Raw genomic sequence first — 917,639 nt, forward strand, 5'->3', positions numbered from 1 at the left:
GTCCCCACATATTTGGGAGGTAAGAGTGGTATAATTGGAAGCCAATGTCAGGTTCGAGCCTCGCGGGATCCAGAAGCGTTGAGCAATGGTCCACCTCCTGATATCACCAACACCCCGGTATATACCGGAAGGCACGGGGTGTTCGAGGGATCAGGCGAGGGAAGGGAAAGAGGGAAGGAACTGCGCGGGATTTGATAGGCTCTGAAATGACAAGGAACACAGCATAAACAAGGAGCATCAACAAATGGCTACTCTCATTAAGTCTCACTAACGGTGCCGTGTACCTGTACTGATGGATACGAATTCCTCAAGCCCCTCAAACCCTTGAGTACTGCAAGGTCACCATCTATAAGACAGAACTCAGTGATTACCAATTCCTCCACATAAGTCAGACAACCGTCAACCTCACTTGCCACATACGTACCCTTAGTTCTACTAGCCTTCACTGCCTTCTAATGCGAAGCCAGGAAACAATCCCCAGAGTCTCATGAGCGTCCTTCCCCCACTCCCTAGTGCAACGAATAAAGAACGGATCCAAAGCAAAAAGTGAAACGGTGGTAAGATCCCAGCCGGAATCTCGTGGTGAAGGATGTTCCTGCACACCCACTCACGTAAACAGTAATAGTAGTACTTTCCCTGAGGAGGTTAGTCTAGGGCGCCTAAGCGTGGTTAGAATCACCACGATACTTAGGCTACAATAGTGTTTAGGAGCAATCAAGCACGGCAACAAGCGGAGGACTTCCCCCGCGTTCCGCTATTTGCCCTGTTACCTCTCCGGCTCGTTCCTTCACGAGCTGTGCACAAATGCTGGCCTCGAACCCCGGAAATGGTAAGGCGCAGCTCCCACAATTACGCCGCTGCCTTCCACTCAAGGGGAACAGGCTTAAGCCTCTAAGTCACTCGCTTCCCTGCCGGTACTTAGCGGAGTCCAGCGTCGGGTTCTGCTCCTCTCCGTGGCTAGATATCCCGGCCGCGAACGAAGCATCCAAGTACGCTGGGGGGAATCCTCTCACCCAGCCGCACGGGACCAAACACAAACGGGAATTCGGAATTACGCACGCCGACGCCCTCGCGCCGGGGTCTGAAGTACTGCCCTCGCCCATGGGCTTCTGGAAAGTGTAGTTCGGGCTGCGTAGGCGCCGCTACGCCGGGATCCTGACAGGAGGTCCTCCCCCCCTAGTGCCTCCTAGGGCCAGGCTTAGCGGGGTGTCTTTGATGGAAAGCCCTAACAACAGCAGGTGCATGTACGTGTCGCCAGGGTTCCCATGAGTCGTCCTCCGCTGTATACCCCTTCCAGGAGACCAGGTACCATAGAACGCCTCTCCTCCATTTGGAGTCCTTGATGCTCTTCACCTCGTATTCCAGATTTCCGTCGTGCCACACCGGGGGAGGTGTACGACGTCGGGCAGCGAGGGCTGGCTTTAAAAGATTGCTATGGAATACTGGATGTATCCGAAGGGAGATCGGCAACCTTAGTTTATATGCCACCGGATTTATTTGCATCACCACCGTATAGGGTCCTATGTACCGGGGGTGAAACACACTGCGTAGCTTGAACCTGATGTTTTTGGTGGAGAGCCACACTCTGTCCCCTACTTGATATGTAGGTCCGTCCATTCTGTGCCGATCCTCCCACTTCTTGTAGGTCTGTTTGGCCTTATTCAGCTGTTCCCGCACCTTTCTGTGTACTCCCCGTAGCAACCTGACGTGTTCCAGAACTGCGGGTTGGGAGGCCACCTCCTCTGGGATGTCAATGGGCAGGATGCAGGCATCATAACCGTACGTAGCCCTAAACGGATTAACACCCACAGAACTATGCCAGGCGTTGTTATACGCTATTTCAGCCATCCACAACAAAGATACCCATGAGTCCTGAGCCTCTTTCGCATAGCATCAGAGATATTTTTTGAGAGACTGGTTTAGCCTTTCGGTCTGTCCATCGGTTTGGGGATGGAAGCTGGTGGATATCGAGGACTCGATGTGCAGGGCCTGGCACCAGGTTTTCCAAAATCTCGCTACGAACTGGGGCCCTCTGTCAGATATGATGACTTCCGGAACTCCATGCAAGCGGATGACATTACTCAACAGCAACTGAGCTGTCTGTCCAGCTGAGGGAGAGTAGAGCAGGGGATGAAGTGCCCCATTTTCGTTAGGCTGTCCACCACCACCAGTATAGCTGAGTATCCGTTTTCCCTCGGGAGCCCTGTGACGAAATCCAGGCTGATACTCTTCCAGGGTCTTTGCGGAGTGGGCATGGTCATGAGTTTTCCTTTGGCTCGTGAGGTAATATTTTTGGCTCTGGCACAGTTTTCACACCTGAGCACCCATAACTTGACATCGGCAAGCAGAGTGCGCCACCAGAAGTGCCGTCGTACCAGATGAGTGGTCTTCTGTACTCCCGGATGACCAGCTAGTGGAGACACATGGCACCATGTGAAAGCCTTTTTCTGTAGTGCTTTAGTAGGTAAGTAGAGTTTATCGTTAAAGAACGGAAGTCCCTGCTTCACGGTTCTCTTGTCCTCTTGCTTAGCCCACTCCTCCCAAGTGGCTCCTGTTCTGCATTGCCTTACTTGGTCCAGGAAGTCTTCCGCTCTGATGGCGCATATCACCTTAGACGGTTCGATGACGGCTTCCATGGCCTGTTGTTTGTCCCCCTCCTCCCTCGCCCCCAGCCAGGACATGGAGTCGGCCTTGCGATTGTCGATCCCTGGACGAAAGGTGATGATGAAGTCGTACTCGCCAAAAAAGAGCATCCATCTCATTTGGCGTTGAGAGAGGTGCCGAGCGGTCCTCATGTATTGCAGGTTCCTATGGTCTGAATAGACCGTGACCGGATGACCTGCCCCCCATAGGTAATGTCTCCATTCCTGAAACGCCTTTTTTATCGCCAGTAGTTCCTTCTCCGCAACGGTGTAGTTCTTCTCTGCGGGAGTTAACTTGTTGGACAGATAGGCGACCGGATGGAGCTGGCCAGTGGAGGAATCCCTCTGCGATAGAATAGCCCCAATCGCTTCATCTGAGGCGTCTGCTTCCACCACAAAAGGGTGCTCTGTCTTTGGATGGGCGAGTACCGGAGCCGTGGTGAACGCTCTCTTTAAATACGAAAAGGCGCTGTCGGCCTCACGAGACCAGTCAAATGGTACTCCCTTTCTGAGTAGTCGGGACAGGGGAACAGCCACTTGTGAAAAGCGAAGGATAAACCTGCGATAGTAATTCGCAAAGCCTAGGAAACACTGTACCTCCCTTACGTTTTTTGGGATCGGCCAATCCTGTACTGCCTTCACCTTTCGCTCGGACATCTGTAATCCTGTTGGACTGAGCATGACTCCCAGGAACTCCACCTCTCTCACCCCAAACTCGCACTTACTCAGTTTACAAAACAGGTTGTGCTCACGCAGCCTTTGTAATACAGTGGAAACATGTGTCCTGTGTGTTGTGACGGTGTCTGAATAAATCAATATGTCATCTATATACACTACCACATATAGATCCACAAAGTTCTTCAAGACATCGTTAAGGAAATACTGACATGCCGCCGGGGCGTTGCACAGCCCGAACGGCATCACAGTATACTCATATAACCCGTAACGAGTCTTGAAGGCCGTTTTCCACTCATCCCCCGATCGGAGACCCGCACCAAGTGGTACGCCCCTCTCAGATCTAACCTGGTGTAGATTTGGGCGTCTCGCACTTGGTCAAGCAACACTGAGATGAGGGGTAGAGGGTATCTATTTCTCACCGTGTTCTTATTCAGCATGCGGTAGTCCACACAGGCCCGTAAGTCCCCATTCGCCTTTGATATGAAAAAAAGGGGAGAAGTTGCCGGGGACCGGGATGGTCGGATAAATCCTATGGCCAAGTAGTGATCTAGATAGGCCCTCAAGTGCGCGGTTTCTGAAGTAGACAAGGCATAGACTCTGCAGGCCGGTATAGTGGCCCCCTCCACCAAGTCGATGCGACAATCGTACTCCCGGTGAGGGGGCAACTGCTCAGCCTTAACCTCACTGAATACGTCTTCGTACTCCTGGTACTCTATGGGCAATTCCACTGCCTTTTCTGCTGCCGTAGCTACAGCAAACGGGCACGACGGAGTGGCCGCCTGGGAGGGTTTATCCTGATCGAAATGTTTCTCACATTCCTCTGAAGGGAATCGTATTGTCTTGGTTCTCCAGTCAATGGAAGGGTTATGGTAACTCAGCCATGGCATTCCCAAAATTACTTCATACTGGGGAGCGTCTATGATGTTTAATCGCAGCTCCTCCACATGCCTGCCTTGGGTTACCATCACGGACAAGCCTAGCATCTCTGTCTGTTCCGTAATGAGACCGGATTTAAGTGGTTTACCGTCTACGGCTACCACTTCCTCGGGTGTCTCCCTCATCACTCGTGTTAGTGCCAGATGGGTCACCAACCCGCTATCTATAAAATTACCGGTCGCTCCGGAGTCAATCATTGCCAACATGAGTGGCTGTGGCGGTTGCAGTCAATGCTCATAGGGAGCACGATGTGAGACTCTGTGTCACGTGCCTCGGTGGTGGCTAGTGAGGGTATTCTCCAAGCCGCCTCTGTCTCCACCCTACCGGGCTCGTTTGGGAAACGGCCACTTGTTTGTTTCTCCCCCAGCTTCCGGGTCCCTTTGGTTTCAAGGGGCATTCCCTAACGTAATGGCCCTTCTTCCCGCAGTACATACATCAGCCTTGTATCCTACGGGTTTCCCTCTCCTCTCTACTTAAGGGTGCCCTCACCGCCCCGATTTCCATGGGTTCCACTCCGGTCTCCGAAGTCCCCATACGAGGCGTTTTCTCCACACGGAAGGTACTTCCCCCTCTCCTCTTCTCTCCCCCTCTCTCCGACATTCTGCCATCCAATCGTAGAGTAATATTAATCATGTCGGCACAGGTTGTGGGTTGGGGGTCTATCTGAGCCACCACGTCCTTAATTTCCTCCCTTAGTCCCTGATAGTATAAAGACATCCTTTTTTCTTCAGGCCAGGCGGTTTCCGCCACCAACCTGTTGAATGTAGTCAGGTAGGTCACTAAATCCGCTCTACCCTGTTTTAATTCCAACAATTCCTTGTCGGCGCTAAACGTAGTGGCCCTGCGATCGAACACCCTCTCGAACTCGGCCCTGAAGACCGGCCAGTCCGATATCACTGCGTCTTTATTCCTCACTAGAGGAACTGCCCAGCTAGCGGCGTCCCTTATCATGTAGGATATAGCGAACGCCACCCGGGAGTGGTGGTTGGGGAACGAAGCGGGTTTACAGGAGAAATGCAACATAATTTGCGTCAGAAAAACCTGCACTTTCTGCGGATCCCCTGCACATCTTTCGGGGCTTGCCAGCGGGATGGGGGGCGGCACAGTGACCTGTATTTGTGAAGCCACCGGTGCGACATCAAAGGGGCTTCGGGACATTTTTTCCACCTTGTCTCTCAGGGCCGCTGTCTCGGCCTTAGAGGCCGCCAGTTCCTGTTGAACTGCCATTAAGGCCTGTAGGACGTCCTCCATGGAGGCCATGGCTCAAGACAACCGGACCGGGCGAGGCACTATTTCGTGGGTGCATAATTCTGTCAGGTTCGAGCCTCGCGGGATCCAGAAGCGTTGAGCCATGGTCCACCTCCTGATATCACCAACACCCCGGTATATACCGGAAGGCACGGGGTGTTCGAGGGATCAGGCGAGGGAAGGGAAAGAGGGTAGGAACTGCGCGGGATTTGATAGGCTCTGAAATGACAAGGAACACAGCATAAACAAGGAGCATCAACAAATGGCTACTCTCATTAAGTCTCACTAACGGTGCCGTGTACCTGTACTGATGGATACGAATTCCTCAAGCCCCTCAAACCCTTGAGTACTGCAAGGTCACCATCTATAAGACAGAACTCCGTGATTACCAATTCCTCCACATAAGTCAGACAACCGTCAACCTCACTTGCCACATACGTACCCTTAGTTCTACTAGCCTTCACTGCCTTCTAATGCGAAGCCAGGAAACAATCCCCAGAGTCTCATGAGCGTCCTTCCCCCACTCCCTAGTGCAACGAATAAAGAACGGATCCAAAGCAAAAAGTGAAACGGTGGTAAGATCCCAGCCGGAATCTCGTGGTGAAGGATGTTCCTGCACACCCACTCACGTAAACAGTAATAGTAGTACTTTCCCTGAGGAGGTTAGTCTAGGGCGCCTAAGCGTGGTTAGAATCACCACGATACTTAGGCTACAATAGTGTTTAGGAGCAATCAAGCACGGCAACAAGCGGAGGACTTCCCCCGCGTTCCGCTATTTGCCCTGTTACCTCTCCGGCTCGTTCCTTCACGAGCTGTGCACAAATGCTGGCCTCGAACCCCGGAAATGGTAAGGCGCAGCTCCCACAATTACGCCGCTGCCTTCCACTCAAGGGGAACAGGCTTAAGCCTCTAAGTCACTCGCTTCCCTGCCGGTACTTAGCGGAGTCCAGCGTCGGGTTCTGCTCCTCTCCGTGGCTAGATATCCCGGCCGCGAACGAAGCATCCAAGTACGCTGGGGGGAATCCTCTCACCCAGTTGCATGGGACCAAACACAAACGGGAATTCGGAACTACGCACGCCGACACCCTCGCGCCGGCGTCTGAAGTACTGCCCTCGCCCACGGGCTTCTGGGAAGTGTAGTTCGGGTTGCGTAGGCACCTCTACGCCGGGATCCTGACAGCCAAGGTCTTAGGGAGAGCCCAGACCAGCTTAATACCCAAGTAGGGTTTGAAGTCTGTTGCCCACTCGAACGGAAACATGGAGCACAAGATATTATCATGAGGGGGAGTGACAGAGAGGTTCAGAATCTGGGATTTCTGCACATTCACTTTAAATCCTGAGACCTCCCCGAAGGTCTGGAGCTCTACGACTAGAGCGAAAAGCGAGGACATTGGGTCAGTGATGGATCAAATGGCATCATCAGCGTAAAGGCTGACGAGGTGGTGATCCCCTCCAAAGGAGATCCAAGCAATGGCATGATTGTCTCTCAGCTATTGTGCCAAAGGCTCCATAAATAGAGCAAAAAGGAGAGGGAACAAGGGGCACCCCTGACGTGTGCCCCATTGTATAGGAAATGGACGGTAAGGGACGGGAGACCATTTACTCTCAGTAAAGCTCAGGGGGCTCTATAGACGCATCCAACCAATCTGCAAAACATCTCACCAAGGCCAAATTTCTGCAGTGTCTCAAAAAAGTAAGGCCTTCTCGGCATTGATAGAGAGAAGCAGTGCCTCTTTCCGTGACCTATGGATTTTGTCTAGGAGGTGCAGAAGGCTTTTGGTGTTCTCGCTGCACTGGTGCCCTGCTATGAATCCCGCCTGGTCAGGCTCTATCAGGCACAGCATGAGTGGGTTCAGATTGTGTTAAGATACCGGTGAACAGCTTTGTGTCTATTTTCAAGACAGAGATGGGCCTATATGACCCACAGAGGACTGGGTCCTTGCCTGGCTTCAGAATGACCGAACATAGCGACCTCTAACATGGAGTCAGTGAGGGAGCCAGAGTCGGCAAATGAGTTATAAAGATGGGTAAGCAGGGGGGCTAGCTCATTGTAGAAAACTATGTAAAATTGTGCACTTAAACCATCTGCCCCTGGCAACGTCATTGGTTTTAAGAGAGCAAATGCTGAAATTGCCTCTTTTATTCATATGGATTGTTCCAGAGCCTTAGCCTCCATACCTGGAAAGGAGGTAAAAGCGACATCATGGAGCTAGCCGGAGAGGTCCTTGCTGGAGCCATCAAAGGTAGAGTACAGAAAACCACAAAAGACCTGGAAGGCTGATGCTTGTTCCGTGTCTGAGCTGACCTCTGTAAAGGGTCCGGTGCAAATCGCCTTCACAGCTCCAGAATGGATTTTACTACAGAGGCTATGCACCAGCATGTGCCCGCAGCAGTTACTCCCTAGGTAAAATTTATGTTTAAGGAGTATCATAGCGTATTCCACCCTATCAAGATCTAGGCGTTTAAGAAGGAGCTGTGCTTTTTCAAGTTCCCTCCATACTCTAGGGGCACCCGTTTGGTTGTGGATAGCCTAGAAGTTCTGCAAATTATTTCTCTAAGAACTGCACTTTGTCTCGGCGACAGCAGTTCTCTGCCATGGAGACAGCTATAAGTTCCCCCCTCACAACCAGTTGCAAAGCTTCTCAGATAGATGCCAGAGATGTCTCCTCAGTGTTGTTAGTTTGAAGATAGTCTGTAATCACCTTTCGGAGAGAATCAATCATAGCTGGGGACTGTAGCAAGAAAGTCTCTAAGGCACTCCACGAAATCTTGGTTGGGTGACATCCAGTCTTAGAGATAAGAAAAGGGGGGGCATGGTCAGAGAGTGACTGAAGGGCACTATCTGCTTCTGATGTTAAAGGAGAAATGGTCAATACGTGCATACGTTTTGTGCACCATCAACTAAAATGTATAGCCCCTGGTAGAAGGGTGCAGCGTTCACCATACATCCTGCAGCACACAATCTGCAAGTCACAGTAGCCCTGCTGCAGAGAAGGCTGTTGTTTGGTTGGAGCACTGATCCAGATCAGTATCCAGCATCAGGAGATCTAAGCACAGACGCCAGGAAAATGGTAATAAAAGATTTTTGGTGCTCGCTAGGAGGCGTCCCTTAACATCCGTGACTGTGGATAGTATTTCTCCTTTAAAGTCCAGTGAAAAGAGAATTGCCCCTCCCTTCTTAGTGGGACATGAAGACCAAAGTTGGTGTGGGAACCAGAGGTACTGCATTCTGGGGACATCTTTAGAGATTAAGGGCCTCATGTAGGTAGCCAAATACCGGTCGGTAACGGCCGATTTTCGGTAATTATACCGTTACCGACCGGTATTTTGGCTTTTGAGATGTAGGGGGAGAATTTCTGTATTCGGAATTTACCGAATCGGTAAAATTACCGATTCGGTAAAATTACCGATTTGGTAATTTTACCGATTCGGTAAAATCCGAATACAGAAATGAGATGTAGGGGGACTGTGTGGTGTGTGTGGGGATTCGTTATTTACCACCAACTAATAGTTGGTGGTAAATGACGAATATGTGTGTAAATGCAATATTTTGCCCGTAGATGTGTGCAATGTGGCAGACACACATGCCCTCAGGGCATGTATGTGTGCCACATGTGCACACATGGCCGAATCAGGGGTGCAACAGGGTGTCAATGTGACACCCTGCCACCCTTGCATGTGCTCCCCCATTACCGAATCGGTATTTACCGATTCGGTAATGAGGCATACCTTCCCATCAATGGGAAGGTATGCCTCATTACCGATTCGGTAATTACCGAATTTTTCCGAATCGGTAATATTTACCGACCAATTACCTACATAGCATTTACCACTTCATAAATACCGAATCGGTATGATTCGGTATTTATGAAGTGGTAAATGCCAGCCCACCTACATAAGGCCCTAGATGAGTTTCCTCCAAAAGCCATAGGTCACTACCTAATTGTTCTAAAAGTGAGAGAACTGCGGATCGTTTAGTTGGATTGTTCATTCCTCATACATTGAGGCTGGTGACATTAAGGTCCTGAAAAACAGGGCGGTAGGCAGAAAGCTGTGAAGACTCCCTCACCAGACTGTCAAGGCATGCAGCAATGAAATCTTTCCACCATAGGTTAACCCAAAAAGGGCGTATTGAAGCGCTAAAGATCAACCAGGTATGGAGAAGGAGTAAAAACCTACAAAAAAACCTGAAAAACAATTAGAATAATATAAAACCTACAACCAATAACCATAGAAGTCCATCATGGAAGGGAGCAGGTCATGGAGCATGGACCAGGCAGACGGTGATATTAGCAGCAAAAATCTCAAAGTAGGGAAATGTCACTAAGACGAAGGAACTACGGCTCTAGGACATGTCGTAAAGTCCTCTTACACATGTCTCCACCTCCTTCACACCACACTGCTGCAGGAAGTTTCAGTGTTGTAAGAGTCTCCTTGGCTTTAAGGTGCATCGGCTTTGTCAGCATTGCCCGTCAGAGTTTTTAGCACCAATTGCCTCTCCAAAGCCATAGACTCTGGGTCAGGCCGCGTGCCAACAGGCATGCTTTTAGACTGTTGCCAGTAGGGACGCCTACGTGCTGAACGACTGTCATCCGTCTGCAGAAGGTTCAGCAATACATAGCACTCAGCAGGCCTCTGTGAAAGATCAGATTTGGTGGCACTTGCTCTAATATAGGAAGATGATCCAGAAAGGGTGGCCCCAGGAGTACGATATACCAGCATTCCTTAGGTGAGCGGTGATAGGGCGTAAATCTGTATGCTTCTGAAGGTTAATGGAAGCAATGTCTTGTTACAACACAAGTGTGTGCCCTCTGAACTGAATTGGGTGGGTCTCTTGTGCCTTGCGTAGTGTACTCTCCTTCTGTCGAAAATCGTAGACACACACTAGGTTGTCTGCAGGAGGGGATTTCTCTTGTTTCGGTTTTCCCAACCGGTGAACTCGGTCTAGTTTTATGTTTTTGTCTGCCGAGGCCACCAGGACGTGCCAATAGAGTGCCCCAACATATTCTCCTAGGTCGTCACCTTCAGCATTTGTCGGGACCCCCTTAGTGCATACATTATTACATTGTGAGCAGTTCACTAATTCTTCGGTCAAGTTATTGTTCCCTGAGTCGGAGCACTTCTTGCTGCAGCCACTCACTTTCTTTAATTCGCCCAAACTCTTGTTCCTCCAGAGCAGAGACCCTGTCTCCAACCTCCTCTAGATTCCAGCTGATTCCGCACAGATTCGCCAAAAGGTCCTTTTGAACTGCTTGTAAGTCATTTCGCAGTGATGCGAATGAGGCCTCCATGAAGGACCGAGTCACCGGCCCATCTGTGTCATCAGTCTCTGTTAGATGATCCACACCAGCCGCAGACATTTTGTCACCCGAAGGCCCTCCAGTGGGCTTAGTCAACATGTCTGACAAATAGCAATCTATTTTTGTCCTGTCTGATGATAGTAGTATCACTTTGTAATGGAGAAGTCAGAGATAGTCGTCTGGTCAGCGATGACCTATCCGAAGGGGAACGTGGATCAGGCACTTCCACGAGAACTTCAGGTCTGGCCAGCACAAGGTCCAGCGGGCCAAGAGTCTCTTCTTCTCCCCTCGGAGACTGCGCTGAAGTGGAGCACCCACAGACGACGAACCAGACGCGTGCACAGTAGACGGACTGTAGACCACTCCAGCTAAACCCCCCGTAATATCAGGGTTTGCTGCCAGATGAGGGGCTTTCTGGATGTGTTGGTGGTTGCCCCCCTGGAGAGCAGAGCCCAGAAGCTACAAAGGGACAGACCAGGCCCTCGACTAGGCAAGGGGGTGGGAAGCAAATGTCACCATATCGAGGGGGATAAGAGGACCCACTTTCCACCCCACTTTGGGGACCCAAGGCCAAGCACCTTAGAGCCACTTCGTTCCCTCTGATCTGGCACCCTGAGTTGCCGTTTCTGATGGAGTCAGGCCCCTGCTCTCTATTGAGGAAACTTCAGCTTACCAAATTTTATTGAGCTGCATCTGATGCGGGAGGGTGGTGACCTGACAGCACTGGAACAGATGACATATTACCAGCTGCGACCCACATTGCGCGCCTATCTCCCTTCCTTCCCAGCTGTGCTGTCCACGTTCCACACACTTGAGCATTTTCTGGGGAATCCCTCACCATGCAAGTTGATCACACAATTATACTCTAATATGCAGCGCACAGCACCCCTATGCACCCCACGGGCTTGACAAGAGTGGGAGACTTTGCTTGGCATCCCAATCACGCAGGAGCAGTGAATATTTTGCTGCGTGCAAGCGAGGGCCCTTTCCCCCAACTACTGGCTGCATCTCATCCATTTCGAATTTCTACATAGACTGTACAGGACACCCGTATGGCTCCACAAAACAGGACTGACGGATGAGGCTCGCTGCTAGCGATGCTGCTTACCCGGGGCATCCTTGCTCCACCTGGCCTGGCCTGGTTCTGCCCCAGTGTCCAACATTACTGGGAGTCTATTTTTGATGCAGTGGCTGAGATGCTTGACCTGCGCATGGAGCTTTCCCCCTAACTGCACTGCTTGGGTATGTAAAAGACCTGCCAACGGAAGGCCGAAAACTTGCAGCCATTACTCCTTTTGCTGGCAAAGCAGCGCATTGCGATGAACTGGGGTAGAAGTCTGGCTCTACATAGAGAGAAGTGGCTCAGGGATATGTTTCTTTGTCAGGAGCAGCTCTCAGCTTATAGGGACATTCGGCCCCCTCTGACCGGACCGCTGCAACTATATTTGCGATCACGCGCAGAGAATGGGGGGGCCTCGAAAATCCCTCTTACCGGGTGATAAGGTGTAGCTTGGAGTTCACTGTCCAAACAAACCTACAAGCGCTCGTACTACCCCTCCCGAACCAAGAGCTTGAGACCGGTCGCCCCTCCCCCCTCTCCTTCCCTGCATTGCCCCCCCCCTTTCATGGTATGCTGCGACACGTATACAAAAATTTGCTAGCATTCGTGCCAAGAATTTTCAATTCTATTAAGGACACAGAAGCGAAGATTATGCTTTCTCTCTCTTTACTGCAAACAAAACAGCAGCCAATAAGAACATTTTAAACATATTGAAAGTAATACATTCCCAGAATGCTTAGCGTCACACTATCAACAACCATAGAGACTAGCCCTATAAATGACTCTCCACACCGGAACACTTCCTCTTTCTTTGCCCAACGAATATAATCCAATTTGAACAGAATTATGCATCATAATATGTACATTGGGCAGGATAATCTTCGCCTCCGTGTCCTTAATAGAATTGAAAATTCTTGGCGCGAATGCTAGCAAATATTTTATTCTATTACAGGACCGTAGGCTTCAGATTATGCTAGTTTAACGCTTATCCACAACAACAGAAGCAACATCGCCCACAGGTTTATAATAGAATTGTTTGAAAGTAGAACTGGAAGACCAATCAGCCGCTTTCATGATATCATGTATACTAATACCCAACGTAAAAGATTTTGAGGCCATAGCGCCTCTGACTGAATGCGCTCCAAATAAATCAGTGTCAATACCCGCCTCTGACATTACATATCTAAGCCACCTGGCAATCGTAGCAGGGTTAATAGGTTTTAAAGGTTTCTGCAAAGCAATTAGTAACCTTGAACAACCGGCTGGTCTAAGAGACCGTGTACAGTCTTCATACACCTTGAGACATTTTACAACACAAAGTTTCTCATTTAATGGAAAGGAATTGTAACCAATAGATTTGGAGAAAGTTTTAGTGTGAGCTGTTATCACAAAGGACACACCCTCAGGAGAAAAAATCCTACCCTTCAAGTCTAACACTCTAACATCAGAAACCCTGCAGCATGCAGACAAACACAGCAACATGGCCAACTTAGCTGACAATTGTTTCCTGGACAGTAATTCATTATTATGCCATTGTTCAATACCTTAAAAACATCCCATAAAGAGGTATAATTTGTCAGGGTCCTGGAATCCTCTGAGTCATATGATGCTCAAGTGGGTTCCACCCTTTGATAGCCCCAAGGTCTGGGTGAATTGACAGACTCGTTGGAGGGATCAAGTGAGGGAAGGAAAGGATGGGGACAGCGGGGAGGGAGACCTGCAACGAGAGCAAAGCACTATGAAATTCACCATACAATTACAGTACCAGGAAACAGTAATACAAGGAAACTTGTGCTACGCCTTGCGCTATACCTGTAAAGGAAAATAAGCAGCGTATATATTCACTCCGGAATACCAGCGGGAAATGCAGCTTCTAGCCACCAGTGTGTCTGTCGGGTAGCCAATAGCAGGAAGGAGGAGCTAAGCGACTCACGGTACTTGCTGCGCCATTCCCCCTATCTATATATATAGGAAAAAATGCAATAGAGACACTACCGCTACAGAGACATCTTACTTTCTGTTGAACACAATTGTTTTGATGTGCCTCTGGAGCAACGGGTTTCAAATCCTGGTTTACCCCCACACCTCAATGTGGTTTCAAAGACAAACACTTGGTGCATACAACAAAAACAACATTTTCAATATAACAGGGTAACGGCAATTGAAGGCGCTCGCCTCATGAACGTAATCGTTGTCTCTACCCCAATGAGCCCAAAGTCCACCCGCCCTTTCCTTACTTCGTATTGAATGGAGTCGGGGGTTCGTTCCCAGCAGCCGCTGGGTATCTTTGTGCCAAGGACTTGGGAGCAGAGAGAAAGGTCTGTGGATTTAGGCGCTGTGCAAATCAAGTCACTGAAAGTGCGCAGGGAAATAGGCACGCCCCGCAAGAGCCGATCGGCTCGTCCAACAGGGTGCCATACGTAAGTGCACAGTGTCACGGAGTTTCAGAAAGAAGGCAGTCTCAGGGGATCAGGGTTAGATCAAAGGATTGGTGCTCAGGGCACCCCTACCAGCCTTCCGTGGTTTTGCCTGGAGCGTGCAAACGGGACTTCATCCTGGAATCAACGGCATCGCCCGATGCCCTGGAACTTCTCTTATCGGCTTCCGGCAGCATTATGACGTCACGCACGTCTGAGACTGGCGTTTCATGGGAAGTGTAGTTCTTCCCGGTGCCGGTGTCACGGCAACGCCGACGAGCCTGCAGTGTTCCTGCGGCCGCCGCGGTGAGCCGTAACATACTTAGCCTTAGGAGGGTTCGCTATTCGTATCCCTTTGAGAAGTTTACACACTATCGGATGCATACCTAAGGGTCTGCCATCGAGATGTGCATGGCCCGCAGAGATAGCTGAACAGAAATTGTTCACTGATCTATAGGATAAACCATCAGCGGCTTTTTGGGAGAGAAAATTCACAATTTAAGAGATATCTGCTTCCACGGGATCCAGATGTTTCTCCAAGCACCAACCCAACCAAGCCTTCCATGTGGAACCATATCGCTTCCTGGTAGAAGGGGCCCAGGCTTGCTGGATAAAACTGGAAGCCTGCTCAGAAATTCCTGGCAATGACCATTGTTGCCGGAAAGCCTCCAGGCCATCAGGGACAGCTGCCCCGCAAGGACTAACGGGTGGAGCTCTCCCTGAGGGCCCCGAAGCATCAATGGAAAACACGGGAGACGAATTGGAGAGTTGCACGCCATCTCCAGCACGACTGGAAACCATGGCTGAGGTGACCAATACAGTCTCCGCTTCCTGCAGAATCACTTGATTCGCTACCCTGGGTATCAGGACAAATGTGGGAAGTGCATACTGGATATTCTGAGACCAAACCTGTGTGAATGCATCAGTTGCTCTCCCCAGGAGATCTGGTCTCCAACTGAAAAAGGACTCCAGCTGATGATTCAGTCTGGAGGCAAAAAGATCTATGTAGAATGGACCCCACAGTGACTGAAGCTGGAGAAACAGGGACGGGTGAAGCTTCCAGTCGCTGTAATCCTTCAGGTGGTGGAACTGCCAGTCTGCTACTGCATTGTCTCGACCCGGAAGGTATTCCGCAATCATTGTGATCTGATGTGCTAGGCAGTAATGCCAGAAGTCTTTGGCGATCTCCGCCAACATCGGGGATCTGATTCCCCCCCAGCTTGTTTATATACCTCACAGCTGAAATATTGTCCATCTGTAACAGAATACAACACAATACCTTCCTGGGTGAGAGTGTGCGAATCGCAAATGACCCCGCCAGGAGTTTGAGACAATTGATATGCAACTCCAACTCCTGGAGAGACCATCTGCCTCCCGTGGTCACTTCCCCGCAGAGGGCTCCCCAACCCGACCTGCTGGCATTGGACTCTATGATCACTTCTGGGTGAGATCCGAAGATCGCTCGACCATTCCATGCATCTACGTTTGTTAACCACCACTTCGTCCGTAAGAGGGACTTGATCCGAATAAGACAGGCCCTTCTGGAGATGTCTGGTCTTGAGCCGCTGATGGGCTCGGTAGTGCAACAGCCCCGGGAATATAGCCTGTATGGAAGAAGCTAACAGGCTCACCAAACGTGCGATCGCCCGTAAGGACATCAACTGTGTGTCTAAAGTTTTCCTCAATTCCTTCTTCAGGTCCCTCAGCTTCTGCTTTGGCACCTGAAGCTGGGCTGACTGGAAGTTGATCAAAACTCCCAAGAACTCCAAGGACTGTGTTGGAACCAGAATCGACTTTGACTTGTTTATGACAAACCCCAAACTCTCTAATACTGTCATCGTTATCTGCAGATGGAGAGTTGCTAGAGAAGCCGAAGGAGCCATTATCAGGATGTCGTTGAGGTAAACTATTAAGCGTATACCTTGCTCCCGAAGATGCGCAATCACCGGCTTCAATAACTTGGTGAAACACCAAGGAGCTGAGGAAAGACCGAAAGGCAGGACCAAATATTCCAGGCACCGGCTGCAACATTGGAATTGCAGGAACCTGCGATGAGGAGGAAAAATGGGAACTCTCAGATATGCGTCCTTGAGATCGAGACGGACCAACCAATCCGCTTGTCTCAGAATGTCCTTGAGGAGATGGATCCCCTCCATCTTGAAGTGACGGTAGAGTACAAAGTAATTGAAATCTTTCAGGTTTAGCGCTAGCCTGTAACCGTTGTCCCTCTTTTGTACCAGAAAAACATTGCTGCAGAAGCCCACAGGCCCCTCTGCGCAATAGGCAACCGCGTGCTTCTCCAGCAAGTCTTCTATTTCGCAATCTATAAAAAGTTCGTCTTGTTGGGAAAAATACAGAAGCAGAGAAAACTCCTGTGTGGGAGTTTGAAAGAAATCTATTTGAGATATCTGTACTGTCTGGAGAACCCAGGCGTCCTGAGTAATGGTACGCCAATTGTGAAGAAAATGGCGAATCCAACCTCCCAAAGGGTAGAGAGACAGAGGTCTTGCCTGCTGTAATTTGAAGCTGGGAGTTCCATCGTTGGCCCCCTCGATGGAAGCCGTGACAGTTGAAGCACCTTGTGGGATAAAACGTGCCGCATCTGGTGGGATCTTGGTAGTCTCCGCAACCGCGGCCGTAACCCTTCCTGGGAGGGCGTTGCTGGTACTGTCGGCCTGGCGAGCGACCCCCTGCCTCGCCCGGCTCATCCAGAAAGGCTCGCGTGGAACACCCTCTTAATATTTGCTTGGGCTTTGTCCAACAAAGTGAAAGTCCCCACATATATGGAGAAGTTTTTAACAAATCGCTCACCGAATAATAAACCGTCCACCAAGGGGCCTGGTTCAGCCGCCGCTAGTTTGGTTAAATTAGTATCCATACGCATCAGGAGTGACTTTTTGCGTTCGGTGGAAATGGCGCAATTTGCGTTGCCCAAAAAGCAGATGGCATGCTGCGTCCACCCAGCGAGAATATCTGGGTCAATCGGGTCGCCGGACTCTTTGGCTAATAGAGCCAACTCTAGGATCTTGGACAAGGGACTGATGGTGTCCAACAATTTTTCCTGGCACCCCCGCCAGGCCCAATCAATGCCTTTCTTAGGATCTTTCTGAAATTTCTTCAGGAAAGCCAACATATTCGGGTCGATATCGGGTGTCTCGTTGACTTTGTCTGGTACATTTGGATGAGGGCATTCCAACCGCAGTCGGCTCCTGACCTCCCTGTCGGAACTGTGCCTCACATTCTGATGGATGTAATCCGCCACTTTCGGAGGCGGTGCCCAATCAGATGACCTTGGGTGTATTATATCTTGTGGGTTGTAATCGAATGGGGTAGTGGGTTGGTAGACTGGGGGGGATTGGGCACGGATAGAGGCCCTCTTAACCTTCTTCTTCTTAGGGGACGCGGTGTGTCCAGTGGAGTCCGTGTCCGTACCAGTATCGGTAACCACCTTGGAAAACGAGGGCAAGGATGTCGAAGCCCCAGAATAAGGGTGGTCCCGGGCAGAAGGGGGCGGCAGCTTAGAAAGGGCCTGCGCATGCGGCCAACTGGACGTCTTGGCAGTAGCGGTTTTACCCCCAGCAGGAGACGTGGAAGGATTCACAGCGTCTTGTTGAAGCATGCCATGTCGTTTAGCGTAATTTTCTAATTGCGTCGTAATAGGCTCCAATGCGGCCGCAAGTGCCTTATTAACAGTCTTAGGGACCGCTACCTCCACCACCTTGTTGACGGAATCTTGAACTGATGCATCAAGGGCATTCATGAGGTTGTCCTCCAGGAGAGGCCCATGCTCCTCCTCATAGTACCCATACTCATCCTCCTCGAAGAAGGCCCAGTCTTCTATCGCTAAACGTAAAGTTTGAGACTCTTGTGACAATGAGTAAGATCCCAGTGGAATCCGTCAAGGGGAAGCAGCCCTGGTGCAAGAATCACAAGTGAAATAATCGAATAAATTAAATGCTCCTCAGCAAAGCTGTAATCAGTAAATCAGCCCAAAGGGCGTCAAGAGCCAGTATTCAGATATAGAAAAGCCTGCATCCGGCTTGGGGCCTGCCTTGTTCTTCAGCCCAGGAGAGGTGTCACCAAAGGGTACAGCAGGACAACCTCTGCTCCAATCCACATTGGAAATACGCGAGGAGGAATGGTAATGGGTGGCGCGTAGCCCAAAAGGAGCCCAAAACAAGCCCAATTGGGCTACGCGACGCAAGGTTCAAATACAATGTGGGTCCGTATGAGGGAAGACACCGCGCACCGCTTGAATGACATGCGGTAAGTTTTGGTGAGGACAAAGGCAACGGAAGGTGGGGAACATGTGAGAAGGCAACCGTCACCTTCCGAGAGCCCGTTACAAGCAGCAGCGCAACGCACTAAAAAATATGCAAAAACTGTGTGTTACATTCAGACAACAGCAGAATACATTAGCGTTGCATACATGAAATAAACAGCAAGCAATATAAACACGATTTATGGCAAGAAACAATATCGAGCACTTAACTCTGAGCAAGCTGTGGTGTAGCGGTCTAGTCTGCGGACGCACACTGCGTGTGACGTCAGCGGACTTCCGAGCGGCCATTTTGGAATCGGCAGTAGCGCGCCAGATACGAAACGGTACGGAGCTCCACTCCGGTGCTCCTGCCACGTGCATAAATAAAGAAACGTGTATTACAGAGAAGCGTGAGAGTAGTCCTTGTCATCAGGCTCACCCACACCCACTACAACATTACAATGGCGACGAAGTGGTGACGGTGGGACAGGCACTCTGGTCCCAACCCACGTGGGGAGCAGTGAGCCCAGCAGGACACACCAAGTGCACGACGACGGGAGCACGGCAGAGAAGCGGGAATGCGCCCTGGAGCAGCGACTGGAAGACACAGCGCGCCAGGTACATCAGACGCTGGTCACTCGACAGGGAGGACTCGTGGCAACAGTACCCACGCCGCCTGGAGGGAGCAGTAGGTACCGGCTGTAATCCCCGAGAAGGGAGGGGCCCAGCACCCTGGAGGAGGTCAGTGGAAGTCACACGGAGAGCGGGGAGTCCAGCCAGGAAGATGACGAGAGGGGAAGGGACGCCTAGAAGAAGGCGCGCCAGCGGCAGAGAGAGGATGAGCTTGCAGACCTTCTCGCTGACGAACCCAGTTCCCTTCTTGGCAAAAGCTGGGGAACCTGAGAAGCCGTGGGAGGACTGGAAAAGGTATTTCCTAAACTACCTCTCAGCTCTAGAAGAAGAGGGCGAGGCACCATTCGCGAGTACACAGCGGAAGACAATTCTTCTCCATCATTTGGGCCCGGCGGGACAAAGAGTATACCAAGACCTGGTGGAAGAGGCTAGACCGGCAGCAGACGATGATGTGTTCCGACACGCAATAGAAGACCTAGACGCCCATTACCGCCCGGTGGTATGCACAGCAATAGATCGATATAACTTCTACCACAGGAAGCAAAATAAAGGGGAGTCGGTCGACGAATATGTGGCAGCCCTACAGAAATTGGCTCTAACATGTAAATTTGGAACCTTACAAGAGGATCTGATAAGAGACCAAATCATCATGCATACGGTGAATTCCTCCATTCAAGAGAAGCTGTGGACAAACGGCGACGCACCGTTGAAGACAGTCGTGGCCTTAGTAAAAAAGGCAGAATTGACCAGGAGGTGTGCTGAGGCGGCCAAACACGAAAGCCACCCAGAGCAAGCGGTGTGCAAGGTGGAAGACCGGAAGACTACGGACAGCAAGCAACTGGCAGGACAGCAAGGAACACGGAACTACAAAAGGTTCAATTCCAGGACAACAAGACCACAAGGGCAACGGCAGTGGAGCAAGAACGCCTGCTACAGGTGCGGCAGCGGCACGCATACGGCCAATGACAAGGGATGTCCGGTATTTGGTGCCAAATGCGCATACTGTGGGCTAGTGGGCCACTATGAAAAGGTGTGCCGAAGGAAGACGCTGAGGCAGGAAATAAAGTACGTGGCACAAGGCACACGCAACGAGGACGAAGAAGAGAACGAAGAGGAGGAAGACGAGATCCTGATAGTGGAAGAACAAGTACTGGGCATAGAGAGCTCAGCTGACAAGAAACCAAAGTGCGAAATGATGATCGGCGGGGTAAGAGTCACCATGGTAGCGGACTCGGGGTCGCCCTACACGATTATACAAAGGAAGATATGGGAGGAAGATTTTGTAACAAGAACGAAGTATCACTTGAGGCCCACTGACATCTATCCAGTGACGTTCACTGGGGAACCCATACCCATGGTGGGGTATTGCCCTTTATCTTTTGAGTTCAGGGGCAGAACATGCGAAGGGAAATTGTACGTGGCAGAAAAGGGACCATCGGTACTGGGCTGGAGAGACCAGGGAGCTTTAGGAATGAAGCTGAACCCCGGAGGGCTCACGCAAGTCCTCATGACCGAAGATGGACCAGAATATGAAGCTCGGCGATGGAAGGAAGAATTCCCGGAAGTTTTCAAGGACTCCATCGGCCGCATGGCAAAGTTCACACATAGAATCCATCTCAGAGAGGGGTCTCAGCCGGTGTCCCACAAAGTGCGCAACATTCCATTCCGAACCAGGGCGGCAGTACAGGAAGAGTTGCAGAGATTGGAAGACAACGGTGTGATAGAGGCGATCGACAACGCGGAGTGGTTGGCTCCCTTAGTGGTAGCGCAGAAACCCAATGGGAAGGTGAGGTTATGTGTTGATCTAAGGGAACTTAACAAGAGCATTGTGGTGGACAAGTTCCCGCTTCCCCGAATCAACAAAATGTTAGCCAAGACCCAAGGGGCACAGTGGTTCTCCACCATAGACTTGACGTCCGCCTACCATCAGATTGCCTTACATCGATCATGCAACCATCTGACGTCGTTCATCACGCCGTTTGGGTGCTACAAGTTCCTGAGGATGCCGTTTGGACTTGCCTCGGCGGCAGCAGTTTTTCAAAAACTGATGCAAAGGTTGTTCCACAAGAAAATAGGTATCCAATATTTCCAGGATGATATATTGGTGATGGGTACCTCCAAAGCAGATCACAACAGGAAACTGGAAGCAGTTTTTTTTTTTTGTTAAACTTTTTATTAGAAACCGTTGATACACAATAAAATACAGACAAGGGCCTACAACCACCAGGGCCGGCCGCTATAGAGCCCGAGGGCCCGCAGTGCAACGCCACACATTCAAATGATCCAGAGGAAAAGCTCCCGGCAGTTCGTGAGCACATGTAACAGGCCGTGGCCATAGGCCAGGAGCATTCGGAATAAACAGTTTCATTTTATATTAAATATAAAACACACTCAAGGCAATGAGAGTCTGAAATAGCAGCGTGCTCTTCCCAGGAGGGGGAATAACGTACAGTGTCCAAAGCAGGTCTTGTCTGGAAGCGGTAGGGGGGGGTAACGGGAGAACAAAGCATGGAACACATCTCACACCATCCCGCGGAATGCGTGGCTAGGGGGACAAAGCAATATCGATCTCTAATGGCAGAGGCGGGGTGCAGATACGTCCTCGATATAAATTCCATGGACCCCATACCTTAGCCCACTTCCCTGGCTTGCCTCTCGCCACATACACCGTCTTTTCCCTAAACATACACCAGTCCATATTCTCCTTCCATACCTCGATCGTGGGCGGCCTCGGGGAGCCCCACAGCTGTGCAATGTTACGCTTAGCCACCATGTACCCCAAGGTCACCCACTGCGTCTGTGCCGCATTACAATCATTCGGTTCCCAGACATTCAACAAGCACCTCCTAGCCCCTGGCAACAGAGCAACGTGCGTGACCTCCTCCATTACGGTGTGGATACCGTTCCAAAATCGCACAACCTCCGAACATTCCCATAAGATATGGAGAAAGGTACCCGACAGGCCACATCCACGCTTACACTGTCCATCCAGCGAGTAACCCATACGCAGCAAACCGGGCCCGGTGACATACACTCTATGAAGGATCTTCAGCTGTACGAATCGTAAGCGGGCCGGGATCGCCACCTCTTTCGGGGAGGCCACCACCGATACCCAGTCCTCGTCGTCCAATTCCAAGCCATCGCCTGTCCAAGCGTCCCGCAGACGGAGCAGCAAGTCCGCGCGATCATTAATGAGTTTCTTATAAATCAGAGAAATAGTGCTGTCGGGCACGTAGCCATCCAACACTCTATCCTCCAGTGGGGAGTACTCGGGGATAGCAGCAACGTCTGGAAAAACCGAACACAGCGCATGGTAGACTTGAGCATACCGGAAGTACTCTCTATCGTTTAATTTATATTCAGTTTTAAGCATTTCAAACGTTTTGAAAGACCCCTTCGCCCAAAGATCACCCACCTTACATATACCAATCATATCCCATTTCTCAAAGCCTTTCGATCTCCACAAACAGCCCAACCGCTCAGAGGCATACAACGGCGGCGCCCGAGTCAAGCGATCCCTCCACCCCATCGCAGCATTTGCCGCGTGCCACACACGTACCGCAACCTGCGTGGGCCCTGTCAACCGCGTGCCCGGAGTCACCGAGTACAGCGCCCTATTATAGTCCCCACCCGGGAGCAGAAATTTATCCATCTCGAAGGCCGGATTCAAGGCAGGACCGTATATCCCGTGGTTCACCACCGCCAACTGAGACGCCCAATAGTATCGTTTAATATCGGGGAGGGCGACCCCCCCATCGTACCAAGGGAGCGTCAACTTGGCGAGAGCAATCCACGGCCGCCCGTCCCAAAACAGTTGGCGCTGAAGACCCTCCACCTCCCGGAAATAACGGGCTGGCACGACATCTAGAGTATTTTGCAAAGCGTACAAGAAGCGAGGTAGTGACATCATTTTAAACAATGCCGCCCGTCCAAGTGGCGAGAGCGGAAGCCGTCGCTACCTCGCGACGTCGGCCTTCAATCGCTGGAGGGGAGGGAGAAGGTTTCGCTCATAGCGGACCGCGGGATCCAGTGAGATAAAGATTCCCAAATATTTGAACCCCAGGGTAGCAATCTGGATAGGGCAATCCCGTGGCAGGAGGGGGGCCTCACCCGAGAGGACGTAAACACACGACTTGGCCCAGTTGATGACCAGGCCGGAGTTGCGACCAAAGGAATTCAGTACGTCCACCAATACAATCAGCGACTGTCGGGGAGAGGTGAGATACAGAAGGATGTCATCCGCGTAAAGGGAGACACGGTCTTCAGACTCCGGCGTCCATCTAATGCCTCGCAACGACGGCTCCCAACGCAACCAGGCGGCGAGAGGCTCCAAAGAAAGTGCAAAGAGAAGGGGTGATAATGGACATCCCTGCCGCGTACCTCTCCCCAGTGCGAAGGGAGCCGACACCCTACCATTCACCACCACCTGAGCCAGAGGGTCAGCATATAGTAATTTTACCCAACCAATAAATTCAGGGCCGAACCCAAATTTCGCCAACACGGCCCAAATATATGGCCACTCCAAAGTGTCGAACGCCATAGTAGCATCTAAAGATGCCAAGATGGCCGGCTCACGTATAAATTCCGCTCTAGCCAGCACGCCGTGCAACCGCCTCAAATTTAGAGCGGTGTTCCGGTGAGGTATGAAACCGGACTGATCCTGATGAATCAAGTCGCCCACGACCCGAGCCAGTCGATTAGCCAATACCTTAGCCAGAATTTTGGGTTCTGCGTTCAGTAGCGAAATGGGCCTATAAGAGGCGCAGCGATCTCGCGGCTTCCCCTCTTTGTGTATCACAACTATGTTGGCGAGGCGTTGGTCAGGGGGGAGGAAGCCCGCCGCACGTGCCGCGAAAAACATGTCCCGAAGATGCGGCGCTATCTTATCGGGACGCAACTTATATAGTTCGATGGGAAGACCATTAGGACCCACCGCTTTACCCGATGCGATCGAGCAAGTGGCCAGAGCGATCTCATCTGACGACAACTTCGCCTCCATCAATACTGCATCAGCCTCCGATAGGGTTGGCAATGCAATGTCTCTAAGCAACAGATGAGAATCCTCCTCCGAACGCACAGATACCGGAGAGTATACCCCGCGGAAATGAGCCGCGAAGCAGTCAACGATCTTCACCGGGTCAGTCACACGCACTCCATCCATTCTCTCCACAACGGGCACCACCCTGCTCGCTCTCTCCTTCTTATCCAACCAAGCAATCAACTTTCTGGCCTTGTCCCCCACATCATACAGTCGTCCTTGCTGCTCTCTACTCATCCCTTTAGCGGCTTCCGTGACTAGCGCTCTATAATCTGATTGTTTGAGGCTGAGAACATGCACTTTCTCATCAGTAACTCCCCGCTCCAAGTCCTCCTCCATTTCAGCTATTTCAGTTTCCAGGCGAACCACCTCCGCTCTCTCACACCTCTTAGCATGGGAGATAAGGGACAGGGCCTGCCCCCTGATCACCACTTTATAAGCCTCCCATAGGGAGACGGCCGACGGCACCGACCCCACATTATCATTGAAGTAGTGATCAGTGGACTTGACCAGCTCCGCGCGGATCTTAGGGTTACGTAGATACCAGGGGCTAATGGGTGCCACTCTCCCCTCTGCCCCAGGGACAACCTTCAGTTGCAACCATATAGGGGAATGATCAGAAATACCTTGGGCTAAATGACGCACCTCCCCAATCATCCCAGCCTGGATCGCTGGCATAAGCATGTGATCAAGTCTCGAGAGACTCCCATGGGCCCCCGAGTGAAAGGTATACTGCGCCTGACCCGGGTGCATCAATCTCCAGCAATCTACAAGTCCCAAAGTGTCCAAAAAGCCACCCAACCAGGCCTGAGCCCTAGGGAGATCCCTGGGGGGGTGACGGTCCTCCAACCCGGAGACAACGGCATTAAAGTCACCCCCCAACACCAAAACCCCCCCAGGGAGTCCCAGGACCAAACGCCCCAAATCAGCAAATATAGCCGTCTGCAACCCCGGAGGCACATACACAGCGACGAGCGAGATAGTCCTACCCTCCCATCTCCCCACCAGTGCCACATAGCGCCCCCTATCATCGTGAAGCACCTCATCAACTTCCAATGGGAGAGAGGCCCTAACCAAAATGCCCACTCCCCTAGAGCCAGAAGTGAAACCAGAGTGAGCGGCAAGGCGGTAGCCCCTCCTATTTAGGGCATGGAAGGAGTTCCCAATCAAATGTGTCTCCTGCAGGAAAACAATGTCGGGCGAAATCCGCTTCAAGAACTGCAACACCACCCCGCGCTTGATCCTGTCCCCAAGTCCATTCACATTCCACGAAAGGATTCTCAATCCCCTTCCCCTCATCCCACTCCCGTGCATGATACCCACATCCCGGAAAGCACAACCCGGATAAGTCAGCAGAGAACTTCACATTGCCTTGCGAAACAAACAAACAATGCCCAACAACCCCCCTCCCCCACAATCCCCAAACCACAACTCCCCCCTCCCCGCACCCCTGCTTGAGCCCAAACAGCCCCCCCAACTCGCAGTGTGCCTGTTGCCCTAACACATACCACAAAAAGAACCCCAGAAGGAGGAAAGGACCCCAATAAGCTCCCCACAACCCCCGGGCATTTGGAGGGCATATTGTGCCAATTTAGGGTCCAGTTGAGCCAAGGTACAAAACGTCACCAGTTCAGTCCATCACCAGGAACCAAGTTCTAATCCTGCTCCACCAAATCCCGTCCGCTCTCCGCCATCCGACTGTCTCGATCCTCTCCCCGAGGCAGGGCATCCAACCAGTCTCCAACCGCCTCCGGCCGGTCGAAAAAGTGGGAACGACCCTTGAACTCAACCCGCAGCCTTGCCGGGAATAACATCGCATATTTCAGCTCCATGTCCCTCAAGCGCCGTTTGACACCCAAAAAACCCAGCCGTTGTTTCTGGACCGCTTGCGTGAAGTCCGGGTAAAAGCTGACATTGGAGTTCTCAAACTTCAGCGGCCCGGCAACCCTCGACGCCTGAAGGATAGCATCCCTATCCCGAAAGTTAAAGAGTCGGGCGATTATAGGCCGCGGGGGAGCACCCACCTTGGGCGCACCACCCGGAATCCTGTGGGCCCGCTCCACCGCAAAGAACTTGCTCAGTCCCTTAGGCGCGAGACGATTGGTCACCAGGTCCTCAACAAAGAGATCCGCAGCAGATTCCTCCGATCTTTCCGGCACTCCAATGATACGAACATTGTTCTGTCTAGCCCTGCTTTCAGAGTCCTCAAGTCGACGGTCCGGCAGATCACTGGCTAGCCGCAACCTACGGACCTCCGTCTGCAGGGCGGCCACATCCACAGTTAGACTCGACGCCGCTTGACTCAAGGAGTCGACCCGCTCGTTAGTTTTGGACAGGTCTGCCCTGACCAAATTCACATCGATCAGGACCGCGTCCAGTTTATGAGCCAGGGTATCAAACTGCTGACCCACAGCGGTCTTCATCTCCTCAATGGCGCCCATGACGTCAAGCAGGGTCAACTCCGACGATGGGCCGGAGACCTCCTTAGACCTCTCAGGCGATTTAAGCGAGCCACCAGGGGATCCCTTTGCCTGCGCATATCGATCCATGTTATTGACCTGGGTATAGGCACCCCTCCGGGTTGACTTGGGTTTCGACTTGTCTCCGTCTAGTCTCGCCGCCATCGTCCGGAGGCCACCAAGGCCGGCACCCGCACGCACCAGGAAAAAAAGGGGGACCAGGTAGCTAATTCAATTGAGCACAGCCGTCGCCGACAGTCAGCCCATGTAGAATCCGAGAGTCAGGCCAGACACTTCGCCGTCCGCGCCCCTCTGAAACACCAGAGTCTCTCGGCCGATATCAGAGAGCAAGCTTGAAAACGAAAGTGAAAGTGCAGGGTCCGTGGCAGGGCAAGCCCAGCCAGCCGCTGTTGTTCACTTCGTACCCGGGCACTTCACCAGCTCGAGATCGGGACCAAGGCAAGAGCAGGCCGCAAACTTCGGAGTGCAACCATTCCGGGTCCCGGCGTCCGATCTGAATTCGGAAAACGGGTGACACCTCAGCGCAAGTTCATCTGCAAAAGCCCGTCAAATAAACCAGGATTAAGTCAGGATAGACGTGGGAGGTTGCGGAGGCCCTCGGGAGCCGTAAGCCTACGCGGCCATCTTGGTTGCGCGCTAGGCTCCTCCCCCTGGAAGAAGTTTTGACTGTGCTAAGGCAAAATGGACTCACCGCCCAATGGGACAAATGCAAGTTTGGGATGAACAAAGTCACGTATTTAGGGCACGAGATAAGTCAACACGGTATCGAACCTAAGGCATCCAACGTGGCAGCAATAAAAGATGCCTCTACGCCCACGAACAAGGAAGATGTCCGAACCTTCCTAGGGATGGCGGAGTTTTATAGTAAGTTTGTACCACACTTCGCCTCCAAGACCCACCATTTAAGGTTGCTTCTCAAGGACAAATCCATGTTCCAATGGACTGAAGAACAACAACAGGAATTCGAGGACGTGAAAACACACATCAGTGAGGCCGTGCCCATACACGGATTCGACCCTAATGCACAAACCATGTTAACCACGGATGCCAGTGACCGAGGCCTAGGGGCGGTGCTCACGCAAAGGACCGCAGATGGTGTGATCAACACGATAAGTTTTGCGTCCCGAGCGCTAGCTCCCAACGAGAGTAAATTCAGTGTCATTGAGAAGGAGATGCTTGCAGCAGTATGGGCAATGGAGAGATTCCGGCAATTCCTGTGGGGCGGAATGTTCCTGTTGCGCACGGACCACAAGCCGTTGGTGAAGGTCCTCACGTCCTGCGGGCATGAACATGCCACTCCACGAATTGCAAAGATGACGCTGAGGCTACTGGACTATGTATACAATGTGGAGTATCTACCAGGACACAAGAACAAAGTGGCCGACTTCTTGAGTAGAGCAGCATCTAAAGAAGTCACGGGAGTCCAGGATGAAGGAGGATGGGAGGACTATGCGGTGGCGTTCACAGGAGATCATGAGAGAGCAATAAGTGCCCAGGAATGGGAGACTGAATACGGACAGGACGAGAAAATAAATGCTGTAAAGGCGTATGTAACTAATGGATGGCCGGATAAGAGATTGCTGGAGGAAGAATTGAAGCAGTATTGGGAAGTCCGGGAAGAATTGTCTGTTGGAGACAAACCATGGTTCTTGCTACGAGGCAGTAAGGTGGTCCCTCCGCACTCGTTGAGGCATCGCATTATGGCCATCACACACGAGGGCCACCTAGGTATAGTGAAGACTAAATGGAGAGCAAAGGAAGACTACTGGTGGCCGGGGATGGACATAGCAGTAGAACGCCATGTAAGGGCATGTGAGCAATGTAGCAATGCGGACAAGACCCAAAAAGTGTTACGGCCACCCCTGGGGCGATACGAATGTCCGGAAAATCCATGGAAAGAGATTTCCATCGACATCCTGGTACCAATACAGGACACTAATGACATCCAGAAATACATCACAGTGGTAATTGACCGTTACTCCAATTGGCCGGAAGTCCATGTAGCGGATAACGCGGAAACAGAGACAATCCTAGAATTCCTGACGGAGGTCTTCATAAGAGAAGGGATCCCCAAAGGGATCCTGAGTGACAATGGCCCGCAATTCACATCAAGTAAGTGGGAAACTTTCATGGACAGGAACGGCATCGCCATACGACATACACCAATATACCACCCTGCAGGGAATGGAGCGGCGGAAAGATTTAACCGGGTGATCATGGGGTCAGTGCAGGCAGCGATCAGCCAAGGTGGCAATTGGGAGAAGGAGTTGAAACGGCTGATGTGGGCCTATCGGATAACGCCCACCACCACGGGGTACAGCCCATTCCGAGTGTTGAGAGGAAGAGAACCCTTCACAAAGGACAATGTGGCCTGGAAACGCCTCACGGTGCAAAGCCACTTGTCCCCAGAGGTGGTACGAAAGAACTTGGAGAGAGCGCAGACAGTGTAAACGGCGCATTATGATAAGAAGCATAATACCAAAGAAGTCGCACTCGAGAAGGGCGAATGGGTGCGAGTCAAACTACCTACTCAAAGGAAGAAAGGAGACAGTAAGTTCACCCCCCCGTTCCAAGTGATGGAACCATATTCAAGGTCAGCTCTTCTCAGTGACGGGAAGATATGGTCCCAAGACCGCATGGCGAGATGAACACCTACAGACGGGTGGAAGGCAAGTACGGAGTCAGACCACACAGGAGCAGCCAGCGCCAGGAGGAGCCCGGGGGCAGAACGGGAGAGTCCCAAGGAAGAAGGAAGCAGTCCACGGGTAGAAACCGGACACCGAGAGAGTGAGGAAACGAGAGGAACGGCAGCCAACACCCAGGAGGAGACGGAGCAGGAAGAGTGGAGAGACGCAGGACTTAGGAGCTGTGAAGAAGCACCCAGCCTGGGAGGTGTTACCACCACTCCGAAAACCGGCGAGAGCAGTAGGTGGACACGGTGTGGCAGGAGAATCATGCTGCTCAGGAGGTTCGGAGAGTTCAGCATGGACAGCAAGTAAGACTGTATAAGTTCAGGGGGGATTGTTAGGTTATGTGTTGTTATAAAGGGGGAGATGTGGTGTAGCAGTCTAGTCTGCGGACGCACACTGCGTGTGACGTCAGCGGACTTCCGAGCGGCCATTTTGGAATCGGCAGTAGCGCGCCAGATACGAAACGGTACGGAGCTCCGCTGCGGTGCTCCTGCAACGTGCATAAATAAAGAAACGTGTATTACAGAGAAGCGTGAGAGTAGTCCTTGTCATCAGGCTCACCCACACCCACTACAACTTTACATAAGCAGCAAAGAAAGAGGAAGTGTTCCGGTGTGGAGAGTCATTTACAGGGCTAGTCTCTATGGTTGTTGATAGTGTGACGCTAAGCATTCTGGGAATGTATTACTTTCAATATGTTTAAAATGTTCTTATTGGCTGCTGTTTTGTTTGCAGTAAAGAGAGAGAAAGCATAATCTGAAGCCTCTGGTCCTGTAATAGAATTAGGCTTTAGCCACGCACCTTGTAATCTTGCACAATAATATCCGGTGGCACAATAAGGCCTTTGGCCTTGGAACGTGAGTAAGACTGTATGACATATGACTATTTTGCATGATTACTGTCTCCGGTTCTGAGAATTTGCTGGACACTAATTGTGCATGATAAGTGTACTCACCATACTGTATACATGAAAATAATCAATAAACAAAGTTAAAAAAAAACAAACGTTTATGTGATCTTTGTAAATGAGGCCCAGCTGAGGATGTGCATTGTCCTCGGGCCAGGAGGCAAAGCCATGACATGTTAAGAACAGTCACATTGTCCATATCCACTCTGCCCTGGTTGATAATCGAATGTATGGGTGTCCTATAAATTACTGAGATTTAAATGATGTAATAACATGCCAGTGCATAGTAAAATTGTCTGTTTTATAAGCATGTTTACTGTGGCAAAATACTTACTCAGACACGCATGTTGTATTGTCCATTGACATTTCCATGTTGCATGGTGAGATGTGCTCTTAAACCACCGTTTCAGGTCCATTACTCAGTGCATATAATTTCCAATTTTCAACAAACAAACTTTCCTTCCCATTACAGTTTGCCCTGGGCATGGTCGTCGGGGGTTGGGGCTGGAACAAAGTTTAATTTGCTGTGCTTGCTGTGCTTAGTGGCTAGCATTTTACCAATCCATCAGGGTGGGGTTAGTGCATGAAGTGGTAATTGTTTTATGTGGGCGTATTCATTATCACTGCATCAGGACATCATCTAGCAAGTTGGTTGCTTTCAATAACATGAAAGGTGCAGATTATTGAAGGTCAGTTCTTCACATAATGCATTCTGTAGATGCCGAGACACACAAAATATGAATGCTTTTCTTTCCTTACTGACCAACACCTTAGTACCCCTTTTGGCATTTAGGAGACTGCGATATTGCTGCGTTCTTTTGTGATTTCTTTTCCTGTATTACAGGATGTATATTGGCATCATGGCTGTCCTAATATTCAGTTACCATTTTCTTCTGATAGCTTTTATATATTGAGACTGACAGACACTAGCACAGTTAATTTCACTGCATTAATGGCCACTACAGTGAAGTAAGGGCTTTCAGAGGGTTATTACAGTCTTCAAGATTATTGTAGTTTAAATTGTTTAGCAATACATTACTCAAATGCATGTCTATTGTCAGAGGCTGAAATGTTATTTTTTTCGTTTTGTTATTGGTTTCCTATAAGCAGGCCTCTGAAATATAATAACAGTATCTGCAATGAAAGCGTCCAACCCCTGCTCACGAGTAGTGCAGACTGCAATGATTAGAGATGGTGACGTGGATCAATAGCATCTCAGTTAGATAGTGAGCCATCGCTGGAGTAGTACACCAGTGGATGGTGATAAATGATAACCAGATTTACATTAGATTAGTAACTCGGTCCAACAGGGGTTAACACCCCAAATTGCCGTGGTGTCAAGAGCTGTGCCAAATGGTATTATCGGAAGCATCGGAGCGGGCGGTAGTGTGTCAGTGTAGTCAAATTCCAATTGGCCTGTTTGGGTGTGTACATCTTTGACAGGCAACCACAGGGGCAGTCTGGGTATGAGAAATATAGGTGGGGTCTGGATTCCCTGGTCTTTTGAAAGAGGTAGGTGTCAGAGTGTGAAAGTCTCAGACAGGTTGTCGTCCTCCCTCATTGTCTCTATCATATTCTCCCAGGCCCTTCGCCGGAATCAACAAAGCTCTCCTTCGCAAACTATAAACCATCCAGAACGCCGCAGCCAGACTTGTCCTCAGCATCCCATGACACATCCACATCACCCAGCACCTCCGCCACCTCCACTGGCTCCCCGTCGAAAACAGAATAACCTTCAAACTGCTCACAAACGCCTACAAAGCGCTCCACAACACCGGACCCCAATACCTCAACAAAAGAATCTCCTTCCATGCCCTCAAGAGAAACCTCTGCTCCGCTGACCTAGCCCTAGCCACAGTCCCCCGCATCTACAAGGCCAAAACGGATGGCAGATCCTTCTCCTTTATCACTGCCAAGACCTGGAACAAACTCCCCCTCAGCATCAGACAAAGCCCGACACTGCACCTATTCAGAAAGGACCTCAAGACATAGCTCTTCGGATGACCACGGAGCTGCCCACATCCCCCACCCCCCAGCACCTTGAGACCCTCACGGGTATGTAATGGGCTCTTTAAATCCCTGATTCATTAATTGACTGATTGATTGATTTACATTACTCTACGTGTGTTCCCTGTGAAACAGAGGAGCTGGCAGGCAGGTGTGTCGGGGTTCTTAATCTCTTCTTCCCCAATGTTTCTTAATAGTTGCTATCACTGGGCCATGGAGGAGGAGTTGTCCTGCTGGGATGCCTTGTTTCTCCCTTAATTCCTCAAAAGAGAGCAATTCACCACTGTGGAAAAGGGAGTCAACGGTTTTAATCTTCAAGTTCACCCACCCAAAGCTCCCTCCTATTGCCGCCAAGCAGGAGTGCAGCTAAGAATAGAAGGAGTGTTCATGAGTACGAAGTGACCATTTGTGTCCTCTTCAGGGCTCAAATCCAGCAGTGTCGGACCACCCTCATAGTGCCGTTGCCCCCCACAGTGGTTAATTTTGGGTCAAATAGAAGGGGTCTCAGAAGGCCATGTGTTGGCACTCCAGGGTTATCATCCGCCGTTTTTGGCCATCCCTCTCCGCAGCCATCGCAGGAACTACTGCAACTGGGCCGTCAAATAATATGTCTCAAAGTCTGGGCCTCCCAGCTGCCATCAGTCACCTGGTATTGCAGTTTAGATAGTGCCACAGGTCATCTGCTTCAACCCCGCCACCCCCAAATCAGATCCACCAGAATAGAGTTTTGGTCTCGAACCTTGCTTTACGGACAACCACTGGCAGTGTCGTAAAATAATTAAGTAGGTGCGGTAAGGCCACTGTGAGAAGGTGGCCTGGTATATGCTGTCCACTAATTAAAGTGGGCACCCTGTACCAGTCCACATGACCCATATGATGTATGAGGTCAAAGATAACCTTTAGAAAAGCTATCCTAGTGGTAGCTGTTGAGAGCAGCCTTCAGGTATAATCTTGAAGGAATATAAAGCAGCTTGTTTTACCAGAACATTACCTCCTGAATGACTAAATGAAAGGAGAACCACAGAGTAGTTGTATAAAAATATGTATTTATTAATATAAAATTCTCTACTAGTCGCTATACAAGACGAGGGCACAAAGCACACAATACTGATTCAATAGAACATTCGTAAGTAGCAAATTACACAGCAGGCTCCAGGGGGAGAGCAAACCATATACTAAACAAGCATTAAAAATGCAATAGGTCTCGCCTTTCATTAAGTTAAAGCCATTTGCTTTGCTATACAATACCATTAGCAAAGCAAATAGCTTTAACTTAATCGAAAGCGAGACCTATTGCATTTTCAATGCTTGTTAAAAGTGTAGTGTGTTGTTGTCTTTAACAATGGGGGATGATGGAGGTGCAGGTGGGAGGGTCCAAGTTCATTCATGGGGGGGATGGGCCTCGGCAATATCTAGCCGTAGGGTTTTATCAATGACGGACTGGGATGCTATGACCCTTATGACAGCTTTGGCTAGCGGAATGGGATGCAGGTTGAAGTGTTAATGGCAGAGGTCAAATCGTTTGCAGGATTGTGGGGCGTTAGAAGGAATGCGTGCCAGTCCAAGGCTAGCTCTGGGTGGGCTAGACTTTTCTGCAAAAGGAAGTTACTATGGTGCAAGATTTAGAAAATTTACTAGATACATATTCAGTATTCCAGCACAGGACAAAAAACCTGTCTCCTCTTAAAGTAAATCATTTGTGTCACTTATTTATTATTCATTATTCAGTTAATTAAAAACCATTACATGATATAAAACAGCATACTATATAACTTGTACGCTCTCTGTTAAAAGTGTAAGCATTTTCTTAAAGTTAAAAAAGTTAAATAAATATTCCAGCTATACATTTTTAAAATGCTAAGCTCCCTTACCAATTCAATTCAGCTATAAAACATGAGAGTGGTCTAACTAAGATGGCTACTCAGGGAGCCCTAATTGTTCGTTTGACTCATGTTATAAAGTGCGAATGCTTGAAGTCATGAATAAATGTAATGCACTTTAACTTCTTTAAATTGATATGACTATGAATTTTTTTTAGCAGGCAAATGTTGAATAGGGAGCCCACAAGATCAATACAATGGCAGAAAACATTCTGGCGCTGGTGCGTGTACTCTTCACGAGTTAGTTATGAAGTTTTTAAGTAAATCGTCGTCGAAGATTAAAAGATATGCGCATCCCAGAAAGAGTTATTTGTCTTCAAGAAAAAATTTCACTTGCTGATTCCCGTTTCACCACGAATGAAGGACGCGTCTCTCGGTAAATATATTCCTGTCAGATAATAAAAGGCTGGTTGCTCGGTGATTATTATTATCAAAAAACAAAGTTCTTTCAATCACAGAATAACATACGGCTTTCTTAAAGCTATTTGTGTGAGAGACAAGTATACTAATTTCTCGGTGCTGTTCACCTCTGGCAGTTAGTTAGTCATGCCATGGAATAAAAGATCAATTTCTCGGTTGAGTTGTCCCTCTCCTTCAAGAAAGGACTCGTCGCAATATCCCTACCCTACAAGAAATTAATCAACAACACCCCAGATCCGCTGGGGCGGCTGCGAGAGGGCTGGGAGAGGGATGGTTTAGAATTTGACGACGAGGAATGGCGGGAAGCGGTGGCCTCGCCCAGGGAGGTTGCCATCCCGGCGTGCTTGCGACTGATCCAACTTAAAATTCTTCATCGTACCTACATCACGGGACTACAACTAGTCCACATGGGGAGGGGGGATGGGGGCAATTGCAGACGACGTTGTAGGCACATGGGTACCTTCATTCACATACTTTGGAAATGCGACCAGATACAACGGTATTGGCGGGAGATACATGATGTAATGCAGGAAGTGTTGCACAAAGACATTCGTCCGGAGGCAAAGCGATGCCTCTTGAACATGTGGGGTCCCACTGATCTGACAAGCAGGGAGAGGGTGTGGGCTGCACTGGGGGCAATGGTGGCCAAGCGGGAGATAGCCCGTCTATGGGGAGCGGAGGCATCACCCACCCTGGCCGATTGGGAAAGGAGTCTCGACTGGTGCATGTTTAGAGAGAAGACTGTATACGTAGCACGTGGATGCCCCAAAAAGTGGTCAGTGGTGTGGTCCGGGTGGAATGCTTATAGAGGAGGGATCTGTGTGGCACCTGTACACACCCCTGAGGAAGAGTCATTCTCCCCTTGACCCAGCTCAAGGTTACACAATCGTTAATTATGTAATGTGTATTATTTTGGTGAATGTCACCACTGTGTTTATGGCATCTGATTTTTTCTATCTGTTCAACATCTGTCAAACCGGTCGAACTATTTAATTTTGTTTTTCCTTTCTGCCTAAAACAATAAAAAGATATTTAAAAAAAAAAAAAAGAAAGGACTCGTCATGGTTGGTCCATGGAAGTTAATATCTGCATTTCCGAGGGATGCCTCGTTTAAAACTACGCTGCTCTGAGGCCAGAGATGTTTCTATCTGGCCAAGCCGCCCTGGGGGTCCGATTAAAGAGGAGCCCTTGATCTGGGGAGTGACCACTCATCTAGGCCCGTTAGCTGTAAGGAGGGGGAGGAATGTGGACTTTGTTTGAGCAAAGTTTTGTGCTCGGAGGATTTAATCATGGGTCTCAATGGCTGGTGCTCAGCAGGTGGTTGGGAGGGGACAGTGGCGTAACAAAACTTGAGGGCCCCTGCAAAGTACATGGAGGGGGCCCCCCTATTCTCCATGCCGGTCAAGAGCTCTCAGGCTAGCGACCCGCCATACTGCAGGGGCTGCAGGGCTTTTGTTACGCCACTGTTACCAATACAGCCGTTATAAGTAACCCTGGATGGTGGGGTTAATAGTTGTGCTTAGTTTGCTGGCAGTCTATCATAGGTGGTGGTATATCCACTACAGGGTCCCTGCCATCAGTATGTCCGGAAAGTGTGCCCTATTTTAGATGGGTTTCCTGATGGAGACTTCTTTCATGATATACATCGGGCCCACTCATTGTTCAGTTTTGCCAAAAGTGCATCCACTGCTCGTTCTCTTTCACACTTCCTTCCTCCCTCTTGCTTTCTGTCTCTTCCTTTACTGTTATTTCTGAGCATCCTATCTTTTCTTCATTCTCATCCCAGCCTTTTTCTTTCTATTCTGTTACTTTTATCTCCAACTTTTTCTCTCCCATCCCGTCGAAATAATTCCACTATGCTTTTCCGATCTCCTGTGCAGTATTTCTCTCCCTTTTTCTGCTCTTTTTATGCTATCTGCTTTGTATTTCCTTTGTCCATTTTCTCATCCTCTCCAATCCTACCTCCCTTTTCTCTTTTCCTCTTTTATACCCCACCCTTTCTTCATTATCAGCTTTCTAGCTGACCTTGTCCTTATAGCACCTCATGATTTCTTTCCTGCGTACTTTCTCACAGTGGCCCTTGATTAGCGCTTCCAGTGCTTTCTTATCTATCACTATGCTCTTCATCAATCCCGTACAGACCTGGAGCCTGGATCTCTCATCTTGAGCTCTTATTGCCCTTCTTCTTCATCATACTCTTCCAGAACCCCTAGCCTCAAAGGTTGTATTTGTTTACTCCAGAGTCTTCACTGGTGTCTCTAGAGAGGCCAGATGGTGCCAGTCCTCCAGTGCTATTTGTCCTGGCTCCCGTAGTGCCCACCACCACAGCTGCTCAATGTATTGGGTGACGACACAGAGAAAACAGACACTGCACCTTGCCACACACATCAAATTGTCCAACTACCTTTTGCCTCCTTCTTCTGTTCTCCCATTGTAATGTCCCACTGTTTGGATTTAGGTAAGAGTATTTGTTCCTGGATAAATTGATAAAAAGATCTGAACCATAAAAGATCAATGGGTTTGCAAAATATAAAATTGTTAATATAATATTCCATCAACACAAGTAAAATTCAAAGTGGTGAACGTCAATAAGAAGCACTATTTACAAGGAGAATACAGCGAATTAAAACGTTTTTGGGAAAAAGCCAAGGCCTAATTATATCAAGCAAAATAGGATATGCCACCAAATACCTAGATATTTTATAAACAAAGATATTTTAGCTGCACCAAGATTGAAGAAAAGTACATTCAGGTTGATTTGTGTGATGGTAAATGTGAGCCTTAAATGTCAAACAATCAATGTATTAAGAGTTATCAGCTTGGGAAGTTTAATCCCTCACACAGAGTTGGATTTTAATTATGGAAAATGCAGAAGTGGTCCATGAACCTTAATGAATGAACCTCGTTCCCGCTGAGCAGTCTGAGAAGGAAGCACTGTCGGGGGATACGACAGTGGCTGATCAGACTAGTGTGAGCTATTTACACTTAATTAGAGAGTTTCAAACTCTGCGCTTGCAATCCAGCAAATCACACATGCACTGAACACTGACAACCAACTCACGTAAAGGGAATACTGTTGTCCTCTCCCTTTGGTGTTTCCTTTATCTAATTTTCATCCTGTCTGTCTCCTTTACCCATCGTTTCAGGGCATTTCTCTTTCTACATTATTTCTCTCTCTTTTGCAAAGTCTCAATACTTTTCAGAAGCCTTCTCTCCTTTCCCTTTGTCTTTCAATGGCTCTCTCTTTTATCTTTTCACTCTGTTTGTGGGTTCCCAGTCGCTTCCACCCATTTTCCTATTTGGGATCTTTTTACCATACATTTATGGAGCTCTTTGTTTCAACAATTTTTATCACCTCCCTCTGGGCTTGTTTCTTTCACCCTTTCTGTCTCCCTGGCGCCTATACTATTGCTCCCTGAGGCCCTACTTCATCCATCTTCGCCCCATCTCTCGATCTATTTGAAGGGATTTCTTTCACTCTCTCCTAGATTGTCTAACATTACCTTTCTCTCTTTGCTCATCTTCTCTTTATCTATCCCCTAACATCAGTCCACGCAACACAATCTACCATCTCTGACTTCTTTAATTTTCTCTGCACAACATATTTTGATGATGTTCAACAGAAATAGAAATTATTGTTTTTCAGTGATCCTTACAAAACAAAAAATTCATATGCTCTCTCTCTCGTGGCTTAGCTGCCTTTCTCCCTCATTCTCAAGGGTGTCTCGTTTGCTCTTGTGGGTCTCTTTCACTCTTTATGTGACTCTCTGGGTTTTTCAGGCTACTTTTATACTTTCTCTTTGGGGCTTTCTTTCACCTTTTGATCTTATGTTCTTTCATATGCCAGAGTGTTTTTTTTCCTAAGTGCAAATTAATACATTTTCCATAGCTCTAATCCTGTTTTCTTTCTTACATGCACACATTTGTGCTCTTTAAAGATTGCTTTTTTCCTCTCAGGTTATATATTCACATCTCGGGGTGCTTTAAGGTTTCTTAGATTTGTGGTCTTATATTTTCGCTGTTACTCTCAAACACTGTAAACTTATTTCACTCTCCTTTGGTCTGCGGAAGTCTCTGATAACCCTCTTAGCCTCAAGGCACCTCTTATCATAAAGTGTTTCTTTGTTCTGTATTTCTACAGTCTCAAAAGCATTAATGTGCATATTTACCAACCTCAAAAAGATGAAACTAGGACTTGGCCTGATTGAGATTAAAATTAATGAACAACAGATCACAAAAGATGCCTTTTCTTTTGATCTCACTGTATCTACTCTCTCACTTTCTCCCTATCTCAAAGTCTTCATCTTCTCTTCTTACGTCTCTCACCCTTCGTCTCTCTTTCTCTCTCTGCCTCACTTACTCTCATTCTTTCCATTTATCTCCTTCTCGTTATTTTGCTCCTCCTCTGTTTTACGTTCTGTTTTACCTCCCTCTCTCGTTCTTCACCCCTTATGCTCTGCTTCTTCTGTCACCTAATTATTTCTCTGGCTCGTCACATTTGTTTCCCCTCATATTGTTACACTTCTCAATCACGTTTCCCTTCTCTCATTTTCTTGCTCTGATGGATGCGCTCTCAGCTCTAATTTCATCTTCCACTCTGTCCCTTATATTTCTCTCTGGGTTCAGTCTTCTTTATGTGTAGACGTCTCACTTTGCACTTTAGAATGAAACTATAAAATAAGGCTATAATCCCATACCAGAGTAATATGTTAAATAACTCCAAGGGCTGCATCACCTCATGGATAGGCAGCATTCTTATATAACACTGAATATAGGTTTTAACAACATAATGCCATCTGAAAAATTCAAATTGCAGCATTTTTGCCCCTACGTTCAAATATGCACTAGCCGGCGCTTTGTGTTCTTGGGTCCTTTGCAGTGTTCACCATGGTGAAAGGAACCTTTCTCCAGCACAAGTGCCGTCCCTAAATGGACTGCTGTGAATCTCTAGCACATTTATAACATTGTGTTTATGAGCTCTGGCATCCCCCAAAAAATGGAAAAGACTTTGCACCCCAGGAGAGACTGTATGTACAAACAACAAACTTTAGTTTAATGTCAAGTAAGTGTCTAAGTTTCGAGAACAAGAACAGAAGCACTCACCTTCGTTCACCCTGGAAAATCACTTTGTCTTCGTAGATGTGTTTATTTCAAATTTCCACTACTGGTTCATTTTTATAAGTTCTTCTAGCTTTTAGGGGAAAATATGCATATAAAAATTGAGCGTAGGAGTGGGGAGCAGGGCCCGCTTTAGGGCAGTGCGAGTGATGCAGCCGCACTTGGCGCTGACCTGGAGAGGGGCAGTACTCAGGAGGGGCGCTGTGCTTAGCAGCTTCTTACGATTTAAAAACACCTGCTGCAAAGTTCCTTGTGCATCCAGCTTTCGGGCAGCAATAAAAATGTCAAGATAACTCTTGTGATTAATGTTCCTGCTAGAGAGAAAGAGATTGAGTTTTGTCTAGTCAGTGGCAATTTTGACTTGTCATAAAGTAATAGAGGGTTAATATGTCTGCTGCAAAGAACAGATCTGTATTTTATTAGGCTAGATGAGTGGATTAGTAAAACCAGCCTTTAACAGGGCTTTAAAACAAATGAAATGTTTGTGAGAGAGGGGCTATGGAGAGATGAGGGATACTTTTGCTAAATGGTAGGGAGGGCATCCGAGGAGGAGGTCATTGGAGGAGGGGCACCAAAAAAGACTGTAGCACCGGGCACCACCAGAGCTAAAGCCAACCCTGGTGGTGAGTGACGAACTGAAAGCATTGCATGTCCCAAAAGTGCTTATCCTGCCTTCTCAGCACCTCCTCTAAATTGTCTTGATTATGAACTGCTCTGTCATTGAATGGCTGATGCTGCGCCACTCACTTATAAAGCATCACAAGCAGCCAGGGCACCATCGCGATACAGCTCTCAGAAATAATCTACAAATTAATCCACTGATCATCTCTGATGCCTAGCTGTGGCCGGTCTGTTTTTTTTCTACCTGCCCTTCCAGTTTCTTTCTACCAGCAAGTGGAAACAGAGAGGTTGGTGCAGGGCAGATACGAGGAAAACACATATCTGAGGAGCCAACCAGTAAAATAAAGGCAGTCTACACAGGCAAGATGCCCCCCCCTCGCTCCTGAACCCCGGTGCCACTGCACTTGTTGTACTACTGATAGCTCTGCCCCTGATTTTGTACCGTCCCAGCAGAGTCCTGCAACTGGAGCTGCAAACCTTCTCCTGCCCCAGTCAGCACTTTTTGTTTTCAGAAGTTTTATGTAGTGTGAACTTGACTGAAGGTATCGGGTATCAGAGTGCTTTACATGAGCACCAGTTACATTTACATAAGGACACATTCATTTTTGTTAGGCACTGGTAGATTAAGTGATTTGCCCAGAACCACAGAATGTTGAGCGTCGTTGCCAGGACTCGAACCCAGTTCCCCAGATTTGAGGTCGACTGCCCTAGCCCTTAAACCACATCCTCTCGTATTTATCTGTGATGAATCATCGATTCTGTGTCGGGATGGCCTACCCTGATTATCATTGATATATGGTTGTCAGCCTGGGTTCCAATCTGTGGTGTATTATGTTTTTCCAGTAACTATTGTATTGTCCTCTTCAGAAGAATTCAACAGCATTCTCAAATTTACCGATCTTTCAGGCAGACATTTGTCAGTTTTTACTTGTAGGAGAGTGTCCCAGGCTGTGGGTCCACCCCTTTAGGTATTTTAAATAGTGTGTAATGTTCAGCGTTCGCCCATTTCTTTAAATCCATGAGCAATAATTCTGTGGAGAGGGCTTCTGAAGCTTTCCACGCCATGGCCATCCTTCTTTTTGCTAGCATAATGGCCACATAAATGAATTTGCTTATGTTTTTAATTTTTTTTACCTTACATGGGGCAAATGTCACCTTATGTCAACATGCAAGCAGAACGAAAATCACGATAATTTAAAGGGTATTAACAGAGTATACATGCCTTTTGTCCCTTTGTCAGTTGTTTGGATGATGAATAAATAAAAAACACAACACATTTCTTTTGCAAACTGCAGCGAAGAGTGTCTGTATTCCTTACAACCACTGTCCAAATTGATATGCTAATCAATGTAGAACAGCAGCAAGTGTGAGTTCCTGTGAGAGGAGGAGAAAAAGAATGGAGGATGGATGTACAAAAAAAAACAGAGGAATGATAACCCAAGTTCTTGAAAGCTTTTGTACCATCTTGTGCTGTCAAACATCCAGGCAGCAGTGCGGGGGTGTTTGTTACGCCCCTGGGAGGGGAGGCTGGCTCCAAGCTCCCCGACCAAGAGTCTACAAACACAATCAGGCCGCTGGGGCCCTGTCATCGGGACATGGAGCTGACTGACCCTCGTAATCGCGGGAGTGGCTCCCCCGCCAGAAAATGAGGTTCTGTTTCTCACTGCACGTCACTGGCTAGACCTCGATTGGACATGTGTGGAGGTCGGAACTGGACAACGGAGGCTGACTGCTGGAAGACACTGCTGCATAAGGACCTACCTCTTACACTGATATCATATCCTTTTGCTAAAATATGTTGCGGCGATGTGTGTATACATTCTTCCCAAGCCCGGGGTTCCATTCTGACCGAGCTCTGTAGTATATTGGAGTGCGGTACTGCACCCCATGGATGGCGTTGGCGATGTTCCCCAATCTGCAAATGCCATTTTTGTACAAGGCATAGTTTTGTTTGCCATGTTTAGTTGCATGGTCCGGTATAGTTCCTCGACCGGACCGAGCATTGGGAGTTTTGGGGAGGGATACATTCCTATTCACTCGATTAATGTGAAGCGGCTTAACACTAGCACATATACGACACAGCCTGTCATCAGGACCAACTTAGTATTGCAATGTATACACCCAGTATGTATAACATAATAACGTAGAACGTTCGGGGATTGGGTTCAGTGCAGAAACGTCATAGAATACACGCTCAATTGCTGAGACGCAAAGCACAAATAGTGTATTTACAAGAATCCCACGTGTTGGAAAAGGAGGCAGTTAAGCGTCATAGGAAATGGAGGGGGCAGGTTTTCTCTACTAGCTACTCTGGATATGCACGTGGTGTCATGATATGGATAAGGCATGGAGTGCCCTTTAAATCCTTAGAACAAAGAGTTGATAAACAGGGACGTTATACTTTTGTACGATGGTCACTTGATGGTCAACAAGTTGTACTGGGTAGCACATATGAGCCGAATGTTGAGCAAGACCAGTTTTTAATTACCCTGAATCTAGCATTAGCAGGAGATGCATCCCTGGATTATAGGCAGGAATTGTAACATAATAATGGACATTGCATTAGACAGATCCCATCCCCCTCTGAATGGTACAGGCGTGATTTTTTTTTTTGTGAAAACTTTATTTTTCAGTTTAATACAATCAATCAGAGTTCTCCCCCCTCCCCCCGACATCAGCAATAAGCAGTTCCTACAGATCCAATCATTAAACATATACAGGTGTAATACCTGGGATTGAGGCAGGCCCCCGGCTATAAAGGGGGGAGTATCCGGGCCAGCCCCGCTCAGTGTCGCACAGGATCAGCCACATCGTCATCCCCTCCCCCCCCCCCTCCGAAACTAACGGGGAGTACAGCTCCCCACTCGTACCCTCCGACTCACTCTGTGGCGACTGCCCCTCCTCCGCCAACCCCTCCATACACAGGACTCGCCACGCCACGCCACGCCACGCCAGAAGGTCCTCCTGCAACCTCTCATCCCTCCTAGAGCACTGCATGTGTGTTTCTTCCGCCAGCGACCATTCCCTCACATCCCTGAGCCACGTATCGAGCTCCGGGGCCTTCCGACCCATCCAGGTAATCGCGACCCGACGCCGCGCCAAAACCAACATTAACTGCAGCAATTTATAGGCCAGTCTCCGTTTCCTAGGTTTGGGCACCAGGGCTAACAGGCAGTGTCGGGGTGTCCGTTGGAGGCGTAGGCCAGTAACGGCCGCCATGCGGTCCACCACCCCTACCCAAAACCTCTCTACCAGCGGGCAGTCCCAAGCCAGGTGTAAAAACCCCGCCCCTGCGTCGCCGCACCGAGGGCAGTCGTCCCCCCTGCCCGTACCAAATCTATGCAGCGCCTTCGGGGTAAGATAAGTGCGATGCATGAAATTTAAATGGGTGAGCTTAAACCGCGCATTACAGGACACTTTCCTCGTCAAGGCTCCGATTTGCGTTCGTTGCTCTTGCTCTAAAGGCTCTCCCAAATCCGCTTCCCAGGCCGCCCATGCCGGGGGCACCGGGGGGGCCAAATCTCGCCTCATTGCCGCGTATAACAATGCAATTAGTCGACGGCCCCGGCCGCACGTCAGGATCACATTAAGGGTCTGCGTCATCGGGGGCATCTCCGGGCACTGCGGCCAAACTGAACGCACCACCACACGCAGCCCTTGGTAGTGTAGATATTGTCCCCCCCGAAGACCATAAAAATCCTCCGCTTGCTCAAATGACAGGAAGGTCTCCGAGGGGTACAGGTCTGCCAACACTTCACAACCCCCCTCCCTCCAGTCCCGGTATGACACCTGGCGCTCTAGTTCCACCATGGGGGCCAGGATCCAAATGGGTAAATCCCTATGAAAGGGTGCCGCACCCAAGACCCGCTCGACAAACCGCTGCATTACCCGTGCCGTATGTGTCACCACGTAGGGCAGCGTCACGTCCGCCCCCGACCCCCGCATCAAGGCCAAGTGAAGGTCCGCCGCTGTGGCCCTGCCCGCCAGCAATCGCGTCTCCCAGACATCCGCGTCTGCAAACCATCTGGCTGCAGGGAGGAGCTGCGCCACATAATAATATAAATCGAAACGTGGGGCCTCTAATCCCCCCTCTTCATAGGTGCGCATGACCGTCTTAAGGGCCACTCTACTGCGTCCCCCCGCCCAAAGCAAGGAGGTCAGCAGTGAATTGAGGGTCCGGAAAACCCTAGTAGGGAGCGGGCATAGCGTGTTCTGCAGGATGTATAATGTCCGTGGCAGCATCACCATCTTGGCCACCGAGAGGCGCCCCATGAGGGACAGTGGCAGGGTGTTCCAAAACGTCACCGACTGCCGTAGTGAGGCCAGTACCCGGTCCATGTTCCGTGTGAGCGCCAAGCCCACCGTGGCAGCCACCTGAATACCCAAATACCGGAAACCCTCCCGCTCCCAGCGCAACCCTAGCTCCGGCAGGTCCTCGCCGGGCTCTGTATCAAAGCCCGAAAGTGGGAATATAAGAGATTTACTGCGGTTAATTTTCAGGCTCGACGCCTCCCCGAACCGGTCCAGGTGGCGCAACAAGACCGGAAGTGCCTCCGTCGGTGCCCTCAGGTAAAACAAGGCGTCATCCGCATAGAGCGATATCACATTCCGCGTATCCCCCACCTGGATTCCCCATTGCTCCATTGCCGCCCTAATCGTGACAGCAAACGGCTCAATCGCCAGCGCAAAAAGTAGCGGTGAGAGGGGGCATCCCTGTCTCGTGCCCCGTCCCAGCCGCCACTCCTCCAATCGCGCCGCACCCAGGCGTACCCGTGCCCTCGGGGCGCTGTATAAAATCCGTATCCACCGACGAAAGTTGGGACCAAGTCCCACCCTCCGAAGGACCTCCTGTAAGTACGCCCAGTCCACGGTGTCAAACGCCTTAGCTAGATCAATAGAGACCAACACCGTCCGATCTTCCCGACCCCTCACTTCATGCTGTATGTGGTTTAGGTGTCGGAGATTCATCGCCGTATTCCTCCCTGGGATGAATCCACATTGGTCCTGATGCACTAAGTGTGCCATATGGGGAGCCAGCCTGGTGGCCAACAATTTCGTTAGGATTTTCACGTCCATATTCAACATGGTGATCGGGCGGTAGGACGACGGGTCATGCTTATCACCCCCTGGTTTAAGAATCATACAGATTTCGCCCTTGTCCATGGTGCGTGGGAGTTCCCCCCTCTCCAATGCCGCCTGGAACACCTGCAGCAGGAGCGGCGCCAGCTCCTCCGCGAACTCGTGGTAAAACTCTGATGGAAAACCATCACTGCCGGGTGATTTAGCCGGTGATTTTAGAGGTCCTCCTCCTTTTGCAGGTCCCGGAGAAGCTGTTTCCGGACCCCATAGGTAAGCCCCAGACATGCGCCCCTCACCACTGCCTTTAGGGCCTCCCACTTCGTGGCTACTGCCAGGTCTCCTGCTCCCCAATTAAGGGCCACATAGTCCCCTATGGCCTCCAAGTTCGGAGACGGACCACCGGAGGTCCCCACTGGGCCACGCATGCCACCGGCGAGTGATCCGATAAGTAGCGAGCCAGGTGTGTGACCTCCACCGACATCCCCTGCCGCTCCTCCGCCACCAAAACCCGATCCAACCGACTATGCGTGTTGTGCGTGGGAGAAAAGCAGGTGAACACCTTCTGTGTGGGGTTCTTTTGGCGCCAAACATCCACCGCCCCTATGTTGGCCATCACCCTTCTGAGTTGGTCAGTCATTCACGGTTTTGTCCCCTCCCGAGGGGGCGCCCTGTCCAGTACCGGATCCAGGACACAATTAAAATCACCACACCAGAGTATCGGGGTCCCCAGATTATAAGTCAAAACGTCCTGCAAAGCCCCAAAAAATGCGGGGTCATCTATATTGGGCGCGTAGGAATTCATGATGACTATGTCCCTGCCATCCACTCACGCCCGAAGGAGCAGGTATCGGCCTTCGACGTCCGCCTCCACATATTGGATGGCGAACGGCACCCCTGGCGCCACCCAGATCAGGACCCCTCTGGCATACGTAGAGAAGGATGAATGAAACAGTTGTCCCCGCCATTTTTTCCCCAACTTCTGCGCCCCTTCGTCCACCAAGTGGGTCTCCTGTAGGCACGCTATCGATACCTTGTGCCGCCGGAGGAAGGAGAGGACCCTATATCTCTTTGTGCACGTGCCGAGCCCCCTCACATTCCAGCTCAAAAACTTATATCCCATGACCTCGCAATCACTCCACCCCGTCTCGGCCACTCCCTCCCAACGTGGCCCCACTCTGGATCCTGACCTGCAATGCAACTGATGTCATCAACTTTCCCCATCAACATCCCCCCCAACAATACCCCCCCCACCCACGAGCACTATGCCAGCAACAACGAAACATGCCCATATGCCCTTACCCCGCTGGTGCCAGGACGTGCACAGCCACCCCATTCACACACCGTAACTCTACCCCCGCACTCAGACCACCACTCCCCCCCACCCCGACCCCCGTACTGACCCCGTTACCAACCATACATACCAGGCGCCACCCGACCGAATCTCCCCCCAACACCCAGTCCCCCCCGCCCAGCACCCTACCGCCCCCTTGCTCAAATTCCACATGCACGGCCTCCTCCTCCCGGGTCAATGTCTCAGCCCCCACACCGCCTAGTACTGGCCCCTCAACCCAGGGTGACGTCCCATCCCTTCCTAGACTCCTCCATCCGATGCAACATGTCGCTTCAAGAGGGTTCCCCCTGGCCCGAAGTCTCAACCCCCGCAGTTTCCGGGATCACCAGGGTAGCGGCCACAACCTCCCTCTCCGAGGCCAGCAGCGTGTCCGGGACCAAAATGTCTTCGGGGCCCGCCAGGCGTCCTGCGGAAGGCTCCGGCCCCTCCTCTGCTCCCTCCTGCCCCAGCAGCAGTGCTCCGTCTGCTCCCACAGTCACTCTGCCCCCATCTCGGACTGCCACCGGCCCCGCTGAATATCTGCGCCTGTTAGGACGTTTCCGCTGTGGCCTCATGCTCCATGCCTCACGGGGGCCTCTCCCCGCTCCCGACGGGACCTCCTCTCCCCGAGCTTCCAACCATTCCCAAGCCTCTCCCGGAGACTCGAAGAAATGAGCCTTCCCCTGACACAGTACCTTGAGCTTGGCGGGATAGAGCAGCATGTATTGCAGGTTCATCACCCGCAACTTCTGTTTAACCCCCAGGAATGACTTTCGTTGCTCCTGCACCTGCTGCGTATAGTCCGGGTAGATGGAGATCCTGCTATTCTCATACATAAGATTCGCCGCCTCCCTCGCTGCCTTTAGAATACAGTCCCTGTCGCGGTAATTAAGGATTTTGGCGATGATGGCCCGTGGAGGGGCCCCCGGTCGTGGCGGCGGCACCAGCGCCCTGTGTGCCCTCTCGATAACTAAAACGTCCGACAGCCCCCTTGGGCACAGGCTCGTCCGAATCCAGCGTTCCAGGAACCGTTCCGCGTTGCCTTCCTCCACCCGTTCCGGCACACCAACGACCCTAATGTTACTGCGGCGGGCCCTCCCTTCCGCATCCTCCGCTCTCCGCTCCAGGGCCGCTGTCGTCGCCCTGAGCTGCACGACTGTCTGTGTGAGGGTCTTCACCTCACCCTGTAGGTGCTCTATGTTCCCTTCCGCATCGGCCACTTTCTCCGCCACATTGCGGAGGTCCGTCCTGAGCAGATTCACATCAATGGAGACCGTTTCGATTTGCCGCTCCAGCGCCGAATGGGACCCCTGTATCGCTTTTAACAATTCCGTACGGGAGGGCTCCGCCGGGTCGTCCTCCGCCCCGCTGAGGCCCGCCTGCCGCGTAAGCCGCTGGGATGGCAGTCGCTGCGTGGTATATTGCGTGATCGTGTTCGGTTGCGACGATCGCGACATCTTCCCCCTCGTCATCCCCGAGGCCTCCCTAGGCGCAGGGGCCCAGCTTCGGCACTATCGCCCAACCACGGGAAGTGCTCAGGCGAGGATAGATGTCCGGGGGCTCCGGGGGCTGCACTGACCCCCCCGGCCACCACTCCCTGGAGTCGCCGCCTCAGTCCAGTGTCCGCTCACGCGTCAGCAGCGGCACCCAGGCAGCCAGCCAAGCCTCCAGAGCAGGCCGCCCACAGTTAGGCCTCACCTCATCCCTCAGCGGCCAATACTCTCTCCTCCGATGCTGGCCAGGTGCTGCCGGTCGGTCCCCACCTGGTCTTTCGGGCCCGGGGCTGTCGTAAGGGTCTGCAGGGTAGTCCGGCTCAGGAATACCTTCAGCGACTCCCTCGTGAGGCCAATCACAGTCCCCCTCACCACTCCGTGCCTCCGGGCCTCACGGCGCCACCTGTCCGGTCCCCCGCCGCCAAGCAGACACGCCAGGCCCTCCCCCGCAGGGCCGGGACCGTCCTCACCTCTTCTCCAGTCGGGCCCCTCGACTCCGTCCCCCGCCACTCTCACTAGCTCCGATTCGTAAGGCGGCAGCGTCGTCTCCACAGGATCACCGCTCGGGGGCGATCTCGCTCTCCCCGGCGTCCGGTAATTAGGCCGCAGTCCTCGGCCGCGCGTCGTCCGCGCTCAGGGCAGGGGGTGCAGGGTCCGTTTTCCGGCCTCCCCGCCGGGCACTCGCGTGGGCTCCTGACCTCGAGGCCCCCCCGCCACTCCAGGATGTCGCTCACACCAAGGGGGGTAGTCCGGGGCAGATCCGCCAGCCACTCCGCCACCTTCCGGTTCGTCCACCCGGCGACCGGAGGCCCCCAGTGCACCCGTCTTGGGCACCCGATGCGGTTCAAGGAGATTCTGTCCGCTGGGCAAGTGGCCTGCCTCCCCACCTCCGGAGCTCCGCCGTGCACCACGCTCCGGCCGTCCGCAGCGTCCGGGAGTAGGCCCCAAGCCCCGGCCTCTCGTGGACTCGTATCCGGGCTGGCCCCTGCAGGCGCCGTACCACCGCTGCACCTCCGGATTCCCGCTCCTGCTCGCACCGGAGCGATCCCCAGGGCCTAGGGGGTCGATACACTCTCCATTGGTCGGTGCAGGAGCCCTGGCAGGATCATAACTACAGGATTTAGGGGTCTAGGTCGCGGGAGCCGGCGGGGCTCACGTCCTGTCGGCCATGCTGCGTGGCCACGCCCCGGTACAGGCGTGATTAAACAGGCAAAGCCACTCTGCAGTTGGGCGGAGGGTTGGGCATTATGCGATGTGTGGAGGATGCAGCATCCAACACATAGGGAACATTCGTCCTACTCCCCGGTCCACATGCTTCATACAAGAATAGATAGAATATACTGCTCAAACACGATTGCGATGCAGGTCACGCACGCTACGTATCTAGCCAAAAACCTTCTCGGACCATAACCCACTACAGATAACAGTCACATGGGGCAGGATACCTACACCGATGCCTACCAGAAGACTATAGCCACAGTTGCTAGAAGATACAGTGCTCCGAGCCACCATAGCTGACACTATTGTTCATTATTTTACGGAAAATAGCAATACAGCTTCTAATGGTTTAATTGAATGGGACGCCTTTAAGGCGGTCATACGCGGTAGGGCTATCAGCGCGACAGTGGGTGCTAGGCAGGAAGTCCATTAGTCCCTTACAGAAGCAGAACGCAAGATGGATAGGTTGGAACAGAAAGCTGCACACGACAGGGAGAAACAGGCACAACTCCAGGAAGTACGCATTCAGCACGCAGAATACTTAGAATCTCTCCGAATCATAGATCACCAACGGTACACGCAGATGCATCATTCTGAGGCGGACTAATCGGGGACATTATTAGCTAAATTACTACGTGATGATCCCCCTGCCATCGTAATTAACAAAATCACTACCCTGGCGGGTGTAAAAGCATATACCCAAAACAACATTAATGCGGCTTTTTGCCAATACTATGCTACATTATACAGCAAACCTACAGACAGTGCGGGCAGGCGAATAGACGATTTCTTACATGCACTGCCATACCCACAACCGACTGCAGCAGCTCTGAAAGAACTGTTAGGCCCCGTTACCAAAGCTGAAATCAAGATAGCAATTAAAGGGCTCCCACGTAATAACACTCCTGGGCTGGATGGTTTACCTGCAGAATTTTATGATATTTACATGGACTCTCTCCTGCCCAGCCTAGAGCTCTTATACAATACACCGATGGCTGAGGGAGCACTGCCCCTCACCACGGCACAGGCATTGGTGGTCTCGCTCCCGAAACCGGGAAGAGACCCCACTGACATGGCAAGTTACCGCCCACTATCGTTGCTGGCAACGGAATACAAAATACTCAGTAAAGTACTGGTAAATAGGCTCTTGCTCATCCTGAATAAGCTGATACACATAGATCAAACTGGCTTTCTGCTGGCTCGAAGCACGTCCTTGAATACCAGGAGATTACACTACCTCATGTCGGCCGCCCTAGAACACTACATGCTGTATATCGCTGGATTTACGCCAAGCGTTTGATATGCTAAATTGGGAGTACATGTTCAAGGCACTGGCGAAAATTGGGTTGCCGGATGATTATATTAGATGGCTCCGTCTGCTGTATGATGCCCCCACTGCCCGTGTTCGTACCCGAGGTCATATATCACCTGAATACCCGATATTTAGAGGGACGAGGCAAGGATGCCCACTCTCACCACTCCTATTCATAATGGCACTAGAACCTCTGGCTCTCAAGTTGCGTGCAGACGCACAGGAGATGGGCATTCCGATAGGGCCCACCATGCATCTCTTCTCTGCCTATGCAGACGACATTATTCTTTACATTAGGGACCTTCGGTCTAATTTAGCACCTCTATCTGAGATATTTGACATGTTCAAGCACATATCGGGCCTAGCTATTTACCCGACAAAGTCACATGCCTTTTTCTTTCGTGAGCTTGCCTCGCCCACGGGAATTTTATTTGGGCCCACAGTGCTACAGGTATCTCCGCACACGTTTAAATATCTGGGTATCCAAGTATACCGGACTCCCACCGATATGTTGGACGGCAACCTCAATAGAGCAATCAGAGCCATACGATCTAGCATTGCCTTTTGGACTACTTTACCACTGTCAGTAATGGGAAGAGTAGCTATAACAAAAATGGTGGTCCTCCCACGATTGATTTACTATTTCACAAACCTACCTATGCTGCTCCCACAGAACACCTTTAAACTCTTAAATACCATGCTTATTGACCTCATCTGGGGGTCCGGCAGACGGAGGATACGCCTCAAAAAGCTCCAGCTTGGTACTTATAGAGGAGGTCTGGGAGTGCCGGACCTCAGAGCATATTACAATGCCTGCCAATTACAGTGGCTGTCCTTCTGGACGGCTGGGCGTAACTTGCACGAAATAGGGTATACTGAGCGTGATATCACAAGAGGAGCCCTGCACTCACTGTTATTGCCATGCTGTAAACTCCCCCAGCACCTTCCTCCCCTACTACACACAGCGCTACAGTGTTGGAAAGCGGCGCTACAATACACATGCCCACACCCTGCCTACGCAGGTAACATCCCCTTATTGGGAATACCACTGGTGGCTGGAAGAATAATGGAGCATTCTATCGCTCCCTGGCTAGAAGTAGGGGTGAGCACGGTGTCGGACTTTTTCCACGATGGACAGCTACTGGATCATGGTAATTTCGTTAGAGCGACATGGGTGCCAGACCACTTGTATATATTGCATGCAGCGATAATACAATAAGTAAAAACACATTGGACTCCACACCGGCAGGAGCCTTCTACGCACAAATTGCTTAAAGCACTTTATTTTATGGGCTGGGGTAGGCACTTAATTAAATGGTTGTATGTAGGGATCCGTGCCCATGCGGGGATTGCCCTCCTTACGTTACGCAACACATGGTCGGATGACATAGGGCGGGCTCTAGAAGTCATGGAATGGAAGAAAATCATAGAACACCCTAGGAAAACAACAAGAAACGCAAAATTCAAATACATCCAAACCATGATATTTCACAGGGCCTATTTTACCCCCCATAGACTGGACAAAATGTTCCCGCATACGCAACACCACTGCCTAAGATGTCACAGGGAGGGAGCTGACCTAGTCCACATGATATGGTCCTGCCCACACCTAAGGGGGTTTGGGACTCTGTCAGACGATACACACATGCAGCCACACAAAGAGATATAGCCAATAACATGGAAGAATGCATCCTGGGCCTTCATAAATCCTCCTCTAAGCCCAAAGTGCAATATAGGTTAGTGAACCTGTCGCTGATCCTAGCGATAAGGGCCATCACCATGCGGTGGAAATCCAAGAAACCACCCTCTGCACACACGTGGCAAAGCAAACTGATTTGCTGGGGTACTGCAGAAAGTGGGCCATACGGCGGGAGGAGGCCAAGGGATTACGTAAAACACCGATAGCACTGGAATGGGATGTCATGCTAGAAACCCTTAAAGCGCAAGACTCAGACTTTGTCAACACCCAGAACAACTCACAATAAAGAATAGAATTCCAAAACCACCTCGAACTTAACAATCACAAATGCAAGATCGAGATCCAATTATCAGGTGTCGTTGTCAATGTAATTCAAATGCAGATAGGTTGTTTTTATATTGCTGATGTATGCCAAGCCTTGGACAACAGGTGTGTCCATAAGCTTCTTTTCGACAATAGAAGGACTGGAGGGAGGGGGAAGGGGATAAGTTGGGGATCTTTTGTTTTATTGCAGACTGAGATGTGATGTGATGAGGTTACCTACCTGGCTTGGAGGTTGTGAGTATTAGCAAAGCGATACGCGACATTTACCAGTGACTTTGCGGATTATGTGTGGTGAGAACAGAATGTATGAAATGGCATTACCTGGCTTCCTTTCCTCCATGCAGCAAAACTTATTGTAGTAATGATAATTACTGTACCACCCCGCATGTCTATTGTACTGCATCAGTTCTATTATGAAAAATGAAAACTATTAATAAAATTTGTTTAAAAAAAAAAGAACAACTGGACAACGGTGTCCAGTTCTGCGGGGCTCATGTAAGTTATGTGTCCTGTTATGGAGGACATATTGTGTCCACGTTTTGAGATATATATATATATATTACCTACTGGCGGTCGCCAGTAGGTAGTTATAGTTAGGACCACGTTTCCATAGGAAATCCGCAACATTCTATTTTGAACAACTTTGGCGCCGGTCGACGAATCCTCGCGAATTTTTCAAAATAGGTGGGGCGCTACGCTCCGCTCCTACCCTGAAAGTCTGGGGGGATTCGTCAAGCGGGGGCTGAGATAAAAGGGGGGTCCCAAAACGCGTTTTTCCCATGCATTTTTCCATAGGACCTTTAGACACAGCTACAGCCCGAACGGCTGAACAGAGTTACTTGAAATTTGGCAGAGAGGTAGCCATAAGGTCAAGGAAGTGCCTTTTGCAGGTCTGGTGTAAATCTGTTCAGTATTTCCTGAGAAAATAGCATTTAAAAGCATATATATATGTGGGCGGAGCCTAACCACACATCTCATCCTGAGATCTGATTGGCTGTCAGCACTTCATCCAAGAAGTGTTGGCAGCCATCTTGGGACCAATATACATGATAGCACCTCATTAAAAAGCATTGCAGTTAATAGAAGGTTTTAAGACTTTAGTTACATTATAAATCATTTGTTGATGGTACCATACTCATTTTAGGAATTGTGGTATGTTCTAAGGTGATTTCACCATGTGAAAAAGCCTTCTGCTGGGATATCATGATTGAGAGAAAAATATTTTCTCATGCTTTTACCACAGAGGTTTGGAAGGTGATCTATAAGCTAAACTGAGAGCTTATTTTCTGTAAATTCACATAATCTTTCTCAGTCATGTGAGAATGAAGTCTGACATTCTCAGTAAAACATGTACATCCAACAAGGGCAGAGACTGTCAGTTGATTCCTTTGTGTTCTACTGCAGCTTCCCAGAGTGTTCCAAAGAACTACTAGAGCGCTAACAGTCCTACTTATGATAAACGTATGGCACACCTGAAGCCATCTTGCTTGGATTAAAGTGGTAACTCTTAAAACATTTAATTTAAAAAGGAACAAAATGAGGGGGTTCATTTTTCCATAAAAAGTATGATTAGTGCTGCAGAAAGAAAAATTAGGGCACATTTTGAGTGACTTCTCAAATCCTCTTCTATTTCATTAAAAAATTCTGAAATGCAGACTGAAACATGCACTTTCAATACCAGCAGCAGTTTTCCCTGGTGAGCAGTAGCTTTACTACAGTGATCTAATGAGCAAAAAGAGTGCTAACATTCTGAATTTATGGCAAATATGTGACACATCTGAATGCCTTCTTGATGGAATCAAAGTCAAAAACTGAAAGTATTTCCTACTGAGGAGACTGCAGTAAATGAGGAAATTAGGAAACTTCATAACAAATAAGTCTCCCAAGATGGCCACCAGAGACAAAAGAGCCCAAATGTAGCCCAAATATCACCCAGGTGTAGCCCAAGTATAGCCCAATGACAGAATGTCCCAGAATGTTCTTAAAAACAACTAGAGCGCTTACTGTCTTCATTATGACAAAAGTATGGCACACCTGAAGCCATCTTGATTGGAATAAACTGGTAACACTTAAAACATTTAATTTAAAAAGAAACACAATGAGGGGGTTCATTTTGCCATAGAAATTATGATTAATGCTGAAGAAAGAAAATGAGGGCACATTTTGAGTGATTTCTCAAATCCTCTTCTATTACATTAAAATATTCTGACATGCAAACTGAAACATGCACTTTTAATACCAGGAGCAGACTTCCATGGTGAACAGTAGTTTTACTACAGTGATCTAATGAGCAACTAGAGTGCTAACATTCAGAATTTATGGCAAATATGTGACATATCTGAATACCTTCATGAGGGAATCAAAGTAAAAAACTGAAAGCATTTCCTACTGAGGAGACTGCAGTACATGAGGAAATTAGGAAACTTCATAACAAATAAATCTCCCAAGATGGCCACCGGAGACAAAAGAGCCCAAATGTAGCCCAAAATCACCCAGATGTAGCCCAAATATAGCCCAATGACAGAAGTGTGCAAAACACTTATTATTTTGTGTTTTTGCAGTGTTATATAGTGCAGACTTGTCAGGTATTGGAGTGCTTTACATGAGCATTGGTTACATCACACAAGAACAAATTCATTTTGGTTGTAGACATGGGGAGACTAAGTGATTTGACCAGAATCACAGAATGTCGAGCTGAAGCAGAAACTTCAACCTGGTTCTCCAGTTGCAAAGTCTGCAGTTCTGGAAGTAACACCACATCCTCTCCCCTAAGTGCAACATTTAATCAAGTGGTCAACTGGATAAAAAAACATAAAGATAACAAATAATTTAACAGTGCTTTGTCGCTATTTGAAAACTCAGAAAATATGTCCTTATTTTAGTCTTTTAGAGCACTAACCATAATTTTGATGCCAATAAGACCCTCTCATATATGTAATTTCTAAAGGAAATGCTCTAGGTATTACAGTTTTGATTACATCAAGATGACGTCAGGCGTTCCACACTTTTGTAATAAATATAGAATGTTAGCAATCTAGTTGTTCATTAGGATACTGTTGAGAGGCAGAGGCCAGGGGCACGGACTCTGAAAATTGAAGGCAGGTAGGAGGGTGCAAAGGCAACAATTTAACCACACTGAGCAGGCAGGAAGGGCCGTGGAAGCACAACAGACTATGGAGGGCAGTGGAAAGGGGGGCAGGGGCAACAAACCAACAATACAGGACTTGCAGACTGAGGAGCCTAGCGCGCAACCAAGATGGCCGCGTAGGTGCGAAGCTCCCGAGGACCTCCGCGACCTCCTGAATTAATCCTGATTATATCCTGTCTTTGATGAGGGGACTGTGTCTGTGTACCCGAGCTGAGGCGGCACCCGTTTTCCGTTTTCGAATCGGACCCCGGACACTGGTGGGAGCACCGATCGAAGATTGCGGCCTTCTCCGCGCCGGCCCCCCGGATTGGAGTTGTGGGGCGATCCGGGGACAAAGCGAACAACAGCGGCGGGCAGGGCTGGGCGACTCGCGTATCCCGCGCTTTCGCTTTCGCTTTTGCGCCCTCCTTGCCCTCAAGCGAGGTAGGGTTGCGGAGCGGGGTGCGGTGGTGTGGCCTTGTCCCGGCGCCTGGCTGACCCGCCGGCTGTGAGTTGTCCTGCGGTCCAGTGGTCACCCCCCCCGGAACCCGTGAACTGGTTTATCGGCCCTTTCGAGGAGATTGGCACGACTTTGGGAGTGCGACATGTCCACAAAGCAAGATGGCGACCGGGCAAAGGTGAAATCGACCCGCCGCGGCCCGGCACATCAGTCAAACAGTATGGACCGCTACACCCTCCAGAAGGGATCCCCAGAGGCACAGCGTACATCCCCCGCGGGCCCGGCTGAGGCGTCTGCTCAGCCCGCGGATCTGACCCTCCGGGACGTCATGGGCGCCATTGCCGAGATGAAGGCCTCGGTGGACCAGCGCTTTGATACTCTTGCGCAGAAGATAGACTCGGCCCTGGTGGATGTGGGCCTGGTGAGAGCCGACTTGTCTAAAACAAATGACCGGGTCGATTCCCTGGCCCACACCACCTCGAGTCTCACTACAGACGTGGCGGCCCTTCAAAAGGAGGTGAACCGGCTTGGCCAGGCGAGCGCCATGATGGACCATCGATTGGAGGACGCCGAGGGTCGGGCCCGGAGGAACAACGTTCGTATTGTCGGGGTGCCGGAGGGACGGGAGGAGGAGGCGGCGGATTTGTTTGTGGAAGACCTGATCCTCACCCATCTCCAGCCCCGGGGTCTGAGTAAACTTTTTGCGGTGGAACGGGCTCACAGGGTCCCCGGAGGAAGACCTAAGGTCGGAGCCCCGCCGCGGCCTCTCATTGCCCGGATTTTTAACTTTCGGGACAGAGACGCTATCCTGCAGACTTCCAGGCTACAGGGACCGGTCAAGCTCGATAATATGGACGTGAATTTCTACCCTGACTTTACTCCGACGGTCCAAAAGCAGAGACTGAGTTTTCTCGGAGTTAAACGTCACCTACGGGACCTGAACCTTAAGTACTCAATGCTTTTTCCAGCTAAGCTGAGGGTGGAGGTGGATGGTCGCACGCACTTTTTTGACCGTCCCGAGGCGGCTGGGGACTGGTTGGATACTCTGCCTGGGGATCGGGGCCGGGGGGGTGGGGGGGGTGCGGTTGGCGGGGAGGGCTCGCCGGATCAGAACTGAGGGGTGAATAGTAGGCCTTGCTCTGGACAACATTTTGGTTACCATTCACTGATCGTGTGTGTTCCCCTCCTATGGAGGTCGTACGGGGTCCATTGGGGGCTTTCCCTCCTCCTCTGGGGGACTAGTTAGTTTTTCATCTATGGGGCGACAGGCACACTGCACTTTGGGGGGGCTGTCTGGGCTCATGCAGGGGTGCAGGGAGGGGGGAGTTCTGTTGGGATGGGTGGGTGGGGGTGGAGTGTTGTTTGTTTGCACCGCAAGGCGAACCCTTTACTGTATTGTTGTTTTTGAGATGCTCTTTGGGGGACGATTGATGGCTTCCATGTATGATGGGGGGTAGGGATCTGACTGTGTTATCATGGAACGTTAACGGACTGGGGGATAGGATTAAGCGTGGTGTGGTCCTGCAGTATCTGAAACGAATTTCACCAGATGTGATCTTCCTGCAGGAGACACACCTTATAGGTAATTCCTTTCATGCCATGAATCGGAGAGGCTATCGCTTGGTGGCCCATTCGGGCTTCACCTCGGGCTCGCGGGGGGTGGGCATCATGATTAAGAACTCGCTCCCATTGGAGATTGATGAGGTGCGCCATGATGAGAGGGGACGTTACACTGTCTTGGTGGGTAGAATGGAGGGCAGAGTGGTCGTTTTTGTATCAGTGTACGTTCCGCCGGGGTTGCAATCTACCACATTTGCGGACCTGGGGCGCCTCCTCCTTGACCTCCCGGGTGGGCTTCTGGTAGTTGGGGGGGACTTCAACGCGGTGGCCTCTGGGTCTATGGATCGTCATCCCCCTAGGGACCTCCCCCGGGCACAGGCGTGGCTGTCCGGCCTTTTAGATACACTAGGATTGGTGGATTGCTGGCGACTAAAGCATCCCGCGCAGCTGCAATACACCTTCCACTCGGGTGCCCATGGTAGCCTCTCGCGGCTTGATTATATCCTTGTTCCTGCGGCCTATGCTGGGAGAGTGGGAGAGGTGCACCATTTGGCGCGGGGTATTTCAGATCACTCCCCACTACTGCTGCACTTTGATGTCTTCCCGAGGGGGGAGGGCAGGGTAGCCCCAATCAATGCCTGGTACCTGCGCGACCCCACTATTCGAGCCGAATTGATCAAATCCTTGCAGCGGTACTTTGAGGAGAATGTGGGGTCTGTCCCTTCGGCTATCTCCCTTTGGGAGGCTTTTAAGGTAGTTCTCAGGGGGGAGGCCCTCTCCTTTATCTCCCATGCCCGGAGGCGCGAGTGGGAGGAGGTAACCCGGGTGGAGGCCGAAATTACTGAACTAGAGGGTGACCTGGGGAGCGGGGTGACGGATGCCACATTGCATGTCCTACACCTCAAGCAGGCGGCCTATAGGGCCCTCGTCACGGAGGCGGCCAGGGGCCTCAGTAGAGAGCAGCAGGGGCGACTGTATGGTGTGGGTGATAAGGCTGGTAAATTGATAGCGTGGTTGGATAAAAAGGAGAGAGCGAGTCGTGTGGTTCCGTTGATCGAGAGGATGGATGGTGTATGTGTCACCGAGCCGGACGCCATTGTCTCCTGCTTCGCGGATTATTTCCGCGAGGTGTATTCCCCGGTTTCTCCCTGCTCGGAGGAGGATTCCCATGCCCTGCTTCGGGACATCGCGCTGCCCTCCCTTTCGGTGGAGGACAGGGATTCGCTGGACGCTCCTCCCACCTCGGACGAAATTGCTCTTGCTATCCGCTCGGTCGCATCTGGCAAGGCCATGGGCCCCAATGGCATTCCTATCGAGCTGTACAAGCTGCGACCAGATGTGCTGGCGCCCCACCTGCGCGCGATGTTCCTGGCGGCCCGCTCGCGGGGTTCCCTTCCGCCGGACCAGCGTCTGGCCACGATCGTGGTGATCCACAAGGAGGGGAGACCCCGTGAGCGGGTCACATCCTATAGGCCTATCTCGCTCTTGAACGCGGAGCCCAAAATCCTCGCCAAGGTGCTGGCCAACCGGCTGGTCGGCGTGGTGGGCGACTTGGTCCACCAAGACCAGTCCGGCTTCATACCCCATCGTAACACGGCCCTTAATCTGCGACGCTTGCACGGGGTGCTCGCGCGTGTCCCGTTCGTGCGGGAACCGGCCATCTTGGCGTCCTTGGACGCCACCATGGCATTTGATACGCTTGAGTGGCCATACATTTGGGCGATGCTGGCGAAGTTTGGCTTTGGACCAGGCTTCATCGGCTGGGTCAAGTTGTTGTATTCCGGCCCATTGGCGCAGGTGGTGGTGAATGGACGAGTTTCGGCCCCATTCGCACTGGGACGGGGCACGCGACAGGGTTGCCCCCTGTCGCCTCTCCTGTTTGCACTGGCCCTGGAGCCCCTGGCGGAGTGGCTGCGGTGGCACCCTTCCATCCGTGGTCTCCGCTGGACCCCCGAGCATGAGGACCGTGTGTCCCTCTACGCTGATGATATCCTTCTATATCTCGCCTCCCCGCGTAAATCACTGATCGTCCTAGTTGATGTTTTGCGCTCATTCGGTCGCAACTCAGGCCTCGTCATCAACTGGGCGAAATCCTGTGTATATGTGCTTGCCGGGGGGGCTCCGGTCCTACCACGGGACTGTCCGATCCAGATTGCCTCCCAGGGGTTTCGGTACCTGGGTATATATATTACTCTGGACCCGGAGGCCCGCTACGAGCGGAATTTGCTGCCCCCCCTCCAGCGCTTGAAGGAGGACGTGGTGCGTTGGCGACGTCTGCCGCTTTCGCCGCTCGGCCGAGCGGCCTTGTTTAAGATGATGTCGTTGCCGCGCTTTCTGTACGCTCTCCAGAACACTATGGATTTGGTTCCGGCGCGCTACTTCCGAGAGGTGGAGAGTTTGCAGCGTCGCCTGTTCTGGGACGGGAGGCCACGTATTGCCTTGGCTAAATTGACGCTCCCGTGGTACGATGGGGGGGTTGCCCTCCCGGATATTAAACGGTATTACTGGGCCTCCCAACTAGCTGCGATTAATCATGGCCTTTACGGGCCCGCCCTGAACCCGGCATTTGAAATGGACAAGATGCTCCTGCCCGGTGGCGACTACAATCGAGCGCTCTACTCTGGCGCGCCGGACCCTCGCCTGACGGGACCGACGCGTGTCATGGTGCGTGTATGGCACGCGGCTAACGCAGCTATGGGGTGGAAGGACCGTTTGACCCGGGCGTCACCGCTATATGCGTCGGCGAGGTTGGGCTCCCTGTGGACCTCGAAGGGCTTCGAGAAATGGGACACGATCGGCATCAGCACAGTGGGAGATCTCTGGACGAGGGGGGGATTCCAAACTTTCGAGACGCTGCAGACGGAGTTTCAGTTGCAAGGCAGTGAGTACTTCCGGTACTTACAAGTCCGCCACGCGCTGGGCTCCGTCTTCCCGGATGTCGCGTCCATTCCGGAGTCTTCCCCCCTGGAGGACAGAGTGCTGGATGGCCATGTCCCAGACAGCACGATCTCCCTTATATATAAAAACCTGATCAACGACCGATCGGGCCTGCTGACTGGCCTCCGCGAGGCCTGGGTTGCCGATGGGCTGGAGTTGGACGACGAGGACTGGATGTCCGCGGTGGCCTCTCCGAAGGAGGTGGCCATCCCGGCTCGCCTTCGCTTCGTCCAGCTTAAGATCCTCCACCGGGTTTACGTGACGGGGCCAAGGCTTCTACGTATGGGCTCTGCTGAGGATGGACTGTGTAAGCGTGGCTGTGGTGCTTTGGCAACTTTCTTGCATATTCTGTGGGAATGCCCAAAGGTGGAGCGATTCTGGCGAGGTGTGCACGAGGTCCTGCGAGTGGTTACGCGTGTCGTGCTGTTGCCTGAAGCGAGGAGATGCTTGCTGAATGTGTGGGAGCCAACTGGAGAGGTGTACCAAACTGACCCTGCAGGGCAGACATCAGGGTTTGCAGCAGCACAATACACCACACAGGGCATGCAGGACGGGAGTGCAGCACAACAATCCATAGAAAGCAAGAGGGAGGGGACAGGACCATGCACCTGGACAACAGAGAACAGAGGGGCAAGAGGCAATGGTAGCTAGCTGACCATAATGGACAGACAGGAGAGAAAGCTGCTGCATAACAGACCATAAAGGGCAGCAGGGACGGATCAGGGGCATTACAATGGTACTGACAAGCCAGGAGGGAGGGAGTAGGGGTCTGCACATGTAAACAGAGGGCTGGGGGCAAGGGGGCAGGGCAGGAGCAGCAAGATAGCCATGGAGGTCAGGCAGGATGGGCACTAGAAGCAAGACTCACCATGAAGAGCAACAGTGAGACTGTGATGGCATACACACAGACCATGGAGGGAAGGTGGGAGGGGGTCAGGGGCAGCTAACTGACCACACAGGGAAGGTGGGAGGGGCTGTGACAGCACAGAAGACCATGCATGGCAAGTGGGAGGGTTAGTGGCAGCACTATGGCTATGATGGGCAAGAAGGAGGGTGCAGGGGCATGCACAAAGGACGATGGAGGATAGAAGGGAGGGTCAGGACCTGTGCACAGACAAGAAAGTTCAGGGGAAGGGGCCTCACAACAGACCACACGGGGCAGGCAGGAGGAGTAGTTGCAGCACAACAGACCAGGGAGGGCAGAAGGGTGTGGCAGTACAATGGACCATGTAGGACAGGAGGAAGAAGATAGGGGCATGGCATGTGGACAGGCAGGGTGGAGGTGGCAGGGACAGGTTACAGTCATCTGACAATGCTAGGCAGGTGGGAGGGGAGTGGCAGCTCAACAGAACACTCAGAGTAGATAGGAGTGGCAGGTCCATGGGACATGGTGGGCAAAAAGGATGGAGCAGGGGCATGCACAAAGACATCGGAGGGCAGGGGGAAGGAGAATAGGGGCAGTAAGCTAAGCACTGAGTTTAAGCAGGAGGTCAATGATGGGGCATAGAATTGGGCAATGGAGGGCAGGAGGAGTGGACTGGTACATCATACTAAATTGAGGGCAGTGGCAGCACATCAGACCATGCATGGCAGGAGGGAGGAGGCTAGTCCATGGATTCACACAACAGAGGATAGGGAGGAGGGGGATGGGGCAGCAAGCTAACTGTTCAGAGAAGGCAGGTATTAGGAACTTTATTGTTTTTAAAACATTGTGTCTGTGCGAACTACTTAAAATATGAACAAGTATGCAGCATAATCTCACTTTTATTCAGGAAGAAGAGGACGTTTGTGACTGTGACTCCGGGCTCACTTGGCAGAAACACCCCCTGACCCTCCACCCCGTATCGCAAAATGTAATGCCCGTGAAAAGGGTAGGTGAACACAGTGTTATATAGAACATAGTCCTGAGAGCACGATTGAAAATGAAAACTAGATATAGTGTATGGTATAAACTATGCACCAAAAAGCGTGATATAAGATGAACCGGGCGTGAAATATAATATGCAATACATTGTGCGCAATGACAGATTCATTGGAGAGCGCGAGATAGCACAGGCACTAGCGCGTGCTATGCGATATGCGCCTTGGAGTGTAATATGCACAGGGCAGTGTTGTGTAACCTAACTAGTCTCTAAAGTTGTAATATAAAATATGTGCTGGGGAGTGTAACGTTGCATATGCACTGTGACAAAGATATGGATCCCAGATTGTAATATGTATGGCATAGCACTGTGCGTTATAACATAGGTATCGAGGAAGGCACGTTAGATGGGGCAATATAACCCGTGCGAAGACAAGTGTGGCATGACATATTCACGGGGTGGTGTTACAGTGCACATGGGCTAAAGAGTGTCATAGCATATGCACTAGCTAGTGGAATACAACACAGAGGTGTGTGGCACTCGGAAGGCAATGGTGGGTGTAACACAGCATTGGGCTCTGTCAGGAGCGCGCTGTGACTCTCAAGTGATGTTCGTCCCCTTTCCAGAGAGTAAAATAAAAAGTATTACACATCCGGCAGTGGATGTGTGTTGTATTAACCGTGAGGGGGGTTTCTTGCATAGTTTTGGTCGAATTTTTGTCGAATCCCCTTTGAATGGCTTGGTGTGCATGTGTATTAAATGTGCCCGTCAATAGCTACCCATGTTTGTATAAATAAACGACAAGGGTGTCTACCGGGAATAGGCACGGTAGGGCATCAGACATGTCAGAGCTTCACTAGTGGTGTAAATACATTCCACGTGGATTCATTGCATGCATAGTCGCCTTTTAATGAATATCACGCAAATCGTCATGGTGATAGGTACGTACGGTTTGTCCAGCATGTCCTAGGTGTGTCTATAAATATATATTTTTTAAAAATAATAAAAAACAGTGGCCGGCCCTGGGGATTGGGGTCAAAAAAATATAATTAGGAGACAGGCCCTGGGGGATGGGGTCATCAGGGCCAATAAATTAGAATAAGAAGGGGAACCACACAGCCCCCCTTCTTAAAAAATTAAAATAAATAAAAGACTGGCATCGTGCCGGAGGTATTTAAAATTCTAATTCCTAACTATAACGTGCCTGAAACCTATGGTTTTTCAGTGAATATATATATATATATATATATATTACCTACTGGCGGTCGCCAGTAGGTAGTTATAGTTAGGACCACGTTTCCATAGGAAATCCGCAACATTCTATTTTGAATAACTTTGGCGCCGGTCGACGAATCCTCGCGAATTTTTCAAAATAGGTGGGGCGCTACGCTCCGCTCCTACCCTGAAAGTCTCGGGGGGATTCGTCAAGCGGGGGCTGAGATAAAAGGGGGGTCCCAAAATGCGTTTTTCCCATGCATTTTTCCATAGGACCTTTAGACACAGCTACAGCCCGAACGGCTGAACAGAATTACTTGAAATTTGGCAGAGAGGTAGCCATAAGGTCAAGGAAGTGCCTTTTGCAGGTCTGGTGTAAATCTGTTCAGTATTTCCTGAGAAAATAGCATTTAAAAGCATATATATATGTGGGCGGAGCCTACCCACACATCTCATCCTGAGATCTGATTGGCTGTCAGCACTTCATCCAAGAAGTGTTGGCAGCCATCTTGGGACCAATATACATGATAGCACCTCATTGCAGTTAATAGAAGGTTTTAAGACTTTAGTTACATTATAAATCATTTGTTGATGGTACCATACTCATTTTAGGAATTGTGGTTTGTTCTAAGGTGATTTCACCATGTGAAAAAGCCTTCTGCTGGGATATCATGATTGAGAGAAAAATATTTTCTCATGCTTTTACCACAGAGGTTTGGAAGGTGATCTATAAGCTAAACTGAGAGCTTATTTTCTGTAAATTCACATAATCTTTCTCAGTCATGTGAGAATGAAGTCTGACATTCTCAGTAAAACATGTACATCCAACAAGGGCAGAGACTGTCAGTTGATTCCTTTGTGTTCTACTGCAGCTTCCCAGAGTGTTCCAAAGAACTACTAGAGCGCTAACAGTCCTACTTATGATAAACGTATGGCACACCTGAAGCCATCTTGCTTGGATTAAAGTGGTAACTCTTAAAACATTTAATTTAAAAAGGAACAAAATGAGGGGGTTCATTTTTCCATAAAAAGTATGATTAGTGCTGCAGAAAGAAAAATTAGGGCACATTTTGAGTGACTTCTCAAATCCTCTTCTATTTCATTAAAAAATTCTGAAATGCAGACTGAAACATGCACTTTCAATACCAGCAGCAGTTTTCCCTGGTGAGCAGTAGCTTTACTACAGTGATCTAATGAGGAAAAAGAGTGCTAACATTCTGAATTTATGGCAAATATGTGACACATCTGAATGCCTTCTTGATGGAATCAAAGTCAAAAACTGAAAGTATTTCCTACTGAGGAGACTGCAGTAAATGAGGAAATTAGGAAACTTCATAACAAATAAGTCTCCCAAGATGGCCACCAGAGACAAAAGAGCCCAAATGTAGCCCAAATATCACCCAGGTGTAGCCCAAGTATAGCCCAATGACAGAATGTCCCAGAATGTTCTTAAAAACAACTAGAGCGCTTACTGTCTTCATTATGACAAAAGTATGGCACACCTGAAGCCATCTTGATTGGAATAAACTGGTAACACTTAAAACATTTAATTTAAAAAGGAACACAATGAGGGGGTTCATTTTGCCATAGAAATTATGATTAATGCTGAAGAAAGAAAATGAGGGCACATTTTGAGTGACTTCTCAAATCCTCTTCTATTACATTAAAATATTCTGACATGCAAACTGAAACATGCACTTTTAATACCAGGAGCAGACTTCCATGGTGAACAGTAGTTTTACTACAGTGATCTAATGAGCAACTAGAGTGCTAACATTCAGAATTTATGGCAAATATGTGACATATCTGAATACCTTCATGAGGGAATCAAAGTAAAAAACTGAAAGCATTTCCTACTGAGGAGACTGCAGTACATGAGGAAATTAGGAAACTTCATAACAAATAAATCTCCCAAGATGGCCACCGGAGACAAAAGAGCCCAAATGTAGCCCAAAATCCCCCAGATGTAGCCCAAATATAGCCCAATGACAGAAGTGTGCAAAACACTTATTATTTTGTGTTTTTGCAGTGTTATATAGTGCAGACTTGTCAGGTATTGGAGTGCTTTACATGAGCATTGGTTACATCACACAAGAACAAATTCATTTTGGTTGTAGACATGGGGAGACTAAGTGATTTGACCAGAATCACAGAATGTCGAGCTGAAGCAGAAACTTCAACCTGGTTCCCCAGTTGCAAAGTCTGCAGTTCTGGAAGTAACACCACATCCTCTCCCCTAAGTGCAACATTTAATCAAGTGGTCAACTGGATAAAAAAACATAAAGATAACAAATAATTTAACAGTGCTTTGTCGCTATTTGAAAACTCAGAAAATATGTCCTTATTTTAGTCTTTTAGAGCACTAACCATAATTTTGATGCCAATAAGACCCTCTCATATATGTAATTTCTAAAGGAAATGCTCTAGGTATTACAGTTTTGATTACATCAAGATGATGTCAGGCGTTCCACACTTTTGTAATAAATATAGAATGTTAGCAATCTAGTTGTTCATTAGGATACTGTTGAGAGGCAGAGGCCAGGGGCACGGACTCTGAAAATTGAAGGCAGGTAGGAGGGTGCAAAGGCAACAATTTAACCACACTGAGCAGGCAGGAAGGGCCGTGGAAGCACAACAGACTATGGAGGGCAGTGGAAAGGGGGGCAGGGGCAACAAACCAACAATACAGGACTTGCAAGAGAGGCTGTGGCAATGTAATAGACCATTGTGGGCAGAAGGAAGAGGCAATGGTAGTACAACCATACATGCCAACAGACCCGATTCAGCCAGGAAACGTCCAATGTTTTTAAGCTCAAATGGGCTTTATTTGATCTGTCTCCTGTCTACAATCTCCTCTTTTTCAATGTAACTCAAAGGGGAAAATCAATACCCCAGTTTTTTTTCAAAATCTCTCTCTTACCAAGTTCAAAATGTTCGCAAGTATGGTACATTAGATCATGGAAGGAAATGGGATAGGGACATGGACTTGGATAACAGAGGACAGGAGGGACATGGAGAGGTGTACCAAACTGACCCTGCAGGGCAGACATCAGGGTTTGCAGCAGCACAATACACCACACAGGGCATGCAGGACGGGAGTGCAGCACAACAATCCATAGAAAGCAAGAGGGAGGGGACAGGACCATGCACATGAACAACAGAGAACAGAGGGGCAAGAGGCAATGGTAGCTAGCTGACCATAATGGACAGACAGGAGAGAAAGCTGCTGCATAACAGACCATAAAGGGCAGGAGGGACGGATCAGGGGCATTACAATGGTACAGACAAGCCAGGAGGGAGGGAGTAGGGGTCTGCACATGTAAACAGAGGGCTGGGGGCAAGGGGGCAGGGCAGGAGCAGCAAGATAGCCATGGAGGTCAGGCAGGATGGGCACTAGAAGCAAGACTCACCATGAAGAGCAACAGTGAGACTGTGATGGCATACACACAGACCATGGAGGGAAGGTGGGAGGGGGTCAGGGGCAGCTAACTGACCACACAGGGAAGGTGGGAGGGGCCATGACAGCACAGAAGACCATGCATGGCAAGTGGGAGGGTTAGTGGCAGCACAATGGCTATGATGGGCAAGAAGGACGGTGCAGGGGCATGCACAAAGGACGATGGAGGATAGAAGGGAGGGTCAGGACCTGTGCACAGACAAGAAAGTTCAGGGGAAGGGGCCTCACAACAGACCACACGGGGCAGGCAGGAGGAGCAGTTGCAGCACAACAGACCAGGGAGGGCAGAAGGGTGTGGCAGTACAATGGACCATGTAGGACAGGAGGAAGAGGATAGGGGCATGGCATGTGGACAGGCAGGGTGGAGGTGGCAGGGACAGGTTACAGTCATCTGACAATGCTAGGCAGGTGGGAGGGGAGTGGCAGCTCAACAGAACACTCAGAGTAGATAGGAGTGGCAGGTCCATGGGACATGGTGGGCAAAAAGGATGGAGCAGGGGCATGCACAAAGACATCGGAGGGCAGGGGGAAGGAGAATAGGGGCAGCAAGCTAAGCACTGAGTTTAAGCTGGAGGTCAATGATGGGGCATAGAATTGGGCAATGGAGGGCAGGAGGAGTGGACTGGTACATCATACTAAATTGAGGGCAGTGGCAGCACATCAGACCATGCATGGCAGGACGGAGGAGGCTAGTCCATGGATTCACACAACAGAGGATAGGGAGGAGGGGGATGGGGCAGCAAGCTAACTGTTCAGAGAAGGCAGGTATTAGGAACTTTGTGTCTGTGCGAACTACTTAAAATATGAACAAGTATGCAGCATAATCTCACTTTTATTCAGGAAGAAGAGGACGTTTGTGACTGTGACTCCGGGCTCACTTGGCAGAAACACCCCCTGACCCTCCACCCCGTATCGCAAAATGTAATGCCCGTGAAAAGGGTAGGTGAACACAGTGTTATATAGAACATAGTCCTAAGAGCACGATTGAAAATGAAAACTAGATATAGTGTATGGTATAAACTATGCACCAAAAAGCGTGATATAAGATGAACCGGGCGTGAAATATAATATGCAATACATTGTGCGCAATGACAGATTCATTGGAGAGCGCGAGATAGCACAGGCACTAGCGCGTGCTATGCGATATGCGCCTTGGAGTGTAATATGCACAGGGCAGTGTTGTGTAACCTAACTAGTCTCTAAAGTTGTAATATAAAATATGTGCTGGGGAGTGTAACGTTGCATATGCACTGTGACAAAGATATGGATCCCAGATTGTAATATGTATGGCATAGCACTGTGCGTTATAACATAGGTATCGAGGAAGGCACGTTAGATGGGGCAATATAACCCGTGCGAAGACAAGTGTGGCATGACATATTCACGGGGTGGTGTTACAGTGCACATGGGATAAAGAGTGTCATAGCATATGCACTAGCTAGTGGAATACAACACAGAGGTGTGTGGCACTCGGAAGGCAATGGTGGGTGTAACACAGCATTGGGCTCTGTCAGGAGCGCGCTGTGACTCTCAAGTGATGTTCGTCCCCTTTCCAGAGAGTAAAATAAAAAGTATTACACATCCGGCAGTGGATGTGTGTTTTATTAACCGTGAGGGGGGTTTCTTGCATAGTTTTGGTCGAATTTTTGTCGAATCCCCTTTGAATGGCTTGGTGTGCATGTGTATTAAATGTGCCCGTCAATAGCTACCCATGTTTGTATAAATAAACGACAAGGGTGTCTACCGGGAATAGGCACGGTAGGGCATCAGACATGTCAGAGCTTCACTAGTGGTGTAAATACATTCCACGTGGATTCATTGCATGCATAGTCGCCTTTTAATGAATATCACGCAAATCGTCATGGTGATGAATATCACGCAAATCGTCATGGTGATAGGTACGTACGGTTTGTCCAGCATGTCCTAGGTGTGTCTATAAATATATATTTTTTAAAAATAATAAAAAACAGTGGCCGGCCCTGGGGATTGGGGTCAAAAAAATATAATTAGGAGACAGGCCTTGGGGGATGGGGTCATCAGGGCCAATAAATTAGAATAAGAAGGGGAACCACACAGCCCCCCTTCTTAAAAAATTAAAATAAATAAAAGACTGGCATCGTGCCGGAGGTATTTAAAATTCTAATTCCTAACTATAACGTGCCTGAAACCTATGGTTTTTCAGTGAATTTCTAAGGTTTTTTAAATGCTAATTTCTAACTATGCCTACAGAGATAGGACATGTGAAGAAAGAAGAAAAAACGCACAGAAAGAAAAAAAAGAAATGCAGAAAGAAGCAACAGAAGTCCTCAAAGACGAAGAAAAGTGCAGGAAGAAGGATAACGTGCAGAAAAAACAAACAGAAGAGCAGAAAGAAGCCTTGTTGCAAAATCATCCTGTACCCTCAACTTTTTCAGATGGATACTGGTGGTAACTGAGTCTGACTAACTAGTCCTAGAGCCAGTGCTATGTTAACAGACACTCAGAATACAGTGAAAACACCTACATACACTAGGGAATACTATGCGTTGCGGTCCCCCTGTGATTAGCATGACCTCCTCTGTAAGCCCCTAGTATATAAGAGGGCAGGGGATTAAAACTACCTCTTAAAACGTGCCACAGGGCGTGTTTGCACCTCAGGCCCCGTCCCCTCCCTTCCCCACTGTGTAAACATGCCCTGTGGCCGTTTTAAGTTGGGAGATTAAGTCCCCTTGAATCCTGAGGGTCCCTAGGGTCCAACTAGACCACTAGGTACCTTCAGTAAGCGCCACAGAGCTGCGTTGCAGAGAGATGTAAAAAGGGGCACGGCCTAGACCACCTCTCTGCAACGCAGCGCATTGGCGCTTACTGGAAGCACCTGGTGGGCTAGTTGGCCCCCAGGGTCCCTCAGGATTGAAGGGGAATTATTTCCCCAACTTAAAACGCGCCACAGGGCTTGTTTGCACACGTTAACTCAGGCCCCGTCCCCTCCCTTCACCACTGTGTAAACATGCCCTGTGGCCGTTTTTAGTTGGGAGGTTAAGTTCATTTGAATCCTGAGGGTCCCTAGGGTCCAACTAGCCCACTAGGTATATCCAGTAAGCGCCACAGAGCTGCGTTGCAGAGAGGTGTAAAAGTGGCACGGCCTGGACCACCTCTCTGCAACGCAGCGCAGTGGCGCTTACTGGAAGCACCTGGTGGGCTAGTTGACCCCCAGGGTCCCTCAGGATTGAAGGGGAATTATTTCCCCAACTTAAAACGAGCCACAGGGCGTGTTTGCACACGTCACCTCAGGCCCCGTCCCCTCCCTTCACCACTGTGTAAACACGCCCTGTGGCCGTTTTTAGTTGGGAGGTTAAGTTCATTTGAATCCTGAGGGTCCCTAGGGGCAAAATAGCCTACTAGGTACATCCAGTAAGCGCCATTGCAGAGAGTTGTAAAAAGGGGCACGGCCTGCACCATCTCTCTGCAACGGAGAGCAGTGGTGCTTACTGGAAGCACCTGGTGGGCTAGTTGGCCCCCAGGGTCCCTCAGGATTGAAAGGGAATTATTTCCCCAACTTAAAACGAGCCACAGGGCGTGTTTGCACACGTCACCTCAGGCCCCGTCCCCTCCCTTCACCACTGTGTAAACACGCTCTGTGGCCGTTTTTAGTTGGGAGGTTAAGTTCATTTGAATCCTGAGGGTCCCTAGGGTCCAACTAGCCCACTAGGTATCTCCAGCAAGCGCCACAGAGCTGCGTTTCAGAGAGGTGTAAAAAGTGGCACGGCCTGGACCACCTCTCTGCTACGCAGCTCAGTGGCGCTTACTGGAAGCACCTGGTGGGCTAGTTAGCCCCCAGGGGCTCTCAGGATTGAAGGGGAATTATTTCCCCAACTTAAAACGCGCCACAGGGCTTGTTTGCACACGTTAACTCAGGCCCGTCCCCTCCCTTCACCACTGTGTAAACACGCCCTGTGGCCGTTTTTAGTTGGGAGGTTAAGTTCATTTGAATCCTGAGGGTCCCTAGGGGCAAAATAGCCTACTAGGTACATCCAGTAAGCGCCATTGCAGAGAGTTGTAAAAAGGGGCACGGCCTGCACCACCTCTCTGCAATGGAGAGCAGTGGTGCTTACTGGAAGCACCTGGTGGGCTAGTTGGCCCCCAGGGTCCCTCAGGATTGAAAGGGAATTATTTCCCCAACTTAAAACGAGCCACAGGGCGTGTTTGCACACGTCACCTCAGGCCCGTCCCCTCCCTTCACCACTGTGTAAACACGCTCTGTGGCCGTTTTTAGTTGGGAGGTTAAGTTCATTTGAATCCTGAGGGTCCCTAGGGTCCAACTAGCCCACTAGGTATCTCCAGCAAGCGCCACAGAGCTGCGTTTCAGAGAGGTGTAAAAAGTGGCACGGCCTGGACCACCTCTCTGCTACGCAGCTCAGTGGCGCTTACTGGAAGCACCTGGTGGGCTAGTTAGCCCCCAGGGGCTCTCAGGATTGAAGGGGAATTATTTCCCCAACTTAAAACGCACCACAGGGCTTATTTGCACACGTTAACTCAGGCCCGTCCCCTCCCTTCACCACTGTGTAAACACGCCCTGTGGCCGTTTTTAGTTGGGAGGTTAAGTTCATTTGAATCCTGAGGGTCCCTAGGGGCAAAATAGCCTACTAGGTACATCCAGTAAGCGCCATTGCAGAGAGTTGTAAAAAGGGGCACAGCCTGCACCACCTCTCTGCAACGGAGAGCAGTGGTGCTCACTGGAAGCACCTGGTGGGCTAGTTGGCCCCCAGGGTCCCTCAGGATTGAAAGGGAATTATTTCCCCAACTTAAAACGAGCCACAGGGCGTGTTTGCACACGTCACCTCAGGCCCCGTCCCCTCCCTTCACCACTGTGTAAACACGCCCTGTGGCCGTTTTTAGTTGGGAGGTTAAGTTCATTTGAATCCTGAGGGTCCCTAGGGGCAAAATAGCCTACTAGGTACATCCAGTAAGCGCCATTGCAGAGAGTTGTAAAAAGGGGCACGGCCTGCACCACCTCTCTGCAATGGAGAGCAGTGGTGCTTACTGGAAGCACCTGGTGGGCTAGTTAGCCCCCAGGGGCTCTCAGGATTGAAGGGGAATTATTTCCCCAACTTAAAACGCGCCACAGGGCTTGTTTGCACACGTTAACTCAGGCCCGTCCCCTCCCTTCACCACTGTGTAAACACGCCCTGTGGCCGATTTTAGTTGGGAGGTTAAGTTCATTTGAATCCTGAGGGTCCCTAGGGGCAAAATAGCCTACTAGGTACATCCAGTAAGCGCCATTGCAGAGAGTTGTAAAAAGGGGCACGGCCTGCACCACCTCTGCAACGGAGAGCAGTGGTGCTCACTGGAAGCACCTGGTGGGCTAGTTGGCCCCCAGGGTCCCTCAGGATTGAAAGGGAATTATTTCCCCAACTTAAAACGAGCCACAGGGCGTGTTTGCACACGTCACCTCAGGCCCCGTCCCCTCCCTTCACCACTGTGTAAACACGCCCTGTGGCCGTTTTTAGTTGGGAGGTTAAGTTCATTTGAATCCTGAGGGTCCCTAGGGGCAAAATAGCCTACTAGGTACATCCAGTAAGCGCCATTGCAGAGAGTTGTAAAAAGGGGCACGGCCTGCACCACCTCTCTGCAATGGAGAGCAGTGGTGCTTACTGGAAGCACCTGGTGGGCTAGTTGGCCCCCAGGGTCCCTCAGGATTGAAAGGGAATTATTTCCCCAACTTAAAACGAGCCACAGGGCGTGTTTGCACACGTCACCTCAGGCCCCGTCCCCTCCCTTCACCACTGTGTAAACACGCTCTGTGGCCGTTTTTAGTTGGGAGGTTAAGTTCATTTGAATCCTGAGGGTCCCTAGGGTCCAACTAGCCCACTAGGTATCTCCAGCAAGCGCCACAGAGCTGCGTTTCAGAGAGGTGTAAAAAGTGGCACGGCCTGGACCACCTCTCTGCTACGCAGCTCAGTGGCACTTACTGGAAGCACCTGGTGGGCTAGTTAGCCCCCAGGGGCTCTCAGGATTGAAGGGGAATTATTTCCCCAACTTAAAACGCGCCACAGGGCTTATTTGCACACGTTAACTCAGGCCCGTCCCCTCCCTTCACCACTGTGTAAACACGCCCTGTGGCCGTTTTTAGTTGGGAGGTTAAGTTCATTTGAATCCTGAGGGTCCCTAGGGGCAAAATAGCCTACTAGGTACATCCAGTAAGCGCCATTGCAGAGAGTTGTAAAAAGGAGCACGGCCTGCACCACCTCTCTGCAACGGAGAGCAGTGGTGCTCACTGGAAGCACCTGGTGGGCTAGTTGGCCCCCAGGGTCCCTCAGGATTGAAAGGGAATTATTTCCCCAACTTAAAACGAGCCACAGGGCGTGTTTGCACACGTCACCTCAGGCCCCGTCCCCTCCCTTCACCACTGTGTAAACACGCCCTGTGGCCGTTTTTAGTTGGGAGGTTAAGTTAATTTGAATCCTGAGGGTCCCTAGGGGCAAAATAGCCTACTAGGTACATCCAGTAAGCGCCATTGCAGAGAGTTGTAAAAAGGGGCACGGCCTGCACCACCTCTCTGCAATGGAGAGCAGTGGTGCTTACTGGAAGCACCTGGTGGGCTAGTTGGCCCCCAGGGTCCCTCAGGATTGAAAGGGAATTATTTCCCCAACTTAAAACGAGCCACAGGGCATGTTTGCACACGTCACCTCAGGCCCCGTCCCCTCCCTTCACCACTGTGTAAACACGCTCTGTGGCCGTTTTTAGTTGGGAGGTTAAGTTCATTTGAATCCTGAGGGTCCCTAGGGTCCAACTAGCCCACTAGGTATCTCCAGCAAGCGCCACAGAGCTGCGTTTCAGAGAGGTGTAAAAAGTGGCACGGCCTGGACCACCTCTCTGCTAGGCAGCTCAGTGGCGCTTACTGGAAGCACCTGGTGGGCTAGTTAGCCGCCAGGGGCTCTCAGGATTGAAGGGGAATTATTTCCCCAACTTAAAACGCGCCACAGGGCTTGTTTGCACACGTTAACTCAGGCCCCGTCCCCTCCCTTCACCACTGTGTAAACATGCCCTGTGGCCGTTTTTAGTTGGGAGGTTAAGTTCATTTGAATCCTGAGGGTCCCTAGGGTCCAACTAGCCCACTAGGTATCTCCAGTAAGCGCCACAGAGCTGCGTTGCAGAGAGGTGTAAAAGTGACACGGCCTGGACCACCTCTCTGCAACGCAGCACAGTGGCGCTTACTGGAAGCACCTGGTGGGCTAGTTGACCCCCAGGGTCCCTCAGGATTGAAGGGGAATTATTTCCCCAACTTAAAATGCGCCACAGTGCTTGGTTGCACACGTTAACTCAGGCCCGTCCCCTCCCTTCACCACTGTGTAAACACGCCATGTGGCCGTTTTTAGTTGGGAGGTTAAGTTCATTTGAATCCTGAGGGTCCCTAGGGGCAAAATAGCCTACTAGGTACATCCAGTAAGCGCCATTGCAGAGAGTTGTAAAAAGGGGCACGGCCTGCACCACCTCTCTGCAACGGAGAGCAGTGGTGCTTACTGGAAGCACCTGGTGGGCTAGTTGGCCCCCAGGGTCCCTCAGGATTGAAAGGGAATTATTTCCCCAACTTAAAACGAGCCACAGGGCGTGTTTGCACACGTCACCTCAGGCCCCGTCCCCTCCCTTCACCACTGTGTAAACACGCCCTGTGGCCGTTTTTAGTTGGGAGGTTAAGTTCATTTGAATCCTGAGGGTCCCTAGGGTCCAACTAGCCCACTAGGTATCTCCAGCAAGCGCCACAGAGCTGCGTTTCAGAGAGGTGTAAAAAGTGGCACGGCCTGGACCACCTCTCTGCTACGCAGCTCAGTGGCGCTTACTGGAAGCACCTGGTGGGCTAGTTAGCCCCCAGGGGCTCTCAGGATTGAAGGGGAATTATTTCCCCAACTTAAAACGCGCAATAGGGTGTGTTTGCACACGTCACCTCAGGCCCCGTCCCCTCCTTTCCCCACTGTGTAAACACGCCCTGTGGCCGTTTTTTAAGTTGGGAGATTAAGTCCCCTTGAATCCTGAGGGTCACTAGGGGCAAAATAGCCCACTAGGTATGTCCAGTAAGCGCCATTGCAGAGAGGTGTAAAAAGGGGCACGGCCTGCACCACCTCTCTGCAACGCAGAGCAGTGGCGCTTACTGGAAGCACCTGGTGGGCTAGTTGGCCCCCAGGGTCCCTCAGGATTGAAAGGGAATTATTTCCCCAACTTAAAACGCGCCACAGGGCGTGTTTGCACACGTCACCTCAGGCCCCGTCCTCTCCCTTCACCACTGTGTAAACACACCCTGTGGCCGTTTTTAGTTGGGAGGTTACGTTCATTTGAATCCTGAGGGTCCGTAGGGGCAAAATAGCCCACTAGGTACGTCCAGTAAGCGCCATTGCAGAGAGTTGTAAAAAGGGTCATGGCCTGCACCACCTCTCTGCAACGCAGAGCAGTGGCGCTTACTGGAAGCACCTGGTGTGCTAGTTGGCCCCCAGGGTCCGTTAGGATTGAAAGGGAATTATTTCCCCAAATTAAAACACGCCACAGGGCGTGTTTGCACACGTCACCTCAGGCCCCGTCCCCTCCCTTCACCACTGTGTAAACACGCTCTGTGGCCGTTTTTAGTTGGGAGGTTAAGTCTCCTTGAATCCTGAGGGTCCCTAGGGTCCCTAGGGTCCAACTAGCCCACTAGGTATCTCCAGTAAGCGCCACAGAGCTGGGTTGCAGAGAGGTGTAAAAAGTGCCACGGCCTGGACCACCTCTCTGCCTCGCAGCTCAGTGGCTCTTACTGGAAGCACCTGGTGGGCTAGTTAGCCCCCAGGGGCCCTCAGGATTGAAGGGGAATTATTTCCCCAGCTTAAAACGCGCAATAGGGTGTGTTTGCACACGTCACCTCAGGCCCCGTCCCCTCCCTTCCCCACTGTGTAAACACGCCCTGTGGCCGTTTTTTAAGTTGGGAGATTAAGTCCCCTTGAATCCTGAGGGTCCCTAGGGCAAATTAGCCCACTAGGTACGTCCAGTAAGCGCCATTGCAGAGAGGTGTAAAAAGGGGCACGACCTGCACCACCTCTCTGCAACGCAGCGCAGTGGCGCTTACTGGAAGCACCTGGTGGGCTTGTTGGCCCCCAGGGTCCCTCAGGATTGAAAGGGAATTATTTCCCCAACTTAAAACGCGCCACAGGGCGTGTTTGCACAGAGCAGAGCTGTGTTGCATAGAGGTGTAAAAAAGGGCGTGGCCTTAGAACACCTGTCTGCAACGCAGCTCCCTGGCGCATACTGGAGATACCTGTTGGGCTAGTTGGCCCTCAGAGACCCTCAGGATCGAAGGGGAATTAATTCCCCAACTTACAACTGGCCAGGGGGCGCATTTGCAGAGTGCTGCAAGGAGGGGGAGTGGCCTCTGGCGCGATGCCGGTCTTTTATTTATTTTATTTTTTTAAGAAGGAGGGCTGTGTGGCCCCCCATCTTTTTCTAATTTATTGGCCCTGGGGACCCCATCCCCCAGGGCCTGCACCCTAATTTTTTTTGTTGAAAAAAATTAATTTGGCCCTCCTTAGGCCATAATCGGCCCCTGGGACCCCAACCCCCGGGTCATGGCCTTTTGTTTTTTTCAATTCTTTAGGCGGGGGGCTGCGTTGCCCCCCTCCTCAGGCCACTTATGGCCCCGGGGACCCCATTCCCCGGGGCCGGCCTTTGTTTTTTATTATTTTTAAAAAATATATATTTATAGAAACACCTAGGACATGCTGGACAAACCGTATGTACCTATCACCATGACGATTTGCGTGATATTCATTAAAAGGCGACTATGCATACAATGAATGCACGTGGAATGTATTTACACCGCTAGTGAAGCTCTGACGTGTCTGACGCCCTACTGTGCCTAATCCCGGCGCCCCCGCCGGTGGGTACTCTCCAAGTAGACACCCTTGTCATTTATTTATACAGACATGGGTAGCTATTGACGGGCACATTTAATACACACACACACCAAGCCATTCAAAGGGGATTCAACAAAAATTCGACCAAACTATGCAAGAAACCCCGCTCACGGTTAATAAGAAAAACACATCCACCGCCGGATGTGTAATACTTTTTATTTTACTCTCTGGAAAGGAGACGAACCTCACTTGAAAGTCACAGCGTGCTCCTGGCTGAGCCCAATGCTGTGTTACACCCACCAGTGCCTGCCGAGTGCCACACACCTCTGTGTTGTATTCCACTAGCTATTGCGTATGCTATGAAACTCTCTAGCCCATGTGCACTGTAACACCACCCCGTTAATATGTCATGCCACACTTGCCTTCGCACGGGTTATATTGCCCCATCTAACGTGCCTTCCTCAATGCCAATGTTATAACGCACAGCGCTATGCCATACATATTACAATCTGGGATCCATATCTTTGTCACAGTGCATATGCAAGGCTACACTCCCCAACACATATTTTATATTACAACTTTAGAGACTTGTTAGGTTACACAACACTGCCCTGTTCATATTACACTCCAAGGCGCATATCACATAGCACGCGCTAGTGCCTGTGCTATCTCGCGCTCTCCAATGAATCTGTCATTGCGCACAATGTATTGCATATTATGTTTCACACCCCAGTTCATCTTATATCACACTTTTTGGTGCATAGTTTATATCATATACTATATCTAGTTTTCATTTTCAATCGTGCTCTCAGGACTATGTTCTATAAAACACTGTGTCCACCTACCCTTTTCACGGGAATTACATTTTGCGATGGGGGTGGAGAGTCAGGGGGTGTTTCTGCCAAGTGAGCCCGGAGTCACAGTCACAAACGTCCTCTTCTTCCTGAATAAAAGTGAGATTATGCTGCATACTTGTTCATATTTTAAGTAGTTCGCACAGACACACATTTTAAAAACAATAAAGTTCCTAAAACCTACCTTCTCTGAACAGTTAGCTTGCTGCCCCATCCACCTCCTCCCTATCCTCTGTTGTCTGAATCCATGGACTAGCCTCCTTCCTCCTGCCATGCATGGTCTGATGTGCTGCCACTGCCCTTCATTTAGCATGATGTACCAGTCCACTCCTCCTGCCCTCCATTGCCCAATTCTATGGCCCATCATTGACCTCTTGCTTAGCCTCTGTGCTTAGCTAGCTGCCCCAATTCTCCTCCCCCCTGCCCTCCAATGTCTTTGTGCATGCCCCTGCTCCATCCTTTTTGCCCACTATGTTCCATGGACCTGCCACTCCTATCTACTCTGAGTGTTCTGTTGAGCTGCCACTCCCCTCCCACCTGTCTAGCATTGTCAGATGACTGTAACCTGTCCCTGCCACCTCCACCCTGCCTGTCCACATGCCATGCCCCTATCCCCTTCCTCCTGTCCTCCATGGTCCATTTTACTGCCACACACTTATGTCCTCCCTGGTCTGTTGTGCTGCAACTGCTCCTCCTGCCTGTCCCGTGGGTCTGTTGTGAGGCCCCTTCCCCTGAACTCTCTTGTCTGTGCCCAGGTCCTGACCCTCCCATCTATCCTCCATGGTCCTTTGTGCAAGCCCCTGCATCCTCCTTCTTGCCCATCATAGCCATTGTGCTGCCACTAACCCTCCCGCTTGCCATGCATGGTCTTCTGTGCTGCCATGGCCCCTCCCACCTTCCCTGTGTGGTCAGCTAGCTGCCCCTGACCCCCTCCCACCGTCCCTCCATGGTCTGTGTGTATGCCATCATAGTCTCATTGTTGCTCTCCATGCTGTGTCTTGTTTCTAGTGCCCATCGTGCCTGACCTCCATCGTCATCTTGCTGCTCCTGCCCTGCCCCCTTGCCCCCAGCCCTCTGTTTCCATGTGCAGGCCCCTATTCCCTCCCTCCTGGCTTGTCTGTTATATTGTAATGCCCCTGATCCGTCCCTCCTGACCTTTATGGTCTGTTATGCTGCAGCTTTCTCTCCTGTCTGTCCATTATGGTCAGCTAGCTACCATTGCCTCTTTCCCCTCTGTTCTCTGTTGTCCATGTGCATGGTCCTGTCCCCACCTATTGCTTTCTATGGATTGTTGTGCTGCACTCCCGTCCCGCATGCCCTGTGTGGTGTATTGTGCTGCTGCAAACCCTGATGCCTGCCCTTTAGGGTCAGTTTGGTGCACCTCTCCATGTCCCTCCTGTCCTCTGTTATCTGAGTTCATGTCCCTACCCCAATGTCTCCTGCCCACCATGATCCAATGTACCATACTTGCGAACATTTTGAACTTGGTAAGAGGGAGATTTTGATTTTCCCCTTTGAGTTACATTGAAAAAGAGGATATTGTAGACAGGAGACAGATCAAATAAAGCCCATTTGAGCTTAAAAACATTGGACGTTTCCTGGCTGAAACGGGTCTGTTGGCATGTATGGTTGTACTACCACTGCCTCTTCCTTCTGCCCACAATGGTCTATTATATTGCCACAGTCTCTCTTGCCAGTCCTGTATTGTTGGTTTGTTGCCCCTGCCCCCCTTTCCACTGCCCTCCATAGTCTGTTGTGTTGCCACTGCCCTTCCTGCCTGCTCAGTGTGGTCAAATTGTTGCCTCTGCACTCTCCTACCTGCCTTCAATTTTCAGAGTCCGTGCCCCTGGCCTCTGCCTCTCAACAGTATCCCACTGAACAAACTAGATTGCTAACATTCTATATTTATTACAAAAGTGTGGAACACCTGACGTCATCTTGATGTAATCAAAACTGTAATACCTAGAGCATTTCCTTTAGAAATTACTTATATAAGAGAGGGTCTTATTTGCATCAAAATTATGGTTAGTGCTTTAAAAAACTAAAATGAGGACATATTTTCTGAGTTTTCAAATAGCGACAAAGAACTTTTAAATTATTTGTAATCTTTATGTTTTTTTATCCAGTTGACCACTTGATTAAATGTTGCACCTAGGGGAGAGGATGTGATGTTTCTTCCAGAGCTGCAGACTTTGTAACTGGGGAACCAGGTTGGAGTTTCTGCTTCAGCTCAACATTCTGTGATTCTGGTCAAATCACTTAATCTCCCCATGTCTACAACCAAAATGAATTTTATCTTGTGTGATGTAACCAATGCTCATGTAAAGCACTCCAATACCTGACAAGTCTGCACTATATAAAACTGCAAATACACAGAAAATAAGTGTTTTGCACACTTCTGTCATTGGGCTACATGTGGGCTACATCTGGGTGATATTTGTGCTACATTTGGGCTCTTTTGTCTCTGGTGGCCATTTTGGGAGACTTATTTGTTATGAAGTTTCCTAATTTCCTCATTTACTACAGTCTCCTCAGTAGGAAATACTTTCAGTTTTTTACTTTGATTCCATCAAGAAGGCATTCAGATGTTTCACACATTTGCCATAAATTCAGAATGTTAGCACTCTAGTTGCTTATTAGATCACTGTAGTAAAGCTACTGCTCACCAGGGAAGTCGGCTGCTAATATTGAAAGGGCATGTTTCAGTCTGCATGTCAGAATTTTTTAATGAAATAGAAGAGGATTTGAGAAGTCACTCAAAATGTGCCCTAATTTTTCTTTCTGCAGCACTAATCATACTTTCTATGGCAAAATGAACCCCCTCGTTTTTTTCCTTTTTAAATTAAATGTTTTAAGAGTTACCACTTTATTCCAATCAAGATGGCTTCAGGTGTGCAATGCGTTTGTCATAAGTAGGACTGTTAGCGCTCTAGTTGTTCTTTAGAACACTTTGGGAAGCTGCAGTAGAACACAAAGATATCAACTGACAGTCTCTGCCCTTGTTGGATGTAAATGTTTTACTGAGAATGTCAGACTTCATTCTCACATGACTGAGAAAGATAATGTGAATTTACAGAAAATATGCTCTCAGTTTAGCTTATAGATCACCTTCTAAACCTCTGTGGGAAAAGCATGAGAAAATAGTTTTCTCTCACACATTATTAATGATATCACAGCAGAAGACTTTTTCACATGGTAAAATCACCTTAGAACACACCACAATTCCTAAAATGAGTATGGTACCATCAACAAATGATTTATAATGTAACTAAAGTCTTAAAACCTTAAAACCTTCTGTTAACTGCAATGCTTTTTAATGAGGTACTATCATGTATATTGGTCCCAAGGTCACCTATCATTTGAGATGTCATCAGTGATGTCATGAGTGATGTCACTGACCATGTCATGAGTGATGTAATATGTGACATCATCAGCAGTGCATTGCGGGCGCGCGAGTTATAGTTAGCTGAACTAACTATAACGGGGGAATTTCAATGGATTTGTACGAGTGAAAAGTCCAGCTAACTATAACGCCCCTGAAACCTATGGTTTTTTCAGTGAATATATATATATATATATATATATATTTGTGTATATATATATATATATATATATATATATATATATATATATATATATATATGTATATATATATTATCTACTGGCGGTCGCGAGTAGATAGTTATAGTTAGGACCGAGTTTCCATAGGAAATCTCAAAATTCTATTTTGAATAACTTTAGCGCCGATTGACGAATCCTCGCGAAATTTTCCAAACTAATGGGGCGCTCCACTCCGCTCCTACCCTGAAAGTCTCGGGGTGATTCATCAAGCGGGGGCCGAGAAAAAGGGGGGTCCCAAAACGCGTTTTCCCCATGGATTTTTCCATAGGGACTTTAGTCGCAGCTACAGCCCGAACGGCTGAACAGAATTACGTGAAATTTGGCAGAGAGGTAGCCATAAGGTCCATGAAGTGCCTTTTGCAGGTTTGGTGTAAATCTGTTTAGTATTTCCAGAGAAAATAGCATTTAAATCAATATATATATCTGTACGCGCTCAGCGTGCGCGCTGGGTGCGCGCACCTTGCCGTGCGCGAGCGCAATTCTGATTGGTTGTTAGATCTTAGTAAACATTCGAATCGGTCGAAACCAGGAAGTGTCGGCCGCCATTTTGTCTCTCGCACTCTGAGGGGGTGAAAAACAAATGTGGAGAACGTGAAAAGGGGGCAGGGTGGACAGTTCCTGACCCCCTAGCCGTGGTCAGGGGGTCCCAGAAGGACCCCCAAGGGCCAAAAAACAGTTTATTTTTTTTTCGAAAAAACGCCGAGTGCGCGCACCCTGCACGCACCACCCAAACGGAAAAAATGAAGCGAAGTTCGCGCAGCGTACGCGCACTCCGCGATTTATCAAAAAAAAATGTATTTGGCCCTTGGGGGCGAAGTGCTTCGTGCGAGCACGGCACGAACTTTGTAAAGTGGCTTTGCGGCGAGCGAAGTGCACTGGCACGAACTGCGTAAAGTGGGCGCGCACGGTGCGCGAAGCGCACCGTGCACGCGCCGTGAAAAAGTTTTGTTTAAAAAAAATATATTAATAAATACATAACTTAGCATTTAAAAAAACGTACAAATTCACTGAAAAAACCATAGGTTTCACACACGTTATAGTTAGGAATTAGCATTTAAAAAACCTTGCAAATTCACTTAAAAAACCATAGGTTTCACACATGTTATAGTTAGCTGGGCATTTCCCTCGTAAAAAAACAATGAAATTCCCCCGTTATAGTTAGTGCAGGCAACTATAACTCACGCGACCGCAATCCTCTGCTGATGACGTCAGATATTACATCACTGATGACATATGTGTCATTCTGAAAAATAAAATGTAATATATGTATATCTAAAGATGAATGGAAGAAGACATGGGTAAATAAGTGTCTAAATACAGTGATGTAATATCTGACGTCATCAGCAGAGGATTGCGGTCACGTGAGTTATAGTTGCCTGCACTAACTACAACGGGGGAATTTCATTGGTTTTTTACGAGGGAAATGCCCAGCTAACTATAACATGCGTGAAACCTATGGTTTTTTAGGTGAATATATATATATATATATATATATATATATATATATATATATATATATATATATATATATATATATATATATATATATATATATATATATTATCTACTGGCGGTTGCCAGTAGATAGTTATAGTTAGGACCGAGTTCCCATAGGAAATCTGAAAATTCTATTTTAAATAACTTTGGCGCCGGTTGACGGGCGCTCCGCTCAGCTCCTACCCTGAAAGTCTCGGGGTGATTCGTCAAGCGGGGGCTGAGAAAAAAGGGGGGTCCCAAAATGCGTTTTCCCCATGCATTTTCCCGTAGGACCTTTAGTCGAAGGTACAGCCCGAACGGCTGAACAGAATTACTTGAAATTTGGCAAAGAGGTAGTCCTCAGGTCAGGCATGTGCCTTTTGCATATATGGTGTCAATCTGTTCATTAGTTCCTGAGAAAATTGCAGTTAAAAGTACATAAATATCTATATGCGCGCACCATAACATGCGCGAGCGTAATTCTGATTGGTGGTTAGATGTCAGTCAACATTCGAATCGGTCGAAATCAGGAAGTGTCGGACGCCATTTTGTGTGTGGCAGTGAAAAAGAAAGGTGGAGAATGTGAAAAGGGGGCAGGGTAGAGAGTTCCTGACCCCCTAGCCTTTGTCAGGGGGTCCCTGAAGGACCCCGAAGGGTGAAAAAAACATTTTATTGTTTTTCAAAAAATCGCGGGGTGCGCGCACCCCCCAGCTGCCATTTTGAGTTTTAGAGGCACAAGAGAGCTAAAAACATAAGTGGAGAACATGAAAAGGGGGCAGGGTAGAGAGTCCCTGACTCACTAGGTCTTCTCAGGGGGACCATGAAAGACTCCTAAGGTCCCCAAAAAAAAAAAAAAGAATTTATAAATATTGCACAGTGCGCACGGCGGCAAACAATTCATTAAAAAAATAGAATTAAAAATTAAGTTTAAGTGTTTAGATGTTGGTTGGAAAAGAGTCGGTGTGTTCATTGAGTGTTTTTTGTACCTACAAGTAAGTACCGATGCAGAGTCTAAAGTTCAAGAGGAAGACTCTGTTCCCTTCATCTGTGAAATGTACACCATCTCCTCTATAAATGCCACTCAGAAGCATTGGTTCATAGTAGTTTCTGTTCCAGAATCTTCAAACACCACACCCACTCCCCTCACTATTTCTTCTTATTTCCTAGGACAAGGAGCTGAACAGCTATCAATTTTACTTGAAAATGGCAGAACAGCAGTCTACTTCAGGGAGTGAGGAGGAGACCTGGATGCACTCTGAAGCATTGGTTCATAGTAGTTTCTGTTCCAGAATCTTCAAACACCACACCCACTCCCCTCACTATTTCTTCTTATTTCCTGGTACAAGGAGCTGAACAGCTATCAATTTTACTTGAGAATGGCAGAACAGCAGTCTACTTCAGGGAGTGAGGAGGAGACCTGGATGCACTCAGAAGGTGTCTTTCAGTAGAATGGCAATATGAAAAGAAAGATAGTTGTAAAATGGAGGCTTACATACTTTTTTTTTAATAAAAAGAACTCATTGGCTGTTTCAGACTATTTAACACTAAAAACTAGGCTGTATGTTTACATTTTTAAAAGCATGTTTTGTATTGGTTCAGAAAAATGTGTTCCCACAGAACATTACTTTGGATTTGCTGTTAGGTTTGAAAAGTCAAGCACTCTTGCTCTTTGGATTAGAAACATTGTGTGCTGAACTTCTGACCTCTCTGCTCACACTAGTGTTCCATGATCTGTTGCTATGGTAGCAGGCCGAAGTCATGTTGGGGTTAGGAATCATTTGGAAAGGGTTGAAATTTGCAACCAATAGAAATGTGTGTTTCCATTTTAAAGAAAGGTGGAGAACGTGAAAAGGGGGCAGAGTAGAGAGTTCCTGACCCCCTAGCCTTTGTCAGGCGGTCCCTGAAGGATCCCGAAGGGTGAAAAAAACATTTTATTTTTTTTCAATAAATCGCGGGGTGCGCGCACGGTGTGCGCACGGCGGCAAAAAATTCCTTAAAAAATAGAATTAAAAATCAAGTTTAAGTGTTTAGATGTTGGTTGGCTCTAAAAAGAGCTGTTGTGTTCATTGAGTGTTTTTTGTACCTACAAGTAAGTACCGATGCAGAGTCTAAAGTTCAAGAGGAAGACTCTGTTCCCTTCATCTGTGAAATGTACACCGTCTCCTCTATAAATGCCTTGCATGTTGTAACGCAAGTTGTTGTGGTATATAGAACCCATACCATAGTCTCTGAGGAAAGCAGGAACAGACTTATTGACGTGCTTTCTTGCTTTCTCAATCTGCGGACAATATTGGTTGGACCAGTTCCACTTTTGCCTTTGGCATATATTAGAATATACAAAGGTAGTTTGTGGAAAAAGTGACATCAATTGCACAAAGGTGTCCTTAACAAGCATTTCCAGACCTACCCCAGTTAAAGTGCCTAGGTCATTTCCACCACAGTGCACAATTATAAGGTTAGGCTGTGGGAGATGTAGAAAGGATTTCACTAAAGGCATTAATTGGTGCCACTTTAACCCTCTCTGACCAATCCATTTAATGTCTACATTTGGCAAAGCAAGGTCTTTCACAATACCTCTTTTTTCTGCATACTTTTCACTCCAGTAGACATAGCTATGACCTACAATCCACACTGTGAACATCTTTCAAGGAGATCTGGATGCAGTCAGAAGGTGTCTTTCAGTAGAAAGGCAATATGAAAAGAAAGATAGTTGTAAAATGGAGGCTTACATAATTTTTTTTAATAAAAAGAACTCATTGGCTGTTTCAGACCATTCAACACTAAAAACTAGGCTGTATGTTTACATTTTTAAAAGCATGTTATGTATTGGTTAAGAAAAATGTGTTCCCACAGAACATTACTTTGGATATGCTGTTAGGTTTGAAAAGTCAAGCACTCTTGCTCTTTGGATTAGAAACATTGTGTGCTGAACTTCTGACCTCTCTGCTCACACCAGTCTTCCATGATCTGTTGCTATGCTAGCAGGCAGAAGTCATGTTGGGGGTAGGAATCATTTGGAAAGGGTGGAAATTTGCAACCAATAGAAATGTGTGTTTCCATCTAAAAAAATGTGGTAAGCAATGCAATTTGAAGTTAACATGTATATGTGTGAAAAAAGAGAGGGAAAGTTTGCCATTTAGTGGTTCTGGTGAGAGGAGTACAGCTCAGAGATTCTGGCTCTGATAATCTGCTGTGTGAGTGGCACATTTCTTTCTCAACTAACTACTTTTAAAGGTGAGTTATGAATTTGATAGGGGATGTATGTGGTGTATTTTGATATAAATAATAGAAATGTGTTTCTTCTTTTAAAGTTGTGTTTTACATTTTATGTTTTGGAAGATATTTAACTGCCTTGAACTTGTAAGATATTATGGAGTATGTCTTCACCATAAGTTAAGGTGTACTGGTATCACCCAGGAATACTGTTTTGTGCCTAGAATCACACCATGAGTCTGTGTGCACACAGGAATTGTTGTCAGAGATTTAATTTGTGTTGTTCTTGTTCTGTAAGACTTGCACTCGTAGGAAAGGGGCAGCTTGTTTTCTAGAACTGTGATGGTTAGCATTCAGCACAAATCACTATCTCACAGATGAGAGGCAAATGCTAACACATTTGAAAACAACAGGGTAGATTTTCCTTCCACTCCTGCAATGGGTGAGGTAGTTCCAGAAACACACGCTTAGCACACAGGCAGCTGCTTCTCCTGCACCCCCATGCTTACTATTCAGCACTGTGTGGTATTTCAGATAGCAGTGTGTAACGCTAACACATTCAACATCACCAAGGCTCATTTCCTTTGCTGTAGTCTAATCACTCACCCAGGTTCCACATGCTCATGATCTCAAGTAGCTGTTAGGACATATGCTCTTTTCTGCCTCTCTAAACTATAAGGAAAATGTGTCAGGCTGTTACAGTAATTATCACTTGCTCTACCACAGTAGTAAATGTGCTTTGAATTTGCCAATCAAATATTGTTTTCTGCCTAGAATCACACCATGAGTCTGTGTGCACACAGGGATTGTTGTCAGAGATTTAATTTGTGTTGCTCTGGTTCTGTAAGACTTGCACTCGTAGGAAAGGGGCAGCTTGTTTTCTTGAACTGTGATGGTTAGCATTCAGCAGAAATCACTATCTCACAGATGCGAGGCAAATGCTAACACATTTGAAAACAACAGGGTAGATTTTCCTTCCACTCCTGCAATGGGTGAGGTAGTTCCTACATGTTCAAAACTCCAATTAACCCTTAGCACAGGTGATCTTACATACATCTATGCAGTCTTCATGCAGTTGTGCAAGTATCCATGCAGATCTCTCTTGCACCTGACAATACACAGTCTCCAGAAACACACTCTTAGCACACAGCCAGCTGCTTCTCCTGCACTCCCATGCTTACTATTCAGCACTGTGTGGTATTTCAGATAGCAGTGTGTAACGCTAACACATTCAACATCACCAAGGCTCATTTCCTTTGCTCTAGTCTAATCACTCACCCAGGTTCCACATGCTCATGGTCTCAAGTAGCTGTTAGGACATGTGCTCTTTTCTGCCTTTCTAAACTATAAGGAAAATGTGTCAGGCTGTTACAGTAATTATCACTTGCTCTACCACAGTAGGAAATGTGCTTTGAAATTGCCAATCAAATATCGTTTTCTGCCTAGAATCACACCATGAGTCTGTGTGCACACAGGAATTGTTGTCACAGATTTAATTTGTGTTGCTCTGGTTCTGTAAAACTTGCAGTCCTAGGAAAGGGGCATCTCATATGATAGGATTTGAAAAGCTCAAAAAAAATATAGTGATATATTTAAATTACATAAAGGTTTGTTTTTTTTGTTTCCTTTAGGTATTGCTGAACAACACTGAAATAAATTAAACATGCCTATAAAATCAAGAAAGAGAAAAGAACAGCAAAAACATCTATATTTGAAGACAACTGGACAACAAAAATTAGTTGAAGATCCTGATGTTGGAAAAAAGAAAAAGTCTTCTGGTAAGCAGACTAAGGATTTTTTCTAAAATATCCTCAAACATAGAAAAAATGTAGAAAGTATATCCTCTGCAAATAGTGTTTCAAGAAGAAAACAACAAGACAATAGAAAGGAAATACTAAATGCTAATGGACAATCAGAAGCAAGAAAGAATGACTTAAAAAGAAAAACAGAATTTCAAAACATTCGTAAAAAAATGTTTCAGAGAAGAGTGGTGTTCAATTTGTTAAAGGATGTGAAAAAAAATAGGAAGAAAGCAATATTTTATAAGAAAAAGAAACATATTGAATCAATTGTTGCAAAGGCTTTGGATTTAATAAGAAAACTATTCATTTTAATTTTGAACAGGATCCGTACATTAGATAAAATAGTCAATGTAATGAAGTCAAAAAGCAAAAGGAAAAAAGTAGTGAAAAAAAATAACTTTTGTAATGTTTTCTTAGGAGAATGGAAGCATAGTTCAAGTACTGAACCATTTTTTAATGAAGAGAGATATCTTCCAAGTAATAGTTTGCTGTATGCAGTTGACACCAGTGGTCGAACTTATGAAGTTAAAGATGGCTGTGTAATGGAAAAGGAGAAAATGGTTCCAAGAAATGAGGAAGAAGTGTTAGCTGATGAGGTTATGGGGAAACGTCCTGAAGCCCCAGTGTACACTTGGAATTGTAGTAGCATTTGTACTGTACGACAAGAATCTATTGATAAATTGCGTGACTTTCTAGGAGAATATAGGAAAAAAAGTGTTAAACAGAAGATTAAGGTGCTTCAAAAACTAGATCCATGCAGAGTGAGAAAGAATACTGGTTTGCAAGGACATTCTTTGGCTTGTCTTTCTAGGACAGTTTGTCAAAGTCTTTTTCACCATTTTAGGATGCTGGCAGTACATCATACTGAAATGAGAAAGCTTGTGAGAAGATTGTATTTTGCTAAAAGTCCAGCACTAAAGTTAAATGAGTTGAATAGTGCTCTGTTGCGTGGATCTGTATCAGATGTAGAGAAGGTTACTGATGATATTCAGTTTTGTTACTTTGGTCCAGAACAAGAAAGTGCAGGAAATGACACAGTTATTGAAGAAAATGTGGAAGAGAATGTAGAACCCACTGTTAGTAAAAATTTTGAAGATCAAATGACAAAATTTACTATCATCTCTAATGAAAGACCAAATATTACTTGTATTTGTTGCCGGAGAAGCCATTATAAAAGTCAAACAAGGAATGTTGATCTCTATAAAAAAAGTGAAAAAGAAAATAATTATGTGTGGAAGGATTTTGGTACATATTTGTTTCTGGAAAATTGTTTTGATTTGGGTGAAGATCAGCGTATTTGTAAAAACTGTTATAACAAGTTAGAAGAAAATAAAATGCCAGCTAGAGCTGTACATAATAATTTAGAATTGGTTGATATTCCTGCAGAACTTAGTGAGTTAAATACGTATGAGTCTATACTCATTCAATGTGTCCATCTGTTTCAGACTATAGTTCGTATGGAGCCCAAAACAGGTAAATTACCTCCTTCAGATTTACAAAGAGGTTTAAAAGGAAGAGTTGTCTATTTGCCATTAGATTTGAAAAAAAATATTGAAACAATTGATGCAGATAGTTTGGAAACTGAACCATTAGTTATTCTGGTTAATGGTGTACCTACAAAGAATAAGAAAATATGGCAGGAGCTAGTAGATGTACAAAAAGTACAAAGAGCAAATTTCTATTTGAAAAGAAATAATAAGTACTATGAATCAATTTATATGGATGAAGATGAAAAAGTAGATAAGTCAAAAGAAGAAGAAATTTATGAACATTTCAGCATACATCCTCTTCATTCTAAAGAAGTTATGGGAAACACTATTGATCTGTTTCAGATGAAAAAAGCTAAAGGAACTCCCGTGAGTGTATGGGAGGAGAGCTTGGAAGCTCGTTGTTTTCCCCAGCTGTTTCCTACAGGAAAAGGTGGACGATATGATGAACGTCCAGTACAGATTCCTGCTTCTGAGTATCGGACTACAAGATTATATGCAGAAGATCCAAGATTTCGTCAAAGTATTCCTTATTTGTTCCATCTTTTATTTGAAAGTAACTTGTCTGCACTATCTTATGCAGTAAATCACATTTTAAAAACTGGAGTACATCTACATAATGTGTCTGCAAAGGATTTTATGAACAAAGTGCAACAGCGAGATGATCATTTGGAATCTCAATTGATTAATCTGATGGCTTGTCAGCGTGGAACTAATGAATATTGGTACCAACGCCATGGAGAATTGAAATGTATGTTACGGAATTTAGGAACTCCTACATGGTTCCTTACCCTAAGCTGTGCTGAGTACGCTTGGGATGATTTACTGGATTTTCTTTGAGAGGCAAATTCAAATATTGAAAACATCCAATACAAGACAGCAGGAGAATTGTGCTCATTGGATCCGGTTAATGTTTGCAGATATTTCAATCATAGATTTGAGGCTATGATGTCCTTCATCTGCAATAAAAAAAATCCACCTCTTGGAGAAAATGTTGTGGATTTCTTTTGGAGAAAAGAGTACCAAGCAAGAGGTGCTCCTCATATTCATATGCTGTTGTGGATCAAGGATGCCCCAAAATTTGGAACAGATTCTGATGATGCAGTTTTATCTTTCATTGAAGAATATGCAACATGTGCTATACCTAAAAGCACAGAAGAAAAAAACTTAAAAGAGCAAGTTTTACGTTTCCAAAGTCATCGGTGTGGAAAATACTGTCGACGAAAGTACAAGAGTAAAGATAAATTCTACACAAAATGTCGATTTGGATTTCCACGACCTGTTCTTTCAAAAGGAAGAGTAAACAGTTTTATGTCAGCTGTGCGACATACCATTACAAGAAAATCTCCGAAAAATACCTATAACCTAAGAAGAAAAGAAGAGTCAAAATATATAAATGACTACAACCCAGTCATTTTACCCATGTGGAATGCTAACATGGATATTCAGTATGTAGCTGACAATTCTATTGCTGTTGCTCGGTATGTCACATCTTACATCACTAAATCTGAGAAAACGGAATTGAAAGAAATGTGGGAAGCGATTTCTCACGAGAAGACTGTCAGTAAAAAGCTATACAGTTTCAGTTTAAAGATGTTATCGCATCGAGAAATTGGGTCATACGAATGCTCAGATAGGTTATCATCTGCAAGTCTGTACTCCAAATCCAGAAGAATAATTTGGGTAAGTTTAGGCCTTGCAAGAATGCGAAATCGGGTACTGAAATCTATTCGAGAAATTGAATATTTAGCAGAGAACGAACCAGAAAGTACAGACATTTTGAAAACAAAAATGTTGGACACATATTACCCAAACAGAAGTCATCATCTTGAGAACATGTGTCTCTATGAAGTGCTGCAGAACTACATTTTTACACAGAATGCCACAGAAGACATCAACAATGGAAAATATAAAGTCATTGGTGAGGAAGGATGTTTGGTGAAACAAACAAAAGGAAGTTTGATTAATCACAGGAAGCTGAGTTGCGACACTACTGACAAAAAGGAATTTTACTACCTAGCACTTTTACAGCTGTTTAAACCATGGCGTTCAGAGGATGAATTACTTGGAGATTTTCAGAGCTATGAAGATTCCTTTAATGCATGTAAAGATAGCATAGAATGCAGTACTTTCACAAATTATGTACAAATGTTAAATGAAGAAAATGAACAAGAAGCTACAATTGCAGCTGAAGTAGCTAGAGACAGTTCTCAAGACAGTCAAAGTTCTGTTACGCACAGTCAAGATCCCCTAGGACAACCAATCGTATAAAATGAAGCTGCAATAGCCATGCCTGAAGTGGAAACAGCTATGAATCAAGCTCAGGAAGATTTAATAGACTTACCAAATTTGGAACAACAACTGAATGATGAACAACAACAAAATTATGAAGAAGTCCCAAAACAAATTGATCATGGATTACTACATGAAAATAAAGAGTGCTCATGCACATCATTTGAACCAATCAGAATGTATGTGAGTGGACAAGCTGGAACTGGAAAAAGTTTCTTAATTAAAGTAATTAGAAGCTACCTACAGAAAAAAAACTGATTCAACTTTGTCTTGTGTTGTTACTGCTCCAACTGGGTTAGCAGCATATAACATAAAAGGAATTACCTTACATCGTTTGCTAATGTTACCAGTAGAGCATGAGAACAAAATAGAATACCACAAGCTAACAGGAGAAGCATTTTTTGAAGTTTCAAGAGTGTTGAAGAAAATGAAAGTTCTCATTATTGATGAGGTAAGCATGGTATCAAACTTAATGCTTGCCTTTGTGCATTTAAGAATGCAGCAAATTCTAAAGACAGACTATGACGTGTTATTTGGAGGAAAACATGTTATAGTTTTTGGGGATCTACTGCAGCTCACTCCAGTTAAAGGACAGCCAGTATTTAATACTCTTGCACATGAAGACACGAAAAAATCATTAGGAAGTATAGGTAATGTGAATATTTGGTCATACTTTGAGTACAAAGAACTCATTACCAATATGCGGCAAGCAAATGATGATGATTATGCAAGTATTCTCAAAGATATCAGAATTGGACTACTCACAGAAAATGGCAGAAAAGCTTTACAGAGTCGATTGCTATGTAATTTGTTTCCAACAGAACAAATAGTTCCAGAGAAAATATACAAGAAAATTGCAGAAAAAAATACTGTGATCTGCTTAATGCCAACACTACATGAATGCTCTATATTCAATGAAGAACTTTTGAAATTGGAAAATGAAGAGATTATGAAAATGGAAGCCGTGGATAAAATAAAGCATGAAGGAATAACTATTACATTGACAGGCAAATTGAAAACTAAATTGGATTCTCTAGAGAAAAACATATCGAAAACAGCTGGTTTAGAAAATAATCTTTATGTATGTATGAACTGTCGAGTAATTTTAAGACGTAATTTGAATGTAGAAAAAGGTTTAGTGAATGGAGCTATGGGTAAAGTTGTGGGTTTTGTTAACTACCAGAAAAAAGATGGAATTGAATTTTTAAAAATAAAATTTGATCAGATTGAAGAGGTTAAAGGCATTAGTCGTTGTTCAGTTCGTTTTTTGCTTGTGAAAGACTTATATGTACGTAGGAAGCAGTTTCCGTTTTCTCTAGCATATGCTGTAACTATTCACAAATCTCAAGGATTAACTGTAGATAGTGCTTTTGTAAACATTGGATCTAGTGTGTTTAAAGAAGGTATAGCATATGTTGCTTTGTCACGAGTGAAAAAAGTATCTGGTTTATTCATGATAGACTTTGATGACTCAAAAGTTATTGCTGATGGAAATTGTGTAAAGGAGTATAATAGATTAAGAAGAAGCTATGCTCCTCATTTAGGTCAGTATCCTGTGTTTGAAAAACGTGTTGTTTGTCGGAAAAGGAGAATTGAGAATATCTGTAATGAGGATGTACAGAAGAGAAAACAAAAGGAGAGTGATGTGATTCCAAGCAAAAAGAAAAAGGACAATGTTGAAGAGGTTGTTGGTTGTCATTTTGAAAATAGCTCTGGTGTCAACTGCTACGCTAATGTAGTGCTGAATGTTGTATTTTATCTTGAAAGTTTGCAAGAGCAGATAATACTAAATCATGAAAAAAGATTTTGTTCTCTGCTGAGTTTCCTTTATGAGAAGTTGAGTAATGATAAAACTAAAATAGAAAGTGCTTCTGATGTTAGAAATCTTTTAGATGTATGTTCTGGATGTACACAGTTTACTGAAAATGTCCAGCAAGATGCACAGGAATTCTTAATGTATATGCTTATGGTACTGGAAGATGAAGGGGTAGAAATAGAAAATATGTTTGGTCTCTCTTATAAATGGGAACATTGTTGTGAAAACTGTATGAACACATGCAGCACTAATGTTGATTCTGAAAGGTTCATACATTTAACATTACCAGAGAGTAAATCAGTGACTTTTAGTAAATTAGTTAAAGATGCAAATCACAACATGGAATGTTCTCAATGTAAATCAGAAATGTTATCAACGTTATTTTTAAAGAAATATGGACAGTATATAATTTTAATGATGCAACGTTGTAGAGCTGATGGAACAAAATTGGACACTTTTATAAAGAAGTTTGTAGGAAATCAATTATCAAAATCAGGAAAGACTTTTGTTGCAGTTGCAATAATTTTCCATGATGGACCTTCTATAACTTCTGGTCATTACACAGTTTATCTAAAATGTGAAAAAGGCTGGACACTGTGTAATGATTCTCAATTGATTTTCAAGCAACGTTTGCCTGCAGAATTACCAAATTCCTACTTAATTTTTCTAAAACCAAAATTTTAGATACAAATTGCAGCATCTGAAGAAACCATTATTTTGATTTTATAGGATTATCATTGGATATTTCACCAAAAAAGGGTTTAAAAATTACCATTTGTCCTCATGGAAAGGTAAATGTTTCTATTGTGGACTTCTTTGACAGATATTATTTTGGTGTATGTGCTTAAACAACAAGATTTACAGACGTTATTTATTGCAAATAGTTATTGTTCTTAGAAGATATTTTTAATATATATGTTACATTTCTATCAAGGTATGTTTTACTGAGGATAGATTCAGGGCTTTTTTAAACAATCTTTCAGATTGTTTATTTTTTTGCCCGCTGTTAACCCCTTCGCTGCGGCGCGATTACGCCGCGGCGCTGGGCGGGTGCGGGGTGAGCGCGGCGCCGCCATGCTCGTGACGGAACCACGCCATCATGAGTCATGGGCGAGCTGTGCTCATGACGGCGTGGTTCCGTCACGACTCCGCCCACTCTCTATTTCGCCCGCACAGGCGAGGAATCAGTGCCGCCTGGAAGGAGCGGCCACAGCATGACGGAACCACGCCGTCATGAGCACACGCCGCCCGTGGCTCATGACGGCGTGGTTCCGTCATGAGCACGCAAGGGGTTAAGTGATGAATGCAATTGATATCACTATTTTCAGTGAAATTCAATATATTCTGAAAACAGCAAATAAAGGGCAAAAAATTACTTTGTTAAATATGAAAATATGTGTACTGTATTCTAAAATGTATTGTTAAATATTACTACTTTTTTTCTTTTTTTTCAGATTGAGAAAGAAAATGTAAGAAATTGAATCCATTTTTCTTGTAATTAAAAAAAACATTTATTTCTAATTAAGTTATTTTGTTGGTCAGGTAAGTTTAAAATATCTGTATTTCTCACCCCTTCACTTTCATGCTCCCTTTTCTTCACTTCTCCTCACTCTGCTTTTCTCATTCCCCTTACCTCTCTCTTCTTCCTTTACTGCTCTTTCGTAACTCCCTCACTCCTTCTCTACTACTCCCCTAGGTTTACTGCCTCCATCACTATTTTTTCAACCATGTTTCTCTCCCTGTCACCATATGTCTCAGTCATTCAAACTGCCTTACTCCTTCTCAGTTCCTTGCTCTCTGTCTCTGTTTCTGTCTCTCTCCCTTTGTCTGTCTTACCCTTAATTTCCTTAACATCTCTGGGGCAGATTTATGTTTCCTGGCGCATCCCTGCAAATCAGCAGGGATGCGCCAGGAAAGATGCGTCGCGCAAGTTTATCCTTGCGCCACCACAGACGCACCGCATTTACAATGCAGCGCATCGTGGCGCAAGGATAAACGGATGCGTGACGCATCTGATGGCGTAAGGGCGGCGCATTGCTGGAGTCGTGTCACAAGCACAACGCAACTCCAGCAATGTTTAGGGGCTGCCCATACCTAACATGCTTCGTCATGCCTTATGCCTGCTTCAAGCAGGCGCAAGGTTTTGACGCAGCAGCGTCGGAAAAGTGACTGAGTGAAATCTTGTAGATTTCACCACGTCACTTTTCTGAGGCTTTTTCCGCTGGAACGCCCACCCTACATACATTAAACCTGACGCAGGTTTAATGTGGCGCAGGGCTTTACACTGTGACGCATCTCCATAGATGCGTCACGATGTAAATAGGGCGCAACGTGGCGCAGGGTTTACGCCGCCGCTGCGTCACAAAAGTGACGCAACGGCGACGTAAAAGTGGCGCAAGTCTAACATAAATCTGCCCCTTTGTTTCTACCACTCCTCCTCTCTCCATCACTCATTTTCTATCTATGTTAATTTTTTAACCTTCTCCGTCATTCTCCTTCCCTCACCTTCCCTAACTGTCACTATCCTTTACTCATAGTCACTCCTATTCTCCTACTTCACTTCCTCCTGTCTGTATCTCACACCCCTTCATCTATTCGCATTCTTTCCTTCACTCTCCCTCACTCTCCTTTGCTCATTGAAATCCTGACTCCCTTTCTCTCACTCCAGTTTTCTAAATCCCTCCATCCCCTCACTCCCCATCTCTCACTTTCCCTTACCCCCTTTTCTGATCCTCATACCCCTTATCTCACCATCACTCCACTTCTCTTACTTTCAATCCCTTTACCCTGCTGTACTTTATCCTCTTCATCTGTTACTCCCTTTTCCTATCTCCGTCCCTTACTCCCCTTTTCTCACTCCCCCTCCATCACTCTCCATTACTCACTGCCATTCCCTTACTCATTCACTCTTCTTACCTGTATCCTCTACCCTTAGTCCTTTTGTTGCAGTCAGTCTTTCACTTCCCTTTCATGACTGATCATACTTTCCTTTTCTCACTCATTCTGTCTGTTCTTTCCTCCTCTTCACTCAGTCATTTAAATCATTTCAATCATTCATGTATACACTACACATTCATTCAATAAAATTACAACACAGTATATTAGGAATATAGCTCTTCTTGGAGAAGTGAAGTGAGTTCTGAAAAGAACAGTTTTTTTGTATTTTTTGCTTTGTATTTTTTTTAGTTTTTTAACAATTTTGTATTTTTTTGTATTTTTTTAGCACACCAAAAAAAAAAACTGGGAATGAAAAACTGTTCAACAGGAACAAAAGCAATAAATGAAAAAAATTATGGGGTGGAGCATGTGTGCTGCTGGATTTTGTTCTCAATCAAATTAATGCTGCTCTCTCCATAACAAAGAACAGCATTGCACAGATTGCAATGTATGTGCACCTTTTTGAAAAGGGGCCGAATGTCCAGTTGCCTGGTGCACGGTGAATCTGCGGCCGCAGATGATGTGCTCGGCTGAGCAGCTGGAGGGTTGTCCCTTAGGGCTCTAGTTGTTTCTCAAGCATAGCGGATAGTATGCACTGTTCTGAAGTGCCTCAGCATGGAATAAATACTGAAGGAGTATTTTTTGCTCGGATCTCCTCTAGACAGGACACTTCCTCAAATAGTGCATGTCACCTTCAGCGCATTCACCTTCTTCTGGCCCTCTGGAAATGTGAAATAATTCCAGATGTAAGAGTGTTTTTGCTTGCTCTTCCTTGGTGGTTCCACAAAGGTCTCCTCCTCACTCCCTGAAGTTGACTGCTGTTCTGCCATTTTCAAGTAAGATTTCACTCGAGTACCTGTTCAGCAACCTTCTCCCAGGAAATAAGAAGAAATAGTGAGGGGAGTGGGTGTGGTGTTTGAAGATTCTGGAACAGAAACTACTATGAACCAATGAAAAGTGTTGTTTCGTAATTACATGACTTGCCGTGCGCACACCGTGCGCGCACCGACGCACGGAGCGCACGGAGCGTGCACGGTGCCCGCACGCATGCACGCATGCACGCACAAAGCACGCACGGAGCACGCACGCATGCCCGCACGGAGCATGCACCCCCGCGGCAGAAGATAGCCAAAGAGAAAAGTTAAGAACGTGTAAACAAGTAACGGAAGACACTTCCTAACATCCTAGGCCTTTTATTTTATTTTATTTTATTTAAATCGCGGGGTGCGCGCATGGTGAAAAACACTTAAAAAAAACAAACATTTTAAACTGTTTATAAGTTTATAGAAGATATTAACTATGCTGTTCAACTTTAGCCAAATAAAAAAAAAAAGAGCTGAGCCATTCCATATTACAGGATACAGTCAATCTATAACTATATACATAGGTAGTTTATTGTAAAATATATATATAAAAAATATAATAATACATACATAAATTAGCATTTAAAATACCTTACAAATTCACTAAAAAAAACATAGGTTTCACACACATTATAGTTAGGAATTAGCATTTAAAACACCTTGCAAATTCACTTAAAAAACCATAGGTTTCACACATGTTATAGTTAGCTGGACATTTCACTCATAAAAAACCATTGAAATTCCCCCGTTATAGTTAGTTCAGCTAACTATAACTCGCGCGCCCGCAATACACTGCTGATGACGTCACATATTAGCCAGAAACGACACTCCTGAGGCGATCAGCCGGGAGGAATCGCGCTTTTTTTAAATTTAATTGAATTGTTGAAATTGATTTTACTTGTGTACTGCACCTTCCCCTGGGCACTCCCCCCTCGCCAACCAGTCCAGTTCTCCCCACGCAGCCGATTGAAGCGCTGCTTCGGGTTAGAGAACCAAACTTGCCGCCATTTCCTCGGAAACGAGGTCACGCCCCCTCACTCTGCTATATAAGACGCGCTGAACGCGATAGCCCGCATTAGCCAGAAACGACACTCCTGAGGCGATCAGCCGGGAGGAAACTCGCTTTTTTAAAATGTTATTGAATTGTTGAAATTGATTTTACTTGTGTACTGCACCTTCCCCTGGGTACTCCCCCCTCGCCAACCAGTCCAGTTCTCCCCGCGCAGCCGATTGAAGCGCTGCTTCGGGTTAGAGAACCAAACTTGCCGCCATTTCATCGGAAACGAGGTCACGCCCCCTCACTCTGCTATATAAGACGCGCTGAACGCGATAGCCCGCATTAGCCAAAAATGACACTCCTGAGGCGATCAGCCGGGAGGAAACACGCTTTTTTAAAATGTAATTGAATTGTTGAAATTGATTTTACTTGTGTACTGCACCTTCCCCTGGGCACTCCCCCCTCGCCAACCAGTCCAGTTCTCCCCGCGCAGCCGATTGAAGCGCTGCTTCGGGTTAGAGAACCAATCAGGTCACGCCACTGCCTAGGCCACGCCCCTCTCCCCTGCACAAAATGTGCCTTCTCGGACGCGCAGTGGACGCGCCGCCAGCGCGCCGAAGGTGCACCAAAGGCAAGCCTGTCTGCGGCCGTCCGTGCCAGATCGGGCCACGGGCCCAGCCCCCCTGCACCCCCGATCACAACACTCATCACATACTCTGCATGTGATTTACGGCAACTCAGGACTAGTACCCCTGACCATTGTCTCCACTCAATAACACCCGAGCAGAGTCAACGCATATGCAGACATTGCTCATACAGACTCACTCCCCACGCTACTCCCAAACCTCGCACATTAAAATGGCCCTGCTCAACTGCAGATCCCTTCCAAAACACAGGACCGAGATTAATCTTCTCATACTGTACAATGACATCGAGGTACTGTTCCTCACGGAAACCTGGACCAACTCAGCCTCCGACCCAGACAAAGTCCAAGCTCTACCCCCGGGCTACCTTATCAAACATCATGATAGACCATCAGGGCCAGGAGGCGGCATAGAAATCATCACCAAAGCACCCATCTCATGCCAGATCTTGGACAGCCCAATCTTTGATTGTGAAAACATCCACTTCTCCATTCACCTCTCCCCGGAGAAAACCTAGTCTGGACTGCTGGTCTATCGTCCCCCGGGCCCTCTGGGACAATTCCCCAACTCCCTAACGGACACAGTTACCTCACTAGCATGCCTCTCCTCCAACTTCACCGTGCTGGGAGATCTTAATATGCATTTCGATGATCCAGGGAACAAAGCAGCGGTAGATCTTAAAGAAGACCGCACTCAGCCTCTCCCTGAAAAATCATCACCCCACCCATAACAAGGGCCATCTCCTGGACACAATCGTCTCCAATATCCTGGAACTCTCCACAACTACTCCCCTACCCATTCCCTGGTCTGATCACCACCTGATTCGTCTAAACTATCCGTTTAGCACCAAAACCACACACAGCCCCCCGCCTCAGGCCCCCTCGCGCCCGTGGCACATGCTAGACACAGCTGTCTGGAGCAACCTACTGACAGCTTCCACTCCTATGTTGGACCCGGATCCCTCTCTGGCGGACATCCAAATTCGTTCATGGATAGAAACATCCCTAGACCCAATCCTCCCATACAAATACCTACCTAGCAAAAGGGGATCTTTCAAATCACCCTGGTTCACTCCAGAACTGCGCGAACTACGAAAACAATGCAAAAAACAAGAACGCCTCTGGAGGAAAGACTGGGTCCCCAGTAGTAGAGAAAAATATAAATCAACCATGAAACAGTACAAAACCTGTATTAAAAACACACAAGCCGCTTACTTCGAAAACAAAATGCTTGCAGCTGCCAACTCCTCTAAAGAGACCTATCTCATCGTACGGTCACTCATGAAAATCCCCGAACCTCAGCCCATCGCAGACCCCACCGGCGCAAGATGCACCAAACTCACCGAGTTCTTCTCCTCCAAAATCCTAAAAATCCTAAAAACCTTCTCCCCTTACCCCCCCGGCTAGATTCACCAGCCCAGTCAACTGTCCCAGACGTCCCCTGCCTGGACGCCTTCTTCCCCATCTCTATTGGGAGGATGACGGCCACCCTGACCCAAGTGAAGAGCGGGTCACCAGCAGATCCAGCGCCCATGGGCAAATTGAAACTAGTCTCCCACATTATATCCCCTGTCCTCACTAAGCTGATCAACGCCTCCCTCTCCCAAGGGATAGTTCCTACCAACTGGAAAAACGCGATGGTACGCACCCTCCCCAAAAAACCCCATCTGGACCCTACGGATCGCTCCAACTTTAGACCAATCTCCCTTCTCCCAGGCTTCAGCAAAACGGCAGAAAAAATAGTGAATGAACAACTTTCCACCTTCCTAGAAACCCACAACCTCCTCCGACAATCCCAGACAGGGTTTAGACCTGGACAAGGGACTGACACCGCCCTCCTGGCCGTGATAGAAGAGACGAGATCCATCTTGGACACAGGGGGATCAGTGGCAGTGATCCTCCTGGACCTTAGCGCCGCCTTTGACACGGTGGACCACACCATCCCCCTCCACCGTTTGCACAATAGCGGAATCACTGGGACCGCTCTAGCTTGGTTAAAATCGTTCCTAGAGCACAGGACCTTCCAAGTGACCGATACCTACGGTCGCTCCAACGCACTTCCCCTTCAGTGTGGGGTCCCACAGGGATCCTCCCTGAGCCCCACCCTTTTTAATGTATACATGGCCCCTCTTGACGACATAGTCTCACCATTTGGCATAAAAGTGGTCATGTACGCTGACGACACCCAACTAGTCGTCTCCATCAATCAGGCTGACCAGTCCATGGAGAATCTGGTCTCCTGCCTGCAGAGCGTTTCCAAATGGATGGTAGACTCCCGCCTTAAACTCAACGGCGAGAAGTCAGAGATTATGCTTCTAGGCAACCGCGACAAACTCCCCAAGTCGCTCGCTTGGCCGCCCAGGATGGGCGTTCCCCCTACACCAAAAAACGAAATCAAGAGTCTAGGCATATGGCTTGACCAAGACCTCAGCTTTAGAACCCAAGCGAGAAAGACAGCCGGTACATGCCTTGGCCTCTTACGATCAGCCCGGAAGATCCTCCCCCTGATTCCCCCCCAGTCCAGAAAAATTCTCATCCAAGGCCTTATCATATCCAGACTTGATTACAGGAACGTCCTATACCTGGGCGCCCCAGCAACTGTGATCAACAAACTTCAGCACATGCAGAACGCGGCAGCAAGACTCCTCACGGGGACAAAATACAGATGTTCTGCCAAACCTTCTCTAAAGGCTCTGCACTGGCTCCCCATTCAGGAGCGCATCACCTTTAAAACCCTGTGTATCTCTCATAAAATCCTCCAGGGTAAAGGCCCCCCCTAGTCTCAAACCCCTTATCAAACCCCACACCTCCACCAGACAGCTAAGATCGGACTCCCTCTCATTGGCCAGCATACCCAGAATAAAAAGAACACGTACGGGTGGGCGCCGTTTCGCCTACAATGCCCCAGAGCCCTGGAACAGTCTCCCCATCAGCATCCGTAAAGAAACCAACCTGCTGCCCTTCCGCAGGCTTCTGAAGACCTGGCTCTTCCCCCGATAACTCCGTCCCAGGATCATTTCCTAGCTGACACTATAGCGCTGGGACGCCCTCGGGTAGCTACGCGCTTTACAAAACCAAATCCAAATCCAAATCCAAATCCCAATCACTCATGACATGGTCAGTGACATCACTCATGACATCACTGATGACATCTCATACTTAATTATTTTAACCCGTATGGCACACCACATGAAACTACTAGTCTGTTGTCCAGTTTTATTGTTGTAGTTCACCATGTGACTTGTTCACATTCACAGTTAAAAAAGCCATGGAAACTTTATTGAATTGCTAGTGAACAAGCCTGCAGGACAGGCGAAACGCGTCTAGCACTTTCAGCTGGCATTAAATAACTTTTTGCGCACAGACACGGCGTCGATTGCTTTTGCTGAGAAAGTTTGGCGAATTACTTATGACTGTGTTTGGGAGGTCTTTACTTCGACGAGCCCTTTGGTTTGGAGGCAACGGGTGGTCCCATCCATCTGTGGAGTGTGTTAAAATACCGCTGCCCCCCTTGTGCCGTTAACTCAGGAGTGCGGGACCGCAACCTGAAGGATTTCAAACAGCGACTCAGCTGAGGACCATCACGCTGACACGAGTCAGTGGACCCGAGGCGTGTTGGAAGACAAGCTGAGGTGAGCGTTTGTTTATACGGACGGGGAAAAGGGAAAGCCAGTGAATTCTACGTTAAAGTCACACGCATTGTAGCGATTGTGAACATTGGCGGTTCTGTGGATTGCTCTGCAAAAATAACTGTGTTTAAACATGTCAGCTGTAGAAATCAAAGAGCGGGAGGAAGCCGCGTTATCAATCTTCTGTCACAATATACCAACGAGCAATAAGTCTACAACAGTGGTTGCAGAAGTTAAGATTACGGATTTAATGGCACGAATAAAATGATTACAAAAACTAAAACGTACAGAACTATCCAAGTGGTGGGAAGCTAAATCGTTACACCGCTATTTGGAAGTTAAAAGAATACCGAGAGGGCTACGAATATTGGTAGCCCCCACGTATGAGGATCCCAATCCAAACATGTTGAGAGAGTGGTCTGACAATAGCCAGGAATCCTCCAGCAGAATGCTCGCAATCCTCATTAAGTATGCTGAAATAGATCGTGCCAAAATCCTTGATGAAATTGACCAAATTTTGGATATGTTAAGTAAGGAGGCAGACCAAGAAACGGTTCTCAAATTCATGACAGAAATGAAGGAGCGATTGATGAAATTGGAAGTATCCATTAAGGAAAGAAAGGCGCAAAAGTTTTTGCGTGACAAGAACGATTATGACCGGGGACAAATCTACACATTTGCCAAAAAGTTCGAAAGTATGAGGAATCTAAGAATGAATGCTGCTATGTCAACAGGCCAAGTGTATCATCCTGAGCAAAGCAGTATCCCTAGTTCTGAACTCGACACAGATGTAGAGGAAGGGCCAAGTAACCCGACAGGAACAGCTATTCCATCTGTAGTCGATGAATTTGATTTTTTAAGGGAGGAGAGACGCTTCAACCTTCGTCCGAGACCCCCTATAAATATCAGACCACAAAGAGCAAGAGGCAGAGGAGGAAGAGGCGCTAAGGCTCTAAACTTTGCCAACGACAAAGAGAAGCCCAAATCCAAACTGAAGAGGTAAATGACACTAACGAAACAACGATAATCAATCTTACCAATATTGTGCTCTCAGAAAAAGAAAAGAATATACTGAAACTTGGCCTATCATACTGTCCTCAAATTGACATGGATTATGTCAAAACGAGAGTGGACTTATTCAAATTTATTAGGTCCTTAAAACTCAAGAAATTTTTTGCAGTAGCCCCAACAAAATCAACAACACCCGTTCATTCGTCTGTACAAGTGCAATTTGAAAATTTGTGTGTTGACGACATGAACTTAATGCTTGAATTGCATCAACTTGGACACTTGGATGATTCTAATATACAATCTAGCGGATCTCCCGATGTGATGAGTACCAGTGATCAGATGGCGACATTGGCTTATAAGGAAGGAATTGATATGAGCATTGAAACATTAACCAACTTCAAACCAACTTCCAGATTTACTCCTATGACAGCGAGAGACTCTGTATATGTATTCAATGAACTGGTAATCAATGAAGTTAAAAATCTATGTAAATCATTAAATGGAAAGAAGAAGTCAATTACCCAACAGTCTAAAGATTATTACAATCTGGTAGATAAATTGAGCAATAATAATGATTGTATCGTCCGCAATGCGGACAAGGGTGGTAATGTGGTGCTTTGGGGCAGACAGCAGTACCTGACGGAGGCATATAAACAACTTAACAACAGGTTGAACTATGTCAAGGTAAAAGATAATGTTATGCAAGAGTGTTATTCTTCTTTCAATATCTTATTGGAGGATTGGAATCGGCAAGGCCTGATAAGTAAAGATGAAATGTCCTTTTTAAAAATCAACTGCCCCACCACTCCGGTCTTATACCTTATCCCTAAGGTTCACAAAGATATCACAAATCCCCCTGGCCGTCCCATCATCTCGGCCATAGGGAGTGCTTTCGAACACACTTCTAAATTTGTTGATTCCTTTTTATGCCCTCTTGTTAAACTTCTACCATCGTTTATCTTGAATACGAGTGACTTCTTACGTAAAGTATATGATGTTCCTTGGGAAGCTGACTTTCTATTGATGACCATAGACGCTACCACTCTGTACACTAGTATTCGCCACAAGGATGGCATAAATGCATGTAAATATTTTTTAGGAACTCGTCCAGCAAAGTTTTGGCACCATACACAAATGTTACTCAAAATGATTACCATCTGTCTTGAGAACAATTTCTTTTTGTTTAATGGTGAGTTATATCACCAAATATGCGGAACGGCGATGGGCACCTGCTTCGCCCTCAGCTATGCTAATTTGCATATGGGCTGGTGGGAGGAGCAGGTGGTCCAGACGCTATGGCATGCTGAGTGGCAGAACAATGTAATACACTGGAGTTGTTATATTGACGACCTTTTTATTATTTGGAAAGGCACTATGAAAAGGGCCCAGGAATTTGTTAAAAAACTCCAAACAAATGATTTGAACTTAAAACTGACCAGTGTAATCAGTGCTTCTGAAATTAACTTTTTAGATCTTACAGTGTATGTGAGTGATGGTAAATTACAGACTAAATTGTATCGGAAGTCTACGGATGGAAACACGTTATTGCATGCTACGAGTTTCCATCCAGCTAAACTAGTTAAAAGTATCCCCTACGGGGAATGCCTCAGAGCTATGCGCAATTGCAGCAATGAGCGGGATTTAGACAAGGAACTATCATGCCTTAAATCCCGCTTTCGAGCAAGAGGCTACTCTGAAACATGCCTGAATCAAGCTGTCTTTAAAGTAAAAAAGACAAATAGAGATCAGATACTCTTTATTAAAGACAGCAAATCAGCCAAAACCTTACAATCAGATACGAACCAATGTAGGTTTATCACCACTTACAACAAACAACAAAATGAACTAAGAAGTATCATCTACAGACACTGGCACATTATCCGTAATGATCCTGTGCTAGGCAAACTTATGCAAAGGAGACCTCAGTTCACCTTCAGGAAAGCTAGATCCCTCCATCAAGCTCTGGTCAGCAACATGCTACCCAGTAACATTCAAAAGAGACCGATAAGCTCATGGTTGAGTAGAAGGGATGGTTTTATCAAATGCCTCAAGTGCAAGGCATGTCATCATCAAAACCTTTATTTCGATTGTTTAAAATCATAAAAGTACATAAGTAAAACAATTCATTGTAATATATTCGATAAATACAATAGCCATGATAAGAATGAAAATAACATACTGTTTTATCAACAAGCAGGGCCCCCAATTTTGTTTAAAACAAACAATCAATCTGTATTAGTGCGAATTAATTTCCTACGAATTATCCACATCGCAAGTAAAAATTTGGAAACTGCTACCACGACAAGTGGATTAAGATCACTTCGCAGAATCCTGAAGAAATCGAGGTAGCTCCTAATACCTAGATTCAAGCATAGCTGAATAATCCATTTCTTCCGAATACCGGTGTATGCTGGGCAAAAAAGCACAACATGTATCATAGTTTCCTGTTCAGATAAACACCCCGGACAATTGTGCTCAAGGGCACCCACCCATTTGTCAGTAAAGGAATAAAGGGGGAGTGTCCCATATCTGAACTGTAGAAACAGCTTCTTTGCTAAGGAGGGCTGGATAACATCGAGGTCGGGTACAAAGGCGTAATAACACTTAACATCCAAAAACAGATCGGTCAGGCTAGAAGGCCTGACTAAACGATAAGCTTTTGTTAGAAAGTATCCTTTAAGGGTAAGGGCAAGAGTTTTTTTGGAGATGCCTAAGATAGAATTCTCTGGATTCGTCCAGAGATGGGCAAGGCCAATGTTGGTTAGTGTCTGCCTAACATACTGGAGCCAGGGAATCTCCTCAGCCCCAAGTAAGCCCAGGATTACTTTCAATTCGTCTCTGTAACATGCCAACTCTGGTGTACTCCAAAGCCTTTTCCAGTACATCACCGGACGTGTGGCAATAACCTCAGCAATAGGACGGATATTAAGATCCATCCTCAATGGCATAAGCGGAGTATTTATTGGAAGTGATAGGAGTTTTCGCAAAAAATTATTTTAGGTAATGGTCAAATCGTTTGCGCTAGTGAAACCCCATAACTCAGCCCCATACAGTGTAGAGGATCTAGATTGAACACAGTAGATTTCTAGAGGGGCGCTTATAACTTTTGAGCAACAGTTCTTATGGACTTTGAGGATGCCCCCCACCGCCTGGTTGAGTTTTAAATTGGCTTTAGAAATTTGTGGGGACCAACCCATCTTGTCATTTAGGGTCAAGCCTAAATACTCGAAAATAGAAACCCGATCCAAGGCAACTCCTTCCATTTTAGGGTGTGGATAGTTAGAGGATTTTACATTAAAAGCCATGTACTTGGTTTTGCCTATGTTGACCACCAGATTCCTTTTTTTACAAAAGGTTGTAAACTGGTCCAACACCCGCTGCATGCCCATTGGGGATTTGGACAGCAGCAGGGTGTCGTCAGCAAACATAAGGGCAGGGAATTTTCTGGAGGCCAATTTCGGCGCATCTATGTCAATGGCATCAAAAAGATCAGAAATAAGGCCATTAAGGAAGAGGGAAAACAAGGTTGGGGCAAGAACACAGCCCTGCCGAACTCCCTTAGCAACAGGGAAGGGTCCGGTCAAATTGCCATGTTTTCCATAACGGACTCTAGCATAGGTCCCGTCATGGAGAATCTTCAATTGATGACATAAATAAGGCGGGGCACCCATGTCCAGCAGTAGGTGCCATAGCTGGTTACGATCCACCATATCAAAAGCGGATTTCAAATCCACAAAGGTCATATATAGGCTACCCCCATCCAATATGACATGTTTCCAATGGAGCAACTGGAGCCTGAATAGTTGGTCCATAGTAGACGTTTTGGCCCTGAATCCAGCTTGAAGTGGGGTTAGTATATTATTCTCTTCTATCCAACTCTGTAGGCGTTGGAGAAGAAGCCTAGAATAGATTTTTTGGCTCACATCAATTAGGCTTATAGGCCTATAATTACCTGGATCAAGGGGGGATCCCTTTTTAAAAATGGGAATAATTTCCGCACCCATCCAGGTAGAAGGAATCGGTGAGCCTTGTAGGATGGTATTGAAGAGAATTTGGAAATAGGGGGCCCAAACCTTTGGTTCATCTTTGTAGAGGTCCCCTGGAATGCGATCTAACCCCGGAGCTTTATTGGCTTGGAGCTGGTCCAACGCCAAGTCCACTTCTGATAGGGTCCAGGGGGGAGCCAGCCAGGAAGGATCCTTGGACATTATGATAGCTGGGGGATCGATGCACCTACTTGTGTTAATCGAGTACAGTTTTTCAAAATGGGATGCCCAAGCGTCTTCAGAAACATTTGGGTCGATCATGGTATTGCCCTCAGAGTTCCCAGAGTGGACAAGATTCCAGAATGTTCTTGGATCTTTTGCCACGAGAGCTTGTCTCAAGGTGACCCATCTTTCCTCTTCCCACTCAGACTTAGCTATAATGATTAACTTTTTGTAAGCTCGCCTAGCTTCCCTAATAAATAGGGGATTGCCTCCTCTGATGGCCTGAAGTAGTTCCTGTTTGGCTAACCTACAGTTCTTGGTAAACCAGGAATTAGACTTGCCTGGCTTCTTTATATTGAGCGGGCCTGAGATGTAGAAGGAACCGCCCAATATAGCTACTAGATCTTTGTGGATTTTCTCCATATCTAAGGTTTTATCAACTGTACTGTTATTAGTCTCTCCCTTAAACACCTTGTCAAGTAGGGGGAGAATATCAGAGTACAAGCTGGCTATTGCTGTTTCAGACTGTTTTATAGTTTGCCAGCGAATCCTCTTCCCCCCTTGTATAACTCTTAAATTACCCACTGGAGGAGTGGCTTTATCTAACCCTGTGTTCAATAGATAAAAGTTTAAAACAGCTGTCAGGGGGTCATGATCACTTTCAGTGCGTCTAGTTATTTTAAAGTCCAGGACGTTGGACCATAAGTCTAAGCTCACCAAAACATAGTCAATCACAGATTCATGTCCCATTCCCTTATAGGTTGGCTGTCCCCGTGTATCACCGCTAAATCGACCGTTACATGCTCTCATAGAGAAGGCGTAGGTAAGGGAAGTTAGCTGGAGGGCCTTCGGGGTCCAGTTTTTAACTGGATACATATTAATAGGAGGTATAAGTCTAGCCTCGTCTTCTTCGAGTGTGAGTGGGATCACTCCCGACAAAGGCTCAAAGTGACAATTAAAATCCCCACCTATCATCAACACTACCTCGCCTGGGAGTGATTCCAGAAGTAATGACAGGGAGTCTAGAGTGGAGGAACGACCACCTCCTTGAGTACCTCGCGAATAGATATTAATAAGTGCAATCTTTGGGGTCTTTTTATGTGATAAAAGAATGCATAATATATCGGTACTTGTCGTATCAACCCTCTTGATATTAAAGCCAAGATGGGTGCCTACCCAGACGCACAAACCCCCCGAGGGCCTCCCTCGATGTCCCTTTACAGCAGGAAGCATATATGTGATATAACCCGATCGATGGATGGGTTCAGTTGACCAGGTTTCCTGGAAAAGACAGATTCCAAAAGGGTCAATGAAAGAACACCACTCTGGATTACCAATGTTAGTAGCAAGACCCGCAATGTTCCAGCTAAGAACTTTTAACTGACTTTCAATATTTGGAAGAGATTCTACATGATTAAGATAGACAGGTGGGGGAGCTATAGGAAGCGGTTGAGTCTCAGAGACACCCCTCGAAACTGAGAGTTCAATGCAGGCATCCCGCATAGAACCGTTGGAATTGGCAGGGTTGGCTTCCACTGCCGAGGATACTAGACCCTCAATGGGCATCACCGGCAGTTCACCATGGTCTCTCTTAACAACAATATTATCTGTGATGAGAGTATAGGGAGGCGTGCAGATGACTTGTGACTCCAGTCATTCCACATCATCCAGCAGGCTATACCTGTTAGAGGTTGAAATGGCTGGGGCATCGTCAATAGGATACCATTTTTAGGATACTCCCAGACGGCAGTGTATTTGGACTGAAGGAAAGGTCTAGGACATAAAAGAAGGGGTTTGGAGAGTGGAGGATAAAAATAGCCTAGAGGAAACGTTTTAATGTTGGAAAAGACATTATCAAAGGTGGAGCTACAAATGTAGTCAACCACCTCAGGGTTTTGAAAATTGACTATAACGCAATCACCTCCTTCGTTTTTTCGTGTATGTCTCTTCTGACAAATAGGATAGGGGATCGTATATTTGTTGGCAGGGGTCTATAAGTGTTCAGCCAGAACATTACTTTGTTTTTAAGTTCCTGAAAGGATTCTGTGCTCTTAGTGGAGAGTTTAGGAACTTTTGTTAAAATAACCACATAAGATGCACTTTCGGGAGGAAGGTCAATACATGGTAATTCCAACAAGTGAGAGGCCTTAGCAGGGGTTTCAGAACAATGGTTAGTTGTAGGAGAAGTAATAACAGGGATGTTGTTAGCAGGGGGAATAGTTGTAATGGGCCCCTGGCTAGATCTCGGGCAATGGTTACAAGCCACTCCCTGTTGTTGGGTCGACTGAGGGTTAGGAGGGTCTAGCAAAGTTAAGGGGGTCTCAGAAATATTAGGCTGTCTTTGGCATGAGTGTGGACGAAGTATAGAACATTTAATATTTTCATCAAGTTTAGCTAGCGCAGACTCAAATGTGGTCAGCCTATTTTCTATGGCAATCAGTCTATGCTCAATAGGTTGGATGGCTAACTCCAATACAGAGGACATTTTTCCTAGCAACAAATCCAAATCAAATGGAGGTGTTGCTACATCGGGGGGGGGGTACACTCAGAACGAATTAGACTGTTAGTATTTGTAGATACAGTCACAAGAGAATCAGAAGTGTCAAGGTTTCGTTTCTGAATTTTGTTCCTCCTACATTTTGGTGATATCCCAGTTCGTTTCCTTTTAGGGATGGTGCCAACTTCCCGAACTGGAGATACAGGCTTGTTAACGGGGTCCAAGACAGGGGCAGAAACAATGGTGGCCGTATCCATTACTGGATCAAGAGGGGCGTTGTAGGAAATTGGTGGGCGAGGTTGGCCATTATCGGTGAGCGTGGACGCCATATGTCAAGAATTCCTGTCATACAAGGGAAACACGCCCTTATGTAAACAGGAGAGCTGTTACATAACTCAAGGAAAACACGCCCTTATGTAAACAGGAGAGCTGTTACATAACTCAAGGGAAACACGCCCTTATGTAAACAGGAGAGCTGTTACATAACTCAAGGAAAACACGCCCTATAAAGGGAGGAACCGGGAGGTACAACGCTGTCGGATATTGTGTTCACACCGACGTACCTGCTTCGTGAAGAGCAGTGTTCCGGAGTGGTGCTCCAGTAAGGCAAGAACGGAGGTAGGTCGAGTCGTTACTCCCTGGGCCGTGTCTTGCCCCATCGTCACCTGTGAAGGACCCGGAAGCTCTACCGGTCAACCATTGAGCTTCGCTTTTTGACTCGGCTGAGTCCAAGCGCAGTGGCGCTTTTGCTGGTTGGAGTCGTAACTCCCAGCCCGACCAGAGACACAGGGACTGCCAGCTGTAACGCACACCAGGAGGTGTTTGCCGCGTTACAGACTCGGAAGTCCACAGGATCGATCGAGCGGCTTCTCTCGGTTCAGTCTTCTTGCTTGTGATTGGGGTATCGGTGACGCATCACCAGGAGGTGACTCCGCGTCCCGGTGCAGTCTGAGGAAGAGGTTGAGCGGCTGCTCCCTTCAGGTAGAGACCCCGGCTGGGTGTTTCCCTGACTCCTCGATTCTCCCCAACACTCTTCGTGCCCCTCACAGCCTACCGATTGGCATTGTCGGCCATTTCATTTCTGCCCTCTGTTGGCATACGCCGGGACCGGCGTATATGCAGAGGACGGTTAGGACCATCCGTGCTGTGGGCTGGTAACGTACTTAGCCTGGAGGATTCCAGTGACTATAACTTTTGTTTATTCTTTGTATTATATTTGCCTTCATTAAAACAACTAACCCTTCACTAGTGGTTGCGTCCTCATTGTCGTGTCTGTTAAACGATCCTGAGACGTTCAGGGCGTTACAAAATATCCGACCTTAATAACACTAACTGTCTCCCGGTCGATAACAGACATGGCAACACTTGATGATGTGCTGGCTGCTTTAGCGGCCATGCAAGTTGAAGTGGCTGCCTCTAGGCAAGAAACAGCCGATGTAAAAGCCAGACTGGATGCTATCCAATTGGACCCGCTCACGCCCAGCACCTCCCTCACGAATCAGACCCCTGCGGTAGTAGTGGAAATGCCGGTAGCCATCCCCTTGGCGACACCAGAGAGGTACAGTGGGGATCCTAACACAGTGCAGGTATTCCTCACACAAGTGGCGCTACAGTTATCGTGCAAACCAAAGGCGTTCCCCACGAGTCAGGCTCGTGTGGCTTTCCTTATATCCTATTTGGCTGGAAACGCGGCACAATGGGCCGTACCTCTGGTGAGCAGGGACGACCCCCTCTTATGTGATTGGGGTGCTTTTCGCGAGGAATTCCTGAAGGTATTCGACAGAAGGGCTGACTCGTACACGGCGGACCGTGAAATGCTTGAGTTGAGACAGGGATCCAACGACCTGGTGCAGTATCTCAACGCGTTCCGAAGGCTGGTTGCGGAAACCAAGTGGCCTGTTGCTAAACAGACGGCGCTCTTCCATCAAGGGCTGTGCGATGAGCTCAAGGACGCCGTGGCTCATATTGACCCTCAACCCAAGACATGTGAGGGCCTTATCAACCTGGTATTACGGCTGGAACATAGGCTAAGTGAAAGAAAGAGGGATCATGGGAGTAAAGGAAAATCCCTTCCATCCTATGTGACGGTGGGAAGTCCTGAAACTTCCACCGCATCCAAGGGAGAACCCATGGACATCGGCGCAATACGAGCGAGCCTCACAGCCACGGAGAAAGAGTCACGCCGTAAACAAGGATTGTGCCTATATTGTGGCAAAAAAGGCCACTACGTACGTGAATGCCCTGCCAAACCGAAGACGTCACGTTATCGGGCCAACCGGTCGGTAACAGCCGTGGTGGACATACCGGCGGAAAACTAGAGGACTCCAAGACCAGAGAAGGGGCATCTCGGAGTCACTCATCCATCCCTTCACTTTCCAACTCGGTCACTAAGGGACAACGACACCTGTTTATCACGGTGCACGTGGGAGTGCATGACCAGTGGATACCCGTTGTGGCCATGGTGGATTCAGGGGCCACTGGCATGTTTATGGACCACAACGAGGCATGCAGGCTAGGGCTAGTGCTTCTTCCCAAAGCTGTACCCGAAGACGTCTATGCTGTAGACGGAAGGCGATTGGTGACGGGGCCCATCGGGCAGCACACGGGGTCCTTCCGATGAGATATGGGTGGAACCATTTGGAACAAATCGATTTTAACATCATCCGAGCGCCCCAATATGGCGTCATATTGGGATTGCCGTGGCTACAGAAACACAACCCCTTTGTGGATTGGCCAACACATCGCATCGAAATGACGTCACCGTATTGCATCCTGCATTGTGGAATAAGAACGGAATCCCTTGACGCAGATGAGAGCGGGAGTCAGACGGTGGCTACAGCGGCAGAAAAAGATGTGGCTCTCCCCCAGGCTTATCACAGTTTTGAGGATGTATTTGATGAGGTGAAGGCGGAAGTGCTACCACCACATAGACAGTTTGACTGCCAGATCGACCTGGTGCCAGGGGCCAGCGTTCCCAGCGGCAGGCTGTATGCCCTGACGGAGCCTGAAAACGTGCATCTCCGGGGGTACCTGGATAAACTCCTCAAGCTAGGATTCATCCGCCCGTCCAAGTCTCCGGCCGCCTCGCCACTCTTCTTCATCCCGAAGGCTAATGGGGAGCTGAGAGCCTGTGTGGACTTTAGGGCATTGAATGCGATAACCGTAAAGAATCGGTACCCCTTGCCTCTCATCAGTGTACTTCTGGAACAGGTCAAGAAAGCTCGTATCTACACCAAGTTGGATTTGAAAGGGGCATACCATCTGGTGCGCATGAGGGACGGAGACGAGTGGAAGACCGCCTTTAAGACCAGGTTCGGCCTTTTTGAGTACCTCGTCATGCCGTTCGGTCTGTGCAACGCCCCGGCAGCCTTTCAGTACTTTTTGAATGAGGTATTCAGAGAGGAGTTGGATATCTACGTGGTCGTATATATCGACGACATCCTCATCTATTCGTCCAGTGTGGAGGAGCACGTACACCACGTCAAAGCTGTGCTCCAAAAGCTGAGGGAAAACATGCTGTTTTGTAAACTCAGCAAGTGTGACTTCCACGTCACATCCGTGGAATTCCTCGGAGTGATGCTGAATCCAGAGGGACAGGAGATGGCAGAACGAAAGATCAAGGCGGTGAAAGAATGGCCGGTGCCCCAAAGCGTGAAGGACGTCCAAAGTTTCATTGGCTTCGCCAACTTTTACAGGCGGTTTATAGATGGATTTTCAGGATTGGTGGCCCCAATCACACAGCTACTGAGGAAGTCCAAGGAGTTTATCTGGTCCCCTGAAGCGAACAAAGCCTTTGAGGCCCTGAAAAGCGCCTTTGGTAAGGCGCCGGTGTTGGCTCACCCCGATCCGGATCTCCCCTATGTGGTGGAAGCGGACGCATCGGATGTGGCGCTGGGGGCTATCTTGTCCCAACGCAACCACGACACAGGGGTGCTTCATCCCGTTGCGTACATGTCCCGCAAACTCAACGACGCCGAACGCAACTACCATATTGCGGAGAAGGAGCTTCTCGCAATCAAGGACGCCTTCACCGAATGGAGGCATTGGTTGATGGGGGCAAGACATGTGGTATCGGTGTACACGGACCATCGGAACCTACAGTTCATGACGGCCACAAGACACCTTTCTCCCAGACAGCTGCGGTGGATGATCTTCTTTGCGGGGTTCAACTTCCGCATCACATATCGGCCGGGGACGGAAAACCGGAAGGCGGACGCCCTGTCCCGTCAATCTGCAGTTAAGGAACCATTGCCTGCGACCGAGCATTCCATCATTTCCCCGAGGATGGTATTGGGGGTTATCCAACCGGATACTTTCCTGAGGGGAATAAAGAGAGGGATCAGGTCATTCGCATGGCGGAGGTGGCTCCTCAGTCACAGAGAATGGCAGCTGAAGGACGGGATACCCCTGAAGGGCAGGTGCCTATTGATACCCACGCCTAGGCTAAGGAAACAAGCATTCATCTGGTGCCATGACTCTCCATGCGCAGGTCATTTGGGCTTTGAAAAAACGGTGGCTAGCATGGGACGGCATTTCTGGTGGCCAACCATGAGAGTGGATGTCAGGAGGTGGGGACAGGAGTGTCCTACGTGTGCTACCATGAAGGCCGACCATGGCCGAACCCAAGGGCTATTACATCCACTTCCGACCCCGGATAGACCATGGGATAGCATATCACTGGACTTCGTGGTGGGCCTACCGGTAGACCAGGGGATGACGGCAATACTGGTGGTGGTGGATTACTTGACGAAAATGGGGCACTTCATCCCCTGCAAGAGAGTCCCTACGGCCGGGCAATTGGCGTCACTACTCCTAAAGAATGTGGTACGACTGCATGGATTACCTGGGGTGATCGTGTCGGACCGGGGGTCGCAGTTTACTGCGCAATTCTGGAAGACTTGGTGCACTGCGCTGCATGTTAAGACCGCCCTGTCCACCAGCTACCACCCTCAAACGGACGGCCAAACCGAGCGCCTGAACCAAACGCTCAAACAGTATCTGCGATGTTTTGTGGACCAGGGCAGGGAAGAATGGGTCGACTTGCTATGGGTTGCAGAGATCGCCTATAACAACGCCACTCACAGCTCCACACAGTCATCTCCGTTCTATAGCAACTATGGCCAACATCCCAGGTTCTTGCCATTTTTACATCCGTTCAGAGAGGACAGGATTCCCGCCACAGCGGACAGGGTGGCACACATAAAAGACACGTTGATGCGCTCAAGGGCTGTCCTAATAGAGGCCAAGAGAAGATACAAGGCTGCGGCAGATAGGAAGAGAAGGCCCGGGCCACTGTACCGCACTGGAGACTACGTCTGGATATCCACAAGAAACATGAGGTTTCGAAAGAACAGTGTGTTCCATCCCAAGTACATGGGCCCCTATCGAATTACCAAGTGTATGGGTCCCGTGAACGTGAAGGTGTGCTTGCCCCAGTCATTGCGGATAAACCCTGTCTTTCATGTATCATTGCTCAAACCAGCACCCTCCAAGCCGTCTGGGACACCTCGGCCGGTATGCGTGGAGTCGGAGGTGGAGTATGAAGTGTCGGGCATACGGGCGTCCAAATGGCGCAGGGGGAAGCTGTGGTACCTGGTTGCGTGGAAAGGCTATGGCCCGGAGGAGCATTCATGGGAACCGGCTAAAGGGGTTCATGCTCCGCGCTTGGTCTCCTTGTTCCATCGGCGTTTTCCTGCCAGCGCTGGACCCGTGGGGAGCCGCTGAGAGGGAGGATGTACTGTCAAGAATTCCTGTCATACAAGGGAAACACGCCCTTATGTAAACAGGAGAGCTGTTACATAACTCAAGGAAAACACGCCCTTATGTAAACAGGAGAGCTGTTACATAACTCAAGGGAAACACGCCCTTATGTAAACAGGAGAGCTGTTACATAACTCAAGGAAAACACGCCCTATAAAGGGAGGAACCGGGAGGTACAACGCTGTCGGATATTGTGTTCACACCGACGTACCTGCTTCGTGAAGAGCAGTGTTCCGGAGTGGTGCTCCAGTAAGGCAAGAACGGAGGTAGGTCGAGTCGTTACTCCCTGGGCCGTGTCTTGCCCCATCGTCACCTGTGAAGGACCCGGAAGCTCTACCGGTCAACCATTGAGCTTCGCTTTTTGACTCGGCTGAGTCCAAGCGCAGTGGCGCTTTTGCTGGTTGGAGTCGTAACTCCCAGCCCGACCAGAGACACAGGGACTGCCAGCTGTAACGCACACCAGGAGGTGTTTGCCGCGTTACAGACTCGGAAGTCCACAGGATCGATCGAGCGGCTGCTCTCGGTTCAGTCTTCTTGCTTGTGATTGGGGTATCGGTGACGCATCACCAGGAGGTGACTCCGTGTCCCGGTGCAGTCTGAGGAAGAGGTTGAGCGGCTGCTCCCTTCAGGTAGAGACCCCGGCTGGGTGTTTCCCTGACTCCTCGATTCTCCCCAACACTCTTCGTGCCCCTCACAGCCTACCGATTGGCATTGTCGGCCATTTCATTTCTGCCCTCTGTTGGCATACGCCGGGACCGGCGTATATGCAGAGGACGGTTACGACCATCCGTGCTGTGGGCTGGTAACGTACTTAGCCTGGAGGATTCCAGTGACTATAACTTTTGTTTATTCTTTGTATTATATTTGCCTTCATTAAAACAACTAACCCTTCACTAGTGGTTGCGTCCTCATTGTCGTGTCTGTTAAACGATCCTGAGACGTTCAGGGCGTTACACCATATTTACAGTGGAGGCGACAGGAGAGCGACAGGAGGCAATGGTACCCAATGAGGAGCGTTTTGAAGATAGGGGTTCCATTGACAACCTGCGCTTTGTAATAGCAATTTCATGCTCCAGAATGGAAGATGCTCTAACAATGAATTTGTCCAGCGAACCAGCAACATGATCAATAGAGCTTGGCTTTAGGCCCCGTTTGCTTACCATATTTGCCCTGGGTTTCAATCAGCTGTAGAAGTGTTCGCTTTGTTGAAACAGTCAAGGGGTGTGGCCGGACCGGACACGCTCGGACACGAACGGGCACAAACGGGCCCGCCCTTGGCCCGGGCTTCGCCCGCGCTGCGATCCGCGCTGCGGAAATACGTAGGCGGAATTAAAAGGGTAATGAGGGGGCAGGGCGTTAGGAAGAAGAATCAACGGGAAGAGGAACAGGTGAGCACTGTTAGTGTAGCGCAATGCTCCGTGGTCCTAGGCAGTCCCGTGGGTGTGAAGATCAGCGGCCAGCCCCCACCAACAGCGTAGCGTCCAAAAGTCTCAGGGAGCAACAAGGAATCCCACACCAGAGTGCCTCAGCCGGGGTTTTAAACAGCTGGAGCCAGCGAACGGCTCCCGCGCAGCGGGGGCCGCGAGGCGCGGCGTTTGAGCAGGAATCAACAGGAAGAGGAACAGGTGAGCACTGTTAGTGTAGCGCAATGCTCCGTGGTCCTCGCAGTCCCGTGGGTGTGAAGATCAGCGGCCAGCCCCCACCAACAGCGTAGCGTCCAAAAGTCTCAGGGAGCAACAAGGAATCCCACACCAGAGTGCCTCAGCCGGGGTTTTATACAGCTGGAGCCAGCGAACGGCTCCCGCGCAGCGGGGGCCGTGAGGCGCGGCGTTTGAGCAGGAATCAACGGGAAGAGGAACAGGTGAGCACTGTTAGTGTAGCGCAATCCTCCGTGGTCCTCGCAGTCCCGTGGGTGTGAAGATCAGCGGCCAGCCCCCACCAACAGCGTAGCGTCCAAAAGTCTCAGGGAGCAACAAGGAATCCCACACCAGAGTGCCTCAGCCGGGGTTTTATACAGCTGGAGCCAGCGAACGGCTCCCGCGCAGCGGGGGCCGTGAGGCGCGGAGTTTGAGCAGGAATCAACGGGAAGAGGAACAGGTGAGCACTGTTAGTGTAGCGCAATGCTCCGTGGTCCTCGCAGTCCCGTGGGTGTGAAGATCAGCGGCCAGCCCCCACCAACAGCGTAGCGTCCAAAAGTCTCAGGGAGCAACAAGGAATCACAGAATGGCAGCGCGCCACAATCTACTCGGTATGTGGCCCGTAGCCCAGCGCTCCAGTAGCAGGGGGCCTCCCCGTCCACCTCCAGAAAGATTTCGCGATCCGCCTGGGGGGGCGCTTCGCAGCAATCCACTAGCAGTGACCTGCAGAGGGTTGCCCAGGGTCCTAAGATAACAGTCAGTGCCCACTATCCATCCGCCGTGTAGATAGAGAGTGGCATGCGTGCTGTTTGGTGTCTCGCCGCACCTCTGCCAGACAATGGTGTGAGCGTGATGTATTTCGGCGCTGATCAGCCTCCTCCCATGGTGTTAGTAGGGCACTCAGCATAAAATTACGGCCTTCTTGCGGTCTGCAGGAGCCAGCAGGGGTTGATGAGGCAGTGTTTGGCTTCACCCCCACAGGCACACTCCAAGTAGGTTGTGGGCAACACCCAGGTGTAGAAAGGGCCAAGACCACAGAGCAGTTCCCAGTCGGAAGGCCCGCAAAGTCCAGCAGCCCAAGGGGGGGTGGGGGTCTTCACACACAGGACCGCTGCGTTGGGAAATCAGCAGAAACCCCTAGAGGGCCTCGATGTCAGCTGGGGCGCACTCACCACCAGCATACCGGGAGTCTGGGAGGGATTCGAGATAGCGCGGCCTCCGCTCCCTCTTCAGCACCGGGTTGCTGTAGGGCCGCCTCCGCCACTCCCTCCAAGCGGCCGGCCCTGCGCGTCACAATCGTTGGGAGCGCAGAGAGTCAGCAAGCACGGGCACAGACAGCAAGGCCTCCGTATCGTCAGGCCGGTCCTGGAGCAGCAGGTCTTCCACAGCGGCTCCTCCGCAAGAGCTACACGTCACCTCCCCGGCCAGGGAGGGGAGATCGCCGCACCACGTCAGGCTCCACGCAGCTCCAGCGTCCAGAGCCCGGTCAGCCCGGCACCAGCAAGGCATGTATGTTTGGAAAAAATACTACCAGTTTCCCAGTAGGCTTTGCTCAGAAGTCTGAACAGCAAATTAAGGGACAATTCTCTTGTAAAACAGATTATGCTGTCTACGTGCTCCAATGCCCGTGTGGCTTGAAATACGTAGGCTCTACCATCCTTCCTGTACACAAGAGAGTGCTGCAACATTTGCGTGCCATTAAAAATGGGGATAAATCTTACCCCGTGGCCCGACATTTTGAACAGTACCACACCAAAAATGCTGAGGGTCTCTTTTACTTTGTTATTGACGCTATTCCAGTCAATAGCAGGGGAAGCAACCGGGAGAAAAAATTGCGCAAGTTAGAATCTTGCTACATTATTAGACTTAACACTAAGATCCCACATGGTCTAAATATGGAGGAAGATCTACATACTCATCTGTAGGTTCCTCCCGTCTTTGTTCAACCTTTTTTAGGTTTTTTACTATAATTTTTTATTTTGGCACCTATTGGACAATGTGAAACTACAGACGAAATGTGGTGCATATGGGTTTTCAATTTAATTTGTGTTGTACATCTTGCCCACTGGGGCAGAATTATATGCATTGCTTATTTGGCGAACTATCGTATTGGGTAATTGACTATTTGGCCAAACCAATATAATGTTTATGTCAATTTATGTCGATCTAATATTGATTTTGCAAACAATTTTTGAATGCAAAAAGTACATGCTGAGAATGGACCACCATGGTCAAAAACTTTGGTCAGCCTTGTTCTTCCAACAAGTGTACGATAATAACTAATTGTACAAATCAAATTGAATTTCAAAATATAGTGTAAGGAATTTATGTTGTTTTATTTTGCAACAATTCTGATTAATTATGTTTGTCAATTTGGTATTCACCTTTAATTATTTTAACCCGTATGACACACCACATGAAACTACTAGTCTGTTGTCCAGTTTTATTGTTGTAGTTCACCATGTGACTTGTTCACATTCACAGTTTAAAAAGCCATGGAAACTTTATTGAATTGCTAGTGCTAGTGAACAAGCCTGCAGGACAGGCAAAACGCGTCTAGCACTTTCAGCTGGCATTAAATAACTTTTTGCGCACAGACAAGGCGTCGATTGCTTTTGCTGAGAAAGTTTGGCGAATTACTTATGACTGTGTTTGGGAGGTCTTTACTTCGACGAGCCCTTTGGTTTGGAGGCAACGGGTGTTCCCATCCATCTGTGGAGTGTGTTAAAATACCGCTGCCCCCCTTGTGCCGTTAACTCAGGAGAGCGGGACCGCAACCTGAAGGATTTCAAACAGCGACTCAGCTGAGGACCATCACGCCGACATGAGTCAGTGGACCCGAGGCGTGTTGGAAGACAAGCTGAGGTGAGCGTTTGTTTATACGGACGGGGAAAAGGGAAAGCCAGTGAATTCTACGTTAAAGTCACACGCATTGTAGCGATTGTGAACATTGGCAGTTCTGTGCGTGTGGATTGCTCTGCAAAAATAACCGTGTTTAAACATGTCAGCTGTAGAAATCAAAGAGCGGGAGGAAGCCGCGTTATCAATCTTCTGTGACAATATACCAACGAGCAATAAGTCTACAACAGTGGTTGCAGGAGTTAAGATTACGGATTTAACGGCACGAATAAAATGATTACTAAAACTAAAACGTACAGAACTATCCAAGTGGTGGGAAGCTAAATCGTTACACCGCTATTTGGAAGTTAAAAGAATACCGAGAGGGCTACGAATATTGGTAGCCCCCACGTATGAGGATCCCAATCTAAACATGTTGAGAGAGTGGTCTGACAATAGCCAGGAATCCTCCAGCAGAATGCTCGCAATCCTCATTAAGTATGCTGAAATAGATCGTGCCAAAATCCTTGATGAAATTGACCAAATTTTGGATATGTTAAGTAAGGAGGCAGACCAAGAAACGGTTCTCAAATTCATGACAGAAATGAAGGAGCGATTGATGAAATTGGAAGTATCCATTAAGGAAAGAAAGGCGCAAAAGTTTTTGCGTGACAAGAACGATTATGACCGGGGACAAATCTACACATTTGCCAAAAAGTTCGAAAGTATGAGGAATCTAAGAATGAATGCTGCTATGTCAACAGGCCAAGTGTATCATCCTGAGCAAAGCAGTATCCCTAGTTCTGAACTCGACACAGATGTAGAGGAAGGGCCAAGTAACCCGACAGGAACAGCTATTCCATCTGTAGTCGATGAATTTGATTTTTTAAGGGAGGAGAGACGCTTCAACCTTCGTCTGAGACCCCCTATAAATATCAGACCACAAAGAGCAAGAGGCAGAGGAGGAAGAGGCGCTAAGGCTCTAAACTTTGCCAACGACAAAGAGAAGCCCAAATCCAAACTGAAGAGGTAAATGACACTAACGAAACAACGATAATCAATCTTACCAATATTGTGCTCTCAGAAAAAGAAAAGAATATACTGAAACTTGGCCTATCATACTGTCCTCAAATTGACATGGATTATGTCAAAACGAGAGTGGACTTATTCAAATTTATTAGGTCCTTAAAACTCAAGAAATTTTTTGCAGTAGCCCCGACAAAATCAACAACACCCGTTCATTCGTCTGTACAAGTGCAATTTGAAAATTTGGGTGTTGACGACATGAACTTAATGCTTGAATTGCATCAACTTGGACACTTGGATGATTCTAATATACAATCTAGCGGATCTCCCGATGTGATGAGTACCAGTGATCAGATGGCGACATTGGCTTATAAGGAAGGAATTGATATGAGCATTGAAACATTAACCAACTTCAAACCAACTTCCAGATTTACTCCTATGACAGCGAGAGACTCTGTAGATGTATTCAATGAACTGGTAATCAATGAAGTTAAAAATCTATGTAAATCATTAAATGGAAAGAAAAAGTCAATTACCCAACAGTCTAAAGATTATTACAATCTGGTAGATAAATTGAGCAATAATAATGATTGTATCGTCCGCAATGCGGACAAGGGTGGTAATGTGGTGCTTTGCCGCAGACAGCAGTACCTGACGGAGGCATATAAACAACTTAACAACAGGTTGAACTATGTCAAGGTAAAAGATAATGTTATGCAAGAGTGTTATTCTTCTTTCAATATCTTATTGGTGGATTGGAATCGGCAAGGCCTGATAAGTAAAGATGAAATGTCCTTTTTAAAAATCAACTGCCCCACCACTCCGGTCTTATACCTTATCCCTAAGGTTCACAAAGATATCACAAATCCCCCTGGCCGTCCCATCATCTCGGCCATAGGGAGTGCTTTCGAACACACTTCTAAATTTGTTGATTCCTTTTTATGCCCTCTTGTTAACCCCTTCCATGCTCATGACGGAACGGTTCCGTCATGAGCGTCGGTTGAGCTGTGCTCATGACGGAACCGTTCCGTCATGAGCCCGCCCGCGCAAGAAACGGTCAGCACCGCGGCGGAATTCGCGCCGCATGGAAGGGGTTAAACTTCTACCATCGTTTATCTTGAATACGAGTGACTTCTTACGTAAAGTATATGATGTTCCTTGGGAAGCTGACTTTCTATTGATGACCATAGACGCTACCACTCTGTACACTAGTATTCGCCACAAGGATGGCATAAATGCATGTAAATATTTTTTAGGAACTCGTCCAGCAAAGTTTTGGCACCATACACAAATGTTACTCAAAATGATTACCATCTGTCTTGAGAACAATTTCTTTTTGTTTAATGGTGAGTTATATCACCAAATATGCGGAACGGCGATGGGCACCTGCTTCGCCCTCAGCTATGCTAATTTGCATATGGGCTGGTGGGAGGAGCAGGTGGTCCAGACGCTATGGCATGCTGAGTGGCAGAACAATGTAATACACTGGAGTTGTTATATTGACGACCTTTTTATTATTTGGAAAGGCACTATGAAAAGGGCCCAGGAATTTGTTAAAAAACTCCAAACAAATGATTTGAACTTAAAACTGACCAGTGTAATCAGTGCTTCTGAAATTACCTTTTTAGATCTTACAGTGTATGTGAGTGATGGTAAATTACAGACTAAATTGTATCGGAAGTCTACGGATGGAAACACATTATTGCATGCTACGAGTTTCCATCCAGCTAAACTAGTTAAAAGTATCCCCTACGGGGAAAGCCTCAGAGCTATGCGCAATTGCAGCAATGAGCGGGATTTAGACAAGGAACTATCATGCCTTAAATTCCGCTTTCGAGCAAGAGGCTACTCTGAAACATGCCTGAATCAAGCTGTCTTTAAAGTAAAAAAGACAAATAGAGAACAGATACTCTTTATTAAAGACAGCAAATCAGCCAAAACCTTACAATCAGATACGAACCAATGTAGGTTTATCACCACTTACAACAAACAACAAAATGAACTAAGAACTATCATCTACAGACACTGGCACATTATCCGTAATGATCCTGTGCTAGGCAAACTTATGCAAAGGAGACCTCAGTTCACCTTCAGGAAAGCTAGATCCCTCCATCAAGCTCTGGTCAGCAACATGCTACCCAGTAACATTCAAAAGAGACCGATAAGCTCATGGTTGAGTAGAAGGGATGGTTTTATCAAATGCCTCAAGTGCAAGGCATGTATGTTTGGAAAAATTACTACCAGTTTCCCAGTAGGCTTTGCTCAGAAGTCTGAACAGCAAATTAAGGGACAATTCTCTTGTAAAACAGATTATGCTGTCTACGTGCTCCAATGCCCGTGTGGCTTGAAATACGTAGGCTCTACCATCCTTCCTGTACACAAGAGAGTGCTGCAACATTTGCGTACCATTAAAAATGGGGATAAATCTTACCCCGTGGCCCGACATTTTGAACAGCACCACACCAAAAATGCTGAGGGTCTCTTTTACTTTGTTATTGACGCTATTCCAGTCAATAGCAGGGGAAGCAACCGGGAGAAAAAATTGCGCAAGTTAGAATCTTGCTACATTATTAGACTTAACACTAAGATCCCACATGGTCTAAATATGGAGGAAGATCTACATACTCATCTGTAGGTTCCTCCCGTCTTTGTTCAACCTTTTTTAGGTTTTTTACTATAATTTTTTATTTTGGCACCTATTGGACAATGTGAAACTACAGACGAAATGTTGTGCATATGGGTTTTCAATTTAATTCGTGTTGTACATCTTGCCCACTGGGGCAGAATTATATGCATTGCTTATTTGGCGAACTATCGTATTGGGTAATTGACTGTTTGGCCAAACCAATATAATGTTTATGTCAATTTATGTCGATCTAATATTGATTTTGCAAACAATTTTTGAATGCAAAAAGTACATGCTGAGAATGGACCACCATGGTCAAAAACTTTGGTCAGCCTTGTTCTACCAACAAGTGTACGATAATAACTAATTGTACAAATCAAATTGAATTTCAAAATATAGTGTAAGGAATTTATGTTGTTTTATTTTGCAACAATTCTGATTAATTATGTTTGTCAATTTGGTATTCACCTTTAATTATTTTAACCCGTATGACACACCACACGAAACTACTAGTCTGTTGTCCAGTTTTATTGTTGTAGTTCACCATGTGACTTGTTCACATTCACAGTTTAAAAAGCCATGGAAACTTTATTGAATTGCTAGTGAACAAGCCTGCAGGACAGGCGAAACGCATCTAGCACTTTCAGCTGGCATTAAATAATTTTTTGCGCACAGACACAGCGTTGATTGCTTTTGTTGAGAAAGTTTGGCGAATTACTTATGACCGTGTTTGGGAGGTCTTTACTTCGACGCGCCCTTTGGTTTGGAGGCAACGGGTGTTCCCATCCATCTGTGGAGTGTATATATATATATATATTAAAAATTGTGATTTTTGCACATAAGAAGGCACTAGCACTTTGTTGAGCAATGTTTGCACGTTATGTATTGCGATTGTTGCACTGAATAAAGCACTAGCACTTTATGAAAGCGAGATTTGCACATTGTTAAGCAGGATAAATATCAACTGTCTTAATAAGCATGTGACCTAATGAGATTTTAATACATGTCTCTCCTTTTGATTTTTTGACAAGGGTCTATTGGCAGATTGACTGGATATAATTTCTGTAATGTGCCCGATTGAGACAAAAATAAATAATCGGATTCGTGGCAGGGGCACTTGCCCAGGAGACCCACTATGTAGTACAATTGGTGTGACAAATATAAACACAGAATGTACAAAGGAATAATGAGAGCGATATTGTATTGCTGCAAAACATTTAATGCACTTGTGATTGAAAAAGTGTTCCTGTTCTCTCTTTCTCCTATTAATCTGTTGGACAATTCAAAATTTATAAAATGCCTTTTTAAATTTTAAATTATGAATGAAATACACAGGATTTAAGTAAAATAAGAGAAATGAGAGTAAGAAAACAAGCAACAACATCAATGTTTGTATTTCCTGACAGCAGTACATGAAGCGCTTACTAGTCTGTTTTCCTTGTTTATTTGGAAAGTGATCAAGTGACCTTGTGACTTCTGTTTAAAAGTAATTGATTTTTTGCGACTACCCATGTGAACAAGGCAGGTGTGCCGAAACGCGTCAGCATAAGAAGAATAAGACCTAAGCTGGATGGCTAAAGCATCTCCTGTGTCGGTGTCCGATTGTATCTAAGTCGGGTTTGGTTGTAATATGTATATATATATATATATATATATATATATATATATATATATATATATATATATATATATATATATATATAAAACTGCATTTGCTTCTGGAATTCACAGTTTTTGTTGAGCACTACAGATTTACATTTTAACCTTAGATTTTCTCTGTGCTTTATTTGTCTTATACAGGTTGAATCATGACACACTCCGTATAACAGGAGCACCTTGTAATTAAGCCTTGGAACCTGTGACTTGTTTGTCATAATAGACTCGGACAGAAGGTTCTTTGTAACTGTAGTATATATTCATATAGGCGGATTTGGACTTTGGGCAATATATGAGTTAAATGTGCCAATATTCAATTTGCCTAATACATTAGGCATTTGTCCAGCATTTGAAATGTGATATAGATGACTTAGGTTGTCACACATATGATTTAGACTTATGGCCGTTGGCAGGTACATGCCCACTAGGGCAAAATTGCAGAAAGTGAACGTTAATTAAAATTGATATATGTCTCAGATTCTTTGGAGTGATCATATTGATTAACCCATAGGGGCAATTAGAATACATCATGATACTATCAGATGTTAATAATCAATATTGAGGACAAGGCCTGGAAGACCATGTGTATATAATCGTAATTGATGAATTGCTGCAAAAATGTTTCAATTACATGAATCTAGAGTATGTGTCTTTGTAATTATATCTCGCCAGCCATTCACAATGAACTATTATATGAGATTAATGCTTTTCTAACACATGTCATTTCGAGTGTGGAAAGATTATGAATTTGATAATTATAATAAATGTATTATGTATTATTTTCTTACTGTTCATATTGAGCTTATATGATTTCTCTCTATGTAGTATACATTGTTTCATTTGTATTAATGGGGTATTGGCCCACTGACCTCATTATAAATGTGGAATGTTGCAATACATGTTAAAAGATGGCCACCATTTAGACATACTGAGCAACTGAGAGTCCACTTTTATATTTAAATATGCACTTGTATTTAAGTCTGGCCAACATCTCTGTTGATTACCCGTGATCAAGGCGTGTAGACGCCAAAACGTGTTAGGCTAGTTTGGCCAAAAGAGTAAATTTACTCTGGAACTTTAATTGAAGTTTTTATTTTTCCTGTCTGGAAGTAGTGTATGCTGTGCAGCTTCTGCAATGTGGGAGTTGGTGGAAAAAAAAAAATATATATATATATATATATATTACCTACTGGCGGTCGCCAGTAGGTAGTTATAGTTAGGACCACGTTTCCATAGGAAATCCGCAACATTCTATTTTGAATAACTTTGGCGCCGGTCGACGAATCCTCGCGAATTTTTCAAAATAGGTGGGGCGCTACGCTCCGCTCCTACCCTGAAAGTCTCGGGGGGATTCGTCAAGCGGGGGCTGAGATAAAAGGGGGGTCCCAAAACGCGTTTTTCCCATACATTTTTCCATAGGACCTTTAGACACAGCTACAGCCCGAACGGCTGAACAGAATTACTAGAAATTTGGCAGAGAGGTAGTCCTCAGGTCAAGGAAGTGCCTTTTGTAGGTTTGGTGTAAATCTGTTCAGTAGATTTTGAGAAAATAGCCTTTAAATCAATATATATATCTGAGCCAGCTTACGGTGCGCTTACGGTACGCTTACCGTACGCGTACGGTGGCGTGCGCGAGCGCGATTCTGATTGGCTCTTAGATCTTAGTAAACATTCGAATCGGCCGAAACCAGGAAGCGGCGGCCGCCATTTTCTCTCTCGCACTGAGAGTGTGGATTAAAATACAAAGCACAAAAACATGTAAAGGGGCTGTTTGGACAGCTCCAAAACACCTAGCCATGTTGAGGGAGTCCCCAAAGATACCCCAAGGCCAAAAACGGAATTTTAATTTTTTCGCTAATTTTGCCGATTACGCTTACCGTACGCGTACGGTAAAAAAATAATTTAAAAAAAAATTATCCACACTCTCCCCACCCCGTGTGCAAATGGTGCCAGAGGTGTGAAAAATTTAAATATTACCTTTCAAAACGAAGTGCATCATATGTCCTCCATGTGCGCACGGTGCGCGAAGCGCATCGTGCGTACATGGCCCATCTAGCGTAACGTGGGCACGCGGTGCGCGTAGCGCACTGCGAAGCGCACCGTGCGCGCACGGAACGAACTGCGTTAAGTGGGCGCGCACGCCACGAATGGCGTAAAGTAACTTAGCATTTAAAAAAACGTACAAATTCACTGAAAAAACCATAGGTTTCACACACGTTATAGTTAGGAATTAGCATTTAAAAAACCTTGCAAATTCACTGAAAAAACCATAGGTTTCACACATGTTATAGTTAGCGGAAATTTTACTGATAAAAAACCAATGAAATTCCCCCGTTATAGTTAGTGCAGGCAACTATAACTCACGCGACCGCAATCTTCTGCTGATGACATATGTGTCTTTATGAAAAAAAAATATTTGTAATATATGTATAGCTAAAAATTTATGGAAGAAGACATGGGCAAATAAGTGTCTAAATACAGTATTAGCATCAGCAGAAGATTGCGGTTGCGTGAGTTATAGTTGCCTGCACTAACTATAACGGGGGAATTTCATTGGTTTTTTATCAGTAAAATTTACGCTAACTATAACATGTGTGAAACCTATGGTTTTTTCAGTGAATTTGCAAGGTTTTTTAAATGCTAATTCCTAACTATAACGTGTGTGAAACCTATGGTTTTTTCAGTGAATATATATATATATATATACGCACAAAATCCTGACCCTCCAATGCCACAGAGAGATTCTTTAACAGGTACGGACCACAGTCAATGTTGCATGCCAGACAATACACCACAAGCGATTTCAAGGTTCCAAAAATCCTTCTTTAATTCATCAGATGAGTGTCCGCCTCAGACGTGTTTCGATCGCCTCCGCGATCTTGATCACATGACGCGCTGATGCCGGACCTCCCATTAAAAAGTCAAATTCACCCAATCAGAGAGTAATTCATTCATAGACATTGAAAACATACTAACACAAGGAAGTATAACATCATAAAGGCTAAGAAAGATGTAATTTAACCATTTACATTTAATCCAAAATAATGATTAAAGATGTTAGCCAAAACAAACCCATATGTAATTTGTAGAGATCAAGGTAAGTGAAAACAGCAGCAAAAATCATGGCAAGTGCCCTATAGAGTTGAAGATAGTGTGTGTCCACTTGTTCATATAGAAATATATGTCTAAAAGCTCAAAACAAATCAATTGACACTACACATTGATCAAAAGGACTAATAGGTTTGAAAGATAAATCCTAGGTTAATTAATATCCTCTGATGGATAAACTTGATGATGCTCCCTAAGGGTTATGTTTATAGAGTTCAATGTAAAACATTATAGTATCATTGAATACATATAATAAAAAAGAGAAAAAATAGGGGGGGAGGGAAGAAAGGGAGAGGGTGAAGCTGGAGTCAGAGGTAAAGATAACCGTTCAAAAGTGAACAAAGCTGACTAAAGTGCTAATGCTGTAATGTGAGGCTGCCAGTGATAAAGACAAACATGGATGTTAGTATATTGGTAACAAACTGCAGAATCGACAGAATAACATAAATGATGTTATAAACAATTATGGAGGTCTTCACTCGTGCTCATTCCATTGGGAATTCTAGTGTCTAGTAATAGAATGAAGGAAAACTCCAACTGACGTAGTTGTTTTTCTCTGTTCCCCCCACGAATTGAAGGGGGAACTGCCCCAATGACAAAGTATTTAAGGTCACAGATTTTGTTGGAATTAATAGCTTTAAAATGTCGGGCAACAGGGTACGTAGAATCCGAGTTAACAATCGCACGTAGATGTTGCAATATGCGGTTAAAAACGGGCAATTTTGTGCTGCCAATGTACTTGAGGTGACATGTACACTCAAGTACATAAACTGCAAAAATCAGTTCGGCACGTAAAATGGTTTTTAATTGGGACTGGAATATTGCTGAATGCTGTGTGGTACTCAGAAGTATTAGTTCCAAATTTACAGGCACGACAGGACGAACATTTCAAAAAGCCAGGACGTGACAACCAAGTAGTTTTGGCCATAAGTTCAGGACTAGTTTAATTAGAGCATCCCTCATAGAGGGAGCTCTCCTGAAAGTGATGTTAGGTAAAGTGGGCAGTAAGAATTTCAAAGTAATGTCAGTTAGAATGATAGGCCAATGTCTGTAGATTATTTTGCGAACAGTCTTGTTTTGTTTACAATATGTGGTGATTAATCTAATGGGTTGCATATCCTCACTGGTCAATTCACCTGTGTTAGGTGTAACTTGTTGTAGTTTAGTTGCAAGGCATATTTCACGAGGACATAGGTTGGCTTTGTTGAGAGCTTTCTTTAAGTTGGATAGTTTGTAGCCCGAGCTAAAAAGCGATCTAGCGCTTCTTTTTGACAATGTTCTAGGTCAGATTCACGGCTACAAATCCGCCATAAGCGGAGGAATTCCCCATAGGGTATGCTGGGTATGAGATGGGGTGGATGGGCACTACTAGCATGTAATATGGGATTTCCAGCAGTGGTTTTCCTATGCAGTTTGGTTTCTATATGGTTTTCCAAAATGAAAACTTCCACATCCAAAAATTCAACCCTCTCAGTACTGATGGTAGCAGTGAAACATAGGTTCATAGCATTAGCATTTATAGCTGTTACAAACAAAGCTGCCTCGTGTTCAGTTCCTTCCCAGACGATAAAATATCGTCAATATATCTGCCGTAATAGCGGATATGTGTATCCCAAATTGTCTTGTGGGTGGCCATGAGGACATGCTCCTCCCACCAACCAACCAAAAGACAGGCATAGGTTGGAGAAAAGCAAGCCCCCATAGCCACCCCCCCTCAACTGTCTATATAATGTTTTGTCAAAAATAAACACATTGTTGTTGAGGCAAAGATCAATCATTTGCAGAAGCAGGGAGTTGTGGTCATTGAGATTGATCAAACGAGAATCCAAGAAATGTTTAACCGATACCAACCCTTGAGAATATATAATACTGGTATATAGGGAGGCTATGTCAAGCGTTATTAATGCAAAACCAGATTTCCATTGTACTGTTTGTATTTTCTTTAGCAAATCGCCTGTATCCTTTATAAAGGATGGCAAAGCGGTCATGTGGGGCTGAAGAAAATAATCAACATATTTGGACATAGCTTCCAAAAGATTATTCCTTGCAGAGATGATAGGTCTGCCAGGTATAGGTAGGGTACCCAGAGGAAAATCATTTTTTTAAAACAAATACTCATTCTTGGAAAGAAGACCCATTCTTTTCCACTGTGCCAAGTGGGTGGATACAGATTTCTTAACTTGTGTCAAATAGTCACGGCCTACTTTGAAATAGCAGTTAGTATCAGACAAATGTCGTTGAGCCTCCTGGAGGTATTCTTTTTTTTGGCCATAAGACTATGTTACCACCCTTATCAGCACCCATATATATATCTTCACTGAAGAATCCATAGGTTTCAGACATGTTATAGTTAGGAATTAGCATTTAAAAAACCTTAGAAATTCACTGAAAAAACCATAGGTTTCAGGGGTGTTATAGTTAGCTGGACATTTCACTCGTACAAAACCATAGAAATTCCTCCGTTATAGTTAGTTCAACTAACTATAACTCGCACGCCCGCAATCCACTGCTGATGATGTCCCATATTACTTCATTCATGACATGGTCAGTGACAAGCGCCACAGAGCTGCATTGCAGAGAGGTGTAAAAAGGGGCGTAGCCTCTGAACACCTCTCTGCAACGCAGCTCCCTGGCGCATACTGGAGGTACCTGGTGGACTAGTTCGCCCCCAGGGACCCTCAAGATTGAAGAGAAATTAATTCCTCAACTTAAAACGCACCACAGGGCGCGTTTGCACAATGGTGAAAGAAGGGGGCGGGGCCTGAGGTGACATGTCTGGAAACACGCCCTGTGGCGCATTTTAAGTTGGGGGAATTAATTCCTCTTCAATCCTGAGGTCCCCTGGGGGCCAACTAGCCCACCATGTACCTCCAGTAAGCACCACAGAGCTGTCATTCATGTTTTAAAGCCCCGGGGGTGGTGGTCCCCGGGGCTGGGGGGGCCTGAGAGCCCCCTGCAACTAATTTTAAGATTAAGCCTAAGGGGGGTGGCGGTCCCCGGGGCAGTGTGGGGGGTATTGGCCTCCCCCACACTTTTTTTGATCGTGCCCCCGGGACTTGGCCCCCCGGGGGCTAATTAACAAAGAAGCACGGGAGACCGTGCTTCTTTGTTGTTTTTCCATCGCGCACCCAGCGCGGATTATGCCGATTTAAAAATGTTTTTTTTTAAATGTGGGCCTTGGGGGTCAGCAGGCCTAGGGGGTCAGGGTGTTTCTACCCTGCCCCCTTTTTGCGTTCTGCGCGTTTTTTCTTCTGTTTTGTTGTGCCTCGGTTCTACCGAGGCACAAGATGGCTGCCAACACTTCCTGGTTTGGAGTGTTGACAGCCAATTACCATACAGGTCGTGCTCAGCAGGGTGCGCTGATCCACCGTGCCCATGGATATATCTATGATTTTACTATTGATTTTCTCATGAACTACTGAATGGATTTACACCATTTAAGCAAAAGCCACGAGTGTGAACCAAGGACTATCTTTTTGCCAAATTTGGTGTAATTCCATTCAGCAGTTCGGGCTGTAGCTGCGATTAACGGTTCCTATGGAAAATTGCATGGGGAAAACATGTTTTGGTATCCCCTTTTTTCTCTGCCCCTTCTTGACGAATCACCCCGAGACTTTCAGGATAGGCGCAGACCGGAGCGCCCCACCAGTTTTGAAAATTTCACGAAGATTTGTCAACCGGCACCAAAGTTATTCCAAATAGAATGTTGCGGATTTCCTATGGATAATAGGTCCTAACTATAACTACCTACTGGTGACTGCCAGTAAGTAAGATATATATATATATATATATATATATATATATATATATATATATATATATATATATATATATATATATATATATATATATATATATATATATATATATATATATAATATATACATATATATATATATATATATATATATATATTCACTTAAAAAACCATAGGTTTCACACATGTTATAGTTAGCTGGGCATTTTCCTCATGAAAAACCAATGAAATTCCCCCGTTATAGTTAGTGCAGGCAACTATAACTCACGCGACCATAATCCGCTGCTGATGACGTCAGATATTACATCACTGTATTTACACATTTATATACCCATGTCTTCTTCCTTTTTTTTAGCTATACATATATATATTTTTTTTTTCAGAAAGAGACATATGTCATCAGTGATGTAATATCTGACGTCATCAGCAGCGGATTCCTGTCGCGTGAGTTATGGTTGCTTGCAATAACTATAACGGGGGAATTTCATTGGTTTTTCATGAGGAAAATGCCCAGCTAACTATAACATGTGTGAAACCTATGGTTTTTTAAGTGAATTTGCAAGGTTTTTTAAATGCTAATTCCTAACTATAACGTGTGTGAAACCTATGGTTTTTTCAGTGAATTTGTACGGTTTTTTAAATGCTAAGTTACTTTACGCCGTTCGTGCCGTGCACACGGTGCGCGCACGGTGGGCACGCGGTGCGCTTTGCGCACCGCGCGCCCACTTCACGCAGTTCGTTCCGTGCGCGCACGGTGAGCACGCGGTGCGCTTTGCGCACCTCGCGCCCACTTTACGCAGTTAGTGCCGTGCACGCACGGTGCACTTTGCGCACCGTGCACGCACGGTGGGCACGCAGGGCGCTACGCGCACCGCGCGCCCACGTTACGCTTAATGGGCCATGTACGCACGGTGCGCTTCGCGCACCGTCCGCACAAGGACACATGATACGCTTTGTTGTTAAGGGTTTTGCCATAAGTTTTTGTCATTTTATAAGCCATGCACGCACGCTGCGCTGCACGCTGTGTGCGCACACGGGGGATTGACATTGCCATTTTATTTTAAAGCATTTAAGCCGTGCGCGCACGCTGCGCGTACCGCGCCAAATTATTTTCATTTCTATAGTGCGCGCACGCTTCGCGCACTCGGCGATTTACCCAAAAAAATTAAATTTTTTTAATTGCCCTTGGGGGACCTCCTGGGACCCCTTGACCCCTGCTAGGGGGTCAGGAACTGTCCAGCGTGCCCCCTTTACATGTTTTTCTCCTTTGTGTTTCACCCCCCTCTCAGTGCGAGAGACAAAATGGCGGCCGACACTTCCTGGTTTCGACCGATTCAAATGTTTACTAAGATGTAACAACCAATCAGAAGTGCGCTCGCGGACGGCCGAGTGTGCGCACCCTGCGCGCGTATAGATATATATTGATTTAAATGCTATTTTCTCAGAAAATACTTAACAGATTTACACCAAACCTGCAAAAGGCACCAAACGGACCTTATGGCTACCTCTCTGCCAAATTTCACGTAATTCTGTTCAGCCCTTCGGGCTGTAGCTGCGACTAAAGTCCCTATGGAAAAATCCATGGGGAAAATGTGTTTTGGGACCCCCCCTTTTTCTCGGCCCCCGCTTGACGAATCACCCCAAGACTTTCAGGGTAGGAGCGGAGCGGAGCGCCCCATTAGTTTTGACAATTTCGCGAAGATTCGTCAATCGGCGCCAAAGTTATTCAAAATAGAATTTTGAGATTTCCTATGGAAACTCGGTCCTAACTATAACTATCTACTGGCGACCGCCAGTAGATAATATATATATATATATATATACATATATATATATATATATATATATATATATATATATATATATATAGGAAATAATCCCCAACCAAATCCGATCAAGGAAAAGCACTCTTTTCATGGGGGTTCTCTCGTTTATTTGCGCAGGTTACATCGGGCTCAGGATAAAACAGGAACGCGTTTCGGCAGACAAGCTGCCTTTCTCAACCTGAAATGCGCCATATTGGTGTTTCTATTTAAAACAAATATTCACTAAAACAGAAGATGCACTTAATTGCGCTGCGATTGGGTACAGGTAAGCATGTGGGCTGATGACCATACATTCTATAAACAAAGCATAATCACGATTATTTCGGCAATTGCAACAGTGAAAAAACTAAATTAATTTCTTTCTGAGTTATTTTCAACTGTGTCATTTTTCGTGTTTTATGCCCTTCAGTTCATATTGTTTACAGAAAACTCCCAACATGCCTTCTTTTACTCTCTGCAAAACCCGGACTGGAATTCATACACGTCCTTCAGCTGCAGCAAAAGGCATCTTGATAATAGCTTTAAAATCCACAAACTCGCATTTGCCAAGTTCAAGTTATTTCACTTCACGCACAGTTGCCCACCTTCTTCAATCATTACCTCCTTAATGATGCATGCGTCTTCGAGGATAGTCAGCTTTTTACTCGGAGACGCTTCGCTAAAAAAACAATTGTTTTCATCGCTTGGGGAAAGATTTATGGCGGCAACTTCTTAAAGTGTCAAATCCAAGTGTCCAATGTAACCAGCCTCGATAAGCAGCAGTACGGACCCACGAGACCACCGCTCTCTTGGCCAGTGCCATCAGCTTCTCTACCTTATTGCACATCCTCACCCTGGTATTACCGCCCCTACTATGGAGCTGGACACCGCTGATGGCACTGGCCAAGAGAGCGGTGGTCTCGTGGGTCCGTACTGCTGCTTATCGAGGCTGGTTACATTGGACACTTGGATTTGACACTTTAAGAAGTTGCCGCCATAAATCTTTCCCCAAGCGATGAAAACAATTGTTTTTTAGCGAAGTGTCTCCGAGTAAAAAGCTGACTATCCTCGAAGACGCATGCATCATTAAGGAGGTAATGATTGAAGAAGGTGGGCAACTGTGCTTGAAGTGAAATTTGAATTGAATTCTGGTCTTTGTATTTTCAATCCGTAGTGGTTTGCTGCTGTACCCCCAAGTGGCTTAAAAGCTATAGTAGGTCACTGTTCCAGCTGAAAATACAAAGACCAGAATTCAATTGTGAGACACGCCCACTGGGGCTGGATTTACTTCAAATCGCTCCAAGTGCGGCGGAAAAACCTTCGCTGCTCTCTCTCCCTACCGGATGCCAGTGAACAAGGGTGACTATCCCGAAACACGTTTGGTCATGAACTTTCACTGCAAAGATGGTGCTGTTGTTTCCCCGCCACCCTGCCAATGAAAAAGGTGAACAAACATACCGTGTGTGGCGCCTCAATTGTGGTGTGCTTTCATGTGGATATATAGCGGTCGGCTCCAGATCGCGAGACGCCCCGCTGCTGATGTGCGGCTCCAGCGCGTCGATGATGACGAGCTACAGAGGAACGGTATGACCATGTTGGTGGGGCCAACAAAAGCGGGGACCCAGCCCCAGCTGGAACAGTGACCTACTATAGGTTTTAAGCCTCTTGGGGGTACAGCAGCAAACCACTACGGATTGAAAATACAAAGACAAGAATTCAATTGTGAGACACGCCCACTGGGGCTGGACTTACTTCAAATCGCTGCAAGTGCGGCGGAAAAACCTTCGCTGCTCTCTCTCCCTACCGGATGCCAGTGAACAAGGGTGACTATCCCGAAACGCGTTTGGCCATGAACTTTCACTGCAAAGATGGTGCTGTTGTTTCCCCGCCACCCTGCCAATAAAAAGGTGAACAAACATACCGTGTGTGGCGCCTCAATTGTGGTGTGCTTTCATGTGGATATATAGCGGTCGGCTCCAGTTCGCGAGACGCCCCGCTGCGGATGTGCGGCTCCAGTGCGTCGATGATGACGAGCTACAGAGGAACGGTATGACCATGTTGGTGGGGCCAACAAAAGCGGGGACCCAGCCCCAGCTGGAACAGTGACCTACTATAGGTTTTAAGCCACTTGGGGGTACAGCAGAAAACCACTACGGATTGAAAATACAAAGACCAGAATTCAATTGTGAGACACGCCCACTGGGGCTGGACTTACTTCAAATCACTGCAAGTGCGGCGGAAAAACCTTCGCTGCTCTCTCTCCCTACCGGATGCCAGTGAACAAGGGTGACTATCCCGAAACGCGCTTGGCCATGAACTTTCACTGCAAAGATGGTGCTGTTGTTTCCCCGCCACCCTGCCAATAAAAAGGTGAACAAACATACCATGTGTGGCGCCTCAACTGTGGTGTGCTTTCATGTGGATATATATATATATATATATATTCACTGAAAAAACCATAGGCTTCACACATGTTATAGTTAGCGGAAATTTTACTGATAAAAAACCAATGAAATTCCCCCGTTATAGTTAGTGCAGGCAACTATAACTCACGCGACCGCAATCCTCTGCTGATGCTAATACTGTATTTAGACACTTATTTGCCCATGTCTTCTTCCATACATTTTTAGCTATACATATATTACAAATATTTTTTTTTCATAAAGACACATATGTCATCAGCAGAAGATTGCGGTCGCGTGAGTTATAGTTGCCTGCACTAACTATAACGGGGGAATTTCATTGGTTTTTTATCAGTAAAATTTCCGCTAACTATAACATGTGTGAAACCTATGGTTTTTTCAGTGAATTTGCAAGGTTTTTTAAATGCTAATTCCTAACTATAACGTGTGTGAAACCTATGGTTTTTTCAGTGAATTTGTACGTTTTTTTAAATGCTAAGTTACTTTACGCCATTCGTGGCGTGCGCGCCCACTTAACGCAGTTCGTTCCGTGCGCGCTTCGCGCACCGCGCGCCCACTTTACGCAGTTAGTGCCGTGCACGCACGGTGGGCACGCGGTGCGCTACGCGCACCGCGTGCCCACGTTACACTAGATGGGCCATGTGCGCACGATGCGCTTCGCGCACCGTGCGCACATGGAGGACATATGATGCACTTCGTTTTGAAAGGTAATATTTTAATTTTTCGTAATTTTTATAAGCCATGCACAAATGGTGCCCTTCGGGCACCATTTGCACACGGGGTGGACAGAGTGTGGATAATTTTTTTTTTTATTTTTTTTTTAAAAAATATTATAGTTTATCTCATCTGTGATAAGCCATGCACAATTGGTCGCCTGTGGCCACCAATTGCACACGGGGTGGGGAGAGTGTGGATAATTTTTTTTTTAATATAATTTTTTACCGTACGCGTACGGTAAGCGTAATCGGCGAAATTAGCGAAAAAAAAAAATTCCGTTTTTGGCCTTGGGGGATCTTTGGGGACTCCCTCAACATGGCTATGTGTGTGGGAGCTGTCTAAACAGCCCCTTTACATGTTTTTGTGCTTTGTATTTTCATCATCACTCTCAGTGCGAGAGAGAAAATGGCGGCCGCCGCTTCCTGGTTTCGGCCGATTCGAATGTTTACTAAGATCTAAGAGCCAATCAGAATCGCGCTCGCGCACGCCACCGTACGCGTACGGTAAGCGTACCGTAAGCGCACCGTAAGCTGGCTCAGATATATATATTGATTTAAAGGCTATTTTCTCAGAATCTACTGAACAGATTTACACCAAACCTACAAAAGGCACTTCCTTGACCTGAGGACTACCTCTCTGCCAAATTTCAAGTAATTCTGTTCAGCCGTTCGGGCTGTAGCCCTGTCTAAAGGTCCTATGGAAAAATGCATGGGAAAAACGCGTTTTGGGACCCCCCTTTTATCTCAGCCCCCGCTTGACGAATCCCCCCGAGACTTTCAGGGCCCCACCTATTTTGAAAAATTCGCGAGGATTCGTCGACCGGCGCCAAAGTTATTCAAAATAGAATGTTGCGGATTTCCTATGGAAACGTGGTCCTAACTATAACTACCTACTGGCGACCGCCAGTAGGTAATATATATATATATATATATATATGCGGATTTCCCTAAACTTGCGACAATGTATTTTCTCCCGAAAATACACAAAGACTGTAAGACACCACCAGGCAGACCAATTTTGTCAGCGAAAGGGTCCCTATTTGAACCCATGGCCAATTACATCGACCACTTCTTAATCCCACATGTAGTGAAATTAGAATCTTACATTCGAGATACTACTGATCTTCTAAACAATCTGCGTGATGTGACCTGGCAAAACAGTTTTCTGTTAATAACGATGGATGTAATTGCTTTGTACACGAACATCGATAATGATTTAGGTTTGAAAGCCATCAAATTCTTCCTACAAGAAAGAAACATTCATTTCAAAGACCATAACAACATGTTATGTGATATGATTCTGTCCTGCCTCACTTGCAATATTTTTCTCTTCGGAGATAACCTTTACCGTCAAAAGAACGGGGCGGCTATGGGCTTTTCTTTTAGCCCAAGCTATGCTTGCCTAGTGATGGGCTGGTGGGAGCAAGAGGTGGCCTGGAACAAACAACATGCACGACACACAAACAAAATTATCAAATGGGCAAGATTTATTGATGATTTATTGATAATTTGGAACGGAAATGAGAAGGAATTCAGTGAATATTTTGAAATTCTCAATAACAGTGTCGCGAGTTTGAAATTCACATATAAAACCAATAAGACTAAGATCAACTTTTTGGATGCCACAATATATGTGAAAAATGGCCGTTTGGAATCAACATTGTTCCGTAAAAGTACAGCAACCAATGCCACCCTTGAAGCAACGAGCTTCCACCAACCCTCCCTAGTGTCAAGCATACCCTATGGAGAATTTCTCTGACTTCGTAGACTGTGCAGTGAGGAGGAGGAATGGAAGAAACAAAGTGCAGGCTCAATCAACAGATTCCTCAAGAGAAAATATAACAAAAACACTGTGAATCAGTGTTGGAACAGAGCTAATCAGAAAACCCGGGAAGATTGCTTGACACAAACCAAAGAGCCAGAGACCAAGGATGAACCAATAAGATTAATCTTGGATTACACTCTGGAATCTAAAGAAATTGTGAATGTGATTCAAAAAAATTGGAAAATACTACAACTGGACGGGACTGTGGGAAAAATAATGGGACCGCACCCTGTAATAACTTACAGAAGAGCTCCAAACTTAAAAGACAGATTGGTGCACAGTCATTTTAAATCGAACAAAGCACAAACAACATGGCTAAAGAAGACTGGCTTCATTAAGTGTCAAAACTGTAAGGTGTGCCAAATTGCTAAACCCTCAAGTGAGATCACAATGGCTAACAAAAAAACTTGGAAAATCAAACAACTAATATCGTGTAAAAGCCAATACACGGTTTACATCATTGAATGTCCCTGTAATTTAAAATATGTGGGAAGCACCATCTGTGAGTTGAAGAAAAGAATTTTGGAACATACGAGGGCCACCAAAAACAAGGACAAAAATAATGCGGTAGCAAGGCACATGGAGACACACCACAACAGCAATTGGAAGTCCCTTAAGTTTTACGGAATTGAAACTGTACCAATCAACATACGAGGAGGAAATCGGGAGAGATTATTGAGGCAAAAGGAATCTCGACACATTATTAACTTTAGAAGCATGACACCGTTTGGTCTGAACCAGTCTGAAGAACTATACATATATCTGTAGACAGTAACACAAAATCACATTGACTTTTTTTCATTTAATACGGTTTTATATTTGAACAAAATGGTTACATTGTGCTAATAAGTTCTTGTAATTCACTATGAATATGAATTTCTAAATTTAGTACTGTCTTTAAGATATAGGCCCACCGGAGGACATATTGCAATGTCGATCCACGAGAGGATATTCATTTACAATGTGGTTTGGAAATTGACAATACAGCAATGACGACCCACTAGAGGGTTTTTATTTTCGATACAATGTTGAAATTGATAACATTTGGTTTTGGGTTTAACCATGAAATTTGTTTCATTTTTGATCCTTAATGGCATTGCATTTAATCTCATTTGTGACATTCAGCCTCGCGTTAACAAATCCATATGAACATATAAACAAATGTGAGTTAATGAATGGGACTACATTTCCCAGAAATCCGGGGAACTCCAAACCACCCCGCACATGACAGGAAAGGTGTGTCAATTTCCTGTCTTTTTGTTTAAAAAAACTTGATTTGAAAGTTGTAAATTAACCGTGAGCAAGTCAGCGGACGCTGACGAAATGCGTTGGTTTCCTTTGTGCATCTCGGAACCTGTGGATTTGTGAATAAAAACCAAGGATTATTACAACTCGCTGGAGTGCGACCCTATTTTTTCTTTTTAAACGGAGAAAAATTGTTGGCATATTAGCGGCGGTCCAAGCCGCAAGGATCCCGCACCTTCAAAAAGAGCGCCATTTAATCCGGAACCGTTGGACGCCTTTGTTAATCAATATATATATATATATATATATATATATATATATATATATATATATTACCTACTGGCGGTCGCCAGTAGGTAGTTATAGTTAGGACCGTGTTTCCATAGGAAATCTTAAAATTCTATTTTGAATAACTTTGGCGCCGGTTGACGAATCCTCGCAAAATTTTCAAAACTAATGGGGCGCTCCGCTCCGCTCCTACCCTGAAAGTCTCGGGGTGATTCGTAAAGCGGGGGCTGAGAAAAAGGGGGGGTCCCAAAACACGTTTTCCCCATGGATTTTCCCATAGGGACTTTAGTCGCAGCTACAGCCCGAACGGCTGAACAGAATTATGTGAAATTTGGCAGAGAGGTAGCCATAAGGTCCATGAAGTGCCTTTTGCAGGTTTGGTGTAAATCTGTTCAGTATTTCCAGAGAAAATAGCATTTAAATCAATATATGTATCTATATGCGCGCAGCGTGCGCGCACTGAGCAAGTCCTGTGCGCGCACCCTGCTGTGCGCAAGCGCACTTCTGATTGGTTGTTAGATGTCAGTAAACATTCGAATCGGTGGAAATCAGGAAGCGGCGGCATAAAGAGGGGGTAAGAAACAAAGGGGGAGAACGTGAAAAGGGGGCAGAGCGGGGAGATATTGACCCACTAGGCATTGTAAGGGGGTCACAGTAGGACCTTGTAGGGCAAAAAAAAAGGTTTATATTTTGAAAAAAAATATCGTCGTGTGTGCGCACCCAGTGCGCACCGGAAAAAAAACTTTTTTAAAAAAAAGAATAAAAAATCGCATTTAAGTGTTTAGATATAAGGTGGCTCTAAAAAGAGCCCTTGTGTTTATTGTGTGTTTTTTGGTACCTACAAGTAAGTACCGATGCAGAGTCTAAAGTTCAAGAGGAAGACTCTGTTGCCTTCATCAGTGAAGTGTACACCATCTCCTCTATAAATGTCTTGCATGTTGTAACGCAAGTTGTTGTGGTATGTAGAACCCATACCATAGTCTCTGAGGAAAGCAGAAATAGATTTGTTGACGTGCTTCCTTGCTTTGTCAATCTGTGGACAAAATTGGTTGGACCAGTTCCACTTTTGCCTTTGGCATATATTAGAATATACAAAGGCAGTTTGTGGAAAAAGCGACATCAATTGCACAAAGGTGTCCTTAATAAGCATTTCCAGACCTACCCCAGTTAGAGTGCCTAGGTCATTACCACCACAGTGCACAATAAAAAGGTTAGGCTGTGGGAGATGTAGAAAGGTTTTCACCAAAGGCATTAATTGGTGCCACTTTAACCCTCTCTGACCAATCCATTTAATGTCTACATTTGGCAAAGCAAGGTCTCTCACCATACCTCTTTTTTCTGCAAACTTTTCACTCCAGAAGACATAGCTGTGACCTACAATCCACACTGTGAACATCTTCCAAGGAGATCTGGATGCACTCAGGAGGTGTCTTTCAGTAGAAAGGCAATATGACATGAAAGACAGTTGAAATATGGAGGCACACATACTTTTTTTTATGAAAAGAACTCATTGGCAGATTCAAACCATTTTACAGTTAAAACTAGGCTGTATGTTTAAATTTTTAAAAGCATGTTTTGTATTGGTTCAGAAAAATGTGTTACCACAGAACATTACTATGGATTTGCTGTTAGGTTTGAAAAGTCAAGCACTCTTGCTCTTTGGATTAAAAACATTGTGTGCTGAACTTCTGACCTCTCTCCTCACAGCAGTGTTCCATGAGCTGTTGCTATGGAAGCAGGCAGAAGTCAAGTTGGGGGAAGGGTACATTTGGAAAGGGGTTGAAGTTTTCAACCAATAGAAATGTGTGATTTCATTTGAAAAAAAGTGGGAAGCACTGAGATTTGAAATTAACATGTATATGTGTGAAAAAAGAGAGGGAAACATTGCCATTTACTGGTTCTGGAGAGAGGAGAGAGGTGTAGAGCTCTGATATTCTGACTCTGATAGTCTGCTGTTTGAGTGCCACATTTCTTAAACAACTAACTAATTTTAAAGGTGAGTTATGAGTTTGAGAGGGAAAGTATGTGGTGATTTTTGAGATAAATATTAGAATTGTGAATCTTCTTCAAAAGTTATGTTTTACATTTTGAGGTTTGGGAGATATTTAACTGTTTTGAACTTGTAAGATATTATGGAGTATGTTTTCACCATAAGTTAATGTGTACTGGTAACAATGAGGAATACTGTTTTGTGCCTACCATCAAACCATGAGTCTGTGTGCAGAGAAGAATTGTTGACAGAGATTTAATTTGTGTTGCTGTTGAAAAGTAAGACTTGCAGTTGAAAGAAAAGGACAGCTTCTTTTTAATTGTGATGGTTAGGATTTAGCAGAAATCACTTTGAAAGAAAAGAGAGGAAAATGGCAACACATTTGAAATTAGCATTAGTTCTGTAAGAATTGCAGTCCCAGGTAAGGGGCAGCCTGTGTTTTGTGCCTACCAACACAGCATGAGTCTGTGTGCCCATAGGAATTGTTGTCTGAGATGTAATTTGTGTTGCAGTTGTTCTGTAAAACATGCACTTGCAGGAAAGGGACAGCTTGTTTTCTTTAAATGTGGTGGTTAGCACTCAGCAGAAAACACTAAAACGCAAATGAGAGGTAAAAGCTAAAACATTTGAAACCAACAGGGTAGATTTCCCTTTCAAAATAGCAAAGGCACAGGTAGTTGCCATATGTTCAAAAGTGAAAATAACCCTTAGCACACATGCACTGTTACATACATCCCAGCAGTCTTCATGCAGTTTTGGAAGTCTCTTTGCTCATCTGTCTTGCACCAGACAATACACAGTCTCCACAAACACACTCTTGGCACACACGCAGCAGCTTCTCCAACACTCCCATGCGTAGTACTCAGCTCTGTGTGCTGTTTCAGATAGCACTGTGTAACGCAAACACATTCAACGTCACCAAGGCTCATTTCCTTTGCTCTAGTGTAGTCACTCACCCAGGTTGCACATGCTCATGGTATGAAAAAGCAGTAAGGACATGTGCTCTTTTCTGCCTCTGTAATCTACAAGGAAAATGTGTCAGGCTGTAACAGTAATTATCACTTGCTCTACCACAGTAGTAAATGTGCTTTGAAATTGCCAATCAAATTCTGTTTTCTGGTTAGAATCACACCATAAGGCTGTGTGCGCACAGGAATTGTGGCCAGAGATGTAGTTTGTGTTGCAGTTGTTCTGTAAAACATGCACTTGCAGGAAAGGGACAGCTTGTTTTCTTTAAATGTGGTGGTTAGCACTCAGCAGAAAACACTAAAACGCAAATGAGAGGCAAAAGCTAAAACATTTGAAACCAACAGGGTAGATTTCCCTTTCAAAATAGCAAAGGCACAGGTAGTTGCCATATGTTCTGGTAACAATGAGAAATACTGTTTTGTGCCTACCATCAAACCATGAGTCTGTGTGCAGAGAAGAATTGTTGACAGAGATTTAATTTGTGTTGCTGTTGAAAAGTAAGACTTGCAGTTGAAAGAAAAGGACAACTTCTTTTTAATTGTGATGGTTAGGATTTAGCAGAAATCACTTTGAAAGAAAAGAGAGGAAAATGGCAACACATTTGAAATTAGCATTAGTTCTGTAAGAATTGCAGTCCCAGGAAAGGGGCAGCCTGTGTTTTGTGCTTACCAACACAGCAGGAGTCTGTGTGCATATAGGAATTGTTGTCTGAGATGTAATTTGTTTTGCAGTTGTTTTGTAAAACATGCACTTGCAGGAAAGGGACAGCTTGTTTTCTTTAAATGTGGTGGTTAGCACTCAGCAGAAAACACTAAAACGCAAATGAGAGGTAAAAGCTAAAACATTTGAAACCAACTGGGTAGATTTCCCTTTCAAAATAGCAAAGGCACAGGTAGTTGCCATATGTTCAAAAGTGAAAATAACCCTTAGCACACATGCACTGTTACATACATCCCAGCAGTCTTCATGCAGTTTTGGAAGTCTCTTTGCTCATCTGTCTTGCACCAGACAATACACAGTCAACACAAACACACTCTTGGCACACACGCAGCAGCTTCTCCAACACTCCCATGCGTAGTACTCAGCTCTGTGTGCTGTTTCAGATAGCACTGTGTAACGCAAACACATTCAACGTCACCAAGGCTCATTTCCTTTGCTCTAGTGTAGTCACTCACCCAGGTTGCACATGCTCATGGTATGAAAAAGCAGTAAGGACATGTGCTCTTTTCTGCCTCTGTAATCTACAAGGAAAATGTGTCAGGCTGTAACAGTAATTATCACTTGCTCTACCACAGTAGTAAATGTGCTTTGAAATTGCTAATCAAATTCTGTTTTCTGCTTAGAATCACACCATAAGGCTGTGTGCGCACAGGAATTGTGGCCAGAGATGTAGTTTGTGTTGCAGTTGTTCTGTAAAACATGCACTTGCAGGAAAGGGACAGCTTGTTTTCTTCAAATGTGGTGGTTAGCACTCAGCAGAAAACACTAAAACGCAAATGAGAGGCAAAAGCTAAAACATTTGAAACCAACAGGGTAGATTTCCCTCTCAAAATAGCAAAGGCACAGGTAGTTGCCATATGTTCAAAAGTGAAAATAGCCCTTAGCACACATGCACTGTTACATACATCCCAGCAGTCTTCATGCAGTTTTGGAAGTCTCTTTGCTCATCTGTCTTGCACCAGACAATACACAGTCAACACAAACACACTCTTGGCACACACGCAGCAGCTTCTCCAACACTCCCATGCGTAGTACTCAGCTCTGTGTGCTGTTTCAGATAGCACTGTGTAACGCAAACGCATTCAACGTCACCAAGGCTCATTTCCTTTGCTCTAGTGTAGTCACTCACCCAGGTTGCACATGCTCATGGTATGAAAAAGCAGTAAGGACATGTGCTCTTTTCTGCCTCTGTAATCTACAAGGAAAATGTGTCAGGCTGTAACAGTAATTATCACTTGCTCTACCACAGTAGTAAATGTGCTTTGAAATTGCCAATCAAATTCTGTTTTCTGCTTAGAATCACACCATAAGGCTGTGTGCGCACAGGAATTGTGGCCAGAGATGTAATTTGTGTTGCAGTTGTTCTGTAAAACATGCACTTGCAGGAAAGGGACAGCTTGTTTTCTTCAAATGTGGTGGTTAGCACTCAGCAGAAAACACTAAAACGCAAATGAGAGGCAAAAGCTAAAACATTTGAAACCAACAGGGTAGATTTCCCTCTCAAAATAGCAAAGGCACAGGTAGTTGCCATATGTTCAAAAGTGAAAATAGCCCTTAGCACACATGCACTGTTACATACATCCCAGCAGTCTTCATGCAGTTTTGGAAGTCTCTTTGCTCATCTGTCTTGCACCAGACAATACACAGTCAACACAAACACACTCTTGGCACACATGCAGCAGCTTCTCCAACACTCCCATGCGTAGTACTCAGCTCTGTGTGCTGTTTCAGATAGCACTGTGTAACGCAAACGCATTCAACGTCACCAAGGCTCATTTCCTTTGCTCTAGTGTAGTCACTCACCCAGGTTGCACATGCTCATGGTATGAAAAAGCAGTAAGGACATGTGCTCTTTTCTGCCTCTGTAATCTACAAGGAAAATGTGTCAGGCTGTAACAGTAATTATCACTTGCTCTACCACAGTAGTAAATGTGCTTTGAAATTGCCAATCAAATTCTGTTTTCTGCTTAGAATCACACCATAAGGCTGTGTGCGCACAGGAATTGTGGCCAGAGATGTAATTTGTGTTGCAGTTGTTCTGTAAAACATGCACTTGCAGGAAAGGGACAGCTTGTTTTCTTCAAATGTGGTGGTTAGCACTCAGCAGAAAACACTAAAACGCAAATGAGAGGCAAAAGCTAAAACATTTGAAACCAACAGGGTAGATTTCCCTCTCAAAATAGCAAAGGCACAGGTAGTTGCCATATGTTCAAAAGTGAAAATAACCCTTAGCACACATGCACTGTTACATACATCCCTGCAGTCTTCATGCAGTTTAGGAAGTCTCTTTGCTCATCTGTCTTGCACCAGACAATACACAGTCTCCACAAACACACTCTTGGCACACACGCAGCAGCTTCTCCAACACTCCCATGCGTAGTACTCAGCTCTGTGTGCTGTTTCAGATAGCACTGTGTAACGCAAACACATTCAACGTCACCAAGGCTCATTTTCTTTGCTCTAGTGTAGTCACTCACCCAGGTTGCACATGCTCATGGTATGAAAAAGCAGTAAGGACATGTGCTCTTTTCTGCCTCTGTAATCTACAAGGAAAATGTGTCAGGCTGTAACAGTAATTATCACTTGCTCTACCACAGTAGTAAATGTGCTTTGAAATTGCCAATCAAATTCTGTTTTCTGCTTAGAATCACACCATAAGGCTGTGTGCGCACAGGAATTGTGGCCAGAGATGTAATTTGTGTTGCAGTTGTTCTGTAAAACATGCACTTGCAGGAAAGGGACAGCTTGTTTTCTTCAAATGTGGTGGTTAGCACTCTGCTGAAAACACTAAAACGCAAATGAGAGGCAAAAGCTAAAAAATTTTAAATTATTGAAAAGCTAAAAAAAAATGGAAATGAATTATAATTACAAAAAGGTATTTTTTTTTACAGTTTCTTGCAGGTATTGCTGAGCAACAGTGAAAAAATAAAAAAATGCCTTTAAGGACAAGAAAGAGGAAAGAAAAGCAACAACAACTATATCTGGACAAAACTTGAAAAAAAAAATAGGAGGAAAAGCTGGTGATGGCAAAAAGAAAAAGTCTACTGGTAAGCAGAGTAGAGATTTCTTAAAAAAGATCTTCAAAAAACAAAAAAAATGAAAAAATAAATGTAAAACAAACAGTGTTTTAGGTACTAAGCAACAACAGAGTCAACAGCAAAAAACAAAAGCTAATTTACAATCAGAAGTAAGTAAAAGTGATTTAACACGAAAATTAGATTTTAAAAACATTCGTCGAAAAATGTTTCAGAGAAGAGTGATGTTAAATTTGCTAAAGGATGTGAAAAAATATAAGAAAAAAACAACATTTATTAAGAATTTTTTAGAAAATATTGTAAGTAAGGCTTTGGAAATAAAAAGAAAACTTTTTATTTTAATTTTGAATAGGATGCGTAGATTAGATAAATTAGTCAATGCAATGAAGTCGCACAGCAAAAGGAAAAGAGAAGTGAAAAAAAGTAACTTTTGTAAAGTGTTCTTGGGAGAATGGAAGCACAGATCAAGTACTGAACCATTTTTTAATGAAGAGAATTATCTTCAAAGTAATAGCTTGTTGCATGCAGTTGACACCAATGGTAGAGCATATGAAGTTAGAGATGGTTGTGTGATGGAAAAGGAGAAAATGGTTCCAAGAAATGAGGAAGAAGTGATGGCTGCTGAGGCTATGGGGAGACGTCCAAAAGCCCCAGTGTACACTTGGAATTGTAGTAGTATTTGTACTGTGCATCAGGAATCTATTGATAAATTACGTGAGTTTCTAAGAGAATTTAGTAAAAAGAGTGTAAAACAGAAGATTAAGGTGCTTCAAAGACTAGATCCATGCAGAGTGAGAGAGAATACTGGTTTGCAAGGACATTCTCTGGCTTGTCTATCTAGGAAAGTGTGTCAAAGTGTTTTTCACCATTTTAGGATGCTGGCTGTTCATCATACTGAAATGAGAAAGTTTGTGAGAACGTTGTATTTTGCTAAAAGTCCAGCAGTAAAGTTAAATGAGTTAAATAATGCTCTGTTCCTTGGATCTGTATCAGATGTAGTGAAGGTTACTGATGAGATTCAGTTTTGTTACTTCGGTCCAGAACAAGAAAGTGCAGAAAAGGACACAGTTAATGAGGAAAATGTGGAAGAGAATGTAGAACTCACCGTTACTAAAAATTTTGAGGATGAAATGACAAAATTTACAATCATCTCCAATGAAAGACCAAATATTACTTGTATTTGTTGCCGGAGAAGCCATTACAAAATTCAAACAAGGAATGTTGATCTGTATAAAAAAAGTGAAAATGAAGATAATTATAAGTGGAAGGATTTTGCAACATATATATTTCTGGAAAATTGTTATGAATTGGGTGAAGATCAGCGTATTTGTAAATACTGTTATAATAAGTTAGAAGAAAATAGAATGCCGACCAGAGCTGTACATAATAATTTAGAATTGGATGCTATTCCTGCCGAACTTTCTGATTTAAATACATATGAGTCTATACTCATTCAATGTGTTCATCCGTTCCAGACCATAGTACGTATGGAGCCCAAAACTGGTAAATTACCTCCTTCAGATTTACTGAGAGGTTTAAAAGGAAGAGTGGTGTATTTGCCATTGGATTTGAAAAAAAATATGGAAACTATTGATGCAGATACTTTGGAAACTGAACCATTAGTTATTCTGGTTAATGGTGTACCTACAAAGAATAAGAAGATTTGGCAGGAGCTGGTAGATGTACGGAAAGTACAAAGAGCAAATTTATATTTGAAAAGGAATAATAAATGGTATGAATCAATTTATATAGATGAAGAAGAAGAAGATTTACAAGAAGACACAGAAACACCAACAGGGCAAATTGTAAAAATGGGCAAGTCAAAAGAAGTAGAAATTTATGAACATTTTAGCATACATCCTCTTCACTCAAAAGAAGTTATGGGAAACGCTATTGATCTGTTTCAGATGAAGAAAGCAAAAGGAACTCCCGTGAGTGTATGGGAGGAGAGCTTGGAAGCTTGATGTTTTCCCCAGCTGTTTCCTACAGGAAAAGGAGGACGATACGATGATCGTCCAGAACAGATTCCAGCTTCTGAGTATCGGACTACAAGACTATATGCAGAAGATCCGAGATTTCGTCAAAGTATTCCTTATTTGTTCCATCTTTTATTTGAAAGCGACTTGTCTGCACTATCTTATGCAGTAAATCACATTTTAAAAAGTGGAGTACATCTACATAATGTGTCTGCTAAGGATTTTATGGACAAAGTGCAACAGCGAGATGATCATTTGGAATCTCAATTGATCAATCTCATGGCTTGTCAGCGTGGGACGAATGAATATTGGTACTGACGCCATGGAGAACTGAAATGTATGTTACGGAATTTAGGAACTCCTACATGGTTCGTAACCCTAAGCTGTGCCGAGTACGCTTGGGATGATTTATTGGATTTTCTACGAGAGGCAAATTCAAACATTAAAAACATCGAATACAAGACAGCAGGAGAACTGTGCTCATTGGATCCGGTTAATGTTTGCAGATATTTCAATCATAGATTTGAGGCTATGATGTCCTTCATCTGCAATAAAAAAAAAACACCTCTTGGAGAAGTTGTGGATTTCTTTTGGAGAAAAGAGTACCAGGCAAGAGGTGCTCCTCATATTCATATGCTGTTGTGGATCAAGGATGCTCCAAAATTTGGAACAGATGCTGATGAAGCAGTGTTATCTTTCATTGAAGAATATGCAACATGTGCTATACCTAAAAGCACAGAAGAGAAAAAGTTAAAAGAGCAAGTTTTACGTTTCCAAAGTCATCGGTGTGGAAAATACTGTCGACGGAAGTACAAGACCAAAGATAAATTCTACACAAAGTGTCGATTTGGATTTCCTAGACCTGTTCTTTCAAAAGGAAGAGTCAACAGTTTTATGTCAGCTGTGCGACATACTATAACAAGAAAATCTCCCAAAAATACATACAACCTTAGAAGAAAAGAAGAGTCAAAATTTATAAATGATTACAACCCAGTCATTTTAACCATGTGGAATGCTAACATGGATATTCAGTATGTGGCAGACAATTCTATTGCTGTTGCTCGGTATGTCACATCTTACATCACTAAATCTGAGAAAACAGAATTGAAGGAAATGTGGGAAGAGATTTCTCACGAGAAGACTGTCAGTAAGAAGCTGTACAGTTTCAGTTTAAAGATGTTATCGCATCGTGAAATTGGATCCTACGAATGTTCAGATAGGTTATCATCTGCAAGTCTGTACTCAAAATCAAGAAGAATAATTTGGGTCAGTTTAGGCCTTGCAGGAATGCGAAATCGGGTACTGAAATCTGTTGGAGAAATTGAATATTTGGCCGAGAATGACCCAGAAAGTACAGATATTTTGAAAACAAACATGTTGGACACATATTACCCAAAAAGAAGTCATCATTTGAGAACATGTGTCTCTATGAAGTGCTGCAGAACTACATTTTTTCACGGAAAGCCACAGAAGACATCAACAATGGAAAATATAAAGTCATTGGTGAGGAAGGATGTTTGGTGAAGTAAACAAAAGGAAGTTTGATAAATCACAGGAAGCTGAGTTGCGACACTACTAACAAAAAGGAATTTTACTACTTGGCACTTTTACAGCTGTTTAAACCATGGCGTTCAGAGGACGAACTACTTGGAGAATTTCAAAGCTATGAAGATTCTTTTAATGCTACCAAAGACAGCATAGAATGCAGTACTTTCACAACTTATGTCCAAATGTTAAATGAAGAAAATGAACAGGAAGCAAAAATTGCAGCTGAAGTAGCTAGAGACAGTTCTCAAGATAGCCAAAGTTCTGGAACACTCAGTCAAGATCCCCTAGGACAACCAATCGTAGAAAATGAAGCTGCAGTAGCCATGACTGAAGTAGAAACGGCTATGAATCAAGCACAGGAAGATTCAATAGACTTACTAAATCTGGAACAACAACTGAATGAAGAACAAAAACAAATTTATGAAGAAGTCACCAAAAAAATTGATCCTGGATTACTACATGAAAAAAACAGTGCTCATGCACATCATTTGAACCAATCAGGATGTATGTGAGTGGACAAGCTGGAACTGGTAAAAGTTTCTTAATAAAAGTCCTCAGAAGCTACCTACAGCAAACAACAGCTTCAAATTTGTCTTGTGTGGTAACTGCTCCAACTGGGTTAGCAGCCTATAACATAAAAGGAATTACCTTACATCGCTTGCTAATGTTACCAGTGGAGCATGAGAACAAAATAGAATACCACAAGCTAACTGGAGAAGCATGCTTCGAAGTTTCAAGAGTGTTGAAGAAGATGCAAGTTCTCATTATTGATGAGGTGAGCATGGTATCAAACTTAATGCTTGCCTTTGTGCATTTAAGAATGCAACAAATTCTTAAGAGAGACTATGACGTGTTATTTGGAGGAAAACACGTCATAGTTTTTGGGGATCTTTTACAGCTCACTCCAGTTAAAGGACAACCCGTGTTTAATACTGTCACACATGAAGACACGAAGAAGTCATTAGGAAGCATTGGTAATGCGAGTATTTGGTCGTTCTTTGAGTACAAAGAACTCACTACCAATATGAGGCAAGCAAACGATGAAGATTATGCAAGTATTCTGAAAGATATCAGAATTGGACTACTCACAGAAGTTGGCAAAAAAGCATTACAGAGTAGGATGCTACATAATTTATTTCCAAATGAAGAAATAGTTGCAGAGAAAATATACAAGAACATTGCTGAAAAAAATACTGTAATCTGCTTAATGCCAACACTACGTGAGTGCTCAATATTCAATGAGGAACTTTTGAAATTGGAAAAGGAAGAGATTAAGAAAATGGAAGCAGAGGACAAAATTCAGCATGAAAGAATTACTATTACATTAACAGGCAAACTGAAAAATAAATTGGATTCACTAGAGAAGAACATTTCCAAAACAGCTGGATTAGAAAAAATCTATATGTTTGCATGAATTGTCGAGTGATTTTAAGGAGAAATTTGGATGTAGAAAAAGGTTTAGTGAATGGAGCTTTGGGAAGAGTTGTGGGTTTTATTAATTACCAGAAAAAAGATGGAATTGAATGTTTAAAAATAAAATTTGATCAGATAGAAAAAGTTAAAGACATTTGTCGTTGTTCAGTTCGTTTCATGCTTGTGAAAGACTTATATGTGCGTAGAAAGCAGTTTCCATTTTCTCTAACATATGCTGTAACTATTCACAAGTCTCAAGGATTGACTGTAGATAGTGCTTTTGTAAACATTAGTTCTACTGTGTTCAAAGAAGGTATGGCATATGTTGCTCTGTCACGAGTAAAAACATTATCTGGTTTACTTATGATAGACTTTGATGACTCAAAAGTTAGTGCTGATACAAACTGTTTAAAGGAGTATAATAGATTAAGAAGAACCTATGCTCCTCATTTAGGTCAGTATCCTGTGATTGAAAAACATGTTGTTTCTCGGAAAAGGAGAATTGAAAATATCTGTAATGTGGATGAACAGAACAAAAAAAAAAAGGACAGTGATGTGATAGCAAGGAAAAAGAAAAAGGACAGTGTTGAAGAGGTTGTTGGTTGCGATTTTGAAAATAGCTCTGGTGTCAACTGCTATGCAAATGTAGTGCTGAATGTTGTATTTTATCTTGAAAAGTTGCAAGAACAGATAATAGTAAATCATGGAAAAAGATTGTGTTCTCTGCTGAGTCTCCTTTATGAGAAGCTAAGTAATGATAAAACTAAAATAGAAAGTGCTTCTGATGTAAGAACTCTTTTAGATGTATGTTCTGGATCTACACAGTTTAAAGAAAATGTCCAGCAAGATGCACAGGAATTCTTAATATATATACTGAGCGTACTTGAAGATGAAGGAGTAGAAGTAGAAAACTTATTTGGTGTCTCTTACAAATGGGAACATTGCTATGAAAACTGTATGAACACATGCAGTAGTAATGTTGATTCAGAAAGGTTCATATTTTTACCATTACCACAAAGTAAATCAGTGACTTTTAGTAAATTAGTGTAACGTCCTGGCTTTCTCGGGGTTGGGACAAACAGACGACGGACCAGAGAAATGGAGGTTTAAGGATGATTTAATAAACAGATAAACAACAACAGACAACAAAGAATACCGGTACTGGAATCACCAGTTAAAGTACGATACCCATTCACAGCTCGTCTAACCGTCCTCCGCATGCACACCGGACCCGGTATGCTCCAACGGAGGGCACAGTGCTAAGCAGTGGCCGACAATGCCACTCGACCGCTGTGAAGGGTAGTTCCAAGGTTGTGAAATCTACGGGGGGCACGTGGGAGTCACCCGGCCGGGCTCTCTACCACCTGGGAACAGCCGCTCTACCAGTATCCCCCAGAGTGCTGCCACAACACAAAGACGCTGGGAACACCTCCTGGTGTGCGTCTCTTGTATCCGGGTTTAAGTGATGATACCCAAGGTGGCGCAGAGAATGGATGGGAGCAGCCGCTCTACCTATCCCAGTTCTCCTACGAGTGTCGATGGCTAAGACGCGGAAACACCTCCTGGATAGCGTCTTAGCTCTAAGCGTGTGTTTACCCAAGGAACGAGGGTTGGGAGCTTCGGCTCGCACCAACCTCGTTTTCTCCAATTTGTCAGGCTGTTGGGAGCTTCGGCTCTACCAACGGGACTTGTGCCCAATGACGTTGAATACGGCTCTCAGAACGGGACAGGACACGGGCAGGAAGCACACGCCAGCACCTCTCCTCCGCTCCTTAGAATGTTCCTTCCGCCGCTCAACTCACCAAAGGGTCCGTGTACCTCAACCAGGTACTCCGGCAAAGATCAGAATATCCGACGCCGAGTCCCAGTGATCTTCTCCTTAAGTAGTACTCTCGGCGTTGTATAACCATGACTTTTGAGTTGCATAACAGGAAAACTAGGCGTTACCCTTGGTGTTATGTAACCAGAACTCTTGAGTTGTATAACATGAAAACTAGGCGTTCCCCTTGGTGTTATGCAACCAGAACTCTTGAGTTGCATAACATGAAAACTAGGCGTTTCCCTTGGTGTTATGTAACCAGAACTCTTGAGTGGCAAAAGGCAATTGTTGCCGGAGGGAATTCTGGGAGTTGTAGTCCGCTCTCCTCCAAGCGCACCAGGTTCACGGAAGTGGCATCGTGGGAGGGAATCCATGTGCGGGAGGGGATTCCTGACAGTACATCCCCCTCCCATCAGCGCCCCCCATCAGGACCAGCACAGGAAGGATATCGACGATGGAACGACGATACCAGACGAGGAGCGTGAACCCCCGCCGCAGGTTCCCATGACTGCTCCTCGGGTCCGTACCCCTTCCATGCCACCAGATACCATAGTTTGCCCCTGCGCCACTTGGAATCCAAGATACCAGCCACTTCGTACTCCACCTCCGAATCCACAGTCACCGACACCGGCGTACGAGGCCTCACCGCGTTCGCGGGTTTCAAGAGGGAAACGTGGAACACGGGATGGATCCGCAGGGACTGGGGCAGGCACACTTTCACATTCACCGGGCTGATGCATCGAAGGATCCTATATGGGCCCATGAAGCGGGGATGGAACACGCTACTTTTCTTGAATCTCATGTGCCGTGTAGAGACCCAGACGTAATCTCCAGGTTTGTAGACCGGTCCAGGCCTTCTCCTCCTATCAGAAAAGGCTTTATATGTGGCCTTAGCCCCCTCCAGGGCAACTCGAGAACTCATCAAGGCCTCCTTGATGCGGGCCACCCTCTTGGCTGTTGTCGGCAATCTGTCTTCCCTGACCGGGTGCAGAAACGGCAAGAACCGGGGATGATGGCCGTAGTTACTATAAAAAGGGGAAGCCTTGGTGGAACAATGTGTGGCGTTGTTGTACGCGATTTCCGCGATCCAAAGTAGGTCCACCCACTCATCCTTCCCTTGCTCTACAAAACAACGTAGATATTGTTTGAGCGACTGGTTCAGGCGCTCCGTCTGGCCGTCCGTCTGCGGGTGATAACTCGTGGACATGGCAGACTTGACGTGTAACGCCGAACACCAAGTTTTCCAGAAGTGCGACGTGAACTGAGACCCCCTGTCCGACACGATCTCGTTGGGTAGGCCATGTAGTCTCACTACATTCTTCAATAACAATGACGCCAGCTCTCCTGCCGAAGGTACCTGTTTGCAAGCGAGGAAGTGCCCCATCTTCGTGAGATAGTCCACCACCACCAGTATGGCCGTCTTTCCTTGATCCTTTGGTAGCCCGACAATGAAGTCTAAGGATATGTTTTCCCAGGGTTTGGTCGGTGTAGGAAGGGGTTGGAGGAGTCCTTGCGATCTTCTGTGGTCCGATTTCATGGATGCGCAAACGGTACATGATGAACACCAATTCCGGACGTATGTTCTCATGGCAGGCCACCAGAACTGCCGTCCTAGGCTCGCTACCGTCTTTTCGACACCCAGATGGCCGGCACAGGGAGACACGTGGCACCAGGTGAAGGCCTGTTTTCGAAGCCTAGGTGTGGGTAACAACATACATCGTCCTTTCACCGGAATCCCGTCCTTCATCTGGCATTCCTTGTGACTGCGAAGCCACCTCCGCCACATGAAGGTATGGGTCCCCTTCTGGACCCCCCTGAGGAACGTCTGTGGTTGAATCACCCCTATCACAACTCCTGAAGGGATGATGGAATGTTCGGCAACCGGCTGCGGATCCCTGCCATTCGATTGCCTCGAAAGCGCGTCCGCTTTCCTGTTCTCCGTACCGGGTCGGTATGTGATGTGGAAATTGTGCCTGCCCCAGTCCCTGCGGATCCATCCCGTGTTCCACGTTTCCCTCTTGAAACCCGCGAACGCGGTGAGGCCTCGTACGCCGGTGTCGGTGACTGTGGATTCGGAGGTGGAGTACGAAGTGGCTGGTATCTTGGATTCCAAGTGGCGCAGGGGCAAACTATGGTATCTGGTGGCATGGAAGGGGTACGGACCCGAGGAGCAGTCATGGGAACCTGCGGCGGGGGTTCACGCTCCTCGTCTGGTATCGTCGTTCCATCGTCGATATCCTTCCTGTGCTGGTCCTGATGGGGGGCGCTGATGGGAGGGGGATATACTGTCAGGAATCCCCTCCCGCACATGGATTCCCTCCCACAATGCCACTTCCGTGAACCTGGTGCGCTTGGAGGAGAGCGGACTACAACTCCCAGAATTCCCTCTGCTCGGATTTCATCGAAGACGTCCCCGAAACTGTGATACACTCTGGGCAGCTTTACGTCCTTTTCTGCTGCCGTGGCGACCGTGTGACCTTCGCCTACCTCACCTTCGTGGGGGTCCTGCCGCATGCCGCACCATTGTTCACAAAACGGGGAAGTCATCTCAATGTGATGCGTAGGCCAATCCACCGTTGGGTTATGTTTTTGGAGCCAGGGTAGACCCAATATGACCCCGTACTGCGGGGCTCTGATTATGCTAAAATCGATACGTTCGTTATGCAGTTTTCCGAACCTCACCGGTATTTCTCCTGTTTGCTGTCCGATAGGTCCGGTCACCAGACTTCTCCCATCCACTGCATACACCTCCTCTGGTATCTGTTTGGGAAGGAGAGTGAGACCCAGTCTCCGTGCTTCATTGTAGTCCATGAACATGCCCGTGGCTCCTGAATCAATCATGGCTACCACAGGTATCCACTGGTCCTGCACTCCTACGTGTAAGGTAATAAACAAATGTCTTTGCCCTTTTTGATTCGGTCTCAACATGGAAGGGATGTGGGTGTGACTCCAAGATGCCCCTTCCCTAGACCCGGAGTCCCTCAGTTTTCCGCCGGTGCTTCCACCACTGCTGTCACCGTTTTGTTCGCTCGGTATCGTGAGGTTTTTGGCTTGGCTGGACACTCGCGTACATAGTGCCCCTTTTTCCCGCAGTAAAGGCAAAGGCCTTGCTTGCGGCGTGATTCTTTTTCAGTGGCTGTAAGGCTCGCCCTTATAGCTCCTATGTCCATGGGTTCCGTCCTGGTGGAGGAGTTGGTCTCAGGGCCACCCATCGAAACATACGATGGCAGCGCTTTCCCTTTCCTCTTGTGATCGCCCTTTCTTTCGTTCAATCTATGGTCCAGCCGTAGCACCAGGTTGATCAAGCCTTCACATGTCTTGGGTTGGGGGTCGATTTGTGCTACCACATCTTTGAGCTCTTCGCTCAAGCCCTGGTGAAACAGCGCGGTTTGTTTGGCTATGGGCCACTTGGTTTCGGCCACTAACCTTCGAAAAGCATTAAGGTACTGCACCAGATCATTGTTGCCTTGCCTCAGCTCCAACATCTCTCGATCGGCAGTATACGAGTCCGCCCTTCGATCAAACACCTTCAAGAATTCCTCGCGGAAGGCACCCCAATCACATAGGATAGGGTCGTTCCTGCTCACCAGTGGGACTGCCCATTGCGCCGCATTCCCAGCAAGATACGAGATCAGAAAGGCCACTCTGGCTTGGCTGGTAGGAAAGGCCTTTGGTTTGCAGGACAGATGCAGTGCTACTTGAGTGAGGAATACCTGCACTGTGTTGGGGTCTCCGCTGTACCTCTCTGGTGTCGCCAAAGGAATGGCTACGGGCATCTCTACCACAACCGCAGGAGCCGTGGCCGTGTGAGAGGCACCTGCCTGTAGCGGATCGTTCTGCCGAGCGTCCATTCTAGCCTTAACGTCTGCTGTTTCCTGTCTGGAAGCGGTGAGCTCGATTTGCATCGCGGCTAAGACGGCCAACACATCCTCAATCGTGGCCATGTCGTTCGCCCAAGCAGGAGATAGTTATGGAAGAGGTCGGATATTATGTAACGTCCTGGCTTTCTCGGGGTTGGGACAAACAGACGACGGACCAGAGAAATGGAGGTTTAAGGATGATTTAATAAACAGATAAACAACTACAGACAACAAAGAATACCGGTACTGGAATCACCAGTTAAAGTACGATACCCATTCACAGCTCGTCTAACCGTCCTCCGCATGCACACCGGACCCGGTATGCTCCAACGGAGGGCACAGTGCTAAGCAGTGGCCGACAATGCCACTCGACCGCTGTGAAGGGTAGTTCCAAGGTTGTGAAATCTACGGGGGGCACGTGGGAGTCACCCGGCCGGGCTCTCTACCACCTGGGAACAGCCGCTCTACCAGTATCCCCCAGAGTGCTGCCACAACACAAAGACGCTGGGAACACCTCCTGGTGTGCGTCTCTTGTATCCGGGTTTAAGTGATGATACCCAAGGTGGCGCAGAGAATGGATGGGAGCAGCCGCTCTACCTATCCCAGTTCTCCTACGAGTGTCGATGGCTAAGACGCGGAAACACCTCCTGGATAGCGTCTTAGCTCTAAGCGTGTGTTTACCCAAGGAACGAGGGTTGGGAGCTTCGGCTCGCACCAACCTCGTTTTCTCCAATTTGTCAGGCTGTTGGGAGCTTCGGCTCTACCAACGGGACTTGTGCCCAATGACGTTGAATACGGCTCTCAGAACGGGACAGGACACGGGCAGGAAGCACACGCCAGCACCTCTCCTCCGCTCCTTAGAATGTTCCTTCCGCCGCTCAACTCACCAAAGGGTCCGTGTACCTCAACCAGGTACTCCGGCAAAGATCAGAATATCCGACGGCGAGTCCCAGTGATCTTCTCCTTAAGTAGTACTCTCGGCGTTGTATAACCATGACTTTTGAGTTGCATAACAGGAAAACTAGGCGTTACCCTTGGTGTTATGTAACCAGAACTCTTGAGTTGCATAACATGAAAACTAGGCGTTCCCCTTGGTGTTATGCAACCAGAACTCTTGAGTTGCATAACATGAAAACTAGGCGTTTCCCTTGGTGTTATGTAACCAGAACTCTTGAGTGGCAAAAGGCAATTGTTGCCGGAGGGAATTCTGGGAGTTGTAGTCCGCTCTCCTCCAAGCGCACCAGGTTCACGGAAGTGGCATCGTGGGAGGGAATCCATGTGCGGGAGGGGATTCCTGACAATTAGTTAAAGATGCCAATCACAACATGGAATGTTCTGAATGTAAATCTGACATGTTTTCCACGTTATTTTTACAGAAATATGGTCAGTATGTAATTTTAATGATGCAACGTTGTAGAGCTGATGGTTCAAAATTGGATACTTTAATAAAGAAGTTTATAGGACAACAATTATCAATTTCTGGAAAAACTTTTGCTACAGTTGCAATAATTTTTCATGAAGGACCTACTGTAACTTCTGGACATTACACAGTTTATCTTAAATGTTAAAAAGGCTGGACACTGTGTAATGATTCCCAATTGATTTTCAAGCAACGTTTGCCTTATGATTTACCCAATTCTTACTTAATTTTTCTGAAACCTAAATTTTGAAAACTAAAAAGTGCATCTGAAGAAAGCATTTTTTGTAATTTTAAAGGATTATAATTGAAGATATCACTTAAAAAGGATTTTGAAATTACTATTTGGCCTAAAGGAAAAGTAATAAAAACAATTGTGGACTCATTTGACAGAAATTATTTTGGCATGTGTGCATTTGCAACAAGGTTTAAAGACGGTTTATCTAGAAAAATTGTATCCATCTAGAAAAGTATTTGTAATATATATGTAATATTTTTAACAAGGTATATTTTAGTGAGGATAGTTTTGGGGCTTTTTTTAAACAATCTTTCAGATTGTTTTTTTTTTGCCCGCTGTTAAATGATGAATACAATTGTTTTCACTATTTTAAGTGAAAATTAAAAAATTCTGAAAACAGCAAAAAAAGGGCAAAAAATTGCTTTGTTAAATATGTAAAAACATGTAATGCTTTTTTAAATGTATTATTGAATAATAATACTTTTTCTCTTTTTTTGCAGAACTAGAAAGAAAAAGAAAAAAAAGAAAATCTGTTCCCTTTCAAATTACTAAAAATATTTATTTTCAAAATAAGTTATTTTTTAAAAAAAATAAGTGAAAAATATTTGTATTTCTCAATCCTCCCTTTTCATGCTTCCATTTCTTCACCTCTCTTTGTACATTAAATTTAAAAAAAAAAAAAAAAATTTTTAAAAACATCCTAGGGTGCGCGCAGGGTGCGCGCACCCAAAAAAATAAATAAAAAATAAATACCCCCCAAATTTTTGGGGGTTTAGTTTTTAAGTGGCTCTTAAAAGAGCCCTTGAGTTAATATAGGGAAACAGGAAGAGAAAAACGAACAAAAAGAAAAAACATCTATGGCCTACTGCACTCATGCGCATCAAATTTTCTCTGAATGAGATCAAGACTGGTCTCACCCACAGAAATAAGTCGGCCGCAAACAGTGCAGCGTGTGGACAACCTCGCCAAACAAGGTGGTCCAACAAGAGGTGTGGAAGAAGGCGAAGGCACCATTGCAGAAGAAGTGCTCGCCTGAGCTGCCGAAGATGTGCTCGGCTGAGCTGCTGCAGATGTCGTCGGCTGAGCAGGTGGAGGGTTTGCTCCAGAAGCTCGACGAAAAGTCACTGGATGCATTGCCTCAACATGCCTCATCATAGTATGAATACTAAAAGAAGACTTCTTGTTAGCATTCCCACGTGATAAGACTTTTTGACACAATGTACAAGTAACTTTCGGTGCATCCACCTTTTTTTGTCCCTCTGGGAAAGTAAAAAACTGCCATATAAAGCTGTCTTTCTGCTTCCTGTTCCTCTGCCTCTCAAGAGTGTCCTGGTCACTGTCTGAAGATGGTTGCTGTTCAGCCATTGTCTCTCAACAACAGAATAGCTCCTTCTCCAAGGGAATCAGAACTAATAATGAGAGGAGTATGTGTGGTTTGGGAAGAATCGGGAACTGAAAGTACTTCAAACCAATCAAAAGTGATGATTTATGATCACATGACTTGCCATGAGGGGATTGGGTGTGGTGTTGAAACAATCAGAAACTGAAAGTAATGAAAACCAATTAGAAGTGTTGTTTTATTAAGCACATAACCCGAGGTGCGCGCACTGTGCAAGCTCCGAGCGCGCACCTTGTGATTACGCATGCGCGAACGCGTAGGAGCGCATGCGCATACGTCATATGCGCGTACGTAACGTGCATACGTAGAACGCGCATATACGCGAACGTAAACGCGCGTAATTTAAGCGTATGCGGAAGTGAGCCGCGTGGAGCGCGTACGACGCACGCACGCATGCGTACGTACGCACGCATGCGTACTGGGTGCGCGCTCCCAGCGCGCACTAAAACGTATGTATGCATACGTAAATAACGTACGACGGTATTCATAAAAAACTTACGAAAATGTACTAGGTGCGCGCTCTGAGCACGCACCCCAAGAATTTATATATAAAAAAAAAAAGTGGAGAAAAATTAATAGAAAAAATTAAATATACTGTTCAACTTTATCCTAATTGAAAGTTAAAAAATAAATAAAAAAATAAAAGGGTACAGATAATATATAAATGAATACATAGGATTTTTATTTTTTTTAAAATATATATATAATTTAATAATTCAAAAATTAGCATTTAAAAAACCATACAAATTCACTGAAAAAACCATAGGTTTCACACACGTTATAGTTAGGAATTAGCATTTAAAAAACCTTGCAAATTCACTTAAAAAACCATAGGTTTCACACACGTTATAGTTAGCTGGACATTTCTCTCGTAAAAAACCATTGAAATTCCCCCGTTATAGTTAGTACAGCTAACTATAACTTGCGCGACCGCAATCCACTGCTGATGACGTCACATATTACATCACTCATGACATGGTCAGTGACATCACTCATGACATCACTGAAGAGAATGATTTCATTTCCACATTTGATTCCACCTTAACCATACATGGATCTTGCAATTGTTCAATTACATGTTTTTGCAGGATACAGTTAGTCTTTGTGATTGTGATTCATTACTTACGGCAACCATTATGCAATGTTTTTTTCATGGTTTTTACTTGCCGTAAGTAATGAATGTAAAGAAATAAATAACTGCGTGAATTGTCACTTTGGGAGTGCGGCCCGTTTTTCTTTCTGGCTAGGAAGATTGTGTGCAAATATATATATATTCACTGAAAAACCATAGGTTTCAGGCACGTTATAGTTAGGAATTAGAATTTTAAATACCTCCGGCACGATGCCAGTCTTTTATTTATTTTAATTTTTTAAGAAGGGGGGCTGTGTGGTTCCCCTTCTTATTCTAATTTATTGGCCCTGATGACCCCATCCCCCAGGGCCTGTCTCCTAATTATATTTTTTTGACCCCAATCCCCAGGGCCGGCCACTGTTTTTTATTATTTTAAAAAAATATATATTTATAGACACACCTAGGACATGCTGGACAAACCGTACGTACCTATCACCATGACGATTTGCGTGATATTCATTAAAAGGCGACTATGCATGCAATGAATCCACGTGGAATGTATTTACACCACTAGTGAAGCTCTGACATGTCTGATGCCCTACCGTGCCTATTCCCGGTAGACACCCTTGTCGTTTATTTATACAAACATGGGTAGCTATTGACGGGCACATTTAATACACATGCACACCAAGCCATTCAAAGGGGATTCGACAAAAATTCGACCAAAACTATGCAAGAAACCCCCCTCACGGTTAATAAAACACACATCCACTGCCGGATGTGTAATACTTTTTATTTTACTCTCTGGAAAGGGGACGAACATCACTTGAGAGTCACAGCGCGCTCCTGACAGAGCCCAATGCTGTGTTACACCCACCATTGCCTTCCGAGTGCCACACACCTCTGTGTTGTATTCCACTAGCTAGTGCATATGCTATGACACTCTTTAGCCCATGTGCACTGTAACACCACCCCGTGAATATGTCATGCCACACTTGTCTTCGCACGGGTTATATTGCCCCATCTAACGTGCCTTCCTCGATACCTATGTTATAACGCACAGTGCTATGCCATACATATTACAATCTGGGATCCATATCTTTGTCACAGTGCATATGCAACGTTACACTCCCCAGCACATATTTTATATTACAACTTTAGAGACTAGTTAGGTTACACAACACTGCCCTGTGCATATTACACTCCAAGGCGCATATCGCATAGCACGCGCTAGTGCCTGTGCTATCTCGCGCTCTCCAATGAATCTGTCATTGCGCACAATGTATTGCATATTATATTTCACGCCCGGTTCATCTTATATCACGCTTTTTGGTGCATAGTTTATACCATACACTATATCTAGTTTTCATTTTCAATCGTGCTCTCAGGACTATGTTCTATATAACACTGTGTTCACCTACCCTTTTCACGGGCATTACATTTTGCGATACGGGGTGGAGGGTCAGGGGGTGTTTCTGCCAAGTGAGCCCGGAGTCACAGTCACAAACGTCCTCTTCTTCCTGAATAAAAGTGAGATTATGCTGCATACTTGTTCATATTTTAAGTAGTTCGCACAGACACAATGTTTTAAAAACAATAAAGTTCCTAATACCTGCCTTCTCTTAACAGTTAGCTTGCTGCCCCATCCCCCTCCTCCCTATCCTCTGTCGTGTGAATCCATGGACTAGCCTCCTCCCTCCTGCCATGCATGGTCTGATGTGCTGCCACTGCCCTCAATTTAGTATGATGTACCAGTCCACTCTTCCTGCCCTCCATTGCCCAATTCTATGCCCCATCATTGACCTCCTGCTTAAACTCAGTGCTTAGCTTGCTGCCCCTATTCTCCTTCCCCCTGCCCTCCGATGTCTTTGTGCATGCCCCTGCTCCATCCTTTTTGCCCACCATGTCCCATGGACCTGCCACTCCTATCTACTCTGAGTGTTCTGTTGAGCTGCCACTCCCCTCCCACCTGCCTAGCATTGTCAGATGACTGTAACCTGTCCCTGCCACCTCCACCCTGCCTGTCCACATGCCATGCCCCTATCCTCTTCCTCCTGTCCTACATGGTCCATTGTACTGCCACACCCTTCTGCCCTCCCTGGTCTGTTGTGCTGCAACTGCTCCTCCTGCCTGCCCCGTGTGGTCTGTTGTGAGGCCCCTTCCCCTGAACTTTCTTGTCTGTGCACAGGTCCTGACCCTCCCTTCTATCCTCCATCGTCCTTTGTGCATGCCCCTGCACCCTCCTTCTTGCCCATCATAGCCATTGTGCTGCCACTAACCCTCCCACTTGCCATGCATGGTCTTCTGTGCTGTCACGGCCCCTCCCACCTTCCCTGTGTGGTCAGTTAGCTGCCCCTGACCCCCTCCCACCTTCCCTCCATGGTCTGTGTGTATGCCATCACAGTCTCACTGTTGCTCTTCATGGTGAGTCTTGCTTCTAGTGCCCATCCTGCCTGACCTCCATGGCTATCTTGCTGCTCCTGCCCTGCCCCCTTGCCCCCAGCCCTCTGTTTACATGTGCAGACCCCTACTCCCTCCCTCCTGGCTTGTCTATACCATTGTAATGCCCCTGATCCGTCCCTGCTGCCCTTTATGGTCTGTTATGCAGCAGCTTTCTCTCCTGTCTGTCCATTATGGTCAGCTAGCTACCATTGCCTCTTGCCCCTCTGTTCTCTGTTGTCCATGTGCATGGTCCTGTCCCCTCCCTCTTGCTTTCTATGGATTGTTGTGCTGCACTCCCGTCCTGCATGCCCTGTGTGGTGTATTGTGCTGCTGCAAACCCTGATGTCTGCCCTGCAGGGTCAGTTTGGTACACCTCTCCATGTCCCTCCTGTCCTCTGTTATCCAAGTCCATGTCCCTATCCCATTTCCTTCCATGATCTAATGTACCATACTTGCGAACATTTTGAACTTGGTAAGAGAGAGATTTTGAAAAAAAACTGGGGTATTGATTTTCCCCTTTGAGTTACATTGAAAAAGAGGAGATTGTAGACAGGAGACAGATCAAATAAAGCCCTTTGAGCTTAAAAACATTGGACGTTTCCTGGCTGAATCGGGTCTGTTGGCATGTATGGTTGTACTACCATTGCCTCTTCCTTCTGCCCACAATGGTCTATTACATTGCCACAGCCTCTCTTGCAAGTCCTGTATTGTTGGTTTGTTGCCCCTGCCCCCCTTTCCACTGCCCTCCATAGTCTGTTGTGCTTCCACGGCCCTTCCTGCCTGCTCAGTGTGGTTAAATTGTTGCCTTTGCACCCTCCTACCTGCCTTCAATTTTCAGAGTCCGTGCCCCTGGCTTCTGCCTCTCAACAGTATCCTAATGAACAACTAGATTGCTAACATTCTATATTTATTACAAAAGTGTGGAACGCCTGACATCATCTTGATGTAATCAAAACTGTAATACCTAGAGCATTTCCTTTAGAAATTACATATATGAGAGGGTCTTATTGGCATCAAAATTATGGTTAGTGCTCTAAAAGACTAAAATAAGGACATATTTTCTGAGTTTTCAAATAGCGACAAAGCACTGTTAAATTATTTGTTATCTTTATGTTTTTTTATCCAGTTGACCACTTGATTAAATGTTGCACTTAGGGGAGAGGATGTGGTGTTACTTCCAGAACTGCAGACTTTGCAACTGGAGAACCAGGTTGAAGTTTCTGCTTCAGCTCGACATTCTGTGATTCTGGTCAAATCACTTAGTCTCCCCATGTCTACAACCAAAATGAATTTGTTCTTGTGTGATGTAACCAATGCTCATGTAAAGCACTCCAATACCTGACAAGTCTGCACTATATAACACTGCAAAAACACAAAATAATAAGTGTTTTGCACACTTCTGTCATTGGGCTATATTTGGGCTACATCTGGGTGATTTTGGGCTACATTTGGGCTCTTTTGTCTCCGGTGGCCATCTTGGGAGATTTATTTGTTATGAAGTTTCCTAATTTCCTCATGTACTGCAGTCTCCTCAGTAGGAAATGCTTTCAGTTTTTTACTTTGATTCCCTCATGAAGGTATTCAGATATGTCACATATTTGCCATAAATTCTGAATGTTAGCACTCTAGTTGCTCATTAGATCACTGTAGTAAAACTACTGTTCACCATGGAAGTCTGCTCCTGGTATTAAAAGTGCATGTTTCAGTTTGCATGTCAGAATATTTTAATGTAATAGAAGAGGATTTGGGAAATCACTCAAAATGTGCCCTCATTTTCTTTCTTCAGCATTAATCATAATTTCTATGGCAAAATGAACCCCCTCATTGTGTTCCTTTTTAAATTAAATGTTTTAAGTGTTACCAGTTTATTCCAATCAAGATGGCTTCAGGTGTGCCATACTTTTGTCATAATGAAGACAGTAAGCGCTCTAGTTGTTTTTAAGAACATTCTGGGACATTCTGTCATTGGGCTATACTTGGGCTACACCTGGGTGATATTTGGGCTACATTTGGGCTCTTTTGTCTCTGGTGGCCATCTTGGGAGACTTATTTGTTATGAAGTTTCCTAATTTCCTCATTTACTGCAGTCTCCTCAGTAGGAAATACTTTCAGTTTTTGACTTTGATTCCATCAAGAAGGCATTCAGATGTGTCACATATTTGCCATAAATTCAGAATGTTAGCACTCTTTTTGCTCATTAGATCACTGTAGTAAAGCTACTGCTCACCAGGGAAAACTGCTGCTGGTATTGAAAGTGCATGTTTCAGTCTGCATTTCAGAATTTTTTAATGAAATAGAAGAGGATTTGAGAAGTCACTCAAAATGTGCCCTAATTTTTCTTTCTGCAGCACTAATCATACTTTTTATGGAAAAATGAACCCCCTCATTTTGTTCCTTTTTAAATTAAATGTTTTAAGAGTTACCACTTTAATCCAAGCAAGATGGCTTCAGGTGTGCCATACGTTTATCATAAGTAGGACTGTTAGCGCTCTAGTAGTTCTTTGGAACACTCTGGGAAGCTGCAGTAGAACACAAAGGAATCAACTGACAGTCTCTGCCCTTGTTGGATGTACATGTTTTACTGAGAATGTCAGACTTCATTCTCACATGACTGAGAAAGATTATGTGAATTTACAGAAAATAAGCTCTCAGTTTAGCTTATAGATCACCTTCCAAACCTCTGTGGTAAAAGCATGAGAAAATATTTTTCTCTCAATCATGATATCCCAGCAGAAGGCTTTTTCACATGGTGAAATCACCTTAGAACATACCACAATTCCTAAAATGAGTATGGTACCATCAACAAATGATTTATAATGTAACTAAAGTCTTAAAACCTTCTATTAACTGCAATGCTTTTTAATGAGGTGCTATCATGTATATTGGTCCCAAGATGGCTGCCAACACTTTGTGGTAAATATTTCATTACCGGTACTATTTTTTATGCGGTAAAGTCTATTAAGAATAACTCAGTAAATATAAGAGGCAGAATCCGTGGTATTAGAGGTTTAAAAAGGCTTTATTCCTATACAAAGGAATGCAATTCGAATTGCAGGCTTCTATTCCATCACCACGAAAGTTCAGGAAGGAAGGGATACATTATTGACAGATAAGCAGTTTTATAGAAAATGCATTACAGTGAAACAGATGCAAGAGGCGTAACAGCTGATAGTACAGATAAAATGTGCATACGTAACTAATAAAGGCGGTCATATGGGTGTAATTTAATAAACGTCATTATACATGATGTCACAAGTGGGTGGATCCATAAAAGAATCCTGCAATGTCAGCAGAAATATTTGGCAGAGATGCGCGCGCAGCCGCATGACGTGTGATTGACGTGCAACTAGAGGGTGAAGGGGACTTGACATTTAGCTCTACATGTGGGGACAGAAGTCTGGGGGTCATGTCAACCTAATCCCAAATCATATCTAATATCCTATGTTTAAAGAACTGTGTTATCCAAAAGAAAAGGTCTCTAGGATAGAATCTACTCTATACTGACTGTTAGTGCGTGTACAAGCGTCTAAGTGTCTACATGAGATGCGAGGGGGTAGGAATATTCCATGGTAACGGGGGCTATGAATTACTTACATGAGGACAGCGAGGCCTGGCCCTTTGCACGGTAGCTGGAGGAATGTTTATCTAAACTACTAGACAGGAATGCATCGGATGAGGAGCGAAGCAGATAATCTTGAAGGTGAAATACAGTTTTTGGCAGGCAACAGGCTGGATCAGGCACCGTTAGCCGCGCAGGGAGTAGGGCAAAGTTCATGGATACAGATGCAGGCTCAAGTTCTGATGGGTTGTCAAGGCAAGATTAGTGTATTCTGATTCTTGGAGGAAAAAATTCCAATTCAAAGCAAGTTGATTTAAACGTGAGCTAGTCCTTTATTTGCACTCATACATAGGGGTGGGTATGAGAAAAAACCAAGGGGTGGCACAGCCAACACGTGTTTCGCCCCCTACATGGCCAACTCTGACATCGACTCACCTGCACCGGCATCGGAAAGTGAAAATCCAAGATGCAAGGTCAATTTTTTAGAGGAAGTACTACGTTACCGACTCGGTATGAAAGCCTCAAACACCACAAATACTACAACCATGGGAGGTTCCCAACAATTTGGACGCCAACAGACACCAACAATCGGCGTAACTACGAGATCCAGAAAAAAGGAGATGGAAAGAAGAACATAATGTCCAGCAACCTAATAAAAAATCTATCCCACATCCAACTGTCCGAAAACGAAACCAGCATACTCAACAAAGGACTCTCATTCTGCCCAACTGCCCAATGGTATTTGACCAAAACACAAATAGATCTCTTCAAATTCATTCGCAAACTAAAACTCAAGGTTTTCTTTGCAGATAGGGACATAAGACAGGAAGCGCCACTCATAGCTACCACTTCGGAACTATCAATCCAAGAACTAGAAAATGTGGATTTACTAACTCACCTGAGCGAGGAAGAAAATGACTCAGATACACTGACCACAACTGCGCTGGAACTAGGAATTGAAACCAACATTTCCATAGACAGCAAATTAACCAAGAAATCTACCTTCCTACCACAACTACCGGCAGGGAACAACATAGATGCCTTTCACTTAGCAGTTACACGTGATCTGGAAAAAGAATACACTAAACACCAACGAAAATTAAAATACCTCCCACATAACATCACTCCAGAAGAGAGGAGAGCGATAAAACAACTAAAAGACAGGAAAGACCTGATTGTGAAAGAGGCTGACAAAGGAGGAAACCCGGTCACAATACACATTGATGACTACATACTAGAAGCAAATCGACAACTTGGGGATAACACCTGTTACGAACTTCTCACGAATGATCCAACCGCAGACATCCTCAAATCCATTAAAACCAGACTTGACAAATGGTATACCTTGGGACTTATATCCCAATCAGAAAAATCATTCCTGTACATACCGTACCCCACCATGCCAACCCTCTACCTCCTTCCCAAAATACATAAAGGCACCTACCCTCCACCAGGAAGACCCATCATAGCAGGAATTAATTCGCCCTGCTCACGAATAGGAGAGTACGTGGACAGAAAACTACAGGGACTAATGAAAGAAATACCGTCTTTCATCCAAGACACAAAAGACATTCTGAACAAACTCCAAGATATAACGTGGGAACCAGATTTCATACTAGTCTCTATTGACATTGTCAGCCTGTACACATCCATCGAACACCGCGATGGACTAACTGCAGCACAACTCTCATTATGGACACAATCAGCCAACTTACTGGAATGCAACAAAATGACTCTTGAAATGCTGAACTTCTGCTTGGAAAACAATGTCTTCAGCTTCAATGGGAAGATATACAGACAGAGACGCGGGACAGCTATGGGAGCCAAATTCGCGCCGCCGTACGCATGTATCTTCATGAGCCACGTGGAAAAATTCTGGCTGTGGGACCATAACTTCGCCGATTTTACCTCACACATAATACTCTGGCGACGATACATCGATGACATTTTATGCATCTGGCAAGGAGATGAAACACTTCTAAAAAGATTTCTGGAAAAACTCGACCAAAACCCCTGGGGAATCAAAACGACTCACACTTTCTCCAAAAAGGAGGTCAATTTCCTGGACGTTACTCTTTATGTCAAAGACAATACGTTACAAAGCAAACTTTACAGAAAGGACACTGCAGCTAATTCCATCCTGCGAGCTGACAGCTTCCACCCACGTCACAACATCAAAAATATCCCTAAAGGAGAACTTCTGAGGACCCGCAGAAACTGTAGCGAGGATGAAGTCTTCGAAACCAAAGGGAATGAGATCATATCAAGACTATCCGAAAGAGGATATGAGAAGTCCACACTTAAAAACACCATGACAACAGTATCAAAGTTAGATCGCAAACAGATGTTTACAACTGATGGTAAAAGAAAAAATAAGAATGACTCAGCAATAAGATTTATTACAGACTACAGCATTGGTCATCACCAAATCAGGCAAAGCCTGAAAAGACACTGGCACCTGCTACAACACACTCCAAATCTAGCTGATGAAATCAAAACCTATCCGGAGATAACCTTCAGACGTGCCCCGAACCTAAAAGACATACTGTGCAAATCAGAATTTGAGGATAAACGCAAACAAGTTACCACCTTTCTAGACAGACCGCCAGGATACCATACCTGCAAGAACTGTAGTGTCTGTAAACTGAGCCGCGACAAAACCAAAAAGATACCAATGACACAAGGAAAAGAATTCACAATAAAAGAATGGATTGATTGCAATAGCAAATTTTGCATTTATGTGATCCTTTGTCCATGCAACCTACCATACATCGGGAGTACAATCCGACCCCTACGTATCCGGATACAAGAACATTACCGTAATATCCACAAACACACATCCGGTCACCCCCTGACGGAACATTTTGCAGACAAACATCAACACAAAAAGGATTTCATCTTCTATGGACTGGAAATTGTACACCAGACCAAAAGAGGAGGAAACCGAGAACTGAGACTTCGCAGACGCGAAAGCGAGCTGATCATGAACTTCAAAACAACTGAACTAGGACTCAACAAAGATGCAGAAATGCATGTATGGCTGGGAGATGACTAATTGTATTAACTGAATGTCCACCTTTTCTGATTGTTTTTTCTCCCTAGGGTGTGAAACCATTATGATTAACATCCCTATCTTAAAACCTAGAATTTCCTCTCATTCCCCTGGAAATGTGTCTGAATAGTATTTTGTACAAAATCTACACTATATATCCAGAACCATTCCACAGTCCGACCCTTGGTATCCCCTAGAATTTCGCTTTATATTTCTACGCACCTTCTTGAATGGCCAATGATCCATTGGCCCCTTTCAACTCAACTAAATCCTTATAATTTTTCTTACTAGAAACTTTATTTGTCCTTGACTACTAACATGACATCTAAACGGCCAATCTACCTCCCCCGTCCCCTTCCCTATCCAAAATGGCGCTCCCGCACGAACCAGGCCACTTCCGGGTCCCGACCCGGATGTCCTTCCATGAGCCCCGCTATTTACGCTGCCTCCGCTAAGCGCACAAACAGAACTGAATGAAACAGAACACTCGTACCGGGCATTAGCCAAGATTTGAGGTAAGCATTGCAACGAAGCAGTTACTCCCGTCGGCTTTACCTCCTTCTTTGAACTAAGGATTTCTTTTCTCCTTTTTGATCCCCTCCCCTTAGAATCCGACTATATCTTTCTAGCACATCGTGGAAACGTCCATTTTCAGTAATACCCGGTAAGCTCTACTCTGCCCTTCCTTGCCTCTAACGCTTAAATACCTCACTCGTCACGAATACCATCACTGTAAAATATAAATCTGCACGACCACAATACTCGTATTTTGTTATACTTTTAAATTTAAAATTAAACACGCACAGTGAAAACGCCTCTCTGATCACGTCTTGCTGTAATCACGTCAAGTCTTGTCACCACTGTATTATCAGTTTCTACTTAACTTCATCATTCAAGAGCACGCTAAACCTTTTACATATGCCCTCACAATACCGCGCCACGTAAATATAAATACGTCTATCCCGTTTGGGACCACAATTTGCCGTGCTGCCGACCTCGACTTTTTGACGGCCGATTTATAAGTTCACGCATGAAATACCTAGTGCACGTTAATGAACTCTTTCGAATGATTCAGACGCCTGTAAATTCCCTCCTTGATTACCCTATTCACGATCTCGCGTACAACCAACCAAGATACTCACCTCGAGCATTTTATTACACAACAACCACGCCACCTGATTTTACCTGATCACTGAATCACGACCACTTGGCTTTAAGCCTTCTCACTTTTCTCGTCTATAATTGAGATATCACCATACTCGCCTTGCATGCGCTACGACCAGTTCCATTATAAAGACTAATTTAAATCCTCTCTCTCGTGACAAACCCTACCGACGCAATATCAACTCATCACCCTGATGCCCATGACCCGGTACAAACCTGTAAATATATAACTTTTACTTATTTACACACCAAACTTTAATGTTTTGTTGGCCCACAATGTGTCATATATACGTTTCGTCATTGCCGTTCTTCACCAATGTATACTTTTTTGGCACTGTTATTTATTCACTCTCGTGTTCCATACTCTATGACTTGTCGAAAATTTCATACCGTTACGCGTATGTGGATCACATTACATTTACCCTGTAAATTGATACAAATAACGTATTTTTCTCGATATATGACAATGTTTCTGTTTATACACTCGAATGATCTGTGGCATATGGAACCTTTGACTTCTTTGGTCTTGATGACCTCCATTACGTCCTGTGATTCTTCTTTCTCTAATATGGACATGCACAATATTGTATTGTATCCTATAATATGTCACACACTGTACCTTTAACTTACTTATTCTTGATACCTACTGTACCGTCCACACTAACCCTCACGTGACCTCTCCAAATAATTAAAACAAACCCCCCTTCTTTTTTTCTTTGGCTTTCTTCTATAAAACGCACTATCCTTTTCCCTACTAATTCTCCGCTGTTAAACATTACTCCTAAATGTGTATCTTATTGTTCTTTCTGTTTTCTTCTCCCATTAACGTTCTTACATTTTGACTCACTGGCCTGTTTTCTCTTTAACTCTTGTGCTTAACATGTCATATGCATTCGCATATCCCAAATGTTTTTTACCTACCCTTAAAATGAACAGCCCTGAAGAAGCCCCAGGCCTATAGGCCATGTAGGGGGCGAAACACGTGTTGGCTGTGCCACCCCTTGGTTTTTTCTCATACCCACCCCTATGTATGAGTGCAAATAAAGGACTAGCTCACGTTTAAATCAACTTGCTTTGAATTGGAATTTTTTCCTCCAAGAATCAGAATACACTAATCTTGCCTTGACAACCCATCAGAACTTTTGCTAAAACTAGGGGGATAGGGGTTTCCCCCTGTCATTGGGCAAGAACCAGTACCTCTCGACTAACGCTTATTACCTGGCGAGTAAGGGATAGGGGCCTTTCTCCCCTCTTCCGAAGAAAAACAGATGCAGGCTCAGACTGGAGCTTTCAGAGGCAGAAGGCAGGAAAAGGCTTGATGACAGAATTCAGGGCCTACTCGCCTGAATCTGTAAAATGTGGAAAGTGAACCACATAAAGTCGGTGGCCTTTCATACTTAGGAATGGAATATTTGACCCATTCATGGCGGATCTGAAAGAGGACATGTTGACGGTGGACGCTCATGTATTTGCGTCTTCAAAACTGGAACTGGAGGGAACATACATGTACTTATAGCATGCACATGGAGCCGTTGGGGTCTACGATAGGGGACATAACTGATCACAAAATTCATATTTCCTCATTCCCTCCTTGTCCCCTACGGACCCTCAGGAGATATCGATCTTCATCAATCCATCGATCTGTTCATATAGCATCATTTGTTCTTCTTTCTTCTTCCGGGATCTTGAACGAAAACTTGGATGTGGGATACACGATGTGGCACACAGACCACAAATCGCTGGCCCACATTGTAGACATAAGCAGCAACTGAATAGTATGAGAAAGCCAATACCTAGGAAGGATAGGATTCTCCATCCCCAGGCTGACAACACGCCCCAGAACCAACCGGACCAAGTCCAGGTGCCTGGACTCTGGTGTATCTGGCTTATAATCTTATGAAGGCGGGTTATGGCTTTATATACTGACGGCGAATTTTCTGGTATGAAAATGCAGCAACTTGATCCGATGACCCTACAAGCTCCGCCCCTATCGGCCAGGATGACGTCAAGGACAAGACGATTTTGAAGCACAACAATCCGCATAGCAGACTGCTCTTCTGTTAAATTGCCTAAGGCGGAAGTAGTCTCGTTCACTACTGCTTCAAGGGTTCTGGTTAATCTACGTATCAGCTTACTATTAGTGACTGTACCTATATAGGGAAAGAAACCTTTATTGAAATCTGTGTATTGTTCCCATGCCGTTTCAGTGTAATCGACAATCGGGAGATCTCTCTGCTGTCTATCGTGTACTAAATGGGTATTTCTATGATAATCAGGAGGAGCTAGGAAAACAGGTGGTAGAAGGAATGCTATGTAACAGGTACCATCCCAGTCTAGAGGTAGACGTATATATGCGATCTGGCCACATATGAAGTAGGAATGACGGGAAGCTCTAAATGTAGACTTGCCTTGATCACTGAATTTTATTACAGTGGTGCATTTACTATGGCCCATGTGTATGGAACCATTCTTTCTTACACATAATTCCCCTTTTACTGGGAATACTGACATGGCGGGCAAGATTGGTGTAGCTTCAGATTCAACGTTCAGGATCATGAGGTTAAGTGTAAAATTACCTAATCCATATACTTCATTTTCTAGATCAGTTCCTGTTCTTTTGGGAAGTCCCTCCTTGTTAGGGTAGCAGACTTTAAGCAAAACTAGGTTCAGGTTTCCCCATACCCAATTGTCTTGATAAACTGCGGAATTTGAATCTAGGGAATTAATCAAACTAAACCATGCTCCACAGGAGCCATTGTGTGTGAATGGATAGGGAAAGAGGGGCAAAACTCCCTTATAGTTCTGATAGGGAGGGAGTCGGCCACATATCCAACAATTTGTGGCATTGCTGGTCTGATGAGAATGATGTAACATACTAATGAATGTGTTGTTGCGCAGCGCAAATCTATAGGACAACTCATGCAGAGGTAATTCGCTAAAAGAATGTTCGGCAGTTACATTGTAAACACGCTTAAAAATAGGGTAATATATGTGCAATAGTATGCTGGAAATAATGATCAGAAGACTTAGAAAAAACAAAATTAATAATGTTACTGTGCAGTGACTACGAAGTGATTTACAATACGCATGCTTTTTAAGCTGCATCTGTTGATTTCTTTCTCTATTCCGGTCTAGAGGATACATGTCAGAGACACATTCAACCGATTCACCTTGGAGAGGACTTAAACAATCAAATTGTCTGACTTGCTAGACCTTAATTTTAGTTTGTAAAGTTCTGGTTTTGACTGCTCAACCAAGGGGAGCTTTGAGTCTGTCTGTGAGGGAATACAGGGTTGAGTATTCACACTGGATGGTAGTCCATAAAATTTCTTGATATGACTCGAGTGCAACCACCCTTTCCGTCCCTCGATCTTCACGGCTGTCCTTGTAGTTAGTAGAACCAACTTTGGCGACTTCCACCTAGGCTCCAGTTGGGTCTTTCGGTCAAAATTCCTGACCAGAACCAGGTCACCAGGAACCACGTCATGGGGCTTCACCTCAGTATTATCGGGAAAAGCTGCGGTTACCTGTGAACGACAAGATTGTAGTGCAGACATCAAGGAAGCCAGGTAATTTGTCAGCATATTACAGTCAACATCAGTGATTTTGCGAGGTATAGGCGTCCCCCACATATTTGGTGGTCTACCAAAGATCACCTCGTACGGGGATAGCCCTGTTCGAGAATGTGCTACCATTCTCATGTAAAAGAGCGCAACTGGTAAGGCTACTATCCAATCGACACCTTTTTCTCTACATATTTTGGACAATCTAATTTTCAGAGTTTGATTATGGCGTTCCACGAGACCTGCTGCCTCGGGATGTCGGACACAGTGAAATTTCCATTGGTAGCCTAACAAAAGGGAAACGTGTTTCATTAGTTCGGATGAGAACGGCTGGCCGTTATCTGAGTAGACAACACGTGGTAAACCGTATCGTGGGAAGAATTCTCGAACTAACTGTTTGGCAGTAGTCGGGGCAGTGTAATCTGAAACCGGGTAGGCTTCTGTCCAACGGGAAAGAGCACAGACAACTACGAGGACATATTTGAATCCTCGACATCGTTCCATCTGGATATAATCCATCTGGAGGACTTCAAAAGCATGATCGGGAGGTTGAAATCCACCCTGCTCTACGGGGATGCTTTTACCTGGATTAAACTGACAACATATCATACAGGTACGAACTTTTTGTTTAGCTGCTGCTCGCAAGTGTTTGTTGAACCAAATGTGTTGAATGCTGTCTAGCATAGCTTTTTCTCCTAGGTGCGCTGGACTATGTATTGTGTTAATGATGACTTGAACCATGGAGTCGGGAAGAAACCATATAGATTTTTCCTTCGTCATCCATCCTTGACCCGTTTGGATCCCTCCTAATTCAGTCCATTTCTTTATTTCTTCTGGTGTAGCATGTGTCTGTATGTCAATTACATCAAGGGCGGGATCCTTAACTGTCATACAATGTGTTGGTGTCGTAACTATTGTCTTTGTCATGTCAGTTGTGTGAATCTGATTCTGAGCAGTCTGTTTAGCTGTTCTGTCAGCTAGGTCATTACCCTGAGAAATGATATCGGTAACTTTGGTATGGGCTTTGCATTTCATAATCGATATTGCAGTAGGCAGATGAATCGCGTCTAATAGGGCTTGAATGAGGGGTCCGTGTTGGATGTGGGCACCGTGAGAAGTTAAATAACCTCTCTCTCGCCACAGTACGCCGAAGTCATGGACGACTCCGAATGCATAACGTGAATCTGTGTATATGTTGACTTTCTTATTCTTGGCTTGAATACAGGCTTTTGTCAGAGCGATGAGCTCTGCTGCTTGAGCTGACAAAGTGTTAATACAATTTGTTTCAATGACTTCAGTGTCTGTTGTGACTGCGTAAGCGGCCACTAACTCTCCTGTACTTGTTCTCATACATGACCCATCTACATACAATGTCAAGTCTGGATCTGACAAAGGGATATCTGTCAAGTCTTGTCTGGGTTTCGTCGTGATAGTAATGACTTCGACACAATCATGTGCCAATGGATCTGTTCCGCCTACTGGTAACAGTGTGGCAGGATTTAACGTATTACAACGTCTGATTTCTATGTGTGGCTGAAACAATGTTAATTCGTAACCCGTGAGTCTCGCTATAGTCAAGTGTTGTGTTTGAGTGCGGTTCAAGAGAACCTCTACTGCGTGTGGTACTTGTACTGTCAATTGGTGTCCTAACACTATGGCATCGCTTTGTCTGATTGCTAAAGCTGTTGCTGCCACCGATTTCAGGCACGCAGGAAGAGCCTGAGCTACTGGATCTAATGTACTAGAGAAATAAGCACATGGTTTGTGTGATCCTGCTTGTTCCTGAGTGAGTACTGACAAGGCAGTACCTTCGCGTTCTGTAACAAAGAGTGTAAACTGTTTACTGTAACATGGTGTTGCTAAAACAGGTGCTTGGCATAAAGCTTTCTTTAAGCTTTCAAAGGCGTATGTATGTTCTTGAGTCCAAGGGAGGACAGTCGATGTGGCTGCCTCCTGTGTTGTCAACTGGATGAGTGGCTTTGCTAGAAATGCATATTGAGGGATCCACTGCCTACAGTATGAGGTGAGGCCTATAAAAGCCCGCACCTCCTTTTGTGTCTTGGGTGGTGACATGTTAGCAATTAACTGGATGCGGTCGGATGTAAGCTGCCTTCCCTCCTTGGACAGCGAGTGCCCAAGGTAAACAACTCGCTGGACACAGAATTGCAGCTTAGAAGGGGACACCTTGTGCCCCTTGTCGGCTAGAAATTTTAAAACCGTCAGTGACACTGTTTCACATTCAGGTTCGCTTCGGGCGGTGATCAACAGATCATCGACATATTGAAGCAAGGCAGTGTTAACTGGCATGTGGATACTGTCAAGTTCTCGTTTCAGTGCTTGGCTATAGATGCTGGGGCTTTCTGTGGGGCGTGGCTAAGCGAGCCACGATGGCGGTCAGGCTTTGCTGAGGCTCCGCGTCTGGGCGCCTCTCGACAGCTCTACGGAGTATACCAGTGGGAGCAGATCGATGCACGAGGCATCGGAAAGTGGCAGCATCACAGCGGGGGAGACGGCGGACACCTGGGCACATCCTTAACCCTCCGGACGAGACATGGTCCGGCAACTGCCGCCAGCGCCGCCCCCGAACCGCAAGATGGTGGCGGAGCGCATCTGTGAGATGCGGGAGTTGCCGTGAGAGGAGCCGGAGAAACTGACAACGCGTCTCGCCCTGATCGCGCCGACACTCGGAGGGTGTGGGCGGGAGGCAGACCCCCGGAGAAAGACGCGGAGCACCGGAGAGCGGAGGGGCATTGCTGGCCCGGACGCACCTGCCATTTTGTGACTGCTGAGCCCGCCGAGACCTGGAGTCGGACCCCTGGGCGGCCCCTATGCACCCAAGGTACTCCGTATGACTGGCGCTGCAGGAGGCTAAGAGGGAGCTGGAGCTGGATGTGGATGGCAGGACCTGGAGGCACTCAATCGACCCGACCAGCGCTTGCCTGACCCTAACATGGCCGCCTGCGGGACATCGCATCCCTCTCAACACAGCCGGTGAGGCCTTGCTCCTTGGACCTGCCGGGGTGACGGCCTTCTGGGCGTAACCCGCGGGAACTGCTGTACCCTTGCCAGACCTGCTGACCACCTACCTGCCGCGAGACGTGGATGGCCTCGCCTCGACGGTAGGCCCTGGGAGGGACTTGGGCTTGCACGGGGGCCACAGGGTCGGTGCTTCCGCTCCCCCCCTTGACCTTGGGGCGGCCACAGAGGATCCCCAGTGGCACCAGCCGTCGGTGGAGACCCCGTGGGGGGTGGACTGGTATTAGGGGCGCCCTGAGTCTAGTGCCTGGTGGCTGGTGCGGACGATTCCTGTGCTCGGTCCACGGAGAGGACCTTGGTGGACCGGCTCGGGCAGCGGCATCCCTGAGCGACTCCATCCGAGAGACGACACGGCTGCGCCCTCCGCCCTTCCGTGGATCCCTTGCATCGCTGGGGCTACTACGACCCGGCGGACGCTGCCGACTCGCCCGGACCACGTGGACTCACAATGGGGAGGTCAAAACCCGCGCAGCATCCGGTGATCCCGGAGACGGCCCCGGAGAACATGCCTCAGACCTCGACGTGGTCCCCCAACACGGTGGCCTCCACAGACTTATCGATCTCGGACAAGTTGGATAAGGTCCTCGCCGCCATTGAACTATCCCGTCTGTCCATGGAGGAACGCCTTGGTACCCTGGCGACGGATGTAAATCTCCTTCGCGATGACCACCGGAAGCTGGCGGATCGGGTACGTACGGAGGAGCGGACACTTACGGAAATACAACCCATATTAGAAGAGCAACAACAGACGCTCCAGAGGGTCCTTACTCGTCTAACTGCGGTGGAAGAACACGCGCAGGATTTGGAGGGCCGCTCGAGACGCTGCAATATCCGAGTGCTGGGGCTACCGGAGGGAATCGAGGGCGCCGACCCCATTGCCTACATGGACACATGGCTGAAATCATTTACCCCGCCTGCAGACCGCTCACCATTCTTTTCCATAGAACGGGCTCACCGTGTGCCGGCCCGAAAGCCCCCGCCGGGCACGTCTCCTCGACCATTCCTCGCTAAGTTCCTGCATTTCCGGGATAGAGATGCGGTGCTTCGAGCGGCGCGACTAGCTGCACCGTTGCGACTGGAAAACAACCACATTATGATCTTCCCGGACTATGCTCGAGCGGTGCAACAACAGAGATCTTCCTTTCTGGACGTAAAGCGGAGGCTACGGGACAATAAGATCCAATACGCGTTGCTCTTCCCGGCCCGCCTCAAGATTATCTATAAAGGATCCTCCCTCTTCTTTGCATCTGCGGAGGCCGCGCAAGATTGGACAGACCAACACTGCTCGCGGGCATCCGATCCTCGCCCCCAGAGGAGCTCCCCTCTCAAAACTTTCCACGCCCGGAAGCGACCCAAGAAGCTCCGTAACATCGAGTCCCGATCGGTGCAAGGCACCCACGACTCGCCGGATCTCGAACAGATTATGCGAGAGAGACGAGAGGTTCTACAAGCGGTGATTGACCTACGCACCACACAACCTTCAGACTCTATAGATCATCCTCCACACCTGTTCTCATCCGATGGCGACAACGACAGCGACAGCACCATCTCGGGGGTGGACCGAGCGGCACCCCCCTGCGCCACTCCGCAAACAGCAGATGGACTATTGGATGGATCGGCCTCCTCTCCTCAATCCTGAGGCAACTCAGACATACGGACTCTTGGTATCCTTCTATGTGACGCACACCTAACACCCATGATATTGCACCCACAAAGACAGTCACTCAGCTCCTGATACACTGTGATCCTACTACATGCCCACTCAGCGTGTGGCCTCGCATTAGCACATCGCCACCCCCTATCACATAAAGCAGTTCTCCCCCTACAGTGTTACGGGAGGTAGTTTGGACACATCGTCACCCATACGATGAGTCCCCAGTATTGGGACAGTTTCCCGCATCCCCATATGTTGTTCACACCCCGGTTTGCCTATGTCCCACTTCGCCATGGAGTTTCACACCACAACACACCCCTTTCCCAGGCTTCCAGTCCGCCTGCCCCCCTCCAACGCAGCACGTCCCTGAGGGTCTATTATGCGATCTCTCTAAGGGGCATCACACCCCGCCCCCACACAGAACCGACCATCTATGGCACGATTGACAACTAGCGCAGACATTAATATACTCACACTCAACACACGAGGTCTACATACCCCACGTAAGCGCTACGCAATATATGCCTACGCGAAACGACAGAAGGCATCTATCCTCTGCTTACAAGAAACCCACCTTAATGCAACCGAAGTCGGCAAACTGCGAGTAAAATGGCGCGGACTTATCTGCGCCACGACCTACTCCTCGTTTGCCAGAGGGGCACTGATATGGATTCGCCCGGGAATCCCCTTTAGGGAACTAAGGCGGGTGGTGGACGACGAAGGCAGATACGTCTTGCTAGAGGGTCTCTTAGACGGGAGGGCTGTCCTCTTAGGCAGTATATACGCCCCAAATGTCGACCAGGATAAATTCTGGGACCGACTCACAATCGCGTTGGCTCAATTTACACAGGTGCCTTGGCTATTAGGAGGGGACTACAACTGTATCCTGGACCCGGTGCTGGACCGCTCACACCCTCCACTCCCACACTCTCCCACCTATAGACAAATAGACCGCTTTAAAGCGTGGGCCGCACACTGGTCCCTCACGGACGCATGGAGGCTGCACCATCCCCAGACCCGCATTTACTCATTTCACTCCATCCCTCATAATTTACGAGTCCGGCTGGACCGATTCTTATGCACGGCGGCGCTTCTTCCGCAGATATGTCACTCGGATTATCTGGGTAGGGTCGTTTCCGACCATGACGCGCACTTCCTCGGCCTTCAGTGGCGACCCCCGCACCCCCCTGTTCCTACGTGGCGGCTGTCACGGGAGTGTCTCACAGACCAGACCTTTACACATGACCACCAACGTAGCATCCAAGACTACTTTACACATAACGCGGGGACCGCGTCGTCCACCCTGATCGAGTGGGATGGTTTCAAGGTAGTGGCCAGGGGAGAATGCATCCGGTACAGAGCCGGGGTGCGACACACCCTGGAACGTGCCCTAGAGAGGGCGGAGCAGCAACTGGCTGCGGCCACTAAGGCCGCAGATCAATCGGTGGCGACAGTAACTCAGGTCGCCCATGCCAAATCAGAATACCAGGTGACGTGCGTGGACTTGCGTCGTCACAATTTTCGAGCCTACGCAAACCGAATGCATCGGGAACGTGATAGGTCGGGCACACTCCTGGCATGGCTCGCTAAGCAAGATACCGAAATTCGGCCTATCACTGCAATCATAAACCCCCAGGGTACTCTGGTGCAATCTCAGGATGAGATCCTCCAGGCGTTTTATCATCATTACTCGGCAGTTTACACCGCTCCCACGTCTCTCGATCCTAGGGCCATCGACCACTTCCTTGACCCCCTTCTCCTTCCCCGAATTGCCTCTGCAGACCGGAAGGGGTTGGACACACGGATAAAAACAACTGAGATTACAAGTGCGATACGAGCATTGGCCCGCGGCAAAGCCCCGGGCCTTGACGGGCTCCCACTTGAATATTACGCCATTTTTGCCCCACAGTTGACCTCTCGTCTATCGGCAGTATTAGACTCGGCGCTCAGACTTGGCGAGCTGCCCGGCTCTATGAGAGCGTCGGTGATCGTGACATTTCCGAAACCCGACCGTGACCCTCAACTCCTCGCCTCTTACCGCCCCATCACGCTGCTCACAGCTGATTGTAAAATCCTGGGAAAAATCTTGGCGGACAGATACTCTCAAATCATATGCCCGTTAGTACACCCGGACCAGTGTGGTTTTGTCCCAGGGAGGAATACCTCTCATAACATTCGGCGACTCTTTCACATTCAGGATCAGTTCGGGGATCGTTTCCCGCACGCGGCGTGTCTGATCTTGGACCTTGAAAAAGCGTTCGACACCCTCACATGGCAATTCCTTTTTTCAGTTCTGGGACGAGCGGGTCTCGGCCCCACACTCATAGCCTATACTCGCCTACTCTACACCAATCTTACGTCCCGGATCCGCCTTGGTCGCTATATCTCCCCGGAATTCGCGATACACCGGGGCACGCGACAGGGGTGCCCCCTCTCGCCCCTCTTATTCGCACTTGCGGTAGAACCCTTGGCCATCCGGCTCCGTGGAGATGGGCAGAACTGGGGTATTCCACTAGCGGATATTACGCACTGTGTATCCATGTACGCGGACGATCTTCTCATATATATACGGGATGTGACGGCGGATCTCACCACCGTTGCGACCGCCCTATCGGAGTTTGCGGAGGCCTCGGGGTTGAAGGTGAACTGGGACAAATCAATGGTTTATCCCCTCCACCCGGACGCCCCCTCTCGGGAGGTCTGGATCGGTGACCGGAAACTGCACTGGGCGACGGAAGGTCCCCGATACCTTGGGATCCGACTATATCACTCCCCAATCGACATTTTCGAGGGGAATCATCGGAGGGCACTAGCAGGGATACGATCCTCCATCGGGTTCTGGCGGAGTCTACCGCTGGCCCCGATTGGCCGGGTAGCCCTGGCAAAGATGATATTGGTCCCGCGGCTTTTGTACTACTTCACCAATCTCCCAGTGATTCCCCCCCGCTCCTTCTTCAAAGATTTAGATACACTCCTCAGCTCTCTGATATGGGGGCAAGGACGGCACAGAATCGCGTTGGCCAAGCTAAGACTGCCCACGATGCAGGGGGGGCTGGGGGCGCCCTCATTCGAAGCCTACTTCCTGGCGTCGCAGCTCCAATGGCTCTCACATTGGACGGCGGAGCGATACCTACTTGAGACATGCACTACCACGGGACTTGTGCCTCTGCCCGAATTGCGACGCCTGCTTCTGCCGGGTTCCCGTCCCACACGAACCTACCCCCTGCAGGTGGACGTTGCCCGGAAATGCGTGCAACGTATCCATCGCATGGCACCGCGCTGCCCTCCATACACGCCATCGTTACCGCTGGTCGGCTGGCCCAGAAATGACGGATTCTACACGCCCGCCATGCTTCGGGAATGGACGGCGAGGGACATTGTCGAAGCAGAAATGCTATTTGACGAGGGACAGCTCAGGCCATACCGACAGCTCATGGAGGAATACGATTTACCCCCTGGCCAGTTCCTGCTTCACCACCAACTCCTCAGCCACTTTCGGCCATATGCTGACCTCACGCAAGGGGAACCTCCCACACACCCAGTCCTACACACACTCTTACAACTGGGTAGGGGTCGACACCTTATTACCTGGTTGTATAAATCAATCGGGAACCTAACACCCCCACTGCTAGTGCATCTCCGAGCCCTATGGGAGGAGGAGACGGGACGACCATTTCACGACAGCGAATGGGACAGGGCAATCGAATTCCCCAAAAAAGTATCCAGGAATGCCCGCTTTAAGAATATACAGTTTCACATTCTCCATAGGGCCTATTTGACGCCAGCGCGCCTTCAACGTTTTTATCCCGACACTACATTTCTATGCCCTCGTTGTCAGGCGCAGGATGCTGCCTTCTTCCACATGTTCTGGACCTGTCCGGGCATCCAGAACTATTGGACCTCTATCCACTCAACACTCAGAGACCTCACTGGGCTGACCCATTTGACTACCTGGGAGGGATGCGCGCTGGGTATCCTAGGGCGGAGAAAACGACACAAGGTATCGATGCGCTTCGTCTCCCTGGCCCACCTATTGGCTAAACGCTGTATAGCAATGCACTGGCGGTCCCCTACTGGTCCCCCGCTTGCAGCTTGGGTAGGGGCGGTTCTTAAATGGGCTGCTGCGGAGGAGGACGCAATACGAGAGGAGGAGGCTAAGGGTACCCGTAAAACCCCAATCTCTTTAGAGTGGGCGCTCCTACTACACCAATTCCGACAATCCCAGACCCCAACAACACTGGTAGCCGACATTAATACCCCCAACGCCGCACCGCCTCCCGCGATCCGAGTTTTCGCGGCGGGGGACCCCCCCAGCACCCCCCCACAGCACCCCCGGGCCGACTGAGTTCCCCCCTCTACTCACCTGATACACCCCACGGCTCCTCTTCCCGGACTTTGCACGCACCCACCCCCCCCTAGATGGTTGGCAGCTATATAGCCGAACAGGCAATGGCAGACTTGGGACACAGCCTAGAACTAGTCACTCAGAACTCCATGGCATTCCCCAGTTTGGTTCTCCTCCCCAGTTTTTCTATACAGGCTATGCTCGGTAATCATGCAGACCACTTCCACACGAAACAAGACACGTACGTGCTCTCTATATTGATGTTGGTCTATTTACCCGCTAATGTAAAGTATCCATTTTCACGACGAGTGATGTATGTATGCTCATATTATAAAATGCCAATAAAAAGAATTTTCAAAAAAAGATGCTGGGGCTTTCTGTAAATCCTTGAGGTGCGCGTGTGAATTTAAAACTTCGTCCATTTAAACTGAATCCGAACAGATATTGACTTTCCGGATCTATTGGGACGCTAAAAAACGCATTCTTGAGATCAATTACAGTGAAGAACGTTGCTTCTGAGTCAATAGCTGTTAATAATGAAGAGATATCTGGGACCACAGGGTATTGTGGTACAATACATTTATTTAATTCGCGCAGATCAATAACTAATCGATATACTGGTGGTGCTTTTGGATCCGTTCTTTTAAGAATCGGAATTATCGGGGAATTACATACATTGTAGTCGGTTTCGACAACCACTCCTTGTGCAATGAGCTCGTCAATTATTTGCAGTAAAGCCACAACAGCATCTGGTGGTAACTTGTATTATCGCATTCGTGGTAGTACTACTCCTGTTTTTAGTGTGACACGATATGGTGTAATATTCATGCAACCAACATCAGTGGGGCCTTGTGCCCATAAATGTGTAGGTAAATTCTGTAACCGGTGATCCATGTCTCTTGACACGTAGTGACCTTTAAAGTCACGTAAAAATAGTCGTACTCCTTCCGGAGAACAACATATTATAGCTCCTAGAGCTTTCAATGTTTTTATACCTAACAAGTTTTCCGGACATGATTTAGTAAGCAATAAATCTGTAGTACGTGTCAATGGACCAACCGTGAGTGGAAGAGGTTGTGTTACGTCATTAATTATAGGTTTTCCTGAGAATCCAAGGGAAATATTCTGTGAGCCTGAGAGGGGTGCCCCTGGAACTTCACTGCGTCTTATAGTCGTTCTGCTTGCCCCTGTATCAAGTAAAAACTTTCTGTCTTCCCCTAATAGTTCACTATGTACATAAGGTCCCTCTTGGTCTATAGGAACCTCAATAAGGGGTAAGCCAACTTCCCTCTCTAGGCTACTTCATGTATATCGCTGATAATCGGGATAGTCTGCTTGTGCATACTGATACATCTGTTGTGTTGTTGCTTGTGTTGCAGCAATAGGCTGCGCTTGTGGTGGCGCTACGGTCTGTTGTGGAGCTCCCTGTTGCGGAGCTAGTTGTTGCGGAGCTAACCTAGGTTGTGCATGCTGAGGGATTTGTTGTTGATTCTGATCCTGTCTAGGTGGACGTGGTCTCTCCTGTGTTCTACCTGTAGCAATATTATGTTTCAGGACTGGACAATCGTGTATATAATGACCTTGTTGTTTACAATAGTTGCATGTCCCTTTCGTTGGACCTGCGGAATCACCCTTTTGATGACCATCAACTGGAACTGACTGTGCAACAAGCATTTTCATTTTCGTATCTTTCATACGTCTTTGTTCATGTTCTTGTTCTTCTCTAATTCTATTGTGGTGATATTGTAACATCTGTAACATCTGTGATGGGGTATTACCTTGCCAGGTACTTTCGAATTTCAATACTCTATTCTTGACTTGTAGCAGAGAATTTTCAACTAATTTTGTCACAAACAGATGTGGATATGACTCGCTACTTGCTTTTATGCCACTATTTATACCAAAACATTTTTCAAATCGGGAATAGAAATCACTAGTGTCTTCATCTGGTTTTTGTTTACAGGCTGATATTGCACCCCAGTCTTCCTTTTTCGTAGTTAATAAACGTGGCAGTACCTGCACTAGTAGCCCTGCTAGTGCTGTAGTCTTTTCCCCAAGCCCTGCTCCTGCAGCTCGGGCCCTTTCTTCGTTTTCTAATGCTGTCCAATCTATCTTTTGGTCTCCCACCTCCCATTCCTTTTCTTTGAGTTTCTCATAAACACCGGCGGGTAATAGGACTTTTAATATTTTCATAATGTCGGGGTAGGTATACTCTCCCATGAGTAACATGTCTTTTATTTCACGGTGGAAACCTGCTGGGTCCTTGTCATGGCTGGGTACTACTTTCTTCATTTCTAATAATTCCAGTTTAGTTATAGGCGTGTACACAAACACGCGTGTAAAGTTATTACCGTCACCTCTGATTGGGTGTACTTCGCGTAACGGGTTCTGTCTATCTATGTGATACATTTTTCTTCCCATGATGGGAACTGGAACGTGTTCTGGGCATACGAAAGCTATATACTGGTTTCGGAATTCTAGAATTTCATTCATTAAATCAGTACCTGACCCTCTCCATTTATTCGTGAGTAGTTCTGTCAATATGTCAGGTAAGGGTCCTGGATCGGAGTGTTGGCTTTTATATAATATAAGGAGGTGTTGAATCATGTATATACTAGCTAAACGCTGTTCGTAGGGGTCAAGATTCAGAAACGTGTGTGCTAGTGCACCATCATTGTATTCGCTGGGACTATCAGCCCATTGTACTGCTGACCTGGCTAATTCTTGTTCGTCCATGGAATCGAGCATATGGTACCCCCTTCGATCTCGGAGTAACTTATCAACGGCTTGGAATAGGTGTTCAGGGGATCTTGTATTTAACATAGGGTTTGGAAAATGTCTATTATATTCTGGACGTATTGGACGTATCGGGTCATTAAAGCCTCTAGTATTATTATGGGGTCTTCCTCTACCTACGTAAGCTATCGTTTCTAATTGTTCTGAGTCTTGCTCCTCCTCTTCTTCTGATTCTACTCTGTCTGTTTCTCGTCTTTCTTTATGTACTCGTTCTACTTCCTTGCGGATCTTTCGACACATGGCGATTATACACGCCTGTCTATCATGTTTCTCTTCTGATATGTTCTGACCCCATTTGGCAAGTCTTTGCATGGTATCGTGATCTGCCCCAGGCCTATCTTGATTCCTGATCACGCAATTTATGAAAAAACGTAGTAGTTGTCTTTGGACATCCACTTTCTGGTATTCCATAGCTTCGTTAATACTTTCTGGACCTCTCCCTGTTTGGACGAAGCGATATATATTGTCTAGGTGTTCAACCATTCCTGGTATCGTCATTAAATACAATGTAGCTCGTCGTATACGTAGTGATGATGTGAGCAATTTGTCCTGTCTACCTGGCACGGGATCGTATCTACAATCCACCAGCTGTTCTTTAAACATGTCTGATGTCGCTAATTGGGGTGTACGTTGGAGTGCTAAATCTCTAAGGGTCTGTTTATTTCGCGGCGGTGTGGCAAACATGTCTGTCGTACCTCCTGTAGCACCATCTGAGGTGCTGGGCAAGAAAGGATTCGTTGGGCGTAGGATAGATATTGTAGATGCTGGAAAAACTGTAGAAACGGACGGACCTGTGGGAACTTGTGTAGGAGTTGGTAGTTGCGGGGATACAGACGGATGCTCTTGGTGTTGAACACCATCGGCAAGCGGTGTGTGTGGTATGGCATAAGCATACTCGGGAGCTACGTCATCTAAATAGGAGGAAAGGAAAACGTCCTTTGCTGTTTTGGGATGTGTTTTGGGATGTGCTTTTATCGGGAGCAATGGAGGAGTTAAATCTTTTGGTATTTCCGGGGTAGCCTTAGGTAACCCTTCGGCCAGAAGAGGATACATACCATTCATAAGAGTGTTTCTTTGTCTATCTACTTGTTCTGATTTTACTCGGGTACCTTCCTCAAGTAATAGATTTTCTCGAGTTTTATTTGAATTCTCTCTACCTTTCTCTTCCTGTCTGAGCGCTTTTTCTGTACGTCTATATGATTCTTTACGCCATAATTCAATGGCATCTTTCTGTGATTGTCTGGCTTTCTTTTTCCATAATTCTTCTTCTACTCTCATGATGCAATCTGCATCCCAGGTCCCCGCTGCGGGCCATCTCTGATTTTCTGGCAAATCCTTGGTGTCGTCCACCCATAAATCAAGAAATAATACGGCATCTAGGCCATGCTTATGATACATAAAATATCCTGGAGTGTCCCTAGGTGGGATGGGAACAGCTTCTTCGAGTACACCTTTTCTAGTTTTGATCTGTCTTAGTTTCGAAAAGAGCGGCATTTTTAGACCTATATTACTAGAACACACTTTATACAATGAACACAATAATGAACAATCATTCACACCACAATATATATATAAAACGTATTAAAACATTGAACACTTAACAGTTCTACGAAAGATGATAACTAATAGAAAACTAGTTACTGACATAATACTGATATTTAGATAATACTTATTTATATGCAAGACATACTATATATACTGCTAAACAGTACAGATACACTGCTAAAACAGTGCAGACCGGATTTGTGTACCCAAACCCGTCTTGACCGGCACAGACTAAGTGCACGTAAAATGCCTCCCCGGTAATGGTACTCACCGGGTAGCTCGGAACGGAAGGCCTCGGAACGGAACTGAAACTGGACCGGACTGGACTCGACTTGATTGGACTCGGAACTTCGGAACCTGGTGGGCCTCTGTATACCTCGGATCTTGCTCTCTCAGCTAGGCTCTGGTCGGGATACTTCGCACTTCTCACCGCCTCGTCTGGGTGTTGATCGCAGCCTCAGTCGCCCCCGCTTGGCCGGAGGGAGATACAGGAAATCCTGCAGGTACGCGTTTTTGTCCGTTCAGCTGTGGCAGGAGACCGGGCCTGCAACGCACCTCCGGCGCGTGAGATGATAAAGTGTCCCTATTCGGGCGCCAATTTATGTGGTAAATATTTCATTACCGGTACTATTTTTTATGCGGTAAAGTCTATTAAGAATAACTCAGTAAATATAAGAGGCAGAATCCGTGGTATTAGAGGTTTAAAAAGGCTTTATTCCTATACAAAGGAATGCAATTCGAATTGCAGGCTTCTATTCCATCACCACGAAAGTTCAGGAAGGAAGGGGATACATTATTGACAGATAAGCAGTTTTATAGAAAATGCATTACAGTGAAACAGATGCAAGAGGCGTAACAGCTGATAGTACAGATAAAATGTGCATACGTAACTAATAAAGGCGGTCATATGGGTGTAATTTAATAAACGTCATTATACATGATGTCACAAGTGGGTGGATCCATAAAAGAATCCTGCAATGTCAGCAGAAATATTTGGCAGAGATGCGCGCGCAGCCGCATGACGTGTGATTGACGTGCAACTAGAGGGTGAAGGGGACTTGACATTTAGCTCTACATGTGGGGACAGAAGTCTGGGGGTCATGTCAACCTAATCCCAAATCATATCTAATATCCTATGTTTAAAGAACTGTGTTATCCAAAAGAAAAGGTCTCTAGGATAGAATCTACTCTATACTGACTGTTAGTGCGTGTACAAGCGTCTAAGTGTCTACATGAGATGCGAGGGGGTAGGAATATTCCATGGTAACGGGGGCTATGAATTACTTGCATGAGGACAGCGAGGCCTGGCCCTTTGCACGGTAGCTGGAGGAATGTTTACCTAAACTACTAGACAGGAATGCATCGGATGAGGAGCGAAGCAGATAATCTTGAAGGTGAAATACAGTTTTTGGCAGGCAACAGGCTGGATCAGGCACCGTTAGCCGCGCAGGGAGTAGGGCAAAGTTCATGGATACAGATGCAGGCTCAGACTGGAGCTTTCAGAGGCAGAAGGCAGGAAAAGGCTTGATGACAGAATTCAGGGCCTACTCGCCTGAATCTGTAAAATGTGGAAAGTGAACCACATAAAGTCGGTGGCCTTTCATACTTAGGAATGGAATATTTGACCCATTCATGGCGGATCTGAAAGAGGACATGTTGACGGTGGACGCTCATGTATTTGCGTCTTCAAAACTGGAACTGGAGGGAACATACATGTACTTATAGCATGCACATGGAGCCGTTGGGGTCTACGATAGGGGACATAACTGATCACAAAATTCATATTTCCTCAACTTCTTGGATGAAGTGCTGACAGCCAATCAGATCTCAGGATGAGATGTGTGGTTAGGCTCCGCCCACATATATATATGCTTTTAAATGCTATTTTCTCAGGAAATACTGAACAGATTTACACCAGACCTGCAAAAGGCACTTCCTTGACCTTATGGCTACCTCTCTGCCAAATTTCAAGTAATTCTGTTCAGCCGTTCGGGCTGTAGCTGTGTCTAAAGGTCCTATGGAAAAATGCATGGGAAAAACGCGTTTTGGGACCCCCCTTTTATCTCAGCCCCCGCTTGACGAATCCCCCCGAGACTTTCAGGGTAGGAGCGGAGCGTAGCGCCCCACCTATTTTGAAAAATTCGCAAAGGATTCGTCGACCGGCGCCAAAGTTATTCAAAATAGAATGTTGCGGATTTCCTATGGAAACGTGGTCCTAACTATAACTACCTACTGGCGACCGCCAGTAGGTAATATATATATATATATATATATATTCACTGAAAAACCATAGGTTTCAGGCACGTTATAGTTAGGAATTAGAATTTTAAATACCTCCGGCACGATGCCAGTCTTTTATTTATTTTAATTTTTTAAGAAGGGGGGCTGTGTGGTTCCCCTTCTTATTCTAATTTATTGGCCCTGATGACCCCATCCCCCAGGGCCTGTCTCCTAATTATATTTTTTTGACCCCAATCCCCAGGGCCGGCCACTGTTTTTTATTATTTTTAAAAAATATATATTTATAGACAGACCTAGGACATGCTGGACAAACCGTACGTACCTATCACCATGACGATTTGCGTGATATTCATTAAAAGGCGACTATGCATGCAATGAATCCACGTGGAATGTATTTACACCACTAGTGAAGCTCTGACATGTCTGATGCCCTACCGTGCCTATTCCCGGTAGACACCCTTGTCGTTTATTTATACAAACATGGGTAGCTATTGACGGGCACATTTAATACACATGCACACCAAGCCATTCAAAGGGGATTCGACAAAAATTAGACCAAAACTATGCAAGAAACCCCCCTCACGGTTAATAAAACACACATCCACTGCCGGATGTGTAATACTTTTTATTTTACTCTCTGGAAAGGGGACGAACATCACTTGAGAGTCACAGCGCGCTCCTGACAGAGCCCAATGCTGTGTTACACCCACCATTGCCTTCCGAGTGCCACACACCTCTGTGTTGTATTCCACTAGCTAGTGCATATGCTATGACACTCTTTAGCCCATGTGCACTGTAACACCACCCCGTGAATATGTCATGCCACAGTTGCCCCATCTAACGTGCCTTCCTCGATACCTATGTTATAACGCACAGTGCTATGCCATACATATTACAATCTGGGATCCATATCTTTGTCACAGTGCATATGCAACGTTACACTCCCCAGCACATATTTTATATTACAACTTTAGAGACTAGTTAGGTTACACAACACTGCCCTGTGCATATTACACTCCAAGGCGCATATCGCATAGCACGCGCTAGTGCCTGTGCTATCTCGCGCTCTCCAATGAATCTGTCATTGCGCACAATGTATTGCATATTATATTTCACGCCCGGTTCATCTTATATCACGCTTTTTGGTGCATAGTTTATACCATACACTATATCTAGTTTTCATTTTCAATCGTGCTCTCAGGACTATGTTCTATATAACACTGTGTTCACCTACCCTTTTCACAGGCATTACATTTTGCGATACGGGGTGGAGGGTCAGGGGGTGTTTCTGCCAAGTGAGCCCGGAGTCACAGTCACAAACGTCCTCTTCTTCCTGAATAAAAGTGAGATTATGCTGCATACTTGTTCATATTTTAAGTAGTTCGCACAGACACAATGTTTTAAAAACAATAAAGTTCCTAATACCTGCCTTCTCTGAACAGTTAGCTTGCTGCCCCATCCCCCTCCTCCCTATCCTCTGTTGTGTGAATCCATGGACTAGCCTCCTCCCTCCTGCCATGCATGGTCTGATGTGCTGCCACTGCCCTCAATTTAGTATGATGTACCAGTCCACTCCTCCTGCCCTCCATTGCCCAATTCTATGCCCCATCATTGACCTCCTGCTTAAACTCAGTGCTTAGCTTGCTGCCCCTATTCTCCTTCCCCCTGCCCTCCGATGTCTTTGTGCATGCCCCTGCTCCATCCTTTTTGCCCACCATGTCCCATGGACCTGCCACTCCTATCTACTCTGAGTGTTCTGTTGAGCTGCCACTCCCCTCCCACCTGCCTAGCATTGTCAGATGACTGTAACCTGTGCCTGCCACCTCCACCCTGCCTGTCCACATGCCATGCCCCTATCCTCTTCCTCCTGTCCTACATGGTCCATTGTACTGCCACACCCTTCTGCCCTCCCTGGTCTGTTGTGCTGCAACTGCTCCTCCTGCCTGCCCCGTGTGGTCTGTTGTGAGGCCCCTTCCCCTGAACTTTCTTGTCTGTGCACAGGTCCTGACCCTCCCTTCTATCCTCCATCGTCCTTTGTGCATGCCCCTGCACCCTCCTTCTTGCCCATCATAGCCATTGTGCTGCCACTAACCCTCCCACTTGCCATGCATGGTCTTCTGTGCTGTCACGGCCCCTCCCACCTTCCCTGTGTGGTCAGTTAGCTGCCCCTGACCCCCTCCCACCTTCCCTCCATGGTCTGTGTGTATGCCATCACAGTCTCACTGTTGCTCTTCATGGTGAGTCTTGCTTCTAGTGCCCATCCTGCCTGACCTCCATGGCTATCTTGCTGCTCCTGCCCTGCCCCCTTGCCCCCAGCCCTCTGTTTACATGTGCAGACCCCTACTCCCTCCCTCCTGGCTTGTCTGTACCATTGTAATGCCCCTGATCCGTCCCTGCTGCCCTTTATGGTCTGTTATGCAGCAGCTTTCTCTCCTGTCTGTCCATTATGGTCAGCTAGCTACCATTGCCTCTTGCCCCTCTGTTCTCTGTTGTCCATGTGCATGGTCCTGTCCCCTCCCTCTTGCTTTCTATGGATTGTTGTGCTGCACTCCCGTCCTGCATGCCCTGTGTGGTGTATTGTGCTGCTGCAAACCCCGATGTCTGCCCTGCAGGGTCAGTTTGGTACACCTCTCCATGTCCCTCCTGTCCTCTGTTATCCAAGTCCATGTCCCTATCCCATTTCCTTCCATGATCTAATGTACCATACTTGCGAACATTTTGAACTTGGTAAGAGAGAGATTTTGAAAAAAAACTGGGGTATTGATTTTCCCCTTTGAGTTACATTGAAAAAGAGGAGATTGTAGACAGGAGACAGATCAAATAAAGCCCATTTGAGCTTAAAAACATTGGACGTTTCCTGGCTGAATCGGGTCTGTTGGCATGTATGGTTGTACTACCATTGCCTCTTCCTTCTGCCCACAATGGTCTATTACATTGCCACAGCCTCTCTTGCAAGTCCTGTATTGTTGGTTTGTTGCCCCTGCCCCCCTTTCCACTGCCCTCCATAGTCTGTTGTGCTTCCACGGCCCTTCCTGCCTGCTCAGTGTGGTTAAATTGTTGCCTTTGCACCCTCCTACCTGCCTTCAATTTTCAGAGTCCGTGCCCCTGGCCTCTGCCTCTCAACAGTATCCTAATGAACAACTAGATTGCTAACATTCTATATTTATTACAAAAGTGTGGAACGCCTGACATCATCTTGATGTAATCAAAACTGTAATACCTAGAGCATTTCCTTTAGAAATTACATATATGAGAGGGTCTTATTGGCATCAAAATTATGGTTAGTGCTCTAAAAGACTAAAATAAGGACATATTTTCTGAGTTTTCAAATAGTGACAAAGCACTGTTAAATTATTTGTTATCTTTATGTTTTTTTATCCAGTTGACCACTTGATTAAATGTTGCACTTAGGGGAGAGGATGTGGTGTTACTTCCAGAACTGCAGACTTTGCAACTGGAGAACCAGGTTGAAGTTTCTGCTTCAGCTCGACATTCTGTGATTCTGGTCAAATCACTTAGTCTCCCCATGTCTACAACCAAAATGAATTTGTTCTTGTGTGATGTAACCAATGCTCATGTAAAGCACTCCAATACCTGACAAGTCTGCACTATATAACACTGCAAAAACACAAAATAATAAGTGTTTTGCACACTTCTGTCATTGGGCTATATTTGGGCTACATCTGGGTGATTTTGGGCTACATTTGGGCTCTTTTGTCTCCGGTGGCCATCTTGGGAGATTTATTTGTTATGAAGTTTCCTAATTTCCTCATGTACTGCAGTCTCCTCAGTAGGAAATGCTTTCAGTTTTTTACTTTGATTCCCTCATGAAGGTATTCAGATATGTCACATATTTGCCATAAATTCTGAATGTTAGCACTCTAGTTGCTCATTAGATCACTGTAGTAAAACTACTGTTCACCATGGAAGTCTGCTCCTGGTATTAAAAGTGCATGTTTCAGTTTGCATGTCAGAATATTTTAATGTAATAGAAGAGGATTTGAGAAGTCACTCAAAATGTGCCCTCATTTTCTTTCTTCAGCATTAATCATAATTTCTATGGCAAAATGAACCCCCTCATTGTGTTCCTTTTTAAATTAAATGTTTTAAGTGTTACCAGTTTATTCCAATCAAGATGGCTTCAGGTGTGCCATACTTTTGTCATAATGAAGACAGTAAGCGCTCTAGTTGTTTTTAAGAACATTCTGGGACATTCTGTCATTGGGCTATACTTGGGCTACACCTGGGTGATATTTGGGCTACATTTGGGCTCTTTTGTCTCTGGTGGCCATCTTGGGAGACTTATTTGTTATGAAGTTTCCTAATTTCCTCATTTACTGCAGTCTCCTCAGTAGGAAATACTTTCAGTTTTTGACTTTGATTCCATCAAGAAGGCATTCAGATGTGTCACATATTTGCCATAAATTCAGAATGTTAGCACTCTTTTTGCTCATTAGATCACTGTAGTAAAGCTACTGCTCACCAGGGAAAACTGCTGCTGGTATTGAAAGTGCATGTTTCAGTCTGCATTTCAGAATTTTTTAATGAAATAGAAGAGGATTTGAGAAGTCACTCAAAATGTGGCCTAATTTTTCTTTCTGCAGCACTAATCATACTTTTTATGGAAAAATGAACCCCCTCATTTTGTTCCTTTTTAAATTAAATGTTTTAAGAGTTACCACTTTAATCCAAGCAAGATGGCTTCAGGTGTGCCATACGTTTATCATAAGTAGGACTGTTAGCGCTCTAGTAGTCCTTTGGAACACTCTGGGAAGCTGCAGTAGAACACAAAGGAATCAACTGACAGTCTCTGCCCTTGTTGGATGTACATGTTTTACTGAGAATGTCAGACTTCATTCTCACATGACTGAGAAAGATTATGTGAATTTACAGAAAATAAGCTCTCAGTTTAGCTTATAGATCACCTTCCAAACCTCTGTGGTAAAAGCATGAGAAAATATTTTTCTCTCAATCATGATATCCCAGCAGAAGGCTTTTTCACATGGTGAAATCACCTTAGAACATACCACAATTCCTAAAATGAGTATGGTACCATCAACAAATGATTTATAATGTAACTAAAGTCTTAAAACCTTCTATTAACTGCAATGCTTTTTAATGAGGTGCTATCATTTATATTGGTCCCAAGATGGCTGCAAACACTTCTTGGATGAAGTGCTGACAGCCAATCAGATCTCAGGATGAGATGTGTGGTTAGGCTCCGCCCACATATATATATGCTTTTAAATGCTATTTTCTCAGGAAATACTGAACAGATTTACACCAGACCTGCAAAAGGCACTTCCTTGACCTTATGGCTACCTCTCTGCCAAATTTCAAGTAATTCTGTTCAGCCGTTCGGGCTGTAGCTGTGTCTAAAGGTCCTATGGAAAAATGCATGGGAAAAACGTGTTTTGGGACCCCCCTTTTATCTCAGCCCCCGCTTGACGAATCCCCCCGAGACTTTCAGGGTAGGAGCGGAGCGTAGCGCCCCACCTATTTTGAAAAATTTGCGAGGATTCGTCGACCGGCGCCAAAGTTATTCAAAATAGAATGTTGCGGATTTCCTATGGAAACGTGGTCCTAACTATAACTACCTACTGGCGACCGCCAGTAGGTAATATATATATATATATATATATATTCACTGAAAAACCATAGGTTTCAGGCACGTTATAGTTAGGAATTAGAATTTTAAATACCTCCGGCACGATGCCAGTCTTTTATTTATTTGAATTTTTTAAGAAGGGGGGCTGTGTGGTTCCCCTTCTTATTCTAATTTATTGGCCCTGATGACCCCATCCCCCAGGGCCTGTCTCCTAATTATATTTTTTTGACCCCAATCCCCAGGGCCGGCCACTGTTTTTTATTATTTTTAAAAAATATATATTTATAGACACACCTAGGACATGCTGGACAAACCGTACGTACCTATCACCATGACGATTTGCGTGATATTCATTAAAAGGCGACTATGCATGCAATGAATCCACGTGGAATGTATTTACACCACTAGTGAAGCTCTGACATGTCTGATGCCCTACCGTGCCTATTCCCGGTAGACACCCTTGTCGTTTATTTATACAAACATGGGTAGCTATTGACGGGCACATTTAATACACATGCACACCAAGCCATTCAAAGGGGATTCGACAAAAATTCGACCAAAACTATGCAAGAAACCCCCCTCACGGTTAATAAAACACACATCCACTGCCGGATGTGTAATACTTTTTATTTTACTCTCTGGAAAGGGGACGAACATCACTTGAGAGTCACAGCGCGCTCCTGACAGAGCCCAATGCTGTGTTACACCCACCATTGCCTTCCGAGTGCCACACACCTCTGTGTTGTATTCCACTAGCTAGTGCATATGCTATGACACTCTTTAGCCCATGTGCACTGTAACACCACCCCGTGAATATGTCATGCCACAGTTGCCCCATCTAACGTGCCTTCCTCGATACCTATGTTATAACGCACAGTGCTATGCCATACATATTACAATCTGGGATCCATATCTTTGTCACAGTGCATATGCAACGTTACACTCCCCAGCACATATTTTATATTACAACTTTAGAGACTAGTTAGGTTACACAACACTGCCCTGTGCATATTACACTCCAAGGCGCATATCGCATAGCACGCGCTAGTGCCTGTGCTATCTCGCGCTCTCCAATGAATCTGTCATTGCGCACAATGTATTGCATATTATATTTCACGCCCGGTTCATCTTATATCACGCTTTTTGGTGCATAGTTTATACCATACACTATATCTAGTTTTCATTTTCAATCGTGCTCTCAGGACTATGTTCTATATAACACTGTGTTCACCTACCCTTTTCACAGGCATTACATTTTGCGATACGGGGTGGAGGGTCAGGGGGTGTTTCTGCCAAGTGAGCCCGGAGTCACAGTCACAAACGTCCTCTTCTTCCTGAATAAAAGTGAGATTATGCTGCATACTTGTTCATATTTTAAGTAGTTCGCACAGACACAATGTTTTAAAAACAATAAAGTTCCTAATACCTGCCTTCTCTGAACAGTTAGCTTGCTGCCCCATCCCCCTCCTCCCTATCCTCTGTTGTGTGAATCCATGGACTAGCCTCCTCCCTCCTGCCATGCATGGTCTGATGTGCTGCCACTGCCCTCAATTTAGTATGATGTACCAGTCCACTCCTCCTGCCCTCCATTGCCCAATTCTATGCCCCATCATTGACCTCCTGCTTAAACTCAGTGCTTAGCTTGCTGCCCCTATTCTCCTTCCCCCTGCCCTCCGATGTCTTTGTGCATGCCCCTGCTCCATCCTTTTTGCCCACCATGTCCCATGGACCTGCCACTCCTATCTACTCTGAGTGTTCTGTTGAGCTGCCACTCCCCTCCCACCTGCCTAGCATTGTCAGATGACTGTAACCTGTGCCTGCCACCTCCACCCTGCCTGTCCACATGCCATGCCCCTATCCTCTTCCTCCTGTCCTACATGGTCCATTGTACTGCCACACCCTTCTGCCCTCCCTGGTCTGTTGTGCTGCAACTGCTCCTCCTGCCTGCCCCGTGTGGTCTGTTGTGAGGCCCCTTCCCCTGAACTTTCTTGTCTGTGCACAGGTCCTGACCCTCCCTTCTATCCTCCATCGTCCTTTGTGCATGCCCCTGCACCCTCCTTCTTGCCCATCATAGCCATTGTGCTGCCACTAACCCTCCCACTTGCCATGCATGGTCTTCTGTGCTGTCACGGCCCCTCCCACCTTCCCTGTGTGGTCAGTTAGCTGCCCCTGACCCCCTCCCACCTTCCCTCCATGGTCTGTGTGTATGCCATCACAGTCTCACTGTTGCTCTTCATGGTGAGTCTTGCTTCTAGTGCCCATCCTGCCTGACCTCCATGGCTATCTTGCTGCTCCTGCCCTGCCCCCTTGACCCCAGCCCTCTGTTTACATGTGCAGACCCCTACTCCCTCCCTCCTGGCTTGTCTGTACCATTGTAATGCCCCTGATCCATCCCTGCTGCCCTTTATGGTCTGTTATGCAGCAGCTTTCTCTCCTGTCTGTCCATTATGGTCAGCTAGCTACCATTGCCTCTTGCCCCTCTGTTCTCTGTTGTCCATGTGCATGGTCCTGTCCCCTCCCTCTTGCTTTCTATGGATTGTTGTGCTGCACTCCCGTCCTGCATGCCCTGTGTGGTGTATTGTGCTGCTGCAAACCCTGATGTCTGCCCTGCAGGGTCAGTTTGGTACACCTCTCCATGTCCCTCCTGTCCTCTGTTATCCAAGTCCATGTCCCTATCCCATTTCCTTCCATGATCTAATGTACCATACTTGCGAACATTTTGAACTTGGTAAGAGAGAGATTTTGAAAAAAAACTGGGGTATTGATTTTCCCCTTTGAGTTACATTGAAAAAGAGGAGATTGTAGACAGGAGACAGATCAAATAAAGCCCATTTGAGCTTAAAAACATTGGACGTTTCCTGGCTGAATCGGGTCTGCTAGCATGTATGGTTGTACTACCATTGCCTCTTCCTTCTGCCCACAATGGTCTATTACATTGCCACAGCCTCTCTTGCAAGTCCTGTATTGTTGGTTTGTTGCCCCTGCCCCCCTTTCCACTGCCCTCCATAGTCTGTTGTGCTTCCACGGCCCTTCCTGCCTGCTCAGTGTGGTTAAATTGTTGCCTTTGCACCCTCCTACCTGCCTTCAATTTTCAGAGTCCGTGCCCCTGGCCTCTGCCTCTCAACAGTATCCTAATGAACAACTAGATTGCTAACATTCTATATTTATTACAAAAGTGTGGAACGCCTGACATCATCTTGATGTAATCAAAACTGTAATACCTAGAGCATTTCCTTTAGAAATTACATATATGAGAGGGTCTTATTGGCATCAAAATTATGGTTAGTGCTCTAAAAGACTAAAATAAGGACATATTTTCTGAGTTTTCAAATAGCGACAAAGCACTGTTAAATTATTTGTTATCTTTATGTTTTTTTATCCAGTTGACCACTTGATTAAATGTTGCACTTAGGGGAGAGGATGTGGTGTTACTTCCAGAACCGCAGACTTTGCAACTGGAGAACCAGGTTGAAGTTTCTGCTTCAGCTCGACATTCTGTGATTCTGGTCAAATCACTTAGTCTCCCCATGTCTACAACCAAAATGAATTTGTTCTTGTGTGATGTAACCAATGCTCATGTAAAGCACTCCAATACCTGACAAGTCTGCACTATATAACACTGCAAAAACACAAAATAATAAGTGTTTTGCACACTTCTGTCATTGGGCTATATTTGGGCTACATCTGGGTGATTTTGGGCTACATTTGGGCTCTTTTGTCTCCGGTGGCCATCTTGGGAGATTTATTTGTTATGAAGTTTCCTAATTTCCTCATGTACTGCAGTCTCCTCAGTAGGAAATGCTTTCAGTTTTTTACTTTGATTCCCTCATGAAGGTATTCAGATATGTCACATATTTGCCATAAATTCTGAATGTTAGCACTCTAGTTGCTCATTAGATCACTGTAGTAAAACTACTGTTCACCATGGAAGTCTGCTCCTGGTATTAAAAGTGCATTTTTCAGTTTGCATGTCAGAATATTTTAATGTAATAGAAGAGGATTTGAGAAGTCACTCAAAATGTGCCCTCATTTTCTTTCTTCAGCATTAATCATAATTTCTATGGCAAAATGAACCCCCTCATTGTGTTCCTTTTTAAATTAAATGTTTTAAGTGTTACCAGTTTATTCCAATCAAGATGGCTTCAGGTGTGCCATACGTTTGTCATAATGAAGACAGTAAGCGCTCTAGTTGTTTTTAAGAACATTCTGGGACATTCTGTCATTGGGCTATACTTGGGCTACACCTGGGTGATATTTGGGCTAAATTTGGGCTCTTTTGTCTCTGGTGGCCATCTTGGGAGACTTATTTGTTATGAAGTTTCCTAATTTCCTCATTTACTGCAGTCTCCTCAGTAGGAAATACTTTCAGTTTTTGACTTTGATTCCATCAAGAAGGCATTCAGATGTGTCACATATTTGCCATAAATTCAGAATGTTAGCACTCTTTTTGCTCATTAGATCACTGTAGTAAAGCTACTGCTCACCAGGGAAAACTGCTGCTGGTATTGAAAGTGCATGTTTCAGTCTGCATTTCAGAATTTTTTAATGAAATAGAAGAGGATTTGAGAAGTCACTCAAAATGTGCCCTAATTTTTCTTTCTGCAGCACTAATCATACTTTTTATGGAAAAATGAACCCCCTCATTTTGTTCCTTTTTAAATTAAATGTTTTAAGAGTTACCACTTTAATCCAAGCAAGATGGCTTCAGGTGTGCCATACGTTTATCATAAGTAGGACTGTTAGCGCTCTAGTAGTTCTTTGGAACACTCTGGGAAGCTGCAGTAGAACACAAAGGAATCAACTGACAGTCTCTGCCCTTGTTGGATGTACATGTTTTACTGAGAATGTCAGACTTCATTCTCACATGACTGAGAAAGATTATGTGAATTTACAGAAAATAAGCTCTCAGTTTAGCTTATAGATCACCTTCCAAACCTCTGTGGTAAAAGCATGAGAAAATATTTTTCTCTCAATCATGATATCCCAGCAGAAGGCTTTTTCACATGGTGAAATCACCTTAGAACATACCACAATTCCTAAAATGAGTATGGTACCATCAACAAATGATTTATAATGTAACTAAAGTCTTAAAACCTTCTATTAACTGCAATGCTTTTTAATGAGGTGCTATCATGTATATTGGTCCCAAGATGGCTGCCAACACTTCTTGGATGAAGTGCTGACAGCCAATCAGATCTCAGGATGAGATGTGTGGTTAGGCTCCGCCCACATATATATATGCTTTTAAATGCTATTTTCTCAGGAAATACTGAACAGATTTACACCAGACCTGCAAAAGGCACTTCCTTGACCTTATGGCTACCTCTCTGCCAAATTTCAAGTAATTCTGTTCAGCCGTTCGGGCTGTAGCTGTGTCTAAAGGTCCTATGGAAAAATGCATGGGAAAAACGCGTTTTGGGACCCCCCTTTTATCTCAGCCCCCGCTAGACGAATCCCCCCGAGACTTTCAGGGTAGGAGCGGAGCGTAGCGCCCCACCTATTTTGAAAAATTTGCGAGGATTCGTCGACCGGCGCCAAAGTTATTCAAAATAGAATGTTGCGGATTTCCTATGGAAACTTGGTCCTAACTATAACTACCTACTGGCGACCGCCAGTAGGTAATATATATATATATATATATATATTCACTGAAAAACCATAGGTTTCAGGCACGTTATAGTTAGGAATTAGAATTTTAAATACCTCCGGCACGATGCCAGTCTTTTATTTATTTTAATTTTTTAAGAAGGGGGGCTGTGTGGTTCCCCTTCTTATTCTAATTTATTGGCCCTGATGACCCCATCCCCCAGGGCCTGTCTCCTAATTATATTTTTTTGACCCCAATCCCCAGGGCCGGCCACTGTTTTTTATTATTTTTAAAAAATATATATTTATAGACACACCTAGGACATGCTGGACAAACCGTACGTACCTATCACCATGACGATTTGCGTGATATTCATTAAAAGGCGACTATGCATGCAATGAATCCACGTGGAATGTATTTACACCACTAGTAAAGCTCTGACATGTCTGATGCCCTACCGTGCCTATTCCCGGTAGACACCCTTGTCGTTTATTTATACAAACATGGGTAGCTATTGACGGGCACATTTAATACACATGCACACCAAGCCATTCAAAGGGGATTCAACAAAAATTCGACCAAAACTATGCAAGAAACCCCCCTCACGGTTAATAAAACACACATCCACTGCCGGATGTGTAATACTTTTTATTTTACTCTCTGGAAAGGGGACGAACATCACTTGAGAGTCACAGCGCGCTCCTGACAGAGCCCAATGCTGTGTTACACCCACCATTGCCTTCCGAGTGCCACACACCTCTGTGTTGTATTCCACTAGCTAGTGCATATGCTATGACACTCTTTAGCCCATGTGCACTGTAACACCACCCCGTGAATATGTCATGCCACAGTTGCCCCATCTAACGTGCCTTCCTCGATACCTATGTTATAACGCACAGTGCTATGCCATACATATTACAATCTGGGATCCATATCTTTGTCACAGTGCATATGCAACGTTACACTCCCCAGCACATATTTTATATTACAACTTTAGAGACTAGTTAGGTTACACAACACTGCCCTGTGCATATTACACTCCAAGGCGCATATCGCATAGCACGCGCTAGTGCCTGTGCTATCTCGCGCTCTCCAATGAATCTGTCATTGCGCACAATGTATTGCATATTATATTTCACGCCCGGTTCAACTTATATCACGCTTTTTGGTGCATAGTTTATACCATACACTATATCTAGTTTTCATTTTCAATCGTGCTCTCAGGACTATGTTCTATATAACACTGTGTTCACCTACCCTTTTCACGGGCATTACATTTTGCGATACGGGGTGGAGGGTCAGGGGGTGTTTCTGCCAAGTGAGCCCGGAGTCACAGTCACAAACGTCCTCTTCTTCCTGAATAAAAGTGAGATTATGCTGCATACTTGTTCATATTTTAAGTAGTTCGCACAGACACAATGTTTTAAAAACAATAAAGTTCCTAATACCTGCCTTCTCTGAACAGTTAGCTTGCTGCCCCATCCCCCTCCTCCCTATCCTCTGTTGTGTGAATCCATGGACTAGCCTCCTCCCTCCTGCCATGCATGGTCTGATGTGCTGCCACTGCCCTCAATTTAGTATGATGTACCAGTCCACTCCTCCTGCCCTCCATTGCCCAATTCTATGCCCCATCATTGACCTCCTGCTTAAACTCAGTGCTTAGCTTGCTGCCCCTATTCTCCTTCCCCCTGCCCTCCGATGTCTTTGTGCATGCCCCTGCTCCATCCTTTTTGCCCACCATGTCCCATGGACCTGCCACTCCTATCTACTCTGAGTGTTCTGTTGAGCTGCCACTCCCCTCCCACCTGCCTAGCATTGTCAGATGACTGTAACCTGTCCCTGCCACCTCCACCCTGCCTGTCCACATGCCATGCCCCTATCCTCTTCCTCCTGTCCTACATGGTCCATTGTACTGCCACACCCTTCTGCCCTCCCTGGTCTGTTGTGCTGCAACTGCTCCTCCTGCCTGCCCCGTGTGGTCTGTTGTGAGGCCCCTTCCCCTGAACTTTCTTGTCTGTGCACAGGTCCTGACCCTCCCTTCTATCCTCCATCGTCCTTTGTGCATGCCCCTGCACCCTCCTTCTTGCCCATCATAGCCATTGTGCTGCCACTAACCCTCCCACTTGCCATGCATGGTCTTCTGTGCTGTCACGGCCCCTCCCACCTTCCCTGTGTGGTCAGTTAGCTGCCCCTGACCCCCTCCCACCTTCCCTCCATGGTCTGTGTGTATGCCATCACAGTCTCACTGTTGCTCTTCATGGTGAGTCTTGCTTCTAGTGCCCATCCTGCCTGACCTCCATGGCTATCTTGCTGCTCCTGCCCTGCCCCCTTGCCCCCAGCCCTCTGTTTACATGTGCAGACCCCTACTCCCTCCCTCCTGGCTTGTCTGTACCATTGTAATGCCCCTGATCCGTCCCTGCTGCCCTTTATGGTCTGTTATGCAGCAGCTTTCTCTCCTGTCTGTCCATTATGGTCAGCTAGCTACCATTGCCTCTTGCCCCTCTGTTCTCTGTTGTCCATGTGCATGGTCCTGTCCCCTCCCTCTTGCTTTCTATGGATTGTTGTGCTGCACTCCCGTCCTGCATGCCCTGTGTGGTGTATTGTGCTGCTGCAAACCCTGATGTCTGCCCTGCAGGGTCAGTTTGGTACACCTCTCCATGTCCCTCCTGTCCTCTGTTATCCAAGTCCATGTCCCTATCCCATTTCCTTCCATGATCTAATGTACCATACTTGCGAACATTTTGAACTTGGTAAGAGAGAGATTTTGAAAAAAAACTGGGGTATTGATTTTCCCCTTTGAGTTACATTGAAAAAGAGGAGATTGTAGACAGGAGACAGATCAAATAAAGCCCATTTGAGCTTAAAAACATTGGACGTTTCCTGGCTGAATCGGGTCTGTTGGCATGTATGGTTGTACTACCATTGCCTCTTCCTTCTGCCCACAATGGTCTATTACATTGCCACAGCCTCTCTTGCAAGTCCTGTATTGTTGGTTTGTTGCCCCTGCCCCCCTTTCCACTGCCCTCCATAGTCTGTTGTGCTTCCACGGCCCTTCCTGCCTGCTCAGTGTGGTTAAATTGTTGCCTTTGCACCCTCCTACCTGCCTTCAATTTTCAGAGTCTGTGCCCCTGGCCTCTGCCTCTCAACAGTATCCTAATGAACAACTAGATTGCTAACATTCTATATTTATTACAAAAGTGTGGAACGCCTGACATCATCTTGATGTAATCAAAACTGTAATACCTAGATCATTTCCTTTAGAAATTACATATATGAGAGGGTCTTATTGGCATCAAAATTATGGTTAGTGCTCTAAAAGACTAAAATAAGGACATATTTTCTGAGTTTTCAAATAGCGACAAAGCACTGTTAAATTATTTGTTATCTTTATGTTTTTTTATCCAGTTGACCACTTGATTAAATGTTGCACTTAGGGGAGAGGATGTGGTGTTACTTCCAGAACTGCAGACTTTGCAACTGGAGAACCAGGTTGAAGTTTCTGCTTCAGCTCGACATTCTGTGATTCTGGTCAAATCACTTAGTCTCCCCATGTCTACAACCAAAATGAATTTGTTCGTGTGTGATGTAACCAATGCTCATGTAAAGCACTCCAATACCTGACAAGTCTGCACTATATAACACTGCAAAAACACAAAATAATAAGTGTTTTGCACACTTCTGTCATTGGGCTATATTTGGGCTACATCTGGGTGATTTTGGGCTACATTTGGGCTCTTTTGTCTCCGGTGGCCATCTTGGGAGATTTATTTGTTATGAAGTTTCCTAATTTCCTCATGTACTGCAGTCTCCTCAGTAGGAAATGCTTTCAGTTTTTTACTTTGATTCCCTCATGAAGGTATTCAGATATGTCACATATTTGCCATAAATTCTGAATGTTAGCACTCTAGTTGCTCATTAGATCACTGTAGTAAAACTACTGTTCACCATGGAAGTCTGCTCCTGGTATTAAAAGTGCATGTTTCAGTTTGCATGTCAGAATATTTTAATGTAATAGAAGAGGATTTGAGAAATCACTCAAAATGTGCCCTCATTTTCTTTCTTCAGCATTAATCATAATTTCTATGGCAAAATGAACCCCCTCATTGTGTTCCTTTTTAAATTAAATGTTTTAAGTGTTACCAGTTTATTCCAATCAAGATGGCTTCAGGTGTGCCATACTTTTGTCATAATGAAGACAGTAAGCGCTCTAGTTGTTTTTAAGAACATTCTGGGACATTCTGTCATTGGGCTATACTTGGGCTACACCTGGGTGATATTTGGGCTACATTTGGGCTCTTTTGTCTCTGGTGGCCATCTTGGGAGACTTATTTGTTATGAAGTTTCCTAATTTCCTCATTTACTGCAGTCTCCTCAGTAGGAAATACTTTCAGTTTTTGACTTTGATTCCATCAAGTAGGCATTCAGATGTGTCACATATTTGCCATAAATTCTGAATGTTAGCACTCTTTTTGCTCATTAGATCACTGTAGTAAAGCTACTGCTCACCAGGGAAAACTGCTGCTGGTATTGAAAGTGCATGTTTCAGTCTGCATTTCAGAATTTTTTAATGAAATAGAAGAGGATTTGAGAAGTCACTCAAAATGTGCCCTAATTTTTCTTTCTGCAGCACTAATCATACTTTTTATGGAAAAATGAACCCCCTCATTTTGTTCCTTTTTAAATTAAATGTTTTAAGAGTTACCACTTTAATCCAAGCAAGATGGCTTCAGGTGTGCCATACGTTTATCATAAGTAGGACTGTTAGCGCTCTAGTAGTTCCTTGGAACACTCTGGGAAGCTGCAGTAGAACACAAAGGAATCAACTGACAGTCTCTGCCCTTGTGGGATGTACATGTTTTACTGAGAATGTCAGACTTCATTCTCACATGACTGAGAAAGATTATGTGAATTTACAGAAAATAAGCTCTCAGTTTAGCTTATAGATCACCTTCCAAACCTCTGTGGTAAAAGCATGAGAAAATATTTTTCTCTCAATCATGATATCCCAGCAGAAGGCTTTTTCACATGGTGAAATCACCTTAGAACATACCACAATTCCTAAAATGAGTATGGTACCATCAACAAATGATTTATAATGTAACTAAAGTCTTAAAACCTTCTATTAACTGCAATGCTTTTTAATGAGGTGCTATCATGTATATTGGTCCCAAGATGGCTGCCAACACTTCTTGGATGAAGTGCTGACAGCCAATCAGATCTCAGGATGAGATGTGTGGTTAGGCTCCGCCCACATATATATATGCTTTTAAATGCTATTTTCTCAGGAAATACTGAACAGATTTACACCAGACCTGCAAAAGGCACTTCCTTGACCTTATGGCTACCTCTCTGCCAAATTTCAAGTAATTCTGTTCAGCCGTTCGGGCTGTAGCTGTGTCTAAAGGTCCTATGGAAAAATGCATGGGAAAAACGCGTTTTGGGACCCCCCTTTTATCTCAGCCCCCGCTTGACGAATCCCCCCGAGACTTTCAGGGTAGGAGCGGAGCGTAGCGCCCCACCTATTTTGAAAAATTTGCGAGGATTCGTCGACCGGCGCCAAAGTTATTCAAAAAAGAATGTTGCGGATTTCCTATGGAAACGTGGTCCTAACTATAACTACCTACTGGCGACCGCCAGTAGGTAATATATATATATATATATATATTACTTCCTCACAGTCGGGTCATTCAAAGACCGAGCCCCTTGCCAAGTGGTGCATGTCCGAAAACCGGCAATTTCCATCAATCCAATTTCTTCGAATAAATGCACACTTGGAGTCTCAGGTATGCTATAGCAGCCGTTTATTGCTCGTTACGCGTTTCGTCCATAGACTTGATCACACGTGTGATCAAGTCTATGGACGAAACGTGTAATGGGCAATAATCGGCTGCTATAGCATAACTGAGACTCCAAGTGTGCATTTATTCGAAGAAATTGGATTGATATATAAATATATATATAAACAATTCCAGAAGCAAATGCAGTAATACATATATATATCTATAGTTAGAGTTAGGCGATATTTGCACTTCCATTTTTTAATGTCTTGCTCTCTATTTACTTTTATCTACTTTTATCAAAACTGTAATTATAGTTTTTATAAGTATTTACATGTGTGATGAATGTTATTTATACATATCTATTTATCTATTTATTTATGTATTTATTAAGATTTATCAAATGCTCGTTCAAGATTTAACAGTATTGTTTTGCCCAACAACCAGGAAATCAATTTCTGCATGTATATATATACTGCATTGCATTAATGGTCTCTAAAATTGTGGCAGTGGTATTTTACCGAGATGTAACAATACAAAACTAACCCCTTACGAAATAGGCAATTGGACACTTTATGCACTGTCACTTTAAACACAGACCGGAAGGTGGGAAAAAAACACAGAGAATGTGAAAAAAAATAGTAAAAAATGTATGTAAATAATCAGGTGACTTCATGGCGTGTCATGTGATCAAGGCTCTACGGAGTCGAAACGCGTCATGGCTGACATACCTTGAGAGAATAAACCATTTGTTTGCACTGAATTGCGGTCCATGCTCCTTTCTTTTCGACACGACAAAAACGCTTTCCAAGGCGAAGGAGTGTTTTCGATATTTCAAACCGGTTTTTGCCTTCCCCGGTTTTACACGGACCCCCCCTCGATTTTGGGCTGACAGCACACAAGGAAGACGCCGTCTGGTAACGGACAAGAAGAATCAAATCCAGGAGGATTATCGTCAGCTCAGCCCCCCCAGTCACGGATATTAATCGGTCAGCACAACCTACGAAGCCAGGCGAAGCAAGACAGCACTGACTCGAGCCGGAGGACCCGAGGAGTGCCGACAGCAGCCGGAGGTAGGAGCTGTATCCCATAACGTCATACTGGGTAGAGGGGTGTGCTTGTGACTCAGACTGTGAAGCTATCACTTAATATCTAATAAGATAAAAGTCTCACGGTACAAAAGTCCATTTACAAAATACATATTCAATTCAACTCAAGGAGATGTCAGCCGACACGCTCAGAGATCGTGAGGCTGCGGCTTCGGCGATGTTTGACGATTCAAACACGCCAAACACAAACTACATAGCCCAGAATGCATCACCAACTACCAAGAATGCAAGTCTCCGTGATAAATACCAGAGCTTAGAGAAGCTCATAAAAGTCGAACAAAGCAAGTGGTGGGAGGGTCGCTCCCTACAGCGTTATCTGGATGTTGGAAGGATCCCCCGGGGTCTACGCATACTAATTGCCCCCAGCTATGAGACACCAGATCCACAGATGCTTAAAGAGTGGGCAGAAACTAATTTGGAATCTTCAAAAAGATTGGTGATGTTGCTAGTTAAGTATGCGGAGTCAGACCGCCTTAAAATACAAGGACAAATAGACATTCTGAATGCCGAAATAGAAAGTATGGACCAAAAAGAGGAATCAAAAAAACTAAAAGAGGAAATGCTACTACGGCTAAAAAAAGAGGAAGACAAAATTAGAGAGCGCAAAACATATAAATATCATCGCGACAAAGCGGATTATGAATGCGGACGTATTTTCACTTTCGCAAAGAGATATGAAAACATGAAAATATCCAAATTCAATGCAAGTTCTCAAATGGGACCCCACAACAACAAGGGATCAAAACACGCTAACTCGTCTACCTCCGACCTAAGTTCAGCAATTGAAAGCGAAACAGAGGCAGACAATCGAGATAAAAGAATCCCAGTGGCAATTTCTCCCGCTGAAGAACTTGATTTTTTAGTCGAAGAGAGAAAACAACCACTTCGACCAAAAAAAACGCAACAACAAACATCAATAAAAAAACAGTCACACGAAGAGAAAGGAGAAGGGCACAACAAAGGAGAACCAACCAGGCGGTATCAGACACGCCGGTGGAACCGAAAATAGATGACAAACAAACAAACAGCAACAACATCACGGTGACTAATTTAACATCCTTGGCCCTAAACACCGCTGAATTGCAACTATTGCCACTAGGATTGTCTTTCTGCCCGGAAAGTTCATTCAATTATGCTGCAACTAGGATCGACGTATACAAAGCCATTCGCAAATTAAAACTCCGAAAATATCACCTATTAAAAGGGACAAATCCCAAAGACACGGTAGCATTATCACCTCCTCTCAGTGGATCCCCTCCAATATATGGCCTAACAAAGGAGGACATGCCACTTCTATAAGACTTACAATCACTGGTATTATCCACAAAGGCCCAAGACGAATCAGCGGCATCAACGACATCCAATACTGAACATTCAAAGTTAACATCAAAGTTCAAACCACGTTCAGTTTTTGTACCCATTATGCCAAGAGATGCCATAGATGTATACCACGAACAAATAATCATGGGACTAAAAAATTTTAATTTAAAAATCAATAAAACAAATAAAGAAACCCAAAAAACAAAAATGAAAAAACACAACATAAAGTATCACCATCTCATGAAGAAGTTGTCAAGCAATCCGGATATTATCATAAGAAATGCCGACAAGGGCAGGAATCTAGTAATCTGGTCGAAGGAAGATTATAATGCAGAAGCCCTTAGTCAACTCACGGATACACAATGTTACCGGAGAAGCGATTCTGTAAGATTAAAATCGATATACGACAGCTATTATAGCAAACTCATGGCATGGAGAAGTTTGGGGCTTTTAAACAAAGATGAATATGGCTTCCTGCGAACAACCCCAGAAATCTATTTCATACCCAAACTGCACAAAAATCATATCAAACCACCTGGGCGCCCCATTATTTCGGCAAGGAATAGTCTGACTGAGAATACGTCCCAATACATAGACTATTTCCTCCAGGAGTTTGTACAGACACTCCCTTCATATTTAAGAGACACTGGGGATTTTTTAACAAAAATTCATGATTTTGAGTGGAAAAAAGGATATCTACTAATAACTATGGACATCACAGCATTGTACACGAGCATCAATCACAATGATGGCCTTAAAGCAGTGCAATATTATTTGGGTAAAAGATCACCTATCCATAAAGCCCATAACAAGATGCTCATTGATATGATTGACTTCTGTCTTCACAATAATCTATTTTTATTTCAGAATAATGTTTACCAACAATTACGAGGCGTGGCGATGGGGGCCAGTTTCTCACCAAGTTACGCCTGCCTCCACATGGGGTGGTGGGAGGAACTGGTCCTACACAGAAACTTTCTAGACACTTTGGAAAACAAAGTAAAATGTTGGTGGCGTTATATAGACGGCCTGTTTTTGATATGGGATGGCAATGAGTTTGAGGCTAAAACATTCATTGATAAACTTAACATAAATGACATCAATTTGAATTTCACATATGAGATTAGTGCTTCAAAAGTCACTTTTTTAGATGTTGAAATTTATATACATAATGAGAGTATTGAAACTAGAGTCCACAGAAAGCCCACGGCAGTAAACTCAGTGCTTCACGCAACTAGTCTACATCCCAAACACTTGATACAGAGTATCCCTTATGGAGAAATGATCCGGCTTAAGAGAATTTGTAGTAACAATGATGAACTACTTAAAGCCCAACATAACAGCCGGATAAGATTCCTCCAACGCGGGTATTCCAAAAAATGCATTGAAGCAGCTATTTCAAAGTGTGCCATGATAGACAGAGATACTCTCTTAAAAACACACATTAAGGAATCGTCTGGCCAAATATCCAACATAACATCTAGCCCCATAAAAGATGAATTCCGGATGATATTGGGTCTTAGTAAACAAAGCCTTGAAATAAATCAGATTATACAGAGAAGCTGGCGTTTGATAAAAAACGACCCTATCTTAGGACCCACTCTACCTGTCAAACCTTCCATAACCAACAGAAGAGCGCCCAATATGCGCGAGAAATTGGTACAAAATAATCCGATTGTGAAACCAAAAGGAAACTGGCTAAGTCAGAGAAAGGGCTTTTTCAACTGCAGTAGCTGTAAAGCTTGCCAGTGTAGTATAAATACATTGACATACAAAACTGCATTTAGCGACCAGGATCAAATAATCAACAAAGCCCTTTCCTGCAAAACAGAATTTGTAGTGTATGTTCACGAGTGCCCTTGCAGGCTCAGATACGTGGGAAGTACCAATCTGCAGGGGCACAAAAGGATATTACAACACATTCGAGCAATATCCAATAAAGACCCAACTTATCCGGTGGCTCGACATTTCGCTGAACACCACCAATCCGATCCCAAACTTCTCAAATATTTTATCATTGATAGTGTGCCATTCAACAAACGTAGTGGCAACAGAGATAGGATTTTGAGACAGTTGGAGACCCGCTTTATCTTAGAACTAGATTCTAAAAGTCCTAATGGCCTAAACGCAACTGAAGACATGTACACTTATTTGTAATCTAGTTACAATTATTTGAAACTATTTTTATTACCCCAATACCGCATGCTTTTACCACCTTTCAGGAATCTTTCTATGACAAATAAGCATTGGCTAAGTAACAGATACATCCTGTTAATTTCTTCTATCTTATTCTTGCTACATATAGATACAATGTTGGGAGAATTAAACCAAGTCAATGTAGCAATCAAAAGCCTCACAGTCCAAAGAAGTCTCCTTTAATTAAGGATTTTAACAAAAACAATTTTTTTTACCACATACACAAGCTTTATGGTCTCATTAGGTGTCCCTTAGAAATCAAAAGATTATTGATAAAGGCTTTTTTCAAAAATCTAGATGATTTGCACGAGTTTGCACGTATTTTAAACACTATTTATCAACCATAACAACTTTTCATCAGGGGTTTTATATGTTGTCACAAGGACACAACATACGAGCATTATTCATTACCATCCAGCTAATACATGCAGAGACAAAATGACACAGATGTGATATTTACATCAGAATTGTGAGTTAGGCGATATTTGCACTTCCATTTTTTAATGTCTTGCTCTCTATTTACTTTTATCTACTTTTATCAAAACTGTAATTATAGTTTTTATAAGTATTTACATGTGTGATGAATGTTATTTATACATATCTATTTATCTATTTATTTATGTATTTATTAAGATTTATCAAATGCTTGTTCAAGATTTAACAGTATTGTTTTGCCCAACAACCAGGAAATCAATTTCTGCATGTATATATATACTGCATTGCATTAATGGTCTCTAAAATTGTGGCAGTGGTATTTTACCGAGATGTAACAATACAAAACTAAACCCTTACGAAATAGACAATTGGACACTTTATGCACTGTCATTTTAAACACAGACCGGAAGGTGGGAAAAAAACACCAAGAATGTGAAAAAAAGTTGTAAAAAATGTATTTAAATAATCAGGTGACTTCATGGCGTGTCATGTGATCAAGGCTCTACGGAGTCGAAACGCGTCATGGCTGACATACCTTGAGAGAATAAACAATTTTTTTGCACTGAATTGCGGTCCGTGCTCCTTTCTTTTCGACACGACAAAAACGCTTTCCAAGGCGAAGGAGTGTTTCCGATATATATATAAATATATATATTACCTACTGGCGGTCGCCAGTAGGTAGTTATAGTTAGGACCACGTTTCCATAGGAAATCCGCAACATTCTATTTTGAATAACTTTGGCGCCGGTCGACGAATCCTCGCGAATTTTTCAAAATAGGTGGGGCGCTACGCTCCGCTCCTACCCTGAAAGTCTCGGGGGGATTCGTCAAGCGGGGGCTGAGATAAAAGGGGGGTCCCAAAACGCGTTTTTCCCATGCATTTTTCCATAGGACCTTTAGACACAGCTACAGCCCGAACGGCTGAACAGAATTACTTGAAATTTGGCAGAGAGGTAGCCATAAGGTCAAGGAAGTGCCTTTTGCAGGTCTGGTGTAAATCTGTTCAGTATTTCCTGAGAAAATAGCATTTAAAAGCATATATATATGTGGGCGGAGCCTAACCACACATCTCATCCTGAGATCTGATTGGCTGTCAGCACTTCATCCAAGAAGTGTTGGCAGCCATCTTGGGACCAATATACATGATAGCACCTCATTAAAAAGCATTGCAGTTAATAGAAGGTTTTAAGACTTTAGTTACATTATAAATCATTTGTTGATGGTACCATACTCATTTTAGGAATTGTGGTATGTTCTAAGGTGATTTCACCATGTGAAAAAGCCTTCTGCTGGGATATCATGATTGAGAGAAAAATATTTTCTCATGCTTTTACCACAGAGGTTTGGAAGGTGATCTATAAGCTAAACTGAGAGCTTATTTTCTGTAAATTCACATAATCTTTCTCAGTCATGTGAGAATGAAGTCTGACATTCTCAGTAAAACATGTACATCCAACAAGGGCAGAGACTGTCAGTTGATTCCTTTGTGTTCTACTGCAGCTTCCCAGAGTGTTCCAAAGAACTACTAGAGCGCTAACAGTCCTACTTATGATAAACGTATGGCACACCTGAAGCCATCTTGCTTGGATTAAAGTGGTAACTCTTAAAACATTTAATTTAAAAAGGAACAAAATGAGGGGGTTCATTTTTCCATAAAAAGTATGATTAGTGCTGCAGAAAGAAAAATTAGGGCACATTTTGAGTGACTTCTCAAATCCTCTTCTATTTCATTAAAAAATTCTGAAATGCAGACTGAAACATGCACTTTCAATACCAGCAGCAGTTTTCCCTGGTGAGCAGTAGCTTTACTACAGTGATCTAATGAGCAAAAAGAGTGCTAACATTCTGAATTTATGGCAAATATGTGACACATCTGAATGCCTTCTTGATGGAATCAAAGTCAAAAACTGAAAGTATTTCCTACTGAGGAGACTGCAGTAAATGAGGAAATTAGGAAACTTCATAACAAATAAGTCTCCCAAGATGGCCACCAGAGACAAAAGAGCCCAAATGTAGCCCAAATATCACCCAGGTGTAGCCCAAGTATAGCCCAATGACAGAATGTCCCAGAATGTTCTTAAAAACAACTAGAGCGCTTACTGTCTTCATTATGACAAAAGTATGGCACACCTGAAGCCATCTTGATTGGAATAAACTGGTAACACTTAAAACATTTAATTTAAAAAGGAACACAATGAGGGGGTTCATTTTGCCATAGAAATTATGATTAATGCTGAAGAAAGAAAATGAGGGCACATTTTGAGTGACTTCTCAAATCCTCTTCTATTACATTAAAATATTCTGACATGCAAACTGAAACATGCACTTTTAATACCAGGAGCAGACTTCCATGGTGAACAGTAGTTTTACTGCAGTGATCTAATGAGCAACTAGAGTGCTAACATTCAGAATTTATGGCAAATATGTGACATATCTGAATACCTTCATGAGGGAATCAAAGTAAAAAACTGAAAGCATTTCCTACTGAGGAGACTGCAGTACATGAGGAAATTAGGAAACTTCATAACAAATAAATCTCCCAAGATGGCCACCGGAGACAAAAGAGCCCAAATGTAGCCCAAAATCACCCAGATGTAGCCCAAATATAGCCCAATGACAGAAGTGTGCAAAACACTTATTATTTTGTGTTTTTGCAGTGTTATATAGTGCAGACTTGTCAGGTATTGGAGTGCTTTACATGAGCATTGGTTACATCACACAAGAACAAATTCATTTTGGTTGTAGACATGGGGAGACTAAGTGATTTGACCAGAATCACAGAATGTCGAGCTGAAGCAGAAACTTCAACCTGGTTCCCCAGTTGCAAAGTCTGCAGTTCTGGAAGTAACACCACATCCTCTCCCCTAAGTGCAACATTTAATCAAGTGGTCAACTGGATAAAAAAACATAAAGATAACAAATAATTTAACAGTGCTTTGTCGCTATTTGAAAACTCAGAAAATATGTCCTTATTTTAGTCTTTTAGAGCACTAACCATAATTTTGATGCCAATAAGACCCTCTCATATATGTAATTTCTAAAGGAAATGCTCTAGGTATTACAGTTTTGATTACATCAAGATGATGTCAGGCGTTCCACACTTTTGTAATAAATATAGAATGTTAGCAATCTAGTTGTTCATTAGGATACTGTTGAGAGGCAGAGGCCAGGGGCACGGACTCTGAAAATTGAAGGCAGGTAGGAGGGTGCAAAGGCAACAATTTAACCACACTGAGCAGGCAGGAAGGGCCGTGGAAGCACAACAGACTATGGAGAGCAGTGGAAAGGGGGGCAGGGGCAACAAACCAACAATACAGGACTTGCAAGAGAGGCTGTGGCAATGTAATAGACCATTGTGGGCAGAAGGAAGAGGCAATGGTAGTACAACCATACATGCCAACAGACCCGATTCAGCCAGGAAACGTCCAATGTTTTTAAGCTCAAATGGGCTTTATTTGATCTGTCTCCTGTCTACAATCTCCTCTTTTTCAATGTAACTCAAAGGGGAAAATCAATACCCCAGTTTTTTTTCAAAATCTCTCTCTTACCAAGTTCAAAATGTTCGCAAGTATGGTACATTAGATCATGGAAGGAAATGGGATAGGGACATGGACTTGGATAACAGAGGACAGGAGGGACATGGAGAGGTGTACCAAACTGACCCTGCAGGGCAGACATCAGGGTTTGCAGCAGCACAATACACCACACAGGGCATGCAGGACGGTAGTGCAGCACAACAATCCATAGAAAGCAAGAGGGAGGGGACAGGACCATGCACATGGACAACAGAGAACAGAGGGGCAAGAGGCAATGGTAGCTAGCTGACCATAATGGACAGACAGGAGAGAAAGCTGCTGCATAACAGACCATAAAGGGCAGGAGGGACGGATCAGGGGCATTACAATGGTACAGACAAGCCAGGAGGGAGGGAGTAGGGGTCTGCACATGTAAACAGAGGGCTGGGGGCAAGGGGGCAGGGCAGGAGCAGCAAGATAGCCATGGAGGTCAGGCAGGATGGGCACTAGAAGCAAGACTCACCATGAAGAGCAACAGTGAGACTGTGATGGCATACACACAGACCATGGAGGGAAGGTGGGAGGGGGTCAGTGGCAGATAACTGACCACACAGGGAAGGTGGGAGGGGCCGTGACAGCACAGAAGACCATGCATGGCAAGTGGGAGGGTTAGTGGCAGCACAATGGCTATGATGGGCAAGAAGGAGGGTGCAGGGGCATGCACAAAGGACGATGGAGGATAGAAGGGAGGGTCAGGACCTGTGCACAGACAAGAAAGTTCAGGGGAAGGGGCCTCACAACAGACCACACGGGGCAGGCAGGAGGAGCAGTTGCAGCACAACAGACCAGGGAGGGCAGAAGGGTGTGGCAGTACAATGGACCATGTAGGACAGGAGGAAGAGGATAGGGGCATGGCATGTGGACAGGCAGGGTGGAGGTGGCAGGGACAGGTTACAGTCATCTGACAATGCTAGGCAGGTGGGAGGGGAGTGGCAGCTCAACAGAACACTCAGAGTAGATAGGAGTGGCAGGTCCATGGGACATGGTGGGCAAAAAGGATGGAGCAGGGGCATGCACAAAGACATCGGAGGGCAGGGGGAAGGAGAATAGGGGCAGCAAGCTAAGCACTGAGTTTAAGCAGGAGGCCAATGATGGGGCATAGAATTGGGCAATGGAGGGCAGGAGGAGTGGACTGGTACATCATACTAAATTAAGGGCAGTGGCAGCACATCAGACCATGCATGGCAGGAGGGAGGAGGCTAGTCCATGGATTCACACAACAGAGGATAGGGAGGAGGGGGAGGGGGATGGGGCAGCAAGCTAACTGTTCAGAGAAGGCAGGTATTAGGAACTTTATTGTTTTTAAAACATTGTGTCTGTGCGAACTACTTAAAATATGAACAAGTATGCAGCAGAATCTCACTTTTATTCAGGAAGAAGAGGACGTTTGTGACTGTGACTCCGGGCTCACTTGGCAGAAACACCCCCTGACCCTCCACCCCGTATCGCAAAATGTAATGCCCGTGAAAAGGGTAGGTGAACACAGTGTTATATAGAACATAGTCCTAAGAGCACGATTGAAAATGAAAACTAGATATAGTGTATGGTATAAACTATGCACCAAAAAGCGTGATATAAGATGAACCGGGCGTGAAATATAATATGCAATACATTGTGCGCAATGACAGATTCATTGGAGAGCGCGAGATAGCACAGGCACTAGCGCGTGCTATGCGATATGCGCCTTGGAGTGTAATATGCACAGGGCAGTGTTGTGTAACCTAACTAGTCTCTAAAGTTGTAATATAAAATATGTGCTGGGGAGTGTAACGTTGCATATGCACTGTGACAAAGATATGGATCCCAGATTGTAATATGTATGGCATAGCACTGTGCGTTATAACATAGGTATCGAGGAAGGCACGTTAGATGGGGCAATATAACCCGTGCGAAGACAAGTGTGGCATGACATATTCACGGGGTGGTGTTACAGTGCACATGGGATAAAGAGTGTCATAGCATATGCACTAGCTAGTGGAATACAACACAGAGGTGTGTGGCACTCGGAAGGCAATGGTGGGTGTAACACAGCATTGGGCTCTGTCAGGAGCGCGCTGTGACTCTCAAGTGATGTTCGTCCCCTTTCCAGAGAGTAAAATAAAAAGTATTACACATCCGGCAGTGGATGTGTGTTTCATTAACAGTGAGGGGGGTTTCTTGCATAGTTTTGGTCGAATTTTTGTCGAATCCCCTTTGAATGGCTTGGTGTGCATGTGTATTAAATGTGCCCGTCAATAGCTACCCATGTTTGTATAAATAAACGACAAGGGTGTCTACCGGGAATAGGCACGGTAGGGCATCAGACATGTCAGAGCTTCACTAGTGGTGTAAATACATTCCACGTGGATTCATTGCATGCATAGTCGCCTTTTAATGAATATCACGCAAATCGTCATGGTGATAGGTACGTACGGTTTGTCCAGCATGTCCTAGGTGTGTCTATAAATATATATTTTTTTAAAATAATAAAAAACAGTGGCCGGCCCTGGGGATTGGGGTCAAAAAAATATAATTAGGAGACAGGCCCTGGGGGATGGGGTCATCAGGGCCAATAAATTAGAATAAGAAGGGGAACCACACAGCCCCCCTTCTTAAAAAATTAAAATAAATAAAAGACTGGCATCGTGCCGGAGGTATTTAAAATTCTAATTCCTAACTATAACGTGCCTGAAACCTATGGTTTTTCAGTGAATATATATATATATTTGCACACAATCTTCCTAGCCAGAAAGAAAAACGGGCCGCACTCCCAAAGTGACAATTCACGCAGTTATTTATTTCTTTACATTTGGGCTTAGCAGAGCTTAATCTACGCGTTTCGATGCCTCCTGACACCTTGCTCACGATCAACTCGCTCACTGACAGAGTCTCGTTAAAAGGCAATCAAGTTGCTGTGATGTCATTTCCTGTCTTGTTACTGGCCCTTTGCCTTATGGTCAATGTAGTTGTCAGCGATGTTTTTGAAGAGAATGATTTCATTTCCACATTTGATTCCACCTTAACCATACATGGATCTTGCAATTGTTCAATTACATGTTTTTGCAGGATACAGTTAGTCTTTGTGATTGTGATTCATTACTTACGGCAAGTAAAAACCATGAAAAAAACATTGCATAATGGTTGCCGTAAGTAATGAATCACAATCACAAAGACTAACTGTATCCTGCAAAAACATGTAATTGAACAATTGCAAGATCCATGTATGGTTAAGGTGGAATCAAATGTGGAAATGAAATCATTCTCTTCAAAAACATCGCTGACAACTACATTGACCATAAGGCAAAGGGCCAGTAACAAGACAGGAAATAACATCACATCAACTTGATTGCCTTTTAACGAGACTCTGTCAGTGAGCGAGTTGATTGTGAGCAAGGTGTCAGGAGGCATCGAAACGCGTAGATCAAGCTCTGCTAAGCCCAAATGTAAAGAAATAAATAACTGCGTGAATTGTCACTTTGGGAGTGCGGCCCGTTTTTCTTCCTGGCTAGGAAGATTGTGTGCAAATTAAGGAGCGGTGTGGTTCAACCGCAGGGGAACGCACCCACAATGAGCGCTGCACAAACCGGCTAACAGGAACCAGTTTGGAGGACATATTCAGCCCGGTTGCAGTGAACGCTGGTGTAAAACGACGAAGTTTTGAAAAACGACACGCCGCTTGAAATCACGGTAAGCGGACGTCTACAAAAGTATTTATTGAATACATTTGCCGCATGAAAGCGTGTTTACCAGTTAAGTACCGGGGAGCCTAGCAATTACAGCAATTAAACCGCAACATTGTTTCAATGAGGGAACGAGCGGGTGAAAAGCTATTGGATTGATTGCACAAAGGAATACCGGTCAAAGCACATTACGCAAAGACTGAAAAGGATCATTTTAAATTCGAATAGGGCTAGCTACAGCAGTAGCATGGAACGAAGGGAAGCAAAGAGAAATGAACTCCTGAGTGACATGTTTGATAAAGGCCAAGGAACTAAAGAGACAAGCACTACCTCTACAACTGCGAAAACGCATGTCAAAAGCAAATTAAGACAGTGGGAAAAACAAAGCCGTAAGGAAATCAATAAAGCATGGGAACTTATTACCCTTAAAAAATATCTGGAGGTACAACGTGTGCCCAGGGGTCTTAGAATTATGCTTATGCCCAATAACCAAGACACAACGAATGAACTATTACAGGAATGGGGAGAGTTCATATTAAAATCGTCATTGGGTTTAATTGAAATTTTGGTCAAACATATTGAGATAGGTCTAGAAAAGATCAAATCACAACTTCAAGAAACAGAAAAAGAAATATCGCAATTGAAGCTAACAACTGAGATGAACAAATTTAAAGATGAGTTGGAGATCCAAATTGAAAGACATGAGGACACAGTAAGGGAAAGGAAACATTCTAAATTTATACGAGATTCAAATGACTACGCGGAAGGCCGAATATTTACTTTTGCAAGAAAGTTTGACGGGCTAAAAGAACAAATCTCTTGGAACAGCAGCAGCAGTTTATCGAGTAACGTCTCCTCATTAGCCTCTGCGGATTTAAATGAAGGGGAACCTATATTAATACGTGACACAGTGAAAATGTCTTTTTTAGGGGACACGCACCTCGTGCTGCAGCAAAGACAGTGGGAACAAAATCGCCCCATGCAGCAACAGCAACAAAGAGGAAGAGGTCGGCAATGGCCGGAAAGAAACCGCAGAGAAGAGGAAAAAGGTGCAAGCGGTGGTGCGGAAAAAATTGGCACGGAGACGAGGAGCATGCGCCAGAGACAGAAACGATAAACGATGAATTGCAAATAGTAAATCTGTCCAGAAGATCCATAAATGAAACAGAGACACGTTTACTAAAGAGGGGCATTAACTTTTTCCCAAAAAGCCGAATAGATCTGGCACAAATACGGATAGATCTTTATCTATACATCAGAAAAATCAAACTTGCCAAAGTATTCAAAGAAGCGACATGGAAAAAACAGAATCAAACTACACGAGTGGAAACAACTGGAGGCCTTCAAGCGAAAGATTCAGATGGGTTTTTAACTCTAATAAATTTGGACATTACAGAGAGTGAAGAGATGCCCCTGGAAGAAGCCTGCAGACAAACAGGGAGAGGCCTCAGTGGAAAGAAGCCCAAATCGAAATTTTATCCCCAACTAGATCATGGAAATAAAATGGATCTATTCCAAGAGGCAGTAATTCAAGACCTGTACAAACTAAAACATCCCAAATATGACGACAATCTAACGAAAGAAGAAAGAGAAGCCCTGAAAACATTATCAACAGATGACCAAATCGAGATCAAAATGGCCGATAAGGGCGGTAATATAGTAATATGGGAACGAGCGGCATACATCACAGAGGCACACCGCCAATTAAGAGAAACCCAATACTATGAAAAACTAACAAATAATCCTACCGTAGCAATTAAAAAAATGGTGGATGAGAAACTTTCGGAATGGGTACTAAGTGGTTTAATTGATGAAGAGGAGAGAAAATTCCTTACGGTGACACATCCAATAATATCAACAATTTACTTCCTGCCTAAATTGCATAAAGATCAGAGGAAACCTCCGGGAAGACCAATATTATCAGCAAAGGGATCTTTGTTGGAGCCTTTGGCGAATTTCATAGATCATTTTTTGAGGCCATATGTGACGCAATTAAGCTCATACACACAAGACACTACGGATCTTCTGAGATCGCTACAAAATACACCATGGCAAGCATCGTACCAACTGGTAACGATGGACGTCATAGCCCTGTATACCAATATAGGGAATGACATGGGCATGAAAGCATGCAACTTCTTCCTTCAGGACAGAAACATCATGTACAGCAACCACAACAAGATGCTGTTGGAAATGATATCCATCTGCCTTAATCAAAACATCTTCGTGTTTGGTGAAGAAATATTCCGTCAAAACAGCGGGACCGCCATGGGATTTTCCTTTAGTCCGAGTAATGCCTGCCTAGCCATGGGATGGTGGGAACCAGAACATGCGTGGAACACAATGAACGATCAAGCAGTAAACAAAATCGTCAGTTGGAAAAGATATATTGACGATTTGTTAATAATCTGGGATGGCACAGCGACTGAAATCCAGGAATATTTCAATGTGATCAACAACTGCACAAAAGATTTGAAATTTACTTATACCATAAGTAAGGAAAGGGTTATTTTCCTGGATACGGAAATTTATATCAAGAGCAATGAGATCCATACGACGCTACACAGAAAAACAACAGCAACAAATGCCACCCTGGAAGCGACCAGCTTTCATCAAAGTTCCCTAATTTCCAGCATCCCATACGGAGAATTTCTAAGGATCCGCAGGATTTGCAGTGAGGAAACAGAATGGCAAATTCATAGCGAGAGAACAGCTAAACGCTTCATGAGGAGGCAATATAAACCAGGTATAATAACCCAATGCTTGAAAAGAACTAATGAAAGAACTCGAGAGGATTGCCTGGCGGTGAAACAAATTAATGACAATGAAAAAACGGAACCGATACGGATGATCATGGATTATGCACAAGAAAGTAACCAAATCACAAAAATATTGAGAAAAAATTGGAAGATTCTGCAATTGGACAACACGGTCAAAGACATAGTGGGCAGCCATCCCACGGTGACTTACAGAAGAGCAAAAAACCTGAAGGATCATTTGATTCACAGTCATTTCAGAGCCAAAAAAAAGGAAGACACATGGTTGAAAACAAAAGGGTTTGTAAAATGCCATTCATGCAAGATGTGCCAAATAGCCAAACCAATCAAAGAAGTGAAATTGGCCAACAACAAAGTCTGGGAAATTCGTCAATTAATTACCTGTAAGACGCAATACACAGTATATGTGATGGAATGCCCATGCCCACTCAGGTACGTGGGAAGTACCATTTGTGAACTAAAGAAAAGAATAATGGAGCATGTGAGGGCAACCATCCACAAAGATCGAACCAATGCGGTATCAAAACACATGGAGCAGGTTCACCAAGGAGATTGGAAGAAATTAAGATTTTTTGGAATAGAGACAATTCCAAAAAGAGAACGCGGTAGAGACCGGGAGAAGTTGTTGCGCCAGAAGGAATCGCGCTACATCATAAACCTGAGAACTCTTAGTCCCCACGGCCTGAATCAATCAGAGGAGCTATACATTCATCTATAAACCATCTACAGTAAAACATAAATAATGTGGGATACAATGAAGGAAACACGGCCTGGAAATAAATAGGGAAAAAGAAAAAAAACGACCATGAAGCATGAGAGGATAACAACAAAGGAACAGCAAAGGGAATAATGAAAAAAGAAGAAGACGTAACTTTATTGACAAACTTAAAAACGACATTTCAAAGAAGTACCAAAGTAAAAACCATGAAAAAAACATCGCATAATGGTTGCCGTAAGTAATGAATCACAATCACAAAGACTAACTGTATCCTGCAAAAACATGTAATTGAACAATTGCAAGATCCATGTATGGTTAAGGTGGAATCAAATGTGGAAATGAAATCATTCTCTTCAAAACATCGCTGACAACTACATTGACCATAAGGCAAAGGGCCAGTAACAAGACAGGAAATGACATCACAGCAACTTGATTGCCTTTTAACGAGACTCTGTCAGTGAGCGAGTTGATCGTGAGCAAGGTGTCAGGAGGCATCGAAATGCGTAGATCAAGCTCTGCTAAGCCCAAATGTAAAGAAATAAATAACTGCGTGAATTGTCACTTTGGGAGTGCGGCCCGTTTTTCTTCCTGGCTAGGAAGATTGTGTGCAAATTAAGGAGCGGTGTGGTTCAACCGCAGGGGGACGCACCCACAATGAGCGCTGCACAAACTGGCTAACAGGAACCAGTTTGGAGGATATATATATATATATATATATATATATTCACTGAAAAAACCATAGGTTTCACACACGTTATAGTTAGGAATTAGCATTTAAAAAACCTTGCAAATTCACTTAAAAAACCATAGGTTTCACACACGTTATAGTTAGCTGGACATTTCTCTCATAAAAAACCATTGAAATTCCCCCGTTATAGTTAGTACAGCTAACTATAACTTGCGCGACCGCAATCCACTGCTGATGACGTCACATATTACATCACTCATGACATGGTCAGTGACATCACTGATGACATCTCAAATGACATCACTGATGACGTCACTGATGATGTCATCCAGTGAATATTTAATTTGCAAAAATTTTTATAAATATAGGGAAAGGCCTGTTAAAGAATGAGTGGGTGTACAAGTGTGTAAAGGGATGATTTTCTGTGTTGCGTAACTGACTCGACAAGTGAGTCCTTTCACTGCATCTTACTTCAGACTAGTGCATAAACTGTATAAATGTTTTGTATGTGTCTGTGTGTTGGTGTATAAGTGGTGGCATGGTTTTGTAAATAGCTTTATAAGTGTCTATACGGATTATTGATTGCTTGTCTCAGTATCTGTATGAGTTCCTGCGTGTTTGTGTGGGTAAAGTGTGTGTGAGTGTGCATAGATGAGTGAGTGTGTGATTCTATGAATGGATGTTATTTAAAGTGCATCTCTGAAGGACTGTATGGTTGAGTGAGTGTATGTATGGGTGTGTTATGGTTTGAATGTATATCTCAGTGGTACATTTGGGACTATCTAAATATGTAAAAGGCATTATATATGTGTGTAAGAGTATATAAGTGGCTAGATGTGAGAGTGTGTGATTGTGACAGTGACTGTATGGATGAATATGTGCTTGTGTCAATGATTCTAATAGAGCATAAGAATATGATACTATTTTTGTGAGTGAGTGAGTGAACTTGAGTGTGTATAACTGCATAGGTGAGTAAATGGCAGTGTGATTATTTGTATGAATGACTAGGTGTGACAGTACCTCTATGGATGATTGTTAGTGTGTGAGTGTCTATATAGTTGTATGTATAAATTCATATGATCACTTTTTTATGGTCTGAATGTAACTATGAGTGACTGTACAGGTGAGTGTGTGGAGGTGAATGAAGACCAAAAAGTTATTTTTTGGGTATGCAGTTATTAGTATTGCATTATTTATGGATTTGACAATGGAACTGTGTAATTTTCAGTTGGTATATCAAAGGTTTTATAAGGGTGTGAGAAGATATGGTAATTTATCACATTGATGTCTTCAACAGTGACATCATCAGTGATGTCATTTGAGATGTCATCAGTGATGTCATGAGTGATGTCACTGACCATGTCATGAGTGATGTAATATGTGACGTCATCAGCAGTGGATTGCGGTCGCGCAAGTTATAGTTAGCTGTACTAACTATAACGGGGGAATTTCAATGGTTTTTTACGAGAGAAATGTCCAGCTAACTATAACGTGTGTGAAACCTATGGTTTTTTAAGTGAATATATATATATATATATATATATATATATATATATATATATATATATATATATAACCAAAAATTGTCAGGTCAGTAAAAAGCTATGAACTCTCATGTGTTTATTCTCCTAAAAAGCAAGCTAACATCGGAGTTCAAACCTTTTGGCATCTTTGTGTCAAGTTCAAGTATATACTTACACTCCAGCTGTCTTAATCTACAAATTCTGTCTCCCCCTCTCAGTGTCAGGGGGACGTATTCTATTACATAAAAGCTAAGCATATAATATATATATTCACTCAAAAAACTATAGGTTTCAGGGACGTTATAGTTAGAAATTATTATTTAAAAAACCTTTGAAATTCATTGAAAAAAATATAGGTTTCAAGGTGCCAATCATTGAACAATCAGTGATGTCATCAGTGATGTCACTGACTATGTCATGAGTGATGTAATATGTGATGTCATCAGCAGTGCATTGCGGGTGCTTAAGTTATACTTAGCTTAACTAAGTATAACGGCTGAATTTCTCTGGTTTTGTATGAGTGAACTGTCCAACTAACTATAATGTCCCTGAAACCTGCGTTTTTTTCAGTGAATTTCAAAGGTTTTTTTTAAATGCTAATTTATAACTATAACGTCCCTGAAACCTATGGTTTTTTCAATGAATATGTATATATATATATATTCACTGAAAAAACCATAGGTTTCAGGCACGTTATAGTTAGGAATTAGCATTTAAAAAACCTTAGAAATTCACTGAAAAAAAACATAAGTTTCAGGGGCGTTATAGTTAGCTGGACTTTTCACTCGTACAAAACCATTGAAATTCCCCTGTTATAGTTAGTTCAGCTAACTATAACTCACGCGCGCGCAATGCACTGCTGATGACGTCACATATTACATCACTCATGACATGGGCAGTGACCTCACTCATGACATCACTGATGACATCTCAAATGACATCACTGATGACATCATCCAGTGAATGTGTATTTTTCTGAAAATTACATATGTTTTATATATGTATATCTCAAGGTCGATGGAAGAATAAATGGGTATATAAGTGTCTAAATGGATGATTTGTTTTTGAAAAATTGATTGTATAACTGACTGATTAAGTGTATCTTAGTGAATACATGGCTTAGTGAGTAATGTTTAAATGTGTAAATATCTGTATCAGTCTCTCACTTTGTGTATAAGTGGCTGCATGGGTTGGTGAGTAGCTACATGAGTGTCTATATAGGTTATTAGTTGGTTTTTTGAGTATCAGTCTGAGTGTCTGAGTGTATGTATGGTTCAGTGGGGGGTATTACGTAGTGCATAGGTGCATGAATGAGTGACTCACTGTTTGTATGTGTTGAAGACAGCATGTGTGCAGAACTGTATGGGTGGATGAGTGTGTGCATGTGTGTGTTAGTGAGTGATAGACTGTCTTAATAGTGTCTTTATGAGTAACTACATATGTTTTAAACTAGTATATGTGACTATTGGTGTATATAAGTGAGTATATGTGAGAGTGAGAGATTGAAAGAGTTCCTGTATGAATAAGTATGTGTTTCTATAAGTGATTGTTTAAAAGACTAAGTATGTGTAAGTTTCTGTAGAAGTAAGTGTGGTGGTGTGTGTATAACTGTATATGCAAGTAAATGGATGTTTGATTCTTTATTAGCATGAGTGACTATGTGTGTGAGTAACTCTATGGATGAGTGGCGTTGTGTAACAGGATGTATAGGTGTGTGAGTACATATGATGAGTGAGTACATGTATGAGTGACTGTATAGGACTGTTGGTGAATGAGTGGATGTGGATGTGGATCTTAGAATTACTGAATAGGTTGTTGTAACTGGTATTGGTATGTCCATTGTTTTGAACATTGTAGTTTCTATTTTTGAATGTGTGTATCAAAGGTTATATTTGGGGAAGAGGAGGTCTGCCACTCTTATCACAAGGATGATGTAATCAGTGATGTCATTAGTGATGTCATTTGAGATGTCATCAGTGATGTCATGAGTGATGTCACTGACCATGTCATGAGTGATGTAATATGTGACGTCATCAGCAGTGCATTGCGGGCGCGCGAGTTATAGTTAGCTGAACTAACTATAACGGGGGAATTTCAATGGTTTTGTACGAGTGAAAAGTCCAGCTAACTATAACGCCCCTGAAACCGATGGTTTTTTCAGTGAATTTCTAAGGTTTTTTAAATGCTAGTTCCTAACTATAACGTGCCTGAAACCTATGGTTTTTTCAGTGAATTTCAAAGGTTTTTTAAATGCTAATTTCTAACTATGCCTACAGAAATAGGACATGTGAAGAAAGAAGAAAAAACGCACAGAAAGAAAAAAAAAGAAATGCAGAAAGAAGCAACAGAAGTCCTCAAAGCCAAAGAAAAGTGCAGGAAGAAGGATAACGTGCAGAAAGAACAAACAGAAGAGCAGAAAGAAGCCTTGCTGCAAAATCATCCTGTACCCTCAACTTTTTCAGACGGATACTGGTGGTAACTGAGTCTGACTAACCAGTCCTAGAGCCAGTGCTATGTTAAAAGACACTCAGAATACAGTGAAAACACCTACATACACTAGGGAACCCTATGCGTTGGTGTGCCCCTGTGATCAGCATGACCTCCTCTGTAAGCCCCTAGTATATAATAGGGCAGGGGATTAAAACTACCTCATAAAACGCACCACAGGGCGTGTTTGCACACGTCACCTCAGGCCCCGTCCCCTCACTTCCCCACTGTGTAAACACGCCCTGTGGCCGTTTTAAGTTGGGAGATTAAGTCCCCTTGAATCCTGAGGGTCCCTAGGGTCCAACTAGCCCACTAGGTACCTCCAATATGCGCCACAGAGCTGCATTGCAGAGAGCTGTAAAAAGTGGCACGGCCTGGACCACCTCTCTGCAACGCAGCTCAGTGGCGCTTACTGGAAGCACCTGGTGGGCTAGTTAGCCCCCAGGGGCCCTCAGGATTGAAGGGAAATTATTTCCCCAACTTAAAACGCGCCACAGGGCTTGTTTGCACACGTTAACTTAGGCCCCGTCCCCTCCCTTCACCACTGTGTAAACATGCCCTGTGGCCGTTTTTAGTTGGGAGATTAAGTTAATTTGAATCCTGAGGGTCCCTAGGGTCCAACAAGCCCACTAGGTACCTCCAGTGTGCGCCACAGAGCTGCGTTGCAGAGAGGTGTAAAAAGTGGCACGGCCTGGACCACCTCTCTGCAACGCAGCTCAGTGGCTCTTACTGGAAGCACCTGGTGGGCTAGTTAGCCCCCAGGGGCCCTCAGGATTGAAGGGGAATTATTTCCCCAACTTAAAACGCGCCATAGGGCGTGTTTGCACACGTCACCTCAGGCCCCGTCCCCTTCCTTCCCCACTGTGTAAACATGCCCTGTGGCCGTTTTTTAAGTTGGGAGATTAAGTCCCCTTGAATCCTGAGGATCCCTAGGGGCAAAATAGCCCACTAGGTACGTCCAGTAAGCGCGATTGCAGAGAGGTATAAAAAAGGGCACGGCCTGCACCACCTCTCTGCAACGCAGAGCAGTGGCACTTACTGGAAGCACCTGGTGGGCTAGTTGGCCCCCAGGGTCCCTCAGGATTTAAAGGGAATTATTTCCCCAACTTAGAACGGGCCACAGGGCGTGTTTGCACACGTCACCTCAGACCCCGTCCCCTCCCTTCACCACTGTGTAAATGCGCCCTGTGGCCGTTCTAAGTTGAGAGATTAAGTCCCCTTGAATCCTAAGGGTCCCTAGGGTCAAACTAGCCCACTAGGTACCTCCAGTAAGCGCCACAGAGCTGCGTTGCATAGAGGTGTAAAAAGGGGCGTGGCCTCAGAACACCTGTCTGCAACGCAGCTCCCTGGCGCACACTGGAGATACCTGTTGGGCTAGTTGGCCCTCAGGCACCCTCAGTATTGAAGGGGAATTAATTCCCCAACTTACAACTGGCCAGGGGGCGCGTTTGCAGAGTGCTGCAAGGAGGGGGCGTGGCCTCCAGCGAGATGCCGGTCTTTTATTTATTTAAATTTTTTAAGAAGGAGGGCTGTGTGGCCCCCCTTCTTTTTCTAATTTACTGGCCCTGGGGACCCCATCCCCCAGGGCCTGCACCCTAATTTGTTTTGTTGAAAAAAATACATTTGGCCCTCCCAAGGCCTTAATCGGCCCCGGGGACCCCAACTCCCGGGTCATGGCCTTTTTTTAATTTAAATTCTTGAGGAGGAGGCTGCATTGCCCCCCTCCTCAGGCCACTTATGGCTCCAGGGACCCCATCCCCCGGGGCCGGCCTTTGTTTTTTAATATTTTAAAAATATATATATTTATAGAAACACCTAGGACATGCTGGACAAACTGTATGTACCTATCACCATGACGATTTGCGTGATATTCATTAAAAGGCGACTATGCATAGAATAAATCCACATGGAATGTATTTACACCGCCAGTGAAGCTCTGACGTGTCTGACGCCCTACCGTGCCTAAACCCGGCGCCCCCGCTGGTGGGTACTCTCCAAGTAGACACCCTTGTCTTTTATTTATACAAACATGGGTAGCTATTGACGGGCACATTTAATATTCACGCACACCAAGCCATTCAAAGGGGATTCGACAAAAATTCGACCAAACTATGCAAGAAACCCCCCTCACGGTTAATAAAAAACACATCCACCGCCGGATGTGTAATACTTTTTATTTTACTCTCTGGAAAGGAGACAAACCTCACTTGAGAGTCACAGCGTGCTCCTGGCTGAGCCCAATGCTGTGTTACACCCACCAGTGCCCGCCGATTGCCTCACACCTCTGTGTTGTATTCCACCAGCTAGTGTGTATGCTATGACACTCTCTAGCCCATGTACACTGTAACACCACCCCGTGAATATTTCATGCCACACTTGCCTTCGCACGGGTTATATTGCCCCATCTAACGTGCCTTCCTCGATGTGTATGTTATAACGCACAGCGCTATGCCATACATATTACAATCTGGGATCCATATCTTTGTCACAGTGCATATGCAACGTTACACTCCCCAGCACATATTTTATATTACAACTTTAGAGACTAGTTAGGTTACACAACACTGCCCTGTGCATATTACACTCCAAGGCGCATATCGCATAGCACGCGCTAGTGCCTGTGCTATCTCGCGCTCTCCAATAAATCTGTCATTGCGCGCAATGTATTGCATATTATATTTCACGCCCCGGTTCATCTTATATCACACTTTATGGTGCATAGTTTATACCATATACTACATCTAGTTTTCATTTTCAATCGTGCTCTCAGGACTATGTTCTATATAACACTGCGTCCACCTACCCTTTTCACGGGCATTACATTTTGCGATGGGGGTGGAGGGTCAGGGGGTGTTTCTGCCAAGTGAGCCCGGAGTCACAGTCACAAACGTCCTCTTCTTCCTGAATAAAAGTGAGATTATGCTGCATACTTGTTCATATTTTAAGTAGTTCGCACAGACACACATTTTAAAAACAATAAAGTTCCTAATACCTACCTTCTCTGAACAGTTAGCTTGCTGCCCCATCCACCTCCTCCCTATCCTCTGTTGTCTGAATCCATGGACTAGCCTCCTCCCTCCTGCCATGCATTGTCTGATGTGCTGCCACTGCCCTCCATTTAGCATGATGTACCAGTCCACTCCTCCTGCCCTCCATTGCCCAATTCTATGGCCCATCATTGACCTCCTGCTTAGCCTCTGTGCTTAGCTTGCTGCCCCTATTCTCCTTCCCCCTGCCCTCCGATGTCTTTTTGCATGCCCCTGCTCCATCCTTTTTGCCCACTATGTTCCATGGACCTGCCACTCCTATCTACTCTGAGTGTTCTGTTGAGCTGCCACTCCCCTCCTACCTGCCTAGCATTGTCAGATGACTGTAACCTGTGCCTGCCACCTCCACCCTGCCTGTCCACATGCCATGCCCCTATCCCCTTCCTCCTGTCCTCCATGGTCCATTTTACTGCCACACCCTTCTGCCCTCCCTGATCTGTTGTGCTGCAACTGCTCCTCCTGCCTGCCCCGCGCGGTCTGTTGTGAGGCCCCTTCCCCTGAACTCTATTGTCTGTGCCCAGGTCCTGACCCTCCCTTCTATCCTCCATGGTCCTTTGTGCATGCCCCTGCACCCTCCTTCTTGCCCATCATAGCCATTGTGCTGCCACTAACCCTCCCGCTTGCCATGCATGGTCTTCTGTGCTGCCATGGCCCCTCCCACCTTCCCTGTGTGGTCAGCTAGCTGCCCCTGACCCCCTCCCACCTTCCCTCCATGGTCTGTGTGTATGCCACCATAGTCTCATTGTTGCTCTCCATGGTGTGCCTTGTTTCTAGTGCCCATCCTGCCTGGCCTCCATGGTCATCTTGCTGCTCCTGCCCTGCCACCTTGCCCCCAGCCCTCTGTTTCCATGTGCAGACCCCCTATTCCCTCCCTCCTGGCTTTTCTGTTCCATTGTAATGCCCCTGATCTGTCCCTCCTGCCCTTTATGGTCTGTTATGCTGCAGCTTTCTCTCCTGTCTGTCCATTATGGTCAGCTAGCTACCATTGCCTCTTTCCCATCTGTTCTCTGTTGTCTATGTGTATGGTCCGGTCCCCTCCCTATTGCTTTCTATGGATTGTTGTGCTGCACTCCCTTCCCGCATGCGCTGTGTGGTGTATTGTGCTGCTGCAAACCCTGATGCCTGCCCTGTAGGATCAGTTTGGTGCACCTCTCCATGTCCCTCCTGTCCTCTGTTATCCGAGTCCATGTCCCTACCCCAATTCCTCCTGCCTACCATGATTCAATGTATCATACTTGCGAACATTTTGAACTTGGTAAGAGGGAGATTTTGAACAAAAACTGGGGTATTAGTTTTCCCCTTTGAGCTACATTGAAAAAGAGGAGATTGTAGACAGGAGACAGATCAAATAAAGCCCATTTGAGCTTAAAAACATTGGACGTTTCCTGGCTGAAACGGGTCTGTTGGCATGGATGGTTGTACTACCACTGCCTCTTCCTTCTGCCCACAATGGTCTATTATATTGCCACAGCCTCTCTTGCCAGTCCTGTATTGTTGGTTTGTTGCCCCTGCCCCCCCTTTCCACTGCCCTCCATAGTCTGTTGTGCTGCCACTGCCCATCCTGCCTGCCCAGTGTGGTCAAATTGTTGCCTCTGCACTCTCCTACCTGCCTTCAATTTTCAGAGTCCGTGCCCCTGGCCTCTGCCTCTCAACAGTATCCCAATGAACAACTAGATTGCTGACATTCTATATTTATTACAAAAGTGTGGAACTCCTGACGTCATCTTGATGTAATCAAAACTGTAATACCTAGAGTATTTCCTTTAGAAATTACATATATGAGAGGGTCTTATTTGCATCAAAATTATGGTTAGTGCTCTAAAAAACTAAAATGAGGACATATTTTCTGAGTTTTCAAATAGCGACAAAGAACTTTTAAATTATTTGTAATCTTTATGTTTTTTTATCCAGTTGACCACTTGATTAAATGTTGCACCTTGGCGAGAGGATGTGGTGTTACTTCCAGGGCTGCAGACTTTGCAACTGGGGAACCAGGTTGGAGTTTCTGCTTCAGCTCAACATTCTGTGATTTTGGTCAAATCACTTAATCTCCCCATGTCTACAACCAAAATGAATTTGATCTTGTGTGATGTAACCAATGCTCATGTAAAGCATTCCAATACCTGACAAGTCTGCACTATATAAAACTGCAAATACACAAAAAATAAGTGTTTTGCACACTTCTGTCATTGGGCTACATGTGGGCTACATCTGGGTGATATTTGTGCTGCATTTAGGCTCTTTTGTGTCTGGTGGCCATCTTGGGAGATTTATTTGTTATGAAGTTTCCTAATTTCCTCATTTACTGCAGTCTCCTCAGTAGGAAATGCTTTCAGTTTTTTACTTTGATTCCATCAAGAAGGTATTCAGATATGTCACACATTTGCCATAAATTCTGAATGTTAGCACTCTAGTTGCTCATTAGATCACTGTAGTAAAGCTACTGCTCACCACGGAAGTCTGCTGCTGGTATTAAAAGTGCATGTTTCAGTCTGCATATCAGATTTTTTTATGAAATAGAAGAGGATTTGAGAAGTCACTCAAAATGTGCCCAAATTTTTCTTTCTGCAGAACTAATCATAATTTCTATGGCAAAATGAACCCCCTCATTTTGTTCCTTTTTAAATTAAATGTTTTAAGTGTTACCACTTTATTCCAATCAAGATGGCTTCAGGTGTGCCATACTTTTGTCATAAGTAAGACTGTTAGCGCTCTAGTTGTTCGTTAGAACACTCTGGGACATTCTGTCATTGGGCTATACTTGGGCTACATCTGGGTGATATTTGGGCTGCATTTGGGCTCTTTTGTCTCTGGTGGCCATCTTGGGAGATTTATTTGTTATGAAGTTTCCTAATTTCCTCATTTACTGCAGTCTCCTCAGTAGGAAATACTTTCAGTTTTTTACTTGGTTCCATCAAGAAGGCATTCAGATGTGTCACACATTTGCCATAAATTCTTAATGTTAGCACTCTAGTTGCTCATTATATCACTGTAGTAAAGCTACTGCTCACCAGGGAAGTCTGCTGCTGGTACTCAAAGTGCATGTTTCAGTCTGCATGTCAGAATTTTTTTATGACATAGAAGAGGATTTGAGAAGTCAAAATGTGCCCTAATTTTTCTTTCTGCAGCACTAATCATAATTTCTATGGCAAAATGAATCCCCTCATTGTGTTCCTTTGTAAATTAAATGTTTTAAGTGTTACCACTTTATTCCATTCAAGATGGCTTCAGGTGTGCCATACATTTGTCATAAGTAAGACTGTTAGCGCTCTAGTTGTTCGTTAGAACACTCTGGGACATTCTGTCATTGGGCTACATCTGGGTGATATTTGGGCTGCATTTGGGCTCTTTTGTCTCTGGTGGCCATTTTGGGAGACTTATTTGTTATGATGTTTCCTAATTTCCTCATTTACTACCAATGTTGCCAGATTGGGCTATTTCCCGCACAATTGGGCGACTTTTTTCCCAGTTGTGCGGGAAAAAACCATGCCTGGCGGGGTGCTACTTTTTGGGCTAGTTTTGGATGGTTGTGCGCAATTTTGTGGCCTGGGCGGGCGCCGACCACGAGGAGTCCGTCGCGTGAGTGCGCGGGCCAATGTGGGGGTCCCCCAGGGCAGTCAATCCAGTAGCGCGCGAAAACGCTACCAATGACGGCCCTGTGAATCATTTTTTGGCCAGCCCCTGCGTGCGTGCGTCGCGGTGCGTGACCTCAGCCTGACGGAGCTCTTACTTTCGGCTCAATGGTGAACGCCACGCCAGCCGAGCCTGTAACCGGTCCCAGCCCACAGCAGCAGGCACGCATGGAGTGAGCGTGGATGCTAATCTAGAGGCCCTGTCTCCCTCTCTTTAAATGCTGGGGGCTGAGCGCTCCCCGCCTGGAGGCAGCAGCTTCAGCCGGATGTGTGAATTCCTCGCTCAGTGCTGGTGAGGCAGCCGGCCGGGCTGCTGCTTGAGTTACGCGGTAGACATGAGTCGCTCACCTCGGCAAGTCCCACTTCCGGACTCAGGCAGGTCCGAGATCACCTCACCTCCGTGAGGGAACGACACTACCTCTGGAGCCCCCTCTGACGAAGCCCTGTGTCCCGGGGCGGAGAGCTGGTCTTCCCCAGAACGGTGAGTGCAATGTTCATGCTCAGTGCACGGAGCTCATCTGCGGAGAGTTCAGTGGCGGGGGCGGAGGGTTCAAACTTAGCTCTCCTTTCTCTCGCTTTTGGGAGTGGGGCAGACTAGGGTCTAGTGAATGCTGGCGAGTTCAGGGCCAGCCGGTGTCGAGTCTGTGCGGCGGTGTCAAGTGTGGGGATCGGGGCTGACACCATGGCATTGAATGACTTTGGCAGACCTGCGCTACCAGGCATCAGCCGTCACTTGTAAATAAGTACTTTTACAAGTACATCCAGGGTCCTGTGCGTGCACCTACAGGAGGCCATACTACATATTAGAGCAGCCCATGCCTACGTTTTATGCATATCACGACGCTGGCAGGTAAAACCCCAGCAGTGCGGTGCACCCTGAGCCCTCCCCGCAGACTTATCTGGACAGGTGGATGGATGGATGAGTGAAAGGGTGGCTGATCGTGAGTGAATGGGTGGATGGATGAGTGAATGGATGGATGAGTGATAGGGTCAATGGATGGATTCATGAGTGGATGAGTTGAAGTATGGGTGGATCGAAGAAAGGAAGGATGGCTAAGTGAAAGGGTCAAAGAAGAGAGAAAGGGAGGATGAATGGATGAATGGATGACTGAAAAGGGGACTGGGTGGTAGAATGAGTAACTGGGTGGATGGATGAGTAAGTGAAAGGATGGCTGGATGGGTGAGTGGATAAATGGCTGGATGGATGAGTAGATGGTTGGGTGGAAGAGTGGATGGATGAGTGTACAGATGGATAGGGTGAAAGGGTGGATGAATGGATGAGTGAAATGATGGATGGAAAGATACGTACGTTTTCAAGTGGATGAATGTTTGGATATAGATAGAATTACTACAATTACAACATCGGTTGTTCGTAGGCCAGCCCAGCTTCGAAAACGGTCGTGCAGAGGCCACCCAACCTCGCACGCACCTGCAGGCAGCACCGCGTATGTCTGTTTACCACTGTCCTGGCATGGATCTGACACTCCGTGCTTCACCACGTTGCTGATGCAAAGGCGCGCACTGACGCGCCTGGATACCCGTAGGGTCGCAGTCTTTTTGCGCTTTATAAATATCTATACAATACAATACAATACGACGCACACTGTTTGCCGCTCGAACTGGAGCTGATTCCAGGGTGGGGGGGCTGAATCTTTAAGCAATAGGCAGAGTGGAGCTGCAGGGGCTCTTAGAAGTCGCAGTGAGAACTGGTCTTAAAAATTAATAGCATTAAGGCAGGTGCCCAGTTAACACCCTCCCACCATCTGTATATTGAATAGAATGTATATTTGTCGTTAAAATTGTTTCTGATGACAATTTGTGCATAATTGGGGACTTGCTAATTCGGGCTGGTTTTTGGGCTGGAACTGGTCTGATTGGGCTTATTTTGGGCTTATATTTGAGCGGCTTTGGGCTTGGGACGGGTCTAAAAATCTGGCAACACTGTTTACTACAGTTTCCTCAGTAGGAAATACTTTCAGTTTTTTACTTTGATTCCATCAAGAAGGCATTCAGATGTGTCACAAATTTGCCATAAATTCAGAATGTTAGCACATTAGTTGCTTATTAGATCACTGTAGTAAAGCTACTGCTTACCAGGGAAGTCTGCTGCTGGTATTGAAAGTGCATGTTTCAGTCTGCATGTCAGAATTTTTTTATGAAATAGAAGAGGATTTGAGAAGTCACTCAAAATGTGCCCTAATTTTTCTTTCTGCAGCACAAATCATACTTTCTATGGCAAAATGAACCCCCTCATTTTGTTCCTTTTTAAATTAAATGTTTTAAGAATTACCACTTTATTCCAACCAAGATGGCTTCAGGTGTGCCATACGTTTGTCATAAGTAGGACTGTTAGCGCTCTAGTTGTTCTTTAGAACACTCTGGGAAGCTGCAATAGAACACAAAGGAATCAACTGACAGTCTCTGCCCTTGTTGGATGTACATGTTTTACTGAGAATGTCAGACTTCATTCTCACATGACTGAGAAAGATAATGTGAATTTACAGAAAATATGCTCTCAGTTAGCTTATAGATCACCTTCCAAACCTCTGTGGGAAAAGCATGAGAAAATAGTTTTCTCTCAAACATGATTCATGATATCACACCATAAGGCTTTTTCACATTGTAAAATCACCTTAGAACACACCACAATTCCTAAAATGAGTATGGTACCATCAACAAATGATTTATAATGTAACTAAAGTCTTAAAACCTTCTATTAACTGCAATGCTTTTTAATGAGGTGCTATCATGTATATTGGTTCCAAGATGGCTGCCAACACTTCTTGCATGAAGTGCTGACAGCCAATCAGATCTCACGATGAGATGTGTGGTTAGGCTCCGCCCAGATATATATGTGATTTTACTTTTGATTTTCTCAGGAACTACTGAACGGATTTACACCATTTAAGCAAAAGGCACATGCCTGACCTGAGGACTACCTCTTTGCCAAATTTCAAGTAATTCTGTTCAGCCGTTCGGGCTGTACCTTCGACTAAAGGTCCTATGGGAAAATGCATGGGGAAAACGTGTTTTGGGACCCCCCTTTTTTCTCAGCCCCCGCTTGACGAATCACCCCGAGACATTCAGGGTAGGTGCTGAGCGGAGCGCCCCATTAGTTTTGAAAATTTCACGAAGATAAGTCAACCGGCGCCAAAGTTATTCAAAATAGAATTTTCAGATTTCCTATGGGAACTCGGTCCGAACTATAACTATCTACTGGCGACCGCCAGTAGATAATATATGTGCCTTTATCACTGAGAGCATACGTTATTACTGGGATTTTCTGAAACTTTGACTTTGCCGGTGAGCTTCGCCGGCGTGTATGCCACCCTCCATGGGTCCCAGCACCCCAGAAGAAGCGATGTTTGATTTTGCAATATATATATATATATATATAATCCAACAAAGTCGCTCCTTCCGACGGTCGCAGACCCAAGGAAGGTGGCGCACACACCGGCGGAGCACGCCGGTATTAAAATCCAGTCACAAGAATTGCTAGTTGTGTGCTCTCAGTAATACGAATCACTGACACTTCAGAGATTCAAGGGTGTTTAATTACAACGCGTTTCAGCTTGCAGAGAAGCCTTGTTCACGTAATCAGACAGTGCACCACAAACCATGACTAATAAAGCTTCTAGCTGTAAGCATAAACAAAGGACAACCATTGTCGTTCTGTAACTTTGACGGCAGACATCTTAGAATGGTATGTTTCCACAGTAAGGTAACATGCAAAATGATTAGCATAATGTAATAACGTTTTCAGAATAAACTTTAAATGACTGTGAATCATAACAGATACAAACAATATTGTTATGCATGTAAAAGTGAAAATACATTGTGTCTGCATTAATCAAAGAGTGATAAAACTCAAATGATGCCGGGCACATTGTGATTGTCAGTGAAAATGTTGCGACCTGCTAACTGGTTCCATGTCGATAAACACAATTGAGCGACAAAACGCTAAAATAGCATTCGTCATAATGTAAATGAATCGGTATTTGCACAGAGTGAATAATTAGCACTCGTGTTACTATAGCAAGAGATGGGCAAGTGCCCCTATAACGAAGTCTTACTAGCTCTGATGAACAAGTGTTCAGAGTTCTTGCAATCTAAAGAGCTAAATTAGCCCACTATGCACATGCTTGCGCCTCTAGTGGATGCAACTAACATGTGCAGGTCATATGCGACTTGATAACCAACGTCAAAATAGATGGCCAGTGCCCATAATGTAATCATTTGTGATCTACAAGTCCAAAACCATACGTGCTCACAGAAGCCGACCAGTCATGGTGCTAAGTGAAGATCAGGGGAAAAGGGTAGGTTGCCCGTGATGTGTATGTGCCAGTGTCTGGGCCCCTTCCTTTCCTCCAGGAAATAAAAGAAAAGAAAAAATATAAGACATGTGCAACTAAGAACAAGTTGAAGTCATTGCACAAAATCACAACTGCACAGATCTACCAAATAAGGAGAGGAAGAATCATACATCGCACGTTAAAACATACATGTATCACAAATTATCATAAAACCATTTTCCAACTAGGAGACTGTAAATGAGGAGAGAGATCAAGTGACAACTAACATTCTCTGAGATGGATTACCAATTCCTCATCCTGATTCAAACCACCTGGCACCTTGGTCTGGAAGTCCACGATGTATTTGGACTCCCTTTGTCTCAATTTGAGCACTCTATTTCCACCCCTGGGATTGGTAGTGATCTGTTCAAGAATAAAAAATCTCATAAGGGCTGGATTGGAGAAATGTTTGTCCCTAAAGTGACGTGCCACTGGATACTTCTCATCATTATGTGTGATAGCCCGATAATGTTCTAAAACTCGTTTCTTAGCCAAAAGTGTGGTACTTCCTATATACCAGAGTTTGCATGGGCATTCAATTACATAAATGACGAAGGTGGTACTGCAGGTGAGGAATTGTCCAATTTCTTTAGTGACACCATTGTATAAGATACTTTTGATAAAAATGCTGTTTTTGCATGCTTTGCAATGACCGCAGGGAAAAAATCCCTTCAGACCATGTTCATGTCTGTGCGGATAGATGGTAACATCACTGCGGACCAACATGTCCCTGATGTTTCTACCTTTCCTGTAAGTTATACTGGGCCTATCCGAAATGAGCTCACCAATCGTGTTATCGCATTTAAGAATGTCCCAATTTTTTGCAAAGATTTTATGAATGCTGTTGGAATCTGCATTATAGGTCAAGATCAATCGGGTATTGTCATCATTGTTGTCAGGGGATTCAATTACTTTGTCGGTTATAGTGAGGGATCTGGGCACCGCATCTGCTCTCTTTTTGGCTTTGTGTAATACCCAATTGGGATACCCTCTGATTTTGAATCGAGCCAACATTTCATTACTCTCCAGTTGGTAGGCCTCCTCAGTATTGCAGTTCCTCCTTGCCCTCAGCAGCTCCCCGTAGGGTATACTCCATTTGAGTGTCTCGGGGTGGCTGCTGAGGGCATGCAGGACACTGTTCCCAGCTGTGCTTTTCCTAAAGAGAGTGGTTTGTATTTTATTGTTCATAATGTCCAAACTGACATCAAGATATTCAGCATGTACTTTGCTAATATTGCTGGTTAGGACAATGTTTTTGTTGTTGATATTGAGCCTGTCAATGAACCGGATCGCCTCCTGTTCACCGCCTTTCCACACAATGAACAGGTCGTCAATATACCGCATCCAGATGATGACATGCTCAAGATCAGCTTTCCAGTCCGGGTTGGTGAAAATGTCTTCCTCCCAGTGCCCCATAAAGAGGTTCGCAAAACTGGGAGCGAAGCACGAACCCATTGCAGTACCGACAATCTGTCGGTACAGGACACCATTAAAAAGAACACCATTAAAAAGAAAGATGTTATTGGAAAGACAATACTTAATCATCTCCAATATCATCTTATTGTGTTCTCTAAAACGAGCAGGTCTAGTTTTGAGGAAATGTTCACAGGCTTCTAATCCTTGTTGGTGATCAATAATAGTGTACAAAGATTGTACATCTAAAGTGATCAGAAGGAACTCATCATCCCATTCTAGACCGTCAATTTTGTTGAGAAAATCTTTGGTGTCCCTGATGTAACTGGGAAGACGGATGACATTATCCCTGAGGAAATGATCCACATACTTGGATATATGTTCAGATACACTCCCTCTGGAAGAGACTATGGGACGTCCAGGAGGATCAATGGGATCCTTATGGAGTTTGGGGAGCAGATACAGAGCAGGTAAAATGGGGTGATCATTTCTTAAAAAGCAAAATTCTTCCCATTCAAGGATACCTTTGTCTTTCCAGGTGGTAAGTTTTTCCCAAAGTTCAGTGATGCTGTTATTGTATCCCTCACTACTGATGGATTCATAGTACCTGATGTCATTGAGTTGCCTATGTGCTTCTGCAATGTATTAGTCCCTGTCCATGATCACGACATTGCCACCCTTGTCTGCTGGACGGATGACAATGCCAGTGTCTTCCATGAGTGATTTGAGTGCCTGTCTTTGAAGATACAAGAGGTTGTTGTTGGTGGACATGCGACTCTTATTCCTGTTTCTAAAAGTGCACAAAGCCTTGCCCACACTTTCGTGAAAAGTATCTATGGTGTCATGAGGTAGTGTGGGATAGAATGTGGACTTAGGTCTAAAGCCTGAAGAAGCATTGCTGTCAGTGATGATGCCAAGGTGTTCACAATTCTGAGTTAGTAGCCCTGTGATGTTATTATTCTCAGACTCTTCCCGATTGAGTTGCATCATATCAATGAGGGTGTCAATATCACCCACATTAATATTATCCTGATCACTGGGAATATATGTCTTCGTTTTTCTTGTCTCCCCTAGTCTTTTCATTTTGTGCCATTTTTTAAGTTTAAGTTTTCTAATGAACTTAAATAAATTTATTCTGGCATTAGTGTAACTAAATGACGTAGAGGGACAAAAGGAGAGACCTAAACAAAGAGTCATCTTCTCAGGCAATTTTGTGCTGCCAATGTACTTGAGGTGACATGTACACTCAAGTACATAAACTGCAAAATCCGTTCGGCACGTAAAATGGTTTTTAATTGGGACTGGAATATTGCTGAATGCTGTGTGGTACTCAGAAGTATTAGTTCCAAATTTACAGGCACGACAGGACGAACATTTAAAAAAGCCAGGACGTGAAAACCAAGTAGTTTTGGCCATAAGTTCAGGACTAGATTTAATTAGAGCATCCCTCATAGAGGGAGCTCTCCTGAAAGTGATGTTAGGTAAAGTGGGCAGTAAGAATTTCAAAGTAATGTCAGTTAGAATGATAGGCCAATGTCTGTAGATTATTTTGCGAACAGTCTTGTTTTGTTTACAATATGTGGTGATTAATCTAATGGGTTGCATATTCTCACTGGTCAATTCACCTGTGTTAGGTGTAACTTGTTGTAGTTTAGTTGCAAGGCATATTTCACGAGGACATAGGTTGGCTTTGTTGAGAGCTTTCTTTAAGTTGGATAGTTTGTAGCCCGAGCTAAAAAGCGATCTAGCGCTTCTTTCTGACAATGTTCTAGGTCAGATTTACGGCTATAAATCCGCCATAAGCGGAGGAATTCCCCATAGGGTATGCTGTGTATGAGATGGGGTGGATGGGCACTACTAGCATGTAATATGGGATTTCCAGCAGTGGTTTTCCTATACAGTTTGGTTTCTATATGGTTTTCCAAAATGAAAACTTCCACATCCAAAAATTCAACCCTCTCAGTACTGATGGTAGCAGTGAAACATAGGTTCATAGCATTAGCATTTATAGCTGTTACAAACAAAGCTGCCTCGTGTTCAGTTCCTTCCCAGACGATAAAATATCGTCAATATATCTGCCGTAATAGCGGATATGTGTATCCCAAATTGTCTTGTGGGTGGCCATGAGGACATGTTCCTCCCACCAACCAACTAAAAGACAGGCATAGGTTGGAGAAAAGCAAGCCCCCATAGCCACCCCCCTCAACTGTCTATATAATGTTTTGTCAAAAAGAAACACATTGTTGTTGAGGCAAAGATCAATCAATGCAGAAGCATGGAGTTGTGGTCACTGAGATTGATTGAACGAGAATCCAAGAAATGTTGAACCGCTACCAACCCTTGAGAATGTATAATATTGGTATATAGGGAGGCTATGTCAAGCGTTATTAATGCAAAACCAGATTTCCATTGTACTGTTTGTATTTTCTTTAGCAAATCGCCTGTATCCTTTATAAAGGATGGCAAAGCGGTCATGTGGGGCTGAAGAAAATAATCAACATATTTGGACATAGCTTCCAAAAGATTATTCCTTGCAGAGATGATAGGTCTGCCAGGTATAGGATGGGTACCCTGAGGAAAATCATTTTTTTAAAACAAATACTCATTCTTGGAAAGAAGACCCATTCTTTTCCACTGTGCCAAGTGGGTGGATACAGATTTCTTAACTTGTGTCAAATAGTCACGGCCTACTTTGAAATAGCAGTTAGTATCAGACAAATGTCGTTGAGCCTCCTGGAGGTATTCTTTTTTTGGCCATAAGACTATGTTACCACCCTTATCAGCACCCATATATATATATTCACTGAAGAATCCCTAGGTTTCAGACATGTTATAGTTAGGAATTAGCATTTAAAAAATCTTAGAAATTCACTGAAAAAAACATAGGTTTCAGGGGTGTTATAGTTAGCTGGACATTTCACTCGTACAAAACCATAGAAATTCCTCCTTTATAGTTAGTTCAACTAACTATAACTCGCACGCCCGCAATCCACTGCTGATGATGTCCCATATTACTTAATTCATGACATGGTCAGTGACAAGTGCCACAGAGCTGCATTGCAGAGAGGTGTAAAAAGGGGCGTAGCCTCTGAACACCTCTCTGCAACGCAGCTCCCTGGCGCATACTGGAGGTACCTGGAGGACTAGTTCGCCCCCAGGGACCCTCAAGATTGAAGAGAAATTAATTCCTCAACTTAAAACGCACCACAGGGCGCGTTTGCACAGTGGTGAAAGAAGGGGGCGGGGCCTGAGGTGACATGTCTGCAAACACGCCCTGTGGCGCATTTTAAGTTGGGGAATTAATTCCTCTTCAATCCTGAGGTCCCCTGGGGGCCAACTAGCCCACCATGTACCTCCAGTAAGCACCACAGAGCTGCCATTCATGTTTTAAAGCCCCGGGGGTGGTGGTCCCCGGGGCTGGGAGGGCCTGAGTGCCCCCCCGCAACTAATTTTAAGATTAAGCCCCGGGGGGTGGCGGTCCCCGGGGCAGTGTGGGGGGTATTGGCCTCCCCCACACTTTTTTTGATCGTGCCCCCGGGACTTGTCCCCCCCGGGGGCTAATTAACAAAGAAGCGCGGAAGACCGCGCTTCTTTGTTTTTTGTCCATCGCTCAACCAGCACGGATTTTGGCGATTTACATTTTTTTTTAAAATGTGGGCCTTGGGAGTCCTTGTAGGACCCCCTGAGCAGGCCTAGGGGGTCAGGGTGTTTCTACCCTGCCCCCTTTTTGCGTTAGGCGCGTTTTTTCTTCTGTTTTGTTGTGCCTCGGTTCTACCGAGGCACAAGATGGCTGCCAACACTTCCTGGTTTGGAGTGTTGACAGCCAATTACCATACAGGTCGTGCTCAGCAGGGTGCGCGGATCCACCGCGCCCATGGATATATCTATTATTTTACTTTTGATTTTCTCATGAACTACTGAATGGATTTACACCATTTAAGCAAAAGGCATGAGTGTGAACCAAGGACTACCTTTTTGCCAAATTTGGTGTAATTCCGTTCAGCAGTTCGGGCTGTAGCTGCGATTAACGGTTCCGATGGAAAATTGCATGGGGAAAACATGTTTTGGGATCCCCTTTTTTCTCTGCCCCTTCTTGACGAATCACCCCGAGACTTTCAGGATAGGAGCAGACCGGAGCGCCACACCAGTTTTGAAAATTTCGCGAAAATTTGTCAACCAGCACCAAAGTTATTTCAAATAGAATGTTGCGGATCTCCTATGGATAATAGGTCCTAACTATAACTACCTACTGGTGACTGCCAGTAGGTAATATATATATATATATATATATATATTCACAGAAAAAACCATAGATTTCAGGCACGTTATAGTTAGGAATTAGCATTTAAAAAACCTCAGAAATTCACTGAAAAAACCATAGGTTTCAGGGGTGTTATAGTTAGCTGGACTTTTCACTTGTACAAAACCATTCAAATTCCCCCGTTATAGTTAGTTCAGCTAACTATAACTCGCGCGCCCGCAATGCACTGCTGATGACGTCACATATTACATCACTCATGACATGGTCAGTGACATCACTCATGACATCACTGATGACATCTCAAATGACATCACTGATGACATCATCCAGTGAATGTGTGTTTTTCTGAAAATTAAATATGTTTTATATATGTATATCTCAAGGTTGATGGAAGAATAAATGGGTATATAAGTGTCTAAATGGATGATTTGTTTTTGAAAAATTGATTTTGTAACTGACTGATTAAGTGTATCATAGTGAATACATGGCTTAGTGAGTAATGTTTAAATATGTAAATATCTGTACCAGTCTCTCACTTTGTGTATAAGTGGCTGCATGGGTTGGTGAGTAGCTACGTGGGTGTCTATATAGGTTATTAGTTGGTTTTTTGAGTATCAGTCTGAGTGTCTGCACTGTTCGGTGGGGGTATTACGTAGTGCATAGGTGCATGAATGAGTGACTCACTCTTTGTATGTGTTGAAGACAGCATGTGTGCAGGACTGTATGGGTGGATGAGTGTGTGTATGGGTGTGTTAGTGAGTGAATGACTGTCTCAATAGTGTCGTTATGAGTAACTACATATGTTTTAAACTAGTATATGTGACTATTGGTGTATATAAGTGAGTATATGTGAGAGTGAGAGATTGAAAGAGTTCCTGTATGAATAAGTATGTGTTTCTATAAGTGATTGTTTAAAAGACTAAGTATGTGTAAGTTTCCGTAGAAGTAAGTGTGGTGGTGTGTGTATAACTGTATATGCAAATAAATGTATGTTTGATTCTTTATTAGCATGAGTAACTATGTGTGTGAGTAACTCTATGGATGAGTGGCATTGTGTAACAGGATGTATAGGTGTATGAGTACATATGATGAGTGAATACATGCATGAGTGACTGTATAGGACTGTTGGTGAATGAGTGGATGTGTATGTGGATCTTAGAATTACTGAAGAGGTTGTTGTAACTGGTATTGGTATGTCCATTGTTTTGAAAAGTTTAGTCTCTATTTTTGAATGTGTGTATCAAAGGTTATATTAGGGTGAGAGGAGGTCTGCCACTCTATCACAAGGATGATGTCATCGGTGATGTCATCAGTGATGTCATTTGAGATGTCATCAGTGATGTCATGAGTGATGTCACTGACCATGTCATGAGTGATGTAATATGTGACGTCATCAGCAGTGCATTGCGGCGCGCGAGTTATAGTTAGCTGAACTAACTATAACGGGGGAATTTGAATGGTTTTGTACAAGTGAAAAGTCCAGCTAACTATAACACCCCTGAAACCTATGGTTTTTTCAGTGAATTTCTGAGGTTTATTAAATGCTAATTCCTAACTATAACGTGCCTGAAACCTATGGTTATTTCTGTGAATTTCAAAGGTTTTTTAAATGCTAATTTCTAACTATGCCTACAGAGATAGGACATGTGAAGAAAGAAGAAAAAATGCACAGAAAGAAAAAAAGAAGTGCAGAAAGAAGCAACAGAAGTCCTCAAAGACGAAGAAAAGTGCAGGAAGAAGGATAACGTGCAGAAAGAACAAAAAGAAGAGCAGAAAGAAGCCTTGTTGCAAAATCATCCTGTACCCTCAACTTTTTCAGACGGATACTGGTGGTAACTGAGTCTGACTAACCAGTCCTAGAGCCAGTGCTATGTTAAAAGACACTTAGAATACAGTGAAAACACCTACATACACTAGGGAACATTATGCGTTGGGGTCCCCCTGTGATTAGCATGACTCCTCTGTAAGCCCCTAGTATATAATAGGGCAGGGGGATTAAAACTACCTCTTAAAACAGGCCACAGGGCGTTTTTGCACACGTTAACTCAGGCCCCGTCCCCTCCCTTCACCACTGTGTAAACACGCCCTGTGTCCATTTTTAGTTGGGAGATTAAGTTCATTTGAATCCTGAGGGTCCCTAGGGTCCAACTAGCCCACTAGGTACCTCCAGTAAGTGCCACAGAGCTGCGTTGCAGAGAGGTGTAAAAAGTGGAACGGCCTGGACCACATCTCTGCAATGCAGCTCAGTGGCGCTTACTGGAAGCACTTGGTGGGCTAGTTAGCCCCCAGGGGCCCTCAGTATTGAAGGAAAATTATATCCCCAATTTAAAACGTGCCATAGTGCGTGTTTGCACACGTCACCTCAGGCCCCGTCCCCTCCCTTCACCACTGTGTAAACGCGCCCTGTGGCTGTTCTAAGTTGAGAGATTAAGTCCCCTTGAATCCTAAGGGTCCCTAGGGTCAAACTAGACCACTAGGTACCTCCAGTAAGCGCCACAGAGCTGCGTTGCAGAGAGGTGTAAAAAGGGGCTTGGCCTCAGAACACCTGTCTGCAGCGCAGCTCCCTGGCGCATACTGGAGATGCCTGTTGGGCTAGTTGGCCCTCAGGGAACCTCAGTATTGAAGAGGAATTAATTCCCCAACTTACAACTCGCCAGGGGGCGCGTTTGCAGAGTGCTGCAAGGAGGGGGCGTGGCCACCGGCACGATGCCAGTCTTTTATTTATTTTAATTTTTTTAGAAGGGGGTCTGTGTGGTTCCCCTTCTTATTCTAATTTATTGGCCCTGATGACCCCATCCCCCAGGGCCTGTCTCCTAATTATATTTTTTTGACCCCAATCCCCAGGGCCGGCCACTGTTTTTTATTATTTTAAAAAAATATATATTTATAGACACACCTAGGACATGCTGGACAAACCGTACGTACCTATCACCATGACGATTTGCGTGATATTAATTAAAAGGCGACTATGCATACAATGAATCCACGTGGAATGTATTTACACCACTAGTGAAGCTCTGACATGTCTGATGCCCTACCGTGCCTAATCCCGGTAGACACCCTTGTCGTTTATTTATACAAACATGGGTAGCTATTGACGGGCACATTTAATACACATGCACACCAAGCCATTCAAAGGGGATTCGTTAAAAATTCGACCAAAACTATGCAAGAAACCCCCCTCATGGTTAATAAAACACACATCCACTGCCGGATGTGTAATACTTTTTATTTTACTCTCTGGAAAGGGGACGAACATCACTTGAGAGTCACAGCGTGCTCCTGGCAGAGCCCAATGCTGTGTTACACCCACCATTGCCTGCTGAGTGCCACACACCTCTGTGTTGTATTCCACTAGCTAGTGCATATGCTATGACACTCTCTAGCCCATGTGCACTGTAACACCACCCCGTGAATATGTCATGCCACACTTGTCTTCGCACGGGTTATATTGCCCCATCTATATCTAGTTTTCATTTTCAATCGTGCTCTCAGGACTATGTTCTATATAACACTGTGTTCACCTACCCTTTTCACGGGCATTACATTTTGCGATAAGGGGTGGAGGGTCAGGGGGTGTTTCTGCCAAGTGAGCCCGGAGTCATAGTCACAAACGTCCTCATCTTCCTGAATAAAAGTGAGATTATGCTGCATACTTGTTCATATTTTAAGTAGTTCGCACAGACACACGTTTTAAAAACAATAAAGTTCCTAATACCCGCCTTCTCTGAACAGTTACCTTGCTGCCCCGTCCCCCTCCTCCCTATCCTCTGTTGTGTGAATCCATGAACTAGCCTCCTCCCTCCTGCCATGCATGGTCTGATGTGCTGCCACTGCCCTCAATTTAGTATGATGTACCAGTCCACTCCTCCTGCCCTCCATTGCCCAATTCTATGCCCCATCATTGACCTCCTGCTTAAACTCTGTGCTTAGCTTGCTGCCCCTATTCTCCTTCCACCTGCCCTCCGATGTCTTTCTGCATGCCCCTGCTCCATCCTTTTTGCCCACCATGTTCCATGGACCTGCCAATCCTATCTACTCTGAGTGTTCTGTTGAGCTGCCACTCCCCTCCCACCTGCCTAGCATTGTCAGATGACTGTAACCTCTCCCTGCCACCTCCACCCTGCCTGTCCACATGCCATGCCCCTATCCTCTTCCTCCTGTCCTACATGGTCCATTGTACTGCCACACCCTTCTGCCCTCCCTGGTCTGTTGTGCTGCAACTGCTCCTCCTGCCTGCCCCGTGCGGTCTGCTGTGAGGCCCCTTCCCCTGAACTTTCTTGTCTGTGCACAGGTCCTGACCCTCCCTTCTATCCTCCATCGTCCTTTGTGCATGCCCCTGCACCCTCCTTCTTGCCCATTATAGCCATTGTGCTACCACTAACCCTCCCACTTGCCATGCATGGTCTTCTGTGCTGCCATGGCCCCTCCCACCTTCCCTGTGTGGTCAGTTAGCTGCCCCTGAACCCCTCCCACCTTCCCCCCATGGTCTGCGTGTATGCCATCACAGTCTCACTGTTGCTCTTCATGGTGTGTCTTGCTTCTAGTGCCCATCCTGCCTGACCTCCATGGCTTTCTTGCTGCTCCTGCCCTGCCCCCTTGCCCCCAGCCCTCTGTTTACATGTGCAGACCCCTACTCCCTCCCTCCTGGCTTCTCTGTTCTATTGTAATGCCCCTGATCCATCCCTCCTGCCCTTTATGGTCTGTTATGCTGCAGCTTTCTCTCCTGTCTGTCCATTATGGTCCTGCCTCTTGTCCCTCTGTTCTCTGTTGTCCATGTGCATGGTCCTGTCCCCTCCTTCTTGCTTTCTATGGATTGTTGTGCTGCACTCCCATCCCGCATGCCCTGTGTGGTGTATTGTGCTGCTGCAAACCCTGATGCCTGCCCTGCAGGGTCAGTGAGGTGCACCTCTCCATGTCCCTCCTGTCCTCAGTTATCCAAGTCCATGTCCCTACCCCATTTCCTTCCATGATCCAATGTACCATACTTGCGAACATTTTTAACTTGGAAAGAGGGAGATTTTGAAAAAAAACTGGGGTATTGATTTTCCCCTTTGAGTTACATTGAAAAAGAGGAGATTGTAGACAGGAGACAGATAAAATAAAGCCCATTTGAGCTTAAAAACATTGGACGTTTCCTGGCTGAATCGGGTCTGTTGGCATGTATGGTTGTACTACCATTGCCTCTTCCTTCTGCCCACAATGGTCTATTACATTGCCACAGCCTCTCTTGCAAGTCCTGTATTGTTGGTTTGTTGCCCCTGCCCCCCTTTCCACTGCCCTCCATAGTCTGTTGTGCTGCCACGGCCCTTCCTGCCTGCTCAGTGTGGTTAAATTGTTGCCTTTGCACCCTCCTACCTGCCTTCAATTTTCAGAGTCCGTGCCCCTGGCATCTGCCTCTCAACAGTATCCTAATGAACAACTAGATTGCTAACATTCTATATTTATTACAAAAGTGTGGAACGCCTGACGTCATCTTGATGTAATCAAAACTGTAATACCTAGAGCATTTCCTTTAGAAATTACATATATGAGAGGGTCTTATTGGCATCAAAATTATGATTAGTGCTCTAAAAAACTAAAATAAGGACATATTTTCTGAGTTTTCAAATAGCGAGAAAGCACTTTTAAATTATTTGTTACCTTTATGTTTTTTTATCCAGTTGACCACTTGATTAAATGTTGCACTTAGGGGAGAGGATGTGGTGTTACTTCCAGAACTGCAGACTTTGCAACTGGGGAACCAGGTTGGAGTTTCTGCTTCAGCTCGCCATTCTGTGATTCTGGTCAAATCACTTAGTCTCCCCATGTCTACAACCAAAATGAATTTGTTCTTGTGTGATGTAACCAATGCTCATGTAAAGCACTCCAATACCTGACAAGTCTGCACTATATAACACTGCAAAAACACAAAATAATAAGTGTTTTGCACACTTCTGTCATTGGGCTATATTTGGGCTACATCTGGGTGATTTTGGGCTACATTTGGGCTCTTTTGTCTCCGGTGGCCATCTTGGGAGATTTATTTGTTATGAAGTTTCCTAATTTCCTCATGTACTGCAGTCTCCTCAGTAGGAAATGCTTTCAGTTTTTTACTTTGATTCCATCATGAAGGTATTCAGATATGTCACACATTTGCCATAAATTCTGAATGTTAGCACTCTAGTTTCTCATTAGATCACTGTAGTAAAACTACTGTTCACCATGGAAGTCTGCTCCTGGTATTAAAAGTGCATGTTTCAGTCTGCATGTCAGAATTTTTTAATGAAATAGAAGAGGATTTGAGAAGTCACTCAAAATGTGCCCTCATTTTCTTTCTTCAGCATTAATCATAATTTCTATGGCAAAATGAACCCCCTCATTGTGTTCCTTTTTAAATTAAATGTTTTAAGTGTTACCAGTTTATTCCAATCAAGATGGCTTCAGGTGTGCCATACTTTTGTCATGATGAAGACAGTAAGCGCTCTAGTTGTTTTTAAGAACACTCTGGGACATTCTGTCATTGGGCTATACTTGGGCTACATCTGGGTGATATTTGGGCTACATTTGGGCTCTTTTGTCTCTGGTGGCCATCTTGGCAGACTTATTTGTTATGAAGTTTCCTAATTTCCTCATTTACTGCAGTCTCCTCAGTAGGAAATACTTTCAGTTTTTTACTTTGATTCCAAAGGCATTCAGATGTGTCACACATTTGCCATAAATTCAGAATGTTAGCACTCTTTTTGCTCATTAGATCACTGTAGTAAAGCTACTGCTCACCAGGGAAAACTGCTGCTGGTATTGAAAGTGCATGTTTCAGTCTGCATGTCAGAATTTTTTTATGAAATAGAAGAGGATTTGAGAAGTCACTCAAAATGTGCCCTAATTTTTCTTTCTGCAGCACTAATCATATTTTTTATGGAAAAATGAACCCCCTCATTTTGTTCCTTTTTAAATTAAATGTTTTAAGAGTTACCACTTTAATCCAAGCAAGATGGCTTCAGGTGTGCCATATGTTTATCATAAGTAGGACTGTTAGCGCTCTAGTTGTTCTTTGGAACACTCTGGGAAGCTGCAGTAGAACACAAAGGAATCAACTGACAGTCTCTGCCCTTGTTGGATGTACATGTTTTACTGAGAATGTCAGACTTCATTCTCACATGACTGAGAAAGATAATGTGAATTTACAGAAAATAAGCTCTCAATTTAGCTTATAGATCACCTTCCAAACCTCTGTGGGAAAAGCATGAGAAAATATTTTTCTCTCAATCATGATATCCCAGCAGAAGGCTTTTTCACATGGTGAAATCACCTTAGAACATACCACAATTCCTAAAATGAGTATGGTACCATCAACAAATGATTTATAATGTAACTAAAGTCTTAAAACCTTCTATTAACTGCAATGCTTTTTAATGAGGTGCTATCATGTATATTGGTCCCAAGATGGCTGCCAACACTTCTTGGATGAAGTGCTGACAGCCAATCAGATCTCACGATGAGATGTGTGGTTAGGCTCCGCCCACATATATATATGATTTTACTTTTGATTTTCTCAGGAACTACTGAACAGATTGACACCAGACCTGCAAAAGGCACATCCCTGACCTGAGGACTACCTCTCTGCCAAATTTCAAGTAATTCTGTTCAGCAGTTCGGGCTGTATCTTGGACTAAAGGTCCCTATGGAAAATTGCATGGGGAAAACGCATTTTGGGACCCACCTTTTTTCTCAGCCCCCGCTTGACGAATCCCCCCGAGACTTTCAGGGTAGGAGCGGAGCAGAGCGCCCCACCTATTTTGAAAATTTCACGAGGATTCGTCAACCGGCGCCAAAGTTATTCCAAATAGAATGTTGCGGATTTCCTATGGAAACACGGTCCTAACTATAACTATCTACTGGCGACCGCCAGTAGATAATATATATATATATATATATATATATATATAATCTATATATATATATATATATATATATATATATATATATATATATATATATATATATATATATATATATATATATATATATATATATATATATATCCCTTCCTCACAGTCGGGCCATTCAAAGACCGAACCCCTTGCCAAGTGGTGCATGACCGAAAACCGGCAATTTCCATCAATCCCATTTCTTTGAATAAATGCACACTTGGAGTCTCAGGTATGCTATAGCAGCCGTTTATTGCTCGTTACGCGTTTCGTCCATAGACTTGATCACATGTGTGATCAAGTCTATGGACGAAACGCGTAATGAGCAATAATTGGCTGCTATAGCATACCTGAGACCCCGAGTGTGCATTTATTCGAAGAATTTGGATTGATATATATATATATAAACAATTCCAGAAGCAAATGCAGTAATACATATATATATCTATACCAGTAGTGCACACCCCCACCACACCATTAAGAGTATACCTCTAGGGGAGCTAACACGCCTAAAACGTATCTGTAGTACAACAGAGGACTACGAAATATGTAAACAAGAGGCATTGTGTAGATTCCGTACCAGAGGTTATAAAGAATCCATCCTCAATGAGGCAATTTCAAAAGTAGACTCAAAACCCAGGACAACACTTCTATCTTCCAACAACCGTTTGGTAGCTAATGATAATCTGAATAATACTCCTAGACTCATCACAGCCTATAATAGGCAGGAAAGACAGATTAGGTCGATTGTCAAGCGCAATTGGCCAATCGTTATGACAGATGGGGTTTTAGCTCCCATGTTACCCTCACAACCCACGATTACTCATAGGAAGGGCCCTTCCATGAAAACACAGATCGTGAAACCTTTTCCTGAACTGGCCGCTGCAAGACAATGGTTACAACCCAAGCAGGGGTTTGTTAAATGTTCCTCCTGTAGAGCATGTAAATTTGGAGTGAACACTGACACATATGTTACCCCCTTCAGTCCCAATGCGGTTAAAATTCAGGGTAGGTTCAACTGCAAAACAGATTTTGGAGTGTATGTCCTGACGTGCACCTGTGGCCTTAGATATGTGGGAAGTACCAAGCTGCAGGTGCACGTCAGAATATAACAACACTTACGTGCCATAGTCAACAGTGATTCTTCTTATCCAGTGGCTAGGCATTTTAAGTTGATGCACAACAATGATCTGAATTGCTTAAAATACTTTGTAGTATGTATGTATGTGTGTTCTTATATAGCGCTCGACTTACCCTTGGGCATCTCGGCGCTTGCATTGGGAACCCGTCCTGGCTTTTTCCCTGGAGATAACCTGTACTGGGCATCCCCAAGGTGAAAGCCAGGCATCCCCCCGCGGGGGGGGCCGCAGTGGAGATTAAGCAAGCTATTGCCCAGAGTTGCAGAGTGTGAACCCATGATTCGAGTAGGCACCGAAGTGAGAATTATCGAGTCCGTGGACACTTGGGCTCAGACCCTGCCGCGTCGGGAATTGAACCCTGGTCCCGGGTCTGACCTCTGCTTCAGGGTATGCCTCCTCTAACCAGTGAGCCACACTTCTCCACACTAGTAGCCAATGTACCCAAACTAAGACGTGGGGGGAACAGGGAAAAGAGATTAAGGCAATTGGAATCTAAAATGATTGTAGAACTAGATAGTAAGACGCCCAATGGTTTAAATAACACAGATGAGATGTATCATTTTTTGTAAAAAATGTAGTATTTTACATTAGGTCTTACTCAGGACATAAGATGATTTCGGATTAGTAATTTTTTATCAATTTTTTAGCAATCTGTATGAACTTTCATTACACGGTTTGTTGTTTCTTGTTTTTTGATCATGTAGCAAAAGTGACTGTATTTCCTCTTCTCTTTCCCACATATAAATGAAAGCATCAGAAGGTTTTAGTTAGGTTGTAGCCCGAATTTTAACTTTGTTGAATGTGGGTTTTTGCCTTCTTTTACCTTTTTCTTGATGTTTTTAGTTGTTTATATGCATACACTTATAGTTGTTATTGCACTAGCACTTTAAGGCGATCTGTGTATGGATCAGATAATTAGCACTTTTATTCGGGTGTGTAACACTGCATAGATTTGTCTGTTAATATAAGATTCGGATGAACAGTACAGCATTTAAGCTGACATAGGAAACATGTTTGGACAGTAGTACGATCATAACAGCAATATCCTTTTTACCAAATGAATTGTTGGATTGATTTTTGTCTTTTATAAACAAGAAAATTTTGTTGCTTAGATAATTTAGCTTACAATAATGATAAAACGTTTTTTTTAAATACAAATTTCTATTTATTAGCATAATATCCCTTCCTCACAGTCGGGCCATTCAAAGACCGAACCCCTTGCCAAGTGGTGCATGACCGAAAACCGGCAATTTCCATCAATCCAATTTCTTCGAATAAATGCACACTTGGAGTCTCAGGTATGCTATAGCAGCCGTTTATTGCTCGTTACGCGTTTCGTCCATAGACTTGATCACACGTGTGATCAAGTCTATGGATGAAACGCGTAATGAGCAATAATTGGCTGCTATAGCATACCTGAGACTCCGAGTGTGCATTTATTCGAAGAATTTGGATTGATATATATATATATATATATATATATATATATATATATATATATATATATATATATATATATATATATATAAACAATTCCAGAAGCAAATGCAGTAATACATATATATATCTATACCAGTAGTGCACACCCCACCACACCATTAAGAGTATACCTCTAGGGGAGCTAACACGCCTAAAACGTATCTGTAGTACAACAGAGGACTACGAAATATGTAAACAAGAGGCATTGTGTAGATTCCGTACCAGAGGTTATAAAGAATCCATCCTCAATGAGGCAATTTCAAAAGTAGACTCAAAACCCAGGACAACACTTCTATTTTTCTATCTTTCAACAACCGTTTGGTAGCTAATAGAATTGCTACCTATTTATTAGCATATTTATTAGCTTTTAGATCAATTTTAGGTAATACTATCTCTGTTTGGTGGTTTTATGCAATGCATCTGTCACTTTACAAGCATTTAAGCAGTAATGAATAAGTACATGTTGTGAAAACAGACTTATCGTAACATCAACTTTTTGCAGTGTTTTACCTACTTTCTATGTCTATGCACCATGTGGTATCAACACCCCAATCACTGTAAAGCATTTAAAGACAATGACGAAAGTGTTTCAAGCTGACTTGTGAGCAAGGGCTTTTGAAGCCCGAAACGCGTCAGGTTCGAGGTCTAGAAGAAATAAAGAACTCCATCTAACCTCATTCGTTGGGTTCGCGTCTCTGTTCGCCATTGCAGTGGAGGTGCAGAGAAATCTTCGTTTTTATATATATATATATCTATATATTATCTACTGGCGGTCGCCAGTGCACAGTTATAGTTAGGATCGTGTTTCCATAGGAAATCCGCAACATTCTATTTGGAATAACTTTGGCGCCGATTGACGAATCCTTGCAAAATTTTCAAAATAGGTGGGGCGCTCCGCTCCGCTCCTACCCTGAAAGTCTAGGGGGGATTCGTCAAGCGGGGGCTGATAAAAAGGGGGGGTCCCAAAACGCGTTTTCCCCATGCATTTTTCCATAGGACCTTTAGTCCAAGCTACAGCCCGAACGGCTGAACAGAATTACTTGAAATTTGGCAGAGAGGTAGTCCTCAGGTCAGGGATGTGCCTTTTGCAGGTCTGGTGTCAATCTGTTCAGTAGTTCCTGAGAAACTCAAAAGTAAAATCATATACATATGTGGGCGGAGCCTAACCACACATCTCATCCTGAGATCTGATTGGCTGTCAGCACTTCATCCAAGAAGTGTTGGCAGCCATCTTGGGACCAATATACATGATAGCACCTCATTAAAAAGCATTGCAGTTAATAGAAGGTTTTAAGACTTTAGTTACATTATAAATCATTTGTTGATGGTACCATACTCATTTTTGGAATTGTGGTATGGTCTAAGGTGTTTTCACCATGTGAAAAAGCCTTCTGCTGGGATATCATGATTGAGAGAAAAATATTTTCTCATACTTTTCCCACAGAGGTTTGGAAGGTGATCTATAAGCTAAACTGAGAGCTTATTTTCTGTAAATTCACATTATCTTTCTCAGTCATGTGAGAATGAAGTCTGACATTCTCAGTAAAACATGTACATCCAACAAGGGCAGAGACTGTCAGTTGATTCCTTTGTGTTCTACTGCAGCTTCCCAGAGTGTTCCAAAGAACAACTAGAGCGCTAACAGTCCTACTTATGATAAACGTATGGCACACCTGAAGCCATCTTGCTTGGATTAAAGTGGTAACTCTTAAAACATTTAATTTAAAAAGGAACAAAATGAGGGGGTTCATTTTTCCATAAAAAGTATTATTAGTGCTGCAGAAAGAAAAATTAGGGCACATTTTGAGTGACTTCTCAAATCCTCTTCTATTTCATTAAAAAATTCAAACATGCAGACTTAAACATTCACTTTCAATACCAGCAGCAGTTTTCCCTGGTGAGCAGTAGCTTTACTACAGTGATCTAATGAGCAAAAAGAGTGCTAACATTCTGAATTTATGGCAAATGTGTGACACATCTGAATGCCTTCTTGATGGAATCAAAGTAAAAAACTGAAAGTATTTCCTACTGAGGAGACTGCAGTAAATGAGGAAATTAGGAAACTTCATAACAAATAAGTCTCCCAAGATGGCCACCAGAGACAAAAGCGCCCAAATGTAGCCCAAATATCACCCAGATGTAGCCCAAGTATAGCCCAATGACAGAATGTCCCAGAGTGTTCTTAAAAACAACTAGAGCGCGTACTGTCTTCATTATGACAAAAGTATGGCACACCTGAAGCCATCTTGATTGGAATAAACTGGTAACATTTAAAACATTTAATTTAAAAAGGAACACAATGAGGGGGTTCATTTTGCCATAGAAATTATGATTAATGCTGAAGAAAGAAAATGAGGGCACATTTTGAGTGACTTCTCAAATCCTCTTCTATTTCATTAAAAAATTCTGACATGCAGACTGAAACATGCACTTTTAATACCAGGAGCAGACTTCCATGGTGAACAGTAGTTTTACTACAGTTATCTAATGAGCAACTAGAGTGCTAACATTCAGAATTTATGGCAAATGTGTGACATATCTGAATACCTTCATGATGGAATCAAAGTAAAAAACTGAAAGCATTTCCTACTGAGGAGACTGCAGTACATGAGGAAATTAGGAAACTTCATAACAAATAAATCTCCCAAGATGGCCACCGGAGACAAAAGAGCCCAAATGTAGCCCAAAATCACCCAGATGTAGCCCAAATATAGCCCAATGACAGAAGTGTGCAAAACACTTATTATTTTGTGTTTTTGCAGTGTTATATAGTGCAGACTTGTCAGGTATTGGAGTGCTTTACCTGAGCATTGGTTACATCACACAAGAACAAATTCATTTTGGTTGTAGACATGGGGAGACTAAGTGATTTGACCAGAATCACAGAATGTCGAGCTGAAGCAGAAACTCCAACCTGGTTCCCCAGTTGCAAAGTCTGCAGTTCTGGAAGTAACACCACATCATCTCCCCTAAGTGCAACATTTAATCAAGTGGTCAACTGATTAAAAAAACATAAAGGTAACAAATAATTTAAAAGTGCTTTGTCGCTATTTGAAAACTCAGAAAATATGTCCTTATTTTAGTCTTTTAGAGCACTAACCATAATTTTGATGCCAATAAGACCCTCTCATATATGTAATTTCTGAAGGAAATGCTCTAGGTATTACAGTTTTGATTACATAAAGATGACGTCAGGCGTTCCACACTTTTGTAATAAATATAGAATGTTAGCAATCTAGTTGTTCATTAGGATACTGTTGAGAGGCAGAGGCCAGGGGCACGGACTCTGAAAATTGAAGGCAGGTAGGAGGGTGCAAAGGCAACAATTTAACCACACTGAGCAGGCAGGAAGGGCCGTGGCAGCACAACAGACTATGGAGGGCAGTGGAAAGGGGGCAGGGGCAACAAACCAACAATACAGGACTTGCAAGAGAGGCTGTGGCAGTGTAATAGACCATTGTGGGCAGAAGGAAGAGGCAATGGTAGTACAACCATTCATGCCAACAGTCCCGATTCAGCCAGGAAACGTCCAATGTTTTTAAGCTCAAATGGGCTTTATTTGATCTGTCTCCTGTCTACAATCTCCTCTTTTTCAATGTAACTCAAAGGGTGAAGGACTGGGTTTTTCTAAGACCCAGCGGTGCCAGGGAACAACACCTGAAACCTTCGTGGGTTACCTGTTCTGGCGTACCAAACACAGAGACACGGGACACTTCCAGCGGCGTCAGAGATCAGCGTTTATTTTACTGCAGGGATACAGAGGTCACAAGAAGTACACAGCGTGTAGGTTCTCGGAGACTGCTTCAATTTGCAAAAAGTGGATCGCTCCTTTTATACACGTTTTTCCCATAGCCCAATATAGTGAACAAAGATTACAACTCAGTTCCCACAATAAACTTCAAAAGGGTCGCGTTCAGGTTTCAGGAGGCCGGAACATGATTACCACGGTATTGCCAATTCCCAACTGTAAAAGCATATCTTCTCTGCAATAAAACACACTCCATCCTGATCGTAAACACATTAGGAGAAGGGACAAAAACAGATGCAAAGAAAGAACAAGGATGCACAACAGGTTAAAGAAGAGTGTTAGGAGTAATAAAGGAAACTTGATAACGGGATCAGAGACACCGTGTCTAATGTATGCATGGCTGAAACAATAGACCAGCACGGCAAGATGAGCCTCGAGCGGGGCCATCTGCCTTCGTCGTGTCGTTTCCCTCATCATAAAAGTCATACTCAAAGGAACACGTGTCTCTCGTGTAAGCTTGAGAGTCCCAGGGTCACGAAGCGGACAAAAGTCCGTTCGCTGGCTACTTGAGGGCAAGAAACAAAATGGATGCCGTATCTAAAATGGAACCCAAGGGTTCAGATGAATAAACCCAAAAATAAGACGAACCAAACGTGGTTGCGTAGCGAAACTGCGTACACCCACTATACTCGTCATTTGCGGTTCGTAGATACCCAACTCATCCATATTCGTCACCACTCAAAAGTGTCGTTCCGTCCCACACGGAACCTCAGACGCTCCTTTTGCCCTCATGTAGGCAAGCACTAGTCAAGATCAGAATCTACTTCAATATTCATCAGGTCGTTGTTTTGCTGTGTGTTTTTTGTTTACAGGGCGAGGTACTGATTTTTGTCCACATCTGGGAACTGTGCTGCAGGCTGGGGGACCCTTGATCTATTGGGGGGGATGGGGGGGGACGGGTTGAGGCTTATGTCATGGAACGTCAATGGGTTGGGGGACCGTATCAAGCGGGGTGTAGTACTGCAATATTTGCGTCGTTTGACTCCTGATGTGGTGTTTCTCCAGGAGACGCATCTGGTTGGCAATGTTTGTCATGCAATGAACAGGGGGGGATACCGCCTCGTGGCCCATTCTGGTTTCACAACTGGTTCCAGGGGGGTGGGCATTCTCCTGCGAACCTCACTTCCGGTGGAGATCACTAAGGTAGTCTCGGATGACAGAGGGCGCTATGTGTGTTTGATTGGGAGGTGGGAGGGGCAGCCCCTTACCCTGGTTTCAGTTTACGTCCCCCCGGGCCTCCAGAACTCCACCTTCACTGACTTGGGTCGAATGCTGCTTGACCTTCCGGACAGCCTCCTGCTCATGGGCGGGGACTTTAATTCTGTGGTTTCGGGTGAACTGGATCGTCACCCACCAAGGACCCTCCCCGCTGCCCAGGCATGGCTGGGTGGGATGCTGGAGACCTTCGGCCTGGTGGATAGTTGGAGATTAATGCATCCGACCCAATGTCAGTTCACCTTTCACTCGGGGGCGCATGGGAGTCTCTCTAGGTTAGACTACTTCCTTATGCCCGCGGCGCAGACTGGTCGGATTCGAGAGGTCAGGCACCTGGCGCGGGGTATCTCCGACCATTCTCCGCTGTGGCTTCTTTTTGACACCGGGTCGCGGTCTGCAGGGCGGATCGCTCCCATTAACCCATGGTACCTGCGAGACCCTACGACTCGTGACAGCCTGGTTAAGGCTATGGACCAATACTTCCTTGATAACGAGGGGTCGGTGTCGTCTGCAATGTCCCTGTGGGAAGCCTTTAAAACCGTGATCCGCGGACACGCCCTCTCCCAGATAGTGGTGGCTAAGAGGGTCAAGAGTGAGGCAGTGGTGAGGCTGGAGACTGACATCTCGGGGCTGGAGTCGGCCTTGGAGGCGAATGTCACTCCGGACGGGCTCCATGCCCTCAGCCTGAAACAGTTTGAATATAGGTCCCTGGTCACTGACGCGGCCAAAACTATGTATAGGGAGCAGCAGGGCCGACTGTACGACGCCGGGGACAAGGCGGGAAGGTTGATCGCGTGGCTTGACAAGAAGGAGAGAGTGAATCGTGTGGTCCCGGAGTTGCGTGCTGCGGATGGTGTGTGTGTGACTGAGCCGGATGAGATTGTGGAATGTTTCGCCGACCACCTCCGGACTGTGTACTCCCCAGTGACTGACAGGGATGAGGACGACTCTCGCCTTCTACTGAGGGATATTGCCTTGCCCGGCCTGTCCGTTGAGGACCGTGAGCGGCTGGACGCCCCCTTGTCTGCGGATGAAATAGCGACCGCGATCCGCTCCCTTCGCTCGGGCAAGGCTATGGGTCCCAACGGTCTGCCCATTGAGCTATATAAATTGCGCCCTGATAAGCTTGCGCCCTTCCTCAGTCGCATGTTCCGTGAGTCTCTTACGGCGGGTTCCCTTCCGGCCGACCAGCGTTTGGCCACGATAGTCGTGATCCCCAAGGAGGGCAAGCCGCGAGACCGCTGTACTTCTTACCGGCCTATTTCACTGCTAAATGCAGAGCCTAAGATCCTGGCGAAAGTCCTTGCCAATCGTTTGTTGAGCGTCGTGTGCGATCTTATTTATCCGGACCAATGCGGCTTCATCCCGCATCGCAACACAGCTCTTAACTTGCGGCGTCTTCACGGCGCCCTTGCCAGGGCGGAGCTCCTCTCCGAACCGGCCGTGCTGGTTTCTTTGGATGCCACGATGGCTTTTGACACCATCGAGTGGCCATTCCTCTGGGCTGTCTTGGCTAAATTTGGCTTTGGGGAAGGATTTATTGGCTGGGTGAAGCTTCTTTACACGGGACCCATGGCTCAGGTGGTGGTGAATGGGCGGGTCTCTCTGCCCTTTGCCCTCGGCAGGGGCACGAGGCAGGGATGCCCGTTGTCCCCTTTGCTCTTTGCTCTCGCCCTGGAGCCACTCGCTGCTTGGCTCCGCTGGGAGCCCTCGCTTAGAGGGATCCGGTGGGCCCCGGGCTTCGAAGATCGGGTCTCGCTGTATGCGGACGATATTCTCCTGTATCTCACCTCACCGCGGCAGTCGCTCAACGTCCTCTTTGACGTTCTGACTTCCTTTGGGAACAATTCGGGTCTCACGATCAATTGGTCTAACTCCTGCGTCTATCCGATCTCCGGTGGTCCTCCTCTCCTGCCGCCTCGGCTTCCGATCCAAGTATCTCTGAGCGGCTTTAAGTATCTGGGGATATACGTTTCGCTGGACCCGGTGGCTCGCTATGAGCAGAATCTCCTGCGTCCACTTCGGCGATTGCGAGAGGACACGGCCCGGTGGTGCAGGCTGCCCCTGTCCCCGCTGGGTCGGGCCGCGCTGTTCAAAATGATGTCCCTTCCCAGGTTCCTCTATGCACTCCAGAACTCCTTCGACGTCATCCCAGTGGCCTACTTTCGGGAGGTGGAGAGCCTGCAGAGGAGACTGGTGTGGGACGGGCGGGCGCGTATTGCTCTTGCTAAGCTTACTCTCCCCTGGTACGACGGGGGCATCGCGCTTCCCGACATTCGCAGGTATTATTGGGCCTCGCAGCTTTCGGCCATTAACCATGCCACGTATGCGCCTGGCTTGACTCCGGCGTATGAGATGGACAAGTTCCTGCTTCCCGGCGGGAACTATAACAGGGCACTTTACTCTCGCTCGGCTGGCCGGACCCTTACGGGTCCTACTAAGATTGCGGTGCGGACCTGGAGGGCTGCCACTGCGGCCACGGGCTGGAGTGAGCGACTAACATGTGCTACTCCTTTGTTTGCCTCCGATCGCCTGGGCAGCCTCTGGACTACGAAGGGGTTTGACCAGTGGGACACGATTGGTATCAGCAAAGTGGGAGACCTGTGGCATAAGGGCGCGGTTAAGACTTTCGCGGTGCTTCAGGCCGAATACGAGCTTACGGACAGGGAGTTCTTCCGCTATGCCCAGGTTCGACACGCCCTGCTCTCGGTCTTTGGGAAGGGGACCAAGATCCCGGTTTCCTCGCCCCTCGAGGACCGTATACTTGACGGACATGTCCCTGACAGTACTATTTCTTTAATTTATAAAAAACTGATCAATCATCGGGCTGACCTCTTTGTGCGCCTTCGGGAGGCTTGGACGGGGGATGGGGTGGAATTGGACGACGAGGACTGGCAGTCTGCACTGTCGTCCCCCAAGGAGGTCGCCATTCCAGCCCGTCTCCGGTTGGTACAGCTTAAGATTCTTCACCGGGTGTATGTGACGGGTCCTCGCTTGGTCTCGATGGGATTTTCCGACGACGGGCTCTGTAAGCGGGGTTGTGGGCTCAGCGCCACCTTTCTCCATATCCTGTGGGAGTGCCGCGAGGTGGCGGACTACTGGCGCCGGGTCCATACGGTTATGGGACAGGTCACTGGGGTTGTGCTGCTGCCGGAGGTGCGTCGCTGTGTCCTGAATGTGTGGGAGCCCAATGATTACAGCGCGGCTCAGACTCGGTGGGCGGCCCTGGGGAACATGATTGCCAAGAGAGATATAGCGCAGCTTTGGGGCGCCCAGCGGCCGCCCACCGTGTCAGTATGGAAGGAGAATATGGACTGGTGTATGTTCAGGGAGAAGACTGTGTATGTGGCCCGTGGTAAGCCGGGGGCATGGGGCAGAATCTGGGGGCAATGGAATGCGTATCGCGGGGGTATCTGTACGCCCCCCCTGGTGGACACCGATATCGCCATGTCCCCCTGACCCTTGACGGTTCCTGGCACCTTTTGGAATAACTACATATGGACGTTCATTTCCCTTGGCCCCCCCCCCGTCCCCAGCCTCCCGGTACTCCTTCCTTTTGCAGGCTGCTTAATGGTCTGAACTGGAGTTCCCCGGAGGAAGCCTGACCTGCGCTGTTTGTCTTTATGCCTCGCCTTTTGTTTTTCTTTTAGTTTTTGTGTCTGTTGGACTTAAGTCTCCTGTTCTTTTAGAACTATCCGGAGCCACTACGGGGCCGAGCCCCGGGAACCGACTGCAGCCTTGATAAATGCATATTTCATTCTGTACTTAGCGGCCGGCCCTGGTGGTTGTAGGCCCGTGCTTGTAATCGAATTATTGTTCAATAAAAATTTTAAAAAAAAAAAAAAAAAAAAAATATTCATCAGGTCATTCAGTTGCTGCTGGAACATCATTCTATTCATCAACGTCTCCTTGGTAACAGATGGTCGTCTTATACACGTTGTAGCACATAGGCCACATAAGGCAGGACCACACTGTACACAAAGACAACACGTGAACAGAAACGTTACAACAACCCCTACGATCATCAGAATCTTCCAACCCCAAGTTGACATCAGGCCCCAAAACCATCCTAGGATCGTCCAATTACCTTCGTCCACGTGTATGGACTCGGAGATCTTGTGCAACTTCGAGATGGCTTGGTAAACAGTTGGAGCATTGTCAGGAATATAAATGCAACAACTCGAATGGATAACTTTACACACACCACCTCTATCTGCGAGAACAACATCTAGAACCATACGGTTCTGTAACGTCATGAGTCTATCCGCCTGTAGTTCAGCTGTGAGATTACCAAGGGCACTTGCAGTAATATTAGCAGTCGACTCTACTACACGTGTCAGTTGTCTTAAGTTCCTACTATTAACCATAGGTCCCCAAAACGGCAAGAAACCCTTAAAGAAGTCTCCTGCTTCTTGACCGGCAGTATCCTCTTTGCTAATAACACCTCTCACAACTCTAGTTTTGTGATAATCTGAGGCAACTGTGAAAGTCGGTGGTAGAAGATTCGCAATATAACAGGTACCCGAAAAATCACGGGGTAACCATGTATATGCGCGTTCATAACATACAAAATAAGTGCCCTTAGCGGTCAGAAAAACAGGGGAAGAGAGCATCGGCAAAACATACGTCTCAGTGCAAGCACTGTTCCCAAGTTGTGCTCTCGGATTTCGACCCAAACCTTTCAAGCAGAAATTACCGAGGTGTGGTACAATCCATATTGGGGACGAGCTCTTAAGCTGTCTATCACCCACTGACGTACTATACTCAGCCTCGCTCAGATCCTTGTAAGCCTGTACCTCCTCACTTGGGATAAGCGATGCATCAAAAACATCTCTATCTAAATCTGCTATCGCTATCGCCAAAGGTTTGTGATACGGCCCAGGACCAAAAGTAGCAGAACGTGGCTCTCGACTGGGGTAGGAATCTAGTGCACTACGGAACATAGTTTGGAATGCTCGAGCCGAACCCTGGGAGCTGTAGGGAAGAACCAAATACGGAATACCCCTATCCATGGTATGTGGCATTAACCCACACACCCAACAATTGGTAGTGTTCATCACCAACTGATGCTGATGTAGAAGTTGAACAAAGGAGTTGTTCATGAACTCCGCACGTCTAACCTGTTCATGTTGAGGCAGAGGATGAAAAGAATGTGGGGAAACAGTGATGAGGGAGCTTAGTTTAGGAGAAAGGGTAGGTGAAACAGAAGGTAATAACAACTGTACTCCGAAATATACTCCACCCACCAATAACATAGATACGGTCAGGAACAGTAGGAACACCTGAAACAAAAAACATTTTGTACATACAATTTTTCTTAATTCTGATCTCTGCGCCGACATCCTTTCTACTTCCAACAGCTTAGAGAATGCCATCCTCTACAAACCGTCCGTGACGTACTTGACGCACTTCGTTCTGAGAAGCAATTATCAATCCCCAGGAGTTCCCAGGAATCGACAAAAGTAACCGACCTAGCGTCAGAAACCTGCTAAACAGAAAGGAGTACCCGCACGGCCCTACGGTGACCCGGATGGAGAGGTTTCCTCGAAAAAGCTCAAATCACAAATCTCTTAGCCGCGGGACAGCACATAAAAACTCAAAAAGAAAGGATATAATTGTCCATAATGTTCATAACATCAAAAAAAACAAATATACAACTAATTTTTATTAGTCCTTGAACGAAGAAAATATCGGCTTCTTCCAGGTTGAGTTTGCTCTACAAACAATTGTTCAGCTGGCGCAACAGTGTTCGATGAAATGGACAACGAGTCAGACCTTTGGTTCTCTGCTACCGATGACTCTTCATGTGGGTTTGGCAGTGACAAATCACTCCCCACCGGTTGAGCGTCGCTAAACGGCACAAAGTGCAAAGGAGTCTCAGTTTCTGTTGCCGAAATCCCAGTCCTCACCCAACCATCCGTTGGTAAGGGGATCGGCACCTTCTTCGTGTGACTGGCGTGTACCCAATTTTTCCTGCCCTCCAGTCGAACCGCAGTCCTCGTCGTCAATAAGACTTGGAAGGGTCCTACAAATCTTGGCTCCAAGTTACGCTTTCGACCAAAATTTCGGGTAACGACCCAGTCCCCTGGCCGGAGCTGGTGTCCAGGACCCTCTGTCTGCGCCGGTAGAGCTTCAAAGACCTGTTGATGGATTAACCGTAGTTTAGTGGTCAAATCATGCAAGTAATCAATTAACATTGGATACTCAAGACTATCAAAGGCCCTTGGTCTCGGAACCCCCCAAATATTCGCAGGGCGGCCGAACACAATCTCATATGGGCTAAGCCCTACTCGAGAGTGTACGGTCGCTCTGGTCGATAGGAGAGCCAGAGGCAAGGCATCAGGCCACGATAAACCAGTCGTAGCCTGAATCTTGGCGAGTTTCAGTTTCAGGGTACCATTGTACCCTTCAACCAAACCCGCTGCCTGAGGATGATTAGCACTATGGAATTTCTGACAAATTCCAAGGCCCTTACACACACTCTGCATTACACTTCCCACAAACTCACTCCCATTATCCGACCATACAATCCGTGGCATTCCGTACCGAGGAAAGTATTCCTTCAGCAGGATTTTTGCTGTGGACAGGGCAGTGTAATCCTTAAGAGGATAGGCCTCAATCCATCTGGAGAACGCACAAACCACAACCAAAACATACTTTAGGTTATTGCATCTCTCCATATGGATAAAGTCCAGCTGGATAACCTCAAAGGGACAAACAGGAGGAGCAAAATGACCAGGTGGAGTGGGGGTACCCTTGCCAGGATTGTGCATCAAACACACCATACAATTCTTAACCACTCTCTCGGCACATTTAGCAATACCCTCATTTCTCCATACAGGGGACAAGAACCTACATATTCCTTTCGCACTGATATGTGCCAACCCATGAGCCATCGTCACAACAGCTAATACATACGCATCTGGTAACATCCACCTCTGACATTCCGTCAGGTCAACCCAACATCCATACATATCCAACTTTCCCGTACTTTCTTTCCACTTAGTCTTCTCAGCTTTGGTAGCCTCGTTCTGAATTGCTTTCACACTCTCAATAGTATTTTCACACATACCAGTCTCTGTCGGCCACCTTACTGAACTTGTGACATACATTCGGGTCGCAAGATCCTTAGCCGTTTCCTTAGCAATCTCATCCGCAAATGCATTACCACGACCGACATCGTCCGTCACTTTCCGATGTGCACTACATTTAACAATTGCCACTTGTTTAGGCAGTGTAAGTGCATCCAAAAGGTCATTCACGAGCTGTCCATGCTGGATCTTCGTACCATGCGATGTCATAAATCCTCTTTCTCTCCACAATCTTCCAAAGTTATGCGCAACACCGAATGCATACTGACTGTCGGTAAACACATTCACTCGCTTTCCTTTAGACAAAACGCACGCTCTTGTCAATGCGATCAACTCTGCAGCTTGTGCTGAATTCTGATTCAATCTCGCAGTTTCCACAACCGTGCTCAACGTTACTACAGCATACGCAGTCGTCACATCACCATTCGGCAATTTAAAGCACGACCCATCCACATACAAGGTACCATCGGGATCTGTCAAGGGAGTGTTTTTCAGGTCCACACGACCTTTTGTTTCCTCCTCAGTTCGTAAATAACAATCATGTGGTGGCACATCATCTGATTCCATATTAATCGGCAACAATGTCGCTGGATTCAGTACATTACAACGTTTGATCTGTATATGACTTGCCGAAAGGGTCAGCTCGTACCCAGACAACCTTGCACTCGTCAGATGTTGAGTCTTTGTCCGATTCAAGAGAGTATCAACTGCATGCGGAACCATCACCGTGAGCATATTATCCATAACAAGACCTGCGGACTGTCGAATAGACGCCGCTGCTGCCGCTGTCGCCCTCAAGCAACTTGGCAACGCTCTAGCTACCGGGTCTAAGGTCGAGGAAAAATATGCACACGGGCGCTGCTTGTCGCCAAATTGTTGCGTTAAAACACTCAACGCACAACCTTCCCTCTCGTGAACGTATAATGTGAATGGCTTACTATAATCAGGAGTACCTAACACGGGAGCCGAACACAGCGCATCACGTAGTTCAGAAAAACTTTTCTGACATTCCTCCGTCCACGGCAAAGGAGTCGAAACATCCTTGCACGTGAGAGCTATCAATGGCTTCGCTAACAGTGAAAAATTCGGAATCCACTGTCTGCAGTACGACGTGATACCCAAAAAGGCACGCACATCTCTCTGAGTTGTTGGCACAGTCATTCGAGCAATCGCTGCAATTCTTTCAGGGGTCAACCTTCTTCCCGCCTTTGACAATAAGTGACCTAAGTAGGTAACTTCTTGACAACAATATTGCAATTTAGAAGGTGACACTTTGTGGTGTAAGTCACAGAGATGCTGTAACAGTGACACAGTAACAAGCTTGCAAATGTGTTCAGTGTCTGCAGCTACCAACAGATCGTCAACGTACTGAATCAAAGCCGCACCAGTCGGCAGCACAAATGCATCTAGTTGACTTTTAAGAGCTTGGCTGTAGATCGATGGGCTCTCACAGTAGCCTTGAGGTGCGCGTTTGAACCGGAAACTGCGACCTCCTAACGAAAATCCGAACAAATCACGACTTTCCTCAGCAATCGGAATGCTAAAGAACGCATTCTTCAGATCGATTACCGAGAACCATGATGCAGAGGCTGGAATCAGAGTCAGTAAAGCTGTAATGTCTGGAACCACAGGAAACTGAGGGACAACAATTTTATTGACTTCCCGTAAGTCAATAACTAGACGGTACACGGGAGGCTTGGACGGATCAGTTCGTTTCAGAATAGGCAACACGGGACTATTACACACGTTACCTCGTGTCTCCTCGATAACATCTTTACCGATCAGATCGTAAATGATCGCTAATAGTGCCCGTTCACCATCAAGAGAAATACGATACTGTGGTATGCGTGGTAAGCGCGCATCAACTTTCAATTGAACAACATAAGGTGGGATATCCAACAGGCCCACATCATTGGGACCTGTTGCCCACAAAGAAGCTGGAAGAGAACTCAATTCCGGTGGGAGCTTATCGATCGATAGATACATAGGGGAAATCACATTCTCACCCAACGTAAGCTCCACACCCGTAGGAGAGCAGTACAAAGTCGCATGTAACCTCTTCAACAAATCCAAACCCAAAAGATTTTCACCACAACCAGTAGTCAAAATCAAAGGAGCTTCTAACTCATGAGACCCAATCGTAAGTGGCAAGGGGCTAGAAACTGGATTGCTAACGGGGGCGCCAGAGAATCCAACGGAAACATTCGTTAAGCCAGACAAAGGCGCGCCAGGGAGTTTCGAATGCATAATGGAACTTTTCGCTGCACCAGTGTCCAATAGAAAAGGCTCAACGATACCCAATGTAGCTACTTCAACATAAGGCCCTCTCTGATCAACCGGAACTGACACTTCTCCCTTCCTTCGTCTATGGCTGTCCTAGTAGATACCATCCATATCAACATCACGCTCAACGTAACAGTCATCCACATGATACTGAGCAGATCTACCGGACGATGGTTCACGTCGATCGAAACAATTCTGCGAGTCTGAGGAAGTGGCAAAACGCTCGGCCTGATTCTGAGTAACTCCACGACCTCTACCACGTGACGCTTGTTGAGGACCACCACGTCCTCCTCGAGCTGACACACCATTATTCCTATCACGGAGAACCGGACAATTAAACTTCAAATGGCCCTCCCCTCGACAGTACGCACATTGATTATATCCCAACACAAAACGAGGTGCAGGAGAGTCATTTCGCGTCTGCGATCTAGAGAACTGTGATTGTGATCTATTTGGCTGTTGCGAATCATTAAAATTCGAGCGCGGAGGATACGCTTGCTGCAATAAGACCTTAGTTTTAAGATCCTTTGTTTTCTTATCTGCACGTTCACTTTCCTCCTTTTCCCTATTTTCGTAATATTGGGCCGTAGCCAATATTTGAGCAGTGGTAGAAACAGCCCATGAACTCTCAGAATTTTTCAACTTATTGCTAAGTTCGGGCAACAAGTTCGACACAAACTTATCAACAAACAGCCGCTGACCACCCTCTGAGCCCATGTCCTGGCCACTATGATCGACAAATGCTTCCTCAAATCTCGTAAAGAAGTCGGATATGCTTTCATCCCTCTTTTGCTTGCACGCGGACAGCTTGTCCCAATTAACGCGCATCGCCGGCATAAGCGTTTTCATAAGAGTAATAATCCTCTGGGGCAACGCCACAATAAGCTGCTCAGGCTTAGCCCCACCGACTTGCTGAGCGTCTGCCGCTGTAAGGGCAGCCCAGTCACCGCCTAACTCAGCCGCGTGATTCTCGTGACGAATTTTCGCCCAAATCGGCTGAGGCACTACATTGCCAAACAACATATCAATATCAGCTAGATTCATAACAGTAGCATCCACGAATTGGGACAACTCCTTATAATAACCTGCTGGATTTTTACGGGGATCAGGCAAAGTTTGCTTCACCTGTAAGACTTCCGATCGTTTCCAAGGGAGGTGTATCCACACTCTCTGAAAACGGCCTGGGACAGCAGGGTTAGCATTAGGATCACCTGGCATCCATACTGGGGGAACTTCCCGCATCGGATATTGACCAGGTTGTGCCATCCATGCTGCCGTCTCCTCCTTAAACAATGCTCGGGGTTGCACTGTACATTGAAAGGATAACAAACGTTCTAGAGCTTCTCGAACCTTGTCACCTACAATCACACCAGTTGTGAACCGATGCTGGAGCTCAGAAACCTCTGACGGTACAGTATCTACCACATCATAATCCCACTCCTCCTTCAATGATTTACACAACTCCTCAAACACGAATCGTTGAGTGGGCACATTAAACTGAGAAAATGTGTCGAACACTACACGCGAAGGATATTTAACAGGATTACGAATCCATTTACGTGCCATTTTTACCAGTGATTCGCGTTCTCTATCGTCAGGAAGCTGGCTGCGCCTCTGAGCGACATCTGAAAGAGTCGAGCCGAGTATTGGCCCAAAAAGCGGAGAATAAAGAGAAGCAACAGCAGTCAAGAGACGACTACGAACAGAAGGAGAAGAGGAAGAAGATCCAGGCGCGGCGACAGTAGGGGTGGAGACAATAGCAGTAGACGCGGCACCAGGAGTAGCAGGAACAACAGACTGAGGAGGGACTTGAAAAGGCGCAGTAGGAAGAGAAACCGGTAAAAGAGGAGGAACGATCTGTGGCACAAGGGGATTCGGGAGAGCGGGAGGAACAGCGGGCTGACCAGCAGCCGCCAAAACAGCAGGTGGAGGAAGAGGTAGAATCACAGGACCCAGAGTATCGGGAGCATAGGGGGGTGGTGATTTCAACAGATAAGACAATAGCGAATCCTCTACCGCTTCTTCTCCTGACTTATCATTGTTAGGCGGTAGCACCGGATAACACCTATCCACCGCCATATGATGAAGTCGAGCACTAACTTCCTGCTCTTTCTCATCTTTGTCTCGCTGATACTGTTCAGCATCTCGCATCACCGCGATAACGCCTTCTCTTTTACTTTTCTTACTCTGCTTGATTTCTTTCTGCTTGGCCTCTTTCCGCCACAACCGGAAGGAATCAAACATGGCCGGCCTAGCCTTCTTTTTAAACAGTTTAGATTCTAAATTATCTAAAACGGCAGTTTCGAAACTACCATAAGATGGCCAACTAAGAACGCCATCATTTTTAGTGTAGCGGACCCAATATTCATTATACACGATAGGACCTACGCCATGGCGACTATAGAGCTCATAAATCGGAGTTCCAACCGGAGGTATCGGACATGAATCCTCCAGCCGGGAATCCATTCTGCAACATTGAAGAAACCCAAACAAAGTACTACGGCTAGGCATCGCGCACACTAACCGAGTTTACAAACTTCAAGGGCTATCGAATTTACGATATCCTCGCAAAAAGTTTGCGAGACCCTCGGTTTTTGGCAATTGCAATCGTCAAATAAAACCCAACAACTAAGAACCACAAATGCTATGGTACCATGTAAACAACAAAGGAACACAGGGAGCGACCCACAAATACTTAACTGAAAGAACAATGGCGTCACCAGGAAGGCCCGTCTATCGTCTCGCCGTACAAAGGACTACGCCAGGCGCCAAAAACAGGTCGACAGTCAGGGCAGCAGTCCGTCGCAGCCGTCAGGAGGCGGGGATCTTCGCGGGAAAAGACGTCGGGCCACTTATTTCGACAACTGGATCGATGAAACGGGGTGCACCTTCCCTCGGAGATTTCACACGAAGTTCCTCACGATCGTCGGGCTTTGGACCGGTATCGCTGATGTCGCCCAACGTTGGGCGCCAACTGAAGGACTGGGTTTTTCTAAGACCCAGCGGTGCCAGGGAACAACACCTGAAACCTTCGTGGGTTACCTGTTCTGGCGTACCAAACACAGAGACACGGGACACTTCCAGCGGCGTCAGAGATCAGCGTTTATTTTACTGCAGGGATACAGAGGTCACAAGAAGTACACAGCGTGTAGGTTCTCGGAGACTGCTTCAATTTGCAAAAAGTGGATCGCTCCTTTTATACACGTTTTTCCCATAGCCCAATATAGTGAACAAAGATTACAACTCAGTTCCCACAATAAACTTCAAAAGGGTCGCGTTCAGGTTTCAGGAGGCCGGAACATGATTACTACGGTATTGCCAATTCCCAACTGTAAAAGCATATCTTCTCTGCAATAAAACACACTCCATCCTGATCGTAAACACATTAGGAGAAGGGACAAAAACAGATGCAAAGAAAGAACAAGGATGCACAACAGGTTAAAGAAGAGTGTTAGGAGTAATAAAGGAAACTTGATAACGGGATCAGAGACACCGTGTCTAATGTATGCATGGCTGAAACAATAGACCAGCACGGCAAGATGAGCCTCGAGCGGGGCCATCTGCCTTCGTCGTGTCGTTTCGCTCATCATAAAAGTCATACTCAAAGGAACACGTGTCTCTCGTGTAAGCTTGAGAGTCCCAGGGTCACGAAGCGGACAAAAGTCCGTTCGCTGGCTACTTGAGGGCAAGAAACAAAATGGATGCCGTATCTAAAATGGAACCCAAGGGTTCAGATGAATAAACCCAAAAATAAGACGAACCATACGTGGTTGCGTAGCGAAACTGCGTACACCCACTATACTCGTCATTTGCGGTTCGTAGATACCCAACTCATCCATATTCGTCACCACTCAAAAGTGTCGTTCCGTCCCACACGGAACCTCAAGGGGAAAATCATTACCCCAGTTTTTTTTCAAAATCTCCCTCTTACCAAGTTCAAAATGTTCGCAAGTATGGTACATTGGATCATTGAAGGAAATGGGGTAGGGACATGGACTTGGATAACAGAGGACAGGAGGGACATGGAGAGGTGCACCAAACTGACCCTGCAGGCAGGCATCAGGGTTTGCAGCAGCACAATACACCACACAGAGCATGCGGGACGGGAGTGCAGCACAACAATCCATAGAAAGCAAGAGGGAGGGGACAGGACCATGCACATGGACAACAGAGAACAGAGGGGCAAGAGGTAATGGTAGCTAGCTGACCATAATGGACAGACAGGAGAGAAAGCTGCAGCATAACAGACCATAAAGGGCAGGAGGGACGGATCAGGGGCATTACAATGGAACAGACAAGCCAGGAGGGAGGGAGTAGGGGTCTGCACATGTAAACAGAGGGCTGGGGGCAAGGGGGCAGGGCAGGAGCAGCAAGATAGCCTTGGAGGTCAGGCAGGATGGGCACTAGAAGCAGGACACACCATGAAGAGCAACAGTGAGACTGTGATGGCATACACACAGACCATGGAGGGAAGGTGAGAGGGGTTCAGGGGCAGCTAACTGACCACACAGGGAAGGTGGGAGGGGCCATGGCAGCACAGAAGACCATGCATGGCAAGTGGGAGGGTTAGTGGCAGCACAATGGCTATGATGGGCAAGAAGGAGGGTGCAGGGGCATGCACAAAGGACGATGGAGGATAGAAGGGAGGGTCAGGACCTGTGCACAGACAAGAAAGTTCAGGGGAAGGGGCCTCACAACAGACCGCACAGGGCAGGCAGGAGGAGCAGTTGCAGCACAACAGACCAGGGATGGCAGAAGGGTGTGGCAGTACAATGGACCATGTAGGACAGGAGTAAGAGGATAGGGGCATGGCATGTGGACAGGCAGGGTGGAGGTGGCAGGGACAGGTTACAGTCATCTGACAATGCAAGGCAGGTGGGAGGGGAGTGGCAGCTCAACAGAACACTCAGAGTAGATAGGAGTGGCAGGTCCATGGTACATGGTGGGCAAAAAGGATGGAGCAGGGGCATGCACAAAGACATCGGAGGGCAGGGGGAAGGAGAATAGGAGCAGCAAGCTAAGCACAGAGTTTAAGCAGGAGGTCAATGATGGGGCATAGAATTGGGCAATGGAGGGCAGGAGGAGTGGACTGGTACATCATACTAAATTGAGGGCAGTGGCAGCACATCAGACCATGCATGGCAGGAGGGAGGAGGCTAGTCCATGGATTCACACAACAGAGGATAGGGAGGAGGGGGATGGGGCAGCAAGCTAACTGTTCAGAGAAGGCGAGTATTAGGAACTTTATTGTTTTTAAAACGTGTGTCTGTGCGAACTACTTAAAATATGAACAAGTATGCAGCATAATCTCACTTTTATTCAGGAAGAAGAGGACGTTTGTGACTGTGACTCCGGGCTCACTTGGCAGAAACACCCCCTGACCCTCCACCCCCTATCGCAAAATGTAATGCCCGTGAAAAGGGTAGGTGAACACAGTGTTATATAGAACATAGTCCTGAGAGCACGATTGAAAATGAAAACTAGATATAGTGTATGGTATAAACTATGCACCAAAAAGTGTGATATAAGATGAACCGGACGTGAAATATAATATGCAATACATTGTGCGCAATGAGAGATTCATTGGAGAGCGCGCGATAGCACAGGCACTAGCGCGTGCTATGCGATATGCGCCTTGGAGTGTAATATGCACCGGGCAGTGTTGTGTAACCTAACTAGTCTCTAAAGTTGTAATATAAAATATGTGCTGGGGAGTGTAACGTTGCATATGCACTGTGACAAAGATATGGATCCCAGATTGTAATATGTATGGCATAGCACTGTGCGTTATAACATAGGCATCGAAGAAGGCACGTTAGATGGGGCAATATAACCCGTGCGAAGGCAAGTGTGGCATGACATATTCACGGGGTGGTGTTACAGTGCACATGGGCTAGAGAGTGTCATAGCATATGCACTAGCTAGTGGAATACAACACAGAGGTGTGTGGCACTCAGCAGGCAATGGTGGGTGTAACACAGCATCGGGCTCTGCCAGGAGCGCGCTGTGACTCTCAAGTGATGTTCGTCCCCTTTCCAGAGAGTAAAATAAAAAGTATTACACATCCGGCAGTGGATGTGTGTTTTATTAACCATGAGGGGGGTTTCTTGCATAGTTTTGGTTGAATTTTTGTCGAATCCCCTTTGAATGGCTTGGTGTGCATGTGTATTAAATGTGCCCGTCAATAGCTACCCATGTTTGCATAAATAAACGACAAGGGTGTCTACCGGGATTAGGCACGGTAGGGCATCAGACATGTCAGAGCTTCACTAGTGGTGTAAATACATTCCACGTGGATTCATTGTATGCATAGTCGCCTTTTAATGAATATCACGCAAATCGTCATGGTGATAGGTACGTACGGTTTGTCCAGCATGTCCTAGGTGTGTCTATAAATATATATTTTTTAAAAATAACAGTGGCCGGCCCTGGGGATTGGGGTCAAAAAAATATAATTAGGAGACAGGCCCTGCGGGATGGGGTCATCAGGGCCAAGAAATTAGAATAAGAAGGGGAACCCCACAGCCCACCTTCTTAAAAAAGTTAAATAAATAAAAGACTGGCATCGGGCCGGAGGCCACGCCCCCTCCTTGCAGCACTCTGCAAACGCGCCCCTTGGCGAGTTGTAAGTTGGGGAATTAATTCCTCTTCAATACTGAGGGTCCCTGAGGGCCAACTAGCCCAACAGGCATCTCCAGTATGCGCCAGGGAGCTGCGCTGCAGACAGGTGTTCTGAGGCCAAGCCCCTTTTTACACCTCTCTGCAACGCAGCTCTGTGGCGCTTACTGGAGGTACCTAGTGGTCTAGTTTGACCCTAGGGACCCTTAGGATTCAAGGGGACTTAATCTCTCAACTTAGAACAGCCACAGGGCGCGTTTACACAGTGGTGAAGGGAGGGGACGGGGCCTGAGGTGACGTGTGCAAACATGCACTATGGCACGTTTTAAATTGGGGATATAATTTTCCTTCAATACTGAGGGCCCCTGGGGGCTAACTAGCCCACCAAGTGCTTCCAGTAAGCGCCACTGAGCTGCATTGCAGAGAGGTGGTCCAGGCCGTGCCACTTTTTACACCTCTCTGCAACGCAGCTCTGTGGCACTTACTGGAGGTATCTAGTGGGCTAGTTGGACCCTAGGGACCCTCAGGATTCAAATGAACTTAATCTCCCAACTAAAAACGGACACAGTGTGTGTTTACACAGTGGTGAAGGGAGGGGACAGGGCCTGAGTTAACGTGTGCAAAAACACCCTGTGGCCTGTTTTAAGAGGTAGTTTTAATCCCCCTGCCCTATTATATACTAGGGGCTTACAGAGGAGGTCATGCTAATCACAGGCGGACCCCAACGCATAATGTTCCCTAGTGTATGTAGGTGTTTTCACTGTATTCTAAGTGTCTTTTAACATAGCACTGGCTCTAGGACTGGTTAGTCAGACTCAGTTACCACCAGTATCCGTCTGAAAAAGTTGAGGGTACAGGATGATTTTGCAACAAGGCTTCTTTCTGCTCTTCTTTTTGTTCTTTCTGCACGTTATCCTTCTTCCTGCACTTTTCTTCGTCTTTGAGGACTTCTGTTGCTTCTTTCTGCACTTCATTTTTTTCTTTCTGTGCATTTTTTCTTCTTTCTTCACATGTCCTATCTCTGTAGGCATAGTTAGAAATTAGCATTTAAAAAACCTTTGAAATTCACAGAAAAAACCATAGGTTTCAGGGGTGTTATAGTTAGCTGGACTTTTCACTTGTACAAAACCATTGAAATTCCCCCGTTATAGTTAGTTCAGCTAACTATAACTCGCGCGCCCGCAATGCACTGCTGATGATGTCACATATTACATCACTCATGACATGGTCAGTGACATCACTCATGACATCACTGATGACATCTCAAATGACATCACTGATGACATCACTGATGACATCATCCTTGTGAGAGAGTGGCAGACCTCCTCTCACCCTAATATAACCTTTGATACACACATTCAAAAATAGAGACTAAACTTTTCAAAACAATTGACATACCAATACCAGTTACAACAACCTCTTTAGTAATTCTAAGATCCACATATACATCCACTCATTCACCAACAGTCCTATACAGTCACTCATACATGTACTCACTCATCATATGTACTCATACACCTATACATCCTGTTACACAATGCCACTCATCCATAGAGTTACTCACACACATAGTCACTCATGCTAATAAAGAATCAAACATACATTTACTTGCATATACAGTTATACACACACCACCACACTTACTTCTACGGAAACTTACACATACTTAGGGCCCGATTCACAGAACTAACTTAAGACAAAATCCTAAACTTACTACCATTTTGGTATTCACAGAAGGCACTTACTCATTTTGGTATTCACAGAAGGCACTTACTCATTTCGGTATTCACAGAAGTTAGGAGTCCTAACTTTAGGACTCCTAAATGCCTTCTGTGAATACCGAAAGTCTTAAAATTAGGATTTTTCTCAGTTTAGTAGTAGTATAGTTAGGACTCCTAACTTTAGGACTCCTAAATGCCTTCTGTGAATACCGAAAGTCTTAAAATTAGGATTTTTCTCAATTTAGTAGTCCTAAATTTAGGACTCCTAACTTTAGGACTCCTAAATGCCTTCTGTGAATACCGAAAGCCTTAAAATTAGGATTTTTCTCAGTTTAGTAGTAGTATAGTTAGGACTCCTAACTTTAGGACTCCTAAATGCCTTCTGTGAATACCGAAAGTCTTAAAATTAGGATTTTTCTCGATTTAGTAGTCCTAAGTTTAGACTTAGGACAACTAAATTGAGAAAAATCCTAATTTTAAGACTTTCGGTATTCACAGAAGGCATTTAGGAGTCCTAAAGTTAGGAGTCCTAACTATACTACTACTAAACTGAGAAAAATCCTAATTTTAAGACTTTCGGTATTCACAGAAGGCATTTAGGAGTCCTAAAGTTAGGACTCCTAACTTCTGTGAATACCGAAATGAGTAAGTGCCTTCTGTGAATACCAAAATGAGTAAGTGCCTTCTGTGAATACCAAAATGGTAGTAAGTTTAGGATTTTGTCTTAAGTTAGTTCTGTGAATCGGGCCCTTAGTCTTTTAAACAATCACTTATAGAAACACATACTTATCCATACAGGAACTCTTTCAATCTCTCACTCTCACATATACTCACTTATATACACCAAAAGTCACATATATTAGTTAAAAACATATGTAGTTACTCATAAAGACACTATTGAGACAGTCATTCACTCACTAACACACCCATACACACACTCATCCACCCATACAGACCTGCACACATGCTGTCTTCAACACATACAAAGAGTGAGTCACTCATTCATGCACCTATGCACTACGTAATACCCCCACCGAACCATGCAGACACTCAGACTGATACTCAAAAAACCAACTAATAACCTATATAGACACCCATGTAGCTACTCACCAACCCATGCAGCCACTTATACACAAAGTGAGAGACTGATACAGATATTTACATATTTAAACATTACTCACTAAGCCTTGCATTCACTATGATACACTTAATCAGTCAGTTACACAATCAATTTTTCAAAAACAAATCATCCATTTAGACACTTATATACCCATTTATTCTTCCATCGACCTTGAGATATACATATATAAAACATATTTAATTTTCAGAAAAACACACATTCACTGGATGATGTCATCAGTGATGTCATTTGAGATGTCATCAGTGATGTCACTGACCATGTCATGAGTGATGTAATATGTGACATCATCAGCAGTGCATTGCGGGCGCGCGAGTTATAGTTAGCTGAACTAACTATAACGGGGGAATTTCAATGGTTTTGTACAAGTGAAAAGTCCAGCTAACTATAACACCCCTGAAACCTATGGTTTTTTCTGTGAATATATATATATATATATATATTATCTACTGGCGGTCGCCAGTAGATAGTTATAGTTAGGACCGAGTTCCCATAGGAAATCTGAAAATTCTATTTTGAATAACTTTGGCGCCGGTTGACTTATGTTCGTGAAATTTTCAAAACTAATGGGGCGCTCCGCTCAGCTCCTACCCTGAAAGTCTCGGGGTGATTCGTCAAGCGGGGGCTGAGGAAAAAGGGGGGTCCCAAAACGTGTTTTCCCCATGCATTTTCCCATAAGACCTTTAGTGGAAGGTACAGCCCGAACGGCTGAACAGAATTACTTGAAATTTGGCAAAGAGGTAGTCCTCAGGTCAGGCATGTGCCTTTTGCATATATGGTGTAAATCCGTTCAGTAGTTCCTGAGAAAATCAAAAGTAAAATCATATACATATCTGGGCGGAGCCTAACCACACATCTCATTGTGAGATCTGATTGGCTGTCAGCACTTCATCCAAGAAGTGTTGGCAGCCATCTTGGGACCAATATACATGATAGCACCTCATTAAAAAGCAAAGTTAAAAATGAAGTTCTTGGCAAAAAAAAAAAAAAATGCGTTGCTTTTATTTTTTGCTACTTGGTCAAATGTTGGAGATAAACGTGGTCTTTGTGCTGAATTATCTGGTGAATACTGATGATGGTATTGATTGTTTAAAGCTACATTAGACAAAGGGGAAAAATGCGTGTTCTGGGTTCCAAGTTTGGGCCCTCATTATGACTAAAATAAAGCTGGAAATTATTTCTTTTAATGTGAATGGTCTAAATAATAAAAAGAAGATGCGGGCAATAGAGACATGGATTCTGTCTGAAAATCCAGCAGTTATACTTTTGCAAGAAACTCATATTCCTATCTCAAAATCTGATCATTTTTCCATGTTTAAGGGGTAGGCCTCTTATCGGGGATTTTCCTTTTTCTCGGAGTCAGCGAGAGGAGTCGCACTCTTTCTTAGTAGGAGATTAGAGGCGGAGTTGATTCAATCTGATGCAGATTCCCAGGGTAGGTGGTGTTGGGCCACGTGTAAATTAAAGAATAGACCACTGCATATTACCTTCGTAAGCTTTTATGCCCCCTTGAATGATTGCCCTGCAATATATGACGAAATGTTTCAGTCCTTACTAATGGTTGGGGGAGATATTGTGATCGGAGGGGACTTTAATATTCTTATGAAACCAAACTTGGATTCTACCACTGGCGGGAAAAAGCAGTTGAAACCTAAATCATTTCAGATAATTATGAATAACGTAAGGATTTTCAATTTCGTTGATCCATGGCGTTCTTTAAATCCCTATAAAAGAGAATATACTTGCTGGTCGGGAAGGCATAAGTCATTTTCTCGTATCGATTTTTTTCTGATTTCCTCAAAATTTAAAATTCAGCATTATCAGATGTTACATAATGGCTTCTCCGACCATGCAATGTTAGTGGCTGAGTTTGTGTTGGAAGAAAGCATGAATAGTCAGAAGCGATGGTTTTTCAATAAGTCTTATCTCTCTGATGAAACATGGGTATCTTTTCTCAAAAAGGAGATTGGGGAATATATTGAACGAAATATGGGAACAGCCCCCATACATGTTGTATGGGACTCACTGAAGGCATTTATTCGGGGGGTAGTTATAGGAAGGGACGCTAAGGAATCAGCCATTTATAGGGATACAAAGAATCAATTGCAGCAAAACATACAGGTCCTAGTAAATCAAATGTATCACAATCCCTCTCTTAAGATACAAAATCAATTGAATGCCGCAAAACGGGAGTTGAATGCACATTACTACACTAGAAGTGAGGAAATCTTTTGCAGACAAGCTCAAAAAATTTACGAGCATAGTAATTTTACGGGTAAATTCTTGGCATGGCAGGTTAAAGAACGTGCCGCAGCTAATGTGATTCGATCTCTTAAATCTCCAATTAGTGGCGTGGATACCTCAGATCAGGGAGAGATTGGAACAATTATGCTGTCCCATTATGAGAACATCTATACCTCATATCACACTACGGATCAGGGGAGATTAAACGATTTTTTAGATAAATATGGTCTTCCTACTCTTTCTCAACTGGACCAAGAAGTAATGGCGTCATCATTTTCATCTGATGACTTAGAGTCTGTTGTTAAAAGCCTTCCTTATGGTAAGGCCTGTGGTCCAGATGGACTTCCCGCGGAATTTTTTGTTACGTTCTTTAGTTCCTTTTCTGCACTTCTTCTTTCACTAGTCAATTCTATGCTGGGAGGTGGCCCAATCCCCGCGTCCTTTTACGATGGAACGGTGGTCAGTTTCTTGAAAAAAGGGAAACAAGCCCTAGATCCCAACTCTTACCGGCCTATAACATTACTGAACTCAGATTACAAAATTATTACAAAATTACTTTCTATTCGTTTTAACCACGTTTCTTCGCAATTGATTCACGCAGACCAGAATGGCTTTATTGCTGGCCGTCAATTAATTACTAACACACATTATCTGATTGAGGCATTAGATTATTTTGAAACACGTAGAGTTCCGGCCTTAGTTCTCCTTTTAGATGCAGAAAAGGCTTTTGATTTGGTGGTTTGGGATACACTTTTTTTTATATTAGAGCACTTTGGTATTCCTTCTCAAATCATTACCCTAATTAGGAATTTATATCAGGGGGCAAAAGCTCATATCCTTGTTAATTCAGCTATAGTAGGCTCGATTTCAGTGCAAAGAGGGACGAGGCAAGGATGTCCACTATCTCCTGCTCTCTTTGCTTTCTTTATTGAGCCTCTAGCAGTAGCAATTAGAAAAAGTAAGGATATTCTCCCACCTGTTGCTTGTATGGACAAAATTAAACTATACGCAGACGATATTATGTTGCTGCTGAAACCTGAGATATATACGCAAACACTGGTTTTTTCGGTCTTTACAGAATTTGAAGCACTGGGGGGGTATCGAATCAATAAGAAGAAAACTGAAATTTTAATCTGTGGTAGGAATAATCCTGATTTACACCCAGATATTCAGAGCTGTGTTAATAATAGACCCAAAAAGTATTTGGGTGTTCTTTTCACACCTCTAGTACGGGATTTGTACACACTGAATTTCGAGCCGCTGATTCAAAAAGTTCGTGATATGTTTTCACGTTGGAATCTATTGCCTTTATCCATTCTGGGCCGGGTGGCATTAATTAAAATGTCAGTACTTCCCTTATTCAACTTTTTGTTTTCTACTATCTCTTGTTCTCTCCCAGGCTCTTTTTTTTCAAAAGTGGAATCTTTATTTTCAGTTTTTGTCTGGGCGGGAAAAAAACCTCGAATAGCTATTAACGCCTTATATGCAGATAAAGAACAAGGAGGTCTTGGTCTGCCAAATTTGAAAGACTACTACTACGCTTATTTTGCACAGTATCTCTCAAGATTTAAACACTCAATACCTAGAGTTGCTTTATTTATAAACTTTTTTTTCGACTTAATTTGTAAAGAGACCCAAATTCCTTCTCCTCTTTCGATACTTAAATCACCTAAATTAGTCAGATATAAGGTCCTGAGCTGGTTTTTTAAAAAACGTGAAGTCATGCTAAAAAGGTACTCTCTTCCTCTTCTGAGCTTAATAACTCCACTGAGGGACGCTGTTCTGGGATTCGGGATTAATATCGGGTTAGAAATTATACATAATTGGGCCAGAGCTGGGTTTACGACTTTGTCGAGTTTTGTGAAAGATGGAGCATGGTTGACTATTGATGAGATGTTCACTTTAATTCGTGGAAACTTTCTTCTTATGGGTTCATATGCTCTATTGTATAAATCTTTGGCTCAACTCGATTTAGCACAAAATAGTCAACTGTCACATTTAACAAATGACCTTTTTTGGTCCCCACTTTTTAAAAATCCTGGAAAATGGAGGAAAAGTTTAGCACAAAGTAGGGAGGAGGATTTAAGCGTCAAAGCAATAAAAAAATGGGAAAAGCAGGAAAACATTAAAATAACTGATAACTTTTGGAAAACCTTAAATAAATTTAATTTTACGGTTTTGAGAGGTGCCAATTGGCGACGAATGCTTTTCTTTAGTAAGTGGCTTTTATATTACACTCCTGCAATTTTGGCTAAAATGTATAGCACTTCGTCGTCTATTTGTTTTAGATGCACACAACCGGACCTGGCTAACTGGTCTCATATAATGGCTTTTTGCCCTAAAGTTAAGTCATTTTGGAAAGGAATGTTCTCTTTGCTTTCTCTTCATTTACATTTTACGATCACTAGATATGAAAATTTAATTATATTCGGATTGGACCTTGAGTTAAATTTGCCTGACTCTATGGCGAAACTTTTGTATATTTTGGTAGCAGTGGCCAGATCACTGATTCTTCAATATTGGAAGACAGAAACTGTCCCAACTGTGGATGAATGGTATCAAAAAATTAAGAAAGTCAGGAAATCCGAATTTATATTCGCACAGAGGATCGGGGCACTGCGTAAATTTACCCAGATTTGGGAATCTTATTTTGACTAAAGTTATCCTTTGAATGAGACAGATATATTTCGATATTCGTTATTATAATTTAAATTGCTGAACTCTTTTTATATATGGTTTGTGGGGGTCTCTTGCTCTTTCTTTCTTGTTGATGTACTATGTTTTGATCCAGCATTTTGTCTGTGTAACAAACTGTTTTATTTGCTCTAATGGATTGCCAAGAACCCAATAAAAAAAAAAATAAAAAAAAAAAAAAAAAGCATTGCAGTTAATAAAAGGTTTTAAGACTTTAGTTACATTATAAATAATTTGTTGATGGTACCATACTCATTTTAGGAATTGTGGTATGTTCTAAGGTGATTTTACCATGTGAAAAAGCCTTCTGCTGGGATATCATGAATCATCTTTGAGAGAAAACTATTTTCACATGCTTTTCCCACAGAGGTTTGGAAGGTGATCTATAAGCTAAACTGAGAGCATATTTTCTGTAAATTCACATTATCTTTCTCAGTCATGTGAGAATGAAGTCTGACATTATCAGTAAAACATGTACATCCAACAAGGGCAGAGACTGTCAGTTGATTCCTTTATGTTCTACTGCAGCTTCCCAGAGTGTTCCAAAAAACAGCTAGAGCGCTAACAGTCTTACTTATGACAAAGGTATGGCACACCTGAAGCCATCTTGATTGAAATAAAGTGGTAACATTTAAAACATTTAATTTAAAAAGGAACAAAATGAGAGGGTTCATTTTGCCATAGAATGTATGATTAGTGCTGCAGAAAGAAAAATTAGGGCACATTTTGAGTGACTTCTCAATCCTCTTCTATTTCATTAAAGAATTCTGACATGCAGACTGAAACATGCACTTTCAATACCAGCAGCAGAATTCCCTGGTGAGCAGTAGCTTTACTACAGTGATCTAATGAGCAACTAGAGTGCTAACATTCTGAATTTATGGCAAATGTGTGACACATCTGAATGCCTTCTTGATGGAATCAAAGTAAACAAGCATTGAAAATGCAATAGGTCTCGCCCTCGTTTAAGTTAAAGCAATTCTGTTTGTAATTAGGTGGCTTTTTAGCTTTGCTTGTATTAGAGTTTTTCAAACTTTCATATACATACCATGCATATGTATGCATATATGTATATGTTTGCATGGATTTATATTTATATAGATATGCAGATTATATTTATATGTTTATATATGTATATATATATATATAATACACATAAACAACTATGAGTCTAATACAGTTGAATACATGTCCTTGCTCACTCAAATATGTAGGGATGACCACCCGAAAAATTAAAGTGAGAATCAGTGAACATAAGAGCACTATCAGGCGCAAAAAACAAGCGACCAGAATGACTAACCATTTCCTGACACAAAACCATAAACCAGAAGATATCAAATGGCTCATTCTGGAACAACCGTTTATTCCACCACATATAACAGATGTCACTAGTTTCCTCTTTCAGAAGGAACAGAAATGGGTTTTTAAACTCCAAAGTGATAGCCACGGGCTGAATGACGATATCCCATGGTCCTCGCTTTAAAAACAGATATGATCTAACACCATACATTTTGGTTTGGCAAGAATGATATACTATACGCCTTTACATTGAGCATATCCTTCACCATCCGCAATCAAATAAGAACGGAATGATCGTACCATCTCTGATCGTTTATTGCATTATGACATGAAATTCTGGCTTTAATATTGATAAAATTCAATTGCATTTTTCTGACATTATGAGGCTAAGAGTAATTGAATGGTTATTCGACACAGAAAGACTACACCAACCCGTTTCTCGATCAAAGCAGGGTTGTAAGACTACATTTCCCAGGCACTCCAATGTAACGGGATGACGCATTCAACAGCGCCCTACTGCCGCCGTGACCTCGGTTGCCTGAGCAACCAAGACCGGCATTCTCTACTTTAACCGATAACTCACACTCCGCAGGTTGCCTCCCCTTCGAGCTCAGCTCCGACAAGAGGTACCGACGGATAGGTGAGTAGTAACATTCTTTTAGTTTTATAGTAAGCAAGTGCAGATGCACTCCTTCCTGTGCTCATATTTTAACGGAGCAGAGGGACGGACCCGCTTAAACACTTTTGATTGCTCTTATAATTGGGTTTGGAGTCAGTAGACACTTTGGCTTCCCTAAAAATTGTCATTTACTTCCTTGAGCTCTCATCTATTATATTTCATTCGAACGGCAGACTGTGTGTTTCTGGCGGTTCTTGACTCAGCGCGGAGTAGGCTATAGCGGTTTTAAATAACCCAATACATGGGTTTTAATTTTGTTGAACCCTCTGATTTTTCTACAGAGCGGGGCCTCCTAAACCTGAGCAGTTGCCAGGTGAGGTGAGGTGCACACCCACCACTAATTGGGTAAGTGCCAAAAAGTTTTTCTACCTTACTAAATTAGACAGACTTATCACAGTCTTAATACATTTATGAGTATTTGCATACTTGATATTTTTCTGGATGCTATATGTTGACCTTGAAAATAACACGATGTGACTGGTTTTTGCTACGTTGTGTTTTCTTTCCTCTTCTCTCTCTACCCGTGCAGGTCAGTGAAGTAAAACTACTTCCCATGGAGCTTCTTGGCCCCCACTTGGGTCCAGGTTGTATATATCACTTTTTTAGTCACTTTGACACTATTGATCTTTGCAGTAGCTTTATTGGTCCTGATGAAAGCTGGGATGAATTTCATCCGATAGCAGAAACATGTAGACCTTCTCCAACACAGTTATTATATTTTTGAAACTGTTACAGCACTGTTTTTAGATATTGTCAATAAGGTAGCGATTTAATAAAGTTCTCCTAGTGCCTTGTTAGACAATTTTTAAACAGCACTCACACACTAGCACCCTTCACAAGCACTGCAGCCATCTCACCCTATCTTCATCAAACAACAACATTATACCATTGAACGGTTTGGGACATTCATGAGACCAAGATCTACAATTTTTAAGTAGAAGATGGTTCTCAAAAAAAGTCCCTAGTTTCCCAGATGATGAAGCTAACCACCTCGGGTGGATGATGGGAATCATACATACATGTATACACACACATATGCATACATGATTTTGCAGTTTCACTACCTTTAGCATTACCTTTACTACTGTGTCAAGGTTTTCAACTGTATTAGACTCATAGTTGTTTATGTGTATTATTTCGTTGACTTGGGGATTTTACAACTATTAGAGTCTTTAAACTTTATCCCTTTGACCCCTACTCGTTATCGAGATATCATAAGATAGTTCTTGGAGCAGTTTTGGCTGCGGGTCTTGTTCATTTCGGTACTCACGCAATCTAGCGAACTACGAGTACATTCACACCGCTCCTTACTCCGCGTTTTGTTTTTAAGATGGCCGAGCTCACTGGACTGTCGTTTGATGACAATGTGCTACAAACGATTCTGAGCACCAACCCTAGTATAATAGATAGTCTACCATCAGTCTCTAACAACACTATAGACGAATGGCAAACCTTGCTCAATCTAAAGAAATCACACTCGCGCACCTTTATACATGGTGCGATAATGACAGAATATTTGAGAAACAATAGTGCTCCCATGGGTCTGATAGTAACGAATACACCACGACTTTTTTTGACAGATAAAACTTTTCTTAAAGATTGGTCGCTTATCGCCTGGCGCTGCACCCGTGATTGGCTGATTTTAATTATCAGTACAGCTAAAAAAGCAGCCGATCTTATTCTTGTGGAAATACAAACTCTGGAGGGTCAAATAAAAGCCACGATCACGAGTGCCCTTTTTAAAAGAAATCTTGAGGACACCAACAAATCGAACAAAGAGCACAAAGACACTATTTTACTGACGAAAACTGAAAAATTTAAAAAAGATCTGGCTCGTTTCTCTTTTGAGAAAGTCTACCCATATACAAGCGACACCTATATCCCGCCAGAATACAATAAAAAGGGCAAGAAATACGGCTCAAATTACTCTTCGTCAGGGACAGACACCCTCTCATCAGATTCAGAAGGTTCCACTACATCGGTACCGTCATATAGACAAAATAATAAACGTTCGCGTGCCAGTAGGAGACGAGGTACACAGAATCACTATGATCAACCAAGCCCTTGGTGGCCCCCAGCACCTTGGGGTTATCAGCCCTCACCATACACTCCACCGATGCCACCCTTTCCTTGCCAGCCGCCCCCACCCAATTTCTTCGGGCAGCAACCTTTTTTAGGGCAAGGCCGTGGACGCAGCAGAGGCAGGAGAAGAGGAGGGCCACAAGTACACTGGCAAACAGATCAGCCACCACAGAACACTTAGAACATAAGGAACACACAACGACAATGACTGAAGGTGAACGTGATGAACTAGTGGTTAATTTAAGCCAAAGACAACTGACATCAACTGAACTTGAGGTCCTAAACAAAGGTTTAGGTTTTGTCCCAACCTATGTAGGCGACCTTTTTCAATTGAGGTGCGAAATGGGAAAGTTCTTTCGCAAAGTCCGTCTACATTTCTTTTTCAAGAATAAAGAAACAATTGGCCTAGATGACCAATCTCTAGAATCTAATACAGGCTTAAAACCACCTTCCAAATTCAACCCGCCAGCACATCTGGTACCAGATCAAGTCAAAGTTTTCGAACAAGCAGTAATTCAGGATGTAACCTCTCTCTGTTCTAGGACTAACAGTGGCTACTGCAATTTCCCTTTCTTGCAGAAACAAGCCATGACAACATTATCCAATGACGATACTATCACCATTAAGCCCGCTGACAAGGGTGGTGCCATTGTCATTATGGACTCAACAGCCTATCGGAATGAATGTCTAAGACAACTGAACGATGGCAAATCTTATCGGGTTTTGCCCGAAGATCCAACTGTGAGACTGTCCAAGGAGATACACGACCTAGTTTATGAAGCAAAAGAATCAGGCTGGATTACACCGCAAGAGTCTGAGTTCTTAATTACCAAACATCCGGTCATGCCCTACTTTTACGTCCTCCCTAAAATACATAAAGCCACTAGACCACCACCAGGACGTCCCATTATATCAGGGATAGGGTCACTGTTAGAACCCTTGTCCACTTTTGTGGACTTTTTTCTACGGCCATTGGTTAAAGAAATGCCAACATTTCTACAGGACACCAAAGATGTCCTACGATTATTACCGGAGACCCCTTTCGACATCGAGACAGACCTGTTGGTAAGTTTCGATGTCGAATCACTCTACACCTGCATTCCCCAAGATGAAACATTAGAAGCTATCAGGGGTTTACTGGACACAAAAGATCTTGTCACGATCACCCCGATCAACTTTATCATGGAATGTGCCAGGCTGGCAATGAAGGAGAATTTCTTCAGGTTCGAAGATACTATCTACCTCCAAACTTCAGGAACATTGATGGGCAGCATTTTTGCGCCCAGCCTGGCGAATCTCTATGTTCATCTTTTTGAACAGAATAGCGTGCTGAATGACATCAATCCCTTCCGTGACAGGATTGTCATTTGGAAGAGGTATATTGACGACATCCTTGTAATTTGGCATGGGAACGTTACTACTCTTCTTGATTTCCATGCCTGGCTAAATACTCAAAATAATTTCTTGAGGTTTACAGTGACACATGATAAATCCAGGTTGCCATTCTTAGATATCGTCATCTACCCCACACAAGGGACTCTTGGGAGTGAACTGTACAAGAAACCCCAAGCGAAAAACTCTCTTCTGAGCTTCCAGAGTCACCATCCCAAGTCATTAAGACAAAATCTACCTGTCGGACAGTTTCTGCGTATTCGCAGGAACTGCTCTACCAGAGAGACCTTTGATAGACACGCAAAAGATCTATCTCAACAACTGAAAGTGAAGAAATATCCCACACCTCTGGTAAGACAAGCTAGAAAAAGAGCGGCAAATAATAACAGAGAGGCTCTCATCGCGCCTTCTATACCTAAACCACCACTCACGAGACTGACATTTGTCAATACTTTTAGCACACTATCGAATGATGTGCAAAAAGTGGTGCGTAAACATTGGCGCATTTTGAATTTGAATTCGAGCAACGATAAGATTCCCCCTCCACTGTTCTCTTTCAAGAGAGGGACGAGCCTTAGGGATAATCTTGTACACACACGACCTAAAGTCAATAGCAACTCCACTACATCCACACTTTGGGATTTGCCACCGGTACAAGGCCATTATCCTTGTGGCTCCTGTTCAGTGTGCTCACAGACAGAACCCACTAAATCGGTAGATATTGGTACCCCAAAACCCTGGGTTCTTCGTAAACATACCAACTGTAATTCAGAGAAAGTCATCTAACTGATTACATGTCCTTGCTCACTCAAATATGTAGGGATGACCACCCGAAAAATTAAAGTGAGAATCAGTGAACATAAGAGCACTATCAGGCGCAAAAAACAAGCGACCAGAATGACTAACCATTTCCTGACACAAAACCATAAACCAGAAGATATCAAATGGCTCATTCTGGAACAACCGTTTATTCCACCACATATAACAGATGTCACTAGTTTCCTCTTTCAGAAGGAACAGAAATGGGTTTTTAAACTCCAAAGTGATAGCCACGGGCTGAATGACGATATCCCATGGTCCTCGCTTTAAAAACAGATATGATCTAACACCATACATTTTGGTTTGGCAAGAATGATATACTATACGCCTTTACATTGAGCATATCCTTCACCATCCGCAATCAAATAAGAACGGAATGATCGTACCATCTCTGATCGTTTATTGCATTATGACATGAAATTCTGGCTTTAATATTGATAAAATTCAATTGCATTTTTCTGACATTATGAGGCTAAGAGTAATTGAATGGTTATTCGACACAGAAAGACTACACCAACCCGTTTCTCGATCAAAGCAGGGTTGTAAGACTACATTTCCCAGGCACTCCAACGTAACGGGATGACGCATTCAACAGCGCCCTACTGCCGCCGTGACCTCGGTTGCCTGAGCAACCAAGACCGGCATTCTCTACTTTAACCGATAACTCACACTCCGCAGGTTGCCTCCCCTTCGAGCTCAGCTCCGACAAGAGGTACCGACGGATAGGTGAGTAGTAACATTCTTTTAGTTTTATAGTAAGCAAGTGCAGATGCACTCCTTCCTGTGCTCATATTGTAACGGAGCAGAGGGACGGACCCGCTTCAACACTTTTGATTGCTCTTATAATTGGGTTTGGAGTCAGTAGACACTTTGGCTTCCCTAAAAATTGTCATTTACTTCCTTGAGCTCTCATCTATTATATTTCATTCGAACGGCAGACTGTGTGTTTCTGGCGGTTCTTGACTCAGCGCGGAGTGGGCTATAGCGGTTTTAAATAACCCAATACATGGGTTTTAATTTTGTTGAACCCTCTGATTTTTCTACAGAGCGGGGCCTCCTAAACCTGAGCAGTTGCCGGGTGAGGTGAGGTGCACACCCACCACTAATTGGGTAAGTGCCAAAAAGTTTTTCTACCTTACTAAATTAGACAGACTTATCACAGTCTTAATACATTTATGAGTATTTGCATACTTGATATTTTTCTGGATGCTATATGTTGACCTTGAAAATAACACGATGTGACTGGTTTTTGCTATGTTGTGTTTTCTTTCCTCTTCTCTCTCTACCCGTGCAGGTCAGTGAAGTAAAACTACTTCCCACGGAGCTTCTTGGCCCCCACTTGGGTCCAGGTTGTATATACCACTTTTTTAGTCACTTTGACGCTATTGATCTTTGCAGTAGCTTTATTGGTCCTGATGAAAGCTGGGATGAATTTCATCCGATAGCAGAAACATGTAGACCTTCTCCAACACAGTTATTATATATTCGAAACTGTTACAGCACTGTTTTTAGATATTGTCAATAAGGTAGCGATTTAATAAAGTTCTCTTAGTGCCTTGTTAGACAATTTTTAAACAGCACTCACACACTAGCACCCTTCACAAGCACTGCAGCCATCTCACCCTATCTTCATCAAACAACAACATTATACCATTGAACGGTTTGGGACATTCATGAGACCAAGATCTACAATTTTCAAGTAGAAGATGGTTCTCAAAAAAAGTCCCTAGTTTCCCAGATGATGAAGCTAACCACCTCGGGTGGATGATGGGAATCATACATACATGTATACACACACATATGCATACATGATTTCGCAGTTTCACTACCTTTAGCATTACCTTTACTACTGTGTCAAGGTTTTCAACTGTATTAGACTCATAGTTGTTTAAGTGTATTATTTCGTTGACTTGGGGATTTTACAACTATTAGAGTCTTTAAACTTTATCCCTTTGACCCCTACTCGTTATCGAGATATCATAAGATAGTATATATATATATACACATACATATATATAAATGAATATGCATATATATATGTGCATATGTGTGCATGTACAGAGAGGTAGAGAGTTAGAGGTGTATAGGTAGAGGTGTAGAGGTAGAGAGGTAGAGGTAGAGAGGTAGAGAGTAGTAGAGAGAGAGGTAGAGAGGTAGAGAGTAGAGAGCGAGTAATAGAGAGTAGAGAGTGAGTAGTAGAGAGTAGTAGAGAAAGTATCAGAGTGAGTAGTAGAGAGTAGTAGAGTGAGTAGTAGAGAGTGAGTAGTAGAGAGTGAGTATTAGAGAGTGAGTAGTTGAGAGTAGTAGAGAGTGAGTAGTAGAGTGAGTAGTAGTAAGTAGTAGAGAGTAGTAGAGAGTGAGTAGTAGAGAGTAGTAGAGAGTGAGTAGTAGCGAGTGAGTAGTAGAGAGTAGTAGAGAGTGAGTAGCAGAGAGAGTAGTAGAGAGTGAGTGGTAGAGAGTGAGTAGTAGTGAGTGGTAGAGAGAGTAGTAGAGAGTGAGTAGTAGAGAGTGAGTAATAGAGAGTAGTAGAGTAGTAGAGCGTGAGTAGTAGAGAGTGAGTAGTAGAGAGTAGTGGAGTAGTAGAGAGTGAGTAGTAGAGCGTAGTAGAGAGTGAGTATTAGAGTGAGTACTAGAGAGTAGTAGAGAGCGAGTAGCAGAGAGCAAGTAGTAGAGAGTGTGTAGTAGAGAGTGAGTAGTAGAGAGTGAGTAGTAGAGAGAGTAGTAGAGAGTGAGAAGTAGAGAGAGTAGTAGAGAGTGAGTAGTAGAGTGAGTAGTAGAGAATCAGTAGTGGAGAGTGAGCAGTAGAGAGTGAGTAGTACAGAGTGAGTAGTACAGAGTGAGTAGTATAGAGTAGTAGAGTGAGTAGTAGAGAGTGAGTAGTAGAGAGAGAGTAGTAGAGAGTGAGTAGCAGAGTAGTAGAGAGTGAGTTTGAGTGGTAGAGAGTAGGAGAGAGTAGTAGAGTGAGTAGTAGAGAATAGTAGAGAGTGAGTAGTAGAGCGAGTAGTAGAGAGTAGTAGAGTAGTAGAGAGTGAGTAGTAGAGAGTGAGTAGCAGAGAGAGTAGTAGAGAGAAGTAGAGAGTGAGTAGTAGAGAGTGAGTAGTAGAGAGTAGTAGAGAGCGAGTAGTACAGAGTGAGTAGTGGAGAGTGAGTAGTAGAGAGCGAGTAGTAGAGAGTGAGTAGTAGAGAGTGAATAGTAGAGAGTGAGTAGTAGAGAGAGAGTAGTAGAGAGTGAGTAGTAGAGTGAGTAGTAGAGAGTGAGTAGTAGAGAGTAGTAGAGAGTAGTAGAGAGAGTAGTAGAGAGTAAGTAGTAGAGAGAGAGTAGTAGAGTAGTAGAGAGTGAGTGCTAGAGAGCAGCAGAGAGTAGTAGAGTGAGTAGTAGAGAGTGAGTAGTAGAGAGAGAGCAGTAGAGAGTGTAGTAGAGAGTGAGTAGTAGAGAGTAGTAGCGAGTGAGTAGTAGAGAGTAGTAGAGAGTGAGTAGTAGAGTACTACAGAGTGAGTGGTAGAGAGTAGTAGAAAGTAGTAGAGTGAGTAGTAGAGAGTGAGTAGTAGAGAGTGAATAGTAGAGAGTAGTAGAGAGTGAGTAGTAGAGAGTAGTAGAGTGTGAGTAGTAGAGAGTGAGTAGTAGAGAGTGAGTAGTAGAGAGTAGTAGCGAGTGAGTAGTAGAGAGTAAGTAGTAGAGTAGTAGAGGAGTAGTGGAGAGTGAGTAGTAGAGCGTAGTAGAGAGTGAGTATTAGAGTGAGTACTAGAGAGTAGTAGAGAGCGAGTAGCAGAGAGCAAGTAGTAGAGAGTGTGTAGTAGAGAGTGAGTAGTAGAGAGTGAGTAGTAGAGAGAGTAGTAGAGAGTGAGAAGCAGAGAGAGTAGTAGAGAGTGAGTGGTAGAGAGTGAGTAGTAGTGAGTGGTAGAGAGAGTAGTAGAGAGTGAGTAGTAGAGAGTGAGTAATAGAGAGTAGTAGAGTAGTAGAGCATGAGTAGTAGAGAGTGAGTAGTAGAGAGTAGTGGAGTAGTAGAGAGTGAGTAGTAGAGCGTAGTAGAGAGTGAGTATTAGAGTGAGTACTAGAGAGTAGTAGAGAGCGAGTAGCAGAGAGCAAGTAGTAGAGAGTGTGTAGTAGAGAGTGAGTAGTAGAGAGTGAGTAGTAGAGAGAGTAGTAGAGAGTGAGAAGTAGAGAGAGTAGTAGAGAGTGAGTAGTAGAGTGAGTAGTAGAGAATCAGTAGTGGAGAGTGAGCAGTAGAGAGTGAGTAGTACAGAGTGAGTAGTACAGAGTGAGTAGTAGAGAGTAGTACAGAGTGAGTAGTATAGAGTAGTAGAGTGAGTAGTAGAGAGTGAGTAGTAGAGAGAGAGTAGTAGAGAGTGAGTAGCAGAGTAGTAGAGAGTGAGTTTGAGTGGTAGAGAGTAGGAGAGAGTAGTAGAGTGAGTAGTAGAGAATAGTAGAGAGTGAGTAGTAGAGCGAGTAGTAGAGAGTAGTAGAGTAGTAGAGAGTGAGTAGTAGAGAGTGAGTAGCAGAGAGAGTAGTAGAGAGAAGTAGAGAGTGAGTAGTTGTGGTAAATAATTTAATTACCGGTACTTAATTTGATGCGGAAAATTAATAAGAATAGCTCAGTAAAATAAGAGGCAGAATCCGTGGTATTAGAGATTCGGAACGGGCTTTATTCCAATAACAATTCGAATTGTGGGCTTCATATTCCATCACCACAGAGGTTCAGGAAGTGAAGAACAATACATTATTGACAGGTAATCATTTTTATAGAAGAGGCATTACAGTGAAACAGATGCATTCTTTCTTACACACAATTCACCTTTAACTGGAAATACTGACATAGCGGGCAAAATTGGTGCAGCTTCGGATTCAACATTCAGGATCATGAGATTAAGCGTGAAATTCCCTAATCCATATACTTCATTTTCTAGATCAGTTCCTGTTCTTTTGGGAAGTCCCTCCTTGTCAGGGTAACAGACTTTGAGTAAAACTAGGTTCAGGTTTCCCCATACCCAATTGTCTTGATAAGCTACTGAGTTTGAATCTAAGGAATTAATTAAACTAAACCATGCTCCACAGGAGCCATTGTGTGTGAACGGATATGGAAAGAGAGGCAGAATTCCCTTATAGTTCTGATAGGGAGGGAGTCGGCCACATATCCAACAATTTGTAGCATTGCTAGTCTGATGGGAATGATGTAACATACTAATAAAAGTGTTATTGCGCAGCGCAAATCTATAGGACAACTCATGCGGGGGTAATTCACTAAAAGAATGTATTGCATCTAATAAGGCATGAATGAGGGGTCCGTGCTGAATGTGGGCACCGTGAGAAGTTAAATAACCTCTCTCTCGCCACAGCACGCCGAAGTCATGTACAACTCCGAATGCATAACGTGAATCAGTGTATATGTTGACTTTCTTATTTGTGGCTTGAATACAGGCTTGTGTCAGAGCGATGAGCTCTGCTGCTTGAGCTGACAAGGTATTTATGCAATTTGTTTCAATGACTTCAGTGTCTGTTGTGACTGCATACGCGGCCACTAGCTCTCCTGTACTTGTTCTCATACATGAACCATCTACATACAACGTCAGGTCTGGATCTGACAATGGGACGTCTGTCAAGTCTTGTCTAGGTTTCGTCGTGATAGTAATAACTTCAATACAATCATGTGCTAGTGGGTCTGTTCCGTTTACTGGCAAAAGTGTGGCAGGATTCAATGTACTACAACGTCTGATTTCTATGTGTGGCTGAAACAATGTCAATTCATAACCGGTAAGCCTTGCTATAGTCAAGTGTTGTGTTTGCGTTCGGTTCACAAGAACCTCTACTGCGTGTGGTACTTGTACTGTCAATGGATGTCCTAACACTATGGCATCGCTTTGTCTGATTGCTAAAGCTGTCGCTGCCACTGATTTCAGGCACGCAGGCAGAGCCTGAGCTACGGGATCTAATGTACTAGAAAAATAAGCACATGGTTTGTGTGATCCTGCTTGTTCCTGTGTGAGTACTGACAAGGCAGTACCTTCGCGTTCTGTAACAAAGAGCGTAAAATGTTTATTGTAACATGGTGTTGCTAAAACAGGTGCTTGACATAAAGCTTTCTTTAGGCTTTCAAAAGCTTGTGTATGTTCCTGAGTCCAAGGGAGGACAGTCGATGTGGCTGCCTCCTGTGTTGTCAACTGAATGAGTGGTTTTGCTAGAAATGCATACTGAGGGATCCACTGCCTACAATATGAAGTGAGGCCTATAAAAGCCCGTACCTCCTTTTGTGTCTTGGGTATTGGCATGTTAGCAATTAACTGGATGCGATCTGACGTAAGCTGTCTTCCCTCCTTGGACAGCGAGTGCCCAAGGTAAACAACTCGCTGGACACAGAATTGCAGCTTAGAAGGGGACACCTTGTGCCCCTTTTCGGCCAAAAATTGTAAAACCGTCAGTGAGGCTTTTTCACATTCAGGTTCGCTTCTAGCGGTGATCAGCAGATCATCGACATATTGAAGCAGGGCAGTGTTGACTGGCATGTGGATACTGTCAAGTTCTCGTTTCAGTGCTTGGCTATAGATGCTGGGGCTTTCTGTGAATCCTTGAGGTGCGCGTGTGAATTTAAAGCTTCGTCCATTTAAACTAAATCCGAACAAGTATTGGCTTTCCGGATCTATTGGGACGCTGAAAAAGGCATTCTTGAGATCAATTACAGTAAAGAATGTTGCTTCGGAATCAATGGCTGTCAGTAATGAAGAAATATCTGGGACTACGGGGTATTGTGGTACAATGCATTTATTTAATTCGCGCAGATCAATAACCAATCGATATACTGGCGGGGCTTTTGGATCAGTTCGTTTAAGAATCGGAATTATCGGGGAATTACATACATTGGAGTCGGTTTCCACAACCACTCCTTGGGTAATAAGCTCGTCAATGATTTGCAGTAAAGCCACTACAGCATCTGGGGGTAACTTGTATTGTCGCATTCGTGGTAGTACCACTCCTGTCTTTAGTGTGACTCGATATGGTGTAATGTTCATGCAACCAACATCTGTAGGGCCTTGTGCCCATAAATGTGTGGGTAAAGTCTGCAGTCGGTGATCCATGTCTCGGGACACATAGTGCCCTTTGAAATCACGTAAAAACAATCTTACTCCTTCCGGAGAACAACATATTATAGCTCCTAGAGCTTTCAATGTTTTTATACCTAACAGGTTTTCTGGACATGATTTAGTAAGCAATAAATCTGTAGTTCGTGTCAAGGGACCAATCGTAAGTGGAAGAGGCTGTGATACTTCGTTAATGATAGGTTTTCCTGAAAAACCAAGGGAAATATTCTGTGAGCCTGAGAGGGGTGCCCCTGGAACTTCACTACGTTTTATGGTTGTTCGGCTTGCCCCTGTATCAAGTAAAAATTTTCTATCTTGGCCTAATAGTTCACTGTGTACATAGGGTCCTTCTTGATCTACAGGGACCTCGATAAGGGGTAAGCCAACTTCCCTCTCTAGGCTGTTTCATGAGTATCGTTGATAATCAGGATAGTCATACTGTGCGGTCTGGTACATCTGTCGTGTCGTTGTTTGTGTGGCAGCAATAGGCTGCGGTGGTGGAGCTGGCATAGACTGTTGCGGAGCTGGCATGGACTGTGCATGCTGCGGGGCTCCTTGTTGGTTCTGATCCTGTCTAAGTGGCCGTGGTCTTTCTTTTGTAATACCTATGGCGATATTATGTTTTAAGACTGGACAATTGTGTATATAATGACCTGGCTGTTTACAATAGTTGCATGTCCCTTTTACAGACCCTGCTGAATCACTGGACTGTGTCATACCCTTTTTATGACCGTCAGCTGGAACTGTCTGGGAAACTAGCATTTTCATTTTCGTGTCTTTCATGCGTCTTTGTTCATGTTCTTGTTCCTCTCTAATTCTATTGTGATGGTACTGTAGCATTTGTAACATTTGTGACGGAGTGTTACCTTGCCAGGTACTCTCGAATTTCAATACTCTATTCTTAACTTGGGGCAAGGAATTTTCAACTAATTTTGTCACAAACAGATGTGGATACGATTCGCTACTTGCTTTTATTCCACTATTTATACCAAAACATTTTTCGAATCGGGCATAGAAATCACTAGTGTCTTCATCTTGCTTTTGTTTACAGGCTGAGATTGCACCCCAGTCTTCCTTTTTCGTAGTTAATAAACGTGGCAGTACCTGTACTAATAAACCTGGTAGTATTTTGGTCTTTTCCCCAAGCCCTAAACCTGGACCTCGAGCTGTTTCTTCGTTTTCTAATGCTGTCCAATCTATCTTTTGGTCTCCCACCTCCCAATCCTTTTCTTTGAGTTTTTCGTAAATGCCCGCAGGCATTAATACCTTTAATATTTTCATAATGTCGGGATAGGTATACTCTCCCATGAGCAACATGTCTTTAATTTCACGGTGGAAACCCGCTGGGTCTTTGTCATGACTGGGTACCACTTTCTTCATTTCTAATAGTTCCATTTTAGATATGGGTGTGTAGACAAACACACGTTTAAACTGATTGTCATCACCTTTTATCGGGTGCACTTCGCGTAAGGGATTCTGTCTATCCATATAATACGTCGTTCTTTCCTTGATGGGCAGTGAGACATGTTCGGGGCAAACAAAAAGAATGTACTGCTTTCTGGATTCTAGTATTTCTCTAATTAACTCAGTACCTGAACCTCTCCATTTATTCGTGAGTAATTCAGTCAATATATCAGGTAAGGGACCAGGATCGGAGTGTTGGCTTTTATATAATATAAGGAGTTGTTGAATCATGTAGATACCAGCTAAACGCTGTTCATCTGGGGTGAAGTTCAAAAAAGTGTGCGCTAGTGTATCATCACTATATTTTCTGGGACTGTCAACCCAGTGAACGGCTGACCTGGCTAATTCTTGTTCGTCCATAGAATCGAGTATATGATAACCCCTTCGTTCTCGGAGTAATTTGTCAGCGGCTTGGAACGAATGTTCGGGGGACCTTATATTTATTTTAGGGGTTTGGAAATTTCTGTTATTATCTGGACGTATCGGACGTATCGGATCAGTAAAGCATCTAGTATTATTACAAGATCTTCCTCTACCTACATAGGCCATGGTTTCTAACTGTCCTGTGGGCAGTTCTAATTCTTCCTCCTCCTCGTTTTGTTCAGGCTGGTCTACCGCTAATCTTTCTTCGTGTATTCGTTCTACTTCTTTGCGGATCTTTCGGCACATAGCTACTATACTTAATAGTTTATCATGTCTCCCCTCTGATATATTCCGACTCCATGTGGTAAGAATTCGCATTTCTTCCGGATTTACCCCTGGTCGGTCTTGATTTCTGATCACACAATTTATGAGGAAACGTAACAGTTCCCCCTGTATCTCCACTTTCTGGTACTCCATGGCTCTATTAATACTCTCAGAATCTCGCCCTGACTGGACAAAGTGATATATATTTTCTAAATGTGTAGTCATTCCTGGTAGCCTCCCTAAATATATTGCAGCTCGTCGGATACGTAATGATGCCAGCAGCATTTCGTCCTCTTTGCCAGGCACAGGGTCATATCTACAATCTACTAGAAGTTCCTGAAGCATGTCGGGAGTTACTAGTTTGGGCGTACGTTGGTGGGCTAATTCTTGAAAGGAAAGTTTATTTACTCTGGGTGGCGTGGAAAAAATGTTTGTTGTACCTCCTGTAGCACCGCCTGGGGTGCTGGATGTGAAAGGATTCGTTGAACGTGATATAGCAACCATAGGTGTGGGTACAGCTGTAGAAACAGATGTGCTTGCCGGAACTTGTGTCGGAGTTTGTTGTTGCGGAGGTACAGACGGAGGGTCTTGGCGTTGAACCCCCTCGGCAGGCGGTCTATGTGGTGCAGTATTAGCATACTCGGGAGCTGCGTCGTCTAAATAAGAGGAAAGGAAAACATCTTCTGCGGTTCTGGGATGCCCTTTGGGATGTGCTTTTATCGGAAACAATGGAGGTGGCAAGTCTTTTGGTATCTCCGGAGTAGCCTTAGGTAACCCTTCGGCCAGAAGAGGATACATACCATTCATAAGGGCATTTCTTTGTCTGTCTACTTGTTCTGATTTTGCTCGGGTACCTTCTTCAATTAATAGATTTTCTCGGACTTTATTTGAATTCTCCTTACTTTTCTCTTCCTGTCTGAGTGCTTTTTCTGTACGTCTATATGATTCTTTACGCCATAATTCAATGGCATCTTTCTGTGATTGTCTAGCTTTCTTTTTCCATAATTCTTCCTCTACTTTCATGATGCAATCTGCATCCCAGGTCCCAGCTGCGGGCCACCTCTGACTTTCTGGTAATTCCTTGGTGTAGTCTACCCATAAATCAAGAAATAATATGGCGTCTAGGCCATGTTTATGATACATGAAGTACCCTGGAGTGTCCCTAGGAGGAATGGGAACAGCTTCTTCGAGTACCCCTTTTCTAGTTTTGATCTGTCTTAATTTCGAGAAGAGCGGCATATTGAGGACTGATCTGATACCTAATTTTGAACACGTTTAATACAACAAAACACAATAATGAACAGTCATTCACACCACAATATGCAGAACGTATTTAAAACATTTAACATTTAACATTTAATGAACAAAAATGATGGCCATTTAGGGAACTAGTCACTAAGCATAATACTCGGCACTAACTAGGTAATTCTGAATTATATACTAGACATACTAGATATACTGCTAAACAGTACAGATACACTGCTAAAACAGTGCAGACCGGATTTGTGTACCCAAACCCGTCTTGACCGGCACAACCTATGTGCACGTCAGAACGCCTCCCCGGCAATGGTACTCACCGGGTAGCTCGGAACGGAAGGCCTCGGAACTGAACTGAACTGTACTTGGACCGGACTGGACTCGACTCGAAACTTCGGAACTTCGGAACCTGGTGGGCCTCTGTATACCTCGGATCTTGCTCTCTCAGCGAGGCTCTGGTCGGGATACTTCGCACTTCTCACCGCCTCGTCTGGGTGTTGATCGCAGCCTCAGTTACCCCCGCTCGGCAGGAGGGAGATACAGGAAATCCTGTGGGTACGCGTTGTTGTCCGTCCAGCTGTGGCAGGAGACCGGGCCTGCAACGCACCTCCGGCGCGTGAGATGAGAAAGTGTCCCTGTTTGGGCGCCATATATGTGGTAAATAATTTAATTACCGGTACTTAATTTGATGCGGAAAATTAATAAGAATAGCTCAGTAAAATAAGAGGCAGAATCCGTGGTATTAGAGATTCGGAACGGGCTTTATTCCAATAACAATTCGAATTGTGGGCTTCATATTCCATCACCACGGAGGTTCAGGAAGTGAAGGACAATACATTATTGACAGGTAATCATTTTTATAGAAGAGGCATTACAGTGAAACAGATGCAGGAGGCGTAACGGTTGATAACAGAGATAAAGACATACATGCGTAACTAAAATGGGTGTAACTGGGCGTAACTAAAGAACGTCATTAGGTATGATGTCACAAATGGGTGGTTCCATGAAAGAATTTCGCAATGTCAGCAAAAATACTTGGCAGAGATGCGCGCGCAGCAGCATGACGTGTGATTTGACGTGCAACTAGGGGGTGAAGGGGACTTGACATTTAGCTCTACTTGTGGAAAAAGTCTGGGGGGTCAAGTCAACCTAATCCCAAATCATATCTAACATCCTATGTTTAAAGAACTATGTTATCCAAAAGGAAAGGTCTCTCGAACAAAATCTATTCTATACTGACTGTGAGTGCGTGTACAAGCGTCTAAGTGTCTACATGAGATGCAAGGGCAGAAATCTTCCATAGTAACAGGGCTATGAATTACTTGCATAAAGACAGAGAAGCCGGGCCCTTTGCTCGGTAGCTGGAAGAATGTTTACTTAAGTTACTAGACAGGAATGCATTGGATGAGGGGCGAAGCAGATAATCTTGAAGGTGAAATACAGTTTTTGGCAGGCAGACAGGCCGAGTCAGGCACCGTTAGCCGCGCAGGGAGTAGGACAAAGTTCATGGATACAGATGCGAGCTCAGACTGGAGCTTTCAGAGGCAGAAGGCAGGAAAAGGCTTAATGGCAGAATCAGGGCCTACTCGCCTGGACTGTAAAATGGGATAAATGAACCATATAAAGCCGGTGGCCTTTCATACTTAGGAATAGAATATCCGGCCCATTCATGGCGGATCTGAAAGAGGACATGTTGACGGTGGACGCACATGTGTTTGCGTCTCCATAACTGGAACTGGAGGGAACATACATGTACTTGTGACTTATACATGAAACCGTTGGGGTCCAAGATAGGGGACATAACTGATCATAAAAATCCATATTTCCACATAGTAGAGAGTGAGTAGTAGAGAGTAGTAGAGAGCGAGTAGTACAGAGTGAGTATTGGAGAGTGAGTAGTAGAGAGCGAGTAGTAGAGAGTGAGTAGTAGAGAGTGAATAGTAGAGAGTGAGTAGTAGAGAGAGAGTAGTAGAGAGTGAGTAGTAGAGTGAGTAGTAGAGAGTGAGTAGTAGAGAGTAGTAGAGAGTAGTAGAGAGAGTAGTAGAGAGTGAGTAGTAGAGAGAGAGTAGTAGAGTAGTAGAGAGTGAGTGCTAGAGAGCAGCAGAGAGTAGTAGAGTGAGTAGTAGAGAGTGAGTAGTAGAGAGAGAGCAGTAGAGAGTGTAGTAGAGAGTGAGTAGTAGAGAGTAGTAGCGAGTGAGTAGTAGAGAGTAGTAGAGAGTGAGTAGTAGAGTAGTACAGAGTGAGTGGTAGAGAGTAGTAGAAAGTAGTAGAGTGAGTAGTAGAGAGTGAGTAGTAGAGAGTGAATAGTAGAGAGTAGTAGAGAGTGAGTAGTAGAGAGTAGTAGAGTGTGAGTAGTAGAGAGTGAGTAGTAGAGAGTGAGTAGTAGAGAGTAGTAGCGAGTGAGTAGTAGAGAGTGAGTAGTAGAGTAGTAGAGAGTGAGTAGTTGAGAGTGAGTAGTAGAGAGTGAGTAGTAGAGAGTAGTAGAGTAGTAGAGAGTGAGTAGTAGAGAGTAGTAGAGAGTGAGTAGTAGAGAGAGAGTAGTAGAGTAGTAGAGAGTCAGTAGTAGAGTAGTAGAGAGTAGTCAGTCAGTGTCAGTCAATGTCAGTCAATGTCAGTCAGTCAGTGTTAGTCAGTCTGTCAGTGTCAGTCAATCAGTGTCAGTCAGTGTCAGTCAATCAGTGTCAGTCAGTCAGTGTCAGTCAATCAGTGTCAGTCAGTCAGTGTCAGTCAGTGTCAATCAGTCAGTGTCAGTCAGTCAGTGTCAATCAGTCAGTGTCAGCTAGAGCAGCTCTACTGACCTGGTTCTCTGGCTCTAAAGCAGCTCTGCTGACCTGGTTCTCTCTCTCTAAAGCAGCTCTGCTGACCTGGTTTCTCTGGCTCTACAGCAGGTCTGCTGACCTGGTTCTCTGGCTCTAGATCAGTTCTTATGCTACAGAGCAGCTCTGCTGATCTAGTTCTCTGGCTCTACAACAGCTCTGCAGACCTGGTTCTCTGGCTCTAAAGCAGCTCCGTTGACCCAGTTCTATGGCTCTGAAGCAGTTCTGCTGACATGGTTCACTGGCTCTATAGAAGCTCTGCTGACCTGGTTCTCTCCCTCTAAAGCAGCTCTACTGACCTGGTTTATCTGGCTCTGCAGCAGCTCTGCTGACCTGGTTCTCTGGCTCTAGAGCAGCTCTGTTGACCTGGTTCTTAGGCTCTAGACCAGCTCTACTGACCTGGTTCTCTGGCTCTAAAGCAGCTCTGCTGACCTGGTTCTATGGCTCTAAAGCAGCTCTGCTGATTTGGTTCTCTGGCTCTAGAGTAGCTCTGCTGACCTGGTTCTCTGGCTCTAAAGCAGATCTGCTAACCTGGTTCTCTGGCTCTAAAGCAGCTCTGCTGACCTGGTTCTCTCCCTCTAAAGCAGCTCTACTGACCTGGTTTCTCTGGCTCTGCAGCAGCTCTGCTGGCCTGGTTCTCTGGCTCTGGAGCAGCTCTGTTGACCTGGTTCTTAGGCTCTAGACCAGCTCTACTGACCTGGTTCTCTGGCTCTAAAGCAGCTCTGCTGACCTGGTTCTATGGCTCTAAAGCAGCTCTGCTGATTTGGTTCTCTGGCTCTAGAGTAGCTCTGCTGACCTGGTTCTCTGGCTCTAAAGCAGCTCTGCTAACCTGGTTCTCTGGCTCTAAAGCAGCTCTGCTGGCCTGGTTCTCTGGTTCTAAGGCTGCTCTGCTGACCTGGTTCTCTCCCTCTAAAGCAGCTCTGTTGACCTGGTTTCTCTGGCTCTACAGCAGCTCTGCTGACCTGGTTCTCTGACTCTAGAGCAGCTCTGCTGACCTAGTTGTTAGGCTCTAGAGCAGCTCTGCTGACATGGTTCTCTGGCTCTACAGCAGCTCTTCTGACCTGGTTTTCTGCACTCACGACGCACGCACCCGACTTCGCGAAAATATATTTAAAAATAATATAAGTTTCTTATAAGTACAAATATATTATTTTGATGAATATCTTACATAATCTCTTGCCTTAATATGTATATTAAAGACACATACATATCATTTTGGAACATAATTTTTTTTTGCGGGAGCCGCGCACCCAGCGCGCCCCAGCACGTATATGATGTCACGCGGGACCCGCAAGCGTGCAAACATCTCGTACCGTAATGCGCATGTGTCGCGAATGCGCGGGAGCAGGAGTCCCAAACTGGTCGCATACCAATCGCGCATATCACGTGATATTAAATGTATATGATGTAACTGAAAAGCCGCAGCCGTCGCACACCATACACGGATCCTTCATGACTTTTCTAAAATGGTGGCTAGAATGCGCGCACCCACCGTGATGTGTACACTTTGAGTGCGCGACTGCGAAAAAAATTGGATTTTTTTTTTTAAGAAAATGATATAAATATATTAAAATAAAACATGAAAACAAGAAAATTAATCAATATTTCAGTTTTAATTAAAAAATGTTTTTTTTGCAATTTTCAGAAAAATATATAATGTTATTTAATGAATAAAATAGTTATAAATAAACAGTTAAAAAACTGTAGAAAATCAGTACAAAAAATAGATATAACTACTATCACACTTAAAAGTTAACATTTAAAAAACCTTTGAAATTCACTGAAAAAAAACATAGGTTTTAGAGACGTTATAGTTAGAAATTAGCATTCAAAAAACCTTAGAAATTCACAGAAAAAACCATAGGTTTCAGGGGTGTTATAGTTAGCTGCCCATTTCACTCGTACAAAACCATAGAAATTCCTCCGTTATAGTTAGTTCTGCTAACTATAACTCACGCGCCCGCAATGCACTGCTGATGATGTCACATTTTGCATCATTCATGACATGGTCAGTGACATCACTGATGAAATCACTGATGACATCTCAAATGACATCACTGATGACATCATCCACTTGACAATACGATACACCACATCATACACTAGTATAACCTTTCATCACTCACTGTAAAATACAGAGTACCATATTTGAAACCATTGACACACCAATACCAGTTACTACATACTCACTCACTGATTCCTAAGTCTACACACACAACTACCCATTCAACAACAGAATCATCTATACATGCAGTCATTAATTAATAGAACACTATCAAATGCACTTATACACATATATAGACATTGACACATCAGCAGTCATCTTAGTCGGTTATGCAGTCATCCTACTCACTCATGAAAAAAATGTATCGCACTTAAATTTACTCACTTACACAATTATCCAACGACACCTCATTTATTCAAACACATAGTAACTTATCGTTAATATGTTAAAAAAGCACCATTACAATTATACACTCATTCATATATTTACTCTCACAATCACTGACTCTTACACAAACTTATTTATATACACCAACTCTCACATACAATGCCTTTTATTTTTTTACTTTGTTGAAGATGTACAACTAAAACATATATTCGCTCACCAACACACAAATAAATACACTCAGTCACCCAAACAACTGTTTCCACATGCACTCTTAAACCCATACACCTAGTCAATCAACCATTCACACATCTATGCATAGAGTTACACACACCCCATCCAACCACACACAAACTCAGTGTCCCATACAAATACTCACCCAACTAATCAATAACTAATATACACACTCATGTAGTTAGTGACCAACTGAGGCAGCATGTTATACAACAACAGAGACAGTGCTGCACACATTCACATAGTTTAGTTACTAATCCATGTATTAAGTGAGACACTTTTAATTACTCACTTAAAAAGACAGTCAGACAGCTACTAAATCCTCCATCCAGTCAGTTATATATCCACTCAATCTTCAATACAGATTGGTATATATATAATACATATTTAAATGTCAAACTAAACCCCATTCAGTGGATGATGTCATCAGTGATGTCATCAGTGATGTCATTTGAGATGTCATCAGTGATGTCATCAGTGATGTCACTGACCATGTCATGAATGATGCAATATGTGACATCATCAGCAGTGCATTGCGGGCGCGTGAGTTATAGTTAGCAGAACTAACTATAACGGAGGAATTTCTATGGTTTTGTACGAGTGAAATGGGCAGCTAACTATAACACCCCTGAAACCTATGGTTTTTTCTGTGAATATATATATATATATATATCACGGTTTCCAGTTCTTAACTCTTAAGTGCGTGCCCTGGGTTATAAAACCAGTGAAGGAGAGAAACTTGTGAGGGAAGGAGGGTGTAAGAGTCATGTAAATAAGGCAGTATTCTACGTAGTAGTAGCAGATAGGACAGACGCAACTACACCTCGGGGGGTATACGTAAATTAATGTAGGTGGAAAGGTGGTGTGAAAGACTGTTCCCAGTGGACGGGTAGTAAATGTATCAAAACGTCTTTCAGGCAATAGACACTTGTGATTATTTGTAGAGTTAGAGTAAAGGCAGAGCTGGAGTCCCGTATAGAATCGATGGGAAATGTTCAGGAACAGCCGTCCTTTTTTACTGTCAGGGTGTATGTATGTGCGCACCCTTGTTTGGGTGCCCCCGAAAACAGTTTATATTTCATTCCTTGTTGTAGAGCACATGCTCTGTTTTCTCCCCCGTCCTATGCTCATTAGTATAAACTGAGAAATACAGAAATCTGTAAATACATAGTTCCTACTTCACGGGAACGCCGCCTAATAGTACCAGTGCTAAAGAGGTAAATCTTCCCCGCGAGGCCAGTCCTGCGCTGGCCCCCGGCGCTGTAAGGCTCGGCTCGTGGGTATGTGAGGGGACCCGGTGCAGAGATGGGGATTATGCAGGGCTGGGAGGATTAAGGGCTGGGGGAGGTGTCAGTAGAGAGGGTCACTGCCTTCCCCTCTTCGTGGCTCTATTGTTGGTGAGGCACATGGACAGAAGGCTGGAGGTGGGGAGGGACCTCGGGAGGGGGTGACCCGGGAGCTCCCTTAGGCGTGCTCTGAGAGAGCCCGGGAAAGAAACCATGAAACGCAAGACAGGGCAGCAGCTCACCCCGAGGAATGTGTGAAGAGTAACTTGTCTCACACCGGAGGAGCGCGCAGGACCAACCATGTACCCACGAGGAGAGGGAAAGACGGGCATAAGACTACTGAGGGGCAGGAACTGCACTGAGGGCACCAGACCAGCCACTGACATCAGTGCCTGAGGATTGGAAAGGGGCAGGAGTGCACCACTCGCCCCCGGGGTGTGCTGAGAGGGCACAGGGCGACCTCTGTTTGTATCTTGAAGGAGTGTGCGGGGCATCCGGACCAGTCTCCATCCCTGCGGATTTACCACCAGGACACCCTCCACTCGCCCCGAGGATTGAGAGGAACGGGGGTTCCACGGCACACAGGGGGTGTGCAGGGAGTACTGGACAGGCTGCTCTCCCCTCCCCTAGCAGCCCCCTCCAGGTAGCGAGGAGCCCCACCAGAAATGCGCATGCACGCAGGACTACCCAGCTTGGATGCACTGGGTGTGTCGAGCACTTGAGCGCACCCGAAATTCGGTGGAGGCTGTTTTTTGTTGGGTCATTGCGCTTTCCACCCAAAGTCTCTGGACACTAGGGTGTGGAGGGCCCAGAGGAGTCGAACACCAGAGGAGCCCCCCTTGGAGAGGTGAAGTAACGGTGTCCAGGGAATGGAGAAATATAATGGAGAGAGGTAGTGGCGATGTTGGGTGTGTGTGTGAGGGGGGCATGAACAGGTTGGTGAGACTAGTTGCGGGGTGGGGGTATAGGACTGGAGGTAAAAGAAGGGGCTGGGATGAAACTCGGGGTAGCAGACTCGAGGCGCACACTGCCCTCCCGGCTCCTTAAGGTGCATGGCCTGGACTGAGTCTGTGAAGCATGGGGCAGAGAGAGAGACACTCTCGAGGCTTGGAGAGAGGCACAGTACATAAATCAAGAGGCGTGCAAAACTGAAGGAATAGAGGAACTAACTTAGAATAGAGAAGCATCCTACACAAGTGAAGCATATCCAAAACAGACATGGAGCAAAAAAACTGAGAAAATAACACAGAGGACAAACGAAACTGTGAAATAAACCCAGAGAGAGAACACTGACCGTAGCCAGATGCATAAGAGGGAGGGAGATGTGTCCATAACATAGTAACAGACCAGCACCTAGACTCATGCACAGAACAGAAAGATAGACCAGAAAAGACAAAAATATCCTGCAACGTGACACAGAAGACAGAAACGGGCTGTGAATGGAGAAAAGGGCGCAGCGTAGAGGAGCAACCCCTAGAGCAGGCAGATAAGAGACAAGGACACAGCGCAGAGAGATGGACACGTAATAGGAGCAAAAAAAAGAGAACTGCATACCTGAGCCACTGTAGATAAATTGCACACAAAGCAGACTGGGACAGGCACAGAGAACATATAAAAACACAGAAGACAGAGACCAGAGCAGCCAAGCATTCCTAGAACAGAGAAACAGGCTGCAGCAGATGAGAAAAAATAACAAGCCGCTACGCAAGACATGCACACCTTGGAAAGATGCGCCCAAACATGTGGGAGTCCTACCAAAAGAAGCCTCTTAAGACAGCACGAGCGTTCTCAGAGCGCCCAATAAGAGAGCCAGACTGGCGGGTGCAAGACAGCGTGACAAAGCTTCTGATAAGAAACTTCGTCACGACAGCCGTAATGCAGGCGACCGAGTCCTTTGGGGCCGTCCAAAAAGGTGAAAGGGCGGCAACCGAAAACCCTCCTTTTCAAAGGGAAGCCACCATTTAACATAAACGCTGATGCTACCCAATAAAAATGAGGGGCGGGGCTTCGAGTCCCCTTCTTGAAACTTGCTTGATGACTATAGCTCTCACAGGCGAGGAGCGCATGCGCGCTCCAGCGCCAGGTGAGACCTAAAAAATGGTATAACAATCATGACTTGAATAGACACAGTACCTAGAGCACGTAGAATCACTGGGACCCCAAGGAACCACCCAGAGGAGTGACACAGGAAGCCCACGGAGGACGGGTGCAGTGAGGAAACACGACTGCATGCTCCGTACAACTCTATGGGAAAGTCGCGGTTGCAAAGTTACAGTTTAAGGACACTTCTACGATGACTTCGGGCAAACCCTTTGGAGCATAGAAGGTTCTAAGGCCAACCCACCAGTGAGTACCGAGGTACCCGTGTTACCTATCCCAGAGGAGCCGGGTGCATAGGGGTCAAGTGGTGTCGGAAACCTTTGTCGTTTTCAGTGGAGAGTTGCAAAGAAGTACTAGTGCCAGGAAGGTGAAGAGTGTCCGGTGGAATCCAAGCCTGGATTCTAAGTGAGAAGAGCCTGAAAGCAGAGGGGACAGAGTCTGGGTCACTTCAGGTGACCAGGGGCTCGGCAGTCGAATGCCCACCGATGTCGAATGCTTCAAGTGTGAAAAAGGGTTGCTTGACTCTGCAGCCACGGGGACCAGGAGATGTTGAGGATGACCAGGATCCGAAGGTGAGCTGCCCCCAAAGGATATTGAGTGCTGGGGGGTCGGTGTCCGACTGGAGCACCAACAAGTCTTGGCAAATGCAACCCACGAGGTTAGAGTAAACAGGTTACGGTGTAGACCAGCAAGGTCCAGGGGACTCCCCAAGCAATGGAGAGTCAGGGCACGTCTGGTGCAACCAGGTAAGCCCATAAACAAACAAGGTGACCCTCGCCAGGACCCACAGGCCAATGGACCAGGGATCACGATGAGACCTCAAGCTAGTTTGCAAAGTACCAGCCAACAGGACACTCAGTGAGTGGAGGCCGGAACTCTTCGGTGCAATCATTGCTCGGAGTCAGGACTACACGGAGTTCAATGCACAAGCTCGGGAATCGTCAACAGGCCTATGCAATTGCAAATGTACGCGGTGCACAGGGGTTCGGGTTGCACGGCACCACGAGTAATACTGGTGTCAGAATCGCTGAGAGGTCAGATCTACCTCCGGGACCTTCAGGAACCCACCTCCTGTGTTGCTGAAATCTTCAGAGTCCTCAGGAGCTCGGGAGAAGCAAACTGGTCAGATGCGTTTAGGTGCCTGTTTTGCATGGGAGTAACTCCTTTACTCCAAGGGAGATTCTTCAGTTGTCCAGCGTCAATCAGGCAGTCGAAGTACTTGGTTTCTTCTTAGCAGAATCTTGTCCAGGTAAAATCTAAAGTCCTGTAGCCAGGTAACCCACTTTATACCCATGGGAAGGGGTTGGAAAGATTCTAAGGACCCTCTTAGGGGAGAGGCAGGACAGAAGGGTGGCTACACCCATGTCCTTTGTCCAGTTTCGCGCCAGAGCAGGAGCCAATGGCTCCCAGAACTGGTTTGAGCTGGACTATGCACAGGGACACCAAATGTGCCCCCAGTGCAGACTTTCTGGTACTTTCAGAGTGCACCCACCCAGCCCCAGTACACTAAACCCTGTCTGGGAGGTGGTCACACTTCCCTGTGACAGGATGCCTATTGTCATGCCTTCCTCTGCTCGAGCTTGGCTCAGCAGCAGGAGAGCAGAATTGTGTCTGTGGCTGGCAGCGTCCATTTTGTGCTGCCCAGGTCAAGAAAGCTGGTACCGGGTAGACCGGTGACCCACACATGTCCCTTTGGAAGGGTAGAATCATACCTCCCACACCTGTTACAGGTGTGGAGGTATGATTCCAAGGTCTTTGACACCAAACACGACTTGTTTCTAAGCAGCCGTTTTAAAGTTAGCATTTACCGCGAGGTTATAATGCACTTAAAAATATATGTCTTGCTGCATCACAGACAACCCGGAGAATGGTCTCCGAAGGCTGCAGAGGGGCTCTGCTCATGCAGGGGCATTCTCTCACGTAAAACCACTACCCTGCCTTCAGGATTGATAAAGCCTGCCATAGGGGTGACTGATAGTTTTTTAAGTGTAGTGCTTTAGATAGATATAGTGAACCCATATCTTAAGTGGTGTAAACACCAGCTTACACAGTCTGCTGTAGCAGGCTTGTCATGTCAATTTGAATGGCCTCTCATGGGTGGCATAATACATGCTTCAGCCCATGGGAGGCCTCTGGGGTACCTATGCCCTGGGTACATGGTGTACCATATACCCATAACTGATAAGGGTACCCCAGTATCAAATCTGGAGTGTACCTTAAGTACATACATAGCAATTTAAGGGAGAAAGCAGATAGACTGGGGTCCTGAATAGCAGGATCCCAGTCAGACTAGTCCACAAACAGTGTGACATCAGCAAAAAGTGGGGGTAACCATAAGAAGCACATACTACTTTCTTACAGCCATCATTTTAGTGATCGCTACCCTACCCATGCTGAAAGAGGGAGGGTGTACCAAAAGGTCACACTAGCCCACTGAGCCACAATGCCACGTCAATATTCCATTCAAGAATGTCAGAGCCTTTTCTGTAAATGCAAACCCCCTGGTATTTTATATACATTGGCTCCTAACGCATACCATGTGTGTTGGGGACAACCTCAGTAGAGGCCCGGACAGGGCACAGGCTGGCTTTGAGTCTGTTAATGCGCAACTCGAATTCCGAATACGTTAAGCAGTCACACCTCTTTCTCGGGGTCCGCTCCCTTTTAATTAAGAAAGAGTACTATGTCTTCGGTGTACAGGGAGACGTAATGTGTGATACCGCAGGTGCTTATACCTGTACAGTGGGCCCCCTACTAAGCCCAACACGCCAACGGCTCAACCACTGGAGCGAACCACAACGGTGATGGGACACACCTCTGTCTAGTGACCCTCTTCACCAGGCACTGTACAGAGATCTCTCGCCCTGTCCAAACTCTTGCGGTGGGAGTCATGTATAGCATCCTTGCCATTCAAATGAACCCCGGTCCCAGTCCCAATCAGCATAAAAGAAATCCCAATCAAATGGACATCATCAAGGCCTCTGCATTAACGGGTGGGGCATCTGCCAAGATAGCCACAGCTTGAAAATCTTCATTGCTGTATTACAACCCGTAATGAACCCGGACTGATCAGGGTGAATGAATCTCTACATAAGGGGCAGGAGCCTTGTTTCCAGGATAGCACTGAGTATCATGTATTTGACGTTCAACATCGAAAGTGGACGGCCTTTTGTCACATCTGTGGGGGGTTTCCTGGGTTTAAGTAGGGGAATTATCAGTGCTTCTGTCATCAATCGTGGGAGGTACCCCTCATTTCGTGCCACTCGGTAAAGTGTGGCAGGCCGGGGGGGGGGCAATCGTCTCTATAAACACTGCAAAAAAACTAGACCAGGAGTCTATCGGTTTCTGGCACCTTTCCAGGGGCCATTCTTTTCACCTCTGTGCTCATTTCTCCCTTTTTTCTCAGCACCTAGGTCATCTGACCAGCGCTGTGTGTACTTTTGTGTTTTGCTGTGTTGTGTTTTACTTCCACAGGTCTCTGCTTCTAATCCTTAGCGCATCGCGCATCGTGCCTCCCGCCCTCAAGCACCGACGCCCTCTCCACTTAGCCCCGCCACCAGACCCTCCGACACCATTAACTGCATCCTTCTCAACATACAATCCCTTCACCGGCACGCCATAGAGATATGGGACATGCTCGACACACTCGCTCCAGACGTCGCCTTTTTCACTGAGACCTGGACTAACGCCACCTCCGGACCAGACATCGCCTCGGCTATACCGGACGGCTACAAGCTCCAGAGAAAAGACTGCCCAAACCGCCCGGTGGGAGGCCTCGCCACCGCACACAAAACCTCATTTCAACTCTCCACCTCCAGCCCGAGCAGCACTCTTCCCAACAAAGAACACCTCCACTTCCAGATCCATACCAACCCCAGGACAACGCTACGGGGCACGCTCATCTACAGACCACCAGGACCTCGCGCCCAGCCCACTAACACAATCACAGAACTAATCCCACGCCATCACCTCCAGGGACTACATCCTGCTCGGAGACCTAAATTTCCGCCTCGAGAACCGCCTGGACCCCGACTCCAACGCATTCCTCGAGAATCTCGCCAACCTGGGACTAAATCAACTGGTAAGCACACCCACCCACATTGCAGGACACACTCTGGACCCCATCTTTGTGGAAGGGTCAAACATCCAGTTCACCCGCACCACCCGGCCCTCTTGGACAGATCACCACTGCATCCACTTCACTTTCACATCCAGCACCGCACCCAAACCAGCCCCGCGCCCGCCTCGACGGAACTGGAGTAAGATCACCGAAGAACTTCTTACTGCCACCCTCCTCCACGACCCCCCCTCAGCCACCACCGACACCAACGCCGCAGCCAAGGAACTCCACCGGTGGATCGCCAACTGCGCCGACAAACTAGCACCTCTCCGGCAGACATCCACTAAGCGCCCTCCTAAGGCTGCCTGGTTCACCACCGAACTCCTAGAGGCCAGACGCACCTGCAGACGCCTCAAAAAAAGGTGGAGGAACCAGAAGACCACTGAAGCCCACACCGACCACAAGATCGCCATTAAGAACTACCAACAGCTGATAAGGGACACCAAAAGAACCTTCATTAGGGAAAAAATCAACACCAACTCATCCAACACAAGGGAACTTTTCAACGTCGTCAAGCAGCTCACCAAACCCTCATGCGAAGCCACTGACATCACACCCTACCAAGATCTCTGCAACAAGCTCAGCGCCTACTTCCACCAGAAGATCATGACCCTTTACGACAACTTCAGTGAGCCAACTATTGCCTTCACCCCTCCACCCACCACCACCGACTCGCCAACCATTACCACCTGGAACCCCGCATCCATCGAACTTATCACCACCACCATGAGAAAACTCACTCAGGAGCCCCTACGGACCCGAGCCCCTGGCACATCTTCCACAGAGCCTCCACGGCCATTGCCCCCGAGCTAGCCCACACCATCAACTCCTCCCTTGCCCGATGGACTGGAAATGCGCGGAAGTGAAGCCCCTCCTCAAAAAACCATCGGCTGACCCAACTGACCTCAAGAACTACCGACCCATCTCCCTCCTCCCCTTCGCTGCCAAAGTCACAGAAAGGCTCGTGAACGCCCAACTGACCACCTTCATCAAAGATAACTGCATCCTGGACCCCTCCCAATCCAGTTTCCACAGCAACCACAGCACCGAGACAGCCCTGCTCGCCGCCACCAACGACATACGCATGCTGCTCGACCAGGGCCACACCGCAGCCCTCATCCTCCTGGACCTCTCCGCAGCCTTCGACACCGTCTAACACCGCACACTAACCACCTCGCTCCACAAAGCGGGAATTCAGGGGGACGTCCTCAACTGGATCCGATCCTTCCTCTCTGGCAGAACACAGAGGGTCATGCTCCCCCCTTTCCTCTCCAAACCCACCAACATCATCTGAGGAGTTCCCCAAGAATCTTCTCTGAGCCCGACTCTATTCAACATCTACATGGCCCTCATGGCCGCCATCGTCAGGCAGCAAGGGCTCAGCATCATATCCTACGCCAATGACACCCAGCTCATCCTCTCCCTCACCAAGAACACAGAAGACACTAGACTCAGCTTCCAGGAAGGAATGAGAAACGTGGCCACCTGGATGAAGGACAGCTGCCTCAAACTCAACTCCGAAAAGACCGAGGTTCTCATCTTCGGACCCTGCCCCTTCGCCTGGAGCAACTCCTGGTGGCCTCCTGCCCTCGGGCCCCACCCACCCCGACAGACCACGCTCGGAACCTCGCCATAATCCTCGACTCCTCCCTCTCCATGAACCTCCAAATCAACGCTATCTCCTCCGCCAGTTTCAACTGCCTCCAGATCCTACGAAAAACCTTCAAGTGGATCCCCCCCAGACTGCAGAAGGACCATCATCCACGCACCCATCACCAGCAGGCTCGACTACGGCAACGCCCTCTATGCCGGAAACAACAAATCCCTACAACGCAAGCTCCAAACCATCCAAAACGCGGCCGCTAGGCTCACCCTAGGGATACCGTGCCAAGAACATATGACTCCGCACCTGCGAGAACTCCACTGGCTCCTTGTCGATAAGAGGGTCACCTACAAACTACTCACACATGCCTACAAATCCCTCAACAACATCGGACCCAAATACCTGAACAACCAAATGAGTTTCCACGCACCCAAGAGGAACCTCCGCTCAGCCGACCTCGCCCTGGCAGAGGTCCTCCGCATCCACAGAAGCAGAGCTGGAGGGAGAGCTTTCTCCTACACCGCAGCCATAGCATGGAACACACTCCCAGTAGAACTGAGACGCTCTCCAACCCTGAACACCTTCAGACGGGCTCTCAAGACCGGGCTTTACGACTGACCGGAGCAGCCCCGCTTTTCCTCCCCCAGCACCTTGAGACCCTCACGGGTGAGTAGCGCGCTTTACCAACCCCTGATTGATTGATTGGTTGATCTGCTTCTTCGGCTGTAAGGCCACCAGATATTGCTGAGCGGGTCCGCCCTATCTCCACGTGTGCTGGTGTACAGCTGGGTGTAGTACCTGATAAAGGCCTTATTGATCTCATCCTGTTTGGGAACAATGTCCTCTCGATCTGTTTCAATTACCAGGATTTGGGAACCTCGCTATGCAGGATTAGCCAACCAGAGTTCTAGCCTAATCCTGTTCCGTGTGAGCATATATCATGTACTACTTATAATCAAAACAGCAGAAGCGTTCAATGCTTTCCGCCAATTCTTCTTTGACATATAATAGCGCTTGTTGCAGCTCTGACTTTAGGGGCCTGTCGAGTACACGTCTGCAAAGTGTCCTCTCTTTTGAGGCTATCTCTGTCAACGGCGTTAAGCGGACTCCTACCGATTCTGCTATACAATGCCCCTTTATAACTACTTTGAATGCTTCCTATTCAGATAGTACCGACGAGGCTTTGGCGTCATTTTTAAGGAAATATTACCGGACCCTTTTCCCTATGATCTCCTGAAAAGTGGGATCGTCTAAGCTATCTATTTTCAATTTTCAATTGGATTCAGTATCTGAGTCTTATCCCAGGACACGGTCATGAGTATCGGGGTATGGTCAGAGATGGTTCTTCGAAAGATATTCCATGTCCAGCATGGAGCCAGTATGTCAGGTGTGCATAAGAATGTAACCAGTCTAACATGGAGCTCACACAGTGTGGAGAAATGTGAATGGCCTTGATCGCCCAGGTGGGGCAATCTCCACACATCTCTGAGGTCCAGTCTGGCATGGAGCTCACTCAGTGTGGAGAAATGTGAATAGTTTTGGTCGCCCAGTTGAGACAGTCTCCACACATCTCTGAGGTCCCATCTGTCTTGCCAATCACTAAACTGCCTTGCTAGACGAGCAGCAGGAGATTCCTGCTGTAGGGGGTACTAATAAGCAAGTTAGAAAAAATAATTATAATCATAATTAAAACATTTGTTTTTTAAAAAGGTAACATGTCAATATTGAAAAGGTAGTCAAATTAAGGTATGTCAAATGTATCCATGATGTTTCTCAGAGGTTCAAAAGCTAGTGAATCCAGAACAGATTCTGTCTCCACAGACGATGACAGTTCAACAGCCCAGTCTACTAACTCCTGAAAACAAACATGATCTTTTGTCTCAGTTGATGCTGAGAAAGTAACAGTGTTACTGGCATCTGTGATGTTAGAGCCAGCTGTTAGTGATTTCCGTGCTGAACCACTAATTTCTGCTGAAAGAAGTGGTTTAAAGCTTGCATTCTGAAGAAGCACTAGGCCCAAGAGAAAACTTCGAAAATGGGTCGCTAAGTGACTCATCAACAGGTCTATGTCCACAGGAGCCAGCATTGGCAGAGCCAAGCAAATATCCAGTGCCCATTCGAAGGGGCACCAGAGGCAGTGAAACATCGGTTGTAAGCAGGTAAACCAGGCAGGTCGTAATGACAACGACCAATAAAGGTCCAGTTCCTGGAGGAAGAGGATTCCAAAGATTCGAAGCAGGCGCTCACGCACAGCTGGAGGTGTGGTAGTTCCAGTGGGCTTGCAAACTAAACATCCATTGCGGAGGAGCACAAATAGCATAAAAATACCACATATGAGGAATACCAGCAGTGGGAAGCCCCCGAACACACTGGAATAAAGGGAATAAATAAAAGCTTGCATTACTCTAAAGATTTTTAGGAAGTTATTAACTAAGCCAGAACAGATAACTTTAAAAAAGTGGACGAGGCCGGCAGTATTCAATTTATAAAAAAAAAATTGGTGAGCTAATTCGCAGAAATGTAATGGGAAGTTGGTATTCAATAAGGACTGCATTTCAATGGATGGCCTGGCAACATGTAATTCAAAGGTTTCTTCAGCAGGTGTTAGTGCTACATTTTTTCAAAATAATAGTGCTTTGAGTCTGCTTAACGTATTGAAACCTGCCATGAAAGTTGGAATGTAAGGCCACAGCAAGCCATTTATACCTCCTTGAGTAGGAGAGAAAAGGATGTTGTTACAGCAGGTCACTATCTGGAAAACCGATAAAATGTATAGGATCCCACTTTTCACTCCGCAAAAGTCCTGATCCCTTGACATTAAATAACTTCAATTTGAAAGGACCGTAATTAGTGGGAGTACTGCAGGGGTTGATATTCCTTTTAGATAACAGGCCAAATTCATTACAGACACATTACATGCGCTTTGTATGGTCACATGCTTACAAACAAGTGAATGTTCAACATAAGAGTCACATTCCTTTCCAGTTAAGAAGGCCTCCTTGTTGGCACATTCACAATGATACGAAAATGGGAGGGACCATAATTCATGAATGAAGTTGCCTCTTAGAGGTTCATATCTACAGACAGGGAAATATTTCATGCAAGCTGTGAACTGAAATGTTGAAATCGGCAAAGATATTACACCATGTATTAACCAGACAGCAGAAAGTGTTTCTGCTATTGTGAATGGGAGCTGTTCTAACTTCTCAAGATGTAACATTGGGTATGTGGCGTCTTTCTTAGCTATGAATTGTTGTTTATGTGTCAGATTGAAAGGGAGGAAGATGTGGCTGGAATTAAGATAACACCAAGGGACCAACCCATTCTTAAGAGTTTGAAGTGTCCAGCTAAACTGCATGATAGAGCTAAGCTGACTTTCCCATGGTACAATGTAGACATGTCACTTTGCATGATACACATTTTAGATGACACAATGTTATTCAAATTGTAAATGCTAGAATATAGCATATTAATACTGTTATCAACCACAGCAAGCACTTCATCCAAATTATCTTAATCAATTTGTCTTAAACATGCAGCAGCTTCCGTTTGCGACAATTTCCAAATTTTATTATATGCAGCATAAATATATCTTTTTGAACATGGAAGCTTAGAACCTAATAGGAAGTCTGAAAAGTCCATGTCTTCTAGCAAGGGAGAAAGATGCTGTTTTACTGCAGATAGTGTGGAATATTCCAACCATTGTTGACACAATGTGCCCTCCGAATAGGTGGTAACAATTCCTTAATATTGGGCGTGGCTTGGCGCGCCAAGATGGTGGTCGCACTCTAGGGTTGCTCCGGACCCCTCTGCCATCTGACATCATCCTGAGTCTCCTCCAGTAAAAATTACCCAGTCGAGGCTACTCTATCCTAGGGATGCCACTACCTGCTTGAATCCTGACCCCGAAACACGCACCAGCCAGGAGTGAGTCTCTTTTTAGCTTATGTGAAGAAGAGTGAAGCGCCAGCACCCTTTCAACCAGTTCTGTAGCAGAGCATTCTGGTAGATATTGGTCATTAATCAGCAAGAAAAACAGTAATAAATCCAATCCCCAGGAATATAAAAACCAAGGAAAGTAAACATATTTCCAAGGCGTGACCAGATAAGTGCATTTCAGCCATGAAATGAAAACACAGATCAGTGCAGGAGGAGAGTCTAAAATGGAAGAATCATCAAAAGAATCCAAAGAAAAATCATCTTGACCCACATAATATCCAGAAGCACTCTGTCGAAAAACTGGTGCCTCAGGTACCGCAAAAGGACAGGAAAAGAGGGGGTCTGTTTAAACGACATCAGCTGCAGAAGAAGCAGTAATAAAAACAGTACTCACTTCAGTTGGTTTGTTGGAAGTTGTAGCAGATGCAGGAATTCACTGCAGTGCATTCTCCACCCTGGGGAGAAACAGCTTCAGTGGTGCTCAGCAGCTGTAGAAGAATTTCCTTTATGATAGGAGAGGAGTTAGGGAACTACCAAGGACTCCTTGGGGCCTACTGTTGAGAATCGGCCATATGATGTGACTAGATGTGATCAGTAGATACACAAGATTACAGTTCTTGTACCTTGAATGTCAAGGACTGGCACCAGTGCACAGCATGATGGGCCAAACTCCTTTTTCATCGCCACCTTCTCTCGTACGAGATCCCCAACTCTTGGAATCCAACCGGAATGTTATGGTTTCTCCTTAATTTCTGCAGAGGCAGACGTCTTCAACTGCTCGTTGGATTGGGTGTCACAAATGTTTTGTAGATCCTGTAAGACAGCACAACGGTCATTTACATCAAAGGGCATGGCTTTCGCCACAATGTCTAGACTGTCAAGGACAAGAACGTACATACTGATGCCTAAAAGGACCAGGTATGGTGTCCGGCCACCCAGAGATCTTTTAGGGAGATTATTAAGTACTTGCTGCACCCCAAATAGCTGGGGGATCTAACTATGCCCTGTGCTAATACTCTAGCTGTTAAGGACTACTTTAAGTCACAGTTCATCCTCTCTACAACAGAACTGCCCTGTGGCCGATATGCAGAAGAAAAATGCACCTGTACACCCTGGGAAGATGTAGTGTCCCGGTATGCTTTAGAAGGGAAACTCGGCCCTGGTTAGAGTGCAATGTACTGCATGCATGTGTCCCAATAAAGACTAGCAGGTCTTTAATAACAGTGCTAGCATCAGAGGAACCTGGTGCAAGAATTAACTGCAACTAGGATAAATTTAAACACAGTATTCAAAATCATTGGACCACAATGGTCCAGATAAATGCAGCCAAAAGGTTTGTTGGAAATTAAGTGGTGTGTCTGTGGCGGACAGGCCACAGTGGAAGCTTTAATTTGTTGACAAATGTCACAACATAGAACATATTTCTTGGCCTGTTGATATAAGCCGTGCCACCCATAACGTTGATGTAGCAGTGAAATTGTGGCCGTCACACCAGCATGTGCAGAAGCAACACTTTCATGTGCCGCTGTCACTAAAGCAAGTCTTCGGTCTTGGTTGGGAATTAAATGATCACCAACTCCTAGGATAGTTACAAAAGGAATGTTTTGTTCACTTAAGTGATATGTATATTTAGATGGAAAGCCCTTAGATAAAGGGGTGCCTTTTCTATTAGCATTAACAGCAGCCAAGGTGGCATAATATTTTCCAGTTTTAGAACACGTAATTGCAGCAACAGTAGCAGTAGCAACTGCAGGCTTGGCCACTTCATCAGCCAGAGAATTCCCTAGAATGTGTGCTCCCACACACCAATGACTCAAAGTTTGAATAACATGAGCCTGTGGCAACCTGTCTTTGAGGTCTGCCAATTTAACCCAAAACTGTTTATGCTTGATTGTGTTGCCTTTAGAATCTTTAGATTCATTCTGCAACCAATAATGTAAATTATCATTAAAAGCATTGTACACAGTAAGAGGAATCACACACAATAGGTGTGGGAAATTCAGGATCCATATGTTCTAGTGCAAGAAGCAACACTTTCAGTTCAGCCAACTGCGCAATGCAGTCCCCTAAGGACTGGGTGCAAGTTTTTTGTTGTTGGAAGTTTCCGTCCAACATAACACCAACAATGGTGGGTCATGCTGCTGAATATTGCTGTTTAGAACCTTTAGCTGGCTGGGCTGAACCATCAGTGTAAACAATATTGTTATACTGTTCAAGAGTTAAGACAGAACTGGGCATGTGGTAGACATGTGCATACTGAAGTAAATCTTGTGTCTTTAAAGACGGGTCAAAGATGAAGTCTACAGTAACAGCTGTTAAGTATGTTGCCTACTGTACTATCTAAGATGGAAGGCTTTAGCGTTAGGAACGCTAGCTTTTGTGACTGTCTCTAAGGTTGGCATGGGAGTAACAGCAATTATGCGTTTCCCTTGTACAAAAGGTCACTCTCTAAGAATTTTCTTCTGCACTGCAGTCAGTATTATTTCAGTAGAAGCAAAACACATATCTGCTCTGGAATATAAATGCGATTTATATGCCATCGGCACTGTTTCACCTATGTTAAAAGTGATATAGGTAAATCCAAGTGCACCCGGTAAGTCCAAGATGACTAGGTTCATGGTATTCATAAATGTATGTAAGTGATGTTTTACAAGCAAGTCAGATTGTAAAGATTTGAGTGTATCTGTGTCTTCTGATGTCCAATGTGAACTGGAAAAAAACAGAATGAATTAATTCATCAGGTGGTTTAATGGTAAAAATTAATGAATCTCAACAAGGATTGTAGTTTCTTTAAAATATTTGGAGGTTGCAATTGTGCACACTTCTCCCAAAATGTGTGAGTTCATATCCCAAGAAAAGGAAAGTTAAAAGTGCATTTTGAGATTTTTTAAGTTGAATTAATAGCCACATGCAGTGAATCCTAAAATTATGCGCTCCACCTTGGCCAAGTGTGTGTTTAATTCATCGTCCGTAAGGTAGATTTCATGTATGTAGGATGAATCGTATGTGTCAATATCATGTAGAATTGACACTGTGCGGGCAGCAAGCAGTCCTGGACTGTTCATATAGCCCACTGCTAAACGGGTGAAGCGATGCTGAATTCTGAGGGCCGAAAAGGCTGTTCATCTCCGATTTTGGGTTGCTAGATTCTGGCTGAACATTTTGGGGGAAATATCCAAAGTTGTTTTGTATTCTTTATGGACTCTATCGTTAATCAATGCCGTACTGTGTGTATTTTGTAGAGCAAGTGTGTGTATGACTATTGAAATTTCTGAAGTCTAAGACTATGCAATATGAATGATCCGGTTTCAAAACAGGGAAAACTGGATTAATCATCTAAGAGACACACAGTTCAATTACTCCCAGGTACTCTAATTGTTATGTTATGGGTTTTGTAAAGCGCGCAGCTGCCCCAGCTAAGGGGCGTCCCAGCGCTGGCAACTGCAGCGGTTGAAGAGGTGACTGAGAGAGAGAACACTGGGCCTATAGTGTCAGAAAGAGATGAGTTTTAATTGCTTTACTGAATGCAGTGTGATTGTTGATACTTCTGATACAGACAGGAAGAGAGTTCCAGAGTTTTGCAGCGAGGACACGAAAAGAGCGCCCTACCGCACGCACTTAATTGGGAGAGTATATCTTGAACATGTGCCATAGCATCACATTTAATAGAGTATTGTTGTTGCACCTGCGGGCTGGCCAGTATAGGTATTACATGATAAGAAGAGTCCTTATCCCAGCTGATATGATTGCAGAATAAAGTTGGGGTTTGTGCAACAGCCCTTTCTGTTGCATAAGCTTGTTTGACTTCATCAAGGACAAGAGTAGAAAATGAAGGCAGTATTACATCCTCACACTGGGAGTGTGTTTGCACAAAGAGTGGGGGCCAATCAACCTCTGCTAACAGGATGTCATAAGACAAAGTTATATTTTCCCAGAAAATTGCTATAATGGTGTACTGTATGTCACCCTCAATTTATATATCCAAGTCATATAACCTATCTGGCGGGCATACACTTCTATCTGGGGTTTCAACTGTAACATGGGTATCAGTGGCTCTTGCTGCCAGAAACTCCTGGTGATTCTAGCACACTATGGTGACTATAGAGAGGAGAGTCACCACCCAACTCCTGTTCTGAAGGAGGGTTCTCAGTGTCTGTGGCATATTTGGTGGTTATAGCCGCAACTTTCTTTTTCTGAAAAGGGGCTTCATACTGATGAGATTAATCCTGCTTTTTTTACCTTCACATCACGGTGTATCTCAATTTTCGGTTTGACATGCTCTTCTTGACTGCGCTCAGATTGCCCCCCTCTCTCTTATAGCTTGTCAGATGAGTCCTACGAGGAGAACATGTATTAGGAAGCGGACACCTGTCTGGAGCCTTCTTTTTAGTGTGATTACAAAAATCGTAGCGCTTCTCAGAGGGCTCCAGGGGTGGCGAACCTGCACTATGTTTAGCTTTTGGTGTTTGTTTAGATTTATCCCATGTTTTTTTAACTAACTCACAAATCTGCTTGGCTTCCTTGTCAGTACTAGGTTTGCCAAGAGATGGTCTAGTAGGACTGGTCCCAAATTATTGCCTCTTAAAGATGTGTACACATCAGCAATAAAAATAGGCAGCTTGCATTCATAGTCAGCTTGTGCAACTGTTGTGAGCTGCTGGCCTATAGCCTCAGATGCCGCTTCGCCTTTAATCCCATTAGTTTTATCCCCAAATTCAGGGCAGCAGCTGCCCTGTGTTCCTTCTGTATTTGTTTTAACATGTCAGGCAAGACTGACATGGACGGCGTGATATGATTGATAGTATATGCAAAAGAAACAATTGATGGACGGAATGCTGGACAATGCAAACATTCACCCCCAGTCACAAGGATCTGGTTTAATCCATTATTCTTTTGCTTTGATTGATGGTATAGACACGGGCAAATACTGTTCCGCAAGTGTTGCTGTCTCCTAAAGTGACAGTGGGGTAAGCACATAGTCAACGTCCTGTGCTTTTCTTATTTTCCCGTAAGTGGAAACACAGCTTCGATTAGAGGGAATATGCCCAAAACTGAATGAACAATTACAGGACTTATTGTAGGCACTGCAGACAACTGGGCTTTCCCTGGCAGGCCAACACTTGCTGTTTGTGCCAACAGGATGCACAATACATATTGAGTCAAGCATCTCTGTACTGTAACTAGAGCAATGTAGAAGATTCATGTTTGCAAAAGGTTAAGATTCGCCATGTCAGGTTATGGCATATATACAGCTAATGCTGGCCAGACCGCCCCATCTTTATGAAGGGGACATAAGCGTACAGGTGTGGGTACATGTGGGAGAGAGCCTGGGAACCAAGTTTGATGTTTCCAATAAGATAAAGGTATTTCCATGAGTACATATGCTTAGTAGTGTGTAGGAGTTGTATATGTTTGAAATGTGTTTGAGTTAGCATCCACAGCTGGAAAATGGAACAAGAGTAAAAAAACATCAAAGCGATAAGCATCGTCTGCTTCCACTATGAAGATAAAAAGCACCACATGCATTAGTAAGTCCATGATGCGTTCGTTACATGTGCATGGACAGCAGGTCTGCAATTAAGAGGATTAGCAATAGGATCTGGCACTTATGAGAGAAAACAGAAACAGAACAAAGTGCAGCCCAAAAATGTGTTCTCCTTTTAAACTTTCAAGCTTGAAAAACCAACAGAATTAGGTGCTTCCTAAACACTGTAAAGGATTAATCCCCAACACTATGAACGTCTCCGGAGGTAGGTTTAAGGGTATTATGGACAGGCGCAATCACTACTCAGGAAACCAGTGAATAAGTATCAGACTAAATGTTGGAGGTGCCATGTTGCAGTGATTCTGTTTTGAAAACAGAACTATGCCTGGGATCACAGAATGTCAGTAAGTAGGGGCTGAGTGACCATACCACATCAGTACCTTTGGGCCCAAATCCTGACTAGCTCATAGTGCCTTACCTGCTCTCCTAACGTTCCCAGAGTAACAGGAAATTTCGCCGCCCAGAAAATAACACCCTAGTCCTCTCAAGGAACCACAGTAACAGGTCATCACCTTTCGCTCTCTCGCTCATACATGTCCATAATAAACAACTAAAAGAAAGTTTACAATATTTATTGAAGCTAGCGTACTCTATCATGTAATAACTCTGCTGCAATTAGAAAACATATGCAATTAAGTAGAGTGATTAGCATTATCAGTAGATTGTACACAATGAAAAGCCCTACCATGGCAAATTATATATTTGCTTAAGCCTGACCTCACTACGTGAGCACAATGATATATCACAGATTAGAGCCAGGCCCCATACCTGGCATTTGGCGTTAGCTGATCTGCATCTGGGAATGTGCAAGGCTAGTGCGCTCATCCCAAGGTCTTTCCTCTGCAAGAAATTCTCCTCTCTATTTTTAAAACGGCAAGTCTCAGCTTAAATGATAGGAAATGCTGTTCTAGAAAACAGCAGCTAGGTCCCTTTGTTATGTATTTGTGTTAGATGAGTTAGTCGACGACCACAAGGAAAGAAAACAGGGCACAGTGTTTGACCTTGTATGAAATGTTCAGACTGAATCCCAGCAGAGGAGATAATGTGGCACAAAAACAAATGTGTTACTTGGTAACGTGTGCAAAGCAAAAGTGGCCTACAACCAACAGTTAGGCTAACATAGGGGAGCACTACAGTGGGTCCTATAGAACTCACAACTGTCTAACGCAGCATTAACCACCCAGTTAAAGTCTCTCCCAATGATTACAGAACGGGGTACAAACTGGGCTATTGTGTGGGAGACTGCGTCAAGGAAGCCACCCTGATCTGTGTTAGGTTGATAATCGAAATGGCTCATGCCGCCAGGTGTCCACTAAGGACATTGGGTTTCTGTAAGGTCAACCCTTCACTTCTGTTAGAGTATGCTTCTTGATGCTTTTAATGCCATGTATAAGTCAGCATTCGCTACGCCATTTTCTTTTCCAGGTACCATTTTATGTACTGTTCGAAACTAATCCTATTTGATTCCTTGCTAAGTTTCGTTTCTGTAACGAGGAACTGTTTGTGCCAGTGCATAGCTTTTCCTTGATAAAGGACCTCTCCCACTTGTCTGGCAGTTTGATGGCAGCCCAGGGTGGAACGTCCTTGAAAGTGTTCTGAGCTGTGCAAGATACGATAGTAGAAATCTATTTTTGTCTTTACACTGTTCACCCACATCTGTTGGGAAAATTCTACTGTGGGCGTGTTATTAGTTGACCATGCAATCCATATAATATATCCTTATGCTTTCTGTTCCTCAGTTTCCTCTGTAGTACTCTCTACTGTGACTGTGCAGACGGAGCCTCGCTCTGAGTGTATATAATAAATGATTACTGGTGTATATTCTCCACTGTTTCTCTAACTTTTCATTTAGCATAGAAGGCTAAGAGCTGGTCCGAGGTGAACCGGGTGGCCCCACGTGGGTCACTTCCTTCACGTCTGCTGAGGTTGGTTTCTTGCAATAGAGAAAAGTGTACTCCCCTCCTTTTAAGATAAGCCTGGACCTTGTAGTGTTTAGTCATAAAACTTAGCCCCCTGATGTTCTAGGATACAATCCTGAACCTAGAGTATGCAACAGCCACTTAAGTAATATACTAGTTCCGCCCACCCTCAAATCTGGGCAATGGCCAGTGTGGCTACCCATTCCTCACTATCCCAGCAGAGTGTAAAGAGTAGTGACAACCACAATAAACAAAACCTTAAAACCTCACGACAGAAAGGTAATACCCCCCATCCAAACATTAGAAAAGTTCACAAACAGTTCAATAAGCAGCAGACCCCAAATATGGTGGGGTAAGGGGCAATTCACGCCTGCAGAGCTGTCGGGCTCTGCCATGCACCTTCCGCCATATCAAGTAATTGCTGTATCCATCCATTAGGCAGCCACTAGCCCCCCAGAGCCGGAAGAGACGTTTGCTGCCATCGCATATCAGGGCACACTCCTGCTTCTGCATGTTCCCCCTAAAAACCTGATGAAGATGAAAGGTCGCAGCTGAGGTCATCTGTCATCTGAGGGATGATATGGGGTAAGGAGTGGAGTCAGTGTCAGGGCCAGAGTCGGTGTTCATAGGCACACTAGCCGGCGAGGCTGGAGCCCTTTCAGAATCCGTAGCGGCTCCTCCGCTGAAGCGGTGGAGCGTCAACCCACTACATTTCAGCAGTAAAAAAATTAAAAATAAAATTATAATATCAGAGGTTATTAGCATTTTACTTTTCCTCGCTCACTTCCTGCAGCCGAGCCGAGGGTGGGGCGGGGCCATCCATTCTGACATGACACAGCTGCAGGAAGGAGGAGGCAGTGATGTCACTCCTTCAAGTGCGCATGACAGTTTGGTTGGCTGTCTAACGCCAGCTAAACCATCATGCGCACTCCGATTTCTCCACCCGAGCTGTGCTGTTATCCCAGGTAGAGAGCAAGCACAGGGTCATAGTCCCTTAGTGAGTGTCTAACTAAGGTGCTCACACCAACCGCAGCGCTGCTCTCATGCTGGGTAATACCAGCATGAGACCAGCATCTGGATTGGCGTAGGGGAGCCTGTGGTATACTGGGAGTTGAGGAGCAGAGGCCAGAAGAGCACAGACACTGCAGATGGCAGGTAATCATTAACAAAAATCTTTTACCCATGCTGCCCCCTCCTGTGCTGCCTCCCCGCGTTGCCCCACCACTTTAATGCCCCTGCAGCCGTCACAGTACAGAATCAGGGATTGTCAGTTTCGCCGTGGTCTCCGATGCATTTTGTTGGTCATGTTGGGATTGAGCCACAGATGGGAAGCACCTCAAGTGAGCCAAGTTTGAGGGCAGGTGCGTCCAGCAGACTGTGGCTGAATGTGCTTTGGGCCCCCAGAGTGTGGCTGTGTGGAAAGCTGGGTTTCTGTTGCAGTAAACCCCTCAGCACCACCACCACTTTTTGCCATATTTATGATGCACTTTGACTTGATGTGCCCTGGGTCCCTGTCAATCAGGTTTCCAGAGCCTGTGTTCTTTCCCAAAACTGTACATTGGTACTCACAATTGGCAACTCTCTAGCCACATGAAAGTCCCTTGTCAAAGGTCCCATGGGTACCAAGGGCACTGTGACCAGGGAAGGCTTCTAAGGACTGCAGCACCTATTGTGCCATCCTTAGAGGTCCTGTACCTTAACACACACACACACTGCCATTGCAGGCTGCGTGTTTTGATGCAGAGAAAAGTGAAGAGTCAACATGGCACACATATTTGTGTGCAATGCCTGAAACCCACTGCCTATGGTATAGGTAAGACACCCCTCTAGCTGGGTGCACTATAAACTGGTGAGGGTATAGTTGCATGAGCACTATACACCCTACAAGTCCATTCTTAGACTTTCTAAGTGCAGTCAAGCCATAAAAGAGTATATGGTCTGGGAGTTTGTCAGTACGAACTCCACAGCACCATAATGGCCATACTGAATTCTAGGAAGATATGTCAAAATCTGTAAAATAGGTGAATTTTTTCAAAAACGTTTTAGAGCTGCCTCCCAAAGGAGCCAGTCAATGTGCCATTGTGTGTAGTTAAAAACATTTCTAAATGTGTTAGCTTTATGCAGATAACGATGACCATAGTGCTGATAGCAAAACAAATCGGCATAATTTGCAGTATTCAAATACACATCTTCAGCATTTAAGGCAGCATAATATTTCAAATCTGATAACAAGGATTGGACGGCTTGTACGTCCCATTCATCTGATCCTATGTTATGTTTCACTACATCACACATTGAAACACGAAGTACATTTGGGACATTAATGATCTCTGTAGGGCCATGGATTTGAAAATCTACAGCATCCCAAACTATGCCGCCGACAACTGGCCAGGCAGTGATGTTGACAAAAGTCTGGTCTCTTTTCATGATGTGAGAAGAAGAGTGCGGAGCCAAAGTTCCATCAACCAGTTTAACAGCAAAGCGTTCCGGGACATAGTGATCAGAAGGAAAAAAAATGTTACAAAACCAATGGACATGAACAAAAAAATTGCGATAAGCACCAACCAGATGTAAGTCCAAGGTGGAACCAAATAAGTGCGTTTAAACCAGGCGACAAAAATGGAAAATTTGGAAGGGGCCTTTGATGATGTGGGATGTGAATCAAAGGAAAAATGTGATTCATTAATGGCCTCAGGTCGCAAGCCAGGCAATGACATTGTAGTGGGATATGCATATTCAGTTTCTTCATTAATAGTGGAAGGTGGCGGTAACAGCAAAGGATTGTTAACAGAATCCATCTCAATGGCGGTATCATCCTGCGTGGTGTTAGAAGCGGGCAAACCTGGATCTCTAGATGCAGTTGTTGTAGACACCGCTGGTGTGATGCTATTCAGGATCGGCCAGATGTTGTAGCTTGACATTGTCAACTGAGATGTATCGGTTGTCTTCTCGACCAGGAAGTGGTAGTAAAATGACGGGGAACAACCTTTACAACGCAACTTTTACAACGCACTACCTTTACAACGCATTTTTTACAACGCACAATCCATTACAACGCATGACATTACAACGCAGGACACTACAACGCATTTCTAAATACTACCTTTACAACGCATTCCATTACAACGCATACTACCATTACAACGCATACCATTACAACGCATAATATAGTAATATACTATCCAACACTTACCCTACTGTTGCACCCCCTGGAGTTAGAATAGTAATTTTTACCCCTATACTATCCAACACTTACCCTACTGTTGCACCCCCTGGAGTTAGAATAGTAATTTTTACCCCTATACTATCCAACACTTTCCCTACTGTTGCACCCCCTGGAGTTAGAATAGTAATTTTTACCCCTATACTATCCAACACTTTCCCTACTGTTGCACCCCCTGGAGTTAGAATAGTAATTTTTACCCCTATACTATCCAACACTTACCCTACTGTTGCACCCCCTGGAGTTAGAATAGTAATTTTTACCCCTATACTATCCAACACTTTCCCTACTGTTGCACCCCCTGGAGTTAGAATAGTAATTTTTACCCCTATACTATCCAACACTTACCCTACTGTTGCACCCCCTGGAGTTAGAATAGTAATTTTTACCCCTATACTATCCAACACTTACCCTACTGTTGCACCCCCTGGAGTTAGAATAGTAATTTTTACCCCTATACTATCCAACACTTTCCCTACTGTTGCACCCCCTGGAGTTAGAATAGTAATTTTTACCCCTATACTATCCAACACTTACCCTACTGTTGCACCCCCTGGAGTTAGAATAGTAATTTTTACCCCTATACTATCCAACACTTACCCTACTGTTGCACCCCCTGGAGTTAGAATAGTAATTTTTACCCCTATACTATCCAACACTTTCCCTACTGTTGCACCCCCTGGAGTTAGAATAGTAATTTTTACCCCTATACTATCCAACACTTACCCTACTGTTGCACCCCCTGGAGTTAGAATAGTAATTTTTACCCCTATACTATCCAACACTTACCCTACTGTTGCACCCCCTGGAGTTAGAATAGTAATTTTTAACCCTATACTATCTAATACTTACCTTAAATGCAATTAATATTATGCGTTGTAATGGTATGCGTTGTAAAGGTAGTATGCGTTGTAATGGATATGCGTTGTAAAGGTAGTTTTTAAAAATGCGTTGTAGTGTACTGCGTTGTAATGTCATGCGTTGTAATGGATTGTGCGTTGTAAAAAATGCGTTGTAAAGGTATGCGTTGTAATAGTATGCGTTGTAACGTCATACATCCTAAAATGACTGTACGAGTACCCTGCACTCCAAGCACTGGGACCGGTGCTCGATAAGAGGGGCCAAACTCTTTCTTGTTCTCCACTTTCTCCCGGACCAGGTCTCCGATTTTTTGTAGCCAGCCGACTACCGGAATCTGCAGCGTAGCATCAGTGGGTGAGGGTAAGTGCTCCTTTGCAAGACTGTCACAGGTCTCTTGTAGTTTCTGTACTACAGCAGAATGATTATCTACGTCAAAGGATGCAGCAGACGCCGCTATGTCTAGACCATCAAGGTCTGGCACAAACATTTTCATGCCGAAGAGCATTTCGCATGGGGTCCGCCCACCCACAGATCATCTAGGGAGATTATTTAGTGCACGCTGCACGCTATACAAATGGGCGAACCAGTTCCTGCCAGACCCTATGACTCTAGCTGTCAAGGATTGCTTTAAGTCATGGTTCATTCGTTCCACAACCGAATTGCCCTCAGGTCTGTATGGAGACGAACATTTGACCTGCACCCCCAAAGACCGCATGGTATCCTTGTACGCCTTAGAAGCGAACGTGGGACCTTGGTCCGAATGGAAGGTGCCACATGCAAAAATTCCCACAAAGACATGCAAATCCCTGATGACTGTTCGGGCATCAGCACTGCATTGTGGCCAAACCCAAAGAAAGCGTGTACACAAATCAACTGCAACTTATAGGCAGTATCTGAAGAAAAAGGACCGCAGTGATCTAGATAAACACAATCGAAAGGTTTATTAAAAATGAATAGCTGTGTTTGTGGTGGACGCGTTGCCGTAGACGGTTTAATCTGCTGACAAAATTCACAAGAAAGTACGTAATTATGGGTTTGTTTATATAAGCCGCGCCACCAGTAACGCTGCTGCAAGATAGAAACAGTCGCAGACAGTCCAGCATGCGCCGAGGCCATTCCTTCGTGTGTGGCTGTTATCAGTGCAGGCCTGCAGTCCGCGTTGGGAATCAACCTGTCACCAACGTCGTTAATTCTCACGTAAAGAACATTATCAGGACTTAAATGATAGGAGTATTTGGAAGGGAAACCCTGCGTAATAATTATCACCCTTCTCTGTAGCAGCTATTGCTGCCAAAATGTCATTATCAATCTTATTCATGGATCTTGTAACTGCTGCAACTGAACACGTGGCTACAGCTGATTTGGCAGCTTCATCTGCCAAAATTTTGCCAACTGCATGTACTCCTACACGCTGATGACCTAGAGTATGAATTACTTGTGTGAGAGGCAGACGGTCTTTAAGATCTGCAACTCGAACCCAAAGCTTTTTATGTTTAATTGCGCTGCCCTTAGAATCACAATAGTCATTTTGAGACTAAAAGAATAAGTTGTCATTGAAAGTCTGAACACAGTAGTAAGAATCGCTTACAATTAAAGTAGTCACTTTGGGGGGCGTGGCCAGCCAGCCAACATGGCGGACGCGAGTTGCTGAAGCTCTGTCCGATACCCCCGGATTATCCTGGGATTTCTCCTGTGGAGGTGCAATTTGTGCCCACCTGGTGCGGGACTGGTGTGGGGAAGCAGTGGGGAGCCTGTACAGCCTGGCGGACTGTGAGTCGCAGAGCGCCGAGCAGGGCGCTGCGGCCTGGGAGAGCAGCGTGGCCTGGGAGGAGAGGACGCACAAAGTGTCCCGCGCGGCAACGGCCGCTGCCAGAGCCTGAGGCCACACTGTGAGGCAGCTAGAGACGTGCTGCAAGTGCGGCCCGGTACTGCCCCTGTGAGCGAGGCGTCCTGGGTGTTGAGGCCCGCCAAGGACCGGATGTGCTGACCAGCTGGCGCAGCTGCTGGGCTCTGCGGCGTGAAGTGAGGCCCGGGCAAGGTGCGGACCCACAAAGGAGGTGAGGCGCGAGCAGAGGTGGCCTGGTCTGCGCCCCGAGGGCTCGCTGCGGGCTGGGGATCTGCTGGCGGCTGGGTAGCGGAGAGGAGCTGAGGCCTTGGAGAGCAGCGTGGCCCAGGAGGGACAACGAGCTTACTGCCCCGAGTGGTGGTGGCTGCCGCCGCCGTCTGAGCTGTGGCGTGGAGCAGCGGGAGGTGAGCTGGGGTTCTGGCCCTGTACAGGCCCTGTGGGAAGCGTGAGCCCTGAAGTGACTGTGTGGGTGATGGGCTGCTGAAGACTGCAGTGACCCGGAAGCCTGTACATGCTGGCAACGTGGAGAGAACTGAGGACTGGGAGTGTTGCGGGCCCCCATACATGGTGAGGTGCGGGCGGCAGAGGTCGGACCTGTGCCCCTAGAGGGATTGCAGTGTACCCTAGGGGCTAGCGCACATTGCGCGGGGGGCACGGGACAGAACGGTCGGTTGCACCCCCGCTGGGCGACAAGCAGCGACTGGTAATACAACCCAGGAACAGCCACCTAGTGTGCAGGAACTGGGAGACGGTGTACCTGGAGTGTCCAGAGGAATAGGAGGCCGCGGAGGAGCTGGAGGGGGCTGTTTGTTGCCAGGCCTGGAGATACTGCTAGCCTGCAGACTGGTGAGGCAGGGAGCGGGCGCCATTTTAAAGGACTAGTGTGGTGCACTCTCGACGCCAGCGGTGAACCTGAAAGCGGAGGGCACGCCCAGTGATAGTGAGTGGGGCGCTAGTGGGTCCTTAGTGAGACTCAGAGCCGGGGACCTGTGAGGAGCAGCCAGGAGAGCGCGGCCCCTGCTCGGGCACTGACTAGTCGCACTGCCACGGATGGACCAACCAGAACTTTAATAGGTGCAGTTTTGACGTGGTGGTGCTGCACGCAGTTGTGGTGCCATAGAGCGGGCGCGCCCAGGGACTCAGTGGTCATCCGGCGGGCACCTATCGGATGTACCTTGTGGGGTCGAGACATTCCTGTACTGGTCCCATCGAGTACCATCAGTGAGAGACACAGGAGGTCCTGCCGGGCAGTGCACCAGAGACGCAAGGACAGTGGTGCGGTGTCCCAGAACAAGCGAGGAGTAGCAAGGGAACCCACGTGCTGATCAGGAGAAATTGCTGGTGGGTTGAACACCCCCTGGTGCCTGTTGCTGGCACAAACTGGATGGTTTCTCTTTCCCCAACTCTTGCGACCGGACATCGGGTCCCTGAGGATCGGGCGGAACTCCAGACGTCGCTCGGGGGGGGGGGAGCCCGCAGGATGCACTGTTAGCCACGCGGCACGCCAAATTTTCACCTCGACAACAGGAGTGGACCCTGACCCGGGGGACCTGCAACTGGTTGTGCCCTCATAACCTGTGGACAGCTTGTGGATGCCAACTGCTCAACAACTCGCGATGGGCCGGCTGCGGGACAAGTCGCAGCACGGACAGACGCGCACGGGGAGCCTGGACCCCCCGCAAGGGCGCCAAAATGGAGACACGGAGCTGCCAGCGGCAGCCTTCCTGCCAAAATGGACTCTGTACTTGCGGTGGTCGAGAGGATTGGCACTACCCTGGAGCAGATCAAGGAGTCCCTAGAAACGCGGATCGACAAGGTCACGTCGGATTTCACCCTCCTTCACGCTGATCACCGTAAGCTGGCCGAGAGAGTTGCGGCACACAGTCAAATGCTTCAAGAGCTTCAGCCCATTACCCACAGCCACAGCGCAGCACTACAAGATGTGATTGACCGGGTCCATGCGCTTGAAGACCGGATAGACGATGCGGAAGGGCGCTCCCGACGCAACAATATCCGCGTGGTGGGTCTTCCAGAGGGAAAGGAGGGAAGAAACCCGGAGTAATATGTTGAGCGCTGGTTGCGTGATCTCCTGCCCCAGGGGGTGTTATCCCAACAATTTGTCGTGGAAAGAGCGCACAGAGTGCTGGTGCAGAAACCCAGGCCGGGGGCCAGGCCCCACCCGTTCCTCTTCAAACTCCACAATTATCGGGACAGGGACGTGGTCCTGCGTGAAACTTGGAAATTAGGCGACCTGAACGTGGGCAGCAGTCGAGTTATGTTTTTCCCGGACTATACCGCTGCTGTGCAGAGGCGACTGAGGAACTACATGGTGGTGAAGCGTCAACTTAGGGAGCTGGAGCTGCCTTACTCCCTGCTGTTCCCGGCCCGGCTGAGAGTGGTCACGAAGGAGGGGACTCGCTGCTTCGACTCCCTGACGGACGTGTGCAACTGGCTGGAGGAGTCGGGGCAGTGGACAGGAACGAGATCTTCAGGTTCAGATGTCGGCAGCCGCCCTTAGAGAAGATCCAGAAGGCGTAGGCGCCGAGGGGCGCACCAATCTGCAAGACCGGGCGCAGTAGCGCCTAGCTCGGAGAGAATCAGAATGGAGCGACAGGAGGTACTTGAGGCGGTGGCGACCCTTGGGACAACGCATAGCAGTGACCGCAGGGAGGCCTACACGTGCAGTGCTCTGGGAACCAGTGGCGCGTCGTCTCCATCCACTGTGATCTCGGAAGACTTGAATTTGCCAGTGGTGACCCCACAGACTGCTGACCAGATTGTGTGATATTATGTCAGTGTGCTAAGTTCGGACAGGGTCTGCACACACTAGCTGAAACTTGCTATTCCCTTTTATATGTCTGCACACATGTCATTGAACTGCACTGTGTACTGGGGGTCCTCGGAGCTTAACGGGGTGCATGTGTAACGCCAGGGGACAGCCTGCTGCGCGGGGGCGGGACACACACGGCGTTAGATTCCACACTCGTCTACACTCGCAGGCCCCTGCCGCTGCGACTCGCACCAGACCTGTGTGTTAGCTTAATTCACGACACGCTACTGAACCTCCTGTACCCGGAGGAGGCATGGGAGGGGGAATAGTGCAGACAAGTCACCGTTATCGCACGAACCCCACCAGGCAATACACTGAAATAGCTCACCATTGACTGGAGTTTCTGAGGTTTGGACGGATGCCCATTCGGGGATACGCCCCATTTGTTACACTGTTTGCAGTTGTTATATTGTTCACATGGCAGCGCATCAACATGCTCCCCTTAGACCATAGCTCAAACCCCCTGGTGCGGTCACTCCGCCCCACGCCACGCCTGACTACCCATATTTACGATGACACACACTAATATCGTGACCTGGAACATACGTGGCATGCACACACCGTCGAAGCGTTACTTCATCCTTTCCTACCTACAGCGGCACTCTGTGGGGATTGCCCTCCTACAGGAAACGCACATGACCCGGACAGAGCTTGACAGGCTTTGCAGGCGTTGGAGAGGGCAAATATACGGCACCACCTTTTCAGCGCACGCATGGGGTACACTGATCTGGGTGCGGGCAGGCATTCCCTTCAATTGTGAGGAGGTGGAGGTGGATCGGGAGGGCAGGTACACGCTAGTGCGGGGGAAACTGAATGGTCAAGAGATGTTATTGGGATCGTTATATGCACCTAATGTGGATCAGTCGTCCTTTCTAACGCGGCTGACGCAGCTCCTGCACCCCTATGCTGGCCTCCCTTGGCTGCTAGGAGGAGACTTCAATATGGTACTGGATGTCCAGTTAGACAGATCTTTTCCCCCCCTCCGTGCCACTGTGGCGGAGTCTAACGCGCAGGCACTTAGGGACTGGCTCATGCACTGGGCACTGCAGGACCTGTGGCGCATACTCCACCCGATGGATAGGATCTACTCCTACTACTCAGCAGTACATGATTTGCATGTCCGGTTGGACAGGAAGTGGGTTCCCAATCATTGCTCCCGCTTATTGCACAGTCAGAATACCTGGGGCGGACGCACTCTGATCATAACCCCCTGTGGTTTCGGATCAGCTGGGAGGCGGATCGCTCGCCGGTGCCCACTTGGCGACTTCAACCAAGCGCGCTGGAGGACTCGGAGTTTCGCTCTTCCCTAGGTACGGCTATCTTAGCATATTTTGACATTAATGAGGGGACGGCAAGCAACGCATTAGTGGAGTGGGACGCCCACAAAGTGCCTGTCCGGGGCCACTACTTGGGGGCCACGTGGAACATACGTAGGACGATTTCAGATTCCCTGGCGCGCTTAGAGGACGAGCTATTAAAGTATGAGCGGGAGGGAGAAGGAGGAGGTAGACATTCGCACAGGTTGGAGGATCTCCGCGCCCAACATGCGGAGCTTCTGGAGCGGCTCCGATGTCACAACTATGTGGCGCACACGGCCAGAACACACGCTCGGGCGGATAGAGCGGGCCACCTACTGGCTTGGTTGATACGGCAGGAGGAACGCCGTGCCCCGATAGGAGCAATTTGCAGGGTGGACGGGATTCTGGTATATAGACAGCGCGAAATCCACCGGGCCTTCACTGATCACTATAAGCAGTTGTACAAGGCCAAAGGAATAGGACCCAGGCACCTTTTAGAGGGGTTTTTGGACTCTATCCAACTGCTCACAGCCTCAGAGAAGCATAAGGAAGCACTCAATGAACCTCTCTCCCTAGAGGAAATCGGGGAGGCGATCCAGTCAATGGCATCCGGAAAACGCTGGGGCCGAACGGTTTGCCTGCTGAGTACTATAAAGCATATCGTGAGACCCTGGCGCCGTTACTTTGCATGCTCTACAACACAGCAATAGTGGAAGGATCATTGCCCCCTTCAAGGCTGGAGGCGTTCCTGGTCTCCCTGCCTAAACCAGACAGAGACCCCATGGCATTAGGATCATACAGACCCATGGCGATGCTTAACGTGGATTATAAAATCCTCGCAAAAGTACTGGCGGAACGGTTGGCACCAGTGGTCCCCCACTTAGTACACGCAGACCAGAACGGGTTTGTCCCTGCGAGGTCCACGTCGTTAAATCTCAGGAGGTATTTCAGGGTGGCAGCCGAGGCCACACATGAGTGGCCCAGAGCGGGATGCCTTATCCTAGATCTGGAGAAGGCGTTTGATTGCCTAGAATGGGGTTACCTGTCGGTGGTGCTGTTGCGATATGGGTTGGACAGGGGGTCCCTCCAGATGGTCGGCCTGCTCTACAAGAATCCCACAGTCTGTGTGCGGCTGGGCCCCTACGTCTCTGAAGCGGTACCGGTGGGCTGGGGCCCTCTGTCCCCGTTGCTGTTCGCACTGGCGATTGAGCCCCTAGCGGTGGCTATACGGGTGACTTTGGGGGATGGTATACCACTGGGGGACACGGTTCATCAAGTGTCGCTCTATGCTGATGACCTGTTGGTGTATGTGAGGGACGTGGGGCGCATGCCGGAGCGGCTGGCCCAGCTGCTGCAGACCTTTGCCACTATCTCGAGACTTTGAGTGAATGCAGGTAAATCCTTTCTTTATGCTTTTAGCGCAGGGACCGCGGACCCAGGATACTGCCTTGAAGGTATGCAGGTGAAGTGGAAAGAGGGCACCTTCCGATACCTGGGGATACAAATCTACCGTCGCCCAGCTGATTTATTTGATGGGAACCTGGGAAGGGCGGTCATGGCGCTTAAATCGCAGGTGCGCTTTTGGAGTACACTTCCACTGACGACTACAGGTAGGGTGGCGCTCGCCAAAATGGTCATGCTTCCCCGCCTCCTGTACTACTTTGTTAATTTACCGCTATTTATTCCAGCCCCCTTCTTTAGCATGCTCAATAGGATGTTGCGGGACTTTGTCTGGGGCACTGCGAGACATAGGCTGGCACTTGCGAAATTATTCCTGCCGACGGATCGGGGTGGCCTGGCTGCTCCTTGTTTCGAACACTACTATCTGGCCGCTCAACTGCAATGGGTTGCTCGCTGGCTGGTGGATAGGGGCAGGGATGATACAGCCACAACAATGCCGCCTTACTCGCTAGAACAAATAACCAGACCATTCCACCCTCTTGCTACAGTTACGCGGCTCACACCGCCCCTCTTGGCTGTGGCATACAAGTGCTACCGAAGGGCCCTATATCTCACCCGCAATGTGGCCCCTTACGCGCCAGCCATACCCCTGGAGGGTTCCCCTAGTGGTGGAGGGGTGCTTACGGCCCCTGCGCTTGTGGAATGGTGGGAGGCTGATGTACGTATGCTAGGAGATCTATACCGGGATGGTGAGCTCATGACATACGAGACCCTAGTGGCAGAGGAGGGGCTCCCGCCCGGGGGGTTCTTGGCGCACCGCTCCCTGATGGCGAGATTGACTGCCAAATGGGGGGACATGACCACGGAGCCCAGCCAGCATCTAACCATGCAATACCTGCACGTCATGGGGAGAGGCAGGCACCTGGTTCGCTGGTTTCGCGGCATCGCTAAGGGAACATGCGGCAGTCAGCTTGGGCCCGCTTCGATGCAAATGGGAACTGGACCTGGGGCGGCCACTAGTGGATAAGGAGTGGGAAAGGATACTTAAAAGTCCTGTGCGTATCCCAGAAACATGCGGTTCCGCCAAATCCAGTTATTCATTGTCCACAGGGCTTATCTCACACCAGAGCTGATCAACAGGTATTTTCACCGTAACGATGCACTGTGCCCTAGGTGTAATGAGCTGGGGGCGGGGTTCTTGCACATGCTGTGGAGCTGTCCTGGGTTGGGCACCTATTGGCGCGTGATTAGTGGGCTGCTGCAGGGTAGCGTGGGTCGTACCATACCCTTTGACTGGCCCGAATACATCTTGCACCACTTTAAGAGGTCCCCTAAAGACAAGGTAACGTCCCGATTCTTGGATCTGGGACCCGTGGTAGCAAAGCGCCTCCTTACAAGGAGATGGAAGGCACACGACCCGCCGCACACACAGGCATGGAGTTCCTCATTTCAGGCATGGGCTAGGGCAGAGAGGACTGCCATCCGAAGGGAGGAAACCCTAGGGTTGCGGAAGGAGCCTATAGCGGCCTGCTGGGAGCAGATGCTCTGTGCATTACGGCGGCTGGAAAGGGAGGGCCACATGAGACAAGAGGGGGAAGCTGGCATTGTCCGCGCGGGTGGAGGCATGCCACAGGCTGCTGTACTGATGGGATAGTATGGTCCCACTTTCTCCTACCCAAGTGCAACTACACTAATGCGGTTTCGGCTGAGGAGTGCACACAAGTGACCCCGGGGGGCAAGGGGTGGGGGACAAAGGTAAGGGGGGAGGGAGTTACGCATGTACAAATGGTTTACGCTGCCATTGTTATGGTTTCTTTGCTTTGTAAGTAATTCATCTGTTTCATTGCTTGAGCTGAATGATCAGCATGGGACCACACGAGTAACCGAGAGGTTGATACACTGCTTTTCTACTACGCCTTAGAGACTGCATCAGAACTGGCAAAATGTAGTACAGCTAGCCCCTGGGTGAGCATTAACTGTTTCATTTGCAGTAAAGTTTGAACGCATGTTAAACTAAAGTGGTCACATGCTCATGTACTGATTAACAATTTATGCATGTTTGCAAACTTCTGTATGCAATGCCTGTTATCACTGTGTGTATTCTTACAATAATAAAAACAGATTTGAAAAAAAAATTCTTTTTTAAATTCAAGTAGTCACTTTTGGATCTGCAAACTCCAGAGCCAGTACCAAAGCGTGCAATTGGGCTAATTGGGCAGTACAGTCACCTAGTGTCTGTGTATGGACAACATTGAACTTGAACTCTCCTTTCAATATGGCGCCTGCCACTATAGCACAGGCCGCCGAGTAAGAATGTTGAGGCCTGGTTGCTGGTTGTGCTGAACCATCAGTGTAAATGATACATTGGTACTGCTCGAGTGGGCGCATTGACAGAGGAGGAGGATGAACAAATTCATACTGCAAAAACCTCTACGTTCGCAATGAAGAGTCAAAAATAAACATGACATCCGGAGAGGTCAACGATATGGCCCATTGTATCCAACGGGGATGTAAAGCCTTTGCGTTCAGTACACTTGCCTTTGTCACCGCTTCAAGAGCAAGACATGGTGTTTCAACCAAAATCCGTTTCCCTTGTGCCAGTGCGCACGCCATTAGGATCGCCGTCTGGACAGCTGTCAAAACGTTTTCAATAGAGGAAACCTCAATTCTGCTGAAGTGTACAAATGTGACTTGTTATCAATAGACATTGTGTCTCCTTCATTAAACGTCAAGTATGTGAAACCCACATGGCCTGGGACGATTCTTATCACCAGGTTAATATGGTTATCACGAGTGAACAAGAATTTTGATTCAATAAGATCAGACTGCAAAGATTGCAGTATAGTGGAATGTTCCGGAAGCCAGCAGGACTTTCAAAAAGAGGGTTGTATCAAAGCATACAAACGCTTGATACGCTGGGCATAATCGGGGATGTAAGTCCTACCGAAATTCAAAAAACCCAGTAAAGACTGTAATTTTTTAAGTGTAGACGTAGGGTGCAAACGTGCGCATTTTTCCAAGAAGTGAGGCGCCAAGCCTCTTCCTTCATTATTAAGCTAGTAGCCCAAAAACAACACTGTGTACTCTGCAATGTGTGATTTCGCAAAGTTAAACTTGTAACCGTAGTCCGCAAACAATACTATGATGCGATCGACGCGACAAAGATGCGGCCATAACTCGTCGTCTGTTAGATAGATGTCATCAACGTACGAGTAAGCGTCTTCGTCTATGCTGTCTAACAAAGAGACACTACGGTCGGCGAAAACACCAGGGCTATTTTTGTAGCACATTGCCAAACGCATACATTTTTTCTGTTTTCCGTCCGCTGTGAAGGCGGTCCATTGACTGCTTTCAGGGGATAGATTGTGCATGTAAAAGCCGCTGGAAATGTCAAGTGTCGTTTTTTAATTTTTTATGAACAAGACTGTCGACTAAAACTGAACTATGGGTATTCTGCACCGCACAAGTCCGACAATGTGAGTTCAAATGTTGGTAATCCACAACTAAGCGGTACGACCCATCGGGTTTTGATACTGTAAATAGAGGGTTATTCATTGGTGACACATGCCTTTGCCTCCCGCCGGAGGGGATATTGGGTTGTGGCTGTGGCATAGACCGTAATGGTATCTCATGCGGGGAAGAATGTTTATCCCAGCCCACCTGATTCCGGTACACAGCAGGTGAAAGCACCAAAGCCCACTCTTCTGCAAAAGCCTTTGCTTGCTCCTTGGATACGTCATGTAAAAAACTGGGGAGTATAACCTCCTCCCCCTGGGGAGCTGCTAGAAAAAAAGGCGGAGGCCAATCTTTCTCCGACCAAAGTATGTCATACGACGAAGTCAGATTTTCCCAAAAAATCTCTTTTATTACACGTTTTTTATCACCTTCAATGAGAAGAACTATGTTATATAGTCTGTCAGGGGGAGCCACTCGGGTGTCAGCTGTCTCAACTGTGATGTAAGTTTCAGTTGCTGTCGCCTCCAGAAATGGACGCAGTGCTTGCCGCACTATGGTAACTTCTGCTGTGCTGTCTAGCAGCGTTACTGCCCATGTTAAGTTCCGGAGCCAGGTTCTCACCGTCTGTGGCATATCTCGCTGTTAAAGCAGCAACCTTCTTTTTCTGAAAAGGCGGGCGCTGACGAGGAAAATCATCAGGAGACCTAATTCTCGCGCAGTCGCGCAAATCATAAGTGCGCTCAGAAGGTTCGGGAACCGGTGACGCTGCACGCGACCCTTGTGTCTTGTGCTGCTTCCCCTGTTTCTTATTTTTCCAATTCTTTTTAGAAAAATTGAGACTGGCGTCTTTAGCAGACTGAGCCATCTGTGTCTGCTATTGTGCTGGTATTCTAGCGAAAGGCTTAACACCCAAACTATTGCGCCCAATTGTTCTATAAGCTTCTGCAATAATTTTTCGTAATTCGCAGGGTTTCTCCTCATCCCAGACAAGGCACAAAGCATTAGACACTTGAAAGTTAACTGCATCTCCCTTGACATTTGCAAGGATCAGATCAGCAACTACGTCAAACACTCCAACCAACCTCACCCCTAACTCCACAGCCGCCTCCGGTCTGCGTTCATCCTGAACACTCTTAATCACGGAGGGGAGCACAGTCATAGATGGCGTGCCGAAACATTTCGCATACACCGCCGCAAACACTTTACCCCAATTTTCACAATCAGTTACTTCGGGTATTAAGTCTTTCTGCAAATTAATAGTAAGAATCCTGTGTTTCTCCACAGGAGTTGTATTTGGAAATACTGCTTCCAGCCGGTCAAATTTCTCTGCAAGCCAATAGGGTAAATCTTCCTTATTCTGTGGACGCTTGCACATAACCGAATTAACCATAACCGGACTAATAGTTAGTCCTACAGGTCCACCTGGTTGCGCAGCAACCCCAGGTGCTTCCACCTGAAGATTGCGTGAGACGTATTGCACTAGAGCCCCGTGCACCTTAATTAAGGAGGTTTGTAAGACGCGTAACTCATCTACAGTGACCGCTAGATAACGTGGCTGTGGTGTGTACCTTGCCAAAACTGGCCAAGTGGCCCCCGGAATAGACAAAGGGCCTAACCGGACCGGGGTCACAGTGTGGGGTAGGGCGCCATTAAACCAAATACGGCATTGCCATGCTGAAATCGGAACCTCTAGAGTTGTGTATGGCCGATACGCTATAGGGGTTGCAGTGGGAGAGTATTTATGGAACAAGTTATCATCTCCATCCACTGCCAGAAACGTAAGCCAAGAATAAAACACCTCAAAGTGGGGAGCCGGATCAGCTCCTACCACAAAAATGAGTGAGTCACCCGCGTTGGGCACTCCATAAGCAGTCAAATGACGATGGAGCGCCCCGCGACTATGTGCCTCAATATCTACCGCAGCCATATTGAGTAAAAAAGAACAACCTAATGTATGGCAGCGCAATGGTGAAGTAACTCAAAAGAACTGGAAAACCATTCAATGTATCAAGCTTGAATATAAACCCATGAAAACATCAATATAAGTAGGTTATGCCTTCACAGCTGTTTACCGGAAAACAGAAGCGAGGGTATCATGGACAAGCACAAGTACTACTGAAGCGTCTTGTAACTAAGAACCCAACCAAACGTTAGGGGTGCCATGTTGCAGGGATTCTGCACATATACAGAACTATGCGCAGGAAACCAGGACCTCAGTGTGTAGTGGTGTACCAAAATACCCACCTCGGTACCCAGATCCCCTATCCGACTAGCTATAGTGTCTCATTCATTCTCCGTGCTACAGCGAAGCTACCAACGATTAGACATCCTAGAACATGCTTCTCCATTCCTATTAGGATATGTGGGAACAAGAACACTCTTTCGTTCAACCTCTTGTACTCGTCCACAACATGAGTAAATAGAGTCGAAGTATAGTTTAAAATGTTTATTTTAACTAACGTGCTCTATAAAGCAGTACACGAGCCAATACTAGCAGCAAAATGCATAAGATCAAACAAATCAGCATAGTTACAATTCCATATAGAACAAAAGGGGAAATCATATTATAATGATAGTGGAAACAGGACTATAGCGCCTTGCCCGCCCTCCCCGTGCTAGAAGCTAGTTTATTATAATTATAGAAGACCTCCAGGCTTTGTCAGGTGGACCCCATACCTCTGAGTTCAGATGCAGGAATTTATAAAGCATTTTCTCCAAGTGTCATAAAATGCATGCAAGGCAATATTAAAAGCACCAGATTTCCAGGGTTGCAGCTGTGTTCTATGTTATGGCTAGGGACGTGAGACAGACCAAAGCAATTCAACAGAGCTCATTGTTTTTTGACCTTGAATACTCCGTGCAGACGAGGAGCAGAGTGTTCAACTAAATATATGAAATACAGACAGTTCTCATGTGAAAGCAAGTGGGCAAAGTGTTTACTAGAAATGTGCCATGTAGTAACGTGAGCAAAAGCGGCAAAATGGCGGCCAAGCATATACTAACTTAGCAAGGTCCGCTGGTGTGTCCATGTCCTCCCTACACTGCAGGGTGTAGTCCCTGGGTTGGGAGGCCAGGTTCAGGAGGTTATGCCTGACCTGGAGGGAAGGACATCTGTAAGTAGTGTCCCTACCGTTTTGTCTTCTGGGGGTACCACTCCAGGTGGGAGGGTGCAGAACTCTGGAAGGGGGTGCAGAGGGAGAGAGTCCTTGCCTCTGGCCCCTGTTTAACCTGAGGGTTTGGTCCCTAGGTTGGGAGACAGGTTGCAGGGCCAAGGTCCTGAACGGGTGGGAGAATTATGTGGGAGGGCTGATTCCAGTGCCCTGACAGTTTTATGTTCTGAGTGTGCCTCTCCTAGGAGGAGAGTACGGAACCCCAGAAGGAGAGGCAGGGGGAGGAGTGCATCATCTGTGACCTCTGGTCAGCCTGAGGGTGCAGACCCTGGGTTGAGGGATCAGTGGGAGTATAGGACTGCATTGATGAGAGATACAGTGGAGAATGTATACTATGTACCTGGGGTTACTGCCCCCCACTCTGTGAAATGACAAGGACCAGAGACATCTGGATGGCCTAGGGCCTGGTCCTGGCCGTGGGCAACTAAGGAGTCCCAGTGGGGTAGCTTAATTGGTCCTGGGAGCTTAGACAGCGGGAACCACATGGGTTCAGATTGGCGTAGAACTGGAGTGTGCTTCTGCAATTGCAGGCCCGCGTCCGTGTTCTATCGCCCCAAGCAGGGAAGTCCATCAAGGTATTGATTAGTCTACCCTGGCTTTAGGCTGGAAGGGGTTATGTTAGACTTGGCTCTTTTTGCAGAGTCATCCCAGAACTTTTTGCCTTCTGCGGTTCAGTGTTAAAGTGCATGTGCTCTCTATGGTAAACTTGGTAAGATTGGTCTACACCTGTTTGGCGTATTTAATTTACCTATCAGTCCCTTGTAAACTGGTATCTCATATACCCAGGGACAGTAAATTAAGTGCTACTGGTGGGCTTGCAGCGCTGCTTGCTCCACCTACCAAAGTAGCCTTTCAAACCTGCTCAGGCCTCTGCCATTGCAGGGACTACATGCGCAGTTTACTGCCGCTGTGACGTGGCACATAAAGTGGTTTACACGTCTGTGACTCCCCTTTTACTACATATCAGTCACTCCTAAGTAGGCCGTAGTTAGCCCTATGGGCAGGATGCGGTGTAGGTAAAAGGTTGGACATGTGCCTTAACTGTGTGGCATGCCCTGGTAGTGACAAACAGCCTATTTGGTTTCTCACTGCTGTGAGGCTACCCTCTCATAGGAAGGCACTGGGTATTCCCTGATCAGTGTTTCAGTGGTAATTCCTGATATGAGACGGGTGGTGTGATCATGTTTGGTAAGTTTGGAATAGTGCAATAAATGTTGCGTAATGGTGTTAGCAGATTTATTATCACTATTTTAGAAATGCCACTTTTAGAAGTGGGAATTTCTGTGTGTCTGACTCACCCAGAGGGCCTGGGTGAGTCAGCGTATTATGTCTTCTTTTCTTGCCTTTATTTGAATAGCAACCAAGCAAAAATTACAGTTCCCAAAGTATTCAGAGAATGAACTATTGAATGAGGTCATAGTGGCATCAACCAATCATATATAAGAAACATTAAGGGCCTGATTTAGATCTTGGCAGATGGGTTACTCCGTCACAACAGTAACGGATTCCCGTCCGCCGAAATATACATCCTATAGAATATAATAGGATTTATATTTCGGTAGATGGGATCTCTGTTACCGCTGTGACAGAGTAACCCATCCCCCAAGATCTAGATCAGGCCCTAAATCCCTTGACTGGCAGCAACATGTCCTCTTTTCTTGCTTTTCACAGTCAAGTTAAGTACTATTTGTACTTTTTCTCTTAAATATTTATGTGTTGATAAAAGTACACTTTTTGTTGTTATTAATTGTGTTTATACTTAAAAACAGATTTGTTTCTACATCATGCGCTTGTTTCAGAGTTCGTTTTTTCACCCTTCGGTATGGGCTTTCAGAGCACGAATAGCAAGTTTCATGCCTTTTCTGAGGGGGCGCACAGTGGCTTATGCTCCTTCATACATCATCACTACACGCTGCAAACAAAAGAAACTAGACCACACCCTCCTGAAGGCATCTCTGCTTTGAAGCCAGTATTCCTCAACAGAGTCTCTGCCTGACTCATATGCTGAGGGTGTAGTCTGCCCCCCCCACCCCCCAGCCACAACTTTAGTTTTTGTGTTAGCCACTCCCTCAGGATGCATTTCAAAGCCATTTCTTGACAGCAATCGGTTGGAGCCTGCTGTTGAATTTGTTCTCAGATCATTATTGAATTATTCTTAAAATACTATTAATTGATTTAAAGTGAATTGGTTGGTGCGTGGACAAGATGGCAGTGGAATAGGATGTGCCGATCGCATTACCCCCACCCATACCACCATTTGGTGCAGATGAAGCAGTCCCATGGAATATTGCTGCATTTCTTCCCACACCAGATGGTGCTGGGATAGCAGTGCTGCAGACGGGGAGGCTTATCTCTGCTACAGAAGCAAATCGACCACGAATTGGAGGCCGGGGAGACGCACACTACGGCCCTGGCAAGATGGCAAGCTCGAGGACCCCTGCCCGCCCCCTCTCGCTTCTACTTGGAGCGGTGGGTGCCAGCTGACATTGGCACAACTGAAACCCCTGGATTCCACTGGGGGTCGCCTCGTCACAGGAGGTACCCCGCCAGTGTACACTGGCTAATTGGTGTGCCCTGGAAGGGATAAAATGGAGGCCTCCAGCCTCCCCGGCCAGTCTATCTAACGATTAAAATCCCTGCAGCATCAGTGCCCCGCTTCTGCATCGGAGGACAGAATGAAAGCGGAGGAACGACGCAGTGGAGCTTGGGGGCCCATATCAATCTAGCACAGCATGCTTCGGGTCCTGTGCCTACGGCCTCTCCAGACCCTTATAGAAGGCTTGTCCTCTGCACCTAGACCTGGGGGGCCATGGCTCGCTCCCTGAAATTCCACAAGTTTTGGGCCTCAGGCAGAGTCCTCAAGCAAGACCTGTCATCTGAAGAGGCCTTAGCACCCCGGTTGACCCCATGCTGTCTGGCCAGCCTACCACTATGCAAGTGCACCCTCTGCAGGAAGAGAATCCCCCTCTGCCAGAAGAGTAATGCCAGCGACTACTGGAGCTGACCGGTGGTTCCACTCCATTCCTCCACAGCAGACTGCAGCTCGATGCCCAGGGCGCAGTGATTACCAGGATGGGGTTGGTGGTGCGGCGTACCAGGGGCTGCACATATCTGACGCTAACCCAGCGAGTCCTTGAGGGTGTCTGGTGGCACGCCCGCCCCTCAGCACCCACCAGTTGTGCATCCACAAGCCGGTCTGCCTATCTAAGGCAGGGAAATACTCCGTCTGTGACGCTTCCCTTGAACTCTCCACCTGTGGGTGCACCCAGTGATTTCGGGAATCTACGGGGTACTGACCCGAGCGGGCTTTGCTGTGTTGAAGTCAGAATCCACTATCTACACTTACCTCAAATCCAACATGGCGACAGCAAAAGGCAAGGGCCAACATTCAGTGCATGACATGCTCAGCCGCTCTACCCCAGCAGCCTCTAAGGATTCTGTGCCGGGCTCAAAATGACCTCCCCAGGCCCACCAAGAAGGTGTAACGCCCTGAACGTCTCAGGATCGTTTAACAGACACGATAATGAGAACGCAACCACTTGTGAAGGTTTAGTTATTTTAATGAAGGCAAAAATAATACATGGAATAAACAAAGGTTATAGTCACTGGAATCCTCCAGGCTAAGTACGTTACCAGCCCACAGCACGGATGGTCCTAACCGTCCTCTGCATATACGCCGATCCCGGCGTATGCCAACAGAGGGCAGAAATGAAATGGCCGACAATGCCAATCGGTAGGCTGTGAGGGGCACGAAGAGTGTTGGGGAGAATCGAGGAGTCAGGGAAACACCCAGCCGGGGTCTCTACCTGAAGGGAGCAGCCGCTCAACCTCTTCCTCAGACTGCACCGGGACGCGGAGTCACCTCCTGGTGATACGTCACCGATACCCCAATCACAAGCAAAGAAGACTGAACCGAGAGCAGCCGCTCGATCGATCCCGGGGACTTCCGAGTCTGTAACGCGGCAAACACCTCCTGGTGTGCGTTACAGCTGGCAGTCCCTGTATCTCTGGTCGGGCTGGGAGTTACGACTCCAACCAGCAAAAGCGCCTCTGCGCTTTAACTCAGCCGAGTCAAAAAGCGAAGCTCAATGGTTATCCGGTAGAGCTTCCGGGTCCTTCACAGGTGACGATGGGGCAAGACACGGCCCAGGGAGTAACGACTCGACCTACCTCCGTTCTTGCCTTACTGGAGCACCACTCCGGAACACTGCTCTTCACTAAGCAGGTACGTCGGTGTAAACACAATATCCGACAGCGTTGTACCTCCCGGTTCCTCCCTTTATAGGGCGTGTTTTCCTTGAGTTATGTAACAGCTCTCCTGTTTACATAAGGGCGTGTTTTCCTTGAGTTATGTAACAGCTCTCCTGTTTACATAAGGGCGTGTTTTCCTTGAGTTATGTAACAGCTCTCCTGTTTACATAAGGGCGTGTTTTCCTTGAGTTATGTAACAGCTCTCCTGTTTACATAACCTCTCAACCGCTAAGCATCCTGGGAGATGTAGTCCGTTTTCGCTGGTTACCGTTTTCCTCCCCTCGCATGACAGGAATTCTTGACAGTACATCCTCCCTCTCAGCGGCTCCCCACGGGTCCAGCGCTGGCAGGAAAACGCCGATGGAACAAGGAGACCAAGCGCGGAGCATGAACCCCTTCAGCCGGTTCCCATGACTGCTCCTCCGGGCCATAGCCTTTCCACGCAACCAGGTACCACAGCTTCCCCCTGCGCCATTTGGACGCCCGTATGCCCGACACTTCATACTCCACCTCCGACTCCACGCATACCGGCCTAGGTGTCCCAGACGGCTTGGAGGGTGCTGGTTTGAGCAATGATACATGAAAGACAGGGTGTATCCGCAATGACTGGGGCAAGCACACCTTCACGTTCACGGGACCCATACACTTGGTAATTCGATAGGGGCCCATGTACTTGGGATGGAACACACTGTTCTTTCGAAACCTCATGTTTCTTGTGGATATCCAGACGTAGTCTCCAGTGCGGTACAGTGGCCCGGGCCTTCTCTTCCTGTCTGCCGCAGCCTTGTATCTTCTCTTGGCCTCTATTAGGACAGCCCTTGAGCGCATCAACGTGTCTTTTATGTGTGCCACCCTGTCCGCTGTGGCGGGAATCCTGTCCTCTCTGAACGGATGCAGAAATGGCAAGAACCTGGGATGTTGGCCATAGTTGCTATAGAACGGAGATGACTGTGTGGAGCTGTGAGTGGCGTTGTTATAGGCTATCTCTGCAACCCATAGCAAGTCGACCCATTCTTCCCTGCCCTGGTCCACAAAACATCGCAGATACTGTTTGAGCGTTTGGTTCAGGCGCTCGGTTTGGCCGTCCGTTTGAGGGTGGTAGCTGGTGGACAGGGCGGTCTTAACATGCAGCGCAGTGCACCAAGTCTTCCAGAATTGCGCAGTAAACTGCGACCCCCGGTCCGACACGATCACCCCAGGTAATCCATGCAGTCGTACCACATTCTTTAGGAGTAGTGACGCCAATTCCCCGGCCGTAGGGACTCTCTTGCAGGGGATGAAGTGCCCCATTTTCGTCAAGTAATCCACCACCACCAGTATTGCCGTCATCCCCTGGTCTACCGGTAGACCCACCACGAAGTCCAGTGATATGCTATCCCATGGTCTATCCGGGGTGGATGTAAGAGCCCTTGGGTTCGGCCATGGTCGGCCTTCATGGTAGCACACGTAGGACACTCCTGTCCCCACCTCCTGACATCCACTCTCATGGTCGGCCACCAGAAATGCCGTCCCATGCTAGCCACCGTTTTTTCAAAGCCCAAATGACCTGCGCATGGAGAGTCATGGCACCAGATGAATGCTTGTTTCCTTAGCCTAGGCGTGGGTATCAATAGGCACCTGCCCTTCAGGGGTATCCCGTCCTTCAGCTGCCATTCTCTGTGACTGAGGAGCCACCTCCGCCATGCGAATGACCTGATCCCTCTCTTTATTCCCCTCAGGAAAGTATCCGGTTGGATAACCCCCAATACCATCCTCGGGGAAATGATGGAATGCTTGGTCGCAGGCAATGGTTCCTTAACTGCAGATTGACGGGACAGGGCGTCCGCCTTCCGGTTTTCCGTCCCCGGCCGATATGTGATGCGGAAGTTGAACCCCGCAAAGAAGATCATCCACCGCAGCTGTCTGGGAGAAAGGTGTCTTGTGGCCGTCATGAACTGTAGGTTCCGATGGTCCGTGTACACCGATACCACATGTCTTGCCCCCATCAACCAATGCCTCCATTCGGTGAAGGCGTCCTTGATTGCGAGAAGCTCCTTCTCCGCAATATGGTAGTTGCGTTCGGCGTCGTTGAGTTTGCGGGACATGTACGCAACGGGATGAAGCACCCCTGTGTCGTGGTTGCGTTGGGACAAGATAGCCCCCAGCGCCACATCCGATGCGTCCGCTTCCACCACGTAGGGGAGATCCGGATCGGGGTGAGCCAACACCGGCGCCTTACCAAAGGCGCTTTTCAGGGCCTCAAAGGCTGTGTTCGCTTCAGGGGACCAGACAAACTCCTTGGACTTCCTCAGTAGCTGTGTGATTGGGGCCACCAATCCTGAAAATCCATCTATAAACCGCCTGTAAAAGTTGGCGAAGCCAATGAAACTTTGGACGTCCTGCACGCTTTGGGGCACCGGCCATTCTTTCACCGCCTTGATCTTTCGTTCTGCCATCTCCTGTCCCTCTGGACTCAGCATCACTCCGAGGAATTCCACGGATGTGACGTGGAAGTCACACTTGCTGAGTTTACAAAACAGCATGTTTTCCCTCAGCTTTTGGAGCACAGCTTTGACGTGGTGTACGTGCTCCTCCACACTGGACGAATAGATGAGGATGTCGTCGATATATACGACCACGTAGATATCCAACTCCTCTCTGAATACCTCATTCAAAAAGTACTGAAAGGCTGCCGGGGCGTTGCACAGACCGAACGGCATGACGAGGTACTCAAAAAGGCCGAACCTGGTCTTAAAGGCGGTCTTCCACTCGTCTCCGTCCCTCATGCGCACCAGATGGTATGCCCCTTTCAAATCCAACTTGATGTAGATACGAGCTTTCTTGACCTGTTCCAGAAGTACACTGATGAGAGGCAAGGGGTACCGATTCTTTACGGTTATCGCATTCAATGCCCTAAAGTCCACACAGGCTCTCAGCTCCCCATTAGCCTTCGGGATGAAGAAGAGTGGCGAGGCGGCCGGAGACTTGGACGGGCGGATGAATCCTAGCTTGAGGAGTTTATCCAGGTACCCCCGGAGATGCACGTTTTCAGGCTCCGTCAGGGCATACAGCCTGCCGCTGGGAACGCTGGCCCCTGGCACCAGGTCGATCTGGCAGTCAAACTGTCTATGTGGTGGTAGCACTTCCGCCTTCACCTCATCAAATACATCCTCAAAACTGTGATAAGCCTGGGGGAGAGCCACATCTTTTTCTGCCGCTGTAGCCACCGTCTGACTCCCGCTCTCATCTGCGTCAAGGGATTCCGTTCTTATTCCACAATGCAGGATGCAATACGGTGACGTCAGTTCGATGCGATGTGTTGGCCAATCCACAGAGGGGTTGTGTTTCTGTAGCCACGGCAATCCCATTATGACGCCATATTGGGGCGCTCGGATGATGTTAAAATCGATTTGTTCCAAATGGTTCCTCCCACATCTCATCGGAAGGACCCCCGTGTGCTGCCCGATGGGCCCCGTCACCAATCGCCTTCCGTCTACAGCATAGACGTCTTCGGGTACAGCTTTGGGAAGAAGCACTAGCCCTAGCCTGCATGCCTCGTTGTGGTCCATAAACATGCCAGTGGCCCCTGAATCCACCATGGCCACAACGGGTATCCACTGGTCATGCACTCCCACGTGCACCGTGAGAAACAGGTGTCGTTGTCCCTTAGTGACCGAGTTGGAAAGTGAAGGGATGGATGAGTGACTCCGAGATGCCCCTTCTTTGGTCTGGGAGTCCTCTAGTTTTCCGCCGGTACGTCCACCACGGCTGTTACCGACCGGTTGGCCCGATAACGTGACGTCTTCGGTTTGGCAGGGCATTCACGTACGTAGTGGCCTTTTTTGCCACAATATAGGCACAATCCTTGTTTACGGCGTGACTCTTTCTCCGTGGCTGTGAGGCTCGCTCGTATTGCGCCGATGTCCATGGGTTCTCCCTTGGATGCGGTGGCAGTTTCAGGACTTCCCACTGTCACATAGGATGGAAGGGATTTTCCTTTTCTCCCATGATCCCCCTTTCTTTCACTTAGCCTATGTTCCAGCCGTAATACCAGGTTGATAAGGCCCTCACATGTCTTGGGTTGTGGGTCAATATGAGCCACGGCGTCCTTGAGCTCATCGCACAGCCCGTGATGGAAGAGCGCCGTCTGTTTAGCAACAGGCCACTTGGTTTCCGCAACCAGCCTTCGGAACGCGTTGAGATACTGCACCAGGTCGTTGGATCCCTGTCTCAACTCAAGCATTTCACGGTCCGCCGTGTACGAGTCAGCCCTTCTGTCGAAGACCTTCAGGAATTCCTCGCGAAAAGCACCCCAATCACATAAGATGGGGTCGTCCCTGCTCACCAGAGGTACGGCCCATTGTGCCGCGTTTCCAGCCAAATAGGATATAAGGAAAGCCACACGAGCCTGACTCGTGGGGAACGCCCTTGGTTTGCACGATAAATGTAGCGCCACTTGTGTGAGGAATACCTGCACTGTGTTAGGATCCCCACTGTACCTCTCTGGTGTTGCCAAGGGGACGGCTACCGGCATTTCCACTACTACCGCAGGGGTCTGGTTCGTGAGGGAGGTGCTGGGCGTGAGCGGGTCCAATTGGATAGCATCCAGTCTGGCTTTTACATCGGCTGTTTCTTGCCTGGAGGCAGCCAATTCAATGTGCACGGTCGCTAAAGCAGCCAGCACATCATCAAGTGTTGCCATGTCTGTTATCGACCGGGAGACAGTTAGTGTTATTAAGGTCGGATATTTTGTAACGCCCTGAACGTCTCAGGATCGTTTAACAGACACGATAATGAGAACGCAACCACTTGTGAAGGTTTAGTTATTTTAATGAAGGCAAAAATAATACAAGGAATAAACAAAGGTTATAGTCACTGGAATCCTCCAGGCTAAGTACGTTACCAGCCCACAGCACGGATGGCCCTAACCGTCCTCTGCATATACGCCGATCCCGGCGTATGCCAACAGAGGGCAGAAATGAAATGGCCGACAATGCCAATCGGTAGGCTGTGAGGGGCACGAAGAGTGTTGGGGAGAATCGAGGAGTCAGGGAAACACCCAGCCGGGGTCTCTACCTGAAGGGAGCAGCCGCTCAACCTCTTCCTCAGACTGCACCGGGACGCGGAGTCACCTCCTGGTGATACGTCACCGATACCCCAATCACAAGCAAAGAAGACTGAACCGAGAGCAGCCGCTCGATCGATCCCGGGGACTTCCGAGTCTGTAACGCGGCAAACACCTCCTGGTGTGCGTTACAGCTGGCAGTCCCTGTATCTCTGGTCGGGCTGGGAGTTACGACTCCAACCAGCAAAAGCGCCTCTGCGCTTTGACTCAGCCGAGTCAAAAAGCGAAGCTCAATGGTTATCCGGTAGAGCTTCCGGGTCCTTCACAGGTGACGATGGGGCAAGACACGGCCCAGGGAGTAACGACTCGACCTACCTCCGTTCTTGCCTTACTGGAGCACCACTCCGGAACACTGCTCTTCACTAAGCAGGTACGTCGGTGTAAACACAATATCCGACAGCGTTGTACCTCCCGGTTCCTCCCTTTATAGGGCGTGTTTTCCTTGAGTTATGTAACAGCTCTCCTGTTTACATAAGGGCGTGTTTTCCTTGAGTTATGTAACAGCTCTCCTGTTTACATAAGGGCGTGTTTTCCTTGAGTTATGTAACAGCTCTCCTGTTTACATAAGGGCGTGTTTTCCTTGAGTTATGTAACAGCTCTCCTGTTTACATAACCTCTCAACCGCTAAGCATCCTGGGAGATGTAGTCCGTTTTCGCTGGTTACCGTTTTCCTCCCCTCGCATGACAGGAATTCTTGACAGAAGGATCCCGACCAGCATCTGACATCAGTGACCCGGACAATTCTGGCATCTTTGTACGATTCCATTAAGGCAGATATTTAAGACCTTGAGCGGGACTTCTACCAAGAGCTGCGTGATGTGAAACAGAACCCTGAATGCCGTGGGAGAGCGGGTGTCCTCCCTGGAAGACAATGAACTGGCATGGGGCGAGGAGGTTGAGATGCTGCGACAAGAAGTTTTCTGGTTGCACAAACAACACAACAAGCTTTGGGTCAGGCAGAGGACTTGGAGAATTGATCCCGCCACAACAACGTCCGTCTCTGGGGTGTGCCAGTGGTCTCCGAGGGTTCCGACATCCCGGGGATTGCAGGACCAATGTGAGAGCTTCCACAATAAAGTCCTCCTGAGGGTCATTGAATCCATATAGGGAGGCAAGCGTGATGTGGAGGTGGCCCAATTGAAGGCGGTAGGCATGCAGCTGTCCTTTAATCTCTGCCACTTTAGTCAAGACCTTGCCCTGAAAGCCCTAGAGAGAAGGTTTGCCATCCCACCCCACCTTTTTTTGCAGCCCCTGTGGACCAATACTTGCGCTGGAACCAGCAGGATTTAATCATATGCTCCTCCTTAGGCAGAAGGTGGGTCTCTGAAGGAGGCAGATACCGCCTACAAAATGTATTTTAAAAAAAACATGGCATTCACCCTCTCTTAATTGGCTCTGTACTGCTGCTGAGCCTGTAAAGAGAGGGTGAACAGCAGGCCATCAGGCAGCAGAGATGTTAACTTCCTCTGTTGCCTACCTTTGAAATGCAGAGCCTCCTCCTGTGAAATTGGCCTGCAGCCGCCTCAAACGTTTGTGTGTCCCTTGCAGACTCTGCAGAACATTGAAAGGCTCTCCTACCCCTCACTCTCCACTGCACTCCTCACCCTCAACCCCCCTCTTTTCTCCTATTAAACCCTAACCTTCCTCCCATGTCTCTTTTTTTATATATCCTCAACACCCGCTGCCCCCCCACCTCCTTCCCTGCACACACAGGTTGGCAGGTGCCAAAAAGAGAAGGTGGTTTCACATTGTATTCTATTCTCTTTAGCATCAGGCACCCTCCAGTTCCAGGCACTGTGCTGCTGGAGACTCTGCAACATTACAGACTGTGAGATAGCACTGTCTTTAAAACCACAGTCTCCAGCAATGACAGAACACAGTCCATCAGTATTTTTGTGGCAGGCACATTTTTTGCCCACTGAAAAAAAAGGCAAATTTTGAGGTTTTGGGCCACGAATGTAGCTGTTTTTGGCCGCAAATGTTGCCACCCAAAGCTGCAAGATCCTGAGGGTCTGTCCATTTGGCCTTCTCACTGGAGGCTTCAGGATAGCCACTTGCAGTTAGAGTTCCCAGTTGTCACGATCCGAGAAGTAATCCCGGGTGTCCTCCAAATGACACCCGGGAGATGTCAGTGGCCTCACTTTGGGAGACCTTGAAGCTGGTAATCAGGGGGGAACTGATTGCTATCTCTGCGGCAGACAACCGGGCAGGCATGAAAAGTGGCAGGGTCTGTAGCAAAAGGTTCTTGAGCTAGAAGACATCCACAAATGCATGGGAGCCCCAAGGGTTTGAAGGGAGTTGGAAAAAGAGTGCCTACAACTTAAACGTCTGGATCTTGACAAAGCGGAACACGCGCTGTCCCATCTGATATATAAATGTTACCTCGAGAGTAACTGTTGCAGACAAATGTTTGCCCACCAGCTCAGGGCTAATATGCCTAGGGATACTGTTAAAATGATATACAATAATCAAGGATCAGAGGTTCAGGGAGCTACGCAAATCGCAGACCTCTTTCGAGACTTCTACAGAACACTACACACAGCAGATGACTGCCCTGTTGATAAAATCTCCTCCTATCTAGAGGCGACATCGATCTCTCCCTCACACCTTATGACTCTGAAAACTTGGAGAAACCTATCCTGACTGAAGAAGTGATATCGGCTATTGCGTGTTTGAAGCTGCTGAAAGCTCCTGGGCCCACCGTCAGTGGGAAATGTTTTGTCATGCTTTGGCCGCCTTGCTTACCCGGCCTCTTAACTCCTTTGCCGACATGGCTATCATTCCCAACACTATGCTTGAGGCATCGATCTCAGTCATCCCTAAATCTGGCTAAGAAAGTGCGCCTTGCGTGCCCTATCAACCTATCTCCCTTCTTAAGGTCGATGCCAAGCTGTTTACCAGTATCCTCATTCAGTCCATTAACCCTCTCCTGCATGGCCTGGTTGACCCTGACCAGGCTGGGTTTATCCCCAATCGCCAATGCGTGGACAACACCAAGTGTGTCCTCCACCCTGTAGACAAGACCCACAGGTCTCAGAGGAAGGCTCTCCTCCTTTCATTCGACTCCGAAAAGGCCTCCGTCAGGGTACATTGGTCCTATCTCTTCACGACAATTTGGTTTTGGAGGGAGATTCCTAAGATGGGTCCGGAGCGTCTACAGCTCGCCACAGGATTAAATGTGAGAGTCAATGGAGTTTTGTCTCAACCCTTTCCAAGCCAAAGGGGTACTCGGCAAGTGAGTCCGCTCTCCCTCCTGCTTTTTGCTTTATACATGGAAGCCCAAGCTCAATGGGTGAGGGTGAACTCAACTGTTAAAACTGGGGGTCTCTAGTTGGCTGAGGTAGGTACCTTAGTCCAAATAGGGACCCTTCCTTCCAAGTCAGGGAAAGGAATGACACCTTCTCAGATAGCCCCTGCTCACCCCCTCGGTAGCTTGGCACGAGCAGCCAGGCTTATCTCCAAGGCAAATGTGTGAAGTAATTGCAACCACGCTCACAGTAACACAGTGATAACGCCACAAATGGACACCACACGAGTCTCATAAAAACAATTATATATTTATAAAGAAAAGATACGATGAGACCAAACGATAAAAATCCAACATATGAGTATTTGTAATATTTCACCTTGCCGGTTATTAGGCCAGCAAGCACTTGTAGGTTCTTGCAGTATTAATGAGCAATTCTCGATGATCTAATGCGGTCCTGATGCAAAGCTATGCAGTTCGTAATGCAAGAATCAGGCAATTGGTAATGCACCAATTAGGCAGTTCGTCATGCAAAAATAATGCACTTTGTAATGCAACAATCCGGCAGTCCATAAAGTAAAAATAATGCAATTCGTAATGCAACAATCAGGCAGTTTGTAATGCAAAAATAATGCTCTTCTGGTCACGCTGTCGATCGAAGCAGAGAACAAGACTACTCCGGGACACACAGTCACAGGGCAATCCTCACGAAGGTCTCAGGCTGCACGTAACACATGCACACAGCGTCGCTGAGACTCACTTGGACTCTGGGTGCACACAATCACAGGGCAATCCTCACGAAGGTCTCAGGCTGCACGAAGCACACACAAACAGCATCGCTGAGACACACTTGGAAACTTTTATGTTCCTGAGTTTCCACAACAGGGAGACAGCTCTCCTCGGGCCCTTGGAGACACGTTACTTTGGGACACAGCAAAGTCCTTTCAAGCAGGGGGACACAGCACAGAGCAAAGTTCCTTAGCCTCTTTTTAGTTAAATCAGCAAACTGCAGGCCAGTCTCAGAACACACAGCAAGGGTCAGTCCTTCTCTTCAGTCTTTTCAGCTGTTCTTCCTTGGCAGAGGTTCCTCTTGACAGCGAAGTAGTTTCAATTATTTTCAGTCTTGATCAGTCTAAAGTTCAGGGGTTTCAGCTCTCATAGTTATACCCCTAAATGTCTTTGAAGTCTTTGTGTTCAGGGGGCACTGACCCCTGTTCAAACCAGTTCTGGGTGTCTCCCTGCCAGTGACACCTTCTTCCTTTGATAGTGGGGGTCTGGGTCCTAAATCACTCAGCAGGAGATGGAGCCATTGTTTTATGGCAGCAGCCCAGGCCTCTTCACCTCCAGGGGCTACTCCTCCCCCCTATACTCCAGATGCAGGTCAGCCGTGGCTCTCACCTACTCGTCCCCTGGGTCAAGACATTCCCCAGATCCTATCACATTCAAATCCAGACAGTCAATCCACAACCAGGCAGAGACACACAGAATTGTTAGAACAAAGAACCAGCCACTTCTAAAAGTGTGGTTTCTAAACACACAATTCAAAAACCACGTTCACAAAAAGGATGTGTTATTAAATTGTGAGTTCGGTCACACTAAACTTCACCTCTCCATCTTAAACCAATGGGAAGATAGGCTGGAAACATATTGCACAGCCTCCCCCATTCTGTCCTATGGGCAAGATGGCCTTGCAACAGTGAAAAACGAAATGGAGAATATTTCACTGTCAGGACATGGTACACACCTTAGTACATGTCGTACCTTTCACATACACTGCACCCTGCCCAGGGTACCTTGGGCCTACCATAGGGGTGTCTGATGTGCATAAAAAGGAAAGGGTAAGGCCTGGCAAGTGGGTACACTTGCTAGAACAACAAGGCAGTTAGCAAACTGCGCGCAGGCACTGCAGTGGCAGGCCTGAGTTCTCTTTTGAGGGCTACTTATATGGGTGGCACAATTAGTGCTGCAGGCCCACGAGTAGCATTTATATTACTAGCCCTGGCACACATAGTGCACTTTACTAGTAAAACAAATATACCAATCATGGACAACCAATTACCATAACAATTTACACAGAGAGCATATGCACTTTAGCACTGATCAGCAGTAGTAAAGTGCCCATAGTCCTAAAACCAACAAAAACAGGTCAGAAATAATACAGCAGGAAGGCAAAATGTTCTGGGATGACCTTGTAAAAAGGGCCAAGTCCAACACCAACCATCACAGGGATCCTCGTTGGAGGCGATCGTCACATCATTAAACTCTACGCAGATGACATTACTATTGCCCTTTCTGATCCGATGTCGTCCCTTCCTGCCCTGGTGAGGGAACTTTCCTCATTCGGGGACATTTCCGGATTCAAGGTTAATGTACAAAAGTTACAAATGCTGAACCTGTCTCTTTCACTGCAGAGAGAAGCATGTCACCGCTTTGTGCTTCGGTTTGTATGGGCGGGTGAGTTTATACCTTACCTCTGCATCAAGCTGGCCCGATCAGTCACAAAAACATTGACACTTAACTAGATTACCTTCACCTCCCAGGTCTTGTCCGACTTAGCAAACTGGCGCCAGTTGCAGGTGTCCTGGCTAGGATGGACAGCAGCTGCAAAATAACAGCACTCCAGTGGATTATTTATGTCTTCTAAGCCCTGTCTCTTACACCACCAAAACACACCTTCACGACCTTACAGCTGGGGACCAAAAAATGTATTTGGGTTGGGAAGAAACCCCGGCTTCACAGGCACCTTCTTTCCCACATGACTCTGGAGGTGAGGATTAGCCGTCCCCTTGATAGCCAGATATTTCCAAGCCTCCCAACTTCGCTTCCTGGTGGAGTGGAATCACCCTGTCTCCAGGAAACACTGGTGGTTTATGCACCAGTCGGTGGCGGGGTCCCATATCTGGAACGAGCCATGGCTACCCCTCAGACATAGAGCGTGGAGTCTGTAATTGTCATCTGTGACCAGCATCACCTTCAGGGTTTTGGATACCGTGGAGCAACAGGATGGATTGGCTTCTTTCCCCTCCCCATGACTCATACTAGATAATCCTGACTTCCCACCAGGCATGCAACAGGAGAGGTTTAAACTTTAGTGGGAGGGAGGTTGCAAGCGCATAGGTTGCATGTTGGACACCAAAGGGATCATCTCATTTGACTGCCTGAAAACAGACTATGGCTTATAGGAGGCCGACCGCCTCCAATAGTTACAAATTCGGCATTGGGTGATGCAGCCGGACACCAGGCAGTACGGGGAGCATCACCTGATGTCCTTTAAGAGATGGGTCTTCCTCTAGAGGGATGACAGACCTCTGATCATTGAGCTCCACGCACTCTTGGGAGGGCCACAGCACTAAGCAAGACACCAGGTCAAAGGATTGGGCAGGGCACTTACCTTTAAAGAATGGCAAGCCTGACACACTTCACATAACATAGCGAGCGTGGAGACAGCATACAAAATAGTTTCCTACTGGTAACATACTCCTGCACGTCTTCACGCATGGTCATCAGGGCTTCCGAAAGAATGCTGGAGGGGTTGCATTGGTACAGGCACCTTAGCACACCTCCTCTGGCACTGTTGAAACTGGTCCGTTACTGAGAAGGAATCCTAGACGATATAGATGAGGCCTTCCATGCTACTATCCCAAGGTACCCTACTTACAGTAAGTATCCTGGGGCTCCCTAACCCTCTGACATATCCATTACACTATCGGAGGGGAAGACAAATGGTCCTGACCCTAGGGGCCGCCCACCAGGTCATATTTTCTGCCTGGGGTACCGACAGATTACCCGATTACACATCGTGGCTACACAAATTATGGTATATCCTCAGAAGGGAAAAGTTGTCCCTAGAGGTAGATCCAAAGTACGACTCCCACCCTTAACTGTGGGCCCCGTTTAGTGATAAACGGGGCCCACAGTTAAGGGTGGGAGTCGAATTCAAGGAACTTACTTGCCTGAACCACCTTAAAATAAAACACCTGCTCCCCGCGGTGCAGACGCCCACTGAAACAGTCTTGCCCTAAAGACGGGGTGCTTGCCCACGCACACACAGGTCCGCATCCCACACCACCATACAGCAGATGTGATCACCAAAGCTATATTATTGGAAGGAGGAAGGGGTTGAGGATGGAAGGAACTTTGGGGACTGGGGGCTCTATGAGTTATAACTTTGATTTTGCATTGATGATGCAGCCAGCCCCAGGGTTGCAGGCAGACATCTATGTATTTTGACTGATTTGCTTTTGCTCTAAACAATAAAGAGAATTGATCCATAAAATGAATTGGTTACATTTCACAATAATTTCTTTCTTCACTAGAGAACATAAATCTGACTGCTTTTAATTCTTCCTGGTAGATAGATTATTATTCTGGAGTCCTTTGATAAGGAAGAAGAAGCACAGGTCTTTCAAAACAATCGGAATGCCTTTATTAAGAATTTAGTACAACAAGCACTCTCTGAATCCATGACGTCTTTTGAGCCTCCTATACATAAAATGATGCCACGTGACTCCTCCAATAAAGAGGTTAATACGGTAAAATGGGGAAAAAATGAGGGTCTGAGCAAGTATTAATTCAAATTATTCTTCAGAACTGAACCATCCTATTCAGGTATTCCCATACATGTACAAAAGCTACATGACACTGAGAGTGGTTTAGGAGACACAGACAATCAAGATAATGATGTTCCAGATATAATGATCTGGTTGGGGCCTCCAGAAAAGAGGTGTAAAAGTTCTCCAACTGAGTTGGGAGAGTCGTCATGTTCAGGAAATGCTACACTTCTTGATTTTGCAGACCAACCGATGTTTGACCCAACTCTTAGTAGACACACAGGGCCCGATTCACAGAACAAACTTAAGACAAAATCCTAAACTTAGTACCATTTTGGTATTCACAGAATGCACTTACTACTTCTGGTATTCACAGAATGAACTTACTATTTTTGCGATTCACAGAATAAACTTACTACTTTTGCTATTCACAGAATGGATTTACGACTCCTAACTTTACGTCCGCACTCGGGCCGGAAATTCTGGCCCGGAGGCGGGGCTTCCGGGCCGGAGGCGGGGCTTCCGGGCCGGAGGCGGGGCTTCTGGGCCGGAGGCGGGGCTTCCGGGCCGGAGGTGGGGATTCCGGCCAGTGGCAGATCTCCACCACTGGCCGGAATCCCCACCTTTGGGCCGGAAGCTCCGCCTCCGGCCCGGAAGCCCCGCCTCCGGGCCGGAAGCTCCGCCTCCGGGCCGGAATTTCCGGCCCGAGTGCGGACGTAAAGTTAGGAGTCGTAAATCCATTCTGTGAATAGCAAAAGTAGTAAGTTTATTCTGTGAATCGCAAAAGTAGTAAGTTCATTCTGTGAATACCAGAAGTAGTAAGTGCATTCTGTGAATACCAAAATGGTACTAAGTTTAGGATTTTGTCTTAAGTTTGTTCTGTGAATCGGGCCCACAAGCTCTACAGGGTGTGTAGGAGAGTAGGGTCTGCAATCCTATGATCACCCAGATTTTTTTGCTTTTGCTTCATTGGTTTATGACTTTCCCCGGCTGTGGGCCTGCCAATCAGACCCACAGCCTAGCTGTTCTCTCTCGAAATTACACACATGTACATTAGGTGCATCCACCAATTGGAACTGGGCCGCCTTGTCAGTCCCTGTCTCAGCATACCACAGGTATCCAGGGCATCGGTGTACCCAGGGCCTACCAGGGGCTGCAGCATGTATTATGCCACCCCTGGAATGGCTGCCCAAATCTGACACAACTGGCTGCACGACAGCTGGGGCAACGTGGTGTAATCACCCGTTGCTGTAGGTGTAGTATTCCTACACCTAACCCTAAAATGGACACATGGATTCCTATCAGTCACTCCTATGGCAGGCCTTATCAATCCTGAAGGCAGAATGCAGGGAATCATGTGGGACGGTGCTCTGGCGCGAGCTGAGCCCGTCGACGGCTTGCGGAACCAAGTCCTAATAGCCGTTTCATGGTGACGCGGGCCAACTACTTTTAAATGCATTATAATCCTCGCGGTTATTTGCTAACTTGGGCATCGCATCACCTACACATGTCGAGTAAGGTGTCATACGAATGGGAATACGAACCCCTCGCCAGTTCTGGCGACGGGGTTAGCATTCCCCCCTTTTAGAGGGGCACGACATGGAAGTAACCTTGAACCCCGGTTAAAGTTGACTCAAGCCTCAGCATCACAAAATGGATGCTGCCACCAGACACAAGTCTGACCTCCTGCTGCTGGGAGACCTTCCAGCGAGGGGAGCTTGGACAAAGGGTTTCCTGTCGAGGGCGGTGTTAGCACCATCCCAGACAGGGTTTGTGTATCCCAGGTAGGCAGGGCTGAAAGGAAGGTGATTGCCAGTGGCACCCCGGTGCTCACTGTGCATAGCCCGGCTCAAACCAGTTTCGGGGGCACACCAGCCCCTGAGCTGGGGCGAAGCCGGACAAAGGATAGGGGTGTAACCACCCCCCTCCTGGCTCCACCCATAGGTAGAACCTAGTCACGGGCCAGCCCCTTTTCGTAGAATAAAGGTAGGAGCGAGTCCCCTTCCCAAATTGGATAATTCTGAATCTTGAACTACTTTCCACGAAAGGGACTCTTGGCTATTTCTGAAGACTCTCCCTTGTGGCTAAGGAGTAGCCACCCTGCACCAGCAGGCACCACCTAAGCGCTTGCGGTTTGCTGTAAGTCTCTCCTACGGATCAAGACTGCCCAGCTCGACGAGACCCGAGTTCCCTGCCATCTCTGACCTTTTACCTCCCTCATCAGCTCAGCTGAGAGTCGTAGGTGTGACGAGACCTGCGGGACCGGCTATCTTCAGAACCTGCACGACGCTTATCTAGCACGCCCACCGAGGGACCCTCGAGTGAGTGCACCTAGGGTTTGAGAAGCCCTAACCCTGAGCAGCTCCAGCACCGAAGTCTGCCTCCCCAGCATCCCCGAGATCTGCGTGGGGGCCCTTCCGCTCCTTGCTGTTCACCGCGTTGTTCGACCACTTGCCGACCGGCTTGTGACCCTCTTCACGACGCACCACGTTTGTTTCATCACTAGTCTGGTTGCTCCAGACTGGCTCTTGCTCCCCTTCAACAGAGGAGTACCACGGACCCTCCTGGTCCACTCCAGACGCCATCTTGACTCCACCACGCGGGCTTGCCACTGCCAAGATCCGCTGCCCCATTCCTGGGCCCAGCATCATCGACAGCAGACACCTGCGTGGGACAGCTCGCCCTCCATCCTGGTCGCCGCCGCGCCTCTTGGTCCGAGGAACAGCCGAGTCCGACGTCATCCACTCACCTGGTCGAGGTGGCTTCAGCCGGTACCCTCCTGGTGCCCACACGATCGCTGGCTAGCGGTTGAGAACTGAGTCCCCTCTGCTTTCAGGTTTCCTTCATCACCGATCCAGGTTTGGATCTCGCTGAACATCGACACTGGTCGCCTGCCAGCAACTCTTCTTTCAGGCTCCTGAGACTACAACGAGGACTTCCGACATCTTGCCGAACCTTCCACAGCCGCAGCCTCTGGGCTAGGTAACTCGAGCATTTCGGTGCTCCATCGCAGGTTCGCTTTACAAGTGTCCAGTTCCTTTTACGTTTAGTCCCACTGATCGGATCACTCCGGAATCAGTCACTTTAGACTTTCTAAAACTTCTCCCCTTCCACTGGTAGTGTAATGGTTTCGTGCCCTCGGGCATTTGTGTAAATTGTGCAACCAGAAGTATTTTCCTAAGAGTTTTGTATTGTGCTTAGCTCCCTGACTCATAAAGAGCCAGGGTAGTCTTGTTATAAATAAATATCCTTTATTTTCATAACAACTTGTGTGGTGTCCTTTCACTTGGTGTTCAAGGGGTATATGTGATGGTAAACAGCTGGCTTAACACGCCCTCTAGAGTTTAGCCTAAGACTGCTCGTATCCACGCTACTAGGATAGCTGGTCTATAAGGTTGACTTACAACCAATCATCAATAAGGGTTGTTTGGAATGATACACAGTGATCACTAGAATAGTGAGCACTACATATCAGGCCAACTTCTCACATTGGTGAGCAGCGGTTGGAATTTGAGCTTGCTGTTGTTTTACCACACACGTATCCTAAGAATATCGAAGTGAAAGATCACATAAGTACCCAGGTACATATAACTTAACTTAGAATACTCCGAGTTCTACTGAACCGGCTGTTGTAGTGTAACAGGGCTTAGCACACCCTGACTACAACTCTTAGCAAGGGATCAGTAGGTAAACCCATAGTGTAGGTAGGTGCAACACTTACACCTCACTAGAAAAGCATGTCGGTCCACGGAGAGTCTGCAGGGACTCCCTTAGTGGTCAGTGACCCTCCACAGGTCGTGTCACGATATGCAACTCTTAGCTTCAAGGAGATGAGACAACTGTGTGCCTCCCGGAAGCTAAACCAGGGTTCTAACCCTACCATCGCAATACTGATAGGTCTCTTAGAGGCGTACGATGCTAGGAGGTCCTCTAACACAGGTCCCCCCAGTGCTGATGGGAACATGCCTCCCTTAGAGGGAACCCTTGGTGACCCAGACCTCGACCTCCACACAGAGGAGGAGGACGAGGAGGAGTTATCAGGAGACGAGGCAGACAAAGGTCCAGTGGTAGTCGGCAGGCTTACGTGGACCAACTTAAGCAGGCATGAGAGTGGAACTGGGGGAGCCCCGGGCCCACGCTCAAGCAGGCCTAACCTTGGGAACGGACGAGCTAGGTCTCTCTCCAGAGGCTCTGGCAGATCGGTTCATACACATGTCTCTCAGGCATCTTCTCCGAGAGGAATGATGTCCCCTCAGAGAAGGGAGCATGAAGCGAAGATGAGGGAAGTCAATCTGAGGATCGAGCGGGAAGAACTTGCCCTCGCCAAAGAAAGACTTGCCCTGGCCCGAGAGCAGAAATTAAGTGGGTTAGATCCCACTGGTGGCAGCATTCTCAATAGAGAGAAAGACAGGGGTATAGACACTAGACACCTGAGTAAAATAGTGCCCCCCTTTAAACAAGGGGACGACATCCACAAGTGGATAACTGCCTTGGAGAGGGCCTGCACTGTCCAGTGCGTCCCCCCAAGTCAGTGGGCAGCTATACTGTGGCTTTCCTTCGAAGGTAAAGGAAGGGACAAGCTCCTCACTACTAGAGCTGAGGATGCTAACAACTACCAAGTCCTGAAGAACACACTGATTGATGGGTTCGGCTTAACCACGGAACAGTACCGGGTGCTGTTCCGGGACACCCAGAAAATTCAGTCTCAGGATTGGACTGACTTTGTCGATTGTGCCACTAAGGCTTTGGAAGGCTGGTTGCTGGGTAGCAAGGTTACTGATTACACAGGATTGTACAATCTTATCATGCGAGAACAGATTTTAAACAACTGTCAGAACCAATTGTTGCATCAGCACCTTGTCGACTCGGATCTGACCTCTCCCCAAGAATTGGGAAAGAAGGCAGACAGATGGGTCAGAACAAGGGTCAAGCAGAACCAGAACCAGAACCAGGGTGGTCAGAAGAAAGCAGACCAGAAGGGTAGTAACAAGAATGAACAAAATGACCAGAAGTCTTCGACAGGTCCCCAACAAACCAAAGAGGGTGGGGGTCAGGCTTCACAGAAGAAGAAGACTCAAGAAGGCCAGTCAAAAAGGTGGTGCCAATACTGTAAAAGTAAGACTCACTGGTTTAGTGAGTGCACCAAGAAAGGAGGGCAAACTCCTGCCACTGCAGCCCCTAAGGCACCTGCACCCCCTAGTACAGTCAGCAGTGGTAGTGCGCCTCCCAAGGCATTAGTTGGGTTAACCTTGGGAACCGAGGGGAGTGACGACTTAGTCGGCACACTCACTCAGGCCGTCCTTGTCTGTACAGGGGATATGGATATGTCCCCTGATGCCAGTCCCAATACTTTGGGCAAATACAGACAGACACCTTTGATTAATGGAAAAATGGCTCAGGCCTACAGGGACACTTGTGCCAGTGTCACCATGGTGACGCCTAACTTTGTGGACCCTGGACAGATCATGCTAGGTACCAGTTACCTAGTGACCAATGCCAGCAACGTCACTACCAACCACAGTATGGCAGTTGTTGATTTCTCCTGGGGAGGGGTAAGTGGCCCGAAAAAGGTTGTGGTTAGTTCAGACCTCCCCGTAGAATGTCTGTTGGGCAATGATTTGGAAACGTCACAATGGTCAGAAGTGGAGCAGAGGACTCACATGGAGATGTTAGGCTTGCCAGCACATGTCCTTGCTGTGACCAGGTCACAGGCCAAAAGATGCCCCACTGAACAGGTGCTGGATCCTGGAAGAACGGACCAGACACCTTCCAAGAAAAGGAGCAGTAAGGGTAAGGCTTCGCCTTCCCCCTTGCCCCAGGTCGTGGATCAAGTCTCCGAGGAGGCTGACCTTAAAGAACTGAGGGAAACTGAGCCGCAAGAGCTTGAACCTGGTCAGGTTGAGTTTCTGGGCTCAGGGGGACCCTCCAGGGAAGACCTGGGGAAGGCACAGTTAGACTGCCCCTCACTTGAACCCCTCAGACAGCAGGCTGCTGCTGAGGCTGCAGGGAACGCCACAGGTACCCACAAAGTGTACTGGGATGATGGACTCCTGTACTCCGAGGCAAGAGACCCCAAACCTGGCGCAACCAGGAGGCTGGTCATCCCCTTGTCTCTGAGAGGTTTCCTTCTTACCTTGGTCCACGAGATTCCCCTTGCAGGTCACTTAGGCCAGAATAAGACTTGGGACAGAATTGTTCCACACTTTCACTGGCCCCACATGTCCGAAGATACGAAGGAGTTTTGCCGCTCCTGTGTCACTTGCCAAGCCAGCGGTAAGTCAGGTGGCACGACAAAGGCCCCCCTCATACCACTACCGGTGGTGGGGGTACCCTTTAAACGAGTGGGGATCGACATTGTCGGACCAATGGAACCCCAGACAGCATCAGGGCACAAGTTTATACTGGTGGTGGTGGACCACGCCACTAGGTATCCTGAAGCTATTCCACTTAGGACCACTACAGCACCTGTGGTGGCACGGGCCCTACTTGGAGTGTTCTCCAGAGTGGGCTTCCCTAAGGAGGTCGTCTCAGACAGAGGTGTAAACTTCATGTCGGGATATCTGACTGCAATGTGGAAGGAGTGTGGTGTCAACTACAAGTTCACCACACCCTATCACCCACAATGCAATGGGCTTGTTGAGAGATTCAACAGGACCCTAAAAGGGATGATTCACGGACTACCTGAAAAGCTTTGGCGGAGATGGGATGTCCTGATACCCTGCCTCTTGTTCGCCTACAGAGAGGTCCCGCAGAAGGGGGTTGGCTACAGCCCTTTTGAGCTTCTGTTCGGACATCCTGTAAGGGGACCCCTTTGTTTGGTAAAGGAAGGATGGGAGAGACCTCTCAGAAAGCCGGCATCAAACATTGTGGACTATGTGCTCGGTCTCCGCTCGCGGATGGCAGAGTACATGGAAAAGGCATCTAAAAACCTTGAGGCGAGCCAAGAATTACAGAAAGCTTGGCACGACCAAAAGGCTGTCCTGACTGTGTACCAGCCTGGACAGAAGGTGTGGGTGCTGGAGCCAGTGGCCCCGGCAGCACTCAAAGACAAATGGTCTGGGCCCCACACGATCATTGAGCAAAAGGGAGAGGTCACCTACTTGGTAGACCTGGGAACTCCTCGGAGCCCCCACAGGGTGCTCCATGTAAACAGGCTCAAGGCATATGTCGACAGGGAGGGCATGGGCTTTCTCATGGCCACAGACGAGGGACAGGAGGAGGAGAGTGACCCTCTCCCGGACCTGCTCTCTCAGAACCCTGACGATGGGTCAGTAAATGGTGTTGTCTTTTGTGGCAGCCTCTCTGGACATCAACAAAAGGATTGTAAACAGGTTCTTCAATCCTTTCGACATATGTTCTCTCTGACGCCCAGTCAGACCAATTGGTGTACCCATGAGGTCGACACTGGGGACAGTCTGCCCGTAAAGAGTAAAATCTATCGGCAACCTGATCATGTCAGAGACTGCATCAAGACGGAGGTGCAGAAAATGTTGGAGCTGGGAGTCATTGAACCCTCGGACAGCCCCTGGGCTAGTCCCGTAGTTCTCGTGCCGAAACCTCACACCCAGGGCGGTAAGAAAGAGATGAGGTTTTGCGTGGACTACAGAGGTCTCAATGCAGTCACTAAGACTGACGCCCACCCAATACCAAGAGCAGACAAACTTATCGACCGGTTGGCTTCGGCCAGCTACTTAAGTACGTTTGACCTGACAGCTGGGTATTGGCAAATCAGGTTAGCTGAGGAGGCCAAGCCCAAAACAGCATTTTCTACCCCAGGTGGGCATTATCAGTTCGTGGTAATGCCCTTTGGTTTGAAAAATGCACCTGCCACCTTCCAAAGGCTGGTGAATCGAGTTCTCACTGGGCTGGACGACTTCTGTGCGGCGTATCTGGACGATATCGCTGTCTTTAGCTCCACCTGGGAGGATCACCTGGTCCACCTGAGGAAAGTGTTAGAGGCCCTGCAAAAGGCAGGCCTCACTATCAAGGCCACCAAGTGCCAGATAGGGCAGACACAGGTTGTATACCTGGGCCACCTTGTAGGTGGAGGCCAGGTTCAACCATTGGAGAGCAAAATACAGGCCATCCAGGACTGGGCTCCTCCAACCACCCAGACTCAGGTTCGAGCTTTCTTGGGCCTGACTGGTTATTACCGGAAATTTGTCAGAAATTATGGATCCATTGTGACCCCGCTAAACGACCTGACAAGTAAAAAGATGCCAAAAAACGTTCAGTGGACAGCAAGCTGTCAGAAGGCATTCGATGACCTAAAGCAGGCCATGTGCACAGCACCTATCCTAAAGAGTCCAGACTACTCCAAACCATTCATTGTCCAAACAGACGCTTCGGAACTGGGTGTGGGAGCTGTTCTATCTCAACTGAATTTTGATGGTCATGACCAGCCCATAGCTTTTATTAGTAGGAGGCTGACCCCTAGAGAGAAGAATTGGTCAGCCATTGAGAGGGAGGCCTTTGCTGTGGTTTGGGCCCTGAAGAAGTTGAGGCCATACTTGTTTGGAACTCACTTCAAGATTCAGACCGACCATAAGCCCCTCTTGTGGCTAAATCAAATGAAGGGTGAAAACCCCAAACTACTTAGGTGGTCCATTTCCCTACAGGGGATGGACTTCACAGTGGAGCATAGACCTGGCACTGATCATGGCAATGCAGATGGGCTCTCCAGGTATTTCCACTTAGAGCAAGAAGACTCACCTGGTCAAGGTTAGCTTATTGTCCCAAAGTTTGGGGGGGGGTCATGTAGGAGAGTAGGGTCTGCAATCCTATGATCACCCAGATTTTTTTGCTTTTGCTTCATTGGTTTATGACTTTCCCCGGCTGTGGGCCTGCCAATCAGACCCACAGCCTAGCTGTTCTCTCTCGAAATTACACACATGTACATTAGGTGCATCCACCAATTGGAACTGGGCCGCCTTGTCAGTCCCTGTCTCAGCATACCACAGGTTTCCAGGGCATCGGTGTACCCAGGGCCTACCAGGGGCTGCAGCATGTATTATGCCACCCCTGGAATGGCCGCCCAAATCTGACACAACTGGCTGCACGACAGCTGGGGCAACGTGGTGTAATCACCCGTTGCTGTAGGTGTAGTATTCCTACACCTAACCCTAAAATGGACACATGGATTCCTATCAGTCACTCCTATGGCAGGCCTTATCAATCCTGAAGGCAGAGTGCAGGGAATCATGTGGGACGGTGCTCTGGCGCGAGCTGAGCCCGTCGACGGCTTGCGGAACCAAGTCCTAATAGCCGTTCCATGGTGACGCGGGCCAACTACTTTTAAATGCATTATAATCCTCGTGGTTATTTGCTAACTTGGGCATCGCATCACCTACACATGTCGAGTAAGGTGTCATACGAATGGGAATACGAACCCCTCGCCAGTTCTGGCGACGGGGTTAGCATTCCCCCCTTTTAGAGGGGCACGACATGGAAGTAACCTTGAACCCCGGTTAAAGTTGACTCAAGCCTCAGCATCACATAATGGATGCTGCCACCAGACACAAGTCTGACCTCCTGCTGCTGGGAGACCTTCCAGCGAGGGGAGCTTGGACAAAGGGTTTCCTGTCGAGGGCGGTGTTAGCACCATCCCAGACAGGGTTTGTGTATCCCAGGTAGGCAGGGCTGAAAGGAAGGTGATTGCCAGTGGCACCCCGGTGCTCACTGTGCATAGCCCGGCTCAAACCAGTTTCGGGGGCACACCAGCCCCTGAGCTGGGGCGAAGCCGGACAAAGGCTAGGGGTGTAACCACCCCCCTCCTGGCTCCACCCATAGGTAGAACCTAGTCACGGGCCAGCCCCTTTTCGTAGAATAAAGGTAGGAGCGAGTCCCCTTCCCAAATTGGATAATTCTGAATCTTGAACTACTTTCCACGAAAGGAACTCTTGACTATTTCTGAAGACTCTCCCTTGTGGCTAAGGAGTAGCCACCCTGCACCAGCAGGCACCACCTAAGCGCTTGCGGTTTGCTGTAAGTCTCTCCTACGGATCAAGACTGCCCAGCTCGACGAGACCCGAGTTCCCTGCCATCTCTGACCTTTTACCTCCCTCATCAGCTCAGCTGAGAGTCGTAGGTGTGACGAGACCTGCGGGACCGGCTATCTTCAGAACCTGCACGACGCTTATCTAGCACGCCCACCGAGGGACCCTCGAGTGAGTGCACCTAGGGTTTGAGAAGCCCTAACCCTGAGCAGCTCCAGCACCGAAGTCTGCCTCCCCAGCATCCCCGAGATCTGCGTGGGGGCCCTTCCGCTCCTTGCTGTTCACCGCGTTGTTCGACCACTTGCCGACCGGCTTGTGACCCTCTTCACGACGCACCACGTTTGTTTCATCACTAGTCTGGTTGCTCCAGACTGGCTCTTGCTCCCCTTCAACAGAGGAGTACCACGGACCCTCCTGGTCCACTCCAGACGCCATCTTGACTCCACCACGCGGGCTTGCCACTGCCAAGATCCGCTGCCCCATTCCTGGGCCCAGCATCATCGACAGCAGACACCTGCGTGGGACAGCTCGCCCTCCATCCTGGTCGCCGCCGCGCCTCCTGGTCCGAGGAACAGCCGAGTCCGACGTCATCCACTCACCTGGTCGAGGTGGCTTCAGCCGGTACCCTCCTGGTGCCCACACGATCGCTGGCTAGCGGTTGAGAACTGAGTCCCCTCTGCTTTCAGGTTTCCTTCATCACCGATCCAGGTTTGGATCTCGCTGAACATCGACACTGGTCGCCTGCCAACAACTCTTCTTTCAGGCTCCTGAGACTACAACGAGGACTTCCGACATCTTGCCGAACCTTCCACAGCCGCAGCCTCTGGGCTAGGTAACTCGAGCATTTCGGTGCTCCATCGCAGGTACGCTTTACAAGTGTCCAGTTCCTTTTACGTTTAGTCCCACTGATCGGATCACTCCGGAATCAGTCACTTTAGACTTTCTAAAACTTCTCCCCTTCCACTGGTAGTGTAATGGTTTCGTGCCCTCGGGCATTTGTGTAAATTGTGCAACCAGAAGTATTTTCCTAAGAGTTTTGTATTGTGCTTAGCTCCCTGACTCATAAAGAGCCAGGGTAGTCTTGTTATAAATAAATATCCTTTAAACAACTTGTGTGGTGTCCTTTCACTTGGTGTTCAAGGGGTATATGTGATGGTAAACAGCTGGCTTAACACGCCCTCTAGAGTTTAGCCTAAGACTGCTCGTATCCACGCTACTAGGATAGCTGGTCTATAAGGTTGACTTACAACCAATCATCAATAAGGGTTGTTTGGAATGATACACAGTGATCACTCGAATAGTGAGCACTACATATCAGGCCAACTTCTCACAGGGTGTACTCCCTATCTCCTCAAAATAGTTCAATATGTGACAAATAAATCGAGACAATCTTTGGATAAATTATCACAGAGTAGACTCTGTTCTGAATGTCCGTGCCCTTCTTTGCCAAATAATATTGCTGCTACCCCATCAACAGACCTAAACATGATACTATTCTTTACTAAATTTGGCAAAGGTCCCAAGAAAGGTGTAGATAGGACGTGGACTAATTGCCTAAGTAGACTATTAAATAGTCGCAGCCGGCATGATTAGCGAATGGGGGGATGGGGGGTCGTGGGGGGATGGGGGTTGTGGATGGATGGGGGTCGTGCAGGGAGGGAGTCGCGCGGGGAGTTTTAATAAAAAAATGTTTAAATGTAACTTACCTTTGCAGCCTGCTCCGGTCTGGTCCCTGTTGTCCTCTGTCCTCTCCTCCACACAGGAAGCAGCCAATCAGGCAGCCTCCCTTTCCTCCCCTAAGCCAATCACAATGCTGCAATGGCAGCGTTGTGATTGGCTGGGACGCCGACCGAACTGGCGTCTAGGGAGAGGCCATTTTCTCCATGCAGGCTGCATGCAGCCTCCATGGAGAAAATAGAGAGTGTGCATGACTGGTTTGGTCATCTCTTGGGCAGACAAAACAGTCAGCGTCCACAAAAGTGGGCAAGCTACTCCTCCCCTGCCTGTAGCTGGACTGCCCACCCGCACTGCCCCAACCAAACCCTTCTGCTTTCTCGAAGTGCCGAGAAGCAGAAACATAAAATGGTATTCATAATACCATTTTATGTTTCTGCTTCTCGCACTTCGAGAAAGCAGTGGGGTGACGCTCCTCCGCCCACGTGGAGGAGCTGCCCCTGCTATTAAATGTAACTGGTCCTCTTACTAGAATGTTGGACCTGGCAGAGGAAGCAAGAATTTAGTACAAACAAGTTGATTAAACAAATATATATAATTGGGCTTAGAGAGAAATATGCCTCTTAGGAAATACCAATTTAGCTATGGCTCAATAACAACGCAGGCCCTTACTGTTGAAAATTGATCCTAAACTAGGTACCTTGGCAACCAAAGTTGCAGCTCAGGAGGCTAACGGTCTCCTATTTGGTGATGTGTTCATATGAACATCAGTATATATACCACCACCTGTGCCTCTATCGATAAGGCTCAACTATTCTTAAGAACATTTTCAGCCCTTGTATTTTTGACATGGCTGGCAAAGACAGAAGTTTGGAGAAGGGCAGGGGGGCACTGGGTGGGGAGAAGGGTGGGGGCATAGGGTGGAAAGAAGGGCAGGGGGCATAGGGTGGAGGTCCTGCCATAGATAATGTTAAATGTTAAGTAAATGTAGCCTTGTAAATGTATGCCTGAGTGTATATATAAGTATATTGTGTGTGTGTGTGTGTGTGTGCGCACATGTTTAATAGCCTGCCATATATATATATATATATATTTATTTCCATCCTGACAGTCTTTCAACAAACAGGCACCAACTCCGTGCATAATTTTGGCACAGAAGGCGATTTATTCAAACAAGGTCAGACGCGTTTCGGTGGCAGGACCGCCTTGTTCACTTCATAAAAAGTTCTGTGAGTGAAAAACTTAAATACACAACCACCATTATCCCCTGGTTACCATGGCAACCAGAACATTTCATAGACATAGAAGCTCCTCAGCAACTATGGAACATGACAGTGCATAAATTGAAACACAGTGAGAAAAAAATACACAAACAGCAAAATAATACATAAGACATTTATGTTCCCCTAATATTACAGTATGAGTTGAAATAATCACTCATGTGTAAGTTAAAAGAGGTATATCTATTCTACCTACGTCCTTACATCTCAGGTAGACGTAACATCATGTGTAACAGTCATGGGCATAGAAGTGACACAGGTAGTTCATGTGTAGCCTCACTTCTCTATTTATATAAATATTATATTATCCATCATTTGAGCTACGCACATACTCGGGAAACTGTAAATAACAATTGCTACATCAGGGATTTACAAAAGGGTCTGCTACTGTAATAACGCGCAAATGTCATTCCTGATGCAGGAACTCCCCCCTTACTCCTGGTTGTAACTCTTAATTAATATCTTAGGGTTCCGCCTGCCTGCTCCTAGAATGGGAGTGAGAGGCCATAGGAGGAAGGCGGGTTCTACCCTGAGATGTGCGGATACTGGATGAGAAGGTGGAATGGAGGGGGAAGGCACTCTCATACCGCAGGGACTGTCCGGCCCAAGTGGGCTTGCGGTACCAAATAGATGTCTATGATAGGGAAACATAAAAACTATATCAAAACTGAACCCAGCCGGACTTATGAGTGTATCGTAGTGTAAGAGGGAAAGGTAAAATGAAATGAAAAAATAAAATAAAAAAGGGGTTGGGATATTGATGCGATAGAAACTCTGAATAAAGTGTAAGAACTTTTACGTTCGGAGGAATGGATAGCAGAGGAGAGGCGTGAGTCCCTGGCTGAGGGGTCACAGGTGAACATTCAGCGCTTCATCGGCATTCATCCCTTGCGGGATTTTGGAGTTGAAGAGAATTATATATCTCGATTCCAATCTCCGTAATGCCAGTTGTCGGTTTCCTCCCCTTGGATTTTTTGGGACATTGTCAATGACAAAGTAGGAGAGGTCCTGGGACTTACTTCCATGGCACGAATTAATGTGGCGTGCCACTGGGTATGTCTGGTCATCATTCGCAATGGCCCTTAGGTGCTGTAGGATGCGAACGTGAACCTGATGAATAGTGCTGCCTACATAGATCTTAGAGCACGTGCATTGCAAAATATATACAGCAAAATCTGTTTTGCAATTGTAGCTACCGCGGATTAAGTGCGGTGTTTGTCTAAAAGGCATGATGACAGATTTCATGTTAGTACCATGTCTGCAGGCCTTGCATCTACTGCACTTGGTAAAGCCTTTGGGTGACTGTAACCAATTATGGCTTTATACTACTTAAGGTGCATTGCATACCAATTCCTGGTGCATAGACTTTGCTCTTCTAAAGCTAATAGCTGGAACTTTGGGGCAGGTGGGTCCCAATACTGGGACACTACGAACAGTGTTCCAATGCCTGTAGAATATTTTTCAAACTGTGGTGTGGTAGGTATTGAACCCTGTAATGAGTCTAGGTGTACCTGCTGCATTACTTTTAGTTTGTTCTTTGTCTTTAAACAAGAGGTCTTCTCTTGTTACTAGCTCACTTCTAATTTTTGCTTTGTCTAGAGTTTCAGTTTTGTACCCCCTCCTCTGTAGTCTGCTAAAGAGCTCATTGGTGGATTTCCTTAAGCCTTCTTCTGTGCTACAGTTACGTCTCATTCTGAGACACTCTGCGTAGGGGATACCTTCCTTGACACTATTATGGTGGAAACTGTGAGCGTGTAATATTGCATTCCCTGCTGTGCTTTTTCTGTATGTTCTGGTCTGTACACAACTATTTTCTATATACATTTCTATATCTAGAAACTGAATACTGGTTTTGCTGGTGTGACTAGTGAATGACAGGTTTAGTTTGTTGTTATTAAGTTCTTTGGCAAATTTTTCGGCACTATCTATTGTTCCATGACATAGGATGAATATATCATCTATGTAACGGACATAAATGTCCACATTTTCAGTCATAGCCGTTTTTTGTGTCATCATGAGTACCTGCTCCTCCCACCAGCCCATATGCAAATTAGCATAGCTGGGGGCGAAGCAAGTACCCATGGCTGTGCCCTGTAGCTGTTTGTAAAACAATTTGTCAAAGATAAATACATTGTTCTCAAGGCACCATTCCGCCATATGCAACAACATTAGAGAGTGTTCTTTTCAGTTGATTGGTCTCTTATTCAAATAATATTGTAGGGCATTAAGCCCATCCCTGTGTCTAATACTCGTGTATAGCGAGTTGACGTCAAGGGCCATTAACACACAGTCATCATTCCAATTAACATCATACATTTTAGTCAGGAAATCGCTAGTATCCTTAATGTGTGATGGAAGTTCACAGACTAATGGCTGTAGGAAAAAGTCAATAAATTGTGATGTACTTTCAAACAGGCCCCCAATAGCTGCGATGATAGGCCTCCCTGGTGGAATTGTGGCGTTCTTGTGGATTTTTGGAATTAGATATAGTTGGGGTGTCACTGGGTAATCAGTTTTTATATATTCAAATTCCGATTTGGTAATCAAAGTGGCACTTCTCCATTCATAGAGTGATTTATGATATTTCTCCTTTATACTTACAATGATGGTTGGAGCTATGCGGCAATAACAATCATTGTCGCTGAGTTGTTTCATTACCTCCGCCTTGTAGTCATCCAGGGGCCAAAGGACCACATTTCCCCCTTTGTCCAACCATCTGACCACAACATCCTGGCGTTCTTTAATTTTGCTCATAACATTGTTGTACTTTGTCCTGTTAATGTTGTGTGTCTTGGTAAATTCTTTGTCACTTTTGAGGGCCAGGTTTTTTAGATCTTTGGCCACATTTTCGGCGAAAATGCCCAGTCCATCTGTGGGCATCATCGGAGTAAATGCTGACTTTGGCTTTAAAGGAGTGCGTATAAGGCCCCGTGTCTCCTGCCTTGTGTTTGACATCCCATATTCAAAGGTATCTTGGTTTTCATGTTCCATTTTAATAGATCCTGTAGTAGTCTCATCTGCTACTGTCAATCCATTATTTGTGTCTTCGTACGTAGACTGAATAGTGTCTGTATTCGTTTTATTAAAAAAGTATTTTTGCAATTTCAATTTCCTCACAAATTGAAAGTGATCTATTCGTGTTTGTGAGTATTCAAAGTTTGTTTTTTAACAAAAAGAAAGGCCTATGGTGAGTGTTTTTCGTTCATTTTCCGTTAAATCCATCTTTGTTAGATTGATTACTGTGTTTTCAATTTCTCTGTTTTCTTTTCTCTGCGCTTGTTTCTCCTGTATGGCTGTTTGTTTGTTTCTTGTTGTTGTGTTTGTGCACTGCTTGCCCCAGCGTCTGTCTTTTCTCTTTCGTCCCTTTGTTGCGCCCGGTTTGCACCTTTTTGTTGTTTTTGGCGTGGTGGCCGCAGGCGTAGTCTCATAAGTTTTTCCAAGCGTAAAAAACCCAATTCTTGGATCACTGTCGGCGGTTTGAGTCTTTGCACCGTATTGCTTGTTAATTCTGTTTAAGATTCAACTTCTGAGCTTAATTCCGAAGCGCTCGGGTCTGTTTCCTTTGGTTGCATTTCAGCAGTGGCTGACAGTTGTTTCCTTCGGATATTTTCGAATTTCTTTGAAAACGTGTAGACTCTGCCTTGCATGTAGTCATTCCTATCTCGTTGGAATTTTGTGGCCTTTCTTTCTTTAATCGAGTCTTCGTGTCATTTCCCCCAGTTTCTCTTTGATTTCTTCTTGATTTTCACATTTTTCAAGGTCTTTAAGTAATGCCTCTATTTTCATTAGCATTGTCTTGCGGTCACTCTCGGCGTATTTAATCAAGATCTGAAGCATCATTCTGGAGGACTCGGCGCTGTTGTCAGCCCAGTCCTTAAGCATTTCAGGATCGGGATTTTCATATGTGGGCGCCACAAGAATCCGGAGGCCACTGGGGATTCTACCCACGTCCATATATCTCTGTAGAGACTTACATTCCCACCATTTCGCTATTTCGTTTTTTCTGAGTTTTTCTAACTCGTGGAGCATTTTGGCGCTATTATTTATTGCCGTTTGCTCTGTGTCTTTGTTGGCAGACGGAGCTTGCTCTGTACCATTGTCCACATCATTAAAGACATGAAGAGCTGCCTCTTCACGCTCTTTTATCCATTCCTCGGCCATTGTTTTGAATATGCAATTACCTTCTGTGTCATTCACTGCCCGGTTTCTTTGCTATACGGGACTACCTCTCCCAGCAGGTACCACTCGATTCTCACTCTGCATCAAAAAACTCCCGCTCAAAGGAGCTTACCTGATAATGTGAATGCCCTCCAGCTCCCACACCGATCAGTCACTCTCCCCTTCCGCGGAGCTTCGGGTGTCTGAAGTCGTGAATACGATCTCTTCCTGTTCACTGCTGTGGGGCGCTGAGTTTTCCTTTCGCTAGGAACTGTTACAAATGGGTCTGTGTACTCAGTGCTCCAGATCGAGGAGGGTCGGTGTCCAGGTTCCGGCGAACCTCTTCAATATATTTCCATCCTGACAGTCTTTCAACAAACAGACACCAACTCCGTGAATAATTCTGGCACAGAAGGCGATTTATTCAAACAAGGTCATACGCGTTTTGGCGGTAGGACCGCCTTGTTCACTGCATAAAAAGTTCTGTGAGTGAAAAACTCAAATACACAACCACCATTATCTCTTGGTTACCATGGCAACCAGAACATTTCATAGACATAGAAGCTCCTCAGCGACTATGGAACATGACAGTGCATAAATTGAAACACAGTGAGAAAAAAATACACAAACAGCAAAATAATACATAAGACATTTATGTTCCCCTAATATTACAGTATGAGTTGAAATAATCACTCTTGTGTAATTTAAAAGAGGTATATCTATTCTACCTATGTCCTTACATCTCAAGTAGACGTAACATCGTGTGTGATGTAGAGAAAATACCAGTCATGGACATAGAAGTGACACAGGTAGTTCATGTGTAGCCTCCCTTCTCTATTTAGATAAATATTATATTATCCATCATTTGAGCTACGCACATACTCGGTAAACTGTAAATAACAATTGCTACATCAGGGATTTACAAAAGGGTCTGCTACTGTAATAACGCGCAAATGTCGTTCCTGATGCAGGTGTGGCAAAACTCCCCCCTATATATATATATCAAATCCAAGGTTTTCGCGTTACCTCTGCCAACAAATGGCGGCGGGCTACCGGCAAGGAAGCGATCCTTTTTACTTCAAACACCAATCCTTCTCTTCAGAGTCAAAGATTGCGCCGAGTCCAAAATCCAGGCCGTGAAAAAGGAACGGCTGTTCCGAAATGCGTCGGGCATTTGTATGTCTTATGCTGATGCAATAAACCACGTTTGAACTGGATTTTGGGCTCGGCGCAATCTTTGGCTCTGAAGAGAAGGATTGGTGTTTGAGATATATATATATATATATATATATATATATATATATATATATTTTTTTTTTTTTTTTTTTTCCAGGTAGCCTTTTTCCATTTGATTAGTTTGCGACATGAATCTGAAAGCAGAAACGGACACCTCTTCTTTTGTGCAGGTTATTTTATTTTATATTTTTGCGCTATACCGCTATGACGCCATTAATTTGTTTGGGGACTCCGGTTGTGGTAAAAGGAGCAGATAGCAGCGCCCACTGGAGGGTTAAAATTATGTGGTCTACAGCGCACTACATGACCCAGCATGCCTAAAATCAGCTTAACGAGGCGCCCACCTGGGGAAAGACAATGTCCGTTTAAAAGGCAAGCTTCGTGTTGGTGTACTGTTTTGACCTCAAGTTGCTGGCTCCCCTCTGACGAAGGTCAAGTTGTGACCGAAATGCATCAGGTAATGCCACCCTTGAAATGAAATAAAATCCTTCATTATCGGATGGAGTGCGGCTCGTTCCTTTCTCAGGCAGAGAGGTTTGTTTGATATATATATATATATATATTTTTTTTTTTCCAGGTAGCCTTTTTCCATTTGATTAGTTTGCGACATGAATCTGAAAGCAGAAACGGACACCTCTTCTTTTGTGCAGGTTATTTTATTTTATATTTTTGCGCTATTCCGCTATGACGCGTTTCGGTCCACAAGGACCTTGGTCACATGATATATATATATTTACAAGGCTACACAAGAACAGGGACAGGCCAGATGTAGAAGTAAGACTAAAGACTTTAGTCCTACTTTTATTTCTGGCGTGTCCCTGTCTTTAGTTCTCAAAATCTGGTCACCCTATCTCTTGGCAGGTGCATCTGGTCTCTCTGCAAGAGCAGCTGCTGGAGAGGGGAAAGACTTCTTGTAAGCGCCCACGTGACCATATTGTCATGCCTTACACATTTTGCCTATGCTGTTTTATAGTACTTTAATTATGCATATCAATAATTTCCCGTGACATTGTCACAATGCAGCTAAAAAAATTGAAATGTTAAATATCCGTTTTTTGTTGTTACAGTCTTAGCAAGTATGCTAAAACACTGTGGGAATTTTAGCCATTTGTTTCAATGAGCCAATTGGACAAAACACCTGAAAACAATTATTTGCAAAATAGGACGCTAGCCGGCTTTTGGAATATTATGACTATGATAACTCAGAATCATTTGGGAACCTTACCCACGTACAATCTAGTACCCTATCCTGATTTCTGTATTCTGTCACTTTGTCTCTGACAACAAACAGCGCCTCCATTTATTTAAGTCACATGAGGGTCATAAAACAACAGTTCCCTTCATCTTTAAACGTCCGGAGATGCTAAGAGAATACGTAGCTACAGTGTACATTGACTTTCCTGTTATATAGAGATCTCGCGAGAACAACGATGCAGACTCTGCCTGTTCTTTCACTTCGAAGAGTAATATAACGGAGTCCAGCTGGCCCACGCGCCTGGTGATTGGCCAATAGGACTCCTATGAAATGGAAACGTTTCACTACAAATACAAATGAGCGGCCACACCCCGCGGCGCCCCGCCCCGCCCACTGTTAAAAGTGTCAAGTTTACATTGTGCATCCTGTTCAGCAGCAAGTCGAACTGAGGGTTACAGTCTAATGGTAGCAGCATGTCCTCCAGGTAAGTCGCTTATTATTCAGCAGTCTTCAAAAACTGCATGGATAGTTGTCTGAGAGAGAGTTCGTTTTATCGAGCTTTTACATTGTTGCACGCACACAGTTAATGCGTGCACCCGCGGGCACTGGGTAAACAGATGCTACGCTTTTAAAGAGCGCTGTCGTGCGTGGGTAGATTCAGTGCAGCAGGCGAGGTTTCCCCTGACTAAACCTTGTGTGGTGGTGGGGTGGTGGGGGGGGGCGGTTCTTGCAGGGCGGAGGTTTAGGTCAGTTCTCTTCTCTCGCTCCTTCCAGTTGAGGTGCCCCGGTTTAAATTAGCAGCTCCCCTCACAATGTGATCTCCGCAGCCAGGGCAGACACCACATCCATTATATACGAACCTCGACCTCAATTATCAGTGTCGGGAGCTGTCTAAACGTGAATGTAAAACCAGGATTTACATTCCGGAACTAAATCTCGCGCTCATAAATATTTGTTGTCTTCGATTTCCCTGCGCAGAGGGCCTTACGGATGTGTGGCTACACACAGTAACACGCACATCAGTCAAACAACCCCATCAGGGCTTTGTAAATGTGTTTTAGGGCTATTGGGAAGTCCTTTTTTTTTTTGCACACCATCTACAAAGTGTGTGCGAACTTCTCTTGCAATGTCACGTGCACTTGAATAGGGAGAGCGGGCAGATTAACTTTGTTTGCATATTTTATGTTCACAAATGAACACCCGATAAAGGAGTCTTTTAACATCTTAAAATCCTACGTTTTGTTGCTACGACAGAGCGTAATGGCAGATGTTTGTTGTGTGCACTATGATGGTGCTATTCTGTCTAAGGAATTGTGTGACGTGGAGTGGATCTGTGAAATGGAATTGTGGCATGGTTTACAGCCAAATTATGTGGATAGTAATTATGTGGTATTGAATGTACTGGAATTATGTTTAGTGGGATTGTGTCATATCGAGTGTAATTATGTGGAATGGTATGTTGTGTTGCGGAGTGGTATGTAGTGGAGTTTTGCTGATTGGAAATATGTGGCGTGGACTGGAATGTATTTATGCAGATTGTTGCTTTGTGACATAGAGTGGTTTTATATGGGGTGTATGTATGTGGTATTCAGTGGAGTATAATTATGTGGAGTTGAATCGTGTTGCGTTGAGTGTTATTATGTGGGGTGTAATTATGTTGGGTGGTGTTGAATTGTGATGTCGAATTGTGTGGTGTTGTGTTGCACACTAAACATCCAGGTATGCTGCACAGAATGGGAAGCTTTGGTTCAACCTACGGAAAAAGGGTTATTAAACAATCATTGAGAATTAAAAAAATAAAATTAAGATCTGGCCGTTCTAGGGTGACCAGATTTTCAGAATAAAAAACCGGGACGGGCACGTATATAGAAATAGGACTAAATGTCCTATTAGGTCTCAGGGATATATATATATATATATATACACCAATTCACAGCTCATTAAATCCTGCTGTGCTGCTTAATAGAGGCGAAGCAGCACAGCCGGCGAGTTTAAAGAATTGAACCCTGTCCCCTTTTCTAATAGAGCCGGTCAAAATGTGAGCCTGCACAACACTGTGATTAACATGCAGGTTCACCCGACCCTCCCTTAAAAACCGGGACATAACCCAGGCACTACCCAAAAACCGGGACATTTGTACAATTTGGAGAGAAGTGTCGGGACACCGGGACACTTCTCCAAAAACGGGGACCATCCGGGGAAATCCGGGACGTCTGGTCACCCTAGGCTGTTCCCTAAAACAAACAGGTTAGCTGTCCCATGTTATTAGGGCTCATGAGATGTGGTGAATTTATTTGGAACTCCTAATCGTTAAACAAGGCATTTTTCAATATGAATTAAACCCACAGATGGCGAGGTGACGAGATGAAACTGAAGTGTAAAATTTTACCTGCGAAAGTCTTCTTCTATGCTCATCTTGTTGTTTCTGAAAAGCCCCCCCCCCCCCCTTGAAATTGACTTAACCATCATGTGCAATTGATTTTCCAAGATGCTGCAAGAGTGGTTTGCACTCCTTTTAGGAGACAAACTTCTTTGTATCAGTCAGTCTACCCCCACTGGTAGGGGAAGGAGATAAGTGCTGCTGCTTCTGAGAACGCTTTCCCAACGTTTATCCTGGTACAAATCAGTTCTCCTAGTTAACCTTAAAAAGAGAACGCTTTGTTTTAGGAAACATTAAAAATCTTCATCGCTTTACTTATATATACAGTCTAAGATAATGAGACTTCACACAAATAGTTGAAATAAGAGGAACCAGGAGCTCCTAGTTTCTCTAATTTAAACTATTCGTATGCACGGCGGGTCGGCCGTGGGACCTATAATTGTTAATTGGAGATAATCAGTCGACTCCTCCAGCGGCTTTAGTGATCAACAACACCTCAGCTAGTTCATCTCCTCCCCCCACCCCCTCGGGTGCTCCACCTGGCACCATGGAGATTAAACAAGGTCTAAATTTCGAGGACGCGCTGGTAACAGAAATCCTGAGAAAACTATTGATCCTGGATACAGATGGCTTGGCTGCAGTAACGCAGGAGATTGAGGAGATTGGAATTCCATCCTATCCATGAAAAAACAGCTGGTATAGATCATAATACACGGCGCGATTATGACAGAGTACCTTAAGGCAAATATAACTCTAATGAGAATGATTGTGACTAGTGTCCCCCACATCTTCCTGGAAGATGCACAGTTCAAGGAAGAATGGTCCCTGGTGGTGTGGAAATGCACCAGGGACTGGTTTGTCTTAATAATCAAGATGGCCAAACGACTAGTAGACGATCTAACAATAAAGATTACCGTGGCAGAGAGTGCATTGAAAACCAGCATTATGATTTCAACCTTTAAAATTAGGTTGGCTGAAATAAATAACGAAATATCAGAAAACGGGGAGTGCCTTATGAAACGAAAGATAACAAAACTACAAAAAGATATGAAGAAGTTCAGTAAGGAGAAAGTTTATCCTTATCAGAAAGATGACTTCAAACGAAGATCCATGGGGAGATGGATTTCCCATTGACATCAACTTTAAAATCCTAGTTTTTGACTATTTGGCCAAACTTAAAATCCTAGAGGTCCTCACAAATGCCAACCTTCATTACGTCTGTTTTATATGGATTCAACTTCAGCCAATTGGTGCCCTTTCACATCCAGCAACAGTTTTCTAACAGGGCACTCCTGGCTAGTTAACAATTCAATCAATCAATCAGGGGTTGGTGAAGGGTGCTACTCACCCGCGAGGGTCTCAAGGCACTGGGGGAGGGGTAGGTCTAGCAGCTCCGATAAGTTGAAAAGCCAGGTCTTGAGTGCCCGTCTGAAGGTGAGTAGGGTAGTCGAGCGTCTTATTTCAACTGGGAGAGCGTTCCATGCTGTGGCGGCGGTGTAGGAGAAGGCTCTCGATCCGGCTCTGCTTCGGTGGATGCGGGGTACCTTTGCTTGGGGGAGGTCGGAAGAGCGAAGGTTCCTCTTGGGTTTGTGGAAACTCATTCAGTCGTTGAGGTATTTGGGTCCTATGTTGTTCAGGGATTTGTACGCGTGCGTGAGTAGTTTGTAGGTGACCCTCTTCCCAATGGGGAGCCAGTGGAGCTCTCGTAGGTGCGGCGTCATGTGTTCCCGGCGTGGTAGTCCTAGGACGAGCCTGGCGGCGGCGTTTTGGATGGTTTGAAGTTTGCGAAGTAGTGATTTGTTGATTCTGGCGTAGAGGGAGTTGCCGTAGTCGAGCCTGCTGGTGATGAGTGCGTGTGTGACGGTCTTTCGGCAGTCTGAGGGGATCCATTTGAAAGTCTTTCTTAGGGTTCGGAGGCAGTTGAAACTGGCGGAGGCAATAGCGTTGATTTGGCAGTTCATGGAGAGTGAGGAGTCGAGGATTATGCAGAGCTTCCGAGCATGGTTTGTTGGGGTCGGAGGGAGGCCGAGGGCGGGAGGCCACCAGGAATCGTCCCAGGCTGAGGGGCTGGGTCCAAACCTGAGAACCTCTGTCTTTTCGGAGTTGAGTTTGAGGCAACTGTCCTTCATCCAGGTGGCTACTCCACTCATTCCCTCCTGGAAGCTAATTCTGGTGTCTTCGGGGTTGCTTGATATACTCTAAAACATTGGTGGTGTTGCGGTAGTATTTAAAGAAAAGCAAATGCTTTTTGGTCTAAACGGGATTTCTAATCTACATCTGAAAAAGCTCTTAGATTTATGTACCATTACAATTCTTTACATTTGTTATAGAAACTGAGTTTATCTCAAAGAAATAGTGATCTTGAATGCTCACTTTCACAAACACATGACCTGCTTGATGCTCAGCCTGCAAAGCTTCTTTAGCTGTATTTTTTACATTTTAGTACTGCAACATTATGTGAGTGGACTTCTGCTTCCTGAATCCTGTACTGCTGTTGATGGTAGGACCGTTCTGGGTGGTGCCTGTGTTGCTCACTGGGCCTGCACTGGCCACCAAGCGCTGATGAAGAGTAGTCACAGTCCCAATGGCCCCCTAATGCTGAGTGCAGCGTGAGCCCCCAACCCTGTGAGGGGATAAGGATACGGCTGTAAGAATCACTCCCTGGTCCGATACTCCTCAGGATTCGGGCGACGCTATATGGGGTCCACCTCTCGACGTCACCAACTTCCTGCACTAAAGGCACGGAAGACTGGAGCAATCAAGTGAGGGAAGGGAAGGATGGGAACAGCGGGGAGTAGAACCTGTAAAGAAAGAATTAACATACAAACAAATAACATAGATACATTGCCAAATCAGTTAACTACTCTCAATAATTCTCGCTACCAATTCAGCAGTTCTATTAAAGTATTTCCTTGAGTCATCCTAAACACGCACACCAACACTTGTTTGCACGACACTCTCACTTGAGCCTGTTGACCCAAAACAAACAGTATCCCCCCGTATATTTGGGGTATTTTGTTGAAACTATATATATAGGTAGGACATGTAAAGAGGATCTGTCGTCTCCTCCTCTGATCCTGAAGTGTAGAGAATTATCAGGGTGCTGTGGCTGGGTACCTCCAAAGCGTACTGAACACACCCCTCTGGGAGCCCCCCCCTATCAGAAAACCTATATGGTCTGTCTGTTCTACTGTTCCTGTAGGAGATTGCCTGATGGCTGCCAAAAAGGTCCCTTCAGCACTGGTCGTTATACTAATTGTACATGACCCCCAGCCAGGATAGAAACAACGAACAGGTCCTAAACTAAGTACTGTACATGGCGGTTACCCCACCGCCTTATTTCAGACACCCACACTGGTGAAATAATATCCAGAACTTTCAGATGAAGTAATTTCAGGGATTCTGTCTTTTACTCCTTATCCCCCTCAATTGCGACCCTGTGACGAAATGCTAGAGAGATATCAACTCTCGGGATCCAAACACAAACTCCTCTGGGGTGAACACCTGTCACCCCTGGTACTTGCAGTTATTGGATACTCCGGATTCCGTCTGACTCCTACACGCTACCTTCGCGTGTAACGCGGACTCCAGCGGCACCACTTCTTGCCGAAATGAATCGAAAATAGCCTCCGGTCCGGCCTCGTAACCGCAAGCCAGTACCGTCGGTAATGCCGCCTCCAGGGATTGCGGACTCCGCCGCCTGTGACTCCGATGCCGATCTCTTCGGCCGACGCGATCAAAATGCGGGCAAAACAACCGAAAACAGCTCCCGCTCTACCAGTCTTCAGATACGATAATTACGCACAACGTCGTGCGTGCGTTCAGGGCGTTTTATGCCCGTGGCTCCTCCCACTCATGCATATGGCATTCTGGGAATTGTAGTCGTGGCAGGCGCTCTGAGCCCAGATCCTGACAGTAGGTCCCCCGCCAGGCGCCTCCTAGAACCCGGTGTCTCTGGGTGTTTCCGATAGAAAGCCCGGAGTTTGGCTGGTGCGTGAACGTTGGCGCTGGGCACCCACGAATCCTCCTCAGCTGAGAACCCCTTCCAGGAGAGCAGGTACCACAGGTTTCCTCCCCTGTACTTGGAGTCCACCACACGTCGTACCTCATACTCCTGACCGACATCCGTGGTGACTGCAGGTGGAGGTTTACGCACTTCTCCCTTTGCTGGTTTTAGTAGACTACAGTGGAACACCGGCTGTATACGCAAGGAGCCCGGAAGCCTTAGTTTATAAGCTACCGGGTTCACCTGTTTCATCACTCGATAAGGGCCAATGTATTGTGGGTGGAAAACGCTCGGTAGCTTAAACCGAAAATTCTTCGTGGACAACCACACCCGGTCCCCTTTTTTGTACTGCGGGCCCTCCTTTCTATGCTTATCCGCCCAGTCTTTATACCGTAGCTTGGCCTTCATCAAATGTATCTGTACTCTCAAGTGTCCTTGGCGCAACTCTCTCAGGTGATCTTGAATCGAAGGCTGATTCATGACCCGGCCTGGCATGACAAACTGCAAAATCCGAGCGTCATATCCAAAATTGGCCATGAAGGGCGAGACACCAATGGAGCTGTGGGAGGCGTTATTATACGCCAGCTCTGCCATCCATAACATGGCCACCCATGATTCGTGAGCGCATTCTGCTTAACATCTTAGATACTTTTTTACCGTTTGGTTTAACCTTTCGGTTTGTCCGTCCGTCTGTGGGTGGAAACTGGAGGACAACGCCGAGTCAATATGCAGAGCCTTACACCACCCTTTCCAGAAACGTGCCACGAATTGAGGGCCTCTGTCGGACACGATAACCTGCGGAATTCCATGCAGCTTCACTATGTGTTGTAACAACAGTAGCGCTGTCTGTCCAGCGGTAGGCAGTGTCTTGCAAGGAACAAAGTGGCCCATCTTGGTGAGGCTGTCGATAACTACCAAAATGGCAGTATGCCTTTGGTCCACCGGGAGGCCTGTTATAAAATCCAGGCTGATGTTCTGCCATGGCGCCCGGGGGGTAGGTAAGGGGACCAGTTTGCCTCTGTGGGTGGATGTGTCCGTCTTCCCCCTTGCGCACTCTTCACACCTCGACACCCACTTCTTAACGTCCTGGATTAGGGATTTCCAATAAAAATATCTTTGCACCAACAGCGTGGTCTTTAGAATGCCCGGATGCCTTTCCAACGGGGAGTCGTGGCACCACTCATAAGCTCGTTTTCGAAGGGCCTGTGTGGGCAGGAACAATTTCTTGTTCTGGAACGGTAGCCCCCCCTGGATCTTGCGTTCTTGGCATTTGTCCGCCCAACTGCTCCAAGCCTCCTGGTTCCTGTTTTTTCGTATGCAGTCCAGATACTCTTCTGCACGTATGGCACAAATTACCTTGGACGGCGGTATAATAGCCTCTTTGGTATCATCCTCTGTTCCTTCGACCGCCATCACTCGGGACAAAGAATCGGCCTTTCGGTTGTCGGCCCCGGGACGGAAGGTGATGATGAAATTATACTCTTCAAAGAAAAGCATCCACCTCATCTGTCTTAGTGATAGACGCCTGGCCGTTCGCAGATACTGTAGATTCCGATGATCGGAATAAACAGTTACCGGGAACCTAGCTCCCCATAGATACGGGCGCCATTCCTGAAACGCCTTTTTAATCGAGAGGAGTTCTTTTTCCGCAATGTTATAATTCCTCTCGGCCGGCAACAATTTCTGTGAAAGATATGCCACCGGGTGAAGCTGCCCTGTGTTTTTGTCCCTTTGTGACAGGATGGCCCCTATAGCTTCGTTAGACGCATCTGCCTCGACTATGAAAGGTACATCCAATTGTGGGTGTCGCAAGACCGGTGCAGAGGTAAACGCCTCTTTTAGATATTCAAAGGCTTGATGGTCCATGCGAATGCAACTCCCTTTCTGAGCAACCGGGTGATTGGAATGGCCCTTCTGTGAAAACCCTTGTATAAATCTCCGGTAGTAATTAGAAAACCCCAGGAAGCACTGTACGTCCCTCACGTTTTGGGGAACCGGCCAATCCTGGACTGCCTGCACCTTTCGCTCTGACATACTCATACCATCAGGACGGAGTATCACTCCCAAAAATTCCACTTCTGTCACCCCAAACTCACACTTGCTTAATTTGCAAAATAGGCTGTGCTTTCTCAACTCCTTCAATACCTGTGACACATGTTCCTGATGATGGTTGACAGTCTCAGAATAAATCAATATGTCGTCTATGTATACGACCACTGTTCTGTCCACGAAATCTTTAAGGACATCATTCAAAAAGTACTGGAATGCCTCCGGGGCGTTACACAACCCGAACGGCATTACCAGATACTCAAAAAGACCATAGCGAGTCTTAAACGCCGTCTTCCACTCATCCCCTTTTCGAATGCGCACCAGATGATACGCCCCTCGGAGATCCAACCTCGTGTAAATCTTAGCTTCCCTAACTTGATCCAAAAGGACCGGGATGAGGGGTAGAGCATACAGATTACGTACTGTATTCTTGTTTAGCATGCGATAGTCGCAGCATGCCCTCAAATCCCCATTAGCCTTTGTAATAAAAAACAAAGGAGAGGCCGCCGGTGACCGGGACGGGCGAATGAACCCTATCTCCAAAAAATGGTCTAAGTATTCTCGGAGATGTTTCGTTTCTGGTTCGGAGAGCGCATAGACCCTACACGTAGGAGTCGTAGCACCTTCTACTAGATCTATTTGGCAGTCATACGGACGGTGTGGCGGAAGCGACTCGGCCTGTTCTTTGCTAAACACATCGGCATATATCCTATACTCTTTGGGTAGGATAACGTCCTTTTCTGCTGCCGTGGCTGCGACCCACGTGTTAGCCAACACTGTGGCCCCTGAACTCCCCCCTAGCATCATATGTTCTTGACAATCCTCAGATAAGAACTGAACGGTTCGACGTCTCCAATCGATGGTGGGATTGTGAAGGCTAAACCAAGGCATTCCCAGGATTACCTCATACTGCGGAGCATCGATGATATTCAATGCCAAAGAGTCTATGTGACGCATCTCGCCTACTCTACACGTTAGCTTGACGGTCTCGGTCTGTTCTATGAGAAGTCCCGAGGTGAGAGGTTTGCCATCAACCGCTAACACTTCTTCGGGAATTTCGCGCTTTGTCTTTCCTATCGCTAATTTTTCCACCAGTCCTTGATGGATAAAATTACCCGTCGCCCTGGAATCCAACATAGCGTTGATCTGAAAGGTTTGTAGTCTGGTTTCCAACCACATGATCAATTCTAAATGTCTTTCTGTCTCACCCTGTGGTTGGGTGTCCAGGGATGGAATCATCCACCGGGGAACCTCGCATTCGTCTGATGATTCACCCCCCCTTACTGGAACTTCTACTCCCGCCACAGTGGCTACAGCTTTTTTATTCCTGTACGTGCCCCCTGGTTTTTTGGGCCGAGCTGGACACTCACGGACATAGTGCCCCTTCTTTCCGCAGTACATACACAAGCCTTGTGTTCGTCTGCTCTCTCTTTCAGTCCTTGACAATTGAGCACGGACCGCTCCCACTTCCATGGGCTCTGCGGCCGCCTCACTTCCCGTAGCCTCCTTCCTACTTCTCTCTCCCCGAAACCGCTCACCTCCTCGGTCGGTAATTCGACCGTCCAAACGTAATGCCAGACTAATGAGAGCCTCGCAGGTCCTGGGCTGAGGATCAATCCGAGCGATAACGTCCTTTAATTCGTTACATAATCCCTGATAGAAAAGAGACATTCTCTTCTCTTCTGGCCACGCCGCTTCCGCTACCAACCGATTAAACGTGGTTAAGTAAGTTACTAATTCTGTTCTCCCTTGTTTTAACTCCAATAGCTCCCTGTCATGGCTAAACGTGGTAGTTCTCCTGTCAAACACCCCCTCCAGTGCTACGCGGAACTCATCCCAGTCTGATAAGACCGGATCGTTATGGCGTACTAAAGGCACCGCCCAATTGGCTGCATCACCAGCCAAGTAGGAGATAGCAAACGCCACCCTAGAATGGTTAGTAGGGAATGAGGAAGGTCTACAGGAAAAGTGCATCAATATCTGAGTTAGGAACGCCTGTATCTTATGAGGGTCTCCAGAATATCTCTCAGGCGTGGCTAAAGGAATGGGTGGAGGAACATTAACCTGAATGGGATGCATACCTGATCCTACATCAAAAGGATTCCTGGACAACCTATCCACCTTGTCCCGCAAATCCGCTGTTTCGGCCCTAGAGGCCGCCAACTCCCGCTGTACTGCGGCTAGTGCTGCTAAGGCCTCTTCCATACTGCGTCTTTACCCACCCCCCGAACCGGGAGGAGTCTCAATACTTGGGTGCGTAATTCTGTAAGAATCAGTCCCTGGTCCGATACTCCTCAGGATTCGGGCGACACTATATGGGGTCCACCTCTCGACGTCACCAACTTCCTGCACTAAAGGCACGGAAGACTGGAGCAATCAAGTGAGGGAAGGGAAGGATGGGAACAGCGGGGAGTAGAACCTGTAAAGAAAGAATTAACATACAAACAAATAACATAGATACATTGCCAAATCAGTTAACTACTCTCAATAATTCTCGCTACCAATTCAGCAGTTCTATTAAAGTATTTCCTTGAGTCATCCTAAACACGCACACCAACACTTGTTTGCACGACACTCTCACTTGAGCCTGTTGACCCAAAACAAACAGTATCCCCCCGTATATTTGGGGTATTTTGTTGAAACTATATATATAGGTAGGACATGTAAAGAGGATCTGTCGTCTCCTCCTCTGATCCTGAAGTGTAGAGAATTTTCAGGGTGCTGTGGCTGGGTACCTCCAAAGCGTACTGAACACACCCCTCTGGGAGCCCCCCCTATCAGAGAACCTATATTGTCTGTTCTACTGTTCCTGTAGGAGATTGCCTGATGGCTGCCAAAAAGGTCCCTTCAGCACTGGCCCTTATACTAATTGTACATGACCCCCAGCCAGGATAGAAACAACGAACAGGTCCTAAACTAAGTACTGTACATGGCGGTTACCCCACCGCCTTATTTCAGACACCCACACTGGTGAAATAATATCCAGAACTTTCAGGTGAAGTAATTTCAGGGATTCTGTCTTTTACTCCTTATCCCCCTCAATTGCGACCCTGTGACGAGATGCTAGAGAGATATCAACTCTCGGGATCCAAACACAAACTCCTCTGAGGTGAACACCTGTCACCCCTGGTACTTGCAGTTATTGGATACTCCGGATTCCGTCTGACTCCTACACGCTACCTTCGCGTGTAACGCGGACTCCAGCGGCACCACTTCTTCGGTGCCGAAATGAATCGAAAATAGCCTCCGGTTCGGCCTCGTAACCGCAAGCCAGTACCGTCGGTAATGCCGCCTCCAGGGATTGCGGACTCCGCCGCCTGTGACTCCGATGCCGATCTCTTCGGCCGACGCGATCAAAATGCGGGCAAAACAACCGAAAACAGCTCCCGCTCTACCAGTCTTCAGATACGATAATTACGCACAACGTCGTGCGTGCGTTCAGGGCGTTTTATGCCCGTGGCTCCTCCCACTCATGCATATGGCATTCTGGGAATTGTAGTCGTGGCAGGCGCTCTGAGCCCAGATCCTGACAACGGCATGGTTCCTAGAGATCCTGTGGTTGGTTCTACCCTATGTAAAGCCAGGCATTTTTGTAAAATGTGCACATGTGATATGAAGAAATGAAAGGGACGCCATGCAGTTTTAGCCGCTGGGGACTACCCTGACCAGAAGTCTCTGCTTCCTGTGTCCTCCCAGGAGGGAGGAGCTCTGCCTGCTGTCCGCGCTTAAAAGAGCCTGTCACCTCCGCGGCGTGGGACGCCATGCAGTTTTAGCCGCTGGAGACTACCCTGACCAGAAGTCTCTGCTTCCTGTGTCCTGCCAGGAGGGAGGAGCTCTGCCTGCTGTCCGTGCTTAAAAGCGCCTATCACCTCCGCGGCGCTCGACGCGCATGGGCCGTGCCTGGGTAAAGCCCGGGCCAAGCCAGCCCGTCCCGGCAGGGCAGGGCCACCCCTCTAACATTGAACGTAGACCAGGGCTGCTAATAAGGTACTGTCACGCTCATCAGGTCAGCCTGGGCTAGCCAACTGTGTCCTTCTACGGCTAGGTCACTATCAGTAACTGAGTTTTGTCCTGTGGGGTAGATTATGTTTAATCAAAGTCTGTGCATACATTTGGTTGGGCACGAACCCCTCCCCACTGTGTCCAATTTGATGTTATAAATCTCTAGTAACTATTTGTTATTTGCTACACATCATAGCCAGGCATGGGCAAAAGGAAGGTGATGGAGGCTACTGGGGGAGGAGTAGTGGGGAAGCGTAAGAAAATCAAAAGTATGGCAACACAATCTATGCCTGTGAACAGCAATTGTGTCATGACACGTCTTGACAGTATTATCAGCGATTGCGAGGAGATTCTTTCTAACCCTGTGGGCACTAAGCGTGGTTTACTGGTAGCACACTTGATTGGGCCCTCTGAGTCAACTAAATCTCTCCCAGAAATGTTCAAGAAACACACACATAAAAAACCCTTACCCCAAACCCAGGTGCGGGAGACCCCGATAGAGCACACTGCTATACCATCATTGCTAATGCTCCCAAATGATTCCAACACGGTTGACACTAATGAGGCATTTGTGATCGAGTGTAGCAATCGATTTGCTCCGCTGACGGCCACAGTTGAGCCAACTCGGCTTTTCGAACCTACAACACAAAAAGATCTTATAGATGTAATTGAGTTTTCCAATATGGTGCCGTAGATAATGCTTACAGCATGTGAGGCACTGCAGATCAGTTATAAGAGAGGACATATATTCTGCAACAAGATATGTGATACATGGCTCAAGCACCGAACATGTGAGACTTGGGCTAAATACCACTGTTCTTGCAGATACCCTAGTATCTTATCTTGACCTTAGAACATCTCATTTGGCCTCTTCCAATATAAGAATAAAGTATAGCCCCCCCCCCCCCCCCCCCCCCCATATCTCAAAGCAGAACTGATATACAGTCTAAAGTCCCCACAATCAAAGAGGGCTCTATCCTGGTGAGGGTACATTGATGCATAAAGAAGGGTCCTATAACATTACAGTACGAAACAGTGTTAGATACAGGGGGGGAATATAATGACCACCAAAATGTGCAGGTTTAGAGGATTTCAGTACTATCACCAATCCCAACACAAGTTGGTCGCACACTGCTCGTCACACCAGCAAGTTGCCCCAAAGGACTGTGGTGAATGTAGTGGCGACGGCGGGTACGCCTATGCCACGATGTGTAAAAAGAAAACAGTATGTGTTGCATTTAGCCATCCCTGGACACGTGTTTCGAGGTAGTTGCCTCTCGTCAGCAGGGAGCAGGACAGTGTAACGGGGTGCCGAGTGGACTGCCAAAATGTAATTAAAACAGGTCAAATACCTCTCATGGCGCGCAGGTGCAGAACCAGGGCTCGTCAGCCCGTTAGCTCACGGGAGCCGTAATAATTTGAACACAAGTTGGTCGCACACTGCTCGTCACACCAGCAAGTTGCCCCAAAGGACTGTGGTGAATGTAGTGGCGACGGCGGGTACGCCTATGCCACGATGTGTAAAAAGAAAACAGTATGTGTTGCATTTAGCCATCCCTGGACACTTGTTTCGAGGTAGTTGCCTCTCGTCAGCAGGGAGCAGGACAGTGTAACGGGGTGCCGAGTGGACTGCCAAAATGTAATTAAAACAGGTCAAATACCTCTCATGGCGCGCAGGTGCAGAACCAGGGCTCGTCAGCCCGTTAGCTCACGGGAGCCGTAATAATTTGAACACAAGTTGGTCGCACACTGTTCGTCACACCAGCAAGTTGCCCCAAAGGACTGTGGTGAATGTAGTGGCGACGGCGGGTACGCCTATGCCACGATGTGTAAAAAGAAAACAGTATGTGTTGCATTTAGCCATCCCTGGACACGTGTTTCGAGGTAGTTGCCTCTCGTCAGCAGGGAGCAGGACAGTGTAACGGGGTGCCGAGTGGACTGCCAAAATGTAATTAAAACAGGTCAAATACCTCTCATGGCGCGCAGGTGCAGAACCAGGGCTCGTCAGCCCGTTAGCTCACGGGAGCCGTAATAATTTGAACACAAGTTGGTCGCACACTGCTCGTCACACCAGCAAGTTGCCCCAAAGGACTGTGGTGAATGTAGTGGCGACGGCGGGTACGCCTATGCCAGGATGTGTAAAAAGAAAACAGTATGTGTTGCATTTAGCCATCCCTGGACACGTGTTTCGAGGTAGTTGCCTCTCGTCAGCAGGGAGCAGGACAGTGTAACGGGGTGCCGAGTGGACTGCCAAAATGTAATTAAAACAGGTCAAATACCTCTCATGGCGCGCAGGTGCAGAACCAGGGCTCGTCAGCCCGTTAGCTCACGGGAGCCGTAATAATTTGAACACAAGTTGGTCGCACACTGCTCGTCACACCAGCAAGTTGCCCCAAAGGACTGTGGTGAATGTAGTGGCGACGGCGGGTACGCCTATGCCACGATGTGTAAAAAGAAAACAGTATGTGTTGCATTTAGCCATCCCTGGACACGTGTTTCGAGGTAGTTGCCTCTCGTCAGCAGGGAGCAGGACAGTGTAACGGGGTGCCGAGGGGACTGCCAAAATGTAATTAAAACAGGTCAAATACCTCTCATGGCGCGCAGGTGCAGAACCAGGGCTCGTCAGCCCGTTAGCTCATGGGAGCCGTAATAATTTGAACACAAGTTGGTCGCACACTGCTCGTCACACCAGCAAGTTGCCCCAAAGGACTGTGGTGAATGTAGTGGCGACGGCGGGTACGCCTATGCCACGATGTGTAAAAAGAAAACAGTATGTGTTGCATTTAGCCATCCCTGGCTAATTACATTTGGCAGTCCACGCGGCACCCCTTTACACTGACCTGCTCCCTGCTGACGAGAGGCAACTACCTCGAAACACGTGTCCAGGGATGGCTAACGCATACACATACTGTTCTATTTACATTTTGTGGCATAGGCGTACCCGCCGTCGCCACTACATTTCCCACAGTCCTTTGGGGCAACTTGCTGGTGTGACGAGCGGTGTGCGACCTACTTTTCCTCTATCACCAATCCCAGTTTAACTAACCAGACGTTATCTCTAGCTTCCTGGAATATAGCTGGTCTGAATTCTAAGATAGCATCAACCGACTGGTCAACATTCATTGAGGAGCAGGATATCTGGACTTTTCAGGAAACCTGGACAACAGATTTTCGTCCTGGGTACTTAAACTTTTTCAAACCAGCAATTGCCAGCCATAAGGGAAGGCCCTCAGGTGGTCTTACCACATGGTTTAGGCAACATCCAGGCTACAGGGCCGAGGAGATCTACATTGATACTCCCGACATTCTTGCCATCATTATACACCCTAACCAAGGATTTGGTTTGTTAGTTGTTACTATTTATGCTAGAGGGATGGCTGGAGGGAAACACGGTTTCCCTGTTAGAGACTTTTTTAGAAGAACAGAGAGGAGACTACAACATGGTGATAATGGGTAATTTCAACTGTACCTTCGAGCCCCTAACCCACGAAGATGGTGATAATGGTAACGAAGAGGATGTACAGTGGGATATCCCATCTTTAACCCTCCCGCTAATAAAGAAGTGGACCGAGGCAGTCCTCCAAATTAATAGCCTGTGTCTGGTGAAGGGCTTAAGGGCAGTAAATGGCAGGTATTTATCTGATTGCAGAGGATCCCATACATACTGCAATGGCATAAGAAGTAGTCGGATTGACTGTATTCTTATCAATATGGAGATGTGGTCATGTGTTATAGATATGGAGGTCTCAAAAAGAAGCGAGAGTGATCATGATCCACTTTTGCTAAAACTACAGGTTCCGGGGATAGGCTTACAGCCCCAGATAATTGAAAAGGTGACAGCAGATGTCTTCCTCGAGAATAATATGAGAAGGGTGAAGTGGGCAACAATATTAGAGAACGATAAATCCCTAGAGCACATGAAGAACTCAGTGGAGCACACTCTCAAGACTCTTTCTGCTTTTGAAAATCAGGTCGATATTAATGCAGCGATTACGAAGGCGCATGAAGAATTATTTATAGAGCTCATGAGTTTTTTTTATCAAGGCACATAAACCCAGTAACACGGCCATTGCAAAACCTGCCAACTGGTACAATAAGGACTGCAGAGTGGGGGGGGGGGGGGTGGGGGGGGCGCTAGAGGGCGCACAGCGGAATGGCTGGCTCCTGATACAGCTCCGCTGGTCAGGGACACGCATTGGCGAAAACGGCCGGCATACGGGGCTGTAACTGACTAAAAACAGCAGATGCCGACATCAGAAGAACTCGTGTATACGATGCGAGGGTTCAGAGACTGGAGACACACCGCTTGTCCACAATAAAGCTCTTCGGTGGTTTTCCTGCGGAGTGGAGAGCGGACGACACAAGTTGGCGGCGCCCGGCAATACGTCCGCTCCGATGCAGATCCCGCTCCCGGCTGAATAGTGGAGTGTCCGATACTTGCTTCTGGTTCCTGGAGGGTTTATCCGCGGGGGAGAAGCTGACTGTCTGCCAAACAATATTGTGCAGTGAGTATGGATACCAGGCGAGTCAGATTACTGCGTGAAAGACAAATCGGTGCACCAGCACAAAATGGCGGCCCACGATTGCAATCTGCCCAGATCGGCTAATCTCCGATATCACTAAGAATAGTCTGCCGCTCTCCCAGATAGTGGTGGCTAAGAAGGTCAAGAGTGAGGCAGTGGTGAGGCTGGAGACTGACATCTCGGGGCTGGAGTCGGCCTTGGAGGCGAATGTCACTCCGGACGGGCTCCATGCCCTCAGCCTGAAACAGTTTGAATATAGGTCCCTGGTCACTGACGCGGCCAAAACTATGTATAGGGAGCAGCAGGGTCGACTGTACGACGCCGGGGACAAGGCGGGAAAGTTGATTGCGTGGCTGGACAAGAAGGAGAGAGTGAATCGTGTGGTCCCGGAGTTGCGTGCTGCGGATGGTGTGTGTGTGACTGAGCCGGATGAGATTGTGGAATGTTTCGCCGACCACCTCCGGGCTGTGTACTCCCCAGTGACTGACAGGGATGAGGACGACTCTCGCCTTCTACTGAGGGATATTGCCTTGCCCGGCCTGTCCGTTGAGGACCGTGAGCGGCTGGACGCCCCCTTGTCGGCGGATGAAATAGCGACCGCGATCCGCTCCCTTCGCTCGGGCAAGGCTATGGGTCCCAACGGTCTGCCCATTGAGCTATATAAATTGCGCCCTGATAAGCTTGCGCCCTTCCTCAGTCGTATGTTCCGTGAGTCTCTTGCGGCGGGTTCCCTTCCGGCCGATCAGCGTTTGGCCACGATAGTCGTGATCCCCAAGGAGGGCAAGCCGCGAGACCGCTGTACTTCTTACCGGCCTATTTCACTGCTAAATGCAGAGCCTAAGATCCTGGCGAAAGTCCTTGCCAATCGTTTGTTGAGCGTCGTGTGCGATCTTATTCATCCGGACCAATGCGGCTTCATCCCGCATCGCAACACCGCTCTTAACTTGCGGCGTCTTCACGGCGCCCTTGCCAGGGCGGAGCTCCTCTCCGAACCGGCCGTGCTGGTTTCTTTGGATGCCACGATGGCTTTTGACACCATCGAGTGGCCATTCCTCTGGGCTGTCTTGGCTAAATTTGGCTTTGGGGAAGGATTTATTGGCTGGGTGAAGCTTCTTTACACGGGACCCATGGCTCAGGTGGTGGTGAATGGGCGGGTCTCTCGGCCCTTTGCCCTCGGCAGGGGCACGAGGCAGGGATGCCCGTTGTCCCCTTTGCTCTTTGCTCTCGCCCTGGAGCCACTCGCTGCTTGGCTCCGCTGGGAGCCCTCGCTTAGAGGGATCCGGTGGGCCCCGGGCTTCGAAGATCGGGTCTCGCTGTATGCGGACGATATTCTCCTGTATCTCACCTCACCGCGGCAGTCGCTCAACGTCCTCTTTGACGTTCTGACTTCCTTTGGGAACAATTCGGGTCTCACGATCAATTGGTCTAAATCCTGCGTCTATCCGATCTCCGGTGGTCCTCCTCTCCTGCCGCCTCGGCTTCCGATCCAAGTATCTCTGAGCGGCTTTAAGTACCTGGGGATATACGTTTCGCTGGACCCGGTGGCTCGCTATGAGCAGAATCTCCTGCGTCCACTTCGGCGATTGCGCGAGGACACGGCCCGGTGGTGCAGGCTGCCCCTGTCCCCGCTGGGTCGGGCCGCGCTGTTCAAAATGATGTCCCTTCCCAGCTTCCTCTATGCACTCCAGAACTCCTTCGACGTCATCCCAGTGGCCTACTTTCGGGAGGTGGAGAGCCTGCAGAGGAGACTGGTGTGGGACGGGCGGGCGCGTATTGCTCTTGCTAAGCTTACTCTCCCCTGGTACGACGGGGGCATCGCGCTTCCCGACATTCGCAGGTATTATTGGGCCTCGCAGCTTTCGGCCATTAACCATGCCACGTATGCGCCTGGCTTGAATCCGGCGTATGAGATGGACAAGTTCCTGCTTCCCGGCGGGAACTATAACAGGGCACTTTACTCCCGCTCGGCTGGCCGGACCCTTACGGGTCCTACTAAGATTGCGGTGCGGACCTGGAGGGCTGCCACTGCGGCCACGGGCTGGAGTGAGCGACTAACATGTGCTACTCCTTTGTTTGCCTCCGATCGCCTGGGCAGCCTCTGGACTACAAAGGGGTTTGACCAGTGGGACACGATTGGTATCAGCAAAGTGGGAGACCTGTGGCATAAGGGCGCGGTTAAGACTTTCGCGGTGCTTCAGGCCGAATACGAGCTTACGGACAGGGAGTTCTTCCGCTATGCCCAGGTTCGACACGCCCTGCTCTCGGTCTTTGGGGAGGGGACCAAGATCCCGGTTTCCTCGCCCCTCGAGGACCGCATACTTGACGGACATGTCCCTGACAGTACTATTTCTTTAATTTATAAAAAACTGATCAATCATCGGGCTGACCTCTTTGTGCGCCTTCGGGAGGCTTGGACGGGGGATGGGGTGGAATTGGACGACGAGGACTGGCAGTCTGCACTGTCGTCCCCCAAGGAGGTCGCCATTCCAGCCCGTCTCCGGTTGGTACAGCTTAAGATTCTTCACCGGGTGTATGTGACGGGTCCTCGCTTGGTCTCGATGGGATTTTCCGACGACGGGCTCTGTAAGCGGGGTTGTGGGCTCAGCGCCACCTTTCTCCATATCCTGTGGGAGTGCCGCGAGGTGGCGGACTACTGGCGCCGGGTCCATACGGTTATGGGACAGGTCACTGGGGTTGTGCTGCTGCCGGAGGTGCGTCGCTGTGTCCTGAATGTGTGGGAGCCCAATGATTACAGCGCGGCTCAGACTCGGTGGGCGGCCCTGGGGAACATGATTGCCAAGAGAGATATAGCGCAGCTGTGGGGCGCCCAGCGGCCGCCCACCGTGTCAGTATGGAAGGAGAACATGGACTGGTGTATGTTTAGGGAGAAGACTGTGTATGTGGCCCGTGGTAAGCCGGGGGCATGGGGTAGAATCTGGGGGCAATGGAATGCGTATCGCGGGGGTATCTGTACGCCCCCCCTGGTGGACACCGATATCGCCATGTCCCCCTGACCCTTGACGGTTCCTGGCACCTTTTGGAGTAACTACATATGGACGTTCATCTCCCTTGACCCCCCCCCCCATCCCCAGCCTCCCGGTACTCCTTCCTTTTGCCGGCTGCTTAATGGTCTGAACTGGAGTTCCCCGGAGGAAGCCTGACCCGCACTGTTTGCCCTTATGCCTCGCCTTTTGTTTTTCTTTTAGTTTTTGTGTCTGTTGGACTTAAGTCTCCTGTTCCTTTAGAACTATCCGGAGCCACTACGGGGCTGAGCCCCGGGAATTGACTGCAGCCTTGATAAATGTATATTTCATTCTGTACCTAGCGGCCGGCCCTGGTGGTTGTAGGCCCGTGCTTGTAACCGAATTATTGTTCAATAAAAATTTAAAAAAAAAAAAAAAAAAGAATAGTCTGCCGGTGTGGGGCGACGCGGAGGCCCGTGGTAATACCTGCTGAGATGCTTTTGAGTAGCTTAGCCTAATCTAACAAGCAGGTCAGCATCACACATACCAGGGGCGCCTGCTTTGCTGTGCGTGGCAACTAGCGTGTTGCTGGGAGATCCCTGACGGAGCTTGCAAAGACCACACAGTTGAGCAGCAGGGCGTCCTAGAGACTCCCGCTCGCTGTAAAACATCGGCCCTGTGAAAATTGAAGGGTGCTGGATCAACAGAGACTGCGTGGTAGCTGACACTGGATACATTCATGTTACGTGGGGACAGTGGACTCCAGGATGGCGAAGTGGCTGCGCAGCGCCTGGCGGAGTGTGTCCTGAGTCCTGGCGATACTAGCTCATGTCGAAGCGCATGAAGCAGTGGGGCATGACGGCGCACGGTGATACTGTGACTTCCAAATAGTGTGCTATGATTGCTACTGAATGCCTGATATAACTGCGAGGCTGATTTGCGCAAGTGGCACTACGATACCGGCTGCACCTACCATTTGTTCTCCACTGGTGAAAATATTGCGTGGCACATCTGAATGCTAGATTTAATTGGGCTGTGAGGAAGGCTGAGGGCCCAGGAAGCTACCAGGTGACGTGCAGTCCACACTACCTCCCCGTAGGTGGTGATAAAGTGCAGGGGGTACCGCCATCTTTGGGGCTTGTTACTGACAACATGGGGAAGCCGGACCGGCAGCAACCCAAACTCTCATTTGAAACAAAACGACAAACCAAAGGTGCCACGACTCTCTCGGATACAGAATTGGAAGGGGGGAATGAGACGAAAAACGCAATGGAACATGTCCTCAAGGCAATACAGCAAAGCTTACACGACATCAACGGCAAACTGGATTCCCTTACAAATAGGGTTGACAATATGTCGGCAAAACTGGATAAGCAAGGGGAACGACTGGATGAAGCTGAGAGGCGTATAACAACTGTAGAGGATGAATCGCAAACCACAACTCGTAAGTGCAAGGACATGGAGAAGGTGGTGGAAGGCCTTAAACACAAGGTGGAGGACTAGGAAGCGAGGTCCCGTCGCAATAATATCAGAATCGTGGGAATTCCAGAATCCACAAATACGAGACGGTTGGAGACCTATGTAGAGGACATGCTCCGTGAGGTGTTTGGTGCTAGTCATTTTTCGACTGTCCTTTATAGTGGAGTGCGCGCATAGGTCTTTGGCGCCCAGACCTCCGCCAGGTATCACTCCAAGACCTATAGTTGCTAAGATTCTAAATTATAGGGATCGGGATGCCATATAACGCATGGCATGAGAAAAACAGCAGGTAACCTACCAGGGTAATACTCTGGCATTCTATCCGGATTTCACCATGACAGTACAACTAGCACGGAAGGAATTCAATCCGGTAAAACAGAAATTGCAAGACGTGGGAGTGGAGTATGCGATGCTCTGCCCGGCTGAAGGTGACTCACGATGGCCACTCCACGGTCCTCCATTCTCCGAAAGCAGTGCAAGACTTTATTAAAAAATTGCTTGGTCAGCGCTGGGAGCGTAAGAAGGCTGAACAGAACCTTGAATCTGAATGAGAGCAGTCTTCCTATCAATCACAACAGGGTGAGAAATGGAAGTGTGCTGTATGCCCTACGACCCACTGGTGTCATGGATATGTTGTGTAGATAGACATGTACACTGCGATGACGCCTACTAAAAGGTCCATATGGCTCTGCTTCTCACCAAGCAGATCTCCAGGATATTGAAGTAATAGAATAATCAATGGTAGAGTGGTAAGAGTCGAGACACTATCTTCCTGATTGTGCACAAAAGACGATGTAGATAACAGAGGGAGATACACATATTGTGCACATGTGAAAATGAGCATGGTGGTATTGATGGATAGGATTGTTTTTATATCACAGGATACTCTGCTATGTTCTTAAACCTAGGCGAGGATAGGGTGGGTGTCCCTATAGAGAACTGATCAGTAAAAGCTACGATCCGTATCAATCGCAGCAGAGGGTGAGGAATATTTGCTCTATAACATGTGACGTTCAGATATATATAGAGGTGTGGTGTTATCACGTTTATAGATAGCCTACTGGTTAGAAGCAGACCTGTGTATATAACGTTTACCTGACCGCATCCACTCTTGGTGGATGGAGTTGTGTGCACTTGGCGGTACCCCCAAACGGGTGATCCCCACAAAGTTGTTTTTGTTATGATGTTTACTATATTAGGGGTTTGTCTTTGGCATGGTTGGGATGCTGAAGTGGGTGGGGGGGAGGGCGGGGTGGGACAATGTTATGCAGACTGTTGTACTTGAGAAACATTGCGGATATCCAACTATATTGTTCCATGCCTGACGTTGCCAGATTTCCACTCAGTCACATAAGATGTACAAGAAGGGGTAATGCGGTACGTTCCAAGGAGCATATTTTTCTCTAACAATGTTTGAAGATATGCTACGGCCAGCACATTTAAATATGATAACTTGGAATGTCAAGGGGCTCAATAACCCGAAAAAATCAGACAAATATTTGCTTATCTCGACACACATTGCTCCTAGGTCTACGAATCATATTGGGCGCAAATGGGCAGAAGCAGTATATGGTTCATCATACTCCTCTTACTCCAGAGGGGTCCTCATCTTGGTCAAAAAAGGGACGCAACTGCAAGTAGACAGGATGAACTAGGGCGATACGTCATCATCAAGGGGAAACTACGGGGTCAGAGAATAGCTTTTATCAACACCTATGGTCCGATCGTGGACGACCCGGAATTTTATAATGAAATTTGGCGTAAAATAAACGATCGGTCGGGCATGGCTATATGCTGGGGAGGAGATTTCAATGTTGCACTGTGTGATGACTCAGATAGATCAACACCATCTAGAGAGCCGCATGGGAGGGCAGTGGAGGTGGTGCATAATATTATGAGCGAGGCGCATCTCCACGATATCTGGAGAACTCGTAATCCAAGTAGAAGGGAGGCCACACACACCACAGCGGCACACAATAGCTGGTCTCGCATAGACTACTGGTTGGGTACTAGTGAGGTACTGTTATGGACGCGTGAAGTGAGCCACATGCCTAGAACGTTCTCGGACCACAACCCAGTGTTGCTATCTATTACCATACCACACTATACACCGCCCCCACAAACTTGGAGATTTAATTCGAAAGCGCTATTGGATTCAGTGTATACCGATACTATCAGTCAGGCTATCACTGAATATTTTGATTTGAATAAACCCAGTACAGAAGACCCTGGTTTACTTTGGGAAGCTTTTAAAGCGACAATCAGAGGGGTTTGTATTAGTACTAGCGCTGGTATATTAAAGGACATACGCCAACAGCTTAGCAAACGGGAGAGCATACTAAAAACACTAGAGCGGGAGTATGTGAAACGCAAAATGTGAAGACCTTAGGTGACATTCGGATGGTGCTGTTGGAATATCAATCATACGCAGAGGATGAACTGAAGTATGTGTCGAAACGTCAGGTAGCGCGATCGTACGGGGAAGGGGGTCGGCAAGGAAAGGTATTGGCATCCAAGATCTGCACAGGTCGTCTGCCACAGACAGTCCTAACGATCAGAGATACACAGGGGGAGTTACACCACAATGCAAAGGGGATATTGCGCGAATTTATGAGAACATATGGTGAATTATATGCTGCGCGAAACACGGCCACACCGTCTGAGGTCATGGACTACTTGGAAGATGTGGCGATTGCTTGGTTATCTGACACACATAGGGATTACTTGTCCTTGCCCATCACGGTAGAGGAGGTCACCGGAATTATTAAGTCACTGCCTAATGGAAAAGCGCCTGGCACTGACTGGTTCACCTGTGAATTCTATAAGTGTTTTGTAGATCAATTGGCGCCACATCTGGTTGAGATGTACGACGATGCACACGATAAGCAATTACTACCTCCCACGCTGAGAGAAGCTGTGCTTTTTGCACTCTTGAAACCACACAAAGATCCTGAATGTTGTGAATCTTATAGGCCGCTGTCTCTCATAAATGTGGATACCAAGATATTAGCCAAACTTTTGGCCACCAGATTACAACCCCTAATGACCAGGCTGGTATTGCCAGATCAAGCTGGGTTTATCCCAACTAGAACAACGTCTCGCAACACCAGAACGTTATTTGCATTATCACATTACTTAATTCCTAGTACCAAAGCTGCTGCGTTCCTATTGGATGCTGCAAAAGCTTTCGATTCTATTGAATGGCCATATCTCCACACCGTGCTGAAGCGTATGGGATTTCCACCGATCTTTTTACGTTGGGTGCAAACATTATATACCGCCCCTACGGCTCGTATTAAAGTTAACAACTATATATCAGAGACCATTCCGATAGCAAGGGGGACGAGGCAAGGTTGCCCGTTGTCCCCTTGCTCTTCGCGTTTGTACTTGAGCCGCTTGCCTGTAAAATAAGGCAGGGTCATCATTATTCGGCACTCCAATTTCCACAACGTCCATTGCATATATCTCTATATGCGGACGACATGATGCTATGTGCGTGACCCGGAGCAACATCTGGCCCCACTGCTCAGGGAATATATTTGCTTTGGTCATCACTCAGGGCTACAAATCAACGGGTCCAAATCCCTCATAATACCGCTAACGGACTCAACAATCCCACACCAAACTGAATTCCCTCTGGACTGGCAATCCGACCCGGTCAAGTATCTGGGAGTCTGGTATCACGGGACCCGGAGGTTGTGATTCGTACCAACTATGGCAAAGCGCTGGATTCCATGGAGGGCAAAATAGGACGATGGATACAATTACCGTTGTCATTGGCCGATCGGCTAGCGATTGTAAAAATGGTAGTCCTGCCTAAATTCCTATATCTTTTTAATAACATACCGATCACTCCCCCCTCAGTGATTTTTAAGCGATTAGCTGCAATAGTGACGAGACTGATATGGGCTGGCAAACAGGCCCGTATTAAACTGTACACACTTACGTTACCATACCCACGTGGGGGATTTACGGTCCCAGATTTCTTACTTTACTTCTTATGTGCCCAGGCGCAATTCGCGCACTATTGGTACCATACGATCCCCTATGTTACACATGTAGCTATAGAGGAAGGTGATGCGCTCCCTATACCACTATCAGCTATCATTACTCATCGTAGGCCCCCTCTTCATGATCGTGATATAAATACTATAGACATGACAAATGCGGCCTGGCTCAAAATGGGGAAATTAGCGGGCAAAGTACCGCTATATGCTCCGGCATTACCATTATCACATCACCCAGAACTATCAGTCACTCAAGAAAAAGTGGGCCTGGACCAGTTGAAACTTGTGGGTATAGCTAAAATGGGGGACTTGTATCACAATGGTAAATTTAGGGCACCCAGCGACCTTACATACATTAGTAACCAAACACTACTGTTTCGTTTCACATATTATAGACTACAGCACGCGATTAAAAAGCTCTATCCCTCCTATCCTGCAGAACCACCTCAACTGTCTGCCTTACAGTGGATGCTTACTACACCTAGCAACGCACACATGGTATCTAAATTATACGTTAAATTGCAGGAGGATATAGCTTCCACGACGGCACATGTGATGGAAAAGTGGAATGCGGTACTAGAGACTCCGCTTACGGAGGAGGAATGGGTCATGACATGTACACTCACTGGCATGCTTACGCCAAACGGCAATTTGCGTATGGTGCACTAAATACTTACACCAAACACATTATACCCCAGCAAGCTTATGTGCATATGGCCTAAGAACAGATGCGCAATGCAATGTAAGCGCTGTAAGGAGGATGCAGCCGATTTCCGACATCTTGCATGGTCCTGCGATGAGTACTGGACAAACGTTACGAGAGAATTGGGGAAAATGGTGGAAACACATATTGAATGTAACATTCGAACCTGCTTGTTGGGTCTGGTTCAGGGTGTGCGCTCCAGGAAACGCAAGTTCTGTGTAATTGCTTTGATGCTAGCAAAACGTAGAATTTCGCTGTGCTGGGATAGTAAAGTTTCTCCAAAGATTAGACAATGGCTACAGGTTCTGACATATTGTCGAGAGGCTTTGCACACATACGTGGAGGAATTGTCCACTGGCGCCAAGCCAAGAGACTATTGGTCCTATCTGATTGACTAGTTACAAGCAAATCCAATGGATTAGTTGTGCATCATAATATACCCGTCGTAAATGTTACCTACTGGTAACTTGTAAACTAAGCGATCACTAGATGATGTATGTTGTGCGACAGTCTGGGGGGTTTTGTCTTCTTGGTTTCTACATTGTATAATTTTGAAATGACAATAAAAAAAGACTGCAGAGTGGCATATATGAAACTATCCCAAGCCATTAAAACAAAATCAATGGAAAAGGTAAAACTTGCCAGGGTAAACTACAAGAAAATACACCACAGAGCCAAGAAGGAGTTTGATGAAAAACGATGGGAGGAACTTCTGCTCGCAAGTAGAGAACAAGCATTTACAATGCAATGGTCTCGGCATTGTTAAAGTTAGAGCTATTGGCATTGCTCATAACCCCCACCACAAATCTTCAACACAACACTTAACCAGCACTCTTAACCCCCTTTATTCTCCCGATGTAGGCAGCAGTAGAACGAAAGCACCAGCTGGCAGAGTTATATATTTATATGGTGCGAACTAGCCCGGAAGTTATTGGAGCGCTTTACATAACCCCGTATTTACATTACACATTCAGGCACGGGAGATTTGGAGCGCCCCGCATGAGTGCCGGCTACATTACACATTCAAGCACGGGGAAGGATGTGGACGCGACCCAGAGGGACGAACTCTGGCTTCCAGCACAAAAGTCGGCAGTCTAGGCGACGGACAAAGTAATGATATAGCGTGAACCCGTCCGGAAGGTATTGGAGCGCTTTACATGGCCCCGTATTTACATTACACATTCAGGCACGGGGAGATTTGGAGCGCCTTACATGAGTGCCGGTTACGTTACACATTCGGGGAAGGATGTGGACGCGATCCTCAACACAACACTTAACCAGCACTCTTAACCCCCTTTATTCTCCCGATGTAGGCAGCAGTAGAACGAAAGCACCAGCTGGCAGAGTTATATATTTATATGGCGCAAACTCGCCCAGAAGTTATTGGAGCGCTTTACATAACCCCGTATTTACATTACACATTCAGGCACGGGGAGATTTGGAGCGCCCCGCACGAGTGCCGGCTACGTTACACATTCAAGCACTGGGAAGGATGTGGACGCGACCCCGAGGGACAAACTCTGGCTTCCAGCACAAAAGTCGGCAGTGTAGCCGACAGACAAAGTAATGATATAGCGTGAACTCGCCCGGAAGGTATTGGAGCGCGCCACATAGCACCGTTTTTTCATTACACATCTCGGCACGGGGAGATTAGTAGCGCCTTACATGAGCGCCGGTTACGTCACCCATTCAGGCACGGGGAAGGATGTGGACTCGACCCCGAGGGACGAACTCTGGATTCCAGCACACGGCGAGGCAGAAAACAGGCACACAGGCAGCATCTGAATACAGAGAGGCTTACTACCCAGAAGAAAACAAGCACACCACTGCCTTTCTCCGAGGTGAAAGCAGATATGCCTCGGAGAAAGGCAGCGGCGTTTTCGGATTCGGGGACGTGTTTTTCTCAAACAACACGCCCAGAGAAAAATCAACAAAAAACACGCCCCCGAATCCGAAAAGGACGGGGCTCGTTTTGCGAGACAAACCTCTTCTCCAATGGCTGGCCAGCATTTAAGAGGCCAGCCAATGGAGAAGAGGAGAGAAGAGGGGCGGGTTCAAGCCCCTCTTCTCCAAGTCATTAAATCTCGCGAGCGAGACTGCGCAAGCGCAGCCTTCGCTAGCCGAGACCTAAAAAAGGATGCAGAATTTTTGGCTAACAGTGAAATGGGGTAGTGGTGAGTATAGACCAGTCCTTGTCAATTACGTAGCGCCAGATCAGTGGATTTCACATTATCAAGCTCAATTTGCTGCTGCAACTGATAGTACCACTCAATGTCCAATTCTAAGATCTGATAAAATTGTAACCTTTGATCTAGGGGAGGTAGGAAGAGCTCTAGACGCGATACCCAAAGGTCGAGCACCAGGCCTGGACTGTATCCCGGCCGACTTGTTTCGGCATGACAGAGATAACTGGCTAAAATACATTCACATTCTTGCTAATGCAATTGCCAGTGGGGCTCCGATCCCAGAATCTTTGCGTGGGGCAGAAATGTTACCAATTTACAAAAAGGGGGATTGCACGTGCCCGAGTAATTATAGGCCAATAAGTTTAATCGATTCCTTGCAGAAGATTATGGCCAGGCTAGTGTTGAGTAGGATTCAGTCATGGGAAGGTGAAAACGATGTTTTATCCCCACTCAAGGCTGGATTTCGCCAAAAAGTGAGCACAATAGATCAGGTCTTTAGGTTTATGATGGTGTACTGGCTCACGGTAGTGATTGCGGGGGGTACCCTCTTTGCAGCTTTTATAGATCTTAAATCCGCGTTTGACTTGGTGCCGCGTAACAAATTATGGGGAGTACTTAAAGATCTTGGGATGCCAGTTGAACTTCTTGCATTGATCGTCAAGCTTCATGAGTCTAACTTTGCGCAGGTACGCTGGGGGTCGCAGGGCAAGGTTACAGATAGGTTTGACATATCAAAAGGTGTTCGGCAAGTGTGCCTTATGGCCCCTACACTATTTTCCTTGTTCATTGATAGGGTTGTACACTACTTCTTGTCACATCCAACGGATGCCCCGTACTTATGTTTGCCGACGATACCCTTATCCTATCTAAGACACAAGTTGGGTTGCAGTATGCTCTGAATAGATTTAAGACCTTCTGTAGTGACCATGAGCTGGTGGTCAATGTTGATAAAACTAAATGTATGACTTTTCACAAACACAAAATGGTACAAGGGAGAGTATTCATGAAAAAAGTTCAGCTGGAACAAACAGATGTGTTTATTTACCTGGGGTGACCCTGGCCAAGAAGTTAAGTTGGAAACCTCAGCTAGATCTAATGATTCTTAAGCATGTTCAACTAGCAGGGGCCTTATTAAAAGAACATAGACTGAACCAAACGAAGCCGGTAAGTCCAGCACTAACAATTTACAACGCAAAGGTTAGGGCCTCTATGCTATTTGGAGTGGAACTATGGGGTTTAAAAAATGTTTCCTCTCTAACTGTAGCGCAGAATACGTTTTTGAGAACTCTAACAGGCCTCCCCCAATCTACCCCCCTCAAAACCCTGTATCAAGATCTAGGTTGTTGTTCTCTTTAGGACATAGCTCGATTCAGGCCACTAGCATACTGGAGAAGGATCTAGACCACTCCGGAGCTGGCTCATTATGCTGATGCTCTGAAAGATGTAAGAGGAGCGGATACTTCAAACAGTATTACATGGCTACAAAAAATAAAGTGCACCTTGGTGGAAATGGGGTATAGACATCTGTGGGAGAATCCTGAAAGTAATCTTTTTCCATCTAAACAATTATTTAAGGAAGCCTATTGGGCAATGGTAAAAACAAAGTCCATGTTATGTACCAACAACTCCTCTCTTTCCGGTGTTGTTTTGGAACATAAACACAACACTAAGTTTGAGAGTTATTGGGACCTCATACTAAAGCCCCTAGAAAGAAAACTGTACCACCAATTTAGGGTTGGCTCTCTTCCATTAAAATCATTTATGCTAAAATGGCAAAGTCCATCGTCCACCAGATGTGATTCTTGTCTAAAGCAGGATGAAACAGTTCTCCACATCCCGTTTGTTTGTCCAGCCTACAAGCGCCCCAGGAATAAATGGCTCAGGCCCATTTGCATTAATATGGGCACAAGATCAAGCATCGTTGCATATCGTATACTGAAAACCAACACACATGAACCCATAGTAGTGGCAACAGACAAATTCCTGAGCTGGATGTGGGGAATCAAAGCTAAGTGTCTGAGGAAATAAAGGAACATCGAGAGGCTCTTCAGGAGCCAAATGAGTGGTTGAGCCCACACCATTGCTTGCCCACTAGGCCTAGTGTTTACCGGCATATGTAGATAGCTCTAACACTGTTTGATTTAATAAGTGTTTTTATGACCAAGCACATACGAGATAGCTAGATCATGAGATGTGAAATTGACTGTTGCATTTTATAGTTTTATTGTTTTTTAAAATATTAACTTATCCAACAATCTCTTATGGAATTTTTCCTTTACCAGTTAGTTTTTATGAAACTGATGTATTTTTGTATGAAGTTTTTAATTGTTGTGTTATTATATGTGTCTTTAATGATTGTATGAATCGAAATAAAGACTAAATGAAATTAAAAATTGAGTGGACTTTAGAGGCCCCATTGTTGGGGCTGACTGACAAGTCATTATCTATAATGATTTTTACAGATGCATCTCCCCATGCTAATGGACTGCAGCTTGCTTTATGGCATGACCAAACTGAAGTTATAATAATAATAAACTTCTTTATTCGGTTTTTACAAAATGTAAAACCATAAAAGGTACATTTCACAAGAAAAAATACAAATATACAATAAAAATGATAATCATGGCAAAAAGTTACACAGGTCCAAAGTCAGGTGTTTTACAGAAGGCAATTCTTATGATTCCGGTAACATTTTGTCTTACAGATTTTTCCTGTGTTTTACAATGCATTTTAGGAAATTGAGAACACAATAACAGACCAGTTCAGATTCTAGCCGTTGAAGACGTAACATGGCTGGACGACATTGTCTAAATCCCCACTGCTTTAATAAAGGAAGTAGCCAGACCCTCCTGTGTGGGTGATGGAATTTACAGAACAATATTGTGTGTAAATTTGACTGTATTGATTTTTCATCACAGGGACAGGTGGAGAGAATTAAATCCCACTTTTTTCTGTCAGGGAATGCTACTAATCTGTGAAACAGATCTAGTCTGAATCTTGTTAATAGCATTCTGTCATAGGTACTAATCTGTAATGTAAGATAGGGCTGGATGAAAAACGTGAGCTGGATCATATTGGCATGGAGAACCGAGGGTTTTGACCACTCAGATGCCAGCCTCAATGATTCTAAATGTGTCAGAGCCAGTTGTTTCAATGATCGTTTTGATACTTCGATAACATTTTTTGGTTCAAAATAATATTTCTCCAATCCAAGATCTTTGAAGAAATTTCTAATGTGTCGAAGCCAATTAATTTTTAATGATTGGTCAAGGATCATTGAGTCTGCAACAATTTCCTGAGTTATACTATTTTTATCAGAGGTCCATATGCGCCGCCAAAGCAATAGTGGTTGGATCTTTACTAGATCCTCTAAATAGGGGATTCCGAGTTCTAAATGAGAAGCGTAGATCGAGGTACTACGTGGTGTTGCTAGCAGGAAACTGAGACAGGTGTTTTCGACCACCTGTAGGGCACTAACATCTACGTGTCCCCAGAGTCCCGCCCCATATAGTGCAATGGCCTGGCATTTGGCTATATATATTCTTAGTAGTTCCACTGGGGGCCTTTTCCCCAATCTCTGAGAGAAACTCATCAAGGAAATTATTGCTCTTTTGAGAAGATGACATCTGGTCTCTACTGCTGGTCTCCAATTAAGTTTCTCATCAATCATGATACCCAGGTAGCAGTACTGAGTGGTTAGCTCCAATTTTTGATCATTAAGATAAATATTCTTTAAACGTTTTTTCCCACTACCTGCTACCATGATAAACGTTTTTTTGACATTTACTTGTAGATCCAGCCCACCCATAAAATTGACATATCTGTTCAGGGAACTTTGCAGTTCTCGCGGTGTACGTGCCAAAATGACAGCATCGTCTGCATGGAGCAAGGCGGGAATCAGGCGTTGTTTTACTCGTGGTAGGTCCTGCGCCCCCCTCAACATCGCTTCCTCTAATCCATTTGTGTATAAGGAGAAGAGGAAGGGAGCCAGGACACATCCCTGCCTGACTCCACGCTCTACTGCAAAAGGTGCTGTCAGCTCCCCTCTTGTGCCAAAGCGAACCCTTGCTGTTGCATTTGAGTACAGTTCTCTTAAAAAGTCTAAAATGGGGGAATCCACTCCCATGTGGGCCAAAATCGTCCAAAGTTTTTGCGTGTGAGACGCAGTCGAACGCAGCGGACAGGTCCACATAAACCATGTAAACTGTGTCATTCTTTGCTTGGAGATATTTGGCCACTATCATGCTAAGATTAAGAGCCTGCTCCACGGTTCCGAAGCCCTCCCGAAAACCGAATTGAAGATCTGAGACAATATCTTTCTCTTCAGCCCAGTTCCGGAGTCGCTCAAGCACGACTCTGCCAACAACCTTTCCCAAGGAGTCTAATAGGGAGATCGGACGGTAACATTTCACGTCTTGACGGTCTCCCTTTTTAAAGATAGGGACCATAATCGATTTTGTCCAAGATTTTAACAGGCCCAACTTCACTGATGCAGTGCATACTCTCGTAAGGATGGGGGACCAGAGATCTAAGTTAAATTTAAAAAGATCCACTGGAACCCCATCTGGGCCTGGGGCTTTCCCGCTTTTACTCGCTACCAAAGCCACTATAACTTCGGAAATATCGAAGTACAGGAAAATTGGATATACGACTGTAGGAAGTAGCAATTGTGCCCCTGTCGATGTAGCTGTATTATTAAAGATATTAGAGAAATGAGACACCCAGATATCTTCCTCTATTGCGACTTCTATCTTTGGGCCGTCTTTATACTGTAGGTAAGGAGTTTTAACAATTCTCCAGAAGGCAGCGCTATTATTGGAAACGGCGCTAGAATGTAAATCACTCCAAAGTTTCTCTTTTAAGTCTTTGGTTCTTTGCTTACGTGCCCGTCGATATTGATGTCTCAAGAATTGGATCTGAACCTGATCTCTATCGGTTTTGTTTAACGCCTCCTTTAATTTAGTTAGAGCCACAGTACAGCTATGATTAAACCATCCTTTTGTAGTTGGATTTGAGTTGTTTAAAGTTACTGTGAGAAGTTCCTTAATTTTCTCTAAAATATGTGCAAAATTATTTAGGACTTCTACATCTGTTACTCCTAAATCCAAACACTTGATTATATTTTCATATGCCTCGTTAACCAACTTGCCTGTAAATTCTTCCGGATTCACATTTCCCCATTTTAATGTATAACCATTTTGTCTTCCCATCTCAAGGTTATTTTGTGCGAGGGTCTTCGCTATAGCAGCAGTTGGAGATTGACAATCGGTTACATGACATTCCATCCTTAGGGCAGAATGATCACTTAAATCGTTTGTCAAAACCTCAAACAGCCTGACTCGTGGCAACAATCCTGTTGATACGAGGATATAATCTACTGTGGTTTTATGGCCCCGCCCCACGTATGTTGGTTGCAAGGAATTTGTACCTGGACTTGGTTCGTTAACGATTACAAGTTCCAGGTCTGTTAGAACATTATTGAATGCATTTCCCCCCTGCTATGAAAAAAATGCGTCAGGGGAATGTCATTTTCGTCCACAATCCCGCAACGATTTTTCCCGACATGTGGGCATGGGTGTAGATTCAAGTCTCCTCCCCATAGAAGATGGGCTGCCCCTTTTCCCATCCTTAGTTTGTGGATTAGCCTTTCTTTAATATTAGCGAGAACAGACAAAAATTTATCCTCTTCCAAGTTGTTGTAAAAATTGAGCAATAGGATCGTCTCTTTGTTATTTTTCAGGAGGGAGAGTAACTGAAAGTTTGGTTCATACACAACTACAGAGACTTTCAAAAAGTTAACTGTGTTTGCTATGTATGTGATCAGACCTCCCTTGGGTCTACCTACATTGGTACTCTGGGCGGGAGTAAAAAATGTTTTATAGCCCTGTAGATGGAGTTCGGTCATAGACCATGTCTCCTGGAGACATATGATTTTCCCAGACTCCAGGAAAGTAACAGCCGTCCCATTGTTAATTTTGGAGCGGAGACCCGCTACGTTCCAAAAGAGGATAGGTAAGTGCTGCGATTCTGTATTTACCGGGGCTTTATTTGTTATATAGGTCATTTTTTCTTTAGGTTCTGGGTAACATGTCTTGGAGTTAGTAATTTCCGGGTTGGTCACAAGCTCGTTTGTTAGACAGATTGTTTTTACCTTGGACTTTAGTTGGCATGTTGTTGTTTCTGTCATGTCTAGTAGTCCATAAACTGATTCGAAGACGCTATACCTATTTGTCGTCGGAATACTAGACCAAAAATCACTTTGGGGTGGCTCTCTGTATTCCATTCGAGGACCCCAATCCTCCCGCCCTCCTCTCCAGTGTTGTGGTCCCGATGCATACCAGGGGCCATCGTGGTCATAGTGGCGGGAACCCACTACTTGCCAATGGTTAGGTTGTTTCCCCTGAGGTGGAACTATTGCTTCCCAGGGGCGAACGGCATGATTTGGGATCCCTTTAACAAGACCAGAAGGGTAGAAAAAGGAGAGTCTCCTAGTTGCTATTTCCTCATTTACATTCGAGAACTCGCAAATATAATTTACCACTCTTGGGTCCTCAAATGTGATCAAAATACAATCTCCTGGTATAGTTTTTCTACTGTTTCCCACCCATGGGGTCCTGCGTACCATCAGAATCCTACAAGTCCAATTTACTGGTACAGGACGATTAATATTAAGCCAGTATTGGACTTTATTTTTTAATGACCACGTAGGTTCTGTATTTGGGTTATCTATTTCAGGGACGCCTGTCATTACAACCACGAAAGGAGTTGCTTCTGGGGGCAAATCCACAGCCAATCTAGGTTCGGGAGGCTTCCTCAACTCGCCACTGTTACTATCAGGCACCACAGTTTTTTTGGGGGCTCTGTTTGTGGGCGGTATTTTTATGTTAGGCATGAGTTTTTTAGGTGCCAAGATTATCGGAGCTGATATTTTTTCTATCGGGGTGTTGTTCTGAGGCGAAGTTGTCACGATATTTAGGGTGGATTCCACTACTCTGTTGCCGTTACGCACTTTAGAAGGAGGTAATTTTGGTGTTACTTTTACAGATAGATTTTCTAAAACTTTATGTTGTCTGTTTGCTGGCTTTTGAGGGGGCAACTTAGTTCTTTCCTTTCTACAGTCCCCTGGGCCTTGCTTAAGTTTTATATCATCTATCAGGTTCACTAGCTGTTGCTCTATCCGCGTTAGTCTTGATTCAAGTGGAGCGAGGGAAGATTTTAGGAGGGCCGTAAAATTGTTAATCAATTGTGAATTATCAATCTCATTTCTTGTTTTACTGTGGGGTGAATGCAAGGGAATTTCTTCGCTTGTTAATTCTAGAATGTCTTGCGTAGACTGATTTATCGTTATTAGATCAGATCGATGTTCTTCATTGTGAGGTTCTATCTCTTCCCCGCTACACTGATCAGCATTTTGTCGAAGACTAGAATTTTTTGAGGTATTTTTTCGTTTCCGTATGGCACCCTCTATCCTCCCTCTTGATTGTCTCTCTTCTTCCGGTGTTAATTGAGGAATCATGTCTGGGGTCCTCTCTAAATCTAGGCTTGTCTGGAACTCAGATAATTGGGAGGCCGATAGATCAACGTTATTTGGCAGGCTACGCCTACCCTCGCAGGGTGGCCTGCTCCCATCAATACTAAGAGTTTCCGGGCTTTTTGCATTCCTTAGGTTTCCAATGGACGATCTTTTGGCCAAAGCTAAATCCAGAGAGACCCTATCTTCTATTAGGCTGATACTCTGGTCAATGAATGTATTTGCCTTGGCTATAAAGTCGTCCATGGGGCCTAGGCATTTCCCTCCACCCTATAGTAAATTATCTCTAAAAAAGAGTGGGGGTCCAAGGGATGTAGTTTAGCGACTCAAACAGTTCTCAATCCCTAATCCAGCACATGTATACACAGTAGAAGAACTGAGAGTCCAAAGAATGTTTAGCAACAATAGTGTAACCACTCTACAAATATCGAACAAGGTGTTTGCTGGTGTCAACAAAGTACACAATGTGTCCATGAGTGTATGTACACGTAAACAAAGTTCCCATCACCCACGACAAGTGGCTTGCTTCATCATTTGGGAACCGGGGAACTTGACCAAGGAACCATCTTCTACCAGATTGATGTAGATATTGGTTCGATGGATGTCCCAAATGTGTAACTGGATCAAAGGGGCCACAAGCGTAATGATAGAGGGTGATGTATGCAGTGCAAGTGATAAAGAAAAAGTGATTTAAAATTGGTTGTCAAGATACAATTATGTGTTTATTCTAGTGCTACCTTGATACCAAGTTAAAACTAAACAGTGCTATACAGTTCAAACAAATAACTGTGTTCTTAAAGACTGGTCTACATGTTTCAGCTCTTGGATATACTCTATCCCAGCTTTCGTCAGGACCAGAAAGCTACTGCATATTAACGGTGTAGTGAATACAAAAAAACTCAAAGACATACAACCTGGACCATGATCTTGGTACAGGTAAATACCTGTAAAAGCAACAACAGTGGTCAATGCAAACAGAGTGGTGACATGTTACAAAAACCGCATCCACAATGAAATGTCGATTTTAGTTCAGAATTACCAAATAGTGTAATAAATAATTCTACGTCCATCACCGCAAGTGAAACGTTAGAATTGTAACTCACCCGAATTACACTGGGTATGTGCCTCACCCCACCCGGCAACTGCTCAGGTATAGGAGGCACCGCTCTAAGGAAAAAGTACTAGCGTAAAACATTACATAACAAATGCTAGTGAAACATTTAAAACATTAGTACATTGCGCGCAACCCTTAAAAACAGACAAGGCAGGAGATTCACGGTCGACTGAGCGTCGAAAGACGGTTGTCAGCAAACATGTCTCTGTTATAAACAGACGAAGTGCCCATGCAGTTGGTTAAAGCACTATCATTTCTCTACCCCAAAGTCTACTACTATACTGCGTTATTTAAAAGCCAGTGACTGATGTGTGTGGTACCGGAGAGTGAACAGTGAAAAATCCACAATACGGCATTTCCTTAGTCAAAGGTTTCCTGTTCGGTATTCTAAGGAAGACCCCAGAACTAAGCCAAGAAATTGACCAGGGACTCAAGGCACCGTTATCATATTAACAGATGTTGATTAATAAAGTTACGGGTACTGCACCAGACCTAGTCAGTTTATATCTGTCCACCTACCTCTCCGTCGGTACCTCTCGCGGTGTATGAGCGAGAAGGGGAGGTGTACCACACCAGTAGGGAATCCCATTTGAAGAGTCGCCGCGCGTCACTACTGACATGCGCGGTCGGCGGCTCCAAGCTGTCCCTCGCTGATGACGGCGCGGCATTGTGGCATAGACGCAATGCGCATCGGGAAATGTAGTTTATTATGATTTATAAGGAGATTGCTTCCCGAAACAATGATAACTTAGTGCCATATGCTCATAGATGATTGTGCTTTTTGATCTATGTGCAAAGGCTACGTGGTTAGCGTGTATTATATCTAACTTAAATGTGGTGGATGTTATCGTATTCCACAAATAAATCACGTAGTCAAATTACAAATAGGCATTCTAAAAGTGTAACTCATGATCTCAACCCGGGTGTTTAAGCAAATTCTTATAAACGACCCGTCAGTTTAAAGCGAGGTCCATGGTATTTGGTCATTCAGACCTACACAGTCGCTATGCATTTTGAACACCCATTTCTGTTCCCTCATGAAGAGGAACTTGTGGATATCTGTAACGTGAGGTGGAATAAAGGGTTGTTCTAAGATTACCCAGCGCAGATCTTCTGGTCTGTGATTGTGGGACAGAAAATGGCTAGTTAATCTGGTCGCTTGTTTTTTACACCTGATGGTGCTTTTATGTTCACTGATACGGACCTTTATCTTACGTGTGGTCATCCCTATGTATCTAAGTGAACAGGGGCACGTGATTTGGTAAATTACCCGATCAGAGTTACAATTGGTGTGCCGTCGTAGGATCCAGGGTTTCTCTAACCCTAAATCAACAGATTTGGTTAACTGTGTCTGTGGGCAGGCTGTGCAAGAGCCACATGGATAGTGGCCTTGTACTGGTGGTAAGTCCCATAAGGTAGATGTTGTCCCTTTGTCTTTGGCCCTCGGTCTTGTGTGTACCAAATTGTCGCGCAGATTCGTACCTCTCTTGAAAGAGAACAAAGGTAGTGGTATCTCTGTGTTTCCCACATTGAGGATGCGCCAGTGTTTCCGCACCGACTTCTGGACACTATTTGATAGTGTACTAAAGGTGGTGACAAAAGTCATTCTTGTAAGTGGTGCCTTAACTACCGGGGGCTCTAAGAGAGCGTCCCTGTTATTGTTTGACGCCCGTTTCCAGGCTTGTTTGACTAAATGTGTAGGGTATTTCCTGACTTGCAGTTGCCTTGAGAGTGCCTCAGCATGATGCTGGAAATTGCCCAAATCTGAACAGTTCCTACGGATCCGCAGGAACTGCCCTACTGGAAGATTGTGTCGTAGGGACTTGGGATGATGACTTTGGAAACTAAGCAATGAGTTTTTTGTCTGAGGTTTTTTGTATAGTTCACTTCCCAGCACTCCTAATGTCGGATAGATCATGATATCCAAAAAGGGGAGTCTTGCTTTGTCATGGGTTACTGTGAATCTCAAAAAATTGTTTTGAGCATTAAGCCAAGAGTGGAAATCTAGCAAAGTGGCTACTGACCCATGCCATACCACTAGGATATCGTCTATGTATCTCTTCCAGCATGCAATCTGTGCCTGAAAGGGATTCTGGCTGGTTAGCACACAATTCTGTTCAAAAAGATGGACATAGAGATTAGCCAGACTGGGAGCGAAAATACTCCCCATAGATGTTCCGGAGATTTGAAGGAACACCGTTTCTTCAAATTGAAAAAAGTTTTCCATCATCGCCAGTCTGGCGCATTCCATAATGAAGTGTGTGGGTGTGGTGGTGTCACGATCTCTATTGTCTAGAAGGATCCTGATTGCTTCAAGTGTCTCTTCTTGTGGAATGCAGGTATAAAGGGATTCCACATCAAAGCTGACCAGAAGGTCAGTCTCGGTGTTAAATGCAATCTCTGGTAAGAGGCGCAAGACATCTTTCGTGTCTTGGAGAAAAGTAGGCATTTCTCTGACCATCGGCCGTAGGAAAAAGTCAACAAACGTGGACAATGGTTCTAGAAGAGACCCGATCCCTGATATGATAGGGCGGCCAGGAGGAGGTCTTGTCGGTTTATGTATTTTTGGCAAAACATAAAAATACGGCATGACTGGAAACTTAGTAATCAGGAATTCTGATTCCTGTGTACTGATCCATCCTGACTCCCTTGCTTCACTGACCAAGTCGTGAATTTCAACAGATAATCTTGGAGTTGGGTCTACTGGAAGAGGTCGGTATGACTTGGTGTCACTGAGTTGTCTAAGACATTCCTGTCGGTACGCGGAGGTGTCCATAATGACTATGGCACCGCCTTTATCAGCGGGCTTGATGGTAATCTGTTCATCGTTCTGTAATTCTTTCAGAGCCCGTTTTTCGGCACCCGAAAGGTTTTGATAAGTTCTGTTGTTTTTTGGATCAAGCGAGTCAATATCATGTATGACAGCTTTTTCAAACACCTTCACCTGGTCTGGTGTAAGGTGAGCAGGTGGATTGAAGGTCGAGGGAGGTTTTAAACCCGTGTTGTGACAATTCATGTCGTCAGAAGCATTAGTGGCTGCAAGATCTTTATCTTTGAAGAAAAAATGTAGCCGTATTTTCCTAAAGAACTTTTCAAGTTCATGTCTCAGCTGAAACGGGTTCCCACTGTTTGTCGGTACAAACCCTAATCCCTTATTAAGGACTTGCAATTCTGTTGTGGTGAGTGTTCTCTGACTTAGATTGACTACTAAGTCATCATATCCATGTTCCGTTCTGGTGGTACACCCCCCCTCCTGTTGCGGTTGTCCTGTGCTGTTTGATCTAACTGCCAGTGTACCTGAGGTGTTGTCATTCCTCTTCTTCTGCCTCTGTTGCGTCCCCGGCCCGGCCCTGTCCTAAAAAACCCCCATGGGGAGAACTTACAATCCTCAATCCCGCCCAAATCGGAGACGAGGAACACAAAATTTCTATGCACAACAGGGTTCGTGGTGGCCTCCATCCCCATGGGGTTTCCAACCCACACCCTTTGCACAACCTATGCCTCCTTTTCCATACCAACCATCTTTACCCTTTGCCCAGCCACCTTTTTTAGGACAGGGCCGGGGACGCAACAGAGGCAGAAGAAGAGGAATGACAACACCTCAGGTACACTGGCAGTTAGATCAAACAGCACAGGACAACCGCAACAGGAGGGGGGGTGTACCACCAGAACGGAACATGGATATGATGACTTAGTAGTCAATCTAAGTCAGAGAACACTCACCACAACAGAATTGCAAGTCCTTAATAAGGGATTAGGGTTTGTACCGACAAACAGTGGGAACCCGTTTCAGCTGAGACATGAACTTGAAAAGTTCTTTAGGAAAATACGGCTACATTTTTTCTTCAAAGATAAAGATCTTGCAGCCACTAATGCTTCTGACGACATGAATTGTCACAACACGGGTTTAAAACCTCCCTCGACCTTCAATCCACCTGCTCACCTTACACCAGACCAGGTGAAGGTGTTTGAAAAAGCTGTCATACATGATATTGACTCGCTTGATCCAAAAAACAACAGAACTTATCAAAACCTTTCGGGTGCCGAAAAACGGGCTCTGAAAGAATTACAGAACGATGAACAGATTACCATCAAGCCCGCTGATAAAGGCGGTGCCATAGTCATTATGGACACCTCCGCGTACCGACAGGAATGTCTTAGACAACTCAGTGACACCAAGTCATACCGACCTCTTCCAGTAGACCCAACTCCAAGATTATCTGTTGAAATTCACGACTTGGTCAGTGAAGCAAGGGAGTCAGGATGGATCAGTACACAGGAATCAGAATTCCTGATTACTAAGTTTCCAGTCATGCCGTATTTTTATGTTTTGCCAAAAATACATAAACCGACAAGACCTCCTCCTGGCCGCCCTATCATATCAGGGATCGGGTCTCTTCTAGAACCATTGTCCACGTTTGTTGACTTTTTCCTACGGCCGATGGTCAGAGAAATGCCTACTTTTCTCCAAGACACGAAAGATGTCTTGCGCCTCTTACCAGAGATTGCATTTAACACCGAGACTGACCTTCTGGTCAGCTTTGATGTGGAATCCCTTTATACCTGCATTCCACAAGAAGAGACACTTGAAGCAATCAGGATCCTTCTAGACAATAGAGATCGTGACACCACCACACCCACACACTTCATTATGGAATGCGCCAGACTGGCGATGATGGAAAACTTTTTTCAATTTGAAGAAACGGTGTTCCTTCAAATCTCCGGAACATCTATGGGGAGTATTTTCGCTCCCAGTCTGGCTAATCTCTATGTCCATCTTTTTGAACAGAATTGTGTGCTAACCAGCCAGAATCCCTTTCAGGCACAGATTGCATGCTGGAAGAGATACATAGACGATATCCTAGTGGTATGGCATGGGTCAGTAGCCACTTTGCTAGATTTCCACTCTTGGCTTAATGCTCAAAACAATTTTTTGAGATTCACAGTAACCCATGACAAAGCAAGACTCCCCTTTTTGGATATCATGATCTATCCGACATTAGGAGTGCTGGGAAGTGAACTATACAAAAAACCTCAGACAAAAAACTCATTGCTTAGTTTCCAAAGTCATCATCCCAAGTCCCTACGACACAATCTTCCAGTAGGGCAGTTCCTGCGGATCCGTAGGAACTGTTCAGATTTGGGCAATTTCCAGCATCATGCTGAGGCACTCTCAAGGCAACTGCAAGTCAGGAAATACCCTACACATTTAGTCAAACAAGCCTGGAAACGGGCGTCAAACAATAACAGGGACGCTCTCTTAGAGCCCCCGGTAGTTAAGGCACCACTTACAAGAATGACTTTTGTCACCACCTTTAGTACACTATCAAATAGTGTCCAGAAGTCGGTGCGGAAACACTGGCGCATCCTCAATGTGGGAAACACAGAGATACCACTACCTTTGTTCTCTTTCAAGAGAGGTACGAATCTGCGCGACAATTTGGTACACACAAGACCGAGGGCCAAAGACAAAGGGACAACATCTACCTTATGGGACTTACCACCAGTACAAGGCCACTATCCATGTGGCTCTTGCACAGCCTGCCCACAGACACAGTTAACCAAATCTGTTGATTTAGGGTTAGAGAAACCCTGGATCCTACGACGGCACACCAATTGTAACTCTGATCGGGTAATTTACCAAATCACGTGCCCCTGTTCACTTAGATACATAGGGATGACCACACGTAAGATAAAGGTCCGTATCAGTGAACATAAAAGCACCATCAGGTGTAAAAAACAAGCGACCAGATTAACTAGCCATTTTCTGTCCCACAATCACAGACCAGAAGATCTGCGCTGGGTAATCTTAGAACAACCCTTTATTCCACCTCACGTTACAGATATCCACAAGTTCCTCTTCATGAGGGAACAGAAATGGGTGTTCAAAATGCATAGCGACTGTGTAGGTCTGAATGACCAAATACCATGGACCTCGCTTTAAACTGACGGGTCGTTTATAAGAATTTGCTTAAACACCCGGGTTGAGATCATGAGTTACACTTTTAGAATGCCTATTTGTAATTTGACTACGTGATTTATTTGTGGAATACGATAACATCCACCACATTTAAGTTAGATATAATACACGCTAACCACGTAGCCTTTGCACATAGATCAAAAAGCACAATCATCTATGAGCATATGGCACTAAGTTATCATTGTTTCGGGAAGCAATCTCCTTATAAATCATAATAAACTACATTTCCCGATGCGCATTGCGTCTATGCCACAATGCCGCGCCGTCATCAGCGAGGGACAGCTTGGAGCCGCCGACCGCGCATGTCAGTAGTGACGCGCGGCGACTCTTCAAATGGGATTCCCTACTGGTGTGGTACACCTCCCCTTCTCGCTCATACACCGCGAGAGGTACCGACGGAGAGGTAGGTGGACAGATATAAACTGACTAGGTCTGGTGCAGTACCCGTAACTTTATTAATCAACATCTGTTAATATGATAACGGTGCCTTGAGTCCCTGGTCAATTTCTTGGCTTAGTTCTGGGGTCTTCCTTAGAATACCGAACAGGAAACCTTTGACTAAGGAAATGCCGTATTGTGGATTTTTCACTGTTCACTCTCCGGTACCACACACATCAGTCACTGGCTTTTAAATAACGCAGTATAGTAGTAGACTTTGGGGTAGAGAAATGATAGTGCTTTAACCAACTGCATGGGCACTTCGTCTGTTTATAACAGAGACATGTTTGCTGACAACCGTCTTTCGACGCTCAGTCGACCGTGAATCTCCTGCCTTGTCTGTTTTTAAGGGTTGCGCGCAATGTACTAATGTTTTAAATGTTTCACTAGCATTTGTTATGTAATGTTTTACGCTAGTACTTTTTCCTTAGAGCGGTGCCTCCTATACCTGAGCAGTTGCCGGGTGGGGTGAGGCACATACCCAGTGTAATTCGGGTGAGTTACAATTCTAACGTTTCACTTGCGGTGATGGACGTAGAATTATTTATTACACTATTTGGTAATTCTGAACTAAAATCGACATTTCATTGTGGATGCGGTTTTTGTAACATGTCACCACTCTGTTTGCATTGACCACTGTTGTTGCTTTTACAGGTATTTACCTGTACCAAGATCATGGTCCAGGTTGTATGTCTTTGAGTTTTTTTGTATTCACTACACCGTTAATATGCAGTAGCTTTCTGGTCCTGACGAAAGCTGGGATAGAGTATATCCAAGAGCTGAAACATGTAGACCAGTCTTTAAGAACACAGTTATTTGTTTGAACTGTATAGCACTGTTTAGTTTTAACTTGGTATCAAGGTAGCACTAGAATAAACACATAATTGTATCTTGACAACCAATTTTAAATCACTTTTTCTTTATCACTTGCACTGCATACATCACCCTCTATCATTACGCTTGTGGCCCCTTTGATCCAGTTACACATTTGGGACATCCATCGAACCAATATCTACATCAATCTGGTAGAAGATGGTTCCTTGGTCAAGTTCCCCGGTTCCCAAATGATGAAGCAAGCCACTTGTCGTGGGTGATGGGAACTTTGTTTACGTGTACATACACTCATGGACACATTGTGTACTTTGTTGACACCAGCAAACACCTTGTTCGATATTTGTAGAGTGGTTACACTATTGTTGCTAAACATTCTTTGGACTCTCAGTTCTTCTACTGTGTATACATTTCCCTCCACCCCCCTTCACTTTAGTTTTTTTCCCTCTCGTTAATACCATATTTCCTAGATACCAGTGGAAAGTGGGTGAGGGTTTAAGTGTACGTCTTCAATAAAGGTCACACTTTTAAAACATAAATATACTCTAAAAATATAATATAATAAAATTACATAAAGTAGTACGTACACAAATCGCACAGAGTTAGGGGCGTTAGGGGGATGGCCCGGTCCGGTCTCTTCCGTTCTCTAACGGCCTCAAACGGCCCGCTCTTTGCCCGGTCTTAGCCCCGTGCTAAGACCCGCGCGCGTCCCGCTAGCGCGTGAAGGCAAAATTGAGTTCTTGAGGATGTAGGAAACGATATTGGGGGAGGAGTCGGGAAGAGGACCAGGTGCAGCTGATCAGGGACTCCAGAGATGTGGAAAGCAGAGTCTTAGTCCCTCGAGCGGCGCCCGCGCAGCGGGGGCCGCGAGACGTGGAGGCAAGTTCCAAACAGTTAACGGGTAAAATCCAGATAGTCACCAGGATAGGAGATAGTAGACTTCCAACCTTTCAGAAATGTAGCCCAAGGAACAAGAGCAACGATGGTTGTTAAATATGTTGGGGGAGGAGTCGGGAAGAGGACCAGGTGCAGCTGATCAGCGCCACGCGCAGCACCCTGGTCCTCGCAGTCCCGATAGCACCGGCCGCTCACAGTGAACAGAGTGACCGGGTACGCTCCCTCACCGATCTTAGGCGAAATTCAACGATCCGGGCAGCGTTGAGCAAAGACACCGGTGGGACTCCAGAGATGTGGAAAGCAGAGTCTTAGTCCCTCGAGCGGCGCCCGCGCAGCGGGGGCCGCGAGGCGTGGAGGCAAGTTCCAAACAGTTAACGGGTAAAATCCAGATAGTCACCAGGATAGGAGATAGTAGACTTCCAACCTTTCAGAAATGTAAACTGAAGTTAATTATTCAAAAGCTTTTATAGTTCATTGGTAGTTTTGAGATGAATAATAAGGCCAGTTTTTCCAGTAAAAAAAAGATCGTTTATTTAAGCATTGTTGCAAAACAATTTTTGTCAGTTCATGGTAACTAAATAAAATTCGAACCCTAATGTTTTTGCACAGGTACATAAAATGTAGAGTAGGGGGTAAGTGGGTTTTTTCACAGGACATATAGCTTTTTTGTTGCATTTTGTCCCTTTAACAAGTAAAATAGTTTTAAAAAATGCAACACTCCTGTACCTCAAGTAAAATAGTGAAAAAAAAAAAATCCACACTTGTGTTCCTTCTTGTTTATGTGCGTTTATAAACTGTATAATTAATTGACTCGTCATCTTTTGCTGTGTTGGTCCAGGAAAGCACCCAAACTGGATCCCACTGGTTTGGTCAAATATACACATACATTAAAATGGGAACCTGCCAACAGTACCACATGCATACACACATTCACTCTGGGTGTAATTTCAGGGTCTTGGCATTACATTCAAGTGGAACTTTACGTGAGTGACGCTAGTATGCACCACCCTCTTCCTAAACATGGAAACTCTGTGGTATGCTGCCACCACTGCTTAATCTATTTGTCACCGGACAGAGACAGCAGTCTCCTGCCAGCTCAATGGTATGCTTGGTGAACCACTCAAGTCAACAAAACCATGCTCTGGGTCTCAACTTACGGGATAGCCTAGGCGCTAGCATGCACGTATGATTTCCGTAGGTGCTGGGCCAAAAAAAAGTGCCAGTATCAGATATCATGCAGCTGGTTTACTCAGGGTAGTGGTTGCATGTCTGTGTTACCATGCAGTGGATATTATTGTCCCAACTTCTCGAAGATCAAACATTTTGCTCAAAACTTCGAAACTAGGAAGTAAAATATTCCTACTTCACATCTTATTTGGATTCATGGGCCCCTCTCAGCAATTGTCACTATAGGCAATGTATTATGTACCATATATTTAGAGACAGACCTGTTACTGTTACTCCCCAGCCTCAGATGTTCACTCAAACTGGCCTTCTTAGATAACCCATTGCTTAAAACACTCAGTGTAAGCATGATGATAGGACCCCACCGCTTCCGCCCTGCCCCATTTAAGAGTATTGGTGGTTAAATCCTGATTTTTACATCACAAAATCTAATTGAGCTAGTGCAGCACCAAGTTAGTTGAGGCTTTGGGTGTTAAGACCCCTAATCAAATCCCTGCATTTGATCCCCTCCTCCTAATGGCTTCATGTGCAAACAGGGCCTGCATTTAAGTTTAGGGATTCCCAATGTTTTTTTGTAAATCCTATCCTTAGTACATCTGGGCAATAGTTATTGCATATCCTTCTTTTTTTGTAACTATATTGATAAGTGCTTTCTTGAAAAGGGCACTCTACGTTCTTGTTTATATATGAGGCCGTGGACCAAGGTATAGATATTACATGTCCTTAAATATTTAACCATCATATATATAAATGCCAGTTAGAAATGCTTTTGGAAAACAGTTGGAACCAGTGGTTAAATAAGGAGATTGGCTATCTGAACAGGCAGCAATGTGAGTGAGTGACGAGATTCTATGAAGTGCAAATCAATTTTCGCTAGTCTAGCATTGATTTCAACAGAATGGCTCCTTGCCAAAACGGGTTAGATGGTTTATCGTAGAGGTCTATAGAAGCCGAGATTTCCTGTACCTTGTTGGCCTGACAATTGTCGACCGGTCACTGGTTTAGGATGGCCACTGTCTTGCTCCATTATAGTGGCGTCCAGTCCAAGGGTGCATCAGGGCGCTGCTAATCTCCTCAACCAGTGAAGGACTAGTAGTCACTAACTATCCTGCCGAACTGAAAGGACAGAAATGAGTATAGGCCTTTCTGGAGAGAAAATCTAAATGTAGATTTAAGTCACTACCGTGTAGATCTTTTTCATGGGGAATACCAGTCTCGATGTCTCGTTCACAAAACAAAGCAGGTGAGCGAAGAATGAATGAAAGCTTCTGTTAAAAGATTTTACCTGCTCGAGGAGTAAATTCTGAAAAACATCCAGAGGTGAGTAGCATACTTTAGGAAGAAGGGCTGGTCTGACCACTGCCTTTGATCTGCAGGGATACAGTGGTGAATTAAACTAACATTGAATTTGTACTTCCCTGTAGTGTTACATCCCACCAAAGAGGCCAGTATTGCCCATTGCAAACCACTCCAGCACTTTGGGCCTTGAACAAGGCAACTCGAGTATTATGATCACACCTCTCAGGGGATTGAAACTCCCTGTGGCTCTGAGCAACCCCCTTCTCCTGCAGCTCCCATTGACAGTGAATGACAGCTGTGGCCAGAGTTGTGCAGCTGCTTTGAATGATTCCTGCAGCAACTGTCACTCAGTGAGAGCAGTAACTACAGAAGGCGGGCGAGCGACACCCACAGTCCCTTTCTCTCTCTTTGCCCAGCCAAACGTCTTAGCCCCTTTAGTTTGGCAGGAGAACAATAGAGGCAGGGGCTGTGGAAGCCTCCCACTGCATAACAGTAATGACGAAAACCAAGGCACAATGGGAGGAGGACGTTTTCCCTCACTTCACACTACCACAATCTCCATTTCTCCAACTCCCCTGTAAAACTCCACAGATGCTGAGAAGAGGGAGAAACGGATACTTTAGGTTATGCATTGGAGTGTGGACTGCATGAGTATATACTAGAGTTTATAGTTTGCCAAGGGGACTATTGTTTTTAGGAGTGCCCAGTAGTCTGATGTTATACTTCAATTCAACTAAGATTCTTAATACAGCGTGCCTAAGGAAGTCCGATCCTTCATATTTAGAGCTCTAATCTGTAGATAACACAACACGGGAGGTTAGTGCATCTCCTGAGACAGATTAATGTCAATCTTGTATTTTACAGTCCGATTGTGCTTCACAGAATAACACACTATGTGCTTCAAAACCTATCACAACCAGACATCTTTTGAACTTGTTGGGTATCAATTTGTACAGTTGAGGTGATTGGGCTTACAACATATTGGGGTCATTTGCGGAATACATCCCAATATAATTTTTGCGGACTTCAACGGATCATTACTGCTGTATGGTATAATCAACAATCAGACATGACGTAAGTATTAACTGATGAGATTGTAATTTCAATGCATCTTCCTTTCCATGTCAGAGGCTGAAATAAGTGTTCATTCTATAGGGGCTGAATAGGAAATCTTTTTCTTCACTTCTCATCCATACTTCTCACCCCTGTGAGTTAGTGCATCTAAGTGAAATATCGTAAGCTTTTCCACCGTGCTGTAACCCATTCATCTGATGTCATAAACAAAGGAGTCTGAAATGACAGCATATCCTTGGCCGGAGGACACCGCATAAGCAAGAGCCAGCCAGACCCATAAGCTGCATGTCCTTGAGTACACAAAACGTGCAGTGCGTGATAGTGGGAAGAGTAGTTTTTAATTGCTGCTTAAACACCAAACCAAAAAAGTTACTTTTTAATTAACCTCCTAAAGGATCTATTCTGTAAAACAATTTACTTTAGTAATTGAAAATTTCCAATCAGTCTCTGAAAACCAGACCTGAATTTAGAGGGTCAAAATTGATCTCCAGCTTTCTTCAAAATAATTTGCCTGCATATTCAGCCATAAACAAGAATTCCTCACTTCTCTCCCTGTGTTGTTGATACACACTAGGAATCCAGGGGAGAGGCCCTGTAGGGGAGACCGTACTACTTCCTGTCTGAATATAAACTCACTAAAAGTGCGTCTCAAATGGCGAAGAAGGGGGAAGAAATTAAAATCCCCGGATGTGATGTTGTGTAGGTACTGGGCACAGAGTGTGCTCTGTTCATGGGAGGAGACTTCTTTTAGGAGAAGAACCCTCACTCACCCAAAGGTCACATGCTTCATGTTATGTTAAGTTAGCAAGAATTTCTATGGCGCACGTACACCGAGAGGTTTCATGGCGCTTGCTTTGGGCAGTGTCAAGGCAGAGATGGAATTACGCATGAGCCTGCTCAAACAGCCATGTCTTGAGCATTTTTCTGAACCCCAGGAGGTTGTTGCAGGACTGGATTACAAGTGGTAGGGAGTTCCATAATTTAGGGGCCAGATAGGAGAACCTACACCCTCCCTAGCGTTTGAGCTTGAAGGCAGGGGTAGATAGTAGCTGGAGGTGGGCTGAACGCAGATTGCAGGGGAATGGGGGGACATGCCTCAATATCATGCAGCTGATGAATTTATGGCTCTGACAATGCAGGGCCTTAAAGATTAGGCACCCTGTCTTGAAGGCTGCGCGTTGGGCGATAGGAGCCAGTGAAGTTTTGATAGTAAAGGTCTGGTAGATTGCCATCTAGGTTGTTTGTGGATTAGTCTGGCAGCTTGGTTCTGTACCAGCTGGAGACGTTTGAGTAATAACAATGGCAGGCCGAGGTAGATAGAATTAGAAAAGTCAAGATGAGAGTACCAGGGCAATCACTGCCTGTATGAGAGCGGTGTGAGTGAGCAGGTGGCTAATCTTCCTGATTTTGCGCAGCTGGAAAAAGCAGGTTGAGACCACTGCCCCTACTTGGCCTCTGAGTGAGAGATCTGCATTTATGGTGACCCCTAGGCTTTTTACGGAAGGGGACGGGGTGAGGGGAGGACCCAGTTCAATCAGCCAATAGTGTGGGCCCCAGAAGATCTGGCCTTTCCTGGGCAGGACTAATTCGGTCTTGCCCGGATTAAGTTTAAGATGGTACAGGTCCATCCAACGCTGGATATGGAGCATGATGGCTTGAAATTCCTGGATTGAGTCAGGGGAATTGTCAATAGTAAAAACAAGCTGAAGATCGTCAGCGTAATTGAATGTGGTAACCTTCCTGTTTCTTAGAGATTGAATCCAGGGCAGAATGTAAAGATTGAACAGGTGGGGAGACAGCGACGATCCTTGAGGGACCCCATACGTGATAGTGATCTTGGGGGCAGTGAAAGGGGCAGGGTGTACTGCTTGGGTGTGGCCCTCGAGAAAGGACTTGATCCAGTTGAAGGCTGAACCCTGTATGCCGGCCTGTCTGACATGGTCCGTCAGGATTTTATGGTTGACCGTGTCAAAAGCGGCCGACAGATCCAGAAGCACCAGGGCCTGAGGGGTGCCCTTGTCCGCATTTGCCCGTAAGGTGTCCAAAACCACAAGAATTATTGTCTCAGTGGAGTGAGCGGGCCGGAAGCCTGCTTGGTGAGGATCTAGGTGTTCAGAGTGTTCAATGAAGTTGGATAAACTCCTAGCGACATGGGCCTCTAAGATCTTAGCCAAGAAGGGGAGCAGGGAGATGGGGCGATAGTTCGATGGATTCAGGGGATTGCCCCCTGGTTTCTTTAGGAGAGGGACCACTATCGCATTCTTGAACGCGTTCGGGACCCTGCCCTGTGAGAGAGACTCATTGAAGAAGGACAACACGGTATGTGGCAGGGCAGAGAAGGTGTCCTTTAGAATGTGAGGGGGGCAGCAGTCTTTAGGGGAGCCTGATTTGACTCGGGACAGAAAGTCTAAAAAGGCCTGTGGGCATATGGCAGGGAAGTGGTCTATGGTGGCTGTATTGGTTATCATGGTGTCGGGGTGCTCCATGTGTCTGGAAGTGGGAATGCTGGCTTTAATGTTGGAGATTTTGTCCACAAAATAGTCGTTCAGGGAGTTGCAAAGATCTTCTGTAGGCGTCTGTTTAGGGAGAATTCTCTCAGCATTACATAGGTCGTTGACTATCGTAAAAATTTCCTTCGACCTGTTATGGGAGCTCAGGATTCTGGCAGAGAAATAGGCGGCCTTGGCTGCGGTTATGGCGTTTTTATACTCTTTGCGAGCCTTTGAGTACCGGAGTTTTTCTTTTTTTGGCGGAGTGCTAGTTTTTGCTTTTGTAGCTCAGCAGAAAACCATTTGAGCGTCGGCTCGGCGAGCACGGTTGAGTTTTGTAAGCGGGGCATGTGTTGCAGGTCGCTAGTAGCCAGGCAGAAATATTCTCTTCCGTGGAGTTAATATCGGGGTTGGGGGGCGGGCACTGAGCTGGCCAAGGTGTCAATGAATTCCTTCTTAGGTCTTTCTGGCGGTGCAGCGCGAAGCGCTGTTGCCAACGAGAACTATTGTTGCCATGATGCCTCTCAAGGGAGACAGACCGGGACACGCGCAGCGATCGACGTCTGTGGACGCACTGCTGAGACGCGCTCGCGCAGACGCACACGCCCACAAGCGCGCGCGCGCCACGCTCCGCCGGGCTTGTCTCTAATAATGCATGCTCTGTAGTAAGCGGCCCATGGAGTGAGTACACCCCCTTCAGCACTCAAACCACTGTAATTAATTTCCTCTGTGGGTTTCTACTTTGCTCCGCCCAGATTACACCCCCTCGTGTGGTACTCCCCTCTCATGCGCAAACCTCCTTTGTAATACTGCCAACCCTCCAGCACTCACATTTTCATCTCTCCGCTCTGCTTCACTTTCCCGTTTCCAGCGGTAGCTCCTGTACCGGACATGATGAGACACGGGACCGGAAGTAGTTGTCCTCAGGCCGGCGCCCGGTTTCCTTGGCAACGGCGAGAAGTGCTGCGGCCTAGAGCGTGATCGAGCCGAACCAGAAGTAGCTTGAGAGGGTCAGTCCCGCTCTTAAACACGCGCTTTAACTTCCCTGAGAAAACAACACCAGTCCAACCCATGTTTCTGAACACAACTCGATCTGCGACACGCTCCCCAGAAAATTGTCCTACTTAGCGGATTCGCCAATAGCCCCTCGGAATCACGTTTGCCATCTTCAGCCAACCTGGCTTCTAAGTTGACAGTAGTTTGCATTATGGAGCAAGCAAGTTCGCTTTTAACTTTAAAAGTATGGGCTCAAATTAAATCACTAGAGTGCACGATGTGCCGGCAGTGTAAGACACAACCTACTTGAGGTAGGCGACTTGGCGCTTTTTTTATTTTTTGCATATTTATATAGCACAAACTCGACCCGAAGGTATCAGAGCGCTTTACATAGCACCGTATTTACATTACACATTCAGGCACGGGGAGATTATTTACATTACACATTCAGGCACGGGGAGATTATTTACATTACACATTCAGGCACGGGGAGATTAAGTGATTTGCCCAGAATCACAGGATGTGGACGCGACCTCGAGGCTCGAACCCTGGTTTCCTGCACCAGAGGCGGCAGCGCAGCCGACGGACCACATCGTTTTTTTGCAGTTTTATGTAGCGCTAACTCGACTGAAGGTATCTGAAGGTTTTAAATGAGCACCAGTTTCGTTACACAAGGACACATTCATTTTTTTTGTAGTCGCTGGGAGATTAAATGATCTGGCCAGAATCACAGGATGTTTGGGTCAACACCGCTACTTGAACCGGGATCCCCAGCTCGAAAGTCGGCAGCTCTGGTCGTTATGCCACATCCATCCATCCATTCTTTTTTTTTTTTTTTCCTTTTTAGGTCTCGCCTGGCTATCGCGTAACTTATGTAGGGGCTTCAGAAAATGCTCCCAAAGGCACAACCAAGCGCATTCCATTTGCCACCAGCTACTTCCTGCGCGTGCGCCGCCTCACGCATTCAGAGATTTAGTAAGGGGCACAAGACCTTAGGAATGCTGTGATTGGCCAGTGCATGTGAGGCATTCAAGCGCGAAGCTGGCATCTGGCATCGGACTTGAAAGCAGCAGACTGCTTTCGCCAGCGCGCGCTCGGCCTCACTTCCTGCATCCCCTCTTACAACAATTAACTTTCGTTATAACTCACACCCCATATGCTCGTTCCCTCCCACCCTTCCTTTGATGTCCCCTTTTCTTGTTGTTTACAAACCACGCCGCACACTGCTGCACGCCGCACACTGCTGCACGCCGCACACTACCGCACGCCACCCGCACGCCACACACTGCTGCGCACACTACTGCATTACACACTGCTGCATTACACACTGCTGCACGCCTCGCACTGCTGCACGCCTCGCACTGCTGCACGCCTCGCACTGCTGCACGCCGCACACTGCTGCACGCCGCACACTGCTGCACGCCGCACACTGCTGCACGCCACACACTGCTGCACACTGCTACACGAAACACTGCTGCATGCCACACACTGCTGCATGCCACACACTGTTGCACGCCACACACTGCTGCACGCCGCACAATGCTACATGAAACACTCTTGCACACTGCTGCACGCCACACACTGCTGCACGCCACACACTGCTGCACGCCACACACTGCTGCACGCCGCACACTGCTGCACGCCACACACTGCTGCATGCCGCTGCACGCCACACACTGCTGCACGCCGCACACTGCTGCACGCCGCACACTGCTGCACGCCACACACTGCTGCACGCCACACACTGCTGCACGCCACACACTGCTGCACGCCACACACTGCTGCACGCCACACACTGCTGCACGCTACACACTGCTGCACGCCACACACTGCTGCACGCCGCACAATGCTACATGAAACACTCCTGCACGCCGCACACTGCTGCACGCCGCACACTGCTGCACGCCACACACTGCTGCACTACTCACTGCTGCACGCGGCATGACACTGCTGCACGCAGCACACTGCTGCACGCAGCACACTGCTGTACACCGCACACTGCTGCACGCCGCTGCACGCCACACAGTGCTGCACGCCACACAGTGCTGCACGCCACACAGTGCTGCACGCCACACACTGCTGCACGCCGCACACTGCTGCACGCGGCACACTGCTACACGCCACACACTGCTGCATGCCGCTGCACGCCACACACTGATGCACGCCGCGCACTGCTGCACGCCGCGCACTGCTGCACGCCGCGCACTGCTGCATGCAGCGCACTGCTGCACGCCGCACACTGCTGCACGCCACACACTGCTGCACGCCACACACTGCTGCACGCTGCTGCATTACTCACTGCTGCATGCCGCACACTGCTGCATGCCGCACACTGCTGCACGCCGCACACTGCTGCACGCCGCACACTGCTGCACGCCGCACACTGCTGCACGCCGCACACTGCTGCATGCCTCACACTGCTGCATGCCTTCCACTGCTGCACGCCGCACACTGCTGCACTCCACACACTGCTTTTATGCGAGTTTATGCTACTGACATTGTAAATGACAATGCCTTTTATTTGTTTTAAAACCAAAACATAAATAAAAGGCATTGTAATTTTACAATGCCAATAGCTCAAACTCTTATAAATGCGAGACCTATTACAAATGCATTACAAATGCTTGTTATTGAGAGCCCTCCATTTTCTTATCATGCCACCCTCAGCCGTGGGGGTCTTAATGTTGAGGGGGTTCCCTCCTCACACCAGGGCTGTAAGGTCACGGAGGTGGGCTACAACTCTTCTGGACTTGAAGCTGAGGTGTTTTAAGGAAGGGACCAAACAAAGGGGTTGGTGAGGGGCAGAGTGCAAAGGAAGAAAGTTAAAACTGTTTACAGGAGACCAACGATCTTTTATTCAGCAGTCTCCTATCCTGGGATAAGATTAAAAAGAGAGAGGACTAGGGGTTATCAGCAAATATACCCCTACAGTAGGTCAACATGTTTCTGCCCTTTAGCACCCCAGTAAGGGTTTAGGGGCATTTTTCAGGACCAGATGGTAAGTCACTCTTCATCAAAATCATATACATAAGTGTGTAAGTAAATATACTGGCCACCACGTTTTGGTAGCCTGTACGAGTGAGTGATGGCCCGGGAATTGCAAGAGAATGGGGTCCACCATCTCGTCTAATGGGTTATGTTTAATAACTCTCCTTCACTACATCACATCCGAGGATTTTTCTTTCTTACCCATTTTGAGGTGTACTTTTAGTGAGTTTATATTATCTCCCTGTGTGTCGCGTATTAAGATTTATTTCAGAATTCCTTGTTAATTCAAGTTGCATTTAGTATGTCACCTTAATGATTGTACAAAGTGATCAATTTTCACGTAAAGTACCCTGCTTTTATGTGTTTTTTTATTTGTAGAATGTTTTTTATACATCAGTTTACATAGCGAGGAAATGAAGAGAGCAGCAAGAAGACAAACGTACCACACATGGATCTTATCCAAATGGCAGGCATTGGGGAACATTTAGACTTTTTTACAAATCCGAGAGGAGACGTTTAATTAATGAAAGTAACATCATGTTTTTGTATTTATAATGGTGGTCATGCCAGTGTAGAAGTGCAGAACAATGCTGCAGGAATAACTGCAATGTTAATCCATGTTTGTGAGCTGAAAGTACTTTCATGGTTTTCTGACGGAATGTCATTTCTGCGAAATTGAATCGAGTAAAGAGAAAAGCTTTCATGGCGCATATTAAGCATAGTACAGATCTAATTTGCACTGTGCGTCTCCGTTTTGAGCGCCGCACGTTATTATGTAAACCTAGGGATTACGTGCTTTTTTTGGAATTTGAATAAAATGCATTTATTTGCCTTTCTGAATGTTTTCACAGGAATAACCTGCAAATAATTGGTTACAGACTCGAGCACCATGGTATGGCATGTACCTGGAGTCTCTGTGGCCCCCACCCTTGCAGCCCAGCTGGAACGCAAGCATAAGCGCATATGTTTTCCCATTTAACACAGACTGTACTCGGGGCAACTCGCTTTCTACAATTTTATTTAAGATTCTGATAGCGTCTCTCTACTTCTTTGCCGTTAGAACATTGAATATCTTCTGTTAGTCCATGAGTGCCACTTGATATCACCCAACTGTCTCAGTGGCGTAACGAAACTTGAGGGGGCTTCCCTGCAAAGCACATGGAGGGGGCCCCCCCTCCCCCGGCGGTACGGTCCACCATCTACCACTTTGCCCTACCACCCAGAAACCTAGCATATTTTGAATTGAAACCTCCAACATTTAAATGAAATGCCTCTATTGTCTTTCTCCAAGTTCCAATGAGAAAGTGGGAAACACTCTTAACATGCAAGCTATGCCATTTGTATCAATACTGTCAAAAGCAGATTATTTAACTGAGGCAGCAATCAGAACAATGCCAAGGAGTGATCCGATCCTATTTTCTCAGGAACTGCCTATGGCTGAAGAACAAAGAGCAACTATGAAGGGCCTGAAATAGAATTGACAATACATTGAAACTTTGAAAGACCAACCCAAACCTGCAATTCCATAAAAACTCGACTGACAATATACATGAGAAGTACACAAGCTATAACTCAGTATCCTGAAAGTCAAGAGAAATAGACTGGTGAATTATCTGCATGCCACACACTAGCGACTGTCAAGGGTTGTGCATGATGATAACGTGAACTGAGGAAGCAATTTCAATCATAATGTCTTTATTAGTAAGCACTGCAAAACAGGCACGCAAACAATGCTGAGGAAGAAAACTGTTTGGATGCTTCAGAACATTGATGCAGATGTTTGTCTGTTTTAATTCATCATTTCTGTAGTGTAAACAATGCTAAATACAAGATTTAAGGTACACGTATTACAGATAAGTGCAAGCAACACCATAAATAACACTGCATGTAGAATAAAAACCATATCAGCAAGTACCTAATGACAATCTATACAAACTGTAGTTGGTAAAGCAAAAGAAAAAGTTCAAAATAAAGCAATCACCAGTCCAGCAATATACAAAAATCAAGCATGTTTTGTAAAACAATCCAATTTTCTTCTTGCATCAAGGTGAAAATACTTTCAAAGTGCATGGTAAAAACAAGCCCAGCAGCTTCCCTCACAAGGACTGACCTGAACCACCAGACTGGGCCTTACTTCATAACAAACAGAGGCCTCAGACCTCAGTGTGTCAACACTGGCGGTATTTACAATTTACTAAGAGTATAGACACGCCTGCTAAATTACAGATTCACCATTGCCTCCAAACGGCTCTATCGTCATGTGTGACACCGCCAGCCAGGCCTGGATTTTAAGCCAATAGCGCCTTGCATTCTGGGAGTTGTGCTGTGACCATCTAAGTAAGGGGTTAAACATTCCAGCATGCAAAGTGTTGTTGGATAAAAGCTACGAATGGACACAACATGGTGCCAATGCCATTTGGCAGCTATGTTTTATACAAGCACAAGGTCATGTTTAATTTCCTCAAAAAAAGCTGCAGAAGTCTGGCGTCAAATAGCAAACACGTTGTGCGGAGAACCCAGAAACGTGCTGTGTGTAGTCCCCGTGTAAGGACCTGAGGTGTCATTCTCTAGGAGACCCAGTGGTAAAAGCCCACAGTTGTCTCTAATGCATGTTAGTGTCAGGCAATGGTCAAAGTGGGGGAATAAAAGTCGGGAAACTGTGGGAGGAGAATCAGAGGGCGGGAATAACCAATGGATTGGGTCAGTGGGCGGAGTGAGAGGTGTGGCACAAAGAGCAAAATATCCCAATTTTTAGTATTCGTTTCCCATTTCACTAACCGGTTACAGCCTATTACATTATTTAATTTAACCAATAGATGCACATGTTTATTTAAGGTTAAATATGTGTTATTGACATTAAAATACATTCACAAAGTGGGATACGTTTCCAATCACAGAATGTCCCCAAATATCCTTAGAAGTGGAATCGCAAGCCATTTGTCTCCCAGCCATGGAGTTTCTATCATCTGCACTTCTCCTTTTTTCCACAAGAGCAGTTCAAACATGAATGGCAAAATATCCTAGTTTGCAAATGTTTTCCACATAACTATGGCTTTGCCATATTTGCCACATAATACATCATCTGCTGCATAATCTGACGATTTTAACCAATAAATTGTTTATAGCTCAAACACATCAAAAGTTACTAAAAATGTGACTTGTGCTGCTGTGAAGTGGAGGGCCCTTTGCAAAGGTTGACTGGTCACCGTTCTCATTGCTGCAGTTGTATGTTCCACTAGTACTAATAAGGAAAAATCTCTGCAGAGACTGTTAGCATGTGTACAAATTTCAAAATAATAAAGTATCAGAAAATTTACAGCACCACTAATACCAGTGTAGGGTGTCAGAGCACTTTACATCACACATATTACACAGAGACAATCATTCATATGTGTGTAAATCACTGTGTAGGAAGTGTTACATAAGACAAAGGACTACAAGGTGTAGGCGTCACATGACAACCATGGTAGTAGGCAGCATAGTTTAATAGTGATTGGTCTGCAGAAACACAAACTCCGAATTAAAATCATAATACCATGGTTGGTTGTCTTTAATAATCAGAATTGATTTCTACACACATTAACCCTTTTTTGCAACATTAGGATAGTCGAAGACTGGGGGGAAAAAAACATAACGCTCTAATTTATACCTTGGAGTTTGCATGCAGCTCTTAAATAACAGTTAATAGCTCACTGTTCTATGTTAGGATTTTAACTTATTAACTGCTAGTAACAATGGGTCTCTCTGACAAAAGCAGTAACCCACTGACCTATTCACATTATGTGCACTTTGTGATCTGCATGGCACATGTTCTTAGCAGCAGGCACATAAACCCTCTGTGCTACCTTTACGTCCACTAGAGAACACCATCTCTCTCTACTAAGAACATTAATCTCTGGAATTATCAAGACATTTTTATTGTTGCACAAAAATGTTGGAGGCCAGGAAGGAGGCAGCAAGTGCTTTTAAAACCATATTATACTTACAAACATGACGCCCCCACCTGAATTTAGTTTGCGGTGCGGTCGCACTGCCCTAGAGCCACCCTGCTCAAGGGTCCTGTGACCTCAGTGACAGTCACTGCCACTCTATGGTGTGCTGCTTCATAGGTCTGTCCCCAAGACTGGTGGTGCACGTCATGGATAGTGGTGGACAGGCCTTCAAGGTTAATACACACTTGCCACCGCTAGGGTCCACCTGCTGGTGCTAAGACACCAGGGCTTTTAAGATCTTGGAGCGCCTTCTAAGGTGTAGCACAGGAATGTGCTCCCTCAGTAGAGTGGTCTGGGAGCCTGGTCATTAAGGCTGAACCTGGTTCACCAGTTCCACTTCAGCAGCTCTGAACACAGCACCACATCCTCTCCCCCACTGAACACCATACTGCCCCACTTAGAGAAACTTGCACTGCACTGACCCGCTATAAACACCTGGATGTGACTCAATTCTAATTACGCACTAGACAAGAGCAATATGCTGCCTAAAAAAAATTAACATCCTAATAAAAGCAAACACTCATAGGGAATGCAAGATTAAGTAAAGCATGTGAAATGTAAGCAGGAACAACATGGTTACCTTTTTCCTTTTACACTCATTATTCTGGAATTAATGAGTGCTTTTGCATGAAAAGGTAAGGCCATGATTACAGGGCCTGGAAGCGACCTGTTTCAGTGCCCATTGCTTATATCCTTTCAAAACATAGGCAGTATGGTTTAAAAAGACCACATTCGGTAACAAACAGTCGCTGTACACATTTTGGGGCATATTATCAAGGGCAATATCGCCGCTTTAGCGGCACTATTTTTATCGCCCTATTAGCAAGCTGTCGCTAACAGATGTTAGTGACAGTTTACTGGCAATTGCGTTCGTTTTTTTTGCCACTTTGCATGTCAGCGATTTTTATCGCTAATGACATGCAAAGTAGGCGTTCCTCACTAAAACTAAATGGAAACAGTCCTAATCACCTCTTCCCCCTATTATCAATGCCCGCATTGCGATAAAAAAAGTCGCGCTAACCACGATTATTGCTGATTCGTAATGCCGGATTGAAACCTGACTTAGACTTCTTTTCAATGGGAGGTGGATTGTCCGGCTGAGACCACCTTAGCTTATTACCAAGGATTTCACTATCGCAGTAATTTCATCCCTGGATGTCCAGCGCTGATCAGTCATTTCGCCGCTATCGATGGTTTTTTTTATCGCCTTCGAGATACGTGTTGCTAATAATGCGCTATCTCCGCGATAAAAACCAGCGTTAGCCAGCGGTAAACTAATCAATGCTAAACGCGTTGCTAATATGCCCCTTTGTTTTCCAATTCACCCATCAAGCAGGTATTTCAGTACCTCCAGGCAGGGTGCACTTTCTCACACAGGGAAAACAATGTTGTTCAAAGAGAGGAGAAAGGAAAAAGTATCACTTCACTGGCAAACACTGTAAAGTAGCGCTAATGTGTTTAGGTGTAAATAAATCAATCTGGCCACCTTGCAACCACTCTGTCTTCCTTTAATTAGTTATTTATTTTTCACAATTCGAATGTTTTATTTCTCTCCACCCTGAGGCTGCACTTGAGTCAGAAAAAGACAACGTTTCCAGCAAAAATATTTTTCTTTTGTGGATCCATTTCACAGGGGAGCAAATAAACGAAAGGAGGAAAGAGCGGGTAATACCCGTTTCTTGAAGTCTCGGTTTTCACTAGCTGAGGAGCGAGACGGAGAGCGAGGGAAGACTCGGAGGCCTACAGTGTGTGCACAGTTTAATTTATGGGGATTTTAGGAGGCCGTGCGCGCAGGAGCACTATTTAATTTGTGAAGACTGAAGAGGCTTGCTTGCAGGCGTAGCTGTCTCCCTCGCTGTCTCCCTGGAGCGTGGCACCGCGGGGGCTGCGGGGGCCTGTGTTACGCCCCTGAACTGTCTATTCTGTGTAACAGCAAATGGCTTCATCATGTATTGTTAATTTGTAGATTCGTTTTTGGAGTTATGTCTTCCTCATGGTCCGAAGTTTAGCGTGAAAGAGGAAAAACGAATGCACTGCCCTTTATTGCTGCACAATGAATACAGAAGTCATTTATCTAGAAACTAGTGCTATATTTAGGAAGTGAAACCGAGGCCTACACGCAGCTGTCTGAGATAAAAAAAAAAATAATTAAAAAAACGCATGAAGAAGTGAGACTGCAGCATGCAAAGCAGCTGCACTTGTGAGAATGAGGTTATAAGGCATTTCTGGTATCCTTAACCCTTAACACTTCAGGAGCCGAGTACAAAGCACCACGATTGCCCAAATTGATTGGCAGTCTGTTCCCAATTCCATTGCCTCTTTGGCAATGCCTAAACTCAAAATAAAAGCAGTGCCTCTTCTAAGAAAATTGGTAACTTGGTAAAATTGCTGCAATGACATAATAAGGACAGTTGTGCTACTTTTGGTGTTGGTGAGGTATAACTAAAATTCAAAGTCTGTCCTATTTAATACTCATTCCACATTATGTCTTGCGAAAAGTTGGTTGCTTTGCTTGGGCTGAGATGTCCTTGAGCAGAGACGCATTGTTTAAGAACTTTTTGTTTATAGTTTGGTCCTTCCATAAGCCATTGTACATCTAGTCCCTACCAAGATAGAATTTAAGGTTATACCACCCAGAAATGTTTTAGCCTTTTGAGGGGTAAGGGTATTTAAGACAGGTAACTCATGTTTTGACAGATGCTGCTATCGGTACCAACTTAAGGTGATTAACTTCCTAAGTTGTGTTATTACGAATATTAAAAATATAGTACTGACTTGTCTTCACTTATGTTCAAAGTAACATTACAGACCTCTCCAATCCCTAGAATACCTCTGTGCTGTAACATAATGTTTTTCATAAGGCTTTGGAAAAACATCAACACTGATGCAGGTGATACATCTCCATGGGTGGGATTAAACTTCTTAATGCCCCTACCCCCTGAAAAAGATCTACGACATCTTAATTTAAAATTTTGCATCGGCAGCATCCAGCTTAATTTATTGTCGGTAGTGCTTCCCAAGTAATCCTACTGTGATACACAATCGATAGTGCCACCTGCAGTGTGTCAGCTGAATTAATTTTTATCCTTATCAAACATCATGATTTAAATTTTACTGAGGTGTACAGTCAACAAATGAGTTTAGTCAAACACATCTAGTTTATTCCAAAGGTGTTGATGCTTCATAGAAGTAGAATAAAAAAAATCACTAGATAGGTGCCACAAGCTAACATTTGTATACGCATTCTACACAGCTGAGGTGGGAAAAGGTTGAGTCGTATCCTAAATAATAGGGCGGTCACTCATGTATAGACCAAGTAAGCAAGGGGCCACAATACAGCCTTGCCAATGGACATTACCTGTTGTAATTGCATCTGTGTAAGACCCATCATGATCAAGCTGTCCCATTATCCATGCATTGCAATGTAGCTGTCTGTCTTCAATACCCAAGTTACGAAGTTTCTTTCATGAGATGTCTCTGCCTATCTTATCAAAGGCATGAAACAGCACCTAAGATATAAGCTTGACAAGTGCCTTTATGTTGTCAGTTGTATGCATGCCTGGGCGACAACTGGACTTAGATCAGTGCAATATTCGTTTTTTCTTTATACGGTCATACAGATTTGCTAAAGGCAATGAGGGATTTGGTGAAGTGTAAAATTTAAAACTGTTTCCAGTGGAGTGCCCACAAAGTCACAGGGTGAACAGTTAGTGGTGGTCAAAACGTTGTAAAATCATCATTTTCCATTGAAGCTCGGTTCTATTTGTGTTAGAAACTCTCTTAGAATACATTTAGATTTGCCTATAATGGCCCAAAACCCTTTTGTTTACTCCTATAAGTTTGCCCATTCTCTTTCACGGTACTGCTGCTTTGCTTTTACCATTGTTTTATGAGCTTTCAGAGCTGCATAAAGATTCTTGTAAATAAAACATTTGGTGAATCAATCTGTATATACTATTGGCAAGCATTTATTTAATACCTTAGTCCTACAAGCACTAGTAAACCATGATTGGCAAACTGTACTGTAAAGGTTCTTCTTACGATTGAACAAATCCTATTTTGTTCAGAAGGAGAAACAAATTGCTAACGAAGAAATAAAAGAGGGCATTCCATGCTACTAATTGAGCAACCTTCCTTAGCATTGGAGGATTATTATCACACCAAAGATTTTGGAGTCAGATTAGTTACTGTCCAACTGATTGTTTCCCATGTAGTCCTTAACGATTTTAGTTTACAGGCATATCTTCCCCCTCCCCAATTGATGTTTTCTATTGCCATTAACGATTTTATCTTACAGGCATGACTAGGGGACAGCAGATGTATTTGGACCATCTGTGGCAAGTGATCACTTGATAGAAAATGTAGAGATTTAACATAATCCACAACATGGAAGGATGAAATATTAATCAATGAATATTCATTAACCAAGTTATGAACTTTAGACAAATAATTGGCCACCAGGAAAACTGCAGTTGAAAAACCTATATTCCAGAAAGCATTTAATTATGAGGCCAAATTAGACAAACTATCAACAGGTTTGTACTTTAGTAGTGCTCCTATATGAGTAGACTACCCTTTTCTCTCTTGCATGTTATTGACTGCCTTGATTTCATAGGCTTACAGAAGTGGTAATTTATCCTTTTCAACTAAACATCTTTTCAAATGAGCAATACTCCAGTGAAGTATTGCTAGCATCATACTTTGGCCATTGGACTGGCTTCACTTTTGGCAGTCTTTCTACCAAGAAGAAGCATTTACCTGAATAGTGTATATTTTTTTCTTTTTGAGAAAATCACTAACCCAGCTCTAAATTTCCTTACCATTTTTTTTAAGTTTCACTCGCTCAGCGCTTGGCAAATGTATTGTATGTAATATAAATCTTAAAAGGGGTTTGCATCCAGCCTTGACTTTTCATTGTTTTGTGTGCTTGCCACTTAACTTTTCCTCCATTTCTATTGGCTGTAGTTACTATTTCCTGTTCTTCTTATCAACGTCCCAACTACTGTTTTCATCTGCTTTGTGGATATTTTGATTTTCGCTTTTGCTTGCACAGCGCTTTCCTTGTGCTTGATTTGTTTGCCTTCTGCCCTTTACCTAATCTCCTCGCAGCATTTAATGAACAATCATGTTTCCCAACCTTCTCCTGCTGTTCGTTCTTTTATTTGATCAATTTAAGATAGTGCAAAGGTGTTGGAGTGCTTTACATGAGCACCAGTTAAATTAAGTAATTTGCCCAGAATAACAGGATGTTGAGTTTCCACTGAAACTCGAACCCTGTTCCCCAGCTTCAAGGTCGATGCTTTTGCCCTTACTCTTCATTCTCTCTGCTCGAATCGAGAAGATAAGCATATAAGATGGCTGGCACTTCTTTGGGGCGCACACTTAAAATGCATTCCCATTAAACATTCCAAAGCATCACCAGCCATCTATTTTTTTTTTTTTTTTTTTTTTTGTATCACGCCTGTTTTATATCTGGTCACCCTACCTCAGCTCAACCAGCCAGCGGTACCTTAGTAAGCTACGCTTGCGGAAATAAGTTATTTCAATTGCACTAGTTTGAAGTAAGCTGTTACAAGAAAATGCTTCCACTTTATACTGGTTTTCAGCAGCTTTGTTTATTCGTAGTTTGTTCTGAGTAGCAAAGCAATGAAGTCCATAAACCACCTTCCGACACCTTCTCGGTCCTTTGCTAGTTAATCAACTGCCGGCTATCGAACCTTGCCAACTTTTCACCCTTCAACCCTCTTGTGCCAATACAGTCTCATGCCCATACTACATTAAATAAACACCCTATGACGTAAATGAAACACACCAGGTGTCAGGGTCCGGCCTCCAAACGGGAGGTATCCAAATCCTCGGGAGCGAAGAACTATCTCTACTCTCCCCCCAGGGCACCACCGAACTTCGAATGGCACTCGAAATTCTGTCGACTACCCTGATGGGAGGGACGAGACTGTGGAGGACCACTAGGCGATGACTAGCCACGGAGATGTACAGGACTGTCAGGATGTGAGAGGTTCCTATAAAAAAAGAAGAGGGACAACAGAGAAACAAGGTTACCCCTAATGTCAGGTATGTGATCCCCAATTATAGATGCATTTTGACTCAGCCCCAGAGGCCTCCCCCTACGCCACTACCACTACTCGGTTGTGTGCTCTCCCAGACTCACCGTCGGATTCTTTACATCCAGGCCTGAACGAAATAACAGCGAGAGAGTCAGGAAGTAAAAAATGCTGCACCACTGAAGTCTATGGCTGCTTCAAAGATCACTGAGGCTGGAGTGACGGTCAGCCTAAACGTGCAGCGAGAAACCCTGCAGGGAGTCCTCAACACGTAGTCTCGAAGGGGAGGGATGCTGCCTGAAAGTGAGGACAATCGAAATGCTCAGCAGGAGTAAAGTCACGCAGCCCAAACGTACTTAGATTTGTCCCAAATTCAAGAAAAGGAAAAAAAAATAACGAGCGTCGGATGTCCGGCGTTCCAAGGCTCGTAACTAGTAAGGATAAAGGTGCGGGGGCGCCACCTGCTAGATGCGAGCGGAAGGATCTTCAGCACTCCCCGTCACCCGCCATGAATCCGCGGAAAGCTCGAAAGTTCATGAAGGCGATTTTGAAAGCCGCCGGCGTTATACTAATGCGCACTTCTCGCGCCATTGAATGCAGGCCAAATTCCAGGAAGCCGCGAGGTAGCGGCACAAAAACTCAGGGAAGCAGCGGTCGAGCGTCTCTCCAGAGACCGGGGAAACTGGAAACAAAGTAGGAAGGGAGCAACAAGCTCCTCGAGGTATTTCCCAAATGCCAGTAATCAATGGTATACTCGGGAAGGCGTGGTCCGAATGGCACTCCCTTCTTTAACAGTCTGGTGATGGATGTAATGAGGTCCGAAACATGGTCAATAAAACGACTGTAAAAGTTGGTGAATCCCAGGAAAGATTGTACTTCTTTAACCGAAGTAGGACTGGCCCATTGGGTGATAGCTGATGTTTTAGCAGGGTCCATATGTATGCCTTGAGGAGGGATCACAAACCCCAAAAAGTCTACTTTTACTGCATGAAAGAGGCATTTCTCTAGTTTGGCAAAGAGAGGATTGTCATGGAGCTTCTGGAGTACCTTTTTAACATGGGTCATGTGTTCGTCTTGTGAATACACCAATATATCGTCAATGTAGACAATAACGAACACGTCGAGGTATTCTCTCAGGATTTCATTAATGAAAAATTGGAACGCCTCCGGGGCGTTGCAAAGCCCAAACGGCATTACACAATACTCATAGAGTCCGAATTTTGTGCGAAATGCCGTCTTCCATTCATCTCCTTCTTTAACCCGAATGAGATGATATGCTCCTCTTAAATCAAGTTTGGTGAAGATTCGCGCCTTGCGGACTTGGTCCAAGAGACCGGAAATTAAGGGGAGAGGATACTTGTTACCTTATTGAGGGCTCTATAGTCTAAGCAGGCTCTCAAACCCCCTTCACGTTTTTGTATTAAGAACAGCGGGGAGGAGACCGTAGAAGTCGAGTGACGTATGAAGCCTTTCTGCAACATATCCTGCAAATAGTCTTATAGATACTGACTTTCGGGTTCTGTTAACGCATAGACTCTACTCACTGGTAAGTCGGCGCCAGGGATATGGTCAATGCGGCAGTCAAACGGTCTATGTGGAGGAAGGGCTACTGCCTTAACCTCATCAAATACCGCTGCAAATTCCTGATATTCTGTAGGTAAAGCGTTGAGACCAGAATCCGTAAGGGCACAGCTCACAGAAGGAGTTGTGGGAGTGACTTCCGCATAACAGTGCTGCATACAATAGGAAGACCGAAGAGTAACTCTTCTTGTAACCAAATCGATGTGGGGGTTATGTTTCTGGAGCCAAGGTATACCTACAATAGCACCGAAATTGGGTGCTGCTATTAAATTGAACCTTACGTCCTCTGTATGGCCATTGGAGCACACCATGGCAAGCGTAGGGGTTTGATAGGCTATTCTACCTGACGACAAGTCTGTTCCGTCCACAGCCTTTACTGTCTCAGGATGTGACTTGGGAACGAATTCTATTCCCAGGGTCTTAGCTAGTGTAATGTCCAAAAAGTTCCCAGTGGCCCCTGAATCCAACATTAGTGACAGCGAGGTTTTATCATGGGGTGACAGAATGAATGTCACGGACATAGTCCAGTGTCGGGGCGTTAAAACAGACGTGTTGGCCAAAAACATGGAGACCTGAGACGTCTTAAGACTTGAAGAACTGGTCTCTCTTTTCTTCAAGTCTGTTAGTTTTCCGAGTGAACCGCCAAGCTCATTTTGCCCTCAACCGGTCTAGGACTGCCTTTAAGTTTGGCCATACAATCTTTGGCATAATGTCCCCCTTTGCCACAATAAAGGCAAAGATCAAGTCTCCTGCGCTTATCCTTTTCCTCCTTGCTCAGTGGACCTCGGATTCCCCCAATCTGCATAGGCTCTACCCCTTCTTTCCCCTCCTTCCTGTCACTACGAGTCACCAGAAGGCGAGGGAAAACCCCTTTTATGCGTTCTCCCTTCCTATCACTGAGGCGGTGATCTACTTTGACTACGAGGTCTATGAAAGAAGGGCAGACTTCAGGGGGGTCTACTATCTGTGAAATGATATCTTTCAGGTCATCCCGTAACCCTCTATAATACAGGGAAGTACGCTTCTCTTCGGGCCATTGCGTTTCGGCTACAAGCCGATTCAATGTAGTAATATATGTTACCAGGTCTTTGGTTCCTTGCTTTAGCCCTAACAGCTCATTGTCGCTTGCCTGCATATAGGCATGACGAGCAAATAGACTCTTCATGCGGTCCTTAAAGCGTGACAGATCGTACAGGATAGGATCGTTGTTTTCCACTAAAGGGACTGCCCATAAGGCAGCATTGCCTCATCTGGAAAATAAGCGGCTCGGCATAGGAACTGTAAGTGGCATTGATACATGAATACTGCATATCTGTGCTTTCCCCATTGAACCTTTCGGGCATGGCCAAAGGGGTTTGCGGAGGGGTAATAACCGTGACATTCACCGGTGCTGGGGCTACGCCTGTAGAGGGGTCAGTGGACAAGGAGGGCATGTGGAACCATGCAGGCTGAATATACGGTTTCTGTGGTTTAACCAAGCTGTCGGGGATGCTACTGGCTGGCTGTCTTAGTTCTCTCAGGGTGTTCACTTCTAATGTTAGTCGCAAGTTCTCGGTCTTTACTGCCTGAAGCTCATGTTGCAAACTGGTGACTACAGCTGCCAACTCGTTTATAGTGACTCCTGGAGCTTGGTCTGCCATAGCCCCGCTCATAAGGGTGTCTAATGTCCCGTTCTTATCCATCTCCGCTCAGGGGAAAAGGAGAAAGCGTGGGCTTGACAATCTGTCAGGGATAGGCCTCCAAACGGGAGGTATCCAAATTCTCGGGAGCGAAGAACTATCTCTACTTCCTCCCCCCCAGGGCACCACCGAACTTCGAATGGCACTCGAAATTCTGTCGACTACCCTGATGGGAGGGACGAGACTGTGGAGGACCACTAGGCGATGACTAGCCACGGAGATGTACAGGACTGTCAGGATGTGAGAGGTTCCTATAAAAAAAGAAGAGGGACAACAGAGAAACAAGGTTACCCCTAATGTCCGGTATGTGATCCCCAATTATAGATGCATTTTGAATCCGCCCCAGAGTGCTCCCCCTACGCCACTACCACTACTCGGTTGTGTGCTCTCCCAGACTCACCGTCGGATTCTTTACATCCAGGCCTGAACGAAATAACAGCGAGAGAATCAGGAAGTAAAAAATGCTGCACCACTGAAGTCTATGGCTGCTTCAAAGATCACTGAGGCTGGAGTGACAGTCAGCCTAAACGTGCAGCGAGAAACCCTGCAGGGAGTCCTGGTAATGTCATCAACACGTAGTCTCGAAGGGGAGGGATGCTGCCTGAATGTGAGGACAATCAAAATGCTCAGCAGGAGTAAAAAGAAGTCACGCAGCCCAAATGTACTTAGATGTGTCCCAAATTCAAGAAAAGTAGAAAAAAATAACGAGCGTCGGATGTCCGGCGTTCCAAGGCTCGTAACTAGTAAGGATAAAGGTGCGGGGCGCCACCTGCTGGATGCGAGCGGAAGGATCTTCAGCACTCCCACGTCACCCGCCATGAATCCGCGGAAACATGCGTCCCTAGTCCCCATCCTCAAGAAGCCTGACCTTGACCCAGGTACCCCTAATAACTACAGGCCCATCTCTCTCCTGCCTGCCCCAGCTAAGATTCTGGAAAAACTGGTGCACTCCCAGCTTGCCAACTACATCGAATCTCATGGGCTCCTGCACGCCTCTCAGCACGGCTTTCGGTCAGGCCACAGCACAGAGTCGGCCCTTGTCGAAATGGCCGACTCTGTGAGATGGACGATGGATCGAGGATCGAGGGCGGTGTTAGTGCTGCTGGATCTCTCAGCAGCTTTTGACACCGTCTCTCACAAGATCCTGCTGAGAAGGCTGAGAGATCTTGGCTTCGGCGGCACAGTGTTGAGATGGCTCTCTTCCTACCTGGGTGACCGCACTCAGCAGGTATACACCCCTCCCTACACCTCCACCGCTAGACCACTAAAATGGGGAGTCCCTCAGGGCTCCTCGCTGAGCCCGCTTTTGTTCAATATTTACTTCTCCCCCCTGGCTAAACTGATCGCGCAAACTGGGATTAAATCCACCTCCTACGCTGATGACATTCAGTTACTTTTTACCTTTGATACCCCCACTGCCTCCGCCTTTGACCCACTGAAAAACTGCCTTAGAGACATCTCTAACTGGATGGACGCCAATTCCCTCCGACTTAACGCAGGAAAGACAGAGATCCTGTTTTTTAATTCTACATCCCCCCTTGATTCCAATCTATGGTGGCCAACCGATCTCAGCCATGCCCCCACGCCTAAAGACTCGGTGAGGAACCTGGGAGTGCGCTGGGATAATCATCTCAGTTTTAACGCCCAGGTTCAAACAGTAGCGTCATCCTGCTTTGCCAAGATCAAGACAATTAGACGGCTCATCAATTACCTACCCATGGATTGCCGTAAGACTGTGGTACAGGCCCTGATAATTTCTCATCTGGACTACGCTAACGCTCTATACCTTGGCATCACAGCAGGTCTATGCCACAAGCTACAGACTGTCCAGAACGCTGCTGCCCGGCTGGTGGAGAGAATCCCTGCCAGACATCACATCTCCCCAACCCTCCGTAAACTCCACTGGCTCCCCATTTCCAAGAGATGCATTTTTAAGGCCATGACCCTGGCATTCCGGGCCTCCAAGGGCAAAGGCTCGGCCCATCTTAGAAGCACCCTGAAACCGTATGTCAACATCAGGACACTACGCTCAAATTCCCTACTTCTGCTAGAAACCCCTAGATTTAAACGCACCCGCGCCGGAGGGAAAACATTCGAGGTATGTGCCACCAGGTGTTGGAATAACCTTCCGGTTGCATTACGAGCCTGCCAAACAGAATTAGCATTCCGAAAGTCTTTGAAAACACATCTTTTCCCCATATAATGCTCCTCGGATTCTAGCCTCTAGTTCCACGAGTTATCAGCGCCGGGACGCCCCGTTGGGGCAGCTGTTGCGCTCTACAAAATACACAAATAAAAATAAATAAAATAAAAAGCTCGAAAGTTCGTGAAGGTGATTTTGAAAGCCGCCGGCGTTATACTAATGCGCACTACTCGCGCCTTTGAATGCAGGCCAAATTCCAGGAAGCCGCGAGGTAGCGGCACATAAACTCAGGGAAGCAGCGGTCGAGCGTCTCTCCAGAGACCGGGGAAACTGGAAACAAGGTAGGAAGGGAGCAACAAGCTCCTCGAGGTATTTCCCAAATGCCAGTAATCAATGGTATACTCAGGAAGGCGTGGTCCATCCAGAAGGAAGGTTGTCAAACACCTGTGCTTGCTTGAGGGAGGCTTATATGCTCCTCCCATGACACGTGATCACTGTGAGCGCACACAACCACTCCTCCCTGTACTGCTGCATTCTGAGTAATGTAGTGTGCCCACAAAACAGGTTCTAATTCTGAAGTGTAACACCAGCTGCTAGAGAAGTAGCAGCGCGTATGCTTTTGTGTGTGGAAAATAACCCTTTCAGGCAGTGGGAGGCTCTGGAAGATTTTAGCCCCCAGCAGTGAAATGGACGACCAGAAAGCTTTTTTAAGCTTCGTCATATTCTTTCATTCGATCTAGTAGAACAGGATTATGACCTCACCTTGACGGGAGGTTCTCGTTTGATTACATTTTTATCTTCGAGACCGACATTGAATATTCTTTTATGTGGGATTTGGTCCACGGTCGAACCGACAACATATGAAAGTTGATTTGCTTTCAGTTGGATTTTATAAAAATTGGCAATATTGTGAGAGAGAACCTTTTTTGTCTTGAAGGAGGTGGTTATAGATTGTAATTACCCACCGAAACGCACCAACACTTATGCTGTGCTAAGATACAGACAAGCACATTAGAAGGAGGAGTTGTCCATTATCATGTGCTGCTGGGGTTGATTCCGACTAATTAGCACTATTCAGTGAATTTAAAGAAAATTAAAAAGCAGGTATTGTGAGAGCTGGAGGAACGAGTGTGGAGCGGGTGGCTCTGCAACAGTGTGCAGCTGCCGATTACATGAAGCCACCTGGCTGCCTCCACCTATATGCCTCAATTTCCACTCTGCTTACGAGGATGATGCAGCACCTTTTCTGTTCATAGTGGGTCCTCACGCTCCCTGTTCCTTGACCTGGTGTCTCGCTCTTGGAGTTGCAGTCCCTGTTGTCTGTTGTTCTTTCGGGCCCATTGCAGCATTCTCTTGTTTCCACTAGCTTCAGTAACAGTTCCTTAATGTGAAACGGGTATCTTTAAAAAAAGAAAAAAAGCAAGAAAAAAGCAGCCATGTTGGAACAGACAGTGGGGTGAAAGTACAGTGAAAGAAACTCCTGCTTCTCTCATTTTTTTTGTAAACAGACTTTTATTGATTTTCATGACAATATACATTCAATCTCGCTACCCACTGAATGCTCAATGGAGGAAACCAGCATGAAATACAACGGACACCATAACAAACTGACTACAGAGTCTCATCTATCGTCCCACAAGACGTCCATGATACAGTGCAGTCCATCTGCATGCATGATCCAGTCCAATGATGTGGAGCAATAAGAAGAACCCCTTACTCCCTTCCACCCCTCTCACTTCTGAAACTCCCCCCAACAGAAACCCCCGACCCCAACCACCCTCCCAAGCATGTCGCTGGACTCTAAGATATTCAAGAAGGCAGATATGACTCCTGTACCACCTATCTGTCTCCCCACCCCGCGTGGCGCGGCAGTGAGTGGAGCAAGAACACAGGGGGAAGCTGCCTATCATGGTCCCAGTGCAGTGGCCTCCTCTCGCACCGTACTCCCACAAGCAGGAAGGGTCACTCAAGGGCCCCGTGCCATGTCCCTCTCGTCGAGGGGATCCTCGCCTTCCACAGTCGGGTGCTTAACCAGCTCCAGGAGATCCACCCCGGGCCATTTCCTGTGACTTCTCGCTCCCATTACGCTGAGCCATACGTAATCTATAGTTCCCTTCACTTTCTGCCCACTTCACCAGCTCCCTGTTCCAGCGCACTAGACTAGGCCCCTGCCTTGCCTTCCAGTGGGAAGTAATTTCTCTCTTAGCCAAGACCAACCCTAGGTCAATGAACCTGCTGGTGACCTTAGTCTTGGCAGTGTGTGGGAACCAATGCAACAAACAGATCCCTTGCGTCACCGTTAACTCCCTCTCCGTCACTGTCAGCAAAGCAGTCGTCACCTCCCGCCAGAAGTCTCCGAAACTCCTGCTTCTCTCATTCCATTATTTTTCAATTGGCGCCTTGATTGCCATTATTCACAAGCATAACATTGAATTTTAATATCATTAATGTTAACAGGCTCTGCGCACTGTCTTTTGAGTTCATAAACTATAGCAGATAGAAAAAACTTAAAACTATATTGACAAAAGTGGAAGATAAAGCAGCCTATTATTTATTACCCTGTTTATACGGACACTCCGACCCTAATTGGCTGAAGAAGACTTGGATATTGTGCCTGAAATTACAGAAGGTCCACCCACTGAGGCAGTGCAAACAAGCATTGACACTTGCTCATATTTTGGCTTTGCCAATTCTGCATTTCAACAAGCATTGGCAAAGCAAAAACACAAGCAATACAGTGCTAGAGTGTGCAGCGGCGGGGGTGCAGTGGGGCCACATTCTGCAGTAGGGATGTGGGGAAAGTGAGAGCTCACTTTTATGGTTTAAATCTTTTTTATTGAGTATACTGCAATCTTAACATTACGCCCACCTACAACCACTGGCCGGCGGGGAAACGTCTTAATCAGAAGTAAACTTTATTAAAGCGAAAAGGAAAGAGACAAAAGGGAAGTGAAAGAAGCAAAGAGAAGACTGAGATAGACGGAGAGGGTAGAGGACAGGTATCCATCCCCAGCGTATGATGTGAGTCGGTGGGGATCTAGGGCTGAGTGACCTTTGGAGAAGGTGCCGGGTCCATTATGTGTGTTGTGGGGAATCTCAGGACACGTAGGAAGCAAGGGCAGGTAAGCTCTATGAACTCTGAGGATAGGTAAGCTACCGTGGACCCCCAAGTTTTATCGAATTTGGGCATTGTGTGGTTGTTTCCCACTGTAATCCATTCCATCCCCACAACCTCCCACATTTTATGTAGCCAATCTAACTTGGTCAGGACGGCGGTCGTACACCATTTTGCCAGGAGAACCTGCTTGGCTGCCCCTAGTGCTAAAGTGATCGCTCTGCCCCTACAAGACCGGAGAGGATATGTGAGAGGATTGGGTAGCCCCAACAAGATATAACTAGGGAATCTGGGGAGTTCTGTCTGGTATACCTGATCAACTATGGGCAGAATAGCCTCCCAGAACGCCTGTATCTTGGGCCAACACCATAGGATATGGGAAGGGGTACTCTCCTGCCCACAGTCACGCCAACAGAGGTTACTGTACCTGGGCTTCCAATGAGCTACCCTCACCGGAGTGTAATACCAATAATGTGCAATTTTCATGAGCATTTCCTTCCCTGAGGTGCTGCATGAGGATGCCCGGGCCCTGTGAATAATAGCCGCCTACTCCTTGGGGGAGAACACCAGACTCCGTTACGCCTCCCACCTACCCTGCGCCGGGGACTTGGCTTGGTTCCTGCCTTATTGAGAAAGCCATGAATGTCCGACAGAAGACGTTTGTTGGAGGTGCGGGTGATGAACCAAATCTCAAATTTTGTGAGGAGCCCGCTAGCATGCAAATGGACCTGGGGTTGTGTGACCCAGTGGCTCAGCACCAAGTAATGCCAGTGCACGTCCTTTGGGATCCCATAGCGAGCCACTAACCTGGGGAACTCCAGGAATCCTCGCTCATCAAAAAGGTCGCCGATATGCGTACAGTTTGCTTCTTGCCATTTCAAGTAGGCTTTTCCACTAGGGCCAGGGGGAAAATCTGGGTTCCCAATAAAAGGGGTCGAGGGTGAGATAGCCGAGGACAGCCAACACTTCTCTTGGACCCTGTCCCACACCTGCATAGTGGCCCGAAGGACTGGGGAGAGGTACGCGCCCGGCAGTCGATAACGTCTGGGTAGCCATGGGACCTTCCAAATGTGGATTCCTGTGACCCCCTGCCCATAAAACACCGGGGTTTTTCCGACTCTAGTTGATACCATTCGATCATCCATCGCAATTGCGCTGCTTCATAGTAGCGCCTTAGATGCGGAAGTCCACCCTCATCCTGTCGCAAATACGTGAGATGTCGAGCCATGCACGGTTTCTTTCCCCCCCCAAATGAAGCTGTTCATAAGTTGCTGCATTTGAGCTAGCGTCGTGGACGGCAGGCCTAGGGGAAGCGTCTGCATGATGTACAGCAGACGGGGCAAAATCGTAATTTTGACGACTGCAATCTTGCCCAACCAGGAGAGGGCGTGTTGTTTCCAACTATTCAGTTTGTGGCGCAGTTTGCTCAGAGCCTCCGTATAATTCACCTGAGCAGTCTTCGCGGTGGTGGAGAAAACCCGGAGCACCAGATATGTGATATCGGTAGCTGCACAAATAAATGGGAAGTGAAGTGATAGTTGGTGTCGATCCACCGCTGGAAGCGTGAGGCTAAAAGCCGGAGTCTTTTTCAAATAAATTTTAAATCCAGACGCTGCGCTAAAAGCCTCGACCTCTGCCAGGGGGAAGAGAGCAACGGTTCGATAAGAAAAAAAGCACGTCGTCCGCGTATAGGAAGATCTTATGTTCCCTGCCCCCCCCCCATCCGGATCCCAGTGACTGTAGGGAGTTGGCGGACCCTTTCGGCGAATGGCTCCATATAGAGCGTGAAAAGGAGAGGGGAAAGGGGGCATCTGTACCATGTCCAACCCCGAATGGGCGAGAGACCACCCCATTGACCCGGATGCGGGACTGTGGACCGTTGTACACGCAATTCACCCAGCTCCGGAAACTGTCCCTGAGTCCGAATCGGTAGAGGACCTGTTGCAAATAAGTCCAGTGGGCTCAGTCAAATGCCTTTTCGGCATCCACTGAGAGAAGTAGCGCCAGGATCTGGGTATGTTGCGTCTTGTACAGTAAATGACAAAGTCTTCGAGTCCCATCTCCGCAATTGCGGTCCGGGATGAAGCCGGATTGGTCGGGGTTCACCAGGCCCTGCATATGGGGAGTGAGTCTGGATGCCAAGATACTGGTGAAAATCTTCAGATCCACGTTGAGCAGGGAGATGAGGCGGTATGAAGCACACTCGCGCGGGTCCTTTCCCGGTTTGGGGAGAACCACTTTCTCCACCATGTACACAGACGGGGCGAGTTTCCCAGAGGCGCTAAAGGTGTACAACCGCGCCAAGAGGAGGGAGAGGTCCAATGCAAAAATTTTATAAAAATCAACTGAGAAGCCATCCAAGCCTACCGGGAGGCCCTGGATGGGCCGCAAAACCTAGTCGGGGCTAATGTCCACGTCCAAACTGGTCGCAACCGAGTCTACAAGCAGGGTCACCAGCGCCTCTTGCGCGTATTCCTTGGCCACAGTGGGGTCCAGGTTGTCGGCCGTGTAGAGAGCCTTATAGTAGGCCTCGGATGCTATTTCTCCATCTGCTTGCAGGGTATCGCCCTGTTCGGTCATGAGTTCTGCGATTCGACGCGTTGCCGTCTCAGCCCGCAGGGCGTGTGCAAGGAGTCTCCCTGCCTTATTCCCACCCTCGTAATAGCGCTGTTTGCTGCGGAGCAGCGCGTATTCGGTGTGGTCGAGATCTAGTGCCCGCAGTTGCTCCCTCGCCTGTGTGAGTAGGCGCCGAGTCTGGACCATCCATGTACGGCGATGCACCCCTTCCATTTCCCGGATTTCGTCCTACAATTCCCCCCCTCTTGACCTTGCGGTCCTTGTTCAGGCCCGCAGCAATAGGGGTGCAGCGTTGCGGATGACCGCCTTCAGGGCATCACAGAGCACATCGATCCCCACCGAGCCCACGTCGTTTACTTCCAGGTATGTATTGATAGTGCTGTGGAGCTCAGTAATATTAGCGGCGTAGGTAAGTAGTTTGCAGTTTAAGCGCTACGAGCTCTGCCGCGAGGTACAACCAGGGAGAAGCAATGTCAATATGACCAGCGAATGGTCCGAAAGTGCTGCCACCAAGATACATCTTCAGCGTACGCCGTAACTTGAGGCGAAGTCCAAAAAAGGTCGATGCAGGAGTACGTGTGATGGGCCGCAGAGAAAAAAGGTGTACTCCCGAGCTGTCGGGAAGCGATGGCGCCAGGCGTCTGTGAGACCCGCAGTCTCTGAAGCATTGTGTCAGAGATTGAGCCAGTGTGCCCCATCCGTAGCGTCGATCTATCCTGTTCCGCAACAGGGACCAGATTAAAATCCCCTCCGTTTACGAGGTCCTCATCGGGAGACTCCAGAACTTAGCTTATAGTGTCTCGTAAGAAAGCCTCTTGGTGTTCGTTGGGGCTATAGACCGGGGCAATCGTGTGTACCCTCTCACCCATTAGCATCCTCAAGGCCAGGAGGCAGCCTGCGACCTCCGTGTGAGTTCCCACCTCTTTCCCCTGAAAGTGCGTAGCGAAAAGAATAGTCACTCGTGCCTTCTTTCCCGGCCTGATGAAAAATATTGCCTGTAAAACCACTGGGATCGGAGCCGCTTCCAGTCCGCCCGCATGAGGTGGGTCTCCTGCAATAGGCAAATATCGCACCTGGTTTCCTTCATCAAGGCAAGAAGCCCACGCCGTTTTGAAGGCGAATTAAGGCCTTGCACATTGAAGCTCATGATAACTACTTTAAGACCTGTCATGAGGGAGTGAGATAGGGCCCAATCGCACACGGATCTAACCTGCCATTAAGGAATCCAGTGGTAGTGGGGCGTCTGCTCCCACCCCTGCATGCCCTGCTATGAGATCCCAGCGCTGGCCGTATCCCCCCTCCCGCAGCATCTCTACAATGGCGGCCCCTACATGGGGAAGGAGAGGCAGGGACCGGACATCGAGTCAAGCAGCCAGGACAGCTCACCAGAGGAAGAACAAGTACAACACACAGACAATCTTCCCTCGATATGCATAGCAGGTCCATCCTTCTACCTAAAGTGGCGCCTGCCTCCCGTTTCCTCCCGCCGCACCAAGCCGCCAAAGTTGTTGTCATCCTACCTGTCCGTGGGATGGCACCAGCTCCCTGTCTGCGGGAGGGCTGCAGCTCTCTCGTGGGTAGAAAGGGGAAAAAGGAAGAAAGGGAAGAGAGGCGGAAGAAAAGGAAAAGAAAACATAAATAGACGACAAAGTTGTCTTTCAACGGGAACAAATCGCACCAACTTGCAGGGGTCCATGAGTCCGGCCATCGGTCATCACCATTCCGAGGGTGGGGCTCCCCACCTCTTCTGTTGGACGGTCACGTTTGGCTGCCATAATTACCTCCTTCTGCCTGTAGGAGTGTAGACAGGTTAAAATGTCCTGTTGCTGGCCGGGGCCCGAGTCAGGGCGTCCGGCGCAGTGCGTGCGGTCCAGCGTGACCTCCTGGTCCCTCAGTTCCGGAGCCATGTGCTTAAAGAGGCGGAGAACCCAGTCCTTGAGCTTGCCGCTGTCCGCTTGGAGTGGTATGCCTTTGATGAGGATGTTGGAGCACCTTGAGCGGTTTTCTAAATCTTCCATCTTGAGGTATAGCTCCTCTTGCTGCTCCCAGAGGTCAATGGCCTGGCTTGTTCAGCAAGGTCTTCCTCTCGTCTGTCCCCATTGTGCTCCAGAGTGTCCACCCTATCTTCTACCTCGCTGAGATGTGCTCGGAGCTGTTTAATGTCAGCGGCCAGGTCTCGTCGAAGCCCGGTGAAGTCATCTTGCAGCGAGCCAAAGAGCTGCTCCATGAACTCCTTCGTGACAGGCTCGGCAACATGCCCCTGGCCTTGCAATCTCAGGTCCTGCCCCCCCGGCACCCAGCGCCCTGCCTCCAAATTATCCCTCGGGGGCAGCGCCTTACCGTCGCTCTGCTCCGGAACACTCCTGGTAGGCCGCGGTCCCCGGGGCCAAGGATCAAGACTGCCCGCCCAGCGGAGGCCACGCCTCGCCGTTCAGCACAGTCACCAGGCCTCACTGCTGTTCCTCCTCTGACTCATGGGCGTGGGCTCCGGCGTGGATCCTCTGGAAGCCGGGGCTCGGCGGCCCCGTGCCCTTCCAAAGTGCTGTTCCTCACTTGGGGCTCACCGCCGCTCCGCAAACGTGGGATCGCGGATCAGCGTGTGGGCTCCATGCCCCTCCCCCAACAGCTCGCCTTCCGTCGCAGGCCTCCTCCACCGGCCCAGTTCCGCGGCCTCCCGGAGACTCTCCTGCCGCATTGAGCTAATGACGCGCCCGCCTTAAACACTGGGCTGCCCGTCTGTGTTGCGGACACGGTAGGTGCTCCTTGTAGCGCGTCTGTGTTGCGGACACGGTAGGTGCTCCTTGCAGCATTGCACAGGTGCCAAAACCGCTAATGGATGCCGAATTGTCGGCCTCGGCGAGCGGAGCCCCTGAGAAACTGTGCTACTCCGTCACCATCTTGGCCAAGCCCCCCGTGAGCTCACTTTTAAATAAACAAATAAATACATTTTGAAAAAGGAATTCAAGCCAAAGGTGCGTGGACTAATTTTTTAAGCATTCACTTCCACAAAATGCAGGGGGTTCATACCACTGTTGATGGACAGCTGTTATTCAAAAATCAATATGGAGGGAGAAAGAAGGGCTTAGATCCACTCAGCTTCCTTGTCTCAATATCAAAAAAATCAATTGTAGAGTGGATCACTGGTCCTGGGAAACCAGGGTATTGCATGGACAGTACATTGTACCGTATAAGAAACCCTCATTCACGTTTAGTTGGGATCGAGATTAGCGGTATATCTTGATTCTCCGCTGAATGTGGTCTTCAACGTGATCGCATAATCATTGGGTCAATCCAATGCTTCCTCCACCCGGAGGCTTTAACCACTGGTTATCACAGTAGTGACCGTGAATCAAAAAAAGAGTGAGGTGATCGTGATAAAGAAAAAATGTGTATTAAAATTCTCGTAAAGCCAGTAGATATTTTTATTGGTACTGGGTTCGAGACCAAGATAAAAATGTATTCTCGTTGTGCACGTATCTGACTGATTATGGTCAAGTGCACTGGTTAAAAGCTGTGTCCAAAAAAGGTCGACATGTTTCAGCCCTCGTCAGCCCAAACGGGTCTAGCGGGCTTTCTTCAGGACCTGGTGCAAAACAGAGGCCCGTACTATGGGCTCCCTTGTGGATGTGCGGGAAACTTTTCCTTTTGAATGCACATTCAATCTTAGACCAATGGATTGAAAATGTTTGTGGGAGGAAGGAAAGAAAGAAAGAAAAGAGAAAACATAAAATCATTGCGAATTCGTTCTGCATGCAATCATAAAATGGCAAAGCTTTGTTTGTAGGAGACCCCCAGTGGGGAACCCCTGGTATGGCAAAGTTCGTCCCTCCTTTACTTGTAAGAAGTAGATCTCGTACACAATCCATTTTGTCATATTCCCAAAGCAATGATAACCAAATCTCCGACCAACACCTCATTGTCACAAACGATGTGTATGCTCTGTACACCCCTATGCGCAAAGTGAGGCTGAGGGGTTCGAGAGAACAGCACCTACGAACGTTTTATGAGGGTGGCTGGGATCTTTGTCATCACTTGGGATCAAATCATTAATCAAAAATTGAGTATGGCCTCATTCAATAGTATACGGTCTATGGATTTGGTTCAGACAGATTATGCTAGGCGGTATATTCATGTTAACTCTAAACGGAAGCAGCTCTCCAGTGGAAGCGAGAAAATAGACTTATTGACCAGTGCAGTGCAATTATTCTGTTATTGTCAAATGGCTACTAGTCGCGAAAAAGCATAGAGATACACAGGACAAGGTGAAAAGATGCCGTGATTACCTTGTCTCCTTTGTTTCAGGCCACAACGGGTACTCTAGGGGAGTCGCCTCACGCTCTAGTGGTGTTTAAAGAAAGAGTAATGCTTGAAAAGAAAGTTATTTGGGCAATACGTTACGTTTTTGTTCTGTGTTCTCGATTTGTGCTCTCGGCGCTCTCGATCTCCTGCCATTACCTCTTTGGCGTCGGTCTGGGACCTGTGCTGACTCTGCCTCCTAGGACCCGGTGAAGACATAGAATCCGGGTCTGCTGGTTCTTAAATAGGCGGAGTGGTCATAGATATGGAGAAAAGACTTGGAGTAGAATTTCGACTAGGAGAAGAAATTCGTTCGTTTACTGATATAAAGTCGAACTCTATTTTTAGGTCGCCAATTTATGATCATATTATTTAATTTGTAAGTTTTCTGGCATACAGCTTATGTCAAGAATATTCAGTACCTGCTGAGCTTAAAGGAGCCGTAAAACTTCTATACAGTTGTCGTATGTTATCATGTGACATTCTTTTGACAGTGGTGAGTGGTGGGGAATTACTCAGTTAGATACGATCCTTTCTTTTCCAGGCATATCGTGACTCGGTGGGTCATATGCGCAATTGACTATTAATTTGGTCAGTCCCAGTTCATAGGTATAACGTCTCTGTGCGACCAGGCATTGCGGTCTCTCTACTGTTGTCCCAGGACGAATAACAGAGAACCACTTCCAATACAACAAAACAATTTACAAACAGTGCCACGGAACATCTATGGGGAGCACCTTTGCTCCTAGTGTGGCAGGGCTGTATGTCAGTGACTTTGAGACAAACCATATCTTTGACATTTCGAACCCTTTTCGAAACAGAATAGTTTTTTGGAAACGCTACATCGACGATGTGCTCCTTATATGGGAAGGGGATAGAGATTCCCTAACTGAATTTCACCATTGGCTGAACGCAAGAGATATGTGGTTAAAATTCACATATACAGCAAGTCCAAACAGTCTGGACTTTCTTGATGTCACTATCTTCATCGAGAATAACACAATACACACAAAGACGTTCTTTAAGCCAACCGCCAAGAATAGTCTCTTGTCCTACAAAAGTTTCCACCCACGTCTATGCTTTTTCGCGACTAGTAGCCATTTGACAATAACAGAATAATTGCACTGCACTGGTCAATAAGTCTATTTTCTCGCTTCCACTGGAGAGCTGCTTCCGTTTAGAGTTAACATGAATATACCGCCTAGCATAATCTGTCTGAACCAAATCCATAGACCGTATACTATTGAATGAGGCCATACTCAATTTTTGATTAATGATTTGATCCCAAGTGATGACAAAGATCCCAGCCACCCTCATAAAACGTTCGTAGGTGCTGTTCTCTCGAACCCCTCAGCCTCACTTTGCGCATAGGGGTGTACAGAGCATACACATCGTTTGTGACAATGAGGTGTTGGTCGGAGATTTGGTTATCATTGCTTTGGGAATATGACAAAATGGATTGTGTACGAGATCTACTTCTTACAAGTAAAGGAGGGACAAACTTTGCCATACCAGGGGTTCCCCACTGGGGGTCTCCTACAAACAAAGCTTTGCCCTTTTATGATTGCATGCAGAACGAATTCGCAATGATTTTATGTTTTCTCTTTTCTTTCTTTCTTTCCTTCCTCCCACAAACATTTTCAATCCATTGGTCTAAGATTGAATGTGCATTCAAAAGGAAAAGTTTCCCGCACATCCACAAGGGAGCCCATAGTACGGGCCTCTGTTTTGCACCAGGTCCTGAAGAAAGCCCGCTAGACCCGTTTGGGCTGACGAGGGCTGAAACATGTCGACCTTTTTTGGACACAGCTTTTAACCAGTGCACTTGACCATAATCAGTCAGATACGTGCACAACGAGAATACATTTTTATCTTGGTCTCGAACCCAGTACCAATAAAAATATCTACTGGCTTTACGAGAATTTTAATACACATTTTTTCTTTATCACGATCACCTCACTCTTTTTTTGATTCACGATCACTACTGTGATAACCAGTGGTTAAAGCCTCCGGGTGGAGGAAGCATTGGATTGACCCAATGATTATGCGATCACGTTGAAGACCACATTCAGCGGAGAATCAAGATATACCGCTAATCTCGATCCCAACTAAACGTGAATGAGGGTTTCTTATACGGTACAATGTACTGTCCATGCAATACCCTGGTTTCCCAGGACCAGTGATCCACTCTACAATTGATTTTTTTGGACAGCTCTGTTAGCCAATGCCGAAAGCCAGCTGAACAACTCTAGCCAATGGCTAAAAAGGGTTGTGCAAACCTCCTTTTGTATATGTATGCGTAAGCGTGTATGTTGTCTGTGTGTGAAATGACATGAGCTTTAGCCAGACAACAGAAGCTGTCTGTAGGCAAGACCTAATGATCGGTTTTTGTTATATTTTAAATGTTTCAGGTAAATTCTAGATGCCCCATTCTATTTATTTTTTCTTCTTTTGCTTCGCTGTTCTTGTATTGGAAGTTGGGTGGTCGGAAAGAGGGAAAAGGTCCGGTTGTTTGCATTGATCCTGGCTTGAGATAACATGTAGCCTATTTTCCATCCCCACCTCCATCTTTCTGGCTGCTTCTTTATGACTAACAAGTTCCCTGCGCCTACTCCCTGTCTCCTAATGTGGGCCAGTGTACCTTTGTTTACTATGTCACCTACTGTATTTTGCTACACCTCATAAGAGTGCACCTGTGCTCCTTACAACTATAATCAGAGTTCAGGTCCTGTTCCTTACTTCACACTGCTCATTCTGCTGCTTCTCTGATGTGCTTCATTCCACCTGTGCCTCACTTCTGCATGTTGCATACATTTCTTCCATTTTCCATTCTCACACGGTGTAGCAGATCAAAGATTGGGTGAGGTTGGCGCACTATATCAATCTTCAGACCTCCATGCTTCTGTTGTGCTTTGAAGGAAAGATGTTTTATTTAAATTTCATTTTTTGATTGGGGTGTTGGGTGTGGTCACAGAGAAATGAAGCATAAAGGGAGGGATCGCACTTCCCCACCAACCCACTTACCAATTCTCCAAATTGTACCAAAATCCTCTTATAGCATAGCTTTGCGCAAATCAGCTGGCAGACACCTAACATTTCTACCCCTAGCCCTTGGTGGATGGGAGGACCCTTGAAAACGTACACCAACAACACTCTGCTCCACTGGCCTCCTACTCACACACATTCACAGAACCAGATCAGGAGGGTGGATGTTAAATTACATTGCTCCTAAACGTGGATCGGCCACATCGGTGTCTCCTCCTCTCTTCTTGAATTTTGTAAGAAGCTGAGGACCTGGCTTTTCAATTACCCATCTTTCCAGAGGTAGGGCCAGGCACACACAATGCTTAGCACCAAAATATCCTTACGGGTGATAGTGTGCTTTACAAATACACATAGTACCATAACTGTAGCACAATAAATGACACTGACATTATTTGTGCATGAAATATGTTGCGTAATTTGGGTTAGCTTATGGGCTATCCATGTGTTGGTGGGTAATTCATTGAACAGCGACACCTATCCTAAGAAAGCTAGAGTTGTCCTGTTGGTGGCCTCATCATCAGTGCACTGCATGCGCTGTGTCTGCAAGACCTGCTATAATCGATCTATGGGCTTTCATCCCGCCTATTGACTTTTTATTGGTTACTTGCATTGTCCTTTAGAAAGCTTTGCTTTCTATTGGATAATCTTTAGATGAGAGCTGGTCTTTTTATTTGCTCTGCATGCGAGACAGACCCTGCGAAGTGTCTCACATCGGCTGTGAGACTGCCCCAACCACCCAGGAGGGGGCCTCGCCATCGCCCACAAGAGCACCCTCCGCCTCACCACCTCCAGCGAAAACTTCTTCTCCGCCGAACACCTGCACTTCCAGATCCAGACCACCCCCAAAGCCACACTCTGGCCCCCGAACACCCTTAGCCTCCACCATCACCAACTTCATAGTACCCCACCTCATCGCCTCAACAAACTATATACTCATTGGAGACCTGAACTTCCACCTCGACAACCCCAGCGAGCCCCAACTCCACTATCCTTTGTGACAACCTCGCCAGCATCGGACTTAAACAACTCGTCAACACACCGATCAACATAGCAGGACACATCCTCAAACCCATCTCCGCGGCAGGAAACAACGTCCAATTCAGCCACACAACGCAGCCGCCATGGACCCACCACCACTTGTGTACACTTCGCCATCAACAAACCCAAGGCACCCAAACCAGCCACATGCCCAGCACAAAGGAACTGGAGCAAGATTACCGACGAGCAACTTAACTCCACCCTCACCCGAGACAACCACACCTGGGCACCAGACGCAAATGATGCAGCCGGAAAACTCCACACCTGGCTTTCCAACTGCGCAGACGAGTTCACCCCTCTACGCAACCCCAACAGACAACGCCCCAGGATAGCCTCCTGGTTCACCACCGCTCTCCAAGAAGCCGGACGCACCTGCAGACGCCTGGAGAAACAACAAGAAAACCAAAAACGACACCACCTACAAGGAAGCCACGACGGACTACCACAGCCAGATCAGAGCTACCAAGAGGAACTTCATCCACAATAAAATCCTGGCCAACTCCACCAACTCCAAGGAACTTTTCAGTGTCATTCAAGAATTCACCAACCCACGCAGCAAAGCCACTGACATCACCCCATCCCAAGACCTCTGTGATAAGCTTGGAACCTATTTCCACCTCAAGATCAAAAACCTCTATGACCACTTCATCTACCATCCACCAGGCGCCACAGTCGGCCCCACAACCCCCAGAAACACCAGCCAGCCCACCATCTCCAACTGGATACCAATCACGGCCGAAGACACCGCCTCGACCATGAAAAGCATCCACTCGGCGGGGAGGGAGGGAGGGCACCGACCCCTGCCCCCCTCACATCTACCACAGAGCCACGGCCGCCATCGCACCCGAACTACAACGTACCATCAACACCACCTTCAAAACCGGCACCTTCCCAGACGTCTGGAAGCGCGCAGAAGTCAGACCCCTGCTCAAGAAGCCCACAGCTGACCCCACCAACCCCGAGAACTATCGGCCCATCTCGCTCCTACCCTTTGCAGCCAAAGTTGCAGAGAAAACAGTCAACAGGAAACTGACATGATTCATTGACGAGAACGCCATCCTCGACCTGTCCCTATCCGGATTCCGAAGCAACCACAGCACAGAGACCGCCCGCCCTACTCGCCGCCACAGACAACATCCACACCCTCCTGGACCAAGGCCACTCTGATGATGATGATGATAAAAGATTTATACTGCGCAAGACAATAACCCGCAGGTATCAAGGCGCCTATCAAAAGAGAATAGAGATATAAATATACAGCCTTACACATAGGCTCGCAGGAAGAGGCGAGTTTTAAGGGCACTTCGGAATCTCTGTAGGGAAGGTAACGACCTGAGGTCCAGAGGAAGATCATTCCACCACTTAGGAGCCAGAGTGGAGAAAGCCCTGCCACCCCACCTGGCTCTTCGTATACGGGGAACTGTCAGGAGCAATTTCCTGGAGGAACGCAAGTCCCTTCCAGGAATATAGTGGGAGATGATAGAGCCAACTCCCATGTCGTTTTTCCTTGCAATGGCTCTGTAGGTCATACATAAAACTTTAAACCGTACTCTATATTCTACCGGTAGCCAATGCAGTGTTTTCCTGGCCAGAGTGGCCGAGGAGCGTCTAGGAACATCCAGAACAAATCTAGCAGCGGCATTCTGGACTACCTGTAAGCGCTGTAATAGGCTCCTATTTAGCCCCGCATACAGCGCATTACAGTAGTCCAGTCGTGAGCCGATGAGAGCAACAGCTATTTGCTTTCTGGACTGTAGGGAAAGATATTTCCTGATTCTTCGCAGGGTGTGAATTAAGCCCCAGCAGGTAGAGATGGTTCTACTAACCTGTGCGCCCATATCCAGGGCAGGATCTATGATCACCCCAAGATTCCTAGCATATATCGTGGGGGAAGGGCATACTCCCAGCGAATCAGGCCACCAACTGGCTGACCAGATGTTCTGATTTCCTCCAAACACCATCACCTCAGTCTTCTCCCCATTCAGTTTGAGCGAATTTTGAACCATCCACTGACCGACTGCCTCCATACAAGATCTAAAATTGGAGGCAGTTGGTACATCTGAATGGGAAAGAGAGACGAGGATCTGGGTGTCATCTGCATAAGAGACCACCTCCATCCCGAAAGTTCTTATTAATCTGGCCAGTGGGGTCACGTAGATGTTGAATAGGGTCGGACTAAGGGCCGACCCCTGCGGGACCCCACATAGCACCGGTCGGGATGGAGATAGGAACTCTCCCAGCTTGACTCTTTGTTCCCTTCCTTTAAGGAAGGAGGTCAACAGATCTAGAGCTGCGTCCCTCACCCCCACCTCCCTCAGACGATGTATAAGTATTGAGGGGGAGAGGATGTCAAAGGCCGCAGTTAGATCTAACAGGACCAGGAGGGTGGTCCGGCCCCCATCCACTCTAGTGCGGATCTTATCAAGCACGATAGTGAGGGCCGACTCGGTACTGTGTTCCCTCCTGAATCCGTGCTGGGAAAAGTCCAAACAGCCCGAGCCTTCCACAAAGGCAGCGAGATGCTTGTTTAGATGTGCCTCAAGCATCTTCGCAGGGGCTGGAAGCAGAGAGATCGGACGGAAGTTCTTTCGGACCTCCGGATCAAGGGAAGCTTTCTTTAGCAGAGGTTTAACTACTGCACTCTTCCACTCCAGTGGGAAGATACCATCTCTCATACATAGATTTATGATTTCTAGTAGAGGCGGTAAGAGATTCCCTACACTGCTTGATGATCTTCAAGGGGCAGATATCTAGGGGGGAGCCAGAATTGGTTTTATTGAGCAAGATCTCCAGATCTTGTAAGATCAGCGGGGGGAAAGAGTCGAGAATACTCAATGGGGAGATGTCAGACGTGGTCCTATCCATCTTAGCCGGGGCAGAGAGCCCACTGATCGAAGCCTTTTGTATCTCAAGAGCCAGGTGGATATCTTGTATTTTGGTGTGAAAGAAGGACGCAATTTTATCACACAGATCTTGCGAAGGTACGACCGTATCAGATGTTTGTAGGTTGATCAAAGAGTCAACGATTCTGAAAAGCTCCTTCGGCGAGGAGAGGGAAGTTGTCGTGGCCACAAAGTAGTCTTGTTTGGCCTGCACAATCTCAGCCTTGTATTTCCTGACCAGGAGTCTATGAGCTTCCTTATTCTTGAGGTCCCAGCTAGCATGCCAGAGCCTCTCCATCCTCCTCACTTCTTGCCTGAGAAGTCTAAGGGATTCTGAATACCATGGGGCAGAGGGATGTTCTGCCTTTCTCTCAGGAAGTTCCCCCTCTGCAGCCCTCATCCTACTCGACCTATCGGCAGCCTTTCGACACCATCTCCGACCGCACACTAGTCACCAGACTACATGACGCAGACATACAAGAAACAGCCCTGGACTGGATCCGATCATTCCTCACCAGAAGAAGCCAAAGGTTCAGACTCCCATCCTTCCTCTCCGACCCCACGAAAATCACCTGTGGAGTCCCACGGGGTTCATCCCTGAGTCCCCCCCCCCCCCTCTTCAACATCTACATGGCCCCCCGCACAGCCATTGTTCGACAACACGGCCTCAACATCGTATCCTAGGCTGACACCCAGCTCATCCTCTCCCTCACGAAAGACCACTACCAAACACAACATCCAGAAAGGAATATAAGACGTCGCAGTCTGGGTGACCAACAGCTGCCTGAAGCTCAACGCCGAGAAGACAGAACTCCTCGTCCTCGGTACCACACCTTCTGCATGGGACAGCACCTGGTGGGCGACCGCCCTCGGAAGCCTACTACTCCCTCAGACACGTCAAGAAGCTCGGCATCGTACCTGACTCATCACTCACCATGAACCGACCGGTCAACGCCATCACGTCCAGCTGCTTCAACACCCTCCGCATCCTCCTCAAGACCTTCAAGTGGATCCCCCCCGCCCCCCGAGTCAAGGAAGACACTTACCCACGCACTCCTCACCAGCAGACTGGACTATGGAAACGCACTCTACGCCGGCATCAACCAGTCCCTACTCCGCAAACTCCAGACAATACAGAACACCGCCGCCAGACTCGTCCTCTGCATCCCCCGACACAAACACATCAGCCAACACCTACGAAGTCTCCACTGGCTCCCCGTGGAGAAAAGGTCCCTTTCAAAATCCTCACTCATGCCTACACAACAACGGACCCAAATACCTCAACGACAGAATCAACTTCCACATACCCAAAAGAAACCTCCGATCTTCCAACCTTGCACTGGTCGAAACCTCGCGCATCCACAGAGTCAGAGCAGGCGGAAGATCCTTCTCTCACATTGCAGTCAAGACCTGGAACGAGCTACCGGCAGACATCAGACGCGCCCCCTCCCTGAACACCTTCAGGAAGACCCTCAAGACCTGGATCTTGGGCTAAACAGATATGCGGACCACCCCCCTCAGCGCCTTGAGACCCTCACGGGTGAGTAGCGTGCAATTCCCTGATTGATTGATTGTGTACCGATAAGGAAACATTGTGTGCCCTGCTGAGAACATATGTTTAGGGCATTTAAAACATTGCTGCTTCTTGTTTTTGTTTTTTTGCGAGATGTCCATACAGATATTTATAGCACAGTAGCAATTAACTGTTTGGAAATATTAAGCTGCAGTTCTGTGTTGTATCACGGGGCGTACTGTAGGAGTTCTGGCTCGTTTTGCATCGTACATAGAAACTAATTGCTGTAGTATATGATGTGCCCATGTTCTGCCTTTCTCTCAGGAAGTTCCCCCTCCTAGAGTGACTTGGGAAAATATATGGGCATAGGTGTAGATTATGTAGAGTGGCCGATCACACAACTACCACAAATGTTAGCTTGTAGGTCAGTTAAATATTCTTTAGGCCCATCACGTTCGTAGTAGAACGATTAGCGCTGTAGCTGTAAACTTCCTTTCTGTTCTTATGCCCAGTCTCTCGTTTTGTGCAAGCAGTGATTCATGTTATAATGTGGTAAATCAGTGGTGTGGTTGGTACAGTCAGCAGATTTGCACTCTGTGATTCTGCATTGGTGACGTAGGATGCTGGCTTTGTGCCTCCATGAACCACAGAGGGTTAACAGTGTGCTTTTTTAAATGTCGTTTTCTTGCTGTCCTTAAGCATGTTGCGATGGACTATTCCTGCTGTTTAATCATGTAATTTTCTTTATAGTGAACAGAATAAATAAAATAAATTTAGAAAAAAGTCCTGGCTCTCACAGTATGTAGCAATGGAGCTGGCTCCAAACAGGAGTATCCAAAACAAGGGTGCGATAGAATGTGCAATCACTGCACCCAGCTGTCTTGCGCCTTACTAAAGCGGTAATGAAGGACCGACAGAAGAGCATGCCTGCCTAGAAATGTCTACACCTTGAACAATCAAAATTGCAGTCCCACCTCTCACCCCTACCATCTACCAAGTGGCAGAGCTCATGAAGAACTAATCAGCAGCCTCATGACAACAAAGCCCTGATTGAATTTTACAGGCAGCACTGTCTCCATTCTCAGTCGCGTCAGTGAATGGATCTCCAGCTACAGGAATGCATCCAATACTCTCACTGACTGGGGTATTCTTGGTCTTGTTCACTTCTAAACCTGGAGCCATCCGAAATGGATCACACAGGTCCCAGTGCTCAGACTCACGAAGCACCATCCTACGTCCATGCACTTGACTTGAATAACTCCACCACTGCTTTATGGGCAGGGCATTAGTACTTGGCCTGTACCCACTATGAAGCGTTTTGGAACCGGTTCTGGACCTTGAATTACGAAAGACAGGCTTAAGTCTCTGTGTGCATGCAAGATTAAAGTAACCGACAAAAGAAAAAGCCAAGATACCCATTTTAAATGCACTAGGGACCTCAGAGCAGGGGCACTGGCCCGTTCACAAAGCAGGGGCATTCCTGTCCCAACACGTTTTCTGTTTTATTTTCAGATAAGACTAATGGAATGTAAAAGAGAACCCAGTTGTCTCCCTATAATTATAGGTTACGTCATTGGCAGGCGTCATCCAAAGAATAAATCTACAAAGGACGTTTAGGGTGCAACTATCTTTTTAATTTTACTTTTACAAAACATGTAATGGCTTTAGTGCCTGACCTCTGGCAGCTTCTTCAGTTAATAATTCTTCGTTCCCTGTGGAAAAGTAGGGGTACCGATAACAATCAGACGGTAATACAATGTGCATGAAGTGAGCCCTCTCTATGAATATTTCCCAGTGGCATGTTACAAGGTCATGGGAAACTTGAGCTTTTCCCAACATAAACTGAACCAATAAGCCCAGGCTCAACAAAGTCAAAGGAAGGACACAGAAGATGGTGGAAGGGAGGCCTGAACTCGTTACTGTAGTGTAGCAAACATAAACATGTTGTATGACTGGAAGAAGAGGACACCAACTGCTTTTACCCCAGTCCTACCGGCCTGTCCCGACTCTGACCTGCCTACAGTGGAATCCCCGGTGTGTCCAGCAGCTCCCAAGAACCCGGAGGACCTGCCCTGCAGTCACCTCAACGGGTCATGTGTCCTGTGAGCACTGGATTTGCTCAACTCAAGACTCCAACACAGAACCTGGATCCCGGCGGCTCCGCAGTTCTGCATCACTCTACACCCGATGCCCCTGATCCAAGTGTGAGCGGCCCAACACTACGAGGAGGTCCCCCTATCGATCCTGACCTGGAATCTGGTGATCTCCGACCTACCCTGCGCTTCAAGCCGATGCCTGAGGGGTTCCCCCAACCGGGACCAGAGCTGGTAAGAAGATCTGACGTCAAAAGACACCCCTACACCCGACGCCCCATGGCCTTGGGTGGCCCAACCGATGGTGTCAAGACATCCCCCAAGAACCCAACTTGCCTCTCCTGCGGGTGGTCTCCCTCAGGAACCGCCCTTGACCAAGCCTGCAGCCTTTACTTTGAACCGGAGATCTTCATTGCAAACCACAGGGCTCCCGACGTCTTCTTGGCACTCTGCACCTGGCAGCCTCCATACTGCTGGTGGTGCAGCTCCTATGCTGATTGTTGACCCCTGCAGTGCTGATCCCAACCCCAAAAGCTCTGCTCCCACACCCGAGTGGCCTGCTTATAAGCAGCACCTGATCAAAGGCCCCCTTAGACCGTTTGGCTAACATTGGACCCCTCTGGATTAGATGAGTGAAATTTAATCATTATATTCTAGTTTGGATTTAACTGGTTTTATGTAGCCGAGCAGAGGTTGATGTTTTAAACCTGCGAGTCTGCACTATAGAAATTAACAGGTCTGGAAAGGCAAGGGCTGTTGCAGAAAGGACCTGAATGCACTGAAAAATGAGGACACACATCAAAGAACGCAGAATCGGAGGCTCCTGAAGAGTAATCTAGAGGCCTTTTGGCACAGCGAACCTCCACCTCCTGGTTTATATAGCTTTACAGCAGCGGCAAGCGTATATGGCACTTTACAACGTACGTATTACAATGCGTGTCATTACAACACATTTTTTACATCGCAAAATCCATTACAACGCATGGGGTTACATCGCAAAATCCATTACAAACCGCTCAGAGATCCCGAAATGCTCAGTACGTTAAACAAGGCATTGTTTACTTTTCTTAAAGTTAGATTTGAGCAGTCCCACTTGTCATCTTGTTTTACATGAGCTTATCCATTTATCTACGTTTTTCAAATTTGGTCTCCTTAGACCAAAAATATGCTAGTTCGAAACCCCTTTAACGACAGACTCCATAAAAATCCAGTAATCTAAATGTAATGTTCTGAATAATGAAGGCACAATGGACATTCACAAAAATAAAAATCGAACGTATTCTATACTCAAAACAAATGTCCTAGTATATTTTTTATTAGAAAGAGTGCAAGGGAAACCACCCTTTGGTGTGGTTTTAATTCTCATTGCAGACCAGGTAAGTATCCTCTTTACCCATAAAATAACTGTGAATAAAAAGCATGTACCTCTAAGATAACAGGTTTCAGTTGTATAGATATTTAAAATAATGCACATCAAGATGTAACGCTAAAATTGGTAACAGGAAAAACTTCATTGAGATGTTTAAATATATGTTATCACTATTGTCGTCATTCAGGGTTCTTTTGAAAGTTAGTTCTTGCATCATCTACAGTAAAAGCATAAAACGCAAATCCATAGTAACAGAATCTAAATTACCAACATTGGGCAAAATACTGAGCAGTGCACCACAGTTCTCTGTACTAGGCTGTAAGCCTATAAACGACTCCTCAGAAAATTCTGTTTGCTTATTACACTTCTGACCACTTCCAGCAGTTGCAACCCCAAAATTACTGTACCACCCCCAAACCTCTCTGCAACTCCTCTATGTTCACTTTCTCCTTGATTCATGCATGCTGTCACTGGATTATCCTCTTCCCTGAACAATCCACCACTCCCTTCTACACCTGAGCAGCAGTCCGTAGTTGCCTCCCCTCTCCAACACCAAACACCCCAATGTTGCATGCACTGCAGGCATTTACATAACTCCTGCTCCGTAATGCATGTTTGATGTAACTATAAATGGAAATGTCTAAATTATCACCCTCTTGAGCATGTTTTTGTGGTGGTTTCAACCCACTGTTAAGTTGTTTTTATATAGTATAACGTAACCTCTAAAACATTTTGCATTGAGGTGAAATAGCTTTTTGTTAATTTTTTCCAAAATCATTAAGATTTGTTCCAGGGCACTTAAAGTGTCCAAACACATTTTCCCATAGACACAGATTGGGTAAAACCCTTTGATACATCTGGCCCTTACTTCTAAACTATAGACTGCAAAGGATTGCATGAAATTGGGCCTAGAGTCTTCCCTTCTGTAGGCCGGAGAAGATATCCATGCTGGCCAATAAATGTTATAGAGGTGTAACCTTTCCATTGAAATGAGTAAAAAATTTAAGAATCTACTTGCAAACACTCCTTATTGATGAGCTCTTAATTTAATGGTAATAACATTTCTTTCCTGCATAGGCAGAATTTAAATCATGAACTATCCAAACTTTTCAATAAGCTTTGGGATGCTGATGTCAATCGATTTACACCAGGAAAAGATTACAGGATCTCTCTACAGGTAATTTCTTTTCTGTTCTGTGATTTGAGAATGGATAACTGATGGAAATTTGTGTTTTATTAATGGATTCAGTATTAGACTTGCGGAGGTGTTTAGGGTTTTTCATTTTTTTTGTTAGGTTTTTTATTTTTGGTTTCCTATTAATTGAGCAATATATTGTGCTTTCACTGTTGAACTAAACTATGCTTAATTTGTGTGTCTGTGTGGAAATGCTCCAATAAAATATTGTTTGGAACAAGTATTCTAATTCTCTTACATTTGAACATTTATTGTCACAATGAAATAGTTAAATATCACCCAACTGTATATAGCCTAACTGATTTGAGAAACCCGTAATTGCTTCACATATTCCATGCTACAATATTCAATCACCTCACTGAGTAAAACTGCGAGCCATTAATCACTAGGCCTATGCAAGAAGATATTATTTTGTTAACACTTAAAAAAAAATAAAAAATAAAAAATATTTCCTTTAATAACATTACAGGCGTTTACATCACATCATTTCAGATCACATGTTAACATGCAGTGTCTCCATTACATTACACTTGACAACCATGACATTGCGGCAATATCAGTAGGAGTTCCTGGTTCAGCCTGTTTAACTGGCAGAATACCAAAAGGAAAAACACATTCAAACCAACTAAACCATGCGGTGACAGCTCCTCAGTCATTAATAGCCAATTGTAGCAATAACATAGTGCACTCTTCCCATTGCATATTAAGGGGGGGCTCCAAGGAGTGCAGTAAAACAATCTAGGCAACTAAGTATGACTTGATAAAGCAACACGGCGCCTGCAGAGCAATTACTGGGGTTTGTAGCATAGCCCAATAGACATATATGCAGCGGCAACAGAACAGCTGACATGGAGGCTCAGGTACCTGAAGCAGGTGTAGATACTAGGACGAAATCCCGGATGTCTCGAGTGTGCCAGGAGCAGTCCACATTGAGCAAAACAGTAGTGACACTAGTCAGCCACACCTGTGGAATGTCAGGTAGGCTCAGTTCCCCTGTAAGGCAGCCAGCCAGCAAGTAGGCCACTGCAACTGCGCTGCCAGATAATGTTCAAAGTTAGGGGCACCCAAACCCCCACCCCCCGCTCCACAGGTGACGGTAATTTGCATAGCGCAATGCGCCTCCTTCCTTTGTTCCAGATAAATCTGTTCAGCACGGAGTGTAGTGTGCGAAAGGTGGAATAAGGGATGTGAACTGGGAGGTTATGAAAAAAGTATAGCAGCATCATCAATTTAGGCAAGAAGACTCGGCCCTGCACTGTGAGTGGTAGCATATCTCAGAATGCCATATGAGGCCGTAGCGAGGCTATAGCTCTTGTGAGATTGCAATTGATTTATGTCTGTCTCATAGTATATGTTGATCCTGGGGTAGCAGAATATGCAGGGATCCCAACGCACTAGATAAGGTTCAATCCACCACATAATACTGTCGGGGGCAATCCGGATGTAAGGGACCCAAATAAGACTTGGCCCAGTTCACAGCTAGTCCTGAAGCAGCTCGAAATTCCTGCAACACAGCCTGTACTCCTTCTATGCCTCCTTAAATATTCAATTTGTAGACTGATCAGATGGTGGTCAGATCACCACAGGACTGTCTCGTAGCCATTGTGCCAAGGACTCCATATACAGAGCGAAGAGAAGTTGCGATAATGAGCAACCCTGGCAAGTACCCTGACCAAAATAAAAATGGCAGGACTTAGCTCCTTTAAACTTATCCGAGACTCTGGTGTGTTATAAATACTTTGAATCCATTTTTAGAATCTCTCACCAATTCCGAACAGCTTCAGCGTATCAAAGGTAGGGCCAATGTACCCCCTTGAAAGCCTTTTCGGCATCTATTGCTACCAGTAAGTCTTCTCCGCATTACTGGTGTACTTTGTCTATAAAGTGGCATATATGCTTAGTGTTGTCCCCACACTGGCGAGTGGGAATGAAACCGGATTGATCGGGGTCAATAAGACCTGGCATGAGGGTACTGAGACGGTATGCGAAAACACTTGCAAGAGTTTCTCGTCCATGTTTACAACAATATGGGCCGGTACAACTCAAGTGGGTCGTATCATTGCCAGGCTTGGGAATTACCGATATGGAGACTTCCAGCATTGAATCTGTTAAAGTGCCCATCTCAGAGAAAGAGTTGAAGAGTCGCATGAGTAGAGGAGCCAGGTCTGAGCAAAAGGTTTTATGGAACAGAGCACTGAGGCCATCCGGATCGGGGAACTTAAGAGGTTTCAGGTGGGCAATCACAGAGATCACTTCCTCTATGCGGATAGACTGATCCAAAATGTGCGCCTCTTCTGGAGGTAGAGTAGTGAGGCCAACATCCCCTAGATATCCCGCTGGTTCTACAGCCGAGCCCACCGCCGGCGAATATAGCAAAGCATAATATTTCTGAAAAGTCCCGCCAATGCCTTCGGCATCTCCCGCCTCAATGTTGAAGTCCATGCGGATGATTTTCACTGAACCAGCACACACTGCTGCGAAGCCTATGAGCTTACATCCCACCCCCTACATTTCACCTGCTCAAGATCTAACCTTTTGAGCTGCAACCGGGCCTTTTCCAGTTCCCTCCAAATCCTGGTCAAACCATTCCTCTTGTTGATAGCCTCCAGTTCCCAGACCTTCCTCTCAAAGTCCGCACACTTGTCTCGACGCCTATGAGAGAACAATAAGCTCTCCTCAGACTACCAGTTTTAGGGTTTCCCATATGGAGGAAAAGGCGGAGTCCACGTTGTCATTTAAGGATGGGTAATCCGCAAGTACCACCCTAACCTTATCTACCATGGGCTGGGACTGCAGCATGGTATCGCGGAGTCACCAGTGCGGGCTCTAGGCGGGTGATGCGGGTATCTGCATTGTCATAGTAATGGTTGCGTGATCTGAAAGAGAGCACGGTTCAATGGTGGCATTAGTGACGCAATACAGCACAGGGGTAGCTAACGAAGTGGTCAATACATGCATACATCTTGTATGCAACAGAGAAAAATGTGTAATCCCAGACATGGGGATGTGTTTGTTGCCACGTAACATGCAGTCAGCGAGCCACCGGAGGACGTCCGATGAAAAGGCCCCAGTTTGAACAGATTGCTGTCCAGAACGGTCTTACTCCGAGTTCATCACCAGGTTCAAGTAACCCCCTACCACTATGGATGCGTCCGGGGCTTGAAGGCCAGTGGCCAGTGAGTGTATCAGAAATCTCTCTAGCTGTTCATTAGGCGCATAAACATTTGATAGTGTAAAATAAAGAGCCTAACTGTAGACGTAGTGCCAGAAGGCGGCCCATGATCTCCGCAATCGTATTCAGCACCCCCTAGTGAAGAGCCCGGAAAGAAGAATACAAATACCACCCCTATTAGCAGGACCAGAGGACCAGTTTTGCTGTGGGAACCATCTGGACTGCACTCTGAGTATATTTTGAGACTAGGTGGGTCTTTTGGAGAGGACAAAGGTGTTCGAGCAGCTACAGGATAGCCCTTCTCTTGGTGGAGTTGTTAAGGCCTCAAACATTGAGGCTAACTAATTTAAGCCTCAGGAAGCCTTAATGAGGAATAGAAGCTCTGGGAAGGCCCTTCTCTGGTGTACAAGGGATTATGATTAGCCGGTGACCAGCCGGTAAGGGAGGTCTAGTCCCAGCATGCAAAGTGATCTGATATACATCGCGTATTGGGAAGGAAAAGAAAAACACCTAAAAATGCAAAAAACATAAATGTAGAGAGGTCTGAACAACCAGAATCAGTCCAGCAAACATGGAAACTTCTGCAGAGAGGTGGCATCTGTGGGAATTTTATTCTCAAGGCGTCCATTAAGCTTCCCTTTCTGTCCTCACCGCCCAAGACCCACTCACCAAAGTGGAGTGAGTGACTCACGGTTCAATCCATGGTTCAGGGATCGGCCGTTCTGCCCCTCTCCGTATAGGGAGCGAAGTATGGCCTCTTTCTTTCACATTAGGGTCTGCGGGTCAGGACGTAAGCCCTCTGGGACCGATCTATGTTGGCTCCTGCTCCGTCTACATATCCCACTTTGATCTCCTACTTATCGAGGAGGAGGAGCGTCTTGTGGTGGATAGTCTATACCCCGGACTCTGCAGGCTTTGGCGAGAGACCTCATCTGCTAAACTTTGCCATTAACCCAGAAAATTAGACTAAACGGGTTGCCCCAGGAATAGGAAATTCGGTGTTCCGCAAATGGGTCGTGTCGTAGTCTCGCCATTTTTGCAAGGTGATCGCCGCCAGGTCTTGCTATAGCTGAGGGGTGTGACCCTTAAACTGAAGTGGATGAGCCTGTCTGTCTTTGCGTAAGTTAGCCTCTTTAGTTTGGAAGTAGTGAACGCACGCCAAGATATCTGCAGGAGGTTGCTTTCTTTAAAACATCTATCCAGTTTTATCACTTCCTCGGTTTGGGGCCCAAAAAAAAGTGGAACATGGCCTGCAAGTACTCCTACAGAATGGCCCCCACTGCAGCTGTCTGGAAACCCCGAATTCTGATATTGTTTCTTCTCAATCTATTTTCGATGTCTTCGTCGTGCACCTGCAAGTCGATTTGTTCTTAAAGACAAATCACTTCTTGTTGCAGGCACTCCACTTCCTCGTTTCGTAGCCCCATCCTCCAGGGCGGCCACCCTTCCCCCACACCTCATCAAGGTCTCTACATACCTCTTGCAGGTCAGAGGATAGATCCCTCTTGATCGCTTGCAAGTCCTCACAAAGAGGCGAAGAGGGATTTTTATAAATATGCGGATAATAGGGCTGTCAAGACATTCAGCATCGCTCACGAGGTCTGCAGCTTCTGCTGTGGCTTTATCACATAAGGCTCCTCCAGGCTGTCTAGTGAGCATGTCATGGACTGAACGTTTTTTTTTGTGGAGGCCATGAGTGTGCCCGTCCAACAGTTCTGGGTAAAGGCGTGGCCTCCTGTTGTAGAGGTGGCATTAGAGGTCGCTGAAGTCACAATTCTTGGTCGCCCTGTTTGGGTGAGTAGCAAGAGTTCAAGGAGAGCCTTTTTGAACAGAGCGATTGAAAGCGTCCCGCTCCCATGAAAAGGCACCATGCGGATAAAGGCCCTCTCCAGACAAAGCCCCTAGGAGGCCACCTCAATAACCCAGAGGGTAAAGATACATTTCCCAAAGTTAAGGCCCTACGCCAGGCCTTCCCTCTCCTTGACAGCCCTCTAAAAAGGGCCGGTGGGGTGAGCGAAGAAATCTACAGCCAAAACACCCCAAGTTGGTCAGACGTCCGAGCAGAATAGTGAGGGGGTAGACCCCTGCGAAAGGTGAGAGAGGTCCAGCACAGGGCCTGCCAAGACAGTTCACTCACTGGAGTCCAGGGCAGGTAGGCGCAGAACCTGCCAGTCCTGCCTCACTATTGCAGCTCCACCCTGTAAATCAGCACTGCAGCTCGGTTCGGCTGCCTTGCAGAGCAGACGTTTCACCACCAGTGGGTTGCGCTGCTGAGTTGAAAGGCCCATGGTCTGCCACTGGCGCCCCCCCAGACTGGGCATAGCAACAATATGAAGGGCGGGGTCCACCCTTCAATCTCTGTTTCTCAGCCCCTGCGGAGTAGGTTACTCTGAGGAGCTCCAGTTCAGGACACCCTCATTCCATGCACCCAATGGGGCGTGGGGTAGGGCAGTAAAGCAGGCCCACCGCTCCACCACAGCTCTGCTGAGATCGTCACCACTGCAGCCCGGGTAGCTGTCTCAGTGCTCAGCGGGCCCACCGCTAAAGAGTCTCGCTGCCAGGCTAGATGATCAACTACGGGCACCTGGAGGCCCTGGCCAAGCCATGCTAAAATAGGGAGTGTGGGGATCTGCACTCTACTCGCTTTCATCCTTTCTCGCACTGACCGCTTTCACGGGCCTTTCCCTGGCTCAGCAGCAGGCCTCCTCGTGGCCACACTGCAACTGCAGGGCTCTCTTGCAGCAGGGTCGGTGGGGACATCAGTGCCTCTGGCTAGCCCGCCCCTTCACTTCCAATGCGGCCCCAGGAACCGACAGGTAGGGATCGCCCGACTGGGCTGTGCAGCAGGTCAGGGAGCACCACTGCACCACCCCACTCCGGTTCCCTCTGGCTCACCCCCCGCATGTGTGTGCCTCAGAAATGCCAAAGATGCCTATTTTGGGGCCGCTGCTCTCTGTCCGTGGTGCCCCGGGAGTCAAGCTGCCCCGAGCATGTGTCCGGAGTGTAGTTTTCAAAGTGCTGGGGCTTAAATTGGTTCTTTATGGGCAGTGAGGACAAACTCAGTCTGGCACGTCTCAGCCCACTGCCATCTTGGCCACGCCCCTTCCCTGGTGTTTAGAGACCCAAACCAAATTTGGAATTTTTCTCACTTTCCTGGTGGTTAATCTAGTATTATTTCTCATTGCTGGTTGTTGTTGATGTGATGCTCATTTGTGATTATTCTTGGTCACTCAGCTTTATTAATTTTCTTCCTCCTCTTTGTAATGGTGGTGATACGAACGGAGACTAAGTTTTCGTTTTTTTAAAAAATCTGGATGCTCTCAAATGGTCAGTTTTAGTAGTCATTTGAACAACAGAAGTGGGAGTTGGTGGGAAAAGTGATTTCAGCACAAGAATTGCAGCAATGCTTCTTAATTGTGTTGCATTCATTTTAATAATATTTATATCTAAAATATGGATCATGAACCGCTAGCTCCCCGTCGTTCTCTGAGCAACTCCCTACAGATACACTATGTAAATTAGAAGGATTGTGGTGCAAGTGTAAGGATCACAAATTCCTCTCACAGGTGTACTTTTCAAGAAATATCTATAAGCATAAGGTTATCTTGGACAAATTGTTTTTACTCTAAAACACTGAATGCTATAGTTCCATTGTTAGACCTGGCAGCCTTGGGGTGGTCTTCCCCTAGCCCTTTTGCCTGCTTACCTCTTCTTTTTGCTGATTCTTTTTGTATGATTTGGGACTCTGAGCGCTTTACCACTTCTGACCAGTGCTAAAGTGCATGCACTCCCCCCCCCCCCCCTAAACATGGTAACATTGGTTTATCCACAATTGGGATATTTAATTTACTTGTAAGTCCCTTGTAGAGTGGTATATCATGTACCCCGGACCTGTAAATTAAATGCTAGTAGAGGGCCTGCAGCTACTGATGGTGGCACCTACACAAGTAGCCCTTCAAACATGTGTCAGACCTGCCACTATAGTGCCTGTGTGTGTGCAGTTTTATTGCAATTTCAACTTGCCATTTAAAACCCCTTGCCATCCCTTAAACTGACCTTCATTATACTTGGATTACCCTTGGGGTAGGCCCTAGGTATCCCATAGGGCAGGGTGCTGTGTAAGTAAAAGTAGGGCAACCTCTAAGTTTTGCTTGTCCTGGTAGTGAAAAACACCTACATTTGTTGTTCACTACTGGGAGGTCTAGCCCTCTCGCAGGTTAACATTGGGAATTCCTTATTACACTGTTAAGCTGTAATATCTGTTTGAGAAGGAATATTAATCTCATGTTTTATATGCTTGGAATGGTGATGATGAATCCTCATTGGTAAAGTTGGATTTAAAATTACTATTTTAGAAATTCCACTTTTAGAAAGTTGCCATTTCACTGCTCTTGGAGTGCTGTGTGCCTGTAACCGGTCTTAAATACACGTCCGAGTTGGGTGATCGCTTGACTTTGTGCATTCCCTCTAGACAGCCACACACAAGAAGTTTAAGTGTGTCTGAGTGCCCATCTGGATCCTGATGGCTCATCCTGGGCAGGATGGGAGGGAGGAGTTGACACACCTGAATAGGCAGTGTCCTGTCCCCACACAAAGGGTTGATTACCCCATACAAATAGCCTGGAGCCAGGGCTGGAGGAAGGACATCTGTGCACTTCAAAGAGCCTTCTTTAAATTCAACCCCCACTTCAGAGGCACAATTGGGTATAAGTGCTGTGACTCTGACCCGCTCAAATCGGACACTTCTGGATCTGTAAAGAACCACTGTCAGAAAAACTGGCTGGTGCTACAAGGACTGACACTCTGCTGGCCTGCTGATCTGGAAAACCTGCTTCTCTGCTGTGCTGCCCTGCTGCTCTCTGACCCTGCTGAGAGGGAGCTGGACTCTGCCCAGCAACTAAAGTAATCCACAAGGGTTTGCCTCCTGTTTCTTGAGATTCAGAGCTATCAAAGTATCTATCCCTGATTATTGTGGCTGGTTCACTGGAAGTGGGCCCACATACTTGCACCAGAGAAATCAGTGCATCTCCAGTCTGCTTGGAGCAAAACCGTCACATCGACCCTGTTGCGATAGTAGAATCAACGCAGTGCATCGTCTCCAGAACTCAATGCATCGGAACCTCGTATTGACACCGCAGCAGTGTGGAGAGATTGACGCATCCTCTCGACTGCGTGGAGAAACCCCGCACATCACATAGGAAACGACGCCTCTCGGCTTCAGAACTTCATCTACGGAACCAACTTATCGCCATCACTGCGGAATAGATATCTTTGCATCACTTGACTGTGCCCCACATCTCACTGTTGCCACCAAGATCAAGGTACTCTGTTCACCGGTCCAGCATGGCTCCTGCACCCGGCATGCGCTCCACTGTGGTCGGCTTGGACTGTTGACATCCAGCGTGACCGGATAACCCCCATAGGCGCTTATTGCTTCTAAGCTCAAACATTTCTTTTCTTTAAAAATTAATTTCTCGACTACTACTTACTGGATTTTTGCGGTTTTTGGTGTTGATTTATTTATAGAATTATTTTCTTTTTTTCAAACCTGGTGTAGTCTTTTTGTGTTGCACAAATAGTTTACAAATTGCCTCTTTAGACAATCCTGACAGCTCTGTGCCAAGCTACCAGAGGGTTAACTTTTAGTTTGCATCTTAATTACCCTGATTAGGATTGTGGTCCGTACTTGGACAGGGTGCATACCTCTGCCAACTAGCGACCCAATTTCTAGCTTCCATCATCCTTTTCCAAGTAAGCAAGTGTTACTTTAGACCCAGACAACAATCCACTACATGCATCCCCTAAACTTTACCTTATGTTTCTCTAATTTTCAATTACAAACCTTCCTAAATCAATCCCGTGCCAGCTCACCTGCTGTAGGGCTAAAGTGAATAGAAAATTGTCTGGTCTGATTAGCCACTGGTCTCCAAAGCTGATCTTTATGAAAGAGTAAGGTATTGCAAATCTAACAGCTGTTATTTTGATCCTCCTCTAGCCACAATTGTCAAGCCATGTTTCAGTTGCCTTAGCAACTCCTGGAAGACATTATGAATGCTGGCATATCTCAAGATCCTTTCCTAAATTACTTCAAAATTAGAACTCTTACACTCTTTCTCAGGAAATTCTTTCTTTACCTTGAAGAGATACTCCTTTGTTATACAAGATGGAGGGAAAGCTCCTTCTATACAAATCTTAGAAATAGGATGTGGGCATTCACCTCAGAAAACACATGGCTTGAGAGGCCCTCCTTAAATTCTTTGTTTAGTTCTTCCAATACTGCAGCATATATACCACAACCGTGAAGTTCCTGAATCGCATCTACCGCATATTCGGCAGGGGAAGGAGGAGTTCATTTAATCCTTCACAACATCTCTTCAGCCTTCCGTATGATTGGCAGTGCATGGCTTTTGCAAGCTGCGACTAAGATTTGAATTTCCAGGACACGGTTGCAGACGTATTTGCCTCTTTCCTGTACACAGTGGTATACAGTCAAGGAACCTGTAAAATAACGTGCAATTTGCCAAAGGGCAGTGTCCTTTGTTCATCACTCTGTAATTTATGCAGCATTTATTCATTTCAGTGGGTTGAGAGGTCACCTTGCTTGAGTATGACCATAATACAAAAATGAGGACCTATTTTTATCAATAATACAACCTTCTAGATCCTGCCTGGAGAATTATGAATCCTGTTCTTACTAAATCTTTCTTGTGGTGTACACTAAACTCTTCAACTCCTTGATGCCTTTCACAAAAGGGCAAATCAGTTGAATCACTCGTTGGATCGAGCTCTCAGTACATGGCTTTTCCCTCGTCTCAATCCAAGCTAAAGCTCTGTGATTTATTCTCACTTCTAACCTTGCCATAGTTCTGTGTGTCACTCGTTCTGTAACATCTGCAAAGTAAAATGAAGACTACTCATGAAAAAAAAGTATCCCTCAGAATGGCTTTGACTCTCTTTTTCATGTACCATCTTTGGAAATGTAGTCCATGCCCATTTCCCTCCGTCTTCTTTACTTACACTAAAAGCTGGCCTATTGCACCCGACTTGCGGCTTAAGAAAATGTGGCATCGTGCTAGTCGTAAAGGAGCTGCGCAGGATTAGTCCAAGCCCTAATTTTCATAGAGCAGTACACATGGCAAGCCTTCTCAAGCTCTCCGGAGGACCGAGCAGTCTCAGCAGTGAATTCTGACTTAGGTTAGAAATGTCTACATTTTGGACAGCCACCCTCTCTAACAACTCTTCTAACGCTGCACACATCCACTGGGAGAAAGTTTCCTTAAACCTTGAAAATCTTCCCATTTTGATCCTAACCTAGTATTGGATTAACCCATCTCAATTCCCCTCCCCCCCCACCCGCTTTTTTCTGCCGAAAAAGGTTTTCTTCATAGAAATTGTTATTCCATTATTCCATACAGTCGTTCTTCAGTCTGATATTTGTTGCAAGTCATGCTATATAAATAATAGAAATTAACAAAATATAAAGAGCAAGAACTTTTGCATTTTAAAATTGAAAAGGTACATGATTTGTACACCAGAAAAACGTAATAAATAAGTTGTTTATATCCACCTCCTTGTCTAAGTTGAGAGTGAAATGGCAAGTGAAACGGTATGTGGAGTGGTTATTATAATGTATGTACCGTTACATTAAGAAAGGGATTGAAACTTGCTTGACTTCACAGCTGTGGCCAGACAAAAATGTGATAATCGTCGGACCTTGATGTGATATTCACCTGGAGAAGCAGGGCTTTGGCTTCGCCCACATGCTAGGAAGCTACTTTACACAATTTGAGTTGGCCAGAAGTCTTGGGATTCCTCTGAAAGAGTCCCTGTTTATTCAGTATTTTCTAAGCTATGTACGCAATTTTAGCCACTCAGCGCATTCTGCTTCATAAACTCCCATCCGTCTCCATCCCCCCCAACTCATCGTTTTGGAGTTGCAAGGGCGTAGTCTGCCGTGGAACTTTAGTATCTACGAGATGCCCACTGTTGTACTCTGTAAGCGAATATCAGGCCTTATGAAACCTGCAGCGTGTTATCAAGGTAAAAAAATGCCTAGTTTGTGCTGCTGCTTATCTGATTGTATCTGCCTTAGTGGTCCGAGATCATCTCTAATTCTTTCAAGTTTACCCACGTCTTTAGGTTATTCACATAGATCATGGACTGCTGAAGCTTTTCTTTTGAGTCTTGATTCCTGCTGTGAGTAAAGTTAGCGAGCAGGAGAAGGGCTTTTCAAGAACCATTTGCTGCAATGCTGCACCTTCACAAAGTGGTGTAGTATTTCCCCTTGATTTCCCCTTCTGGGCCCACTTTGATTCTCCCTTGGTTGCTCGTAATACCTGCTTTAGGCTGCCTTTGCTTTGCACAGCCACACATAATACATTTGTTTTTGTGACGTGATATTATTTTAGAAATACGCTGAGCCTATTATTTCTTATTTAGTGACTACTTTTTTTAATTCAGTCTGAGCATTTCATACAAGGACAAACCGCATGGTGTACTGTTTTCTTTTGACCGGTCAGCAACATCGCCTAACGTTTTTAGACACAACACAGTAGCACAGCTTCAAACACAATAGTTCTTATCCTTTAAAACATTTCTCAGCCCCTTGGAAAGCAGAGGGGAGAATTCCAGCAGAGAGACCGGTCTTGGGATGAAGAAAGCAGCTTTGCGTACACTGAGTGAAGCGGAATACATAATACACACACCAGGTATTGGGTCCGGTGCTAATCCCAGAAATTACTAATATTTTCATGTGCTCACATAGTGAGAGTAGGCCTAAATAGATATATTAGTTGCCATGGCCAAGTTGTTCATTGTTAACAGCCTGTTAGTAATGTTGATTATGTTGCTTTGTTTTATTTGTTTACTAATCGCACCACACCTACTTAAAAATAGACTACAATAGTTTCAATAAATATATGGAAACTTCTTTTGTGCCTTTCTTCTGTTTACTATGGACATACATGAGGTTTGTAAAAATCACCTGTTACTCTGGAATAGTTAGTAGTTCAGGTGAGTCACTGTGAGCGTCTCGGATTTGGTACTGACGTGGGGGAGAGAATCAGTCTCTACATCCTCATGTCCTTTTCTCTCAAGGCACAGTTTTGTTACCAAACTGAATCCTGGCAACAGTGGAGGCCTGGATCCTTACTTTAAAAAAAAAAAAAGATTTTTTATTGATTAAAAGAAAAACATAAAGCAGCAATAAGACAACATAGTCCATAGCATGTATGTACACTTTGCAATACAGTTGGAATCTGGGAGACACAGTACAAAGCCTTCCACTTAGTCATAGTAATACTTTCCAGCATACACATCAAACAATTCACACATAGGAGGACCAGATCATGAGACAAAAATGTACAGCATTTAGCACTTGGCTAGCCTTATTCAGTACCATGTAACGATACGTCATCAAGACTAGGGAATTCCAGTAGTCTATTTCGTTCACATTGTAGCTCTACTGTAGGGGACAAGTAAATGGTTCCCCTATATCTACTCCACCTCCCCCATTTAGAGTCCCATTTCCTGGGGCAGCCCCTGTGTTTGAAGACATCTTTCTCGGCAATCATTGCCCTATCCATGTCAATTGCCCAATTGCGCAGGGCCAGGCCCACCCCCCATTTTTGGGCAATATTACGTTTGGCAATGGCCCACCCGAGTGAGGCCCACGTTTGCTCGGTTTGCGTTAAGTCAGCGGCTTCCTAGATATTTAGAAGGCATAATTGAGAGGAGGCCTTCAGTGTCTTACCACCTGCTCGCTCCAATTGTTTTGTGACTTTATTCCAATATTGTTGTACCATAGGGCAATCCCAAAGGATATGAAAAAGTTCACGTTTGGTGGCATTGCCGTAGGCACATAGGGTCATCCCTCCTTCCTATCTTGACCAAGAGCCCTGCGTCGAGATTCACGCGATGAAGGATCTTCAATTGGACCAGGCGTAACCTCATTGGGATAGCCACCTCTCTGGGGGAGGCCAGGTCATCGCGCCAATCGTCATCCTCCAAGTCTCCCAGATCTACTTCCCAGTATTGTCTCAAGCCCATTAAAGGGTCTGGGCGATTGTTCAACAGCTTTTTGTATGTGAGAGATATGGCCTTTTTGTGCATGGGGTCAAGTATCAGTCGGTCCTCCAATGGAGAGGCCTCAGGTAGAGGGGTGTCCTTGGGTAAGACTGCCTTAACTGCATAACTAATTTGCATATATCGGAATGCCTCGGTCTGTGCTAGCTTGCATTTTATCTGCAGGTCTGAGAATGTGGCCAATTTTCCCCCACCCACACGTCACCCACTGTCGTGATACTATCATATCCCACTTGTCAAAGCCTGGGCATTTGCTGATCTGCCCCAAGAAATCCGGCTCCCATAGAGGTGTGGCCTTTGTGAGTTTATAGTTCAAACCTCACTTTTTTTATTCACTCTGTGCCAAACCTCCACTGTCCATGCTGTGGGTCCCGTGAGATTGAGCTTGCGAGGGTTAGCGTAGAGTGCCCTGGCGTAACCCCCCTGCTCCCCACCCGTCCCAGGAGCCACCGGTCCGTGCGGAAATTTGGGTCATCGTACTCTCCATGTACCCATTTGTTGATTGGAGCCAGTTTGGACGCTTGATAGTAGTCTCATGCTGGTCAGTGTAATACCACCACATTGTCAACCTAGTTATAGCTATGCGTGGGGCCTGGCCGTCCCACAGTAGTCCCCGTACAATGCCGTCGATGCTAGCGAAGTAAGTGTCAGGAATCCTATAAGGGGTGTTCTGCAGTACATAGAGAACGTGACCATGATAGCATCTTAAAGAGGGCTGCACGCCCCAGAAGTGTAAGCGGGAGGGATCGCCAGTGTTTGGCGTCAGACCTAAGACGTGTCAGGGGTGCAAGCAGGTTGGACTCATAGAATAAATTTGGATCCGGTGTAATATAGATACAGAGATACCTAAAGCCCTCTGTTGCCACCTGTATGTATGGCTGTGCACCCCACAACACGTAGAGTTGGGACTTAGTCCAGTTGATGGTATGCACCAAAGATATGGAAAATATGGAGGACCCGGCGGGGAGACTGCGAGGGCAAGGCCAAATAGAGGAGAATATCATCTACATATAGGGAGATACGGTCTTCGTGGTCCTCCGTCCACTTCAGTCTCCTAATCCATATTGCAAGTGGCTTGAGAACTAGGGCAAATAATAAGGGTGACAGGGGGCACCCCTGTCTAGTCCCCTCCCCAGCAGGAATTGTGTCGATGTGGTTGTTGACTACCACCTGCGCGGTAGGAAGGGCATAGAGCAAACGGATCCACCTTATCAAGTTTGTGCCAAAACCCATCTTATCAAGACTGCAAACAGAAAGTCCCACTCGATAGTATAGAATGCCATGGAGGCTTTCAGTGATAGTAACGCAGCGTCTTCCCTAATCGTTTCACGTCTACCCAGGACCCCATGCAATTGCCGTAGGTTTAAAGCTGTATTCCTCCCTGGCATAAACCCGGATTGATCAGGGTGTCCTAATTCTGTAATGTAGGGGATAAGTCTGTTGGCCAACAGTTTAGCTAATATTTTTGCCTCAACAGTGAATAGTGATATAGGGTGATAGGCCCTACATTCATCTGGCGGTTTGCCCTGTTTGTGGACGATCACAATGGAGGCCGTTCGGACATCAGCAGGGAGTGCCCCTTTATCAAGACTCCCCATATACATTTGCAGCAAATGGGGGGGGAGAGCTTGGAAGCCAGTGGCTTCAGGAATTCGATCGGGAGCCCATTGGGGCTTTACCCGAGCGGACATCCTGTATCGCTTTTTGGATTTCAGCCTCTGTGATCGTGCCCTCTAGGGAATCTCGGTCCTGCGCAGACAAACAGGCGACTTTCATGGTCGAGAGAAGGTTCACAGCCGCGTATGACTGGGACGTCTCAGAGGTAGTGTAAACCGACGAGAGGTAGGAAGCAAACGTATCGGCTGTCTGCTGGGGATCAGTGAGTACATCCCCATTGACCCCACGCACTGAGTGGACCCACCATGCTAGTTGTTCTTTTTTTTCTCCAGCCAGGCAAGAAGTTTACCCGTTCGTTCACCATGTTCGTATATCTTATGGCATGTAGAGGTATATCGTGCTTTGGCTGCTTCCGTCAAAAGCTGTCGGTAATCAAGACGCACCATCAAGAGTGAATGTAGTTTCTCAGGATCAGGGGTGAGTGCTAGGGCTTTTTTCCCTAGCTAGGATATCCTCCTCAAGTTCAGTGACACGCTTGGTGAGCCTCTTTTATGGCCAAACATCAAAGATAAGCCTCTGCCTTTCATAACAGCACCGAATGCTCCCCACAGGACTTGTGCTAAGGTGACTGACCCCCACATTTTCCTTAAAATAGCAGTCCGCTTCCTTAAGTAGTGTGTCCTTGATGTGAGGCACCTTGAGCGCCCAGGGATTTATAGTAAGGGTGGTGCGTAGCCTGGGCAGGTCGAGCGTGAGCGTTGTGAGGAGGGGGAATGATCAGATACTCTGCGTGCCAGTATTCAGTAAACATATGTATATCCTGAGCGTGAGTAAACATGGTCAAGACGCGATTGACTCTGATGGGCTCCAGAATGAAATTTGAACTGTACGGCGGGTTAAGTCGCCACCAGATATCTATCAGGCCCATGGCTGACAGGAACTCTGCCAATGAGAACCCCCCTAGGGGGTCTCTACAAGGCGGGAGGCGATCTTTGGCACCGTCTACAGCCAGATTAAAGTCTCTCCCCCCCCAGCACCAGCAGCCCCAGGGGCAAGTCATGCAAGAGTGCTCCAAGGTCGTGCAGTGTAGGACGTTGCAGCCCAGGTGGGATATACAGGGATACAACATTTAGAGTCTGTCCCTCTCTGGTACCAGAGAGCACCACGTATCGACCCTGCTCATCCGACCAGACCCTGTTTATTAAGTACGGACAGCCTCTGTGTATGAGCACCCCAGCACCACGAGAACCTGTTGTAAAGCCAGAGTGAGCTGATAAGCCTTCTCCCCATCTATTCAATGGACCACAGGAATTACCACTTAAATGTGAGAAGAGCAATGACTGGCACCTGTCGCTTCAGGTACTGGAGGACTATTCCCCGCTTGATTTTATCTCCCAAGCCATTAACGTTCCACGTAAGGAACTTGAGTGCTAAGTGTGGCACCATGTAGGAATAGATAGATGAACAATGTAGGGCTGAGAAGTAGAGGCAGTGCGAGTTTGCGGACATCAAGGGTGAGAAACGCCCTACAGTTGCTGCTAGAGCGCGTGGTGAGGCCTGCCCTCCTTTCTATTATTTTAATTCAAAAAACGATAATCAGAATACAGCTACATTTGCACATTGCTATTTTGCACTTATGGTCGCTTAACGCTCTGTTTTAATTGGTGAAATAATATCTTTTAAATCAACGTTGGCACTCTATGCATTCAATTGTGCTTGTTTTCATCTTGCTCTGCCTTACCGGGTAGTCGTGTGTTTTGTTGGTAGGTCACAGTCCCCGGTCCGTCGCGGCAATCAAGTGCCGATTGTGCGGAGGGACGCTTTGCGACTCCACCCACTACTGACCTCAGTTCCGGTCACGAGGTACATTAGGGCGATGACCTGCCGGACGCGCAGCGGACGCGCGCTGCGGGCGCGCCAAAGGCAAGCCCGTCTGCGCCCGTCCGCGCCCAGACCGCGACCGGCGCCGGCCATACTGCAACTCCAGACCAGTCCCATCCATTGTACTGGTCTCGTGAGGCACTGCTAAGTCTTAGCTGCCCTCCTTGCGCCTGCACGCAACGGATCGACTTTGCTAAAGTCCCAGTCCTTCCGAGCTGCAACACATGTGGTTACTTACCACTATGCGGCCGGGGGCCACGGAAGCAATCTCAGACCAACTTCAATGCCTGCCTCATTAATTGCAGATCCCTAGTTAAGCATGCCACGGAAATTTTGTCCCTCCTAAGTGACGGGTCCTGGGATGCCATGTTTCTTACTGAGACCTGGCTTTCCCCGGACACAGTGACATCTATCGCTCTTGCCATTCCATCCGGTTTTAAGATGTGCCACGTTAACCGTGAGGGGGGCAAGAGGGGGGGCGGTGTGGCCATTATCCTGAGAGATACTTGGGATTTGGTGTCCTCCTCCCCTTCATTTGGGGACGGCATTGAAGGTCTTTTTTTCTGCATTCAGTTAAATCCCTCTTTCTCGCTGGCGGGCACCCTTATTTACAGACCTCCTGACTGCTCGGCAATGACGCTCCAGAATTTATGTAGCCTTATTGTTCAACTGTCTGTCAAATACACAAACTTTATGGTATTAGGTGATTTCAATTTACATGTGGATTACGGTAGCTGCTCACAAGCCGCTCACTTGGTATCCTCCTTAGAAGGTGCCAACCTTATTCAACTGGTGCCTGCTCCCACACATACAGCAGGTCACACGTTGGACCTTGTTTTCACCACCCTTGCCGATGTTGCTTTAGCGCCTCCCTCCCCTCTAATCTGGTCCGATCATTATCTGATCTCTCTTAGTTTTCCACTGCCTGTCCTTAAACAAACTAAAGGCCCCCGCTTTATTTATAAGAGAAATTTGAAAAATTTAAACGTTGCAGAATTATGCGACACCATTCAGGCTACCCCTCCCAGCCTGTCTTCAAACCCAAATGCCGATGCTATTTCCGTGCATAAATGGATTGCAACGGCAGTGGACTCCGTTGCCCCGGCAAGAATTGTTAAATCCGCAAGACTATCTTCCACGCGGCCCCCTGGTTCTCACTCTCCCTCAAAAAGTCTTTTTTCAATCCCACGGCAATAGAGTTCAAGCTGTCTCCCTCTCCCACCCTATGTAATTCTATCGCTCACCACTTTGACAGCAAAATTCTAAAGGTCTATGACTCTTTTGTCCCGCAGACATCAACCGTAAAATCAGATTCTCCCCTTTCAAAGTCCATGGTTCCAGCCTTTAGTCATTTTTCACCTATAACCGCCAAGGAAGCATTAACAACGATTCAGAATTGCCATTCTGGAGCTCCAGACGACCCGTGCCCGCCCATATAATGGAAAAGTCTCTCTGCTCCCCTAACGGACACGCTTCTCCAGCTATGGAATTCCTCGCTGTCTTCAGGCATTTTCCCCGACCTATGGAAACATGCCACACTTCTTCCTCTAAAAAAGAAACCTAATGGGGACCCGGACGACCTTAACAACCTCAGACCCATCTCCCTTCTCCCGGCTCCGGGTAAAATGCTTGAGAAATTAGTTCAGCGACAAATGACCACTTTTATCGAGCATAGCGGAGCTCTTCATGACACACAATCAGGCTTTAGGGCAGGCTTCAGCACAGAGACTGCCCTTCTTGAAGTAGCTGAGTCAATAAGATGGTCGCTGGATTCAGGAGACTCTTCTTTACTTGTGCTCCTGGATCTGTCAGCGACCTTCAATACGGTGGATCACTCCATTATGGTCAAGAGATTACAGGGTGCTGGATTTGATGGTAAGGCGCTAGCCTTTGTCTCTTCCTTCCTGAGTGGTCACACGCAGAAGGTCGCACTCAGGCCTTTCGAGTCGTCAACCCTGCCGCTGTGGTGCGGAGTTCCTCAGGGCTCTGCCCTGAGCCCACTACTTTTTAATCTCTATTTGGCCCCACTCTTCTCACTAATCAACAACTGGGGTGTGAAGGCGATCTCCTACGCTGATGACACCCAGCTGTTCTTCTCTTTTAACCCCTTCGCCGCGGCAGGAATTCCGCCGCGGTGCTGGGGGGGTTTGGGGGCAGTTGTGGTGCCGCTGTGCTCGTGACGGAACCACTCCGTCACGAGTCACGGGTGAGCTGTGCTCATGACGGAGTGGTTCCGTCATGTCTCCGTCCACTGCGCTAATCGCCCGCACAGGCGGGGAATTAGGGCCGCGTGGGCGGAGCGGCCGCCAACGGCCGCAGCATGACGGAACCACTCCGTCATGAGCACACGGCACCCGTGGCTCATGACTGAGTGGTTCCGTTATGAGCACGGAAAGGGTTAAGGAGCAGTCTGTTGAGGCTTTCAAAAATTTCAAAGGCTGCCTGCGTGATATAGCCATCTGGATGAACACCAACAAATTAAATCTTAACGCAGGAAAGACCGAAGTTATGTTCTTCGGTGCGGGCTATACACCTGATGCGGACCTATGGTGGCCGTAGGAGATGGGTCCGCCTCCCTACCCGCCAATTGCATTCGTAATTTGGGTGTAAGATGGGAGCCGGATCTTTCTCTCCTGGCTCAAATTCAGCAGGTTTCCGCTACCTGTTTTAGATATCTAAAAAACTTACGGAAAATTTTGCACCTCCTCCCGGAGGACTGTAGGAAAATAGTTGTCCATGCCACAGTCACGTCCAGATTGGACTATGCAAATGGCCTCTACTTGGGCCTCCCTAAATATGCTATCCAAAGCCTGCAGTCGGTTCAGAATGCGGCTGCGAGACTGGTCCGTCGGATTCCTTTCCGACAACATGTCTCTCCGCACCTCCGACTGCTCCATTGGCTGCCGGTGGAAAAAAGAATCCTCTTCAAGGCACTGACCTTGGCCTACAGGGCCCTGCATGGAAACTGTCCACGTTATCTGAAGGACAGATTATGTCCCTACAAGCAGGAGCGGTCATTACGCTCCAACTCGCTCAACTTACTTCATCAATCCCGGTTTAGAAAATCACGACGGGGTGGAAGATCTTTCACGGTCAATACGACCTCACTCTGGAACCACCTGCCCAGCCATCTACGACTGGCCACTTCAGAAGCTGGTTTTCGGGAAGCTCTGAAAACTTGGCTCTTTGGCTCAGTTTAACTGGTTTTCCTTGGGGGCCGGTCATCTCACCTTTGTATGCTATCTAGCTCCCTCTACTGTCCGCGCCGGGACACCCCTGTTTGGGGTAGCTGTCGCGCTCTAGAAGCTCCAATATTATTATTATTATTATTATTATTATTATTATTATTATTATTAACGGAAGGGGGCTCACAATGTGGCCACGAGGCAAACCACGTGTGAATAATCTGTGTGGATGATCTAGCACTTGCAGCCCCATGGACCTCCTGAGCTCCCCGTGGTGACGTGGTAGGAGCATGACTGTGGACATAGAAAACAATGAATACAAACATTTGCTGCAAAAAATAACAAAACCCAACAACAAAAGGAAAACCAAACGGAATCATCCTAGAAAAACTCAAATCAAAGCAGCTAAACCCACCCTGCCTCCCTGCACAGCGGGCACAAAACCAACCGCCACCCCAAACTTGCAGAGTGCCTGTCGCCTACCCTCAACAGTATTGGGAACTTGATCCAACCCCACTCCCTGAAGCAGGAATTCGTAAGAGTACTTGCATCCCCAGCATTCAAACCCACAATATGGTAAATCAGACATGGTGAACCTTAGTCAAAAAACAATATCAAAGGCAGCAATGTCAACACCATTGGAACAAACAACATCGTCAAGCTAGACATTTAGAATTTTCACTATGTTAAAGGTCAAGTGAGGGGCGGTTGACACCAGAACAGTCTGCGCCCAACAGTCCTTTGTTCAAGGAGTCCCTATTACCAAGGTACAGCTTATTACATTTTCAAACCACCTCTCTCTTTAGTGGAACCAATAAGAGGCTTTCCGCCGAACAACAAGAGCAATTGCCCGACTCCCATCTGAGGGTGATGTAAATGCCAAATTGGAGGATAGAAGACCTTGAACTTCACAGGATATGTATTACGTGTCAGATTGCCAATGGGGCACCGGGCGCCCACTGAGCCTCAACACGGCAAGACCCAATGATCAAAAACCAACCTCTTATAATAATAATAATAATCCACATTTTTAAAGCGCGAACAATCACCCGTAAGAGTCTCTAGGCACTGGGGGCCGTCGGGAAGATTAAGCAAGCTATTGCCCAGAGTCACATGGTGCTGGGCTAATCTGGTGCTGGGGACCGAACCCTGATCCCCCAGATTCCGGAGTCAGTCCCCTGGCCGCGGTGCCATACCACTTGAATATCAAACCCCCAAACCCTACCCTGTTGGGCTCTGGGTTGTGGAATTGCCAGCCGGCAGGGACTCTGTCAGCGGGCTCAACCTGTCATCACCGCTTCTGTCACCAGCTGGTTTACGATGGCGTTGTCAACAGTCCTCCAGGCCTCAAGCCAGTCCCAAGCATCCTCGGGCCTGGCAAAAAAAACCACACCTTCCCCTCCAATTCCACCCGTAGTTTGGCTGGGAAGAGCATGGCGTATTTAATGCTTTGGTCCCGCAGCGCCCGCTTCACGTCCAGGAAGCTACGACGTTGTTTCTGGACCCTTAGAGTAAAGTCTGGAAAGATGGTGACCTTACTATTGTCGATAGTCAGTGGCGGTGCCGCTCTTGCTGTTTGCAGGATAACATCTCCATTACGAAAGTTGAAGACTCTTGCCAAAAGAGGTCGGGGCGGCACACCAGGCCTGGCTCTTCCCCCTGGCACTCTGTGTGCGCGTTCAATGGAGAAAATTTGGGAGAGTCATGTCGGTTGCAGACGTTTAAGGATTAGGTCTTCGACAAAGAGATCCGCCGCAGGCCCTTAGGCCCATTCCAGTACGCCCAAAGTACAGATGTTATTGTGCCGCATGCGGCCTTCATAGTCATCCAGTTACAGCGCCATGGCTTCCTGGGTAGTCTGGAGATCGGCCACTTGGCGCTTGAGGAGGTCAGTGTCTGTGGTCCTTGGTCTCACATTCAACTTCATGTACTCTTTCCGCCATTTTCTTCCTGTCCGCTCTGATCAACGAGCCCTCCGAGGCAACAGTGTCTATAGGGCTTTCCATAGAGGCACGCACCGACGTTATAGCGGCAAGTATGTCCTGCAGCGTGGGGTCCTGTTATTTTCCGCCAGCGTCGGGCCCTGGTTGCTTCTCATCCCGGCCCTTCTGCCACTCGTATTTTTTAGGTCTCGCTGAGCCCCAGCGCTTGCGCTGGCTCGGAGAGACATTTTATAGTTGGGAATTTCAAAGTGCTGCCGTGGCCTAAAGCTTCAGTGCACGTGAACGTGCACGCGCGCAGCGCCATGTGTCTTTCCTCGGCAGCGCGATCACTTTCACTTTCGTGGCTGAGGAAAGTGGCGAAAGCTTGTTCTCTCTCTGCCCCCCTCGCATCCTGAAGCTCATGTCCTTCTTCGTTTTATTGCATTCACCCCTACTATTGGCGGCGATGCCTACATATGAAGGAAAAAAACAGCCCATGCTGTTGGGGCACGCGGTCTGATGCTTACGTTTTCGTAGTGTGAAAGTCAGACACCTTAGTTAAGAATCCATGCAGCTCCAATTGCACAAACTGTGTGGCCCTGGCAAAGTAGTAATAAATCACCCACCATCCTCCCCGCTGAAATTCGGAACACCTCAGAAATACACCGAAACTTTTTTACACGGAGAGTTACTTGATCTATTGGCGGCGATGCCTACATATGAAGGAAAAAAACAGCCCATGCTGTTGGGGCACGCGGTCTGATGCTTACGTTTTCGTAGTGTGAAAGTCAGACACCTTAGTTAAGAATCCATGCAGCTCCAATTGCACAAACTGTGTGGCTCTGGCAAAGTAGTAATAAATCACCCACCATCCTCCCCGCTGAAATTCGGAACACCTCAGAAATACACCAAAACTTTTTTACACGGAGAGTTACTTGATCTATTGGCGGCGATGCCTACATATGAAGGAAAAAAACAGCCCATGCTGTTGGGGCACGCGGTCTGATGCTTACGTTTTCGTAGTGTGAAAGTCAGACACCTTAGTTAAGAATCCATGCAGCTCCAATTGCACAAACTGTGTGGCCCTGGCAAAGTAGTAATAAATCACCCACCATCCTCCCCGCTGAAATTCGGAACACCTCAGAAATACACCGAAACTTTTTTACACGGAGAGTTACTTGATATAAAAAAAAAAACGGCATAGTTACACGAGCACCGCGCACTTTGTACACTCACAGCTACGGTATCTCATTGTACTGGTTCCGGGGCCAACTGAAATTCACGCGTTAAGATAAACGTGGCTATTGTGTAAAAGACCTCATCTCATCAAGCTGTTATATAATGGACGGGGGTTGGGGTGGCGTTACTGACATGGACTGACAGGAGACTGTTTGCAGCAGGCTGTTGGCCCTTTGGTGAGTAATGTGCTAGGCTGGACCCCTGCCAGGATGCTAGACGCCACATATCTTTTAATGGACCACCTCACTCTCCATGGGACTACCTCAATTGCCCAACAAGGCAGGTGTCCCGTGGACCTGAATGGGCTACCTCACCCTCCTTGGAACCACGTACGTCACTGACCCACCGGTGTCCCGTGGACTTAAATTCTACTACCTCGCCCTCCTTCCATCACCTCATTGACCCGTCAAGTGAGGGGTCCCCAAATACCTCCACTGGTAGCACTTTGCCCACTGCGGTGCTACCTCACCTTCCCTGAATTTTCTCATCCTCCCAAGAAGCTGACTTACCCATTAAAGTTCACTTAGCCATGATGGTGAAGTCACCTAAGGGGTTAAGTGGCATCCCTGCTCGCACCATATATTGAGGGGGCGTGTATTATTAAGAAGCATCTTAAGGGAGAGTGTAAATTGTGTTGACCTTTAAAGGTGAGAGGTCGAGTCAGCCTGTTGAGATAAAAACTTGTGAGTTGTAGGTCACACACATACACAGACATTTGCTGCTAGTGCACAATCCTCTGAGCTAGAAATGTCAATAAAATGGTGGCGAAGTGAAAGTGCGGGTGTTCGCTCAGCTGCAATAGGATGAGATATGCCTTCTATATCCTGACCAAACTTCCCTAAAAAACACGGAGCGACAGTGCCTAGACAGTCCATTTTAAAGTGGCCACACACTGAATTTCGATGAACCTCTCGCACGCTGAATGAAACTCGACGGATGTTGCCAGAGGCCACCTTCATTGGACTATTCCTCACTCGAAGAAAAATTGTCAGAGCGGCACCCACTGCCTCAGTTTTTCCGCTTATTAGGTCTCGCTGAGCCCCAGCGCTTGCGCTGGCTCGGAGAGACATCTTATAGTTGGGAATTTCAAAGTGCTGCCGTGGCCTAAAGCTTCAGTGCACGTGAACGTGCACGCGCGCAGCGCCATGTGTCTTTCCTCGGCAGCGCGATCACTTTCACTTTCGTGGCCGAGGAAAGTGGCGAAAGCTTGTTCTCTCTCTGCCCCCCTCGCATCCTGAAGCTCATGTCCTTCTTCGTTTTATTGCATTCACCCCTACTTCTTTCCTATCTCTGCTTACCTCTTAGGCACTACCTTTCCTTACCGCCCTTCCCCTGCTCTCACTCGCCTGCCCTTCCTTCTTCGTCTTCCTCCTCTTCTCTCTCTTGTTTTCTTGCACTTTCATTTCTTCCCCTCTCTTCCTCCCTTTCACGTCCCCCTTTCCCTGCCTGTGCGTACATTCACCTCTCCTTGCCCTGACTGCTCCCTCTCTCCACATCTGCCTCCTCCCCCACGCCCTCGCCTTACATCTCCCCTCCGTGTCTTCATACTCCCTCTCCCACGCCCTCCGCTTCTCCTGCCCCTGACCCGGGCTGCTCTCCTCCCGCCGACCACAGACAGGATCCTCGGCGCCGCTTCCCCCGGCCTTACCTGCGGGAGGGGGTCGGGACAGTCCGCCAGCCTCAAGCTATCCAGTGGTCCCGGGTGTTGTTCCTCATGTGGGACGGAGAGGGGGGTTCCCGGCCGCACAGCCTCCCCCTGTGTGGATGCAGCGATTGATCAGTCCCAGACACGAAAACGCGAATAAATGGCAGATCGCTGGGGGCATTTGGTGCAGATGCAGCCCTGAGTAGCCCCTGGCCAGTGCAGGCCCAGTTTTACTGCTGGCTGAATGCCACATCAACACCCAGCAGCACTCACGGACAGCGGAATGGCACACGCCATATCGCCCCCTTCTCTTAACAGCACTGCACAGCCCAGAGCAAGCAGGTAAGTGATGACGAGGGCACGGATGTGTCCATGGTGGCATGGCTGTCCCAGAGTTTCTTCATTTTCAGGCTCCTCAAGCCGAGGTCTCCACTCTGGGCCTCCTCCCAACCCAATTGCGCTACGCTTTATTAACAGTACTTTGGGCCACACCGGGGGTGTGCTACAGACTAACAGGCAGCGTGCTTTCTATCCACTTCCACTTACCACGCTGGTGTGCCCTTAGCCTGCTTCACTATCGGTGCCATCCTTTTACCTACCCACGTGGGCACTTCATGTACGGGGGAGGACTCTCGCCTCTTGCAGGAGGGTCAGCATAGGCTGCAGGGCCTTAACTTGCGGGCACCATCAGTCATGCTTCTCTCCCGCCGCATTCTCCTTTCTTTAACCTTCCTAGCCACAACGCATCGGCGCCCGGCCTTTGTGCGGGCTATCTTGCGATCCCTTCTTCCTGCTTGTAGGCGTCACCAGGGGGTGCGTGATTCCCTTTCGCCGAGCTTTCACTCCAGCAGTGCTTCCCCCACACTCAACCAGGCATTGTACTGTGTTTTTGTCTGTGTGGGCACTTTAGGTACATGTGTGTCACGCTTCATGCTGTGTGGGTTTCTTTTGTCTGCTGCTGCACTCCACCCCCTCACCCCTTTCAAATACCATCCCGGCTTCGGTCAGTTGGACCCATGGGCTCACCTTATGCCCTAGAATCTGCATGTTATGCCGCATTTTGCAGGGTTAAACTTGTAATAGGCAATAATTATTGCAGACCATATATTCTGATCTCTGGAGTATCGAATCTTATGTGCTGAGTTAATGTAAGTATCCAGTGATGTGAGAGGCCTGTTGTACCCCTGGTTTGTTGCTGGGTGCTGAGTGTGCATTGTGTCTTCATGTTTTTGAGGGGATTGTTAGTCATGAGTGGTGTTGATGTGCAAATGTTGTGCTTTAGTGTCTGGCATTGAGATGCATCACTTGTAATCCCCAAGGACTGTTCAAGAGATGCTCCTCCTTGCCCCCTGAATGGCTCTGTTGTAGGCGTCAAAAGTGCAGGGATGCTCTGTAAGCTTCTCCTTAGCACCTCCATACTATGTAGCACTGTGGTGCATTGGGTGATACCCTCATAGCTGCCAAGTTTCTCAGGTCCATGCGCGATGTGCTGCACCAGTCCATGTTTTCTGGCTTGGAATTCTGGGACTTGTAGTTCTGTTTTATAATGGAATAAACAATACTACAAGTCCCACAATTCAAAGCCAAAAGACATCACTCATGCATGGACCTGGGAGACTTGGCAAGGAATTTACCCTTCAATATTGGATGGAATCATGACTTGTTGAGTGCCACCCCTTGCTCATTTAATAGGCCCTATGGGATCTTTGAGTGCCACCTTTTGCTCATTTAACAGGCCCTATGGGATCTTTGAGTGGCACCCCTGGCAAATTTTGCAGCACCTTAGTGCTAGTGTCACTGTGGTGATGAGCACAACCTTGGGGTATTTAGCCACACCCTGGCACAACGTGACAGCAATAGTTTTATTTTAGGTATTTGCGACAGATCAGACATTGCACCTAGAAGCAGCCAAGAACTTTAAAGCGTACATTTTTATTGCAGCAGGAACAGCATCTCAGACATGAGGTCTTGTACCAACAACAGTAGCACAATAGATTGTATAAACCAGGATGTAGTGTGAGGGACATTCGGAAGCAGTCAGTGCAGTGCGCTAACTAGTGCTGAGACTATTTCGTGTTATGTTAGTTTTTTACGAGGCATAGTTGTACAGTTTTCTTTATTTTGTTTTACTTTTTATGAAATTCCAGACATTAGTCCAACTTGAGGCACAGAAAGATACAGTGAGCTGCCCACAAATACATAGCTGTTGGTTCAGTGGAAGAAGGCAGGATTTGAACCCTCCAGTCAAGGTTCAAGTTAGGCCTGGGCGGAGTTTGCTGAATCGCACTATGCAGAGCTCTGCGAAGTGTCGAAAAACTCTGCCTCGCTACGCGGAGTTCTGCGAGCAGCGGAGTGTGCTACGTCGTGCTATTTGCGCTGATTTTTAGCACCAGGAGTTTCTCCTGCGTTGTAAAATAGCATGAACAGCATCATGCGTAGCATCAGAGGGTACTGCTTCTATCTGAATCTTGAGTAGATTTTCTACACGAATTACAGCTTCCTCAACACGAGCGGCAGCTTTCTCCACGCGAGCGGTAGCAACCTGCCGCGACCGCCCGCGTTTAGAAATCTCTCCAGGAGGTGGTCTAGCATGCAATTTCTCTCTCTTTTGCGCGAGAAAAAAACGGCAAAACTCCGCTTGCGGAACATAATTGTTTGCCCACCCCTAGTTCAAGTGCAGAATGTTACGGAAATTTCTCCCAGTGGGTGTTCACTTGCTTTGTTTATTCACTACAATATAGCACAGCTCAGAGGCGTGTGGTTGAGATGCAGGGGCCAATTTGGTCTGAGGTTGCAACAGACTAAGATAAGAGCAAGAGAAAGAACAAGCATTGGCATAGCCAATAGGTCTCGCCTTTGAGACATTATAAGTGTTTAGCCATGCAACAGTTAATGTTGTTGCAGTAAGGATATTGTGCTGCATAACTAAATACTTATAAGGTGAAGAGCTCGGTTCAGTCACAAAGCTCTCTGCCTGCAGCTTCCAGACAGTCTGCTTGTTGCGTCCACCCTGCCCGTCCTCCTCCCATTCCCTCTCCCAGCAGCTTGTTCTTTGATCTTCTGATATCGCTCCTACTCTCCATGACCCCCATTGCTCTGGGTCTCTGACAGTCCGTAGTCCGCGAGTATGATCTGTGCCCCCAGCCCCCACAGGCACTACTGCAAACAGTTTTATAGCAAACGAATTTCGGAGGAAAAAAAGTAAGATATTTAATTTACTGGATCGAGTTGGTTGTTGCATTTGGTGGATATTTTATTTGCACAGGATTTAAAGGCTAGAGCGTTTCTTCTGTCCATTCATTTACAGCGCTTCATGGCTGCCGCGGTGCTGTTAGACACTGGGCGCTGCAGCAGGGGCTGTGACGCCGTCAGACTTCAGATTTAAGATCAGGATAGGCCCCCCTCTGACACATGCGGTCGAGGGTTCCAGTATTGTCCTGCTATATCTTAATTGCATGATATAGCACTTAGTACCCCTGACGAGGATTCAGCTGTGTCCTCATTTTCCGGGCTCACAGAAGAGGTTTGTTGCCTGCATCTCGGATATCAGATATGCCCTTTTCAGGTGCTCGTCTTATCAAGCATTTGCAATGCAATAGGTCTCGCATTTACGCGAGTTTGAGCTATTAACAATGGAAATAACAATGCTTTTTATTTTTGTTTTTAAAACATAAATAAAAGGCGGAGTCATTTACAATGCCAATAGCTTAAACTTGCGTAATTGCGAGACCTATTGCATTGCAAATGCTTGTTTAGTTTAGTCTGGAGTGCTCCACGTCCGCTGCGGCAGCACACTCACCAGGGCAAACACTGCAGGGAACAATCACCACCCGGCCCCTCAGGCATCCAGCTGGGCCTCTGATCCTTGTTGCCGCCGCGGCATCAATTGGGCACGCACGGGCAAAACGAACGGCGGCGTGCCCAGTGTCTCTGAGCCCTGCACCTCTCCCACGGCCGTCCCAACGCCGCCAATCAGGCCGATTTTCAGTCCGATGAAGGAGAATAGCTCCATGGGCAATTGCGCTTCTCAGCCTGCAGTTGTGGCTGCGGCAACTCGTAGTTTGGCGGATGTATCGGGAGTGGCGTGACGGAGCGAAGCTATCGTGTGGCCATTTTCGTGTGCAGTTCCCTGGTTCCTTAACTAAGAGCATTAAGTAAGTGCAGACACAGCAGCTGGTAACATAAGAATAGCAAGTAGCTGACTGCGAGGGCCTAATGCTTTGGCTATTACACGGGTATTGATGCAGCATGCAGTTCCAAATTTATTTTCACACCGTGCATCCGGGCTACCTTTTGTCATTAGCGAGCTGGGCGGGGGCCAGTTTGAAAGTCTTCAGAGTGAATTAAGGAGCAGTCTACAAAACCCGCACACTAGGCCCATTCCAACCTAAATATGCATATCATATCTTGCATACATTCAGAATAAAGTTTACACCAGATGTGTCAGAATTCTTGGTTGCAACTTTATTTTAACATATATATTATATATATATATATATATATAATATTCCTTACATTCTGCTTTTATAACTCACAGTACCTGGCCATAATTCAATGTCAGGGCCATAAATCAAAATAAAGTGTCATAAATCACTTCTAACAGTATTGTAAATCATATGCGTGGTGGGCCATAAATCAAAGGCATGACAGGGCGTAAACCATTTTTGACAGGGTCATAAATCATATGTGTGACAGGCCACAAATCACTGCCTTAATTCTGGCCTTTGGCATCCCGTGTTGTGTGACAGTCATTGCTGCCCCTAACCTGAAAGAGTGCACTCCAGATGAGGAGGATGGGAGGCCGGCTTGCCCAGGGCTTTGGTCATGACTGTTTAGAACTGAAACTTGCTCAACAGGTCCCTGTTTCTGTGCTTGAATAATGGGCTCAGTATCTGGGGTCTTCTTTGTATATAGTGCCAGCCCATGTTTCGTTGGGGCCACAAGCTCGCTAACCTTGAACATACCAAACAATGCCGTTGAAAAGGCTGCTTTAGACAGGGACACCTCCAAAAGGGCCCTTTGCAACCCTCTACAGTGCATCCATTAACTGGGTCAGTTTCCTGAACTTTACCGTTCGCCGAGGGGTCCTGTTTTTTCCTTTCCACGCACTTACAGCCCTTCATGGCTGCCCTGATATAGTCAGAGGCTGTGGGGTCCTTTCCTGGGATTATCTTTGAGAAATGGGCTACTGCTGTCAGGTGGGCCTGGGCCCATGGATTTTGATCTTCTCTCTAGGTATGCCTATTCAGTGAAGCGCTCCACTGCCCTTGCTGTGGCTCCTGGGTCTGCCAGTGATTGTACCCCCCCTCCCCCCCAACACCTGCATCACGGTGCCCAAGTATTTTACTCGGGGAAAGGAGTCTTCCTCTGTTTTTGTGCTAGCCTTATAAACTTGCTCATCTGAGAAAGAGAGCGCACCTGCTAGCTTGTTCTCCTCCCCGGGTAAGTATTGTGCTTTCATTTCCAGTGGTGGTTGATGGCTAATCACATTGGAGGGGCACAAAAAATATACGCATAACAAATGCACATAATAGGCACAATAATATAAATATACACATAAAAAAATCACTTACCTTACACTGCCGCTCGACACTCTGCAGCACTTCCTTTGTGTGTGAAGACCACAGCCAACTCTCTCAAATAAGATGCTGTTCTCATGCTTTTAAGCAGCATAAGGGAAGCGTCTTGCTTGGCTGGAGCGGGCTAGCTCCATGTTCCAAAAGGCACTGTAGGCCTGTGCCTTCTCTCCAACCCAGCTGTCCAAGACAGCCGGGTTAGAAAGGTTTGAATTGTACATGTCAGTTTTGCAGGGTAGCTAGCCAAACCAGCATGCGCACTTCAAACTTGAGTGGCCACTGCTCACTGCTCTCAATCATTGGCCGTGGTGGCACACTGGCTCCCCCTGCATCGTACTCCGTTTGCTGGCAAAAAGCATCAAAAATAAAATGATAATAAAATCATCTTATTACAATTTTATTTTTGACACTTTCTGCCCAGCTGTGTGTGTGTGTGTGTGTGTGTGTGTGTGTGGGGGGGGGGAGGACCCGCAGCTGTTAATTTCTAGGTTTACCTCTAGCTGCAATTTCTCCATGCGTGCATTACCCTTAATACATCTGGGTACCTTGCTTCACTGCTAATAATAACCTGGACTACCCCTTGGTTTTCTGACCATAGCGTCCATTTCATGTACCTCAAGCTGTCCTTACAAACAGTCAGGGCCGTGGGAACTATGGGAAAAAGCTCAAGGAAGGTGTTCTTGGTGATGCCCAACTCCTGCCATCTACTGGGCCATAGCTCTGCGCACCACTCCCTTCCTAGTATTGCTTCGAGTTCTTGGCTATCTCTTTGGCTGTCACCCATCCTTCTCTCCATATCAGGAGCCCATTAAATTCTGCGAGAAACAAGTCCTACATGATCAGTGTTATACCTGACATCCTTGGCATGGTTTCCCCTGTCTCTTTGCCTCTACCTCCTGTATTTTAGATGTTATGCTGGACTTCATTTTTGCTGGTTTATATACTTGGGGCACTTTACCACTACTGACCACTGCTAAACTGCAAGTGCTCCCTTTATAAATTGTGATTCTGATTGGTCCTCCATGATTGTCACATTTGATTTATTGGTAAGTTCCTAGTAAATTGCGCTAGGTGTTCCCAGGGCCTGTAAATTAAATGCTAGTTCTGTGCCTGCAGCACTGGTTGTGCCACCCACATGATTAGCCCTGTAAACTTGTCTCAAGCCTGCCATTGCAGTGTCTGAGAGTACAGTTTTTTTCTTTTTTACATTACATTGGTAGCAAATCAGACACGTTATTTACGCACATTGCAATCAATAAGGAACGACAGACTCATAAAGCATTCATGGGATGAGTATAACACCAGCTTATAAATAACCATATACAGGATGAACACTAACTCCTCAGACCCGCAGTAAGTTGAACCATTTGCCCCAAATTTTGCCAAAGAGTTCAGGGCATCCCCGGGCTTCGAAGAGAGGCTCCTTCTGGGTACCACACCAATCCACTCCCCTTCTCCATCTCCGTATTGTGGGGGATTTAGTTTGGGACCAAAGTGCTGCAATGTCGCACTTTGCTACCGCCAATGCCGTTCCCTAGAAGCGCTTATCAGCCCAGGAGCCATCAAGGCCGTCGAACACCCCCAGGAGCAGGTGCAACGGGTCATGAGGCACCTCCCACCCAGAGTCTGCGTGAGCTCAAGCTCCACCCCTGCCCAGAATGGTGTGAGGGCGGGACACTGCCACACCATGTGATTAAAAATCAGATGAAGCCTGATGACAGCACGTGCAGGATGGGGAGGGTCTCAGGCGGGCGCGGTACAGGCGAGCGGGGGTGAGGTATGCCGCGTGGAGATAATAGAGTTGGACTAGACTCAGCTTGGAGGAGGTCGTCAGCGTTTTGGGGCCATAAGGGCGTCCCTCCAATCTGCGTCCTCTAGGGGACCCAGCCACCTCTCCCAGGGGGTACGAAGCAGGTTTAGGACTGTAGGGCCGTTGTTCACGAGGGAGCGATAGATCTGCGACACCCCCCCTCTACCCTAGTTCCCCATCACTTGGGCCTCCAGGGGGCTGAATTCTGGGAAGGATGTGGGGGATGGGACGTGGAATTTGAGGGCATGCCTCAGTTGTAAATATTTGCAGAATTGGGAGGAGTGGAGGGAGTAACGGTGTTGTAGGTCTGCAAATGATCTGAGATGGTCCCCCACCCAAACGTCTCCCAATAGCGAGATCCCTATGAGGTCCCACCTGCGAAAGTCCTGGAGAGAGGAGACCTCCGCCAGCCACGTCCCACTCAGCAGAGGCGTCTGCCTGGTGAGTTTCTGGTTCCACTTTACCTGTCTAGGCGTGGCACGCCAGGCCACAAGCACCGCCCTGGTGACGGGGGGGAGAGCCTGCGGCACAGGGCTCCCATGCAGGTAGGCTTGGAGCTGCGAAAAGTCTAATGTCCTGAGTTCCACCCTGTATGCCGGGTCGGACCAGCCGCCCGCGAACCAATCGTGGATCACGATAAGCCGTCTGGCCAGGTAATAGGTAAAGATTAGTCGCCCCCGTCGTAAGGGGGTATGTGGCAGTGCGCCAGGGACATTCGCGGCCTCTTTCCTCCCCACAAAAAGCGGGTAAGGACCCCGTCCAGTTCCCGAAACCAACTCCCCGGAAGATAAGTGGTAATGTTTTGTAATATGTACAGGAAGCGGGGGAGGACCATCATTTTGAAGAGGGCACTTCTGCCAAGGGGGTTGAGAGGAAGAGATTGCCATTTCTTAAGGTCTGCCTTTGCCCTGGTAACCAGAGGGGTGATGTTCAGGGCCTACTCAAGCTCCGGGAGCAGGGCAATCCACACCCCCAGGTACTTAAATGATTGCTTACGCAGGGGATGGATGTTTGCCAATCGAAGCACGCCCGTGAGGGGTGCAGGGGGACCAGCGTGGATTTCGCCGAGTTGAGCCTGAGCCCGTAAATCTGCTCAAAGGCAGAGAGAGCATCCAGGCATCTCGGGCCAGAGCACTCTGGATCTGCCAGAAAGAGGAGAACGTCATCTGTGTATAAGGCTATCTTGTCGATCTGGTTCAGGTCCCAGGCCCAACCTCGGATGAGGGGGTCTTGGCGGATGAGGGAAGCCAGGGGTTCCATCGTTAGGGCAAATAAAAGCGGTGAGAGCAGGCAGCCCTGGCGAGTGCCCCTCTGGATAGGAAATGTTTCCGAGAACACTCCATTGAGAAGGACCCTGGCCTTAGGAGCAGAATAGAGGACCCGAATGAGACGGCGGAACGCGGGACCGAGACCCATCCTCTCCAACACGTCCTCGAGGTAACCCCAGTCAACCGTATCAAAGGCCTTCTCGAAGTCTAAGAAGAGCAAGGCCAGATATGGAGTGAGGTGGTGGCGATGTGCCAGAGCAAGGTGGAGGCGGCGTATGCGATGTCTGGTACCCCGGGCAGGCATGAAGCCGCATTGATCAGGGTGGACCTGCAAGTGGGGACGAAGTCTCTGTGCCACCACAGTGGCGAAGAGTTTGATCTCCATATTAAAAGGGGAAATGGGGCGGTAATCCACACAGGCAAGGGAGGGCGGCTGTGATTTCGGGAGGACTACAATAGTGGCCACATCCGTCTCTATTACATGGTTGAACAACTCCAACAAGTGCGGCACCAACGTGTCCCGGTAGGTCGCATAATATTCTTGGGGGTAACTGTCGGGCTTTTTGCCGGAGCGCAACAGTGAAATAGCCCCGTGTATCTCTTCTGTTGTGAAAGGGCGGTCAAGAGTTTCCGACTCCGTCTGGGAAAGGCAGGGCAGCTGAGTCCCGGTTTCAGCCAATAAGGTCGCCAAGGAAGACCAGGGGGTTCGGGCTGCGTAGAGTGTCGCGTAATAGCCGGCAAATGTTTGAGCGATGGCCTGGGAAGTGACGTGGTGGGCCCCGTCCTCACCCCGAATCTCGGGAATGATGCGGTTGGCCCAGAGATAGGACACTAGGTTATGCAACAGTTCGCCATTTTTGTCGCCCCAACCATACACGTGCACGACTGAGGAGCGCCAGAGCGTTTTAGCGCACTCCAGCGAGATCTGACAGATCTCTTCTCGGATCAGTGTGAGCTGTCGAGTGGAGTAGTCATCATCATTGAGCGCTTGGGCGCCTTCCAGCCGCGCCGCCTGGGCCTCTAGCTATGTAAGCCGGGCGGATTGTTCCTTACGCTTCGCCTGGACCAGACCTCTACCCACCCCACGCATCACAGCCTTGCCGGCTTCCCACAGGGTCCCCGGCAAGGAGACTGAGCCCACGTTGGTGGAGAATTAATGTTTCAACTCCTGCCCGAGGGATTCGACAAAGTTCGCATCCTGCAGAAACCAGGCGTTAATCCGCCATGCCGTACGGGTACCATTGGGAGGGTTGGAGATGGGGGAGTTGTCGGAGAGTTGGAGACGGAGGGAGATGGAGGAGTGATCGGAGATGCCCCTGGGTAAGATCGCGGCCCCGGACATCAACTGACAGTCTGTGGCAGGTAACAGGAGTAGGTCGATACGAGAGTGTGTGTGGTGGGCTGCTGAAGTGTGTTTGTACTGTTCCTTACGGGGGTTCCACACTCTCCAGGCGTCGCAGAGGCCCAGGGCGGAGGACCAGTCAGATAGTCGCTTTGCAGATGTTAGACGGGAAGCCGATGGGGCGCCCGTCGTGTCACGTGAGGGATGCAGGACCGCATTAAAGTCGCCCCTAACAACCGTCAGACCCTGTGGAAAGGAGGCAAGAACCAGCGTAAGTTGGTGAAGGGCAGAGGCCATGTTGGCGGGAGGAATGTAAGTACACAGAAGATTGAGGGTGTGCCCCTCGATCGTGCCCGTCAGGGCCACGTAGCGGCCCAGTAAGTCTGTTTCGGCCTGTGTCAGGGTGAAGGGAAGCCCTTCCTGGAGCAGTATGACCACCCCCCGGGAGCCCAGCGCAAAACCAGAGTGTCAAACCCATAACGGGCGAGGAAATTACATCCGGAGCCCAGGAGGTGTGTTTCCTGCAGGAGCAGGATATCTGGCGCATGTTGCTGGGCGCTGCGAAGAACAGCTATACGTTTGATCCGCTTCAGTAGACCATAAACGTTTCCAGGAGAGGATGTGTAGGGCCTTATGTAGAGTTGACGCCATCCTGCTGGGTAGTGTGTAGAAGACGGGACACCTGCCCGGGTAATCCCGGGTCCCAAGGGAGACCATGATCCATGCCCGGTGCCTCTGCGCAAACGGCGCGCGGACTGGTGAGTCCCGTGTCGTCGTCAAAGGCATTTGTGCGTGTGTGTCTACCAATAAAAACAACAGCGGCCCGTGGGCGGCTAAAAACAACAAACATTCGGAAGACAACGGTCCTCCCCCTCTCCCTCTCCCCCGAACTCCCCCCACCCTACACTTCTGAAAATGAAGCATCTGTCGCCCTGAGAAGGAAAACAGTTCAAAACAACAACCCTACAATCGGACTAGGTGCTAAGCTAAAACGGTTAGCGAAACATGAACATGGCGGAGATGGACCCCCCTCCCTGTGTTCGGATAAAGATTCAACAACTGCTGCCATTGCACATAGGACTTCATACATCAGGAACTGCAGGTAAGTCCAGGGAGTGAAGGAGGAAGCGAGTCACATAGCATGGGGAATCCCCGAGATCAGGACACTTTCCCCCTCCCCCCCCCCTCCCTCGGACCAATACAATTGGGACTAGTGTGCGACGAGAACTGCCAGCGGGTCCGTTGACTGAGTTAGAGAACTGGTCCCAAAACCAATAGCAATCCTAAGGCCATGTTGCCTCCATTTTAGGGATTAAGAGAGCGGTTTTGTCGCATGAGTTTGAGAGGTGAATCGTGAATTGTTCGATGCCGGTCTCTTTCAAGCGTCTTCATCGTCACCGGATCCGTGGAGCGCCGGGCTCCTAGACAGGTCGGAGTCGGACACTGCCTGACGTAGGGCCTCGGTTTACTGCTCAAGTCTATCAGCGAGGTACTCGGGCCGGGCCAGCCGGATCCCCGAGTCAAAGCCTGAGGGAGGGCACCGGGATGATATACCTGGTGATTGGGATGCCCCCCCCCAACGGTCGTTTTTCTTACGGGACCTGGTCCGGCCTCTCTGAGGCTTAGGCATAGTCGGGAGTGGCTGTGAAGGGGCACGATGCACGGGGAAGGAGGCCGACCGATCCATGAGGGGCCGCTCCTCCGTGAGCCAGGTCCAGGCCGCTTGAGGGGTATCCAAGAAGATGGTTTGATTTTGAAAGATAACCTTGAGCCGGGCCGGGAAGAGAAGGCCATAGCGGAGACCCATGTTACGGAGCTTCTGTTTAACCTCGTCGTAGGTCGCCTCTGAGACTGCACCTCCCTGGTGTAATCCGTGAAGACCATGATTCTGGCGTTCTGAAACTGCAACGGGCCCTTTGCCCTGGCCGCTCCAAGGATGGCGTCTCTGTCCCGGAAGTCAGGATTATGGGTCGGGCAGGGGCTCCGGGCGGAGGCTTGGGAGCCAAGGAGCGGTGAGCCCGTTCAACGGCGAACCAGGGCGAGAGGGGGTCCTTAGGCATTCAGGAACGCACCCAGGTTTCCACTAATGTGTCAACACGACCCTGCTCCACCTCAGGAAACCCCACAAGGCGCAGGTTGTTACGCCGCGACCTATTTTCGGCATCCTCAGCCCTGCGGTGGAGCTCCGAGGTCTGGGTCTGAAGACGCGCCACCTGGGTCTTAAGGTGGCCAATGGCGTCTTCCGCTGTGGAGATACGGGCCTCCGCCTCCGTGACTCGAGCCGTTGCGTTGCACAGGTCTTGACGAATGAGAGCCATGTCGACTCCTACTTCTCCGATCTTATTTTCGACCGAGGTCTGCGACGCGCCGATCGCTTGAAGGATGGTGGTGAGGTCCCCCCGGGGGCGCCCGGCCCGTTGGATGCCCCACCGCCAGGGTCCCTATCCGGCGTGGTGTATTGGTCCATTCACGTGTGGGTTTGAGGGGCCGGAGTCTGCAGGGTGCGGCAATCAACACAGGCCGGGCGAGCAATCAGCCCGCGGAGGAGGAGGGGGAACCATCAACACCCAGACCGCCAATGCTCAGGTCCGGGCGCCCGAAAAACCCCCTCCCCAGCCCCAAGGAAGGCAAGATCAGCTTGATGATTCAATCCCAGCGGCAGACCCGGGCGAAATGTTCCAGCGGAGAGCGGCTGTCCCCACGGCAGCTGTCTCCAAGTCCAGTCCCCCAGTCCAGCTGAAGCGGCCTCACCCACAGGGGAGCAGATTAGAGGGTTGACACGAACAAGCAGCCCAGGGAGAGCCGAGGCCCGTGGTCCAGTGCTAAAGGGCCTCCCCAGATTCCCACCATCTGGTCCGAGGATGCACCCCTCGACAGGGAGCACAGTGTGGAGGGGAGCGAGACCTGTGAACCCAACATGGGGGGGCTGAAGGCGCTGTCTCGCCGCCACCCGACGCGGTGGCCGAATCCCACCCCAACTCCCCTCCCTGGAGGCTTCCACCAGCCGAGAGTCAAGGGAGACACCCCCAACACCGGGCTCCAGATGACCCGGCAGCGACAAAGGCGGTACTCTTACAGGAATATCCGCAGTGTAGGGAAGCAGACTCGGGCCATCCCTGATGGTAGGTGGAAGGAGCCGGCCCCGGGTTGTAGGGAGGGTGGAAGAGTAGAGTGACAGTGGAGGGAGGGGGGGTGCGAGGACACCGGGTCACCCCTCCGCCCTGCCTCCCGACTTAGTGGCCGATCCCCAGCCTCACTCACCAGGGACACCCATGACGTGGTCAGCAGGATTACGGCCTCTCCACCACCTCTGCCAGCGCCCCGGGGGGCCCGACCAGGGCCTCCAGCCAGGCCCAGGGCCCGCCCTCCGCTACCAGCTCCGGAAGCCGAAATCAATGCACCACCGGGCCTCCTGATCCCACCTGCGGGACGGGGGGCGCCGAAAGAACAAGTCAGGGGGCCAGCAGCGAAGACCAAGCCACGGCCCTTCACCGGCCAAAAGTCCTCCTGGGGCATTGCAGTATCACGCAGGGGGGCTGACCCCCTCAGGGGAGCAGCGACGGTGCCGGTACGATCTGTAATGGGAGCCTGTAGGCCGCACTCCCCCCTCAGTCCAGGCGCCACCACGAGGGAGAGAATTCAGGCAGGTCTTCCCGAGCAGTGCTCTGAGGGCCCGCAGGGCAAGGCATGCTCCAGGCACGGTCGGGTCACAGTTACACTCCTCCCCCCGCGCCGCTGCCCGACAATGGGAGCCGAGCTCCCGCTCGCCCCAGGTCCTGCAAATCACTGCATGCAATCTATGGCAGGCTGGTCTGTTCAGTTATGAGCACCCGCGCTCCAACGCCTATGAAGCGGCTTCTCCTCTCGGCCCCAAGTCGTGGCGGGTCCGGATCCCTCTGTGAGCTCCCGCCAGTTATCGCCGCTACCCCGGCCGCTGGGAGAGTCAGCGGCGCCCAAGCCCTGCAGCGCCAGAATGGGCCGCCGGCGGGGCCGCCATTTTGTATCCGCAGCGGCCGGCCAGGCAGACAGAAACCGGCCGATGGAGGCTCTATTCGCGAGACCTGAACATGCCGGAGCTCAGCAAAAGTTGCGGAGAGTCCCAAGCAGCGATGAACAGAGGCAGACTGCAGCAGATGGTGGCGGATGCAAGGTGGATGATGGAGGGGGTCCGGAGCACTCTCAAAGTGCGACCGCCATCTTGACGCCTCAGGCCACGTCCCCTGAGAGTGCAGTTTTAAACTGCCTTGTCGCACTGGCAGGTGCACTCACTTACCAGCCCCAAACCATCCCTTTTACTACATGTAAGGTAGGTCCAAGGTACCCCCATGGGCAGGGTGCAGTGTATGTGAAAGATAGGAGATGTACTGGTGTGTTTTACATGTCCTTTTAGTGAAATCCTGTCAACTTCGTTTTTCACTATTGATGGGACTAGCTGCCCCATAGGATCATTGGAACTTCCTTGCAACATTTTACAAGTGTAAGTTTCATTTGGGACAGCTAGAGGTTTGGAGTTTGGGCTCTTGAGTTCAGAATTTAAAAAACATCTTTTAGTGAAGGTCGTTTTTAATTTTGTGTTTAAAAATTTCTATTTTAGAAAGTGGGCATATTCTTGTTTAACCACCCTGTGCCTCTACCTGCCTGTGCAATCAACGTCTGGTTTAGACCAGCAGGGGTCTGTTTGTGCATTCACTTTAGACAGTCACACAAAAGTAGTTGAGGTGTGCCATGCATATCCTGGTAGCCCATCACCAGGCTGATGGACCTTCCTGAGCTGGAGTGCCATCTTGAGCTCGAGAGAGGTGGGAGGCATTGTCATATAGACCTGAATAGGGCTGTTCCTGGCCTCTTGCAATGCTGTTCCCACCCCCTGCATTGTGTCTGGAGCGAACATCTGGCAGGACAAGAACTTGTGCACTACAAAGACAATCCTTTGAAGAATGCCTACTTCAAAGGCCTAAAGGGGTATAAGTATTGGACCTAAAACCCCAGACTTTTAGAACATCTCTGGATCAAGAGGGGACTCTGCCAAGGGGAAGAGCTGATGAGCTGTAAGGAGGAGTACTGCCCCTTTTCTGTGTGTTGCTTAGCTTGGTTGGCCTCCGTTGCTGCTTCTGCTTTGGAGAGGAAAAGGACTGGACTTTGCTGTGTACCCTGCGTGTGCAGTTTCTCCAAGGCCCTGTGTGTGCTTGCCTCCTGTTAAGTCTCAAGGTTATCAAAGTCTTCACCTGCAGCATCCCTGAACTCCACTGCTGGGAGTTCTGACCTGCCAATTGGTGCCAATTCCAATTCTGGACCCTTGAAGGTTGTTTCTGCTACATAAAGCTGCAACAGACCTAAAAACCAGCGCATCGCCCTTCTAGTGCCTGTTTTTCTGACGCAGCACCGCTGAGCGGGAAAAGTTTCCACACACAACTATCGTGCGGCCAAGGAAACCCCTGCACCCCGAGTTCATCGTACAGTGTCCGAGACCACCGCACTGACTCTGATGCAGGCCCTGCCATGTGGCTGAAAGAGCTGATGCATCGTGGGACTGAGGCTGAAGAAACCAGCGCAGTGCCTGTGTGCCGCTGCCGTATCGCTCTCCAGCATGTCTGGATTTCCACGTATCACACCTGTGCGCCAGGTTTTCCAACGCATCACTCGCAGACAAGATCTTGGCGCATCGCTTCCCCTTACAGTCCAGATTCGATGTAACACTTCTGCCTGCCTGCAACAAAACTGATGCTTTGTCTCTCCGAACACTCAGGAATCCATGCATCCCTGTGCTTTCCGATGCTTCCCTCCTCTTCAGTTGTTTTCCTTTTGGGATTATGATGTATCTAAGCTACTTTGTGTAAAATCACCACTTCTGTGAGGACAGAATTGCTTGAAATCTTTAAAAAGTCATATTTTCAGTTTTGTATGTTGGATTGTTTTCCTTTCAGTCATGTTTGGTTTAGATAAATATACTTTATTTTTCTAAACTGGTGTGGTGTCCATTTGTATAGTTTTAACAGTTACTGTGTGTGTTATGTATAAATACTTTACACGTTGCCTCTAAGATAGGCCTGACTGTTCGTGCCAAGCTACCAAGGGGATGTGAAGGGGTTATCTTGGGTGTGTAACCCCCTTATGGACAGGGTGCATACCACTGTCTACTAGAGGCCACCATTTCTAACAATAAGGCCCCCCTTCGCTCCTGCCCCCAGCCTAGCATGGGTGTGCTTTTCTCTTAAACCTGCCGTCTGCGTGTCAAGCGCCTGGCAACGACTCGCCTTGCTTGGATTACTTTTGTAGTGAAATTGAGCTGGTCAATTAGCTTTTGTAGCTCACAGAGTGTTGCTTTCTTCTTGCTGCACGTTGCCCTTATCTCTTCTCCTATTTAAGTTACCTTGTCCTCTGGCAACCTGTATGTCCCTGCCACGGAGTCTAGCGCTAGTCCGAGGAATACCAGCCTTGTTGCTGCGCCCTCTGTTTTTCTGACACTCGAGGCACACCCAGGTCCCTGGCTAGGCCTTAAAAGTCCTTGGTGTGTCCTTGCACTCCCCTGTCCCTGCGTGCCCCCGAACAAGAAATCATATAGATAATGTAGTTTGCCTCCCTGTGGGTGTCAGTAGTGCAAGGCCCATTCCTGCACTACACACAGGGCTGAGATCACCAGCCCTTTGAGAAGTGGGGGTGACCTCTATACTCCCCAAATCTGTCTCCTTGATTTTTTGCCGCACTATCTCTGGGTGTTCCTGGGCAGATTTTAGATTCTTCGCCTTGCCCATGGGGATGGAACCCTCAAATGGAATTACAAAACCCTCCACAAAGCCTTTTTCAGTAAGGCAGCGTCTTTCCTCTTAGACCTGTTGCCTAGTCTCATGAGCTGATGGGTGTTAATGGTGGGTCTGGCTAGCTGAAATCTCTTTGATCATCACACAGTTTGTAGTACTTATGAAGCCTCACAGGACTTAGGCTGTGCATCTCTCAGACCTGGGAATCCAGGCCTTGAAAGATATGTTCAGTTATCACAGGGGTTAGGGCTTTACCCCTCAGTGAGAGAGCACGCTAACATAAACCTAGAATAGTTTACTTTGAATAAAACCCTTTTCAGCAATTCTTTAAATTAGGAGTGCAGGACAACATGGTGCAGTTCAGAATCCAAAATCTCCCCCTGCTTCCACGGACGGAATGATTTCACAGTCACACACACATACACACATCACACGCTGGTGGGGCCCATAACACCACCATTCATTCTCATCAAAACTATCCGTGCCTACAGAGGGATCTCCGAAATATATCCCGAACTACAGTTCTCTTAACTTGGATAGAGGAAAACCACATCTATATTACCCTAACAGTTCCTCCATCCGGAGGTCGACTAGATCATTTAGTTGATTCGGAATTTGATGGAAAACACTTCAATTCTTGTATTAATCAATATAAAAAAACATTACAAGAAATAACCACCCGACATAGTTCTTCAAACAATGATTTTTCTTTATCTAATTAAACTTGCAGGTTAAATCCTAACAATGCAATATTATCTTTTGTCATAATTACCTATTCTGGCTAATTGTCGTTCTCTAAGTCAGAAACTGGTCCTCAGAAATTCATCAGAGTTCTATCGTCCCGTCCTCTGCTGTCAGCATGGAGTGCTACATAGAGTAGTATCGATCAGGGTGCGTCTCAAGCTCTTTGGGTGGTAAACCTAATGTCTCTCTCTAGACTACTAATATTTATACTAAAATTTACATATTACAGTATCATTTTCTTTATTTCCAGGCCGCTGATTGGCTGAATTCAGCCTCGTCCCAATACATTAAGAAACATTCTCCAAATTTCACATACGGATGATGAATAAACTAGGCGCATGGGAAAAGCTGTTCCCAGGTCAGGAAAGTATCAGTCTATTGTGAATAGGTGGCTTTTGGTTCCCAGATGGCAACATTTCTTCCATGTTCAGGGACATTGGCATCTCGCCCAGAGTATTCTTCATGGACCTGGTTCAATAGTTCAAGGAAAGGACGTGATGAAATCAGTCCAGGCCCTTTTCTCCATTGCTCAAATTATGAAGTCATGTACTTTAGTAAGGATTCAGTCGGCAGCCATCTTTTAGTAGGCCGAAATGGTCAACTTAAGTAAAAGAAACACAAAATCGTAATTAATACATGGAAATGATTTAAACAGTGTTATTCCCTTAATAATACCCTTATGTGTATGCATTTATCTAGCCATATGCAACATTTAAAGCCGTTAATGCTGGTTTATTTAAGCGCAAATCACATTAACATTACCAAACACTCATTAATTTTAATATGAATACAAACTTAGTTCACTTATTATTTTAGCCATGCAGATGCTTTCCCCGTGTATTCTCTTGGTTAATAGGGTTGTTTAATTCATTACAGCACTCTGTTAATCATTAAAATTAGTCGTTTAGTCCTTTTAATATAAACTTATACAAATGGCTTGGGTATATAAAAACAAAACATTTTACCCGCTCCATCAATCCCCCTTTTGGTGATTTTATCACCACAAAAACCCACAAAAATTTCAATTTTTCCCCTTTTACAGAAATTTGAAATGTCTTCTTGCTTAAAATTCTGTTTCCCTTTCATCTTCTCTTTTTGTTTTGTCATACATGCTCTCCTTCCATTCTTCCAGTTCTATTTCATTGAGATCTTTTTCTGGTTTCCTTTCCCTCTTTTTCTAAATTTCTCGTTTGACTTTCTTTTTATTTCCTCTATATCTACAACACATACATCCTAATCTAAGTAGTAATAATACGAAAATCACACAGGTTAATGGAAATAATATTTTCCCTATTTTAGTACTACCTAATTTACCCAAGAAAGCTTTTATAGCAGCCATCTTATTACTAATTCTAGTCCAGATACTTTCAACCTCCAGTGGTTTTATTTCATCATGCAATTCTGTAATATTCTTTATATATACTTTTAGATCTCTGCTTTCGTCAGGAATGTAAGTGCAACAATGTTGAACTTTCAGCATACCACAGACTCCACCCTCTTTTGCCAATAAGATATCAAGGGCTAGTCGATTTTGCATAATCATAGCACGCATGGCAACTAATTCAGTGTTTACCAAAAGAAATCCTCCAGCTGTGCTTGTTGACAAGCGATCCACTATGGTGGACAGCTTCCGAATATTATTTGCATTCAAAGATATTCCCACTGCTGGTATCAAGGCTCCAAAAATATCACCTACAATTTCTAACCAAGTTTCTCTTCTGCTACGCATTAGTAGGTTATTTGGTCCACTATTTTCTACTCTATCCATGTGAAAGATCTTTGGAAAGACCAGGCCTACATAACATGTGCCATACCAATGGTCAGGCAACCTGTAATAAGCCTTGTTCCCACAAATATAATACAATCCAGGAAAAACTGGGTCTTCTCCACCTCTAAATCCCCATCCGGATGCAATGAAATATGTATCATGACACTCACTTGTCCCTAGATATATATAATCATCTTGGGATCTTTCTCTCATAATGCATAATTTTCCTTTCTGTGGTGAATCTATAGCTATTGTTGGTCTAACATCACCCTTCGTTTCCTTGTTCCCATCTATTGCCCAAATGTTTTCCCCTTCTTTATGTCCATCTGCATTCTTGTGTATTTTCAACCTCCTCTCCTCAACCATATCCAAGAATGTTTTCTCTTCTGGTTTCAAACTGCAAGTTAAATTGTTCTTAAAAATGTATTCTAGAGTTAGTCCTTTAGTTTCTATAAAAATTTCTCCTAATACATTAGCATTTTTAGCTGGATTTAATTATTTATTCATGGGCAATCGTCCAAGAATATTATCTATATTAGACAAATTATACTCTCATTTTCCTACCTGATAAAATATACTAGTTAAAACACTACATGTTATTCCATAAGTTGCTGGGAGGTGATGATAAGTCACCCCTTCTGAAACAGAGGCAGGTAATTGCATGCAGACATAGCAATCCCTTATGTCCATTGTTTTTACATATTCATACAATAATTTTGAAAACACATTGCTAGAAAAATCAGTTATAGACCTATCTTGATGCACATGCTCAGTGCTGGTTCTAACTGGTATTACTTTTTGCGAACCTTTTACTATGTTAGTCATGCTCCCAGTATGTCCTGCTAATGTATCTAAGGTTACTTTGAAAGAGATCAAAAGAGCGAGTACACTCCAAAGAAGCATTAATAATCCTGTACAACAACAACATACTCGCACCATCTTCTCATGAAGGTACATCTACTCTTGTTATCATCTATGTTAGCCATCTTGTTAGATCTAACCGTGTCTTTTGACTTAGCCTCTTCTACTCTGCCTCTTATAGCTTTCCTACAAGAGCTAAAACTTATCAGGTAGTCCAAATACTTCGATTTTCTTATTCAATCCTGTGTATTCCTACAAGGATCAATATAAATTACTCAGCTTGGCTTTTGGTCGTTTTTCACTTCCTTCTCGTCATCCACATGCAGGATTTTCTGATCTTCCGCTTCTTCTCCAATGTCGGATAAGATAACTCTCAGGATTTCCCCTGTTTCTTCTTCTTTTATCAATTTCAGCCAAGTCTCCTCTGGATTTCCTTGACTATCTGCCTCTTCTCTTTGTTCAGGCAGTGCCACGTACGTCCATTCAGGTGACTTATATTTCAGATTTGGTTTTCTTGCACGCTTGTTTGCTTCTGACACTTCTGTTTCTCCCTCTTTCTCTGGATGTTGACTGGTTACTTCATTCACTTGTTCAGCCTCTGAGGGTTTAGCTCGTGTCAATCTGTATCTCAGTTTCTTAATTTTGTTTGGCCAAATATCTCCTTTAGCATTCCTTCTTGCTTTGCCGTCTTTGCTGTTTCTTTCCTCGATCCAAGTTCTCTTTCTCAGAACTCGACCTTCTGGTATTTAAGTTTCACTGTCTTCAGATTCTGTCTCGTTTGTTTTTTCTGTATCAGTAATCTCCTTTTCCACTTCTGGTGATGGCCCTACTTCTGTCCCTCCCTGCACGCAACCTCCCTGCTGATTACTTGTCCCTTCACCTAGCTGTGTGTTGCAGTTCCCTACACCTCCTCGGGGTTTTTCCGCAATCTGTCCCTCTTTCTGTGACTGTCCCTTCTTCTTCCAGTATTTTCTCAGGTGGAATTTCTCCTACTCTCTCATTTGGGGTGAATGTTACTTCTGACTGGACGTTCTTTTCTTTTCTTTTTTCCGTGCTCACCATTAGCATTCTGTTCGCCTCCAGAATCTGAATCATCTGGTTCGAGGCATGTGGGCTGCTGAATTCATATCTGTGCATAGATCGCCGCCTAGTGTTGGGTCCGGATGTTTGCACGTTGTTGTCCTGGAAGAGTCTTCGAAGTATCCTTGGATAGGTGACTCCTCCCCTGGACTACAGTGCGCATGGGCATCCCCTCCATCCTCAGATTGTTTTTTTCCGCCATTGGGTTCGGATGTGCTATCTTAGCTCAAGTTAGGAAAACATTTTGTCGAGGCCAAAAGGCCTTTAGTTCGCGTCGGTACTGTTTATCGATCGGTTTTCGATACCACCTTGTTAGTTTACTAACTTTCAGGACCGACTTTTTTCGCATTTACCTGTCCATCGACTACTTCGACGATGGAATCGAGGACGCCATTCAAGAGGTGTCCGGTGTGCAATGCGAAGTACCCCCACATCGACGTCCATCCGGTGTGCAACAAATGCCTTTCGCCGGACCACGACGAATCGACATGCATGGCCTGTGCCCGGTTCCGTTCCAAAAAGACTCTACGGAATCGACGAGCGGCGAGACTCGAAGCGCAGCACGCGGCACCGGCACCAGGGGACATCTTCAACGAGGCCGAAGATGTCGAAGAATTGGAAGTCCTACCCTCCAGTCCCGTTTCTGAACACGACTCCGGATCGGACGAAGTCGACGAATCACTCTTCCACAGAGGTGAAGACGACACCGAGGTAGGAGACGACGAGGAGGCCTTAGGGGCCGAAGAGAGTAGCTCCAATGATGAACAAGGCCTCCTGTTCAGACCGAAGAAAGCCCAGTGCCACAGTCTATGGCTCCGGTCGAGGGATCGCCTTCGGGCCTTACCCGAGACCCATCCCGCAGTTCTTCGGCCCCGCCCTCGGGCCCGGCCTCGGACATTAAGCAGCAGCCATTACTGCCTAAACCGGCTGGTTTCATTTCTACAAAACCGAAACCGAAAGCTGCACCGGTTCAAACGAAACCGAAACCGAAAGTGGCGCTAGTCGGATCGAGGCCTCCCAAGCCTTCGACGCCAGTGAAACGCGTCGGCACCGAGCGCACCAAGAGAGACTTCGGTGCCGAACTTGAAGCGGGCGACGTCGGAGTCGACGTACGGAAAAAGGCCTTCGGCGCCAACAAACCTGCTCAACTCCCGACGCCACCGACACCGAGGACCGCACTGCCTGCTACGTCTCGCATCGCTCCCTCGACAACACCAAAGCCTCACGCATCGAAAACGTCGACGGTCATTTCCACACCTCGACTCGATGAACCACCGGCGCCGAAAAAGTCCTCGGCCGCCTCTACGAACCTGGTCGGTGCAAAAGCCTCAAAGGCGCTCCAAACGCGACCCTTTGCGGCACAAAGCAGCAAAACCAAGACTGCCCTCCAGGACCCGTCGGGTTCCGGACCGATCGACGCTCCGGCAGCCTCTTCGGTGCCAGCCAACATTACCTTTGGCTTGCCTCCGTCCACAATCCCGAAAATATTCCAACTCAGGACACGGGTCACCCAGTCCACGATTACACCTGCCGAGACGTCTCCGGCACATGTCATCGACGCCAACACTGGCAGAATGATTCTCCACGAACGGAGAATAACTTCGGAACCACCGTTGGACCCTTTCAGGATCCCACTAAAAAGGAAGCTGCCTGTAGAATCAGAACCTGTCCTTTATGAACCTTTCCACTCATCCTACCAGGAACCACAATTATTCTCTCCCACACACTCCGACACGGATGCGTTGGAGGACTACATGGAGGACCAAATCCCCTACCGTGGAGACATAGACCCTGATGACCAGCAGGACCCTGATCACACTTGGGGCGACCCTGTAGACCCAGGTGCACCTCTCGATGCACAGGACCCACAACTCTATGGCGCAAAAACATCTCCCACAGAGGATACTGCAGCCTTCAACGCTCTTATTGAACATGCTGCGAATAACCATGGGGTGCAGCTTCACTCTGACACCATTGAAGATGACTTTCTTATGGACACTTTCGCATCCTCAGAACGGCATGTAAAGACTCTGCCCATGTTGAAAGGAGTCCTCAAACCAGCCAAGGACATTTTCAAGGAACCCACCAGGGCACGAGTGATAAACCCCAGGATTGATAAGAAATACCGATCAGCACCTGGGGACCCTACTTACATCAGAGGCCAATTACCACTAGACTCCATTGTCGTAGCGAATGCTCGCAAGAGGGCACACTCGCAAACGACAGGTGACGCTCCTCCCCCGGACAAAGAGTCCAAGGTGTTAGAGACCTCTGGCAAGCGAGTTGCCGCCCAAGCTGCCAACATATGGCGCATAGCCAACACTCAAGCGCTCCTTGCTCGCTATGATAGAGCGCACTATGACACACTGGAGCAACTATTCCAACATCTCCCTGACCAGTTCAAAGAAGGCGCAGAAATTCTCATCAGAGAAGGACAGCTACTCACGAATGCTTCCATCAAGTGTGCACTAGATGCCGCTGACACAGCTGCCAGGGCCATAAACACAAGCGTCATGCTGCGACGACATGCCTGGTTACGAATCTCTGGATTCAAGCCTGAGGTACAAAATAATATACTCAACCAGCCTGTCAACCCCGACTATTTATTCGGGCCGGAGGTTGACACCACCCTCGAAAAGATCAAAAAGGACACGGACACTGCAAAGTCCATGGGCGCCCTCCAAACTCAGTCCTTTCGGAGCGGCTCCTTTCGTCGCCCCGGAAACAAGGGAGCAGGTAGAGGACAGGGGTCACAACAAACGTATAACAAAGGCAATACACAGACCACCTACGATAAAACACCCGAGGTGGATATCGTGGCTCCAGTACAAAGGGCAGAGGACGCGGCTACGGCAACACCAGGTCCTCCCCCAAAAACAAGCAGTGACGCCCTCTCCCTTCCTCCCGACCACATAACACCTGTCGGGGGAAGGCTACAAAGGTTCCTGTCCACGTGGAACTCCATCACCACGGACAGGTGGGTCAAAGATATTGTCAAATACGGTTACTGTCTAGAGTTAACCTCCACTCCACCCATAATACCGCCAAGAAACCGTCCTATGTCCTCAGAGCACTTAACGCTCTTACAGCAGGAGGTGCAAAGTATGCTTCTAAAAGGCGCTATAGAGGTCGTACCCGTCCACGAGCAGGGTACGGGAGTGTACTCCCTCTACTTCTTAATACCAAAAAAGGACGGGTCACTCAGACCTATATTAGACCTAAGACCCCTGAACCGGTACATTCTTTCAGAGCACTTTCACATGCTCACTCTCCAGCAAGTCCTTCCGCTTCTCAAGCAGGGAGACTTCCTAGCCACGCTGGACCTCAAGGATGCGTATTTCCACATCCCCATTCACCCCTCACACAAAAAATACCTCAGGTTTACTGTTCAGGGTCAGCATTACCAGTTCAAAGTCCTTCCCTTCGGCGTGACAACAGCGCCCAGGGTTTTCACGAAGTGCCTAGCTACGGTGGCAGCACATCTACGGAGGCAGCACATACACGTCTACCCCTACCTGGACGACTGGCTCGTTCAAGCGAAGTCAGCCCAGCAATGTGCCAGCCACATGTCCCGCACCATTCACCTTCTTCACAGTCTGGGATTCTCACTAAATTACCCAAAGTCCCATCTCCAGCCCGCACACGTACAACAGTACCTAGGTGCGACTATAGACACTCTGGCGGCCACAGCTCAGCCAAATTTAGTGAGGATCAACAGCATGCAACTGCTGATCTCCAAGTTCAAACCCAAACACTCACTTCAAGCGCGAGTGTTCATGCAGTTGATAGGCATGATGGCCTCCTGCATCTTCATAGTCCCACACGCGAGATTACATATGCTCCCGCTTCAGGAGTGCCTAGCACGTCAGTGGAATCAGGCTCAAGGACAGCTAAAAGACCTAGTGTTGGTGAGCGGTCGGGCATACAACTCTCTGCATTGGTGGACTCCACAAAACCTTTGCAAGGGCCGACCGTTCCAAGAGCCTGTTCCACAAATAGTACTGACAGCGGACGCGTCTCTCCAGGGATGGGGAGCTCATGTACTCCACTACACAGTGCAGGGACTATGGACGACACAACAGAAGAAGATGCACATCAACCTTCTGGAACTGATGGCAATCTTCCTGGCCATGAAGGCATTCAAAGTACATCTGTGCAACAAGGTCGTGTTGATCCGGACGGACAACATGACCGCAATGTACTACATACAGAAACGGGGAGGAACACACTCTCCACAGTTGTCTCATCTGGCTCAGAGCATGTGGAAGTGGGCCATTCAAAGGAACATGTTCCTCATGGCGGAACACCTCCCCGGCAAGGACAACCAGATGGCGGATCTGCTCAGCAGACACAGCCACCAGATGCACGAGTGGGAGTTACACCCATCAGTACTCCAGCCGTACTTCCAGCAGTGGGGTCATCCGGAGATAGACCTGTTCGCCACAAGCGAAAACGCAAAATGCCAAAGCTTTGCCGCCAGGTTCCCACATCCGCAGTCGCACGGCAATGCGATATGGATGAACTGGTCCGGCAGATTTGCGTACGCTTTTCCCCCAGCGCCGTTGATACCGCTGGTGGCTCGCAAACTCAGACAACACTCCCTGACACTCGTCCTAGTTGCTCCTACGTGGGCACGCCAGCCATGGTACACCACCTTCCTCGAACTTTCCGTGGTGCCGCATCAAAGGCTGCGGATCAAACCCGCTCATTTGACGCAGAACCATGGAGAGATTCAGCACCCAGATCCGCAACAGCTGAACCTGGCAATCTGGCTCCTGAAGTCCTAGAGTTTGGCTATCTCAACCTGCCACCTGACTGTATGGACATCATCAAGGAGGCCAGAAGACCCACTACAAGAGCTTGCTATGCAGCCAAATGGAAAAGGTTCGTTATTTATTGCAGTAATAATGACATTAACCCGCTGGACGCATCCCTCCAAAACATCATTTGCTACCTATTACACCTATACCGATCCAATCTGGCGTACACCTCTATACGTGTCCATTTGACCGCAATATCAGCCTATCTGCAAACCAGGCAGCACCTCTCTCTATTCAGAGTGCCTGCCATCAAAGCATTCTTGGAAGGACTCAAACGAGTCATTCCACCTAGTCACCCACCGGCTCCAATGTGGAACCTCAACCTGGTCCTCACACGCCTAATGGGTCCACCCTTTGAACCTCTACACTCATGCGAGATTCAATTCCTCACCTGGAAAGTAGCTTTCCTGGTAGCGATCACTTCCTTAAGAAGAGTTCGTGAACTCCAGGCACTAACCGTTCAAGAGCCATTTATACAGGTTCATGCCAACAGGGTCGTACTACGTACCAACCCAAAATTCATGCCCAAAGTAATATCGCAGTTCCACATGAATCAGACTATCGAACTGCCCGTTTTCTTCCAAAACCCGCAAACTGTCGCAGAAAGGGCACTCCATACACTAGATGTACGGAGGGCCCTCATGTACTACATCGACAGGACTAAACCCTTCAGGAAGACAATACAACTGTTCGTTGCCTTTGCCCCGCACCACAAAGGTAACGCCATCTCCAAAGCAGGGATAGCCAGATGGATAGTTAAGTGTATTCAAATCTGTTATCAAAAGGCAAAACGCACATTAACTATTCCACCACGAGCCCACTCAACACGTAAGTTAGGGGCTTCCATGGCTTTTCTAGGAAATATTCCCCTGCATGATATATGCAGAGCAGCCACATGGTCCACTACACACACTTTTACTAAACACTATTGTGTAGACGTGCAGTCAAAACAGCAGGCAGCTGTAGGACAGGCTGTTCTAAAAACTCTTTTTCAGACCGCTGCAGCTGGCACGGGTAGCCGCCGCTAATAGAGGGCACTGCTATACATTCTATGCACAGATATGAATTCAGCAGCCCACATGCCTCGAACTGAATATGCTACTTACCAGTATGCATCTGTTCTTGGCATGTAGGGCTGCTGACATTCATATCGCCCTCCCTCCTCCCCGGCGCCTGTCGCAGCTGCAGCTCTCAGAATTACTGTAAAGCATGGTCATCACTTTCTGTATCTACTCCATCACTGCCACAATGGCGAAAAACAATCTGAGGATGGAGGGGATGCCCATGCGCACTGTAGTCCAGGGGAGGAGTCACCTATCCAAGGATACTTCGAAGACTCTTCCAGGACAACAACGTGCAAACATCCGGACCCAACACTAGGCGGCGATCTATGCACAGATATGAATGTCAGCAGCCCTACATGCCAAGAACAGATGCATACTGGTAAGTAGCATATTCAATATCTGCAATCTTTTCCTCAGAATTTCTTCTCTGGGGGTCTGAACCAGTCCTGGCTCCTTTTCCCCCCTTTCAGGATTTTCTTTTGATTTTATACTCTCATTGCTTGACTCATCACTTGATTCTGATTCGTCAAAGTATTCTTTTCCAATGCCGTCTGCTGGATTTGGAACTCTCAAAGTGTGACTTGCATGTATCCAGTTTTTCAGTGCTGCACACTTTACAGCAGTCGTTGTGGTCAAAATGACCTGTCTTGGCCTTCCCCACCTTGGAACCAGGCAATTTCTTCTTCTGTGGACCTTTATCCTCACCCAGTCCCCTGGGCTCAAATCATGGGCTGGTTTCTTTTCAAGTGTGGTGGCATCCGCTCCAATCTGGTGAAACACAGAATGAACTGCGTCAGCCAGGCCTTTACAGTAATCCAAAATCATGTCATCAGTTATAGTCATCAGCTTGTTGACTGGTACAAACACATGTCTCATGGCGCGTCCCATGATGATCTCGTGTGGACTTAAACCTGTGGTTCTGTCTTGAGTAGACCTAATGGTCATCAAAACCAGAGGCAAGACATCAGGCCATTTCAAACCTGTGGCTAAACACATTTTCCCTATTCTGTTTTTGATGGTACCATTCATTTGCTGGACCACACCAGAAGCCTCTGGTCGGTAGGCACAATGCCGTTTTTGTTGTACACCCAATGCTTCACAAATCAATTTCATGATCTCATTGTAGAAATGTCCTCCTCTGTCTGATTCTATGGTTATTGGAAACCCGTACCTTGGGATGAATTCCCTCAACAATAGCTTGGCCACTGTGATTCCATCATTTCTTCTGGTTGGGTATGCCTCCACCCACCTAGAGGACAGACAAACTACCACCAAAACATACCTCAGTTTGTTATAAGGGGGCATTTCAATGAAATCTACTTGCATTCTGGTGAAAGGTCCTCCCTCCCGGCCTATGGTGCCTAGACTCACCACCGTTTTCCTTCCAGGGTTGTACTGCTGACATGTCAGGCATCTCTGACAGAGACTTTCTGCTATCAGCCTGAATTTTGGATTATACCAGGTCTGCTTAAAGGCCCTTATCATGGCATCCCTTCCCAGATGTCCTTGGCCATGACACATCCGTGCCATGGTTGACATCATGCTATCAGGCATTACTGGTCTTCCATCCCGATAGACCCACACATGATCCTTTTCCCTGGGTGCACATCCTGCTTTTACCCACTGTCTCATTTCCTCATCCACTGCTTCATCCTGCAACTGCCTCACTTCATCCCAGGTTCCCACAACGTTAGTAAATATTATGGAGCAAGAAGACATTTCCTTTTCTTTTGACCGATTGATTGAATATTTGTTTCGGGCACAATACTGAGCCATGTCGTTTGCAAAACGGTTTCCGGTAGTGATGTAATCACTACCTTGTCCATGAACAGCACATTTTACCACAGCCAGTTCTTTGGGCATTTGTATTGCCTCAAGCAATTTCCCAACCACTTCTGCATTCCTTATGGGAGTTCCACTCGAGGTCAGGAAACCTCTTTGCAGCCATAGTTGGCCGAAATCGTGGACAACTCCGAAGCCATACTGGCTATCAGTCATCACAGTCACTCTCGCATTCCTCCCAATCTTGCATGCCTTGGTTAATGCCACTATTTCTGCTACTTGAGCGGATCTAACTCCTTTCAAGGGCGATGCCTCTATAACTGCTGAAACTGTGCATACTGCATAAGCTGCGCTCAACACTCCTTCATCCGTTCTCAAACAGGATCCATCCACAAAAAACATATGATCACTCTCTGGCAGTGGTAGATCTCTTATATCAGGACGAGTTTTTGTGCAATAGTCAAGCACATCCAGACAATCATGATCAGCCTCTTCTCTTATCTCCACTCTCTCCGCATCAGGCAAAAGTGTAGCTGGATTCACATTCACACATCTTTCCAGACTCACATTGGTTGCACCTAGAATGACCTTTTCATACTTTGTCAGCCGACTATGTGACATGAACTGTGTTCGACTCCTTGTTAAAAGGATCGCCACACTATGGGGTACAAACACTCTTACTGGATACCCCATCACGATTCCCTCACTCTGCTCCAAGCTTCGGCATGTAGCTGCTACTGCTTTCAGGCATCCTGGCAACCCTATTGCCACTGGGTCTAACATCGTAGAGAAATATGCCACTGGTCTCCTTTGTCTTCCATGTTTCTGTATTAACACTGAAAGTGTGCATCCATTTCGCTCACTACAGTATAGCTCAAACTCCTTTTCATAATCTGGCATACCCAGCGCAGGGGCTTCACAAAGACTGTTCTTCAACTGTTTAAATGCTGCCAATTCTTCTTTGTTCAGTTCAAGGGGGTCTTTTACCTCACTTTTTGTCAGTTTCACTAATGGTTTGGCAATCAGGGAAAAATTACTTATCCACTGACGACAGTAACCGAGCATTCCTAGAAACATTCTCACTTCTCTTTGGGTCATTGGAGCTCTCATTCCTCTAATGATTCTGATTCTGTCTATGGTTACTTTTCTCAGGCCTTTTTTGATATTATGACCCAAGTATGTCACTTCCTTCTTACAGTATTGCAATTTGTTTGGAGATACCTTCAGTCCTCCATCTGCCAAATGATTTAACAAGGCTATGGTGTCTGTTTCACAGGCCTCACGTGTCTTTGACGCTACCAATAGGTCGTCAATGTACTGCACTAAAACTGAACTCTCAGGCATAGTGATTTCTTTAACAACTGATTAAAAATGGAGGGGCTTTCTGTGTACCCCTGTGGGATTCGGCACCATGCCAAAATACGGTTTCCAAACCGAAAGGCAAAAAGCGGCTGGCTGTCATGATGCAATGGAATGGAAAAGAAAGCATGACACAAATCAATTACTGTGTACCATTCTGCATCATGTGGGATGTGATACAAAATTACTGAGGGATTTGAAACCATTGGACAACATGAGACGACAATCTTGTTAATCTTTCTCAAATCTTGCACAATCCTGAATTTCCCACTTGGCTTTTTCAGTTCCATGATAGGTGAATTACATGGACTGCTCATTATCTCCCTCAGCACTCCTTGCTGGATCATTTTCTCAATCAAAGGGGTTACTCCTGCTATTATTTCAGGTGTCAGTCGGTATTGCGGAATATTTGGGTAAACAGCTCCTTCCTTTACAGCAATTCTCACTGGGTCTACATTTCTCATCAGACCTACATCTTCCCCAGTGAAATCCCAAACTGACGCTTTCACTGTCTGTTTCAATTCCGGGGGCAATTCATCTTGATTGAATACTGCATAGGTTCCAGCAACCTCACACTCTCGGTTAGCTATGGTCATTTTATACAGAACATCCTTATCTGGTGTTTCAAAGGCTATTCCGTCTGGTGTACAGAATATGGTGCAATTCATCTTGCACAATAAATCCCTTCCTAGTAAATTCACAGGACTGGTGTCACACACCACAAATCGATGCATGTCTGAAAATTTCCCTATTCTGACCTTTACAGGATCAGTAAGGTACTTTTTAATCTGGGTGTTAGACACACCAACTACTTGGATTGTTTCATCCGAAAGAGGAAGATTTTTAACATCTGCTGATCTGACAGTGGATCGTGTAGCTCCAGTGTCTACTAGAAAAGTAATGTTTTCATCATTAACTTTCCCATCCACAAATGGTCCTGTCTGATCTATTTCTAGAGATGCGCCAAGTACGCACCCTGCTTCCTCTTTTCGGCACCGTCAATATATCTCTTCTGGCTCACTTTCGTCATTTTGCAGCCAATACTGTGATACAGCGCTTGTGCGTTGCGGTTTGCTTGCCTGTTCTTCATTGTAGAATCCCGTCTCTTTGCTATACTTCTGTGTGCTCCGGCTCTGTGGTAAGGGCGGTTTTGGCACCTGACTCTGTAGATTAACAGCCTTCTGCTGTTGCGGCGGTGGGCCACTCCCCTCACACTGCACCTGTGTATTTAATGACGGATTTTCATCATTAGTACCGGGTGGATATTTACACTCGGATTTCCAGTGCCCTAATCTTCCGCAATTGTGACATGGGAACTTCTTCTTGGCTTCTTCTATATTACCTTTTCCTTTCCCTAGGCCAAATTTTGATTTAATGCCTGGATTATTAGCTGGATTATTAGCTTGTTCTATCAGCTGAGCTTCCTGTCTCTCTGCAACCTTCACTTGAGCCCACATTGCCTTTTCTTTTAATTTTCGCTGCTTGGCTTCAATCTCATCACTAAAGTATTTAGCATGCCTCAGGATCTCATCTATTTTCTTGCTTTGCCAGTCCACGGTGTGCTGCTTGATCATGTCCCCGATTTCGGGACGCAGACCATACACAAATTGGTACACAAAATGACTCAGGTCCTTCTCTCCCAGACTGTCATCCCCACTGAACTGTTTGAAGGCTAAAATTAACCTTTCATAGTAGGCGTGGACTGACTCCTTTGCTTCCTGATGTGTTCGATCTATTTTAACCCAGTCTGTTTCTTTGGGGGGCACTTTGTTTTTCAAGAATGCCATGACCTGTTCATATTTCTTCATTACCTCTGGGTCTGGGGCTCCGGTTTTGGGATCTCCTGGGTATTCTTTAGTGGGCCAATCTATAACTATCTTACATTCTGACCACAAGTCTGCTGGCACTATTATATCAAACAGACTATTCAGATCAATCCACAGCACTTTTGACAATTTCACAAATCTGTCTACCTGTCTGTATCACTCAACCGGCTTTTCCCGTAATCGAGGCAAGTCATTGGTAAATGACAAAATGTCCTGTCTGGTCCATGGGACATGCACATATCCCCCTCCTGGAATCTCTCTCATGGGGAACTCCATCACCACCTTCTCCTTTTCTCTCACAGGGAACGCTGGAAATGTTCTGTCTGAGGTGTCATCCCGCTTCCTATACCACCTGCTCCTCCATTTGTCCACATCTCCCCATTTCCTCAATACTGTGATTATGTCCCTAATCTGCCCTATTCTTCCTGCAGCATTCAGATTCTCAATGTCTTTTTCTGTGAAATCCACTCGGTATGGCTTCTGTAAAGCTTTTACTTTGTCAATGTCAATTCCCATTTCACTTGCTATTTCTGCTAATCTGTCATGTAAATTCTTTGCTCTCCAAGTGACGCTCTTGCACAAAAACAACAGTTCCTCATTTTGGTTATTCTTCAGCTTTTCTGTGGGAATGGTCCCAACAATCAATTCTTCTAACACCATCCTTAATTTTGCCACATCAATGGTATGAGATTCCTTTTCTTTATCCTGCTAACTTTTTAGCCATTCATTCAATTCTTCAGTAGTTATGCTCACTGACTTCTCTGCATTCCCTGGTTCTGTCAGTCTCTGTGGTTCTAATATCGATCCTTCTACCATTCTGCTCCTCTCAGCAGTATCAGAACAATAAAATGGGTTCTTTGACATATGTAATTCACTATTACCCATAGTATGTCCCCAGGAACTCTTTCGCTCTCATCATGGGCTGTTCTGCCTGTCCTTTGTTCACATACGGGACTGTTAGTCGGTGCTCACTGTCTTTCTGCTTCTCAAAAATAGGCATAACAGGACCTATGGTCACAGGGACTGTAACTGCTTCTAGATTTTTCGTCAATTCTCTTATTTTCTCTGTCAGTTCTAATGTGGTTTCTGCTAGTTCTCTAGAACTTTCATTCTCGACCCTATTTCCCTTTTCTTTAAGTGAATTTCTTCTTTTCACTTCTGGGGTCACAACTTCTGTTTTAATGATTCTCAGAGTCTCCCTCACTGGTGTTTCTGTAGTTGGCGTTTCTGGTTCCCGCATGTACGGAGGTGGGTTTTTGTAAAACATATCGTCTAAGACATCGTCACTCTCGTTAGCCCCATACCTCTGGGTTTCTACATGATTTCTTTTTTCTAGGCATTTCCTTCCTCCACTTTCTCCTTCTGTTCTAACGGGAAATAATCCTTCAGTCATACTAGCATCTCGCCACCTTCTCGTTCGATCACTATGAGTTTCCCGATCGTTTGGCCGTCCAAACATATACCGATATCTACTGCCATTTCTCTGCTTTTCTCGCTCATGCATCTCATCTTCCCACTCTGTCAATGCCTCGAACTGTGTAGGCCTAGGTCGCGGATCTAAGCTCATCATCCTCTCCCGTAAGTTCCTTAATATTGCTAAATTAAAGGACCCATCCTCTGGAATTGCTAGAACTCCGTCTTCCTTTGTATACTTTGCCCAATTGTCTAACCAGATACAAGTATGATACCCATATTTCGCAACCATGAAGGATGCGGGGGTCTTTGCCGGAGGGAGTAACTGTCCTTCCCTAGTCACAATCTCCTTGTCTTTCACGAACAAATTTCTCCTTTTACTGAACAGACTTTTTTTCTTTTTCTCGGGTGAATGATAATACATTTTCCTGTCTTTTGTGAACCCTTTAGTCTTTTCTACCACTGTACGATCTCTATTCCAATAGTAGCGCGACTCTTACTCACGCACCAATCCTGGAGCGTCTACGTCGCTGTCACAACTTCCAATCCCTGCGCGACTAACGCACCAATCCTGGAGCGTCTACATCACTGCCTAGCTGTCCAATTCCAGCGCGGTCCTCCTGACGTCAACAGTCGCTGCAGCGGCTCCTGCTCCTAACTCCTGTCTTCAGTCTACCCCTCCTTTACAAAACTACTCGGTAGACTTTGTTTCAATTTCTACAATACTTGTTAGTTACAACGTACAAACATCTCCATTGTCTGCTCCGCTAACCACAGAATAGCAAAAGACCTTTCCCACGAGAATTCTGTTTTCCCGAGAGCAGCGCTTACCTCTGCCCTACTACAGAATTATTATGTCCGTTGGCAAAGTAGCGCATCCCTCTACTTCACCCTTCTATCAAGCATCAATTAACTGTTCTCTCCGGAATTAAGACACATAGTTGGAAACGCAATGCTCCTGAGAAATAAAACCAGAGTTCCGCAATTAACCCGAATGCTATTTCATTCACGCACTTTCACGCAAGAAAAATATAGTTCATTCATACAGAATCCTGCCTTTTCCGAGAACAGCGAACAGTCTGTCCTACTACAGAATTATAACATACGTTAACAAAGCAGCGCTTACCTCTACTTTGTCCTTCTAACAAGCTCAGAGAACACCTGCTACCTTTTCAGTGATAAGCGTTATCGGTATGCCAATTGGTTTCCTGGTACCTAAGACCAAAATTTCACAGGTAACCCTTCGCTAGAATTCACGTTTTTCTCACGCAGAAATTATCACTAATGGTAGCACTTGGCAATGCTACCGAATCGAACCCAGTCAATGCGCCGTGCAACTTCAATTGTCACACTTTTCTCCCGTGTACATACGGGCAACCACAATTCCGTCTTTCACGAGAGCAGCACCTACCTCTGCTCTACTACGGAACTGTCATCAATTCCCGACTTCCTACCTCCCGGAAGCCATACAGACAACATAAAACTCAATAGAACTTCAACATATAGTGTTAGTACATATATCAATACCAATCCATAATCGATAAGCTATATACATGCCAAAATCATCAAACCAAAACAATAAAAACCATCTCTTGCTACCAGAAATACTGGTGCAGTTCAGAATCCAAAATCTCCCCCTGCTTCCACGGACGGAATGATTTCACAGTCACACACACATACACACATCACACGCTGGTGGGGCCCATAACACCAACATTCATTCTCATCAAAACTATCCGTGCCTACAGAGGGATCTCCGAAATATATCCCGAACTACAGTTCTCTTAACTTGGATAGAGGAAAACCACATCTATTAAATTACCCTAACAGTTCCTCCATCCGGAGGTCGACTAGATCATTTAGTTGATTCGGAATTTGATGGAAAACACTTCAATTCTTGTATTAATCAATATAAAAAAACATTACAAGAAATAACCACCCGACACAGTTCTTCAAACAATGATTTTTCTTTATCTAATTATATTTGCAGGTTAAATCCTAACAATGCAATATTATCTTTTGTCATAATTACCTATTCTGGCTAATTGTCGTTCTCTAAGTCAGAAACTGGTCCTCAGAAATTCATCAGAGTTCTATCGTCCCGTCCTCTGCTGTCAGCATGGAGTGCCACATAGAGTAGCATCGATCAGGGTGCGTCTCAAGCTCTTTGGGTGGTAAACCTAATGTCTCTCTCGAGACTACTAATATTTATACTAAAATTTACATATTACAGTATCATTTTCTTTATTTCCAGGCCGCTGATTGGCTGAATTCAGCCTCGTCCCAATACATTAAGAAACATTCTCCAAATTTCACATACGGATGATGAATAAACTAGGCGCATGGGAAAAGCTGTTCCCAGGTCAGGAAAGTATCAGTCTATTGTGAATAGGTGGCTTTTGGTTCCCAGATGGCAACATTTCTTCCATGTTCAGGGACATTGGCATCTCGCCCAGAGTATTCTTCATGGACCTGGTTCAATAGTTCAAGGAAAGGACGCGATGAAATCAGTCCAGGCCCTTTTCTCCATTGCTCAAATTATGAAGTCATGTACTTTAGTAAGGATTCAGTCGGCAGCCATCTTTTAGTAGGCCGAAATGGTCAACTTAAGTAAAAGAGACACAAAATCTTAATTAATACATGGAAATGATTTAAACAGTGTTATTCCCTTACTAATACCCTGATGTGTATGCATTTATCTAGCCATATGCAACATTTAAAGCCGTTAATGCTGGTTTATTTAAGCGCAAATCACATTAACATTACCAAACAACACTCATTAATTTTAATATGAATACAAACTTAGTTCACTTATTATTTTAGCCATGCAGATGCTTTCCCCGTGTATTCTCTTGGTTAATAGGGTTGTTTAATTCATTACAGCACTCTGTTAATCATCAAAATTAGTCGTTTAGTCCTTTTAATATAAACTTATACAAATGGATTGGGTATATAAAAAAAAACATTTTACCTGCTCCATCAAACACACTCGCAACGTATTATAGCTGAAAGCTTACCCATCCTGCTTCTTCCCCCTCAGCCCTTGTGAATGTAAAGTTGCACACTGCTCCTGCTTCCAGACAGTAGGCTGTGCAGGGGCAGGGCGGGTTCCGGCACATAGTGGTGTCCCTCCATTGAGTGGTTCACACAATAACCTGGACCCCTAGTATCTCAGTTTTTTTCATGCCAACTTTGGGGCGCACTTTTGGCCTGTGGAGTTAGCGGTGGAAACTCCCCCACCCTTGCTTTTTGGCGTGTGGCAGCAGACCAAACCAAACATTTCGGGTTCACTGCGTCAGTTAAGGCACTGGCCCGTAAGGCCACCTTCGGGGGCGGCCTCTGCTAATAAGCTCATACAGACAACGGAGTCCTGTCACCTGTATTCAGTGCTGCAGGCACTGTTTTTAACAGCCCATTAGTCTGCCTTCTTGCCGTCCCATCTCCCTGCTGCCACACACCTGTGATGTAATCAGGTGGATTGGGGAGCTGCAGTGATGTATGTGCTCAGAGGCAAGGCCAGTCACAAATTTGATGCATGACCTCTGAACGCAAAAGTAGTTCCTCCATGCCTCATTTTATTCACCAGCAGCAGCGATGGCGTCAAATTTCCTACCACCCAGGCCGTTACCTTGGCAAAGACCGACTCTTCCCTGCTTACACAGACATGGCGCCTCAGGCTTTCAACCATCCATTTTCATCCAACAGATTGCTCTGGTCATTTTACCTTTGTTATGGTCCCCGACTGGTTCAGACTTCATCTGCGCTCCACTCCCTGAAAGTGCAGTGGGGTAATATCCCAGGTAATATCTCGTGCAGGCTTTGCAAAGAATCTTGGCTTCATCTACTGTGTTGTTGCCCCAAACAGGCCTCGGAACGACATCGCCTGCTCCACCCCTTGTTTCATCTAAAAGGCATTAAGTGCTGCAGGGAGGCATCTGATCTGTGCTTCACTAAAAATACTTGAGAGCATGGAAACCACATCAGTTAACCCCCACCATTCTTGTGTAGCTGGCCACCAAACAGTAGGAGGATTACCAAACGAGCACCAGGCACTTTGTACTGAGCAGACTAGTGTGTAGCCCATGGCCAGACAGCAGGACAAATAATAAGTTTGCAGCAGGCACAGTGCACTTTTAATTTCCTACTCCAGCAACATCTGACACTTTTTATTTTAAAAGCCAACAGTGGATTTCATGGCTACCAGTGGTCTGCAGTTGGGGCCCCAACAGCAGGAGGATAAAGGAGTTTGCACAAGGCCTACTTGTAGTAGTTAGTCTATCTCTCCTGCATATTCATTCCTGTCTATGATGTCACCTCCAGGGTTACAGAATGTGTTGGTTTGAACTTCGAGGTCTGTTGCTGCACTTCCCTGGAAGCTGTAGAGATGAACGGTCAAACTTAGTGCTTATACACTTTCCTGTCTTAGTGTACGTACTGCACTTTAAACCCTTATCCTTGAAACTTTAGACACTTCCGTTTTAAAGTATAACGTGATAAATCTTATCTGCCTAGCATTTTAGTAATGTTTTAATACTAGTGGAATTAATCCATTTTCACTCTTTTAAAAATTCATAACATCCCTCTGGATATTATACTAATGATTTTATTTAATTTCTTGTAATGGTCCATACATGTAATGATTTTAATTAATCGAAGATGAATAAAAATTAAAAGTATCTTAGTAGGGGTCTGGTTTTATGTCTTTCTGTGTGGTTGTATGCACTCTGGCAAGGCGGTCTCTTCTACCGTGTGTGTCTTTCCTAAACCTACAGTCTCCTTTGAGGTAACATTCTGTTCAGCCAAGGTCACTGCTAGCAATGAGTGGTTGGGCTGAAGGGAGCAGCGGGTTTAGCTCGGAATCCCCACAGGGATGTTATAGTTTGATTCTTAATTGAGTCAAAATGTGAATAATGCTAATGCAAAGACACGTTCTATTATAAATATTGTGGTGTAGCCGGGAAAATCCAGCTCAATTTAAGTTATGTTGCCCCTTTATCTTACATATTTTGGTCATCATTTATATAAAAGAGGAAATGCTGTTGACTTATGAGCTTCAATTGAATCCCACTTTTCCATCTTGCCCATAATGTGTGATCCTGGGCAAATCCCATTTCAACATTCCTGAGCAATCTTTTAGTTTGGCGGACCCCAAAAATATCTAGCACTTGAGCCCCCAGAAGGACTGTGGAAATCGCTATTGCATTACCATGTACATGACATAAACACCTATAGTGGCAACCAAGTATATTAATTTTAAACATGTTGCACGCATGCCTAGCTTTAACAAGCTGTTTGTAACCAAGTGGGTCAAAAGCTTAAGGTACGATCGAAAGAAGTTGAGGTAGTGATAGGGATCAAGGATAGGGCACTGATGGTGACAGAAGGAAGATAACGAACACTTGGCAAAAAACAATTATTATGTTTTATTTACTGCCGTGTAACGTCGTTTACTTAATAGTACGTTTTGTTTCTTTCATGCATCAAAGAGCTCTCACTTTGCCCTAGGGCACGGAGATATTAAATTAATGGTCGGAAAATGCCAACCAACCAGCATGATCACGTTATAAATACCCAATGAATAATTTTTTTTTTTTTTTTATTTTTTATTAATCATATCTTCAATGATTACAAAAAGAATACAACCAACAAAACCAGCCAGTCATTGTTATAGCATATCCATAGACATTATGTTGCCAGGTGCCATACATAGGTTCACATATTACAGTAGTGGTCTTGTCAATTCCATATTAGGCAAAGCACAATGCTAGAATAAATCCAGGAGTGTCGGGAGCTAAAACCATTAGCATAATTACATGTAGACACAAGCGTATAGGACTCACAGGCAATCATCACAGCTGTTATACTGCTCCACTCTAACCCGTGCAATTGGCTGTAGAGTTTATTATAGCCCATAGCGTGGGGAAATCAAAGTGCCCCCACTGTGTGCGGAAATTCCCCCCAGCTCACCCCTCCCCACCTCAGAGATTACCCTTCAAGGGTGTCACCCTCTGTCTCCATGCCCTGTCGCTCCCGAGCCCAACTCACAAACGGTTCCCAGATATCGCGGGGTCGGGATGCGGACGGCATCCACTCCCAGAAAATATTCAGCTGTGTATGCCCATACGTTACGTCAGCCAGCCAGCCTTTTAACGTAGGCACCCTCCGTCTGCCCCAATGGAGTGCCACCTGTCTTTTAGCGAATAATAGAAGCAGCGCATGCAGTTTGCACGATTTTGGTGGGGTGTCCCTGACATATCCCAATATACCAATTATAGGGGACGGGATATCTGAGCGTCCAACAATCTGGTTTACCAAGTTGAAAATCTGAGACCAATACTTCTCTAACCGTGGGCAAGACCATGCTATGTGCAAAAAAGAGGCGGGGGAGCACCTACACCTCCAGCACTCATCAGTCTCTCGGAGCCCCATTCTTTGCAGACTGATAGGGGTTCTATAGAACCTGTGCAAGTATTTAAAGTGTATTAGCCGTAGCTTATAGTTGGGAGAGAGCTCAGTAAGCTGCCCACAGCAGAAATTCCACTGGTCCTCGGACAGTGGGGATTGGAGCTCCTCATTCCAATACTGAAGGGATTTAGGCGTGACCACGGGCGTCGTGTTTTGCATTTGCCGGTATATACGGGTAACTAACTTGCGCGGGGACGGGAGCCCACCACACCCTCCAAAGCAGTAAAGGTCGGAGGGGCCTCAGGGAAGTCCCCGCTGAGCGCGCGGCTTGCCGCCCGTAACCTGTGATACAAAAATAATTCAGAGAAGGGCACAGTACAGCCCTCCTCTGCCACCGGGGGGGACCTGAACTTGTTGTCGGGGAAGAGGTCAGCGAGTGTATGAAGGTGCATTTTCTCCACTATGTGTTTGGCAACTCCATCCGCAACACACGGCAGCATCGGGTTATGCATCAAGGGAAGTGAGGGGGCATAAAGCAACGGGACTCCAGCCCTCTTGCGCAACTCCTCCCATGCCCATTGTAGTGTCCCAGCAGTGTCCACATCTTCTCTAGGTCGTTTCGCTGTGGCACAGATCGCTACGTTTAGTGGAATTGGCGCGACAGCATCTCGTTCCACTGCCACATGTGGCTGAAAGGGAGTTGAGTGGGTCCAAAAATGCAAAAATTGAGCTTGAGCGCAAAGTGCATATAGTCTCATATCTGGGGCTCTCAGGCCACCCTGTTTTAAAGGCAGCGTCAGCATGTCCCATGCTACCCTTGCTTGTCCGCCCGCCCACGCTAGTGTCACCAGATGGGATCTCAGGGTGGCAAAGAAATGTGATGTGAGCGGAATCGGTATATTTGTAAATAGGTAGAGGAATTTAGGTAATATAATCATTTTGGCCAGCGCAATCCGCCCTGTGAGGGACAGGGGCAGTTTAACCCAAATCTTCACCTTTTCTCCCAACCACATCATCGCTCTCCCATAGTTAAGATTCCAGATCGCCTGAAGGTCTCGACTGATCCATATCCCCAAATATTTGACCTCCTCTGCCTCCCAGCGCAGGGGGTATTCGGAGGGTACCCTTGCGGTATTATTAGTCAGGGGAAAAATTACCGACTTAGACCAATTGACGGAAATGCCCGCAAGACCTTCAAAGCGGACAATTTCACGTAATACAGGATTTAAGTTTTCGTCCGGATTGATAAGATAGAGGGTCACATCATCCGCGTATAGCGATATTCGGAGATTTCTAGAACTGAATCCTATACCCCTTGCCGCATGATGCTGTGTAATTCTGGCAGCCAAGGGCTCCATAGCTATAGCAAACAGCAGCGGGGAGAGGGGACACCCCTGTCTCGTGCCCCGCGAAATGGAGAAAGGTTCAGAAACCAGGCCATTTACCCGCACCCGGGCTCTGGGCATTATGTAGAGCAAGCACATTTTTTGGATGAGGAGTGCACTAAAGCCCATTCTGCCTAATACAGTAAATAAGTAGGGCCACTCAAGCGTATCAAAGGCCTTGGTGGCGTCCAAAAACACCACCACCGCCGCCCTGACATCTGGGTGCAAGTAATGCAGGGCTGAGAAAATCGTGCGTAGATTATGTGAGGTTGATCTCCCTGGGATAAATCCCGGTTGATCGGGGAGTGCTATCATAGGTAACATGGGCTGCACCCGGTTCGCAAGCAGTTTAGCAAGGATCTTCACATCTACATTTATCAGGGAAAGGGGCCTATAGGAGTCTAAGTCGTCGGCCGGTTTATCCGGCTTTAGAAGTGTGATAATCAGAGCCTCACGCATGGACGCAGGCAATACGCCCGTCTCCAAGGCTTCTTCGTATACTGCTAACAGCCTGGGCGCCAGCTCCTCAGTGTATGCCTTATAAAAGGCCGTGGTTAGACCATCCGGCCCCGGCGCCTTATCGGGTGGTAAGCTCTTAATGACCTGTGCCACGTCCTCAGCAGCTATCGGGGGGTCCATGTATTCCCTGTGTGTATTATTAAACCATACCAACGCAATCGAATCCAAAAAGGATTCCAACCCATCCGGGCACGTTCCCTGGGTGGCTGTGTATAGTTTAGAGTAAAAATCAGAAAAGGCCCCAAGGATCGCTCCTTGTTCTTGAACCTGAACTCCAGATTTCGTGCGCAGTTCATGGATGTTTGTCGCAGCACGTGGTGCTTTTAACATTCCCGCTAAGGCTTTCCCTGGTCTCCCGCCCTCGCCATAACGTCTAGCCTCCGCATATTTACCTAAAAATTTTACCTCACGCTGCGCTTCCTCGTCGTATTCCAATAACTTGGCTTTCATAAGACCCGCCCCCTCTTGCTCGCCAGTAACAAAAAATGTTTGTTCGAGTTTTTTTATATCGGTTTCCAGCGATGCAAGGGTGCTTCGTATCGCCCTTAACACTCAAGCCTGCCTGGCAATGCACTGGCCTCTAATGACAACTTTAAATGCTTCCCATAGAGATGTCTGTGTCTACCGAACCTGCATTAAGTTCAAAATAGTCAGTAATATCCTTCCTAATCTCCTCCTTAAATGCATCATCTAGTAGAGCGTGCGGCGGGAGGAGCCATGTGAATGCCGGGGTGGACCGCCCGGGATCAACAATGTCAACATGCAAGGAGCGTGGTCAGATAGAGAACGGGGCATATGTTCCACGTTCACAGTCCACAGGGCTATGTCTCGTGACACTAGCCAATAATCCAGGCGGGACCAATCGCTGCGGTGGGCCGATATGCAGGTGCCCTCCCTCAGCGCCTTATGTCTGCTTCTCCAAATGTCAACGAGTGCGCCATCAGCTATTATTTCCTGTAGCGCGGCACTTGCCATTGGGTGCAGTGCTCGAGTGGCCCCTTTCCTATCCATTTTGTCATCAAGCACCGCATTGAAATCTTCCCCCCCCCCCCCCCCAGAGAATCGTATTGCAACCAGTAGCCCTCACTTGTCCCCAAATCTTATGGAAAAAAAAGTGGGGGAGTCAATGTTGGAACCATACACAGCCACAATAACCACCGAAAGGCCACATACCAGTCCCTGCACCAAAACATACCGGCCCTCCGGGTCGCCCCGGACCGATCCCTCCCTCCAATCCAGCCCACGTCTGATCAGCATTGCCACCCCACGGGCGTAGTTGGAATAAATAGCCGAATAAGCATGTCCCCACCTAGTATGACGCAATCTCTGGGACGGTGCGGTATTGAAGTGTGTTTCCTGCAACAGGCAGACGTCTACATTGTGACGTACTAAGTAGGCATGCACCAATCTTGCCTTCCTATGATCATTTACCCTCGAACATTCCAGGTCAAACAGTTCAACGTTTTATCCACTGTGTGCATATCCCTCTATAGTGCAGAAGAGGAAAACAGCAGTTCGACAAGACCCATTCCATATGCAGAGGACACTAGACAGACATTGTATGATATTGGTGCTGGCATTTAACAAGAAAACAAAACCTACTCTCCACCCCCCACCCACTCCAACCCCCCAACCGGGTTGTAGAATACCCATCCCATCTAATATCCCCAAACAAGCATGAAACAAGCAAGGGAACATTCCCTAGGGGGTATAGCTATGCTGGCTTCTACCCTGCATGTAACAGGGCGGCCAGAAAGCCTGCGGGGGATGTGAACCGCCCAAGACACGTTTACTGAGAACAACACATTGTAACAGACAGTGTGAATTGGAGTCCGGGGGCGTACAAATGCACACCACACTTCACCATATACCAGCCCCCAGTCAAACAGTTTGAGAGGTCCCATATAGATTCACAATACGATACCCATGTTAGTCATTGTCACTCAGCCGGCCGCCTGTTGCCTCCGCTCCACCACGAGGCCCTTTTGTTGACTTGCCTCCCACTTGTTTGGCGAACTTCAGTGCCGATTTAGCGTCCGTGAATATGTGGGCAGTTCCCTCAAACAACACTTTCAGTTTAGCGGGGTATAGGAGAGAGTATGGAATCTGTGCTTGTAGGAGAGCCCGCTTTGCTGGAAGAAATTCTTGTCGTGCCGCCTGGACAGCTGGAGTGAAATCTGGGTAGAAGGAGATATTATTGCCCTTATGCGTGATGCTGCCTTTTTCCCTGGCAGAACGTAGGATGAGATCACGATCCTGGTAGTTCAGAAGCTTCGCAATAATAGGCCAAGGCGGCGCCCCAACAGGAGGTTTCTGTCCCAGGGACCTGTGTGCCCTCTCCACCACAAACACCGCAGACAGGTGTGGATCAAATAGCTCGCGCAAAAGGTCAGTTATGTAGGTTTCCATTTTGGATATTGCCGTTGTCTCCGGAATACCGGTAACGCGAAGGTTATTGCGTCTTGACCTCGCTTCCAAGTCCTCGTTCTTAGCTCTGATGACGCCGAGCAATTTGTCCATATGGAGCAACTGGTCCTTCGTTTCAACTTGGAATTCATAAAACTCCGTTTGACGAGTATCAAGCGTATCTAACCGCGTCTTGTGGGTTGCCACCTGCGTTTTCACAGAGTCTAATTGAGAGGTTAGGTTATCCAGTTTAGTGTCAATGTTGCGTAGGCTCGATCGCATCTCAAGCATAATTGTTCATAAGTCTTCTCCCCGATCGTCGGCCGCGGGGTCCCGCTGCTCCCCCGCCGGAGTCTCCGGCTCCAATTCCGCCTGCCTCGTGGAGCGCTTATGTTCGAAGGTCAGCTTCAGCTGCTTAGAGTCCTGTTTGCCCATTTTCGGTAGGATGCACTAATATCCTGCGGAGAAACGTAGCAGGGGCACCTCCGAGTCCACAGTATCAGATGCTGGGTGGCAATGCAGTTCCACACTTTGGGCAGTGCACCTCCCGTCTATGCTTGTGTGTGGATTTGTGAGGCGTTGGCCGTGTCACCGCTGCCAACCACGTGCCAAAATTTTGCTTAGGCCAGCCTCACCACCAGGCAATCGCAGCTCCAACAGGCCGCGAGGACCCCCGCCCCGCACCTGGTATCTACCAGGGGAGACTCTCCAACAGTGTTCTGCTATATCCCATATAGCGCAGGGGGTTGGCAGTGCAGCACCCACTCACAGATGGTACAAAGCAGGCAGTACCACGACGGCTCCGACACAGGAACCTGCAACCTCCACAGCAGCAGAACACACGCGGCCTCTGTACCAGCTCCACTGTCGCAGAGGGCACAGTCCTCCAACCGCTCCGCAGGTGCCCCCAATTGTGCAGCAGCAGTGGCTCAGCTCAAAGGCGAATATCGCCGCAATCGTGTAGGAGCAAGAGTACGATCGGATCCTCCTCCAGGCCGGCCAGCAGCAGCGCCCACGGACACCGGCAACAAGTACGGCCACCAATGCCTTCCAGGCAGCCAGGAAACGCCACCGCGACCCCAGGGGCCCTAGCCATTATATATCGGTGCCGTGTCAGCCCTCTGGGTGTACACACGTCCTCCAAGCTCCAGTATTGCCCCGCCGAGGCGCCTCTCACAGGCCATTACATCAGCGCCCCCAAGATGGCGGCCCCACACCTCTCCAGTCACTGACCGTGATATTGCGCCGAATTCCTCGCCAGCACCATAAATCCGCTCCAGCACTTCAAAACTCCAGCTTCATCCCCCTTAATGCGGCACTCCCCGGGGCCACCGATCCCCGCGCCATCCACAGCAATGGCGTCCGGAGTGCAGCGCAGCGCCGCGATCGCCCGCCTGCCTCCGTGCCGCCGCTCAGCTCAGCAGGCGTCAGAAGCAGTCCGCGTCACTGCCCCCCTCCACCGGGGGGGAGGGGGGGGGGACATTCGCCGCCAGAGGTATTGAGTTTGTGGCTTTGCCGGGCGCCGCTTCTCCTCCCAAACACAGGCCGCGCCCAGCAGGTCCGCTGCGGTCTCGATTTGCAGCGCCTCCCGACCACGCACCAGCAGATCCCGCTGACGTCCTCCGTCACGGACTCTCGCAGGTTTCAGCTTCAGGCTGCCCGAGGCAGGACAGGTATGAGGGACCTCCGCTGATGCCACACCCGCTATTACTGACGGTCTGGGCAGTTCGTTCTCACCCCGAAGTGCAGGATAATGAAAGGATTGTTATCCGGCTGGCGGAGCTCACTCAGAGAGCGGCCATTTCGCTGCGCAGCAAGCCACGCCCCAATGAATATATTATTAATATAATTTAGTGTCAACTAAGGTGGTTGGGCCTTTATATCCAAGATAGATCAATTACTGTTTTAATGAACAAGTGAACGGAGTGGCAAGTAGATAGGGATTGGATTCCGAATCAAGGATACTGGTTTGGATATGTGGGCAGACAGACAGGACAGATTAATGAGGATTTTCTGGAAGAGTACCCTGGCCAAGTTACCTTTCAGCACTACCGCCTTCATGCATAGTCTGTTCAAATTCTGGGACCAATTTTGGTATCGTCAATCACAAAGGGAGAGATGGATGTAACACCGATTGCATATCCCCATCAGAAATTAAATATCACAAAACGATGCGATGATCATTCAAAGTATGCCTAAATTAAGTCCAATCTTATATATTATAGTATATGTCCCTTTTTGGGCTAACAATTGCATACTGATAAATATGGGTATGGTAGTTATATTGGATGAAGACGCCTCACCCACAATTTGGGGCATGCTTCACGCTTGACGACATTATCCCAACCAGTAGGATGATGCTATCAGGGCCTACCCAACCTCAATATGAGGGAGTTCTTGATATTAGATATTTTAGATAAACAGGAGATCCAGATGAGCTAAATTAAAAATACCTTGAGGTAAACCCAAGGCTATCCCTTTATTATCCGATATCTGTTCTATCTAAAAGACAGATGAGTGTTGTGGCTCGTGGTTGCCCCCGGAAACACCGCAAGATTTGGACACAATGGGCGACTTATCGGGGAATTGACTTGCCCCCTCTCCCTGAGGAAGATTCATAAAAGCTGCCCCTGGCCCACCGTCCTCCAATACCTGAACTATGTTTGACTGTATCACCGCCTTATTGGACTGAATATTGGGACTCTGGTGTATTATGTACTGTATTTCGGGATCTGACCACTGTCTGTATATTGCTTATGTTGCTTGTATCTTTGGTTTACCTGCATGTTTGGCAGGGGCTGTATACTTTGGTGAAAATGGTGGTCATCGCATATTCGTTCCAAATAATTATGTAGGCCACTGTGGGGCTTTCGCCCGATATATTGCAAAATGACCAAATAAAATTTGTTGTAAAAAAAAAAAAAGACAGATGAGTGGGGGGTGACTGCTTTGAGGTTTCATGACCCATGCATCAACGTCAAGTCGACGTTTTCTGACCTCTCAAAAAGGGTCACATAACCATTATATGTAGATTAAGGTTTGGCCTAATTAGGCACATCATTGGTGACCAATTTTGGAATACCTAGTGCGTCTGGGTTATTCTGCGCTGATTCTATCCCTCAGCTAGGAGGAGTGGGTGGGGAGACAGGGGTCTGAAGCTGTGCCTGACTTAGCAGCTGGTATATTCTCTGCCGTGGCTTTGTGGCTTGAATAGGTACCATTGCAAATGCTAGGTAGCGTTTACAAGACATGAATGTGGCAATAACTTTAGACCCATATGTATTGGGGTGTCCAAACTGGTGAGTGACACCCTTCCTTAGGTCCCCAAGGGGACATGGGTGTTGTGTCTGTAGGGTAGGTTTCGGTTGGTGCTGAATACCAGGGCCTTTGCAAAGACTCTTTGCAGGAGAAACGTGCTTGCATTTAGCTTTTGAGCAAGGGGTCAGCCATGGAATGATTCCTTTGACAGGATTTCTGGCTGGAAAGTGACACAACTGTATTAAACACAATAATGTTCCTTTTATGATCACTTCCCTAAAACCAGTCTGCTTTTACACACGTTGTGTTTTCTGTCAACTCTTGATTAGTGATTTGTGGAGAAGGGGTATGCACCAATAATGCCCAGCCTTGTCCAGTCAGGGATTTACTTTTGTCAAGTACTTTGCTTTCATGACCCGGTGTTGACAGGATTTTGTCAAGGGGACGAAAGTCGATCCATCTTCACATGCATATCATATTTGCCATGAATTTATTTCAATAGTGGGAGCAGAGGTCAATCCAGTGAATGGCTTGGGAGATTGGCACATTTTAAATACAAACTGTTCGGCCGTTTTGTGCCGCCTCCGCAAACATCATTTGCATTCCACAAAACTAAGATCTTGAGAAAGTCGTGGTGTACCCATTCCTTTTGCAAGTGGAAGGGTTCTTTGCCACAGTAGCAGATAATTTCCACCAGGACATTGAATCTCCAAGCTCTGAGTACTTTCTGCATGTGCTGATAATGCCCGCTTCTCTGTGCCAGTATATTACTGTGCCTGACTGTTCATTCTTGTACCAACACGTGCCAGCAGAACTCCTGCTCGGTGCCAGAATACAGTACCCCACGACTGTACACCACCATTGACCTGCAACTGCATACAATACAATATGCACTCGGCTGCTAGATCCCCGGGTGTGGGGTTTGTGACACTACAACATGGGTTTCCGGAGTTGGCCATATTAAGGTTGTTTTAAGAATTGTGAAGTGGATGGTAGCATCATCTTGAAATGCTAGTGTGTGTGGTACAGTTTTTCTATACTTTCTAGGACATTTTTAGGTTGCATAACTTCAATTAAAACCATAGATTTGGTACGGGATGGTGGAGGAAATACTTTATACCATCGAAGCTTTGTTTATTTCACTTTTGGCATGTGTATACCAAACATTAATAGTAAGGTAATGCACAGATGGTTAGCCTGGTTTTAGTATAATTTTTATGGAAAAAAACGTTTTTACATAGTAATAAAATTATATAGTTGAAATATTCCATGTTTTTCGTCAAAAAGCTGTATGAAAATTGAAAGTCTTGCTTCCTGTTAGCTGCCTGCTAAGTCATCGTGGCATGTTCTGCGTATTGTTGTTTTCTGCTGTTTTTATATAGCGCAAACTCGACCCAAAGTTATTGGATCGCTTTACATGAGCACATTTTTTGGGGGGGTACGGGATACTAAGTGATTATCCAGAATCACAGGATGTTGAGCTGATGTAGTGGCTCGAACCAGATTCTCCCCCCAATTCTTAGGTTGGCAGGCGGCAGCTCTGGCCGTAACGCCACATCCTCTTGTAAAGTACTCTACCGGGGTACGAGCTGTGGGACGCACGTCTTACCAAACGCTCAGCTAAAGCACAGCGCCTGGCTTGCAGAGACAGTGAGGCACTAACCGAGAGTGCCTCACCCACCACAGATCGTAGTTAAATAGTACCAGCGCAGGTTTATGTAAAGGTTAGCTGGTGATGGGAGGAACATCACTATGGGAGAGGCAGACGCAGTTCGTCTGAGGAAGAAGCCCAACGGAGCCAATATTGTTACATGCACACCTGGTTTAGCCCCTAGAATGAGATCCACTGCTTTAACCCAGGTGCCTCACAAATGTATCTTTGCGCCAGAGACCGAAGTTGGCGGGATCTAAGGGGCACGACGTGCCCATACTTTTCTAATTTAGCCAGAGGCGTAGCTAGAGCTTGTGGCGCCCGGGGCTCTACCTCAGATTGCCGCCCCTGGGGGGGGAGGGGTGCTGGGGAAAAAGGATGGCGAGCACTTGAAAGAGGTCCGAGAGAAACGTAGTATCGCCGCTAATAGTTCTTCATCATACGCGCAGTCGGGTTCTCATATCACCATTGATCAGTGACATCTCAGGCTGTGCAGCTCCTTTAAACCTATTAGCCACTCATGGATTTAAGCAGAGCAACTCCTAAAACTGACTTTCCAATGGATCACTAATGGGCACTATAATCAGCTCCTTGAATTTCAAGGCAAAAGCATGGATCAATATCTCAGAAATGCTCAAAGTGTGAACGAAAATATATACACCTTTCTCAATAATGGCCATAAAAAAAACCCTAAAGATAATCCATGTCAGCAATGCAGGTCCTGTTTACAGCACAGTACACTGTGTCAACGACGCAGATGTTTACAGTTCATCTTCATTACATCATTCATTACATGAGTATTTTCTATTTTTCTATTTATGAGCTATATCGTTCCTAGACAACAAATTAACTTCTATTCAAATAAGAAGGCATCCTGTACCTTTCTTCTGATTAATAGAATTGAGTTTACACACATTTTTTAAAAATAAGATTGAAGTAGAACATAAATAAGTCCCACAGGACTATTGATGGAATGTAATACAATTACCCTGCTTCTCGTTGGCATATAGGGTTCTCCATGTCCTGTTCACACGTAAACAGAATAGGGACAGCTCTGGGGAGTATAAAGTTACATACTGTTTATGGTGCATGTTTTACATGAGATCTCTATCATTGTGTATATGTGGAAGAATACTACTGGATAAGCTCAGACACCCCTGCCTACTACTGTACTGGGTGAAAGATAGGGCAAACAGACTGGGGTCAGCACTAGGGAGTACTGTGTGTGCATGCTACTTATGGAGCATGTTCTACATGAGATCTCTCAAAACAAGGGTACCATTTAGTGTGTATGGAAAAATGCTACTGGCTAAGCTCTGAGACACTCCTGCCTGCTGCTGCCCTTGGAGAAAGACGGTTCACACAGAATGGGAGTATGCCTCTAAATAAGAGTGTCAAGGTAGAGGTACCATCAAGTATGTATGGGATAATGATAATGGCAAGGCTGAGAGACGTCCCTAACTATTACTACCCTTAGACAAAGAAGATGGAAAAAGAATGGGACATCATAGGGGAGTCATGTGTGCTTTTGTGTGTACAGCATATGGTGCACGCCTTTGCATGAGTTCTCTCACAGCAGAGGTACCATCTAGTATGTATGGAATCTCATACATTATTGTGCTTTATGCATCATCCTGCATTCATTGGAAATTCATGATAATTAACTTTCTCCAGTGCATTTTCAACACCCTACCCTTTGTCAGACACAGTCCCACCTTCTTTGCATGTGCTGCCCCACCACACTTCGTCTCAACAAACATGGTGCCTCCAGAGCAGATCAGAATTGAAGGTGGTATGACATAGTGTGCCTAATAGGGAATCTTGTGTGAAACATACCTCATCAGTAACACACATCTTATCTAACAGCCAGAATGCCCAAAGGCTTGAATGCTTGCTTTACAACTGCAGATGTTACAGTCCACTTTTAAAAAGGACTTCATTAATCCCTGCTCCTAAAGCAAAACCTTTCCACATTTTCAAAATCACACATCCAGACACAATGAATCATACGTTTGTGAATTAGTGCATAGAAAATGTTATATAAGGCAAAGACCACCAAAAGGTGTAAGATTCATATACCACCCATGCTGGTAGGCACTTTTTAAGAGTGCTTGGTCTGGAGAAGGACAGACTCCGAACATAACACAAGTATTTAGGATCGACTTTAATAAAAATGTATTTCTACCCAAACAAACCTTTCTTAGCAACATCAAAATAGAAAGACTGGGAAAAAACACATCATTTTCTAACCTGTACCATGCAGCTCTTATATAGCAGTTCATAGCTCAGTGTTCTAGTTTACGAATGTAGCTTATGAACTACACCGTAACAACAGAATCTCTGACAAAAGCAGTAACCCACTGAGCTGTGCCCATAAAATATTATTCTTTGATATGCATGGCACAGGTCCTTTGCAGCAGGAGTATTACAGTCTTGCCAAGTACCACGCATTAGGAGTTGGACTAAGGCATTTTAGTACTGATGTCCACATCACCGCACTAAAATGTGTTAGTCACGCATACTATAGCTCCTGGAAGAATCAAAACACGTTGCTTCATATTATGATAAAAGCAGCTACTACCAGCACCTGTTGCTCTACTGGTTGTCCAGCGCCGCAATTAGGAGCTTATAACCGACTACACTTGGTTGTTAGGGAGTAGCGTTGTGACCTATAGTGTCAAAACTTCTCTAAAAACACACATATACTACTGCCCTGCAGCTTAAATACATTTGTACCAGGCCCGGCCCTCCACCTGGTGATCTGGTGTCACTGCAGAACATAAACACAGCCAGGATCCGGCACTTCTGTACCATCAACAGAAAGCCTGCAACGAAAATCCCAGCCAGTGGCTGAATTTTGTTTTGTTTTCCTGTTACCATGCTCACCACGCAAATAGCATTGTGAAACTCTAACAGCGTGCTCTCTATGATTGTGCTGCTGGCAGGCAGCTGGCACTGGAACAGTGTGGGGGAATTTTTCTGCTGTGAACAGCCCAGATTCTGCCCTATGGACAGTTTGCCTAAAGATAGCAAGCAACTTAGCCATCACCAGCGCCTGGCCTTCAATCACGAAGGGGTCCCTGTAGACTGTCCAGTGGGCAGTGGCGGGCGCAGTTTAAAGGGGGCACTGCTAACTAGTACTTAGGAGCACCTTGTGTAACAGCAAGAGACCGTGACTAAGAAGGTCAAAGAGTAGCCTTGCCTGGCAGGCCTTGGGCCTGTAGGTAACCTCAGCAATGTCTGCAGACCGGTTCACCACACTGGGTTTCACCACGCACTCTGCAGGCTTTGCCCGGCAGCACCTTCAGAATACTACAGGCGAGTCCAGCGCACCTGATCACTAGACTAACTTGAGAGCTGCAGCTGGGGCAGTACCAGGCCCGTCGAGGGGGATGAGGGTTGGAGGACCAAATAGGTTTATTCAGTCACTAGTTTTGATTGTCTTCACCTTAGGTAACAGCATTCAAAATAAAGGCACACTATATGTTTAAAGATAAATCCAAGTTAAAGTAGTCAGTAGGAAATGCATTTGTTTGCATTATGAAATCTTATAGATTAGTTCCGTCACTGCAGATGAATGTAACCAGACAGTAAAGGAACAGATTTTGGCTGGCAGGGAGGTAAGGAGTGGTGGTTAACGACTTCTGTATTTATAGCGCTACGATGTCCAAGCTTATGACTTAAAGCACAATTCATTATTTTAACACAGTTTTAAGTGTTTTTGAAGTGTTACGTTTTGCTGTGGAATGTCATTCAGAAGTCACTGCAAACATGGAATGTCACATCAGCAATGCAAATACGTGGTCGCTATGATATTAACCCTCTGGGCTACCTTACACAAGTGAAAACTGCCACTAGACGAAACTCCCATCTCTCCCCAGCAGGTAAATCAATCACCAGAGTTAACTTGCCATTTTGTTTGTTGCCCAAAACTGCTCAATATACAAGGAACTTTCTTCTGCTTTAAACACAACTACACTGCTACAAAGCTGCAAAATAATGTTCCAATACCGAAGAGAAAAATATTTACATGTGCAGGCCCATTTAAAACACTTTCCCCATTACTGTGAAGGTTTGTCCCCGGGTCCAAGGGCAAGGCCAGAGCCTGCAACACACTCTCTCTACACATGACACAGAAAGCACTTCTATTCGGTGTGCTGTTCTCCTTTCCCTAACGTCACCCCCAGAGTGACGCGTATTTTATCTTTTCAGAAGTGCCACCTCAAAAAACAGTGTATAAACTAGGGGAAAACGAACCTGCTGTTGCTTGAATCTCCCAACGACCCGCACACAGCACAAGGAGAGTTGAAAGTAAAAGTATTACTCACACGACCTGCCCCAGCCTGGCGCCTGAGGTTCAACTGACTCACTCAGTCAGAGTGACACGTGAAGCAAGTCACTCGCTAATGGCAGTGGTTACTAAACTTTTTCAAATCACGGCTACCTTGACGTATTGGCTGTTGGCCGTGGCTCCCCATTATGTTACTCTATTTTTGCGGGTGGGGTGATGGAACCCTGGCCTTGGAAGTACTTCCTTTTTTCTCCCTGAAAATAATTGGGATGAAGCCGATGAAGGTAAAATATCATACAGCCTCTCTCTTGCCTGCAGACCCCACAGTGGCAGCTGTGTGCACATTCATGGATGCAGGTGCTAGAGGGCCTTCCGTCCAGCCTTTGCTGGACACTGTGTGCCAGATGTGCTCTTACAGCCTCTCAGAGATGAAGTGTTTACTTTTTGTCTCCTCTGTCTGCCCGCAGTGCGCACACAGTGTGCACGTGGAGTAGTGGTCATCCTGGGCCTGCTCTCGCTTCTCCACTGAAGCTCACTCAGTATGCCAGCAGTCTCATTCTACATCCCGGGGTGGAGGGATTGACCGTCTCCCCTCAAGCCCCATCAGTTTGTCCAGGGAAGGAGTTGGTCATCTTGGACTTGCTGACCCGTAGAACCTCTATTCCCCTCAAGTACCAGTAGCACTTAGTCAATGCCGCAGCAGGAGGGGACTTACCTTGGTCCCACTGTCACTCTCCCCTCTACTATTATTCCATCCAAATTTTCTTTTAACAGATTTTACGATTCTAGCTTGTTTTATGTTGATAAAGTGATCATGTTTTAATTTAACTGACCCATCTTAACTGTATCACTATCAGTCCAAATTTCAACTATGTATAGATTACATGGATAAAGCAATGTGCCTGTTATGCACTCAGAAATCCATACAAACACAGATATACAAAAATAAATCACAAACCACAATCATCATTATGTCCACCTGTGTTACATAACATGCATTACAAAAAAAGTCTGACCTATTTGCTTCTTAGAATATATTCGTTCATAATTGCAGATCCAAAGCATGCTCTTAACTCTGAGCAGGGCAATGCGTTTGTGTGCAATAAAAAAGAAAGCCTAAAGGGAACAGCATATGAAGATACGTCGAGTGTCACTAACTGGGAGCAAGTCTAACATCTCGGAGCACAGTGTTTCTCTAGGATAATCTGAAAGACCCCAACTGTGCGTGCACTTGTACAATGCTAAAATTCTACACCTAATAGCCACGGGGGAAAACTCATTTTACATACGAAAATCCAAAATTTTGATTCCTACAAGTAGTTGGTTTCAAGGTGTGGCTACAAATTACGGACAGTTTACAAACTGGTTATATGCTGAGTTGAAGCAGTCCACTGATGCAAGAAACTCTTAATTCTTGCTCTTGGGGAAATGTGGTTTTTGTATTCTATCCCTCAGAACTTGTACATGGAATATCCTCGCTTTAAGACTGCAGAGCAAGTGTGAACAACTCTTCAGAAAGTCACTGATATTCTAATTCAATTTGATTGCTAACAACACAGGATGAGATGATGCCACTGTGTTTACAAAATCACCTCCTGCAGGCTCCGCACACTTGGTAACAGCGAACACGCGTCCATGTTGCTCCTTTCTAATAAAACAGTGAGGCACCTTTGAGCACACGCACTCTTTCTTACCTTTGCAAGTCAGCTGCCTGGGAAATGTTATCCGCGCTTGGCACGGCCATTAAGCTGACCTTTGTGGGCTACCTCTGGCTGATGCTGGCAGTGGCTCTACTGTTGGCGCAACTTCTACATCGGAGCGTCAGCACTGCCTACTTCCACGCCCTGCATTGCTGTGACCTACTAAAGAGATCAGTACACCGAAAGGAAAACTTCAGTTGGAACTGAACTGCAGAACAGAAAGCACGAGTTTCAACTTAAGTCGTAGAGCAAGGTAGCAGCGATGTAAAAGGAAGGGATTAGTCCAGTGGTTCCCAAATTGATGTGCATCTGTTTGCGGCGCTACTAACGGCGCAGAGGAGCGTCCCGGCGCACAGATTGAGAACCACTGGCTTCTGGGCTGAGACTGGGAGAGAGTCGGTTCGGGTCAACAGCTTGTGAGGTGTCAGTCACTGGATGCATTCATGCACGTCACCACGTGCGTTGGTGCGTGCAGCGCGCTAAACAACAGGACAGTTTACAAGTCTGCCATGAGTGGGCTCTGCATGATAAATGTTTGCAGGGCCGTCATTGGTAGTGCTTTCGCGCGCTACCAGATTGACGGCCCCGGACCCAAACATGAAGGTACACTTTTAAAATAAGCTAACGTGGTGCGTGCAATGCAGTAGCATTTACACACACTGGCTAATCAAGGCTTAGTTATGCTACGCAATGCACTTTGGCTGCCAATGATGATTTTGTGTCTTGTTGATTTCGATACCGGCCACACCTAAAATAGTGCCGCCTGGGGCGGACCGCCCCCCCCCCCCCCCGCACCCCCCTAGCTACGCCACTGACTTTAGCAAAAAACGATTCCCCTACTTTTAATTAAAAGACAACCGGACCTTGGCGGTTAGTTCTGATAGCTGAGACAATGCAACTAAAGTTGATGGAAGGGAGCCAGTGCTCAAACAAACAAGCCTTTTTTCCAGAGTGCCTGCTGCCTGAAAGAAATGTTAATGTGTGCAATTTGTTGATCTGCAAATGTAAAGGAAGCTTGGAAGCCCGTTTAGGCTTTAATTGATGGACTCACTTGACAAACATGTTTTCCCTTTAAGAGGTATTGCAAGGGTGTTATCAGCTGAGCTGTGAGATGAGTGCTTTTAATGGACCGTTATAAAAATGTTAGCACTAGGTAATGTCTGCTTTTTACCAACCTTTCTATTTTGCAAACACTTTTTTTAACCTAAATCTTTTTGCACATTTGGTGGCAGGCTGCCTGACACTGTCTGCATTTCACATTGATTAGTTTAACATCGAATTTTAATTTATTTTATATGTAGATACCTGAAGGTGAAAGACAAAAAATATAGTTTCAGAATATTTTAATTTTTTTAAATCTTTTTTAAGCCAAGCTTTTGACCCCACCTCCCCCCATTGACCCTACCCCATTGCACTCAACATCACAGTTCCCGTACTGTTTTTAAGTCTCGCCTAGGCAGCGCATGCGCTGTCTCGAAGAGACAGGTAGTATCTAGAAATGGGCTTCAAAAAAAGCCCAACTTTTTCATTGGTTCCTCTTACTGTCCTTTATAAATGCAGGATTTTCATAGGTGGATAGACTTAGTAGTTCCTCCTCTTGTTCCGCCCTGGGGACTGGCCCCCGCTACATGAAACCTTTCACTATGGGCCATATGTTTTCCTTCAGTGCATTACTTTGTATTTTGCTTGGTCCTCACTGCTGCTCATAGTTAACTTTGTATTTTGCTTGCCCCTCACTGCTGCTCATAGTTAACTATGTATTTTGCTTGCCCCTCAGCAGCTTGTTTGTATTCTGTACAGCTGCTCTTTGCTTTCTCTCATGGGCTGCAGCTGCCTCCTCCTCATCCCTACCTCCATTAATGACCTGAGGAGGAAGCTTTCACTTTAGTAACGCACAGCAACATTTCACCAGTGTTTATTTGCAAGCAATAATGTATGAAAAAAAAGTAGGTTTTCATAGCAGGGACATTAGTTAGATGAGCACATACTGCAACACTACATACATTTATCAGCCCTGGAAAGTCACTTGAAACATATCGTAGAATACATTTTCCAGCATTCGCGACAAGAATTTTAGATTCTATTAAGGACACAGAAGCGAGGATTATGCTTCTCAATTCTTTACTACTCAAAATAGCAGCCAATGGGAAAAAAACAGTAAAACACATGTAAAACACTACATGTCCCATGAAGCTTTGAACCAGGTACATAATACACAAAATAGCAATGCACCATCTTAACTGCCTCTTTCTTTGCAACAAGCAGTCTTATATTTCACATAAACAAAACAGGATACAGTTCCGACTCTCAACGGAGAGCAACTCCAATAACCGGTCCCAGATGAGACCACTTATCCACCAACAGAGAAGACTTCGTTGCCACGAGACATCCTAGGTTTCGCTCTGTTTGGAATCCGTTCCTGAAATCAGAAATATGTTTGAATACCGCTGAACCAAAAGTCTGGTACATAAGGGTGGGAACAAGAAACATGTCTTATGCATCATATGACTACCTGACAGTTGTAAATCATTCTTACCTGTCCCAACCGGTGGGATAATCCTTGCCTCCGTGTCCTTAATAGAATCTAATATTCTTTTTGGGAATGCTGGAGAATTTTGTATTCTATGGAAGGACCGGAGGCACAGATTAAGCTGGTTCAAATCTGACCAACAACAACAGAAGAAACATGTTATTATAAAATATTTTAAACATGGAGTCAGATGACCAATCTGCTGCCTTCAAAATATCTTCCAATCTGGACCCCACAATAAAGGCTTTAGATGCCATAGCACCCCTTGCTGAGTGCGCTCCATACACAAACATCTATACCTGCCTCAGCCATCACCCATCTGACCCAACATGCCAAAGTGGCAGCCGATACTGGGCAAAAGGGTTTCTGGATTGACAAAAGTAATGGTCCTAAAGGATCTGACCGGTGAGATAAGGTACGCTCCTCATAGACTTTTAGACATTTTAAAACCCATAACTTATTATGAGGAAAAGCAGGCTACTCAACCGAACGAGACATCGTTTTTGTTCTTCTAGAGATAATGAATGATACACCCTGGGGAGAGAAAATCCTTCCTGCCAGATCTAAAGCCTGTACATCAGAAACTCTACGACAGGAAATAAGACATAACAACATAGTGAGTGTTGCTGGTAATTGTTTCAGCGATAAATCTTTGTCTGGCCATGATTCTAACAATGAAATAACATTAGACACATCCCATAACGCCATCGGATCCGGTCTCCAGCTGTAGAAGCGGGGAAGTTTTGTATTGAGGTGAGAGGCAAAACGATCTATCTGACATGGGCCTCGCTTACCCATGATCTCTAGAAACACTGAAGGATGGAGCTTCCAGTCACTGAAGTCCCTCAGAAATCTGGAGTTCCAATCTGCTACCTGATTGTTATTGCCGGGAATGTATTCCGCCCCAATCCTGATCTTCTGTGCCAGGCAAAAGTGCCAAAATTCTCTGGCAATGTTGGCCAACAGATGAGACCTCGTCCCTCCTGGGGGATTTATATAACTCACAGCCGATATATTGTCCATCCTGAGGGGGATACAGCAACTGCTCTTCAGTGGGGAGATCGACAGGATGGCAAACGAGCCAGCTAGTAACTCTAGACAATTGATATGTAACTTTAACTCTTCTGCTGACCACCGGCCGCCTGTGGCAAAGTCTCTGCATCTTGCTCCTGAGCCCCTTCGACTGGCGTCTGATTCTATAACAACATCAGGAGAAGCTCCGAAATTGGCTTTGCCATTCCAGGCCTCAATATGAGTTCACCACCATTGAAATTCTTCTTGAGCGTCTTGAGATCGAGCAATCAAGTGATAGTACGAGAACTTTTGTTGCAGATAATGGATCTTGAGACGTTGTAACGCTCTGTAATGGAGAGGTCCGGGGAAAATAGCCTGACTCAAGGAAGCCAGAATACCCACAATCCGCACCAGGGACCTCAAAGAACCATCTGTCTCGACTGAGTCGTTCGAATCTCCCTTTTTATGAATCTGATCTTGGTCGCAGGGAGTAGCAACTGGGCATTCACTGAGTCGATTTGGAAACCTAAGATATCCACTTGTTGGGGACTGTGTAGTCATGGATTTTTTGAGGTTGATCACAAACCCCAACTCTTGCAATAGAGATTGTCGATTGTAAATGAATGCACAACTGTGTCTGATCTTGACTTAGCAGAAGCATGTCATAGAGATAAACGATCATGCGGACTCCCATTTCTCTTAGATGAGTGACTACTCACTTCAGCAGTTTGGTGAAAACACAAGGGGCTGATGAGAGGCCGAAGGGGAGAGACTGGTATCGAAACCACTGACCCTTCCATTGAAATTGGTGATATTTCTGGTGAGAGGGGCACATTGGCACTGTAAGGTAAGCTTCTTTTAGGTCCAAACGAATCATCCAATCCTGTTCTAGTAACAGGTCGCTTAGAAGATGGATGTCTGTAGACAACGAAGGGGTTTAACTCTGAGATTTAACACTAATCTCTGTCCTCCTCCTTTCTTTTGTACTAAGACGACGTTGCCGCAAAAGCCTTCGGGAATGAAGGGTCCCGCAGCAATAGCTTGCTATGTCAAAAGGATGGAATCCACATCCTCAATCCGGGCGGATTGTGTGTCAGCGCAGGAAGAGGTTGCTACTGGACTGTCTGGGGTGGACAAGCGCTGGAGATAGATGAGGGGGGCCCAGATATTTGGGGGTCTGCTGGGTGCAGGCATCACATTCCAAAACTCGCCAAGGAGTGTCTGGCAGTGGGCTACATCGTCCATCCATTTCTTGACCGTGGGAGCTAATTTACAACCCCACTGTATGGCTGCCCTTCGCTTAGAAAGCACCAGCAGCATAGCGACCACATTATGGTTGGCATCGGACATTTGTTTAACGCAACCCAGGAGGCATAGCAGTGGGTCCGGGCGATGCGCTCAAGTGTGAGGTTGCTAATAGCGGTGCATACCCCCTGCCAGAACAGTGCTACCCTGGGGCACACCCAAGCCAAGTGGGCGAAGTCCGCGCCCAGAGCCGCGCACACAGCTATCATTGTCAATTAAGCCCATCTTGTGTAAGGATGCAGGGGTGCGGTAGAGTCTATGCAAATACTTAAAATGAATGAGCTTCAGGCTGTAATTTGGGGAGAGGCGCTTGGTCTGATTGCAGCAGTAAAGCCACTGCTCAGTAGAGAGGTCCCTTCCTAAGTCCGCACTCCACACAGTGCGGGCACTCTGTGTTGGTGGAGGAGGCGGCCAAAGTAAGAGCGTGTAATCTAGTGACCAATTTCTGCGGGGAGCTGGAAGAGTGAACAAACTCAAGGGCAGCGTTAGCTTGGGGGTCCTGGGGGAACGCGGTGTTAGCTGCTTGCATGTCGCCCTAATCTGATAGCACAACTTCCCTTGACAAACTGCTATACTATCGGGAGGGAGAAGAATGTGTTGTCGGGATAGATGTCTGCTGCAGTGCTGAGGCCCAGTTGAGCAGTGCGGCGAGCCATCCCTGCTGTCTCCAATGGGGGGGAACGCTGGGTTGCTAGCTAGTCTCAGGGAAGGTGCGTGCAATGTGCTAGCGCTGGTGTATTTGCGCAGCCCGTCCCAGGCCCAGCTCATGCATTCAACAGTGTCAATCTCCCCACGGGGGGCTTAGGTGGAAGAAATAGGGCAGTTTGAAGCGGAAATGGGGCAGCAAGGTCCGTCTCGACCCCTGTGTGAGGCTGGAATGGCGTGGGATGCAGCCGGAAGTGGAGGAAGCTGGCTTGAGCGCATCATGCATAAAAGCTTAAAATCTGGGGCTCCCATACTGCCTCGGACTAGGGGTAAAGTAAGGATATCATAAGCGATTCTGGGTTGATGTCCAGCCCATATGATGTTGGAACGGAGCTTGCGGAAAAAGTGTCTCGTAAGAGGGATAGGAATATTTAAAAAGAGGTATAAAAATTTCAGGAGTACCACCATCTTGGCAATGGCACTGCGCCCAGTTAACAATAAAGGGAGCTTTTGCCACATGCGGATCTTAGTCTGCAGTCAGTCCATTGCCCGACCAAAATAAAATTTTACTTCCAGAGTTTGTCCACGTCCCTGCTCAACCAGATACCGAGGTACCTAGTGGGACCAGACACCCAGACAAAGGGATAGTCGGGAATGAAGGGCTTTGTAGCGTCTAAGTGGGAAAAGGACCGATTTGCTCCAGTTGACCTAGATTCCAGAGAGGCACCCAAACCGCACAACCTCCCTGGTCAAGGGAGGTGAGCAAAACAACTTGATGGCTAGTTTTCTTTAAACTTATTTAATTTGTCTTTTTTTCTTTTAGTTGGTTGGTTGCAAAAGTTGTGTGTGATTTTATAGAATAACGATTTCATGGAGTACCATTTATTGAGAAACACTGTTTAATGGAAATTTGCAGGATGAATGACATTAACCATTTCATGGAAACAAATTCATAATGTGTTTTTCCCCCAAAAATTGGCTTTTGCATGCTTATTTTTTAAGTTGTGAATACAACAGTTTCAGGCCTTACTGACATTTTTGTTGAAGATATTTATTTCAGTGCTTTACTCCAGGGTAGATTACTTTGTATTTAAATTTTTTGCGTTGTCAAACAATTACTCAGATGCTTTTAATTTGCTGATCTCATTACCACCACTAAACAGCATTGATTCCCCGACTCCTTCAGAACCTGTGAACACCTGCATCCCTACAGCAGTGGTCTTCAAACTTCTTAATGCTGCTTCCCCCCCTGTAAAAAAATCATAGAAAAATAAAACCATCGAAACCCCCCCCCCCCCCTCTCAATTGTTTCACGGTTCTGCTAAATTGGCAATGTATAGCTCTTCAATGCCTACTTAGATTTCCCAACGGAGTATTGTATAAGGGAAAATCAACCCTATGTCTTTTTTTAAATTTAGTATGGTATAGTGTGCACTTTTTTTCAACATGATCACTCCACTGTAAATAAAATAACATAAGTAACAAATATTGTAATTTGCAATGCCAATAGCTCTAACTTTCACAAATGCGAAACAGATTGCATTGCAAATGCTTGTTTAATGTTCTTCGACTGCTGCTTTGCGCACGGAACATGAGCTATTTCCAACGTGGTAATAAAAATGCAATCAAGGCAAATTGCTTCCTGCTGAATAGCTCAAGGGATTAACATATCTCACCACAAAGATCTGCGGATAGCCACAAGTCCTAGTATGTGTTCAGACTTTCATCATTCTTAAATAAATAGAATGAGTTCCCTTGAGTTGATGAACACCCGTTATTTACAGTGACAGGAAAACGCGATTTGCAAATTATCTAAACAATAATGTGTAACTGTGCTTAAAAGGAGAATGGGGTATACACAACAAGTAAATCTGTTCTCCCAAATGTGGGACATACACATGATTGACGCTGCGCTATAAATCCAGACCTATTGCCAATGCTTGTTCTGTGCTTTTGTGAAACTTAGAAAGACTGTGTGTGTGTGCGTGTGTGTGTACGTACAGACTCACAAACACCTGCCATGTTGTGGACTATTTCATCGAGGGTACCTTAAAAATTTGTCAATCATTTTTGTTTTTTAGAGCAACATATATTTTGACTCCTGAATAAATCATCTTTCCTTCAGTATTGCTGTGTGCTTTATTTTTAGTTGTTGAGTTGAATCCTGAAGTGACGTTTTTCTAAGTAACTTTTTCTTATGTTTTTTTCCGTAGGGAAAAGCAGGCTATGTACCAACTGGAACCAATAATGCTAAAGACAGTGCATCGCACCCACTGTTTATCTATGTAAATGAAGAACGTCTTCACAGTGTTAAGACATTTGCAGGTAGGGTCACTATCCCAAGCTCTGTCGCCAATCTGCGAGGTTTAGTAGTGTTGTAGGTGCTCGTTTTTGTTGCTGGGAAGGAGTGTGCACCATATACTATGCCTGTCAGGGGGTGCTGAGTGCGACCAAAAGCCTTCCAACAAGGGCCTAATGAAAGCACATCATACTTATCAAATTGTTAGAAAAACGGGTATTGAAGCTCTTTAGAAATGCTGCTGCACATGTAGCACCTCCCCTGCAAGTACAAGAATCTGATGATGCAGAAGGTTTTTTGTTTCATATGCATGAGTTGGAGTTATCCACTAAGATTCTGTGCAGTGCCTTTATCTCCAGACCGTATGGAATAATATTCCAATTAATTTTTTTACGTGGAGCTTGGAGTAGTAGCAGGTCGTGGGAATTCTGTTGTTGGCTTGACCTCCCTTTCATACCCCGGCACAGAGGTGTTTTGGAGTCTTATGCGATTTAGAGCCTCCTAGCATGGAGCAGACTTTCTTGGTATGTTTTGGTTGATGATCATATTCGTAGCTTTTTGAACCGATAAACTGTCATTTAATTTCCTGGACACTGGTGGTGTAGAGCAACTCATAACAATCCGCCCAACCACTGCCAAACGCCCGGAGTAGCATTCCATCCTATCATTCTGCACCCACTGTAGACGAAAAACCGCCTTGTGCAAATCCGTACTGACCCGGCTCCTCATAGGAACATTCCATCCAGACCCACCAGGCGAGGCCATCTGCAGAAGGAAATCGGCGATTGGCAGTGTTTTCCACCTTTCCTCCCATCACCTTTTGTGTGATTAAAGTAACTCATTATTTCATAGTGCCTCTACTGTTCTGTGAGTCATGTAGATTCCTTTTCTCTTTCTGTTTTAATATTTGCAGAGTACACTTTTCACCTTCTAGTTATTTTCAGGTGTTGGCAGTCACATTTTCTTACTTTTGATATTTCCTTTGATTTTACTCTTTTTATTTATTTTTAACCAGTCTGCATAGATTAAATATTACTGGGGCGTCCCATTTAGCCCCTCCTGCATTTCTGAAGAGGCAAATATAGGCAATGTGTCAGCTTTCACAAGTTCATTGCACTTGTAGAGTGAGGCTGAACTTCTGTCATAAAAATGTTAGACGTGATAAACTGATGCTTGCCATCTTGCCTGTCAGTCAAAGGTTACTGATTACTCTTAAGCTATAAGAAGGTTGACTCTACACATGGTAAGACAAAAAGCAGGTCTTTATTGGAATAACACCATGCGACAAGAGAGTAGCTGTCCCTCCACCAGCCGATCTCCAATTGACTTTGTTGGAACATCACTTTCATAGCTGGAATGTGGAACACAAGACAGCTCGTGTTCCACATTCCTTAAGTGAGAGAGAGAACAGGCTATGCAAAGATTTAACACATGCCGTACCCTTATTACATGCAAACAAAACAAAACTTGTAAACCTAACACGCAACAATAAATGAATAAAAATCAATTGCAAACATAGACATTGAGATACCCAGGTGGAGACCAACTCTCCTGACCCTTGTCACCTCTACTAAGTGACTGCGGGCATCCAAATTGGCAAGGGCCTCTGTCCCCAGTTCACCCCTCTCCCGGGGCAACATCCATTCATTAGGACCAATTTGTAAAGGAAGTCTTAAGTCCTTATCAACATTAGCATAAAGGCACTGTTGGTATGCTGCCACGCTGCTCCTCATACAATTTGCTTTGACCACCTCTTTTGGTACAGTGCCACTTGCCTGTTGTTCCACTTTGCTCCATTTTCCATCACCACGGCATGACTTAGTGCACAAATCACTTTAAATGGCCCTTTGAACTTTGATAGACCACAACCACTTCTGCCACTCCATAGTTTTACCAAATCACCTTCATAAATGCGCCAAGAAGGTGGCCACTTCAAACTCTCTACCACCGCCTCTTATCTTCCTCCCTGTCCTACAATCTCTTTAATCCTGGTTCGAACCAATTTTGTGCCCAGTAACCTACCACGCTTTAACTCAAATGGCGTGTTGCCTTTCACTGGAGCGATACGCTCATACTATTTCTGAAACCATTGCACAAATATCTCGCCTGCACACCTCCGCCATCAACCATCAAGTTGGCCCTCAGCAGTACCATTACCCTGGGGGCTGTAAAGCAAGGTGTTGTTGTGCTTCATACCAGAGGCTTCCAGAAACCCCTGCATTTCTTGGTTAGTCAATTGTGTGTCATTATCCATGATAATCACTGACCAAATGCCTTCTTCACACAATATTTCCTTCAATAAGGCAACTGTCGCACTGATGGTAATCTCCTTCATGAACCTTACCACCAGCCATTTAGTGTGCACGTCCACAATTACCATGGCAAATATCAAATCCCTGCTCAACTAATTCTTGGGCCCAATAACATTTAAACCTATAGTGTGCCAGGGTTGTTTTGGATCTGTTATGTGCCCAAGTCAGTCTGGACATCCACTCTCAAACGCTTTTCTTTCTTTTAGTTTGGCCTAGATGCCTATCATGCACTTTATCAATGCGCTTGGACCATAAACCTTGAGGAGGAATGACTTGTTCTCCTTTCTTAACCACGACATCCTTACACACCTACATTTCATCCATGAGTTTGAGATAAGGCCTGACTGGGAGAGACAGTGTACTCTCTTGTACTTCCCTGCAAAAATGAACGCTTCAATTTTTTCAGTGTAATATTCCACTCCATCTGCTTGATCCTTTCTGGACTTGTGATGGCATGTGCCCACAACCAACTCAAAACATCCTGGAGTGAAGCTATGGCCCCCTCACCCTCCTTTGCTGAAACAGCTTGGGCCATCCACATTCTGCAATTCCAAAGACAATCTTGACAGACAATTCACTTTTGTTTCTCCACCACTTAATGTGCTCCACAGTATAACAATACTCTTGTAAACGGATCGCTAATCTTGCAAGTTTCCCTGAGCACTTACCCATTCTACCCAGTAACATCACTTTTACCAGGGGTTTGTGATCAAACCATAAGATAAACTTGGAGCCCATAAGTAGGATTCTAAAATACTCACAAGCCCAAGACCTCACCTTTGATAACTTTCAGAGGTGGTCAATGCACTGGATGCAAACACCACAGTTCTCTCCTGTTTACCATGAACTTGTGCCAGTACATCTCCATTAACCCGTGGAGTTAGCATCCACTGTGAGAATAGATTTTAACTTTGTATTAAAGGTGTGAGATTTCTTGTCTCACAAATTTCCCTTTTTCTCTGGTCAAAATATTAAAATTGTTCTCCTCATACAAAACTAACCTCTTTTTAGGTCTCGGCCTGACGTAAGCAGCGCATGCTCTGCGCTCATCTTACGAGGCTTCTTGGAATCGATACGATTCCAGAAGCCTCGTCCCAGCTCCGCCTTAAGTTTTGATTTGTGCGTATTGTTTGGCGTCACAAATTATCCAGAAGGCAGTGCAAAGATTGCATGCAAGGCATGCCAATCGCTGCTTGCCACCCTGTCTCCTTTTAGCCACGCCCACCAGGATTTGATCTTTTACCGGCGGCGTGACACTCTCCCTTTATTACTTCCTACGCACTTTTTTCTTTGCATTCGTAATGAGATTTTCATGGTGCATTACCTGCTTATCGCCGTGACTATCACTATGGGATCGATACTATCACAGTTTCTTGAGTAGCGTCTTCTATCGATACTGTCCTGTCTTTCGGCGGGGTACGAGGTCTTATGGATACAATCTCGTTTCAAGCTGGAAGCAGTGTAGGGGCACGGTTATGTTTGAGCTCTTCTGTGGCAAGACAGCCGGTAAGGCTCATGTGCGGTATTCTGATTGACAAGGGGGGCTTGTTGTGTAGGCAGTAGTGGCACCTATCCTGGATTTTACAGTGTTTTGGCTATGCACTACTGATCCCAAGCACGGACACTGGCCGTGTTACTACCTCTCCTATTGACTGACCTCCTAGCCAAAGATTACAGCTTCTCCATACAGTTGGCCTCTCTGTAAGGAGATTAGGTATTTAATAGTGCTTGGATGTATGAGAGGACCGTCGGCTCACAGAGAGCCACAAATGCAGAATGAGACTCTAACAATGAGGGGCAAATAAACTTGCGCACACAAGCCATTCTATGGCCTTTAGAGATGAGAACATAGTCTTGCAGTGTATGTAGATTTTCTGACCCTCGAAGTAGTAATGGTCTTGCAACTCAAAAAATGTTTTATACAGGTTAGTAATGTTACATGTTTTAGACTTTCATATTTAGTTTTATTCAAGTTTGCCATTAGAAAGTTCTGTTGCTACTGTGGATTTTGAAGCGCCGTAGTAAAGGGAATACATATTGCATTTTGATACTTGAAGAATTCTTCACCTACATGAAAGCAAGAGGGTGTTTATTGTTATCAAGGAGAAAGTGAGAATGACATTGAATGTTCAGTGTGGTCATCTTTCTTACAAAGTTAAATAATTGCTCTTGATCAATATATGCTCACTGTAAGTAAGGGCATCAGTGGAGGTGCAGTTCTTAGAACAGTTACCCAAATGTTTATCTGAAAACTCAATAACGGTTAATATTAACAAAATAAAGCTCTTTGGTTCAAGGTATGTTAACTAATTGTGTTTGAAAAGATGGAGACCTGTTCTTAATGTGGGGAATATATATTAAGACACAGATTCTAAAAGTGTCATGATTAACTTGTGTCCTCTTGCAATGTAAACAAGCATTAAAATGTAATAGGTCTCACCATTTGCTTTGCTATACAATACCATTAGCAAAGCAAATGGCTTTAACTTAATCAAAGGCGAGACCTATTGCATTTTCAATGCTTGTTTTAAAAAAGCAACTTTGCACACATTTGAAATAATATTCTATGAGGCCTAAGAAAGACCTTAGATTTTCTTTATCTCCTGGTGAGGGAGCCAGTCTTGTAGGATCCTAGAGGTTCTCCTTGGGCCTAACTCCTTCAGCTGATATGTTGTACCCCAACTACTCCACCTGGTCAACCAGGAATTTACACTACTCTCGGCTAAATGACAACGCAACTTCTTTTATCTTATGTAGGGCTTGCCTAAGGATCAAGTTGTGGTGTTCAACAGTATTTCCAAATACACGAATGTCATCTTGAAAATACAGAATGTTAGTCAGATCTTTGAATAATTCACTCATCATTCGATTGCTGCTGAGCATAGACCAACTGCATCCTAGTACATTGAAAAATCCCTTCCATAGTAATGAAAGCCATAAGTGGTTCGTGCACCTTGATTTGATGATATGCATTCTTAGAATTAATCATTTTTATTATGTGGACACAGGATCTATGAACACAGCTTCCTGCCTACATCTCAAGGCGGGCTGAGCAAGACATGAGCGTAAGTACACAGCTTTCTGGCCCACAACCCGGAGGCCGGCCGCGTATAACGTAAGCGTGAAGGACTTTATATGCATTCTTAAAGTCCAGTTTGGAAAAATACCTCCCACCACTCAAAACTAAAATCAGTTCATTTATGGTAGGTAGTAGGTATGTGTCAGCTACCAAATTCTGGTTGCTTGGCCTCAAATCCTTGCAAAATCTGAGCTTACCATCAGACTTTACAGTAATAACAATAGACGATACCCACATGGAGCTCTCCACTGGTTCAGATACACCTGATGAGACCATTTCCTTAAGCATTTCCTTAACAGCTGCACGAGCCACCACTTTGTTCTGCACAGGTACTGCATCTGGTTTTATTACAAATTTGTGGACATACCCCTCTAAAATTCCTAATTCCTCTTTGAAAACGTCACTAGCTTCTTCTAGTATGTCCTTCAAACTGATGTCATCAACTACCATCACCAGACGTGGAGCTCTGGAATTAATGACCATCTTAAAGGTCGTATTGATGCATTCAGCCTAATTTGGGTGGCCAATCCACTGCCACATAGACCTTTCCTTGCATCACTTTTCCTCCAAATACTTCAGTCTCTTCCATGTACCCTAACAGATCAGTGACCTCTCCTTGATGCTCTCCCTGGTTGATATCCTTAGGTGACAAGGTCACTTTTGGCCAAATTTTTCCAAACACAAGTCTAGGTACAATTGTGTAATAGAACCAGAGTCTATCATAAGTTGGACAATTTTCCTGTACTCCGCTTTGGCCCTGTTCTTCTTCAACATCAAGTACACTTAAAATTCTATCTTCCTGTTCCGCCATAGTATTATCGTCATCTATAGTAGCCACTCTGGGTTTACCCATCTGCCTGCATACCACTGCAAAGCGTCCCCCTACTGCCACATCTACAGTTTTTATCTATAGCAACACATTTGTGAAAGTCTGCAGGGTGGAAACTACTGCCACACCTATAACAAGATTTGACCGACTGCTTCACTCTTGATACATTGAGGCCAGATTTTAGTACTACAACTTCAGAGTCCTCCCTGACAATTATAGAAATGATACTACCATTATTTCCTCTTTTGTCCATCTCTCGCATACAGTGTTGTGATTGCTCAACAATTTTAGTAATGTCTATAGCAGGTGTCTCCAACCAGTGGCTCGCAAGCTACCAGTAGCTCCCAGACAATTTCAGAGTAGCTCACTGCTTTGAGTTAATTTTTAAAGAAGCACAAGGTCAAATTTTTCATTTGAAGTTAAGGAAAGTTTCTGTTTACTTTAGATAATTATCATCAGGTTGCAGATAGCAGGGCCTGGTAATGAGCATGTTCAGTCAGATTTATGACCCAGGCTGGGTCACAGATGTGAACAACTGAAGCACTATTTAAAAATGAACTCAAAGCTGTGAGCTACTCTGAAGGTATCTGGGAGCTACCGGTAGCTCGCGAGCAACTAGTTGGAGACACCAGATCTAATGCTTCCAATTAAGTCTCGAACATAGCCAACACATCTTCCTATTCAATAGAAAGTGGACCTGGTGAAACCAGAAACATTGGGGTAGAGACAATGGCACCATGAGACTGCATGACTAGGAAACAAGGGCTGATGTATTTCACAAGAGGTGTGTGAATCACCGAAGGACACTCTTGCTCTTAACAGAATTAAAATTAATAATGTAGATGGTGTGTGAGTCTCAAAATAATAAAGTGAAATGACTCCCACTGCTGTAATCTTGATAAAGCAATAGTAACTAGTACTGAAACACAGGTGTGCGAGTCACCGAGTATGAAGAAGTGTCAGGTTAAAATTGACTTGTGACGGAAAGTAAGTATGTGAGTAACTGTCATGTAAATCCTAGGTATCCCAAGAAACCATGGTGGAAGGCTGTATTGATGTGGGTCTTGACATTGAGAAGCACTAAAAAGGGCTTCCGACGTTGCACAGCACAACGTAACATCCAAAGGGAATAGGGATTGTTCCACAAACTTATGGATGCCCAGATGCACGTGATGTCACTGGGAGGAGCAGAGAGAGCATGTTCAGCGTCTTGCAGTTTAGTAGCTCTCGCGCTACACTCACTGAGGGAAATCCACACAGGCTAGTTTCTGCCCGAAAATACCAGTGGTTGGCGATTCACAATTTTCTCCTGGTTCGCTGGTGCCTGTGGTATCCCTCCTCACAGGGCACTGCTGCTCATGCAGGATCTGCAGCTACTGGAGCGTTGCAGGTGTCAGCTGGCCAACTCGTCACCATATTTATGCGGCATAAGAAGGTTGACTCCACACATGGTAAGACACAAAGCAGGCCTTTATTGAAATAACAACCTGTGACAAAGTGTAGTTGATCCTCCCGCAGCCGGTCTCCAACTAACTTTGTTGGAACGTAACTTTAACAGCTGGAATCTGGAACATGAGACAGATCGTGTTACATATTCCTGAAGAAAATCTGTGTATTTTAGATGAAAATCGCAATTTTCTCCCATAGAGATAAAAAGATGATCATCAGCATGCAAGTGAGTGCTGATGGGCAAGTCCTAGATTTCCATTCCCTTAGGTCAAAGACATCTTGCACAAAGACAAAGTAAGCCTTTTTGTAATCAAGTTTATTATATTCTGTCTCAAAATCTTAATGCAAAGAGCACAGCCTTTTTAATTCCTCTGACAGTATGCTCTCTATTTGTCATTAAAAACAATCTCTTCTCGCTCCATCAGCTACTCTCTTCAGACTGCATTGTTTGGCTTTGAATACTGTGGTAATCCTTTGATACTCTGCCTGCTATTGAGGGAGAACTCGGGACTGATCTGGTTACACTCTAATAATTACATCATTATCATTCAGCAGAGGGATGTGAACTGCCTAAGTGGAGCCCTAACATTTAGAAGGAACTCCTGGTGGGAGCAGATCTTGGTACCTTCTAAGAGGACTAGAGTTCATTTTCAGTCCACCCCTCCCCTGAAGAACCTGTGAATGTTGTATGGTCTTTGGATTTATCAAAATAACACACATTTTCCCATTTCTCTTCATAATAGTATTTCTTCAATCGGGGAAAGGTTATTTTTCTTTACAGTTCTGGCCTCCAACCAGATTTACCCTTATTATGTTTGTCGGAGATTTGGTCAGAAAACCAACATTTTTTTTTTACACACTTTTGGCATTTTACTGGGACAGACTATTTTTGCTACTTTTGTTCATTTAACCTCCTTTCAGTTAGTGGTAGAAATTGGTGTGACAGCAGTAATGCATCCCGGAAAGCTATACATTTCTAAAAAACGGACAAAATTCTGATTTCAGCAAGGGGTCATTTATGGAGATCCTTCAAGGTTTTTTTTTTTTTATAGAAACTAACAGTTGAAAGTAAAATATATTGTTTTTTTTTTTTTTTTTTTTTAAACAGCAATTTCTGCTAATGTTTTCACCTGCAACTTCTTCTAAATAGGACATATTTTTTAAAGCAATATACCGTTACATCCGCTGGACCCTTCTGGTTGTGGGGACATATAGGACTTGTAGGTTTATCAAGAACCCGAGGAACCGAGAGCCAATAACTGAGCTGTGTCTTGCAATAGTGTTTCATTGTGTACCGGGTATATGGCAATTCATGTGGTAAGATGGGTAGGAAAACGTTGGGGGTCCACGCAAGCCAAACCTCCCTGGACTCCCAAAGGTGTCCAGATTTCAGAAATGTGTGGGTTTGGTAGGTTTCCCTAGATGGCCGCCGAGCCCGGGGTCAACAACCCAGGTGACCACCCTTGCAAAACTAGGTCGTTTTGTGATAAGTAATTTTGATGTCTCCATGATGTTTTGGGCCCTTGCCTGTTGCGGGTACTTGGCCTTCCCATGCAAGTGAGGTACAATTTTTAGCAGGAGACCTGGGGGAATGCTGAGTGGTAGGAAATTTGTGTCAGCCTGGTGATCCCACACTTTTAACACGTAGAAATTTTAGAAAAATCTGCTTTTTTCAGCGGAATTTGAGGTTTGCAGGGGATTATGGGTAGGAAAACCTTGGTGGGTCCATGCACGTCATACCTCCCTGGACTCCCCAGGGTGTCTAGTTTTCAGAAATGTGTGGGTTTGGAAGGTTTCCCTAGATGGCCGCTGAGCCCAGGACCAAAAATGCAGGTGACCCCCTTGAAAAACCAGGTAGTTTTTGTGATAGATAGGTGGGCACCTGTGTTTTTGGTACTTGGTTTGCAGACATCTAGGGAAACCTAAAAATCCCAGACCTTTCTGAAAACTAGACACCCGTGGGAGTCGAGGATGGTGTGGCTTGCGTTGATCCCCCAACATTTTCCTTCAAAATTCGCTGCAAACCTCAAATGTAGCTAAAAAGTCACATTTCCCACTAATATCTGTGTGGGAAAGCTGTGGGATCACCGCATGGCACAAATTCCCTACTACCCAGCATTCCCCTCAGTCTCCCGATAAAAATCAGACCTCTCTTGTGTGGATGGGCAAAGTCGCTATGACAGGAATGGCCAAAAATGTGTAGAAATTGAGGGGGGCCCGATGCAGGTCTGAAAGGGCAGTTTGTTTATACGTTTTTCGGCTGATGCTACTTTGGGCATCCACACAAGTGATGTATCATTTTTCTCGGGAGACCAAAGGACGTGCTGGGTAGTAGGAAATTTGTGCCTGCACGGTGATCCTACAACTTACCCACACAGAAATGTGAGGAATATTTGACTTTGTGTAAATTTGAAGTTTGCGGGGAATTCTGGGTTAGAAAACGTGGGGGATCCATGCAAGCCACACCACCAGCCAAGAGTCAGTACATGCACACAACCATCCACACACACCATCAGCCAAGCGCCATCCACACACTGCCAGGCAAGCGCCCCTACGTGTAAATAAAACACAATCCCTGGCTCCTAGTGGACTTTCTGTAACCACAGGGGAGGGCAGATTAAGGACTATTGCCCCCTGAGAACATAGAAAGTGAAACTGAAATGAGCCTCTGAGCCTCTACTCATTTCATTTTCGGTTTCACTGAAATGACGGCAGTGCAACGTGCACACTCATCGTCATTTCAGGGAAACCATCTCCACAGCCTCGGGAGCTGGGGAAGCTCTTCCCCAGCTCCCGAGGCTGTTTGGGGGGGGGGGGGGGGGGGGAGAGACATCCCTCTGGTGCCCACACCAGAGAGATTTCAAATGCCATGTACGAGGACAGCCAGGGGCCGTCATGAGCACTAGTGTGTCGGACGTCCGACGCACCGAAGGGGTTAAGTGTCAAAACCTTTCCAAGCAACAACTCACTCCAACAATAACATGACAAACAACAAAAGGTCAGATCTATACTAGCTGAACGTATATGCAGCTTTAAGGTTAAAATATATGTATAACTACATCTTTTCTTGGAAAGATATGACTGAAAGATACCACATAATGCAACCTAATTGGGATTAAAAACTACAAGTGTATTTTCAAAAAGCGGTGGCGATAAAACATCAACTATCTGTAGGTAAAGAGAACCTGCATTCATGAAAGCAGTGAGGAAGCTAGAGTTGGTTTCTAAATAAACTTCAAACTAAATTGTATTAAAACAAAACCTGATTAGACATACACAAGTAACAAGGGAATACTTTACAGCTCTCCAACATCTCAAGGCCCCCCGATTCGCCCATTCCTAATATGAATAACCGGTTCATTTTCTGAGAGAATGATTTATTATGTAATAATTTATGTTGATGGCAAGGATATAATAACGGCATTTGTGGTTTGGAAAGCATTGGAGAACAGCGATTCTCCTAATTTCATTAAAGGCACGTAGGCTAAAAGTATGCGTTAATCTTTTAATGCCAACTCCACACAGCCACTTTGAAGTACTACATCACAATAAAGATTGTTCTAGACCATAATACAGCTAGGCTATAATAGTCATGCACACAGTACAATCTGCCTCTTTGAAATGCGGGCTAAACTTCATCACGTATTATGAAAGCATTGGAAACAACATGGTAATACAGGAAAACTGAAGATCCTTGGAAGCGTCAAAACTGTGCTGTAGGATACAGGAATCCAAGCACCCCATTTGTGATGTCTTCCAGGCGATGTAGGGAGAAAGATCCGGACTGCTGAGAATTGTATGAAATAAAAGATGGATATTAGAACATCCTCTACAGAAATAAGTGTAAGGGATCTCACAGTAAAGCCTTTAAGAATGCATGTAACATAACTTGAAATCTTATTAAAGCATTACGTACTATTATCTTCTTTTAATATGTATATTTAATATGTATACTCTACTTTGTGTCCCCTTTTTTAATTTTGTTTTATTTTTATGTTCTTTATTCATTGCAGGGATGGGTGCATGGGATAATGTTCGCCTCCATGTCTTTAATGAAATTCAGATTCTCTTAGCATGGTAATTAGGAGAACCACTATTTCATTACAAGACTGTAGGCTACCATTAGCCATGTTGATAGCTCTGCAAAACTACATTTGACATGTGTTCTATTGGTTTACAGTAATGCTTTACAAATGTAGTGGAGTTTACCAATCAGCGGCTCTAAGGATGCCCTCTAGTCTGCCACCTTTCCAAAAGGAGTGACTAGACATAGCGCCCCTCATGGAAAGTGTTTGAAATCTCTTGAGGTCGACACCTGCTAACTGCATAGTTCCTTTAACACATTGAGCTATTGTTGCACAAGTCACTGCTTTAAAAAGTTTAACAAAAGAAATTACACCGTCTGAGCGATGTTCATTTATTCTATAATCTTATTATTTCATACAATCAACGACACACAATTTTTTGCATAAGTCCAACTTAGAATAAAAACAGAGTCAGACATTATTTTAGTTCTTCTAACAATCTCAAAATTTACTCCAAAAACATTTTACATTCCGTTGCTTACCTCTAAAGCTCTCTCATCTGACATGTGTCGGCAGGAAATTGGGCAAAGTAAGAAGGCTAACTTAAGTGAAAGCATTTTTTTTGCTTAGAAATCTATTCCTTGGTGAAGAATTGAATGCATTTAGAACCAGACTTACATCCCAGAGAGACTCTGACTTAGTTTTTGGTGGTCTTCTCAGTTGGATACTTTTAAGGATTCTACATACCATAACATTTTTCCCAACACTTCTTCCATTTACTAAAGTGTGACCAGCTGAGACTGCCGACCTATAGCAGTTAAACGCTCTGTAGCTAAGACTCTTGTCAAACTGTTTTACTAGAAGGTTAGTTACTTGAACTATAGGTGCCTCCATGGCATCCAGATCCCTGTCCAGGTACCACCAAACCCATTTTTTCCATATTGAGTTATATCTCTTGTTGGTTCCTGGAGCCCATGACTCCTTGAGGAGCTCCTCAGCTCTCCTGAAAGACCCAACATCTCTTTGGATCTCCTGATACCCTCCAGGCAAGAAGGTTCAAAGTCCTTGTCAAGATCAGAGGGTGTTCCTCCCCATCTGTTTTTTAGGAGTCCTTCTGGGGGAAGAGTAAAGGGTATGTCGTAGGCAAGTTCCAAGATCATTGGAAACTATGCTTGAGATGTTTAAAAGGGGTTTATTAAGGCCAGGGAGCATACCTGCTGTCTGCCTTTCTGAAGAGCTGTCTGGTTCATGGCAAACTGGGGAATGCCTAAGCCTAAGTTCCTTTTAAGGGTTGCACTGCTAGGGCACCCAGGTCTGGCATCCAGCTAGAATATCTTTTCAGTTGTACTGTGAGTCTGCAAACAAATCCAATCTCAGTGGAATAGAATTTCTCTTGTTTATAATGAAGCCCAAGCTCTCCAGGAGAGATATCACTGTGTCCAAGTCTTTGAGAATTTGGGTTCGACATTGGACATTATGAGAATTTCGTCAAGATAGATTATGAGGTGTATTCCCCTCTCTCTGAGGAAAGACCTGACGGCCCTCATCACCTTGGTAAAGCACCAGGGTGCTGACGCCAGAATGAAGGCAAGCGCCTGAAATTGGAAAACGTGGTTTTGCTAGAAGAATTGGAGGTAACAGTGTCACTCTTTGGCCATTGTAATAGTGAAATAGGCGTCTTTGAGGTCCAGTTTTACTAGCTAGTCTCCTTCCAATAAGATAATTCTTAAGAGATGCATACCTTCCATCTAGAAGTGTCTTTATATTAGAAACCTATTTAGGTCTCTGAGATTTATTACTTGCCTCCAACCTTTGTCTTTCTTTTACACCAGGAAGAGTGTATAAAAACCTTCTGATCTAGTGGGATTTCTATTATGGCGCCTTTCTTCAACATGGAGGAGATCTCCTCCTCTACTACCCTCTATTGGTCTTGGTATAGACTTAACTCTCACGGGAAATCAGACTGATATAGTAGTTGCAGGAAGTCGATTTTGAACCCTTGGACAGTTTCCAAGACATAAGGATCCCCAGTAATTGCCAGGTTTGGAAAAAGAGCCTGAGGCGCCCGCCTACTTTTTCCTGGGAAGAGCAGGAAGGTTTAAAGTTGGTACTTTCTGTTAAAGCTGCTTGCGTTCGCCCCGTGTCCCTGGAGGCCTCTTGAACGGGACCCTCAGCCACGTTGTGGGTAGAAGGATGGTGGTGCTCCTTGTTGGAAGCTCCTTGGTCTGAAATTGGGCCTATGTGGGGTGGGGTGGCCAGCAGCATGGCCGAGTAGGACCAGCTTTCGCCGAGCTCTGGCTGAAAGCCTAATCCCACGTTGATTCCGGCACCCGGAGACCACTTTCAATGCCCGAGGACATGCTTGGCTGACACCCGACGTTGAGGAAATGGGGGGCACGATCCTCCGGACGAGCCCTGAGTACCGATATGCTGACTCGCTCGGCTGCGGAGAAGCGACCTAAGATGGCACCGCGGAGAAGCTGAGGGGCGGAGGAGCAGACCTGAGTGCTAGGACCGGGGATTGAGAAGCTGCCAGGAGCCGGTGCTGCCGAGGAGAGTCGGGCCCCCTCCGAACACCATCTGGAGCGGCCAGGGTGAAGCGCTACTCCTGGAGGCACGGCTGACGGGTCGCCGCGGGCCTGGACGCGGAGCCCCTCCCCATCCGGGTCGGAGAGGTGCGGCGTGGGCGAGAAGAGGAGGCACCGAGAAGAGCCTAGCTACGGAGGCACTGAGGGGGATGGTGACTGCCCTTCAAGCGGTGTGAGTTAGCAGCTTTCCAGTGGAGCGGCTGCTGGGGGACCAGGAGTGCATGAAGAAATATGCTGAAGGGGGACTGGCCTGAGGAGATGAAAGTCGGCGCCTGAGCACCAGGTCCCCGGAGTACTGCGGTGGGGCCTGGCGGTGGGCGCTGGATCGGCCCTTCCTGCTTCTTGTCTCACCGATTTTTGCATGGAACCGGCTGGAGAGCACCAAGTTGGCGTCACGGAGGAACTGAGGTGAGGGGTGTGGAAAGCAAATACTGGCAAGGGGAGCAGGCCCCGCCCACTTCCCCTCCCTCGCCCCCCCCCCCCCCCCCGAGCATCATCCGAAGTGGCCGGAGTAAGGGGTTGTTCCTGGGGGAAAGGCTGGAACTCATGCGGCTCCGGCGGCCTGGGAACGGAGCTCTCACCCTCCTTCATCTGGAATTATGTGTTGCTGAGGCGAAGAGCTGGGACACGGAGCCGGGCCTGGTGGTAGAGACAGCTTACGTGGGTTGCGGGCGGCGCTGCTTCCCGCTGGAACAGGCGACCGTGATTTGGACCCGAAGCAGGGGGACAGTGACTGAGATACTTGGAGGTGACTGCGGAGAACTGAGCGCGGGGGGCTCCGTCCAGGGGAGTCTGGGGACGGCGCCTGAGGATTGGACCCTCGGGGAGCTGGGGTGAAGCCTGGTGGTGGTCTGGGATGCCTGGTTGTCCCCCCTCTCCCCCCCCCCCCCGTGTCCGGTTACCCACTTATACTTGGTTGTTCCCCCCCTGCGACGCGACATCCCTGGAAGACATCCGACTCGAGGGCATGTGAGGCGGGCCTCCCTGTAGACTCGGAGTACATCGTGGGGTGGGTTGGTGGGACGGTCTTGTGTACCCTCCCACCCCCTGGCCTGACCACGTCCACAGGCCCCGGGGACGACGTGGCTGACCCCAGACCGAGCCACCTCACCATGGGAAAGGACAGGGATCCAAAACCACCCCGACAGGGCAAGATGGACAAGTATGCGAAGGCTATCGCCCCCCACCCCCCACCCAGGGGGAGTGACTGGGCGCCCGCTCGGATACGGATACCCTCCTCCAGGCGATACAGGCATCCAGGACGGCGCTGGAGGGCCAGATTGGCGTGGTTGGGGCGGAGGTGGCGCTCCTATGCCAGGACCTCCGGAATCTAGCTGCAAGTGTCACGGAAACGGAGACGCGATTGAGCGAGACGGAAGATTCAGTAGAAGACCTCCGCAAAGGTATGAAGGTGCTCGAGTCCTCACACAAAGACTTGCTGTGGAGGGTGGACGATGCAGAAAACCGAGCAAGACGCAACAATCTCCGCTTCATGGGTTTTAGAGAAGGAATTGAAGGGCCAAACATGCTACACAAGTGGCGGAGCACCTTCCCAGCAGACAAATTCTCCTCTTGTTTCGTCATAGAAAGGGCCCACAGGGCACTGATGGCCCGACCCCTTGCGGGAGCGCAGCCTAGGCCCGTGATAGCGCGCTTTCTGAATTTCCTGGACAGGGACATGATACTTCCGGAAGCCAGAAAGCTAGGGGAAATACGACATGAAAATACTTGCATAATGATTTTCCCAGACTATAGTAGGGATGTACAGAAGCAGAGACACACCTTTGACTCCGTGAAAGCCAAATTAAGAGAACGCAGGATACAATATATGTTGCTTTTCCCCGCCAAACTGAAAGTCCTGTTTCTGGGTAAATCCCACTTCTTCCAGACGCCGGAGGAGGTCTGGCACTGGCTGGAGGAGCGCCCCATCCGGGGCGACTGGAAACACAGACGCGCGGCACGGCGCCCTCCGGCGGAGCTGGCAATCGGCCCATGGACCCTCAGCGATCATTGAGACCCCGGCAGCTACGAAAGGGTCGCACCCTAGAGACCACCCCATACCCCCGAAGGGCACAGGCAGACGCAGGCGACGACACGGCGGGTCACTTGACTCCCGGGTCTCGGCGGGCACCCGCGCGCTCCGTCCCCTCGAAGGGCCTCAGACTGACAATGACATCGGAAATGCAACAGGACATGAAGACGGACACTCCGACGAGGAGGAGGTGGTGGGCTCCTCCATGCACCCTATGGCGGTTGAAATACTGACAATGGAACAAGAAACATCGGCAGAGGCCGGAACATCCCAGAGTGACCCCCTGGACTCCAACTCGTGAACATGGGCCTGCAGGGTTGGCCGTGGTTTGACCTACTGTACTGGAGCAGGCATGCTGGACACGCATTCCCTCTTATTTTCTATTTTCTTCTCTCTTTTCTCCCCTTTATTCGCTTCCTTCCTTATTCCTCTCTTTTTTTCTTTCCATCTCGACATCTGCGGAGGACTGGGGATAACCTGGTGGCTGCATTCCCTACGGTCCCAGTGAAGTTCTGTCCTCCGTCTTTAGTCTCATCTCTTTTTGACTTTGTTTTGAAGGTTTTGGGACTGCTGCTGCGGGAGTTAGAACTTGCGGTCTTGCCGGGGATGAGTCATGGGGGAGGGGGGGGTGGGAGGGGAGGGGGAGGTGGGTTGGGAGGGGAGGGGGAGGGGGTTATATTTGTTTCAAGGTTGAGGTGGTTTTGTTCCACATGTTGTTCTATGTTTAGCTGGCACACTGATCGCAGGACCACACTGGTAGGCGTACTCACCGTCCGCCCCCCGACAGAGATACTCGAACCACACTACTCTATGGCCTCCCTGACTGACCGTAGACCCCACGAGGATGGACTGGCAACTGGCCCCTACAAGGTTCTTACGTGGAACGTGAATGGTCTGGGGGAAAAAAATTAAAAGAGGGTTGGTAATGGCACATATTAAACGGGTACACCCAGATATAGCCCTCCTCCAGGAGACCCACCTGAAAGGAACGAAATGTGGGTTTCTTGCAAGAGGAGCCTACAAAGATTGGCACATGCGGGATACACAGCGGGCTCACGGGGAGTAGCTATATTGATTAAAAAAATCCCATCCCTTTACGGTAAATCGGACCTGGACGGACCCCCAGTGGACTTATGTAGAAGTAACGGGTACATTGGGGCAACGGAGGGTCACAATAGCCTCCATCTAAGCACCCCCGAAACTCCAGGCCAGGACCCTCTCCGGCTTGGCCGATATTCTGTGAGACACACCAAATTCAAATTTAAGTTTATTATGTTTTGGCTCTCAAAGAGGGCCACATAAAATAAAGACACAATTATACAACAATACTTACAATAAAATCACAGACAAACAGTTGAGAAGAAGATACATCATATACACTGGTCAGACAATTGACAGATATTTCTCTATATTTCATTCAATAAATATTTAAAAAACCTTTAAAAAAGTTAAAAACTTTAAAACAGAACATTTCATTTGGAGGACAGTAAAGTGCATGAAAAAAAGTGTTTACATTTAAAATTCCTAATTGTAAACAAATAGGTTTCAACCATTTATAACGCAATGGGCGTAAGGCAGGACAGATAAACAGAACGTGATTACGATCCTGTACAGCATTATGACAAAGATTACATATAGGAGATACACCAAACCATTTAGCTAAAAGTTGATTTAGTGGAAGCAAATCTTGTCTTAATAGGTACCATAACCTACGGACTCTGTGGGGGATATTCCATGTGAGGTATTGTTGTGGCAGCTTTAATGTATATGTGTTTAAAAGAAGTTGCCTTTTCGATTTTCCTTGTTGGGCAATCATATCCAATTTATAACTGAGCTCCCAAGATGCATTTTTTAATTTAGACTTTAGTTCAGAGGGAGCTGTGAGACACACCAGATACATTACATATCATAGGAGGTGATCTCAATGACGTCATGTCTATCCCCATGGGCCGATCAGGGAACCGTGCTGACAACCCCCCGACTACGCCTCTGGCTAGGGTTGTGACTACATTGGGCCTGACAGACGTAAGGCTCCACCCGGATAACAGAAGTTACTTATATTACTCAGGAGCACATAAAGTACACTCGAGACTGGACTATGTCTTCCGCCCCCGGCACGCACTTGGGACTGAGGATGAAGCAGAGTACCTGGCAAGGGGGATTTCGGATCACTCTCCCCTTTTGGTTCGGTTTGGTGGGCGGCCTAGGGCCAGCGGTGGGGGGCTGTAGACTGACTGCATGGGATCTGCAAACTAATGAGCTACTGCAGGGCCTCCGGGCTGACACGAAAGTGCACTTTGCAGAAAATGTGGGATCGGTGCAGTCGGGTGTTGTAGTGTGGGAGGCCTATAAAACAGTGCTCCGGGACAGGGCCCAAAATCGAATCTCATGGGGGAAGCGGAAAGCGCAAGAGGAGCTTACCTCCCTGGAAACCCGAATATTAGAACTAGAGAGGCAATACCTGTCCGACAGGGACCCACAGGTGCTCCGGCGCCTGACTGATACTCAACAGCAGTATCAAACCCTCACAACAGACGAAGCCAAAGCACAGGCACTAGCGACCCTCCACAGGTTATATGACGTTGGGGACAAGTCCGGAAAGCTGTTGGCATGGCTAAGCCGTAAGGAAAGGGTTGCCAGATGGATAGAGGGCGTGGTCGTTGGGCAGGGACAGCTGCAGAGGGGGGACACCCAGATAGTTCAGACCTTTTGCCTCCTACTTCAGGGAATTTTACAAAGCCAGGGAATTGGGTGAGGCAGACGAGATTATGGCCTACCTGACTACTAATCTCGTTATACGCAGATGATATTCGGCTATATGTAGCCCAACCGGCCACTACAGTCCCCGCACTGTTTAGGCTCCTGGGCAGGTATGGCTCCTTCTCAGGGTGCTCGATAAACTGGCATAAATCAATTCTGTATAGCCCGACAGGAAGAAACGTGGCCCCCTCTCCCTGAAGCCCTCTAGGTCATGCAGACAGGGGTCACGTACCTGGGAATCTACCTGACTACAGATGGAAATATATCCTACCAAAGAAACATTCAGTGATTGCGAATTTTGCGAATAATGCTCTTAGATGGAAGGCCCTTCCCCTCACGATACTGGGTCGAGCCGCAATGTTTAAAATGATTACGTTGCCTCGTCTCTTGTATGCGCTACAAAATGAATACTTCCCCCTACTCAGACAGACATTCAAGGTGATAAATGCGGAATTGCGCTCTCTGTTATGACTGGGAAAACAACCACGGATAGCCCTTGACGCGCTCCAGAGAAATCAATATAATGGTGGGATCGCCTAACCAGACGTGGAGGCATATTAATGGGCTGAACACCTGGCGCCGATCAATGAGTGGCTCCATGCCTCGGCTGATCACCCCAGGTATAGATTGGAAAGGGACACCATGGCACGCCGCACTACTCTGCACTATTTGTATGGGGGCATTGGGAAGAGACAAATACTCCCGGCGACACAGCTCACCATAGAGGTCTGGGAAAAGGCAACAAAGATGATGGGGTGGACACATAAACCAACAAAGCAGACGCCGATATGGACTTGTTCCTGGCTGAAGGAGCTCCACAAACTCAGGGATTTTGGAGGCTGGGATGACATTGGAATCTCCACACTGGGGGACCTGGTGGCGAAGGGGGATCTTAAATATGAGCAACTGCGTCATGCATGGAGGGCTGAGGCGGCGCTTTCCTCTCCCTTGCCAGAATATGCCCCGTTGGAGGGTCGTCTGCTGCAAGATCAGATACCCAATAAGTTAGTATCCCTGACATATAAGACCCTGAATAATAACACACTAGATAGATTGGGGAGACTGAGAGCAACCTGGGAACAGGACTTGGGCGAGCTGGACACAATAGAGTGGGAAGAATCCCTGATGCACCACAGGGAAGTCGCGATTAAATCCCGGCTGCGACTCATCCAATATAAGATCCTGCACAGGGTATATTGTGATAGGGTTAGGCTACACCACATGGGTCGAGCCATTGACTCCTGTTGCCTTCGTTGCGGACACCCCCTGGGGGACTTCTACCATGTTATTTGGGACTGCCCATTATCCACACTTATTGGACACAAATCCTGGGTGAGTTGAGTAAGGTGTTGGAGGCCACGCTCTCAGTGAAACCAAAATGTGTTTTATTAGGGATAACTACTGATGTAGACTTGAGCCACCCGCATCTGATCTTTGCAATGCTGGCCCTCGTAGTGGCAAAAAGGGACGTGGCATGGGCGTGGGGAGCGGCGATACCTCCCCAACTGGGGGAATGGAGGAGGGGTATGGACCTATATATGGCGGTGGAAAGGGTCACCTACAAAGCATGCGGCTGTCCCCGGAAATTCCGCAGAGTATAGGGAAAATGGAGAAGGTACCATGGTCTTGATGGGGGGTCTGGTACCAGATTGACACGCTGAGAGTCCTACTGTGCAAGGCCTTGTCCCAAGCTGATGGGGGACGGTCCATGGGCCCTAGGCCTGAGGGGAGTCGATGGAGAATAAAAGAGTACTATGGAATTCCGCCTTGTGAAAGGAAACTGGATATTGTCGGACTGATGATCATGATGTTGTCACTACGGGTGGTGGGTGGTGGGACAGGGGGGCGCCTGGGTATGTGGATAATCACTTGTGACTTGCCAGCTGTGTTTGTGTTGGTTAAAATGCAAAGAAAAATATTAAAAATAAAAAATAAAAGAAATTGGGACTATGTGAAGCACTGCTGGCAGAAAGGCCCCTTGTTCGGGCCTGTCCAAAAAGACTGTGGTTGAAGACCCTCCTCAGGTTAGATTGGGCCTTATCTCCTGCAGTAAAAGTAGCCACATATTTACCCAGGGATTTAATCCTGACATCCCCAAATAGGAGGCCTTTGGGGTTTTCAGATGGTTCTGGAACGGCTAGGTTGCCCAACTTGGGGTTTATCTTGGTTAAAATAACCCTATGCCATTTAGCGTTGATGCTGGCGTTAGCATTACCTAGCAGGATTTGGGCCCTCTGGCTCCATTCCCTAAGAGGGACGTCCACAGCGGGTTGGTTGAAGTGGCATTCCTCACCCATGTTGATAATCCTGGCTAAGGGGCCCAGTACGTCAAGGAGACGTTCTTGGCATGCCTTAAGAGACCTCTCCATGCCCTTTCTAGGGTCTCTAACCATTTTAAACCGGAATGGTATTAGTTCAGGGTAAAGGTTAGGGGTTATACAGACTATCCTGTATAAATGGTGAAGACTGATGACTGAGGGTAATGAGAAACAAAAAACCGCTTCCTAAAGTGCAGTTTAGAGGCCTGCTGCATACCCCCGCATTTCCCATTGGAAATGTAAGAATTGTCAACACTCCCAAAAACAATAGCAGCACTTTGTTTTCCGTAGCAAAAAAAAAACGCTAGAGGAGGAATCCCCAACAGTTTTGGCTGTAGCAAGAAATTTGCCTCCATCAAAGTAGCAACCATTCACTCTGTCACCACCGCTCAACACCCTGGAAGGTTGGAATATTCCCGACTATCTCCCTTTGAGGCAGATAATACCCATAAAAGTGGGTGAGCAATTTTGATAAGAAGCAGCTTTGCACCTTTTCACCTCTATAGCACCAAGGGTGTTTTCAAACCCATTAGTGGGGTAGTGTGGACTCACCAGTGGTAGGGGCTAGTGCGACCGCACTGTGGTGGTTAAAGCTCATTGCCAGTGGCATCCATCATACTATGGCTCTGCAAACTGGGCCAAGTACAACACTTTTTGCACTTGATTCTCAGGGTAGTGAGGGTGAACAGTTATGGGTATTCTGAGGTTTTATGGGGTTGGGGTAAGAACTCCAAACTAAACAATCTGATAGATCTTAATGTTCAGCCCAGTGTTTAACTTGTAGTAAAAGCAAGTACTTTGAATCTCACAAGAGAACTAAATACTAAACAGTTAAATTATGGTATGCAAATACAGGCTTACATCCCTGGTTGCTTTCAGAAGGCGCTACCCCTCCTACTCCAGAACCATCTCCCCACCTGGGTAATCCTAGGAGCTACAGTCCCCAGTATCTAGTGGTGGAGGCATGAATTCAATCACTGTTCAGCCAGTGGTCCTTAGTGGTTCCTTTGGCACTTTTTTACCCTCTTGTTTGCTTGGGTATAAACTCAACTTCTTGAAAGGCATCTTCAGTATTTCGCTCTGTTCATGAGTGAAACCTTGTGATTACTGAATGCAGGTTCTTGCACACTGGTTGGCAAGATGGGTGTAACACGCGTTTTCTATATTCGTGATGTCCTCTTGTTGCTCCTGAGGTTGCTGGGTGAATACAGCACTGCAGGTCCAGGTATTATGGCCTCTCCAGCAGTTGCAGCTTTCCAGGCGGATCCAGTTCACAGCAATGACATGCAGGTATGGCCTCCCAGGCTGATGGCTCGCAGATACTACATGCAGTAGCTGTCTGCCACGATAATTAATCTCTCACATCAGTGATTAATCTTCTTGGATTTCTGGTGGAGGCAGTCGTAGTTCATGCCCTCAGTGGCTGACATTGGACACAGTCATGTTTGATTTAGTACTGCCTTTGGGGTAGTACTCTGGACTTGTGTAAAGAGACGATGGGAATCTTTCACAATACAGGCCACTCCTCGCTTCGCTCACTGATACCATATGCATTCTTTGGGTGTTCCACAAATGGGGAACATGCTGGGCTGTTCCTGGACAGTCTCTACGTCTTTCCTTTGATTAGATTTAAATATTTGTAGCACGCAACTTTCACTCCGAAAGGAGCATCTGGGCGCTATGCGGAAGGGAGTAGTGAGAGTCCGGTAAAAAAGAACTGTATCTCAGTTTATATAAGTGAAGAACAGTCAGGAGTCAGGCAGGCACCTAGCCAGTAGGCACTCCCTCACCTCTTTCGGTAGACCGTGCAGACTTTAGGTGATGTCCCCTTAAGCCTAGAAAACCATATGTCAGTCAGGCTGCAGTCCTGTTGCACAGCAAATCTTCAAATACTCTGCAGAGTAATCTCTTCCTTGGTCAAGAAGAACTTGGGACTGGAACAAAGTGGGGTAGTTTGGGTCCCAATATTATATGTGTAGTCCAGACTAGGGCTACACATGAGTTAATTGTCTCAAAAATCAAAACTGTTTTTGCTGGGTTCTCTTCAAGTGTCCTTCTTAGGCTGCTCTCCAGACATAGACTGTGTAGAGTGATGCTTTTCACTGCAGTTGGAACTGGGACTGTTTCCAAGGAGGAACACCCACAACTTGAACTCAATAAAGTGTGACACGATCCAAAGAAGGGGGAAAGGCCTCAGTAGTCAGGCAGCTCAAACCTGAAGAACTCTGTTCTATATTTGCCTTTGCAGTAACAAATCATAGAAACAAAACCAGACTGAAAAAAGTGTTTATTCAGTACTTTGTATATTTACTGTTGAGAGTAAACTTCAGTGATTTATTACAACAGTTTATTGTCGATTAAGGAGTCTCAATGTAATTTTTTCTGAGATGTGTCAAAGTATGAGTCAATTAAATTAATCACAGAAACTAAAGATGCCAACATGTTTTGTGTCAATGAGGTCGCTTCATCTGGGCCAATATACTGTCTAGTATGTGTACCCTCCCAGCCTTAAACAACTTCTAGAATTAGGAGTTGGCTCTGCTGGAAGAGCAACACGTTCATACAAAGTTTTAGACATTCGTAAAGGTTATGGACAGAATATCGAGGCAAAAAATTCGTACTACCATAATATCGAGTGAAAAATATTGTGGAATGGATATAATGAGTGCAAGAATAGAATTGTTAAGAATATAGATTTGAAGTTAAGCACTATGGAGTTTAAAAATATATCCGACATTAATATCGTTTGTAAAAATATATTTGCTTACTATATAGTTTTTTAAATTATTTTGTTTATTATATATTTCAAATGTATGACATTATATTTTTGTTTTATTCTTTTTTATATTTCTTACTATATTAATTATATTTTTTGTTATGAAATGTAATAACATTTTGTGTTTTTTAGTTCTTTAGCGTGTTGTGGGTTTATAGGGGTATGGGGTGGGAAGTAATGTAATCATAAAGAATGATTATATTTTAATTAATATTTAATTGATATTTATTTTTGTTAATTGTTATAAATTTTTATTATAGTAAATGTTTATTGCGGGTTGTGGTATTTGTAGGGGCAAAGGGTGGGAAGTAATTTATTTTTTATTTATTAATTAGTTGCTAATATTTAATTGATGATTATGTTAATTGTGTAATTATTTTTTTTAGGTGTGGGTTGTGGAGTCATTGATGGTCTGGAAATGGGCAAGGCAGATAAATCAAAAGCCAGGTCAGATTGCCTATGGTGCCATCACTGGCTCAGAAGGAGGAGAAGGTGGGCTACGATATGTTAGATGCTCTAGAATACTTTGAGATTCTAACAGAGGAGGGTTTCAATACATTAGCCTTGAGTGTCTCATCAGGATCCCCAATGGATCCTCTACCACACAGGATGTGGAAGGAATTAAGGGAGGGACTTTTTCCGCAACTCTGAGAAAGATATGCAGCCAATCTCTGAGTAGTGGGGTAGTACCAGCATGTTGGAAACAGGCAATAGTGACACCACTTTTGAAGAAAGCTATGCTAGACCCCTTGTGCCCTAATAACTACAGACCTATCTCTCTGTTACCCTATCCTATGAAAATTATCGAATGACTGGTTAGTAAAACACTGCCACAATTTCTAGAACCTAACCATAGGCTAGAAGATGCCGCATTTGCTCATGGAACATATACTGCCCTATTGACAGTCATGGATGAACTTGAAATGCGAGCAGACCGAGGACAATCAGTTATATGGATCCTATTGGATATGTCTGACGCATCGATACGGTCAACCACAGAAACCTTTTGAAAAGGCACACAGAAATTGGGGTAGATGGCATGGCAATGAAGTGGTTTCAGTCATATTTGTCAGATAGGCAGTGGCCCTATCTCCCTTTTAATCTAAGTTTTGAAACATTCCGCATGGCGTCCCCCAAGGATCAACAATTATTCCCATATTGTTCAACATCTATATGAGTTAACTGATTTCAATCATTAAATCATATGAAGTCAATCTGTTGAACTATGCGGACAACACACAACTTATCCTGTCACTGAAGGGGAGTCAATCAGTATCACTCGACAGTTTCCACGAGTGCATGCAAAAGACTGCAAGATGGCTTAAAGATAACTCCCTGCAGTTCAACGGCGATGAAACAGAGATTATTTTCTGTTTGGCAAAGAAAGTTCCTCTCTCTCTCCCGACCAACTTCTGGCCTATCCCTACAAATAAGCCACTGATACCCTCTGAAACAGTGCAAAATCTGGGAATAGTATTTGAAAACAACCTGAGTCTAGAAACCCAAGTGAAGAAAACAATTGGGACCTGTTTTCCCCTTATCAGAGCACTACGAAAAATACTTCCAATGCTACCTATTTGAGCCAGAGCACTAATAGTGAGAAGTGTCATCCTGAGTCGATTGGATTATTGTAAAGCTCTGCTCTTAGGGGCCCCAAATCTTCTGATTAAGCGACTTAAGAGAATCCTGACAATAGCTGCAATACTAGCCCTAAAGAGATAATGTAGATCATCAACTTCCGTTTCTCTAAAAGAGCTGTACTGGCTTCCAATGACTCAGAGGATACAGTTTAAATCGCTCTGTATTGTATTTATGGCACTGCATGAACTATCCCACACCACTGCACCCCAAATTTAAATGGTATGTCCCAACCAGAAGCCTTTGTTCATCATCACCCAACTTGGTAAGCAAGCCCAGGTTCAGAACAACCAGATTTGGAGGAAGAGCATTTAGTTCTGCAGCAGCACGACTCTGGAATGAGCCCCCATCTAATTTAAGACAGACAGAACATCTTTTACAGTTTAGGAAGAGGCTTTAAACCTGGCTTTTTCCAAAGGAGAAACTCAGATCACCTGACCATACCCAGCAACTCACATCTTTATAGAAACATATGCTAACCGCAGTACTAACATAATTCAGCGCCAGGGTACCCGAGGGGTGCACTTTATAAGTTTGGTATAACATAACTATTGCACTGACTGGAGTGGAAATAGTAAATTTTACTCCTACGCAATCCAGCACTTTTCCTACTATTGCACTGCCTGGAGTGCGAATATAACATTTTTCCCCTCTGCAATCCTACACTTTCCCTATTGTTGCACTGACTGAAGTGGGAAGGGTACATTTTACTTTTCCGCAATTCAATATTTTCCCTACTGTTGCACTGACTGGAATGAGAATAGTAAATCTGACCCCTCTGCAATCCAACACTTTTCCTACAGTTGCAGTGACTGGAGCTGGAATATATATATATTTTTTTGAGTTAATTATTATAATATTCATTGTTGTGTTAGTTGTAGTGGGCATAGTAAATTGTAGTATTTTCCAATGTTATATTTTAATTAGTTTTATATTTATTGTAGTTAGAGTAGTGCATCTTTGTGTGATGTATGTGAGAAGTTGGCCTGGTATATGCTGCTCACTATTTCTATCATCATCTGAATCATCTTCCCCCTCATCTTCTTCTTGAGTGCTAGGGACAGGGGCATCAGTATTATCATCTTCAGATGGGTGACCTCCATCTCCAGACCCTGTAGAGACTGAGTCAGGGGCCCTTAGAGTATCAGAGTAATCTAATAGCTCTAGGAGTTGGGCTATAGTAGGGTTTTGACCCTGCTTAAGACTTCTGGTGTTACACAGTTGTCTTAACTCCTGAAAGTTTAACATAGAATATTTGGATGGTGCCCTTTGAGGGTCACTCTCAACAGCTGGAAGCCCAGTGGCTCCTGCTGTTCCAGCCATTCTCTTAGTGAGGTGGATGTGTTGCAATCTACCTACACTGGTGTTTTCCTACTGTACCTTCTCTAGTTAGTTGTAGTCGGGGTGTGCTACTCCCTTTGCTCTACAACAACTAAGTTCAGTAGAACTTATGTATACTAGTCTTGTTTTATATGTACCTAAAGGTACCTGTATGATCTTTCAAATTATATTTTCAAAGATTACAATTGGTAAAACACAGCAAGCTCAAATCCCACCGCTGCCACCAATGTGAGAAGTTGGCCTGGTACATGCTGCTCACTATTTCTAGTGCTCACCTTGTACCATGCCAAGCAACCCTTATGGTGGTGGTTGAAGTCAACCTAGATAGACCAGCTATCCTAGTGGTAGCGTGGACAGTGCAGTCTGCAGGCTAAACTCATGAGGGCATGTGAAGCCAGCTGTTTTACCATATGTAACCTCCTTGAATACCAAATGAAAGGACACCGCACAGATGTATATTCAAAATATATATGTATTTATTTACTAAAAGTATCCCCTATACTCTTTATGAGCACAGAAGCACATTCGTTAAAACAAGGCAATGTTTAAATATACAAAAGTTGCACAATTATGGATGGGCCCGGGTGGCCCGCTAAACCATATACTAAAATAGTGGCATAAGAACCACGTATAGAAAAGTAAGAAGGCCTAGGGCCTTGAGAATTGCTGGGACTACGATGAGGTAACAGTAGTTAGTGACCAGGAGGCCCACAGGATGCGTGTGCAGTGTTGAAAGTTACACGCGTGCACCTATTGGATTCAATGGGTACGTAAAAGTCACAAAGTTAAAGCAAAGGGAGTCTTCCGGATGGACCAGAACCTAACAACTGGAAACCTAGACACTAGAGATGTTTCTCTACACAGGAGCACCGGAGTGCCAGCGTTACCTCACCCACAGGAAGCGGGTGCATAGGTGTCAAAGTGAGTCGGGTTTCGTCGTGCAGGTTTATGGAGCCTGAAGATGAAGATGCTGCAGCCGGCCAGGCGAGAAGAGTTCCCGTGGATCCAAGGGTGGACCTGAAGAGTAGAAGACCTGCAAGCAGAGGGGACAATGTTCAGAGTCAGTAGCCAGTGACCGGCGTGGAACCAGGAAGGAACCAGGCGATGTCGGGTGCCAACAGGTGAAAAAGCGAAGCTTGTCTCTGCAGCCACGTGGAAGTGAAGATGTCGACGACGTCCAGGAGTCACTCACGAGCTGTCCCACGAAGGCTCTAGCTGATGGCTGTGTCGGCTTCTGGATTGGAGCAAACAGGCCTTGGCTAATGCAAGCCACGCAGGAGTCGATTAAAGCTTGGTGCTCTAACCAGCAAGGTCAGAGGGGCTGATCCTTTTCCCAGGAGCAGGGGCCAGTCTGGAGCAACCAGACCAGCAGTGTTGTTCGTAGATTTCGTCGCTAAGTTGGCCACTAGCCAACGGGCCAGTAACCGGGATGACGCGTCGAGTGGCAAAAAGCAAAAGGGCCCCACGCAGATCTCGTGGATGCTGGAGGGCTGGTCTTTGGTGCAAATGCTGCTCAGTGTTGGGGATTCTCAGGGCCCTATGCACAGCGATGAGGATGCCTCGGGTGCTGCGCAGTCAGTGTGTCGTGGACGTTTCAAGATGGCCAGTCCCACGTCTCTCGGTGCCCCCACGGGTCTCTTCTTTGCAGGGACTGTGGGTGAGGCTCTGAGATGTCTGGGAGTCTGGGTCTTGTCGGGCTCTGGGCTCGGTCTCCGGCGGGAGGCGGCGGCAAAGCAGTCGTTGAGTTGCTGGATGGTGCCTATGTTCACAGGGTGGTCACTCCTTGACCACAAGGGAGATTCTCTTCTGTGCAGCAGAACGTCGAAGTCCAGTGATTCTTCTTCTTCAAATCGAGTTTCAGGATGATCTAAAGTCCTGGGACACAGCTCCTACTCTTATTCCAAATCTAGGGGCTGGATTACCTGCTAAGTCCCTCCTCTGGGTGGGACCAGGAAGGGGGTGGTTACACCCCCTCTCCTTTGTTCAGTTTCGCGCCAGGGCTGGGGCTGGAGAGCCCCAGCTCGAACTGGCACATGCACGGGGACACCTTGTGTGCCCCAGGCATATCTCAATCTAGTCAACCCTCCCTAACCCACTACACAAAATCCTGTCTGGGGTGGTGCAAGCACCTCCCCTGACAGCAAACCCTTTGTCCAAACCTCCCAAGCTGGATGGACTCCCAGCAGCAGGAGGGCAGACTTGTGTCTGTGGTGGCAGCATCCATTTTGTGATGCTGAGGCTCTGTCTAACTTTACCCGGGTTTCAGGTTAGGTACATGTCGTGTCCCTCTAGAAGGGTGGAATGCTACCCCCGTCGCCAGAATTGGCGAGGGGGTAGTATTCCAAATCGTATGACACTTACTCGACCTGTTTTGATAAAGCCAAACCAGAGTTAGCATTTGACCACGAGGTTCATAATGCACTTAAGAGTATATGGTATGGCAATATCATGGAAACAGCTAAAGGACGTTGTTCCGAAAGCTGCAGACAGGCTCAGCTCATGCCAGAGCACCATCTCACATGAAACCAAGCACTCTGCCTCCAGGAATATTAAGGCCTGCCATAGGAGTGACTGATAGGTTACCATGTGCCCATATATGTTAGATATTGATATACCATATCTAAGTAAGAGGTGATTACACCAACTTACCCCAGCTGAGTGATCAGCCAGTTGTGTCAAATAGTGAGGCAAGGCCAGGGGTGGAATAATACATGCTGCAGCCCCTGGTAGGCCTTGGATACACCTATGCCCTGGGTACCTAGGGTACACTGTTACAGGGTCTATAAGGTGAACCAGTTCCAATTGGTAATGCACCTAGTGTGCATTGGCATTAATTTAGGGAGAGAACAGCAGGGCTGTGGGTCTGATTAGCAGGCCCACAGCCACACTAAGTCATAAAACCAGGGAAGCAAAAGCAAAAATTTGGGGTGACAATGGATAGCAGACCCTACTCTCCTACAATGTAAAGGATGTTTTTATTGTTACGTGGGAGTTTTTATATTTATTTAGTATAAAATATTTTTGTTTAATGTAGTGGGAAATTTATATGTATTTATTATAATATTTACTTTATTTTATGTTGTAACTTAGATAATTCTGTGTTTTATTATTATAATTAAAAATGTCAATTCTTGGGGGAGGAGCCTAGCGCGCAACCAAGATGGCCGCGTAGGCTTACGGCTCTCGAGGGCCTCCGCAACCTCCCACGTCTATCCTGACTTAATCCTGGTTTATTTGACGGGCTTTTGCAGATGAACTTGCGCTGAGGTGTCACCCGTTTTCCAAATTCAGATCGGACGCCGGGACCCGGAATGGTTGCACTCCGAAGTTTGCGGCCTGCTCTTGCCTTGGTCCCGATCTCGAGCTGGTGAAGTGCCCGGGTACGAAGTGAACAGCGGCTGGCTGGGCTTGCCCTGCCACGGACCCTGCACTTTCACTTTCGTTTTCAAGCTTGCTCTCTGATATCGGCCGAGAGACTCTGGTGTTTCAGAGGGGCGCGGACGGCGAAGTGTCTGGCCTGACTCTCGGATTCTACATGGGCTGACTGTCGGCGACGGCTGTGTTCAATTGAATTAGCTACCTGGTCCCCTTTTTTCCTGGTGCGGGCGGGTGCCGGCCTTGGTGGCCTCCGGACGATGGCGGCGAGACTAGACGGAGACAAGTCGAAACCCAAGTCAACCCGGAGGGGTGCCTATACCCAGGTCAATAACATGGATCGATATGCGCAGGCAAAGGGATCCCCTGGTGGCTCGCATAAATCGCCTGAGAGGTCTAAGGAGGTCTCTGGCCCATCGTCGGAATTGACCCTGCTGGACGTCATGGGTGCCATTGAGGAGATGAAGACCGCTGTGGGTCAGCAGTTTGATACCCTGGCTCATAAACTGGACGCGGTCCTGATCGATGTGAATTTGGTCAGGGCAGACCTGTCCAAAACTAACGAGCGGGTCGACTCCTTGAGTCAAGCGGCGTCGAGTCTAACTGTGGACGTGGCCGCCCTGCAGACGGAGGTCCGTAGGTTGCGGCTAGCCAGTGATCTGACGGACCGTCGACTTGAGGACTCTGAAAGCAGGGCTAGACGGAACAATGTTCGTATCATTGGAGTGCCGGAGAGATCGGAGGAATCTGCTGCGGATCTCTTTGTTGAGGACCTGGTGACCAATCGTCTCGCGCCAAAGGGACTGAGCAAGTTCTTTGCGGTGGAGCGGGCCCACAGGATTCCGGGTGGTGCGCCCAAGGTGGGTGCTCCCCCGCGGCCTATAATCGCCCGACTCTTTAACTTTCGGGATAGGGATGCTATCCTTCAGGCGTCGAGGGTTGCCGGGCCGCTGAAGTTTGAGAACTCCAATGTCAGCTTTTACCCGGACTTCACGCAAGCGGTCCAGAAACAACAGCTGGGATTTTTGGGTGTCAAACGGCGCTTGAGGGACATGGAGCTGAAATATGCGATGTTATTCCCGGCGAGGCTGCGGGTTGAGTTCCAGGGTCGTTTTCACTTTTTCGACCGGCCGGAGGCGGTTGGAGACTGGTTGGATGCCCTGCCTCGGGGACAGGATCGAGACAGTCGGATGGCGGAGAGCGGACGGGATTTGGTGGAGCAGGATTAGAACTTGGTTCCTGGTGATGGACTGAACTGGTGACGTTTTGTACCTTGGCTCAACTGGACCCTAGATTGGCACAATATGCCCTCCAAATGCCCGGGGGTTGTGAGGAGCTTATTGGGGTCCTTTCCTCCTTCTGGGGTTCTTTTTGTGGTATGTTAGGGCGACAGGCACACTGCGAGTTGGGGGGGCTGTTTGGGCTCAAGCAGGGGTGCAGGGAGGGGGGAGTTGTGGTTTGGGGATTGTGGGGGAGGGGGGTTGTTGGGGATTGTTTGTTTGTTTCGCAAGGCAATGTGAAGTTCTCTGCTGACTTATCCGGGTTGTGCTTTCCGGGATGTGGGTATCATGCACAGGAGTGGGATGGGGGTAGGGGATTGAGAATCCTTTCGTGGAATGTGAATGGACTTGGGGACAGGATCAAGCGCGGGGTGGTGTTGCAGTTCTTGAAACGGATTTCGCCCGACATTGTTTTCCTGCAGGAGACACATTTGATTGGGAACTCCTTCCATGCCCTAAATAGGAGTGGCTATCGCCTTGCCGCTCACTCTGGTTTCACTTCTGGCTCTAGGGGAGTGGGCATTTTGGTTAGGGCCTCTCTCCCATTGGAAGTTGATGAGGTGCTTCACGATGATAGGGGGCGCTATGTGGCACTGGTGGGGAGATGGGAGGGTAGGACTATCTCGCTCGTCGCTGTGTATGTGCCTCCGGGGTTACAGACGGCTACATTTGCTGATTTGGGGCGTTTGGTCCTGGGACTCCCTGGGGGGGTTTTGGTGTTGGGGGGTGACTTTAATGCCGTTGTCTCCGGGTTGGAGGACCGTCACCCCCCCAGGGATCTCCCTAGGGCTCAGGCCTGGTTGGGTGGCTTTTTGGATACTTTGGGACTTGTAGATTGCTGGAGATTGATGCACCCGGGTCAGGCGCAATATACCTTTCACTCGGGGGCCCATGGGAGTCTCTCGAGACTTGATTACATGCTTATGCCAGCGATCCAGGCTGGGATGATTGGGGAGGTGCGTCATTTAGCCCGAGGTATTTCTGATCATTCCCCTATATGGTTGCAACTGAAGGTTGTCCCTGGGGCAGAGGGGAGAGTGGCACCCATTAGCCCCTGGTATCTACGTAACCCTAAGATCCGCGCGGAGCTGGTCAAGTCCACTGATCACTACTTCAATGATAATGTGGGGTCGGTGCCGTCGGCCGTCTCCCTATGGGAGGCTTATAAAGTGGTGATCAGGGGGCAGGCCCTGTCCCTTATCTCCCATGCTAAGAGGTGTGAGAGAGCGGAGGTGGTTCGCCTGGAAACTGAAATAGCTGAAATGGAGGAGGACTTGGAGCGGGGAGTTACTGATGAGAAAGTGCATGTTCTCAGCCTCAAACAATCAGATTATAGAGCGCTAGTCACGGAAGCCGCTAAAGGGGATGAGTAGAGAGCAGCAAGTACGACTGTATGATGTGGGGGATAAGGCCGGAAAGTTGATTGCTTGGTTGGATAAGAAGGAGAGAGCGAGCAGGGTGGTGCCCGTTGTGGAGAGAATGGATGGAGTGCGTGTGACTGACCCGGTGGAGATCGTTGACTGCTTCGCGGCTCATTTCCGCGGGGTATACTCTCCGGTTTCTGTGCGTTCGGAGGAGGATTCTCATCTGTTGCTTAGAGACATTGCATTGCCAACCCTATCGGAGGCTGATGCAGTATTGATGGAGGCGAAGTTGTCGTCCGATGAGATCGCTCTGGCCATTCGCTCGATCGCATTGGGTAAAGCGGTGGGTCCTAATGGTCTTCCCATCGAACTATATAAGTTGCGTCCCGATAAGATAGCGCCGCATCTTTGGGACATGTTTTTCGCGGCACGTGCGGCGGGCTTCCTCCCCCCTGACCAATGCCTCGCCAACATAGTTGTGATACACAAAGAGGGGAAGCCGCGAGATCGCTGCGCCTCCTATAGGCCCATTTCGCTACTGAACGCAGAACCCAAAATTCTGGCTAAGGTATTGGCTAATCGACTGGCTCGGGTCGTGGGCGACTTGATTCATCAGGATCAGTCCGGTTTCATACCTCATCGGAATACCGCTCTAAATTTGAGGCGGTTGCACGGCGTGCTGGCTAGAGCGGAATTTATACGTGAGCCGGCCATCTTGACATCTTTAGATGCTACTATGGCGTTCGACACTTTGGAGTGGCCATATATTTGGGCCGTGTTGGCGAAATTTGGGTTCGGCCCTGAATTTATTGGTTGGGTAAAATTACTATATGCTGACCCTCTGGCTCAGGTGGTGGTGAATGGTAGGGTGTCGGCTCCCTTCGCACTGGGGAGAGGTACGTGGCAGGGATGTCCGTTATCACCCCTTCTCTTTGCACTTTCTTTGGAGCCTCTCGCCGCCTGGTTGCGTTGGGAGCCGTCGTTGCGAGGCATTAGATGGACGCCGGAGTTTGAAGACCGTGTCTCCCTTTACGCGGATGACATCCTTCTGTATCTCACCTCTCCCCGACAGTCGCTAATTGTATTGGTGGACGTCCTGAATTTCTTTGGTCGCGACTCCGGCCTGGTCATCAACTGGGCCAAGTCGTGTGTTTACGTCCTCTCGGGTGAGGCCCCCCTCCTGCCACGGGATTGCCCTATCCAGATTGCTACCCTGGGGTTCAAATATTTGGGAATCTTTATCTCACTGGATCCCGCGGTCCGCTATGAGCGAAACCTTCTCCCTCCCCTCCAGCGATTGAAGGCCGACGTCGCGAGGTGGCGACGACTTCCGCTCTCGCCACTCGGACGGGCGGCATTGTTTAAAATGATGTCACTACCTCGCTTCTTGTACGCTTTGCAAAATACTCTAGATGTCGTGCCAGCCCGTTATTTCCGGGAGGTGGAGGGTCTTCAGCGCCAACTGTTTTGGGACGGGCGGCCGCGGATTGCTCTCGCCAAGTTGACGCTCACTTGGTACGATGGGGGGGGGGGGGCCCTCCCCGATATTAAACGATACTATTGGGCGTCTCAGTTGGCGGCGGTGAACCACGGGATATACGGTCCTGCCTTGAATCCGGCCTTCGAGATGGATAAATTTCTGCTCCCGGGTGGGGACTATAATAGGGCGCTGTACTCGGTGACTCCGGGCACGCGGTTGACAGGACCCACGCAGGTTGCGGTACGTGTGTGGCACGCGGCGAATGCTGCGATGGGGTGGAGGGATCGCTTGACTCGGGCGACGCCGTTGTATGCCTCTGAGCAGTTGGGCTGTTTGTGGAGATCGAAAGGCTTTGAGAAATGGGATATGATTGGTATATGTAAGGTGGGTGATCTTTGGGCGAAGGGGTCTTTCAAAACGTTTGAAATGCTTAAAACTGAATATAAATTAAACGATAGAGAGTACTTCCGGTATGCTCAAGTCTACCATGCGCTGTGTTCGGTTTTTCCAGACGTTGCTGCTATCCCAGAGTACTCCCCACTGGAGGATAGAGTGTTGGATGGCTACGTGCCCGACAGCACTATTTCTCTGATTTATAGAGAAACTCATTAATGATCGCGCGGACTTGCTGCTCCGTCTGCGGGACGCATGGACAGGCGATGGCTTGGAATTGGACGATGAGGACTGGGTTTTGGCGGTGGCCTCCCCGAAAGAGGTGGCGATCCCGGCCCGCTTACGATTCGTACAGCTGAAGATCCTTCATAGAGTGTATGTCACGGGGCCCGGTTTGCTGGGTATGGGTTACTCGATGGATGGACAGTGTAAGCGTGGATGTGGCCTGTCGGGTACCTTTCTCCATATCTTATGGGAATGTTCGGAGGTTGTGCGATTTTGGAACGGTATCCACACCGTAATGGAGGAGGTCACGCACGTTGCTCTGTTGCCAGAGGCTAGGAGGTGCTTGTTGAATGTCTGGGAACCGAATGATTGTAATGCGGCACAGACGCAGTGGGTGACCTTGGGGTACATGGTGGCTAAGCGTAACATTGCACAGCTGTGGGGCTCCCCGAGGCCGCCCACGATCGAGGTATGGAAGGAGAATATGGACTGGTGTATGTTTAGGGAAAAGACGGTGTATGTGGCGAGAGGCAAGCCAGGGAAATGGGCTAAGGTATGGGGTCCATGGAATTTATATCGAGGACGTATCTGCACCCCGCCTCTGCCATTAGAGATCGATATTGCTTTGTCCCCCTAGCCACGCATTCCGCGGGATGGTGTGAGGTGTGTTCCATGCTTTGTTCTCCCGTTGCCCCCCTCTACCGCTTCCAGACAAGACCTGCTTTGGACACTGTACGTTGTTCCCCGTCCTGGGAAGAGCACGCTGCTATTTCAGACTCTCATTGCCTTGAGTGTGTTTTATATTTAATAAAAAATGAAACTGTTTATTCCGAATGCTCCTGGCCTATGGCCACGGCCTGTTAAATGTGCTCACGAACTGCCGGGTGCTTTGCCTCTGGATCATTTGAATGTGTGGCGTTGCACTGCGGGCCCTCGGGCTCTATAGCGGCCGGCCCTGGTGGTTGTAGGCCCTTGTCTGTATTTTATTGTGTACCAACGGTTTCTAATAAAAATTTTAACAAACAAAAAAAATAAAAAAATCTCAATTCTTTTTGTATGTAAATTATTTATAAGTACATTTAAAAAAATGTTTACTACTTTATTTTAAATTTAATTGCTTTTCTTTTTAAATATTTTATGTTTTTGGTATATTCAAATATGTATACATATATTTTTGATAATATTATATTTTGGATTTTTTTAAATTATATTATTTAAAATATTAGTTTATAGATGTATGTTCATATAGCTATATATCTTGTATTTAATACCTTAAGTCCATAGAGATATGCTATACCCTCCTGGCAGGCCAATGATATCGGCCATTGGAAGCCTGTTTGAGAACTTAACAAGGTATTTAGACCACTTCCTACAAGACTTTGTAGAAACCCTGCCGTCCTATATCCAGGACACCGGGGACGTTTTTAGAAAGTTGCATAACATACAGTGGGAAGACGAGGATTTGCTAATAACTCTGGTCATAGCCTCGTTCTACACGAGCATCGCACACAAAGATGGCCTAAGGGCTCTTAGACATTTTCTAGACACCAGACCTTTACATGTATATCAGCACTCTGAAATGTTAATGCAAATGGCAGAACTCTGTTTGGATTTATTTTTTTCCTCTTTGGCAATGACACCTGTAGACAGCTTAGGGGTACGTTCATGGGCACCTGCTTCGCCCCCAGCTATGCAAATCTTCACATGCACTGGTGGGAGGAGCGGGTGCTCAAGGTCATACATGAAAAAGATTAGAATGAGAATATCAGGGTCTGGTGCAGATTCATAGATGACCTGTTAATCATGTGGAGGGGGTCGGTAGAAAGGGCCAATATGTTTTTAACAGCCCTCAATGACAAGACACTAAATCTGACTTTTACGCATACTATTAGTGATTCAAATGTGCACTTTTTAGATCTGGAATTTTTTTTATCAAAGATGGCAGCCTGCACTCTCGCACTTTTAGGAAACCTACTGCTGGAAACTCTGTATTACACTCTAGCAGTTTCCATCCTCAAAAACTAAAACAGAGTATCCTGTATGCTGAACACCTCCGCATGAAGAGAAATTGTAGTGAGACAAGCTCACTGATGCAAGCACAAACTGATCTGACAGAAAGATTCAAGGAGAGGGGATACAGTCAAATTTTTAAGTCAAGCAGTAGAGCAAGTAGATGGACTTTCGAGAGAAGAAATTTTTATTCGACAAAAAAAGAGAATAAAAGTACCAATGATTCCAAACAAGATATTAGAATGATAACCGGGTACAATGCCTATCATGCAAGGGTGAGACTGCATGAATAGGCATTGGCACCTGGTTAGAGGAGATCCTATCTTGAATAGCCGAGTTTCATGCAAACCCCTTGTCTCCTATAGATGAGCCAAATCAATGAGACAATAATTGGTGAATAGCAGCCCTGAGGTAATCGAAACTGAAAGCTGGCTGAGGGCCAAGTGCATGAAGTGCAAGGCTTGTAAACATGGTGTGAATAAGAAAGAGATACAGCTCCCCTAATGAATAAACCATGGAAAATTCCTCTCTTTTTTAATTGTAAAAGTGATCATGTAGTGTACATGCTTCAGTGCACTTGTCCCATGGTATATGTGGGCAGCACAATTCACATGGTCTGTCAGGATTCTTCAGCACCTCAGGGCAGTGAAAAATAAGGACCAGTCATACCCAGTGGCTCAACATATTAATGGTGTCCATGGAGGCAAGGTTGAGGAACTAACATACTTTGTAGTTGATTCTGTTCCCTACCCCAAAAATGGGGTGGGAATCGTGAAGAAAAGTTGGAGTCTCGATACATATTCATGTTTGATTGCAAGACTCCCTACGCACTGAATTTTAACGAAGACCTACATGTCCATCTCGATTAAATGATAAAATAATGTGCAGTAAAAATTACCCATACTCCTGATAAAAGGCAAAAAGCGAAAAGTAAATCCAAAAAGAGATCAGGACAATTCTGTCTGTATTCCACTTTTTATGGTTTTTAGATTTTTGTACATTATAAACAGACATTTTTACATGAACTAATTAGCTAGAAGATCATGCCCTGGGGTGTTAATCATTAAAGGGTAAATCCTTTAAAGAGTTTATCAAGGAATCTGGCGTAGAAATATAATTTTAACCATTTCTATATAGGCTACTACACTTAATGTTGTGATCTTAACAGTAGAGGAGGAACTGGTGGCCAGGACAAGAGATCCTCCACAGTATAAAAATAAGTAGATCGTATCCCTGCTCTTTGCGGACGACGCAGTGCTTATGGCCAGGACCAAGATTGGTTTACAGAGTGCTCTTGCGGCATATATAGGTTTCATGGATGGTCCGGGGTTAAAACTCAATATTCAGAAAACCTTCGTAATGACATGTGGGAAGGGGAGAAACTAATGCAAAAGTCTGGTACTTGGGAAAGACAAGATAGATGCAACTGATACATTCTCCTATTTAGGTGTTTTATTGGAACACACTGGCTCCTGGCATCCAGCGGTCAAAAGTAGGACTCTCCTTTTTAAGAGGTCAATTGGGGCCGTGATTAATTTCGCTTAAAAACTGGGTAAAAGACCTCCGCGGATCTTACTTAAAATTTACCAGGCTAAATGTACAAGTATCGTGATGTATGGGGCAGGAATATGGGGTTACCATGATGTATCCCCAGTACAAATTGTGGAAAATATATTTTTAAGGTTTATTTTAGCAGTTCCGCAGAGCACTTCAGTTTTTAATTGCCACAATGAATTGGGAATCCCCTATATTTCTGACATGATTCAAATGCAACCCCTGCTATTATGGCAGAGTCTGGGTTGAACAGGGAAATCATTGGAGACACCATGAGTCTATGTTATGCTAATAAGGTCCCCTGGTTGAACTATATTAAAAGATTTTTAAAAGACTTGGATAGACTTGATTATTTTACTCATCCTGATACTATGAGTTCTATCTCCAGGAAGGACTTCAAACTGTTATGCCTGATGCACTTAGAATCCTTAAGAGCTGTAATGGAAATTAAGAAAAGTACTGCGACTCAGCACCAGCTAATTTTGACAACTTTTAGTATACAACCATATTTGGTTTGGTGCACAGGAGGATATGACAGGTATGTCCTTACCAGATTAAGGTTTGATAATTTCCATTGGTTATTTAGTTTCCCCATGGCAAATGACTGGACCAGATTTTTATGTCAATGTCCACGTAATGAGATGTCTACCCAGTCAACAATACATGTGATTTTATTTAGTAAATTTTATCATTGTGAAAGAGTAAGATGGATTTTACCAGTAGTGAAGAGAGGGGGGTGGAAGCTATGTCGTCCTGCTTTTTTATATTTACAAAAGTTGGAAAATGTTTACTGTGTGGGAATTATGGCTGGGTTTCTGAAAAGTGTATTGGAAAAAAAGGAAAAGTATAACTGTCTAAAATAGGAAGTTGGTTAATACTCTTTAATTTTCTATCTATTTCCTGTAGATTGGTAGGATCGAGATCCCTGTATAGATGAAATTAATTATATATATATAAATGTGTGAAAGTATATTTTAACTATGTTACTTTTATGATTTTTAATGCGAAAAATCGAATAAAGTATATTTGAACCTGGTGCAAAATGCAGCTGCGAGATTAATCAAAAGAGTACCATTCAGACAACAAATCTCTCCGCACATTAAACCGCTCCACTGGTTTCCGGTAGCAAAACAAATAGGATTTAAGGCCCTGACGGTAGCCTTTAGAGCCCTGAAAGGTAGCTGTCCCAGTTATATTAGGAAACGTATCCGCCCTTATCAACAAAAACGTACCCTAAGATCTAACACCCAGAACTTGCTGTGCGTACCTCAATTTGCGAAGTCGCGCATCGGAGGAAGATCTTTCACAGTGGTGATGACCAGACTATGGAACTCCCTCCCAGATAGTCTTCACCATATCCAATCTGAACTGGAGTTCAGGAAAGCACTAAAGACATGGCTATTTAGCCAAGGCTAGATTCACTACACTCTATCTCCTTTGCTTGACTGCGTTAGCGCCGGGACACCTCCGTTGTGAGGTAGCTGTCGCGCTTTATAAATGTATTATTATTATTATTTTTATTTTGTGTTGCTTTCATTCGAGTAGCCAAATCCAAAATTTGAGGCGGGTAACTAGTTTCTGGCGTGTCGGTGCAGTAGTAGGGCTTGCAATGCCTGCAATGGTGTCGTATAGTTTTTTTAACTGCTGCTCGCAACCTCAAGTGGGCAAACCGCTTTATTGGTGTGTGCTTAATGATGGATCATTCATTTGTATGAATCTGCCATTTGGAAAGACCTCCTTCATTGTGATTATTTTCATATCATCCAGCAGCCACGTCGTCTTCATCTCTTGTGTCACTGATAATTTCGGATGATTGGCTATTGGAAGTGCCGGGGCGTAAACAGGCAGCTTATCTGCCCTCCGGGCTAGCGCGAACCATGCATATGATGTACATTGCACAGGCTGGATATTGTCCTTGTGTGTATGGGACCTCGGGTCGGATACGAATTCGATCACTGTATTAGGTTGTATGCTGTCCGTTTCCACTGCTACGTGTGGAATATACACATGTGGTTGTGTCCAGTAGTGAGCTTGTTGCGCCTGTGCGCAATAGAAATACAGTTGCAAATCAGCTGCTCCGAAACTGCCCAAATGATATGGCTTTGTTAGTACAGTCCAGCTGATTCTGGCCTGCTTACCCGCCCTAGTTAGTCGTTGCATTACCGATCTTAATTTCCCCCAAAAAACGTCTGCGTGAGCCAAATAGGGATATTTATAAAGAGATATAAAAACTTGGGCAAAACAATCATCTTTTGTAGTGCAATCCTGTCGGCTAGCGACAGGGGCATCTGTATCCATCTGGTTATTTGTTCATCAAGTTTAGTCATTGCCCTTCCATAATTCTCCCTTATGAGTAGATCTGGATCCCTATGTATCCACACTCCCAGATATTTCCCCAGTTCGGTTTGCCATTTTAGGTGGTAGTCTAATGTTGGCTGCGTCGTGGCCAATGTAAGAGGTATCACCACTGACCTGTCGCAATTTATTCGCAACCCCGCATCTTGTTCGAAGCGGATGTATTCTCTGATGAGGTTATTTAGATGTACATCGGGATGTCGTGTAAAAAGTACCATGTCGTCAGCATATAGTGAGATGTTTAGGGGGTGCAGCATAAACTGTAGAGCAGCGTCCTGGTGACACTGTCTAATCTTGCAGACGAGGGGTTCCAATATCAGTGTAAACAATATTGGTGACAGCGGGCATACTTGCCGCGTCCCTCTGCCCACGTCTATGGGGTCAGATATTTGTCCATTTATCCTGATTCTGGCAGTTGGGGCATGATATAGGATTTCTATCCATCGCAAAAATTGCTCCGGAAAGCCCATCTTGCGCAGCACTACAAACATAAACGCCCACTCCACCGATTCAAAAGCTTTCGCAGCGTCCAATAAAGCCGCCGCCACTGGCAGCTCCGGATCCAGATGGTGGTACAGGGCAAAAAAGGTACGTATGTTTTGAGTTGTAGACCTGGTTGGCACGAACCCAGCTTGGTCAGGTAATACCAGCTTCTCCTGTAGAAGCTGTATCCTGGTAGCAACAACCTTTGCTAAAATTTTAGCATCTATATTTATTAATGACAAGGGGCGATAGGAGTCGCATCTGGACAAGTCCTTTTCTGGTTTGGGGAGTGTCACTAAGAGTGCTTCCCCCAATGAGGTAGGGAGCTTACCCTCTTCGCACGCCTCTTCATACATTTAAGCCAAGTGTGGTATTAGTAGATCTTTATATGTTTTATAAAACTCACCAGGCAACCCATCCAGTCAGGCGGCTTTGTTGTTTGGTAATGAGTTTATTGCGTCTGTGAGTTCATCTTTAGTAATGTGGTGGCTTAAGAACTTCTGGGGAGTGTCAGATAGCCATGCAAGAGCTATATCCTGAAGATAATGGTCGATTTCTTCTTCCGTGGTATGTGTTTGTTTGTTGTAAAGTTGTGAGTAGTAGCTTCTGAAACAGTTTGATATGGATGTCGTATCGTATACCATTTGGCCTGCATCATCCCTAATCTGCGTTATGTATGACGTTGTGAGCGAAGGCCGAATCCTACTTGACAAAGCACGTCCCGGCCTACCCCCCTCCCATAATTTTGCGCCGTGTATCGCCTTGATTTGTATTTTACTTTATCAGCATATTTTTGGTAGTCATCCATCCGCTCTCTAATGCTCCCCAATAGAGTAGGATTGTGGGTTTGTGTGTGCTCCGCTTCCAATGTGCTGATGTCCCTTTCTATCATACTCAATTGCTGCTGGATATCTTTCAAAATCCCTGCATGTTTGCTGATACAATTACCCCAAATTGTCACTTTGAATGCCTCCCATAATGTCCCTGCACTTTCCACAGATCCAGTGTTTAACTCAAAATAATAGTCTATCGCCTGGTGTAGCTCGCTGTGGAATACCTGGTCCAATAAGGCGTTCCCTTGTAATCTCCATATGATATGTCGAGGTATGTGTATGGGGATCTCCATCGTGAGGTAAACTGGGGAGTGATCTGATAGTGTCTTAGGTAAATGTTTGACTAACCTCGTCCACGTGCATGCTTCCGCTGTTAGCAGCCAGTAGTCGATCCGGGACCAGGTGTTGTGCGTCGTAGTCGTGCATGTTCCCTCCCTGCAGCCCTCGTGTCTCACCCCCCCCCATGTTTCTATACCGTCTTTCAGGGCATTAGCTGCATGTTTGCCATAACGTTCGTTACTAGTCGATCTGTCGAGGGCGGGGTCTAGACATGTGTTGAAATCCCCACCCCATAGTATCGGTGCGCTCGGGAATTCCCTGAGTTTAGACCATATCTCTGCATAAAAGCCTGGGTCGTCTATATTTAGGCCATAAGACGTGATTATCGTTAATACCGTACCCCCGAAGTTTCCCTGCACTATGACATAGCGGGCCTGGTTGTCTTTCATTAAGTGAATTAATTGGAATGGGATACTTCATCTGACTAACAGTAGGACCCCCCCCCCCCCCCGGCATAGGTAAAGTATGATGACGCCATGCGGTTCGATGCCCATCGTGTACCCACCCTCGCTTCAGTAATGGGGGTGAGATGAGTTTCCTGTATACATGCCACATCAATGCCATGGCTATCAAAGTACGTTAGTACTTTACGTATTTCTGGGGATTTTGAAACCCACGAACGTTCCATGTTATAAATGACAATTTTCGAGTAGTCATGTCTGTGTCAGCCATGCTGATCTGCCTGTCCTCTGGGCTGTCGTGCTCACTGCTTGCTACGTGTGCCGAGTAATAACCATATTAATAGCTTCTTGTCGTCGACCAGACATATTTTACCCCTCCCAGTTCCCACCCCCTCCCACTCCGCCCTGTCCCTTGCGGCGGAGCCATTCCCAACTCGGCATACCATAAAGGTTCAAAGGGGAAAGAACAATAAAAAAAAAGGAAAAGAAATAATGGTAAAAAACCACCTTACAGTAAACTAGTGTGGTGCACACAAAAGTGCGGGGGCTGCCAGCCCATTTTCTGTGGACTGTCCCCACATGGGCGGATGCCCCGCAAAGCATATACATCGAGAAAAAGGTAACATAGCGTGGTACATCAAATAATTTGCTCCAGGTGTCCCAGACAGCAGTGCAATGTCTTTTGAACGTGAGTAAAGTTCAAGCCCGTACAATTTCAAATCATAGTACAGCATTACAATGGAATATATAGGTTGCATTGGTATTTGACTTATCTGTGTATGGCGCCTGTCCTTCCGGAACCCGCCTAGAGTCCACCAGCGAGCATACCGTCTCCGGGAGCTCCCATGCTACTTTGTCATGTCTTTAACGGCAATCGGCGTCTGTGAGTCGTTTTTGTCCAAGCAGTAAGAAAAAAACTCTTGTCTCCCGCAGCTGGCTCAATCTGTTATCCAGCCTGTATTACACAGGTCTATCCATACCATGCAATCTGGTGTCGGTGTCAAGTGGACGATGTTTCTGCGGGATCTCACTTCCAAATCTTCAGCCTTTGCTGACAGAGCCGCCATTTGTTTATCCATCTTCACCTGCTTTGCGTCCATTTGAACTTGAGCATCTTCGGCTTCTGAGATTCGGCGCTCGGCCATGTCCAGCCTTTCTGTGTGCTTGTCCAGGCGCTCCGACATCCTGTCAACCCGCTACGTTAGAGAGTCGATTTTTCCATCTATGTTGGAGAGAGCCTTGAAAATGGGTCTGCTCCGGACTCCCCTCATGCTCGCTGCAGGTCTCACCTCTCCTTCTTTGTATCGCCCCGTCCAGATCGGAGGCCGCAGATAGGGCGTCCCGACCTCTGCCAGGCAGAAATCCCTTCTTCAGGCCGCCGTGTTTGCCGTATGTCGCGGCTTTCCCTCACACGGCAGGGCGCTGCTTCAGTTTCGGTTTTGCAGCTGGGCCCAGGCATCTCGGTCTGCGTTGCAGTCGATGGAAAAGCTCTGAAATTGCCGGTATTTTTCATGGACGGGCATCTGATAGTCCGCTGCTTCAGATCTCACCTATTGCATCGATTAGTTCTTGATGTGCAGGATTTTTGTAGGATTTATGTGGGCATCAGCGAGGAGCTCGCTTAGAACGGTGGCATCTCACTACGTGGCAAGCTCCGCCCCCAAAAATTACAATTTAGCGTTTTTACTGTTAAGACATAGAGATATATGTCAGATTTCTAATACATGGCCCCCTGTCTTGGGACTTGATCGGCCTGCTGTAGGGATGATTTATATATATGAAATGGAGGTATGGACTTTCATTTGTTTGAATGTCAAGGTAGAGTTAGGAGTTTAAAACTGCTGTACCTGTCTGCAGTGGCAGACTGAGTCATGTTTTACTTTGTCACACTCTTGGATGCACAATAGGCCTTGGAGGGACACCTTAACCTACAGGCCCTGGGTACCCCTGGTGCCATATACTAGAGACCTATAAGTAAATTAACTTATGGCAATTGAATTTAAGCCAATCCAATGCATACTTTTAAGGGTCAGAACACTGACACTGAGGTCTAGTTAGCAAGCATCGTGCACTCTCTGGGTTGAAAAACCAGCAGCATCAATCCAAAACTTTGGGAGTGATTATGTAAAAAGTCATTTCCTTAGGCGTGGCTTTTTAAAAAGGAAAGAGCCTAAGCGTCTAGCTGCATCATTTTATCAGCATGTGCCAAGCATGCCTGGGTGGGGAACACTAATATTGTAGTGTGCAGAATCACAGAGGCCTTAGGAAGCAAAAGGAGGGCGAAGGTGAAGAACATGGTTGGCATTGGTGGGGGAAGCAACGCGGAGGTTGCAGGTGATTGGAAGGAACAGAGAGGAACATGGGGGAGCAAACAGAGAGAGAGCATGTGAGGTTGGGGGAAGCAGCACACAGGCAAACACGCAATGGGAGGATAAGCACTTGAAGGCATGATTAAGGATGGTGGGGAGGAAGCACAATGGCAGTGAAAGAGCAACATGAGCAAGCATGGTAGTGGGGATAAGTACACGAAGGGGACAACTGCAAAAGACATGTACAATCATAAAATGCTTAAACAAAGAAAAACAAGTTGTGCGTGGAAAGAGAGCAGTAGAGAAACACAAGTAATGTGTCCATACTCCAGGGTAGGGGAAAACACAAGAAGGAGTAAGGCCCACACATGCTAATAAAGAGCAAGCAAGTGAGTGACAATGAAGCCAGCCAATGGTAAGCAACGGGCTATGTCTCGCAACAGAACGCACGTGCAATCAGTAGGCAACAGCTAAAAAGCATGTACATCTATCCAGTTTCTCAAAGTCATGAGGAAAACTATGCAAGTGCATGCATCACACATCCAGTTTGACGGTACTCACAGGGTATTTAAGTGCCAACTAACACTTGCAAGAGAATTATAGTCAAGCGTAGACCAAGAAAAAGCATGAATCTTGGCAAACTATTGGAAGCCTAATAAGCTGGAATTATGCACACCTTCGCTTGCGTAATACAACAATGACACACACCTCTTTACCTATAGGCTATAGTATGAGGAGATATTGAGTAGGAAATCTTTCTACAGAACATGACCACTTATGCAGTAACATTTCCTACGAGCATGGCCTAGAGTCATGCTCAGTAGCTTATACCGAAGTGGTTGCCTGTAAACGTATGTCGTGTCCAGAAAGAACACCATCAATAGAGGCCATTGACAAATGTGCACAAGGCATTGCCTTTGACGCTTTACCTATTAACCATGCATCTTCGATTAAAAGGTAATGTCCTGTGGTTCTTTATTTTATGTACTGGCTATAGGGCTATAGGGCGAAGCCTGCCTCTGTGTCCTATGTCAAAGTCTCCTGCAGCTTTTCAATACACAGCCTTTGGTTCTGTCTATATAATAGCTGAGAGTGCATATTGCATTAGGGTATTCTGTTGCAAGGGCGCTACGGGGTTGCTATAAGATTTTTGGGAAATGGGAATTTGGATTTTCTTTTTAAAACCTGCATGCATTCTAACGAGCTCTCTGCTTAAGTGCAATAGTTTTTTCTGAAGGTCATTCAAGATTAGTCGTTGGCCAACGGCTTCTCAGAAAAAAGGACCTGCATGTTTTTTAAAAACACAAATTTTCTGTCTAGGGGCTGGTTTTGAAACATTTAATGCGTATTTTATATATCCTGCAGTGTCAACCTTTTCCAGCCTCAGCCTGGTCTTGTTGGAATCTTAAAACATTGGAATCATTGACCTAAAAACGCTGTTTATTTCAAGGACAGGATTAGCTTTTGTGACCCCGAGTCTGTGTACCTAGTTTTATTTGTGCTGTGTGCGCCCAAGTACGTTCGTATTGGTCTATCCCTGCTAATATTTGAGGCTTCACTGGTGGTCTTATGTTCTTCCCTCATATGTCTGACTTATAAATGTGGGTTTCAGGGGTGTGTAATCATTATTCCCGGACGCCCAGGACATGTAGTTTGAAGTCGAGATCATGAGTAGTTTGTCCATTGGACAAGTGGACCCAACCCACCGCAGCGCATATCTATTGGCTGCCAGTTCAGAACACCACATTATCTATCTCTGAAAGAGCTCAGCTTGCACTACTGACACTGGTTCCAGTATAAAAATGTGTAAAACGTTTGCAAACTTTAACAATGTGAGCCTGCCTATAATGCTCCCAGAATGTTCTTTGATTAAATGCAAGTACTTGCAGATGCCTGAAAGCAAGATTGACGGTTCTTTGCTTTCAGAATAAAATGATAACAAAAATAGCAACTAGAAGAAAAAGGTTTTGCTAAACTGTGCAATTTTAGGTACCATTTCGTTAGTAAAATGTTATTGATATGTTTGCATTTCTAAAAAATGCAAGATTATGGGACACCTGAAAATAAACAAACATTGACAAATACAATCGGTCTAGAGGTGGTTGCCAGCATTTTGGTTTTGTCAGTGTGTGTTTTGTTTTGACATAGTTTTTGAAAAACATTGTTTTGGAAGCTGCGGGGCCCTCACCAATGTGACAAAAACATTAGCTAAAAGCAAAAACGTTTTTGGTCTAAAAAAAACACTCCTTACTATCCGACGCTTCACATGACCAGTAGGCCTCTTCACAATTTGGAATAACAAAAATGGGGTGACCCTGTGACAACCAGGCCCCCAGAGGAAGAGCCAGCACAAGTCGTGCTACACCAGCGCAGCAGCAGGTAACAAACTCCCTGGTTGCCTGATGAAGTCCGTACGCTAGGACTTAAGGTCCTGAAGAAAGCCCAGTTGACCCACATGGGCAACCATAAGGGCTGAAACATGTCGACATTTTTTTATGGATACCGTCAGTGTGTTAGACCACTAACCAGTCTTTCTACGCACAAAACAGTTTTTAAAGCATCTAGAACCCAGACTTATTAAATAACCAAATCTTGATATACGAGTTTTTTTAAACATCACTTCTTAAAACTCACTGCACTAGCACACTCACATTTTTCTTTGATCACTACTGAAATAACCAGTGGTTCACCTCCGGATGGAGGAAGCATACAAAACTAACCCAATGATGATGCTGTCATGTTTTTAAGAGCTGGGCGGAGAATCAAGATATACCGCCTTTCCGACTTCTGTACCTGAATGAGGGTTTTTATCTGTATACTACACAAAAATTAGCAAACCCTGGTTACTCTGGTTAAGTGATCCATTCCCCCTTTTGATATTCGGTGACCCTGTGTCCCACAGAACCTGGGTATACAATCCTAAACAAAAAAATGGTTCTGTTGGGTTCTCATAGGTTAGTTATCGGCGCACTAAGTGTCATATACGGACTACACAAAAAATGTAACCGCACTGTGTGCCATATCCATTAGGCACGCACGGTTAACATAATCGGGTTTTAACAACCAACTGTGCACTTTTCATTGTCGGCATTGCACCAAACGCCACCAGCGCATGTGCACTATTCAACTTCATTTTAATTTAGCGTTAGGATTTATAGGACCAATTAACTGACCACTTCGACTAACCTTTGCAACACTGGCAGGATGTAATCGAAGTATGTTATAGACAACACTGGCATTAAACCAGCACGGGCCCAGTTATATGGCCGCCATGACGCGACATCACTTGCGTTTGCTACTGGCACATAGGTGATCTCTCCATTGAGATCCACGGCCGGTCATTAGCATTAACCACGCACCCTTCTATTTTCTAGTAAATCTTGCGCCCGGGTCCATCTTGATTTCACCGCCAGGCGCCATTAAGAGGCACACGCAGCCAGGACTCCATCTGGTCTGCACTAGGTGAGTCGTCCACCCTCTCTCCAAGTATTATTCGCTCATACTCAAGCGACCTACACGCCTGACATCCACATGTCCTTTCAATCCTTAGGCTGGCACTACCCCTCCCCCACTCTGTTCTGATGAAGACCCTAAGTGACTACCGAATGGAGCACAACATGGGTTGAAACGTCTGACAATATAAGGCTCAGATTGACCAAGGCTCTACAGACCAAAAGGAGCATCATTAGGTAACAGGGCCATTGGTTCTATGTCTGGCCACCTGTTATTTTCCATTCTCCCTTGTACAAAAGTCCTGACTACTTTGTATATACTGCACAATTGTCTATCACTAAGCACATATGTCACATGATCACTTTTTATATGTTAATAGTTCACCCATTGTAGACAGCCGTGATCGACTGCAGATGTGAATATACATGAATGATTTAATTCTGATAAATATGAACAGTAGATACGGTCAAACTGATTTATGGTCTTTATTCTGAACTAACTTCTGTGCTCAGGCGTGTGTGATATTCATGTCAAAGACATTTTTTGTATATTCCATATATGACACTTAGTGTGCCGATAAGTAACCTATGAGAACCCGACAGAACCATTTTTGTTTATGATCTTCACAATTTGATCAGTTTATGGTGCAATGTTTAGCTTGACCCGGCGGCTTGCTGTGTACTTATGCATTTGTAATACTGCTGTACCTGTTGTCCTCTACGCCGCCGGCCCGACCAGGGTTGTAGGCACCATGCCGTGTTTAACAGTGCTTGCTTTCAATTAAGGTTTTTGAAAATGAAAAAGACACACAAAAAAACACGCATTGCCGTAGCATACCTTTGAATCTTATGTAACCAGTTTGTGTGAAGATGTGCTAGTTATAAAAGAGCATATATAGCTATACATATATAGTAACTTCTCTCATCCCTCTTGATTAAAAAAGACAAGGGCCGGCACTTTCCCAGATCCTTACAGTGTATTACCAGTAACTGGGATGTCCAGTAGTACAATTGGAGATCATCTATTCCCCCTCCCCCGCATTCATAGGCTGATTCCTGGCATTTGCCCAGGGCTATACGTGGTGAGCGATGCGCCCAGAGAAAGTTGCTAATCATTGTAGTTAGTTTACCAAACCATTGGTTTGGCATCTCGTAAGGAAAACCTTGATGACCCTCCCCAGTTTTCTATATATCCTACATTTTAAATAGTCACTCTCCCAAGCAGGTAATGCAGGAGCCGTTCCCATCTCTGGAAGTCCTGCTTCATTTTAGTAAGTAGGGATGAGAGACTAAGGCTCCATGCCTAGTCAGGACCTTGAGAAATGTATGCACCTTAGTATTGGAAGACCAGCCTCTGAATAGGGATATGTTTGCCAAGATGTGGTCGCTTGATCGCCTTGTAGAGGGACCAGGAGAGATTTGGTTAAGTTTACTCCGAGTCTGGAAGTTTGCTCATATAGCCTTAGTATCTCCAAAGCACGATGCCCTGATATGCGCAGATTGGCTAGTTAAAAAGGGATGGCATCTGCATATAGCGGATTCCATTCATCCGCACGCCCTGCCCACTGCCAACCCTGCGTCTGTGTGTCACAACGAACGAGCCGGGCTAAAAGGTCAGTGGCAAGGGCGAAGAAGAACAAAGACGAGGAGCATATCTATCTAGTTCCCCTGCAAAAAGGAAATGGATCCGAGACCCCCCCCTCCCCCCACCATCCCCCCCCACCATTCACTCGCACCTGAGCGGAAAGTTCAGTGTACAGGAGGTTTAATATAGCTCTGAAATAGTGGGCCGAATCCCACATGTTCAAGAAACCTGCTCAAGAAGGACCAGTCGACAGTCTATCCACGAGCGTACCCAAGGGTGTGGTAGAAAACAGAGGTGAGCCAGTTCCACGTGTACGCAGCACATACAGTGTTGAGTACTGTGGTTGTGCATGAAGCCACATTGATCCGGGTAGATTAAAGTATTTGGGACCTGTTGAAGTCTACTGGCTAGGGACTTAGCATAGATCTTTCTCATCGCCACCAATGGAAATGTCTTATGAATGATAGCTTTCCACAGTGTTCAAGAGGAGTGGCTAACATGGAAAACTGTTGTATCCAAAGTTTTTCAGGATGGGGCACTGTGTTCCTAACGTGTGTCTTCTGTAGCATTAAGACAGCAGGTGTGGTTCATTTTGGTGTGACGAAGGATAGCCGTCCTTTTAATGCGATCTAGGAGGCACTTAATATTCAAGTGCATGATTGTGACAGCTATCATGTGGGCTGTCAGAGGATGTTGATGCCCAAAGCGTTGAGTTCAAGGGGTGTGAACAACTACCCAGCCTGCATGCAGTTGTAAACCAGAGTGTATGGTGGCCTAACATATTGTGTGTGAGTATGGAACTGAAGTGAACTTAAACAGACACACAATACTTACCTTCTCCACTCCCCACACTTCACTCCCCAAGGTACCTGTTGCCTCTAATCACCCGACAACACAAACCATCGCTACAGTTTAGGTAAAGATGTCAGAGTGGGACCTCCTCCTTTGCAGGATAGTCTGTCAGGGCCTATTCTAAGTTCTGTACTATAGAACCTCAGTGACATGTTTGGTATTGGTGGGAACCTTTCTAGCATCAAATGATCTCTAAGCCCAGTTCGAGGAACCTCAGGGCAGGTTCGCAGCCGACAGATTGTCCGCAGGTATTGAGGCAAACTCAGTTTTCCTCGGGTCCAAACCCAGCTGGGATCTTTCCCTGCTGTGCGAACGGACCTTTTCTGAGTCGGAGGATCCAGTGGGCTATGAGCTCCACCCTCTCCTGAATGCGTCCGTTGCCATGGTCCATTATTCGACCTGACTAGTTCAGGGCACCCCGGCCAGGGGTTGCAGCACCTCCTGAATTTCGCCCTTTCACTCACCCATTTCCAAGCCTCTTCTGGTATCTTGAAAAAAGTGTGTTTTTTGAGTTATGAATTACTTTGACCTTGGCCGGAAATATGAGCATGTATTGTAGGTTTAAAGCTGAGGTTATGTCTCGATCTGTTTTCAGAGTCTCCCATACAGATCCCTGGGGTTGCAGTCGATGAAAAGCTTTTGGACATGTTTTCCTTCAATGTGGCGACTTCAGCGACGCGACCCAACTTGTGCCTCAGAGACTATGCTGGGCACGATGCAGAGATCCTGGTGGAGGAAGGCACATCAATTCTTACTTCCCTTATTTTCTAATCAACCAATTCCTAGGAAGTTTGGATCGCCTGGAGGATAGTTCCTTGGCAAATGTCTGTTGTTGGTATGAGAGGTCGCCTGCCGGGGCTCCCAACCCCAATCAGTCCCTGGACCCTAAATTTGTCCATTTTAATTTAGACCTGGGCACGGGCTCTTGTGTCCTTCACCTTCCTGAGGTCTGCGCCAAGAAAATGGAATATGGGACAGAGAAAATGTTTCTCAAGCTGGTGAGCGGTAAGTGTGACGAGCTTCCCCCAAACGGGCTCGGTTTTGGACCAAGGCCTGTAGAGGCATATGGTGGTAGTGCCCCAGTCTACTTGGGACGTGATCAGTGTGGGCACTCTGGTGTCCTTTGTTGATAGTGCCTGCATTGAGGATACACTCCAGCCTGCTTGCCTCAGGAGTCTGGATGGAAGCAAAACGAGCATCCGGGGTATGGGGGTGCTGTTGAGGAAAGTTGAGTGAGGACACTGGATTCAAGTATTTCTGGACCAAGGTATGTTTACTAAACAGACTACATCAAGGCTATCGCAGGTATTGTTTGGTCCCAGCCGACTTACCTAGCACAAGTAGCCAGGGAAACAGCCCGAGTTAGCCAGTTCAGTAATTGGGGTGTTTGCAGAAAAAGGTTTCTCTTTCTTGACGACCTGGGGGCCTGTGATTACGCAGGCCAATCCCCAGGCTGGGCGTGGCTGGTAGGACTCCTCTTGTGTGACCACTGTCAAGGCCCCAACACCTCTCTGCGACAGCACTATGCCTGGAGAGCACGAGTCCGGGCCCGCGGCGAGTAGTAGGTGGGGAAGGCGATCGGCTTCTCTATGCACACGGCTGCTGCATCTGGTCTCCTCCCCAGCTGTTGGTTCACCTTGTAGATAGAGTTCTATAGTCCATGCGAGCAGCAAGTCAGCGGGTGCTCCAGGTTGTGTGTAGCGTCCAGTTTCAGGCAGATCTCACCTGATGGCTTTGTGCGTGCCTGTGGTTATGGCTTGGCTGCCCCTTTGTGCCCTGGTGTCCGGACCAGCAACACCCAGCCGCCATCTTGAATTTGGAGATGCCTTAGGGGTTATTGCTGGGCCCACTCATGAACGGCAGCTCTGCGCTCCACCAAAGCCGACCACCAGTGGGAGGTGGGTGCCTGGGTACAGCGCTAGTCTGCGCTGGAGTGTTTGATCTCTGAAAATTTAGGATGCCGGTGGGTAACGATGGAGGTCTTGGAACGTTCCTAGAACGCGTCCACCATCTTGGCAGTCCAGGCCATGACCCCCAGAAAGAGTAGATTTATGAAGTATCGTGTCCCATGAACAAGCAGATACTTGATAAAATGCCACACCCCTGGGGTTTTCACACAAATCTCTCTGTGATGTCTTGTGACTTACGACTAAAACGAGGGCTTGTGTGAAGATAACGGCTTCTTGAAGTGCTTATGAATTTTTTTGTTGGGGTGTGGTGTTTATATCTGAGTAACTTCACATTATTTATGTGACTCTCATAGATGATTTGTAGTGTTGTGTTTGGGTGTGCATGTCTTCTGTTATGGTCATGGTTGTGATGTCAAAAAGACTGGTCAATTTGTGATTTTTTTTTTTCTTCTTTTTCTTCCTAGCTTCCCAGGTATTTCCAATGATCAACATGCCTTAAACCCTATTCTATCTGGGACAATAAAGAAATGCTACACTTCCCTGAACCCTAAATCATTCCTACCCCATAACGCTAGCTATTCCTGAACCTTAAAAACCCCTTACCTCCTCCTAAATGGTCATGCTATGCTGTAACCCGGTTCCTAACCCCAATCCCATACCCTTAAACTGTTCTTCCCATCCGCAATATCCTAACTTCAATATATTTTGGCAACAAACACCTTGGGAAGTATTCCTTTTTTAAACATTTATTTTTAGAACTAGTAATTAGGCGGGGTTAGAATTGCTATTTTCGAGGTTTTGAGGCAATATCCAACAACCATTACCCCTTACACAGATCTTAGTGATGTCAAATTTACAGCGTCACATTTTCCGAATTGACATATTTTCATTTCTAATTATTCTCAATAAAATCATTGTCACTCATTTATTTGCAACTGCTACAAAGCATTGGCAAAGCCAATAGGTCTGACCTTGTTTAGGTGTATATATTTATCGTTCTAACAATAACAGAATAGTCAGGAGTGGCATCGAGTTACTGGTCAGGTGTCATGCTGCGTGTAGCACAGAATTTCAATTTGTTTTAAGCCATGCCCTTATTTACATGCCTCTTCGAAAAAAGCTTAGCTACACTTCTTTGACCATGCCTCTTTTAGCCCCTCACACCACATCGAGGTGAGGAAATGATAGGGAAGGCTTGCGCCAGGAGGGAGGGAGGTAGCTAGAAAAGGGAGTAGGACCAAGGAGTGCCTCATGAGACCCTCCTTTTGAGTGGAAAGGACCGTATTCCACTCTTTTGATTCTATTCAAAGTTCTATTTTTAAATGCAGGCCCTTGCAAATAAATGGAAAAATAATAATATATGTCCAAGGATTATCAATACATCTATGATGGAAGGGACAATCTGGGTGAAAGTCCCAACGTGAAATGGGGGCTGTGGTGGGTAACAGTTCCTGTGTTCCAATGTTTTAAGGAAAGAATCTAGAGTATGAACAAATGCAATTTAGTTTTGCAGCATCTGTGAATGTTTCACCGCAAATGTGGATTGTACCACCAAATTCAGATTCAAAAGTAATTGGGTCCATCCAATGTTTGTTATTGTTAAGTCTCTTTATTCTTCTTTTGTAATAAAAAACAGCCAAGCAGCCAACGCGTTTCATCCAGCTTCAGTGGACTTCATCAGGGCTCGTTGTCAACATTCGAATTCCTATTATTGTAAGGAATTGTAATCACGCTGTGCTGTTCAATATGTCACCCACGTTTGAACCAAGGATTCCACGGGAGAAGACACAGATTTTTGGGCGTCTCGAAACCTTATTGTGTACCGCACAGGAGCCGAGCAATAGTGAACTACCCTGGATACAGGAGGGAACAGTTCAAACTTGGGTGACATATTGAACAGGCGCTCGTACTCGAGGACCGGACAGACTGATCTAGTTGTGGTGTACTACGGCGCGGAGCGGGGTGCTTTTACTGAAAATTACGGGTTTGCTCACTTCGAAGCAAGGATACTAGACTCATTCGCAGTCTAAAGCATGTGGGATGGAATTACCACCACATGGAAAGTTGCTACTGCTCCAGCGGAAAGGAGGCAGTCACATATCCTCCCTGCATCACAGATCCGTCAGCCACACTTATTTATTCGCACACGCATTCATTAGTAGGGCCCATAACACCAACATTCACACTAACTCACTCCAATCCGCACGCAGGAGGATGAGGAATCCGCTAGACATGTGGGGGGGTGTACCTTATTACCTATAGGAAAGAAAAGCTTTTTTACAATATATACATATTTACATCAAACCTATAGGATCCTAACCTTAACATCAAGGCACTCCACCACTTGGTCGACAGACCAATTAGTTGGACTGGTTGATGGTGATCTAGAACCTGCTAAAACACATTAAAGCTTCGGAATTCTTATTTAGTGCCCTACTCAAAGAACCACAAACTCATTCCTTGTTAATCAATGTTTAGTTGATCTAATTGCTTGCTTTTAGTTGCATAATTAGCATTTTGGTCAAAGTTCAAATTTAATTATTCAACACAATTTAGCATGACATTTATATTTACCTATTCTCGCTATCGGTTCTTTCTCTAATTCTGTTAGCTCTGCATAACCCAAATCCTTTTGATAAATTGTCCCAATCGAATGCTGGCCAAACTCGATAAGTCCGAAAAGTTCCTTCGCTCAGCACGGCACAGTCCCAAAGATATCCAAAGAACCAAGCAGTCGTGCAAGCAAGTCGATCACACAAATTCGGGACACCTCTCGAACGCACTAACTTCTCTCTATTCTACTATCCTTTTATAACAAATTCTTGGGAACATGTAACATTTACTGAATTGGGAACGTTTTGGGATTGGTTGAACCCCTTAAAGTTACAATCTAATTCTCTATTTCTCATGGTCCGGGGTTCTCATAAGATTTGCTATGTCATTCTCTTAACTCATACAGTTCTCATGCGAAAATGTCCGATGTATCAACATATTGGCTTTCCGTTATAGGTGGCTATTGTTCCTTCGGGTCATTTACACTGACTGAAATCTGGCAGTCCTCCACGTTCCTATCCTTGACAAGGAACGCTGTGCTCTGAATTGAGGATGCCTGGAGATCTTCGGAGCCATCAGAGTCTGCGCAGTAGAGATCACGCTCACAAGACGGTGGCCACTTCCGAACTCCATTTTGAATGTCATGGCTTGGTAGGCCCGAATGCCAACTTAAGCAAAACAAACATAAAACAATAATTAATATACGGAAATTAAGATTCTAATGCTTAAACCCACACTAATCCCATTATTTATTAGTATTTTCCTAGCTTATAGCGGCATTTAAAGCAATAATACTCACCATTTGGTCCCAGCAGGAACGCAAAACGTCACCAAAGCAACATAAATCATGCAATTTCTATCACCACACCTTCTATTGTTAATATGCGTACCACAGTTAGTCATTAAAGTTATTCTGCCATGCAAATAGCAATTAGTCCCTTGTGTAATTCGTGTTTATCAAAGTGCGCTTTATTGATTAATATATCACAGCACACAGTTAGTACAGATTACTATGTAAACTGATTACGTCATTAGTATTTTCATGCAGGAATAGAGAAGGTATACAACATTTTGTTTTACCTGCTCCATCACTACCAATGACATTGAAGCCTTGAGAAAGTCGTGGGACGATTTCCCAGTTTGTGCAATGAAACACGTGTTGGCTGATCAGAAAGTAACGAATAAAAGAGAAGATTTCTGAAACTGTGTTTATAATTTGTGTTTACTTGCATTGGTATTTAATATTACACTACAGAGGATTTTGTGAATTTGTCGGCTTTGGCCACAAGTTTGGGTGAGGTTGGTGGTTCTCCTCACCGTACAGCACCGTAACTCTATACTATCCTGAACTGATATATGTGCAATTATTCAAAAAGGCGCCGTATAACCTATAACTATTTCACTGTCTATAAAATTTACAGTGGCCCATATGACCAAAAGCCACAGTGCTGAGTAAACATTGGATCTGGCCCATCGAGCAGTAAAGCGGAGGGGTCATCGTAAGTGCCCCTACTGCGCCTGGTCCCTGTAGTAGCGACTGCGGAAGCGGCCCCCCTCTAGGTGAGGGTGTGGCTTGGGGCCACCCGGAGGCTAGTACTTGCTCTTGTTAGTCCCTCCAAGGGCATTCAGGGTCTCTTCTCTGCACTGTTCCTCACTTGTAACAACCAGAAGCGCTAAAGACCCACACTCACCCCCCCCCCCCCACCCCCGACATCTTCGAGCCAATGAAGAGGCTAACTGGCAGAGAAACTATTGCCAAGGGTCGCACTCCTGCCAAAAGCAGATGTACAAAAAAACAAACAAAGCTCAATCTAATCCGCCACGTGATACTAATCAGGAAGGAGCCAAGAGTAGCCCTGACATCAAGGGGGCAAGTAGATTGGAAAAATAGCAGTTCCCAATGGAATGGAGCCTCTTTCGAGTCTGGGCTTAGCCCTAGACTCCTAACTCGGGGGCAGGACGATCAGCTCTTATATATTCCCAGTAAGGAGTTAGTTCAATCAGAGAATGCTCTAGAGGAGGGGAAATCTCTTGTGAATCAAGATCCTAGCCCAGGAACACCAGACCAAGAGAAGCAAACCCTAGGCACAGAGACTAACATATCCTCTCTTTAGTAGACTTGCCAAAACAATCCAAGAATATGTACTTCAAACAAGCAAGAATCTGCAGATAACTCCATTATGAGTGCACACAGAGTCCCTTTTACAAAACCAGCTAACCATGATATCCTCCGGCATTCCTGGTACTTTTTGGTAATTTTTGAATAAAGGAAAGAATTCTATTGGAGGCAATGCAATCAAAGGGTTTCCAGACAATAGAAAAAAGTCACTTAAACATTTTCTCTGATATGTCTACGGCAGCAGCTCACCATTGGCTCAAATTCAGATCCATGATTGATCCATTAAGGAAAGAAGGCATTCAAGCTATGATAGTTCAGCTACCAAAACTGAAAATACTGTTGGACGGTAAATTCCATATTTTGAGCTCAGTAGAGGAAGCAAGTGAACTTTTAAAACTACAGCATTTGCTGGAGCACACAAAATGAGAAGCGAGTACTCTGTACAGATATATTTTCGTTTTGGAATTTTCAACCTCATTGCTATTTGCAAAGTATAAAGAATTAACCTTGCGGTGGCAATTCCCCATTTGAAGATGGTTCACCTGGGTGCAAATGCCGCGCACCCCCATAAGGGAGAGATGGGCACCTTGCCATCGTGCCTGGGTACAAGATGGGTGGGGCGGGGGGGGGGGTAAGGTTAGTTGGGCACATGGAGAGCAGGGGAGGAAAACCATCCAACTATGGACTCTTCAAGGGCCCACAAACCACAGACAAAACCTACATCAAAAAAACTCTTGCAAGACTTAATGCATGACTTTGCCCTTTTTGACTGTTGGATATGCGAATGCCCGATCGAGAGGAAGTATACATGATATTCAGGACGTTTCCATTCTTCCTCTCGTGTTGAATTTTTTCTTATCTCCCATGTAGGCAGAAATACTTGAGATATAAGTTTCCTTATATATGAGGTCACTGCACTTAAAACCTATAAGTCACCCCTAAGTCAGGCCTTTCTATCCTGAAGGCAGGGTGCTAGGTTATAAGTACGAGAGTGCCTCTGCTCCTTGATGCATTACGCACTATCCACAAAGACATCCAAGTTCATGATTCTAATCCCATATATGCTTGTTCAATACACATAGTCCACAGTAAATGATCCACAGCAGAAGTGATATCCAAAATCACTTTTTATTTCTTGTCACAACGGCAGCGGACACGGGTGAGAAATTGATATTGGAAATTGAAAATTTAGAGAAAGAAATTCAAGACTTAAACTTACCAGAGGCAACGGAACGCAATTTAGCGATCCTAAAAGTACTACACAAACACCAATTGTATTTGAAGGAGAAGAAGTCCCAGACAATTAAACGTGACGAAAGAGATTATCAGAATGAGCGAGTGTACACCTTTGCCAAGAAGTTTGACAACATTAAGACTGGTATGACCTCAGAAATGTTGGAACGTACCTCACAAACAACTGAGGCAACTAGCATTTCTGATACCTCTAGTATTAGTAGTGTGACTAGTGGTGAATCATTGAATGTGCAGGGGCGAGCAATGGGCCTAGGCTCTTATCCATTTTTTTTTTTTTTTTTTTTTTTAGAGTTGCAGAGGTACAGGAAAGGGAACAACCAAGCATACAAAAAAGATATGTACCAAAAAAGACACGGAGGGGCAAATCAAAATCTAGATCCAAGTGAAAAGAGAAAGTGGGCTTTACCACCAGATCAGGGGCACACAATCAGAAAATGTGAACCACCCTAATACTACTGAATTGTCTGATAATATAAACATTGTAAATCTGCCGAGTCATATTCTCTCTGATGCAGAAATAAAGTTATTAAGCAAGGGACTGGGCCAGAGACGGCGTGGGCGCAGCTGTTGCGGCGCACCTGGAAGGGCACACGCAAAGCTAGGTTTCAGCTGGTCCAATTTTACACTCTCCACAGAGCCTACTTAACTCCGGCGAAGATTTCGCGGTATTTCGGAGGCTCTCCATCGATGTGTCCTCGGTGCACTGCGGAGGGGGTTGACTTCGGACATATGTTCTGGTCCTGTTCAGGTCTGGGCTCTTACTGGGCAGATGTGGTGGCGTGTTTGAATCAAGTGACTGAGCGTGAGCTGGCAGTGGACATGGGAACTTGCCTTTTACTTTGGTTTCCGCACACCCACCGTACAAAAATTACGAGCAAATTTTGTGATTTGGGGCTGATAATGGCAAAAAGGGAGCTTACCATGCATTGGAAGGCTAGGGCAGGACCGAGCTTTAGGAGATGGAAGGCGAGCTTCCTGGTTTGGGCAGGGAATGAAGGGACGCTTCGTCTACAACTGGCCAGGCGTGCTTCTAATGACAAGGCGCTAGATGCTGCTAGGGTGTGGGGAGCCTTGGTGGAGGAGCTTCGCTGCCCGGGGGAGCAGGAGGAGGAAGGTGGGGAGAATATGGGAAGTGAGGCGGGGGCCGCTGGGGAATCTGCTCAGGTCGAGGCCACCTGAATACTTTCCGCGAGAACTCTGCATCTGTACAATATATTCAGACGTGCCGAGTGGTCGGGCCGCAGGAGTGGTGTGTGTGAGAGTGGCAGTGTGCAGCCTTTGGTCCTTTTGAGAGCACCGCGGGGGCTCATCACTTAATTTGGAGTTCGGCCTTCTTGATCCTTGGGGCACTATATATCTCACAGGGGGGGGGTCTGCTGCGGGCACACTAACAAGGGGGTGTGGGGGTAGAGAGGCGGCGGGATGGGGGGGGTTAGGGAAGAAAATGTTGCGGACTTAACTTCTCCTGCACTGTCCTAAGTTGCCTGGCTCTCTTGCATGAGGCTATTGTATGTAACGTTGATTTAATACTGCGATGGTTGGGGAAAAATCAATAAATTTTTCAAGAAAAAAAGCAAGGGACTGGGTTTTTGTCCAAGTTCTGTACCCAACTTTACATCTGGACATATTAGTTTGTAAGAAAACTGAAGCTGCACAAATATTTTCAAGACAGAAAAAATACAAACAGCCTGGTTATAGTGCTGGATAATGTGGACACAATTCCATCTATTAGGGATATCAAAGATGTGCATCTACTATTAACTTTAGATGACCAGGAGGAGAGTCCCTCCATACAGACTGTGGTGGGTGACTTGGACTTAGACACATTTTCTAAAGTGGAAAGTGGATTGAAGCATAAATCTAGATTCACTCCGCATCTACGAGGGGCCAATAATGTTGATAAATTCCAACAGAATGTCTTTTCTGATTTATATAAATTAGAAGATACATTTTGTTCAAAACGTTTCCAGCTTAAACAGAATGTAAGTTTAGACGAACAAAATGCACTAGAGAATCTTCGAAAGGATGACTCCCTTTTCATCCGAGAGGCTGACAAGGGAGGCAATATAGTGCTAATGAATAGATCTGACTATATGGCTGAAATAGATAGACAGCTGGCAGACACATATACGTATGTAAAATTGAATGGTAATCCATTACAATTTACAAAGGAGACTATATCCAAAAAGCTAAGACATTACAGGGATGTTTGTCTCATTTCAGATATTGAATTTAAATATCTTTTCAATGAAACTCCTACAAATCCATGTGTTTTTTGCTTACCAAAAATACACAAAGGGTGGAATTTTCCTCGAGACCCATTATTTCAGCGATTGCATCTTCCATGGAGAGAATATCCGAATATATTGATCTTTTGCTGCAACCCTTAGTGGTAAACTTACCGACTTACATCAAGGATACATGTGACATCTTGAGTAAAATCATTGATGTAGAGTGGGTTATGGGACATTATCTATTAACACTGGATGTATGCTCCTTATAAACGAGCACACCAGGTAAACTTGGTCTGGATGCAGTACAACACTTCTTGGACAACAGACCAGTGCATATGTACGAACATACAAATATGCTGTTAGATCTCATTGAACTGGTCCTGAATAATAACATATTTGTACACAATGGAAACTGGTACAGACAGATACGGGGCGTGGCAATGGGGGCAAAATTTTCGCCATCTGTGGCCATCTTCTATATGGAGTACTCACATCTGGCGAAAGGGTCCTACTGTACTAACAAAAAATATCCTATTTCTAGGTAGATACATTGATGACATTCTGATGTTCTGAGCAGGGACAAGAGATGCCCTTGAGGAATTCTTCATGTATATAAACAACAATCCCTTGAATTTAACCTTTACAAAGGAACAAAGTACCACCCAGATAAATTTCCTAGATATCACAATTGTGGCAAATAATGACAAATTAATATGTGTACCATTCAGAAAACCGACAGCATGCAATGCCACACTACATGCCAGTAGCGCTCACCCTCCATCACAGATAAGATCGATCCCATTTGAGGAAATGATAAGAAATAAAAGGAATTGTAGTGATGTAACGAGATTAGATGAAGAACTCAGCTTTGTCGAAAAAAGATTCCGCGATAGGGGATACAATCGAGATGATGTTAATAAAGCCCGTCATAAGATCAACAGTATGACAAGAAGAAATCTGTTGTCAGGGAACAACAAAAGAAAAAAACTGAAGAACAAAAAAGTTAGATATATTACACCATATTCTTCTGTTAGTACGGAAGTATATAAAATCTTAAACAAGCACTCTCATTTACTAACAGATGATGTTAGCCTACATGGAATATTAGGTACGAAGCCAATAATCACACATGAAAGGGGCAAAACATTGAGGCAATCACTTTGTCTGAGCTTCATACCATCTATTGCTAATAAAACATGGCTACCAGTTGCTCCTAAAGGTTTCCACAAATGTCTCACTTGTAATGTGTGCTGTTTTGCCTTAAACAAGACGTTGACCTTCAAATATAATACTGAGAAGGTGTATGCAGTCAATAAGATCATTATCTGTAATACAGAATTTGTAATATATTGCATTAAATGTATTTGTGGTAAAATTTATATTGGAAGCACTGTGAGGCCTCTCAAAGAGAGGATACAAGAACACATAAGAGCCATACGTAACAACAACACACAATACCCCTTGGCGGTTCATTTTAATACTGTACATAATACAACAGAGATCCTGAATATAGATTTTCATGGCATTGATACAATATGTCCAGGTCTAAGAGGTGGCAATAGAACAAGGATATTGCGACAAACAAAGTAAATGGACCATTAACTATGGAGCCGTGGAACAGCGCATCAGTGTTGATAAAGAGATATTTGAATTCCTATAATTGGTGTACAATGTGATAAAATGTGTATTGTTATCTCAATGTATAATGAATGGTGACTTGTAGGTACCATGGACATTACATCGTTTATGAAAGTTTTAATGAGGGCCTGGGAAGCATTTGATTCAGCAGTACTCATTTCGATCAAGCACCAATACGATTCTGATAGTAGAACTGACTAACAAAATGAAAATAGGTATCACATATGAACCCCACTAGCTCATGTGACCATGCTGTATTTTTTACAAATCACACCACTTTGGGACTTCTCATTCATATGTATGTGACGACGAGCATATAATATGTATGCTGCTTGCTGTTTATAACATTCTGATTATATTGCAGGATGAATATATTACAATGATTCTTTGTAATATATATGTTAAAGTGTACTTTGGGAATAACAACTTGTGTTTCCATACTGTGCTCATTGATCTGAGACATTTTAATGTGGATATCGCGTTCTAGATATCTCTTTTCTCTTTCTTACTCTATACTAATTGTGTGGGACTATAGGACGACGCAACGCGAAATAATAAATATTTAAGGAATGATATTTTAGACATAATAATTTTTAAACATATTCTTTGGACTTTAATACACTGATGCCCATAAAATAGACTGACACTGTGATGATAATTAGTCGGCTTTATATCGATCAGATACTTACAATATGGCCTCTAAAGTAACAAACAAATGGGACCTTTTACTAGTGCTGGTCCTTTTTCACTCTCAACGTAACGCATTTTAAACAAGCATTGGCATAGCCAATAGGTCTCGCTTTTGGGACCTTCTAAGTATTTAGTTATGTAGCACAATATCCTTGGTGCAACCACATCAACTGTTGCGTGGCTAAATACTTATAAGGTCCAAATGGCGAGACCTATTGGCTATGCCAATGCTTGGTGTGGTTGTGTGTGTGTGTGTGGTTGTGTGGTTGTGTGGGTGCGGTTGCAGTTGTGGGTGCGGTGGTGGGTGTGTGTGGGGATGTGTGGTTGGGTGTGGTTGTGGGTGTGTGTGTGTTGTGTGTGTTGTGTTTGTGTGTGTGGTTGTGTGTGGTTGTGGTTGTGTGCGGTTGTGGGTGTGTGTGTGGAGGTGTGGTTGTGTGGGTGAGGTTGTGGGTGTGGTTTTGTGGAGGTGTGGTTGTGTGTGGTGTGTGTGGTTGTGGTTGTGTGTGTGACAGTAATACTAAAAGCATCTCAAAATAAAGGAACACAAACATCGAGTTTGTGGAAAGAGAAAGCACGTTGTAAGTCAAACGGGCGCAGCAAAGCATTAACACAACAACAAAACAAACAAGATCACTTAAAGAGTGAGTGCTGATAATGGATACACACAGCCCATAATCTTAAGAGTCCGATTGCAGCCAATGTGTACTCAAACCTGGCCCCTCCTTGTGAGTTGCACCCCATATTTCATGAGTTGTAACTGCTGCACTCACCATAGCGCTTTGAGATCTAAAGCGCTACATAGGTCTAATCGATTAACCAGTCGCCAACATGCTGTGCTTTTAAAGAGAATGTGCCAAAAGTTTCCAGCTTCCTCATCATGTCCTCATGAAAGCGCCAACGAAAGGACTCCCTGAATGGTGCAACGGACATGAAGCAGCCGCTGCAATCAGAAATAAACACTGTGAACGTTGTCCAGTTTCACAGTAACATTTCCTTAATGTTCTTTAAGTTACAAAACAGTAATACTAAAAGCATCTCAAAATAAAGGAACACAAACATCGAATTTGTGGAAAGAGAAAGCACATTGTAAGTCAAACGGGCGCAGCAAAGCATTAACACAACAACATGTTCTTTGATGTTTGATTGTTCTTTGAACGAGATCATTAAAGGTGCGCCGCGAAAGTGATCGCGGGCGCTTACTGAGCATGACGAGGTTTGCCAGCCTCTGCTCCTAAGCCCGCGCACATGCACTGTGGTAGTATTTTTTGAGCCCTCACAAAAAGTCTCGCCAGACCAGCGCATGCGCTGGGTCAGGCGAGACCTAAAAATGAAACAGCACGGACTTTAACCACAAACAGGAAGTAAACCACGGACAGACGTGCCGGGACTCGGGAGAAAGATATGCGGCAAGAGTGCGGTTTCGGGAATAGTGAGCCTTTAAATTGACTCCTATTTGTAATACTAGTTTAACAAGTTCTACGATTATATTGAAAATCGTGTTGCATCCTCTGGTTCATTCTAAGTCATGGTTGCATATATTTGTCTCATAGATCAGACTTATCATGGTCATGTGATACATGGACTATTACCGCGTGAAATCTCCTACAATATTGCGGCTGATATTTTGCGATTGAGACTGACGTCATTGAAAGTACACAGGACATTGTTTAGGTAAGATGCAAATGCTTATGCATCTTTTGTGTGTGGATTTTTAACTGGCCTGATTCGAATATTTTTACATATATATTAGGGTTTAAGACCCATCTATTGCTTTTTGTCTCACGTTTTTTGGAATGCAGATTAAACTTAAAAAAGATTCCAGTAGCTCAACAGTGTTTTTGGCTGTGACCGTTTGAGCCTGAAGACTAAATACATTTATAAAAGTGAAGAAAGGTGAGAATTATGACAATATTCTCACACACCGTTAGTGTTAATGCACACGTTTAGAAATGGGACCACTGCACCATATCACTGTTTCTTGCAGTGTAATGTTGCATACTGTACCCTCAACGGGGAATTGACACGCACTGACGTCTCTGATACGAGAGGGATTGAGATATATTTCGAACCTTTTGACTATCACAGGGCACATGGTGGTGTTGACTTTGGTGTTTGTTTCTTTACTGTTTTCGCTTGCATGGGTGAAGGTATATGTATGGTAAATTAATCATCCTTGGTTTCTTGGATTGTTGAAATGTCAACTAACCATAAAGGTCAGATATGTACACTATGGTATGATTATTAGAATCTTGTACAACGTTTTTAATTTTTATTTAAATAAAATGTTACAATGATGCTTTTATATGTAATTTTGCAACCTTGAGGAAGCCCTGGTGGGGCGAAATGCGCATCGGCTGCCGTTGTGATAAGAAATAAAAAGTGATTTTGGATATCACTTCTGCTGTGGATCATTTACTGTGGACTATGTGTATTGAACAAGCATATATGGGATTAGAATCATGAACTTTGATGTCTTTGTGGATAGTGCGTAATGCATCAAGGAGCAGAGTAACTTTTCTTTGGTGTGCTCTGCTGTCTTTGTGGGAATATTGTAACTGGACTACTTTTGTGGGTCCAGCAGTTTGGTACTCAAGGTGGTTGGGTATCCGACACCCAGGGAGCACCCAATACAAAATAAAAGCGAACTGTGGGTATTTGTATCATTAACGCATACTTGTAGATGTGCAGATCAAAAAAGCATACCCATCATTTGTTGTATGATTATAAGTATTCGAGTGCCCTGCATCAGCAGAACACTCCCTACAAACCCCAGAGTCAATTCTCCAGGCTTTGTAAGTGCTGGCAGGCAATTAATACATATAGTGGACATTGAGTTAATTATGAGATGTCTATGTATTGGCTGCACCGAAACCGGTCATGTTTGGTCTCAAACATGTTGGAATCCTACCCCAACACCCTTTCCAGTGTTGGATGTAGGATCCCATGTACTGGGGAGCTCCCCTCGGGAGCACCCTCTATTCCCTTTACCAGCCTTTCTGGGTCCAACAGCAAGCTAGGGCTGATGCCAACCACAGACACGATACGGCCGTCCTGCTGCTGAGCTCGAGCAGGGGTAGGTAGAACAATAGGTTTACTGTCACAGGGAGGTGTAACCACCTCCCAGACAGGACTTAGTGTATTGAGCTGGGGTGGGGGTGCTTGCCAGCACCACCAAACTGCTTTGAAGGGCACATTTGGTGCCCTCCTTGCACACTCCATTTGGAACCAGTTCAGGGAGCCATTGGCTCCCGCTCTGGAGTGAAACTGGAAAAAGGACATGGGAGTATCCTCCCCTCTGTCCAGCCCCTCCTCTGGGAGGAATCCCTGAAACAGCCCAACCCTTTTCCTAAGGTACTTGAGGGCTTACCTGTGGGTGGCACTCCAGATTTGTCGTGGGATTCAGAAGCAAGACCACTTGAACTTCTACCGTCTAGGCCCTATGCACATCGTTGGACTTCGCCTAGGAACCAGACTGCACCAAGGAAAACTCCTGCTGCTTTTGGTGTCGTTGTCCTGCCATTCTTCTGTGCCATCTGTGCCTGTGCTTCTTCCACGTTCTTCTCCAGGCCTGTGGGCATCAAACACACCCCAAGGAATTTCCCTTGGAATGAAGGAGTTACTCCCCTATATCTGCAGCCACTGCAACTAAGCTGACCTGTATGTTGCTCCTGACGTTCCATGGACTTTGAAAGGCTCAGCAACACAGGTGGTGGTTCTCCAACTCCCTCGAGGCCTGCACTGTCTTCTCAGCAAGTTTGAGGCCAATATCCTTCGCCGCAACCGCTTGAACAGAACCCCTGTGTACCGCTTCGAATTATCCTCCAGAGATCATAAGGCTGCAAGAAGCTCCAGCCTCCAGCATTTCTTCCTGCCAACATCTTCGTCCTAACTGCAGCCTCTGCACCGTGGACCTGCATCTTTGGTGAGCTGCTCGAGGTCCTCTTGCGACTCCTGTGTCTACGGCCTGTGGGTCCCCTTGAGGATCTTCTTTGGCTTCAGTGGACTCCCCTGCTTGCTCAGGACCCAGTCTGCCACTCCTACATTTGGGGAGTACCTTGGACCTTGCTGGTCCCGACACTGTGCCTTCTTAGTTTGCCACGTCTGTTTTGTTTAAACCAAATTTTATTGATTTTCAAAGTATTCACATCACGATCTTACACATTAGTATCAGTCGTGCATTCTTGTCTTCATGCAAGTTGGTTCTCTTAACAGTAACTCAAACTATTCCTTACCGCCCTTCCCCCGCCCCCTTGAGTTGCACTCGCTTTTGGATAGCCCTCTATTCAGGTAGTATTTGCATGCCCGGGCTTCTTCACGTCCCCTGCTGCTACGGCTCCTCATGTAGCAGAGTGGCTGCCCTCAGCCAGCCCATACTCTATTCTGTCTGGCCTTGTTCTCTCCCTCTCCTGACAGGCGTTGCGGGCTGTGATGTTTCTACCCTCTCCTCTTCATGTCCATTGGCTATTAGCTCCCCTACTAGCCGTTCCCACGCTCTTGCCCTATCTATGTCACATATGCCTCCTCTCACCTTAGTTTACCACGTCTGTTGCTGCTGCCAAGACTTGTTGGGGCTCCTGCCGGACACCAACCCCCTGGTTCGCGACATCTGACGTGGAGCAGCTTTTGAACAGCTCCTGGTCTTCCACAGTTTTGCCTGGTCTTCACAGCTGCAGCAACAAGGTCACCATCAACTCTCCTGCATCTCCCGTCATCGGTGGTCATTGGTCTTCCGTGCCTCCTGGTCACTCCAGAGTGGCATAGACTCTGTACCCTGTGCTTGCAGGTACTCCTCTTCAAGAGTCCATCCTTGGGTTCCACCGGACACTTTCACCTTCTTAGCCAGCGGCATCTTTACTGAAGTCCTCCATTGTGGTCTACGGTGGTTTCCGACGTTACTTCGCATCTATGCACCCGGCTTCCCTGGTGTAGGTATCCTGGTTCCTGGGGTATCCACGGGGGGTGACTCTCCAACCTTCCATCTTCCATGGAGTTTCTTCAGACTCCACTGGGAAGGGTCCTTATTTTTAAAAACTGCCACTTTCCCATTGACTTGCATTGAGTATGCGGCTGTGTTTCCACTCTGAACACAGCCTCTCTGGATTTCCTGGGTCCTTACCTTGGGTGGTTCCATGGGTCCCCAAGTCTTCTGAGTCTTCTGCTCCAAATATGGACATTGGTAGCAGTTTGTATTCCACTCCTTTAATGTATGTTTTGGACTCCTCCTGGAGACCACTGTGTATTTGTGCTTACTTACCTGTTTCCATTTGAAATATTGTGTGTATTTTGTGCTGCTATCTCCGGGTGTGTATAATCAATATAACTATTTCTATAACTACACAGCGTGGTTCTTTTTTGTTTAACCTTCCCTATATGATTAGTCCTGGTAAAACCAGCTGCTTAACACTCCTTCTTGACTAAGCCTGAAGGCTGCTCTCCACAGCTACCACTTGGAGAGCTTTCTAGGATTGTCTAAAACCACAAAAATAACCATAAGGGTTGTCTGGATTAGTGCTAGGTGCTTCACTTAAATAAGTGTGCACCATATACTAAGCCAGCCTCTTACAGGAGCCTTGGTAGCCTTTTTTTTTTTAGACGTGAAGTGATTGCTTACCGAACTAATAAGTGAAAAAAGGAAAATTAAGAAAGACTGCAGTTGCAAAAAGTGTTTAGTCAATCAACGGTAAATTACTTATCCTCACCTACACAAGAGGGTAAAACATAACTAACTAGGGCTAAAAATAACCTCCAGGATTTTTTTTTAATTCAAAGAAAAACCTGAATTATAACTTTGTTTTAACAAAAGAGAATTATTGGGTTAGGAAATCCTTTTGATGAATTAAATACTCTCTAAATATAAAGGGTGAAATGAATTTAGGATTCGGAATCTGGAATTAATTTTAGAAGGGTACTGTACTTCTGTTTTTGTGCTCTCTTTCTCTTTTTTTGGTTTAAATCTTTTTATTGGAAGTTGTAAACAATCAGACAATGTCACATTAATACTTCGCTTTATCGTGGACTACATCTAGCCCAGTACATTTAGCATCTGAAAAAATAAGGAAAAACACATTACCCCCATCCACCCCGCGTTCCTCATTCACCGTAAGATCTATGACTCATTTAGAATTGCGATGTTTCCTGATGGTTCGTGTTCGGGGCAGCAGAGGCAGTAGTCTCAGGTAAGCGTAATAAGCATAAGTATTTAGCGCATGTGATTTCACGGAACTCAGATGTGAGTAGTTACAGGAATGGCTGCAAGAGTTCCCCAAATGTCGAACCTTTCCCGGATAATGTGTGTTATTTTCTCCATCCCTAATATGTGCCACAGTTGTTGGCGCTAACCCATGTGGGTGGGAATCCTGGGTGTTCTCCAGTGAATCATGATATTTTGAATAGCTGTTCCCAAAGCTATCCTGATTTGTCGACCTTTCTTGGATTTCAGGGAGTATGATAACTGGTTTGGCACCACTAAAAGCCTGTAGGCTGGATATCTAGGCAACTGGGTGTCTAGATGCGTGTCAATCTCATCCAGAATCTGAGAGCAATACTGTTGTAGGTGTTTGCATTCCCACAGAATATGTACCAATGTACCCTGCTCTACAGAGCCCCGCCAGCATTCTGCACTGTGTTTGGGGTCCACCCTGTGCATTCGCACTGGAGTGTAATACCAATAGGTAGCCACCTTCGTCGACTTTTTGGTCAGCCCCATATTACTCGCTGTATGTCGTGCTCTATGGTATACCCTCTCCTACTCCTTACCACTCAGCTCCCGTCCCAGATCTCTCGCCCAGCGAGCGCAGCTCGCATTGTATGACTGTTTGTGTCGTGTGGTTAACATCCTGTACAGGTCAGAGATTAGCTTCTTGTCCGACGTCCTAGTTATGAGCCACTTTTCGTAAGGTGTGATGTCTCTGCATGTATGGCCTATTGTGTGATTGTAGTGCCCAATGCCGGAGCTGTAAATAGCGTAACCGTTCTGTCTCAGGAATCCCGTAGTCAGCTTTGATCTGTGTGAAAGAGAGCACGCCCTCAACGTCAAATAGGTGTCTTAAGGCACGGCACTCTGAAGTGCGCCAATACGCAAAGGCCTTCTCGCCCACCCCCGGAACGAACTCTGGATTATCGAAGAGCAGAGTACGAGGGGAGGGGAAGGTGGACAGATTGTATTTGATGGTGGTGTGGTCCAACGCAGCTAATGTTCTATGTGTTATGTAGGATGCATACAAATTCGGGGGCGTATGTGATTTTTTAAGAAAGTGGATCTTCTGAAGAGATGTGCCTGCCACCGCCCGATCCTGAAATAAACAATGTTTCTCAGATTCTGTTAGGCTCCACTCCACCAGGTGTCTCAATTGTGCTGCGTAATAATGAAGCTGAATGTCTGTAATCCCCAACCCTCCCTCGAGCCAATGATTTTTTTCATGCGTGGTTTGCGGCTTTGCCAAATAAAGTGTGTAATCTCCATATGTATCCACTGAATCAGACCAGAGTGTAATTGCAGGGGGAGTGTTTGAAACAGATACAAGATTTTGGTAAGGACCGTCATTTTGATTGCGGCTATTCTCTCTAGCCAGGAAATAGGATAGTATTTCCGCCTTTGCAAATCTAAGCGGATCCGTGTGTGCAGAATGCGGTCATTAACCGTAACTGTAGCCTGCAATGTGGATGCCAATTGGATTCCCAAATATGGGACTGTGCTATTCGCCCACTGTGTGGGGGTGTTGGCTCTGCAGACCTTTCAAAACTTGGGGTGGCAGGGAGAGGTTGAGGGCAACAGATTTCTCAATGTTCACTTTAAATCCTGAGGCTTTCGCAAAGGAGTCCAGTTCCGCGACGAGGGCCCCTAGTGCGATGACTGGGTTGGCCAGTGTCACCAATATATCATCCACATACAGGCTAATAGTATGCATGTCCCTGCCAAACGGGACCCCGACAATATATGGGTGTAATCTCACTCTTTGCGCCATGGGTTCTATATATAATGCAAGGAGCAGGGGCGAAAGAGGACACCCCTATCTTGTACCTCTGCCTATGGGAAAGGGGGGTGATGTATGCCCATTGATTCTAACAGTCGCTATTGGAAAACGGCAGCAGTTTAGGATTTGTGTCCTTATTTTCTCTCCTAGGCCAAGAATGACATTACTTGTTCAAGGTATGGCCAGTGGACCCTGTCGAAAGCCTTCTCGGTGTCTATGGTCTCTAGGAACATATACGCTGCTGGGGTCCTTGAGGCCTTCTCAATGATATGCAAGACCCGCTTAGTGTTGTCACTAGTTTGTTGCTGGGGAATGAAGCCCACCTGGTCAGGGTCAATCAGGCCGGGGATATATGTGCTAAGTCTATGGGCCAATATCCCTGTGTAGAGTTTCAGGTCTATATTCAGGAGGGAGATAGGACGGTATGAGCCGTCGCTGGAATTGTCTTTCCCCGGCTTCAGAATGACCACAATGGCGGCATCAAACATTGAAGCCGGGATTGCCCAAGGTGTTGAAAATGTATTAAAAAGTCGGATTAATAGAGGGGCTAAAACCGAGCAAAACGTTTTATAGAGGGCCTCCATGTAGCCGTTTGGCCCGTGAGATTTGGCCAATTTGAGTCGTGAAATTGCTGCTATAACCTCCTCTTCTCAGATGTCTTCCTCTAGATATTCCGCTTGCGCTGCAGATAGTGTGCTTGGTTGCGCCCCCGCTAAATAAGTGTCCCCGTCCATGCTATCCAGCGCCTGACCCGAGTATAGCTGGGCGTAAAATTCCTGAAAGTTCTCAACTATTGCTACGTCGTCTGATACCAGTTTCCCTGCTGAATCTCTCACATCTTGAACCCCCTGCAGTTGTCTGCTCTCGCATTACTTCTGTGCCAATAGGTGCCCGCATCTGTCCCCACCTACGTAGGAGTGGCGCAGTCGCATAGCTGCGTACACTGCTTGATCTTGGTCAATGGCCACTAATTATGTTCAAACTGCGCTTAATTGGTGCAAAACTCTAGGTGCCCCCGTCCTCTGGTGCATTTGCTCAAACTCCCGTATCCTCTGAGCTAAATCCTCTTTTTTTTCTGCGGCAGACGTTATTTGCGGCCGAGATCGCAATGAACTCTCCTCTAATCACCGTTTTGAGGGCCTCCTAGAGTGTTGATGTGCGTGCGTCTAGAGTATCATTGTGTAGGAGGTAGTCATCGAAGGCATGCTGGATTTGCGAAACAGTGTCTGGACATTGTAATAATGTGTCCCAAAGACGCCACTGTCGGGCAGGGCGATGTGTAGGGGGAAACGACAGTGTGGCCACGACCGGTGTGTGGTCTGATAGTGATTACACCAAAATTTCAACCTCCGTGGCGAGATCATGAATAGCCCTGGAGCCTATTAAATAGTTAAGCCTGGCGTATGTTTTATAAGCATTTGAAAAAAAGGAATATTCCCTGTGTTGGGGGTGTCGGGATCTCCACAGGTCTACCAGGCCCAGCTCGCTCATTCTGTCAAACCCCTCTGCTGAAAGGGCACCAGTCTGACCGAACCGTTGGGACAATCTGTTAAGAGTATTGTCGAGTACTAGGTTGAGGTCCCCCCCCCCCCCAAGAGTATTTTACGTTCATTTGTCGCTGTTACCTCGGTCAGCCCCCAATTTTAAACTGGCAAGACAAAAGCCCCCCTCTAATTTCTTCCTCTTTCTGGACCACGCTGCCTTGGAAGGACCGGGACACCAGGATAGCCACCCCTGCAGCTTTGGTAGGGCTTGATGAGAATAGCTGGGTGGGAAACATACAGGACTTAAGCCTATAGCAGTCGCTGGCAAGGAGATGTCTCCTGTAAGAGGCAAATGTCCGCTTAAGTGCTTTCTAAATATGATAGAATCGCCCTGCCTTTTATCGGATTATTGAGACCCCGCACATTCAATGTAAGGATCTTGAGATCAGTGGGATGCATCTGGGCAGTCAAGGGCCGGATTTACATCAGCAAGCCCCATGGGTACACCATCTGTTTTGTGCAATGCCGCCACTCCCAGGAAGCACATGTAGCTCGTTGTAATACCACCTGGTGCAGTGGTACAATGAATGAGGAACCCTTAAAGAAACCCCTAAAACTAACAAAACACGCATGCAAGTAAACAGTAATATTTCAAAGAATAGTCCGTCTGCCATTTGTGACTGGCGGAAAGTCTTTACCGGGTCCATAGTGTGGCCAAGTGCTAGGTCTCCACCCCTCCCGCCGTCCGCCCTTGCACAATGAAAAGGATATATGCCCAAACTGCATGCTCATGGAGTCTGTGACTTCGCAAGGGCTGCTAGGATGGACTCCAGTGCGTCCTTTTGTGATCTCTGCTTGACCAGGTCTGTTTGAGTGCTGTTTGCGGCCCTGGCGCCGCGATCATGGAAATTGGTCGCCAGCGCTTGGAGTAGGGATCCCCTTTTGTTCGGCATCTTAAGGGAGTTCCACTCCCAGCAGCAGACTGAGTGACCTCAGCTGGTGGAGCTTACCATCCAAGCGAAAGATGAGCCAGAAAGGGTGGCCCCAAGAATATGGAATGGCCTGCTGACGTAGGTGTGTAGTTATTGGTCAAAAGTCCCTTCGCTTTTGAAGTGTAAGCATGGCGAGGGCCTGGTATAATGCTGGTGCCTGGTCCCTGAAGGTTATAGGACCTGGCTTTACAGAGGATTTCTTCTTTTGTTTGGAAGTCCTGCATACAGACTAATAGATCTGTCGGGGAAGCTTCGTCGGAGCGAGGTGGGCCCACCCTGTGCTCTCTGTCCAGCTTAAGTTCAGTATTGGGTGGGTTACTGAGGATGTGGTTAAACAAGTCCCTCATATAGCTGAAGACGTCTCTTCCTTCTGCGTTTGTTTTTACCCCCCACCGATCCGGATGTGTCTACGAGAGCGGTTTTCAAGGTCCTCAAGGTGTGCCTGTAGGTCTGTGTTGGTCATGGAGGCGGATTACCTCTTGCTGTAGGGTTGCCAATTCAGTGTCTCTGTTGTCTCCTTTATCCTCCAGTGAGGCCACCCGTTCCCCGATTGCATCCACATCCCTCCTGATTTCTTTAATTTCGGACGTTAGGTCATGCTGGACTGTCTGTAGATCGCGGAGTACCGAAAACCGTGACTCCAGAAATGCACGTGTCACAGGTTCCTCCGTCGAGCCATTGTACTGCCACCCTGAGGACGCGCGAACAAATCTTTAAGTGTTTTGTCATTCTTCCCTCGAGGGGAGTTCATAGTCCCGGTCCTAAGCAGGCAGCCGTGACCTCTCAAGGGGCGATTCGCTGCTGCCCCGGCGTATTGTTAAACCCAGCTGATCTAGATATCTGCCTGTCCCACAGCCGCTGCGTGCTGTGGCCCAGTATTCTCACAGAGGGTGCCGGTACTTCCGCAGGCTCTCTCCCCGGTGGACTCGGTCTATCTGGCGTCATGAGGCTGCCCCCTCCAAGGCACGCAGACCCTAATCTTGCACTCCTGAGCGTGCCTCCACACCCATACCCTCAGACACCCGGGGTAAGGTCCTGGTAGCCGGTGCCTCCCTCATTAACTCCCCCATTTTTAAACTGTTTTTTCAATAGACAAAAAAATGTGTCCGAATTTAAGGCATTGAGAGAATGTCCGTTACTTCATAAATGTATCAATAAAAAAATATTTCTGTTTTCGATATGTATATATATAAATTTATGAACCGATATACATTCTTGTGCATACGTGCATGTGTTTAAGACATTAGGACTGTTGAAGGAATAAGAAGGTTATACACAAATATATCTGCAGGTTTCTCTAAGTTCGTGTGTGTCTCTGTGTCTGTCCCTGAGACATTTGGATTAAAGGTATATGTATTTAGGGTATTAGGAGGGCTGACAGAGAAAGAAGTGGCATGAAGTGCTTAACCCTTTTTTAAAAAAGTTATAGAAACGTGGTTTGGAGTTTAACCTATTAAAATAAGAAAAAACATATGGCAGTTTAAAATAAAGGGGATGATACTAATTAATTTTAAACCTAAAATATTGAGAGCTTATAATTGAAATTTACACATGCATTAAAAAAAACAATACGTTGATGTATTTCCAAAGTAGTGGCCATGTTTTAATGACTCCAGATGTAAAACCATGCAGAGTAACAATGACTGACTACTATCCATGATCGTTTGGGTTCCCTAACGGCCTCCGTCAACCAATAAGAACACGTTTCCTGGTTATGAGCATGACATGATGATAGTTTCATTGTAGAATTGGAAGAATCGGAAATCTCAAGGATATCTGAAGTGGGAATAGAAATGCCATTCATATTTCTCCTACCTACTTACTCTTTGGAGCAAGGTTAACTTGTTGTGTGCAAAACAAGGGGGCTGACCCTATGATACATAAGTGAGAAGCCCTCCCCCCATGTAAGCAGTAAAAGAACATTATAGCAGATATCCCTTTGAAAGTAAGCATCATTTATATTGCAAAGGAATGCATTTTTCTAGGTTTTAAATTTGAAAAAAAAACTAGTGGTTGAGGAGAGAAGGAAACATCTTAGTTACCATGTAAAAAAAAAAAAAGTCAGTTCAGAACTAAAATGTTATTGTTTTTTGCACACAAAACGTCCATCTTTTTACAACATATATTTTGCCATGGATATGTGTGACTCTTTAATCCTCACAAACATCTTGGTGAGACCTACAGGTTTTGCTGCTGCTTGTGTTTATTATTCTGTATTTTTCTTTTTAATTCGCCCCCAAACACTTATGTCCATTAATGCCATTGAAGGAGCCAGTATACAAGCACCCATCCTGCCAGGTGGTTTGAATGCATGTTAGTGCAATAAGAACAACCACACCATTATTTGCACTTAGCAGAAAAGGTTACCTTATTAGGCCAGGCAACAGACATTAGCATCTTGTTACAATAACAATTATTGGTACAAAAATACCCCATTGTCATTACTCTTTGCAACTTTTTTGATATACAACCAAATATTCCCCACAAAACTTCTCATCGAAAATATCCCATGAAATGTACAATCCCAATCAACCTTTCCAAACCCCCCACCCCAGAGGGAAGGATCAGCCCGCTCCAGACTATCCAACCACCCAAGACAAAACGCATCCAAGGAAAATCAACAAACAAATGAAAAAACTGTCACCCGGTCTAACGTGACTTTTTATTTTTATAACAGAAAACAGAAAATAACACAAAGTTTACGAAAGGCTGGGTGGGTCACAAAAACGACCGCCTTCCAATCTCCTCAATAAATCCCCGTTTGCCTCAAACCGCCGCCCGCTAACCTTGCGCTATTAAGCCCCGCCCACCACCTGCCTAGGGCCTTAACGCGCTGTGTGGACTTCCACCGCGCGAAACTCCTCAGGGGGACAACGGCTCGAGCCGCAATCCCCCTGGGACCCCATCACGCAATAAGAACAACCACACCTTTATTTGCTCTTAGCAGAAAAGGTCGCTTTATTAGGCCAGGCAACAGAAATTAGCATATTGTTACAATAACAATTATTGGTACAAAAAATACCCCATTGTCATTACTCTTTGCAACTTTTTTGATAGACAACCAAATATTCCCTTCAAAACTCATCAAAAATACCCCATGAAATGTACAATCCCAATCAACCTTTCCAAACCCCCCACCCCAGAGGGAAGCATAAGCCCGCCCGCTCCAGACTATCCAACCCCCCCAAGAAAAAACGCCACCCAGGAAAACCAAAGTTTTCCTGCATCCCCCCCCCCCCCGACAGAAATTTCTTTGCTGCCTTGAGAATTAATTAAAATTAAAACGAACACCAAAGATTTTCGCACCAAAAATCGGCCAGGAGATCCCTCAACTCCATTAAATAGTATGCCTGGCCCATTTGTGACAAGTGTACCCAATCTGCCCTGAAAAGATGATATTCCGCACCTGAGATATAATCATGAGCTAAAAACTTTATACCCATTGCAGAACAAAAGATTTTCATTTCCCTATTGAGTTTCCTGCGAGCCCTTTCCATCGCCGTGTTGTTGCGATCTCCCCTCCAATGGTGTCTGTAAATAAATTCAGTCCAAACCAGAGTTGTACCTACCCAGTTATTCTTGATCACCGCCAAGTCCAATTTCATTTCCTTCAAAAGGGATAAACCAGACAATGAAATAAGACCATTTTCCCCTAAATTAATAAATCTGGGAAACCTCTAGCAGAAGACAGCTCAGACAGCATGGGAAATAAAGCATCCCACCTCCTACCCCATTTTCCCTGCCACAAAACTTCATGTCCCTTGCTAGGCAAACCAAGGGCTTGGCCATAAATCTGCTGTTGTGCGGAGCTGGCTGACCATTTAACAAAAGAATGGCCCACTATCCATGTCCGCCTCTTTGATTATTGAACTTTTAACACCACCTAGGCAGGAAAAAACAAAATTAGTCTACATATTAATTAAAAACCTCATTTTCTCACATTACGTTTACAGCAATCAGATTTCCATCTCCCAATCTTTTTAATGTTGTCCCTTCCCCAACCCAATCTGGATACTTCAGTCACTGCCCCTATACGAAAAGAGTGAGTCCCAAATAGTGAGGTTTTTTTTCCCAACAATGTCAAAGCTTTACGTAAAACTGCCAATAGTTGTCCACTAGTAATTTTGCTCCCATTACTATGCATGAATATGTCCCCCTGTTGCAAACCTAATGAAACATAAAATTACTCCCATTCCGTTAACGGACAACAATCCTGAACTCTGCTACTATTCAAATAAATACAAGTCCCTTTACCCAGCTGGTTAGTTTTTGACTTCCTCAAAAGAATCCTAAGCTGACCTCCTTGCACCTGAATATCCTCCACTTGCATACCTTTCTGATCCCACAAACCTAACACCTCGGAAACTCTAAAAGCGCCGAAAAACAACCAAATCATACAAAGTCTAAAACATGAAACCTCCCACAAATCATAACAGCAAACTGTTAGCTGCCTTAGAATTTGTTGCAAAAGTTGGAAAGTGATTAGCTCACGTAACTGCGAAGAAAACTAACGCTCCCTCCCTAGACCCTTCAACATACGCCTTAATAAAACATCCCCCGTCAAATCCTGTCCCCACCACAACTGACTATAAAAAGCAATGCCAGCCAGTTTTCTTGAAATTGTTGTATGAGAAACCCAAATTGACCAAATACAAAACAAACCTTAACTTAACCTTCCTGATACCCTCTGTAGAAAGAGCAATTTTGTGTAACTTAACATAACTTAAAAACTCCGTCCAGACCTGACGATAACTGCGTCTAGTAGAAGGGGCTACAGGTTTCTCCACCAGATCAATGATTCTCATTCACCCAGCTCCCAGATGTCTTTCGGGATCGAGGTTTTGCAGCTGTCCGCCCTTGGCGCCAAACTGTGGAATTTCTGCCAAATGAATCGAGACAGAGCATCCGCAATTGAATTATTAACTCCTGGAATGTGCCTCACTCTAAACACAATATTTAATCTAAGAGTCTGCAGCATAAAATTGTTGTCCGTGTGAAAAAGAACGCTCCTGCCCTTAAACTCCTCCCCGGCCCCCCCCCTCCCCCCAAACCAACACAGCCACAATGAGAGGAAACAATTCAAGAAAGGCTATGCTTCGACCTTGCTGTAGCCAATGTGGAGGCCATTTCGCCGCGCACCAACGACCCTCCCAAAAAATGCCAAAACCATGTGCTCCAGCAGCGTCTGAAAAAATTTGAAAATGCCAGATGGTATCATCCTCCACAAAATATAGAGAGACTCCATTAAAATCTCTCGACAACTGCAGCCAAATTAGTAAATCTTCCTTTATCTGCTTGATGAGCCTAACCCTGTGATGAGGAAGAAATGCCCCAGACATCGCCATCCCCAAACGCCTACAAAATGTCCTGCCAGCACGCACCACGCGGCAAGCGAAATTCAAGTAGCCCAACAAACGCTGAACCTGCCTGAGCTGAATTTTGTCCTTGTCGATCTCCAATAAAAAGGACCTAATCTCACTCACTTTAGCCGCTGGCAACCTAGCCATCATGAGCTCCGTATCAATTTCAGTACCTAAGAATGCAAGTTTGGTGTCTGGACCCTCAGTTTTTCCCGGAGCCAGCGGAACGCCGAACTCCTCAGCCAAATCCTGGAAAATGTGTAAGCTTCTGTGGCACTGACCTGACAGGGCCTCGCCAATAAACAAGAAATCATCTAAATAGTGACATACTTGTTTGTGACCACTTTTTTCTGAGAAACACCACTGAAGAATAGTACTGAACATTTCAAACAGTGCACATGACACTGAACAACCCATTGGGAGGACTCTATCTATGTAAAAAGAATCATTGAAAAACATGCCCAGCAGCTCAAAGTCTGACGGGTGAATCGGCAGTAAACAAAAAGCCGACTGGATATCACATTTAGCAAGCTCCGCACCACACCCAGCCATGCGTACCATCCTCAATGCATCATCAACAGATGTGTAGGTCACATTAGAGTCTGACGGGGAAATGAAGTCATTAATAGACTTGCCCTCCGGCCATGATAAATGATGGATTAATCTAAATTCACCTGCCGAATTTTTTCTCGGAATCAAACCCAACGGGGAAAACATCAGTCTTCAAAGGACAGTGCTTAAAGGGGCCTGCTATCCTGCCCTCCTGTATTTCCACATCCAGTTTCTTCTGAACCACTTGAGGCAATTCCTTGGCTGATTTTAAATTGTCAGACCATCTATTGTAACGTGGACCCTGGTAACCTATCTTAAAACCCTCTTTAAAACCCCAAAAGAGTTTTGAAGCGGATTCCGCATCAGGATAACCTTCCAACAACTGTGTCATGGCCGATAGCTTAATTGGCGTTTGAGCCCTTTGAAACAAACTGTGGAAATGCTCCCCTACCTCTTGGTGATTTCCCTTGATCCCCGAACCTTTGGTTGGCAAAACACTGTATGATGGCATGTCTCCCACCGCACTGCGAACATTCGTGCTTAAACCTGCAGAATTGCCTGATGCATGAACCTCGATTAAAGTTCCAACAGGCTCCCATAACTTGCAGTTGTCCTCTACCCAACCCACCAGCCCCAAATTGGGCGGGGCGAGGCAGAAAGGGCGATAAGTAATTGGGAGCCCGCTTGCAGTATGAGTTGACGCGGGCGGTTGAGTCGAGGACATCCACTGGAGCCACAGTTCCTGATCAACACCCCCCCCAAGGCTTATCATGAAAGACTTACTCTGGCCCTGAACTCTTCGTCATTGCTGAGCCATGCGAGACCCCTAAAATGTAACTGTGCTTTGCGTATAATATCCATGTACTTAAACATGGCCACAGCCCTGTCCTGATGTTGTTCACAATAGACGCTTGCATAAATTAAAAATGCCGCCGTCCAATTTTCAATATTTTTTGGAACCCTGGGATGCCTCGCAAGCTCCCACTCCTCCTCTTTGGACCCCTCCTTCGCTTGAATGTCCCTATGAAGGAGCTTGAAAACGTCAACAAACTCGTGGTCCCAGATTCTCTTCTTTGTTTTTTCAGCTAAATGTGTCCCCAGGGGCATGGACAGACCCATGTAAGGCAATTTCTTATGTATGGGGGAATGGCACCCGAAACTTGCCCTGATGAAGAGTTTGACCCTTCCAAAACCTGTTTATCAGTAATTGTCACCTTACTCGATTCCACAGCACCAGTACCCACTCTCAACTGTTCTGAAGACTTTTCCCCCGTCTCACCCGCTCCCAAAACCCCAACTTCATGCACTGAGCCATCACCCACCCCCAAGGAACGTACCCTGTTTTTGCCCGCCAAAGGTTGCGGCCACGAAGACCACCACTGAGGCCTACCTGATGTTAACTGAGTAGCCCGCCTCTGAAACTCCTTCGGATCCTCTCACCGTTGCTGACCATGAAGCCGTTCCTGCTCCGCTGTCTTGTCCGCTCGTGACCTCTGTAAAATACTACCAACAAAATTTGACCCCTTCCCCCTTTGTCACACCACTTGTTCTTGACCCATGACTCTTGAATCCAAATCCACATTATCAAACAGAAAACCTTCATTTATATTATCAGCCACCTTCCCATGACCAGCATCTTCAAAAGGTATAACCAAATCCGTATTACTACCACTCAGCATTTCCCCGTCTCCCACCCCACCATCATAACAATCCCAATTGGGCACAGCAAAATCCGCATTTGATCCGCTCTGTGTATAAATCCCCTTACCAAAAGCCGCACCCTGCTTCGCCGACTTGAAATTGGAAGCATGCGCTGCCATCCGCTGGACCTTTTGTGATGAAGACTTCCAGCCGCTCGTGCCAGAAGACGCTACCAACTTACCACCAACCTGGACTTGCATTGAACTGCCCTCTGCAGAAGATGGAGTGGCCTGATCCACCCAAACCCATTGCCCTCGCCGAGGCCCTAATGCAGAGTCAAAAGAAAACTGTGAGAAACAAGGAGGAGAACGAGATTCTGGAAAAATGGCCTGTAAGCCTGAAGAATAATCAGCCAGTTCTAAACGTGAAGAAGGGTATAAGTTGTGAGACCGTAAAACAACGTCATCCAAATCCTGATCCTCCTCACCCACTGCTGACTCTGTTAAATCAAACGATGAAGTGGTCATACTGTCTTGTAAATATACATTAGCATTTTTACCAGGCGGGCCCCTAGGAACCGGAGACAAAAACACCTCAAACAGCTACTTCCCCTACCGGACCCAGCAACTGAGCATCGATAACGTTCGGGAGATTGTGAAATCCATCCGATAAAAATTGCGCCCCATCACTGTTCTCACCACTATCACTGGAGTAATCCACCAATACAGCAGAGCGTCCCTCAATAGACACGAGGCGCAATATTAATGGAAGACATTTGTTTAAAATTAGTATTATGTTGGACCACCTTGTCCTTGATGTGCCCTCTCTTGGCTGCCAAAGGAGAGGCCGGCAAAACAAAATTGTCATTAACCCCAGTGGCATCACCAAACCCCCTTCCCCTGCTTGACATGGAGCTTGCTGAAGTAAGGCTCCTAGAGGAAATACCACCCCTGCCCATTGCTCTCCTCCTAGAGCATCCCACACGATGAGGAGCTGCTGCCCCCAACTGACCTGAATTCCTCTCAGGGAGCGAGTGACATCTTGGAGCCTGCAGCCTGCTGCCTCCGCTTCGACGAGCCGCATGACTTCTGTGTTGCAGCAGCGTGGACACCACATCAGCGCGACCTTCCAGCACTTGTGACCAGCTCTTCGCAGGCAAACAGGCTGCCACCGCCTAAGAAACTCCTTGGGCTGCCACACGCTTCGGGCGTCTCCCTGCCGCTGCTAAAACCGTTGAGACGCTAGGCTTCAATAAATCCTCACAGCCCGCATCATAAATAATGTGGAGAGCCTCCTTAACTACCTCTGAATCTGCCATCCTGAAGATTACTACAAAAACGACCGCCTTCAATCTCCTCAATAAATACCCGTTTGCCTCAAACCGCCGTCTGCTAACCTCGCGCTATTAATCCCCGCCCACCACCTGCCTAGAGCCCTCACGCGCTGTGTGGACTGTTTCACCGCGCAAAACTCCCCAGGGGGACAACGGCTTGAGCCGCGGTCCCCCTGGTACCCCAATGTCATAATGGTATAGGCCGAACATAGCCAAAAGGCACCAAAGTCCATCTTCTGCCTCTCAATATGTTCACTTATGTTTAACCTTTGTAAACTCTAAATCTAATATGGTGAAACGTCTATTTTTGCTCCTTTTAGAAGTTACATTGTTGTTGATAACATTTTAGGTTCTCAATTGAGTGTTTAAACTCAAGAACCAACTTCAAATGCAGGCATCATCCCCTTCATACCGTAACTTTCTTTTTGTATTATTTTATGTCCGCTTGTATTTTCCATAACTGGTATCACACCAACAGCGTCCCAGCAGAGAAAACACTTGTGATGTGAAAGCCAGATAACACATTAGTAACCACTGTGTGACAAGAACACAAAACCTTAGACTTGGTGATGGATGGAATCTGCAAAGGATGCGACAAATCTGAACACGCTGTTTAAAGTGCCAGTGGTGGCTAAGAGTATCGCGCCACTGCTCGCGGAGCAGTTTAAAAAAAAAAATTATAATAACAGAAGTTATTACTGTTATTATAATTTTTTTTTTTTCCCAGCCATGTTTGGCGGGGCCAGCACTTCTGTGACGTCTGGTAGGAGGAGTCGTTTACACTTAAGTGTGCACGACTGCTGCCCAAGCAGTCATGCGCTCTTTCTTGTTCCCCACCAGGCTGCATTACACAGCCGGTGAGGAACATACAAAGCCTCCCAGTCCCTGTCTGAGCGCCGATCTACGGCACCTAGACCAATCGTAACGATTGGTCATGGGAGAGAGCCTATGTGCTTTCTGGTTTCAGAGAGATGACAAAGGACAACACGACGGGGGAGAGGCGGCTGCGGACTCTGCGTGGAGGTAAGTGTTTTTTTCAAACTTGACCCGCCGACCCCTCCACTCTTGTTGCCTGCCAGCCATTACTGTAAAGTGCACTCACTTTTGATCTGTAACTCGATATCTCGGGTACTGTGTGGCGTTAAGGAGAACAGCTGCCGTCTTATGGAGAAGTGTGGCTCAATGGTTAGAGCGGCAGACCCTGATGCAGAGGTCCGGCCCGAGACCAGGGTTCAATTCCCGCTTTGGCGGGTCTTGGGCTTAATTTCCTCGGACCTGATATTTCTCGCCTCGGTTCCTATTCTAATCATGGGTCCCACTCTGCAACTCTGGGCAATAGCTTGCTTAATCTCCACAACGGCCCCAACAGCACAGGGGATGCCTGGCTGCACCTTGGGGGTGCCCAGAAGTGGACACTTCACAGGGAAAGCCAGGTTGGGTTCCTCTGCGGTATAAGTACAGCACCGGGACACCTCCGTTGGTAGGTAGCTGCGCGCTTTACAAATGCCAGATTATTATTATTATTATGCCTGTCAAGGTGTGGTAAAGCGGCATTGCAGACTTGAGCGGGAAAATCTTACTCTGTAGGATTTTCTCCCAGGGCTGTCTTAATATTTTTAGCACAATCTGTATTTACTTATGATGTGGATGTTTTTATCAGTTTCTTTTCCTGCTATTTGAATGTAAATTACATTACATTGTGCACTAATGTGCCTTATTAGTAACTAATGCTACTTTGAATGTGCTCTGACTTGAATCTGATATGGATGAACTATGAGGAATTGTTCAATAAGATTTTAATGTTGGTTTGGATGGGGTGGGCAGAATGCTATACCCTCCCGGAAATTTCAGGCAGGTGGTAGGGTGCAAGAGGCGTAGCGTTTGGTCTTGGGGAGGGGTCATAGGTTTTATTGCCGGTACAGGGTGCTGTTTTGTGTGGGGGAAAAAACCTTTAATATTTCAGACACAGTATGTACAATATAACTTGCATAAGCCATCAAAGCTAGTTACATTTTCATACCTAAATGTGTGTAAATTACTTTGCAGCATTTGTGTCTCTGTTGGACAACTATGAAATGTCAACTGGGGTAGCAGAGGTTGTGACTCCTGAAGAGGTTGCTGAAAATAATCGTTTTTTGGACGCAATTGTGGAAACTGAGGTTATGAATGTAAGTATTGAAGTATATTAGTCTATTTGTTTTGCCTTTTTTGTCTAAACTTTTATAATTAAGTTTTGTTCTCTTTACCCCAGATTGCTCATGAGTACCTAGTTCAAAAGAAATTGGCAAAACCGAACTTAAAGGATTTTAAGACACAGCTCTACAGCATCTGGTTTCAGCTGTATTCAAGGGAAAGTGGAAGAGGGTAGGTATTTCTGAATGTACGTATGCTTTCCTACACATACATTGCATTAATGGTATGTGTTTGACCACATCCGTTTTACTGAGTTTTGTTGGCTTATAATGAAGCTACTTTAATGTATCCTAGAAACTAACAATTTGGTAATTTAGCTGCTCTAGACTTTCATGTGCTCGGTGTCTAATATCACTGCTTTTATAAGGGTCTCCACTATGTGGAACTTACTCACAGCTGCATAAGGCTCCACCCTGTGGGCTGGATACCGTCATGAGGCTTGTGGCTATTATTGCTTTCTACTACAGGGCTGCTGCCTTTGTTTTATTCTTCTGACTCTGTTCTATAATGATGGTATTGCCATTTTATTCTTTCAGTAAGTGTTAAAGTCCATATTCTTGAGGCCTATCATCTTACTACTTAAATTACGTTAGTTTATCCTGGTTTTTAGCTTCCTTTTTTCCTTCAGTGATTCTGTTTTTATCCCAAGGTATTCCTACCTGGCTCTATCCTATTCCTAACATGACATCAGGCGCAGCACTGACTTGGCCATCTGATGCAGTTACATTGAGGATCTGGTGAAGATGCACCACACTTTCCAACTGAGGCAGAGTTGAAGATTATAAACTATGAATCTGGGTCTGACAAGGCAGATATGCTGTTGTTGGTGAAAAGTCCTGGAATGTGCAAAAGGGTGATGGTAGTTGTGAGAAGTTGGCCTGGTATATGCTGTTCACTAGTTAAAGTGGACACCTTGTACCAGTACAATTCAACACTTATGGTAGATAGGTTTAAGACAACCTTTAACCCCTTCCCCGCTCATGACGGAACCACTCCGTCATGAGCCACGGGTGCCGTGTGCTCATGACGGAGTGGTTCCGTCATGCCGCGGCCGTTGGCGGCCGCTCCTCCCACGCGGCGCTAATTCCCCGCCTGTGCGGGCGATTAGCGCCGTGGGCGGAGTCATGACGGAACCACTCCGTCATGAGCACAGCTCAACCGTGACTCATGACGGAGTGGCTCCGTCATGAGCACAGCCCCACCGCGCTGCCCCCAACCCCCCTCCCCCCCAGCGCTGCAGCGGAATTCCTGCCGCAGCCAAGGGGTTAAAGAAAGCTATCCTAGTGGTAGCTGTGGAGAGCAGCCTTCAGGCTAAGTCTTGGAGGAATGTAAAGCAGCTTGTTTTATCACATTATCTCTTGAATCACCAAATGAAAGGACACCACACAGGTATATATATGTATTTATTACTAAACCACTCTCTACTAATCTCTTTATGAGATTAGAAGTCAGGAACATATGCACAAATCAACGTTTCACAATAAATTAAGCACAAATATGGCTGGGGCCCTAGGGGCGTACCAGACCATATACTAAACAAGCATTTGCAATGCAATAGGTCTCGCATTTACACGAGTTTGAGCTATTGACATTGCAAATAATAATACTTTTTATTTTTGTTTTTCTTTTAAAAACATAAATAAAAGGCATTGGTATTTACAATGCCAATAGCTGAAACTCTCGTAACTGCGAGACCTATTGCATTGCAAATGCTTTTTTTTTTTTTTTTTTGGTAGGCATGGGAGATGAAGTGATTTGCCCAGAATCACAGGATGTGGAGTCGACCCCGAGGCTCGAACCTTGGTTTCCCAGCTCCAAATTCGGCAGTCTAGCCGTGAGACCATCAGAAAATGGTCACAATCCCAGCTTTTTCTGTCAGGATCCTCAATTACAAGAGTGATGGAAGGGCAAGTAGCGTATTTCACAATATCAAATAATCTATTCAAACGATTTGTGGCCGAATCAATTTGTGTTATGATGGAAGCAGCTTTGCTTCAAATATATGCTTTTATGTACATGCTTCTCTTTGCATGCAGCCCTTCTAACTTTGCAACAAAACAATTTGCCCCCAATTCCATTCCAGACTCAGTGAGGATTTTCTTTTCCTTAGTAGAAATGAAAGAGGTGAGCTTTTCAGTGTCAACAGTTTTGTGTTGCCAGCCCAAGTGCACATGGGTTTCCTTTGGCCAGGTGTAGTCATTTTAAAAAAGAATAGAAAAAGGGGAAGTTGGCAATGGTCAGGCCTTTCCACGAGTGTAGATTCTTCCATCCTAAGACTGCCTTTCTTTGCTATGATGAGGTCTAGAGCTGCCCCTTTACATGAGGATAAGGCACAGGAGATGCAAATGAAATTAGATCTTCGGGTATTCCTAGTAGGGATTGACATCTCTGAATAAAATGCTACTGTTTAAGCATATGATTGTGGGGGTCGTGTGCTTGATACAGTGTTCCATAATCAATTCTTTTTCTGGTTGGTGGTATATGATATTGAGATAGCTAGGTAAAAGGAAGGCAGAAGTAAGTTCAACTGCCAAAAAGTGGAACACATAAAAACCATTCTTATTCTAAAGGCTTCCAGCAGATGGAATGGCTATGTATCAGAAATAAACTATCCCTGTCTTGCCTTCTTATCAAGGTGGATGATCAACTAATCCTATGGTACTGTTCAGTTCATCGGGTTTCTCTCAGAAGCATAAGACTAAGATTCTGAGATAGACTTTGCAGACATTACAGATATATTTTAATTTGCTGAGGAAGAGCTGAGTGTTATGGTCTTGATACATTTTGCTTGCATTTTTTTGTGTATAGAAACTTATCAAGAGCATGATTTGTGTCCTGTCTGTATTGGGATGAGCAGGCATTTCAGTTTAGTTTTCATTAGGCTACTCTCTTTTGTGTTTGACTCATGGTCACCATGAAGCATTTCAAACTTGAAAAGAGAAGATGGGATTCTAAGGGACATCTACTCTGGTGTCTTGGGACAGTTGTCTTGATCTCCAGCGGAAATAGGTCAGAGAAGCTTATGCAGGCAGCTACTTACAACTTTTTGGAGAGACTAAACATGGCCGCTCTGGTGTTTTTCACTTCTATGTTTTATCTCCCAATCTCTAGGGAAAGGGTTTCTAGTTTTTTCTGTTTGAGTGTTAATGGCGTGAGAAAGTAAGCAAGAAAGGACACTATTGTCATAAGAGTTGTAATTTTTTATTTTTAAATCGGAGGACAATTCTGTTTGTGAGAATGATCTTCTAATACTGATGATCAGGGGAAGGATATATGAGCTCTTCTGTTTGTTTTTAGAGTGTTGGAAGGAGTGTAAACCTAGGGATGGGTGCTTGGGCAGAGGGAGGTAAGCTCTAGAGTCCAGATCAGTGGCGACTGATCATTTTCGCAGGGAGGGGAGTGAAAGGGGCACACGCGCACACATACTCACTCACTCACAACCATGCATTCACACACACACACACACATATCCATTCACAACACTCACTCCCAAATATTCATGCATGCATGCACCAAACATTAAAAAAATCAAGTAAGCCCCATGTGAAAAGGCCTGTGTCACCCCTTTCGTCTGCTTCAAGCAGGCGTAAGGATTTGACGCAGTGAGGTCGTAGAGGTGTCTGTGACACTTTGACGAGCCTTTTCTGCGCTGGAACGACCACCCTGTATAAATTATACTTTTCGCAGGTATAATGTAATGCTGGGGTTTACCAAGCGACGCATCTGCCTGGATGAGTCATTTTGTAAATATGGCGCAGTGTGGTGCATTTTTTACACCGCCGCAGCGTCACAAAAAGTGAAGCAACAGCGGCGTAAAGGCCTCATAAATCTGACCCTTCATTTTTATTGCACAGCAGAATTATGTGCAATTTAAATGTAATGTGCCTTACATACTCATAGTAGTCAAGTCAAGTCATAAAATTTGTATAGCGCACTACGTACCCAGAGGGTTTCAAGGCGCTTAGGAAGGGGAGGAGGATTATTTGTCAAATATCCACGTTTTAAGCTGCTTTCTGAACGCTAGGTGGTTCTGGGTGAGGCGAAGGTAGGCGGGGAGTGAGTTCCATGTTTTAGCAGCCAGGTATGCAAAGGATCTGCCTCCCATGGTGGTCTTGTTGATGCGAGGTATAGTGGCGAGGGCTTGGCTGGAAGATCGTAGTTGGCGGGAGGGGGTGTAGAAGGACAGTCGAGAGTTGAGGCAATCTGGTCCGATGTCGTAGAGTGATTTGTGTGCGTGGGTAAGCAGTCGGAAGGTGATCCTCTTATTGACGGGTAGCCAGTGGAGGTCTTTAAGGTGATCAGAGATGTGTTCGTTGCGAGGGATGTCTAATATGAGCCTGGCTGATGCGTTTTGGATTCGTTGGAGTTTCTTCTGGAGCTTTGCGGTAGTACCCGCGTAGAGGGTGTTTCCGTAGTCCAGTCGACTCGTGACTAGAGCGTGGGTAACTGTTTTCCTTGTTTCGAGGGGGATCCAGCGAAATGTTTTTCTGAGCATGCGAAGAATGTTGAAGCAGGAAGAGGATACGGCGCTGACTTGTCTGTTCATTGAGAGTGAAGAATCCAGGATGACGCCTAGGTTCCGTGCGTGGTCTGTCGGGATGGGTGCTTTTCCGAGGGCTTCAGGCCACCAGGAATCGTCCCATGCAGAGGGGGATGTACCTAAGATGAGGACTTCAGTTTTGTCTGAGTTCAGTTTCAGACGGCTTTGTTTCATCCATTCGGCAACTTCTTTCATTCCTTCGTGTAGGTTGGTTTTGGCGGTGCTAGGGTCATTGGTGAGAGAAAGGATTAGTTGAGTGTCGTCCGCGTAGGAGATGATGTTGAGGTTGTGTCGGCGTGCGATGGCCGCGAGGGGGCTCATGTATACGTTGAAGAGGGTGGGACTGAGTGAGGATCCTTGAGGGACGCCGCAGATGACTTCAGAGGCCTCGGACTTGAATGGAGGAAGGCGGACTCTCTGGGTTCTTCCGGTGAGGAACGAGGTGATCCATTCAAGTGCTTTTCCTTGGATTCCGATGTTATTGAGGCGTTGTAGAAGGGTGCTGTGGCAGACTGTATCGAATGCTGCAGAGAGGTCGAGGAGGATGAGGGCGACTGTGTCTCCGTTGTCCAGTAGAGTTCGAATGTCGTCTGTTGCTGCGATGAGGGCGGTCTCAGTGCTGTGTTTGGCTCGGAAGCCGGACTGTGAGGAGTCGAGGGATTTGTTGGCTTCGAGGAAAGCGGCGAGCTGGTTGTTGACGGCTTTCTCGATGACTTTTGCCGGGAATGGAAGAAGCGAGATGGGGCGGTAATTTTTGAGTTCGGTGGGGTCCGCTGTTGGTTTTTTAAGAAGGGCAGTGAGTTCGGCGTGTTTCCAGTCTTCTGGGAAGGTAGCGGAGTTGAAGGAGCAGTTGATGACGTCTCGGAGGTGCGGTGCTATGACGGAGTCTGCTTTGTTGAAGATGTAGTGAGGGCATGGGTCTGTGGGGGATCCTGAGTGGATGGAATTCATCAGGCGGATGGTGTCCTCAGTGGAGATTGGGTTCCAAGCGTTAAGGGTGTTCACGGGGGGAAGGTGGTCAGCAGATGGTAGGGTGGGTTGGTTTCCGGGTTGGTTGTCAAAGCTGTTGTGGATGTCTGCAATCTTGTTGTGGAAAAAAGAGGCTAGGGAGTCGCAGAGGGTTTGAGAGGGGGTGATGTCGTTGGAGTTGGCCGAGGGATTGGAAAATTCCTTGACGATGTTGAAAAGTTCCTTGCTGTTGTGGGCGTTGTTGTCAAGTCGATCCTTGAAAGCTGTTTTCTTGGCTTTTCGGATCAGTTGGTGGTGGGTGCGGGTGGCGCTTTTGAAGGCGTCCTTGGTGCTGGTGGTTGGGTCTTTTTTCCAGGCCTTTTCAAGGGAGCGGCAGAGTTTCTTGGACTTCTTGAGATCATCGTTGAACCATGAGGCTTTCTTGCTGCCAGGTTTGCTTTGACGTTTTTTCAGTGGAGCTAAGGTGTCGGCGGTGTTGGATAACCATAGGGTGAGGTTGGCGGCGGCTTCGTTGGCGTTAGAAGAGAGGGCTGGGGAGTTTCGAAGGAGCGATGCGGAGATTTGGTCCGTGGTGATTTTGTTCCAGTTTCTTTGCAGGGTAGGTTGGGAGTGGATGATGGGTTTCGGCTTGTTGTAGATGAAGTGAACGCAGCTGTGGTCGGTCCAGAGGAGATCCGTAGTGTGGCAGAAGGAGATATGATTGCTGGATGTGAAGATGGGGTCGAGTGTGTGACCTGCGATGTGGGTGGGGGAAGTGACTAGTTGTTTAAGTCCGAGGTTGGCGAGGTTGTCCACGAGGGTGGAGGTGTTGTGGTCGTTGGTCTTTTCAAGGTGAAAGTTGAGGTCTCCCAGAAGGATGTAATCTTTGGAGGGGAGCGCGTGTGGGGTGATGAAGTCCGTGATGTCTTCACTGAATTTTGCGCGGGGTCCTGGTGGTCTGTAGAGGAGAGTGCCTCTGAGTGTTGTTTTGGGGTCGATGTGGATCTGGAAGTGAAGATGTTCGGAGTTGGCGAGATTGACGTCAGAGCTGGTTGAGATGCGGATAGATTTCTTGTGGACGATGGCGATTCCTCCTCCTGTGTGGCTGGTACGGTCTTTGCGGGTGATCTTATAGTCTTCAGGGATGGCAATGGTGATGTCTGGTGCGGAGGAAGCATTCATCCATGTTTCCGTAAGGAAGGCGATGTCCGGGGAAATGGTGTCTAGTAGATTCCATAGGTCAATGGCATGCCTATGGACCGATCGGGTGTTGAGAAGGATGCATTGTAGGTGGTTGGGGTCGGGAATCTGTGGTGTGGACGTAGCAGAGATGTTGTCGGTGCTGCTGAATTTGCAGGAGTAGCAGGAGAAAGGTCCATGGGTGTGTCCAGGAGCGGCATGGACGCAGTTGGGGGCGCGACCGGGGTCGAGGGCTAGGAGGGAGGCGGCATCGTAGGTAATGCGGGAGGGCTGGGCAGCTCGAGGGGCAGGGGGTCTGGCGCTGGGCGCGGTCCAGGCGCGGACGGGCGTAGACGGGCTTACCTTTGGCGCACCTTCGGCGCGGGTTGGGCGCGGGCGCTGCGCGTGGGCGCTGCGCGCGGGAACTACTGTCATATATGGATAGCGGAGGGGGAGGAGCGAGGGCGGCTCAGCTGGGAGGCGTGGCGGGCTCAGGGGAACACAACAACAGCAGGATCAAAATGGAGGGGAGGTCAGAGCAGGGCGCCGGGGGAAATCACACACAACAATGCAATCAAAGCAATGTAAGCGCTGTGGGATAATAGCGCTATGAAATTACGAAGCTTACTAAAAATGGAGCTATGCAGATATCACAACTTGGTTACAATGCAGCAATACGATACCACGCTGTGAGGAGCAGCGAGGGGAGCGATCACTCAAGGCGGAAGCAGCGAGTGAATCACAGCGCTGCGAGGTTTGGGGAATGCTTTTGGGTGCTTGTGGGAGGGCGGCTCAGCTGGGAGGCGTGGCGGGCTCAGGGGAACACAACAACAGCAGGATCAAAATGGAGGGGAGGTCAGAGCAGGGCGCCGGGGGAAATCACACACAACAATGCAATCAAAGCAATGTAAGCGCTGTGGGATAATAGCGCTATGAAATTACGAAGCTTACTAAAAATGGAGCTATGCAGATATCACAACTTGGTTACAATGCAGCAATACGATACCACGCTGTGAGGAGCAGCGAGGGGAGCGATCACTCAAGGCGGAAGCAGCGAGTGAATCACAGCGCTGCGAGGTTTGGGGAATGCTTTTGGGTGCTTGTGGGAGGGCGGCTCAGCTGGGAGGCGTGGCGGGCTCAGGGGAACACAACAACAGCAGGATCAAAATGGAGGGGAGGTCAGAGCAGGGCGCCGGGGGAAATCACACACAACAATGAACGTACTTGTGAAGCATCAAAAACACATGAAGCTGTACATGTGCGAGTACTGTCATAAGCCAGTAGGAGGCATTATTGCAGCTGAGTCTGGCCACTGCTACCTGATTTGAATGGGTTCGAATGAAACTTTGACTCCAGCACAGTCCAAAATATCACAAAAAAATTAACTCGCGTTAATCCTTTAATTAGCCAAGCTTATTTTTAATCAAGAATTCTGAAGAATGTTGAATAGGAATGCCCACATTCGGGCAGACTTCGACTGCTCAGAAATTTACGTTTTATCTCCTCCACTTTTCTCCTGCTGTCCTCAAGGCTGGGAAAAGACTGCAAGGTGACAGTTTGCCTCTTTGCAAAACTCTAAGACAGAAAGAACAACTAACTCCTTTTTTACATCGACTATTGGCTTACTACGATCAGGTCAACAAAGGTCGTAAGCGGGGAAAACAGTGACACTAATTCCGACCTCTTATTAACAATTTACTTGGCGGCATGGTAAGGTCATTTGGGCTAATTTGGTTTGAAGTTATAAGTGGGCGTTGACTTCCTTTCCTAGGTCCAAGGAGGACAAAAAACGCCCGGTGCCTGGTAAATTAAGCTCGATCTTCGTAATGCAGGAAGTGGCTATATTTAGCAGGCTTGACTCATTAACATCAACGACATAATGAGTGGGTTTATTGAAATGAGGGCTATAAATAACACGGAACAGGTTTGGAGTTTGCAAATGAGGTTACCGAGGCGTGCCCATGCAGTCTGCAATTCGGAAGTGCTTGATTTGCTAATTATCAGAGGCGCGCAGGGACGGCTGCTGGGGCTAGCGGCTGTTTGTGTAGCGCTATGAGAAGTGGCGTATTATTAACAAATGCCTGGAGTACGGTAGGAGGACAGCAGCAGGGTGGAGTGTTAAATAAATAGATATAAACCTGTGTTTTACGTATGGTTTAAATTCGAATTTTCAGTAGTGTTCGGCATGTGGAAAGGTGTGCGGAATAGAGCCCCGAAACGATTGGTGGCTGGTGGGTTTTGAAAGTGGTTGGGGGTACTACTAGCTCAAATTCCAAGAGCCCGACTTCTAATAGGGCGCGGGGAGAGATTTGCCTCCAAGAATATTTAGAACAAGCGACGAGCAGAAGCACCAAAGACACAAGCTCTTCTTGTAGAGCAGGGAAGGGCAGCAGTAGAAAAACAAGCTTTCGCCACGCGGCCGCGAAAGTGAAAGTGATCGCGTTTGCGATCGCCGTGAAAGTGATCGCGATTGCAATCGCGTGCTGCGGAGGAAAGACACATGGCGCTGCGCGCGTGCACGTTCACGTGCACTGAAGCTTTAGGCCACGGCAGCACTTTGAAAATCCCAACTATAAAATGTCTCTCCGAGCCAGCGCAAGCGCTGGGGCTCAGCGAGACCTAAAAATAAACTTTAGATCAAGGACTTGCAAAGGGACAAGGCCTAGGGCCTTTAGCAGTGTTTGGGCCTCACGAAACCACCCAAGGCAGGTATGTAAAGGACCCACGGGGGACGCGTGCAGTGTGTGAACACAGGCGCGAATCGCCGTAGACTTCAATGGGGCAAGTCGCGGTTAGAAATTAAGAGTTTAAGGGCCCTTTGGGAAAGTCTGGGTAAGTAGTTCTAGGGCCAACACCCACAGAAGCACCGTAGTTCTGGAGTTACCCAGGGAAGCCGGGTGCATAGGTGTTTTTAGGTGTCGGGTCGCGGCGTCGTTTTCAATGGGAGCCAGTGAATACTTGCTGCTTGTGAAGAAAGAAGAAGTGTCCGGTGGAATCCAAGCCTGGATTCAGAAGAAGGAAGACCTGAAAGCAGAAGGGACAATGTTTAAAGTCACTTGGCAGTGACCCAGGGCAAGGAAGATGAATGCCCACAGTCTGGTGTTTTCAGGTAGTTCACGGGTGTCTTGACTCTTCAGCCAGGAGGCGTCGACCAGGAGCTGGATTCGGCGTGTCCCACGAAGTCTGCAGCATACTGCAGTGATCTGGTCAACAAGCCTTGGCAACAGCAAGTCTTGTGGAAAGGACAAAAAGTCAGCGGTGCAGACCAGCAAGGTCTGGGTGACTCACCCAGCGAGGGTAAGTCAGGGCAGGCCTGGAGCAACCAGGGGAGCTCTTGGGTTTTGTAAAAATGTCTTCAGGGGACCCACAAGCCAGCCGGCAAGGGATCGAAAAGACGCCTCGGGAGGATCCACTCAACAGGGGCCCACAGTCACTCGGGAGAGTATAGGCCGCTGATCTTTGGAGGGATCTCTGCTAAAAGCTTGGACCACACGTGGCCCAAAGCACAGGTTCGTAGAACGTCGTGAAGGGATTGCACTCGACAATAGTGCACAGTACCCAGGGATTGCGGTTCCTCGTCGCTCGTGGGGTCCACTTGCCTCAGCTTCGCTGGGGACTCACGATGGCCTTGGAGAAGTCAGGAAATCCTCTTCCTGGGCTGCAGGGACTTCAGGCTCTGGCGGGAGCGGTGGAGTTTGCGACCGTTGTTGCAGTTTTTGGTGCCTGCCAAGCAGGGGAGTCACTCCTTGACTCCAAGGGAGATTCTTCAGTCTTCCAGAGGTAGTGGAACGTCGAAGGTCCGGGATTCTTCGTCAGAGCCTCATCCAGGGATATCTAGTTTGCAATGGCAAAGGTTCCCTAACTTATACTAGAAGGAAGGGAGGTACTAGCTCTATGACCCCACCTATGGGAGGGTCAGGGGAGTGGGTGGCTACACCCACTTCCCTTTGTCCAGTTTTGCGCCAGAGCAGGGGCAGGTAGCTCCTGAGCCAGTTTGAACTGGTGTATGCACAGAGGAGCCTACTGCTCCCCCAGTGCAGGACTTCAAAGCACTCTAGGAGTGCACCCACCCAGCCCCAATACACTGAACGCTGTCTGGGAGGTGGTCACATCCCCCTGTGACAGGATACCTATTGTTGGGCTTCCTCCACTGCGAGTTTCGGTCATCAGCAGGAGGGCAGCCCAGTGTCTGTGACTGGTGGCATCCATTTCGTGATGCCAGGGCTCTTCAGGATTCTACTGCGTTTCCACAGTAGGTACATGGCTATCCCTCTAGAAGGGTGGAATCGTACTCCCACACCAGTTACTGGTTACTGGTGTGGGGGTATGATTCCAAAGCGTTTGACACCAAACACGACATGTTTCAATGCAGCCATTCCAAAGTTAGCATTTACCACAAGGTTATAATGCACTTAGGAGTATATGGTTTGACCGCATTCACAAACAGCCCCAGAGAATGGACTCTGATAGCTGCAGAGGGGCCCTGCTCAGGCAGAGGCACCCCCTCACATGGAAGCCAAGCACCCTGCCCTCAGGATTGATAGGGCCTGCCTTAGGGGTGACTGATAGGTTTAAATGTGTGAGCAGGAGAGATAGAGGGAACCTATATCTCAATGAGGAGTGCTAGCACCACCTCACCCAGGCTGCAGTAGCAGGCCTGTGGTGTCAGATTTAGTCTGCTTCCCAGGGGTGGCATAATACATGCTTCAGCCCCTGGTAGGTCTGTGAAGTACCTATGCCCTTGGTACCCAAGGTACCATATACTAGAGACTCATTAAGCACCACAGTATCCAATCACTAGTGCACTAATATGCACTCCATGCCAAAAAGTGGGGGCAACATAAGAGGCAGATCCTACAGTAGTATTTAAATGTCCTGTGACTAACAACTAGCTGCCCAGTTATGGGTAAAGCTGGACCTTTTAATTTACCCACTGCTAATCCATTTTTAAACATTACTTTTATTAATATAAACAAGTCAACCAGGTACCGAGACAGCATTGCATTACTTTTTTTAAAATTCTTTTTATTGAATCAGCAGTGTAGCAGACGGCATTCCCACATAACAATCTTGACAGTACACGTCATTCAGTACATCATACATTCCAGAACATATTAGCTCTTCCAATTGGACTAGACTCCAGGCACGCTGTCCCCGCAGCAATCGAGATCTCCCACTCCCTCACGCCATTACCTTCTGGCTTCCTTCAGATACCCCTGTACATTTCCCACTGAGTCCATATCTTTTCCCATTTCTTTGGGCAACCACGGCTCTCGTATATCGTTTTCTCTGCAGCACTAGTCCATGTCTGTTTTCCAGCGCGCCACTATCTGTGGCTGGCTAGCACACCAAGCCCCTGCAATATATCTTTTGGCCATCATTGCGGCCACTAGGAGCCAGATTCTTTGATTTTTGGGCCATGTTTTTTCCCCGGATACACATAGAACATGCCACCGTGCCTCCAGAGGTATTACAGTTCCAAGGACTTCTGACATTACTCTCGTCACCTTCCCCCAAAATTGTTGTATAATCGGGCAATCCCACAATCAGCATTGCATATTAACTTTGATTAAAAGAGAGGTTCAGTCGGGGGTGGGGCCTAACCAAATCCTGCCTGCATCAGACGACCCAGTACTCCCTCTGGATAGTTCGAGTTCCCCATTTACTGCTGTCATTGAGACCCCCAGTTAGAGCGGTCTCGTGGCTTGAAAGTTGCTTCCCACGACTCGAAAGCTGCAGTGAGGGGACGGAAACTGCAATGTCAAGATGGCGACTGCCACCCTGCAAGTGAGGTAGCAGCTGTGCTGCGAGGCGATCTGCAGCAACGAGGGAAGACCGGCTTCGGCTCCGAGGGAGAAATTGAGGCCGTCCCCGCTTTGGCGGTGGTACTCCTGTCCAGTGAAGCGCTTAGGGAACTGGAGTCGCGGTTGCAGGAGCGGCCCAAGTGCCCTGAACTGCAGTGAGCTGGGAGACACCCAGTGCTGCCACACAGCCTCCTCTGTTCCCCTGAGGGAGTTGGCGGCAATATCTGCACACAGGGGCGAATCTACAGCCAGATCGGGAGCCGGCACAAAGGGCTGATATTTGTGTGTGTGTACACATCCTGGCAGCCTTGTATAGGTGTTGCACCGACACCCACGGGGGATCACACATCCCACAAAGGCAGAAGTGGTTGCGGTGTGCCCCAGTGGCTCAACAAGATCTGAGGCAGACGCCTGGGCTGAGGTGAGGTGCTGAGTTCTTTTGGTGGTCGGGGAAGCGAAATCGGGAGAAGTGGGCCGCGTTCCCTTGCTTCACCTCTTCTCCCCTCATTTCTTACTGAGGTGAGGCCATGCAGAAAAAAACCTAGAAGCTGTGGAGGAATCCTCAATGCTATCCACCCCCCCCCCACCCCCCTTCCTTCCTTAGCGATGGAGCTTATTTGAAATGGGACTGTTGAAGCGCCCAGGAAATGTGAGGGAAAGCTGGGCCCTCTGAACAACGTCCAAACAAAGGTATCGCTGGGGGACCTGCTCCTAATCAGGAAACTGGCTGTTTAGATACCCCGGGGTTCTCATATAGTAGTTTGCCCAAATGGTCCCACAATACCGGGGCAAGGAGCAATCTAGACAAACAAAATTGATATCTTATGGGAATTAATTATTACAAATGAAATTTTACAGTGCAAATTTAAATTAATCACTGGTGATGTATTTGGTTATAAAAAAAAATATAATTTATTCTGACTTTATTGACCATCAAGGTAATCTTCGCTCTGGGTACGGGGCACCTCAGGTGTGCATAGTAAAATAATCTTAACAAACAATTATAGACATATCATAAGAGATGAAGAAGAAAAAGAGCAAGAAAAAATAATGACCAATACTGTGCTTTACAAAATGAGTTTACAATTTGTATAGCAACTAGAAACTTTCTTCAGTCTTAGTTATAATTACATACTATGGCTGTGCTTCTTATGTATTGCACAGTCCATACAGGAAGTAGTCTATAGTGGGAAAACACATGGAGGAAAAACTTCCCCTCTGTTTCCTAGTCTGTGTCCAAAAATTATATTTTGGAAGGTTTACAGGATGAAACAAGCATTTTCAATGCAATAGGTCTCGCATTTACGCGAGTTTAGCTATTGGCATTGTAAATGAAAATGCCTTTTTTTATTTAAAACCTAAATAAAAGGTATTGTCATTTACAATGCCAATAGCTTGAACTCACGTAAATGCTAGACCTATTGCATTGCAAAGGCTTATTTAAGTGTAAAATTGAGCTGCGGTGAAACTTCAAGGACACCGCGCTCTGTTTCTTTTTTTTTTTTTTTTTTTTTTTTACTTTAACACTGAGTGCGGTGTCCTTGAAGCGGCACCGCGCACAGTTTTAAAGTAAAAAAACAAAACAAAAACAGAGCGCGGTGTCCCTGAAGCAGGCACCGCACTCATAATGAAAAATAAATAAACAGAGCGCGGTGTCCCAGAAGTGGAAGCCGCCCTCAACATGAAAGTTACTCAAAATAATAAACAGAGCGGTGTCCCTAAAGTGGGTGCCATGCTCAGAATACAAATGCAAAAAAATAGCATCCGCCATTGTCCCCATAAGTGGCCATAAACAAGATAGTGCTGACCCCCTAGATAAAGCCGACCGTGTAACGTGCCAAGTAAAAGGTTCTGTCGTTATGGGCTTTAACAAATGGCGACAAGGAGGGACTCATAATGAATCGGAAGCCAGTATTTACCAAGGACAATGTCACTAGTCACCCTGTCACCAGGTAGGTCGCCCCCCTCAGCCGCCACACCGTCCTCCTGTGCCGCTTTCCCGCTGCCGCCACCCGCTGTGTCCTGAACTGCTTGGTTTGCCTGATTCCGACCTTTATTGTGTTGCCATTGATTGACTGTTTTCTTTCACTCTTGTCTTTTTCACTCACTTGTGCCCTCTGTGCCCTCTCCCCCCGCACCTTTTTCCTTTTTGTATCACCCCCCCACCCGCTCCCCTCCCTCGCGCTTTCCCGTCGCTGCCTCCCTTGCGGCCCCACCTCCTGGTGCCCCATTCGCCGCCCCGCTCCCGCCTCCCAGCTGCTCCTCCCTCCCACAGCCCCTCATATGGAGGCTGCGCAGCGGGCGCGCCGCTGGCGTGCCGAAGGCGCCCTAAAGGCAAGCCCGTCTGCGCCCGTCCGCACCCAGTGCCAGAACCCCTGGCCCCCGCCGAAACCAAGAAACCCGACGGAGATACGACACCACCACCCTCCACGCACTCAACACCGGCCGACCATCTGCCTGCTCCCAAGCCACCCCGAAGCGCACCCACGGACCCTTCTCCTGCCAAGTTTGCAAATACACCTGCGTCCGAACCTGCACCCCACCACCCGGACCAGGCAACAACAACAACCACCTCAAGTGCATCCTGCTCAACACCCGCTCCGTCCACAAGCACGCTGTCGAACTCTGGAACCTCCTCAACACAACAGCATCAGACGTCGCTTTCCTCACAGAAACCTGGATGAACGCCTCCTCAGCCCCCGACATCGCCATAGCCATCCCGGACGGCTACAAGATCGCTCGAAAGGACCGCATCAACCAAACCGGAGGAGTGTTAGAAAAACCCACACTCCCACACCGGAAGGGTGGTGGTGGTGGGTCTTCCCAGACATACACTGTGGTAGCTTGGCTCGAGTGGTCAGGGGTCAGGCACCGTGTTAAGCATACGCAATACCCACACAATAACCATGCGTGCATCCGTTCCAAAAACGACACTGCACCTTAAAAATTATATTGAAAATATATCTCTTTATCTTCTTTTCTCTTAGTTGCTGATTGTATTATTATTTATTTAATCACAGTACACAAGGCTTTTTCTGTGGAAGGGTACGTCAAATAAATAATACTTCAACGATTCAATAAATAAGGTAGATCATAAATAATCAAGGCATAAATATAAGTGCATTACATAACAGGCCATTAAATATTAGGAGGCAATAAATACTGCGAGACCATAAATATTGTGCGACAAAAATACTGTAAAACAATAAATACTGTGAGGCAATAAATAGGATAAATACAATAAATACAGTGCTCTCAATAAATAATAAAAGCCAACAGTGACACTTGTAAATCAGTTCACATTCCTGAGGTACTATGGGATGATTTGACCCAATCCCAGCTTGTAAAGATTTGGATGGCCTGAGGGGTATACTCCCTGGCTTGGACAAGGCTGAGGCCTAAACTGAGGTAGATAAAGGGGGAATCTAGAGATCTGGCTCTCCCACACTACACAACCCCTCTGTATTAGTCTCAGCTCACCCCTGGCACAATCAAGCTGGTTCCAGCACCCTAGGTTAGTCTCTCAGGGCTCCACAGGGCCTTAGGCGCCCTCTATTCCACTTACTGCCCTTTTTATGAAGCTCCGACGCCACTGGAGTCGTGTCGACGCCGTGAGGCGGCTCCGGTTCGATGTCGGCAGCCTTGGCGCAATGTCAGTTCTTGACGACGTCGATAGGCGGCTCCGGTTCGATGTCGGCGGCCTCGGCTCGATGTCGACCTCCGGTTCGATGACGTCGGGCAGTCTTGAATCGATGTCGACTTCCGACGGCTCCGGTTCGATGTCGGCGGCCTCGGCTCGATGTCGACCTCCGGTTCGATGACGTCGGGCAGTCTTGGCTCGATGTCGACTTCCGACTGCTCCGGAGTGCGATCTCCACTCCCGACCTCCGGTGCTCCTTTCCTCAGGTTCCGGCGACTCCGGAGTGCGACCTCCACTCCCGACCTCCGGCACGATTCTCTTCAGGTTCCGGCGACTCCGGAGGGCGGACTTCACTCCCCCGTCGACGCCGATCACTTGACCTCAGGTGTCATCCTCCTCGACCTCTGGTACTCTCCACGGCCTCCGTCGGCGCCCTCTCTCGACCTCTGGCGGCTCCGGGTACGACGTCTGCTTTCCAGTCAGCGCCGCTTCTCCACCTCGGGCTCCAGGTCTCAGGCTTCTCGACGTCGGACTCCAGGGAAACCAATAAACAGGTCAGATTCTTGCTTTTCTTTACTTCTAAGGCCTGTTCCTGCTGTCCAGGTCCTTAAGATGGTTTTTCTTGCTTTTTCCCGCACAGGGCTCCAGGCTGGGCTCAGTCAGTAGGGACTAGTATCAAGGGTGGGTTTATGGACCCCACTCCAGGCACAAGTTTCCACCCCTGCTGCCTCACTCCTCCCTCCTTCAGGTTTCTGCTGCTCTCCCTTCACCAGTCAGGTGCCAACTGCCAGCTCCAACTGTCAACTCTGGCTTAGCTTCCCAACATTCCAAACCGCCTGCAACTGTCACAGGGTTCTGGAATGTTCTGGAAGGTGCTGGTAGGTTCCAGTGGGTTCTGATGATGTCACAGGTGGCCACCATTTTGTGCTCCAGGCCCTCAGACAGAAGTTCTAGGGGTAGATAAAATGGCTCCCTGAATCTGCATCAATACTAAAAAGTCTGGTGGTTCCCAAAAAGGAAAAAATACTAACAGGGTTTGAGGCAAAAGTGGGACAAAATAAATAATGATGAGGAGGGACTACCCAAAGGGCTGACAGGTCTAACACGCGTCCCCCCCCAGCTGAAAGTTCGGAGAGCTACCCCCTTGGGAGTTCTCATCACTAAGGCGGAAATACCTTGAGAGACCGTCTGCATTGGCGTGGTCCACTCCAGGCCGATGTTCCACCTGAAAGTCCATTCCCTGTAGGGAGATAGACCACCTCAACAACTTGGGATTCTCCCCCTTCATCTGCATCAGCCAACGAAGGGGTCTGTGGTCGGTCTGAACCAGGAAGTGCGAGCCAAACCGGTATGGCCGCAACTTCTTCAGAGCCCATACCACTGCAAAGGCTTCACGCTCTATTGCACTCCACTTCTGTTCCCTGGGAAGTAGTCTCCGGGATAGGAAGACCACGGGTTGATCAGACCCTCTTCATTGAGTTGCGATAACACTGCCCCAATGCCATGTTCTGATGCATCCGTCTGGACAATGAACTCCTTGGAAAAGTCTGGGGCCCTTAAGACCGGGGCCTCGCACATGGCTTGCTTCAGCTTCACGAAGGCCTGCTGACAAGCCTCCGTCCAGACTACCCGTCGAGGTTGTTTCTTGGACGTGAGCTCCGTGAGGGGGGCTACAATGGTTCCGTACCCCTTCACGAAGCGGCGGTAGTATCCCGTGAGGCCCAGAAAAGCTCGGACCTCAGTCTGAGTCTTGGGGGGGGTTCCCAGGCCATGATGGCCTCGATCTTCGCCTGGAGAGGTTGCACCGCTCCCCTACCCACCAAGTGTCCAAGGTACACTACCGACCCCTGCCCGATCTGGCACTTGCTGGCCTTGATCGTCAATCCAGCTTGTCTCAGGGCCTGGAGAACAGCTTGCAGGTGACGCAAGTGATCCTCCCAGCTGTTACTGAAGACGGCTATGTCATCCAGATAAGCATCAGAGAAACTCTCCATTCCGGTGAGGATCTGGTTTACCAGGCGCTGAAACGTGGCAGGTGCGTTCTTGAGCCCAAAGGGCATCACACAGAACTGGTAGTGGCCATTGGGCGTGGAGAAGGCTGACCTTTCCCTTGCTCCATCAGTCAAAGAGATCTGCCAGTACCCAGAAGTAAGGTCAAAGGTACTTAGATATTGGGCAGCTCCCAGCCGGTCAATCAATTCATCCGCCCTAGGGATCGGATGAGCATCAGTTTTGGTTACTGAATTCAGTCCCCAGTAGTCCACACAGAACCTCAGTTCCGGTTGGGCACCCGGTGGTGCAGCTTTTGGTACTAGTACCACCGGACTGGACCAGGGGCTGCTAGAAGGTTCGATCACTCCTAGCTCCAGCATCTTAGTGACTTCACTATGAATGCTGGCCTTCACCTTGTCTGACATCCGGTAGATCTTGGACTTCACAGGTGGGCTGTCTCCTGTGGCCACGTCATGGACGCACAGGTGAGTCCTACCCGGGACAAGGGAGAACAACGAAGAGTACTGCCCCAGGACCTGGCGGCGGTCCTCCTGCTGTTCAGGAGTTAGCGATGGGGAGAGAATCACTCCCTCCACCAACCCATCCTTCTCTTGAGACGCAAACAAATCGGGGAGAGGCTCGCTTTCCACGTCCTCTCCTCCGTCAGTCACCATCATCAAGATGACTTCGGGCCTCTCGTGGTGGGGTTTGAGGCGGTTGGCATGCAGCACCCGTAGGGGCTGACGAGGGGTCTTAAGATCCACCAAGTAGGTAGCCTTACCCTTCTTCTCCAATACCTCAAAGGGTCCTGACCAGCGATCCTGGAGGGCGCTGAGCTCTCCTGGTTCGATCACCCACACCTTCTGGCCAGGCTCCAACTCCACCGGGTGAGCGTTGTGGTCATACCACGCCTTCATTACTGCTTGGCTGGCTTCCAAGTTGTCCGAAGCTTGCTTCCACAACTTAGCCATTTGGCTCCGGAAGGCCAGCATGTAGCTCACCACGTCCTGGGGAAGCTTTCTGGGAGTTCTTTCCCATCCGTCTCTCACCAGGTTGAGAGGTCCACGTACAGGGTGCCCATACAAAAGCTCGAAGGGGCTGAAGCCCACTCCCTTCTGTGGCACTTCCCTGTAAGAAAAGAGTAGACAGGGTAGGAGGACGTCCCATTTCCTCCGCAGGCTTTCAGGCAGACTTCTGATCATGCCGTTCAAGGTTTTGTTAAACCTCTCCACCAGACCATTGGTCTGGGGGTGGTAAGGAGTTGTGAACCGGTAGGTCACTCCACACTCCTTCCACATGGCCCGCATGTACGCTGACATGAAGTTGGTCCCCCTGTTGGACACAACTTCCTTGGGAAAACCCACTTGGGTAAAGATTCCCATCAGGGCCCTAGCCACAACAGGTGCTGTTATGGTCCTCAGAGGTATTGCCTCTGGGTACCGTGTGGCATGATCCACCAGAACCAGGATAAACCTGTGACCAGCTGTAGTAGGTGGATCTAACGGACCCACAATGTCGATGCCCACCCTTTCAAAGGGGGTGCTAACGACAGGAAGTGGTTCCAGGGGAGCTTTCAGCTTCACCCCTGTTTTCCCACTGGCTTGGCAAGACGCACATGTCCGGCAGTAGGTATCGGACGACACTTTCATTTGAGGCCAATAAAAGTGTGGGACAAGACGGGCGAAGGTCTTGTCTTGCCCCAGGTGTCCTGCCAAGGGGATCTCGTGAGCCAACTCCAGAAGGAAGGCTCGATAACGTTGAGGGACTACCAAGGCTCGTGACGATCCATGTAGGGGTGCCTTGGGTTCACTGTAGAGGAGGCCATCCTCCCAGTAAACACTGTAGTTCCCTTCAACGTTCCCTGCTGCCTGGGCTTTGGCCTGTCGCCTCAGTCCCTCAAGGGTAGGGCACTCCTTCTGGCCCTGGCAGAATTCCTCCCTGGAAGGGCCTCCCTCCACGTGCCACTCGGCCGGGATGGGTAGGTCCTCCAGTTCGGTGACATCCCCCACCGCAGACTCCTGGTCCACCACCTCCGGTGGCCTATCCGTCCTACGGGGTGCGGACGCCGAGGCAGGCTCCTCCTGTCCTCGGTTCTTCCCTTGACTGGCAGCCTGAACGAACTCCCTCTCCGGGTAGTCGCGGACCTTGTGCTCACACAGGCCCAGTCAGGTGTACCCAGCATCTCAGTATGAGTCCGGTATTCCACCTCCTTCCAAGCATTGTGCTCCATGTCATTCCCCAGTAGACAATCGACTGGCACGGCAGGGCTTACGGCAACTCGAAGTGAACCTGCAACCCCCTCCCATTCAAAGGGAACCTCGGCCACCGGATAGTGGCCTGTTCTGCCGTCAGCCATCGCGGCTGGGTGGAGTACATCGGGAATTACCTGCTCTGGAGACACCAGTTGGCTACGCACCATAGTCATACTGGCTCCTGTGTCTCTCAGAGCCTCCCCTCTTTGGCCGTTGATGATGACCCACTGCCCATACTTTACGGTATTTGCGGGCACCTGGATCTTAGGAACCATCTCCCGTTCTCCCAGGGACACTAAAGTGACACCCGCCCACTCCCTTCCGTTAATTAAAGGCATCTCCTCCCCGAGCACTACACTAGCTACTCCGGGGGTCTTTCCTCCAATGGGAGGGGGTGGTCGTTTCGGGCACTTCGCATCTCCCTTGTAGTGTCCAACGCCACCGCACTCGTAGCAATGGACAACCCTTGGCTGCTGACTCTGGCCAGGATTAGGGTTTCTGGGGGGGTTAGCCCTAGGGGTGAATCCTGTTCCCTTACCTTGGAAATTATTTTGGGGGCCTTTGGAGAACTCCTTTTTCTTTTCCCCTCCCTCTTTCTTCTGGGGGGCGCCCTGTCCGGCCTTTTGAGTATCCCCTCCAGTCCCCCTTGTGGACACCCGGGTACTAGCCGAAATGTCCGCCTCCTCAGCAAGCTTCCGGGGACTGGTCAGCTTGCTATCCACCAGGTGTTGACGCAGTACAGGGAAACATTTTTCGAGCAGGTGTTCCTTCAGTACTAAATCAAACAACCCCTCTTAGTTCCTCACTTCACTGCCCTGAATCCAACCCTCTAATGCCTTCTTTGCATAGTCCAGGAAGTCCACCCAATTCTGTGTGCCCAGTTTGTGACTACCCCGAAACTTCTGTCTGTACTTTTCGGGTGTTAGTCCAAACTTTCTTATGAGCGCCAGTTTCATGGTGGGGTAGTGGGTCTGCTCATCCTCCTCGAGGGCCAATAATGCATCCCTACCAGCTGGAGGCATGTACTTGTACAATCCCCCTCCCCAGTACTTCTCTGGAACCCCATGGGCCCTTAACGAGACCTCATAGGCCGCTAGCCACTTGGCGATATCGTCACCCGCCCCATAGCTAGCTACTATGTCCTTCGGCAAGTAGGGTTTGGGTTCCCTAGTGAACTCTTGGTCTTTGCTGCCACCATTAGGAACAGTTTGTGCCCCGACTCTTAGGATCTGAAGATCTATCTCTTTCAGCCTTAACTCGTGAGCCATCCTCTGTTCCTCCTTCTCTTTCTCCAGCCTTGCTAAGTCCCATGTGAGCTGTCTTTTCTCCCTCCGGTCGGTTAACTCCACTTCAGATAAGCCACCGCTAGAGACAGTGCTGCCCTTCCTGGAAATGGTTCTGGGCCCCGCTACTGGGTTCCCCACCTCAGGTTGGTACATCCCAGCCCCCTCGCTGTCAGGCTCTCCATCCCTGTCTTCCTCCTCAGCCTTGCTTTCTCGTCGTGCCTCCCCCCAAGCCCTTAAGCTGGTTTGTAATTCAGCCTTCTTGGCACCTGGGGGACAGTACACCCCCTCTCTCTGACAGAACTCTCTGAGTTGGGCCACAGTATAACTTTCCACATTTTCTAAGACAAATTCCATTTTGCCCACTCAGAACAGGAGACCGGTTTTTACAGAAGCAATGCAGGGGGGTACCTTTAATAATACCTCCTCCCACCACCAGAGTAAATTTGGAAAAACAAAAACTCACAATTAGGAAGGCCGCTTTGAGAAAACTCCAGGTGTAGGCCTATGGACTACCCACAGTTATTGTCGAGTATACGCAGGCACAGCTCTATCCCACCGCTGAACACCAATTATGTTAGAAAAACCCACACTCCCACACCGGAAGGGTGGTGGTGGTGGGTCTTCCCAGACATACACTGTGGTAGCTTGGCTCGAGTGGTCAGGGGTCAGGCACCGTGTTAAGCATACGCAATACCCACACAATAACCATGCGTGCATCCGTTCCAAAAACGACACTACACCTTAAAAATTATATTGGAAATATATCTCTATCTTCTTTTCTCTTAGTTGCTGATTAAATAAATAATACAATCACAGTACACAAGGCTTTTTCTGTGGAAGGGTACGTCAAATAAATAATACTTCAACGATTCAATAAATAAGGTAGATCATAAATAATCAAGGCATAAATATAAGTGCATTACATAACAGGCCATTAAATATTAGGAGGCAATAAATACTGCGAGACCATAAATATTGTGCGACAATAAATACTGTAAAACAATAAATACTGTGAGGCAATAAATAGGATAAATACAATAAATACAGTGCTCTCAATAAATAATAAAAGCCAACAGTGACACTTGTAAATCAGTTCACATTCCTGAGGTACTATGGGATGATTTGACCCAATCCCAGCTTGTAAAGATTTGGATGGCCTGAGGGGTATACTCCCTGGCTTGGACAAGGCTGAGGCCTAAACTCCGGTTCGATGTCGGCGGCCTTGGCGCAATGTCAGTTCTTGAAGACGTCGATAGGCGGCTCCGGTTCGATGTCGGCGGCCTCGGCTCGATGTCGACCTCCGGTTCGATGACGTCGGGCAGTCTTGGCTCGATGTCGACTTCCGACGGCTCCGGTTCGATGTCGGCGGCCTCGGCTCGATGTCGACCTCCGGTTCGATGACGTCGGGCAGTCTTGGCTCGATGTCGACTTCCGACGGCTCCGGAGTGCGATCTCCACTCCCGACCTCCGGTGCTCCTTTCCTCAGGTTCCGGCGACTCCGGAGTGCGACCTCCACTCCCGACCTCCGGCACGATTCTCTTCAGGTTCCGGCGACTCCGGAGTGCGATCTCCACTCCCGACCTCCGGCACGCTTCACCTCGGTCTCCGGCGACTCCGGAGGGCGGACTTCACTCCCCCGTCGACGCCGATCACTTGACCTCAGGTGTCTTCCTCCTCGACCTCTGGTACTCTCCACGACCTCCGTCGGCGCCCTCTCTCGACCTCTGGCGGCTCCGGGTACGACGTCTGCTTTCCAGTCAGCGACGCTTCTCCACCTCGGGCCCCAGGTCTCAGGCTTCTCGACGTCGGACTCCAGGGAAACCAATAAACAGGTCAGATTCTTGCTTTTCTTTACTTCTAAGGCCTGTTCCTGCTGTCCAGGTCCTTAAGATGGTTTTTCTTGCTTTTTCCCACACAGGGCTCCAGGCTGGGCTCAGTCAGTAGGGACTAGTATCAAGGGTGGGTTTATGGACCCCACTCCAGGCACAAGTTTCCACCCCTGCTGCCTCACTCCTTCCTCCTTCAGGTTTCTGCTGCTCTCCCTTCACCAGTCAGGTGCCAACTGCCAGCTCCAACTGTCAACTCTGGCTTAGCTTCCCAACATTCCAAACCGCCTGCAACTGTCACAGGGTTCTGGAATGTTCTGGAAGGTGCTGGTAGGTTCCAGTGGGTTCTGATGATGTCACAGGTGGCCACCATTTTGTGCTCCAGGCCCTCAGACAGAAGTTCTAGGGGTAGATAAAATGGCTCCCTGAATCTGCATCAATACTAAAGTCTGGTGGTTCCCAAAAAGGAAAAAATACTAACCGGGTTTGAGGCAAAAGTGGGACAAAATAAATAATGATGAAGAGGGACTACCCAAAGGGCTGACAGGTCTAACAGAAACCTGGATTAACGCCTCCTCAGCCTCCGACATCGCCATAGCCATCCCGGACGGCTACAAGATCGCTCGAAAGGACCGCATCAACCAAACCGGAGGAGGAATCGCCATCATCTACAGGAACACCATCGGTGTCACGACCAACTCCGAAGATGCCCTCACCACCGTCGAACACCTACACTTCCAGATCAACACCGACCCCAAGACCACCCTCAGAGGAACCCTCATCTACAGACCCCCGGGCCCAAGCACACAATTCAGTGAAGCCAACGCCGACTTCATCAGCCCAAATGCCCTCGCCTCGTCAGACTACATCCTCCTAGGTGACCTGAACTTCCACCTGGAGAACAACAATGGCAACACCACCACCCTGCTCGACAACCTCGCCAACCTCGGACTCAAGCAACTGGTGAACACCCCCACCCACTACGCCGGCCACACGCTCGACCCCATCTCTGCCAACAGCCAGGTTGCCAACAGCCACTCCACCGGACTACACTGGACCGACCACAGCTGCATCCACTTCACCTTTAGGAAGACCACATCCCACCACCGCCCGCAACAGATCCCCCGCAGATGCTGGAGCAAAGTCACCACAGACCAGCTAACCACATCACTGAGCCAGAACCCACCAATCAACACTACTGACACCAACGACGCAGCCCGCAACCTCACACAGTGGATCATCAACTGCGCCGACGCCCTTGCACCACTGAAGAACCCTCCAGGCAAGCCTGGCAACAGGAAAACCACATGGTTCACCGACTACCTCAAAGAATCAAATCCTGCCAAACCCTCGAGAAAATCTGGCGCCGCGAACAGACGGCAGAAAACCTGACAGCCCTCAAGAACGCGACTTGCCAACACCACCAGCTGATCCGCACCACCAAAAAGACTTCGTTCAAAGAGCGGCTGGACAACAACACACACAGCAAGGAACTCTTCAGCATCGTAAAAGAGCTCTCCAACCCCAGCGCCAGCAGCAACGACATCACATCGTCGCAAGATCTTTGCAACTCCCTCGCCACGTTCTTTCACCGCAAGATCACCGATATACACGACAGCTTCGGCACCCAGACTCCGCCCCCAGCCACCGAACCAACGCCCCCTACAACCACCCTCAGCGCTTGGACTCCCATCAGCACTGAAGACACCGCCCACGCTATGAACACCATCTACTCCGGCTCTCCTTCCGACCTATGCCCTCACCTCATCTTCAACAAAGCCGACACCATCATCGCACCCCACCTACGGAACGTCCTAAACAACTCCCTCGCGTCCGACACCTTCCCAGAGAGCTGGAAGCACACCGTGATCAACGCCCTACTGAAGAAACCCACAGTGGAACCTAAAGACCTCAAGAACTTCCGCCCCATCTCTCTTCTTCCCTTCCCTGCTAAAGTTATCGAGAAGATCGTCAATAAACAGCTGACCGCATTCCTCGAGGCCAATGGCTCCCTCGACCCATCCCAGTCCGGATTTCGAGCCAACCACAGCACCGAGACTGCCCTCATCGCAGCTACGGACGACATCAGGACCTTGCTTGACAACGGGGAAACAACCGGCCTCATCCTCCTAGACCTCTCAGCCGCCTTTGATACAGTCTGCCATCGCATCCTAATAGCCCACCTCCACAACGCCGGGATCCAAGGTAAAGCTCTGGACTGGATCACCTCGTTCCTCTCCGACAGAACCCAGAGAGTCCGCCTCCCTCCCTTCCGCTCCACGGCCACCAAAATCATCTGCGGCGTACCCCAAGGCTCATCACTCAGCCCAACCCTCTTCAATATCTACATGAGCCCCCTCGCCGCCATCGCACGCAAACACAACCTCAACATCATCTCATACGCAGACGACACCCAGCTGATACTCTCCCTCACCAAAGACCCAGCCACCGCCAAACTCAACCTCCAGGAAGGAATGAAAAACGTTGCGGAATGGATGAAACTTAGCCGTCTGAAACTGAACTCAGACAAGACGGATGTCCTCATCCTCGGACCATCCCCATCTTGCCTGGGACGACTTCTGGTGGCCCACAGCACTGGGCACCGTACCTACACCCACTGACCACGCACGCAACCTGGGATTCATCCTGGACTCCTCTCTCACGATGACCAAGCAAGTCAACGCCATCTCCTCCTCATGTTTCAACACCATGCGCATGCTCCGTAAGATCTTCCGGTGGATCCCTACCGGAACTAGAAAGACGGTCACCCAGGCCCTCGTCACCAGCCGACTAGACTACGGGAACGCCCTATACGCAGGAACCACAGTCAAATTTCAGAAAAGACTCCAGCTGATACAGAACGCATCCGCACGACTCATCCTCGACATCCCTCGCAACAGCCACATATCAGCCCACCTGAGAGACCTGCACTGGCTCCCCGTCAGCAAAAGGATCACGTTCAGGCTCCTCACCCACGCACACATAGGCCCTGAATACCTCAACAACCGCCTCACGTTTCACACTCCAACCCGCAAACTCCGCTCCACCAGCCTCGCCCTCGCCACCGTCCCACGGATCTGCAGAACCACCACCGGAAGAAGATCATTCTCCTACCTGGCGGCCAAGAAGTGGAACTCCCTCCCCGCCCACCTACGACTGACCCAGGACCACCTCACCTTCAGGAAACACCTCAAGACCTGGCTCTTCGAGCAGTAGCAGCACCCCCCTCCCTTAAGCGCCTTGAGACCCTTACGGGTGAGTAGCGGGCTCTATTAATGTATTGATTGATTGTCTAGTCAATGAAAAATATGTGAGGAGAGTGGGCGAGGCTTCCACAGCCTACTCTACTAAGCATGCCTCGCAGACTGAGCATTGCTTGCGCGCTGCCCCTAGGCTCAACCTAAAAATGGTAGAATTCCGAGAGACAGATATTGACAGGAAGCAGGGCCTTACAATATCAATTAATATACCATCCAAGAACATATACATCATTCTAGAAGGCTGAAAATCCGGCAACATTGATGCGGGTGCATTAGCTAAGTCTGATTACGTAATATGGGGCCTTACTTGTTGTGGGTTCCATCACGGAGGGCCTAGGTGCACCCCACAATCCAGGAGAAAACAGAAAAAAGCCTTAGTCTCAAAATTCTTCAACATTTAAACCCCTTAAAGTAGTACCCATCCTCACCCCTATGATGTGCATTCTTGACAGAGACAAGTTAATGAACAGTGGGTGACACTCCTGCCCCCCAATTTCAGAATGCCTAATGTGAAGAACTCGACCAAACCACGATCACAGTCCATCCCTCCATGAAGACGCAAAGCTACCCGTCAACATCAACTGAAGGCGCTTCCCTTAGATGTAAAACTCTGAAGTGGTGAAGTAACATGTCAGCACTGTGCAAAACACCTTCCTAAACAAACAACTGGTTGTGACTGTGTACTTTTGTGTATCACTCGTACAAACATTTACGAGTAGGATAATTGAGAATAAATGTTGTTACTGCCCTCAGCTGATGAGCTGAGACAGGCTGGAATTTTTCTCATACTGCTGCAGCACAACTGTTCACCCTTCCGATTCACTTCTACTCCAGTGCAAGGGTGCAGAATGAGCCTTCATAGAGGGTATTATATCTACCAAAAGCATAAAAACTGGCTTATGTGGCTTTTCAATTAAATTAACCTACTGCCGAACCGGATCCCATTTAGCAGACCTGGTTTTTAGCTGTGAGCGGCCTCCAATCTCAGTCAGATTCTTGCCTCTACATTCCTTAGAGGTAGGATCCTGAGAGGGTCAGATAGCTTAATAGATAAACATGTTACGTTCACATAACACTTGTGATGGCCCAAAAAAAAGTTCCTTTCACCTCTACAGAGTTGATTCCTGTTCAGATATTCCTATCAAGCGTTTTTAGGTCTCGCCTAGGAGACCTTTTGTAATCGATTCAGTTTTTGCTCTAAAAACGTGTACGCGTTGCATTGCTTTCAATGGCCACGCGTGCTCGTTTGGCGATTCCCTTGCGGGAGCCAGCTTTGTCACCATATGTTTGTAATTAACTTGCAAACATATGGTGCCCCTGTTCGCTCTCTGCAAGGGAAATGCAAGGGAAACAGGTGCAGGCCCCCTCCTCTCTCCCCTCTCCCTGCTGCCTCTCACCAAACCTTTTTTTTTTTTTTTACTATGAGCGCGAGGCGCGCGCGCGCGTGTGTCCTATTGTACCTATTGGAGTTAATTTTCCGCTAATGTTTTGAAGCAGACTTCTGACAGCATGCTGATGTCCTCTGAAAAGACTCTTTACCTGCTGTTCAGTCTTGCCCGCTTCCCCTATGAAGTTCTCACAACCATCTCTCAAAGTCTTAAACTATTTTACCCGCAGCATTAAACATTAGCCAGCACTTGGCATTCCCCCAGTAAAGTAGCCCTTCGAGTCTTAGTTTATTCTATCAGTGGCCGATAATGATCCGGGTGAGAGCAGGGCTGGAGGCCTCGTTGTGCAAGAGCACGCATACGAGGGGGGTCGTTTAACTTATCTGAAAAAGTGTCTGCAATCGGACAAGAGCTTGTTCGGCTTCCCGGGAGCTATTTATCACTCGGCGTCCGTCTTTGCTTGGGCGGGGGCCAAGGATGACATTGCAGGCCTGGACCGAGGATACAGCATTGGAAGTGACGGCTGGAGATGGAGCACAGATTCATTGCAGGCGAGAGATGCTTTCCCGAAAACTTCGAACACAAGCATTCTTGCCGTCCATTTTTGACTTGCAAGTGACTGTTCCTGCATCTTGTACACAGCATATCTTGTACTGCTAACAAACACTTAATAACTGACGGAGTTCTTCCCTCCTGGAAAGGACATTTCTAAAGTACACTGGGGTATAGCTTGGTTATCTTTATTATTATTATTATTATTTTTTACAGTTATGTATAGTAGGAACTCGACCGAAGGAACTGGAACGCTTTACATGACCATCAGTTAGTTTATGCAAGGTCACATTTATGTTTAGTTAAGCCGAGGAGAAGTGATTTACCCAGAATCGCAGGAAGTTGACTCACTCGAACCTGGATTTCCAGTTCCACAGTGGGCAGCTCTAGTCAGTACTCCACATTTCCCTCCATTGTCAGATCTAACTTAGAAGCTATTTTGGGTTTAGGTTTGCTATTGTAAGTCAGTGTATCTAGCGCCAGCGCTCTCACAGTTCTAGTCAGTACATCAAGCCCTGCAGCACTGTCTCTGTTAGAAGATAGTGTATCTAACACTGCAGCAACGCTCACACTTACAAGTTGGTGCATCAAGCCCTGGAGCACTCTCAGGGGTACAAATCATTTGTTTTAGCGCTGGGCACTCATTGTTAGAAGTCAAAATAAGTAGCCCTGCTCTGTTTCTAAGTCCTAAGACAATTGTGTGGAAAACTTACCAAAGGAAGGTAACATTAGCACACGGTCCCGGGCCTCCTTTGTACTTATTTCTAAACCGTCTCTCGGAATAGCATACACCTGTGGCCATCACAACCTCTTTTCCACATGATATTCCCTTTGCTCACTGTTTTAGTCGCACAAATCACACCATTTTTTGAGGGTATGTATTAGCTGGTGGAAATTGGGAGGACAAACCCTTTGATGAACTACAATTCACATGTGATTTGAAATCTGACGTAGACACCATTTGTACTCAATTCCAAAGTTACAGTGACACTCAGAATGAGACTGCTGATGCCTAAAAAGTCTTAGGCGCTACAGACTGGCAGAAATGCATGCTGTTTGTGTATAGGTATGAATGTGGTGTTTATATAATGTGCACCTAACTAAAACAGCAGAGCTCTCTCCAGGATCAAAGACCAGCATAAAGTCAAATTCCGGGGTTGCGGTGCGCTGTCCAGCGCGACAGCCACTGTACTTGTGCTGCGAGAAAATATGCTTCGAAGGATGGGGCACCCAGCCCTCCCCCATCTCGTGGCAGTTGTAGAGTTGATCGAGCTACTCTACGCCGGCCTTTTCCCCATATTAAAGAAATTATTAATGAGTTTATTTCCTGAAAAAAGGAGCGTGGTGGAATGACCGGGACGTTGGTGAAATAGTACAGGAGTCGGGGGTACCATAATCATTTTTGATAGTGCTACCATTCCTATTGGGGCTAGGGGCAGAGTCCGCCAGAAGTTGATTTGGCCTTTTAGTCCGCAGAGGGCTCGGTAATGGTTGCCCTCCAAGAGGTCCTGTGGCTTGTGATAGTCTGACACCTAAGTATCGTGGGGCATCCCCCGTCCATGCTAGTGTGACGTCTCTGAACCCATTTTCCCTGTGAGGTGCATTCGGGTGTAGGGGGTAGATGGAGGATTTGTCAGTTTACCTTCAACCCCGCGGCGTTCTCGAAGTCTGCTAGTGTGGTCCAGAGAGTAGTGAGGTCTGCTATGATATCTTTAACATAGATGAGGAGATCGTCCGCATACAGGGATACGCTATGTACACGGCCTCCCAGTGGTATACCCCATTGCTCGCCTTTTTCTCGCAGTCGTATCGCCATCATGGCTACGGCAAATATGAAGGGGGACATCCCTGGCGTGTTCCGCGCGTTGGATGGATGGATGGATGGATGGATGGATGGATGGATGGATGGATGGATGGATGGATGGATGGATGGATGGATGGATGGATGGACCGGCCTATTCTGACCCAGGTGGTTAGTCCGGTATATAAGAGCCGGGTGTATGCTATGAATTGGGGGCCTAGGCCCACCCGCTGTAGCACCTTAAATTAATACTGCATTGCCAGGGTATCGGAGTATTTTGCAATCCCCGGTCAGGAGAGTGATGAGGTGGTATGCGGTCCTGAGTAGAGGGTCTCGGTCTGGCTTGGGGAACGTCACCAGTATAGATTCCCGCATAGACTGGGGAAGTTGCCGTACCTCCAACGCCTCTTGATAGACTGTGTCTAGCTGTGGGACCAAGTATCTGGCGAATGTGGCATATAGCTCTATGCGGAAGCCGTCATGCCCTGGGGCCTTGTTTTTGGCCAGGTGATGAATGGCGTGTTTGATCTGTCACCGTGAGTGGGTCGTCCAGTGATTCCCGTTCTTCATCTGTTATCTGGGTTATGGTGTCTGTGGCCAGTATAATAAGAATATGTTCCTCTCTGTCCTGGATCGGTTCCCTGTAGAGTGTGGTGTAGTAGTCGTGAAAGGCTGTTATTATGTCCGCCTGCGCATATACCACCTCCCAGCGGTATTCGTAATGCCGGTGATCGTTTGCATGTCCTGTCTGAGGAGCCAGGCTAGTAGGATGCAGACGCAATTTCCTTCGTTATGGGCTCTGGTGGCGTAGGCGCGATAATTATATCGCCGTAGGTCTGCACACGCCTCCTCGTATTTGGTTTTGGCATCGGCTAAGTGCGCAGGTGGATCTCCTGTTGGTCTACTGCTTTAGACAGACGTGCCACTTGTTGTTCTGTGGTTTGCACAGCCCTCTCTAATGTTTGCCACCCCCTGTGATTTGCCGGATGCATGCTCCCCATAAGACTACCTTGAAGGCGTCCCACCCAATTGCTCTAGCTTGTGTGGTGCCTGTGTTTGCGTAAAGAAAGTGTTGAATGGTTTCTGACTGCTCACGTTGGAAGACTGGGTCTGTGACGCAGTCCCTGGGAAGTCGCCACGTTGGGATCGGGGGCGTGGGTGGACGCCACCGGAGGGTCTCGATATGTGCATCGTGGTCCGATATAACCCTACCCAAGTAGTCAGTGTCGAATAAGTGGGAGGATAGTCTGTGTGCACATGAAGCGGTCCAATCGGACTCGTAAGTTGTGAGGGATGGAGTGGAATGAGTAGATTTTGGTGGTCGGATGTGTGTGCCGCCACGCGTCCTATAAGGACAAATGGGTGGCCCAAGCTCGAAGTCCGGCGGTGTGGATGTGGGCATGGGAGTGTCTGGCTGGGGGTGAGATCTGTCCAGTGTGAGATCTAGGTAGAAGTTGTAATCCCCTCCTAATAGCCACGGTGAGGATGTGAAATTCGCCAGGTTGCTTGTTAGAGTCCCCCAAAATGGCCCCTGGTCTGCGTTGGGGACATATATGCTGCCTATGAGGATGGGTTGACCGTCTAGTAACCCCTCCAGTAGTGCGTATCATCCCTCGGGGTCTATCTTCCTGCTGGTTTCTCGGAAGGGGACGCCTGGTCGATTCCAGATCAGGGCTCCCCGCGCATATGCAGAGTAGGCCGTGGCACAGAATTTGCCCCGCCACTTCTTCTGAAGTTTGCCTAGTTCCCCTCGTGTGACATGAGTCTCTTGCAGTAGAATGACCTGCGCCTGCTGGCGTTTAATGTATCCATATATCGCATAGCGCTTACTAGCCGTGTGTATCCCCCTTGCGTTTAGCGTTAGAAAAGTAAAATCTGTGTGGGTCATGAGCTGGTGATAGGTTGCACTGTTATGGCGATGGGTCTCCGTGGGTGTGTGGCCTCCCTTCCATTGCACGTTAACGTTGCCTGATGTATAACGTGGAGCTGTAGGTGGCAGCCCCCGCCCTTCATGTTGGTGGAAACGGGAGGTCTTGGTGTATGGGGAAGGTAAACAAGTAACTGGGAGAGGGAAACCGTTCCAATACTGAGGACCTAGTGCTGAGAGCGATACGTCCTAACTGACTCTCATAGAGGGGGAGAGTGCAAAAAGTTACTTGGGGTTGGCAGTGCGAGCCTGCGAGGTGGGTCCCCGACCGGGCTTTTGTAGAATCATTGGACGTCATCTGGCCTAGGAACCATCGTGGAAATGCTGCGTGTGTGGGATGAGTGGGCTTCAGCTGCGGAAGGCAGTGCTGAGCTGTTAGTAGGGTAGTTTTGTCCCCATCTGTTACTAGGGGGTTTCTCAAATTATATCTGTGAGAAGTTGGCCTGATGTATGATGTCACTAGTTATAGTGTACACCTTATATCAGTCCAAATACCCTTATGGTGATTGGTTGTAAAGTCAACCTTATAGACCAGCTATCCTAGTGGTAGCATGGACAAGAGCAGTCTTAGGCTAAACTCTGAATGGCATGTGAAGCCAGCTGTGATACCATATATAATCCCTTGAATACCAAATGAAAGGACACCACAACAGATATATATATAAAATAAAGTGTATTTATTCTAAGCAAACCCTCAGCACTCTTTATGAGATTAGAGGTAAGTACAACACAGTCTTATTAATGCATACAGTAAGTCACACAGGTAAGTAATACAGTTAGGCCCTAGGGGCCACGCAAACCATATACTAAGTAAGTGGTATAAGAACCACTGTCACGGAAATAGAATAGGCCTAGGCCTAGGGAATCGCTGGGGCTACACTACACTAGCGTTAGTTAGGAAGTGGGAGGCCCACGGGATTCGTGTGCAGAGTGGAAACACTCACGCGTAATGCGTAAAAGTCAATAGCAATGTTACAGTTTAGAAATAGATAGATTTAGGACACTTCCGGAGTAGCTAGGACGTTGAGACTTGAAAACTAGACACTAGGATAGTCACTATCCTGATGAGCACCGGAGTACCCAAGTTACCTAGCCCACAGGCTGCGGGTGCATAGGGGTGAAGATGCGTCGTTTTCGTCGTCGACTCCTATGGATGCCTGAAGAAAGATGCTGACAGGCAGTCAGGGGAGAGTGTCCGGTGGATCCCAAGGCTGGGATCAAGAAGAGAAGAAACCTGCAAGCAGAGGGGACAGAGTCAAGGTCACTAGCCAGTGACCACGTGGAACCAGGAAGGAACCAGGCGATGTCGTGAAGAGTTGCAGGTGAAGGTGAAGCTTGTCGCTGCAGCCAGGAGGACCAGGAAGCGTCGAGGACGACCAGGACCAGGAGGCGAGCTGTCCCACGAAGGCTCTTGCTGTCGGCGGCGTCGAAGTTGGACTAGGACTCACCAAGCCTTGGCAAGCGGAACCCACGAAGAACAAAGGACTTGCTTCTGGTGCAGACCAGGAAGGTCTGGGGTGCTTCTTCTTTGCAGAGAAGCGGGAGCCAGTCTGGAGGAGCCAAACCAGCTCAGAAGATTTCAGGGAGCGTCGTCACAAAGGCCACTAGCCAGCGGGCAAGCAACCGGACAGACGCGGCAAGCAGGAAAATGCTGAAGGGCCCCACGCAGGACTCGTGGAGTGTGGGGGGGCTGGTCTTCGGTGCAGATGGTGCTTGGGGTTGGGGCTTCTCAATCCCCGGTGCACAACTTCGAGGGTACCTCAGAAGCTGCGCTGTAAGTTACTAGCCACTTTTCCCAGGTAGCCGGTCCCACGTCGCTCGTCGCCTCCACGGATCTCAGCTCTGCTGCAGATGTGGATGAGGGTCGGAGAAGTCTGGAAATCAAGGCTCTGGTCGGGCTCTGCAGTCGGTTCCTCGTCGAACGTTTCACAAAGCAAAGGGTAGTCTCTTGATGGTGCCTGTTTGCACAGGGTAGCCACTCCTTGGCTACAAGGGAGATTCTTCAGTCTTCTTCTTTCGTCGAATGTCGAAGGTCCAGAGGTTCTGTTCAAGTTTGCAGGTTCAGGATAATCTAAAGTCTTGAGGCCCAACTCCCACTCTTATACTAATCTGGGGGGCTGGGATACCTGCTAGGTCACGCCTTATGGGTGGGACCTGGGAGGGGGTGGTTACACCCACTTCCCTTTGTCCAGTTTCGCGCCAGAGCTGGGGCTGGAGTGCCCCAGCGCCGGTTTGAACTGGACTATGCAAGGAACACCTTGTGTGCCCCAGGCATGTCTCATTCCTTTCAGCCCACCCTGCCCCAATACACTAAAGGCTGTCTGGGGAGGTGCTAGCACCTCCCCAAGCAGGAAACCTATTGTCCAGGCCTCCCTGGCTGGGATCACTCCCAGCTGCAGGAGGTCAGACTTGTGTCGTGGCAGCAGCATCCATTTTGTGATGCTGAGGCTTTGGTCAGAGGCTAACAGTTGAAGTATGATTTTAACATGTCTTTCCCTCTAGAAGGGGGGAATAATATTCTCATGTCCAGAAATGGCATGGGGGTATTATTCCCGAGTGTTAGACACCTTACACGACATGTTTTGATAAAGCCAAACCATAGTTACCATAACCGTCTAAGATTATAAGGTACTTTAAGAGTATATGGTAGGCTATATCATAGAACAGCTATAAGGACATGGTTCCGAAAGCTGCAGACAGGCTCAGCTCATGCTAGAGCACCATCTCACATGTTACCAAGCACTCTGCCTCCAGGATTGTCAAGGCCTGCCATAGGAGTGACTGATAGGTACACATGTGTCTATATGTAAGTTAGGTATAGGAATACTACACCTAAGCAAGGGGTGATTACACGACCTTGCCCCAGCTGAGTGATCAGCCAGTTGTGTCAAAATGGGAGGCCAGGCCAGGGGTGGCACAATACATGCTGCAGCCCCTGGTAGGCCTAGGGTACACCTATGCCCTGGGTACCTAGGGTACACTGTACAGGGGCCAATAAGGTGATCCTATCCAAATGGGTTATGCACCTAAAGTACATAGTATTAATTTAGAGAGAGAACAGCAGGGCTGTGGGTCTGATTAGCAGGCCCACAGCCACATCTAAGTCGAAAACCAGTAAAGCAAAAGCAAAAAGTGGGGGTGAACATAGAAAGCAGACCCTACTCTCCTACAATATCGTCAGCAGTTAGGGGGGTGACCAGGGGTGGGGTGATTGAATCTTCTCTAGGAGATGTCCCTTCACTGCCTTAGTCTCAATCCGAGGAGAAGAGATGTGGAACCCGGTCTAAGTCGTCTGCAGGCGGGGAGGCCTGTATATCCGTGACCGCCTGTAGAGCCCTTTGTCACTCCTGCATGATTTGCTCCAGGTCCGGAGATTCCAGTGTGTGAGGTGATGTTGCACTGTCTCTCTCGCTACGCCACTGCTTCACTCTGCGCCTCATGATCCGCGGTGCCCCCGGTCTACAATCTTGTGTGGTCTCTTCCCTGGAGCTCTGTGTGCAGTGCAAATCCACCCAATCATGGGTCTCTTCAGCGGTCGCAAAGAAAATGGTGGAGTCTTTGTGGATGACTTTGAGTCGGGCCGGGAATAGCAGAGAGTATTGTATATTTGCTCGTAGCCTGCGTTTCACCTCCAGGAACGATGATCTCTGCCTTTGCACTGCACGTACGTAATCTGTAAAGATCATGACCTGCTTGTTCTCAACCCGTATGGTACCCGATTGTCTGGTGGCCCTGAGCACCGTGTCCCGATTCCGAAAGTGCAGGAATTTCGCTAGCATTGGTCGGGTGGGGCTCCTGGTAGAGGTCTTTGGGCCGGGACTCAATGGGCACGTTCGATGGAGAAGAAGGCTGTGCGGTCCGCGTTTGGAGTGAAGGATTTCACCCATGCTTCAATGTACTTCACTGGGTTCGTACCTTCAATTCCCTCCAGGAGTCCCAACACACAGATGTTACAGCGCCTCAAGCGCTTTTTCAGGTCGTCCACGCATTCCTCCATGGTGGTCAGGCGTCCCAGGATGGTTTGGAGGGTTGTTTGTTGTGTGTTGACGGTGGGTCGCACTTCGGCGAGGGCTTTTTCTCCGTCCGTTACTCTGTTGGCTAATTTGCATTGATCGTCCCAGAGGAGGCTAATGTCAGTGGTCAGGGTGCCGAGACGTTCCTCCATGGACACCCTCGAGAGCTCAATAGCTGCCAGGACATGGTCGAGCTTGTTCGAAATGGAGTGATCCGAGGGAGTCGTTGGTGTCTTAGACGAGGTGCGGGTGTTCGGTAGGTTCTCCGGTGCGGTTTCTGGTACCGTCTAGGTCTGCGAGAACCTTGGCTTCCCCATTATGCTGCGTGGAGCTGGTGCCACCGGAGGTTCCAGCGTTTTGCGTTGTCCGTCTATCGTGCGATCCTCCAGTCCAGGAGAAAGTGCGCGGCCTCCCTTGTATTGGGGGGAGGGGGGGGGAGTTCGTACTGGGAACTGCAGGCGGTTCAAGGGGAATCACAGACTACCTCCTGCGCTCCGCTGCAGTGTCCCCGTGGTGTGCTGTATCTCCTCTCTCGGTCTTTTTTTAGCTGCAAAGGATCCCAGGCTCCATTTTAAGTCCAGGCAGCCCCGGCAACAATCCGCGTCCAAATTGCTGCCGTGGCCGGGGGGTGAAATTGCGCTTCCCGCTCTCAGGTACAGGGTGCCACCATGAGTAATCGCCAATTGTCCGTGCTTTGCCGGCTTGCAGGGATCCGATCTGTCCCTAGACGGTGCCGCTATGGAGGTGGAGTCGGAGGCAGCTTTGGATCTCTGTCCGATCCTGGTGCTTCCCTCAGGCTCGCAGCGGCCTCCTGCACAGTTTTATGCCCGGATTGTTGCACTTCAATCCTCTGCGCCCCGTCTACCGCTTCGTGGGCTAAGTCGCGGAAGCCCGACGTGCGGCGCTGGCCTGGCCGATCCGGAGACAGGGTTAGAGACGGGTAGGCGCCATTTTGATTCGGGGTGCCAGGGCCGATGAAGTCCGATTGTTAGCCAGATTTGCTCCTCGACCAGCTGTAAAGATCACCGCCTGGTGATCCTCATGTTCCGATACCGGAATATCAGTGTCCCAGCCGGGTTTGACGTGATGAAGCGGGTGAGATGCTTGCCCGATCGTGGAGCCTCAGCAAGGCACGACCGCCATTGCAGCCGTCTTGGCCGTCCTTTATTTGATATAACAAGCTAAAATGGAAACAAAATAGAGATCTCAGCATCCCAGGTTTCATCTCTTATGGGAACAGAGGCAGAATTGCCCAGGAGCACACAATTTCACCAACTGGGACAGGTAGGTTTAGAACTCGGGTCAACTGGTTTGACAGTGAACAACATCTCCCCGGAATACACCTCCGAATTCATGGACACAGTTAATGTGGCGTATAGCTGGAGTCATCACCTGAACAACCACATTGACTTTATTAAGAAATTAATTTTCCTTTAATATATAACACTGATTAATACAATAGTCCAATTAGTATTTCTGCCTGAAATTCAAAACTATAGGCATTTTGTGTTATTCTTGTATTATTTTTAAAGTAGATTCATTAAAATGCCATATGGGAAGTGGTGGGTTAATGGTTTGAAGCCCTCCCCCCACCCCCAAAGTGCTGCACTCTAAGCTGTTACTGGATTAAACATCCACTGTACACTACCAGTACAACAACATCTTGAGACAGCACCACGGGTTAAGAGTTCTCTGGCACCACTCCCAGCCCTGCTCCTTGTCTGGATGCTTAAGTCCTGGGAAACTGACTTCACCTCCCAGGGTGCCACATTTCACATGGACCATCCCAACTGAGAATGTGTTAAAAAAAAAAATACGTTTTGCAAAAACATTCTGAGGAAACCGATCTCATTCAAACATCATTACAAGGTATTCCTTATTCCCATTCTGAATTCACAGTGAAACAACCTTCACCACTTTAATAAACAGGAAAGATAACCATTGAAGTATGTTATGTTTTTTTTCAAGAACTGTAGTCTTAAATACAAATAGAGTAATGCCTGAGATATCACTATTAAAAATATGTACTTGAGCTAATGAAAGCAACAAGAATGAACACCTTTTGCTCAGTCTTTTTTTGTTTAGTTTGTTTTACATTTCATTCAACAGCAAACACACTGAAGAAACACAGATCCGAGCACCACACAGTAGCTACTTCTCTGTATCACTACTACCGCATTTCCACAAAAGAAAATTACTGCAAACTCCATTTGTAAAGGCGGGAGTTAAAGATGGGTAAGTGTTAGAAGCTTCTCATGCATAAGTTTCCAACACTGGGAAGAGGGTGCTAATGGGAGAGAAGGTGAAGAAGCAGTACTAGGAAGAGAAGAGAGAATGGAGCAGGCACGAGACCAAAGAGAAGGAAAGGGAAAGGAATGAGATGTAAGATGACAGCATAGAATAGGAAACAAGAAAGATAGGAGAGGCAAGAGCGTAACTAAAAGGTGCGAGCACCAGGATTAGATAAAGAAAGGAGGAAAAGGCAAAGCAAAAGAGAAATGTGATGAGAAAATGTGGAATGAGACAGAAGTGTCAAAGAGATAGATGTAAAACAGGACGGAAATGGAGGAGCAACATTAAGAGGAATGGAAAGCAAAAGATAATTAATTGGAACCTGAAACAGCGGATAGAGAAAATCACACAAAACACACTGATGAGAAGACAAACAGAAGAGAGCACGGGAGGAAATGGGATAAAGAAAGAAGAATTATTGGACTGGGAGAGGTGCAGTAAGAAAGTGGAATGCGGCATTGTAGTCCACTATTGGGCATTGGAGGCCTCCGTCCTCTCGCTCAATGCTGCCTCTCGAGATCCTCCCGTCGGGCTTCTAAAGGAAGACAAAAATGGGTCCGGCGTGAAACAAAAAACGAAAACTGCAAATATCAACGCCACTCAAGCCCGAGCTGTCACAGATGCAGAGGAACCCGCCCCACTTCTGAACTCCCACCCTCTTCACAGTGGCACCCCTGTGCAATCCCGCCAAATAGCGTCATGTGCTGCCTAATATATATATATATATATACAAGTCCAACGCCTCCTCCAACTCAGGAAAAAGCACAGCACACTCCGCAATTCGATGCAAGGACTTTATTGAGGTAAATTGCGCGTAGTGCAGCAGTCCCATCAAACGCTAAGGCAGACGCGTTTCAAGCCTCCAATGGCTCTCATCAGTGCCTGTTCCTGGGTCTTCGCGCTCTCTGTAATAGTCTACGAGGTGCAGGTTGTAGGAGAGTAGGGTCTGCTTTCTATGTTCACCCCCACTTTTTGCTTTTGCTTTACTGGTTTTCGACTTAGATGTGGCTGTGGGCCTGCTGATCAGACCCACAGCCCTGCTGTTCTCTCTCTAAATTGATACTATGTACTTTAGGTGCATAACCCATTTGGATAGGATCACCTTATTGGCCCCTGTACAGTGTACCTTAGGTACCCAGGGCATAGGTGTACCCTAGGCCTACCAGGGGCTGCAGCATGTATTATGCCACCCCTGGCCTGGCCTTCCATTATGACACAACTGGCTGATCACTCAGCTGGGGCAAGGTTGTGTAATCACTCCTTGCTTAGGTGTAGTATTCCTATACCTAACTTACATATAGACACATGTGTACCTATCAGCCACTCCTATGGCAGGCCTTAACAATCCTGAAGGCAGAGTGCTTGGTGACTTGTGAGATGGTGCTCTAGCATGAGCTGAGCCTGTCTGCAGCTTTCGGAACCATGTCCTTATAGCTGTTCTATGATTTAGCCTACCATATACTCTTAAAGTGCCTTATAATCTTAAACGGTTATGGTAACTATGGTTTGGCTTTATCAAAACATGTCGTGTAAGGTGTCTAACACTTTGGAATAACACCCCCATCCCATTTCTGGGGATGAGGATATTATCCCTCCCTTCTAGAGGGAGAAGACATGTTGTAACCTACTTACCCGGTTAAAGTTAACCAGAGCCCCAGCATCACAAAATGGATGCTGCTGCCACAGACACGAGTCTGACCTCCTGCTGCTGGGAGTGATCCCGGCAAGGGAGGCTTGGGCAATAGGTTTCCTGCCTTGGGAGGTGCGAGCACCACCCCAGACAGGCCTTAGTGTATTGGGGCAGGGAGGGATGAAAAGAATGAGACATGCCTGGGGCACACAAGGTGTCCCGTGCATAGTCCAGTTCAAACCGGTGCTGGGGCACTCCAGCCCCAGTCCTGGCGTGAAACTGGACAAAGGGAAGGGGGTGTAACCACCCCCCTCCCAGGTCCCACCCATAAGGCGTGACCTAGCAGGTAACCCAGCCCCCCAGATTTGGATAAGAGTGGTAGCTGGGCCCCAGGAGATTAGATTATCCTGAACCTGCAACTTGAACAGAAACTCTGGACCTTCGACATTCGACGAAAGAAGAAGACTGAAGAATCTCCCTTGTGGCCAAGGAGTGGCTACCCTGTGCAAACAGGCACCATCAAGAGACTACCCTTTGCTTTGCTGAAGTTCTACGAGGGACCGACTGCAGAGTCCGACCAGAGCCTTGACTACCAGACTTCTCCGACCCTGATCCACATCCACAGCCGAGCTGAGATCTGTGGAGGCGACAAGAGACGTGGGACCGGCTACCTGGGAAAAGTGGCTAGTATCTTCCAGCGCAGCTTCTGAGGCACCCTCGAAGTTGTGCACCGGGGATTGAGAAGCCCCAACCCCAAGCACCATCTGCACCGAAGATCAGCCCCCCACACTCCACGAGTCCTGCGTGGGGCCCTTCTGCATTTTCCTGCTTGCCGCGCCTGTCCGGTTGCTTGCCCGTTGGCTAGTGGCCTCTGTGACGACGCATCCTGAAATCTTCACTGCTGGTTTGGCTCCTCCAGACTGGCTCCCGCTTCCTTGCAAAAGAGAAGCACCCCAGACCTTCCTGGTCTGCACCAGAAGCAAGTTCTCCGTTCTTCGTGGGTTCCGCTTGCCAAGGCTTGGTGAGTCCTAGTTCAACTTCGACACCGCCGACAGCATGAGCCTTCGTGGGACAGCTCGCCTCCTGGTCCTGGTCGTCCTCGACGTTTCCTGGTCCCCGTGGCTGCAGCGACAAGCTTCACCTTCACCTGCAATCTTCACGACATCGCCTGGTTCCTTCCTGGTTCCACGTGGTCACTGGCTAGTGACCTTGACTCTGTCCCTTCTGCTTGCAGGTCTCCTCTCTTCTTGATCCCAGCCTTGGGATCCACCGGACACTCTTCACTGACTGCCTGTCAGCAACTTTCCTTCAGGCATCCATAGAAGTCCACGACGAAACCCGACGCAAGTTCACACCTATGCACCCGCAGCCCGTGGGCTAGGTAACTTGGGTACTTCGGTGCTCACCAGGGTAGTGACTATCCTAGGGTCTAGTTTCCGAGTCTCGACTCTCTAGCTGCTTCAAAAACCAGCTAGACACTAGGCAAAAAGTTGGGGGTAACCATAGTCAGATATCCACCTTCCTACACAACCCCCCCCCCCCCCAAACGAAAGGAGATAAGGCTGGCCTTGACAAGGTAAGCCTCTATTGCCTAAGTGGCCATATAAGGAAGAACCAGCACTGGCATGGTTACCCCCTGTCTCTTGGTCCACTAAGCAATCTCTCATCCTAAAGGTATCATAGGGTCTCCACCATAGGGAATCTCTACCTTTGGTGTGTCTTTGCAAAGTAAAAGGCTGGTGTTGAGATGGAGTACTGAAGTCAGTGTCCTCAAAGTGAGGCCTCCGCTTCGTCCAATCATCCTCCACCATGGATGCCTTTCTTTCTTTCACTGAGTTGCACTGTGCTCTCAGGGTCAGCCTCTGGCTACCTAAAGCTGGAGGATGGGTCCCTTTTGTGGGCTTACTGGAGGGACAGGTCAGGTTTGGGGCCCTAAGGTCCCATGTTTACCTGTGCCCAACAGAATCCCTCTGGGGGAGGTCCCTGACTACCTGTAAAGGAGATCCCTCAGGAATGTTTTTAACCCTCACCTGGCTAGGGCTACTAGCCAGGCAATCCTCATTCTTTTGGACAGGGGCCCTCTTGGGGTCCACTGGCCTCCCTGACCTCTGCAGCCCTGGGCTGACTGAGGCAGGGTAGAGAGAGGCAGGCTACCTGCACCAGACTGGGTCCCACCTTGGAAGGGGCCACTGACATCAGAGGCTCTGCCAGGCCAGGCCTGGCTACCTCTGGGGCAGTTCCTTCACAAGGGGTGAGGTCAGATCCCTGAGGAGGCTGACCTTTTCCTAATGTCTGGGGAGAGGGAGACTTTTCTTCCTCCACACTACTCTGTTTGTCTGGAGTGATCCATAGTTTCAGGCTTCACTACACCTATGTCAGTCTGAGTATGGGCTGAGACCATTACAGCCTTGCCAACCTTTTTAGTGTGGCACTCAGTTTGGGTTTGAGCTGTGACTGTCACAGCTCCGCCAATCTCTACAGGGAAGTCTGTCCTTGCCTGGGCTGTGGCTACCACTGCCCTTCTAACCTTTTCAGGGAGGAAATCTACTTGGACAGGGGTTGTGGCTGGCACAACCCCACTACCCTTTTTTGAAAGGCCTACCATTTTGGAATGGGTGTCTTGTTCAACTCCAGCCCAAGCTGAGAGTTCTAAGTCATTCCCCAGTAAGCAGTCCACAGGCAAGGTTGGAGACACTGCCACCCTTTTAGGGCCAGTGACACCTCCCCAGCTGAGACATACCTCTGCCATGGGATGACTGTTCTGTTTGCCATCAATGTTAGTTACCTGGTATGAAAAACCAGGCAAAAGCTGTTCAGAGGGAACTAGCCTATGGGCCACCATAGTGATGCTAGCTCCAGTGTCTCTGTAGGCCTCAGCTTTTCTACCATTGATTTAGGGCTCCTGTCTGTACCTACCCAAAGTGTTGGGACAGGCAGTGAAGTTGGCAAACCCCACGCCACCATCACAGACAAGAGTAGCTGCTGTAGGGGAATTGGCTAAGCCAGGGTCCCCCTGTGTTCCCCAAGAAAACCCAACCAAATTTTTGGGGGCACTCCCACCACCTGGGGGATTACTGCTGACAGTAATAGGTGGTGTGACAGGAGTAGTTGGAGGAACAGTTTTGTTTTTAGCCTTTGGGCAACTGCTGTCAGTTTTCCAATGCCCAGGAGTTTTACACTCATGGCAGTAAGGCTTTTTAACTGTGGTAGAGGAGGGAGCTTGGGACCCACCACCCTGTGTGGAGTGAGTTTTGGGGCCCTGAGGAAGATTTCTCTTTTGTTTTGTCCCCACCCTTCTCTTGAGGCTTCGTGGTATCTTTCTTTTGGTCACCACCCTGATTTTTAGGCCTAATCCTGGTCCTGACCCATTTATCTGCCCTCTTTCCCAATTCTTGGGGAGAGGTCAAATCTGAGTCTACCAGGTGTTGATGGAGAAGCTGGTTCTGACAATTACTAAGGATCTGCTCCCTCATAATCAAGTTGTACAATCCTGTATAGTCCTGCACCTTGCTGCCAGTTAACCAACCTTCCAAAGCCTTAGTGGCACAATCCACAAAATCAGACCAGTCCTGTGTCTGTGTCTTCTGGGTGTCTCTGAACAACAACCTATATTGCTCAGTGGTTAAGCCAAACCCATCTATCAGAGCACTCTTCAGGACTTTGTAATTGTTAGCACCCTCATCACTGACTGTGAGGAGCTTGTCTCTACCTTTGTCAGAAAAGGAGAGCCACAAGATAGCTGCCCACTGACTCTGGGGTACCTGCTGTACTTTGCAGGCCCTCTCCACTTGTGGATGTCATCCCCATTCTGATATGGGGGGGACTATCTTGCTTAGGTTTCTATGGTCATAAGACCTATCTCTATCCTTAGGGATATTGCTGCCACCAGTAGGTTCTGACCCACTTAACTTTTGCTCTCTAGCCAGAGCAAGCTTCTCCTTGGCAAGGGCAAGTTCTTCCTACCTTTCTCAGAGAAGGAGAGCCACAAGTTAGCTGCCCACTGACTTTGGGGTACCTGCTGTACTTTGCAAGCTCTCTCCAAAGCAGTTATCCATTTGTGGATGTCATCCCCACACTTGTAGGGAGGGACAATCTTGCTCAGGTTTCTATTATCATAGTGCCTGTCTCTATCCTTAGGGATATTGCTGCCACCAGTGGGTTCTGATCCACTTAACTTTTGCTCTCTAGCCAGAGCAAGCTTCTCCTTGGCAAGGGCAAGTTCTTCCCTCTGAATCCTCAGATTAGCTTCCCTCATTCTGGCTTCATGCTCCTTTCTCTCAGGGGGAAGTCATTCCCCTGTGAGAGGAAGCATTAGAGATGCTAGAGACATGGGAGTGGATGGATTCCCTTGAAGGGGATCTGTCCCTCCTGCTTCTCTGTGTAAGCCCACTTGGGGGTCTGAATGGGGGGGGACCCCATGCAAACTCCCATGTAAGCTTAGGTTAGCCTGGCTAAGTCTTCCTATTTGGCCCTGGCTGTCTACCTCTTCATCTGAAGTCCCATCTGACTCATCTGTGGTGGGTAGACCCTCCTTTGTACCTAGGGTACTGGCCTGTAAGGCCCTCAAAGCATCATACTCCTCTAGGAGCTGAACTAACTGAAGGAGGGTAGGGTTTGCACCCTGTTTTAACTTTCTGGAGGTACACAATTGTCTCATCTCCTGAAAAGTTAGGGTATCATATCTAGAGGGGGTCTTCTGCAGACCTGCCCCTCCTGAGAGAGCATCCACTTGATCTCCTCCCAGAGACATGATCTAGTGAGGGTGTGGTGTGTGCACCTACCTACACTAGTTGTTTCTACTAAACCTCTCTGGTAGTTGTAGTCAGGGTGTGTTACTCCCTTCAACCTACAACCACTAAGTCCAGTAGGACTTAAGTATTATAATCTATGTTATATGTACCTAAACAATATCTGTGTGATCTTTCAATTTAGTATCTCAAGATTACAATGGTATTACAACAGCAAGCTCAGATCCCAACCGCTGCTCACCAATGTGAGAAGTTGGCCTGATGTATGATGTCACTAGTTGTAGTGTACACCTTATATCAGTCCAAACAACCCTTATGGTGATTGGTTGTAAAGTCAACTTTATAGACCAGCTATCCTAGTGGTAGCATGGACAAGAGCAGTCTTAGGCTAAACTCTGAATGGCATGTGAAGCCAGCTGTGATACCATATATAATCCCTTGAATACCAAATGAAAGGACACCACAACAGATATATATATAAAATAAAGTGTATTTATTCTAGTCAAACCCTCAGCACTCTTTATGAGATTAGAGGTAAGTACAACACAGTCTTATTTATGCATACATTAAGTCACACAGGTAAGTAATACAGTTAGGCCCTAGGGGCCACGCAAACCATATACTAAAGAAGTGGTATAAGGACCACTGTCACGGAAATAGGATAGGCCTAGGCCTAGGGAATCACTGGGGCTACGCTGCACTAGCAACAGTTAGGAAGTGGGAGGCCCACGGGATTCAGGTGCAGAGTGGAAACACTCACGCGTAATGCGTAAAAGTCGATAGAATTACTAGCAGTTAGAAATTAACAGTTTAAGGACACTTCTGAAGCAGCTAGAGAGTCGAGACTCGGAAACTAGACCCTAGGATAGTCCCTACCCTTGTGAGCACCGAAGTACCCAAGTTACCTAGCCCACGGACTGCGGGTGCATAGGTGTGAACTTGCGTCGGGTTTCGTCGTGGACTTCTATGGATGCCTGAAGGAAAGTTGCTGACAGGCGGTCAGTGAAGAGTGTCCGGTGGATCCCAAGGCTGGGATCAAGAAGAGAGGATACCTGCAAGCAGAAGGGACAGAGTCAAGGTCACTAGCCAGTGACCACGTGGAACCAGGAAGGAACCAGGCGATGTCGTGAAGATTGCAGGTGAAGGTGAAGCTTGTCGCTGCAGCCACGAGGACCAGGGAAGGTCGAGGACGACCAGGACCAGGAGGCGAGCTGTCCCACGAAGGCTCTTGCTGTCGGCGGCGTCGAAGTTGGACTAGGACTCACCAAGCCTTGGCAAGCGGAACCCACGAAGAACGGAGGACTTGCTTCTGGTGCAGACCAGGAAGGTCTGGGGTGCTTCTCTTTTGGAAGGAAGCGGGAGCCAGTCTGGAGGAGCCAAACCAGCAGTGAAGATTTCTGGATGCGTCGTCACAAAGGCCACTAGCCAACGGGCAAGCAACCGGACAGACGCGGCAAGCAGGAAAATGCAGAAGGGCCCCCACGCAGGACTCGTGGAGTGTGGGGGGCTGATCTTCGGTGCAGATGGTGCTTGGGGTTGGGGCTTCTCAATCCCCGGTGCACAACCTCGAGGGTGCCTCAGAAGCTGCGCTGGAAGATACTAGCCACTTTTCCCAGGTAGCCGGTCCCACGTCTCTCGTCGCCTCCACGGATCTCAGCTCGGCTGTGGATGTGGATCAGGGTCGGAGAAGTCTGGAAGTCAAGGCTCTGGTCGGGCTCTGCAGTCGGTCCCTCGTAGAACTTCAGCAAAGTAAAGGGTAGTCTCTTGATGGTGCCTGTTTGCACAGGGTAGCCACTCCTTGGCCACAAGGGAGATTCTTCAGTCTCCTTCTTTCGTCGAATGTCGAAGGTCCAGAGTTTCTGTTCAAGTTGCAGGTTCAGGATAATCTAATCTCCTGGGGCCCAGCTACCACTCTTATACTAATCTGGGGGGCTGGGTTACCTGCTAGGTCACGCCTTATGGGTGGGACCTGGGAGGGGGGTGGTTACACCCCCTTCCCTTTGTCCAGTTTTGCGCCAGGACTGGGGCTGGAGTGCCCCAGCACCGGTTTGAACTGGACTATGCATGGGACACCTTGTGTGACCCAGGCATGTCTCATTCCTTTCAGCCCTCCCTGCCCTAATACACTAAAGTCTGTCTGGGGAGGTGCTAGCACCTCCCCAAGCAGGAAACCTATTGTCCAAGCCTCCCTTGCCGGGATCACTCCCAGCAGCAGGAGGTCAGACTCGTGTCTGTGGCAGCAGCATCCATTTTGTGATGCTGAGGCTTTGGTTAGAGTTAAACAGCAAAGTAGGATTTTAACATGTCTCTCCCTCTAGAAGGGAGGAATAATATCCTCATCACCAGAAATGGTATGGGGGTATTATTCCAAAGTGTTAGACACCTTACACGACATGTTTCGATAAAGCCAAACCATAGTTACCATAACCGTTTAAGATTATAAGGCACTTTAAGAGTATATGGTAGGCTATATCATAGAACAGCTATAAGGACATGGTTCCGAAAGCTGCAGACAGGCTCAGCTCATGCTAGAGCACCATCTCACATGTTACCAAGCACTCTGCCTCCAGGATTGTTAAGGCCTGCCATAGGAGTGACTGATAGGTACACATGTGTCTATATATATAAGGGTAGATATAGGCATACTATATCTAAGCAAGGGGTGATTACACGACCTTGCCCCAGCTGAGTGATCAGCCAGTTGTGTCTGATTGGAAGGCCAGACCAGGGGTGGCATAATACATGGTGCAGCCCCTGGGAGGCCTAGGGTACACCTATGCCCTGGGTACCTAGGGTACACTGTACAGGGTCCAATAAGGTGATCCTTACCAATTGGGAATGTACCTAGGGTACATGGAGTCCATTTTAAAGAGAGAGCAGACAGCCTGAGACCCTGAATGGCAGGATCTCAGGCCAATTAAGTCGAAAAACCAGCTAGACACTAGGCAAAAAGTTGGGGGTAACCATAGTCAGATATCCACCTTCCTACAGTGTCCTTTCATTTGGTATTCAAGGGATTATATATGGTATCACAGCTGGCTTCACATGCCATTCAGAGTTTAGCCTAAGACTGCTCTTGTCCATGCTACCACTAGGATAGCTGGTCTATAAGGTTGACTTTACAACCAATCACCATAAAGGTTGTTTGGACTGATATAAGGTGTACACTAGAACTAGTGACATCATACATCAGGCCAACTTCTCACACAGGTGAGTTGAAAACCGCTCCCCTGTGTGATGTCATTACCTTCTCCTCCAATGGGTGACTCGCGTTTTCAATCTGCCTGGCTGAAGCATGCTGGTAAATGCAGTCCTGAGGGGTGTTCGTTCAGTAACAGAATCACTCCACCATCAAGTGATGTCCCAAAATACTGGATCAGGGCCACACTCCAGATCAAGAGCCCTGCAGAATGACCAAAAGCCTTACACCCGACTCCTTAATCAGGCGAAAATATCTCCTCCTCTCTCCCCAAATGCAGTATATCACACCATGTAGGCATATATATATATATATATATTTTTTTTTTTTTTAAACCACGGGCGGTTAAAATATCTACTCTACCATTTTCAGAACACAGCATTTGAAGTGCTGCATTTGGGCAGCGGACGCTCTGTTCTGTGGCTACTTCACAGCAAAACTACCAACCACAGGGTTAAACGAGCGGTGCCAGGGTCTGCTCCACGGAGCGGGTCTTGATTTAAACTAAGCGTGCCTCTTCACAGCATGTGCAGCCGGAAAAAAGAGCACACCTCTGGCCAGCAATCGACATGCACCGCAGCTGGCCACCAATGGGGGAAGCAGCGACGCTGCTGAGCAGTGTGCGCCTGAAAGAAAATAGTGCTCACCGACTGCATAACACCGACCGTGTAACACCGCAAGTAAAAGGTCTAGTCGTTATGGGCGGTCACAAAAGGAGACAGGGCGGTAAGAAGGAGGGACTAAGAAGCCTCGTATTGAATCGGAAGCCAGCGTTTACCAAAGCCAATGCCACCAGACAATGAAAAATACGCACGGAGAGTGGGTGAGGCTTCCACAGCACTTCCACATCATACCCTACTACCGCATGCCTCGCAGAGCGAGCAGTGCAGGCGCGCCACAGCGCTAGGCTCGACCTATAAAGGAGACTCCTCCAACCGGTGGTGTCATTGCTTTTTGGCCCTTTAAGATTCAGAGCCTCTTCAGGACAGTGGAAGAGCGAACAACCTGTAGGAGAGTAGGGTCTGCTTTCTATGTTCACCCCCACTTTTTGCTTTTGCTTTACTGGTTTTCGACTTAGATGTGGCTGTGGGCCTGCTAATCAGACCCACAGCCCTGCTGTTCTCTCTCTAAATTAATACTATGTACTTTAGGTGCATAACCCATTTGGATAGGATCACCTTATTGGCCCCTGTACAGTGTACCCTAGGTACCCAGGGCATAGGTGTACCCTAGGCCTACCAGGGGCTGCAGCATGTATTATGCCACACCTGGCCTGGCCTTCCATTTTGACACAACTGGCTGATCACTCAGCTGGGGCAAGGTCGTGTAATCACCCCTTGCTTAGGTGTAGTATTCCTATACCTAACTTACATATAGACACATGTGTACCTATCAGTCACTCCTATGGCAGGCCTTGACAATCCTGGAGGCAGAGTGCTTGGTAACATGTGAGATGGTGCTCTAGCATGAGCTGAGCCTGTCTGCAGCTTTCGGAACCTTGTCCTTATAGCTGTTCTATGATATAGCCTACCATATACTCTTAAAGTGCCTTATAATCTTAGACGGTTATGGTAACTATGGTTTGGCTTTATCAAAACATGTCGTGTAAGGTGTCTAACACTAGGGAATAATACCCCCATGCCATTTCTGGACATGAGAATATTATTCCCCCCTTCTAGAGGGAAAGACATGTTAAAATCATACTTCACTGTTAGCCTCTGACCAAAGCCTCAGCATCACAAAATGGATGCTGCTGCCACGACACAAGTCTGATCTCCTGCAGCTGGGAGTGATCCCAGCCAGGGAGGCCTGGACAATAGGTTTCCTGCTTGGGGAGGTGCTAGCACCTCCCCAGACAGCCTTTAGTGTATTGGGGCAGGGTGGGCTGAAAGGAATGAGACATGCCTGGGGCACACAAGGTGTTCCTTGCATAGTCCAGTTCAAACCGGCGCTGGGGCACTCCAGCCCCAGCTCTGGCGCGAAACTGGACAAAGGGAAGTGGGTGTAACCACCCCCTCCCAGGTCCCACCCATAAGGCGTGACCTAGCAGGTATCCCAGCCCCCCAGATTAGTATAAGAGTGGGAGTTGGGCCTCAAGAGATTAGATTATCCTGAACCTGCAAAACTGAACAGAAACTCTGGACCTTCGACATTCGACGAAAGAAGAAGACTGAAGAATCTCCCTTGTAGCCAAGGAGTGGCTACCCTGTGCAAACAGGCACCATCAAGAGACTACCCTTTGCTTTGCGACCGTTCTACGAGGAACCGACTGCAGAGCCCGACCAGAGCCTTGACTTCCAGACTTCTCCGACCCTCATCCACATCTGCAGCAGAGCTGAGATCCGTGGAGGCGACGAGCGACGTGGGACCGGCTACCTGGGAAAAGTGGCTAGTAACTTACAGCGCAGCTTCTGAGGTACCCTCGAAGTTGTGCACCGGGGATTGAGAAGCCCCAAGCACCATCTGCACCGAAGATCAGCCCCCCACACTCCACGAGTCCTGCGTGGGGCCCTTCAGCATTTTCCTGCTTGCCGCGTCTGTCCGGTTGCTTGCCCGCTGGCTAGTGGCCTCTGTGACGACGCACCCTGAAATCTTCTGCGCTGGTTTGGATCCTCCAGACTGGCTCCTGCTTCTCTGCAAAGAAGAAGCACCCCAGACCTTCCTGGTCTGCACCAGAAGCAAGTCCTTCGTTCTTCGTGGGTTCCGCTTGCCAAGGCTTGGTGAGTCCTAGTCCAACTTCGACGCCGCCGACAGCAAGAGCCTTCGTGGGACAGCTCGCCTCCTGGTCCTGGTCGTCCTCGACGCTTCCTGGTCCTCCTGGCTGCAGCGACAAGCTTCATCTTCACCTGCAACTCTTCACGACATCGCCTGGTTCCTTCCTGGTCCCACGTGGTCACTGGCTAGTGACCTTGACTCTGTCCCTTCTGCTTGCAGGTTTCTTCTCTTCTTGATCCCAGCCTTGGGATCCACCGGACACTCTTCACTGACTGCCTGTCAGCATCTTTCTTCAGGCATCCATAGGAGTCGACGACGAAAACGACGCATCTTCACCCCTATGCACCCGCAGCCTGTGGGCTAGGTAACTTGGGTACTCCGGTGCTCATCAGGATAGTGACTATCCTAGTGTCTAGTTTTCAAGTCTCAACTTCCTAGCTACTCCGGAAGTGTCCTAAATCTACCGTTTTCTAAACTGTACTATTGCTATTGACTTTTACGCATTACGCGTGAGTGTTTCCACTCTGCACACGAATCCCGTGGGCCTCCCACTTCCTAACTAACGCTAGTGTAGTGCAGTCCCAGCGATTCCCTAGGCCTAGGCCTATTCTATTTCCGTGACAGTGGTTCTTATACCACTTACTTAGTATATGGTTTGCGTGGCCCCTAGGGCCTAACTGTATTACTTACCTGTGTGAATTACTGTATGCATTAATAAGACTGTGTTGTACTTACCTCTAATCTCATAAAGAGTGCTGAGGGTTTGCTTAGAATAAATACACTTTATTTTATATACATATCTGTTGTGGTGTCCTTTCATTTGGTATTCAAGGGATTATATATGGTATCACAGCTGGCTTCACATGCCATTCAGAGTTTAGCCTAAGACTGCTCTTGTCCATGCTACCACTAGGATAGCTGGTCTATAAGGTTGACTTTACAACCAATCACCATAAGGGTATTTGGACTGATATAAGGTGTACACTAGAACTAGTGACATCATACATCAGGCCAACTTCTCACACAACCTATAGAAAATAATACATACTTCCACACAGTATCAGGTGCACAGTACATTAGAAGTGCGCCACAAGAAGACAAACGGGTTCTGTTAATAAGAGATGTAGAACATACGGCGCTTTAAAACATATCTACATGAAAGTAATCATTGTCTGCATGTCGATTGCGCCATGCGTTCCATTATGGCATGCATACTCTTGTGCAAGTGACATTGTACTTTTGCATAGGGAAGAGGTTAAGCCTATCTGCTGTGGCATACTGGAGAATTGCTTGTGCATGCGGCGCGGCATGAAGAATACTAATATGGGGAAACCGTGTTATTGAAGAGGCACCACGCGAGCGACACACACACACACACACACACACACACACACACACACACACACACACACACACACACACACACACACACACACACACACACACACACCTCTGTCAGCATGCATATCAGTGAGTGCGCTAGAGTGGGCTGCAGGCACTTGCAAATGTGCATTACCAGTGTGAAACTGGACTGAGCCGTGGAGAAAGCAAAGGTTCATCCCCTGACCAGGGGGCGGATTGTGAAGTTATCAGCTGCCAGGGTTAAATGGCTGCCTGGATGCCTTATTGGTTCCAAGACAGACGGTGAAAGTCCTGTTAAAAAAGAGAAGTGGAATACTGGATGGCTGGAGCTAATCAAGGATCAATCACAGAAGGTGTTTGAGTGCACGAGCAATACTAAATTAAAGTTATGCCACGTGCCCGAAAGGTTGCTTGGGGTGCAATGTAAGTGTAGGACCCTGGAAGAAACGGGTCAACAAAAGTAGGCTGAACACCATGGCCAGGGTCTCTGGTTGTACAGTGAAGGAAAGGAATTCTCTGTGTGCCTTCTGAGCCACCAACATGTTAGCACGGTCACTCTTCTGTACGGTTCTTTAGAAAGAACCCTATGGGGGTGGTGGGACATTACCTTTAGAGAGACCGGGCGGAGCTGTATCTTTTATTCATGCTATCTGCCCAGTTTTTGCCAAGCTATGCTGTAGCCTCTCGTGACATACCTGGGAATTTCCAACGGTCCCGGTAATCCACCACGCCATGAGACAGAGCCTGCTAGAACCAGGTGATGAGGGATCCCTTTGGGATCTCGGAGGGGACCTGGACTCCGAGGTGGATGGATTGGAAAATCCGAAGAAAGTTCTATCTGAACTGGAAACCAGACTTGATCTCCAAATCGGGGTGATCACCACCAAATCCGCCCGTTCTCTCCGAACTTGGGAGGACAATCACATGATCATTGCGAATGGTGGGAATGCATAGCCTCTCTCCTTGCTGCAATTCTAGAGAAACTCCTATGTCGATACTGCGTTTGAATCCGGTCATCCAACTGCTTTACCTTCCGACTGATGATCCAGCTGAGAGGCAAACATATCTATCATGAAGTGGCCCCACTAAAATTGAATGACAGGAGCGCAAATCTGCCACATTGAGCTTCCCTGGGAAGGTGTTCAGCCAAGACTGAAATCTGGTTGGCCAGGCAGTAGTTCCAAAAGGTGCGAGCCAAATCCGAATCGATCTCCGATCTTGTTCTCTTTCGATGGTTGATGTACCAAACCGCTGCTACGTTGTCCATCTTGAGAAGTACACAACATTGGGCCCTGTCTTTGGTCCAACACTTTACTGCAAAGGAGCCTGCCGTTATTTATAAGCAGTTTATATAAAGTGTTTGTTCTGTGGATGACCATTTTACTTCTGTGGAGAACTCCACACAGCGTGCTCCCTAACCCTAGCCGCTGGCATCTGATTTTATCACTAGATTGGGTTGGGAGCCAAAAATGGTGTGGCTATTCCAGGCGTCCATACGGAAAACACACCATTGCAGTTCTTAATTTGCCTCTTCTGAGAGGGGAATGGATTGGTAATTTGTGAGACCTTGCTGAAGAGGAAAGATCTTCAGGCATTGCAACACCTGGTAGTGGAGGGGTCTTGGAAAAATGGCTTATATGAATAATGAGAGAAGAACGACGAAGCAGGCAAGTTGACGCAGAGAGGTCAAAGATCTGGACAGTGTTTTCCAGAGCTTGTGCTCTATCTTGGTAAGTTTGCAATATGGAAGACTCGGGGTGGCTTTGACCAAGTCCACAGCAAACCCCAGAAATTGTAAGGTTTGGGATGGAATCAGGAATGACTTCTTCTCGTTGATCACAAAACCGAGAGCCTCCAACAGATCGATAGTCATCTGCAAATGGTGTGACAAACATTGATTTATAATGCCTATATTGTCTAAGTAGACTATAAGTCTGACGTCTCAAGTGTTAGCCACAGGTTTCAACACCTTGGTAAAACACCATGGAGCAGAGGTTAGACCAAAAGTAATAGAAGTGAATTTGTAGAACTGTGATCTTCATTGAAACTGCAGGAAACTCCTGTAAGGAGTAAAGGTAGAAATCATAAGATAGGCATTCTTAAGGTCCAAGCGGACCATCCAATTATTTGCCTGCAACAAATCTCTGAGAAGATGGATACCCTCCTATCTTGAAATAGCGGTAAACCATCCACTCATTGAATTCTCTCCGATTGATGACTGAGCGTTGGGCACCATCCCTCTGCTTTACCAGGAAAAGGTTGCTGAGAAAACCATAGGGGTGCGAAGCTGTTGGGACAATCCCACCCTTCTCCAAGAGCTGAGCAATCTCAAAGTCTACTAACTGTTTGGTCAGAAGAAAAGAACAGGAGTCTTGGTGTGCCCAAGGCTAGCCTTACCTGTAGAGCCGGCGTTTAGCTCCAGGCAGCGACTCTGGTAAAGTATTGAAATTGACTTAAACGGTAAGGATCAGCCCTGTACACGAACGAGGCAGGGCATTCTTCACAACTTGGATGGAGTGGGCGAAAGTGACGTGCCGGCCGCTGAGAGGTAGAGCGTGATTTAGATGCGCGGACCCCCTAGCGGCCGCTTGACCGCACCAAGATTGAAGGGTAATGAAGCGCCTGTGAAGGAGCGAGAACATTCCCGCTGCCGCGCTGTGAAGGAAAAGGCAATTTAGATAAAAGTAAGCAACAGCGGCAACCTTCACAGCAGGATTACTGGTTCTTTAGTAGGGGATCTCTGTGTATAGTCCTAATCTAGTGAATAGTCCCGCCCATGTGCATGGACCCCGGAGCAATAAAAAATAATCTCTTAAGGTGTCAACTCATGCAGACCTGCATCCACCTTTAAGAGAGAATTTAATTTAAAGACAGATAATGCAGTCTATATCCACAGGCTACACTGTCGAGTACTTCAACTAGAATTCCACCAACATCCACAAACAGCACTGCCTGCCCAGCTTTTCTCCACAAAGGAAAAAAAAACCCTGCCTCTACCAGCAAAAGCCTCTGGAATGATAGAGAGGAAGGAATGGACAGACAAGCCCCATAGGCTGCCATTATGTGGCTGAGAACAGGATACTGTGCCTTTAAGAAAACTTTCCAGAACTTTCCCAGTATCCCAGAATGCACAGCAGGTCCCTTCTACTTTCATTTCTTTTTTCCGGCTCCTGCTAGCAGGACCCTGGAGCATTGAGCTCTCCCTTTTCAAGGGTTATTTGTTACTTTTCAAGTGTTAGAAAGTCCTTTTCCTTCTGGTGTTATCAGCATGACTGGCTTGTTCGACAAGTGTCCTGACTGTGGAAGGAAAAAGGCTAAGTCAGACACACACAGGGTGTGCATCGTCTGCCTTCCCCAGTCCCACGTGCCTGAGGAGTGTGAGATCTGCCGCTCTTTTTCAGCCAGGACCCTGAGAGAGAGGATGAAGATCAGGCTCCAGGTCCTGGAGGACAGAAGGCTGAAGGCACGAGGTGGGTCTGGAGGGGCTGCTTCTGCCCATGCTGAGGCCTCTGGGGGGCTCCCCAGGGGCAGGAAGACCAGCAAGCGTCCCCACTCCTCGTCGACGTCGAGGGCGGCGTCGAGGGGGATGACTACGGTCTGTTCGCCATCTCCCCAGGGCTCTGGGGAGAAGCGGCGTCGACGATCGACGTCGAAGGAGCTGAACAGGCCGCCGTCGACATCGGCATCTTCTGCGACGACGCCGTTGACGTCGCCGTTGAGCCATCGGCGGCGAGATCAGGCCCGGTGTCGGCGCTCGCCGTCGAGGGGAGAGCGCCGCTCGCCGTCTGCGAAGAGGCGACGGTCGCCGTCGAGGCGGTCACCGTCGAGGCGATCGACGTCACGCAGATCGACGTCACGGAGATCAACGTCGAGACGAGTGCCGTCGAAGAGATCGACATTGAGGAGACTATTGATGTCACGAAGATCGACGTCACGAAGATCGACGTCCCGGAGATCGACGTCCCGGAGATCGACGCCGCGGAGATCGACGCCGCGGAGATCGACGGTCGCCGTCGAGGCGGCGGTCGACGTCGAGGAGGCGGCTGACGTCGAGAAGACGCTCGACGTCGAGGAGGCGGTCGATGTCGAGACGGCGCAGGGGGAGCCCTGACGCCAGGAGTAAGAGGGGAACGGAGTCGCCGGGACTCGGGGTACTCCGTGGTGTATACACTCCCTCGGAACCCTACGCCATCACCACCTCCGCCACCACGACCGCCGACTCCTCCTCCACCGCCACCACCACCGCCACTGCCACCACAGCCGGCGACACCACCTCCACCTCTCCCTCCGCGTTCTATACCACCTCGCACTCCGTTGGGGCCGCCTGCAGTTCCACCGTGGTCGGTCTCCCTGCCCAGGTATCCGACTCCGCCGCAGGGGACGCCGAGGCCGCGACACCCGCGGTCGCCGGGCCAGGCTAGACCGTCGTACAGGCCGAAGCCGAGGAGGTCGCGCTCCCGCTCCGTCAGGAGGAGAAGGTCGCGGAGCCATAGGAGGTCGTCGTCGTCGACATCAGGACGGCGCCATAGGCACAGGTCCAGGTCACGCACACGGTCCTCGGCCAGGGACTTCTCACCGACGCTGTCGGACTCACCGGAGACTAGGGTGTCTCCTGTGGACGATCTAGTCTCCTTCCAGGAGGTGCTGCTGAGGGGGGCAGCCAAGTTGGGAATCACTGTGACGGTGCCGACACCCACGACGTCCGTGATATTCGAGACTTTACACAAAAAACACCTGTCTCGCCCCCTGCTGCCTCTAGTGCCGGGACTGGTGGAGCTCGCGTTGGAGTTGTTCCTCACTCCCGCGGTGACGAAATCCGCCCCCTCACGGCTCCTGAAAAAGTATCGGGCCCCGGACTCTGACCCTGCTTTTTTAAGGATGGACCCGAAGCCGGACTCTGTCATCGTGACGGCGGCGAGGAAACAGCATGCGACCGAACCTTCATCGACTGTTCCGCCCGACAAGGAAAGCCGCTGGCTGGACTCCGCGGGCAGGAAGGTGTGTGGGACCGCGTCTACTACCATGAAGGCGGCGAGTGCGGGGGCGCTGTTGGGACGTTACGACCGGGCCCTCTGGGAGTCCCAACAGTATGCAGACTTACTGCCCCGGGACAGGAAGGAGGACTTCCTGGAAACGGTGCGAGAGGGGATGCTGGTTTCGAATCAGGTCATCAGTGCGGCAGCGGATGTCTCCTTGTTGGCGGCGCACTCCTAATGTCATGGCTGTGAGAAGTTGGCCTGATGTATGATGTCACTAGTTCTAGTGTACACCTTATATCAGTCCAAATACCCTTATGGTGATTGGTTGTAAAGTCAACCTTATAGACCAGCTATCCTAGTGGTAGCATGGACAAGAGCAGTCTTAGGCTAAACTCTGAATGGCATGTGAAGCCAGCTGTGATACCATATATAATCCCTTGAATACCAAATGAAAGGACACCACAACAGATATATATATAAAATAAAGTGTATTTATTCTAGTCAAACCCTCAGCACTCTTTGAGATTAGAGGTAAGTACAACACAGTCTTATTTAAGCATACATTAAGTCACACAGGTAAGTAATACAGTTAGGCCCTAGGGGCCACGCAAACCATATACTAAGTGAGTGGTATAAGGACCACTGTCACGGAAATAGAATAGGCCTAGGCCTAGGGAATCGCTGGGGCTACACTACACTAGCGTTAGTTAGGAAGTGGGAGGCCCACGGGATTCGTGTGCAGAGTGGAAACACTCACGCGTAATGCGTAAAAGTCAATAGCAATAGTACAGTTTAGAAAACGGTAGATTTAGGACACTTCCGGAGTAGCTAGGAAGTTGAGACTGGAAAACTAGACACTAGGATAGTCACTATCCTGATGAGCACCGGAGTACCCAAGTTACCTAGCCCACAGGCTGCGGGTGCATAGGGGTGAAGATGCGTCGGTTTTCGTCGTCGACTCCTATGGATGCCTGAAGAAAGATGCTGACAGGCAGTCAGTGAAGAGTGTCCGGTGGATCCCAAGGCTGGGATCAAGAAGAGTGGAAACCTGCAAGCAGAAGGGACAGAGTCAAGGTCACTAGCCAGTGACCACGTGGAACCAGGAAGGAACCAGGCGATGTCGTGAAGATTGCAGGTGAAGGTGAAGCTTGTCGCTGCAGCCAGGAGGACCAGGAAGCGTCGAGGACGACCAGGACCAGGAGGCGAGCTGTCCCACGAAGGCTCTTGCTGTCGGCGGCGTCGAAGTTGGACTAGGACTCACCAAGCCTTGGCAAGCGGAACCCACGAAGAACGGAGGACTTGCTTCTGGTGCAGACCAGGAAGGTCTGGGGTGCTTCTCTTTTGCAAGGAAGCGGGAGCCAGTCTGGAGGAGCCAAACCAGCGCTGAAGATTACGGGATGCGTCGTCACAAAGGCCACTAGCCAGCGGGCAAGCAACCGGACAGACGCGGCAAGCAGGAAAATGCAGAAGGGCCCCACGCAGGACTCGTGGAGTGTGGGGGGCTGATCTTCGGTGCAGATGGTGCTTGGGGTTGGGGCTTCTCAATCCCTGGTGCACAACTTCGAGGGTGCCTCAGAAGCTGCGCTTTAAGTTACTAGCCACTTTTCCCAGGTAGCCGGTCCCACGTCGCTCGTCGCCTCCACGGATCTCAGCTTTGCTGTGGATGTGGATCAGGGTCGGAGAAGTCTGGAAGTCAAGGCTCTGGTCGGGCTCTGCAGTCGGTTCCTCGTAGAACGTGGGCAAAGCCAAGGGTAGTCTCTTGATGGTGCCTGTTTGCACAGGGTAGCCACTCCTTGGCTACAAGGGAGATTCTTCAGTCTTCTTCTTTCGTCGAATGTCGAAGGTCCAGAGTTTCTGTTCAAGTTTGCAGGTTCAGGATAATCTAAAGTCTTGAGGCCCAACTCCCACTCTTATACTAATCTGGGGGGCTGGGATACCTGCTAGGTCACGCCTTATGGGTGGGACCTGGGAGGGGGTGGTTACACCCACTTCCCTTTGTCCAGTTTCGCGCCAGAGCTGGGGCTGGAGTGCCCCAGCGCCGGTTTGAACTGGACTATGCAAGGAACACCTTGTGTGCCCCAGGCATGTCTCATTCCTTTCAGCCCACCCTGCCCCAATACACTAAAGGCTGTCTGGGGAGGTGCTAGCACCTCCCCAAGCAGGAAACCTATTGTCCAGGCCTCCCTGGCTGGGGTCACTCCCAGCTGCAGGAGGTCAGACTTGTGTCGTGGCAGCAGCATCCATTTTGTGATGCTGAGGCTTTGGTCAGAGGCTAACAGTGAAGTATGATTTTAGCATGTCTTTCCCTCTAGAAGGGGGGAATAATATCCTCATGTCCAGAAATGGCAAGGGGGTATTATTCCACAGTGTTAGACACCTTACACGACATGTTTCGATAAAGCCAAACCATAGTTACCATAACCGTCTAAGATTATAAGGCCCTTTAAGAGTATATGGTAGGCTATATCATAGAACAGCTATAAGGACTTGGTTCCGAAAGCTGCAGACAGGCTCAGCTCATGCTAGAGCACCATCTCACATGTTACCAAGCACTCTGCCTCCAGGATTGTTAAGGCCTGCCATAGGAGTGACTGATAGGTACACATGTGTCTATATGTAAGTTAGGTATAGGAATACTACACCTAAGCAAGGGGTGATTACACGACCTTGCCCCAGCTGAGTGATCAGCCAGTTGTGTCAGAATGGAAGGCCAGGCCAGGGGTGGCATAATACATGCTGCAGCCCCTGGTAGGCCTAGGGTACACCTATGCCCTGGGTACCTAGGGTACACTGTACAGGGGCCAATAAGGTGATCCTATCCAAATGGGTTATGCACCTAAAGTACATAGTATTAATTTAGAGAGAGAACAGCAGGGCTGTGGGTCTGATTAGCAGGCCCACAGCCACATCTAAGTCGAAAACCAGTAAAGCAAAAGCAAAAAGTGGGGGTGAACATAGAAAGCAGACCCTACTCTCCTACAATGGCGTCCACCAGAGGCGTCACTCTTGGCTGCGCCTGACGTCGCCCAAGCCAGAGGCTCAGCACAGAGTAGCCAATCTGCCCTTCTAGGGGGAGACCCTGTTTGGTAAACATGCGGATGATGAGATGGCCCGCATGAAGGCGGAGGCGGAGACCCTGACGGCCGTCGGGTTGGAGAAGGCCGAGAAGAAGCGCCCGTTCCAGAGACTGTTCGTGTCTACGGGCAGAGGGCGTGGGCAGGGTTCGGGACAGCAGCAGCACAACAGCAGCAGTTCCGGAAACCCTTCCAGAAACGCCAGAGGGGTAGAGGAGGCCAGCAGGCTACTACTAATACCAAGGGCCCGGCCGGGTCTCGGCCCTGAGCGACTACTTCCCCTGCAACCGTTACCCACTCCAGTGGGGGGAAGCATTCAATTTTTTCCGGCAGAGTGGAGAAAAATTACTCCGGACAAGTGGGTGCTGAATATTGTTTGCAATGGATACAGTGTTCGGTTTCTCAGCCCGCCTCCAGCGATTCCGCCGGTAAGCTCTCAGTTTCAGCTGCGAGAGCTCCAGGCGGAGGCAGACATCTTGTTGAGGAAAAAGGCGGTAGAAGAGGTACCTCTGTCTCAAAGGGGAAGAGGTCTGTACTCTCGGTTCTTCCTCGTTCGCAAGAAGGACAAGAACGAGTTCAGGCCCATTCTGGATTTGCGACAGGCAAACAAATGGATTCGCAGAGAGAAGTTTCGCATGCTATCGTTGCATCAGATTTACCCTCAGCTGCAACGGGGGGGACTGGCTCTGTGCCATAGATCTACAGGATGCGTACTTCCATGTGCCCATCGCACGGAAGCACAGGAAGTTCCTGCGATTCCAAGTCGGCGCCAATCACTATCAATACACAGTACTGCCATTCGGGCTAAAGTCTGCACCCAGGACCTTCTCGAAGTGCATGGCGGTGGTGGCGGCACACCTGCGGAGGAACATGGTGTTTGTCTACCCGTATCTGGACGATTGGCTGATCAAGGCCTCATCCTTCTCGGAAGCGCAAGAACACTTCCGGTGGAGGTGCGCTCTCTTGCACAAGCTCGGGTTACACGTCATCATGTCCAAATCGGTCCCGACTCCGGTCCAGTGCATACAGTACCTGGGAGCCTCCATCGATACGCGGTCAGCAAGCGTGTCTCCTTCGGAGGAGAGACGGTTATCACTCCTTCGGAAGGCTCAGGACCTCAGGACTGCTCCATCGACGACAGTGAGGAAGGTTTCTTCGCTGCTGGGATCGATGGCCTCCTGTATCTTCCTCACGCCTCACGCACGGCTGCACATGAGACCACTGCAGGAGTGCTTGGAGGATCAGTGGGATCAGAAGACAGGTTCTTGGGACGACAAGATACGGCTGTCTCTACATGCTCTTCAGTTTCTGAAGGGGTGGTGTTCGGCGGAAAACCTCCTCAGGAGGGTTCCCTTCCACAAGGACATTCCCACGAAGAGTGTCGTGACGGATGCGTCTCTCCAAGGCTGGGGAGCGCATTCCGGGGACTTGCAGATTCAAGGAAAGTGGTCCCCGTTGGAATCGACGTACCACATCAATTTCCTGGAACTCAGAGCTGTCTTCCTGGCACTAAAGGCCTTCCTTCCGTCCTTCCAGACCAACTCGCTGCTGATACAGACGGACATACAACGACTATGTATTACCTCAACAAGCAGGGGGGGTCGAGATCGCGCACTTCGTCGCAGGAGGCGCAGGCGATCTGGCACTGGCTTCTGGCCCGAGGACTGACTATTACGGCCACGCATCTGCCAGGGGTGCAGAATGCTCAGGCGGACGCACTGAGTAGACTGATTCAGGAAAACCACGAGTGGGTCATAAACGACGAAGTACTAGGAGAAGTCTTCGCAAGGTGGGGGACTCCAGACGTAGATCTGTTCGCCACCGCCGAAAACCGCAAATGCCGAGACTTCGCATCCAGGTACTACCAGCGGGGGACGCTGGGGAATGCGCTATGGATCGACTGGTCGAACAGCTTTCTATACGCTTTTCCACCCATTCCCCTGATTCCGGCGGTGCTCATCAAACTGTCCCAGTCAGGGGCTATGATGATCCTGATTGCTCCGGAATGGCCCAGACAGTGGTGGTTCACGGACCTACTTCACCGGTCGCTCCTTCCTCACATACGGCTGCCGTGCAGGCCGGACCTTCTCACGAAGTTCAGGTGGCGGATGGTGCACCCCAACCTCTCGTCTTTGAGTTTGGCGGCATGGCTCCTGAGATAGTGCAATATGGCCATTTGAATCTACCAGACGATTGTATGGACTTACTGAAGGAGTCTAAACAGCCTTCCACGAGGACGCCCTATGCCTACAAGTGGAAGAGGTTCTGTATCTGGTGCAAGTCCAAGAGCTTTGACCCTACGACATGTAAGGAAGATGTCATCCTTGCATATCTTTTACATTTGGCGCAGTCCGGCCTTAATTTCCATTCCATTAAGGATCATCTGGCAGCTTTGACTGCTTACAGGAAATGCCCTTCACTGACTTCCTTCTTTCAGATCCCTGTGGTTAAGGATTTCTTGGAAGGCTTGAAGAAAGGGTTTCCTCCTGTCAGACTTCCATCGCCTTCCTGGTACTTGAATGTGGTGCTGTCCAGACTGATGAAGGAGCCTTTTGAACCCATTCACAAGGCTTCGTTGCAGCACCTATCCTGGAAGGCGGCATTCCTAGTGGCCATTACATCGGCCCGCAGGGTGAGTGAACTTCAGGCATTATGTTGTCAAGAACCTTATACTGTATTTCATGCTGCTAAGGTTGTTATGCGTACTTGTAGGAGAGTAGGGTCTGCTTTCTATGTTCACCCCCACTTTTTGCTTTTGCTTTACTGGTTTTCGACTTAGATGTGGCTGTGGGCCTGCTAATCAGACCCACAGCCCTGCTGTTCTCTCTCTAAATTGATACTATGTACTTTAGGTGCATAACCCATTTGAATAGGATCACCTTATTGGCTGTACAGTGTACCCTAGGCCTACCAGGGGCTGCAGCATGTATTATGCCACCCCTGGCCTGGCCTTCCATTATGACACAACTGGCTGATCACTCAGCTGGGGCAAGGTCGTGTAATCACTCCTTGCTTAGGTGTAGTATTCCTATACCTAACTTACATATAGACACATGTGTACCTATCAGCCACTCCTATGGCAGGCCTTAACAATCCAGGAGGCAGAGTGCTTGGTAACATGTGAGATGGTGCTCTAGCATGAGCTGAGCCTGTCTGCAGCTTTCGGAACCATGTCCTTATAGCTGTTCTATGATATAGCCTACCATATACTCTTAAAGTGCCTTATAATCTTAAACGGTTATGGTAACTATGGTTTGGCTTTATCAAAACATGTCGTGTAAGGTGTCTAACACTTTGGAATAATACCCCCATCCCATTTCTGGGGATGAGGATATTATCCCTCCCTTCTAGAGGGAGAAGACATGTTGTAACATACTTACCTGGTTAAAGTTAACCAGAGCCCCAGCATCACAAAATGGATGCTGCTGCCACAGACACGAGTCTGACCTCCTGCTGCTGGGAGTGATCCCGGCAAGGGAGGCTTGGACAATAGGTTTCCTGCCTTGGGAGGTGCGAGCACCACCCCAGACAGGACTTAGTGTATTGGGGCAGGGAGGGATGAAAAGAATGAGACATGACTGGGGCACAAAAGGTGTCCCGTGCATAGTCCAGTTCAAACCGGTGCTGGGGCACTCTAGCCCCAGTCCTGGCGCGAAACTGGACAAAGGGAAGGGGGTGTAACCACCCCCCTCCCAGGTCCCACCCATAAGGCGTGACCTAGCAGGTAACCCAGCCCCCCAGATTAGTATAAGAGTGGTAGCTGGGCCCCAGGAGATTAGATTATCCTGAACCTGCAACTTGAACAGAAACTCTGGACCTTCGACATTCGACGAAAGAAGAAGACTGAAGAATCTCCCTTGTGGCCAAGGAGTGGCTACCCTGTGCAAACAGGCACCATCAAGAGACTACCCTTTGCTTTGCTGAAGTTCTACGAGGGACCGACTGCAGAGCCCGACCAGAGCCTTGACTTCCAGACTTCTCCGACCCTGATCCACAAACACAGCCGAGCTGAAATCCGTGGAGGCGACGAGAGACGTGGGACCGGCTACCTGGGAAAAGTGGCTAGTATCTTCCAGCGCAGCTTCTGAGGCACCCTCGAAGTTGTGCACCAGGGATTGAGAAGCCCCAACCCCAAGCACCATCTGCACCGAAGATCAGCCCCCCCACACTCCACAAGTCCTGTGTGGGGCCCTTCTGCATTTTCCTGCTTGCCGCGCCTGTCCGGTTGCTTGCCCGTTGGCTAGTGGCCTCTGTGACGACGCATCCTGAAATCTTCACTGCTGGTTTGGCTCCTCCAGACTGGCTCCCGCTTCCTTGCAAAAGAGAAGCACCCCAGACCTTCCTGGTCTGCACCAGAAGCAAGTCCTCCGTTCTTCGTGGGTTCCGCTTGCCAAGGCTTGGTGAGTCCTAGTTCAACTTCGACACCGCCGACAGCAAGAGCCTTCGTGGGACAGCTCGCCTCCTGGTCCTGGTCGTCCTCGACGCCTCCTGGTCCCCGTGGCTGCAGCGACAAGCTTCACCTTCACCTGCAATCTTCACGACATCGCCTGGTTCCTTCCTGGTTCCACGTGGTCACTGGCTAGTGACCTTGACTCTGTCCCTTCTGCTTGCAGGTCTCCTCTCTTCTTGATCCCAGCCTTGGGATCCACCGGACACTCTTCACTGACTGCCTGTCAGCAACTTTCCTTCAGGCATCCATAGAAGTCCACGACGAAACCCGACGCAAGTTCACACCTATGCACCCGCAGCCCGTGGGCTAGGTAACTTGGGTACTTCGGTGCTCACAAGGGTAGTGACTATCCTAGGGTCTAGTTGCCGAGTCTCGACTCTCTAGCTGCTTCAGAAGTGTCCTTAAACTGTTAATCTCTAACTGCTAGTAATTCTATCGACTTTTACGCATTACGCGTGAGTGTTTCCACTCTGCACCTGAATCCCGTGGGCCTCCCACTTCCTAACTGTTGCTAGTGTAGTGTAGCCCCAGCGATTCCCTAGGCCTAGGCCTATCCTATTTCCGTGACAGTGGTCCTTATACCACTTCTTTAGTATATGGTTTGCGTGGCCCCTAGGGCCTAACTGTATTACTTACCTGTGTGACTTAATGCATGCATAAATAAGACTGTGTTGTACTTACCTCTAATCTCATAAAGAGTGCTGAGGGTTTGTCTAGAATAAATACACTTTATTTTATATATATATCTGTTGTGGTGTCCTTTCATTTGGTATTCAAGAGATTATATATGGTATCACAGCTGGCTTCACATGCCATTCAGAGTTTAGCCTAAGACTGCTCTTGTCCATGCTACCACTAGGATAGCTGGTCTATAAGGTTGACTTTACAACCAATCACCATAAGGGTTGTTTGGACTGATATAGGGTGTACACTAGAACTAGTGACATCATACATCAGGCCAACTTCTCACATTGGTGAGCAGCGGTTGGGATCTGAGCTTGCTGTTGTAATACCATTGTAATCTTGAGATACTGAATTGAAAGATCACACAGATATTGTTTAGGTACATATAACATAGATTATAATACTTAAGTCCTACTGGACTTAGTGGTTGTAGGTTGAAGGGAGTAACACACCCTGACTACAACTACCAGAGAGGTTTAGTAGAAACAACTAGTGTAGGTAGGTGCACACACCACACCCTCACTAGATCATGTCTCTGGGAGGAGATCAAGTAGATGGTCTCTCAGGAGGGGCAGGTCTGAAGAAGACCCCCTCTAGATATGATACCCTAACTTTTCAGGAGATGAGACAATTGTGTACCTCCAGAAAGTTAAAACAGGGTGCAAACCCTACCCTCCTTCAGCTAGTACAACTCCTAGAGGAGTATGATACTCTTAGGGCCTCACAGGCCAGTACCCTAGGTACAAAGGAGGGTCTACCCACCACAGATGAGTCAGATGGGACTTCAGATGAAGAGGTAGACAGCCAGGGCCAAGTAGGAAGACTTAGCCAGGCTAACCTAAGCTTACATGGGAGTTTGCATGGGGTCCCCCCATACAGACCCCCAAGTGGGCTTACACAGAGAAGCAGGAGGGACAGATCCCCTTCAAGGGAATCCATCCACTCCCATGTCTCTAGCATCTCTAATGCTTCCTCTCACAGGGGAATGACTTCCCCTGAGAGAAAGGAGCATGAAGCCAGAATAAGGGAAGCTAATCTGAGGATTCAGAGGGAAGAACTTGCCCTTGAGAAGGAGAAGCTTGCTCTGGCTAGAGAGCAAAAGTTAAGTGGGTCAGATCCCACTGGTGGCAGCAATATCCCTAAGGATAGAGACAGGCACTATGATAATAGAAACCTGAGCAAGATTGTCCCTCCCTACAAGTGTGGGGATGACATCCACAAATGGATAACTGCTTTGGAGAGAGCTTGCAAAGTACAGCAGGTACCCCAAAGTCAGTGGGCAGCTATCTTGTGGCTCTCCTTCTCTGAGAAAGGTAGAGACAAGCTCCTCACAGTTAGTGATGAGGATGCAGACAATTACACTGTCCTGAAGAGTGCTCTAATTGATGGGTTTGGCCTAACCACTGAACAATACAGGTTGTTGTTCAGGGATACCCAGAAGACACAGACTCCTGACTGGACTGACTTTGTAGATTGTGCCACTAAGGCTCTGGAAGGCTGGCTAGTGGGGAGTAAGGTTAAGGACTATACAGGATTGTATAATTTGATCATGAGAGAACAAATCCTTAACAACTGTCAAAACCAGCTACTGCATCAATACCTGATTGATTCTGATCTGACTTCTCCCCAAGAATTGGGAAAGAAGGCAGATAGATGGGTCAGGACTAGAGTTAAGCAGAAAAACCAGAACCAGGGCGGTGATCAGAAAAAGGCAGACCAGAAGGGTAATGATCAGAAACAAAGACCAGAAGTCTTCACCAGGCCCCCAAAAGGCTCAGGGGGAGGGTGGTCCCAAAAAGGATAAAAAGAAAGATGGCCAAAAGAAACCATGGTGCAACTATTGTAAGTCCAACTCACATTGGCTTAGTGAGTGCACCAAAAAGGATAAGCCCCCAGCCACCATTGCCCCTAAGGCAACTGTACCCCCTAGTCCAGCTGTAAGTGGTGGTTCCCAGCAAAAGGGTGTAGTAGGGTTAACCCTGGGAACTGAGGAGGATTCTGGCCTAGTCAGAATACCTACCCAGGCTGTTCTGATCTGTGATGGGGACTTAGCTTTGTCCTCTACTGTAGGCCCCAGTAACCTGGGCAAGTACAGACCGACTCCTTTTATCAACCAAAGAATGGCTCAGGCCTACAGGGACACTGGGGCTAGTGTCACAATGGTGACACCTGCCTTTGTGGACCCTGGACAGATCATACTAGGTGAGAATTACCTAGTGACCAACGCTAGCAATGCCACTACCTCCCATAGTGTGGCTATTGTTAACTTCTCCTGGGGAGGGGTAACTGGCCTCAAGAAAGTTGTTGTTAGTTCAGACCTTCCTGTAGTGTTTACTGGGCAATGATCTTGAAACTTGAGTTTGGTCTGAAGTGGAGTATAGGACCCATGCAGAAATGCTGGGGATAGATGCACATGTCCTTGCTGTGACCAGGTCACAGGCCAAAAAGTGCACCACTGAACAAGTGCTGGATCCTGAAACTATGGACCAGTCACAACCCAAGAGAAAGAGCAGTAGGGTTAAGGCTGTGCCTTCCCCCCTGCCTCAGGTGGTGGATCAGCCCTCCCAGGAGGATGATTCTGAGAGCCCTGAAGGAACTGTCCTAGAAGAACTTGAACCTGATCAGGTTGAGTTTCTTGGGACAGGGGGACCTTCAAAGGCAGACCTGAGGCAGGCTCAATTAGACTGCCCCTCTCTTGAACCCCTCAGACAGCTGGCTGCTGCTGAGGCTGCAGGGAATGCTCAAGGTACCCATAGAGTGTATTGGGATGAAGGGCTACTGTATTCAGAGGCTAGAGACCCCAAGCCTGGTGCATCCAGGAGGTCGGTCATACCACTGAAGTTCAGAGGCTTCCTTCTTACCTTGGCCCATGATATTCCCCTTGCAGGACACTTAGGCCAGAACAAGACTTGGGACAGGCTTGTCCCTCACTTTCACTGGCCCCATATGTCAGAAGATACCAAGGAGTTTTGTCGCTCCTGTGTCACCTGCCAAGCCAGTGGCAAATCAGGTGGCACCACAAAGGCCCCCCTCATACCACTACCTGTGGTGGGGGTTCCCTTTGAAAGAGTGGGCATAGATATTGTAGGACCAATGGACCCACAAACAGCATCAGGGCACAGATTCATACTGGTGATAGTGGACCATGCCACCAGGTATCCAGAAGCTATTCCCCTGAGGACCACAACAGCTCCTGTTGTGGCGAGGGCCCTGCTTGGAGTATTCTCCAGAGTGGGCTTTCCAAAGGAGGTCCTTTCTGACAGAGGTGCCAACTTCATGTCAGGATACTTGACTGCAATGTGGAAGGAGTGTGGTGTGAACTACAAGTTCACCACACCCTATCACCCACAGTGCAATGGGCTTGTTGAGAGATTCAACAAGACCCTAAAGGGAATGATAAAAGGTTTACCAGACAAGCTTAGGCGAAGATGGGACATCCTTTTACCCTGCCTTCTGTTTGCTTACAGAGAGGTCCCACAAAAGGGGGTTGGCTACAGCCCTTTTGAGCTTTTTTTTGGGCATCCTGTAAGAGGACCCCTATGTTTAGTAAGGGAAGGATGGGAGAGACCTCTCAGACAACCCAAACTTGACATCGTGGATTATGTACTTGGTCTCCGCTCCAGGATGGCAGAGTATATGAAGAAGGCTTCTAAAAACCTTGAGGCAAGCCAAGAACTCCAAAAAGCTTGGCATGACCAAAAGGCTGTGCTGACTGTTTACCAGCCAGGGCAGAAAGTGTGGGTGTTGGAGCCAGTGGCCCCAGCAGCACTCCAAGACAAATGGTCTGGACCCCACACTATTGTTGAGAAAAAGGTCACCTACTTGGTGGACCTTGGGACTCCCAGAAGCCCCCACAGGGTGCTTCATGTCAACAGATTGAAGGCATATGTTGACAGGGCAGACATGGGCTTACTCATGGCTACAGATGAGGGGCAGGAGGAAGAGAGTGACCCTCTCCCAGACCTGTTGACTCAGAACCCTGATGATGGCTCAGTTGATGGTGTGGTCTTTTCTGACAGCCTCACTGTCCATCAGCAACAGGACTGCAGACAGGTTCTGCAATCCTACCGACATATGTTCTCTCTGACCCCAAGTCAGACAAACTGGTGCACCCATGAGGTGGACTCTGGTGACAGTCTGCCTGTGAAGAGTAAAATCTACAGGCAACCTGACCATGTCAGGGACTGCATAAAAGTTGAGGTACAAAAGATGTTGGAGCTGGGAGATATTGAACCTTCAGAGAGCCCTTGGGCTAGTCCTGTAGTCCTTGTGCCAAAGCCTCACACCCAAGATGGTAAGAGAGAGATGAGGTTTTGCGTGGATTACAGAGGTCTCAATGCTGTCACCAGGACAGATGCCCACCCAATACCTAGGGCAGATGAGCTCATTGACAGACTGGCAGCTGCTAAGTTTTTGAGCACATTTGACCTGACAGCAGGCTACTGGCAAATCAGACTAGCTGAGAATGCAAAGGCCAAAACTGCTTTCTCGACCCCAGGAGGACATTATCAATTTGTGGTAATGCCCTTTGGTTTGAAGAATGCACCTGCCACTTTCCAAAGGTTGGTGAATCAAGTCCTTACAGGGTTGGATGAGTATTGTGCAGCTTATCTTGATGATATTGCTGTCTTTAGCTCCACCTGGGAGGATCACCTGGTCCACCTGAGGAATGTTTTAGAGGCCCTGCAAAAGGCAGGCCTCACTATCAAGGCCACTAAGTGCCAGATAGGGCAGAGCAAGGTTGTATACCTGGGCCACCTAGTTGGTGGGGGTCAGGTTCAACCACTGGAGAGCAAGATCCAGACCATAAAGGACTGGACTCCTCCAACTACCCAGACTCAGGTCAGAGCTTTCTTGGGCCTGACTGGATACTACAGAAAGTTTGTTAAGAACTATGGGTCCATTGTGACACCACTTAATGACTTGACCTCCAAGAAAATGCCAAAGAAAGTTCAGTGGACAGTAAGCTGTCAAAAAGCATTTGATGACCTGAAGCAGGCCATGTGCAGTGCACCTATTCTGAAAAGTCCAGACTACTCCAAAGAGTTCATTGTCCAGACAGATGCTTCTGAGTTAGGTGTGGGAGCTGTTCTTTCACAACTGAATGTAGATGGTCAAGACCAGCCCATTGCTTTTTTAAGTAGAAGGCTGACCCCTAGAGAGAAACTTTGGTCAGCTATTGAGAGGGAGGCCTTTGCTGTGGTTTGGGCCCTGAAGAAGCTGAGGCCATACTTGTTTGGCACTCACTTCAAGATTCAGACAGACCATAAGCCCCTCTTGTGGCTAAATCAGATGAAGGGTGAAAATCCCAAACTTCTTAGGTGGTCCATTTCCCTACAGGGGATGGACTTCACAGTGGAACATAGACCTGGGACTGACCATGCCAATGCAGATGGACTCTCCAGATATTTCCACTTAGAACATGAAGACTCAACTGGTCAAGGTTAGTTTAATGTCCCTAAGTTTGGGGGGGGGGGGGTTGTGTAGGAGAGTAGGGTCTGCTTTCTATGTTCACCCCCACTTTTTGCTTTTGCTTTACTGGTTTTTGACTTAGATGTGGCTGTGGGCCTGCTAATCAGACCCACAGCCCTGCTGTTCTCTCTCTAAATTGATACTATGTACTTTAGGTGCATAACCCATTTGGATACGATCACCTTATTGGCCCCTGTACAGTGTACCCTAGGTACCCAGGGCATAGGTGTACCCTAGGCCTACCAGGGGCTGCAGCATGTATTATGCCACCCCTGGCCTGGCCTTCCATTATGACACAACTGGCTGATCACTCAGCTGGGGCAAGGTTGTGTAATCACTCCTTGCTTAGGTGTAGTATTCCTATACCTAACTTACATATAGACACATGTGTACCTATCAGCCACTCCTATGGCAGGCCTTAACAATCCTGGAGGCAGAGTGCTTGGTAACATGTGAGATGGTGCTCTAGCATGAGCTGAGCCTGTCTGCAGCTTTCGGAACCATGTCCTTATAGCTGTTCTATGATATAGCCTACCATATACTCTTAAAGTGCCTTATAATCTTAAACGGTTATGGTAACTATGGTTTGGCTTTATCAAAACATTTCGTGTAAGGTGTCTAACACTTTGGAATAATACCCCCATCCCATTTCTGGGGATGAGGATATTATCCCTCCCTTCTAGAGGAAGAAGACATGTTGTAACCTACTTACCCGGTTAAAGTTAACCAGAGCCCCAGCATCACAAAATGGATGCTGCTGCCACAGACACGAGTCTGACCTCCTGATGCTGGGAGTGATCCCGGCAAGGGAGGCTTGGACAATAGGTTTCCTGCCTTGGGAGGTGCGAGCACAACCCCAGACAGGCCTTAGTGTATTGGGGCAGGAAGGGATGAAAAGAATGAGACATGCCTGGGGCACACAAGGTGTCCCGTGCATAGTCCAGTTCAAACCGGTGCTGGGGCACTCCAGCCCCAGTCCTGGCACGAAACTGGACAAAGGGAAGGGGGTGTAACCCAGCCCCCCAGATTAGTATAAGAGTGGTAGCTGGGCCCCAGGAGATTAGATTATCCTGAACCTGCAACTTGAACAGAAACTCTGGACCTTCGACATTCGACGAAAGAAGAAGACTGAAGAATCTCCCTTGTGGCCAAGGAGTGGCTACCCTGTGCAAACAGGCACCATCAAGAGACTACCCTTTGCTTTGCTGAAGTTCTACGAGGGACCGACTGCAGAGCCCGACCAGAGCCTTGACTTCCAGACTTCTCCGACCCTGATCCACAGCCGAGCTGAAATCCGTGGAGGCGACGAGAGACGTGGGACCGGCTACCTGGGAAAAGTGGCTAGTATCTTCCAGCGCAGCTTCTGAGGCACCCTCGAAGTTGTGCACCGGGGATTGAGAAGCCCCAACCCCAAGCACCATCTGCACCGAAGATCAGCCCCCCACACCCCACGAGTCCTGCGTGGGGCCCTTCTGCATTTTCCTGCTTGCCGCGCCTGTCCGGTTGCTTGCCCGTTGGCTAGTGGCCTCTGTGACGACGCATCCTGAAATCTTCACTGCTGGTTTGGCTCCTCCAGACTGGCTCCCGCTTCCTTGCAAAAGAGAAGCACCCCAGACCTTCCTGGTCTGCACCAGAAGCAAGTCCTCCGTTCTTCGTGGGTTCCGCTTGCCAAGGCTTGGTGAGTCCTAGTCCAACTTCGACGCCGCCCACAGCAAGAGCCTTCGTGGGACAGCTCGCCTCCTGGTCCTGGTCGTCCTCGACGCCTCCTGGTCCCCGTGGCTGCAGCGACAAGCTTCACCTTCACCTGCAATCTTCACGACATCGCCTGGTTCCTTCCTGGTTCCACGTGGTCACTGGCTAGTGACCTTGACTCTGTCCCTTCTGCTTGCAGGTCTCCTCTCTTCTTGATCCCAGCCTTGGGATCCACCGGACACTCTTCACTGACTGCCTGTCAGCAACTTTCCTTCAGGCATCCATAGAAGTCCACGACGAAACCCGACGCAAGTTCACACCTATGCACCCGCAGCCCGTGGGCTAGGTAACTTGGGTACTTCGGTGCTCACAAGGGTAGTGACTATCCTAGGGTCTAGTTTCCGAGTCTCGACTCTCTAGCTGCTTCAGAAGTGTCCTTAAACTGTTAATCTCTAACTGCTAGTAATTCTATCGACTTTTACGCATTACGCGTGAGTGTTTCCACTCTGCACCTGAATCCCGTGGGCCTCCCACTTCCTAACTGTTGCTAGTGTAGTGTAGCCCCAGCGATTCCCTAGGCCTAGGTCTATCCTATTTCCGTGACAGTGGTCCGTATACCACTTCTTTAGTATATGGTTTGCGTGGCCCCTAGGGCCTAACTGTATTACTTACCTGTGTGACTTAATGTATGCTTGAATAAGACTGTGTTGTACTTACCTCTAATCTCATAAAGAGTGCTGAGGGTTTGTCTAGAATAAATACACTTTATTTTATATATATATATCTGTTGTGGTGTCCTTTCATTTGGTATTCAAGGGATTATATATGGTATCACAGCTGGCTTCACATGCCATTCAGAGTTTAGCCTAAGACTGCTCTTGTCCATGCTACCACTAGGATAGCTGGTCTATAAGGTTGGCTTTACAACCAATCACCATAAGGGTTGTTTGGACTGATATAGGGTGTACACTAGAACTAGTGACATCGTACATCAGGCCAACTTCTCACAGTACTCACCCTAAATTTCTTCCTAAGGTTATCTCTGACTTTCATGTCAACCAGACCATAACTTTACCTACGTTCTTTCAGAATCCCTCTTCGCCAGCGGAAAGGTCTCTCCATTCCCTGGATGTTCGGAGGATGTTGAAATTTTACCTTTATAAGACAAGGATATTCGTAGGTCAGACCAATTGTTTATTAATTATGGATCAGTCAGGACCGGTCTCGCGACCTCTAAGCAGTCCATTTCTCGGTGGATTGTGTCCTGCATACAATTGTGTTATCAAAAAGCTAATAAGACCTTAGGGGGTAAACCTAAGGCTCATTCCACCAGGGGCAAAGCTGCCACGACTGCTTTGCTGCGTAATGTTCCGATTGCAGAAATCTGCAAGGCGGCCACTTGGAAGTCGGTCCATACCTTTGCTGCGCATTATTGTCTGGACTCGGATGCCAGGGCAGATGCTCAGGTTGGGCAGGCTTCGCTGCGAAATCTGTTCGCACAGTAGTGGTATTGTCTTGTTTTCTTCTCCACCGCAGTTTTTGTGTGGGGATGGGCTTGCCATTCTAATCACTAGATTATGACTATACACAGAGATCCCCTACTACAGAAGGAGTAGTTTCTTTTCTGTAACTCCAGTTCTGTAGTAGGGGTATCTCTGTGATAGTCATAAGCGCCCGCCCTCCTTCCCGGTGGAGAGATAATTATTCATGTGAGGAATGCTACAGGTCTGGCGTGATACGCCTTCAAAAAGAACTGAAAGTAGAAGGGACCTGCTGTGCATTCTGGGATACTGGGAAAGTTCTGGAAAGTTTTCTTAAAGGCACAGTATCCTGTTCTCAGCCACATAATGGCAGCCTATGGGGCTTGTCTGTCCATTCCTTCCTCTCTATCATTCCAGAGGCTTTTGCTGGAAGAGGCAGGTTTCTTTCTCTATGGAAAAAGCTGGACAGGCAGTGCTGTTTGTGGTTGCTGGTGGAATTCTTTCTAGTTGAAGTACTGGACAGTGTAGCCTGTGGATATAGGCTGCATTATCTGTCTTTAAATTAAATTCTCTCTTAAAGGTGGATGCAGGTCTGCATGAGTTGACACCTTAAGAGATTATTTTGTATTGCTCCGGGGTCCACGCACATGGGCGGGACTATTCACTAGATTATGACTATCACAGAGATACCCCTACTACAGAACTGGAGTTACAGAAAAGAAACTACTCCTACTAAACCTTTTATTAAACCATTACAGCATACAAAACACTGTTAAAAATACAGAGGTAAAAAAAACTCCGCTGAGGCTGCTGGAGCAGAGAAGAAAGAGGTAGCTAGAGCATCTCCAGAGAATGTTGAGAGGGTATGCGGTGTTCAGATTGGATGGACTGTTTTCTGTTTCTTTTCCCAAGGACTTATGGGAAATGTAGTTTAATGTTGATCTACATAGCGTTTAATGGCTGCTAGTATAATAAAGTGGATAGTCAAAGCCTAATCCTCGCATACGGTCCTGACAGAATTACATGGATTAAGATCTTTCACGTATGTTCAACCAAATCCAGAAATGCGGAATCCTGGACTATATCTGTTATCCTGTAGTCTCCTTTAGAATCTTGACAGCCCATGATGAGTTTTTTTCACGATAAGAGACTGAAAGTGCAGTTTGGTAGTCCCTTGTAAGGGTTTCCTTATTGTGTTGAACATCAAATGCTTTCCTTTAATATTGCCAATCAAATGATGGGGGTGCAATGGCTAGCTTTGATTATCCAAGCATTTCAAAATCAGAGGTCTGTCTGTTCTCAGTCCAAGATAACAATGAAGCCTTTGCTCCAGTATCAGCATTTAATTCTGACAGAAAAAGCCAAATATTGTCTGTCTGTCTGAATGGACCACTTCCGGTAATAGATTGGTAACACTAGTGGACAACATTTTTGTGAACAATTTGAAATGTTTGTTCAAGAGAACTGTGGGTCCTTAAGAGGAGCAGAGGCATAGATCCTTACCACGTTTTAGAATATCCATCACATCATCCACCTTGCAATTGGAAGACATCACATTGACCGCAATATATAAAAACCTTTCAGATGTGACAGTTTCTGGATCAGGTAAGACCCAGAGGGTTGATAGAAACTGCTAGAGTAGCCAACAGGTGCTGGTGCTTTAAATCGAAGCTATCATTTGGCCTGGGGGGCCCTGCTGCAAGGAAGTGTCTTTGTTTCTGTGCCCTATACTTCCCTCTTTCAGGTTTCCGGAGGGATGACTTTAAGTTCAGGGCTGCCTTTTCACCAGTTCTGCTGCTGCTGAAAGTCCTGCAGGAGGTGCTTGAGGATCAAGCACAGCTGTTCCTTATCATTTAGGATTGGATAACCAGAATCAGTTGGCACTCAGAAATCAGTCATCTTTTCCTCTCCTGCACAGGTCAGACTTGCTCACGCAGCAGGATGGGGAGGTCCTCCAACCCAATCCCCAAATTCTGTGGGTTTGCAAGCTTGGAGTTTGAAGCATACAAGGTAAATTCCTTCGGACTCAAGAAAGCTGCAGCCATCATCTTGGATACCAGAAAACCTGCTGCAAAACTCATTTATGGGGTTTCCTGGAACAAATGTGTGCAATGATCTGGGTTAGAAGGCTTGGATCCCTTAGGTCACCGATTGCCTAAATCTGGTGTTTTTTACTGACTCTAGCACTGCAGGTGTGCGCACTGACGGCAGTAGAGGGTTTTCAGGCTTCCCTTTTGGCTTTCATGTGTACTCCTGATAAGCCACCGATGTTTAGGTCACCTTTTTCACATGTTCAGAAGGTTTGCTGTACTTGCTTCCTCCCACTCTGTTCATCATTCCTCAGCAATATTTGACTCTCTTGCCCCCTTCCCTCATGGCTTCTCCGTTTGACCAAATGCAGAGTTGCCCACTTCGAATTCTTACCTTGAAAACTGTTATTAGTTGCAATAACTTCTACGTGAAGGATTGGAGAACTTCATCTCAGTTGTCCTCCTTTTATAATTTTCTACTCCAACAAGTTGGTTCTGAGTATCTGTCCAGCTTCTTGGCCAAGATTGTTTTGGTCTTTTATACAGCACAGTCTGTAACACTTACCTTTCTTTCATCCCCCCCTCATCCCACGAAAGAGTCATAGCGACAACATAGACTGGATCCCAGACACATATTACATTGATCGCACTAAACAGGACAAAGTGGATCATCAGTATTTTGTGGACTTTGCAGGCACCAAGACTGTGATGAAACTCGCCACATTGCTTTACGCCATTCTTCTTCCTATGGTAAACCAGTGCCGTTCTGGTGGCTAACATCTGCTGGGTAGCCACATGGTCATGCCTTCATATGTTTGCTAAACATTACTGCCCTTCAGCCCTAGCACGCATTTTGGGATACTTTGCCAGGACTGTGCTGTATGATAATTTGGTTAGTTACTACATTCCTACATCCTGGAGGTTGTTGCTTTGGGACTCATACTAAAGATGAGAAATCTGTTGGAAGATGTATCCATCACAAGTAAGTCACAGCCGCAGCTACAGCCACCTCAGTGGGACCTCAAGCCCCGTACAGCTTTGCGCCAGGAGGCGCTACCTCTTGTTTCCCGCGCCTAGAGGGGCTTCAAAGTGACTTGCGACTCCCGCAGCGCGAAACACATTTGGGCTTGCCCGGGCCCGCCTGTCAGCGCCAGGAAGAGGCGGGGCAGGGCCACCCCCCTTGGCTGTAACAAGACTTGGTAGTTGAACTGTAAGTGACTCTTAAAAACTGACTTGAGGATCTAAATCTGTGGGTTTGTGCTTTCCTTTTTTAATTTCCTGTACATTAACTTTAATAGTGTTATATGATATTGCTACCAGCCTCTGTTTTGCCTTTGTTTCTCCTTGAATTTAGTGCCCCTAGAAAGCTGTTGAGTATACAACAAGAGATGGGTAAAAGAAAGGCCCTGGGGAAGCCACTGGTTAATAGGCCTTCTAGTGTGGTCTGCCACAAGACCATGGATAGGATAGAGACCATCCTAACAGAGTGCCAGAATATAGCCGGTTCTGGCTTAATAAGTCCTTCACATGGTAGTCCCACTATCATTGCAAATGTCTCTGGTTCAATGATTGCTACCTCACCTGAACTGCCCCCGGCCCAAAAAACGGCTAAGCAGATTCCATTGATGTTTAAAAAACATAACAAAATGCGTAGTAAGGTTTTAGACATTGGACTGCTTGGAGTGGAATCAAGTGTAACAGTTACTGAACTCGATTTAAAGAGAGTCCACAGTACAACACCGACAGTAAATATTGAGTGCCAGAATAGATTTGACGTCCTAAAAATAGAGGAAGCAGGAGACGGGGGTGGGGGGTGACTGGATTATGCCAACAGTAATTTTGCATGCCTCTACAGGGTCATCAGTCACTAAAAGACCTTATCGAATCTTTGAGAGATGAGGTATCTTCACTTAAAGAAAAGGTTGCCACTTTGCTGGAGGGAGCCAATGGTGGGTCTCCAGTGGCCTTAGAAACTATGCCTCCATCCTTGAAAAGGGCTACTAATGAAATAGAAGCATGTCGCTTGATCAATACAAAAACCATTTGAGACCCTATGTGAAAAGGGCATCCCAGTTTTTGCCACATACTAGGGATTATAACCCACAAGACACTGGAAAGCAAACTCACAGAAACCCCCCTGGTCCCCCATATGGCAAAGGTATAGACAGAGAAGAAGTTGTATTGGACGAAGGGAACACTTTTATGCAAGATTATGGGAGGACCCCGGACAGGGTAGTGGTATGGGATGGAGTTTAAACGAAATCTAGGGTAAGAGAAAACTGTGCGGTGATCTACCTCACGGAGGTTCCTAAACTTCCTTTTGGGAGCTTTGAAAATGAGGACTTGCTTAAGAACAAGGTCATCTACTGGTTTAGGTCCACTCGGCACTGCTACTCAATCGTAAGGGATGACATAAAATCGGTAAGAAGAATCCCCATGCAAAGGTCACCTTGGGATATGATTGAGGTTAGCTTCTATGATGCAGGTATTGTTAGTGGGCTATTGTCAATCGATTCACGCACAATCCCTCCAGAAATTCCTGTATCTCCATTAGATATAGACCCCCTGCTGGAGCCCCCCCAGACCTCTATTGACACCCACTGCTGAAACCTGTACTAGTATGTTATTTACAACCTATGGCCTAGTTTCAGCAAGTTTGCCTCCATCAAACATGGGTGAATGGAGAGGGTATAGTTGACCCTTGTATGAGGTGTTGACGACACCTACAAGCAGGAGAGGGTTCTCAAGTTCCCCAGTGACGTCATTCATCAGTCCCCCACCAATAAAAATCCATCCATCAGCTGATCAGGTTAATGTCCCAGAGGTGAACAGTGAGATCACTTCTTTGGAGGGAAGCAGAGCTACAGTTGGTCTTCTTTTGGGGGGTGCAGCGACTGTAGAAGGGGGTGACTTGATAAACCAATCTCTAATGGTTCTTTTATGGAATGTGGCTGGGATCTCCAAGTTATTGGTGTTCCTTTGTAGACCCCTTTGATATGATCTTTTTCCAATAAACTTGGAGTCCGCAATGTCCACATAGAAGTGGCTTCTCTACATATGCTATCAAGGTTACAAGAAAAGAGTGGGGTAGGTCATCGGGAGGGCTAGCAGTATGGGTAAAAATTGGCATAGGGGCTAAAGTCAAACCCCTACATGTGGATTCCCATGATATCTTCGCACTAGAGTTCATTTTTCATAGTGGACCAAAAATTAGAATGTTCAATGTCTACAATAGAGTGCTGTGTGCCCGGGAGGAAGCCAACACACTATGCACCCTAGACCGTGTTTTGTCACACTTGGCAGATAACATCCCTGTACTAGTGGCGGGTGATTTTAATTGCACATTTGAACCGCTTGTCCCGATTTCCCCCGGACTTTGACCGATGATTGGGATAGAGAGTGGCGTATCCCACAGTTTGATCTTCCTCTAGTAAGGTGGACCAAGAGAGGAGCCCAGATGATGGCTCTTACAATGCAGCATGCTCCTAGAGCCACAAATTAAAGAACAATTTCTGACCCAAAAGGGGATCCTACTTTTAATTGGCTGGGCCATGAAAGCAGGATAGATTATTGCCTGGTATTGTTAAATCACTTTGTTCGCCCTAAGTTGGCAGGGTATGCCCAGACGTGGGTCCCTTGCTCACTTTGCCACTGGATTCAAGATAGCCTGGCTGATGAGGGTTATAAACCCGAAACCGGTCCCAGGATGCTTGTTTCCGGTCCAGGGAAGACGTGGCTTGGCAGTTCGGGCTGGACTGTTCCTATGAGGCACAGGGTCAGACTGATTTGCATATGGCCATGTCTGAACTGGGGTGGTGGAGTGAGCAAAAGAATGATGATGGATTAAACTCAGATCAGTTGACTGGGGGTGAGTGTTTGATTTGCTCAAACGCTCCGTCCATCATTTCCTTTGGTATCACATTGTTAAATCATAGGCATGCAGTCACAGACATGGCAGTGGTTAAAAGGGTCGATAGCGACCATAATGCCCTAGCCCTTACTTTTATGAAACAGGATACTGCTGAGTATGTTAAAAGGGGATTCCCAGATCTAGGTACTCTAACAATTACTAATAATCCGAGGGCCATTAGATGGGACTGGGTGAGGCTCACCCGGGGGCACTCGAAGCAGTTAAGAGTAAAGTTTGCCTGTTACTGGAGGAATCAGCGAGGTTTGATTACTGAGAATGTTGTTGAGATACTGGGCCCTAGTCATGAGCCTTTATATAAAGAGATAAGGGAACTGCTAGGAACCTTGTGTAATCCCCAAAAGAAGGAAAGAAATAGTATACAACAGAGGTCAGCCCAGCACGGGGCCTGGTACAATAAGGACTGTAGGCTCCATAAGGAGGCGCGAATAAGGGCAGTAAAACAAAAATCATGTACAGAGACAGTGGCCTGTAGAGGAAAGTATAAGCAGGCAATTGAATCTGCTTAGAAGGAGTGGGAGGGATTCCTGTGGTCTACCCTACGGAATGCATTGTCAGCCCAAGTTTTGAAGAGTTTTTGGAGCAAAGCAGCCTACTGGCTTAAGGGAAACAGGAGAACCCTTGAATTCACAGTACAGCCAGAGGAGTGGGTAGCATATTTTGGATCTTTATACGAGTCCAGGGATGCCTCAGTTTAGGAAGTATCCCAGGGACAGGGTGAAGGGCTTAGTAAAGAGGGTGAAGGCCTCTTTCTCCATAGAAGAAACACAAGCAGCAATTCGCTCGTGTATTTTGACCCGTGCTCCCGTACCAGATAGAATCCCTAATGATCTCTACAAGGAGGATATAGCACTTTTGGGATCCTATATAAATCTTTTAAACAACTCGATCCTCAGAGGTACCCCCATTCCTCCTTCATGGAAAAATGCAGAGGTCATCCTTATCTACAAAAAGGGGGACCGAGCGAGGCCAGCCAGCTACAGGCCCATTAGTCTTATCGACTCCCTGCAGAAGATCTTTTGTAAGCTAATCTTAAATTGGATACAGGACTGGATTACAGTCTCTAGTATCCCGAGTGATCTTAAAGCAGGCTTTCAATCCAAAATAAGTACCTTGGACCAAACTTTCCGTTTGTTGTGTATCTATTGGAAGGAAGTGCAAGTCAAGGGAGGAAAGCTCTAGGTGGCTTTTGTAGACCTACGCTCTACCTGTGACCTAGTTCCACGTGCAAATCTGGAGGATTTCAAAGGAGCAGAACATACCAATGAACAGATTGTATTCATCAAACACAGCACAGGTCAGGTGGGGGGAGAACAAGCAAGTCCCAGATCCCTTCCCAATCCAGTGTGGAGTAAGGCAGGGCTGTGTCTTAGCCCCCACACTTTTTATTCTTTTTATCAATGATGTTGTCAAAGTTTTAGACCGAGATGGGTGTGATGCCCCATAAATCGGCGGAAAACGACTGCCTGCTCTTCTTTTCGCCAATGATACTCTTTTAATCTCAAAATCTCAGCAGGGACTACAGCTTTTAAATAATTGTATTAAGTTCTGTGACGTGCGAGGGCTGGTGCTAAATGAATCTAAAACCAAATATATGATCTTTAGAAAAGAAACGGCAACGCCCAGTAAAAGACCTGTGTTAGATGGTAACAGTAATTTGGAGCGAGTTGATGCCTTTGATTACCTAGGCATACGTCTTACACCAACAGTTAATTGGGTGGCACATATTGAGAAAGTAAAGATGCAACTCCTACATCAGACTGCCAATATTACTAAAATACACAGAAAAACATTGTCAAGACAGCTTGCACCTGCTCTGGAAATATACAATACAAAGGTATTAGGTGGGGCCCCCCTATGGATCCGAATTGTGGGGCATTGGAATGACAAATTGTCTCCCCACAATTGAAAATCGCTTTCTTAGATCCTTGGTAGATTTACCTGTTAGCACCCCGCTGGTACCCTTATACTTGGATCTCGCGCAAAGGCAGTTAACACAAATTAAGCTATAAACTTCTTATGTTCTGGCACAGGTTGTGAACTGTGGACGAACTTCTACCTTACTGGGAGCCTCTTTTGAGCTACTAAAGTCCCAGTCGATAATCTCAATTCCCTGGTTTAGAACACTAAAAGGCCTACTAGGGGAGCTTGGGATGGAGGGTTTTGGTCTGACCCAGAAAGTCTGGCAACAGTATCTAGATTGAGGCTGAAAGAAAGGTTTTGGGAAGTAACATCATCGCAAATTCTGGTAAAAGCTGAGGGTCGTTTGACAACTGAATTTCTTGATTTTAAATCTGCCCCTTGTTTTGAGGACACATTGGATGAAGTCGTCCCTCCTCTGGCCCGTAAACTATTCTTTCAGTTTCGTTATAAACCCATACCTTCGAAACATTTTAGTAAAAATTGGTGTAAGGATGTCCATATTGATGACTCCTGTCTAGCTTGCAATGAAAGCCCTGAATCCATCGTGCACTTGTTATACTTTTGCCCTAATTACAAATCTCTTAGGAAAAAATGGATAATACCATTGTGTAAATTAGTTGGCCCGGGCCACTACCTGGAAGTGTTAAGAATTGTGTGTACTGATACACGCAGAATAGTGGTCTTTGGCCTGTTTTAGTATTGGCATGCACTGTGGATAAATGCACTTTATGATGTCCCATAGTTTTGTAAATTAACTTGATATACAATTTAGTACCATGGTGATGCTATTTGAATTGTCCAGCTGTTGACATTCATCTTGGATCAAGCGCACAAAAAGTACTTCATGATGTTCATTTTTTTAACCTATGTGGTTTTATATTAACTTTTATAGACTTGATTTTACTTATATTTTACTGTATTGACCCAGTTTTGTATGATGTATGTGCTGTGCACTTTTATGATCCTTTGTGATCGAAATTAAGTGATGATGATGAGTTTCGGTAACAGTGTTTCTGGTCAATATATAATCTTCCTGCAGATTCCTCACCACCCTCCTGCCTCCCCCTATGAGTCTGTTAGGTATGCAAACCTGTTATGCGCTGTCATTGTATCTGCCTTTTTGTCTGTTTTTGGTCTTCTGTCGGTTTCTCGATGTTTGCCTCATTAGAGTACAGACAAATATCAAACAAGCATTTACAATGCAATAGGTCTCGCTTTTGGGAGAGTTACAGCTATTGGCGATGTGAATGGCAATGTCTTTTACCTATGTGTTTTGGTTTGGAGTGGAGTGGGTGTATGTGGGTTGGATTGGAATTGAGTGGGTAGAATTGAGTGGTGTGTAGTGTATTTGTGTAGTGGAATTATGTGGCATGGTGAATAGATGTTGTGAGAGCTGCACAGAATAGATAGAAAGGAAGCGAGAGGGAGGGATAGGTAGTTTGTGCAGGAAGCGGTGCAGAAAGAGGGTTTGAGAAAGAGAAATAAGTGGAGAGCAGGCCACAGACGCATAAAAAGGGAGCACCTGTGTACGCAGAACACACACCCCAAGAAGAGTAGTAGAGCGCGGGTTTGAGGGACGGAAACCCTGAAAAAAGGCACCGGAAGATATCGTGCTCAAAGACCTGAAGTCAACCACATGACAGAGGCAGGAGGAGTGCATGAGAGAGCGAGAGGGGGGTGAGAGAGGGGTGAGAGAGAGGCTGAGAGGGAGAGACACCAAGAGGTGGGGGGGAGTTGAAAGGTGGACCAGTGCACTGCACGAGGAGGTACTGGAAGGCACCATGTGTGAGGAGGCAGTATAGAGAGAATGTGAGGGAGGAATGAGAGAGGGCAGTGGGATTGCAAGGTAAGAGGGGGTAGTGGCAGCATGAGGAGGAGATGAGAGGGGCAGTGGTTGTGTGTGGGGGAGATAACAGTGTTGGTGGAAGTGGGAGGTAGAGATTTGTTGTATTGGAATTGTTTGTTGTAGAATTGTGTGGCATGGAATTGTGTGGTGTGGTGGGGAGTTGTGTAGTGGAAATATGTGGCATGGTATGCTGTGGAATTATGTGGATAGTAATTAAATGGTTTTAGGTGTACTGGAATTATGTAGAGTGAGATTGTGTGTTATGGAGTTTATTTTGTAAAATGACATTGTGTGTTTTGGAGTGGCATGTTGTGGAGTTGAATTATGTGGTGAGCTGTTAAATTTTGTGGCACGATGTGGAAATATGCGGTGTGGATTGGGGATATGTAGTGTGTTGTGGAATTGTGTTGTGTATTCGATATATGTTGTTTCGTATGGAATTGTGCGGTATGTATTGGAAATGTGTGGAGTTGAATTGTGTGGCTTGGAACTGTGTGGCGTTGAGTGAAATTATGCTTATTGGAATTATGTGTCATGGTGTGGAGAGCATTTATGTGGATTGCTGGTATGTGGGATAAAGTACATTTATGTGGGGTGTGTTGTATTGAGTAGAGTGTTATTATGTGGAGTGTAATTATGCAGCGCTGAGTGGCATTGTGTGGAGTGTAATTATGTTGTGTGATGTAGAATTGTGTGGCATTAAATAGTGTGGTGTTGTGTGGGATTATGTGGCATGGTGTGGAGTAGCATTATATTGTCTGGAATTATGTGGCATGCTACAAAGTTGAATTTATTGTGTGCAATGGCCATAGGTCTCACTTTTGCGAGAGTTAGAGCTATTGGCGCTGTAAATGACAATGTGCTTTACCCATGTGTTATGGAGCGGAGTGCATGAATGTGGAGTGGAATTATGTGCGTTAGATTGAAATTGCTAATTGTGGAATTGTGTGATGCGTAAATGTGTGGTGTAGCGCAGATGTGTGTACTGGAATTATGTGCCATTGTGTGCAGTGGAATTATGTGGATAGTAATTATGTGGTTTTGAGTGTACTGGAATTATTTGTAGTGGGATTGTGCATTGGAAAGACTGGAAGGGCTGGGGCAGTATTAGTGAAATGGCAAACTCTGCTTTCACGTGCAACTCACTGCCACTGTAAAAGGTGAAAACAATGGCGCCTGTTAGTTAAAGTAAAAAAAATCCATGTTACCACGTTGGATACACTGGAAGGGCTGGGGTCGTGTCAGTGGCACGCAAAGTCCTGCTTAAAGTGCAGCTCACTGCCACTGTAAAATACGAAAAATAAGGTGGCTTTTAAAGCTAGATATGCTATACATTTGTGTCTCCGCACAGACCGCACATATGGAGGGCCCATATTCTGTAATCAGTCGTTGCACATAATATATCTCTTAATGCAAATACTATATTTCTTACCACAGCTGTTTGCTGCATTCATGAACCACAAACTGTCCCGTGGCCAGTGACTCTCATAACGTGCATCGCTGAGGGCAAACCATCGGACTTTCATGTGCTAACTCTTGGAAGCTGCCTTTGCGCCTGACTAGATGTGTGTGTGTGCTATTTCCAAGTCACAAAATATAAACTTAGTCACTCATAAAAAATAATACATTCATATCATTAGCAAGTCGTGTTTCGGACCACGTTTCTGAAAGCACAGCTGTGTCCTCAAGGCCTCCCTGGTTGACACAGGCGCTCTTACAACCTTTCATCCTTAATGAAAGACTCAAAGTTGCATTTATTCAATTTATTTATGCCCTACTTTTAGGAACACATCCATTTCGTTTGTGTGCACAAATTGAATGCAAGCACGACTTCACATTCAGAAATAAAGTGAATAGAACAGCCCTGGGCACAGCAGTTTGAAACGAAAATGTTTCTCTTCCGGGCAGAGCTGGGAGAATTCAAACTGGAAAATACCCATTAAAGTGAAGCATCACTTTAACATATGGCCACTTTGGGTGATCGACAGTGTTTAGGGCCCATTGATGGTGGAGACATTATAGCGCCGATAAGATCTCTGCAGACCACAGAGCCGGCCAGCCTGCTTTGTTTCCGGATTGTCACTTTCATGTGCACAACACATGCTGTGGGCTTCCAACCTACGTGTCACTTCCTTTTACAACCAGGGGCACGTGAAAGGGGCGTGTCTTTTCGTTCTTATCTATGTTTTTAATTTGCAAGCCTTACATTCAAATTAAGGGACACAATTTAACAAAGACAAAAACAGAAAGGAAATTAAACCAGGGATTGAAAAGCTGTACAATTCCCACACACTGGGCCATGCAGTGTGATTGATTCAGGAATGCATGCTTGCGTGATATACCGAATTGTAAGTGTATCGATTAAAGTGCAGAGTTTAAAACATCTTGCAGAGGACGCCCTGCTGCCCCCGAGCCCTGCAGAAAGGCCCGTCTGTGGTGGGTCACAAGAAAAGAAACTGTTCACCTGGTGGGCACTGGCATAGCGAAACTTGAGCCCTCCACCCCCTGCAAAGTACATGGAGGGGCTCCCTCCGTACTCGCTCAGGAGTTCTCAAGCCAGGGTACTGTGCCTTGGGGTACCTGAAGCTTGGGCCACACCTCCACTCCCACACTTCGGGGGCGTGCAGGCCCTCCGCTTTACTAACTGACTTCAGTTATGAGAGATTATTTCGGCTGCCTGCTAGTTATGATTCTAAGTAAACAGTGGTATTTGTACATATCAGCGCCTTTCACGAAACACCAGTGTGAAAGGATACTACCAAACCTGACTCAGCATCGGAGTGTTTTATTAATAAATTAATTGCTAATGAGTTTTGCACAGCGATGGACTACATTCACTCTGCACGTGACTTTCATACCCCCATCACAGAAGTATGTATTGTTATGTTTGGCATGTGTTTGCGCCTACCAATATTATAAAAATACTGAAAAGAAGTGCCGAAGAAAAGGGGAAAGGGCTCCATTTTTTTAAGATAAGCAGCTGTCAATGTTTGAACTGGGGACCTGGGTTCGAGGCCCCGGCATCGGATCTCATAGCAGATGACGCTCAAGTGGGAGAATAAGTGAGAAATAGAGAGAGCAAGAGGAGAGAGAATTAAGGGGAGAGAGAGAGAAATAAAAGGAGAGAGAGTGAATGAAGAGGAGAGAAAGAGAGAGAGAGAGAAAGAGGGAAACAGAGAATAAAGGGGGTAGAAAGAGAGAGAGAGGAGACAGAATGAAGAGACAGAAATAGAAAGGGAGGTATAGACATAGAGAGATAAAAAGTGGGGGGAGAGAGAGAGGGAAGAAGTGTTGTAAAAAATCAACAGCCAATGTTGCCGTGTCCTGTGTGGGAAAAAGCCCTAAATATTAACCTAAAAAAATGTGTGAGCCACTTTAAGCGAATAAGAAGGAGATTCTAATTTGTCGTTAAAATACGATCTAAAGTGAAAGTACAACAAGGCGTTCCTTACCACTGGCTCGTCCTCTGAACAACATTCATTGTAAAATCTTTAGTAACAAGCGCGCACTGAAGCTGACGGAGTGGGAGGGGGAGTGGGGGCGGGCACGCAGGCTGCCAAATGGTGCGATGAATCACGGCTAAAGTGAAAGCAAACAAGTGGTTGCAGGACTCCAAATGGTGCGCGCGCCCGGACGGGTCACATGCACTGTAGTTGGAGGCCTGCAAAGCCACTGTTTGCACTTCCAAAACGCGCTTACTATAAGTCTCGCCAGAGCAGCGCTAAAGCGCTGGTCAGGCGAGACCTAAAAAGGAGAGCATCACACAGGCTGCTACCTTTTATACATCACTAGTATCATGTTTAACTCGTGGGGTCTCACCTTGAGCTTCATAGCGCCACCTGACAGCGCTACTGCTTGGAAAAGCCATCCCAGGCCTGTCTGATTGCTGCAGGATATGCTAGAGGTGCGTACTGTGCAATAAGATGATGTATCCACCAGAAAAGTATTACCAAAGATATGTAACTTTTACTTTTATATAACGTCTTATCCCTACATCAGGTTTAGTTAATTGTTGTGTAGTTTTAAATATTAAAGTGTGTCGTCATTTAAGTAAATTGGTTTAGCAATCTTGCATTGCTTATTTCTTTACTGTAATATTGGTTTCGACCTTCAAGCTTGTGTCAAGCTGTCAAGATTAGGGTTGGGATTCCTCAAAGAAATCTGTTTATATAATAGAATCATGTTTATTGTGGCCTAATGGAAGCTCAGCCACACCTTATATCAAGACTGCGGCCTCAAACCCAGCCAGTTTAAGCAACCTAGTTTCCTACAGTACACCTTGGCAGAACTGTGCCATTTGCACTTTATGGTTCATGTTCCTGTGAACTTGGCTGGCTCTTCGCTGTTTCTGCTTGCATGCAAGTAAAGCAAACTTGATCTCTCCACTTTCCCATTACACGTTGTCCTGTTTACATTACATTTCTTGAGTAAGAGCTGTTCAGCAACTTTGTGCTGATATGTTGCCAACTTTTACTTTGATCATTAGTAATATTTATGTTTTGTGTTTCTATATTGTATTCTGTTTGCAATGAATGTAAAGCATTTTTAAATTTGATTTCAGGGCAGATTCATGTGGATTTGAGCATGTATTTGTAGGGGAATCCAAGCGTGGAAATGAGATCATCGGTCTTCATAACTGGGTTCAGTTTTACTTGCAAGAGAAGCGGAACCATATTGACTACAAGGGTTATGTTGCCAGGCAATACAAAAGCAGGGTAAGTCATTTATGATTCTGTTCCTGATTAAATACAAAACCATTGCACTTTGAAAGGCTGGTTTCTTTCCCATAATCATTACCTGCAGTGTTAAACTTCTGCAAAACTTTCACCTCCCAGTGAGACTGAAAAGCAGATCACAAAGTTGCAAAAAAATGATATGCACCCATAGCAGCATTCTAACTCATTAAGCCTTCGATGCCTCCCCGCGAAAGTAGATAGAGTCGGATATTCATATTTGTATGTCCTCTCAGAGAAGCGTAACAATAGTTCAGGTATTCGAGGACAAGTGTATTGTAATTTCGCTCCTAGAATAATCGTGGGACGTGTATTCGGAACGCATGGGTATTTTTATACCTCCCACACACTTCTGAAAGGATTAAATGTTTAACTGTGGGAAGACGCAGAAAAGCGAGAACAATTGGAATTGTCTATTTACCTCTTATGTTCACCTGGTTGAGATTCCTGTATCGGAACCGGTAAAAAAAAGTAGCTAATAATTTGTTTACTCATGCTTATACTTCACCCTCCATATATAAGAGGCGTTGGCGTGTTAACCGAAGAGAAGCCTCAGCACACAGTACCAACAATGCACATGTCTCACCCTTTCAGAGGCTGTCACATACTTCTACTTACACACTGCTCAGAAGCGGTGTTCCCTTTATATGATTTATTGGTGGTTTTCTATGGTGACAAAATGGAATCTGCTACTGGACCCCACTTGTTAAGCGTTGAGAGTCAAAAGAGGGTAGGAAAAAGGTAGAGGGAAAAGTACATACTTAGAAAGTCAGTTGCTTGAAAATAACAGACTCCCATTTCACAATGTCTACTCTTGTCCACTTTCAGTTTATTACTATTACTATTGCTAAGTTCACTGTATCTTGTTGGGAAAGTGTGGTGGGTGTGTGTGTGTGTGTGTATGTATGTGTATATATATATCTACTGGCGGTCGCCAGTAGATAGTTATAGTTAGGACCGTGTTTCCATAGGAAATCTGTAAATTCTATTTTGAATAACTTTGGCGCCGGTTGACGAATCCTCGCGAATTTTTCAAAATAGGTGGGGCGCTCCGCTCCTACCCTGAAAGTCTCGGGGTGATTAGTCAAGCGGGGGCCGAGAAAAAAGGGGGGTCCCAAAACGCGTTTTCCATATGCATTTTTCCATAGGGACCTTTAGTCCAAGGTACAGCCCGAGCGGCTGAACAGAATTATTTGAAATTTGGCAAAGAGAAAGTCCTCAGGTCAGGGATGTACCTTTTGAATATCTGGAGTCAATCTATTCAGTAGTTCCTGAGAAAATTTCAGTTAAAAGTACATATATATCTATAGGCGCGCACCGTGCGCGTACGGTGCGCGCACGGTGAAGAACCTGGAAAAAAAAAAATATTAATAAATACATAACTTAGCATTTAAAAAATCGTACATCTCACTTAAAAAAACCATAGGTTTCACACACGTTATAGTTAGGAATTAGCATTTAAAAAACCTTGCAAATTCACTTAAAAAACCATAGGTTTCACACATGTTCTAGTTAGCTGGACATTTCCCTCGTAAAAAACCAATGAAATTCCCCCGTTATAGTTAGTGCAGGCAACTATAACTCACGCGACCGCAATCCTCTGCTGATGACATCAGATATTACATCACTGTATTTAGACACCTATTTACCCATGTCTTCTTCCATTAATCTTTAGCTATACATATATTACAAATATTTATTTTTCAGAAAGACACATATTTAATCAGTGATGTAATATCTGACGTCATCAGCAGAGGATTGCGGTCGCGTGAGTTATGGTTGCCTGCACTAACTATATCGGGGGAATTTCATTGGTTTTTTACGAGGGAAATGTCCAGCTAACTATAACATGTGTGAAACCTATGGTTTTTTTAAGTGAATATATATATATATATCCATCTATATATATATCTATATATCCAAGAAAGAAGTGACTCAAACAGATTCACCAAAGAACAAAAATATATTTCCACTACAACGTTTCAGCTTCCGCCTAATTTTTTTGTTGGTTAAATATTGTTGGTATAGTTGAGCAATCTACTGTGGACTATTGTAATTTCTTACGTTGGGTTAAAGCCAGCTTTTGATGTTTGTTTCAGTGTCCTTCAAAAATCCTTGCTTGCCAGTGGTCAGTCCTGCCTCTTTGTCCCTCCTTTCTCTCTTCCATTCCTCCCATGCAGCAGGGACTAAGTACAGTCTGTTCTCGGGGGGACTACTTTTTTTCTTGGTTTCTTGCTCTGTTTCTGTTTGCCTGTGTGTAGTATCAGCACCATAGTTGATTACATTTAAATATAGTTTGCCTCCCTCCCACCTCCTCCTAATTCCACAGTTGTATTGGGGGTACGTCTTTCGCCATGCCTCCTTCTTCGTTGGTTATATTTTTTAGGCTTTTAGCAATTTTCGATGTCGACTGTCATCTGGGCTTTTTTAGTAGGATGTTAGTTGGTTTGGGGCTTTGTTTTAAGGAGGATTGGGCATGTTCCTCTTGTGAAAGATGCTGTTTCTGCAGCGCACTCTGTGTACAGGCAGCCTGCTTTAAAGGCGTGCGCAATGGGCACCTGGTGATCTGTAACTATTAATTACTTAAAACACTAACTTTTAATGACTCCGCGCGGCGCCCGCTTTCACTTTTAAATATTCAGCACGAGGGCAGCCTTCACTCTAAAATACTAAGTCTGACGCCCATTTTCACTTAGCCCACATTCACTTTTATATCTAAGCATCACAGCCACCTTCACTTTTAAATATTAAGCGCGAGGCCCACCTTCACTTTTAAATTCTACAAGCATCCGAGGCATTCCACGTTTTAACTCGCATTCCATTCAAAGATGGCCGTGAGCTTTGCTGCCTCTTAATCACGCCTGCGTTGTTCGCAGCTCCCCGTATGTATGTGCTTTCCCCTCGTTTGTGCGCATGCTTATCAAACAAGTGTGCATGAGGTTTGCGTCGGCTGAGCCTTGAGGGAGGCCACCCCTCTGCGACCACTCAGCCCAAGGCCGAACAGCGTCCCTGTGGGAGTGCAGGGGTTGCGGACTGCACCGGGTGACACCCTCACACGGGGTGACAACAAAGGGCCGGTGTGTGCCGTGAAGAGCAACGCAACGCAACCTAACCTTTCAGGAGGAGGAGGTGCCTGTGCGCAGTGCACACTGTCTCCTCCTCCGCAACGTCTGTGCGCCTCTCTAGGCAGTGGCGTCGTCACTAGAGACTCTAGGCCCGGGTACAGGTGGCTGATGTCATTCCGAAGGCCAAAGCAAACCTGTTCGAATGCTGTTGGTTGATGACTAAGTTATTTTCGCGTTCTGTCTCGGTGCAGGGTACATGGCCGTTTCCATTTGGCAGCCTCGCAGGGGTTACCGGGACGTGAGGCCAACAGCTGGCGCAGGACACCGAATTCCAGGTGAGTAATAAAGGTGCAACGGCCTCAAAGTGACGTGGAGGTCGGTGCATTTTTCCCGCTGAATTTTTTATAAATGAAGTCTGCTGTATGTATGTGCTTATTTTTTTTTTTTTACACATTACAAATCCTGTTATGGATCGTTTCGCACTGGAGTGTCAGTCTAAAAGATACCAAGGGGATATTTACAGCCTTTAAATAAACAATGAAATTACTTACATTTACAACTGCATTTCACACATTATTTGTTTTTTTAATAAAGGTATGTTACGTGAGTGTCTGAAATCACAGAATTTCGATTAAGTACTCTAGTATGGATCGGTAGCGTGTCATGTAGCCTAGCGCAAGGAAGGAAATGGCCTACCTGGATGCTGTTTGAATTACAAATTTGAGCAATAATCATGGTTTGGTGGGCCCCCCCAGCCCCTGGTCGCCAGTGCCACTGCACCAATGGGAAACTAATCCCCTGGCCTGGATTCAAGCCAAGGTTCCAAAGTCAACAGCTTTTCCACTAGACGCATGATGGCAGACACCTCTTTATGGTATGAACGAGTTTTGCCCAGTGTGTAATTTAAATTGAGCCGCATCCAGGTGTTTATAGCTGGCAACAATTGGGTTGTAGTTGAAGGCAGTCTGAGTTTTTCTCAGTGGCACAGTATAGTGTTCAGTGGGGGAGAGGATGTGGCACTATGGCCAGAGCTGCTGAATTTGGAACTGGGGAACCAGGTTCAGCCTTAACAACCAGTCCGCCAGACCACTCTCCTGAGAGAGCACTATCTCATGCTAGACCTTAGAAGGCTTCGCAAGAACTTAGAAGCCCCGGTGTCGTAGCACCAGCAGGTGGACCCTAGCATGACGTGTAGTTTAACTTTCAAGGCTTGTCCACCACTTTTCATACTGAAGTTCACCTCCAGTCTTGTGGGCAGGCCTATGAAGCAGCACACCCTAGAACAACAGTGACCCTGTCACTGAGATCACAGGACCCTTGAGAAGGGCCAGCTCTAGGGAGGTGCAACCGGTGTGACCACACCAGGTGCTGACTTTAGGTGGAGGCATCATTTTTGCAAGTATATTATGGTTTTAAAAGCGCTTGCTGCCTCCTTCCTGGCCTCCAGCAATTTTCGGTAACAATAAAAATGTCATGATGACTCTGGTGATTAATGTTCTTCGTAGAGAGTGATCAGAATTTTGTCTAATGGAAGATTTGACTCATGGAAAGGTAGCTCAGAGGGTTAATGTACCTGCTGCAAAGAACATGCACCATGCAGATCACAAAGTGCATATAATGTAAATAGGCCAGTGGGCTACTACTTTTGTCAGAGAGATCCTTTTGTTACTTGCAGTTTTTAAGTTAAAATCCTAACATAGAACAGTGAGCTATTAACTGTCATCTACTCCGCAGCAACACAAGTCACATTTTTTATTAACTTTTGATACGTTTGAGCTACAATTTATTAGTCAGATCATGCTGCAGATCTTACATTATGAGGCAAATATGGCAGAGCCATTATTATTTAGAAAACATTTGCAAACTAGGAATTTTAGCCATTCATGTTTGAACTGCTGTTGTGGAAAAGGGAGAAGTGCTGATGACAGAAACTACATGGCTCGGAGACAAATGGCTTGTGCTTTTTATCGTATTTGGGGACATTCTGTGATTAGAAGTATATCCCACTTTGTGAATACATTTTACTGTCAATAACTTATTATAACCTTAAATAATCATGTGTATCCTTTGGTTGATAAACTGGGCAGTGAAACCAAACAAATACAAAAAATTGGGATGTTTGCGCATTCTGGCCACAACTCTGGCTCCGCCCACTGATCCAATCCTTGGGTTATTCCAGCCCTCTGATTCTCCGCCCACAGTTCCCCTACTTTTTTTCCCCCACTTCGACCACTGATATATCGTGTTGCCAGATAGTGGGAACACCACACCAGTATAAAGTACCATACCTATGATATTATAAATTCCAATAAACTGTTGACTAGCAGGTAGCCCACTGTACAACCTGATTAATGAGTCATTATAACACTGTTGTTAACAGGCACAGGGGTCTCTGTCTGCAGAGGCACGGCTAGGCTCTCACTGTCTACACAGATTTGGATGGTAGAAGAATATATTGGTTATATTTAAATTAATGTTTCATGCTCGACATTTCATTTTTTAGTGTTCTCTGTAGGAATGTCTGATTTATGACTGGAATCCTGGTGCTCTATAAAGTAATCATTTACTATGCTTTAAAAGTTAATACAATCTAATATGTAATGAAAAATGTGTTAAACGCTTTGTTTTGGCCTTTGTCTCCCAAATTTTCTTGGGGGGGAGAAGTTCAACCCCCAAACTCCCCCTAGTAGTGGTTGCTCACTGCCCTTGCTCGCTACACACCATGTGGGAGCTGGTCTCACTTTTACTTTGTTCTCTCTGCTTCACTACTTGTGTCTATTTTTGGTGCTCTCTGAAAGCATGTCTATGGGTACATATGACTGGGTGGGTAACCTGATGTTCTTTAAGGTCATCATCTACTATTTACTGGGCTTTGAAAGTTGATACAATTTGAATATGTAATGAAAAATGTGCTGTAAAATTCACTATCATGTGACCTGGCAGCCATCTGTAATTTGAAATGTGAAGACGACACAAGGGGTGAATCTGTGGCGCTATAATTTTTCAGACCATTTACTTCTGTCACTCCCATCAGGGTACAAGAAGGGGGGTGGGGCTATATTTGGCTGCCCTTTATTGGGCATTTATGTGCTATTGAACTGAGACCTTTACTTGGAATAGCTTGAAGGAGCACCTCCCCCCGATGTCCAAACCTGGGTGGGAGTCTTAACTACGGTGTCATTGTCACATGACTCCACCATGGTGGAGAGCTGCCTGGCAGAAACGCATCCACCAGTTAAATCTGGTTAAACCGCCAGGCACGCCCTGAAATGAGGGGGAAGCCGGAGCGGAGGAGGTCCATGCGGTAAGTCGTGAGGGGGTGACACCATGAGTTACCCGCACCGGGTGACACCAACCCTAGTGACGCCACTGCCAAGGTCTGCCTGGCACCGCTGCAGTGGGAGAGGACAGTGTAGTACGATTACACCACAGAAAGGAACGTCACAGTATCCGAGATGTTGGACGCGGTTAATCGTTGCATCAGTGTCCAAGTGGAGAAGGGGCTTGTGAACAGCAAAATGTAGATAGGTGGTTCTTCCCCCGCCTGTTGTTCTATTTGGTATTTAAATGCGTGTGCTGTGATTTATAAAATGTATTTCAACTGTTTCATATGCTTCACCCGCTCTTGTTCTCTCCCTCTCATCTCCTTTCTACCTCTTTGTTTCTCTCTCTGCTCTTCTCTGTTTAACCCAGCTAGGCCTCCGTTGCTCTCTAGCGAAGTTTCACTCTTCCAACATTTTAAAAATCGTGCATCGTTGCATTATCTTCTCCATAGGGTACATCGCCAGTCAGGAGGCAGCAAGCGGCTCCCGGAACCCAAGGACGTCTCGTAACCACCTATTTGTCTCATAATACAGCTGAGATCGATATGCTTACAACAGGTTTCCTGGAAATATATATTTCCAAATCTTTCGAAAATATGATGGCATTGACCTAGTCGCAGTATTGAACTGCATTGAAATTACATATCTGTAGCGCTTAGCACCCCTGATGCTGAAGCGCTGCATTTTGTGTTAAGTAAATGATGCCCGTGCCGTGCTGATCAGTGTTGGTTACGGTGCGATAATGGCATTTTAATGGCAGCCGTTGTGTGACGCAGTGTATGATAGATCTCAGTTTGTTACATACACCAATGTCGTGGTCCGGGTATATCCACAGAGTGGGCACAGCCCGTGGGGAGGGGTGAGCTTAGCATGGCTCCGCGGCTGGGCTGTCTGCCTCATACTCTCAGGTACAACATGAAACCAGAGGAAACAGTACAAGGTGCAACGGCTGGCAGGTGTCCTTAATAATGTGTGCCCCCTGCATGTAACTTCACTATTTGCCATCCTACCCTATAAAAATATGGCACAGTGGTCAGATTTCTATCCTTGTAATATAGATTTTCCCACATTTAATGCACAAACAAGTGAACTTTTCTTACTGACATCTGTTGGTATGCCTAAACCCCTCTTCCATATGTAATCACCCCACATGCAGTATTGTATATATTTTATTTCATATATGTTATTGTGGTATTTGCCTATTAGGAAACTGCTGATTCATAAAATAATCATTTATTTTTTACTAAAGCATTTCATGTGTATTATTGAGAAGATCGAATTGACAGATATGAAAACACTTTAGGTAAGATATATAAGCTCTAGAGCAAACACAGGCGCAGAACAAAACAAACAGCAAAACCTGCACTTCAGACACGAAAATAGCTTTTTGGGAGACAACCACTCCTTCCCTAAAGGTTGCATGTTCTTCCTCAGTCCCATATCTTTTCTTTTCCCTTGTCTCTGTTCCTCTGTTTCATTTCGCCTGTCCCTCCAAAAGGCTTTGAGTTAGTCGTACAGAGTGCTTTAAGTGCTACACATACACTCACTCAAGTCAAGGCAATTTTTATTCGGTATGTAAAAACAACCATAATAGCGATAACAATAGTACAACAAGCATTTGCAATGCAATAGTTGTCACATTTATGCGAGTTTGAGCTATTGACATGCAAATAACAATGCCTTTTATTTTTGTTTTCGTTTTTAAAACATAAATAATAGGCATTGTCATTTACAGATCTAAAAGTTCGGCGCTGGCAGCGATGGAGCGTGGGTCAGATACAGGGACCACCCTTGGCCCGCTGCACAGTACCTTGTTTGCATGAACGTCGAAGTTGAGTTGTGAGGACCAAATAGGCGTTGTATCATAGACGATGAAGGCGATGCGTCACCGTCAAGCTTTGCAAAGTTGAAGATGCATCAGAAACCGAGGCAAAGCATAACGCAGTCGGTGATGCAATGTACTTGATTTTGGCAGCAGTATGCATCGATGGAGATGTGCCGGTTCTAAACTGCGCAACGGCAGCGATCCACAAATTGTTGCTGGAGCAGCACTTTATACCCACTTCCAAGGGCTTGGCAGGAAAAGATTCTCAGATGGCAGAGTCCAGGTGCAGTAGCAGGTGAGTTGAAAGTCTTTTACTTCCCTGAGATTTCAATCAGTAGCAGTGGCGGCTGGTACCCTAATTATTTGGAGAAGCAACCACTGACCAGCAATGCCTGGAGGCGGGCCAAGGTGGAGCCAGGTGTTCGAAATGGTAGAATTACATACCTCCTTTTATACGCCAACGAACTGTTAATTACAGCGCCTGGAAACAGAAGAACTGCAACACGAAGTGCTATTTCTCTCTCTTGTTCTCCATATATATATATATATATATGTATATATATATATATATATATATATATATATACACACACACACACAGCTCAGCAGAGGAACAATCGTAATAGACTCCCCCCCCCCCCCCCGCCCCCTCTCCTGCCTTATCTGTGCTCAGTGTCCAGGGATTCCTGCTCAAATTGGACATTCCTAGGAAGTATGATATCCCCAAATGTCCTGATTGAGTCACTGTTGCAAAACTGATGCAGGAGTGAGTGGAAAACATAAAAATAATGTATATTGGTCCTGCATTTACCGGCCGCCATTGACTAACATTGAGAATCAGACCCCTCTTCAGGCTGTGTCCACTTCGCACGATAGTTAAACCCAAGGAAAGGGAAGTCCTTGTTCTCACAAGATCATAACTCAGACAGGGGAGCTTACAAATATGTGCCTGGTCTGGAGGATTGTTTGGACTAGGGTTCCGTGCCCTTGCTCTTATCTAAAAATGTATGTTTTTGGACAGTAACATTGGCTAGATTTCACTACAAGACCCCTTAACAGTCATAACGTAGTGTGGCACCTTTTAGGAAGTACGGACTGTTTAGGCACTATAATTACTTTGCACCTTGAAATTTCAGAAGCTGTGTTTGCAGTGTTAAGAAAGAGGCTACAATTCCCATAATGCAGTGTGCTATTGGGCTAAAAGAGATAGACGTGACCGGAGCAAAGTTTTTTCTCTGTAATGATTACTGTGTGACGTGCCTAAAAGTAAATAAGAGTGTAACTTGTTTCAATAACTGCCGTCACTTGGGGAAACACAGCGCCACGCCCCTTGTATTGTGAATTTATATAATCCAGACTGTGCCAGATGAGGCCTTGTAGTGCTTTATACCCACAGCTTCTGAGGTCACGAAGTGCGTAAACAGAGGTACTCTGGTGCGATTGGTGTATGTGATATGTGGCAGCAGTGGTGGGTCGTCATCTGATAGTAGGGATGCCAAATGACTTCAGGTTAAAAAGATGTCCTTATGTTCTGTACAGTTATTTAACAAATTGTTGAATTTAGGGAGCCGTAGTCTTGTTGGGGATACATTGAATCAATTGGACTGAAGTACAAAAAAACAATGTTTAAATTCAAGTGCAGGACTGGACAGTTGCATCTAGGTGGCAGGACATCATCTGGAAAACATATTTGTCGAACCTCTTGCACCATAGTGATGGTATATCGCTGCAAACGGGCGTGTGAAATCTTTGCTTAAAAATAATCGATACGAAGCGAGAGCTGGTTTCTGCTGGTAAAAAGTGAATGGCTTGTTATTTTAAAGAAACGGATGCTCCCCCCACAGACTGCTCTTTGATGAGGCGAGATTGTGTGTAAATGCAAGCCATTAATTTCACTTCTGTCTTAGATCCATCAATTGTGCAAGTGGCTTGTGTTTAAAAAAAAAAAAAAGAAAAAACCCTGCTGGCCATTGGCCTTCCTAACTTTTAGCAATGCACCTGCTGTTCCAGAAATACATCTTTATTGAGTACACACCAGTGGCAGTGGAGGGGTGGGGATGGGGGGGCGGGTGCAAAACATTATATAAAAAAAAAATACAACTTACCTAACAGGACCACATCGCTCCGGACCTCTTCTTCATCCAGGAGCTGGAACCGCATGCTGGAACTCCCTTACCCAATCTTGGGGCTGCACACATGCAGCATGTGAGCAGTGCCCTGATTGGCGAGAGTAGCCTCCCTCGGTGCTCCCAAGTGTCCCGGAGGCCTGCACTTGCTTTCAACCCATAAGACAGCTGGGTTGAGAGGTTTAAAGTGTGTATGTTTGGCTGGCCGTCGCAAGACGGACGGCCAAAAAGCCACACACACTTTGACAGTAGCACAGAGGAATGGGGCGGTTTGATGCACTGTTTAGTCTGCAGCAGCCCTGCCCCTTCCTAACGCTGGGCTCAGGACGGGAGTATGAAAAATAAAATGGCAAAGAACTACCATATTTTTAATCTCAGGGGCTTTGGGGGGGCGGGATTTTAAGTGGAGCGACCCTCCTCCGCTCCAGCTGAGGAGATACCCCGATTAGTAGGCAAGCCAGCATGCAATCGGAGTCCTTCTGGTTCTGGGTTCAATTGATGTGGTTCCAGTCTTCTCGTACAGGCAAAAAGGGCGGCTGGTCAGCATAACAAGAAAGCAATTCTTCCAGAGCAGCAGTCCAGCAGAATGTCAGTCCTTCAGCAGCACAGCAGTCGTCCTTCTTGGCAGAATATTCACAGGTTCAGAAATGTACTAAGTTGGTAGGATCTGAAGTCCAGTTCTTCTACCCAGTGGTGCCTCTGATGTGGGGCAGACTTCAAGGGGGCTTTGAAGTGCACAGAGGTCCTCCCTTCCTGGCCTTGAGCCCGATTCACTACCGAGGGTTAAGCAGTCATTTGTGTGGGGACAGGACCCAGTCTATTGAGGTGTAAGTGTGAGGGTGTTCCCAGCTTCTCCCTCCCCTCCTGCCTGGAATAGCCGATCAGGATGTGGATGGCCCATCAGTCACATCCAAGCTCCCTTTGTGTGTGTCTGTCTAGAGGTAATGCAAAAAGCCCAGCTTTCACCCACCCCAGACATGTATTGGAGACAGGCTGCAGGCACACTGGGCATATTTCTGAAAGTAGCATTTTTAAAATTGTAATGATAAACTCAACTTTACCATTAAAGAGAATTTATCATTTCATTTCCATAGGTACTAAACATGACACCTCTGTCTCCTTCCAATTGCAAATGACACTTATTAGAAGTAACAAGGAATCCCCATTGTTAAACAATGGGAGCGGTAGGCCTCACAGTAGTGAAAAACAAATTTAGACTTTTTCACTACTAGCACATGTAAAACCTTAAAAGTACATGTCCTACTTTCCAATTACATAGCACCCTGCCCTGTAGGATACCTAGGGCTTACCTTAGTGCTGACTTGTATGCATTATAAGGGTAGTTTAAGGCTTGATAAGGCATTCTAAATGCCAAGTCAACAGGGCAGTGTAAACTGCACCCACAGGCTCAACAGTGGCGTGCGTGAGACATGTTTTACAGGGCTACTTAAGTGGGTGGCAGAATCAGTGCTGCAGACCCACTAGTAGCATTTAATTTAGAGGCCCTGGGGACATGCAGTGCACTTTACTGTGGGCTAATTAGTAAATGGCAATTGTGGATAAGTCAATCAAATTAGCTTTAGGGAGAGAGTACAGGCACTTGTTGGCAGTGGTAAACTGCTCAGAGTCCTAAAACCAACAAAACAAGATCAGCAAAATTGGAGGCAAGGAGGCAAACGTTTTGGGAAGACCACTCTAAGCTGACAGGTATAACACTAGGTAAACCAACATAGGGCTGCTTATACCCAGGCAACCACTGTCATCGCCCTTGGGGATAGACTTTCAAGCTTGACACATTCCTCCCTGTATTCTTTAGTGCCAGACCTTTGAATTTTGTACTCGCCGATTTGGAGTCCACCGCGTGTCTGCCGGCAAGCAAAGGAATTGTCCACGACGCCTCAGCTCTTCTTTCTATACGCACCCTGACCTGGGGCTCCCATTTATCGATGATCCTCGACATCTCCGGTTGTATCTTGAAGGGAAACCGCATGGAATGCACGCCTTACAATTTTGCCTAGTCTGCAACCCCTACTGCCCCTGGTCTGACCAGCATGGCATGTGTAAACTCTGCCTGCTGGCCCAGCACAATGAGACTTTCTGTGATGACTGTTGTACCTTTTGATGCAAGAAAACGCTCTAGTAATGGAGGGGGGGGGGGTGCAGCACAAAGCATCGCCAGGAACCCCCAACACCTTTAGACCAAAAGACCTGCTTAAGCCAGAGGAAAAGCCTACGGGCATTTCAGTCACCTAGGGACGATTTGGGGGGGGATCATCTAAGCACAAGTTATCACACATCTGTCTCCTAGCCTTAAGCCTTCAGGACTATAGAATGAAAAAGTGTTCTAGGGCCCTAGTGATGCCACAGGCCCTAAAAGGGTCAGTCGCTAGCTTGCCCTTAAAAGCTCCCCTCGACAGAAGCAGAGCACTGCTCCTGCGAGAGTTATGCGTTGAGCCCAGAGTCAAGCATCAAGAGGCACCGACCCTCTGCTTCGGCACATACAATGGGGTTACCTTGAATACTCTTCTTGCTGCCAAGCAAGCTGCCACTCAAATCTGCTAAACTACGTCAACTACTGACTCCTATTGTCCGAATGGCCAACCTCTGAGCTTAGGTAGACATTGAAAGCACAGCCCTTGAAGGCATTCTAGCAAATACCAGGGGCCCCATTGAAGCTTAGAACAAACACCACAGAGGCATCCATCTTCCTGCAACAGCTGAGGTCCTCGACTCCAAGCAGAAATATATCTGCATACACCCTGCTATGGGAAATATCTTCACCAAGCCTCCAGAGCCCATGCAGACCCCCTTTTGGAATCTCAAAAAATCCTAGGCTGCCTTTTGAGGAGAAGGAGCCCATCTAGCCACTTACACCACTTCTTGCAAAAAGTTTAGCGACAGGATTACAAATCAACCATCAATCCCATCAGTTCCAGGGTATCCTTCGCCACAACCTCTAATCTTCAATCTCCCCACAGAAATTTGCACACTCCCTGTCAGATCAAGATATGCTATTTTACCCAAATTACCAATATGAGTAGCCCATATCGCCTGGAAATGGGAACAGGTCCTGGGAGGACAAAAATGGTGATCTTTCGGACAATCTAGACATGGAACCTGTTGCAGGGGTTCTGCTGTGAAGTAAATCTGTGCCTTGGGAGAACAGGACATCAGACTATAGGGACTGAGCCTCTCTACCACATCAGTACCTGTAGGCACAAATCCAACTAGCTCACAATGCCTCATCTGAACTTTTAACCTTTCCAGAGTAACAGGTAATTTCGGCAAACCTAGGACATGAACCTCTAGTCCCCAAGGGAACCATGGAAACAGATCATCACCTTTCATTCTCACTCATGCATGTCCATAGTCAACAGAAGGACATGAAGGAAGTTTACAATATATTTATTGAAACTATTGTAGTCTATTTTGAAGCAAGTGTGCTACGATTAGTAAACCGAAACAAATAAGCAACGTTATCAACAATACTAGCAGGCTGTAAACAATAAAAAACCTGGCCATGGCAAGTAATATATTTATCTAGGGACACCCTCACTATGTGAGCACTGGCATACATCAGTGGCTGCTGGGATTAGCCCCAGGCCTCATACCTGGTGTGTTTAGTTTGGTGGTCCATATCATAGGTGGAAACTCAGTTTACTCAAGGCTGCTGCCTCAGTTCCCGGACAGGTGTCTCTGCTGGAATTCTTCTCTGCTCATAGGGGGCGAAACACAGTTTATATGATCAGAACTACTGTGTTGAAAACTGCAGCTATACTACTGTGTTATGTCTAAGAACGTTGAGATGTTGCTGACCGCGCACAAGAAAACCGTACACCATGTTGTTCGACCTTGTTCGAAATTTGCAGACTAAATCCCGAGAAGAGTCACTGAATAACAAATATTATATGCAGCGTCTTCCTAAAATAATATCATGGCACAAAAACAAATGTATTATGTGTGGGTGTGCAAAGCAATGGCAACCTTAAACAGCTAATATGTCTCTCCTCTGTCAAGGAGTGTGGTTTCGGTGCTGTGGTTTCTCCTGAAGCCTGATTGGGAGGGGTCGAGAATGTTTTCTTCGATGAAGGCAGCGAGTTGGCTGACGGCCTTTTCCATGACTTTGGCCAGATAAGGGAGTAGGAGATCGGTCTGAAATTCTTGAGGTCGGTGGGGTCCGCTGAAGGTTTTTTCAGGAGAGGGTTTATCTCGGCGTGTTTCCAGTCATCAGGGAAGGAAGCGGTCTTGATGGAGCGGATGATGATATGTTGAAGCTCGGGGTGATGATGTCTGCAGCTTTGCGGTAGATGTGGTGGGGGCAGGGGTCCGTGGGGACCACGAAGTGGGTGGTCTTCATTATTCTCAGAGGGTCTTCGAAGCTGTGGGCTGTCCTGCTGTCAAGTGTCTGCTGCATGCTGCTGGGAGCAGTGGGAGGGGGTTCCTCGTGGGGGTTGTTTTTGTCGAAATTGCCATAGATGGTCTTAATTTTGTGATGAAAGAAAGAGCTGAGTCTGTCGCAGAGGTTCTGGGAGGGAGTGATGTCTGTGGACTCACTGTTGGGTTGGGCGAACTCTTTGATGATGCCAAAGAGTTCCTTGCTGTTCTGAGTGTTGGTGGAGATTCTGTCCTGCAGTGCTTTCTTCCTGGAGAATTTGATGAGCTTGTGGTGGGCCACTGTAGCGGTTTTGAAGTTGTCGAGGTCAGTCGGGTTTTTGGAGTTCCTCCACAGTTTTTCGAGTCATCTGCAGGTGCGTCTGGAGTTTGGTGGAAAACCAGCTGGCTTTCTTGGTGAGGGGCTTGGATGCTTTCTTGAGAGGGCGAAGGTGTTGGCGCAGTCAGTGATCCAGTTGTGTAGAATGCGGGCGACGGTGGTGTGGTCATTGCCGTTTTTGGTGGTGGGAGCGTAGCTGCCGAGGGCGGTGGCGAGCTGGATGTCGGAGCTCTTGTTCTAATTCCTGCGTTGTAGCTGATGCAGATGTCTGCGGGGGATGTAGGATTTGAAGGTGAAGTGAACACCGCGGTAGTCCATCCTTGGGAGTTCGAAGATGTGGCTGAAGGCGATGGCGTTCCCTGCTGTGAAAACGGGATTGAGAATGTACCCAGCTGAGTATGTTGGTTCAGGTACGATCTGCTTGCGTCCGATGGTGTGGAGGTTGTCCAGGAGGGAGGCGGAGTCGGGGCCCTGGAGGTTGTTGAGGTGGAAGTTGAGGTCTCCTAGCAGCATGAAATCTGTCGTGATGGCATGTGGCGTGATTATGTCGGTGATGGAGTCAGAGAAAGGAGCGCAGGGTCCAAGGGTCTGTAGATGAGGGTGCCTCAGAGTGGAGGACGGGTTGGTTTGTATCTTGAAATGAAGTTGTTCCATCAGGTCGGTGAGCCCGTCCGAATAGGTGCTCAGTTGGAGATTGGCCTTGTGGGCGATGGCGATGCCTTCACCGGGACGGTTGGGGCGATCCTTCAATGAGAACTTGTATCCTTCAGGGATGGCGATCGCAATTTCTGGGCCGGAGGCGGCGTTCGTCCAGGTTTCTGTGAGGAAGGCGATGTCCAGAGCGGTGCTGTGGAGGAGGTATCAGATTTCTGTGGCGTGTCTGTGGAGGGAGCAGACATTGAGAAGGATGCATCTCAGGGTTTGGGGTGCGATGGAGTTGTCGCTGGAGGGAGGTGGAGGGTCCTGGGCTTCGGTAAAGGTGAATGGCGGCAGTGACGGCAGGTGAAGAGTCCGTGGGTGTCGAGTGGTGAGGAGGCCTTGCAGTTGAGTTTCTTGCCAGCGTTGAGTATGGGGAGAGCTGAGCAGCTGTAGCGCTGGTGGTCTGGAGGGCCAGGGGTCCTGGCGCTGGTCGCGGTCGGGCGCAGACGGGCTTGCCGCGTGCCTGCCATTAAAAAGGGGAGGAGGGAGGGAGATGCAGCTGGGAGTCAGGAGCAGGGGAGGGGCCACAGGGGCAGCAGCAGTGGGGAAAAAAGCTTGGAAAAAGACAGGTGGCGAAAACAGGCAGGGGGCACCAAACAACAAGGGCACAGGCACAAGAGTAGGGCAGAAACAAGGCAAACCTGGGTCAGCATGGATCAGGAGACGGAGGCACTTCAGGTGGAGCTGCCTCCCTGGGAGAGCAGTAACCTGGCCTAGGTCATGTGCAGGAGCAAGATACAATTGACACTATGCCTGCAGCAAACAGTCCAGCACTGTTCTTATTCACAATAGGGAGTCCTGAAAAACTACGCTGAAGGCAGAGTGCCGAGAACGCAGTCCGACTTCTGCTTTTAGGCGCTATATTCTGGCAGAAAAAAACATTGGAAATGTCCAATGTTGTGTATTTTGTGCGTACTATATTATTTATAAGTGTACTGTGTGAATATTTTGAATTTGAAATGAGCCTGTATAACTGTTTAAATATCTGTAGTCTAAGACTATGCATTATGAATTATCTGGTTTCAAAACAGTAAAAAGGGAATTTTTCATTTGAGAGACATAGGGTTGAATGATTTCCTAACTGGGAGAGTATTTTTCTAACTGGTGCTTTAGCATCCCGTTTAATGGGATAGTGTGGTTGCACTTGTGGGGTGGACCGTATGGGTATTGTACGTTAAAGGGAGTCCTTATCACAGCTGACATGATTGTGATGCAGAGCTGGGCTAGTGCAAGAGCCCATTCTCCCACATAGGCTTGTTTGACCTCATCAGGGACAAGCACAGAAAAAGAAGGGGGTATTGCATCCACACCCTGTGGGGATGTTTGGACAAACTCTGGAAGCCAATCGACTGCCGAAAATATGCTCTGTATTGTTGTGGTGGGTTAGCATTAGTGTATTCATGAAATGTACCTGCGTTGGAATCCACAGCTGGAAAATTGACCCAAGAATAAAAGATGTATAAGCGATAGACGCAATTTGCTTCAACCACAAAGATAAACTGCCTTCCTGCAGCACCAACGCCATGCAAAGTTACATGTCAAAGACTGCATGTCTGCAAATGTCAGCAACTGGTATAAGCTTTGGCTGTGCCATTAGAAAAGTAGTAATGGAAATAAAGTGCAAACACAATTATGTGTAATCCTTTTAAAGGTTCAAGCTTGAACAACCAACAGAAGAAAATTAGGTGCTCCCTAAAAATACTGTGGAGGATATATCCCCAACACCATGAACGTCTCCAGTGGTAGGTGTGAGGGTACTATGGGTACACAAAAGCATTATTCAGGTGACCCGCTGAATAAGTATCAGACCATTGTTGGTGGCGTTATGATGCAGGGATTCTGCTGGGAAGCGGAACTGTGCCTTGGGAGAACAAGACTTCAGAATGTAGAGACTGAGTCTCTACCTCGTCAGTATCTGGAGGACCAAATCAGACTAGTTCACAGTGCTTCACCTGAACTCCTAACCTTTGCAGAGTAGCAGGTGATTTCTGCAAACCTAGAACAAGCTCCTCTAGTCCCCAAGGGAACCGTGGAAACAGATAATCATCTTTCATTCTCACGCATGCATGTCTAAAGTAACCAGAATAAAGACACAAAGTAAGTTTACCATAAATTTATTGAAACTATCGCAGTCTATTTTGAAGCAAGTACGCTGCAATCAGTAAACAAATACAACTAAGCAACGTAATCAATATTACTAGCAGGCTGTAAATAATTAACCAAACTATGGCACCTAATAGATCTATCTAGGCCTATCCTCAGTATGTGAGCACAAGGATATATTAGTGATATCTGTGATTAGCACCGGACCCCATACCTGGTGTGTGTAGTTAGGTGGTCCGAATCATAGATGTAAACTCAGTTTACGCAAAGCTGCTGCCTTCGTTCCAGGACTGGTATCTGCTAGAATTCTCCTCTCTGCGAGCCTCCCGAGGGTATGAGACACCGTTTATATGATAAGAACTAGTGCAGCTGTACTACCGTATTATGTCTAAAATCGTTAGGAGATGTTACTGACCGGTCACAAGAAAACAGTACACCATGTTGTTTGACATTGTACGAAATGTTCAGACTAAATTCCAAGAAGAATCACTGAATAACAAATATATGCAGCGCATTTTCAAAATAATGTCCCAAAAACAAATGTATTGTGTGGCTGTGCAAAACAAAGGCAGCCTAAAACAGTTAATCCATGCAACTCAGGGAGAACCAAACTAGCCCAAAAGGTAAAACACCCCAAGCCCTATCCTTGTGAAGTCTCTTTACCTGGCAACATGGCCACCTATCATGTGGGGATGTAAAGGACTGCCCAGCACCACAAGGTAAAAATACAAGTGGTGCAGGACGAGCACAATTTCCTAGTAGAAACACAATCTAAAATGGAGAGGACAGAGCAGTATGCTGTGGGCCACGTTAAAGACAGCTGTGGATACCTGTAAGGAGCCAGTAAAGGTAAACATTGTCACTGCCCCAGAGTAGAAAAGAAGTTGAAACCTTTGTATGATTGCTCCATTTACATCCCGAGGCAGGTGCAACTCCATTACCTGGTAGTACATAACAAACACAGACCGGTTTCAATGCAGCAACAGGGGAACACACCCACCAGAGAAAGAAGAGAAGGGCATTGATGCTGCTCGTAAGCGCGTGGTATGCTGCCACCCACTAGTGCATTACCAAATCAATTGGCCGCCTCTTGCACTATGAGAGAAATTGGTAGGAGATAAGGGAGATTATTGAACACCTTCCAGAGGCCCACATAAAAAGGGGACAGAAGCTAATATCAGAGGGCAAGGTTTATTGGCAGTGCAAACAGCAGATGTGCTCTCAATTTGGTGGATACTGCCGCTCAGGGCATCAATGCATGCATTCTTTTATACTTCCGTGCATGGCTCTGGATTTTGTACCCCCTTATTGTTTGATTTGATGGTGACCATCTTTTTGGCCCCCATATCAATTGGATGCTCGAACAAATCAAGTAGGACATGGACATTGCAAAGTCCATGGGTGCCTTCTATTCTCCTAGCTTCAGATACACCTTTTGGAGGAACCATTGAAGAGGGTGACCAAAAGTTTTGACCCCAGGCCAAAGGCAACACCACCTGCAGCAGTAGTCGTTTCAAGCCACCCATCAAACCAAGAAATTCACACAGGGTGGCTACCCTTCCCCCCTCCCCTCCCCATTACACGTCACCTGTCGAAGAAAAACTGAGGTTCTTTGCCTTCCAGTGACAGGAAATTACCTCAGACCCATTGGGTACTCTTTTCATTTTCAAAGGGTATTGCCTGGGAATCCACACCACGCCAACAGTCATCCCACCTCACCACCACATTGTCTGCTGCAAACACCTTCAGCTGCTCAAGGAAGAGGAGCAGGTGCTCCCCTCCAAAGGTGCTATCAACCTGTCCTCCCGCATTACTGTGGCAAATGGTATGTTCCAGAATACATTGAAAATATGAAAAACTCAGCCACCCAGTGCCCCCATACATCTATTGGTTTGGCACTGAACTATAGAAACCTTATTTGTAGATACTAAAAACATATAGTTGCAGAATGTTTCCATACAGTCAAGCGGTGATCTCGGAAATCAAAATAAAGCCCTCTTGATACAGCTTTTCACCTGCAGCTTAGTGTTCTGAGTTAACTACATGTAATTTAGTGCCTATGGGCATGCTGAACCTATAGAAAACCCATACATGTCTGGTGGCCCCACACTGAGGAGACCCAGAGGAACAAAGCTGGGTGTCAAGTCTTGGTAGGGATATGTTTGTGAAAGAGACATGAGGGAGTAACCATGTATTGTAAAAAATAAGTGCTACAAATCTCTCAAATGTCATGTTTAACATGTTCTACTAGCCAGGTAGGCAGGGAAAGGAAAGAATGGTTTGTATCAATAGTTGGGAGCAAACACAAAGATGATGGACGAAGCGCTGAAACTTTTCAGGCGCTCACCCCCAGTCACAGAACTGAGTTGAATCCCTCATCTTTCTTTAGCTCATTGGCCACCTCAGGTCAGACCCACCTATATGCAAATCAGTCTTGACCCTGTGCCTCTTGGGAACAGTCCAGCCAATGAGAATAAAGCTGCTAAGGGGTTCAGTTGAACAGTCCGGTCTCTTGTCCTTTCCTGAATTTCAAAAGCGGATGAGGTTCCTAGGTGAAGGGGAGGTCGTTCCAGACTTGCGCTTGATGTAGGAGTGTCCTCTTCTGTTGATTTGGCAGATGCTGGGGGGGGGTGTGAGGCAGACTGAAGCAGAAGGCAGGTATCTCGAGGGTTGGTGGAAGTTCAGGCGGTGGTTGATGTATGCTGGTCCTTGATTGTGAAGGGCCTTGTAGGTGTGGATCAGCATCTTAAATTCTGAATGGGGGTGCCAGTGGAGCTTCTTGTGGTGGAGGTGGTGTGGCTCTGTTTAGGGAGGTCGAGGATACGTCTGGCCACTGAATTCTGTATGGTCTGTAGTCTCTTGAGGAGGTGCGTGGTGATTCCTACATAGTGTGTTGCTGTAGTCCTGACAGCTGTTGACTAGAGCTTGAGTGACAGTTCGTCTGGTGTTTTGACAGGGAGCCATTTAAAGATTTTACAACGCATGCGAAGGGTGAGGAAGCAGGGGAAAGAGATTGTTCTGATCTGGTTTTTCATGATGAGCTTGCAGTCAGGATGATGCCAAGGTTGCGAGCATGGTCTGTCTGAGTTTGTGCTGGTCCTAGTTCGGTAGGCCACCAGGAGTCATTCCACGGGGTGATGTTCCTGTGGATACGCATTTTGTCTGTGTTGAGTTTTAGGCAGTTGTTATTCATCCAGTCACCCATGCTCTTCATGCACCTGTGGAAGTTGGCTTTCGCGGTTGACCGGTCTTCTAATAGTGAGAGGATAAGCTGGTTGTCGTCTGCGCAGAATATGATAATTCATTCTGTGGGTTCTGCCGATGTTGGCCAAGGGGGGGGGTCATGTAGATGTTGAACAGTGTAGGTCTGAGGGATGAGCCATGAGGGATGCCGCAGATGTTCTTGAGTTCCGAGGTCAAAGTTGGAAGGCGGATTCTCTGGGTCTTCTGGTGAGGAAGTATGCAATCCATTTGAGGGTGTCTCCTTGGATTCCGATGTGATGAAACCTCTTGATAAAGTTATGTCATCAAATGTTGCTGTGAGGTCGAGAAGGAACAGGGCCACAGTTTCTACATATTTGAGGGGGTTTCTGATATAGTCCATAGCAGTGACCAGGCCAGTTTTGGTACTGTGGTTGATGCAGAATCTGGATTGGGAGAGGTCTAGAAGATTGTTGATCTGCAGGTGTTCTGTTAGTTGGCGGTTGATGGCCTTTTCATAGACTTTGACAAGAATGGGAAGCAGAGAGATGAGACTGTAGTTCTTGATTTCGCTGGAGTCCATGGAAGGTTTCTTGAGAAGGGGTTTGACTTCTGCATGTTTCAATACTTCGGGAAAGGTGGCAGTGGTTATGGATGAGTTGAAGATGGCAGTGAGCTCGCTGCTGATAATTTTGCTCTCAAGCTTGAAAATGTGGGGACAGGGATCCGTGGGTGCTCCTGAGTGAACAGTGTTCATGACGGGTGTGCAGAACTTGTCCCAAGCTGTGTGCAGATGGTCGGAGATAGCATTGGGGATTGCATTCGTGGAAGCGAGAAGGCCGAGGGTGTTGACGGCAGTGGGTTGGGGTTCAAAGTCTTTGTAGATGTTGGAGATCTTGTCGTGGAAGAAGTCCAGCAGGGATTTGCAGGGTTCCTGGGAAGGAGTAATGTTTTCAGTGGCTGAGGGATTGGAGAAATCCGACAATGTTGACTAGTTCTTTGCTGTGGTTAGAGCTGACTTTAAAGTGGTCAGCTAGGGTGCTCCTCTTCATCTCTTTCAGCACTTGATCATTATTTATTTATTTATTATTATTTGTATTTATAGGGCACAAACAAATCATCCCCAAGGGGATCTCTCGGCACCTCAATAACAGACAGAGCAGAACCGAGATCGCTGGTTAATGACAGAACAACCTGGTTTTGAGAAATTTCTTAAACTGCCTGAGATTGGGACATGCACAAATGTTGTCTGGCAGTCTGTTGCAGTGAAAGGGGGCGAGATACGAGGAAGAGCGGCCGCCTATTCTAAATCTGTTAATTCTCACGGGGAAAAGCAGCTGTCGATCACTCGATCTCAATTGGCAAGAGGGGATATATGGCTTTAGCTTCTACCTTAGGTAAGCTGGACCCTTCCCCTGAAGTGTTTTGAATACCAGACACAAAAGCTTGAATTCTGCTCTTTTCCTAATAGGCAGCCAGTGGAGCTGTCGTGGAAGGGGTTCCGAGGGGGTTCGCACAGGCTGATTGAGGGCTAGACACGCGGCTGTGTTCTGTACGACCTGCAACCTGGATAGTATATCCTCCCTGATCCCTACCAGTAGGGTATTTCCATAATCTAGTCTATTCACTAAAAGTGCCTTTATAAGGGCTTTTCTAGCTGAGAGGGATCCAGGGCAAGATCTTCCTAAGCATTCACATTAGGCCCGAAGCCTGAGCCCGAGATGGTTTTCACATGTTCTTCCATGGAGAGTCTATCATCAATTAGAACACCCAGATTTTTCACCCAATTTTTTGGCGTAGGGGGTTCACCAAGCTCAGACGGCCTCCAATCTGAGGCCCAGAGCTCCCCTACTTTTCCAAACAACAGAATCTCAGTTTTATTGGTGTTAAGCTGTAGAAAATGTAGTCATGCATGCAGCTATTTTTAACATACAGTTTTTGAATTTTTCTCTGGTCGACGCGGGATCTGTATCAATAGTAACTATCAATTGGGTATCATCCACGTACGAGATGATATCAAACCCACAAGATCTAATAATTGTGGCCAGAGAGGACACATAGATGTTGAATAAAGTAGGGCTTAAGATGGAAGCCTGAGGGACCCCTTTGTCTACAGCCATGGTCTCCGATGTAAACGTATCTAGTTGGACACGTTGTGTTCTATCAGCCAGGAAGCTTTTGAGCCATTTTAAAGCTGTTCCTCTGACACCAATCTCTTGTAGCCTATACAATAAGATTCGATGAGAGATGGTGTCAAACGCTGCTGACAAATCAAGGAGAATCAGCATTGCAGGTGTCCCCTTTGTCCAAAGCCAACCTAATCATATCTGTTACTTCAGTCAGCGCGGATTTGGTGCTATACAGCACACGGAAGCCTCACTGAGAAGGGTCAAGTAAGTTGTTCTGTTCGAGGTAACCCGTTAGTTGTTTGTTGATCAAAGCTTCCATGACTTTAGGGAAGAGTGGAAGAAGAGAGATAGGTCTATAATTTTGTAGGTCTAAAGGATCGGCCAGGGCTTTTTTTAGTAAAGGTTTTATTTGAGCCATTTTCCATTTCTGCGGGAAGGTGGCAGTGGCTAATGATATATTGCAGACTTCAGTAATCGGGTCCGCAACAGCCGGGGCGAGAGCGGTGATAATAAGAGGATGAGTCAGGTCTAGAGGGGAGCCCGATTTTGTATACGCTAGTAAGGACTGTACTTGCTCAGAAGTGATGGCTGTAAAGGTCTCCAAAAGCGGGGAGACAGGATCCTCAGTATTGTAAGATCCCACACTAAAATCTCCCTCCATGCCAAAAGAGCTATAGATTTTATTGATCTTTAGCTTAAAGTGATTAGCAAGATCATCGCATAACTTTTGAGTCGACGGGAGGGAAGGATTATTTGCTCGTGGGTGGGTGAACTCCTTAAGGATCTTAAATAGCTCTTTGGAAGAGCTTTTAGATTCACTAATTCTGGTACATAGATGCGATCTTCTGGCTATGTACAGTTGTTGAAATATGCTCTGTGAGCTATTCTGTAGGCTAGTTTGTCCCCTCCTGTTTTGATTTTCTTAATTTTCTCTCCCTTTTTCTAAATTTTGCTTTTTCTTTCTTGAGGCTCTTTGTATACCATGGGGTTGGGGCTACCTTTTCCCAGACCTTGCCTACTTTGGACGGGGCGATGATGTCAAGATATTGAGTCACCGAGGCTTCCAGCTTTTCCAATGAGGCATCACTGTCCACACATTTCTGAAATGGTGGGGCAGTGAACGCGGAGGTGAATGAGGTTAATGTCGCCTTTCTCCAAGGTCTACAAAGGCCCCTGCCATACTGCGACTGGTTAATAGGCTTAGGTATTTCCAATGAGAACTTCAAAGCCAGGTGATCTGTCCAGGTTAAGGCTATAGGGGGTTCTACTACTAGATCCTGAATATTTGAAAAGATTGTATCCAGCTTATGTCCTGCTGTGTGCGTGGGGCTGAATACTTTGGGAGAAAGACCAAGAGATTTCATAGCTGCTATCAAGCATACAGAATCTAAATTGGAGATAATGTCTAGATAATGGTTAAAGTCTCCTACTAGTAGGAAGTTGTCTGCCAGCAAGGTGTAGGGAGCAAGGGTTTCCAATAGTGAAGTGCAAATAGATTTTCTGTTATCACCTGGAGGATGGTACACCACAGCTCCCGACCACCTTGGGCCATGAGCCAGCTCCAGTTTAAATACCATCAGCTCCATGCTGGGGGTGGATACAGTATCCAAAATGTTGATGTGTAGTGGTGAGCGAATAGCAATTGCCAGACCTCCCCCTTTTTTCCCACTCTGTCTAGTCTAGATACTGTGTACTCCTCAGGGAAGGCGATCGCCAAAGCTGGAGTGGCCAGCTTATGCAACCAAGTTTCTGTAAAGAAACAGATGTCTAGTTTCAGGCAATCCAACATATCCCAGATTTCAGCTGTATGTTTAGGGACAGACCTTGCGTTGAGATACAGACCCTGTACGTTGTATACTCTCCCTTCCTTCTTCTGTTTTCCTTCACTGGACACCTGATTATTTAAATCTTGATGATTTATGGGGTGAGGGTGCAGGGGAACTGCCATCAGAGGTGGAGGGGCCATAAACCGTTTGCAGTGTGAACATTTGCCAAAGTGTGGGCCACTATCCAATAATATTTTCCCCCTACACCAAGTACTATTGATCTCATTTCCAATTTCCACAAGCGCGGGTTTAGAGTAGGTGATAGGGAGCATTTTGGATTACCTCTATGGTGCAGAGGGCAGACTTCCCTGGCTGCTGGCGGCGTCCAGGCACGGACGAGCACAGACGGGCATGCCTTATGTGCACCAGAGGTGCGTAGGGGCCTAATTTATGCACGAGGGCTAAAGCCCTGTACAGATGGCGAAGTGAGCAACTAGAGCGAAAACCGCTCGGAAAATGGCAGCCATCAATGGCCTGATCTACCCCCAACAGGGCTGCCTCTCTCCACTCAATCGGTCTACTGACGAGACCGCGGTGGACCAGAAAGTCGCCTTAGACAGTTAAAGTGCCCCAGATTAGCAATACCAGTGAGAAAAATGTCACACAGCAAACAGTAATCATCTATGGAGTAGTTAAAACAATGATTGTACAGTTAAAACACGCTTAAACAGTTGGAGTCCACAATAAACATCTTTAAAGTGCACAGGCGGGATTTCAAATGCACGAAATCTGACGTTAAAATAAGTTTGGATATTTAACTATCTGCAGTTTTGACAATACCTGCTATTGTGCTGCGCATCCGCGTACAGGCTTAATTTATGCACAAGGGCCAAAGCCCTGTACAGGTGGCGAAGTGAGCAACTAGAGCGAAAACCGCACAGAAGATGGCGGCCGTCGACGGCCTGATCGACCCCCAACAGGGCTGCCTCTCTCCACTCAATCGGTCTACTGACGAGACAGAGTCGCCATAAAGTGCCTCTTACTTAAAGCCGTATTTGTTTGCAGCAGCGGCCCATGCAGGTCAGAGCAGTGGGGTGGGGGGGGATTTTGACAGACAACGACTTGGGAAAATTAATTGTTAATTTAATTTTCCCTCATGGTCTGTCGAATCCTCCTCAACCCACAGCCCCCACCCCCCTCACCACCACACCTGCATTGGCTGCGGCTACTTGTTTGTAATATTCTAAAGTTTGAAATTGGGATCTGAGTTACCAATGCGTCCCTGAAAACTTTTCAGGATAGCAAGGAACCTAGAAAACACAGACATCAACCAGGGAGTTGAGTGAAGTTGTGTGGCGCTACAATAACCTGGTCTTTCACGTTCAAAGCATAAGAAAAGTGTTATTACTGTTATGCAAAGACATTTGTGTTAATTTTTGTTACCTTCTATTGGAAATAAGGGAGCAACTATTTCTGTAGGTTCGTCAAGCTTGACTTTTAAAACATTTGTCCCATTTATGGGTTTTTCTGTATTTTGAATCAAAAAAGTTTTTGAATTTGTTTTTATTAAAATGGCGGCTCCTGTCATAATGGGTGTAAATTACCGAGAGGCAGTTACACAAAATCTCAAGAATAGAGGTGTCTCCGATATAGGAGGGAATTTGTTTGTACTAGCTACACATATGCATTTGAAACATTTTACTCATGGGTGGAATTTGAGGCTATAGATGAAAATTCAGGACAGTTTTAGGTTTACAAAGCTGCAGCATCGCCTTCCCATTATTGGGAATCCCAGTATTTGGAAATCCTTTTAACCTACCAAGAGCACCAGAATTGTTTTGCTTGTGAGTGATTGCACACACAGGAACGTTATATTGGGCCCCATGAGTAATGAAGGAGCACATAGCTGTTTTTGATGGATATACACCATTTCCACATCCAGGTAGCGTGCCCTTGCAGAGGCAGTAGATATTCTGAACTATACAGTTTCCCCATATAGGAAGTTGATTCAGTATGTATTATGAATACTGGAAAAGCTCTAGCAGGACCATTAGTACAGGGACAGTTTGCAGTACAGGCATTCAGTCTGCAAACAAGAAAAGCTATTATGAGAAAATGACCGTTAAACATAACAAAATTGCCTTCTGGATTGCTTGCAAGACCGACCATTTGGAAGTGGTGTATCATCCTAGAACACCACAAGACTAGCACAACATTCTGACTGTCTCCCACTAGGAATGATGCCAATCAAATTGGATTGTGACACCTGGGGAAGTATCTTTGCATGCATCTATACCAACACCCATGTCACACCTTCATTGGCAGTTCACCCTAAAGTGTTAAAACAAGTACAAAATGAACACTGGCGGCACCAGCTCTGGATATAGGACTGAAGACTGAAATTAATGGGGAACTTTGCTACCATTTACTTGATCATCTAAAGCAACATTATTGGAGAAGTGTCAGCCTTTGCCATATGCTGGAGCCAGGGGACCTTCCAGATGTGGATCCCTGCCACACCCTTACCCATGAAGCACCAATGTTTTTCCGACTCTAGTTGGACCATTCTATCATCCAGCGCAGTTGCGCCACCTCATAGTAGCGCCCGAGATGTGGGACACCGAGGCCCCCTTCGTCCTGCCTCAAGTACACCTCAGTTTATAGCCCCAAATATCACCAGTGCCAGGCTCACCTTAACTTCTTGGCATACTACCTCTGTGAGCACCTTACCAACTTCTTGTCAGAAGATCTCGATCAGAGGACACTGCCAGAACATGTGGATGTCATCTGGCTTTTCCTCTCCTCACTTGGGGCACTTCTTCATCGCCCATCCTGCCCAGATTCAACAAATTCTTTGGTGCCCAATTAGCCCTATGCACCGTGAACAAATGATTTTTTCTGAGAAGAGTAGATTTCGTAGTCATTGATTGTCATAGGGTTTCCACATCCAGCGTCGGCAGGTCCTTACTCCAGATCCCCGCAAGCAAGGTGAAGGCTCCAAACCCCTCTGCATCCACTAACATCCAGTACCACTTGGCTACTTCCTTTCCCTGAGATGATCTTCTTTGTAGTTTTTCCTCCCAGTCCCAATTACTGTAGCTTTCCAGTCTTTGCCTAGTCTCCGTGCCAGCTTGCCAATTGATAATACTTGAATTTAGACAGAATGACCTCTGTGATTTTCCTTAAAGCCTCCCAAGAGATCAGCAAATTATCCTCCATAATTTACCCCCATTTGTGTACTCCCGCTTCAATTAGCGGAGTTGCCAGCTTGTCTAGAAGGCATATTGGGGTCCCAGAAGAGTTCCATATTTGGGCAGAGCCGCTGTAATGAGGTATCCCTACAGACTGTCTGACCCGATACCATAATTTACAGGCAGCCTCCAATGTCCTTAGCCTAACCTTTTTGAAGTACTTGGGTTGGCCCGATTTAAAAAGAAAGTAGTCCCCCTTCATGAGAGTCTCTCGTTATAGTATAGAGTAAAGGCAGAATTGTCCAAAATGAGAGATCTCATGTTTTTTCAGTTGAAACACCTGGCAGTACAGATGGAAGTCTAGGCTTTCAATGCCCCAATGTTCTTTCTTTCTAAGTAGCTTCCTCTACGCTAGTCTCACCCCTTTAGCGGACCATGTAAAGCTGCTCAACTCCCCCTGTAGTTTCTTAAAACCCTCTGACTTGAATTTTACAGTCATTGCATTGAATATAAATGTGAATTTTGGGAGTATGGACATTTCTTAATAAGTTGGATCTTCCTAGAATGGAGAGCTTAGGGCCTCCCCAGGTCTTAAGTAACTCTTTGATTTCAATTGCTGCTTTATTGAAGTTTACATAGTTTATCTAAATCTTGCACCACCTGGTTTCCTAAATATCTAATTTCCTGTTTCCACAAGGGATTGTTGTGATGAGTATTCCACTCCATGATTTCAGATTTTGGCTGGGTAATCGAATGACTGTGACTTTCCTGAAATCTACCAAGGTGGCCAAGATCCCTGGGAGCGATCTTTCCAAATGACCCGTGTGCACCATTAAATCATTGGCGTATAGTGCAGATTTTTTCTCTTATCCATTACTCTCAAAGGGGGTGATGTTTTGGTTTGCCCTGATTCTATCTGCCAGTGGCTCGATGTACAGATTAAAGAGCAAATGTGACAGCGGACAGCCCTGGTGTGTCCCTCTTCTAATATTTATCTGCTTATTGAGATTCCAGTTGACCAGGATCTTGGCAGTTTGATTTTTACATAGGGACTCCACCGCTCTTGAAAAGGCCTCTCCCAAGTAATGGTGTTTAACCACCCAATGCAGAAAGGTCTTCTGACCCCATCAAATGATTTGGCAGCATTAAAGGTGAGAACCGTCAATGGAGTTTTATCCTTGGTAGCCATGTCTATTGCTCTAATTGGGCCGTGTGTGAGATCATGTAGCTGCCTCCCTTGGGCAAAGCCTTTCTGATCTTATTGAATCAATGCTCCAAACACTGTCTCCAATTGCTTTGTTAATATCTGCGTATAGATTTTATAATAGCTATTTAATAAAGAGATCGTCCTATAGAACTCGCATAACTTTGGGTCTTTATTTGGTTTGAAAATTGTTAAAATGGCCTCATCCCAAGATTGCGGAAGATCTTTTCCCTTTACAAAGCCCACATTTAATACTTCAGGTAAACAGAGAACCAGCTCTTATTTCAAAGCCATATATAGCTCATTTGGGAGGTAATCTGGGCCGGCTGCCTTCTCTCTCTCCAATTTCCAAATTACCTTGGATACTTCTTCAGTCCTAATCGGCTTGTGTAGTTGAAGTGGTTATCTCGCCAAGGTACCCCTAATCTGCTTCTCCGTCACTACTAGATCATCAGTTTACAGTGTTTGGAAGGAGCGTGGACAAGCTTGTTCCATCTCCCAGTCCTCTGCACATAATTTACTCATTGCTGTGTCTTGAATGGCCTTGATAGTATTTCTAGTATATTCTATTTTAGTTTTCTAGGCCAATAGTTTACCACACCCCTCCCCATATTCGTAATTAAACAATTTACTAGCCTCCCATTACTTTTTAATTCTTGCCTCTAAAAAGATAGCTAAGTTAAACTTGGCACTCTGTATTCTTTCGTTTATCAGAGCCTTGTCTTGATGGTTATGGATGTTATCTACCACTCTCTCTCGCTTCAGTATTGTGGATTCCAGCTTACTTATCTTATTCTTTGTGTCCTTACACTGTGCAGCAACTAAACTGATTAGCCTACCCTTTATAAAGGCTCTGTATGAATCCCAGACCATGTGCAGGGGGGCCAAAGTTTTACTTAGCTGAAAGAATTTAATTGTTTCTTTTTTCAGTTTGTCAATGATTTGTGTTTCTAAAAAGAGAGCTCGATTTACAGTCCATCTCCTGAGGGCTGGTGTTTGATCTGGCCTAAGTTCTAGACTAAGAGCTGAATGGTCAAGTGTTCAGCTGTGTGCTCCACTTTATAATATTTTTTCTTATTCTAATGGACACACAAATCAATACTGGAGCGATGGAAGGTAAACCTGTCCTTTACTCCCCTTCTCCCTCCATATATCAACAAGGCCTAGCTCTTCCATTGTTTGTTTTACTAGGGCTCTCATTTTAGGTGAGTTAGCCGTATTCCTAGTAGTGGATTTGTATAGGATGGGGCCTGTTATTACATTAAAATCTCCTCCTAACATTATAGGGAGTTTGACCTTCAAATGCTGATCATATAGTGTTTGGCCCATAATACCCCGTAAAAGCGTACCAGTTACCATATATTTTTGCTTTTACTATAGCCCAATGTTAGAATAGAAATCGTTTATGTTCACACATGCTCCTTGTAAGTTAGCAATCGATGCACCATTTTCTATTTGGGCATCATTTTAGGCTGTTCGAAACTGATCTAGTTTAATTCTGAGAAACGCTCCTTTTTGAGTTTTGTTTCTTCACTTTGGTCTTGTTCCAGTAATGAGCACACTGTTCATGTCAGCACATAGCTTTCTCACCAGATAGAGGCCCTCTCCCCCTTGTAGTGGCAGGCTCCGGATGGAATGACCTTGGACAATGAAACTTTGTTTAAGATAGGAGCACTGAACCGTTTTTTCTGTATTTCACTGTTTTAGCTGCACCTGCCTGGAAAATTCCACTGTGGGTGTGTTTTAGCCCAGTTATGCTTTTTGATTTCAGTCCTCTCTGCAGCACTCCTAGCTACCGGGCAGATGGGGCCCTGCTCTGAGTGTATATGAATAAGCAGGTATCGGTTTGTATTCTCTCCTGTCTGACCGACTCTTCATTTAGTACGGAAGGCTGAGAGGTGGTCATTAGTGACTCGGGTGGCCCTCAATGGGTCACTTCGTTCACCAACTTCCTCCTGTAGCCACAATACATTCTCCCAAAGTGGCTCTGATGGTTTTTTTTTCTTTTCTTTTTTTTTTTTAAATTGACGGCCACTCCCCTAACACAGCATGACTGGTTTGTACATATATATATATATATATATATATATATATATATATATATATATATATACATCCTACCCACTTATGCCTCTTTAATATATCCTGCCATTCCCCTTTTAACATGTTGTCTCCTGTATTATTATATCTTTGCTATCTGAGACTCTCAGGTATTTCAGAATCATAATTCTTCTACTAGTAACTCTAAGGCCGTTAACATTCCATGTTAAGACCTTTAGAGGTCTAGGTGTTGACGACTTTCCTAGGTTAATTTTAGAGGGCGGGCTGGATTATGCCTGGCTGATCCCTTGGTCTTCCTGTATACTGTCTCTTTTTTCAATGAGGACTTTACATTTTCTTTTTATTTTCTCCCACATGCTCCCACACCCAGTGATTTATAAACCCAATAATGGAGAAGCGTCAGCCTTGGCCATATGCTGGAGGCTTGCTGGGTCGTGACTCATTGTGTTTAAAAGGGTGATGCTGAAAGTTCAGTTTAGGAGAAACCTGTGATGAAAGGTAAGAAGCAGCAGAGGGGTAGAAAGAAAAGACTGACTGGAACCACCATGGCACAGGACTCTAGTAGAAGTGGTTATGATTAGGATAAATGGACAGCGGCAAAGGGCCTAACTGAGTACTGATGATTAGATGAGTATAGCAAGCAGAAAAGTGAAGCCGGTTGGGAGACTGAGATCAGGGTGAAGAAGAAATAGAAAGGTTTGGACAAGAAATAAAAAGATGACTTTCATAAACTTGCCTTGTTAGCTACTTATACTTCTGCAGGACGGTACTTTGGCTAGAGATCAACATAGATATACTAGAAGAAATACAAGCAACTGTGAAAGGTGAAATACTGCCAGCTTGTTCTCAATTCATATGGGTATGGCTTCAGAGAAATGCAGGTTCTCAAGCAGTTGTAAATGATGTAAATGATTTGGAGGGTGTCTTAGTGACGGAAGCAGTCCATACATTTAATTCAGACAGTGGTCTCGAGTTCACTTTCCAAACTTACAGGAATGCTATGTCTGCAATGACAGTATGTCTGCAATTCAGTAGTCCTCATAAGAGCAGAGAGTGACTGATTATTCAGCAGCATGAAACAAGCCTTGATTGCTTGGGTACTAAGTTCAGGTTCTAGTTGGTTCTGTCATCTGTATGAAGTCTAGAGAGCATTAAATAACTTGCCTAGATGAGTATTACGAGGCCATACTCCATACAAGATGCTCTTTGGAGTACCTATGCATTTGCCTGTCTTCGATAATCCTGGGAAAGTGGCAGGCGAAAAATAATTTTAACATGGACCAAATTTTGAATGTTTTTCATGAAGTCCAAGAGGTCAGAGATTAGCCTTCCAAATTGGAGACTTCAGAAGCTGCCACCAAGGAAGAAAACATTTTACAGCAGGTGCTTGGTGAGTCCCTAAGGTCATGGATCTAGAGAAAAGGCCAGTGCTCGAGGTAAAAGGCAAACAAACTGTGGTTTCGCCTTTTTTGGTTGGTTCCAATGAAATCCAGCAGGTGTTCATTGACCATATGAAAAAACACTATGTAGCCAATTCTGTACAGCAGACCCTCAAGCAGTAATTCTGTGCAGCAGACCCATAAAGAAGAGTTCAAAGTAGAACCCCTCAACCTCTCCCTACACTGAACACAATACCCTTTGAAGAATATAGTAACTTCATTAGCTCGAGTTCCCTGCCGAGGATATTTAAACCTCTAGTTTAAGCTGTAACCGATGCTTCTGTCATTTTTGTTGCGGATGTTCAAAGCATATTCATGATCTATTATGAACCACCACCAGGACTTATGTCCACCGTGATAGTCCCTTCTCGAGAAACCACGATCTATGAAAATGTCTCAAATTCTACACAGAGGACTTATCAAACCACTCCACATCACTCTGTCAGTGATATCTTTCTGCATATCATTGCTTTCCTGAAAACTGCTCAACACCACTGTGGTCCTACATTTGGATTTGGATCGTTATCACATCGCTAACATCAATTGTTCTCTTGTTGGTGCTGAACAGACATTATATCCCTACATGAACATTCCTACAACCGGTGGTTCAAGAACTGCAACCACACCTCTCACCCCTCAGAGTTCAACAAGATTTCTACGCTGCCAACATCCCAGGTTATCGTGTGCCTGAGGGCATAGTTTGAGAAAAAGCTTCCTTATCAAATTATGGGACGTATTAAGATCTTGCAGTTGCCATATGTGTTGAAAGTTACAATGAATGATGTAATTATTCTTTGTTCCAGTTAATATGACTGGAATACTGAGATTGAAAAACACATGATGTCTGATTTACAGGCATATACTACTTTGGACAGTGAAGACCCTTACATAAATACAGTAAATTACAATTGTGATGTATTGTTTTAATTAATATGTACACTATTACATACATAGAACTAGTTATCCTATAGAAATACAGAATTGTACACAATGGGCACATTGTGAGGCTCCACCTCTTAACAGTCATCCATACTTCTTTCAAACGTTTCCCTGTTTTCAAAGCGAGAATAGATCTCAAGGCTCTGCTTATTATTTTTTTTCAACATATTGTATTGCAAGTTAAGTCAATAATACAGCAGTAGGCCATGAGAGTCTGTGCTGTCACATCGGTTATATTACCTTGTCAACATCTCGCATTGTAATACATGACCTAATCAAAACAGTTGTAATAACCGTACTCCCCTCCCTCTCCCTGAGTCAGATACAATTTGACTTAATAATGTACTGAGGGCTGGCAGTTACCGAGTTGCGGTGAGTTTTGGGAAAACGCTCCTCTTGGCCCCTATTGGACCAGTGGACCTGGCCAAAATGATCATGGTACCCAGATTATTATATCATTTCGTAAACCTCCCAAATATTCCCCCTCGCTCATTCTTTCGGGAATTAGATTCATTACTTACCACTTTGATTTGGGGCACAGGTTGTCGCTGGGTGGCATAATCTAAATTACAACTACCAACCGATCGTGGAGGATTAGGGGCTCCATCCTTCGAGGCATATTTTTTAGAAGCACAGCTGCAGTGGCTCTCATACTGGACGGCAGAGCGCTACCTAGGAGAAACTGCGTCAGACAGGGCAAGTACCGCTACCAGCAATCCGCAGCTTCCTGGTGCCCGGCACCAAACCCACACGAACATACCCACTACAGGTAACAATAGCCCGAACATGTATGCAGAGGATACATTGTATTTCCGTAGGAAAACCCCTCTACTTTCCACTTCTCCCATTGATAGGACTGCCTGGAAACAAGACATACTACACAGCCCGGACCCTACAGGTATGGACAGATCACGCCTTAACTGAGATGGAATCCGTATTGCAAGACGAACAATTACGCCCACACCACCAACTAATGGAAGAGTGACCCCCCCCCCCCTCCCCCACCACCCCCCTTCCCCAGGGCAATTCCTACTACATAGAAAAATAATTGCTAGCTATCGCCCTTTCTAGAATTTAGCTGAAGGGGAACTCGAGGCACATCCAGAAATACACACTATATTGCATATGGGGGCGGGCAGACACTTAGTCACCTGGCTCTACAAAGCCGTTTGTGACCTTACGGCTAAACCACTTGACCCATTGAGACACACATGGGAAGAAGAGATAGGTCGGTCACTGGACGATAAAGAATGGGAACAAGCATTAGTATATCCCAAAAAGGTATCTAGAAATGCCTTTTTAAAAATATACAGTTTTACATCCTCCATAGAGCATATCTAACACCAGAACGTCTCCCAACGATATTTCCCAGACACACAATTCTTGCGCCCCTGCTGCCATGCCCCCGAGGCAAATTTCCAACATATGTTTTGGAGCTGCCCTACATTGCAACCATACTGGAACTCTGTGCATGAAACATTACGGGGGTCATAGGCCTACCAAACGAACATGTGGGAGGCTTGCGCATTAGGAGTCTTCTGACGGCGGAAGACACACAAGGTGCAAACATGCTTCATATCTCTATCATTACTGTTGGCAAAAAGAGGTATAGCCATGCACTGGAGGGCACTAGCGGGACCCCCAGTAGCAGCTTGGAAGGGGGCAGTGAAAAAATGGGGCGCGGAGGAGGAGGAAGCTATTAGAAGTGAGGGGGACGCGTAAACATCATATATCTATGGAATGGACTCAACTCCTACACCAGTTCAAACACCAGACCGCACTTGACGAAACACCTACGACATCTTAGACCCAGGAAGTCCAAACAACCCAGAATACATCTGAAGACGCAAACTGAGAGCAGAATGCCCCAAACAAGGAACAATACAGTATGACCTGCACAGACACCGAATATATAGGAAAACCAAGCAGAAGCTACTACAATCTCTCTAAAAACCAAGAAATATATAAACATTGTAATAACCAGTGAGTCAAATAACCCCACCTGAACGTTACCCATAACCCCCTTCAGTTAACCCAAGTTGAAAGTACAGTTAACAGCTTTGTAAACATATCGGTAATTCATTCGCCACGGACCATGTGGAAAAGCTGTAACCTTCATGAACAAACTGTTCACCCGGGCTGAATGTTTTGGTGACTGATGTTGCATATGTAATGCTTTTTGTCGCACTCTGCGAAGAAAAATTTAAATAAACAGATTTTGAAATAAACATATCGGTAGTTTTCTTTTTAGACCGATTCATACAGGTAAGATAAGCGCCGTAAGTCACAACAAACCAAAACGCACAACAACATGAGCAGAAGCGCATGTAGACAAGATCCTGGTATAAGGCACAAGATGCTCTCAACGAACTATTGCAGACATAAACTGATGTCGACATGTATACTATGCATTTAACAAATGTGATGCAAAAAATGAGTTGAATCAATGTATGAAAAGTACAAAAATGTTAATAAAAACATGTTTAAAAAAAAACAGGGATCTTTTCATTACCAACGGCAAGCATGGTGTTCAAGGTGGAGTCCGTGCTCGTGAGCCCGCAGGAGTGGGGTCCTGGGTACCTGGGTCGGAGAGTCCACCAAGGCTTCCCATGCCCTCTCTTTCTAGGAAGTGAATACCTCTCCTAACCTCCCTAAGCAACACCTCCTCTTCGCTTTGCTTATTATTTTTCACAAATTCCACAACAACTCCTCAAAAAACGTAATTTCTACAAATAAGGTCATTTATTCAAGTGAATTCAGTCAGAATTTGGCTAAACAGCCCAGACCTGGAGAATGCTACCCCCTGCCCTGGGTGTCATTGCCACCAGAGTTGGCTGGTCAGTAGGCATGCTGCACGATCAGGCTAGACACACCCCTAAAGTGGGCCACCTGAAGTGGACACTCAAAGAAGGCTTTCACCATTGTGTCTTTGGTGAAACTAGGATCTCTGGGTTAGGTTTATGCCAATTCTCCACAGGAAGTGGTTTAAGGGTGTGTAGTCACCCCAGTGGTAGGTAATTCATTGGCTACTACCTTACACTCGCCTTAAGGCCCCTACATTGAGTATTTAGGGGACCCCTGTAAACACAGATCTGTCTACTCTGAACCTAAGGAAGGACAAAGAAGAGCAGTCCCCGTAAGAACAGAGGACTTTGCAACTACTTGGTGCCAAACCCTGCCTTGCTGCTGAAACCTCGACAGTTGCACCAACTCGACTCGTCCAGAAGCTGTGTATCCTCCCAGAGCTGTTGAGGACCATCCAGCACCTTCAACAACCAGGCAGAATCTTCCTTGGGGTAGAGAAACCACCCCTCTACATCTGTAGGCACCAAAAGCATCTACCCGGTACCTCGAGTTGATGGCCATCGGGGCCACCGAAGGAGCAGCGCAACAGGAGGAGGTCCCTAAGGCTCTACGAGGTCAGCCCCGTCTCTCTGTCGAGTTTTGAGACTTTCCACGAGTCCCCCTGCACCAACTTCCTGACTACCAGGGCACTTGGGCCCAACAAGGCTTGTGTGTGTTCAGTCCGAATACCACTGCCACAAAAACTTACCAGCCCTTTAAGGGATTTAAGGAGAGAGAAGCTCCACACCGAGAGTGGCCCTGCTGCATTTATTTTCCCTCCTCTGCAAGTACCCAAAGAACCGTGAGAGCCTCCAACGCTAATTGGTCAGCCGGCGAGCACCTCTGCCTCCGGGCTCCACAGCCAGAGTACACTACTTTTGCCTGCATCCCCTTGGCCTAGGAGTCCCTACGACCAGAGTACCACATTGGGTTCTGCTGGACTTGTCCCAGAGTCCCCTCCTTTCAGACTCTGTTGTTTTTGACAGGTCACTTTAAACTTTACCACGTAGTGATGTTGGTTACCAATGTGACCAGCACCTTTGCACCCGGACAACCCCATTGCGACCTGACTGCTGATAGTTTCTTGGACCCTGGGCCCTTAGCACCCTGAACCCTAAAGGATAACGTCTACAACCATTTGCACGTATACCTTTACAGAGTATACTGCATACCTATACAGTGCATGTCTTTTCCTCCCATAGGATAACATTACCACGATCGAGGCTCATAGCTCAGTCGTTATTTGACTGTATTTTTCTAATACTGCAAAAATCTATACCTCCGAGTATACTTACCTGAGTCTGATGATCATGATGTCTGAAATTATATTAAAATCTGTTATTTTTCTGAGTTGGTCTCGAGTTTCTTCTTCACTCTGTGTGTACAGCAAATGCTTAACACTACCTTCTGATGAGCCTAAGCTGTTCGACCACATTACCTCAAACAGAGCATGTGGGATTAATAATTTAAGCCCTGTAAACCAGTAAGGGTTGTCTGTACTTTGTGCATGGTGTGCCCTTACATTGGCACTACCATATAATAAGCCAGCTTCCTACACCTCTCCCCTAATATAAATGTTTGACCCCGGAACATGGGGTCCATGGTGCTTTTTAAGGCTTGGGGAAAGGGCCACCGGCATAGCATTTGCAGATTGGATAAGTAGTTAAACCAGACAAGCTGTACAAGTGCGCAACCAAGCCTGCAATAGCAGGCCTGACCTACGTTTCCAAACATCCTGTCCGCACCATTTCCTAACATATGTTGGAAGGGTGTATGCTTCACACTGCAGTACAGTGGGAAAGAGCCCCAAGCCCTAGGGCTCCACAAGAGAACCAGTACGCATAATGGATTTCAGTAGCAGGCCGGCAACCTGGGTCTCCAGGACACCCGTGGTGTCTGTATTCTATACGGCCAACAACGGCAGTCCAGATTCATGCTAAGCACTGCCTTGGTACCAATGTGCACACTGGCCCATCTTAGCAGGCTAGTGGCGGGGGTCTAGAAACATTATGGGCGCAAGGGCTCTGACGGACCCACACTGGCAGGCCAGACACAGGCCCAGCACAACCTTGGTGCTTGCGCACACCCTGCTTGTCATGACAGTTGGAAAATCCGTTTCACCCCCTTAGCTAAGCACCACTCCCTACCACAGGTAGGTATCGTGCGCACACTGCAACAACAATGCGGGAGTGCCTCAGCCCTACAGCTGCAAGGGGGCTTCGCAAACCTTGTGAGGTGACCCATCAAGGGGAACCAACCTCTGAGGTAGGTGGACCCCACCCAGTGGTTCTCCCCTGTTTGGGCAGTGACCATGCTAGGGCCCCCACCCCACCAGTCGCCTACCCCGAGCATTAACTCTCAGGACATACCCAGGGCTGCTCTGGCGGTAGAGGAGGCCCCTTTAGGGTTGGCTCACTCGTGGGGAAGCCAACCTGAGTGGGAGATGTGATTGACCAGCGAGTCCTATTGGGCATGATTAGTGCCACATGCCACTACACGTCAGTGTCATACCTGCCCTGTGTATATGGTGTACCTTTTTATAGGGCCCTCCCGGGAACGACATCTAACCCAACCGCTTGGACACCCCGCTCCTACCCTGTGTGGAAAGGTTTCCTCTGCAGTACAGTAGGAATGTGCCCTGAGTCCTAGCGTCACAAACGGGGAGTAGGCGAAGACTAGGGGGTCAAAAAAGCAAAACATTTTGGGGATATTCTCCTAAGAAGGCCATGTACAACAAAGGCCCAGTGCTTGCACAGGGCTGCCTTCCCTGTATCCTGCTGCAGACTCTTGTAGTGGGCCAGCAGCGACAGGACTCTCTTCAACCTGCCTTCCGCCTGGAGCACTTGCAACTGACTATAATTGTGTTTCAGGGAGGCTGGCTGCTAGTGCTGCCTGCAGAACGCCATGAACGTGCAGCAGAAGCAACCCGATTCAACTGTATGCTGTATGCTATGAACAGTGTTGACAAGGGTTGTTCAGGGGCTAGTCACGGGACTGGCCACTTGATCACTGATGCAATCATCGTGGACTGAGACTGAGTGGCAACCCATGGTATGAGACAGCACTCGCAGTTGCAACAGATTGCCAGTGGTTAAACAGGATCCACACATTCCTACCTAGCCAAGGCACAACACCTTGGCGGACTCATTGAATCACTTTGCTTCCTTGTCCCAGCTTGGCCGCAGAGCCCCCTCCAGCGGATTAAGGTTGTTGAAGGATGGGCAGAGCAGAGACTGTGGTATATTGGCAGTCAATTCCTGTTTGAATTTGTAGCTTAGAGCAGGAGGTAAGATAGTACCTTCTTGCCTGGGGAGGTCTCGGTGCTCCTTACAGTGGCTGGGCCCGTGCCTGTGTGACCCACTGTCTGGGCACGGTGCCCCTTTTGTTTCCTTGGAGTTGTAAGACTCCAAGAAACTACTGGGATGGGTAGAAATTGGCCTGCCCTTTCTCCAGCTCAGAGGAAAATGTACAAATACACTGTCCCACCAGTGGACCCGTCTGACCCTGCCGTAGAAGGAACACTGGTTAACCAGCCCTTCCTTCCACCTGGCATAGATGCCAAACTACAAGCAAATCAAGCTTCCTGCACAGTTCTTGAAACCAGAACTGGTGAAGTGAGAATTGGCTGTCAAGAATGGCTCAGTCTGTGCTCTTAAAAGCTTCAGTACAAAAATTAAATTACATCACATGAAGAAGTATCCACATTGGAGACAATGTCTGCCTCACCTTTGGGTTTTCTTTTGCTGCTGTATAAAACTCTTGGCAGTCACAGAGCTAAGAATTCCAAGATGGCAGCTGCCATTCATTTGATGTATGGCAGGCAGTCTAGACTCCTGGTCTAGAATGGATTAGCTCAGAATTGCCATTGTGCACCTTAACTTTGTCATGGAGAGTAGTGTCTCAACGCACTTAACCTCATGAGAAGATTTGTTCAGTAAATTCCTAATTTTTAAGTCTGCCCCTAGTATTTGGTGCGCACTGTAGAGATTGTTCCCCTTTCTCTGTTTTTTCATCGAAAGCCAATGGTTGATTTTGGAGAGAAGATTATAGAATGATTTTGAGGAGAATAAAAGAAAACGAAATGTTCGAGGCATGTGTGCTGTAGATACACCTGCTTTGCATAAGTCCGCCATCTAGTGTTGGGCTTGGATGATTACAAGTTGTTTGTGTTCCAAGAAGTGTTTTTCGAGTAACAAGGCTGTGTGACTCCTCCTCTTGATAATACTGTGCATGGTCATCGTCCTCTTCAGATTGTTTTTTCCCGCCGACTGGTTCGGATGTAGTATCAAGCACTCTGGTTCGAGACTCCTTTGGGCAGCCCTTCGGTCCATTTATATCTTTTGACAATATTGTTTTGAATGGTATACTATTGTGTCCCATACGCCCTTTCAGTAGCAGGTCTTCGGTTTGCTTCCTAAGCCCACGTGCCACGCCTGGACTGGTAAACCTTTCTCCATTTTCAATGCTCTCCGGGAATGATGGGCTAATGGAATGCATTCCGTTCAGTTTTTGTCCTGTGTAACTCCAATTACAATCACACGACCAACATCCCGTTTGAAGCTTATCCCTCTTGCCCGAGCATCGAGAAGACACCTGTGAAGCCTACAAATCCTTTCAGTTCAAAAAGACTCTTTGGGACAGACGTGTGAGAAGACAGGCAATGCATCGCAAACAAGCGGACGATGTTCCAGACATCTTCGGTCGACAAGATGAGGAGGAAGAAGCTTCAGCTGCGCAAGAGGAATCCCTTTCCATCCATGATTCTTAGTCCGTGTCTCAATGAGAGGATGGCTCGACCATCCTTCAGCTACTGCAGAAGCAACGGACAGCGAGAACTTCTACCGCTGAGCCTAAGTCCAAACCATTGTTTTCCACCGAAAATCCTGCTCACGGGGTGCAACTGCAGACAAGCCATGGTGCACACTGAAAGCATGACTCGAAAGCTCGGCTCCGAAAGTTCAGCCTACAGCAGGGGCCTTCACCTCCATTTCCATCCAAGGCCACAACACCTCGTTCTTCGGTCTCTGCACCGAAACAAAAACTCCATATTTCAAACCTAATATCCCCTCGTCAAACAAAACTGCCACCAACAAAATGCTTAGTTTTGGGTCCAAAATCTCCTCCAGAGCCCATTCTCGAGCAATTTCATCAAAGCTCGATCCGGAACAAAAAAAGCTGCAAATTCAGCCTGGAACTTAGAAAATAATGCTACAACTACCAAAACAAGAGACCCCTAAAAAGCAGTTGAGTTTTGAAGAGGCATTGGATATTCCTGTTCAGCCTGTGAAGAAGAGAGAGGATGCTGCAACTAGTCCATTGCTCATTCCTATTCCCACTTCACCAATCCCATAAACACCTCCTCCACCACCTCACTTACCACATTTGTCTGAGGCAGTTAACATATCCCCTCAATTTATAGTAGAGGAAGATCAGGACATCCCAGATGATACACAACCAGGGGAATCCTTGGGTTGATTACGATACTGAGTCTCCAGCACATACTGACCCTGATCTATATCCCACTCGTCCATCGCCACCTGATGATGCCACTACTTATCAGGACCGAATAGCACATGCAGCCACATTCAATCAAGTACCTTTATATAAAGTCTCAATAGAAGAGGATTTTCTGTTTGTGACTTTATCTAATGCACAGAAAGAGGCACAAAACGTACTGTTAATCAGACAAAAGATCCAGTTAAAGTAAGGATAATTACTGCACGCATTGACAAAGTACTAAGGCAGCACCATCCGACCCATTTTTTATTAAAGGTCAACTAACTCCAATTACTTTAGTGGACTCAAATGCAAGGTAAAGAGCTAACTCCCAAATAACTGGTGATACACCACCTCCAAAAAAAGAGTCCAAGCTCATAGATGCCTCTGGTAAAAGAGTTGTGGCACAAGCAGCTAATCATTGGTGTATAACCAATAACCAGGCTTTGTTAGCGGGGTATGACAGGGCCCACTGGGAGGAAATGGACGGGTTCCTCCAACACTTCCCAGAGGAGCATAGAAAAAGGGGTCAAGAAATAGTAAATGAAGGTAAACTTATTTGCAGCAATTCTTTTAAATGTGTACTAGATGTAGCCAACACCACGGCTAGGTGTTTTAACACCAGTATCCTAATACACAGGCATGCATGGTTAAGGGTATCGAGATTTAAGCCTGAAGTACAGCAGGCCATACTAAATCGCCTGTTCGATAAAGAACATCTTTTTTAAACTCAAGTGGACACAGCCCTTGAGAAAATGAAAAAGGACACTGTTAGCAAAATCAATTGTAGCTCTACAGACTAACACATTTTGTGGTTCTTTTTGTAGGCCCAATTGTAATCAAGGTGCCAAAACAGCTGCCACAGATAGCTCTGGGTTACAATACAAACGTCCGGGACAAACCTCTACACCAAGAATATTCTACAGAGGTTGTTATAGCGGAAATAATTTTAAAGGATGAGACAGAGGAAACAATACCTGTTCCTCAAATGCCAATAACAAGCAGTGACTTCCTTACCATTCTCCAGAACACATAACACCTGTCAGGGGTCGTCTGCAACAGTTTCTTAACAATTGGAAATCAATTACAACAGACCAATGGGTCTTGGAAATTATCCGACATGGTTATTGTCTGGAGCTCATAACTCCTCCAAATATCCCACCTCGCAAATAAAAATTATCTACATAACATCAAATTCTTCTGCAAAAAGAGATAACAGCTCTATTACAAAAGGAAGCAAAAGAACCAGTCCCAGAGCAATTTCAGGGAACAGGAGTATAATTCACTATACTTCCTTATACCGAAAAAAAAGATGGATCCTTACAGCCCATTCTCAATCTCAGACCATTATCTCATTGCAGAACACTTCCATATTGTCACACTCCAAGAGATCATTCCATTATTACAAAAAGGGGACTTCATGGTGGCTTTAGATCTAAAGGACACCTATTTCCATATGCCATTTCATCCTGCACACAGGAAATACCTCAGATTTCTCTTTCAAGGGAAACATTATCAGTTCAAAGTTCTTTCCTTTGGGATTACCACTGCACCAAGAGTATTCACAAAATATCTTGCAGTGGTAGCGGCACATCTCTGCAGACAAAATATTCATGTCTTCCCATATCTAGAAGGCTAATCAAAGCAAACCACTTCAATCTTTGCAATCAAAACACTCAACAAACCATACATTTGCTATATCAACTAGGGTTTACCATCAACCTACAAAAGTCTCATCTCTTACCAGCCATTACTTAGTCTTACCTATGGGCTAAGCCCAACACAAACTTAGCATTAGCATACCCAAACACAGACAGAATATAGTAACATTAATTCTGCAGTTTCAAACAGGATGTCAAATTCCTGCCAAAACATTTCTCAGACTTCTGGGCATGATGGCGTCCTGTATTCACATACTCCCACATCCCATACTAAATATGAGAAATCAACAACGTCTATCTCAGCAATGAACTCAGTCATTGGGTCAACTTCATGATCTAGTATTGGTAGACAGCCATACACATCACTCTGCAATGGTGGAATCCACAGAATCTATCCAAAGGGCAGCCGTTTCAGGACCCAGTTCCCTACATAATTCTAACAGATGCTTCCTTAACAGGTTGGGGAGCACATCTCCACAACTTCACTATTCAGGGAATATGGGATTCCAAACACAAAAATCTTCATATCAATCACCCAGAACTGTAAGCTGTTCACCTATCAATCAAAGCTTTCCTACCTCACCCACAACACAAAGTTGTCCTAATTCGGTCAGACAATATGACAACTATGTATTTACTTAGAAGAACAGGAACAGGAGGTACGCACTCTCTCCAATTATCTCACTTGGCACAGAAAATATGGAGATTGGCAATACACCACAACTTTAATCTCCTAGCAGAATATGTCCAAGCAATCAAATTGTGGATTTTCTGAGCAGAACGCAACAAGTCCACGAAAGGGAGATTCACCTCCATGCTCTTCACCCATACTTTCGCAAGTGGGGGTTTCCAGAAATAGACCTGTTTGCAACAAAAGAAAACGTGAAATGCCCACACTTCGCAAGTAGGAATCCATGCCATCAATCCAATGGGTTTGGCCTGTGGTTGAACTGGTCAGGGATATTTGCATATGCTTTTCCACCTCTCCCACTGCTTATGTTAGTAGTCAGCAAACTCAGACAAACATCACTCACCAGGATACTAATCGCTCCAACATGGGCTTGACAACCATAGTTTTCAATTCTACGGGAACTGTCTTTAGTCCCCCACGAGAAGCTTCACCTCAAACCGGACCTTCTCACACGGAACACTAAGACATCCCAATCCCAAAGAAATTAATCTTGAAATTTGGATCCAGAAGTCTTCGAATTTGGATACTTTAAATTTACCTTAAGAACATATGAACATTCTTAAAGAGGCTCGTAAACCAAGTACAAAGCAATGTTATGCAGCAAAATGGAAAAGATTTGTTATGTTCTGCAACAAACAAGATGTCAACCCTCTTCAGATGCAGACAATTATTTGATACCTGTTGCATTTAAAATCTGCAGGGCTGGCATTTACTTCGTTATGATTACATCTTGTAGTTATTGTGGCATATCTGCAAATAGTCAACACATATCTGTTTAAAATTTCAGTTATCAAAGCCTTTATGAAGGGACTTAAAAGGATAATTCCTCCTAGACTTCCACCTGCCCCAGCATGGAACTTAAACACTGTCCTAACCAGAGGCGCAACTAGAGCCAAATTTCGGAGGGGGCTAAGAAAAAATTTCGGGGGGGGGCTGAATCTTTAAGCAATAGGCAGAGTGGCGCTGCAGGGGCTCTTAGAAGGGGTGAAACAACAGCAAGGCCTCATTAACATGCAAATGGTCTATTAAAGACCTGTGAAGTGCTCTGGAGCGGCTGTGCGTGTGCCCGGGAAACTGTCTCATCCCGGGCACCACACACGACAGGGGGGGTGGGGGGCTGAAGCCCTTTGAGTCCAATGGGTATTGCGCGCCTGGTCCTAACCAGATCAATGGGTCCTCCTTTTGCACCATTGCACTCTTGTCAATTGCAGTACCTTTCATCGAAACTCGCTTTTTTAATTGCTATTACTTCTCTTAGAAGAGTCACTTAAATTCAGGCAAAACTTTTGAAGAGGCTTTCTTTCAACTACATCGGGACAAAGTTGTACTTAAAACAAACCCAAAATTCCGAACAAGTGGTTTCCGATTTTCATCACTGTTCCCTCCATGGTACGCGCATGGGAGGGCGCTCACCTATATCTCCTAGAGCGCGCACTGTAAATTATAAAGTGTGCACAGGCAACTGAGGACCGTCACGCCGCCACTTTTAAAATGCGTGCGGTGCGAAAACGGTCAGATTGTGTCCCTTTTTGTTAGTAATCCTGTTAATCGCAGCACCGGTCAAGCGCTGCAATTAACATGATTACTTTAACAAAGGTACACAATCTGCCCTGCTGTTGGGCCCTATTAACAAATGAAAGGCAGCAAGTCTAAGCACGTCATGCTTGTAGACTTGCTGCATTTCATTTGTGAAAGGTAGACCAAGCAAGCAGGGACAGAGAGCCGGAATGAGTGTCTAGAAGCAGAGGTTTGTTAGGGTGAAAGCGTAGTTGCAGGCCCATAGGAGGTCTGTAGGTGGTAGCCTCAATAATCATGTTTTTCATAGCTGCAAAGACTTAAGTGGCGGGGGTTTAGAAGATGCTGGACGGCCCTTTAGAATGACAAGACCTGAGGAGATGACTAGACTGGGATGTCTGGAAACCGAGGGGAGAGGCCCTGGCGGGGGTCTGCCTAACCTAGCGAAGCAGGTGACATAAATAGATAAATTGAATGTCCGAGGAAAGACGAAGGAATTGTATTATAGTACTGATGCTGTCCAGTCAGTTAGCAATGAAAGCCTGAAAGACAACCGAGCAGCAACTGGGTGCTATGGGAATCAACTGAGCTCCAGCAAGAGTCTGTGCAAATCCTACTGAGGCCCTCGGTCTGTCCCACAGAGGATCCCATGGTGTACTATACATAGTCTTGTGGGCAGCCATTCCTGGAGCCCAGTGATGAGCAAGGATGACCCGTCACTGAACAACCTCTGGCTCTTGATACGCAGCGCCGCGCTATGACCTGGGAACTTTCAATGGGCCATTTTCACTCCGTGACTAGTGTGGCAACAACAAGCATGGGCATAGCCAATAGGGCTCATCTTTGGGACCTTATAAGTGTTTACATAACTAAATATTTATAAGGTCCCAAAAGCGAAACCTATTGGCTATGCCAAGCAGCCGTGAAAGTGATCGCGATCCCGATCAAACATCAAAGCGCCCGTGCGGCCGCGAAAGTGAAAGTAATCGCGGTCAAGCGCGGCGCGCGCACGTGCACTGTAGTTCTAGGCTGGCCTGGTAGCACTTTTTGGAGCCCTCTCAAAAAGTCTCGCCAGACCAGCGCATGCGCTGGGTCAGGCGAGACCTAAAAAGAAGTTGGGTTCATGTTCTCACGCACAGTCGACCTGCTGTGCACAGGTGGTGCAATCCCCGACTTCCCAAGGAGTGCAATGGGGCATTTATTAGAAACAGGTCTGCAGCAAAAGGGGGTGCTGGATTATTAGACACGGAAGTCTATTTTTGTTGACACTATTATATTTTAATTGAAGGCAGACCTTTACATACATTGGAATCGGAGCTCACCTCGTCATAATGCCGTCATTCCAATTTTCATGGCACAATTTGGCTAACACATTTTTACTTTTTATCAACTAAATTAAGAATGTGCGTTCTTTATTCTTTGGCTGTACTTTTAATTGTTAGTGATTCCACGTTCAGCGTCTCCCCAAAATAAACTCTTGGGAGGTTGTGACTCCATGGGCCGCGTCACTCACGACATAATGTTTTAAATGACAGTGAATACATCTGTAGTATGCCATTGCCCGGAACTGTCTGTATTAATGTAATTAGCCCCAGCTGTCTCTAAAAAGGACTAATCTGTGGGCTATGTCAGTAATATGCAGGCAGTCGTTTTCCTTGACCACAGATACACCAGAGAGGACCTGGCATCATGCATATTAAATATAGCTGTTTTCCTTGACCACAGATACACCAGCGAGGACCTGGCATCATGCATATTAAATATAGCTGTTTTCCTTCACCACAGATACACCAGAAGACCTGGCATCATGCATATTAAATATAGCTGTTTTCCTTCACCAAAGATACACCAGAGGACCTGGCATCATGCATATTAAATATAGCTGTCAGAATAAAACAGTCACTTACCTTCGGCAATGGTTTTTCTGGAGGATACCCTTTCTACCTGCAGATTGCTCACCTTTGAATCTCCCAGACGCCAGGCTGATTCTGGAAACATCTGACTTCACCAGTAGGAGGCACTCACTCTGTCTCAACACCAGAAGTAGAGTTATAGGGATTCTACTGGAGCCCACCCTCGCCCGCAACATCAGTTCTCATCGGTTTTTAAATGTGTGTCTCACAATTGAGACAGCAATAATGTCTACAAGGAAACGGGTGTAGTGCTGTAAACTAAACTGCCATTTTTTAATGCATTTCTTCAGAAAAGTGGGTAGGTGGAAATCATTGAAGTATATGCAGGGGTGTAAAATCATTACCAAACGTAAGTAGCTTTTTTATTCTTATAGATATTTCTGTCTGCAGATTCCTCAGCTTTAAATAGATTGCCAAGCAATAACCTGGCAGGTGGGTCTGAAACAAATTTAAACAAGCATTGGCATAGCCAATAGGTCTCGCCTTTGGGACCTTATAAGTGTTTAGCAATGCAACAGTTGCATAGGTAAATACTTATAAGGTCCCAAAAGCGAGACCTTTTGGCTATGCCAAGCGGCCGTGCGGCCGCGAAAGTGATCGCGATCAAACATCAAAGCGGCCGCGAAAGTGAAAGTAATCGCGGGCAAGCACGGTGCACTTGCACTGTAGCTCTAGGCTGGCCTGGTAGCACTTTTCGGAGCCCTCTCAAAAAGTCTCGCCAGACCAGCGCATGCGCTGGGTCAGGCGAGACCTAAAAAGGAAGTCCAGTAGGATTGAGCGGGTGAAGCAGCCATCCCACCTAATCTCAGAATCCAAACTAGTGTTTGACAAAGGTGTGGAGGAAGGTCCCTGTGGCTGCCATACAGATGTGTTCTACCGGCACTTCTCGAGCTAAAGCTGCACTGGAAGACTTTCCCTTGTGGAAAGGGGCTTGTAGCCTCTTAGGCTGCTTCTTCTTGCCAGGGTGTAGGATATCCTGGTGCACGTTTTTCCTTTTGCACCGCCTTTCCTTTTTGTTGCCTGTGTAACTCCGTTCCGTTGGAAGCTTTTTTTGTGTGTGTGTTAGGCATGCCAGATGACAACAAAAGGAAGGCGGGCATGGTGGGATTTCATGCACATTTTCACCCATAGTGCCCCTTCAAGACGGCCAGTGATTTCATCTTCACTTGTAATAGTGTCTATGCTCATGGGTCCTTCCTTCCGATTACCTACTCCACACCAAAGACAGCACCTACCAATTATCTGGTTACTACGCTACCCTAACTCACACTCTTAGTTCTTGCAAGAAGAGAGAGTAGTAGTCTCTCTGCTACTGCTCACCTCATTAATTGGCGTAGAACTTCGTACTGCCAGGTTTCGATATCCGCTTCACAGGTCTGTGCCTCCCTGTCTTGGCTCTCTCGGTATCTGAGGATCTCTGTAGTTCACTACAGCGTAGAACACCCCATTAAGAGGCACCGATGACCGTCAAGGTGAGCCCTTCAATAGAGCTCTGCATCTTCTTTTTCTTGGCTGTGATTTTGGCCACACCACCGGTAACGTTCAAATGGAGGTTTATTAGATTAATCTGTGAGCCAGGCACGACCCCTACCTTGTTCAGTTGCAGTCACCCAAGATTCATTCAACCATCTATATTTGTAAGAAAGAAACACATATTGCTTTATTGGTTCTGTGAACTGTATACGTATGCAGCTATTTGTGGTGTTGGTGCGTGACTTGAAATTCACACTCTATCTGCCAATTATGTCACTGGAGAATACATTACCACTTGGAAGTGGGTTACTTAAGCAGAATTTCTCTGTGCTTTATATCTATGCTTCAGTGATCTATATTAGAATCGCATGTTTATTTGGACTAAATAGTCACCCGTTACTTTATTTCAGTTAAAAGGCGCGCACTTTGATAAAACAAAAGATTTATACCTTACACATTATAAAATAGCTTCTTTGTACTCTAAAGGAAAAGAGGAATATTAAACACACCAAGGCCTAAATAAACAATGACAATTTAAACCAACTGAAACACAGGCCTATTTAGTATTACATTCCTGCTGACTGAGGAGTCCACAGATTTTTACTAACGTGCCAGTGCAGCCAGAAAAGTGCAGCACCCCGCTATCATTTCCGCCCCTAATACTTGACAAGCCCAAAGACTTTACCAGCATGTATTCCTGATAAATCTGAATAGATTGTGAAACTCAGTATTCAGGAATTCAACATAGAAACCACAGATGCTCGTCACAAAATCTTACCATTGAGCTACATCAGAATTTGGACTGCAAGTTTGACCTGTCCTCATCCCACCTAGAGAGAGAGGTCACTGTTAGAGACAAGTGCCCCCCCCCTCTTTTTTCTATTTTTCACCCAAACTGAACCATCAATACTTCCAAACTCTAAGAAAGGATATTTTGAATAGACTGTTTCTGCACAAACTGGGGACCATTGCTAACCTGAACACTGCAACAGCCCATAAACAGGCTTGACCTCTGCCAAGCAGCCTTTCTTTTGGCCCTCTCTACAGAAGCTGTCATCCTCTCGGTCGTGGATGACATGCAGGAGGAGGTGTACAGAGGCATTATTTGAGCCCTTGTCTTCCTTGACACAGCAGCGGCCGGCATGACGCACGGGTAGGGGGATTGTAATTGCGGTAGAGAGGAAAAAAAATAGATTAAAAAATAATCTCTTTAGAGATGCTCTAAAGGGGCATCTCTCCTCAAAATCCCAAGATACAAGGAAAAAACTATGGGTGGCACGTCCTTCTCTGTTCAAGCAGCCAAACTATGGAACTCTTTACCCCCCAACATTAGATTCAACGACAACCACCTTATCTTCAGAAAACTACTCAAGAATTGGCTCTTCCTCACATAAGCACCATACGCAAACAGCAATTTACAGCATATCCCTCTGTATATAAGCATTTATTTTCACTATAGATATGTAACTATCTTTGTGTATTGCATTGTATAAACATGTAGAATAATTATGTTGATTTAAAAACAAAACATTTTTTTTTTTCTCTTTGGTCTACGTGTACTTGCTTCTATTGTGCATCTATGTACCTCCATGTACTTTGATTTGTGTGTCTGTTACTTTTCTCCTGAAAAAGCATATGCAATACACTACCCTATTTCTCATCCTGTACCTCTATCAATATCTTTAATCTCCATATATTTACCTCCTTTATGTATCTATATACTTTCAATGTACTTATGGATCTATATATTTATCACTTTCTTCGAATTTGGCATTTCCAATGCACTATCCTATTTCTCAGCCTATACTTCTCACAATATATCTGCTAGCCCAACTTTCTGACACATTTCAAACTACTTTCTACTACTCTTTCCAATGCACTACCCTATCTCTCATCCTATACATTCACTCTCTCATTTATCCTGCTCCAGCGCGAAAGGGCAAATTTACATATCCTCTCTGCGGCACAGACCCATCATCACACTTACTCATTCACACACTCATTCATTGGTGTGGCCTATAACACCAACACTCATACGTCTCACTCGAATCTGCATACAGAAGGAAAAGAAGCGCTGAACATGTGGTGTACCTTGTTACCTATCGGAGGAAAATTCTTTACATTATATACATTAGTACCTGTAGAATCCAACTTTACCATCAAGGCACACCACCACTTGGTCGATGGACCAATTAGTTGGACTGGTTGATTTTGATTTAGAACCAGCTAAAACACATTTAAAGCTTCAGAACCTTTCGATTTAATCAATACCTTATTGAAAGAATCACAGACATAGTCAATAAATGTTTAGTTTATCTAATTAATTCACGTTCATTGGCATAGTCATGATATCAATCAAATCAGAAACTTAAGTGAATATCTTTTGGCATAAATTTGGATACAATTATATTTACCTAAAATTTTACATCGGCGACCATTTCCAGAAACCCGCCAACTCAGCATAAATCGAATCCCTTCTGGTAAAATCGTCCAGTTATACGCAGGTAAAACTCAATTGAGTCCAGGGAAAGTTTGTTCGCTCAGCACGATACAGTCCCACAGGTAGTTAAGGAACCAGGCAATCCCTCTATCAAATCGAACTCCAACCAACAGTCACCAATGGAAAATACGGTACCGACCTTTTCTCTACTATATACCGCTGCTTTTATACATTTCCCCCCTTACTTCTAGCGCAAATATGCAACATTTTTAAAAACAGAAGTGTCCTGATTGGCTGAATCCCCCTGAATTTGCAAGAAGTGGTGACTTTCCCAAGAGTTTTTTATTTCCCATGTAACAGAATACGACATCTCCAAATTTGTAAGTTTTCCTCGGGTTCTCAAGCGAAAGTTCAGAAGTAACAACATGTAGACCTCCGGGTACAGGTCCCCATTGTCTTTTCGGTCATTCACATTAGCTGGGCCTTGGCAATCCTCCACGTTCCTATCCTTGACAAGGACTACGTAGTTTCACGGTTAGAGGTCGCCTGGAGATCTTCAGAGCCATCCGAGTCTGCGCAGTAGACATCGCGCTCAAATGACGGTGGCCACTTCCGAACTCCATTTTGGATACCGCGGCCTAGCAGGCCCGAATGCCAACTTAAGCAAAAACAAACATAAAAATTATTAATACACGGAAATGAAGATCCTAATGTTTAAACCCACACTAATCCCAATATATATTCGTTTTGGCCTAGCATATAGCCTAGCATATAGCAACATTTAAAGCAATAATACTCACCATTCCGCAATACCAGGAGCACAAACCACCACAAAAGCAACATAATCATGCAATTCTCTTTTTCAGTCCATCCTACGTTTAGATTGCGTACAACAGTTAATATTTAGAATTATTTGCCATGCAATTAGCATTTTAGTCCCACATGTATTTTGTGTTTATTAAGGGGCACTTGGTTGGTTAGACATAACACTCCAAACAGTTAATACAGATTAATATTTAGAATGATTACGTAATTAGTATTTTCATGCAAAATAGAGAAGGTATACAACATTTTGTTTTACCTGCTCCACCAATCCCAAACCCCATACCACTACTATGATCCCCAAAATAACCCTTCCTAGACTCTATCCTACTCTACCCCTCCTTGCAATGAGGAAATATGGATTTTGTGATCAGTTATGTCCCCTATCGTAGACCCCAACGGCTCCATGTACATGCTATAAGTACATGTATGTTCCCTCCTGCTCCAGTTCTGAAGACGCAAATATATGTGCGTCCACCGCCAACATGTCCTCTTTCAGATCCACCATGAATGGGTCAGATATTTCTTTTCTAAGTATGAAAGGCCACCGACTTTATGTGGTTCACTTTCCACATTTTACAGATTCAGGCGAGTAGGCCCGAATTCTGTCATCAAGCCTTTTTCTGCCTTCTGCCTCTGAAAGCTCCAGTCTGAGCCTGCATCTGTGACCATGAACTTTGTCTTACTCCCTGCGCGGCTAACGGTGCCTGATCCAGCCCGTCGCCTGCCAAAAACTGTATTTCACCTTCAAGATTATCTCCTCCGCCCCTCATCCGATGCATTCCTGTCTAGTAGTTTAGGTAAACATTCCTCCAGCTACCGTGCACAGGGCCAGGCCTCGCTGCCCTCATGCAAGTAATTCATAGCCCCGTTACCATGGAATATTCCTACCCCCTCGCATCTAGTGTAGACACTTAGACGCTTGTACACGCACTAACAGTCAGTATAGTCAGTATAGAATAAGATTCTATCCTAAGAGACCTCTCTTTTTGGATAACACAGTTCTTTAAACATAGGATATTAGATATGATTTGGGATTAGGTTGACATAACCCCAGACTTCTGTCTCCACATGCAGAGCTAAATGTCAAGTCCCCTTCACCCTCTAGTTGCACGTCAATCACACGTCATGCGGCTGCGCGCGCATATCTGCCAACTATTTCTGCTGACATTGCAGGATTCTCTTATGGATCTCTTATGGATCCACCCACTTGTGACATCATGTATGATGACGTTTATTAAATTACGCCCTCTATTAGCTACGTATGCACCTTTTATCAGTTGTTACGCCTCTTGCATCTGTTTCACTGTAAATGTATTTTCTATAAAACTGCTTATCTGTCAATAATATATGCCCTTCCTTCCTGAACTTTCGTGGTGATGGAATAGAATGCCTACAATTCGAATTGTATTCCTTTGTATAGGAATAAAGCCTTTTTAAAACCTCTAATATCACGGATTCTGCCTCTCATTTTACTGAGTTGTTCTTAATAGACTTTACCGCATAAAAAATAGTACCGGTAACGAAATATTTACCACATAAATTGGCGCCCGAATAGGGACACTTTCTCATCTCACGCGCCGGCGGTGCGTTGCAGGCCCGGTCTCCTGCCACAGCTGAACGGACAAAAACGCGTACCCGCAGGATTTCCTGTATCTCCCTCCGGCCAAGCGGGGACGACTGAGGCTGCGATCAACACCCAGACGAGGCGGTGAGAAGTGCGAAGTATCCCGACCAGAGCCTAGCTGAGAGAGCAAGATCCGAGGTATACAAGAGACCCGCCAGGTTCCGAAGTTCCGAGTCCAGTCGAGTCCAGTCCAGTCCGGTCCAGTTTCAGTTCCGTTCCGAGGCCTTCCATTCCGAGCTACCCGGTGAGTACCATTACCGGGGAGGCATTTTACGTGCACATAGTCTGTGCCGGTCAAGACGGGTTTGGGTACACAAATCCGGTCTGCACTGTTTTAGCAGTGTATCTGTACTGTTTAGCAGTATATATAGTATGTTTTGCATATAAATAAGTATTATCTAGTGTCAGTATGATGTCAGTAACTAGTTTTCTATTATTTATCATTGTTCGTAAAACTGTTAAGTGTTAAATGTTTTAAAATACGTTCTATATACTGTGGTGTGAATGACTGTTCATTATTGTGTTTTTATAAAGTGTGTTCTAGTAATAAGGTCTAAAAATGCCGCTCTTTTCGAAACTAAGACAGATCAAAACTAGAAAAGGTGTACTCGAAGAAGCTGTTCCCATCCCACCGAGGGACACTCCAGGGTACTTTATGTATCATAAGCATGGCCTAGATGCCGTATTATTTCTTGATTTATGGGTGGACTACACCAAAGAATTACCAGAGAGTCAGAGATGGCCCGCAGCGGGGACCTGGGATGCAGATTGCATCATGAGAGTAGAAGAAGAATTATGGAAAAAGAAAGCCAGACAGTCACAGAAAGATGCCATTGAATTATGGCGTAAAGAATCGTATAGACGTACAGAAAAAGCACTCAGACAGGAAGATAAGAGTAAGGAGAATTCAAATAAAGTCCGAGAAAATCTGTTAATTGAGGAAGGTACCCGAGTAAAATCAGAACAAATAGATAGACAAAGAAACGCCCTTATGAATGGTATGTATCCACTTCTGGCCGAAGGGTTACCTAAGGCTACCCCGGAAATACCAAAAGACTTGCCACCTCCATTGTTTCCGATAAAAGCACATCCCAAGGGACATCCCAGAACCGCAGAAGATGTTTTCCTTTCCCGCTATTTAGATGACGCAGCTCCCGAGTATGCTAATACCGCACCACATAGACCGCTTGCCGATGATGCTCATCGCCAAGATCCTCCGTCTGTACCTCCGCAACAACAAGCTCCGACACACATTCCGACAAGCACATCTGTTTCTACAGCTTTTCCCGCAACGACGGTTGCTGTCTCACCTTCAACAAATCCTTTCACGTCCAGCACCCCAGACGGTGCTACAGGAGGTACAACAGACATTTTTTCTACGCCACCCAGAGGAAATAAATTTTCCCTTAGAGAATTAGCACACCAACGTACGCCCAAACTAGCAACTCCCGACATGCTTAAGGAACTTCTAGTAGATTGTAGATATGATCCTGTGCCCGGTAAACGGGACGAAATGCTGCTGTCATCATTACGTATTCGACGAGCTGCAATATATTTAACGAAGCTACCAGGAATGGCTACACATTTAGAAAATATATATCACTTTGTCCAGTCAGGAAGAGGTCCTGAAAGTATTAGCAGAGCCATGGAGTACCAGAAAGCGGAGGTACAGGGACAACTGTTACGTTTCCTCATAAACTGTGTAATCAGAAATCAAGACCGGCCTGGGGTAAATACGGAAGAAATGCAAAAACTTGTCACTTGGGGCCAGAATATATCAGAAGGGAGACATGATAAACAGTTATGTATAGTAGCTATGTACCGAAAGATCCGCAAAGAAGTAGAACGAATACACGAAGAAAGATTAGAGGTAGACGCCGCTGACCTAAACAGAGAGGAGGAGGAGCAAGAATCAGAGCAAGTAGACACGATAGCTTATGTAGGTAAAGGAAGACCCCATAATAATACCAGAGGTTTTAACGACCCAATACGTCCAATACGTCCAGAATATAATAGACATCTTCCAAACCCTATGCTAAATACAAAATCCCCTGAACACTTATTCCAAGCCGCTGATAAATTACTCCGAGATCGAAGGGGGTACCACGTGCTCGATTCCATGGACGAACAAGAATTAGCCAGGTCAGCAGTACAATGGGCTGACAGTCCCGGTGAATACAATGACGATGTACTTGCACACACGTTTCTGAATCTAGACCCATATGAACAGCGGTTAGCTAGTATATACATGATTCAACACCTCCTTATATTATATAAAAGCCAACACTCCGATCCAGGACCCTTACCTGACATATTGACAGAACTACTCACGAATATATGGAGAGGGTCAGGTACTGATTTGATTAAGGAAATTCTAGAATCCCGAAACCAATATTTAAATTTCGTATGCCCAGAACACGTTCCAGTTCCCATCATGGGAAGAAAAATGTATCACATAGATAGACAGAACCCGTTACGCGAAGTACACCCAATTAGAGGTGCCGGTGATAACTTTACACGCGTGTTTGTGTACACGCCTATAACTAAACTGGAATTATTAGAAATGAAGAAAGTAGTACCCAGCCATGACAAGGACCCAGCAGGTTTCCACCGTGAGATAAAAGACATGTTACTCATGGGAGAGTATACCTACCCCGATATTATGAAAATACTAAAAGTCCTGTTACCCGCCGGTGTTTATGAGAAACTCAAAGAAAAGGAATGGGAGGTGGGAGACCAAAAGATAGATTGGACAGCATTAGAAAACGAAGAAAAGGCCCGAGCTGCAGGAGCAGGGCTTGGGGAAAAGACTACAGCACTAGCAGGATTACTAATACAGGTACTGCCACGTTTATTGACTACGAAAAAGGAAGACTGGGGTGCAATCTCAGCCTGTAAACAAAAGCCAGACGAAGACACTAGTGATTTCTATTCCCGATTTGAAAAATGTTTTAGTATAAATAGTGGCATAAAAGCCAGTAGTGAGTCATATCCACATCTGTTTGTGACAAAATTAGTTGAAAATTCTCTGCTACAAGTCAAGAATAGAGTATTGAAATTCGAAAGTACCTGGCAAGGTAATACCCCATCACAGATGCTACAGATGTTACAATATCACCACAATAGAATTAGAGAAGAACAAGAACACGAACAAAGACGTATGAAAGATACGAAAATGAAAATGCTTGTTGCACAGTCAGTTCCAGCGGATAGTCATCCAAAGGGTGATTCCGCAAGTCCTGCAAAAGGGACATGCAATTATTGTAAACAACCAGGTCATTATATACACGATTGTCCAGTCCTGAAACATAATATAGCCACAGGTAGAACACATGAGAGACCACGTCCACCCAGACAGGATCAGAATCAACAACAAACGCCTCAGCAGGCACAACCTAGGTTAGCTCCGCAACAATTAGCTCCGCAACAGGCAGCTCCACAACAGATCGTAGTACCACCACAAGCGCAGCCTACTGCTGCAACTCAAGCAACAACACAACAAATGTATCAGTATGCACAAACAGATTATCACGATTATCAGCGATACTCATGAGATAGCCTAGAGAGGGAAGTTGGCTTACCCCTTATAGAGGTTCCTGTAGACCAAGAGGGACCTTATGTACATAGTGAACTATTAGGGGAAGACAGAAAGTTTTTACTTGATACAGGGGCAAGCAGAACAACTATAAGAAGCAGTGAAGTTCCAGGGGCACCCCTCTCAGGCTCACAAAATATTTCCCTTGGATTCTCAGGAAAACCGATAATAAATGACGTAACACAACCTCTTCCACTTACAGTCGGTCCATTAACACGTACTACAGATTTATTGCTTACTAAATCATGTCCAGAAAACTTGTTAGGTATAAAAACATTGAAAGCTCTAGGAGCCATAATATGTTGTTCTCCGGAAGGAGTACGACTATTTTTACGTGACTTTAAAGGTCACTACGTATCCAGAGACATAGATCACCGACTGCAGAATTTACCTACACATTTATGGGCACAAGGCCCAACTGATGTTGGTTGCATGAACATTACACCATATCGAGTCACACTGAAAACAGGAGTGGTACTACCACGAATGCGACAATACAAGTTACCTCCAGATGCTGTAGTGGTTTTACTGCAAATCATTGACGAGCTTATTGCCCAAGGAGTGGTTGTGGAAACTGACTCCAATGTATGTAATTCCCCGATAATTCCGATCCTTAAAAGAACGGATCCAAAAGCACCACCGGTATATCGATTAGTTATTGATCTGCGCGAATTAAATAAATGTATTGTACCACAATACCCTGTGGTCCCAGACATCTCTTCATTACTCACAGCTATTGACTCAGAAGCAACGTTCTTCACTGTAATTGATCTCAAGAATGCTTTCTTTAGTGTCCCAATAGATCCGGAAAGTCAATATTTGTTCGGTTTTAGTTTAAATGGACGAAGCTTTAAATTCACACGCGCACCTCAAGGATTTACAGAAAGCCCCAGCATCTATAGCCAAGCACTGAAACGAGAACTTGACAGTATCCACATGCCAGTTAACACTGCCTTGCTTCAATATGTCGATGATCAGCTGATCACCGCCCGAAGCGAACCTGAATGTGAAACAGCGTCACTGACGGTTTTGAAATTTCTGGCTGACAAGGGGCACAAGGTGTCCCCTTCCAAGCTGCAATTCTGTGTCCAGCGAGTTGTTTATCTTGGGCACTCGCTGTCCAAGGAGGGAAGGCAGCTTACACCCGATCGCATCCAGTTAATTGCTAACATGCCACCACCCAAGACACAAAAGGAGGTACGGGCTTTTATAGGCCTCACTTCATACTGTAGGCAGTGGATCCCTCAATATGCATTTCTAGCAAAACCACTCATCCAGTTGACAACACAGGAGGCAGCCACATCGACTGTCCTCCCTTGGACTCCAGAACATACACACGCTTTTGAAAGCTTAAAGAAAGCTTTATGTCAAGCACCTGTCCTAGCAACACCATGTTACAGTAAACAGTTTACACTCTTCGTTACAGAACGCGAAGGTACTGCTTTGTCAGTACTCACTCAGGAACAAGCAGGATCACACAAACCATGTGCTTATTTCTCTAGTACATTAGATCCAGTAGCTCAGGCACTTCCAGCGTGCCTGAAATCAGTGGCAGCAACAGCTTTAGCAATCAGACAAAGCGATGCCATAGTGTTAGGACATCAATTAACAGTACAAGTACCACACGCAGTAGAGGTTCTCTTGAACCGCACACAAACACAACACTTGACTATAGCAAGACTCACCGGTTACGAATTAACATTGTTTCAGCCACATATAGAAATCAGACGTTGTAATACGTTAAATCCTGCCACACTGTTACCAGTAGGCGGAACAGATCCATTGGCACATGATTGTGTCGAAGTCATTACTATCACGACGAAACCCAGACAAGACTTGACAGATATCCCTTTGTCAGATCCAGACTTGACATTATATGTAGATGGGTCATGTATGAGAACAAGTACAGGAGAGTTAGTGGCCGCTTACGCAGTCACAACAGACACTGAAGTCATTGAAACAAATTGTATTAACACTTTGTCAGCTCAAGCAGCAGAGCTCACCGCTCTGACACAAGCCTGTATTCAAGCCACAAATAAAAAAGTCAACATATACACAGATTCACGTTATGCATTCGGAGTCGTCCATGACTTCGGCGTACTGTGGCGAGAGAGAGGTTATTTAACTTCTCACGGTGCCCACATCCAACACGGACCCCTCATTCAAGCCCTATTAGACGCGATTCATCTACCTACTGCAATATCGATTATGAAATGCAAAGCCCACACAAAAGTTACCGATATCATTTCTCAGGGTAATGACCTAGCTGACAGAACAGCTAAACAGACTGCTCAGAATCAGACTCGTACAACTGACATGACAAAGACAATAGTTCCGACATTAACACATTGCATGACAGTTAAGGATCCCGCACTTGATGTAATTGACATACAGACACATGCTACACCAGAAGAAATAAAGAAATGGACTGAATTAGGAGGGATCCAAACAGATCAAGGATGGATGACGAAGGAAAAATCTATATGGTTTCTTCCCGACTCAATGGTCCAAGTCATCATTAACACTATACATAGTCCAGCGCACCTAGGAGAAAAAGCTATGCTAGACAGCATTCAACACATTTGGTTCAACAAACATTTACGAGCCGCAGCTAAACAAAAAGTTCGTACCTGTATGATATGTTGTCAGTTTAATCCAGGTAAAAGCATCCCCGTAGAACAGGGTGGATTCCAAACTCCCGATCATGCTTTTGAAGTCCTCCAGATGGATTATATCCAGATGGAACGATGTCGAGGATTCAAATATGTTCTCGTAGTTGTCTGTGCTCTTTCCCGTTGGACAGAAGCATACCCGGTTTCAGATTACACTGCCCCGACTACTGCCAAACAGTTAGTTCGAGAATTCTTCCCACGGTACGGTTTACCACGTGTTGTCTACTCAGATAACGGCCAGCCGTTCTCATCCGAACTAATGAAACACGTTTCCCTTCTATTAGGCTACCAATGGAAATTCCATTGTGTCCGACATCCCGAGGCGGCAGGTCTCGTGGAACGTCATAATCAAACTCTGAAAATTAGATTGTCCAAAATATGTAGAGAAAAAGGAGTTGATTGGATAGTAGCCTTACCAGTTGCGCTCTTTTACATGAGAATGGTAGCACATTCTCGAACAGGGCTATCCCCGTATGAGGTGATCTTCGGTAGACCACCAAATATGTGGGGGACGCCTATACCTCGCAAAATCACTGATGTTGACTGTAATATGCTGACAGATTACCTGGCTTCCTTGATGTCTGCACTACAATCTTGTCGTTCACAGGTATCCGCAGCTTTTCCCGACAATACTGAGGTGAAGCCCCATGACGTGGTTCCTGGAGACCTGGTGTTGGTCAGGAACTTTGACCGGAAGACCCAACTGGATCCTAGGTGGAAGTCACCGAAGTTGGTTCTACTCACCACAAGGACAGCTGTGAAAATCGAGGGAAGGAAAGGGTGGTTGCACTCGAGTCATATCAAGAAATTTTATGGACTACCATCCAGCGTAGATACTCAACCCTGTATTCCCTCACAGACAGACTCAAAGCTCCCCTTGGTTGAGCAATCGAACTCAGAAATTTATAAACTAAAATTGAGGTCTAGTAAGTCAGACAATTTGATTGTTTAAGTCCTCTCCAAGGTGAATCGGTTGAATTTGTCTCTGACATGTATCCTCTAGACCGGAATAGAGAAAGAAATCATCAGATGCTGCTCAAGAAGCATGCGTATTGTAAATCATTTCGTAGTCACTGCACAGTAACATTATTAATTTTGTTTTTTCTAAGTCTTCTGATCATCATTGTCAGCATCCTATTGCACATGTATTACCCTATTCTTAAGCGTGCTTACAATATAACTGCAGAACATTCTTTTAGTGAATTACCTCCACATGAATTGTCTTATAGATTTGCGCTGCGCAATAATACTTTCATTAGCATGCTACATCATTCCCATCAAACCAGCAATGCCACAAATTGTTGGATATGTGGCCGACTCCCTCCCTATCAGAACTATAAGGGAGTTTTGCCCCTCTTTCCCTATCCGTTCACACACAATGGCTCCTGTGGAGCATGGTTTAGTTTGATTAATTCCCTAGATTCGAATTCCGCAGTTTATCAAGACAACTGGGTATGGGGAAACCTGAACTTAGTTTTGCTTAAAGTCTGCTACCCTAACAAGGAGGGACTTCCCAAAAGAACAGGAACTGATCTAGAAAATGAAGTATATGGATTAGGTAATTTTACACTTAACCTCATGATCCTGAACGTTGAATCTGAAGCTACACCAATCTTGCCCGCCATGTCAGTATTCCCAGTAAAGGGGGAATTATGTAAGAATGGCTCCATACATATGGGCCATAGTAAATGCACCACTGTAATAAAATTCAGTGATCAAGGCAAGTCTACATTTAGAGCTTCTCGCCATTCCTACTTTATATGTGGCCAGACCGCATATATACGTCTACCCTTAGATTGGGATGGTACCTGTTACATAGCATTCCTTCTACCACCTGTTTTCCTAGCCCCTCCTGATTATCACAGAAATACCCATTTAGTACACAATAGACAGCCGAGAGATCTCCCAATTGTCGATTACACTGAAACAGCATGGGAAAAATACACAGATTTCAATAAAGGATTCTTTCCCTATATAGGTACAGTCACTAATAGTAAACTGATACGTAGATTAACCAGAACCCTTGAAGCAGTAGTGAACGAAACTATTTCCGCCTTAGGCAATTTAACAGAAGAGCAGTCTGCTATGCGGATTGTTGTGCTTCAAAATCGTCTTGTCCTTGACGTCATCCTGGCCGATGGGGGCGGAGCTTGTAGGGTCATCGGATCAAGTTGCTGTATTTTCATACCAGAAAATTCGCCGTCAGTATATAAAGCCATAACCCGCCTTCATAAGATTGTAAGCCAGATACACCAGAGTCCAGGCACCTGGACTTGGTCCAGTTGGTTCTGGGGCGTGTTGTCAGCCTGGGGATGGAGAATGCTCTCCTTCCTAGGTATTGGCTTTCTCATACTATTCAGTTGCTGCTTATGTCTACAATGTGGGCCAGCGATTTGTGGCCTGTGTGCCACCTCGTGTATCCCACATCCAAGTTTTCGTTCGAGATCTCGGAAGAAGAAAGAAGAACAAATGATGCTATATGAACAGATCGATGGATTGATGAAGATCGATATCTCCTGAGGGTCCATAGGGGACAAGGAGGGAATGAGGAAATATGGATTTTGTGATCAGTTATGTCCCCTATCGTAGACCCCAACGGCTCCATGTACATGCTATAAGTACATGTATGTTCCCTCCTGCTCCAGTTCTGAAGACGCAAATATATGTGCGTCCACCGCCAACATGTCCTCTTTCAGATCCACCATGAATGGGTCAGATATTTCTTTTCTAAGTATGAAAGGCCACCGACTTTATGTGGTTCACTTTCCACATTTTACAGATTCAGGCGAGTAGGCCCGAATTCTGTCATCAAGCCTTTTTCTGCCTTCTGCCTCTGAAAGCTCCAGTCTGAGCCTGCATCTGTGACCATGAACTTTGTCTTACTCCCTGCGCGGCTAACGGTGCCTGATCCAGCCCGTCGCCTGCCAAAAACTGTATTTCACCTTCAAGATTATCTCCTCCGCCCCTCATCCGATGCATTCCTGTCTAGTAGTTTAGGTAAACATTCCTCCAGCTACCGTGCACAGGGCCAGGCCTCGCTGCCCTCATGCAAGTAATTCATAGCCCCGTTACCATGGAATATTCCTACCCCCTCGCATCTAGTGTAGACACTTAGACGCTTGTACACGCACTAACAGTCAGTATAGTCAGTATAGAATAAGATTCTATCCTAAGAGACCTCTCTTTTTGGATAACACAGTTCTTTAAACATAGGATATTAGATATGATTTGGGATTAGGTTGACATAACCCCAGACTTCTGTCTCCACATGCAGAGCTAAATGTCAAGTCCCCTTCACCCTCTAGTTGCACGTCAATCACACGTCATGCGGCTGCGCGCGCATCTCTGCCAACTATTTCTGCTGACATTGCAGGATTCTCTTATGGATCTCTTATGGATCCACCCACTTGTGACATCATGTATGATGACGTTTATTAAATTACGCCCTCTATTAGCTACGTATGCACCTTTTATCAGTTGTTACGCCTCTTGCATCTGTTTCACTGTAAATGTATTTTCTATAAAACTGCTTATCTGTCAATAATATATGCCCTTCCTTCCTGAACTTTCGTGGTGATGGAATAGAATGCCTACAATTCGAATTGTATTCCTTTGTATAGGAATAAAGCCTTTTTAAAACCTCTAATATCACGGATTCTGCCTCTCATTTTACTGAGTTGTTCTTAATAGACTTTACCGCATAAAAAATAGTACCGGTAACGAAATATTTACCACAGCATCATCGGACACCTCTTTTTAGGTCTCGCCTGAGCCAGCTCATGCGCTGCTCTGCGAGACATTTAGTTAGTGGATTTTTAAAGTGCTACCAGAGGCTTTTCCTGGCCTCAAGCTTGCGTTCACAAGCGCATGCACGTGCGCAGCCGCCATCTGTCTTTCCTCCGTCTGGCCGTCATGGCTCATAAAGCACAGCGCTCTCCCAAGCGCCTCACTCTGCCCTCCCCCACCACAGAGCGCGTCCCTGTGATCACTTCCCGCTCACTTTTATTTTTTTTCCTCGGCCGCGTCAGTTTCATTTTTATATGCTGCTATACATACACTCCAGAAACAAATGACATTTGCAACCATGATTTACTTTTATAATTGTTATGCTGTAATAAAACCACTCAACTCCCCAGAGTAGTAACTCGTTCTGTAAAAACACATCCCGTGGCCAGCAATCCCATTCTAGCTACTTTGAGGCTTTTTGTGACACAGTATTAACTTATCCCCAGGGAGCGTGGCAAGCGTGCATTTTCTTAAAACCTTCTTCCTGTGCTGTCTGGGAGCTGTTCCTTCACTGGTCTCTGTCGTCACACCTGTTGTATCCATCGCGCGCGCCAGCACGAGGCATGTTAGTTCCGCTTTCTTCCTGACATTTCCTCGTTTGTGTTTGCACAGTTATTTGTTTGTTTAATTCACACTGCGAGAGGACAATGCCAAAATAGAAACTCAAACCTGCTTCCACGCCTAATTTACGAGCTTGGGCAACCTTGGCATAATGTCTTCTATTGCCGTAATCGGGCTCCTCTGCTTGCACTACCCCTCCCTTCTCCCCCTCCCTCTTGGTCAGCTTCATTTGTGTCTTCTATTGCTGTAATCAGGCTCCTCTGCTTGCACTACCCCCTCCCTTCTCGGTCAGCTTCATTTTTTGTCTTACTCCTCTGCTCACACTACCCCCTCCCTTCTCCCCCTCCCTCTTCGTCAGTTTCATTTGACTCTTGTATCCCTGTTATTATTAGTTTAAGCATTTACTTAAGGCCCCGAACACTTGGATTGTTTTTTGCTACGATTTATTTTTTACATTGGATAAATTTTACATTGGATAAACATCCAGCGGGAGGACGGGGGAAAAGGAAAACAGGCATTGGCATAGCCAATAGGTCTCGCCTTTGGGACCTTATACGTTTTTAGCCATGCAACGGTTGATGTTGTTGCACCAAGGATATTGTGCTGCATAAATAAATACTTATAAGGTCCCAAAAGCGAGACCTATTGGCTATGCCAATGCTTGTTTACTATGCCAATCCCCCTAAAACAAACCTCTCTAAACTCTTCCCTCTGACTCTTCCCCTCCAAAAAACCTTTTTACTCGTCCAAAAGCCTCCTCCTACTGCTATGACCTAAAAAAAACATCCTTCACTCTTCTATCCCTCCATCATCCTGTTTAATCAAAATAACAGACTAACATGTTCACTTCTCAAATTCCTTATTCCACTATACTAACTCACCACTAATCCTTTATGGGTTCCAGAGTAGCGAGCTACTCGCCAATAAAGCGTTTCAACACTCCATTAGGGTTACAAGCGCTATATAAATGCTAAACTTTTTTCCCTTTTCCACCCCTCCGCCACCCTTCTCAATCCAAATAACTGACTAACATATCCACCACTCAAATTAATTAAATGTTTCACCATACTAATTCAACACTAATCCTTATGAGTAGCGTGCTACTTGCAAAAAAAGCGCTTTGAAACCCCATCAGGGGTAACGAGCGCTATATCAATACAAACCTCTTTTCCTCTTCTATCCCGCCACCTACCTTTCTCTATCCAAATAACTGAATAAAATATCCACCACTCAAATTACTTCATATTTCGCTATACCCGACATTTCCCCGCCCTATGAACAGAGCTCCAGTGGAGAATCTTTAGTGAAATTTTATATTGGTACCACTGTTGGAGTCCTGTGCTTTTCTAATGCCGAAGTGTACTTGCCCGTGTAACCAATTCATGTCATGGTGTGTGTATGTAAATTGCAAACCTGCCTTAATAGCCACCATGTGGCGCTGTATGTGTGGAATGCACCGTATTTTCATTTTTTAAGCAAAAGTTTGGAGTGATGTTTGCACTGATATTTGTCACTGCACAAATATGCGCGGTCCGGTTCTTGGTGCACATAGCATTTGCTGCAGCGCACAGAGACCCAACACTGCCGCACACAGAGGAAAAAAATTAGAGGGAACATTGATTTTTCATATTAATCAATCCATTGATTTACCTGTTTTTTTCTCGCAACCTGACACAGTTGCAGAAAGGGCCTTACACACTTTAGATGTGAAAAGGGCACTAATTTATTATATTGACAGGACTAAAACATTTAGAAAAATAAAACCATTATTTGTTGTTTTTGCATCTCCTTCTATGGGAAAGGAAATTTCAAAATCGGGCATTTCAAGATAGATAGTTAAATGCATACAAACATGTTATGCAAAAATGAAACGGCTTTAACCTATTCCCCCAAAGGCCCACTCCACTAGATAAAATGGAGCTTCCATGGTTTTCTTATGGAACATTCCTATTGCTGATATTTGTAAAGCTGTCACATGGTGTACTCCACACACCTTCACAAAAAACATTATTGTGTAGATGTATTTGCGTGACAACAAGGCAATGTTGGTCCAGCAGTACTTAAGACTCTTTTTCAAACAACTGCAACCCGCACATGTTAACCACCCCTAAGGAGAGGGACTGCTTTACAGTCTATGCAAAGCATGTGTGTCTACAACACACACGCCTCGAATGGATTGTCACTTACCCTGTAAGCATCTGTTCTTGGCATGTAGGACTGTAGATTTACGTCTGGCAACCCTCCTCCCCAATAGATTTTGTGTTTGTTGCAGTCCATGCACTTTATTTCATAATAACGCATGAACATCTCATTGCTTACATATACAGCATTCTTACATTCTCACCTACCCACGGCAAAACAATCTGAAGATGGCGTTGATGACCATGGGCAGTATTACCAAGAGGAGGAGTCGCACAGTCTCGTGGCTCAAAGAATACTTCTTGAAACAAAAACAACTCGAAAAAAAACAAACTTTATTGGCATTCATGAGTCTTATCGCATTGTTTCACAGAACACAAATGTCATTGTGATAAATCCCCCCTTTTTGCAATGTCCTACTCATTATTACATTTCTATATGTCCACAATGTACCAACAATAACTGTTGTCAACCTTCTATGCCATTGTAACCTTCAGCAACTACCCCTCCTTCCTACGCTCCCCTCCCTGTGTGTCCTTATGTCAAGATCAGTCCAGTCCTTTTACATCTAGGTGTGTCTATTTTTCATTTAGTGATCTCATCTTATGATTGATCATCACCTTGTGATAGAAACTCCAGAGTTCCACTCATCTCCGCCCATTGCATTGTTCCGGCTGTCTCATGCATCTGGGTGGCCCCTCCAGTCTGTTAACATAGTCATCCATGCCCTAATGCCGTCTTCAAGTTTCTCATCTTTACGAACCGGTTTCATGCAGACCTTTGCTACTGTTGCCCATACGCACAACTCTTTCTTCCATACCTCAACTCTGGGGGAGGGGGTGCTTAACCATGATATAGCAATTCCTCGCTTTGCTAATGCCTCTTCCAAAAGTATGAACTTCCTGCTTAATTTCTTGTTTTTGGGAGTAGGCAACAACCCTAGTAACACTGTACAGACCTCCCTGGACACCTCCCATCCCGTAGCGTTTTTTATTTTCGTTATTGCCTCCCACTATGCAGTTAAATGTGGTTACGTCCACACCATGTGTATAAAATCGGCCTCCGTTCTTTACATCAGGGGCATTCACTGGAGCGGTCTGTTTATATTGTGCTTAGAGTTTTGGGGGTGAGGTAGATCTGATGTACATAAATATATTGGATCAGCTTAAACCGTTCATTCAAACTCACTTTCTTAACCCCCTCATGTATTCTTATCTGGGGATCCCCCACCATGTCTTCCCGGCTTACCTGCACAGGAAGGACTTCACTCGGGAGGTTGTCCTGGATTGCCCGGTATAAGTAAGACATAAATCGTCTTCTCTGGGCCATGTCCAAAATTATTTGCAGCACCTTACTGGTAGGGGGTTTCTTTATAAAGGATGGCCATACCTCCCGAGCTACCTGGGTGATCTTTTTATATTGCAAAAATTGCCCTCTACCCAGTTCGAAAGTGGCTTCATCGGTTTCCCGGGTTATAAATTGACAATTAACGTATAGTTCCCCCATTGTGAGACAGCCGCTTTCCCTCCATCTTCATACCAACATTGACTCTGAGATTTTTCAGAAAGGCTGTGTCCGGGGCGTAGAGTGTGCACCACACTACCTTTCGTATTGTGGTCTTTCCGCTACAAGGGTAAGTGAAGGGGACTCCTGCACTGACCATCAATAGTTCAGGTAAAGACCTTCCCCCCTAGTGTACCTGCCAGAAGCTGTTTTTCCCAATTATCTTATTCATCTAACCTATGAATTGCATTTTGAAGCTGAGTGGCCATGTAGTAGCATTCCAGACATGGTACTTCTAAGCCCCCACAATCCCATGCTCTCTGCAACGTTGCCAGCCGAGCACGTTTACGTTTGGTGCCCCACATGAGGTTGGTTAGTAAGCCATTCAGGATTTGAAAGTAACGGCATGGAATTTTATACATAGAACCACTCTCCCTATATCGAGTTCCATGTATAAGGCCTACGTGTGCACCAGTCTAATCCCCAAATATTTAAGTTCGGTGGTCGCCCAGGGGAGCCCCACCTCCGGGAGCCTGTCCCTTGAATGCTTTGCTAATCTTTCCATTGGAACTAGTTTGGATTTCCCAGGATTCGTTCGGAGGCTGGAAACCATCTCAAACGTCCTTCGTATACTGAACAAGATAGGTATTGACTGTTCCGGTTGCCGAGCATATACCAGTGTATTGTCCGCGTATAGGGAGACCACATGGTCGGTGGTTCACAAGGGTACCCCCCATGTGCTCAGTCTGTCCTGCAGGGTTACCCCCAAAGGCTCAATGGCCGCTGCAAATATTAGCTGTGACAATGGGCATCCCTGCCTAGTGCCTCTCTCTAGTGCAGACTCCTCCAACCCCATGCCGCCAGCACAGACCCGAGCGTGACGAGCCGTATAAAGTAGTTGCACCCATTTAAGAAACCCCGGTCCCAGTCCCATCATCTGCAGGACAGACTACGCATAGGACCAGTCCACCGAATCGTAGACCTGTTATATATCTAATATTGCTAAAGCATAATCATCCTCTTCAAAACTTGGGGAATGCCATACATGTGCTAGGTGACGTAGATTCTACCCATTGCTTTGTTTTGGTATAAATCCTGCCTGGTCCGGGTGAATCAGTTGGGGCATGTGTAGAAGGAGTCTGGCCGCCAGGATCCTGCTCAGCAGTTTCACATATAAGTTCAATGGCAAAATCGGTCTATATGGGCTCAGTAGCCAGGGGTCCCTGTCTGGCTTTAGGTATCATGATTGCCACTGCTTCCCTCATAGATGCTGGTAGAGATTGTATCGATAGAGCCTCGTTACATGCTTTTAGAAGGCGATCCACCAATTTTGTGAAAAACCGTTGATAAAATTCATCCGGGAAATCATTGCTTCTCGGGCTCCTGGCTGTTTTGAGGAATCTGATAGCCACCAATATTCCTCTTTAGTAATTGGGGTCCCAAGCACTTCCTCCGAGACTTGATCTAGGTGTGGCTACTCTATTGAGGCCAGAAATTCCCTTATCACTTCCTGTGGTGGGGAAAGCGGCTTCTTATAGACATCTTCCAAGTGTTGGGCTAGTACATCAAGGATGACCGTCTGGCTATGCACTAACTCTCCGTATCTGAAGTATTGGTATCCCGGCTGTCTCTCTTCGTACCAACCGAGTGAGTATAGCCCCGGTCTTACCTCCTACATGCAAGCGTTGACAAAACGCTGAGTAAGTAAATATTTCTAGCTGACGCCAAGACTCTAATAATTCTGCGCGTGCTGCACACCACTCCCCCATAACATGTGGAGATGTGAAGAGATCCACTTCTAATTTTCCTAACTTCCGCTCCTGCACACAAATAACCTGTTCTGACTTGCCCTCAACTCCATACATTGCATGCACGCCCCTCTAAGTACCACTTTCATGTTCCCCCATTCGCATTCCCTACTGGAGGTCAACCCCCAGTTTTCCTCAAAGTATCGGGACAGCGCATTGGAAACAGTTGCGGCAAAGTTGGGATCCATCAACGCCTCTGCTCGAAGCTTCCATATGGGTATTGCCGGCGTGGTCATTGTCTTCCAATATTAAGCAGAACCAGTGAATGGTCTGAAAGATACCTGGGCAAATATGTTATCCCTTCCACTTCAGGTGCCAAATCCTCGGATAAGAAACAATAGTCCAAACGACTAAATGTATTGGATGCCGGGGTTTGGCATGAATACGATCTCTGTCTCGGATGGCGCATTCGCCATATATTACACAGCTGTATACCTTGTAGAATGTCTTTCCAGGATCCTGTCCAGTGAGCTTTTGTGTTTAGTCGGGGGCTTGGGTCAAGTATACCATCGAGGACACATTTAACGTCGGTCATTATAATCACTGCTGCACCTAAATAAGGAGTTGCCGCCGTCATAACTGTGGGGAAAAAAGGAAGGACAGTCTAATTTGGGGTTGTACATGTTAATTATGCATACTTCCCACTCCTCCAACATGCCATGCATGATCACGTACATACTCTGTGAATAGGAGGTTGCGTACAACTATCCCATCCATCTCCGTCTGATACATGGTAAGGTGTTATCCCACAGGAGTATTTCTTGTAGGCAGGCATTGGACACTCTATATCTTTTTAAATAAGCAAATATTCGTTTAAGTTTCTCAAATGCTGCCTACCCCCAAACATTCCAGGAAAGCATTTTATAATGGTGAAAGCCATGAGAACTACCCCTCGTGTGATGTTGTTTCTCCCCCTTTCTCATCTGCTGTCCCAGCCCACCCCCTGACCTGTGCGTCCAGAGACACCATCATGAAGGCCAGATACGCAAACATTAGAAACATTCTCACCCAGAATTCAGCACAATTAACTTTAGTAACTCCCTCTTCCCCCTCCCCTTGGGCAGTATTGCAGGTCTGCCCCCCGACCCCCATGTTCGGAAAGTTAGGACTTGCCCATGCCGCTCCATTCCCTAACAATACCTCAAACTGAACAACAGAAAAATCCAGTGTACCATGTCCCACTGATTTCTGCGTTTGCTTTGCATCGTATTTCGGTGCATAGTATCCCATTCCCAATTGGTTAATGCCATGCAAGTGGCCGAGCGATCAGGGGAGGGCAAGGGAAAAACATCCACCTATGTCTCGACCTCTGAGGGGTGGGGTGAGGCCTCCCACCGACGGCAGATCATTTTATACCTTAACCACTACCACCCCTACCCATACATCAATTATGGGTACAGTACGGTTTTAAACTTATCTTGGTCATGCCGGTATGGTCATTTTCCACAGTTTCAGCATGATGTGGCCTTTAATATATTGGAGTCAATAAGTGTCTCCTGGGTTCCCCCTTCTGACTCTATTACCTCAGTGGTCTGCAGAGTTCCATCAGTGCGCACCTGAATGCGTCCCGGACTTACATTGTCCTCACAGAGTCTCTCCTGATTAAAATGAATACGGTTCTATTCATGGTTGCACCTTGTGACAATCTAGAAGACTCCGTGGGGGGGCATCAAGCAGAAGTCTGGTTGGCCAGTTTCATTCAGCCAGTCACTCACCTCCGCCGCTGAAAAGAACAGGGCTTTTTCCTTATGTTCCATCCAAAGCTTAGCCAGATAGAGGAGACCTTGTATTACTCCTGTGTCTCGTAGTCCTCGATTGACCGCTAGAAAGGACTTCCTTTGGTCTTGTATTATTTGTGTATAGTCGTGATATATTGCGATGTGGTGGCCTTCAAAGAATCGCGGTCCACCACTCCAGGTGGCCTGTAGGATGGCGTCTCTGTCCCGGTAATTGAAGAAGGGGGCTATGATTACTTGCGGTGGCGCACCGGGTCTGGGCGGAGGGACCAGTGCTCTGTGCTCTTTCAATGTTAATAAAACTTTGAGAGTCGTTTGGGGCTAGGTCACTGATGATATAATTCTCTAAAAACAGCTTGGTGGAAGGCCCTTCGGCCCTTCCTGGGAATCCCACAAATAGTAGATTATTCCTCCTTGACCTGCCTTCAGCATCTTTTGCCCCCTCATCCAGTTTTAGCCCCTTTTTTTTTGTAGGTCAATGACCTTATCCCTAAGAGCTCGGATCTCCTTTTGCATTGTGTCAACCTTCCGCTCATTATTGGTCACTCTCGATGACACCATATGTAGGTCACACCTCAGCAGGTTGACATCAATCGCCTCCGCGTCAATCCATGCCCTCCCGTGTGGACTGGAACACAGCCAGGATGTCGGCTAGAGAAGGTTCCATCTCTGTGAGATGTTGTGCTCCCTTCTCCTGCTTCTCTGCGTTTATTACCTGGAGGTCTGGACCCTGGAGGCAGGGTTGCACATAATTCAGGATTTTATTGGTCCATACCTTATTGCTCTTGTCCTTCACCATTGTATGGCCTTCACCACACAGTTGCTTCCTACTGGCTTTTTGCCACTCCAGCACTCGGGGGTCTCTGCCTCTTCCTGAGGACTTGTTAGTTCCCTCTCTGGGTCCCTGCGTGGTCTCTGGTGGCGGACTCTGCTCTAGTCCATTATCTCGGTCCTGTGTAAGCGCATGGGTCAATCGCCTAGTCTCTTCACCGCTTGTCTTTTTAATTTCTCAACTACCAGTTTGTACTGGTGGCCTTCACTTTCGAGATCTATGCACCATCTTGCTTAACTCTTCCTATATAGTATCTTGTTTGTTCATATTCAGTAGGGTAAACTTGGGCCATCTACTCTGGTGTTAGCGACTCCCCACTTCTTCCTTACCGTCTCCTGGGCCACCGGACCTCAGTCCCTGGTACAGGGTCCTTGTAGTGATGATTATCGCTTCCTCTGCGTAGGACCGTTAGCACTTTGTCATTTCTATCCACCCATCACGGTCCACTCTGTCTCCCTCAATCCTGCCCCACTGAATCAGGGCGATCTTGGGCGCTTTATCTCTTAATTGGCCTGCTACTTTCAGAATGTGCGGCCTCTAACATCATCGGGCGCCGCCCGGGACGGCACGCGCGTACTAGTTTCTCACCTGTGTGTCCCAGGCAGCTGCGGTCTCCACGGCTCAATAAGGCCCCCGTTCCGTTCCCACCACCAGCCGTTTTCTTTTTCCCACTCCTCCCGTTTTTCCCCAGAGGCTCCGCCACTGTATTTCTACCGCCTCCGGCCTCACTTCCCATATCGCTCGGTTGCTCATGTGCGGACCTTGTCGTGCAGGTCAGCTGACGGACCTCACGCTCATTCGGAAGCCAGTCATTCCTGAGTATCTCCTTGTCACTTATTGCACCTCCGGATCTCCTGGCCGCAAATCTCCTTCTACCATCTATGCAACCGCTGTTCTCTGCTCCGGGGGCGGAGGTTCTCTATCTTTCCTGGACCTATGCCCGGCTACTCTCTCTGGTCCCAATCGCCGCACTCCTGCTGGCTAACTTTGCCGCCACAGCCTGGTTACATCTGTGGACGGCTAACCGGTTCACGGCTGCTTCAGCGCTGACCTTAGGGGGCTCGTGTACTGTCCTCCTCTGCCTGCTCAAAATGGCGGCGGGGGTCCGTCAGGCCTGGACTTCCAGGGTTTCTTGTGCTGGCCTGGGCAGACGTCTTCCCTCCTCACATAATGTCAGATAGGGCTTCTAGATGTTGCGCATTTATTGATATGGTCGGTGTCATTAGTACACTGCAGGATTATGGCAGATTCCCCTGCCGCCCGCGGAAGCACCGACAGTCGACCCGGCCATTTTAGCTAGCCTCGCACCCACAAAAGCAACTTCTAATCACCAGAGTCCAGTACTAGATGGTGGACTTATGCAAAGCATGTGAATCTACAGCACTACATGCATAGACCAGATGTTTACAGAGTAAGTAACATAATCCTTTCTATGTTCAAGATGAAAAAAAGAGGATTACTTCAAGATAAGTAGTCAAATTTGTACTAAAGAACTGAAATGGCGTGCAAGTCAAAGACTTTCTAGAGAATTCAAATTTAATATATATAAAATAGTGTTATTCATGAACTGGAGACATTGTAAATAGAAAATTTCAACGAGGATCATAAGCTGTATCAACTTGTGAAAAGAGACTTATTACGACCCTCAAGAGAGAAGCTAGTCCTGAGAAGGTTACACGTGTATGTGCGAAAAATATATATATATATATCGCCCACCAGAGGGAAGAAATCCTACACTGCCAATTGGACCACAGACTCCACAATGCAACTAGAAAAGCTGTCAACCAGAGGATGTGCATTTGAAATGAGGACATCAGCCTGTGGAGAAAATCGGCGTGTTATGGTGCTGGCTTACCTTTGAAAAAGTTCCAGGCGGGAACGAAACGTGTCAGGACTGCGCCTCATGCTGTTTTACCATTGAATAAATATGCAAATCAAAAGTTTCGAGTGTGGCTCAACCTCTTTCCCGTGAGGGAAGAATTTGTGAATATATATATATATATATCTCAAAATAAACTCCTTCCCGTTCCGCCAGTCTCCCTTGGGCAAAAGAAAGAGCGTGGACCACCGTGGCTCGTCAGCTGTATTTTATTTAAACTCTCCAAATATTGCAGCAGCCATGACGCGTTTCGTGCCTCGCAGGGGACTTGATCACATATATATATTATAAACAATCTATGGGATAGAACATATTGATAAGAGTATATTCTTTATAACATAGCATGTGGGGATTGTAGCATGAGACTGATTATACAATGAATGTTTAGCCTTGTCACTATATTTCATTATAGATGCTGAAATGTCTGTGCCAGTTCACTCAACAGAATGTTGTATAGTGGGTGTGGTGTAGAGGATGTAATACTGAGAGACAGCATTGCAAGAACTTCTGAGGCAGTCTTTCTTTTAATCCCAATCCCCTGTCATTCTTGTGTACACTTCTTGACCGAGGGTGTGCTTCCCACATGTGCACATAAGAGGGCATCTTGAGTATTGTCTGCTCCTGTGGAACTGTCTGGCACATTACTGATACTGTCTTTGAATACAAAGTCCCTTATTGCAAGCTTGAGAATACTGGTTTAGTGCTGTAATCCATGGGCTCCATCTCACCCAGGAATCTCGTCTCTTGGAGGAATGGGTCAGAGGTGCTGAAAACAGGGGGCGTGGCCAACCTCAGACGAAGAAGGACTCTAGTTGAAGTGGCTCCGCGGCTCGAGCTGATAAATCCCCCGTCATCCGCCCAATGTTACTTCCTCCCCCGCTAACCCTGTGAGAAGATAAGGTGCCACAGGACTCTGGCGGGGAGCTAACAGCCAGAAGACCGAAAAGAAATTGGACTTGGCACGAGGGGTAAAAAGAATGGCAGCCCGTCGTAGACAGTCAGACCGCGGCACTTTCGCTGATACCTGGCAGCTGGCGACACGGAGCGTGGATCTCATTAAGTAAAGTGCGGACCAATGATCTGAGGGCGTATCGGACACCACAGGGGGAAAATGTGCCGGGCCGCTAGATGATATGCTCCGCCCACCAGCTAGCAAGGAGAACCCTGAGAGGCCGCAGAGATGGCTTCATAGATAGGATTTACCTGGACAGGTGAGGGTGAGTAGCACCACAACACCAACTGAGGCCTATCATTGCAGAACTGCCCACAATGACGAGGGGTGGACCTCTCATCAAACTAAATGGGCCATGTATGCCCTCCCCAAATACATTACAACCGGCCTAGCCTTGGGGGGAATGCAGGGCTCAGAGATCCCCCATCCCCTCAGTAGTTGAGGGAAAAGTGGGAGCAGGACGTTGGAGGCTTTGAAGATGGAGAGTGGGAGGAGGGCCTGGCAGCCATACAATAAGGCTTTAGACTAATCCAGCTATGGAGTCTACATTGCTCCTACTATGCCTGAACCACGATGGTTAAGATGGGAAGGAACAGGGATGCAAATTGTCTATGTGGCTGCGGGCAGACAGGCACATTATTCCACATTCTCTGGGACTGCCCGGTAATGCAGAGCTGCTGGTTGGCAGTGGTAGGGTGCATGGAAGAGGTGGGAGGTGAGTGCATAAGTGTCTCCACGAAGCAACTTAACGTCTATTTCCCGAAATATTTAGGATATCAGGGCACAGTGGCTGAATGACAGTATGGCTGGTAGTGACCAAACTAAATATTGCAAAGTTAAGGGGAGCCAGACAAGCCCCAGATCAAGCGATATGGATTGGTGCATGATGGTGGAATGAGTGGTCTATGGGGGTAGCCCCAGATGGTGGAAGAAAATCTGGAATGCCTACAGAGGCTAAATATATGGGTATATACACTGACCCTGAAGACAAAGTGATACTTCCCAGAACAATACAGAAGAATCAAACGATGAGTGAAGGGCGGAGGGGTTGGGACTGGATGTTTGATGTTAAGTATATGACAATTTTGATTTTCCAGACTATAGTGATACTTATAATATCAATAAAAATAATTATGAAAAAACAAAACCAAGATGTCAAACACAGCAAGGAGACGTCAGTCAATCAATCAGGATTTGTGAAGCGCACTACTCGCCCGTAAGGGTCTCAAGGTGCCTGGGGAGGGAGTGAGCAACTCCGGTGGGGTCTGTCAAAGAGCCAGGTCTTGAGGTCCTTTTTGTACTGGTGCAGTGTTGGGCTCCTTCGGAGGTGGAGAGGGAGTTTGTTCTAGGACGTGGCTGCTAAGTTGGAGAAGGATCTTCTGCCTGCTCTGGGCCTGTGATAGAGTGGGACGGTGGCTAAGGAGCAGTTGGCTGAGCGGAAGTTTCTCTTGGGGGCCTGGAAGGAGATTCGGTCGCTGAGGTATTGTGGTCCAATTGTGTGGAGGGCCTTGTAGGCGTGTGTGAGCAGCTTGAACGTTATCCTTCCTTTGACGGGGAGCCAGTGAAGGTCGCGGAGGTGTTGGGTGATGTGGTTGTGTCGCTGGATATCGAGGATGAGTCTGGCTGCGGCATTCTGGGTGGTCTGGAGTTTGCGGAGGAGTTTTTTGCCGATTCCGGTGTAGAGAGCATTGCCGTACTCCAGTCTGCTGGTGATGAGTGTGCGGGTGACAGTTTTCCTGGAGTCGGGGGGGGGGGGGGGGGGGGGGAGTATCCACTTGAACGTCTTGCGCTGTACTCAGAGGGTGTTGAAGCATGCAGAGGATAGGGCGTTGATCTGGCGAGTGAAGAGTCAAGTATGATGCCTACGTTGTGTGCGTGGTCCATAGGAGTGGGTTCCAAGTGCAGGGGCCACCAGGTGTTGTCCCAATTGGAGAGGGTGGAGGCGAGGATGAGAACTTCTGTTTTCTCTGAGTTGAGCTTAAGGCAGCTGTTGTTTTTCCAGGTCACGAATGCTTCCATCATTTCTTGGAAGTTGCGCCTCGTGGTATCAGGTTCCTTGGTGAAGGAGAGTATGAGCTGGGTGTCATCAGCGTAGGAGACGATGCTAAGCACGTGGTTTCTGCCGATGGTTGTGAGGTGGGCCCTATAGATGTTGAAGAGCGTGGGGCTGAGGGAGGATCCTTGGGGGACTCCACATCTGATCTCTATCGGTTCTGAGAGGTAGGGCGGGAGACGTATTCTCTGTGTTCTGCCTGAGAGGAAGGAACGTATCCATTCCAACACTTTTCCTTACATGCCGGCGTTGTGGCGTTTAGTGGCTAGTGTGAGGTGGAATACTGCATCGAAGGCTGCTGACAGGTCAAGGAGAATGAAGGCTGCTGTGTGTCCTTGGTCGAGGAGGGCACGGATGTCATCAGTGGCGGCAAGAAGGGCGGTCTCAGTGCTGTTATTGCTGCGGAAACCAGATTGGGAGGTGTCCAGGATGTTGTCTGTTTCTAAGAAGTGAGATCGCTGGGTGTTGACAGCCTTTTCGATGACTTTGGCTCCAAAAGGAAGCAGTGAAATGGGCCAGAAGTTATTGAGGTCCGTCTGGTCTATGGAGGGCTTCTTAAGGAGAGGGTTGACTTCTGCGTGCTTCTAGGTGTTGTGGAATGTGGCGTTCTCGAGGGAGTAGTTGATTGTTCTGTGTAGTTCGTGTGCGATGGCGGCCTTGTGGAAGAAGTGCGACGGGCAGGGGTCAGAGGGTGCTCCGCAGTGAATGCTCTTCATTGTCTTTAAGATATCTTCTGTGGTGAGAGGGGTCCAGGAGAGAAGGGTCTGTTGGGTGGTGGCGTTGGGGGTGGGAGTTGGGGCGGTGCTGTGGTCGTGGTTGTTGAAGATGTTGTACAGTGTCTTGAACTTGTGGTGAAAAAAGGAGATGAGTTTGTCCTGGGAGGGTCTGTTGTTTCGCTGTTGGGTTTGGCAAATTGCTGTAAGATGGTGAAGAGTTGTGGGCGTTGGTGAGGATTCTGTCTTGGATGAAGTTTTTCTTTGATGATTTGATGAGTTGGTGGTGTGCTGTGATGGCCATTTTGTACACGAGCTTCTGGGGTTTTACTGTTTCTCCACATCTTTTCCAGTCCTCGCTAGGAGTGTTTAGATTCTCGGAGATCCGTGGTGAACCAGTTGGTTATCTGGTTGTCGTCTCGTGTTCTGGTGGGGGGCAAGGGTGTTGGCGCTGTTGGTGATCCATTGGTGGAGGTTGCTTGCCGCTGTGTTGGCGTCTGTCATAGTTGGGGGTGGAGTGCAGGTGAGGGTGGCAGTGAGGTGTTCTTCAGTGACTTTGTTCCAGCTCTACGTGAGAGGCGGCGCGTGTGCTTGTGTGCAGTGGGTTTCGTAAAGGAAAAATGGATGCAGTGGTGGTTTGTTCAGAGCAGTTCCATGGTGTGGCTGAATTGAATGTTTCCTCCGGCGATGATAGTCAAGTGTGTATCCTGCCTTGTGAGTGGGATGGAGACGAGTTGCTTCAGTCCTATGTTGGTGAGGTTCTGCAGGAGGGTGATGGTGTTGGAATCGCAGTGGTTGTCCAGGTGGAAATTCAGATCTCGTGAGTAGTACGTAGTCCGCAGAGGTGAGGGCGTGGGGTGCAGTGTAGTCGGCGATGACCTGGGTGCGGGGTCCAGGAGGTCTGTAGGCGAGCGTTTCGCGGCATGTCGTTCTGGAAGTGGATGTGTTCCATAGGGGGTGAGGTGTCGCCCGAGTTGGTGGAAGTCTGTCAGAGGGCGCTTTTGTGGACGATGGCGAGACCTTCTCCTGGACTGTTGGGACGCTTTCCTTAGGATCTTGTAGCCGTCTGAGATGGTGGTTGCAATGTCTGGTGCAGAGCTGGCGTTTGACAAGGTCTCTGTAAGAAAGGCGAAGTCGGATGTGTAGGTGTTGAGGAGGTCCCAGATTTATTGGGCGGGTCTGTGCAGGGAGCGCAAGTTAAGGACGATGCAGTTCAGTGGTTTGTGTGCGCTGCCGTCCGATGGGTTGGCTTCCAGGGTCTGAAGGTGGGTGAAGGTGCGGCGGCAGTATCAGCAGGAGATCAGGCCATGGGTGTTGCTCGGTGTCGATGTGAGAAGTTGGCCTGATGTATGATGTCACTAGTTCTAGTGTACACCTTATATCAGTCCAAACAACCCTTATGGTGATTGGTTGTAAAGTCAACCTTATAGACCAGCTATCCTAGTGGTAGCATGGACAAGAGCAGTCTTAGGCTAAACTCTGAATGGCATGTGAAGCCAGCTGTGATACCATATATAATCCCTTGAATACCAAATGAAAGGACACTACAACAGATATATATATAAAATAAAGTGTGTTTATTCTAGTCAAACCCTCCGCACTCTTTATGAGATTCGAGGTAAGTACAACACAGTCTTATTCAAGCATACATTAAGTCACGCAGGTAAGTAATACAGTTAGGCCCTAGGGGCCACGCAAACCATATACTAAAGAAGTGGTATGAGGACCACTGTCACGGAAATAGGATCGGCCTAGGCCTAGGGAATCGCTGGGGCTACACTACACTAGCAACAGTTAGGAAGTGGGAGGCCCACGGGATTCAGGTGCAGAGTGGAAACACTCGCGCGTAATGCGTAAAAGTCGATAGAATTACTAGCAGTTAGAAATTAACAGTTTAAGGACACTTCTGAAGCAGCTAGAGAGTCGAGACTCGGAAACTAGACCCTAGGATAGTCACTACCCTTGTGAGCACCGAAGTACCCAAGTTACCTAGCCCACAGGCTGCGGGTGCATAGGTGTGAACTTGCGTCGGGTTTCGTCGTGGACTTCTATGGATGCCTGAAGGAAAGTTGCTGACAGGCAGTCAGTGAAGAGTGTCCGGTGGATCCCAAGGCTGGGATCAAGAAGAGAGGATACCTGCAAGCAGAAGGGACAGAGTCAAGGTCACTAGCCAGTGACCACGTGGAACCAGGAAGGAACCAGGCGATGTCGTGAAGATTACAGGTGAAGGGTGAAGCTTGTCGCTGCAGCCACGGGTACCAGGAGACGTCGAGGACGACCAGGACCAGGAGGCGAGCTGTCCCACGGAGGCTCTTGCTGTCGGCGGCGTCGAAGTCGAACTAGGACTCACCAATCCTTGGCAAGCGGAACCCACGAAGAACGGAGGACTTGCTTCTGGTGCAGACCAGGAAGGTCTTTTTGCAAAGAAGCGGGAGCCAGTCTGGAGGAGCCAAACCAGCAGTGAAGATTTCAAGGTGTGTCGTCACAGAGGCCGCTAGCCAACGGGCAAGCAACCGGACAGACGCGGCAAGCAGGAAAATGCAGACGGGCCCCACGCAGGACTCGTGGAGTGTGGGGGGCTGATCTTCGGTGCAGATGGTGCTTGGGGTTGGGGCTTCTCAATCCCCAGTGCACAATTTCGAGGGTACCTCAGAAGCTGCGCTGGAAGATACTCGCCACTTTTCCCAGGTAGCCGGTCCCACGTCTCTCGTCGCCTCCACGGATCTCAGCTCGGCTGTGGATGTGGATCAGGGTCGGAGAAGTCTGGAAGTCAAGGCTCTGGTCGGGCTCTGCAGTCGGTCCCTCGTAGAACTTCAGCAAAGCAAAGGGTAAGTCTCTTGATGGTGCCTGTTTGCACAGGGTAGCCACTCCTTGGCCACAAGGGAGATTCTTCAGTCTTCTTCTTTCGTCGAATGTCGAAGGTCCAGAGTTTCTGTTCAAGTTGCAGGTTCAGGATAATCTAATCTCCTGGGGCCCAGCTACCACTCTTATACTAATCTGGGGGGGCTGGGTTGCCTGCTAGGTCACGCCTTATGGGTGGGACCTGGGAGGGGGGTGGTTACACCCCCTTCCCTTTGTCCAGTTTCGCACCAGGACTGGGGCTGTAGTGCCCCAGCACCGGTTTGAACTGGACTATGCATGGAGCACCTTGTGTGCCCCAGGCAGTGTCTCGTTTCATTCATCCCTCCCTGCCCCAATACACTAAGGCCTGTCTGGGGTGGTGCTCGCACCTCCCAAGGCTGGAAACCTATTGTCCAAGCCTCCCTTGCCGGGATCACTCCCAGCAGCAGGAGGTCAGACTTATGTCATGGCAGCAGCATCCATTTTGTGATGCTGGGGCTCTGGTTAACTTTAACCGGGTAAGTAGGTTACAACATGTCTTCTCCCTCTAGAAGGGAGGGATAATATCCTCATCCCCAGAAATGGGATGGGGGTATTATTCCAAAGTGTTAGACACCTTACACGACATGTTTTGATAAAGCCAAACCATAGTTACCATAACCGTTTAAGATTATAAGGCACTTTAAGAGTATATGGTAGGCTATATCATAGAACAGCTATAAGGACATGGTTCCGAAAGCTGCAGACAGGCTCAGCTCATGCTAGAGCACCATCTCACATGTTACCAAGCACTCTGCCTCCAGGATTGTTAAGGCCTGCCATAGGAGTGGCTGATAGGTACACATGTGTCTATATATAAGATAGGTATAGGAATACTACACCTAAGCAAGGGGTGATTACACGACCTTGCCCCAGCTGAGTGATCAGCCAGTTGTCATAATGGAAGGCCAGGGGTGGGATAATACATGCTGCAGCCCCTGGTAGGCATAGGGTACACCTATGCCCTGGGTACCTAAGGTACACTGTACAGGGGCCAATAAGGTGATCCTATCCAAATGGGTTATGCACCTAAAGTACATAGTATCAATTTAGAGAGAGAACAGCAGGGCTGTGGGTCTTGTTAGCAGGCCCACAGCCACATCTAAGTCGAAAACCAGTAAAGCAAAAAGTGGGGGTTAACATAGAAAGCAGACCCTACTCCTACAGTCGAGAGCTGGCAGTTTTTGCGTTTGGGGTTGAGAGCATGGAGACTGCTGGAGTCATACCGGTGGGGGGGTCGGAGGACCAGGGTCCCTGGCATTGGTTGCGGACAGGCGCAGACGGGCTTGCCTTAAGTGCAACTTCGACGCGGCCACCATTAAGCAGGGGGAAAAGTGAACAGTTATGAGGTGGGTGTGGCACTCTAGGGGGGAGAGCCCGCGGGGCAGCCATGGTGTGAAGCCCGTGGGAAAGGAGGCAGAGGAATAAAGGCAAGAGAGAAAGGCAAAAAGAAAAAGAGGCAAGCAGACAAAAAGGCAAACGGAAAGAAGGCAAGTAGAAAGAAGGCAAACCGAGTAAGAGGCAAACTGAGTAGGAGGCAAACGGAAAGAGATGACACACACAGAGCGGACTAGCAGAAAGGCAAGCTCTTCCACTAGACCACCAGGGATGAGGAACAGGCAGGAGCCTGCGGTAGAGGAGGGCCTCCAACACTTACCTGGCAAGGAGCTCAAGCGGTGCTAAGGGCAGACCCACAACGGTGGAGCTGGGCGGGGGGAGAGCAGTGACTCTGACCAGGAGGCACCCATGATTCATCTACTTCCTGGAGTGTGCAGAGGCATGGAATCATGAAAAGTTCTTGGAGAAGTGGATCTCCTCCTGGAGACCTCCAGACACATTATCATCTTGCTTCGTCCTTTAGAGAGTCCACAGGGCCTTCATACAGAACCTCCTCCAGGAGCGCTGCCTCATCCCATCATAGTCAAAGTGCTAAACTGCAAAGACAGAGATGCAATTCTCAAAGGGACCAGAGCAAAGGAGAACCTGTCTTTTCAATCCAGCTGCAGCATGATTTCCCTTAACCTCTTCAATGCCCGTGACGAGCTGGTCTCGTCATGGGCCGCGGTTGCGCTGTGCCCATGACGAGACCAGCTCGTCATAAACCCCGCCCGCTAATACAACGGCCGGCACAGGGCGGGGAAAGGGGCAGGCACTGAAGGGGTTAACTACACTTGCACAGGCCGTCATTAGACTAATGACATATTTTTTGATGCTGTCAAACATAAAATGTTTACAATGAGCCTGAAATATATGTTAATGTTTCTGACTAGAGCTGAAAGTCTTCCATCATGCAGGTTTCATGTCCTTTGTCTCGGCGCTACAATATGGGATTGGAGGCTGAGAAAACCAGCATTTGCAATGCAATATGTCTCGCATTTGCGAGAGGTTAAGCTATTGGCATTGTAAATAACATTCTGTAGTAGGGGATCTCTGTGTATAGTCATAATCTAGTGAATAGTCCCGTCAGGACCTGCATCTACTCTTAAGAGAGAATTTCAAAGACAGATAATGCAGCCTATATCCACAGGCTACACTGTCCAGTACTTCAACTAGAAAGAATTCCACCAGCAACCACAAACAGCACTGCCTGTCCAGCTTTTTCCATAGAGAAAGAAACCTGCCTCTTCCAGCAAAAGCCTCTGGAATGATAGAGAGGAAGGAATGGACAGACAAGCCCCATAGGCTGCCATTATGTGGCTCAGAACAGGATACTGTGCCTTTAAGAAAACTTTCCAGAACTTTTCCAGTATCCCAGAATGCACAGCAGGTCCCTTTTACTTTCAGTTCTTTTTTCCGGCTCCTGCTAGCAGGACCCTGGAGCATTGAGCTCTCCCTTTTCAAGGGTTTATTGGTGTTTTTTGTCAATTTTTCAAGAGTTTAGTGTTCTGGTGCTGTCAACATGCCTGGCTTGTTCGACAAGTGCCCAGAGTGCGACAGAAAGAAGGCTAAGTCAGATCCACACAAGGTGTGTATAGGCTGCCTTCCCCAGTCCCATGTGCCTGAGGAGTGTGATATCTGCCACTCGTTCTCAGCCAGGACCCTGAGGGAAAGAATGAAGATCAGGCTTCAAGTCCTGGAGGACAGAAGGCTGAAGGCACAAGGTGGGTCAGGAGGGGCTGATTCTGCCCATGCTGAGGCCTCTGGGGGGCTTCCCAGGGGCAGGAGGACCGGCAAGCGCCCCCATTCTCCACCGGCGTCGATGACATCGACTAAGGCGTCGAGAGGGATGACCACGGTGTGTTCACCGTCCCCCCCCCAGGGCTCTGGGGAGAAGCGACGTCGACGTTCGACGTCGAGTGAACTGATCGGACCGCCGTCGACTACTTCGGCATCGTCGACGCCGTCAACGTCTCCGTCGAGGCATCGACGTTGAGATCAGGCCCGGCGTCGGCGCTCTCCGCCGAGGGAAGGTCGCCGTTCGCCGTCGGCGAAGAGGAGGCGTTCGCCGTCGAGGCGTTCGCCGTCGACGACAAGGAGACGATTGACGTCACGGAGGCGATTGACGTCACGGAGGCAGTCGACGTCACGGAAGAGGTAGACGTCACGGAGGCGATGGGCGTCACGGAGGCGATGGGCGTCACGGAGGCGATGGGCGTCACGGAGGCGATGGGCGTCACGGAGGCGATGGGCGTCACGGAGGCGATGGGCGTCGAGGAGGCGGTGGGCGTCGAGGAGGCGGTGGACGTCGAGGAGGCGGTGGACGTCGAGGAGGCTGAGGAAATATGAATTTTTTATGGTCAATTGTGTCCCCTATCTTAGACCCCAACGGCTCCATGTACATGCTACAAGTACATGTATGTTCCCTCCACTTCAAGTTATGAAGACGCAAATACAATTGTGTCCAACGTTAACATGTCCTCTTTCAGATCTGCCATGAATGGGTCAGATATTCCGTTCCTAAGTATGCCTTGCCACCGACTTTATATGGTATACTTTTCACGTTTTCCAGCTCTGGCAAGGTAGGCCCTGAATTCTGCCATCGAGCCTTTTCCTGCTTCTGCCTCTGAATGCTCCAGCCTGGACCTGCATCTGTATCCATGACCTTTGTCTCACTTCCTGCGCGGCTAACGGTGCCTTGCCCGGCCTGTTGCCTGCCAAGACTGTATTCAGCCTTCAAATTATCTGCTCCGCTCCTCATCCAATACATTCCTGTCTAGTAGTTTAGGTAAACATCCTTCCAGCTGCAGAGCAAAGGGCCCGGCCTTACTGTCTCCGTGCAAGTAATTCATGACTTTCGTTACCATGGTAGGCCCATGCCCCCTCGCATCTCATGTAGACACTTAGACGCTTGTACACGCACTAGCAGTCAGTATAGAATAGCCTCTGCCTGAGAGACCTTTCCTTCCAGATAATATAGTTCCTTAAACACAAGATATTAGATACGATTTGGGATTAGGTTGTTCTGACATCCCAGACTTCTGTCTCCTCATGTAGGGCTAAATGTCAAAGTCCCCTTCACCCTCTAGTTACACGTCAATCACACGTCATGCGGCTGCACGCGCATCTCTGCCATGTATTTCTGCTGACATTGCAGGATTCTTTTATGGATCCACCCACCTGTGACATTCTCTTAATGACGTTTCTAGTATACGCCTTTATGCACGCCTACTGTAACGCCTTTTTTATTACGTATGTGTATTCTTATCTTTCCTATCAGCTGTTACGCCTCCTGCATCTGTCTTTACTGTAATGCATTTACTATAAATATAATAACCTGTCAATAATGTATTGCCGATCCCTTCCTGAACCTTCGTGGTGACGGAACCCGATTGCCTGGTTCGAACCATAATTCCTTTGTAAGGAATAAATTCCCTTTTATAACCTCAAATACCACGGATTCTGCCTCTTATTTTTACTGAGTTATTCTTATTGAATTTTACCGCATAAATTAAGTCTAGGTAATTTAAATTTACCACATAATTGGCGCCCGAACAGGGACACCTCTCACACCCCACGCGCCGGAGGTGCGTTGCAGACCCGGTCTCCTGCCACAGCCGGACGGACAACTACGCGTACCCGCAGGATTTCCTGTATCTCCCTCAGGCCAACGGGGGCGACTGAGGCTGCGATCAACACCCAGACGAGGCGGTGAGGAGTGCGGAGAATCCCGACCAGAGCCTAGCTGAGAGAGCAAGATCCGAGGTATACAGAGGCCCACCAGATTCCGAAGTTCCGAAGTATCTAAGTCACGAGTCGAGTCCAGTCCAGTCCGACCCAGTCCAGTCCAGTTTCCGAGGCCTTCCGTTCCGTGCTTCCCGGTGAGTACCGTTGCTGGGGACGCATTTAGACGTGCACATTAGTTTGTGCCGGTCAAGACGGGTTTGGGTACACAGATCCGGTCTGCACTGTTTCAGCAGTGTATCTGTACTGTTTAGCAGTACATCCAGTATATCTAGTATTATGCAGTTAACTAGTTTTATTCTAATTATTATTGTTCGTTTTGATATGTTTTAAATGTCGTGGTATGAGTGATTGTTCGATCTTCATTACTGTGTTTATTGTATTAATTGTGTTCAAGTCCAAGTGTTAAAATTCAGGTAAGAATCAAGTAGCAAGGTTCAAGATGCCGTTATTCTCAAAATTAAGACAGATAAAAACTAGAAAAGGGATACTCGAAGAAGCTGTTCCCATTCCACCTAGGGACACTCCAGGGTACTTTATGTACCATAAACATGGCCTAGATGCCGTATTATATCTTGATTTATGGGTGGACTACACCAAGGATTTAGCAGAGAGTCAGAGATGGCCCGCTGCTGGGACATGGGATGCAGATTGCATCATGAGAGTAGAAGAAGTATTATGGAAAAGGAAAGCCAGACAGTCACAGAAAGATGCCATTGAATTATGGCGTAAAGAATCGCATAGACGCGCAGAAAAAGCGTTCAGAAAAGTAGAGAGAATTCAGACAAAGCCCGAGAAAACATATTAATTGACGAAGGTATCCGAGTAAAAACAGAACAAGTAGACAGACAACGAAACACTCTTATGAATGGTATGTATCCTCTTCTGGCCGAGGGTTTGCCTAAGGCCACCCTGGAGGTACCAAAAGAACTGCCACCTCCATTACTCCCGATTAAAGTACATCCCAAGACCGCAAAGGACATTTTCCTTTCTTCCTATTTAGATGATGCCGCCCCCGAATATGCTAATGGTGCGCAGCCACGCACACCACCTGTTGACGACGCTCAACCCCAAGATCATCTGCCCCCACCTCCGCAGCAACAAACGCCTCCTCACGTTCTAAACGTTCCACCTGTTTCTGCAGTCCTTCCTGCATCTACACTCTCTACCCTCCATCCAACAAATCCTTTTGGACTTGGCACCTCAGGAGGTGCGACAGGAGGTGCGACAGGAGGTTTTTCCACGCCACCGCCAGCACCTAGATTGACTTATAGGGATTTAGCACACCAGCGTACACCCCAAACAGCTAATGACAAAATATTTAATGAGCCTCTTGCAGATTGTAGATATGATCCAGTGCCCGGTAAACCCGACAGAATGTTGCTATCATCAGTACGTTTACGACGAGTTTCGACCTATCTAATGACGCTACCAGGAATGATTGGTCATCTAGACAAAATATATCACTTTATCCAAACAGGGGAAGGTCCTGAAAGTATTGGCGAGGCCATGGAATACCAGAAAGTGGAAATGCAAAAATTATTGTTACGCTTCTTCATAAACTGCTTGATCAGAAACAGAGATAGGCCTGAGGTAGATCCAGATGAAATGCAAGTACTTACCAGATGGGGTCAGAATATAGCAGACGGAAAACATGATAAACAGAAGAGTATAGAAGTTCTGCACCGAAAGATCAGAAAAGAAGTAGAACGAATACATGAAAGAAGATTAGAGGCAGATAAAACTGAATCAGAGGGAGAGGAGGAGGAACAGTCAGAAATGAACACAGGACAATTAGAATTACCAGCTAGAGAAACGATAGCTTATGTAGGAAAAGGAAGATCTTTTAATAATGCAATACGTCCGATACGTCCAGAATGTAACAGAATTTTTCAAGCAGCTATCTCAAATCCAAGGACCCCTGAACACTTATTCCAGGCTACTGATAAATTACTTCGAGAACGAAGGGGGTACCATGTGCTCGATTCTATGGATGAACAAGAATTAGCCAGGTCAGCAGTACAATGGGCTGACAGCTCTGATAAATACAGTGATGATGCGCTGGCACACGCGTTTCTGAATCTCACACCAGACGAACAGCGTTTAGCCGGTATATACATGATACAACACCTCCTTATATTGTATAAAAATGAACACACCGATCCTGGTCCCCTACCTGATATACTGATAGAACTACTCCTGAATAAATGGAGAGGTCTAGGTACCAATCTAATTAAAGTAATTCTAGAATACCGACACAGATATAGTGCCTTTTTGTGTCCAGAACATGATTCAGCTCCCTCCATGGAAAGAAAAATGTATTACATAGACAGACAGAATCCCTTACGCGAAGTACACTGTAAAGTCCATAAAACTCAGAAGGACTACAAGTAGGTTTCAGTAACATTTATTCTAGTAAAAGAATAAAACCACCAGTCCTTATTCCAGCTAACCGCCTCCTCCAACACCAACCTCCACTCTCCTTTGCCCACATTCTGTTGCCAGGCTAGTCACAGATAGAACATAGAATGCAACGAGCTGCACAGGCAAAGAAGTAGTGAAGCAGGAACAAGGTTATATAAAAAGGAATGAATTAAATAAGTAAAACCACAACACATCTCCCTCCCCACAATATTGAAACTTCAATTTACAAAGCAACTTATATAAAGCAAAACAAAACATTTGCAAACCAGACATCTCATAGTCCCCTTGTCAAGTTAACCTCAAGACATTACATAATCTTTATGCCAAGATGGCGTAAATCTCATCCTACGGTGGTTGCCAGAATGATGCATAGCCATCGGAGTACAATCGTGATGAGTCAAGGCAGAATCATGAGTAGACACATCAGACGTACCTTCAGAACCTGGCACCCACTTAACCAGACGAGACATGCTCCAAACCTCCCCAGAATCCAATACCACAACATTTTTCCTCACTTCCTTGATAATGAATGGGCCCATAAAACGTGAAAGACCCTTCCTCAGAAGCCCAGATCTTTTGACCAAAACTTCATCACCCACACTCCATTGTCTAAGAACAGCAGAGTTCTTAGAATCAAACCTGCTCTTATATTTTTCCTGGTGACACTTCTGCCTCCACACTGCATCCTCATCCAACTGCACACCCTCAACATTCAAAAACAACCAAGCCGGATTCAATTTATCACGAGGTTTCCTCCCTCTCAAAACAGAGAAAGGTGAGACCAAAGTTAAACAATTTGGAGTGTTGCGGTGAGCCCACCATGTTTTCCTAAGCATTTCTTTCAACGAAGATCTACTCTGCAAAGCTCTTTGAGCGCACAACTTCACAATCCTATTCATCCTCTCCGCCAGACCATTGGATTGCGGAGAATATAGAGCTGTCTTAAAATGTACAATAGATAATTCCTTCAAAAATGTATTCATCTCAAAGGAGACAAACTGAACACCATTGTCTGTGACAAGCTGTTTAGGTATACCCTCTCTTGAAAATTCCTCAGTCAAAAACTCAATAACAGTTCTAGTATTTACTGTTGGTACACATTTGGTAACTACCCACTTGGAGGTGTAATCCACCAACAGTAACACATACCGCTCATTGTGCGCGAAGGACTCAAAAGGACCAGCAAAATCTAAACCCAATTTGGTCCAAGGTACAGTCGGAATCTCAACAGGTGAAAGCGGTGCAGTACGACTACTCTTGCTCTTATCATTATTAGCACACTCCCAACAGTCTTTAACTACCTCCTCCACCTGTTTGTCCATTGTTGGCCACCAATAACATTCGCGGACTCTAGCTTTTGTTAAATTCCTGCCCAAGTGCCCTTCATGAGCCAAATTGATTAACTTACTCCTAAGTTCACAAGGAGGCACCACACGGTTACCCCTTAACAATTTGTCATCAAAAACACATAATTCCTCCTTAACATTAATAAACTTCTTCAATTGCTCCGGAATGTCTTCCACCGCTGGCCAACCCTTAATCGTGAACCTCTTAAGTAACTCCAAATCTTTATCATCATGAGAGATCAAAGACCATTCCTCTTGATTAACAGCACTTTCCTGCACCCATCCAACCAAAGACCCATCAACTTCAGCACCAAACTGATCAATAGGCAACCTAGACAGACAGTCCGCAACAATATTCATAGAACCTGGAACATACTCAACAATGAAATTAAAATCAGAAAGTCCCTCAACCCAACGCTTGATCCTAGGAGAAACATTTTCAACATCTCTGCAAGCAAAAATTTGACATAAGGGACGGTGATCAGACCTAACTGTCACCGGTAACCCCCAAAGATAAAACTTGAAATGATGTACAGCCCAAAATACCGCTAACGCTTCCCGCTCAATTACTGAATATCGTTCCTCAGCACCCTTAAGAGAACGAGACGCAAAAGCAACAATCTTCAACTCACCCTCAACAACTTGTGAAAGTACCGCCCCCAAACCAAGCGTGCTCGCATCTGTAGACAAGATTGTCTTTTTCCTAGAATCAAAATGTCCCAGAGTGGGCATAAGACTTATTGTCTTTTTGATGGAGTCAAAAGCAAAAGAACACTCAACCGACCATGAAAATTGTACACCCTTCCTCAACAACTCCCTTAAAGGAAATGAAACCCCTGCAAAATTAGGTATGAACTTGGAGCAAAACTCGGCTAAACCCAAGAATGAACGAACTTGATCCTTACTGACTGGAACAGGGGCTTTAACTATGCTTTCAACCAAATTGAGCTTAGGACTAATACCATCAGAAGAAATGGTGTGCCCCAGATAATCCACAGACGACACACGGAACTTACACTTTTCTTTTTTTATAACCAAACCAGCTTCTTGCAACCTTTCCAAAACCTTCCAAAGCACCTCATCATGGTCACACACATCCTTACCATAAATCAATATGTCATCCTGAAAAACTAGAACCTTCTGCAACCCAGCCAGCACCTTATTCATCACCCTCTGAAAACAAGCCGCAGCAGAGGCCAACCCAAAGGGCATTCGGACAAACCTGAAAGCTCCTAAAGGCGTGACAAAAGAAGTCAAATGCCTAGAATCAGGATGCAAAAGAACTTGATGGTAAGCAGAAGAAAGATCCATCACACTAAACCATTTAGCGTCTTTAATCAAAGCAAGTGTTTGGGAAATATTGGGTAAAGGTTGTCTGTCCACCCAAATGTGCTTGTTCAACCCACGCAAGTCCACACACATCCTGATCCCCTTCCCACCATCCTTAGGTGCCAAAACAATGGGAGCCAACCACTCAGAGCACTCAATCTCCTCAATCACACCACTCGACAACAACTTCTTAAGTTCCAAATCCAACGGTTCCATTAACATATGTGGAACTCTTCTAACCTTGCTGACAAAAGGTTGAGCATTGTCCTTTAGAATAATCTTATGTTCAAAATTTCTCAACAACCCCAACCCATCACTAAAAACTCTGGGAAATTGGGAGCATATATCAGTTGACATGGAAGAAGGTGACACAAGTAAAACTTTCTCTGGGGAATTTGGATCCAATTTGATTCCCATATCTCTTTGGTGTCTCCACCCCAAAAGGTTGTCCCCCCTTTTCGCCACATACACTTTACCAAAAGTCTCCCTGTCTTTAAACTGGATCTTCCTTACAACAAAACCCAAAACATCAATCTTAACTCCCCCATATCCAACAGGACTAATATCCGGGGGAAACAATTCAGTCTTCTCCAGACCAATAACAGCATCCCAGTTCGCATCACCAACCATCGTGTAAGGTGATCCCGAGTCAGCCAACACTGAAAATCGCTCACCCCCAATCAACACTTCACATTCAGGCATGTCTAATGTGTCCCCATCAACAACTCCATCATGCCTGATGCTGCAAACAAACTTCCTTTCCTGATCCACACACTGCACTGTTTGACTTCTACCATTCCGACACACCCGTGCATAATGGCCTCTTTTACCACACTTATTGCACACCACAGACTTCGCGAAACAATTGGGACTGTTAGGTGAATGATTTTCACTCCCACACCTGAAACATTTAAAACCTCCTCTGTTACTCCTAAATCCAAATTGTTCAGAGAACCTGTTTCTGAAATTAGGCTGTTCTGAATATGGAGACTTCTTGTCTTTCTCACAATTCTCCTTAATCACACCCTTAACGTCAGTCTTTACAACTTCCTCCTTCTTTATTTCGCTAACAGTCTTCTCATCAGCCGAAACACAAGGACCCTTATCCACTTTCATCTCTCGTACCCACATATTTGTGTTCTCCATACCCTCTACAATGGACAACGTGTCCTTAAGATCTGGATTCTTGGCCAGAAGCTTTTGTTGTACTTTAGGATCATTCGTGCACCTGACAATTTGATCTCTGATGAGAGAATCCGTGAGTTGTTCAAACTCACAGGTACGTGCCAAAGTCTTCAAAGTCGCCACATAACTAGTGATTTTCTCCTGCTTCCCTTGAATTCTGGAGAAAAATTTATGGCGTTCTAAAACTACGTTGATCTTGGAACCAAAATGATTCTCCAGCATAAGTACAGTCATGTCATAAATATTCTCAGGTTCACCCTCACCACGTCCCAGGGGAATCTCATCTAGACTATCATACACATGTCTACCCTCAATCCCCAAATTGTGTAAAAGTGTAGCTTGCTTTCGCACTGCTGAGAACTTTTCTCCCCCAATAGCCAGTAAATACGAATCAAAGAGAGGTTTCCATCTTTTCAATGGTAACATGGGGTCACCCACATCACTCAAAAACTGAGGAGGTTGCGACATGCTAGACGCAGTCATCATGAATAAGTACTAAAAGAGTAATAACTCATGCACCTGTACAAAATAAATAAATAAACAAATAAACAAAACAACAAAAAAAAAACTAGTTGTCATTAATCTCAATACATTGAAATATAAGGAATAGTTTTGTCCAAAATCTGCATTAAAACGTAAGGTTAAAATTGTTTCAAAAACCTCTCTCTATAAACCCTCTGTGTCAATAGTGTGTATATCACTGATACACAACAGCTCTCTTCCCAAACGAAACGTAGTCAAACGCCGTAGATATCCAGTGTGTGTATCACTGATACACGATGAAACTGATCATGACGCTAGCGTAACGTGAGCCGGGTGGTTCTCAGCAACGCTGCCGCTCGCCTCTTGCTTCACGCTTCTCGAGACTCCACAGCAACGGGGCAGCGCACGAGCAGGTGAGTCTAGCTCGCAGAGCTGTTACCGTTACCGTTCAAATCTTGACGTTCAAATATTGACTGTCAAATGTTCAATCCAACATCGATGAGGTCATCAAAAACAAAAACTATATCGCAAATTGAATCCTTCCTCCAAAGGATCTGTCTCTCCACACGTTAGCTCATGAGCACACAGTAGTTCCGAAAATCTGTCTTCCCTCACGACAGTACGGCAGCGCGTTCAGAAAATCTGTCTTCTCACACGACAGTACGGCAGCGCGAACGCCGTTAAAGTTTACTTAAAGTTGTTGGATACGGGCAGTTCGACATCGGCACCCATCAGCAAAGCCTTCTTGTCAACATCCACGAAATATTCTCGCCATACATATTTTACCGTGCTGACTTGACACAATGAACAGCCTCCTCGTTGTGGAGCGCTTAAAGTACCAAACTTAGATGAAGACCAATGTACAGCCAGGTACAGCTCCGATGTCTCTAAGTATTTATTCTTGTTGTGCACAACGTTCAAAATCCAGATTCAGCTGACATGAAATAAGTATATCTTGATTGTAGGTTCGATATGGGGAAACTGGTGGCATCAATTCCTGTCCCCAAGCAGGTCACTCGTCGCCAGTGTAAAGTCCATAAAACTCAGAAGGACTACAAGTAGGTTTCAGTAACATTTATTCTAGTAAAAGAATAAAACCACCAGTCCTTATTCCAGCTAACCGCCTCCTCCAACACCAACCTCCACTCTCCTTTGCCCACATTCTGTTGCCAGGCTAGTCACAGATAGAACATAGAATGCAACGAGCTGCACAGGCAAAGAAGTAGTGAAGCAGGAACAAGGTTATATAAAAAGGAATGAATTAAATAAGTAAAACCACAACATACACCCAGTTAGAAATGATGATAATACTTTTAGACGTGTGTTCGTGTACACGCCTATAACTAAAATAGAACTATTGGAAATGAAAAAATTAGTGCCCAGCCATGACAAAGATCCAGCAGGTTTTCACCGTGAACTAAAGGACATGTTACTCATGGGTGATTATACCTATCCTGACATTATGAAAATATTGAAAGTATTATTGCCTGCCGGTATTTACGAGAAACTGAAAGAAAAAGAGTGGGAGGTGGGAGAACAAAAGATTGATTGGACAGCATTAGAAAACGAAGAAAATGCCCGAACTGCAGGCGTAGGGCTTGGGGACAAAACTAAAGCATTACCAGGATTATTAGTACAAGTATTGCCACGTTTATTAACTACGAAAAAGGAAGACTGGGGAGCAATCTCAGCCTGTAAACAGAAACCCGATGAAGACACTAGTGATTTCTATTCCCGATTTGAAAAATGTTTTGGTATTAATAGCGGCCTAAAAGCAAATAGCGAGTCATATCCACATCTCTTTGTAACAAAACTAGTCGAGAATTCCCTGCCCCAGGTTAAGAACAGAGTATTGAAAGTCGAGAGCACTTGGCAAGCTAACACTCCTTCACAAATGTTACAAATGTTACAGTATCACCAGAATAGAATTAGAGAAGAACAAGACCACGAACAAAGACGTATGAAAGACACGAAAATGAAAATGCTCGTTGCTCAGTCAGTTCCAGCTGACGGTCATAAAAAGGGTGCGACACAGTCCAGTAATTCAGCGGTTCCCGTTAAAGGGACATGCAACTATTGTAAACAGTCAGGTCATTATATAAACGATTGTGCAGTTCTGAAACATAATATCTCTACGGGTAAAACCAAGGAGAGACCACGTCCACCTAGACAGGATCAGATCCAGCAACAAGCACCTCAGAATGTACAGCCTATGCAAGCTGCACAACAGACCATAGCGGTACCACAGTCACAGCCTATTGCCGCAACACAAAACACGACACAACAGATGTACCAGTATGCACAAACTGACTATCCAGATTATCAGCGATACACATGAAATAGCCTAGAGAGGGAAGTTGGCTTACCCCTTATTGAGGTTCCCGTAGATCAAGAGGGTCCTTATGTACAGAGTCCAGTATTAGGGAAAGACAGAAAGTTTTTACTTGATACAGGGGCAAGCAGAACAACTATAAGTCACGACGAGGTTCCAGGGGCACCCCTCTCAGGCTCACAGAATATTTCCCTTGGATTTTCAGGAAAGCCTACTATTAACGAAGTATCGCAACCGCTTCCACTTACAGTTGGTCCATTGACACGGACTACAGATTTATTGCTTACTAAATCATGTCCAGAAAACTTGTTAGGTATACAGACATTGAAAGCTCTAGGAGCTATAATATGTTGTTCTCCGGACGGAGTACGACTATTTTTGCGTGACTTTAAAGGTCACTACGTGTCAAGAGACATGGATCACCGGTTACAGAATCTACCTGCACATTTATGGGCACAAGGCCCCACTGATGTAGGTTGTATGCACATTACACCATATCGAGTCACACTCAAAGCAGGAGTGGTATTACCACGAATGCGACAATACAAGTTACCTCCAGATGCTGTAGTGGCTTTACTGCAAATCATTGACGAGCTCATTGCACAAGGAGTGGTTGTGGAAACCGACTCCAATGTATGTAATTCTCCGATCATTCCGATTCTTAAACGAACTGATCCAAAAGCACCCCCAGTATATCGATTAGTTATTGATCTGCGCGAATTGAATAAATGCATTGTACCACAATATCCCGTGGTCCCAGATATCTCTTCATTACTGACAGCTATTGATTCAGAAGCAACGTTCTTCACTGTAATTGACCTCAAGAACGCCTTCTTTAGCGTCCCAATCGATCCGGAAAGTCAATATTTGTTCGGATTCAGTTTAAATGGACGAAGCTTTAAATTCGCACGCGCACCTCAAGGATTTACAGAAAGTCCCAGCATCTACAGCCAAGCACTGAAAAGACAACTTGACAGTATCCACATGCCTGTTAACACTGCACTGCTTCAGTATGTCGATGATCTGCTGATCACCGCCCGAAGCGAGCCCGAATGTGAAAAAGCATCACTGACGGTCTTATATTTTCTGGCCGACAAGGGACACAAGGTGTCCCCTTCGAAGCTACAATTCTGTGTTCAGCAAGTTGTGTACCTTGGGCACTTGCTGTCCAAGGGGGGGAGACAGCTCACACCTGACCGCATCCAGTTAATTATAAACATGCCACCACCCAAGACACAAAAGGAGGTACGGGCCTTCATAGGCCTCACTTCGTACTGTAGGCAGTGGATCCCCCAATATGCATTTCTAGCAAAACCACTCATTCAGTTGACAACCCAGGAGGCAGCGACATCGACTGTCCTCCCTTGGACTCCAGAACATACACAAGCTTTTGAAGACTTAAAGAAAGCCTTATGCCAAGCACCTGTTTTAGCGACACCATGTTACAGTAAGCCTTTTACACTTTTTGTTACAGAACGTGAAGGTACTGCCTTGTCAGTACTCACTCAGGAACAAGCAGGATCACACAAGCCGTGTGCTACTTTTCTAGCACATTAGATCCCGTAGCTCAGGCTCTTCCTGCGTGCCTGAAATCAGTCGCAGCGACAGCTTTAGCGATCAGACAAAGCGATTCCATAGTATTAGGACATCAATTGACAGTACAAGTACCACACGCAGTAGAGGGTCTCTTGAACCGGACACAAACACAACACTTGACTATAGCACGACTGACGGGTTATGATCTAACATTGTTTCAGCCACACATAGAAATCAGACGTTGTAGTACATTAAATCCTGCCACACTTTTGCCATTAAGTGGAACAGACCCATTGGCACATGATTGTATTGAAGTCATTACTATTACGACGAAACCCAGACAAGACTTGACAGACATTCCATTATCAGATCCAGACCTGACATTTTATGTAGATGGTTCATGCATGAGAACAAGTACAGGAGAGTTAGTGGCCGCTTATGCAGTCACAACAGACACTGAAGTCATTGAAACGAATTGTATTAACACTTTGTCAGCTCAAGCAGCAGAGCTCATCGCTCTGACACAAGCCTGTATTCAAGCCAAAAATAAGAAAGTTAACATATATACAGATTCACGTTATGCATTCGGAGTTGTACACGACTTCGGAGTCCTTTGGCGAGAGAGAGGTTATTTAACTTCTCATGGTGCCAACATTCAACACGGTCCCCTCATTCAAGCTCTGTTAGATGCAATACATCTGCCTACTTCAATATCTATCATGAAGTGTAAGGCCCATACAAAAGTCACCGATATTATTTCCCAGGGTAACGATCTAGCAGACCGAACAGCTAAACAAACAGCACAGAATAGGACTCACGCAACGGACATGACAAAGACAATAGTTCCTACATCAACACACTGCATGACAGTTAAGGATCCCGCCCTTGATGTAATTGACATACAGACACATGCTACACCAGAGGAAATAAAGAAATGGACTGAATTAGGAGGGATCCAAACAGATCAGGGATGGATGACGAAGGGAAAATCTATATGGTTTCTCCCCGACTCCATGGTTCAAGTTATCATTAACACAATACATAGTCCAGCACATCTAGGAGAAAAAGCTATGTTAGACAGTATTCAAAACATTTGGTCTAATAAACACTTACGAGCTGCAGCCAAACAGAAAGTCCGAACTTGTATGATTTGTTGTCAGTTCAATCCAGGTAAAGGCGTACCTGTAGAGCAGGGTGGATTTCAACCTCCCGATCACCCTTTTGAAGTCCTCCAGATGGATTATATCCAGATGGAACGATGTCGAGGATTCAAATATGTCCTCGTAGTTGTATGTGCTCTTTCCCGTTGGACAGAGGCATATCCCGTCTCAGATTACACTGCCCCGACTACTGCCAAACAGTTAGTTCGTGAATTCTTCCCACGGTATGGTTTGCCCCGTATCGTGTACTCAGATAACGGCCAGCCGTTCTCATCCGAGCTAATGAAACACATTTCACTCTTGTTAGGCTATCAATGGAAATTCCACTGTGTCCGACATCCCGAGGCAGCAGGTCTCGTGGAGCGTCATAACCAGACTCTGAAAATTCGACTTTCAAAAATCTGTAGAGAGAAAGGCGTCGACTGGATAGTAGCCTTACCAGTTGCACTCTTTTACATGAGAATGTTAGCACATTCTCGAACAGGGCTATCCCCGTACGAGGTGGTCTTCGGTAGGCCACCAAATATGTGGGGGACGCCTATACCTCGTAAAATCACTGATGTTGATTGTAATATGCTGACAGATTACCTTGCTTCCTTGATGTCTGCACTACAATCTTGCCGTTCACAGGTAGCTGCAGCCTTTCCCGACAACACCGAGGTGAAGCCCCATGAAGTAGTTCCTGGAGACGTTGTCTTCATAAGAAATTTCGACAGGAGGAGCCCGCTGGAGCCTCGCTGGCAAACGCCAAAACTGGTACTTCTGACCACGAGGACAGCAGTGAAGGTCGAGGGTCGCAAGGGTTGGCTACACTCGAGCCATATCAAGAAATTTCATGGACTACCGTCTGATCTGAACTCTCAGCCCTGCCCCCTTCCAGAGACTGACTCAAAACTCCCCCTGGTCGAAAAAACCGAATCACAAGAATACAAACTGAAACTAAGGTCTAACAAGTCAGACAATTCGATTGTTTAAGTCCTCTCCTAGGTGAATCGGTTGAATTAGACTCTGACATGTATCCTCTAGACCGAAATCGAGAGAGAGAGAGACAGAAACAGCTCAAGAAAAATGCATATTGTAAATCACTTCATAGTCACTGTATAGTGACACTGTTGATTATGTTTTTTCTAAATTTGTTGATTATTGCTGCAAGTATACTGTTGCACATGTACTATCCTATTTCCAAGCGTGCTTACAATGTTACTGCCGAACATTCTTTTAGTGAATTACCTCCACATGAGTTGTCCTACAGATTTGCGCTGCGCAACAACACATTCATTAGTATGTTACATCATTCCCATCAGACAAGCAATGCTACAAATTGTTGGATATGTGGCCGACTCCCTCCCTATCAGAAATACAAAGGAGTTCTGCCTCTCTTTCCGTACCCGTTCACACACAATGGTTCCTGTGGAGCATGGTTTAGTTTGATTAATTCTTTAGATTCAAATACTGTAGTTTTCCAGAGCAACTGGGTATGGGGAAACCTGAACTTAGTTTTGCTCAAAGTCTGCTATCCTAACAAGGAGGGACTTCCCAAAAGAACAGGAACTGACCTAGAAAATGAAGTATATGGATTAGGTAATTTTACACTTAACCTCATGATTCTGAATATTGAATCCGAAGCTGCACCAGTCTTGCCCGCTATGTCAGTATTTCCAGTCAAAGGTGAATTATGTGTAAGAAAGAATGGTTCAGTACACATGGGCCATAGTAAATGTACCACTGTGATCGAATTCCGTGATCAAGGCAAGTCTACATTTAGAGCTTCTCGTCATTCCTACGTCATATGTGGTCATACCGCATATATACGTTTACCTCTAGATTGGGATGGTACCTGTTACATTGCATTCCTTCTGCCACCTGTTTTCCTAGCCCCTCCTGATTATCATAGAAATACTCATTTAGTACACAATAGACCCCAGAGAGATATCCCGATTGTCGACTACACTGAGACAGCATGGGAACAATATACAGATTTCAATAAAGGTTTCTTTCCATACATAGGTGTTGTCACTAATAGTAAACTGATACGTAGATTGACCAGAACCCTGGAAGCAGTAGTGAATTAAACTACTTCCGCCCTAGGCAACTTAACAGAGGAACAGTCTGCGATGCGGATTGTTGTTCTTCAAAATCGTCTTGTCCTTGACGTCATACTAGCCGATAGGGGCGGAGCCTGTAGGGTCATCGGATCGAGTTGCTGTGTTTTCATCCCAGATAACGCGCCATCAGTATATAAAGCCATAACTCGTCTTCATAAGATTGCAAGTCAGATACATCAGAACCCAGGCACCTGGACTTGGTCCGGTTGGTTCTGGAGCGTGTTGTCAGCCTGGGGATGGAAAGTCCTATCCTTCCTAGGTATTGGCCTTCTCATAATATTCAGTTGTTGCCTGTGTCTACAATGTGGACCAGCGATTTGCGGCCTGTGTGCCACATCATGTATTCCACGTTCAAGTTTTCATTCAGAATCCCGGAAGAAGAAAGAAGAGCAAATGATGTTACATGAACAGATTGATGGATTCCTGAGGATCGATATTTCATGAAGGGTCCGTAGGGGACAAGGAGGGAATGAGGAAATATGAATTTTTATGGTCAATTGTGTCCCCTATCTTAGACCCCAACGGCTCCATGTACATGCTACAAGTACATGTATGTTCCCTCCACTTTAAGTTATGAAGACGCAAATACAATTGTGTCCAACGTTAACATGTCCTCTTTCAGATCTGCCATGAATGGGTCAGATATTCCGTTCCTAAGTATGCCTTGCCACCGACTTTATATGGTATACTTTTCACGTTTTCCAGCTCTGGCAAGGTAGGCCCTGAATTCTGCCATCGAGCCTTTTCCTGCTTCTGCCTCTGAATGCTCCAGCCTGGACCTGCATCTGTATCCATGACCTTTGTCTCACTTCCTGCGCGGCTAACGGTGCCTTGCCCGGCCTGTTGCCTGCCAAGACTGTATTCAGCCTTCAAATTATCTGCTCCGCTCCTCATCCAATACATTCCTGTCTAGTAGTTTAGGTAAACATCCTTCCAGCTGCAGAGCAAAGGGCCCGGCCTTACTGTCTCCGTGTATGTAATTCATGACTTTCGTTACCATGGTAGGCCCATGCCCCCTCGCATCTCATGTAGACACTTAGACGCTTGTACACGCACTAGCAGTCAGTATAGAATAGCCTCTGCCTGAGAGACCTTTCCTTCCAGATAATATAGTTCCTTAAACACAAGATATTAGATACGATTTGGGATTAGGTTGTTCTGACATCCCAGACTTCTGTCTCCTCATGTAGGGCTAAATGTCAAAGTCCCCTTCACCCTCTAGTTACACGTCAATCACACGTCATGCGGCTGCACGCGCATCTCTGCCATGTATTTCTGCTGACATTGCAGGATTCTTTTATGGATCCACCCACCTGTGACATTCTCTTAATGACGTTTCTAGTATACGCCTTTATGCACGCCTACTGTAACGCCTTTTTTATTACGTATGTGTATTCTTATCTTTCCTATCAGCTGTTACGCCTCCTGCATCTGTCTTTACTGTAATGCATTTACTATAAATATAATAACCTGTCAATAATGTATTGCCGATCCCTTCCTGAACCTTCGTGGTGACGGAACCCGATTGCCTGGTTCGAACCATAATTCCTTTGTAAGGAATAAATTCCCTTTTATAACCTCAAATACCACGAATTCTGCCTCTTATTTTTACTGAGTTATTCTTATTTAATTTTACCGCATAAATTAAGTCTAGGTAATTTAAATTTACCACAAGGCGATGGACGTCGAGGAGGCGGTGGACGTCGAGGAGGCGGTGGACGTCGAGGAGGCGGTGGACGTCGAAGAAGGATTCATCGACGTCGAGGAGGCGCAGGGGGTGCCCGGACACCAGGAGTCCCTCGACGGAGTCCCCGGGATCGGGGTACTCGGTGGTCTATATGCCGCCTCCTCCTCCACCACCGCCGCTGACGCCACCACCACCACCGCCAACTCCTCCTCCTCCTCCTCCTCCTCCTCCTCCTCCTCCTACTCCTACTCCTCCTCCTCCTGCGATTCCGCCTCGCAGGCCTTTGGGCCCACCACCGGTTCCGACGCGATCTGTCTCATTGCCCAGGTATCCGACGCCGCCGCAGGGAACGCCTCAGCCACGGCGCCAGGGTAAGCCACGGTCGCCGGGCCCGGCGAGGCCAGCAGACAAACCGAAGCCAAGAAGATCGCGCTCCCGCTCCGGACGGAGAGGGAGATCGCGGAGCCGTGGGCGTTCGTCCTCAACATCGAGACGGCGCCACAGGAGGCGCAGATCCAGATCACGCACTCTATCATCGGCCAGGGACTTCTCTCCGACGCTGTCGGACTCACCCGGGATGAGGGTGTCGCCGGTTGACGATCTGGTCTCCTTCCAGGAGGTACTGCTGAGAGGTGCAGCCAAGTTGGGAATCACGGTGACGGTACCGACACCTACGACGTCCGTGATATTCGAGACGCTGCACAAAAAGCACCTGTCTCGCCCCCTGCTGCCTCTCGTGCCGGGACTGGTGGAGCCAGCTATGGAGTTGTTCCTCACTCCGGCAATGACGAAATCCACCCCCTCCCAGCTTATGAAGAAGTATCGGGCTCCGGACTCGGACCCGACCTTTTTGAGGACGGACCCTAAGCCAGATTCAGTCATTGTGACGGCGGCGAGGACGCAGCATGCTACCACCCCCTCATCAACAGTTCCGCCCGACAAGGAAAGCCGCTGGCTGGATTCGGCGGACAGGAAGATTTGTGGTACGGCTGCCACCACCATGAAGGCGGCAAGTGCCGGGTCCCTATTGGGGCGTTACGACCGGGCCCTGTGGGAGTCTCTCCAGCAGTATGCGGAGCTGCTGCCTCGTGACAAGAGGGAAGACTTCTTGGAGACTCTGCGCGAGGGGATGCTAGTCTCCAACCAGGTGATCAGTGCGGCAGCGGATGTGTCCCTGCTGGCGGCGCATGGGTACTGTCATGGAGTCCACCAACGGTGGCACGCGTGGCTTCGCCTCACCTCGCTCAAGCCGGAGGCTCAGCAGAGAGTGGCCAATCTGCCTTTCTCGGGGAAAACCCTGTTTGGGCAGCATGCGGACGACGAGATGACCCGCATGAAGAAGGAGGCGGAGACCCTGACTGCTGTCGGTTTGGAGAAGCCAGAAAAGAAGAAACGCCCCTTCCGGAGACGGTTCGGGTCTGCGGGCAGAGGGCGTGGGCAGGCCTCGGGACAGCAGCAGCACCAGCAGCAGCAGTTCCGTAAACCCTTCCAGAAACGCCAGAAGGGCAGAGGGGGCCAGCAGTCCGCTCCGGCTACCAAGGGCCCGGCCGGGTCGCGGCCCTGAGCATTTACTTCCCCTGCAACCGTTACCCACTCCAGTGGGGGGAAGCATTCAATTTTTTCCGGCAGAGTGGAGAAAAATTACTCCGGACAAGTGGGTGCTGAATATTGTTTGCAATGGATACAGTCTTCGATTCATCAGCCCGCCTCCAGCGATTCCGCCGGTAAGCTCGCGGTATCAACTGCGAGAGCTCCAGGTGGAGGCAGACATCCTGTTAAGGAAAAAGGCGGTGGAAGACGTACCTCTGTCTCAAAGGGGAAGAGGTCTGTACTCTTGTTTCTTCCTTGTAGGAGAGTAGGGTCTGCTTTCTATGTTCACCCCCACTTTTTGCTTTTGCTTTACTGGTTTTCGACTTAGATGTGGCTGTGGGCCTGCTAATCAGACCCACAGCCCTGCTGTTCTCTCTCTAAATTAATACTATGTACTTTAGGTGCATAACCCATTTGGATAGGATCACCTTATTGGCCCCTGTACAGTGTACCCTAGGTACCCAGGGCATAGGTGTACCCTAGGCCTACCAGGGGCTGCAGCATGTATTATGCCACCCCTGGCCTGGCCTTCCATTTTGACACAACTGGCTGATCACTCAGCTGGGGCAAGGTCGTGTAATCACCCCTTGCTTAGGTGTAGTATTCCTATACCTAACTTACATATAGACACATGTGTACCTATCAGTCACTCCTATGGCAGGCCTTAACAATCCTGGAGGCAGAGTGCTTGGTAACATGTGAGATGGTGCTCTAGCATGAGCTGAGCCTGTCTGCAGCTTTCGGAACCATGTCCTTATAGCTGTTCTATGATATAGCCTACCATATACTCTTAAAGTGCCTTATAATCTTAGACGGTTATGGTAACTATGGTTTGGCTTTATCGAAACATGTCGTGTAAGGTGTCTAACACTGTGGAATAATACCCCCATGCCATTTCTGGACATGAGAATATTATTCCCCCCTTCTAGAGGGAAAGACATGTTAAAATCATACTTCAACTGTTAGCCTCTGACCAAAGCCTCAGCATCACAAAATGGATGCTGCTGCCACGACACAAGTCTGACCTCCTGCAGCTGGGAGTGATCCCAGCCAGGGAGGCCTGGACAATAGGTTTCCTGCTTGGGGAGGTGCTAGCACCTCCCCAGACAGCCTTTAGTGTATTGGGGCAGGGTGGGCTGAAAGGAATGAGACATGCCTGGGGCACACAAGGTGTTCCTTGCATAGTCCAGTTCAAACCGGCGCTGGGGCACTCCAGCCCCAGCTCTGGCGCGAAACTGGACAAAGGGAAGTGGGTGTAACCACCCCCTCCCAGGTCCCACCCATAAGGCGTGACCTAGCAGGTATCCCAGCCCCCCAGATTAGTATAAGAGTGGGAGTTGGGCCTCAAGACTTTAGATTATCCCGAACCTGCAAAACTGAACAGAAACTCTGGACCTTCGACATTCGACGAAAGAAGAAGACTGAAGAATCTCCCTTGTAGCCAAGGAGTGGCTACCCTGTGCAAACAGGCACCATCAAGAGACTACCCTTTGCTTTGCGACCGTTCTACGAGGAACCGACTGCAGAGCCCGACCAGAGCCTTGACTTCCAGACTTCTCCGACCCTCATCCACATCTGCAGCAGAGCTGAGATCCGTGGAGGCGACGAGCGACGTGGGACCGGCTACCTGGAAAAAGTGGCTAGTAACTTACAGCGCAGCTTCTGAGGTACCCTCGAAGTTGTGCACCGGGGATTGAGAAGCCCCAACCCCAAGCACCATCTGCACCGAAGATCAGTCCCCCACACTCCACGAGTCCTGCGTGGGGCCCTTCAGCATTTTCCTGCTTGCCGCGTCTGTCCGGTTGCTTGCCCGCTGGCTAGTGGCCTTTGTGACGACGCATCCTGAAATCTTCTGCGCTGGTTTGGCTCCTCCAGACTGGCACCCGCTCCTCTGCAAAGAAGAAGCACCCCAGACCTTCCTGGTCTGCACCAGAAGCAAGTCCTTCGTTCTTCGTGGGTTCCGCTTGCCAAGGCTTGGTGAGTCCTAGTCCAACTTCGACGCCGCCGACAGCAAGAGCCTTCGTGGGACAGCTCGCCTCCTGGTCCTGGTCGTCCTCGACGCTTCCTGGTCCTCCTGGCTGCAGCGACAAGCTTCACCTTCACCTGCAAGTCTTCACGACATCGCCTGGTTCCTTCCTGGTTCCACGTGGTCACTGGCTAGTGACCTTGACTCTGTCCCTTCTGCTTGCAGGTTTCTTCTCTTCTTGATCCCAGCCTTGGGATCCACCGGACACTCTTCACTGACTGCCTGTCAGCATCTTTCTTCAGGCATCCATAGGAGTCGACGACGAAAACGACGCATCTTCACCCCTATGCACCCGCAGCCTGTGGGCTAGGTAACTTGGGTACTCCGGTGCTCATCAGGATAGTGACTATCCTAGTGTCTAGTTTTCAAGTCTCAACTTCCTAGCTACTCCGGAAGTGTCCTAAATCTACCGTTTCCTAAACTGTACTATTGCTATTGACTTTTACGCATTACGCGTGAGTGTTTCCACTCTGCACACGAATCCCGTGGGCCTCCCACTTCCTAACTAACGCTAGTGTAGTGTAGCCCCAGCGATTCCCTAGGCCTAGGCCTATTCTATTTCCGTGACAGTGGTTCTTATACCACTTACTTAGTATATGGTTTGCGTGGCCCCTAGGGCCTAACTGTATTACTTACCTGTGTGACTTAATGTATGCATAAATAAGACTGTGTTGTACTTACCTCTAATCTCATAAAGAGTGCTGAGGGTTTGCTTAGAATAAATACACTTTATTTTATATATATATCTGTTGTGGTGTCCTTTCATTTGGTATTCAAGGGATTATATATGGTATCACAGCTGGCTTCACATGCCATTCAGAGTTTAGCCTAAGACTGCTCTTGTCCATGCTACCACTAGGATAGCTGGTCTATAAGGTTGACTTTACAACCAATCACCATAAGGGTATTTGGACTGATATAAGGTGTACACTATAACTAGTGACATCATACATCAGGCCAACTTCTCACATTCCTGGTTCGCAAGAAGGACAAGAACGAGTTCAGGCCCATTCTGGATTTGCGGCAAGCAAACAAATGGATTAGCAGAGAGAAGTTTTGCATGCTGTCGTTGCATCAGATTTACCCTCAGCTGCAACAGGGAGACTGGCTCTGTGCCATAGACCTACAAGATGCGTACTTCCATGTGCCCATTGCACGGAAACACAGGAAGTTCCTGCGGTTCCAAGTCGGCGCCAATCATTATCAATACACAGTACTGCCATTCGGGCTAAAGTCTGCCCCAAGGACCTTCTCGAAGTGCATGGCAGTGGTAGCGGCGCACCTACGAAGGAACAAGGTGTTTGTCTACCCGTACCTGGACGACTGGTTGATCAAGGCCTCATCTTTTTCAGAAGCGCAGGCGCACTTCCGGAGGACGTGCGTTCTCGTGAACAAGCTGGGGTTACACGTCAACATGTACAAATCTGTCCCGACTCCAGTCCAGTGCATACAGTACTTGGGGGGCCTCCATCGATAGATGGTCAGCAAGCGTGTCTCCTTCGGAGGAGAGACGGTTATCGCTCCTTCGGAAGGCTCAGGACCTCATGGCCGCTCCATCGGCGACAGTGAGTGTAGGAGAGTAGGGTCTGCTTTCTATGTTCACCCCCACTTTTTGCTTTTGCTTTACTGGTTTTCGACTTAGATGTGGCTGTGGGCCTGCTAATCAGACCCACAGCCCTGCTGTTCTCTCTCTAAATTGATACTATGTACTTTAGGTGCATAACCCAATTGGATAGGATCACCTTATTGGCCCCTGTACAGTGTACCCTAGGTACCCAGGGCATAGGTGTACCCTAGGCCTACCAGGGGCTGCAGCATGTATTATGCCACCCCTGGCCTGGCCTTCCATTTTGACACAACTGGCTGATCACTCAGCTGGGGCAAGGTTGTGTAATCACCCCTTGCTTAGGTGTAGTATTCCTATACCTAACTTAAATATAGACACATGTGTAGCTATCAGCCACTCCTATGGCAGGCCTTAACAATCCTGGAGGCGGAGTGCTTGGTAACATGTGAGATGGTGCTCTAGCATGAGCTGAGCCTGTCTGCAGCTTTCCGAACCATGTCCTTATAGCTGTTCTATGATATAGCCTACCATATACTCTTAAAGTGCCTTATAATCTTAGACGGTTATGGTAACTATGGTTTGGCTTTATCAAAACATGTTGTGTAAGGTGTCTAACACTGTGGAATAATACCCCCTTACCATTTCTGGACATGAGGATATTATTCCCCCCTTCTAGAGGGAAAGACATGTTGAAATCATACTTTACTGTTCGCCTCTGACCAAAGCCTCAGCATCACAAAATGGATGCTGCTGCCACGACACAAGTCTGACCTCCTGCTGTTGGGAGTGATCCCAGCCAGGGAGGCCTGGACAATAGGTTTCCTGCTTGGGGAGGTGCTAGCACCTCCCCAGACAGCCTTTAGTGTATTGGGGCAGGGTGGGCTGAAAGGAATGAGACATGCCTGGGGCACACAAGGTGTTCCTTGCATAGTCCAGTTCAAACCGGCGCTGGGGCACTCCAGCCCCAGCTCTGGCGCGAAACTGGACAAAGGGAAGTGGGTGTAACCACCCCCTCCCAGGTCCCACCCATAAGGCGTGACCTAGCAGGTATCCCAGCCCCCCAGATTAGTATAAGAGTGGTAGCTGGGCCCCAGGAGATTAGATTATCCTGAACCTGCAACTTGAACAAACTCTGGACCTTCGACATTCGACGAAAGAAGACTGAAGAATCTCCCTTGTGGCCAAGGAGTGGCTACCCTGTGCAAACAGGCACCATCAAGAGACTACCCTTTGCTTTGCCCAAGTTCTACGAGGGACCGACTGCAGAGCCCAACCAGAGCTTTGACTTCCAGACTTCTCCGACCCTGATCCACATCCACAGCAGAGCTGAGATCCGTGGAGGCGACGAGAGACGTGGGACCGGGTACCTGGGAAAAGTGGCTAGTATCTTCAAGCGCAGCTTCTGAGGCACCCTCTAAGTTGTGCACCGGGGATTGAGAAGCCCCACCCCCAAGCACCATCTGCACCGAAGACCAGCCCCCCACACTCCACGAGTCCTGCATGGGGCCCTTCTGCATTTTCCTGCTTGCCGCGTCTGTCCGGTTGCTTGCCCGCTGGCTAGTGGCCTTTGTGACGACGCATCCCGTAATCTTCAGCGCTGGTTTGGCTCCTCCAGACTGGCTCCTGCTCCTTTGAAAAAGAGAAGCACCCCAGACCTTCCTGGTCTGCACCAGAAGCAAGTCCTCCGTTCTTCGTGGGTTCCGCTTGCCAAGGCTTGGTGAGTCCTAGTCCAACTTCGACGCCGCCGACAGCAAGAGCCTTCATGGGACAGCTCGCCTCCTGGTCCTGGTCGTCCTCGACGTTCCTTGGTCCTCGTGGCTGCAGCGACAAGCTTCACCTTCACCTGCAATCTTCACGACATCGCCTGGTTCCTTCCTGGTTCCACGTGGTCACTGGCTAGTGACCTTGACTCTGTCCCTTCTGCTTGCAGGTCTCCTCTCTTCTTGATCCCAGCCTTGGGATCCACCGGACACTCTTCACTGACTGCCTGTCAGCAACTTTCCTTCAGGCATCCATAGAAGTCCACGACGAAACCCGACGCAAGTTCACACCTATGCACCCGCAGCCTGTGGGCTAGGTAACTTGGGTACTTCGGTGCTCACGAGGGTAGTGACTATCCTAGGGTCTAGTTTCCCAGTCTCGACTCTCTAGCTGCTTTAGAAGTGTCCTTAAACTGTTAAATTCTAACAACTACTATTGCTATTGACTTTTACGCATTACGCGTGAGTGTTTCCACTCTGCACCTGAATCCCGTGGGCCTCCCACTTCCTAACTATTGCTAGTGTAGTGTAGCCCCAGCGATTCCCTAGGCCTAGGCCTATCCTATTTCCGTGACAGTGGTCCTTATACCACTTACTTAGTATATGGTTTGCGTGGCCCCTAGGGCCTAACTGTATTACTTACCTGTGTGACTTAATGTATGCTTAAATAAGACTGTGTTGTACTTGCCTCTAATCTCATAAAGAGTGCTGAGGGTTTGACTAGAATAAATACACTTTATTTTATATATATATCTGTTGTGGTGTCCTTTTATTTGGTATTCAAGGGATTATATATGGTATCACAGCTGGCTTCACATGCCATTCAGAGTTTAGCCTAAGACTGCTCTTGTCCATGCTAAGACTAGGATAGCTGGTCTATAAGGTTGACTTTACAACCAATCACCATAAGGGTATTTGGACTGATATAAGGTGTACACTAGAACTAGTGACATCAGGCCAACTTCTCACAGTGAGGAAGGTGTCTTCGCTGCTGGGGTCGATGGCCTCCTGTATCTTCCTCACGCCGCACGCACGGCTGCACATGCGACCACTGCAGGAGTGCTTGGAGGATCAATGGGATCAGAGAACAGGTTCTTGGGACGACAAGATCCGGCTGTCTCTACATGCTCTTCAGTCTCTGAAATGGTGGTGTTCGGCGGAGAATCTCCTCAGGGGGGTTCTCTTCCACAAGGACATTCCCGAGACGACTATCGTGACGGATGCGTCTCTCCAAGGTTGGGGAGGGCATTCCGGAGACTTACAGATACAAGGAAAGTGGTCCCCGTTGGAGTCAACGTACCACATCAATTTCCTGGAACTCAGAGCCGTGTACCTGGTGTTGAAGGCCTTTCGTCCGTCCTTCCAGACCACCTTGTTGCTGATACTGACGGACAATACAACCACGATGTATTACCTCAACAAGCAAGGCGGGTCGCGATCGCGCACTCTGTCGCAGGAGGCGCAGGTGATCTGGCGCTGGCTTCTGGCCCGCGGATTGATGATCACGGCCACGCATCTGCCGGGGGTGCAGAATGTTCAGGCGGACGCTGGGAAGGCTGCTTCAGGAGAACCACGAATGGGTCATAAACGACGAGGTATTAGGAGAAGTCTTCGCAAGGTGGGGACTCCAGACGTAGATCTGTTCGCCACCGCCGAAAACAGCAAATGCCGAGACTTCGCATCCAGGTACTACCAGAAGGGGACGCTGGGGAATGCGCTATGGATCGACTGGTCGAACAGCTTTCTGTACGCTTTTCCACCCATTCCCCTGATTCCGGCAGTGCTCATCAAACTGTCCAAGTCCAGGGCGCGGATGATCCTGATTGCCCCGGAATGGCCCAGGCAGTGGTGGTTCACGGATCTGCTTCACCGGTCTCTCCTTCCTCACATGCGACTGCCGTGCAGGCCGGACCTTCTCACGAAGTTCGCGGGGCAGATGGTGCATCCCAACCTCTCGTCTTTGAGTTTGGCGGCATGGCTCCTGAGATAGTGCAATATGGCCATTTGAATCTACCCGAAGATTGTATGGGCATACTGAAGGAGGCTAAACGTCCTTCCACTAGGACTTCCTATGTTTACAAGTGGAAGACATTCTGCATCTGGTGCAAATCCAAGAACTTTGACCCGACAACATGTAAGGAAGATGTCATCCTTCCATATCTTTTACATTTGGCACAGTCTGGCCTTAATTTCCACTCCATTAAGTTTCATCTCGCTGCTTTGACTGCTTACAGGAAATGTTCTTCACAGACTTCCTTCTTTCAGATCCCTGTGGTCAAGGATTTTTTGGAAGGCTTGAAGAAGGTGTTCCCTCCGGTCAGACTTCCCTCGCCTTCCTGGGAATTGAATGTGGTGCTGTCCAGATTGATGAAGGAGCCTTTTGAACCTATTCACAAGGCTTCGTTGCAGCACCTGTCCTGGAAGGCGGCGTTCCTAGTGGCCATTGCAGTGAATTTCAGGCGTTGTGTTGCCGAGAACCTTATACTGTATTTCATGCTGCTAAGGTTGTTATGCGTACACACCCTAAATTTCTTCCTAAGGTTATATCTGATTTTCATGTCAACCAGACCATAACTTTACCTACGTTTTTTCAGAATCCTTCTCCAGCGGAAAGGTCTCTGCATTCCCTGGACGTGAGGAGGGTGTTGAAGTTTTATCTTGATAAAACCAAAGATATTCGTAGGTCAGACCAATTGTTTATCAATTATGGATCAGTCAGGACCGGTCTTGCTACCTCCAAACAGTCCATCTCTCGGTGGATTGTGTCCTGTATACAGTTGTGTTACCAAAAGGCTAATAAGACCTTAGGGGGTAAATCTAAGGCTCATTCCACCAGGGGCAAAGCTGCCACGACTGCTTTGCTGCGTAATGTTCCGATTGCAGAAATCTGCAAGGCGGCCACTTGGAAGTCGGTCCATACCTTTGCTGCGCATTACTGTCTGGACGCGGATGCCAGGGCAGATGCTCAGGTTGGGCAGGCTTTGCTGCGAAATTTGTTCGCACAGTAGTGGTCTTATTTTGTATCTTCTCCACCGCCGTTTTTGTGTGGGGATGGGCTTGCCATTCTATTCACTAGATTATGACTATACACAGAGATCCCCGACTACAGAAGGAGTAGTTTCTTTTCTGTAACTCCAGTTCTGTAGTAGGGGTATCTCTGTTATAATCATAAGCGCCCGCCCTCCTCCCCGGTGGAGAGATGAATGTTAATATAAGGAATGCTACAGGTCTGGCGTGCTATGCCTTCAAAAAGAACTGAAAGTAAAAGGGACCTGCTGTGCATTCTGGGATACTGGAAAAGTTCTGGAAAGTTTTCTTAAAGGCACAGTATCCTGTTCTGAGCCACATAATGACAGCCTGTGGGGCTTGTCTGTCCATTCCTTCCTCTCTATCATTCCAGAGGCTTTTGCTGGAAGAGGCAGGTTTCTTTCTCTATGGAAAAAGCTGGACAGGCAGTGCTGTTTGTGGTTGCTGGTGGAATTCTTTCTAGTTGAAGTACTGGACAGTGTAGCCTGTGGATATAGGCTGCATTATCTGTCTTTGAAATTCTCTCTTAAGTGTGGATGCAGGTCTGCATGACTTGACAACTTAAGAGATTATTTTTATTGCTCCGGGGTCCGCGCACATGGGCAGGACTATTCACTAGATTATGACTATAACAGAGATACCCCTACTACAGAACTGGAGTTACAGAAAAGAAACTACTCCTTGCCTTTTATTTATGTGTTTTAAAAACCAACACATAAATAAAAAGGTCAATTGTTTTAGTCCCAGGTTCTCCTTGGTCAGGGGTGGTTTTCTTCAGTGATGGCGCAAGATCAAAGAAATTGCTTTTGTTACTGCAGCACTTATGTGCAATATAACCATGCTTGAAAATGTGCAATGGGGTTTAGTGTTTAAAATAAAACAAGTGCTTTCCAAACATATACATTTACTAATACACAATCAGACTGTGCCCCGTGAAAATTTTCTTCATAAGCTTCCATTAGAACGATGCACTACAGAGCTCATCTGGAAACACCCTAAGGCTGCCTCTCAAAACAATTTAATCTCTGCCATCTGACGCCTCAAATGACTGCAACAATTAAAGCTATAAAGTGTGTCCTAATTTGCCATTCGTTTTTCTCATTATCTAGTAGCGTACAAAGGATACCATGTGCCATGGTGCAAGCAAGGAAAATTGGCCTTTTGGCTGGTGTTGGGGTAGTAAAATACAGAAATTATCAGAGTAGAATGGCCCCCTCAGGACTCTGAGCCCGGTGTCACTGCACCTGCTGCACCAATGATAGGTACGCCTCTTACATTAACCAGGTTCACGCACTTCCATTTATTTACATACTACCTTCGAGTACAGGCCCCCCCCTCATGCACTTCCCTTTCAGCTGGAGTCCCAATCAAGTTCGATTAACCTAGGGAATTATCGATTTTTTTTAACAAAAAGTAGACTGTTTTTGTAAAAAAATACAAAGTTGGTGAAGATGGTTCCCACTAGACCCCATCAGCTTCGACCACTGGGTCGATCTCAGCTGAACATTCCTAAACCTCCATAGTTTGAATCAGACTGGGATTTTCTATTTCAAAATGACTCGCTGTGAGCACCATTAATTGCAAGTTCCAAAAATATTAACCCTAGTTAGCAAAACGAATACAAACTGAATGATTGAGTAAATTAATCAATTAACTAAATTGCACATCTCTTTAAACTATACCTAGGCACTTCCTGGGTAGTAGAGGTGGGTTCACAGAGGCTAAAAGGGTTTGAATTTTAAAGTGCTATAAAGAATCCATATAATTGTCCATCTCAATAAAATGCGTTTTCTCGACCTTCAAAGGATGAGAGACAAACCCTGTCCTGCCTGGGCTCCAGGCGTTGCTTGCCTCTGGGTGGCACTCACTTTTGCCGTAAAAGGACTGACGGATTGAGCTGTCTCGATGGCACGAACCAGTGCTACTGACATGATGCATTGTAATGATTTCAATTACTTCTCCATTAGAGAACTTGGTGCCTTTGTCTTTTTGATGATTTATTAAAATTCAAATCACATACGTATATGTTGCATAACTAACCCACTCCCGTGGGACTATGCAAGAGGGAGGTCACGTGAGAAAGAGGTTGGCAGGGCTTGGTGGAGGGTTCCGCTAGGCTCTGCCCTGGTGCTGCTCCACAGATGCTACGGATTTCTCCTGCAGTCACATTAAGTGTTAGCTGCCTTCTTGTTCGATAGAGCATGTCACAGCCCGACGCGCTTTCACTGCTTGTAATCGCTCCAGAACGTCCGAGCGCTGCGAAGCCACAATAGTGGAAGTTTAGCGCTACACACATGCTAGAAGCAATATAATTAAATTACAGACCAACATATAACACCGCCAAGCATATACAACCGCTAGTAATCGCTCCGGGACGTCTGAGCGCTGCGATGCCACACTAGTGAAATGTAAGCGCTACACACATGCTAGTAACTATAGCATTAAGTTATAGACCTATAGGGCAGGGTTAAGGTATGGGCAACGCGCCAATCTCCTTCACGACACAAAACTATGTATGGTGGCTTTCTGTCACCAGATCCGCTCAAGTCAATGTCCTCTGGTTGAAACCGTCGCGCACTCACCAGAGGTAATTCGCAATAAACCAATATGCAGACATTCCAATATTCATGGCGTGGGCATAGTGACGACAGTTCCGTGGAAGGAGCATGCGGGGAGGTTGCATGATGCCCACAGATCAGACGAGTCGTGCCAGCTGGACGGGTAAGTCAGACCACGCTCACACAACCACGCTGCCACCCTGATCAATGAACAAGGGTCGTCATTAACATTCAGAGGGGATTTAGTGACGTATCGGAGTGAGGCTTCCCTGCGAGCAGCTATTAGACCAGAGAGAGAGGGGCAGTGCCAGCAGCCTGCCCGGGCCGCAGCAGGCTGTAAGGACAGGCTGTAAGGATGCCTTCACAGTATTAACCTGCCGCTGGCACCTGAGGACGAGGGCAAAGCGCTGCTTGCAGCATGGAACCGCCGTGTTTACACCGCAAAGCCACCCCCAGCCAGTACAGAGAAAACGAACCACGACAACGTAGTGAACCAAAAACATGGCGATGGATGTTTAGCAGCAAAGCCAGGGCAATGCCCCCACGGAGGGTACATCTTTCTTTTATGTAGGCCTGGGCGGCAAATTCCGTTCCGCTCTTTTTCTTGTTCGCGTTCTCAAAATGCGTGTTTGCGAGATATTTCTCCCCAAGCACGCAAACAGCAACTGTGAACAGGAAAAAAGCATCGCGAACAAGCAATTCCGCGTGTTCGCGGAATTTCTGCGTGTTCGCGGAGATTTTTTACCATTTCGCGGAGATTTGCGTAACGCGATTACGCAAATTCCGCCCACCCCTAATGTTATGTTCCAGAGTGAGGGGGTGTTGTCTAGTGGTAACGAGGCAGAATATCGTTTTAGTGGAAGTAACAAACCCAACCCGAAGCAGCAGTGTGTTCTTGGGCTTAATTGAGTTCTCATATCTACCCCTGTGGATTTCTTATTATATAAAAAGAAAAACTGTTTGTTTATTGACTCTAATTATTGACTCAAATTATTGACCCGTACTTGTACAGCACAGCACCGGGCATGGTCATCGCTAAGCTCTGCAATGATGAGAAAAAACATTTATTATAGTACCTAACACATCGACGTTCACACTGCTGTTAGGCGCTATCATTTCTGCAGATGATGGATGTGATATAAACAAGCATTTGCAATGCAATAGGACTCGCATTTACAGGAGACCTATTGCACTGCAAACTGGAGTGCGGGCAGGCGAGCACGCACGGGAAGAAAATGGTGCTTATTAAACATACTGCTAAAGAGAACAGTGGTCCCATACAAGTTAAATTAAAACAGTATCACAATTTGGTAATCAAAATTGGAATTACGAATGTATCAATGGAAAAAAAAGGAGTTTAATAATTAAATTGAACGCAAGGATAATATGCAAGAAAGTGAGTGGGCAAGACGTGTCAGGGCAGAGGGAAATCAGCCGATTTCCTTACCACAGGCAAGTGACTTAAAAGGTGACTTTTCAATATGTGAGAATGTAGGTAAACAAAAAGTCACAATCTCATACTCCACAATTAAATAAATATTAGTATATAGTTGAAGATGTATGTGTCAACAACGTTTCGATCCCAGTTTAGGTATAGGGATCTCATCAGGACTAACCGATAAAACAAGTGCCTGGGAAGTTGCCAATGAAGGAGAGCGTGATGGCTTATGGCAAATTAATTCAATTGCGACCTCGGAAATAACCAGAAGGAGAACTGGCAGCAGTGCGGCGAAATGCCGGGAATGGTGGAAAATTATAGGTTGATTTCTATTGCCACAACGTAAATCCATGCCCTGCTGTGTGGACTGGAACACAGCAAGTTTGTCATCTAGAGAAGGGTCCAGCTCTGTGGGACGTCGTTTCCTCCCTCTGCTTCTCTGTGTTTATTACCTGGAGATCTGGGCCCTGGGGCCAGGGATGCGCGTAATTCAGAATTTTATTGGTCCATACCTTATTGCTCTTCACTATTGTATGGTCTTCGTCACACAGTTGCTTCCTACTGGCTTTGTTTCGCTCTGTCACTCGGGGGTCTCTGCCTCTCCCTGAGGACTTGTTAGTTCCCTCTCTGGGTTCCTGCGAGGTCTCTGGTGGTGGACTCTGCTCTAGTCCGTTACCTCAGTCCTGTGTAAGCGCATGGGTCAATTGCATAGTCTCTTCATGGCTTGTCTTTTTAATTTCTTGACTACCACAATCTGTACCAGTGGCCTTCACTGTCGAGATCTATGCACCATCTAGCTTAACTCTTGCTATATAGTATCTTATTTATTCATATTCAGTAGAGTCAACTTGGGCCATCCTCTGATGTTAGCGACTCCCCGCTTCTTCCTTCCGTCCCCTGGGCCACCGTACCTCAGTCCCTGGTACAGGTTCTTTGTAGTGATGATTATCGCTTCCTCAGCGTAGAACAATTTGCACTTTGTCATCTCTATCCACCCATCACGGGCCACGCTGTCCCCCTCAATTCTGCCCCTCTGAATCAGGGCGATCTTGGGCGCTTTATCTCTTAATTGGCCTGCTACTTTCAGAATCTACGGTCTTGCAGTAACATTTGGGGCCTGTATCTTCATGGCGGTTCAATAAATAGGTGCCTCTCGGACCATAAATTCTCAGATCTTTTTTCTACGCAGGTCTCTTATTAATACCTCGGAGTGTGTTCACATAATGAACTTAGATTTTTTTCCATTCTTTTTTAACAATGAGCCATCATACAGTCATTTTTCCAAAAGTCAACACAATTTTGACGAATTACTTGTCATTTCAAAGATGCTTATTTACTTCATTTTTTTTTGTTTTGTTTTATCCTTTGAATCAAACAATCATTCTAGCACAATGATAAAAAAAATCGCAAATTAATAACTTTTTCAGCAAATGCTACACATAAAAACTCTATATACAGTGCATACAATAGACTTTAAGGAATCAGAAAATTTACATAACCGATTCCAGCCCCTCTTGTCCATAATAGAATCACTCCCCTATTTCTGAAACACATGTATCTTCTTGGCAGCACCAACATCGTTGGGCGCTACCTGGGACGACGCACGCGCGTACTAGTTTCTCACCTTTGTGACCCAGGCAGCCGTGGTCTCCACGGCTCAACCAGGCCCTCATTCCGGTCCCACAATCAGCCATTTGCTTTTTCCCGCTCCTCCTGTTCTTCCCCTGGCAGCTTCGCCCCTGTATTAGCTTCTGACTCTGGCCTCACTGCCCATAGAGGTTCCATATCGCTCTGTTGCTCACGTGCGGACCTCATAGAGCAGGTCTTCCACCGGATCACACGCTCCCTCGAAAGCCAGTCTGTCCCCGAATATCTCCTTGTCACCTATTGCAGCTCCGGATCTCCTGGCCGCAAACCTCCTTCTGCCGTCTATGAAACTGCCAATCTCTGCTCCAGGGTCGGAGGTTCTGTCTTTCCTGGACCTATACCAGGCTGCTCTCTCTGGTCCCAATCGCCTCACTCCTGCCGGATAACTTTACCGCCACAGCCTGGTGACAGCTGGGGACGGCTCACCGGTTCACAGCCGCTTTGGTGCTGACATATTAAGGCTTGTGTACTGTCCTCCTCTGCCTGCTCAAAAAGGCAGCGGGAGTCCATCGTGCCTCAACTTACAGGGTTTCTTGTGATGGCCCGGGCAGCCATCTCCTTCCTCACATAACGTCGCATAGGGCTTCTAGATGTTGCGCATTTATTGATAGGGTTGGTGTCATTAGTACACCGCAGGATTATGGCAGATTCCCCTGCCGCCAACAGGAGCGCCCACGGACACGTCTACCTGGTCATTTTAGCTAGCCACGCACCCACAAAAGCAACTTCTAATCATCAGAGTCCAGTACTAGATGGTGGACTTATGCAAAGCATGTGAATCTACAGCACTACATGCATAGACCAGATGTTTATAGAGTAAGTAACAATCCTTTCTATGTTCAAGATGAAAAAAAGAGGATTACTTTAAGATAAGAAGTTAAATTTGTACTAAAGAACTCAAAGGGCGAACAACTCTACGGCTTTCTAGAGAATTAAAATTTTATATATAAAATAGTATTATTCATGAACTGGAGACATTGTATATATAAAATTTCAACGAGGATCATAAGCCGCATCAACTTGTGAAAATAAAGACTTATTACGATTCTCAAGAGAGAAGCTCGTCCTGACAAGGTTATAGGTCTATGTGCGTAAAAAAAAAGAAATTATATATATATATATATATATATATATATATATATATATATATATATATATATATATATATATATATATATATATATATACAAATAGAAATTGGGGGTTACAGGTAAATTGGCCGGCGCTCAAGTAATCTCAGACACTGGTCCCCACCAGTGTGGTTCAAAATATAAATACAAACACTTCTGAGAACAAAAGTAATCAATGTTTTCAATAATCCACACACGATAAGTCTTCTTAGTTGATTGATTTCTTGATGTTTTATTCTTATTTCTTAAAAGAATTCGCAAAGAAATATCACAGTAAATGCCAACACGTGTTTCGCGCCAGCTGCGCTTCTTCAGGGCTGTCATACAAACAAAAATTGATAAACTTAGAATGCACTAATACAATCATATTCTAATGTACATGTGCACAACAGTTCTACAATACTATTTTTAAACTGTGATTTATAAAGACAATATACAAATAACGTAAAAAGCAAAAATACATAAAATTATGAGATAAATGAAATAGGCCTGACATTCTAATAGGCTGTCTTATATTCTCCAATATATATTCTACAGATAGAGTTGAGTCATTATGACTCAACTCTATCTGTAGGAACTGTTTCTCAATAAAGGGAGAGCCTATCACCTGGGAAGATTTTGTCAGTCTATTTAAAAGACACCAATAATGGAAGATGAGGTAAAACTCTGCTCCTGTGTTGCAATTAATATGTTTTCAGAATGAAAAGTTATCACCAATTAAAGAATATATATTGGAGAATATAAGACAGCCTATTAGAATGTCAGGCCTATATCATTTATCTCATAATTTTATGTATTTTATGTATTTTTGCTTTTTACGTTATTTGTATATTGTCTTTATAAATCACAGTTTAAAAATAGTATTGTAGAACTGTCGTGCACATGTACATTAGAATATGATTGTATTAGTGGATTCTAAGTTTATCAATTTTTGTTTGTATGACAGCCCTGAAGAAGCGCAGCTGGCGCGAAACACGTGTTGGCATTTACTGTGATATTTCTTTGCGAATTCTTTTAAGAAATAAGAATAAAACATCAAGAAATCAATCAACTAAGAAGACTTATCGTGTGTGGATTATTGAAAACATTGATTACTTTTGTTCTCAGAAGTGTTTGTATTTATATATTTTATATATATATATATATATATATATATAATATAAAGAATCTAAGGGATAGAACATACTGATTAGAGTATATTATTTATAACATAGCATGTGGGGATTGTAGCATGAAACTTCTTATACAAATGAATGTTTAGCCTTGTCACTATATTTGATTATAGATGCTGAGACGTCTGTGCCAGTTCAATCAACAGAACGTTCTAAAGTGGGTGTGGTGTAGAGGAAGTAATACTGAGAAAGACAGCATTGCAAGAACTTCTGAAGCAATCCTTCTTTTAATCCCAACCCCCTTTCATCCTTGTGTACACTTTTTGACAGTGTGTGTGCTTCCGACATGTGGATATAAGAGGGCATCTGGAGTATTCGTCTGCTCCTGTGGAATTGTCTGGCACATTACTGATATTGTCTTTGAATCCAAAGTCCTTATTGCAAACTTGAGGATACTGTTCTAGTGCTGTAATCCATGGGCTCCATCTCGCCCAGGAATCTCGACTCTTGGAGGAATGGGTCAAAGGTGCTGAAAATGGGGGGCATGGCCAACCTCAGACAAAGATGGACACTTGTTGAACTGGATCCGCGGCTCGAGCTGATAAATCCCCCGTCAGCCGCCCAATGTTCCTTCCTCCCCCTCGAACACTGTTAGAAGATTAGGTGCCACGCGACTCTGGGCGGAGCGAACAGTCAGAGCCGGAGGCCCAGCAAAGCAGCCTTCAGGCATGCTGCAGTGTGAGGCCTGCGACGGTGTGGGAATCTGCAGCCTCGAGTAGTGCAGGACCAAGGAGGAAGCGGACTCGGCACGAGGGGTAAAAAGACTGGCCAGCCCCTCGGAGACAGTCAGACCGTGGCACTTCCGCTGATACATGATACCTGGCAGCTGGCGACTCCAGACTGTGGTTCGCATTAAGTGAAGCGCAGACCAATGATCTTAGGGTGTATAAGACACCACAGGGGGAAAATGTGCAGGGCCGCTAAATGATATGCTCCACCCACCAGCTAGCACAGGGAAACCTGAGAGGCCGCAGGGATGGCTTCGTAGATAGGAGTGACCTGGACAGGTGATGGTGAGTAGCACCAGAACACTAACTGAGGCCTATCATTGCAGAACTGCCCACACTGACGAGGGGTGGAACTCTCATCAAACTAAATGGACTAAGTACGCCCTCCCCAAATACATTATGACAGGCTCAGCCATGGGGGAATGCGGGGCTCAGAGATCCCCCCCACTCCCTCAGTAGTTGAGGGAAAAGTGGGAGCAGGAGGTTGGAGGCTTTGAAGATAGAGTGTGAGGAGGTCCTGGCAGCCATACAGTCAGGCTTTAGACAAATCCAGCTACGGACTCTACATTGCTCCTACTATGCCTGAACCACAATGGTTAAGATGGGAAGGACCGGGGATGCAAATTGTTTACGTGGCTGCGTCAGACAGGCACATTCTTTCGCATTCTCTGAGACTGCCCGGTAATACAGAGGTGCTGGGTGGCAGTGGTAGGGTGCTTGGAAGAGGTGGGAGGTGAGGGCATAAGTGTCTCCGTGAAGCAAAGTATCCTGAATATTTCAGGAAATACAGATATTAGGGCACAGTGGCTATGAATGACAGTATGGTTGGTAGTGACCAAAAGAAATATTACAAGGTTATGGGGATCCAGACAAACTTCAGATCTAGAGACATGGAAATGTGATATGGATTGGTACATGATGGTGGCATGAGTGGTCTATGGGGGTAGCCCCAGATATTGGAAGAAAATCTGGAATGCCTATAGAGGTTAAATATATGGGTATATACACGGACCCTGAAGACAAAGTGATACATCCCAGAACAATACAGGAGAATCAAACGATGAGTGAAGGGTGGAGGGGTGGGGACTGGATGTTTGATGATGTGAAGTTAAGGACTATGTTGATTTTCCATACTATAGTGGTACTTACAATATTACTAAACAAAATGAGAAAAAAAAACGATGTCAAACACAGCAAGGAGAAGTCAATCAATCAGGATCTGTGAAGTGTACTACTCACCCATGAGGGTCTCGAGATGCTAGGGGAGGGAGTGAGCAGCTCCGGTGGGGTCTGTCGAAGAGCCAGGTCCTTAGGTCCTTTTTGAACTGCTGCAGTGTCGGGCTCCGTCGGAGGTGGAGAGGGAGTTTGTTGCAGGACTTGGCTGCTAGGTAGGAGAAGGATCTTCTGCCACCTCTGGTCCTGTGATTTCATGGAACAGTGTCCAGGGAGCAGTCGGTGAGCAGAGGTTTCTCTTGGGAGCATGGAAGGAGATTCGGTCATTGAGGTATTGTGGTCTGATGTTGTAGAGGGCCTTGTAGGCGTGTGTGAGCAGCTTGAATGTTATCCTTCTTTTGACGGGGAGCCAGTGAAGGTCGCGGAGGTGTTGGGTGATGTGGTTATGTCACTGGATATCGAGGATAAAACTGGCTGCGGCGTTCTGGACGGTCTGGAGTTGGCGGAGGAGTTTTTTTGCTGATTCCGGTGTAGAGGGCGTTGCCTTATACCAGTCTGCTGGTGATGAGTGTGTGGGGGACGGTTTTCCTGGAGTCAGGGGGGATCCACTTGAACGTCTTAACGCAAAACTCAGAGGGTGTTGAAGCATGCAGAGGATACAACGTTGATCTGTCACTTCATGGTGAGTGATGAGTTAAGTATGATGCCTAGGTTGCATGCATGGTCCGTAGGAGTGGGTGAGATTCTGAGTGTGGGGGCCACCAGGAGTTGTCCCAAGCGGAGGGGGTGGAGGCGAGGATGAGAACTTATGTTTTCTCCGAGTTGAGCTTCAGGCAGCTGTTGTTTTCCAGATTATGACTGCTTCTATCCCTTCTTGGAAGTTGCGCCTCGTGGTATCAGGTTCCTTGGTGAGGGAGAGGATGAACTGGGTGTGTTATCGGCGTAGGAGATGATGCATAGCATGTGGTTTCTTCCGATGGTTGCGAGGTGGGCCATGTATACGTTGAAGAACGTGGGACTGAGGGAGGATTCTTGAGGGACTCCGCATCTGATCTCCATCGGTTCTGAGAGGTAGGGCGGGAGTCGTATTCTCTGTGTTCTGCCTGGGAGGAAGGATCATATCCATTCTAATACTTTTCCTTGGCTTCCGGCGTCGTGGCATCTGGTGGCTAGTGTGAGGTGGACGACTGTATCGAAGGCTGCTGATAGGGCAATGATAATGAGGGCTGCTGTGTGTCCTTAGTCGAGTAGGCCGCAGATTTCGTCAGTGGCTGCGAGGAGGGCAGTCTCCGTGCTATTGTTGCTGCGGAATCCAGATTGGGAGGCGTCCAGGATATTATTGGTTTCTAAGAAGTGAGCTAAATGGGTGTTGACAGCCTTTTCAGTGACTTTGGCTGCAAAGGGAAGCAGTGATATGGGCCTGAAGGGGTCTGTCAGGACTGCGGAGGGCTTCTTTAGGAGAGGGTTGACTTCTGAGTGCTTCTAGGTGTCGTGGAATGTGGCGGTCTCGAGGAAGCAGTTGATTGTTCGGTGTAGTTCGGGTGCGATGGCAGTGGCAGCCTTGTGGAAGATGTGCGGCGGGCAGGGGTAAGAGGGTGCTCCAAAGTGGATGCTCTTCATTGTCTTTAATGTGTCTTCTGTGGTGAGAGCGGTCCAAGAGGGAAGGGCCTGTTGGGTGGTGGTGTTGCGGGTGGGAGTTGAGGTGGTTCTGTAGTCTTGGTCGTCGAAGATGTTGTAGAGTGTCTTGATCTTGTCGTGAAAGAAGGAGCTGAGTTTGTCGTAGAGGTCCTGTGAGGGAGAGAAGTGCCGTTGTTTCACTGTTGGGTTTGGTAAATTCCTGTAAGATGGTGAAGAGTTCCTTGGAGTTGTGGGCATTGGAAAGGATTCTGTCTTGGATTACGTTTTTCTTTGTTGATTTGAAGAGTTAGTGGTGTGCTGTGATGGCCTTTTTGTAGGGCGGCTTCTGGGGTTTTACTGTTTCTCCACGTCTTCTCTAGTCCTCGGCAGGAGCGTTTAGATTCTAGGAGATCTGTGGGGAACCAGTTGGTTTTCTGGTTGAGTCGTCTCGTGTTCTGGTGGAGGGCGAGGGTGTTGACTGTCCATTGGTGGAGGTTGCTTGCCGCTGTGTTGGTGTCTGTTGTAGTTGGGGGTGGAGTGCACGTGAGGGTGGCAGTGAGGTGTTCTTTGGGGACTTTGTTCCAGCTTCGGCGTGAGAGGCGGTGCGTGGGCTTGTGTACGGTGGGTTTCGCAAAGGAGAAATTGATGCAATGGTGGTCTGTCCAGAGCAGTTCCATGGTGTGCCTGAATTGAATGTTGTTTCCTCTGGCGATGATGGGGTCAAGTGTGTGTCCTGCTGTGTGAGTGGAATGTAGACGAGTTGCTTCAGTCGTATGTTGGTGAGGTTATCCAGGAAGGTTGTGGTGTTGGGATTGCGGTGGTTGTCCAAATGGAAATTCAGGTCTCTGATTAGTACATAGTCCGCAGAGGCGAGGGTGTGGGGTGCCATGTAGTCAGCGATGATGTTGGTGAAGTGGGTGTGGGGTTCAGAAGGTCTGTAGGGGAGCGTTACACGGAGTGTTATTTTGGGGTTGAGCTGGATCTGGAAGTGGATGTGTTCCATGGGGACGAGGTGTCGCCCGAGTTGGTGGTAGTCAGTCGGAGGGCGCTTTTGTGGACGATGGCGAGGCCTCCTCCTAGACAGTTGGGACGCTTTCCTTATGATGATGTAGCCGTCTGGGATGGCGGTTGCGATGTCTGGTGCAGAGCTGGCGTTTGTCAAGGTCTCTGTATGGAAGGCTAAGTCGGGCGTGTGGGTGTTGAGAAGGTCCCAGAATTCTTTGATGGCTCTGTGCAGGGAGCGCACGTTGAGAAGGATGCAGTTGAGTGGTTTGTGTGCGCTGGTGTCCGGTCGGTTGGCTTCCAGGGTCTGAAGGTGGGTGAAGGTCAGCAGGAGATCGGGCCATGGGTGTTGCCCGGCGTTGAGAGCTGGCAGTTGTTGCGTCCGGAGTTGAGTGCATGGAGAGTGCTGGGGTCATACCCGTGGGGGGGTCGGAAGACCAGGGTCCCTGGCGCTGGTTGCAGACGGGGGCATACGGGCTTGCCTTTGTTGCGCCTTCGGCACGGCCGCCATTAAGCAGGGGTCCAGAAGGGTGACTGCCATGAGGTGGGAGCGGCAAGCTAGGGGGGAGAGAAAGAAGGCAAACAGAAAGAGATGACACACAGAGAGCAGAATAGGAGACGAGCAAGCTCTTCCACTAGACCACCAGGAATGAGGAGCAGGCAGGAGCCTGCAGGTAGAGGAGGGCCTCCAACACCTACCTGGAAAGGAGCTTGAGCTGCGTTAAGGGCAGACCCACAACTGTGGAGCTGCGTGGGGGTAGAGCAGTGACTCTGACCAGGAGGCACTTATGATTCATCTACTTCCTGGAATGTGCAGAGGCATGGAACCCTGAAACGTTCTTGAAGAAGTAGATCTCCTTCTGGATGCCTCTAGACACATTATCATCTTGCTTCGTCCTTTAGAGAGCCCACAGGGCCTTCATACAGCAACCTCCGTCAGGAGCCCTGCCTCATCCCATCATAGTCAAAGTGATAAACTACAAAGACAGATGCAATTCTCAAAGGGACCAGAGCAAATGAGAACCTGTCTTTTCAATCCAGCTGCATCATGATTTTCCTTGACTAAACTTGCACAGGCAGTCCAGAGACTAATGACATTTTTTGATGCTGTAAAACATAAAATGTTTACAAATGAACCTGAATTATATGTTGATGGTTCTGACTAGAGGTGAAATTCCTCCATCAAGCAGGTTTCATGTTCTTTAGTTCGTGGTTACAATGTGGGATTGGGTGCAGAGAAAAAAAAAATCTCAAAAAGCAGTGGCAGAAGCCACCCTGAAAGTAGTAGACAGAGCATGACCCTAAACAGAGAAGCTAAGGAGGAGACATTGATCAAGCTGCAAGAGGTACAAGAGCAGACACCAGAATTCTCAGCCTGCAGAAAAGTATTCTTAGCTATAGCATGGTACAAAGGAAGGGTAGACAGTTGTTCTTGCACTAGTAATTGGTTCTTAGAATTTAATGGAGCCATTTAGGAAGACAGATGTTTCTGCGGCTGAAGTATGGGCTGGGTGGTGGAGCTAGAAAGTTCAGTATCATGGCTTTAAGAGGGTGTCAATCATTGTGCTCTCAATTTGTGAAGTTTAAGAAGTTCAAATGTCCCACCCTAATATCTCCCACATGCTCTCAGCGATGTAAAGCCACAGTTTTCCAGAAGTTGTAGGCCTGGTAATCTGCTTAAAATGGTACACTTGATCACCATAGGAGTGATGACGTGGATCCTTTGTGATCTTAATGACTGCATTAAAGGGTTGTGGGCTTTAAATTTGCAAAACATCATTCCATATCAATACACTTCCTCCAAGAAACACACCTTCTCATATGACGGTATTTCATGCAGGGTACACCAAAGGCTCCAGAGGCACAGCAATACTCCTACACAGATCCCTTTCATTTACTGATTTATCAACCCCCAGGTTTATCCAGACGGTTTAGAGATGCTCTCTCCGAGACAGTTAGCACTTTGGTGGTCAATGCCTCTAACTTTTCCGTTATAGGCGACCTTAATTTACACCTAGACAATCTCTCTGACCCTGATGTGACATCTTTCCTGGCTGATCTCGCTGCATGTCGGCTCGATCAACTGGTATTCGGCCCCACGAATTCGGCTGGCCACTTACTAGACCCTGTCTTTACAAATATACCCTCCCTTGTGGTCCTACCTCCTGTTCCGATGGATTGGTCTGATCATTATTTAGTCCCCATGTTGATTCATGATATCATGCCAGCTCGCAACTTAGTAAATACCTTTTCTCTTAAGCGCCCCTGGCATAAACTGAATTGGGAACAATTTCAAAGCCATCTTTCTGCCACCTCCCTGCTCTTCCGGCTGACCCTAACGAGGCCAATTCGGTCTTCTCCAATTGGATTACTCAGCCTTTGGAAGGCCTTATTCCAGCCAAGCTGTCCATGAATCGGCACAATAAATCTAATCCTTGGTATAACGTTAAATTAGCCGCCTTACGTAAGACTTGTAAGAAGCTGGAGAGAACTTGGCGACAAGACTTTGATCCTACCTCCAAGGATCTTAACCGCGCTGCCGTTAAGCGATACCACAGGGCCATCCATGTTGAGCGCGCAGCATTGTACGCTGAGCAAATCAGCAGGAGCACTAATCCGGCTAAGAGCATTTATTCTATAGTCTCGGAGGTTAAAACACAGAAGGACGCTGTAGGCTCGTTGATTACCTCTGCCTGGCAATGTAATGAGCTTGCAAATTTCTTTGTCAGGAAGGTTGAGGACATTTACAAAAGCTTCCCTACGCTCCTTACACGCCCCCCAGAGACATCTTGCGACTCCATCGAAGGTATCCTTGACGTCTTTCCCCCTATTACTCAAGAAGCTTTACTGACATTTTGTTCCAAGGTTAAGTCAGGCTCCCCTGCTGATCCCTTGAAGCCTGACCAATTCCAAAAAATTCTACCGACCATCATACACCCTTTGGAATAGGTGATCAATAGGTCCCTGAGTGCAGCAGTCGTGCCCAGGGCTTGGTAGCAGGCCAGGGTAATACCGCTGCTCAAGAAACCTTCCTTAGACCCCAAAAAACCTGTACGTTTTCGTCCCATTTTTCTGTTACCTTGGACTGTGAAGATTAAAGAGGCTTACATCAATTCCCTTCTCACAGAGTATCTCACTGCAAATCACAGGCTCGACCCCTCTCAAAATGGTTTTCGGCCCGGCCACAGCACTGAGACAGCGCTTTTAGCCGTGACCGAACAATTGTGGAAAGCCATAGACGCGGGGCAGACGTCGGCACTGATCCTTTTGGATCTTAGTGCCGCGTTTGACACGGTGTCTCATGCCATCAGGCTGAATCGTCTGTTAGAGGCTGGAGTTACTGGCTCAGCATTTAAGTGGCTGTCCTCTTTCCTCGCAGACAGGACGTTTCAGGTGATTGCCCCCCCTTTCCCTTCTGGTACTTTTCCTATAGGCCAAGGGGTCCCAAAGGCTTGTCCCTTAGCCCTCTGCTCTTTAATCTCTATGTTCAACCTCTGGCTGGTGTAGCCAGGAGCAGAGGGCTGACCATGGTCTCTTATGCCGACGAAACTCAATTGGTGGTGGCTCTCTCGAGTGACCCCGAGAAGGACGCCAGGAAATTTCCGGGCGACCTCTCTGCAGTTGCCGAGTGGATGACCACCAACTGTCTCCAACTGAACGCCAACAAGTCGGAGATGTTGTTGGTGGGAGGGAACCATGACCGCTTGAATGAGTTATGGCGGCCCAAGAGTCTAGGTACGGCCCCTGTCCCAAGCCTGTAGTGAAGAACCTGGGGGTCTGGATGGACACTTCACTTAATTTTCAGACTCAGACTCAAAAGGTGGCGGGAACTTGTTTTGGTCTGCTGAACGGGCTTAAACCTATCCTGGCCTTCTTTGATGCCACGACTAGGCAGCTCATTATCCAGACCCTGATTTTGTCTAGGCTCGATTATGCTTGCTCTTTGTATTTAGGAGCTAACAAGTCTGAGATACATAGGCTACAGAGAGTCCAGAACGCGGCCGCAAGATCCCTCCTGTGCAGTGACTAGTGCCATCCATGGCCTCCACTGGTTGCCTGTGGCCAGGCAAATCGAGTTTAAGGCACTGTGTATAGCCTACAAAATTCTGAAATTGGCATGCCTGCAAATTCTGACTTATCTTCTTCTACCTTATACTCCCACGCGATCGCTTCGATCCATGGGACAATGCCTGGTAGTGATCCCCCGTGTGAGAAGGGTTTGTGCCGGTGGCTGCTCTTTTTGTAACACAGCTGCCATTCTTTGGAATTCTTTTCCAGCCCATATTCAAGGGCTCACTAATTATCTTCATTTTAGGAACGCCATTAAAACATTTATTTTCCCTTCTCTGTAGGCCTCCTGTGCTTTCTGTGTGTGCTATTTTCTTGTTGCTCAGCGCCGGGACGCCTCTTAGCTGGGGCAGCTGTCGCGCTTTATAAAACCCTAACATTAACATTAGTGGTCACCCAAGTCAAAGTGGCACGCATGGTGGGGTAACAGAAATATAGGGTGGAGGGAAGGGAAACACTCCAATTTTGGCAGTGTCTGTGTACCCACACAACATTCTAACTCCATCCTGAAGGATCTTCGCACTCTCCTGACCAAGCTACCGTAGTGCACTACCATCATTGAAGATTTCAATGCAGTCATGAACCCACCGGTAGACGTGCAAAGATCAAACAGCAAATCCCACATGTAGATTAGTGCTAGAAGATAAGGCAGATTTGCTTTTTGATGTGTAGCTGAAGTGGCACCCAAAGCACCAGAGTACATGCACAAGTCAGCAGCCCATGTTACTAGATTGATTAGCTTTTCTTGCTGTAGACAGATATGCTGGGCATGATAGGCGTGAGCATCCTTCCCCGGGCCATATCTGAGCATTCTCCAATTGTACTGAAGCCCAGGGACCCCTAATAGCAGAGAGCACCCAATGTGGCACCTAAATGCATTGCATCTGACTACTGCAATCTTCGCGGTTCCTCACCCAGTAACTGACAACTTAATTTGGTCTCAAAACACAATTCTATAAATACCTACAGCTTTACCACACACACATTTCACCACACCTCTTTAGTTGACCCCCCCATGAATGTAATACATTAGTGGCCAAAATAACCCAAGATGCATTAGGGTCAGGCGGAATCTCACACATAGAAATTCTGAAGTGACCACAAACACCAGTTGAGGGTAGAGGAGTGGAGTTTAATACAGCTCATCTAAACAGCTTCCAGGGAATGACAGCAGATAACATTCCACAGTTTGAACATATACATTCCATCCCCAAGCCAATGTCGGAACCCTCAATCTGTGATGACATCGCTACCCAGGATACTACAAATTCCTAATTCTAACTCATCCCTGATTTGTTCGAGGCAGTAAAAAAACGCTGGGATGAGTGCTTGGACCACCTAGATGACAGCGATTGGATCGTCAAAAATTGACCCACTAGGACCTGGCTATTCCTTTGAGGCTGCCATAAAAGTAAACTACTTACACGCTACTTACTTTACGTGCGAGACCTGCGTAGGGCTGGTAGGGTTTCTCACCCACATGCTTCTGATGTAAGACGTAGTGATTTTTCCCCCCATATAGTCTTGAAATGTCCGGTCAGAGTTTAATACTGATCCAAGATACTTACCACGTAGCACAAAATTATCGGGAGCCCACATGACTTTTCACACAACCCCGCCCCCACTTCACTCCCTGAATTTATATATTCCAAATTTTAGATGATCTAGGAGGTAGCAATGGAGACCGTAGGCTAGTAGGCATGGCGACTTAGATCACCAGAAGGTACATTGTCCGATTTTGTAAATCCTCAACACCTCCTTTTGTTGCCATTTGGAAAGCTTTAGACAACTGCACCAAGATAGATGAACACATAGAGAATGCCTACAGAATCGTAAGATATGCGAAAATGGTGATGTTAATATGGATTATTGGACAACCTTTGTGCGTTATGGAGTTCTGTTTTTTGACCTAATGTATTTCTCTCAGTCTGCCCCGTGAAGCATATTGACAACAATCCCCCTATCTGAGTCAGAAAGACTGTTCCTATGCTAGCATTGACCTCCTCCGCACTTTAAAAAAAAAAAAACTTTGTTTAATTCCCTGGTAGCTAATAGGCTTCCTGCCCCCACCCACCCCCTCCCTCACCTCAGTGTGATTGGGGTTAATTGGGAGGGGCGTTTGACAAAGATTAATTGTGCCTATTAGGAGAACTAAGGGCCTGGAGGGCCACCCCCATTCCCCCACCTCCCCCCCCCCCAAAAAAAAAGTATTAGTAAGACTGTCTAGTTTTGTGACATAGAGTGCAATCCCAAAGCAGGGATAAACTAGATAGCGATTGTCTTTGAAAGGGTAGATTCTAATTTTATTTTAACAGTAATGTCAGCGCGCCAATCATCATTACAAAAGGAAAACAAGCATTAGCATAGCCAATGCGTCTCGCCTTTGGGACCTTATAAGTGTTTAGTGATGCATCACATTATCCTGGGTGCGAGAACATCAACTGTATTTTCATGTGCCACTGGTGGACAGCCATACACACCCCAGGTTGGGCTTTCGTGCTATTTAATGAACACTTGGAATGCAGTTCATGCCCAGATAGGGCAAGTCTGCAACCTAAAGGAATTTAAACGATGAATAAAAATGTTATTCAAATAATGCCTTCACTAACTGCACCAGTCGGTGAGTCAATGAAAACAAACCTAAATTGATTAATGGCAGGAGTGACATGATGCATGTTGCTTGATTATTTGCAGCTTCTTTCTGAAATGTGCAAGTAAATGCAGGATGAATTTGTCTTTGTAGTTTCAACATGCTTACTGTAATTTTGCATTGTGTTTAATAGTAGTTATTAACCATCTTTTAACAAGTGCAGTGCCTAGACGGAGTCTAAAGACGCTCTTTTCAAAGTATAGTGTGCCAAGGAAGAGTACTTCATGAATTAATCAGACTACTCTGTGTCACAAAACCTAAAAGTAATCAATGAAAATGGTCTGATATTCATAAACTACCTTCCGGAGAAATCCTGGAGTAGGTAATGAGCTTGTGGCGCACTCAAACAATCAAAAGTATGTGTTGCAGTTTATGCTAATGCAGTGTGAGCAACACTGTGGTCGCAGTGAGTTACTCTGTACAAGCACACAACTCATATTCTACCCTCCATGTCAAGCCACCTACAAGAAGCACAGTAAGCTAAACAAAAAGGCCCACTTCGCTACCAAATCAAGATTGCACCAAAACATATAATAGCTAATGGCCTCCTACAATGGTTCCCCACACCTCACCGTTGCCCAGTGCACCCCTCACCTAGTCTATGTCATAAGATATCTTTCAAAAGCAGCACTTTCACCAACGCAGGACTCAAACTGGCAATGCTCTGCTGGCAGAAAAGTGCAAGAGCGTCATGTGCCAAATTGTTGAGACCAATGAAGGACAATGGTAAAGTGGAATCCTTCATACTTGATAATAAAAGGAAACTTACATTTTGGAAAAGAAGCATTTTCGTTGTGCCTCTTAAAAAGAAAAAAGTCTTTAAAAAAATATATAAAGACTGCACTTTCCATTAAAAGGCTTTAAATAACAAAAGCGGTTCTTCATTGCTTTCTGTTCTGTGTTTCTCATTTTCTGCAACTATTTCATGCAGGACATATTTTTAAACTTGCAAGACGCAATTTTAAAAGAAAAAAGATATAATTTCAAATTACTGTGCAATTTTAATATATGAACTGCATTCATTCTTAGGATAACCATTTCTCTTCCTTCCTTGCATGGAATATTTCATCTCGAAATGTAAGCCAATGATACCGAACGTGCTAAACACTGATAGCAAGAAATTGGCTACAAGACTCACTTTGTGGATGTATATGCCTCCTGTCATCTAGCCACCTCTGTAGATTAATACAAGTAAAACAAGGCCAGCCCAATTAGAAGAAACCGCACAAACTGCAATCAGCAGAAATCTGCCCAAGAGAAATTTTTTGAAACTGAAAACCATACCTACAGAGTGAGAATTAGGGAAGCCCAACTGTGAGGTGTGAGGGAAATTACCCACCCAAAAAATGGCATGTGTAAACACACCGATTAAAAAAAAAAAAAAAATGTACCCCATTGGCGCTGTAACTCACAAAACCATAGGAGAGCAGAGGCAGAATTCTGGAACAATCGAAAGTATGTTGAAATGAAGTAATGCCCTTACTCCTGTTAGAGCGAAGGCCAAAACACACAATCTCAGTCTGACCAATAAATACTTAAGAAAGAGGTGTTCACCACAAATGGAATTATACCCACGTAAGCCAGCTCCCCGCCTAATGTACAAGAACTCAATGCTGCCTCTGCTCGCAATGCTGTGACCTCGCTGCACAGCATAACATTCTGTGCGTAAGGAGAAGGCATGGAGACCAGTGAAACTTTAGATGGAGCACGAGGAGGGAAGAAGCAGTACCTCATTTCACGGTGGGAAACCGAGAACGGTTGTAATTCAATGCACCTGAATCTGCATTTCTTGGCTACCTTTCACGGTGCGGGCTCTCTGTAAGGGTGGCAACCTTTAACCGGCATGCGCTATGTAGATGCGTGCTCGAACTTGCAAAACCTTTGAGCAGCCATGAGGAAACCACCAAAAGGGAATCGTATACAATGACGAGCAGAAAAGAAAGAAAAATATAGTCCCAGACACAAACAGGTAAGCACCAAAGTGGAAGGATACCAGTAGTTAGGCGCTGCTCCATGAGAGTAAACAAATGAGCACAATGAGGGACAAAGAGGAAAGATTACCTACTAGCAAACAAGACTTTTTAAAAGGACAATCAAAGAAAACATCTAAAAAGGCAGTGGGCAGGCTGTAAGCCCGCAGAGTGAATGCAGCATGTCCCAAAGAGACCACGCACAGGCTGCCTAGACTCGATCTATAAAAACATCATCTAGCAGCCTCGGGCTGCTGGAGAAGCTTTCGCCAGCATTCAGCACCAGAGGGGTTTCCTGCTCTTTTGTTCTTTGAAGTGACCTCCACATCGATAGCGCCTGGTTTGTAGCACTGTTTGGAACTAAAGTCAGTCGCATCAAAGCGATTATGGAGGGAATACAAGCAATTGCACAGTATGTAACCAGGAAATCTGGGAACCAATTGTATGATTTTAGTCAAATCAGTTTACATGTCTGTCTCATTTACTTTGTTACATTTAAGAGCACCAAGAAGTAACTCAGTTCATGGTGTCCCTTATAAAAAAAATGTAAAAACATTTATTGCATGTGGTTTAATAGACTATAATATTATTCCATCTATAACGATATTGGCTATATGTAAGAGCCACATGAAAGCTGATTCACTTGGTTCACTATTGCATCAAAGTCTGGGCGGTGGAAAGTAGGAGAGTTAATGGATGTTTCTAGGTGCATTTTTTTTATAAGCTTTCACTTTTAACAAATGTCATTGTAGTGCCATAATGTACTAAAAACCTCCAAATGTTAAAGATATACACTTCAAATATATATACAATTTTGCACAGTGAAATGCGGAATATACTTCAGTTATGTTGATGGATCATCATGTTCTTTTGGCTCTGGCTCGGCTGTCCTTGTTCATTTTCATAGCACAGCAGTGGGGAAATATAGTAGACCCTAGGCCCTAGGTACAGTTTGATACACAACGAAATTGATCCCAACTGGAGTTATTTATATTAGACAGTAAATAATTCAAGTAGGACTCCAGACTAGGTAGTCCAGAAAGTCAAAAAAGCCACATACGAATTTGAGGGGCAAACATGTATATGTAAAAAATACTTGAGTTTACCCAAGAGAAACACAGCATCTTAAATAACACACGTTCAGTCAAAATAAATTCATATTTTTTTATGTCTTTAGACAATATGCATATATTATTTTGTGTAAAACAGTTGCTCCAAGGTTGGTGGATAGTGAGTTCTTGAAGAAGTGCTCGTGAATAATTGAGGACAGAGTAAAGGAATAAAGTACCGATATTTACGAACAATTAGTCTGAAAACCTGTCTGAATCACAGACTCTTTACATATTTGTAATCCACGGTCTGAAGATACAGTTTAACAGTGCCATGTTATCTTTGTGATTTCACGACAGGTCAATAGAAGTAGGATTGTTGACTGTTTGACCCCAGGATAGTGGAAAGGCCAATCAAACCGTAACGTAGGGTCTTCATCAGGAGTAGCAACCTAGAAAATAGGTAGGAAAACACCAATCAAAGTCCAAGTTACAGTGTTAGTGATGTGGGTACAATTGTACATGGTGGTCATGCTCACCTGAGTACCACCGTATTCCAATCAGTGGGATAGCATAAAAACGGGCCAGCTGGCTCTTTATCTATGAAAACACACAATGGCCCCTCTTTGGTCAGTTCAAATCCAAAGCATTGTTGTGCTGTAATTAAATTGCGTATCAACCAATTAACTAGGAGGTAACATTGTAGCAGTAGCCATAATCCTGATTTTTCTGCTCGCTTGATAATTGTAATGATCCAGATTGAATAAAGGTACTAACTCTTGAAAGAAAGGAAAGAGCATCTGATTACGATTGCTCCACGTCAAGTTAATTTTAAAGATAAAACTTCTGCAGCCACCTGGAGGTTCAGCTTGAATAATTACCAGTGGCAACAATGTGTCCCTGGAAGCGTCTCGTGTCTAAAAATAGACACCGGTGAGGTCAGCGTGCATGCGATTTCACTCTGGGAGTACAACCACGAGCTGCTGGCCGACTCAACACGTCCAAGCGGGAGTCGCATCATCAAATGACATGGCAGAGATGATGTAATTGTAGGGATACCAAAGGTATTTAGGAACATAAATCCTTGGGCCTTTGAGTGATAACAGCATCCCCCTGCTGAGACCTTGGGGGCGGCGGCGGTGCTACTGATCTCCGCCAAACTGGTCAGGCCCCCTCTGAGACATTGGACCGGTGCTAGCTGGGACGGACTGTTGTCTTTCTCCCCTACTTTGGCCTTTATGTTGATTGCTGGCAGAACTCCTGCATATACTGGGGGCACGACGGCCTTTGCGGCTTAACTGGGCCACCTGGATTAAACGCGTACCTCGTGGTTGCCCACCATATTGCTGGATGGTGGTCCCCCCCCCCCCTCCAACGGCACTGAGCCTGCCATCACTGAGTCCCCCAAAAATAACACTATCGGGGAATAGAGGGGGGAGCAGAGGGACCCACCAAGATCATGACGATGAGAGGGGGAGGCTTATGGAGGCTGGGCCCTACAGTAGGGTCCACAATAGAATAGTGATGAAGACCGAGCCGGCGAGGAGACACTGACAGCTCTCTTCAGACAGGGAGTGAATACTGGCGTATCCTGTATACATTAGCAATTGCCCGAGGAGTGCTGCCTTTGAAAGGGCAGGGAACACCCATCACTGAGCAGCTCATGCAAGATAACACCGCAAATCATTGTGTCATTGGTGACTAGGCCTGCCAGCTGGACTGTGTCGTCACTTCCTCCCTCACCTCACAGACTAGCTCATCCCAGCCTGTCGGTTGTCGCTTGTCGCGACACAGGGGGCTGGGTCCGCTCTCGCACCTAGGTACGCTGCCTACCTACGGAGTCGTCCGTGACCTCCGCCAGGTCGGGGCGGCCAGGGGAAGCCGGAGAGGCGTGAGGGGTGAGCTGTGTCGCGTCCGGGGCGTCCCTCGACTCGTATTTTTGCTTAAAAAGGATGAGGAGTTGCGCCCATTCCATAGATATCGGGCATTTACGGGCGCCCTTCGCCTCCTCCTCCCTCAACAGTTCCTCCTCAGCTGCTCCCCATTTGAGCACTGCGCCTGCCCATGCCGGTGTGGACGGTCCTCCTGGGGCCCTCCAATGCATCGCGATGTTCCTCTTCGCGAGGAGCATGGCCAAGGACATAAACTTCCATTGCACCTTCGCGGTTTTCTTCTTCGGGGATAACCCCAGTGCACATTCCTCCCAGGTGGCGGCAGCCGGGATTTCAGTTGTAGCTCGAACGGTTTGGTACACCTCCCCCCAAAAAAGGTGTATGGAGGGACAGGCCCAGAACATATGCTTGAAATCGGCGTCCGCCAGGTGGCATTGGGGGCAGTCAAATCGCGTATCGTGGTAAAACCGGTGGAGTTTGTCTGGAGTAAGATACGCCCGGTGGAGAATGTTGAATTGGATATTTTTAAATCGCGCGTTCCTGGACACCTTTTTGGGGGACTCCAGGGCTTAACGCCACTCCGCATCGTTGAATACGCGGCCTGCATTGTCCTCCCACGTTTCCCGAAGTTTGTCCAGGGAGACGTCCGCCAACTCCCGAATCGCTTTGTAATGCCAGGTGACTAGGTGACTGCCAGCTCCCATACGCAGCACTGTGTGCAATACCGGATGCGTCGGGGGGTTCCCCATCGCGTGGGCTCCAGAAGCGGCCACTACTTTCCAGTAGTTGCCTGTGTCTCAGGAATTGTCCCTGGGGGAGGTCATACCACTCCACCAGCTGTGCGTACGTCCTCAACTGCCCCTCCTGAAACAACGCCTCCATCTCTGTGACTCCGTGGTCCGTCCACACCTGGAGGGCCCTCGCTGTATAGTGTCCGTTCCGCCGCGGGAACCCCACCAGAGGGAGCAGGGGGGAATACAGCGGCCGTCCCCTTGACATGCGGTGTATCCGCATCATGCATCAGCGGGCTATGACGACCTGAAGCGGATGTGTGCGTATCGCTTTCGAGCCCGGCAAAAGCATACGCCGGATCACGGGCAGTGGTAGTCTACCTTCGTCCGTGACCGTCTCCTCCACGTGTCGCTCCGCCGTCCACTGGGATAGCCACTGGAGTTGTGCCGCGAGAAAGTATGATTCGAAGGACGGCGCTCCCAGGCCTCCGGCCGTCGTGGGTAGATACAATGTGCGCAGCGCTACCCGGTGCCGACCGCCCCCCCAGATCAAGGCTGCTAACAGCGTGTCTAGTTCCCGGAAAAAAGCACGGGGTCGGATTATTGGAAGGTTTGCGAAGTAGTAGAGCATTCGCGGCACCATAATCATCTTCGCGATTGCGACGCGTCCTATAGGTGCTAATGGCAGTGTCTTCCAGAACCCCACTGCCGAGCGCAGGCTGGTCAGCGCCTTCCGGTGGTTTCCCTCGAAGAGGTCTCTGGGGGAGTGGTATAGGCGCACCCCCAGATATCTGGGGGCGTCCCTTCCCATTTCAATGTCTGAGCGCCTAGCGTTATCGTCAGAGGTCCTGCGTGTGCGCCCAAAGGGAAGACGGACGATTTTTCCCAGTTGACCCTGAGTCCCGAAGTGTCCCCGTACTCCTGCAGTGTCGTCCAAATGGATGTGAGGTCAGCCGATATATCACGGACGTAGATCAGTAGATCGTCCGCATATAATGACACGCAGTGGGTGACGCCCGCTATGGGGATCCCCCAAGTCTCCCCCTCCCGTCGCAACCTAATGGCCAGGGGTTCCATCGCCAGAGCGAAGAGGAGAGGAGAGAGGGGGCAGCCCTGCCTGGTCCCGCTGGTCACCGAGAACGGAGCCGATACAAGTCTGCCGATTCTCACCCTGGAGGTGAGGCTCCCGTACAGCAGCTGGGTGTAGGCCAGCAGCACGGGCCCGACGCCCATACGACTCAAGAACTCGAATAGGTAAGGCCACAGCAAGGTATCGAACGCCTTCTCCAGGTCCAGGACCAAGCACGCCGCCCGGGGATAACGCCCCTTCGTCTGGTCCTGGACATGAAAGAAGCGGCGCAGATTGTGTGAGGTGTTACGTCGGGGAACAAACCCACACTGGTCTGGATGCACCAGTGTTGGGAGAATCTGACTGTATCGCTCTGCTAAAATTTTCCCGAGGATCTTGCAGTCCGTGTTCAGGAGCGTTATTGGTCGATAGGAAGCCGGGAGCACGGGGTCTCTATGCTGCTTCAGGAAGGTCACCACAACCGACGTCCGCATCGAGTCTGGGAGCAGTATACGAGTCACCGCCTCCTCGTATATGGAGACCAGTCGCGGCGCCAGCAGCGTCACGAACGCGTGGTAAAACTCGATCGGGAGTCCGTCCGTACCCGGCGTCTTTCCGCGCGCAAGTGCCTTAATCGCCTGTTTCACATCGACCGCGTGAATCCGTTTGTCCAGGTCCTTGCCGATGTTGGGGGATCCCGGCAGGGGCGACTCGCCCAGGAAGCCGGCGAGATCTCTCGAGGGCCCGACCCGTGGGGCACGGTATAGGGTCGAGTAGTACCCGTGAAAGATGTGCAAGATATCTGCCTGTGAGGATTTTAGTTGCCCGTCTGGGGCCATGAGTTCTGTGATAGGATGCGGCGTTGTGTATTGTTTGGCCAACCAAGCCAGGAGGGACCCCGCCCTATTCCCTTCTCGGTGCGTCCGAGCCACGTACGCGCAAAAATTGTATTTACGCAGGTCACGCAACGTAACCGCATGGGAGGTTTTGGCCGCTGAAAGTTGTGCCACTGTGGCGTCGCCCCGATCCACCCTCTTCGAGAGTTCCATGAGCTGGGACTCCGCCCTTTGCAAGGCCTTGTCCAGCACTCTCCTTACCCCAACTACTTGCTGGAGGCAGTGGCCTCTGGCGCTCACCTTAAATGCATCCCACTCCACCGAACGTGTGGAAGCCGTATTGTCATTCCGGCGGAAGTGGCCCTGCATGAACTCCTCAAGGGTTTGACGGAACACCGGGTCCAAGATATAAATTAGACTTGATACTGCAAGGGATAAGGGAGTCCAGATCAGCCATTGCACAACAACTCAGAACTATCCCTACAGAGCTTAATTTGTTAAAAGACGACCACTGGAAATTATCAGATAGGGTCAAGATCTCCGAAGTGACGCTGGACTCAGTAGCACCTAAGGTGAAAACACGATGTACAGCTCCTACAACTCCGCCAACAGATAAAGACTCTCCAGGCCTGAGCGTATGATGCCGAAGGGAGGTTAAGATGGAACAACCTGCGAATAGTGGGCCTTCCTGAGGGGTCGGAGGGTCCAAAACCAACATTTTCTTTATTGAGGATTGGCTTAAAAACAAAAGTGGCTCCCAAAGGATTGTCAGATCTATTTACAGTGGAACGCACCCACGAGTACCTGCTAGGAAACCTATCACTGGCGCAAATCTACGGCCGGTCATAGCTAAAATCATGAACTTTAGACACCGTGATTTATTTCTGCAAACAGCTCGAGACAATGGCCCCCTACTGCTTAATAAAGCTAAAATCTATATATTGCAGGATTATACAGTAGCAGTTCAGCGTAAACGCTCCTCATTCCTGGAGGTCAAATCTCGAGTCCGTACTGACGGCCTTACGTTTGCTCTTCTTCCCAGCCAAGTTAGACATCCTTCACAATCCGCACTTTTTTGAAACGCCAGAGAGTGCCTGGTACTGGTTGGAGAACTTTCCTGGAGACAGGTGGAAGTGGTCGCCAAGAACAGTTGCAACCAAAAGCACAAAGACCCCCATGTAGGAGAGGACTAACTACACAAGTCAGCCTGTCGGGGCCCCCAGCCCCTAAATTGGCCTTGGAGGGCAGACAGGAGGCTCTCCGTTCAGCAACTGCTTTGAGATCCGTCCGCCCACCTGTTAGCTCCAGTCCCTCAGGAAAGACTACATCGGACTCGGGGGTGGGGGGTTGGGGGGGAGAGAGAGTGTCACATTGTTTCCCTACACGTCCACACAGCTAAGTAATGACCACTGGGTTGAGAATTACTGAAGTGTTGCCCCATTGAGAGGAGGAGTGTGGCTCTTTCTCGTTGATTTCTTTATTTGTTCACCTGGGGGAGGGGGGAGGGGTCAAATTGATAGTAGGTACTATTAGCCTAGGTTGCTGTTACTTAGAAGTTACACATGTTTTATAAGTAGTACAACAGCCCGGTTATCAATATTCACAATGTTACTGACATAAACAAAACGGATGGTATAACATGTCGTAATATACCAACTCGAGGCCCGGCTCGTACTGATTTAGGTCGCCTATCACATGTAACCCACACACCCACTGCACTAGTAGCCTCCCCACAAGCGAAGGCACTTGTTACATCACAGTTAGCCATGATGTTGGTTAGAGTTAAGTTTGGTCAAACGAAGTTGACTAAATTGACTGAGTATTGGGAAGTTGTTTACTTGTTAAGCTTGACATTGGTCTGGACTATTAAATATGGGAGGGGCCAATTGGGTGAGAGGGGCTTCTGATCTTCATGTTGACTCCTAATAGCATCTGTGGTTAAGACGTACAATTTCATCACTTGGAATATACGCGGTATGGGCTTATCCAAAAGCGGCACAGGATACTGGCTCAGTTGCACTGACGCCGCCCTCAGATAGTATACCTTCAGGGAACACACTTAATGCCTACTGAAACCTCAAACTACATAGACGATGGAGGGGGCAATTGTATACGACTGCTTATTCAGCCTTTTCACGTGGAGCGTCAGAGTGGATACGCGCAGGGGTCCCATTCTCCTTAATAGATAGCAAGATTGACGATCAAGGCACATATGGACTATTAAATGGCATGTTCAATCGGAAACGGGTTGTATTGGGGTCTATTTATGCACCTAACACCGACCAAGAGGTGTTTCTATCCCGCCTGTCAATCACCCTAGCGGAATGGTCACAGTATCCCTGGCTTTTAGGGGGAGATTTTAATGCAGCCCTTTATGAGGGGCTAGACCGATCGCAACCCCCAGTACGGGGAACAGTAACAATCCAGTAGGCTAGGATCCTGCGCCAATGGGTGGCAGGGTGGAATTTAAAAGATGTCTGGTGACCTTGAAACATGAACATATTACTTATTCTCACATCCTCATGGCTTGCACTCACACCTAGATTTCTATGCATATGTCACCCTAAGTGGAAAGGGTATGCCCAGATGTGGGTCCCATGCTCACTACACCACTGGATTCAAGCTAGCCTGGCTGATAAAGGGTGATGCCCTGAAACCAGTCCCAGGATGCTCGTTTCCGGTCCAGGGAGGACCTGGCTTGGCAGTTTGGGTTGGACTGTTCCCACAAGGAACAGGGTCAAGACTGATTTGCATATGGCTGGCTCCAAACTGGGGTGGTGTGGTGAGCAAAATAATGATGGATTTAACCCAGATCCTTGTGACTGGGTGTGAATGTTTGCATGTCCAGCCTTCCATCCATCAATTGATTCTTTTGTATAGATAGATTTCAATGAACAAAGGACTTACTCCCATCTATACCACATGCCACCTATTCAGGCAAGACTATCTCAGACCACAACCCACTTGAATTGACTGTTAACTGGGGCCGGGTTCCATCGCCAATCCCAATTTGGCATCCACAGTCTTCACTCTTAGAAGATCCTGTGTTTAGAACCACTATAGCCACGTCCATCATCTCTTACTTTGCCGACAACGTGGGCACGGCCACAACGAGACCTGTGGAATAGGAGGCCTTTAAAGTATCGATTCGGGTGGTCTCAATGGGGGTGGTGGTAGACGCCAGGCGTGAGGTTACCCGAGACATCACAGAATTAGAACACATTGCAATTTCTGGAAGTGGCGGCCCGGACAGATTCACTTGGAGAGGAGAAGCTCCAAGATGCCAGAGTGAAATATGCAGAACTACTAGCGAACCTTCGATTGATTGACCTGAACGCATACACTGCGTTTGCATGCAGAGGCTGATAGATCGGGCACATTGCTAGCTCACGTAATACAACCTCAACCTTCCCCCATGCCCATATAAGTTGTACACACTAGGAATCATAAACTGGTGACCATGCAGTTTGGGATTAATGAGGCATTCCAGGATCATTATACACATTTATACGTGGTCCCTCCCCAGCCCTCTTTAGAATCCACAGACAAATTCCTAACGTCCATTTGACTTCCTTTTATCACACATGCAAATGTCACAGGTTTAGCCGCTTCAATTACCCAAATAGAAATTCATGGAGCCATCAAAGAGCTTGCCCTCAATAAAACGCTGGGCTATGATGGGATTCCTATTGAATTTTACTCCACGTTTGCGACACAGTTGGTCCCCAAGCTACTTTAACTATATGAAACCTCTTTGGAGGAGGGAACTTTGCTCTCCATAACTAGGGAGGCGATAGTGACTTTCGTATTAAAGCCTGATAAACCTCCTATGGACCTCTCCTCCTATAGGCCCTTCTCCACCCACAATACAGAATACAAGATACTTAGTAAGATATTAGCGTTGCGTCTCCTTCCTTACCTTCCCGGGCTAATCCATACCAACCAAAGTGGCTTTATACCCTGCCGAAGCACTCCCCTAAATATACGTCGCCCCTTCAACTTAATTAACATGGCCCCCCCAGGACCACTTACTTTATGCAAGATGTCTGTCCTTGGATATCCAGCAAGTTTTTGATAACCTGAGCAGGAATTAGATGCTTGCAGTATTGAGAAAATGTGGGATCCCCGCCAATTATTACAGTTGGATAAAATTACTCTACACCATGCCAACAGAACGAGCAAAAACAGGTCACAAACCCCCCCCCACCCCCTGCATATCACATATTCCGAGGGACACGCCAAGGCTGCCCCTTATCGCCGCTGCTATTTGTATTGGCATTAGAGCCCCTTGCCCAACATTTACACCAGGCAATAAGAACATTTGGCATATCGACAGGCCAGGTTACACACTCAGTATCTTTCTATGCCGACGATATGCTGTTATATTTTAAAGACATGCAGATGGACTTACACCCGCTGGCGGCTCTTTTTACCTGATTTGGCTCCATATCGGGGCTACACCTGAATGCCTTGAAATAGATAACATATCCCTTTTACAATTATTACAATTTGCCCATTTTGCAATTTCGCACGGCGCAGCTCCGGGTAGAACCGGTCAACTTTAAATAATTGGGTATCAAGATCTACAGAGACACCCACGACCCACTGGAAGGAAACCTGGTCTGTACACTTAACTCCCTAAAATCACAGGTGGCCTTCTGGATTAAATTGCCATTGTCTACGGCGGGATGCCTGGCAGTGGCAAAGATGGTGATGTTGCCAAGGCTCTTATATCACTTTGTTAATCTCCGGGTGTTGGTGCCAGCTTGGATATTCAAACTTCTAGACTCCTTATCGATAAGCCTGATATGGGGACCAGGACACCGCCGGATAAGCTCCGCTAAACTACAATTGCCCATGTCCAGGGGTGGTATGGAAGCCCCTGACTTTAAAGCGAATTGGATAGCTGGATAGTTACAATGGCTGGCATATTTGCTAGCTGGCCATAATTTGTTCGAAATTGGGTATACACCTGCGCATTTACGTGTCAGAACACTACAGGGACTACTCTGCCCGGAACCCGGGAGGATGAGAGACATCTCTCTACTTCTCCTGACTGCGATACACTACTGGAAGACAGCACTGAAGTACACTAATACACCTACCCCATGTGCCCCGAACATCCTCCTCCGCGGCTGACCAACACCACAAGGGGTTTTGTCGGCCCACAGGCTGGAGTACCTGCTACATTGTTTTTAACCCATGCCAGCATAATACATCTTATCCGTCGACACTGGCTCGCGGAGCAGTAAGAGCCCCATTCATTTAAATTGTTGCAAGCATTACACATAATGGGCCATGGGAGACACTTGGTTAGATGGCTGTACCGGGGCTTTAGGAAACATTTAGAAGTCCCAATATTATTTCTTAAGCAGAAGTAGGAGACCAATATTGCAAGGGCCCTCATGGACAAAGAGTGGGTATTTATGCTTGAACACCCCAAAGGAGTGTCTCGCAGTGTCCGATTCAAATTCATACAGCTCTCTTTATTACATAGGGCATACTTAACACCAAATCGGGTCCATGCTATGTACCTTTCTGCCTCCTCAGAATGTCCTCACTGTCACTTGCCCGACGCCGGCCTAATCCATATGCTTTGGACATACCTTACCTTAGAAGAGTATTGGAGGAAGGTTACAGGTTGCACCAATCCGAAAGTCCTTCTTGGTCCACTATCGAAGTGTCTCTTGGGCCTGTCCACACTTCTTAAAAAAGCGGTGGTACTGCGCCACTTCACGATCTTTCCCTAATATTGGCCAAAAGAATGCTAAGCAATCGGGGTTTTATAAAGCGTGCTACTCACCCCTGAGGGTCTCAAAGCGCGCGGGGAGAGTGCAGCTCTGAATCAGTCGAAGAGCCAGGTCTTGAGGCTCCTCCTGAAGGTGTGCAGAGTAGGGGAGCGTCTGGTATTGATTGTGAGCTAGTTCCAGGTCTTTGTTGCGACGTTGGAGAATGCTCTTCTGCCTACTCTGGTTCTGCAGATGCCAGGGCGAAGTCGGCAGAGCGGAGGTTCCTTTTGGGTACGTGGAAACAGATTCTCTCGTAGAGGTATTTGGGTCCGATGTTGTGGAGGGATTTGTAGGGGTGGGTGAGTAGCTTGAAGGTTACTCTCTTGACGGGGAGCCAGTGGAGGTCTCGTAGGTGCTGGGTCATGTGCTTGTGTCGTGGGGTTCCGAGGACGAGTCTGGCTGCGGTGTTCTGGATGGTTTGGAGCTTGTGTAGCAGGGTTCTGTTGATTACAGCATAGAAGGTGTTGCCGTAGTCCAGTCTGCTGGTTCTGAGTGCGTGGGTGACGGTCTTTATGCATTTGGGGGGATCCACTTGAAGGTCTTGCAGAAGATGCGGCGGGAGTTGAGCAGGTGGAGGTGACGGCGATGATCTGGCAGGTCATGGTGAGAAAGGAGTCTAGGATGATGCCAAGGTTTCGGGCGTGGTCTGATGGAGAGGCTGAGTTTCCAAGGGCGCAAGGCCACCAGGTGTTGCCCCAGGTGGTGGAGGAGGGTCCGAGGATGAGGACCTCTGTTTTCTCAGAGTTGAGCTTCAGGCAGCTGTTGTTCATCCTGGCTGCGACGTCCTTCATTCCTTCCTGGAAGCAGAGTCTGGTGTCTTCGAGATTCTTTGTGAGGGAGAGGATGAGCTGGGTGTCATCGGCGTAGGATACTATGCGGAGTCCAGGCTGTCTGACGATGGCAGCGAGGGGGATCATGTAGATGTTGAAGAGTGTGGGACTGAGCGAGGATCCTTGGGGTACTCCACAGTTGGTCTCTGTGGGTTCAGAGAGGAAGGGTGGGAGTCTGATCCTTTGGGGTCTGCCGAAGAGCAAGGAGCGGATCCAGTCGAGGGCTGTTCCTCGTATACCGGCGTCGTGGAGTCTGGCTGCAAGAGTGCGGTGTGAAACGGTGTCAAAGGCTGCGGAGAGGTCTTGTAGGATGAGGGCCACAGTGTGGCCCTGGTCGAGTAGCATGCGGATGTCATCAGTGGCGGCGAGGAGGGCGGTCTTGGTGCTGTGGTTGCTGCGAAACCAGACTGGGAGGAGGCAAGGAGGGCGTTCTCTTCAATGAAGGTGGTCAGTAGGACGTTGACGAATCTCTCTGACTTTGGCTGCGAAGGGAAGGAGAGAGATGGGCCGGTAGTTTTTCAGGTCCATCGGGTTAGCAGAGGGTTTCTTGAGGATGGTCTTGACCTCTGCCCGCTTCCAGTCATCGGGGAAGATGCCGCATTCGAAGGAGACGTTAATGGTCAGGCCTAGTTGGGGTGCTATGGCGGCGGCGGCGGCTCTGTGGTAGATGTGCGGCGGGCAGGGGTTGGTGGGGGCTCCTGAGTGGGTGTTCTTCATGGTCATAGCGGTGTTTTCAGGTGGAAGTAGGAGCTGAGCTTGTTGCAGAGGTCCTGGCATGGTGTCACGTCCGTGGCTTCGCTGGGGGGTTTGGTGAACTGCTGTATGACGTTGAAGAGTTCTTTTGCATTACAGGCGTTGGTGTGGATTTTGTTCTTGATAAAGGTCCGCTTTGTGGCTGGTGGTATTTAGTCATGGCATTCCTGTAGGTGTTCTGGTCTTCGGTGGTTTTCCTGTTCCTCCAGGGTTTCCTGAGGCGTCTGCAGGAGCACCTAGCTTCTTGGAGGTCGGTGGTGAACCAGGCGGCCTTCATGAGGCGTTGTTTGACGGGGTGGCAGAGGGGTGCGAGCTTGTCTGCGCAGCTGGAGATCCAGCGGTGTAGTTCTTTGGCTGCGGAGTTGGCGTCGATCTTGGCGGAGGGGGGGTCGTGGAGGAGGGTGGTGTTGAGGTGGTCCTCTGTCATCTTACTCCAGTTTCTTTGTGGCGGGTGCGAGGCAGGTTTGGATGCGGTAGTGGTGTTGAAGGTGAAGTGTACACAGTAAGGATCTGTCCAGAGGGGCTGCGTGGTGTGGCTAAAGTGGATGTTTGTCCCTCCTGTTCACACAGCGTTTGGAAACCCCACTCAGCACAGCAAGAGGGAGCATGGGGGGAGGAAGTCATTCGTTGGGCCACAGCAAAAAGAGAGGCCCTATAGCAGGAGGAATGCAGATTTCTCCTTAAAAAGCCAATCTCAGAGGCGTGGCTTGGCACGTCAAGATGGCGGTTGCACTCTAGGAGTGCTCTGGACCCCTCTGTCATCCGTGCCACGATCCGCCAACATCTACAGCCTTCTGACCCCCAGATCTATACCCATCAATTCCTGGCAGCTTGCCATACCTGTTTGAGCCGTCATCTGCGGCGATCGGCCCGCTCCGGCATCTTGTGGCCTGCTCTCCCGCCTGGCGGCGCTCGCTCCTTGTGTTGCCGGGCCTTGAGTGACAGCTCGCCACTGGAGCTGATCATCGTGGGTGCAACGGGTGCTGCTGCACCTCCACAGAGTCCCCCACCCGCGTGGGGAGGAGATGGAGAGATATGGTGAGAGCGGCCTGGAGCGGGGCACCGGATGGTGCGGCTCGGCCTGCAGCCTCCTTTTGGCGCTGCCCCATGGCTCCCTGCCGGGGATTTGGCGATCTGGCGGTGCCAGGCTCGTCCTGAGGCCTGCGCTGCGGGAGCCCCCTGGGATCGGCTGTTGGTTCGGACGGCGGGCGGCTCCTGCAACGTCCCGAGGCCTGGACACACCCATGGGCTCTGGGTGCCTCCGCTGCTGGGTCCGGCGGCCGCTGCCCACGCGCCAACTTGGCTGGCCTTTGATCTTCACCCCCCTTCTGGTGAGTGCGGCGAGGGGAGTCGCTGAGCAGCAGTGCGCGATCCTGCCTGAGGAGGGGAGTTTCAGCTGCACCACCGAGCAGCGAGGCCGTGGAGGTCTCCCTCACTGGAGTCGGACCGCGATCGTGCTGCAGTCAGCAGCGTGGTCCTGGGGGGGCCCCGCCTTTAGGGCTGCTTCCCTGCTGCTGCCCTTGCACCTGATAGCCCACGCATCATCCGGGCTGGGGCCTACCTTCCACCCCCGGGGAGCACCGTGGTGTGTGCAGACAGCGGCGAGGGGGTCATCCTGCCCAGTGGGGAGTCTCGGCTGCATGGCTCGGGCAGCGGGGTTGCCGGAGGGGACATCCACCACCCATTCCTCCGGTGCGCCGCCTCAGCTCTTGCGGCCTTCACGCCAGATCGGCTCTGCACTTGAGACCCTCGGGCTGGTTGCCTCTGACCCCGGCCCAAGGCCCTGTTCTTTCCTGGGCCCCTTTTAGGACTGCTCCTCGCAGCTGCTGGCCGCGCTGTCTCTGCTGCCTGCTCCCTTTGCTGTCAACGTTGCCGCACGTAGCGCCTCACAGATCCAGCCTGCCATTAGCGGTTGCGGCTGCCCGCTCCGGAGTCCTTTCTCGGGTTGGGCCCCTGCCTTCACCAGCAACGCCCTGCAGGACCTGGGCCCTCTCCGTTGCTGCACAGGGGGAGGGGGACCTCTGAGCTACCTGAGGCTGCATTGGGGGGGTGGGACCCCCTCCACGTCCCTGCTTCACTTCCCTTGATGCCCTGCACCGGTCTGAGGCCGGGAGGCCCGGTGATCTGGTGTGACCTACTCCCGGCTGCCGGATCGGGTAGCGGAGATCACGCGCAGGGCTCACCTGGGGACCCTGCCCGCTGTGGAGGGAGAGCCGACACTCTGCTGGGGTACCCGTGGAGGTGCCCCCTTGATCCCTCTGTCGCTGGTGAGCGGGACTGAATAGTTGTGGACCGGTCACTATATCAGGTGGCGGGAGGCGCAGAGGTGACCTAGTGCCGGCCCTCCCCCCACCCCTCCCCCCTCCATTGTTGCCCCGTATTCTCCCTCCTCTGACCCTGGACCGACTCCTCTGCGGCATGGCCGGCCGCAGGCCCGTCCTCTGAGCCGCTTGATGTTCCCTGTGGTGCTGCACTGGCACACTTGACTGGACGGCCCCTGGCTTGGCCCTGACCATTGCGGTGAGAGTGTGTGGGTGCGGCGGTCCACCTGCCTCCGTTGGGCCGCCGAGACCCTGGGTCGGACGAGACCCCCCATCCTCCTCCTCAGTGACTGCTCTGGTGAGTGGGGTCCAGAGGGGAGGATCGTCCATCGCGTCGGGTGGCAGGGCGGTGGACCGACTCTGGCACCTCCACCCCCCCCCCCCCTTCCTTTCTCATCATCTTCCTGAGCGGGGCTCTGAGCTGGGGACTGTCGATACACCTGTTGCACGGACTGACCTATTCGCCCCCTGGGAGGGCCGCTTTACCCGACCCCGGGGCTGGGCCTGGGACAACTTCTTCTTCCGGCTTCGGCTTGGACCTGAGGGGGTGAACTTTGGCCCCGGACATGAGCATTGACGATCTGGAGTCGGAAGCCCCCTTTCCCCTTCCCCCTTCTTCTACTCTGCGAGACCGGTGCCCACATCTGCCTGGGCGATGGGCAGAACTCGCACCCCACAGAACCCGGTCCCTCCAACCAAAAAAAAATTGACCAGTTTACCACTTCAGATCGGGATCCTGGTGGTGGGACACCCATCGCCGCTGAGGGCGAGCTATCCACCATTTATTTATTATTTATTTATTTCTGAATTTGTAGAGCGCCTGGTTACACTTACCAGTGTGTCCCCGCGCTATCAAGGATTACAGCAGCACCCACTCAACAAGACCAAGTGAAGCAGAGGGGTTATCCTTTGGGGAAGAGAAGTGTCTTCAGCTCTCTTCAAAATGTCAATTCTGATGGTTCCATCCGTAGTCGGGGGGGGAGGGTGTTCCATCTACGGGCAGTTAGGGAGCGGAAGGATCTCCCTCCCATCCTAGCCCTCTTAATTCTAGGGACCGAGAGGAGTCCAGCACCGAGGGAGCGCAACTGTCGAGCAGGAGTGTAGGGAAGGAGCAAGTTGCGCAGGAAGCCCGGGCACTTCCCCTGGACTATCCTGTGGGCAATGCATAGAGCCTTGAAATCAATACGTTCCTTAATAGGGAGCCAGTGTAATTTCTCCAAGGCTTTTTTTGAGGGAGCTCTTCTTGGCAGCCGAAGCACCAGGCGAGCGGCGGCATTTTGGATGGTCTGGAGTCTTCGATGGCAGCTTACATTTGCTCCCAGATATAGGACATTCCCATAGTCCAGCCTGGAGGTGACTAGGGCATGGACTAAGGTTTTCCTAGCGGATTCTGGGAGCAAATCGAGCGTCTTTCTTAGCTTGCGTAGAATAGCAAAGCAAGTGCCAGAGACACGCCGGGAGTGGTAGTCAAAGGTCAGGTTTGAGTCGATCTAGAAACCTAAGTTCTTCACCTGATCCCTTGGGATCGGCAGTGGTCCCAAGGCCTGTGGCCACCAGGCCGAGGTCCAAACTGAGGGGGATCTGCCGACGATAAGTACCTCTGTCTTGTCTCCGTTCAGGCGGAGGCAATTACTGGCCATCCAACCTGAAAGGTCTTGGAGACAGGATGTGAACTTTCTAGCAACCTGCTCAGCCGGCTGGGTCAGAGCTACAACCAGCTGAGTATCATCGAAGTTACTACCTCAACCCCATACTGCTCAGCGATGAGCGCCACAGGTGTAACGTATAAGTTGAATAGGGTGGGGCTGAGGCTAGATCCTTGAGGGACTCCCTCCCTAAGATCAAAAACATCCGATCTGTTGCCCCCTTGCTCCACATAGAAGCTACGGTCAGTCAGGAAAGATTCCAGCCATAGCCACGCCTTTCCAGTCACTCCCCCTCTCTTCAGACACTGTAGCAAGGTATGGTGTGCCACAGTATCGAAGGCGGCACTGAGATCAAGGAGTATCAGTGCTGCTACTTGCCCTTCATCCACATGTTTCCTCAGCGCCTCAGTGGAAAAGAGGAGGGCTGACTCCGTGGAGTGGTGAGCACGAAAGCCCGACTGGCTAGTGTGAAAAAGGCCGTTCGCCTCTATATGTGCTGTAAGTTGTTGGTTGGCCAGTTTTTCCGCCAGTTTGGAAAAGAAGGGTAGGAGGGAGATCGGGCGCAGGTTGCTGAGCTGAGTGGCACTAACTTGAGGTTTCTTTTTGAGGGGTAGTACGACTGCCTGTTTCCACCCAGGCGGAACCATGCCTAAGTCAAAGGATAGAGAGAGTATGTGTCTGACATATGGGGCTAAGAAGCTCATAGAACTAGCCAATATTCTGGCCGGTGCAGGATCCCTGGGGGAGCCTGATTTAATTCCTCTCGCTACTGTCATCAGAAGTTCCTCCTCTGGAACATGGAACAGGCTGATGCAGCCTTCCTTCTCTTCCCCCCCATCTGACTTCCTCATAGGGGGGGGGGGGGAGGGGGGGGAGAGTCTATTGGAGCCTGTTCTGGCGTCACATGGAAAGGTGGAATAAATGTCCAACACCTTTTTTTGGAAGAACTCAGCGATTTCGTTGCAGGCTTGCGCAGAGGCGCCCGCCTGTTCATCCGTGGAAGCTAGTGTCGAGATCTCTTTGTAGATCGTGAATAGCTCCTTGGTTGAGCAGTTGGCCCTGTCAATGTGATCGGCATAGAACGCTGCCTTGGTTTTCTTGATCAAGGCATGGTAGTTCTTGAGGCTGACTTTGTACAGCGTTCCTGCCTCTGATAGGTAGGCCCTTCTCCAGGCTCGCTCTACCCGTTTGCAGGCAGCCTTGGCTTCTTTTAGTTCCGCATTGAACCAAGGTGCTGATTTAGTTCGTCGCTCCGGGCCCTTATTAGACCAGGGAGCTGCTAAATTCAGTGCATGCGTAATGTGTGCGTCCAGGGTTACGCAAGCCTCGTTGAGAGTGGTGCCCAGCCCAGTGGGGGGACCTTCCTGGATAAAACTATCCCTGAAAGTGTCTTGTGAAAACTTAGCCCATTTCCTTTGTCTTCTCCTGGTGCCAGTGGTTTGGCCCTGGTTATTATGAACCCTCACATGGAACCAGAATGGGACCAGAAAGTGATCCGTCCATATCAGTGGTATGGGGGGAGTCCTGCTTAATGTTATCCCAATTGCTGAAAATGGGATCCAGCTGATGCCCTAGACGATGTGTGGGGAGGGTAGAGCACAGTTCAAGCTGCATGGTATGCAGCTCTTGCCGCATTTCTTGTGTTGCTGTATTATTGGCGTCTTCAAAGTGTAGATTGAGGTCGCCCAGCAGGATGAATTTATTGAAGCGCATGGCTGAGGAGATGGTGTTATGTAAAAAGCTGTCAGTAAAGGCCCTACTGCCACCGGGAGGTCTATACACTAATAGACACTTGATAACCGTGTTGGTATCAATCATGATTGAGAAGGCTCCTGTTTCGCTGTCCACGACATTAGCGGGCTCTATGGTGCATTTGACACTCTCCCTGTAAATTATTGCGATGCCCCCCCTCTCCCGCTGGGTCTGTCCTGCCTACAGATTTCATATCCTTGGGGAAGAGCCTCCCTGAGTTCAGGATCCGAGTCCTCGTCAAGCCAGGTCTCTGTTAAAAACAGCATATCCCATCAGTTATCAGTCAGGAGATCATGTATCTCTAGCCTATGTTTCTTTAAAGACCTGCAGTTGAGGAGGGCACAGTTAATCTTCCTGCTGTTACCTAGCGGATTGGGAGAACCAGAAAGTCTCCCTGTGGCGTGTCCGCTCAGTATATATCCAGTGCCTGCAGGGCAGTTTCTGGTCTTGCTTACTAAGATCCATGCCATGCTCACACTCCTTAGAGATCTTCGTACGGAGAATGGTGAGCTCCTCCTTAGTGTATGTGCGAGTTGGTAGGAGACTGCCAGGGGGTGTGGCCCCGTGCCCCGGTCGGCCACGGACGGGCGCAGACGGGCTTTCCTTGGGCGCGCCTTCGGCGCGCATCCGGCGCGCCCGCTGCGCTTGTCCGCTGCGCGTATGACACATGTGTGGTTAAGTTCCCTCCCTTCCGGCGGACGTCTAGACCGCGTCCTGCCGGAAGTGGGTACTGGGTGATTGCGGTGTTTTCTCCCGCCGCTCAAACGGCAATGTAGCCGCGGCGGATCGGGCAGGGACACCGAAAGTACGAGCACACAGTCACAAAGTGATGGCAGGTATTAAAAGCGTAACAGATTAAGATATATACAATGCTAAAAGAATAGAGGACAGCTAAGTCCCCAGGCGCTTAGTGGTGAGGAGTGGCGCCGGCAATCCGCCGTTCATCAACACAAGTTTGCTTAAGTACCATCCTTCAGGCGATAAGCACGTCGCAAGCCTCGGTGGAGAACAAGATTGTCGAGGTGTGGGTGGATGTGGCTCTCATCCGCCAAGACCTGCGCAACGCCATGGCACGCATCGCGGAGACGGAATCCTGTATCTCCACGGCAGAAGACATCAGCCAGCTCAAAACCCAGGTGGCCCGCCTCCAGACCCAGACCTCGGAACTCCATCAAAGGGGTGAAGATGCCGAAAATAGGGTGTGGAGGAACAACCTACGCCTTCTGAGGTTTCCTGAGGGAGTGGAGCAAGGCCAAGCGACACATTTGTAGAAACCTGGGTGCGCTCATGGATGCCCAAAGAGACTTTCGCCCTGGTTTGCCGTGGAGCGTGCCCACCGCTCTTTGGCTCCCAAGCCCCCGCCTGGAGCTTCTGCTCAACCCATTATCCTGAGAATCTTCAACTTCCGGGACAGGGACGCTATCCTGGGGGCAGCCAGGGCTCTTGGTCCGCTGCAGTATCAGAACTCCAGAATTATGGTTTTCCCAGACTACTCCAGGGAGGTGCAGACTCAACGCCGATCCAATGATGAAGTCAAACAAAAACTCCGTGCCATGGGCCTTCGCTATAGCCTACTATTCCCGGCCCGTCTCAAAGTCATCTTCCAAGGCAAGACATTCTTCTTTGACACCCCCCAGGCGGCCTGGACCTGGCTCACAGAGGAGGAGCGTCCCCTTCTGCCTGGACCGGCTCCCTCTCTCGCCTGGCGGGTCCCCCCCCGCAGTGACACGCAACCCTGCCTAAGCCGCAGCGGCGCCGGACCAGGTCCCGCAAGAAGAATGACTGCCGGGGGGGAGGAATCCAGCTCCCCGGGTGTGCTGACTCAGCACTCCCCCTCCCGGGCTGTGCCGCAGCGGTCCGCCTCCCCCAGCCCGACTACCTGCCTGATCGAACTGGGCACTATCCCGGGCCCCTCCGCAGCCCTGCGACAGGCCGTGTCACTCTGACTTGTCTAGGAGCCCTGTGATCCGTGGATCCAATGAGGATGGGAATACCTGAGCCACACGGCGTGAACTCTGTCTCTCCTTTTCCAGAGGCTCCTGCAATGCGACTGCTCTTGAAATCCCTGCGGGCGATCCGACTTTGCTGTTCCCCTGAGTTTGGTGAACTAATTTCTAATCCAATCCCAGGACCTGCCTACGGTACTGGCTGCAACGTTGTCTTACCATGATTACAGCTGTCGACATATCTCTTCTCTGCCTACATGGAGGGGGTCCATCTCTGCCACGTTTCTGTTTCGCTAACCATTTTAGCTTAGCATCTAACCTCACTGTGAAGTTGTTGGTTTGATTTGTTTTCTCTTTCAGGGCGACAGATGCTTCCTCTTCAGAAGTGTAGGGTGGCGGGAGTTGGGGGGCGAGGGGGAAGGGGGGGGAGACCATTGTCTTCCAACAGTTTGTTGTTTTTAGCCGCCTACGGGCCGCTATTTCTTGTTCTTATCGGTAGCCGCATCCACATGTACGCCTTTGCCAACGACACGAGGCCCACCATTTCACACACTTTCCACCCAGCGCCTTGGGCCTCGGGAGGTTGTTTCCCTGGGGACCCGGGCACTTCAGCGCTTGCGTCCGCTCTTCCACACACCGCCCAACTTGATAGCCTCCAACTTCAATAGGACCCTCCACGTCCTCTCCTGGAATGTTAATGGATTACTTGACCGTATCAAGCGTGCTGCTGTCCTTCGCAGCGCCCACCGACACGCACCTTTCTACAGGAAACACACCTCCTGGGCTCACAATGAAACTTCCTCGCCCGCTATGGATTTGACAGGGTCTGGCATTCTGGCTTTACACGAGGTTCCCGGGGGGTGGCCATACTACTTAGGCGAGGACTTCCCTTTACCCTGGCCAAAGTCGAGACGGACACACAAGGCCTCTACGTGGCCCTGACGGGTAAGATCGAAGGTCACCCTTTTAGTCTCCTGTGCACATACATTCCCCCGCCACCATGGCCTCTACCCTTCGCCGCCTCACGCCGGTGATTTCCTCCTTCCCACAAGGGCTGACGGTTGTTGGAGGAGACTTTAACGCCGTCCTGCAACCATCGCGTGATGCGACTGGCATTCCGTCGGCCTCTCGACTTGCCTCTGCAAAACGCCTGTTCGAGGCATGTGGGCTGCTGAATTCATATCTGTGCATAGATCGCCGCCTAGTGTTGGGTCCGGATGATTGCACATTGTTGTCCTGGAAGAGTCTTCGAAGTATCACGAGATAGGTGGCTCCTCCCCTGGACTACAGTGCACATGGGCATCCTCTCCATCCTTAGATTGTTTTTTTCTGCCATTGGGTTCGGATGTGCTTATCTTAGCTCAAGTTCGGAAAATTTAGTTTAAGGCCAAAAGGCCTTTAGATTTCGTCGGTATTGTTCGCGTTCGGTATGAACCAGTTTATTTTGTGTTTTAGTAACTTCTTCACGCTTTTCAGATCCGCTTTGGTCCGAACATCGATCAACGCTCGACGATGGAATCGAGGACTCCTTTCAAGAGATGTCCTTTATGCCATGCGAAATACACACACGTCGATGTCCATCCGGTGTGCAACAAATGTCTCTCACCGGATCATGATGAGTCGAAATGTATGGCCTGCGCCCGGTTCCGCTCGAAGAAGACTCTGCGGAATCGACGGGCAGCGAGATTGGAGGCACAGCAATCGGCGCCTGCCCCGGTCAACATCTTCAGCACCGAGGATGAGAAAGCCGAGAGCGTAGAAGACATAGACTCCAGCCATGCTTCCGAACGTGAATCCCGATCGGAAGACGATGATGAGGTGATGTTCGAGGACGAAGACGTCGTCGGCGAGGTAGGAGACTACGATGAGGCCCTTGGGGCCGAGGGAGATAGCTCCAGCGAAGAGCTAGGCCAACCCGTGGATTTCATTCAGTGAAACCGAAACCATCCGTCGCACCGGTTACATCAAAACCGAAAGTGAAACTGGTTGCGATCGGATCGAAGGCCTCGAAGCCCTCCACTCCTTCGACGCCGGCACAGGTCATCGGCACCGAACACACCAAAAGAGATTTCGGTGCCGAGCTCATCAAGACTGGCTCCGGCACCGAGCCAAAGAAGAAGGCCCTCGGTCCCCACAAGGCGCCTCAGCCTATGGCACCGAAGATTACGGCCCAACCCACCAAGGTCAAGGTGGTCGATCCGTCTGCGTCGACATCAAAGGGTGCGGCGCCTACCAAATCATCGGCTCCAAAGAGCGTCGATACCCACCTTCGGATCAACGACCCAAAGACTGGGAAAAAATCGGATACCGCTTCGACACCTGCCTCCAAGGTGCCTATCGGTTCCAAAGCGCCATCTGCGTTCACCTTGCAACAGGTCGCAGCGTCGTTGCAACGCATCAGGGACCGGGCAACCCTTGAACCTACGTCGGGTCCCGAAACGCACACGGCCGCAAAAGCACACCAGGCGCAGGCGCACATCACATTTGGATTGCCGCCGCCCACGGCACCGAAAATGTTCGAAATTCTGACACGTGTCCACCAAACACAGACACTATCCGCTGGACAAATCGATATCGAGCCTTCACAGGCACACTTTGTCGACGCCGACACTGGTAGGCTGCTGCTCCGCAAGCGGAAGATCACACCAGAGAAGGGTTTGGACTCATACAAGATTCCTTTGAAACAAAAACTGCCAGCAGGTTCCACACCAGTGCTTCACGAAACCTTTCAACCCTACCTTCAGGACCCACCGTCTTTTTCTCCTAAGCATTCGGAGGCAGACGCCGGAGAGGACTATATAGGGGATGATACCACTTACCCGGTGGATATCGATCCTGATGATCACATGCAAGACCCAGATCAGGCATGAGGAGACCCCACCGACCAGGGTAACGCACCAGATGCTCCTGACACGCATCTTTATAATATTAAGACATCTCCCACAGAAGACACTGCTGCCTTTAATGCCCTCATAGAACGGGCTGCTGCCAATCATGGAGTGGAACTCCATTCTGACACTGTAGAGGAAGATTTCTTAGTGGACATGTTCGCCTCCTCTGAGAAAACCGTCAAAACTCTGCCAATGTTGAAGGGGGTTCTGAAACCTGCAAAAGAAATTTTTAAAGAAACAACCAGGGCACGGGTGTTGAACCCCAGAATCGAAAAAAAATACAAGCCAGCACCCGGTGACCCTATGTACATTAAGGGTCAGTTACCATTAGACTCCATGGTTGTTTCTAATGCTCGCAAACGAGCTCATTCACAAACAACGGGTGATGCTCCTCCCCCAGACAAGGAGTCCAAAGTGCTGGAGACATCAGGCAAAAGGATAGCAGCGCAAGCAGCAAACATCTGGCGCATTGCCAACACCCAGGCACTCCTGGCCCGTTATGATAGGTCACACTATGACACACTAGAATCACTGCTACAACACTTGCCAGATGAATACAAAGAGGCAGCGGAGCTCCTTATCAGAGAGGGACAACTCCTTACAAATGAGTCCATCAAATGTGCACTAGATGCAGCCGACACTGCAGCAAGGGCGATCAACACTAGCGTAATGTTGAGGAGGCACGCATGGTTGAGAATCTCAGGCTTCAAACCTGAAATTCAGAACAATATCTTAAATCAACAGGTCAACCCAGACTTTTTATTTGGCCCAGAGGTTGACACTACCCTCGAAAAAATTAAAGAGACAAACTGCTAAATCAATGGGGGCTCTGCAGTCGCAGCAGTTTCGGAGTGGCTCCTTTCGTCGCCCCGGGAATAGAGGAGCAGCTAGAGGTCAGGGGTCCCAGCAGCAGTACAATAAAGGGGGTACGCAAAGTACCTATGATAAAAACAATAGAGGTGGATATCGTGGATCCAGCACCAAAGGCAGAGGACGTGGGTACGGCAACACCAGGTCCTCCCCCAAAAACAAACAGACGCCTTCTCCCTACCCCCTGACCACATAACACCTGTCGGGGGCAGACTCCAACAGTTCCTGTCAGTCTGGAAGTCCATCACCACAGACAGGTGGGTCAGGGAAATTATCCAGTACGGTTACTGTCTAGAATTAACGTCCACTCCACCCAACATACCGCCAAAGCACCGTCCTATGTCCGTAGAGCACTTGGCATTATTGCAGCAGGAAGTACTAAGTATGCTGCAAAAAGGTGCAATAGAAGTCGTGCCCGTAAACCAACAGGGGACAGGGGTGTACTCTCTGTACTTCTTAATCCCAAAAAAGGACGGATCTCTCAGACCTATACTAGACCTGAGACCCCTCAACCACTACATTCTGTCAGAGCATTTCCATATGCTCACCCTCCAGCAGGTTCTACCGTTACTCAGTCAGGGAGACTTCCTAGCCACACTGGATTTGAAAGATGCGTATTTCCACATACCCATACACCCATCGCACAGAAAATATCTCAGGTTCACTATTCAGGATCACCATTATCAGTTCAAAGTTCTCCCCTTCGGAGTAACAACAGCACCCAGGGTCTTTACCAAGTGCCTAGCGACAGTGGCTGCACATTTACGGAGACAGCACATTTACGTCTTCCCTTACCTGGACGACTGGCTTGTTCAGGCAAAGTCAGCCCAGCAATGTGCCAGCCACATGTCCCACACCATTCACCTTCTTCATAGTCTAGGATTCTCACTAAATTACCCAAAATCACATCTTCAGCCCGCACACGTACGCCAGTACCTGGGCGCGACCATAAACACTCTGACAGCCACAGCTCAGCCAAATTTATTGAGGATCAACAGCATGCAACTGCTGATCACAAAGTTCAAACCTCAACACACCCTTCCAGCGCGAGTGTTCATGCAGTTGATAGGCATGATGGCCTCCTGCATTTTCATAGTCCCGCACGCGAGACTACATATGCGCCCGCTTCAGGAGTGCTTGGCACGTCAATGGAATCAGGCTCAAGGACAATTAACAGACCTAGTATTGGTGAGAGGTCGGGCATACAACTCTCTGCATTGGTGGAATCCACAAAACCTTTGCAAGGGCCGACCGTTCCAAGAGCCTGTTCCGCAAATAATACTGACTGCGGACGCCTCTCTCCAGGGATGGGGAGCTCATGTACTCAATTACACAGTGCAGGGACTATGGACGACACAGCAAAAGAAGATGCACATCAACCTTCTGGAACTGATGGCAATCTTCCTAGCCATGAAGGCATTCAAAGTACACTTATGCAACAAAGTCGTGTTGATCCGGACGGACAACATGACTGCCATGTACTACACACAGAAGCAGGGAGGAACACACTCTCCACAGTTGTCTCATCTGGCTCAGAGCATGTGGAAATGGGCCATTCAGAGGAACATGTTCCTCATGGCGGAACACCTCCCAGGCAAGGACAACCAGATGGCGGATCTGCTCAGCAGACACAGCCACCAAATGCACGAGTGGGCGCTACATCCATCAGTACTCAAACCGTACTTCCAGCAGTGGGGTCATTCAGAGATAGACCTATTCGCCACAAGGGAAAACGCAAAATGCCAAAACTTTGCCGCCAGGTTCCCGCACCCACAGTCGCAGGGCAATGCGATATGGATGAACTGGTCAGGCAGATTTGCGTACGCTTTTCCCCCAGCGCCATTAATACCGCTAGTGGCACGCAAACTGAGACAACACTCACTGACACTCATCCTGGTTGCTCCAACGTGGGCACGCCAACCGTGGTACACCACCATTCTAGAACTTTCCGTGGTGCCGCATCAAAGGCTGCGGATCACACCCACACTTTTAACGCAGAACCATGGCGAAATTCAGCACCCAGATCCGCAACAGCTGAACCTGGCAATCTGGCTCCTGAAGTCTTAGAGTTTGGCTACCTAAACCTGCCACCTGAATGTATGGATATCATCAAGGAGGCCAGAAGACCCACAACCAGAGCTTGCCATGCGGCTAAATGGAAAAGGTTTGTCATTTACTGCAACAACAATGACATTAATCCGCTGGATGCATCCATTCAAATCATCTGTTACCTCTTACACTTATGCCGATGCAATCTAGCATACAGCTCCATACGTATACATCTAACCGCGATAGCAGCCTATCTTCAAAAGAGGTAGCACCTCTCTTTATTCAGAGTGCCTGCCATCAAAGCCTTCTAAGAGGGACTCAAACGAGTGATTCCTCCAAGACACCCACCGGCACCCGTGTGGAACCTCAATATGGTCCTCACCAGATTAATGGGTCCACCTTTTGAACCTCTCCATTCATGTGAGATTCAATTCCTCACCTGGAAAGTAGTTTTCTTAGTGGCAATCACTTCGTTGAGAAGAGTTCGTGAACTCCAGGCACTAACCATTCAAGAGCCATTCATACAGGTTCACGCAAACAGAGTTATACTACGTACCAACCCCAAATTCATGCCTAAAGTGATATCGCAGTTCCACATGAATCAGACTATTGAACTGCCTGTTTTCTTTCCAAATCCACAAAATGTCGCAGAGAGAATGCTCCATACACTAGATATAAAGAGGGCCCTTGTGTACTATATAGACAGAACAAAGGATTTTAGGAAAACAAAACAACTTTTCGTTGCCTTTTCTCCACAACACAAGGGCAACGCCATTTCCAAAGCAGGGATAGCCAGATGGATCATTAAATGTTTCAAATTTGCTATCAAAAAGCGAAACGCACATTAACGATTCCCCCACGAGCCCACTCAACACGAAAGTTAGGGGCGTCCACGGCTTTCATAGGGAGCCTTCCTTTACAGGAAATATGTAGAGCAGCCACATGGTCCACTATACATAAATTTACCAAACACTACTGTGTAGATGTACACTCAAAACAGCAGGCAGCTGTAGGACAGGCTGTTCTCAAAACTCTTTTTCAGACTGCTGCAGCTGGCACGGGCAGCCGCCGCTAATGGAGGGACTGCTATATAATCTATGCACAGATATGAATTCAGCAGCCCACATGCCTCGAACTGAATATGCTACTTACCAGTATGCATCTGTTCTTGGCATGTAGGGCTGCTGACATTCATATCGCCCACCCTCCTCCCCGGCGCCTGTAGCGGCTGCAGCACTCAGAATTACTGTATAGCCTGGTCATCACTTACTGTATCTACTCCATCACTGCCACAATGGCGAAAAACAATCTAAGGATGGAGAGGATGCCCATGCGCACTGTAGTCCAGGGGAGGAGCCACCTATCTCGTGATACTTCGAAGACTCTTCCAGGACAACAATGTGCAATCATCCGGACCCAACACTAGGCGGCGATCTATGCACAGATATGGATGTCAGCAGGCCTACATGCCAAGAACAGATGCATACTGGTAAGTAGCATATTCAATCTGATTGGTCCTCTGTCCTGGGTCTCTGTGATGCCTGGAGGGTGTGAAACCCCCGTAAGGAACAATACACCCACACTTCGGCGGCCCATCACACCCACTCCCGCATCGATCTGTTTCTGCTGCCTGCGACAGACTGTCAATTGATGTCCGGGGCCTCCATACTGCCCAGGGGTATCTCAGACCACTCACCCATCTCTCTCTGTCTCGGGACCTCCCCTGCTGGCATCCGTGCAACGTGGCGGATGAATGCTTGGTTCCTGCAGATGCCACATTTGTCGAGTCCCTCGGACAAGAACTGCGACTTTATTTCTCAGCCAATGCGGGTCCGGTTCCTTCGCCGGGAACACTATGGGAGGCCGGCAAGGCTGTGGTCCGGGGTGTGGCCAGAGGCTTGGTCCACGCGAAACGCATGGAGCCATCTGCTCAGCTCGTGCAGCTGGAATCCCAGGCAGCGCAGCTGGAGGGAGTCCAAACTACAGAGGACAGCGACGACTCCACTCGGCAGCTTTCACTGATCCGTGATGAGATCCGCCGGATCTCGCTAGAATCCACTAAAATGCTCTGGCGGTCCTCGGTGGCACACGTCTATGGTTAGGGCGACAAAAATGGCAAATTGCTTCATAACTTAGTGTCTTATCCCAAGGCTAACCGCATCATCCCCGAGATTCGGGATGAAACCGGGACTCGCCACGTGACGTCCCATGCCATTGCCCAAACTTTCGCTAGATATTACGCGGCCCTCTATGCAGCCCGCCCTCCTCGGACCTGCTTGTTGGCAGGAACCGGAACCCAGCTGCGCTGCCTTCCCCAGACGGCCTCAGCGACTCTGGACCGTCCTTTCACCCCAGAAGAGATACATGGAGCCATCTCACTGTTGCACTCCGGCAAGACGCCCGGGCCCAACGGTTACCCACAAGAGTATTACGCGACCTATCGTGATGAATTGGTTCCCCACTTAACGGAGCTGTTCAAGCACGTGGTAGATGAAGGATCCTTCCCGCCCGAAACTGATCTGGCCACTATTGTGGTCATCCCAAAGTCACAGCCACCCTCCCTTGACTGTGCGGACTATCACCCTATATCTCTTATCAATACAGAGGTCAAAATCTTCGCCACTGCGGTGGCCCAACGGCTCCGTCCCCACCTGCAAGACTTGGTCCATCCAGACCAATGCGGCTTCATGCCTGCCCGGGGCACCCGACATTGCATACGCTGCCTCCACCTGGCCTTTGCCAACCGTCATCACCTCACCCCGTACCTGGCTCTGCTTTTCATAGATTTTGAAAAAGCATTTGATACGGTGAACTGGGGTTAATCTCGAGGACGTGCTGGAGGAGATGGGTTTCGGCCCCCCCTTCCGTCGCCTTATTCGGTTCCTTTACTGTAATCCCAGGGCACGTGTCCTCATTAACGGCAAACTATCTGAGATGATCCCCATCCTGAGGGGCACCCGTCAGGGCTGCCCGCTCTCGCCGCTTCTATTCGCGTTGGCGATGGAACCCCTGGCTTCCCTCATCCGCCAAGACCCCCTCATCCGTGGTTGGGCCTGGGATCGGACCCAGATTGACAAGATAGCCCTGTACGCAGATGACGTCCTCCTTTTTTTGGCGGACCCAGAGAACTCCGGTCCCAGATGCCTGGACGCACTTTCTGCCTTTGAGCGGGTCTCCGGCCTCCGACTCAACCCGACGAAATCCACCCTGGTGCCCCTACATCCATCCCGGGCGTGCTTTGACTGGCAAACAACCATTCCTTTCCGCAGGCAATCCTTCAAGTACTTGGGTGTGTGGGCCGCCCTCCTTCCGGAACTCGAGTGGGCTCTGAATATTACGCTCCTGGTCGCTAGGGCCAAGGCGGACCTCAGGAAATGGCAATCCCTCAACCCCCTGGGAAGAAGTGCCCTCTTTAAAATGATGGTCCTCCCTCGCTTCCTTTAAATATTATAAAATATCGTCACCCACCTTCCAGGCAACTGGTTTTTGGGAATTAGATGGCATCTTCACCCTGTTTTTATAGGGTAACGCGAGGCCGCGAATATCTCTAGCACATTGCCGCATTCCCCCCTTTGATGGGGGCATGGGGTGACTAATCTCCACCTCTACTACCTGGCCACGAGGCTCATCGTAATCCACGACTGGTTCGCAAGCGGCTGGCCCAACCCGGCGTACTGGGTGGAACTCAGGGCAGTGGACTTTGTGCAGATCCAAGCGTACCTGTACGTAAGCGTACCTGTACGTGCCGCAGGCTCTGCCCCCAATCACTAGGATGGTGCTTATGGCCTGGCGTACAGCCTTCCGACATGTAAGATGGGACCGGAAACTCACCAAACAGACACCCCTGTGGAGTGGAACCTGGCTGCGGGAGGTTTCATCCCTCCAGGACTTCTGTCGTTGGGATCTCGTCGGTATCTCGTTACTCGGAGACGTCTGGGTGGGGTACCATATCCTATCTTTTGCAGACCTACAACAACGCCATTCCCTCCTTCCCTCCCAATTTTACAGGTACTTACAACTCAGGCATGCACTCCACACACACATTCCATCTCCCACCTCTCTCCCGGAATTTAGCCCCTTGGAGACCCAGGTGATGATGGGGAACCTAAGCAGAGGGGGGGTGTCACGAATTTACCGATCCCTGGTGAACAATGGCCCCGCGTCCCTTGATTGGCTCCGAGCTCGCTGGGAGGAGTGGTTGGGCCCCCTGGAGGAGGCAGATTGGAGAGACGCCCTTATGGCCCCCAAGACCTTGACAACCTCCTCCAAGTTGCGTCTCGTCCAACTCTACTACCTCCATACGGCATACCTTACTCCAGCACGTCTGCACAGCGCCTACATGCGACCCTCCCCGGCCTGCACGTGTTGCACTCACACAGATTTTTACCACGTGGTGTGGCGGTGTCCTGCTCTGGCGCCGCTCTGGAGAGGGGATGAGCTTGAGCTCACACAGGCCCTTGGGTGAGAGGTTCCCCACGACCCATTACGCTTGCTCTTGGGGGTGTTTGATGGCCTCTATGGATCCAAGACCGATAAGCGATTCCTGGGGACAGCGGTGGCGAAGCGGGATGTAGCAGCGCTTTGGTCCCAGGCCAAGTCACCTACTGTGAGGAAATGGAGGCGGGGAGTGGACTGGTGTGGGGCCCAGGAGGAGCCCCTCTTTGAGGCCCGGGGATGCCCCGAACTATTTGGCAAGGTGTAGGGCAAATGGTTTAACCTATTACCCGCATGAAGGGTTTGAATGTGTTGTGTGCTTGTATTTCTGTAAACATTTGTCGTATTCATCTCACCTGTGCCTCGTGAGTTCCAGTCGGCTTTTCTAGAATGTAATTCATCTAAATAATGTGCCTGATTTGCTACTGATGTATTTTTGTTTTGAAAAACACCAATAAAAATGTGATTATCAAAATAAAAAGCCAATCTCAATTGAGTGGGCCCACCTACTAGAACAATTTAAAGCTTATTCCACTGACGATTAATGAATGCATGTAATGAGCCACCCGATCATACCAGACCACTACCCATTGGGATGTTGACAGTTGAGGCCTCACTATGGGGCCTTCAACCCCTCCTCCCCCTGCCCATATATTTATGGCCCCTTCAAGTGAGGTATACATAGCAGCTCAACCAGACCACACAAGCAAGTTTTCGGGGGAAGAGAGGAAGGGGTTGAGCACTTTGCTCTAAGATATTATCATGTCTCGTATCTGTACTATAACAGTTTCAGCTGTTGCATATCTGTCTCTACATAAACCATGATTACTGTATCCCATATTTGTACAGACACACATTAACATGTACAATATGATGTCCAAGATGTAAGCATTATTGATTGAATGATGTAGAAACATTACTGTATAAGAGCATTGAAAAATGAATAAAAATATGTTTTAAAAAAAAAGGAAGCCACAACACTTAAACCTTTAAGGGGATAAAAGAAAAGCAAGTGTGATGATGTAAACCTCCGTATAATTTACACATATCTTTCTTTGTAAAGTGTCATGATAATATGAAGATAGTTTGATATCACTAGGACATAGTAATTGGGTAAGATGTTAGGAAATATGCGGTCAGCCCATGTTTAGAAGAGACACCTGTCTTGTGATGTATTCGTTCAACCACAGTATCCAAGATGTGCATCCAAATATGTAAAACACCTGTGATTCAAACACGTATTCAGACAAATTGTTTGTAAATATTGCTACTATATTCCTTTACTCTTTCCTCACTTACTCACAAGCACTTCTGCAAACACTCACTATCCACCAACCATGGAGCAACTGTTTTATACTATATAATAATATATCTACATTGTCTAAGGTCATTACAATTTTTTTATTTATTTCGACTGAACGTAGGTTATTTAAGGTGGTGTGTTTCTCTTGGGTACACTCTGCCTTTTCCTTTAAAAAAAAAAATATACATATATATTTTTATTGATTAACAATTGCAGTACATTAACATTTGATGTCAATTTGATGCAGTGCATGGTTACAGCTCTGAATTTATCATTACATAGGACCGATATCCAGTGTAATAATCCTGTTCTTGTCTAAGTTTTAAACATCCTCCACCCTTACTTGTCCTTGGGGGAGGGGGGGGGTGGTGTAAGGCCATCAGTCGGCATGCATATCATCCCTCTACTTTTGTTCCATTCCCCCCAAATCTTTGACCATTTTTGTGGACATCCTCTTTCTTCTAAACCACTCATTTCGCCTGCATGCACCAATCCATGTCTGCCTCCCAATCCTGGAATCTAGGCCCAGTTACTTCCCTCCAGGTCCTCACAATGTTCCGCTTGGCTGCCATTCATCCAAGAGAGACCCAGATTATCTCCTTCGCCGTAAGGTCTGTGGCATCCCTCATGTTGAGGAGGCACCATCTGTGTGAGACCTTCACTTCCTTCCCACATATTTTCAGCATGCTTGATGTTATTTTATCCCAGTAAACTCTAAGAACTGGACAATCCACCATTGATGTATAAACGTTCCCACCTGACCACAGCCCCTCGGGCACAACGGAGAACTTGGTGTACCCATTTAACTAATGCTATGCTGGTGAAATATGCTCTATCTAAAATCTTTATTTGGATTATTTTGAATCGAGAGTTTTTTCCACTTCCCCGGGGTATGCCAGTGCCTCTTGCCACTCTTCGTCACTCCTATCCCGTACATCCTCTGCCCATTTGGAGCGTACTTTCTCCAAGTTGTCAGGTGTGTTGTTTAATATCTTCCTTTATGTCAGCAATATCGCCTTCTCCTTAATATTGTCATCTAAGAGCCTATCCTCCAAGGGCGAGGAAACCGGGAGTTCAGTATCTTTGGGGGCTGCCTTTTGTAATACGCTGCGAGTCTGAAGGTATCAAAGTTTCACCCTCCCCTAGTTCGTAGTCCCTTTGAAGGTCACTGAAGGGGACAGTCTTCCCCGCTGCCCATAGATCACCAACCCTAGAAAGGCCAATCAGGTCCCATTTATCGAACCCCGGATATTTTGCTAGCAGCCCTAGTTGGTTCGACTCCAAGAGTGGAGTGGCCTGTGTTAATGTGTTTCTCCACCCAAGCCTGGTTGAAGCCGCGTGCCATAAAGTGATAGTAGTTGAGGTTGGTGTGTGTCTTGGTGCATTCTTTCTCCCCCCATAAATTGCTCTCAAATAATTCCTGGGGTCATCTTATGTCTGTCCATACTGTAGGCAGGCTCTGTGTGTGGCCAGTGTACCCAATGATTTGTGACTACCAATTGGGATGCCCAATAGTAATGTTGGATTGCTGGGAGGGCTATTACCCCATGGTACCGGCTTCTCAGAAGTTTGGTCAGTGCTATATGAGGGATACCATTATTCCAGAGAAGTGTGCGTATTTCTGATTCTATGACTTGAAAATACTTGGTTTGCACTAGATATGGCATGTTTTGCAGAATGTAAACAAACCGAAGGAGTGCCATCATTTTGTACAGGGAAGCTTTACCGAATAACGTGAGGGGCAGGGTCTTCTGATGTTGCACGTCTTGTAGTCGACGCAGTGGGGGGTGCTAAATGTTTATCATTAAAAAACTATTGGGCTTGTAGTGACGTAGATCCATTGGTATTGGAAATTGGAACCCCTCGTTTACTCTCCTAGCTGCACAGCTCCTGGGAAGATTTTTGCCCGCCCCGCTCAGAACATATATGAGCGACTTATCCCAATTAATGGTGTACCCTGAGTATTTTTGGAAAAAAGTAAATATGTGCAACACTCTGTGTATTGAGGAATATGGTTTGGCCAGATAAAGCAAAATAAATTCTGTCTTCCCACTCCTTTGTCTAATTAACAGCCTACTCATTTTCAGGCTTGTCTCCCTCTGAGTTCTCTGAGTGGAGGCTGCATGTTGGGGTTAGTGAAAAGCTTTTAAGGCCGATGATTATAATGTGGTGCATCTAAATTAAATGAGGACATCTGTATAATTGGGATTGTGCGTGGGTCTGTGATGTGGTGTAGTCTGCATCATTCAGGGGAAAAGTTTACCCACTGCATATTAAATTAAATATTTTGAACTTCCACTTAGATCTGATGTATTTACTTAGTTTTTTATGATTATTTTACATTCTCTTTTGAGTATGTAAAATTGGCCTTTTGTTTAGAATGTTTTTTCTGTAAATTTGTCCCAGCTCCTTGCAAGCATGCTGAATGGTTAGTACCTAGAACGTTTAACACTGCTTACATACCTTATGGGATAGAGTTTGCTGTGCTACTCTCACTTGGAAGTCGGTTGATCTATCTGCTTCACAGATAGCATACCGTTTAGATTCTAGCACAATTGTACTCTGTTAGGGGAAAGACCTGGCTTGGCAGTTCGGGCTGGACTGTTCCCATTGGAGCAGGGTCAAGACTGATTTGTATATAGCTGGGTCCAAAATGAGGTGGTATGGTGTGCAAAATAACGAGGAATTGGGATTCAGCCCGAAGTAATTACCAGTGGTTGAGATTGATTAATTTATCACTTTTTTGTATGCTTTATGGTAGCCAGGGGCTTCCAAAATGGATCAGAATGGCCCTTATACTCCGACTTAAAATAAACACTACCATGCATGTGATGTAATTTAGATGCACAGATACGCAAATGAAATGGCAGCCTTATGCTCTGGGTTCCACATAACAGCAGTCCTTGAGAGAAGCCTGTATGCTTGCCTCTTTGACACAGACAAAGGTCTGGTCATACTACTGATTCACAAAACATGGTACTCTGCCCAGCACAGCTTTGTGTTGTGCCCAAGGCATCAAATGTAGTCAAGTACCCACTCAGAGGGCACGCTGTAAGTAACAGAACAGTTTTGGGACTTTGCATTACTAGGGACAAGCGTAGACCCCTGCGCACATGCTACTACAGTGCAATACCAGGGCCAAACAACATTAGGACACTGGCGTAACATAAACCCCTGCATCCCGTGTGATGCAGGTGGCCTGAGCTCCAGGGGGCTCCCTTAGCACAGTACCCTGACCTGAGACCTCTTGACTGAATATGGAATGGGGGGCCTCCCTGAATATGGCAGAGGGGTCCCCTCATGTTTTGTTACACCAGTAAGTTAGGATACCAGTTCCACATGCAGTCTGGCACTCAGGGCAGGGGTACAGACACATTTACCATGCAGGGGACATTTGCAACAAAGAGACCATGGCATGCAGTGTGAGCCACAGAAGTCAACCCAAGATCAATATGCACAACAGGCACTACTTTAGCAGTACAGAGATGAGATTGGGTTGGGCCCAGGCTCTGGTTAAGAGCAGAGTCGTGGCTCGGCTGAAGAGCCACAGGAGGTAGCCTGGCCATGAGGTAGTAACCCCTATTATCTCTCTCAGCTGCAATAGACCCACGCAAGTCCATTAAGATTTAGCCTGCCTTGTAAGTAACCGTACAGAAGCACTGATTAATTTCTCACAGGGTACCTTTGGCTCCATCTTCTGCTATTAGACGCCAAAACAAAAACAAAATTGTTTAAAGAACAAACATTTTAAAAGATGTACTTCTCGGGATCAAGAATGGCAATAAAAAAAGCATAGCTGCAGTCTTTGAAGTGCAGTAAAACCACATATCTGTAAAGCACTTAAAATATTCTGTTTATGCAGTACGCAGATTATATACTGATACAAGGTTCTGCTTGTGTTTGAGGTTTCTTACAATTGTATTTCTTTACAGCCTGATGAAGATGATCAAGTTCTGAATCTGCAGTTCAGCTGGAAGGAGATGGTAAAGCCTGTGGGAAGTAGCTTCATCGGAGTTAGCCCAGAGTTTGAATTTGCTCTTTTTACAGTAATCTTTTTGATGTCCCAAGAAAAGGTTACGAAAGAGGTGGTGAGAATAGAAGAATATGAGTTGCAAATAATTGTCTATCGCCATGGAAGATTTATTGGCACTGCCTATCCAGTTCTTCTTAGCAGCAACAATGAAGATTTATACTAAGAAAAAAACATCTATGTTTTCCACATTTTACCATCTTATTATTTGCAACTGTGAAACCCAATTAAGTTTTAAAGATTTTTATTAAGCTGGCTCACTTTTGCATGCAGTCTGTATTGCAAACTATAGCTTGTTATGTTCTTCTTTTCTACTCTGTATTTTTAATATATTTTTGTTTCTGAAAGTTGAAAACAAGTTTCCAGGCTAATTATATTTTTGATTGAACTCTTAAATATATTATGACCATGTGCTTAGCAAAGATAGTTACAAGTTACAATAAAACAAACTTCAATGGTAATGTATGCTCCTGTGAGATGAAGTGATTTTTTTTTATCTTGACTGATGTAAGCAGTGTTTTAAAGTTCTGGAGACCGGGGTTTCAATTTTAAAAGCTTGAATTCCAGAGGCTTGACCATGTAACGCCAGGTAACACACATATACATATGTCAGGCATTTGGGCTCAACACTAAATTAGAAGATTCCTAAACTACCATGGTACTGCCCTTTGGCCTCATGGTGTCCCACTAACCTCTACAGGAATGAGTCACCATCCTGCTTTTCCAGAACTGGCTTGCTACAAATTTAGCTTTAGCCAAAAGCTGTATGCAGTGCTTAATTCGTAAAAGAAATGTCCCAGAACACACGGATTTGTTCAGAATGCCGTGGCTGGTGCTTTCGAAAGTTAGGGTACTGAATTACCAGTGATTCATAGTTTTAGTTTTACCTTGTGCCCCTTTAATCCACCACCAGACATCTGCCTCTTTATCTCACTCTTACAAATTGTTTTTCATCCTTGCTTCCTCCATTTGTCACTTTTCCATTGTTCTCTAACTCCATTTTTTCCACCTGTTGTGTTTTTCTTCTCATATTTTGGTTCAAAGTTTGTTGACAACAAATGAGTGCCGGCCCCCAAAAATGAGTGCAGCGAGCCCCTCCTGCAACCGCCAGCTCAATTAAACACTGTCTGTATGGTGTTTTGCTTTGTTTCCTACTTCAGCTGGAGGTTGATCCAGGACTCTTGTGTTTATTTCATGAGAGTAGTCTGCATGTATGATTGCTAGGGTTTGACCACTATGTGCACCTCTGGTGGGATCGCTATCCCACGCCTATTGAGAACCCAGTCACTTGGCCTGATCTCCCTTGTTGCTATGTCCAGGCTCCTGCCAACCAGTCGGTTGTGAGCAGTCAATCCTTTGTTTGTGGCCTGCCTCCTGATCCTCTGTCCTCTTTGAAAGGACTTGAAGCCTGTCTAGTGCTGGGCTCTGTCACCTGAGACCTATACTGCACAATGGACTTCTTTCCCCAACCAGTAGTGCACCAGAAGGTACGTTTACAGAGTGGTGGAAAAAGGGGTGTGGCTTCTGACAACCTCTTAGAAATCAAGCTGTGTGGGCCTTACTGGAGGTAACGGGAGGGGTAGTTGGCCCTCCAGGACCCTCAAGAGCCAAGGAGACTTCATCCCCCAACTAGTAATGAGCCACATTTGCAGAGTGGTGGAGAAACAGGGCATGACCACTGAAAACCTCTCTGCAATCCCACTGTGTGGGACTTGCTGGAGGCAACATGGGATTTCGGTGCCTCCAAGGACGTCTTTGTGAGCCAACTACCCTTCCAACTACCTCCAGTAAGTCCCACACAGCGGGATTGTTAAGAGGTCTTCGAAGGCCACGGCCCCTTTCTCCACCACTCTGCAAACACTGCTCCTGGTGCACTACAGGTTAGGGGGGGTGAAGTTCACTGTACTCCTGAGGGACCTTTGTGGCCAAGAAGCACTCCTGGTACCTCCTGTAAGTGCATGCGACGACTATTTAAAAAGCATAGAAATCCACTGAAAGCCCAAAGGTTACAGGGAAGTTCTAGTTGGGCTCAGGTTTAACTCTTACAAAACAAAGGAAATTCAGCACTTACAGTAAGCTGAGCTATATATAACTTGTGGCCCCCACAATGCCCTGCTTATGACCTCACATTTTATATCACTCTTGACATGGTCAGTGACATCACTGATGACATCTCAAATGAAATCACTCATGACATCATCCACAGAATCTGACGCACCCACTCTCACTCCATAGAAGCTTTCATACACCCACTACCACACAACCATTCACAAACCTATTTACAGTCCTGTACCTTTACTTGCACACCCACTCACTGATTCATAGATCTACCCACACATCCACTCACTCACTAATAGAGCCTGTGACATATTGACTCATACAGCCACTTACAGTCAGTCTCCCATAGAGCTACTCACACACCCAGTCACTCACCCATTCAATCACACAGCCTCTTATCCATACAGATGCACACTTACTCATACAGATACTAACATGTGCTCACTTACACAGTCACTGACACAAGCACACACTCACCGATACAGCCACTTTCACATTCACTCATTCAGCCGTATGGTCACTCATACCCCATCACTCACCTATACTGCCTTTCACATACCCAGTTACTCACCTGTAAACCATTTACACATCCACTTATTCACCCACACAGCCATACACATACTCACCAATATAGCCCCTCACACATGCACTCACTGACCCATACAGCCACTGCCTCACCCACTCACTCTTACATACAGGTAGTCACACACACAGTCCCTCAGACAACTATATAGGTACTCGGACATCCAGTCATTCACCCATACAGTTACTCACGTACCCACTCACACCCATAAAACCACTTAGACACCAATTGACAGACTGATACAGACATTCACACACCCATATATTCACTGAGACACCTAATCACTCACTTATACAGTCAATCATGCACCCACTGAGTCATCCATACAGGCACTTGTACATCCACTGATTCACTAATATAACTTGGTATATATATTTAACAGTCATAAGCTTTTTTAAAACACACAGTAACTGTATGATATCACTGACCATGTCATGAGTACTGTAATATGTGAGCCCCATACTGCATGCAATACTGAAAATGGGCGCAGGGCGCCACCTTATCACATGGATCTATAGATCCATCATAGATCTCACGAACACACACCTGACACCGCTCCGTCCAAATGGGAGGAGGAATTTGGTCGGGCACTGCACGTTAATGAATGGCTCACAGCCCTAGAGCACCATAAGAAAGTTTTGCGCAATCATTGTTTTAAAAACATTCAGTTCAACATACTAAACAGAGCATATCTCACACCGTCACGGCTCAAAAATTTTCATCATGCAACACAGTTCGAATGCCCATGCTGCCACCTACCCAACGCCACATTTGTGCATATTCTATGGACATGTCCCACACTGCAGACCTCCTGGGCAGAAGTACAGACCATGATATAAACAATCACAGTCCTGATGGGCCTAGACACATGGAATGCCAGCGCCCTGGGGATATTTAAACACCAGAAAAAGATAGATACCCGGTACTGGCCCTGCTCCTAGCAAAACGAGGCATCACATTACATTGGCGCTCACCTAATGGTCCTCCGATAGAAGCATGGAGGGGGGCAGTCATGAAATGGGGTGGCGTAGAAGAAGACGTAATCGGACTAGAGGAGGCACACGGAAGACGGTTTCACCCTATATCCATGGAGTGGACGATGCTCCTGCACGGTTTTAAACAGGCACACACAACCCCACCAAATCCCCAGCAGTCACTCAGATGGCACCAAGCCCCACAGCGTCCCAGACCTCACAGACTCCCGAGTGAGTCCTACCCCCCCACCCTACTTGAGCTCCGCACGCGTCCCGGTGGGAGATATGCACCTGGAGTTACTCAGACCAATGAAAACAACATGGTGCCATAAGCCCTGAAACCCCCCCCCCCCTCATTCTCTAAGTTAAACCCTCAGTTGGTTTATTGAAAATGACACCTACAGTTAAGCCACAACAGCAGCAGAGATACACTAATGAAGCTCATGAACTAAATAGTTTGCTAAGACCCAGACCTCTCTTATACACGCAGGCTATGTATGCCGGACAATGCACACCCAGAGATTCAACCAACTTAACTGCACTTTATCCTGGCAATGTTATGCACTAAAAGATAAACAATCGCAAATGATGATGTAAGATATACTCTGTCTGAATCTGAAAAATTCAATAAAAAGGTTTACAAAAAAAAAGTTATGTAATATGTGAGGTCCTAAGCAGTGCATTGCGAGCGCAAGTTATAGTTAGCTCAGCTAACTATAACTGTTAAATTTCACTGGTTTTGTACGAGTGAAATCTGAGCCTAGCTATAACATCCCTATACCCATTTTTGTGAATTTCAAAAAAAAAATTATTCCATTTCCTAACTATAACGTCCCGGTAGCCTGTTTTTTTCAGTAAATATATAATCTACTGGCGGTCGCCAGTAGATAGTTATAGTTAGGACCGAGTTCCCATAGGAAATCTGAAAATTCTATTTTGAATAACTTTGGCGCCGGTTGACTTATCTTAAGTGAAATTTTCAAAACTAATGGGGCGCTCCGCTCAGCTCCTACCCTAAAAGTCTCGGAGTGATTCGTCATGCGGGGGCTGAGAAAAAAGGGGGGTCCCAAAACGCGTTTTCCCCATGCATTTTCCCATTGGACCTTTAGTCGAAGGTACAGCCCGAACGGCTGAACAGAATTACTTGAAATTTGGCAAAGAGGTAGTCCTCATGTCAGGCATGTGCCTTTTGCATATATGGTGTCAATCTGTTCAGTAGTTCCTGAGAAAATTGTAGTTAAAAGTACATAAATAAATATATGCGCGCATGGTGCGTGCACCAAATGTCCGCGAGCGTAATTCTGATTGGTGGTTAGATGTCAGTCAACATTCCAATCGGTCGAAATCAGGAAGTGTCGAACGCCATTTTGTGTGACAGTGAAAAAGAAAGGTGGAGAACGTGAAAAGGGGGCAGGGTAGAGAGTTCCTGACCCCCTAGCCTTTGTCAGGGGGTCCCTGAAGGACCCCGAAGGGTGAAAAAAACATTTGATTTTTTTTTCAAAAAATCGCGGGGTGCGCGCACCGTGCGCGCACCGTGAAAAACCCTTAAAAAAAAAAACATTTTAAACTGTTTATAAGTTTATAGAAGATATTAACTATGCTGTTCAACTTTATCCAAATTAAAAAAAAAAGAGCTGAGCCATTCCATATTACAGGATACAGTTCATCTATAACTATATACATAGGTAGTTTATTGTAAAATAAATATATAAAAAATATAATACATACATAAATTAGCATTTAAAAAACCTTACAAATTCACTAAAAAAACCATAGGTTTCACACACGTTATAGTTGGGAATTAGCATTTAAAAAACCTTGCAAATTCACTGAAAAAACCATAGGTTTCACACACGTTATAGTTAGGAATTAGCATTTAAAAAACCTTGCAAATTCACTGAAAAAACCATAGGTTTCACACACATTATAGTTAGGAATTAGATTTTCAAAAACCTTGCAAATTCACTGAAAAAACCATAGGTTTCACACATGTTATAGTTAGCTGGACATTTCACTCATACAAAACCATTGAAATTCCCCCGTTATAGTTAGTGCAGCTAACTATAACTCGCGCGACCGCAATCCACTGCTGATGACGTCACATATTACATCACTGTGTTCACTAAGATACTGTTAATAAGTCAGTTATACAATTAATTTTACAAAAAAAACATCCATTTAGACACTTATTTACCCATTTATTCTTCCATTAACCTTTAGATATACATATATAAAAAATATTTATTTTTCAGAAAGACACATATTCACTGGATGATGTCATCAGTGATGTCATTTGAGATATCATCAGTGATGTCACTGACCATGTCATGAGTGATGTAATATGTGACGTCATCAGCAGTGGATTGCGGTTGCGCGAGTTATAGTTAGCTGAACTGACTATAACGGGGAATTTCAATGGTTTTGTACGAGTGAAATGCCCAGCTAACTATAACATGTGTGAAACCTATGGTTTTTTCAGTGAATTTGCAAGGTTTTTGAAATGCTAATTCCGAACTGTAACGTATGTGAAACCTATGGTTTTTTCAGTGAATTTATATATATATATATATATATATATATTCAGCTCCAAGATGTGTCCATCAGTTGAGTCGCACTTGGCCAGCAGCAGCAAGAGAACTCTCTTTCCATGGTATGGATGGATACCGCTTCAAGCCATAAACAGCATCCATGTAGGTTTGCCTGACGTGTTTCAAAAGCTCCTCAGCTTTCTCTTCAGAGGCTTTCACAGGAAGGATGTGTGCTTATGACATTCCCATTTAAATACTGCACTCCCTCCAATGCGATGGTCATATGGAACTGTGCATTATGGGAAGTATAGTTCGTAATCAATCATCCCCTAAATGGATGCACGCATTATACTCTGTTATTAATAGATCACATGGACCCCGCAAGCGGGCCCGTCCTAAATCCTCTGCTCTTGGCCCACATAATCGATTTGGTGAATACCTTGTCGAGTGGCCCCCAGTTATCGTGGGGTGGTGCAGATTTGTGTGCTATCCGGACCATATTTCCCACATTGCACAGTCTCGTTCGAGCTTCCCATTGGTGGGTGTGCAATATGAAAATGGAGAAGTGGGCTTAGCGTTTGCACACACCGTCTCCGTACAGAGCGGCTTCTACAAGTGGATCCTCGTCCCTGCCGATCATAAATAAAGCTGCAGATCGCGTGCTACTCACCAGGTGGACAACCTTTGGAGCAGAATGTAATATGCGGCCGTCCTGCCGCGGAGTGGGCACCACCCCATAATGTTATGGGGGCCACCCGACATGGTAACTATCATGTCGGCAATGTGGGCCAGCAGCGGCAAACAGGATCGAGGACGAGTCCACTTGCAGGGTCCATACAGAACAAGATTTGTGTGCTATCCGGACCACATTTCCCACAATGCACAGTCTCATTGGAGCTTCCCATTGGCGGGTGTGCAATATGAAAATGGCGAAGTGAGTTCAGCGTTTGCACACACCGTCTCCATTCAAGCCTCTGAAGAGAAGCATATGGAGCTTCGAAACGCGTCAGGCAATTCCATTACGGAGTGGCTTCTACAAGTGGATCCTCGTCCCTGCCTATCACAAATAAGGCTGCTGACCGAGTGCTACTCACCAGGTGGAGAACCTTTGGTGCAGAATATATATATATATATATATATATATATATATATATATATATATATATATATAATTTTCAAGCTCAACTGCCCCTCTCAGCAGTAACGCACTCACGCACTGTTCGAAAATGATTCCTTAATTGGTCAAAATTGCCTCCAATGTGCAGATCGCATTACACAGCAAAGGTTGTCATTTCTGCCTGACTCGTTTCAAAGCTGTGATGCTTCTTTCTCAAAGGCTCGACAGCCACGTGCATTTACAGGACATACCTTCATTTATAGTAATACCACGCCCTTCAATGGACAAAGACTTCTGGATCTCGTAGTGTGTCTTACATCAAACCCTGTATGGGTGCACTTATATCCGGTGTTTCTTGCACAGTTCAAAGCCCTCAAATGGGCCTCCGCACCTGGGGACAATTAAAAACCATAGTCAGTGTTCCACATTCGGAGCCAGGTCGAATACCAAGCCCCATTGCACCCAAACTTCAGGGGTTGGTGCGTGCCTCGCGGCAAGGGCTGCCGCGTTTGTATTAAAGTTCCAATTGCCCCTCTCAGCAGGAACGCACTCGCGCACTGATTGGAAATGATTCCTTTATTGGTCAAAATTGCCCCCAATTTGCAGATTGCATTACACAGCAAAGGTTGTCGTTTCTGCCTGACGCGTTTCAAAGCAGTGATGCTTCTTTGTCAAAGGCTCGACAGCCACGTGCATTTACAGGACACACCTTAATTTATAGTAATACCATGCCCTTAAATGGGCAAAGACTTCTGGATCTCGTAGTGTGTCTTACATCAAACCCTCTATGGGTGCACTTATATCCGGTGTTTCTTATACAGTTCAAAGCCCTCAAATGGGCCTCCGCACCTGCAGACAATTAAAAACCATAGTCCGTGTTCCACATTCGGAGCCAGGTTGAATACCAAGCCCCATGGCACCCAAACTTCACGGGTTGGTGCGTGGCTCACGGCAAGGGCTGCAGCGTTTGTATTCAAGCTCCAATTGCACCTCTCCGCAGCAACGCACTCAGGCACTGATCGGAAATGATTCCTTTATTGGTCAAAATTGCCTCCAATGTGCAGATCGCATTACACAGCAAAGGTTGTCGTTTCTGCCTGACGCGTTTCAAAGCTGTGATGCCGCTTTCTCAAAGGCTCGACAGCCACGTGCGTTTACAGGACACACCTTCAATTATAGCAATACCACACCCTTCAATGGGCAAAGACTTCTGGATCTCGTAGTGTCTTGCAAGAAACAGATGATACAAGTGCACCCATACAGGGTTTGATGTAAGACACACTACGAGATCCAGAAGTCTTTGCGCATTGAAGGGCGTGGTATTACTATAAATGAAGGTGTGTCCTGTAAATGCACATGACTGTCGAGCCTTTGAGAAAGAAGCATCACGGCTTTGAAACGTGTCAGCCAGAAACGACAACCTTTGCTGTGTAATGCGATCTGCACATTGGAGGCAATTTTGACCAATAAAGGAATCCTTTCCGATCAGTGCGTGAGTACGTTCCTGCTGAGAGGGGCAATTGGAGCTTGAATATATATACATATATGTATATATGTGTGTGTGTGTGTCCCAGTGGCGGTCACCACTGGGTAGTTAGTTAGGTTAGCATTTCCATAGGAAGTATGTTTTTTGTATTGTTAATAAATTAGACATTTGTTTCAAGAATCTCCACAAAACATTTTTTAAAGAGTGCTCTTTGTCACCTAGTTTGTGCATGGAAAGCATCAGGGTGATCTGTCAAGCAGAACCCAGGGGATAAAACGGGGGTGTCCGAATGCTAATACCTCTTGCATTTTCCATAGAGGTCTTTATGAAGGGCAACAGCAAAAACTGCTGAACAAAATTACACCAGATTTGGCAGGAAGTTAGATCTTGGTCCACAGATTGTGCTTTCTGTCATTTGGTGTTAATCAGTTTAGCAGTTTTTCTTTTTTTAAAGAAATGAAGGGTCAAAAATATTCTGGATGGCTGGGTCAGCTAGAAGACTCATGCGGGAAAGCTGATTTAAAAATTAAGCATTCTCACTGGCCCAGTTTTTCCTTTGAACCAATTTGCTCCTGCAGGAGTCAGACTCCCGTGGGAGCGACCACTCTGATTACCTACCAACAACATCAGAAAAAATGTTGCTCGCAACCGTTATAGGACTCTGAAGACATAAGGGGGGTGGTAGGGATACCCTGCCCCTGCTAGTACCCATGGATGGGACTCTGAGGGAACCCCCCAGAGGGCCAAAATAAAACAAAATGGAGTATGATGAGGAGATTAAGGATGATGACAAGGACCAGGATTCAACGGAGAATCTGGGACTATCTGTGGACCAGGGGCCTGATACTGTGCAAGGAGCAGAGTTGTTTTGTGGGCCAGAGAGCAGCATGTCCTTTAAAGGCCTGACCCCAGTGGAGCTGGCTGACTGGAGGGAGGAGAGGAAATTGAAATTGTAGCCGGCTCAGCTATAACTGGATAATGAGAGACCCTTAGAGGAGAGAAGGCTGGCTATAGAGG

The 917,639-nt window shown here is 46.8% G+C and overlaps 1 protein-coding gene across 2 annotated transcripts; it reads left to right on the plus strand.

Annotated features, from left to right (window-relative positions):
- Positions 1 to 383,406: 383,406 nt before the first annotated feature.
- LOC146855198 (poly(U)-specific endoribonuclease-like) lies at positions 383,407 to 908,341 on the plus strand. Of its 2 annotated transcripts, none has more exons than XM_085652848.1 (7): positions 383,407 to 383,633; positions 476,732 to 476,831; positions 564,387 to 564,498; positions 649,689 to 649,810; positions 649,894 to 650,006; positions 738,310 to 738,463; positions 907,779 to 908,341. In XM_085652848.1, exons 1-7 carry the CDS (start codon positions 383,623 to 383,625, stop codon positions 908,040 to 908,042), a joined length of 876 nt encoding a protein of 291 aa, XP_085508974.1. In that variant the 5' UTR covers positions 383,407 to 383,622; the 3' UTR covers positions 908,043 to 908,341. The 2 variants fall into 2 exon arrangements, with proteins under 2 accessions (XP_085508974.1, XP_085508975.1); XM_085652849.1 differs by lacking the exon at positions 907,779 to 908,341 and adding an exon at positions 745,322 to 745,515 and having other exon boundaries at positions 383,490 to 383,633.
- The last annotated feature ends 9,298 nt before the right edge of the window (positions 908,342 to 917,639 follow it).

This window comes from Triturus cristatus, chromosome 4_1 (genome assembly GCF_964204655.1).
Source record: "Triturus cristatus chromosome 4_1, aTriCri1.1, whole genome shotgun sequence".
In the NCBI taxonomy this organism is placed as follows: domain Eukaryota; kingdom Metazoa; phylum Chordata; class Amphibia; order Caudata; family Salamandridae; genus Triturus; species Triturus cristatus.

Bases quoted from the DNA above. Each gene is read 5' to 3' on its own strand.
- LOC146855198 (XM_085652848.1), top strand. The intron at 476,832-564,386 runs GTAATTTCTTTT...TTTTTTCCGTAG, and splicing joins ATTACAGGATCTCTCTACAG to GGAAAAGCAGGCTATGTACC. The intron at 649,811-649,893 runs GTAAGTATTGAA...TCTTTACCCCAG, and splicing joins TGGAAACTGAGGTTATGAAT to ATTGCTCATGAGTACCTAGT.